This window comes from Mesoplodon mirus, assembly GCF_964341445.2.
Source record: "Mesoplodon mirus genome assembly, chromosome: 15".
Lineage (NCBI taxonomy): Eukaryota > Metazoa > Chordata > Mammalia > Artiodactyla > Ziphiidae > Mesoplodon > Mesoplodon mirus.
In genome coordinates this window covers 54947645-56093997 of record NC_138991.1, presented here as the reverse complement: position 1 = coordinate 56093997, position 1146353 = coordinate 54947645, and the positions used below count along the sequence as shown (strand labels likewise).

Sequence of the window (1146353 nt, the reverse complement as noted above, 5' to 3'; positions counted from 1 at the left end):
GGGCTCTAGGTGTGCGGGCTTCAGTACTTGTGGCACACGGGCTCAGTAGTTGTGGCTCGTGGGCTCTAGAGTGCAGACTCAGTAATTGTGGCACATGGGCTCAGTTGCTCCGCGGCATGAGGGATCTTCCCACACCAGGGCTCAAACCCGTGTCCCCTGCATTGGCAGGCGAATTCATAACCACTGCGCCACCAGGGAAGCCCTGCTTTGAGAATTAAATGAGGTCATTGATTGAAACTGCCGGGCCCATAGTGAGTACTCAAATTTTAGTGACTGTCATCTCCCAGTGTCCATTTCCTGCACCAGTGAAGTGCTGTGTGCCTGAGCACCATGTCCCTACATCACACCCCTGGGAGGAGGGTCTGTACAGCCTGTACTCACTTCACAGATGCGAAAACCGAGGTTTGGAAAAGCCACGTGACTGCAGCCACAAAGCTAGTAGGTGAGGAATTCAGGCTCAAAGGCAAGGTTAACAAGCCGCTCCAGCGACCCACTGTCGACTCTAAATCCTCTGAGACTCTAAATGTTAGGTCCTTTCTAAGTAAGTTTTTTTTTTTAATTAATTTATTTTTGGCCGCATTGAGTCTTTGTTGCTGCGCAGGCTTTTTCTAGTTCTGGCAAGTGGGGGCTACTCTTCGTTGTGGTGCGCGGGCTTCTCATTGCGGTGGCTTCTCTTGTTGCGGAGCATGGACTTTGGGCATGCGGCTTCAGTAGTTGTGGCACACGGGCTCAGTAGTTGTGGCGCACGGGCTTAGTTGCCCTGTGGCATGTGGGATCTTCCTGGATCAGGACTCGAACCCGTGTCCCCTGAAGTGGCAGGCAGAGTCTTAACCACTGCGCCACCAGGGAAGTCCCTCTAAATAAGTTTTTGTGATTAAAAACAAGTCGGAGAAGGATGAAATATGAGTTGAGAGTGACAGGAAGGGATTGTTTCCCTGGGACAAGTGTACCTGGAGCTAAGAGAATGTCCGTAATTACCAAATTGCTCGGGCCACAGATCTAGACTCGACTTCCGTTGTCAATAACTACAAACCAGGCAGATAAAACTCGGAGGGAACTAAGGCAGTATGATGCCACGCAAAAAAACAAAAAAAAAAAAAACAGGAGATGAAACCCTACCTGTGCCGCAAACCAGCCGCGTGACCCCAGTGCGGATTTTCCAGGGATGTAAAATGTGCTATGAATGGTCACCTTTGTAGGTGACCCAGAGCATTAAGTGTGTTAACCGCGGAGGCCCAACATGGTAGCTCATATTCACCTGCCATTTTGCTCTTTGGTTTCTACACCTCTTTGTTCTTTACTTCCTTCTTTTGTATTAAGTGGATCTTTTCTAAAACATTATTAATTCCTTTAATGATTTAAAACTTTTTTTTTAGTTACTTCAGATTTATACTAACTTAACTTCAGTAAGATAGGGAAACTGCTCCAATACAGCTGTTTCCTCCTCCCTTTTTTATGCTATTATTACTCTTTTTTTAATCTACTACAAACTGAATAATATAGTGTTACATTATTGTTTTATATAATCTTATTGGAAGAAGCTAGAAGAGAAAAAATGTATTTCTAGTTTTTAAAAAAATATTAACCTTATTTACCATTTCTAGTTCTCTTGATTTCTTTGTGTAGATAAGTTACATAGTATATTACTAACAAAAACAAATATGGTCCGAAGTCACCAGTACCCATTCACTGTAGGTTGCTAGAACAGAATCCACACTACTCTTCCGTAAGACACCTGTCGTTTGCACAGGGCTTTATAAGGTTCAAAGTACTTTTGCTGCCTGTGGGTTATCTCATGAGACCCACAATATCTTATGGCAATGCAGGGCGGAGTCTTACAGGCCAGGAAACCACCCTGGATCAATAAAAGGATGTTTCCTTTACTATTCTCTTTTTAGACATCTGGCTGCTGCTCTGGCCCTAGGTGTTCTCCTGAAACAAAGATAAATTCATTTCAGATTACACCAGGCCATCTGGGTCAGGCTGCACAGCTTTTCAAGGCTATGTCAGCCCTAACTAGTCCACATCAACCAATATCTGAGCTTTCATGGCCACTTTTTATGCCATGATCAAGGTGGTGGCATTTGAGTAGGGGGCAGGGGGAAGATTACATATATTTCTCCCAGGTATTAATCCTTTTCTTAGAATCGGAGAGAAATAATGCTTGTTAATTTTTTTTCTTAATCAGAGCTCTTTTGTTTTCCTTTCGTGTGCTAATAATCATTTTTCCCCTGCCCCAAATTTTGTAATTCTGTCTTTTTAACTGTCTCATTACTATTGTGTCTAAGCCAAATTTGGTTATTTTTTAAAAGTGAGTTACTATGGTAACTCAGTATCACTTGCTTCAAATATTTTATTCTACTTTGTCCTTTAAGCAGTTTCCTTTTTTTAGATATATAAATTTATTTATTTATTTTTTATTTTTGGCTGCGTTGCGTCTGTGTTGCCGCGTGTGGGCTTTCTCTAGTTGCGGCGAGCGGGGACTACCCTTCGTTGCGGTGTGCGGGTTTCTCACTGCGGTGGCTTCTCTTCTTGTGGAGCACGGGCTCTAGAGCGCAGGCTCAGTAGTTGTGGCACACGGGCTTAGTTGCTCCACGGCATGTGGGATATTCGCGGACCAGGGCTCGAACCCATGTCCTCTGCATTGGCAGGTGGATTCTTAACCACTGCGCCACCAGGGAAGTCACTCACCAGTTTCCTTAAATCTGAGTCTCTGGTTTGGTATTCTGTCAGTGTTTCTTACACAAGAAAACCCATATTTTACATTCTGTAGTTTCAACTAAATTTTTTAAAAGTTGAAGTACAGTTTACAGTATTGTGTTAGTTTCAGGTGTACAGCATAGTGGTTTTTCACAGATTTATGTTCCATTATAGGTTATTACAAGATATTGGGTAATTCCCTGTGCTATATACAAGGTATAGTAAATCCTTGTTGCTTATCTATTTTATGTATAGTAGTTTGTATCTGTTGATCCCATACTCCTAATTGTTCCTTCCCTCCCTCCCTCTCTCCTTTGGTAACCGTTAAGTTTGTTTTCTGTATCTGTCTGCTTCTGTTTTGTATATGGATTCATTTGTATTATTTTTTTAGGTTCCACATATAATGGATATTATATAGTATCTATCTTTCTCTTGGTTCTCTAAGCATGATATCCTGTGGCCCATCCATGTTGCTGCAAATGGCAATATTTCATTTTTTTATGGCTGAGTTGATATTCCATTGTATGTATATATACATATATATAGCATATATATGTATAAAACATCTAATGCTTGTTTTTTTATTTTTGGTTGCGTTGGGTCTTTGTTGCTGCGTGTGGGCTTTCTCTAGCGAGCGGGGGCTACTCTTCGTTGTGGTGCGCGGGCTTCTCATTGTGGTGGCTTCTCTTGTTGTGGAGCAGTGCTCTAGGCACACGGGCTTCAGTCGTTGTGGCATGTGGACTCATTAGTTGTGGCTCAATGCAGTTGAGCAGTTGCCTACAGCTTGAAAAGCAGGGGGAGTGAGTAGACTAGGGTGTGGGTTTGGTTTTGTTTTGTTTCAGGTAATGAAATACTCTAAAATTCATTGTGGTGATTGTAGCACATTTGGAATCTACTAAAACCATGGATTTGTACTTTAAAATGGTAAAACTTTTGTTATAAAAATTGTATGTCAATTTGTTAACTGTTGAAAAAAATCCACCCTGGAGGAGATATGGAGATAAACATGTCCAAGTAGACATGCCAGTTATTAGTTTCGTCTGCTGTTAATATTCGGGTTTTGCTCTTTCATACTTTTTTTTTCTTGCCCTTTCCCCCCCACCACACCTCCTTCTCCTCTTCACTTCTAGGGTGGAGGTGTGACTTCACCATGGAATAATTAGCATTGACTTCCTGATGCTGAGACCAAGACTGTGGCCAGGGGGGTTCTTAGCCGAAATGAGGCAAAAAACTGGATGATTTAGGCAGAAATGGAATTTACTGAAAGGATAGTTCAGAGCACAGAGAACTGCAAGAAAGCCCAGGCACAGAGAATTTGAGGTGGGGATGTGGGTGTGGAAAACAAACAATTCTTGTCTTGACCGGTCAAACTTCAAGTTTCTAGCCTAGATTCCAAAGGTTAAGACAACCAACTTGTTAAACTGCAAGCTAAAACAGAGCACCAGAGACAGCTTTTTAACATCTATTCTCCCTGGAAAAAAAGGATAAAAAGGAGTTTGGAAGGATGGAGAAGAAAAACATCATGAAGGCCATCAGACTAGGGAAACCTAGCAGAATGGTAACACTGCCAGTCTGCTCTACAGAAACAGATTACTTATTTGGCAAATCCGGTGCACTGCTACCGCACCTGCCAAATAAAACTGGTCCCAACTGCCTTCCATTCATGGAGGGAAACCAGTCTCCTGTGGTCCTCAAGGAGTCCCCCGGGCTTGCCTTTCACTCTGCAGCCTCTGGTTCTGCTGAAGGCACCGCTTCTCTCTCATCTCTCTACTTGCAGCCATGCTCCCCCCACCCAGGCTGGACTCGCACTGAACAAAGACCCTTTTCTGTTTTCCCCAAACCCCACTGAGTCAAGGTTGTCACGAAGAAGTGACTTTCGGGTCCATCAGCCATTCCTTCTGACTCCCACCCCCAACAGGGACTCTGCACTGGCAGTGTCCTCGTGAGGTGGCGGCCCCCTAACCCTGACAATGACTCTTCTCCCTAGCTCGCCAGGTCAGGAGCAGATCTGGGTCTCAGGACAGCTCAGCCCTTTCCTCGTCTCTGCCAGCCGGTCCTGACCACACCTTCAGTGGTCTTTCAACAACCAAAACGGCCCTATAGAAGGCACTGTGCTAGACAGTCGTGTCTGTGGAATCCCACAGCCCACGTCTTAGCTGACCATGTGTCCCCTTGCTGGGCATTCATCTGAATGAGACACAGAAGAGCCCCCAGAGGGGTTAGCAAGTCAGTCATTAAGAGAAGCCTCTTAGCAACCTGAGTCGGAGGAGAGCGGGACAGAGTGAAAGTTGCTGCCATGTCTCTCTAATTTGCCTTCTGCCATTAATTGCTTAAATGAGAGTGTTTTTAAAAAAAATCTAGGCAATTCCCTGGCAGTCCAGTGGGTAGGAGTCTACGCTTTCACTGCTGAGGGCCCAGGTTCGATCCCTGGTCGTCGGGGAACAGGGATTCCACAAGCCGAGCGGTGCGGCCAAAAAAAAAACAAAAACAAAAAACTAACCTTGTGATTTTAGTACCCAGTTTTGTTTTTTTTTGTGTGTGGTATGCGGGCCTCTCATTGTTGCGGCCTCTCCCGTTGCGGAGCACAGGCTCTGGAGGCGCAGGCTCAGCGGCCATGGCTCATGGGCTGAGCTGCTTCACGGCATGTGGGATCTTCCTGGACCAGGGCACGAACCCGTGTCCCCTGCGTCAGCAGGCGGACTCTCAACCACTGCGCCACCAGGCAAGCCCTAGTACCCAGTTTTAACAATTCTTTAAGGAATTGGCAAGGACCACACCAAAAAAATGAAAGACATCTATATATAAAATCTTTATTACGGGCAGTATTGGTCCATACACTACACAATACCAACAGTACAAGTTTAATCTTTCAAAATCATCATTTAAACAGCAAAAGACCAAGAAATAAAATTTGAGTCAACTGATTATTTTTCAAAATATTCTCAATGCACATTATCCTCAGTTCCCTTATTATAGTGAAACATACAAATACAGAAAAATACCCCATTTAACATTATAGTGTTAAATGGTTATTTGGCTTAAAATCTGAGTTAAGAAAATCCTTTTTAGCAACCTACATACAGATAAGTAGCAAACTTTATTATATTAGACAAATTCATTCCTCTTAAAACATGTGAAGAATTTCATCCATCATGTGTTCTGATCCTAGTACAGTGTTTCTCTCTCACCATCATGATTCTTATCTGAAGGACCAACTCAAGAAGTCATCCTCACATAACCTTATCCTCTTCCCCAACACAGTTCATCCAAAAGTCTGTTCAACAGATGGCAACCAGTAGCGGTCACTTTGCCATTTGATGCCGTGAGAGCCTGGCCAGACCTGTCAAACAGCCCGTTTTCCTACCTACTGTGGGTTGCTGCTCAGGAGGGACGAGAGACGCCAATACAAGCAGAAAATCTGCAGCTCCTCTGCTACGTGCCTTACAACACTTTCAATTTTTCTGGTCAATGCTCTGATTAGGTAACATACATAAAAGCCAGCATATTAGTTTAAATCTTTAAACAAAAAACTATATTTTCCAAAGTCATTATCATTGGGGGCAATTAAGTGATCTTTTCGTGCTTTGTTGAGCTTCATCTTTAGGGCATCTCTTCTCTCTTCCCATTCATGAAGTTCAGCATTGCCATGTGCAAATTTACAGCTGCTTCCTTCCGTGCAAGTACCATTCATATACCTGTTAGGACAAGTCAGCTTGGTAAGCATCCACCAGCTTGGTAAGCGTCCACCAGTTGTTTATAAAAATCTTTAAAATGTGTTCTTCACTACCTTTACGGTTTGCATTAAACTTTTAGCTCGAAATCTTAATCCTAGAAAAATGAATATTTTATTGCCTTGACATCTACAATAATTAGTACTTTAAACTATTTAAATGCACTATTTAATGAAAAATACAGATTGTTGGGGAAAAAAAGACTATGCTCCTTCTTGATGCAGTGGAAAGAAATCAGAAGGGGCAGGAAGTAAAAAATATCTTCAATAATTCTATGTATCACATGGATCTAAGTTTGGAAGTCAAATAGAAACAGCAACAACAAAGTGAGGAGCAATTCAAAATTATCTAGCTTTTCATTGAAAAATTTTCTAAGTAAACTTAAAATACTAATACTTTCCTTTGACCTGAGAAAGTTCCAGATTTATACTTGGAATATAATTCAAAGGCAGTTTCAAAACTGATGAACATCTACTACGAGAAGGATTATTGTGAAGGGTCAGAGAATCTCCACTGCCATCTCAGAGATCATTTGGGCAAGCCCGAATGAACTTATTTCCCTATTTGGTTATCTTTAAGACTTTCACGCCAGTACCGGCAGACTAGTGAATCTTTTCATGTAACGCAGAAGAGTGAAGAAATGTTCAAGGAGCAACTAAACTGTGAGCTCAAATCCAAGCATCCAGGATTAGAAGATTTTATCACCCAGATACTCTGTCTACTCACAAGGTCAGCAGTTTTCATGTGGGAAACTGAAGAGACCCACATACCTATCGCAAATACTAAAATATCCTGTTGGAAAGCGGTGCTGCCAGCAGTATTGGTCATCTTCAGTGTGGAAAACCTTCTCCTTGTGCTTCTCTGAGGAGATGTGGCCCTGCCACTGCTTCTCACTGTTACAGTTCTTCCCACACATCCAGCAGTGGAAGTCCACCTAGAGTGCACGGAAGACACACATCCCGTCAGTGGCTGCTATCTGTGTGGCCCCTGACGGGTCACATGTGTTCAGGCACCAGAACAACTAGAAACGACTCCACGTAAGACCCAGACTCTACTGTTGGGGAGCCCGTCCAGTGGGGGAAGCTGGGTGAGAACATAAAACTCAAAGTCAAGAGCAGGACCAAGGAGAGGGTGGCCAGCACACAGGAAGCAGAGAGCAGGGGCGATGGACTGGGCCAGGGGTCCAGGCAGTCTCTGGCAAGGAGCTAGGGTGCAAACAAGGGAGTCTGTCAGCAGGACAAGGGGCCAGGTTCAAACAAGGATTCCGGGGAGGATTAATACGACGAGGGAAAGCAGAGAGGATGTGAAAACCCGGGACTCGCCCACTGCAGAAGGATGAGCAACTCCAGCCTTGCACATGAACTGAACCCCTACTATGGGCCAGGACTTGTGCCAGGGGCCAGGGAAGTACACGTGCTGGGAAGACACCACCCTGGGGGCACAGACCCCACACATTAGGAACCCTGTGCTCCCACATATGCAAGCGTGCAGTGTTTGAGTAGTATTGACTATTTCCCAAATGCCCTGCAACACTGGGTAAGAACAGGTTCGCAAAGACAGGTCAACCTCATGACCCAGCAAGTTGGGGTGACCCTGGCTCTGGAAACCCTGGTAGTACTTAAGAAAAGGTGGTGAGGGGGTCAGTGCTGAGCCTTGGCAGAGAAAGCAGAGTTCACAGGGCGTATCATGCACAGAGACGTGTCCATGACCTGCATCTGAATGGCTCAATATGGAGAGGGGACAAAAAACAAAACAAGAAACAAGGAGCAGAGTAATGCGTACGCCTGTCAGTTTAAAAAAAACATGCCAGGCAGAGCAATAGGTTAGGGATAAACAGTCCAAGGTATGTAAACATGGCCTGAAAAAATATACACTGCATCTGGTCCCTCTGGGAAAGGGGGACAACTGGGGTTCCAACTTTATCTGTGACATTTTATTTACTTTACAGAAGCAAACACAACAAACTTACATGGGTTCACCTGGGATGGTGGGCTCAAGACAGTCATTATACTACCCCCTTCACTTTTTTGAAACATTTAAAAGACAGACAAAACAGTAAAAGACCACAGGTGACTTAATGTCTCTGTAGAACCCAGAGGCAGAGGCCAGACTGCAGGACGGTGATAAGAGAACAAGAGGACTTGGGGGAGGGGGGATCCCACATTTCCTGAGCACTTTCCGTGGCCCAGCACTGGGATAAACCCGCAGGCTCATCACACTTAGAGGCTCCATCACAAGCAACCCTCTCAGAGACGTTCAATAACCTGCCCAGTGTCACAGGCTAGTAAGGAGAGGGAAGCAGGACTCGGACTCACAATTTCCTGGCTCCAGAGTTGGAAAAAAGATCCAGGAAAGCCATTTTTAGGATGAAGAGACTTAAACTAACAGTGGAGAGCCAGCGTGGAGAGAAGATGAAGATAAGGGGGAGGGCAGACCGCGGGCGAGGGAGCCAGATTTTGGAGAAGGTGGGAAAGAAAAGAAAGGCCTGGAAGCAAAGGTGAGGGGAACCAACCTGGGGTACTTACAGTAACTTCCGCGTAATCTGTCGGCATGTGAATTTGTTTTCCATTTTCTTTGTTTGACTGACTGGCTACATCATCGCTTTTTTCATTTTTTTGGCTCTTTAGCCAGAGTTCATAAAACTGTTCCATATCTTGTACTAAAGAAAAATGAACTCCTTTCAGCAGCAAATATTTAAATACACCATTTAAATACACACAAGAACACGCACTCTTCTGGTATCAGTCAGTGCAATTTTCAAAAGAAACTTGAGAGGGCTGAATGGAAACTGATCGTATTTAGACACGGAGAGACAGTCGTCCATTTCCAGACCCTCAGGGGTAAGAACCAAATTCAGGACTGTAAGACCACAATAGTTAGTTTTCTTTTTTTTTTTTTTAATAGTTAGTTTTCAAGATTAACTCCTCCCTGCATTTGCAAGACACTATGGGGTGTTTAAAATTCAGAAACCATTTCAAGGGCATTGCTGAAAAGGAAAGCCTCGGCACGGCTTCACGATGCCCCACGTTGAACACTTGCTACCGCTGCTGTAACCACACAGGCTACTTACACAGCTCCTCACTGTCTACTGAGAAACCTACTATAAGGACCGAGATTCTGACCCTGATGGGAGCCTGTCAGTTGAGCCACAGTCCCAGAAGACCGACATGCTGGGGTGCAACTTACAACAACACAGCCATGACCAGGTGCTGGGCAGTGGCTGCAAGCTACTGGAACAAGTGTATCCGGCATTACTGTCAAGCGATAAAACCAAGGTTTCTCAACCTCAGCACTGCCAACGTTCTGAGCCAGAAAACTCTTCACTGTCGGTGGCAATCTTGTGTGTGTAGCATGTTTAACAACACCCCTAGCCTCTACCCACTAGCTGCCAGTAGCACAGCCCTACAAGTCATGACAATGTCCAGACGTTGCCAAGTGTCCCCAAGGGAAGAGAGGTGTGTGTGTGGCAAAATTCATCCCCAGTTGAGAGCCACTGAGTTTAAAAAAAATATCTGGTAATGAGGATCTGGTCAAAACTCGGCTTCACTGCCTGCCTAAGTGTTTCTAAGATTAGAGGTAAACTAAGAAATTCTTCTTCCTTCAGACCAGTGGTAGCAGGAATCACTGCAAGAGCCCTGATTTACAAGGACACCTTCAGTAAGGCCCAACTCTATGTCCCCACTCCAGCAAGAAGGAGTCCTGTCCACACAAGTCACTGAATTTTTACATGGTTGAAATACGATAGGTGACATGCTTAAATCAGATGGCTTCTTGTAATCCAGAGATCACAGATCTTAAGCAGTCGGTAAATTTCCATCAGTTTACTTAAGACTGAAGAACAATAATCCTGGTAGCAAAACCTTTTCTGGTTGGAATTGAAAGTTTGTCTGAGGCTCCTCTCAAAGGCTCTCACAATAAAAAAAAAAAAAAAAGGCTCTCACAATAAACCTAACGTTTGACCAAGACAAACATTCTCTCCTCGGGCCTTTGAATCTGGGCCTGTTCTACCAGTAAGGGCTCCTTGAAGAGACCTCCAATTATAACCTGATTAATTCAGGGGTGACTATTCACAAAAGGAGCTCACAGAAGGACTGAACTTCCCCAGACCATGAATCACGCCTATGACATCAGAGGATGCAGACCTATGTATTTGTATCTGAATCTGACCTAAGCAAACATGATCGGAGCTCAGACTCTGCTTCACTGATAAAATGGTATAATGGTTTAGAACGCAGACTGCTTTCTGTGTGCACAGTAAGTTGGCATATTTAGAGAGAGGAAAGAGACTTTCAGGCAAGCTAGATTTCACGGGTGTCAAGGCCACGGTTAATCATCAACTTACTCCCGTTCTCTTTCATGTAGGTCCACACTTCTCGTTCCTCAGGACTGTGAGCAAAGGAACAGTTTCCAACATACTGACATTTTTTCCCAGAAGCAATATGATTGCACAGCTGTATTGGAAAGATAGGAACATGCTTTAAGACAGAGTACACTTAGTAAAACTGCCTAATTTTTACATTTAAGCAAAATAAAAATTATTATCCATGCTAATGCCGAGAACATAATTTTAAAAGGAGATTAATTTGCTTCTATTCAAATTGACTATAAGCCCCAAATACATGAGATGATATTAAGCTTTCTGTCTCAAAACTTTTCAAAAGAAAATTTCCAAAAGAAAGTAAGTATGAAACTGGAATATGGAACATTTTCTTACAAGGAAATGTCAACAAACTCATTGATTCAGAGTATCTGCTTTTAACACAGCAGAACATTGTATCTCTGCAATCCAAGTCTCTGGCCCCCTCAGTCTGAAGGATCCTACTCTCCCCTACCTGACACCCAGGATGCCTCCCTGTCAGCACTTGGGAAGTGATAAAGAAACTGCAGACTCCTCCAAAGGTACTAAACAGTGTCAGAAAAAATCTCGGACATTTACTTATCACCAATACTGGCAGCTAATCTTGGTCATCATTCTCTAGCTATGCGTTGTTCAAAGACAATTATTCCACTAACCAGGCCATCTAGTTATACAGCGTTCAAATAATACCTCTTCTGGTTATTTGCATTTTTACTTTACAGAGTAAATACACTGATACTGGTAGGAAAATAAAGTGAGAGCAATCAGCAGAACACAGACTCCCCTAAGACCCATGACTATTAAGAACTAGGAAAACCGCCGTCACCAAGAGCTCATTCTTAGATATCATCAATGTACCTGTCTTTATAGAGCATAAATCCTAGTACAATTAATTGTTAGCTTATTTTAGTTTATCCGTGTTTCAGCAGGAGTTGGCCCTATATATTTAGTTTACATAATAGTAGATGCTTAGCATTGACTTTCACTAAAAATCAAGAAGCAGTCAACACTTAACACTGCTCCTTTCCTCCCTTGGACCAACATCAGGGACCCCCACCCCTGCAACCCTTACAATTTTCTGCATGAAGTCAATAGTCAACAAAACATTCTTGTGATAGACTGTATTATATTCTTTTCCCAGTCAATCCCCAATAAGTACTTAGGTATTACTAGGTAGACATTTACCACCGTCTTTCAAAACTCAACGATAAGGAGCAGGGAGAAGAGAAAATAAAGGAGAAGGCCGCTCTGTGCTGGGTTTTTACACAACACCAGCTCCTGTATCTTCCCTAGGATGCAATTATTCTCATTTACAGATGAGCAAACTGAGGCTGAGTAACTTGCCCTTCGGGCAGACTCTGAAGCACATGCTCTCTCCACCTCACCACACTGTCTACACACATACAAACACAGAGTACTATTTCTTCTTTTAGAAAAAGGATCCCTTAGCAATACCTAGTATGGTAGGAAAAAGAGGAAATACGCTCCTGTAAAATTGCAAGGTAGAACACCACGTCCAAGATGAGAGGATAATCAGTGGTCCTAGGCAGCTGCCTCATGAGCTAGAATTGTTCCCAGTCGTCTTAGTTTTAGCAAAGTTTTGAGGAATACGCCCATAATCTCCACTATCTTTTGAAGCACAAGATATCAATGGTTCCAATAAACTTTCCTCCCCTCCTACATAACCCACGGATTAAATCACCCAAATCTGAGGCTGAAACCACTGTGGATAAACACAAACACACCACCTCCTTCAAAGACTGTCATTATAACTTGTATAAGTTTTACAAAAAGCAAGGTACCCTGGGTGATGGGAAATTCACCCTCCTCTTCCTTAACTCTCTGGCAATTGGGAGAGGGAGCCTCGTTACATGGGGACTCTGCAATCCACCCGCACTGCTTCTCCGGGCAAAAGGCTCTCTCCATACTTCCTCCGCTGTGGCAGAAAATTTCCGCCCTGTCAGCTCCAAGTGTCCCTTGCACAGTGAAATCCCTCCAGACCCTCTCTCTTGTGAAGAGGCAAGTTGGGCCAGCTCCAGGGCTTTGCCCAGGCAATCGTCTTTAAGACCATGTAAAGCACCAGGGAGACCAAGTTGAAACGTGCTACCCAGTGAGTGAAATGCTACCCACACATTAAGTTGGTCTGGTGTTTTCATTCTAAGGGCTTTTGAGGAACATATTGCTCTAACATGGAGCGTTTTTCCTTTGGGTTACTTCAAGAAAATCCTATAATGTTGGGCATCCTTTAGCAAGCATCCATTGCTTCAGTGAAAGAAACAGGCGTGATAAAAACAACTCATCAACAGCATCCATGATAATACGGAAGGCCCTGGGTTTGACAGCAAAGCTGAGGAATCAAATTTAAATGAAATTCTCTCCCATTTGCTCCCAAAGTAATTCATCTGGAAAATAAGCTGAGCCATGACCATCACTCTTCTCTAGTTCATTGTCTACTTACTTTTCCTCAGTAACTCATACGATTCCAATCAATCTAAAGACTGTCCCAGAGCCACACATTCAAAAGGGAAAGGAAAACGAAAGGACCACTTCAATTTCATTAACATGATGAGCATTATTTAAAGGGTACCAGTTTCCATCTGAATTACTACTACTTTCTAACGATTTGAAATGCCTAATTAAAAAAAAAGTGGCTTAAAAATTACGTATGTACATCAAACTGTAAAGGCATTTGTTTCTTTGTGGGGAGAGGACGGATGTTCATCCACTTCTTACGTTCAATAGACATCACTCTCATCGCACGACGATCTTTGGTCCACCTAAGAAAAATGGAGTTCAGAAAAAACAAAAACACACTGGCAAAGGCATAATATAAAGGGGCAGGTACAAAGTTTGTACCTAAAGGACCAGAGATTTTTTTTCCTCAACCCTTCTAAAAGAAATGCCTTATGATTCTGTCATTTCATTTCCTGTCAATAATTATAAACAGACATTCCCTACGAATCCTAAACACGGAAATGATGAAATACAGGAAAAACACTTGAATTGTGCGCAGAATTCTTAGCTACTAAATTCTAAAAATCTCTTCCCTTTTGCTTTGCAATTATTCCTAAATTGTCTACTTTCCTTTGCTCTCTTCAAAGTCTTAATCTTTTTTTCTTATATGCATGATTTTACACCCATGAAACAGATCATTATGATCAGGCACTATTTCCACACACACACTACTTACGAATGCCTTGCTTTTGCACTACAATATTTTCTGTTTTTGTCTGGTTCAATAACTTGACCATTTCTCAGACACTGAGCACATACAAATTTTATCTTCATATTAAGAGATCCAGGCATTATTTGATTGCCAAGTACCTTAAATAATTAAAAGATTAGTTTTAATTTAACAGAAAACCAGTTTTCTGAGAACACAATCACCATGCATTTTTTTTCATAATAGCAATTTCCGTTTTTGTCTGGTTTGATGATTTGACCACTGTATATATATGATCTGATAACTAAAATCTCCAGTTCTCCACCCAAATGCAAGAGAATATGATAAAAGCAGATTACAGATGCCAAATCTCAATTTATGAAAGTCAGCTTTGGAGTTAATGACTAGGATTTTTGGCAGGGAGGGGAAGGAGGGTAGTTGGGTAAAGCAGTTTGGCTGGGCGGTAAGCAAAACTACAAACTCAATCCACCTCCCTTATTCCAAGGATCCCCACAGCGCGAGACCCCAACTGTTTTGCCAATTAAGCTGAATAAGAAAACTGTATCCTACAGTCTTTTTTGGCCATGCCGCTCGGCTTGCAGGATCTTACTTCCCCAACCAGGGATCGAAACCGTGCCCCCTGCAGTGGAAGCACGGAGTCCTAACCACTGCACCTCCAGGGAATTCCCTATCCTAAACATTCTTGGTGGGTATTATGGGATGCCTAACTTTTTTTCTTTTATATGATCAACTAAAATTCAGAATTTTTTTTTCACATTAAGAATTACTCAACTGGGGCTTCCCTGATGGCACAGTGGTTAAGAATCCGACTGCCAATGCAGGGGACACAGGTTCGAGCCCTGGTCCAGGAAGATCCCACGTGCCACAGAGCAACAAGCCCGTGCGCCACAACTACTGAGCCTGTGCTCTAGAGCCCGCGAGTCACAACTACTGAGCCCACATGCCACAACCACTGAGCCCGCGCGCCTACAGCCCGTGCTCTGCAACGAGAAGCCACCGCGATGAGAAACCCGTGTACCGCAACGAAGAGTAGCCCCCGCTCGCCGCAGCAACAAAGAAAGAGAAAGCCCGCGCGCAGCAACAAAGACCCAATGCAGCCAAAAATAAATTAATTAATTAATTAGTTAATTTAAAAAATTAATCAACTCAATAAACATTAAGAAAGTAACTGGACTGTATGTAAGTTTTAACTGCATCTGCCGACAACTAACATTAATTCGGGTGTTCCAGAAAGGATCCCAAATGCAGAAAGTACACAGGAAAGAATACCTGAGCTCCAGGTACGTTTGCTTCCAAATTTTGCCAATATCGTTTAGATTCCTGGGCAATAGCGTCATGTGAGATACCTGGGAAACGCAGAAGCCTTTTTTTAGGTCCTCTACACAATAACAGGCCACCAATCTAGGCACAGTCAGACTCAATTCTTTAATTAACCCCACTTGGCATAATCTGTTGCCAAGAATGAACATCACATTATTCTTTCAAAATGGAATATTTACAAATATAGCTCTTGGTGTCTTCCGAGGAATCTTTCTTCCTCACAAGTCCACACTTCATACATGAACTTGTATCAGCAATTACTTATACGAGACCACACTCAAAACAGGCCACTCTAAAGATGAAGTGACTACACGGTTTAAAGCTCAGGATAAAATCAACAGTGTTGCCACACCAAGTTGTTGGAGAAGGGTCTCCAATACCGCTTCATAAACCCTGACGCTCTTGAGGAGACATTTCTCAATCACACACAAACCTACCTGTTTCATTTTGCAATATCCAGACTTTCAATTCTACAAGACTATGTGCATAAAAGCACTCGTCTTCCCTTAAACAGCCATATCGCACCTCATGTCGGCATAAATCAAGCTGACACTGACCATGAAAAGAACGTATTTTGGAGTATTTTACTGTTGTCTCTCGCAAAATGTGGACAAGGCACCTAAGAGGAAGAGGGAGTGACATTTTACTATTGTTCTGCCATAGCTTTAAAAGAAATGTACATACACATATAAAATGTAAAATTCTAGAAGTTCTAGACTGAAAATACATTTTAAATCTTTATCAGAAAAAATAAATCACTGTATGCAACTGTTTTACTAGGGAGGGGAGGGGATAATTGTATGTTAAGCTATAAAATACCTAAGTCCATGTCATGAGAAGCTATAAATCAGTATTGCTTTTCTGTATTAAATTTCAATTAAATAATTCATTTTAAAATTCTCAGCAAAACCTATTAGCCATTTAAAAATAGTCACCATCTTTCAAAACAGCAACAAAAGGAGAGGGGGAATGCCTGAGCGGATACTACTCTGGTTTTATTTGGATCTAAAAAGAGACTCTGTGTTGTCACTATAAAAATTAGAAACTACCAACATACTTATTGTCTTCAAACTCATGCTTTGTAACCGGATGAGAACAAGAAGTAGAATTATCTTTGTTTCTTTTACTTATCATTCTAGGCTTATGATCAAAACATTTCTGAAACAGAGAAGAAGAATTATCATGAAAACATAATATGAGATAGAACTTCCGTGCCATGCTTATGATGTACATACCTATACATTACATGCTTACATCAAAGAACACTCAGTAAGTACGAAGTCTTAACAGTATTCTTTTGGATAATAGCAGTGACTACCATTGCTGAGCAGATGCTTTATCATATGGCAGGACCAGAGCTAAGTACTTGATACTTCTGGGCTTGCTGGTCGGAAGCTACCACCAATTTCACAGCAGAAAGTAAGGTTTGGAGAAAGTACCTCACAAAGGAATATAAATTCTCCAAGATGCTCTTGGAGAAGTTTGAACACAGTAAGGTTGATCTTTCCGTTGCCACCAAAGAAAGCCTCCCTGCTGAATGCTCCCTTTCGCTCTAGCGTCCAGACATCTATCTCTTCCTGGCAATAAGCGAACGTGCAGTGGCCCAAATATCTACATTCCTCCTCAGCAGCAACATCTAGAAAGACAGGGAATTAAAAGACATTTAAAACGCAGACCATTGTTTTTTCAAAGCCAATGAATATTAAACACGCTTAGGGAGACTTCCCTGGTGGCGCAGTGGTTAAGAATCTGCCTGCCAATGCAAGGGACACAGGTTCTATCCCTGGTCTGGGAAGATCCCACATGCCGCGGAGCAACTAAGCCCGTGTGCCACAACTACTGAGCCTGTGCTCTAGAGCTCACGAGCCACAACTACTGAAGCCCGCGCACCTAGAGCCCGTGTTCTGCAACAAGAGAAGCCATCGCAAGAAGCCCGCGCACCGCAACTAAGAGTAGCCCCCGCTCGCCGCAACTAGAGAAAGCCTGCACGCAGCAACGAAGACCCAACGCAGCCATAAATAAATAAATAAATAAATTTATAACAACAACAACAAAATATCAGAAAAGTATTTAAAAAAAAACACGCTTAGGGCATCACTTGAATTTTTATAACAATTCATGGATAGCTTCAAACCATGATACGCATATTACAATACAGGGATGGTATTAACTCTTAAAAAAGAAACCAAAAAACCAGCACCACAATTCTAAATTATTTTTATTTCAGACAGGGAAAAAAAGCCTTGATACCCGGATGTACTCCACCTAAGTTTAAAAAGTCGTTTAGGTACATTCAGAGCTCGTTCAGGTGAAGTGGTCTGACAAAAATGAAAATACTAAGTTCTCTCAAAAACAACTTAAAAGAGCGACATTTTCAAAGCCTTAGTTCAGTGTTCTGATTCTGTTTAGACCATGTCAGAGAACCCAAAGTTTGAGACAGTTTTCTGTTTAAAACCTGGGGAAATCCCCATTTCCATAAATAACTATAAAACACCCACAAGACAGGAAGTTAAAAACAAAGGTAAAAATAATATAAAAAATACTAATGTCTCAATCCAAGGAACTTTCTGTTAACTCTATCTAAACATTTTTAGTTACAGTAATACTGGAACCATTATAACAAATGTAGCAAATCATTTCTCGCTTAGGCGATGCACACCAATTAAGTAATTATAGCATATACCTTTACATATATAATAAGGTCCTTCATAATTTGTTTTTGTTGGTCTTGGACGTATTTTTTTCCATGATTTATCTTCAACATTCTTTATCCTACCAATTAAAATATCTTTCTTACATTTATGATCTATATTAGCATGGTAAGTGAAATCCATTAACTTAGGGCCTGAAAAAGATGTAAAAAGGATTGCTCATATGCACAAAAAGTATCATTTCATTTTACAGGCACATTTATAAGCAGATGTAAGCAGATGGATTATGATTATTAAAATATTAAATTCCCATTAAAAAAATCCCATCTTCATAACCCCCAAATGTAAACAAGCTATGGAAGTAACTTTTGCCTTTCGTGCTGTTTGTCAGACAAAACAAAGATCAGGACAAAACACCAGTCTTCCCAAAACATAACCCTTATTTAACTATTAGAATAGGAGTTTTGATGGCTTCTAAAGGTAAAGAACGCATTTAAATAAGCAACTAAGAAAGAAAATTAACTTCGGTCGAGTTTAGAATAAATTGCGTTCGTATCACTTGACTTAGGGGTAAAGATATGAAATAATCCAACAGAAAGTACTTTAATTTTCACAAATATTATGGTCAGGTAAATATTCTATTCCATATGATTCTATATATAAAATTTTATCAAAGGAGAGCAGCGGCCTACCCTATTAGACTCCAAAGGTCCCTAATCAATAACTGCTGCTTCTTTAGAAAGAACTCAAAGATTGAAGAATCACAATGGCTGGTGTTTCCACATGTATCTACAAATCCCTAAGAACTCTCAGGTTATTGACTGCTTTAATCCTGTCTGCTCCTTTGTTTGGTCCTGACCTGATTTTACGAAACAGATCTGGCAAGCTTGTCTCAGTTCATGGGTTCCTTCAAGGGGATGTCTTGGGGTCACTGAAGAAGGTGGTTTAGTTACTGCGCTTCCAAAAAAGTTTCCAAAGTCATTCCTAGGGTGACTTGACATTCCCAGGAAACTCTCAGAAGCAAACAAACTGCCTGGTCCATTCATCTGCAAGAAGAATTAAGAAAACAAAAAACAAAAAACAAAAAACAAAAAACAGCCAACAAATATTGCACTATCACTAAAGAAGGAAATAGATGCATCTGAAAAATAAGACATTCTGCACAGACTGAAGTTGGGACTATTCTGTCCTTACTGCGTTTCTATTTAAAAACCATTTCCTTCTACATTTTCCTCTCTTTTGGGTCTCTAGGTCCCTCCCCCACTTTTTTGGATGCTCCATGAGTTGTTATAAGTGACGGGTAATTGTTCTGCTTCATCAGCCAACACGTTTTTCACGCCCTGATCTTGTATTTCCTTGTCGTTCAAGCTGTGCTAAAGCCTCTTACACTGCCTGCGATTGTGATTAATTTGCTAGGACAGATCCAGCCTTAAACACAAAGCACTTATTACTGGATGTTCCAGAAGAGTCTTATTTTAGCACTCTTTCCCACAGCACACACAAAACTTCAGGGAGATGGTCACGTTCATTCAAATAACTCAGTTACTTAAGTAAAAGACCTATTTGCAATTTAAGCGACGTATTTACAAAAGAGGAAGTGGCACTTACAAGTAAAAGGGAAGAATTACTGTTGTTAAGCGGTGTTCCCTCTCTAGAAGTTGAGGTGGACAGATCTAAAATAATAAAAAAACTTCAACAGACCTTTTCATTCTAATCATGTAATAAGAACATCAGGGCTAGTAGCTAACTGTGGCTTCCCACGTTATTTTCTCATCCCAATTCCAAGAAGCTTTCTTGCTCGTGACTGACACTCAAAGAGGGCTATGGAGTCTTTCCTCTCCTCTAGAAACCAAGGGCATAAATAACCCTTAGACAAACAAATTTAGATAAAAAGTGATTTTCAGAGACATAAGCTAAGGCAGGGCCTACCAAGTGGGACTGTTAAAAAGACTAAGAAAATAATTCGTATTCAAAATGGGAAAGGCGTCTCTCCTTTTGAAAATATGAAGCAGGAACTCATCATAACATTAAGAAAATCAATAAAGTTCAATTACTTTCTTTTTCTTAGTCGACCACTCAGTTACCTTCTCTCTGCCCTTCTGTCTCCCACAAATTTTAGTTTCTTCAGTTGTCAATCTTTAAATCAATTATTTTGATTTTTATCCCTTTAACCATAACAAAGCCTCATAAAAATATGAAGATTTTTATTGTTATTGTTTAAAGTATATATTAAGCCTAGGATTACAGAAACAGGAGTCAGGCCAAAACCTCAGCAATCCCTTGCAAAACTAAGGCACCAGGCATACTTTGCTGAGCTCAATGGATGAAACCTAAAATAGATGGATCTATTATCATTTTTAACACTGATTTTAAATTAGTCTTAACTAAGTGTTTGCCTAGTTCAGAATTTAAAAGGATAACCTGTCTTTAAGACCCTTTAGATGGGGTATCCCTTTTTTAGAGAACACATTAGAAGTCATTTCACCCCCCAAAACAATAGACACCCAGCTTAACACACTATCCTATAAAAAAACCAGTGCCACATACATTCCTACTCTCGGGGCTTTGATTCTTGATCTCCACAATGGCACAGTTAAGTCCAGGTGAATTTAAAACAGGAGGGTTTTGATTTTAGAGCTACAATGTATTTTCAGCTACAATAAAAATAACTCAAGTACCAACTATCTGGAGTTAGTTAAACAACAGTCAAACCAAATTGTCTTTTTTAGAAAATGGACTGTAACTGTTTACATAAGTGGCTCGAGTCTTACCTCGTTTGGATTCGCTCACTGAAAATGAATTTAGAGAAGAACAGAAATCTTCTAAGGATGAAGTCAAAGGCGGATACAGCTCCGAGAAGGAGGGTGCAGGCGCGTACCTCGCACCGATGGGCAAGGCGCCCAAAAGAGACGCCGAGAAGGGGATGCTCGGAGCGACGCTGGCCGTTGGGAGGGGGCCTCTGACTAAGGCTGATGGCTGGAGAGGAAAGAAGACCGGATTAAAGTCCATGAAACGCAGTTCCAAGCGGGCCAAACTGCTTTTAATATCAGCATATAAAAACAAATTACTTCACTGGGTGATTTTGTTACATAACAAAGTTGAAATCAATATCAAGACTCAGTGGCAGAATCCAAGCTACAGAACAAGTGGAACACTACCTCACAAGAACAAATGGAACACTACCTTGCCCCTCCCCCACAGAGCGAGGATTTTTGGAGACCTTCCATGTGCCTTATACTATGATAAATCATATACCATCTATTTAACTCTCCTAACCCTCTGAGATGTATCCTACTAGGGCTGCCATGGTACAGATGAGAAAACCGAGGGACTGAAAGGTGAAATAACCTGCCCAAGATCAAAGTGGTAGGAACCAACCCCCCATCTGTCTGCCTTTCACATCTTCTGTCAGCTCCACGGGGACATCACTGGTTTCACCCACCCTGGAAACCAGCTCTGAGCTTCCCCCTCATCATCATCCTACTGCTGCCGCTATTTTAATATACTTCATGGCAGGAGTCAGTGACCTTTTCTATAAAGGGCTGGATATTAATATTGTAGGCTTTGTGGACTACACGGTCTCTGTTACAACCAGTCAACTCTGTTACTACAGTGTCATGAAATATTTTCATGTGTCTTAAAATATTATTATTATTTTTTTTTTCTTTCAACCATGTAAAAATCTACAAACCATTCTTAGTCCGTGGGCCATACAAAACAGGCAGCGGGCCAGATCAGGCCTGTGGACCAAAGTCTGCTGACACTTGCTTTATGATATATGGTTATAGGAGAATTATCCTTAAGGAATGAGAAGTTCTTAATCCATGAATTCATTTTGCCTTACATGTCAAATGCCTATTCTTTGTCAGAAAGTTAAATTTACCGTTTCCATAATATGTGATTCCTAGCACGTTTCCCTTTTTTATTTAAAGAAATGACCAAATTAGCCAGTTACCACTGGAAAACGACAAAAGTAATTTTCAAGAAACCCAAAGCTTACTCTATAGTCAATACTAAAAATATCTAGCAGGTTATACTACGATTAAAAAAAAAAAAAAAAAGCCTGCCTTCAGAAGAAAGGAGTCACACTAAATTTACCATAACAGTTTCATTAGTTTCAGGTGCAGAATCAAGGAGGTCATCTATTTCATCTCCAAGGACCATATCTCCATCATCTAAAAACGCTTCCGGCATACTGAAGGGGATCTTTCCTCCATTTGCCAACACTGTTGATGGCAGAGAACTCTCTTCCACTTGCAGTGGCAAAATAGAAGTTAAGGGCATAATGGGAACTGAGGCCAGCTCATTTCCAACTTGGTGAGAAAAACTGGATGCAGGTATAGAAACAACAGGAACAGCTTCTTGCCTCGGAGTTAATAAATCTGTAACATGGATGGACATGTACTCACTTATTTTCAGTGTATTTATGTAATACTAGTGTTAATAGCCAATAATAGAAAAAATGAAGAGCTAGGTGAAAATATGAAAGCAATTATAAAAATAAATAGATACAACAGTGAAAGCAATTCAAATAAAAGAGTACAAGTAATCCTAAAAATAATTTGTTTTGCACAGGAATAGATATATTGACTTGTGAAAACTTCTCCTTCTTTCTCAAAACTCCTAGGCCCCTTTTGGATGGAGCTACTAGAGGGTGGTGAAGCCGCAGTGGGTATCGACGATTGCTCACTGACATCCAGTACTGTCACTCACTCACTGGCACATCCAGAGGCACAGAGGTGGTTTTTGAAATTACTCTTGTTTTAATACTAATAACCACCCAGCAATCTTATTTGACAACACTATAATGTACATAACGTCTAAGGCTGGCACTTTTCAGATTAAGAGGATGTGAGTGAAAACGTACCTGGCTCAATATCTTCCACAGAACAGTTCAAAGCCTAGAAATAAAACCAAATAATAGATGATAGTATTTTCAGGACTCTAAATCATAAAGCAAGCTATAAAACTCATTCTAAGAGAGCAATGCAGGTTCTCACATTTGACCTCCTTCCAATTAAGACAGAAATAAACAAAACGTGTAAACCTTTGTAATACATGGCGTTAAACGGTGCTGGCCTACTGGCACTTGTTTCTTGTGGCCCAGTATTTCTCAAAGGATAGTCAGGAGCCTTCTAGTTCCAGAGGGACTAGTCTAGCCACCACTCTCTCCCCAACTCACAGTGGCATCCTCACAGCTCTAAGAAGACTTACCTTCAAAAAACAACTTGTTAATTATGTTTAACCTAATGACTCCTAAAATTAGTATGTGGCCCTGACCCACTTTTTCTAATAAAACCTAACATCTATTAAAATCCTGTAAAATGCTCCATTGGCCTTCAGGAAATGCTGATTGAGAGGAACAGATATTACTTGAGTTGTTTGTTTTCTTTTTCTAGGGCAGGAAGCTCTGGCCACTTTTGTGTTTGAGGAATAAAAAGGTCTCAAAATAGACACAAACCAAAAATATTAGAAACAAAACTACTAATGCTTCTATCTTTTCTTCTTTTTTTTTAATTACGATTCTGACAAGAGTAATAACCTTACCTTTGTAGTCCCATCCCCAGGAACTGTTTTTAGTGAGAGCTGAAAGAAAATTAAGAAGCTAATTTAAAACCAGAACTGACTCCAAGCTACAAAACAAAACAAAAAAAATACCTTATGGAGAGAACTCCACCTTACCTCAGTTCTAACATATGCTTTTCTTATTTTAAATCCCAATTTCTGAGCTAGTTCTTGAGTTAGTTTTATTACATGTTCATCCTGAAAAAAGTGAGAATATATGATTAGTGGAAGGCTATATTTACTAACTGTAAAGACGAAGAGGCAAAACAGTTCTAACTTATATACTCTTTCAAGACACTTTTAAGGGCAATTAGTCCCAACTGCAGCAGGTGGGTGGCTGGCTGGAAGATGTAACTTTTTAAGGCCATTTCTCTACACAGAATCAATAAAATGGTTATGATGTAAACGAATGAACTAAAACATAAATTCCATACCTGAGGCACTGCCAAGGAGCACTTTGCCACAGCGTCATAAGCCTCTTTGTACCTTCCTAAATCACTTAGAGCCTTAGATTTCCGATAGAGAGCTTTGCAGTTACTGGCATTTAAACTGAGGACTGTATCACAGTCTTCTAAAACTTTATCATGGAAACCCTGGTGAGGAAGACCAAATAAAGTTAGCAATCAAACAGTTCACGTCTTGTGATGATGTCTCCCTGCAAATGGAAACAAATTCAGACTTTTCCTTTAAATTGAAAGTTAGTGGTATTATTTGTCTTTTTAAAAATTATTTTTATTATGAAATTTCAAATACACAAAAGTAGAAAGAATATTGTGGCTACCCATGTACCCACCACCCAGACATCTGGCCGTAAAATACCCCAGATCTTCGAGAAATAAAACTTTCCAGGTATGGCTGAGGCCCCCACGTGTCACTTCGCCTGTCCTATTTTCCTCCCAGTTGTAGCTACCCCCTTTTTGGAGCTCATTAAAATGTTAAATGGAAATGTAACTCCCAAGCAGCTAGTTGAAGAGGAATATATTATAGAAAACAAATCATAAATGAATGCTCGTTAGCAAAGAACTAGGTGACAACATGGATACTTAAATTCATGGTTAAATTTTACTGAATGTCTATAGTGAAAATTATAAGCACATCAAAATATTGCTTTCTAAGTTCAGACATGTGAAGAGCTTGTGTTAATTCTTTTGAAGGCTAACTACTGTTTTGTGCTATAAAAAAAAAAGCTCCTAAGAGAATCTTGACTAAGAAGCAAACTGTCAGCAGAGATACCTGATGGGTACCCTGTACCCATCTGTGAACACCTGTATCTTCCTAGGCTGACTTTTTTATGAGCAGACACCCCCCCACCAAAAGCCATACTCAAAAGGGAATCTCCAAGGACCAGTATCTAAGAAACAAATTATTTTTAAATCCCTAAGCATTTGGCCAAAGCTGATTTTTCAAAGCTTGAGGCCACTCTAAAAGCAGTTAATACATCTTTCTTATAAACTGAAATTAGGAAACTGACTTTTGCTAGTATACTATGTTATTGAAAACCTTTTTTTCTCTCTAGAAACATTGCTTTAAAAATCACAACTCACCATATTAGAATAGCAAGCAATACGATTTATATATAGTTTTTCAATGATTTCTTTAGGGATTAAAATTTCTTCAGACTTTGCATAATCAGCTATACTCAAAGCTTCTGAATATTGGCTCATAGAGCTGTTCCAATCACATTCCCGATAAACATCATTTCCTTCGTTAAAAAGATTTCTCACAAGAGCACGTAAATATACCTAAAAAAAAGAAAGTTACCACTTGAAACCCTTAAAGGAACAAGTCAGAGTGTAAGCAAATTTTAATTTTTGTATCTAAAACTTCAGAGGAAATAATTTGACAGAGCAAGAAGCACTGTTGTAAGAAATTATCAAATCCAGGCCAAGTCACTGCTATTTCAGCTAGGGTTTCCTCTTGCTTGCTTTTCCCAGGAAAAAATTCAATGTGTCATTATTAAGAGATGTGCTGCAAAAGCACCTTGTCAATATTTGTTGACATTGCCAACTCTGTGCCTGGGATAAATTCCTACAAGTGGAACGAGGATTTTAAGGCTTCTGACTAGTATTTCTAAATTGTCTTCCAAAAAGGCAACAACAATGAATACTTATAGCGGCTTGCTTCAGAGCACCTCCACCAACACGTGTGGCGCACGTGCGTGAGCATGTACACATAAAATCTACACATTTCTAGGGGAAAAACGGTATCCTTTTTTATTTGCGTATCTGATTACCAGCGAGGTTGAACTTCTCCACATTTTTATGGACCATTTGTGTTTCTTCTTTTGTAAATGTTCAGGTCATTTATTGATTTATGGGGAGGGGATGGCAAACCTTTTTCTTACTGGGTAAGTATACACACTCTTCTGGTAGGGGCAAATGTTCTTAAGTCTCCTTCAGGATTTCTATCATTGCTTTAAGATTTTAAAAGTCCTTTCCTATCAAAGGATCAGATAAACATTCAGCTCTTCTTTGTCTCATTTTACGAATTCACGTCTAAGCTGATGAAAGTAATGAAGAAAACTGTCCAGATCAACCTTTAACAGCTGAGGTGACTTGAGAGACAGGCCGTTTCACCTCCCTGGACCCCAATTGCACGTTTGTAAAATGAAAGGATTGCTCCATGTGATTGCTAGTCCTCATACTTTACAGTTCTACGTCTGTTTGGAGAAAAGGAAGGAAGGAAGGGAGAGATTGAAATGAACGGAGAGGGAGGGAGGGAGGGAGGCAGAGAGAAAGGAGTGACATTCAGTAGCACCAAAACCCACAGAGATGCAAAGCCACAGGGGAACTAACGGTCTGCAGAACTGAGGGCCTTTAGCCCAAGACCCAGTCAGCTGGGCTTTCTCTCTAACTAACTAGATTCCTCTCTAGCTCTTTCCCCTAATTACCCAGTCACCTCTTTACTTCTGTTACAACTTCTCTTCTAAGGAAGAACAGAAGATACTCTGCACTCTCCCTCTCAGCATATTCTGTCCCCTCATTTTCGATGAAATGAAAGGCTAAAAGTAATTGTCAAGTGGCTCAAAAGAAATTAATTCAAAACTACACTAATAGAGGAAGGAAAAAATAGGACAACTGTCCAAGAACGCCAGAAAAAAACAACTTTGTCTTATATATACACGGGTCAGCAAACTTTTTCTGTAAATGCCCAGATAGTAGGGATTTGAGGCTTTGTGAGCCATAAGGTCTCTGTCTCAACCACCATGTCGTGAAAGCAGCCACAGATAACACATGGACAAATGGGCGTGGCTGTGTTCCAATAAAACTTTATTTATGAAACAGACGGGACCACATCTGGGTTTGCCAACCCAGGCTACATGTGGCAGTTCACAGGCTACTTGTGGAGTTCTCAAGCAGACCTTCCCAGAGTCCTTACCGCATACTGTTCCTGTGTTCCTGGATACGACAGCGGTGACCTAAGAAGAAGAAACAAATCAATTCTGATGAGCAGGTTCTTATCAGGATTTGTTCACCCAGGAGTCATCTTAAAACTGAGGTTCTCATGAGCTCACCACTGGTTCAAAGCACATTTTAAAGACCTACTTCTCCTTTACGACCATTATTCACATATAACTGTAGTCATGAAAAACAAATCTAAAACTATTCCTTTGTATTTTCTTAAGTATAACATTTTCCCTGCAAATCTACTCCTAATTAAAGACAGCCTAATTCTTCAAATGCCGAAAAAGTTTTCAAGTAGTATAGAACCACTAGTCCTATTTGATTCAATTTACTATAGAACAGAGGGGAAGAATGTCCCCTTCCCAGGAGGGACAAAGAGGCCTTTCTGCCTGGACATGGCCACCCGGGCTGTGGTCCTGTCACTGACGTGCTTCACGAAGGCCAGTTAGAGACCGAGCTTCTTAACAGAAAGAGTGTGATCACAAAAGCCCTGTGTGCTGACAGATGTTGATTTTCACTCATCAGAACTGTTCTTACAAGATTAGGTTCAAATTCCTCAGTCTAACATTTTAGAGGATACTTAAGGATTTCAGCCCTAAAAATCAGCGACAGCAAGATCCAGTTCAGAACACAAAGAAATCAATGTCCAAGAGCAGAAAACACTGCTGGAACAAAAAGATCTAATTTCTAACCCAAAAGAACAGGACTTCTGAAACATAACTAAAGGTTTCCTAATCCCTGCTACGTGCACAGCCACACCAAAAGGAGTTCCTCCATGACGAGAACACGAGGCAGGCGGTGAGCCCTTACTGTATAAACTGCAGTCCTTCCTTAATGTTCTGCTGCCTTTTTCTTCTCTCCTCGGACACACTGGACATGTTATCCCACACATCCACTTTCTAAAGGAGAAATCTGGAAAGAAACAGGCAAGAAATTACACAAGGCACGGGGCTCCTGGACCCCGGTTAAAACACCCATAATCTAGGTCTTGTCACATGATTAGCTGTGGACATGTCCATCTCCACCGCCTTGACTAGGGTCCTGGACGCCGAGGACACCACCTGAGTTGTGCCTGTGGTCCCCACCATCTCGTGCGCCACGAGCAGAGGGCTTCCACACTCTGCTCACTCCACTTAACAGCCGCGCAGACGCTGAAGGCCCCTCCTAAACAATCCCCACGCTAAAGTCATCTCTCTCTCCCCATTTCACCTTCCTTCCTTCGACGACAGGTTTTGTTCCCGGTCTGTCTCTACGCACACGGAAGCAGCCACGAGAACAGTCCTGGCCTTGTTTTGCTTCTGGAAGCTTTCCAGAAGCAAAATGGTTTCACGTCCGCTTGCCTCTGAGGGGTTTTGACTTCCTTGTGAGCAGAGTCTAAACCTTATCTGTGTTTTCTGAAACAATCCTTCTTCGTACAACTGATAGAATAAGGATCTAAGTGAAGTTACTTTAATTGGAATTTTCTGGAAGGTAAGGGTTTAACCTTCGATGTAACACTGGCAAAGGTCAACACCGTGAGTATTTAACCTGACTAGTTGACATTCATTAAGCAGTTCCCAGAAAGCAACGGGAGAACCACAGAGAAGAGATCTCGGATAAAAGATCGTCTCCCAATGTCCTAAACTAGGGTCTCTCAACCTCAGCCATTCAGGCCAGGTAGTTCTCTAGTACGGAGTGCTGTCCTGTGCACTGCAGGATGCTGGCAGAATCCTGGCCTCTACCCACTGGATGCCCGTAGAGGAGGTGGAGCACCTCCTCCCCTCAGTTGTGACAAACCAGTGTCTCCAGATATTGTTAAATGCCCCTTGGCGGAGGGTGGGGAGGGGCTGGGGGGTCCACACAGTCACCCCTGGATGAGGACTACTGAGAGCTAATGCTGAGAGGACATCGTGTCACATAAACCATGTATTTGGACCCACGTGACAGGGAAATGGCACCCACGTTTCAAGTACAGAGGTGAAATGTTTTCGTTTCATTATTGCTTACCATTTGTAAGCAAGTTTTATTTTTAAGTCTACCTTTTTTCCAAGTGTAGAGTGGGGAGGGAGGCTGGAATACCCTGGAGGCTCATAACTGGTGCTAATACTTTTTGTCTTTTATTTTTCCTCCTTCCAGTTTTATTGAGATTATCATTGAAATACGGCACTGTGTAGGCTTAAGGTGTAAAACATAATGATTTGACTTACATACATCATGAAATGATGACCATGATAGGTTTAGTGAACATCCATCATCTCATATAAATACAAAATTAAAGAAATAGAAAAAAAAATTTTTTTCCCTTGTGATGAGAACTCATCTACCCTCTCAACAACTTTCATACAGCAGTTAATTATATTTATCACATTGTACATTATATCCCTAGCACTTGTTTATCTGATAACTAGAAGTTTGTAGCTTTGCTTTTTGTCTTTTAAATATCTGTCAGTTCTAAATATTTTGATCTTGTATCTAAAAGTTGGTTACTTTGCTGAAGTATTGCTATTTACATGTGTACCTGGTATTTGCCTTAAAATAGTACGTTTGAAATTATCCAGAATTAAAAGTTTAAAAAGCCCGTTATACTGAAGTAAAACAGCATTGTTTCTGGAATTTGTTTTTAAGATAGTCTAGCTTAAAGGGGGGTAAATGGGTGAGCATGAAACAAGAGTAGCAAAAACATGGGACACTGCTCCAGCTGGATGAGAGGAGGGCATGTGGGGTTCATTCTTCTACTTGAACATGTCTGGCCACTTCCATAATAAAAAATTGTTTAATTCATATGTATGAATATTTACAAGGTTCTTTAAAGAGGCACTATTTCTAAGAGAAAAAAGATGGGAAATTAACTCAATGCATGTCAAAAAGGAAATGGTTGAATAAATTGTGCTGGAGGGAAAAAAAGGCAAAGTGCAAGTGTCCACAGTAAGACCCTGTTCTGTTATTTTAAAAGGGGGAAGGGGTATATGTTCATATTTGTTTGTGTATACACAAAATAGCTCCAGATGGGATCACAGAAAGCTACCGTAGTGAGAGAAACCCAGGGGTTCAGGGAAAGGGGTGGGACAGCGTCTTTTCACTGCAAACCTTTAAAACTTTTTTTTTTTAACCTTGTAAACAAATGATCTCTGGGAAAAGAAAGTATTAAAAGAAGTCTACGGGGCCTCCCTGGTGGTGCAGTGGTTGAGAATCTGCCTGCTAATGCAGGGGACATGGGTTCGGGCCCTGGTCTGGGAAGGTCCCACATGCCGCGGAGCAACTGGGCCCGTGAGCCATGGCCGCTGAGCCTGCGCGTCTGGAGCCTGTGCTCCGCAACAAGAGAGGCCGCGATAGTGAGAGGCCCGCGCACCGTGATGAAGAGTGGCCTCCGCTTGCCACTACTAGAGAAAGCCCTCGCACAGAAACGAAGACCCAACGCAACCAAAAATAAATAAATAAACAAATGTGGGGTTAAAAAAAAAAAAGAATATTAAAAAAGAAGAAGTCTATGTAGCTTCTGAGCCCTTCCTTAGAAAGATGACTTACCGGGTCACCCAGCCTTTTTCTTCTATTTTACTTAAAACAGAGTCAGAACCTTAGAGCTCAAAGGCACCCAGAGCTGCACTTGGGGGTCCAGGGTGGTCAGGCCAGAGGGACTGGGACAAAAGAAGTGAAGCCAAAGACAAGAAGCATCCCCTCTCCTTCTGTGAAGGACATATGTCTCCCAACCCCAGTCTGGTGGGGTGGGGAATTAGTTTGAGGTTCACTCAAAAAGTAAATCTGTTGGCTCAGAAGGAACTCCGGGGTAATGATAATCCGCCAAGTTAAGAGCCTTAGAGCTATTTCCCCAGAAAGTGCTTGAAAAACCTTGAACCTTGCCCTCTTAAGGACAAAGGGCAGGTGGAAGAGAGCTGACAACTCAAGCAAGTGATTAAGAGAAAATAAGACGCAGATTCTTAACAGCATGAAATACCATGCCTCCTTTAAATGTTTAAAGATTTGAAGACATAACATCAGGTGATGTTTAAATATAATATGGCAGGGCATTTCATGTTCTGTAGATTTTCCCCCTAAATTTTATTATGAAGAATTTTACACACACAGTAAATTTTTTTTACAATGAACAACATATACCTCTATACTACCTATATCCTACAATTAATATTTTGCTATATTTATTACATCTGCCCACACTTCCGTCCATCTACCAACCCAATTTTGGTAAACTGCAAACTGAGTGGCAGACATCAATTATAATTTACCATTAAACACTTCAGCATACATATCATTACCTGGGGTTCCACATTTGTTTACAGTTTTTTAAGGTAAAATGCACACAACTTAAGGCAACTTTTAACAAACGATACACTCATGTAACCCAGACCCCGGTGGTGAGACACACCATCACTGTCACTCCAGAAAGTTCCCTCAGGCCCCTTCTCTAGCCAATCCTTGCCCCACCCCCAGCCCAGGAATCACTGTTCTGATTTTTTTTCCACCATAGGTTAGTTTTACCTGTGAAATAAAGCCTCCCCACCCCCCATCTCATTTTAAAAGAAAACAATAAAGGCTTTATACACCATCTTATTTTCAGATCCAGTCAACAAAATCTGGCCTCAATTTTCAAGTGAGGAAGAATTTGATAAAGTTAATTCAACAATCACTTTCCTTCTTCAAACTCAGCAGCACATGACAGGTGTCCACTGTCTCCTCAAAACAGGGGCTTCATCTCCAGCTGACCTCTAAATGTGAGGGCCCTGGGGCGTCATCGGACCCCCTTTCCCCCAGGCACCCTCTCCCCTCAGGGACCTCCTGCTCTGCCCAGATGTTAAATACACTCATCTAGGGTCCGACAACTCCCACATCTGTCCCCTGGCAGAGCTTGCTAAATACCCTCTACCTGGTAGTTCTACTTGGGTGTCCAGACATCACACACTGTTCCGCAGAGCAGGAGTTTAAATATTAAGACAGCAAAAAGGAATGTCGCCTTCCCAACCCTGTCATTCAACCACCTATTTGCCCTGTGAAGGCAATCAATCAATACCATTGTTACCGATTTGTTATGTGTCCTGACAAAGACACTGTGTGAACCAAGCTGCATCTTGATTGTAATGGTAGTTACATGAATCTATACATGGGATAAAACTGCATAGATACACACACACACACACACACACACACACAGGCGTGTGCACATACACACACGAGTGAATGTAAAACTGAGTCAGGTCTGTAGTCTGGTTAACAGTATTATGTGAATGTCAGTTTCCTGACGTTGCTATTGCACTACAGTTAGGTAAGATGGCACCATCGGGGGAAGCAGATGAAGGGTTCATGGGATTCTATATACGAGTTTTGCAATTTCCTGTGAGTTTATAATTATTTCAAAATAAAAAGTTAAAAATATCCTGTGCGTACGTTATTTTTTTATACAAACTGGGGCTCCTAACGCGTTCTGCACCTTGCTTTTCTCGATTGGTACCTCATATCTTGAAGGTCAGTCCATATCAGCACGTATCAAGCTGCATTACCTTTAACAGCCGTGCAAGGTGCTCTATGGTATGGCTGCACCATAACGTCACCAGCCCCCTAGTCATGGACATTTTGGTTGTTTCCAGTCTTTAAAAGTTCACCAGGTTGGGCTTCCCTGGTGGCGCAGTGGTTGAGAATCTGCCTGCTAATGCAGGGGACACGGGTTCGAGCCCTGGTCTGGGAGGATCCCACATGCCGCGGAGCAACTGGGCCCGTGAGCCACAGCTACTGAGCCTGCGCGTCTGGAGCCTGTGCTCCGCAACAAGAGAGGCCGCGATAGTGAGAGGCCCGCGCACCGTGATGAAGAGTGGCCCCCGCTTGCCACAACTAGAGAAAGCCCTCGCACAGAAACGAAGACCCAACACAGCAAAAATAAATAAATAAATTAATTAATAAACTCCTACCCCCAACATCAAAAAAAAAAGTTCACCAGGTACACAGAACATTTCATATATGCATATCTTCAAAGAATTTCCGTAGGATGAAGGGTATGTACATTTCTTTATTTTGCCAGCTACTGCCAAGTTTTACCAAATGACCCTACCCACCACCAGTGCACAAGGGTTTCTATTTTACCCCTTCACCAAGAAATTATCAAATGTTTCCATCGCTGTCAGGGAGACGAGAAACAGTGTGACAACTGTGGTTGGGGTCCTGCTTGTTCTAGTCTATCATTAGTGAGGCCGAACACCTCTTCAGATTTAAGAGCTCTTTGCACTTCCTTTTCCATGAACTGTTTCATTTCCTTCACCCATTTTTCTTCCAGGCTGAGCTTTTCTGACTTATGGAAGTTCTTTATGTGTTGAGGAAAGCAGTCCTTTGTGATGTTATTATTATTTTCTCCAATGTGATGTCAATCTTTTGACATTGGTTATGGTTTTTGTTTTTTTTTTTTTTTTTTTGGCTGCATTGGGTCTTTGCTGCTGCGTGCAGCAAAGGCTTTTCTCTAGTTGCGGCGAGCAGGGGCTACTCTTCATTTTGGTGCGCGGGCTTCTCACTGCGGTGGCTTCTCTTGCTGCGGAGCACGGGCTCTAGGTGCACGGGCTTCAGTAGTTGTGGCACGTGGGCTCAGTAGTTGTGGCTCACAGGCTTAGCTGCTCCGCAGCATGTGGGATCTTCCCCGATCAGGGATGGAACCCGTATCCCCTGCATTGGCAGGAGGATTCTTAACCACTGCGCCACCAGGGAAGTCCCAGTTTTGGTACTTTTTGATACCAAAAGTTTTATTTTTAAGTAGCTGAGTTTATCAATACTTATTTTTATGGCTTCTGGATTTTGACATACTCAGAAATGCCTGCACCACTCTGAGATCATAAAATAATTCTCCACATTTTCTTCTACTACTATTCTCACTGTTCCATTAAAAAAATTTTTTTTCATAAACTGGATACGTGTGTGTGTGTGTGTGTGTGTGTGTGTGTGTGTGTGTGTTTCCCTCCCAGATAGCTACCAGTTGCCCAAACACCATTTATAAAAAGGCCTTCTATCCTACACTGATATACATAAGGCGCATACAAAATTCTGGGTCAGTTTGTGACCTTTACTCAGCATTTTTAACTAGAATGCCCCCTAATCCTACGCCCTCCTCCCAAGACTAACCTTTTGCCCAAACTTACCTTCTTAGTACTAAAACCACCTTCTGGCCAATTACTCAAACCGGAAACCATTCTCTCACCACATCCAGTCAATCCACCGACAAAGGCTCCATCAGTGATACCGTCAAAATACATGCGGGACACCCCAAATCTGTCAGTTCTCAAACCTCCTCTGCCACCTCCACCTGAGCCACAGGTGGATCGAAATATCCTCCTCTCCCACCTCTGCTCTCAGCTCCCTATCCTCTCCACTGTCCCCTCCCCCATGCAGTGCCCACACGAAACTGAAAGGAACGCTCTTTAAAAGCACAAATCGGTTATTGCAGCCCTGCTTTAAATCCTCTGCCGGCGTCCCCTGGGCACTCAGAATCAAATCTAGACTCCTGCCTGTGACGCCGCCTTCACCCAGCCCGTCGCACTGGCCTTCTTCCTGTGGGTTCCTGGGATGAATCAAGGGCTCTGTGTTTCTGGGACCTCGTGCCTGCTGTTCCCTCTGCCCCACGACACTCTCCCCAGATCTGCATGGGCCTTTCACCCCAGAGTCTTGGCTTCAGTGTCAGCTTTAAAGGCCGTCCCTCCCCCACAACTCTGTTCACACCCCACTCTCACCCCATCATTCCCTTCCAGGGGCCCCCTATTTTTCTTAGTCCTGATCACCTTACACTCTCTGGGTCCAAGTCAATGAAAACTTGAATGAAGAATGAATGAAGTGGCCAAGCATAAAGACAACGCTCCGTATAAAGTACCTGGTACAGCCGTTCACTCAAGGCAAGCGTGACAAACCAAAGGACGGGGCCAAGAGGATGTGTCCAGAGGGCAGCAGGTCCGGCTGAGGTGGACCCCACCTCCTTAGGGAGCAAAGCACGGAGAAATCAATAGGGTGAGAATCAACCAGAGACAGTGACAGAGAAAAACCTGAAACCGTAAGCAGCTCAAGGAGTGTGGCGAAGGGTTTCATTCATTGCCAAGAGGGGAAAAGCAAGTCAGCCACACCTTCTCCTTAAACAAAAAGGAAAAGAGATGGGGGTGGGGGCTTTGAACAGTAAAAATAAATAAATAAAATAGGCCAGAAACTCAATTAGATAGGAATTTCATTCAATTAACTAAACTCTTGCAAGCTGGAACATACATCACCTTTCTGGAATCAGCTGATTTTAAGTTCCTTACTCACTCTGAAGTTTTACAGGAGCAAAGGTCCCCTGGTTCTCCAGTATAATTCCTTACATATTTATTCCGTACTTGTTAGGTGGAACCCATTATAGTGAAGTCCAGTACAAAGCTATAACTAAACCATGAAATGCTAAACCATGAAATTTTGGCCTTACATGGTAACTTCATAAACTAGCTCCCCTTATCAGAAAACACCAAGGAAACGAAATGTGACTACAATATCCAGTAGAGATGGAAATAATAGTTAACACTGAAGCCTCTTAGTGGACGCCGGGTATTGTTCGAAGTTCTTTACACATATTAAATCATCTAATCCTCCTAAGAACCCTGCGAGGTAGGTACTTAAGAGGAAACGGAAGCACAGAGAAGTGGCGCAAACAGTCCAGGATCACACAGCCTGGAAGTGGCCGAGCCGGCCAGGCTGGCTCCGAGCCTGAATTCCTATCCACAGAGCAATTCCACACCGCGTGTGCCAGGAGGTCGAGCACGGCTACGCTGGCCCTGGGCTGGGCTCTGAAAAACACATGCAGCTGTGACAGACAGGTGGGCACTTCAAAGCCACTCGAGAGGAACAGGACAAACACACGTCTCTGCACACGCAGGCACACACGATGATGTGTGCAAGGGACGTGATTTAAAGCAACTCAGACAAGCAGAGGGTGTCCATGGTGTGGACACAGAGAGTTAGGATAGCACTCAGGGGCCAGAGCTTTGAATGGAAATACGCTCCGCCCACAACATCACGTGTTTAGATGCAAGGAATAAATATTAAACAGCCTTACTTCCGAGACACCTTCACACAGGACCAGAGAAGGTGACCCAGGGAATGCGGCACAGTGCCTGTATTTTTGCCTAAAAAGCTATTCCTAAGTTTCAAGTGAAAATTTATAATTTCCAGTCTGTATTCAATGCTACCCTCAGACTCAAGCCTGTCATGGTAACGGCATAAACAAACACGCACACAAAGTAGTTAAAGTTCCTGTCACCCCAGCTTGCAACAGTGATCGTTCACTCTGGTAACACTTATAAAAGCACATGGATATATTACATCCCTCAGTGACCACAAACCCAGGGAGGGAAACATTATTACAGATGTTCTATCACTTTCTTGGAACACTCAAACTCCTACTGGATACTTTATGAGACAGTTTTCCCCTTTTACTGAAAACGAAACCCCCATGATGAAGGCTGTGCTAAACAACATCAAGAAAGAAATTTCATATTTTTGCCACACTCCCACCCCTGCCCCCAAGCTATCCATTTTGAACTTGCTGTCAGATATAATAACACGTGCCAGGTGCCCCTTATAGGGCCCAGCCCTCCTAAGGCCCAGGGAACATCTCACCTCATACGGGAACCCTGTATGGGAGGAATGAACAAGAAAGATGTGAAATCTTCCAAACAGCTTGCCCAGGGGCGCCCAGACCCTGGGTCAGTGACATGTCCAGGACTGCAGAGGAGGTATTCTGAAGTGCCAGATTACTCTCCTGCTCCAGACTCAGGTATTCTAATAAAACACAAAGGTTCCACTTCCTTATTTGTGAAACAGAAAAATTTCTGCCTCTCTCTTACTGCATCCATTACCTGGTTCCCAAAGCTTTGAAAGATATGTGAAATTAATAGTAATCAATTAACTAAAAACACATCATTAAACTCATAATAAAATTAAAAAGCAAATTTCTTGTTGGGGCAAAACCTGGTAAGGACAAGTGGCCTTGTTTTTTTAATATCAAAGAAAATTTTCACCTCCACTTAATATGCTTCGTGTGTGTGTGAATTAAAACAAACGTATTGGGACTTCCCTGGCAGCACAGTGGTTAAGAATCCACCTGCCAGGACTTCCCTGTTGGCGCAGTGGTTAAGAATCCGCCTGCCAATGCAGAGGACATGGGTTCGAGCCCTGGTCCGGGAAGATCCCACATGCCGCGGAGCAACTAAGCCCGTGAGCCACAACCACTGAGCCTGCGTGCCACAACTACTGAAGCCCATGCACCTAGAGCCCGTGCTGCACAAGAGAAGCCACTGCAATGAGAAACCCACGCAACGCAACGAAGAGTAGTCCCCACTCGCCGCAACTAGAGAAAGCCCGCGCGCAGCAACGAAGACCCAATGCAGCCAAAAATAATAAATAAATAAGAAAAAAAAAAAATAATCCACCTGCCAATGCAGGGGACATGGGTTCAAGCCCTGGTCTGGGAAGATCCCACATGCCGCGGAGCAACTAAGCTCGTGCGCCACAACTACTGAGCCTGCGCTCCAGAGCCCGCATGCCTAGAGCATGCGTTGCTCCGCAACGAGAGAAGCCATCACAAGGAGAAGCCCGCACACCACAAGGAAGAGTAGCCTCCGCTCCATGCAACTAGAGGAAGCCCGCGCGCAGCAACGAAGACCCAATACAGCCAAAAATAAATAAATAAAATAGAATTTAAAATAATAATAAAAATAAAACAGATGTATTGTCACAAGCATAAACTTTTTTTTTTTTTTTGCGTTACGGGGGCCTCTCACTGTTGTGGCCTCTCCCGTTGCGGAGCACAGGCTCCGGACGTGCAGGCTCAGCGGCCATGGCTCACGGGCCCAGCCGCTCCGCGGCATGTGGGATCTTCCCGGACCGGGGCACGAACCCGCGTCCCCTAGCATCGGCAGGCGGACTCTCAACCACTGCGCCACCAGGAAAGCCCCACAAGAATAAACTTTTAAACTTCTGAATTAATGTTTTACTATTTCTTCCCCCTAAAAATACTATCTAAAGTTTTCCTCTTGATTTGTAAACACATCACACTTTGGAGAAAACAAATTTCACTTCCAACCCCAAGATTCTGGAGAAAAAGTACTTTCATTTAAAAACAAAAAACAAACCAAAAAAAACACCTCAAGATATTATCTGGAAGTCAAGTCTCCATACATCATACTTTCTCTCGAAAGCCCTTCTAGAGTAACCAAGGCAACAGAATACAGACATATTCTGTTTCTACCTTGTCCTTTATTGGAATGCTCACAACTTTCCAAAAGTCACTCTCACCATTCTTAAAGTTGAGGATCTATAGTAATTGATTCTCTCCCACTTAACATTGATTTAACCCTCCCAAACTGGCAAGTTTTACAGTTAATCAAAATTAAGAATTTGGGGACAATATGGTTGACAACCACCATTTTTATTGGCAAAAACTGACAGCATCTGAGGGCTGGGAAGGGAAAAGGGTGTAGGTCAGGGTAGGACGAGCGCCCAAGCACAAGCCACAGTAACTTGGAGGAAGGCATTTAGGTGGCAGAGGCCCTGAAAATTAACATGCTCTTTGTATCACACACACAAATATTGAAAATATTCAGCTCAGCTTTGATAGCTCATGATGTGATTCTGAGTCGAATCTTACACAACTATTTCCAGACTACAATACACAGCAGATACAGACATTTTTTTCAACAAAGAAAATTCTGTCCACTAATTTAAATTATTCCGCAAATTAGAACAAGATCTTCAATAAGCAATCAGCTCGACAGTTCAGTTGAGGGTGAGAAGGAAGAAGCAGGGGGTTTCTTGAGAGGCTAAGAGGAGAGGAGGCCACGTGCCATCAGAAAAGCAGTTAAAAATAAGCAGGTGCCATAGGCTCCCAGCTACCCCTGCCCCCATTCTGATGCTCTGGCTGAACTGTGTCCAATAGAAATATAATGCGAGTCATATATCTAATTTTAAATTTTCAAGTAGCTATGTTAAAAAAAAGAGTAAAATGAAACCAGTGACATTAATTTTAATAATATATTTGTATTAACCCAATATGTTCAAAACATTATCATATCAACCTGTACGATTCAAGTAGAAAAAAATTACGAATGAGGTATTTTACTTTTTTTTCCTTACTAAGTGTTTAAAATCAGGTGTGTCTTTTTCACTGGGAGCGCATCTCCATTGGGTCTAGCCACATTCCAAGCGCTCAAGAGTCCCTTGCGATCAGTGGCCACCTTCCTGGGCAGCTCACATCGCCTTTGGGCAGACCCTTGGTTCTTAAATACCTAACTACATATGGGGGGACGGGGAAAATACCCGACTCCAGAAAAATTCACCCAATCAGGGTGCAGGCGCAACCTCTCGGGACCAGCCGGAGCTTTCCAGCTGGACCACACCCCTGCAATGACCGTCCCCAACAGGAAATTCACGCTAATGGGAACTGACAGGTCTTCATTCTTTAAGGGTGGGGAAAAGAAACCTAAAGCTCAGCCGTCTCCGTATCCACAATATAAGACAGGAAACCATTCGCCGCGCGTCCTAGACGTGCGCCCCGCGCAAAAAAAAAAGGGTGGTGGTGGTGGTGGGGAGTAACCCGAAATAAACGAGCCAAGAGCCCCGCGAGGATCCTTCCCGCCCCCAAACCCAAGGTACTGAATTAGGGGTCCTAGATCACCGGATCAGATACAAATAATGGGAAAAAAAGAATCCTTTTTTTTTTTTTTTTTTTTTTTTAGTTAACCAGACAGGAGGTATTTTGCCAACGGAAACACATGCTGGGACGGAGGGAGCGGCAGCCCTCTGCGCCCCACTTGGCGGCGACGCGCCCCCAGGGTGAGCCCCGCACCGCCCCCAGGGAGGGAGGGAGGGAGGGAGGGGACCGGGACCCGCCCGCCCGCGTCGACTCGCCCGCGGGGCTCGGGCGGCGGCGCGCGCTCGGACCGCCCCTCCGCCGGGGCCGCGCGCCCTTTGTGGCCGAGCCCTCCGCCCCTAGGGCCGCCGCTTCGCCGCGGGGGGGGGCCAAGCGCGCCGCCCCTCCCCCGCCCGGCGTCCGTTACCGACCGCGCGCGAGCACGAGGCGGCGGCGGGCGCGCGCCGGGCGGGGGCGCCGGGCGGGGGGTCGAGGCGGCGCGCGGGCCAGGCGGGCGGCGGCGCCCGGTGGCACCTACCTACCTGGGGGGACGGCCGCGCCGGCGGGCAGGCAGCGGCGCGCGGTGAGCGGGCAACGGCGGCGGCGGCGGCCTGGGCGCTTGCTTGCAGCTTCCCTTTGCGACCGGTGGTGGCGGTGGCTCCGCTGCCCCCGCGCGGCGCCCTCTGGCGGCCGGAGGCCGCGCCCGCCGCTCGGGAGAGGCCGCCATTGGCTGCGCCCGCGAGCGTCGGCACCGGGGGCGGTGGCGGCGCCACGTCGGGCCGGGCGGCGGCGACCCTCGGCTCTGGGCTCCGGGGCCGCCCCTGAAGCGGGCGTGCGGTCCCCGCCGGGCTGGGGCCGCGGGGTGGAGCCAATAAAGGGCCAAGCGGTTCCGGGACGCACCCATCCTGAGAACTGATTGGGGCGGACATGCAATTCAAATTGATGGGCGCCTTGGGTGTTTTTTCTGGGCAGCGGCCCTGGGGCAGAAGAGCAGGGAGTTAGAATAGCGTCTAACATGGAACTGACCTAGTTTCGGGTGTCGGGAGGCCTCCCCTGAGATACTGTTTATTTAGCAAATCCTTATCCGGTACTTCCGACTTCCCCAGTTGTAACTCTTTGGAGCCTCCGGGCAACCATTGTTGTCCCCTTTCCCGCAGATGAGGAAGGGGAGCACGGAGCTCCGCGGCAGCTCTGCGATGGACCCTAGAGGGCCTGGCTCCCTGTCCTTCAGACCCGCCGCCCCCCAAATGCCACCTCATACACCTGTATTTTCAACAGCCAACTGTGCTCGGGGCTCAACAGCACAAGGCAGAGTCCCTGTCCCATAAGGGGATGGGGGTGGCGGTGGGGACCCACAAGGATGCAAAAAAAAAAAAACCGTTTCGGGCAGTGAAAACCAAGGAGACTAGATCAGGGTAATGAGACCATGATGGGAGGGCTCCACTTAAGGTGGGATGAGTGAGGGCGGGGTGGGGACCTGAGAAGGTGACAGCCGTGCAGAGACGGGGAATGTGCTCCAGGAAGAGGGAAGGTCAAGTGCAAAGACCCTGAGGCTGGAGCTTGGTGTCTGGGGAACAGGAGGGGCCTCTTTGGTGGGTGTTTTTGAGGGGAGAAAGGTCTGAGTGACAGAGGGGCCACAATTTGGAATTTGGAGTTTCTTCTGTGTGGTGCTAATGAATCTGAATTGGGAGTGACGCAATGTGATCTACATTTCAGGAAGTTCTCTGTGACTACTGTGCAGGGACTGGGCGGTAGGAGGGACAAGAGGAGAAGCCGAGGCCGGGAGACTATCTGGGTGGCTCTGACAGTCGTCTGGCTGACGTAGGTTTATAAACCAGATGTACTAGCTCAGGCCGCTATAACAAAATACCACAGACCTGGAGGCTTAAACAATAATTCACTTTCTCACGGTTCTGGAGGCTGGAAGTCCAAGATCAGGGTGTTGTGTTGGCAGGGTTGGTTTCTGATAAGAACTCTCTCCTTGGCCTGCAGGTGGCCACCTTCTCACTGTGTCCTCACATGGCCTTTCCTCTCTGCACAAGCATTTCTCTTCCTATGAGGACACCTGTCATTTTGGATTGGGGCTGCACTCTTATGACTCCATGTAACCTTAGTTACCTCCACAAAGGCCCCGTCTCCAGATACCGTCACTTTAGTGCTTCAGGTTTCAACATATGAATTTGGAGAGGACACAATTCAGTCCATAATCCCAGGTAAGCACCGTGACAGAAACATTCAAGGAGAGCTGATAGGAAGTGGCTTTAGGGGAGGCCCTCTGAGGAAGGAGTTCTGCTCATCACTCAGGTCTCAGCTCAGACCTCTTCTCTTGGAGAGGCCTTCCCTGACGGCCACCGAAAATTGCCCGTTAACTCAGCACCCTGTTTGGTCATCACTCTCTGGAACGACTTTGTTTAATCATTTGGGTACTTATTTGTGGTCTTCCTCCACCCCTCCTAGGACAGCAGAGACCCTTCCTGCTTTGTTCTCTATTCCCAGCCCCTAGAATAGTGCCTAGAACTCTATAAACATTTCTCAAATGGATGTCCCTGTGAAACTTGGAGCTAAGATCTGCAGGATGAACAAGAGGTAATGAGCTGCAGGGGTGCGTGGAGAGAGAGGAAACATTTTAAGTCAGAAGATGCTGAAAGGCCAGATTGGCTGGATCACAGAGAGCTGGGTGGGGTCCCAGGGAGGTGAGACAGGAGATGAGCAAGGGCCAGGCCCTGAAGGCTGTTGTAAAGCTACATGAAGCTGGACATCATTCTGCCAGTACAAGGAAAAACTCTATGGGACTGTATAAGTTTCCTATGGCTGCTGTAACAAATCACCACAAGCTTAGTGGCTTAAGACAACACATATTTATTATCTTACCTTTCTGGAGGTCTGACGTCTGAAATGGTTCTCACTGGGCTAAAGTCAAGGTATGGGCAGGGCTGGTTCCTTCTGGAAGCTCTAGGAAAGACTCTATTCTCTTGTCTTTCCCAGCTTCTAGGGGCTGCCTGCCTTCCTTGGCTCATGGTCCTTCCATCATCTTCAAAGCCAGAAATGATTGGTCAAGCCTTTCTCAGGCTGCATCTCTCCAGCTCAGCTTCTGATGTCACGTCTCCTCTGACACTCCCTCTTTCTTCTTTCCCTTATAAGTACCCTTGTGATTATACTGAGCCCATCCAAATAATCCAGGATGAGCTCCATATGTATATATGGAAGAGTTCTTAGGAACAGAACATATGTATTCTAAAGAAGAGAAGGCAAACAAGACCTGTTCTTTTTAGGTAGGTTTTGTTTTTGCTAAGGTACGTTGAATTAGTTTGTGATTCCATTCTTCCTACTCACCTTGGATTCTCCACCCCTCTGTATGTTGTTCTGTCAATTCTCAACTATTTCAGGAGTCAACATATAAGTCTATCTTTTGTTGCCTTGGTTCTTCTTTCAGCTGGGCACCAAATTAGGAATCTTAGTTTAAGAACCTCATCTCCTAGCACTCATCTGGGCATATGGGAGTGAGTCCTTGGGCCATGGACATATCTGGACAGCAGCTCTTGTTACTATGCAGGCAGTAACAGCAGTGGTAGTTCTGTGTCGTGTATAAAGTTCCCCAAGATTCTCAGCTGAAGCTGGCATGCACACTTGACAAAGTGGTTTTGGTTTTATACATTCACAACCTAAGTCCCCGCCAAAGGAAAAACAAAGTGTTTATATCATTATAAACACCATTCTCTCTCTCACCCAAGCTCCTCCAAATAAACATAAAGTGAATGTTCTAGAATGAATGTCTGTGTCCCCTCTCCCAAATCCATATATTAGAAATCCTAACCCCCAATGTGATGATACTAGGAGATGGGCCTTTGGGAGGTGATTAGGTCTTGAGGGCGGAGCCCTTATAAATGAGATTAGTGCCCTTATAAAAGAGGCACAAAGGAGATGATTTCTCTCTGCATCATGTGAGGACACAAGGAGAGGACAGCCTCCTGCAAGCCAGGAAGAGGGTCGCACCAGACATCAGATCAATTGGCACCTTGATCTTGGACTTCCCAGCTGTCATATCTGTGAGAAATAAATGTCTCTTGTTTAAGCCACCCAGTCTATGATATTTTGTGAGAGCAGCAGGTACGAACTAAGACAGTGAACATCTAAGGTACAAGCATCTGGTCAGTATGAGGTAGCACAATGGTGGAAGGAGAAGGACTTTGGAGTTTGGGAAACAAGGGCTAAATCCCAACTTGCTCCTTTCCCATCTGGACGGCCCTGGGCCAGTTTCTTACATCTGTCTTGAGCTCATCATCCTTTTTTCTTTTCTTTCTTTTTTTTTTTTTGGCTGTGTTAGGTCTTTGTTGCTGCGCGTGGGCTTTCTCTAGTTGCGGCGAGCGGGGGCTACTCTTCCTTGTGGTGCGAGGGCTTCTCATTGCCCTGGCTTCTCTCGTTGTGGAGCACGGGCTCTAGGGCACACGGGCTTCAGTAGTTGTGGCACGCAGGCTCAGTAGTTGTGGCGCACAGGCTTAGTGGCTCCGCAGCATGTGGGATCTTCCCAGACCAGGGATTGAGCCTGTGTCCCATCCCCTGCATTGACAGGCGTGTTCTTAACCACTGCTCCACCAGGGAAGTCCCCTCATCATCTGGGTGGGGTGCACTTGCACCCCACCCCACACCCAGACACGGTGAGGCATGCTCCCCAGTACCCCTCGGAGCTACTGCATTTGGAGAAAGTATTATTGAGGGGCGGATGGAAGGGTGAGAGATCTCTTAGGTATCCTGAGGTGGCAAAATGCTTGAGAGTCACTGGCTTAAAAATGGAACCTCAGAGATATACCCACAACTTGAGGTCACTATCACGGTATTATCTACGGAAATGGATTGACCACAGGACCAACCTCAAATAAGAATGAAAATAAAATCGATCCATTTTCAAATATTACACACCTGTACCAGAAAAGGAAAACCTTCAATTTTATAGCAACTCAGAACATGAAAGGCATGTGTTAAAATATTTGCCAAATGACCCCATGATACTGTGACAAGCCACATGTACTGAATTTTGTCAGCACTCATATGGAAATCTGTTCTGGAACCTACATGTGCAGCATAAAAAAAATTTATATTATTACATTCCTTCTTGAATAAGCAAGTAAATTGATTAATCACTGTGAATCACCTGGGCTATATTTCTTCCACATTCTGCTTTGATGAAATGCTGAAGTATAAGAAAGATACAAAAGATATTGACTGGATTCTTTTATTTGGCTTTTTAGGTGGTATATGGATTAGGCATTTGCTTCCTCTCCACTTTCTCTTCGTATTTACCTTGTGTTATTCAGCCTTGAAGATGGCTTGCTAAAACCTCTGCCCATGGGCTGGTTGCATGGACATCAACTTACATGTGTTTACATGTGTAACTAACTGCAAGCAGGCTCCTAAACATTGTGTAAGGCAGGAGAGCCCTAATTATCCAAGGAAAAAAAAAGGAGCATATACATAAATAATAGGGGGAATAATGAGATAGACTTTGTTTTAATTGTCAGCACTTTTTCCAGGAACTCTTTGGGGCTCCCCTCCCCCCCATACTAAGTTTAGTGCCACAATGTATAGCACAGTTGCTTGCTTTTATTTGAGGAGACACATTTGACATTCAGAAAAAGAGTTGATCCAACTCCTAGTAGCTTCTGGGGATAGAGGAGCATGAGAAATCAGGAGTGCCGCCTTCCCAGTAGGAATTCTTTCCAATTCTTTCCTCAACTTCTTTCTGCCCCAAGTTGGGAATACAGGAGTCCCCTTTCCATGCATTCTGTCTTCCACTCCATACCTGTTCCCAGCTGGCTTTTCCTCCCCCATCCTCTGATTAATCTTGCCCATAATTTCTACTGCCTCCAGCCTCTGGGACTCAAGCCACCTGGAACTGGTCCTTCTGGAATGGTGGATGGGATCCAGGGAGCTCCGTTCATCTGTTCAACAAATATAAGTGCCAGCTACATTCAGGGCAGTTTGCTGAATTCCAAAACCTACAAGTCACCGTTCCTACACTCAAGATACTTAAAATTAAACTTGCTGTTTGATCCCCCAAGAGGTGGGCTTGGGAAATAGAAAATTAGAACAGGAAAGCACAGGGACCCCTATGATGAACCAGAAACACAGGTTAAGGGAACCTGATCTGTAGGACGTAAGGTCCAAGATCTTTGTCTTTTAACATGAGATTCTCAGGACATGTGTAAATGAGGAGAATTAACAAGAAATCAAAACTTACCACCGACACTGCAGTTTAAAAGGTACTTTCTGCCTCAATTAAAGGAAACTGTTGTCAGGCTCCTTTAATCCAACTAATCTACAATAGAGTGTTTTTTTTTTTAAACATGTTGAAGGATCATAAATTTTACTCAGTCTTTTATAGTCTTTGGCAGGGTGCCAAGGCTTATTAGGAAATTGCAGAAACCATAAATATAAAAAATGTACAAGTACTCCCTTGAATAACCACACGAATGTTTCCAAAAACATGTCCAAAGCCATTTTTCCCTTCTGTGAAGTTGTTATAAAATGTACTTAGCACAGACCTACATCTGCTGCTCTAGACTGATTTATAACAAAAATTTAAATGAATGTATTTTAAAGACATTTGCAAAAAGGAATACATGTGAATAAATTCTAAATCCGAATCATGGTCATCTGGTTGTGCTGTAAATTTTAAATTTCAAAACAAAACAAAACAAAACAACCCTGAGCCAGCTCTTCTCCCTAACGTTCAGCATCCATCCTTCAGACATGATGTTTAAGGCATGTGTCTTCATTAGGAGAGATGTTTCTAGGAGCAACCAAAACAATTCATACAGGGACTTCCCTGGCAGTCCAGTGGCTAAGGTTCCACGCTCCCAATGCAGGGGGCACGAGTTTGATCCCTGGTCAGGAAACTAAGATCCCGCATGCTGCACCATGTGGCCAAATTAATTAATTAATTAATTATATTCCTATGGTAATACAAAGAAAATCTTTCATGTATTTCACACAAATTTATTTTAGTTCACACAAATTTATTATAGTATGGACTTAAATCTCTTGTTTCTTTTCTAGAATAAACATCTAACGAGGTTGGGTTTTTTTTTTTTTTTTTTTTTGCTGCATTGGGTCTTCGTTGCTGCACACAGGCTTCTTATTGTAGTGGCTTCTCTTGTTGTGGAGCATGGGCTCTAGGTGCACAGGCTTCAGTAGTTGTGGCACACAGGCTTAGCTGTTCCACGGCATGTGGGATCTTCCCGGACCAGGGCTTGAACCCGTGTTTCCTAAATTGGCAGGCGGATTCTTAACCACTGCCCCACCAGGGAAGTGCAACATATCTAACTAGGTTTTAAACATTCTTGGGTTCAACGTGACTTTGTAAGAGCTTTCTTTGATTCTCAATTCAAATGTTAATTTTCTTCACTTCATCTACAGTATGCGCAAAGTCTGTCTTGCTTTTCTTCAGCTTTGATCAGGGGAATTGGCTTCAAGTCTGCTGGTTTATCCCTAGTGAACATTACAGTAGTGTGGCACCTTTCTTTTTGGGAGGACATCAAATTCTAGCAAAGAAGTCCCTCTAATCAGGGGGACCCAAAATCTTAGTGATTCAGTTACCTTTTGGGGGGCGAGTTCCTTCTCCAGCACAATATTTTACCGGTATTTTCTTTCTTTCTTTTTTTCTGGCCGAGCCATGCGGCTTGCGGGATGTTAGTTCCCTGACCAGGGATTGAACCCGGGCCCCCGGCAGTGGAAGCTTGGAGTTCTAACCACTGGACCCCCGGGAAATTCCTTACTGGTGTTTTCTTTAAAGAAGTTCATGAATGGGTATGTCAAGAATTTTTTAGTAGCAATGATCTTTAACTAGTGAATCCTGCTTACCCTAGATTAAGGCAGAAAACAAATTTATAAGCACATGTAACTTAATCATCCAGGTAAAGCCAGCCTCGATGTCAAAAAAACCCAGTCTTTCTCCAACTGTCAACTCTGCTTTTCATTCTCAGGCAGGTCCTCCGCTTGTGGGGGCGTTCCAGGCTTATGGGGCATCTTCTCAGCAACCGCCACAAGTCCCGCAAATATCCAAGGCCTGACTCTCACTGGCCGGAACTGGGTCATATGACCATCTGGAATCAATCACTGAGACCAGGGGGATGTTATACAATTGTGTTGTTATACACTTACATTGTATACAATTGTGTTAGACAGTGATGACTTGGGCTTCAACTATATACTCACCCCTGGAACTGGGGATGGTATCAACCCCACCAAGAAACGGAGGAGGATAGTTCCTCCAGGGAAGAGTGCTGGTACCTAAAGAGGGTTATGAGTGGATAATACCTATGTCCAAAACAGGGACTCTGTTTCTAGTAAAATAATAAACTGATATAGATCTTCTTCTGTTCCAGTTCTCTACTCTCCTAGGCAATCTCATTCACAGCTCTGGCTTCCACTGTCATTTATGTGCTGATGGCTTTTCCATCTACATCTCTAGCCCAGATCAGTCCTCTGAACCTATACCCAAAATATAGTCCAACTGCCTACTTAGTATCTCTTCTTGGATATCTCAGAAGCATTTCCAACACAGCATCTTAGAAGCTGAACTCATGGCCTCCTCCTCCCCATGTGACACTTTCTCAGGGATACCTTCCCTAACTTTCCCAGATAGATCAAATCTGCCCAGCAGAGGCATTCAGCGTATCATGTACCTCCCTCCGCTTGTAACTGGATACAAGTGCAAGGTTACATTTGTTTGTATATTATTTGATTCATGTTTGTCTCCCTCACTAGACTGTAAGCCCCATAAGGGCAGGGACTGTATCTTTTTTCCTCAGCCTCATATCCCATAGAGACTGGAACACAGATATTCAATAAATATTTAATTGACCACATTAGTATTTATTGATGTATAGCTATTTACTGATAAACGTGTCCCACTGCTACATAAATACTCTCTAAAAAAGACAGTTTGCTAGTAAGAAATTAATCCAAAGTACAGCAGATCAGATGGGTGGTGGTAGATAGAAAGACATTGGTTATGAATACATGCTCCTTGACACCCACTGCTCTGAAACACAGAGATGCTAAGGGGAATCTAAAAGGCCACCTTGAGGGACTTTCCTGGTGGTCCGGTGGTTAAGACGCTGCAGTTCCACTGCAGGAGGTGCAGGTTCGGTCCCTGGTCGGGGAAATAAGATCCCTCATGCCACGCGGCCAAAAAAGAATAAAAATAAAAGTAAAAGGCCACCTTGAAAGATTTCCATGAGCATGAAGGCTCTTGGAAGACATGCAAGTCAACAAAGATGCGTGCAACATTTTATATATATATATATTTAAGTTGCATACATGTACACTTATATATTCTAATATTTTCTATTTCTATTCAATATTAAAGTATATCTATTTATTCAGTTCTACATTTGGGTTCCTTTAAAGTGTATATGGCATTAATATTTTTCTCTAAGGTTTTATATAGAGTTTTTGTTACAATTAAAAGGCTATAACTTTTCATTAAGTTTTCTAAGCTATTAAAAATGTTTTATTGAATGATTCTTTAAATTCTATAATGCTTTATAATTTTCAAGTTTCACACACATGATTCATATAATCCCATAATAACCCTTATCTCCCCACCCGTATATTGCCCCTCCCCACTTCCCCCTCCCCACTGATTTGTTCTCTGTTTCTGTGAGTCTGCTTCTTTTTTGTTTTATTCACTAGTTTGTTGTATTTTTTAGATTCCACATATAAGTGATATCATAAAGTATTTGTCTTTCTCTGTCTGACTTATTTTACTTAGCATAATGTCCTCCAAGTTCATCCATGTGGCTGCAAATGGCGAAATTACATTCTTTTGTACGGCTAAGTAGCATTCCATTGTATATGTATATACCACATCTTCTTTATCCATTCATCTGTTGATGGCCACTTATGTTGCTTCCATACCTTGGCAATTGTAAATAACGCTGCTATGAGTTAGGGTGCATGTATCTTTTTGAATTAGTATTTTGTAACATTTTATATTTAGTTATGAAAATCAAGCAATTATTAAATAACATTCTATCCATCGTGACTGAAATGTCCCTGTGATAGAAGTCATCCTCCCAGTAGGAAATAAAGCAGAGACTGATAAGCTCAGAGAAAAGGTCAGGCAACAAAATGCAAAGACAAGGAAGGAAAAGTCAACAATAAGAAGTGATCAGCCAGGGAGCAAACTGGGAGCAAACTGTCCTTCAAAGAAGCCAATTCTGTGACAAAGTTCAACATGTTTAATAAACAAAAGTAGCAGTTCTGGTGGAAATTTTTGTGTTATGTGCTTTTTACCAAAAAAAAATTTTTTTAAAGTAGAAGCTCTGGAAATTATTTACTTCATAAAAGCAATTAAGTAAATTCCTAAAAGGCTGTGAAGTAAAATAGCTTTTAAAAAGTGAGGAACTGTTAATTTTATAGATAAAAGCCATTCATATACTAAGAATCCATTTTGGAAGGCAAAAGACCCCAGAGGAATACTAGAATATAATAGGTCAAATGCAAAAGTTAAGAGAAAGGATATGGGAAAAGTGAACAGCATTCACGAACTGCAGGAAGAAAATAAGGTGGATCTAAACAACCACAATATCAAGAGATTAAAAAGTAAAAGTGCTAGGGAAAAAAAAGTAAAATGTTTCCCCATTAAACCCTGAAAGCTTTACTTCAGAATATTCTGAGAACATCCTGGAAACATTTGAAACTACCTGCTTTTAGGCATTTCAGCAACTCCAATCTAAAGAGAGAAAGTGACACCAGGTATCTTCTTGGAATTCAGTAATTATTAAATGATCATAGAGGGGACTTCCCTGGCAGTCCAGTGGTTAAGACTTCGCCTTCCAATGCAGGGGGTGTGGGTTTGATCCCTGGTTGGGGAACTAAGATCCCACATGCCTCACAGCCAAAAAGCCAAAACAGAACAGAAGCAATAGTGTAACAAATTCAATAAAGACTTTAAAAGTGGTCCACATCAAAAAAAATATCTTTAAATGATCATAGAATATATCATTTTATTTAAAAAATTAACAAGTTAGTGTAAACCATTATTGATGTTTCGGTCTAAGTTTCTAAAACGAGCTATTACTAAACTTTCTTTTGCAAGATCGGACCAAAGTTTGACGTATAATAAACATGGAATACAATTTACATATTTTATGTGTATACACATATATGTGCAAACATATTTTGTGGGTATAATTATGCATTTTGCATGAACCATCAACTTGTAATATTTAATCCAATCCAGGTTAAAATTATAATTCCGATTTAGTGAGCTCCAAATTAGGACTCTTTTTTTTTTTTGGCTGAGTTGGGTCTTCGTTGCTGCTCATGGGCTTTCTCTAGTTGCGGCGAGCAGGGCTACTCTTCGTTGTGGTGCACAGGCTTCTCATGGCGGTGGCTTCTCTTGTTGCAGAGCACGGGCTCTAGGCACACAGGCTTCAGTAGTTGTGGCCCACGGGCTCAGTAGTTGTGGCTCATGGACTCTAGGGCACAGGCTCAGTAGTTGTGGTGCACGGGCTTAGTTGCTCCGAGGCATGTGGAGTCTTCCTGGACCAGGGCTCAAACCTGTGTCCCCTGCATTGGCAGGCAGACTCTTAACCACTGCGCCACCAGGGAAGTCCCAGGACAGTTTTATTGTATTGGCAGCAGCTGGTATTTTCCAGGCCTCCATTTATTTTCTTTGGTCTCTTCTAGATTTTTACTACTCAAAGTGTAATTGGTGGACCAGCAACATTGACACTTTGAGCTTGTTAGGAATCTAATTCAGTACACCTGGGGTAGGGCCTGAGGTTTTTGGACACCTTACAAATTCTTAGGCCATGCCATCACTACTGGTCCATGGACCACACTTTTGAGAAGTGAAATTCCTCCAGAGACTGCCCCATTTGCTTTCTTTAAACTCTATTCCTTTTCTTAGGGGTTTCTGTGTTTTCACCTAAAAAAAGAGTGGGATATTGGGATTTCCCAGTGCTCCCAGTCAGAAAAAACTATGTTTGAATATGGCAGTTTTATATTCTTTATTCTTTAAGTGGCCAGTAGGTTGATGGTGGTCAAAAGGTACAAACGTCAAGTCATAGGATAATAAGTACCAGAGACTTAATGTACAACATGATAAATATAATTAACACTGCTGTATGTTATGTTGGAAAGAAAGTAAATCCTAAGATTTCTCACCACTGAGGAAAAATTTTTTTCTATGTCTTTAATTTTGTATGTATATGAGGTGATGGATGCTCACTAAACTTATTATGGTAACTGTTTAACGAGGTATGTAAGCCAAATCATTACACTGTACACATTAAACTTATACAGTACTGCATGCCAATTATATCTCAATAAAAGGAAAAACAAAAAACAAAAAAAGGGCTTCCCTGGTGGCGCAGTGGTTGAGAGTCCGCCTGCCGAGGCAGGGGACGCGGGTTCGTGCCCCGGTCCGGGAAGATCCCACATGCCGCGGAACGGCTGGGCCCGTGAGCCATGGCCGCTGAGCCTGCACGTCCGGAGCCTGTGCTCTGCAACGGGAGAGGCCACAGCAGTGAGAGGCCCGCATACCACCAAAAAAAAAAACCAAAACAAAAACAAAAAAAAGAAATTGTAAACTCCCCCCCCCCAAATAAAAGCAAGTCCTTTCTTCCTGAATAACGTCTTGTATACAGAGGGGGGGGGGAAATTTCAGAGGGCTATGACAGATCACTATTGCCACCCTGTGGCCAATTCTTATAATTACAGAAGCATTTCGGGAGTTTCCAATGTAAAATTAGACAACCTGACCTTGGGTTTTTAAATGTCAGTAGTCTGTGTTTTAATATTACTTAATTTTTAACTTATTACTTTGAAATAATTATAGATTCAAAGGAGGTTGCTAAGAAATGTATAGGGAAGTCCCGTGTGCTCTTCCCCAGCCTCTCCCAGGGTTAGTGTATTATACTATCAAAACCGAGACAGACATTGACCAGATTTTACCAGTTATACATGGACTCATTTGTGACAATGGCAATTGACATGTCCAGGAAACCACAACAGGCCTATAAGATTATTTTATTTTGGTGCTTAAATAATATTAAATGCAATGACCAACTGGAAATCCTACTTTAGCATTGTAACAATGTAAAAAGAATCTTGTATTCTAAAACTCACAATTTTATTGAGTCACCTATTGCAAAAAATGTGATATAGTGAAATAAGCACTGGACTGAGAACCAGAAAGCTCAGGTTTGACTTTTTGACTGAAGAGAGATGAAAAACCTTGGGCAGAGTGTGTAATCTCCCTGCATCTTCTATCTCAATAAAAAGCTTTTACTTTGTTGGTTTCAGGACTTGTTTCTGTGAGGTTTCTTGAGAAAGAGTACATGTCAAGGGCCTCCCTGGTGGCGCAGTGGTTGAGAGTCCGCCTGCCGATGCAGGGGATACGGGTTCGTGCCCCGGTCTGGGAGGATCCCATATGCCGCGGAGCGGCTGGGCCCGTGAGCCATGGCCGCTGGGCCTGCGCGTCCGGAGCCTGTGCTCCGCAACGGGAGAGGCCACAACAGTGAGAGGCCCGCATACCGCAAAAAGAAAAAAAAAAAAAAAAAAAAAAAAGAGTACATGTCAAGCCAGTGTTTCTGACCTTGCATGTCTGAAAACATCTCTCTTCTAACCTCACATGTGATTGATAATTTTGCTGGGTATAGCTTTTTTTAGGTAGGAATTTATTTTCCGTTGGAAATTGGAAGGCATCCTGCATTGTTTTTGTTCTTTCCTAGTTCCATTTTTTTCTTCTTGTTTGGCTGGCTCATTCATAGCAGGGCTTTCTTCAGATGTCTGTAATTCTTTGCTGCCTGTATTAAGAATAAAGCATCGAAAAGCCAATCAGGAGCTCTGCGAACAGCCTTGTCAACTGGTGAACTTTACAGAAGGATCATAAAGAGGCCAACCAACTTTTCACTGAGTGAGCCAAGGTCTCTTCTTTTTAAGGTGGTAAGTTTCCTGAGAAAGGAATCTCCCAATCTCCCATGAGAAGTTGGGGGCTGGTAAGAAGGATGGACAAGAAGTCTGATGCCCAGTTGACATGGGTGACCTTGATTTTAGATCAATATGAGTCAGTTAAAGCATAACGTTTAGCTGCCTCAGTACAGACAACTAAGAAATAAATTCTTATATTGACCAAGTTTCATATATTTTAGGAAGCAAGTGGAGGGGGAGAGATAAGGAGAGTTGGAGGGTATTTGAAAGGGAGCGATGATGGTGGGATATGGGGTCTCAGTCAGATGAGGGGGGAAATGAAGACACTAGAAGATTCACGGAAAGTGAGAAAATTGGGAGTTTTGGGGTTGGAGGTCTCATGAGAAAAGAATTTCAACAGTGGCAACAACAGTACAAAGAACCTAAGATATTGGAATGACTAAAAGTGAGAATTCAGGGCACTGTGTTATGGGTGATAAGGTCTGGACAAGCCAAAAGGTCATTGGATAGAGAGAGAGCCCAAAACCAAGCCATGGGACTTCCCTGGTGGCTCAGTGGTTAAGAATCCGCCTGCCAATGCAGGGGACACGGGTTTGAGCCCTGGTCCAGGAAGATCCCACATGCCGCGGAGCAGCTGAGCCCATGGACCACAACTACTGAAGCCTGTGCACCTAGAGCCCCAGCTTGGCAACAAGAGAAACCACCGCAGTGAGAAGCCCGCGCACCGTGAGGAAGAGTAGCCCCTGCTCACCGCAACTAGAGAAAGCCAGCGTGCAGCAATGAAGACCCAACACAGCCAATAAATAAATAAATAAATAAATAAATAATTTTAAAAAAAAATCAAAGAAAACAAAAGAAAAAGATATACATATTCTTTGGAGGTGCAGTTCTTAATAGTTTTCTCTGCATGTTTAATAACAAATATATGACATGTTTTTCTCAGTCCATTGGAGCTGCTATAACAAAATACCACAGAAATGGCTTATAAACAGCAGAAATGTAGGGATCACAGTCTAGGGGCTGCAACTCTGAGATCAGAGTGCTAACATACACCAGTGAGAACCTTCTCCTGAGTTGCAGATTTTTCCTTTTATCCCCACTTTGGGGAAGGGGTGAGGGAGGTCTGTGGGATTTTTTTTTAAATACATTTATTTGTTTGTTTGTTTGTTCGTGGCTGTGTTGGGTCTCTGTTGCTGTGCACGGGCTTTCTCTAGTTGCGGCGAGCGGGGGCTACTCTTCGTTGCGGTGCACAGGCTTCTCATTGCAGTGGCTCCTCTTGTTGCGGAGCACAGGCTCTAGGTGCGCGGGCTTCAGTAGTTGTGGCACGCAGCCTCAGTAGTTGTGACGCACGGGTTTAGTTGCTTTGCTGCATATGGGGTCTTCCCAGACCAGGGCTGGAACCCATGTCCCCTGCATTGGCAGGCAGATTCTTAACCACTGCAACACCAGGGAAGTCCCTGTGGGATCTTTTCTAAGAGCATTAATCCCACTCATTAGATCTCAGTCCTTATGACCTAATCACCTACCAAAGGCCCCACCTCCTAATACTATCACCTTGGGGGGCGGGTAGGATTTCAACATATGAATTTGAGGGAGACACATTCAGACCATAGCAATGTTGTTTTGATCACATGTATACTAATTGTAATTGTAAACTAGTTCAGAAAAAGTTTTACTGTTAGAACGTCATGGTCAGAAGAATTTGCCTTTAATCCAAGTTTATCTATACGGATATACCTTTGTTGTAGGGAACAATGATATGATATGGGTGATCAAAAAGGACTTGAAAGCATAACATTAAGATACATTTCAGGGGCTTCCCTGGTGGCGCAGTGGTTGAGAGTCTGCCTGCCGATGCAGGGGACACGGGTTCGTGCCCCGGTCCGGGAAGATCCCACATGCCGAGGAGCGGCTGGACCCCTGAGCCATGGCCGCTGAGCCTGCGCGTCCGGAGCCTGTGCTCCGCAACGGGAGAGGCCACAACAGTGAGAGGCCCACGTACCGCCAAAAAAAAAAAAAAAAAAAGATACATTTCAGGAGAGATTGAATGGAATGGAAGAACAGATTAAAGAAAAGGAAATGAAGAAAAACTTCAGACTGTTAAAGAAGAATTTGTTTATGTGTAGTATTTCAAATGCATGATGGTGGTGAAGATTCAAATTTATATATACATTTAAAAGTAGTATTAAGGGGACTTCTCTGGTGGTCCAGTGGTTAAGAACCTGCCTTCCACTGCAGGGGATGTGGGTTCGATCCCTGGTCGGGGAACTAAGATCCCACATGCTGCACCCACGCCACAACTAGAGAGCCCACGTGCTGCAACTACAGAGCCCATAGTTGCAGCTAGAGAGAAGCCCAAGCACCACAACGAAAGATCCCACATGCCGTGATGAAGATCCCACGTGCTGCAACTAAGACCTGATACAGCCAAATAAATAAATAAATATTTTTAAAAAGGTTAAAGTGGTAAATAAAATAAATAAAAATAGTATTGAAACGGAGCAGGACTCTGTGGTCCTTCCCTCCCATATCCTCAGCCTGCCTTTTGTCTGTGGAAAAACTTTAGACAAAGAATAAGTTTAATCAGAGAAGTGAGAAAATGCAGAAACAAAGGAAAATAGTCCAACAAGACTAAATAATAATAGTTTAGTCATTAAGCATAGCCAAGGACCTTTAGTTCCTCTTCGAGGGCTATAGATAATATTCTGAGCCTTATCCTGCGAGCTGTCTTATAGATACTGAAACCTCCACCGGGTGGAAGAAGTTAATTACATGATGACCAGACTGTAGCCATGACATAAGCTGCCACAGTTCCAAGAACTGGCCTCAAGAAATGGAAACAAACCGACCCTGGAACTGAAGATTAACTGTACTTAAAACAATCAAGATGACACTGGTCAGACCACCGATGACCAATTTCAAGATGACTGTCAGAACTGACTGTGCTCTTTCTGCAGGTAGCCCCCTCCATTCACCTATAAAAGCTCTTGCCCCATGACTGTTGGGGGGAGGGGGGAGCCGGCCTTTGGACAGGTTGCCGGCATCCAAAATAAAGCAAGCTTTCCTTTCCACCAACCTTGCCTCTTTATTGGCTTTTAAGCAGCGAGCAGCTGGACCCAACTTTCAGTTACACTATAAGAGTTATTTTGAAGGGTCAGCATTTACAAAATTCCAGAGAGTGCATTCTTTGTGACTATTTAACGTGATGGAAACCTTTAGAAGTGCAACTTAATGTACAAGTAACTATGGAGTTGTCTCCAAAAATATTATGATGCATGAGATCAAAGAAATTGAAGAGCTCAAACACGAGGAGAATATAATTGAAAACTGCCTCGCTTCGTAGATTACCTTTAGCGCCAATGCTTTGGTTATTTCACCATTTCTTACATTCTTTGCTGTTAGCAGATTCTCTTTTTTAGAATCAGCATCTCCATTCTTCTTTGAGAATTTGTCATAAAAAATCGCTAGGGAATTTTGTCAAATGCATTTTCAGCACTTGTTGGTAAATGTGACTTTCTGCTTTCCTTTATTAATATGATGAAGTTTATCAATTTTCCTCATTTAGACCTATCCTTGTGTTCTTGAAATAAATAATCATGGCCCTCTTTGTTAAATGGTACAAGTAATTTTATTAATCAAGGTGGTCTTCAGTTTTTGTAGGAGAATGCCCTTCTTCACAGGAGAGGCAGGTTCAAGCATTTAGGCGTGCAATTCGTAAAGTCTGCCACTGATTCTCAAGTGATTCGGCAAACCATAATAATAGCAATAATAATAATAATAGCAACAAATGATGTGAACATGTACCAAAGTTACAACAAAATGTTAATTTGTTGATATTAAGGAGGGTAGATGAGTGTTCATTGTGTTTTAACATTTTACACACTTGGAAATTACGATTAAATGTTTTTAAAAGGTAAGATTTTATTTGCTCACTATGTTAGGAACTTTACAATGTAGGTTTTTGAGTTCGACTGTGCCCCAGTTTCATCATGGAGATTTTTATGGGTGCTGAGGCTGAGGTAACATTACTTTTGGAAAAAGGTGCCTTTGGAAAGCTTCCAGAGCACAAAGCAATAGGCTGCTCGGGTTCTTTAGGTGGAGGTGTGAATACATTTCTCATATCTTCTAGAGTGATTTATATGTCTGCTGCAACTTTCCGTTGCTTCTTGAATCCATTTTAGTAACTTTTCAAAGAAACCATCCCTTTAACCTAAATTATCAGGTATTTTGATATGAAGTTGTACATTACCTTTTTTTATAATTCTTTCTACCTGACTATATTTCTTGTATTGTTCACCAAATACTCATTTTTTTTATTGTTTTGACAGAGTTAATCTATTTGTCACCATTTACAAGAGCAAGCTTTTAGTTTTACCCATCAGGCGTGGTATTGTACTTGATTTTGAATTTAATCTAGGCTTTTAAATTTCCTCCTTTATTTCCATTGATTTTATTTATTCTAGTTTCTTAGACTGAATGCATATTTTCAGTCTAGCTAAGTAAGGAAAGCACTTATGCTTTACTCAAAAAATGAAATAGAGATGCCTTAAAAGAAAAAAGAAAAATCTCTTGTTGGGCATGACATCACAAAGTTATGGTAAGTGACCAATTAAGAGAATATATTTTACACACATAGAAGATAGAGTTAGTATCCTTCATAAACAAAGAACATCAACAAATTAAGGAAAAAGAAAGAAAAACAGACAAAGGACATAACAAGGAACTCACATCTGAGGAACTGCAATGATCAATAAATCTAAAAACACATCCCTGACCTCATCTAGTAATGATAAAAAGAGCATCCATACAATGATTTCCAAGCACACCACACAGTTACACGCAAAAAACTGTAGGTTCCTTTACCTGGTATGAAACGCAGCTCTTGAACCACCAAAAAAGTCAAACTCCTTTCAAGATGAAACACCAAGCACAGCTCTTTGTGTTTCTTTTATAGGAGACAGGATCTTGATTGGATAATTGCAATAACATGGATTCTATGGAGAGAATCTATTCTTTTTTTTTTTAATTTATTTATTTTTGCTGTGTTGGGTCTTCATTTCTGTGCGAGGGCTTTCTCTAGTTATGGCAAGCGGGGGCCACTCTTCATCGCGATGTGCGGGCCTCTCACTATCGCGGCCTCTCTTGTTGTGGAGCACAGGCTCCAGATGCGCAGGCTCAGTAGCTGTGGCGCACGGGCCCAGCTGCTCCTAGGCATGTGGGATCTTCCCAGACCAGGACTCGAACCCATAGTCCCCTGCATTGGCAGGCAGATTCTCAACCACTGCGCCACCAGGGAAGCCCCGAGAGAATCTCTTCTTTTTCACCCATCGGCTTAGCTTTCTCCCAATTCATCCAATGATGTAAGATGCTGGGGGGGGCTGAGAACGTTCCTTAAAGGAGAGCCTGGTAACAAACCCTTGTTATATAATGGTTAAGGATCATGTACTTGTGTGAAACACTAGGAAATCATAGGTTTGTTTTTCCCTGTCTGTTGATGGTGGCAGTTTCATTCGGCTTCACCTGATAATGGTTTGGTCAAGATGAGAGAAATCTCCTTCTCTTCTACCACCCACTTTATACCAGGGTTTCCCAACTTCCCTGAGCTTGAGAATCCCCGAGGCTCTTATAGAAAGCACAATTCACCTGGTGCTCCATGGAGGGCTCAGCAGCAGAACCAGGTGTGTGGACTTTCCACGGCACCAGGGGCTTCTTAATATCAGCAAAGGTTGGGGAAACACTGCTTAAAATCATTCACTCTATGCTTTTTTATTCACAGCTTCATAAATGTACAAATGAGGTACAAAAAGCAGCACATATCTAAAGTGTACAATTCATTGAATTTTGGCATGTATGAACCCATGAGAGCATCAGCTTAATTAAGATAAAATAAACATACCCATCACCCCGAGTTGGCTTGTGCTACTTTGCAATTTGTACCTCCCTCCTTCCCACTCGCAGGCAACCACCAATCTGCTTTCTGTCATTAGAAATGATTTTTCATTTTATATAAATATAAAATATAAACATCATCCAGCATGTACTCTGGCTCTGTCTGGCTTATTTTGAGATTCATTCATGTTGTCTTGAGCATCAACAGATTGTTTTCATGTTGAGTAGTATTCCACTATATGGATAAATCATAGTTTGTTTATCCATTCCCTCTGTAGATGGATATTTAGGTTGTTCCACTTGAGACTATTACAAGTAATTTTTGATAATTAAAGAGGTACAACGAAGGAGAAATGACTTTTCCCTTTTCATTTGAAAAATTTTGCTTGGAAAAAGTTGAATATGACAGAAGGTAATAAAGAAGAGAAAAGAAACACCCTATGCACATGGAGAAAAAGACTGTCAGAAAATGCACCATTCTTATGTTTGGGAGGTGGGGACTTGAATATTATTTTCTCACAGATTTTCAATCTCAAAAGTGTAAGACACTTCAAAAACACCTAGGTGATGTATTGGTAGTTCAATGGTGAAAAATTCAAGGAAAAAATTTATAGCTGTTTAAAAAAAATGTAGCAAATATGAGAGACTGTCACAACAGCTGGCATCCACACAGCCGGCTCTCCCTCCTTGCTGCTGGACAGCACAGGAATTCTCCCTTTGGAAATGTACTTTCATGTCCTGTATCCTGTAACCAGGTCACCTGGATATTGATATATATAATAGAAATTTTATTTTTTAACATTTTTTTTGATTGCAGAGTCCTGGGAAAATAAAATATCCAAGTACAAAGAGGGTCATTAGTTATTCCATCTCCCAGAAACAATCACCATTAATGATGGTTTCCTTTTTTGTTTCTCTTTTTCACATCAGTTAGGGATGGTAAGATATTTCATTGTCTTGTTCTGTTGTATCAAGATTTTGAACAATTCTCCATTGTTGGACATTGTTTTCAGTTTTCCCCCGTTGTAAATGGTTCTCCTTGAATATATCTCTTTACATTTATCATACACAACTTTTTTAGATTTTTAAGTTCTGCTCTCATTTTTTAAAGATTTTTTTTTGATGTGGACCATTTTTAAAGTCTTTATTGAATTTATTACAATATCACTTCTTTTTTTTATGTTTTGGTTTTTTGGCCACGAGGCATGTGGGATCTTAGCTCCCTGACCAGGGATCAAACCCGCACCCCCTCCACTGGAAGGCGAAGTCTTAACCACTGGACTCCCAGGGAAGTCCCTGCTCTCATTTTTAATTCAAGAGCTCCTGCTTTTTTCTTACGGATCCTTTATAGCACCCCATTGTTTTTGCTATTATGCAGTATGTTCTAAACGTCTGAAAATGTCAATTACATAGTTGAAAGATATTTCTGTTTACGGCTCCCTGCACTCTCTGTGCCCTCTAAAGTCTTTTGAGTTTGGAAGTCATCGCAGAGGCATTCCCAAAGGGTCCTAGTTTCTGGGCTTTCCCTTCTCACTTCAGAGTGAGGACTTCAGGGCTGTTGAGTGGGGCTTGTTGAATGGAAGGATTTCCATGGTGAGTAGGTTGAGCCACTGTTTTCATTATGGGATCCCTACATGTTAGGGGAGAAGGAACAGTTTTTCTTTGGCCAGTTAACTTAGGAAAGATTCTTCCAATCTCCCGCCTGAACTGTAGGACTGGGGACACATAAGAAAAGCAGGACAGCAGTGGTGATTCCCCTTTGGTGAATGATCATGATTGAAAGGAAGCAGTCACCTTTACTGAGTGATTACCTCCTTGGATTCATGTACACAGGGAGATAGCTTGGTTCAATTAAGTTCACATGTCACCAGGCATGTATAGTTATAAGGGGAGGAAAAGGTAATTCCAAGAGGAAGCCCAACAGAAACAAGAAGTCGAGGCACTGTGGGAGAGTAAGGAGACCTCAGCATCAGAAGGGTGGATGACACCATCACGTTGGAGAATGGTCAGGTGAGGGATGCTAGGGAAATTGACCAAGGATGATAGGGGCTGTGTGGTGCAAGAAAGGGATGTCTGAAGGGATGTTTTGGGGACTCACAGGTAACAGTGATGAAAAGTTACAGGACAGGACCATGGACAAGATCGGGGCATTGCAAGTGAGGAGGGCCATGAGCTGGGCACCTGTGGTCTTGGGTGGGTCAACTGTGTGCACATGAAAATCTGCAGGAGTTTCGTGAAAAGCCAGAGCGAGAGGCAGCAGCTGGATCTTCAGTGATCGTTGGAAGCGAGCTGTGGAAACAGGGAAGAGAAAATTCGTTCATTTATCTGGTGCAAGCTTGAAAGAACAGGAGCTTCTGCAAGAAGATTTCAAAGAGGCAATAGGGAACAGAAACATTCCAAAATCAAATAAGCTTTTTAAAAGCCAGAGTTTATTTCTATTTAAATCTTTAAATTGTCCCAAGTCCCAAGGATTTCCAGGTTTAAGATAATATTACAATCAGGTGATAACTGTTGGTCCCTCCATTTCTAAAGCCTCACAAGGATCCCGAGCACTTCTACTCCTTGAAAATTTTTCTTGTATGAAGGCTGATATCTTGTTAGCTTCATGCAAGTACATCAGTCCAGTGAGGAAGAAAAACACAATGCCGGTAACAATCATTGTCTTTACAAGGGAGAAAGGGGTATGGCCAGAGAACAAAGTGATCAAAACACCGCCAAGTAACAATATTATTGTTGCAGCATAGAACAAATAGAAGCATATCCAGAATCTATGTGAAAACTCTTCTTGCGTTATTCTTTGAAACCAGGTCCACTGACGATTAGCTTGAAAAGATGGGATCATGATGAGTTTTAGCTGCAGGGATTAGAGGAAGAAAAAAGTTAAGTTCAGAAAAATCAAAAGGTTGACCGTGTGGCTTTGTTTTTTGATGAAGTTTCAAATTCCATTCATCCTAAGTTAAAGTGTCCTGGTGATATAATACAAAGGGCTAGTGATTAAGACAACCTGGGAGTTGGCTTCCAAGGAACGTTGCTAGAAAATCAGGGATGATTGGTATTTAATCCTTATTTATTTTAAAGATTTCTTTCAATATCTTCATGAAGCTATTTATCACAAAATTCTGGATCCTTTTCAGAGAGACCACTAGTGAATTGGGTCTATCATGTAGTCCTGAGGTTTGCTAGCAGGTATGTAAAGACTCAGAACACACATTGCATTTTATGGGAATATCGACATTACTTGGCGGTATACCTAAGATTGTTAATCAGATACAGATGAAATGGAGCACAAAGCAAGAGCCCCATTATTCAATTTAGACACAGATGGAATAGAACGGAATGGAATACGTGCTAAAAGCAACATGCACTCCAGACAAAACATAACAAGGGAACTTTGACCTGCAGCACAGGAACCTGTGTTTTCCTCTCCTCTGCCAGTAGGAGGACCTGAGTGCAATGTTCAACCCGCAAGACTGAAGGAAGCTGCCAGGTGTTTCCCACTGATGCTCTTGTCCTTGCCTGAGTGAACTGAAGAGGAGTCTTGAGTTCACCAGACTTCCAAAGGGCCACTTGGGAGGGGCAGAGTTAAGGCAAGAGTCAGTAGGTAACTCTTGTCTTGATTGGCATTTTAACAGACAGATGGGCCACTTGCTGTCTCTGGACCATGCAGGACCCACCTGATGATGGACATGATTTCTAACTAATGTGGTTAAGAGCCATGATCTCAACTGAATCAAGGGATTTACTTCTCCCCGTCATTATATTATTATTATTAATCATTTTTAAAAGCTTTTTGATGGCCATTTTTAAAGTCTTTAATGAACTTGTTACAATATTGCTTCTGTTTTACGTTTTGGTTTTTTGGCCACGAGGCATGTGGGATCTTAGCTCCCTGACCAGGGATCGAACCCCAACCCCCTGCACTGGAAGGCAAAGTCTTAACCACTGGACCACCTGGGAAGTCCCTTATTATTAATCTTTAGTTTCTGAGGTATATAGTCCATTTGATCAACAAATCCTGGTGCTGGCACATTTTGTTACATTTCAAGAAACACTTAAGAGGCATACCCCACCTCAAGATTATAAAGCGTTACATTTTAATAACTATGGTATTCATTTTAATCCATTGACAATTTTTGTACTTTTGCATGTAAAGGAACTCTATATTCCCCCCTAAACGAATAGCCAAGTAGTCCTCTACCATTTATGGAATATTTCATCCTTGCACATTATTTTGAAATCCTGCTACCCCTATCATATTAAATAACTCTATACTACAAGATATGTTTTGACACCCTATCTTCCTTTTACATCTTCTAGTCTTTTGCCAGTCCCAAACTGTACTGATTTAGATCCCATTTTGTGATCTCGTTGAAAGTATTCCTCAACAACCTGTCAGACTTCTCCTGGCACATGAAGAAAAGTCAGGGCTTAAACTGAAATTGTGACAGAAACAATTTCTTAGAAAGATATATTTTATAAGAAGTCTTCCTTTTCAGGAAGGGCTCACTACTGAGTTCATCTTTCTAGTCTTCGTTACTGTTTTATGCTCATTTCTTATTTAATATTTATGCTTCTGTATATAATACAACTACATAATTATATCAAATGACATGATTAACTTTATATAATGATTGAGAATTTATCGGTTCTATTTATAACTGGCAATTACTGCCATAAAAGAAAACTACTAAAGTTGTATACCATTGCTTATCACCAGCCATTTAAATTTGTTGCACTAATTCTAAAACTCTTCACTTGAATCCTGGATTCTCTAGGTATACAGTCATAGGAATAATTTTTCCAATCATTTTACTATTTTGTTTTCCTATTTTATTACATTGTCTAGAACAGTGGTCTTCAAATGAACCCACATGTACCCTCAAGGGACACAAAGACCATCCATTCTTGTTTGGAAAGCTCCATCAAGCTCCACAACCTCAGCCCCCTGTTCTTCCTACAGCTGCTCTGCCTGCAATCAGGGCATCCCTTTGGCAGGTGCCCTTCTCCCTCCTCAGAGGAAAATCATCCCTCTCATATTTATCTTGCTGTGGTGCATTGCATCAGGGTAGGTATTAAAAAAATATCCAGGGCACCAAATGTAGGCACAATTCAAAATGTGGATATCTATCTTAATAAATGACTAATAACTGGGCAACAAACAGTTTTACAAGCAGAAGTCACTTTTTTTTTGGCTGTTAAAAACTGGAGGAATCAATGACGTTTTCAGCTCAGGAAAAATAACTCGATAAAAGATCATTTTGTGATTTCTGCATGTAACCTTGAAGGAGTCCAAAATATCAAGTGACATCACTATACATTCCCATCTCTCTATATGTGTGAACAAGTTTCTTTCGTTTGTCTGTGAAAAATAAAAGCAAGAAGTGTAATGATGCTGAAATTGGTCTCATCCCAGCAGTGAGAATTCTCTATGTAAACGTGAATTTTAAAAAGGAAAAAGAAAAAAGAAAGAACATGTTAAAGAAAGAACATATTAGGGACTTCCCTGGTGGTCCAGTGGTTAAGAATCCGCCTTCCAATGCAGGGGACGCGAATTTGATCCCTGGCCAGGGAACTAAGATCCCACATGCCACGGGGCAACTAAGTCCACATGCCACATACTGAGCACACAGGCCACAACTAGAGAGAAGCCTGTGTGCTGCAACAGAGAATCCCGCATGCCGCAACGAAGATCTGACGCAGCCAAAATTAAAAATAAACAAATATTAAAAAAAAGAAAGAACATATTATCACATCATTGGAAATGAAGCCCTTACCAAGTGTCCTTTTCATATTAATAACACGATTTGTAGTACATTGTTTTTTTTTTTTTTTTTTTTTTTTTCTTTTTGCGGTATGCGGGCCTCTCACTGTTGTGGCCTCCCCCGTTGCGGAGCACAGGCTCCGGATGCGCAGGCCCAGCGGCCATGGCTCACGGGCCCAGCCGCTCCGCGGCATATGGGATCCTCCCAGACCGGGGCACGAACCCGTATCCCCTGCATCGGCAGGCGGACTCTCAACCACTGCGCCACCAGGGAGGCCCCTGTAGTACATTGTTTTGATCACATGTATACTAATTGTATTTGTAACTTAGGAGAAACTTAACACCTAGAGTCTTACAGTCAAAAAAATTTTTAATTTAGGCTTACATACACACTCTTACTGCAGAGAACTATGATATGTTGATCAAATAAGATTTAAGGCATAACGTATTACATTAGGACACAGCTCTATGTGGGAGTGCATGGAATAAAAAACAAGTTGAAGAAAAAGGAATGATGTGAAGCTTCAGATTGTTGATGAAGAGCTCAGTTCATGTATATTTCAAAGAGTTGATGGAGTTAAAGATTCAAATTCAATGCATTCATTTGAAAGTGGTGTAGCTGTTACTTTGAAACATCAACATTTATAATATGTCAAAGCATCCATTGTGAATAATTTAATTTATGATGAACTGCTTTAGAAGTCAACTTAATATATAATGAAAGACAGAATTGTCCTCCAAAAATTTTATGGTTCTTGGGATCAAAGAAATTGAAGATCTCAAACACAGTGGCGAATAAGAACACTGGAAACCATAGAACTGTGTATATTACATTTCTCAGAAACCCTCTGTTCATTTCTCATACTCTTTGACAAATGCTGATTCTCTTTCACACATTTAGAGAACATTTCTATTCTTCCTTGACAAACTGTGATGAAAATTTCTAGGGAATTTTTTCAAATACATTCTCAGCATTTGCTGATAAATGGGACTTTCCGCTTTTTTTTTATTAGTACAATGACACTTGATGACTTTCCCAATTTGGATTCACCTCTGTTCCTGAAATAAACCCTCACAGGCATCCTGATTATATTAAAACTATTCAATAATGGTCCTGCACATAAGTGAGTTATTGTAGGAGAATGCTCTTATATGTAGAAGATGTAAGTTCAAATGTTTAAGGGTGAAATGTTATGAAGTCTACAACTTTCAAATCAATCAAATAATAATAATGATAATTATATACACATGTACCACAGTTATGACCAAATAATTTGTTGCATCTAAATAAAGTGTGGGTAAGCAATCTTTTGATTATTTAAACTTTTGTGAATGAAAACTATTATGACTAAGTTTTTTTTAAAAAGGTAGGAATTTATTTGCTTGTGTTGTTAGGAATTTTTACATGTATGTTTTAAACTTAAACAAGGCCCCAGTTTTGTCATGGGGATTTTTTTTTTTTTTTTTTTTTTTTTTTTGCGGTACGCGGGCCTCTCACTGCTGTGGCCTCTCCCGTTGCGGAGCACAGGCTCCGGACGCGCAGGCTCAGCAGCCATGGCTCACGGGCCCAGCCGCTCTGCGGCACGTGGGACCTTCCCGGACCGGGGCACGAACCCGTGTCCCCTGCATCGGCAGGCGGACTCTCAACCACTGCGCCACCAGGGAAGCCCCTGTCATGGGGATTTTTATGGGTTCTGAGACTAGGGTAAATCTACCTTTGTAAAATAATTGAAAAGCTTTCCAGCACCTCAAAGGAATCAGCTCCTCAGGCCATCCCTAGGTGAATGTGTGACCAACTTTTAAACTTCTTTGAAGAAAATGGGCTGTTTGGAGTTTCTGTCCTTTCTAAATTTAATTTTGGTAACGTCTGTTTTCCAGAAAATTATTCATGTAACCTAACATGTCAAGTATATAGGTATGAAGTTGTTCATTATCTTTTTAATAATTTTTTGTACAATATTTCTTGTCTTATTTATAATAACTAAGTTTTTTATTGACTTGACAGTGTTCACCTATTTCCAAATAGAATAATTTCCTTTTCCAAAACCCAGCTTTTAGTTGTATCCATTAACCATAGTGTTTGCTTTCCAATTGGTTAATTTTAGATTTTTCCATATTAAATTCCTCCTCCATTTCCAATGTTTAAAAAACTTTTTTTCAATTCCTATGTTGAATGCATGTTCTGTGTAATTTCAATCTTGCTAAATAAAGAAAAAAGTTCAAGTTTTTACTGAAAAAAATTAGCACAGCTGCCATAAAGAAAAAAAAACAAAAAACACTAGAGATGAAGTTAAAGTGACAGGATGGGATGAATCTATTTTCATCATGGAGAAGACAAAGAGTTAAAATCCATTACATACAAAGAATACCACAAATTAAGAAAAAAATAGAAAAATTGAGAAAGGGCATGACAGAAAACCTACATCTGAGGAATTGCAATGCTCTGTGAATCTCAAAAGATGTCCCTGACCTTACCTAGTCATAAGAAAAAGAGCATTCTTAATGACTTCCAATCACATCACTACCTCTATATAAATATTAAAAAAATTGTAGCGTGCTTTACCTGGCATTAAATGCAGCTCTTTCACAACAGAAACCAGCAAACACCCTTCAAGGTGAAATGCTAAGCACAGCTCTTTGTGTTTCTTTTCTAGGAGACAGGATCTTGATTGGATAATTGCAATAACATGGATTCTATGGAGAGCCATTTTCACCTATTAGCTTAGCTTTCTCCCAATTCATCCAATGATAGAAGATGCTGGGGGACTGAGAAACTTCTTAAAGGAGAGACTGGTGACAAACACTTGTTATACGGTGGTTAAGGATAATGTGTCATGAATAAAGCCTAGGAAACGATCATTTGTTTTGCCCCCTGAGCTGTTAATGGTGGTGGTTTCATTTGGCTTCACCTGATGATAGTTTGGTCAAGATGAGGGAAGCCTTCTTCTCAGCTGCCACCCAATTTGTACCAGGGTTTCCCAGCTGCCCTGAGCCTGAGAATTCCCAGGACCCTTGTTGAAAGCACAATTCACCTGGTGCTTCATGGCGGTTCCAGCAGTGGGGACCAGGAGCATGGACTTTCCACAGCACCAGGGGCTTCTTCATATCAGCAAAGGTTGGGGAAACACAGCTTAAAATCATTTACTCTGGGCTTCCCTGGTGGCGCAGTGGTTGGGAGTCCGCCTGCCAATGCAGTGGACACGGGATCGTGCCCTGGTCCGGGAGGATCCCGCATGCCGCGGGGCGGCTGGGCCCGTAAGCCATGGCCGCTGAGCCTGCGTGTCCGGAGCCTGTGCTCCGCAGTGGAGGAGGCCACAGCTGTGAGAGGCCTGCGTACAGCAAAAAAAGAAAAAAAAAAATCATTTACTCTGTGCTTATTTATTCACAGCTTCATGGAAGTATAAATGAGGTATAAAAAACAGCACAAATTTAAAGTGTAAAGTTCAATAAGTTTTGACATATGTGTATATCCATGAAAGCATCAGCACAAGTAAGATAAACATATCCATTGCCCCCCAAAATTTCCTTATGTCCCCTTGTAATCCATGCCTCCCTCCCGCCTATATTCAAGCAACAGCTGGATCTGCTTTCTGTTTCTAAAGATCACTTTGCATTTTATGTAAACAGTATCAAGTATGTAATCTTTTCTGTTTTGTTTTTTTCACTTAGGATGATTATTTTGGGATTCATCCGTATTGTTTTGAGTATCTGTAGCTTGTTCCTTTTTGAGAAATATTGCAAGGTATGGATATATCACTGTTGGTTTTTCCATTTTCTTACTTATGAGTACAGGTTGTTTCCAGTTTGGGGCCATTACAAATCATTTAGGAAATTAAAGAGGATAAATCCCAGTTTACTATTTTTTACTGAAAAGGAAATTTTATTGACAAAAACTTGAATACACATAGACTGGAAATATAGATTAAAAATTTTAAATCCTATACATTTGGGAAAAAGATGATCAGAAAACCAATCGTCCTTATGTTTGGGAGTTGCTGGGATTTGAATATATTTTCTTACAGAACTTCCATTTCAGAAGTACAAGATATTTCAAAAATATCATGGGGATGTTTCCCCATTTCAGTGGTGGAAAAGTCAAGACAAAAAGTTTATGGTTGTGTTTAAAACAATACCAAGGAATGGTCTGTATGCGATGTCAGCAGAAAAGCTGGGTACCATCTTCTAGCTCCTTGCCACTTTTTGGGGGAGTATATTTTCATTTCCTGTAATGTTTCACTAAGCAGCTGAGATAGATCGATCGATCGATCTATATATGTATATGTATGTATGTATGTATATATATGTACATACATATATGCAATTTTATTTTTTAAACCATTTAGTTTTTTTTACTACCACATACTAAAAAAGCCTTAGTGAAACTTTGGGAAAATCCAAAAAAAATTCAACTAGAAACAAAGTTCATTACTTACCCCACCACTCAGAAACAATCACCTTAACGGCAATTTCCTATTATGTTTACTTCTTTTTGACATCAGTTCAGGGATGGTAAAATGTTTCTTTATCTTATTCTATTGCATCTTTAAAAAAATTATTGGACTTCTTTCCAGTATTTTTCATTGTAAATGATTCTTCTTCACTTTATCCCCTCACCCGTATGATACAAAAGTATTGGATTTTGAATTTTTGCCCTAATTTTTGATTTCCAAGAGCTCTTGCTGCTTGTTTGCTTTTTTTCGTGATGCTTTATAACACTCTATACTTACTCCATTTATACACTGTGGTTCCTACATGTCCAAAATGTTAAATGCAAGTTGAAAGATATTTTTCCTGTGCTGCTCTCTGCACTGTTTCTACATCCTCCAGAATCCTTCGAGTTTGCCAATCATGCCAGAAACATTCCTCAAAGGTCCTAGTTTCTGGGCTCTCCCTTCGTATTCCACAGTGAGGCACTCAGGGTTGTCGGGTAGGGCTGGTGCACTGGGAGGATTTATATGGTGATTAAGTGAGTAGGTGGCATAAGTCATCATTTCATTGTGGGAACCCCACACATCTGTTGAAGGAGAAAAAACTTCTCTTTGGTCAGTTATATTAACAAGATTTCACTCTCCATTAGGGCTGAAGGAGTGGGAGACACCTCAAAAAGGTGGAACAGAAGTGGGCAGTGCCCTCTGAGGCAGTGATCATGATTTTAAAAGAAGCCAGTCAACGTTTTGGCATGACTTGCTCTATTCTATAAAGTCATGTACACAGTGGATAGCTTAAGTGGAGTTCTGATGTCCCCAGGCCTGGAGGGTTAGAAGGGGCAAAAAATTAGGGGTATTCCTAATGACAAAGTGCCTCTCCTTGACCAAAGGCTCCTCTGAGTCCTCTTCCCAACCAGGACTCGAATTTTGCATTTCTGTGTTGGTCTTTGCATCACCCAATTTGAGTAGGAACCTTGCTAAGTCAGTTTAGTGAGAAATCGCTACCCTTGGCGGCTGATCAAATTCCTCATCTCCCTACCCCCCACCCCCAGGTGATGTCTGATCGCCTTGGCCTGCCTTCTGCAAGAATCCTGTTAGGTCAGTTTAGCCAGAATCACCCCCCACCCCAAACACACAAACACCTAATGTTTCCTCAGTAATTTTCTATCCAGTGACCACCCCCCTTCTCCTGGGCTATAAATCCCCACTTGACCCTGTCGTATTCAGAATTGAGCCCAGCTCTATGCTGAGGTCTCTTCTCTCTCCCCTGTTGCAATAGTTCCTGAGTAAACACTGATCTTACTGCTTAAACTAATTCCTGGCTCTGGTTTTCTTGGACATCAAGAAGCAGCCCAGGACTTCCCCTGACAGTCCAGTGGTTAAGACTCCGTGCTTCCACCACAGGGGGGACGGGTTCCATCCCTGGTCGGGGAAGATCCTGCATGCCGCACGGCACAGCCAAAAGGAAAAAAAAAAAAAGAAGCCCAAATGGGACAAGCAGAAGGTGAAGGCACTGTGAGAGAGTGAGGAGACCTAAGCAAAGGGTTGGAGAGCTCCATCCCAGTCAAGAACTGTCATGTGAGGGGAAGGAGAGAAAGTAATCAGGAATGATAGGTGAGGTATGTGTGGTGAGGAGGGATGTGTGGTGAGGGAATGAGGTGCCTGCAATGATGTTCTAGGGGTCTCACAGGTAGCACTTATGACAAGATACCCACCTCCATGGTCATGTTTTGTATCTGGTGGGGGAAGAACAGGACATGGCATGTGAGGAGGGCTGTGAGCTGGGCACCTGTGGTCTTGGAGGGGTCAACTCTGTACTTGTTAAAATCTGGAGTTGACAGTGAAGACCCAGATGAGAGGCAGCAGCTGGACCTTCAGTGATAGTAGAAAGGGAACCAGAAGATTGGGAGCTGCAGAAACAAGCAGGACAAAACTAGTTCCAACAAGAATTTGAGAGAGAAGACTTCTGCAGGAAGAAAGATTCCATACAGGCAAGAAAGAACAAGCACGTTCCAAACTCCGATAACAAAACTTTCTAGAAGCCAGAGTTTATTTCTGCTTTAACAATACTCAAGGAACTTTCAGAAGGTTAAAAGACCCAATGATATCTGGGTTTAATATAATATCATAGCCAGGTGCTGATTGTTGCTGCCTCTGTTTCAAAATCCTCAGGATGACCCTGGGCAGTTCGATGCCTCACTGATTCTTCTGGTCAAAGAGGGGCATATTCTGAGTTTTGGCATAATCCATACAAAACCATCCCTCCAGAAATGAGGATAAAAACAATGCTGGAAGCAATAATTGTCATTGAGAGGGAGAAAGGTAAATGATCAGCAAAAAAGGCCACCACAGCAATTTCAAGGAGCAAAATTATTAATCCAGTATAGAACAAACAGATGCGCTTGTGGAATTCTTGCATTATTCTCTGAAACCAAGTCCACTGACTACGAGCTTGAGTTGCTAGGATCATGATGAGTCTTATCTGCAGGGTGAGGGGTAGGAAAAAGTTAGGGTTAGATAAATCGAAAGGTTGACAGGAACCTGTCTCCCCATTTGGCATGACACTGCTTTCGGATCAAATTTTCAATTATATTCACTGAGTTGCCAAGTATCCTGTTGGTATAAAACAAAGGGCTACCTCCTGGACAACATGGGAATTGACTTCCACAGAAGACTGACAGAAAATCCAGGAGGATGAGTACATATTCTTAATTTCCTTTAACTATTTCTTTCAGTAACCTTCATGAAACCATCTATTACAAACTTCTAGATTATATCCAGAGAACACTATGGAATTGGGGCATGACCCATAGACCTGATGTTTGCTAGAAGACTCGGGTTGCATTTTATTGAACTATCAGCCTAAGCTGATAGTCATATTCTAGGATTATTATACAAATTAGATATAAATTAAATGGAACACAAAGTTTAGACACAGATGTAATGGAATACATGTTAAAAGCAACGTGCACTCCAGACAAAACAACATGGGAACTTTGACCTGCAGCACAGGGACCTGTTTTCCTCTCCTTTGCCAGTAGGAGGAGCCAGGTGCAACGTTTGACCTGCAAGAGAGCAGAAAATTTCCAGATGTTTCCCACTGATGCTCTTGTCCTTGCCTGAGTGAACTGAAGGGGAGTCTTGAGTTCTCCAGGCTTCCAAGGGCTGCTTGGGAGGGGCAGAGTCAAGGAAAGAGCCAGCACGTAACTCTTGTCTTGATTGGCATTTTAACAGACAGATGGGCTGCCTGCTGTCTCTGGACCATGCAGGACCCACCTGATGATGGACATGGTTTCTAACTAATGTGCTTAAGAACCATGATCTCAACTAAGTCAAGGGAGTTTCCTCTCCCTTTTATTTATTATTATTATTTATCTTGGTTTCTTAAGCATAATACCCTTTGACAATTGAATCCTGGTGCTGGGCATGTTTTGTTACATTTTAAGAAACATTTAACTATATTCAATATCTTATGATAACCTATAATGAAAAGAACAGGAAAAAAATATATATGTATAAGTGAATCACTTTGCTATATACCCGAAACATTGTAAATCAACTATCCTTCAATTAAAAAAAATTTAAGAGGTAATGCCTGACTTCAAGATTATGAAGTCTTATATATGTTCCGTATTCATTTTCATCCATTGGTATTTTTTGTACATTGCTTGAATGAGAATCTATATTTTCCCTCAAAGGAATAAAGTATATGTAAACCATTTGTGGGATATTTCATCCTCTCCTATTACTTAGAAATGCCACCTTAATCATATGGAATAACTATATATCCTTGGACATGGTTTGCCACATGCTGAGATTTTCTAGTCCTTTGCTACTTCCAAATTGTAGTGATTTAGATCCTGTTTTATGATCTGGTTGGAGTGTTTCCCCATCAAACAACAGATTGACTGGGGTTTTGATTATATTATAGCAAAATGATTTCTTAGGAAAAAGTTGCATTTCCATCGTCTTCCTCCTTAAAGGGCTCTACTGATTGAATTCATCCTTATAGCCTTCATTATGATGTTATGCTTATTTCCTGCTTAACATTTTATTTCTGCTCAACTCATTTCTGTATGTATGCATGTACGTGTATAAACACACATATTTTTTAAGTGGGATTTTTATCAATTCTCTAACTGCTAATTGTACCCATAAAGGAAAACTGTTGAATTTTTGTACCATTACTTTTAGCTAACCGTTTAAATTTGTGGCAAGAATTTTAAAACTCTTCATTTTAAACCTGGATGTGGGGACTTCCCTGGTGGTCCAGTCGTTAAGACTCCTCACTCCCAAGGCAGGGGGCCCAGGTTCGATGCCTGGTCAGGGAACTAGATCCTGCATGCCTCAGCCAAATAAATAAATAATAAAATATTATTAAAATAAATAAATAAACCTGGATGTGCTTGCTATATGGTCATCTCCATAAAGAATCATTTTCCCAGGACTTCTCTGGTGGCACAGTGAGCTAAGACTCCGAGCTCCCAATGCAGGGGGTCCAGATTCAATCCCTGGTCAGGGAACTAGATCCCACATGCATGCCACAACTAAGGAGCTGGCGAGCTGCAACTAAGGAGCCCATGAGCAGCAACCAAGACCCAGTGCAACCAAATAAATAAATAAAATAAATATTTTTAAAAAGAATTATTGGGCTTCCCTGGTGGCACAGTGGTTGAGAGTCCACCTGCCGATGCAGGGGACACGGGTTCGTGCCCCGGTCTTGGAAGATCCCACGTGCCGCGGAGCGACTGGGCCCGTGAGCCATGGCCGCTGAGCCTGCGCGTCCGGAGCCTGTGCTCCGCAACGGGAGAGACCACAACAGTGAGAGGCCCGCGTATGGCAAAAAAAAAAAAAAAGAATTATTTTCCTGACATATGCCATTTAATTTTCCTATTTTATTATGTTACCTAGAACACTGGTCTACAAAGTGATATAATACACATGTACCCTCAAGGGACACAAAGACCATCAACGTGGCTCATTGTCAGGGAGCTTCCTCAGACTCCACAACCTCAACTTCCTGTGATCCTTCCTACAACTGCCCTGCCTGCAGTCAGGGCATCCCTCTGGCAAGTGCCCTTCTCCCTCTTCACAGAAGCAAAGCACCTCATTCATATTTATCTTGCTACGGTGCAATGCACAGGGTATTAAAAATATCTGGGGCACCAAATATAGGCACAATTCAAAGTGTAGGTGTTTATGTTAAGAAAGTGAATGCCTAATGACTGGGTAACTAACACTTTTGCAAGTAGATGTCTCTTATTCTTACCTGTTACCAAAAAAATGGAAGAATTAATGAAGTTGCCAGCTCAATAAGAAAAGCTGGCTGGCTGATCATTATGTGATTTTTTTGCATGTAACCTTGACAAAATTCAAATAATTCAGTGACACAGCTTTAGTCAGACTCTTTCCATTCCTACCATTTTATGTATGTGAACAAGATTGCTTTTGCTTGTTTATGAAAAATAAAAATAACAAGAGAATGGATCCTGAACCTGGTCTCATTCTAGCAGTAAGTTCCATGCAAACAGGTACTAAAAATTGACAAGAGAGCAAAGAAAAGAAAAAGTGTATACATTGTATGACTAGAGTTGCAGCTCTTAAGCAAATTTCCCTTTTTACATTTAATACCATACTTTGTAATATGTTGTTTTGATCACATATACATTATTATAATTGGAACCCAGTTCAGCAGAAATTTTACATTAAGAACCTTATGGTCGGGCTTCCCTGGTGGCGCAGTGGTTGAGAGTCTGCCTGCCAATGCAGGGGACACGGGTTCAAGCCCTGGTCTGGGAATATCCCACATGCCGCGGAGCAACTAGGCCCGTGAGCCACAACTACTGAGCCTGCGCGTCTGGAGCCTGTGCTCCGCAACGAGAGGGAGCGATAGTGAGAGGCCCGCGCATCGTGATGAAGAGTGGCCCCCGCTCGCCGCAACTAGAGAAAGCCCTCGCACAGAAACAAAGACCGAACACAGCCAAAAATAAATAATAAATAAATAATTTAAAAAAAATAAAAAAGAACCTTATAGTCAGAAAAAAATTTTAATTAAATCTATATACATAATTTTGTCTCAGAGAACTAACTATATATTGTGATGTTTTTTAAAAGACTTTAAAGCATAACATTACATTAGGACACAATTCTGGAGGTGGTGAATGAAACGGAAAACAAGTTAAAGAAGGAAAAGAAAAGAAGCAAAGTTTCAGAGTGTTAATGAAGAGCTTGTGTATGTGTATTTCACATGGATGCTGATGGTGAAGGTTTAGATTCAATGCATACTTTTAAAAGTGGTGTAGTGATCAGAAGTATCAGCACTTTAAAAATGCCAGATATTGGGACTTCCCTGGTGGCACAGTGGATAAGACTCTGTGCTCCCATTGCAGGGGGCCCAGGTTCGATCCCTGGTCAGGGAACTAGATCCCATATGCATGCCGCAACTAAGAGTTCGCATGCCACAACTAAGGAGCCCGCCTGCTGCAACTAAGACCCAGTACAATCAAATAAATAAATAAATATATTTTTTTAAATGCCAGATATTACATCCATTGTGACTAATTTATGCTGAACACTGGAAGAAGTCAATATATGGGAAATAAGAGTTGTTTCCCCAAAATATTATGGTGCTTGGGATCAAAGAGGTTGAAGATCTCAAACACAGTGGAGAACACAGAAACCACGGAGTTTTGTACGTTGCCTTTAACGGAAACGTTTTAACTATTTCTTATGCTGCTTGTCATTTGCTGTTCTCTTTTGAATATTTTATTTCTATTCTTCATTAAGAAATTTTAATCAGGAATTGCTAGGGAATTTTTTCCAATACCTCTTCAGCAGTTGCTGATAAATAGGGCTTTCTGCTTTCTTTTTTTACTATGATCAAGTTCATTGATTTTCCTAATACAGAACCATTCTTGTGTTCCCGAAATAAACCATCATCAGCATTCTTTATTATAGTAAACCATACAGGTAATCTCCTTGTGCAAAGGTGGTATTGAGATTTGTAGGGGAATGTCCCTAGCTGTAGGAGATGCATGTTCAAGAATTCAGGAGTGGTATGTCATGGTGTCTGCAACTTATTCTCAGATGATTCAGCAAATAATAAATTATATACACCTGTACCAGTTACATCAAAATATTAACAATGTGTTGCACCTAAGTGGAGAGTAGGGAGTGTCCATTGTGCCTTTTTAAAACTTTTCTAGGGCTTCCCTGGTGGCGCAGTGGTTGAGAATCTGCCTGCTAATGCAGGGGACACGGGTTCGAGCCCTGGTCTGGGAGATTCCCACATGCCGCGGAGCAACTAGGCCCGTGAGCCACAACTACTGAGCCTGCGCGTCTGGAGCTTGTGCTCTGAAACAAGAGAGGCCGCGATAGTGAGAGGCCCGCGCACCGCAATGAAGAGTGACCCCCCCGCTTGCCACAACTAGAGAAAGCCCTCGCACAGAAACGAAGACCCACCACAGCAAAGATAAAGAAATTAATTAATAAAAAAAAAAACTCCTACCCCCAACATCTTAAAAAAAAAAAAAAAAAGCTACTAGGTTTGAAAGAATATTCGTGATGAATAATTAATTCATACTGAGAAATGTTTTAAAAAAAAAAACTTTTCTAAGTGTCTGAAAATTATCATGATTAAAGGTTTTAAAAAGACATAATTTGCTTGCGTTGCTAAGAATTTGTACATTATATTTTTAATTTTGTCGGGAGGATTTCTATGGGTGCTGAGGTTAGGGTAACACTGCTTTTGTAAGATGACTGGGAAGCTTTTAGAATTAAAAGCCCTTGTCCTTTCAGGCCAACTTAGGTGGATGTGTGACCACCTTTCTCATTTCTTTTAAAAAGGTTGGTTTGTTCTGATGTTTCCATCTCTCCTTGATTCAATGTTGGTAACTTTTGGTAACACGCTTTGGTAACTTATTTAAGAAAACCATACATTTTAGGGTATTATGCTAAGTGAAATAAGTCAGACAAAGACAAACACTGCATGATCTCACTTAAATGTGGAATCTAAAAAAATAAAACAAACAAAATGAAAACAGACTCATGGATACAGAGAACAAAGGGATCGTTGCCAGAAGGGAGGGAGGTGGGAAGTAGGTGGGTGAAACAGGTGAAGGGGATTAAAGGCACAAACCTCCAGTTATAAAATAAGCCACAGGGATGTAATATGCAGCATTAGAAATACGGTCAATAACATTCTAATAACTTTGTATTGGGACAGATGGTTCCTAGACTTATCGTGGTGTTCGTTTCATAATGTATGCAAATATCAACAGTACACCTGAAACTAACATAATAATATTGCATGTCAATTATATTTCAATTTTAAAAACTCTAAAATATGGCCAGACACAGATTTAATGTATTAGCATTTGTTTAAATAAAGGCTGAGAAAAAAAATAGAAAGAAAACCATACATTTTGCCTAAAATGCCAAGTATATTGGCGTGAAGTTTTACATGAGCTTTTTTATAATTCTTTTTATCTGACTATATTTCTTGCCTCATTCACAAAATGCTAAATTTTTTGGCTTGCCAGATTTAGCAACTTGTCACCTTCCTCAAGAACTAACTTTGAAACTAACACAACATTGTAAAGCAATTATACTCCAATAAAGATGTATAAAAAAACAAATCAAAACATTATGCTAAGTGAAAAAAATCCAGACACACACACACACAAAGAACTAATTTTGAGTTTTATCCATCAAGCATGGTTTCAGTTTTCCAATTTATTTTGTTTCCTTATTAAATCCCTCCTCCATTTCTATTCGTTTTATTACTTTTTCCCCCCAGAACCTTAGGTTGAAGACATGTTTTATTTTGTCTTGCTAAATAAATAAACTCTTTCAAGCTTTTCTTGGAAAAAGTGAAACAGATGCTTTAAAGGAAAAAAAATTCCTTGAATGGCAAGAGACATTACAGACAAGTTATGGTAAATGACCAACTGGAGGAATACATTTTACACACACAGAAAATAAAGAGTTAAGATCCTATATACAAAGAACATCAACAAATAAGGAAAAACAGACAAAAGGCAAAACAGGAAACACACCTGAGGAATTGCAATAGTCAGTGAACTTTTTTAAACATACCCGAGTTCACCGAGTAATAAGGAAAAAGAAATCTTTAGTGACTTTCAAACATTCCACAACATATATTTTTAAAAACGTAGTTTCCTTTACCTGATTAAATGAATCTCCTTAACAACAAAGAAGCAAACACCCTCCAAGACGAAACGTTGATCAGAGCTACCTCACTGCGTTTCTTTTATAGGAGACAAGATCTTGATTGGATAATTGCAATAACATGGATTCTATGGAGAGCATTTTCCACCCATCAGCTCTCATCCCAGTTAATCCAATGATAGAAGATGCTGAGGGGCTGAGAAACTTCTTACAGGGGAGATGGGTAGGACACGTATTATATGTGATTAAGGATCAGGCACTTATGTGAAACACTAGGAAATCATACGTTTGTTTCCCCTTGGCTGTTGATGGTGGTGGTTTCATTTGTCTTCACCTGATGATGGTTTGGTCAAAATGAGGGAAATCTCCTTCTCAGCTACAACCCAATTTGTACCAGGGTTTCCCAATTGCCCTGAGCTTGAGAATCCCAGGACCCTTGTTGAAAGCACAATTCATCTGGTGCTCCATGGAGGACTCAGCAGCAGAACCAGGTGTGTGGACTTTCCACGGCACCAGGAGATTCTTAATATCGGCAAAGGTTGTAGAAACACTGCTTAAAATTATTCACCCTCTGCTTCTTTATTCACAGCTTCATGGAGGTATAAATGAGGTATAAAAAACAGCACAAATTTAAAGTGTGCAATTCAATGAGTTTTGACATATGTTATATACAATGAAAGCATCAGCACAAATAAGATCATAAACACATCCATTGCCCCCCCAAAGTTTCTCTGTGCCCCTTCATAATTCACATCTCCTTCCTTCCCATCCCCAGGCAACCACTGATCTGCTTTTTGTTACTATAGATTACTTATCATTTTATATATATGACATCATTCAGTATGTATTCTGTCTTGTTTCTTTCACTTAGGATAATTATTTTGATATTCATCCTTTTGCTTTGTGTATCAATAGCTTCTCCCTTTTTATGTAGTATTCCACTATTGGGTATAGTATATCCCAATGAATTCATTCCACCACTAATGGATATTGAGGTTGTTTTCATTTTGGGACCATTACAAATAATTGTAGATAATGAAAGAAGTACAGTTAAGAAGAGATAACTTTCTTTTCATTAGAATAGAAATTTTATTAACAAAACTTGAAAAATATAAATGGTAAAAAAAAAGGAAATGAAAAACTCTATACATATGAAACAAAGACAGAAAATATACCATCATGCTTGGGAAGTGGGGCTTTGGATACTACTTTTCTTACAAATCTTCAGTCATTTCAAAAACATGTATTCCTATTTCAGGGATGGAGAGGCCAAAGCAAGGAGTTTATAGTTAATACTAAAATAATACCGAGGAATTGCCTGTATGACAGATGGGCAGAACTGCTGGGCACCCACATACCATCTCCTAGCTCCTTGTTGCTGGACGGCACAGAAACATCCTCTACTTTGGGGAATGTATTTTTATTTCCTATAACCTTTCCCAGGTCAGTGGGATACTGACATAGATAAAGGCAATTTCGTTTTGTAAAAGACAAAATTTTTTTTTTTTTTACAAATACTTATACATTGGGGAAATTTTGAAAAATATAAAATGATTCAAGTAGAAATAAAGATTATTACTTACCCCACTACCCAGAAATGACCACTGTTGATGATTTGCCGGTTGCGTTTCCTTTTTTAAATTTTATTTATTTATATACTTTTTGGGCTGCGTTGGGTCTTCGTTGCTGCCTGCGGGCTTTCTCTAGTTGAGGCGAGCAGGGGCTACTCTTCGTTGTGATGCGCAGGCTTCTCATTGCGGTGGCTTCTCTTGCTGTGGAGCACAGGCTCTAGGCACGTGGGCTTCAGCAGTTGTGGCGTATGGGCTCAGTTGCTCCGCGGCATGTGGGATCTTCCCAGACCAGGGCTCGAACCCATGTCCCCTGCATTGGTAGGTGGATGCTTAACCACTGTGCCACCAGGGAAGCCTGTGTTTACTTCTTTTTGACATCAGTTTTAGGGAGAGTAAGAGGTTTTGCCTTGTTCATGTATGCATGTATTTTAAATTATCTGTTGTTGGACATTGTTTTCAGTTTTTCCTTGTTATAAATGCTTCTTATTAATATATTACCTCATCATTATCATGCAAAAATTTTTGGAATTTTAATTTCTGCTCTCATATATAATTTCTAAGAGTTCTTGCTCTCCCTGACTGATCCCTTATTACAGCCTACACTTATTTGACTTACACAATTTCTCTGCATATTGAAAATATCAATTACAAGTTGAAAGGTTTTTTTTTTTTCTGTTTCCTGCTTTTTGTCTTCGGATTCTCTGAAATCCTTTGAGCTTGTCGATCATGACAGAGGCATTGCTAAAAGTTCCTAGTTTCTGGGCTCTCTCATATTTAAGAGTGAAGCACTCAGAGGCTGTGGGGTAGGGTGTATGGAATGGGGGGTTCTGTAGAGTGAGTAGGTGACATGGCAAATCACTTTCATTGTGGGGCCCACAAATGTCAGCTGAGGGAGAAGAAGGACTCTTCTTCTGCTAGGTTTCATGACAAGGAGTCTGGCAATCCCTAGCCTGAGCTGAAGGAGTTGGGGACACATCGGAAAAGTGGGACATTAAAAAAAAAAATGGTTCTGAAGAACCTAGGGGCAGGACAGGAATAAAGACACAGACGTAGAGAATGGACTTGAGGACACGGGGAGGGGGAAGGGTAAGCTGGGACGAAATAAGAGAGAGGCATGGACATATATACACTACCAAATGTAAAATAGACAGCTAGTGGGAAGCAGCCGCATAGCACAGGGAGATCAGCTCGGTGCTTTGTGACCACCTAGAGGGGTGGGATAGGGAGGGTGGGAGGGAGATGAAAGAGGGAAGAGATATGGGGATATATGTATATGTATAGCTGATTCACTTTGTTATAAAGCAGAAACTAACACACCATTGTAGAGCAATTATACTCCAATAAAGATGTTAAAAAAATTAACGTACAAGGAAAAAAGAAAGGTGGGACAGCAGCAGAGTGTGCTCTTGGAAGTTGGTGATCATGATTTTAAAGGAGGCCAACCTTTTTGAGTGAGGTGCTCCAAGATGTGTGCCTCTGTGGAAAGTTCAGTTACCCCAGGCTAGTGTGTTTACCAGGCATGTAGAGTCAGAAGGAAGCAGAAGTTGGGGGTGTTCCAGCTTTGTTCCAAAAGGGGCAAGAAGAAAGTCAAGGCACTCTGAGTAGTAAGGAGACTGTGGAACCAAAGAGTTGAAGAGGGCTTCCCTGGTGGCCTAGTGGTTGAGAATCTGCCTGCTAGTGCAGGGGACACGGGTTCGAGCCCTGGTCTGGGAGGATCCCACATGCCGCGGAGCAACTAGGCCCGTGAGCCACAACTACTGAGCCTGCGCGTCTGGAGCTTGTGCTCTGCAACAAGAGAGGCCGCGATAGTGAGAGGCCCGTGCACCACAATGAAGAGTGGCCCCCACTCGCCGCAACTATAGAAAGCCCTCGCACAGAAATGAAGACCCAATACAGCAAAAATAAATAAATTAATTAATTAATAAACTCTTACCCACAACATCTTCTTAAAAAAAAAAAAAAGAGTTGAAGAACGTCAACACATTGGAGAATTGTCAGGTGAGAAGTACAAGAGAAAGTTAATGAGGACAAGAGGGAATGTGTGATGGGAGAGTGGGTTCCCTGAAATGATGTTTGGGGTATCATAGTAGCAGTAATGACAAGGTACAGGAAAAACCATGAAAGTGGATAACTGATATCAGAGATAAGATGGGGAGACTGCAGACTGTGACCTGGGCACCTAGGGTCTTGGATGGGTCATTTCTGTGCACATTAAAATCTGCAGGAGCTGATGTGAAAAGCCAGAGGGAGAAGCTTCAGTGATGATGATGATGATGAAGAGGGAGATCTTCAGTGATGGTTGCAAGACAGCTAAAGGTTGGTAGGTGCAGCCAGCAGGAGTGAAGTGGTTGGCCAGATGACATGAACATGAAGACACAAGGACTTCTGCAGGGGTAATTCATCTATGCCATTGGGAACAAAAACATTGCAAAAAGCAGGAAATGATTTTAAGAAGCTAGGTTTTATCTGCATATAAAAATCAATGCTCAAGAGACTTAAAATCGAAGTTTCAATGGCCTGAAAATATCAGAGTTTAGGATACAGTTTATAGCCGCCAGGTGTGGCTATGGGTCTCTCAGTCACTAAAGGCTCTGCATGGCTTCAGGTCCTCCTGCTCCTCCTCCCTGCTTCCAGGGCTTCCCTGGTGGCGCAGTGGTTGAGAGTCTGCCTGCTAATTCAGGGTACACGGGTTCGTGCCCCGGTCCGGGAAGATCCCACATGCCGCGGAGCAGCTGGGCCCGTGAGCCATGGCCGCTGAGCCTGCGCGTCCGGAGCCTGTGCTCCGCAACGGGAGAGGCCACGACAGTGAGAGGCCCGCGTACGGCAAAAAAAACCAAAAAACAAATAAACAAAAAAAACGAGGAATGGGTGGGGGGGCGGGGCTTAAGCAAGCGCGAGGTTTGGGTGGTGGGCGGGGCCTATGCGCGGGACCCACAGGCCTGGAAAAGGCCCTGGGGGTGTGGGGGTGTGGGGGGTGGGGCTTAGGCTCCAGGAACAAAAGGGGCCCAGGTGAGCCCCCAACTCCTGGTCTCAGAGGGCGGGGGACCTCACCTGGGAGCCCAGCAGGCTTCCTGGGCTCGAGTGGGTGGGGCAAACACCCTCTGCTTCTCTCCCTTTGTTCCCGGAGGGCCCCTCCCGCCTGCCTCTCTTGATCTCCCTGGCCTCAGGGGTGCCGATCTTGTCTTGCCTCCACTTCTCCTCCCCCCCTCGGCCCCCCTACATCCTACCGGTTCACTCTGGGGTTCCTCCCGTCTCCTTGGGGGTCAAAGTCCCCCAGCAGCGGCTGGCAGGTGCCCTAGTTGTGGGGAGCTAACTCCGCATCTTCCCACACCGCCATCTTGATTCCTCCCCTCTACATGCCACTTTTATAACTCTAAATCTTTTGAGTACCCTCTACAGTAAGTACATTAATTCCCATTTTATAAATTAGAAATCTGAGGCTCAGACAGGTTAGGGTTGAGTGGTGGTACAGAAACAACAGAATTAGGATTGAAACTCAACTCCATCTGGCTCTAGAATTATTCCCTTTCTGCTAACCCAGTAGATACATAGTTTGCTCACGTTAGGGCATACTTGGAACATGTCAATATCTGTGTGGTACACAGAAACTGGAAGGGATTTAGAGGCATCTATATGATATTTGTGGGTAAATTGCAAAACATTCTTTACACTCTAGAATTATATTAAAACAAAATATACCCTATTAGGTGATATTAAATATTGAATAAAATTCCCAAATGTTTTCATATTCGTAAATGAGAAGTTTGAACTTGCTTCTGTGTACATAAATTTTTCTTATCAAAGCTGTATTGAGATATAATTCATGTAACATAAAATTTACCCTTTGCAAGTGTACAATTCAGAGGTTTTTAGTATTTTCACAGAACTCTACAACCATCACCTCTAATTCCAGGACATTTTCATCATCCCAGAGAGAAACCCTGTACCCATTAGTGGTCACTTACCATCTCCTCCCTGCCCCTGACCTTGGCAACCAATAATCTACTTTCTGTCTCTATGGCTTTGCCTATTCTGGACATTTTATATAAATGAAATCTTACAATATATGGTTTTTGTGTCTGGTTTCTTTTACTTACCATAGTGTTTTCAAGGTCCATCCATGTTGCAGCATGTATCAGTAAGTCATTCCTTTTTGTGACTGAATAATATTCCATTGAATGGATATGTTACATTTTCTTTATCCAGTCATCAGCTGGTGGACAATAGGTTGTTTTCACTTCCTGTCTATTAAGACTAGTGCAGCTATAAACATTCAGGTGCAAGTCTTTTTGTGGACCTATGTTCTTAATGCTCTTGCGTGTATACAAAGGAATGGATACGGTAACTCTATGTATTAAACCCTTTCAGGAAAAGACAGACTTTTCCAAAGCAGCCACACCATTTCATATTCCCACCTACAATGCAATAAGGGTTGCAATTTCTCCACATCTATCTTGTTATTGTCTTTTGGATTACAGCCATCCTAGTGGTGTGAAGTGGTACCTCATTGTGGTTTTGATTAGTATTTTCCTGATGACTAATGATGATCATCTTTTCACGTGCTTGTTGGCCATTTGTATACCTTCTTTGGGCAAATGTCCATTCTGATCCTTTCCTCATTTTAAAAATTGGATTGTCTTTTTATTATTGAATTATAAGTTTATATATTCTAAATACACATTCCTTCTCAAGTATGTATTTCCTTTCATTCTGTAGGTTGCCTTTTCACTTTAAAAAAATTTTTTTTATTTATTTTTGGCTGTGTTGGATCTGGTCTTCACCGCTGTGTGCGGGCGTTCTCTAGTTGTGGCAAGCAGGGACCACTCTTCGTTGTGGTGCGCAGGCCTCTCATTGCGGTGGCTTCCTATTGAGGAGCACGGGCTCTAGGCACGTGGGCTCAGTAGTTGTGGCTCACGGGCTCTAGAGCACAGGCTCAGCAGTTGTGGCACACGGGCCTAGCTGCTCTGTGGCATGTGGGATCCTCCTGGACCAGGGATCAAACCCGTGTCCCTGGCACTGGCAGGCGGATTCTCAACTACTGCACCACCAGGGAAGCTCCACCTTTTTACTTTTTTGATGGTGTTTTTTAAGGCACAGAAATTTTAAATTTGGATGAAGTCCAATTTTTCAATTTTTCTTTTAGCACTTGTGTCTTAGGTAGCATAGCAAGAAACTACTGCCTTACCTAAGGTCATGAGGATTTACTCCTGTGTTTTCTTTTAAGCGTTTACATTTAGGTGTAGGATCCCATTTTTATTTTCCATTAGTTGGAGACTGTCTTTTCCCACTGAATTGTCTTGGCACCCTTGTCAAAAATCAGCTGAGCATAAACCTAAGGGATTTCCGGATTCTCTATTCCATTCCATTGGTCTATATGTCTGGTTCTTTTTCTAGTCCCTTCCTACGATCTCCATTAGCACTTCCTTCTAAAAGCATATTCTACATTTAAAACACTTGACAGACATCAAGAGAAGTTCCCTAACTCCTGGGTCCGCCTCCTTGCAGCCAAACTGTGCCCCTGTATCAAAATTCTGAGGATGCCACTAACTAGACTAGGGCATCTCTTAAAGGGCAAAGCTGTGTTTTGTGTATTAGTTCTTCAAATCTAGTACCTTGGCAGTTTGAAGAAACTTAATGGTTAAAGGGTATGTGGGTAAGTGGCTGGCTGAGTGAATGAAATAAAAACTTGGTAGCTCAACAGCTGAGTTCAACAGTTTTTGAGACTGTAAGGTTGAGTACACGGGAGGAATAGATTTTGAGGGAAATCTGTAATGAAAAGTTGATTGTTTGATTCACACAAGCTAACATCTTTTAGATAGCTAAGAGCCATCTTTTTAGGTGAGTCAAAATCATACATATGCCCTATTTCCTGTAGCTTCAAGTATAGAAAATGCCCCGAGTTATACAAACAAGGATTAATCCTTTTAAGATACTGTTAACTAAGATGTAGAATCTGGGATTAAATATATCCACCTAAATAATTTGCTATTTTCTCTCTCCAGGACCATTATACAGAAATCACTATAACCAAAATTTTATTTGTGGTCTTTTATCACATGCATTCATTCCTTTAAGATCCAAGCAACGATGAGGGCTTCTCGCAGTTCGTAAAGTCCTAATTGGGAATCTTGGCACTGTGACTACTAACACACTAATTGCAGGCAAGGAAAACATAGCAAATTTAAGAGATAAAAATGCAGGTAGTGCAGAACCTTCAAATATTTAATTAAATGGCAAAAGACTTCTTTGCTAATTAAACCCTAAACACCCATGAACTGAAGTACATCAAGTGTTTTTGGTCTGGTGACAAGACAATATGACTTAGCAATTTCTTTGTACTTGCATTCAAATATTTCTCAAGACTGAAATAAAATGTAACCTTTATTAAACACTTGGACAGTCTTAAATACATTCAAGGCATTTAAAATATTAAATTTTCCATGCTTATTACAGTTCCTAAAAAACAAATTAACTAAGATTCAATATTTCTTCAGAACAAAAACGTGGCAAATTTCTCCCACCAGATCTGGTTTTGTCCATTAAATCTCTATGGCATGGAGGATGAATCCAGATAACCCAGTGTTGACTTCCACTGAAACATAAGCCAAATACTCAACCTCTTATTCCGCAAAACAACGTAATTTACTGCACAGATTTCCAGTACTCCTCTTGGCCCCTGGATAGGCCATTATTGGCTCCCAGCCCTCACAGCCATGAGGTAAGGTGCCCCCCAAACCTCTTAAGCCTTGGAAATCTAGCACCATGATTTGAACGTTTTCATTACAATTCAGAATTATCTCTAACTCAACTGTGGCCTTCAATTGTCAAAAAACTATCATCCTGCTCAAAAAACTTAAATAAATCTGCTCTTTTCAACATAGAGAACTATGAGAATTTCTACAGAGGGAAACTAGATGCACAGTGGAACAGGAAGGTAAACATCTGCATCGTATTCAACAGGGACTAAGCTACAGGCCAAAGAACGACTGGGTGTTGCAAAATCTTTAGCTGGCTAGAGGATGGCATTAAAACACCATACAGCTAACCCCAGAAAACTGTCATGGAGAGCACAGACTATATGATTAGGTAGGTAAGTTTGCCCTAAGCAAAGCAGTAGACTTAAATCTTCATCTTTGAATAAGTTACGTTTCTATGGTAAACAAATTAATTACACTAAACCCCTACATTAAATGTAGTATACTCACTTTTAGAAGCCTAAAAGGACAGTGGAATGAAAAACAAATTATTTTGTATTTCAGAGGCTTTCATGATTTAAAAAGCTGTCTCAACTCCTTGACTTGCTGGAGAACCACCTGAAGCTTTGATTCCTTTAGTCGTTATGTTCATGAACCGTAATTACCTTTGAAAGCATGACTCACTTTGGCCTTTCCTATACTACACTGACTGTGTCACTTACTATTAGAGATGTGTACCCCAATTCAAATGCAGCAAAAGGCCGAGTACCTGAAAAGTCACTTACTGCCTCAGGATATATTTGACAATGACCCAAAGTTTAAGAGTCTATTCTCCCAAGCTTCCTACCCTAGAGCTGTCAGGTAAAAAGTAAGTCTGTTTAGGGTGAGGAATCTGGAGGAAGATGGAAAGTCTTATGGAAGACAAATATTTTCTTGCCTCCAGCGTTCAGGATTCGATCCAGTGCCTCTGTGAATGACTCCATGTTAATTTCCCCCAACAAATGTACGCTCAGTGATCTGCAACCTTGGCTGATCACCATCTGGGTCCTGGAATCGATTATGTTAATTTTGATTCTAAGGTCTTTTCTAAGACCCATCTCAGCATGAGGGCCACGGCTGACTTGCATGCAGTGAGCCCATCAGTGGCCTGCAAACAAGCTTTGGATGTTTGCACAGATTACTGTGATGGAGCCGTCATGTGAACAAATGGCTTAAAGCAGATGAGGAAAAGGGTCACATCATAGGCATTCAAGTAAAACCAACAAGACACGGGATGCCAATTTTATACTGAGAAGCAAATGTTAACTTTAATAATAAAAAACACAACCACAGAGAAGCACTGTATTTTCCCTCTACTGCATTAGCAAATACACAGAAGAGCAATGAAATAAATGGATTTACTTCAAACTACTGGTTCTTACACCCATGAACATGTATCAGAATTATGTGTGGAGGTTTCAAAAACTATTTAAGTCTAGGCCTCACTCAGCGGTTGCAACAGGGGTCAGGACCTAGGTATTTTTTACAAGCTCTTTAGATAGCTCTGATGAGTTGCCTGCTGGTTGAGTCTCTGATTTTAGGTTGACTGGGGTACTCTGGGATTTTTGGGCCACTGTTTGGGGGTACGGGGAGCTTTTTTCGCAGATTTACTAGCAGTGGTGAAGAACTTGGCCTCTGGCTTTTTAGGAGTCTGTCTTGGGTCTTTTTTCCCCAGTGAAGAGGTTCTTTCTTTCTCCAACTCTTCTTTGATTCTTGCCTTCTTCCCTGGGCCTTTACCTGGAGTCTTGGGCTCCGTAGCTGTTGGGGTCTCCAAAGCTGGGGAGGCCTTTCTCTTCTTCCCATGAGGTGTGTTGGGACCAGGACTCTTCTTTGGAGACTTCTTTCCTGCAGCACCTTTTTGTGTCTAAGAAAAAGAAAAAAGTGGGTGTGGTGTGGGACAGACAACTGATGATGTGACTCTAAGAGTCACTGTTCTTAAAATTTAGGGAACCCCTAAGAGGGAAACTGCAGCACGATGAATGAGGAATGGCTTTTTCCTCCTGCCTCAAAATCATTTTGAAAGGCAGCTGTACTCCACTATTAATGACTGTAAAAAGGACCCTGGCACCTCCCTGGTCTAACCATCTTTCCTTATGGCTGGGGCTAAGGGCTCCTAGAAGCACTGGGAGCACAGTGGGAAGACCTGTGACCTAATCCTGACTCTTCTTCACCTCCAGTTGTGAATTCCTCACATGTGGGTTAGGGCAGGGGGTTCTGAAACAGTGTGTGTGAAAACCAACTGGGGTGCCTGTTAGCAAAAGGGGGGACCGTGTTCCAGACTGGAAATCCTGGATTTCTCAAGCACCCCAGATGATGTGGCTGATGATCCAAGGACAACAATCCAGCAATGGACTCTGTCCCACACAGAAAGAGGTTATATAGACAAAACGACCAACAAAACTTTGTTTTTGAGTTAACGTAAAACAGATGGAAATTTTGAAAAACACTGAAAATATAAAAAACAAACCTCTCTAATAACTCTACCACACAATATTAATGTTATTCACTACCTTTTCCCCATGAGTATGTATTTAAAAGCCGAGTATTATGCTCTTTCCCCAACTATCTCATTAGTAGTTCCTAAGCACTATAAACTCGTACTAAACATTATCTTGAATAACTTTATAAAAACTACTGTAAGGGTACATAGCATTTTCTCATTTTTGCTTCTACAGTGAACAATGCTGAAACTTTCATATCTTTCCCCTGATCAAATTTCCTAGATGGGTTCAAAGGGCATACACACTTCTACACTCTTTTTTAGGCCTTGCCTCATCGCTTGTGGGATCTTAGTTCCCTGACCAGGGATCAAACTGCGGGCCCTGGCAGTGAAAGCGCTGAGTCCTAACCACTGGACGGCCAGGGAACACCCAACACTTCTACACTCCTGATGCGTATCACCCACCCAGGAAGCTATGCTTTGCACTCTTTAATTTCCAACACATTACCTGCCAGTCCTATATAACAAATATAGCTTACTTTTTCTAGAAACAATTATACTGCCTACAGTTAATATAGTGATCAACATTAATTTCAAGTATATTAAAAAAAAAACCTCACTAGCAGTTTGGGGACACTGTAAAAGGAATATTTCACTAGCAGAGGAAAATTATAACTTCGTTGAAGATGTTAAGGATTACTGTGAGGAAAAAATCCATAATAGGTAAAGTGCAGTAACAGCCCTGGGTTGACCCTAATGGGCTGTGCCAAGGGGCCACGAGTCTCATGCACACATGGTGAGGGCAGCCCTCTACTCTTAGGGACCCATTTCTCCCCTTATTTTCAAGAGGTCTCCCCCCAATATTTGGATAGATACTATGAGTATGAGCAAAAACATTATCAAAATGGGAATTCCCTGGCGGTCCTGTGGTTAGGACTCGGCGCTTTCACTGCCATGGGTCTGCGGTCGACCCCTGGTTGGGGAAACTAAGATCCCGCAAGCCTCGTGGTGCGGCCAAACAAATCGAAAACAAAAAAAACCATTATAAAAGCACCCCAAAATTAAAAAACTCAGTTCCTTTAAATCACCTCCTCTGAAACCCATGAAGTCAGATTTCTGTAAGAACCATGCAGGGTGGGGTGTCTGAAAGGTTTCAGAGGCAGAATCTAGCACCCAAGTTTCCCTTGGTAAATTTTCTGTAACGAATTATGTGGTGACTGAGGACTCACCTTCAGAAACTGAACCTGCTTTTCAAAACCACTGGCAATGTTTTTTAGAATTATTATTATGGCCGAGTCTCCCTTGATCCCAAGGTACACAAAAGGCTGTGCTGACTACACATCGCTTCACTTTTTAAGAGGGGGATAGAGTCAGTCAGGGGTTCTTGGGATTTACCCTAGTATTTTTCATCCATGACTTCATAATCTCTGGTAGAACAGATTTCTATAAACGATGCCTCCCAGCTGCATAGCACTCCCCGTCCCTCACCAAGTGCCTGCCTGGCACACAGAGCCCCGGAATCCGTCCATGATGGATATTAAATATTAATGAAAATACCTCTACGCTTCTTGCAGCTGGAGTTTCCTTCACTGGTACCAGCAGTGGGATTTCATCTTCAGACTCGTCTTGAGCTTTACGGGGGGCGCTCACCCCACTGGTCTCCTTCTGGGGTCCAGGGTCCTGGGCTGGAGCACCACCAGTTTTGGGGGCCGGTGCATCTGTAGTCGGGGCTGGTGCAGCCTTTCCAGCCTGTTTCATAAGCTTGTTGTTTCCTTTCTTCTCCTGCTGTTTTTTAAGACGTTCTTTCTTCTTTTGGCTTTTCTTTGCTACCTACCCCCCCACCCCAAAAAAACAAGCATAATTTTAATGGAGGACTCTTTTGTTGGTAAATAAATGGCACAGACTTAGCATGTGCAGTCAGGTCATCCATAAGATCCCTGAAAGGGTCTTGACCTGTACAAGATCCAAGCACATGAGTCCCATTGCCAGCACTTGAACCCCAACTCTGCTTTGTCTCAGAGTCTCAGCCAAAGATGCATTTTATGTGGTAAATTATATTCAGAATCTGGGTATCTAAAGTGTGCAGTCACCAGCTGTGTGGAAGTCAACCTCATTTAAAGGCGAGTTACGAATAATCCAGAATTGTACAGTATGTGATGTGTTGAACTTCCATATATGCAGGTTCCACATCTGCAGATTCAACCAAATGTGAATCAAAAATATTCAAGGGGGCTTCCCTGGTGATGCAGTGGTTGAGAGTCTGCCTGTCGATACAAGGGACATGGGTTCGTGCCCCGGTCCGGGAGGATCCCACATGCCGCGGAGCGGCTGGGCCCGTGAGCCATGGCCGCTGAGCCTGCGCGTCCGGAGCCTGTGCTCCGCAACGGGAGAGGCCACAAAAGTGAGAGGTCCGCGTACCACAAAAAAAAAAAAAAAAAAATTCAAGGGGAAAAAAAAAATTCCAGAAAGTAAAACTTAAATTTGCTGCAGTCTGACAACTATTTACATAGCACTCACATTGTATTAGGCATAAGTAATCTAAAGATGATTTAAAGGGGGTCCAGTGGTTAAGACTCTGTGCTCCTGGGAGTGCTAGGGGCCCAGGTTCGATCCTTGGTTGGGGAACTAGATCCCGGATGCTGCAACTAAAGATCCCACACGAGGCAATGGAGATCCCGCGTGCCGCAATTAAGACCCAGAGCAGCTAGACAGCTAGCTGGCTAAATACATAGATAAATAAATAAATATTAAGGAAAAAAAAGATGATTTAAAGGATGCCAGAGCATGTGGTGCAGTTTATGTGCAAATACTATGCTGCCTTATATAAGGGACTTTAGCACCCACAAATTTTGGCATCCTTGGGGGGGATCCCGGAACTAATGCCCCCATGCATGAGATGGGTGACTGTACATTTCCATGAAGCTGCTACAAAAACGAAAAACCCTAATATTTTTTTTCTGCCTGAGTTTGTGGTTGTGAGTTAACACAGTAGCAAGTTTACATAGCTAGAGGTCCATTATCCTTACCACAGCGTACTGTTAGATAACATCTATAACTGTGACAAAATTCTATTTTTTTTTTTTTTTTTTTTTTTTTTTTTTTTTTTCTTTTTTTTGCGGTATGCGGGCCTCTCACTGTTGTGGCCTCTCCCGTCGCGGAGCACAGGCTCCGGACGCGCCGGCCCAGCGGCCGTGGCTCACGGGCCCAGCCGCTCCGCGGCATATGGGATCCTCCCAGACCGGGGCACGAACCCGTATCCCCTGCATCGGCAGGCGGACTCTCAACCACTGCGCCACCAGGGAGGCCCCAAAATTCTATTTTAACCAGCAATTCCAACATTGTCACAAAGCCCTCAACTGAATCTGACAAACAGCAAAAAATTCAGACTTCTTGTTTCCAGTAACAGCAGTTTATGTTATTTTGGATTATGAAAACAAGTAAAAAGTAGGGTAAACTATTAACAACTTTTTTCATATAAGCACTGATGAGCTGATTACACTGGAAGAAACGTTTGCCCCGAGAGTACTTGCTGAACCCTAACTGTTAACAGCCGTTACGACTGGGCACAGGAGGGCAGGGGTGTGAAGTGGAGAAAGCAAATCCTCATGTCCATACCAGGCAGGGACTCTAAGTAAAAACCTTGTTACAATAAGCTGGGACCCCAATGAGTCGGACCCTCAGGGTAGAGATGAACGGGGGGCAGGGCCATGAGGATTTGTCACCGTGGGTGGATTTGAATCATTCAGGGAACCTCAAGCCTTGAATGTGCTTTTAGGTGCTTCTGGGCTGAGAGTGCCCCAAGGTGCCTGGCTGCCATAAGTCTAAATCCTCTCGGGAAAAATCTTCATCCCACCCCTCAAGTTAGTTCTACAAATAATTTTCCAAATGGACTATCCACGATACAGTCCACAATAACTAAGTACATAGGAACCAGCAGGTAGAGACAACCCGCTGCATCACCAAGACGGCTAACAGTTTAAGTTATCAGACAATAAAGCAACTATGCTTAATGTGTTCTAAGAATTAAGACAAACTGGAAGACTATTTAGATAATAGGAAACCAAAAAAAGGTAACGATAATTTGAAAAAGAACAAAACACAGAACTTCTAGAAGACAAAAAATTAAAAGACTGAGTCTAAAAACTCATTGGACACATGGATGAACATGGCTGGAGAAAGACCAAATAAACTAGGAGATTGGTCCAGCCAACAGCAAAAAGTTCCATTTTCTCTCATGCGGCTTTCTGCAATATTACCAGCAGCACTGATAACCTACAAACCAAAACCAAGAGGTTATGTCAGCCTCATACGATCTTAAATTTCGCCCATAAATAACCATGTACGAATGCTGAATAGACTCGATTTCAGTTTTCCTCTTCCTCTCAGCTCCTCTTGCCACTGCACAGGCCCCTTCTGAGCCTTTGTTCTCTCTTCCTGGGCTGTAAGCCTTGATTAAGCCTGCCTGGGATGTGAACTTCTACTAACCTTTTTCTTCTGACTTTGTGCACGTAGTCTCCTGGCTTCACCACGACTGCTGACAAATGAAGAAAAGACAGGCAGGGAAACCGATCTCTCAGTCTTCACGTACAAGAGCTTCACGCTCTCCCACTTCTGAAACAGAGAGAAGAGCAACATCATCTGTAGGTGTTTTGTTCCTTTAAATGAACGGCCAACGGAAGCATCTGCGAGACCATACCTCCGGCAGTTTCTGTGAAAGCCCTTTTGTGACGGCAACAACGTTTTCGACGATGTGCTGAACTTGCATCCCAGTGTGACCGATGCGGATGGTACTGAAATTTAATAAAGCATTAGACACAGAGAGCTGAAAAAATAACTTGGTTTTCAAAATAAAGCATAAGCAGGTATGTGAGAAATACAAATACACAATCCTAAAAAAATTTTTTTTAATGTAAAATCATTGAAATCTTTAGGTTCTCAATTTATTTTAAAGGAAGATGATCATCCTTCATGTTCTAGAAATGCCCTCCTCCTAAAATATGCCCTACCATCAAGAGGTGATTGAGGAGCCGGCACCTAACCATGTGAGGCTGGGAGGGGCAGTGGGGAGGCCCAAAGGGAGTTCCACCTTCATTCTGGAAAACACAGGTCACTGAGTCAGCCCTCAAGCTTTCCTGAGGGCAATTACCCCCAGCAGCGGCTGTTCTGAAAAGGACTACCCCCAGGAGGACTGCTTGCTACCTTTATAGCTCCACTGCCCTGACACAGTGGCCACCTCTAAAATGAACAGTTGCTCATGTAATGGCGTCTTCTGGCCAAGAGCAAAACGATCCCCTCAGCTGAAGCAGAGGGCAGCCGCAAGCCAACGGGGAAGCCCAGAAGTGCCCACTGCTCAGCCACTGGGTCCGCTGGTCCTGGCAGCCCCCACTCTCCCTACCATGGGAGCTGAAAGGCAGGCTGGCTGTTTGCAGGATGAGTGCAGAATGAGGATGAGACGGGCTGATGCTCCCACCTCCCTCCAGCCAAAGACAGGGCTCTGCCCATTCTGTGTGCCCACTGTCACTGACCTGCAAGTACACCCTGAACCAGACTAATTCTCCTGTTTTCCTGAACATCTAAAGGTGCCCTGTACAGGGACTTCCCTGGTGGTCCAGTGGTTAGGACTCCATGCTCACAATGCAGGGGGTGCGGGTTCAATCCCTGGTTGGGGAACTAAGATCCCACATGCTGCGTGGCACATCCAAAAACTTAAAAAAAAAAAAGGGTGCGCATCCAGTACAGTAAAAATCAGCAGACGTGCCTTTTAAAATTTAAGTTAGTTAAAATCAGGTAAAGTTAGAGATTCAGATCCTCAGCTATCGAAGCCATGTTTCAAGTGCTCAGCAGCCATCTGTGGCTCATTCTTCTGCATGAGACTACACAGCTATAGACCATCTCCACCACTTTGGAAAGTTCTAGGAGGCAGCACTGTTCTAGAGAATTGAATACTTCTAAAGAATGAATTTTAGTTTTAACAGAAGAGTCTGGTTTCATTAATACTATCTTATTTACAAAAGTTTATAAAATCATTATTAAATATAAAATGAAACAGAGGCACACCTTAACGCCTTTTACCTACCTGCAAGAACCACTTTTAGAGATGTTTAAGACAGTTCCCCCTACACAGTCACTGATCTCTCTGGACAAATTCTTGGCCTGAAGGTTTACAGGTACTGGAACTCTAAAACAATACAAAGGCATTTACAGCAGCACATACACACCCATAAATTTCATGCTACTAAAGTCCGGTCATTGCTGAGAAACTTACTTCTTTCTGTTGTAGAAATGTCTCCCGAGGTGTGAGGGTAAGAGCCGCCTAATTCTGGCGTCCGTAATGAAGAAGTCGAAACTACCCAAGAGGCGGAGCTTAGCTTCATAGGCTTTATATTCCTTTTTTAAAGTTCGGAGTGGGATAATCTAGAAAATGTAAAAACATGAATCTATATACAAAACAGAAACAGACTCACAGACATAGAAAAGAAACTTATGGTTACCAAAGGGAGGGGAGGGACAAATTAGGAGTTTGGGATCAACGGATACAAACTACTATACATAAAATAGATAAGCAACATGGATTTACTGTATAGCACAGGAAACTATATCCAGTATCTTGTAATAACCTATAAGAGAATGTAATCTGCAAAATAAAGAAACAAAAAACCCTGAATCACTATGCTGTACACCTGAAACTAACAATATTGTAGACCAACTATCCTTTGATAAAAAAGAGAGAGAGAGGAAGAAAAAGGTATAAAAACAAAAAATTAAGAACCTGAACAAGAAGAAGAACACTGGAGCAATTTGTATTTGTATTTTAAAATGCCCTGGGGTCACAGTTTAGTGAACATGTGAGTATCTAAAACAGCACAGGCACAGGGGAAAATGAGTCGGGACCCTCAGCTAAAGAAACCGAACCAATGACTACAAAAAGGGGGAGGGGTGCCAAGTCAGAGGCAAACCCAGGATGCTCTGGAAGGAGAGAGAAGTGACACAACGGAGCAGCGTTCTGTAAAATCTTCAAGATATAATCATTACTGATGCATGTGTTGAGCTTTTAGGTCAACAAACCTCAACAGCCCATCCATCACAGGGAAGAGGGAATATGCCCTACTTAAAGCCAATGAGAATTAAATTAAAAAGAGAAAATTAAGTTAAAAATTAAATTCCTAGGAGAGAAACATGTACCAGGTAACATAGGAATGTATTACTTGCCACTTCAATTGAATCCAATCTTTTAGTTGTCTTGAAAATATTAATCTGCTCCCTACCTGAGAAACGTCTTTTCCCATAACAGATTTTATTGAACACAATAGATCTAAAATACCATATTTAACTGTAATTTATAGAAATTATTTTATATTCTTTTTCCATATTAAATCCTTAAGATCCAGTATTTGTGTTACATCTTAATTCTGACTAGCCACGTATCAAGTGCTTAATGCCATGTGTGGCTAGCTGCTACCATGATGGACAGCTTAGCATTGGTCAGTTACAGCTATTCATTACCTGAGAAATGGTTTTAACTCCATGCTTGTTCAAAAGCTTCTTATAAAAACGTTCTGTCTGTTCGGGAGTTAAATTACGTTCATCTTTGGTAAATAAACAGATATCTGCTAAATCTGATCGAATACTATGAGGCAAGGACCTGCAAAATACATGAGAAGGAACCAAGGAATAAAGCATTATAACTGATAACATGTATGTTTTTATCCCAGAGAATACACAATAAATTCACTGTCATTTCAATAAACTTCATTCACACTTTTTAAGCAAATAAACTACTGAGAACATTTAAAAATATATCTAGTTTTCAGTGGTACAGAGGAGAGATTTAACATCCAAATACTAAATCACCACAAATGATCTGCAGGCCGAAACATCAACTAATATTTGGGATACAATTAAGACTTAAAATATAATCAAAGATACTCAAAATAGTGCACATGTAATTATTATTATTTTACGTGTTGCTATATAGGCACACATACTACCACGTGGTAGAATAATCTAGCTCCATCAGGACAGTTCTGATTCAGAACTCTACCTTGCAGAAACCCCTGGGCTCCATAAACATAACTCTCAAGTCCAGACAGAAAATGGAGCAAACCTACAGGGACCAGCAAACATGAATTATGTTGAGTCTCAAAAAGGTTTAGTTCACTTCTTACGCCTACATGTTCTGAGGAAACATTTCCTCAGTTTAAGAAGAGAGCAATCCACAGTAGCAGGACCTGGCAAACGAGATGGCAAGTGGCAGAAATCACCAAGAGGTGAGCAGTTGGAAAAACACCGCGGAGAAAGTTAAGGGCTTTCCAGAAGCAAAAACCCGCCTGGGCAGAGGTATGGAATAAAGAACGCACCCAGATACATAAAGCAATAACTAAGGCAATCTGGCTGGGGCGGTTTGTGAGGATGAGTTAAGAGAGAGTCTGAGGGTCAAAAGGGTCTTTCCAATTTGTAGTCATTCTTAACCCCTATCGCCCACCTTTATGGGGAAAAGAAAAAGAAGCTATCCCACACACTGCTTTCTATAGCACAGCTGGCTTTTTAACACCCAGGAAATGAGAGACTCCACAGAGAGGCAGGGTTACCCAACAGAATATAGGACATCCAGTTAAATCTGAACCATTTTTTAAGTATAATTATGTCCCCAACATTACATGGGACCTACTTATCTAAAAAATTGCTTGTATTTTTATTTGCTAAATCTGGCAACTCTGCAGAGAGGGCATCTCTCACCTACGAGTCCTAGCAATAAGAATGTGCAATCACCATGGGATTTTTTTCTCTTAGGAAATCACTGCCAAATTTTTAATTGTCTCTGTATAAAGGAGTGAGTTCAGGACCTCAGGAATTTTAGCTTGCAACTAGCTTGACATGGAAAGATAACAGATTCTATGAAAATATGAAAGCTGTTTCATTTATTCTAACCTCTGTCTTCTCAAAAACCAGGTTTTCAGATTCAATAGAACACCTTAGGTCAAACTGTCCACCAAACATCCAGAAAACTGGTGACATTTCTAGAAAACTTAAGCACATCTGAAATCCTAGAAAACTTAAGAATGTCTGAAGACCTATGGTTTTGGGCGGGTACAATTATTTCAACTCAAGATATCCTGAGTTTGCAAAGTTTCCACCAGAAACTAAGCTGCCGATTGTTAAAGTTCCACGGAATGGCCAAGCAGATAAAAAGAGCAAAGGTAGAAAATCAGAACTTACAATCTGACCCTCAGTTCTTTACTTGGAATTTTCCATAATACCACCATTAAAAAGAAATTTTCATGCTCATTCAAAAGCAATCCATTTGCGTTTTTCCTGGATCTGGAATGTGCCAACAGAGCTTCTACTGCCTTTTTAATCTGCAAGGTGGAGATACACAAATAAATTACATCTCAATCGAATTTAAAACTTGCCCCTGCCCCAGAATTGGTCCCTGATGAATTTCTATTTTAGCAGGTAACCCCCACAACCGTATCCATTAGAATCTTGCAATTTGTAATCAGAGGAATGTAGCCACCTAAGTATTCGCTAATAGCATCGTCTACAGAGACGAGCCTCTTGTATATATAACATTGAGACAGAGGGAACGTGCTTCCCCTGCCCTGGATGATGAAGGCAGTAATACCAGTAAGAGCGCAATACACCTGCATCTAGTATTTCCTGAGCGCTTACTATGTGCCAGGCTCCCTGGCTACCGCGCTTTAGGTGCATCACCTCCTCTCAGAGCCCATTGTAAATACGAAGTTACTGAGGCTGGTAAAAATCAAGCGACTTGGCCAAAGTCAAAGGCAGGGAAGCACAGCCAGGTGGACCTCACCCCAGGACCCCAAGTTATACCTGCAATCCAACTCAAGATAAGGGACTTCCCTGGTGGTCCAGTGGTTAGGACTCCGCGCTTCCACCGCAGGGGGCACAGGTTCGATCCCTGGTCGGGGAACTAGAAACCCGCAGGCCGCGCGGAGCGGCCAAAACAAAAAAAAAATCCAACTCAAGAGAGCCAGGCCGCAGGGCTGGAGGAGGCGGGCGCCTACCCGCGAGTACAAAGCAGCGGGTGAGCCGAGGGCACCGCGAACGAGCGACCCTCCCAAAGCTCCGGAGGCGCCCACACCGGCGCGGAGCCCGCATTCCGCACCCGCGCCTCCCAAGGCCACGGCCATCCCGCTTCCGAACGCCCCTCCCCAGAGGCCACTCACCTGCTCTTCGTCCAGCTGCTCCAGGCCGGCCGGGGTCGCTGGAGTCGAAGCTGAAGTTCCGATTGAGGTTGACGGTGGGGTAGAGGCCGAGGCCTCCATTTCGCGTTCACCTCGTGGAGACGCGTATCCAGATCCCAGGAGCTGCTTCCGGAGGCGCACGCGCGAAACCAGGCCCGTAGCCGGAAGTCGGGGGCGGGGACTAGACCCTCGCGTCACTTCCGGGAGCGCGGGGTCGAGTTCCTGGGCGTTGCGGCGTCGGAGTTTGGCGGGCGCGAGCAAACTGAGGTAGGTATTCGCCTCGCCTGTGGTCTGTCACTTCCCAGAGGGATTGCCTCTCTTTCTCTTCTGCTCCCGGTGTCTGTGAGGCGCGGGGAGCAGCCTGGCGACATCTCGCTCTCACTCTTCCACGGAAGAAATCGAGCGCCCGGAGGCGGGAGATGAGGCCTGTCCGCCCACCCGGTGGGGCCACCTGCTGTCAGTGGACCCCCCCCCCCCGACTTTAGGCTGGCGGCGTGGGGCGTGAGGAGCGCGGGGAGTGCGGCCTCATCACCCACCTGCCGGGTGACCTTGGGCGAACCTAGCCACAGTCCCCGCCACGGCCAGGGTGGCGGGCCCCTCCCCGCTGGCTGGTGAAGATTCCGTGGCCTCGTGCGCGGGAAACACCAGGCGCGTCGTTAAGCGGTGTGGAGCCCGAGCGGTGAGCCGGAGCCAGTCTCCTGAGCTTCGGGGCTCACAGAGGCGGGAGGTAAGAGCATGTACACGTAAAGGTGCAGGCTGGAGAACGGGAGGAAGCCTCCCTTCCTCCCCATGGCCCCAGAGGTGACCACTGTTACCTGTTTCTCCTGGAATCTTCCAGGGATGTTCTAGGCATGTTTAGGAAATACTTACACTTTTTTCTCTTTAGCGATGGCTGCGTTTCAATTTTCTTTTCTTTTCTTTTTTAAACACAAGTAGTAGCCTGTACGCCCATTGTTCTGTACGTTGCCGTTTTCCTCTTAATATATCTTGGAGGTTGTCCAAGTCAGTACCTAAGGCTGTGCCTCCTTTTTAACAGCCGTATGGCCTTTCACCATGTAGATAAACAAGAGGTAATTTAGGAGCTTTTTGATGGATATTCAGGATGGTTCTTTTTGCAATTAGCTACAGAAGATTTTGAGAGATCAAAGAATGGGAGTAGGATGCTTTCCGTGTCATTTGCTTACAAAGAAATGCTCCTTCCATATTGCCAAAGCTGGAGGAAGGGATGTTTTGCTCCTGATCTCTAATACTGGCTTTGTCTTTTTTTTTTAATTGGGGTATAGCTGATTACCAGTGTTATGTCTGGCTTTGTCTTTTTATTTTAATTAATTAATTAATTAATTTTTGGCTGCGTTGTGTCTTCCTTGCAGTGCGCGGGCTTCTCATTGCGGTGGCTTCTCTTGTTGCAGAGCACAGGCTCTAGGCGCGCGGGCTCAGTAGCTGTGGCCCACGGGCTTAGTTGCTCTGCAGCATGTGGGGTCTTCCCGGACCAGGGCTCGAACCCATGTCCCCTGCATTGGCAGGCGGATTCTTAACCACTATGCCACCTGGGAAGTCCTGTCTGGCTTTGTCTTTAACCAGAAACTTGTAGAAGTGTTCTAAACCTTTGGCACCCACTCCCACTTGTCTGTTTTAGAATCTAGTGTAAGATGGAATTCGGTTTAGCATGATATTATGAATTGTCACGTTAGGCTTCATGTATATGTGTTTCCTAGTATTCTGAAGAGAGCATCGGGGCTGTCACTATTGTGTCACCTGAATTCAAGTTTGAGAACCAGACTTTCGGGCCAGGGGAACAGCATGGATTCAGGTGAAAGAGGATGGTGGTGTTTGGAAGTAGTAAGTGGCTGGAGTAGGGATGTGCAGAGGGGAGAAATGGGAGATGAGGCTAGAGTGGGGAGGTTAAGGAATTTATTATCAAGCTGAAGGTTTATATTTTGGAGAAATCATACAGATACAAGGTTTTTGAACTGGTATTCGGGAAGAAGAGGAGGTGATGAATTATGCTTTAGGAAAGCTAATATTGCTGTGGTATTGTAGTGGTTAAAAAAAAATGTCATATGCCCACAAATTCTTTGAAACTTAAGTGATGGCGTTTCGTTCCCCTCCCCTTGAGTATGGGCTGGACTTAGTAGACTTGCTTCTAGCATAGAGAATAGAGCAGAAGTGATGGGATGTCACTTTAGAGATTAGTTTATAAAAAGACTATAGTTTCGACCTTAAGTGTTCTTTTCCCCTCCATCTTTCCCCCCACCTCTCCCTCTGTCTTTCCTTTGTTCAAAATTACTTGCTCTGGGTGAAGCCAGCTACCAAGTCCTGAGACTACTCAGGCAACCTGCCAGCAAGTGAGCTTGGAAGTGGATCCTCCTCCAATCGATCCTGCAAAGTTTTGAGAGATCCTGAGCCAGAACCATCTAAGCTATGCTGCTTCCAGATTCCTGACCCACACACATAAACTATGAGATAATAAATGTTTGTTATTTTAAGCCACTAAATTTGGGCTTGGTAATTTGTTATCCAAAAATAGATAACTAGTGGAAATGTGTAGCCCTCCCATCTTCAGACCCATCAGCTGTGTTGATGTAAAAGTCCTGTTAGGACCTTATACCCAAAACAAGTTCCACCATGAATTCATTATTTTCCTCTCATACCTGCTCTTCATATGTTTTCTGTCTCAGTTCATGGCACCACAAACTCAATGCCTAGTTGCCCAAGCCAGAATATGGGAATCCTCCTTAATTCTTTTCTCCTCATCCTCCATTTATGGTCAATAACAAAGTCTTGTTGTTTATTTCTTCTAAATATTTCTTGCATTCACCCAATCCTTTTTATCCCTTCCAGCTTGTGATGCAAACTATCATTACTTTTTTTCCTAGACTACTGTACCAGCCTCCTAAGTTGTCCTCCTGCCTCCAGTTTTGCATATTACAGTCCATTCTTTGCCCTTCGGTGGGAGTGATCTTTGTAAAGGGCAGATGTGGTCCTATCAAACCTGATCATGCTTAACCAGCTTCCTTGCAATATCATTGTCATTAGGATGAAGTACAGATTCCTTAATTTGCCTTATACATATCCGAGTGTGCAGTTGTTTTCTGGTGTCCCATCTGGTTTAGAATTTGTCCTGGAAAAAAAGTGTCCCAGTTTGAAAAATAAATTATATGGTCATCCTCGACATATTAGGCACTCTTCACCTGCTGCCTCCCTTATTACCTCCCTGACTTCATACCCTGCCTCTCACCCGTTCAGTGTTTAGATCCTGGTTTCAACTCTGCAGTTCCCACTTGTCTTCATACCTTCTAACATGCTGTAACTTCTTCCTGGAGCACTACCACCTGCAAAGTCGTCCTACCATAATTGGCTGTCCCCTGCTTGAGGATAAGCTCTGAGAGGGCAGGGGAGAGCCAATTAATAGTAGGAAAACTATAAATGATATCTTCACCATTGTATCTTTAGCACCTAGCCCATATATGACAGTGAATATTCACTTGAAGAATGAGTAATGCATTGTAATGGCCTGAGACAGGGCTTAGGTTGACAAGAATAGGAAACTATTGTGGTTTTCTAGGTATTGAGGTCTAACAGCGTGATAGCAGTGAGGACAAAGTATAAGACTTGAACAAAAATTGGATAAACAAAAAGAGAAATTCAGATTATTCCCAAATTCTGAATAACTGGGCAAATCGGTGGTTTTGTTAATAGAGCTTGGGAAGGCAGGAGGAGCAGTAGATTTGGAAAGAAAAATATGATATTCTGTTTCAATATTGAGCTTGAAGTTCCAGGGGTACATCTATGTGGATCTGGAACATGGAGGAGAAGGTTCCTGAACTTAAATAGGAAATGTGAAAGTCATGGAAATGATGGTTAAAACTGTGGAGAGACTTCCCTGGCGGTCCAGTGGTTAAGACTCCACGCTTCCACTGCAGGGGGCACTGGTCCGATTTCTGGTCGGGGAACTAAGATCCCGCATGCCATGTGGTGCAGCAAAAAAAAAACAAAAAACCCTGTGGAAATAGATGAGATTGCAAAGAGAAGAAGCATAGTCAGAATAGGGCTATGGAGAAACCCTCAGTTAGGGAACAGGAGGAAAAAGAGCCTGTGAAAGAGAACTAGTTGATGTAAAAGAGGGTGCTTAGGAATGGAGAAGTGAGGATGCGTTAATACCGTCAAATACTGAAGAACTTCTAAAAGGCCAATTTGCTGGGCAGTTAGGTCATGGTGACCTTACAGAAAGCAATTTCAGTAAAGGATTATGAGGAATGTGAGTGAGAGAGGAAAAATGGAACATTGGTATATTTTAAACTTTTACCATTAAGGCAAATGAAGTAAGTGAAAATATTTTTGTGTCCCAGGGAATTCTTTATATTGACAATTCTCTTTACTATCAACGATAACGTATATAATAGCACTTGCCCATCTCTCAATATGGCATTTATTTTTATTTATTTATTTAAAAAATAAATGTATTTATTTATTTATGGCTGCGTTGGGTCTTCGTTGCTGCACGCGGGCTTTCTCTAGCTGCGGCGAGGGGGGGCTACTCTTCGTTGTGGTGCGTGGGCTTCTCATTGCGGTGGCTTCTCTGGTTGTGGGGCACGGGCTCTAGGCATGCGAGCTTCAGTAGTTGTGGCACGTGGGCTCAGTAGTTGTGGTTCACGGGCTCTAGAGCGCAGGCTCAGTAGTTGTGGCACACGAGCTTAGTTGCTCCGTGGCATGTGGGATCTTCCCAGACCAGGGCTCGAACCTGTGTCCCCTGCATTGGCAGGCGGATTCTTAACCACTGCACCACCAGGGAAGTCCCTATATGGCATTTATTGAGTTACTTGTTAGCATTTTTGATTTCTCCAAAGTTTGAACGTCTGTGGCCTTATCCTATTCACTTTCAATCCACAGGGCCCAACTCATGTGTAGGTGCTTACCACCAGTGAGCTTACAACTTAACAGGGCGAAATAAGGCATACGAGGCAGGAAGTGATCAATGCTGTAAATGGTATAAGATGCCACATTAACTCAGATTACTTAAAAACTGAAAGAATAGCAGTAGTAAGAAGAGTTCTTAAAATTAGTGTTTCGGGCTTCCCTGGTGATGCAGTGGTTGAGAGTCCGCCTGCCGATGCAGGGGACACGGGTTCGTGCCCGGTCCGGGAAGATCCCACATGCCGAGGAGCGGCTAGGCCCGTGAGCCATGGCCGCTGAGCCTGCGCGTCGGAGCCTGTGCTCCGCAACAGGAGAGGCCACAACAGTGAGAGGCCCGCGTACCGCAAAAAAAAAATAATAAAAAAAATTAGTGTTTCACCCTGCTTTGACAATAACTGTTGCTTAGTTTGTTTTCTCTATGTACTAGATTGAATCTTTGAGGACCAGAACTAGGGTTTAGTTATTTTGGTACACACAGGGTATGCCTGGCCTGAGGTGAGCAGACACTGAGTCTGTGAATCCCTTTCTGCTGCCTTAAGGCTTTACTCTTAATTTTCCTCTTCCTGTTCCGTTTTCTTCATTTTCCCCTTCTCCAGTAGCTGTCTTTGCTTCATGTGTGTTCTTAAGAGGTAGTGTCATGCTACTTCTCCTTTTTTCCCCCTACTTTTTTTTTTGTCCTTTTGTAGTCAGGTGCTTTCTCCTGACTCCTTGGTTTCAATCACACTATTCCTATTCCCTTTAAAGTCACCAGTGACCTTTTAAGTCAAATAATTTAAAAAAAATCCTTGTTCTTCTTGACCTGTTGTATTTGAAACCATTCTAATGTACACTGAAACTTCTCAAGGAATTCTATCCCTTCCTAAATATCCGTGCCTGCTATTTATTAAGACCTGAGTTAGCCATTAGTGAGCACTAGTTTTAAATCTGAAGTGTACTCCATTTTTTCTGTGTAAGTATAGTTGATGCAATATGTTATTTAACTTTGGGATTTATGCTGGAAAATATTTTACTCCACCAGTTTGTCTTTTATTTTTATTTATTTATTTTTGGCCACACCATGCGGCATGTGGGATCTTATTTCTCCAACCAGGGATTGAAACCTGTGCCCTCTGCAGTGGAAGCGTGGATTCTTAACCACTGGACCACCAGGGAAATCCCTCAAATGGTCCTTTAAAACAAGCTAATCTGAAAAACTAATCCATATTATTTTATTAAATTTCACTCAATAGCCTGAGGGTAAATATTTCATTAATAAATTAAATAACTTAAATTTTTCTTAAACTGCTGTCAGTTCTACCTTTTCTTTTTAAAGCTTTTCAAACTCAAGATACTGCTGAGCACACACAAGATTAATACTGTGTAAACTCTATCTATCCAGACTCCACATATTAAATTACATTATTTATGCCTATCTACCCTTTACCCACTAAAAATAATGAATTTTTAAAAGAATTAAATATGGTAATTGCCAGCCAAAATGAACATAGTATTGTACTTGTAAAGGAATACTATAGGTAGTCCTAATAGTGGAGATTGAGTTAAAGGAAAACTAAATGTAATAAGTATCCTGAACCATGTATGTGAATTATGTTTTAAAAATTAATACGTACATTAACATCTGGGAAGAAATGAAAGTAATTAGCATGTACATTTCTAATGGAACAATTACTAAGTTTTGTGGTATGATTTCTTTTTATAGTAAACATACGTTAAGGAAGAGACATTCAATATTTTGAGTACCCAGGTCTCACTGAATACTATTAAGTTGTTTCTCTGAAGGTACTGAAAGAGGTTTCTCTTTAAACTTCTTGAAATTTTTTTTTTAGTAGTTGCAAAATCTGCCTGCTTAACAAAGTGGCATTAACTATATGCAAAGTAGTATATAATCTTACAAAGGGTTTAATAAATCATAATGCAACTACCTGCAAAGAATGTATGATGTTGCTAGATGGTAAACAAAGTTTAAGAAACAGCAAACTTAATAATGGAGCTCAAGTTCCAGTTATTTGAAAATAAATATTTGCTAAAATCAACTAGTAAATCTAAACAACCCTGCAAAATTAGAATAATTACAAATGACAGAACAACAACAAACAAGCCATATAATTAATTATCCATGTCTGGGTTATCTAAAAGCAATTTAAAAAATCTTAGTGTCCTCAAGATACTCATCCTGGTATTGAAATCTGCTAGGAGATATTAACCTAGACATAGTAGAATCAAGAGGTGAAACAATATTGCTCAAATAAAGAATGTGACATTTTAAGGAAGGTAGGAAGAACATGGTCTTTTTGGTCAGAAAGATCTGAGTCTGAATCCCAACTCAGTGATATACTAGTTATTTAGCTTTGGACAAGTTAGCTAATCTCCCAAGCCTCAATTTCTTTATCTGTAAAATGAAGCTAGTTCTCCATAGGAATTGTTAAGAGATTAAATGAGATAACATATATATCTACATAGTACCTGGCACATACATAACAGCACAGGGCCCTTTGCTGAAAATAGTCATTAAATGGATTGGAAAGTGAAATGTGCATCTTAGTGCCTGAAAGAGGGGAGGCCTATACCTAAACTCAAGCAGGGAAGAAGAGGCTGGTAAGTGAAGAAATTTTTATTAGATTCTGATTAAAAAAAAAAAAAAATGGGGAGGGCCCTAGGGAAGGAGAAGCAAGAGAACAATGAGATCACCAGAAAGGAGAGAAGAAAATGAAAAGGTTTTCAGTAGAGAAACTTTATCAACCTGTTTGCTGTTCCTCTTGAGCTCTCTTCTTATACCTATATAGCTGTGTGGGTACCTCAAGCACCTCCTGTTGCTCAGTCTCATGATGTACACCAACCCTTCCTTGTACACCATTTAGGTAGACAACTTTTTAATCTAGTCAGTCTCAATTTAGAGGAATTATATTCCTTGAGAAATGTTATTAAGGCTATTTAAAAACAAAACAAAAACTTATTTATCTGGCTGTGCCGGGTCTTAGTTGTGAGATGCGAGATCTTTAGTTGTGGCATGTGGTGTCTAGTTCCCTGACCAGGTATTGACCCGGGCCCACTGCATTAGGAGCATGGAGTCTTAGCCACTGGACCACTGGGAAGTCCCATTAAGGCTATTTTAAAAAGTGACTTCTAGGCTTTAAAAAGAAAAAGGGTTTTCAGTACCACTGATGATCTTTTATCTTTGCAGATAAGCAGCTGACAACTTCTTGGAGGACTGTGTTCTTTTAACCATACCAGTATATAACTGGTGAATGTTACTGACAGTTCAAAGTGCATCTTTACTCAAATTAGGAAGGTTTTCAATAGCCACTAAAAGTATTATGCTAGGTCATCAATAAGGGATCAATAAAAGAACTTCTAAAAGTTATTCATACATGTAATTTAATAAAATAAATCTACCAAAAAAGAAAACAAGGACTTAGCCCTGAGATTTAAAAGAGTTAACAGTAGAGGTACAAGTCAGGTGAATTTGCCTCTAGCAACATGAAAGTGTAATAGGGACAATCCAGTTTTACAATTGACAGGGCACATCAAAGGGAACAGAGTGAAGCAAGCACTCAAGACTGATAGGGAGATCAGAAGGGAGCTCACATTTTTTCACCTTTGGGGAGGCTAAATAGTCTGTTTCTGTTTGGTAACAGCTTTACAAAAGCAGATAAAGGAAGAGGTAAAGCTTTTCTCTCTGGTTTATTTACTCATTTGCATTTCTAAGGATAAATTCAAACGAGGCTGTTTGTATTTGCAACCAACAGGAGAAAAAATCCTAATTGGAAAACAAAATTAAAATTTTCAAGGACGGACAAAAATTTATGGGATATTCATCAAATAAAATTATTACCCAGCAAATATAAAGAGAATAAACTACTGGTAAGACATGTGGGTTAATCTCTAAAACATGCTAAAAAAAAAAAAATTGGGTGCATAATATGATTCCATTTATGTGGAGTTCAAAAATGGGCAAAAGTGGGACTTCCCCAGTGGTCCAGTGGTTAAAACTCTGCTCTTCCACTGCAGGGGGTGCTGGTTCCATCCCTGGTCTGGGAACTAAGATCCCACATGCCACAAGGTGAGGTCCCCCCTCAAAAAAACCGGGCAAAACTAATCTCTGGCAGAACCGTGATTGCCTTGGCAGGAGGAAGGGATGGATTGGAAACAGGCAGAAAGAAACTTTCTGTAGTGATGAAAATGTTCTATATGTTGATGGGGGTGTTTACATAATTGTATACACTTAACAGACTCATTGTAAACTTGAGATCTGTGCATTTCACCATATGCAAGTCTTAATTAAAAAAATGCTCTGTGTACACCTTCTGTTTGCTGGACCTTCTTTACAAGTAGTAATTACTCCTATGAATCTAATCCTTTCAAAATTGCTTTCTTACCCTAAAACTTAGTGTATTTGCCAGGGAAATAGCAAAGATGGTGGAGATTGCTTTTGTTCGAAGTAACTTGTGTAGTTTGTAAGCAAACACAAAGTCCTTTAGGAGGATTGTACTGCTCAATTCAGAGGGGTGAAATCTCAACCTAAATACAGTCACAAATAAGGGTGCAAAGCAAGTTCAGTATATGTTTTCTTCCATTATGCCCTCTCTAGCTAATCTATTTTGCCAGTAGACATATTATCAGTAGCCTCACTCTTCTCTAAACTCAAAGAATAGAACTTATTTCATTGTAATTTGGCCATCATTTATTCTAGACTGGGAGATACAGTTCTTCACTACAAAGCTACAACATCCAAGGTACTGATGCTATTTTTCTGCTTTAAGATGCATTGATAGAGAGAACTTGTGTATCTGAAACTGGTTCCACAGGCCATGAAGTGTAAAATCTTGTACACATTGCAGTAGCGTGTCTATGTGTGGTCTGATGCCCAAACACGACATTGAGGACTGTAGAGAAAACAGGTTCACTCAGAGTATGATACAATACAGGTGATATAAACAGACAAATCCTTCAAAAGGGAAGATGACAATTTTTATTGTTATTACAAAAGCAAATTTTTTTAACTTCAGTCATTTGAATAATTGCAAGAGCAGACTAAGGGCTTAATCCTCACACAGGCACCAAGTCAGGCACAGTAGGTAGCTACAAATCATAAGAAAAAGGTTTCTTTACCTTGGATTCCCGTAATTCCTACCTAGAGCACTCTGCCATGCTTTGGAATTAGGTTAAAAACCCAGCAAACCTAATCAGTTCCCTTTAATTCTGCTTTTTAAAAAATGAGAGCTAGGTATTAACCTGCTGTCTAGTGAAAACTAGTCACTAAATCCTGGCCTGAGAGAGAGCCACATTTGTTTTAGAGCAGAGAGAAGAAACGAGTTAACTAAGAGGTGTGTCAATTTCTGAGAGCCCCATGTGAGTCCTTAAAATGTAGGCCGCCTGGGCTCAGACCTCAGTTTCACCTAATGCATGTGGATGGTCACCTGAGGAGTGCAGGAGCTCTAGCTCCAGCACACTCTTCCCGGGGAAGCAGGAAAGGAGGTAGCAGGGACTTGGGCTGACACCTGAAGCACTAAGGTAATGTGCCTGGCAGAGGGTAGCCTCAGGAAGCACAAAATGTAATTCTACCCTTGCTGTCCACAAACCTGAGGTTTAAAGGGCACAGTGGCATGTGTGGCAAGGCAGAAAAGACAATTACCATTCTGAGAATTGATGAAGAAATCCTGCCTAATTTTCTGCCTAATCAGACATGGTGCCTATCTGCTTCTCCCGTATTTTGGAGAACACTCCAACACTCCCACATCTCCAGGCCCTTAAAACATTTCTTAGTAAACAACTCAGCTAGCACATTACTGTTTCAAGGAAGCATAGGATTAGAGGTATGTGAAAAGTGTATTTACTGAAGGGAAGACTCAATATGTTCTAGCATATTGAAAATTAAGAATATCCTAGAGCCAAAACCATCACAAGTTGAACCAAGTTTACCCTACCTGAAATTTGGCAGTAAATTGGTTCAAATGGAATCCACTGAACTACAGGAAAATAACACTTCCTATTCCATTCACTATGAAATCTAATATAACCAACTGACTGCTAAAGTTAAACCTACTAAGTTTTTGAACTCAAAGTTGTGCATGTGTAATTACATTTATGACAAGTTGCTGCCATGTCAAGATTTCTAGAGAAAGAAACAAGATCATAAATGTATTAGATGGCATCTGCTATAATCACTGAAAAATTAGCTGGAGGAAATATAAGCCATATTATTTGGAGACAGAAAATCGTCCCCTAAATTCTGTTGATTGCTATCTACCTTATGTGTATATGTCTGTGAGAGGATTAATGGCACAGTTTATTCTGATAAGATAGGCCAACGCTGAAAATTTAGTCATCCTACAGTCAGAGCTATAGTGCTGTTACCAGAATTTTCAAAGGGTTTTTAAAAGCTGAAAGTTGCGTGATGTTAAGAGCTACAATAAAAACTGTCCCTCGACTACCTTAAATTCCTACCCAAAGCAGTGAAGCTGTCATCCACAAAGCAGCGGTCCACGAGGAAGTCCATGCCAATGAGGAAAGGTGCCAGAGTGCTGTCGTGTGGAACAGCCGTCAAAGACCACGGAGTAATTACAGTCACAACTAGTGTTTTCTGAAGAGTGCCAGGGAGTTTCGTTGATTTTTTTCAAAAATTGATCATGGAAGCAGTTTTTGACCATAAGTTCACCTTTTTCTTGGGTTGCAAAACTGCGGCTGGTTGAAAGTATGACCCAGAATATCTGCAGTACTTCAGCTGAGGATGCCAGTAACTGTTCAGTTGCATCACGTTCAAAGTCCATCCCGTATTGTAAAAGCAGTTCTTGTAGTTTATGTAACTAGCAGACAAGTATGAATTACCTCTTGTTACAGTGAACAACCTGTATTCTTCTATAAGTTACAAAGTTTTTACATTCAATTATCACATATTTCAAGACTTTCAATTCAAAACAAATATACATGGGCTTATTTACTCAAGAACACTTTACTATTTGTCACTTAGTTTCATGGCATTATATACTCAGTCCATCTCTTTTGGTTTGATTTTACATAATTTTCACTGGATAAGTTCTGTTTGCAAATTAAAAACAAGAAGCAAATGCTATATTTTCCCCTTCTCCCACAGTAAGAAATAGGATTTAAAATGGCCATTACTTAGATGTTTATTTCAGTATCTTTCTTAAATTCATTTCATTAATTTAAAAAACTATAATTAAATAATATATCATGAAAGCTGTATAAAGAACATCATTAATGCAAAGAAAATTGTGATTCTAACATATCTATGCTAAAGAGGAAAAAAATGTTTAGGTCTGTAATATCCTAAGTCTGCAGCCAATCACCCTATTTTTGCCTTGTCAACAATATAAACACGTTTGTACTTACAGAAGACAAAATGACAGCATAGGAATCTGTATTGCTTTTAAAGGTCCAACATCTCCACACACTGCCAGTTCACTTCAGACATTATATTTCCCCATCCAAGTAACCAGGCAGTGTAATGAGTTTAAAATGCATCAAGTTTAAGTGAGCATTCTTCCCAAAGAAAGAACTTAAAAGCCCACAAAAATGTATGGTGTTGGTTAAATTAACAATGAGGTTTCTTCTAAATAATCTTATTTGCATGAATGTACAAGAATCCATTGAAATTTTTATTTCATAATTATTCTTTTTTTTTTTTTTAGAGGTAGGCCCTTCACAGTTGATATCCATGTCATTTTACTTGAGTCTTGGCAACATGCACATAATATCCTAAAAGTGTAAATGTTTCAATAGCAAACATAACTGGTTTTTTTAAAATGTATCAATTTAAAAATGGAAATCTCTGGAATTAATTTCAATGACTCTTGAGCTTTTAAAGATTCATTAAAATCCAAGCAATTGCTAGTATTTTGTTCTTATTAACTTGGAAGTAGAAAAAGAGTTACTATGCACTGATTAAAGCTCCCACATATCCCAGAAAAATAAAAGCCCAGAGATTTGCAGACATAGTAAAATTTATTTAAATTTCATGCAATTTTAATAGCCATGAGTATAGTTATAGGAAGCTGCAGGACAGTAACTATGCTCTGTCCATAAGATGTGGCCTCATTTATGAAATGAATGGGAATTTTACAGTTAAGAAAACAGGGTTAGATTAATTTTTATGTTTTGTGACTGGAAATACAGTCTGACTAGGCTTTTCTTTTCTGAGGCAGAAGATTACACGTAAGGGACATGTCATTAAATACACAATTACAAAGTATTTTATTTAGAGATAAACCAATCTAAAAGAGGCCAAGTCTTGGATAAAGGGGGCATCCAATAAACCCAGAAAGTGTCCCCTCCATTTCCCATTTATTCTCATTAAAAAATTTCAAAGTTGTGACACAGTTATAACAGAAAGTCAGCCTTTGATCTAAAATCCACAACGCTGCATTGCGGTTCATCCAAACCATAATTTAGCAAATTTCAAGAAAACAGTCAATTTCGAAAAATTGAGAAAAACTTACACTGTGCTTGATTCTATTTATCACTGTTAACTTTAGTCTGTGCAGATATTGATGGTTCTAAAAATATGTTCATTTAGTTGCTGGATGAGATTTAGCAATCAGCAAGGATCATCCAGCCTTTAAAATTACTAATACAAACAATAAACTGAGTAATTTGTAGAACTGGCACTTGCAGTTGATATAATTTTCATATTAGATGCATGCAGCTCTTATAAATATTAAAGGAGGCATTTCTGCCAGGTCTCAACATGCTGTCTTTATTGTAAATTCCATTAATTTAACAAGTTAATGGAATTTTTTGTAGGGGTACAATTTTATTATGCTTTATACTTATAAAAACTACAGTATGCTGTTCTTGTATTTTAAAACCACTTACTGTGTTTAAGAAATCATGTTAAAATATAAATTGGCAGAAACTGGTAGACCTAATAAAGCAGTGTCACAGTTGCATAAAGATATTGTATGTATGCATTAACCATCCAAAGAATGGGGTCAAACTAATTCTTTCTTCTAATACAAACTTGAACATTGTTTGTAAATGCCTCATTTAAAGTAGTGGATAAGGAAAGTTTAGAAAAGTCCAAGTAATAAAATGTACTCAATTACTTGGTAAAGTTAAAAAGCTAATGCAACAATGTTACATCCAGATAAAAAACATTATTCAAAAGCAATTCAAATACCGAAAAGGGTTTCAAATTGAATATTTTATTAACATGGTAGTTGTCTTTGTGACATGTGCACACACACTCGCACACTCAGAATGATCTGCCTGGGGAAAAAGAGACTAAGTACGCCTAAGGGAAATGAAAAATAAAAAAATTCCTGGTAGGTTTTCTGTATTGTAGGCAATTATGTCCACATCACTTACAAAGCTATTGCCAAATCTGTCCAAGGAAGCAGAGTTTGAGAGGGGAAGAAAAAAATCTTGGGAAAAATTCAACAGTGGCATAGCAGAGCTCTCAATATGAGAAAGCTGACATAATGTGGACTTTTGCTGTGAATTTTTTGTCTTTGCAAAACATGGGGAGAGGTTTGTCAATGGGCAGAAAATAAGAGTAGGCGGTGTGAAGTAGGATTTTGCAGTCAGTTTTCCTCACAGTATTGTGCAGGGTCATCAAGAAAATGCTTAGTCTTTCTCTGGAACCAGTTTCAGAACTTTTCCAATTGCAATGGTCTTACCTAGAAATGAAATTTTTAAAAAACCTATTCAGTAGTTAACAGCAAGGCTATGTAAGATATTAAACATTATTTTAAATCATATTTTAAATCATTATTTTACAATGTAAATTACTAATTAACTGGCTTTACCATCAAAGACATGATTTCTGAATAATGGAGGGGAACTGAAGATACGATTTTCTTTCCAAAATCTATGCTTGGAGGGCTTCCCTGGTGGCGCTGTGGCTGAGAGTCCGCCTGCCGAGGCAGGGGACACGGGTTCGTGCCCTGGTCTGGGAAGATCCCACATGCCGCAGAGCGGCTGGGGCCGTGAGCCATGGCCGCGGAGCCTGCGCGTCCGGAGCCTGTGCTCCGCAACGGGAGAGGCCACAACAGTGAGAGGCCCGCGTACCGCAAAAAAAAAAAAAAAAAAAAAAATCAATGCTTGGAGAAGTAAAATGTGGATATCTGTACAACGGAATACTATTTGGCAATTAAAAGGAATGAATTACATACAGTACATGCCACAACATGACTGAACCTCAAAAACATGCCGAGTAAAATAAACTAGACACTAAAGGCCACAAACTATATGATTCCATTTATATGTCATGTCCAAAAAAAGGCAAACAGAGAGAAAAAGTAGATTTATGGCTGCCTAAAGCTAGGGGTGGGAATAGGTGGTGACTCTGTAAACAGGTTCCTTTTTAGATGTTCTAGATGTTATACAATTAGAATGTGGGGATGACTGTACAACTCTGTAAACATATAATTCACTGAATTATATACTTAAAACAGGTCAATTTCATGGTATGTAAATTATCTCATTAAAAGCTGTTAAACAGGGCTCTCAGTTCTATTATAAGAGATACAAAACCCATGTAGATCTTGTGAAAAACCTAAAAGCCAACTACTCTTTAGAAAGAAAAAAAATTCTGGGGTTAAAAATTCTTGCTACATTAATTTCTTCTGCCAGATTTTTATCAGGTAACTAAAATTCTCATTTTGTTATATTAATGGGACAAACCCAGTAACCAGTTTCACCAAGAAGAGTTTTAAGATAATGACTTCAAATGGATACCAACCTTTATACAGATTTCTCCAAAATAAGGCTCAGGGACCATATTCATCATATTCCCAGTGTTTGGCATGGCTCCTGCCATGCAGTAGATATACAGTAAAGTTTTTGCTGAATGAAACTGGAACTAATATGTGAACTGACTATTCTATATTTCAAGTGAACCATGAAGTTTTTTTGGTGGTACGCGGGCCTCTCACTGTTGTGGCCTCTCCCGTTGTGGAGCACAGGCTCCGGACACACAGGCTCAGCGGCCATGGCTCACGGGCCCAGCCGCTCTGCGGCATGCGGGATCCTCCCAGACCGGGGCACGAACCCGCGTCCCCTGCCTCGGCAGGCGGACTCTCAACCACTGCGCCACCAGGGAAGCCCCAAGATGAGTTTTAATCACACACATTACAGAGGATTTCATCACAGAAATGTCTTACTTAGTAATAAATAAAATGACTCTCAAAACCCACTGCTTGCAAAATATTAAAATTAAGATTATTCATCTAGAGCATCACTAAGATGTGTGGTCAAGTCTGCTGTTCAACTCATTCAACTCATAAAACATTTATTATATGAATATATTATAAAACAAGTATCCAAGTTTCCTATGAACTTGCAATGTGTGCTGCACTCAGATGAAGATTACCAAAGCTAAGCATCTTAGATAACACTTGACGTCAATTTAAAGGCTTACCCTCATCTCTTAAAGTAAAACGACCCATCTGAGGGAAGTCTTTAAAGGTCTCAAGGCAGATGGTTCCTGCTGTTCTCAAACGGGCAATGCATACTTGATCTTGTTTCACAAAACGGGGTCGAGTCTTACTTTTTTCTCCTGATTTTTTGTCTACCAAGCAGATTAAGGCCTATCCAAGAAAAAAGGATGAGATTGGAATAATGTCAAATAAAAGAATCTTTAATACTAGAAGTGCAAATAAGAATACATTACTATTGCTGATCAAAAATTATCAAGATGAAATGGTCTTAAAACAAAAACCTCAATTATCTTAAAACTCACTGTTATTTCGACTTCTTCAATACAGGTATGGATATGCAGCACCGCATTATAACCTGGGCAGATGATGGATTTGTGCTCTATAATCACTATCTGTCAAACAAAAAAATTCACATCTTTATCCCTAGGTAAAAAAGAATTAAATGTGTAACTCACAATCTCAATAGGGCACCAACTTATTTTTGTGTTAGAAGTGGTAGATCAGGTTGCCTTACCTCCAAGCATGAACTTTGATATCCTTACCTCACTGATCTTCTTGGCAAGCACACAGACTTTAAAGATACAGGCAGACTTTCTTCTCTGGGAAGGCTTTCCTCTATACTCCCCACCAAGGAATTAATCATTGCTGCTCACATGCTAGGTTTTTTCCTCCTAGATGTGAACTTATAGTTTTATCCATTTCCCAGTATCCAAGGTCCAAAGTTAACAACCTTGTATCTGACATCAAAATCTAACTTGATTAGTCATCGTATCTTAGAACTCAAAAATTCTGCGAGCTGTACCAATCACTTACTCTTTCATTCTCCTGGGGAGGTCAGGTTGCTAATAACATGGAGAAATTACGTGTGTTTTTCTGTCTGGAAAGTTATTTGCTCTGAATGAACAGACAAACCATGACTTCCAAGGCAACTATGCTCTATTTAAAGTGAAAAACACTTGAGCAAAATATAAGTATCAATATATATTATCAACAGGAAATAAAAAATAAAAGGGAACTTAGAAGAATACTACCTACCCAGTACTTGTACCATCTTAAAGACTTTATGTATATGATATACATCACAGTTGTGATCTCTATATATGGTTTATTCTATTTCATTTCCCCTTCTGCACACAATGGCATGTCACCAAAAATCAGGACAAAGGAGATTTAAATTCTAGTTTCATTTAGACAGTGAACATCATCATGATAATTACAATAACTGGTTTACCTGGGCATCAAATGTGCGACCAGAATGACAAAGATTATTAGGATCACAAAGTATGAACCCTGGAAGAATCTCCTCCTCTTCAATTCCTTTCAGTCTGATTTTGAGGTTTTCACCTGGGGCTACAGAATCAGTTTCTACATCATCAGAAAGGATTCCAAGAACTTCCACGTTGTGCTTAAAAAGAAACCAAGATTGGAGATTTTTTGACACATTCACTGCATTATAGAACGGAAAATTACCTGCTGAAGACTTGCAAGTCACATTTTTCTGTGGTTGTTGATTAGCCAAAATAATTCTTTGAGTGTGAAACTTTGTAACATTTGTATGACACGAACTTAATGAAAAAAATCATATCCTAGAAGTACAAACTGCCAATTAGAAGATTTATGTCACATCCTAATAATTTCCAAATAGAACAAGTATAAACTAACATTTGCCTTTTTTACTTTTTCAAAATTACAACATTAAATCTAAAATTTGGATTTTAATTTTATGGATGTAACTTTTATTATCATTATTGTTAAATTCCAGGAGTTAACAGACATAGCTTCCATTACCTCTCAATCCCCCAAACATCCAAAGAATGTACTTTTCTAAGGTTATTTGAACAGCTAAGCTTTAAAGCACATTGACTGTTTAATAGGTAGTTTCCTTTTGGGGTGATGAAAATGTTCTGGAACTAGACAGTGGTGATGGCTGCACAATACTGTGAATGTACCTAAATGTCACTAATGGTAAAACTTATCTGTCTTTTATCACAATAATTTTTTTTTTAAAGAGCATATAGATGGGGAAAAAAAATGTTAAAAGCAATACTCACTAGTATTCCCTCATTTTATTCCACTTCTGCCCTTGGAGGTAATTCATATTTTTAAAACACATGCCAGAAAACAAACAAAATAAAGCCTTCAAGACAAAAATGAACTTTCTCATGATGGTAGACATACAGTAGAGAATCCAGAATCATTATATTCCATACCAGAATTCTACAAACTGTCACTTGCTAAACTCTAGTAGTTTCCCCATACACACACATACACAAATAATGGCTTTCTTTCCCAAAAGGCAGCTTATACCTTACTGATACCTGTTTGTTGAAATTCATTCCAAGAACTGGTAATATAGCGCCATATTTGCTAGCAAATTCTTTACAGTAATGGGATAATGGGGTAGAAACTAGCAGTTCCACCATACACAATGAAACAAGTATTGTTCAATACTTTTTGCCCAAATAATCCAGCATAATTAATTCCTCTCCCCAAATAAGGACTTTTATAGCTAAACAAAATAGAGCAAGTCTAATCTCTAATCCATACTTATGAAAAATTAAGATTAAGACCAACAAATTCTTAGTTTATGAAAGGTATTAAGGATTTTACCTACTCTAAGTACTTCACGTAAGTGGAGTCATACATGATTTATCTTTTTGTGTCTGGCTTATTTCACTTAGTATAATGCCCTCCAGGTTCATCCATGTTGTAGCCTATGTTAGAATTTCCTTCCTTTTTAAACTGAGGTAATATTCTGTTGTACGTATACACATTTTGTTTGCTCATTCATCCATCAGTAGACACTACAGGTTGCTTCCACGTTTTGGCTATTATGAATAATGCTGCTATGAACATCAGTTCTTTTTTTTTCCTTTTTTTAAATTAATTATTTTTGGCTGCGTTGGATCTTTGTTGCTGTGCCTGGGCTTTCTCTAGTTGCAGAGACTGGGGGCTACCCTTCATTGCAGTGCGCGAGCTTCTTGTTGCGGTGGCTTCTCTTGTTGTGGAACACGGGCTCTAGGTGTGCAGGCTCTAGAGTGCAGGCTCAGTAGTTGTGGTGCACGGACTTAGTTGCTCCACAGCATGTGGGATTTTCCCGGACCAGGGCTCGAACCCGTGTCCCCTGCATTGGCAGGCGGATTATTAACCACTGCGCCACCAGGGAAGTCTCTGAACATCAGTTATTCAAGGTCTGCTTTCAGTTCTTTAGGGTATATACCCAGATGTGGAACTGCTGGATCCTGATTATTCTATTTTTAATTTTTTTGAAGAAATGCCATTATGTTTTCCACAGCAGCTGCACAATTTTATATTCTTGCCAACAGTGCGCAAAGGTTCCAATTTCTCCACAGCCTCACCGGCATTTGTTATTTTCTGGGGTTTTTGATAGTAGCCATCCAGATGGGTGTGAGGTGTTATCTCACTGTGACTTTGATTTGCATTTTCCTAATGATTAGTGACGTTGAGCATCTTTTCATGTGTTTTCTGGCCACTGTACATCTCTGTAGAAATGTCTATTTAAGTTCTTTGCTCATTTTTTAGTCAGCTTGTTTTCTTTTTGTTGTTGAGTTGTAGGAGTTCTTGATATATTATGGATAGTAACCCCTTATCAGATTTATGATATACAATATTTTACCCACATTCTGTAGGGTGCCTACCTATTAATTTTTTAATGTAAAATAGCCTGGCATCTACATCTTTTAAAACATTTCATTCTGTTCCACTGAGACTCAGGGGACTAGTGAACTCGGTGAACTGAGTTTTTAAGGCATGATTAACAACTGTAAGATACGCTACACTGACCTGCTTAGTCATTAGTATAAAGTGACAGCTTCTACAAGAACTAGTATATTAAGGCCCTTTACCTTTAGCTATAGCCCAGCTCTAGGTTCACTTGCCCATAGTAAGTACTTTTCTTTCTATTGTGATAAAATACTCATAAAATTTACCTTTTAAAGCCATTTTACATTGTACAATTCAGTGGCATCTACATTCACAATGGTGTACAACCATCACCAGTATCTGGCTCCAAAACACCTTCATCACCCCAAGAGAAAACTCTATACGCATTAAGCAATCACTCCCCATTCTTCTTCCCCAAGCCCCTTGCTTCCATCTCCACAAGCAAACTCAACTTCTGTGACTGCTGAACAGACAAAATAGAGCAAGGATTCAAACTGACCATTATTTCCATTCATTTATCATTGACCTTCAAGTTGCAGAGATAAATTACCTTAGAAAAAAGATACTATGATAGGATACTCTGATCTCCAAGGCATCAAGAAACCCCAAAGTAGGGCTTCCCTGGTGGTGCAGTGGTTGGGAGTCCGCCTGCCGATGCGGGGGACGCGGGTTCGTGCCCCGGTTCGGGAAGATCCCACATGCCACGGAGTGACTGGGTCCGTGAGCCATGGCCACTGAGCCTGCGCTCCGCAACGGGAGAGGCCACAGCAGTGAGAGGCCCGCGTACCGCAAAAAAAAAAGAAAAAAAAAAACCCCGAAGTATAATTTGTAAGGTTCCAATTATACCTAAACAGTACATTGACAATTACCTTTTGTAATTCACTGTGCCTGGAATAAGCATGGTAAAGAAATTCTCAGGGGACCTCCCTGGTGGCACAGTGGTTAAGAATCTGCCTGCCAATGCAGGGCACACAGGTTCAAGCCCTGGTCCAGGAAGATCCCACATGCCACAGAGCAGCTAAGCCCACGTGCCACAACTATTCAGCCTGCGCTCTAGAGCCCACAGGCCACAACTACTGAAGCCCACGTGCCTAGAGTCTGTGCTCCACAACAAAAGAAGCCACCATAATGAGAAGCCTGCACACCGCAGCGAAGAGTAGCCCCTGCTCGCCACAACTAGAGAAAGCCTGTGCGCAGCAGCGAAGACCCAACACAGCCAAAAAGAAATAAATTTAAAAAAAAAAAAGAAAAATTCTCAGTTAAATCTTAACAAAGTCTCTATTTGGAGGTTCTGATGACTCAGGCCTGTTTTCCTATATAACTAATACCTCTAGATTGTTAGAGAAGTCCTCTGGAAAACAGGTAACAGTTTCTTAGTAACATGTCATCTGCAATTATCAGCAACTGGGCAGTCAGAAATAACACAAAGGAATAGCTTGAGATTTTTGCATGTTACTTAATGAAACCCTCTCCAATAATGAAGAAATTACAATAAGGTAGAAAGAAAGAGTTAGGGAAAGACCCATTTATGATAAAGGCAAATCCTCTTCTCCCAAAATAAATTAGGAATATAGGTTAGACACATTATTTTATAGTACTTAACATAACTATGTACAAAAAATAAAAGGAAGCTAATTATATCATGATTAAAGCTGAGTTTTCATCCCTGGCTCACTTACTAATCCAGTGTGTTAACAGAAGCAAGTCACTTAACCACTTCAGATTTCTGTTTACTTCCTGTAAAATAATGGAGTTGGGCTTCCCTGGTGGCACAGTGGTTAAGAATCCGCCTGCCAATGCAGGGAACACGGGTTCAAGCCCTGGTCCAGGAAGATCCCACATGCCACAGAGCAACTAAGCCTGTGTGCCACAACTACTGAGCCTGTGCTCTAGAGCCTGCGAGCCACAACTACTGAGCCCGCGTGCTACAACTACTGAAGCCCGCGTGCCTAGAGCCCGTGCTCCACAACAAGAGAAGCCATTGCAATGAGAAGCCTGCTCACTGCAACGAAGAGTAGCCCTTGTGCACAGCAACGAAGACCCAATGCAGCCAAGAATAAATAAATTAAATAAACTAAAACCCCAAAAAAACCGGAGTTGCTTTCATGATGATGCACCTTTTAACTCTAACATGGAGCTAATACTGTCCCTTCTCCATTTGTCAATAAATAACATCACATATTCTTGATTAAATTTTGTACTTGACATTAATAAAACATAATCCTGGATTTAAAAAGTTGTTTCTTTTAATGAAATCCCTAAGATTGAAAAGTTCTGGCTCCTTGCTAATATTTTCAAGAGAAAATTTAAATGAGCAAGAGCATTACTAATTCTTACCTTGTTTGGCATCATAACAAGCTGCTGACCTTTACAAATAGATCCTGATTCTAGCTTTCCCAGGACCACAGTGCCCATATCCTGTTTAAATTTAAAATGAAAAACCAAATGTCAGACTTCTATTACTACTCTACAGCAGTTCAACAACCCAAAGTGAAACCTTGCAGGGCTTACTCATAAAAGAAAATCTTTAGCTCAAGTGGTAGAATGCTTAGAATTAATCTTAAACACAGGTAAATACTCTATATCTGTGTCATAAGCATATGTATAATTATAATACTAATAAATAAGTAGGCTTAGGGTTTAAAAGGAAAGCACACTGCAGGAGACAGGGCAGAATTTTATGTTTGAAGATCTGAATTATTTGTTGAAATTCAGGTCCTCTCAAAAATATCTGAGACTTTCTCTCTTTTATAAAATTGGAAAAATACCTGTTCAAGAAATTTAACATGAAGCTAATCAAAGAATGAAGTGTTTGAGAAGGGCAAAATATTACATATTGATAGTGCAATACTTAAAAACCTAGTTAAAAATAGTGAAGCTTATTTTTTTAAAGATTAACATCCAGTTGGTTGGTGAGGCTATGCAAAACTAGCACTCATATACTGCTTGCTGGTGGTCATGTAAGTTAGCACTGTATTCTGGAAGGCTGTTTGTCAGTATCCATCAGTTTTAATACACAAACCCTTCCAGCAGTTTTACTTACAGGAGTCTCTAAAACTGATCATTGGCTCACTGGAAAATAGCTGAAATAAACTAAGTTTGTTGATTAAATTATGGTCTGTCTATATCACTGAATTAATATATAACCATTAAAAAAGAGACATCTATGTTATATTGTTAATTATTAAAGTTATTTCATAATTTAAAACAAAACAATTTATCACCTCCCATAAAACCCAAGTTCTTGAACATTTTGGGTACCTTGTACTTATCCACAATTGGCAGCCTGATTGGTCCATCAACTGATCTATTGAAGTTTGGCAAATTATCCAGATATGGAATAAATGGTAATCCACTGAGAACATAACAATATCGATTAATGAGAGTCAACATAAATGTTAAAATTTTAAGAAATTACATGACTCTAACTTAATACAAAAAAAGTGGTTATAACAATATTTCCATTCTATCCATGTACTCTTCTCATTCAACCTTTTTATTATCCAGTTCATTTCACTTATTCCTCAGAAAAATAAAAAAAGAAAATAACAAAATAGCTCAATATAATGAAAAACCTTCTCCATAAACTTATTAAAATTGAGAAAAGTATTTTATGGCAAATAGCCCACATGTTGTAATAAAATGACTCCACTCTATTACTTAATTTTTATGGAGTTTTCCAGCTCTGAAATCAGGATTCTATAAAATATTTATAGTTTCCCCTTTAATTTCAAACTACAGTATATGGATTGGGAGGCTTAATATTGCCAAGATCGCAATGCTCCCCGCAAACCGATCTACAAATTCAGTGCAATCCTTAGTAAAGTCCCAGCTGCCTTTTTGCAGAAATTGATAAGCTGATCCTAATATTCATATGGAAATTCAAGGGACCCAGAACAGCCAAAATAATTTTGGGGAAAAAAATAACAAAATTCAAAGACTCACACTTCCCAATTTAAACACTCATAAAGCTAAAGTAATCAAGACTTTACCTTACAAAAAATTAATCCAAAATGAAACACTCCCCTAAGAGCTTCAATAGACTTAAATGAAAATAACAGGGCTAACTCTTTATGACTGGATTAGGCAACACTTCCCTAGGCATGACACCAAAAGCACAATTAAGAAAAAAAATAAACTAGACTTCATCAAAATTAAGACCTTTTGTGCTTCAAAGGACACCATCAAGAAAGTAAAAAGACAGCCCACAGAATGGGAGAAAATACTTGCAAATCACATATCTGATAAGGGACTTCTATCAGGTGAGTAAAGTACCCTTAACAACTCAATAACAAAAAGACAACCCAATTAAAAGACAAAGGTCATGGTATTTTTAACGCCAAGGTTACAGTCAATGTTTTCTTAAATTACTTATTAAGACACAAACTTTTAAAAAGGTTACTTACATGTACCAAGGACAGAAATCTGATTGCTCTTTAAGATTTGCTCCAGTCAGTCCTGAGCAGGGCATGAAGTGAATGTCCTTTTTGGGATTGAAGCCAACTTTTTTCAAAAATGGCACTAGTTTCTCTTTACATTCTTCGTATCTATTAATATTTATAAATAACTCAATTATAATGTAAAGCAACTGAACTCTAGTTTCAACACTACACAAATTAAGGTTGAGAAAAACCCCAGGGGAAAAAAAGCACAGTAACAAAACCATCCTTTATTCCACTAACATGTCTATAAAAAAAAAAACCAGTAAGACATCCAAACTTACCTCTCATTGCTCCAATTTACTGTTGGATCATCCATCTTATTAATAAGAACAATTAAGTGTTTTACACCTGCTGTCTTTGCCAACATTGCATGTTCTCTTGTCTGTCCTCCTTTTTCAAATCCAGTTTCAAACTCTCCTTTCCTGGCAGAGATTACCTATTCCAAGAAATCAAACAGTTTATTCTTACACATTCAGGTACACTCTTCTAGCAATAAAACATCTTTCCTTTCAGTTTTATCAGAAGCTTCTTCCAAGAAAATATAAGTAAATGAGTTATAACATACATACTTTTGAACATCACAATGTCTAAATGCTTTAAGATTTTGGTAAATGTTTCTTGATTTCTAATTCTCCAAAATCTAGTATGCCTTTATATCTTAAAATTCAAATATGTATGTGATTTAGTGCTAGTTCACTGACCACCCCCTGCCAAAAAAATTGCAAAATGACTGAAGACCTTAAAACGGATAATTTCTTATTCATTTTTGTACCCACAGTACATTTATTGAGTACAAAATGATTAGGCTTGGCAGTCAGTGGACACTAATTTCTGGCACAGTAAGAGGTAATAAAGGGCAGAGAAAAACTGAAACATTTTCATGAGTAAATCAAATTATGAAGATTTCTTGGGCAGATTAGAGAGACAAAAGTGAAAATTGTGACTATGTATATATTATAGTTCACTGTAACCTAAATTCTAGCTTTTAGAAGGTAAATTCAAATGTTTACATTTGGGACTTCCCTGGTGGCGCAGTGGTTAATCCGCCTGCCAATGCAGGGGACATGGGTTCAAGCCCTGGTCCGGGAAGATTCCCAAATGCCACGGAGCAACTAAGCCCATGCACCACAACTACTGAGCCCGTGTACCTAGAGCCCGTGCTCCTCAACAAGAGAAGCCACCGCAATGAGAAGCCCACGCACCGCAACTAGAGAAAGCCTGTGTGCAGCAATGAAGACCCCACGCAGCCAAAAAAAAGAAAAAGTTTACATTTTAAGTTGGGCTGTTAACAAATACACAGATGAATTGGAAATGTCTTTCCTTACCAGTACAGCCAAATCTGCTTGAGAAGCACCACCAATCATATTTGGGACAAAACTCTTGTGGCCAGGGGCATCTAGAATTGTAAAATGCTTCTTTTCTGTTTCAAAATAGGCACGACCCACTTCTACTGTTTTACCCTTGTCTCGTTCTTCCTGATTTGTGTCTAAGGCCCAAGATAAGTACCTGAAATAATTTTAAAGTAAGAATAATACTGGTAAGAACATGAAAGTTTAAAAAATATTCTTCTACCAACATTTAAATCATGAACAAGACTGGGTAGAAATAAAAATTAAATGACTAAAACTTGTATTCTTGTGATTCAAACACTCAGTGCTTTTATATATATCCAGTGTCAATTATATATTCTATAAGCAAACATTATGTATTAGAACAAGCTGACAACATACAAAGAAAGACTATTTAGTACCAATGCCAATATCACCATGAGTTAAGTAATAAGTTCCTTTATAGTTCATTTTAAAAATCATCTAGCACAAAGTATAATACAGATAAGGCTGTCTAAGGGTATCTTTCAAAAGTAAAGGCCACTAATCCACCATTTGGGAGCAATGGTTACTTGCTAAAAGTTATTTCGATATTTCTTCGCTATATAAGAGAATTACTTATATAAATTTAAACCATCTATAACAGTAGGTGTTAATTTAGATGACATCATCTGTATTTCATAGTAAGTAATCCATTTTTTAGTATTATACTGATTAGGATTTTTTCCCTTAACACAGAAATACAATTAAAAAAAAAAAAAAGACCATCAATGTCCTATTTAGATAAAGCTTGTTAACTTAAAAAAAATAAGGTTAGAAAGAAGCTCACCCTTTCTCTCACCATGCAAAGGCAACCACTGTCAATAATTCCATCTATTCTTTTTTCATTATCCACATAATGATCATACCCTAAGTACTATTATGTTACCTGCTTTCTCCCCAAATTCCACTGTAACATCAGTTCTATTCCTGGTTACTATAAATTCTATAAATGAAATTTTAGTGGCCAGGTAATGACTTAATTAAATAGATATTTTATAATTTATCCCACAAGTCTCCTATTATTATCCTGGATGTTTGGATATTTCCAAATTTTCTCTGTAAAGTTATGAAGTCATCAGGAACTGATCTACTAGGTAGTATGAGGGGAAGGGAAACTTTTCCTTTGTTATGACACCATTTTAGACCTCATGAACTTACATCTTAGTAGACTACAAAAGCATTAAGTAGGCAGAGTTTCCTTAAAAGTAATTTATAGTGTCATAAAAGTTTACCAAGTTTCTCTGTTTTTTTCTTTAGCTTCTCTTTCATATTTCTCAAGTGTCCTTTTGTCAACCATTCCAGTCAAATACCTGAAAATGTTGAAAGAAAAGAGAAACAACATTTAGTTACTCACAAATTATTCAGTTGTGAAGTTAGGAAACCTTTAAACCTCTTTTGAGGGGAATTTGAACTCCACAAGAAGCTACTTTAGGCTTCCCTGGTGGCGCAGTTGTTGAGAGTCCACCTGCCGATGCAGGGGACACGGGTTCGTGCCCCGGTCCGGGAAGATCCCACATGCCGCAGAGCGGCTGGGCCTGTGAGCCATGGCCGCTGAGCCTGTGCTCCGCAACGGGAGAGACCACAACAGTGAGAGGCCCCCGTACCGCAAAAAAAAAAAAAAAAAGAAGCTACTTTAAAGTACAAGTACCACTGGGGTAGATGCTGAATTAACATTTCAGTGGAGAAGATATTTACAGTCTCAAATTACTTCCCCCAAGATAATGGGGAAAAAAATAACTTTCCAGTGGAGAATTCTGGCAGACAACACCTTAACTAAGTAATTATGGCTATTATCACCAGTAATAAATAAAACATACTGAATATTGCTATTTTGTGCGCCCCGATAGGATGCTGTTAAGAGCACAACATACCTTCTGTGACATTCTTATCCAAAATGCATACCCTCAATCTAATTGTTAACATCAGTCAAACCCAAATTGAGGAACATCTCATAAAATAACCAAATAACACTCTTCAAATTATGAAGGTCATGAAAGACAAGACTGAGAAAATGTCACAAGTTGGAGGAGACTAAGGAGACGTAACAATTAAATGCAATGTGGAACTCCAGAACAGAAAAAAATGACACTGGTGGAAAAACTGGTAAAATTCAAGTAAGATCTGTAGTTTAGTAAACAGTATTGTGCCAGTGTTAACTCCCTAGTTGTGATGATTGTACTGTGGTTATTTAATATGGTAAAATTAGTTGTATAGCAACTCTGTACTGTTTTTGCAACCTTTCTGTTAAGTCTAATAAAATTATTTCAGAATAAAAGTTGAAAAAAGCAAATATAAATACTGTATAAAAGAAAATAATTCCAACTGTTGTCCAAGCAATTATGTCTTACTAATACATTTCAATATTTAATATTTTAAAAATATTAGTCAAAATGAGATTATAAATTTTTTTTTTTTTTTTTTTTTTGCGGTATGTGGGCCTCTCACTGCTGTGGCCTCTCCCATTGCAGAGCACAGGCTCCGGACACGCAGGCTCAACGGCCATGGCTCACGGGCCAAGCCGCTCCGCGGCATGTGGGATCCTCCCAGACCGGGGCACGAACCCATGTCCCCTGCATCGGCAGGCAGACTCTCAACCACTGCGCCACCAGGGAAGCCCGAGATTATAAATTTTTAAATAATTCTTTAGTAATACCTAACTGCTTCCCTTGACTCAATCCAAATCAAATCCTGTTCTTAGCTTTAGTCTCTATGTATTGTTCTCTGCAGAGTCATCTACAGTGCATACTTCTAACCATTTTGGTGTAGAATCTTGGTGAAATGCCAATGAAAATTCCAGCCCATAAGCAAAAAATATACACTCTCCTAAAACACAACATCAACTGGGCCTGTCACTTCCTTCCACAGAGCCTTAGGTAAGGATTCCTGTGTAATGGCCTGCTTTTTAGGGTCTGTTGTGGAAATTTTCAAAAGTAATTGGCAAGATTACTGATTAAGATTACTTAACAGGGCAAGACAATGAAGATATGCCCTCTGATCCTCTGATGACACAGCTTAAAGAAATGAGTCTAATTTAGGAGAGATTAAAAAGACATTTTAATTATTTTTCAATTCTAGAACACATCACTAAAAGTCAACCAAGGCATTTTCATACCTAGATACCTTCTATATGTGTGATAAAAAAACTATTCAGCATGTTAGCCAGACTGTCTTTGATTAAATTCACATATATTCAAGGAGTTGATGAATGAGGAAAAGCCAGTTCCCCAGATTCATTATTCCCAAGAAAATCGTATTTAGAGCAGACTAAGATTTCTTATAATTTAGGGTTCTATATTTTTATACACAAATCTAAAAGACAGCTATTAGAAATACATTTAATTAATGTTCCATGAGAGTCTTAAGATATTTAACAAAAAATATACTTACATTATTTGTCCTCCAATGGTTGACTTGCCAGCATCTAAAAAGTAACATCATCATCAACAATAGGCAAACCGCAGGTATAATAAAAACAAAACACCATCACTATATAGGAATACAACTAAAGGTCCATTTAACATCATAATTACAGCTTGCAAAAGCAACTGCAACGATAGGAATTTGGGTCATGAGCTCTGGTTAGTCACCTTCTCCCTTTGAAGCTAAGACCCCCTGCAGCTCTGCAATGACTTAGCGCTACTTTACTGATAAAGAAAGAAAGACTTTAAAAGATTGCTCCTTGACCTTCTGCAGCAGCAAAAGAATATGCATTACCCAAGAGGAGCCTCGAAGGAGAACAAAAGTAGCCAAAGACCCGTGAACTACATTTAGGTAGTCTGCTTTTTCACTTTTAGCCAGTATAGGTGTTCTTTACAAATTTCAAAGGAGTTCTTGCTACTAAAAAAAAAAGTAGAAAGGTGTATCATCAAATTCAGGGCAAGGCAGAGATAAGATAAAGGGAAGAAAAAGGGGCACATAACTCCTTTGTTTTCTTCTCACTTCTCTCTGACAAGTGAGATTGGCAGAGAATATCTGAATAAATGAAATAGGGTTTTGTGTGCTAAACCAGCAACCTGACAACATCCCGAAGTTACTCCAAATTATTCATTTTTTGCACACACAAAATTAAACTACCTAGTAAAGTTAATACCGCAAAATCAACTGAAGTTCACACAAAAAATATAGGTACATTTTCTATGATATTAATTAACAGATGTCATAATATGCTGAGCCATCATCAGTGGTCTATAGACCAGTTATGCATTACATACAAATATACTGAAGCTTATTTTCTTCCAGCTTCCATGCCATCACAACTTTCAAAAATAAAGCACTGGCAATGTCCTGCCAGCTAAAAAAAATCTATTGAGTCAAAAATCAAGACATTTTAGATTAATTTAGCTCAGTTTCACGAAACACTTCCAAGTAGCTAAATAAGATGTTCTATGTTTGATGTACCCAATAACTTTGGTCATTTCTTATCACTGCTGTGAGTACAACTTACCTACATGCCCAATGAATACTACATTTACGTGTTCTTTCTTAGGAGCACCTGGTGGTGCAACCACAGATTTAGGTTTTGGTATTTCCTCTTCCTCCTCCATCATTTCCTGGGCACTTTCCTCTGTGGGCCTTCCATCTCCCAAGGAACTACCCCCTGGCTCTGCTTCACTTATTTCTTCTTTGTGCTCCCATGATTCTTCTGGGGACATTTCTGTCTCCCCGTTTTCTACTGAAATAAGACATTTTAGCTTAGTATTCCGAAAAACGTTTATCATCTATACTTTAAAACACTGATGCTTTCAAATAACAAATAGAACTTAACATATTCAGTTCCATTTCCTAACCTCTAGTGACACACAAGCAAGAAAATCTCACAACAGAAACGGACAAGCTAGCCTCACTGCTGACATCAGAGCTCTGACTCAGAGACTAGAAGAGACTATTTTAACGTAGCTTCATCTTCATAAGGACAAAGAAAACATGAACAGCAGATCTAACATTCCTAACAGCCCAGTTATTCCATCGTCAAGATGTCCTGACAGAAGAAAGGGGAAGCTCCAAATCAGAATACAAAAAAGTGTGAAAAGATTTAGATTTTTTCTTTTTCCTCTGCAAGTACAGAACTTTGATATCGATGTTATTAATCACCTTGGGCATATGAAACCCAAGAACATTACAAAAAGGAAGAAAATTTTCACAAAGTAAATGGATCAAGTACAACTATTCAAACTGACTTTAGCATTTCCTCCATTCGATTCTTTTATATTTGCCATCAATAAATTTATCATGGCAGTGTTAATGCCCAATTAGTTCTGTTTCATAAATCCTAACAGCAAAGACTCAGTTTTAAATGTAGGCATTATAATAAGCATAACACTTACATTTGCACCTTAAATCTTGAGAGTGAAAGAGTTTCATATTACTGTATTAATATGGTCAGAAATTTTCTTACCAACAGGTTCTGAAAGTTCCATGCTAACAGCTGAATTTGAACCTAGACAAGAAATTGAGATATAATATATATTTACAAAATAGTATCTAGCTTTACACACCACAGACAACTTAATGTTTTCTGAATTAGATGTTCAAAGAGTCACATCATAGAAAATTACCTTCACACAACAATGACTGTTCCTCTTGAGAAGGTTCCACAGGTGCTGTTTAATAGAAACAACTTCTATTAAAAATTGAGATCTATACATCCATTTTACTTATCTTTTAAAATACAGGAAAAATAGAAGTTCAATAACAAAACAAAAACCTCAATAATTCAGAACAATGGCAACTAATTTAGGCTTTCAAATTAGAAAACTCTGTTTAACTTACTAAGAAATCTACCCATCACAGCCAATTTTAAAACATTTTCAGAAACTGAAATGTATTCACAAAACCATGTTTATTCTCTGAATTTGCTTCATAAACTTTTCCTTTACAGATATTATAAAAGTAATCTGCAGCCCAGCACAGATCAAATAAGTAAGATTCTGCTCAACAAATACACATTACTTCTCTAGATTCTCCCTTGGTAGCTCTAGCCCAAGAAGGCAATGATCAGTCCTTTTTAAGATTCTATAATCATATGTATTATCAAGATCCTTGAATAAATTCTATTCAATATCAATAAAATTAAAAGGACATTCATATAGTCTCTGAAATGCATATAGGCTCTTACATCATATCAGAAAAAGTGATTACAATGATGCCAGTTTTGTCATATATTAGAATTCTAAGGTCAAGCAACAATCCAGTTTCCACAAGTGTCATACTGCAAATCTTATGACATCACTGGAAGAGATGTATGTGAAATATACTCTAATACCCCAATACATAAGTTTATTTTTTATATCTGATAAACCTAAATGATGACTCCAATATCTAAGTACTCTTGCTTTAAAGAATACACAAGATGCACAAAGACATCAAAAAATTTGAAGTCACATGAATCCTGCACACCAATAAAGAATAACCTGCAAAACTCACATTTAAAATCATTGCTCAGAGGACACGGGGAGGGGGAAGAGTAAGCTGGGACGAAGTGAGAGAGTGGCATGGACATATATACACTACCAAATGTAAAACAGATAGCTAGTGGGAAGCAGCCGCATAGCACAGGGAGATCAGCTTGTTGCTTTGTGACCACCTAGAAGGGTGGGATAGGGAGGATGGGAGGGAGGGAGACGCAAGAGGGAGGGGATATGGGGATATATGTATACGTACAGCTGATTGACTTTGTTATAAAGCAGAAACAAAAAAATTTTTTAAATTTAAAAATAAAATCAACACTAATATTATTGTATTATGGAATAGAATCTGGAATTCTACAGCTGCAATTTTATTAGATCTAAAATAACTGAAATACATTGTTGATTTGTGTGAAAAAAATAAAAATAAATCATTGCCCAGAAAGTATTAACACCCATAAGTCAACAAAATTTTGGGCCCAATCTTCAATAATATGAAGTGCTGAAGAAAGTAATTCCTGGGAGTTCCCTGGTGGTCTAGTAGTTAGGATTCCAGGCTTTCACTGCCATGGCCCTGGGTTCAATCCCTGGTCAGGGAACTCGGATTGTGCAAGCCGGCACGGCGTGGCCAAAAAAGAAAAAAAAAAAACACGTTAATTCCTATCCCTGAAAGGTAAAGGGCAACCAATTTTTTGAGGAAAGAAGTGACATACCAGCCAAGTGTTACTTAGGAGGATCATTCTATGGTAGTGCATAGATGAACCAGAGAGATAAAGACTACAAGGCAGAAAGACCAAAAACACTACTTACAAAAAGTATGCCATCAGGACAAATAAGCAGTACAATTAGAGGAGGTGTTAAGTGCAAAGATAATGGGAGCAATATCTGACAGGAGTAGGAAGAAAGGAAGTATGAAAAGTCTAAGATGACCCCAACTTACGTGGTTAAGCAGGGTATTTTAACAGAAACTGGGGGGAGAAAAATCCTTTGAACTCAGTTTGGAAGGTACAGGAACTGTACTTCAGATGTAATATACTTATTTTGTTTTCCTATTTAAAAAGTTTACAGGTAAGATAAGGAAAAACTACTCAATTTTCAGAGAAAGCCAGGCAGTGCTATAAATGAGTCAAGTTCACATACCACCCTAGGGATGGAGGAGGTGGCACAGGGTAGTAGCAAGAGGGGAGAACTGAGCTGACTCTTGGCTTTAAATCCTGGCTTGTCATTTATAAATTATGAGATACAATTATTTCACTGGAATCATGGAAATGACATGCCATCTGCCAGACAAGATTAAATGAGAGAATACATTTGTATAGTATCAATTAAATAACTTGTGGCACCTAGTAGATATTCAACAAATATGAGTCTCCACCTCCAAACATGACTGAGTATCAATTCAATTCTATCAGCTAGCATGTACTGAGTGTCTATCATGGGCTGGACAAGGATAAGAAGCACTCACCAATCCATACAGTACTGGAGATAGGGGTGAAGCTGGTGGCAAATTACCCTAACTCCAATTAATTTTTATTGAGCCCTATGTGCTAACTGCTATCTCATTTAATTCCCCTGAAGACCCTATGAAATAGATAACTACTATCTAACATATCAGACTCAACTGGGCTTTTCCGAGTTATGTAAGTGCCATCTTGCTGTTCCTCAGACAGCCCCTGTTGAAAATCACTCAGAAAAAGTAAACCGAATAAGTGATGATGTACAAATATTTTAAGTCAGGAAAAGACTGAGATAACTGGTATGGTGGGCTCTCCTGTCACTTATTAAGATGACCCAAACTGCAAGTGAACAATGAAGTAGTACATACACCTGATCACCTAGTTCTAGAACCAACTCTTAAATTTACAAGTATACAATACATGCATTAGGCTGTAAGGCACTTCTCATGACAGTGACATCAGTCATGAGATCACCCCCATGGATGCGTAATGCAAAATCTGTTCATGGTTTTTCAAAATATCTTAACTTTTATAGTATGTTTGTTTTAAGTTTATAAAGCTTACAGAGTCAAGTACCAAAAGAAATTAAATGCTTAATATACACCTCACGATATTATTAAAGGGGCCCCAAATAAGAAGTTGACCATAGTTTTCCCATGGTGGAAAAAAAGCTTTCCATGCATTCAGACCACGGATAACATTATAAACTTAATGGCAGTGCTAGAGACATTTGCAAAGTGATGGATGTTTTTGGAATAATGAACCAGAAAAATCACAGATATAATAAGATGTTCCTTAAATTTAAGCTTCTCAGTATAGTTGTACCCAGTCTCCAAACACACACACATGCAACCCCTTCTTGTTCATTCTACTCTGGTCTTACTCATAGTGCATATCACATCCAGATTTACTGGCTACTATTCATCCTAGACTTAGAATTCTACTAGGCCCAAAGTCATTTGTTTATGGAGAATTCTACTAGGCCCAAAGTCATTTGTTTATGGTTAGCAAACAGGTGACTATTAGTGCTTGATTTCTCAAGTCCTGCATGGTTCATATCTGTTAGTGAAAGAGAAGTAAACCTCCCAAGGAATGAAATTATGGTTTCATATTTTCCAATGGTATCTCCATGTTCAGAAACATAACCTTATCAAGTGTTCAAAGGAATAATTCTAATTAAGTAGGAAAGTTATCAGAGTGTATGAGTGAATAAAACTGCCACACCCTAAGTTAAAAAGAGAAACAAATAACTGATGTAAAATTATTACCACAATTTTTAAAACAAGACAAGATTTTACCAAAGAACAGTCGGGCAACAGTACTGACTGTGTTTTAACACAGATGATAATCTGGGTCTTAAAATTGCTAGTTAAATTTGATCATGGTGAAATAAGCCAGTCACAAAAGGTCACATGTTATACCATTCCACTTACAAGAAATATTCAGAATAGGTAAATCCAGAGAGGCAGAAAGCAGATTGGTGGTTGCCAGAAACTGGAAGGAAAGGGGAATGGGAAGTAACTGCTTAATGGATACAGGTTTCCTTTTGGGGTGATGAAAATGTTTTTAAACTAGACAGAGGTGGGGATTTCCCTGGTGGCGCAGTGGTTAAGAATCTGCCTGCCAATGCAGGGGACACGGGTTTGAGCCCTGGTCCAGGAAGATCCCACATGCCGAGGAGCAACTAAGCCCGTAAGCCACAACTACTGAGCCCTCGTGCCACAACTACTGAAGCCCGCGGGCTTAGAGCCCGTGCTCTGCAACAAGAGAAGCCACCGCAATGAGAAGCCCACACACTGCGACGAAGAGTAGCCCCTGCTCGCTGCAACTAGAGAAAGCCCACGCGAAGCAACGAAGACCCAACGCAGCCAAAAATAAATAAATTTATATATATATATAAAAAAACTAGACAGAGGTGATGGTTTTTACAACACTGAATGTACTGAATGCCACTGAATTGTTCACTTTAAAATTATTAATTTTATGTTATGGGTTTCAGCTTGATTTTTTAAAAGAATATAAAAACGTTTTTAAAGATTTGATCATGGATCAAAGGACTTCAATGTGGAGACTCCTATTTTGCCAGTTCACAGTACAGCACAGGTTAGTCAAGAACATATATGTGTCAGGTAATGAAAGCCATGTTTTAATTCCGGCTACATGTTTTAAACACAAACGTATGGCCAATTCTTTTTTTTTTTTGCCGTACGCGGGCCTCTCACTGTTGTGGCCTCTCCCGTTGCGGAGCACAGGCTCCGGACGCGCAGGCTCAGCAGCCATGGCTCACGGGCCCAGCTGCTCCGTGGCATGTGGGATCTTTCTGGACCGGGGCACGAACCCGTGTCCCCTGCATCGGCAGGCGGACTCTCAACCACTGCGCCACCAGGGAAGCGCCAAACGCATGGCCAATTCTTGAAAAGTGCTTAATCCATATATTTCATAAATAAGCAATTTAAATCTGCACTGCTTTAGATATAAAACCAATCTCTAATCCTCTTTACACACTAAATACAGATATTTAAAATAGCCATCCTAACTAAAATATCTTACGCCTGTTAGCTAAATGGTGTGTTCATTAAAGAAAAAAAATAAAAACAACTTCAGTGCTGTCACAGAAGTCACAAGTGTCCTATACTGCATGGAAGTGAGAAACAGTGTGACAATTCTGTCCGAGTTTCTACAATGGTGGAAATGTGCTATATCTGTGCTGTGATGATAGTCACTAGCCACATGTGGCTATTAAAGCACTTGCAAGGTAGCTACTGTGACCAAGGAACTGAATTTTAGATTTTACTTAATTTTAAAATTAAATAGCCACATGTACACAGTTCTAGCTCCTCTGAAGGAGTAGTCTCCTCAATTGCGGTAGGAACTTGCCTTATCTGGTTTTCCACTTCTTTCCCATTACTGGTCCACCCCACCACCCTGAAGGGCTAATGAGCTCTCTTCTGAACTCCTCTAGGATATGACCCTTCTTTCAATTATAGATCCATCTACACACATAGCTTAGTTCTTTTTCCCTAGGAGATTATGGACTGCCAGAATGACTGGTTTTCTGAAATATGGAGGCTTTTTTTCCTCTACTCTTGTAATCTCCACAGGTTGGCACAGTGTACTGTATAGAATAAATATACAGTTAATTTTTACTGAATTAATTCAAGCAGTTTCCGTTAGGGTTCAGTAGAGTAAAAACAATTTTATATGTGCCAATTTTCTAAGAAAGGAGTTAGAGAAACAATATCCAAGCGATGTTAAAGTACAGCTTGAATAAAAAACTAAAATTCTCTAGCACACAGGTGACCATACAGTCTTACCAAACTGCACACTGAGGCATTTTTCTCCCACAGACAACACTGTTAAACAGTAAAGGCAGACATCAGAAAGAAAAGCCCACAGAACATATACAGTCCGCAGTTTTGCCTTAACTACCTAACACGCTAAAAATAAAAACACATGTTACAGACAGTGGTGAACAGAGCTGTTTAAAGTATTCTACATGATTTCCTAAAATGTATGAAAAAGTAATTTCAAAATATTACTTTAAATTAGAGCATTGCCTACTTATGACAATGTCACCCAGCTACTACTGAGAAAGAACATGGAGACGGTGCCATAGTGCACAAACTCATAGGCCCAGTTTCTGAAAAAGTGTCTCAGCCAAAAATATCTTTTAATATCCAATCACTAGGAAACTAGTCGAGTTACTATATTACTAGGAATAAGCTTTGAAATCAGACCTAGATTCTAATCCTAACTCCTCCATCTATTCATGGATGTCACCTCACCAGAAGTTTATTTAGCTTCTCTGAACCTTAATTTTCTTATCTGTAAAAATGGGTCAACAGTACCTATACCTCAAGAGGTTGTTGTGAAGATAAGGGCATATTAACCACGTGGTAACTGCTCAATAAATTTATTATTATGAGGGCTTCCCTGGTGGCGCAGTGGTTGAGAGTCTGCCTGCCGATGCAGGGGACACGGGTTCGTGCCCTGGTCCAGGAAGATCCCACATGCCGCGGAGCGGATGGGCCCGTGAGCCATGGCCGCTGAGCCTGCGCGTCCGGAGCCTGTGCTCCGCAACGGAAGAGGCCACAACAGTGAGAGGCCCGCGTACCGCAAAAAAATATATATATATATTATTACGAGCATTTCAAAGCCCCATAATAATTACAAAAACTTTTAAGAATGAAATAAAGAAAAGCAAATTCCAGGGCCACTCTCTTAGAAAATCCATGCTGGTTGTAGTAATTAGCTCTAGGCATGCCCTTTTTCCCCATTATTAAACAGCATGGTGTGCCAGAAAGAGCACTAAATTAGCGCTGGCAAATTTGGATTCTAGCCTCAACTGTGTCCTTAAATCTGTGAGTGACCTTAGGCATTCACTCAGCATCTGTAGGCTTCAGTTTCATCTGAAAATGAGACTGTATTACTGCCAGGTCATTTCTAGCCCTAACATTCTAAGAACCTATTTTCTAAGAACCTATTTACTCAGTCACTAAAGCAATGCCACATATCAACCTGATTAGGCTTTTCTGTAGGGTAACTAAAATCCCTCTCTTTTTCAAACAAACCTAAAAGATAGTCTTATTTATGATTTATATCCTATCTACTGCAAAAACAATGAGATATTTAATTTCAGATACCACAAAAAAGTACAAAGAAAACAGAAAAACACCCATGTGCAACCAAACTCTCAAAGAAGATGGACACAGACTACTTAGCACTACAGTAACCCACTGGAGTTCTATAGAACTAGTCAACCGGGAAATTTCCCCAGTGACATTCTAAGGTACGCACTTTTTTTTTAAAATTGAGGTAGAGTTGATACACAATATTACATAAGTTTCAGGTGTACAACACAGTGATTCACAATCTTTCAAGGTTATACTCCATTTATAGTTATAAAATACTGGCTATATTCCCTGTGCTGTACAATATATCCTTGTAGTTTATTTATTTTATACATAGTGGTTTGCTAAGGTATGCTTTTTTTGTTTCAAGTGAAGTGACATACAATTACTTTGTCAGAATGTGGTCTGGAATTTGGTGCGACCACTCTCAAGCTAGGCTAGTGAAAGATGCTCAAAAAATCCTTGCTAAGTGTTTCTCTCACCTAGGAAGTAGAGTATAATGGGCACTGGTTTAACTTGGAGTACTGTAACGACTAGGTTTCCTTAGAACAAAGTCATTTATGGAAAAAAACAACTACACATCTGTAGTCCAGCCACACTTTGTTAAAATCTACTGAAAACAAGGATACAACTTTTAAGAAGCTTTGGTATGAATCAGCAACTGACAGCTAAAAAAGCAGTCTGAGGACCTCAGAACAATCAAGGACCTTCAACTAGTAGCCAAATTCTTGCTTCCCCAACATTTCTAAGAACTGTGAATAGAATGATGAAATTCTAAATTAACATACCCAATAGACAGCCAGAATCACAGTAACTCACTGCTGTTTGATATGAAATAAACAAGCCTCTACTTACAAGTAGTGTAAAGATGACTGATGCTGTACTCTAGCAAATTTCTAACAAACTTAAAGGATGAATTTTATATGTTAATTATAGCTCAAAAAACCCACCCCCACTCTTATGGTATTCACAAAGAGCACTTAGTAGAAAACAGATCTTTGGTTTTAAGATTTCACAACTGACTTTATACAAGGGTACCTGTGAACAGTTCTTCTCAGCTTTGAAAGCCCTCTACCTGGCCCTCTTACCAAGAAGTGCCTTCCATTAGAGTAAACTGGGTACTTGATCCCTTTTTAGACTCCTTGAGAACCAGTTCTCCATCTTGGTGGTACCACTTCAAGTGCCTAGCACAGCATCCTGCCTTCTGTAGGCAGGCAAATGTCTGTTCACTAATTGCTATACGTATATCTGAGCAAAACCAGAGATTCACATCTCAAAAAATTTCATTCTAATACTGCTAACTCACCCCAAAAGTTTATCAAATCTTTTCTTCCTTCCTTTCTCTCCAATCAGGAAGACAACGCTATTTTAACACTTTAAGACATTTCCTCCCCAGCAAAAAAAAAACAAGGCTAAAATCTGTTCTCTACAATATTTCCCTAACTTGCTGTGATACGTTTTAATTGTTATCTTTTCATGCAGTACAATTCCAGAAAAGGTGAAAAATAAACAAAGGACACACACACACACAGAAGCAAAAAGCACTGAATAAAACCTGCTCTAAAGAAGGTTTATTCACATGGGAATTCCCTGGCAGTCCAGTGGTTATGACTCTGCTCTTCCACTGCAGGGGGCACGGGTTCCATCCCTGGTCAGGGAACTAAGATCCAACATGCAGTGACATGGCCAAAAAAATAAATAAATAAAAAATAAAGAAAGTTTATTCCCAATCAAAATTTCTAACAGTTTAAACAGCTGCTCAACATGGCACAGCACTAGTGGACGCCCTCACTTGTTCCCTGTATCCTCACACCTGAGCCGTTCCAACATGTAAAATCATGAAACAAGAGCCCAAACCGAATGATCTCTAATAATCAGTAAGTCAAGGTAGGAAAAGAAATAATACTCCAGGAACAATACTTTCTCTAATCTCCTCAGCCCACTTATCCCATTCACTGTCCCATCTGAAAAATCCTTTCTATTAGAATTGTTATTGCAGGCATTTCAGTCACATAGGAGAAGAAAAACAAGTGTCAAGTGGAGAACCATATCTATCATCTATGTAAACTTAACTATCAGTCAGCTGGTGTTCTTTAACATAAAGTGTAAGAGTCCTTCAGGACAAAACAACCATTACTTTGACTCTGGATCTTCTCTACTCTGGTGGCCCTGAGGAGGTCACCTTTGGGAAAATTCAGTGATTAACAAGGATCCACCAACTGGGGACGGTAGCACAACTTTGTGAATATACTAAAAAACCACTGAACTTTTAAAAGGTGAATTTTATGGTATGTGAATCATAACAATCATTAAAAAAAAAAGTCCCTCCTCCACAAGGCATTCAGCAAAAACCAAACACTACAAAACAGAACATTTCTCTTTAAAATTCAATATAATTCGTTATATTTGGGAGATAAGCCCCCTCTAAGGGCTCACCGGGGACTGCTACTTTTATTCTATACCCATTTTACAACCGCAGAGTTTTGAGAGGCATTGAGGGTGGGATGACAGAAAGAACTCTACGAACTCTACACCATTACTTTAGAAGCTCTGGCAGTGTCTAAAAGTCCAGATTCTATGGCCTGAATGTTTTGTGTTCCTCCCAAAATTCGTATGTTGAAATACTAATGCCCAAAGTGATGGTATTAGGTGGGGCCTTAGGGAGGCCTTAGATCATGAGGGCAGAGCCCTCATGAATGGGATTAGTGCCTTTCTAAAAGAGGCCCCAGAGAGCTCCTTTGCCTCTTCAGCCCTGTGAGGACACAGAAAGAAGTCAGTCAGCATTCTGTTATCCAGAAGAGGAAAGAGGGCCCTCACCCATCCAGGCTGGCACCCTGATCTCAGACTTTCAGGCTTCAGAACTGTGAGCAATAGATTTCTGTTGCTGACAAGCTACCAAGTCTACAGTATTTTGTTATAGCAGCCCAAACAGACCAAGACACCAAGTAACCCTGATTAACACTGCTGAACCTGTTTCTCATTTCACACTAAAAAAAGACAGAGCAAGACTGAACTTGGTGCAAATTGGAACTGAAAATAAGTACATTCGATCACAGAAAATGTTTGTTCTAGCACACACAGCCCTTGTCTACATTTTCATTCATTTCAGGGACTCTAAACGACCATCACTTAGCCATTTTACTTGCATCTGTAGAGAACTGCACTTAAGTGAATTATACTTAATTACACTTACATGAGTTCTACTTAATCATTTCTCTGGAAACCTATATTAAAAATTTTCAAAGAGATCCAAGGTCAACACTGCATCCCAAGCTCTGACTCGAGATAGCCGGATACAAGCAGTAACCAGCAGCCTGCCAGTGAAAGTGAACGACTCTGTGCCAAGGCATCTTCCTCTACCTGCTGCTCAAAGCACCACTGAAATTATTTCAAAAAAAAAAGAAAGAAAAGAGAAAGGAAGACAGAAAAAGAGAAAACTAGCCTTCTTTCCAGAGAATGACAGATATTCATCCTAGACACACACATTTTAAAAGTCGTTCATTCATTCTAGCGCTCTACCTCTAGACTCCTTCAAGAGCTCCCCGGTATCTCGTTTAAAAACACACCCACCACCAATTTCAGCTATGGGTTAACGACAGAAGAAAACATGCTAGCCCTACAGTCCATTTCCTCAGTATAAAAAACTTGCAAACTTTATGGTTTCCCCTTTGTAAATTTCAACCTAAGTGCTATTTCCAATTTTTTCCCTGCTTCTTCCAAGCATAGTCCTCTGCTCTGATGCTGGTAATTTATGGACCTGAATGAGCTGGAACATGTAATCCAACGGTGCCACATTAACTCTGGACCTCAATTTAGAAAATCCATTCTTTTCCAAACAGACATCCTACAGAGGTTGCTGTTGTTGTTTTAAGCAGCTGATAGAGTCAGTAACACCAAGATACGTTTCTGATTAAAAAAAGAAAAAACTGACCACAACGTAGGGACCATAAGGTAGGGACAACCACTTTCCTATACATTCTTACATCTCCAATTTCTAGCAGTGTCACAGAGCAAAGGATTAAAACTGCAAATTGGCAAATACCAGGAAGAGAAAAGACAGTCCTTCTACGTAAGAGGCAATGCCTACTCACTCAAGAATGACCAACATTCCAGACCACTGCTCTAAGGAAGATGTCCCTTGATGACTGGCAACTCCAGAGTTAGGAGGGAGGGCCAAAAAATAAAATGACTGGATAAAAGCAAACTTCATGACAAGGTTTGGGGAAAGAGGCACTTTTAGGAGTTAGTAAGCGAACTAGTTTACGTGGCCCAAAGGACTTGGTCTAAGCAAAGCTAAGCTTCCTTATTCAAAGGGCGAACTTCAACGGCTTCACACAAGTAAAAGAAATACCAATCAATAAAACAAGCAAATCCGAACTGTGTGCTCAGACACACTTCCCAAAAACATTTCCCCAAACTCGCTTTTTGCCTCTTGAGAGAAAACTGTAGCCAAAGTCTCTGAAGAAACTAAACTCCTAGAGCACTTTTTACAATGTCTGCTTATCCAAGAAATGCTAGAATATAGAACTTTAAAGAGAAATCAAGTTCACTCATTTGACATTCCTGCAAAATCAGTACCTGAAAGCATGCCATCACTTAAGCAGCCCCTAAATACACAGTGTTTTGAAGACTGAACTTAACTTGAAACCAGAGAAAGCCTGTCTACTCGCTATGGTCAAAACGGCACGTGACACCTAAGAAGTTATAACAAATGCTTAGGTGTCTGAACAGGCAAATTCCTGACACAGGAGCACAGAGAGTGAGTTACACCAAGTAACCTAAATAAGGCAAACGATTTTAACGCAATAAAAATTCTAAACGTGTCACTAACTAAGGAGAAGAGTCCAAATCCCACTTAAAAAAAGGGCACACAAATCAGCGTAGTCTCCTACACACTTTAATGTTAAGTGAGGAGCTCTAACTTTGGGACACTGTGAACTTCACAAGCTTACAAAATGCTAAGGGTGAAAAAGATCTATAGATAGCCAACAGTTTCTGCCCCATCGCAAGACTGCAATGCATCCTGGGATTCCTTCAGGACGGTTCAGTGCCGTAGATACGTTAAATGTAATTACAGTTTCAGTAATAGAAATTGCAGCGAGAGACGCTCTCTCGCCTAGGCCCAAGGTGAAGGGAAAACTCGACCAGCCGTCCTCCCCAACTCCTCATCTCTCTCAACGCCCATCCGGTCGCCTCCTCCTGGTTCCATCTGTCCTCGCTTCTAGGCCTCGTGGCACTGACCCGCGGCCGTCCCCCTCTCCGTCCCATACTGTTCCCACTTCCAGCGGGGAACTGCGGCCCCGGGGGGGGAGGGGCGGACACCAGGCCCCTCCGGTGTGCCCGGCACCCTGCTCCCGCCCCGCCCGGCCCTCCGCCGCGGTCAGCCCACTCAGTTCGCCTCCCCGGCCCGGGGCCGCCCCACCCAGGACAGCGGGCGCCGCTGTCAGCGCCCCACGTGCCGCCCGGCCCCACGGCCACGCGTCCCCGGCCCGGCGAGGCGCGCCCTCAACCCCATCCCGGGCCCCATCCCAGGTGAGCTCCGGCCCCCAGGCCGGCTGCTCCCGCCCTCGCAGCCCGGCTACCTCCCGCGTCCCGGGGCTGCCCCGCGTCCCGGCCCTTTACCCGAAGGGCCTCCCGCGCCGCTGCCGGCTCCGTGGTTGTTGGCGGCGGCGCCAGCTGGGGGTGCCGGCGACTGGGCCGGGCCCCGCAGGAAGGACGGCACGAACTCGGCGGCGTGGACGTTGGGCACGAAGGGCTTGGCGTTGACGTTGAGTTGCCGGCTGAAGGCCGCGCTGAGGTGCTCACGCTGGGCCTCGGCCGCCGCCGCCAAGGGACCGCCGGCGCCGCCGAACGGGCCCGGCCCGGGGGCTTCCATGTCTGCCTGGTCCCAGCAGTCCGGTGCTGAGTCGCTGCTGCTGCTGCTCCCGCCGCCGCCACCGCCACCACCGCCGCCACCACTGCCAGGATCCATGATCGGGGGGGCCGTGTGTGTGGTAAAGAGAGGGCGGGAAATGGAGGCGGGGGCTATGGGCCGGGGAGGAGCAGGCCGCGCTGACCCAGGGAAGCGGCGAGGCAGAAAGCCCGGGGGCTAGCGGCACAATCCCCGGCGTCGTCGCAGCAGCAGCTCCAGTCCCGACTCCGCACTCGCGACGACGACGGCAGCAGCGGCTCAGCCCTCCTCGTGTGTGCGAGCGGATCTCCTCCCACCCAGCCCCAACCACCTCCGACCGCCTCAGCGCCAACCCCACGCCCGGAGCAGGTTGATCCCTCGCCGCTACCCGTACCTTCGCCTCGGTAGTTCTCGGCCCCGGTCAACCCCGTTTCCGCCTATGAAGCGCGGTAGAAGGCGGAACTACGAGTTCCGGCAGCGCCCGCGCGACCCCGCTGCGGTTTTCCCGGGGGCCGACGGGAGTCGGAGTTCGGGGCCGGGAGCAACCGGAAGCGGCGCCGGCTCCCGGCATGCAGCGCGAGGAGGCGGAGGTCTGGTCGACGCTCGGCGGCCCCACCTGTCACCGGGTGGGGGCAGGGGTGGGAGCGATCCCTGGTGCGATTCGGCGCGGGGCGGCTGACCGTGAGTCTCTCAGCTCGCGGGGGTGGCCCGCTCCGTCCTGTTCTACACAGGACGCGGGAAAACGAACAGCAGTTCTAAGGTGGAGAAAAAAGCTTTCAACTCTTGAAAATTCCTTCTTTCTCTTTTCACCAGCCCTCTGCGTTCCCTGCCTTACAGTCTCCGTACAGTGTTCTCTTTCTTTCCACCTTCCTCCTCCCCGCCCCCAGCCAGAATTTGCCCTACATTTCAAAGGCAACGCAGGGCGTCCTTCATTTCTGTATTCATTTGGTGGAAGAGACAATAAAACCGTGACCCATTACCACTAAAACTGCAAAGTGGCTCATAAAGCGCTCCGGCCCAGGTTCTACCCCGGCAGAGGGGATTATTAACTGGAAACTTACAATGACTCACTGTCTGTATGACTAGTCATTTAAAGCCTTCACTCAAACTTTTCCGTCCCTTTCTCCTCCCGGGCAAGGGCTTTGCAAACTAAACAGAAGTTTGCCATATTCCATGATGTAGCCAGCTGGACCCAACTGACAGGGTTATTTTTGTGCGTCCAGCGTCGTTATACACCTTCAGGTGAAGTGGTTTTCTTTTGAATGGTCGGATTTGCTCAGGTTTTCCCGAAGTACTTGATTGACTGCATCTCACGCTGCCAGGTTGCGCTTCCGTAAACATGGGAAAAGAAAAAAAGCAAAAGATAAATACGTAGACCCAACTGCTCGAAGTAGGAAAGTGCCTGTTAAGTTTTCTTTTAATTCACCCTTGTGGAGCCCAAGTCAGAGAAAAACATATTGTTGATATTTTTCTGCAAGAAGAGTGCAACTAACCTGTTAGCTAGAAATAACAGAGTACAGGGGGGAACACAGAAGGAATGTTTCTTAACAACCTTATGTTAAGGTCCAAAATCTAGATCTAGATATTAATTTTAATTTTAAATATCTATTTTAAAGGTAAAAGAGGACTCAGCCTAATGAGACAAATCAAAAACAAAGCTGTCAGTTACCTTTGAAAACCAGGCCTAAGTGGTTTGAAATTGTGTTTAATATTAAATTAGCAAATTTGATGGATGCTTTGTTTCTTTAACACATAACACTTGGGAAATTGAGCCCTATAAATGTAAAGAAACCAGTGACCTCAGTTATCACAAGGCTGGCTTTAAGTTTCTCAACAGGCCTGTGGTTCATGCTCCCTGAAATCTTCTGGACATTGATATTTTTCTCCTCCCCACAACAGAGGATTTATTCCTCTGATTAATACAAAAATCTGCTTACAGCCTATTAATATAGTTCTCTGAAGACCCCACTGGATCTTTCTTATGTGACCTGCTTTAAAGTTGGTATTAAGTGATTGCCCTCAGGTTTACAGAGAATTTACCAATGATTGATATAAAAATCAGACCTTCTTTCATATATAGGAGACCCGCCTTGCTATTGACTCAGAGTCACAAGAAGAAGAAAACACAATGTGTCCGAAATAAAGTGCTTAAAGTGACTTCTGACTCAAGATTTGCTCTCCCCAACCTACTCCTAAGAAAGTGTCAACACAAGCAACTGACTCAGATGGTGAATCACACTGTCCTTCTTCAACCCTTGTCATCAGATACCATACTTCAAGAGGAATCACCCGGAGGGCACTGGGTGATCACTCTGATAGGTTAGTTCTTCACATCTAATTAAATTAGCAGAATTTCTTTTGGTGCTTTTTGTAGGGACAAAGAAACTGCTAAGACTGCAGCTTAGAAAAGTTGATGTCATTAACTGTCCCTGAATAGGATAATTATTCAGGAAAGAATCCACTCTGTTTGTTTTCAAAAGCCTTGACCTGCCAGAGGCACTGTTCCAAGCAGGAAAGGGAGAAGCTCTTTTTTTTTTTTCCCCACGTTTTTCTTTATTTTTTTTAAATTGAAGTATAGTTGATTTACAATGTCTTGATAATCACTGTTGTGTTAAGACTGAGCAACTTGAGGTCAGAATCTTTTATTCATCTTCTTTATATTTGTAATGCCCAGTATAATGCCTGGCCTAAAAAACATTCTTAATAAATGTTGAATGCAGGAATCAGTAGGGAGTCTGGGACGATACTGCCCCTTTACACTCATCTGGGGCTGTTGAGACACAGGATTGTCAACTTTAAGAGACAGTTTTCCAAGGACGTCCTGCTATTCCCTGTGATACACACACAAGGTTAGCTTGACAACAGCTTAACTTTGCAAAGCTATGCTTGTTCAAGTCTGAGCCATTTTACCACAGATATTCCCATCTTCCAATGCAAATCCCCCCTGCTGTCATTCCTAGTCTCTCTCTCCCTCTCCCTCTCCCTCTCCCCCCACCTCTCTCATTCTCTGTGGTCTTCCAAGCCCCCGCTTAGTTATTCTGCCTTTAAATCAGGGTCACAGCATTTGCACCTTTAATCAAATACACAGTAGTTTGTTTTGTTTTTTTAACCTAAGAGTTTATCTTTTATACTTCTGAACATGAGACTGATATGAAAAATCAAAGCTGTCCCGGGCTTTTAGTGGGTGAAAATGTGTGCACACAAATGGACACTGATGTAGCAGTCCCACTCCGACATGTTTTCTACAGAAATATGAACACAAGTGTGAAAAGCTGGTAATGGTTCCCATTCCCATGGGAACATGCTCCCCATCTCCTCTCCCCAATGCCCCTGAAAACCACCAATCTCCTTTCTATCTCTAGGATTTACCTAATCTGGTCATTTCATATAAGTGGAATCATACAATATATAACCTTTTGTATCTGGCTTTTTTCACTTAGCAAAGTGTTTTCAAAATGTTGTAGTATGTATCAGTACTTCACTCCTTTTTATGGTGGAGAAATACTCCCTTGTATGGATGTACCACTTCTTGTTTATCCACTAATTCGTTGATGAGTAAGTTGCTTTTATAACTTAAAGACATTAAAGGGAGTTCCCTGGTGGTCTAATGGTTAGGATTCAGTACTTTCAGCTTTTACTGCTGTGGCCCGGGTTCAACCCTGGTTGGGGAATTGAGATCCTGCAGGCTGTGCAGTGCAACCAAACAGGTGAAGTCCCAGTAAGGTGTAGAATCTACTTAATTGTATTGTGACAATGTCGATTTCCTTGTTTTGATAGTGTACTATAGTTATGTAAGATGTTACCATTGGGGAAAGCTGGGTAGTGGGGACATAGGACCTCTTGTAATATTTTTACAAATTCTTACGAGCCTCTAATTACCTCAGAATAAAAAGTTAAAAGGTTGAAAACTCTCATACTAACAAAAAGCCATGTTTTCTGAACTCTTCGAGCCCACTTGTAATTATACAGACGTTAGCCTCAGTTCCCAAGTCTTTACCAAAAGAATGGTTTTTTTTCTGCCTTTCTTAATTAAGTTTGTTTGGGCCAGGGGTAGCATTGGGGGAGGGGGATTTTTTTTCACCTTTGAGGATTTTATAAATATAGAATATACAAAGACCCACAAACACTCACATAGCTACATACAATCGCAGGATTGTCAATTTTTTTTAACTTTTTATTTTGTGTTGGAGTATAGTTGATTAACAATGTTGTGTTAGTTTCAGGTGTACAGCAGAATGATTCAGTTATACATACACATGTATCTATTCTTTTTCAAATTCTTTTCCCATTTAGGTTGTTACATAATACTGAGCAGAGTTCCTTCCCAGTGCTAAAAGTAGGTCGATGTTAGTTATCCATTTTAAATATAGCAGCGTGTGCATGTCAGGATTGTCAATTTTTTTTTAATCCTTCTTCCTTCCTTCCTTCCTTCCTCCCCCCCTCCCCCCCCCGTCCTCCCCCCCCCGTCCCTCCCTCCCTTCATCCCTCCCTCCCTCCCTTCATCCCTCCCTCCATCCCTCCCTCCCTCCATCCCTCCCTTCCTCCCTCCCTCCATCCCTCCCTTCCTCCCTCCCTCCATCCCTCCCTTCTTGCGTTGGGTCTTTGTTGCAGCGCACAGGCTTTTCTCTAATTGCGGTGAGCAGGGGCTACTCTTCATTGCAGTGTGCAGGCTTCTCATTGCCGTGGCTTCTCTTGTTGTGGAGCACGGGCTCAAGGCGTGCGGGCTTCAGTAGTTGTGGCATGCAGATTCCAGTAGTTGTGGCTCGCAGGCTCTAGAGTGCAGGTTCAATAGTTGTGGCACATGGGCTTTGTTGCTCCGCGGCATGTGGAATCTTCCTGGACCAGGGCTCGAACTCGTGTCCCCTGCACTGGCAGGTGGATTCTTAACCACTGCACCACCAGGGAAGTCCAGGATTGTCAGTTTTTAACATTATCTTGGTTCATGTTTTAAGATCAGAAATAGAACAATTCCAGTGCACAGGCCACCTCTTTACACCCAACCCTGTCCTATTCTACCCCCTCAAAAAAGGCAACCACTCTTATATATTTAATGTGATCCATCGAATCTATTTAAAGACATATTTATATACATATAACATACAAATCAATGAAAGATACACTATGTTGTTGTAAGATTTACATATGGTATACAAAATCTCTTCCATGTGTATATCTTTTAACTGCTATACAGTAACTCCATCTATTTCTACATCTTTCTTTTTTACCCATGTCCCTACTGATAGACTTTTAGGTTATTGCCAGTTCCTTGTTACACTGACAGTACTTGTACAAGTGTCAGGATCCTTGCAGAAGCAAGTTACAGAGATTCCAATTCAAACTAGCTTTAACCATGAGGAATGTATTATCTTACATAACTCTAAACCCTAAGGTAGGACTGACTTCTTAGTCCATTTGTTTGGGAGCTTAGTGACATCACCAGTGACCTACATCTTTCCATCTGTCTGCTCCTCTGGGTGTTGGCTTCATCCTCAGGCTGGTCCCAAGATGGCTGCAGGACTCCAGATGCCACGTCCAGAGAAGCAAGAGAGAGCATATCATCCTGCACCCCTCTTCTAGGAATGAGGAAACTTTTCCCAGAAGCCCTCTATGAGGTATCTCCTCTCATGTCATTGGCCAGAATTCGATCACCTTCCCATTCTTTTTTTTTTTAAATAAATTTATTTATTTATTTATTATTGGCTCCATTGGGTCTTCGTTGCTGCGGGTGGGCTTTCTCTAGTTGCGGCGAGCGGGGGCTACTCTTCGTTGCGGCGTGCAGGCTTCTCAATGCGGTGGCTTCTCTTGTTGCGGAGCACGGGCTCTAGGCACACGGGCTCAGTAGTTGTGGTGTGAGGGCTCAGGAGTTGTGGCGCATGGGCTTAGTTGCTCCGCGGCATGTGGGATCTTCCTGGACCAGGGCTCGAACCCGTGTCCCCTGCATTGGCAGGCAGATTCTTTACCACTGTGCCACCAGGGAAGTCCCCACTTTACCATTCTTGAAAAGAATATATATATATTCTTTTTCAGTTTCTTTTCCCTTATGGGTTATTATAAAATATTGTGTATAGTTCCCAGTGCTATAGAGTAGGTCCTTATTGGTTATCTATTTTACATATAGTAGTGTGTATATGTTAACCCTAAACTCCTAATTTATCCCTCCCTGCCCCGCCAGAGTTTTTGTTCTTGCTAAATATAGCCAACTCTGAATTATTCATAGAAATTTGGAACCAGAGGGGCATGCCAGCCCAGATAGCAATAATGAATAGAAAATACACTGCTTGCTGCTTGATTTCCTCACCCAGCAAACATTTTGTTGAAATTGGCAACAAATACTGTGGTAAATTGACTGGTTCTGCATTTTGGCTAGACTTTCTCATTTTGTGTGGTTTGTTTGTTTTTAACAGCTTATTGAGATTTAATTTGCATGCCATACAATTTGCCTATTTAAAGGGTACAAGTCAGGACTTCTCTGGTGGCACAGTGGTTAAGACTCCATGCTCCCAGTGTAGGGGGCCTGGGTTCGATCCCTGGTGAGGGAACGAGATCCCGCATGCATGCTGCAACTAAGAGTTTGCATGCCACAACTAAGGAGCCAGCAAGCTGCAACTAAGGAGCCCGCGAGCTGCAACTAAGATCCAGCGCAACCAGATAAATAAATAAAATAAATATTTAAAAAAAACAATAAAGGGTACAACTCAGTGGTTTTTAGTATATTCACAGGTGTGACACCATCACCAAACTTCGTGGTATTTGTTTGGTTTTTATTTATTTATTTTTAAATATTTATTTATTTATTTGGCTGCGTCGGGTCTTCATGTGGCGTGCAGGCTTCTTTCTAGTTGTGGCGTGTGGGTTTTCTCTCTCTAGTTGTGGCGTGGGCTGCAGAGCACGTAAGGTCTGTAGTTTGCGGCACATGGGCTCTCTAGTTGAGGTACCACACGAGCTCAATAGTTGTGGCGCACAGGCTTAGTTGCCACACGACATGTGGGATCCTAGTTCCCTGACCAGGGATCGAACCCACGTTGGCAGGCGGATTCTTTACCACTAGACCACCAGGAAAGTCCCTGTTTGTTTTTTAAGTCTAGATTAATGGAAATGCAGTTTGAAATGAAATGACCTAAGAGCTGACATCAAAAGGGGTCTCAATGAGTCACAAATACATAAACAGTTCTTCACAAAGAAGATTGCATTGTAAAAGATTTAAAAGGTAAGGGAAAAGGGCTTTCCTGGTGGCGCAGTGGTTAAGAATCTGCCTGCCAACAGAGGGGACACGGGTTTGAGCCCTGGTCCAGGAAGATCCCACATGCTGCGGAGCAACTAAGCCTGTGTGCTTAGTTCTTGTCCTGAAATTGGCTTCCTCACCGGCTTCTGTGTGTTAACCACCTTCCCAATGAACTGCTAGGAAAACTCGTTGTTCTGGTTTCCCCAGGAATCAGAGATGCTTCTGTGAGTAAATCTTTTACGTCACTTTGCCCATTCATCTGAAGGAAATGCTTGTATTCAGAGATCTTAGCCAACGTAATCCCAGTGCCCTCCGTGGCCAAAATCCAAGAAGTTTAATGATCGCTGACCCCCTGGGGTTCCCTGTAAATGGGTTTGTCCCCCTGAAGCAGAATGAAACTACCAGGACCACCCTAAGAGCTGCCTGTTTCCTCAGCCAGCATGGCCCAACTCTCTCCCTGGGTTAGCAGAGGTTGGGCATTAAAAGGTGTCTAGGGCTTCCCTGGTGGCGCAGTGGTTGAGAGCCCGCCTGCCGATGCAGGGGACGCGGGTTCGAGCCCCGGTCCAGGAAGATCCCACATGCCGCGGAGCGGCTGGGCCCGTGAGCCATGGCCGCTGAGCCTGCGCGTCCGGAACCTGTGCTCTGCAACGGGAGAGGCCACAACAGTGAGAGGCCCGTGTACCGCAAAAAATAAAATAAAATAAAATAAAAAGGTGTCTAAATAGCAGCAGTCCCCAGGTTCCACTGGCTTATTGATTTACATTTGAAATAGCTGTCTGAGGGCTAATGATCATCTCATTACATCCGCTTTGTGAATGTAAAAGACCCATAACAGAGAGCACAGAGAAAGTCTGATACTAATCAGCTGACTCAGATGAAAAGTTGATTCATTCCGCAGAAATCAGGGTTCATCATTGCTGAGGTATTACCACAGTGCTTGTGATGTTTTACACCTAAGAGCCTGCACCCTTCTTTCCAAGGTCCCCGCACGTTTCTACAGACCCCTTGCTGAGAAAGGTCTGGTACAGGTAAGATGAGGAAAGCTCCGACTAGGTTCAGCAGTTTTAAGCTGCACAGCTAGCCTACTAAATCATGTATATATTATACAAATATGTAATGATAGCAGTTTTAATTTATTAACAAAAATAGCTATCTTTATTATCTTTAATTTTTTATTTTTAAAGAATTGGGGTAAAATATACCTAACAAAAATTTACCATTTTAATCACTTTTAGTTCAGTGGCATTAAGTACATCCATACTGTTCTGCAACCCTCACCACCATCCATCTCCAGAACTTTTTCATCATCCCTAACAGAAACTTTGTAAGCCATAACTCCCTTCCCCCAGCCCCCGATAACCTCTGTTTTATTTTCTGTCTCTATTAATTTGCCTGTGCTAGGCACCTCATATGTAGAATCCTACAGTATTTGTCCCTTTGTGTCTGGCGAATTTCACTTAGCACGTTTTCAAGGTTCATCCATGTTGTATCAGAATCCGATTCCTTTGTGAGGCTGAATAATATTCCATTGTAGGTTTATACCACATTTTGTTTATCCATTTGTTGCAGGAAGGGGGACCCCTTCCAGGGCCCCAGAGTGGGCTCTTGTCTAACACTCGGAAATGAATTGTCCCAGGAGACACACGTGCTGATAAAGCAAGAGACTTTATTGGGAAGGGGCTCCTGGGAGGAGAGCAGCAGGTAAGGGAACCCAGGAGAACTGCTCTGCCAGGTGACTTGCAGTCTCGGGTTTTATGGTGATGGGGTTAGTTTCCAGGTTGTCTCTGGCCAATCATTCTGACTCAGGGTCCTTCCTGGTGGCGCATACATCACTCAGCCAAGACGGATTCCAGTGAGAAGGATTCTGGGAGGTTGGTAGGACATATGGACTAGAGTCTCTCCTTTTGACCTTTCCCGGATTCTTGGTGGTAGCTTGTTAGTTCCACGTTCCTTACCAGGACCTGCAGTTGTAAGATAACTCATGCAAGTGGCTACTATCTTGCCTGGCCAGGGTGGGCGGTTTCAGTTAGTGTTTCCCCTAACACATTCACCTGTTGATGGACACTTGGTGGTTTCCACGTTTTGGCTATTGTGAATAATGCTGCTGTGAACATTGGTATACAAGTATCTTTGAGTCCTGGCTCTCAGTTCTTTTGGGTATATACCCAGAAGTGGAATTGCTGGCTCTTACGGTTATTATCTTTACTGTAACTTCAAATTTTATTTATCTTTAGTGTCACAACAGCCCTGAAGGGCCATATCTCCATTGTCAAAGGGAGAAAATTCAACTTCAGAGAGATGGAATGACTTGAACCCGGATCTGTCAGACTGCAAAGCTGGGGCTCATCCTCCACATTTTCACACATAATCCTAACATCACTCGTGTGTCTTGCATAGGGACTCAATCAGAAACTGCACAAACTAGCTCCTGTAAACAATCTTTCAAAGCTTTGCTTTAACAAATAAGCTGTTTTCTGATCAGTTGGATTAAAAACAAATCTGTGGTTTAAAACCATCACTGATTCCAACAGGATGGCCGCACATTCTAAAAATGTCACTGATTCGAAACTCTGTCAATTTCCAAAGAAGATTGGAAGCATTTTACAATAAAACAGTGGGGACAATAATGCCAAAAAGTATGAAACAAGAGAAAAGTCAGAAATCAAGATATAAAAAGGGGAGAAGGGAGAAAGGATACCAAGATTTGTTGATTGAGGAAGGCTGCGTGGACTTATCACAATATTTAGGTCCAATTACTCAGCACAGGGAAATGATCCTCAATATAAACTCTGCATAATATGCATAAATCATAGAGACTTTGGGGAAGTGTATGGTCCAATAATTCTATAGCAGAATAAGTTTTATTTATTGAAAATGACCTGATTATTGAAGGGTAGCAGAATGTCCACCCAACGTGGACACAGCATGACAAACGCCAGGGCATGGCTACTGCCTGACAAATGCCACATCATTTGTCCCCTCAGCCAAACAAGCAGAATGTGATCCTTCCTGGTTTGTCATTCATTTAACAAATGTTATTTCACATCTACTATTTTCAGGGTTTAAATAATATTAATATGCCGTCGGTTATACACTGAACCCACTCTTGCTGATTACAAACTTTGCAAATAAGAATAAGCCGGGGGCTTCCCTGGTGGCGCAATGGTTGAGAGTCCGCCTGCCGATGCAGGGGATGCGGGTTCGAGCCCCGGTCCAGGAAGATCCCACATGCCGTGGAGCGGCTAGGCCCGTGAGCCATGGCTACTGAGCCTGCGCGTCCGGAGCCTGTGCTTCGCAACGGGAGAGGCCACAACAGTGAGAGGCCCGTGTACCGAAAAAAAAAAAAAAGAATAAGCCGTAGAGACTGACTCTATTTATTTATTTATATTGGAATATAGTTGATTTACAATGTTGTGTTAGTTTCAGGTATACAGCAAAGTGATTTAGTTATACATATATATATATTTTTTTACATTCTCTTATATTATAGGTTATTACAAGTTATTGAGTTTATTTCCCTGTGCTATACAGTAGGTCCTTGTTGGTTATCTATTTTGTATATAGTAGTGTGTATAGAGACTGACTCTTGATTCAGCCTGTACAGGTCAAGGTATGGGGAACAAGAAAAACCACCTAGTTGTTTATATATAGATAAATCAGGTTATTGTGACCATCCGTAAAGAGAAGTGTTGAGAGTCTGTACGTTTGAGAAGAGCCAGGGGAGGGAAGTAGAACATAATAGAAAGAGTTCAGCTTGGAGTTAGATAGAACTGGGTCTGAATCTTCCCACAGCATTTAGCTGTGTGACTTTTGACAAGTTACTTAACCTCTCTGAGCCTTTTCCCTTAAAGCTCTTAGCATATTGCTTGTGCTAAGAAAGTGGTAATTGTAGTATGTTAAGGAATTGTAATATATTAAGGATGGTGATGGTAACTCCCCTATATTGTTACTTAAGACAACAGAAAATGGATTTGAATTGTTGCAACACTGGTTTAGGTTATACGAAAGAAAGAACTTCCTACTTGTTAGCATGCCCAAGGTAGAGAGAGAGCAGGGTCTGGGCGCCAGGGGGAGCCAGCCAGGGCTACTTGGGAGGGTCCATCAGAGGTAGGAGCTGAGAGTAGGACCATGGGGGTGGCCAGAAAGGAGCCCCTTGTCTAGAGGAAGATCTGAGTTTTATATAGGTGATGGGCCAGGATCAATGTGGGCTTGAGGACCAACCCACCCCAACCTCACTTCTGCAACTTCATCTCCTGCCTCTCTCCCCATCACGGGCTACTCTCTACACTTCAGCTGCTCCTTTCTGATTCCCCGACTCGCCAAGCTTGTTTCTTTCTCCCGTCCTTGTACTCTTGCTGCTCCTTCTGCCTGGCACACTGTGTCCCCTGAACCTCACATGACTGGCTTCATCTCATCATTCAAGTTTCAGCTGAGATGTTACCTCTTCCTCAGAGAGATTCCCCATTGAAAATTGAAACCCCCTCCTCCTCACTCTCTATCACATCACACTAGTTTACAGTCAGTCCTCATTATTTGCAGATTCGATATTGCGAATCCGTCTGCTCACTAGAATTTATTTGTAACCCCCAAATCAATACTCGAAACACTTTCTTGGTCATTCTTAGACACGTGTAGAGTGACAAAAAATTTCTGTCATCTGACATGCACATTCCCCGCTGAGCTGGGGAAAATCTGTCTTCTGCCTTCTTGTTTCTGCTCTCACATTGTAAGCAAGTGTCCTTTTCAGGAGGAGATCAGGGCACAGACTATCTGAAAGTGTTCCATGTCTGTGTCTTCTTGTAGGTTACTGCTCATCTGCATGCATCCGCAGTGGAGGTGCTCTGAGAGCTGCGGCTCGGCTTCCACGGTCAGTGCTGTCTCCCCTGTGCCTGACAGGCACTTAATAAGTATGTGTCCCATTAATGAAGAAATGAATGAAAAGGTTGGGCTGTCCGCACTCAGGAGGGAAGGTCACGAGCTGGGAGAGTCCACTGATGGATGACCATGGAAGAGATGAAGGCAGAGAGCATCCAGGCATGCCAGTGTGGGACTCATCCAGAAACAGCCTTTTCTGTGTTGCTTATGTGGCCAGGGATGGACCCTTGTGGGGGCAGACTCCTCAGTCTGGAAAGCAAACACAGCTTGTGGTCCAGAGTTAGGCGGGGCAATAGTCATACCAAAGGTATCCGTTGAGTGGGCTGCTTTTATGAGTCAGATACCTTGCTCGGTGATGCACTTACATATTTAATCCATGCAACTCCATAGGGATGGATTATCACCTCAAACAAGTGGAATAACTGGCCCAGGATCCCAGAGCTACCAAGTGGCACAGCCAAAATTCAAATCTAGGCCATTCTTTTTTGTGTTTTTTTTTTTTTTTTTTTTTTTTTTTTTTGCGGTATGTGGGCCTCTCACTGTTGTGGCCTCTCCCATTGCGGAGCACAGGCTCCGGACGCGCAGGCTCAATGGCCATGGCTCACGGGCCCAGCCGCTCCGCGGCATGTGGGATCTTCCCAGACCGGGGCACGAACCCGTGTCCCCTGCATCGGCAGGCGGACTCTCAACCACTGCGCCACCAGGGAAGCCCTGGTTTTTTTTTTAACATCTTTATTGGAGTATAATTGCTTTACAACGGTGTGTTAGTTTCTGCTGTATAACAAAGTGAATCAGCTATACGTATGCATATATCCCCATATCTCCTCCCTCTTGCGTCTCCCTCCCACCCGCCCTATCCCACCCCTCTAGGGGGACACAAAGCACCGAGCTGATCTCCCTGTGCTATTGCGTCTGACCCCAAACCAGGACCCCAGCTTCAGTCTTCACATTTTTGCCATGTGTGCTTACCATCTGTACTATTATTTACTTAATGCTTTTTTCTTTAAATGGACACCCTTTCTTCACCAAGTTTATTTTAAAAGGAAACTTTATTTACTATAGTAAATAGAAAACAAGCCTCCCATACCATGAAAAAAATATAATTTAAAAACTACATACAAATGAAACAAAATATTATTACATTTTGGCCAGATACCGTTACCTGCTTGAGGTCCATTTTCTCTGTGTTCAAGGTGGAGGTTAGAAGGCCTGGAGATGCGTTAAAAACAGGGTAGAATTCACCAGGGACTGTCTTCTAGAACTAATCAAAGGGTAATTGAATGGAGAATAATTGTCGCACTGTGTGACTTAATGTTATTTGATAGCATGCCTCTTTATCATACACAGTCTTCTCATATTCCTCCTAAATCAATTCATGTACCATGCCAGGCTTCTGGAAATAGCAACTGACCTTTGTGGCCTGAGACCCTGATGAGCTTTCACTCCTGAACAGTGTGAGTAGGCAAAGTTTATGTTATGGAGAGTTGTAGAGGGAATTTAAGGAGGTAGAAATGCAACTCCTTGAGCTGACATCTGATTCAGCCCCAGAGAACAGTCCAAGGGATCAGTAGCCCCAGAGAATGAGTACTCTGCTTTGTTTGCTTTCTAGGGATGCATCCAAGTCATGATGTATGGCTTTGAGAATGTTGATAAGGGTCATCAGAGGACATCAAAATTCAAACTAAGGGCACAGCAGGGGACTGGTAATTGTGGAGTGGCACACAGTCAGTCTGTAATAGGTGGAGAGTCAGTTTAGAAGATCTACAAAATATCTGTTTCCCACTCTGAGTCTTCCTCTGCAGACCTGGAAAACAAGTCAGTTATTTGATGTGCAAAGAGGAAGTGAAGTCACACCCAAATGAACAAAAGCAGAGAGGAGGGGGCGTCATGTGAAGCTAGAAAGGCTACAGGATTCCTCGTGGAGTCTTTTTTTTTACATTTAAATTAATTAATTTATTTATTTTTGGCTGTGTTGGGTCTTTGTTGCTGTGCCTGGGCTTCCTCTAGTTGCGGCGAGCAGGGGCTATTCTTCGTTGAGGTGTGCGGTTTCTCATTGCGGTGGCTTCTCCTGTTGCGGAGCACGGGCTCTAGGCGCATGGGCTTCAGTAGTTGTGGCATGTGGGCTCAGTAGTTGTGGCTCGCGGGCTCTAGAGCACAGGCTCAGTAGTTGTGGCGCATGGACTTAGTTGCTCCGCGGCCTGTGGGATCTTCCTGGACCAGGAATCAAACCCGTGTCCCCTGCGTTGGCAGGTGGATTCTTAACCATTGTGCCACCAGGGAAGTCCCCCTCGTGGAGTCTTAAGTTACAGAGCCTGATGTGAGATGTGTCATTAGAGGATAAGATGCCTTTGTGGTAATTCATATGCGACAGCCTGGGGTTTAAGTCAGGGGTGATCTTGTGACATCTCAGTACTGGGAGATAGCTTGGGTGGTTGAGGGGAGAGGTTGCTGGAAAGGCTTTGCGGAGAGAAGGAGGGGTGTGTTTGTCTTCTACTCCTCTCTCGTACCCCTCACCCTTAGTCATTTTATAATGACCGCGCCATCAGTTACAATGTGAGATAAGGAGATCCGAGGCATCTCTATCTGTGTTCCATTATAATTTAATTATTCAGCACATAATATCATTCAGAGGTTATCAGACTCAAAGACTGACTCATAATTATGAAAATCTTAAGAACCTGATATAGAAAGAAAAATGTCAGTTCATTTCTGTACCTAGAAAAATGTCACTGCTGAGGCGATTGGAATCCTGTGCCGGTTTGATCAGCAGATCTCTGCTCTACAGAAAAGTGTACATGGGAGTCATAAAGTATTTACCTTTTTTGTGTTTGGCTTATTTCACTTAGCAGAATGTTCTCTAGGTTCATCCATGTTGTAGCAAATCCGTGCTTTCAATTCTTTTGCATATATACCCAGAAGTGGAAATGCTGAATCATATAGTACTTCTAAGTTAAAATTTTGGAGGAATCACCATACCGTTTTCCACAGTGGCTGCACCCTGTTATATTCCCACCAGTAGCGCATAAGTGTTCCGATTTCTCCACATCCTCATCAACGCTTGTTTTCTGTTTTGGTTTTTCTTTTTTTTTTTAATAGTAGCCATCCTAGTGGGTGTGAAATGGTGTCTCATTGCAGTTTTGATTTGCATTTCTGTAATGATTAGTGATGTTGAACATTTTTAAAGTGTTTGTTGTCATTTGCAGATCTTCTTTGAAAAAAAAAGCCTCTTCTTTATGCGTCAGGGTATCTAGTTCTGTAGCATCTTTTTTCACAGCTACATAGTACTCCATTGTATAGATGCTCTATACAGTTGATTAAACCAATTTCTCACAGTTTTAAACAACATGATGATGAACATTCTTGTAACCAAATCTTTGACGGCTTCCTTAATTCTATAAAATAAATTCCTGGATGTGAACTTCTGGGTCAAAGAATATATATATTTTCAGACCCATTCCCTAATGCCTCGTGGAGCAGTTGCGCTGCCTGCACTGCTGCCCACAGCGTAAATTATAATCACGTCCTGTTTCTTTGGGGTTTCAGTTGCCTTTGTCAGATTAGCCCAGCTGGTGGGTGCTAATCCTCGAGGCTCCTACTAAACACTATTAATGTCACCAAGCTAATAACAGCAGCAGCGACTTCCCTGGTGGCACAGTGGATAAGAATCCATCTGCCAATGCAGGGGACACGGGTTGAATTCCTGGTCCGGGAAGATCCCACATGCCGTGGAGCAACTAAGCCCGTGTGCCACAACTACTGAGCCTGTGTGCCACCACTACTGAAGCCTGTGCACCTAGAGCCCGTGCTCCGCAACAAGAGAAGCCACCGCAATGAGAAGCCCGCGCACTGCAACGAAGAGTGGCCCCCACTCGCCGCAACTAGAGAAAGCCCGCATGCAGCAGCAAAGACCCAACACAGCCAAAATAAGTAAATAAATACATAAAATTAAAAATCTTAAAAAAAAAAATGAATAACAGCAGCAGCATTCGACTCAGCAAGCTTGCATCTCACTTCCAGACAGGCGATTAGAGTCTGTTTATAATTGCTTGGTGGAAAGACTGGCTGATTTCCAGTTAGCAAACCAAACTGTTCATTTGAAAGGTTTGTTTGTGTATAATAAACCTAGTGTTTCCATAATTCAGTTTCTAATTAAACGTAAAATCAGAGAATGATAATTTGCCTGATATTTTCTGATACTTCCTGGATAAATATTTGCACCCTTGTTATTGAATATTTTTTTCTGAAGATGCATTTGGTTTTTGTCTCCACTTGCCCATAGTTTTTCAGCCTTGAAGTGTTAGATGTAGCAGGGATACAAAAGACTTGTGCAGATCTGGGCAGTGATATTCAAATGAAAATGGCTTTGTCTTTGTGACAGTGAACCAGCTTCCCACTTTTCTTGTATCTACCTGACATTTATTGTATTCTCTTGCATCAGCTGTCATGAATGGATGATCCAGTTCTAGGAAGATAGCATAAAAAATAGGGGTCTAGGGCTTCCCTGGTGGCGCGGTGGTTGAGAGTCCGCCTGCCAATGCAGGGGACACGGGTTCGTTCCCCGGTCTGGGAAGATCCCACATGCCACGGAGCAGCTGGGCCCGTGAGCCATGGCCGCTGAGCCTGCGCGTCTGGAGCCTGTGCTCCGCAACGGGAGAGGCCACAGCAGTGAGAGGCCCGCATACCGCAAAAAAAAAAAAAAAAAAAAATAGGGGTCTACAGTCAATTAAGATTCTGGTCGAATTCTGAGGTTGAACCCAAACTTCAGTGTGTGCCTAATATTTATTTGTTTATTTTGTAACATGTCCTATGGCACTAATATATACATTATAAAACATACACAAAAAATTTAAATTAGGGACTTCCCTGGCAATCCAGTGGTTAAGACTCCATGCTTCCAACTCAGGGGGCATGGGTTCAATCCCTGGTTGGGGAACTAAGATCCCGCACACCAGCGAGGCGTGGCCTAAATAAATAAATAAATAAATAAATAAATAAATAATAAAAGGATTTAAAAAGAAAAAAAAGCTCCAATCTGATCCTGTCACTCCCCTACTAAAAAAAAAATTTTTTTTAATTAAAGCATAAGATAGAGAAAAAAAATAATGGTCTAAAGCCCTAGACTCAGAGAGATTTTGTTCCACCATGTACCAGCCTGAATAAGTAATCAAATCTCTGTGTGCATCAGGTTCATCTATAAAGAGACACGATAATAATCATAATCATAATCATAGCCTCCCTTTAATGAGAAAATGAATGTAAAAATGCCTAGTAGGCATCAGGAATATAAGACTAATCCCTCTGTAAATATTAGCTATTATTATTGTTGCCATTATTATCATCATTGTTGTCAGTGCCTTTGGGATCTTCCTGCAGAAATTTGCAGTAGAACATTTGAGAAGGAAGTAGTATAACAAGAACTGTATTCATGGTGATAAAGTTTGCTTCAGGTCTGTTAATGCTTTTTTGGGTGCTAGCGTCCCTGGGCCAGAGACATTTGAACTTGTTTTGAACACAATCAAGGCTCTCAGTTCCTGTGAGGGATGTACCTTATCAACTCATAGTCTTTATGTGGGTTAAGTAGAATAGCTGAACCACTGGCACTGAGTTTAAACTCTGGTGCATTCACAGAGTAGGTGCTCGATAAAAACCTGTTGAATGTTGTCCAGGGATTTAGTCATTGACGCTTTGGGGCACACCATCATCATTATCTCTCTCTTCCTCCCTGTTTTGGATGACTTTCTTCTTCTTTTTTTTTTTTAAATTTTTTGACCGTGCCCCACGGCATGGCATGTGGGAACTATTCCCCGACCAGGGATCAAACCCAGGCCCCCTGCAGTGGAAGTGCAAAGTCTTAACCACTGGACCACCAGGGAAGTCCCGACTTCCTCCTTCTTTGGAAGTACCCGCAATATGCTTTCAAAAGGGGTGGCCCTAGATGGTTGTGTTTGTACTAGTTATTCCACCTACTTGCCATGCACGGATGGTTGGACTAAGGATGGTTGGACTTGGCTCAGAAGCTGCCATTCTTCTAAGGAAGAATCCTTCCTTGCCTCTGCTAGCTTCTGGGGATAGCTGGCAACTCTTGGCCTTCCTTGGCTTGTAGAAACATTACTCCAATCCCTGCCTCTGTTTCCACAGGGCCTGCTCTCTGTGTGACTGTGTCCAAATTTCCCTCTTCTTATAAGAACACCAGTATTGGATTAGGGGCCCCCTAATGACCTTATGTTAACCTGATTATATCAGCAAAGACCCCATTTCCAAATAAGGTCACATCACAGGTACTGGGAATTAGGGCTTCAATGTATCTTATTCTAGGGGGACACAATTCAACCCATAACTAGGGGGGTGCATGCTGCTCTTTTGGGTTGGGTGCTCTGTGGGGGGACAATTGACAGAGACCAGGGAAGGAGGGCTCCAAGAACAGACTGAGTATAGGACAGGGCCTCTGTCCTTTGTTGGAAAGGAGCGGGGTATGTCTGAGCAAAAGCCCAGAGGACAATGTGGCTGGAACAGAGTTCAAGAAGGAACTGAGTTCAAACAGGTTGAGGGGTGAGGGACCCAGAGGGTGGGGCTCAGGCCTCTGCTAATGGTGCAGACCCTTCCCCCTGCCATGGGGCAGTCCTGGCCCAGGACTACCAAAGTGCCCACATTTTTAAGAGAGGCTAGAAATCTAGATATTTAAAGTGTGCAACCTCTCAATTTTTAAGTGTTAATAACAAAATTCGTTTGAGGCTGTCAGTTTGCAAGATGGAATTGGAGGAGGGGAGGGAGTCAGGAAAGGCATCTCAGAGAAGGTTTGGGATGGTGACTAGGAATGAAAAATAAAGGACAAGTCAAAATATGGAATGGGGGGCTTCCTTGGTGGCGCACTGGTTGAGAGTCCGCCTGCTGATGCAGGGGATATAGGTTCGTGCCCCAGTCGGGGAAGATTCCACATGCCGCGGAGCATCTGGGCCCGCGAGCCATGGCCGCTGAGCCTGCGGGTCCGGAGCCTGTGCTCCGCAACGGGAGAGGCCACAACAGTGAGAGGCCTGCGTATCGCAAAAAAAAAAATATGGAATGGGTTCGCTCTCTCTTCCATCCCCTCCCCCACCAGTGGCCTTTTCCCTTTTCCTTTCTCCTTTGAAAGTCTGGCGTCATCTTTTCAAGTATCCCCACTTGCCAGCTCTGTGATCATGGTTAAGTCATCTAACCTTGCTGTACCTCAGTTTCCTCATCTGTGAAATGGGGCAAGTCCTTTAACTTCTTTGGGCTTCAGTTTCTGCTCCAAGAAATGAACTAGAGTGAGAGGAGGAGTGGAGGGCAGGGCAGCAGTTGTGAGGGTTTAGTGAGATTCGGGTGGTTAATAAAAGCCAGTTCTTACGGTCTTCCGCCCCTTCCTCTTTACACCACCCCTCACCGGCCCAACTGTGGAAGGTTCATCAGCCTCCCAGGCCCCTGAATGGAGGGCAGCTGTCTTCCAGCTCTGCCCTCCCCCAGAGGCATTTAGGTACAACCATGGAGACCTGGCAGAGGCTGGTGGAGAGATTTCTTGGCTGTTTCCAGCCGTTTGCCTTGTTTTCCTATAGAACTGGCAGTGGTCCCAGCATCTCTGCCTAGTGGGCAAACGAATAACCAACCAACCGTTCCTGGTTGGGGAGGAAGGTGGGATTGAAGATTGGATGCCCAGTTACTCCTATTGTTCTGCCTGGATGACTCCTGGGCTGTGATGACGGCTGTGTGTGCGTGCATGCGTGTGTGTGTGTGCATGTTCCGTCACTGAGTGGAGCTCTGAGGTTTGGGAGGAGGAACACGGAGGTCCAGCCACAAAGGTGAGAGGAAGCCAGGTGAAATGCTCTCCGGTCATCAGGTACTCTTGGCTCTAATGCTTTTGAAAGCTTTATCTCTGTGATGGTTAATTTTATGTATCAACTCAAGTGGGCACAGGGTGCCCAGATATTTGGTTCAAGCTTATTCTGAATGTGCCTGTGAGAGTATTTCTTTTTTTTTTCCTTTTTTAAATTTTATTTACTTATTTATTTATTTATTTTTGGCTGCGTTGGGTCTTCGTTGTTGTGCGCAGGCTTTCTCTAGTTGCCGCGAGCGGGGGCTACTCTTTGTTGCAGTGCGCAGGCTTCTCATTGTGGTGGCTTCTCTTGTTGCGGAGCATGGGCTCTAGGTGTGCGGGCTTCAGTAGTTGTGGCACACGGGCTCAGTAGTTGTGGCGCACAGGCTTAGTTGCTCCGTGGCATGTGGAATCTTCCCGGGCCAGGGCTTGAACCCGTGTCCCCTGCATTGGCAGGCGGATTCTTAACCGCTGTGCCACCAGGGAAGCCCTGTGAGAGTATTTCTGAATGAGATTCACATTTGAATCCATAGACTGAGTAAATTGGATTGCCCTCCCCAGTGTGAGGGGCCTCATCCAATTCTTTGGAGAACTACTCAGTTCTCCAAACTGAGAACTGGATAAGTAAGGGAGAATTCATGCTCTCTGCCTCGCTGTTTTCAAGCCAGGACATCTGTCTCTTTCTGCCTTGGGACTCAGGACTCACGCTGGAACTTAACAACCATCGGCTCTCCTGGGTTTCCAACTCGCCAGCTGTAGACATTGGGACTTCTCAACCTCCAAGATCATGTGAGCCAATTCCTTAAAATAAACCTTTGTGTGTGGGGGGGCATTTTTATTATTATTTCAGGCATATCTTGTTTTATTGCATTTCACAGATCCTGCATTTGGTGGGAGCGGGTTGTTTTTTGATGAGCCTTTTTTTTTTTTTTTTTTAATATATGTCTCCTATTGGTTCTCTTTTTCTGGAGAACCCTGACTAATGCAACCACTTTCACTTACTTCACAACCACTTACTTGAGGCTTTTTCCCTTTCTCCCTGTCATGATCCATAGAGAAATCTTCCAAATGAAATGAGTCTGTGGCTGGTTTGGTTGGGGACTGGAGCTCATTCTTTCATCCATGTATTTGACAGATCTGTAGTGATTGAGTGCCTACTGACAGAGTTCCCTATGTTGTGCACTTCTTGGGGGATGGGGTGCAATTCACAGAGGATACAAAGTACATGGTGCCCCTGGAGTTGTACAGCTTGGCAGCCTCATGCCGTGTGCTGGGTTCTGAGGACATAGCAGTGAGCAAAACCGCTTCCTGCCCTCCCAAGCTCACCTTGACCTGTGGAAAATTGCTGGAAACCAGACCAGTTCACTGGCCCCAGATGCTTCTGGCCTAAACATAAGGAAAATTACTAGTTTTGATCACAAGCAGAAGGCTTGCAATTTCAGGAGCCTGTAGGTAAACATTTTCTGACCCTCTTTATTCCCCCAGTCTGAGTTGGGTGCCCCCTCTCTTTGCTCCCATCTCAGTTTCTGCTTCCCTGATCACAGCACTTACCTTCCTGTTTGAATTTGCAGACAGAGAGACCAGTTACCAGAACCCAGAAAAAAGAGCTATAGATGTGCGACAGGGCTGCCTGGCAAGAGCTGTGGCTTTTGGTAGAGGAATGCAGCCAGCATGCTGTGTCTTGGCAGGGAAGGAGCTAAGGATATTAATACCCCAGTCTCTTTCCTCCTGTGGGCTAGTCTCCTGCCAATGTCTTCAACTGGCTGAACCCAACTCTGAGCAAGAGAGCAAGGATTAACACTGTTGATGTGGTCCACACTTCTCAGCATCCTGGGCCAGAAAGCAGGGTAAAGGAGGTAGAGGGTGGATCTGGATGGGCAAGTGGAAACCATTCAGCACAGGAAGCAACTCCAAATGTCCTCATCAACAAGGTAGAACTTTCCAGTGGTCCAAAAGATGGAACAGGCCACCTGATGGAAGAGAATGGTGTTATAGACAACCTAGTAGGATCAAACATTAGCTGGGAGATGGGGCTGCATGACAAAGTCCTTATCAAGGACTTTATGAGATTAAATGATTCTGTGAAAGCTATTGCCACCAGCTGCCCTCCCGCTTTATCCTTAGATGGGACAACAGTAATATACTAACAACAACACCAATAACTGCTAACGTGTAATTAACATGCAATGGATGCATAGTATGTGAGGCACTGTGCTAAGCCATTTGCATGCATCACCATATTTCTTCCTCATGACAACCCTATCAGGTACCTACTTGTACTGATTTCATGTTATGGATGAGTAAACTGAAGCTTAGAAAGAAGATCAGTAACTTGCTGGAGGTCACACAGCTAGTAACTGTCAGAGCTGGGATTTGAACCCAGGTTTCCACGATGGATAGGGATAGCCTGAAAGCCAGCAAACAGTAGTGGTCTTGCAGCGAGAGTGGGGAAGATGTATGGAGTTCCTCTGAATAGAATGAACCCCACAGGCATAGGCATCTCTAAGAGTGGCACCCAGACCCAGAGTTTGCTGTGGTCTCTCTCCAGCGTATGGATGCAGGGGCTTCACTGGCTTCATCTAGTCCAGATATGTGTGTGTAACTCAGACACCAGCTGGGGACCTTCCTGCCACAGTAGAGCTAGATGAAATATGAAATTGTCTTAGAAACACCTTCCATCCTACACCCCAGGGCATGTGGAAATCCAAAGTCCTCTTGATTTCTGCTTCTTCCCAGGAGGTTTACATTTTCATGGTGTCTGCTGCCTCTTGGGGTTCTGGTTTGTTTATGTGCATCTCTTTCCCACACCATGTCAAACCCAATGTGAATTCAACTTCTTCAGTTTCCACAACAGCCAATCAAGCAGAGATTCTAGGGGAAATTGTAGAGAGTGGCCCCATCATATAGTGCATAGCTTCCTACCATCTTACTGGCTTTGTATCTCCTCTCCTCTTCCTGTCTCTGCCCCCTATCCTCTCCCTCTAGGACTCCCCTGGGGAGCCCAGCTTCTTCTCTTTCTCTTTTTTTTGGGTAGTTTCCACTTCCTCTGAAGCCTTGGTACCTAAGGCCTGAGAAAAGAGAGGAGATTCACTTTCTAACCCAAGCACTTATCTAGTCATCTTTACCAACCAAGACAGTTCCCTCCCTAGAAGGGATTCTTTTTTTTTTTTTTTTTTTTTTTTGCGGAGCACAGGCTCCGGACGTGCAGGCTCAGCGGCCATGGCTCACGGGCCCGGCCACTCTGCGGCATGTGGGATCCTCCCAGACCGGGGCACGAACCCATGTCCCCTGCATTGGCAGGTGGACTCTCAACCACTGCGCCACCAGGGAAGCCCTAGAAGGGATTCTTAATTTGCTGTTAAAGTCATATAATTTTCTCCATCCTATTTTATCTGTGCAACTATTGGGTATTAATTATCCAACATCTAACCAATATTGGGGCTTTGGGGACTTTATTAAGATGAGAAAAGGATAAATAGAGAATGACTGAACCCATACTATGGGATGAAAACTGTATGACTTTAATAACTTAAATAGAAAGGCATGCAGTGGATTATGTGTTCTATACAATGGGATTCATTCTGATATTAATTTATTGTATTTTCTCACGAAGGACCTTTACACATTTCTTAGCTTGGGCTAAAATAATATTCTGGTTGTGGTTCAGGTTAGTGTTCTTTTCTTCAGCTTCCCACTTTTAGCTCATTCTCTTCTCTTACCTTCCTTTATTCTTATTCCTTGATCTCTTTGCTAGAGGCAGTTGCTTCCCTGTATCAAGGCCTTTGTGCTATTTGGACTGAGTCCTTTGTCCTCACCTCAGCACGCGTGCAAAGTTTACTCCAAATGCTTGGTCTTTGCTTCAGAATTGATAAGGAAATGTGCCTTTCTCTACTCTACTCAATAAAATGCAAGTTGAAGAAAATCCACCTCAAGCTGGCTTAAACATAACGAGGGATTTCTTGGCTCCTGTGACTGAAGGAGTCTGGAGGTTGGATGGACTTTGAGTACTGTTTCATCAGTGCTCTGAAACTGTTCCTCTGAGTCACTTCGTCCTAGAATAATGGGAAGGTCATGGACCTCACATCTGTTTAGAAGAAACAAGACTGCTCTTTCTTCATGCCTTGCTCTTAAGAGTGAGGATATGCTTTATGAAAAGATGCTAAACAACATTCAGCCTTACAGAAATGCAAATTAAAACCACGAGATACCACTGCATATCTACCAGGATGGCTGTAATCAAAAAGACAGAATTAACAGATGGTGAGGGTGTGGAGAAACAGGAACGCTCATACGTTTCTGGTAGGAAGGTAGAATGGTGCAGCCACTTTAGAACACAGTTTGGAAGTTTGTTAAAAACGTCAACATAAATGTACCATATGATCAATCAATTTCCTAGGTATTTATAATTGAGAGAAATAAAAACATATGTCCCCATAAAGACTTGTACAGAATGTTCACAGCAGCATTACTCATAATAGCCAGAAAATCAAAACAACCCACCAACTGATGAATGGATAAACAAAATGTGGTATGTCCTTATGATGAAATATTATTTGGTCATAAAAAGGAGTGAAGTACTGATACCTGTTACAATGTGGATAAACTTTAAAAATATGCTAAGTAAAAGAAGTCAGTCACAAAAGACCGTGCATTGTATGATTCTATTTGTATGAAATGTTCAGGAGAGGCAAATCCATAGAGACAGAACATAGATTAGTGGTTGCCTGGGGCTTGGAGTGGGACTAGGGTTGACTATAAATGAGCATGAGGGGTCTTACTGGGGTGATGAAAATGTTCTAAAACTGTATTGTGGTGATTGTTGCACAGCTAAGTAAATTTACTATATATCATTCAATTGTGTGCTTGAAATGGTTCATAGTATGTTAGGAAAAAAAAGAGAGAGAATGTTTTCCCAGTACCCCTAGCAAACCACTTCTTGGGATTCACTGGCCCAAGCTGTGGCTTGGGGAATGGCATGTACTTACTGGTCTGGGCCTTGGTTCTGGAAAGGGAAAGCCCATCCCTGGAGCTGGGGCTGTGGTCAGCTCTTCTGAAGCACTGGGGATGTGAGTAGAGATCACTACCTAGACAAAAATCTGGGTATCGCAAGGAAGGTAGAAATGAAAGCTGAGTGGGCAGCCACTAAAGTGTCAACCACACCCAAGACTGGCTGCTTAATACAGCGGCCCTACCCCTGCATTCTCTGATCTGTTACCCACATTTGATCTCTGAGTTCTCTGCCCAGTATGGCAAAGGGAAGGAGGGGTCATGGGAAGAATCACTTCTTGAGAACATGGAACCTCAGCTAGGGTGACCAACTGACCTGGTTTCCTTGGGATGGAGTGGTTTCCTGGGATGCAGGACTCAAGGTAATAACACTGGGAAAGTCCCAGGCAAACCAGGAGAAGCTGGTCACCCAATGACCTCACCAAATAGAAATATAGAAGCAGTCCTAATGAATTGGTGCGTCTTGGCATCAATGGCTTCTAACACCACAGAAAGACAGTCAGTCATTGTGTGCCTGTGATGAAAACACACTCAGCACCATTTCTGAAATAAGTTTTTGGCAAAAAACTTGAACCTAAATGTAAAGAAGGCTGTAGATCTAACTCTCAGTTAATAGGAAACACAGAGGACCATGGGGGATATGAAATGACTCCACGTAGGCACTCTATAGGACAAATGACAGATGACCTAATTCTTCAACAAGTAAATTGGAAGGGGCAAAAAAAAAGAGACGGAGGGAGGACCTGTAGATTAAAAGACACTTAAGAAGCATATCAACCAGTTGCAATGTGCGGATCTTATTTGGATCCTGATTTGAAGAGACTAAGAGAGAGAGAATGTGTGTGTCAAGAATGTCTAATAAGGGGCTTCCCTGGTGGCGCAGTGGTTGAGAATCTGCCTGCTAATGCAGGGGACACGGGTTCGAGCCCTGGTCTGGGAAGATCCCACATGCCGCAGAACAACTGGGCCCGTGAGCCACAGCTACTGAGCCTGCGCATCTGGAGCCTGTGCTCCAGCAACAAAAGAGGCCTCGATAGTGAGAGGCCCGCGCACCGCGATGAAGAGTGACCCCCCGCTTGCCACAACTAGAGAAAGCCCTCGCACAGAAGTGAAGAACCAACATAGCCAAAAATAAATAAATAAACAAATGTGGGTTTAAAAAAATAAAAACTGGAAATAATAACAGTCCTTTATAAAAAAAAAAAGAATGTCTAATAAGATATTTGATAATATTAAGAAGTTATTGGTATATATAAAATAGATAAACAACAAGGATTTACTGTATAGCATAGCGAACTATATTCAACATCTTGTAATAACCTATAATGGAAAGGAATTGTGAAAAAATTTATATGTATAACTGAATCACTTTGTACACCTGAAACTAAGACAATATTGTAACTCAAATATACTTCAATTTTAAAATTTATTGGTATAATACTATATTTTGGTTAGGTTTTCTCAAAAAGAGTCCTTACCTTTTAGACATACATTCTGAAATATTTACAGTTGAAATGATATGATATCTGGGCACTGCTTCAAAATAATCCAGGAGGAAGCAGGTGGGGGTAAAAATAAAGCCAGCTTGGCCCGTAGTTGATAATTTTTGAAGCCAGGTGATGGTCTATGAGGGTTTGTTACACTGTCCTCTACTTTTTGAAGGGTTGACGTGTTCCTTCATCAGGACAATTAAAGCAGCAGCGCGGTGCTCTTATCCTGCCTGTGTAACCCTCCCTGCTTGGGGGCTGCTCGTAGTCACAAGTAGGCCAGGTCTCACCAGAATTTAAAATTTCACAGATCCGTGAATTTTCCAAAAACTTGGGTAAAGGACAAAGTCAACTTTTCCTTTTGCCAAATTAAAACAAAAGAAAACCAAACAAAATTTTAAAACTCCCGTCTACTCCATCATCATTTCATAAAAGGAAGATCATATAAACATCAATAACATCTTTTCAGAAAAGTCCAGCCTTTCAGCTGGGCACAATTAGCTTTATGGACAAACTTGTTCCATGTCCCTCTTTTGTCAGTTCACCCTGAAACTGGCTACACAAACACCCTGGGGAGAGGAAGGAAGACTTGAGGGCTGGCTGCTCTCACTTCCCTTCCTGCTAATGAGGGAAGGACTTGTATGCTGCTGTCATTACAACGTGCAGGGCTCTCAAACCATCAGCCTCTCAAGGAGTTCAGGTGAAGGTCCCCCTAAACCAGGAACTCGTGGATGCACTTCCCTTTCATCTAATCCTAGTGATGTGTCCCCAGCGGGGGAAGGGAGTTGCAGACTCAGAGAGGGCTTTCCTGCTGGATGAAATGCTTTGTACTTGAATGGAAAATAACAGCTGGGCCCAAGGCAGCAAGGGCCCTCTGTCTGTGCTCAGCTGGTGGTGAGGGCCCCTTGGAGACCTCAGGAGAGCAGAGCCAGCCTTGCGGGTGGCATCAATTGGCTGCATGGCTGTGCTCCTGAGACTTAAGCTACCACCTGATACACTGTGACTTGTTCCTCTTTCCTTCGCTTCCTCCTCTCTCTTGCACCCCACCTACCAAGGGGTTTTGGTTTATTTCTTAAGGCAATAAATTTCAGGATCAGATATGAGCCTCCTTTTCCTTGAAACTCAGGCACATGGAAGACAGATTTTTGGGGGTGAAGAAATATTCTGGAGGTAGATAGTGGTGATAGGTGCACAATGTTATAAATGTACGAAATGCCACTAATGGTAAATTATATGTTATGTGTATTTTACTACAATTAAAAAAATAAAGAGACTGTCCCCCAGGTTCTCTTTGGGGCAGAGTCTTAAGGAAGGTCCAATATTAGAATATCAGAGATGGAAGAGATCTTAGAGGACATCTGGTCTACCCCATCATTTCCTAGATTAAGGGTCCTGAGGTCCATCATGGGGAAGTGATGTGCTCAAGACCACACAGCAATTTAGACAGAAGAAATTTGCCGTCTACCATCAGTTCTTGGTTCTGATGGGGGAGAGGCATTGGTCTTGTGTCTTTTCTTAGTAGTAGGCTCTTGGACCTGTCCATCCTCAGATTATATGCAACCACCAGACATGTTTTGTTTGGCTGCTTTGTGTTTAATATTCTAAAATTAATTGCCAGCATTTAAAATCAGGCAAATTCACATAAAAACCCAGATTTCCAGCATATTTTAACAGAAAGCTCTGACAGTGTTGGGTTCATATTCCCACATGGCAGTGATGGGAGCAGATAGGGACCGTGTTCTCTCCAGTTCTCCACAGTCCCCACCGCTCCCCACTGTCTCCCACTTATCCTCAGGCCTGTGTTGGTTTTCTAATGCTCAGTCTGCTTTTGTCATTTCTACTGCTTGCCTGCCCTGGGGAGACAGGAGGATTGGCAGCCCTGCTTTAGCCTGGGATGGAGGACTGTGGGTATTTGAACACTTTTCCTAGGTGTGTTTTGGCTGCTGGGTGGAGTACAGTTGGCCCTTTGTATACACAGTTTCCGAATCTGTGGATTCAACTAAACATGGATCAAAACTACTTGGGGAAAAAAAATCCAGATAATTCCAAAAAGCAAAACTTGAATTTGCCACGTGCTCTGGCAACCATTTACATAGCATTCACATTGTATTAGGTATTATAAGTAATCAAGAGATGATTTAAAGTGTATGGGAGGATGTGCGTAGGTTACATGCAAATACTACACCATTTTACATAAGGACTTGAGCATCCACGGATTTTGGTATCTGAGGGGATCCTGGAACCAATCCCCCATGGATACTGAGGGGTGACTGTACAGATGGTAGAGTACACACACCTGGAGTTCTGTGTATCTCATCCATTTCTGCTCCACCTACAGTGTGGCCCCAAGATATTGTGGACTAGCTTTGGCTGAAGAATTTGCTTCTCTGTGGTGCCTTGCCTTTAAGAAATGTTCCCAGTTTACAGATGGGGAAACTATAAGAGAAACAAACATAGGGATGTGTCCAAAGAAGAAACTCACTTGAAGGCCTAGCACTATATTTGAATGGATGCAGGCTTAGAGTGGCATCTCCATATGATGGAATATTATTCAGCCATAAAAGTGAATAAAGTTCTGATACATGCCACAACATGGATGCACCTTGAAAACACTATGCTAACAAAAGGACACATTCCGTATGACTTGACTTATATGAGGTACTTAGAAGAGGCAAATTCATAGAGGCAGAAAGAGTAGAGTTTACCAGGGGCTGGGGGAAGCGGGGGATGAGGAGGTATTTTTTAATGAGTGTAGAGTTTCTGTTGAAGGTGATGAAAAATTTTGGAAAGAGATAATGATGATGATGGTTGTACGACATGCTGAGTGTAATTAATGCCACTGCATGGTTCACTTTAAAATCGTTAAAATGGCATGTTTCATGTTACATATGTTTTATCACAATAACCACAATAAAGAAATAATAGAAGAAAATGTTATCATTAGCAGGAAGTTCCATGTGTTATTGCTGCATCTCTGTCTTCCAGCAGTGGTACTAAATATGGGGAAAGAGAACCAAAAATTTAAAAATGTTCTGTTATCATCTAGGACACCACTGAGGGGTAGGTGGCTGTTCCCTTCCAACTCTTAATACTTAGTAACTCCTACTCATTCCCCACACGTCAGCTCACCTGTTGCTCCCCTGTCCTTTGCACTCCTCGAATTTTGCATTCACAGCATTTAGTACAGTTGCAGTGTATCATCTTTCATTCAGGGTGATGATCTGATTAATGTGTTTTCTCACTTGGCTGTAAACATCACATCATCATGAGAGCAGGAATCCTGCCTGGTTTTTGGTTCAACATTATATCCCTGGTGCTTAGCCTAGGGCCTGGCACATAGTAAGAACTCAACAAATATTTAATGAATGAAAGGCAGGAAGTTCATAAAGAAGGTGTAGTGGAGGGCAAAGTGTCACCAGGGAAGACACATATTCAGCGGCTGCCATGTTGCCCGGATCGTACTTCCTCCATGGTTCATACTACTTGGGGTCATTCTCCCTTTCTGCTAGCCAGAGTCTCTTTCTGCTGTTTGCAACCAAAAAAACAAAAGCAAAAGCAAAAGCAAAACCTTCCATTATGTAATCTCCCTGAGGCTCAGTTTCTTCATCTGTAAAATAGGGGTAATAATAGTACCTTCCATTTATTCATTTTAACAAAGATTACATCAGTAAACTCAATCAGTGTTCACCAAGATTATGATGAACAAGAGGAGGAGGAAGATTGTACCATGTGTATTTCCTGTTGCTGCTGTAACAAATCACCATAAACTTAATGGCTTAAAACAACCAAATTTATTCTCTTATAGCTCTGGAGATCAGAAGTCCAAGTTGGGTCAGCAGGGCTGCCTTCCTTCTGGAAGCTCTAGAGGAGAATCCACTTCCTCGCCTTCTCTAGCTTCTAAAGGCTGCCCGCATTCCTTGTCTCGTAGTCTGTCACCTCTCCTTCTCTGACTCTAACCCTCATGGCTTTCTCTTATAAGGACCCTTGTGACTGCATTGAGCCCATCCGGATAGTCCATGATAACCTCCCTATCACAAGATCCGTAACTCAACCTGCAAACTCATTTGCCAAGTGCCTTTTGCCGTATAAGGTAACACTCACAGGTTCTGGGGTTAGGATGTGGATTTATTTGGGGGGCTGTTATTCAGCCTACCACTCCATGTGTCCAAAGTTTTGATTTATAACTATTTATGTGGTTATGTGGAAGATTCCAAGGAAAATAAGTTATCTTCCCTGCCTTCAATGCTTAGAATACTGTTGGGGAAACAAAATATTTACCAAGTCCTCAGAGCCCCAGGCGGTGTGGTCGATGCTACTTTGGGAGGTGAAGTGATGTTTTGAGGATATGAAGATGAGTGCAGGGATCCTTTGTTTCTGCTCTGAGGAGAGGTATCTCCTCTCTTTAGAGCTGTGTAGGCTGTGCCCACTCAAATCGGGGCACCACTTTTCCAGGAACAATTATCTGAATGTTGTCTCCTGGAGGTGTGTGACACAGCATTCCTGGCTTCTCCTCACAGGAAGTGGGAGCTTTGGGACAGGCAAGGTGGAATCTCTTCACTAGATCAGCAGACGTCTTTGCTTTCTACTTTTATAGATTCCTATGGTCTGAGTGTTTGTGTTTCTCCCAAATTCATATGTTGAAATCCTAACCCTAAATGTGATGGTATCAGGAGGTGGGGTGTTTGGGAGGTGCTTAAGTCATGAGGGCCAAGCCCTTGTGAATGGGATTAGTGCCCTTTTAAAAGAGGTGCCAGGGAGCTCCTTTGTCCCCTTCTGTCTTGTGGGGACACAGGGAGAACTCTGCACCACCTTACCTGATCCTGCTGGTCCCATGATCTCGGACTTCCAGCCTCCAGAACTGTGAGCAATACATTTCTGTTGTTTATAAAACAGCCAGTCTATGGTATTTTGTTATAGCAGCCCAAACAGACTAAGACACTGATGATTTGCTAAATTTCATTTGGACCCTAGGGAGGGTTAATTTTAATGTTAGCCTTAATTTTGGCTTAGGGTCTGACAGGTAAGTTGATGGTGAAAAGGAGTGAGGGGCAAGGGAGAAGGCATGTCCCCCTCCTCCAACTTCCCAGAGCCCTGGAGAAATTGTATCAGTTAGAAACAGGACGGGATGGTCCAAAGGATAAGAAATCAGCTGCTAGATCATCTGCTGTGGTACAGTTGCTAGAAAGCATGAACCATGCCCATCTTTCATCAAGAGAGTAAAACACCACTGAACAGCAATAAAGACAGTCTGTGAGCAATTTAATTGAGGTATCTAGAAGGGAGACATACCACTACGTGTCCAAATAGGCTTTGCCCAGCCCCCCAGCCCTCAGGTCACTGACTCTGGGTCTGGCATGTGACTAGAATGAGTTGGGTCATTCGCTGGTGAGTTCTTGGTTTTCCAACTGGTGTCTGTCCTGGGACCTGGCCCATGAACTCTGCTTTCCCAGAGTAAAAATTGTGACGTGTGTCTCAGTAAGGATTACTTGATGTGTGTGAGCTATGTGACAAATACAAAGGTCTTAAAATTTACTTACACATTGAAACATTTTTTAAAAAGAGATTTATTCACATACCATACAATTCACACATTTAAAGTGAACAATTCAATTTTTTTGTATATTCAGAGTTGGGCAACCATCACTACAACCAATTTTAGAACATTTTCTTCATCTTCTTAATAATTAGCAGTCACTCCCCATTTCCGCCCAACATCTAGTCCTCAGTCCCTGGCAACCGCTAATCTACTTTCTGTCTCTATGAGCTTGCCTGTTCTGGACATTTTGTATAAATGGAATCATAAAATGTGTGGTCCTTTGTGACTGACTTCTTTCACTGAACATAATGTTTTCATAGTCCATCCATGTTATAGTATGTATCAGTATTTCATTCCTTTTTATGGCTGAATAATATTCCATTGTGTTGAGATACATATATACTATATACATGTATACATATATACATATACTGTTTTGTTTATCCATTCATCAATGGATGGACATTTGGATTATTTCACTTTTTGGCTATGAACAGAGTAAGGGTAGTATATTCATGTACAAGTTTTTGTGTGGACATATGTTTTCAATTCTCTTGAGTAAACACCTGGTATACTGGGTCATATGTAACTCTATGTCAATTCTCTTGAGTATACACCTGGAAGCGCTGGGTCATAGAGTAACTCTATGTTTAACCTTTTGAGTAACTGCCAGCTTGTCTTCCAAGCTGGCTGTACCATTTGACATTCCCACCAGCAAGGTATGGGGGTTCATATTTCTCCAAATCCTCACCGACACTTGTTATTTTCCATGTTTGTTGTTGTCCGTGTTGTCTGTTTGTTTTTATGGTCATCTTAGTGGATCTGAAGTGGTATATCATTGTTTTGATTTGCAGTTCCCCGATGGCTAATGATGTTCGGCACATGGCCATCTTTTCATGTGCTTACTGACTATTTACTGGCTATTTTATCTTCCTTGGAGAAATGTCTATTCAGATCCTTTGCCTCTTTTTTTTGGCCTGCACAGCATGAGGGATCTTAGTTCCCGACCAGGGATGGAACCAGTGGAAGTGTGGAGTCTTAACCATTGGACCACCAGGGAAGTTCCTGGGTACATTTAATCTTGAATGGCTTCCTAAACAATTTCATACAGGAGCCACTATAGAATAGTGATTCACTATGGGAGCTCTCAGGTTGACAGCCTGGATTTGAATCCTAACTTGGCTGTGTGTTAGTACGACCTTGACCATTCCCTACAGACCTCAGTTTTCCCCAACTACACAATGAGGATAGAAATATTAGCGACTTCATAGGGTTGTTGTAAGGATTTTAAAAGGCTGCACATGTCAAAGGCTTAGTAAGACTTAGTAAAGACTTAGTAAATGTTACCCATTATAGTAACAACATCAACACTTACCAAGCCTTTTCTATTTTATGTGCACATAGGAATCTCATTTAATCTACACAGCAATCTTGCAAACTAGGTATCATCGTCTCCATTTTACAAGTGAGAAAACTGAAGCTCAGGGAGATGAAGGAAAGTGTCCCGGGCTACCCAGCTGGTAAGAGACAGAGTAGAGATTCCTACCTGCATCTGGATGACTGCAGGGCCCTCCGCAAATGTGTCTCAGGAGAGTTTTTAGGCTTCTGCTATTCAAATGCAACTGTAATTAAGCAAATGCTATAAGAAAGGAATCAGAGAAGAACCCAGTAATGAAATCGTCACCCGCTTATTCAGGCAGAGAGAAGCCATAGCACCCTCGCCCCCTCCACCAGGGATGGGTTCATTTCACTTTGGGTGGGTTTTTGAGTCGGAGGGTCTTTTCACACAGCCCTGGCAAGCTCTCCCTGTTTAGCACGGCCTCCCTGAGAACCTCATGGAGTTAACTGAAAAAATGAAGAAAGGCAAGCATCCAGTAAGTCTCCCTCTTCTGGAACCATCATTTAGGATTCCTTTGTAGTTCCCCATAGTGACATTGGGTGTCACCTTCGAGTTGACTGAAGCCAGTCTCCCAGAAATTGTCAAAATGTGTCGTTTTGTTCTAAGAGTTTCTGCCTCTCTAAGATCCAGTTTGGAGGCATTCGTTACCAGCCCTCCTGGCCCCAAGTCAGGCTGGATATTCTGGTTCTAATTTACAGAGCCAAGCGGTGTTCTTAAAGAGGAGGGCGCCCAGCAGCTGGATAAGCTTTGAGTTTGAAAATGGGCTCCATGGCCATGACTTTTGCAACTGACTTCTCTTCTGTTGAAAGGAAGGTGATGACACAAGGATGAGAGACAGTTTATGCAAAGATCCTACTAGCTCAGAGTCCTTTTCTCCCAGAGTTCTTTGCGCTGCCCTGTCGCATCTGCTCACGCCTGTATCTACACTAGGCTGTGAGCAACTGAGGGCAATGAGTGGGCTGGGACTCTCCCTCCCTCCCTCCCTCCCTCCCTCCCTTTCCTTCCTTCCTTCCTTCCTTCCTTCTTTCCTTCCTCCCTCCCTCCCTCCCTTCCTCCATTCCTTCCTTCCTTCCTTCCTTCCTCCCTCCCTCCCTCCCTCCCTCCCTTCCTTTCTTCCTTTCTTCCTTCCTTCCATTCCCTACGTATTAATTGAGTATATATTATGTGCCAGACACTGGAGCTAAAATAGAAACAAAACAGCAAATTCCTCTTCCTTCATGGAATTGACATTCTAATTCCTTATTTATCTGTATGTTCTCAGCACCTAGCACATAGTAGGCACTTAATAACTGCTTTAATGGATTGGTGTATACTCTTCTCTTCCAATTTTTTCCTATGCATATACTAACACAATACATGATATTTAAATTTTAGATAGAAATGAGAGCATGAATTAATACTATTCTGTAACCTTTCCCCCAACTTAATAGTGTCTCACGGCCATCTTTCCATGTTAGAACATAAAAGTCGACTTCAGGGTTTACATGTCCCCAAGTGCTATCTGGAATCACTATGCCCCTTGGAGTCTAGAAAAGACTGGCTTGACCCCAAATCCATTCCCTATGAATTCTCAGGGTCAGGTTAGGATTGTGAATGGGCCAGGGTGCTTATGTTCTCATGGTCACTTCTGGTCACTGTTCATGCTTCTGCTGAATTAATTTCATCCCAATTTATTTAACCAGTCTCCTATTGTTGGACATTTAGGTTGTTTCCAGTCTTCCTATCACAAACAGTGCTGTAGTGAAAAAGCTTGTTCATCCTTTGTTTTATGCAAATTGAATAAATTGCTAGAAGTGGTATTGCTGGGTAAATTTAGCAATAAGTATTGCTATAGACACAGATACTGCAATATCTGTGGATACTGCTAAATTTTCTCCACAGAGTTTGTACTAATTCTCATTCCCAATAAGATGTGTTACCAAATTGTGATCTTTGCTTATCTGTGCAAATACTCATAACACACACATTTCTTTTTCATAGTCTTTGCCTTTTTTTTTTTTGGTGAATTGTTGATCTGCAGGAGCTTTTTCCTATGTTAGGGAAATTATCCCTTTGTAACTTAAAATACAAATATGTTTTCTTAATTTTTATTTGTTTCTCATCATCTTTTTCTTTAAACAGCTGCCTAGTATTCCATAAGTATTCTTTAAACAGTTTCTTGTTGCTAGACATCTTGGTTGTTTTCAGTTTTTTGCTGTTATAAACTACACAGCTCTTTCCACTAATCTGCATTGCATCTCTTTATGCTAAATTCCTTAAAGTGGAATTTCTTGTTTAAAGGATATTGACTTTAAAAAGCCTTTTCATACATGTTGGGTATTGAATATTATATTTTAAAAACCTTTTTATTATTTAAAAACAAACATTTAGTAATTTAAAGAAATGCCCCCCACATCCCAATCGCCCATCCACTCAGACTGACTAGTCTAATCTATCCTTCCACCCCCTTCCACTTGCTCTGTATTACTTTGAAGCAAATAACCTCATCTATAAAGATTTAAGGATGTAGAGAGATGCTGTCTTTGGATGAGAGATTCACCATCTCTCCCCCTAGTTCTTCTAGGTAGTGGCAATGGAAAGTTACCCAACGATGCTCTTTAAAAGCCTTCCTCTTGGAGGCTGCTGGGGGGCAAAAGTTTAATCACATTCGTTTGCCCCTTCTCTGGAGCTCTGCTCTTGTTTTGCAGACAGGACAAAACGTTCACCCACATGGATGACTCAGCCAGCCCCAGGCCTCTTTGGTCCACTGCAGAATCTCCACAGACCCAAAAGCTTTGCTTCAACCATAAGTTTTCACTTATTTTCTATTCATCCCAAGAGGCAGGCAGGAAATTGCCCTTGGTCCATGAATCACACAGGAATCTTTCCTCTGCCCTTTCCCATTTGGATGTTGCTTCCTTGGACAATACCCAGGTGGATGGGCACTTTCTCCATGCAAACTTATCTTGATGTGCACTGACCTCTGGCTGGTGGGGGACTCTGTCTTTCACGCTGAGCCCCTGCGACTCGAGTGTTGGCCTACCCAGGACTCTCCCAGGACCCTCCAGGTTGTATTTTGAGAACTCCTCTTGCTCCTGACAGGCTCCCAGTTTCCATCCTTAGTTGGCTTCACTCTGGGGGTACCGGGCACTGAGGGGGTCAGGGTGGGCACTGCCAGCCAGGCCCTGCTTCCTCATTTATGCAGCACCAATTATTGCCAAAATGCCCTTGGGATTTGGGAAGCAGAGAACCCATAGGGGTGCAGCAATATCTAGAGTGACTGCTGGCAGCCTGGCTCTCTCCACACAAATGACTTGACCCTGTGCTGGCCTCCATGGTGCTGGGGCCTTACTCACCTAGCTCACTGAACCCTCCAGCGCCCTGCAGATGGGTATTTCATTATTCTTATTTTACCCAAGAGGAATAGGAGGCTCTCAGAGAGACTAAGGGACTCAATGAAAGATACATAACTTGAGCAAGTCCCAGTACTGAGATTTTGAATCCAGGTCCTTGAGCTGGAGTTTTGACCCTAAGGCCGTCGTTGTTACCTTTTATTATTATTATCTTATTTTTATTTTTTTTGTGGTACGTGGGCCTCTCACTGTTGTGGCCTCTCCCGTTGAGGAGCACAGGCTCCGGATGCGCAGGCTCAACGGCCATGGCTCACTGGCCCAGCCGCTCTGCGGCATGTGGGATCTTCCCAGACCGGGGCATGAACCCGTGTCCCCTGCATCGACAGGCGGACTCTCAACCACTGTACCACCAGGGAAGCCCCGTTCTTACCTTTTGATTCATTTTTAAGAACAAATATATCAGGTAGAGGTCATAGCAGAAAGGTTGCCCAATCAAATCCCCTTCTGAGACCCAACCTGGGAAATCCAAGGGAAGTAAGATCACATTGGTGTTGGCATGAATACTGGCTAATGACACTTTTCCAGGTATAAAGTAGATCCCAGGTGATGGAGGCTTCTACAGGGAAAGTCTGCTGTCAGTAACAGCTTCTGGCCTCTTTGGGCTGCTATCTATGTTACCGAGTCCAAGCTCGTACTGTTTTCCACACGACAGGCCAATAAAATAGAGAGATGAATTGTTGGGGCAAGGAATAGCAACTTTATTCAGAAAACCAGCAAACTGAGAAGATGGTGGACTAGTGTCCCAAAGAACCATCTTCCCTGAGTTAGAATTCAGGTTTCTTTTATACTAAAAGGGGAGAGGGTAAAGTCCTGGTTCCAGTCAGACTCCAGAGGGGGTGTTCTAATTTCTTTCCTGCAGCCATTCACAGGTGGGCCTGGTCAGGAGGTTTCCTATGAGCTACATAAAGGTACTTTAGCTTAACGCTCTTTATGTGGGAGGCAGGGTTCCCAGAGATGGGCCATTATGTATGATATAAGCTTATAGGCAACATCCCTTTCGAGATTAACTTGTAGCAAAAGCAATAGAATACAAAGGATAAAGTAAAAGAAATAGATCCAATATGGAGTCAGATTTGTTCTTCCCTATTGGATCTAGAAATGAGAAGGGGATTTCCTAGTTCAGTGATGGGCAGCACTGGTGGCTTTGGATTGTTCTCCCATCCCACTGAATGGACAGCCCTGTACATCCACGCAGAGTCGAGTACTTTGCCCAAGTGGGGGTGCTGGGGCTGTGGTCTTCTCTGCCACCAGGACTCTGTGCCACCAGGGGAACTATGGAATGTCAACGTGGTAGAAAGAAATTTGCCCTCCTGAGTGTTAAATGCTGAGTAATGACCAGAGACTGGATTTCATTGTTCCCGCTCAGACCCATTAAACAGAGGCACCTGATGGGCAGATTTCCAAATGGGAGCTTCCACGTGTGTCAGGGCTCAGTCATCATTCTGCACTGAAGCCCTCCTTCCCCAACCCCAGGCCCTTTGGTGAGTTTGATATCACCCTTCATCCGGGCTCTCAAATGACAAACTCACACCGCTAACCTTCACCACCTTCCCTGTAGCCAAGCACTCACCACTGACCTCTCCATTCTCTCTCTACATTGTTTCAAAACTTTCAGGAAATCCTATTGGTGTTTCCTCGAAAACACACCTCACATCTTTTGACTCTTCTGCATGTCTATCTTACACCACCCTGGGTCAGGGGCAGCAGTCCCCTCATAACTGTCTGCAGCTTCCCCCTTTTCCCCACTGCAGTCTGTTCTCACAACACAGGCAGAATGAGCTCTTGTCAGTCTTCTGCTTAAAATCCTTCAATGGCTGTCTTCCCATTGCTTGTAAGAAAAATCCAAACTCCTTCCCTTGGCCTCTAAGACCCTGCCTGGAACTGGTTCCTGCCTGCCCACCAGGACTTTGTTGCAGACATGCTGGCTTTCTTTTAATTCCCACCTGTTAGCACAGTTCATCCAACCCCAGGGCATTTGCACTTGCAGCTTCCTCTGCCTGGGCTGCTATGAGTCTGGCCCTTCCTATTTATTTATTTACTATTTAAAACTTTAATTGAAGTATAGCTGATTTATAATGTTACATTAGTTTCAGGTACACCATATAGTGATTCAATATTTTTATAGATTATACTCCATTTAAAGTTATTACAAAACAACAGCTATATTTCCCTGTGCTGTACAATATATCCTTGTTGTTTATCTATTTTATACATGCAGTTTGTACCTCTTAATCCCTTACCCCTAACCTGCCCCTCCCCACTTCCCTCTCCCCATTGGTAACCACTAGCTTGTTCTTTATACCTGTGTCTGTTTCTGTTTAGTTATATAAATTTGTTTTATTTTTTAGATTCTGCATATAAGTGATATGACAAGAGTACTTGTCTTTGACTCATTTCACTAAGCATAATACTCTCTAGGTCCACACATATTGCTGCAAATGGCAGAATTTTATTCTTTTTGCTGAGTAATATTCCATTATATATTATATACACCACATCTTCTTCATCCATTTATCTGGACACTTAAGTTGCTTCCATATCTTGGAAAATTTATATGGAACCTCAAAAGACCCTGAAATGCCAAAGCAATCTTGAGAAAAAAGAACAAAGCTGGAGGTATCACGCTCCTCGACTTCAGGCTATTCTACAAAGCTACAGTACAGTAAGTCCTCTACATATGAACCTTCAAGTTGCAAACTTACAAAGATGTGAACGTGTGTTCGCATGTCCAGTCACGTAAGTTAGTTCACGTGTCTGGTGTATGTTGTTACATGTGTGCTTTGTGCCACATGGTTGTGCTTTTGTGTACTTTACTGTACAGTACTGTATAGAGTACAGTAGTACAGTGTCTTTATAGATAGAATTGAATCCAGCAGGGAACCAGAACCTGTGCCATCAGCATCAGGCGTGAGTGAAATTGCAGCTTGCCCTCCATCTCCTATTGCTGATGATCCTTCAGCTCTACCATCTCCCACCTCCTCTCCCTCCTCCAGTCAGTAACTCTTCTTGCCTGTTCACTCGATGATGCCAGCCCCCGTATGCCAGCTGTACTACTGTACTTTTCAAGGTACTGTGCTGTAAGATTAAAAATGTTTTCTTCATTTTTTGTGTGTGTTTGTTTTTTATGTATTATTTATGTAAAAGTAGTATAAACCTATTACAGTACAGTACTATATAGCCGATTGTGTTAGTTGGGTACCTAGGCTAACTTTGTTGGACTGACGAACAAATTGGACTTACAAACGGGCTCTTGGAATGGAATTTGTTTGTAGTAGGGGACTTACTATAATCAAAACAGTATGGTACTGGCACAAAAACAGACACATAGATAAATGGAACAGAATAGAGAGCCCAGGGCTTCCCCGGTGGCTCAGTGGTTGAGAGTCCACCTGCCGATGCGGGGTACGCGGGTTCGTGCCCCGGTCCGGGAAGATCCCACATATACCGCGGAGCGGCTGGGCCCGTGAGCCATGGCCGCTGAGCCTGCGCATCCGGAGCCTGTGCTCCGCAACGGGAGAGGCCACAGCAGTGAGAGGCCCGCGTACCGCAAAAAAAAAAAAAAAAAAAAAGAATAGAGAGCCCAGAAATAAACCCACACACCTGTGGTCAATTAATCTCTGAGGGAGGAGGCAAGAATATATTGGGCTGGCCAAAAAGTTCGTTCGGGCTTTTCCGTAAGATGTTATGGAAAAATCTGCATGAACTTTTTAGCCAACCCAATACAATGGCAAAAAGACAGTCTCTTCAATAAGTAGCCCTTCTTATCTTTTGGTTCTGCTTAAGTGTTAGTCCCTCAGAGAAGCCTTCCCTGATTATCTAAGCAGGTCTCCCTCCTTTTAAAGTAATAGCATCCCTTTCATTTCCTCCCCATAATTTATCACTGGGTTAAATTATGTGCTCTAAAAAGATATGTCCAAGTCCTAACCCCCAGTACCTGTGAATATGGCCTTATTTGGATATAGGCTCTTTGCAGATGTAATCAAGTTAAGATGAGGTCATACTGGATCAGGGTGGGCACTAATCCAGTGACCAGGGGCCTTATAAGAAGAGGGAAATTTGCACATGGAAGAATACCTCTGAAAACAGAGGCAGAGATCGGACCCAAGGAATGCCAAGGGTTGCTGGCAGCCCCCAGAAGGTGGAAGGAGTGAGGAAGGATTCTCTCCAGAGTCTCCAGAAGAGCCAACCCTGCCAACACCCTGTTTTCAGACTTCTGGCTTCCAGAACTGTGAGAAAAGAAATTTCTGTTGATTAAGCCATCCAGCTGTGGAAGTTGTTACCTAGGAAACAAATACAGTTGGTTAATTACTTTGTTTGCTTATTTGTTTATGATTTTTCTTCCACTTGACAAGACTTTTCTTTATTCTCTCTTGTATCCCTAGTGCTCAGCTGTGGGTCTAACACAGAAAGAACTCACCAGGTATTTCTGGATGAATCAATTCCCCCACATAATCAGACATAACATCAATTGTAGCTTGTCTTGTGTTCATTGCTCTGTATCATGTCCATCGCTCCCACTTTTGGTCGTCATCTCCCTCTGAATTTTTGCAAGAGCCTTCCATCTGGTCTCCACGCTGCTTATCTTTTCCTCCCCTTTTTAACAGAAATCCGATCTTCTCACTTTTCCACTTTAAACCCTTTATTCTTTCCCCATTGTCCTCTACTAGCTGTTGGACCTTGGGCATTTGCCATAAACTCTCAGCCTCAGCCTCAGTCTCCTCATCTGTGGAGTGGGAGTAATAATTGCACCTACCTCACCAGGTTGATGTGAAGGTTAGCTGAGAATCAATGCAAAGCACAAAACACAATGCCCAGCGCATCACAGGAGCCCTGTGAATGCTGGCTTTCACTATTATGGTTAGCGTTTCTGTTGGATTGAGGCTAGAGACCCGAGGCTATATAAAATGAATCCTTTGTTAAGATGGAGAAAAGCATTTTTTCCATCTTGTTTAGTGATTGGATCCTTAAACTAGCAGCATGCATAACTTAGAATTTTTTCTAAGTTATCTAAAAATCACACATTCAAAGTTGGCTTGCCCAACAAAGTGATTAAAAAGCAGAGTTTACCTAGCCTTTTGGCCTGTTGAAGTTTGGAAAAGACATCTATTTTGAAAGCATGAGTTTGCATATCATTAAACACACAATGAAAATACACTAAGTGAAAAACTTAATGTAGGCTCAGGTTTATATTAAAATTATATCATTTGTACCATAGACATAATCTTAAATGTAGAAATAAAGGAATTCATTTTAATCATGGCTCAGAACTGATGACCTCCATTTCTGAAAACCTCTTAATCAGGAAATTTCCGAAAGAAAAAAATTGTTTAAAATACATGGTAACACATTTCAGAGCAATTCCAAAATTTAATGTGTGCAAATTATTCATATATTCATAATTTCATTATAACACATCAGATTTGGGGAATCAAGCACAGAGTGAAGGGAATATCCATTAACTGCTAAAAAAGGCCCATAAGTGAAATGAATTTAAGTATTACAACTACCTTCTTATCGACCCAGAGATCTCACTAAAGCACCAGCTATTTAATAAGATAGGAAGGTCTCGTTGATTTGAAAGGCTAAATTGGTGAGAACCTCTCTTTTTAAAAAAGCTTTCTTTCAAAAAGTCAGGCTTTCTGTAGAAATGAACAGTACTGTGATGTGGTCCGCTGCTCTTCTGAAGCTGCTTTTGTTTGATATTGCAAGTTTTAAAAATAGTGCCAGCAGGGAAGGTAGTAAATGATTGAAAATGGAAATATGAACATGGCTTGATAGTATTATTATTTACTATTTATTAAAATTAGAAATTCTCTTAAAAGTTAATAGGAGAGACAGAGAGGCTTTTGGCCAAAGGACAGCAGCCTGGGAGGGCACCCTCATGTGTGTGCGTGTGTGTGTGTGTGTGTGTAATGACCTTTCTGCCTTGTGATATATCTATCTCTGGACCCATCCCAGCAGTCATTGTGGGTCCTTGGGTTCCTAGAATCACTGAGAGGAGGTAGAGACTGTTTGACAGGAAGACTAGAGATTTTACTGACACTTGGGAACATACTAGGCCATGAGAATTGAACCATGACCTGGGCCATGCCCAGTAGGAAAGGAGAACTCTCCACTGTCTTACTTTATTAAAAAGTAAAATCTTCTAAAATGGTCTTTGGTTGCACAAATATACCTTCAGTTTGTATACGATGAAAATAATACGGATAAAATGAGTGTTCCTTGACCCTCTTACTCTCCCCTTGCCCTCTCGACTTGGGACCCTAGTTCCTCTCATTCCAAGTTCAACAGGCTTCAGTGTTACCACTTCCATGCATCTCCTCCCAGATATTTTCTATACATTTGTAAACATACATATGCATAGAGAAACAGACGGTTTGTGCACTATTTCTAATTTACATTAAAAAAAATTCTGTTATGCATGCTGCTAGTTTAAGGATCCAATCACTAAACAAGTTCTGCAGGAAGAACAGCAGGCCCCGCCCCATTCCTAGCTCCCTGTTCACGCTGCCCTAAGGTAAACACTTTCAACTTGTTCCTGAACCCTCTCTAATTCTCAATAACGTGCTTAGACTTCTACTTCAGATTTTTTCATCTTCAGGCATTGTCTTTTGACTTCCCAGGATGGAAGACCAGGCTTTAGACTTCAGTTTTATGCCACCACCAGCATCCCTCCTACTTTTGTCCTCCTGTCATCGTGGTACCAAAATCTTGGTTAGGTCAATATTTGCATTGTTATAAATATGGATGTGCCTTTCACAGCTGAGCCATGTTGAATACCATGGAGTTTGGGGGGCCCATTTTTTAATTTACTTTCTTGACATTAGTAATTGTTAAGTTTTCCCATGTGTGTCATGTTCTGTATTCTTACCACGAATTAAGCTGTAAGCTCTCTCTCCCAGCTCTCCCCCCCACCTCTCCCCACCGCCGTGTGCATTAGGTTTTCCATAGCCTCATCTTGGAGTGACTCTCCAGGGGCCTTTTGACCTGCTCCACTTGGGACTGTCTTCTCTCTAAGCCCAGTGCACAGACATCATCCTGGGAACTCTCTTCTCATCACCCCGAGATTCCTTCCTCTTTCTCTTGAGTTGGGTTTCCTGTTGCCTGGGTCCCATATCTTCCTCTTTTTTGGTTTGTTTATTTATTACCCCCTCCAGTAGATTTCTGAGGAAGGATACACGGGTAGGGTGTGTGCTTTTTCTGTAAGTGGGATCTTATTAGACAATTGTTCTGTATTCTTCCTTTTTTCCCTTAACCTCGTGTTTTGACAATCTTTCCCCATTGGTGTGAAAATTTTCCCTCTTATTTTAATGGTTGAGTAGATCATAGAAACCCTGTTAACTGAAACAATTGGCACTCTCCATTGAATACTTAATTGAAAATTAGGATCATAAGAAAGACACACTACGGCAAAGAGTAGCTCAAAGCTCACCAATTCCATCTCCTCACAAGAAGACTGTGGGTCCCAGGCTCCCTTGCAGTTAGGTTAGGGGCCAGGTACCAGGGAATGACCAAAGATATGTGAAATATGTAGATGTGTGTATTAGGGTTCTCCAGAGGAACAGAACCAATAGGATATATATAGAGAGATTTATTGTAAGGAATTGGTCATGTGATTATGGAGGCTGAGAAGTCCCAAGATCTGTTGTCAGCCAGCTGGACACCCAGGAAAGCCAATGGTTTAGTTCTAGTCCAGGTCTGAAGACTGATATCCCAGCTCCAAGACAGTCAGGCACAGGGCGGGTGGGATGAATTGGGAGATGGGGATTGACATATATACATTATTGATACTATGTATAAAATAGATAACTAATAAGAACCTACTGTATAGCACAAGGAACTCTACCCAGTGCTCTGTGGTGACCTAAATGGGAAGGAAATCCAAAAAGAGGGGATGTATGTATACGTATAGCTGATTCACTTTGCTCTACAGTAGAAATTAACACAACATGGTAAAGTAACTATACTCCAATAAAAATTTAAAAAATAAAAAATAAAAGGCACAGAGAGCAAATTCTCCCTTCCAGGTCTTCAGTGGATTGGATGAGGCCAACCCACATTGGGGAGGGCAATCTGCTTTACCCAGTCTACCAACTCAGATGCTCACCTCATTCAGAAACACCCTCACAGACACATTCAGAAAAATGTTTGGCCAATATCTGGGCACCCGCTGGCCCAGTCAAGCTGACACATAAAATTTATTATCACAATGTGACAGGTCACTTGCAGACCTAGCCCTAATGTCCCCTGTGTACTCTTCTGTGTAGTCTTTCTTTCCTCTCTGTGGTGCCTTTGGAGGCCGCATGTTAGAGGTGGTGGAGTCAGATGGAAGGTGCCTGGAGCCTTGGTTCACCATTTGTCCATAATGATATTAACAAATAAATGAATGAATAACTGGGTAAGCAGGGAAAGCTCTTCCTTACAGAACAATGCCAACTTATACATGTGCAAGGAACGATGGAATTAGAAAGTCACCATCTGGCAGCCAGCACACTGATGAGTGTTTCAGGCAAAAGTCTTCAGTGGGTGCTAAAATTAGTAGGTGAAAGATTGACGAGAAACTGGATATTTGCATAGTTTCAAAGTAAATCCGAGCAAGATATTTATAAATCGGGAAGGTGAAAAAGTAATAACTTTAGAGTGGAGAAACCTGGCTGAGACCATCTTAACCAATAATCCAAATTAACATCACCAGCAATGTGTCAAATATACATCCTGTGCCTTTGATGTAATGCACTGAGAAGGACCAATATCAGAAGTGTGGTATTCTGACCATACATGCTTAACCTGAATCTAATCAGGGAAAAAACATCGGACGAAATCCAAGCAAGGGACATTTTAAAAAATAATGGGCCTGTGCTCTTTGATTATTTATTTATTTATCTATTTATCTATTTGTTTGTTTGTTTGCCATGCAGCTTGTGGGATCTTAGTTCCCCATCAGGGATTGAACCCGGGCCCTCGGCAGCGAGAGCATGGAGTCCTAACCACTGGACCACCAGAGAATTCCCAGGAAGAAATTTTTTTTTTTTTTTTTTGCGGTACGCAGGCCTCTCCCGTTGCGGAGCACAGGCTCTGGACGTGCAGCCTCAGCGGCCATGGCTCCCGGGCCCAGCCGCTCTGTGGCATGTGGGATCTTCCCGGACCGGGGCACGAACCCGTGTCCACTGCATCGGCAGGCAGACTCTCAACCACTGCGCCACCAGGGAAGCCCGCAGGAAGAAATTTTATGTTATTTTTTTTAATAGATCTTTATTGGAGTATAATTTCTTCACAATACTGTGTTAATTTCTGTTGTACGCCAAAGTGAATCATCCATATGCATATACATGTCCCCATATGCCCTCCCTCTTGAGCCTCCCTCCTATCCTCCCTATCCCACCCCTCTAGGTGGTCACAAAGCACCGAGCTGGTCTCCCTGTACTATGCTGCTGCTTCCCACTGGGTAATTATTTTACATTAGGTAGTGTATATATGTCGATGTTACTCTCACTTCGCCCCAGCTTCCGCCTCCCACCCAGTGTCCTCAAGTCCATTCTCCATGTCTACATCTTTTTTTTTTTTTTTTTTTTTCTTTTTGCGGTACGCGGGCCTCTCACTGTTGTGGCCTCTCCCGTTGCGGAGCACAGGCTCCGGATGCGCAGGCCCAGCGGCCATGGCTCACGGGCCCAGCCGCTCCGCGGCATATGGGATCCTCCCAGACCGGGGCACGAACCCGTATCCCCTGCATCGGCAGGCGGACTCTCAACCACTGCGCCACCAGGGAGGCCCCATGTCTACATCTTTATTCCTACCCTGCAACTAGGTTCATCAGGTACCATTTTTGGGTTTTTTTTTTTTAGATTCCATATATATGTGTGAGAATACGGTACTTTTTTTTTTTCTTTCTGACTTCACTCTGTAGGACAGACTCTAGGTCCATCCACTTCACTGCATATAACTCAATTTCATTTCATTTTTTTTTTAACATCTTTCTTGGAGTATAATTGCTTTACATTGTTGTGTTAGTTTCTGCTGCATAACAAAGTGAATCAGCTATACGTATACATATATCCCTATATCCGCTCCCTTTTGCGTCTCCCTCCCACCCCACCTACCCACCCCTCTAGGCGGTTACAAAGCACCAAGCTGATCTCCCTGTGCTATGCAGCTGCTTCCCACGAGCTATTTTACATTTCATAGGGTATACATGTCAGTGCTACTCTCTCACTTCGTCCCAGCTTACCCTTCCCCCTCCCCGTGTCCTAAGTCCATTCTCTACGTCTGCATCTTCATTCCTGTCCAGCCCCTAGGTTCTTCAGAACGTTTTTTTTTTTTTTAGATTCCATATATATGTGTTAGCATACGATGTTTGTTTTTCTCTTTCTGACTGACTTCACTCTGTATGACAGACTCTAGGTCCATCCACCTCACTACAAATAACTCAATTTCATTTCTTTTTATGGCTGAGTAGTATTCCATTGTATATATGTGCCACGTATTCCTTATCCATTCATCTGTCGATGGACATTTAGGTGGGTTCCATGTCCTGGCTATTGTGAATAGAGCTGCAATGAACACTGTGGTACATGACTCTTTCTGAATTATGGTTTTCTCAGGGTATATGCCCAGGAGTGGGATTGCTGGGTCGTATGGTAGTTCTATGTTTAGTTTTTTTAAGGAACCTCCATACTGTTCTCCATAGTGGCTGTACCAATTTACCTTCCCACCAAGAGTGCAGGAGGGCTCCCTTTTCTCCACACCCTCTCCAGCATTTGTTGTTTCTGGATTGTTTTCATGATGGCCGTTCTGACCGGTGTGAGGTGATGCCTCAGCATAGTTTGTTGTTGTTGTTGTTGTTGTTGTTGTTTGGCGGTACGTGGACCTCTCACTGCTGTGGCCTCTCCCGTTGTGGAGCACAGGCTCCGGACGCGCAGGCTCAGCGGCCATGGCTCACGGGCCCAGCTGCTCTGCAGCATGTGGGATCTTCCTGGACCGGGGCACGAGCCCGCATCCCCTGCATCGGCAGGCGGACTCTCAACCACTGCGCCACCAGGGAAGCCCCTCATGATAGTTTTGATTTGCATTTCTCTAATGATTAGTGATGTTGAGCATCTTTTCATGTGCCTCTTGGCCATCTGTATGTCTTCCTTGGTAAAATGTCTATTTAGGTCCTCTGCCCATTTTTTAATTGGATTGTTTGTTTTTTTGATGTTGAGCTCCATGAGCTGTTTGTATATTTTGGAGATTAATCCCTTGTCTGTTGTTTCATTTGCAAATATTTTCTCCCATTCTGAGGGTTGCCTTTTTGTCTTGTTTATGGTTTCCTTTGCTGTGCAAAAGTTTTTGTTTAGGGCTTCCCTGGTGGCGCAGTGGTTGAGAGTCCACCTGCCGATGCAGGGGACATGGGTTCGTGCCCCGGTCCGGGAAGATCCCACACGCCGTGGAGCGGCTGGGCCCGTGAGCCATGGCCGCTGGGCCTGCGCGTCTGGAGCCTGTGCTCTGCAACGGGAGAGGCCACAACAGTGAGAGGCCCATGTACCACCAAAAAAAAAAAAAAGTTTTTGTTTAATTAAGTCCCATTTGTTTGTTTTTATTTTGCTAGGAGAAACCCTAGGAGGTGGGTCAAAAAAGGTCTTGCTGTGGTTTATGTCAAAGAGTGTTTTTCCTATGTTTTCCTCTAAGAGTTTTATAGTGTCTGATCTTACATTTAGGTGTTTAATCCATTTTGAGTTTATTTTTGTGTGTGGTGTTAGGTGGTGTTCTAATTTCATTCTTTTACATATAGCTGTCCAGTTTTCCCAGCGCCACTTATTAAAGAGGCTCTCCTTTCTCCATTGTATGTTCTTGCTTCCTTTGTCGTAAATTAGGTGACCATATGTGCGTGGGTTTATCTCTGGGCATTCTATCCTGTACCATTGATCTATATTTCTGTTTATGTGCCAGTACCATACTGTCTTGATTACTGTAGCTTTGTGGTATAATTTGACATCAGGAGCCTGATTCCTCCAACGCCGTTTTTCTTTCCCAAGACTGCTTTGGCTATTCGGGGTCTTTTATGTTTCCATATGGATTGTAAAATTTTTTGTTCTAATTCTGTGAAGAATGCCATTGGTAGTTTGATAGGGATTGCATTGAATCTGTAGATTGCTTTGGGTAATATAGTCACTTTCACAATATTGATTCTTCCAATCCAAGAACATGGCCTATTTCTCCATCTGTTTATGTGATCTTTGATTTCTTTCATCAGTGTTTTATAGTTTTCTGAGTCAAGTCTTTCACCTCCTTAGGCAGGTTTATTCCTAGGTATTTTATTCTTTTTGTTGTGATGGTAAACGGGATTGTTTCCTTAATTTCTCTTCCTGATTTTCCATTGTTGATGTATAGGAATGCCAGAGATTTCTGTGCATTAATTTTGTATCCTGCAACCTTACCAAATTCATTGATTAGTTCTAGTAGTTTTCTGGTGGCATATTTAGGATTTTCTATGTATAGTATCATGTCATCCACAAACAGTGACAGTTTTACTTCTTCTTTTCCAATTTGTATTTCTTTTATTTCTTTTTCTTCTCTGATTGTCATGGCTAGGACTTCCAAAACTGTGTTGAATAAGAGTGGTGAGAGTGGATATCCTTGTCTTGTTCCTGATCTTAGTGGAAATGCTTTCAGTTTTTCACCATTGAGTATGATGCTTGCTGTGGGTTTGTCATATATGGCCTTTATTATGTTGAGGTAGGTTCCCTCCATGCCCATTTTCTGGAGAGTTTTTTTTATCATAAATCGGTGTTGAATTTTGTCAAAAGCTTTCTCTGCATCTATTGAGATGATCATATGGTTTTTACTCCTTAATTTGTTAATTTGGTGTATCACATTGATTGATTTGCGTGTATTGAAGAACCGTTGCATACCTGGGATAAATTCCACTTGATCATGGTGTATGATCCTTTTAATGTGTTGTTGGATTCTGTTTGCTAGTATTTTGTTCAGGATTTTTGCATCTATGTTCATCAGTTATATTGGTCTATAATTTTCTTTTTTTGTGTGATATCTTTTTCTCGTTTTGGTATCAGTGTGATGGTGGCTTTGTAGAATGAATTTGGGAGTGTTTCTCCCTCTACAATTTTTTGGAAGAGTTTGAGAAGGACTGGTGTTAGCTCTTCTCTAAATGTTTGATAGAATTCACCTGTGAAGCCATCTGGTCCTGGACTTTTGTTTGTTGGAAGATTTTTAATTATGATTTCAATTTCATTAGTTGTGATAGGTCTGTTTATTTTTTCTAATTCTTCCTGGTTCAGTCTTGGAAAATTGTACCTTTCCAAGAATTTGTCCATTTCTTTGTGGTTGTCTATTTTATTGGCATATAGTTGTTCGTAGTAGTCTCTTATAATCCTTTGTATTTCTGCGGTGTCAGTTGTGATTTCTCTTTTTTCATTTCTAATTTTATTGATTTGCGTCCTCTCCCTTTTTTTCTTGATGAGTCTTGCTAAGGGTTTATCAATTTTCTTTATCTTCTCGAAGAACCAGCTTTTAGTTTTATTGATCTTTGCTTTTGTTTTCTTCATTTCTATTTCATTTATTTCTGCTCTGACTTTTATGATTTCTTTCCTTCTACTGACTTTGGGTTTTCTTTGTTCTTCTTTCTGTAGTTGTTTTAAGTGTAGAGTTAGGTTGTTTATTTGAGATTTTTCTTGTTTCTTGAGGTGAGATTGAATTGCTATAAACTTCCCTCTCAGAACTGCTTTTGCTGCATCCCATAGGTTTTTTTTTTTTTTTTTGCAGTACACGGGTCTCTCACTGTTGTGGCCTCTCTCGTTGCGGAGCACAGGCTCCGGACGCGCAGGCTCAGTGGCCATGGCTCACGGGCCTAGCTGCTCCGCAGCATGTGGGATCTTCCCGGACCGGGGCACGAACCCGTGTCCCCTGCATCAGCAGGCAGACTCTCAACCACTGCGCCACCAGGGAAGCCCATCCCATAGGTTTTGGGTCGTTGTGTATTCGTTGTCATTTGTTTCTATGTATTTTTAAATTTCTTCTTTGATTTGTTCAGTGATCTCTTGGTTATTTAGTAGTGCACTGTTTAGCCTCCATGTATTTGTGTTTTTTACAGTTTTTTTTTTCCTGTAATTGATTTCCAATCTCATAGTGTTGTGGTCAGAAAAAATGCTTGATACGATTTCAATTTTCTTAAATTTTCCAAGGCTTGATTTGTGACCCAAGATGTGATCTATCCTGGAGAATGTTGCATGTGCACATGGGAAGAAACTGTATTCTGCCACTTTTGGGTGGAATGTTCTATAAATATCAATTAAATCTATCTAGTCTATTGTGTCATTTAAAGCTTGTGTTTCCTTATTTATTTTCTGTTTGGATGATCTGTCCATTGGTGTAAGTGGCGTGTTAAAGTCCCTGACTAGGGCCTCCCTGGTGGCGCAGTGGTTGAGAGTCCGCCTGCCGATGCAGGGGATACGGGTTCGTGCCCCGGTCTGGGAGGATCCCATATGCCGCGGAGCGGCTGGGCCCGTGAGCCATGGCCGCTGAGCCTGCGCATCCTGAGCCTGTGCTCCGCAACGGGAGAGGCCACAGCAGTGAGAGGCCCGCGTACCGCAAAAAAAAAAAAAAAAAAAAAAAAAAGTCCCTGACTATTATTGTGTTACTGTCGATTTCTCCTTTCATGGTTGTTAGCATTCGTCTTATGTATTGAGGTGCTCCTATGCTGGGTGCATAAACGTTTATAATTGTTATATCTTCTTCTTGGATTAATCCTTTGATCATTATGTAGTGTCCTTCTTTGTCTCTTGTAATAGTCTTTATTTTAACGTCTATTTTATCAGATACGAGTATTGCTACTCCAGCTTTCTTTTGATTTCCATCTGCATGGAATATCTTTTTCCATCCCTTCACCTTCAGTCTGTGTGTGTCCCTAGGTCTGAAGTGGGTCTCTTGTAGACAGCATGTATATGGGTCTTCGTTTTGTAACCATTGAGCCAGTCTGTGTCTTTTGGTTGGGGCATTTAACCCATTTACATTCAAGGTTATTATTGATATGTATGTTCCTATTACCATTTTCTTAATTGTTTTGAGTTTGTTTTTGTGGGTCTTTTTCTTCTCTTGTGTTTCCTGCCTAGAGAAGTTTCTTTAGCATTTGTTGTAAAGCTGGTTTGGTGGTGCTGAATTCTCTTAGCTTTTGCTTGTCTGAAAAGCTTTTGATTTCTCCATCAAATCTGAATGAGATCCTTGCTGGGTAGAGTAATCTTGGTTGTAGGTTTTTCTCTTTCAACCCTTTAAGTATATCTTGCCACTCCCTTCTGGCCTGCAAAGTGTCCACTGAAAAATCAGCTGATAACCTTATGGGGATTCCTTTATATGTTATTTTTTGTTTTTCCCTTGCTGCTTTTAATATTTTTTCTTTGATTTTAATTTTTGTTAGTTTGATTAATATGTGTCTTGGTGTGTTTTTCCTAGGGTTTATCCTGTATGGGAGTCTCTTTGCTTCCTGGACTTGGGTGACTATTTCCTTTCCCATGTTAGGGAAGTTTTTTTTTGTTTTTTGTTTTTGATACGTGGGTCTCTCACTGTTGTGGCCTCTCCAGTTGTGGAGCACAGGCTCCGGACGCGCAGGCTCAGTGGCCATGGCTCACGGGCCTAGCCGCTCCGTGGCATGTGGGATCTTCCCAGGCCGGGGCACGAACCCGCGTCCCCTGCATCGGCAGGCAGACTCTCAACCACTGCGCCACCAGGGAAGCTCTGTTAGGGAAGTTTTTGAGTATAATCTCTTCAGATATTTTCTCAGACCCTTTCTTTTTCTCTTCTTCTGAGACCCCTATAATGTGAATGTTGGTGCATTTAATGTTGTCCCAGAGGTCTCTGAGATTGTCTTCAATTCTTTTCATTCTTTTTTCTTTATTCTGCTCCTTGGCAGTTATTTCCACCATTTTGTCTTCCAGCTCAGTTATTCATTCTTCTGCCTCAGTTATTCTGTTAATGATTTCTTATAGTGTATTTTTCATTTCAGTTATTGTGTTGTTCATCTCTGTTTGTTTGTTCTTTAGTTCTTCTAGATCTTTGTTAAACATTTCTTGTATTTTCTCAATCCGTGCCTCCATTCTATTTCCGAGATTCTGGATCATCTTTGCTATCATTACTCTGAATTCTTTTTTGGGTAAATTGCCTATTTCCTCTTCATTTATTTGGTCTTATATGTTTTTACCTTCCTCCTTCATCTGTGACATTTTTTTGCTGTCTCATTTTTTTTTTTTTTTTTTAATGAGTGGGTTTGTGTTCCTGTCTTACTTGTTTGGCTTGAGGCTTCCAACACTGGAGTTTGTAGGCTGTTGGGCAGAGATAGGTCTTGGTGCTGAGATGAGGACCTCTGTGATACTTCACTGCAGTGAATATTTCCTGGGGTCTGAGGCTCTCTGTTAGTTCAGTGGTTCTGACATGCAGCTCCCGCTGCAGGAGCTTCGGCCTGATCCCTGACTCCTGAACCAAGATCCCACAAGCCATGTGGGGTGGCAAAAAAAAAAAAAAAAGGACAATAACACAGTAAAAAATAAAATTAGACTAGGAAACTAATAGATATGTTAGAAAGAATATAAAAATAAAAATATAGATGAATCAACGACTGGAAGGTACAACAGTACCACAATAGTAAAAAAGAGGAGGAGGGAAAAGAGAAAACAAAACAAAAAAAAAAAACAGGGAAAAGGCCTTGGCTGTGGGGGGAGGGGCCTAAGCAAGGGTTAGGTTTGGGTGGTGGGCGGGGCCTATGCTCAGGATCCACAGGACGGGAAAAGGCCCTGGGGGTGTGGGGGGTGGGGCTTAGGCTCCAGGAACAGAAGGGGCCCAGGTGAGCCCCCCACCCCTGGTCTCAGAGGGCGGGGGACCTCACCTGGGAGCCCAACAGGCTTCCTGGGCTTGACTGGGTGGGGCAAACACCCTCCTCTCCTCTCTTCCTCCTCTAGTCTGGTCTGGGAGGGCCCCTCCTACCTGCCTCTCCTGTTCTCCCCTCTGCCTTCTTCTTATGCTCCCAGGACCAATGGGGCCAGGGGGAGTGCAGACCTTGGAGGGCAGGGAACCGGCCTGGGAGTTCAGCAGGCTCCCTGGGCCTCAGTGGGTGGAGCAATCACCCTCCGCTCCTCTCTTGCTCCTCCCAGAGGACCCCTCCCACCTGCCTCTCCATGATCTCCCTCCTATGCCCCCCAGGGACCTACAAGGCCTGGAGGGGGCTTGGAGGGCAGGGGACCCGCCTGAGAGCTCAGCAGGCTCCACGGCTCGAGTGAGCCAGGCGATCGCCCTCTGCTCCTCTCCCTCACCTCCTGGAGGGCCCTTCTGCCTGCCTCTCCTGATCTCTCCTCGGCTTCCTTCCTATGCCCCCAGGACAAATGTGGCTGGCGGAGGCGGGGGACTTTGGAGGGCAGGGGATTGGCCTGGGGGCTCAGCAGGCTCCCTGGGCCGAGTGCACTGAGTGGGCTGGTCGATCACCCTCCGCTCCTCTCCCCTCCTCCTGGAGGGCCCCTCCTGCCTACCTCTCCTGATCTCCCCAGTCTCAGGGGCACCGATCCTGTCTGGCCTCCACTTCTCCTTCCCCCTCTGTCCCCCCATGTCCTACCGGTTCACCTGGGGGTTCCTCCTTTCTCCTTGGGCATCAGGGTCCCCCACCAGCGGCTGGCCGGTGCCCTAGTTGTGGGGAGATGCTAACTTGGTGTCTTCCCACACTGCCATCTTGACTCCACCACTATGTTATTTAAAAAACATTTTTTTTTCCTGTTTTTTGGCCTCACAGCACGGCATACCGGATCTTAGCTCCCCAGCCAGGTATGGAACCCATGCCCCTGCAGTGGAAGTGCAGTGTCTTAAACACTGGACTGCCAGGGAAGTCCCAAGGGCCTGGGCTCTTTGAGAAATGCCCAGATTGTGAAAGACAAAGACAGAGGCAGAGTTCCAGATTCAAGGAGACCAGTTCCAGGATAGGATTCTGGACCAGGAAAATTTTTTTTTTCCTTTTGCTGTAGACATTAGTGGGAAATTGGTGAAATCTGAATAAGGTCTTAGATGATAGTATCAGTATTAATTATTATCAATATTAATTTCCTGATTTTGACAATCATACTGTACCTATGTGATAGAATGCCTTTGTTTGTAGGGAAGACACACTGAAGTATTTAAGGGTAAAGGAGTATCATGTCTGAAAGTTGCTTCCTAAATCGTTGATAAAAATGACAATAATTATACATATAAAGAGAGAGCATGCTCTAGCAAGAGGAAAATTACAGAGCAAGTGTAAAATGTTAACATTTCTATAAGTATGAAATTTTGTCAAAACATAAAGTTAAGGGAATGCCCTGGTGGTCCAGTAGTTAGGACTCAGCGCTTTCACTGCCAAGGGCCTGGGTTCAATCCCTGGTTGGGGAACTAAGATCCCACGAGCTGTGTGGCGCGGCCAAATCCTCCCCAAAAAACCAAAAACAAAAAACAAAACAAAAACAAAACAAGAAAAACGCCCATAAAGTTAAAAACAAAACAGCATAGATAGGGAAAATCTGCCATCATAAATTCAATGTTGATTTCACTACAGTGAGTTTTCTGAAAAGTAATTTTCAGGTAAGATGCACTTTTTATCACATAATGACAATTATCATTGTATTTTCTTTATTCTATGAAGGGATACATTAATTAAACATTTCTGCTAATGTTAACTGTGTCAAAGAAAATATATAGCAAGTTGCTTTTTTCAAATGCCTAATGCATTTAGGCATTTTTGTGCATATTTTGGATGGTATACTTGTTTCCACTCAGCCTGAGAGGTGTGGGTTTATGGGGCTTACAAAATATCCCACGATACTGATAGAAACAAAAAAATTTATGAAACTAGGAAAACTCAAGAATTGGTTTCTACCAAGAGAGAATATTTAACTAAATAAAAATTGATGTGCTTTTATCAAGTCTTTCCAAAGCAACCAACTTAGTTTTCATATACGCACTAACTCTTTTTATTTTTCACATTTTCACTGGTTTATGTGATATTTACACAAACAGTTATAAGAACAATTACAAATGTAAATAGGTTTGGAAACACAGACAGTTAACTTCTGGGATAAGCATACAGCTCAACTAATAGGAACAAACGTTCACCTACGTGTGATAGCTCAGTATCTCCTCCTATTCTTGCTGTGGGCATCACACTGACTGGTGAGAGCTGATTAATCCAGCTAGTCAGGTAATTGTAGATCACTAAAGAAAATTCATGTTTTATTAAATAGTATGCATTTACTGTACTTTGATTAATCATTCTCCTACTGATGGGCATTTCACCAATACATTCTAGGCCCTGATAACACAGTGTGTTGTAGTTATGACCCATCTCTACGGCAAAACAGCTAACAAGAGGGGAAAGGGAAGCGGTCCCTGATGCTATCTCATTCAGGGGTTTTCAATGTTCCAAGGTTGGCAACGCCACTCCTAAATTCATCATGATTATTTCAAGAGCCTGTTGGTAACATTTTCAGTTGATGGGATTGAGTGTCTATCAGAGAAAGCCAGAAATAGCTCAATTGTATTGGTAGGACTCTTTAAGATGCAAGAGACAGAAAAGAAACTCACATGTATTTAAAGGAAAAGGAATTTATTGGCATATATATCTGAAAAATCTGTGACTTTAGGCACTGCCACCTCCAGGAGTTCAAATTGGCAAACATTTCCATTAAATTTATCTCTTCCCCCCAAATACTGAGATTCATTAAAGGGAGTGAATCATTTACTGGCTGGAGAAATAACACTGATTAGTCACAAATGCCTGTACATTTTAGCCTATGGTGTGTACATCTCTAACAGCATTTCCCAAAATGGGTTCCTTAGGACATCAGTTCTGTTAATGGATGTTCTGTGAAAAGGAGTCCATGATCACATATGTTTGGGAACCACTGAGCTCCACATTATTCTCTATGCAGAATATTCACAGAATATTTAATATATTGTCAATGAAAAATTAATCAGCCAATATAAGAAAGAAATGGAAAATCTTTTTCGAGCCAAATTTGAGGATTATAACCCAGGAGAAGCATCTCAGAAAGCTCTGAGAACTGTTCCACCTGTTAGAAGTAAAAGCACAGTTATGTAAGTTTTTTGAGACAGGGGGCTGTACATCAAATCACATATTATTGACAGTTTACATAATCCAGATCTAAGCATCATTGTGGTGGGTCATGTGACCCCTCACAAGCTCAAGAAGGAATATCATCTTTTTTTTTTTTTTTTTCTGCGATACGCGGGCCTCTCACCGTTGTGGCCTCTCCCGTTGCGGAGCACAGGCTCCGGACGCGCAGGCTCAGCAGCCATGGCTCACGGGCCCAGCTGCTCCGCGGCATGTGGGATCTTCCCAGACCGGAGCACGAACCCGTGTCCCCTGCATCAGCAGGCGGACTCAACCACTGCGCCACCAGGGAAGCCCGGAATGTCATCTTTTAAGGAGTTGTCTTGGTGATGCTGGGAGCATGTTGCTCTTTATGGTTGAACAGGTATTGCTGCTGATGGGAAGGTTTGGTCAATGCATAATGCAGAGACACAGTGCACAGTAGAAGGGAGAGAGGTGGCCAAAGGGTAGAAAGAATTTTTTATGTTTAAATTTCTCTTGTCTTGGCATAAAATATGAATTTTATTTCACAATGTAAATTTGCATTATAAGTCAACAATATGTGGCATACGTCATTTTCTTACATTTTTTTGAATGTGAGATCTATTTCTCATGGAACATCTTTTGGGACTTAGTGTTCCTTAAAAGCCATTTTAGGAAACACTGGTCTCTGGCTATGGATAAGATACCCTTGGATGTGAGGTAGTTGTGGAAACAAGGAATTGTTGACTAAGATGAAAACCATGGTGAATAATTAAATAAAATGATGGCAGTTCAAAAAGTTAAGCATAGGGACTTCCCTGGCAGTCCAGTGGTTAAGACTCTGCACTTCCAATGCAAGGGGCGCGGGTTTGATCCCTGGTCGGAGAACTAAGATCCCACGTGCCAAAAAAAAAAAGTTGTACCTAGAGTTACCATTTGGCCCAGAATTCTACTCCTAGGTATACACCCATGAGAACTGAAACTATATGTCCACATAAAGACTTGCATATGAATGCTCATAAGCATTATTCATAATAGCTAAGAAGTGGAAACAACCCAAATGTCCATGAATTGATGAATGGAGAAAGAAAATTCGTCTTGGGTAGATCAACAGAACGTTATTCAGCCATCACGAGGAAAGACGTACTAACACCTGCTACAACACACATGAACCTTGAAAGCATTACGCTAAGTGGAAGTAGCCGGACACAAAAGGCCATACGGTGTATGATTCCATTTGTCTGAAATGTCCAGAACAAGCAAATCCATAGAGACAGAAAGCAAATTAGTGGTTGCCAGAGAATGGAGAGTGACTGCTCATGGGTAGGAGGTTTTTTAGAGGGCGATGCAAATGTTCTGGAATAAGATAATGGTGATTGACGTGTAACTCTGTGAATATACTAAAAACCACCAAAATGCACACTTTAAGAGAATGGACTTTATGGTATGTGAACTCTATCTCAATAGAACTGTTATTAAAATAAAATAAGGTGGGCTTCCCTGGTGGCGCAGTGGTTGAGAGTCCGCCTGCCGATGCAGGGGACATGGGTTCGTGCCCCGGTCCGGGAAGATCCCACATGCCGCAGAGCGGCTGGGCCCGTGAGCCATAGCCACTGAGCCTGGTGTCCAGAGCCTGTGCTCCGCAATGGGAGAGGCCACAACAGTGAGCAGGCCCGCGTACAGCAAAAAAAAAAAAAAATAAATAAAATAAAATAAAATAAAATAAGGTAAAACAATGACATGAACTAAAATTAAATTGAAAAATTTTTTCTTTTTTGGCCACGCCCCATGTCTTGAGGGATCTTAGTTCCGAGACCAGGGATTGAACCTGGGCCCCGGCAGTGAAAGTGCCAAGTCCTAACCACTGGACTGCCAGGGAATTCCCTAAATTGAGCTTCCAAATGACTGCCATCTATTGAGTCCATACTGAGTGCCAGGTACTGAGTTTCAGTGGTGTCCCAAGACAATTCTAAACAATATCAGTGATTGAATACTTTCCTTCTGGGTGGACCATTCCCACCTCACAGTCGCATCCCTGGTGTCCTAAGTAGTTTCTCATTTAATCTTCACAACAACTCATGTGTTAGGTGATTTCATTATTGTTTCTCTTTTACAGAATGTGAAATAAAATTCATATTTTATGGCAAGACAAGAAAAATTTAAACTTTTTTGGGGACCCATGTGGGCCTCCTCCCTCTCCTTTAGTGTATATTGTGCATCTGCATTAACCAGACCTCCTTAGGAGATAACCTTCCTTCTTAATCTTGTAAGGGGCCCTGATGACCCATGACCTGCCACTCAGTGCTCTATATGTGAGATCTGGATTGTGTAAACTGTCAATAAGACGTTATTTGATTCTAACCCTTTGTCTCAAAAACTTATATAATTGTGCTTTGACCTCTAACGGGCGGAAGAGTCCTCAGAGCTTTCTGAAAGACTGTCTCTCCGATTATAATTCTTAGGTTGGCTCAAATAAAATTTTCCATTTCTTTCTTAGTTGGGCTATTGATTAATTTTTTTCGTTGACACAGAGTAAGTAGCCAAATCTCCAAAGCTCCGACAAGTTAAAGAAATTTGACAAAGCCACGTGACTAGTAACAGGTGCTTTGCCAGGATCCTAAATCAGGATGTCTGACTCCATGATGTGGTGATTCTATGCAGGAACGTTCCCTGTGGTTTGAAGTCGCTCTTGCATCTAAACGAGAGCAAAGGTCAGGAAAAGAAAGTACTATGTATTAAAAAGGTGAATCAAAAGAAGATGCATGACAGGCAACTTTGCAGTCTGTGTCCTAGAGAGAGGGACAGTCACCTTGAGTCATGGTCATGGCAGGGATTCACTCTTCTCCCTCCCTCCCTCCCTCTATTTATACATACATTTTGCTGGCCAGGGATTGAACCCACGGCCCCTGCGGTGGAAGCGCGGAGTTTTAACCGCTGGACCGCCAGGGAAGTCCCCACTGTACATTTAATCAGAGGCATCTGTTCTGGGGCTTTCTACACCCCTGAGAGGAAACATTACGGAAGATGATTGTGATAAAATGGCAGTGCGTATGTATCACGGAACACAACCACTGCTTGGGGCTTAGGATTCCTTCTCAAAGTCAATTTCCTCAGTGCGGTTTTTTTAAAATTTTTATTTTTGGCTGTGTTGGGTCTTTGTTGCGGTGCGCGGACTTATCGTCGTGGCTTCTCTTGTTGCAGAGCATGGGCTCTAGGCGCCCAGGCTTCAGCAGTTGTGGCATGTGGGCTCAGCAATTGTGGCTCGAGGGCTCTAGAGCGCAGGCTCCGTAGTTGTGGCGCACAGGCTTAGTTGCTCCGCAGCATGTGGGATCTTCCCGGACCAGGGCTTGAACCCATGTCCCCTGCATCAGCAGGCAGATTCTTAACCACTGTGCCACCAGGGAAGCCCCCTCAGTGCGTTTTGTACCCAAATCTCCTTCATGAAGAAACCGAAGTGGAGCAGTTGTGAAACACACACTTTTGCTTTAGGTATTTGAATGACTTCACAACAGGAATGGAGGAAAGCCCAGTCTCACTCTGCTAATTAATTCATCGAATCACAAATGTGTAGGTTTTAAAATTATTTATAGCTTAAGAAAGAGTATTTTCCCAAAAGTACAGGAGAGAACGTAAAAGTTCTTGAACTTGACGGGAGAGAGAAACAACCATAAAATAATTATGCCATCTCTTTTTCTAAGCCATAGGATATTTATAAATAATTTTCTTGGCATGTTAACTGATACTCTTAATCTTTTTGAGGTACAGTATGTCTAGGTTATTAGACTCCACGTAATACCATTAAATATTTGTAGATGATCATTGATTGGTGACATGGTACAAATTGTATTAACAATGATCCTGATATGCACCCAGGTGATGTGGAAGTTGTAGATTATGGAACTACTCAAACTTCAAAAATATTTATCAAACAACATGTATGACAAGCCACTTAGAGATTACTTCTATGTTCTAGGCCGTGTAATAATTGTATTATATAGATTGCTTTGCAATAGTCTTACAACAGCCTTATGGGGCAGATGTTGGCCCCTTTGCAGAGGCGAAGAAATTTGCTCAGGTCAGACATCTAAAAGGTGACAACAGCTGGAATGTAACCAGGCCTGCCCGATTCTGAATACTATGATCTTCACTTATATACTACACTGACTTTATTCTATATGTCATTGGTTAAGATTTTAAATAAGGGACTTCCTTGGTGGCGCAGTGGATAAGACTCCGTACTCCCAATGCAGGGGGCTGGGGTTCAATCCTTGGTGAGGGAACTAGATCGCACATGCATGCCGCAACCAAGAATTTGCATGCCACAACTGGGGAGCCTGAGAGCCGCAACTAAGGAGCCTGCATGCTGCAACTAAGACCTGCTGCAACCAAATAAATAAATAAATATTTTAAAAAGATACTAAATAATTTTTATTTGAATTAACATGGTGTATAGATGGATTTTGTTGGATTTAAACCTAAGGTATCTCAAATTGTGTGCTACTCATAAATACTATTACTGTTCCAAGTACTTTACAGTTAAAAAAAATCCCTTGAAAATGCCTATTTAAAATTTTATAATTAAAATAACTTTTTTATTATTGTAAAAGTAATATATATTTATTAGGAAAAATTAATTAATACAGACAAAAATAAGAATCACCCATAAAAGGATACTCAGAGATATGCTTTCTTAATACCTTGGAATAAATTCTTTCATATACTTTTTTTTTTTTTAAATACATGGACTCCGGTTTTTTTTTTTTAATTTATTTTTATTTATTTATTTTTGTTTGTGTTGGGTCTTCATTTCTGTGCGAGGGCTTTCTCTAGTTGCGGCAAGCAGGGGCCACTCTTCAACGCGGCATATACTTTTTTTTTTTTGCGGTACGCGGGCCTCTCACTGTTGTGGCCTCTCCCGTTGCAGAGCACAGGCTCTGGACGCGCAGGCTAAGTGGCCATGGCTTACGGGCCCAGCCGCTCCGCGGCATGTGGGATCTTCCCAGACCGGGGCGTGAACCCGTGTCCCCTGAATTGGCAGGCGGACTCTCAACCACTGCACCACCAGGGACGCCCCGGCATATACTTTTAAACTAAAATTTTAAATTTCATAGTATAAAACTTTCATAACATATGCAAAATAGAAAAGATAGTATAATGAACCCTAGATACCCATTATCCAATTTAAAAAGCAGTTTCCCCTCATAAGAAAGGCCCTTGGAAATCATGCAGGGCTGCTCCCCAAACAATCCTGGAGACTGATGGCCGTGTCGGTGACCCCTGGGAGATACTGCAGGGAGCCCGCCTGCCTGACTATTCCAGCTGCTACTGCTCACTACTGCTTTCCCACTGAGACTTGGCTTCCCCGGGCTGCCCCCAGCCAGGCCCGAGCACGGCCAGGGGACTAGTGCATTGGGCCCATTCCCGTGAGACCCAGGACTGCTCCACGAGCAACTTTGGCTCAAGATCTGCCTCCCCCCCACACACACCATCAGCCTGACCTTGCCCTGCAGCCTGAGACACTTGCTACCCAAGTCCCTTCCTTGCCTTTCTCCTTCAGTGGTGTTAGACCTGCATTATGGTCTGAAGTTTCTTCCCCCTTCTCTGGCTCCCTCCCTGTGTTCTTCACAAGTGTTTTCCCCCCTCAAAACCTGTCGCAATCTAATTCCATCTTGGTGACTGCTTCTCAGAGGGCCCCCGACTAACAGAGGAGTTTCTTTCCCCTGTACCCTCCACCCTCACTCACCTCCTTTCAGGCTCTCTCAGCACCGTGCTTTTTCCTTAATAGCACTTTCACAATTGTAGGTACTTTATTTATTAGTTTCTTTCTTTTTTTTTTTTCTGTGTCCCCTGTCAGACTGTAAACCCCGTTAGGGCAGGAACCACATCTAAAATGAACTCACTGGTGTACCTCGGTGCCTGGCATAGTGCCTAGTACGTAGTGGGCACACAATCAATATTTATGGAATGGGAGGATTTGTTTCTGCTTCTCAAGTCGTTTAATGATGCAGGCACCACTGTCAGCAAGCTCTGTGTCCTGTGGTTTTTGGTATTTACAGTGGAGACAAAAAGTGTCACGAGGAGAAGTCAGTGGTTGAAAAACAAGAAATCAAACTTCCCTGATATGACGAGTCTTAGAATTGCAAACAGTCAGGACGCCCTGGAAATCAGAGTGAACCCACTTTGAAAAATTCTAAAGAGCTGACATTTCTGATAGGGCTGAGGGATGGCAGGAGTTCAGAGGAGCAGGTCTTCAAAGGGAATCTTCTTGGAAAACTAACAGACGGCCTTGAGACTTGGCCCCCTATCAAATTAGCCTTTTCATGTCCATGAGCAGACACACTTCTGAGGGATGTGCAGAGATCTGAGTATGAGGGAGAGATGGGAGGAAAAGGTCTTTGCATTGGAATCTACCATCGCAGGATTCACCCAGCAGGAATGCTGAGCCTCGTGCTTCATTAGAACCTGGCTCTGAGCTGTTTCATCTCCTCCACCTCCCCTTAGCACAAGCCCAGACTCCCCCAGGCTCTGTTTCAAGTTGAATAAGAAACCAAATCATTGGCAGTTTATGGGTACACCAGAGGGCCAATGTTTCTGCCTTAATGTTCGCTGTTCCTTTGTGTCCTTGTTAGTTTTGTGTTCTTTTGAGGTTTCTTTCATTTTGGACTGCAGTACACTAGCAGAAGTTTGTTTGGAAATATTTAGTGCTCACAAAGAAGTTTTCAGTGGAAGTGAAGAGGCAATGCTGCACAATGGTTAGTACCATGGCTCTGGACTCTGTATCAGTCAGGATAGACGAGGTTGTGTTGCAGTAACAAACATCACCCAGATCTCATTCATGCAACGTGTCTCAGGAGGCATGGGTTGCTATCACAAAATATCATAGGCTGGGTGGATTAAACAACAGAAATGTATTTCTCACCATTCTGGAGTCTGGGAAGTCCAAGATCAGGGTGTCAGCAGATTTGGTGTCTGATGAGAGCTCCCTTCCTGGGTTGCAGTAGGCTGCCTTCTCCCTGTGTCCACCTATGACACTCGAGTGCTCGAGAAAGTTCTCTGGTGTCTATAAGGCACTGATTTCATCATAAGGGCCTCGCCTCTCATGACCTCATCTAAACTTAATCACCTCCTAAAGGCCTCACCTCCAAATACCATCACTTTGGGAGTTAGGGCTTCACCAAATGAATTTGGGGGCACGTTCAGCCCATAACCTCCCACTGGGTCAGCTGGGGCTGTGCTTCGATCATCCTCCCATTGGAACCGAGGCCCACGGAGCTGTCACCAGCTGGGGCATTGCTATTCAACATGGCAGAGAGAAAGAGAATGTGGTTGAATTAAGCACTGGCCTCTGTCTTCAAGTGACACATGTCCCTTCTGCTCACATTCAAAAACAAGTTACTCATCTATGTGTAACTTCAAAGAGGGGCATGGAGAGTACAATCCTGCCTTGTGCCCAGAAGGAGGGAACTGTATTCTTGGGAACAGCTTCCGTGATCACCAGAGTTACACAGTCTAGATGTTGTTGTGAAGATATTTTCTAGACACGACTCACATTCAAACCAGTGGACTTTGAATAAAGCAGATTACCCTCCATAAAGTGAGTGGGCCTCATCCAATCAGTTGAAGGCCTTAAGAGCAAAGACTGAGGTTTACTCTCCCTCCAAAAAGTTTTGGCCTCAAGCCTGCAACATAGAAACCCTAGAATTTCCAGCCTGCCTTGCTTGCTGCCTGGATTTTGGACTCAATACTGTAACATCAACCCTTCCCTGTGTTTTTAGCCTTCTGGGCTCTGCCCTGTGATTTTTGGACTTGCCCCCTCCCACAACTGCATGAGCCAATTCCTTGAAATACCTCTCTCTCTCTCTCCCTCCCTCTCATCTCTTTATCTATCTTCCTTTCTGTCTCCTATGGGTTCTGCTTCTCTGGAAAACCTTGACTAATACATAGTTATACCCCAATTATAGAGTTAACCCCACAACCTGTCAACATCCAGTCCAGAGCTAAGCCTGTTTCGTTGCACTGGCTCCCAAATCACCTTATCCAAATCCAAATCCTGTAATAAGAACTGTCTAACCTTCTCTAATTAAAGAAAGCACTAAATAATGATTCACAAAATAATGTGTTATAATAAATACCGTGTACATCCACCAAAGTAAATGACATTAAAACATCTAGATGTTGATGCAGTATTGCAATGATATTTGAATTTCTGGAAGCTATTTTTCTACTTTGGGAAAAGGTAAGGGTTTTGGACTGAACTTGTAGATTTCCTATAGGCCACTGTGCCTGCTCTGTGCTACACATCAGACATCCTATAAAAAGAGAATGCTCACTCTTGCCTGCTACTCATTACCTTAGTACTAACCCCTTGCCTTAACCCATCTCTCAAACTTAAACACATTCTGCCTTCCACCCTTGCAGTGCCCCTTTGCTTCATCATCCCTTGAAATTCTAGCATTTTAATTAATTTATTTGAAATTCCAGCAATTAATGCATAATATTGGTTTCCTGACTTTGGTTTGGGGATGATCCCATTTATGTGGGGTCTCCCCCCAGTTATACTGCTCTAACCAAACTTGGGCAAACAACCTTCCCACAGGTTGAATGGCTCTGAGCTTCCTGTTAATGATAACAAAATCACTAAAGTTTTCTGAGTACTTCCTCTGGTCCAGGAACTGTGCTCATAAATTATTTGCACATAAATTTATTATTTTTTAAAATAAATTTATTTAGTTATTTATTTATTTTGGGCTGTGTTGGGTCTTTGCTGCTGCACGCGGGCTTTCTTTACTTGCAGCGAGTGGGGGCTACGCTTTGTTGCGGTGCGCGGGCTTCTCAGGGGGGTGGCTTCTCTTGTTGAGGAGTACAGGCTCTAGGTGCGTGGGGTTCAGTAGTTGTGGCACGTGGGCTCAGTAGTTGTGGCTCGCAGGCTCTAGAGCGCAGGCTCAGTCGTTGTGGTACATGGGCTTAGTTGCTCCGCAGCATGTGGGATCTTCCCGGACCGGGGCTTGAACCCATGTCCCCTGCATCAGCAGGCGGATTCTTAACCACTGTGCCACCAGGGAAGTCCTGCACATAAATTTATGAGTTCTAGACATTATCTTACTTAATCCTGGCAAAAATCCCAGGAAGTTGATGTATTATCAAGGACATTGTTACAGATAAGGAAACTGAGGCTCAGAGAGGTTAGACCACTTGCCCAAGGCCACACAGGATCCACTGTGGTGAAGCTGGGATTCAGATTTTTCTGGCTCCAAAACTTGTGTCTTAATCATAATGCTGTGCCACTCTGCGGGCAGGATCTGGACAGTTCTTAGTGAATCATTTCAACTGTAGGTTCAAAACAACAAGATTAAAGAGGTGTATCAGTCAAGGATGGTCAGGGGAGCTGAGCCACCATGAATGGTACAGCGTAAGGGACATATTGTAGGAATCAGACCTTCCACAATTGTGAGAGGAGCTGGGGAGGTGAGGACCAGAGGAATCACCGACCAGTTGATCTGAGAAGTCGGGAACATTCAGTTGCTAACAGAGGGCCGTGAGGGGGAGCTTGTACAGTTGTGTATGGCCCCTGCCTCTGTGAATCAGCAGGTAAGCTGATGGCAAGATGGTGGGGCTGGGGCTGCTGTTGGTCAGCAGGGTCAGCAGGTGGGAAGAAGAGCTGGACTTGGAGCAAAGGAGAATGAGGATGTACCTGAACCCATTAGGCATCTTTGTGACCATCCATCACTGCATGCGACTGTGATGTCCTCCGGAGAACAGTGGCTGCTGCTTCCCATCCGCTTTCCCAGTCTCATTCATGTTCCTCTGTTGGCCAGCTCTATTCTGGAACCGTGCAGGGATGGGGATTCTGGGAGACACAGCTCCCACAGTAACCAGGTAGCACAGCATAAAACAGAGATTATTCAAGGAGGTCAACAGAAGGCAAGGATTGGATGTGTAGTCAAGGGCCTTGTGATGGTTAATTTTATGTGTCAGTTTGATGGAGCCCAGATATTTGGGCAAAGATTATTCTGGGTGTGTCTGTGTGGGTGTTTTTGGATGTGATTAGCATTTGAATGAGTACACTGAGTAAAAGTAGACTGCCCTCATCCAGAGAGTTGAAGATCTGCCTGACTATTGAGCTGGGACACCAGTCTTTTCCTGTCTTCAGACATTGAAACATCAGCTCTTTTTGTGTCTCGAGCTTTCTGGCTCTTGGACTGGAACTCACACCATTGGCTCTTGAGCTGGAACTTCAGACTTGGACTGAAACTACACCATCGCTGTTGACTTTCCTGGGTCTCCAGCTTGCCAACTGCACATCTTAGGACTTCTCAGCCTCCATAATTGTGTGAACCAGTTTCTTAGAGTAAATCTCTTTCTCTATATATGTACATTTTGTTGGTTCTGTTTCTCTGGAGAACCTGGACTAATGCAGGTCTAGATTTCCCTCTCCAAGTGAAAAATCTACTAAAGTCCTGGGAAGAACTTGTGTACTGTTGGTTTGGAGTTAAGAGCTAAAAGGTCAAAGTGTTCTGGTGTGAAAGCTTGCTGGTAGTTTAGTAATTTGGATAAAGGATCTTTTAAATGGATGGAATTTTCCTTGCAGAACACGCTAATGGCTTTGGAAGTTTGAGGCAGCGTCTCTTTGCTTCTTTAGAGCGTTGAGTGACTGCTGAAGCTTGATGCTGACTTGGGGATTGGTTTTCCTCCCTGGGTCAGACCCAGCACTCTTTTGGTGATGTTATCATATCAACAAACTTTATCACGAAACTTAAAAAAAAATCCTTGCTTTAAAACCATACTACTTCTGTGTTACTATCACTCTGCTAAATCCCCAAATCACAGTCTTTGAGAACTGGAGGAAATTGTGGAGATAATCTGGCCTGATTTTTCCCAAATTATGTTCCATAAAACATATATTCCTAGATGTTCATAGGTGGTCCTTGAAAAAAGGAATTCAATGACCAAGTAGGTTTGAAAAGACTGCATACATTCTTTCCCTTTTGGAGAATCCAAATGCACTTTAATAAAGTTTGAGATGCCTCTTAGACTTGAAATGGATGTACCAAGTAGGCAGTTGGTAGATAGGTTTGGATTTCAGGGCCAAGGTTGGAGTTGGATATATAGATTTGGAAGGTAACACGTTTCAAACCATGGGAGCAGGGAATTCCCTGGTGGCCCAACTCTGTGCTTCCACTGCAGGGAGCATGAGTTTAATCCCTGGTTGGGGAACTAAGATCCTGCAAGCCACATGGCATGGCCAAAAAAACAAAAATGAAAACAAAACAAAAACCAAAAAACAAGCAAGCAAAAAAACATGGGAGCAGATGAGATGATGAGGGAGAGTTTAGAAGGAATTAGTGTGTGAGGGCTGCAAGTGCTGCAACTCTCTTGTGACCATGAGGAAAAGACCTGGGAATGGAGCCAAGACCCAGAAGATGGCATTGCTGAGGCAAGTGACAGAGAGAAACTTGGTCAAAAGTTGAACTACTAAAGCTGATTTTACCATTGGACTTTTCAGCAATAATACCAGTAAATTCTTTTTGAACTTCAGTGTTTATGTCATTTCTTATGGAAAGATTCCTGACTAGTATGACATCTCCCAAATCCTTTTGCACACTTATCTCTATCTGTCTGTGTTTCACTGCCTCCTTCCCTGTCATGGAGGAGAAGCAGCTGACCCTAAGATGCCAGAATTCACCAGTCACCCTTAACCTGAGGAGCAAAGGGGAAGGCCCTCAATCAGTGTCTATTGTCGACATTTTAGTCAAGAGTGGAGGAATTAGTTAAGAATGGGATAAAATGGTTAAGGATTTTATTTTGATTTTTGGATTGTTAGCAACCAACCCAAACTGACTCTGGCTAACTTAAGCCAAAATGGGATTTTATTGGAAGGATCACAGGTTTTCCTCACAGAATCTAAGAGAGAGCTGAACAAGCTGAACAGCAAACCTGGGGAAGGGGAGGGACCAGAGCTACCCTGGGGAACCTCAGCAGGATGGCATCACCATCCTCTCTGGGCCACCCATCCATTGATGTGGTACAGCTCCAAGGCCTGCGCTCTCTGGTTCAAGCTTGAAACAACTGGGGGAGAGAAGATGCTTGTGGGGAGAGAGCCTGAGGCAAGATGAAGCCTCCTGGCCTGGTCCCTGGAAGCCCACTCAGCACATCTGAGAGGCTTGGCAACATGCCAGGAGATGTCTACTGTGACCTCTCTGAGGATGGAACCATTCCTGGGCTTCTCCAAGATGCCCAAGGCCTACAAGGGATTAAGAGCAACCTCGGCAGGCCTTCACTGCTTGTACGGCTCAGTGAGGTTGCCGGAGAAGGGCTTCCTTGGTGCTTTGGCTTTCAGGCCTCACACTGTCTCAGACTCTGCCCATCACTGGTTTCTCTGACTTCTTTAATCTTTACTCTTCCCCCCTTAGCCTATGCTCTTCATCTTTGGGAAACTTTTCTTTCACTCTGCTCTTTTCCTTCCTCCAAGCTCCCCAGTTGCTGTAGACTGAATGTTTGTGCCCCCCCACCCCAAATTCTTACGTTGAAACCTAATCCCCAGTGTGATGGCATTTGGAGGTCTTTGGGAGATTATTAGGTCATGAGGGTGGAGCCCTCATGAATGGGATTAGTGTCCTTATAAAAGAGAATCCAGGGAGATCTCCTGCCCCCTCCACCATGAGAGTTTATAGTGAAAAGACAGCTAGCTCTCTGTGGGCTCTCACCAGACACCAAATCTGCTGACACCTTGATCTTGGATTTCCCAGCCTCCAGAACTGTGAGAAATATATTTTTGTTGTTTGTAAGCCACCCAGTCTATGGTATTTTGTATAGCAGCCTGAATGGACTAAGACAGCACCCTTTAAAAAAATGGTTCTTATTAAAAAAAAATAATCATTATTATTTAAAAAGTTATTCAAGCAGTACCAAAGATTTTTCAGTGAAAAGTAAGTTTTTAAAATTTTCTTCCACCCTTGACTTTATGTCTCTTGCCAGAGGCAGTGATTATTATCAGTCTCCTGAGTATCTTTCCAGATGTAGCGTATGTTTATATCTCTATATATAGACCCTACATATTTTATTTTGTAAACACAGGAGAGAAGATTATAAACACACTGCTCAGTACCTTGAATCTTCCACTTGGTGATGTACTGTTCATATCAGAGCACATTGGTCTCATTCTTTTTGATGGCTGTGTTGTATTCTACAGTGGATTCCCCACTGATGGACAGGCTCTTGTGAATACAAATGATGTTGCAGTGAATGTCCTTCTACATGGGACTTCAGGCACCTGTTTCTGACAGTACATCTGTCAGAAACAGTAGTGCTTTCTTTTCCAAGAGACATCGAGGCTCAGTTCTGGTTTCCACCAGACTTCCCAGGCGTGGCCCACCTTGGCCACCTCCTCTTCCTCTCCACTCCTTAAATACCTACAATATGCCCACTGACATACTCAAAGGCCACCAATGACCCCCTTCCTTAGTGCACCACCTCTGACTTTTCTGCAGAATTTGACCCCACTTCCTATCCTTTCCTGAAGCTCTCCTTGCTTGGCTGATAGGAGGGGTAATCTTTGTCCTTGCCTATCTCTCATCATGCTTTTCCTGTGTCCTTTCTTGTCTCCCAAAGGTCACCATTTGGGAGCGTGAGGGCGTGGGACCTGCTGGGCCAGCCCTTTCAGCTCCTAGTTGTCCCACCCAGGGTGTCACACCTGTTGACCTCACTGCCTGGATCCTAGAGGAATGTAAGATGTTGATTTATTTCTCAGTATCGTTAGAAACAAACGCATGTGATTCCATTTATGTAAAAAGGAAAATGCACCTCCCTATATATCTGTCTATTTATCTGTCTATCTATCCCTCCATCCACCTACAGAAATCCTCCCAGGAGTTGGCCAAATAGAACACATTGGCAATAGCACAGAGAACTCTACTCAATACTCTGTAATAACCTTTATGGGAAAAGAATCTGAAAAAGAATAGATACAAGTATATGTATAACTAAATCACTTTGCTGTACACCTGAAACCAACACAACATTGTAAATCAACTATATTGTAATATAAAAAAAAATAAAAACAAAAAAACACAGTGGCAGGCCTGTTTGCAAACTCTGTGTGATACACCAAAATACTAACAGTGATTATTTCTGGATGCTATGATTGTGGATAATTTTTCTACATGCTCAACTGTTTTTTTTTCCTAAAATTTCAACAATGGAACATAGATATTAATAATATATTAATATTCATATATTATTATTATGTCCCAAACCTATCTTCCCCCCAACCCTCTTGCCAATTTAACTTTTACCCTAGAAATCCCTATTTGTCGGAATTCTGGGATTCTTCCTAGGTTTAAAACCTGGTAGGCATGCTTCATATTCCTTCCCTCTCATATTCTATCTTCCTACTACACTTTGTGGTTATTTGAGTTAATTTCTATCTCCTCTGTTAGATTTTTAGTTCTTAAGGGACACAGACCTTGTCTTATCTCTCTCCCTGGGGCCCATCACACAGCACAGCTCACAAACAGATGCTCCAAAAATGGTTACTGAACCTTCTGCTTGATCCCTCAGGCTTGTCGACATCCTGCAACTGTCACCTGCCTGAGAAATTTCCTCTATAAATAAGCAGTTTCTGTTTCAGGTATAAACCATAGCCCTTGCTACATACGCCCCATCTCTTACCCCACCCAGGCCTCAAACTTAGAAACTGGAATTAGTGTTGGTATTCAAATCCTTAGCCATGGTACAAAGAGTCAGCCCCCATAAGAACCAAGTCATTGATGTGAAGTTCTTTTTTTCCCTCGACATTCTAGCAGCTGTCATTACATTTGCTGGGGAATTCTCAACGAGATTTTACTTGTCCTCCCATGCTGTTCTTTCTGTGGTTTCCTTGTTTCTTTTTGCGATCCGGTTCCAGATGGCTCAACAGTGCTTCCAAAATGAATATTTTGACAGATTGCTGAATGCTTGCAAACCGTGTCACCTTCGATGCCCTAATACCCCTCCTCTAATATGTCAGCGTTATTGTAATACAAGTAAGTAATACTGCTCGAACAATTCCTCATTGGTGTGAAGTCTTCTCTCTGTATTGACTTTATTCAAAGAAGAAATATTACGGGGAAGGTGGTGATATTTTCTGGATCAAAAAGGAAGAAAATTAGGCAATCATTTAAATGCCAACAGGAACGAACAATTATTCAGAACTGAACTCAATTTTATTCTGCAATCTTAACAACAGAGATTTTTTATCAGCTCTCCTAATTAAGTATTGTTTAGAATTTAAAAGTCAATGCTGAGGAATTAGGGGAATTGGATGGCAAATAATCTTTACTTGATGTGGATATGATGTTATCAGTTCATTATCTCTCTGACATTCTTTTAATTCAGTGAAAGGAACAAATGCAATTCTCTGGACCTGTTTGGGCCTCAGCTTGATAGTTTCTTTGACAGTTTTCCTGTTGATGTTCTTGCTCAGGAAGATGAGCTCCCAGCCATTAAAGGACGAATTTAAAAACACAGGTTGGTTTGATGGTTCATCTTTGAAATCTGTTTCCAAGAGGTGGCTATGGTGAATTTCAGTTCCTTTTCTTTTTTCATGTTGAGTATCTCATCCGGTAAGGGCCCTTCTGAGTGTATTAGATGACAGGTTAAATGAACTCTTGGAAGAAGCGAGCTTTCTTTTCGATTTTTACACCTTCTTCGCTGATGTCCTACAATGTCAGCCTTCCCCAACATTTTTTCTAATTACTCTTTCGAGGTACTGAGGCTTCCTTGGGAAACATCCATCTCTTTGACAAAGTTAGCACATTGATTAAACGTCATGCTATCAGAAACAGCTAGCCAGGTTTGGTACTATTGGGAAAAGTATATTTGGCAAGATCCGTGGCCATATTTTCATACAAATATAAATGTTGTTTGCTTGCGTGAACATTTTACTGCGAAAAATGCTAGAAATGAATACCAGTTGCTCCTGGATTATTTAATTAATCATCTCAAAGATTTTTATCTTTATTAAGCAGTAGAGAACCAGTCCCAGAGAAGTGGATGTTCTACTTAAAGGCTTTGTAAGATAAAAATATTTCAGCACCTTTGCCCATGATCTAATTCCCGAACACTTTGCAGCCATTGCCCTATTTCTTTATGCATGTATTTTCCATGCATAATCTGTAAAGCATCCACCTCATTTGCTTTCTAGTGCAGTAAAGGGAGGGAGATGGCTGTTCCATATGATTTACTCATTTCTCTTTTTTTGCCTGGGGTCTGAGAGACAGGTGGGGAGTGACTTGAGTGTGACGTTTTGGAAGATGGAGTTACGCTGCAGAAGGTCGAGGAAGTAGTAAACGTGCCTTCATAGACATGTATGGGGATGTAGTGGAGACTCCTTCCTTCTGTGATCATGACAGATTCATTAAAAAAAAAAAGTAATCTGCCACAAAATGCTCTGTAAGAGAAGCCTCTTTACCGTGAATTCTAAAGTGTCACCCAAGACTGATTTTGGTGTGCTGTAACATATGGTAATTTGTCATTTCACATGTGTAAAAAGGCTCAGTGCCTTAATGCATCCAAGGGCCAAGTGGGTGAGGAATGAATGTAGTGGGCTGCTTGAGGCTTCGGCGATAGGGGAGCCCATGCCCTGCTTGGAGGAGACAGGAGCTGTCGACTCCCAATTGTTTCCGTGTAGGAATGTAGGCTCCTGGTGGCCACATTTTGTTTTCTTAAAAAAAAAAAAAAGAGGCCAGTTGTCTAGATTTGTATGTAAAATCTCTTGCTTTTCAAATGTGGGCCAATGTAAAACAGACAAGCAAACACTTAAAAACACTGTACACCCTAAACCAAGCATGTCTTTGAACCCAATGTGGCCCATGGTCTGTCAGTTCATGACTTCTAGTGTAGGACCCACGTATTTGTTCTGTGGGAAGAGATGCATCTCACGTTGCTTTGATCCTGGATGTGTGCTGCTAAGTCTGGCACAACCACGCGCCCTGAAAAGTTTAGGTTAACTGTTCTGTTTCTGCATAATCAGGACCGGCTCTCCAGAAGGATGCGAATGCAGACCTGTATGAGAGCGACGATGGCGGGACTGGTGCGGAAACTCTTCTTTCGAGAGGCCTCGGGTACACAGTGGAAGAATGTACGTGTGAAGACTGTGTCAGGAGCAAACCAAAGGTCGATTCTGACCATTTCTTTCCACTCCCAGCCATGGAGGAAGGTGCAACCATTCTTGTCACCACGAAAACAAACGACTACTGCAGCAGCCTGCTAGCTGCCTCGAGTGTCACGGGGATGGAGAAATCAATTTTCCCAGCTAATTAACCATTCTGATGGTTTAGAGCTACTTGGAAAATCTTTTGTCAGAAGAAAAGGATGATGTATCAGATCTTTTTAGGATGATTGTACTTATCAGTGGATGATATGGCTTTTTGTTCTCTAATTCTGGAAAATCTTTGTTAGATATATTTTTCTACCTTACTGTTGGGAGCTTAGCTGTGGAAACTAGCTTGGTTTCATGATTAAATTGACTCACTGAAAAAAAAAAGCACTGCAATGTGTAGATTCCATAGTCACACATTTCTGTGGCTAGACACTTCTCTCCTATACATGCACACATACATTTCAGGACAGACTGGATTTCTTTTTATTGTTAAAGGAAAGCCAGGTTATCCTACGTACTTTCTATCTACAGGAGAAGCCTAGAGCCAGCCACACTAATTCAGTGTGCAGTGCATGGCCAGTTCCTGATCTTGTGAGCTTTCAGCTTCATGGAGGCATCAGGCATTATTACAATCACATAAATAAACGTGTAGTTGCAAACTGTGATAAATGGGTACTAGGTATCGTTTTTGCACCTATATGCAGGTAATAATAATGATAGCTAGCACTTATTTACCCTTACTAATGTGCTAGGGGTTGTTCCAAGTGCTTTACCTGTACTAACTCATTTAACATATACAACAAACCACAAGGTAGGTGGATCATTATTATCTGCATGTTACAGATGATGACAGAAACTGAATCAGAGCAAGATCACATAGCTGGTAAATGGCAGGGCCAGATTTAAACCCAGACATTCTGATCTATTCCCTTTTTTCTCTTCACATCAATTTAATTCCATTTCTGAGTTTCCTCATTTCTTTGGGCTACAATCTTAGTCATTATTGGGAGAGGGTTGCCTTCCTTGGGTTGTGCGAAGGTCCTGAGGTGCTATGGAAAGGGCTGTGCAATAGGCAGTGCCCTCTGGTAATCTGTTGACTTTGATCATTGTTAAGATGCCCACTGGCACCACAGCAGAAACCCTCAAGGTCTTGGGGCTTTGTGGCTTTTGTGTCAGGTTTGGGGTATGGAGAAACTTGGTGGGAACTTTTTACCCACTCAGGGTCCATTATGGCTCCATTCCAGGCCTTTTAGGGCCATAGGAGACAACGCAGTATAGTGGTGAAGGCACTGGCTCTTGGAGTTTGACTCCAGGCTCTGTTACTAGGAAGTTATAGACATTGGGTGACTATGAGAAAGTTACTTAACCACTCTATGCCTCAGTTTCCCCATCTGAAAAATGGGGATAATAATAGTATCCATTTATAACCTTGTTTTAAGGATTATATGAAAATATACACACACATACATTTATTATTTATTCCCATGAAAAGTTTCTGGTTCATGTTAAGTACTTTGTGTTAGTTACGTTGCCATCATGGTTTTTATTAGTGCTTTGAGGTCTAGTCTCTTTGAGGGCAGACACACACTCCTTTTCTGTTATGTGGCCTGGGAATATTCCTCCTAGTTTCTCACAAGCCTTCTTCCTTCTCCCCTCACCCCCCTCAATGAGTTTAGATTTTTTCAAAAGCCCAGAAGAGCTGCTGACCTTAGGCTTTTGATTCTTGGTCCTCCAGTACCAGGCTAAATCTTGGGAGGAAGGAATTACAATACTTAAAGGAGGGTGGCTGGTGGTGGAAAATGTAAAGCACCCTCTACGAGTTCAATAACCTATCCCATCTCAAGTGCCATGAAGAAAGGGTACAGGGCGCTAGGAGAAGGTATAACATGTATCCTCATGACAGTTCCACGAAGCAAGTATGTGATGTCTCACCAAAAGTTACAGAGGCAGACAGACCTAAACTAGGCGTTCTGCAGGGGACAGGAGGGATTCAGACACACTGACTCTTTAACTAGAATAACAAATTAGCAACAACTACAAAGTACAATTTTGAAAATGGGGAAAACAGCCCCACCAACCAAACATACAAGTATTTTCATTTTTACATTCTATCATAGTCCCTGCACATGGCTGTATTTTGACTTTGACACAATTGTAATCATGGTGTACAGACCATTTTGCATGGGGCTTTTTTTTTTTTTTTTTTGCCAAACCGTGTGGCATTTGGGATCTTACCAGTTCTCTGAACAGGGATCAAACCCATGCCCCCTGCAGTGGAAGCATGTAGGCTTAACCACTGGACCACAGGGGAGTTCCCTGCATGGGGCTTTTTTTAACTTGTTCTATTACCACTGGCCTTTCCTTGCATTTCCATAACCTTTATAATTAGCACTTTAAACGAGATTATTTGTGAGGTGGGCCACAATTTGCTTAGCTATTCTTCTGTAACCTGGCTTTGGTGCTTTTCACTTTTTCTCTATTATAAATAATGCTGCAGAGCATCCTTCTCCAAAGATCTCTCGATCTCTGCTGAATCCAAAAGGTAAATTTCCAGGGGCCAGAGAGTATGTGTTGAGAGGCAATGTAGTAGGAAGACTATGGGGATGTGGGTCACGCAGAACTCGGCTGGAATTCTGGCTCCATTTCCCCGTGGGGGCCTCAATTCAGTGTTTTGTGGATCAAGACTTAGGAGTGGATCAATCGTCTCAGTCAGCATTGAAAAAAATAAAAAGCGAAGAGAATACATTACCTACAGAATTGTTTTGTTAAACAGCTTCTTAAATGTATGTATTTGTGTACTGGGTTGTGGTGTAAAATGCATTTTCTTCTACTGTGGGTTGTGGGCAAAACAAGTTGGGAAAACACTCCTTTAACCTTTCTGAGTCCCCTTTCCCTTATCTGTAAAATGGGGCAGTAACCTGACCTTCTTTCAAACACGACCCATCTACATTCACACCACTGCCACCACCCTAGCCCCAGGCACTAGTATCTCTTGCCAGACAATTGCAGTGGCCCCCTAACCAGCTGACCCTTCTCCACCTTGCCCCACTACAATTCATTATCAACCCAGGAAGAGGAATCACCTTAAAATTCACATTGCGTCACTCCCCTGCTTAAATTCTTGTAATGATTTCGCATTCCCTTATCTCCTCAGAGTTAGGCAGGAAAGTCCAACCCATTCACCATGGCCTGCAGGGCCCTCCACCCACCTCTTCAATATCTTCTCTCACACCCTTTTCTCGCTCACCCTTTCACTCCAGTCAACCCCTCCTTCTGGAACACCCTTCCCGTAGATCTTCCCGGGCCGTCTCCCTCTTACCATCCAGGTCTCTAAAGTCGTCTCCAGACAGTGGCCCCCCCGGGACTGCCCACTTCCCCTGTCCCCACGCTTTGGCCCATTCCTCTTTTTAAATTTCCCCGTTCCGCTTCTAGCGCTCTCTGGAACCGCGTTGTCTCATTTCTCGTGGCCACCGTCCCGTCTGGCTCCCCGACAGAGGCGTGAGCCCAGGATGGCGGGGTGGCGTCCCGTCTGGCTCCCCGACAGAGGTGTGAGCCCAGGATGGCGGGGAGGCGTCCCGTCCGGTCCCCGCCTTGAGGATCGCGAGGCATCGCTGCGGGGGTCTCCGGTCTACCTCGGGCACCCAACAGCCTCGGCGCGGCTAGCATCTCCCCAACTCTGCCGCCCGGCACGGGTGTTTACGTTCCGGGGCGGGGGGGCGGGGCCGCGCCGGCGGGGCTGTACTTCCGGGGCGGGCCGGTAGGCGGGGCGGGGCGCGCCGTCTCCTGGCCTGTCTGGAGGGCGGCAGCGGCAGTGGCGGCAGTGGCGGCGGCACGGCAGGCACCGGCCCGGGAAGCGGCACCATGAGCGGTGAGTGGAGGCCTGGCCGCTGTCACCCGCCCCAGCCGCCCCGGCTCCCGTCACACCAGCTGCACACTCCGGCCCCCGAGTCCCCGCGTCCCGCTCGCTCGCGGACCCCGTCCCATCGCTCCCAGTTTCCTGACCCCCATGTACGCCCAGTTCCTGGCTTCTGGTCACCTGCACTTTTCTGGCGTCCCCGGTCCAGGCACTCCTAGTCCCTTGACTCCTGTCCATCACTTACAACCAGCTCCTGGACACCTGTCCCCCAGATCCCCCAGTCCCTCCCAGTCCTCCGACCCCCTAGTCCAGTTACCGACCCCCCAGTTCTCAGACCTCCTGTGTCTTAGTCCCTCCTAACTCCTAGACTCCCTGAGTCCCAGTTCCAGTTACTGGTCCCCCTGCTCCCCAGTCATTCCCACTACCCAGGCCCCTGGCCCCAGTCACTCCGATCGACACACAGGCAAAGAGTGTCTCATTCTTAGTTTGCTGCCCCCTGAGCCTTGTGTCCCCCGCTAGCTCTCGGTTTCAGAGGACGCTTGGTTCTCCTCATTTTCCCTCTCTGGTTCTGCTTCTTGTATTTTGGTTATTGTTTCATACTCCAGCTCCTTCCATTTCTTTTCCTAGCTCATCTGAGGTCTCCCTAGTCCTGCCCGGCAGCCCTAGCTAGCCCTCTTTGTCCAATGCTGAGCTCATTTGGGGACCTCTGCCCTTCCCAGTCCGACCCTGTCCCTCCCACTGGGGAGCGGGGTGGTTTTGGTGGGAGGCTTGAGTTATGTGTGGACAGCTTGCCTTCAGTGTTTCTGAAGTTTAGTCCCTAGACTTGTATGCGTGTTCTCAGCCCTTTCCACTCATGAGGTCCGTTGGTGTTTTGCTGCTAAGTCATTCCTGGGTGTAGTATGTAGAGATGGGAGTGACTCAGGGCAGCCTCGCAGCTGCCCTGACTGGGATCTGGATTTACTTAGGAAGACCCGCCTACCCTCCTTCTGTTTTCCCCTTACTGTGGAATAGCCTCTACAGAATCCTTGCAACCAGCCCAGCTGGCCCTCGCCTTGGACTCAGGCATTTCTGGAGGTCGAGGCGGGGCAAAGTGAAGGCCATGTGTCTCTCTTCATCTTTAACTTTTAAGTTAACTCTGTGGATCATTTTCCATAGCTTAGATGCCTTTTGTTTTGCTATTCATGAGCAAGATTTGTGAAATTGATGGTCCTAATGCGGGAGCTGGGGAGGGGGGTTTTCCTGGGAGATAGTCCAGCTTCTGTTGTCAGATGATTTTTGGCCTCACTAGAGTTTCTGGTCCTTGAACATTAGTGATACCACAACAAAGATGCAATGAACTGGTTTCCACCCAGGAGGTAATACAGCCTGGAATAAGTGCAGACCTTGGGGGCAGACAGGTTGGGTTCAAATACTTGCTCTTCCACATAAACCTGTGTGATTTAGAGCAAATTGCTCTGCCGTCCTGGAAGTCTCAGCAAAATGAGGATAAATAATAGCACCTGTATCCTAGGCTTGTTGCAAAGACTAACATTACTCACATAAAGTGATTGGTACTGTGCCCCTCACATGGTATGTAGTCGGGAACTTGAGAGCTGCTGTTGTTTCTGTAAGGACCTCTGTGGGGTTCAGGTGGGGTTGTTTTCTCGCCCAGCTCTGGGACGAGGGCTGGAGCTAAGAACGCTCTGAGAAACTCTTCTTTTTAATGTGACCATGGAGTCTCTGCCTTGAACTCACAGTTCTGGACCATTCTTTCTACTGTCTTCATTGGGAGCAAGTGAAATTGACAAGCCAAGGGGAACCGACCAATGTATACTTTAAGGAGCAACTTGATATCAAAACTAAGGAAGTTTTAAAATTCAGTTTAAAAACCCCATTAGGTCTAAGGTTAAACAAATTACAGAAGGAAACCAACACATGGCTTTTTTAGGAAAAACCATGAAGGATGAAAGACTTCTTTTGGAAAGATTGTAATTGAGAGAGAAAAAGTGGTTGCTGAGGATTGGAAGGGGAAGCCCAAGGTATTTTCCACCTATGGGATTAATAATTGGCACATAAAATAATGTGGCATGGAAATATTTACTCTCTTTTGCTTTTTTTTTTTTTTTTTTTTTTTTTTTTTTGCGGTACGCGGGCCTCTCACTGTTGTGGCCTCTCCCGCTGCGGAGCACAGGCTCCGGACGCGCAGGCCCAGCGGCCATGGCTCACGGGCCCAGCCGCTCCGCGGCATATGGGATCCTCCCAGACCGGGGCACGAACCCGTATCCCCTGCATCGGCAGGCGGACTCTCAACCACTGCGCCACCAGGGAGGCCCTCTTTTGCTTTTTTTAAAAGACAATTTCAAGCAAAAAAAAAGTGGAGAGAATAGTTTAATGAACAATTACGAACTTATGACACTTCACCCATATACCTGTCTACTTCCTACCTCTCTCCCCAGTTTATTTTGAAGCAAATCCTAGACACCCAGCAAATCCTATCATTTCTTCTTCTTTTTTTTTTTTGGCTGCGTTGGGTCTTCATTCCTGTGCGTGGGCTTTAGTTGCGGTGAGCGGGGGCTACTTTTCGTTGCGGTGCACGGGCTTCTCATTGCGGTGGCTTCTCTTGTGGAGCACGGGCTCTAGGCCTGCAGGCTTCAGTAGTTGCATCACATGGGCTCAGTAGTTGCAGCATGCGGACTTCAGTAGTTGTGGCACATGGGCTCAGTAGTTGTGCACGGGTTCTAGGGCACATGGGTTTCAGTAGTTGTGGTGCGCGGGCTCAGTAGTTGTGGCTTACGGGCCCTAGAGCTCAGGCTCAGTACTTGTGGTGCATGGGCTTAGTTGCTCTGCAGCATGTGGGATCTCCCCAGACCAGGGATTGAACCCATGTCCCTTGCGTTGGCAGGTGGATTCTTAACCACTGTGCCACCAGGGAAGTCCTATATCATTTCATCTGTAAATTTAAAAAAAAATATTTCTAAGATATAGGGACTCCTTTTTAAAAAAGCATAACTCAATTCCATTATCATACCTATAGGAAATAAGCAGTAATTCATTAATATCAGATATTCAATGTTGAATTTCCATGATTGCCTTATAATTTTATTTTATAGTGTATTTTTTTTTTTTGGCCACGCCGCGTGGCTTGCAGGATCTTAGTTCCCCGACCAGGGATTGGACCCAGGCCCCGGCAGTGAAAGCGCTGAGTCCTAACCACTGGACTGCCAGGGAATTCCCTATAGCGTATTTTTAAAAGTCAGGGTCTAAATATGGTTTAAACAATGCAAATTGGTTTGTCTTTTAATTTTTTTAGGTCTCTTTCTCTCTTTTTAAGTTTTTTTTAATGTTTAACATATTTACAGAATTGTACAAACATCACCATAATAAATTTTAGAACATTTTCACTACTCCAAAAAAAGTAACTTCATACCCATTAATAGCTGTTCTTCATTTTCTGTTCCTTCAGCCCCAGGCAACCACTAATCTACTTTCTCTTTCTGTGGATTTGCCTATTCTGGATATTTCGTATAAATCTAATCATACAATATGTGACCTTTTGTGTCTCTTTTCACTAAGTATCATGTTTTTAGGATTCATCATGTTGTAGCATATATCTCTACTTCATTCCTTTTTGTGACTGAATAATATTCTGTTGTATGGATATTCCACATTTTGTTTATCCATTCATCATTTGACAGACATTGACTTGTTTCCACGTTTTGGCTATTATGAATAATGCTGCTGTGAACATTCACGTACAAGTTTTTGTGTGGATAATATGTTTTCATTTCTCTTGGACAGATATCTAAGAGCAGAATTGCTGAGTGTGTTTGAAGAGCTGTCAGACTGTTTTCCAAAGCAGCTGCATCATTTACAGCCCTGTAAAAAGGTTCTGGTTTCTTCCCGTCCTCACCAATAGTCTTTTTGATAATAGCCATTCTAGTGAGTGTAAAGTGGTATCTCTTTGTGGCTTTGATTTGCATTTCCCTAATGAGTAATAATATTGAGCATTTTTTCACGTGCTTGTTGGCCATTTGTATATTTTCTCTGGAGAAATGTCTGTTCAGTTTCTTTGTCCATTTTTTGTTTTTTTTAATTGGGTTGTTTTTATTGTTGAGCTGTAAGAATGCTATATAATTTCTGGCTACAAGTCCCTTATCAGATATCTTTACAAAAAATTTTCTCCTGTTCTGTGGGTTGTTTTTCACTTTCTTGATGGTATCCTTTGAAGCACAAAGTCTTTTTTTAAACTATGGGTTCCCCTTTCATCTCCCTCGTTTTTTTTTTGCCCCCTTGCCATTTTTTTTTGAAGGAAACAGTTTATCCTGTTAGGTTTCTTTGTGGGATTTTGCTGATGGAATCCTTTTGGTGTAGTTTGACATGTTTCTCAGTTTCTCGTGTAGCCTATAAATTGGCAATTAGAGTCTGTTGTGTCTTGCAGCTGAAAATATTGGAGTGGAGGTGGAGGTCAGATGGGTACAAGGCCAAATACATTAAGTGCAAATAACCAGGAAGTGGAATGGTTAGGTAATGCATGCATAAGATAAATGGGCATCATGGGGCCAGGAACAACTAAGATGACTGTTAATAGGGGAGTGGACAAATATGTGGTATGGTCACATGATGGAAAACCTCAAAGATGTTAAAAGGAATAAATTAGGTTTATACACATCACTGTGGCTATATCGCAACATTAATGTTCTCTAAAAATAAGCAAGGTACAGAATTATATTTAAAATATATACCTTGATGCATATCAGAACATGCACATAAAACAATGTTTATGGATTCATGTATGTGTGTAGAAGTAAACAAATTGCTAGGAGGATGGATACCTGCTGGATGTGGGTGGTTGTTTCAGTGTGATAGTGTGATGATTTACTTGTTTCTCTTTAAAGAATCCAGTAGGTAGGAATACTTGATTATCAGCCTTACTAGCTAAGGAATTCTGATTTTCAGATAATGCTTTTGCTCTTACTGGGGAAAATAGGACTTGTAGGGTCAGAAAGTCATTATGATTCTCAGGCACTGTCTTTGGTAAGACTTTATAGTTGAAGCTACTTGATGCTCATTTCCATCAATAATTACTCTGTCACGAATCCTTCTTAAGTTAGAAAGACCCTGAAACCCCCACTTCAAGGCCTGGGGAAAGCCAGACCCAGAGAGGTCAAATAATGAGTGAAGCAGACAAGCTCTAAGGGCCTGAAACACCGGAGTTGGGGGCTTAGTGGGTAATTTACTGCTGTGTCTTATCTGATGTTTAGGTTCATTTTGGCAGCTTTTTTCTTATTTTTCTGGAATGTTGAAGGTCATGATTTTCTCTTTGGCATTGACTGCGTCATCTCCAGCAGTGGCTTGTATTTGGAATAAAGGATCAGCTGATGGTGGAGGGGGAGGTAAATTAGGAGTTTGGGAATAACATATACACTACTATATATAAAACAAGTAAACAACAAGGACCTACTGCATAGCACAGAGAAGTATATTCAATATCTTATAATAACCTATAATGGAAAAGAATCTGAAAAAGAATATATATATATAATATATATATGCCAAATCACTTTGCTGTACACCTGAAACAAACACCGTAAATTAACTATACTTCAATTTAGAAAATGGTTAAAAAAGAATCAGCTGAAATGAGTGAACGGAAAAAAGAATAGCTGTGGTCATTCAAAGCAGAAAAAGTGATGATATCACTGTTTTCTCCCCCAGTGAAGGCACTGGGCTGATCTGTTATGGCAGATTGTAAGAAGAAACTGTTCCACTGTCAGCAAACATTTGACTGCCTGCCTCTCCTGTGAGCAAGTGGCAATGGACTCTGTCCCACTGATCTCCACTCTCCCGCTTCCCGGTTGCATGGCTCTGCCTGGGTGACCAACAGGAAGTCAAATGCTCAGAGGTCTTACATTTTGGAACTAAATTCTCTAACTTCTGGCAATGTGAACATAATCCCAGATAAAACACCTCTCGTCCTGCTACCGTCTTGCCTGCACACAGGCCATGCATTCTCAACGGGGTGATATCACCCCTGTCGGGGAGAAACATCTATTCTTGTGTCTAAAGCACAGATATGCATGATGTACGATATATCTGTGGTATTAAAATTTCGTGGCGGGGGTGATTAAGGAGAAAATGTCTAAAAAGCATCCTGACAGAGAATGAGAAAAAGCTTGAGAAATGTTGACATAGGCTGAAGTAATTTTATCACTATCATATAAATTCACATTTTGCTTTTACCTTTAACATTTCTGGATAAAACTTTATTGTATTGCTACACGATCTTCATATTGATCACTTTTATGGACTTCATAATCCATCAGTAATCCATCATTACACATATGGCATAACTTTTAAATTACTGACTTTACTTGTGGAAACTTATCCCCCCCCCCTTTTTTTCCTTTTTGTTCCTATTATACATAATGATGCAGTGAACATTTTTGTTCAAGGTAGTTTTTCTTCCTTTTGATAATGTCTTTAGGATGATTTCCCTGAAGTAGTGTTAACATGAAAGTGTCGATGGTTCTTGATTGCTCTTTCCGTCAAAGCAATTGCACTTGTTTAAAACGCTACCAGTGAGGGGCTTCCCTGGTGGCGCAATGGTTAAGAATCCGCCCGCCAATATAGGGAACACGGGTTCGATCCCTGGTCCGGGAAAATCCCACATGCCACGGAGCAACTAAGCCCGTGCACCACAGCTACTGAGCCTGCATGCCACAGCTACTGAAGTCCCTGTGCCTAGAGCCCATGCTCCGCAACAAGAGAAGCCACTGCAGTGAGAAGCCTGTGCACTGCAATGAAGAGTAGCCCCTGCTCGCCGCAACTAGAGAAAAGCCCTCGCGCGTGAAGCAATGGAGACCCAACACAAAAAATGTTGCCAGTGGGAGTGAGGCAGTGGTAGCAGCAGAGCCTGGCCAGAAATTCAGGGTTCAACATTCTGCAGTCATTTGTTGGATGACAGTTTGGCGCATCTTCTTAGCAGAGGGCTGTACTATCGGTGTTTGTTGAAGGGAATTGAAAGAATGTACCCAAAATGTTAAGAGTAATGAGTACGTTAACCAGGACTCTTCCTCCCACACACCTGGCCGCGCCACGCAGCTTGTGGGACCTTAGTTTCCCGACCAGGGATCAAACCCGGGCCCCAGCAGTGAAAGCACCGAGTCCTAACCACTGGATCGCCAGGGAATTCCCCAGGACTCTTTTCAATTGCATGTGGCGGAAGCTGATTCCAGCACAATAGGAGTTTAAAGCATCTTGTGTTGGAAAGGTCTAGGGATAGCCTGGCTTCAGCCTCAGCTGGTGCTTAGAGAGTCATCAGGACCACCTTTCTGTCCGGCTCGCAACTCTCAATACTTTCCTCTCTGTTGGCTTCACCCTCAGGCAGCCTCCCCTCCATGGAGGCAAGACGGCCACTAGCAGCTCTTGGGTCACATCCTACAATGTAGCAACACCCAAGCAGGCAGGCCTTTTCCAGTTGCTCCGGCAGAAGTCCTGGGGCTGACTCATAGTGGTCTGGCTGGCCTCGCGGCCATCCTGGAACCAACCCATCACCGTGGCTCTGGCTGCCCATGCCTGGATCACATGCCCAGTCCAGACCCCAAGGGTGGCGTCTGCCTCACTTGTTGTCTGGATGGAGGATGAACTGAAGGGGGAGGGAAGGCTCTTGTCATTTGGTGGGGGGTGGTCAAGGAAGACCTCGCAGGGAAGGTGATGTCTCAGCAGAGACCCGAGGGAGGCGGGGGTGACTCCTGAGCAGCTGGACAGGTGAGGATGCCTTTTGCTGAGGTGGGAAAGGCTGTGGGAGGAGCAGCCTGAGGCCTCCAGGGCGAGTGAGGACCCTTTCCCAGCCCTGACTTCTGCTCAGCCATCCAGAAGCCCTCAGAGGCCTGTGGTCCCCGGCTTCCCACGAGGGGGGAAACTTGCCCACTGGCACCCCATTTCTCCTTGCCTGTGTCTGCATAGCTTGGAATCTGCTCTTTGCTCCTCCACCTTAAAAAAAAAAAAAAACAAAAAACGCCCAAATGACATTAAAGACTATTGTGAAAACAATATACCTATAAATATACCTCTCTAACATATTAAATATTTAGATTTTTAGGTATTCTACTTCTATGTTCAAAGCATATGCATTTTACCTAATTGCATTGAGTCTACATTTGAATTAGTGTTTTCACTTATTATAGCATTTACCCATGTTCCTTCTCTTCACAATTATTTAAAAATGCTGCGTAACATTCCACTAAATTGACATGCTGCAGTTATTTAACCTTTCTCCCATTGTAGGAAAAGAAAGTAAATTCTGTTTATGATGCTCTAGGATGGAGTTGGCAAATGTTTTCTGTAAAGGGCCAGATGGTAAATATTTTCTGCTTTGTGGTCCACGTAGTCTCCATCCCAATTACTCATCCCTGTCATATAAAAGCAGCAAGGGCAATACGCAAGTGAAAGCACGTGGCTGTGTTCCAATAAAACTTTATTTAGAAGACCTTCAGTTTGGGGGCTGTAGTTTGCTGACCCCTGTTCTAGAATGCTGTGGGAAAAATCTGCACCCCTGAAACCATGTTTAGGCAGGCATCATGTTGCAGTGGAAGAACACTTTGCCCTCAGGCAGTCCTGGATTTAACTCCCATTTGAAGGACCTGAGCAAGTTGTTGAACTTCTCCGACTCTTAATTCCCTTATCAGAAAATGGAAGTGAGAGTGAGTGATGAATGTACAATGCCTTACTCAGTACCTGGAAGACAGAGAGACTGGTAAAGAAGATACTTATTACTTTTCTCATAATCCCCACCCCCGCACCCCGGCCCATTCCTCCTTAGCTTAGTTTCCCAGGAGTCAGGAAGGTGCTTTGATGTTCTTGTAGTTTTTGGTATTCCCTGCTCATTGCTTTCCAGGACTCTGCACTGGTACTCATTACCAGTGGTGCATTCCTGTATCCCTGGAGCTTTACGAGCAATGGGGAATTTCATTTTTTTAAAAAATTGAAGTATAGTTGATTTACAATGTTGTGTTAGTTTCAGATGTACAGCAAAATTATTTTGTTATACATATATATGTATTCTTTTTAAGATTCTTTTTCATCATAGGTTATTATAAGATATCAAATATAGTTCCCTGTGCTATACAGTAGGTCCTTGTTATCTACTTTATATGTGGTAGTGTATATCTGTTAATTCCAAACTTCTAATTTATCCCTCCCCCTCTTTCCCCTTTGGTAACCATAAGTTTGTTTTCTATATCTGTGAGTCTGGTTCTGTTTTGTAAATAAGTTCATTTGTATCATTTTTTTTTAGATTCCACATATAAGTGATAACATATGATATTTGTCTTTCTCTGTCTGATTTATTTCACTTAGGATGATAATCTCTAAATTTATCCATGTTGCTGCAAATGCCAATATTTCATTCTTCTTTATGGCTGAGTTGTATTCCACTGTGTATATGTACCACATCTTCTTTATTCATTCATCTGTTGATGGACATTTAGGCTGCTTGCATGTCTTGGCTATTGTAAATAGTGCTTCTGTGAACATAGGGGTGCATGTATCTTTTCGAATTAGAGTTCTCTCCAAATATGTGCCTAGGAGTGGGCTTGCTGGATCATATGGCAACTCCATTTTTAGTTTTTAAGGGACCCTCCATACTGTTCTCCATAGTGGCTACATCAATTTACATTCCCACCAACAGTGTAGGAGAGTTCCCTTTTCTCCACACCCTCTCCAGCATTTGTTATTTGTAGACTTTTTGATGATGGCCATTCTGACCGTTGTGTTTCCCCGGAGCTTTGCCAGCAATGAGGAATTTCAGTTTAAATGTTTTTTGGTGAACTTAGTTATACAGTGGTAACATGTGGTGGATGATTTGGTAAGTTTATAATTTGCATTTTTCCAACCATGAGGGAAGATACACTTTCTCTTCAAAGTATTTGCACACTGCAGTTTTTCTTTTTATTTTCTGCAGCAAGGATTGGCAAACTGGGCTGGCCACCTGTTTTGTAAATAAAGCTTTATTGCAACCCAGCCACACCCATTCTTGCTATTGTCTCTGGCTGCTTTTGCACTCTGAGTAGCTGCGACAGGGACCATCTGGCTTGAAAAGCCAAAAATATTTACCATTTTGCTCTTTACAGAAAATATTTGCTGACCTCTGCTCTAGAGGGAATTCTTTGCCCATTTATGAGTCCACTGTTGACCCCGTCTTTGTTCTTGGGCATCCCAAGTCCACTTGGGTGGCCCGAGCCCATCTGCTTCCAAGCAGAGTCTGCCTCTTTCCATTGTGTGGTGAAGGAAAGTCTGTCCTTTTGTCCTCCTCCAGCTGTGCCACTTTACCCCACAGTACTGGGACCCAGTGCCCTGACTTTGGGGGTGAATGATTGTCCATTTTATCTGTTCATGTGCTAATGCAGACAAAACTAGTCCTTCACTCATGCAATGTGCATTGCATGCACGAGGGCATTCTGGTCCTCTCCATTTAAAGCAGCCGCTTGAGGGACTACAGAACCGAACCCCGGAGTCTTGATCCAACAGTTGTTGAGTTCCTTCTGTGAGGAGGGGAACCAGAAACACGAATCATCTGAGACAACGCTCCACATGCTTACAGGGCTCCATAAAAATGCCATGTTAATTGCAGTTTTGCAGGGTGCATTGAACAAATCATATAATATCATTGAATGTATCATGTGTTTGTTATATAATGTCAGTAAGTCATTTGTTGTGTTCCAGATGTTATGGCCCCTGTGTAGATAATTTGGTGCAGGAGGAGATGGGAACAAAAGGGCCTTTGGCCAGAGCTGGGAACAGCCGTTGTGGAAGGGGTGGCCCTCACAGAGGGCCTGGCTGCTCTCGTGAAGGAAGAGCTGTGCTGGACAGGGCAGCAGAGAAATGAGGTGGAGTCTGGAGTGGCACGTGGGAGCAAGGCATGGCTTTTATTAAACTGGGGGGAGGTATTATGACATCCCCGTATGCTGTAGGAATTGCATAGATGATAAGAAAGAATTGACCATGTGGGAAAAAGAGGGACTGTTGCTGGAGTATGTCCTTGAGCAGGTGAGAGGAGATGGGGTTCAGAGCACAAATAGAGGTTTAAGTTTTTTAACTTCTCGGAGCCTCAGTTTCATCATCTGTGAAATGGGACAATCAAACTTAAGTTAGGGCAGAATTTCCCAATTGTGGCACTGTTGACATTCGGGCTGGTTGATTGTTGTGTGGGGCTGTCCTGTACACTGTAGTAGATGCCAGGAGCAGCCCCCTAGTTGTGCCAAAAATGTCTCTAGACATTGCCAAATGCCCCGTTTTTTGGAGGGTGTGTGAAATCCTGGTTGAGAATCGCTTCTTGCCACCACTTCTCTGTAGGGCCCCTTATAAGTAAACCTCCTTGAAGTCTCCTTATTTGAGAGTGCCTGCTGTTTCCTGTTAGGAGCCTGACTGATGCAGAAGTTAAGGACTTACTAGCCTCAGACAGACACTCCCCTCAGTGTAATCAGAAACATGAGAGAGAAGTGAGCTTGGCTTTTCCTCCCTGTGTTTCAGTGGGGGTCTGGGCACTATCTGAAGTCTTGTCCCACCCCTGGGGGACTCCTGCTGTGGTGGCTTCTTTGGCTAAGACTGTGCTCTAATCTACCTGTTGCAGTCCTTTCCATAAAGTATTTTCTTATGGAGGTGAATTTCAGATAATGTGAAACCATGTATGCTTTTAATACAATTAGAACAATTAACAACTGTTAAGTTAGAAATTTAACAGTTATAAAAACAATTAACCATTTAAAAGTGAACAGTTCATTGGCAATTGAGTACGTTTGTAATGTGCAACCACCATGTCTGTCTAGTTACAAAGCACTCTCATCACCCCCAGAGGACACCCTGTACCTATTACACAGTAGCGTTCTATCTTTATGGGTTTACCTATTCTGTATTCTAGTTCTTCCTGTTTTTTTAAGCGCAGTTCAAGTTCCCGCTTTTTCAGTCAGGCTTCCCTGGCCCCCAGCAGGCCAGCAGTGTGCTGTGGAAGAGGTCAGGCAGATCAGGGTCTCAGCGCTGCTTTGCTGCCTGACCTCGGGCAGAATTCCTGGCCTGCAGTGGGCACCCAAAGAACCTTACCGTCTTTTTCTTTTCTCCATTATGCCCGCTGAGTGCATTGCAAGGATTGGCCTTCGAGCAGAGAAATGACTTTCCCTCTGCCACTGCGTAGAGAGGCAGGGGGATACCATTGTGTGTGTGTGTGTGCAGCCTTGCCCAAGTGACCTAACTCCTCTGTGGACGGGCACCATGATTACCTTGACCTCCTAGGTTGGGACAGGGATTGGAGAAAGGATATAGGTAGAGTGCCCTGGGGGCATCTTGCTGGTTTTCCCCTCCCCACTTGGCAGAGAAGGTTTTTCACCTTTATACTCCCCCAGGGCAGTGAACACAGAGGCCAGGATTGGATTGCTTTGCCTGTGCTCTGGAGAGAAGGAAGCCTGATGAAAGTACTTGTTAGAGCCAGAGGTATACGATTGCCCATAACAACAGCAATAATAGTTAATATGTATAAAGTGTTTGCTGTATACCAGGCACTGTTCTAGGTGCATGGTATCCATTCACTCATTAATAGCTGTAGGAGGGGACTTCCCTGGTGGTGCAGTGGTTAAGAATCCATCTGCCAATGCAGGGGACATGGGTTTGATCCCACATTCCGCAGAGCAACTAAGCCTGTGCGCCACAACCACTGAGCCTGCACTCTAGGGCCCGTGAGCCACAACTACTGAAGCCCATGTACCGAGAGCCCATGCTCCGCAACAAGAGGAGCCGCCGCAATGAGAAGCCTGCGCACCGCATCTAGAGAAAGACCACGCACAGCAACAAAGACCCAATGCAGCAAAAAAAAAAAAAAAAGCCGTAGGAGGTGCAGAGGGGTTAAGTAACTTGTCCTTGGTCACATAGCTGATGATGTAGGATTTAACCTGCCCTGTCCTACTCTGAATCCCTGCTCTCTCTCCCCAGGAGGTCACTGAAGGCTGGAGATTTGTGGGAAAAATTAGTGTAGGATCTTAAGGATTCTAAACGTGAAAGACAACAGCGAAGCACCTGAGCCAGGTGACTGATTTTCAAACGCAGGTGATTTCTAAGTTAGAGCCTCAGGAGATCACTGCATTTCTCTGACAGGTTTGTGGACCCTGGGTGTATTCCCTGGGGTGCCTTTCTGTTTTCTGTTTTCATTTTGATGGTGCTCTATTTTCATTTTGATGGAAGCCTGTTCTGTGAATCACTTTGCTGTATAACTGAAACTAACACAATATTGTAAATCAACTATACTCCAATTAAAAAAAAAAAAAGAAGCCTATTCTGGCTCATCTGGTTGATAGTGTTGACTCAGGCCTACCCTTACAGAAGGAAGGAAACAGAAAGGCTGGGGTTTCATAGAGAAATCATTCCTGAAGCGGCAGTGGGGCTGTCACTGCAGGATTGTTACAGGGGTTGAGGGTGAGCAAGATTTCACAGATGGCCGAGCCAGTGGACTCGAAATTGAATCCTTCCTTAAGCACTTCCATGGGTGAAGGTCTTTTCCTCTCAGCCCCAGTGCTCTGTTGAGTGGAGCCACCTTTCCTTCTTTGTCAAGGATTAGATGCCAGTCAGTTAATGGCTTAGCCCACAGTTGAGGCTCAGTAGTTGGGCACTGGCTCCCTGCTCCTCCTGGGTGGTTGCAGCTGTTGAGGCTGGAAGATTCTTCTTGCCCTGGGAGGGGTCCTGTATTCTCCTCTTGGTCCCTGGGAGAAGGTAGGAAAGAGCCCGGTAGCATCGATTGCTCTGCCTGCCTGTCTCCACAGACACCGCACACTCGCAGACTGCAGAGCTAGGAGGGTGTGATCTCATGCAGAAACCAGTACCCTGAGAAGGGAGGTGACGGTCCGTGTCACGTGGCCAGCAAGCAGCCCGGCCGGGATGAGGACTCCTGATGCCTTGTGACTTCCCACTAGCACGCCTTCCACTGTTCCTCATGGCCATGGGCCTCCTGGGCACCTCCTGCCATCGGTGAATGCTCCCAAGGCTGCCTGTGCTCCCTCTACCCTACGAGACCCCCTTCTCTTCATCCCCTTTCAGGCCTGGGATGGCCACAGGTGCCTTTTCAGGGGTCAGAACTGTCTTTTTCAAGTGCACTTCTTTTTTTTTTTTTTTAACAGTTTCCCCAAAGGAATGTGTCTTGCTTATTACTGACATTTCGTATGTTTCAGTCATTGGAATATTTCTTTTTAAAAAAATTTTATTTACTTTACTTATTTATCTTTGGCTGCGTTGGGTCTTCGTTGCTGCGTGCGGGCTTTCTCTAGTTGTGTCGATGGGCTTCTCATTGCGGTGGCTTCTCTTGTTGTGGAGCACGGGCTCTAGGCGTGCAGGCTTCAGTAGTTGTGGTGCATGGGCTCAGTAGCTGTGGCTTGCGGGCTCTATAGAGAGCAGGCTCAGTAGTTGTAGCGCCCGGGCCTAGCTGCTCTGCAGCATGTGGGATCTTCCCGGACCAGGGCTCGAACCCGTGCCCCCTGCATTGGCAGGCGGATTCTTAACTGCTGCGCCACCAGGGAAGCCCCAAGTGCACTTCTTGTCTGGGGAGAGATCGCGTCAACGAGGGTGGGTGTGTGGTGGGCTGAGACCTGCACAACCTCAGGCTGTTTCTCTCTAGAGAACAGGCTTTCTTCCCATGGTGGAGAGGCTTTGCAGGGTGAGGCAGAGGAGGCTGCTGACCTTTCTAGAAAAAGCAGTGGAACAAGTTCCATCGCAAAGATCTGGGATCATCATGCATATCATTAGGGGTAGGTGCTGTATCCTTGCTCTTCACGGTGGGTCAGGCACCAGCAGCATCATCATCATCTGGGACCTTGTGAGAGATAGAGAATCCCAGGCCCTACCCAGCCCTTCTGAATTAGAACCTGCTTGGAGATTCGTGTGCATGTGAAAGCTTGAGGATCGCTGCGCTAACAGTTATCAGTAGTGAGATGATGGAGATTTTAATTTTCTTTGTATATTTCCCCCTGATTTGTTATTATTGTATTTTTTCACATGAATTACTCTTTTTTTTTTAAATTGTGGTAAAATACACATAACATAAAGTTTGCCATCTTAACCATTTTTTTTTGCGGTACACGGGCCTCTCACTGTTGTGGCCTCTCCTGTTGCGGAGCACAGGCTCCAGACGCGCAGGCTCAGCGGCCATGGCTCACGGGCCCAGCTGCTCCGCGGCATGTGGGATCTTCCCGGACCGGGGCACGAACCCGTGTCCCCTGCATCGGCAGGCGGACTCTCAACCACTGCGCCACCAGGGAAGCCCCATCTTAACTATTTTTAAGTGTACAGTTTGGTGGTATTAAATACCTTCACATTGCTGTGCAGCATTCCCACCATCCATCCCCATGACTCTTTTCATCTTGTTAAACTGCAGATGTGTAGCTGTTAAACCCTAAACCCCATTCTCTCCCCTCCCCTCCCCTCCCCCGGCAGCCACCATTACACTTTCTTTCTCTATGATTCTGATTGCTCTTGGCACCTCATATAAGTGGAATCATGTGGTATTTATCTCTTGTGTCTGGTGTGTTTCACTTAGCATAAGGTCCTTAAGGCTCATCTGTGTTGTAGCATATTGTAGAGTTTCCTTCCTTTTTAAGGCTGAATAATATCTATTGTATGTATATGCATACATATTTTGCTTATCCATTCATCTGTCGGTGTACACTTGGGTTGCTTCCACGTTTTAGCTACTGAGAATAATGCTGCTGTGAACATAAGCATACAGATATCTCTTCAAGACCCTGTTTTCAATTCTTTTGTGTATATACCCAGAAATGCTGGGTTATATGATAGTTCTATCACGTGAATTACTTTTATGATCAGAAAGAATAGCAAAAGCACTTCAGGCGGGAAAACCTTGTCGAGTTTCCAGTTGGCGTTGCCCAAGGGCAAGTAGAGTTGTTGAGTGCAGTACTTGGAAAAAGGAAGAAAGCAAGCCTGACTTCCCAATTCTGGTGTTAGAGAAGCTGAAACTAGACCTTCTGCTAAACGAAGAGCAGGATGTTTTGATAGACACAGGTGTCAAGAGCAATGTTTGAGGGCCTAGGGTTGGTGGGGTCTCTAGCCATCCTGAATGAAGTTTCAAGATGGCCTCTGGTCTGGTGGGAAGGATGCGTGAGCTATCCTTTCTCAAGACCTCTTCCAGAAAAAATAACAGTGGCAGAGTTTGGGAAGTCAGCTGTATTACTGTGTGTCCATGGAGAGTCTACTGACTGGTTTGATCTCCGGGCCTGGGGTGAGGGAGGAGCCCGTGTGGTAGTCCTAACAACCCTTGAGGGGCACGATCTCCAGTCGGGGTCACCATTCCACCTATTTTTTTATGTGTTTTTTAAAAAAATTAATTAATTAATTAATTAATTTTTGGCTGCATTGGGTCTTCATTGCTGTGCACAGGTTTTCTCTAGTTGCGGTAAGCAGGGGCTACTCTTCGTTGCAGTGCGTGGGCTTCTTATTGCGGTGGCTTCTCTTGTTGCAGAACATGGGCTCTAGGCATGCAGGCTTCAGTAGTTGTGGCTCGCGGGCTCAGTAGTTGTGGCTTGCAGCTCTAGAGCGCAGGCTCAGTAGTTGTGGCACACGGGCTTAGTTGCTCCGCAGCATGTGGGATCTTCCCGGACCAGGGCTCGAACCCATGTCCCCTGCATGGGCAGGTGGATTCTTAACCACTGCACCATCAGGGATGTCCAACGGTTCCAACTATTAGTATTCAAATACAGAACAAAACCTAAACCCATTATAATGGTCCACAAGACCTTTGTTACTGGCCCCTGTCTTTGCTTCCCCTTTTCTGGTTTTTGCTCAAGTCATAAGAGGCTTCCTTTGGGTCCTGGAAGACCAGAAGCCAAGCTGTTCTTTCCTCTCTTCCCTGGCCGTTTGCTCTGCCTGGAATGCTGGTCTTCCATATCTTTCCATGGCTGCTCCTTCTTGTTATAAAGGGCTCAGCTCAGATACTACGTGTGCAGAGAGGCCTTTCCTGACTGTCCTGGCTGACGTGGCCCTCTTGCTTCCTCCCTGTCTCATCACCCCATTTAGTTTTTCTTTCTAGTATGACTCTCTAACATCATCTTTATTAGTTTACTTAGGAGCTATTTGTTTCTTCCTAAGAGAATTTTCGCTGCATGAGAAGATGGTTCTTTTATACCATTTAACTCCTGTGTCCCCAGCACTTAGAACATTGCCTGGCACACAGTAGAAGTTAAATAATTACCGAGTGGGTCAATGCATGTAATTGCTTGTCTTCTCTGAGCTTCAGTTTCCCCATCTGCGATTCAGGGATCCTAATACCTGGCTGGTAGGGTGGTTGTGAAAATTACAGGACACAGTGCGTTCAGAGGACTCAGTTTTTTTTTTTTTTTTCTGTAAGCGGGCCTCTCACTGCTGTGGCCTCTCCTGTTGTGGAGCACAGGCTCCGGACGCGCAGGCTCAGCGGCCATGGCTCATGGGCCCAGCCGCTCCGCAGCATGTGGGATCCTCCCGGACCGGGGCACAAACCCGCGTCCCCTGCATCGGCAGGCGGACTCTCAACCACTGCGCCACCAGGGAAGCCCAAGGACTTAGTTTTGTGCCTGGCGTGCAGGAAGTGCTCACCGCACGGTTACAGTTGTGAGCAACCGGGTGGCCCTGGCGTGACTTACATGAATCACTGACCATCTCTAAGGTGATGCCCTGCTGGTACTCCCTGGTGAAGCCCAGGCTGAGTTGCCCAAGAGAGAAGCAGCTCAGTGGCAATCCAAGGCCTGCCGTGTGGAGCATCTGCCCTTGTACAAACTCTAAATTTGGGTCTCCTTTGAAACAACTGTGTTCTGTGTCTGGTGCGTCATAATATGTAGCTGTGTCTCTGTTGATTGGAGTCACTGGGTCTCTTGTGGAGCATCACATGTGGCTCTGACAGTGGTCTGCCTGGGGCTTTGAAGTGTCCTTGCCCCACACCCTCTTAAATGGGAGTTTGGTGCATGCCATGTGTATCAGTTGAGAATGCTTTTGGCTGTAAGTAACAGCCCAATCAATGTACAATGCTTGAACAAATGGAACTGTTTGTTGTGTGAGAAGTATGAGATTTTTAGTATTGGTTCAACAGCAAAATGACATCGGGGCTGGCGTCTCTGTGATTCTCTTGGCCTTCGCTGCAGGCTTGTTGCCTCAAGGTAGCAAGATGCTGCTCTGGCTCCACCCGATGTGTTTATGATTAAGGCCTGAAGGATGGAAGAAGGAACAAAGCCGTTAACATCTGTTCTTTTAGAAGGATGGCGTAATTTCCCCAGATCGCTCCCAGTGCTCTCTGCTCACATGTCACTAGCTAGAACTTCTTACGGGCAGCCTTACAAGAGAGGCTGAGAACAGGAGTAATTAGGTTTTTTGTTTGTTTGTTTGTTTTTTGCGGTACGCGGGCCTCTCACTGCTGTGGCCTCTCCCGTTGCGGAGCACAGGCTCCGGACGCACAGGCTCAGCGGCCATGGCTCACGGGCCCAGCCGCTCCGCGGCATGCGGGATCCTCCCAGACCGGGGCACGAACCCGCGTCCCCTGCATCGGCAGGCGGACTCTCAACCACTGCGCCACCAGGGAAGCCCAAGTAATTAGGTTTTTCATGGAAAAATTATGTTGGAGATGATGGTGAGGTCAGCCAACAAGCAGTGCCTGCAGTACTGGGAAACTTACATTTTAAGTTAGGCTATTGGTTCTCAACTGGGGGCACTTGTGTTCCCCAGAGGACATTGGGCAGTATCTGGAGACATTTTTGTTGCCACAGCTGGGGTGTGTGTGTGTGTGTGTGTGTGTGTGTGTGTGTGTGTGTGCGTGCACGTGTGCGCATGCTAATGGTGTCTAGTGGGTAGAGGCCAGGGATGCTGACGGACATCTTAACAATTCACAGGGCAGCCACAGAGAATTATCTGGTCCAAATGTCAGTGACACCAAGGTCGAGAAACCCTGAGTTAGACCATTCCAGTAACATCATCCAAATTTGGGGAACACTAGTTTAGCTGCTTTCCTGGGTTGCAGTAACAGGAAAGTGGTCCAACTTCATTGTAGTGATGTAGATTATTGATACCTGGTCTTGTTATTGATTTTACTAAAGAGAAGGCTGATGCCAGTTGGGCACAGCCGTACACTACATGTCAGAGAGTCTGAATAGAAAGCGAATGTCAAACAAAACTAATTAAGCCTCATTGCATTTTAGGATCACAGAACAATGACACGAAAAGACAATTTCTGCTGGAGCGACTGCTGGATGCAGTGAAACAGGTAAGAAGAAAGCTCACGTTTGACTTTGTGGTCAGGTCATCGTGTCAGATGATTGATGACGAAGTCATTTCTGCCCTTCTGTCTACACAGACTTCCTCCTGCTTTGTATCTGGGCACGGTGAGGCTAATCGTTTTCCCCAGCAAATGATAGTGGTCAGTGGTAGGGACAGAGGAGCTCCGGTGTCCTGGCTCCCTGAGACCCCTGGAGGATCCAGCCCCGTCCTTCAAAGATGTCCCCTTGAGAAGGGCATTGAGTGGGTTTCAAAGCCTCATTTCCAAGCAGTTGTGTTTTAGGGCAACTCCTAAGGGTGCTGCGGTCGTGTTTGGAGTTAGGACCCTGTGAGCACAAGAACAGAAGTGAGGCCATGCTCAGGATCATGTGGATCCCGCGGGTGGGCTCTGCTTGGTTTGGCTGATGCTATTTCTGATGCCTGGCTTTTGGCTGGGTGTGGAAGCGAGCTTTGACATGAGGCTGGCATCAGTTTGCTTGCTTGCAGCTACCAGACAGGCATCATTTCTTGCACATTCATTGCGTGCCTGATTCTCTGCTGAGTGCTTTACATCTAATCCTTCCAACCACCCCGTGAGACAGTTCTTGCAAATATTGCCATTTTACAGAAGAAAAAACCAAAGAACTGAAGCTCAGGTCTGATAACTTGCTGCCGACGTTATAGTTAATAAGCAGCAGAGCTAGGATCCAGCCCTAGGAATTCACATTTTAGAAGGGGCGACTGGCAATTATCTGCGTGTAATCACGATGCAGGGAGATAAATATGTACTTTAATGGAGGTGTCTGTTAAGTGTCGACGTGAGTCCAGAGAATTTAGCATCTGCCCAAGCCTCGAGGCGTCCAGGTATGGTGGGAAGGACACAGATTCAGGTGTAGCTGAGGTTGAAGGCCAGCTTCATCTCTTCACAGCTGTGTGTGCTGGGGCAACTCATCCAGCCTCTCTGAGCGTCCTTCTTCTCTTTAATTGGGTTACCGATCTCTATAGGGCTGTTGATGGAATTGCATTTGTTAAAGTGGGTAAAGGGCCATGGCCAGCGCCTGTTCCACAATAAATGCACAACCCACATTATTAGTTTCTTCTTTCTTTGCACCAGAAATGGAAAGTAAAATAAGAAGATGAAGAGTTAAGCCACGTCAAATGTAGCAGTTAAACAGAAATAACTTGGATCTTCTGCCTAGAGCTGCTATTATTATTTTTGGGGGTGAAAGTGTTGTATATATGCCTTTTAGAAATCAACTTTATTGTGGTATAATTTGCATACAATAAAATATACCAATTTTAAGTGTGCAGTTCCATGAGTTTTGACAAAAGTATCATTTAAATGTCTATACACACACACATGATAATAAATTCAGGAATCTTGCAAACGTGCTACCCACAGTGGAGATTCTACACTTTTGAAAGAGTAGTGGAGAGAGGTGATGGTTGCACAATATTGTGAAGTGAATTGAATTGCATAGCTAAAAATGGTTAAAACGGTAAATTTTATGTTGTCTATATTTCACCACAGTTAAAAAAAAAAAAGAACAGTTTGCTTTTGTTTCCACCCTCCCTGGGTGAATTGTGGTTCAGCACAACCAGATGACTTGTTTGGAGTTTGATTTATGCTGTCATAACTTTACAGCCAGCCATAACAACTTTGGGCCCTGTCAGAAGGGACCCATCATCACATATTTGTGGAAGTTTTGATTACTGCCTATTAAGAGCTCTGTGTTATTGACAGTCAGCTGCTGACAGACAGAAGAAGCTTCCTAGATAATCTGCAGAAGGCCGTGTGCTTCTGTTTTCCTCTCAGCCTTGTCTTTGCACAAGGCTCACTTCTCTACAAGCTGGAGATAAGGGCTTCCTTCAAGTGGTGGCTGGAAGGCTGGGGTGCCCGCCGTCTTAGGTCTTGGGCTGATACCCTGGGCATGGGGACACCCTGACTTGGCACCCAGAGTTCCTGGCCTTGTGTCCCCCGTGACCCTGAAGGCCTGTGGGGGAGGTTTTGTATGTCCCATCCCAACAGCTGATCTCAGCAGCTTCTTTTTCTGTGCAGTGCCAGATCCGCTTTGGAGGGAGAAAGGAGATCGCCTCAGATTCCGACAGCAGGTAAATATGTATCTTCTGAAACCCTTTACCCTCAAAGACCAAAAAGGTGGCCAGAGATTGACCAGCTTCTATATTCTGCCGCTGCAGCCAGATGGGGCAGTGATTGCATTTGGGGGATCTGTAGATCATCTGGGCAGTGACTACTTGTCTAAAGTATTTCCAGCTTCCTGTCATCCTCCTTCTAGGAACCTACTCTGAGTGAATTCCTTGAAATGACTTTCCTCATGAAGTTATTTTCACGATAATTTAATAATGATGAAAACTCAGAAATCTGAATGCTCAACAATTGGGAAATGGTGAATAAACTACAATGCATCGGTAGAATGGCACGTTATATAGCCATTACATTGATGTCCATACAGAATTTGTTTTAAGCAGAAAAATGCAAATGTAGTGATTTAAAAATAATATATTTAGTAAAAATAAAAAGAGCAGGATACAGAGTTAACATGGATTCAGAGTGATCCTCGCAACGTTAAACAACAGCTCTGGCAAAAAACATACCAAAATGTGAATAGAGGTCATGTTGAGGTTAAGACTTGGGAATCTTTATACTTTCTGATATTTTTTTCATATTTTATACTGCGATCGTGTGTCCCTTCTATAATTAAAAAAAAAAGTCCTAAAAATGGCCATTGACCTTCATGACCCTTCATGACCTGACATGACTGCATAAGCTTATAACACTGCCCAGGAGGAGAAGCAAATGTTTTGGCAAAGGTAAACGACACAGGCATTTGCTGGAAATGCCCAGTGAAGTCGTTCAGGGCTAATTCATGCTCTGCAGCCTCGGACGGGCAGGAGAAACATTCCCGCAAAGGAAGGGGAGGGAAGGGAACTCACTTGCTCAGCAGTCACCTCATCCTGGAGACTGCAAGTGTGCCCCACCCTCTGACCCTGACCCGCCCAGCGCAGCCATTTCCCTTCTCGGTCCTTCCAGAACCTTCTTTACCAGCCGTGAGCAGTGCGTGTAGTGCTACCGTTTAATCAAGCTATTGGGACTATTTGAAACTGGTGCAGATTTACAGTTCCACTCGCCACCCTTACACTCTCTGCTTCTCTCTCAGGTTTTCTCCATAACAGCAACTAACAACTGTCCATTATGCATTTTTTTTTTTTTTTTTTTTTTTTGCGGTACGCGGGCCTCTCACTGTTGTGGCCTCTCCCGTTGCGGAGCACAGGCTCCGGACGCGCAGGCTCAGTGGCCATGGCTCACAGGCCCAGCCGCTCCGCGGCATGTGGGATCTTCCCGGACCGGGGCACGAACCCGTGTCCCCTGCATCGGCAGGCGGACTCTCAACCACTGCGCCACCAGGGAAGCCCTATTATGCTTTTTAATTTTGTTTCTTTCTGTCGCCCAGACCATAACAGCAGGCAGGGATGTTTGGCTGTCTTGTTCACAGGTGTATCCCCAGCGCCTAGAAGCATCTAGAAGGTGCTCAGGGAGATTCGTTGTCTGGTTGAGTGTGTGCGTGGCTTTGTACCGCACAGGGTCAAGTGTTTTTTAAAATATTTATTTATTTATTTATTTGGCTGCCTCGGGTCTTAGTTGCAGCACGTGGGATCTTCGTTGTGGCACGTGGGATCTTCGCTGCAGCACGTGTGCTCTTCATTGTGGTGCGCGGGTTCCAGGGTGCATGGGTTCAGTAGTTGTGACACACAGGCTACCTAGTTGTGGCGCATGGGCTCTAGGGCGCGCGGGCTCAGTAATTGCAGTACGTGGGCTTCGTTGCCCCGTGGCATGTGGGATCTTATTTACCCGACCAGGGATCGAACCCGAGTCCCCTGCATTGGAAGGCAGATTCTTAACGACTGCACCACCAGGGAAGTCCCTGGTCAAGTGTTTAAAGAGGTTGTGAGCTTGGAGGGCAGAGGGGCAGCTTCTCTATTTTTTTCTTTCTCAGTGTTTTGCACAGACATTCTGTGCCCATCACACATTAGGTTCTCTGTATGTTTGTGGCATTAGATCATTAAACTGAATTTTTGCTTCAGTTCTTCTTGAGGGCCTACTATGGGGCCTGGCCTCCGTCAGCACAAGGGTTCTCATTTTGGAACCCAAGGTCCACCTGCATGAGAACGAGAGGCTTCTTAATTAATAAAGCAATTCTGTACCCCATCCTAGATCTCCTGAACCAGGAGGTGTGTATGTGCGTGTGTGGGTGTATATAGGTCAGGAGTTCTGTATCACTTTTCTTCATAATTATTCTTTTCCTTTCCTGAGAGAGAGAACCCATTTCTGAATGTTAGGTTAACGTGTTGTTATATAATAGAGCTTACTATTACAACTTTTATTATGTAAACTGTTGTGTTGTATAGTAGAACTAACAAAGTTAATTCCTTCCATGGTAACTGGTTTCCGGCTAAAAGGAATATCCTACTTAATAAAGATAGTTACTGTCTCTTACTGTTCCAGCTGCCCTTTGTTCCTGTCCACTCTTAGCCTCAGTGCATGCAGCCTCAGGAGAAGCAGCGGTGTAATTCTTTACAGATAAGAAAACAGAGGCTCAGAGAGGGCAAGTCAGACAGCCTAGGTGAGTCATCTCGGGATGTTAGAGTTGGAGGTTGGACCCTAGTTTCTTGGGCTCCAAACTCTATTCTTTCTCTGTTATATCACCTTTAGCGATTATATCGGTTTTGAAGCTGGGTTTAAAAAATTTTTTTGTTTTCTCCCCCCTAGAGGGTTCCTTCTCAATATCAGAGTCTTGGTCTCATCTTGCAATGTGTTTGGCTAAAGGCGGCACCACCTTCACGTAGGAAAGGTCACATCGTTGTCCTTATTCTGTGAGAAACTTTAACCTCAAGAGGGAAAGTCAGTGAATATTTTAAAACAACTGTCGTGAAGTCTGAAAAGAAAGATAAGTCACCTTTCTCCTCACCCCTGACAAACGGCCTGGCACCGGAATGGATCTCAAATCCATTTGCTTCTCTCCAGTTGTCCGGCCGTTGCCCTGTCCCAGTCACCACGTGGCTCACAGGACAGTTGCCGTAGACCCACCACCGTCTTCCTTCTTGTCCTGCCTCCTGTGCATGGAGAGGGTTCTGCAGAATGCAGATTCCCACCTGTCACTCCCCCATGGAAAACCTTCCACTGGCTGCTCTTGGCTTTGGGAAAAAGGCCCACATCCTTAGCAGCCTGGAGGGCCCCATACCTCTCCCCTGGCTCTTTGCTCCTGCCACCCTGCCCTGGCCTTCCTGTTTTTTGTTTTTTGTTCTTAAAGCCTTTCAGTAATTTTTCAGGGAAACCCTCCAGACCCCTGATATGAATCCTCCACACTCCTCTCCAGCCCTGGCCATCTGGACCTGTTTTCCTTGCTCTGTACCATGGACTGGCAAACTCTTTCTGTTAAGGCCTGGATTTGGCCTCAGGCTGTATTTTGCTGACCCCTGCTCTGTACTGTTAGATTCTATAAACCTCTGTTTCTCATTACTACACGTCTGTGTGATGAATGGATTACATCTGTCTGCTCAACTGGATGACCAGCTGGAGAGAAGCCTGTTTTGCTCACACTACGTCCACAGCGCGTGACACATAGTAAGTGCTTAGTAAGTGCTTACTGCATTACTGATTTGTTTAACAGTTAGTTACTGAACGCCACTGGGGCTTTCCAAATATTTCAGACAGTTTTCTACCCCTCAGGTGGCTTCGTGTCCACCTGGGAAGATAGTCCAGTGAGGCAGTGATCACAACATGTGATGCCGAGGACCATGTCCAGGGGGCTGTCGGATGCCCTGGGCAGGCTGGTGCGAAGGTTCATGGGCTCTCAAGGCCTGAATCTGGCGCTTCCCTTTTCCAGCTGCATCACTAACTTTTCTAAGCCCAAGAATTAGGTCTACGGTGATACTGTGATTTATAATAAGAAATACACATGATTGTTCTTTGCCCCATTCCTGGTACTGAGCTCCTAAAACCTCTGGAATTTCCGAAGTGGTGATAGCCAGAAAGGTGTCTTTTGTTATGTTAATGTAGTGCAAGCACCAGAAGTTGGAGGCTGGTTGCCAGGAGAACCAACCACGTGATTAGAGGGTTGGAACTTTCAGTGCCATCTCACCACCACTAGGGAGGGGAGAGGGGCTGGAGATGGAGTTCAGTTGCTGATGGTCAATGATTTAATCAATCAAGCCTATATAATGAAGCCTCCATAAAAACCCAAGAGGACGGGGTTCAGAGAGCATCTGGGTCGGTGAATACTTGGAAGGGCGGGGAGAGTGGTGTGCTGGGAGAGGGCCTGGAAGCTCTGTGCTCTTTTCCCATACCTTTCTTCCATCTGGCTGTTCCTGAGTTATATCCTTTTTCTTTCTTTTTTTAACATCTTTATTGCAGTATAATTCCTTTACAATGGTGTGTTAGTTTCTGTTTTATAACAAAGTGAATCAGCTATGCATATACGTATATCCCCATATCTCCTCCCTCTTGCATCTCCCTCCCACCCTCCCTATCCCACTCCTCTAGGTGGTCACAGAGCACCGAGCTGATCTCCATGTGCTATGCGGCTGCTTCCCACTAGGTATCTGTTTTACATTTGGTAGTGTATATATGTCCATGCCACTCTCTCACTTCATCCCAGCTTACCCTTCCCCCTCCCCGTGTCCTCAAGTCCATTCTCTACGTCTGCGTCTTTATTCCTGTCCTGCCCCTAGGTTCTTCAGAACCTTTTTTTTTTAGATTCCATATATATGTGTTAGCATACGGTATTTGTTTTTCGCTTTCTGATTTACTTCACGCTGTATGACAGCCTCTAGGTCCGTCCAACTCACTACAAATAACTCAATTTCATTTCTTTTTATGGCTGAGTAATATTCCATTGTATATATGTGCCACATCTTCTTTATCCATTCATCTGTTGATGGACACTTAGGTTGCTTCCATGTCCTGGCTATTGTAAAGAGAGCTGCAATGAACATTGTGGTACATGACTCTTTTTGAATTATGGTTTTCTCAGGGTATATGCCCAGTAGTGGGATTGCTGGGTTGTATGGTAGTTCTATGTTTAATTTTTCAAGGAGCCTCCATACTGTTCTCCATAGTGGCTGTATCAATTTACATTCCCACCAACAGTGCGAGAGGGTTCCCTTTTCTCCACACCCTCTCCAGCATTTATTGTTTGTAGATTTTTTGATGATGGCCATTCTGACTGGTGTGAGGTGATACCTCATTGTAGTTTTTTATTTTTTTATTTTTTTTAATTTTCTTTTTTAAATTTTTTTAAATTTTTTTAATTTAAAAAATTTTTTTTATTAGTTTCTGCTTTATAACAAAGTGAATCAGTCATACATATACATCTGTTCCCACATCCCTTCCCTCATGCATCTCCCTCCCTCCCACCCTTCCCATCCCACCCCTCCAGGCGGTCACAAAGCACCGAGCTGATCTCCCTGTGCTCTGCGGCTGCTTCCCACTATCTATCTACCTTACGTTTGGTAGTGTATATATGTCCATGCCTCTCTTTCACTTTGTCACAGCTTACCATTCCCCCTCCCCATATCCTCAAGTCCATTCTCAAGTAGGTCTGTGTCTTTATTCCGGTTTTACCCCTAGGTTCTTCATGACATTTTTTTTTTTAAATTCCGTATATATGTGTTAGCATACGGTATTTGTCTTTCTCTTTCTGACTTACTTCACTCTGTATGACAGACTCTAGGTCTATCCACCTCATTACAAATAGCTCAGTTTCGTTTCTTTTTATGGCTGAGTAATATTCCATTGTATATATGTGCCACATCTTCTTTATCCATTCATCCGATGATGGACACTTAGGTTGTTTCCAGCTCCGGGCTACTGTGAATAGAGCTGCAATGAACATTTTGGTACATGTCTCTTTTTGAATTATGGTTTTCTCAGGGTATATGCCTAGTAGTGGGATTGCTGGGTCATATGGTAGTTCTATTTTTAGTTTTTTAAGGAACCTCCATACTGTTCTCCATAGTGGCTGTACCAATTCACATTCCCACCAGCAGTGCAAGAGTGTTCCCTTTTCTCCACACCCTCTCCAGCATTTATTGTTTCTAGATTTCTTGATGATGGCCATTCTGACTGGTGTGAGATGATATCTCATTGTAGTTTTGATTTGAATTTCTCTGATGATTAGTGATGTTGAGCATCCTTTCATGTGTTTGTTGGCAATCTGTATATCTTCTTTGGAGAAATGTCTATTTAGGTCTTCCGCCCATTTTTGGATTGGGTTGTTTGTTTTTTTGATATTGAGCTGCATGAGCTGCTTGTATATTTTGGAGATTAATCCTTTGTCAGTTGCTTCATTTGCAAATATTTTCTCCAATTCTGAGGGCTGTCTTTTTGTCTTGTTTATGGTTTCCTTTGCTGTGCAAAAGCTTTTAAGTTTCATTAGGTCTCATTTGTTTATTTTTGTTTTTATTTCCATTTCTCTAGGAGGTGGGTCAAAAAGGATCTTGCTGTGATTTCTGTCATAGAGTGTTCTGCCTATGTTTTCCTCTAAGAGTTTTATAGTGTCTGGCCTTACATTTAGGTCTTTAATCCATTTTGAGTTTATTTTTGTGTATGGTGTTAGGGAGTGTTCTAATTTCATTCTTTTACATGTAGCTGTCCAGTTTTCCCAGCACCACTTATTGAAGAGGTCTTTTCTCCATTGTATATTCTTGCCTCCTTTATCAAAGATAAGGTGACCGTATGTGCGTGGGTTTATCCCTGGGTTTTCTATCCTGTTCCGTTGATCTATATTTCTGTTTTTGTGCCCGTACCATACTGTCTTGGTTACTATAGCTTTGTAGTATAGTTTGAAGTCAGGGAGCCTGATTCCTCTAGCTCCATTTTTGTTTCTCAAGATTGCTTTGGCTATTCGGGGTCTTTTGTTTCCATACAAATTGTGAAATTTTTTGTTCTAGTTCTGTGAAAAAAGCCATTGGTAGTTTGATAGGGATTGCTTTGAATCTGTAGATTGCTTTGGCTAGTGTAGTCATTTTTACAATGTTCATTCTTCCAATACGAGAACGTGGTATATCTCTCCATCTGTTTGTATCACCTTTAATTTCTTTCATCAGTGTCTTATAGTTTTCTGCATACTGGCCTTTTGTCTGCTTAGGTAGGTTTATTTCTAGGTATTTTATTCTTTTTGTTGCAGTGGTAAGTGGGAGTGTTTCCTTAATTTCTCTTTCACGTTTTTCATCATTAGTGTATAGGAATGCCAGAGATTTCTGTGCATTAATTTTGTATCCTGCCACTTTACCAAATTCATTGATTAGCTCTAGTAGTTTTCTGGTAGCATCTTTAGAATTCTCTATGTATAGTATCATGTCATCTGCAAACAGTGACAGCTTTACTTCTTTTCCGATTTGGATACCTTTTATTTCTTTTTCTTCTCTGATTGCTGTGGCTAAAACTTCCAAAACTATGTTGAATAATAGTGGTGAGAGTGGACAACCTTGTCTTGTTCCTGATCTTAGAGGAAATGGTTTCAGTTTTTCACCATTGAGAACAATGTTGGCTGTGGGTTTGTCACATATGGTCTTTATTATGTTGAGGTAAGTTCCCTCTATGCCCACTTTCTATGCCTACCCATCATAAATGTGTGTTGAATTTTGTCGAAAGCTTTTTCTGCATCTATTGAGATGATCATATGGTTTTTCTCCTTCAGTTTGTTAATATGGTTTATCACATTGGTTGATTTGCATATGTTGAAGAATCCTTGCATTCCTGGGATAAACCCCACTTGATCATGGTGTATGATCCTTTTAATGTGCTGTTGGATTCTGTTTGCTAGTATTTTGTTGAAGATTTTTACAGCTAAGTTCATCAGTGATATTGGCCTGTAGTTTTCTTTCTTTGTGACATCCTTGTGTGGTTTTGGTATCAGGGTGATGGTGGCCTCATAGAATGAGTTTGGGAGTGTTCCTCTCTCTGCTGTATTTGAGAAGGATAGGTGTTAGCTCTTCTCTAAATGTTTGATAGAATTCACTGGTGAAGCCATCTGGTCCTGGGCTTTTGTTTGTTGGAAGATTTTTAATCACAGTCTCAATTTCAGTGCTTGTGATTTGTCTGTTTATATTTTCTGTTTCCTCCTGGTTTGGTCTCGGAAGGTTGTGCTTTTCTAAGAATTTGTCCATTTCTTCCAGGTTGTCCATTTTATTGGCATAGAGTGGCTTGTAGTAATTTCTCATGATCCTTTGTATTTCTGCAGTGTCAGTTGTTACTTCTCCTTTTTCATTTCTAATCTGGATGCCATTTAAAATTTACCATCTTAGGAAAAGTTCTAGGCAGGGCTGTGAGGGGTTGGCTTCTGGTTGCAGCTGGTGAGTCTAGCTGGTTGGATGAATATCAGTAGGAACCTTGGAAAGGATGGTACCCTGGTGTATGTGCCAGGGCTCTTTGGTAACAGGCAAGAGAAATTTACTCCAGTTGAGGATATTGTGAGCTCATGGAATTGATGGCAGGTCAGGTTTGGAAACAGGAAGGAGTCAAAGCAGCTTTGGAAGTCTCCTAACCTGGAAGCAGGGTCCACTAAATGGTCTCCTAGCAGGAATGGTCCAGTTAAGGCCCTGCTGCAGGAGTGGACACCAGCTGTTTTCTGACTTGCTCTCATTCTGCCCAGGGTTGGCATTCCAGGGAGGAGGCACCTGAGTGACCAGTCTCAGGTCATGTGGCTGCCTCCTGGCCACCAGCAGAAGGATTGGCTGGTGGAGCTTCCTGGAACCCTGTTGACTTACATAGTGCGAAGTTGTCTACTTGGGTTCATCATCATCCCCCAAAGACAGTATCCAGTAAGGAAGAAATAACCCTCCAAAATGAAATCTGGGTGCTGTTATGAAGGTAGAGTGAATATAGGGTGGCAAAATGCACAGCAGTTGTCCCTGTCACTGCCATATTATAATCTTTCCCATGACAGTTCTGTGTGGTTTGAAAATACCTTTAGGCAGTGGAATGGGGCTGGAGCACAGACTGCATATTTTCCCAGCTTGGTCCTCACTCTCTACCACATCCCTTCTTGTTTTCCTAGCACAGAGTTTCCCCAAATGAGAGATTTGTGTCATTGCAGGTACTTACCATTATTTTAAGTGTTAAATATCACAGCATTACATTCCTTTCAATTGCCCAGTGGCTCAGTTATTCTCCTTTCAGTTCCTTTTAAATTGCAGTGATATTGGGGGAAAGACTTGGTTTGGTATTAATATTAAGCTGAATTAAATGAAATTGCCAATATTTGATCATTTTTTGACATACCAGAATAGTAGTATCATACAGTTGAAAACAGTATCTCAAACACCCCCTGCCTCTCTGTAAACAGAGCTTACAGGTTTCAAGCACAGTCCTCCCCTGACAGCAGCAGAGATAGGACTTTATACTTTATTTGGATGGCATTTACTTTTAGGGCTACTCTGTTGAGGGCCCACAATGTTGGCTTTACATTTGCCATTGCGATAGAGTTTTTCCTTTTGAAACAGGTTTATACAAGTCGAAAAAGTGAGTCAGACTCAAGACTAGTAAATAATAGAAATATCCTCACGAGTGACAAAAGTGGCCGAGGTGTCTGTGGACAACAGAGGTTGAGGAAAGAAAAAGCGGGCTGGACTGCAGCTGTTGGGTATGGGGGCCTACATGATATACAGTATTATTCTGTGAAAATCCCAAGTGTGAGTATGCTTGTGTGTGAGTGTGCCTGCCCGAGTGTGTGAGTGCTTGCGTGCCTGAGAGATTTGTTTGGTCTTGCGAGATGACACGGCAAGATGCAGCAGTCCTCACATGAAGTATAAGACAACATTGACACGAAGGGAAATGACAGGCAGCACTTGTTTTTTCCCAGCAGATTTTGTCCTCGGAAACTGGCGTAGGTGGTGGCGGTCATAACGCACGGGCTCCTTGTCCCATTCTGTTGGCCTTGTTCTCCTGCTCTGTTTTCCCCTAAGGACGACCCGTTCTTGTGCTTCGTTAAAATTATTCCTCGTTCTGTCAGTCAGACTGGCCTGTGGGGAGGCTGTCTTGTATCTTTTGAATAGTTTGCCTTCTAGAAAGAATGGCCCAAGACCTCAGCAGGCACTGGAAGTTACCTCTAGATATGCTAGTGCTCCACAGATGCTGCTTCTTCCCATGTGGAATTACAGAACATGCTGAGTTTTCCCACTGAATTAGAAAGAGCAACCCAAACTGTGGGGCAGCAGAGTGAGCGTGGGATTTGGAGCTCAGAGTTCGAATCCTGGTGTTGCCAGTTCCCGGTCGTGTTGGACTGTGGGCAAGTTTCTGACTTGCTTGTGCCTCAGCGTCCTTGTATGTAAATGGGGAGAGTAGTGATAATATTCACTTCATAGAGTTGTGAGTTAGTTCATGTGCAGCCCTTAGAACAGTGCCTGGCAGCTAGTAAGTTTCTAGAAATTGTTAGCTGTTGTTACTGCCATTATAACTTTGTGTGAAGTGTCTTGACATTTGTGTTACTGCCATTATAATTTTGTGTGAAGTATCTTGACACTCTGCCGTTGTGGGTGGCAGTGAGTTGGCTTTGGGTATTTGCCTCATTTAGAAATTGTAAATTTTTGTTACTCCTTCAGGTGACTATGTCAGAAGAAATCAGAGAGGAGAATTTCTTCTTCCAAAACATGCCAGGGAAGAGAGCTTTGTTTTGGTGATTTTTCTTTACCTGTTAAGGAATTCAAAACAGTTTTGAACTTTTTAGGAAGCTAAACAACAAACAACTGCTCTTTGCTGTTCCCTAATGTTGTTTCTTAGCACAGTTGAAAACTGTCCTGTGTATTCCTCTGGACGCTTATGAAACTGAATGGCTTTTTCAGACATTCCTTTTACTCTTTTAAATGTCTCTGGATGTTCATCATGTGATTTTTTAATCTTCAGTTTGTCACAGGTTTCTCACCAGCCTCTTAGTGGTTTGAGGTGTTGACTGGATGTTCTAATTCTTCTCCTCCTGGCAAAAAACCCTGGGGTTCATTCATTGGATTTCTTATCTCCCCAGCCCTGTGCACTTGATTTCCACTTTGAGGCTCTGTGGTAGATAATTCCACATTGCATATTCTTTCATTTTACTTTATTGATCAAATGAATTGATTTCTTTTTGAAAAAGATAATTTTTAGCAAATGGGGAGCCCTAGGGCATTTAGCAAATCTGAGCACATTTCCATGTGAATTTTAATATTTATATTGTTTATATTGATAGTTGCTGAGAGCAGTGCTTGGCCCATAGGAAATCGTATGTAAGCACGGTCATCATCAACATCACCCCTGTCTTGGTGTGGAGAGAGGCCTTGAGCATGAAGTATGAGCTTTGGAGTCAGGCGTACTTATCTTCATGCCCACTCGGTCCACAAATCACCAGTTACCAGCTGTGTAATTTAGGACTTGCTCAGCTTCTCTAGGCCTCTCCTGCATGATCTGTAAAATTAGGTGATGATCATGGTACCCACTTCCTAGGGTTGAAGTGAGGATTAGATGTAATATTATTTGCTTGACACATCCAGTGAGAACTTAGTAAGCGCAATACATTTTCTTCCTATGACTAGACATACCAGTGTTTTGGCTAATTTGGAAACTAAAGGCTGGAATGATTGCTCATTAATTCCTTCATGTAGCAGATACTTGTTTATAGGTCGCTGGGCTGGCATTTGGGCTGCAGACTGGACGAGATGATTGCTGTTCTCCAGGAACTCAGAATTGAGCCTGGGCAATGGACATGTAAATTGCAGACAGTCATGGTGGCCTGTGGTAATAATTACATAGTATAGACGTGAGAGGCGAGTACAGGGTCTTTAGTGGTCAAATGGGCAGGATGGGACTTCCAGGCAGCAGGAGTAGCAAATGTGAAGATGCAAGGGTGTGTGAGAAAGTAGTGGAATCATGGATGATGTGTTGTATGTGTTGGGAGATGGGCTGGAAGGTCAGTAGATTCTTGGCTTGCTGTCATGGGGAAGTGTTTGAACTTTATCCACTAGGGTATTATTTCTTAAACTATGGCTATTTGTATACTCTTTTCACAATTTTTGCTATTTCCGTATACCATCTGAGCCAGAGATTGGCTTGAGGTGGAATTGCAAGGCCTTGTCTACTCTGGTCTTGTCTTAAGCCATCAGTGAAATCAAAGATTGATGGCTACTTCTATTTTTTTCTTGACATAGTAAAATGATTAACCTAAAAATGTTCATTTATGGTCCCCCTAAAATCATGTCATGTACCATATACCCCTAGCAAACTGTGGTAAGAAAGATAATGACGTTGTCAGATTTGCATTTCAGGAGGGTAGCTGCTGATCAGCATGGGGGACGGGCAGGTGAGATGGGACCTGGGGTTGCAGCCAGAGGCCGTGGCTCTGTGCAGTAGGCAAGGAAGCTGAGTGGAGGTGGTGGTATTGGGAGAAGGGACGGAAGGCTTAGGACTGAGGCTTGGTAAGACTGACTGACATGGGGGATGAGACATAAATGCTCTGGCTCTAAGAGATGACCAGAAATCAGAACAAATGTATATTGTTTTAAATTTTGTTTTTTTTAAATTTATTTTTATATTTTTGGCTCTAGTAACAGGCTGTAAATTTTATTATGAGTGGCCTTTGCTTTTTCAAAGGTACATCTGTACTTCAGAGTTGCCTGCATCTTATTTGTTTTTGTTTTTGTTTTTTTAATTGGAGTGTGGATGATTTACAATGTTGTGTTAGTTTCTGCTGTACAGCAAAGTGAATCAGTTACACATATAGATACATCCACTGTTTTTTAGATTCTTTTCCCATATACGTCATTACAGAGTATTGAATAGAGTTCCCTGTGCTCTACAGTAGGTCCTTATTAGTCATCTATTTTATATATGGTAGTGTGTATGTCAATCCCAATCTCCCAATTTATCCCTCTCCACCACCCGTAACCATAAGTTTGTTTTCTATGTCTGTGACTCTATTGTTTGTTTAAAGGAAGCTTTCGGTGTGGAGTTTTCTTTCTCCCAGGCTGTGGACTCTGACCAAATTTGAAGATCCCTTGGCCACTGACTTTGATTTTTTTTTTTTTTTTTTTTTTTGACCACACTGCGCAGCATGCGGGATCTTAGTTCCCCAACCAGGGATCGAACCTGTGCCCCTGCAGTGGAAGCTCGGAGTCTTAACCACTGGACCACCTTGGCCGCTGACTTGATACACATTAACCGTTTCCTCACCCCTTCTGCATTGAGGGGCTCTTACTTTTCTCCATCCTCTTTTTCCCTTTTGATTTACCAGCTTCTTCAGCTGATTCCTTCTCTGCTGCCATCTCCTGTTCCTGACTTTGAAGCTCCTCATCTGCCAAAAGAATCCCAAGCGGTGTTTGTGTCTAGACCAGAGCTGGAGGGTCTGTCCACCCCAGAGAAGACAGTTACTGTGTTTATATTAGTAACTTTAAAAAATGGTCGGAAATGATTTAACCCGTTTAAAAGTTGGTTATTTTTTCTAATTTCTGGTTCCTCTAGTAGAACATTCATTTGACTTCTTTTTACATGCCTGTCTGCCATCCTCAGGCCTTCACACGAACAGTATCTTTTTTTTAAATTAATTTTTATTGGAGTATAGTTGCTTTACACATACTGATAGTATCTTGAAAACTACTGCCTTTTGAGTTTTCACTGTTACCAAGCTTGCATTTTTTCTGTTTCTTTGTCAACTGTTTTTTTCCCCCTCTTTTTTCTCTACCATATCCTCTTCTCCCTCCCTCTGGGTAACTTATGTTAATGATCAAGAATCGTTTGTTCTGTGTGTTTCTCCACATTCATTTAATCTTTTACAATTAAAATACATGTGTATACACACACACGCACGCAGGTTTTATTGCCATTGTCTTACAAAAATTGAATTATATATAATGTTCTGCATCTGTATTTTCTCTCTTGGCACTACCCTGTCAAAACCTTTCAAAGCTAGAGTTCTAAAAATTCTTTTTAAAAGGCTGCATTATATTGCATGATGCAGATATACCAACAATTGCCTATGAAGTAATACTGACTTTGTTTCCAATTTTTACTACTATGGACAGTGAAACAACAGACATCCTTGAGCATGTTTTCTTATGTACTAAGGATTTTGTTTGGCAGACATTTCCAGGTTGGGTTGCTGGGCCGAAGAGAATGTGTTTATTTTTAACAGTTGTGGTCAGGTATCTTTCTAAAAATTTCTACTGGCAGTGCATGAAACTGCCCTTTGCTTCCTTCCTAATACTAGTTTTGAGTGTTGTTTTGAAGTTTTGTCAGTCTGATGGTTGAAAAGTGGTGGCTCACTGTCATTTTAATTTGCATGTTGATTGCTAGTGAATTTCAGTTGTTTTTTTTTTAATATTTGTGAGCTATTTGGCTTTGCTCTCTTGTGCAAAGCTGCTTCATATTGTTTGTCCAATTTCTTGGTGGATTATTTGTCCCCTTGTCAATTTGTGAGAGCTCTTTGTATATTATAGTAATTAATTAACCTTTCATCTGTTTTCTGCATTGCAAATATTTTTTTTCAAATCTGTCCATTATCTTTGTAGGCACAGGTAATAGTATCTATTACAATACTACATTTAACTTTTTTTACATGGTTAAATGTCTTTTTACTGATTCCATATACCAACCTACCAGTTTCTGTGTTTTCAGTGTTTTAAGATCTTCCTCAATGTTAGAGTATGCATGTGGTCTTTTACATTTACTTACAAGATTTTTAATGTGTACAGTTAAGCCTTTGATCCATCTGGAATTTATCTTTGTAGGGTTTCTGAGATAAAACTAAAACCAATTTTAGTTTCTTCTAGGTGGATGCCACCTTTCTCAGAGATCTTTCTGGCTCATTATCTCTGAGCTGCAATTTACTTTCGTTCCATTTACCTAGCACAGAGAGAGGGTGCTCTAGGCCAAAGTACAGAGGACTAATTGAGAGCCCTGTGCTGATTTGATTCACTGGTCCCAGCACCCCTGGAACAGCAAGGAGCGGGAGAGAGCCTTGTACGCTGGTGCCGTCACGCCGAGGAGGAGGAGCCCAGCCTTAACCCCAGCCCTCATTATCCTTGCTCTAGATGAGTTTGCCTGAATTTTCAAGGATGCTTAAGTCTACCCACCTGATGGTAGATGATGCAAATAATTGAGAGGACAGGCTTATGGAAGCCCAGTCCTCTTCCTCTTTCTCTCCCTCCTCCTTCAAATGGGAATCATACCATTTATATTACACTGTAACTTGCTTTTTTTTTTTTTTTATAACTTGGCCATGTATTATGGACATTGTTTCAGGTCACTAGGTAACATAATGGTGCAGCCTACCATCCATGGCTTCTTTATGTGTAATTAAGAAAGAAAAACTAGTGCCAGTTTTAATTGGATAATTTCATCAATTATGAGGCACACTTGGATTTCCAAGATCTTAAAATGTGGGGAAGAAAGGTGCTTCTAGGTTGTTTAGGTTTGACATCTCATTCTTTTAAAATTTCTACATAATATTTTGTAGTGTGGAGGTGCTGTAACTTATTTACTGTTTTACTGTTAATGGACGTTCAGGTTGTGTCTAGTTTTGTTTCTGCTTTTACTATTATAACGATGCCGCAATAAAAATATTTGTGTATATGTATGTCTTTGCCTACTAATGCTTTTATATTTAATTGTTTATTTCAACTTTAAAAAAATAAATTTATTTTATTTATTTTTGGCTGCGTTGGGTCTTTGTTGCAGTGCGTGGGCTTCTCATTGCGGTGGCTTCTCTTGCTGTGGAGCATGGGCTCTAGGCGCGCAGGCTTCAGTAGTTGTAACACGTGGGCTCAGTAGTTGTGGCTCGCAGGCTGTAGAGCGCAGGCTCAGTAGTTGTGGCGCACGGGCTTAGTTGCTCTGTGGCATGTGGGATCTTCCCGGCCCAGGGCTCGAACCCATGTCCCTTGCATTAGCAGGTGGATTCTTAACCACTGTGCCACCAGGGAAGCCCTATTTCAACTTTTAATTTTGAGATAATTATAGATTCACATGCAGTTGTAAGAAATAATGTAGAAAGATCCCATTTACCCTTTACCCAGTTTTCCCCAGTGGTCACATCTTGTAAAATTCTAGGCCGGCATTTCAAATTTCGCTAGTTTTACTTATACTTATTTGCGTGTGTGTGTGTGTTTAGTTCTGTGCAGTTTTATCACCCTGTAGGTTCATGTGTCCCCCACCACAGTCAAGATACAGAATGGTTTCATCACCACAGGGTTCCTCCTGTTGCTTTTTTATAACCAGGCCCACCTCCCTCCTGTCCCCTCCCTCCCCATCCCTAACTCCTGGCAACTACCAATCTGTTCTCCATTTCTATAATTTCATCATTCCAAGAATGTTATGTAAATGGAATCATACAGTGTGTAATTTTTGGGATTGGCTTTTTTTTTTTTTTCACTCACGGTAATTTCCTTGAGAGTCATCCAGGTTGTTGTATGTATCCATAGTGTGTTTCTTTTTATTGCTGAGTAGTATTCCGTGGTCTGGATGTACCACAATCTGTTTATTCATTGAAGGACATCTGTGTTGTTTTCAGTTTTTGGCTACTGGAAATAATGCTGCTATAAACATTTATGTACAGGTTGTTTGTGTGAATGTAAGTTTTCATTTCTCTGAGATAAGTACTCAAGAGTACAATCGCTGGGTTGTATGATATTTGCATATTTAGTTTTATAAGAAACTGCCAACTGTTTTCCAGACTGGCTGTACCATTTACATTCCCACCAGCAATGTGTGAGTGATTCAGTTTCTCTGCGTTCTTGTCAGCATTTAGTACTCTCATGATTTTCTATTTTGGCCATCCCTATAGGTGTGTAGACATATCTCACTGTAGTGTTAATGTGCATTTCCCCAATGGCTAATGATGTTGAATGTATTTTCCTGTTCTTATACATGTGTATCCTCTTTGGTGAAATATCTGTTCATGGTTTTTGCTCATTTTCTAATTATTAGTGCTTTTATTTTTATAGGATAAATTCCTAGAAGTAGGATTGCTGGGTCAAAGCATACAGGCATTTAAAAAAATTGTACTGCCTGGTCTCTTTGAAGAAGGATGTAGGAATTCACGTTTATATTCCAATCAGCAGTACCCATTTACATGCACTCTTGCTAGATCTGTGACTGGTTTGAAATTGATAGTCCTAAGTTGATATCTTAGTATTTGCGACACTTTCCTGGTCACTAGTGAGACTGAACATCTTTTCCTATGTTTATTGGCCAACTGGATTTCCTCCCTTCATGGTTTGTTGGTTCACCTTCTTTAATAATAGTCTTTTAATTTTTTGAGTTGCATGTCTTTTTTTGTCCATTTGTGGAAGCTCTTCGTGTACTATGGCCCTTAATTTTTTTTCAGTTGTGTGCTGTAAATATTTTCTCCAGCCTATCATTTATTGTTTTACCATATTTATATCTTTTGCCGTGTTGAAATTTAAACATTTTATGTGATTAATTCTATGAACCTTTAAAATTTTGCTTTGAGAGTATACTGTCCTGAGGTTCTTCTGTATTTTTCTCTATCATTTTTTCTCCACTTGTATATTTTTTTGATCTTAACCCATCTGGAATTTAGCTCTGTGATGGTTTGAGACAGAAGTTTATTTTTATTTTCTTTCAGCCCTATAACCACTTGGGTCAGTGCCACTGGTTAAATAGCCCATTCTTGCCCATCTGAGTTGAAGTGCTACCATTATTATATATAAAATATTTCCATATTCATTTGGACTTTTGGAGGGGGATTCTCTATACTGCTTCATCAATTTGTTTATCTCTGTACCCAAAACCACACTAGGCCAAGTCCTTCCTGTGATTAGTATTGGAATTGTATTAAATATATACATTAATTTGGGAAGAATTAACATTTTTATTTTAATTAATCTTCCCATTTAGGAAAACAATATTTCTATTTATTTTGAGCTTTACACCTTTTAAGAATATTATGTTTTTCTTCATATAGGACATGTGTCTTTCTTATTAAAAATATGATTTATTTTACTGTTGTTACTGTTGTGAATGTAGTTCGCCTCCACCATTTTGTTGACTTAAAAAAATCAACTTTTAATGTTACAGTTTCTTTTATTGCAATATTTTAAATTTGCAGGTTAGAAACTTTTTAATATCTTTTTGTAGATCTGCTTTTTTTTCACTTAACATTATAATCCGAGCTTTAAAAAAAATGCCATTTCAAGTTTCCAGTAAGCATTTTACTAGTTGCATGATTTTTTTCTCACCATAACTTTGATGCCATATTTTTTCATTCTTTTTAGCTCAAGGTAGCAATATTTCTGGTTCTTGAGACATGAATACTTTTTAAATGCTTGTTTTAGAAAAAAAGCTAAGTCAGAAAAGCATAGAGGCAAGAAAGACATCAACAGTAATTATTTTACCAAGTCACTCTTAATTTTTCACATAATCCCTTTCAGATTTTTTTGTGAGTGTTTTTTTAGCATAGTTGAAAACATACTTAATATACAGTTTTGTACCCTGCTTATTTTTCAGTTTTGTACCCTGTTGGCTTATCATTATAAGCTCTTGGTAAATAAGGGCTAAATGGCATTCGATTTTGTGTTGTATTATCATTTAACCAATTCCCCAAGTGTCAAATCTTTATGTGTTTTTAACTTTCCACAGTTGTAAATAATGTTTTGAATATTTTCATTCTTAAATCTTTATCTGACTTGTAGGTTACAACCGAGGATTGATTTCTGCCAGTAGAATTCAGCGGTTAAAGGATGTGAACCTTTCTGAAATTTATAACACATAAATGTAGGGCATGGCCCATTTCAAATGACTGTCACGTGATGGCCTTGCTGTAGTTGATGATTGTACTGTCTTAGTTGATGATTGTACTGTCTTAAATCTGAGGTATGGCTAATGCTGTTAATGGCCCGTTTTCATGGGTACAGTCGACTCCGTTCTAGGTGACATTGGAGCTTTCCACACGAGGATGATCCAATCCATTTTCATGATTGTACTTTTCACCAAAAGGTTCTAGTAAAGCTGTAATGTAGTGAAAGGATCAATTTGAAGTTATGCTGTCAGGAGGTTAATTTGATGCAGTTCTTAAAATGCAGCTTTCATTGCTGATCCTTTCTGTCTCACATTTGCCATAAATGTCTAACATTTGCCATAAAAAAGTACAGGATTCTTAGGATTCTTATTATAGATTAATGTGGCAGGTTAAGCAGTCTTGAAATTTAGGACACAGCTGAGGAAAACCAGTGCTTGCAGAATTTTAGCAGCAAACCAGTTAAGCTCATGCAATATCCAGCTGTGCTGGCGGGCGGTGAGAGACAGTTTTAAAGTCAGCAGGAGGAGGTTATTTTTTTCCACTCCTTCAGCAAGCTTTTACCAGGCACCTTGAGGGCAGGTTTTTTAAAAACAGCTTAACTGAAGTCTAATTTACTTACCATAAAAATCTACTCCTTGTACGTGTACAATGCAGTGATTTTTTTTTAAAGTAAATTTATAGAGTTATGTAACCATCACCACAAATCAGGTTCAGAACATTTTCATTGCCTCAAAGAGTTCCCTTGTGCCAGTTTACAGTTAATTCCTGATTTCAGCCTTAGGCGACACTAATCTACTTGTAGTTTCTATGTATTTACCTTTTCTCAACATTTCATGGAATCATAGAACGTATGGCTTTTGGGTGTGACGTCTTTCCCATAGCATGATATTTTCAAGGCTCATCCTTGTGTCAGTACTTTATTCCTTTTTTTTGCTGAATAGTAGTCCGTTGTATCGATATACTACATTCTATTTATCCATTCATCTGGTAAACAGCTATATGCATAAAAACTTGAAGTGATTTTCTTGGCTCGTGCTTTTAAAAAAAATTAAAACATTCACTGTTAAGTGCCCTGCTTAATTAAGAACATGGCCGGGGCTTCCCTGGTGTCACAGTGGTTGAGAATCTGCCTGCCAGTGCAGGGGACACGGGTTCGAGCCCTGGTCTGGGAGGATCCCACATGCCGCGGAGCAACTAGGCCCGTGAGCCACAACTACTGAGCCTGCGCGTCTGGAGCCTGTGCTCCGCAACGAGAGAGGCCGTGATAGTGAGAGGCCCGTGCACTGCAATGAAGAGTGGCCCCCGCTTGCCACAGCTAGAGAAAGCCCTCATGCAGAAACGAAGACCCAACACAGCAAAAATAAATTAATTAATTAATAAACTCCTACCCCCAACATCTGCTTTAAAAAAAAAAAATTAAGAACGTGGCCAATTCATTAACTGATAGTAGAAATTATATGTGAGAAAATGCCGTGGAGGCAGCCAATCCTCCCACCTCCTCCCCTCCCCTGCCGCGTGTCAGAGAGCACTCAGCAGAGAGCATTCTGGGAAACAGGAGAGACTGAGCTGAGCAAATAATGAGCTCCATGAAAGCAGGTGCCCCTTTCATTTTTGCAGAAGGTATCATATGCCTGAGTCAAGGTGAGAAGAAATGGAAAACCTTCAGGTGACATGATTATAAATCAGTGCCCAGAGAGTGCCCACCACAAGCTGAAGGACTTAGATTCATGTAGTTGGACCAGTGTGTTCTCCTTGGTTCCCTAGTCTTTTTTTTAAATTTTTATTTATTATTATTATTAATTAATTAATTAATTAATTAATTTTGGCAGCACCAGATCTTAGTTGCGGCATGCAGGATCTTTTAGTTGCGGCACGTGGACTTCTTAGTTGCAGCATGTGGACTCCTAGTTGTGGCATGCATGTGGGATCTAGTTGCCTGACCAGGGATTGAACCTGGGCCCCCTGCATTGGGAGCACAGAGTCCTACCCACTGGACCACCAGGGAAGTCCCTTGGTTCCCTAGTCTTAACTGACCTGGATTTGGATTCCAAATTATACAAGATCTCCTGAGATGCATCTCTCACCTAAGTATACATAAAGTCCATGTTCTGAGTTCTTCGAGGGGAGGGGCCATATTGGTCACATATACCACAGATGGCAGGCATTGTGCTAGGTGCTGTCGCCACTAAGATGAATGAGGCGTGATCCTTGCTCTCTGGAAACTCAAGTTAGCAAGAGGAGACAGCTGTGGAAAGCAGATTGTTAACAGAGGTTGACCAAGTGCTGCAGCAGAAGGAAGCTCAGCATGAGGAAGCACTCAGGAAGGCTTCCTGGAGGAGGGGACCCTTGAGCTAAGTCTTGAATGACCTGTAAGTATAAACTCAGGTCAAATGGGGAGGTGAAAAGGGGACATGGAGAGGGTGTTAAGTAGAATGGCCTTCAGCAAGGCAGGCGTCGTAATGAACTAATTATAGGACTAAGGCCCACCTGGGTTTTCTGCTGTGTTGGGTTGATTGTGACCTATGTGCATCTGGAAGGTAATGCTGCTGATGTAAGCAAACCTTGGGGACTGGGTTTGTGTTGTTCACCTGTGTTCCATTCCCCTTAGGGGCCAGATGTTATTATAGAGTTGGTGGGGCAGTTACTGACTTGTGCACTGGAGCCAAACAAACCGACGGGGATTGTTGGGGTAATCATTGTATTTGCAGATGATTCGTTTAAAGATGTGGTTTATTATGGAGAACTCTAAACACAGACCGAGGTTTTTGCCCTCCTCCCCACCCCACCCTGAAACAGGGCCCTGGTCAGGCTCCGTTTTGCTATGCCTTGCTTTTGGTTCCTGTGGGATTTAGATAGTTTTGGCAGGTGTCCCAGCTTTCAGGGAGCCCTCAGATGTGTGCCTGTGTGGATATGCAGAGAGACTAGCATATGCACATCTAATATTTAAGAGTGACATCTGCCACAGCAAAAAGGGTTGTTTCAATGTGGGGGAGTATTGTGGGACCCAGGGTTCAAGGTTAATCACCCTTTTACCTATCCACTGAAAAAGCATTTACAGAGCACACACTGTGTTCCAGGCACTGAGTGAGCTAGGTGCAGGGGAGCCAGGAGGACAAGGTAGGAGTTGAAAACCAAAGAGTGTAGTTGAGGACAAGTTCAGTTTGGGATGCCAGGTAGGGCTCCTTCCTGTGGAGGACTAACTTTTTTTTTAAAGTTTTTATTTTATATTGGGGTATAGCCGATTAACAATGTTGTGATAGTTTCAGGTGCACAGCAAAGTGACTCAGCCATACATATACATGTATCGATTCTCCCCCAAACTCCTAGAGGGCTAACTTTGATCATTGGCAGTAGTAGCCTAGAATTCTGGGATGGATTAGTGATGTCTGTCATGGGCACAGACTAGAGGATAAATATTCGTGTGCTGTGTATTTGCTGATGCTGGGTTAGCGTTTTCTGGTGTAGACAGAAGACTTGAGTAAAGGTGGCATATGGGAGGGAGTTGACTTTCGTCTTAGAACAATGCATGTTTGTCTTGGTGGCATGGGGTGTAGTGGAAACTACCTTGGATCAGCATGGGGGTGGGTAGGGCTGGAGTACCCATGTTGCTGCTAATTATGTACTTACTAGGTACTGTCTCTTTTTTTTTTTTTTTTTTTTTTTTTTTTTTTTTTTTTTGCGGTATGCGGGCCTCTCACTGCTGCGGCCTCCCCCGTTGCGGAGCACAGGCTCCGGACGCGCAGGCTCCGCGGCCATGGCTCACGGGCCCAGCCGCTCCGCGGCATATGGGATCCTCCCAGACCGGGGCACGAACCCGCATCCCCCGCATCGGCAGGCGGACTCTCAACCACTGCGCCACCAGGGAGGCCCTAGGTACTGTCTCTTAAATGTCTCTAAGCCTCAGTTTCTTGACGTGTAAAAGGGAGATAATAATACCTGCCTCAACCATATCATAACGTTGATGGGAGGAGCTAGTGAAATCATGGATGTGAAGATGTTTTACCACCCACAGAGTAATAGACACTGGCAGTATTATAACTACAGGTGTGGGGGTGGGAGGAGCAGGAAATGCCTGCCGTTACGCAAGGATGAGCTGGATGGTGGTGGCCGCAGGGTCTTTGCACTGGGTCTGTCCGCCCAGCCTGCTGCCTCTTGTCACATCCAGGTCGTAAGGCTGCCTCCATTCGGGCCACAGAATCTAAGCCTGCTCTTGCCCTGGCTCCACCTACCACCTCATCCTGTTTTATGTTCTTCAAGGTTCTCATCAACTGATATGGTCTGGTTAGCGTATTTGTTTGTGCATCTTCCCCTGCTAGAACCATGGAAATGTGGTGAGGCAGAGACCTCTTCTGTCTCACTCCCACCTGCATATCCTCAGAGCCTAGAACAGTGCCTGGCACGTAGGAGAAGTTCAGGATTTCTTAACATTTGTTGCATGAATGATTGGAAGGGTCTCTGAAGTCCACAGACCCAATTGGGCTGGGGGCCCAGGAGCCCTGTGAGGATTGTTAAGTATTGAGTGTAGTTGCTGTGACCTCATCTCTCTGTGAACATGTTCCTGAATCTCCCATTTCTTTGGTTACTGATAAATCAATTCAGTTAAATGCACAGTAATTGTAACTTAATTGACAATTCCATCAACTCCGGATCTGACTTCACAATGTAATCTCTTACAACAAAATAAAGGACAAGAATCAGAATTCATATTATTTTTTAGGGTATGTAACAGGCCATGAAATTACACAGTGTTTGCAATTTGGCAGGCTGGTGAATTCAGTCTCTTAAAAGATAATCTTGTTTCATAAAGGACATGATATGAATTAGAGTTGAAACTTGTGAATTGGATACAATTAACACCCAACCCCTCCCCACACAGAACTGATTTGTTTTTAAATTGGCTTTTTTTTTTCCTTCTCCCCTGCTGGCTGGCACCAGTTGCATTTCCCCTTGTTTCTTGTGAATTGTTACTGTGCTTTCACCAGTCTGACGAACTTGGCTAGACTGTGTGGGGCTTCCCTAAGTTATGTGAAATGAACATAAATGGAAATTGGTGTGGAGTCAGTTACATGTCAGTTACCTGTCTGTAAATCCAGGTGTCTAGTGTGTACCCTCACTAGCTCCCTGGAGATGCCAGGGCCGCCCTGGTTGTTTCTCTGCCTTCACAGGGTGGATTGATGAATCATTGGTTCTCTCGCAGGGTAACCTGTCTGTGTGCCCAGTTTGAGGCCGTCTTGCAGCATGGCTTGAAGAGGAGTCGAGGATTAGCACTGACAGCAGCCGCGCTCAAACAGGCAGCAGGCTTCTCCAGCAAAACCGAAACAGGTACTGCTCGACCTGATGCATCCCGGAGGATGTTCCTTTCTCTTGCTCTTTTAATTTTTGTTTATATATATATATATATATATATATATATATATATTTTTTTTTTTTTTTTTGGCGGTAGCGGGCCTCTCACTGTTGTGGCCTCTCCCGTTGCGGAGCACAGGCTCTGGACGCGCAGGCCCAGCGGCCATGGCTCACAGGCCTAGCCGCTCTGTGGCATGTGGGATCCCCCCAGACCGGGGCACAAACCTGTGTCCCCTGCATCGGCAGGCGGACTCTCAACCACTGCGCCACCAGGGAAGCCCTTGTTTATATTTTAATAGCGGGCAAGGCAGTCATCATGCGGGACTGGTGGGGGCCAGTGGCACGTGCTGGTGCAGAAATCTGTGACAAGGATGTCTTACTTGCAGTCAGTTAGGGTGTTGTCTGGTTTCTTAATTTAAATGAAGTCAGCCTTTGTGCAGAATTCTCAGATCCGTGTGTTGTGGTCTCCGAGGGGCTTGGGGGACCTGCAGCTAAGGTGCTTATTTCACCAACATGGTGTGGCAATTGCTGTGAAACTAATAATCTGTTCTAACCTTATGCACGAGGATAGCACGGCATTTCATAATTAAATCTGTCTTCAATAACAGCAGCAGAAACCAGGCAGGTCTCTGAGCTTATAGTTCTGCTGGCATCCATTTTAAAATTGTCACAGCATTTCCCTTGTCCTGTGCTCCTGTGTCTGAATGACAGGGATAATGCTAATAATAATAATTCAGCGCTCATGGGTACTTAGTGCAAGCCTGGCACTTTGTTAGTCTTTTATGTAAATTAACTCGCTCAGTTCACACAGTAGCCCTATGAGTGGTGGGGACCTTCATCTCTCTTCTCCACGGTACAGATGTGATTTGTTCGAAGCGGTTTGCTTTGGATCTGAACTTTGAAGTGTATCATGTCATGTAAACAACATCCTATGTTCCACCCCACTCGCGCATTTAAAAGAGCAGGTTCTTTCAGACCCTGCTTGTGGCTGCCACTCTGAATTCCCAGATCCTTCTTGTTACTGTGATGTCAGTGTCACTGCTGAGTAAAATGTGTCACCTCTTGCTAGTTCACCTCCTTTCACAGCAAAAAATCAGTGCTCACCGTGTTTGGTAGAGGTGTTTGTGGAAATTCTCTGCCCGCTGAAGCGAGCCCTTTGCCTTTCCCTCTCATGTTGGCGTGTCTCCTTTCCCTTTTCTCTCACCTCTTCAGCAGATCTTTAATCCCTGTTCATCTCACCGGTTGCTCATTTTCAGAAATGAATGTGGGTCCTGTTGGGGTCAGGGGATGGCTGCAAGAGGGATTCCTGTCATCGTTGATTTTTCTTCTGTGTTTCTGGGTTCCTTCCTTAAAAAGTCAGGGACATAAGGGGCCAGTTCAGAGAAGAGCTGGTGTCAAGGGCCTCAGTCCTCGTAGAAACCACAGCCAGCTGCCTTGGCCACCTCAGATGTCAGCCTCAGTCATCTCGGTGGCATTTTATTTACAGGATGCTTCCCTGAGCCTCTGTGTGGGGATGCCGTAGGGCTGGTTGATGGCTGTTTGAGGACATGGCTTTTCCGAGAGTCCTCCTTGCTTGCTGGGCCCTTGTGTTTCTTGTCATTTCTTTCTTACCTGTCTGTGGGGCAGCTACCTCAGAGGAGCTGGTGTGGAATAGACCACCAGGCTCTGGGCAGCTCCTGGGCATGGCAGAGGCAGCCCTGGCTTTGGAGTCAGACTCAGAGGGTAAGTCTGGCATGACCCTGGGAAAATGCCCCTCTGTGCCTTCATTGTTTGCACCTGTAAAGGCAGAGCATCTGGTCTCCCTGCGAGGTTGTCAGGAGGCTTCAGTGAGACTCTCATGTGAAGCACCTGCTTCAGTTCATAGACCTGCCCCCCCAATAAATGTTTAACCAGTTACTCTCTTCTCCCAAACACCCTGTAAACTTTTAATCTCTTTCCCACCTCACCCCCTCCTGAGGCTCTGACCTTTTAACCATGAAGAATGGCTCTGCCTATTCCCATCCAGACTAAAATTCTTATCTTTTTGTTACTTGGCCCTGATAATCACAGAAGCACCTACACGTTTGCAAGACACGGCCAGCCTTCACCTTCTTGCTGTTTCCTTGCATCTTAGCATGATTTCTACACTTGCATCCTGAAGAGACTGATGAGCAGTCTCTGGCTTCGTTTTTGTCGAGGAGGGTGTGCTGGGCAGCCTCCTGGCCAATTAGAAGCAAAGGAAAGACCAAACTAGCTTAGCTTTGGAGTAGTTGCCAAGGGCTTGTGTCATCATTGTTGTCAGCGTTAATTAACCGCTCACGGGTGTAGGATGGTCCTTGGCTGATTAAGACCTCTTTCCTGCCCTTGAATGTTTGATTAAAAACCTCACGAGAGAGGGGGCAGGTGCTTCTTCAGCTGCTCAGAGTTGGAAAAGATCAGATCAATGACTTCTTCCGGTTGTTCTTAAAGCCATTGGAATGACCTTGCCAGGCAGAATGAATAAAACGAAGTCTGAAGAGAAGGATCCGACGGGAATGAGCGCTGCCCTGCTCCCTTGTCTCTGCCGGCCGCTGGGCTGGGCCCTCTATGTAGCTTAGCAATCGGACGGCAGGGTTGAAATCCCCACTCAGCGACTTGTCACACATGAGCTCTCTGGGACACCTCCTCTCTGAGCTTCTATTTCCTCGTGTGTAAACTAAGGGTAATGACGGGACCCGCCTCGCAGGGTTGTGGTGGGGGCTTGAGGCCTTGGTACTGGGCTGCCCCAGCTGGTGCATGATGATAACATGCCAATAACATTCCAGCATAGGTGATGGTGTCTTTACTTTTCAGATGATGACACTGAGCCTCAAGTAAGTTAATACGTGGCCCAAGTTCCCATGGCTGGTAAATGGCAGAGCTGAGGATTCCAACCCAGGTCAGACTGATGTCAAGAAGTCCCTGGCCTTTCCCTGCTCCCCACCTCCTCTGGCCGCAGGCCTGATGCCCGTTATTGCTCCTCTGTAGACCACTCTAACTCAGTGAAGTGAATTGAACGTGACAGGAGAGAATGAATAACGGTGAATTAACCCACAAGGCTGTTGCATTAGCTCTGTTTCTAGATGAAGAGAGAAAAGCTGAACTTAAGAGTAATGACTGAATAAAATGACATTGTTGAAAATCACAATACAGTAGATAATACTGAGAGTCTGCCAGGGGCATGACTGCATTTGATTGTCTGCGGTTAGGGTGCCTGTAGGACTGAGTTTGGAAACTGGTGCCCTTGCACAGCGTATTAAAAAAACTTTTTTTTAAAGTTGCCAACATTTAAAAATTATGAGATTTTATGTGGAAATATAGATTTCTAGATTTTCTTAAACTTGAGGATCTGTGACTCTGGGCCTACATTTACTGTTGACTTTGTTTGGAGCCCAGCACCCCTGCCCATTGTAGATGGGGCAAAAGTACTCCAGGTCACCACAGTCTCCACCCCTCCCTTTCGCCCCTGACACTTGAGATAGAATGTCGGTTGCCATTTATTGTTGTACTGTTGTTATTGTTCCCACTGTTCTAATTGGAAATTCAGCAGTTTTCAAGGGTAAACACCTCTCAAGTTGTAAGCCTTTGAAGCCAGTTTCTAGAGTGCTAAAACCGTTGTTTTTGTCAATTTTGTTCAGTTTTATAGTTGCTTTTTGGGGAGAGGATTTGTTAACCTTCTCACTGGCCTGTAGCCAAAAGTCCCTTAGTTTTTGTTTTTGTCTTGATCTTGAATACAGCCTTGTCTTCACATGTATCTGGTATTTTTGACTGAATGCCAGATGTTGTGTATGAAGAATCGTAGAGATAATTTGAAGTTTGGAATGATTGTATCTTTTTTCAGAGAGGATTTACTGTTGCTTCTCAGACAGTTAGGGTAGAGGGAGATCAGTTTAATCCAGTCAAGGGATCAAGCCAGTTCACACCTGGCCTTTAGCATTTGTGATGCCTGATGTATTTCTAGAATGTAGTTCTTCGGGGTTTCCAGCTTATATCAGTTTCCTGGAGTTGCCATAGCAAATTTGCACACCCCGGGTGGCTTAAAACAACAGAGAGAAATTTACTTTTTCACAGTCTGGAGGCCAGGAGTCCAAAATCTAGGTGTCAGCAAGGTTGGTTCCTTCTGGAAGGCTCTGAGGGGAGGGTGTGTTCCTAGCTTCTGGTGCTTGTCAGCAGTCCCTGCCATTCCTTGGCTTGTAGCTTTATCACTCTAGTCTTGGCCCCTCTCTTCACATGGCCTTCTTTCCTCTGTGTCCATGTCTCTCTGTGTCCCCTCCTCTCCTTAGAAGGACACCAGTCATGTTAGATTAGGTCCAGTATGACCTCATCTCAATAAATTACACCTGCAAAGAGGCTTTCCCCAAATAAGGTCCCATTCTGGGGTTCCAGGTGGACACGAATTTTGGGGGCCACTATTCAGTTCAGTACACAGCTGAATCCCTGAGGTGTTTTCCAGTGCCCTTCCTCATCTGCAGGTCCCGAACTCTAACTTTTCTTTTAAAGACCCTGTGGGAATTCTGAAAGCTCCACTTAACTTCTCATCAGAGAAGCTCTGTAGTTGGGAAAAGCCTTAGGGCAAAATAAGGCTCTATAGACAGGAGTCATGTCTGTGGACTTCCCTTCTCTTTGGGATCTGAGTTCCTCCTGTCTTTCTTGCCTTTGCAGAGCTCCTAGTCCTTCAGTTTTGCTTTAATTAAAAAAAAAAAAGGCTGGCATTTTCAGTTGCTGTTTTTTTCGTGGGGGAGTTGGTCTGGTTCAAGCTAATCTTCCACAGCCGACAGTGGACCCTTGGAGTGATGCTTTCAGCTTGTGCCTTTTCCGGTGGCCAGATGTGCCCCCTCTGTGCGTGACCATCTTCTGTTACTTTTCTATAAATCAGATACCAGCTTTTCCTTCTGAGATCAACTGTAGCCTGGGAAAGGGAGTTTGCAGGTAGTTTTCCTTCAGTTTTGTGATGATTTTAATCAGTACCCACATATATCTCCCATTCCCTAGTTTGCTGTCTATTAGGTGGTTTTGTATTGTTTGTTTTTGATTTTAGCTTAGTATTCAGGTTTCTTTTTGTTTTTGACTTGGGAGGTTTTTACCCAAACATCCCTGACCTATGAAATGTTGGTAAAAGGTAAAACATCATTCTAAGCAGTTATGCTGCCAGCTCAGCAGTTATGCCGTCTTGGCGGGCATGGGAAACAGTGTCCATCCCAAACTGCACTCCCTTTGAATAGATCGTCCAGTTAGTTGAGTTACGCAGGACCCAGAGAAGTTTAGAATAAGGTCACCTGGTGTGTCTTCTTTAGAATTCAAACCCCAGAAGTGAGAGCCTACTGTGCCCGGTAGAGCCGTTTCCTCTGACTTTTGACAAGTGACTGGATTTATCTGCACAGACAGTTGATTTGCCGGTGGTGAGATGGGAGCCTGCATTTTCCGAGCCTGTCCTGCAGTTTGTTTAACCTTTCCATTCCAGTTATGCAAGGTAGCGTGAATCATTACAGCCAACACTGGTTATTCCCCACCCAGCAGTTCCGTCCCTTCTTTCTTGCTAATAGAACTCTGGTTTTGTTCTGATGTTGGGTGGCCACGAGCTTCAGGCCTGAGGCTAGCCACAGGAGGAGTAAATCTGGATCAGATCAGGCCAGCCATAATAATTTCCAGCCTGCCAGTAGTTGGTTTAGGAATAGACATGTGATGCAATTCTGACCAAAAGGAAAGGTCTGCTGAGGGGCTTCTGAGAAAGCTTCTTGCTGTTTAAACAGAGACACAAGAAGGCTTATTTTATGGCCTTGGGTTGTTTTGTGAGACTGTGATGTTTGGAGCTATGGCAGTGATGTTGTGACCATGAGGAGGGACCAAGTCTGAAGATGAAAGCCGGTACATTCAGGATGGCAGCTCAGAAAGATGGAAAGTACTTGGACCCTGATAATGTCACTGAGCTACTGAATTAACCAACTCTGGAACTGCCCTACCTCTGGACTTAATGTTATGTGAGATAATTAGTTCCCTAATGTTTTAAGGCATTTTGAGTTGGATTTCTTTTTACTTGCATCCAAAATCATCCTAACTTAAACAATAGAGAAAAGCAAGACAACTTAAAAACAAAAAGAGACCTATGCTCCAGAAATGGGAGGAACAATGTGATTAGCGCATTCATCTTGGAAATGACACTTGGGTGTTTTCTGCTCTTTTCAGTGAACCACAGGTTTGGCTTTCTTAGTGTTTGCTAGTGACTCATATTGAGCAGCTCTTGTGACCCAGGGGATTCGTTAGACCCTTCGCGCCCATTGTTCCACTTTACTGCTAAAATGATTATGCATAGTGAATAACAGTGTTCCCATTTTACAGGTGAAGAAAATGAGGCTCAAAGAAATTAAATAATTTCCTTAATGTTCCAGAGCCTAAAAAGTGGCAGAGCTGGGATTTCTACTCAGGCAGGCCTACATGATTGTGATTCTGAAGCTCCTACTTTTATTTATAATGGCATATTGTTTCCAGAAAGAGGGCTCTCTGAAAGATCACGACCCCCTTCCCCCATTTGAACTCGTGAGTAAATGAAGCAGCATTTTATTATTTATTTATTTTGGCTGTGCCGGGTCTTAGTTGCTTCATGTGGACTCTTAGTTGTGGCATGCAGACTTCTTAGTTGTGGCATGTGGGATCTTTAGTTGTGGCATGAAGACTCTTAGTTGCGACATGCATGCGGGATCTAGTTCCCCAACCAAGGATCGAACCCGGGCCCCCTGCATTGGGGGCATGGAGTCTTACCCACTGGACCACCAGGGAAGTCCAAGCCGCAAGTATTGAGTAAGTTAGGAGCACTCAGAGCAGAGCTCAGCAAACTATGTCCTACCACCTGTTTTGTAAATAAAGTTTTATTGGAACACAGCCACAAACATTCATCTACTTAGTGTCTAGGGCTGCTTTTAGGCAGAGTTGTGACTGAGACTGTCTGGCCTCCTGACTTTCTAGCTCCTAGCGTAGTGTCTAGAAGTATATGGGTTCTTCAGTAAAAATATGTTCAATAAATACCTTTTGGTTGGAAGGAAGGCCATCATTCAGTGTGCACAGTACTGTAGTTCATGATTCCCGAGGTATCTTAAACCAGGATCGCTCCAGAGTACTTCCTTGTCCTGGTTCATAGCCTGTGCCTTCTTGCTGTGTCTTCACATGGTGGAAGGAGCCTCTTTTATCAGGGCACTAATCCCATTCATGAGGGCTCCACCCTCATCACCTAAGGGTCCACCCAAAGGCCCCATCTACTAATACCGTCATCTTTGGGGGTTAGAATTTCAAGAGATGAATTTTGAGGGGACACATTCCGATTATAGAAGTGGCATTTCAAGGGCATAACCTTGGAGTTTGATGTTCTTCTTAATCACTAAAATATCATCATCAGGTTATGTGTCGGCAGTCTATTACAAGGTGATAGGCATGATTCGGAACATACCAGAGGCGCATTTATTATTGAGGTGCCTGTCTTGTAAAATTTAACTGTAGGGCTTCCCTGGTGGCGCAGTGGTTGGGAGTCCGCCTGCCGATGCAGGGGACACGGGTTCGTGCCCCGGTCCGGGAGGATCCCACGTGCCGCGGAGCGGCTGGGCCCGTGAGCCGTGGCCGCTGAGCCTGCGCGTCTGGAGCCTGTGCTCCGCGGCGGGAGAGGCCACAACAGTGAGAGGCCCGCATACCGCAAAAAAAAAAAAAAAAAAAAAAAAAATTTAACTGTAACTTTCCTTATCTGTTCAGCAGCCTTTTGGCACCTCTGACCTTGACACTTTGTCTCCCCCTCTCTTCTGTAATGCCACAACCTCTGGGCATACTTTCTACTTCTTTGCAGATCCTTCCTGGCATATCCCTTCTACATCCTCAAACATTAAATATTATTTATCCTCAGATTCTGTTGTTGACTCTTGTTTCTACACATACTGTCTGAATTCCTCGGTGAAAATTGCTATCTGTGTGTCGATTACTCTTAGTGACACCTCCCGCAGATCACTCCCGGTCTTTCTCTTGAGTGTCCCTATTTGGCTGTACCACGGGCTTGTCAAGGTCTGCATGACTAAACTCTCACCCCTATCCCACCCCCATGTTTGCTCCTGTGTTCCTTTCTTAGTGAATGGCTCGGCCCTTTACCCAGGTCCCCTGACCAGCCTCGGGCTTCCTCCCAGCCTCCTCCTCCTCCTTCCCCTACAACCACTCAAACTTCTATTTTTTTCTCCCTTTCTTTTAAAAATTGTCATAAAGTATACATAACATAAAAATGACCATTTTAACCATTTTTAAGTGTACAGTTCAAAGGCATAAAAGTACATTCACATTGTACAACCATCACACCATCCATCTCCAGAACCTTTTCATCTTCCCAAATAGAAACCCTGCCCCCATTAAATAATAACTCTCCATTCTCTCCTCCCACTAGCCCCTGGCAACCACCACTCTGCTTTATGTCTCTGTGAATTTGATTACTTTAGGTACTTCATATAAGTAGAATCATACAATATTTGTCCTTTTGTATTTGGCTTATTTCATTTAGCATAATGTCTTCAAGCTTCATGCATCCTTTTTAAGGTTGGATAATATTCCATTGTATGGATAGACCACCTTTGTTTATCCACTCATCTGTCGATGGACACCTGGGTTGCTTCCACTCACTGGCTATCGTGAAAAGTGCGGCTATGAACATGGGTGTACAAATAACTGTTCGAGTCCCTGCTTTCAGTTCTTTTGGTTACATACTCAGAAGTGGAATTGCTGGATCATACAGTAATTCTATGTTTAATTCTTTGAAGAGCCACCATACTGTTTTCTGTACTGGGTGCCCATTTTATTTTATTTTTTATTTTTAAAAAACTTATTTATTTTCTTTATTTATTTTCGGCTGTGTTGGGTCATTGTTGCTGTGCGTGGGCTTTCTCTAGTTGCGGTGAGCGAGGGCTACTCTTCGTTGCTGTGTTCAGGCTTCTCATTGCGGTGGCTTCTCTTGTTGCCGAGCATGGGCTCTAGGCACGCAGGGTTCAGTAGTTGTGGCTTGCAGGCTCTAGAGCACAGGCTCGGTAGTTGTGGCACCCGGGCTTAGTTGCTCTGCAGCATGTGGGATCTTCCTGGACCAGGGCTTGAACCCGTGTCCCCTGCATTGGCAGGCGGATTCTTAACCACTGCACCACCAGGGAAGCCCGGGGTGCTCCATTTTAAATTCCCACCAGCAATGCACAAGGGTTCCAATTTCTCCACATCCTCACCAGCACTTTTAATTTTTTGTGTTTTTGATAATAGCTACTCAAATGGGTGTGAAGTGCTGTCTCATCCTAGTTTCGATCTATTGTCTCTTGAAGTTTCAGATTTCTCTCTAAAGTCATTCATGAGCTCCTTACCAGTTCAGCTGGATGGTGCCCCTCGGATCGGTGACGACCCCCCCACACCCCGCAATGGTCCTGAGTCCTCTTCTCACCAGACCTCTGTGTGGCACCACCGTTTTCTTGTCTGCCTCTCTCGGTGGTCAGGGACTGGGTCCATCCTTGCTCACATTTGTAGCTCCAGTGTATTGCAAGGAGCCTGCAACTACATTCAGAATAATGACTGTAGGACCCAGATGTCAGGTCATGCTGCTCGTTCTCCTGGGATGCCAAACCCCGCCCTCTTCCATCTGTACATCCTCACAGTTGAAAGCAGGTGGTATTAGTATTAATATAGCCCCAACTGTAAAATTAGAGAAACCTACTTCCTTGATCCTCAGGGGGGATTTTTGAAAGTGGTTGATTGCATTTAACTCAAATTGGAATTTATATTTTGCTTCACCGGGGCACCTTGGGTAACAGTTTCATTTCTGTAGAAAATTGATTGCAGAGGAAGCTGCATGTGCCAGGAGAACCCCAGGCCCGTCCTTTTGATCATGAGGGGAAGTCCACTCCCTCACCCTGCCATCCCTATCATGTTTTCGGTTCCCCCTTTGTGTTTCTCTGTTGAATTCGCGAACTTGCAAATCAGCTAGTTCTGGTGAAAGAGAGTTGGGAGGATGTCTGCCAGAGGGGCAAAGAAGATGTCCAGGGTGGCAATAAAAATGTTCAGCAGCTGGTGGGGAAGTGCTGGTCTTAGGGAGGGAGCCAGGGCCAGAGCGCTGTCCCCCATGGGCGAGGTGTTAACCCCGTGAGTCACTGGATTTGGGCAATGTCCATAGGGTCCTGGGAGGGTTCTTGACTGCTGGAGTGGCTGAGGGCTTGGGCCAGTGGCCTTTTTTTAAGGGGGATGAAACTGTCCCAGCATATTAGGATTTGTTGTAGCCAGACTGATGCCTCTTGGCCGAAGGGGACCTCTGGCTGTTTCAGAGGTATTTAATCTTTTTTTTTTTTTTTTAATGAATGAATGAATTTATTTTTGGCTGCGTTGGGTTTTTTTGTTGTTGTTGCTGTGTGTGGGCTTTCTCTAGCTGCGGCGAGCGGGAGCTACTGTTTGTTCGGTGCAAGGGTTTCTCGTTGCGGTGCCTTGTCTTTGTTGCAGAGCAGAGGCTCTAGGTGCGCGGGCTTCAGTAGTAGTTGTGGCTCACAGGATCTAGAGCACAGGCTCAGTAGTTGTGGCGCCTGGGCTTAGTTGCTCCGCGGCATGTGGAATCTTCCCAGACCAGGGCTTGAACCCATGTCCCCTGCATTGGCAGGCGGATTCTTAACCACTGCGCCACCAGGGAAGTCCCAGGTATTTAATCTTGTGGCCTGTAAATGAAGACTCAGACCTGGCCTCGGAGTTGTCAGTTTTGAGTTATTATCCAGCCTGTTGGTTCCATGGGTACTTTGCTTCGCTTCTGTCAGCATGAAAATGGCTCTTGTGCAGAGGATGGAGTACACCCCTAGAAGGAAACAGGGCACAGGTTTTAGAAGTGCTGGAGAAAGTTCCCACTTGTTCATAAAGGAGGTACCATAGGCCCTTGTGTCACGTGGGTGAAGGCCAGGTGTGCTCTGTTGAGGTGTTAGAGCTGGGAACTCAGCCTTCAGATGATCACAGGGGCTGGACAGCTGACAGAGATGAGTGAATCGGGCTGGTGAAGGGTGCCAGGGAGTAGTGGCACCTGAGAGTCACCTGGCCCCTGCAGAGCAGGCTGGGATGTGTAGTCAGTCTGCGGATTCAGGTGGAAGAGAGGATGGATTTGGATGAGCAGCTAGCAGTCTGCCACAGTGGAGCTTTTCCTCTTCTCTGTAGAGTGGTCAGACACCTCTTCATGGGGACATTTGAATAGAGACCTAAGGAAGCGAAGGAATTAGCCATCCTGTTATTGGGGGAAGGAATCCCAGGCAGTTCAACAGGTTCAAAAGCATGTAGCAGTCAGTCTCTCGTTTGCTCTCAAGTTGACTCCCTGCCCTTGCCTTGCAAACTCTATTTCCCGGGTCCCCTTGCCCATCATTTCAGTGGGAGGTGGTGATACGGTCAGCAGGTGAGAGGAAGAAGGGAGCTGGAATATTTCTTCCTCTCAGCCCTGCTTCAGGGGGCATCTCTAGCCGTGGCTGTGCTTCCTTCATGGTCCTTGGAGGTCCCCCGTGGCTGCCGGTCAGGCCTTCCTCGTCCCCCCACTTTCCTCCTAGGTGCCTCTGCCACAGTCCAGCTGTTGCCCGCAACCCTGGTTACACCGCCTGGGAACACCTTTTGTTCCTCTGGCTTTAGGGATGGATTAGCTTTCTGACGTCCATTATCTCTGGGTGCCCTCGTTATCTCCTGTTTGGCTTTCTGCCTCTTCCAAGAGCTCCGTAACAGACGTCCTGTTTGAAATTCCTTCAGTGGCCTAGCTGGTGTGGCTTCTGCTCTCGCGGCTGGGTGGGCCCTGAGGCAGAGCAGGCTTGGCTGGTTGGAGGAGCGGCCAGGAGACCAGTGAGGCTGTTGCCGGGTGAGCGGCAGGGAGAGTGGGCCGAGGTGAAGTGGAGAGGTAGTGGGGAGCCCAGTCACGTCCGGGCAGTAATGTGTCCTCCTTTTCTTGCTTCATTTTTGTGATCTCCTTTCACCTCTACCAAGATAATTGGCACTTGTTCTGGTGAGTCAGTAGGGGTGTTTAAGTTTAAATCTACTGAAGTCTTCCAAAGCAATCCAGCATCTTAGATCATTGTGCATTTATTCATTCTTTTTAAAAAATTTTTTATTGGGGTATAGTTGATTTACAGTGTTGCTTTAGTTTCAGGTGTACAGCAAAAGGGATCTATATTCATTCTTTAAAAATGTATCACGTTCCGGGACTTCCCTGGTGGTCCAGTGGCTAAGACTCTGCGCTCCCAATGCAGGGGGCACAGGTTCAATCCCTAGTTGGGGAACTACATCCCACGTGCCACAACTAAAAGATCCTGCATGCTGCAACTAAACATCCTGCAAGCGGCAACGAAGATCCTGTGTGCCACAACTAAGACCCAGTGCAGCTAAATAAATAAATATTTTAAAAAATTTATCAAGTTCTGAACTGTACACTTTAAAATAGTGAATTTTACTACAATTAAAAAAAAAACTGGAAGTGGCTAAGTTACCTTTAACTGGCAAGTTTTAGTTTTTTTCTGAGTGAAGGGAGCTTAAAAACTAACTGAAAGGAAATTTAATAGCAGAGTTAATTTCAGTTGCAGCGAAATAAAGACAATTCCATCTTTACTAAAAAAAAGTATCAATGTAAAATGATACAGCTGCTGTGGAAAATAATTTGATGGTTTTTCAAAAAGTTAAACATAGAATTACCAAACGATCCAGCAATTCCACTCCTAGATGCATACCTAAAAAAATTGAAAGCAGAGACTCAGATACTTGCACACAAATATTCATAGCAGCATTATTCACAAGAGCCAGAAGGTAGAAACAACTCAAATGTCTATCAGCAGATGAATGGATAACAAAGTGTGGTATATACTATATATAATGGAATATTATTCAGCCATAGAGAGAAATGAAGTACTGCTACCTACTATAACATGGATGAACCTTAAAAACATGCTAAGTGAAATTAGCCAGTCACGAAAGTTCACGTGTTGTGTGATTCCACTTATATGTAGACTCTAGAATAGTCAAATTTGTAGAGACAGAAAGTACGTGGAACAGAGGTTACCAGGGGGTGTGGGAGGGGAGGATGGGGGGGATTCATGTTTAATGGGTATGAAGTTTCTGTTTGGGATGATGAAAAATTTCTGGAAATGGATAGTGGTGATAGTTGCACGACCTTGTGAATGTACTTCATGTCGCTGAATTATACACTGAAAAATGGTTAAAGTGGTAAATTTTATTATGTATGTTTTACTGCAATTGAAGAAAGCAAAAAAAAAAGGTCCCAATTTACATACTTCATACAAGTCTTAATTATGTGTTCTTCATGGTTAAAGCACAGCCCCTGTGTTCTAGTTCCAGGAGGCGTCTTGTAGCTGGTTGGGCGATGGCCACGTGACAGAGCCACAGCCCCTCATTGGAAACTCTGCTTTGCCACTGCATTTGTGTCTTGTAGTCGGGCTCATGCAGATTGGGGTGTGACTGGGATTTGGGGGCACCTCTGCTCACCCAGGTCTCAGGCTGGAATATGGAAGCACTTGGTTTTGCCTTTTGTTCCTGGAATGGTTGATACGATGTATGGCTGATTCTGTTAGCTTACTGCCTAGAATCCTTTCCCCTTTTCTTCTTTGGCTTAACAGAACCCTGATTTTGCTTGCAGCTGTGGGATGTCCTTCTCTAGGTCATGGCTCATGAGTGATTTAGCCAGTCTTGACATGTTCTCCACTCCCTTGTGCTTTTCTGGGGTGACTTATCCTTGCCTGAAAAAAGGGAGTGATAGAGCTGGCTTTATCTTTTTTTTTTTTTAAATTGTTTATTTATTTTTGACTGCACTGCGGCATGCGGGATCTTAGTTCCCCGACCAGGGATCGAACCCGTGCCCCCTGCAGTGGAAGCGCAGAGTCCTGACCGCTGGACAACCATGGAATTCCCAAGAACTGACTTGTATCTTAACCTCTTTCTTCTGCTCCAGTTGTGAATGTGAGGCCCAGAGTGTTGACAGTCCTCTGAGACAGCAAGGGTAGAGGGTAGAGATTCTGCCCGTGACAGAGCCTTTGAACCAGCTGTCTACCTCCAGACTAAGTAATTAAGAAAAATAAGCCCTTCTTTGTTTACAAGGAGCCTAGCTCCTTGTAGTTGGGTTTTCTGTTTATTGTTGAGCAGTGCTTTTGTATGTGTGTTTATTTATTTATTTTTTTTATTTTTATGGAGATTTTTTCTTTATTGAGAAACTTAAGACTTGGGTACATCAAATAAAACCAGCTTCTGGGGGGGGGAAATCAAAACTCACAATAGAAAAAAAAAAGTTAACACTGTTTGGGCCATATCAGAACCCAGAGAATATATTCTTTTAATTGATACAAAATGACCTATTAAATTTGCAATTTGTGGTTCTTGGTGTTGAGGTCCATAGGACAAGCTAGGACGTCTTCAAACCTTGAGCTGAATTCCATGAGGGTTTATTTGGCTTTTGAATCGGTTTGTCCTTGTCTAAGAGGTAGCAGCAGCAACAGCGCCCACCTTCTGGGCAGCTTCTTTCTTGGCATGATGAGCCTGCAGGACCGCCACAGCTTCATCCACCTTGGAGCGGAGAGACTCGGGGGACTCCAGCATGTGCAGCAGCGCCGAGTTGTCAATTTCCAGCAGTATCCCCGTAATCTTCCCAGCCAGGTTTGAGTGCATCGTCTGGATGAGCGGGAACAAACGTTCACCCAGCATCTGTTTCTGTTCCTGCGGGGGTGCTGTGGCCAGCATGGAGGCGGTCAGCAGCTCCTGCCCCTGCACGTGGACCGCAGGCTGGGGTGCCTGCAGGGGCTGGATGGCAGGGTGAGGGCTGCGGACACTGGAGGCGTACTTGTAAGATGCAACAGCCCGAGGAGCAGCGGCAGCAACAGCGGCACGAGGCGCTAGGCTCTGCACAGCTGTGGGAACACCTCCAGACTGGCAGCTGTCAGTCAGCCCTTGCTGGGCAGCACCAGCCCCACCAAAGTCCATAGCCAAGCGGTCCGGGCACTCAGACCCGACTCTCTGAGCGGTAGTAGGGAGGCCACGAGAGGCCGGAGCATTACCAGTTGGAGCCAGATGGCGAAGAGCTGGACGAGGCCCAGACTGGCGTATAGCACTTGGCATTCCTTGGAAGCCTTGAGGTCTCCCACCTTGCTGCCAGCGTGGATTAGGCCTCATCTGTGCTAACTGGTTAGGTGTGTAATATGGAGGTCTTCCCTGAGCCTGTGGAACTGCTGGCACAAAGTAGCCCCCAGCTGCAGGCTGGAACTGATTTAAGATGGCATTGGCGGGGAGCGCTCTCATCCCGGCCACCCGCTGCATATACTGGTTGGTCAGGTGAGCCTTTCTCTCTTCTTTTCTCTGGGCCAGGGCAACATACAGTGGCTTGGAGCCCACGATGCGTCTGTTCATCTCCGTGACTGCTTTGGTTGCTTCTTCAGGGCATGAGAAGCAGACAAAGCCAAACCCTTTGCTTCTCCCATCCTCCAGCATCACCTTAGCACTGGTGATTGATCCAAAAGGAGAAAACTCTTTCCTTAACTTCTCATCATCAATGGTGTCATCCAAGTTCTTAATGTAGAGGTTCACCCCCTGATACCGACTAATTCTCTCCTGTTTCAGCTGTTCAAATTTTCGCTTTAACTCGGCCTGCCGTTCCACTTTCTTCTGTGCACGGCCGACGAAAATGACTTTCCCACTGATTTCTTTTCCATTCATCTCTTCCACGGCCTTATTGGCATCCTTGTGTTTTTCGTAACTCACAAAGCCAAAGCCTTTGGACTTCCCACTGGGATCTCTCATCACCTTGACACTTAGAGTCTTACCAAACTGGCTGAATAGCTCTTTCAGACTCTCATCATCCACCTCTTCCCCGAAGTTTTTGATATAAACATTGGTAAATTCCTTAGCTTTGGCTCCAAGCTCAGCTTCCCGCTCTTTTCGAGACTTGAATCTGCCCACAAACACTTTGTGGTCATTGAGGAGCATGCCATTCATCTTCTCGATGGCCTTGTCGGCAGCCTCCTGGGTCTCGAAGTGGACAAAGGCATAACCCTTAGAGCCGTTCTCATCACACACCACCTTGCAGGACAGAATGTTTCCAAAAGCAGAAAAAGTATCATAAAGTGCCTTGCTATCTATAGATTTGTCCAGGTTCTTGATGAAGACATTTCCCACGCCAGATTTTCTCAAAGAGGGATCCCTCTGAGACCACATGATTCGGATTGGCTTTCCCTTAATCACATCAAAGTTCATGGTATCCAAGGCCCGCTCAGCGTCAGCCGGCTGCTGGAAGTTGACGTAGGCATAACCCAGGGAGCAGCGGGTGATTATGTCGCGGCAGACCCGGATGGACAGCACAGGCCCCACAGGACTGAACTTTTCGTATAGCATGGCCTCGGTGACGTCCGAGTGCAGGTCACCCACGTACAGGGAGGCCATGGGGTAGCTGCTGGCCGCAGCGTTCATCTCCCCAGCCCCCAGTACCCAGAGCCCCGCCAGGAGGACTTCTTAGGGGGGGGCCACACAGGACAAAAGGGGCTCCGCTCCGAGCCGCGGCCCACAGGTGGCAGTGAAGCTCAGAGAAGCTGGAGTCGGCTCCGAGGGCCGGAGAGGAGTGCGGAGACGGCTCGGACGAGACTGCCCAACCACAGACAAAAGGCTCTCAAAAACAGTATGGCCCTCCCTGGGAGTTTGTTAATTTTCAGCTGTCCTGGTCTGGAAGCTCCCAATTTCAAAAAATGAAAACAATGAAAACGGGGACTGTCCTCCAAATTACAAAAATTCTTCCCGAGGCAACCCAGTGGTGCCCACGGCGGCCTCCGGAACGTGCGTTTCTCTATAAATATAGGCCTCGGGCTCCCGGCGGTTTAAGATTACAGCAACCCGGGGAAGAGGGAAACCAAATATTTGTCGGTACCGACTCGGCAAGCCCCGCGCGGCCGGAGTGCGCAACCGCCTCCCACGCCGGGCCGGCGAAGGGCAGCGCGGACGCGGGGGGCGAGGGGGGCGAGGGCGGCGGGCGCGGGGCTGCCACGCGGCGCGGCCGAGCGGCGGGCTGAGGCGCGTGGACGCGGGCGCGCGAGCGGCTCACCACCGGACCGACGGACGGGGACCTACGAACGCCCAGGTGCGGCGGCGGCGGCGGCGGCGGCGGCGGCGTCGGGCAGGCCGGAAGCGTGCAAAAGTGACTTCCCCGCGGGTTCTCCGAGGAGGATTCGCTTTTTTTTTTTCTTTCTTTCTTTTTTAAAGATTTTAAAGCGTTTTCGGGTTTTTTTTTTTTTTAAATCTTTTTCTTTTTTTCCCTTCAGGCTGCTAGGCCCGAAAGCGGCGGAGGCTGCGGCGACCCGGGGCGGAGAGAGTGTGTTTATTTTTGAGGGATGCCATCACCCCTTGAATGTGTGCAGGCATTGCTCAGGGCCTGCCATGTTCTCGGTCCCCCAAATGATTGTCAGATGGTTGAAGAACCTGCCCTAACTCCCTGCATTAGGCTTCTTCTGGTTGCAGGTGACAGCCACAGGGCACTTACTGACTGAAGTAACCAAGAAAACTAGGGGTTGAGCTGGATCCAGTGGAGTAGCATCCCCTACATCTGTCCCTTGGTCTCTCCCAGCTCTGCTTCTCTGTGGGTTGGCTTCTTTCCCAGGTGGGCCACTCTACCTGATAGGGGAAATGGACCCAGGAAGCGCCAGATTTACACGACAGTTATAGCTCCTACTTCTAGAATGGCAGTTGGCAAACTTCCTTAAGGGATCAGATAGTAAGTATTTTAGGTTTTGTGGGCCATAAGTTTCTGTAGCAACGTCCCAGCTTTGCCTTTGTAGCAGGAAAGCAGCCACAGATGACTTGTAAACAAATGGACGTGACTGTGTTCCAGTAAAACTTTATTTACAGGGCTTCCCTGGTGGCACAGTGGTTAAGTATCTGCCTGACAATGCAGGGGACACGGGTCCTAGCCCTGGTCCGGGAAGATCCCACGTGCCGTGGAGCAACTAAGCCCGTGCGCCACAAAGACTGAGCCTGCGCTCTAGAGCCCGCGAGCCACAACTGCTGAGCCTGCGTGCCACACAGCTGGAGCCCGTGTGCCTAGAGCCCGTGCTCCACAATAAGAGAAGCCACTGCCATGAGAAGCCCCCGCTCGCCACAACTAGAGAAAGGCCATGCAGCAACGAAGACCCAACACAGCCAAAAATAAATTTAAAAAAACACAAAAACTTTATTTACAAAAAGAGGGGTGGGGTTGTTGAATTTGGCCCTTGGGCCTTTGTTTGCTGACTTCAGTTCTGGAGGGAGACAAGGCTTCTCTTCTAGCATTTCAGGCAGAAGTTGTGGGGAGGGCCCCGTGGTCCAGGGTGAGGCCAGTGAAGCACTCACTTCAGCCACAGAATTTAAGGGAACACCAAAAGCTCAGCGATCAAGATAAATAATATTTTCATGCAATATTTTTAAAAAATCAAAATTAATACAGAAAAAAATCCATCACGCAAAGGTCACGCAAAAGTTGCACAAAATATCAAACAGGACCAGGATGAGGGGGTGCTGAGTGAGGCAAGTTGAGGCGCCTGCCCTGCTGTGGCCAGGTGGTTGACCAGCTTGGGTTACCTGCCCACCCCTGTGGGAGGGAGAGTTTGGTAGTGCTAAAAGCAACTTCACAGGGAACCAAATGGAACACGGTTCCCCTAGGAAAGAGGGGTGCAGCTGCCAGAAGAAAGGGAAAGGGATGCCGTTTGCCTGCCTTGGTACTAAGCACTTCATATGCATGCTTTATTGTCTCATTTTTTTTTCCCTCTTAGCAAACCTCAAAGGCAGGTAGTTCTCCCCATTTTACAGATGAGGAAAATGAAGGACAAACTATGTTGCCGAAGGTCACACAATGCCTGAAGTAGAATTCGCGCCAGGGATTTTGCCCTCCAAAGTATGCGTTCTTGAATTCTTGGCATCGATTAAAGTTGAGGCCCGTTAGAAGCTTTGCCAAAGGCCGCGTGCTTTCATCATCCTCTGTCAGCAGGTGCCCCTAGGTAGCTCACCTCAGTGCCCCCTTCTTGGCTCTTGTTCTTGTCGGCGGATGGCTTTAAGGAGTTGGGGGAACCAGAAGCCCTCACCCACTTTTGGAATCAGCCTCTGGTTTAAAGCAACAAGAGATAAGTGTATATTCCCAAATTAAATTATGGACACTGCAAGTGTTAAGTGGCAGGTGAGCTGCGCTTTAAATGGACCACATTAATTCTGGCAGTGGAAGCGAAGCCCTGCTGGGATAATAATGATCATCAATAGCATCACTCAGGCAAGCTTTAGAAGGATTCTGTATCGGTTCAAAATCTGCGAAATTGAAAGGTGAAAACACACTTGGAGGCGTTTCATGTGTACTCAGGGTCAGAGGGAGGTGACTGTAGTTTTCAGGAAAGACAGTGCATGTGAGAGTCACTTGATTGGAATCGTGATGGATGTACTGATGGTTGTCTGGTGGGTTACAAAACAAGGTTTTGGCTGGTCAGTCGGCTGGCCCAGAGTGGTACTCTCACCAAATTCTGAGAGAGGCTTCCAGTAGAAAGAAGGCTTTTTGCACTTGTGCAGTTTGGGCTGATCTAATGGGTTTCAGGAGGGGATTAGTTTGGGTTTTAGGGATTGAGACAGAAGGTATTCTGAGTAAACTGCCCTGCTGGTGGTTTTACCAGTCTGTTCCTGAGATGTTTATTTTAAATGATCTCAGAGGTTGACTTGATACACAGATGCATACACACACTCGTAAGTACATACACATTTAGATGCTGTTAACAGAAAAAGGAAAAGAGGAAACAATATGAATGCTCTTGGATAAGAGGATAATTATTCAGCAAACAGTGGTTGGTCGTCATGCTCAGTGTTCTACCCCCGCTGTTCTCCAGTTACCCCAGTAACCCTAGGTGATTCTGCACTTTGGGGCTTACTTTAAGGGAGAGGAGTCTGAAGCTTAGCATGGTTGAGGGGACCTGCCCAGGGTCCTTCCGCTGAAGACCTCCTCACCTGTTGTCCTGCCTGCTAGACGGGAAGCTTGTTAGGAACGAGTTCTTCTTGTCTACCTGGGGGCCCATAGCCTCGCCCAGCTTGTGGCTACTGGGAAGAATGCAGCCTGTGCTACTTGAGCTGAACTGCAGTCTTAGAGTGAGCTTATTAACTTGCTCTCCAGTTTATGGAGATGTGTGTATTCACATCCTTCTGGAAGGAAGGTTCAGAGCTCTTGTCACCTTCTCAGAGGGGTCTGAGCCTGTTTAGCTACTGGATTAGAATCCCCGTCTGGCAGCAGAGACTCAGCAGTTTCCCCGTCGGGATATAGAGCAGGTGTGAACATGAGCGCCTCTCACTTTGCAAGGCAGTGTGATGAAGTGCTTTGCAGGGAGATAGCTCTGAGGTCCCTTTCTGCGGTACCACTTATAACCGTGTGTCACTGGGCCAGTTACTGCACTTGTCTGGGCCTCAGCCTTGTCTTTGACATGGAGATGGCGTTGGTGGTTGTGGGGACTGAGGTCGGATGGAAAGTGTTGGGTGCAATGGCTGGCACGTAGTTAATGCTCAATAAGTAGTAGTGGCTCTCGCTGTTGTTGCCGTTATTATTGGCAGCACTGAAAAGTGTTGATGAACTGTCCTTAAGTAAAGAAGGTTGATTACAAAATTAGGTACACACTAGAATGACACCTATGAAAAACATCTGTGTGCATGTGGACAAGAAAAGCAGGATGTGAGGCGACACGATGGCTATTTTATGGATAAAAACAAACTTCTTAGCTTTCCTTAAGGCCTTAAATCTGTTCAGACCTATGGAAATCTCCCATAAGGAACTAGAAACAAGGACAGTGAGTTATGTACAGGGATGTTCAAAGCATTATACAGGGAAAATTGGCATTATATTATGTTCCCAGCCGTCCTGAAATAAATTGTGTTTAACTGCGGAGCTATCAAAAATCATGTTCTCAGAGATCTTTACATGCTACAGGAAAATGTTCATGATCTAGACAAGAAAAGAAACAAGTCAGGATACAAAGCTACGTGTGTGTATTTATATATACACACATGCATCCATATACATATACAACACACAATGTGATGGTGTATTAATTTCTTATGGCTGCTCTAACAAATTACCACAAAGTTTGTGGCTTAAAACAGCACAAACTAATTTTCTTATAGTTATAGAGGGCAGAAGTCCAAAGTCAGTTTCACTGGGCTAAAGTCAAGGTGATGGCAGGGCTGGTTCCTTCTGGAGGCTCCAGGGCAGGATCTGTTCCTTGCCTCTTCCGGCTTCTGGTGGCTTCTGGCATTCCTTGGCTGTGGCCGCATCACTCCAGGCTATGCTTTCCTGGTCATGGCACTGCCTTCTCTTCTGCATCAGCTCTTCTTCCCCCTTACTCTTTTAAAGACACTTGTGATTATGTCAGGCCCCCAGAGACTACCCAGGATAATCTCCCCGTTTCAAGATCCTTACAGGGGTCATTCCGCTGTAATGACATGACCTGTCACACCTGCAAAGTCTCTTGCCGTAAAAGGTAACATGCACAGGTTCCATGGAGTAGGATATGGTTATCTTTGGGGGTCATAATTCAGCTATCACAGATGTCAATTTTGTATAAAAAAGCAAAGTGCAGGCAAAAAGACTGACTTGAAAATGTTAATGTTGATCATCTCTGGATGGTGGATGGGGGGTTCATTTTTATTTTCAATATACTCTCGGGTATCTTCCTTTTTGGTGCTAAGAAGTAACTCTTTTACAACCCTCAAAACTTCCCATGGACATATATACAATTCTTTTTTTTTTTTCTTAATATTCTTCTCCATTATGGTAAATCAACTATACTTCAATTAAAAAAAACAAAACCAAAAACTGCCCAAGGGTGTTCTTCTTCAAACGATGCACGTCCCACAGCGCGGTCCCACTGTCTCCGCAGAGCCCGTGTTCTGGTTCTATGTGAAGGAGGTCCTCAGCAAGCATGAGCTGCAGCGCTTCTACGCCTTGCGCCACATCGCCTCGGACGTGGGCCGCGGCCGCGCCTGGCTGCGCTGCGCCCTCAACGAACACTCCCTGGAGCGCTACCTGCACATGCTCCTGGCCGACCACAGCAGGCTCAGGTACCCCAGAGGGGCTCAGGGAGGGGGTGCGCCGAGGGGTTACCATCGTAGTATCTGCCTGCCTGCATCTGGGGCAGCTGGGTTCCCCTCTTCCAGCCTCAGCTTGTCCAGCTGTGCTGTGGGGACAGTCGACCAGAGACTAAATGAGGATGCCTGTAAAGGGCTCCCTCCACATGACAGCTGCATGCAGCAAGCTCTCAATAGATGCTTGTTATTATTAAGGCCTGGGGTGTGGAGAGAGCTGTTGTCTTAGGACACAGCCTGTGCCCCACTTGCTGGAATTTTAATCTGGGTTTCTTTCAGATTCAGAGTTTCTTTCTCTTTAGATGTTGGGTGTTCAGTGCCCAGTTTCATGTTGTGTCTCACCTTGCGTGCTGCGTACTGTACAGCTCCTTCTGGTTTTTTTGAGGTTAATCAACCCCAAACTGATGGAAAGAAATAGGGAAGTTTTAAGTTGGGGAGAGAAGTCATTTGTTATTATAAAACAACATCTCGTTTTATTTTGTTTTCTTTTTTTTCTTCACCATAAAGTTCACTCTGTCAGTTAGTATAGGCCAGGTTATGCTGCCATAACAAGCATCGTGTAAAACTCATTGGCTTGAGACAGCCAAGTTCATTTCTTCCCCCTGCTGCATGTCTGTCATGGGTGGGAGGTCTCATCTCAGGGACGCAGGCTGACAGAGGCTCCGTCTCTACATATGCTTTCCTGATTGCCAAGGCAGGACAAGGGGCTGTGGCTGAGCGAAGCTCTGGCTCTTAAAGCCTCTGCCCGCCGTGATGCTCACTCCCACTCATATTTCATTGGCCAGCAAGTTACACGGCCACAGGCAAGCTCAGCAGGGTGGGTGAGGTATGGTTATCCCACAGCCATGGGGAGACGGCACTGAATATGCATCAGCGATAGTACAGTCAGCCATCTTCCCTTCAGAAACATTTGATGATGCTGTAGAACCCTCTGGGACAAAACTTAAATCACTCATAAATTACACAGACATAACTCTGCTAACATGTTGGTATTTTTTCTGTCATTTTGCTTGTATGCTGGTGTTTGTGACCTCTTCTTCCTCTCCCTGTCTCTCTCTCTCTCTCTCTCTCTCTCTCTCTCTCTCTCTCTCACTGTTATTTTCCCTCTGAGAAGGGTGAGCTAGACATGTTGTTTTGTGTCACCTGATGATGCAAAGGGACAGTGATCAATTCTGCCCTGGTCCCTTGAATAACTTCCACATCAGCCCAGATCCTCAACATTGAAATGTCAGTTAATTCATTAAGCTGACATTTCCTTAGTGCTGTGATGCATTTCCGTGATTTCATATCTTGCTGTGCATTCCCTGGCTCAAGTCTCCTCTTCTGTTTCTTCTGTTGCTTGTGGTCACCTCTCTACCCGTAGTTTGTTAGGTGTTCTGGGATTGTTCACTAAGGCTGTTAAAGATACCCTTGAAGTTCTCCTATTGATGTTGCTTGTGGTACCTTGTCCAGTTGTGTGTTCAGACCCTGTGGATATGAAATGGTAGGGATGGGGGCCAGAACGACTGGCATCAGCTGTACCTGTGTGCTGCTTAGGGTCTGATTTGGGAGGCTGCGAATGTCTGTGTGTACATCTGAGCATTAACCAGCTTTCATTAAGGAGAACATACGCATGTTTCTTATAATAGTTTTTTTTTTTTTTTTTTTTGTGAAGCTCTTTCCAGCAGATCATTTACAAGTGCAGTCTGCCCTCTCTATCCCCAGGTTCTGCATCTGTGGTCTCAGCCAACTGTAGATTGAGTACCGTGTTTAAGATCTGTGGTTGGTGGAATCCATGGATGCAGAATCTGCAGATTTGGAGAGCCAGTTGTACTACACTGTTTTATAGAAGCATCTGCAGATTTTGGTATCCAGAGTGGGTCCTGGAACCAATCCCCCATGGATACCAAGGGACAGCTGTAGTTCAGAGTTGTGCTCTCATTGTCAAGGTTGAATGTAACAGTGAGCAGTTGAAATGAATCAGCTGTTAAGAATCCAAGTTGAACTTACCTGAATCACTAGCCACTCTAACTTGATGTGGGAAAACCAAATTCATTTACATGCATGAAAACTGGCTCCAATGTGTAAAGAATCACAAATTTGGGAATCAGAGGTCTAGTTGCAGTGCCAGCTTGAACATGTAGTCTGTGCTTCCACTGACATTTTTGCCAGGTTGAGTATGTTGAAAATGATGTGTTTCTTTTCTCTTTCTGTTAGTTGTATTCAGTCGCTTCAGCAGTTATATATCTGGTCTCTTGCTGAACTCCAGGTCACCCGTCACTGACTGTGCTTCAGTGAAATTGGGTTTTGACTCCATTAGTTTAGAGTTCTCTGACCTGGCGGGGAAGTCTGGGGGGTGAGGGTATTTGCTTGTTATTGCTTAACGGAGGGTCGGATAAAGACCTGGGGAATGAGGCTGGGAGACCTGCTTTGGAGCCCTGGCTGTACCATTTATTGCTGAATGACCTTGAACAATGGACTGACCTGTAGGCCTTTCTGTCCCCCTCCTCCCCCACTGCTGTTTAGATCTGTGGGCCTTTTTAGCTTCCCAGCCCTTTCCAGGGGTAACTTGGGCTTTTGGGCTGCAGCCCAAGCTGGTGTTATATACAAATGCCCTGGTTGATGGAGCCATGGAACTATAATTTCTTACTGAAATTGTCTCTTCTTGTATTAACCCAATCAGAGGGGCCCTGTGGGCCGGCTTGGATTTCCTGTCTGTCTCTTAGAGACATAGCTTGAGTGGAAGTCACCCCTCTGTTTGTCCCCTTCTCCTTTTCTGCTTCAGAAATACCACGTGTACATCTCATGCCTATCTCAGTACTTTCAAGCTCAGGGGACTCTAAAGATCTCAGGGGACCAGTGAGGAAGTTGTAGGATATATGCGCTCAATCCTTTGTTTATAACCAGAAGCCTCAGCCCAGCAGAGACCTCGTATATCCACTCTGGGATAACCAGGCATGGATTTTCCAGGGAGCCATATGTGGGAATTGTTTGGCTGACAGATGCTGGGAACCACTGTTCAGAGTTTGTCCCCTCTGTTTTCCAATTTGCAGCACTTTTTATGAAGACTGGGCTTTTGTGATGGATGAAGAAAGGTCTAGCATGCTTCCTACCATGGCAGCTGGTAAGCCTGGCCAGGACCAAGGGCAGGGGCTCCTGTGAAGCTTGGTGAGCAGAAGAGGCTGCCTGGGAGTGAATTTATAACTCCAGGGGAGGCTCTGGTTTTCCCTGTCCTCACCGAATTAATAATGAGTCACTTGCCGCTGTCCTTCCTTTAGTGGTGATAAGCAATTGAGTCAATTTATCCAGAATTTGATACCCTGGCTGGGAAAGCATGGGGTTGAGGGGTTTTGGCCATGGCTTTGCAAGTGTAATATAAAGACCCAGGGAACTGGGGGAGGAGACCTGCCTTTGAAGCCTGGCTCTGCCCCTGTCTGGCAGGTGGCCTGGGGCAGATCCTGTGAGCTTTTTTACCTTTACTTTTCTCTTCTGTGACGTGGGAATCCTGATAGCATGGCAGTCACCTGTATAGGGCTGTGAGGGAATGAAATGTGAGAAAGAGTCAAGTACATGATTGTTACCAGGAAAGCCCTGCTTTGATGCTAGTTGATGAATTGTTAAATTGTTTAACATCTGACTGTCACTCAAAGGGTAAAGTGGGTAACCTGCTTCTTTCTTCCACATCCTTTGTTGCCTCCTTTTTCTCTCTTCCCTCAAAGTTTACCCTGAGTCCCACCTACTGGGAGTTATGTTAGGCTTGTCCATGGATGAGGAAGAGTCAGGTGACTATGATGTCCTGTGTGGGCCATAGGAGACCAGGGCAGGTTTTTGCCTAAAGTGATAATGGTAATGATATTGGTACCCATTTTTTGATTGCTTACTGAGCTGTTTTCGATGGGTGATGGTCTTTAATACTCTGTAAGGGATGCCACTGTCCCCCTATTATAGATAAGGAAACTGAAGCTCAGAGGTCATGAATGGCTTGACCCAAGGTCTCAGAGCATGTAAGTGGCAGGGCTGGGATTCAACCCAGGCAGTCCAACCCCAGAACTTTCTCCTTAACCTCCCCACGGTTGACTTCTTATTTACATTTGTCTTCCTGATGGATAGGGAGAGAATTTGGAAAGACTCAACTCCCGTGATAGCGGGTATCTCCTGACCCCAGTTTTGTGGGTGGTTTTTATCACCATTTGAGACGAGTGTGTACCCTCTTGTGTACTCTAACGTCTGCAGCTTGTTGATTGGGTTGGAGTGTGACTGTTGAACAGCAGACACACCAGGCTTTTCCCTTTTGGGGGCAGGTCTGAACTCCATACTCTTCGCGATTAACATCGACAACAAGGATTTAAACGGGCAGAGTAAGTTTGCTCCCACCGTCTCAGACCTCTTGAAGGAATCCACGCAGAATGTGACCTCCTTGCTGAAGGAATCCACGCAAGGAGTGAGCAGCCTTTTCAGGGAGATCACGGCATCCTCGGCCGTCTCCATCCTCATCAGGCCTGAGCAGGAGACCGACCCCCTGCCCGTCGTGTCCAAGCACGTCAGTGCCGGTGAGCGAGAACGGGGGAGGACGGAGGTTCGGGTGAGGGTGACAGATTGTGTCACAGCTGAAAGCACCAAGGGGAGTGAAATCTGATGCACTCGTATTTTCAGTTCATGTTTGTGTTTATCTTATTTATTTATTTATTTATTTATGGCTACACTGTGTGGCATGCAGGGTCTTAGTTCCCTGACCAGGGATTGAACCTGTGCCCCCTGCAGTGAAAGCACGGAGTCCTAACCACTGGACCGCCAGGGAAGTCCCCATGTGTTTATCTTTCTTACCCTTATGCACTTGGAAAGGGATCTGAGAGCCTTCCTGAGATGTGAAGATGATAGGGTAACCAAGCCAACAGCTCAGTCAGAGCAAACTGAAAGGGAGGGTGTGATGGTCACATGAAGCCAGGGGAAGTTGATCTTCATTCCTTTATTCCTTCATCCATTCATTTCTTTAATTATCCTTCTGATAAGTGGGGTGAAAGCCCAGCTCAGGGTGCTATGGAGAATGTATACCGTTGGGGGGATGACATTTAAGTGGAGGCCGGGGGAAGGGAGGAGTTGGTTAGCTTTGACTCTAGGCTGTGAGGAGGCAAAGGAAAGTTGATTCAGTTCTGATCAAGTTTGTGAGAAGTTTACAATATCCCTTGAACTTCCTGGGACATCCAGAATGTTGCAACAGCAAAATTGGAGATTTTGGGTATAAGAGCTTAATCCTGGTATTCTCAAATCCCTTAAACAAAGCAGTAATCATGGTCATCCCTTTGGAATTATTAACGATGGTGAAGACTCAGAATTCCATGGAGTCTTTGGTACACACTGGCTTTATCTGTCTTGCCCTCTCTTTCTCGAGCAGAGACCCCACGCGAATGACATAGAAACAGGACTGTTGATAACTTTGTGTACCAGAGATGCTGGAATTTGCATACCCAAAGGAGTATCTTGGGACTTCCCTGGCAGTACAGTAGTTAAGACTCCGTGCTTCCACTGCAGGGGGTGCGGGTTTGATCCCTGGTCGGGGAACTAGGATCCAGCATGCCATGCAGCATGGCCAAAACAAACAAACAAAAACTGGCCAAAGGAGTATCTTTTCTATCCATTTTGGGAACCTGCTTTTGACACTGTCTCAGAGTTGGGACACACTGGTGAAGCATCACCACGTCACACCTTGGTTTAGATGGATTTGACTTTTTGGAATCGGCTCCAAAGTGCCTCACACCCAAGGTTGATGATTAAGATGGGTGAACAAACTGGCTCATCTAAGTGCTGGTCACCAAGGTCGTCTTGACTTCTGTTTCAGTTAGCCTTTGCTGTGTAACAAACAGCTCCAAAATGTAGTGGCTTAAAACAAACAACCACAATTTATTATTTTTTTTATGATTCTGTGGGTCGGCAGGATGGTTCTTCTGGTGGTTTCACCTGGGCTCCCTCATGGGGCTTCATTCAGCTGGTGACTGAGCTGGAAGGTTCAAGATGGCCCCACTCATGCACCTGGAGTTGGTGCTGACTCTTGGCTGGGGCATCTCAGTTTCCCCCCACACGGTCTCCCATCCTCCAGTAAGCTAGACAGGCTTCTTCCATGGTCATTTCAGGGCAGCATTCCATGAGGGTAATGCCTAGGCTCTAGAACTCACACACTGTTATTTCTGTCACATTCTGTTCTTACAAGCAGAGCACTAAGTCAGCCTAGATTCCAGAGGGTGGAGAAATAGATAGCACCCTTGATGGGGGACAGCAAAGCCCCACTGTAAAGGGGCATCGTGCTAGGCTGCGAGGAATTGTGGCTGTTAAACAGTCGACTACAATCCCCAAACTGATTTTCTTGGTCTCATCTCCCAGCCATTAGACTATCTTCCAAAGATACTTCCACTTGATATAATACAAATCATTTCAATAATGATTCACCCTTTTAATCAAAGTGCTTGGAAGGATTGCTTAGAAGGAATGATTGTAATATATGCTCTATGGCGTATATGTTCACATCAGAGGTAGAGGCTCACATCCATTTTGCTTGATCTCCCGTAGACAAATTTTTTTTCCAAGGGTTAAAAGAAATCTGAGTTTATCTCAGATTTATTTTTTAGTAGAATAGTAGAGATTTTCCACAGTCTAGAGGCAGGATGGCTCCATCATTTCTTTATCTTGCCTGCTTTTTCTTATCTCATATCTTTTGCCAGATGCCAAATGTAAAAGGGAGAGGAAGAAGAAAAAGAAGGTGACTAACATCATCTCATTTGATGACGAGGAAGACGAGCAGAGCTCCGGGGATGTTTTTAAGAAGATCCCTGGGGCGGGGGAAAGCTCGGAGGAGAACTCCGACCGCTCCTCGGTCAATATCATGATGGCCTTTGAAAGCCCTTTTGGGCCAAATTCCAACGGAAGTCAGAGCAGCAACTCATGGAAAATCGATTCTCTGTCTTTGAACGGGGAGTTTGGGTACCAGAAGCTTGATGTGAAAAGCATCGATGATGAAGATGTGGATGAGAATGAGGACGACGTGTACGGGAGCACACCTGGAAAGAAGTGCCCGGGCCACTCGGAGTCGCCAGAGAAGTAAGTTCTGCTTGAGCTTCTGAGGAAGGGTGGCTGGCTCTTTCTGTAGTATTGGGTGAAATTAGACTGCAAGTTTTCTGTTTGTTTGGGGCATCATTCATTTTTCAGATCTTGATTTCAGAAGAAGGAGCATGAGCTTGCTCCACTCCTGAGAACTAAGGGAAAGGGAGCATATATACTATTTGAAGGTACTTATTGCAAAGTTGGTGTCAAGATGTAGACCTTGAAATTCTTGCTTTATGTCTGTGTCTTTCATTTTTGTTGCTTGGATTTTGCTTACATCTCTTACTTGCCACTAGCCCAGGAAGCTCAGGAGAGAGGCAGGGTATTCTAGAGAATAGTCTCCAGCTGGTAATTTCTGTGTTTATTTGCAGGGGTGTGAACGGCAGTAACTAGCCTGCACTCGCCACCTTAACACTGGAGCTGCGGTGCATTTATACCTGCAGGAGGGGCTTGGTGCAAGTGAAGGCATAAAACAGAAAAGCATAGTTAGGAGCTTGGATCTTAGAATCAAGACAACCTGGGTTCTCATTTACTAGCTGCGTGGCTTAGGTTGGACTAGGTTGGACGAGTTTCTTCACCTCCCAGAGCTTCAGGCCTCACGTGAGACCTAGGAGAAAAACAGCATCTGCTTTGTAGAGTTGTCCAGTTAATGGGACCCTGTGTGTTGGGCCTTGGGCACGGGTGCTGGCACTTCAAGAAAGAATGCAGGCAGCTGTGGCCACTGTTATACTGTAACTCTTGTAATAATTCCTGTGCTTGGTCTTACTGTTAATACCGAATAAACTAGTGACCTCTTCACCTGAGTTCTGTAGTGTGCAGTGCAACCCTAGTCACGGCTGGCTTCAAAAACAGCCCATGAAAGTGTAAAATGAAGACCCCGAGACCCCCTGGTGCAGTGGAGGGGCACACTGTGCCTCTAGCCCGAAGCTTTGCATGTCCATGTGTTGAATGGGAGTTTTTTTTTCTTTCTCATGAGACTTTCCCTGTTTTTGTCTTTGATTTTTACTCTCATCCTCATTCACATGCATGCCCATGTTAGTAGCATTACCTTGTCGATTATCTGGGACAGGCCAGATAAGGCAAACTGCAGATTCTCTGTATCCTAATACTTAGAGCCGCCTTGGGGGTTTGTGGGTGTCAACCCCACCTGATGGATGAAAGACCAGTTTCTTTAGTTAAGATTTGTCAAACCAGTGGGAAGAACTGGAATTAAGGTTAGGTTGTGCTGTGTTCCAAAGCTTACATGTACTGTCAGATATTTTCCATGTTTCTACATAGCCATGAATCTCGATTGGTTGATATTCGGTCAGATCAATGTCATGATTTGCTAACAGTTCCCCTGTTGTTGAGTATTTAGGTTGTTGGCATTGTTTTTGTTTTTTGTTATCAGCCATTCTGAAATGAACATTTTCGTGCACAAGGCTTTTTTCTCCTACTAAAGTATGTTAGGATAGCTTCCCTCCAGCATTGTTCTTGCTTACTGTGTATGAATGATTTTGTACCTGCATCCAGTCTTGTGACCCGCGCTATATTAAGGTTCTCCAGAAAAACAGAACCAATAGTGTGTGTGTATGTGTGTGTTTCTCGTATGTATATATGTATGTATTTATCTAGAGAGATTTATCTTAAGGAATTGGCTCATGTGATTGTGGAACTTGACAAGTCCAAAATCTGCAAGGTAGGCTGGCAGGCTGGAGACCCAGGGAAGAATTGCAATTTGAGTCTGAAAATTCTGCCAGTGTGCTGGCAGAATTTCTTCTTCTTTGGGGGAAGCTCAGTCTTTTTCTGTTAAGGCCTTCAACTGATTGGATGAGGCCCACCCAAATTATGGAGGGTGATCTGCTTTATTCGAAGTCTCCTGTCTTAAATTTTAATCTCATCAAGACAAATACCTGCACAGAAACATCAAGAATAATGTTTGATCAAATATCTGGGTACCACGGCCTAGCCAAGTTGACACATAAAGTTAACCATCACACCTGCCTACAGTTCTTCCTCTGGGCCTTTTAGGAAATGCCATTTGCATTCTCTGTCTCTGTAGGTGAGTGCATCTCTGAGCTGATTCACTCCACGAATCAGTTTTTTGGCCTCAAACACAGTGATTTCTCTTCCTACTGGACTGGTGCCATTGAGGGGAGGCTGGAGCTGGGAGGCCAGCTTGCGAGTCAGGATAGCTGCCAGCATTGTGATGTGTGAAACACAAAACAGTGCAGGGTGACCTTTCCAGGGCCTGGGCCCTTTGAGGCCGTTGGGCCCCCGATGAATTATGGACAGCCACTCTCTGGCATAAAGAGGGATCTTGAGTGAACATTCTGCAGAGCCTCTTGGGGAAAGAGGGAGAAATGATGAGATGGCCTACTGAGCAATACTTTCATTTTGCTTCTAAGCTAATATTCACGTGAAAGGTCTAGGATCCTGGAGGGGCCAGAACTTTAAAAGTTTAATAGCACAGCCAGGTTTGTGGGAGGAAAGGGGCCAGGCTGGGAGAAGCACATGGTGGGTTGCAGTGGCCTTTGGCAAAGTCAAATGCTCTGATGGTCTTTTAGATGCTCTGTTGGCCAAAAATTGGGTTTACACCTCTACTTTTTGGCAGTTAAACCACTTCTTTGATGACTGAGGAAAAATGTCCGATGAGTGAGGAAAAATCTTGTCCCTCCTACCTCAGTATTTTATTTTATTTTTTTTAACATTGCTTTACAATGGTGTGTTAGTTTCTGCTTTATAACAAAGTGAATCAGCTATACATATACATATATCCCTATATCTCCTCCCTCTTGTGTCTCCCTCCCACCCTCCCTACCCACCCCTCTAGGTGGTCACAAAGCACCAAGTTGATCTCCCTGTGCTATGCGGCTGCTTCCCACTAGCTATCTATTTTACATTTGGTAGTGTATATATGTCCATGCCACTCTCTCACTTCGTCCCAGTTTACCCTTCCCCCTCCCCGTGTCCTCAAGTCCATTCTCTACGTCTGCGTCTTTATTCCTGTCCAGCCCCTAGGTTCTTCAGAACCATTTTTTTTTTTTTAGACTCCATATATATGTATCAGCATACGGTATTTGTTTTTCTCTTTCTGACTTACTTCACTCTGTATGACAGACTCTAGGTCTGTCCACCTCACTACAAATAACTCAATTTCGTTTCTTTTTATGGCTGAGTAATATTCCATTGTATATATGTGCCACATCTTCTTTATCCATTCATCTGTCGATGGACACTTAGGTTGCTTCCATGTCCTGCCTATTGTAAAGAGAGCTGCAATGAACATTTTGGTACATGACTCTTTTTGAATTATGGTTTTCTCAGGGTATATGCCCAGTAGTGGGATTGCTGGGTCGTATGGTAGTTTTGTTTTTAGTTTTTTAACTACCTCAGTATTTATAAGTGTTGGCCTTGCTTTTGTTTTTTTCTTAAAGTATTTATTTATTTATTTATTGGCCACACCAGGTGGCATGTGGGATCTTAGTTCCCCAACCAGGGATCGAACCCACGGCCCCTGCAGTGGAAGCACAGAGTCTTAACCACTGGACCGCCAGGGAAGTCCCTGTTTTTTCTTAAAAGAGGATATAATATCTTCATCATAGAAAGGGGTTTTCCTGTCATTTTATGTGTACTCCATGACACCAACAGGGAAGTGGGGTGAAAACATACTTCAAAAAGAATTACACGGCTTCCCTGGTGGCTCAGTGGTTGAGAGTCCGCCTGCCGATGCAGAGGACATGGGTTCGTGCCCCAGTCCGGGAAGATCCCACGTGCCGCAGAGCGGCTGGGCCCGTGAGCCATGGCCGCTGAGCCTGCGCGTCTGGAGCCTGTGCTCTGCAACGGGAGAGGCCACAACAGTGAGAGGCCCGCATACTGCAAAAAAAAAAAAAAAAAAGAATTACAAACATGAAAAAGGTTGCACTTCACCAGCAATTAAGCAAATGCAAAGTGAAACCAGACACTGTATTTTGCCCATCGTCTTTGTCAAGATTTAAAGAGAACTGGGTGAAAGGCGGCCTTGGGTTAGCGCCCTGCCTGGAAGGCTTGCTCTCAATGTGTCCTCAATGCTTAGAATCTTCCAGACACGTAGTAGACGTTAACTGTGGAATAATGATGAGGTATGGCTGGTGCTAGGGTCATCCTGATAGAGCGCTGGTCATGTCTGCAGCCCTTGGGGAAAACAGTTTGACACAATGTCAGGAGCCTTAAAAATGTTTATCCCCCTTGATTTAGTAATTCCACTGCTGGGAAGCTACCCTGAGGACCAGCCTCAGGAAAAAGGTTGCTGCATCTGGATACCAACATGCTAATTTAGAAAAGCTAAACAATGAACCTGACGAAAATGTGCAACCACAGAGGAACAGTTAACAGTGGAATATTTTGTAGTTAAAATCTTAAAATCTTAATGTTCCGGATCTTAAACATCTTAAATGACATCTAAGAGTATCTAAGTAGTATGAAGATGAAATTATGAATTAATTTTGAATGAAAAAGCAAAATATAAAAACCTACATCTAGCTTCATTACAACTTCATAAAGGAAAGCACGTGAGTAAAGAAAGAAAAAAAAGACACTGTGGAAATCATGTCTACCCCAGTTGTTTTGGGTAATGGGGCTTTGGGTGTATTTTTCCCCCTCCTCTTTATGGCATTTTGTAGGTTTTAAAATAAGTGTCTTACTTTTCTAATGAAAAGCAACACCGGTTCTGTTTCTAAGCCCAGCTCTGACCCCGTATTCTGAATTGGTCTCTGCTTTAGGAATCACTGCAGTGTAACTCCTTTTCGAGGTGGAGGCCTTTGGCCACTTTTACTTGGGTCCGAACCTTAGTTGGTGGGACCTGACTTCACTTTGTGCTCTGCATGTGTTGCTGGAAAGTGGCAAGATGTCCCCTTAGAAACGACAGAAAATCCCACCTGCCTGGAGCCAGTGCAGCGGCCGGGAAAGGACTGTGGTTTTGCTGCTGCGTCCCGAGGGGTGCCCCTGGCCACCTCTGGGTGTCTGGGAGTCCCCTTGGTTGCCAGGTGCAGGATCAGAGCCCCGGGTGGGAGGTTCTTTAGAGACTGTAGAGGCAGAGCCAAGTTTGCCCTGGAACCTGGCTCTGCAGCTGGGCACACAGGTGGGGGGCGCTTCCTCTTCGGTGCCTCGTCATGTGCGTTACCTGCAGGACTAAATGACACAGGTGGCAAAAGTCTGTTAGGGTTATTACCTGATGTGTGTCCTGCTCCGTGTCAAACATGTGACCAAAAGCTCGAGAGTGCTCAAAGGAGAATGTCTACAGAGAGGCCTTAAAAGAGGAGTTGACAGGCTAGCCTGCCGGCCAAATCTGCCCCCAGATGAGAATGGCTGTTACATTTTTTTTTTAAATTATTTATTTATTTATTTATTTATTTATTTATTTATTTATTTATTTATTTATGGCTGTGTTGGGTCTTCGTGTCTGTGCGAGGGCTTTCTCTAGTTGTGGCAAGTGGGGGCCACTCTTCATTGCAGTGCACGGGGCCTCTCACTATCACGGCCTCTCTTGTTGCAGAGCACAGGCTCCAGACACGCAGGCTCAGTAATTGTGGCTCACGGGCCTAGTTGCTCCGCGGCATGTGGGATCCTCCCAGGCCAGGGCTCGAACCCGCGTCCCCCGCATTGGCAGGCAGACTCTCAACCACTGCGCCACCAGGGAAGCCCGGCTGTTACATTTTTTAAAGCGTAAAAAGCAAAAACCAACCAAACAAAAAACCAACAAAGAAGTATACGTATGGCCACAAAGCCTAAAACACTGACTATCTGGTCCTTTCCAGAAAAATTTTGTTAATCCCTGCTCTAAACGAAAGAAGAATTAAATACACCATGTCAATGATGGGGCAGTGGCCTGGAGACCTCATTGTAATTGGATCTGGAAGACCTGGGCTGAAGCCTTGGTTCTGGCCAAGTGATGAACTTGGACAAGTCGCATGATCTCTCTGAGTTGTTTTCCTACCCCCTGTCTCCTCCCCTCCTTTCTCCCTCCCCTCCCTCCCCTTCTCCCTCTCCCTCTCCTCCTCCTCCTCTTCATCTTCCCTCCCTCCCTCCCTCCATTAAGTAGGTATGATTATGATTATGATCTGCTTTGGTCTTCTTTACAACTGATTTATGACGTGATTTTATAAACTTTCGAGTACTGCACAGATGCTTCCTGGTATTTGTCAGTGGTGCCTGATTGCCCAGAGGCAGATGCTGCAGTGGGCAAATACTTTCTCAAATTTAACTGAACCAGCCTGGCGTCACAAAGACGGCTCAGGTTAGTTTGGTACTTGGTGGATAAGGTGACAGTATAACCGATCATATGAGCCTGGTTAATATTTGAGCTGACCCCCTTTCTTGGAAGGGACCCAGACACGATCCGGTCTGGTTCTGTCCTTTTACTCGTGAGGGTTTGAGAACCAGCGAGGCGTAGGGACCCTAGCCCAAGGTCATTTCAGAGCCTGGAGCCCACGGGGCCTCTTCCTGCTTCAGCACCAGCACATGCTGCCCCCACCTCCCGCCCCCGTGACTCCGGTTCTTCCCTCCGTCCTCACCTCAAACCTCCCTTCTTCAAGGAAGCCTTCCACCACCTTCCCGACCAGCTTCACAGACCTGAGCTGCCATTTCACACCTTCTTGTGGGATTCCATGCCTCATGTCTGCTTCCCCCAGTAGACTGTAAGCTCCACGAGGGCAGTTTGGACACTGTTGGCTGGTTCTTTGCCAGCACAGAGTGTGTGCGCACTGCCGGGCAGGTAGGAGGTGCTCAGTAAACACGGGCACCGGAGGGCTGGCTCCCGACTCCCACCCGGGCCTGCTTCTGTTCTCATCCCCCTCATGGCTTGGTTGGTTCCCAAGAGGGGGCTTGTGGAGGCCCATCAGGTGCTGTACTAGTCGGGGCCCTTGGGGCTTTTGGCCCTGACGTGCAGCTGTGTTCTCCCCCTGCAGGCCGCTGGACGGGGCTGCCTGCCTCTCCCAGATGCACAGCTGGGCTCCACTGCACGTGCTGCACGGCGACGCCGATGTGCTCTTCCCGGTCAGTGGCGTGGGCTCCTACGGCCCTGCAGGTAGGTGTCTCCCGACTCCTCCTTGCCTCCTGTCGCAGCTCTGGCTCGAGAAGCAGCAGGAGTGGCTGGGTTATGTCTGCAGGTGGTGGGGTGGGAGGGTGAGCACGGAGGCCAGGGCTCAGGAGCGACGGAGGCTGCCCTCCTTGCTGAACCTGGGTATTTTGAGGTGCTCTCACCTGAGCGAGTGTTGACAAACCACCAGGGAGCCCCTGGGGCCTGTTTTTCTTCTTGGCAGTGATTTGTTGAACTTGGTCACATACAGGCTGATCACAAATGGTGACCATTATCTTTGCCTCTTAGGAGAAGGGAGAAGGTCACAGAACCCGTAGCTCTAAAGGTCCTTGTGCTCTTTGCAGCCAAGTGCTTGGGGGTCAGGGAGTAGCTTGCTTAAAAGTGGGTAAGCATTTCTGACCTGTTCCTTGTGGTCGAGCAGGCTTGCCTGTGGTTCGTGATTTTTTTCTTTAGTTAGAGCAGGTCATGGTGGGGAGTATTGGGGGGGTGGGCGGTGAGGGTGGGAGCATGGATGAGCCCGGCTCCCCTGGTGGGGTAGGTGTTTGCAGCGCCTGGTGCAGTGAAGTGCTTGGTCACCGTCACTGCCTCACAGCACCAGTGTGTCACAGAGGCCTCGGCCCCCTTGTGTAGGTGCCCTTCTCACCCTCCTAGGCCCAGGTTTAGGGAACCGTGGGCCGGGGCCCACCGACTGCCCAGGAAGCTGTTGACATTCTGAACCGGATGATAGACTGTTGTTGTGTCACTGTGTCAGGAACAGAGACCCACTCAAACCAGCTGGGGCATGAGGCAGGGCGGGCACGCTGACTGGCGCAGCCTTGTGGGGGGGGTGGTCAGTTCAGGCCCAGCCCTAGAAGTTGCTGAGGGGGGCACGTGACCACCCTGCAAGGCAGTGTTCCCGGTGTAAATTGAGGCTAATGAGAGTGAGGCTAAGTGACCTACGTCCGCCAGGCTCTTCTCTTCTGGAAAGTATGGATGGCGGTGATGACAGCCCTTGAAGTGAGTCCAGGACTGTAAGGTGACAGATCTGGGTTAGCTCATCCACTCTTGACCACAGCCCGCGAGGGAAGGGATGGTTATTGTTAAACCTCCTCCGTCTGAGACTTGTGGCAAAGGTTCCCTGAGTTAATCTGGGACAAGGTGCCGGACGCATGTGAAGTCCCCAGGCAGGCTTCCTGCAGGCATTGCGCTAGTGAGGTCATCTTGCGGGCGCCCGTGGGCTGGAAGCTGGGACTTTGGGATGGAGGGATCCCGGGCCCGGCGAGGTCCTGGTGTCATTCTCGTCCTGGGCCCCACGCTTCCTTGCGGGGACCTGCCCCCACCTCCTCTCCCTCCTGGTCTGTCCTTGCTCCCTCATCATTCTCCGCCCTCTTGTTTGGCTGAGGTGCCAACACTACTGCCTCGGCTGTGTGTCCTTCCGTACCAACTAGAGCTTCTGTCCAGGTGTTGATTGAAACCCCAGAGAGGGACGGTCTGGTGGGCCTAGCTGGTGCCTGCAGGCCAGGCCGGCTCCTGCAGCTCCTTCCGTTCGGGTGACCAGCCTTGGTCTGAGCCACTGCGGGTTGGAGGTCTGGTCACCTCGCTCTAGCCCATTCAGCAGCAGTGCAGACATGAGCAGAATGTCTGAGAAGGTGGGGGTGGGGGTGGGGGGTGGCTGGCAGAGAGTAGGTGGTCCTCATGTTTGTCTGTGGGACCGCTGGAGGATTTCCAGTGCTTGTTCAGGCATCTGAGTCGGGGTCCAGTTCCCCATTCCCCTTAACCTGCTCCCCACGGGCGGGCCTTTTGTTTGGGTCATGAACTGTCGCTGGGTTGCCGTGTCAGGCTGCTCCTGGGGCTTGGCTGTGTGCCATTCGCATCGGGGTTTAGTCACAGAACTCGGCATTCTGGCCGGCTTCCAGGAGCCTCGCCAGGGGTCACCCCTCCCCCCCGCAGATTTGCCACCATCCCTCCTCGGGCTGTCAGCCTTGCAGACCCAGAGGCTCCACCTCGTCACTGTTGATAGGACCCCAGCTCCAGCTGGTCTCGACTGTCCTCACCAGAGGTGCTGCACGTGAGCTGGTCTGCCAGCTTTTTAACTTACTGTTAACAAAGCTGCCAGGAGTCATGGAAGCTTGTGACCGCCTGAGGGGCAAACTCACCATGGTGAGAACACTTCATGGAAAGGCACGTTATTCTAGGGCTGCCCGAAGATACTAGAATCAGCTGGGGGAAGCCGTGTCCTGGCTGGAGTGCCAAAGTGCATCAAGTCCCTCCTGGCCTGATGCCCCATGTCCGTGGAGGTGTGCGGGCTGGTGGTGCTGAGGCTGGCCTGGCTGCCTGGGCGTGCACGGCCAGATTTCTCCCCAAGACTCCTTCTCTTTCACTCCATTTGACTAGTGTCCCTTCTGATTGACACTTGCCTACTTTAGTGACGTTCAGATCTCCTTTCTCTTTCTGGCCTGGGAGTCATTTCATGTCTTTAACTTGGGGGGTATTTAGAGAAAGAGGGAGGGGATAAAAAAAAGGGAGAGAGGCCTGTGGCGGGGAAGGATGGATGTTTTAGTAGCTAAGTCTGGGGAGGGAGAAGGCGGCAGAGAAGGGGACCCTGAACACAGGATTATTATCCTTCTGAACCTTGGAAGGGGCACCTCTGTGGTTTGGGGGCCACGCCTTGGGCTGCATTTTTGGGGTTAGGGACGGGCTCAGAGAAGGGAGACACCAGCCCAGGGTCACCCGAGACCCTGACAAGCAGATGGAGGATTAGATCCAATCATTCCTGCGGGCATGTCATTACCTAGAGCAGAGCAAAGCACATCTACCAACACCTGTTTGAAGCTGCCAGGGAGGAAAAGTCCCCAAAGTTTCCTTCAGCTGAGACTCCTAACCTGAGGGGGACAGGACACCCATCCCTGCTGACTGTGCACGTGGAGACGGTACTGCTGCTCGCTGAGGGGCTGTGGTTGGAGTTGGGTTTTGGCAAGTGCGGAGCTGATTCACTGGGCAGCTCGGGTCCTCGGCCCCTTCCTCTCCCCATCATGTCCAGTGTTCCCCGACTTCTCCCAGTCCTGCCATTGGGTCTGGGGTTGGGTCGCTGCCAGGCTCTGGGGGATCTAAAGGCGAGTCCCCTGGGAGTGCCGCAGGCAGAGAGGGGACAGCGACATCGTTTTAATCCTCCGACGTGGAGGAGGAGGAGGAATGAATGGTCGAAGTGTCCTCTGAATGCTTCCACCACCCTCTTCTGACTCATCCTTCTCTCGCTGGGCTCATGCAAAATAGCCTCTCAGCAGCTCTCTATCCCTGTCCGCCACCCATCCTTCTTTCAGCAGCCAGAGTGATTTTTTAGAATGTACATCAGATCGCCTCATTCTCCTGCTCCAAATCCGGAACCCTCACCGTGCCCACCTGGCCCCCACTCACCCCGCAGCCTCACCTCCTCCCGTTTCCCCTCTGCCTGCTGCCCTGGCCATACCAGCCAGCTTTCACTTCCTCCTCCCCTCGAGCTCCTCCTGCCTTTAGGCTGCAGCCCGAGGGCTGCTGCGTTAGAGAACACCCCGGCCCTGCCGCCCACCACGCCCACCACACTGCACACGGCCTGGGCCTTGGTTTCACTGTGTTGTAAACCTAGGTGTCTCCACTGCTCCGACCTCGGTGTACCACCTGAAATCGTGTATTTGTGTAATTACCTGATAACGCCTGTCCCCGAACCCCTACCCGCACTAGCCTTTGAGGTCCGTGAGGGCAGGACCATGTCTGTTTTGCTTCCAGTGTGACCCTGACCCTAGTCAGAGCCAGGCCCGCAGCTGGAGTTCAGGGGAGCACATCAGTGCCGGGGTGGGGTGTGGGCATGCTGAAGGGAGTGGATGTCTGGCAGTTGGAAAAATGACGTCTGGCTGGGGGCAAAGGAAGAGGGGCCTCGACAGTGTCTGCGATCGCTCTGTGGCCCCAGTGCATCAGGCCCGCTGCAGCTGGCCCGGGGTCAGGGTCGTGTATTATGACGGGAAATCCACTTGGGCCGGGTAGGTGTGGCGTCCGGAATCCTGGTGGGTGACGCTGGTCTTTACTCCACCCGTGGATTTGCGTTGTGTAGTTGGAGTCCTGTCTTTGCTTCAGGGAGTGGAATCTGACGGCTGTGTGTGAGTTCGACTGGAGGCTGAAGCAGAGCTGAGGGGACCTGCCGCAGAAGACCCCGGGGAGGGCCTGGAGCCCTCGAACTGGGGGGCGGGGGAAGTGGCTGGAGAGCACAGAGTGGGAGGTGACTGGGTGGGGCTGACTGGTCTTGGACACCAACCAGCTCTGGGATGGGAGGGAGGGTGGTGCCACCATCTTCTGAGGTTGGAGCGGTTTTGAAGGTCACGATCGGTTGGGAGGCCAGTACATATCCCAGTAGAGCTTTCTGGAGGGTGGTTATAAACGTGGGTTTAGGATTCAAGATTGAGGGCCTAGCCAGAGGTAAGGGCTTCAGAGCTGTCACCTTCACGGAGCCAAGAGCTGGAGCCAGGACCTTTGCTGGGTTTGCCAAGGGCGTCAGAGGCCACGGAGCCGTGATCCAGCGACACCTTCACGCAGAAATCAGAGAAAGCGACAGTGAGGGGAGGAGGACCAGTGTGTTCTGAAGGCTGAGAGCAGAGAGCTCCTAGGAGGGGGAGGGGAGGGGTCTCGGTTTCAGGGCGAGCTGATACCAGCCGCCGTTCACTGCACGCTCTCACTGAAATGTATGTGTAATAAAATGTGAAATTTAATTATGTGGCGGGCGTTCTTAAAATGTTGTATGAAAAGAGGGGATATATGTATGCGTCTAGCTGATTCACTTTGCTGTGCAGTATAAACTAACACAATATTGTAAAGCATCTATACTCCAATAAAAAAAATGTATGGTTGGCACTAGTGTCAGCCCATTTCAGAGAGGAGGCAGCCGAGTCACAAAGAGGCTGGGTAACTTGCTGGATTGAAGTTGGGGAGCAGGGACTTGAACCCAGGCCAGTGGGCGGAGCCTGCACCCTGACCTCACCACGATGTTGGGGAATGAGAAATGGGAGGCGGAGAGGTGGACACTTTCTCTTCCCGCTGTGAACTTCTTAAAAGAGGTAGCAGTGAGTGGAATAGTTTGGTGGGGACAGCAGGGTAGAAGGAAGGGTGAGAAAACCCCTGAAGGTTCCCTTAGGTCAACCTCTTAAGAGCTGGGGAATCTTGAGCAGGACCAGACCAGGTGTAAGCAGAGGAGGAGGTCACACGACAGACGACTTAGGGCAACGGGACGTGCGTCCTTCCGTCCCTGCACCCCCTGTCCCTGATCCAGGCCTGGTTGGGGGTGTTGACAAACCAGAAGTTAGTCCAACGTGCAGGTGTTCTGCTGGATGACATTGGCGTTAATGTCACTGTCCAGCCTCAGGGCCATGGATTTGTACTTTTTCCTGGGAAGAGACTTGAACAGCAGCTAATGCATCTATGAAAGTCTTTAGTGCCTCTTGCCTGTTGTTTCTAGAGATGACTTATGGCCTCACTTCTTCCAAATGCCTTTCCCACTTGATGCAGGGCAAGTGGCGCTGTAGAAAGCAGCAGTCACTGGGCTGTGCTGCCCTCGTGTGTCCATCTCCAGACACTGCAGGCGGGAGCCGATCTAACAGCTGATTTATTATTCCCTGGTTCTGAGGTTGGCTCTGGATATGGACTTCGTGCATAACTCCAGGTGGCTCCAGATCAAAGAGGTTAATAAATAAGTCATGGGACGTAACGTACAGCATAGGGAATATAGTCCATAATATTGTAATCACTTTGTCGGTGACAGATAATACTACATTTATCCTGGTGATTAATTTGTAGTGTATGTAAATGTCGAATCACTATGCTATACACCTGAAACTGATATTATTGTATGTCAGCTATACTCAATGGAGAAAAAAAGGTTAAGTGGGAGAATAGGGCCTCCAGTCAGTGACTGATACCAAGTCTGAGATTGCGGCCCAAAGAGATGAAACAGGGAGCAGATAAGAATCCAGTGTGCCAGACGGGTAAACATTTGTAAGTAAACTGATTTAGCAGGTGAGCCAGTGTCTGCACTGTGTCCTTGTCTCTTGGGGAAAATGAAACGAGAACAGAACCCTGACTTTCCCTCTGTGGTTGCTGTGTGCGCGCAGATACCCGCCTCGGGAGCCTGGAGAACGGGACGGGACCCGATGACCCCGTCCTTCCGGAGCCTGGACCTCGGTACAGGTGAGTATTCAGACCCCAAGCTGCCTCTGGGGTTGAACTGTCCTCTTTACAACTCTGCCTTTTATTCTTTTTTAAAGATGGGCGGGCGCCTGCTGGGACTGAAGGGCAAGGCCTCACTTCACGTTAATTTAGTTCAGGTTTGGTCTAACGTCCCAGAGTGCGAAGTGGCCAGGGGATCTCAGGCCCGAGACTTGGTACGTGTCACATTTCACTTGCATACCACCTTTACTTTTTCCACTTTGGGGACCATATCTGGGTACCTCCACCATCATAAGTTGCTTGATTTTAATATTTGATAATGATAACAATTGAACAATTTTAATATTACAATTTATAATTGTAATATTACATAATATTTAAACCACTTTGATATTATATATCTGTGAAGTGCTTAGTCTGGCATTCAGTAGCAAGCACCACATTGGTTTTCTTTTTTTTCAAATGAAAGTATCTCAAGGGAAAGCTGAGTTGTCCAGAGTCACTGGACATTTGGTGGACACTGAGATGGACACTGAGGACTCCCTGATGCCACCGTGATCCTTGTTGCTCTTACAGCTTTTTCTTTCTTCTCTCCATGGATTTAAATTGGTGTCCCCAGGGTGTAGCATCTGCATTTTCAACCTTGGCTCCAGAGTGGAGTCATTGTTTACCTCCACCCATGCTTAGTGTTACAGTCTTGCCCTGCTCTCTGAGAATGCCACTCCCTGTAGGAGGCTCGTACGGATTAGTACGACACCAGGAAGGGTTGGTGTCACCAGATGCATCCAGGACGCTGAGTCCTTTCTGCTGTTTATTTTTAATTTTTTTGTGGTACGCAGGCCTCTCACTGTTGTGGCCTCTCCCGTTGCAGAGCACAGGCTCTGGACGCGCAGGCTCAGCGGCCATGGCTCACGGGCCCAGCCGTTCCGCAGCATGTGGGATCTTCCCGGACCGGGGCACGAACCCGTGTCCCCTGCATCGGCAGGCGGACCCTCAACCACTGCGCCACCAGGGAAGCCCTCTGCTGTTTATTTTAGAAAATTTGGAAAATGCAGCAGTACATGAAACTACCTCACTCTTAACCCCAACTCCATTTCATCAATGATGTTTTTGGTCCTTTTCCTCCTGGTGTGTGGGTGGGGGTGTGGTAACCAGATTATGGTCTTGCCATTTTCATGAAAGATGTGAAGTGCTATTTTTCCACGCTGCAAATTCTTTGTAACTACATAGTCAACTCTTGTTATTTGTGGTGGTCGTGTTCTGTCAAGATGGAACCATTGCTCCTAAGTTCCTGGGAGTGTCTGGTCACAACATTTTTGTCAACAGATCAGTACATACCTATGTTTTATGCCAGTTCCTGTTTAAAGACACCTTATTTAACATATGTTGTTTCACTTACTGTGAACTCGAGGCCAACAGCCCTACCATCAGACCTGAACAAGGACCACCTCACACGTGTATTTTCTCCTTCAGGCACTTCACAGTCTTGCATTCAGGAACACCAGACAGCACTTCAGCACTAGCTTGGGTCCATTTTAGATGCAAAATCAGCAACAAAAAGCACAAGAATGTGAACAATGTGGTGCTAGATAGCTCGCCAGAAGGACAGAATGATAGTTGAAAGAAGGCAGAGCTTGCCTTGTTTGGCGTGAGCTGGAAGCATGCACGTCCGTGACTCAGCCTTTTGGCTGCTCTGTGCGTGTTCACAGGTGACCATGTTATACCCGAGAGCTGGGAGTTTTGGGGTTACAAGTAAACTGCAGGGAGTAGGCGAATTTGCAGCTCTGGAATCCACAAATGAGGACTGACTATAATTTCAAAGGGCATCCTTCCCTTCCTTCTAGTTCGTAAACCTGAATAAGCATAATGCCTGCTGGTTTTTGAATGGTGAGGAGGTGTGTTTTAAGTGGCCGACTGTAACTTCCCTCTGCCTGCCTTTACCAGTGTGGAAGCCAGCCCTCCAGGCCAAGGAAGTCCTCTGAGCAGCCTGTTACCTTCTGCCTCGGTGCCAGAGTCCATGACAATTAGTAAGTACTTTCTGAGCAGCTTCTGGCGATGCCAGGATGACTCTTGGGCCTGCACATCGAGGCAGTGCCTTTGTGCTTGCTCCTGTGTGACCGTGGACTTTACAGAGTGTGGGATGAAGTCAGATGTGTGTGTGCCTGGTCGTGGACTTGGAGTGTGGTGCGTGGTTGTAAGCTCCCTGAGCTGTAAAACTTGATACTTGGGTGTGTGAATGCTCTAAAGGACGTGCTTCAGAGGTGGAGCAGGATTGAGGCAGAGGGAAACTTCTGTCGTTCACGGTTTCCGGGTTTGTCTCCTGCAAGGCCGTCAGCTACAGAGGAACATTCTAGTTGGGTTTCCTTTGTAGCTCTGGAGGAATCACTTTTGTAGGTAAGGGAGAGAGTGTCTCTTGAAGATGAATGAAGGTTGCTAATGATCAGGTTCAAACTGTTTGCAAACTCACTACTCAGTAAAAGTATTAGCGATACAGCAATTACAGTTAGGTTTGAGTGGCTTTATGTAATAAAGAATAAACCAGCAAACTGTGGCTTAATATGATAGGAATTCATCTCTCTGTCCAGAGGTAGGCAGGCTGGGCCGGTATGTAGCTCCATGGTCATTGGAGACCAGGGCTCCTTCTATCTTGCCTCATAGTCCAAAATGGCTGTTTTAGCTCCAGCCATCCCATTCGCATCCCAGGTACCAGGAAGGAGGAGGGGGCAAGGGAGAGACTTCTTCCATTTCCACAGGTAGGATTCAGGGGTCTGAACTTGCACAGGGAAAGAAATTACAACTTTTTTCTCTAATCTCTGACTGAAATTTAGTATTTCCTTTATTTTTTATTGTTTTACTTGATTTTTCAATTGAAGTGTAGTTGTTTACAATATTATTAGTTTCAGGTGTACAACATAGTGATTCAAAATTTTCATAGATTATACTTCATATAAGTTATTGTAATACATTGGCTATAGTTTCTGTGCTGTACAATATGTCCTTGTAGTTCATTTTATCCATAGTAGTTTGTACCACTTACCCCTACCCCCATCTTGCCCCTCCCCCTTTCCTCTCCCCACTGGTAACCACTAGTTTGTTCTCTGTATCTATGTCTGTTTCTGTTTTGTTATATTCATTTGTTTGTTTTATTTTTAAGATTCCACATATAAGTGATATCATACAGTATTTGTCTTTTTCTGTCTGACTTATTTCACTAAGCATAGTACCCTCCAGGTCCATCTGTGTTGCTGCAAATGGCAACATTTCATTCTTTTTTATGGCTGAGTAATATTCCATTGTGTATATGTGTGTGTGTGTGTGTGTGTGTGTGTGTGTGTACCACATCTTTATCCACTTATCTGTCGATGGACAGTTAGGTTGCATTTTCTTTTATTATGAAAGTAGCAGCAAACCATAGGAACCTTAGTAGCCTTAGCAAAATGGGTGACTTGGTCACTGATAGAAGTCACAGGCACCTGTAACAACAGTGATATGGAAAAATCTCACAATGTCATTTCTGCTTGAAAATACAGTAGTTTTTTAATGTGATAAAAAATCCTGTATATTAGTGTGTTACTTTTCCTTTTTACATTTTAATAATACTATTTCAATTTAATCAGTTTCCTTTGTAATCTTGGGTGTTTTATTTTATGTATTTTAAAACATTTTTCTGAGAAGAGGCCCATGGGCTTCATCACCAGACTGCGGAATGGGTCTGTGGCACAAAAAAGGTAAACTTCTCCCCTCCCCCAAGCTATAAGGACCCTTCCTAGAAGGTGCACACAGGTTCCCACTTGTGTGGCCAACATCCATCCCGAGGCCTCCCCAGGCTGCTAAGGAGGCAGTGTGTCCTATCCGTCCACCCGCCCACCCCCCGCCCAAAAAAACCACCCATGGCTAAGGAAGGAAGAGGGGTTCGGGGGACAACCAGCATTCTGATTCAAGGATGAGGAAGGAAATGAGTAGGCGCTGTGAGGTTGGAGGGTGGGGATTGGGTTACCTCACTGCGCATAAGCAAGGCATGCGGTTTACGCTGGCACCTCTCAGCCTCGGGTTCAGCTGAGCAGATATTTCTGTATCTGCCAGTGTGGGGGACACACGGGCCAGAAGAGCACTAAGGTCACTGGTTTTCAAATTTCCGTTATTTACTTACCTCTGTACTATTACCTACCCTGCCATTTTTTAAGAATGGGTGCCCCTAAAAAACCTGAATGCCTTTATTTAAAAATGGAATTTTGTATGCTTACTGTAAATGGAGAGCCACTCTTAGTTGACTTAAATAGCAGGTAACTGTGACAGTAAAGGCAAAAAAAGGAAGCAGTGTTAGTAAGTCGGCCTGGATGTCGTTGCCTGTCTAAGCATGAGAAGATATATCTCAGTGCTAATCCACGCAGGTATTTTTCCTGACCTCCTTGGAAGGAGTGGAAAAGGGAAGAGGAGTTCTCTCCGTGGCTCACTGTTATTTGACGCCTTGTCTTTCTAAGCACCTGCAGTCCCGCCTCTTCACGTGGGTCACACCTTGACCTAGAGGGGTGAGACTTTACCCTGGCCCTGAAGTGCATCTACCTAAAGACCCCGAAATTGAGGATGTGGAGGCCAGGCTTCGTAGGCGCCTCATCCTAGGCACCATTTGTAGGGATACAGGCGTCTCCACACTGCCACTTCCCCCCACCCTGTGGTACCTAGCGCTGTGCTTCCGCGTAGGTCTCCTGCACCCTGGCATGAGGTCCCGCCATCTCAGACACAATTCTCTTTGTCAGCTGCTCTTGGGTTTGACAGAGATCGTGGTCTGTAGGTCTGCCTCAGCCATCTTCTGACCTTGAGGAGGGTGCTGGCCCTGCTTGTGTGTTTTCACTGAGGACATGCCTCTGAGCGCACTCGAGTGATGCTGATGGCAGGGATTTAGACTGTTTTTCTTGGTTTTAGTCGTACGCTTTTCTAAAAATGTAAATCTGGTGCTCTTATTTGGTATCTTTGGCAAATAGAGGCATACCCAGACTTTACAACCTGCATATCTAAAGAAAAATGTCACTGCATCCCCATTTTGACCCTCGACACCCTGTAGCGGTGTGGTCTGTGGGTGATAAGTGTGTATAGCGGGAGGGGGTTCTGTTTTCTACGGTGGCTGTAAATTTCAGGGAACCTTCAGGGGACAGCCCTGTTGTCTGTCCTCTGGGTGTTCCAGACGAGAGATCAGAATCCTGAGAAATTTTGAGCGGTGGGTGGTTTTGACCTGTACCCTCCCCATCCTGCCCCTGCCTGCTGTGTCATCGCAAAAAAATAAGAAGAGCGAGTCTGTCTGGGTATCCAGGGTGTGCTCCTTTGCTAGGGTTGTTGTAACAAAATACCACAGACTGGTGGCTTAGACAATAGGAATTTATTTCTCATAGTTCCAGAGGCTGGAAGTTCCCCAAGATCAAGGCACCGGCAGTCTTGGTTTCTGGCGAGGCCTCTCTCCCTGGCTTGATGACCTTCTCTCTGTGAGCACGCATCCCTGGTGTCTCTTCCTCTTATGAGGATGCTTTAATTACCTCTTTAAAGGTTCTACCTCCAAATACAGGCAAAACATATGAATTTGGGAGGGATGCAATTCAGTCCATAACAGCGGGTGTCCCAGGAGTGGGGTCCCAAGAGATCTCCAAGTTCAGGATGAGAATTGCATCCCAGCATGTGAAACATGTTAGGATTGCACTCCAGAGGAGATGCCTGACTCTCACAAAGCCCAGAAGAGCCTGGCAGAGGAACCCCAACTCTGTTCCCTGGAGCGGAGAGTGTTTCCCTCACGTCCCACCAAGTGGCTCCTGGCCTGCACTGAATAATCGGGCGAGGTGGCTGTCTCGGCCCTGTCATCGAGCTGGAGCTTGTGTACTTAACCCTTGGTGCTGCGGGTAATAGACAAGTCCTCTGCCAAGCAGCCTCCCCCCCTTGCATGTCTCTGAAATGGCAAAGGATTTGGTCCCAGGCTTTTGGGGCATATATTATTGTTCTTTAGTGCCCAAGAGCTTAAGATGTGTGATCACACCCCCATTACTGCTCTCTCTTCAGGCCCTTTGGTACTTAAGAAAACACAAAAGCCTGTTATGAAAAATTAATTATTGAGGGGAGTAGTAAAGACAGTTACGAGCAAACCCAGACACCCATAATTCTGCCTCAGAGATCCTTTCCATTCCTGCAGGTGAATTTGCGATCCTGGATTTGGGGGTGCAGAGTTGTAGCTGGTTGGAATTGCAGCGTGCCTGTTGCTTTAGGAGGGCGTGCTCTGAAACCAGGCTGCCCAGGTTCAAGTTCTTAAACCTCCCAGGCTCTTGTTTCCTTGTCTAAACATAAGGATTCGATGAATCCTTGTCTCGTATGGTCGTTGTGAAGATGAACCGTGATGTGCTTAGGGAAGTATTTAGGTCAGAGTTAAGAGTCATGAGTGTTAGCTATTGTCGATGTGCTTATTTTGTATTCAGCTCTTAACATAGATCACAGTTGCCCTTTTTTCCCTCATCTCCCCGTTGTCCTGTTGAATGTGTTGACTGAAGAAAAACGCACAACCTAAAAGTTGTGAGTTGTTTTATTCGGGTATCTTACTGAGGACTGTAGCCCTGGACACAACCTCTCAGGTCGCTCTGAGAAACTGCTCAGAACGGGTAAGGGAGGCGTTAGGATATATAGGAGTTTTTTGCTGGAAAAATAACATGTAGTTGAACATCAGGAGACTACTGCTAATCACAGAAACCAGACATCTCAAGTTAATGATTCTAGTGCTTTTCTATGCATGGGAAGATGCAAGCATCTGGGCTCCTTGAAATGATCCCTTAGATATGAATCTTATCTAGGGCCAGTATCCAAAGCACAGAATTCTTCCTGTTTTTCTCCGTCCTAGATTGTCCTCAGGGTAGCATTCCACTGCAGGGTTGGCTGCAGTTGCCAATGGCTTGATCCTTGTAGAACTAGCGTGGCGGGCAACATTCCCTGTTCACAGATGGCTGCATACTATTCCATCACTTGATTTATTACAATTTGCTAGGTTATTTTTTTCAGAGGATCACCAGCCAGGGTTTTTTTCTCCCCAGTGAGTTTCTTCATTCATTGTAAGGAAGAATGGAAGAGTGCTATTAGTAAGAACACTCTAAGAATATTGGCTGTTATTTTTTTCTGCTTAAGCATTCCTTTGTGGTAAATCTGTGGGATAGGAGGCCAAGGTTGGGCCATATTTACGGGCTAGTTCTCAGTAGCCGCTTGTGTTCTGAGTTAGTGTGTTGCCGGGAGCGTGACAGCTGCATTTCTTTACCCTCCGCCAACACTAGGTGCTAACGTGTTAATGCAGTTTTTCTACTTTCGGGCCTGGAAAGTTATCCTTTATGGTTGGGTGGCTTTGCATTCCCTCCAGGGCAGCCCCTCTTCTGCTTTTGTTTACCGTTTGTATCCCCCGTGTGAGTTGTTGGCTTGGGGCGTGGTCCCCCATTGGGGGTTCTGCCTGACTTGGGAGGGCAACGGAGAAGAGGGGGGTTGTGACTCCAGCCGTCGATCCTGGCTGCTCTTGGAGCTGGTGGCTCGGGGAGGAGGTCGAAGGAGGGGCCCACAGTCATATTGTGTAAGAATGTGACCCAGTTAATAATAACATGCTTTAGTAGATCTTACGGTGTGCCAAGCATTGTGCCTAAGCGTTTAAAATGCTCTTTTCTCATTTAATCCCCCAGCAGCCTCCTGCAGATAACATCACTCTTTTTGTTTAAGAAAACAGGCTGAGTGAGGTTAAATAACTTGGTGGGCATCCAGGTCTGAGAGCCTTAAATTATTTTCATCATTATTTTTTTAATAGAGCAAGGGATTCCTGGGTGAGGACACTAGGTTTTTAGGATGAGCATACCAAACTTGTTTATTTTCAGGGGCACTTTTTGCTCTGAGTACTAGAGTCTGAATGTGTCCCCTCCCCAGGTTTATATTTTGAAATCCTAATGTCCAATGTGATGATGTTAAGAGATGGGGGCCTTTGAGGTGTGATTAGGTCCCGAGGGCAGAACCCTCACAAAAGAGGTGCCAGAGAGCTCCCTTGTCCCCTTCTGCCGTGTGAGGACACAACCAGGAGTCTGCAGCCCTCACCTGACCACGCTGGTGCTCTGAGCTCGGTCTTCCGGCCTCCAGAACTGTGAGCAACACATTTCTGTTGTTTATAAGCCACCCGGTCTGCTGTGTTTTGTTACTGCAGCCCGAATGGACTGAGACACTGAGCGTTAGTGGGGCCATGACCCTGGGACTGCTGACCTCTCATCCATTACCAGCCACTCTTTGCAAGTTGCTGCTTCTCCGCCTTCCAGTTCACCCCTTTCCACTAACACCCCAGATGCCCTCGGTGACGACCAAGTTGTCCAGGTTATTGTGCCACCTAGTGGATGGTCCAGGAACTAGCCCTGTAGTTTCTCTTCCCCATTGCCACCTTTTCCTCCTCAGAACACATGACCTTTGCAACTCTTGGTGTGCTTTTCGTTGTAGATGGTTTAGGGAATTTCACCAGAGGTTATCATTTTCACATCTACCTGAAATAATAAATGGTGGTGATTGTTATTCAAATCCTTTTAACTCCCTTTCCCTTTCTTTTTTCTCCATCTTTATCTCAAAAATCTTTGTCTCTCTTTTATGGGATCAAAATATGACCTTATTTATTTATTTATTTTAAAGAAGGTGTTGGGGGTAGGAGTTTATTAATTAATTAATTAATTTTTAAAAATATAAATTATTTTTTATTTTTTTATTTTTGCTGTGTTGGGTCTTCATTTCTGTGCGAGGGCTTCCTCTAGTTGCGGCAAGCGGGTGCCACTCTTCATCGCGGTGCGCGGGCCCCTCACTATTGCGGCCTCTCTTGTTGCGGAGCACAGGCTCCAGACGCGCAGGCTCAGTAGCTGTGGCTCACGGGCCTAGTTGCTCCTTGGCATGTGGGATCCTCCCAGACCAGGGCTTGAACCCGTGTCCCCTGCATTAGCAGGCAGATTCTCAACTACTGTGCCACCAGGGAAGCCCAATATGACCTTATTTTTAATGGGTACATAGAAAAGCAGTTTGCCTAATATACTGAAATGGAAGCAAAAGAAAGTCGTGTATTTTTGAAGTGAAATTAGACACAAGAAATCCGTGTTGTCAACCTCTAATGCCTTTAAAAATACCCAGAAGGCCTTCTCATACCATCTTGGAATTGGCACAAAATAGCTTTCCACCTTGTCATCATTTGCTGTTTAAGATGACTTACTCCAGACACCAAATTTTATCATGAATAAAATTCCATATTCTATTTTGCAGTTCCATTTAACTTTTGGCATTCTTTTAAACTCAATTTGTGGCAACAATGTTTCAACAGAGTTTTGGATTAAATAGTCCTAGGGTCCTAATCTGGGGTCCAAGAGGGTGCAGATGGGGGTCGTGGGCAAGAGAGAAGCTATGTGAGCTGTCGTGATGGAGACTGACCCAGACCCAGAGCCGTGAGTCTTTTGGAATATCAGGTGTCTCTGCTTTTGGCTGGGAGTGCTTTAGTCTGTGTGATAACAAGCAGAATAGCTAATACTGAGGACTCATAGGCAAATGTGGTTCATGGGGATGGCATAGGAGGGGCTCTTGGTGGTCAGTAATAATTATGGTAATGATTAATACTCATTAAATGGTATCACCACAATCTATGCCATAAACATATCCATCACCTCCCAAAGTTTCCTCCCACTCTATTGATCAATTGATTGAATGATTAAGAACACTTAACACATGATCTGCCCTCTTAGCAAATTTTTGGGGAGTGCTTGTCCTGACGAAGAAAAAAGTGCACTTTCTTTCTTTTTATCCTTTTTTCCTCTTTCTTTCCCTTTCTTTCCTTCCTTCTCTCTCTTTCTTTCTTTCTCTGTTTGTTAGATTTTTTATCATCCATTCCAAAACTCTTTGTGCCCATGCTGACCAGATGACAGACACTGAGCTGCTCCTGGCCTGTCAACTGCTGAGCAAGAGGCCAGAGTCCTGCCCTGGGGACTCGCCACACCAGTGGGAGGACAGTCACATGTGGGGGGCTGTTTTAAGGTGGGTTACCAGGGAAGCTCTCTCTTGGGAGACAGTGGGACTGAGGCTGTGGGATGAGGGGACTGGGCTGGGTTTGGTGGCTTCTGGGCAGAGGTGAGGGGGAGAGCTGAGCAGGAGGACGTTGGATTTTATCCCAAGTCCAGCAGGCAGCCGGCAGAGGGCCTGAAGCAGGAGTGATGTGACTCTCCCCGCTTGGTCTTGCAAAGGGCAGGCTGTTCACTTGTGTGCCTTCCTTCCCCCTTTCTGATGGCCCTTCCTCGCCTGAGTGGTTGTTGCAGGGCCTCCCTTGTGCCTCACAGGGTGGGGACTCCTGGGTTGACTTGGGTGTCCTAACTCTCTCAAGCTGCTGACAGTCCCTAGTGGGTGCCCCAAGTATGGTGTGCTGACACCCATAATTCAGAGAGACGTGCTAAGGGCTGCAGGGGAACAGAGTTGGGGAGGTTTGGGGGGCGTGATCTGGAGCCACCATCCTGGGGTCAAGCCCCAGCTGCAGTACTTCCCAGCTAGGTTGCTCTTTCTTTATTCCCAGATTCTCTGGGCCCTGTTTCCTCATTTGTAAAATGAAAACACTTATCGCTGGCTTTTCAGGGCCGTTTGGAGGGTTAAATGCACTAATGCCGGAAGGCACAAAACCTGAGCCCCGAACCAGGTGTTGTACGGTTGGTCTCGTATTGAGAAGCTTCCACAGGTGGTGAGCATTGCCATTCTAGTTCTTCGGAGTCAGGTCATTGCCTGGGGAGGCCAGGGACCCAGGTCACTGAGAGAATTGGCGCCATGTCCAGCGTCATCTCACCGTGTGTGGGTGTCAGCCAGTGGCATCACTCCAGGGAGGCCAGCTCTTCCTGAAAGCTTTTTTGGAGACCCCCTTTGGAGATCAGTTCTGAATCTGTTCAGTAGCCCCAAGGGTCCACACTGTAAACCCTAGTCAGAGCCAAACCCCTAGGATTCTGGAGTCTCACGTTTCCATGCTGGTTCTTTCCAGATGACATCTGGCAGGCTTCAGAGATCAGATCCAGCTGCAAGTTCATACCTATTTCTGGGGCAATTCCAGATCTTCCTTCAAGGAGTGCCTGGAAAAGATTAATAACATGGATAGCTCCTCATTTATTTTCCTACTGTGAATTAGGCTATACCTCTACTATCACTCAGTTTTCACAGCATCCCTGCAAAGTGGGAGTGTTGGCTTCATTTTATAGTTGGAGAAGCAGAGGCCGAGAGAGGCTGCAGTGAAGGTCCCACTGTGAGCATGTAGGGGAGCTGGGGTTCACCCCCCAGCCCCCTGCTGTTCCTGGATACCCTCAGCTTCTGGAATTCTCTGCCCTCGGAGGGAAGCATTCAGGTCTGTTGAAATGACCCTGTTGGAGAGGCTTCCCTTCCCTGACTGCCCGTCTGCTTCCATCACCCACGCCTTATCACCCACTTTGTGTCTGAGGGCGCCAGGCTTCCGAAGCCCCTGTGGCCTGAGTGTACTGTTTCTTTTCCCACCCCTGGAAGGTGAGCTCCTCCAGGGCAGGCGCCTGGCCAGCTTGTTCACTGCGAGGCCCCGGTGCCTGAAACCCTGCCTGCCATGGACTTGCTGCTCAAGACACTTTAGTTGAAGGTGCGAGGAAGGAAGGAATGAATGTTTATTCTAGTTCTAACACACAGGAAAAATTTACAAAGGCTTCAGTAGGAATGAATTGAAAGTGAGTTCCCCGAGGGTGAGCCCACGTCTGTTTTCATCACCTTTGCATCTCTAGCTTGGTCCGCGGTAAAAACCTAGAGCTGTGAGCTGCCCGCGGAGTGAAGGAGTGAGTGAATGTTCCCCCTTTTCCCCTGTTGCGTCAGGGAGGGGGCAGCTGGGGTGGAAGGAGCACCAGCCTGGGTATCGGGAGCACTTGGCTCTGATTCCGGCCCTTATAGTAGTGGGTCCCTGCACCTCTCTGGGCCTCAGTTTCCCCAATTGTAAAGTGGAGGAGGCCGCCCTCCAGGATTCCTTGCGCTTCTAGCCGTCTGTTCTGAGAAAAGAGTCATGATACTCATATCCTCCTTCTGCAACCATTCCAGAACCAGGTTGTCGAAGTCTGGATATTTCTAGCATCATGCCTGGTCTTGTTGGCTGTCCCGATTGCAAGGCAGGCGTCTTCATTTTCCCCTTGCTGACTGTCTCCTTTGCAAATGTGTTGACGGTTGCCTTGACTTTGAGTGGCCTTCGGCAGGGGGAGCGGGTATCCATAAACATACTGGCTCTGACATTTGGCCTGTAACTTCTTCTCCTCTGGGCCAGGTGTTGTTCCATGTAGGAAGCATGACGGGTTGGAGAGACAGGATGGTATCTGTGTGAGGGTCCAGGCTCCTGGGGACTAATGAAACGACGTTGTCTTCCAGAACGTGTAAAGGAGAATAGTCTTCTTTGCGAAAGGCAAATGTCACCTTCAGGTTTCATTCTGCAAGGCCAGCAGCCCTTATATCGTCACTGCCAACTTTCTGTCACCAGTGCTGCTAGATCAGACGTGTAAATCCTCCCTGTCCTTTGCGCATCCTTCCTTTTTGTAGTGCCCTGGTGTGGGGTCGCGGATGAATTGAGTTGTGAAGGTAGCCTTTTGGGGAGGAAGGAACGCTGGCGTCAGGCAGAACATAGGGCTGCTGTTCAAGAGCTGTGTGACCTTGGGCAAAGGCCTTAACTCCTCTGAACTCAGTTTCCCAATCCATGAAATGGAGGTCATATTACCTGCTTGCAGGATTCTTCTGAAGTCTATGTTGTGTCTAGCACAGAGCCTAGAATGTATTGTCTGGGTGCTTCCCGGGAGGCCCATAGATAGTTTGGGAGACTCCAGAAGCCTCTTGCAGTTGTGTGCAAAATTATGTTTGTGTGTTTGTGCTCATATGTGGATTTTCCTGGGGAGAAGGTCCTTTGCTTTCATCACTCTCCTTCAAAGGATTGCAGACTTTAGAGCAAAAAAAAAAAAGAAACACTTTGTGATAATTGCACCTAGTGTCTGCCGCAGCCCTAATAATGGGCGATATCATTATTCTCGCTGTTGCCATTCTGCTTTCTGATGACCCTTCCAGCTAGACTGGCTGTGTTTTTAGCCACCTCCATCCACAGATTAGCAGTGGGAAGTTATTTAACCTGTCCATGCCTCAGTGTTCTCCTCTTTGTGAAATGAATCTGCTAATAGTACACATCTGACAGGGTCGTGAGGATTAAATGAATGAATACATGAAAAAAGCTCAAGATAGTTTATATAAATTATACCTCGACAGGAAAAATGGAAAAGAACATGAATATGAAGTGTGCCTGGCATAGTAAATGCTCACTGACTGGTGGGTGCTATTTTATTGTTAACGTCCTCAAGGGGTACATTGCTGGCTAGTCATCCCGAAAACAGTATCTGGGCCTTCTTGTTGAACTGCAGGCGGATAGATCCGATTTCCTGTTTTAGTGACACCATCCCTCCTGCAGAGGCCCCTCGGGGTGCCTTCCCGTGGCATCTCCTCCTTAACTTCCCTCTCCTCTAGAGGAGATGAAGCTGTACGCTCTTTCTGTGAGGCCAGTGGTCTCAAGAATGGAAGTGTGATCAGATAGGACAGTGATTCTCAGCCAGGGGCGATTTCAACCGCGGGGGCATTTGGCAGTGTCTCGGGACGTTTTTGGTTGTCACAACTGGGGTAGGGATGCTACGGCATCTAGTGGGTGGTCCAAGGGATGCTGCCATACATCCTACAGCACACAGGACAGGCCCCACACTGGAAAATTATCCAGCCCCAAATGTCGGTGCCAAGGATGAGAAACCCTGAATAAGCAGTGGGGCTATTTTCCAGGAATCATGGTTTATTTTATACATTTTTTTTAACCACTTGCCTCCTGCATGGTTCAGGGAATGAAACAGGAATAAAAATGAACCTGAATGAAATGACAGATCCCAGAAAGCGTTTGTTCTCTGTGTACTTGGGAGCTGTTTAGTTCCATCACCCCTGCACGGAAGGTGATTTAGGGGGGCTGAAGGGTGCATAAGGATAAACACCTGTAGAAGGTACCAGAATAAATGATCCCAGCCTAATAGCTGCAGTCACACTCAGCATGTGCAGCTCATTGGTGCTATTTTATTGGAACTTATTGAAAATTCCTTCAGTTGATATTTATTGGCATTCCTGTCAGCCTAACATTCCTTCACTTCCTCTTTAGAAAATGAGTTTCTACTCTCAAATTATTTATTTGAATATATCAATATGATGACCTGGGAGCTGGAAGCTGCAAGAAAGTGGCTCAGCGTGCGTCTCTGCCGGTTGCAGGAAGAGCAGCACTGGAGCCACCAGGGGGCGCCCTGACCCTTTCTCTGCCTCCCCCTCCCCGTTTTCCTTCTGGGGGTTGTTGCTGGCTCAATTTTTGATGTCCAGCGCTGCTGCCCTGTTTTAACGGTGAGGGGGTGGGGGGAACGATGGACTTTTCTAGATGAAAACATCACCCACACACAGACCATCCTACTCGCCATGAGCACAGCTATCGCCGTACATTGCCAGTGACTTTCTGAAGGGGAGGTTTAGGTGTCTGGTCCTGTTTTGAAATGGAATATACAGTTAATTGGAAGATAGTTCTCCTTTGTAATTGCTTTTCATGAGATATAATTGATTATCCAGGGATATTTATTCAGCACTTGAATCCTAATCATTGCCTTCTTTTTCCGTTTTGGGGGGTGTGCAGTGATAGGTAGTGGAGAGAGTTAAGCCCAGATAATCAGCCTGATTGTTCCCTTTTGTTTTTGTTTTTGGGTTTTTTTTGGTTTGTTTGTTTTTTATTTATTTTATTTTTGGCTGCATTGGGTCTTCGTTGCTGTGCGTGGGCTTTTCTCTAGTTGCGGTGAGTGGGGGCTACTCTTCGTTGCGGTACGTGGGCTTCTCTTGTTGCGGAGCACGGGCTCTAGGCGTGCGGGCTTCAGTAGTTGTGGCGCATGGGCTCAGTTGCTCTGCAGCACGTGGGATATTCCCGGAACAGGGGTTGAACCCGTGTCCCCTGCATTGGCAGGCAGATTCTTTTTTTTTTTGCGGTACGCGGGCCTCTCACTGTTGTGGCCTCTCCAGTTGCGGAGCACAGGCTCCGGACGCGCAGGCTCAGCAGCCATGGCTCCCAGACCCAGCCGCTCCGCGGCACGTGGGATCTTCCCGGAGCGGGGCACGAACCCGTGTCCCCTGCATCGGCAGGTGGACTCTCAACCACTGCGCCACCAGGGAAGCCCGTGATTGTTCCCTTTTGATTTCTCCCCACTTTTGATCTTGGGCCAGGGCAGAGGGGGCAAGAAAAACATCCTCAGTTGTCAGTAGGCCTTGTCCTTCTCCCGGCTGTTGTTGGAAGAGATTCTCAATACTAGTGAGGAGGTCCGGCTTGTCGCCTGGCAACACAGTTCTTCCAAACACTCGGCAGCTTGGAGAGCGCTGTAGTAAATGTTCCCAGGGAGATGGCGAGGTCCCCAGCTGCCGCCTGCCTGGCTGAGGGTTTCATGATGCAGGTCAGGAGGAGGTGGTGGGGCAGCAGCCGTCACATTGGTTGTGCTCGAGCCCTCTGGCCTGAACCACAAGGAGGGAAGCAAGTTGGTGCAACCAACCGAAAGCCTCGTGCTGGGCAAGTTTCTTGAAAGGGGAAACGTCCCACTGAATTTTACCTACTAGATCTTCAGCGGCTGACTTGGTAATTGGAACGTTCCAGCTGGAATTTAGACAAGTCTCAATTCTTTTTTTTTTTTTTTTTTTCTTTTTTTTTTTTTTTCTTTTTGCGGTACGCGGGCCTCTCACTGTTGTGGCCTCTCCCGTTGCGGAGCACAGGCTCCGGATGCGCAGGCCCAGCGGCCATGGCTCACGGGCCCAGCCGCTCCGCGGCATATGGGATCCTCCCAGACCGGGGCACGAACCCGTATCCCCTGCATCGGCAGGCGGACTCTCAACCACTGCGCCACCAGGGAGGCCCTCAATTCTTTATTGATCTATTATTCAGCCCACAAACATTTACTGAGCGACTGTCACATGCCACCCTGGGGAGTCAAGGTGAAGGTGATCCAGCTCTGCACTCAGAAGCTCTGTGCCTGAGTTTCACCATCATTCAGATGCAGATTGTAAGAGAGTCAGCAACAGAGTTCTGAGGACCAGATAAAGCACTTATGCCAGTGCGCTTGCTACCTAGTTGATAGGAGCTCTTACTGCGCAGACCCTGCCCACAAGGAGTTTAAAATCTAGGGGAAATAACAGTGGTCATAAAATACAGAAACCAAGAGCCATTGGATGGGTGAAAAGGAAGGCAGTTGGGGCCCTCGGGGGTGATGGATTCTTTGTTACCTGTGGGCACTGTGTGACCTCTCCGGTGACCTTCCCCCACCCTCACCCTGAATGAGTCCCCCAGAAGTGGGAAATCCTAATCTGAGTTTCAGATCAGTGGTATAGCTTCAGCCCCTTACCTGGAACCCCAGAGGCCTCGAACCTACTGCCGGGGCCGATTGTAAGCAACACAGGCTTTGTTTCCTCACTCCCCAAGAAGCAAGGGGGAAACCGGTGACAGTCAAGAGATGAGGGTACCAAGGATGGGGGCTGGCTGAGGAGAGGGTGATGGAGGAGGGAAGGGCTCGGGTGGCTGCTGGGCAGTGAAGGAAGCTTGACAAGGAGGGGAGGGTGCTCCCCAGGGAGGGGCAGCCTGTTCAGAGGCCCCACGACAGAGTAACTCTGCAGGACGCCCAGCCGGTCTGGAGGGGCTTTTCCCATCTCCAGAAGAGATGGGGATGCTGCTGCTTGGTCCCTTGCCATGTTCACTTGCCCTCCACAGTGATCCCAGGGGAGGGGCTGCTGGAACCCATGTTACAGAGGGGTGAAGGGGCTCGTCCGGGTAGGCCGTGTGCCTTGCCTGGAGCCCCTGCCCAGCCTGCTCCCTTGGGCGTTTCCATGAGCTTCTCTTGCAGGATGACTGCCTGCTTTAGGGGGTGTCACTGCCCTTGCGAAACTCTCCCCCGACTGCAGTTAAGCAGGGGGCGGCTGTGAGCTCCCCTGGTCTCAGCATCGTGTCTGTGCTCGTGGTTCGTTTTTGAGCCAAACATGATTTTTTATTTTTTCCTTTTGAATTTCATCCTTCCAGCCGGGGTCTCTTGCATTCCTGCCGACCCCCTTAGCAACTCAGACTCCTAATTTGTTTGCACACGTTGCAGTGAGGGTGCTCGTGACCCCTAAGCCAGGATGACTTTGGACTTGAGCCCTCCCATTCTCTGTCTCTCTCAGCTGGGCCTGGTAGCAGCTTATGTAACGGCTTGATGCAGTTCAGAGCGGATCCAAAACAGGCTTCTTGCTCAGCGGATGAGTTATCAGTCACACTTGTTTGAAGTGTCAGCTTTGTTTGAGACATGCCACCAGGGCAGCTCTCTTTGTAGAGTTGCAAGAGGCGGGCAGTTACGCGGCTTGACTTGGGGGTGGGAGTCTCCTGGCTGGGCATCGGTGGAACTGGTGACACCGGCCTGTGTTATGAAAGTGGGGGGCAGTGAGAACGCCCCAGCTCCCACAGCCCTGGCCCTGCTGTCTGCTGTGCTCCTTCCTTACCCTCCCTGGACCCCCTTTTCCTTATTTCTAAAAGGAGGTAGTAACACCCACCAGTGAAAAGCAGCAGCTCGGCTCAGGGGGCCTGATCTCAGCAAATGGAAGCGGGCGCTTGTGTGTCACTCCGGCCCAATTCTTCCCCCTCCCCCTCCTTCAGCCCCTCTTCCTCCACCTCCCCTCCTCCCCTGGATCTTAAATATTAACTTTAAAAATTACTGTTAACATTTTTGTATGGTATATTAATACATTTACGTGGGGAAAAAGCCTCAACAGGTACTGCTGGGCACAGTGAAGTTTCCCTTCCTGTCTCGTCTCAACCCCAGCTCCCCCTGCAGGGCTCTGACCTTTGCGGTTCAACATCTGAAGAGCACAGTTGCCAGACCGAATAGGCAGTCAGACGGACAGAGCTGGCACTTGCCTCTGACCATCCCCATGCCCTTGGCTGGGAAGCCCCGATGTCTCAGCAGGTCTAAGCTGCTCCGGGTCTCTGCAGCTATCAGATTCATGTGCCCAGACTGTCCGTGCTAGTCTGTATGCCCGGGGCGCGCTTCCCACTCTCCCTTTTGTGTAGTGCTTCTTCATCCTTTAAGACTCAGCTTAGATGTCGCCTCTTCTAGACAGACAGAAACATGCAGATCAAAATGGTAACTTTGGTATTAGTTAAGCAGACTGGGAAACAGAGCTTTAAGCCTGTGGGCAGGCAGGCATGCAAAAACGCCATCTCTGAGTTCAGTAGTCAGGTGGGAAGCCCCCAGAGGCAGCTCCTGAGCATACACCATGGTGGGTGGACAGCGGCTGGGCTCTGAGAGAGAGAGAACCCACAGGGGGCTGAGCTGAGCTCGCCCAGTTCCTCCTCCCAGGCTCCTGATCGGGACCAGTCACCCTCCCTCCCGGGAGCAGTGAGTGAGGGGCAGAGAGATGGGGTGGGGAAGGGGGGGGCACTTGTTCCATGTGGAAATGGCAAGTCAGGGACTTGGCGGTTCCCCTCCAAGCTCCTTGCTTGGGAAGAGACATTGAGATTTCAAGGCTGTTTTTCTTTTTTTTTTTTGCGGTACGTGGGCCTCTCACTGCTGTGGCCTCTCCCGTTGTGGAGCACAGGCTCTGGACGCACAGGCTCAGTGGCCATGGCTCATGGGCCCAGCCACTCCGCGGCACGTGGGATCTTCCCGGACCAGGGCACGAACCCGTGTCCCCTGCATTGGCAGGCAGACCCTCAACCACTGCGCCACCAGGGAAGTCCTCAAGGCTGTTTTTTAGGTAGGTGATCGAGGGTCAGTGACTTTCCTGAGGCTCTGTTTTCTCTTCTGCAAAATGGAATCGCTAACCCATCCCTCCCAGATTTGCTGGGAACGTTTGGTAAAATAAAGCACGTAAAGCAATGTGCCTGAATCTGCGAGGTGGGCGGCTGCGCGTTCAGTTCTTGTCGTCAAGAGCTCGGCTCCATGTTCTCATGCCACCCTTCTCCTTTTCTTGAAACCCAAGTCTCGTCCTCTCCCTGGAAGCGCAGCTGCTGCCTGGGGTGCGTATCTAGCAGGGAGCAGGGTTCAGTTGAGGACGGGTCAGCGAGCTGGTGCCGCGTGGCCGGGGCACTAGGTGGCAGCCTGTGGCTCAGCATGTGGTGGCCCTGACGTGGTCCTCCTGGGTGTGGGTGTTTGGGGCGGCCACGGCCGGGGCAGGTTTTGACCTCTTCCCTTCCCCACACGTCCACACTCCCCAGCTGAGTCTTCTTACCTTATTTAGCCAAGAATTCAGAACTTGGTGCGAATAAGGAGGCCGCAGAGAACAGGAACAGATGCAACCCGTCCGAGGGCAGCTTTCCCTGGCCCCGGGGTTCCCTCCACAGCGCTCTGCCGGCCTTGATTCCCAGTGTGGGGACATCCTGCCAGCTTGAGAAGGCAGCCGGTCCGGCTTGGGCCATGGCCCTCTTGTCCAGACTTTCATCAGATTTCGGGAGAAGCTGCACCAGCCTTCTGGGCACTTTTGATTCAGGGGAGGCTCCTCAGTGGGGCTTTCCTGGGGGAGAAAGCCGAGTGCCCAGGTGTGCCTGTGTCCCCAGGAAGCTGGCCTGCCTGCCCCCTGCCGGCCACCCCCTCTCTGTGATTTAGTACCCTGGCACCTGGCTGATTCAGATGCAGACTTTGATCTGAGGGCCCCCGACACACACCCATTCCTCCGGGCAGCATTACGAACAGTAAATGCCAGGTGTAAGGGACTCGTAATAAGTGATGGTAGGTACTTGATGTGCGCTGTGGGCCAGGCACCGTTCCGAGGCCGTTATGTTTATTCCCTCATCTAACCTCACACCAGCTCCATGAAGTGGCTCTGTTGTCATCCCCGTCTTATTGATGAGTAGAAGCCGAGGCTCGGTGATGAAGGGGCTTGCCCAGCATCACATGGGGAGTCCTTGACGGGAGCACATGGGACCTCATCGCCCAGGCTCCCAGACCTGGTGCCCTGCTGCTCTGGCTCATCAATGTTCACGCAGGCATCCGTGCAGCAAATAGTTACTGAGGACCTCCTGTGTGCCAGGCACCGAGTGGGTCTCTAGGGCAGGAATCTCAGCCTTGGCACTGTTGCCTTTGGGTTGGGTTATTCTCTGTCATGGGGCTGTTGTGCCCTGTAGGATGTTTACCAGCATCCCTGGTCTCTTCCCACTTGATGCCAGTACCCTCCTTCCCCCAAGCGGTGACACCTGAAACTGTCTCCAGCATTGCCAAATGTTCCTTGGGGGGCAAACCCCCACTCAGGTGAAAACCACCGTTCTAGCAGGTAACATGGAGCTTATGTTCCAGTGGGGGAGCATGGAGACCACAAACATGTATCAAGTGAGGGTCTGTCTGAAGCAAAATGAAGCCAAACAAGAGCATAGATGGAGAGTGGCCAGAGGGGCTGCTGGGTCCTGCTGTCTGTGAAGGCCCATCTGATAAGGTGACTTCCAAGTAGAGGCCCAGAGGAGTGAGGAAGGGTGTTCCCAGCAGAGGGGACAGCCAGTGCAAAGGCCCTGGGGTAGGAGGGTGCTGGGCGTGGCTTAAGCAGAATAAGCCTTAGACAGTAGGAGGTAAGGGTAGGGCAGGTGGGATGGCTTTAGGTTTTACTCTGAATGAGATGGGAACCTTTTGGGGACTTCAGAGCAGAGGAGGGACTCCATCTGACCTGTGTCCACTGAGTGGAGAGTTGACTGGGGGGAGTGGCTGGAGGGCCAGGGAGATGGCAGGGGGAGCAGCTGGTCCGGGCAGCAGATGCTGGCCACTTGGAGGCGGGTCTAGGACTCTCTGTGTAGGAGGATGACCTGTGGGGCTTTTTCCAAATTCAAATAATCAATGCAATACAAGACCATGGTTGAAGGACCTGGCCCACCTCTTCTCTATCCTAGCCCTGTTCCTCCCAGGATTAAGAGAACCTCTTCATCTTTTAGTTGTTACTTCTGCAGCTTAACACTCTTCTTGAACCACCATTTCTTGAGTGAGCACTTTTTAGCTTTATATCACTTAACGTCCCACTAGGATGGGGAGGGATCGTGCTTCCTGATTTGAGCCCTTTCTGGGCCGAAGGAGGCACCCTCTTTTGTTCTCCTTGCTCAAGGCTCTGCTATTTTTTTCTCATCTAAATTGAGACATCCTAAGGTAACTTTTTGCCCGATTTTGCCTTTCAGAACCTTTAGTGTCTCTCTCATTGTATTCCTCCCTCTAATGAACAGTTGACCCCTAATTAATTTTAATCATTTTATGTTGGCAACTTTAGTCACAGCTGTCCCTTGATGTCTTTTTTTTTTTTTTTTTCTTTTTTTTGTGGTACGCAGGCCTCTCACTGTTGTGGCCTCTCCCGTTGCGGAGCACAGGCTCCGGACGCGCAGGCTCAGCAGCCATGGCTCACGGGCCAAGGCGCTCCGCGGCATGTGGGATCTTCCCAGACTGGGGCACGAACCCGCGTCCCCTTCATTGGCAGGCGGACTCTCAATCACTGTGCCACCAGGGAAGCCCCCTTGATATCTTTTTGATGCATCCTTGTTTCCATGTATCATCTCTCCGTGATGTTCTTGTAATCATTAATTTATTTATTTTATTTTTAATTTTTTTGTCTGTCTCTTCTTTTTTTTGTCATCTTTTTAATTTTTTTTGCCTTATAACAAATTTAATCAGTTATACATATACATATGTTCCCATATCCCCTCCCTTTTGCGTCTCCCTCCTACTCATTAATTTATTCATTCATTCCTAGAGACCTAACTGTGTGATTATGGCCCTTCTAACATTTACTGGTAAAAAGATGAAATATACTTGAAAAAAATGACTTCTCCTCACTTCAGTTTCCTGGAATTGGAAACCCGTGCCTGGAGACTAAGGCTCTCACTCCAGAGGAGGCAACCCCAGATCAGAATTTGTTTCCTTGAAACTGTGGCTACTCCTTGATCCCAGACCATCTGATGGTCTGAAGCCTCGTTTGAAAATCAAGGTGTCCTTTGATGCTTGTGGGCACTTAGGTGCCAGGAGAATCTGCTCAACGGACACCGGACACAAACACCACCCTTGCCGGAGGTCTCTGAGGTCAGCGCTTTTGGAAGAGTTCTTGCCACCTGAGTTGCCTGGCTGCGTGGCTTCATCCAGGATTACTCCGGGGTTAGCTTTGGGTTTGGGCATCATTTTCATGCACTGTATTCGGGAACGTTCTTTGTAGCAGACGGAATAGGTGACATACTGATGACCATGAAAATCGGTTACCTTTTCTGTGAAAATCATTGATAAAAATAGTTGGTGACCCTTGGCTTTATTGCTGTATATCATAGAACCTTCTTTGCCTTGCAGAGATAGGTCCCAAAGACAGATTATGCCGAGGAGAAGGACCTGGAAAGGATGCCAAAGGCTTGCGCCACATCCAGTGTCTGCCAGGAACGTGGGGTTGGTCTGACTCCTGCAGGCGTGTCTGGTTGGCTCCAAACTTGGACCTGCTTGCATTTTATCAACGTTTCTTTTTTGCCTGTTCCTGGCCATTCAACCCAGGGAGAAGATGGAGGCTTACACTGAGTTTCTGGGAAGTCAGCCTCCATCCTCAGAACGTGAGAAACACAGCAAACAATTGTCTTCACAGTTAGAGCCACAGTTAACCCAAGTATGAAGCCAGGCTGTACTAAGAACCCAATTTTAAAGAGTATTTTGGAAAAAAATCCACCAACAAATTTTTGATGAAGTTTGACCCTTGAGTCTAAGTTAGATTTTTTTTTTCCTCTTCTGAGTAGCACTGATCACTTAACACAGCAGGTGTCTTTTTTCAGGTAATAAGTTAACAATAGAAAACTCAAAAAATGGCGACGAGTGCCGTCTGTGTTTCCAGGGATTCCTGTTCCCCTCCCTTCCCCCCCAGATTCATCACCTGGTCCTGTCACGTTCCTTGAAGTGGAATGATCAGTCTGCAGAGGCGAGTTGGCAGAGTTCTCTCTGTGTGGATATTTTGTTTTGTTTGTTTGTTTTGCGGTACGTGGGCCTCTCACTGTTGCGGCCTCTCCCGTTGCGGAGCACAGGCTCTGGACTTGCAGGCTCAGCGGCCATGGCTCACGGGCCCAGCCGCTCCGCGGCATGTGGGATCCTCCCGGACCGGGGCACGAACCCGTGTCCCCTGCATCGGCAGGCGGACTCTCAACCACTGCGCCACCAGGGAAGCCCTGTTTGTTTTTTTATAAATTTACTTACTTATTTATTCATTTTTTGGCTGAGTTGGGTCTTCGTTGCTGTGTGCGGGCTTTCTCTAGTTGCGGCGAGCGGGGGCTACTCTTTGTTGTGGTGCGCGGGCTTCTCATTGCGGTGGCTTCTCTGTTGCGGAGCATGGGCTCTAGGCACGTAGGCTGCAGTAGTTGTGGCTCGCAGGCTCTAGAGCGCAGGCTCAGTAGTTGTGGTGCACAGGCTTAGTTGCTCCGCAGCATGTGGGATCTTCCTGGACCAGGGCTCGAACCTGTGTCCCCTGCATCGGCAGGTGGATTCTTAACCACTGTGCCACCAGGGAAGTCCCCTCTTTGTGTGGATATTAAGTTGAGGCAACTGAGCTGAGAAGTTGGGACCGAGGGACCCCGACCGTACGTATTTAATGCTGTTTGGTCTGTGTGGGAGGAGATAGAGTGGCTGCTTTCCAGAGGGGAGCCTCCATCATCCACCTTCACTGAGACGGCCCCTGCACGGGGACAGAGCGCGCATCTCCATCTAAATCACACGGGGCAGGCGGCAGAGGCACTGAGGCGAGATCACAACTTAATACGAGATGCTTCCACCCGGGACCCGAGAGGCTTGGCCTCTGTAAATTTCCCCTGCTCTTCCTGGCTCATGTGGGCTGAGGGATGGGACTGGACAGTCACTCTGCTAACACATCGGTCACTTCGTCAGGAGATGCATATGTTAGCATATCGGGCAGGAGGTCGCTCTGTGACAAGGACCCGGTGTAACACTGGTTTAAACGGGACAGAATTTTATTTCTTCTCACATAGCCGCTTGGGACTCGGTGTCCTTTCCTGTGGTTGCTCCGTTGTTTATCTCATGTTGCCCTCGTCCTTGTTGACATTTCCGCCGGAGAGGAGGCCTGGCCCCTTCTCCTGAGGGCACAACACCAGGCCTCCAACATCGCTGACACCCACCTCACTTCACCTGGTGGTAGTTAGAGGGTCACATCCAGCTGCAAGAGAAGGTGGGAGATGTTTTTATTCCAAATGGTCGTGCGGCCACCTGTGCAAGAGAAGCATGGCCCCTGCTCCAGAGGGAGGACAACACGGTCAGTCTGACCAGCACGCTTTTTTGGGGTATATGTATATATGTATGTGTGTATACATACACGTAAATGTATGTACACATATATATATCCCCCAGATTGTGTGTATACATACACACACACACACATATATATATATAAAACTTTGTTTTGAAAGACTTTAAGCCTCACAAGAATTTGTAAATTGCAGTAGAGAATGTCCATGTGCCATTCCCCAAGCTTCCCCCGATAACGTCTTACAGAACCATAGCACATTGGTGAAATCAGGGTACTGACACTGCTACAGACCTTATCTGGATTCTGCCAGTTCTTATGTGAGCTGTTGCGCATGTGTGCACGCATGTGTAGCAGTGAGAGATGTTATCACTGATGTAGATCCACGTGGCCAGCACCATAGGTGGCACTTTTGAAAATCCCTTCAGAGGCAGCCCATCCTCGGGGATCGAGTCCAGGACCTTCTGTGAGCAGCCCCTGCCTCGTCTCCCACCATTCCGTGTTCTTGGCCCTCATGTAAACAGCTGACCGTTCTCCGGCGCTTACTGTGTGGTCCCCTCACTTTCCGCATTCCCTTATGCCCATAGGTGCCAAACTGGTGGTCTGCAGAGGGGTTTCATCCGGGCTGCGCAGTGTTGAAAATGTTTTTAGAAATTTAGTTGCCAACACTGAATCATTGGGAGATTTTCATGTGAAAAACAACATCAATAAACCAGTACATCTGACTTCAGTGGAAAAATCAGAACCTCTGTGGTCCCCGGGCATGTTAGCATAGCACCATCGCGGTTGCTGGAGAGTCGCTGCCCCCTGTAGCAGGCTGTTGCCGGTTCCTCGCAGCCCCACGTGCTGGCCCCAGGGAGTTGAGTGTGCACTTCCTGACAGAAGCAGTTTTCTCTGTTATGGGGGTCTTACCCAATTTGGGGGTAACTGCTGCTCACCCTCCAAGACTTTGTGCGGCATCTTTCCTCTGAGGAGGATTTCTTGGCCCTCCCCAGCGCACAGGCTTTTGGTGGCCTCTGCCGTCTTTGCTGGTCTCCATCACTCCACTCCACGCTTACTGTTTGCCTGGCAGCTGCCTCGGCAAGTCTGCAGGCTCTTTAAGGGTGGGGGGCGGGGCTCAGAGGTTGAGTCTCATCTCTCTTCTCTCATCCGCTGTGTGTGGGCAACGTCGTGCCTGGTGCCCCTCGCGAGTGATGCATCATTGTTGGTCTAGTGAACAGAACAGAATCAAGGTGATTAATAGGCAATCAGTAGGTGTCAGTGTGTTGACTGCCCACCTGTGGCCAGACTCTGCCTTCGCATCCTCACTCATCCTCCCCATGATCCTGTGGGAAGGTGTTCTTTTGTCCATCTTGTGTGTGAAAGAGTGCAGCCTGGAGAGATTACGGAGCTTGTTTTCAGTGATAGAATGAGGTACTGGTGAAGCTATGACATGACTTCGACCATGGGCTTTTCTTTTTTTTAAGGCCAAGGATTGACTGACAGCCCCGGAATGAAACATAGAAATAGAAATGTATTAGGGATTGCTAGAAAATCATTGGAAATAGGGAAAGGTCAGTGTTAAGCCACAGAGATTTCCTGTTGATGTATCAATTGCTGTTTGCAGTCCCAGAGAGGATAATGATGCCACTCCAGCTGAGATGGCAGACAGGCTTGGCATGGACGGTCAGGCTCTTCCTGGACAATCCTCAGGGCACGAGAAGCCCTCCTGGTGGCACAGGAAGTTGACTTTTCCTGACCTTCCCTGACACTCTTTGAGAAGTACTGATGGAAATGAGGAAGGGGCTGGGGTGAGGCTGGGGAGAACGCCACCTGGCTGTTAGGGCTAGTGTGCTGGTCCCGGTGCTTGTTTAGGGGAAGTGCCAGGCCAGGCCCTGGGAAGACTTGGTCAGTGACTTCTGTAAAGCAGGATGACCTGACCACGGAGACCACGGCAGCAGGTGCACTGGGAGCACCTGGATGCTGGTTCTGGCTCCGCCCCGTAACCCTTTGGGTCTTGGAGGTGTCGTGTTCTCTCATCTTTTAGGAGAGGGTTAGAGGTGTCCAGGCTTGTGGAGCACCTGCTGTGTCTGGGCAGAAGCTTTTGTAGCCTGGAACTTACTCAATCCCCTCGGCAACCCTGTGAGTTGGGTGATCGTATCCCTGTGCTCAGATGACACTGCTGGGGACCAGGGAGGTCGGTTCGCTACTCAGAGTTACACAGCTGGTACTTGCTGGAGCAAGGATTGAACCCAGGCTCAACCCTGAAGCCTCCGCTCCATTCACCACCTGCTGCATGGTCCTAACCGCGTACGCGGGGCCCTGTGCACACGCCGCGGAGCTGCACTGCCTGGAACACGGAGAGGACATGGAGGCAGGAAGCTGTCTGGCTGAGAAGCCCGGCCCCGGCTCCAAGAAGTTCTCATGAGAAAGACGTGCATCCTTACAGACCCCCGGGGTTAGCCTCTTTAGCTTCCAATTTCCTCACCTTTAAAATGGCGTGATCTCATCTGCCTGCTCTCCGCACAGGGCAGAGTGCGTGCGGGGTCTGCAGGTGTGCTGGAAACCTGGAAGGGGCTGTGGGCCGTGAGCTGGAGCTGGTGGGGACTTCTCAGCCGCGGCTTGTCGGTCTCAAGCTAAAGACGGTCTCAGGTGACTCTCTTCCCATGTCCCTGCTCGGGGACATGCCCCCCACACAAGGTTCCCAAGGCAGGAGAGAGGTGGAAATATTATTTGTTTACTTCTGCTCAGCCAGTCCTGGCCCTAATGGGGTCCGCCCTCCCCAGTTTAATATCTCTTGCCGTCCACCATGGTGCCTGTGTATTCGTCTGATTAAAGACTAATTTTCTAGCTTTCAAGGTGGAACTTGGCCCAGATTTTCTTCTCTCCAGATGAGTGGGTTTTACATAGATGCCTCAGACCATAGGCTGTGAGGAACCCAGAAGCAAACCTCCAGGGCCCCCTCCTGGCCCCCTGAGCCCCACCACGAGGACCTCGAGGACGGGAGGGCGTCTCCCTGAGGGGCGCAGGTGTGAGGGGTTGGCTGCTTAACCCCCTGGTCTCCAGAAGGCTTTTGAAGACACACAGTCCACCGTCACTTCCCAACAGGCCTGTGCCTAAAGCCAACTCTGGGGTCTGTAGGCCCCGGGCCCCTGAAAGAAGGGCTGGCGGCCTGGGGGAGCAAACCTGATTATTAACGGAAAAGGGTATTTTTCCCTTGGGTACCAGGGTTTTAATAAATGGAACGTGTACAAGGACACTTAGAAAGAGGTACTGAAGACTTGTCCACTGCACACTTGTCCTCGGCGGGAGGGCGGTTTACCAGGGCAGATGGGACGCGGGCACATGACCTCCCGCCACCCCCCCACCCCGCCCTTCCCTGCTCTGATCCCTGCAGTGGCCTTTTTCTGCACGTGGGGCAAAATCTGGATTCCTGCCACGGCCTTTAAAACCTGTCTGCCCTTTCTCATCCCCGTCCCCTGTGTTTGTCACTCACTGTCCTACCACACTGGCCTCTGGGCAGTTCTCAGACTCGCCAGGCCCTTCCCTCTGCTTGGACGCTCTCCTCCCCCCACCCCCTCTAACCACCTGAGGGCTCTTACTTCATCACCTCCAATTTTCACTTTCATTTTCCTCAGCCTGGCCCGGCCACGCCCCCTCACGTGGTTCACGCCCCTTCACGTGGTTCACGCCCCCTCACGTGGTTCTCGCTCTTTAGTCTTTCCCTTCCCGGTGTCAGTTTGTGAAGGTTTCTTTCTGGGTTTGTTTAAAGCCTGCTTGCCCTGCTGGTCTGAAGCTCGGAGAGGGGCTGGTTTCTGCTCCTGCCTCTCCTCTCCCCTCCCCTCCCGTGGTTTTAGGGGCAGCCTGGGCAGATGGACTGTGGCCGGAGTGAGGAGGGTGCCTGCTCTGGGCTCAGGCCTAGCGCACTTCTCTTTGTGGCCTTGGGGGACCCCTACCTCGAGGGGTGCCCGCCTCCTGCCTGCTGCTCCTTCCAGCGCCTGGTCCCTTCCTTGTGTGTTCTCATTGGGAGGCCTGCCAGCTGGCAGTCTGCGGCCTCCACCTTGCACCCTCCTCCCTCCTTCGGGTTTCATTGGGGGTTTGGAGTCTCACTGTGAGGAATCGATGCAGCCCAGGAGTGGTAACTCTCAACACCAAGAGCACCCAAAGAACACCGTCATTCCTCATGCCGCCTCCAGTCTGGCCTCCAGGTATGAGTCCTAGGCCTGGCTGCATCCTGAAAGCAGGATGGCCTGCCTCTGCGGCCTTTTAAGTCTTGGGGACAGGGATTCAGCATGAAAGAAGGGAGCTCACTCTCTTGGGCTGCTTTCTGTTAGGTGCAAATCCCCAGCTGAGTCGAGGGTGACCGTCTCCGCCAGGAGGAGGTTTTCAGCCTGTTCACCTGGGGCAATGCTTTTCCTTCCTGACCTCGTCCAATGTTGGGGAAAGGGAGCCGGAAGGAGTTTAGCTGCACAAACTTACTTGGCTGCTCTGAGGCGAGGATTTGCTGTTGTTACTAAACCAAACTTGGGTCTGCTTGCGCACATGCAGTAAAGCCAATCTACTGACACTGGGTTGTGCTGAAGGAAAGTGCAGGGTTTATTGTAGGCACCAAGCAAGGAGTCCAAGCAGCTAGTGCTGGAAAGGCCTGAACTCCCGGACGGCTTTCAGGGTGGGAGAGGGGGGTTGTGGAGTATGTGATCAGCTCCTGGTCACTCTTCTGACTGGTTGGTGGTGGGGTTCAATTGGGTTCAACATCATCAACTTCTGGTTGCAACCTGGCTGGAGTCTAGGAGCTGGTGGTTAGCATGCAGTTAACTTCTTCCACCTGGTGAGAGTTTCAGTCTCTGCAAAACAGCTCAAAGGATTTGGCTCAGAATATTATCTGTAGCCCTTGAGGAGGAACTAAAGATCCTTGACTTTGTTTAATGGCTAAACTATTATTATTTTGTCCTGCTTGGCTGTTTTCCATTTTTTCACTTCTCTGATTAAGTTTATTCTTTGGAACCTGGGGAAGGCCTAGGAGGCTAAAGTTTTTCTGCACGCAAGAGGCAGGCAGGGGACATGGTGGTGGTAGAGGTCTGTCTGGGAAGGCCCCACAGGGTCCTGCTTGGTTATACTGTGAGGTGATTCTGCCCTGGAGTGGGGGGCGTGAATAGGATGGAGGGAGGGGATGGGCCTTCCGGCTCCTACTGGAGCCTGATGCCTTCTACTTATTCTCCTCTAATTCTCACAGTAGCCGAAGGAGGTGAATTTGATCTCCCCATTTTACAGGTGAGGAAATGGCTTCAGAGAGGTTAATTCATCTGCCTGAGGTAAAACAGCAGGTACTGACAGAGCCAGGTGCTTCAAACCTAAGCCCATCTGACCACCAAGCTGGAGTGTGTTTTTTCTGTGCTGTCTCCCAGGGAAGTCAGGGAATATTGAGGCCCTGCTGTGTGCAGATTGTCACGTCCCATCAAGTATTTTATCTCATTTACTCGCCAGGGCCAATCCGTGGCATAGGGAGTGTGACCCCATTGTAACAGGGGACACTGAGGCTCAGGGAGGACAGGTAGCTCGGCTCCCAGTGGGGTCTGGGCTCCGTATGCGGCTGGTCCCAGAGAGGCCTTCAGAGGCAAAGAGGTAGACCCAAGAGGGGTGCTGTGTGGAGGCTGTTAAGTCAGTGAGGAATGCTTTCAGCTGCAAGTAGTTGAAAATCCACCAACAGTGGCTTAAGCAGGCACTTATGTTCCTCCCGGAACGGGAAGTGTGGGCGTCAAGAGGTTGCCGGCCTGGTTCAGCAGCTCAGTGCTACCAGGGATGCAGGTTCTTTCTGCCTGAGCCTCTTTGGTTGTTAGTTTTCATCCTAATGTTGGTCGCCTCATGTTTGCAAGATGGTTGCTGCTGTTCCGGCAACCATACCCATTTTTGGGCAGGAAGCAAGGGAGAAGGGGTAGCCCTGGCTATTTTCTTCCCTTTATCAGCAAAATAGAAGCCTTCCCACAAGCTCACTTGGCAGACTTCTCTTTACATCTCTGCAAGCAGAACCGAGCCACACGGCCCCTCCACTTTTTTTTTAAAGGATGGTTATAACACAAACTTAGTTTATTTTATTAATGCCAGTACACTCTGTTGTTTTATATGTCTCTATGTTTATTCCAAACTTCACTGGAAGTAAATATATTTTGCTTCCTTGAATATATGTTGTTTTTTTTGGGGGGGGGTCTTTTTTTTTCTACGTCTTTATTGGAGTATAATTGTTTCACAATGGTGTATTAGTTTCTGCTTTATAACAAAGTGAATCAGTTATACATATACATCTGTTCCCATATCCCTTCCCTGTCAGGCAAAGCAGCAGGCCGGGCGTGGAGGGAGCCAGAGGTGACAGGCTTACTCCTCCTCCCACAGAATTTGCCATGTAGCAGGGGAGGTGGTGAAAGGTCAAGCAGAGGCCCTCGGGCCACCCCAGCGGCTGAGTTGGGTTTTCAAGGTGCAATAGGAGTGAAATGTTACATCCGTGAATGTGAAAGGCCACTGCTGGGTCAGTTTCCAGTGATGCTCTTCCTCCAGCAGGGTGGCTCTGAACACCCTCCTGATCTGAGCTTGGGAGTCTCTGTTACCTGCACTGAGGGCAGCTTGACCTGTGACTCCTGTACCCTGCCCGGTGTTAGAGGTCGCCTCTGTTCCTGAGTCACTGGGACGCTCGGGGGAGTGTGCGTGGTGTTGGGCAGTGGTGAAGGAAAACAGGACGCCCAGGGACAGCGTGGTGGACTCGGCCTCGGGAGAGCCCAGCTGTTTGCATGGTTTCTCGGCCACTTGTGTCCTGGGTGTGTCTCGGGTGTCACTCCACCTTTCTGAGCCTCACTTGCCTCAACTGTAAGACGCGGGAGCATCGTTCTCCCTCGCTTCCCTGTGTTCACGGCTTGAGGGGTGACAGCTCGGCCAGACGTCAGCTCACCTTTGGCTGACTGAGCTCCGCGTGCTTCCTCTCCCTCTGGAACCTCGGAGGAGGATGAGGTGCCATCGTGCCCATTTCAGAGGAGGGGAAGCAGGTTCAGAGAAGGCAGGTGACACACCCATGGCTGCACAGGACGTAAGTGGCAGAGCTGAGCCTGGAACCCGGTCCATCTCGGCGACAGGGAGCTTGTGTTCTGTGTAGCAGACATCAAAGCGTCCAAGTGTGGAGCAGGACAGTGTAGCGTTGGTGTGACTCCGTCTGGCGTGAGGTCTGCCTGTACTCTCTCAGGAGCCATGTGCTTCTAATTAATTGCAGATTATGTGTGTGGGTCTGTTTGACAGTTGCCTACACATATGATACCACAGCCTGAGGGTGGACGGAAGCTGTGCAGCTGATGTCCTGATCATTTATGGGTATTTCACATGCAGTTAGTCTTCCTTGCCGTCAGTTGACCCCACCACCCTGCTGTGCGCGAGGCCAGTCTCAGCAGGTGCTGGTGTTGCTGCCCCCTGGGCACAGCCGGGGCTTTAGCCAGGTCAGGGTCACGTTTCTGCTGGTTGCACTTGACAGTCCAGCCACGTGCAGGCAGCCAGCGGGTAGAGCAGATGAGGGGGATGCCTGGTGCTTCCCGTTTGCTTACTGGAGCCAGAAGCTAGGGAGGCTCATCTGCTACCCATGATGATCACAGCCTCTCAGAGCCAGGAGGGTTCCGGAGGGTCAGCTTGTCTAACCTCATCTTATAGATTGAACATCTCAGACCCAAAGTGGGTGTGACATACTTAAAGCACGGCTGGACCAACTGTGAACCTGGCATGCTGTTTACCTGTCCTCGTTGTCACATTGCACATCTTTTCCTGTCCTCTGTGTCTCCCAGCTTGCTGGCCACACTGACTCCAGTGCCACCTCATGTAGGTTCCAAGGTGCAGCATGTGAGGGATGATTCGTTTGGTCACAGGTGCCAGAAACCAGCTTGAACCAGCTTAAATGAAGTAAGGGAATGTGATTGCCCTCAGACCTCCAGCATCCAGGGGGCCTCTTGCGTTTAGGCAGCACTGGATCCCCAGGCTCAGTTGGCCTCCAGGGCTCTTCCTGAGCGCTGTTAATGGAGTGATGAGGAGAAGCCGGGGTAAAGCATGTCCATGACCTCTGACCAAGCTGACTCTGCCCAGAATCTGCCGAGGCTTGGTTCTTCTCAAGATGAAAATCTTGAGAATGTTGATTTTGGGGGTAGAATACAGGGCTGGCATGGAGCCCTGGCCGCCTCTTTCTGAGATCCCCCGGTGGGGTTGGGGGGAGAGTATCACATGGTGGTTATGGTTGTGGGTCCCAGTGTCAAATGGCTTATGTTCTGATCTCTGTGTCTGTTTCCTTATTTATTTATTTTTATAAATTTATTTATTTATTTATTATTTGGTTTTGGCTGCGTTGGGTCTTCGTTGCTGCACGCGGGCTTTCTCTAGTTGCAGCGAGCAGCAGCTACTCTTCATTGCAGTGCGTGGGCTCCTTATTGTGATGGCTTTTCTTGTTGCGGAGCACGGGCTCTAGGTGTGCGGGCTTCAGTAGTTGTGGCACACGGGCTCAGTAGTTGTGGTGCACGGGCTTTGTTGCTCCGCGGCATGTGGGATCTTCTGGACCAGGGCTTGAACCCGTGTCCCCTGCATTGGCAGGCGGATTCTTAACCACTGTGCCACCAGGGAAGTCCCTTTTTCCTTATTTATAAAATGGATTTGATTTGAGCACCTACTTTGTGGGGCTGTTTGGAGGGTTTAATGAGACAGTTTACGCACAGAGTTTCACCCAGTGTCTGGCACGTGGCATGTGCCCTGCTAGCAGCTGTTATTAGGAAAGTCATTTTAATGTCTTGGTTTTTCCACCTGTAAAACGGGCTTGGACACCACCCGTTTCTATGAAATAAGGAACTTGGCTCTTTTAATACAGCCAAGCCTAGACCTATGCTTCAAGGTTGGTAGTGGATGAAAAATTGCCATGTGCAAAGGGGCAGCTAGACCCTGAGGCCCTGTCTCTCCTCTCCATGGACTTTCCCTTTTGGGTGCTCCTGTCACAGTGAAACCCCATGCCTTCTCTTGGGGGGCACTCTCCCCTTTAACACTCCCGCGGTGCCTTGGATGGAGGCCAGGCTGGAATAGTTAATAGGGCTTGTCTGAATGTTGGGGTATAGGTATCAGCCCCCTTTCTGCAAACACTTCCCCAGAGAAACCACTGTGATTGTTCAGGACCAAGGACAGAGGCCTCTGTAGCTGGCTCTGCAGCCTAGTGGTGAGGAACGGGCGCTAGGCCTAGCAGGTGCCCTAGCTTCCTAGCTGTGGGTCCCTGAGAAGATTGTTTGACCTCTCTGAACCTTGGTTTGCGCATCTGAAAAATAGGAACTGAGACAGCATGTGCTTGTTCGGAGTATTGATTGAAGTAATGTCTGTAAAGTTCTCTGGATGTCGCCTGGCCCACAGTAGGCGATTTTGAACGTTACCTGCTGCCATGCTGAGTCATCTTCAGCTTGGGGTCTCCTGCAGCCCTGCTTCCCAGCCGTGGCTGCGCACTGGAATCAGTGAGGAGCTTTGCACAAAAGCACTGCTGCCTGGGTCCCACCCCGGTTCTGGATTAGCTGGTCTGTGGTACAATCTGAGGTTTGGTTTTCGGTTGTTGTTGTTGCTTATTAGCTTCCTACGTGGTTCTAACATGCAGTCCAGTGTGGCTGGAGAACCATTCCACTAATGTCTGCCATCTGGTTCGTCCCCACATGGCCAAGGCCACCTTCCGGCCACCTTCCCCCCCCTCCCCGCCCCACGTGGGTGCTCCCTTACCCGCTCTAGGCTCTGCCAGGTCCAGACCCTGGAGAGAGAGATCTGGGGGAGAGAGAGGCTTTCCTTTTCCCAGAGTCTGAAGCCAGGGGTAGGGCTCCGGAATGGGGTGGGTTGCCATTTTGTCTTGTGATTAAGGTGGTCCATGGACGTCAGGGATGCTGACAGGATCTCGTCAGCCTCGAGAGACCATTCTCTGGGGAGGAACTACTTCTGATTGACGAATACATACCTGAAGTGGTGGGGCCAGAGGATTCTGGCGGTGGAGTCTTTGAACTAGTGGGGAAGGGCAGCGCTACCAGCGTTGTTTTCCTCTTGGTTGGGAATCCTGTCCTGTGGTAAGGATTGGAGTCTCCTCCACACCCCAAAGGAAGAAGGCGGCTCCCCAGTTTACCCAGGGGTTATAGATCTGCCTGGCTTCAGGAACCAGGCTGGTCAAACCTCCGGCATGGGTGGGACCCAGCTGGATAGGACGTGCTCTGTCCAAAGAGATTAGTTTTTGCTGGCCCCTACTGCACGGCACAGATTGTGTGCATGTGTGCGTGTGTGTGTGTGTGTTGGCGGGGGATGTTACTGAGTGGAATCATGCTGTTATAGCAGTAGGATGGCCTAAGTTATTCAGTAGTGCCCACGTGAACACCTTTGTAGAATGTACCATCCCTCTCTGGGTGCCTGCTGATTGAGCCCCTTTGCAATACAGAGCACGTAAGCCCTGCTTTTCATGGCTTCATATTTATCTAATACTATCTAGTTAACACTGGTATTCCACTTGTCACCTTAACCCAGACACTTCACTGGTTCTGCTACATGTTTCTCACTGGGTCTTTCTCATAAAACACTTTTGCACATAACTAGCATCTCCTTGCATTCTGGTGAACGAGAAGAGGATGACCTTGGCGTATGATGGCTGAGTGCACACCCTGCCGCCCTTGCAGTAGCACCCCACCTGGGTGAGCAGCTGGCTTCTACCCCTTTCCTCCCAACCCCCTCCATAATTTATTTTTCAACTATATCTGTAATGTCTTGTTAAAAAATATTTGAAGAGAATATGGCAAAATAATAAGAACTGGCCATGCTGGGTGGTGAGGACGAAGACGTTCACCATACAGATTTCTGAACTGTTCCATGAGACGTAGTGATTTTAAGCCACGATGCCTGCTCACTGTGGAAAAGTTTGGCAGTTCTTCAGAAAGTGAGATAGAATCACCACTTGTCCCCAGAAATTTCACTTGCAAGCAGAGACCCAAAAGAATTGAAAATGGGGACTCCAGTACATGTACACAGATGTTCACGGGAGCACTATTCGCAACAGCCCAAAGGTAGGAACAGCCCAGATGTTCATCAGTGGATGAGTGGATGGACGAAGTGTGGTCTGTCCATACGACGGAATATTATTCAGCCATTTAAAGGAATAAAGTGCTGACACCTGCTACGTGGATGAACCTTGAAATCATTATGCTCAGTGAAAGAAGCCAGATACAAAAGGTTACATGTTGTAGGATGCAGTTTATGTGAAATAGCTGGGATAGGAAATTCCACAGAGCCGGAAAGCAGATTAGTGGCTGTCCGGGTTTGGGGAGTGGGGGCACGTGTGGGAGAAGCTGCTTTGTGGGGGAGGGGTTTTACTTTGGGGTGCTGGAGGTGTGTCAGGACTAGACAGAAGTGGCGATTGCACAAAACTCTGAATGTACTAAAATGCCACCGAATTGTTCACTTTCAAATGGTTAATTTTATGTTATGTGATTTTTACCTCAGTACATTATTTTCAAGAATCGCAATTATCCCCCCATCTCCACCCCACCCGCTTCTTACTGCCCACAAAACTCACTCAGTTCCATTTCTTCTCCTTGAAGCAACTTCACCTTACAGTTGTTTCTGATTTTAGTTCTTCTGGTGGATACCTCTTTAAAGCTGAATGATGTACTGATGCCTTTTTTTTTTCTTTTTAATTTTTAGAGAATGAATGTAGGCTCTTGACTCCTTGATATGCGGAAAAGCATGAAATTAAGACTCCCCCCCCATTTACCCCTTCTAACCTTCTGACGATTTCATGTGTCCTCTGGTGCTCTCTTTTCTAGGCCTTTCTGAGTGGGGCAGGGCAGGGGTGCTCAGACCCTTTCTGGTCCCTGAGTTAATCGCTTTGGGGTTCTTGGGCGGCTGCCCTGGAGGGTCCAGCCCCTGCCCGTTCTCTCCGTCTCCTGGGGGTCTCTGCCTCCATTAGAGCCCCATTCAGGCCCCTTCCAGCTCTACACTTTTGACATTCTCTGACGTGGAACAGAAAGCTGATTTTTCAGAAATGGCTCTGCGTTGTTGTGTGCCACTTATCTTGACGTTTTCAAAATAATTGGCCGTCAGGAACTCAAACTTCAGGGCAGAGGGTCTCAGATGGGGGCCTGGAGCCGTGATGTGTTGGGTCAGCCTGTTAAAAACCTTTGTTAACAGCCTTTAAAATCAGATTTGTGTAGAAACGCGGGTGTTGGCTTCTCAGAGTGGGGACTGCGTCCCTGCGTGGGACAGTGGACTGGAGGCAGGAGAGCTGCCTTCGCCGGGCACATCCGCCCCTCTTCCCACTGTCCCCACGTCCCTTGGAGCACATTACTGCATTCACTAGCATTACTTTTTGGTCCTGTCTGTATTTGCTTTGGGGACACCTGCCTTAACATTTGTATTACAAGTCATTATAAACAAACACTATATGTGCGTGTGCGTGCACTTGTGTGTGAGAGAGTGCACACACACCAATGAGCAAGAAAACCCACAATTACACACATGGAAAAGTTCACAAAGATTTAGAACTTTATCAAGATATTGAAAGAGATGTTTCTTATCCCTTGTGATATTCTCGTTTCTCATTCTGTTTCCATGGGTTCCTCAAACCTTTCTCCTCCTTTCCAGATTATGTAGAAACAGTTGTTTTACAGTGGGGGTGGGGGTGGGTGTTGGAGGGCCAGAATTTAATCAGATTCCTGATTTTCCTGGAGGGCAGAGAAAAGTTGGGAAAGTTGTTGGAGGCCATGCACCAGGAGCTGGCTGAGTCTCTAGGGCGTGTGCTCCATTCCAGGGGACTGCTAGGCATGGTGCCACAGCTCGGGGACAGGCTTCCGAGGGAACCTGAGCAGGCTGGGTCCTTGTCCTGCCACCTCCTGGTTGTGTGGCACGGGGCAAGTCCCTTCCCTTCTCTGGGCCTCTGTTTCCTGATTCATATAATGGGTGTTGTAAACTTTGCTTCTGGGGGATGTTGTGAGAATCCAGTGAAATTGTGTATTTCAAGTGCTTTTCGCCTTGCTGGGCGTACAGAAAACAAGGCGTAGCAGCCACTGGCCATCTGAACACTGGGAATGTGTCCTGGGGTATTTTAGTTTCTTTCTTCATTATAACAAATTGCAAGACAGAAACTCTGGGTGGGCAGGGGAAAAGGGGAGGCAGGAAAGAGAAACAGGACAAAAAGCTAGACTGGGCCTGAGAGCGATTTAAAAAGTTATGTTTTGGGCTCAATATAGTTCATCCTTTCTTTTAGAGATAAAAGGAAAGGGAGTGGGTAGGCAGAAAACGATATAAAAAGCAGTATAAGTTTGGAAAACAGCGGTGTAGGTTAAGTATATATCCACAGAAGAACACTGTTTATTTCTGTGCATGTGCCCTCGTGAGCCCTCTCTTTAAATATAACTGAGTACGGGCCCCAGGGGAGTGTTTGTAAAGGCTCTCTGAGGTCTGCAAAAAGATACTATATAAAGCCAAAGAATTATTACACAGATCTCTGTATATGGGAGAGAACGTGTGCGTGTGCTTGCACATGCCCGCACATGCCCAGATGTCTAGTTACAGTCATCGAGTTTTCTCCCTTTAATCTTGAAAAGGGAGTTGAAGATCAATTGATCTCAAGATAATTTCCCTCCTGGAAGGCCTTTAATGGCTGGAAATGGGAAGGCTCTTACCTCCACCCTCCATGTCACTGTTTCAGTACTTTATGTAGCGACCTCTGACGCCCATTCTCATTGTGAGAATAGAGCATTCTCTGTGGTGTGTGTCTTTGTTTCTGTTTGGGTCCTTGGCCAGTGGAGGTTGGCAGCCGCTGCTCTGCTGATCTTGGGACTCGTGTGGTTGGATTCATGTGCCAAGGGGGAGGGAATGGTTTTGCAGGCTTGCCCCGTTTTAGGTCATGGTCGTGAAATATAAGAATTCGTCCCTTCCCTCCCATGTGTATCCATTCATGAGACACATATTGGAAAAAGCTCAATTTGAGCCTGAATCCCTGTCACTGGGGCAGGAACTAACAGCTGTGAACTGGTAGTTAGCTCCTCTGGTGAGGCCTTGAATTTATTATTAAACACACTAGACATTTCTGCCCGGCCCATCCCATGCTCAGTTCCTGGAGGTGAGGGGCAGATTTTAGCGGCAGGTGTCAGTCAGTCATTCACTTGTTTATTAATCCATTTATTCATCCGGCCCTTGACTAGTTCTGCTGGTCTTGTGGGTACTGTGCCCAGGGACTGTGCCGGTCCCTGGGGTCCCTGCTGTCAGGGGCTCACAGGCTTGGGGGTGGGGCTTTGGTAGCCACAACTGCCGAAGAACAAGTCCACCCCGAGGGACAGAGCTTCCACTGAGGTGGAAATAAAAGGGTGCGGCGGGGCTCAGGGAAGGAGGGGTCCTTTGAGCTCTCCTTGGCTTGATGGGCTGGAACTCGGAATCTTCTCAGGTCAGCACAGCAGGGTGGAGGATGTGAGGGCTCACAGGGGCCTGGGTTCTGGGCCCCGACGTGCCTGCCTCATTCCTAGGGCCGCTCGGCCTCTGCTCTCAGAGAGCTGTCTTGGTGATGCTAGTACACAGCAAGAGACCCAGCCGGCCAGTGGCGAGTTTACTGACTCGACAGGGATCCTTTTCAGAGTCTGGGATCCCCTGTGGCTTTGCCCCTTTATCAGGCCGAGGGCTCTGTGGCTCATGCCTGACATTTCAGATGCCAGCCACTTGGCTAAACGCAGCCTTCTCTCTGCGTGGAGTGGTCTTGTCCTCCCGGAGGGGCTTTATTGGCTTTTCTCTTGGGTGGGCTTCTTCCTGGTGCCCGCATCTCATGTTTCCCTGGCCAGGCCTCTGCACCTGACAACAAAAGGGGCCCAGCAAACCGTCCTTGGCTAAGCTCTCAGCAGGTGGATCTTGGTGGAGTGACTTGGAACTGTTTGCTCTTGGGCCAGACGCCTCTGCTCCCATCCTCCTTTGTCGGAGACTGTGGCCCACCCCAAACTTCTGGAAGTCTCTATCAGAGTCAGCCAGCCACCCTCGGTCTCACCACCACCTCACCCTTCGGACGCCTGAAGCTCCAGCCCCTGTGCAGTGCAGGCCCTCGGCTGGCTCGCCTCTGGGGAACCAGTGAGGGTAGAAGAAGATGATCTAGGGCAGGAGGCTGAGCAGGGACAGCTGGAGGGACAGAGGCAAAACTGAGGGGACCTTGGAAGAGGCAGGAGGGATCCACAGTGTCTGAGCAGCAGCTGCGCCAGGGCGGTGTCGCATTTATTAAAGCTGGGCCCGCAGCCCCTTCTTGGGTTCCAGCCATGGGGCCCCACCGTCGGCACCGGTGTCTGGCAGGCCGCACACCTTACCGCAGAGGGCCCGCAGTGGAGAAGGCTGGCACGGGGAGCGGGGGCAAGAGCTGCTGGATGTTCCCCTAACTTTTCCTTAAAGGGCCAGCTGGTAAATGTTTTAGGCCGTGCGGCCCCTCGGTCTCTGTCACAGTAGCTCAGATCTGCCTCAGTAGCATGATAGCAGCGTAGACAGTATGTAAACAGACAGTGGGGCTGTGTTCCAGTAAAACTGGCGCCGAGCCCTGCCCTGTCCGGGGAGGTCAGTGATATTAGCACCATTTTTCCAGCTGAGGGCACGAGAGGCGAGGAAGGACCCAGAGCTGAGACCTGTGGGATCTGGGATTTGATTAGAAGACCTGTGTTCTTTCTCTTCTGCCTGGTCGCTGTCCCGAAGAGCTTAGGAGCTTGGTTTCCACAGTGGACCAGTTTTTTGTTAGATTGGCCCTCAGTGTGCAAAAGTTTTAAAAAAAAAAAAAAAAGCAAAACTATGATTTCCTTAATGGACTTGTTCTTTGCTTGCATGTTAAGATGGGCTTGTGCTGCTACCTATGGCATAAATGTTTGTTCCCATATTTATATTGTTTTTATTGCTGCATTTCACATATTTAAATTATTCTGTCTGAACTTTATTTCCATATGTAGTAGCTGCAGAGATTTAAGTCTTGTTTCTTGCTCCCAAAATGGTACCCTGCCTTGGCAACATTTATGGACAAATCCATCCTTTCTGCAGTGATTCAAAATGCTCTGTATCCCAGACTGATTTCCTACGGTTAACATTCTCCTGTGTTCTTGACTGGATTTGCTGTTCAGTTCCCTGAAGCCAGGCAAGGAACTGATTTCGAGATGGATCATTCTTTGCCTTTCAGCCTTAGGAGAGGGAGACCCCGATTCAGCCGGGCTCTGTAGAGGCTGCTGTACAGAACGGCTGCCCTGTTGTCCCTCGAAATGTGTGCTGAGGCAGGTAATAAAGAGGAAAGGAATCACAATGACAGAGACCAACAAAGAATGGGAGGCGCGGTGCTGGGGAGAGGAGAGAAAATTACAAGTCAGGGAGCGCCTCTGCCAGTGTGTGTCACTGGAGCTTGGAGAAGTAGAATGTTTATGTGACGTATGGAAATCAATCCCAGCATTACCTATGCAAGGAAAGTCAGCAAAGCGAATGCATAGAAAGTTAAAGCCTGTCAAAAGGGTGATTTTTTTTTTTTTTTTTTATACGGGGGTGCGCGGATACCAGCTCTCAGGCCGTTGCCTTTTTCACCATTAACCATGAGTGTTCTGTGATGGTAACTTGGGGAAGGCAGAGAGGACAGTCTGACAGCGATGTTTTTTTTTTTAAAGATTTGAGGTATCAGAGTACTGCTTTACCTGTATTTGTGTCCTCAGTCATTCTGATGTTGATGCAGATACAGGGCATGGTCCAAGAGGCTGGAGATGCACAGTGTGTGGGACGGGGGAAGGAAGGGTTATGACAGGATGATGGTGTGGATCAGTCAGCGATGGCCATCCGCCTGCTTCTGTGGCTTCTGTGCGGTGTGACTGTGGCCCCTTCGAGGTGAACTTGTGGCCAAGACATCTCATTGCAGCTACTCGTAGCTGTTCTTTGCCAAAAGAGCATTCATACCTTTTCTGGGTCCTCCTGGGAAACACTTCCTCCTCCAAGTTTCCTTTCCCCCATGGACTGTACGCTTTTCAGCTGCAAAAGCCTGGGTGGTGCTGTTTGGGATCCCCGCGTGCTGTGCCTAAAAGTCCAGAAGCTGACCTGACACTTTTGCAGTCTCCCCCAGTTGGCACCTCACTCTTTGGGTCTGATTTCCCACATTGCCCATGCTGAGCTGGTTTGATGGTTCATAAAATTCTATTGTCTAGTCGTCTGCTCTAGGGCATAGCCCACTTGAAAAAATTCCTTTTTATTTCCCAAGGTTGAGGTGCACAGGAGCTCACTAAATCCTGTAACTCCTGAAAATGTGACCAGTGGAACCCACTTGTGCTTGCATGGTCACTGCTGCCTTGGGCCCCACCCTCCCCTGCCGTTGAAGGGAAAGGCACTAATTACGGTGATCAGTAACATTTGTTGAATGCTTTCTATGTGCTGGGCAGTGCTTCTGTGAGATAGAGACTGTCAAGATCCCATTTATAGATAAGGGGGTCAGGTGCTCAGAGAGGGTGGGTAACTTGCCCAAGGTTACCCAGCTGCAGAGGCCAGATTCAAACCCGGGTCCTGACTCTAGAGATCATGCTCTGAAATACACAACCCTGAAACCTGCATTCGCTGCAGTGTGAACACCACCGGGAACTTCAGTCTCTTTCAGCATCCCACAGGAAATGTGGCTTTATCCCCGTTTGTATTTTGCTGAAGTGGAAACCTGTGCGAGGTTACCAGGCAGTAAGTGGCTAAGCTGGGGCTTGAACACAGATCTCCTCAGCCCTGGGACCTATTGGTAGCAGCCTTCCATGGGTCCTGCTCCTGTCATTGCAATGGAAGCTACTGGAACCCACACCTGACCTCTTCTTGCCCCTGGCAGGTCCCCGCTGAAGCACTTTATTTTTCTCCAGCTCTTGGACCTACTCAGGGCAATTTCCACAATTTTTGGCCTTAGAGAGGGTTTTGGAAGGCGACTTGGGGCCCCGTGGGCAGCTTGGCTTGTCCCAGTGTGGGTTTCTGCTCTTTTTTCTTTTGAGTGTCCTCATTTTTTGAGTGTCCTCATTGGGTGGTCCTGAGAATTGAAACGAGGCTTTGGTGCTGACGTGTTACTAGACACAGAAGTACCCACCACGTGACAGCTGGTACCTTTGCCCTCCATTTTAGTTGTGTTGTACTCAGATAGGAATCGTCTCTCTGCATCACTTATTTTCCATAAACCTTGACCAGGCTCCTGGCATGTGGGAGCTCTGGGGACCCCAGATGCACGGCATGCTGTGCGCCTTTAAGGAGTTGTGAGGTGATTGCAGGAGACAGAGGCAGTTAGCTACTGCACACTCTGCAGCTTGCTGAGGGGTAGGAGAATCACGGAGGGCTTCCTAGAAGAGGTGCCTTTTCATCCGGGCCTGAGTAGATGGGTTTTATCATATTGGGATGGAGGGGGTTGGTGAACACAAGGAAATCCATGAAACAACAGTGTGTTGGAATATCATTCAGCCTTAAAAAGGAAGGAATTCCTGCCATGGGTGACAACATGGATGAACCCAGAGGACATTATGTTAAGTAAAATAAGCTAGACCCAGAAGGACAAACCCCGCCTAATTCCACTTATATGAGGAATCTAAACTAGTCGAACTCTGAGTTACAGAGAGTGGAAGGGGGGTTGCCAGGGGCTGGGGCAGGAGGGAATGGGAGATGCCGTTCACCAGGTGTAAAGCTTCCGGCAAGCAAGACGGGTCAGCTCTAGAGACCTGCTGTATAGCATTGGGCCCGGGCATAGCCATTAACATCTATGAAGAGGAGAGAGCTCGTGTGAAATGTTTGCACCATAATGAAAAACTGTTGGGTTTATTCAGGGAGAGGCGCTCATGTTTGTGGGGAGGGACGAAATAGTACGGTCACATCCCTCGGGGGAAGTCCCTTGAGAAGGCTGTGTCACAGGCTCCTGGCCCAGGTGGATTGCTGTCTGCAGTAGAGGCCAGGTAAAGGGGTTGGTGACGCCTGGTGACGCCAGGAGAGGGCATGACACCAACATCTCAGCATAAGGATCGTGTTCGTGGGCAGTCAGCTGCCCCCTCCAGGACAGGCTCGGCACAGCCACAGGACTGAGGGCCCTGGAGCACGACCCTCCTGTCTTGTTGGGTCCAGGGCACCCGGTGCCAAGCGCCGTGGTGGTGGGTGTGCGTGTGTTGGGCACGTGTGCTCTGCCGAGCTCTCATCCCACTTACATCCAGTGCACGTGGCTCATTAGTGTAAATCAGGCACACGTGTGCCATGCGCTGCAGAACAGAAGGCTGGCATGATTCCTTTGATTAAGAGGAGATTTCACCAGGGGTTAGTGGCGAGGGAGGATGAGCAGGCAGAGCACAGAGGATTTTTAGGGCAGTGAAACTATTCTGTATGGTACTGTCATGGGGGGGACATGTTGTCACATAGTTTTCCAAACTCATGGAATATGCAACACCAAGAGCGAAGCCTGATGTAACTGTGGGTGATTATGATGGGTCAGCACGGGTTCATCAGTTGCAGCAAATGTCCCACTCTGGTAGGCGTTGTTGATAATGAGGGAGGCTGTGCGTGCGTAGGCGCTGCTGGTGGACGAAAAAACCTCTGTACCTTCCTCCCGATTTTGCCGGGAACCTAAAACCGCTTTACAAAATAGTCTATGTTAAAAAAAAAAAAAAATCACTTCTTCTAGCCTCGTGTTGCAATGATGACTATCCAGTCCTTTGCTCCCATAAGAAGTTTCGGCCAGTTGAGAACTCCAGAAGAAGTCCTCGTTAGAAGATTCAGATTTCTAACAGGGCTTGAAGTAAAGGAGCAGTTTCCCGAGGCTGCATCTCCAGTACCTGGCTGCAGCCTTGCCACCTGCTCTGGGTTTCTTGAAGATAAGAACCAAAGAGACACTACCTGGCCTGTCTTCAGTGATATATTAAGTCTTGAGTTTTTGTTTTTTCCCCCCACGGCTGTGGTGTCATGGGATTAAATTATTGGCTGGTTTTTGTTTTTACAGATTTATCAGTGTTTTTAGTTAGAAATGTGAAATCTAGCATTACGTCGAGTTCTTCTAGATTATTAGTGCTCCCCACTGCCGTCCACGACAGGCAGCGCCTTGACTTAGTTAGTACTGTCCTGTCTGGTCTCTCTGAACCTTACAGCATCCCAGGGAGGTGGGAAGGTGGGTGCCGTTCACCCCTTGTGCCTGACAGGAAGGCTCAGAGAGGCCGAGAGCCAGGGCCCTCATTACCTGGTCATGTTCAGAATGCAAAGTCAAACAGACTGTCTCCTCGTAGGCACATGTGAATGTGTGTGGTCGTCCTCCATTAAGAAATCCTCGGTTAAGGACTCCTTCCTTAGGTAAGTCGGGAGCCTGGCTCTCCCCTTGGGAAGGTGCCTTGTAGCCAGTAGTTAGGTGCTCAGTAGATGTTTACTAATGAATGAATGTGTGAGCTGGGAGGGCTGTTGTAACCCCAGGCAGCCCGTGGCCGGGCAGGCAGCACATGGTGGCTTTATCTGTGTCGCTATCAGCTCCCTTCCCCCCGGGACTGAAGGGCAACGGCTCAGCCTCTTTCCTATCTCTTTAGGCTGATTAACTCTGCTGAGGATAAAACAGATAACTAGTAAGGGCCTACTGTAGAGAACAGGGAACTCTTCTCAGTACTCTGTAATGACCTATATGGGAAAAGAGCCTAAAAAAGAGTGGATATACGTGTATGTATAACTGATTCACTTTGCTCTACATCTGAAACTAACACAGCATTGTAAATCAACTATACTCCAATAAAAATTAAAAAACAAAACAGAACAAAAATCTCTGCCAGGGCCTAACCCTCCTTCCCTCTGTTCTTCCCAGCTTGCCCTCTCTCTGCTCGTTCTAACCTTTAGTAGTATCTTGTCTGGAAATGCTTTTTCTGCCCATTGTTTCCCTTTTGCAAATTTTCAGACCTTGCGAAAAGTGCAGAGGATCCTGTGTGGCTCTGGTCCTACAACCTGTGCCAGAAACTGAGCCCCCAGGGGTCCTGGTTGCAGCCTTGTTACCTGGACCCGTGCCACTCAGCAGCCTCGGTTCTGGACACAGCACACACGTCCCACGGGCCAGGGTCTTCTCCCCAGCCAGTTGGAGGCCTCGGTTTCCCTCCTAGCTCTGACACGTAAAGGTGTGTGGTTGTGCAGCTTATTTAATTACCTCTCAGGTTCGTTCTTTTGGCTTAATGTCACTGTGCGCTGTCGATGAAATAGTAGCTCTTACATCCCTGCATGTGAGTGGTGGTAATTATTGCTGTTTCCTGGGGTCGAGTGCAGAGGTTGGAATTGGACAGATTTGGACTCAGATTCTAGTTGTGTCTTTACACTTCCTCTCCCTGAGCCTGTTAGCAGGCCTGTAAAAGGGACTCAGAGATAGCTTCCATAGAGTTGCCCTGCGGCACCAAGGAGACAGTGTACCCGGAGCGCTTAGCTGGTGGGCGTTAGAATTATCATGAGTCCTCGAGCTTCCAAGCTCCCTGAGGGCAGGGCCACGTGGGCCTCCCGCCTTCCTCGGGTCACCCTGCCATCCTCATGTGACCAAGCTCACGCCTGTCCCTGCACCTTTGCACGTGCCTTGTGGAGTGTTTCCCTCCACAGAGCAGCCCGCGGGCTCCCTCCCTTCCTCGGGCCTCTGCTGTCATGTTGTCCCCCAGAGAGGCCTTCCCGGAGCACCCCAGGAAGTGGCACCCTCCCACCACCCGTCTGTGTACCGCACCGGGCTTTCCTCCTTGCATGTCTTGTCGCCACGACTGCTCCGTGCTGCTTTGTTTGTCCCCCTTCTGGGGAGGAGGCCTGCCTGCTGCAGGTAGAGACTTTGGTCTCCTCTGTTCACCCTCTGCCCACAGTGCCGAGAGCAGGGCTTGGACTTTGTAGGTGCTCAGTAAGTTCGCATCAACCCAGTGAATTTTGAATCTTCCTTGGGGACACCTCAGACTCACCTCCTCATCAGCACCTTAGGAGGCCCAGTTTCTCACTGTGTGACCCGCAGGTTTCATGCTGTCACAGGTGCGATGGGGAAGCCAGGGCCTGGACCTCCTAGTCGTGTCCTTGTGATGCCCACGTGGCTGCTCTGGGTCAGAAAAGACAGGGAGGGTCTATTTTTTGTCCCATCTCTTCTGAACAGAGTGGCTTCTGGTGTCTGACCCAGAAGCTGAGGAGGAGCCCCCATGATTCCCCTCCTTCTCTTTCTTCCCCTGGGACCTGGGCTGTGGGCTTTTATCTCCTCTGTAGCAGCCTGAGGGCAGCATGGGTCCTGGGACCTATTTCTTGCCTCAGGGTCTTTGGTGGGCCTCTTTGTGCCCGGGCATCCTGAGTATAAGGGGACCAAGGGACCTGCCTATTTATCTGTGTCCTCTTCCTCCCCCATTTCCCCCTTCTTCCCAATGTATTTGTATCCCAACAGTGTGGGGTAGTGTTTCTTAGGTGTGTGTAAAGGACTAAACAAGATAGCGCCAGCATGGGCTTTGAACAGAGCTCGGCAAGTAGAAGCATTCAAATTTTAGCTAAAAAAAAAAAAGAAACCAAAAACCATACTTCTTCCCAAAAGAGGACTTGAAGCAGCATATTAAAACAGATTGAAAAAAATAGAGATGGGTTATATGTAAATTGGCACCAGGTGGAAATACAGGTTGGCGATCAGAGGGAGGGTTGAGACACGTCGTGGTGGCCACAGGGCCACGTGCACTCACTGGACTTGTAACTTTGGCTGTGAGCTTCCTCACAGCCAGTCCCAAGAGGGACATAAAGTGCACAGGGTTCCTTAGGGAAAAAAATAAAACAAAACTGGCTCTCCAGGAGAAATTCACAAGTTCCTGGTCTTGATATCTGAGTGTTATGGTAAACAGTCCACCGTGGGTGGACAGTGACAAATTTTTGATGTAGATGGGAAACTTGGGCGCTTACTGATTTTAAAGGGGGGATTTTCTATCAGTGAATGCTTTCCAACGTTGACGATGTCAGGAGAATCACTCCTATAGGTAGTTATGGACTGTGCATTGGAGAGGCCCCACCCCGCTTCAGAGTCTATGGGAGTCAGTGCAGGAAAACCAAATCTGTTAGTGAACTTGAGTATTTCTGTGTTGGTATGGAGTCAGTTGTCATGTGATCTGCTGTCTGATCTGCGGTTGATAAACGGCTGTAACTGGGAACATACTCTTGTTCAAAACAGTTGCTGTCCGGTAGTAGAGACTTGGAAAAGTGCTTAGAAATTACCAGCCTGTTTCTTCTGTAGCGGCTGATTATATTCACTAAGGAAACGCCTCCACAGTTATTCTCATCCTGCTCTGCCTTTGGGTTTTGTGTGGCTAATGAGAGTGATTGACTGAGCCCACTGGATCTCTTAGACTGTATAGGAATTATTTTTGAAAGGGAAAAGGGAACTTGTCTAGACAAGTGGCCCTAAATAGCACATAATCCAGACCGATGTGGTGTAGCAGGCAGGATCTGCCGGTTAACTTGGACTTGGCTTTCTTCCTTAGGTGAACTGCGACAGGCCATCGTGGCCATGATGACCAGGAAGGATGAGCTGGAAGAAGAGAACAGGTATCGAGAGCTCCGTGCTTGAGGGGCAGTCTACCATGGACATTCTACATCTGGGGCAGAGAGAATATCACCGTGAAGGAAGTTTTGTTTTATTGGCAGAGTTGTGACCAGTGATTTCTCATTTTTTTGGTCTGGGATGTACCACTTTAGCATATATATCGTGACTTGAGTGTTAGCAAGAAATGAAAAGCGTATGATCCTTGCACTATCTTAGCACAAACTGAGAATTTGTAAAGCCATCTTTTTTATTTTTTAATTCTTTTTTATTTATTTATTTTTTTTGCGGTATGCGGGCCTCTCACTGTTGTGGCCTCTCCTGTTGCGGAGCACAGGCTCCGGATGCGCAGGCTCAGCGGCCATGGCTCACGGGCCCAGCCACTCCGCGGCATATGGGATCCTCCCGGACCGGGGCACGAACCCGTATCCCCTGCATCGGCAGGCGGACTCTCAACCACTGCGCCACCAGGGAGGCCCTTTTAATTCTTTTTTAAAAAAACAGCCTTTGAGATAGAATTCACATATCATTCACTTATTTAAAGTACTCAATTCAATGGGTTTTAGTATATTCACAGATATGTGCGACCATCACCAGAATTTTAGAACATGTTCACTACCTCAAAAAGAAGCTCCATCCCCATAGCTATCACCGTGCGACCCTGCTAAGTAGTGGGTAACCTTTAATTCAGGGTCTACCCGTCATGTTCCCAGCACTAGAATACTTAAAATTTTCTCAGGTCAGGGACACATAGGGTAAGATGGCATTTGGAGTCTTTTGACTCCCCCCAAAGCCTAGTTGCAGGCACCGAGAGGCCAAAGGGTCTTATTAATTTTGATTCCCTGTTGAAACCAGGGCTAGATGCCAGCCACGTATTAGCCATGCTGCTACTGCTTGGCTGCCCAGACGTGAGCTCCTCCACTGCCAGAACCTTGTCTTGGCTACAGGGTGCTCAGTAGAGGGGTTTGCCTGCAGTTATCTGCCGAGGCTCTGCGAGTACAACAGGCTGCCTCCCTGGGGTCCGGGGGACTGGGGTGTGTGTGTGTGTGTGTGTGTGTGTGTGTGTGTGTGTGTGTGTGTGTGTGTGTGTGTGTGTGTGTGTGTGTGTGTGTGTGTGTGTGTGTGTGTGTGTGTGTGTGTGTGTGTGTGTGTGTGTGTGTGTGTGTGTGTGTGTGTGTGTGTGTGTGTGTGTGCGCGCGCGCGCTCATGTCATGCTCTTATTCTTGTACTCAGAGCAGGAAGTGTGTCCCTAGTGACAGGCAGTCGTGATTCTCCTTTTTAAGCCTCGATTTGGGCCCTGCTTGACAAGCTTCTTCCTCATCCTTTATGGAAGCATATAAAAACAAATAAGCGTGATTTGGAAAACTAAAGAGTTTTTTAAGAAAGGAATCTTCAGACAGTGCTATTTTCCAACGACAATAAATTCCAGTGACAGGCTGTAGACATTGTAGGATGCTTTTTCCTTGATCCAGCTGGGGCCATTATCTTGGAAAAAGCCATAGGTTTTGTCTTACCTTGTAACGAACAGTCATCACTGTCTGGTAATTTCTTCTTCCCAGAGAGAGAAAAAAATGACACTGTGTTTGTGTTGGGAGATTTCCAGGCCCCAAGAGGGGAATTTTCCCAAAACTTTCCAGGAACACACGTCTTGGGGTGGGGTGGGGGTTCAGTGAGCAGCAGGTGGGCTGGTTCAGACACTTTTGCTTATGTTCTGATGTCACGTGGCAAGTGTCCTCTAGATTTAGGATGTAGCTGCACCAAAGTTAGTAAATGTTCTATAGAAATAGCCATTGGAGGTCCAGTGACGTAGATGGTCCGAAGAACCCTGCTTGACTCATTTCCAGGTGGTAACTTGTGATTATTTCTGGAAGAGCTTCTGTCTTCTCTGCTGTTTAAGACCAAGGATGACAGATACGCAAGTGAATGTGTTTTGGAGGTTAACACACTCCACATATAATATAAAACACGTTCTATGCAATGTCAAACTGTATAGCTCCATGAGATACTCTATATGCTTGTTTAACCCGGAGGTGGCGATGGAGCCAGGGGTAAGGTGTGCTTTGTGGCAGAAGGAGAAATGAGACTCCCGTTGTCTGTCAGATAACCGGAGCCTGTCTTCTGCTGTTGTGGTTTAGGTTGTTCTTTTGGCCTGTCCTGGCATCCTTTCCTTTGTTGAATCTCCTACGCAACGTGGCTGTGACAGAACGTCTCGGTTGAATGTGCTGCATCTCTGCGTGGGATGTCTTGAAGGGGGCTTGCCTGGGATTGGCTCAGCTCATTGTTTTCCCTTGATTTAAGCTGCCCACAGGCTCTCAGGGCCACAGAGCCAGGCCACAGATGGTTCCCCGGGGACTCATCCTAATTATGCTTCAGAGGCTCTTGAGCAGAGTTTGGTGTCTCCTCAGATCAGTTTATATGAGATGGACTTGAACTGCAGTTTATGCAGAGCCTTGTGGAAGATGAATGAACTAAGATTTGACTCCACGGACTCCGGGTTGACAGCAGGTGGGCCTCCTCTTCCCAGGTCACTGCGGAACCTGCTTGACGGTGAGATGGAGCACTCGGCCGTGCTCCGCCAAGAGGTCGACACCTTGAAACGGAAGGTGGCCGAGCAGGAGGAACGGCATGTCACAAAGATCCAGGCGTTGGCAAGGTAGGGGAGGGCAGAGGGACTGGGGGGGAGGCTTTGTTCAAACCCCAAGCACACCTTTCATCAATACTTTTTAACTAAAAAAAAAAAGTGACCAATGGAAATAAAATCTATGCATCTGAAATTTTAACTTACTACATTAAATACTGAATAGTATGTATGCACATGGTTCAATATCCAAAAGGTACAAATGGTTAAACTCCGCCACCCCCAGCCACCTGGTTCGCCCCTGGAGGTGGGCAGTGTTGCCGTCCCGGAGATGCTCTGTGCGTTCCGTGAGCAGATGTGTACATTCGGAGGCACGAACTTTTTCTTCTTTTCCCTTCCCTTCCCTCCTTCCTTTCTGCCTTGATACAAATGGTCACGTATCCTACACCCCACTCCCTCCACAGCTTAGAGATTGTTCTGCGTTGGGTACACAGAGCTGCCATCTTTCTAACAGCTCCCGATACCTCATTGCCCGCCTGCACCAGGATTCATTTGGCTGGCACGCCAACAGCCAGGCATCCCAGTTGCTTCTAGCCGTTTGCCTCTTCTAATAATAATAACCTTCACATTTGTTATTTTATCCCAATATGACTCTGTTTGCCAGAGAAATTCCTGGAAGTAGAATTGCTGGGTCAAAGCACAGTGCCTTTCTGAGTTGGATAGAGGTCATCAAGCTGCTCTCCAGGGAGGCTGGCCCTCACCCATCACAGCCCTGCCCCCTGGGACGGATCCGACTTTGGGGTCTTTGATTAAATCACAGGGGAAAGCAGCACTGGCAGAATATTTTTCACTTGCATTCCCCTAATTCAGAGTACGGTTGAACCTCTTTTTATTTGAGCCATCTTATTATATTTCCTTTTCTGTGACTTTGTTTATATCTTATTAATAATGAGAACTGTAAAGCAGCAGCCCCCCGCCAAGCTCCCAGCTCCCATAATAACATGCGTTTTTACTGAATTTGTTCACATGCAAACGTATTTTTATGTACTGTACTTAAAATCTCCAGCCTGTCACTTCTTAGGCCACCTCCCTCCACCACTGAAGCTTCATGGTTACCATTTTCTATATGCCTGGATGTGGCATTTCATTGAGTTAATGCACCATATTAAAATCATCATTTCTGATTGCTGGACACTTGAGTTCCAGTTTTTTTCCCCATTTTAGGTAAAATAAGCAGTTTATCAGGTCATTCTTTAAAACTACTTTAAAATTAGACCAGGAGATAAACCTGACTTGTGGATGTGCAGGGGAGCCCAGGGTTAAGTAAACCGACAGAAGCAGCGTTTACCATCCTCGTGCTGTCAGCGGGTGCGAGTGGCGCTAATGTAATTGCTGTATACATGAAACTGAAAGTTGGCGCCGTGATCCCATGTTTAATTTTAATTTGAACTTCTCTCCTTTGTTCACATTTGAAAATGACATCTCAAGAGCATCACAGACCATTAAATGACTATGATAAATATGGTCCCAGGTGCCTAACTTGGCATTTTCTCAACCGGACCTGCATCTTACCTGGCCATGCTAGGGTTCTGTGGTGTAATTGTGTTTTATGTTGTCATAAAGACTGAAGTCTGTGGAGACTTGGGTTCTGAATCATCAAAGAAAGACAGACTTCTGTCGCCTGTCATTTTTATTGTGTTAGGAGCCAGCTCAGCCTTGAGTCCCTGCTCCACTGCTTGCAAATTGTGCGTTTTGGGTGAACTGCTTCACTGCCACAAGCATGCATTTCCTCGTTTATGAAATGGAGAGGATGATCTTATCCCCCTGCGCGGGCCCAATGAGGAGGAGTGTGTGTGTGAAAGTCCATAAGGCGCTGAGCAGCGATGTGCTATTGGAGTGTGTTTTACAGTAAATGTATTTTGACTATATGATAATTTTGGGGTAAATTTTATTTAGCCCATAAATGGAATAGAAAAAAAATAACTCCTTAACTGAGCAAGTTTGTAATCTGAAGCCTCCCCATTTAAGCAGTGGGTAGCTGAGCTTTTAAGGTGCCTGAAAGTTTGCAGTTTGCAGGTAGAAGGAACATGTATAAAGCAGGCAAACACTTCAGAAGGAGAAAACAGGATGAAAGCAAACAGAGCAGTGGGATGTGTAAGTTTTGAAAAACTCAACTGCTGACGTGTTGCAGACAGACTTGACCTCTGCCAACTGTCAGAACTTTCTCCGGGCTTCTGGCTGCAGGAGGAGCAGCTGTCAGTGTTGTCCGGTGATGGACCCTCTTGGTCAGTTGTGGCTTGGGGGCTGGGGGGTACTGTCACCGAAGGGACACAGGCAGGATATGCAGGGTCACAGGCTGGAGGCGAGGCCCGCATGAGTGCACCAGGGCTGCTCCGTTCTAGGTCCCCACGTGGCCAAGTGGCAGGTTTCATAATGCGGGTGGTTTAGCCTAGTGGTTGGTGGCACGGATTCTGGCGTTGGATCCTGCGGGTCCAATCATGGCTCTGCTGCTTAGTAGCTGTGGGACCTCAAGCAGCTTACTTAACTTCTCTGTCTCTTTTTCCTTGGCTATGAAATGAGGATAAGAGAAGTCTCCACCTCATAGAGTGGTTACATGATAAAATGACAGACCATATGTTGGCTCCATGAATGTGCTTCATAAATGCACAAAAATGTTAACTATCATTATCATTTTTCTCTAGTATAATAATTATATTACTAAGAAACCTTGCCTAATCAATAGTTGTATTTTAACGGCAGTGGTGCAGAAAGAATTAAGAATTAGGTTATTTCCAACTCAAGAAAGTGAAATTATTTCTGCCGTGAGTATGCTAATGCTAAGAAGCGTGTTTGGGTGTATGTGGGGCTTACTGGCTCTGAGTGTAGAATTGTAAAAATGGGAACATCCCTGAGCAAACCTAGCGTTTTAGTACACATTCATTTTGCTCAAAATTAATGGCTTTCCTTTCGTGCTGTCATGGCTCAACAAAGAGCAAGGTCATATAGCCAGCCCAGTGCCTTTGTGGCACCAAGCAGCTGCTCCTTGCTGGGCAGAGGCATTGTAATCAGTTGCTGTTCAGGGTCGGTATGTCTCATTCCCTGAATAATTGATTGCCTTATTTCCTGCGGAATTAAGAATACTCAAGCTAAACAACAGGGTCCTATGGTATAAGCACAGGGAACTATATTCAATATCCTGTGATAAACAGGCTATGAAATGGAAAAGAATATGAAAAAGAATATATATATGTGTATAACTGAATCACTTTGCTGTTTAGCAGAAACTAACACAACATTGTAAATCAACTATATATACTTCAATTAAAAAAAAAAAGAAAGCTCAAGCTATGAGACAGATGTTAGCAGAAAGAAAACACACATTTACCTGAGCAGAAGTACCTTTGAGGGAAGCAAGTGGACAGGGTTGTGGGCTTATTGCAGGGACATTTTCTGCTTCTGCTCTTCGTATTATTTACCCCTGGCTGTGTAACAAATTATCTCCAAACTTGACAGCTTAAAACAGTGAACGTTGAGGATCCTCTACAGTTTCTGTGAGTGAAGAATGTGTGAATGGTGCAGAGTTTCTCATAAGGTTGCGGTCAAGCTGTTGGCCAGAGCTGAGGTCATCTGAAGGCTTGACTGGGGCTGGAGGGACCACTTTCCAGCTCCCTCCCATGGCTGTTGGCAGGAGGCCTCAGGTCCCTGCCATGTGGGCCGCTCTACAGGGCTGCTCACAGCCTAGCGGCTGGCTTTCTGGACTGAGTAACCCAAGAGCAAGGGAACACACCCAACATGGAAGCCACCACAGTGGCTTTTGTATCCAGTCTCAGAAATGACAAATGATCACGTCTGCTATATTCTGTTGTCACACAGCTCAACCCTGGTTCAACGTGGGAGGGGTCTACACATGGATGGAATACCAATAAGCAGGGGTCATTGGGGGCCACCTTGGAGGCTGCCTATCACACCCACCCTGGGACAAACGCTACCCCAGTCTTCCTTGGCCGGCTTATCCTTCTCCCCATTCTGTCCCTGTGGTTTGGCAGGAATGACCCCACCACTGCCCCACCTGAGCTCCAGAGCAGGGCGGATGATGCCGGCCTGGTCAGTCAGCTTGTTCCATCCCTTGGCCACCATGGTTGGGTCACAGGATGGCGCGTGGCCAAGCTGATCTGGTAAGAGCCAATTCTAGCAAGAAGGGAGGATATGATGGAAGCCAGGGGCTGCTGGCAGCTGTCCTTCCTGCTGTGCGGGAAGATCCTGACCCCACATGGTGACAACACAGTGGCGGAGGGAGGGAGGGAGGAACCAACAGGCCTAATGATACTGTTAGAGCTCCTGGATCCCGTCCTCCCTGAAGCTGCTTTTCCTCTGGACTTGTCAGTTATGTGAGCCAATGAATTCCTTTTGTTACTTGAGCCAGGTTGTGACTGGTCTTCTCTCTGTTGCAGTCCTGAGTCCCGACTAACCAGGCTGCCTTTTGTGGTTATTAGGGGGTCAGAGCGAGTTGTTCTCTCTGTGTATGAGTAAAATCACTCCCTCAGTTACCAACTTGCCGGGGCCGTGACGCGACCTCCTTGTGATGACCGAGGGGGTGAGGAAGGTGTCTTGAGAACCCGCTGGATCATCCCACAGAGCACTGCTCAGGGCCTCTCCTGCCTGTGTCTCATGTTGGAACCAGCCTTCCGAGCGCCCTTTTGTCACGGCTTTTCTCCTCCTGAGGCGTTCTACTAGATGTGTGACTGGGGTCATTCCCTCCCCCTTCTGAGACTCTGGTTCTTCCTCTTTAAAAGTTTGAAGGGGGTAGTGGGTGTGGGGCCCTGTCCACACCTCGTGTACAGAGATGTTAAGCAGGATGCTGTGCATGTGTCTTGGTCACTGCTGGTGTGGAAGGGCCGTGTCTCATTCTCAGCAGGGGGAGCAGCACAGACTCCTGGCTCTGCCACTCAGTAGTTTCTCAAATCTCCGGTTACAACTGGGGCATAATAATCTTAATTATTGGGCTTCCCTGGTGGCACAGTGGTTGAGAGTCTGCCTGCCGATGCAGGGGACACGGGTTCGTGCCTCAGTCCGGGAAGATCCCACATGCCGCGGAGCGGCTGGGCCCATCAGCCATGGCCGCTGAGCCTGCGCGTCTGGAACCTGTGCTCTGCAACGGGAGAGGCCACAACAGTGAGAGGCCCGCATACCAAAAAAAAAAAAAAAAAAAAAATCTTAATTATTATTCATGCTTTTGGCGGCAGAAACCCAAACTAAATTAGCTTGGGTCCGCAGGGGAATGTTGTGTTGCTGGAACTGGTCCCTGGACCTGGGTGCTCCCGTGAGGTCAGTGAGGTCAGTGTTCTTCACCCCCTGCTCTTGGCTCTGTGTTAATGTCAGTCTCAGTGCCTCTGCACTCAGCAGCAAAGATGACCTGTGTGACCCCAAGCCCCCTGCAGGATCCAGAGAGAAGAGACTCTTTCTCCAATGTCCATATGTAACATTTCAGGAAGTCTCTTCCTTGGGCGTGTCATGGCCAGGAGTGAGCAGAGGCCGTGACTGACAGCCTTGCCAGGTCCCCGGGGCAGGCGGGGGCAGATGAATCCTGTCTGTTACGCTTCCTCGTAGGATCGTGGGGGAGATTACACGAGCTCGTGCTCCTACAGCACTCAGCGTAGCTCGAAAATTATCCTAAGTGCTCAGTGGGCGTTTCCTGATTGCTTCTTCCTAGCTGCTGCCTTGGCCAGGCCTGGCGAGGGGTGCTGAGGCTTGGTCAGAATCTCGTGGGTCCTTCACTTGACCCATTTGCCCGTGCAACGAGCATCTTGGAGCCTGTAAATCCCCTTTGCTAGTTAAGCCATTTTGATTCGGGTTTTCTGTTTCTTGCTTCATCAGGAACACTCACTGACACGGAAGGCTTTGCCCACCATCTCCTGCCCCACCACTGGCTAGGTCACATCCCTCTGTGGCTGTCCTTCCATGAGAACCAGTGTCCCGCTGTAGTTGTGTCATTGTCAGTTGTGTGTCTGTGTTGTGTTTGCTTTTAGGCTGTAAGCTCCACGAGGTCAAGGACCGCAGCCTCCGTGCTTTACCTTGTTTGTCTTCTGTGTCCCTGGCCTCACACCTGGCACACAGTAGCTGCTCTGTAATAGTGGTTAAATGAGGGAGTGCAGGGACCATGGGGCCAGTGACGGTGCACTTGGTCCGAGTCTCACTGAGGAAAGTCAGCTCTTTGGTCACCTGACAGCTCTCCTCCTGTTAGTGCTGTCCCTCAGCACAGAACCGTCACACCGAACTTAGCTTCAGATCTGTCGCTGGTTGTCATTTGCCCCACGGTGATGTTCTGGTCAAGCTTGGTGACTTGTGGCTTTCTGGAAACCCCTCAGCCATCTACTTAAATCTTATCGATTAAGATAGGTAGGTAGTGTGAGATCTCTCAGTATGAAGTGATGGAAACCTGCTGAAAACTGGTGCTGTTGATTGGCTTGTATAACTGAAAGTTTCGGAGAAGAGCTAGCTCTCTGCCCAGCTGGACCCAGGGGCTTGGGGTGGGGGGGTGCCTACAGGACCTGCTTCCTTCTGTGTCTCCCCTTTCTTTCCTTCGCTCACAGCTTCATTCTCAGGCCTGCTATTCTCTTGTGGTGACAAGAGGGCCCCCTGGCAGCACTAGGCATTAATCCCGTTGGCTTGGCACCCAGTGGAAGGAGAGCACATCTTCCCGAAAGCTGGGGAGAAAGTCCCGGGCTTCACTCTCCGTTCCCCAGCGGGATGTGTTACTTTTGCTGCCGGGCCTGGGTCACGTGCCCACTGCAGCCAGGAGGCGGCTCGCTTTTCCTCACCTAGCCTCGCGGAGCAAGAACAAGCGACAGCGACGTTTCCTCTACAGGACAGTCGGGGAGCATGTCCCATCAGGTGGGGGTGAGTGGCGGGGAGGCAGAGCGTGGGCGACCCCTGCGGTGGGCTCAGCTCCTCGTCACATGTGGAGACGGTAGGCTTCCTGAAGTAGAGGTATTGTCGTTCTGGAGCCAGCCCTCCTGTGAGTGACGGTGAAATCTGGGCTTCAGGTCATCCCAGTGTCTCTGCGTGTCTTTCCTGGGTGGGATGTTTACGTCTGATATAATTTGGCCTCGTTAGCAAGTGCCTAGTCCAACCACTTTGGCATCGTTAGACATATAGTTCTCAATTTTAGCCCAGTATCCCTTAAAAAAACCCCAACCCCTTTAACTATCCTGAAATGAAATTCATAGCTAACATACCCTACCTGCACAAATAATTTTAAAAGTCAGTATAACACCCTAACTCTAATATGAAGGAGAAATAATAGGAAAGTAATTTATAATATTAATACAAAGTAGATTACAATATATATTGGCTGGGCATGAGCTTTGCTAGAAAATCATGATGCAGTTAAGTGCTCATACCTACTTAAAACGCATAAGTTTGGATTTAAAGGCGGTAAGGTCAGAAGTCACTCTTTAGAAGAAGTACAGAAAGTGAACGAGCAGAGCATGGGTGGACCCCAGGGTAAAACTGGTTTATTCAGTGTGTAGTTAATGAATTCAAGGACAGGCTCAGATGACAGACAAGCTTTTCACCCACGTCATGGGCCGTCAGGACCATTGAAAGCATGGCAGGATGCAGTTTGCTCTGGGTTGTGTGCAACTGTCTTGTCTTTCAGGACAGTTCGTAGCCTTAGTTCTCCCAGTGCCGGTAGCACATTATCATTGTGGTGACTGAAAACATCTCGACACTTTGGCCTTGCTTAGGCTTCGCTATGTCTTACGGTCACCCGGGGAGCTTTACAACCGTGTCCACTCCCAGTCAGAATCACCGCTTTAGCCCTTTCTGCAGTGTTCTCATCTTCAAGTTTGTAAACGTACCTTCAGAATTTTGTGTTCAAGAGCCTTGTGGTCCATGTTCACGTGGCCCCTCTTTTAGAATCCTTGTCCAGGGACCAAACCCCGACCACACGGAATTATCCGTTGAGCTCCTGGTGTCCCGGCCCACCCCACCCCTCCCGTCCCTCACTCTTCCTTGGGTCCGAAGCGGCCTTCCCCAGGGTTGCTGGCGCTCTCGCTCGGCGGAGTCTCACTAGCTGAGGGAGTTGTGCTCTTCGTCTTTCTCCCGTACGTCCTCGTCAGCAGCTGACAGGTCCTTGGTGACTCACACCAGAGCAGCCAAGGAGAGCGGAGTGCGTGGGGTGGGACTGGCGTGTGGGGACAGGGGTGAGGACACGAAGCGCCTGTCAGGGCAGGAGACAACATGGCACGGGGGGAGGAGCTGGTTTCCCAAAGTTTAGTGCTGCCGGGATCCGGGGAAAGGTGGTTGGTTAGTTAATACTCATTTGTTCATGGGTTGATTCACTCATCAAACACCTGTTCTGTGTGAAGCTGGATCCGTCAGAGAAACCAGAGACAGCTGTCTACCTCTAGGTGCTGCAAATTAGGGGAGGACTATATAAACACAGACTTCAACCTTTTGGCCAGTAGTTCCCTGTGCTCCAGTTGAGGTGGCCATTCTTGGAAGGAAGTCCGGGGCAAGCCTGGACTGGAGTCCAGCTTCTGAAGGCCAGGACTAGAGTAAGGTGGGTGAGGCCTGTGGAGTGCAGAAAAAGGGAGGCGCTCGCTCTGAGGGCCCTGCGAGGGCTCCTTCCACTTCCAGATGTGTGATCTCAGCTGGTCATTTCACCCCTGACGCTTCTCATCTAGAAAACTGCGACATAGTAGTCTCTCCCTTCTAGATACTATCAATACGCAAAAGATAATGCACGAGAAGAGCTACGCACAGCGAGCACCCTGCATAAGTACTTAGTAAAAGCCAGCTGTGACTGTTACTACCGGTTTTGCGCAAGTAAATTATTCCTCCATTCAAGGCTGCAAAGAGCCGCTTTTGGGAGTTAATCTAGCCCGCTGTTGCTCGGATTAACTAACTATCTAATAAAGGATTCTCTGGGCTGAGGAGCTAAATGCCTTATTTAGACTTGGCTGTAGATACATTGCAGTCACCAGGGGAGCTTTTAAAAAAATTTTTTTTTTCTTATTTATTTTTGGCCGCGTTTGGGTCTTCGTTGCTGCGCACGGGCTTTCTCTAGTTGTGGTGAGTGGGGGCTACTCTTTGTTGCGGTACGCGGGCTTCTCATTGCGGTGGCTACTCTTGTTGCAGAGCACGGGCTCTAGGCACGTGGGATTCAGTAGTTGTGGCACGTGGGCTCAGTAGTTGTGGCTTGTGGGCTCTAGAGTGCAGGCTCAGTAGTTGTGGTGCATGGGCTTAGTTGCTCCACAGCATGTGGGATCCTCCCAGACCAGGGCTCGAACCCGTGTCTCCTGCATTGGCGGGCAGATTCTTAATCACTGAGCCACCAGGGAAGTCCCAGGGGGGCTTTTTTTTTTTTTTTTTTTTTGCGGTACGCGGGCCTCTCACTGTCGTGGCCTCTCCTGTTACGGAGCACAGGCTCCGGACGCGCAGGCTCAGCAGCCATGGCTCACGGGCTCAGCCGCTTCACGGCATATGGGATCCTCCCAGACCGGGGCACGAACCCGTATCCCCTGCATCGGCAGGCGGACTCTCAACCACTGCGCCACCAGGGAAGCCCCCAGGGGAGCTTTTAAAACTGCTACGACCAGGCCGCTGTCCAGGCCGATTACATCAGAATCTCTGGAGGCAAGACCCAGACTGCTCAGGTGCAGCCGAAGTTGACAGCCCGTGGCTCAGAGCAGCGCGTCTCAAACCGTAACGTGTCCACCAGGCACCTGTGGGTCATGGTGGACCTCGGACTCCGATTCCGCAGGCCTGGGCAGGGCCTGAGAGCAAGTATTTGTAACAAGCTCCCGGGTGGTGCTGATGCTGCCCGAGGCCACACGCCGCTATGAGTGTCCAGGGCTCACACAGATGCTGGTGATGATCTGAAAGGGGAATTTCAGTGGTTCAAAACCCCTGGGCTCTTAGAACGATGTGAAGGCACTTGCGATTTTTTTAAAATCTCAGAACCAAGTTTGGAGTTAGTTTTTGTTTGTTGGCTTGTTTGAAGAAGGCAAAGCATGCTATGGTCCACTATAAGAATTAGCACTATTAACATTTGTCATTTTTGCTTTTGATTTTATTTTTAACTGAACTATAAACAACATGCAGGCTTGCTTTTTGTGGGTTTTGGAGGATCTGCATGTGGGCTTTTAACACGAACCCATCATTCTGCAGCTTGCCTTGCTTGCCCACCGTCAGGTTGAATGCTTTTTGGTAAGATGCCCACAAGGTGGATTCTGGAATGGAATTCAGTCATGACTGGCCAGTGTGAGATTTCTTGAGAAAGCTCTTGTTTTTGTGCTTAGAAAAATTACTTTTGGGACTTCCCTGGTGGTGCAGTGGTTAAGAATCCGCCTGCCAATGCAGGGGACATGGGTTTGTTCCCTGGTCCAGGAAGATCCCACCTGCTGCGGAGCAACTAAGCCCGTGCGCCACAACTACTGAGCCTGCGCTCTAGAGCCCGAGAGCCACAGCTACTGAAGCCCGCGTGCCTAGAGCCCGTGGTCGGAAACAAGAGAAGCCATGGCAATAAGAAGCCTGCACACGGCAACAGAGACCCAACGCAGCCAAAAATAAATACATTAATTATTTTTAAAATGTTGGAAAAGATAACTTTAAAAAATTACTTTTAAGTTGTAAAAGTAACATAACAACTTGAAATGGAAAAGAGAGTCCCAAATCTCACGACCCTAGCATGACAGTTATTTCTTAGTTCATTTAAGTACAATTTTTACATAGTTATACCACCATTAGTGTGTCCATGCAATTTTTTTTTATTGAAGCAGAGTTGATTTACAGTGTTGTGTTAGTTTCTGGTGTACAGCAAAGTGATAAATTTTATGTATATATATATATATATATATATATATATATATATACACACACACACACACGCATATATATATTCTTTTTCAGATTCTTTTCCATTATACCTTATAACAAGATATTGAATATAGTAGGACCTTGTTATTTATCTATTTTATATGTAGTGGTGTGTATCTGTTAATCCCAAGCTCCTAATTTATCCCCCCCCACTTTCCCCTTTAGTAACCGTAAGTTTGTTTTCTTTTTCTATGTCTGTGAGTCTGTTTCTGTTTCATAAATAAGTTCATTCATGCCTTATTTAATTTAATTAATTTATTTATTTTGGGGCACATCATGCAGCATGCGGGATCTTAGTTCTCTGACCAGGGATTGAACCTGTGCCCCCCTGCAGTGGAAGCGTGGAGTCTTAACCACTGGACTGCCAGGGAAGTCCCTCTGTCATATTTCAGATTCCACATAAAAGTGATATCATATGATATTTGTCTTTCTCTGTCTGACTCACTTCACTTAGTATGATAATCTCTAGGTCTATCCACTGTTGCTGCAAATGGCATTATTTCATTCTTTTCTTATGACTAAGTAATATTCTATTGTGTATATATACCACATTATCCATTCATCTGTCAGTGGACACTTAGGTTGCTTCCATGTCTTGGCTATTGTAAATAGTGCTGCAGTGAACATTAGGGTGCATGTATCTTTTTAAATTAGAGTTTTCTTCAGATATATGCCCAGGAGTGGGATTACTGGATCATATGGTATCTCTATTTTTAGTTTTTTAAGGAACCTCCATACTGTTTTCCATAGTGGCTACACCAGTTTACATCCCCACCAACAGTGTAGGAGGGTTTATACAGGCAATTTTTATTTTGTTTATAATATTTTCTTGTGTTTCCCTATAGACTTCAAACTATGTTTAAGTAGAGATTTTTACCCTTAGAATATAAAAGAAATGCACAAATTACAATCCTTAAGTCTGGGAAGAACAGAAAAGTTTAAAGAAGAAAAAATCACTTGGACACAATTACTGTTAATGTGTTTTATTCCAGTTTATTTTATGTGTACATTCATTTTACATAATTCAGATCATTCTGAATCCATAAGTTGATGGTCTGCTTTGAAAACCAGTAGAATATAAGTAAATATAAGTAAAATATCCTCATGCTATTCGCTTATGTGGATATTACTTTTGATGGCCATGTAGAATTACATGTTGGGTTATGTCCTTGTTTCTCACACCATTTCCTTTTCTAACCATTTCCCCCCTTCCCCTCTTTTTAGAATTAGTATTTCCATGAGCATATTTTTTTGTCCACTCCTTCTTTTATTTAAAAAAAAAATCTTGAGCTGGGTTTCTAGAAGTGGAATTCTCATTTTAGAAAGTATGAGTATCTGCAAAGACTTTTTTTTTAATAGTAATCTTTATTTATTTATTTATTTTTATATTTTTATTTTTGGCTGTGTTGGGTCTTCGTTTCTGTGCAAGGGCTTTCTCTAGTTGCTGCAAGCGGGGCCACTCTTCATCGTGGTGCACGGGCCTCTTCACTATCGCGGCCTCTCTTGTTGCGGAGCACAGGCTCCAGATGCGCAGGCTCAGCAGCTGTGGCTCACGGGCCCAGTTCCTCCACGGCACGTGGGATCTTCCCAGACCAGGGCTCGAAACCGTGTCCCCTGCATTAGCAGGCAGATTCTCAACCACTGCGCCACCAGGGAAGCCCTGGAAAGACTCTTGATTCATATTGCCAAAATCCTTTCCAAGAAGAGGTGACTTGATCCCCCCACTCCCCCATCAGTCTATGGAGGGCCTGCTTCCTTGGCATTTTTAATGGCTGTGTAGCGCACCACAGTTTACTTCGCAGTTTTCATGTGGGTCAGTGTTTAGGCTGCTTCTAGTTTTCTGAGATTGTAGATAAAGGCTCAGATGATATCCCCGTGTCTGTAGCTCATTCTGCCTCTGTCAGTTTCTTTCCTCAGCCTGTATTCCAGGACTGAGGTCATGGGGCAAAGGATACGAAGGCTTTAATGCACAAGTTATGTGGTTCTGGCTCCAGGGTGAGGCAGGAGGACCCACCCACTAGAGCTTTAGCTGGTTCCATCATCATTCATCACCACTTGGCTTCTGCTTTTGTGGCTGTGGAAGATGCAGGTATCCTTGGCATGAGTGATTTCCCAGCTGATTTTTCTTTTGGGAGCAGAGATGCGGGAATCCCTCACAGGCCAGAGAATGGAAATGCCAAATGCATTCATGTCTGAACTTAGAACCATGAACGCTGGAGAGCCATATACATTCCTTCATGACCCTTTCAGAAGTTTGTGACCTGTGTCAGTTTCCTAGATACTTTTTCCAGATGAAAATGATGTGCAGGAACAGACAGAGGAACAGGAGCACTGCACCATCTCTTAAAGCAATCACGCACAAGGGAGAAAGCCACGTGCTTGTTTATTTTCTCTAATGCTTCTCGAATCCAATCAAAGACTCAGGTTTTGTTGACGAACTAAAATTTTTAGGGAGTAAGCAGCAAGGTATCTTTGCATGCACATCTGCATTTTGAAGCACATGCCACCGTGGAATGGTTCAGCGGCAGAGCCGTTAGTAGTCGGCGCCAGATGTTCCCCACAAAATGTGCACCAGACACGGAATTGGGTGGTTCATCAAGATGCGAAAAACAGGCAGCTGTTAGGGGAAAAGGGAGATGGTTGTGTCTGAAATGTTTCTTTAGCCCATCACTTTTCCCCATCAAAACACAGAAGCAGGAGGAGATAAAAAATTACCCAAACCAATCAGTGTGATAGAACTCTCATTAAAAGGTTATGATAATTGTCTGCTGGGGAGGGAAACGTGTTTACCATTCATCAACGCTCCATTCGCTGTCTTTTCTAACAAGAGGTAGGTAGAAAAGTCTAGAGGAGTAAACACAAATAACAGAATGGCTTTGAGGGATAACAGAAGAGCCCAGGAAAGGAGACCGATGGGGGGAGAGATGATGCTACCGAGCAAACGTCGGTGTTCGTGTTACTTGAGAGAAATGGTTGAAGTTAAACAGCTGGACCTCCCTGATCCCGGGGGCTGGGGCCCTTTGCTCAGTTTAACGCCCTGGCTTCTTCCCCTTTGCCTTGGAAGAGGCAGAGTTGGTAAGCTGGTTCTCCGTAGAAAATAATTTTTCAAACCTTGCCTTTCCGGTACGATTCACAAGGTGGCAATTTCCATGTCACTGAACATGAAGTCTGGGTCTTAAATATAGCCAGCATGTGAATGCCCTGCAGGCGGTGACAGTGGCAATGACATCACTGCTAAGCAACTTCTTGTTATTTTGGAGCCGGGGAGGGGAGCAGCAGGAAGCTTAGCGGAGGGGAGATATTCTTGGCAGCAGCAGTAATGCACTTTAAAGAGAGACAACTGTCAAGTCTAGTGGCTCTGGAAGTTTGCAAAGTTTATTTGTTCCGCGAGCAAACAAAAGTTCACCGAGTTCGTCCCGGGTGCCAAACGCAGACAAGGCACAGACCCAGACACGTGAGATGCTCACCTACCATCACGCGGCTCGCGCCAAACAGCCATCACAGGATGTTTTATTTTAAGCAGAACTGTTTCTTCAAATGCAGTCTTTCTTGGGAGATCCAAATGTAACCTTGCTGAGAGCTGAGCTGCACGGTTGGAGCGGAGGGCGGGGGTCCTGGAACACCACCTGCTGAACTACTAAACCCCCACGTGAGCCGCACCGAAAAGGCAATTTAGAAACGATCAGCTAGTGTGGAACAGGTTTTCCTTTGAGTTCGTTTCTCTCGTTTCTGGTAACGTGCAATAAGGAGTTGTTAGGGCTGAACTAAACCCGCAGATGGTCCCTGCAGCTCTTCTCCATCTTGTGAGGCTGTTTCGTTTCCCAAGGTGCTTTCGCTAGGAGTGGAGTTAACTGTGTCTTATGAAATATGCTTGTTTTCCTCCTCATTCAGTCATTGGTCTGTCAAATCTCACAGTGCAGTCTCTCCCCTTCCCCCATTCTTTTTTCTTCTTTTTTTTTTTTTTTTGTAGGATTTATCATCTTCTGATACGTTACTTATTACAGTCAGGTGTTACTGCATTTTTCTCTTACGCTGTAGGCCTTGTGGGGGCAGGGAGCTTTGTCCCATCTGTTCACAGATGGATCTCTCTTGGGGGCCTGTGCAATGCCTGGCACATAATAGAGCTCAGAAATTTGTCAGATGAACAAATGAGTATTTGTCAATTACTTCTCTGCTGTTGCTCTGCTGTGTTTCTGGGTTAAGTTTCTAAGGTCCTTTATGGTCTAATATGGCTTCTAGAGCACTAGCCATTACATCTACATTCTCAGCAGCAGGAAGGGTGAAGCAGGGGAAGGGTAAAAAGAGTGTGTGCCAACTGCTTTTAAGGAGGTTACCTGCAAGTCACTCAAAATAGTTTCTCCTACATTTCAGTGGCCTGTACTTATTCTGTTAGGGATGCTGAGAAATGTGTTTTTGTTTTTTAATAGGATACATTGTCACCCTAAATAAAACAGAAGAAGGGAAGAACAGGTATTTTGGAAGGTAAATAGCGGTCTGTGTTCAGTGCCTTGCACACTATAAGCTCTTACAGAACTAAACATAGAAAACCCCACTTCTTTTGTTACATGGAGTGACGAGGTAGCTTAAGTTCTGTTCTGTGGTCATCAGTATATCAGATTGACCCCGTGGTGATTAACAAAACAGCTTTTGAGTCAGAAGGACCTTGGCTCAAATCCCTATATGAGCCGTGTGACCTTTGGCAAGTTACTTTAGCTCTCTGAGCCTCAATTAAAAAAAAAATCTATAAGATGGGGATAATATAGAACCTCCTCAAGGGTGATAGAGAGGATTAAGTGGTATAATGCAGGTAAAGAAACGTGGCCTGGTGTCTGAAGCCTGGAAAGTTAATAAATGGAGGTTGTTATATGTCATCCCAATTCTTTTATCACTGTCCTCAGTCAAGTATGTTTTCTAGATGTCATCCACAGATGACAAAGACATGATCTCTGTGTTCCAGAAGCTCACAGAAGGGCATTCCAGGAAGAGAGAGCAGTTTGTGCTAAGGGAGAGAGGCAGGAAGCAGGAGGACATGCTGAGAAGGCTTCAGGTAGCTGCAGTGCAGCGTCCTGGAGTCCGGGGTACATGTGGGGACTGACTAAGGAAGGGTCTTGAAAGGCAGCCTGGGGACAGAGTCCAAAGGTCCCAGTGAAGCGTTTGGTCAGTGGGGAACTAAGGAAGGCCTTTAAGGAGGAGGGTAATGCATCAGATCTGTTCTGTGGACAGTTCCCCCTCCTGGGCTCCCCAGAGAAGTGGATGGAAGAAGGCCAGCCTTGGAGGGGAGAGTCTGGGCTCCAGGTGCTTTGAGCCATTCAAGCAAGAGACGATGCTGGTCACGTCTAAGCAGGGCCAGCCATTCCAGAGAGAAGATGTGGCGGGTGAGACAGAGGGTGGAATTAGCACTGGCTAGTGTGATGCTAGTTGCCCCTTTGTTGGGTTAGAGTCTGTTTTTCCCGTCGACTTTGCTACATGGGGGTGAAGGGAGGATAAACAGGATGTAAGTGAAGTACTTCACACGCCCAGCGTAGCTTCTCGAGGTAGAAGACTAGATCCAACCCAGGGCCTTGCTGGCAGCAGTGTTTTTACTGCAGACATTCACTTCATTCCTGAACCTGTGCATCTTTGTTAACCTAGAGCCATTAAGTGGCAGGTCTTCTGAAGAGTGAGTCAGCACTGCCACTTTAAAAACCTGCACCCGGTGCCCAGGAACGACAGCTAATGAGCTACTTATTGCCCATCAATCACGTCTTGAGATCGTGTGTGCAAACCTGCATCCCTTTGTGATTACCACGGTCACAGGGTCAGCTGGCCCCAAGCTTTTGAGAAGGAGGTTGTCCCTGGGTCACCAGTGGGGGTCAGACTGTGATTTTGGTTCATTTGTGCAGACTGGGGCTAATTTGTTTTGGCTGTTTTATCTGAAATAGAAATTGCTCAGCAAAGACAAGAGATGTGGTCATTTAACAAACAGATGTGCTGGGATGGGGAGCATGAGGCGGGATGTGACCTGGGTTTTCCTCCAGGTTCATTGCTAAGGGGTACATGACCTTGACTTTGAGAGGACCTTAACCAGGCCAAGATGCCTTTTCCCCCTCTGCCACATGGCCGTAGAGTGAAACTTTTAATAACGGATTGCTTATGTTGTTTATTTAACATTTTTTAAGGCATCTTTCAAATACATACTAAAGTGGACGGAAGAGTATAACAAACCCCCATGCACCCATCACCCAGCCTTTGCACTTATCCACATTTTATCACTTTTGTTTCCACCCCATCCCACTGTCTGCTTTGTTTTTTGCTAGAGTACTTCAAAGCAAATCCTAGATATTATGTCACCAGTATATGATTCATTACATAGGAGTCGCTAACAGATATGGATTTTAAAGAGAAACATAACCACATAGAACGCTATTATCACACTTACTAAAATGAGCACCAATCCCTTGGTATCATCTAGTTTGTAAGTTCAGAGGTCCTTGGGTTGTCTCCCTCAGGTTGTCTCAGAGTTTTACAGCAGCTTCGTCTGAATTAATTCTGAATTCACTTTCTAAAGTGTAAATCAGCTCCTGTCATTCCCATGCTTAAGACCCTCTGTCGCACACAGAAGAAAAAATCCACACTCCTTCCCGGGGCTGAAGCCCCGCGCCGTCTGACCTGCACCTCCCGCTTCCTGCCGAGGAGCTCCGCTGTTCCTCCTGGAGCATCATCCCCCCAGGTCTTTGTGTGGCTGTTCCTGCCCCTCATCTCTGAAGAGAGGGCCTCCCCCTTCCTCCCCCGGGCATCTTCTCTTACCCTATTCCTCACACTAACTGTTGTCGTCCGTTTCTCTGTGTTTTTGTTGGGTACAGACCTTCCGCTCATGGGTGCCGGTTCCCCGAGGGCCGGGGCCAGCCCTGCTTGGCCACTGCTGTTCCCCCAGTGCCTGGCACCCAGGAGCTGCCCAGCCAGAGTTTGTGAAGTGAGTGGACGCTGTACAGCACAGCCCCCTCTGCAGTGTGTGACCTGGAAGCCTGCAGCCCTCACCTCTTGGGGAAAAGTATTAAAAAGGGAGTCTCTCCTCCTTTCCTGTTCCTCTTCTTTTCTTCCTGTTTTGTAATGGCAGTGTTGGCAAGGGAGGTTCAGGCTCTCGGAAGCTGTGCCCATGGCGGTGGTGGTGGTTCACATGAATAAGACGCTCTAGACACGGCATCACAGAATCCTTGGTTTCAAGAACTCTTTCCTTTTAAGTGGAGGTCCCGAACCCGCCTTTGAATCATCACTTCCCGCATCCTGGACGGCAAACTTCTTTGCAGATTGGGAAGCCAGCGTGCCTCCAGGTGGTTATTTCAAGGTTCTGCCTCAGGTGGCATCTGGAGAGAGGTCACTTGCCTTCCCTGGACCTCCCGTTGCTCGTGCACAACGGGGCGAGCCATCACCCCCAGACCAGCAGGCGGCCAGGCCTTCCTCGGGCTCCTTCCGTGCATCCTGCACAGAGAGACCAATTTGTTTTAATTGGTGACTGTGTCAGGCCAAGACATGAAAGCAGCACATGCCCCACAGGTCCCTGGGACAGATGCTACCATTAATTATGGGCAAAATGTATTTAAAATTAAAAAAAATTTATACAGTTTTTTTTTTTAAAGGGAACCATGCTATTTATTTATTTATTTATTTATTTATGGCTGTGTTGGGTCTTCGGTTTCTGTGCGAGGGCTTTCTCTAGTTGTGGCAAGTGGGGGCCACTCCTCATCGCGATGCGCGGGCCTCTCACTGTCGCGGCCTCTCTTGTTGCAGAGCGCAGGCTCCAGACGCGCAGGCTCAGTAATTGTGGCTCACGGGGCCAGCTGCTCCCTGGCATGTGGGATCTTCCCAGACCAGGGCTCGAACCCGTGTGTCCTGCATTGGCAGGCGGATTCTCAACCACTGTGCCACCAGGGAAGCCCCTATACAGTTTTTTAAAGGTAATTTTCCATTTACAGTTGTTATGAAATATTGGCTCTATTCCCCATGTTGTACAATATGTCCTTGAGCCTGTCTTACACCCAAGACTTTGTACCTCCCACTCCCCCACCCCTATACTGCCCCTCCCAACCATCCCCGCTGGTAACCACTAGTTCTCTATATCCATGCGTCTGCTGCTTTTATGGCAAAACATATTGTGATAGCTAGCTTTTCAGTGTTTTCTGTGCATCAGGGATTGTTCTGTCTCATATACATCTGCTCAGTTAATCCACACAGCAGTCAAAGCTGAGTACTGGGGTTTTCTCATGACTGATGAAGCAGCTTGCCTGAGGTCACACGCACAGTGGCAGGGCTGGGGCTTGAACCTCTGTCTGCCTCCAGACCCTGTTGTCAGGCCCCCTTGACATCCACTCTTCCTGGTCATCAGATGGTTTTTGTCCTGTGACAAGTGTCTCTTGTCTTGTCTCTTACTGTAGGGTTTCTTGGTCCCAGTCCTGGCTGTTTTTAGTCAATGAGAATGATAGTTTAAAAGGGGCCGCATCCTTCATTTTCAGCTGCAAGGGAGGGACATTTCATCTCCCAAAACTGTCTGATTCTGAACCTTCTGTCTTGTTCCCCTTTCTAAACTTCTCGGCCAGGCTCATGCCAGGTTACAACATGGGCCAAAAACTTGCCCACATTTTGCCTTTCCTTGAATCTTTATGGCGAATGCATGTTCTTCAGAAAGTTTTATGTAGCAAGACATTGTGATAGGAAGACCAGTTGTTGAGCTTTAAATCGAAGAAAAACAGAAGGCAATTTGTCTGATGTGTTCCAGTTCTGTTCTTCTGCCTTCTTCGAGTTTGAATCATGATGATTTCCTTCCACTTTGAAGGTTAAGCTGCTGGGAGGTGGTTTCTCGGGGAATGTGCTATTAAAGCATTAAGAACAATTACATGTAAAGTCCTTTTTTTATTTCTACGCATTTTGACATGTAAATAATTGGAAGTGTGGTTCTCTTTTGCTCTTCCTTAAAAGACTTCTAAAAGCACTGGAATGAAATGTGTTTTAGGGGGCACTGGGTGCAGGCTTACCGTAGTTGCCCAGAGAGAGAAAAAACATACTTATTTTTGGAGGTTGATGCTGATGGCCTAGGCCTGAGTGGTCTTGATATAGGGCAGGCCGTCCCCTCCCCTCAGAGGCCCCTGAGTCGGAGCAGGCTGTTCTCCTCCTCCTCGCCTCACTCTGGTTTATGATTGCGTATTTGTGTGCATCTGTGATTAGAGTGTGTCTCCTCTACAAGACTTGGAGTCCCGTGAGGGAGGGGGTCCGGGCTCTTCCCCTCATCTCTGGCTCTTCATCCTCAGGCCTGAACCTAACATGCAGCGGCTGACTGGCATCTTTGGAATTTGGAGGATGATCGATGTAGCTTAAACAAGGCTTTCCCTCTTACTCCCCACCCCCTTGCCCTTCCACCAACGATTCTTTCTGCTGGATGCCCTCGTTCTGGATTTTCACCTGTCCACTTCCTGTTGGTGCTGGCTGGCTCCCCCTTCCCTACCCCGGGCCGCTCTGGTGCTTGCTGCCATTGTGCTGATCAGAAGAGGAAACTCCATCCCAGAGGATACGGATTTGGTTGGGAGGTTTGCGACAGTGTAATTATGTAGCTGTGTGTGCTTGGAAATATTCTGTGTGTGATGTTTGTAGAAGAACATTGTATTAAGTCAGGGAATTCAGAACATGTACAATTTATCAAGCCTTTGGGAGGAACAGCTGACATTAAGAGTTTATCTTCTTGAAAGCCCAAGGGTGGGGCGAGCCAAGGATACAGTCACTAACAAGTGGAGGAAAGGGTCTGGCTCGGGTGGAAGGACCCCAGACCCATCAATGGCCTGGTGCAGGCCCACTTCTCCAGCGAAAGGTGGCCTCGCTTGGGTTTGAGTAGAGGTTGGTGCTGCGCTTAGATGGAAGATAAAAGGGTGGACTGAGCTGGGTGGCTTGCAGCACCTTGGGCTCGGAACTTTCTCTGGTTTATCCTGCTTGAGTGGCCACACCAGCCACCAGGCACGATGCGATATGTGCTTGACAGTCAGGCTGACCTGGGTGGAGTCCTGACCCCTCACTTCCAGCTGTGTGACCCGGGGCACCTTTGAGCCTGGTCCTTCGTGTGTAAAATGGGGGTGTGAGGATGAAACGAAATGGAGCCCATAGCCCTGTGCTCAGACCTGGTTATTGGCCCTGAAATGTAGACCCTGCCCCACTTTCCCCGGTTCGTGCTCAGTGAATTGTTAACTTCATCCCAGCTCAAAGCGAAATCTTCTTGTTCTGTGGGGTTAAGTTGTTTCCCTCATCATGGTGGGTGGATTCAGAATAGGATGTGTTCGGTCCTCCTGTCAGGAAAACTCTGGAATTTATATGGCGTGGGTGGAGAGCACATCTTGTTCATTATCTTAGCAATTAGCCCAAACGGAGCTTCCAGGTGACCCCTGACGAGGACACCAGTCCAGCAAAGGGCTTCTTTGGTTCCAGCAATGGCTGGCTCCTCTACAAGGGCGTGATGATTCCCTGCCAAGTTAATCCGCAGCTCTGCCTAACCCCCAGTTGCAGGCAGAGCCTGCAGAGTGTTGCTGGGAGTTGGCTGCGTTCCCCACCCCTCCGTTCTCTCAGAGCCGGTGGCTCAGAGCACTGTGTGTTTGGCTGCTTCTCTGAACAGAGGCAAGGCCTGAGCCCTAGTAATCAGAGAGCCCAGCACTGAGCAGATGCAGGAGCATCTGGAGAATTCTCACCATTTCACTTGCTAGGCTTTGGCTTCAGATGCCTTGGACCAAACTTTTCCCTCCGAAGATGGAGAAATTTCACCAAATGTGTTGATGAACACATCATCACATTTGTGATGTAGGCCCCCGGATCACATCTCCTTGGAGACAGGGTGGTGTATTAATTAGAGGAGTTTATCTCACCAGTAGGAGAATAGAAATCTCCACTGACTGGGAGAACTCACGCCGTGTGGGTATGGGACTCATTGCCCCTGGTGAACACCTGAAGGAGGGATGGAAATACAAGGTCATTTGCTGCTACTCTTGCATCCCATGCCCATGACAGACACTGTTAATCAATCTCTGCTCTCTGCCATAGCCCCAGAATCCAGTATCCCTGGTATCTAGTACCCCCAGAATCTAGTATCCCTAGCATCTAAGTGCTCCAGTGTCTAGGTAGTCACTTCTGATCAGAGTTGGTTCTTCAGTGAAAATCTATTCTTTGTCTTTCCTATCTCTGTGAACCCTTAGAAGGGCCCTCTCTGGAAAGGGCAGAATAGACAAACATCTCAAACAAACGGTTCTAAGACCGTGCGGGGATGACAAGGTCCACCACAGCTAGGGGCGCCAAGATCGTGAGGACGGGCAGGTGTGGTCATGATGCCAGTGAGACTGCGTGTCCCCAACTGGTTCTATTCCCAGTTCTGTGCACCCCCAAGAACTGCCTCCATGCCACTTCCTCTCCGTATTTGCACTGCAGGTGGCCATCACAGGAATAAGTGTCAAGTTTACAGTGAAGAATCTCTTGTCCGGGTGGAGAATGCTGGGCCTCCATTTGGTTTGGGTCCATCCTCTCAGTCCTCTAAGCCGGCCTCCTGGGTTACATAGTGTATGTGCTCTGCTGACCAGCCCACCAGCTTTGAAAGGTCACAGCCAGAAAGATGGTTGGAACGAAGCAGTTAAGAATCACGTGATGGCCAGAATAGGCGGATTTACTGGGACGGAAGGATGACTGGTTGTCAGGCGCTGGGAGTGGGGTGGGGCAGCTGGGAATGACTGCTGATAGATAGGAGTTTCTTCAGGGGTGATGAAAATGCTCTGGAATTAGCGGTGATGGTTGTAGAACATTGGGAATATACTAAAGATGACTGAATTGTGCTTTTTAAAAGAGTGAATTGTGATATATATATATCTCCATAAAAGTAGAAAAAAGTCCATGGGGATTTTAAGCTAAACAAAATCAAATGTTCATAACAGCTACCATTAGTCAAACACTTAAAAAATAACTTTGCACAAGGGTTAGTGCCATTCCCTGTTTCTTGATGACCTTAGAACACCAACATGGGCATGGCGGCTTTCTCTTTTGGGTCTGAAGCAGTAGAGACTTGATTGCTTTCATCTCTGGCCCTGTGCTGGGAACAGTTAATGCGTGTGTGATTTTAAGATATGCAGTCATCCTTTTCTTGCTTTCCTAATTCCACTCAGGAATGCTGACGTGTTATAACTGATCAAAGCACATGCCAATTATATTTTTGACAGAGATGCAGTAATAACAATTTCATCTTTCATTTACTTAATACTTTTCCTCTGAAGAGTGTATCTGTCTGGTACATCACAACAATCTTGGGGTTGATATGATTAACCCCGCTGACAGCCCTTGAAGTGACGCCGACCTTTTTTCTGACCCTCTGATGTACAAAGGGTGCCATATAGACTGTGTTTTCCCCTCCCAATTTACTGTCCACCCTTCTCTACCTTGTTCTGAGCCCCAGGAAGTGCACCTTGATGGGCTGGGTCCCTGGACTCCCTTGCCCCCAGCTTCCGGTGGCGCTTGGGTGCTTTCGGTCCAGTGGGAGGTGCTGGCAGGAGGAAGGCAAGGTTGGGGCATTTGTTCCTCCAGCTCCCTGCCTGCCAGACCGTGGGTTGTGTTCTTGTCCTGGGGGCCGCAGCTCCTCACGTGTCTGCCCGTGTGCCGCTGGGGTCTGGGAACCGCTTCCTCCTGCCCCTTCAGGCCTGGCAGAGTATGGGGGAGGGGTTTCCACCATCGCCGGCCCCTGAGTCCCTCCCCATCCCTTGCTGGTTTCCCTTCACCTTGCCGCTTGGTAAAGAGTCTCTTCATTAAGTCCCATGACCTCCCCCTTTGTGCCGTCTGTTTTCTGCTGGGCTGTGACTGAAACGCCAGGCCTGGTCTAATAACTTCATGACTTTGCACTTGGTTGTTCCCCTCCAGGAACACTCTTTTCCCAGATCTTGGCATGGTCGGGTCCTTCTCAGGGTACCCAGGCTCAGTGCAGCTGTCACCGCCTCAGAGGGGCCTCGTCTGTCTGCCCTCCCAGTCCCTCTGCCTGTCCTAGTCCCAAGACTTACTTTTCTTTACAGTACTTTGACCTTGAAATCATCTTTGACTTGTTTGGCTGGCTGGCCTCATCCAGGGCGTCCTCCTAAGTTGACCAGGGGTCAGCAGACGTTTTCTGTAAAAGGCCAGAGAATAAATATTTTCAGCTTTGCAGGAACACTGTCTCTGTTGCAGCCACTGAAGTCTGCCTTAATAGTAAGAAAGTGGCCACAGACAAGATATGAGCGAATGGGTGTATCTGTGTTCCAGTAAAACTATATTTACAAAAACAGGTAGAGCAGAAATTTGTGGTAGGTAAATTTCATCTCAATAAAGCTATTAAAGAACAGCAACAAAATCAGCAGTGCAGTGCATCTGGCCTGTGGGTCATAGTTTGAGAAGCCTGAACTAGACCGAGAACTCTGTGAGCATTGAGACCTTATTGTTTTACTCACTTTGGGCCCTGGACTATGAATGGGGCCTGTCCCATGGCAGGTGTGTAATAAATGGTCCCTGAATGCACACACTTACGGAATGCCTCTGTATAGGTCATTGTGCCGGGCTGTGGTAACAATGGAAAAATCAGATGAAACCCCTTGACTTTGCAGCCCTGGAAGACACCCAAGTGTGTGTTTATTGCACAGCACAGCTGCTGGTTCTGATGACAGAAGTGCCGTGTGGGAGCTCACAGCTGCATTGACTCATCTGCTGGGAAAATCAGGGACTGGTCTTCAGAGGGAGGATCCTTGAGCTGCATCTTGAAGGATGATCAGGGGTTTTGCAGGTGGACGGCGGGGGAGGGCAGGGAGGAAGGCTTTTCGAGAAGGGTGGGAGGGTGTGGTATGTTCAAGGAGCTGGACTCTGCAACCCAGCGTGACAGAGTGACCAAGAGGGACATACTGGACAGAGGCCAGGTTGTGAAGAGTCCTGTGTACTGTGCTTTGGCGTTTGGTGGTCATTGTCCTGTAGGCAGTGGAGGGCACTGAAGGAGGCTGGGCTGAAATACCACGATTAGCTAAGCATTGTCATCAGGGGTAGTATGGACGGAGGCCTGGGAGGGGTGGTAGCAGTGGGAGACAGACTGTCTGGAAGCTTCTTGCCCAGGAGTGGGGTCTTGGTCTGGGTTGGGGTCTTGGGACGATGTATAGTTCTTAAAGCTGAACTTTATGTTCAGCCGGGACCAGGGACTGTTCCCTGCCTTGAACTTAGTGTGGGAGAGAATGGACCGGAGGCTGATGCAGATTCCATTTCTGCCTTGATGGATGGCAGTACTCTTGGTGCAGAAGGGTGAGCAGGTGTGGGTGAGGAGTGTTCAGATCTGGACTTTCTAGTGGGGTGGGGAGGGGAGGAGAGACAGTAACAAGTACTGTTGACACTTGAATGATGCGTGTTTGAACCGCATGGGTCCACTTACACACAGATAGTTTTCAGTAGTAAATACTACAGTACTACACGGTCCACGGTTGGTTGACTCCACAGATGCAGAGGGACCGTGGATACAGAGGACCGACTATAAATTATATGCGGATTAACCCCTGCGTCGGTCAAGGGTCAGCTGTACCTGAAAAATTGCAGAGTGCAATTGTGAGTACTGAGAAGACAGTAAGAGATGGTTGATGGGAAACTGATGGGGTCATATGGGAACAGCTGCTTTCTAGTTAGGGAAAGGCTTTTTGCGGGGGTGGGGTTCAGGCACAGGGGAGCTGGGACTGGGAAGGTGAGAAGGAGACAGCTCTCCCAAGATTGGGGGCAGACTGGTCCAGGTAGAGGGAATGGCACACGCAAAGGACCTCAGGTAAGAGTGAGCGTGAGGTGTGTAAGGAATGTAAAGAAGGCCAGTGTGACCAGAGCAGAACCCTTGAAGGCGAGTAAGGTACAGAATTAGGCTGGTGACGCTCCAGGAACCCCATCCTGGAGGCTGCCATAAGAAGTCTGGGAGACAGAATTTCCAGTTAATTGCGATTTCTAGTGAATAGGATGCTAGTTATGCCAGTTTAAGAAAACTGGTACAATAGTGAATTGTTACATAATGGGGATTTATAAGATGTACTTGGGAATCCTTGATTGTGTAGGTTCGAGGCGTTCAGAAGTTGAGCCGCGGGACTTCCCTGGTGGCGCAGTGGTTACGAATCTGCCTACCAATGCAGGGGTTACAGGTTCGAGCCCTGGTCTGGGAAGATCCCACATGCTGCGGAGCAAATAAGCCTGTGCACTGCAACTACTGAGCCTGTGCTCTAGAGCCCACAAGTACTGAAGCCCACGCGCCTGGAGCCTGTGCTCTGCAAGAGGAGAAACCACTGCTATAAGCCTGAGCACCACATTGAAGAGTAGCCCCCGCTCGCCACAACTAGAGAAAGCCCATGAGCAGCAACGAAGACCCAATGCAGCCAAAAATAAATGAAGGAAGGAAGAAAGAAAAGAAAGGAAGGGAAGGGAAGGGAGGAAAGGAAGGAAGGAAAGGAAGGAAAGAAAGAAGAAGTTGAGCTACTGCGTTTTTCCTTCTGGCCTAGCGTTACAACTTTGAGAAGATTTAGTACTGTTTACAAGTGTGTTCCTTTTTGGTTGTTAATATTTTTTTAAACTTCTCACTTTGAAATGGGCTGGCAATCGAAAGCTCTGTGAGCAGTCTGAGCATTTGGCTTGTTTTTAATCCTGGAATTTTCTTATTTTGGGCAGTGAAATTCACATGGAGTGTGTTTATTCATGCTTTCTTGACTCACTTCTCCCACGGCTGTTCTTGAATTTGCATTGCCACCATATGAATGAATCAAGAATCCATCAGGTTCAGTCTTTTGAGGATCAGATAAGGAGCATTTATCAGAACTTTTGGAGAGGCATTGACTTATTAAGTGGAAAATACACGGTTTCACACGGGAGTGAGTGTAAATAGAGTAGGCCTGTGTTTCTGCTTTGGAGGCATCATCACTCAAACTGCCTTGCAAAACATGCTTTCTCTGGGTAATTGTCCTAAAGCATAGAGTAGCTTGAGTGACACCCCATCTGCAAACACCTTTTTCCTATCGCACTGTACTTTCTAGTTATGAGGTGGCACATATATGGCTTGTCAAGCCGTTCAGCCTTTTAATGGAATGAAAAGGTAACTTGCTGTCATTTTTTGTCTCAGGTCAACTCACTTATGCCTAAGGAAAGGGGAAGAATGATCTATGAGTCAAAATTGTCCTTTAGTTCCTGAATGCTTATTCAGCTAAACATTTTTTGGAGGCCTATTTTTATCATTCAAATATTAAAAGTAAACGTTGATTCCCTGAGCACTTCTGGAGGGCCTGTGCGTCATTTAGGGCTCATGACGGTGTCGAAAAATCCAATGCAAACTGACAGAAGCAGAAAGGGGATTCATGGGCTCCCATGACCCAGTTAGATTTTGGCTTCAGGCACAGATGGATCCAGGATCCACCTCTGTTCTCTGTCTGGGCCTCGTTTCTAGAGAGTTTCCACTCTCCATGTCTTCCAGGCATGAGATGGCCGCAGGAGCTCCAGACCTCCCTTTTTCTCAGTGTTATGTCCAATGGGCAAGACAGAGCTTCTGGGCTCACTCTGAGCAGTCATCAAGTCTCAGGCTTGACTCTCATTGGCTCATATTAGGGCCAAATGTAGGCCCATCCCTGAGTTGGTCCCTATTGCTGGGGAGAGTGGAGGCCTGATTAGCCAGCTCTGAATTCTACACCCACCCCTGGAGGTAAGGCGGGTGGGGGGGGGTCAGCTCCCAGGTGAGCATCCTGGGGGAAAACCGGGCATAGAGGTAATGTTCTTGATGAGAGCAGAACAGGAGCTGCCCCCTAAGGTGTATCCTGTTCACGTGTGTATCCCTCCTTGCGCCCCACAAGTGCCCAGTGCAGTGCCCCACCTGTACTGGTTAGATTCAGTAAATGTCCTCAGAATCTGATTACACGCCCCACGAGAACCTGCAAGTGAGGCTGCTCTGGCCAGAGGGGGCGCTGCTTTGCTGGGCTGTGTTCCTGAGTTTGCAAACTAGGATGGGTTTCTCTTGCTATACGGATGAATATTTAAGTTTTAGAAAATAGAATATAATCCGTCAAATCTGTGACTTTTCAGATTCCATTGCTTAGGGCAAGGTGATGTAAAAAAGTGGGTCAATTAGAAAAATATTAAGGAAACATTAGTGTGGTTTCCATAGGATATGGTAAAAAGCTTGAGAGTGACTGGTGTGTATGCAGGCCGGGCTTACTGGTGGGTAAGGGGTGGGTCTTGAGCCAGACTGCCCAGAGTCCCCCAGCTCTGCGCACACGGGCTGTGTGACCTTGGACTCCTTGCCTCACCTCCCTGGGCCGTTCCCCCTGTGAAGTGGGGCTTCTGTGGAGGGTGGAGAATTGTATGACGTGCTTACGATAGTTCTGATCACGTGGTGCATGTTTAGTTAGTATCGGGTATCAGTAATAGCGGTAGTACTAGGAGGAGTAGTACAGATGTGGCTCAAGGTTAAAAATGCAGTTCGGAGGGCCAGTGAAGTACATACGTTAGTTCATTAATGAAACAAGTGTTCATCAAGCCTCTGCTATGTGCCAGGCACTGAGCAGGGCACTGGGGATGCGGAGGTGAGCGGGCAGGGCTCCTGTTCCTGGAGGGCAGCCGTCCAGTGGGAGAGACAATGCGGAGGCCACGATAGGAGTGCAGGGCGGCGCGTCTTGGAGGGTGTTGAGAGGAGGGAGCTGTGGGAGCAAGAGGAAGAAGCCTCCCGGGCTGAGCCTCGACGCCGGAGGAGCCAGCGGGTGCAAAGGCACGGGGCACCCACCGCTAAGGCTCCTGGGTGCGGGCGGGATTCAAGCGCCTGGAGCCGAGGAGCGGGGCACTCATTTTGGTTGGAGATGATTATGTCATTTGGGTCATTTCATCGTCACATCCTTTCCCCACCTACTTCCCAGGTGACTGCTCTGCACTGTCAGGGAGCAAGGATGGGGGGCGAATTGCAAATCCACAACTCATGGAAAGTGTGAAAACCCTGGGTGTCTTTCCTCCCTCTGAGGCTCTCTTTTTGTTTGAGAACTGCCACCAATAGCTTCAAACGTCAGAGAGAGAGTGTGTGTGTGTGTGTGTGTGTGTGTGTGTGTGTGTGTGTGTGTTTAAAATCAGGAGGACATGATATACTTTTATTAAATGATTCTAGAGACTCTCTGGTCTGACTTAATGCTGTGAATTTCGTTAACTGTAACTCATTATTGGTCTGTTTGGACCTTTTCTTTATGTTTATTTTTTATTATTATTATTTTTTAAAGGGCTATAAATGCTTGGCTTATTTCTTTATTTCTTTATTTATTTATTTATGTCTGTGTTGGGTCTTAATTTCTGTGTGAGGGCTTTCTCTAGTTGTGGCAAGCGGGGGCCACTCTTCATCGCGGTGCGCAGGCCTCTCACTATCGCGGCCTCTCTTGTTGCGGAGCACAGGCTCCAGGCGCGCAGGCTCAGTAGTTGTGGCTCACGGGCCTAGTTGCCCTGCAGCATGTGGGATCTTCCCAGACCAGGGCTCGAACCCGTGTCCCCTGCATCGGCAGGCAGACTCTCAACCACTGCGCCACCAGGGAAGCCCTCTTTATGTTTATTTTGAAAAACAAAATTAACTTTGGACTGCTGCATGGACCTCCCCTTTGGAGGGGCCTGCCAGTGGTCAGTGATGGTGGTCAACCGGGGACATTCTGTTACGACTCCCCACGTGGTTCATTAGCTTGATGCCTGTCTCTTTTGCATCCAAAGGAATGTTTGACTTTACGGGGAACCCTGTAATGACGTCTTAGCTTTGCTGGCTGAACCAGGAAGATTGACTTCCTGGCCAGCTCTCAGCAGGTGAGGCCCTTGTCCTCATTTGGAAATTGAAGTGCCAAGTCATTTTTTTCTGGTCTCCCTGCCTCTGAGAAATCTGATTTCAGTGACCTATGACTGTACTAGCTGGTTGGGTAGCCCCGAGCTGGAGTCACCCAATGGTCCTTGTCTGAGCTCTGCCAGGGAAGCAGGTGGGTCAGCTGAGAGAGGTGACTGGAGGGCCACCTGTCTGGCCATGTATCAGATGTCATAGAGCCTCTGTGCGCCCCAGCAGAGTTCTTGAAACCTCTCATTCCTCCCCTGGGCTCACCTGGTTGCCTCTCTCTTTGTCAGGGTTGGCTTCATCCTCCTCCGCCTCATCAGTGTGGTCACCGTTACGGCAGCCACCACTTACTAAGTGCCTGGGGTTGGGAGGTCCAGTCATTGATTCTCTTACCCCATCATCATTAATTAAGACTTTGATGATTATGGCAGCTCACATTTATTGAGTGCTTGCTGTGTTCCAGCCATTGTTTAATCCTCCCAAAGCCCAGTCTGATTTGACACATGAGACAGGCACAAAGACCTTAAGCCACTTGCCCAAGGTATTGATACCATTGCTGGGGTGCAGCTTAGCCAGGATTCGAACTCACACATCGTGATTCTAGAGCAGAAGGCGTCACGCTGTGGCCTGTGGGGCCACCATCTGTTTTTGTAAATAAAGTGTTACTGTAACTCAGCCATGCCCACCTGTTTACGAATTGTCTCTGGTGACTTGCTTTACAGCAGCAGAATTGAGTGGTTATAAGAGAGACCTCTGGCTCTTTTCTGAAAATGTTTGCCAACCCCTGCTCGGAGCCCAGGCTCTCGGCCACCATGCTATGCTGACTCTCAATGAAAAATAAAAGCACAGAGTTCCTACAGTGTGCCCAGCACTGTGCCAGGCCCTGGGAGCCAGTGATGAACCGGTGAACACGTGTCACATTCTGGTGGGGGGCAGATGGTAGTCAGGTACTCACCCTAGTAAATATGTGTTTATAAACAGAAGTGCTCTGAAGGGAGAGTGTAGGCTGTATGAAAGCAGAAAAGAGACTCTTAATGCTGGAACATACATGGTGGAGGGCGGGAGTCAAGGAAGGTTCTCTTGTGGAAGTGATATTTGAGCAGATAAAGTTTGAGGGCGGAACGCTCAGGGAGAAGCAACAGGATGTGCAAAGGCCTGGGGGTGAGCCACAGGGAATAGGAGAGGACAGCTCTCCTTGCAGATGAGGAAAGTGAGGCTCAGAAGCTGAAGGAACCCTTGTCCCAGGTCACATGGCAAGGTCATGCAGAGAACTGAGCCCAGGTTTGATTCTCAACCCCATATCGCTCCTCCTGTTCTGTTCCTCCACTCACAGTGTCCACCTCCTTACATGCAGTGTCCCAGCTGGAACCATCTTCTCATAATGGGCAGGCCCGTGGGCTCCCCGTGTCCTTGGGACACAGCCTGGACCCTGGGTGGGCAGTAGCACAGGTGACCCAGGGCCTTCAGAGCCAGGTGTGCCTTTTGGAACCTGACCCACTTTGCGTTCCTTGTTTCTTCCTTGAGAGCGACTTCTTTTCATCCCTCATCACAAGGAGGCAGTTCGAACTCAGGAACTCATTCCTGAGTTCACCTTGGCTGCTAGAATGATAACATCTCGAGTTATTATTAGATGGTTACATAAATTCCTGTTCGTGCACTTTGGTAGCTTGCCCTCTGAAGTGATCCCTTAGAGGGTAAAAGGAATTCATGGGAGAATGATGTGAGAGAGTTAAAGTTGCTTGTGTGTTCGTTTCCTCTTGCGCGGAAGCATCTCGAGAAAGGGCTGAGCGGTTGGCACCCGGGGGTCGGGTGGGGAGGGATCTGCCCCACTTCTGAACAGTACCCACTGGGGAGAACAGTCACAAGAAAGGGTTTCCCCTCCTGAAGACCATGGCTGTAACTGAGGGATGACTTTGGAGGTGACCTCAAAACTTCAGCTCACTGCTAAGGGCTACGGGTTTTAGAGGGATGAAATGTTCTAAAATGGATCGTGGTGCTGTTTGCATTAGGATTGACATAAATACACTACCATGTGTAAAATAGGTAGCTAGTGGGAACCTGCTGTATAGCACAGGGAGCTCAGCTCGGTGCTCTGTGACGACCTAGATGGGGGGGAGGGAGGTCCAAGAGGGAGGGGATATAGATATACATATAGCTGATTCACTTCATTGTACAACGGAAACTGACACACATTATAAAGCAATTATACTCCAAGAAAAAAAATCATTAAATTATACACTTGAAATGGGTGCACTGCATGGTATGTGAATTGTATCTTCATAAAACTGTTATTTAAAAAAGAGACTAGAGGGGAGGGAAAACCACTTCAGCTCCTTCAGGCTTGATAAACTAGAGGGTGTGTGAGGGGCAGGCTGGGGATTTGTTAGTTTAACAGCTTTCCAGGTTGCTAGTTGTGTAGGTAGTGGGAATCAGGCCCTGGTTTTAGAGAGGGCACCTCTGATGCTCTCTGGAAGCAGGGAAGCACCCCGTAGGCTCAAAGCACAAGCAAGGCTAGCTGCGCACGGGCCCCCAGAGCCACGCTCTGACATCGAATAAGCCAGAATGCGCCTGTGGTGTGTGGAGCTGTCACGGGATTTCTTCCCAGAAACAATCCCATGAGGCTCTTCTCTGTAGGGCTTGTCGATGGGGCAGGCTGGGGGGAGTCTGGGCCTGGCTGGGGTCTGCCTCTGCGGCCTCCCACCTGAGGGACCTTGGTGAAGTGGCTTCACCTTTGGGTGGGACACATGTGGACGTGCTTTGTGAAGGGGAGAGCTTGGTGGGCATTTAGAGGAATTTGTTCATTTAAAAAATATGCGAGCGCCCACTGCACACGGGCACTGGAAGAAACGGGAGAGGAGATAAATGGGATCTCTCCCCCGGGGCTTACGGTCTAGAGCAGGGTTTCCCAGCCACAGTCCTCCTGACTTCTGGGGTTGTGATTCTGTGTCATAGACTGTCCTGTGCACTGTAGGAGTCGGGCAGCATCTCTGGCCTCCACCCGCTGGATGCCAGTAGCACCCCCCAACACCATTCATGACAGTCAAATGTCTTCAGACATGGCCCAGCGTCCTCTGGGCTTGAAATTGTCCCCGATTGAGCCACAGTGCTCTCAATGGCAGAGCAGCCACATCACGTGGCGGAGGAGCCCTGGTGAGCACGTGGGTGTGAGAGGGGCGGTGAGGGTGATGGCAGGTGGGCGCAGGGGACCCGGGCAGGTGTGTGGCAGTGGAGAGCTGCAGCGTGAAGTCACGGGCAGAGCCTGGTCCGCTTGTCCTCGTGACCCTGGGTGGGGGTCACTTCCCTCTGTGGAACCCCTCACGAGAATGTGGGCTTAGAAAGTGCCACCGAGCTCTGTGGGGTGAGAGGCCAGGTACCGAGGGTGACACTTGGTGGCCTCTGCCCCGCACCTAGCACTTCCGCCACGTCCACGCCGAGACTGCTGCATGGGGTGTGGGGCAGCACGTACTGTGCCCAGGGCTTGGAGAGGTCTCAGGAGGATGTGACGTCTGATTGGTTGGAGCGCCAGGGCGTGACGGGAGTCATGGGGAGAAGGTGGCTGGTGGGAGGGCATGGTGGGCACTTGTGTGCCCGTGGGTGGGCCTGTGCCCCTGGGCCTTGGGTACTAGTGTGTGGGTATGTACTCGTGTGTGAGTGTGCCCTTGCATGCAGGTGTGTGCGTGTACACACGCCTGCTCGGTAGCAGCGAGGGACGTCTTCTCAGGCACCCCGGTTGTATGAGGAGTGCCTGGAGACCAGAGAGCTGGTGGCACCTTTCGGCAGCTGCTTACGGTTCAGTCCAGCATGTACGAGGCGGGCCTTTGTCCGTGGGGAGGATGGCACTGCTGTGTGGGAGAATGGCCGCGGTGGCCCCGGGGTGGGGCGGGGAGGCCAGTGAGGAGAGGTGGCCGTGATCCAGGAGGTCAGGTGGGCTGTCCCTGAGGGGCGCTGGGGTGTGGAGAAGGGCACCCAGAGGGGAGCTTGAGAGGCGGGCTCCCTGATGCGGATTGGTTACGCAGAGGGAGCTGTGGAGGGTGACGGCTGGGCTTCTCTGGAAGGTGAATATGCACACGGGGTTGTGTGTGCATGTGTGTTTTGATGGTGACACCAGCTGAGGACTCGACTGTTTGTGGTGCCCCTGAGACGTCCAGGAGCATTGATGTCCAGGTAGACAGTAGTAGGATTTATTTATGGCTCTGGAGCCCAGGAGAAAAATCATGGCTGGTGCTGTTCGGGTCTTGGGGAAGTGATGTGATTTTATATCTTAGGTTACTCTGGCAGCTTGGAGGAGAGCTGGGGAGACCTTTCGTGAGGGCCGCGGGTGCCTGCTGGTGGCCTGAAGTTCCTTCTCCAGCCCCTGATGGACCCCAGAGGAGGGCTCCGACCCTCCTCCCGGTTGGCAGAGGCTCTTGGACGAGCTGAGGGGGTTCTTGCAGAATTACATCACTCCTGCGGTTAATGGGGGGTTTCACACAGCTGCCCGCATCATCTGCACGTGGTAACTGAGGGCACCAAATTGAACCCGGTTCTGGGATCTGCTGTTGCATAAGCCTTTCCAAAAGGCTGAAGTTGATAAAAAGGCGGGGGGGCAGTCACTCCCAGTCATTTCCGTCTTGTGATGAGCCCGAGTCAGGTAGCAGTAACCGTCTGGTCTAGGTGTGTCTTCCTCAGAGCGTGGGTTTGATAGGTGGTATTGGTGGCCTCTCTCATCTTGAGTCTGTGCCGTTGCAGAGAGACTGCGAGGGAGGGTGGGAGCCCCCGGCTCTGGCTGTAGCATGTTCCAGAGTCCATGTGGTGGTGGTTCTTTGCTGAGGAGGGTGTAGTTCAGGGCTGTAGCCCTCCTCTGTTGTCTGTGGGTGTTCTCTCAAGGAACGGTGACTGTAGGGGAAACAATGCGTGTGAGGATTCCGGGTTGCAAATCAAATTAGTTTATATAAAACACACAAAACCAAAAACCAAGGAACGTACCAGGTTAATATAACTGGGAACATCCAAAGGGATGGTGTGGGCTTCCCAGAGATCTGAATCCAGAGCAGTGCTGACGTCACCGGCCTCTGAGTCTTTCCCCTCTGCTTTTTTTCTGGGTTGCTGTCATGCTCAGGTGGGCTTTCTCCCGAGGTGGCAAATGTAGCCTTTGGCAGAGCCAGGCTTCCATTCTTCTTGTTAGGTCAGGGTCTCAGCGAGGCGAGCACATGTGTCCCTCCCCAGAAGGACCCCGGCTACTTCTGTGTGGGTCATAGAGCCTCCCCAGCTTGGCTCAGTCTTCAATTCCAGAGGGGTGGGCCAGCCAGGGTCAGATGCCCACCCCTGGTAGGGAAGGTGGGGCTGTGTGATTGACAGGCCCACTAGAGTCTCATGAGGGGCAGTTTCCAGAAGGAAGAGAAATGGGATGACCCCAAAGTAGAAGAGTGCCCTCCACCTTGGCAAGTGCCAGCAGCCACAGGATCCCAGATCGCAGGTTTATGAAGCAAAGAATAGAGGAATTTCGTCTGGCTAAAATGGTAGGGAGCCTTGTTTTTAGGCATCATGCAGCGTTTGGATCAAATTCATATTTCTCCAATGGTTGTTATAAGTACACTTTCGAGGTGTCTCCTGTGTTCACAACTCAGGGCATGGTGGGTGGCCCAGCTGTTAAATTTGGTTGAGGAGTTAATTTAATTTAATTTAATTTTAATTAATTAATTAATTTTTGGCTGTGTTGGGCCTTCATTGCTGCGCACGGGCTTTCTCTAGCTGGGGCAAACGGGGGCTACTCTTTGTTGTGGCGCGTGGGCTTCTCGTTGCGGTGGCTTCTCTTGTTGCAGAGGACGGGCTCTAGGTGCGCGGGCTTTAGTAGTTGTGGCTTCCGGGCTCTAGAGCGCAGGTTCAGTAGTTGTGGTGCACGGGCTTAGTTGCTTCGTGGCATCTGGGATCTTCCTGGGCCAGGGCTTGAACCTGTGTCCCCTGCATTGACAAGAGGATTCTTAACTGCTGAGCCACCAGGGAAGCCCCCGAGGACTTAATTTTAATCCTCAGCTCTGCTCCTTTCTGGCTGTGTGCCTTCAGGCAAGTCTCTTGACCTCTCTGGGCCTTGTTTCCAATGAACACCAAGCCTGCCAACCTCTCACAGTGCTTTTGTGAGGATCGCATGAGAATCCTGACTTTGTAAACTGCAGTTCGTAGCAGACATCCCTGCTGCTACTTACTGGTGTCATCATTCTGGGACACGTGTGCTTTTTTTTTTTTTTTTCTTGAAATTGCATCAAAAACTTTGAATCTTTATTCCGGAAGTGTTCCTCGCTCTGATTTTAAAATGTTTTGTTTTTTGTTTTTTTACCTACTTCACAGTGTGAAGTGTTGCATACGAATGAAATGCAGATCGGCACCTGAGGCTTTGCTCACCAGCTGAGGACACAAGATGGCAAACTCTTCTAGGCAATTTAAATGGGGAGGGAGTAGAAGGAAGGAGAGGGACAGGGTTGGAGGGAAAGCGTGGAGACAGGCCAGGGGGTGCCACGTGGGGCTCAGATCTGTCACTTCAGTGCTCTGGCGGTCAACAGCTCCAGCTCCCAAGTCCCCAGGACCTGAAAGAGCAGAGGGTGGTGGATTGGTTAGGAGCTGGGATTGAACCCCAGCTCCACTGTTGACTAGAGGTGTCACCTCTGTGTCCTCATCTATAAAATGGATTCATAATATTACCTTCCTCATAGTGTTGTAAGGATTAAATAAAATATTCAGGCAAAGTGCTCAGGATCTTGTCTGGCAGATATCATGGTTTCAAAGACTTGTCATCGTCATTAGTATGATGTTTTAATGAATGAATTTGCTTTTTATAACCCTTTGAGATACACAGGATGGATGGTTATGCACTTCTTATTTTAAGGATAATGGACACAGATTCAAAGATATAAAATAACTTATGTGAGGTGTCACGTGGCACATGGGTCCACAGACTTTGTCTGTAAAGGGCCAGATAGTAAATATTTTCAGGTTTGTGGGCCATCTGGTCTCTGTTGCAGTGACTCAACTCTGCCGTTGTAGCAGCAGCCACAGATGACATATCAACTAATGGCCGTGACTCTGTACCCATAAAACTTTATTTACAAGAACAGGTGGTGGCTGGATTTGGTCTGTGGGCCGCAGTTTGCTGACCCCTGATGGAGCTGGTAAGTGGACAGGTGCTGAGTTAGGTCTCGAGTCTGGGTTTTCTGTCTTGGAATTCTAGCCTTGTCCCCTGTGATGCACGGCTTCCTCCACATGTGAGTCCGGAGAGGTTTGTCCGCCAACCAGGAGCCAAACACCTGCTTCTGGAGCCAATTAGATAGAGCCTTTGGGAGAAGGGAAGGCTTCATCTCCCAGCCTGTGAGATGCCTGCAGAGACATTTCCTATCTCAGGACTTAGTGTGCTGTGAGTTCCTCGATGCTCGGGTCGGTGTTGCTGCCCCTCCGCTGCTTGTTGACAGTTCAGCAAAAGTGAACCCTAGGAGCTCGAAGTCTTAACCTGGGCCAGCAGGCCCATCTCAGACTGCAGGGCAGGTCAGCGGCCTCCCTGCCCACTGCTACTGTGCAGCCACCAGTGATGGCATCTCCTGGGAGGCAGCTGGGCGCCTCTGTGCTCCTGAGCTGCTGGGATAACTGCATGGGAGGGATGGTGGAGTGAAACCCATCAAGAGAGCAAGCGGCCCGCAGTTATCCTGTGGCCATTCTGACTGATGAAAGTAAGGGCAAGGAGAAGTCCCATTTTGGCAAGAGGAGTCATTGGAGACTTTCAGCCTTGACCTCTGCTCAAAGGAAGGGGCGGACCCACTCGGTTGCTGCCACTGTCAGCTCCGGGCGGATAGGAGGCAGAGAGATTTGTCGTTGGATTTTAGCCAACCCTGCAGCAGCCTTAGCGCTGGTTGACCTCGGCTGGGCTGGGAGAGGACTTAACGGTGACAGACCAGCTTGCGTGGCAGTCACCAACTTTCAAGGCGGCATTTGAACCAGCACAAAAGAATTCTCAAAGCTCATTTAAAAACCGGAGGAATAGGTTTATTTTCCACACGACAACTCTGTTGGTGCTTTATACATAACAATAAAAAGATTAGGAGGCTGTAGAATAATATGAAAATGGGATCTGTGCTGGGTGGCTTGTTTGAAAGTTGCTGTGTTCTCCCTCCCCTTAGTAATAAACAGTACGTTTAAGGAGATTTTGTGTTTGGTGGTTTTGCTGTTTGGATTTTGTGGGGGAGGAAAATGGTTCTGTAAATTGAAAGTATTGCTAATATTTCAAAAATCTCAATCCTTTTGTCCCTGAGGTGGGAGGGTTAATACATGGCTTAGTGTCCTCTCTTGAGAAGCCTAATAAAAAACGTTAATTATATTTCATTTACCACTTAGGTAGTTTCTAAAGGGAGATTGGCTTGGGAATAATTATTTGGGGATGATTCTATTTTTAGGGTTGTTGTGGAAGGGTTACCTAAATTGTTCCTAATCTATTTCTAGACTGCGTTTTACTCACTGCCTCAGTTATACATTTGCAGCAGGCTTTAGCCCCCTATCGGAAGTGGGTCACTATTTGCTATGGACTGCATTATATCCTCCCAGAATTCATATGGTGAACCTCTAACCCCCAACGTGACTGTATTTGGAGATAGGGTCTTTAAGGAGGTGATTAAAGTTAAATGAGGTCATGAGGGTGGGACCCTACTCCAACATGACGGGTGTTTTTATTAGAGGAAGAGCTGCCAGGAGTGTGCACACACAGGAACGACCGCCTGAGGACACTGAGAGGAGGCGGCCGTCTGCAAGCCTGGGAGAGAGACCTCAGGAGAATCCAAACCTCCCATACTGTGGTCTTGGGCTTCGGGTGTGCAGACCTGTGAGAAATAAATATCTATGGTTGAGCCACTCAGTCTGTGACGTTTCGTTATGGCAACCCTAGGAGATGAACACACTCTTTGTTTAAAAAATAAGTTTATTTATTTATTTTGGGCTGTGTTGGGTCTTCGCTGCTGCACGCGGGCTTTCTCTAGTTGTGGTGAATGGGGGCTTGCTACTGCACGCGGGCTTTCTCTAGTTGCGGTGAACGGGGGCTACTCTTTGTGGTGTGCGGGCTTCTCATTGTGGTGGCTTCTCTTGTTGTGGAGCACGGGCTCTAGGTGCGCAGGCTTCAGTAGTTGTGGTGCAGGGGCTTAGTTGCTCTGCGGCATTCCTGGACCAGGGATCAAACCCGTGCCCCCTGCACTGGCAGGCGGATTCTTAACCACTGCACCACCAGGGAAGCCCCATGAACACACTCTTAACTGCTGTGTCTTCCCCCAGTTTTTGACAGGTACAGGTTCAGCCTGGGCCCGGTGCTTACCAGCTGTGAGTACGTGGGGCAAGCTGATTAATCTTTCTGAGCTTCACTTTTCCTTTCTGTAAAATAGGGACTGTGTCCCAGAAATTAGGTGTTATGTGTATATGTGTTGTTTTAGAATTGCAGAAGGGGTTGACTCCAGCTGAGCCTTGCTGTGTCAGGGTAATCCACATTCTGAGGTCCAGTGTCCCTGTGAGATCCTTATATGTTTCCAGTGACTCACATTTGTCCCTGCTGGAGGCACGCACCTCACTAGGATAGATGACCAAGGCGGTGTGGTATGGGGGGAAGTGTGCTGGTTCTGGGGTCCGGCTGCTCGGATGTTCATCTCAGTTCTGCTTCTCTGTTGGCTGTGGCCATTGGCTAGCTGTGGTCCTACTCACAGCCTCAGTGTACTCAGCTGAAAGATGGAGGTGGGCCTGGAGTTGGGCTGGGTCACTAGCATTCTTTTTTTTTTTTTTTTTTTTTTTTTTGCGGTAGGCGGGCCTCTCACTGCTGTGGCCTCTCCCGTTGTGGAGCACAGGCTCCGGACGCGCAGGCTCAGCGGCCATGGCTCACGGGCCCAGCCGCTCCGCGGCATGTGGGATCTTTCCAGACCGGGGCACGAACCCGTGTCCCCTGCATTGGCAGGCGGACTCTCAACCACTGTGCCACCAGGGAAGCCCACTAGCATTCTTGTATATGATACAAGCTCTGATTTTATGACTCCATTTTAATAACCCAGACATGACTAGGTCCCTCATAACTGTCCTTGTGGTTTCTCTTCCCTCGTGTAGGTATTAGTCTGTATAGGGTCTTAAGTGAAAGCCATATCGATCTTCTCAAGAGGCAGACCTTGTTGGTTATATTCTCTCACATCCCTGTGCTTGTCTCAGTGTCTGGTATATAGCAGATGCTCAATTACATTTTTGTTTTTAAACAGCTTTATTGAGATACAGTTTGTACATTATACAATTTATCCACCTAAATGCAATTCAGTGATTTTTTTTAGTATACATACAGAGCTCAATTATTTTCTTTTCTCAGTTGTTTTTTAAAATGAATGAATGCTTTATCTGTTGCTTCATATGTAGTATTCATTCATTCATTCATTCAGTGTTTGCTGGGTGCCTGCTGAATGTAAGGTAAGGTGCTAGTAGCAACACTGGGGGCTGAAATTCCTTGCCTTCATGGGGCTCACATTCTTGTCAGGAGGACACTGTGAGACAAGAATTGGTAGCATTGACTTTCCTTCTCTCACTAGAGTAGCTTCTCTCTATAGCTATTGAGCAGACCTACCTAGCAATAACCCACAGTCTCTACACTGTCTTAGACTTCCTTGTCCCTGCCATTCCCCAGCTTGCCAGTATAGGCTCTATGTCATTATATTAATAGTTTTCATCTGATCAGTATTCACTGGAGATGGGGAGGGGCCCAAGGGCAGGAATATGAGGCTGGAGGTTACATGATTCTGTGAGCTCCAGAGGGTGAGACGTGCCGGGACATCTCAGGAGGAGCATCTTTTGGTGATAGGGCGTGGCTGCGCTGGGGGTGTCAACTCCTCTAGTCTTTTCTGAACCTGTTCCCTTCCCTTTGCCGTGATCTGTGGATGGTTCTTGTGCTGGAAGGGGGCTGGTGTAAGCTGTTACTACTGTGGGCAGAGGTGGGAGGTCGAGTCGTGCTCATTAGAGACAGGCGTTGCTTTGGTCCCATGGAGCACAGCCCTCAATCTGGACATCAGCCAGATCTCAAGGTTCCACAAACCAGCCTGGCTTTCATCCTCTTTTAAGTCAACCTGGGATCACAAAGGGCCAGACCTCCTTCAGAAAAAGGCCTTGTGGTCCTGGAAACAATATGGAACCTGGAATAATCAGGAAGCTCGTTTAATAGGCCTTTTTGTCTTTATTTTGGAGAGGAGAATGGTAGGTGATTGGGTTCACCAAAAATGAATCAAAACATAATTTTCCAGTGTATACCATGGGGTCCTCTCCTTTTTACCTTCTCCTTTGCTTTGCAACAGTGACCATCTGTCTTTGTGGACCCTGAGATAATGTCCAAGTCAGCAGCATTTGTACAGTTCAGACTAACCTGGATGGTGTTTTGTTTTCTTTGTACAATTGTATAATTGCATAGACATGTGTAACTTGGATGTAGCGTATTTGGCTAAATGGACACATAGACTTCTTGAGTCTCTACGCTGGTAGTATTGTTATTCTGAGACTGTTGTGTATCTATAGTGGTATAAAGCATACAAGTTATGATGGTATATCCTAATTCTATTATCCTGTGCATCCTTGGTGTACATACTTTGTATGAAGAGAAAAAGATATACAATTGTAATATAAAAGAGGTTAAGTAAAAAACTCATCAAATTAGAATTGGAAATAGTATGAATAATGAGGTATTTTATCTTAAAATAAATAGGTTTGTGTATCTATGTATATATTCCTATGTATAGCTCATCTGTGAAGTCTCAGAATATAACACAATATAATTGCTGAGAACAGATAAAAAAATTTGCATATGCTTTCTCCATTCTTAAAAAATATTCATTCTGTATCTACATTATCTGGGTGCACAGCCAACACGTACTTTACTCTTTCCCTTTCATCCTTGTTTAGTCTTAGTTCTGTAAGTTTTCCCACCAGTTCTGTTGCTCCCCTGCTAATGGTTTTGTCTATCTTAAGCTTATCCTCTGATAGATTCTGCGGGGAGGGCTTACCGGACCAGTATTCCCAGAGTTCTTACATGTTGTTACTTGTTTGCACTTGAAAATCAATTTGGTGGCTCTAAAATCCTCAGGGTGCATCTTCTTGAGACTCTTATAAATATGTTACTACATTTGGGGAAGCATTGTTGTCGAAGTTGGATGATAATCTGATTTTTCTTTCCCTTAGAAGTCAATTGCCCAAAGGAGTTCTTCCCTTTGTTTAAAGTTCAGTAATTTTACTAGGATGCCTCTTTGTATTAGTCACTCAGAGTTAGCACTCTCAGGTACCTGGTGGGCTCTTCCCATATATGATTTCAAATCTCTTTATTTCAACAAAGTTGGTTTGAATCATAGTTTACTCTCTGTTCCTTCCCTTTGCTTTTCCTCCCGTTTGGTTTTCTGTATGTTGGATCCTGTCTTTAATGTTTGTCACTTTCTCTCCAATCTTTATTCTTTTCTTCACTTTTATTTTTTTCCTTTCACCTTCTAGGTGTTCCTTCTAGGTTGGTCTTCATTTCTGAAAATTTTCCTTTAACTTCCTGAGTTTTGTCACCTCATGATTGAGTTTTTCTAATTCTGGTTCTCGTGTTCTTTCATGTCTCTTACCGTTTCCGCATTGTCTTTTAGCTTGGATTGAAATAGAAGGCTGCAGTTACATGGATATTTCTGGCATGCCTTCATTATCTGTAGAATTGTTCTACTTCTTCCTCTCTTTTTTCTTACAGCTTCTGTATGGGATTTTCTCTGGCCACTTCTTTGTTGCTCTTCTTTTTTTGTAGTCGTACCTTCTCTTGTGTTCATGGAGGGGCCAGGTGTGTCACAGCTCTGAGACCTCCTGGTTCTGTTCTCCTCCCTGACTTTTATCTAAGTCTTGTCTTCCCTTTGCCTCCAGCATCTCTGTATTGCTCAATTATGATTCCACTCGAGTAGTTTTTCTTTTTTCCCCCCTCATTGTGCGGCCCTGTCCTGGAACAGAATCCAAGGGGGCCAGTTTGGAGAATGAGTGGAGGCCTGCCTGAGGTATCCCCTTGGACTTCACCTTACGTCCCTTGCACTCACCTGCTATTGGGAGAAGGAAAATCACTTCCAGTTTTATTGTAGTTCTCAACTTGATCCAGCATGCTTTCCTTTCCAGAAATACTAGTTGGTAACTTTGGGGCTCTTTTCTCAGGGTGTCTCATCAGATGCCCTGTTGCTGCTTCCCTCTGCATCCTCCTACACAGATGCTGATGCCCTGCAGGCTTTGTGGCTATGGGTTTGTCCTTACCTGCTTATATTTTGGGGTTTCAGGGCTTCCTTGTCACCTAGCTTTTTTTGTATTACCCGTAGGCTTTTGATTTTGCTGTATATATTTAGAGATATTAAAAATTAGGCTGCCATCACGCCTGTCTTCCCAGAAACCCCTTCTAAATAGACATTTAAAATAATACAAATAAACGCCCCCTTGATATTGAGCCCACCAGACAGAGCATGAAAAAAGGAAGCTGCCTGTGAGGGTGAAATTGAAGGTGAACAGTCAGCTGGTAATAGGCTGATTGATTACAGGGTATCAGAACTGATTTTGCTTCACAAAAGTGGTTACCCTTCTGGCTCCTAACAACCTTGGTTCTTTCAGAGCAGAGCTTCCCAGCCAGGGTGCTGCAGAGGCTCATGGGGCTGAGGTAACGATGCCTTTGGCCCCCAGTGCTGTCAGAGGGACCCAGGCGGCAGGGCCCCTGCCAGTTCCTCCAGCCTGAGTGGCTTCATCTGTTCATCCTCAGTGGGATACAGAAATGTCATTCTGAGCCTTGCTTATGGATATATTTATTCATCAAATATTTCTTATTTTAAAAAAATTCCCTTAACGTTTAATTTTGAAAAATTTCAAACCGACAGAAAAGGTGCAAGACTGGCTCAGTGAACTTGGGTACAGACACCCTTTACCTAGATTCACCAGTTGTTTATATTTTGCACATTCATCTTTATTTTCACTTTTTCTTAAAAAACAAATGAATAAACGTATGTATACCTATATATTTATATATATGTATTTTTTTCTGTACTGTTAAAAATAAAAGTTGTTTCAGACATTGTGATTCTTTACTCCTAAATCCTTCTACATTTCTCTCCCAAGGACAAGGATAGTCCACTATATTATCATAATATCATTATCCTACCCAAGAAAATGGACAATAACTCCATAATATCTCATATGCTGTCCATATTCACAATTCCCTAATTGTTCCTAAAGTGTATTTTTTAGCTGTGTCCCCCTTAGATTCAGGATCCAAAAAGGTTTATGTATCACCTTTGGTTGTCGTGTCATCAGACCGCAGCCCGAATCCTGTGCCATGTTCTGTGCTGTATGTTGGGGATACAGGGGTTAGGTAGACCCCAGTGCCTGCTTTTAAGGAGCTCGTGGTCTGGAAGCAGCCAGGTTAAAGTAAGAGCAGGACAGATTTGGACTTCCTAGGATCTTCATGCTGGTAGCTATATTCCTAAAAGTTTCAATTCACCTTTGTCACCAATGGCATCTGGTTCCCACCTGGTCTTCAAGCCCGCTGTGCCTGGTCAGCTTCCTGGAATCCATGGGAATGCATTCATGTTTGATACTGACATGTATAAAGCCATCTTAAGAGCCTTCCGGGCACATTGTCTTGCCCCTGTTGAATATTCTGCCGGGAGCCTGGAGGCCAGAGGACAGACCCTCCTTACTTACATTTAGTAGTGTCTTCTATAGCTTTTCAGTAATTTATCACCAAGGTGTGCAGTGGGATTGAACACATTGAAATGTTTTAATCAAGTGAAGGCAAGCAGCAGTGACAGGTTGAAGGAGCCTCGTTTTCTTTTTTGCTTTGTCAACTTGCAGTCACTAGCTGTTGACAGGGCAGTGATTGTGTTTTCTCAGAAATGCGTTTTAGTTGGCTAGATCTTTTGGGACTCGTTTTGCATCAAGGCAGAAGTGCCTGTTTGAGCAGGCCAAAGGTAGTTTTGCTGTAGTCGCCGAACCATAAGCTACCACACCGGGAGGGCTATTTGTGTGAACCTGGACTTAGAACACGGTGGTGGCCTAACTTCTCTATCATGTTCATGCTTTGACCCTGCAATCCCTGTCCCACAGCTGCCTCTGGAATTTGTCGAGGTGCAGTGTTCATGTGCACTGCGGGGCGGTGGCGGGGGCGTGTCTCAAACAGGAATTCCTACAAAGGGACAGGTGGGTAATGGCAGTGGATAGGAATGGAAGCAGGCCACACGTGAGAGGATGGGGCCCTGGAAAGCACTTGTCCTGTCTGAAGAAGCAGCAGTGCCAGCCACAAGTGGCCTCAAGGGCATGTGGGTTTATGTGGTTGGACACTTGGATTTTTCAAGATAAGTTGGAAACATAGACCTTTAAGGGAAATATCTTGATTTTTAATTATTTACACCTAATTAAAAAACCACATCAGATGCACACACACACACACACACACACACACTTGCATATGCTCTGAGGGGCAACAGAGCATGTCTACAAGCCAGATGGTCCTTGCGGCTGGGATGAGCAGTAATATCCACCCTCCTTATGTAACCTTTGTCTTTCTCTCTTTCTCTGCTGCTCGGCCTCCATTGCTGTATTTTGTTGTTACCTTTTTATTTTTGCTTCATTCACAGTCCCTGTTTGCTGCCTGTGGTCTTGAGAGGCTGGGATTTGATGAGACTGTTGTGACTTGTTCAAGAGCCAAGTTGAGTTTTCCACTTGGTAGTCAGATGCTGGACGTCTGTCTCTCCAAGCACTGTGTCAGTAACAACAGCTCCTCTGTGGCTGATCAGAATCTCCAGACACCATGCTGCCTCGTGGAAAGGAAGAGGCCCGTTCTTGACCTTTACCCCCCTTTCCTGATATGCGGGTTGTGAGATGATAATAGTGATTGAACACCCCTGTTCCCGAACGCGGCACAAAGTGTCTTCTAGGTTCTAAGTGGTCCTGCCAGCATTGCCACAAAGGAGGTGGGTGGACTTCGTGAGCTGCACCCTTCTGAGCCACAATATTTATCAAAGTAATAATAGTGGCTGGGCCTTGTTATTCCCAGATGCTCTTTAATATTTAATATGCTGTATTTATATTTACCAAGCAAATTTTCTTGGCTTTTCAGTGCCAGTTATGAGCTATTCACTTAACCCTTGCAACCCTACTGCGTGGGCTGTTATGATAAGCCCACGTTTTGTTGGTTGGGAGCCTTTCTTTTTCAAGAGTTTCTTTTTAAAAAACTTATTATTTTCAAATAATTTTAAATTTGCTGAAGAATTGCAAGAATTGTAGAAGAATTCCCATGTATCCTTTACCTAAATTAACTAGTTAATATGTTACCATATCTGAGATAGATTTATCTATCACCTGTATCTGCATTTACCCCTGTAAGCTTTTTTCCTGACCCATTTAAGAGTTAGTTGTGAACATGATGACCTTTTACCTTTAAGTACTTGTATTTCCTAAGAACAAGGGCACTTTCTTACATCACTACAGTGTGATGATAAAAATTCAGGAAATTTAACATTGATGCAATGTTATTATGTAAAGTACAGGCCATATTTGGTTTTCTCCAGTTGGGCCAATTAAGCCTTTTATGGCCATTTTCTTTGCCTGATCCAGGCACTGGTCCAGAACCAGCCATTGAATTGTCCCTTCTCTTTAATCTCCTTTAATCTGGAACACTTCCACAGCTTCTTCGTTTTTCATGGCCTTGACATTTTTTCATTCCTCTTCTGGCCAGTTGCTTTGTAGGACATCCCTCAATTTGGGTTTGTCAGCTGTTTCCTCATGATTAGATTTGGGTTATGCATTTTTGATAGGATCTCAAGAGTTTTAAATCCATTTCCTCTTGGCCTAAGAAAGGGACACAAGCTAGGAGTAGACTTCTGGTCTTATAGTTGGCAAAGCTTGATACCAAGAGGTGAAAGTCAAGAGGAGAGGTAGCACTTGGTTGCCCCAGGTGGAATTTAGCTCACAGATGTGCTTTCTTTGGCATATGAGATTTTTAAAAAAATGTGAATTAGTGTTTTAAGACTTCTAAACTTCACAGAGAAATCCAGATTTCCAGCTATTCTTGAAGAGTTTGACGATCTGGCCACATTGGGGCCACCCTCCCATGTGCCTGGTGTTGAGCTGTGGATGTGTCCTTCATAAAGGCATGTGCTCTTTACTGTGACCTTCACCCCTTACAGGATGCCTGCCATGCATTGCTCTCAGCCTGATTCGCTCCTTTATGTTACTTGCCTGCCTCCTGTAGGTCCATAACCCGGAAACCTTTGAGATAGTTGTGTGCTCTCTGTATTCTGCTCTTATACGCCATATACATTCTTCTTGGGGCCCATTAGCCAAACAACTTGCCGTTTCATATCTACTCCTCTTACCTATTCTTCCCTCTTTTGGGGAGGTTGGTTTATTTGAATATCCATTCTTATGCAGTGACACTGTTTGCATTCACTCTTCCCCAAGGTAGATTGTCACATGGAAGACCTTCGGGTACTCCAAACTGGCTCCCATAGAAGCCCAATGCAGTGAGAGGCTCCTTTAGCTCCCAGTTAATGTGGGAAATGTCACATCCCTAGAGGGACCTACACCAGTCTGGGAAGTCAGACAAGTATTTTTGAGGAAGTGAGGTTGAATTGGTAATGCATTGAGTCAGCCGGGCGACAGGCTGGGGGAAGAGGACTCAGTATTGATGCCTGACCTGGAAATCCTTCCAGGGACAACTTGAACATGACTCTAGGTCTTCCCTAGCCCTTAGCTTCCATGGGGAAAACAGACCTCTTTGGGTTAGAATATAGTGATAGTGGAGCACTAGTTTACAATTTATGACTAATGATAATAATAACAGTATAATAAAAATAACAGCTAACATTTATTTAGTACTTATTATGTGCCAGATACTTCTGTCAACTTTAATAAAGCCAGTTATTTTACCATCAAAAGGAAGTTTATTTGGGAGTAGCCAGAGGAATTGGAATTTGGGATATGTAAACTATGGTGGACCATAGGCAGATCTGAAGAACTTGCTTTTATGGGGAAACGGGGGGGGGGTTGGGAGGCCCTCTAATAAAGAGTCCATTGAAGGAATTTAGGAGTCCAAAGTATGGAGGCTTCTCATTGGTTGGGCTACTGCAGTCTCTGATTGGCTGGGCTGTAATTAGGTGGAGAGAGCTTTTCTTCTTCCTGCTGGATAGTAAAATAGGCAACACCTTTCTGTTTGGAGTAATTGATGATGCATGGTGGATGTGAGAGCTTCCCCTACAGGCCTGTCCTGACTCTAATTTTAGCTGAGGTTTCTTTAATTAATTCCACATTTCCCCATTTTGATCAAGAACTTTTTCCAAAAACATTGCTGATGAAGAGTCAGGATCTCCACATGTAGTGGTTTGTCCCTCGGTGCCAGGAGGGGCCTTCTCTGGTTGTCATGTCCCACATTGGAGGGAAAGTACACAAACCAGAACCCTCGTGAGGCCACATTTGAGTAACAAGGAAAGGTAGTAGGGAGAACTTCCAAATTTGGAGTCTGCTTTATCAGTGTTGTAAACACTAGAAGTTATCTTGAAATGCTGAGCTAGCATCGCCTTATTAGGTGTCTCATTTTTACAAAAGTTCAACAAACAATATGTGCAGAACTTAACAATAAGTATACATAGCAAAATTAAAAACAACGTTCCAGGGACTTCCCTGGTGCCGCAGTGGTTAAGAATCCGCCTGCCAATGCAGGGGGCACAGATTTGGGCCCTGGTCCAGGAAGATCCCACATGCTGCGGAGCACCTAAGCCTGTGGCCACAACTACTGAGCCTGTGCTCCAGGGCCTGCGAGCCACAACTACTGAGCCCACGTGCCACAGCTACTGAAGCCTGCATGCCTAGAGCCCTGCTCCACAACAAGAGAAGCCACTGCAATGAGAAGCCTGTGCACCATAATGAAGAGTAGCCCCTGCTCGCCACAATTAGAGAAAGCCCACGCACAGCAATGAAGACCCAACACAGCCAAAAATAAATAAATAAATTTATTTTAAAAATCAAACAAAAAAACCCATTCCAAACCTAGTTAGCAAGATGGTTCCAAACCAGGAGCCCACATCTTAAGGAAGCCAGCTGAATAAATCAAAAGACAGTGGATTGTCAGGTGAAATTTGCTGTAACCAATGTGCTTATTCTTTAATTTTATGTAACTGCGTCTCTACTTGCCAAAAGGCATTTTCCTACATCCAAGAGGTGTTTGCTATTACACAGACACTTCCTTGCTCAGCAAGTAGATAATCAAGGGGTCTGCCATTATCCAATGAGTTGAGTGGCCATTGCTGAGCTGAAACTGTGTTGGCTATGGAGTCAGCTAACTCTCCTAATGTCAGAGAGAGATTTCTGCTTATTTGTTGGTGCTCACTTCTATTTGTGGGAAGAAAGCTCTCCCTGCAGAGGCAAAGCCAGTATCACATATGCTTCCTGAAAGCTCTCACTTAAGGTAGTTATAGAGGTTTAATGGGATGAACCCATCTGAGGCTTCTGTTTGGTTATGTAGGGAGAACAAGACAGTGAATACAGCAAGGGCACACTGTCCTTGTATTCTCCAGCTGTCAAGGCAATGAGTGACTTAAGCATAAAGGCCATTCCCCAAACTTCTACACATGAAGTTGTGACCAGGGGGTGCACATAAAGCCCTTGCATAAAGTGGTAGTATCTGATGGACTCATTCATTGGCATAGAGGCATTAGCATTATTTAACCAAGCCTCAGACGTTATGTTGTTATACCCTGAGCAGTTATCTAGATATGTAGATATGTCAGCCAGTTTACAAATGACCTCACTTGCATTGCCAACTCCACAGAACCTTTCATACCAATATTCACCCAGGGCTGGGTAAAACTGAAGCAAAGAATAATTTCAGGTAGGCTCAGCACCCTGACACTATAAAATGGGCCTGTGGAACAATTTGGAGAGAAAAGAATACCTTGAACCTCAGTGAAATTCCCTATAGGATGAACCAAAGGGTCACTGCTGTCTTGCACAGACTGAGGTTTCTGATGGCAAATCCAGTGATCAGAGAGATTTCCCCCTTTTGTAAGGGATTGGGAAGTATGGATGAGGGCATTTCTCATGGAAAAGTGGGAGAAAGCAAGGTAAGAGACACTATTGCAAGAAAGGTATACAGGCCTGGCCCGGACATCTTGGGAAAGCTGTCAGCTTAAGGTTACTGGGTGGTGTGCAGATCCAGTAGGGTTCGGTGCTTTCTTTAGGTGTGACATATGGATCTAGGAGTCTACTCCTGGAGTTTGGCAGCACAAGGGTTAGTCAACAGGACCTGCTAGGGGCCCTTCTAGTAAGGCTGGAGAGAGAGTCCTTTTGGAGGTGCTTTTTCAGTATACAAAATCTCTAGGTCGTAGGGTGTGACATCTGGGATCTTTGTCTCCCAGGAGCACGCTGCAAAAAGAGTGCTGTACCAGAGCATGGTTATGTTTAACAGAAGCAATTAGGCCTTTACAATGTGGAATCCATGCTTTCCTTTGTTAGTTGTGGATCAAAAGAAGCAGGAGCTAAATGCATTGGGCATCCTGTGATTATTTCAAAGGGTGAGAGTTTATGATTCGTGAAGGGGGCTAGGCCTGAGAGGCAGAGGGCTAGTGGCAGTGCTTTTGGCCAGGGTATCTGGAGAGTCTCTACAGACTTCACCAGTTTATTCTTTTTTTTTTTTAAAATATTTTATTTATTTATTTTTGGCCGTGTTGGGTCTTTGTTGCTGCACACAGGCTTCAGTAGTTGTGGCACACAGCTCCGTAGTTGTGGCTCGCGGGCTCTAGAGCGCAGGCTCAGTAGTTGTGGCGCATGGGCTTAGTTGCTCCACGGCATGTGGTATCTTCCCGGACCAGGGCTCGAACCCATGTCCCCTGCATTGGCAGGCAGATTCTTAACCACTGCACCACCAGGGAAGTCCCTTCACCAGTTTATTCTTTTTTTTTTTTTTTTTTTTTTTTTTGCGGTACACGGGCCTCTCACTGTTGTGGCCTCTCCCGTTGCGGAGCACTGGCTCTGGACGCGCAGGCTCAGTGGCCATGGCTCATGGGCCCAGCCGCTGTGCGGCATGTGGGATCCTCCCGGACCGGGGCACGAACCCGTGTCCCCTGCATCGGCAGGCAGACTCTCAACCGCTGCGCCACCAGGGAAGCCCCAGTTTATTCTTAATGATGCCATTAGTATGTGTGACTAGCCCAGAGGATTGAGGATGATAAGCACAGTGAAAGTGGTGCAGAACTGGCCAAACAACACAGACCTGCTCTAGTATTTGGCCGGTGTACTGAGTTCCCTGATTACTGAGGTTCAGACGGGGTTCCCCAGGGGAGAATGAGCTTTTCCAGCAGGACTTTAGCCACAGCAAAGACAGTAGCTTGTCTACAAGGGAAGGCTTCAGTCCAGTGAGTAAACATACAAACCATGGCCAGAACATATTTATATCCATAGGATGGGGGAAGCTGGATAAAAGCCAGTTGCCAAAACTTGAATGGTCCATTGGGTAATTTAAAATGTTCAGGAACAGGAATGACAGGCTTCCCCGAATTGTGTATTGGACAGGTAGGGCAAGCAAAATAAATGCTTTCTACAGCTTTATTGATATTTCCCCACCATCACTGATGCATAAAAGTTAGCCTTTATTGGTGGACCAGTGATTTCAGGGCATGTACAGTAGGCAGAAATGGGAACTTGAAAGTCTCTGGTAGGACCGAGTGGTTATTTGGTTTGAACCAGAGCTACTTTTTTTTGTCAAACCGGCAGTTTTTGAATTTTTGATCTTGTTTTTCTTTTTCTGAAGCAAATTGTTGTGTTTACATAGTCAGTTTTTCTAAGCTTTCATTCAGAAAAACTTCCCTTTGGACCATGACAGAGGTTTGGCTGCAGTTGGCTCCTTTTTTGCTGAACTGTGGTGGTTTCCCTTAGTCTCCAGAGAGTCAAGTTTAGAATGTCCTGGGATCTGAATAATAGCCAAAGTAGCAGGTAAGATTATGACATCCGGTAGTTCCTGAACGTAAGGACTGTTCTTAACTTTATCTCCACTGGAAGTGAGGAAACCACTTTGCTTCCATAGCATCCCAGAGTCACGGGCTTCTCTGAAAGCATACCTGCTATTGATATAAATGTTGGCAGCTTTGCCCCCTAGCTAGTGTACAGGCTTGAGTAAGTGCATATAATTGGCCTCTTGGGCCCAAGTAGCCAAGGGCAAGGGTGTCACTTCAATTATATCAAAAAGTGTTACTGCATATCCAGCACAATATTTGCCATTGTCACATTTTAAATAAGAACCAACAGAACACCATGAGATGCCAGCATTACTCAGAGGAGTTTCTTGTAGGTCATGGTAGCGGATGGTGGTGGTGTTCAGAATTCAGAAGGTGATTCATCCAGGTTAAGCAGTTGTGAGCGATTTCGTTGGTAGTGGGAGAAGAGTAGCAGGGTTAAGGTTATTACAGTGGGAGTTATATGAGGGGTGGTTAATAAGAGAATCTCATAAGAGGTGAGATGGCTAGCAGAAAGATGCTGTGTGTGGTGAGAATTTAGAAGGGTTTCTACTACATGCGGTACGAAAATGGTCAAAGGAGATCCTACAACTATTTCTTCAGTGGCCTTAACCAGAAGGGCCATGGGGGGATGGCTCTAAGGCAGGGAGGGTATCCTTGTGCTACAGGGTATAGTTGTTGGCTGTAGTACCTTCTGGGCCAATGGTGATCTCTGTGCTTTTGAGTGAGTATCCCAAGAGCATTCCCTTCTTTCTCACACGTGAAAAGGAAAGGTGGAAGCTGATATCTGGGATGCCCAAACATCAGGAATGTTCATTAAACTCTCTTTTAAGGCTATAAAGGCTGTGTCATCCTGTTCTCCCCATAGAATCGAGTTGGGATGGTCATTTTTTTAGTAAAACGTACAGGGATTTTGCTGTAAGAGAAAAATTTGGAATCCAATTCAGACAACAGCCAGCCAGCCCGAGAAAACCTCTTAACGGGCATTTAGTTTTGGGTTTTGAGAAGCTCAGGACGCTATGAACCCGGTCTGGATCTAGGTGTAGCCTTTGTTCTGGTATCAGGTGACCCAAGTACCAAACCTGGGTTTGGACAAACTGCAATTTCTTTTGGTGACCTTTTGTCCTTTTAGGGCTAAAAGTCTTGGTAAATGGATGCTGCTGTCTTCCTGTGAGGGGGCCTGGGAGGGAGAACAAAGAAGTAAGTTGTCTAAATATTGCGACAAAGTAGAGCCTCTAGGAAACCTTACATCATCCAGGTCAACCTTCAGGACTTGTGAAACTTAAGAAGGACTTTCAGTAAAGCCCTGAGGCATTGCTGTCCAGGTAAATTGTTTTCCCTCCCAAGTGAAAGCCAAAAGGTGCTGGAAGCCTTCATCAACCAGAATACAAAAGAAGGCACTGCATAAATGAACTATGGTGAAGAATTTGCTTCCAGCTGGATGGATCCCAGTAATGTACAAGGGTTAGGAACAACTAGGCTGGCCATGTTATTTATCACTTGGAGGTCCTGGACGAATCTCCATCTTCGGCCATTGGATTTCTTTACAGGTAAAATAGGGATGTTGTAGGGACTAGTGCAGGGTACGGTAAGGCCTTGGGCCTCCAGTTCTCCACGGTCAGCTTAATGCTCTAGAGGGCCTCTTTATTTATAGGGTACTGGTTAATTTCGGGGAGAGGCTTTCTGGGATCTCTTTGCATTTTGGTAGGAGGTGCACTGTGGAGTCTGCCAGTATCTGTTGCAGACTTTGCCTACGAGGAGGGTGGCAAGTGATCCAACAGGGATGAATGACTAGTGTTCGAGTTACTTTTGCTAACAGAACAGATAAAAGATGTTTTAGGATCATTTAATTTACCCAAGTGACTATTTTGGTTGTTGCTGTCACTGCTGTTATCAGACTCTGCGATTATTTCCCCCTTTTGGGAGAAAGAAGTACCAGCGTGGTATTTTTCTAGGAAATCTCAGCCCAGCAAATGAACAGGAGCAGAGGGACTAAGAAGAAAAGGGTGGGTATCTCTCAAAGGTCCCAAACAAAAAGGAATGGGTGTAGAAACAAGGATTGTTGAGGTTTGTTTGAGACTCACCTGTCTGAACTGTTTAGTGCTCCAAGGCAGGGCTGTTGAGTGGCAGTGGGGTTGAGCACCGGTACCTCCATGGACAGGTAAAAAGGTTCAAAGATTCATTCTCAGTCTGGAGAGGGGTTTCCCTGAGCTGATTAAGGGGAAGGATGGGGACAAGCTTTGGTTCCTGGGAGCCTCGTCATTGGGAGTTAGGTTGGTTAGAGGGCTGAAGGCATAGTCCTTAAGCTTGTAACAGTGCTTTTTTCCAGTGTGCTGGCGTCTTGTAATAATGGCAGAGACCAGGAAGGTTTTGTTTTTGTTTAGGGGTCTCCATTTGGTGTAGTCGAAAATTTGTGTATATTGCCATTTGCATATGCACTTATTTTCATTCTTTCTAGTTTCTTTTTTAATTAGTTTTTATCAGAGTACAGTTAATTTACAATGTTGTGTTAGTTTCTGCTGTACAGCAAAGTGAATCAGTTATACATACACATATATCCACTCTTTGTTAGATTCTTTTCCCATATAGTTCATTACAGAGTATTGAGTGGAGTTCCCTGTGCTATACAGTAGGTTCTTATTAGTTATGTTTTATATACAGTAGTGTGTATATGTCAATCCCGTTTCCCAATTTATCCCTCCCCCTTGGTAACCATGTTTGTTTTCTACCCCTGTGACTCTCTTTCTGTTTTGTAAATAAGTTGATTTGTACCATTTTCTTAGATTCCACATCTAAGCAATATCATACGGTATTTGTCTTTCTGTGTCTGACTTACTTCATTCAGTATGATAATCTCTAGGTCCATCCATGTCGCTGCAAATGGCATTATTTCATTCTTTTTTATGGGCTAATTTCTGAAGTAGGTACTCTCTGATCCCCCCATTTTGTAGTTGCTAAAACCAGGATGAGAGAGGTCAGATGACTTACCAAGGTCACCCAGAGGCAGAGCCAGCATTCACATTTAGGCCTGTCTGACCTCAAAGCAAACACCTTTAATGGCACAGAGGACTGAAGGGAGCATTGAGCTGCCTGCTTGATATATAAATGCACCAAGAAGTAACTTTGGAAACAGTTTTGAGGGAGTGAAATGACAGTCAAGTATGATTCCGGCTGTTAAGTTTGGAACCCTGTGATTTTCCCGTTGTACTCAGGATATTTTGGGTGTGTGTCATCTGCAATTAATTACCTTCATGAGTTGCTGGAGTTGTTTGGGCTCTTTCCCTGGCTCTGGATATGAAATGTGGGGGCCAGTGTGCCATTCTGAGGGGAATTTACCAGGTGGCTAATGAGATGGGGCTTATCAAAGAAATAGTGAAATGATGGGAACAGGGGAGCAAGCACTAAAAACCAAACAAGCTTTTTACGGCTCCTCAACTCTCTCCAGCTGGCAGATGAGATGCTGCACAGCCCAAGTGAGAGAACAGTCAAGGAGAAATGCAGACTTCCTGGAATTCGAGTTCCCTGGCAGCCCTGGCCCTGTCCTTTTACTGAATACAGTTGCAAAGAAAGGAGAAGTAGTCAGATATCTTGTGAGTGAGAGGAGACCACTGTTTCCTGAAGACTGTTAGAGGCAGGATCCTTGTCCTTGTCTGGGTTCTCATTCTGATCAGGATACGGCAGGAGAGCACAGGGCAGCATGTGGTTCTTGGGCTCAGGCGTGGCCCAGAAGTGTCCTGGAGGCTGGTTAAAATGCAGATTCCAGGCCTACCCCAGAGCATGTGACTGCTGACAGCAGGGCCTGGAAGTCTGCTTTCTACTTTTCACTTTTTTTTAAACCACAGAATATTAGGGTGTGTTTCCTACAAACAAAATGTTCTCCTTCATAACTGCACACACCAGTCAAAACCAGGAAATCCACAGCGATATGTTTTTACCATTGATTCCTCCCCTCCCATTCAGCTCTCACCAGTTGTCCCAGTAACGCCTGTTCTGGCAAAATGATTGAGTCCAGACTGACTTTGTGGCCTGTAATTGTCAGGTTTCTTCTGTCTGGAACAGTTTCCCTCCTTCCCTGCCTTTCATGACCTTGACATCTTTGACAATTACAGGCCAGTTTATTTTGCAGACCGTTCCTCAGTTTGCTTTGTTTGTTGTTTCCTCAGGATGAGATCCAGTTTCTGCATCTGTGGTATGAATATCCCAGAGGTGATGCGTGTTCTTCATAGAGCATCCTGGCGGGTGGTGCATGGCTTCAGTTTGTTCCTACGATTGTGCTAACTTTGATCCCCTGATTAAGGTCATGTCTGCCCCCTTTCTCCACTGTGAAGTTACTCTTTTCCCCTTTGCAATATTATTATCTTGTGGGGCGGTAGTTGGAGCCTGTGTAAACATCTCATTATATGTTAAATGCTCCATTTATTCATTTTTTGGATTCCTGGGTTCCTGTTTCATTCAGTAGGTCATAACCTATTACCATCACTGTTTGGCTGTTCAAATTGCCCCAGATTTGTCCGGTGGGAACACTTCTGAACTGGCTTTCAGGTGCTTCTGAAATGATCCCGTGAGTTTACACCAACACCTTGAATTCCAATCCAGCACCACGGTGTTGACTTCTGGTTTTCTCCCTGTACATGTTTGTTACTCCCTCCTCTGACAGCATTGTCTGCAGTGTATTGAGGTATTTGCCCACTCTTCTCATATCTCCAGCAGCCTTCACTGAACAGTTCAGGAAGGGACCAGCAGGCCTTGCAGAGACTTGCTTTCTGAATAAGCTTCTCCAGCTGATTCCACTGTAGGAGAACCTCCTTCCTCTGACCCCACTGCAAGAACCCTGGCTTAGTGCCTGAGGGTGTGGACTTTGAAGTTGCCCAGAGGCCAGTTCCAACTCCTCTCTTGAGTGACCTTAGCCTGTCACCAACCCCCCTGAGCCTCTGTTTCCTGTTTGGTCAAGTGTGGACAATGGTGATACCTACTCCATGGTTTCAGAGGCTAAAACGAGTAGATAAGGTCCAGCTTCTCTCCTCCAGCTCTCACAGCCTAGCTGGGGGAGATGAGCACAGGCCAGGGCTGTTAAAGTCTTAGACTTGAGCGCAGAGCTTGTCTGGGGTGAGGTGGGGGCAGAAGAGGGAGTGGTCGCAACCCTGGATGATGGACCTAGAGTTAGCCAGAAGGGCTTCTGAGAGAAGACGGCCTCCGAAGAGACTCTTGCAAAAGTCGTAGGTGTTCACCAGGGAGCTGGGGCAGATAGGAGAGTTGGGTCAGCCTTGGCGAGAGCCCGGCTGGTGTGGGCGCCAGTGAGGAGCTGATGGCCACGTCCCAGGGTCAGGGTAGCTTCTGTGTTAGCCCACCACCTGAGCTGCCGAGCTACTTCCGGAGGCCTGGGAGCTGCGAGAGGAGGGGTCCAGCCGGAAGAGCACTGTGTGTTGGGGTGGGGAGCAGTAGCCTGTGGGAAAGCCTGGGCCAGGCTCCCCACTGTGGCCTGGGCATGGCGCTCTGAAGGGCATCCTGTGCTTCCTACCCTGACCCTCACTGCCTGGATGCTGGCTGGCGGCCTGGGTTTTATTGCTCCAAACCTCTTGTGATGGTTTCCTGTTTCACAAAGGCAGCAGAGAGGAGTGGTCAGGTTCTGACTCCGGAGCCACACTGCCTGGCTTAGAATCCTGGCTCCGCCTCTTGCCTGCTTGTCACTGCCCAGAGAATTGCCGAGCCTCCCTGGAGGTGACTGTGTCTGTAGGTGGCTGAGAGCCTGCCTGACCCGCTTCCGCCTCTCCTCCGCTGTCAGTGCTGGGCGAGTGTTAGCTTCCAGTCAGTGTCGTGGGGAAGACAGGGTGTGAACGCAGTGTCCTGTGAAAGACGATGCAGAAATACATGTGCTCATTTTAGCAACAGGCGTGAGAGGTTATATGCTCCCCAAAAGGAGGTGGGGCTGGAGTTGGGGGTCTGAAGACACTAATGGGAACGCACACAGTTTTGGGAAAATGGCTTTTCCACTTTGTGTTGTTTTGCAGTGAGCTCGGTGGTGACTGTAAACACCTCAGAGCTGGGGGATTTGTGCCTCCCTTTCTGTCTTTTGTTGGTGGCAGCTTGGGACAATCATGTTTTGGATCACTTGGTCACCTAGCCATATTCTTCTAGTAATCAGGTGTGGTTATGGTTAGTGCCTACTTCGTACCCACCAGACCGTTGATTTGAGTGAGGTACCCTCGTGCCAGTGTCTGGCGGGGGAAGGCAGAATACCTGTAGGTGTGTTTCACTGCAATGTTTTGATGCCTGCAAATTACCACATGCACTTCACAGGTTCCTCGGTTTTGTTTTGAGTAATTATCCTTTGAGCAGTGCTGTCTGGGGTTGCCGGCTGTTTGTTCTGACGGTGGGGCAGGCATAATTGCTTTGACTTACAAACATTAATTATTGCAGTCACTGGAAGCCGTTGGACAGGTACTTGCCACCTCCCGATGATTTGCTTCCTTTCCTGATGCTTTTAAAGAAAACTGCAGGGTGGCCAACAGGCGTATTTGAGGCTGGGGGTGGGAGCTGGCAAGGCTTTCTGGAATCCTAGAGTTGAGATCTGAATAGTCTCTCTGTCTCCACTGCCACGACCCCAGTCCTCCTGGTCCTGGCCGTCATCATTTCTTGCCTGGGTGGATGGTCCCAGTAGCTGCCTTCTGGTCTGACACTTGTCCTGTTTCCAGCCCACTCTTTGTTTTCCCACACAGCCTGCCATTCCCCTGCTTAACACCTTTTATTGGCTACCCTTTAAGCTTAGACTAAAGTTCACACTTTGGGGTCCCGCATGATTCCTCCCTGCTCCTGCCTCCTTGGCCTCCCTGAGTTCCAGGAACAGGCCCAAGACCCTCCCTGAGTTCCAGGAACAGGCCCGGCACTGGCCTTGGGGCTTTTCCCTGACTTGTTCCTTGTGGTCCAAGGTTCGGTGATATTGGCATCCCCAGAGGGCCTGGTAGAAATGCAGTCTCAGGCTCCACCCAGACAAGCTGAGTCAGAATCCGCATTTTTGCAAGGTCTCCGGTTGCCCCCTTCCCCGCTGTCACACGGTCCACTTCCTTTAAGTCTTGCCTGTTTGTCACCTTTCAGAAAGGCCTTCTCAGATGACCCTACCTAAAATACTCTTTACTCTACATCTTTTTCTCTTGCTTCATTTATTTATTTATTTTTAAAATAAATTAATTAATTTATTTTTGGCTGCGTTGGGTCTTCACTGCTGAGCGCGGGCTTTTCTCTACTTGTGGTGAGTGGGGGCTACTCTTTGTTGCAGAGCACAGGCTCTAGGCGTGCGGGCTTCAGTCGTTGTGGCACACGGGCTTCAGTAGTTGTGGTTCGCAGGCTCTAGAGCACAGGCTCAGTAGTTGTGGCACACGGGCTTAGTTGCTCCGCGGCATGTGGGATCTTCCCGGACCAGGGCTCAAACCCATATCCCCTGCATTGGCAGGCGGATTCTTAACCACTGCGCCACCAGGGAAGTCCCCATTTATTTATTTTGAAATTAATAGACTTTTGGGGGAGCAGCTTTAAACGTGAACAGAAAGTCCAGAGTTGCCATGTACTTCACTGCCGTCCTCCCCAGTTTCCCCTGTATTAACATCTTAGGTTGGCGTGCTACATTTGCTTCAATTGATGAACAACATGGATCCATTATTATTAACCAAAGTCCATGTTTACATTAGGGTTCACTCTTGGTGGTGGACATTCTGTGGGTTTGGACAGATGGGGACATGTGTCTACCATTACAGTATCATACAGACGAATTTCCTTGCCCTAAAAGTCCTCTGTGCTGCACCTATTCATCCCTCTCTCCTAACCCCTGGCAACCCCTGATCTTTTTACCGTCTCCATAGTTTTGCCTTTCCCAGAATGTCATATAGTTGGAATCATAAAGTTAGTAACCTTTCAGATGGGCTTCTTTCACTTAGTATGCATTTCCTCCATGTCTTTTCATAACTTGGTAGCTCATTTCTTTTTATCGCTGAATAGTATTCCATTGTCTGGATGTACCACAGTTTGTTTATCCATTCACCTATCAGAGGACATCTTGATTGCCTCCAAGTTTTGGCAATTAGAATAAAACTGCTAAATATTGTGTGCAGGGTTTTGTGGGGTTATGTGTTCTCAGCTCCTATGGGTAAACACCGTATGAATGATAAGGGTATTTTAGTTTCGTAAGAAGCTGCCAGACTGTCTTCCAAAGTGGCAGTACCATTTTGCATTCCCACCAGCACTGAATGAGAGTTCCTGTTGCTCCACATCCTCGCCAGCATTTGGAGTTCAGTGGTCTGGGATTTAGCTGTTCTTACAGGTGTGGCTTTGGCTTTTATCGTCCTCACTGTTATCTGAAGCCTGTTCCTTGACTGGTTTGATCACCTCCCCTTTGTGAGTGTCACTTCGTGAGTGTAGAGACTTAGTCTTTCTTGTTCCCCCCTCATTTCTGTGTTCTAAACAATACCTGGTACATAGAGGGTTTAGGAAGGCCTTTGTTGAATAACTTACATACTTTCTGCAACAATCCTGTGAGACCTCAGTGTTCTTCCATTGTTTGGGGAGTAGCCGGAGCTGCAGAGAAGGACATCCACCTTGCGCACGGTTGACTAGATGTGAAATCACTCAGACTGCAGGACTTGGACAGATGAGGGAGTCGAGGGTCAGGAATGAGTGGCCTTCGGCAGGTTATTTGTCTTCTTTGTCATTCTTACCTCTCTGTTCCTTGGCCCAAAATTGAGGATCAAAGTACCTCACAGAATAGTTGTAAGGATTAAATGAATTAAGGTATGTAGAGCTATATTAGTTATCAACTGTGTAACAAATTACCCCCAAATTCAGCAGATTAAAAGAACATATTTATTATCTCAGAGTTTCTGTGTGTGAAGAATCTGGACATGGCTTAGCTGGTGCCTCTGGCTCAGGGTCTCTCATGAGGTTGTAGTCAGGACACTGGGTGGAGCTGCGGTCATTTCAGGGCTCTGCTGGGCTTGGAAAATTTGCTTCTAAGTTCACTCAAGTGGCTGCTGGCCGACCTCATCCCTCACTGTGTGGGCCTCTTTCAGCCTGCCCAGGTGTCCTCAAGACAGGGCAGCTGGTGACCAGAGAAAGGAGGGAGAGGGACGAGCCTGAGAGCATCCCAAGTAGATGTCATAGTCTTTTTATAACTGATCTCAGAAGTGACAGCTCATCCCTGCTGTTAGAAACAAATAGTAAGACCAATCCGAACTCAAGTCAAGGGGCGGGCATTTGAGTTGTTTCCAGTTCTTGGTGATTATGAATAATACTGCTGTAAACATTCATGTAGAGATTTTTGTGTGGAAAAATAGAAGTGAGTTTCTGGGACATATGACAGGTGTCTGTTTAACTTTATAAAAAGCTGCTCTGCTGTTTTCCAGGGTCACCAAAGTGTTGTGCGTTCCTGCCAGCAATGTTAACAGGGTTTCAGTTGCTCCAGATTCCCCCGGCACTTGATATTGTCATTAAAAGTTTTTAAAGCTATTTTACTAGGTTTGTAGTGCTGTTTCACCGATTTTGATTTGTATTTACCTAATGACTAATGATGATTAGCATCTTTTCATGTGCTTATTTACTGTCTATCTTCTTTGGTGAATTGTCTGTTCAAATCTTTTGCCCTTCCCCCCCTTTTATTGGGTAGTTATGTTTTGTTTGTTTGCTTTGAGAGTTCTTTATTTCAGATACAAGTCCTTGATTGTTTATCCGATTTGTTAGTATTTCCTCCCCATCTGTAGCTTGTCTTCTGCTCTTAACAATGTCTTTCACAGAGCAAATCCAGTTTAACTTTTTTTTTTTCTATTCTGGCTCATGCTTTTGGTGTTAAATCTAAGAACACTTTGCCTAACCCCAGGTTAGGCATGAAGACTTCCTCAGTTTTTATAGTTTTATATGTCTTCCAGTTTGAGTTAGTATTTGTATAAGATGTGAAGTATTAGTTGAAGTTTACTTTTTGGTGTATGCATGTCCAGCTGTTCCCAAACTGTCTGTTGAAAAGACCATCCTTTTTCCTGAATTGCCTTTGTACCTTGGTTAAAAATTATTTGGCCCTGTTTGTATGAGTTTATTTCTGGACTCTTCTTTCTATTGGTTCTAAATCTGTCATTTGCCTGTACTACATTCCTTGATTGCTGTAGCTTTATAGAAAGTCTTAAAATTGGGTAGTGTGCATCCTTCAAATTTTGCTTCTATTTCACGATGATTTTGGCTACTATACTTTTTTTTTGGCCTTTCTATATGAATTTTAGAATCAGCTAGTGGATATGTATAAAATATCCTGCTGGGATTTTTATTGGACTTGCATTCAATCTATAGATCAGTGTGTTGACATTTTAACTATTTTGAGTCTTACAGTCTGTGAACCTGGTATTTACATTGACGTAGCTCTGTTTTGATTTCTTGCATCAGTGTTTTACAGTTTTCAGCATACAGATCCTGCGCATGTTTTGTTGGATTTACACCTGTGTATTTCATCTTTTGGAACTATGATGAATGATTCTTTTTATAATATTGCTTTCTAATTGTTCATTGTTAATATGTAGAAATACAATTAATTTCCATATTTGACCTGGAAAAAGTCACTTATTTGTTCTGGGATTTTTTTTGTAGATTCTTGGAATTTTCTCTGAAGAAATCAGGTCATCTGCCAGTGGGGACAGTTTTAGTTTTCCCTTCATTCTGCACGCCCTTTAAAAAGAAACCTCGTTTCACTGGTTAGAACCTCCAATACTGTGCTGAATAGGAGAGAGGGGCAAGAGAGACTTCCTAGCTTTGCTCTCGGTCCCATGGGGAAACCATTCGGTCTTTCACCACTCAGTATACGTTAACCTGTAGGGTTGCTTTTGTTTTCTGCAGGTCTGACCTTAGTCTTCATACCTTGTTTTTTCTAGTGTGCTAGTAAAGTGTGTTGACGGCATTTTAAATTTTTTTCTCCTAATTTCATCGTTCAGAAATAAGCCCTGTTAACATTGTGGTATATATATATTTCTAACGCAAACATATACCAATAAATATACGTGAGGGATTACAGTAAATATACTTTCTTTGTACTCTGCCACATTCATGTAATGGTGTATTGTAAATGTTCATCTATGTTAATTAACATGCATCTTCATCACAACTTCAGCAGCTTCATAGTGTCCTATTACTGGTGGATACACCATAATTTATCTCTTTACTCCCCCAGTGTCAGACATTTAATTTGTAACCAGTTTCTTTCTGATAACATTCACAACATCCTCATGTGTATGTTTTTTTGTTTGTTTGTTTTTGGGTTTTTTTTTGCGGTACGCGGGCCTCTCACTGTTGTGGCCTCTCCCGTTGCGGAGCACAGGCTCCGGACATGCAGGCTCAGCAGCCATGGCTCACGGGCCCAGCCGCTCCACGGCATGTGGGATCTTCCCAGACCGGGGTACGAACCCGTGTCCCCTGCATCGGCAGGCAGACTCTCAACCACTGCGCCACCAGGGAAGCCCTCATGTGTATGTTTTGAGCCTTTTGCTCCTTCTTATTTCCTGGGTATAGTTTCCTCGAAGTGGAGTTGTTGGGTCAAAAGGTATACAGTTCTTGAGGCTGTTGATTCATATTTGGAAAAAGCTCACCTCGGACCAACTGCTTACATTTGTGAGATGTCTGCTGATGGGCAGCAGAAGCTGTGTAACCCTACAACAGTTCCTTAACCTCTGAACAAAGCTTGCTGATCAGGAGAATCCCGTTCACATTTGCACAGCTGTCTGACCAGCCGAGAGATTCTGCAGACCCGTGCTTATCCGCCCTCATTTCCCAATGGACTCTTTCAAGGCTTTAAGTTTTCAACTTTATTCAGTTCATTTAATTCCCTAAATTTATATGAACCCACAAGAGACTTTGGATTTATGGGACATGGGTTGGAATCCCAGGTGTGTGTGTATGTTGTTTCACTCTGTGGGCCTCAGCTTTCCTATCTGCAAAATGAGCCCAGTTAAAACCAACCTTGTGAGGCGCTGTTGATCCACTGAGACCAAGTATGTGGCAGGGAGGAGGAAGGATGGCACGGACTTGGAGATGCTTAAGTGCAAATTGTGGCCGTGCCTTGTGTAGCTGCATGAACTTTTTGATTGACTGCTGAGCCTCTCTGAGCATCAGTTCCTTCATCTGTATAATGAGAGTAATAACTCTTGCAGAGTTGCCATGCAGGTTGAACGAGAGCACGTTGTGTCTGCAACACCTTGAACGTTCAGAGCCCCACTTGGAGGCAGATATTCTCGTGTTGTGGGTAGAAAAGCGTATTTCATGTAGGGAGGTTTTGAATGAGGCCCCAGTTTTACCCGTAGGAGGTCTTGGCACTGAACTGCTTCTCACTTCTTAACTCACACAGAGGGATTTCAAGGAGGTATAAACATCTCAAATGCCCACCTCTGCCACAGTCCACATGGGCAGTGTTTTTCTAACATAGACGTGGTTCTTTTCCACTGAGATTTCTCTCCCGTTCATAGAGGGTTGTGCCCAAGGTGAAAATGCAGCATTTCACAAACTGTGAAGTTTGAGGAGTTAGTAGGTGGTCAGTGTACATAAATATATTAAAGGCTTGAGGAGCCCTGGGGAGGAGGGGGAGGGAGAGGGAACTTTCCTAATGTTGATTAGCGCCATCGTTTCCTAAACGTATTTAACTCTACTGTCCTGTCCCTGTCTGAGAGCCCTTTGTCATCCCCGGGAACACAGTGTGGGAAGTACACTGTAAGAAAATATCTTCTCCTTATACCCTTATTTTATCTAAAGCAAAGATTCTCTTTCTCAGATCTGTCGCTGTGCAGTGCCTTCATGTGTACCGCCCGTGTTACTCATTCCTTAATATTTGTCTTTCAGTCCAGTCCACTCACTTTTGAAAGCCTTCACATTTCTTTCCAAAGGATTCTTTATATCGCCGCCATTAATGGAAAATCGGTTTTTAAAAAACATACCGGAAGAAATGCTTAAGTGTTAAAATAGAAAAAGTTTTGTGAACCCCTTAAATGATCTCGGGCATGTACCATGTTTGGGAGATTCTGTTTTAGTTCATTCTCTTGGCGTTTTTTTCTCCTTTCATTGAACTGCGAGGAAGTTGGATCCCACTGCCCTTCAGGGTGGAAAGAACTGGATGGTTACTAAAGAGACGGCGGGGAGGGGCGTTTCTGCAGGTTTACCTTCCCTAGTGGGGTTGGATTCCCACGTAGTTGCCTGGGCCACGAAATAAAGACTGGAACCCATCCCCATCCCCATCCCCCCTCGCCCCATGGCTTTCTCATCTTCAGCCTTGTAAAGCAGTCGCTGAGGGCATCCCCCGTCCACATCCTCCTTTGAGGCAGATGTGGAAATTGCAGCTGAAAGGTTAAATCCTTGGGGAGAGCCCAGCCATTCTGAGCACTGACAGTTCCTTTTCAACAAAGCACCCCTTCCCGCAGCTTTTCTAGATGGTTTTCCAGATGGAGTGTTAGGATTTGATTAAAAGACTCCGTTGGTTGCAGAAAGAGCCAGGTGTCATGGGTGATCACTTGGCCTGTGTACACCCGAGAGCCGGGGAGGGGGACACCGCGTGACATGGAGAAGAGAGTTGCCCTAAGATGTGGCTCACGGGACTGCAGCCATCTGTGCTGCCTCCTGCAGAGGTCTCATCCTCCCAGGCTCGTGGAGGTGGGCGGTGCCTCCCCCAGAGGGGAGCAGGCGGAGGGGGGGCCCTGCCCCACAGCAGCCTCATCGTCCCTCTTAGCATTTTCTTTAAGTGTACAATTTCAAGAGACCAGGCAATGAAAGTTTTGTTTTCACACATTATTTTGTTATGGACAATTAGAGAACATAGCTGAACAACAGCAACCAAAAAAGTTAAAAGTCAGAGCCCTGTGACTTCACTCAGAGATGAGTCTGGTCAATCCCACCTGTGTGTGTAGCCTCCCGGGCTCTGTGACTCTCACTTTACCACACATGTGTGTGCTCACATGTACACACACACACACATGCGCGCGCGCACGCGCGCGCTCTGAAGCTGGACTGCCTGGGCCTGTGGTGGGTGCTGATGCCTCGGGGCCCTGGGCAGGGTTTGGTCCGCTCTGCTCACCTTGCCTCTCGCCTGTTCAGACCGATGGGCACCCGTGATGTGACTTGTGCTGGGTTGAAGACCCCTGTTGGGATGAGCCTCAGCCACAATCCCGATCTCATTCACACACTTGGGGGGTTTCTGAGGCCTTTCACAGTCAGGATGCTCTGAAGTATTGACCCATCCTGTTGTATCATGAGGTGGCAAATAAAATGGCATCTTATTTGATCATCAGGAATGGTACATTCTATATGGTTCCTCTGTCTACAAATTAAAGTCCTGTTGCTGGTTGCAAATTAGTCATTCAGAGCCTGGGAATTATTTTCTTGGGCCATTAACATGTTACGTTTTTAAAAAATACCTTTTGGTGGGACCACAACTCTCTGGTTGGCCACAGCTCCCACCCCTCAGACCCTCTTGTCTTATGCCTGGTTTGTGTTACTCAGGGTCCTCATCAGTCTGCCTGCTCTGGTCATCTGAGTCTGTATCCCTTTGCAGATTGTCATGACCATCAGTTAAAATACCAGGCTGGAGAGAACTACACACACGATGTGACCGTGTCGGAGTCCTGGATTTGCCATCGGACTGTAGTTACGGAAGATGTAACCATTGGGGGAGGCTGGGCCGAGGGTATGCAGGATCTCTCAGTAATATCTTTCCAACTTTCTGAACCTATAATTACTTCAAAATAAAAGTGAAAACATAAAAGGCCTCATCTTGCCTGGGGTCAGGAGCTAGTTGCCTCTTTGGGGCGGTCAGTGTACCCTCCAGGTGTTTGCGGTTGAGTCAGGAGCAGTTCTGACCTGAAAGTTCATTTCCCATAAAAGGCAAACAAGTTCATTGGCACAAAGTTGGCTGGGATGAATTTATGGTTCCTAAAGATGTCCGTCCATGGTATATTCTCCACGACATCTCATCATTTTGTTGGAAGTTGGATTTGTATTAAAGTTTTTGGTCTTTGTCTGTTAGGTCTGATATTTAGATAGTCGTAAGATGCTATTAAAAGATGGCTCCAAACCAGAAGAAAAGCAGCCACTTGAATATCTTAGTGCCGGCTACAGAGTTGAAGATGAACTAGGCAGCTGAGGGTGGGCCTGGATGGTGTGAGCAAGCGAGCTGAGACCTGGCAGCCAGACACGGACCTGACCCACTTGTCAGTCTGCCTGAATGAACCTGCCTCTTCTGCCTCTTGGACAACATTCTGCATGAACCGTTGTTAAATTAGGCCGTACAGAAATGCACATCAGTTGCTTTCTCTCCCTTGTTTTAAGGTAATATGTGCCTGGAATTCACATGTGGGGATTAGGAGTAGGTTGGGATGAGTGACAAGATCCGGCTTAGGGGATCCAAGAAAACCAGCTGTACCAGCATGTCCGTCAGGAAGTGTGTTCCCTCCCACAAACCTTCTCAAGACTTGTTAGTTGTTTAGCTTCGGACGTTCACTCTTCGTATCACAGAGAAAGTGCGGATAGAAACATCTGTGACAGGCTATCTAGGAGGAGGGCGATAATTAAGGGACTCCATGTTTTACTTTCTCTCAAGCTTCTGAGATGAATGCACAGACCTCAGGCGACACCTAAGTATATGGTAGTGTCTGCAGTTGGTACTTATGTTCTTTCTGACAAATACAGGGCAGAAAAGCAAAATACAAACAAAGTGCTCTCTCTGTGGGCTGAGGTATAGTCAGATGCATCGAAGACAGAGAGAACCTGTGATGGGCAGTCTGCAGTTTTTCCACTGAGCAAATGTGTGGCATATTCGTACCAAGGAATGGCATCTCCATCCATAAATAGATGGAGTCAGAAGCTTACCGTGGTGAATTGTTAAATGAGACAAGCCAGTAGCAGAAAAATTTATAATAGGGTCTGGTTTCATAAAGTAAACTCTGTTTAAGTGTGTCAGGTTTGTAGTGACTATGTGAGCATGGAGGAGGCGTGAAATGTGTGTACCAGGTATTTAACGTTGGTTACCATGGGGAAGGATGAGTGTGACAGTAAACAAAGGAAAACAGACTTCAAACAAAAAAATTCAGAAGAGCGTGAAAGGTGTTTCATCTGTGAATAATTATATACAGTGTGTGTGTGTATGTGTGTGCATGCCTAGAGAGAGAGCTGATAGGACAGATAGAAAAATGATAGTGGGGTTTATTTCAAGGTGTTGAATTTTTAGTGGATTTTTTACATTTCTTCTTAAATGTGTTCTGATGGCTTGAGTATTTTGCAATGAGCGTTTTACTTTTTATAATCATAAAAGACACCCAATCTTAAAGCTCTTTTCTTTGTGAGGAAATATTCCAGCATGTGTAAGAGCACACAGGCTCAAGACCTTGTTGGGGGAGGAGCAGGAACAGAAGATGTGGAAGAGGCACCTGTCTCTGGGGTAGCCAGTGAGAAACCAGTTCTGAATCCCAAAAGAGACAGAGAAGAGCTCTTCTGGGCCTCGGAGGCAGAAAGACCTGGGCTTGTGCCTGGGCCGTGTGCCTTACGTATGACCTTGGCATTGGCCATGTGACCTTTACCATGCCCCAGTTCCTCTCCTGCAAAATGAGGAGAATTCTACAGGGTCGTTGTGCCTGACATATCGTTAGGTACTTAACATTATTCAGTGTTACCATCGAATGAAGAATGGGTGAATGAATACACGTGTGCTTGATTCAGTGAGGTCACATATGTAAAGTCTGAGCTATGTGGGTAAATACTCAACAAATGGTAGTTTCCTCTCTGACCCTCATGTCCTGTTCCGCAGCTGGGGTACCTGGGGAGTGAATTTAGTAGAGTGGGGTCTTGTCATCGCCTGAGGTCCATGTTTCATTCTGCAGTCTTACATGGGGTGCCGCTGGAGTTGGTCAGCCGCTTCTCATTATACCTCACTTTCCTCATCTGTAAAGTGGGTGTTGTGATAATATATATCTTGGAAGGATTAAATGAGATACATAAAGACTTCACGTGATGCCTGGCAAATAGGAAGTTTTCAATACATGTAGTAGTTAATAAAAATACTGAGTGTTCCCCAAGTAAACAGTACCTATTATGTGCTTCTGTAAATGGAGAGGATACTACAGAGTGCCTGGCACAGAATAGGCATCTAATAGATTGATTCAAATAGCCTGAGGGCAACACATGTCAGCATCCTGAATCTGTGGGCACTGCAACCAATTAATGCTTATTTCCATCACGAATGAACAGTTCTCAAAGGCATTCTGCAAACGTGCCTTTGCTAACATAGTCTTTTCCAGCAATGATCTCTAAAACAGAGAATATATTAATATTTATAAGATGCACATTGTGTATTTTTCTTTACACAGATTCTCCTCCTTCCTTGGGTCTAAGTTGCCAATTTTTAAATATATTTTTCTAACATTCTTGTACCTGCAGAGAAAACGAAGTGCTCAAAGTCCAACTGAAGAAATACGTGGGAGCTGTCCAGATGCTGAAACGAGAAGGTCAAACAGCTGAAGGTGAGGGCAGACAGAGCCTGGGTGGGGAGGGGGCTACACCTTTTCATCTTCATCACCCCCTGTGCCTGGCATAGCAGACACTCAGCATGGGATGAGTGCACATGCAGATGAATTAGAAGAACGGGGCTGGCTAGGGTTCCAGAAAATCAATTAAATGGAAAACCCTGCTCTGTATTCTTGGTAAATGCATAATATTATAAGACTTACTTGCCAGATTATTATCAATACTTGTATCAATTTGTGCACTTAGGGAGTTTTATGTCTAGAGTCTTGAAACATTTGCAAGGTAGTGAACCTTCAGCATGATTAAGTCACATCAGGCCAGGGGTGAAAGCAACAGAAGGCCAGAGTGGCAGAGAATCAGAGCTATGGAGTTAGGCTGATCAGGCGCCAACCCCAGCTCTGGTTAAATTTCTTAATCTCTGTGTACCTCAGTTTTCTCATCTGTAGAATAGGGTTAGTTGACAGTGCCTACCTCATGAGGCGGTCCATGTAGACATCTTAGCATAATGCCTACATAGAGTGAGTACTGAGTAGATTTTAGCTATTATTATTAATACTCTTAATCAGAAATACAGGTAGATAGAAAAATGATCGTTTGAACAAGATCTCACTAAATAAAGTAGTGCTATATGCTTCCTCCCTGTGCAGTTTGCCTGCACTTTAACTGTCATGACTCTACTAAAATGTTTCTCAGGTCAGCCTGAAGAAGGGATAGTTAATTAACTTTGGCTCAAGGGTCTTGCAAACTTCAACCAACTGACCATTACAAGATTTTCTTAAAAATGAGCTCTCAGAGTGTGGACATTTTAACAGAGAGGTGGATGCTCCACACTCACAGGTCTTGGGAGTCAACCAGACCTGGATTTGACTTCAGGTGCACCCTCCATGACTTGACCTCTTAGAGTTACTTTGCCATCTGGAAGAGGAAACGCCACACCAGTGTAAGAGGAAATCACACCAATGTCATGAGGGCTGTTGTGGAGATTTTCCGAAACAATGACTGCAAAGCTTCTACTATGGCACCCGGTGTATAGTTGGTGCTCAGTCAATGGTAGTGATTTTTCTGTGTCAGAGAGAGAGATAAGATTGGAGTCCGGATTTGGCTTGCATAGCAATATCATAAAGACTTGAATTTTCTTTGGAGCTTTTGTACTTGATCAGGTTCAACATGTTGATTTTTTTTTTTTTTTTTTTTTGGATAACATACCTCGCCTCATTCCTGCTAGGTCTGTAATAGTTACCAGTCTGGGGGTTACCTTTGCAGAGTGAATCGTGTCTTGCTGTGAGGGCTCATCACCCTTTTCATACAGATACTGCTCGTGTGTCCCGGAGCCCATCTCATTACGTGGAGTTATGTCTGCCCTGGCCTTCTGCCTTTTCACTTCTCATCTTTGTTCCCCCAGCACCTGGCCTTTACAGTCGTTCATTCCATTCACTGTATGTTTTGAATGAATAGTATATGTTTAGCCCTTTACCCTTTCCAAGCAAGTTCAAGTATATTCACATTTGATTCAGTAACGCTGTGATGAGTAGGTATTTTCCCTCTATTTAAAAAAATTCATTATTGACGGTTCAGGAGAGCTTAAGGGGGCTTGTCCATGGATCTGGGGTGGAAATGAACTTGGGTTATTTTCTTCCAAATCCCTCTTCTTTGCCATATGAAGTTCTTAAACTAGTGTGCAGAGGCCTTTCCTGGGGCGCCTATTAAATATGCTTCTTCTCAGGAGATCTGGGTTGAGGCTCTAGATTCACACGTCTAGAAACGTGACTCTCCTGCAGCTGATCCGTGGACCACGCCATCACCTTCTGAGAAATCTACACTCTACCCACACAGAGCTTTGATTTGATGCAGTAAGAAAATTAAACCAGGGGGTGTGGGGGAGCACCACTGGGCTTGCATTTGGTTTAAAAACCACAGTACTATAAAGTACATTTCTGAGTAGGAGCATTTTTGGAGTGAGTCCCCCCAGAATGGGTACACAGAACCTACAGCGTACAGAATGGCTTCTCACGGCAGCCAGAGTCCCTTTTCCTAAGACCCAACCTGAATGCTCTGAGCCAAAGCTAGGTATGAGATAGCCCTTAAGTGGAACAGAGCGGAGATAATGAAGCACATTTTGCTCTTTCTTTGCTGTCCCTTACCCCTCCGTTTCTTACTGGGTCGCTTAAGATCATTTACCTTATCTGTGTCATCCTTAGTGGGAGGTCTTTATGAAAGCCCTCAGATGCAGGCACATACTGACCGATGCCCTGCGTTTGCTTGTTTAAGTCCTGCAGTTTATTCCTTCTTCCACTTAAATACTATTCGTGAGCACCAGCTGTATGCCAGACACTAGGAAGCAGCCGCATTTAAAGGCATGCTTTCAAAAATTGCACTCTGGCCTTTCCAGAGCTTTTGCCTAATTTTTAAGTGTGTCATCTACTACTCAAAGGAATTGAGACCCATTCCTCAACCCCAGCCAGATGCTGACTCAGTTTGTTGAAAACTACTGAGTATGTGCCCTGGCCAGGTTGGGGTGCCCTTGTCAGGCTTTGGTAGCTTGGGGTGTCCTGGCCAGGCTAGGGGGGGCTTGGGGTTTCTGGGGAGTTGGAGGAGCAGGGGCAGGGAGAGGTTGGAGAGGGAGAGTCCGTTCTTTCTGATCCATGATTTCCTTGGCTCCCGATGCTAGGTGGACACAGAGATGTGTACTAGCTTCCCAAATTCTAGGTGGGAATTCAGAATGCATTTTCCACAAGAGAAACCTTTTAGTTTGAGGATATAAAGATTTTTCTGTCTTTTGGATGACAGATGGTTTATGAAACTGAGCTCATCAGTAGGGAAAAGAGTGAAAAGTCATTTAAGCCCCAAATGCCTTCAGGGTTGAATAGATGGCTAAGGGCTATATTGGGATCGTAATATTCATAGTTGTTGTGGGAAGTACCTTCAGGGTTAAGGAAAAAAAATCAATTTAAAATGGACCTTTAGAATAGATTGTTGACAAACTTTAAGAGCTTAGTAGGTAGCTTTGTTTCAGTTCTGAGGTTATAATTAATCATGGCTATTCTTTCCCCCAAATTCTCTATGAAACACCGATGTAGGAATCAGACAAAAAGTGATCAAAATAACATTTTTTTAAATTTATTTATTTATTTATTTATTTTTGGCTGTGTTGGGTCTTCATTTCTGTGCGTGGGCTTTCTCTAGTTGCAGCGAGCAGGGGCCACTCTTCATCGCGGTGCGCGGGCCTCTCACTGTCGCGGCCTCTCTTGTTGCGGAGCACAAGCTCCAGACGCGCAGGCTCAGTAGTTGTGGCTCACAGGCCTAGTTGCTCCGCGGCATGTGGGATCTTCCCGGACCAGGGCTCGAACCCATGTCCGCTGCATTAGCAGGCAGATTCTCAACCACTGCGCCACCAGGAAAGCCCCCAAAATGACATTTTTATTACTGTCAGTTGATTGGAAACTCCAGCTTGACCTGAAGCCAGAATCACACTCCCCAATACATTGCTTCCCAGGTGTAGACCCAGGGACCCCCCCTGTGAGGCATTGTTGGATCTGCAGAATTACACTCACCCAGCGGGGACCAAGAGGGAAGACAGTCCATGGAGGTGTTTCCCTTTTTAATACATCATCTCCATTTGACTGAGGATCTCACCAGTCAGGTAGGAGGTGGGGAGTGAGGCCCAGAGCATATTATGTTGGATGTCTCCCCATGGAAACATGGCCCAAGGTGGGGGCCCTTCGCTAAGAGCTGTGATGACCGCAGCTGCTGGTGCCTCCTGAGGGAGAGGCCAGGGCAGTGGGGCTGGGGCAGGAGTATGGGTCAGTGAGTGGACACCTGTCCATCTGGAGAAAGGCTGTGTCAGTGGAAGGAAGGCTTATTTCACCTGTAGCTGCGACCGTTCTCCAAGGGGGTCACTTCATCCTAGTCCCTGTACATGTCCCCATGAAAAAGGTAGTCACGGCCAAAACGTTTGGGAAACACTGTGCATTCTACATTCTTCTTGCACGTCATGATGGATGTTAGTGAATGAATGACCTCTGTGCCAGAGACACTGAGCACTGCCCGGGGCTACTGACTTAGAGGCCATGTAACTTTCTGTGCCTCAGTTTCTTTCTCTGTAAAAGGGGAATTGTAATAGTACCTTCCTCATAGGGTTCTGGGGGAAGATGAGATAGATTAGTACACGGAAAGCATTTAGAATAATGCCTGATATGTAGTAGCCACTCAATAAATGTTATAATTATTATTATTACTATTTTTACTATCTCACTTTACCTCTCCTGGCCCCTTTGAACAATTGTAAAATTAGGATTTATTAAAATAGTATATACTTTATAGGTTGTTGTTGTGGGGATTAGCTGTTAAGAGGTATAATTCAGATAACATGCTGGGATCTAGAAAATGCTGTGGTGGACAGAATGTTGGTCCTCCAAAGATGTCCATGTCCTGATCCCCAGAATCTGTGAATATACCCCTTACATGGCAAAAGGGACTTTTCAGATGTGATTAATTTAAGGATCTTGACATGGAGAGATTATCCTGGTTTATCCACATGACCCCAGTGTAATCACAAGGGCCCTTATAAGAGAAAGGCAGGAGGGTTGGAGAGGGAGAAGGAGTGACAACAGGAGCAGAGGTAGGAGTGATGCACTTTGAAGATAAAGGAGGGGCCACAAGCCAGGGAATGCGGGCATCCTCCAGGAACTGGAAGAGACAAGGAAACAGGTTCTCCCCTAGAGCCTCTAGAAGGAATGCAGTCCTGCCGACACCTTGAGTCTAGCTTATAGGACCCATTTGAGCCTTCTGACCCCCTGAACTTCAAGATAGTAAATTTGTGTTATTTTAAGCCACTAAGTTTATGGTAACTTGTTACAGCAGCCATAGGGAGCTCATATAAATATTCAGTTAAGTTGAGGTATTGCCTTAATCATTGATGGACATGGGGATCATCTAATCATCTTATGGAGCTTGTGGTGGGAGGTTGATGTCTTAAAGGTTGGTTTTCTTGGTCAAAGGTCACCTGGTGGACAAACTTGGGACCTCAAGGGAGAGCTGTGGTCTTTGATTTGCAGCCACATCTGGGACAGGAAGGCCCACCACCCCTCTGCCACACCCCTTTGTGCAAGGTGTGTTTGGCCAAGACAGGGAAGTCCTTGTCCCAGGTCATGCTCACCCCACCCGGGGGTCACTCATGTCAGCCCTGGTGGATGACTCCTGTCACCAGCCAGCTCTGGACATTGGAGACAGAGCCTCCAGAGCTGTATGGTTGTGGCCTTACTGTCCAGTAGACCCTTGGTGTTACTCTTTGGGTGTGGTCATTGTTGCGTGTGCAGCTGGGGAGTCTGGGTTCTCTGAGTGTCCCGCGGTGGGGGTGGGGCTATTCTCATGAATGCTTTGCTGCATGTTGGGCTTCTCCCAAGGAGCATTTGCCTGTGAGTTGGAGCTTGCTCTCTGTATTAAGGAAAAGGTTCTCCTACCAGGGGCAGCCGAACGTGGGATTCCGGAAGTGCATGAGCCTGCCCTTGTCACACGGCTCCGGTTGCCTCTCCTGTCTGCCTGTGAATGGTGGACATCTGTGGCCTCGTGGTGTCAGGTCCCACGTGCTCCAGTTTTCATCAGACCAGCGTCCTTGCTCAGGGTCAGCCCAGTAAGGTAGGTGAGACTCCACCCTCCGTTCTGCACTTGACCTCAGCTGACTGGCTCCAGCTGGGTCTCAGGACTCTACTAGGCTGTCAAGGGTTCTTTCTTTCCTGTTGGGCCTGGAAGGCTGGGGCCACTGTGGTTACCTTGTCTCCAGGTGGAGCCTGGGTGTGAGGCCGTTACATGGAGAGAGAAGCTGGGCCGAGAGGCAGAGAGGAATCAGGGGCTGATCGTGTCCTTCGAGCCCCTGAATCCAGCAGTGCCTGACGTGACTGTTCAGCCCTGAACGTACTATTAACAAGAGCAGTAATTCACCAACCTCCCCTGCCCCTGTTTTTGAGCTTGAGTTGGGTTTCCATAGCTCTTATGCTCCATGGCAAAAAATTAGTTCTTTACTGGGTGCAGAGTCCCTTCTGTCTTCATGAAGCACTGTTATTTCTCTGGAGTCTTTCCCAATCCACAGTGTCTGTCTCTGTGGTGTGAGGCCCTTCCTCCCGGCCGCCCTCCGTCTCATTAGGTCCTCTCCACTGGCATCACCTGTCCTGGCCACCGCAGTCCTGCTCCATGGTGATGGATTTTAACGCTGCAAGTGCTTGTCGGCATCGTCCTTTAATTCATCTGCCGTAGGCTCAGGGGCAGAGGGAGAAGAAATGGCCTGTTGCTGGTGGCAGTCAGAGTAATCGGCAGTGAGGGTAGGAGATCCAGTGGGAGGAACTTGACAGATGAGGGAGGCTTGGGAACAATTTTAAAAATTTACTCTGAGGAAAAAAAAGAAACAAAAAAAGGAAGTCATCAACCTGTCTCACGTGTCATGTCTCTGCCTGCGTGTGGCATGCCCACTGCTGCCCACTCCACTGCTGCATGTGCTTCATGCCCTCCCCGGGGTCTCAGTTTCCCTGGGCTCCCAAAAGTGGGGAGGGACAGTTGAGAAGCCTAATTCTGTGAAGATGGACGGTCATGGGCAAGAGGATTCCTGGATCTGGCACGTTTCAAGGGTGCGTGCGGTGCTGTGTACCCTTTAATCCTTCAGTCTCAGTCACCGCAGGTGTTGGCGCCTCCCCTCGGGTGGCCGCATGTTCTTGCCCACTGTGTGCACAGAGGTGGAGATGTCTTTGCTTGAGGCAGGCTGCTTTGGTTGCAAGGAAAGCAAGGTCATGAGTCTTGTGTGTATGTGTCTGTGTCTGGTTCTAGTGGGATAAGCATGGGACCTCGTGGAAACACTGATAAGATCTCATCACTCTGCTGTTTAAAGCTCAGTCCACACTTTCTGACCATGGCTTGCGGTACTTGGTGTGATCTAGCTCTTGCCTGTTTTCCAGCCCCACCTGCCCTCACCCTCTTGTTCCCTCTCTCGGCCCCGGCCACACTGGGCTTGACTAAGTAATCCATCAGGGCCTTTGCACTTGCTGTTCTTCTGCTGGAAAGCGTCTCCCTCAATCTCTGAATGGCTGATGCTGCCTTGTCGGGCAGTTTCTGTTCAGCTGTCACCTCCTCTGACCTCCCTGCCTCTCCTTCCTTCTTTGTCCCATTACTTCCTTTATCTTCATCACAGCACCTTTATCAGTACCTCACAGTATCTGGTTGTTTATTCCCTTCCTTGTTCACTGTTTGTGTTCCACCCTGCAGTGTACAGTCCACAGGAGCAGGGACCTTGCCTGTTGTTCTTCCCGGCTGTGTTCACAGTGCCTCGCACAGTGCTTGACCCAAGGGATGTGCTCCATAAAAATTTATAACACGAATGAACAGAAATCCAAGAGGAGCTATTGTAGGACCTGGCCTCCTGGCATTTGGGTGATTGAAAACCCACGGCAGCCAGGGAGAGCTCAGCAGTGGGCGAGGTCACGGGTCTTCGTTCTAGGGCTACAGATAACGTGCTGTACCCTGTGTAACCGCTTCCTTCAGTTGTGCCTCCAACCAGATTCTTCTGATCACATATAGTTATGGCTCCTTGTGACTGCAGTTAGCACATGACTTTGACTCTTCCAGGGTTTCATCATTCAGAGCTCTTTGGATGACAAGAGTCATGAAGTCCAATTCAGTCTGTTTTAAATGAAAACAATGGAAGTCCAGGAGTGCCTGTCTTCAGGAATGGCTTGATCCAGGGGCTCAAACAATATCATTAGGAGGTTTTTTTGTTTTTGATTTTTTTCATTTTCCCTCACCCCCAAATATTGGCAGTGTGCTGCTGGTGAATGTTTAACAGCTAGCTCTCTAAGGGAAGAAGGCTCTGATTTAAAGTGCTTGCTGATGTCCATGGTGGTGGTGCTCCATTGTGGCTGATTTCAAGCTGTCAACACGATGTCACTGAAGGCAGAATTGGGAAGAGGTACATGCACTGGGCTCCTGTGAGCTGGTGTGCCCCAGCTTTACACCCGCCCCCCCTCATGTGTTGGCTCCATTTTCAGGCAGGTGTTCTTATGCTCACGGAAAGCTGCCAGCAGCTCTTGGGTTAATCTTCCCAGAAACCCAACTGAAGAGAGAGCTCTTCCTCACTAGTTTCCTTATAAACCACTCTCCCATCTTCCCCCACGAGGAGCAGCACTTCTCGATCTTGGCTCCATGTTCAGTCACCTGGGGAGTTTTAAAAAATCCCAGTGCTTGGCCACTTGGAACCACTGCCTTCAAATTGATGAAGTGATGTGTGCTAATGTGCTTGAAATGTGTCAGTACTCCTTGATTCTTAGCCTGTGGTAGATATCTTGAATCTCATTGACACAAGAAATTAATCGTTAGTCATCCACCTCTAAAGTGGCTGAGCCAAAATTCCTACCCAGATGTAAGCCAAGTCCATGCTTCCCCCAGCGCCCTAAGTTGATTCTCCCGGAAATGTTCTAGGTGATAAGATACGCTGCATCACTCTGGACCTCAGAGGTGGTGTATGACAGGTGACCAAGAGGTGCTTGTCTGCAGGGGCAGCCTCTGCCTAGGGTGCCTGGCTTGATTGGTTAGACTCTACCCCTTAACTTTATCCTGAGAAAAACCCACTCTGCCCCTGTCTTTGGTGGGTGACCGAAACCCAGTCATGGACCGCATGTGGAGCCAGGTCAGAGCATGAGGTGCTTGGAACTGGACATCAGCTGGGGACAAACAGAAGCGCTGGCTCACCGCTTCTCAGTAGCAGTGGTGTGTGTGGACCAGGCGTGCTGTAGATATTTTCTTCTTCCTCAATGAAGGCTCCTCCTTCCACGATAAAGAGAAGCCTTTGCCTTGAGAAAGAGCACGGAGAAGGCGATAGCAGGGCTTGGAGGCAAAAGGCAGGCACACATTTTCCAGTTGGGGGGAATCCGGGTTGAACCTCAGCCCTATCATCTATCAGCTCCGAAGTCTTGGAATGAGTTTTAATCTCAGAGCTTCAGTGTTTTTATTTGAACAGAGAGATAATCATGTTGACTTCCTAGCATTATTTGAAGTATAAGATGACATATGTGAAGGACCAGGCAATTGTTGACATTATTTTGGATTGGAGATGAAGTTTGAAGGGCTTCCAGGCTGTGGAAGGTCAGGGACCATTAGCAGAACACCTGTACATTAATTTCTGAAAGTGGGTGAATAATTATGGTGATAATTGTAGAGTAAACCGCTTTGAAAGCTTTGTAGTCCATTATGCTGGTAGAACAATATTTGTGTGATTAGCCAGTTTCCTGACCTTTAAATAAAAATCCGAACAGGTAGCCCCAGTACCTGGCCCTTGCTAAGCACTCGGTACTGCCAGCACCAGGAAGATGCTCCAGGGACAGTGGCCAAAGCTTTGATATTTCAAAATCAGGACTTGCTGGAGAAGTCCAGGAAGTAATGTACCCATCACCCAATGTACTCACCACCCAGGTATAACAGATAAATTTCCATATTGATTGAAGATTAATGAAAAGACTTAAAAGTTGCAAGTGCAGTTGAGGGTGTCCTTACTGACTGCATGCACAGATGTGTCCAGATTAATTCTGATGGCCCAGCTTGGGTGGCAGGCCTCACTTAAACGAATTCTGGGGACTTGGGTGGCATGGTCGGGGGGGAGTTAGAACTCTGATAGGCCTAGCCATGGTCACATGCCCTTTCCTGGAAGGGAGGATGTAAGGTGGGAGCAGCCCCATCCAAACATTCTGAATTGAGAATGCAGAGGGGCAGGCCCCCAGAAGTAAGAGATGAATTCTGACAAGAGAGGATTTGGGGAGCAAAAACAGATGATCTTGCATCTGGAGTGATGTGGGAAATGGGGGTAACGCCAAAATTTTTATGTAGGAGAGGTTTGGTGGTTTTGTTGGAAAGGGGGTTTGGAGGCATTGTTTTGCTCTGTTTTCATTGAATTTGTAGGTTTCCTTGGGATAGTGTATCAGGTAGAACTAGATTTGGCTGCATAAAGAAAAGAAACCTAGACAACACTGACTTCCATAAAGTTTTTCTCTTATCCCACACAAGTCTAGAAGTAAGTAGTCTAGTCCAAGGCTAGTGTGATGATTCCATAGCAGTTGGGAACTCAGGCTGCTGTTTTCTTTTTGCTCTACCATCCTCAGTACATGGCTTTTTATCTTCATGATTGCCTCATGGTATCTGTCAATGTATTGCGGCTAATGCTCCAGCCATCACATCTGTATTTCAGGCAGATAGATGCAGAAGTGGGAAGGGAAGAGAGTGCATTTCACAGCTGAATTCTGTAAGGATTTAAAACTTTAAGGATCATAAGCTTTCTTTAAGCAGCTTTTGCCCCAAATGACTTCTGCTTAATGCTGTTGGGCCTCCCCTAATTGTGGGGAAAGCTGGGAAACATGGTTGCTTAACTGGCACATAGGGAAGGAGGGACAGTGGATATCAGGTAGGCAGCCCGCAGTCCTTGCCCCAGGTGGCTTTGAGGAAGGTGAGGCTGATGACAGTTTTGCCGGGGTGGGTGGAGGAGGATGTTTCTAAAGTCCCCCCAAGCCACCCCTTAGTGCCATCACTACTGGGAAAAGCTTCATCAACGATACAGGGTCATAGCTGCAAGAGGATCCATTCCCTGGTTCTAGAAGTGGCCCATGTCTCTCTGGAGACCTCCATACGAGATAATGTTTTATTTTCTCCACCTGATTTTATCCCCCACAGGATGCTTTCCTCTCATAAATCATTGCAAAGACAATTGCCTGAAAACACCAAATATTGATTCATGATTTTTGTTCATTTCCTTTTTATTGTTCGGTAGGAAACAAAGGCCCAGAAACAGAACAGGAGTACTTGGAGTGCCTCAGCTGCCTCCTTAGAGGACTAGGCCAGACATAACACTTACCGTTGTCATTGTGACTTTTTAGGGCTGTCTCGGCGTTGTGATTCTCGTCCTGCAGTTTTTCAATCAGTGTCTCCTTTGGTGTTCAGCTCCTCCCCTTCCTGGAAGCTGACAGGTGGCTTGTTTTGTTAAATGCCACTTTGGTTCTGAAAACTGCTCTGTTTTAAGTTTCTAATTACAGTTTTCATCAGGCAACTGGTCATTTTGCTTTGCTTGAGTGGGTAATGATGCTTCTACCTCGGCGGAGAGTGACTTGTCTAAATGTTTTCTTTTTTCTTGGACTGAATAGAAAAATAGACGTCCTAGAAAGAGATAAAGCCCACCTCTTGGTCTGGGGTTATTTCGCTGGTTTATGGCCTCAATTTCATTCTTTGCATTTCAGGAGAAATGCACTCCTTCCTCACCCCTCTCTGCGGAATGCCTTCTCATCCTTGTACCTTCTGTTCATTCAGTGTAGAATCTTGCTTCTGCCCAGTATACCTCCTAGTCACAGTCAGATATCATTGCTCCAGGAAGCCTAAATGATGTCCCCACCATCATTTCCCCTAGTTGGTCACTCCCAGATCTATAGTATTGCTGCCGAATTTGTGCTTTAAAATTTTAATTTCTTCCTTCCTTTAGTGACATATTCCATAAACATTTACCAGGACATAAGCTCTGTGACAGTGGGGACTGACTTGGTTTTGATACTATTGTGCACTCAGCTTCTGAAACAGATTCCGTACACCTGGTAAGTGATCAGTAGATGTTTGATGAGTGGTGGAGTGACTGACTTACTGAGTTTAAATACTAATAATAACTAATGTGGGTTAAGCAGCATGTGCCAGGTCCTGTGCTAACTGCTTAAGAGGCCACCTTCCTGTGAGGTGGGTACTCTTTATCATCCTCACTTTACAGGTAGGGAAACTGAGGTCAAGAAAGTTCAGAGAGAGAGTATAGGGGAGTCAGACTGTCTACATTAAAGTCCTTTCCATGTACTGTGTTAGGTTGTCGTTATTACCACCGTCATGGTCCAGTGCCCAGCCCAAGGCACACAGCTGGTGGGTGGGGGGCCGGATCATTGAGGCCCCGAAACAGAAGTGAATGACACACAGTGTCTGCCCCTCTGGAGGTCACAGGTGGGGGTGAGTGGGTGGGTCCAGTAACCTGGGCTCCAGGAGAGGGGGGTGCCTGGTCTTTCCAGTCCCAGTTTTCTCCCAGGCAGCCAGGGCGGTGGGCAGAGCAGGCGAGGATGTGGATGCTGAGCCATGTGATGTGCTGCTTGGATGCCCTTGACCCGAGTTCCTGGGAGGCATTCTGGGTCCGTGCTGTGCTCCCCATTACCTTTCCATTTCTGACTTAGAGTCTGTTTCTGAGGCCCAGTCCCTCCAAAACAAAACAAACAAAAAACCCCTCCTCTACCAGGTGGAGCCAATTAGGCCAAGCTCGGCTCTACCTTTAATTACTTTGCCCTCATTTGCATCTGGTTTGTCTCATTATAATGCCATTAGCAGGGTGGTGACCAGGAATGGTGCGCACACAGTTTTGAGGCCTTGCTTCTGTGGTCTTGGCTTCCTTCTGAGTAAAATGAAGGATTTGGAATAGACACAAGCACACATATACCCCTGGGCCAGAAGCAGCCTGCTGAGCTCACCTGGCTTGCCTGAAAATTGTCTTTAGCAACTTGATTGTGGAATAACAATTTGTGTTTTCTCTCCTTGTTAAAAAATGAAGCCATATTCATTATAGAGAATTTAAAAAGAGAGACAAGCAAAAAAGGAGAAAATAAAAATCACAAACCCTTAAGCGTTGTTAATATTTTGGAGTATATCCTTCCCGATGGGTATAGCACTATGCGCTGTGAACACTCTTGGGATAAACACATCTTGCCTGAAAAGTTTGGGCATCCCTCACCCCCCTAACTGACACATGGACTTCATGGGCTAAGAAGAAAACTGATGGCATTAAAAATAAACACGAATAACAAATAATTGGTAGGGATTTTAACAGTAAAATCAGGCAGTGATATAAAATGACTGTAAATTATGCCAAGGTCCTGTCAGTAACCAGTCACATGTGTGCCAAGATGACAGGAAGTGGGGTTTGATGGGCATGCACGCTGGTTACTGCTGTCTTGCCTCCTTCCTTACCCCTTTTCCAGAGGAAAGCAGGACAGCATTCATGAAGGCTGCCCATCCTGTGTTAGAGCATGAAGGTGTAGTCCATGGGTTTGGCCTGGAAGGTTCTAGCTCTGCCCCTTGCCAGCGGTGTTACCTTGGGCAGATAACCTGGCCTTTTTTGTGTGTTTTATCTTTTTCCTTTCTGCATGTTTATTTTTTGGATAGTTTCTGTTGCTAAGCCTTGAAGTATACTAATCTTTCTTCTGCATTTAGCTCATGACACTTTATGGTGGCCGTACCTGGCTGCAAGGGATGCTGGGAAACATAGTCTCTTAGTTTTGTGCCCAGATGTCCAAGTGCCCAGCAAAAATTGGTGTTTTTCTTACTACATAAGAAACACTGGCTATTAGGGGATACTTGCCATTTTTGCCACACATGTGAATTAATTGCTACTCTGCTTTTGATGAGCAAGTGGGCGCAAAGTGCTAACTTTCTGGGCAATGGCAGTAATGGGGTCAGTTTCAGTGGAGAAATGGGGAGAGGTAAAATGTGAAAGATGGTCTCCGCTCAGCACTTGGAAACTCTCCCCCTGTTTGGGTGAAACAGGAGTCATCCTCCTCTTCATGTTTAAGAAGTAAGGTAGCCAGTTGCTTTGTGTCCCATGCCTATTTCCCCTGTGAATCTCGGGTGCCCTCGTGGCATGAAGGATTAGATTTACCATGATCCTACTGATCAGTTGGGTCAGTGCCAAGAGAATTTGATTAAACTAGAATTGAGACCCAGGTCCAAATCTTGGCTTAATGCTCTTAATGCTCATGTTATTTTCAGAGGGCATAAACTCACTTGCGCCATCTGTAAGGCATGGGTAGTAACTACCTGGCTCAGTTAACAGTGGATCCCAGGTTTACGAGATCCAGTTTTAAACTGCTCTTTCTATATCGTTTAGTCTCCCATAGGGAGAGGAAAATAAACTTTACAGTATTTTCTTGGTTTCCCATGACTTGTTATCGTACTTTCTACCTTCCTTGGGTAATTTCTGTCTGGAGGGTACGACAGTTGGCATTCAATTAAATATGAATTACAGAAGGTCTCTTCTGTTATTTGCAGTGATAAAAAATATTGGTTTAATGTATTAGAATTGCTGTCAGTGAAAGCAATCACTTCATAGCTTGTTTTCATACATTGTTTTTTATAACTGAGTATTTTATTGGAATTTAAAAAATGAGTTATATGTATTTTTTTATAACCATCCCAATAATACAGAGACCTATAAAGGAGTTAATCTCCCTTAATGCTCCCCACGTTAGAAAACCAGGGTAAATTGATGTACGTGAACTTAGGCAAATCTATACTCTGCAAACGTAAGTATACATGTTCTACCTATTCCATTTTTTTCCTCTCAAAGATGGGATTACAGTCTCTATCAGGGGTTGGCAAACTATGGCCCATGGGCATGCCATCTGTTTTTGTAAATAAAGTTTTATTGGAACACAGCCACATCCATTTGTTATGTATTATCTGTGTGCTTTATCTATACAATGGAGGAGTTGAGTGGTTCCAACAGAGACACATGGCCTGAAAAACTGAAAACCACCTAGCCCTTTACAGAAAGTTTGCTGACCCCCAATCTGACCTACTTTGGCTTTCTCAGGTAACAGCATATCACTGAACAGTCATGAATCTTCCTCCAGATCAATAGATACAGATCTAAGTCATTCTTTTTAATATCTGCATATCAGAGTTGATCATGTGACTGTCCTGTGATTGTTAAAATCATTCCCCCATAGATGGTATTTAGTTTGATTCCAGGTTTTCGCCATCACAGTGTTTCATAAACCCCTATATGCATGTATTTTTTTAAAAAATTTATTTATTTAGTCATTTATTTTTGGCTGTGTTGGGTCTTCATTTCAGTGCGAGGGTTTTCTCTAGTTGCGGCGAGCGGGGGCCACTCTTCATCGCGGTGCGCGGGCCTCTCACCATCGCAGCCTCTCTTGTTGTGGAGCACAAGCTCCAGACGCGCAGGCTCAGTAGTTGTGGCTCACGGGCCTAGTTGCTCCGTGGCATGTGGGATCCTCCCAGACCAGGGCTTGAACCCGTGTCCCCTGCATTGGCAGGCAGATTCTCAACCATTGTGCCACCAGGGAAGCCCTACATGTATTCTTATATCCTGGGCTGCTTCATTTACATGGGAAAGATTTACAGAAGTACTGTCGCTGAGGGAAAGCATGGGTTCTGTGCCCATCAGTTGCCTTTTGGTTTGAAACCAACATGTCATGTCATCAAGTGTTCTCCCTGATCTGACACCATTTTTTTTGGATCTGACATCTTGTTTTTGGATCTGACATTTTTTTAAAAAGTGATTTTCAATCCCTTTTGACTCTGGCTCACAGTAAGAAATAGGCTTTTGAAGCACACACTTTCAAGTATGTATGTAATTGAGACACAACCTTCCTGGAATAATACTTAACCTTTACTACGGGCAAAACATTCTCATCTTTTGTATCCTGTTCTATTCCATGTTAACAAACATCAATTGTGACTCACTGAATTATTTTCACCACCCTATGAAAGGGACACAGCCTGTGGTTTGAGAAACAACATTTTCTAGAAAGGGGTAATATTCTGGAATCTTGTAATCTAGTTAAGTTTGATATTTTATCTGTTGGTCAAGGCCATTCCTCCTCCTTCCCTTCCTTATCTAAGGTAAAAACATTATTCTTCTTAATGAAAATTCATGTATATTTTAATGCATAATGTCTTTATAGTGCAAGGTGGGATACAGACCACTTTCCTTTGGAAATGGGAGTTGTGCTTTGGTTTTCGTGTGTTTCCCCAGAGAGACTGAATACCGGGGCTTTGCCACCATGCAGTGTGGACATACCTGTTAGCCAAGCCACCTCACAGGTAATTTGTCCCCTTTCGGGTCTAGCCCAGTTGCTCATACGTTGATCCTGACCACCCCCCCCCGACCCCAGTGTTCACACACGTCACCATCCCCCACTCAGCCTCACCTCCCACTCTGTCCTCTGCTGAGTACTCTGCAGACTTTGGCCTTCTGCTATCCCCTCTGGGTCTGTTGAGGCCTGCAGCCTTATTTTAGTAATAGAAATTTCCCCCCTTTGGCAAACAATGAAGCCAACTGAAGCCAACAAGAAAGGGTATTATCTCACAGAACTTCTTCGGGTGCAGGTCTGGCTGGATCCAGGTGCACAGGCAGTTTACCAGGAAGATTTATCTCTCTTCCCCTTTGTCCTGCTTCAGGTTCTGGTAGGTTTGTTTCATTTTCAGACAGCTTATCTTTCCTGGAGAGAGGAAGAGGTAAGATAGAAGCTGGAGAGACAGGGAAGGGTCAGAGCAAGGATCACTCCATGTGACCTGCAGAGAGGCTTGGGTTTTATCCGCAGGCTGGGGAAGCTGGTGAAAAATTTAAAGTGGGAAGTGACATGAGTCAATTTGCATGTTTCCTCCCCTCACATGAAGATCTGCCCCATGTGTTGTATTGTTCTGTGTACGTCAGAAGCTGGATTCTGCCTTTAGAGGGATGGTTACTTTCAGACGCCTAAAATATTTTTTTTCCTTTTTTTTTGAAATTTCTGACATTGTTTGAATTTAATGATTCATATTACGAATTATTCATGAAAATGATCTTTTAAGCTTCTTATAATAGCTGAAATTATCCTTCATTAGATACTGACAGTTCCTGTGATGGGTGTAATTATAAAAAAAAATATTCTTAGGCTAGTTATATTCTGCAGTGTTAAAATTACGCAAATGAGCAAGGGATAAGAATAGAAGCTGAGTAGGATGGTCAGATTTTATGGGAGGGGGGGTGGCAGCATTGCAGATTTTCTCAAAATGAATAAATATGTGCTGTACACATTAAATACGTTTTTATTACAGCCTGCCTTGATGTTCACCCTTTCCTCATTGGCAGGGGAGCGCATTAATTTTAGCGCCCTGAATTGTTTGTAGCTCTTGCCCATGTACGAATCGCATAAAGGAGAAATTTTCTTTTTTTTCCTTTCCTCCTTCTTTCCACTCAGCATTTTCTGCAAGGCAGGCTGTAGTAATCTCTGATAGCTCTGCAGAATGTCAGGCTTGTTGCTAATACAGAGAAAGCTGAGCCAGGGAGTGGGGAGGCTCGAGGGTGGGGGGCAGTGAGCCGGGTCCAGTGAGCCGGGGTGGGTCTCTGGGTAATTAGCCTGAGAAATCAGGACCGCATCTTGTTCATGTCCCAAGGATGGCCAAGTGGGGTGTTCATGGCTAATAGGGGCCAACCTGCTTCTTGGGATTAACCTTGGCAACTTTGTGGGGAAGCACTGGGACGAGAAGAATTGAGGAGCCTTTCAAACCACAGTGGCCAGGGCCCCACGTGACCTGCCCCTGCCTGCCTCTACAGGGTCTGTTAATAATGCCCCTTTCTGCCTCTTCCTCACGTGGTCCCATCCCTTGGGGGCTCTAAGAACCCCCAAGAGAGCAGTTGGTGAATAGAGCACCATCCCTGGCTCTACAATCTAAGATCAACTCACAAGGAAAGCAGATGGAGTGAATTCTCCCATCTCCCTGTCTTTGAACTGGAACAGTTAGCGAAATGTAAGGTAGAGGGTGATTTAAAAAAGGAAGAAAAAGGCTAACATTTAAGTAGTGTTTTGCATTTGAAGAACTGTCCGTGTACTCATTTAATCCTCTCATCAATCCGATACGCTAGATGCTTTATGATCTTCAGTCTGCAAGTGAGAAAGCATAAACAGAGAGCTTAAGCCACTCGCTCAAGATCACACAGCAAATTAGGAAGGTGAAACAATGTTGGTAAATTTGCAGTGATTGGTGACAGCAAGGGGTGGGGGCCTGGTCTGCCCACCCAAGAGGTTTTCAAACAAGCTTGGGTTTATTCAAGCAGACGTGCCTTCCAGAACTCTCATTTCACTTTTACCTCTTGGGACCTCTACCCATTTCCCGTCAGGTTCTGGGCGCCCACCGTGCTGCCTGCTTCTGTGCCCAATTTGGCACGTCCTGCCACCCCTCGTGTAGTATTATATGTCACTGCACGGTGGGGATGGTTCAGTGTCTTCCTCGCTTGCATCTGGGCAGCCCTCTGCCTTGGTGTTTGGTTTTCTTCCAAAATGTGCACAGACCTCATTATGCCTTCAGAGGACCAGAAGTAGATACTTACTTTCCATTATATCTTAGAGACCAGAGGTTGGCAAATATTAATTTTTTTGTAAAGGCCCAGAAGTAAGTATTTTAGGCATTGTAGTTGGTCTCTCTCCTCGTCCTCTTCTTCTCCTCCTCTTCCTCTCCTTTTTTTATCCCCCCTCCCCCTCTCCCCTCTCCTAAAATGTACAGTTTTTACAGTAAAATAGACCACAGGCTGGATTTCACCCAGGGGGTATAGTTTGCCAACCCCTCTTGCAGTCATTTGTTGGTATTAAACTGCCTCTCTTAAAAAATTGAACTGTCCTTGTTCTTGTGGGTCTGATTTTTGGCTCAGGTGGTTCTTCTTGCACTTGTTATGTCTGCTTGTTTCTGAAGTGCCCTGCACCCACTTGTGTACTTTCTTCCATTCCCTGTTAATCTCTTGCCACTCTTGCCTGTTCTGGTTTTGCTCCAGCCACCCTGGTGCCCTGGAAGTTTCTCAGAGATGCAGAGCTAGTGGAGGTGAGGGTGATGGTTATTTGCTTCTTCAGACTTTTCTTTCCACAGTTTCCACGGGAAAACGCTCACTTGATAAAAGGTAACCACCAGCCTGTGTGTTTGCACCTGAGTGTTCCTTTGGAGCGGCTTCTCCCTGAGCGTCTGATGTTGCAGGAGGGGGCATGGGGAGGCAGCTTTGTGGTTTGCAGACGCCGTCCTCTTAGCCATCCTTTGCCAGCCTTCTGAGGTCACTAGCGTAGATCCTTCTTCTCACTTTTTAAGTGAGAAAACTGAGGCTCAGTGTGGGGTTCTGCACGCAGCATGTGGCAGAACTGGAGAGTCAGTTTAGGTGTAAATTCCAAATTTGGGACTCTGGCTGGTACCTCCTTTGGACATGAGTAATTCTGGAATGCTTCTCCTCCGTGTGCTCGTGGTTCAGAGCAGGGTTTCTGGAGCCAGACCATGTGGGGGTGAGCCCAGTTCTACCCTTCAGCAGCTGTGTGACCTTGGGCAAGTTACCTACCCTCTCTGGACCCCAGCTTTCTTATGTGTAAAACTGAGATAGGGGTATTGCCCTCATGGGTTGTAATGACTATAAAATGAAACCAATGACATGATGCTCGGGAAACATTAACTATCATTGCTTTTTCTTTTTTAATCAACTTTATTTTTAATCGTAGTAAAATACACATAGCAAAATTTACCGCCTTAACCGCTTGTAAGTGTGCACTTCGATACTGTGAAGTACATTCACATGGTTATGCAGCTGATCCCTGGAACTCTTGTCGTCTGGAGATATAAAGCCCTGTCCCCAGCTCCTTGCTTTGCTTTTTAAACAATGAGGCGAGAGCAGCAGGCACTTGACTGAATTGAAAACAGCACCTGCAGTCTGCAGACAGCTGTTGTGCTTTGCCCTGTGGGTGGCCCGGCTCCTGGGCCGCTGTGAGGCGTTTAGACTTGGGGTCTGTTTCCCTCCCCAGCCATGATACCTACCGTTTATTGCCTGCTTTCTCCTCATGGGCTCTTGGCTGAGCACTTCACGGTCAGCATCTCTCGGAATGCGTGCCACAGTACTTTCCGGCATGTTCTCGTGGTTCCCCTATTTTACGTAAGAAGAAGCTGAGTCTCAGAGAGGCTCAGCAGCTTATGTCCACCCACGTGGTTCAGAGAGGGCAGAGCCAGGCTCTTACCCTCATCCAGGGGCTGGCTCTGGACCTGCTAGCCTTGCCTCCCTACCCAGCTTCTTGCTATTGGACGGCTGTGGTGAGATTTTTCTTCTCATTGTTTTCCTCAGCATGTGAAATACTAATCCTTTTGAGTAGTAGGTTATCTGAGCACCTGCTTCTGACTTCAAGAATGGAATAGATGTGGCAAATTATACATCTCCCCTACTGCCCCTTTCTCCTTTCTTTTCCTTTCCTTCCCTCCCTCCCTCCCTTCCTTCCTTCCATCATTCCTCCCTCCCTCCCTTCCTTCCTTCCATCATTCCTTCCTTCCTCCCTCCCTCCATCTCCTGGCTTCACTGCTTTCTCTGACACATCTTTATAGAGGGCCTGCCATGGACCAGGCTCAGTACCCGATGCCTGGAATGCAGACACGAGACAAAGTCACTGCCCTCAGAGCTCGTGGACGAGAAGGACAGACAGATGAGTAGGAAGAAGTTACAAGTCAGCGTGATAGGCTCCCTAACATGTCACTGAGGGGAGTCTGGGTGTGACAGGAGTATGGCGGAGAGCCTGGCCCACTCTGGGTCTGGGGAGAGCATCAGGTTCTTAGAGAAAGTGCCATCTGATTTGAGGGTTGAAAGTTGAGTTGGAATTCTCCGGGTCAAAAAAGGGAGGATGAAATGGTCAAAGCTTTCTGAAGAATTCTAAAGAAACCATCTGTGCAAAAGCAGGGTGGGTCATTGAATTTGATCTTTCTCTAGTCAAAAAAAATTGTTTTAATAGCAAGCAAGCACAAAACCAGGTAACCCACTGAGACAAGCTTGCTGGAGTCCCAGCTCTGTGTCCTTTTGGATGCTTCCATAGTACCTCATGGAAGAGCCCAAGGCAGATGTGACAGTATCCCAGGGCAGGATTGGTTGAGGTGAACTGGGTTTCCGATTGGTGGCTGCACGCAAGACCAGGCTAGAATCCAGCCTGGGCACCTCCCAAACGGGGAAGGCTGTTGGGCTTCCTGGATGTTATACTGTATCCAAGCAAGGACAGAGCTTGGATAGACATTTCTAGGTAACCTGTAAATCTCGACCTCCCTTTACTTCACTGAAAAACCATTTCTAACACCCATTATTCTACTGAACAAAGCCTTTGGTGGTGATCAGAGACAAAAATGGCTGAAGTCTTAATATAACCTATTATATCTTTAAAAGGCATCTTACATACTTGGGCCTGGGTATGTTGTAAAGTTTGCAGTAGGCATCTGGGTCAGCCGAGGTTCAGGGTGCAGGGTTAGAAGCAGCACGGAAAGTTTAAGATGCTTTCCTGAATTGTTTGAAGAGTCGAGGAGCCGAGGTAGGGGTCTGACCAGATCTCAGCAAAGCCTAAACAGCCATAGTTGTGAACTCAGCAAGCCCTCCTCTCTTTGTTAAAAAATGCATTGACTTTCCAGCCTGCAGCCCCATGTTTACTTTGCCATCCTCATTGTAGTTAACTCTACAGTAATACACTGGAGTTAATGAAGAGGCCTGCATGCCTTTACACTAACCCCAGTTAGACAGATGAAGCAATTGAACTCTGTGTTTTACCAGGCAGCGTTCAGCCCTTATCCGCTAGCATTCCAGCAAGAGGCGAATTCATCCGAGGTATGAAATCCCTCACGTACAAAATGACTTCTCGGCTTCCTTCCTCACAATTAATCCTGGTGATGATTAATCTTTTTGCTCTTACTTTATCTAAAGAACAGTCTTGTTCAACATTCTGGAGACCTGAAAAGCGCTGTGTGTGTTTAATATTAATATGCAACCACTCAGAAAGGTGCAGAATAAATTGAATTAATATAGTCTGGGAGTTTGGGACGCTGTAACCAGCAGAGGCCTGAAATTGAGGTGTATGCTAGTAGAAAGCATGAATCGAGAGAGGGGGAAGATGGCAGAAGAGTAAGACGCAGGAGATAACCTTCCTCCCCACAGATACATCAGAAATATATCTAACACGTGGAACAACTCCTACAGAACACCTACTGAACGCTGGCAGAAGACCTCAGACTTCCCAAAAGGCAAGAAACTCCCCACATACCTGGGTAGGGCAAAAGAAAAAAGAGAGACAAAAGAATAGGGACGGGACCTGCACCACTGAGAGGGAGCCGTGAAGGAGGAAACGTTTCCACACACTAGGAAGCCCCTTCGCGGGCGGAGACTGCGGGTAGCGGAGGGGGGAAGCTTCAGAGCCGCCGAGGAGAGCGCAGCAACGGTGCGGAGGGCAAAGCGGAGAGGTTCCCGCACAGAGCATCGGAGCACTCCCCGGCCCGAGAGGCTTGTCTGCTCACCCGCCGGGGTGGGCAGGGCTGGGAGCTGGGGCTCGGGCTTCGGTCGGAGTGCAGGGAGAGGACTGGGGTTGGCGGCGTGAACACAGCCTGAAGGGGCTAGTGCACCACGGCTAGCCAGGATGGAGTCCAGGAAAAAGTCTGGAGCTGCCGAAGAGGCAAGAGACTTTCTCTTCCCTCTTTGTTTCCTGGTGCACGAGGAGAGGGGATTAAGAGCGCCGCTTAAAGGAGCTCCAGAGACGGGCGCGAGCCGCGGCTAACAGCGTGGACCCCAGAGACGGGCATGAGATGCTAAGGCTGCTGCTGCCGCCACCAAGAAGCCTGTGTACAAGCACAGGTCACTATCCACACCTCCCCTCCCGGGAGCCTGTGCAGCCCACCACGGCCAGGGTCCCGGGATCCAGGGACAACTTCCACGGGAGAATGCACAGCGTGCCTCAGGCTGGTGCAACTTCACGCAGGCCTCTGCCGCCACAGGCTTGCCCCGCACTCCGTGCCCCTCCCTCCTCCCCGGCCTGAGTGAGCCACAGCCCCTGAAGCAGCGGCTCCTTTAACCCCGTCCTGTCTGAGCGAGGAACAGATGCCCTCCAGCAACCTGCACGCAGAGGCGAGGCCAAATCCAAAGCTGAGCCCCAGAGCTGTGAGAACAAAGAAGAGAAAGGGAAATCTCTCCCAGCAGCCTCAGGAGCAGCGGATTAAAGCTCCACAATCAACTGGATGTACCCTGCATCTGTGGAATACATGAATAGACAACGAATCATCCCAAATTGAGGAGGTGGACTTTGAGAACAAGATTTATTATTTTTTTCCCCTTTTCCTCTTTTTGTGAGTGTGTATGTGTATGCTTCTGTGTGAGATTTTTTCTGTATAGCTTTGCTTTCATCATTTGTCCTAGGGTTCTATCTGTCCTTTTTTCTTTTTTTTACTTAAAAATTTTTTTTTCTTAATAATTTTTTTATTTTAATAACTATTTTATTTTACCTTACTGTATTTTATTTTCTTTTATCCTCTTTCTCTCTTTCTACTTTTTCTCCCTTTTATTCTGAGCTGTGTGGATGAAAGGCTCTTGGTGCTGCAGCCAGGAATCATTGCTGTGCCTCTGAGGTGGGAGAGCCAACTTCAGGACACTGGTCCACTGGAGACCTCCCAGCTCCACGTAATATCAAACGGCGAAAATCTCCCAGAGATCTCCATCTCAACACCAACACCCAGCTTCACTCAACGACCAGCAAGCTACAGTGCTGGACACCCTATGCCAAACAACTAGCAAGACAGGAACAGAACCCCACCCATTAGCAGAGAGGCTGCCTAAAATCATAATAAGTCCACAGACACCCCAAAACACACCACCAGACGTGGACCTGCCCACCAGAAAGACAAGATCCAGCCTCATCCACCAGAACACAGGCACTAGTCCCCTCCACCAGGAAGCCTACACAACCCACTGAACCAACCTTAGCCACTGGGGACACACACCAAAAACAATGGGAACTACGAACCTGCAGCCTCCAAAAAGGAGACCCCAAACACAGTAAGATAAGCAAAATGAGAAGACAGAAAAACACACAGCAGATGAAGGAGCAAGATAAAAACCCACCAGACCTAATAAATGAAGAGGAAATAGGCAGTCTACCTGAAAAAGAATTCAGAATAATGATAGTAAAGATGATCCAAAATCTTGGAAGTAAAATAGAGAAAATGCAAGAAACATTTAACAAGGACCTAGAAGATCTAAAGATGAAACAAGCAACGATGAACAACACAATAAATGAAATTAAAAATACTCTAGAAGGGATCAATAGCATAATAACAGAGGCAGAGGAACGGATAAGTGACCTGGAAGATAAAAGAGTGGAAATAACTACTGAAGAGCAGAATACAGAAAAAAGAATGAAAAGAACTGAGGACAGTCTCACAGACCTCTGGGACAACATTAAATGTACCAACATTTGAATTATAGGGGTTCCAGAAGAAGAAGAGAAAAAGGGACTGAGAAAATATTTGAAGAGATTATAGTTGAAAACTTCCCTGATATGGGAAAGGAAATAGTTAATCAAGTCCAGGAAGCACAGAGAGTCCCATAAGGGATAAATCCAAGGAGAAACATGCCAAGACACATATTAATCAAACTGTCAAAAATTAAACACAAAACATATTAAAAGCAGCAAGGGAAAAACAACAAATAACACACAAGGGAATCCCCATAAGGTTAACAGCTGATCTTTCAGCAGAAACTCTGCAAGCCAGAAGGGACTGGCAGGACATATTTAAAGTGATGAAGGAGAAAAACCTACAACCAAGATTACTCTACCCAGCAAGGATCTCATTCAGATTTGATGGAGAAATTAAAACCTTTACAGACAAGCAGAAGCTGAGAGAGTTCAGCACCACCAAACCAGCTTTACAACACATGCTAAAGGATCTTCTCTAGGCAAGAAACACAAGAGAAGGAAAAGACCTATAATAACTAACCCAAAACAATTAAGAAAATGGGAATAGGAACATACATATCGATAATTACCTTAAATGTGAATGGAATAAATGCTCCCACCAAAAGACACAGACTGGCTGAATGGATACAAAAACAAGACCCATATATATGCTGTCTATAAGAGACCCATTTCAGACCTAGAGACACATACGGACTGAAAGTGAGGGGATGGAAAAAGATATTCCATGCAAATGGAAACCAAAAGAAAGCTGGAGTAGCAATTCTCATATCAGACAAAGTAGACTTTAAAATAAAGACTATTAGAAGAGACAAAGAAGGACACTACATAATGCTCAAGGGATCAATCCAAGAAGAAGATATAACAATTGTAAATATTTATACACCTAACATAGGAGCACCTCAATACTTAAGGCAAATACTAACAGCCATAAATGGAGAAATTGATAGTAACACATTCATAGTAGGGGACTTTAACACCCCACTTTCACCAATGGACAGATCATTCAAAATGAAAATAAATAAGGAAACACAAGCTTTAAGTGATACATTAAACAAGATGGATTTAATTGATATTTATAGGACATTCTATCCAGAAACAACAGAATACATATTTTTCTCAAGTGCTCATGGAACATTCTCCAGGATCATATCTTGGGTCACAAATCAAGCCTTGGTAAATTTAAGAAAATTGAAATTATATCAAGTATCTTTTCCGACCACAATGCTATGAGACTAGATATCAGTTACAGGAAAAGATCCGTAAAAAATACAAACACATGGAGGCTAAACAATACACTACTTAATAACGAAGTGATCACTGAAGAAATCAAAGAGGAAATAAAAAAAGTACCTAGAAACAAATGACCATGGAGACACGACAACCCAAAACGTATGGGATGCAGCAAAAGCAGTTCTAATAGGGAAGTTTATAGCAATACAATCCTACCTTTAAGAAACAGGAAACATCCGAGTAAACAACCTAACCTTGCACCTAAAGCAATTAGAGAAAGAAGAACAAAAAAACCCCAAAGTTAGCAGAAGGAAAGAAATCATAAAAATCAGATCAGAAATAAATGAAAAAGAAATGAAGGAAACGATAGCAAAGATCAATAAAACTAAAAGCTGGTTCTTTGAGAAGATAAACAAAATTGATAAACCATTAGCCAGACTCATCAAGAAAAAAAGGGAGAAGACTCAAATCAATAGAATTAGAAATGAAAAAAGAGAAGTAACAACTGACACTGCAGAAATACAAAAGATCATGAGAGATTACTACAAGCAACTCTACGCCAATAAAATGGACAATGTGGAAGAAATTGACAAATTCTTAGAAATGCACAACATGCCAAGACTGAGTCAGGAAGAAATAGAAAATATGAACAGACCACTCACAAGCACTGAAATTGAAACTATGATTAAAAATCTTCCAACAAACAAAAGCCCAGGACCAGATGGCTTCACAGGGGAATTCTATCAAACATTTAGAGAAGAGCTAACACCTATCCTTCTCAAACTCTTCCAAACTATAGCAGAGGGAGGAACACTCCCAAACTCATTCTATGAGGCCACCATCACGTTGATACCAAAACCAGACAAGGATGTCACAAAGAAAGAAAACTACAGGCCAGTATCACTGATGAATATAGATGCAAAAATCCTCAACAAAATACTAGCAAACAGAATCCAACAGCACATTAAAAGGATCATACACCATGATCAAGTGGGGTTTATCCCAGGATTGCGAGGATTCTTCAATATATGCAAATCAATCAATGTGATACACCATATTAACAAATTGAAGGAGAAAAACCATATGGTTATCTCAATAGATGCAGAGAAAGCTTTCAACAAAATTCAACACCCATTTATGATAAAAACCCTGCAGAAAGTAGGCATAGAGGGAACTTACCTCAACATAATAAAGGCCATATATGACAAACCCACAGCCAACAGCATCCTTAATGGTGAAAAACTGAAAGCATTTCCACTAAGATCAGGAACAAGACAAGGTTGCCCACTCTCACCACTCTTATTCAATATAGTTTTGGAAGTTTTAGCCATAGCAGTCAGAGAAGAAAAAGAAATAAAAGGAATCCAAATTGGAAAAGAAGAAGTAAAGCTGTCACTGTTTGCAGATGACATGATACTATACATAGAGAATCCTAAAGATGCTACCAGAAAACTACTAGAGCTAATCAATGAATTTGGTAAAGTAGCAGGATACAAAATTAATGCACAGAAATCTCTGGCATTCCTGTACACTAATGATGAAAAATCTGAAAGTGAAATCAAGAAAACACTCCCATTTACCATTGCAACAAAAAGAATAAAATATCTAGGAATAAACCTACCTAAGGAGACAAAAGACCTGTATGCAGAAACTTATGACACTGATGAAAGAAATTAAGGATGATACAGATAGATGGAGAGATATACCATGTTCTTGTATTGGAAGAATGAACATTGTGAAAATGACTATACTACCCAAAGCAATCTACAGATTCAATGCAAACCCTATCAAACTTCCACTGGCATTTTTCACAGACCTAGAACAAAAAATTTCACAATTTGTATGTAAACACAAAAGACCCCAAATAGCCAAAGCAATCTTGAGAACGAAAAATGGAGCTGGAGGAATCAGGCTCCCTGACTTCAGACTATACTACAAAGCTACAGTAATCAAGACAGTATAGTACTGGCACAAAAACAGAAATATAGATCAATGGAACAGGATAGAAAGCCCAGAGATAAACGCACGCACATATGGTCACCTTATCTTTGATAAAGGAGGCAGGAATGTACAGTGGAGAAAGGACAGCCTCTTCAATAAGTGGTGCTGGGAAAACTGGACAGGGACATGTAAAAGTATGAGATTAGATCACTCCCTAACACCGTACAGAAAAATAAGCTCAAAATGGATTAAAGACCTAAATGTAAGGCCAGAAACTTATCAAACTCTTAGAGGAAAACATAGGCAGAACACTCTATGACATAAATCACAGCAAGATCCTTTGTGACCCACCTACTAGAGAAATGGAAATAAAAACAAAAATAAACAAATGGGACCTAATGAAACTTCAAAGCTTTTGCACAGCAAAGGAAACCATAAACAAGATGAAAAGCCAGCCCTCAGAATGGGAGAAAATATTTGCAAATGAAGCAACTGACAAAGGATTAATCTCCACAATTTACAAGCAGCTCATGCAGCTCAATAACAAAAAAACAACCCAATCCAAAAATGGGCAGAAAACCTAAATAGACATTTCTCCAAAGAAGATATACAGACTGCCAGCAAACACATGAAAGAATGGTCAACATCATTAATCATTAGAGAAATGCAAATCAAAACTACAGTGAGATATCATCTCACACCAGTCAGAATGGCCATCATCAAAAAATCTACAAACAATAAATGCTGGAGAGGTTGTGGAGAAAACGGTACACTCTTCCAGTGCTGGTGGGAATGTGAATTGGTACAGCCACTATGGAGAACAGTATGGAGGTTCCTTAAAAAACTACAAATAGAACTACCATATGACCCAGCAATCCCACTACTGGGCATATACCCTGAGAAAGCCATAATTCAAAAAGAGTCATGTACCAAAATGTTCACTGCAGCTCTATTTACAATAGCCAGGAGATGGAAACAACCTAAGTGTCCATCATCGTATGAATGGATAAAGAAGATGTGTCCCATATATACAATGGAATATTACTGAGCCATAAAAAGAAACGAAATTGAGCTATTTGTAATGAGGTGGATGGACCTAGAGTCTGTCATACAGAGTGAAGTAAGTCAGAAAGAGAAAGACAAATACTGTATACTAACACATATATATGGAATTTAAGAAGAAAAAAAATGTCATGAAGAACCTAGGGGTAAGACAGGAATAAAGACACAGACCTACTAGAGAATGGACTTGAGGACATGGGGAGGGGGAAGGGTAAGCTGTGACAAAGCCAGAGAGTGGCATGGACATATATACAGTACCAAACGTAAGGTAGATAGCTAGTGGGAAGCAGCTGCATAGCACAGGGAGATCAACTCGGTGCTTTGTGACCACCTAGAAGGGTGGGATAGGGAGGGTGGGAGGGAGGGAGACGCAAGAGGGAAGAGATATGGGAACATATGTATATGTATGACTGATTCACTTTGTTGTAAAGCAGAAACTAACACACCATTGTAAAGCAATTATACTCCAATAAAGATGTAAAAGAAAGAAAAAAAAAAGGAAAGCATGAATCATCTCCCTGCAACAGGAGAATGTTCTCATGATTTTTTAATGGCCCCCTGAAAATGAATGTGCACTATTAAGGTAAGCTGTTTAAAAATTAAGGCTTTTGTAATTCTGTGAGTTTAAAAGAGAGAGAGAGAGACAAGAATCTGTAGACCGTGTAATTCAGAGGAGGCAGCTCCTGGGACTGACTGGGCTGCATGGAGCTGTAGGGCCTCTGTTCATTATAAAAACGCGACTTTGGTTTCCAGGGCAGCTGAATGCCTTGAACTGAGCCTTCAGGTTTGGGGAACATTTATTTAATACCCAGTCCACTGGCCAGCTGATCCCATCTGCAGACAGCAGGGTCTGGCTATAATCCTTGATTTAGAGCTGATTTGGATCTGACTTTGGGAGGGAAATTTGGACTCGGCCAGTTCTCATATTATCAATAGTTGTAGTTGGGATTGTGGACCAGGAGTGTGGTGGAGTCCAGACACAGGATGCAAACTCCCTTTTGGGGCTTTTTGTTAAGAGCCAGCCTTGCTGTCATCATGCAGCGCAGCTGGGGGTCCAGCAGGGGGCGCAGTGCTGCTCTTCTGGGGACCCAGCTGCAGCTCTTTCTTTCCTTACCGTATTTCCCAGTCATTCTACAGAGCTTAGAGTTCAAATAATGACGCCGTGGTTAGAATCAGCCCTGTTAAGCAGATTTCTAGCTTTTGCATTTTCATCTCTTCTTACCCTTACCCTCACCCAAATGATCGTCAACTCAGTAAGGATGAGGTGCAGGTCCACAGACAATGTGTAATACGTATGCGTGATGTTATTGGTGATATTCTAGGGTGATGCTTTTTATGGCTAGCTACCTGGAATTTTTCAGTTCTTTTTATTTCAGTTGAGGGCTGAAAGTCACACACATGCAAAACAAAACAATACAAAACCCCCCAAACCAAACCAAAACAAACCAAAACAAAAAGACCCCCAACTTGGCCCAGTCAGCATTTGTTGAGAGTCCTTTTGTGACGAGCCCTGGGAGCTGCTGTTCATCCTGTGCAAATCTGGGTGGGGAAGAAAAGAGTACAAGCTCCAGACCTGTGCTGTTCAAAGTGACCTCTCTGGTCCAGCAGTATTGGCATCATCACCCTGAAAGATGATTTAGATGCAGAATCTCAGGCCCCACCCTAGCCCCACTGTTTCAGAATCTGTAGTTTAAAGATCTGCAAGTGAGTTGTCATACATTATAGTGTGAGTAGCACTGATTGAAGTTTCTGTAGACGGAGGACATATATTGACATCTGTTGCTGTTATTCCCTCTCCTGCGCCTGTGACAGGAATCACTAACCAGATACTTTTTTCCCACTGAACCCTGTCTAAGCTTCATAATCCTTCTCAATGCAGTGGTCCAGGCAGCCACTTTCAGTTCAGAGCAGGTGCTCAAGATCAAGTTCAGTCGCTGTACCCCACCTCCGTCGAGTCCATGATTATCTCTTACCTGGAAAACAGTGACATTCTGCCGCACCTTCCTTTCTTACCCCACTCTTTTCCTGTTCTCTATAACACAGTCATCTTTTAAAAGTGAAAAACTTCCCTGCTTCAAACCCTTCAGTGACTTTCCATCGCAATTTAAATAAATCCGAATTCCTTACCATGACTTGCGAGTCCCTGCCTGACTGGGCCCTGCTCAACCTCCCGCCCTGTCATGTGTCTCCCTCCCCCTTTACCTGCTGTTCTTTGCTCCTCTGGCCTTGTACCAGGTCCTGGAGCATGCCATGCCCTTCCCGCTTCAGGACTGGGACACACCTAAGTCACCATCTCCCAGTTGTCCCTGTGCAGAAGTGGAGGAGCACGGAGGTTTGGTCTGTCTGAAGCCTTATGAACAGTCCGAACTGGAGCAAGTTCATTTCAGAGCCCGAGATGCTGGTATAGCTTCCACCCCTTCCCCCCGCTAGTGCTCTGTCTCTGGAGAGGACAGTAACCTCCATGGTGACCGGATTCCTTTCTGCGTCACTGGCCCCACACCCAAAGCACCAACAGCGTGCCTGGCACATAGAAATAGGTGTTCAGTAAATACAGTCTGAACATATGCACGAACGAGTGATGAAAGTGCAGGACAGTCCTCAAATTTTCGGCCGGATTTGGACCCAAGAGCACATCTAACCAGCCTGTACTTTGTACATAGGGTGACACAGAGAAACAGAGAGATTTGACCTGCCCGAGGCCAAGCAGCCAATCAGATCCATAGGGATTTTGTTTAACTGCATGGATGCTTTTTAAAGTTATTGCATCAGATAGTCCCAAATATTCTTCATACCATTTTTATATTTTCTTATTCCCTTTGAAGAATGGTGTTTTTTAAGACTATCAAGTGACCTTTTCCTCAGTCAAGTAAGATCCTTTCTGCGTTCTGCAGAGATCTTCCGTCAGCAGGATTTACCTAGAATTTGAATTGGGGAGTTGCTTTTCTTGGGTGGATAGTCTCCACGGGATAGTGTCCGTGAGCTGAGTCAGAAGGGATGAACTGTGCTGGCTTGGAGCTCCATCTGTGGTCCTATGTCTTGTGCCAAGATCTCTACAGGTAGCTCAGTTCCCGCCGTCTCATGCTTGTCTGGTTGGACCCATGAGGTGACTTGAATTGCCTTCATTTTTTCTAGGACAGAGGTCAGCAAACTTTTTCTCTAAAGGGCCAGATAGTAAATATTTCTGGCTTTGTTGGCCAGAGGAGTCTTTGTCCCAGCTACTCAACTCTGCTGTTGTAGTACAGAAGCAGCCCTAGACATTATGTAAATGCATAGGCACTGTTGAGTACCAATAAAACTTTATTTACAAAAACTGATGTTAGGGCTTCCCTGGTGGCGCAGTGGTTGAGAGTCCGCCTCCCGATGCAGGGGACACGGGTTCGTGCCCCGGTCCAGGAAGATCCCACATGCTGCGGAGCGGCTGGGCCCGTGAGCCATGGCCGCTGAGCCTGCGCGTCCGGAGCCCGTGCTCTGCAAGGGGAGAGGCCACAACAGTGAGAGGCCCGGGTATCGCAAAAAAAAAAAAGACAAAAAAACTGATGTTAGCCCAGATTTGGCCTGAAGGCCATAGCTTGAGGCCCTTGTTCTAAGATGTCCAAATTAAAAACCAAAACCAAAACACTTTAAATGTTAGATAGCTTTCAGTTCTTGTCAAATTTGTTTGCAAAGTGCCTTGGAAGACAGATTTGAAGCTGTTCTTTGGACTCAGGAACTGGTTCTTAAACTTGAGAAACATCATTGTTTTTGGCTTCCCGTTTGGGCAAAGAGTCAAGCAGTGATTTCTCAGTTGCAAAAAATACTTTTCACTTTTCAAATAAACAATCATATTCTCTTCATTAGTCACCCATCTGCTGGGCCCTCTGCGGTACTGAGGAAAGATTCCTTCGTAAACAGCAGGATCGCATTGTCCAAAGTAACCCTGTTTCTTTAGTGATAGCTCTTTTGTGGAAACTGGGCTCTTCTGCACGTGGGTGCATCATCCTTGCCCAGATACTGGGAGGGCCCATTTAGCATTAGTGGAAATGCCAGTATACTTCCAGATCGATCAAACAAAACTGCACGTGGACAAGTTTCAGCATTTGTTTTTTGACCAACCAACAGTTGATAGGCCTTGAATGTCCCAAACGTTTATCTTTGATTTAGGTTGGAAAAAAATGCAAAACCAAATCCAAAGTGAGAATTAATGCTACTCTACCACCAAGAAATGATTTGGGCTGCAAGTAACAGTTGTGGCTTTCAAGAATAAGAGTTTGTTTCCTTTGTAACGAGTCACTTAAAGGTTAAATTGGCTAATGAAGAAACTGAGTCTCTGGTTGGTTAAGTAGGGTGCACAGTTCACTCTCCTGGGCTCTGAAGCTTGGTCTTTTTCCACCACACTGAGCCCCTTCACTAGAGAAAATTAGGAAAACAGGACTTCCTTCAAAAGATTTTTCTTCTCTTCAGACACCTTTGAAAAATATTACTGAACTCACGCCGTACATCAAATTTTGTATCTTGCTTCTTCCCATGAATTGTCTGTCTCAAGGGTTTATCTATCATTATATAGAATGCATAACTCCAGTCTGTAACAACTGTTTAATGGTCCATTTAGAGGATGGCCAGAGTTTATTTAGTCCATTTCCTATACTTGGGCTTTTTTTTTTTTTTTTAACTGTTATTTTACTGAACATTGCTGCAGGGAATGTCTTTTGTATCCAAAAATTTCCCACATTTCCAGTTAATTTGGGGGATGTGGTACCATAAACCAAATGGATGGGTGAAATGCTGTGTTTTTTTCTGACTTTTGTTATGTATTTCCGTGTTGCTCCCCAGAAGGACTGTGTCCATTTGAATGTGTCACCTGACCACAGGGCCTTGTGGCCGCTCTCTCCAGCATTAATGGATGGTTACCATTTGAATTCTAGTAGGCAAAAACATAGCTGGTTGTATTTGTACTTCCTGAGTTGCTATGGAGATGGAATACTTTTTTTTCTGTATTTATAAATTGAATTTCCTTTTGGTGAATTATCAGCTCATTTCTTTGGTGTTTATGTCTTAAGGATTTTTTTCTGTGGGTTATATGAGGGCTTGGCCTCCATAAAGATGCTGGCTCTTTGCTCTAATGGGTTCACAGTTCTAAGGTCTAGAAATAGTCAGAAATCGTCCTCTCCTTTTAGTGTCCCCCAGTTTAGGTTTTCAGCAGATGGCTTGGTTAAGGCACTTCGACAGGCCGTATTTCGAGAATGAAACCTTCAAGCCTTTGTTTGAAGGTATTTATAGGGGCTTATGGTCATTAAGGGGGAGAAAGCATCAGGCAGCCGCATTGAAATCCCCCGCCATCTTTCCCATGGTGTAATTACTTCGGTAGTGGATGTGTCTAAAAGCTTGAATCCCGGGCTTACTTTTCCTTTGGGAAACAAAAGAACAGCTCTGGTTTATAATCTCCCTCGGAGCCTCACGGTGGGGTAGCTGAAACTTGAGGAAATCTGGCTACTCACAAGAGTGTAATTTTCCCCAAAGCTACAAGTTCTTAGATACCGAGTACTGCGTGCAGCCCGTTGCTGTCAGAACCAGGCAGGGCTTTGGAGACAGCTGGTGTAGAAGGAGCGCTGATGGCTGGTCGTGTCTGAGCCCTTGCTGTGTGCTGAGCCCTGGAGGCGTGGCAGAGAGAGGCTGGCTGCAGGGTGGGTCCTGGCCAGACCCTTTTCTGAGCTGCATGCCTTGACAAGCTGCTTCTCTGAGCTTTATATTCCTTATCTGCAAAATGGATGTGGTAACAGTTTCCTGGCTACTGTCCTGAGATGGAGCCAGTCCAAGCCCGGTCCAAACCTCCGGTGAAGGAAGGACTCTGATGAACAGTTTTCTTCCATCTCACATTGGTGTGCCTAGAGTTAATAAAGTGCTTTCATATCTGTTTCCTCTATTTTTATCTTGAAAATAACTTCGTGGGTTCTGGTGTTTCAAACGTGCAAATTGAATTAGACCATCGTGCCACTGCTAAAGAGCCTTCCTTGGTCCCTCGTTGCTCTTGGAGGTCGGCTCTCATCAGCATTTCCTGGCCTGAGGTCTCCCCACCTCATCCCCTCGTCCCCAGCGCCCCCCCTCCCCGCATGTACCCCTTCCCCCTTAGCTCTCTGTGCTAGCGACACAGGTCTCTATCTTCCTCTAGTTTCCAGGAGATGTGTTCTTTTTCCTCTTACGAACTTTGCACTGACCATTTTCTTCTTTGCTTGAACCCCCTCCAGGAAAAAAAAAAAATAGCCACTCCTTCCCCTTTCTGACAGGCCAACGCCTGCATCCTTCAGGCCTCGGCCAAAGGTATGAGGCCTACGGAGTTCAGGGGCTGGGCAGTCAGGAGGTGCGGGCCGGGCGGCTCCAGCACTGGAGTTGCCTGCTGGTCCCCCTCAGTCCAGCGGCACTTATGTCATCATCTGTGTACTTCCGCGCTCCAGTTCTGGCTGCCCCACTGGAAGCAGCCGCTCCCAACCCTCCTCCCTCCAGCCCCCGGCAACCACTCGTCTACTCTCTGTCTCTAGAGATTTTCCTATTCCGGACATTTTAGATAGACAGAATGATGTAATATGTGACCTTGTGTGTCTAGCTTCTTTCATGCAGCCCAGTGTTTTCAAGATTCGTCGACATGGTAGCAAGTATCAGTACTTCATGCCTTTTTGTGACTGAATTATGTTCCATTATAAACTCCACATCTTAGCTTATCCATTCATCAGTTCATGGACATTTGGGCTCTTTCCACTTTTTGGCTCTTGTGAATAATGTTGCTATGAACGTTCATGTACAGGCTGTTGTAGGGACGTGTTCTTTCAATTTTCTTGGGTACGTACTTAGGAGTGGCCTTGCTGGTCAAATGGTGACTGTGTTTAACTTTTGGAGGAACTGCCACACTGTTTTCCAAAGTGACTGTACCTCTCACCAGCAGTGAATGAGGGCTCCAGTGATTCCACATCCTTGCCAACATTGGTTACCATCTGTCTTTTTATTACTGGCATCCTAGTAGGTGTGAAGTGGTATCTCATTGTGGTTTTGATTTGCATTTCCCTGATGGCAAGTGATGCTGATCATCTTTTCCTGTGCTTACTGGCCATCTGCGTATCTTCTTTAAGGAGAGGTCTCTTCAGATCATTTGCCCATTGTTTGATTGAGCTGTCTTTTTTACTGTTGACTTGTGAAAGTTATTTGTATATTCTGGACACAAGACCCTTATCAGATATATGATGTGCACATGTTTTCTCCCATTTTGTGGGTTGTCTTTTCATTTTCTTGATGGTGTCCTTGAAGCATACATGTTTTTAATTTTGATGAAGTTCATCTGTTTTTTTCTTGTTATTTGTATTTTGGGTGTCATACCAAATTTAGTTTGTTTTTAAATCATTGTTTCTGTCAATTAATTTTAGGTCTCAAGATGATTTGATATTTAGAGAGTAAGTACCCTTTGGCTCTGGCCCAGTGGTTTTGGGGTATCTTACATGGAGAGTTGTCCGTTCCCTCTTTGGACTCACCATCATGCTGCATTTACACACCTCTGTTACCGTCACCAAGCACCGAGGACTGGAGTTATTGAGAGTATAGCTGTTTCCCTGCTGAGCATCATAGTAGGTGCTCAGAAAATATCTGCTGAGTGGATGGTGGAACAGCGGACTTCCCATTCGGGCAGATATCGCCCATGCTTTCTTTGTTTCTCTGATGCTGTTTTTCTTCTCCATTGTCTCTCTGTGTCTCTGAGTGTGTGTGTGTGTGTATGTGTGTGTGTGTCCCTCTCTGTCAGCACTCCCTGCCCTCCTCCACCCACCCCCTCCTTTTGGTTCTCTCTCTTCTCTTTCTCTTAGTCTTTCTGTCTCTCGCTCTCTCCGTCTCTCTTTAGGTCCCTCTGGCTTGGTCTTTGTTTCCTCAGAATCTCTCTGTCTCCTGCTCTCTGTCTTTTTTCATTCTTCTTTCACGTTTTCTTCTAAGTAGTTTACCCTGTCAAATGATCTTTGCAAGTGATTGGAAGCAGACCTGCTCTTCCTCCCCCCATTTCCTTCCTTTCCTGTCTCTTTGATTATCTTTGGTGTTTAATGAGTTCAGAGATGTTATACACAAACTGTTGATCCGTCTTCGCTCATCAACCCAGGTTGGCAGAAGTCGCTTGGGAACCAACGGTCCCTGGGCTGCAGCGCTCAGGTTTCCAGCTTGCTGTCTGCGAGTCTGTCCCCGCCGGGCCTGCAGTACTTAATTTGAAATTTGGTTTGAAAGCCGCAATGATACATTTTCACATTCTGAGGCACATTTTTGGTCTGTCGGAGGGGAGCAGTGCAGGCATATTTTTCCCTGTGTGCTAACTGCTGGCGTTTGTCAGGAGCTCTATTATGGAAATCAACGTTTCTGCCTTTCCATTTTCCCAGGTTACTCTCCTATATTGATATATCTTCACCTGTGCAATGTTGGGCTGTTCTTCAGGGTTCTTGCTTTCTGATTCAGTGGCGAGACTCAAAATAACACAGAGGAAAGAAATGGAAAAACCTTTGGGTAAAAAAGATTTGCACTTCATACTTCTTTTATTAAAAGGAAAATTAATCAGTGTTTTGAACAGAAAACATAAATGCAATGAAAGGTGGATGAAAACATAGGTTGTAAATTTGATCTGTGTGTCCGTGTATGTTTGGAGCACAGATTCTGATTTATAATCACAGTTCTTTTTGGCAGTATACAGAAACCTGAGGGAACTGAATAGTAACAGGTAAGGATTCAGGAATAAATAACAATTTAGGGGTTATTGGGAAAGTATAATATTCTGTTCGTGTAGGACTTGTTTCTGCCTGGGGGTGGGGGGTGGAATATGTGTGACTTAAAATTTGATCTCTCATTTTAATATATGCTGCCTCTGCTTGCACAGATAACCCAGAACTGATTTACATATTTATTTCCCAATACTATAGGTTTGGATTTTGTATCTCTGGTTTCTTCATATCAATCTGACACAAATCTCATTAAATAAGTGTTCATCAGCTCTGTGGCAACAGTTAATACATCGTGTTGGTTGACCCAAAAGACGGGATTGGAGAAAGGAAGGCGGTCACTTTCAGGTTTTGAGTATTTGTTTTTAAAAGTCTTCATTTGAACGCATGTCTGCGGGTGAAAGCAGAAGACAAAAAGGGCTCACGACTGTCGTCTGTCCATCGGTGAAGGAGCTTTCTTGGGAGTCCTATCTGACAACTTCCGTTTCTGTCTTACTGGCCAGACCTGGTGGCACCACCTGGCTATAAGGGAGGTGTGAAGTGTGGTCTCTCGGCTTAGTGCATGGCCTTCTTGAATGACACTGGGCTTCTGCCAGGAAGGAAGAAGTGGGGGAGGGATGCCAGGCAGGCTACCCTGCCCTGCTTGTAGAGGTGGTGCCGTCAGCAGCCAATGTTCATTGAGCGCTTACTGTGTGCCGAGAAGTACACTAAGCACGGTACATGTGTTAGAGATGGCGTGAGGGTAGCCAGATGGTGCCTACACCTGCTCTAGCATCTAGCGTTTGGTTGTCCAGGAGATTTTTAAATTGTCAACGCCATTTCCTCAGTTGTATCTAGCTCACTGGACTGCAGACCCCTTGAGAACAGGGAGTACTTGCTTTTGTCCCTCAAAGTACCTAGCTCAGTGCTGTGTACCTAGGAAATGTCCACCACATCTTGACTTACTAAACCAAGGCTATTTCTACTGAAGTGTGTGTATACTTGTGTGTTTTCTGATTACAAAGAGCTGTACATCTATTAGAGAAAAATTTTAAAACAGCGACGAGGACAAAGAAAGGAAAAAGGAATCATTTTTAATCCCATCGCCCAGAAGTAGCCATGGTTAAGATCTTTCAAGTACCTATTTTTGATCTTTTTTCTTTGTTTTTACATGTGTCTGTGTAACACAAATTTGGATCATTCTACATATATCATTTTGTGTCCTCACATTTCACTTGGGATTATATCATGAGCATTTTTACAGGAGATTAAATTGTTTTTTTAACAGTCTTAATGGTCGCATAGTGTCTCATACTCCCTTTGGCTGGGTATTGTTTTTATTGTTCTCACTGCTGTTGTGACTATTTTTAAGCACACATTTTAGTTTATGGTTCCTCTACGGTCAGCTCCTATGAAGAGAATCACTAGGTCATTTAAGGCTCTTGACAAAGACTGCCAACATGCTTTCCAGAAAGAGGATTTGATGCCAGCCGTGTGTGTGTGTGTGTGTGTGCGCGCGCGCGCACGCGCCTGGTTGCTTCTCACTGGTATTCTTAGTATTTTAACTCTTTGCTAATTTGATGGTGAATTTTGTTTTATCTTATATTTCTACAGTGGTTGGGTTTTTCCAAGTGTGTTGACCATTAGTTGTTTGTTTTTTTGCTATGAAGAGTCAATTTACCATCAATCTTTCTTTTTTCCCCATCTGATTTTTAGGTTCTCTGTTTTTGATTTGGGCGTCCTTCTTGTTTATATGAATAAACATTGGCCTTTTGTGGCAAATGCTTGTTTTCTGTTCATTTTTCTGTGTAATGTTTTTTGACATATAACGGTTTTTAATATTTACCAAATCAAATCTGTTGACTTTTCTTTGTGATTTCTTTAATTGATTTAGAAACTTCTTACAGGTACTAAGAACTAGTGTTTTCCTTATTTGACTTACTTAAAACTTTTAAATCTCTTTACTACATATGGAATTTATTTTAGTGAAAGGTGTAGGGAGGGGGTCTGACTTGTTCCTGCCCTCACCCCCTAATTAAACAATTATTTTGCTCTGCATCATTTAGTAATGATTCTTCTCCTTCAGTAATTTGTGATACTGCCTTTCAGCCTTTGTTATAACACTAAAAAAAAAAAAAGAGAGAACATTCTAGGGCCTGTGTCTGTTTATCTTTTCTGTTGCAGTGACTCTATTGGTGGATACCTGTACTTATTATGTTAATTATTATAACTTTGTAGGATGTGTAAGTATTGGGCAAATCTCAATTTACTGTTCTGGAAAAAGTAACTGTTTATTTGATTATTTTCTAGATGAGCTTTAAAATTTAGTAGATTAAAAAATAATTAATTAGGATTCCAATATTAATCTCATAAAAATGCCTAGGTGGCTTTTAAGAGTATTAATGATTATTGGGTAAAACTCTTCTTGTCTAGCTTGGCCTGGTGGTCCCTTAGAAGTCACTGTTGTAAACACAGGAAGATAGTTGACTTAGTATTGAGGCAAGGAAACCCTGAAAATACTAATCCTGTTTTATATTAAAAGGGAGTTTATTGATTTACCTAACAAAAGTTTTCTGGCTTCAGGCAATGCTTGATCGAGGACTTGGTGTTACCAGGACCTAGTCTGTCTCTAGGTCTGTCTGTCTCTGCTTGTGTTCATTTGTCTGTTACTATCTCTCTTTGTCTCTATTTCTTTCCTTGTCTGTCTTTCTCTTGCTCTCTCTCTCTCTTTCAGTTTTGCTCTAGCCCAGGTTGCCTCCGTCATCAGACAGGTCAGTCTCCCCACACGACTGTAAGGTGATTAAAGCAGCTCCAGGACTTGGATCCTTAGGTCGATAATAATTTCTTGTGAGTGGCAGATTATTCACAAGAAATGCACGTTGGGAGAGCGAGGGGCAGGAAGGGGACTGTTGGAGGAAGCTGCCCAGTGCCCTGACTTTTTCAGGAGGGGGAGTTACATTCAGTCCTGATCTCGAATCCTGCGAGTGTTGATGTTTCTAGCCCTCTTCCCTTTTGTCTTTTCTTTTTTAAAATTTTTGAACAAATTTATTTATCGATTGATTTTTGGCTGTGTTGGGTCTTCGTTGCTGTGCACGGACTTTCTCTAGTTGCGGCGAGCAGGGGCTACTCTTCGTTGCAGTGCGCAGGCTTCTCATTACGGTGGCTTCTCTTGTTGCGGAGCACGGGTTCTAGGCGTACAGGCTTCAGTAGTTGCAGCACGCAGGCTCAGTAGTTGTGGCTCGCGGGCTCTTGAGCACAGGCTCAGTAGTTGTGGCACACAGGCTTAGTTGCTCCGCGGCATGTGGGATCTTCCCAGACCAGGGATTGAACCCATGTCCCCTGCATTGGCAGGCAGATTCTTAACCACTGCGCCACCAAGGAGGTTCCTTCTTTTTTATCTTTAAAGCAGCCAACTTTCAAGGAGTGCTAGGCTACTAAATTTCAGGGGGAAGGGCGCCAATCCCAGGAGTTCAGTTATGTCTGCTGTGGCTGGCTTTCATTATTACCAGAGAATCTAAATCATACGACATCCACCAGAAAATGCAGACACTCTTTTTAGTGTTTTACCTCTTACAGCTGACTTCTTGTAGGATGAAGCAGAGCAGACAGTACTGGTGTGAACGTTGCTGCGAAGCAAGTTGGTGGTAGTGGTCCACCAGGAAGTCACGCTGGGGCTCTGTGGGTTAGGGATGGATGCAAGGGGAGGAAGATGGGTGCTTTGAAGAAGGCAGTACGTACCGGTTAAAGCAACAGGTTTAAGGAAAGTATGTTCCACTATCAAAAAGCACGGTTAATCTCCACGTTTTTTCTCGTCATTTGTGTTTCTCCAACACATTGTTCTGTGGCCTTGGGTGGCATTTTGGTGTTCCTGTGAGAGGTGTGCCAAGCTTCAAAGTAAGTGGCCTTTTTTTTTTTTTTTTTTGGCGGTATGCGGGCCTCTTGCTGTTGTGCCCTCTCCTGTTGCGGAGCACAGGCTCCGGACGCGCAGGCTCAGCAGCCATGGCTCACGGGCCCAGCCGCTCCGCGGCCTGTGGGATCTTCCCAGACCGGGGCACAAACCCGCGTCCCCTGCATCGGCAGGCGGACTCTCAACCACTGCGCCACCAGGGAAGCCTGTAAGTGGCCTTTTGATTGAGTCATTAGTGGCCTCCAGAGACGCCTCTAGTCTATCCAGGAAGGCTGATAGCTTATTTAGGCCTTCATCCTGGCCCAGAAACTTGTGGGGCATTTAATTGGGTTGAACAGTTGTTTGGCTGGGTTTCAGATCCATTCACTTAGAAGACTCCGAAGGCTTCGACTGCAGGCCTGGTTCTGACCTCATGGGATCTTGGTGACTGTCAGCATCCCTGAGTACCACGTTATCCCTCTGCTCAAACAGAAGGGCTGCTGGTCGCACCTACATTAGTAGGTCATGTGGATTAAGGAGGATACTACCTACGAAGACTTTGCGTCATTATGAATGTCCATTCAGCACGCCGATGTCCATTGTCTAACGTCACAGAGTCCTTTGTGGCTCTTCTAGAGGTTTGCTTCTCACCAGCATGGATGGTGACAGTCACCAGTAATTAGAATTACTCTGGAAAATCCTTTAGGAAGGTACCATTTTGGAGATGCTCCTTCTTCCAGCAATGGAACAGATTGTTGTTTCTGAAGTCAAACACCAGATGAAGTGGATGGTGGGTATTTAAGGGCATTTAAGAAGTAGGTTATTTTATAAACACACACACACACTCACACTTTGTTAAACCCTACAACCTCTCACTTCAGCAGGAGCCTCGTACTGGGAGAAGCACGTGGCTGCTGACTCCTGGGGAGTGGCCATTCCCACACCTGCCCTGAGGGTGTCCTGACACACAGGCTGGAGGAGCGGAACTGTCGGGCAGCATTGACTTTATTTCTCTGCTTTTCCTCTCTTTATGTATATTTCAGTGCAGGTCCGGCATCTCTCATGTACACACAGATCCGTGAACATAGTTGATCACGAATAAACTAAATGTGCATTTGATGTCACTCTAGGGCATGTGCTGGACACAGCCAGGCGTCATGCATTGCGTGTGACCAAGCCCTGGTCCCTAGTCTGGGCTGTCCCACGGCTTGTTGCGTGAATACTGGGGCAGGTTTCCCAGCGGCCCTCGCTGACCTCTGAGCTTCTCTCTTTCTGCCACCCGGCTGTTTGTCTCAGACTCCTGGCGTCTCCTTTCACAGTTGGTAATACCATCTGATGTCTTGTAATGAGTTTACTGATGGTTAAATAAGAACACTTTGGGCCGAGGCTGTTATGGGATGTGAGGTTGTTGGGTAACTTTAACTGGATCCTGGTTAGCATTCTTGCCCCCTCAGGGTGATAAAGTGGGGTCTAGAATTCTGAGAATGGAAGATACGATTCTGTTTTTTTCATTCATATAATCCAGTAAGTGACATGTGTTCAATGGAGGGTTTTTTGGGCTTCCTAGAAGCAAAGACATGTTCTCAATACTGATTTGGGCCCAGTATGATCTAAATAAACGGAAGGTGGTTTCCATTTTTGAGGAACTGTTGCACGTCTCTGAGAAGCCGGGGCTGGAGGGATGGTGCAGATGGGTTAACAGGAGGCTCACTGGTTAATGTTCAAATGCAGGTGTGCATCGCCCCTGGAGTCACGTTTCTCACCATTTGTTACTGTTACTTAATTTGAAATGACAGTTTTGTGTTCTCAAAAGAACAGTCACGTTTCTCCTCCCAGATTTGTTGTGGCAACTTATTAGTGGATCTAATTATAATGTTTGTTCCATGAGGCCTCAGGTAGGACCCATCTAAGTGGTTATAGCACTGCTTTAAAAACAAGTCTGAAAAGGCATGTTTTCCTTATAATGATAGAGAACACTGATTTTTTTTTCCCCCTACAAAAATTACTAAGTGGTAAACTTAAATTGAGAAATGATGTCTCCCTTTTTTGTTGGATTCTTTATGTGGTGGTTGAGAGCTTGGGCTCTGGAATTGGTCAGCCTCCTGGCAGAATCCTGGCATGGCTCCTTATTAGCTGCATGACTATGGCCGAGTTGTGTGATGGGGCCCAGCCTCAGTTTCACCTTTGACAGATGGTGTCATGAGAGTGTGCCGTCATGAGGTTGATGGGATACATACATGTCTATGATGTGCTGTAACAGTGCGTGTCAAGCACTTAGTGGGATGACTCCCTCTCTAGAAACAGCCCAATACACGTGACTGCTGTTATGATTACTTTTAATTCTTATCATCTGCTTGAGTTTTGATTTATAGTGACAACTAATTAAGTTTCCTCTGGCATGAGAGATGCTGACTTTTCCTATTTATGTTTGAGGGGAAAGTTCTCTTAAACATGTTTAAAAGTATAGTGCTTAAAGACATTTAATTTTGTTCTTTTTCTCCCCTTTGTGACTAGACTGAAACCCTTTGGTTGCCATTTATTATATCACTGCCCACCCCCGACCCCCAACTTATGGCAGTACTCACAGGCCTCGGTCAATGAATTCTGAAACAGAAGTTGTTTGCTGCTGAAACATCATCTTTTTCTTTGGCTGGAAACACACTTGGGTTGGCTGCTCTGGGGTTAGGCTGGTTTTGTGGTTGATGGTGTGTTGCGGAGAGGTGAGTTGGGGGGGCGGGGATGCAGAGTTTCTGTTACAGGAACTGGCCGTCTTGAAGGGTCAGGTCTTGAAGTGGAAGGGTTACATGTTTGGACTTAGCAGCCCTTTGACCTTGGATTAATACAGTAGGTCCCCTATATACGAAACTTCCGGTTGCGAACTTTCAAAGATGAGAACGAGTGTTCGCATGTCCAGTCACGTAAGTTAGTTCACGTGTCTGGCGTACATTGTCACGTGCGTGCATCCTCTACAAGTGTACTGTACTGTACAGAGGACAGTAGTACAGTGTCTCTATGTGAAGCCCAGGATGTCCGGAAGCAAGCGTAAAAGCAGCGGTGGGGTAGCTGGTACTACTGTACTTTTCAAGGTACTGGACTGTAAGATTAAAAATGTTTTCTTTGTTTTTTTGTGTTTGCTTTTTATGTATTATTTGTGTGAAAAGTATTATAAACCTATTACAGTGCAGTACCATATAGCTGATTGTGTTAGTTGGGTACCTAGGCGAACTTTGTTGGACTTACGAACAAACTGTACTTAATGAATGTGCTCTCGAAATGGAAGTCGTTCATATGTAGGGGACTTACTGTAATTTCCTTAAGCCTTATTTTTCTCATCTGTGGAATAGGGGTATTAACAATGGTTACTTTGTAGAGTTTTTGTATAGATTAAAAGAGTCCACGAAAGGTAACTAACACAGTGCCTGGCATGTAGTAAGCACGCCATAAATGTTAGCTGTTGGGTTTTTATTCTATTATTACTTTCCTTGTAAAGCACTAATGATGACCCAGAGGGTGTCTACATACGTGGACCCTCTCCTTGGAGTCTGTAATTTGGACTGATATATATTAATACTGAAATAAGTTCAGTTATTGGTGAGATAAGGTGACACCCTTATTTCAGAGATGGGCATATCTCTTGATGGCTCTAAGAACATGTAGCTTGCAGAAGTTTTGACATAGAACTTTGGATGGTCTGAGGAAGGGGGAGGATGCTGGGGCGAGGCAGAAGTAATAGTAATTAGTTACAGCTACTAATCCCTCCTCCTTTTTGGGTGGGTCACAGCTGGGGTAAGTCTTTGGATCAAAAGCAGCACTAAGCTTGATCATTAATAATTGTGTCCTAGAGTCAAAGAGTAGCCTTTATGTATGACCAGCACAGAAGGGGCAGTTTGTGGTGTGCTGAGAACAGTGACCCCAGGCCCAGCAGTCACTGTCCAAAGCAGCAGCTTCAGGGGATCTGCTCAGGTCTGGGGGTTGGGGGTTTGTATGGGTCAGAGACAGCTTCTTGGAGGAAGAGATGGGAGAGCTCAGATCTGAAAGGAGGAGGGTGTTCGCCTCTCCTCACCAGGTTTAAGGCCTGAAGAAGGAGGGGAGCGAGGTGTCAGAGGAGCTGAGGAGAGGCTGGTATGTTGGAGCTCGGAGCTCAAGGGGAATGGCGTGGGGCCCAGAGCACCACACACCCCATAGGTCCCAGGAAAGGGTTTGCTGTTTATTCTAAGAAAAATGAAAAGTCTTTGAAGAGTCATGAATAGAAGACTGACAGGGTCAGCTCTGCATGTTAAATTTATCACATTCCCCACACTGTGGAGAGAGGATTGAAGAAGCGGAGGCCAGTGGGTGGGGTGACCAGTGGGCCGCTCAGCCGTCATCCAGCCAGGTGTCGTGGTAGACACTTAGGGTGGAGATGATGGGAATTAAAAGAAGATCAAAGGACCCAGGAGAGATGTGGGAAATAAAATGTATAGGACCAGGAATCCGTGTCTTGCGTTTTTTGATAGAATTCTTTCTTGTCAGACTATATTCTTTCGATAGTCTTTCTTCCTGTACTTAATTTTCCCATGGCCTGCACAGTCTGTTTCCTTTTGCTTTTCCCTGAAAATGATTCTATGGGTAAAAATAAATATCTTCCAACTTAGAGCAGCTCCTCTTCCACATGAAGCAAATAAATGAGTGCCTGAAATGAACAGTGATTTGTAATGAGAAAGGAGCCAGCGGTCTGTGATTGACACACGTGCAGTGTGTCCTCCCAGAGGGCCGCTGGGTCCACGTTCCATTTACAAAACGCACAGCAGGGCCTGCATTGGGTAGTGGTGTTATCCAGCAGGGCATTATAATGTTGTGTAGTTTATTTTCAGCCTCAATTAAGGTTGAAAAGTCCCATTTCCAAGCAGTCTTCAGACTAGGGTTGCTTTTTCTTTCGATTGAGTTCCTTACATGGCGTGCTCAGGGGGTGCTATTGGAGTGAGTCTTAAAAAAAGAAAACCAGCTGTGTGGCGGCCACATGTGTTTCCTGTTCCAACCCTGAAGTTGTACAAGAATGGCAATCAACCGCGTTTTTATCCCAGAGAAAGGCAGGTCAGCCCCTGGGTGTTGTTGACCAGCGTGGGTTACCATGGGAACAAGGATAAGGGGAGCATCTCTCAGCCCTCCCACCTCTTCGCCCAAGTCATCATCATATGCCTCCTTGCTGGTCTCTCTGCTTCCTCTGCGGCCAGGCCTGCCCCTTCTCTGCTGCCAGGGTGATGATTTGAGACGAGACATCAAGTCTGTCACTCCCTAGCCTCTGTCTCTCAGGCTTCCCTTCCTCCTGAGGACACAGTCAGGCCCTGAGCACGGCCCTCCGAGCCCCACGCAGTCTGGCCCTGCCCTCCTTTTCCTCTTTGCCTCCTACCACCATCCTGCCCTAGACACCTCCCCCTCCTTCCTCTCTGGCGTGGCTCAGTCTCAGGGCCCTTGCTCTTGCTGTCCCTGTGGCCTGGAATGTTTTCCTGCCAGATCTTTGTATGACTTCCCCTCTTCCTTCAGGTCTCCGCTTAAATATCACATGATCAAGAGGCCGTCCTATCTAGAATAGCACCCCTGACATGGCTCTGTTTTTCTCTGGAGCTCTTGGCACTGCTTGGCATAAAAATGAATTTATCTGTGGGCTTGTCTGACTCCCTACGAGAATGGAGGCTCTTCGAGGGCAGGGGCTTTGTCTCTTCCATTCTCTGCCGAATCCTGGGCCCAGGCGGTGACGAGTGCACAGTGCGCTCTGTGAATGTTTGTTGAATGAACAAGTATGTGCTTGAGAAGCTCCCCACTGGGTCGGCCTGATTCTGCCTGTGAAAGTTATCACAGAAAGCACTGCTTTCTGTTATCTATTTTTGCTTCACAAATCAGCTCAAAACTCAGTTACTTAAAACCACGACTGTAGCATTTGCTCACTTTTCTGTGAGGCAGGAGCCCATCCAGTGCGTAGCTGGATGGCTCAGTGCTGCTGCATGTTGTCTGAGGCCTCAGCTCACTGGCTCGAAGGACTGCAAGCTGCCCCCCGGCTCAGCTAAGGCCCCTGTGTTAGGGCCTCTGTTCTGGCTGTTGGCGGAGGCTGCCCAGTTCTCCTTCCCCTGTTCTCCACGAACCTGGTCCACACCCCAGTGATCTCAGAGTTCTGGGGGCGTGTTTCCAAAGGACAGGGCCACGTGCAAGGCGTGTCAAGCCTCTACTTGTCCCACACTTGGTAACGTCCCATTGGCTGGAGCACGTTTCCAGGCCACATCAGGGCCTGTGTGGGAAATGACTGCACAGAGGCGGGGATACCAGGAGGGGTGGTTCATTTGGGGCCACTGGTATAACTGGCTGTCATTGGCAGGATAATATGTAGTTGAAGGGATGGATTTTAGAACTAGCCTGCTGGATTTGAGTCTTTACTCAACCACCCTCCGGTGGTATGACTTTAGGTGAGTTTTCTGATTTTCCTATGCCTCTGTTTTTTCTCATCTGAAGAACGGGGCAGAGGATACATCATAGGGTTCTTACTGAGTTTGGTGAGAAATATATGTAAAAGTTCTTAGACTGCTTGCTGGTGCATAGCGAACACTGTATAAACTATTGGGTGACCATTAACTATCTGTGTACTGGGCTGTCCTGTCACCCATTTCCCCATTCACTTCTTTGCTCACTGTTCATTCATTTCATTTCTCAAATATTTATTTATTTGTTTCTTATAAATTTATTTATTTTTGTCTGCGTTGGGTCTTCGTTGCTGCACACGGGCTTTCTCTAGTTGCGGCAAGCGGGGGCTACTCTTCCTTGCGGTGCACGGGCTTCTCATTGTGGTGGCTTCTCTTGCTGCGGAGCGTGGGCTCTGGGCACGCGGGCTTCAGTAGTTGTGGCTCGCGGGCTCTAGAGCTCAGGCTCAGTAGTTGTGGTGCACGGGCTTAGTTGCTCCGCAGCATGTGGGATCTTCCTGGACCAGGGCTCAAACCCGTGTCCCCTGCATTGGCAGGTGGATTCTTAACTGCTGAGCCACCAGGGAAGTCTCTCAAATACTTATTAACCACCTGCTGGGCACGTGCCCTGTGCTGGGCTCTGGGATACAGGAGGGTCCCCCCATGGAGCTGGCGGGGGTTGGGGAAGGCAGACCAAGCAGTCAGGATGCAGTCTCAGTGGAGTGTGAGGTGAACGGGCTTGGGGAGCCCCAGTGGGGGTCCTCTCTTGGGGCTGTGGCAGGAGTGGGCCGGAAAGGCTTCCTGCAGGGAAAAACAGCCCTGGAAGGACACGATGGACTCAAGGGGGCAGAAGGTTCCCGGTAAGTGGAAGAGCGTGTGCAAAGGCCCAGAAATGAGAGAAAGCCTGGTTGATGGAGGACCCGAAGGGGGACGGTCCATGCCCTGCTCCCCCGGAGAGACGTCCTAGTGGTTTGCTTACTTCTCAGTCTGGGGAGGCGACATGCCTGAGGAAGAGCCCCAGGACGGAGGGCCACAGGTGGGAGCTGGGCAGGTGGCCAGTTGGTCGTCAAGCTGGAAGAGCCTGGCAGAGAGAAGAGGGTTCCCAGAAGGAATGAAAGTAGATGTCAGTGGGCCAAGAGCCGGCCTGAAGTGCACATGGGTTGGATTGGGTTGGATTGGGTCGGTGGGGCGCCTGTCCTGCAGGCTAGGTCCCCTGGGAGTGCTGTGTATGCACTCTCTGCTCACCTGCTTCCCTGGGTGCAGGCTCTTGAAGGAACAACGCAGGGCCTGACACACGTCCTTGGGTAGTGTTTTGGGAAGATTATTATTTCTGTCCATTCTTTATGCACTCACTTTTGTGCCGGAGATGGAAAGCAGACGGCTCTGTGCACAGATGGGTGAAGCACTGGGAGGTAATTGACCCAGCTGCAGCACGTGTGAGATGGGGAGGGCATACAGAGCTGGGCTGTAAGGGTGGCCCAGGGAAGGCTTTCTGGAGGAGGTGACATCTGAGCTCAGTGCAGAAAGACAAACAGGGATTTTCTGAAAGAGCCATGTGGGCATCCAGGGATACTGCCAGTGGTTTGGTTCTCTTCCAAGAGGAGTCAGGGTCACTCACAGCCAGCGTGGGGCTGGGGTGCAGACCACTGACCCAGGAGACTGCCGTTACGGAGACTGTGGGGTGCTGGGACAATGGCACAACGAAGGGCTGCCCGCTGCTCCTTCTCAGAGCTCCCTGACAGTCCCTTTCTGGCCTCCAGGGCCCTGCCCTTTGGGCCACAGGCTATCGTTATGGTTGTGCGTGGCCAGGAGCACAGTCAGAAGTCAGACTGGCTGGGGTGGAGTCTTGGCTTTGCCACTACTAGCTTCCTGACCTCCAGTAAACTGCCTTTGCCTCAGTTTGCCCATCTGTGAAGTGGGAGCGATATTAGTTCCTGTTTCATAGAGCTTTTCTCAGGTTTAAATGAGATGATGTGTCCTCAACATCACTAATTAATAGAGAAATGCAAATCAAAACTACAGTGAGGTACTACCTCACACCAGTCAGAATGGCCATCATCAAAGAGTCTACAAATAATAAATGCTGGAGAGGGCGTGGTGAAAGGGAACCCTTCAACATTGTTGGTGAGAATGTAAATTGGTGCAGCCACTCTGTAGAACAGTATGGAGGCTCCTTAAAAAACTAAAAATAGAACTACCATATGACCCAGCAATCCCACTCCTGGGCATATATCCAGAAAAGATGAAAACTGTAATTTGAAAAGATACATGAACCCCAGTGTTCATAGCAGCGCTGTTTACAATAGCCAAGACATGGAAGCAACCTAAGTGTCTATCACAGGTGAATGGATAAAGATGTAGTACGTATATACAATGGAATATTACTCAGCCATAAAAAAGAAAAATAATGCCATTTACAGCAACATGGATGGACCTAGAGATTATCATACTAAGTGAAGTAAGTCAGACAGAGAAAGACAAATATCATATGATATCACTTATATGTGGAATCTAAAAAAAAATACTAACAAACTTATTTACATAACAGAAACAGACTCACAGACATAGAAAACAAATTTCTGGTAACCAAAGGGGAAAGGGGGGAGCGAAAAATTGGGAATTTGGGATTAACAGATAGACACTACTGTATACAAAATAGATAAACAACAAGGTTCTCCTTTATAGCACAGGGAACTATATTTAATGTCTTGTAATAACCTATAATGGAAAAGAATCTGAAAAAGAATATATATATACATCATATATTTGTATGTATGTATATATAACTGAATCAGTTTGCTGTAACCCAAGACACTGTAAATCAACTGTACTTCAGTAAAAAAAATAAATAAGTGAGATAATGTGTGGCAGAGACTTAGAACTGAGGTAAGAACTCAATAAATATAGTTATTTTGGCTCTTACTGTTATTGATCCTTAATGGATGCTATTTAGAGTTTTTAATGATCTAAGCTTTATGATGCAGAAGCCATTAATCTGAAAGAAAATTGCAGCCCAGGCCCTACTCATTGTGACAAATAATCTCGTCTCCTGCCCTTACCAGGTTTCCCCCAGTCCATACAGATTTTGGGAAGCAAAGTAAATGACAAGACTGTTCACAAAGCCACATCTTCAAACCTCAAAGTGACAGATGTAAAGGAAACCTTACCCCTCTCCCCGGTACAAAAGCACGTGAACTCCCTCCCCAGCTTATAGCTGGAAAACCTGAAGCTGCCAGGCTCCCCACTGGCGACTCCCCCGTCCATAGCCCCTCTCTACCAACTGGCTTCTTGACCTTGTGGGAATTCAGTTCAGTTCTAGCTCCAAAATGGGGGAATACATGTGCTTCATAGCATTGATGAGAGAATTCAGTGAGGTTGTGCGCAGGGCTCAGATCATAGTACGTGCTCAGTCCGTGCTGGCTGAAACAACAGTAATCTGACCATCAGCCTGTTGTTTCTGATCATTAACTCTGTGGACAGGTGCTCATTTCCTGGTCCCATGGGTGCCTTTGTGTCTCACTCTTTCCGTGAAGGGTGCCCTCCCCACACCTGCCTCCTGCTGTTGTTGGCAGCTTGCCTCAGCCCCGAGGCATCACAGGGAAGCTCTCCTCCTCGGGTCCTACCCCTAAGAGGCGGCAGCCCCTCGAGGGGCTCTGGGCGCCCAGCCACGCGGAGCCTCGGTGGGCCGCCAGCTGCCTCTCCAAGTGGCGCGGCGCCCACAGTGAGGGCGCAGCTGTCTCTTCCAGCTGTCTAATTGCTCAGCAGATCCACTTGAGCACCAGTTTAACAAATCTTACTCCTCATCCCAAGCCATCTTTTCCGTGATCTGCCTGCTGGCTCAGGATCGGAGTCGGGGAGGAGTGTTCCATTTGGGTGGGAGGAGTGTTCAGGCCCAGATGGAGAAGCTGGTGGTGTTTGGGTCTCTGGGTCATCTCTGGGGGCCCAGCGATCCCAAAGGACTGGTTATTTTTGCTCACTCAGTAGAAGTCCTCTAACCCCCTACCATGTGCCAGGCAGATCTCGAGATGAGAGGGAAAAAGATGGAGAGACACAGTCATCTGGGCCATAACCCCCGGGTAACTGGGCACTCGCCTGCATGTAGTCATTCATTCATTGTCCATTCATTCATTCGTTATTTTAATAAATGTTCATTAAGTGCCTGTCGTGGGCTGGACACCCTTCTGGGCATCTGGGCGAACAGAGCAGATAAAGATTCCTGCCCTTGTGGAGTTATGTTCCAGCTAGGGGGAGGTGGATGACAGTCACCAAGTGTGATATGTAATGTGTGGCCGGTTGGAAGGTGATGGTAGCTGTGGAAGAAGGGTAAGAACAGAGCAGGCTGAGGGGCTCAGGAGCGTGGGAGGTGATGGCTTCCCACGCATGAGGGTGGGCTTCACTGAGAAGGTGATGTGTGAGCACAGACTTGAAGGAGGGGAGGAGTGACCATCAGGCAGGAGAATGTTCCAGGCGGAGGGGATGGCCCCGTGACAGCCTGGGGAGGGAGTGTGCCTGGCGTGTCTCAGGACCATCAAGCAGGTGGTGAGGGGGAGAGTAGGAGCAGGTGAAGTCACAGAAGCTTCCAGCAGGTCAGATCCTGCAGGGCCCTGTGAACTGCTGTGAGGAGGTTATGTTTTTTCTGTGTGAAATGAGAAGCCCCTGCAGGATTTTGAGAGAGACTGACTTAACGTTTTCAAGCACTGCTTTGGCTGCTGTCTGGAAACTAGAGTGTAGGGGGCAGGGGTGGAAGCTGTGGGCTAGGTTGAGTTTGGCTTTGGGCAGAGCAGGCTTTGTCGGGGCAGGGGTGGGGAGGCGGCGATCAGGATTTCCGGTGTGGATGCGCTGAGTCTGAAATATGTGGACATCTGGAGGGAGACAGGCAGAGTTTAGAGGAGATGCCGGGGCTACTACAGACTTGGAAGGTGTGGACATATCAAGGTATTTAAAGCCCCAAGACGGGAAGAGCTCCCTGAGAGGGCACATGTAGATGGACCAGGACTGAGCCCCAGGACCTCGCACAGGAAGAGGATGCAGGAGAGGAGGAGGCACCAGCAAAGGAGATGGAGAAGGAGTGCCTGGGGAGGAAGCGGGGAAGCCAAGGGAGTGTGGGGGCCGGGAAGGCAAACGGAGAGCCTGCTTGAAGGAGAGGTGAGCAGCTGTGCCAGGTGCTGCTGGTGGCCAAACAACACGGGGGCAGGTGACCTTTGGGACCATCTAGTGGTGAGCATTTAGGGTGACATTTACAAGAGCAGGTTGGTAGACTGGTGGGGTGATTGGAGAGCGCTGAAGACAGAATAGAAGAGGAGTTGGGAACAGCAGGTGTAGACAGCTCTTTCCAGGAGGCTGGCTGCAAATGAGAGCGAGGCAACGTGGCAGTGAATGGCAGGGATGTACAGTGAGACTCTTTTTTAAAGAGAGGACCATCAACATTCATTCAACAGTTGTTTATGAAGCACCTGCTGTGTGCCAGGTACTGTGCTCCTGTCTGACTTACGTAGTTCCTGAGTACGTGGGACTGAAAGTCTGCCAGGGATCATGGTGGGAGAGGCAGGTGTGATCATTGACCTCCCCACTTAGCTCCAGATGTGCATCTTTTTGGTGACAGGCTCCCATCCAGGAGCCCTCCCCACAAGCATCACCTCCTTAGAACAAAAGACACAGCTCTCACCTGGGAAATTCCAAGGGATTTAGGAGCTTTGTGTCAGGAACCAGGGTCAAAGACCAAATATTATAATAAAAGATGTTCCTAGCGCCTTATCACTCAGGAGTTTACAAGGGTTTTAGGAGCCTGGTGTCAGGAACCAGGTCAGAGACCTATATGTATTTCTTATTATTTTACAATTTCTGTCTCTCCACCTTATTAGCTGAGAAGAAGAAATACTTTCCATCTGCCCATATCTCACGGGACTTGTAAAGGTGTGGGAGTTGGTTCCCGAATTTGATGTCTCCTCAGTCAGAGGTGCCAAGTGTGGAAAGAGTGGTTATATTTTATCTAATATACAATCAGACACCCTCAAGGACTTCCAACCTCCCTTGGGAAATTTCCTTGAATCTCAGTAGGAGGAGGATCTCTGTCTTGTGTCATTAGCTGACTGTATAGTCAAGTGCAAAGAGACTACCTTCAGCAGACAAGAGACATTCCATCAGTGCAGACACAGAGAGGTGGATTCAGCCCTCTGGCTTGGAATGTTCCAGTTCCTTCCCCAGATTCCTCCTCCCCTCTCTCTTCTGTCCACCGCTTCCTCCAGACTCTTTCTTGCTTTGGGTTCTTGGACATAATTAAGGTTTTCTGGGAAGTTGTCAGAGCTGCAGAACATCTCTGTGAGCTTTTCGAAATGGCCTCTGGTTTGTTGTTTATTATCATGTTGTTCCAAATACGTCACGGTCTCTTTCTCACGCGGGAAGGAAACACACTCTGCTTCCGGGTGTCAGAACGCAGAGCGCTCGGTGGACCAGGCCGCTGTGTCCTACAGCCCCATCTTTGGCAGGAGGCAGCGTGGTCTCGCTGGCTGGTGGGGGACCCTCCCTCTTTCTGCCCACTCCTGCAGCTCTGTCGAGCCCTGATTATGCTGGGTGTGGGGAGTGCTGAGGCTGTGTCTGCCTTCCCTCCCGCCGCAGGGGAGCATTGAGGAGTGGGATCGGGGCCAGCCCCGGAAGAGAAACCTTGGATGTGATTGTTCTCCCATCTCCTAGTCTCTGTCTGTAAGACGTTTTCTCATTGCCTTAATGCTCTGGTTCTCACACTTAGTGTGTGCATTGAAATCACCCTGGAATTTATTAAAAATGCAGATTCCTGGCCCTTCCCTCAGACCCATTGAATTAATTTCTGGGAGTGGGGGTCCAGGAACCTGCCTTTGAACAACTTCCTACTCGCATCCCATCCCTCTCCAAGCGATTCTGATGAGGGTGGTCTACAGTTCACCCTGAGAGCCACGCCAACCTAGTGGACCCCTCTGCCGGTGTCCTCAGCACGCCCGCGAACTCCCTGCCCTGAGTTCCCACGTCAGCAGCCTCCCCTGGCCCCGCGCAGGAGGCCCTCCGACCTTTGCTCCTCTCCACGAGTCTCCGCTTCTCGTCGTCTTCTCTTCTGTCCCCTTAGGAGGCAGCTGCCATGTCGGGACTTCTCCTGTGCTTCTTCTCTATGACCCCTTTTTCCTTTGCATTGTGACCTGAATTCATGAGGTGTGAGCTTTCAGCATGATTTCTTTCTAAACCAATCATTTTTCGGCCCTGGAAACATTAGACTTCCCCATGACCTTGAGTGTCAGGGATGATGATTTTTCTTTTCCTGCCTGTGTTCTGGGCGTCCCTTGACACTGTTCTCTTGCGGGTCCCTGGAGCAGGAACAGTTTTCGAATTTTCAGCATTAATTGTGTGAGTTTTTTTTTTTTCTTAACCCCTCTTCCTTTTGAAATCCTCTTCCTTGCCTTCTGCGGTGAGGCTTTCCTTGACTGGCTTTGTCAGTCGGGCTTCCGATGGGTGAGCGTCCTCAGGGTACTTGCTGGTGTTCCCTGTGGGCAGAGTAAACCGCCCCACGGAGCCCAGGCCCGTGGCCCTCACGGTGCAGGCTGTCCATGCCCTGCAGCCTGCCAGGCCCCGGCAGACCGGAGATCTTACCCCAGTGCCTTTCAGCCTCATGCTGTCTGTCTGCACACTTTCTCCAGCCCCACGTGACTTTGTCATGCTGCCCCTGGATCTTAGGGTTTAAACAATGAATATTCGAACCAAAATTGACCAGAAAGTCTTCTGCTTGATTCCGTCAGTGAGGGTGTTGAGGCCCATGGAAGTGAGGTCATTGTGCAGGGTCACAGGACACTCTGTGGGAATCTGGGGGTTGGGGAGAATTCGTCAGCTCTCAAAATTTAAACTGCACACCCCTCGACCCAGCAGCTCCATCTTGAGGAATTCATTGCAAAGAAAGCTTTACACGCGTGAGCAAGAAGATGGGTATGAGACTGCGGATGTGGCATTATTTGAATCGGGATCAATAAAAGATGGGTGAAATAGATCATGGTTCCTTCCAGACATGCAGTGGCGGTAAAGAATGAGGCTGGTCTGTGTGTGCCATGGGGTGCAGTTGTCAGCGCTGGTTGTGGAGGGAAAGGTAGCTATGCCACGTGTGCCACTTATGGTTTATGAAGATCAAAACCTGTACGAGTACACCAGTACGTGTATCTGTATATGTAAATACACAGGAAACTATACAGCCTGGAAGAATAATCCTTTGACCATAGTGGGAGCAGTGGGATTTTGGGGGAAGGAGGGTGAGCCTTGGTAAAGTTTGCCCTGGACTTTCTATGCTCTGTACTTAGATATTTCAATTTTTTGTTGAGATATTATTTGTATATCATACGATTCGCCTGTTTTAAGTGCACAGTTCAGTGTTTTTTAAAGTGTATTCACCAAGTTGTGCAGCCATCACTGCTTTATCGCTCCGATGAAAAGAAACCCTGTACCTGTTAGCAGTCAGTCCCCAGCCCCTTTTCCCCAGCCTACGGCAACTAAGAAATTACTTTCTGTTTCTATTGATCTCCCTCTTCTGGCATTTCATATAAATGGAATAATACTATACGTGACCTTTTGCATCTGGGTTCTTTTACTTAGTATATAACGTTTTCAAGATTCATCCGCGTGTGGCATCTATCAGCACTTCGTTCTTTAAAAAAGATTAAAACATTTTTTTTAACTGTGGTAAAATACGTATAACATATAATTGACCATCTGTTTTGAAATGTACGGTTTGGTGGTATTACGCACGTTCATATGCTGTGTAACCATCACCACCATCCATCTCCAGAGCTCTTTCCATCTTACAAAACTGAAACTCTTCCCTTAAACAGTAACTCCCCATTCCTCCCTCCCCTCAGCCCCTGGCAACCACCATTCTCCTTTCTGTCTCTATGAATTTGACTAATCTAGGTTCTTCATATAAGTGGATTCATACGGTGTTTGCCCTTTTGTGACGGGCTTACTCTACATAGCATAATGTCCTCAAGGTTCCTCCATGTTGTAGCACGGGTCAGAATTTCCTGCCCTTTGAAGGCCAAATGACTATTCACTGTATGTACAGACCACATTGTGTTTATTCGTTCATTCAGCCCTGGACACTAAGGCTGCTTCCTTCCACCTTTTGAACATTTGGAGACAAGTTTTTTTGTATATTTTCAGTTCTCTTGGGTTGAATTTTTTTAAACTACAAACTTGTGCTCATGTATTGCTTTTGAATTTATAATGAAATGGATAAGAGAAAATAAGTAGTCACATCCACGATATCAAGGTTTCCTACGTTTTTGTTTTTTTTTTTTTTTTCCTGGGACGTGGCACCACATGGGGGAAAAAACCCCAACACCCTGGAGAAGAAAAAACCCAAGTTGTCTGAGATTGGCTCAGGCTCTGCCTCTGGAATCCTGGCTCCTGTGTGTCTGTGCCAGGCCAGAGCTCCCACGCTGGAGCTCCTGGGCAAAGGTTGTAGCATCGTGGTTCAGATAGCAGCCTCAGAATGCGAAGGCGGGTGCTACATGCCAGTGCACGTGAGGCGCTTACTGTAGTGCCAGTGCTTGGGAAGCATCCAGTAAGTATTAACTGTCGTTATTATTGTCTTCTCCTCTTGGCCAGTCGCCCAATTCCTGAAGAGTTATACAGGCCAAGTGAGAGAGTGAGTGGGTACACACCTTGGCGAGAGTGCAAACTGTCTAGAAATGTAATGGATTATCTATGACTTGTCGGCTGGGTTGGATTTATACCCTGTTAATGTCCCAGTGGTATGGTGTATGTACAACAGGGGCATGAAAATATTAAAATGGATTATTTTTCCTGCAGTGAACATGTGTTACTTTTATAATTTGAGAAAATAAACTTGTGAAAGGAACAAAGAAAACATAACCACAAGTTCCGAGAACCACGCTAAACGTGCCTCGTCAGCTGGACGGCATCTCCAGTAAGAGTGGCAGATCTCTGCTGACTGATTTTCTTGGTATGTTGATACATTCAGACTCAAAGAGGTGTCTGTCCGCCCGGAATTATCGAGAATCTGATTTATGCCTCATTGGATTCTGGATGTTTAGTGGGTTCAGAGAAACAGGATGGAGCCTTTGCCTTTTAGGAGCTTCTAGTCTGGGTAGACGGTCAAGGTCACCATCTCATGTTCTGTTAATTACCTGACAGCTCCCACCACCATCGCCATGTATGCAGCATGTTTTCTGCACCAGGCCTCTGCTAGCCGCTTCATCTCTTTTCTCTGGGAATCCTCCATTGTTGCCCTGCAGGATGGGTGTGATTATCCCCTCTTTACCAAGCAGGAGACTGGGCTCAGGGCAGCTGAGGACCTTGCAGAAAGGGACCCAGCTGGCATTTGAACCCAGGTCAAGCTCTGTGCCTTTTGCACTGTTGTGTCCTTCCCATTCTGTTGACACATTTCCTTTTTTATAAACTGCACCACATTTGCCTGTGGGATGGTGCAGAGTCCTAGGGACCGAGGCAGTTCAGAGAAATCTTCCACGTGGGCTTTTGAAATTCCAAGAGCCTCTTCTTAAGGGCAGGTTGTACAGTGATTTCCTAAGGAAGGTTTGATGCCGGTAAACCCAGGACGTACAGATGAACAATTCCTGCCTCTGATAAATGTGACATTGCTGCTCTAAGAATGAATTGCAGAAGCCACACGTGCTTGTTGTTCCAAATAAAATGATTCAGAGGTTTAGAATGAAAACACTGATTGTTATCTACTGCTCTCCAAACCCAGGTGACAGGGTTAATAGTTCGGGTTGGCCCTGTGTCCTTGCTCAGATGACCAGGTAGATGTCCAGCTCGTGCCTTTCCTCCTACCTCCCTCCCCTCTCCCTCCCGCCCAGATGGAACCACATTACACACATTTCTGCTACTCGTGGAATTCTTGAACCTAGATATATCTGTCTTGGAATGAACAGTTTTGTAAACAACATTTGAAGCCGTCCGTGTCATCTTGTCCCATTGCTGACAAGCTGACCCTCGTGGGTCTGTAGAGTGTGATCAGGTCCAGAGTTCTGTTCAGCAAACACTTTTGCACCACTTAGATCACGGCAAGAAATCGCTCCGTCTGGCATGCCCAGCTGCTTGTTTTATTCCAGCAACAGAGTGGTTTTCATTCTCAAACTGCTTTTCACTTAGGGGGAGAAAGACATCTCTCAAGTTTCCATCAGAGCCTCTGCTAGGCTGCATCACATGAGCAGGTGAAAATGTGGTTGGCGAAGGGTGTGATGACAGTTCTGGTTTTATGCACCAGCCATTCCCAGCTGTCCCTGTGCATGTGTTATATATTTAGATGATCCCTTGGAAGAGAGATGTGGCATCTACACAGGCGAGCAGATTTCTCTGGAAAGGCCTAGAGGAGATGGAAACTTCTAACGAAAAGACTTTCTGGTTTGAAAAAGAAGGCAGGCTCTCAGTTTATATTTGCCTTTAAAAAATTGTCATATCTTTAGTGCTTGGAACGAGAATATAAAGTAGCTTGTATTTTTTTGTTTAATCCCCACAAGAGGTATTATTATCCCCTTTTACAGATGAGGAAACTGAGGCTCAGAGACTTGAAGTCATGTGCCTACGATCTCACTCTGCTTAGTGACAGAGCTAAGGTTTGAATCCAGGGATGCACTTGTGTCTCTGTCCACACTTCTGTACTTCTGATCATGTATATAATTTTGTCTGTTAGAAAAACAGTATCCCTCTCGATCCCATGGTTCCTGGTCCTGTTCTTGAGGGATACAGACGAGCATGCACCCCTCGGATAGATGTTGTTGGTGTGGATGTCATGTGCTAAGACATTGTTGGGTAACATTTTCTTAGCTTGGCTATCACGTGTCCCCTGATTTTAACCAGAGAATCATCTATCTGTGAGGTGACTGGGTGTATATCAAGTTATTGGAGAATCAGGTTTCAGCTTTCTGGAGAGTTTGAAATTTATAGTTACCTGTGAGCAGGCAACCAAAAATGTGAGCATGTGTATGTTTGTGTGTGTGTGTGTGTGTGTGTGTGTGTGTGTTTGATGCATGTAGGGAAGTAGATTTCCTCTGAGGTTTCAGCATGTGGCCTGGGAAGTCTGTCACAGGTCGAAATTGGTGACACAGTGGCCAGTAGTCTCAAGAGGTAGGGAGGCAGTGTGGTGAGTTGGGGAGAGCATGGGGCTTTGAATCAGGCAGACTGGGGTTTGTAGTACAGCGTTGTAAAAGAACCCACACCTCCGTTTCCTCATCGTTGCAGTGGAGATACCACACAGTGGTATTTCGAGGCGGATATGAAATGATATAAATCATCGGCTCATCGGGCTCCGTAAACAGTAGCTTTTCCCCTTTATTGCTGCCTGTATATGTTCTGTCTGTGCTGCAGCCTGAGACCATGGCAGGGAGGTGGAAACTTTTCCACCTCCAGTTGGGAGCGGCCATTCCTTTTCTGTGCCACGATCTCTTGTCTGTTTCACCACCTTCTTTCCCAAGTACTATGGCATGGCTTCTCATGGGAAACTCTAGGTTGAATCAAGATTTCTCAGTTTTGGGGGACTCCCTTCCCCAAGGTCGAAATTAGCTGACTAGCAGCCAGAGTTCATTGGTTGCCCCATCCCTAAAAAGCTTGAACCTGTTCAGCGATAACTCAGAAAGCCCTGCCAGAAGCTCTTCTGAGAGATGCCAGAAACTTGCTGCCCTGGTGACACCTGGTTCCGTGACGCTAGAGCCGTGCGGGGGCTGGTGGCAGTGTCGGGTTCCCTCTGTCTGCGTTGTAACCTTGGGGCGGGGAGAGAAACCCCTCAACCTCTCCTTAACTTTTGGGCCTCATGAATGCCTGCTGGACGAAGGTCTGAACCAGGGAGTGAACGAGTCTCCCTTAGTTACTCAGCTGCTGACGGGGCTGGGGCGGGAGCGTGCTGTGGGGGAAGGAACACGGGCTTGGGTTTCATCCTGAACGTCCCCTTTGGTACCTGTCTGACCTTGGGCTAGCCCCTTAACGCCTTGGAAACTCATCTTCCTGGGTTAATAATATCTATGGTGCACGTTTATTGTGAGAACAATACATAATATAATTAGGTGCTCAGCAGTGTGCCTGGTAGAAGGATGACCCCAGCGGTAACAACATCTGTACTCCTGGCTGCACACGGCGCTCAGTGCTTTGCCTGCATTGTGGTGTTTCATCCTGTGGTTCTTTGGGGTTGGGGCTGTTACTGTGACTATTTTACAACAGGAGGAAACTCAGCTTTCAAAGGTAGGGTGATCTCACCTAATTCTATGGTTCTTATCCTGATGCTCTTGTCTCCTAATTTTGTGTCTCCAACCCTGACCTCTCCCCTAAACTCTAGACTCACGGGTTACTGCATTTTTGATATTGCCTCTTAGACATGGTTGTATCAAACCTAGCTTGTCTGAAAACCAAACTCCTGGTGGTCACTCGCCCTGCTCTTTCCCCAGTCTCCCCGGCTCAGTCAGATGATGGTTCCATTCTGCAGGTTCCTGAGGCCAAAAATCTTGGTGTTACATTGACTCCTGTCGTCACCCAACCCCACATCAAATATGACTTTTCTTTCTCGACCTCTTCTACTCCTTGTCACACCCGTTGCTGTCACCATGGTCCAGGCCAGCATCATCGCCCCCTGCCTGGACCACTGCCATAGCGCCCTAACCAGCTCTGTGCCCTGGATTCTCTCAGAAGAAGATGCTGCTACAAATTTAGGAGCACAGGAGGTGCCCTGGGGGATAATGCCTATGACATATAAAGGGGACAGGCAGCATCGGGCAGGGAGAGCCTCAGATTTGGATGCAGATTTAACAAAGTTTTGCCCACCCACCTTGTTGGGGAGCTCTGTACAAAGATTGCTCATTAGAGGGGTCCCACATTGCCCCGAGGTACCTCTCTGTGCTCGGCCACTGGCTAGGGCTGCCCTGAACGAGTAGCGCATCTGGAAGGGGCTGCAGCTGGCGGTTGTCAGCTAACTGCACTCCTTGCTACTGGTAGAGCAGTGAGCTCTCCCTTGAAGGGAGACCTGAGCTGGGTACGTCCCCAGCCACTACACCTCCCCTCCCAGCTTCCACAGTTGCCCCTTCATAGGGCCAGTAGAATGATCTTTAAAAAAAAAAAATAAGTCTGGGCTTCCCTGGTGGCGCAGTGGTTGCGCGTCCGCCTGCCAATGCAGGGGACGCGGGTTCGTGCCCCGGTCCGGGAGGATCCCACGTGCCGCGGAGCGGCTGGGCCCGTGAGCCATGGCTGCTGGGCCTGCGCGTCCGGAGCCTGTGTTCCGCAATGGGAGAGGCCACGGCGGCGAGAGGTCCGCGTACCGCAAAAAAAAAAAAAAAAAAAAAAAGTCTGATCATACCACCTTTTGTTCAGTCTTCCAGGGGCTTCCTGTTTTGCTCAGAATAAAATACCATGGCCTGCAAACCCCTGCCATCTCCTCTGTGGTCTCATTTCCTGTCGATCGCTTCCTCATGCATTATCCTTAAGCCACACTGGCCTTCCTACTGTTCCTGGAACACATTAGGCCTGTGCCTACCTCAGGGCCTTTGCACTTGCCATGCCCAGGAATGCTCTCCCCCCGAGGGCTTTGCATGGCTCACTCCCCCACTTTATTCTGGTCTATGCTCAGATGGTACCTCCATGGTGAGGCCTTTCCTTATACTTTATCTAATTAGTATTTCTCCACCACCATGCTTTAACCCTCCCAAAGCACGTCTTACAGCCTGACATATTAAAGAGTTATTTTCTGACTCCTCCCACTAGAGTGTAAGCTTCATACTGGCATTCCCCACCGCCCCCCTCCCTGCCCCCATACGTCCCTGTATTAAGTATCTAGTGTCTAGTGCCTGGCATGTAATGAATCTTAAGTAGCCGGTTGTTGAGTGAAAGGATGAAACACTTGCCCAAGGTCACTCACTGGTGAGCGGTGGGGCCAGACTTTGCACCTGGTATCTGTCTGATTGCAGAGCTCACGCTGTCTCATTCGCTGTGCTCTCCCCCTGCCTCAGCGAGTGCTTGGAGGACGGTAGATGCTGTTTTTATGAAGACTGTTTCCTTTGCTGGAACAAGTGTGGGTACCTGCTGTTTTGTAAGGGTCACTGTCACCTTACCCAGGAGGAACTGTTCTCCTTTGGAACTTGCACGTGTCCCAGATTCCCATCACACCAAACCCAGCCCCCTGTTATAGGACCCGGCACACCTCCTTTTGTGCATTAGAATGTTCAAGGGAACCATCTCTGAATTTTAAATTGTTCTTTATCCTCTTTCACCACCAGCATCGCATACTGTTTGCATCCGGGTCAGGCTAAGCTTGTTCAAATTGAAAGCACAACGGTAACCTTATCATACTGTTTGCCATGCTGCTCTCCATGGTATCTGAAGTTTTGCTTAAAATAATTTAGGCAAAACCCCCCATGTGTTCTCTGATGCTTTGACTGCCAGTGAGACCAGCATAGTGTCTGCTTATTTCAGGTGACTTATCACAGACACCTCGGCAGGCAGCAAGGAGGTGAAAAACTGTGTCATGTTCCCTAAGATTAAATGACCTGCTGGGGGTGCTAACAAACCCACAGCTTTTCTGGAACATGAAAAATAGTTCTGATTTAAAGTCAGTGTCTTTGTGCTTCTACCAAACACAGTTTCAGTGTCTATTTGGATTTAAAGAGAGAAGGCTTATTATTTTTGCCAAACTTTTTCCATTTGGAGTCTAACTTCGATAATTATGCCATCAAGGAAATACCAGAGAAAACTGCTGACTACTCAGAGTATGTGCAAGTGAATAAAGTGTAGATGTTCCTGTGAATAATGTGGATATTCACTAGGTTGCTTGGGTTATGGGGCATTCTGTGCTAGACAGATAATGTAGATAGCTTCACCTTTGGCACAAACCTCAGCTGGCCAGACTGAGTTCTATATGGAGGCTCCAAAGTGCTGTGTAAGATGAAGCAATATCATTGTTTTATTTATATGAGAACCCATTGTGTATGGATGTAGCTTTTAAATTTTGTTTAGCAAATTAAATACAGCCCTTACCCTGTTTTGCTTTTGGACCTGTTTTTATGTTTTGGTCTTTTCAACACAGTCCCGTCCCCGCCCATCCTCCCGGGATACATTCCAAGAGCCCAGGGGATGCCTGAAACTGCCCATAGTACCACATCCCATATATGCTGTTTTTTTCCTGTACTAATGGGCAGGTCGTATATACAGCATTGGATACTCTGCCCAAAGAGGTGAGTCACGTCCTGGGCAGGACAGAGCAGGGTAGTGCAAGGTTTCACCATGCTACTCAGAATGGTGCATGATTTAAAACTTACAAATTATTTATTTCTGGAATTTTCCATTTAATATTTTTGGACCACGGTTGACCACAGATAACTGAAACCGTGGGAAGTAAAATTGTAGATAAGGTGGGGGGTGGCTACTATACAGCTTAAGTTTCTTATCCACGGTTGAAATATCTAACCATGTGGGTGAAAGTTTCTTTCTGTCCTGTTGGGGACCAGCCACTGCCCTCTTCGTGCAGTGCTTGAGCAGGGCAGAAGGTCAAGTTCTGAACGCTGTCAAAGTAACTCAAAATATGGACCGAGATTGTTAATGAAAAAATTTTAGGTTTAAGATGGCATAGTCTTGTACTCTGGAATTCAGAGTGAGCTATTTTGGACACGAATAGAGTTTCCTCCTAGGCTGTTAAATTGTCTGTCTTTCTGTTCCAAGACTAATAGATCACTCTCAAGAAATAGGTGTCTTAAAAGAACAACAACAGACTTGAAGTGTGATCAGTCACAAATGTTTGTATTGGTTGTTCAGATTTGACTTGCAGAATTCAATCACAGTTGATCGTCTCCAAGTTGATTGGTTTACTGGAGGATGTGCAGAGTGTGTGAAATGGTGCTGTAAGCTGCCATTTTTGGCTCTCAAATGACTTGGCGTTACTCACACTTTTATTATGCTGTCTTCCTTGAACGCCTGAATGTTCTCTTGCTCCCGAGGCAGATGAAATCCTCTTGACTTGAAAATACACAGATCAGATGGTGGTGCTTGTACAAACTTCAGCTAAAGGGACAACTGACTTCTGGTGCCTCGCTACAGCTCACCTTGCCAGTAGAGAGGCGGGGAGTGCCTAACGGATGAGATGGCTGCCCTCACTTTCCTAATATTAAGCTCTTTCCTAATATTAAGCTCCTAATATAAGCTATAGAGATACATCCTTATCCATTCATCTGTTGATGGACGCTTAGGTTGCTTCCATATCTTGGCAATTGTAAATAATGCTCCTATGAACACTGGGGTATTTGTATCTTTTCAAATTAGTGTTTTCATTTTCTTCAGATATGTATCCAGGATTGGAATTGCTGGATCATATGGTAGTTCTATTTTTCATTTTTTGAGGAACCTCCATACTGTTTTTCACAGAGGTTGCAGCAATATATATTCTTGCCAGCATTTGTTATTTGTGGTCTCTTGATGATAGCCATTTTGATAGGTGTGAGGTGATGCTGCATTGTGGTTTTGATTTGCATTTCAGTGATGATTAGGAACGTTGAACATCTTTTCGTGTGCCTGTTTCCCATCTGTATATCTCTTTTTGAAAAATGTCTATTCAGGTCTTCTGACCATTTTAAAGTTGGGTTGTTGTTGTTGTTTGGTATTGAGTTGTATGAGCTGTTTATATATTTTGGATATTAGCCCCCTGTTGGTTATATTATTTGCACATATTTTCTTCTATTCAGTAGGTTGTCTTTTTTGCTGTTGTTTATGGTTTCCTTTGCTGTGCAAAAGCTTTTAAGTTTAATTAGGTCCCATTTGCTTATTTTTGTTTTTGTTTCCTTTGCCTTAGGAGACGGATCCAAAAAAAAATACCACTATAATTTATTCAAACAGTGTTCTGCCCATGTTTTCTTTTAGGAGTTTTATAGTTTCTGGTCTTACATTTAGTTCTTTAACTCATTTTGAATTTATTTTTGTATATGGTGTGAGAAATGTTCTGATTTCATTCTTTTACATGTATCTGTCCAGTTTTCCCAGTACCAGTAATTGAAAAGACTGTCTTTTCCCCATTATATATTCTTGCCTCCTTTGTTGTAGATTAATTGACCAAAAGTGCGTGGGTTTATTTCTGGACTCTCTCTTCTCTTCCATCGATCTATATGCCTGTTTTTATGCCAGTACTATACTGTTTTGATTGCTGTAACTTTGTAGTCTTGTCTGAAATCAAGAAGTGTGATACCTCCAGCTCTGTTCTTTCTCCAGATTGTTTTGGTTAAATGGGTCTTTTGTATTTCCATACAAATTTTAGAAGTATTCGAGTTCTGTGAAAAATGCCATTGGTATTTTGATAGGGATTGCATTGAATCTGTAGATTGCCTTGGGTATTATGGTCATTTTAACAATACTAATCTTTTCAATCCATGAACACAGTGTATCTTTCTGTCTGTTTGTGTTGTCTTCAGTTTCTTTCATCAGTGTCTTATAGTTTTCTGAGTACAGGTCTTTTACCTCCTTGGTTAGATTTATTCCTAGGCATTTTATTCTTTTTGATGTGATGGTAAATGGGATTGTTTTTTAAATTTGTCTTTCTTTATAGTTCATTATTAATGTAGAGAAATGCAACAGATTTCTGAATATTATTTTTATATCCTGTAACTTTACTGAGTTCATTAATGTGCTCTAGTCGTTTTTTTGGTGGTATCTTCAAGGATTTTCTATGTATAGTATCATGTCATCAGCAAACAGTGCCGGTTTTACTTCTTCCTTTCCAATTTAGACTCCTTTTATTTCTTTTTCTTGTCTGATTGCTATGGCTAGGACTTCCAACACTGTGCTGAATAAAAGTGGCAAGAGCGGGCATCTTTATCTTATTCCTGATCTTAGAGGAAATGCTTTCAGCCTTTCAGCTTTTTATTTAAAAATTTTAAAAAATTTTTATTTCACCAAATAAAATTGAGTTTAGTTTTTTAAAAAATTGAGCTTTTGTACATAGCCTTGTGGTAAAAGACCTGATACTTCTAGCCACCATCTTTCCCCATTTCCCACTCCTCACAAGCAACTGCTTCAGACTTTTTTAACATTGTTTTAGTAGTTACCTTCGTATCTCTGAATAATGTGTCTATTGCCATTTGTTGATTTTTTAGTTGTAGGTGTTGTTTATTGATTTCTCATTGTGGAAGATGAAGGGAAGCATTCTCTGATCCTCCACACCCTTGAACTGTGTACACACACAGACAGACATATACACACACACACCCTCCAGCTGTCATATAATCTAGCACAGTCATGTACTCATTTTGGTTAGATCCATGATCCACGATTACATTATTATGACTCTGAAAATGCTCTCCACAGTTGAGCCATGAGATACATGATTAGTATTTTTGGACAACTTGTAAATTTCTTTGAAGTTAATACTTATCTGTTTTTGTTTTTTAAATTTTGTTGGTATTCTGCATACTTATCACTAATTCAACTTCAAATTTTCCCTCAGTTATATAAATCTCAATGTTTCCAAACACTTGAGTCATCAGTGTCATCCTGAGGCAGTCTCTCCTGAGGTCCTCTGACCTGTAGCTAGAAGAAGCCTGACTACTGTGTGGGCCTGTACTCTCCAATTCACTCCTTTATTGAGATATAATTCGTATACTATACAGTTCACCCCTTTAAAGTGCACAGTTCAGTGGTTTTGGTATATTCACAAGGTTGTGCAACCATCATTTTCTATTTCCAGAACATTTTTTATCACCCCAGAAAGAAACCTGATACTCATTAGCAGTCACTCCCCATCACTCCTTCCTCCCAGCCCTTGGAAATCAATGCCGCTCTGGACATTTCATGGAATCGTGCAGTATGAGGCCTTTCACTTAACATCATGTGTGGCTTTTTTCACTTAACATCATGTTTTCAAGGTTCATCCATGTTGTGGCATGTGTCAGTACTTCATTCCTTTTTAAAGCTGAATACTAACCCATTGTATGGGCATACCACACTTTGTTTACCCATTTATCCATGATGGCCTGCAGGTTCTTCCCACTTTGGTTATCATTAAGAATTTTCTCAAACTCACTTTTGTGTTGGATCTCCTATATCTTGGCATCTCTGTCTTCCTCTTCCTAGATTTCTTCTCTTCTTTGGGTGGGAGGTAAAATTTTTGAGAGGTTGCATGTCTGTAAATGCCTTTACCCACTTTCTCACATGGTTTGGCTTTGTAGATCATTCCAGGTTGGAAATAATTCCACTCAGGACATTGAAGATTCATTGTTTCCTAGCTTACAGTGATGCTGTTCATAAATCCTATGCCATTTCTGATTTTTTTTATCCTTTGTAAAAATTCTGCTTCCACTCCAGGAGTTTGTACCCTCTCCTCTTTGTCTCCCGTGTTGTGGAATTTCACCGTGAGAGTGTGAGCATTGCTTATCATCAAGCTTATCCTCAGTAGAGCTCTTCAGCTTCAACACTCATGTCTGATGGTTCTGGGACATTTCTTGAATTATATCTTTGACTTCCTCCTCTCTGTGTTATTTTTTCTTTCTTGAGCTCTTCTCATTTGGTAATTCTTGATTTCCTTTTTTGTTCTCCATTTTGTCATCCTCTGGCTCTTTTCTCTAGAAATTTCTTTACCGTCTATCCCTTATATGTGGTATTCCATTTTTGCTCTCATAGTTTTGCTTTCCAAAGGGCTTTTATACATTCTGTGTGTTCTTTTCAAGTGTCTCCCTCTTCCGTTTCTCAACTGCACCTTCTCCTCTCCTCTGGGAGTATTACTGGTAGTTTGCCTTTGAAATGTTGTTCTCACTTAATAATTTTTCCTTCCTACATGTTGATTTCTCTGTTTGTTTGTTCTGGTCCCTGTCTTTCATCTTAGGTGCTTGCCTCAAATGTAAGGTGATTTCTGGCTGTCTTCTCAGATGTAGGAGTGGGGTACTAAAACACTGGTTAAAAACTATCTAAGATCATTTCTTGGTGGGGTGAGGGGCTGTGCCATTTTCGTGGAAAACCTCCCACATTGAGCCCTTTCCTCTTTGGCTGGTAGATTCCTAGGAAATTACTTTCTGTTCCCTTGCTTAGAGGTATATGCCTGCTGCCTGCTGCTCTGGGAGTGGGGAGGGAAGAAGAACGGGAAAACTTCAAAAGTTCAGTGTGTATTATTTTTACCTCTCTTTTTAGTAAGATACCCCTACCTTCAACTCAGGCGCAGCTGCTGTTTTTTTGGTATTTTTTTTTTTAACCTTTTCTGGAGAATAAACCCCTAGTCTTCTGCTAGTTGCTTCTTAAGGCAGACTTTTATCCCTTCTTTGGACTTTTAGCTGGTGTTCAGTCCCGCTTCTAGAAGTGTCTCGTGTTAGCAGTTTATGCAAGTTGTTCGTTTTAATCAGATTGTGTTTTGCAGTTGCCCACTTGTAGCTGAGAATGAAATTTTCTCAGGTCTGTCAGGTTCCTCACCAGTTACCTACCTTCTTCTCAGCTTCTAAAATTTTGTTGTGTTGTTTTCTCTCTCATTCTCTTTTTCTTTAAGGGTGGTGCCTTTAGAAGGAATTATTTTTAATTGGTATTTTAATGAGATTTTGAGAGGTTGTGAATGTAAATTAACATGTTCAATCTGTCAACTTTAACAGGTTGTTACTGGGTCACTGCTTGCAGTAGTGGATGGAGCTATAGTTACTGCTGGGATGGAAACCACTTAGGGTTTTATTCCAGTATGTTCTGTGTCATCACTCAGGGGCCTTGCTACCTCCGGGGCCCTGACCAGCTGTGGCCTGATGGAGGCTCCGTGAAGGGCTGAAGGTGGAGCCACTGGTCAGTTCAGGCCCAGCAACGAGTCCCATTTTTGCTTAGCTTTTCCCCGTGTTGACTTCTCCCTCAGTGCCTGACCAGAGCCTGTGTCCCTCGAATCCCAGTCGCTGGGGGGCTAACCTTAGCTTCCTGTTCTGCCTCATTGCCGTCTCATCACACTTGATGGGGCATCCAGGAATCTCATCTCAGGACACACAGGCATCTGCATCTGCATCCCTGATGCTTGTTTTCAGACATGGGGTGAATCCATAGTCACACTACTGGGTCTTCTTAACTGCTCGTGCAGGAGTTCTCCACTGCTCTCCTTCTCCTACTTATCTTGGAATTATCTGGCTCTTTCCCAGTTTTTATCTTTTTACTCTTCTCTACAAAGTGAGCATATGTGGGTATATACCTGATAGTAGAAACAATGCCCATGGGCATCTACTGTGCTAATTTCTTTTTTTTTTTAATTGAAGTATCGTTGATTTACAATGTTATGTTAGCTTCAAGTGTACAGCAAAGTGATTCAGTTATACATATATATATATATTTTTTCAGATTCTTTTCCATTATAGGTTATTACAGTTCCTTGTGCTTTACAGTAGGTCCTTGTTGTTTACCTATTTTATATGGAGTAGTGTGTATCTGTTAATCCCAAATTCCCAGTTTATCCCTCCCCTCCTTTCCCCTTTGGTAACCATAAATTGGTTTTCTTTGTCTGTGAGTCTATTTCTGTTTTGTAAATAAGTTCATTTGTATCACTTTTTAAGATTCCATACGTAAGTGATATCATATGGTATTTGTCTTTCTCTGTCTGATTTAGTTTACTTAGTATGCTAATGTCTAGGTCCATCCATATTGCTGCAAATGGCATTATTTCATTCTTTTTTATGGCTGAGTACTATTCCATTATGTATATGTACCACATCTTCTTTACCCATTCATCTGTCAATGGACACTTAGGTTGCTTCCATGTTTTGGCTATTGTAAATCATGCTGCTATGAACATGGGGGTGCATGTATCTTTTCAAATTAAAGTTTTCTCCGGATATATGTAACTCTTGTTTTTAGCTCATACAGCTTAATATAAAAAAAAAAAAAAACCCAATCAAAAAATGGGCAGAAGACCTAAATAGACATTTCTCTGAAAAAGACATATAGATGGTCAACAGGCATGTGAAAAGATGCTCAATATCACTAATTATTAGAGAAATGCAAATCAAAACTACAATGAGGTATCACCTCACACCAGTCAAAATGGCCATCATTAAAAAGTCTACAAACAATAAATGCTGGAGAGGGTGTGGAGAAAAGGGAACCCTCCTCCACTGTTGGTGGGAATGTAAAGTGGTGCAGCCACTATGGAAAAGGGTATGGAGGTTCCTTAAAATACTGTGCTAATTCTTGTGCTGACCTGAGAGTCAGTATCTCATGAAGATGTCTTTGCATTGTCATTGTGCCTTGGTTTTAGAGTTTTTCCGGAAGACTCCTTGGTTCTAAATATAATCTGAGCCCCGTTACCATTTCACTTCAGGCTCTAGGCAGGCGCTATCTCCTGGAAAACTTTTTTGTTGGAGAAAAAGAAATTTGACCAGTATAAAAGATGTAAGTGTAGGCTCTTATATTTGCCAAAACATTGTCCGTTTTCCCCTGAAATGGAAAGTAGCTACAGGATCGTACCCCAGACTCCTGTGCATCTGTCTCTAGGACAGTAATTGCTGTTCTTAAATACAGCTTATCATTTGATTTATTGTACTTCTGTGAAAATGATGCAATGCTGAAGTAATTATGATTTTTTTTTCTCCTTTAACAAGAGCTTTCTCTCTGGAGAAGCCATATGGAAAAAAGAATTTTTTTTTTCAACTGGGAGAATTATTTTTGATTACTGTTAAAATACTTATGGAATGTCTTTCTTTTTCTAAAGTTGTACCAAATCTTTGGAATGTTGATGGAGAAGTTACAGTTACTGACCAGAAGCCGGGAGAAGTTGCCGAGGAACTAGCAAGCTCCTATGAAAGAAAGCTCATTGAGGTAAGGGTGGCAGAGTCTGCGTTTATTCCCAACGTTGGCTGCTTTGGAGATTTTTCAGACATAGGCCCAGCCTGTTAAACAGCTGTTAGCAAAACAAGCAGTCACATACTCCGCCTCCCACAAACAAAACACAAAATGATAAAAACCACTGTAATTGATAGAGAAAAGTAAGAAAGACGTGGTTCTTTGAAAAATATCGTTTAATTAGAAACCTGTGGCAAGGAGATAAGAGAGAAAACGTGAAAAATAAGAAAACAATTGTACCCTTGGATTTGGAGAATATTCAAAACAGAAGAGAATATCACATACAACTTTGTGCTGAGAAATGGGGAAATAGGGATGAGATGGACTGTTTTGTAGGATCGCATTCAGTATCAAAATTCATTGAAGATGAGGCAGGCTACCTGAAGGGACCAAAAAAATCTGTGGAAGAAAGTTATAAAAGGTAAGAAAGAACTGTATCCCAAGAAGGTAGCAAGCCTGGATGGTTTTATGGTGATTTTCAGGACACCCTTCAAGGTGTATACAAAAAGCCCTTCTCAATTTATATTTTCTTAGAGCATTTTTTATCTATATCTGTACCTTGGTTCAAGTGTGTATCACTCCAGTATAAAAAATCTGACAAAGATAGCAGAAACAAGAAAAGTATAGACTGGTAGCATTTGTGCATGGATACATAACAATTCAAGAAAGGTATCGCTCTGTCAAATTCAGTCATATATTAAAGGAACAACATATATAAAAAGTTAAAATGTATTTAGGATTTCTAGGATGGTTTAACATTAGGAAATTCATCCACTAAGTCCACCCATTAATAAATCAAAGGCGAAAAACTGGATATTTATCTTGCTAGGTACTAAAATGTCCATTTGGTAACACTCATCATCGATATCTGATAAAATATTCTTGGTAAATGAAGAATAAAGGTCCTTTTTTGGTATGATCAGATGTTTTTGTCAGAAACCATTAATTATCACCATACTCAGTGGTAAAGCTGGGAGAGTAACTAATATATATACAGGTGTGTGTATGTGTTGTGGTGATCCAGTGGTGGTAGTATTTATTACAAGTCATGTATGTTTGTGTACATACACACATAAAAGTATACACCTATACTTAGTACTTTCTAAATCTTCTACAGGTGAGTAAGTTTTATTTTTGGAATCAGAAAAACACCCACAGTTGCTGTGGAGACGTGCCTGACCTGGGGTGGGCTTCAGGGGTAGGGCCTTTGAGGAGCAGCCCCTGAGCTCATTCTGGTTCAGGCTGCCATCCTTGTAGTCTGTTTCCTCTGTCTCTAAATGACCTCGAAAGAAGGGAGCTGACTTTAGAAGCAACTGGAGTACTAACTCAGATGAGCTCAAGGGAAGGCAAGCCAAGGTCTTAGCCAAACAGGCAACTGGGTGAAGAATTAAAAACCGGAATGGGAGAGCCTGGGCATGGGGGAGGTGGCCCCTGCAGCGTCTCTGTCCACCACTATGCCCGACCGTGGACCTTCATTCAGAGGACTCATGAGACCAGAGTTGGCTGTGGCAGAAAGCCTGGGTGGAGAGGGGAGCAGGCCCCTTACCCTCAGAACTGTGACAACCCTAGTGGACTCCGGGTCTCTGGATGGCAGAGACTCTTTCACCTCTGTATTCTCAGTGACTGTTTGTTGACAGGCAGTGAATTTAGCTAAATAGCCCTTGAGTGAAAGTATTTGAAATTCTCCTGGGACAGGGATGGCTCTGGTTTGCTGAATGAAGGAAGGGCTGCTGAGCTAGGAAGGGTGAAGGGTTCTTACCAGAGTCAAAGGGGGTTGGGAGCTTCTGTCCTTTCAGGGGAACCAGGGCAAGGTGTCCACTTGTAATGATGTGGTCAGACCTGCACAGCTTAGAGACCGGTGCTCGTGTCCCTGGATTCCTTTGGGTGCCGGGCCTGGGGCAGCGATCTGGGGGATTGACATGCTCATCAGAAACTCGGAGGGGCTTGGGAGGAAGTGACTGGCTGCTCGACCCACTGAGGAAACGCTGTAGTTCATTCTTGGGCCGGCTGCTTGGTTGGTTGGTTGGTTCATTCAGTGTTGGTTGGGTGCCCTGTCACCACCCATTGTGACCATGAGAAAGCCTCACCACCTTACTGCGCTCCAGCTGCGATGTGCGGGGAAGATCCAGGTGTGATGTGAAGTTACTGTCGGATCCCCTTGCATCGTTGCTCTAGTTGCCTGCGAGAGAGGTAGGTGTTGAACTCCCACATCAGGGTAAAAGACCTCTCTTGCCAGCCTTAATTTAAGCCTTCTTTCACGTCCTTCTGTGATCCTGTTACCCTGGGAGCCGTGGAGTCGATGGCTGTAGTCAGCAAGCTGGGAGAGAGGTGAGGTTGAAGCAGAGATGGTCCTCCAGTGGCATTTACTACGCTGCACTGATTTTTCATTCTGTTTTTGTTTGCAAAGTGAGATCCTGTCAGTGATCTCTCATCTCTGAATAGTGTTTCATTTCACCACGACTTTTGCCGAACCCTCTTTGTTGGCATTAATCAAACCCATTCTTCATGATGCTCGGCTGTCATTTTATTAATGAGTTGGTTTTTACCAAGAAAGAGTTGTAAACGTGTGTTGGAGTGGAGTAATCAAAGGATGAGGGGGAAGGGTTGAGGCATTGCTCTTCCCATTCCGAAAGGGCAAAGGAAGAAAAAACATATCATTTTAAATAATATGACTATTTAAAATACCCCAACAATTGAATGACTCTTCTGTGATTCATCCCAGTGAAAAGGGAGTTCCTGAACCTTCTTTCTCTAGGTGTCTTTCAAAGCATTAAAACCATTCCACCTACCTGCACACATACACAGCACGCTGCATGGACAGCTCAGAACCCAAAGCAACACCATATGTAGTAGCTGGTGAGAATCAGGGGCCCAGGACAGGAAAGATCGTGCAAAGATTGTTCCTGACACCCTGTGGTGGTCAACTTTTGAAAACAAGAGGGATAAGAGAATTCTGGCAGGTGTAGGTTAATCTGGCAGGGAAAGAACACTGCTATCAAAACACTCATTATAGGGCTTCCCTGGTGGCACAGTGGTTGAGAGTCCGCCTGCCGATGCAGGGGACATGGGTTTGTGCCCCGGTCTGGGAGGATCCCGCATGCTGCGGAGCGGCTGGGCCCGTGAGCCATGGCTGCTGAGCCTGCGCGTCCGGAGCCTGTGCTCCGCAACGGGAGAGGCCACAACAGTGAGAGGCCCACGTACCACACACACACACACACAAACACTCATTGTGTAGGAGCCACTGTAATACTAGCAGCTAGCCGTCAGCGCATACTTTCAATTCCGGTTACTGTGCTAAGTCTTTACGTCGATGACCTCTTGCAATCCTCAGCAGGGTTCCTTGAGGGAAGGTACTGTTCACAGATGGGGTTTTGAGAAGTGAAGTAGCTTGTCTAAGATTTCTCAGCTAGTAAGAAGCAGAGCTGGGTCCGAATCCCTCAGGCCATCTAGCACCAGAGCCCAAACCCTTCGTCCTGCTGTGTTCTGGAAGGCCAGGCTCAGTGAGAAAAAGAGACACCTAAGAGAAGGGCCAGTCACTCGTCCCATTTGAGAGAATGTGTGGAGGGAGGTGAGGGTTGCCAGCCGTAGCTGACAGAAACATGGCACATCGGCCTTTTGGCATGGTGCAGGCGGGGCCTCATCCCACACCCTCAGTTCCTGCAGGAGGAGGGAACGCCTCCCATCCGTGCTCGGACCTACTCGATTCTGAAGCCACTTGCAGTAGAATGCCAGGCTGGGATGTTATCTTTCTTTACTGTATGTTCATTGCCTCATTCGGCTCCAGCATGTAGTAGGAGCTCTGTAAGTATCGAATGGGATGACAGCCTGTCAAGTGGATTCGGCTGTTTGGGGTCATGTTTAAAGAGTGATGGATGGACTTCTCTCCGCTCTCAGGTCAAGAGTGGGTTGTACAAGGCACCCCTGTAGCTCAGAGCATCCTGGCAGAAAGGATTCCATATCTAATAAGAGGAAGCATGGCTCTTTGGAGGAGGCACACGTTTTCCTGGCAGTCAGTTTTAGGGGGGCATTTGAGCTTGGAGAGTCTGGAGGGGATCTTGAGAGAAAGATGACCGCTACCAGCTCATGTAGCACATATTTACTGACTACTTCCTAAGGGTCCAGCCTTCAACTTCCTTTCTCTACCCTCAGTGGCCTCCCCTACCCTGGGAGCCATAGAGTTGATGATTCTAGGAGATGAGCCACGAGAGATGTGAGTCTGAAGCTGAAACGTTCCTCAAGTGGCGTTTTCTTCCCTAGACTGAGTTTTTCTTCTTTTTTTGATTGCAAAGTTATTGATGCTTCGTCCGTGGGTAGCATTTGTGTAACCAAGGCTTGTCATAGGTTACAAAGATGAACAAGACACATTACCTGCCTCTGGGGAAGCTCCTGGCCTGGGGGGTGAGGCAGACATGTCCGTTATGATCATTAGGAAACAGGGTTGACATGCCAGAAGTGCAGACATAGAGTGACGCCTGCCTCATGGGCTCCTAGAGCTATGTCTTTAACAGCAGTCTTGCAGAGCTTGGGCACCTAACTGGAGCTTCTAGAACGTTCCTCCCCTTTGGGGTTGTTAGTGATGACACTCGGAAATTTCTTTTGTCCACTTCCCATCCCTCCTGAAGAGCCACACATCAGAGGAAATGGATTTGTTCTCACCAAGGTTTTTGAGGATAAAAGATACTGGACACGTCCAAGATAGATCTGCTCTAAGATTCTTCTTTACCTCCTGCAAGTGCAATCCTTTTGGTTTGGATTCGTCTCCAGAGATTTTTCCATTCCTTTCTAGCAGTTGCCATCAAGAAAAATGTAGAATTGTTGGTGGCATTTGGACTTTGGTCCTGCGTCATCTCCTGCAGCCTGGTGGCTTGGAGAGCACAGGTGTCCCATGTCAGACTCAGTTCAGATTGGTCCCTCACCGCCATGCATTCGTTCCTGGGCAGGCCACCTGACCTCTCTAAGCCTCAGTTTCTCTGTCAGTAAAGTTGAGCTGGTAATACCTACTGGTAGGGTTGCTTTGAGGATTAAATATAAAGAATCAGGTTCAGTACCCATAGTGGACAGGAGTGCTTTCTTTTCTTCCTTCTGTCCTGATTTCCTTTGGAGGAATGATGGCCCCACCATGTCTTGCCGTCTTGGTAGGAGAGTAGATCTTGTCCTACTTTGGCCCCAGGGCAGGCATGTGACCTGAGCCAGGGCAGTTGGGGCTTTAACTCCTAAATTAAACAAGAATGGCGAGGATGCTTGAGAGGCCACTTATTCAATAACTGGGTCCTGATGACTCTCCATTTGTTCCTGTGTGAACTGGCCAGAGCTGTTCTGGTTTCAGGTCCTTCTCTGGGCCAGGTTCTCCTAATTTCCTGGCTGTTTACAGTAATTTCTTTGTAGCTCAGGTTAGAATCTGTCTCTGTTACTTACCTCCAAAATACCTTCGTTCATATGAAGTTTTGTAAATGTCTACAGTCCATAGATGCTGTTTCCTCTTCCTCTCCTTTGGGGCTCCTTTGTTCTGCCTTTTTCATACGGACCTAAGTCTTGATCACAGCCCTGCTTCCCCATTGTTTGCTCGCCCCTGTGCTGTGTACAATACTGCCCGTCCATCCTCAGCACACGGATCTTTACTTCCTCCTGTGTGGAGGGACTCAGCTAGCTGTTGATTGATTTTTCAAATTATAGGATACTTATCATTTACCGTGTGAATGTAGTTAGCCCCTGAATTTTTGCTCATGAGTGATGAAATAAATGTGTGTTAGCGGCATTTGTTCTCATTATAATGGCAGAGTTACTATTAATGGAAAAGTAAGCTTAAGCATCAAGCTGGTAAAAAGTACATTCATAATCACACGCTGTGGATAACTCTGAATGTGATCATCATTTTAATAAAATGGAAAAGTTCCTGAAGCAGCCAGGACCTTGGGGGCAGTTATACCACCAGCACTGGCTTCATAAATTGGCACCAATGGGTTCCAACACTCTTGATATATCTGGGAGTCATTTTTATGCAAAAGAAAACAGGCTTTTAAATAAAAGACTGGATTCCATGTAAGGACTCAGGATACAGAACTCTGAGCTGACATCTCCATTAAACTTTTGCTCAAAATGAAGAGTTTGATGTAAATTTGTTTTTGTTTTTTAATATCTCATGATACTGAGCAGATTGAGACCGGGCTCTCACCTCGTCAGGGGAAAAATGTTTGCTCACCATGCAAAACTGGGTGTTGAAGCAAAATTGTTATGTATGAATGAAAATTGGTAAGGAGTTCTCCCTTCTGGAGGGATAGGGGTAATTCCCACTAAAGTGTGAATGACTAACAAGGCCAGATCTCCAAGGAATTCTTAAAATCTTTTTATTATGAAAAAGATACAAAATTGCGGGCCTCCCTGGTGGCGCAGTGGTTGAGAGTCCGCCTGCCGATGCAGGGGATACGGGTTCGTGCCCCGGTCTGGGAGGATCCCATATGCCGCGGAGCGGCTGGGCCCGTGAGCCATGGCCGCTGGGCCTGCGCATCCGGAGCCTGTGCTCCGCAACGGGGGAGGCCACAACAGTGAGAGGCCCGCATACCGCAAAAAAAAAAAAAAAAAAAAAAAAAAAAAAAAAAAAAAAAAAGATACAAAATTGGAAAATTTAGAGGTTTAATCAGCCTCTAAATACCCATCATCTGGCTTCAACCATTAATAACTCCAGGTCAATTTTGCATCATCTCTGTCCCATCCTACTCCCAGTCTCTTGTGGTATTTTGAAGCAAACCTGAGTTTTCATATCATTCCACTCCTATTTCAGGCTATATCTGTAAAATATAAGAGCTCTTAACAAAACAAAACAAAAGTACAATACCATTAAAAAATCTTCTAAAGGAGGCCCATGTTCAACTGAATTCTGACACTATCTACCCAGAGATAGCATCAGATTGTACAGGTAAGAGGCCAGTCCCACAAGATCACCCTCCACTTCAGACACCAGTTGTGAGCCCAGATTGTTACCTGTGCTTCTGACCGACTGGCTATAAATCAGAGGTTCCCAAGATGATGAATTTGCTAGAGCGTCTCACAGAGCTCAAAATTTTACTCACTAGATTACTGGTATATTGTAGAAGGATATAAGTCAGGAACAGCAAGATGGAAGAGATACATAGGAAAAGGTATGGGGAAAGGGCACCGGCCGTCCATGCCCTCTCTAGCCACGCCACTCTCCCCAGATCCCCATGTGTTCACCACCTTGGAAGCTTTTGGAACCCTGTCCTATCCATAAAACTAGAAGCTTCATTACAGAGGCAGGAATGATGAAATCATTGACCATTGGTGATTTTTTTTTTAAACATCTTTATTGGAGTATAATTGCTTTACAAAGGTGTGTTAGTTTCTGCTTTATAGCAAACTGAATCAGCTATACATATACATATATCCCCATATCCCCTCCCTCTTGCGTCTCCCTCCCACCCTCCCTATCCCACCCCTCTAGGTGGTCACAAAGCACCGAGCTGATCTCCCTGTGCTGTGCGGCTGCTTCCCACTAGCTATCTATCTTACATTTGGTAGTGTATATATATCCATGCCACTCTCTCACTTCGTCCCAGCTTACCCTTCCCCCTCCCAGTGTCCTCAAGTCCATTCTCTACGTCTGCATCTTTGTTCCTGTCCTGCCCCTAGGTTCTTCAGAACCATTTTTTCTTTAGGTTCCATATATATGTGTTAGCATACGGTATTTGTTTTTCTCTTTCTGACTTAGTTCACTCTGTATGACAGTCTCTAGGTCCATCCACCTCACTACAAATAACTCAATTTCGTTTCTTTTTATGGCTGAGTAATATTCCATTGTATATATGTGCCACATCTTCTTTATCCATTCATCTGTCGATGGACACTTAGGTTGCTTCCATGTCCTGGCTATTGTAAATAGAGCTGCAATGAACATAGTGGTACATGACTCTTTTTGAATTATGGCTTTCTCAGGGTATATGCCCAGTAGTGGGATTGCTGGGTCATAGACCATTGGTGATTGACTCAATCTCCAGTGCCTCTCCCCTCCCTGGAGGCCAGGGGGTAGGACCAAAAGTTCTAAACTTCTAATCACAGGATTGGGTCTCCTGGCACCCAGCCCCCATCCTTAGGTGCTTCTAAAAGCCATCTTATTAACATAACAAAAGACACCTTTATCATTCTCAATACTTAGGAAATTCCAAGGGTTTTGGGATCTGTGAGCTGAGAACTGTGCCCCACAGTAAATCACAGTATTGCAGGACCCCTTGCTTCCTGTTCCTCCCCCTCAGTTTGCTGAGGAAGGAATCTTAGCACCTAATTCATGTGAGATGGCCAAGCCGAGGTCTTCCTCCCCTTTGCTTGGCTTTCTATGTTAATTCCGGTTAATATCAGCTACAGCCCTTGTCACCAGCACAGCTGCACTGACTCTTGGAAATGGAACAGGTTGGAGACAAGGAGGTGTTGATTTCGGATGCAGGCAGCAGTAAGCGGCAGCGAGCAGTAGCTGGAAGCAAGATCTTAGTGTCCGGACTGGGAGTCTTAACCACTAGACCACAGGGGCCAGCAGCTGGGGCCTGGATCCCTAGTTCTTGCCTGTCTTGTCAAGAATGAATTCAGGTAAGGAGGCAGAAGGTAAAGAAAAGTAAAAAGTTTATTGGAAAGACAAAGTACAAGCAGAAAGATGCAGGGGTGAACTCAGAGAGAGAGTTGCGCCTCTGGGAAGTTTAAACACTTTATAAGGGCACAGTTTTCCAGGTCTTTGTCTTACTTCCGGCCAATCATCTTGTTTTGTGCCCCCTGGCTAATTTGTCTCAGGACCCTCCCCTTAGGGGTGCAGGCACCTCTCAGCCAAGATGGGTCCCAACGTGAAGGCATCTGGGAGAAGCAAGAGTCACCATGGCTTGGAGTTGTCCCCTTGCTTTTGACCCCCAAGGAGCCTTTCTGCGCATGTGTGGTGTCTCTCTTGCCCCAAGGAGGGGGGAAGCGGAGATCCCTTGATCCTTTACTCAGACAAGGTTTTGCCCCTGTTCCTGCCATGACTGTTATCTTAACACATCCACAAGAGACAAATCTTGGCTATTTACTGTGTCTCTGTCATTGCTTCTATTTTGGAGAACAAACAGGAGGCTGATTTTAAACGTCTAACCTCAAGCCCACCTATCTCCTGTCTCAGGAAATGCAAACAGGAGGCTAGTTGTAAGTGTCCAGCCTGAGACCCACTTTTTCCCCGCCCTATGAAGTGTAAACAAGAAGCTAGTTGTAAATGTCTAACTTGGGGCCCATCTACCTCCTGCCTCAGTGTCACCACGGCTTGCAGGTTTCCCAGTGCTTGGGTTCCGAATGCTTGGGCACACAGGCCTCTGCTGTGCCCTTGTGCGTGAATGAACTAGTTCCCTAATGAAGATCACAGGCAGTCCAGTACTTTATTCAAAATATTTTTTGTGTGTTTTCTCTTCTTATTTTTAATATTCTATTTTTAAAATTTGAAGTATAGTTGATTTACAATATTGTGTTAGTTTCAGGTGTACAACATAGCGATTCAGTTATACATATATGTGTGTATGTGTATATGCGTATGTATATATATACATATATGTTCTTCACATTCTCTTCCCTTATTCAAAATATATTTTTATTATGGAAAGTTTGAATGTAAGAATAGCCCGAAGAATATAATGAGCTTTCACGTACCCATCACCCAACTGCAATGGTGGCCAAGTCATGGCCAATCTCGCTTTGTACATACATCTTCCTACCTCCCCAGCTTCTCATAGATACGCTGAAGCAAGTTCAAAGCTCAGCGTTGTTTCCTCCTAAAGTATTTTGAAATATATCTCTAATACAACATGAGGGTCCTCCTATTTTTTAAAAGAAAAAAATCCTGTAATATCACACTTAAATAAAAATTAGCAATAATTTCTTAACATCATCAAATATCTGGTGAGTGTTCAAATTTTCATTTCAAACAAATGTTTGAATAAGTTTCCAAATGGGGTCCATCCACACATTGTAATCGGTTAATAGACCTCTTAAATCTCTCTGAATCTGCAGGTTTCCCATCTGTATCTTCCCTTCTCTCCCTTTCTTCTTTACTTGAAGTTTATTAGTTAAAGAAATTAGATTGTTGATCCTAGAGAATGTCTCCCACCAGTGTTTTTTGAGAGTCTGTCATGTGCTTGGTACTCTGTGCTCTCTTAGGCTTTTGGTGACATTTACTTGGAGAAAAGCAACCCCCAAACATCGATGACAACGATGGTAGTAGCAGTTAGCATAAGTTGAGGGCTTTATTCTACTTTTAGTCCCTGTGCTAATAGCGTCGCATTGGATTGTCTAATCTACTGTTTGCTGCATCCTTACAGATGAGGAATCGAAGGCTTGGAGATGACAAGTCACCGGCCCAAGGTCACAGGGCTTCCCGTGCAGACCTAGGGTGTCACCCTGGCTGTCTGACTCCAGAGTTAATGCTCTTCCCCTCACGCTTAGCTAGAAACAGGAACTGTTGCCAAATCTTCGCTCCCCGTGCACCCAGGCCGAATAAAAATACGGAGACAGAGATTTGGAAGATAAGAAATAGAGAGGCTTTTTATTTTCTTTGCCAGGCAAGGGGAAGACACAGTAGGCCAGCGCCTCAAGAACTGTGCGCCCACTCTGCTGAATTACAGGGATTCTTACAGGGGAGTTCACAGTCCAAAGTGAGTGATAAAGTTTAAAACAGTGAATGTCTTGCATTCTTCTTCTTCTTGCATTATTTCAAAATAGTCACTGCTGGCAGTCAGGAAACCCAGTAATGGGGTCCATTAGTCTCTGGGTTGTCAGTGTGCAGAGCTCCCTTCTGGAAAGCAAACAGCTACAAGGGGTGATTTGCTACAAGAGATCACAGGGGGAGCAAATACCAGGTGCAGAATGTAAATTACACAGCATTAGGGGTGACAGGTTAGCTTTGTGAAGGACAGACCTAACAACAGACACTGTTGCTTAGTAACAGTTAAAATAAAACTAGGATTGGATTATTAACTCTTTCAGGCCAGGTTATGTTTCTTCTCTAGCCTGGCACCATTCCCTTTATTTTCCTTGTTCTCAGGAGAGGGAAAACTTCATTTCTATTTCTGCTGCAACAGAACCAGGCCTTGCTGGCTGGCTGGCTCTAACTTTTAACTCTAAGGGGAGCCACGGTGATGAAAGCAGTGACGAGCGTGCTAGCTCTGAGCTTGTCACACCCAAGGGAATTATTGAAGGATGAGGAGGGATGATGGGAAGAAATTCTGGCTGACAGACACAATCCCTGCTGTAAGCTGTATTGACACACACAAGCCCAAGCACTTGCTCAGATGGCAGGGCTCTTCTGATGCCTCTTTTTTTTAAATTAATTTTTATTGGAGTCTAGTTGATTTACAGTGTTGTGTTAGTTTCTGCTGCCCATGCCTCTTGCGCTCATCACGTGTCCCCAGCCTGTTCCTGTGTGCTCAGGTGACCTGCCCAGTGCAGCAAAGGGAAAGGTTCCACTTTGGGCAGTGTGCCCTTCTCGCGGGACGGGCACAGGCCTTCTTTCCTTCCCGCACGTCCCCAGGCCTTTCATCACGCTTTGCACTTGGCAGGGTGTGTGGAGTGGCAGGTGACAGCCCGGCTCCTGTGCAGACACGCCCACACTCCAGACTCATTAGTGCTCGCTCGTCCCTGCCCGTCTCCTGGTTTCTCTCGTAGATCTTTGGGCGTCTCTTCTCCCATCTCATGGTGGGGTCACCACCCTCCATCGATGATGATACCACGGGCCCTGCCGTTTGCTCGGTGTCTCCACCCTGGGTGTTCTGTTCGGCTGCCGTTCCTGTTACAGCCTCATTTCTGTTTGCGTTTTTGGAGTCTGGAGCACGTGAGATTGAACAGATGAACTTCCTGAGAGAGACACTTGGAAAATGATCTGCTACTCCTTTTTGGGTGATGGATAAAAATACTTGTAATTGTGGTGGCTGGTTTTCAGCTTTTCAGACCCACACTATTTTGGGCCTGTTTTATATTTGCTTTCCTTCTTGAGGCGGGAAGTGGCTCCTTGAAGCTGCTTCCTGGGCTCCCAGAGGAGTTGTGTGGTCTCAGTCGGGGAGGGGGGTGGATAGGTGGCACTGTCCTATTGAGGTCAGTGTTGAGGATGCACCAGATGAAGGGACATGGCTGTCACGTGTGGTGAGCCCAGCCCACTGGGAGCATCTAGGGATTGTCCCCAGCAATGTGGAACCATAGCAGTTGGAGGTGTGGGGGGCAGATGCAGAGACAGGGAGGAAGGAGGTGGTGAGTTTAATGCACGTGGACGGAATAATGAAAAACTACCCCAGGCCCAGTTGGCTTGGGCCGTTTTCCTGCTTAAGACTCCAGTGGCTCCTCTTTGCCCGTGGAGTCATTAAAACGTAACCCCTTTTTTACGTGTTACCGTCAGACCCTTCGTGCCGTGGCTCTCATCTGCCCCTGCAGCCATGTTTCTCACCTCACCGTGAGCTTGTGTCACCTTTCTACCCACTGGTTTCTTACCTGGAACCCTGTTCCTTCTCTGTGTCCCCTTCCCTCCCCATTTTCCTGGGCTGACTTCTGAGCTTTCAGATCTTGCCCTAGAGCCCTTCCCCTACCAGCCCTCTGCGCTCCTGAAAGCTAAGTTCTGTTACCCCAGGTGTCTGGTTGCTACCCGCCTCTCCCGCGTCCCCACTCCTCGTCCTGACGGTACCATATGTGTGTTTGCCTGTCTTGTGGGTTCTTGTTTCCCTCATTCTTTGCCCCACCTCTCACTGTGCTGTGGGTTCCATGATGACAGTTCTCACGTCCTGTTCCCTGTTGTGGTCCCAGCATATATCATCTTGGAGTCTTTTGGTTGCAGGTGATAGAAAGTGTGGCTGGTTCTGTTGCGGCAGAGCCTGTGCTGTGTGTTCATCAGGCCTGTCTCACTTGTCTCTCCCTGACAAGCCTGACTGGTGCATTTCCCAGTCTCCCTTAGGCTAGACTGGGACCAGGTGACTCATTCGGGCCAGTGGGCTATAAGTAGAAGTGATGAGCATCCTCCAAGGCTGAAGCATGGAAGAGCTGGTGTGAATTTGCTTTGATCTCGTTGTGCTTGCCGTTATGACCCTGACAGCCATGTGTTCCATGTGGCATAGCTACAGGGTGATGCTAGCCTGGATCCCTGAGTCACCGCCTGGAAGGGATTGGCCCTGTTGCGCTGCTGGGCCCACTGCAGACTTTGTGAGAGCAGGAATAGACCATATCTGTTCAGCCACTGAGATATCAGGGTTTGCTTGCTATTACAGCCAGAGCATAGCTTACCCTGATTATGCCTAGAAAGAGAATTTATTGATTGAAGGGAGAATTTGGCTTTAGGTGTGGCTGAATCTTGGGATGTGAGCTCTGTTACCAGGCTCCTGTCTCTCTCTGTCTCTGGCCCTTACCTCTACCATGTCTGGGTTGACATCATTTTGGTGGGTTTATCCCTCCTGATCACAGCTGGCTGTGATAACCCCTGGGCAGATAGTTTTTCTTCCAGGTTCACATTCAGGGGAAGAAGCAAGAGTCTCTTTCTTGATTCCTGGGAAGAGCCTTGAGTTCCCTCTGATAGAGCCAGCTTAGGTCCCTTCTTCTTCTTCACCCAATCGCAGGATCCCTCTCATGTGCCGAGGCCGAGGGAAGAACCCCATTCAAACGTGGAGAATGAGGGCTGGGGAGAGGGGTGGATCCCCCAATGAACACGGAGACTGTTGCTGGACAGGAAACGGGTGCCATAGGGACAGGTGCTCAGTGAATGTTTGAGTGCATGTATGCATGAATGGATGAATGAACGGATGAATGAATGAGTGCCAGATTAGTGGATACATTGATGAATCAACCTCTCTCTTGCCCCAGGGGGCTCGCAGCCTGGTAGGGGTGCTAGCGTCATAAAGCAGTAGCCAGTAGCAGCAAGTGATCAGTAAACCAAAAGAAGTAACCCAGGGAAGAGGGGAATTGGCCAGATCTGGTAGTGGAGGTGCATGGCTTGGGGTGTCTCAGAGAAGATATTGCAGACTGTTCATTTCTAAGTTGGGTTTTGAGGGTAGAATAGGAATTTGCCAGAGAGACAGGGAAGGGCAGGGTAATCCAGGTTGCAGGATCAGCATGAGCAAAGGCTCGACCAGGTTCCCAGGAGGCGACTGACTGATACATAATAGGGTGAGACGGAGGCAGACGCCTTCAGATTTTCTTTTTATTAGCACTATCCGTTTATCACTCTATTTGAGTTTTCTGTTTCAGGTCCTACAGTTAATGGTTATTTTTTGGCACACGGTACAATTGGAAAGCTTTCTCTTTCCTTTGCCTTTTCCCGTCTGTCTGATTCACCCTGACACAGGCACACGCGAACTGCCACACCTGCCACCCACTCTCCGCTCTCGGCCTTTGGAAAGAAATACCCTTCTAAAGCCCAGGCAGCCACTTCTGACCTTTTCAGGAAGGTGTAGTTTTGTGGGTCAAGCCGGTGGTACTGAGAGACTTCTGTTTCTTAAAAGGCTCTGCAGTTTGGTCCTCAGGGAGGGAACCTGAAGGCTTCCAGCTTGAAGATTTGTAGCAGTTTTGCTTGGGTATGGTTGGGGCACATCTTGTGAAAAGTGTTGCCTGAGGGTGCCTGTCACTTTAGAAGTGGCCCTTCATTAGGCTTGGGACTTTGCCTTCAATAGCTTGATGCTCTTGTTTGTTTTATTTAAAGGATCTAAAACTTTCGTCACCTGCCTGTTCTCTTGCACCAAGAGGCTGACACACAGCACGGTGGCTCTGGTAATAGGTTTGCAGAAGCCAAGGTTCCACTAACTCTGTCCAAGCTCGTATGTAAACATTGCTGCTACCATCTATTATGTGGAATAAATCGAAATTTTCCGCAAAGTGAGTCACTCACCTGGGAATGAATGAATAATTGTTAAGTACAAATTAATACAATTGATACCATTTAATAAGTGCCTACTGTGTGTCAAAAACTAAATGGGGGCATCACCTGCATCCTCTCATTTAATTCTTACACCAAGAGGTCAGGAAACAGGTTCAGAAAGGGTGAGTATAATATCCTGAGTCACACAGCAAAGAAGTGGTAGAACCGTGGGGGTTTTTTTGTTTTGTTTTTTTATATTGAAGTATAGTTAATTTACTGTGTTGTGTTAATTTCTGGTGTACAGCAAAGTGATTCAGTTTTTTACATATGTATTAAAAAAAAGTGCTGTACACTTTGTTGTTATTGACCTATTTTTATATATTGTATATATATATATATATTGTGTGTATATATTGACCCCAAGCTCCTAGTTTATCTCTCCCTGCCACCCCCTGCAGAACAGATTTTTTTTTTTTGAGCCAGTTCTGGTGGCTGCAGGGGCTGAGATCCTGCCACCTTGCTGTTCAGACTGTGCCTTTGTTTACAGAGGTGTCACTGTGAGGTGTGACAGCCCTCCTTGGAGGTTAAGCGCACCATTTCTATTTCCTGACACATTTTATGACTGTCTTCTAGCGGAATACTCTTCCAAATCTCGAAATGGACTCAAAGTTGGACTTGCAGTGATTTGGGGGTTTTGCCGCCTCTACTGGCTCATTGCGTGGAGATTAATCAAATGAATTACGTAGCTCAGGTAATAACTTGCCTGGATGCAGTAGCTCTGTAGAAAAGAATGAGTTGAACGTTTTTATTTAATCCACTTTGGGGGCATGTTTGAGTTGATTTAAAAAAATAAAAAGCACAGGGCTTCCCTGGTGGCGCAGTGGTTGAGAGTCCGCCTGCCAGTGCAGGGGACATGGGTTCGTGCCCCGGTCCGGGAAGATCCCACATGCCGCAGAACGGCTGGGCCCGTGAGCCATGGCCACTGAACCTGCGCATCCGGAGCCTGTGCTCCGCAACGGGAGAGGCCGCAACAGTGATAGGCCCGCGTACCGCAAAAAAAAAAAAATAAAAAAAATAAAAAAAATAAAAATAAAAATAAAATAAAAAGCACAAAGAATCCTTTTTACCAATTAATTGTGAGCCATTCTGTTCTTTTGGGGGCAGGTGTTGTTCTCAGTAATGGTTCAGATCCTTGTCAGGCTGCCTGGCTTACATCTGTTCGTGCTTATAGCGTGCCAGGCATTTTTCTGAGCACTTTATCTCACTTTTATCCTTAGAATCACTCGATGTGATGAGGCGTGGTGAGATGACTGATGTTTCAGGTCACACAGATGGCAGAGCTGGGAGTGATATTCCAGGCCCGAAGCTCATAACTACTCCCTGTTGAAAAGAACCTTAAATCTGAACTACAGGAGCTTGTAGAGGTGGTTTGTCCCCATGTTGGCCAGAGTGTGAGAGTCCCAGTGATGGCCTTGGGTGTGTTCCCTGGCCCTGTTACCCAGCCTCTGTGAGCCTCAGTTTTCCTCATCTGTAGCCTGGAAGTATTGATTTCTGATGTGCACTGCTGACAGATCAGTCAGGGAATCGCCCGCATTGCTTCCTGGCACCCCTCTTCTCCTTGGGTGGCTTTTGTGCTGTGGGGAAGGACTCTCTTGTCTTATTTACCTGCTGCGGGACAGACAGTGACACTCCTGGGTTGAATGACCCCTGAGCTCCACCAGTCACAGAGCAGCCCCACCTCTCGTCGTAGCTTGGGCCTCCCTCCCCTGGTGGGCCGAGAATGGCCTGGCGAGGGCACTCAGGGGGATGCCTCCTCAGGGGGAGTGACTCAGTCCCAGTTTCCGAGGACACGCCCCTCCGACCCAAGGTCAGGGAAGTCCACGGTCATCACCCTGCTGCCGTCTGCGCAGGAACTTGGGCAGCTTCGGGCTGCTGCTGCCACTGCTGCAGCAGAAGGCACCGTCTGTGCTGCGTGATAGTTGGTTAGTCCTGATAGATATCTATCCTGAGAGAGAGTTGGGCCTGTCTGCCTGCATGACCCTCTTCTTAGCCGTGAGCACACGCCTCCTCTCTGGGGTAAGTTCAGGCCCTTCCGCAGCCTGGCTCCCCAGGCTGGCTCCCCACCTCTCCCTGGCTTGCTGTCACATGGCTGAGGATGGCTTGTTTCACCACTGGAGCTGCTCTGGACCACTATGGGGCTGAACCACTCTGGGTCTGGACTACTGCTCCCAGTGTAGTTGGAGCCCCAGGGAGAGGATGTCTCTCTATCCCCCGTCCTTGGTTCTCCACTCTGCCTGTCCGGGGATTGACTTGACCAGGATGAGGAACAGTGGCTTCCATCGGTTCTCTTTAGGGAACCGCACACCCCACTCCAGGGCAGTGAGGCCTGCCTCCCGCCTTCCTCGGAGTCCACTGTTCCACTTTCTGAGTGTCATCACCAGTCTTGTTCGGAAAGGCTGCTGGGATCCCTGGCCCTTCCTCCCGCTGCCCCCAGCCTCAGAGCTTCCACTTGCCAAGCTGCCCACAGCTCTCTTAGTTTTGTTTTTCAGAAAACAACTCTGTCTCACAACATCCTTCGTGGCTGATTTTTCCCCATCAGCATCCTGCTTTTTCCGCCGCTTCTGTTAACACCGGTGAATTTTACCTCTGTACCTGGTGAAGCACAGACCTGAATACACTGTTTCCTCAGGCCTCCTCGATGTGACTCACAGGCTCCATTTCAGTACCGAAAACTCAGCTTCGCCAGGGCAAACTGTCAGCCTCTTTTATACCGTGACAAGTACTTCTTAAAAATTTCTTTCCCCTTCACAGAACCTTTAAAATGCCCCAGTTCATTTACTTCTCTGGGTCATGCAGGCAACTCTGTGGCCTGCTTTGGGCAAAGAATGATACTTCTTTTTTAGCAAAGGAGATTGAAATTGGGTTCTCTTGATTTTTTTTTTCTTCCACGCCCTCCAGGTGGTTTTAAAAAAAGATCCATTTTTAACAGTGTAGAGATAGAGAAGGGAGACCAGTCTCACAAAAACTTGGAAATTTTTCTCCTACAAAGACCAGCTTCTGTGCCCCAGCTCTTTCATTTCCAGGTACCTGAGATTAATGCTCCTGAAAATGAGTCTTTTAAATTCTGTTCCTCTCCTCTAAATGAAATGTGTTCTGGGGTAAATGACCCAATTCCTACTACGCAGAAATTATTTTCCTTTTGTGAAGAAAACTGGATTTAAATGCAAAAATATTGCCTTTTGGTCTTCCTGAAAAATCTTTTCTGCTTTGTAGTTAAAAGCTTTTAAAATTAATGGAAAAATTCCTCCATCCCTTCGCTGTAGCTCAGGAGGAGAGCAAGATGGTCGGTTTCTCTGTAAATAACATAACAACTGCCTTCCTGATGTTTGAGGTTTGAGCTGCTTGATGGCATATATTTTAAAGCAAAGTCGTGGTCAATTTGGATGTCAAGTGATAAAATTGACTGGATTAAATTGGCCGTCAGCAGTTAAAATACCATTTTGCATCCAAAACTTTGTGCCAACAGCTTTTATGTATGTGGGAAAAGAAAAGTAAGTTTCCTACAGTTCTTTTTTGACACATCAAAATTATAACTTTCTTTTGGTATAGCACTTTGCGGTTTTTAGATCATGCGTCAGCAAACTTTTTTTCTATCAAGTGGTAAGTATTTTAGGCATTGCAGGCCACCTAGTATCTGTTGCAGCTACTCACCCCTGCCATTGTAGCGCGAAAGCAGCCTCAGATGATGTGTAAACAAATGGACGTGGTTGTGTTCCAATAAAACTTTACTTATCAAATCAGGCAGTGGGCGGGATTTGGCCAGCAGGTGGTAGTGTGCCAGCTCCTGATCTAGATGATTCTCCTAACTGATGATGATGCTGGTGGTAGTGATGGGAGATCATCACGCTCTCAGAGTCAGTGCCTGTCGCGGGCCAGGCAGAGTACATATTTAGTGCTCATAACACTTGAGTGAAGGGTAAGTTTGATTATTGCCACTTCACAGAGGAATTGAGGCTCAGTTGTGTGCTCCTAAAACTTTACTTATGAAAACTTAATTTCCAAAAACTAAAAGCGACTTACACAGTTAAAAGGAGACCTACTTCTCTCTCTCTCTCTCTCTCTCTATATATATATATATATATATTTTTTGCACTGATACTGTAATTTTCTGTTTATCGTTGTTGATTGTATTATCTGCTCTTCTGTCATTTTGGAAGCTTTCTGCTAAGTAGTACCTTTTACAAAGCACAGTGGACTATCTTGGGGCCACATTTTAGGGTGAATACCTTTTGAAAGAAACCTCACTATTTTCTCAAAGCTTTTCTGATTCATGAGGGTCCATTCTGGGCTCGTTAGGAGCGCAGCCATTGCAAATCAAGGTTATTTGATTAGTCACATTCTCCTGTCACTAGGAATAAAGGTAACATAGGATCATTGAAAAATTACAGATAGGGCCTCCCTGGTGGCGCAGTGGTTGAGAGTCCGCCTGCCGATGCAGGGGACACGGGTTCGTGCCCCGGTCTGGGAGGATCCCACATGCCGCGGAGTGGCTGGGCCCGTGAGCCATGGCCGCTGAGCCTGCGCATCTGGAGCCTGTGCTCCGCAGCGGGAGAGGCCACAACAGTGAGAGGCCCGCGTACGGAAAAAAAAAAAAAAAAAATTACAGATAAGTAAAACTTTAAAAAAAATTCACTTGCAGGTCATCTCAGAGATGATCACTCTCGACACTTTGGGGTCTGTTATGACATTTTTTCCCCATAATTACTATATAAATATAGGTGTTATCTGTCACATACTGTATACTTATTTTTTATTTTTTTTGCGGTACGCGGGCCTCTCACTGTTGTGGCCTCTCCCGTTGTGGAGCACAGGCTCCGGACGCGCAGGCTCAGCGGCCATGGCTCACGGGCCCAGCCACTCCGCGGCATGCGGGATCCTCCCGGACCGGGGCACGAACCCGTGTCCCCTGAATCGGCAGGCAGACTCTCAACCACTGCGCCACCAGGGAAGCCCTGTATACTTATTTTTGACTGGAATGTATTGAGTTTTTCAAACTTGGCATCATACTGTCTGCAGAGTTTTGTAACTTTTATCACTGAAGTCAAATCCCACTCGACGCATTGTCAGTGGTGGGTGGTTTAGTAGTGCCATTTCTAGCGCACAGTGTGACCTACTAACAGGTGGTCAGATTTCCAACCCAACAGCCCTGGAAAGGGTAGGGATCGGCCCTTGGTCAGTAGCATGTATGTCTTCCCTCTGGGTTTGTATGAGTGAGTATAAGGTCACACTTTGTTCCTTCCAAAAGCCTCCAAAAGCTTATTTTTAAGAAATGATATTCACACACACTTGCCTGAAGGTCAGATGGTCTGTCCATGTAAGGCCCTTCTGACCTTGAATGAAGCTAGTTAGGGGCAGGAGCGCATGTAGCATGAGTCCTCTTCCTGCTTAGAGAATTATTCTTTTGCAATTTACCATGAAGCTGTCAGCCTGTGTTAAAGGCTGCAGACCAGCAGCCGATAGACAGCATCTAGCCCATGGGTGCGTTTTCCTTGCACGTGTACAGTTGATCCAAATGTTCTTTTTAGTTGAAGTTAACTTGGCCAATATTAAAGTCTAGATTTGAGCCCCACCCTAGAGAAATACTTGCCCACAGGCACCAGGAGAGACACAGACAGCCATGTCCATAGCGTTGCTCATAATGACAGAACATTCAGTGCAACTCTAACATCCATCAACGAGAGAGGAGATTTTAAGAAATAGTGGCGTGGCATAGTGATCAGTATAGCAGTGACACTGGACAGACCTCAGCTGTGCACATCTACGTGGGTGGGTCTCAGGAATATTATGTGGCAAATTACAGAACACATTTACATAAAGGTGAGAAAAATGTAGAATGGAACTGGAGGTAGGTTAGGAAGTCACCCATGTGGTAAACCATCCAGAAAACCAAAGGGATTACAAATATAAAAATCAGGGTAGTGCTAACAGGGGAGAGGTTCTCAAAAGTTCTGGAAGGTTCTGTATCATAAGTGATACAGGCAGTGAGTGGGTACACAGCTATTTATTACTGTTATTTATTTCTGCCGTGTATGTATGATATTTCTTCTTTCGTATGGTTGAAATATTTCACAGTTTACAAAATTGGATTGTCTGGAAGCATTGGGCCCATATTCCTGCACAGCAGCAGTTGGGTGGGGCTGAGTTCCAGCGGCCTCCTTCAGATGCTTTGCAAACTTTCCAGCTTATTACAGTCCTTAACTACCTATTGTTCCCTAGTGTTCCCCCAGCCCAGCCTATCTTGCGTGTTTTCAGTGGCATTTGAGTTTTTGTCCTCCATCCTTGGGGTGTTCGGAGATACAGCCTGCAGAAAATCATTGTTGTATTTTCTGCAAGCATGTAGGTAAGGATGTTGGCGATTACTCACGTTGTATGTAACGTGAGTAATTTCTATGTTAGAGAAATTTCTCATAGTTATAAGTGTCAGGAATGATTCTCTTGAGTAAGTAGTCAAGTCTTTTGGATGCTGTGAATGTTGTCACTGATCGTGTTTTCTTCTTCGCCTTGCCTGCTCAGAATCTCAGAGGCAAGTGTGGGCTCGTCATTAGCTAAAGTGGAGATGTTGTAACCTGTGTGTTCTGTTCTAACCTTGCTGTTGGCTTCATCTGTTCTCCTGCCTCTCCTCCCTCCTTTATTTCCTCATTTAATTTTAAAATACTATTCCATGATACGCCTGTTTATAAGTGGCCATATTATATTTGGAAAAAGAGGATGTAAATTATCAATTCTCATTTACCTAGAATGATGGCAGAATACGGGTTTGTGAGAACATTCTGGAAATCTGAGCTTTATCCAGAATGTTTTATTCACAAAGCTGCCTTGGTCATGTATTTCAGCCATGTGGGTTACTAATTTCCCAAGAATGAGAATATAATTAAAATACACTTAACGCTAAAATGCAACTGAACATAATTTGATCTTTGATAATTTAGAAGGCAGTTAAGGAGCTTGCCTTTCCTCAAGGCCATAATTACGAACATCAGTTATCATAGTGTGATACTATAAAAAAATCTGGTTATTTCAGCTTTCTGATTATTTGAAATCTATAGGAACTAGAATTTAGAGTCAATGCGTGCAGTGTATATAATGGTCTTTCAACCCACCCCCCTCCCCATACGAATAGTTCATACATGATTTCATAGCTGATGAGTGTCAGAAAAGGACAGGCCTGTAGTAGGAAGAGTTCAGTTCTCCAAACGTTTGCCAGATAGTTCCTGCCATGTGCTGAGTGCTGGAAAAGTCTTTGCTTTTTGGTTCGATGCAAAATTCAGGAATGTAAGTAGATATATATATTTTTTTTTGTTTGTTTGTTTGGTTTTTTTTTGCGGTACGCGGGCCTCTCACTGTTGTGGTCTCTCCCGCTGCGGAGCACAGGCTCCAGACGCGCAGGCTCAGCGGCCATGGCTCACGGGCCCAGCCGCTCCGCGGCATGTGGGATCCTCCCGGACCGGGGCACGAACCCGCGTCCCCTGCATCGGCAGGCGGACTCCCAACCACCGCGCCACCAGGGAAGCCCTATATATATTTTTTTTAAGTGTTGAATGCCGTGGCAACACAGATTGGTCTCTTACCTGGACATGAAGTGGGTAGTGAAGGAGTCACTGTTCCAGGAAGTAGCACATCCATTGGGAAGCAGAGTGTAAGTGGATTGGGGCATGGAAAGATCCAAGCAGGCCCAGAACAGCCTGGTTTGTTTAAGGGGCTTATCTCTTTTTTCATCCTTACCCTCATGGTGATAGGGGAGGTGATGGAGAAGGTGGTATTATTGTTGGAGGACGAGGTAGTGGTGGTGGAGGAGAAGGAGAAGGTGTTATTGATAGAGGTGGTGTTGGTGGAGAAGGTGGTGTCATTGATGGAGGATGTGATGGTGGCGGGGGTGTTATCGGTGGAGGTAGAGGTGGTGGTGATGGACACATTATTGATGGAGGAGGAGGTGGTGATGGAGGTGTTACTGATGGAGGAGGTGGTGGAAAGGGTGATGTTATTGATGGAAGATGGTGGTGGTGGAGGCATTATTGACGGAGGAGGTGGTGGTGGTGGAGGCGTTACTGACGGAGGAGGTGGTGGAAAAGGTGATGTTACTGATGGAAGGTGTTGATGGTGATGGAGGTAGAGGTGGTGGTGGAGGCATTATTGATGGAGGAGGTGGTGGTGGAGGCGTTACTGACGGAGGAGGTGGTGGTGATGGAGGCGTTATTGATGGAGGAGGAGGTGGTGATGGAGGCGTTATTGATGGAGGAGGAGGTGGTGATGGAGGCGTTATTGATGGAGGTAGAGAGGTGGTGAATGTGATGGTGTCGGAGATGGGGATGCTGGTTTCAGCACTTACTGAGCATTTCCATGCCAGGCACTATGCTATACACCCTTTACACACACTATTTCATTCATCCTCATAGCAACCCTCTGAGGGTAGGTATTTTTTGTATTTTCCATTTTCTGGATGAGGAAGCTGAGGCACGAGGAAGTTAAGTACACTCCTCAAGAGATGGGAGTGAGAAGGGTGCTGCAGGCCTGGACATGGGCTCACCGCCTCACCTCCATCAGGTCTTTACTCAGATACCTACTTCTTAGAGGCCCCTCCCTGACCACCCTGTTTTCCCCCAGCTTAACTGAGAGATAACTGACACAAAATCTGTGTAGGTTTAAGAGACGTACAATGCGGTGATTCAATACACATATATATTGTGAAACGATTAACACAATAAGTTTAGTTAACATCTCCATCCCCTCACAAAGTTTCCTTGTTTGTGTGTGTGTGGTTCAGAACATCTGGGATCTACTCACTTAACAGCTTTCAAGCATATAATACAGTGTTGTTGTTGTTTTTAAGATTTATTATTTATTTAATTTATTTTTGGCTGTGTTGGGTCTTAGTTGTGGCACGCGAGATCTTTGTGGCGGCCTGTGGCCTTCTCTCTAGTTGTGGCGTGCGGGTTTTTCTCTTCTCTAGTTGTGGCGCGCAGGCCTCAGGGCGCATGGGCTCTGTAGTTTGCGCCACGCAGTCCCTGTAGTTGAGGCGCGCGAGCTCAGTAGTTGTGGTGCGCGGGCTTAGTTGCCCCGCGGCATGTGGGATCTTAGTTCCCTGACTAGGGATCAAACCCGCGTTCCCTGCATTGGAAGGTGGATTCTTTACCACTAGACCACCAGGGAAGTCCCCAATACAGTGTTATTAACTGCAGTCACCATGCAGTACATTAGACCCTCAGAACTTACTCCTCTCGTAACTGCAAGGTTGTGACCTTTGAACAGCATCTTCCCATTTCCCGCAGCCCTCAGCATCCATCGCTCTACTTTCTGCTCTGATGAGTTCAGCTCTTTTCGATTCCATGTATAAGCAAGACCACGTGGTATTTGTTTTTCTCTGACTCCTTTCACTTAGCACAATGCCCCCCGAGGTCCATCCATGTTGTCACAAATGGCAGATTTCCTTCTTTTTCTGACCACCCTGTTTAAAACTGCTCCCCTCTCCCCTACAGATAACTATTGGGATCTCCTCTACCAGCTTTTGCTTTTTTTTCATCTTACTTATCTTTTGAATTACTTTATTTCACCTATTCTGTCCATCATGTGTCCCATTGGAATGTAATCTCCACGAGAGCAGGTATTTTGGTCACTTTTGTCCACTGCTGTGTCCCCAGTACCTTGAACATCACCCAGCACATGGTGGGGCTGGTGCTGGCCGGAGAGCTTGTGCTTTCTCCACCCCCTCATGGGAAAGTGGGCCCAGTATTGCCAAAACATTTCTTTGTTAAGAGAAGTCACACATCTCCTTTTTTTCTAAAATCTTAATTTCAAAATGCTCGCAACTGATTTTAACCATAAACACCCGGGGAGTCCAGTGATATACATTGCACGCTGAATTCAACTTGCTGGTTGCCGCCAGCCTCCCCTCTCTGGATGTGGGAGGAGCACTTGACCACAACCAGAGAGCTGTGCCCGCTCAGGTTAGATGGACACTTGGTGAAGATCACCTGGCAGCAGTGACATCCAGACTGGAGTGGGAGGCGGGGAGGACGGTGCAGTGACCCCACCCAAGGTGGCAGGGATCCCGAGAGCACAGAGCAGAGGGGGGCCTCGAGACCTGGACGTTTTAGTTCCCAGTGACATTGTGACAATGGCAAGTCATTTTGCTTTTGTGGGCATGTTTTATCACCTTCAGAAAGAGCAGCAGTGCGGAGCCCAGTCATATCACAGCCTGAGGCTAAAGGAGGAATCAGTACTACTCATCCCGTCTTTATGGGAAATTTTGCTGTTTTGTTCATTATAGGTTTTTTACATTATTTTGATTTTTCAAAATATTGCACAAAAACGTGATGCCTGATTTTTTTGGCACCCTCTTAAATTTTGCACATGGCCCCTAGTCACCCCAGTCCCACCCTGAAAAGCAGATTGCTGTTGACATTGGGGCCCATCCGGGCTCTGAAAACCTCACACTGCAATTACAGTTTCCTAATTATGCTTCTCTGGGCTTTGAATAGGAAAAGACAGTGTTCCCATTTAGAATTTGGTCAAATTATTTGCCTGTTTTACATGGCAAGGTAGAGTACCAACAAGCTATAACCTGTCCAGATTTACAACAGGCCTTTAAATACATCTTGCGATTTCTTGAAATAACAGAATCTTTGGCTGGAGAATTCATATATTACAGAGGTTTTGAAGTCTTCCTCCTGTTCTGGCCAAGGCTAGCTTGTAAATGTCTTTGAATGCATGTTTCGCCCTCTTTACAACCACACTCCCCGTAGTCGAAATTGAAGGGAACTTGTGTTTAGTGGTGACGGCTCGAATGAGGACACTGCTGACGGCAGAGCTGCCGCTGCAGTGGCCTGACCTTCGGGGATAATGGCAAGATGTTTGATCCCGCTTCTCCAGCACTTTGGAATAACTCTTGAAGAGTTATTAGGGATCCGACAGCAAAGGACAGACTTGTCAGCTGAGCTGTCCCGTTGAGCTCACTGGGAGCACCCGCGTCCAGAGGAGGCAGCGTGTTGGTCTTGGTGGGGGTGGGGAGAACTGCTGCTCTTCAAAGCTTTGTCTTAAGACGCAGAGCATTGGGGTCGTGGGAGCGTGGCCCCCCGAGTGCCTGCACCCCCCTGCACCTCAGTTTCCTTGTCTTTAAATAGTCGATGAAGTGTGGATATCAGAAGAGAGCTCCAGAAACTGTGATGGCTTTGATAACAGAAAGATACAGGTTCAAATTCGGGGTACTCAGAGCTGTCGCAAGTCTAAATTTTCTCCTCTGTCAAATGGGGTCATGATGCCAACTGCATGTTGTCGTGAGGATGAATGATTATACGTGTCAGGTGCATGGCAGACCGAGGGTGTGGGATTAGTGGGGTGCAGTGGCAGTAAGGGGACGGAGAGAACTGTCGGCTCTCGCTGCAGTGAGAATGCTGTGATGTCATGAACGCGAGGAGCGGTGTCACTGCACGTGGAAGTGTCACCACACACGTGCCTCATGAACAGGGGAGCAGATGCATGAGGTCCCTGCCTCATGAGGGCTGGTTGGGGTCCCTTTTCCTCACCATTTTATCCCATGTATCTGGCACAGCATCGGGCAGCCTAGCATCTGTAGGCCTTTGCTGGTTGCACGTCTAGGCCAGGAAGAGACAGGAAGCCATCAACGTAGCATCTGTGGGGGCCACTCAGGCTCCTGAGCGGTCTGGCATGTGTCACAGCCCAAGTGGCTGTGGGAATGTGGGAGGCCTGTCCGCACAGAGGGCAGTGCCTGGCTGCCTTCTGTCAGGGCTTGGATTTAGCACCGAGGCGGCCGGGCTGGTCATTAAAATGGTCACATACGCCCCCACCTCTCGCCAAAGTGCTGCCACCGACTCCCCGTGTCGTCCTTCACCTCCCCAGTGACCCTGACCCTCCAGACTCTCAGACCACCAGCCACCACTGCTCTGAGTATGTTTTACAACCAGCAGCAGAGGTGATACCTCGCTGGACCCTGGCAGGCAAATACCTGCGGTTCGTTTTCCCCCACCAGCTGGCACTCCACCTGGTCCCCTCTCCTGGTGGCTTCTGGGACCCGCAGCCTCTGCTCTGTCTGTACTGACTGTTCGGTATTGTGACCACTTACCCGCAGGGCCTGGGGTGGTCCTGGACTTGATTTGGGCCTCAGGTTCACTCGGTGATGGCTGGGCCACGGCACCACATGGGCCCGGACAGGTACTGTCCTCGAGCCTCAGCACGCCTGCTCGGCGGTACTGTCATCACCTCTCCCTTATGTGTGTTGACTTATTCTCCAGATATGTACTGAGTACCTACTACGTGCCAGTCACTGTTCTGGGTGCCAGGGGTAAACAGTGAGCAAAACAGAAAAAGATCCTTGACGTCGTAGGTACAGAGCCGATGGCTGCAATGCATGTGTGATATTCACTGTTGCTGTTTACACATAAATGATGTTCCTAGACGGGTACAAATTAAAGGCAGTTCATCAGTTAGTTTCTCAGCTGGAGAGTCTTGACAACACGTTAGGATTTATCTAGCGAGCCAAAGCACAAGGTACGGTGATTGTAAGTGTGATTATGTAAGCTGTCAGTTATGTCCACACCCATTAGAAGACCATTAACCTGCTGTGTGTAGAAAAGAGAAGAGTGAGTTAGGGAAATGCAGGTCACGGCTGGCTGGGGATAAGGGGGCAAACACGAGTGGTTACGGCAGAGACCGTGTGAAAGGCAGCCCCGCTAGGATGGAAAGGTTGTCTCTCTTTGGGGCATTAGTGTCAACAGAAACTGCTCCAAGGTAAGATTTCCTACCAGGTGTGCTTGGGAATGATTTTGGTTTTCAAGGCCCCGCTCTGATTCCTGTGTACCCCGAGAAAGGGGAGGGAAGTGGTGGGTTCCCCTGAGAGTTCTGGGTCCGCTGGACTTGTGCTCAGCTCTTAAGACCTTTGGTATAGACAGAGGTTGTTAGCCACTGAGCAGAGATCCTCGTCCTGTCCCCAAGGTGGTCGAGTGGAGAGATGTACAGGTACACCTCCAACTAGCCGTCCCCACACGCCTGCCTGTGCCGGTAGCTGATAATATAACAATAGCCGACAGCCTGCTAGCGGTCACTGCCCTGAAGGTTACGTGGTCTCTGCTCAGAGATCTGCCCCTCAGGAAGTCCTTCCGGCCTGATTCTCGGCTCCAAAGTACCCTGCCTCCTCCCACGGTGCTCTATGCCGCCCCTCCTCTCCCGCCGCTTTATTTTCTTCCCAGCACCTGCACATAGGCTGATGTCTGTCCCATCTGACTTGGTAAGCTTGCTCGTCCGCTCCACGAGAGCAGAGACTGCTTTGTGCACTGTAGTATCTCAGAGCCTCCATGGCTCCTGGCATGTAGCAGGTCCTTTGTAGGACGTGCGTTGAAGTCCACTCACGAGGACTCGGGAGGAGGGCACCATCGTCCTCACTCTGCAGCTCCCGCCCCGGGAACGATGATGAGGCCGGGCACACTCACAGCTTTAAATCACCCGTGTCAGTGACTCCCAGGCTGGAGGTGTGGTGTGGTGTGGTTTGGAGAAACTGGAAGCGTTTCCTTTAGAAAAGGCAGTGGAGTTGAAGGCTCCAACGTGGATGTCACTTGCCTTTGATCATCCCCCACCCTTGGCCTGAAATCCATGTGCGTCCCTTTCAACTGCACAGCTTACGTCCCAGCTCAATGCTGGGTCATATTTTGTCTTTATATCCCTAAAGTCAAATATGCAGCAGTTAGAGTTCCGTAAAGGAAGCAGAACTACCAAAAGATCTGTACACACATGTGTTAAAGAATTTGGTCCGGGAACTTGGCCTTACACAAGTGCAGGAGCAGGTTGAGCCTCTGTAGGGCTGTTGTTTTCACGTCTGATGCTGGAGCTTGAAGTCCTCAGGGCGGCCACCAGGAAGGGGGGGACAGATGTGACGAGCAGGCTGGCCCCATGCTCAAGCCAGAGCCACGTGCGTTCTTGCTCCTTCACTGAGGTGCTGTGGGTGCCCCGAAGCAGCTGGGCCCTTCATCACGGAGGTAAGCCCACAGCCCCGCTCAGGAGAGGGTGACGCTGAGGAGGACCAGGGAGGATGGAGGAGTTTCAGGCCCAGCTGTTGCTTCACCAGAGATGTGAGTCAGCGGGTGAGCAGGAAGGTGCGTGAGCTACAAAAGGGCTGCTTGCTTCACTTCTACCCCCCCAAATCTCTCACGGGAATCTCTTCATGGACCACCCTAACTGGAAACTTGCAGGAAAGGGAATTCTGGAAAATGTAGTTCGGGCTAGCCAAGTCGACAGGTGACAAAGCACCACAAAATGCCTGCTGTTAAAATACATTTAAGCACTTTGAGGCAGGTTAGCATACTGGTTAAGAACGTGGACTCAGGAGCCACACTGCCTGGGTTAGGATCCCGCCTCCACGTGGACCTGCTGGGTTGGTCCCCCGGCGCAGGTTACCTCTGCAGCCTCGCCCTTGGTTGTCTTGTCTGCAAAGTGGTGATGAAAATAATCCTCGCTTCATAAGGCTTTGGGAGGATTCATTTAGCTACTGACTGGAAAGTGTTTATCACAGCCTGAGATGTATAGTAAGTGCTCAACATGTTAATAGTAATAATACAATAACAATGTTTACCTCGGCACCACTTCTAGTTCTCTCATATCAGAGATCATCCATGCATTTGGAGAGACTCAGCTCAACACTGATCCCAATATTTGAACCTGAAGAGAGAGAAACACCAAACGGAGAATACTCCACCTTCAGAGGCAAGGTTGTCATTCCACTCCTAGGTTTTTAGCAGGAGAAGGAGACGCCTGTCCACACAGAGATCTCTGCGTGAAAGTTCGGAGCAGCTTTATTTGTAATAGCCCTAAACTGGAAAAACCCAAGTGGCTACTAACAGTGAAGAGATATACAAATTGTAGAATGTCCATCTCTTAAACAGGAATGAATCACTGGTACATGCAACAGCACGGATGAATCTCACAGTGATTATGCTGAATCAATAAAGTCAGACCAAAAATGAATATTATACCATATAATTCCATTTAAAGAAACTTGTAGAAAATACAAACTCACCTACAGAGACAGAAAGCAGATCAGTGGTCTCTTGGGGATGGGGGCTGGGGAGGACAAGAAGGAGGGGAAGTACCAGAGGGCCTGAGGAGACTTTGGAGGTGATGGAAATGTTCAGTGTTGATTGTGGTGATGGTTTCACACATGTAAACGTACATCAGAACTTACCAAATTACATACCTGAAGTATGTGCAGTTTATTGTATGTCAATTAAACCTCAATAAAGTTGCTTTAAAAAAAAAAAAAAAAGAGCATGACCAGAACTGCCTAGGACAGCTGGCGCGCTCAGGAGCAGCGCCCCACCACAGGAGAGACTCACTCAAAATCCACCAGTTCGGAGGAGGATAATTGTGAGCAAGCAGTGCATCCCCCAGAGGGGAAGTTTGTTGTTTCTTCAGTAATCGCCATGGAAGGAGGGAAGGAGGCATATAATGAGACGAGGCTTCCCTGAGAGGACCAACACCTAGTTATAAATTGTGGTGAAAATAAAGTAAATAAGGCTTCCTTTAAGAGGAAAGTTTTAAGTTAGGGCTGATCACCTATATATCAGCTCCACAGAGCAAGGGTGCATCACTAAAAAATCAAGCTCTTCGTTTGAAACTCTGCCAGGGGCTCAGAGGAGTCGCTTTCTGGTTTTCTGAGATCCCCCTGAGCTAGGAACTTCTCTCTCCAACCCTTCAGTGCTTCCCCTTCCAGAGGTTGCTGGACATGTGTCCAGGGGTCTTCCAGCAGGTTCTCTCACAAGGGGGCAGATGGGAACTGAAGGCTCGAGGGGCAGCCTCCTGAGCTCCTTCTGTTGTACAGTTCCCTCTGATGGAAGCACACCCTCCCTACGTGGATATCATTTGAGATCCTGCCCAGGTCATGTTTCCTCCAGGCAGAGCTCCTGGACTTCTCTCGCTGGGTTAGGTGCCTTCCTCCGTCATCATTTCTGGTTTCATTCTCCTCTCAGGATCCGCACTGGACAGCCCCGCACTGGCCTCCTTTCACGTCTCCCCAAAGCCTGCGGGCTGCTGTACTTGCAGTTCCTTCTGCCTGGAATATTCTCCCCAAGGCCAGTGGCTCTTCAGCATTCAGGTCTGAGCTCTCACTTCCTAGAGAGGGTGTTTCTGAACGCGCACGCTCGTATAGATTAATCTCAAACCCTTCATCTTCCATCCTTCGGAGCAACACAGTCTGAATTGTTTCTTGTCTGCCTGCAGTTAGGATGTGAGCCCTGTGGAGCAGAGATTTTGGCTGTCACTGCTGTGTCTCTGGCACCTAGAACAGGTGGGCAGCATAGGTGGGGCTTGTTATAATGAGCTTAACACAGATTATCATTGCATTAAATAAAACGAAGAATTCTCTCTTACATGAAAGTCTGAGCTGGTAAGTGGTCGTGCAGGTAGGCAGCTCTTCTCCAGGAGATGATTTAGGGATGCAGGACCTAGGCTCCTTCTATCTCATTGCTTTCCTGGCCCTCGGGAAGGGGAACAGGGAAGGGAGAGCCAGCACCTTGGCTGTGGGACCCAGAAGTTGCCCACATCACTTCTTCACATTCCACTGGGCAGAACTTAGTCCCATGGCCACGCTGAGCTGCAAGGGATGCCGGGAAATGTAGTCTTTCTCTGGCAGCCATGTGTCCAGCACAATTTCCTGGCTTTTATTACCATAAAGCAAAAAGGATATTGAGGGATAGTTAGCAGTCTCTCTTACAGTGCTTGATCAGTTTGTTGAATGAATGAATGGATGAATGAATGAATGAGTGAATGCTCCCCCCATCCCAGCCCCTTGAGCTTCCTTCTAACCCAGCACTTAGCGCACTGTAATTTATTTATTTATTTATTTATTTATTTATTTATTTATCCATCTCAGTTCCCAGAGTTTGGTCAGGGTCTGGTGCAGAATGGATGCCTAGCACAAGTTGAATGGAAAGCCAGCACCTGGGGTTTAAAGGTTTTTCCTTAGCTCTGCGCCGTTTGGTGGGAGTTAGGGTCTGTGTATGAGAAAGCTCTGTCTGTGAGCCCGAAGAGCTTTTCTTGTAAATGCAGCTGAAAATGAAGTGTCCCACTGAGGCAGGTTTTGCCAGAAAACAAGCCCCAGGAGCCAGAGGCAGGGGTGAGGTGTGCAGGGCAGGGGAGCCCAGGACCTGGTGCCTCATCTGCTCCGCCTCCTCAGGAACCCCCTTTGCTGCTTGGCTTGAGCACCGCGGGGTGGGGGATGCTTTCATATGGTTCTATTGTTTAAAAAATTTATAGACCAAATAACTTCCATGTTAAGGGTGAAAACGTTTTTCTAGATGTCATCCACTCTTAGAAGATGGAGACAGAAGAGCTTTTATAGTTTCCTCTGAGACATTTTATGGGTATCCAAAGAAAAAGAAAACCAGTTATGCTTGATATGCGTATTGGCTTTGAAAGCCTTTCACAGACAGAAGGATATATTGCCCATCAGGGACAGGATGGCCTTCGAAATCAGGAAGATCTGGCTTTTGGGATCCCGGCATTGTAATGTAGGAGCTTTGGGACCCTGAGTCTTAATCTTTCAGAAGCTCGGTTGATGCCTCTGTGAAATAAGGATAATTACACCTCCCTCGTGGTCTCTGCCAGGGTAAATGGTGGTGCCAACCACAGGCTGAGCTCAGGACCTTTGCACATGCCCTTCTCTCTTCTGGGAAAGCCCCTGCCACCATGACCTGGTAAATTCCCACCAGATGAGAAGGGCCTTTCCATGACCCACCAGAATAAACTAGGACAGTTCCCATCATACTTCTTGTGGTATCCTGTTTTCTTCCCTTGCCGCATTATCTCTGGTCTTAATCTGTGGTTATTTGTGTGAGCATTTGTTTTATGTCTGTTTCACCACTTGACTGCAAGTCCCTTGAAGGCAGGGTGGTGTTAGTTTTGATCACCATTGTATCCCTTGCAACTCACCCAGTGCTGAGTATGGACTAACTGCCTCATTGATACTGGTTCAGAGAATGATTCAATAAGTAATAGATTCTCAGTAAATTGAATCCTGCAACAATGGTTTCCTATAATGTAGAGAGTGTCTATGATCTTAGCTCTTTGGTATCTAAGCTAATCATTCGTTCTTTCAGACTTCACTGCTATATATATTCCTAGAACTATATGGAATATTATAGCATTTGTGGATGACTGGACCACAAACGTGACCTATCCACATTGCTCACACCTGAAAGGGAAGAAATACAGTGATGGTTGGGGGTAGACTCTGGAGCGGGACCGCATGGGTTGCAGTTTTGGCCCTGTGACTTCATAGCTATGTGACCTTGGTTGAGCTGCTTAGCTTTTCTGAGTCTCTTTTTCCTCATCTGTACAAAGAGGATCATAATATTCCCCCAACACACACCCCATCAGTTTTTCATAAGGACTAAATGAGTTAAATGAGATGAAAAAGAGCAGTGTCTGGAACATGGGAAGCACTAGTTAAGATTTGTTTTAAAAAAACTAAAATTGGGTCCTCAGCATCTTCTTCCCTGTGAGCTTTTGAAACTGAGGTTCTTTGACTGTAATTGAAATTGTGGTTGAACAGAAAGAAAAAAAACCCAGGAGGAACAGAAGAAGCCAGGCATGTCTGGGGCCCTTGATAGCTCTTGGTGGATAAAAAGTGACACCTCTGGCATCACTCCATCTCATCGCAGAAGGCCTGAACACCAAATTCCTCTGTCCTCTGAACAGTCTTTGAGTGGTTTCTGAATTACGATGGAGGTGCTGTTAGCAAACTGTGTATCCTACCAGATGGCTGTGGGGCTGGCATTTGACAGGTAATTCTCTTCCCTCATTTCCTGGATGTATCTTAATTATGGCTTTTGGGCTTGGGCTTTTAATCTCTGGTTTCATACTCTGCAGTCATGGGTGCCTCAGGAGCTGACCCAGGGGAGTGACAAAACTGCTGGTAATTGTGAAGCAAAAGAAAATGTCCTGGTGCTTTGCGCTGGGCTTCTCTGGGGTCTTCTAATGGTAAATGCAGCGGGAGCCTTGCTCTAGACCAGGAGTCAGCAAACTTCTGTAAAGGGCTAGATAGGATATGCTTCCTGCTGTGCAGAGCTGCTGGTCTCGGTCACAACTACTCAACTCTGCCGCTGGAGCATGGAAGCAGCCAGAGGCCACATGTCAACCATGGGTGTGTCTGTGTTCTTTTATGTACTGAATTGTGTCCCCGTGCCCGCCCCAAATTCCTGTGTTTAAGCCCTAACCCCCCGGTGTGACTGTAGTGGACGTGGGGCCTGTAAGGACGTAATTAAGGTTAAATGAGGTCATAAGAGTTGGGCCCCAAGCTGCCAATAGGACTGATGTCCTCATAAGAAGAGGAAATTTGGACACACAAAGAGACGCCAGGGCTGTGCACTCACAGAGGAAAGGCCATATGAGGTCACAGCAAGAAGGTGCCCATCTGCAGGCCAACGAGAGAGGCCTCAGACGAAACAAACCCGCTGACACCTTGATCTTGGACTTCCAGCCTCCAGAGCTGTGAGCAGTAAATTTCTGTTCCTTAAGCCACCCAGTCTGTAGTATGCTGTTTTGGCAGCCCTACGAGATGGATACAGCGCCAATAAAACTTCATTGACAAAAGCAGACAGTGAAGGGCCATCCATGCTAAAGAAATCAGTAGAACTTTTTGATCACGTACTCTGGATCAGGCGCCGGGGATCTAAGGGGCACACGAGGCACACGTTCTCTGCTGGAATGGAGGTGACATTCTTGTGGGGGAGACAGTCAACAAAGGCACGAATACAGAGCCACGCCGATTTCAGGTAGAGCCACCTATCCCGCGGAGAATGGGGTGATACGATTGGGGGACTGCTGGGTGGGGGCTGGGGAGAATGGTCGGGGGGTCCTCTGAGGACGTGATGCTTGAGGTACAAGGTGTAGGAGTGCAGTGTCCCGGGCAGACAGGCAGCCAGAGTCAAAGGCCAGAGGCAGGAGAAAGCTTGGGAGGTTGGAGGGCCTGGCGGTAGCCTCAGGGGTGGAAAAATTGGGGGCACATGCCCCAGGGACGCGGCTGACTTGTATCTCGACCAGTGTCACCTGCGAACGTCCCCTTGAGTGGAATCAGGGTCTTATTCTCTGTTGCCTCAGGGACCAGTGCTGAGGTACTCCCTCCGCTCCCACTGCCGTCCCCACCTCACCCCCACGGGCTCAGAGCGGGCGCGCCCCCTCTCTGACTTCCGCTCCTTCCTCCTCCCGGTTTCTCGGCGTCTCCTTCTTGGCATTGCCTGCAGCCTCCGTGTGGATAGAATGATGAGGCCGGGGCCGCTGCCTGGTGAGCTCGGAAGATGGCGGGAAGTGAGAGCTTCCAGGGCCACTTGGAAAGTCATTGGAGGGTTCTGAGCAGAAGCAGGGTTTAAAAGGCTCCTTCTGGCTGTTGGGTTGAAAATAGACCATGGGGTGGTGGCTAGGGCAGAAGCCCCCTGTCCCCAGGGGTTAGACACATCCCACTTTATTGTTTTATTAAATGAAATTTGACTTGTACTCTTCTTGCCCAGCTTGCTTCCTTCCTGCTCTGCTTGGAGGAAATCTAATCACAGCCGTATTTTGTTTTTCTGTTTCCCCAGTAGTTTCTCTTTCCACCTTGATGTTCTGTAGGAACCCAGGGGCACTCTTCTGGTCCGCAGGGCACAGAGACGGCTGCTCCCAGGGCTCCACTCACAGGCCACAGGCCCGGATACGTGATGCTCCCCGCTTCCTCATCTCGGGTCCTGCCCCCTGAGCGGGTGGTTCCCTTTCTCCATCACCTCCTCATCCCTTCCCCTGCTTTCTGTCGTGGCTGTTTCCCGCAGGTCCTCACAAACAACCCGTCCTTTCTTTTCCTGTCCCTTTCTTTTATGATGGGGCTTAGTGACTCATCTAGAGGTGCTGGGGAGTTTGGGCAGCTGGGGCCCAGACCGTTGAACCCCTCGAGAACCTGCTGGCCTCTCCTAGGTTCTGTCTGGAGACCCACAGTAACAGCCACCCTTCCATCCCCCAGAGACGGGAGGCACTGCTTGTAAAGCCACAGAGAACAGCTCACATGGTTTACATTTCCATGTCCTGCTCTTTGACAGTCTCACCTCCTTTCTTTGTGAGCAATTCAGTGTACATTTGTTTAATATATGACACCGTCTGTGAAGGCAGGGACTAAGTGTGTATTATGCACCATTGTATACATGGTGGCTTGCATACAGTGGACACTTAATAAATGAGGAATGACTGTGAAATGAATCAAACAAGCATTATTATGGATGACCCTGGACGTGTTTCTTAAACTCTCTAAGCCTCAGCTGCTTCATCTGCAAAATGGTGATGATTATACATCGCTCTATGTGCTGGGAAGTCGAAATAAGCTAACACATGTGAAGCGCGTGGCTTCATTCAGGACCTGCCAGCATTTATCATTTCCTAGTATTTACAGCTGCTTGGGGATGGGGGGCAGGGACCTGGCTTGGGTCAGGTGATAGCAGTGGCCGGGTCAGCAGTGGAAATCACAGTGCCATCATCCTGTGTATGGAGGAGTTCCGACCTGCACTGGGCTCTGTGCTGGCTGTTTGCACTCCTGGCTTGCAGTGATTCTGTGATTGGGGCATTGCTGGCCCATTTTACAGATGAGTCCGTGGGGCTTGGAGAAGGCGTGCACTCTGAGTGTGGCTGGAAGCCAGTCCCATGTGGCAGAGCTGGGATTGAAATTCACGTGTCTCTCAGAGCACGCACATACTTGGGAACCTTCGTGTTCTGTCCAGAATCAGCAGTCAGGAGGTGCTTATTGGACCATGAGCAGCAGCCTTGGACCCGGCTGGGTTTTCTGCCCCGAGGTTCCTTGGATGTTGTTACCCTTGGTTTTCTCTGGGTGACAGGAGGCCCCATGAGCACCGTATTTTGCGTCATCTGCTCAGGGTGGATGGGAACAGCAGGTAGAGAGTGAGGCTTTCTGCCTCAGGTGGGAGATGCACGTGTGTCTTGGATATAGACTCTGCCTGGAGCAGGGAGAGGTGCAGAGAGAGGATTGAGTTGGGAGGGCGGAACCATGCAGCTTTGTTCATGTTATTTCTTAGGGAGAGAAAAGTGTGGGACGCAGCAGTTAGAACCTCATTTCTAAGGATGTGTAGTCTCTCCTAGGGAAGCAGTCATGGAAGTTTAAAAATTTCAAGCTCCCATCCCACCACTTCAGAGGGATCCTCATAAAAGTCAAGACAACATTTCCAGCTGCCATTTGATGAGGGCTGTTGTCTTGAGAGCATGAGCGACAGATTATCTGTGATGCTGCGTTCACTCATCCCAGGAACTGAGCAAGGTAGTGATCATTAGTACCCATTTTACAGATGAGAAGACTGATACCCCAGGAGGAGAGGAAATAGTATTGGCAGCAACCACAGGAAGTATCTGCTCTGCGCTCGACATGTGTTGGCTCACCTTAACCGCCCTGGGAGGGAGGGTTCCTGCTTGCTTTGTGACTGTGGAGGCATTTAATCAGGAAGAAGGAAAGAACAAACATTCTTTCTCTTAGAAATTTCCTGGACGGCAAGGACTGCTTGGGCTCAGCCATAATGAGTTTGTTGGTGGCAGGTTTCTTTAACCTCCCACCAGGAGGAAATCAGGGTATAGTGTTGAAATGCCCCTCCCGCCAGCTCCAGGCTTCCCTCTTCACCAGCTTTTCCTGCTCTCCAGGAGAGGCTGCCTTTCCGTAGCTGAGCCCAAGGCACTAGACATGGCCGCGTCCAACAGTTAGGAAAACCGGTGGCTCCAGGCTGACCTATTGGTGGTAAAACCATTCTTTTATTCAGTGAAATATTGAGAGATTGATTAGATAATAAGCAGATGGGGCAGACACAGAGGACAAGTGTTTGTCCCAGCGTTCCCAGCAGAGGACCTGAGGAGGAGCCCGTAGGCCCTGACTATGCTGGTGGTGGTAGTGGGGAGGGTTCCCCGACTGGCTAACATCATCATATGTTCCACCCTGGAGCCAGGAGAGGAGCCTCTTGTCCAGAATTACGTGGGGTCCCCAGTGGAAATCAGAGGCCAGCACAGGAAGGGCAGGGAATGGATGCTGGGGGCGGGGTGTGCGCCTAGTGATCACTGCGGCTCTTGTGGGATTCTGCCCTGTGGGAAAGTGCAAGGAGTCTAGTCCTGGGTAGACAAGCTTCTTTGATCGAATATCCCAGTCGATAAAAAGAATCTGCAGTATACATCTTTGTTTGCAATATACGTAGTTAGATTATTTGTAACATACAAAGCAAAAACCTGAGACCTTTAAAGATGACAGGTAAAAATGGATCTAAATTGGAGCAGTTCTTTTGGTGTCCCAGTGGACGGTCTCGAGCGCCCTGCTCTGACAGCCCCGGTTGTGATGCAGTTACCTGAGGCTGAGTCATCCCCGTCGCCTTGTCCTAATGCCATTACCTTGAGTTGAGTCCTTCCTATTCTACTGTCATGATTTTTGCCATATCTGCCCACCAGTACTGATTTAACATTTTCTCTAAATTGGCTCTCATTTTTTGCCTAAAGTAAATTTATTTATAAAGAAAACCAGGATCCTTTGCCATCAGGAGAAAATAACTGCAGAAGTACCATGATGAATACAAAACAACTGTTCGTTTCTGGCCAGAAACCGTGGCCTGCCCAGAGGTAAAAAGGGAGATGAGCACCACACTGAATCTTCAGACAGACGGAGAATGTACTAAGGGAAGAACTTTGTCTTTGGGGCGTCAGCGTTGCTCTCTCTGGTGTCCAGGCACTGCAGAAAACGATCCTGGGTTCCGAGTTCCCTGCCTGGGGAAACACCAGTGGGGTGGTTAAGAGTTTGGCCTCTCACGAGGGATGGACGTGAGTTTGAGCACTGACTTTATCTCTTCACTCCTGTGCCTCAGTTTCTCCATCTGTAATATGAGCGTACCTCACAGGGTTTCTGGGATTAGATGGAATCATATTTTCAAGTCTCTTCACATAACATGCAGTTGTAGATGCAAGCTTTTATTATTAGTGGTTGGTTATTTGAGCTGTCCCATGTTTTTTCATGACTCAGTCCCCTTTCTCAGCATTCCCTGGGCTCTTAGGGGACCCTTTAGTTTTGAGGATCATATCCTTGGAGCCTCAGAAATCAGAGCAGCTCATCACCAACTGGTTCCTGGATGCTGTGAAGGCAGGCCTCACCAGCACAGACGCCAGCGAGGTCCAGGCTGGGGGCATTGGTGAGGGATGGAGGCCACGGGAGGACTGTGAAGAAGACAGGAGCATCCAAAGAGGATAGCCCTCGGTCAGTGCCAGCTGATTCTTGCCCCAGGGGAATGCTTTTGGCATTGAAATGTCGGCACCTGGCTAACGTTTTCCTTCTGTAGGTTATACAGGGTGAGCAAAACCTATTTGTAATCCCTGGCCCGAGTGCATCTGTTTAACTAATTCCAGCCACTGCTTTTGCCCCCACATAGTTGACCCTGAAGTTTAATAAGTCTAGGTTCTTTGGTCATCTCATAGCCCCTTTGATGGTAACCAGTGCTGTGAACACAACTCAGAGCTGACAAATGGTCCTCCTGACCCAGCAATCCATATCTCTGGGAAATTCCTGAAACCTCCCAAGCTACCTAGACATCCTTTTTGTTTTGTTTTGTTTTTTAACATCTTTATTGGAGTATAACTGCTTTACAGTGGTGTGTTAGTTTCTGCTTACACATCCGTTTTTAAAGCCCCGATAACTTCATCAGGTAATGAAAGATATCGAGGGAAATTAGAGCAGCAGAGAAAATAACAACAAACTTTCACCCAGGACACAAGCTCTGAGGGACTTCACCCAGAAGGCTGTTCCTCTCCCTCTGGCCCTTTACGTAATCCTCTGTAATGGTAGGTATGTTACAGCAGTACTGCAAAGCGACTGCCTCGTGAAAGGCACAGAAACCACGTGGTGATGCCCAACTTTTAACTGATTTTCCTTTGCAAAATTTTGCCCTCGCCAGCACTTTATCCTGTTTCTGCAGTTCTGAGGCCCCTTCCAAATGGGAAAAGCGAATCAGAATCTAAAAATGCCTACATTTTGACTGTTGCCCTTCCAGTCAGCCCCTATAAAAGGCATTTGTAAGAACGGCAGCATTGTTAGAGTGTCACAGGCATTTATTTGCATGGTATCAGAGCAGATTTTAATTTGCCAAGGAGGAATCTGCCGAAAGAGGAAGGAATGGAAAGCCAGCACGAAGTGACTTGGAAAAGGTTTGCTTTGTAAAAATTAGTTAAATGTATCCTGGCAGCTCTTCTTTTAAGGTTAATTGTGATACTGACTGTTAGGAAAAACCTAATTAATAATAACAGGAAAAAAAGCTACATTTAAGTAATATTAAGGTTGTGACAAGAACTTTAAAAAACCAAGAATTCAGCATTAAGGTTTAGACTTTATCTTCCAACCTGTGGCCCATTGTTCCTAGGTGGCGAAGCAGATAAAATGCATTAATTAAATATTGGGAAGCACTTTGCTGGTTCTTCTTATTTATTATCTTGTGTGAGGCTGACAGCTTGGCAATTTCTGAGAACAAAAGAATCTGCAGAGAATTTGGTTTGCTCTTTATCTTATCAGGAGGATTATATTTAAATACAATTTTTTTCTCTTTTTTTCTTTTTCTTCTGTCAGGGTATGAGGGGCAGTCAGAGTCTGGGAGAATCCTCGAAGGGTCGAATGGGGTGGACGTGGTGTGAGGTCAAGAGTCTTCAGCAAGGTTGGCAAACCTTCCGTAAAGGACCAGATAATAAGTTCAGCTTTATGGCCATGTGGTCACTGTTGCATCTACTCCACCGTGTGGACAACACAGAAAGGAATGGGCAGGGCTGTGTTCCAATAAGACTTGATGTACAGCAGGGCTGGACTTGGCCCACAGGCCGTAGTTTGCCAACTCCAGCTGGAGTCTGGCGTCAGAGGGCCTGGGTTTGAATCTAGGTCACTCCCAAGTCTGCAACCCTGGACACATGCATTAGGTTTCTTGGAGTAAAATGCAGGTAATAATAGTACCCAGTCTCAGAGGTGACGGTGAAGGGGGCGCAGGGGCCGGAAGCAGTGTGTGTCGGGGGGGTGCAGTGATTGTGCCTGGTGGCCGGGGTCACTGGAGGTGGCCCCATTTGGCTGGAGCAGGTGCCGTTTATTACTGTGGGCCATTGTCAGAGACATTTGGGAAACAATGAACTGGGGGTGGAGGCAGCTGCTAAGAAGGGAGAGAAATACTTGAGGCTTCCTGTTAGGCAGACGGAGTTCTGGGCTGTTGTGTTAGACACCTGGAGGGGTGATCCTGTAGGCTCAGGATTTCATGTCTTCTGTGTGGGTCACGTGGGTGGTCAGCGTTGGTGCTGTAACAACCCCTGGACAGCTTCATTTGTAGATGACTGGGGTCTTACTAAGCTTCTGAGCCTTCAGCCTTTGCAGCAGGTGGGGAACTCCTCTAATTTGAGGATATTGGATGGAATATCAGTTGGCTCAGGCCACCATGACAAAGTACCACAGACTGGGTGGCTTAAATGATAGGTGTTTATTTTCCACCAATCCTGGAGGCTGGGAAGGCTGAGAGCAGGGCCTCAGCAGAGTCGGTTTCCTCTGAGGCCTCCCTCCTTGGCTTGCAGATGGCCGCCTTCCCCACATGGGCTTCCCTCTGTGCACGCCTGTGTCCTGATCACCTCTTCTAAGAACATCAGTCGTACTGGCCTAGGGCCCATCCTAGTGACCTCATTTTACCTTAATTACCCCTTTCAAGACCCTGTCTCCAAATACAGTCACATTCTGATATCCTGGGGGTTAGGATTTCGGTATGAGAATTTGGTGGGAACACAGTTCAGCCCCTAATGAACGGAGTCTCTAGGCACATAAAAATGGAGTGTGTAAGTGAGAGAAGGTGTGCAGAAATGAGAGAATGTGGGGCACTGGTGTGTGCAGGGAGGAAGTGGATGTGGGCGCTAAATTGGGCCACGTGCTGGGCTTGCTCCAGTGAGGTGGCCGTTCTGGAGGAGGTCCCAGCACCATGTTACGGAGTGCCAGGCGGGCAGGGCCCTATGTGCCACCGGCCTGGGTCATGATCCTCTCGATTTCCGCAGGACCTTCCCTTGGAGCTCAACCCCACTCAGGGGCCGTACTCAGACAGTGTCACAGTGGCAAGGGCAGACCGGCCTGGCTTTCCAAAGTCGTCTCGGCTGCTGTGTGCCCCTGGGCAGATCCCTGCTTTCCTGAGCCTCAGTCTGCTCACCTGGAAACAGATACACATACCTATCTTAGAGTATTGGGAAGATACTGTGAGAACCTGCATGTCAGGTGTTTAGCTCAAGCCTTCCATACAATATACGTCTGTGAACTCTAGCTGTCCTTTTATTACAGTCACAGTCATACCTGGCTTTACCGCGCTTCGCCGATACTGTTTTTACAAACTGAGTGTTGGTGGCAACCCTGCGTGGAACAACTCTGCAAACAACTCTTGGCGCCATCTTCCAACAGCGTCTGCTCACTTCCCATCTCTGGGTCACATTTTGGTAATTCTCACAATACTTCAAACTCGCAATAAATTATATTGTTACGGTGATCCGTGATCAGTTATCTTTGATGTTACTATTGCAGAAAGCACTGTGACTCCCTTACGGCTCAGATGATGGTTAGCAATTTTAGCAGTCACGTACTTTTAAATGAAGATATGCACGTTGTCTTTTTTTGTTTTAGACACAATGCTATGGCGTTCTTGACAGATTACAGTACGGTGTGAGCGTACCTTTTATAGGCACGGGAAACCGGAAGCCTTTGGTGCCTCGCTTTATTGTACTGCCCGCCTCACCGTGGCGCTGTGGGGCCAGCCCTGCAGTACGCGAGGCCCTGCCTGTATTGCGTTTGCTGTGTTCCTGCTACAGTTGTTAGTACCCTCAGCCAAAGATGTTTCAAGCTTGTTGGTATCCCGTGGTCTTTGGATAAAGATTGTGTCTTCAGGCAGCTAATTCTCAAGCAGACTCAGTGGTGGTTTCAAGAATCTTAGAGCTAAATGTAAAGAAAATTCTTCCACAAGCTCAATAGCAAGGCCTGGGCTGCCTCACACCCCCCCAGTGATGGTATTTTTCGTGCTGGCAACCACTCTTAGGAAACAGGAGAACAGGCTGTGGCCCTGGCCTCGAAGCAGCGACTCTTGGCCGGGGTGAGGCTGCAGATGGCAAGGCTTCCTGGAGCATGCCCGATTCCTGGGTGCCCGGGATCTGTGGGTCTCTGTCCCCAGAGGACCCACCTCTCTGACTGATCAGTCACCTTCTTTTATCTCACCACGGTCAAGCCTTTTCTTGAAGAGGAGTCATCCATCCCTTCCCCCAGGCATCCTGTAATCGGAGTACATTTCTATCACAGCTCTGCCGACTGGTCTGGTGTCTTATCCTTTACGTGTGTGTCTCACTTGTTAAGCTTCCTTTCGTTATGATTGCCAGAAACCCATCTTAAAATGATTCAGGCATCGTTAAGCAGAGTTTACTGGCTCGTGTAACAGACTGTTCTAAGAGCGGTGGTGGCTTCAGGTCTGGCTGGGTTGGGGTGCTGACGTGGTGCCGTCAGGCCGAGCTCTCCCTGCTCTCAGCTGCCTTTCCTCGCTTGGCTGCATCCTCAGGGCGCGCGTCACACGTAGGGGCAGCATAAGCACCGCAGCTCCAGGCTTCCATCCTAGCAGCCCAGCAACCCCAGCTGAAGACCTGGGATGGAGTCTCAGTGGTCACTTGGAGGGGGACTCAGTAGACTGGCCAGACCCGGACACTTGCGCCAACCCCTGGTGCCATGCGCCCTGGAGATGGGCAAGTCAGGGTTTCCCAAAACAAAATGTGGTGCTGTCAGCAGCAGACGGGAGGAGATGCCGGACTGCCACAAACAGCAGACGTCCCCTTAAGCCCCTTAGGGCAGGGAACTCTGGCTTCCTGGGGTTTGTTGTCTCAGGCCCCTGCAGAATGCGTGGCGAATAAATTCCAGGCACTGAACCAAGTTGTCCCATGAAGATAATTTGGATCCTCCCTTGGACTCTCCTATTGGCTTTGACGATTGTGTCTTTCAATGGCGTAAATGATCTGAGAGTGACTGGTACCCTGCACAGCCCTGTTCGGTAAACAGGAGACAGGCCCCACGGCAACGCATTATCTGGCCCCAAATGTCAACAGTGCCGAGGCTGGGGACCCTGGGCTAGTCTTATCCCTGTGGCATATGCGAAGAAGCTGAGTGCAGAACGGTCACTAGGTCTCCGCAGGTCACACAGTGAGGGTGGCAGAACCCCGACTGGAACCAAGGCTGGCCTGGTGGCCGAGTGTCTGCTCTTCCTCACTGTGCTGTCCTGTGTGTAATGGTAATGATGATGAAAACAGCCACCACCTATGGAGCCTTGCCTTCCAACCGTTATTCTAAGCCAGAGGTTGACAAACTTTCTCTATAATGAGCCAGAGAGTAAGTATTTTAGGCTTTGTGGGCTTACAGTCTGTCATCGTACTGTGAAAGCAGCCACAAACAGTGTGTAAACACAGGGTCATGGCTGTGTTCCAGTAAAACTTTGTTTAGAAAACAGGCCATGGGCTGGCTTTGGTCTGCAGGCTGTGGTTTGCCAACCCTGGTTCTGTGTGGTTTACATGGCGTTTCTCATTTTGGGGTTGTTCTGTGATAGAGTCAAAAGAATGGAGGTTCTGTTTGTTCGAAGATCCAGATGTGAATTTTGTTCTGTCACTGACTGTCTTGTGACTGTGCCACGAAACCTCTCAGGCCCTGGTCTGCGTCTGTAAAAGGGGCGCTGACCTCACGGTGCTGGTGGGAGGCTTGGGAAGCGTGTGGCACAGAGATGTTGCTCAGGGAACAGTGGCCCCCTCGTGGCATGGAGCAAGTGATGTAACCTCTCTGTGCCTCAGCTGCCTCACCTCTGAGATGGGCTTGATGCGTATATAATAGCTAACACCGTGTGGTCCACCTTTGAGCCAGGCTTTCTGAGGAGGCGAGCCATTCCGTCCTTCCAGTAGCTCTACGAGGGAAGCAGGCACTGCCGTCACTGTTTCACAGAATGTGGAAACTGAGTTCCGGAGAGTTTAAATAGTAGCCCGAGGTGACATCCTGGCAGGTGGTTGAGTGGGCAGCCGAGTCCCAGAGGCTGGTTCTTACCCAGTGCAGGACCTGGGCCTCAGTGCCTGCAAGTTCCAGAGCTGATATTGACATCCTGGCTCAGGAAGTCACAGCAGATATTTTTAGCCGTGGATTTTAATTTCTCCCTCAGCCCATTGTGATCCACTGCCGATTGAGCTTGGAGCAGTTTCATGTTTTGTGTCTTCCCTGCATCTGCTTCCTGAGCTCCCGGGGCAGAGCCCTGGATACAGGACACGTTGTCCACTCCATTCCTGCTTCCTTTCCTCACTTACATGTGACTAGAGGATTCCTCAACCCCCCTCCACATACTGGGAACAGTTCAGTTTCTCATCTTCGTTTCCTCCTTGCTCCACAGCCTGTACCTGTGTCTGGCAGGCGGCTGTGGCTTCACCCCACAGGCTCCCACTCTGGATCCTGGGCTAGTGTGAGTTGGGCAGGGGCCAGGCCCAGATGCCCAGGCCTGCCTTGTCTTTCTCCAGAAAGAGCATCTTGGCCTTGGCTGCTCTGGCCCAACTTCCAGGCTGCCGGACTTGGCCACACTTCATTCCCAGAACCTCCTGCCTGGAGATTCTGAGATTACAGGACAGAGGAAAGACTAACAACTTTTCTGTGTGCTCCAGGTGGGTCCCCTTAGCTCAAACTTCTGGGGTCTAGCTGTACCAAAAAACGGTTGCAGACGCTGCCTCAAACTTGATTTTTTAAATTTATTTGTACCCTGTCTTGTTCCAAAAAGCAGTTGAAACAGCATATCTTCCATATAGGTGCTGGGACCATGGTCTGTGGCATCAGATACACTGTATGATCATGGATGTGTTCCTTAATCTCGCTGAGCCTCAGTTTTCCCCATCTGTGAAATGGGGACAACAGAAGACCTATTGCGCTGTGTTGTTTGGAGAATTAAATAATTTACAGCATAAGCATTAGTTACTTTTGTTGTTGTTAACTGCTGCTGTTACTATTATACTCACCTTAGAAAGGAATTGGGGATCAGGGGAGATGGGCTTTTAGTCCGGCTCAGAACCAAGGGTGTTTGTGCGCTTGTGTGTAATGTGTGGCCTGACCTCATTGCCAAAGGATTGTATCTGGTTTTCCCCTGCATGCAATGCCATCGTTTTCCATGGATTCTGAGCAAATTAACATTTGCTTCTCGCCGAGATGGCTCATTAGTGTCATGCCTGTTAGGAATGTCTTGTTAAAGCAGTTTTATTGGTGATATTTAAAAAATGGGTTACTCTCTGTGTGTCCGTTTTGCCTGTTGGATGATGCCTTCCAATCCTCCCCCATCCTGATCTTATTTAAGGCCATGATCAAAAAGCTTGAGAAGGACCTGGTGCTCGGTGGGGTGGCCGTGGGCTCCCCTGGGGTCCTTTGGCAGATGCTTCTGGCTCGTGAGAACTCCATCTTTAGGCCCAGCTGCCGGGTTTGCCTGCACCTCCAGCTCCTGGATGGACACCTGTCTCTTCATTTTCCTCCCAGCCTGACCTGTGTCGCTTCCCTGCTCCAGCCGTTGATTCTGTAGACTCTGCTCTCCCCCTCTGTCCTCACAGCCCTGTCTGCTTTTCTGCTCTTTCCTCTTGGCTTCGTCTGCCCTCCTTCCTCCTCATGACATCTGCCCCATCCTTCAAGCCTCAGCTCCAAGCCAGCTCCTCCCCTGGACCAACTTCCAGGCTCCCGTGTTGGCCCTGCTCATGTTGTTGGCATGTGCTCATACGAGTCAGGAGGACATGGACAGAGGAAGGGAGGGTGGAGAGTGAATATTAACACCTGTGCTGTGCGCCATGTTTTATGGTCACTGGACAGTGATGATGGTTTTCCTGTTTGAGAGATAAGAAACCTGAAGGTCAGAGACATTCAATAATTTGATCAATGACTTGTGATGATGAAGTGTTGAATTCAGACTTCGTTGATTTATTCATTCATTCAGCAGCTTTTCTTCAAGCACCTGTGATGAACCCGGCGCCTTTGCAGATGCTGGGCTGGTAGCCGTGAACAAGAGGTTCTCACCTTTTGGGGTTCACAGTCCAGGCTCAAATCCACTTCTGTCTGACTCCAGGGTCTCTGTTCTTTTTATGGCACCACATCATCCGTAGCAGTTTCTTCCCAAGCAGGTGATCAGGTCCTCCTTGGACCACCATCTCCATCCCCCACAGAGCCTGCATTTGGGGGCCTGGGTGGGAAGGGAGAGCTCCCATAGTGTTGAATGACTCATTTAGAAAAGAGTGCGTTTGGCCAAGTCCAGTCTGCTGTCCTCAGAGGCCCGATCAAGAGTGGCAGGGGCGGGCTTCCCTGGTGGCGCAGTGGTTGAGAGTCCGCCTGCCAATGCAGGGGACACGGGTTCGTGCCCCGGTCCGGGAAGATCCCACGTGCCGCGGAGCGGCTGGACCCGTGAGCCATGGCCACTGAGCCTGCGCGTCTGGAGCCTGTGCTCCACAACGGGAGAGGCCACAACAGTGAGAGGCCCGCGTACCAAAAAAAAAAAAAAAAAAAAAGAGTGGCAGGGGCAGCTGCCGACCCCAGTGCACGCAGCCTTTCTGCGTCCCGTGTTTACCCCTGTCACTGCACTACACTGGGTGCAACCTCACGGAATGCTTCCCGTTGCCTTCTGAAGCTGATGGGTCTCTTGGTTAAATATCTGGGTTGTTTAATTTTGGGATAGCCTTTTAGGGGAAAAAAATGCTGGATCATCCCTTTCAGCTAAAAGGAAACAAGCAGGAAATCACACTTCAAAGACAGGGTCCCTTCTGAAGCGTCCCCTCCAGATTTTCAAGTTTTGACTGAGGACAAGTGCAGTGAAATGATGAATGTTGATTCAAACCCGTAGGCAGTCTGGAGAGCCTTTTGATGGGATGTTTTAAAAGGAAGCACAAGGGCTTCCCTGGTGGCGCAGTGGTTGAGAGTCCGCCTGCCGATGCAGGGGACACGGGTTTGCGCCCCGGTCCGGGAGGTTCCCATATGCTGCGGAGCGGCTGGGCCCATGAGCCATGGCCGCTGAGCCTGCGCGTCCGGAGCCTGTGCTCCGCAACAAGAGAGGCTACAGCAGCTTCCACCACAACTGCTTTTTGATGGGCCTTTTGATGGAGAAACTCTAGAGACAGAGGTCTGGGGCTTGGCTTTTGTGAGGCTCCCCCTTCCCCTGTAGGTGGTCCCGCTTTAGGGAAAAATAATACTGAGCCGCATTTGAATGTTACCATGTGCAAGGCACTGCGTAAAGCACTTGACGTGATTATCTCATTTAACCTTGATGTGTAAAGCAGATGGCTGAAGTGGACGTGGATCTGATGACAAAGGATTCTTCCCCTCAAAGGTGAACTCATTTGCGGGACTCCTTTAAACCAGAGATCCTTCAATCCACATCAGGCCCAAAGATCTGTTTCATTTGGCTAATGCCATTTAAAAAATTGAACTTATTGACAATGTTGAACAACCCATTGTTGAATTTCCCATAAACTCTTCGATTTCCAGTTTCTCTTGAACATATGCAGCGATCCAACAGCGGTGGGTCTGTGCTCGCTCAGGGCCCAGCAGGTGCTGCCCTGTACCCAAGAGGCAGTCCTGGCTACATCCCTAGCCCACCCAGCCTGATTTTGCCGCCTGGTCCCTCGAGGCATTTGCATTGGCCCTCTCTGCTTTACATTATCAGCCTTCCTAGTCTTTTTTTAAAGCTTTAAAGCAATAGTTTCTCCAATTTGATTTCATATACAAACTTTCAGACGTGTCATTCATTCAGCATATCTGTGCCAGAAGATGAAATCTGCCAAGAGGCCTAAGAGGTTGGTTGACTATCGCTTCTCGACTTTCTCTGTGGGAAGTGACTTCAATTGCAACAGGGGAGAGGCAGCTGGGTCTGTCAGCAGCACTTGCCACAGGGGTGCCCGTGAAGGCCTGGCTTCTTTGGAGATCCGCGTGGTCAGCCATGTCTTAGATGGCCAGGTTATAGATACGCGAGGACTTGGGAATCCAGGTGTGTGTGTGTGGCAGGGGCGGGGGTGTTCTTCCCAACGTGGAAAACAGTCTTTAATTGTACCTGAAACTGTGGCTGCGGCGTGGAGTATAAGAATTCAGTTCATCCGTCAGAAAAGGCTCCAAGCCGTGCTGTTCAATAGTAATCATAATAGCAGCTAATGCTGTTTGCGTTCTCATCCTGTGCGAGACGGTGTGCTGGGCGCCTCACCCACATTATTTCAGTTATTTCTTACAGCAGCCCCATAAGATGGGCACCACGATCATGCCTGGTTTACTGATGAAGAAGTTAAGGCCCAGCAAGGGTTAGTTCGAGCTCATACAGCTCTCAGCTGGCAGGATCAGGATTGAACCCAGGCAGTCGAACCCACCACCTCCACCCTCTCCGGCCTCCTGTAGGTTGAGACACAGCCCCGAAGACAGTCTGTCTGGATCTGAGTGTGTAACAGTGGCCAGGGCACTTTCTGTCTTTATTAGGCCGTCAGCATATTTGAAGAAGAAACGGGTTGGCCTCGAGGGAGGTAGAAAAACGTGATATTTACAGTTTAAATCAAATTAAATTAGACCATCGCCAGAGACCCGGGGGCACTGACTGTTCCCAGGGTAGCTAACGGAAGGTTGAAACGACTTAATAGTATGGCCTTGCAGCTTTTAGGGAGAAAGTTTTGGTTTGGAGCTCCGCGCAGCACAGGTAGAGCCAGGGTGTTCAAAGCAGAGTCTCTGCCTAGCACCTCAGGACGGCATGGGAGCCATGAATAAATTTGCCGGCAGAGAAGTGCTCGGCAGGAATTAAAAGGAATCTTTAAGCAGGTGGCACTGTGACATGACATGAAGAAACCCTGTTTGCACTGCCCTGTGTGTGTCACGACGCTGCTCGGCTTGGCCCAGGCATGCCGGCACTTTTCACCGACTGCTCTTCGTGTTGTGGTGACTCTAATACCTTAAAGTCTGTCCTCTTAGAGAAAAGATATTGGGAGACTGTGTTTTTCTTTATCCAGGGTTTGCATTTTAATGGGTGACATTTGTCCTGCTTTGTGTATTCCAAAGGGACACATCACTTGTTGCCCTATTTCCGACGTGGACCCTCAAGGTACGGGGAAGCCGAGTCTTCCTGCAGCCATCCCCTGAGGCTGGTACTGGAGGAGGCCACAGAAGGCAAAGGGGCTGGGTATTCATTTAGTACCAGCCTTGACCAGGCCCTGGAGAATCTTTTTTTCGATTTTATCTTCTTAACCAGCCTAGGCAGCAGATAGCAGTAGACCCTTTTACAGACAAAGACACGGAGTACAGCACACTGAGCTTAAGATATGTCACCTGTTCAAGGCCACCCAGCTAGTGGGTAATGGAGCTGGGATACAAATCTTTTTTTTTTTTTAATTTTTTTAAGCTACTTTGTTTTTTTTTTTTAGTTTTTTATATTGGAGTACAGTCAATTAACAATGCTGTGTTAGTTTCAGATGTACAGCAAAGTGATTCAGTTATACATATACAAGTATCTATCTTTTTTCAAATTCTTTCCCATTTAGGTTGTTACAGAGTACTGAGCAGAGTTCCCTGTGCTCTACAGTAGGTAGGTCGTTATTGGTTATCTGTTTTAAATATAGCAGTGTGTACATGTCAATCTCAAACTCCCAGTCTATGGGATGCAAATCTAGATTTGTCTTCTCTCCCGTTCACGTCACAGTGCCACATCGCTCCCAAAGCTGTGAGATGTGGATCTTTTAAAGCACCCGCTGAGGCTTCACTTTCCTCAGGGCCCCAGTTTGACTATTGACCTTGATCCCTGAGCTGCCTCTCCAAAATGTCCTGAAGAAGGCAGCAGCAGGTGAGGCATGGTCCAGCAAGATGGAAGCAGTCACGAAGGACTAAAGTCCTCCCCCTGCCCCCACCCCTGCTTCCGAGGCGTGCACCTCTGTCTCCACACGCACCTCCTGACTGGCTCCAGAGCCCTCAGCCCCTGGTCACAGCACCCAGAGGAGGCAGCCAACTTCTCTTTCCAGAAGCTTCCACAAACGTCTCCCTTCTCCTAGACTCCTGATGATGCCATCCCTGAGCCAGTCCCTCGGGGTGGGGGTGAGATCGATCCTCCTGAAAGCCTGTGGTGGAGAAAGAGTGGGGGCCCTCCCACTCGGTCATTTGTGAGAGCTCTTTGTCATCCGTATTCTAGAAATATTTTCCTTAGATCTGTCATTTGTCTAGTGCAGGGCTGGCTGCATAATTAGCAGGGCCCAGTGCAAAATGAAAATACCGGTCTTTGTTCAAAAATTAGGATAAAAACGTCTTCCTTCCTTCTGTAGTCTCTCTCTTGACCTGTCGGGGTGTTTTTAAAAATTTTTATTTGCTATTTAATGTCACCCTTCCTTGGACGTGGGGATACTTGCAGGGCAAGTGCAGACCCTCCCAGGCACCTGGGGCCCTGCCTGGGACCTGACACATGGGGGCACGTGTCCACAGCAGGCCCGTGTTAGGGTGGGGATGGAGCGTGGCAGCGCTTGCTCTGTGAGGGTGGGGAAGCAGACTGCCAAGAACCCGTGTCCTCTGCTCATACACACGCTCCATGGTCCCATCAGACTTCACGTACAAATCGGCAATACAGACATCAAATGACTAAGAATTTCAAGATGGTGAACACAGAGCATTAAGCCCCAAGTGCAGGCTCCTCCCCCTCTTTGAAGCTCAGACCCCATGTGAGTGCGCTGGCCACAGGCCCAGGAGGCTGGTCCTAGCCTAGGGCCTTTATGCCATACCAAAGTGTTAATTTTTCACCTAGTTAAACATCTCTCTCTGTGTTGTTTTAGCTCAGGTTTTGCAAAGGCAAGTCCAGGTTCTATTGCAAGAAAGCGGAGTAAGAGCTGGGCAGTAAACAGCAGATACCCATTGCAAGGAGCTGCTGATGGAAGGCTGGGGGTGGGGTGGGGTGGGGTGTGTGTGTGTGTGTGTGTGTGTGTGTGTGTGTGTGTGTGTGTGTTTTGGATGTTGTCAAGGACTGGGTGAGACATAGGGATATGGGGGTGACCTTCAAGTTATTTTTCGATGTAGTAAACCTGTTGCCACTATACGAGCTCAGACGTGCCTGTCAGTTGAACAGCATCCCCTCGAGGGCTCTGTCCTTGGTACAGGCAGGGTTTTCTTTGACTACAGGCGGCTCCTTCCAGCCGCCATCCTGTCCATTGGGAGCTGCTCATACCTTCCTTGGCAACTGAGGAAATGGACGCTAGCGTGGCTCCACACATTCCCTGACGAGCAAAACACCTTCCCTGCAGGGAGGGGCCGTGTTGGAAAGTGGAGAACAGCGTTCCATCCCCCCCCTCACCCACCCAGCCCGTGCAGCCCCCAGAGTGTGGGGCGGAGGTGGGAGCCTCTGCAGTGATATCCACCCACCCCCTGCCCCACCCCTCCCAGGTCTCTTCTTTGGATGAAGCCTTTTTTCAAAACAGCAAGTTGTTTTTGAAAGGTCTGTTCATTTCTGGCTAAATTTACAAAGCAACTTGTGTCGATATTACTCTGTCAGTACCAAAATCCCATGTCAGTTCCTTCCCCGGAGTAAACTGCTCACAGAGGGGGCGTCTGCAGAGTCGCTGCGACTCTCCCAAACTCCTTTTGCCGGTGCAGTGATTTGAGGTTTGGTGTTGTGAAGTGAGTAGCTCCCCACTTTGGGAATCAGACAGACCAGGCTTTGAACCTGACTAGCAGGGTGGCTTGGGCCAGTTCCTTCGGCTCTGCGGGTCTCATTTTCCTCATCTTAAAGAGGGAGGTTGATGTGAAAGGATGAGGTGAGGCAGCTCATGTAAAGGGCTTGGCACATGTGGGCAGATGGCAGCTGTCCCCCCTTGCCCATCATTTCTGAGTGTCCTCTCCCATGTGTGCAGCCCCATGGAAGAGCTTCCCAGGATGCTCTCCCAGGAAGGCATTTCCAAGTCTGGCTGAGGTCATGGAATCCTAATACCAAAGACCTTCTGACCTCACCTGCTGACTCCCATGGAAATTGTGTCGATGCCACTTTTGCATGTCACAAATATTTATCGAGAGCCTTCGTCAAGCACTGGGGTGTCTGTCTGTGTGTGTGTGTGTGTGTGTGTGTGTCATCAACAAGTAAGTTAATCTATTTCTATGTAACATTTACTCTCAAACTTAGTAGTTTAAAAGAACTTGTTACTTATTGTTCACTTGTGGCTAAATTTGCTATCCAGCACATGTATGTACCAGTCCGTCAGTACCAGATCACGTGTCCCTTCCCTTTTGGGCCTCAGGGCCTGATGCTCAGGACAGCTGACGTAGCTGAGCATCCCATCGTAGGGAGCGGGAACGAGCAGCTGTGAGGGTGACGGCAGGAGGGAAGCCAGCCTTTGTAACCTCGTCTTAGCAGTAGCATCTCGATGCCGTTCTGTCTTCTGTGCTTTGAGAAGCAAGTCACTGGGTCCAGCCACCCTCACCGGAAGGGGATTCCGTGCAGGCGTGAGGTGAACAGAACCCATGCTGAGAAGAGCCACTGCACACAGCATGGCCTGTCTGCAGAGGCGACGTTTGAACTGAGTCCCGAGTGATGAGAAAGAGACAAAGGAAGAGTAGAAAGCAGAAGAAACAGCAGATGGAGGCTCTGGAATGGGGAAGGGCTCCTTGGTGAGCTGTGAGACCACTGTGTTGGGCCATAGCGAGTTAACAAAAAAAAAAAGTGTGGAATTGTGCTGGGAAGGTTGGCAGGGACCAGCCTTTGCTCAGGATCCCGTGGTGGCAGGGAGCTCACCTCCTGTCCCGCTGAGGGTTAACAGTCATTGTTGGGGATTTTCTGTCGAGCTGGAACGGTCCTCTCGCACTGGCTGCAGGGCCCCCGGGCCTGGTTTTCTGCACTTGGAGTCGTGAAACTTACCAAACACAGGGGCCTCCAGTGTGCCTTGTGCTGGGCTGAGCATCACAGGGTTTGTGCTCTGGGGACCCAGCGGCATTCCTGACCTCAGGGAGCTCACAGGGCTGAAGAGAAGGGCACAGCACAGAGTGGAGGGTCCGTGACACACAGCAGACTGATGACATCCAGCTGGGCGAGGTACGTGGACGTTTCTGGAGGAGAGAACGTGGAAGGATCTGGCACACGGGGCTGCCTGGTGAGAGGAACAGAATGTGTGACCTCAGAGGAGCCGGGCACTGGCCGCTGTGCAGAGGGCGATGGAGGTGGTCCAGGTGGGGGTCCTGGGATGTCGGTCGGGGGGAGATTTCTCAGCGGTGGGGAGTGGCTCAGAGATGATGTCATAAGTGGAAATTCACTGTTGCTTCTGTTGCAAAGGCCCCAGGACAATTCTCTAACTTCAGAACTAGCCTTCTTCCCTGCAGTGGACGTTCCAGAGGCCTGGAGCGGGGGTGTCCAGGGCTGTGTGTCCTCTGTGTGTTTTCTTCCCCTCTCTTCCTCACTCCCCTCCATTGCACACTTGCTGTATTCTTGGCACTGTCCCTGGAGCTTTATGTACACGGTGTATCGGATTGATTCTTTGCACCCACTCCCCCAATGAGGTGGGCACCGTCACCCTGTTTTAGTGTGGGAGCTGAGGCCTCCCTCTCATGGGGGGATGATGGAGGCTGTCCTCCCTGAGGCCCCCTTGCCTCCGAAGCCGGTCCCCATCCAGCGCCCACACGCCTTCTTGTCTCTTTCATTTCAGACCTCTTGGGTCAGAACATCATTGGTGTTTGCTTAAAAATCCCTCAAAGAAGTTTCCAGAAACCCCTAGGGCAGGAGTTGAGAGGGGTCTTGTATTTATGTGGAAGAACATCCTTCAAGCAGATTGGAGTTGGGGTAGGCGTTGCCGTCCCTTCTTCTCGGTGTCAGAGCCCCTGGGCTGCCTGCAGGGACCGACAGGCCATTCATCGGTGGGCTTTGAGGACAGATCGCTGTGTTTTGACCCAGAGACAGAACAGTGAGCCCAAGCGCAGCCCTTGCCCGGACGGCAACACCTCCAGTCCGGGGGCAGGAGATGCCGATGTGCAAAAAGCAAGTTAAAGTCGTTTGTTTGCTAAGTACTGTGCTCGGAAAGGGTGAGGCGGCCACCTTCTGCTTTCCTGCTGGTGATTCGATGACCTGAGCTGGGCTGACAAGGTTGTGCAAGCAGGACCTGGGAGTCCCAGCACATGGGCTGGGCCTGTGGCAGCCTCGTCAACAAGACAGGCCCTGCTCACCTGAGGGAAGCACCACCAGGCCTTGACCCTGGCCTGAGGCTTGTGGTCCCCACCTTGCCGGATCCTCCCCTATCACCTTTCTCTTCTTTCCTCAGGCAGAGGAGAGCCCCTGAGTGAGGCGTCTTAGTCTGTTCAGGGTGCAGTAACAAAATGCCACAGACCGGGTGCCTTACAAACAACAGGCATTTATTTCTCACAGTTTGGGGGCTGGAAGTCCGAGATCAGGGCACCAGCAGGTCCAGTTCTTGGGAAAGGGTCAGCTTCCTGGTTTGCAGATGAGCATCTTCTTGTGTCCTCACGTGGTGGAGATCAAGCTTTCTTGTCTCTTCTTAAAGGGCACTGCTGTGGTGTGAATGTTCGTGGTCCCCCTGCCCCAATCCATACGATGAAAACCTAACGCCCAAGGCAATGGTACTAGGAGGTGGGGCTCATGGGAGGAGCTGAGGTCCTGAGGACAGAGCCCTCAGGAGTGAGCTTATAGAAGAGCTTGGAGAGAGCCGCCTTGCTCCTTGTACCACATGAGGACACGGTGAGGAGTTGGCCGTCCGCACCCTAGAAGAGGGCCTTCACCCCACAAAGCTGGCCCCCCAATCTTGGACTTCAGCCTCCAGAACTATAAGAAATAAATGTCTGTTGTTCGTCTTCTGCCCAGTCTGTGGCATTTTGTTACAGCAGCCCGAATGGACTGCGACGGGCACTAACCCCATTCATGAGGGCTCCACCCTCGTGACCTACTCACCTCCCAGAGGTCTCGTCTCCTCACACCGTCACATTGGGGGTTAGACTCTGACACATGAATTGTGGTCGGGGGACACAAATGTTCATTCTATAGCGCTAACTTCATCGCAGGCAGAGGTCACTCACTGTGGATATAAGCCCTGGAGTTCTAACGTGGTTGAATGTTTTTTAACATTTAGAAACACTCATGGGTAATTTCTGTTCCTCTCTGCCCATATGCTACACACACTATTGCACGCTTACTGTGTGTCACGTACTGTTCCAGGCCCTGGGGGACAGCAGTACACACATGCCCAGAGATCGCTGCCCTCCTTTGCTTCTCCCTTGTGAGGATCAAGTGAGTTTGAAGAAACAGTAGTCAGATGGGAGTGAGGGCTGCATAAAAATCAGAACAAGCGCAGGGAGTGATGGGGCTGGGAGGACTAGTTTATATGGGGGGGACTTGGAATGCCATGCTGGCCAGGTAGTCTTGGAGTAAAGGCCCAAAGGTGGAGGAGGGAATGTGCCTGGTGGTTAGTTACCTGGGAGAGGGAAGTCTTCTGCAAAGGCAACAGCAGGTGCAAAGGCCCTGGTGTTTCAGAAAGACATGAGGCTGGTGAAGAAGGGAGGGGCCATAGGAGCTGAGGTCAGAGATGTACGGGCTGGATGGACTGGGCCTCCCAGGCTGTTGTATGGACTTGGCTTTGACCTGAGTGACATGGGGAGCCACTGGTGAGTTTCTTTTTTTTTTTTGGCTGTGTTGGGTCTTCGTTGTGGCATGCGGGATCCTCGTTGAGGCATTCAGGATCTTTCATTTTAGCGTGACAGCTTCTCTCTAGTTGTGGCATGAGGGTTTTTTCCCTCTCTAGTTGTGGCATGCAGGCTCTGTAGTTGTGGCACGTGGGCTCTGTAGTTTGCGGCACAAAGGCTCTCTAGTTGAGGCGCGCAAGCTCAGTAGTTGTGACACGTGGGCTTAGTTGTCCCGCAGCACGTGGGATCTTAGTTCCCAGACCAGGGATCGAACCCACATCCCCTGCATGGGAAGGCAGATTCTTTACTACTGGACCACCAGGGAAGTCCCCACTGGTGAGTTTTTGAGCAGAGCGACAGTGGCCAGTCTGTTGAAAGCAGGTGGATGGTAGCCAGGGGGCTCTTGCCAGGGTCCAGGTGAGACGGCCTGGTGGCTGGGCCCGGTGTGCTGACAGATGAAGTAGTGAGAGGTGGCTGGATTCTAGATCTGCTTTGAAAGGAAAGCCATCAGAACTTGCTGTGGACTGCATGTGGGCTATGAGAGAAAGAAGAGTCTGGGGTGGCTCCAAAGTTTCTGACCTGAGCAGACGGAAGGAAGCTGGGAATTGTCAAGTGGGAGGAGGCTTGAGGGGGGAAAATCAAGAGTTGGCTTTTCAGGCCATTTCCTTTGAAGTATGAGATGCCGATTACATATGCAAGTGAAGGGAATTCCCTGTCGGTCCAGTGGTTAGGACTCTGCGCTTCAACTGTAGGGGGCACAGGTTTGATCCCTGGTCGAGGAACTAAGATTCTGCAAGCTGCACGGCCAAAAAAATAAAAGATAAAATGGTTAAAATGGTAAATTAAACAAATATTCCAAGTGGGGCTGCTGAATGAGCAGTTGAATGTATGAGTCTGGGGGTCCCAGTGGGAGATGTGTATTTAGAGGTCATCAGGCTGCAGGTGCTATCTAAAACCGTGGGACTGGCTGAGGTCATCTAGGGAGGTTTTTAAAAATCTCACTTTGAAGAAGAAAGCTTGTGACCATCTCCCAACCCATTCATCCAGATGCTTAGTGGAGATGAGAGGGATTGTCCTACTGTGCAGTGAGGGTGGTCTGCCCCCGCAGTGCAAGGGCGACAGCCTCCTGGAAGAACCTGTGAACTGGCAGTCCTGACCCAGCAGCTGCCACTCATCCCAGGTCTGGGACAATCCAGCTCAGGTTCTAGGAATACAAGCACCAAGGAAGCAGACAGATCTTGCCACGAAACTGGTGCAAAGTGAAAGTTTCCGGGGCTGAGTCACCGTGGCGTGACACCTCCAGGGCCCTTCCTCAGCTGCTTCAACCTGATGTGCTGCATCCTTGAGCCAAACTCGTGTCCTCTCTGCAGCAGCTTCCAGAGGAGCCTCTGCAGGTGGAGAGTATTCAGTGTGTGGTGCAGTTGGGTGTATGATGCATTTTCTTTCTTGGCATAAGTAGATTTCTACCTGAATGTCTCATCGGTGTTTTGGGGGCTGAGTCATTATGAAAGTGGGAGGGCAATCAATTTTTTAGGCCAGGCATCGCCTGTTTAGCTTGCTGAAGGCAAGACCTTTGTTTCTTTGGCAAGGAAAGTGTTGGAGAGCAGTCCACGTCCTTCACCTTATGGAAGTGCTCCAAGTTCATCCTCCAGCACCCGCCCACACTGCACACTTGTACTTGAGCAGCACTATCCTTCTGTCCAGCTATCTGTGTCCACAGTTCACTGCTCAGCATGACTGTGTCCACCCTGGAGAAGCAAGGTGGTCGTCACCTGAAGGGGGCTCCTCTCAGCTTTAAGCCAGTGCTGTTTGGTATGAGAAAGAGACCATCCAGGGAGAGAAACATTTGTCGATGCTCATAAAATTTAATGTTTTTCATTTGCTGTCTTTCTTTCGAAACGTGGGCAAAATTTATCGAGCCGTGTTTAAAATATTCAGGAGGGCTCTATGTATTCCTTCCGAAGGAATATGATTAAAAATGCACCGGCCTCCCCTGATTCCTGGAAGACATTAGAATGTGACAAAGAGCCACATAATTTCAGGATTTACATCTTTATATGAAATCCTGTGCTTTCCAGCACCCTGCACAATAAACTTAAAAACAGCACTTCAGGGTGATATATTTTCTGGAGAAACCTCTGAACTAGGGAGCGAGTGGTAGATCTGTGATATTATGTAACTTCCTAGGTGTGGCATCCAGTTCTCAAGAATGAGAAGAAGCTATCCCAGGGTGAGCCCCTCCTGTGTGCCAGCCTGGGGCTCTGAGGTCAGCTCTTGTCCCATCTGGGTCTCCCATCAGCCCTGCCCGCTCAGCACGATGGGTCCCCACTTTATAGCACAGGAGCCTGGGGGGCACAGGAGTGCTGCGGCTTGGACGCGGCTGGGCCTGGGTGTGACCTGGTTCTCCTGCCTCCTGCTGGCTAACCTCCTCCCGCCCCGCAAGCCTCCCCTTGTGTACAGTCTTCTGGACCCCTCCCCTGGCCCCTGGGACCCCACTATGTTCTGGCTGGGACACTGGCTGTGCTGTATGGGGACTGTCAGTGTCCAAATCCCTCGGGGGCCAGGGAGCTCCCCGAGGTCACCACTGATGCCCAGAACCTGGAGAGAAGGTGGCATATCCACCGGCTCCACTATTGGTGAGGGTGAGCTCCCAGTGAGAGCCCAGGACAGCACCTGGCACACCAGCGAATGACTGCATAGGCGAACGAAGTCATTCCAGAAGTGGCTGCAGACAGGAGGAACTTTATAAATGAACCACCCCAGGGCCAAGAGATGGTCCCTCGTGGTGGTGGTGAGCGTGCGCTCCAAGTTCGGAGCCCAAGGCCTCAGCTCGTTAGTCCTGACGAGGACTGAACCTCCGTGCACCTCTGTCTCCTCGTCGGGGTAAGGCAGTGTCGCTACTAGAGTGGAGAAACCACCAAGGCAGGGCTTTTCCTCTCTCATTTGCTACTACGTCTGTAGTACTTGATAGATGTACAGGGCTTGGTAGATGCAAATAGAAATTTGTTGAATGAGTGAGTCTCTGCGAATTTTTGGATACTGAAGATGAATTTCTAAAGAAGAGACAGTGCTGTGGCTGGGCCTCAAAAGGTTGTCTGTGGATGAGCTCACAGAGGGACAATGCTGGGAGCTGAGGCCGGCCCAGGGTGTGCGCTCAGCAGATGTTTGCTCTTGAGGTGATGGCCTCTCCCCTTCCTCCTTCCACCTCCACACCCTGCCACCAGCAGGCTGGAGAAAGCTTTCTGTGCTGGGGAGACAGACGAGGCCAGCACCGAGCTGCCTTCCCAGTCCAGGATCCCTGGGCATCGATAGCTGTCCTCTGTGAGCAAGCCTGTAACAGCAGTGCTTTTGAAAGGAGGGGGCAGCAAAGCCTTTTTTTAAGACTTAAAAAAAAATTGATTGATTGACTGATTGATTGATGGCTGCGTTGGGTCTTCGTTGCTGCACGCGGGCTTTCTCTAGTTGCGGCGAGCCAGGGCTACTCTTCGTTGCAGTGCGTGGGCTTCTCATTGTGGTGGCTTCTCTTGTTGCGGAGCACGGGCTTTAGGCGTGCGGGCTTCAGTAGTTGTGGCACGTGGGCTCAGTAGTTGTGGCTTGCAGGCTCTAGAGCGCAGGCTCAGTAGTTTTGCTCCGCGGCATGTGGGATCTTCTTGGACCAGGGCTTAAACCCACGTTCCCTGCATTGGCAGGCAGATTCTTAACCACCGTGCCACCAGGGACACCTAGCAAAGCCTTTTAAAGTAATTCTTGACCCATTTTCACAAGCCCGGCCGAGCACGGTGTTTTGTACTTGTAATGGGTTATAATTACAACCATTGTTTGATGGCAGGTAAATGACATTATCTGCTGTGTTAACAGAAAGGAGCCTTCACCGTCTTCTCCTCTGTTGCCCCCCACCCTTCACTGATCCAGCAGAAATAAGCTCTGGAAGTGTCTGGTGTTGTCAGTGGCTTTGGCTGCCATCCCTAGGAAGACATGTGGAGTCGAGTGAGGTCTTGCGTTCCATGACAGGCCTGGGAGGCGGCGCTGTATGCTGGGGTGCGTGGAGGCTGGCCACGCAGGGCCACACCTCCTCCTGTGGGTGCCTTGTGTAAGAAAAGGAGCGTGGGTCTGGCGTCACCTAGTGCCCTCATCTCTGTGTGACCACGGGCGAATGTTCTAGCCGCTTTGGGCCTCAGTTTCCTCCCCTGTAAGATGGGAGAAGCAGGGCACCTAGCGAAGTGTCTAAGGCCTCTGTGTGTCGTTGTGCAGGTTGTACACTGAGCGAGGGCATGTGGCTCTCAGGACCAGTGTGAGCTGTGTCCACCCCGTGCGCCACTCACTGAGCCCCTGCGGGGCTGTGGCCGCTCAGAGACACACCTTTCCTTACAAAAGAGCCTTTTTGTGTGGCCCTGAAAGTGCTTGACATGTAGTGAGTGCTCAGAAAACAGTAACTGCTTTTACACTCTTGAGGAATCATTTATGGAGAACATGGATAAACGTGTCAAAGGATCTGGGGAGTAAGGTAAACTGAGATATGAATTCATCTTTGAAGGGTGGATAGCATTCTAGGAGACGTGCACAGAGGGAAGTGTAGGGGCAGGATGAAATTTCATATGATCAGTGTCGGGTTTTCCCGACATTTCTTTCTCTCCCCTTTCCACCTCTTCCCTCCCTTCTCCACCTTGCCCCTCCTCCCATCGCTTGTACACCATGCCAGGGAAATTCGTGGAAAGCCACTGAAAGATATTTTTAAACTTTGGATTATGGAGAAATTTAATGTAGACAGAATAGTGTAACGAGTGTTACACTATAACGTACCCCCTGTACCCATCACACAGCCTCATCCAGCTCCAGCTGCCAAGGCCAGTCCTACTCCATGCCTAACCCTCCATTGCCTTCACCTCCATATTCTTTTGAAGCAGATAGCAGACCTCTTGTCATTTCTTCGTCAACATCAGTGAAATGTTTTAAGCAGAGAAGGGATGTGATCGGGTTTGGGTCACAGGGAGGCCATTTGAGCGCCACCTTGGGGGTGGGGCGGAGGACAAGAGGGCAGCGGGGTGGCAGCTGGAGACTGTTGTGTTTGTCCAGGTGGGAGATGGGGGGCTTCTCAACCAAGGCTTGGGTGACAGAGATGGAAGAGTGGGGACAGATCTGAAGGTGGTTAAGGCTGTAGGTTCTGTGGGACCAGTGACACCGGATGTTTTTCTTGGTGCCGGTTTAATGGCATAATAATGGCCACCAGTTACGGAGCGCTCGGTGCCTGTGGGCTCCCAGCTGAGCGCCTCTTGTGTATATATCACCTTGCTCAGATCTCACAAAAACCCTGTGAAATCTACACTGTTAACCTCACTTTATAAATGAGAAACTGAGACCCAGGTTGGTGAAAGCTTCTTCCCGGAAGTCACAGCTAGAAGCGGGGGGAATCCCAGGTCGCTGGGCTCTGGAGTTTGTGCCTTAAATACCAGGCTGTGAGACCCCTCTGGTAATGCCACCAGGATGGGTGACAGGGGGTTTTTTTTGGCCGTGCTGCGTGGCATGCAGGATCTTAGTTCCCTGACCAGGGATCAAACCCGCAGTGGAAGCACAGAGTCTTAACCACTGGACCTCCAGGGAAGTCCCAGGATGGGTGACAGTTGATGGAACCTGTTTAAAAACTTCCACAGATGCTTGAGGCCTCTTGTGTTATTCTTCTGATAGGAACGTGTCTTTCAGCAGAGGGCTGGGACTCAGGGTTTTGTTTTTGCTTTTTTTCCCCTGTCCTTGCTCATTTATCTCAAACGACCACCAGGAAGGTGTTGGCTGCTCTTTTATTATTGCCGTTTCTGTATATTCTGCCTTTGCTCTTTAAGGGCCGTTAGTGGAAAGCAGGAAAGAAAAGGTGTTATCTGGGTGGGTAGCAGCTGCTGCCTTGTGTGACCTTTCTCAGCAGCTCTCTCGGTGTATTCTCTGAATGGTCGGGTGTCGGGAGAAATGAGGGCAAACGTCGGGGACAGGGACCCAGCAGCTCTGTGGCTGGGCTTTAACAGTTACCTAACATCTGTTTCTCAGAGGCATCCCGTAATTAATTAGTTCTGGGTGTTTCCTCCTCCCCCATTAAACCATAATACCAGCCAAATGTTTTTAAGCATCCCTTCTCTCAAGCCCGCCGTTCCAAGCACAGAACGGCTCGTTACAGAGGAGATGGAGGAAGCCTCTCTTGCACAGGAACTTATCCCTTGGCCTCCTTGCAGGCTTCTGCTTATCTCAGTGGCGCTGCAGTTGGAGCCCCCGTGGGGCTGTCTCGGTGGACTTGAGGATGGGGCTGCTCCCCGGGCTCCCGGTGAGCCTGTCGCTTGGCAGCTTGACTGTGATCCAGGAGGATCAGTCCCGAGATCCCAGAGCTCTACCTCGTCAGGGCGAGCCTGCACTCCTTCCCGGGGTCAGCCCCACACAGCACAGTCAGAGCGCAAGGTGGGCTGGAAGGCACAAGGAAACAGGAGACTAGGGAGATGCGGGACCCCGAGCCCCGCAGTCACACCGGCCCCCGCTCTTGCAGACTGGTTTTGGGCAATCGCTTTACCTTGCTGAGGCTTGCTTTCCTCATCTGTAAAATGGGCATAAAGCTCAACCTCCCAGGCCGTGGTGCCTGCTCCTGTAAAGCACCTGGAACACCGCCGGACCCGAGAAGGCGCTCCGTTACGACAAATTAAGGATCACTCACTGTGGCAGGCACTGGGCGCTCCCCAAACTCTGTCATCGCTTTGTTCCTCATGACAAATCTGGACAATAGGGAACAATACCCCCATTTTAAAAGAAGGTACCAAGAGTCAGAGGTGTGAAGTAATTTACGCCAGGTCACACGGCAGTGAATAGACAGGACCTGGGTTTGACCTTCACGCCCCTCGTTTCTCCACACCTGGTTCCAGGCCCTGCTTAGAGGGCTCGTTGATGCCAAACATCTCCAGGTATTCCTGACAGCCCCCTGGAATGTCTTCATGTTGGAATTTTCATTTACACACTGGTTTGCACAGTGCCTTCATATGAAGCAATGACCACTTTGAAGAAGGCCCACCTTGGCTGCCGGCCAAGTTTCTGGGTTTCTCCTTGGACCCTGAGTTTCACAGTAGCTCCTGCCTTTGCTAAGGTTCTTGTTAACTCTGGGCGCTCCTTCCCTTACTGCCAGGGTCCCCCCGAGGGGCCTGGTTGCAGACCGGTCTGTGATAAGCCAGACTGGGCCTCGGGAGCAGCCAGAGACGGTGCCTTTTCCCGGAGTGTGCGCGTGATGGTGCCCCTTACCTGGGTAATGCTCTCTGTACTTGATCCCAGGTTTATCACCTCCTCCAGGTCCTCTGGTATCTTGAGATGCCAGCTCAGCATCCTGGTCATGGTATATGCAGAGAAGCAGAGTGGAAAGTCCAAAACATGGACTCAGAAATTTGAACACCAGTTCTGCTGCTTGCTTCCTGTGCGGCCTTGGGCAAGGTGTTTACCTTCTTTGTGCCTCTGTTTTGGTTTGCTGCTCGGTTCCTGAGCCTCTCCTTCCTCCTCTGGGAGATGGGCATGATCAGGCAGCTGCGGGCAAGGCCCACCATCAGTCTCAAAGAGGACGATGGCAGCTGTGATGTTTTTTTGAAGACGTCTGTGACCTCGGCTAGGTCTGGACATGTGTTGTTTCAGTTAACGTTCCTGATTTTCTTAGTCTTCAAGCCTAAATTGACTCTGTACAAGGAAACAGGGTATATACATCTAAAAGACCAACAGATGTTGATAACATTGGTTCTTATTTTTCTTTTCAATTCTCTTCACAAATTTTATCCAAAAATGGTTGTATTTTGGCTTTCTTCATCGTTATTATTAGTCATTGTTTCTAATAATTATTAATGCAAAACGTTGTTTCAAGTATAGCATCTGTGTTGTTGATAGGTGCTTCTCAAACTTTCTGTGCTGAAGAGCCAGTTTTTGGGGGGTTTTTTGGGTTTTGGTTTTGTTTGTTTTTAAGTATTTCCAATTCATTGCAAACTGGTACTTTTGTAAAATTAAAAAAAAAAAAAACCAACAAAACCAACTAGAAAAATTCCGGAATTCCTGGATTTCATACCAATATGAAATTGCTTCAGATGTTTCGAAATGCTTATTGTGAATTTCTGTGCTTGCCTCAGGTGGATAGCAGACAGCTCACATCCCTGCCCCAGTTCACGGCCCCCTGGGTTGCAGACTTAACTTTGCCATTGCAGGAGTAACAGCGCTGCGCGTGGTGGTTGCTGCCATCTGGTGTTGGCCAGCAGGCTTGATGTGGTTTTTATCTGGCTGTGCCTTTGTTCACCTCCTTGAGAATCTGGAAGTTGAGAGCTGACAAGTGGAGGAGCTTCCGTGACATCCTGATTTTACAAATGATGAACTGAAAAACCTAGGTTTCTAGAACTAGGGAGTGGCCCCACTGTAATTCACACCTGAGTGTGTGAAATCCTTCCCCTTTGTCTTTGACAGTGGTTCGTGAGCCTGATTGATCATCACAGTCACTGGGGTCTTTAAAAAGTATTGCTCTGGGGGCTTCCCTGGTGGCGCAGTGGTTGAGAGTCTGCCTGCCAATGCAGGGGACATGGGTTCGAGCCCTGGTCTGGGAGGATCCCACATGCCGCGGAGCAACTGGCCCCGTGAGCCACAATTACTGAGCCTGCGCGTCTGGAGCCTGTGCTCCGCAACAAGAGGGGCCAAAATAGTGAGAGGCCCGCGCACCGCGATGAAGAGTGGCCCCTGCTTGCCACAACTAGAGAAAGCCCTCGCACAGAAACAAAGACCCAACACAGCCATAAATAAATTAATTAAATAAATTAAAAAAAAAAAAAGTATTGCTCTGGACTCCCCCACATTGAATCAGCATTTCTGGGAGTGAAGCCCAGAAATCTGCATTTCTCAGAAGCCCTCCGAGCAACTAATGATCAGCTTGCTTTGGGAGGCACTGGTCCACACTGTGCTGCTTCCCTCTGCTCTGCGGGACTGACTCATCTCCTTAACCCCTGAAGGGCTCCTGTGCCCCAGGGTGGAGGGCAGGGAACACAGTCAGTGGCTCTGACTCTGATGCCTTCGGCTCACAGCCTGACCTCTCTGAGCCTCGAGGCCCCATCCACAGGAGGCCCTGCCCACCTTACAGGAGGGTGGCGAGGGTCACATGAGCTGATGGATATAATAGTTGGTGTTCAAAAGTATGTTAAGGCAAGTGGGCACTGGCTAGGGCTTTGTCTTTACCTAGGCGGGCGCAGTGTCTTCACCGCAGAGGGAGGTTCTAGATCCCTCCCCACAGCCAGTGTCACTGGGACCCACAAACAGTTTGTGTGTTTTATAAAACTGAGGTAGATTCTGAGGCATCAAGTGAACATTCTCAGAGAGTTTGAGTATGTGACCAAAAGAGTCTCAGTTGCTGTTAAAATTTGGGGCTGTCTTGGGCTAATAAATCAGGAAGTGTCTAATTCGGTACGGTAGCCAAATGAGGAGTGAAGCAAGATTTACTTGAATGTGATTAGATAGAACATTCTGATATAAAAAGAAGAGCCAGAGGCTTTTTTTTTAAATTTATAATCTTTTCATGATTTGGCAGGTAATTATGATAATTCCTGGGATTTTCACAGACTTAAAAGCTTCTTCACAGACACATTATTTTTGGAGATCATCTTCCCTGATGCCTCAGCTGGAAGGGATTGCTCAGTCTCCTGAAGCTCCAAAGGCATCATCTTACAATCCCCAACTCAAATGTCACCTTGATGACGCCTTTCCCCGTCAATGATGACCCTTTATGCCAGGGATACTAAATAGGTGTCATCGCCTAGGCCAACACACTGATCAGTTGGTTAGGGCTGACTGGGTATCTTCTTGAGGAAGGTAGTGGTGATTGACTAGTGATGTCTGCCAAGTGGCAGGCAGTGGGAGAGAGCAATGGAACCTGATAGATTTCACCAGTTCCCTGTGGTTGGGCATTTAGGTGGGTTCCAGCCATTTGGAGCTAAACTTCTGCTTGAGCACGTGTGCAAGTAGAGGCACAGGCTACTCCACAGCAGGGGTTTGCTAAGCCACAGGTCAGTGATTTCAAAAGTTTGACAGATGTTGCCAAACAGCCTAGTGACTTAAACTTCTTAAATCTTTCTACCGTCTTCTCTCCAGCCTAAACGACAAAACCCAAATGTTGACTGATAAGCATTCACACCTTATTAGCTCATGAGCTGTGCACCTGCCAGACATAACTTGGGAACCGTACCTGCCGCCATCCACGTGTTCCCTTGGGTCTTTCAGAGAATCGGGGCTCAGTTCCCAGTGCTTTGGCCCATGTTGGGCTCTGTTGGAAGCTGCATCAGCTGTGGTCAGTGTATCTCCACCTGGCATTTGCCTCTGACTTTGTCACCGTCATAAGTGTTGTCAAATGGCACCTCCTCCTTAGCCGCCTTCAGATTAGTTTTCGAGGAAATACAACTGCTGAGAGTAGTAAGAAACATGACAGACTTCTACAGTGGCCCTGAGTGTTGATGGTGCCAGAACACAGTGAGTGCCCGGCTGTGATTTAGGGCATGGATCGGCCACAGGAGGCTGCCTGGCACGTGTCAAGGCCGATTTGAGAAGTGACTCCTGAGTCTTGTCTCTGGGCAAGATACCCCATCCCAATACCCCATCTTCCAAGTCCTCTCTCTCTGAGCTCTAGTCCGGTTTGTCTGACCTCTAGGATGTGAACCCCATGACTTTCCTGCACCCCAGCACTGAGAACAGTGCCTGGCGGACAGTTAGCAATTCTCTTGGTGACATTCCTGCTTTGGAGACGGTGAGGCTGTCTCCGCAGCCGTCTGAGCCACTTGTTAAGGAACATGTGGCCCTTGTCCATGTGGCTTCCAGAGACCTGCCTCTCCTCCTCCTCCTCTTTCGTGTCCCTTTCACGTGGTCACCCACCATGTAGAATGAGCTTTCATTCACTGAGCATTTGCCACGTGCAGACATGGTGCCAAGCCTGCTAAGGGCGGCAGCTCATTTCATCCACACAGCGGCCCCGTGAAGTGAGCATTTTTTGTTTGTTTGTTTTTTGTTTTGTTTTGTTTTTAACATCTTTACTGGACTATAATTGTTTACAATATGTTAGTTTCTGATGTATAGCAAAGTGAATCAGCTATACGTATACATATATCCCCATATCCCCTCCTTCTTGTGTCTCCCTCCCACCCTCCCTATCTCACCCCTCTAGGTGGTCACAAAGCACTGAGCTGATCTCCCTGTGCTATGTAGCTGCTTCCCACCAGCTACCTGTTTTACATTTGGTAGTGTATATATGTCGATGCTAGTCTCACTTCATCCCAGCTTCCCCCTCCCACCCCATGTTCTCAAGTCCATTCTCTATGTCTGTGTCTTTATTCCTGTCCTGCCCCTAGGTTCATCAGAACCATTTTTTTTTTAGATTCCATATATATGTGTTAGCATTTGGTATTTGTTTTTCTCTTTCTGACTTACTTCACTCTGTACGACAGACTCTAGGTCCGTCTACCTCACTGCAAATAACTCAATTTTGTTCCTTTTTATGGCTGAGTAATATTCCATTGTGTATACGTGCCACATCTACTTTATCCATTCATCTGTCGATGGACACTTAGGTTGCTGCCATGTCCTGGTGAGCGTGGTTTTTAATCCCCATTTTGTAGGTGACAGGCCTCAGGCTCACAGAGGTTAAGTGACTCGTACAGGAGCACACTGTTAAGTGATCCAGCCAAGACCAGTCTTGCACCAGAGTCTGAGCCCTTAACTGCCTCTCTCAGCTACCTCCCTGCCAACCTCTGGGCCTTTGCACCTGCTGTTTTCTCTGTGGTTGTGTCTTTCTCCTCTTTGTCCACAGGATGACCTCCTAGAGCTCAGCATGTTTATGGAACGTAGAAGACCCGTGGTGCTGAGTGACCTTAGGGAGAGTTGTTGGGAGGAGAGGGGCAGGAGATGGTGTTAGGGGGAGAGACCAGTGCCGGACCCGGAAGGAGGGTGGATTTTTATCCTTAGGGCAGTTAGAAGCATTGAAGGTTTTAAACAGCAGGTGACAACATCAGCTGTTGCTTTGGGAAGATCACTCTTGGGGCTTGGTGGAGAAAGGATTGGAGGGCCCCTGTCTCTCTCTATCCTATTACCTGCAGCTATTGAGAATAACAAAGGAAGGTCAGGTGAAACCTGTAAATGCCCTCAGAGCCTCAGAAATCCTGGTAGGCAGTGGTTGTGCCTTTTATTTTGATGATAATGGAAACTATTTGTGATCTCACATTTCTCTTCTGAGGCTCTCTCTGAGTCTTGAATTCATTTCTAGTTATACTAGAGTTTGGAAAGAGTTGTTTGAGGAATAGTAAGCTCAGTGTGGTTTATGTAAGATGAAAGCCGTTTATATCAATAAGTGTTTGTAGGGATATGTAATGGAGAAATTCAGGGTTTCAGAGCTTTGCCTAGTAGCAATGAGCATTGCCATTTTAATGACTGCAGGAAATCATTTCATCAAATTTTGTCTCCTCAGTTCCATAGGATTTTCCCCCGCATTCCCTGGTGAAATGAAAGCTTTGTCTGATGTGGTCAAGTTACTCTCTGGCTGCAAAAGAGAACCAGCGTTTTGACAGCTCATGATAAACACCCCTTGAAGCTGGGATGTTTCAGTGTTTTATGCACTTATGGAAAATTGTTTTAACACTCTAGTTTCCACTGCCAAACAAAATAAAACAAAACAAAAACAAAGCAAAACCCTGCTTTGCTTTAGAAATGACAGTGGCACTTATTTAAAGCTTGCATTTTGTGGGGGCATATTAGCAGGTATTTAGCAGTGATATTGGCAGTTGTGTATGTTTCCTGCTTGCTGTGTGGTAAATGGATTCTCAGCCCTGAGGAAGCTCATGGAGGGTTTATGTGATTTCTGTGTGGAGGAGTTGAACAGGCATTATTAGTGATGTTGTATTTGTGAAGGGCCAAAAGATCATCTTAAGCTTTTTTTATACAAAAGGAATAAGGCAACCGGGGAATATTAAAAAAACGTTGTTAAAAGACTCAGTGACTTATTCTCCATTTGTTAATTGCGTGGCTATTGCGGTGTCTTTTATGCCATTTTCACTTTGCACTTCACACTGGTTTGAAAAAGGTGAGCATCTGAGGGACAGAGAGGGGATGACATTTGAGTGGAGATTCACAGAGCAAATTAATGGGTGCATCAGAATTATGGTTGGGAACCTGATAAATTTCATGTTGATTACACCTGGCTCCCCTTACTTTCAGGTGAAAATTTTTAATTCTTTTAAAGAGGCTAAGTGGTTGTTCTCTCTGATAAATTATTAGGAAACTAAAAAGTAAAGAAAAGTAGAAAGAATGGAAAGAAAAATACCCCTTGACTAATGTTAATATCTTTGTTTATTTCCTCCTATGCCTTTTAACCTTTATATAACATATCAAAAAAATAAAAATAAAAAGGAGGGCTTCCCTTTATTCCTCCTGAAGCATCAAGATTCAGGTTACTCTTTTTTTCCCCACAAAGCTGCTCCTTACATCCTTTCTTTATTCTGACAGTATGTTTTATATTTCACATAGAATACTTATTATAAATGTTCTGATATTATTTATGTGTTATATAGAATGTAGTAAGTACCTGGCTGAAGTCTGGGGTATAGGAGGGATGATCTTTTGAGAAGGGCAGAGGGACAGGGGCTAGGTGGGGTCTGCTTGACCTCTGCATTCTGGGGGGCTTCTCTGTAAGATGCTTGCCAGATTCTTCCTTCAGGGTTCCTGATGAGCATGGCAAGATTACATCCTCACATTTCTCTAAAACATTTAAATAAATTACAGTTGAATTTGATTTTAAGCCCCAATAAGATCACTCTTGTAATCAGAGAAATTACTGTATGTTTTGACCATATGGGATATCTTTGTTCTGTTTGTAAGTTACAGCTTGAAAGATCTGTTACTGATTCTGTACGTCAGTCATGGGCCATCTTATCGCAACCTCCATTTTTATTTATTTGGGATCAGCCAAGAGTATTGAAACATGGATAAATTCGCAGGCTCTTGGCAGGCCTGAATGGGCTAAACAGTGGAGTGGCAGGATTGTGGAGTGTGGCCCAGTGGTCAAGAGCCAGGGCTGCGGAGCCAGCCCTTTATTAGCTATGTGACTGTGGCCCAACACCTCTGACATTGTTCCTCTTTCTGTGAGGTAGGGGCAATCATATCTTCCTCGAGTATTTTCCTGGCATAGAATGAGCGGTGACCATAGGGCAGCTGTGCTGCTGCAGGTGTGTCTGTCACCCTCACTGTCACCATCCTCAACAAGGCTCCGGTTCTGTTTTCTTGGTTTTCAGAACCAAGGCCCTGATGAACAGAAATGGTCGGTCAGTCTACTTGTACCATTAGCAGGGAAATCCTTGACAGGCACAACTCGGATGAGAAAGAAAGCCTTTGCCAGAAAATTATTCATTTATTAAGAACAAAAGCCTAAGGTCCAAAAATGACCTGATACAGTCATATTGTTACCATAAACTGGGGACCATTGAGTCCATAATGTTAAAATCAACCAAGTCAGAAACGTATTCAACTTCTGAGTGGATCGCGTAGCTAATCCGTAAGTATAAGCAGTGTTACTGTGTCCAGCCCGACCACCTCCTGATGCCTTGCTGACAAGTGATGGTCTCGGAGAGGGCGGGGCGAATCGTGGGGAGGGTCCGCCCTCCGAGCCTCACTGCGTGGTGCTTGTGTGTTGCAGGTGGCAGAGATGCACGGGGAGCTGATCGAGTTCAATGAGCGCCTGCACCGGGCCCTGGTGGCCAAGGAAGCCCTCGTGTCCCAGATGAGGCAGGAGCTCATCGACCTTCGGGGGCCGGTGAGTGCTCCCACCCGGCAAGGCCCTGGCCTTGCCATCCTGCCCACACCGTCTGTCGGTCCACCCAGCCTCTGCTGCTCACAACCGTGCTGTTACGTGTGTTCAATGTCAAGGGTATGGAAAAATACAGAGGCTAAAAGAGGGAGCATCCGGGTACCCACCATCGAGATTTTACGTGCATTAGCCTTTACCACATTTGCTTTCCTTTGGGTGGGAGGGGGTAAAGTAAATAAAATGCTACAAAATCTGTCAAAGTCCCCTTGGCACCATTTCATGCCCTGTACCCATAATCGATATTCTGAAATTGGCATATAGCCTTCTCTTCCCTGTTTTTATAATTACTACATGGATAAATTTCCATAGAAATAAATAGTTTAGGTTTTGTGTAACTTCTACCTACATGGTATACTTGTACATATCTGTTTGCCCCGTGTGTATGTGTGTTTATGTTTATTTAGTATTATGGTTTGAGGACCATCCCACATAGATCTAATAGAGGGCTTTAAACTGCAGCACTCTTGATACTTTGAGCCATTTAATTCTTTGTGGGGTGGCTGTCCTGCGCATTGTAGGATGTTTAACAGCATCCCTGATTCCTACTCACTCGAGGCCAGTAGCACCCACCCAGTCATGGCAACCAAAGATGTCTCCAGACATTGTCAGATATCTCCTGGGGGACAGAATCACCCCGGTTGAGAGCTCCTGACCTAGTTTGTTCACTTTCTTGATTCTTTAATTCTCTGTTGAATGAAATGCTACACTATTTTAAATCTGGTTGTGTTCATAAACATGTAGGTTGTTTCCAGTATTTTGCTACTGCAAATCATGTTGCTGAGAGCATCTTGTCCTTTTGTGCACATTTGTAATAGCTTCTTCTTTGCTTTAAAACTTTCTTATGATGTCAAATGTTAAACACCCGAAGGTCGGCGGCTGTGTGATGCACTCACACGTAACCATTGTCCAAATGAGCTATTGTCAGTCATGGTCAGCCTTATGTCAAGTTACCAGTACCTGCTTTTCCCCTCCATATTGGTTTGAATCAAATACCAGGCAGTTTCCTCTGTAGACATTTCAGTGTGTAGCTGTAAAAATGAAGAAAACAAATAGAGTATCATGGTCAGGCCTCCATTATCAGTAATTTGTCTATACCGATGAATATCGGTGTTCAAATTTCTTCTTGTCTCATAATCTTTTAATAGTTTTTTTGAGTCATGGTGAGGAGTGACAGATCTAGATCTGTCTGCTGTGAAAGACTGGACTTTTTTTTTAAACGATTGAAAATTGTCAAACTTTGGACTCTTAACAAACCTTGTTACACCCATCCATACTAAACAGCCAAGAAGTATAAAAGGGTATGTTCAGTGAAAAATAAATCTCCTTCCTATCCCGGGCCCTTTATTGTCCTGCCCAGAGGCAATGACAATGATCCGTCCTGGGTTTCTCTTTACAGAGATGAGCAATGCTTGAGTAAGCCGCGCGCACACACCTACACGTTTAACAACCAGTAGCGGCTCTATCCCCTGTTCTGTATATTACTTTCCTCTCACCTATCTATGTACTTTGGACATCATTTTATTGTACTTCGCATGTAGACCTGCATCCTTCTTTTAAAGAGCTGCATTGTATTCCTTTGAACTGATAATACCAAGGTTTATCTAACCAGGCCCCCATTGATGGATATTGAGTTGTTTCCCATTTTTATTTTTACACCAGAGCTGTCAATAACATCCTTGTGAAATCCACATTTAGAATAGAAGGTTGTCTGGCAGCTCATGGGGCTACACTTGCTGGGTGTAGACCCAGAGATCTCGTCTTGCAAGCTTTCGGGGCACTGGGAGGACTAGCCTCTTCTTCCATCCTCCTCCATCTGTTGCGGGAAAACCCTTCCTGAGCGCCAGCATCTGTCAGGAACTCCCCGGTTGTCAGAGTTCCGACGGTGTGTCAGGCACACATGGGTCTTCACCTTCATTCTCTCATTTGATTTTGATGACAAGCCTGTGAGTCGAGTGGAATTGGCATCCTCTTTAATAAACATGGCAGTTGAGATGCAGAAGGGTTCAGGCCCCGCTGGATTTCTCATTATATTCCACCACGGTGCTGGGCCCCCAGCCCATCGGCTTTCTTCTTCTCCGGGTCCCTTGCTTCCTCCCTCTGTGGGGCCTTGGCTCCTGCTGTCCCCTCTGCCTGGAATAAGGCTCTGGGGCCCAGGTAACTCACCCCTCAGTATCTACTCATTGCCTCCTCAGGAAACCTGACCAGGTCAGATTTTCCATGTTGAATGTGATGTTTATATGTGTCTCTCCCTTCTTCTCTTGCTGTGATTTTACATTTATCTCTCACTAATCAGTATCTCCATGAGGTGCCCCTCCTTGAGGGCAAGTTCCATGTCTCTTTCTGCTCCCTTTGAATCCCATTGATTCACATAGTAGGTGCTCAATAAATATAAGTTGACTGAGTGAGTGAATGAGGGAATGTCACAGGTAATAAGTGGTGAAGTCCATTTTCCCTGGGCCCCTCTGACATGAAAGCCCATCTTCTCTCCTCCTGCCAGGCTCCCTCTTGCTTCCAGTTTGATTGCCCTTCAAGGCAGTGACATCCCTTTACCCAGAGGCAGCTCGAACCGTCATCAGATCCTTTCCTGCGGGCAGGTTGTGATGGCCAGAAGTGAGGAGGGAGTAAAGCGGTCCTGAAGGCTGTTGGGAAGAGCTGGCCATTTGGACATTGACCCTGAGGGGACATCTTGACCTTGTTGTTACTGCCTCGGGCCCGCTCCAGTCATCTGCCCAGAGCCAGACAGACGGGGCAGAGGAGGGAGGCAGCCGCAAACTCAGCTTCAGCTCTGGAGCCCCTGAGAGGCCTCTCCTGTGGGAGGTGCCCTACCCCGTCGTTTCCACTCTCTGCTGACCCCGGACTAGACTTCCTCCCAGACCGCCAGAGTATTTGAGGGCCTCACGGTCAGGACCGGGTCTGCCTTATTCGGAAACCCCGGTTTCCTCTTCCATCAAGTGGAGAGTAACGTGGCACTAGCCGCTTGGGCTTCTCCACGAGATGCTACCGGTAAAGGTGCTTGGTGGCGGGCACATGGTAGGGGCCCCGTTTTCACCTCTGAGTCCCCAGTGCCCAGCACCCTGCCTGCCACATCCTCAGTGCTCCATAAATGTTTGCCAAGTGAGAACTTCATTTTCATAGAGCAGAGGATGACTCCATGCACCAAATAATAAATTTTTTAAAAGATAGGTGCAGGGACACAGTTTCTTCTCAGTGATATCTTTTCATGATATTATAGACTTTTAAGAAGTCACTTATTTTAAGGAGAAGGGTTAAATCCTTATTTTAAGGATTAAGGGTTGAATCTTTTCCTTTTCTTTTTTTGAATGTAAGTATTTTTAGGACTCTCTCCTCATTATACCCCCCCCCCCCGCCCCCAGTATAAGATGTGAATGAATGCTGTAGTTTTTTTTTTTTTTCTTTTCGTTTTTACCTTTTAGCAGGATTTGATTACAGCCCTGAAAGTTCTCTGGGAGAACAGCTCCTATTTTGAATAATAAATGGAGACAGAGAAATAGAACCTTGTAAGATGACAGGATGTAGAGGTCAATTACAGTCACAGCACAGGGAAAGCTGAAGGCAAAACAGCTCATTAAGTGCAAGTTTGTTCCCACAGGGGAAGCAAACTTGGTCTCACTTTATGTAATTGAAGTTGGATTCCTCTCTTTCCTCCCCCTTCTGTGGGTCTCTATTTCTTTGTCCTAAGTACCGTTTAAGTGGGTCACTTCCACTTAAGCAGAAAAGACGCCCTGCCTGGTGTGGCTTGAGGTCTGTAGAATCGCTTCCCTGATTCAAAGCACCAGCCCTGTTGATTTGTCCTCCTGTCACCAGTCTCTCACCTGTCCCCTCCCTTGTCTGTGTGGTGAGGGCCACGTACTATGTGCTTGGTGTTGGCGTGCGTTTTTATCCTTTCCCCTCAGAACAATCCTGTATAGTATATAATGGACCTAATAAGGTCCATTTTTCAGCTTAGCAAACCGAGGCACAGAGAGGTCTCAGGACTCACCAGACTCACGTGAGGCACACGGCTCCGCAGTTGCACCAGATTGCAGATCCAGGACCATCTCATTCTTCAACATCATGCTGCTTACTCTCCTGTTTTCTTTCCTTTTTCATTTCAAGCAAAACTTAGTGTCTGTTGTGCTCCAAGCACAACCCCCCTGGGGATTTTAAAGATTCACATCCCTCTTTGGTGAAGCTCTCGCACACTCCACTCCCTGACCGCATCTCCCCCTTCCTTGTCTCCCCCTCTCGCTTCGTACATCAAAGTTGGTTGGGTTTTCTTTTTTTTCTTACTGATCACTTAATCTTGATATCAGACAGGCTCTTTGGAAATTTGGAATCGGGAGAAGGCAGAGTTTCGTAAGAGTGAAATAATAATTCAAAGGGTGCAGGCAGGTGGTGCATATAAAAAAGGAGGGAGTGCTGTGATAAATCATCTGGCTGCTGGATGCCAGGCTTCTTTGCTGTAGCACTTTCTGCCAGGTTGCCTCATGGCGGTCCATGAAGGGGCGCTCCGGCGTGCTTTGTAGGCATTATTTCCCCAGGGACCATCTTGTCTAAGATTTTTTTCAAGGGATGCATTGAGGAAAGTTAGGGCCGAGTTATGTATCATGTTCGTTACCCCACACGCCAGCTGCAGGGAGATCCTGGCAGCGTGGGTTGTCCCATGAACCTGCCCTGGCCTGGGCTTCACAGGGCCCAGAGGGGAGGAGGTGGCATTGCCTGGCCGTGGGGCGCACTGGGCCTGCCCCCGCTCTACCAGGGGTGAGTGGCCAGCCAGGCGTTCAGTCTTGGGTCCCACTGGCCTTCCACTGACTCCCCAGCTGGCCGGGGTCTCAGTCATCTGAACCCCAGGCACTTTGGGCCTTCTCCACACTGGCTCCCAGACAGCGGACTGCGCGGTTCTCTTGGATTCTCTGTGCTCTCTTTTGCTGTCTCTGTTTTTTAATCTCTTTGTTTCTTCTGTCTCTTTGTGTCTCTCTCTCCCTGCTCCTCTTTGTTTCTCACTCTCTGCTCCTTTCTTTCTTGGTCTGCCTCTGCCTGTCTTTCCCTGTCTCTCTCTTTCACCTCCTGTGTGCGTGTTGGTTTCTCTGCCTCTGTCTGTCTGTCTCTCCCCGGTCCTGAGTCTCTCTCTGCCACTGTCTCAAGCTTTGTCTCTCCCCTCCCCCTTCCCTTCCCATTGTCTCTAGTTTCATAGACATTTACATTGCTCTGTGGCATGATGACGATGCTATTCATTGCAGTTGCCTTGAAAAACTGCAAATCCTTTCCGTTTCGGGTTCCCTGAAGTAGCTTACAGTAGAATCAGCTTCCACGAAAGTCTTTGCAGACTCTCCCTTCTTGCTTGCATCCCTCCTGAGCTCCTGCCTGGCCCTTAATCTGTTTCAGTGACACTTTGTGCCCCAGCATCTGTCACTCTGTATTACCACTTTGTGTTGAATTTTCTTTTTTTTATCTGTGGATAGATAGCCGCCCTGTGACAGGGGCTGTGTTCATTTTCCTCTTCTCGGAGGCTGGCACACAGTCACTCAGGGAGCAGATGCTGTCTGAGTCGGGCCACGCACCTGCAGTATCTATGGAAACACTGTTAACCACAGTATCTGATCATCCAGAAAGGTGCTGTCCTGGAGGCTGCTGGATGCCAGAGACTTCCTGTTAATCCTCGCTGCAAGCTGCATGGTGTTTCCATGGGCCACCTTCCCTCCGTTATTGAAATGACTGAGCTGGTGGGAGAGAAAGACCAGGAATTTAAAACTCAGGGGTGAGACAGATGGACAAAGCTCACCTCAAGTTTTGTAATAAGGTCTACTTTGAAATAAAATGCTTCCTGGGACTTTCTTCGTATCTTTAAAACCTTCCGAGGGAGGGATCTCATTTGAGGGCTGATGCTATTTAAGTCCAGAGCTTAAAAGAAATATATTTTTCAGCTGGGTGGCACTTGCTGAATGTCTAATGATCAAGCACCAAATTGTCTGCCGTCCCACAGCAGCTCTAAACAGCGCATTCCAAATTATAAGAGGCTTTTTAATTCGGCACTTGGACATCCGTGTTCTAATCGTCTACCGTCTTGAAGGAGATTATTTTTAAAAGTGCCATTTAAGAGAGGCTGCTAAAAATATGTCTCACATAGAGGCTTAAGTCAGAAATATTAGTTTTTGTCACAAAATCATCCGGAAGGATGCTTGCAGAACCCACTTTAAACAGCTCAGTGCCAGAGAATAAAAGCCCCTCTTTGATCCCGGTTACCTTTTTCTGTCAATGGGCAAATTGCCTGCCTGATCACACGCCCCTTGGCATTAATGCTGGACTCACAGGTCTGTCTGCCCCCATGTGCCCAGGTCTTGCCCCTGGTTTATGCCTGGTTCACTCATGGCTGTGGGTAGTTGGGTTCCTTTGGGGAGCCCTGAGGGGCTACAGTTTAGCATTTGGGTAGACAGAGCCTGGCTACCCAAGGCTTACGGGTGTGGAACTTTGAAATTACATTTCCAGTAAGATCAGAGTTTTGTGTCAATTGACAAATGCAGCGCGTGCAAGCTTTGCCACAAGGCTGATCCCTTACTGATGCAAGTAGGAAGCACTGGCAAGGTACAGAGTCATCAAGACATGTTCACATCGGGCTCCCTGATGACTTCAGCTGTGGATTCAGGGAGGCATTTGCTGCCTGTCCGTCACTCGTGTTTTGTGAGGCTGTTTTTACACAGCGTGTGGGGCATGCTGCAGGGTTGTGGAGGACATGGGCTCCGCCCCTGAGAAGGTAAAGAGCAGAATATGTTTTGCCTGACTTGCGTCTCTCTGGTTTGACTGCATTGTGACTTGGTGTGGAGACAGGTCACTCAGAGACCTTTCCTGCCACTGACGCTGAAGAGATAGAAGCCAGGTTTACAAAGCAACGCTTGCCCCCGATTTTGCCTGCTTGCTCACGTGGCCATGTGATCACTTGGCTTAAGTTCGCTGCTCACAGCCCCACCAGCAGGAAAAAAGACAGGCAGAGACAGTCAAGGAGCTCTTGGGGCTCCCAGGCCCTGTGCCCCCCGTCTTTAACCACCGCGTCCTTCCTGACAGCAGCTCGCTCTTTCTTCTTTTGTTTTCATCTGACCCAGGAACTCGGAGTCCAATGAATTGAAATCCTGAGCTCATGACCCACACCCACCTATTAGAGGTGCAAACAAGACCTACTCTTCTTTATTTAATATGGTAGCCCTGATCTCACTCTTTGCCTTCTATGGAAGCTGCTCCCAGACTCTACCCTCAATGCTCCTGTGGGTTCAACCTCAAGACTTTGGGTTGCTTGGCTCCTAACCTCTGTGTATTTTATTGGCATGTAGGTGTCTCAATCTTATGTTGTTAGCCTGGAAAAGCTGTTCTTGAGGGTCAAGCAGCCATGTGGCCTGGGCTTGGACCTCTGTCCCATACTGTCAGACTGTGGTGCTGTCCTTGACTCATGTCATTTTTGTCATCCGCAAAATGTAGACTCTCCAGCCTCTTCCATCCTGTCTCCACTGTGCCTTGTCAATCCTACTGACTAAAACATGTCCATCTAAATCCTAATTTAATTGATTCTGTTTCTGCTAAATTAACACACACTGTATTTCCAAGGATACGTAATAGCCACGTGATTATACTTGTATAAACCCTCTAAATATATATGCTTATTTCTTAATAAATATCTTTCTCCACAATAACAGAGTTCCCATCTGATGAGTCCTCCTCCCCCACCAATTGCATGTGACTCACATTTTTTTTTTTAAAGATTTCTTCCTATTTTTTATAAATTAAAAAAAAAAAAGGCCCATCTCTTCTTTTTTCTCTCCTGGTCCATCATTAACTTGGGGCTGCCAAGGTGGAGAGTGGCATCTGGGTATCAGAGCGATCTTACAGTTTGTTCTGGAAGCGTTCCCAATCTCCTCGAAGTGGATTTATGTAACCTTCCAGTGGGAATAAATGCTGTTTTTTACTGTATGTGTCATGGAGGTTGATTCCCTGGTCAGCTGCTTTGTGGGATCCAGAGCCGATTGTGCCTAGATCTGCTGTTGTCTTCTTTTCTGGGAAACCAAGCCAAACCATTGGCTGCCTGTTCTTTTGAAAATGACCTCTTCCTGAGGGACGGCTACCATCTTGGAATTGCCTGTGGGGTCTGCAGAGCTGCTGCTCTTGTTTCTGAGGAAAAGGATTTTGCTGACCAGGGTTCAAGCTGTGTTCTCCCAGATGCACAAAGCCTCTGGGCCTTATCCACACCGAAGTGGGTGGCCGTGTTTTGAGATGTGATGGATGTTGCCAGCCAGGCGTTTGAGATCTGACTTTGACAAGGCTTTTGATAAAGTCAGAAAAACCTTGTGTCCGCTCAGTTTTTTGTTTTTTTTTTCCTGTCCCAGGGTGTCATGGCCTTTGCCAGCATGAGAGCATGTGCCTCCGATGAGAATCCCCTCCTTCCCCTGTTACAGTGAGACTCACAGCCAGCTGTGGCTCCCAGTGCCTCCGGACATGCAGATCTTTTTTTGGCCTTTTTTTTTTTCCTATTGAAGTAGAGTTGATTTACAGTGTTGTGTTAGTTTCAGGTGTACAGCAATGTGATTCAGTTGTGTATATTCTTTTTCAGATTCTTTTCCATTGTAGGTTATTACAAGGTATTGAATATAGTTCCCTGTGCTATGTAGTAGGTCCTTGTTGTTTATCTATTTTATATATAGTATTAGCCTTGTTTTAGAAAGAATCTGGCAGATGCTGCAGCAGGACCTGACTCTGGCCTTGTCCTCGCCTCTCGCTCTTGGGCCACGGAGTCCTGCCCCTCATCTTTGCTCGTGCCCTTCTACTTGCATTATCTTGCTTCTCTGCCTTTTGTCTTTCAGAAGACATGCTTTAAATTTTTTTTTATTAAAAGATACAAATAATATAAGAATATATTTTTGAAAGATATTAAGTACTATACAACTGAAGAGAGTATAAAATACAAGTGTCCCTCTCCCAGAGAGCCTTACTCTAAGAGTTTGGGTATGTGTTGCCTTCTCCTTTCTTCCCACCTTTACAGATCTTCCCCACCCTTCAAAATCCAGCTCATTCTAAAGCCCTCAGTGGCCTGGTCAGTACTGAGTTGCTTCTGTTTTTAACTTCTTCTGAATTCCTGTAATCCTTTTCCCCCTCTGAACCACCCATTTTGTCTACTTTTCTTATGTTGTCCTTTGTTTACTTATTAATGAATTTGTTCTGTTGACTTAGACCCAGTTGATTTTTTTCTGCCACTGGACAAAAGTTTGTTGTCCAGTGGAGGACACACAGAGACGTGTTACCACGTAACTGCAGTGGAGTACGAGGAGGGTCTGGCAGAGGGTAGGCTCTTGATACGTATTTGTTGAATGACTGAAGTAACAAACAAATAAGAGAATTATGTAGAATCAGGTGTAATGGTGGCACAATGTTGGGTTAATTAACTGCTGGGATTGTCCTGGAAGGCTTCAGAGAGGAAAGGCTTGACTTGGGTTTTCAAGGATGGGTAGAACTTGGTCGGGAAGATGGGCCTATCAGGCGGGGGGACTGGCGGTGTAAATCAATATGGTGCGTTCATGGATATTATCATCCACTAGTTTCATGGGTGTATCCTTAATGAAGTCCTTAAAAGTGGGAGTGACATTTACACTCCTACCTTCAACGGGTAACATTTATTGAGCACTTTTTTTTTTTTTTTTTTTGCGGTATGCGGGCCTCTCACTGTTGTGGCCTCTCCCGTTGCGGAGCACAGGCTCCGGATGCGCAGGCCCAGCGGCCATGGCTCACGGGCCCAGCCGCTCCGCGGTATATGGGATCCTCCCAGACCGGGGCACGAACCCGTATCCCCTGCATCGGCAGGCGGACTCTCAACCACTGCGCCACCAGGGAGGCCCTATTGAGCACTTTTTATACACCAAATCTTTCCCCAAGTGTTTTACATGTAGTAGCAAGCCCATGAGGTAGATATTACTGATTCCATTTTAGAGATAAGGAAACTAAGGCCCAAGTAAGATAGATAATGTCCCCAAGTCCTGAGGACTAGTAAGCGTGGAGCTGGTAGGTCTTACTTTTTGAGTCTTCATGTCCCCATCCCTAAATGGGGTGATGCCCACAAGAGAGAGTTGTATGAGGTTTGAATTAAATGAGATAATACCTCTAAATCACCCAAAGGAGGGGCCAAATATCAGCTTATCATAACCTTGAATAAAATAGCACCTCCGCCCCCTGCTTTATTTTTCTTCATGGCATTTATCACTGCTTGGCGTAGAGCTGTTGATTTTCTGTCTCCCTTTGTCTGTTGTATACTTGACTGTGTCCCCAGTACCTGGTAAAGAGTATTAAATATTTGTGGCATGAAGGAATGAATATTAGTTCTCACTTCCCACCATAGCATCCTGACTATGGATGGGGCTTCCCTGGTGGCGCAGTGGTTAAGAATCTGCCTGCTAGTGCAGGGGACACGGGTTCGAGGCCTGGTCTGGGAAGGTCCCACATGCCACGGAGCAACTAAGCCCGTGTGCCACAACTACTGAGCCTGCGTGCCAAAGCTACTGAAGCCCACACGTCTAGAGCCTGTGCTCCACAACAAGAGAAGCCACCACAATGAGATGCCCGCACACCGCAACAAAGAGTAGCCCCCGCTTGCCGCGACTAGAGAAAGCCTGTGTGCAGCAATGAAGACCCAACACAGCCAAAAATAAATAAATAAAATAAATAAATTTATTATTAAAAAAAAAGAAAAATACTTGATGAATTTGACTGAAGCGAAACATTCTATGCCAGTTCCCTACACCGACAAGGGACCATGGATTTATATGTCACGAGATGATCAACATTGCTGTTTTCATTTTTTATTTGCTGTCATGTTCAAGGAACTATCATATGTCTCCCACCCCGATTTTCGTGATGTCTCAGTTTAAGCGTTTCCAATTTGAGTATGAAATTATCCATCAGTCGCAGAGAGAATTTGTGTTGTCCTAACTGGGGAAACTGTTGATGGAAGAGCGAGGGCCGGCTGGAGGGGGCTTGCCCCCTCTGCCCCGGGCCCCCATCTGGAATATCACTTCTACCCCTGGACAGTGGTCTGATCTTGCCCATCCCCAGGATCCAGGATGATACCTTGTTTATTTATTCACTGCCTACACAGTAGCATTCTCCATGTGTTGGGGGCTGACCTGGGCACCAGTAATGCAGAGAATGGACTGTTCCCTGGGCCCTCCTAGTCAGCAGTGTGGTGGAGGAGACACTCACGTGAGCTGAGCTGAGATGATGGCATCCAGGCCCTCGCCAGAGCCCATAAGCTACAAGTATCTATTCTTGGGTATCTAGACCCCACCTCAGCAGAAGGAGAATCTCTGCAGTGGGGTCGGCGCACACCCCTCATTGCCTTGGGTGATTCTAACACAGATGGTGTTGAGAACCACTGACACCTAGAATTTAATAGAGTTTTTTGGTTTCATTGGATTCCGTTTGCCTTCTCTATATAGCAAGTGTAGTTGGTTTTCTATTTGCTAGAGTGATTTCCTTTTGAGTAAATTTTATAACTAAAAAAGGTGAGTTGATTTAAAAAATAACATAAACAATAGTGCAGGTAGTACGCAAATGTGGCAAACATCACAACGGTGCCTTGTGACCGGCTGATGTGTGGGAAGTACTTCTCTTTGTTTTATCACAGGATCAAAGTTTTAGGTCCCCTTATTTTGGTTCCCGTTAGCATCACTGGGTTGGATTGGGCAGTATGCCAACGATTCATGAAGGGGTAACACAGAAACAGTGAACAAAACTCATCATTATACTTGTTTAGGGACTGTGCTAGTTGTCTGTTTCTGCATAACAAATTGTCCCAAAACGTAGAGGCAGAAACAACATTTTGAAACAGCAACATTTACGATCTTACGGTTTCAGGAATCCATGTGGTTTATTTAGTTGGTTCTTTCTCTGGGTCCGGGCCACGGACATCTCAGGCCTGATGGGGGAAGGGTCTGTTTCCATACTCACCCGTGTGCTTGTTGGCAGGACTCAGTTTCTCAGGGGCTCTTAGACTGAGGGCCTTAGTTCCTCCGGGGCTGTTGGCTGGAGACCGTTTCTCACCACCCTGGTTCATCATAGCCACTTGCTTCATGGAAGTGAGCGAGCCAGGAAAGCATGAGAGAGACCAGCAAGATGGAAGTCGCGGTCTTTTATAACCTAACCTCGGAACTGGTTTCCCATCCCTTCTGCCTTCATCTGTTGCTTAGAAGTGAGTCAGTAGGGCCCACCCACTCTCAGGGAAAGGGATGACACAGGGCACGAATGCCAGGACGGGGGCCACTGGCCCGTATGTTAGGAGGCTGCCTAGCTTGGGACTGCGCTGAAGACACCCACTAATTCACATCCCTGTCACCTTGAGGGGCACCCATGGGAGAGCGTTCTCGCAGGTCCTAACGCCAGGAGAAGCTGTGCTTCCTCTCAGCATTCACTGTTTGTTTTTTATTTTGTTTGTTTTGTGGACACAGTGAATCTTGTAACTAGTTTTGTTTCACTCTTTGGTCAAGAGGCATTTGAGTCAAAATTACTGCTGCTTTTTTTTTTTTTTTTGCGGTACGTGGGCCCCCCCACCGCCGCGGCCCCTCCCATCGCAGAGCACAGGCTCCGGACGCGCAGGCCCAGCGGCCATGGCTCACAGGCCCAGCCGCTCCGCGGCACACGGGATCCCCCCAGACCGGGGCACGAACCCGCATCCCCCGCGTCGGCAGGCGGACCCCCAACCACTGCGCCACCAGGGAAGCCCACTGCTGCTTTTTGATTATAGAGAAATGATTGTATAGAAATTTATGATCTGGAAATTCTATGGCAGGACTTTCTGCATACTGACGTTCTCTGGTCTGGTCTTCCATAGTAGTTCTATTTTATTTCTTTCATCGCTCTCGTCCATTCTTTTTGTATTATTATACTGAATTGTATATATTCTTACATGTCTCTACCTTCACATGTCTTGGGGTTTGGGGAACTTGGTATTTGTCAGTTTTGCTGTTTCAGGGTGGACTCTTGGTTTCTGAGGGATCAACACCTCTGTTTTCTTAGTGCCCGGCGTTTCCAACCAAGAGTGTGTGGGCAGGGCTGGCAGTAAAACCCCTAAGTCACCTGGTTGCGAGGTGGGGGTGGATCACAACTCCTCAGAACTTGAGCAACAATGGCCAAGTCTGTGTTCTCCAGGCCTACACGTGCCTCTCTGCTTCAGTAACAGCATGGTTTGGCACAAGGCCCTTCACCTCTTTGAGCCTCAGTTTTCCCGTCTGTAAAATGGGGTGTGGTATATTAGGGTGGGCTGGGTTATGCTGCAGTAACAAAGAACTCCAAAATGCCATTATAGAAAACAATGGTTTCTGTCTCATCCATGTTGCGTGTCCTTCACCGGCTTGCTGGCCCTCTGCTGCATCTTGTCATCATTCTCACACCCAGACCCAGGCTGTGGGAGGGGGACAAAGCAGCCTGGCCGAGCACACACTCTATCTTCCACCTGGATATGAGACACATCACTTTTCTCTTATTTCATTGGCAAAGCAAGTCCCCTGGACACAGGTCACTGCAGGTAAGTGAGGACGCGCAGTCCTACCGGGCACCTAGAAGGAGCAGAGTTATTTGTGGCTGGCCCTGGTGACTTCCAGAGGTGGCAGCTTACTTGCCTCCTAGGGTGGTGATGGGACCTCAGTCAGATAATCTCTGCAGAGCTTTTGGTGCCTGGCACCTGGGGTAGCACTCACTGAACCGTGATACTGGTGGTAGTTATGGTGGCTCTGGTGGCGATGCTCATTAGAGAAGTAAAGCTTATCTAGGGGCCCACAGTTTGCAGACCTCTGTCTGATGGATGTATCCATTCAGTCCGTGTGTGTTGAGTTTCTCAGTTTCCCAAGTTCCACGTACTATGCTTTGAACTGGAGATCAAAGACAAGATCGACATGGTCTGTGTCCTGAAGTAGCTCCAGTCTCTCCTTGGCAGCAGGGATTGAAGGCTTTCCTTTGGGTTTTTCTTTTGAGGGCTTGACCTTCCTAGGAAAACATATGGAATAAAATAAAATAAATGCCAGACCTGGAAGGGATCATCGTTTCTGTATCAGTTAGGATGCTTTCAGTGGCAGAAACAGAGGACCCAAGCCAAAGTGGCATCAGCAGAGCAAGGAACTTGTTACATTAGGCAACTGAAAAGTTCAGAGCTGGATGAGCCGTGGTCCCATCTTCTCAGTAATCATCAAGAGAAAGAACGAGACTGTCCACCGTAGCCAGCAAAATCCCCAGGCTTCACTCTGATTGAACCAGCTTGAACCAGTCACTATGGCCACAAGGACAGGATATGCTGACTGATCTGTGTTATTTGGTGCTCACCCTTGCATCAGGCTGGGTAGGGTTTGTTCCACACAAATCTCATGGTGCGGTGATTTCCCAGGAGGGGAGTGGATGCCGGGCAGCAAAGAGCCACACCCCTTTATCCTGCCTTTTCCTTTCCTGGGGAGGAAATGGAAGCTCAGAGCCGGGAAATGTCTTGCCTGCTGCCACTCCGCATGTTAGAAACAGAGCAGGGACCAGGCTGTGGGTCTAGGACTGTATTCTTGCTGCTTTGACTCGGTTCCAAAAACGTCTTCTTGGGAAGTCATCAATTTCAAAGGGGATTGGGGACGCATCGCACTTCGGGAGATGTAATTATAAAACAGATGTTAAATTGCACTGTCTCTGGCATCTTTGATGAGCAGAACTTCATTATTTATTGCTTGTTGATAAAAGGCAGATCGAAAATTAGACAGATTTCTCCCTGGCAGGACTGCTTGTCGTGTCTGATCTCTGCGGGGAGAGGTCTGGGGCTCTAACTGAGGGTGTTGGTGACCCGCTTCCTAAGTCAGCAGTGGCAGCAAGTGGCGGCCGCCCAGCCCTGATGAGGCCATTGTTTAGCTGGTTTGGGGAGGCGCTGGTGTGTGTGTGCGGCAGGGCCGTCAACTTTGACGTGTGAGTACTTGTGGAAGGTGCTGTTTTGGGGTCACTGCTGGTGTCCATCGCTGAACATCACACAGCAGCTTGTCTGGGCGCTGGTGCAGGAACGGGCCTTTGTAGTGTTCGAGGACAGGAGCTCAGCTTTAAGAATTCTTTCTCCCTTTCTGCCATCGACGCCATCACCTTTTACTCTCGCACAGTGGAACCCCTAAGGCTGACCAACTTCCCGAGCTGTTCTGTGGAATCGACGGACTCATCCATCCTCCCACCCATCTGGTGTTTCCGAGAGCCGATAGCGTAGTGGATTGGGTTGGGTGAGTGAATGTAGGAAATAGTTTGCACCTGTCTTCCAGCCGTTTCCTACCCCTGGCCTCTGACATGACCGTCCCTGCCTGTGAGCAGCACCCTGACCCGACCTTATTCATGACTTCAGGAGATGCTTGCTGAGTGCCTTCTCTGTACCCGGCCCTGGGATACAGTACACCAGACTCTATTTGCATTATTTCACTTAATCCATAATAAGCCTAGCAGGGAAGTATTATTTGCCTGCTTTATACCTGAGGAGAGTGAGGCTTGGAGAGGTCGGGGGCCTTGGCTGGGATGGCACAGTAAGCGTGCAAGCCTAGACCTGTCAAACCCCAAAGCCGTGTTCTTTCGCTACGTGCTACAGCCCAGAGTGGACTCTCGACGCCACACCTGAGTCCACTCCTGGCTCTGGCACTTACAGCCCTGTGCCCTTGAGCAGGTTAAGTCAACTCTCTGAGTGTCTGTTTCCTCATCTATAAAATGAGGATGATAATAGTATCAACCCCTCAGGGTAATGACACATTTAAAATGTAGAACCCAGGGCCTGGCACCGAGCACGAGATCAATAAATGTAACAAGTCACCACAGCTTGGTGGCTTAAAACAACACACATTTATTCTCTCACGGTTGTGGAGGCCAGAAGTCTGAAATCAAAGTGTGAACACCGGCAGGGCCAGGTATTATCTGGAGATTCCAGGGGAAGAGTCTTCCTGCCTCTTCTAGCTTCTGGCGGGCCTGAGCATTCCTTGGCTTGTGGCCACATCATTCCAATCTCTGCCTCTGTCTTCACATGGCCGGCCTTCTGCTGCGTCTCTCTGTGTGTCTTTTCTAAGGACACTCGTCACTGGGTTTTAGGGCCCACCCAGATAATCCAGGATGATCTCATCGCGAGATCTTTAACCTAGTTACATCTGCAAAATTGTTTTTCCAAATAAAGTCACATTTACCGGTTCTGGGCCATAAGATGTGGACATACCACTTGGGAGGGCCACCATTCAAGTCATTACAGCTGCTATTATTATTATTTTTTATTTTTATTTTTTTGCCGTACGCGGGCCTCTCACTGTTGCGGCCTTTCCTGTTGTGGAGCACAGGCTCTGGATGCACAGGCTCAGTGGCCATGGCTCACGGGCCCAGCTGCTCCCTGGCATGTGGGATCTTCCCAGATCGGGGCACGAACCCGTGTCCCTTGCATCGGCAGGCAGACTCTCAACCACTGCGCCACCAGGGAAGCCCCTACAGCTGCTATTATTTTTAAAAAAATGTTTTGGGAGGCACATGTATTACATGAATACATTCTGAATGTAAATATTCAGACATCATGTTAAAATCTCTTTGTCAGTCACCCTCAGTTCCATTCCCCTCCCCAGAGACCACCATCCTGATGAGTTTGGTCCTTATCCTTCCAGACCTTTCTGTTAGGATAGAAAGATAGATGTTATCACGGATTATTACCCTGTTGCCAGGCCCCACGATAGGTCCTGGGTGTCTGAGGTGGGTGAAAGCACAGCCTGGTGCCCGGTCAGCTTGCAGGTGTCTAGGGAAGTAGGGAGTAAACTAGTGATCTCCATGCACGTGGGAGGGGCCGTAACAGCCACACATACAAAGTACCGTGGGGACACCACGGGGCAGCCTTCAGCTGTCTTTGTAAAAGAGGAACGTCAGGTTCTAAAGGCTTTGCTGAGTGGAGGCACCTCAGCCTTGTAGGGTTTGAAAGATGCCAACCTTGAAAGGCATAAGTCCAGGGAATTGGGTGAGGAAGGAACCTGGAGTGGACATGGCCGGTGGCAGGAGTGAATCCAGAGCTCCTGGCGGTTGTGCCTGGGGATTGTCCTCCTCAGGAAACTGGAGGTTTTCTCCAGGGTGGTGGGTTTCAAGCTGTGTCCCATGGGGCTCCAGGCCTCTGAAAAGAGAACACAGGGGCTGGGGTGGGTGAGAGGAGGGCAGAGCCCTGGGCTCTCACCCAGCTTGGCCCCAGCGGCCCCTCTCCCTGCTGAGTGACATGCATGGGAGCTGTGCCCAGTGGCCTGTGGTCCCCTCCCAGCATGGTCTCCAGCTGCCCCAAACCTCAGGGGCTAACATGCAAACGAAGGAAAAGCCATGTGCTTTGGCTGACTGCCTGTTGACAAATGGTGATAATAGGTCTAGATGGACAAAGAAGACAAGATGAGATGCCTCTGGGTGACTTTTCAAAGTCACCTTTCTGGGTTTTCTCATGTAGAGGACACAGATGGTATTCACTGTGCTGGGAAGTGAGGCAGCCAGATGGACCGTGTTCTCCAGAACTGACGGGAGACCCAGCAGCCCAGACCCAAGCCTCGCCAGCCCCTGAGCCGCCGTGGGTGTGCTGAGTGAGAGGCGCTCAGACCTTCTAGAAGCGCAAGATCCGCCTCCACGCCCAGCCCAGTGTACTTGGCCTTGCGAGGACTCCCCCTGGGCCTTCGTGTGCTGGGCTGCTCTGGGTGATGCAGCCATGGCTGCACTTGGAGCCCCGGCTCCCGGGCACTCTTGCCTGCACTTGACATCAACTGTCTCACTTCTTTGTCAAGACAACCCTACGAGGGAGGTGGAATTGCTGTATTTATTCTACAGAGAAGGAAACAGAGGCAGAGAGAGGTCGAGCCACTTGCTAGGCTCACAGCACTGGAAAGAGGGCCCCCAGGCGCTGGGCTCTGGCGTCTGTGCCCTGCGCTCTCACTGATCTGCTCTCCACTGCGTCCCCCAACCCGCAGCCTCCAGGGTGATGCCCTGCAGAGCAGCCAGGGCGCTGCCGCTAACGCTGGGCCTCTTGGCAAAACGTCAATCAAAAAAAGTGGTTTGCTTACCAAAAAAATCGAAATCTTGAAAGTACAGGAAAGGGAAAACCCACAGGTGCGTTTTCAGCCTGGGCCATATTCACAGACATGTGGAAATACAAGCTCAGTCTTAATAAGAGGGGAGTTGAAGGGTAAGAAATAAAACAGGAAGCTTCCTGTTCCAGCAGAGCGGACAGATCCAATCAAAGAGAGTAACATCTAGGTTTCTGTTGCTGACGTGTAGAAACCAAGTTGGCCGTTCAGTTTTCGGTGCCTTAGCACCGACTGGGAGGGACACTGGACTACATCAGTTCTCTTTGCTCCTTGTGGCACAGCTGGATGGGGCTAGAAATGCTGGGCTGAGGAGAACGTGGACAGCCTGCTCGAGTGCCCGTTCTTGCTGGTGGGGCCGGTGCTGCTCTGCTCGGAGCAGCTGGTGGGAGGCCCTGTGCTGCCCCGGAGACAGATCAGGAGACATGGTGAATTCTCAGTAGTGGGAAATGGGTTCTGATTTAAAAAAAAAAAAAACACCCGAGCTGAAGGCAAGATTGCTAAAGTGTGGAGCTGGCCCGAGTTCCCCGTCTTGTTTTGTCCTCTTCCCGCAGGGAGGTGACAGGGAAGGTAAGAAATGGCGGCTGAGGACGATGTACTGTAACCGCACAGGCAGCATGCTGGGCAGCTTCTAAACGGACGCTGCAGAGGTTGGGGTTGGGTGAGTGCTGGCCCCGCTTTACAGAAGAGGAAACTGGGGCATAGGTTTCACGGTTAGTAACTGGCAAAGCCCAGGTCTCCCTGGCCTTTAGACACCAGACCCTCGCTGCATGTTTCCCGAGGACCTGGGCAGCCAAAGGGATTCACTAAAGAATTTCCTGAGAAACTCACCCCTCCAACCCACCTCACGCACCTGAAGCAGCCTCTAGGGTGTGGCTCTCTTATTTGGAAGGGGTAGAAATTAAATCCCCAGAAAGAACCCTGGGAGGAAACATTCCAGAGTCATTATGCTTTTATCTGCAAGTCAGCAGTGCCTGCTCATCTGCTTATGTAATCATCACACTTGTAATGGCAGAAATACAGTCCAGACGTTTCAGTAGCCGCAGGGAGCCCAGGTGTATACATGCTCTGACTGCCCGAGTGTCTTCATTTCCCATTACAAGGAACAGATTCCTTCCTTCAGGGATTAGCCTGGATTCTCGTTTTGCACCCTTGTTGCTTTGCGGGGAGGCGGCAGGTGCAGTAAAAAGAGCACAGCTCTGATTTCAGCCAGACTTGGGTTTGAATTCTTGCTGTGTGCACGGGCACATCGCAGAGCCTCTCTGAGCCTCTTGTAGAACATGGGACACGAAATCCTCATGTTAAAAGGTTGCTGTGAGAATGATGTAAATGAATGTAAATAAGGGCCTGGATCCATAAATGTCATTTCTTATCCCTCCCCCTCCATCCAGATCTGGGGGCTCTCTTTACTCTCAAGTACTGAAAGTCGTTTCACAAAGCTGTGGAGCTCAAACATTTGTTCCTCCCCACAGAGAAGAAGGAAGTGTTTCCTTGAAATTACTGATGATTTTTCTACATCTGTTCAGCCATCAACGACAGCAGAAGTTGGCCAGCTTTTTCCGTAAATGCCCAGAGAGTAAATATTTTAGGTGCTGTGGGTCGTACTGTCTCCGTCACACGGACTGAACTTTGGGGTTAGAGTGGACAGCAGCCATAGGTGATAACACACATGTCATACCAGTGTCACTGTGTTCCAATGAAAATTTATTTACAAACGCAGGCTGGATTTGGCCTGTGGGCCATAGTTTGCCAACTGTTGATTTTGATTCTGGGGAGGTACTGGGTTTGGGGACCAGGAATGTAAAAATGAACAAGCCCCCCCTCTGCCCTGGAGGGTTTCCCCCAGCAGCACACGTGTCTGTGCGAGCTCATGAGGGCTGTTCTGTTTGCAGGAAGACAGTATTTGGGGTAACGGGCCTGGAGGGGTCCTTCTGTTGTCCTTCCAGCCTAGTGTCTCCAGCGCATCACCAGATAGACTCAGATCCGCTCCTGTCTGCAGTAATGAGCTCCGCAGACCTGCCGCTTAAACCTCCTTGATACATCTTAATGCTGTTAAATGCTGCTTGGTGGTCCCTGGCTAATTTCTAAGTGACAGTTTCAGTTGTGTTTGCTGTGTATTTAAGGAAATCCTACATTCACTCTCCACTTACACTGCAGTCCTGGTGAGAGCAGTTTTGGATTCTAGAGTTTGCACAACTCTGCTTCTCCTTGGCATCTTCTGGTTGCTCTGTACCTCCATTTCTTTGGCTGTTCAATGGGAGTTAAAGGTGAAATGAGGCAGCTTGTTGAGTGTTTTCTAATCTTCTTTCTTCTTAAGTAAATCATGCTTGTGTACCCTTTTCTTTAAAAGGAGCTCTGCCTTGGAAACTCGATATGGGAAATGGGTCAAAGTATGATAGAAGCTGCTCTTTTTCTTTTTGGCTGCATGGCATGCAGGATCTTAGTTCCCCAACCAGGGATCGAACCTGCGCCCCCAGCAGTGGAAGTGCAGACTCTTAACCACTGGGCAGCCCGGGAAGTCCCTAGAAGCTGCTCTTGCTGAAGAAGGGCATTGGGGGAGGGGAGGCTCTGGCCACTAAGCCCTTGCAGCACCTGCTAGAAACTTTGGAGATCTGTCAGGAGCAGGCATGACCCCTGCTGTGGTGTGGGGCCATAGAAACCTGCAGGGGGGGGACCCAGCCACTCCTCAGCCCTGGGTGTCCTCATGTGTAGCAGGAGAGGGTTTAGATGAGTCGAATGCTCTCAGCTCCTTCTTAGGAAGCCTAAGTCTTTCGCTAGAGATTGGCTGAGAATTCATAACTGAAGAATAGCTTTCTATTAGTAATTAAGCCTAGAGAAACTGGAGACACTTGTGGATTTGTACTTTCTTTACAGGTGAGGCTTTAAAATATCTGTTGCTGAAAAGGCAATGGGCAGACGTTGGCAAATTATCTGGTGTGCCAAGTTGAGATGGCATCTGCATGTGTGTGTGTGTGCATGGGTTTGTGTATGGGTGTGTGTGTGCATATGGTGTGTGTGCATATGGGGGTATGTGTGCATGTGTGTGTGTGCATATGAGTGTGTGTATGGGGTGTGTGTGCATATTGGTGTGTGTGGGTGTGTGTGTGTGTGCATATGGGTGTGTGCACATGGGTGTATGCGTATGGATGGGTGTGTGTATGGGGGTGTGTGTGTGCGTATGGGTGTGTGTGCATACGGGTGTGTACGTATGGGTATGCGTATGGGAGTGTGCACATATGGGTGTGTGTATGTGTATGGGTGTGTGTGTATGGGTGTGTGTGCATATTGGTGTGTGTGTGCATGTGGATGTGTGTTTGTGCGTATGAGTGCGTGTATGGGTGTATGTGTATGGAGGTGTGTGTGTATGGGTGTATGCGTATAAGTATGTGTGTTTATGGGTGTGTGTGCCTATGGTGGTGTGTGTGTATGTGTGAGTGTATGTGTGTATGGGGGTGTGTGTGCGTATGGGTGTGTGTTTGTGCATATGGTTGTGTGTGCACGTGCATGTGGATGTGTGTGTGTGTGTGTATGGAGGTGTGTGTGTATGGTGGTGTGTGTGTATGGGTGTATGCGTATAAGTATGTGTGTTTATGGGTGTGTGTGTGTATGGTGGTGTATGTGTATGAGTGTGTGTGTGTATGGGTGTGTGTGTGCATATGGGTTTGTGCATATGGGTGTGTGTGCGCGTGTGCATTTGTGCATATGTGTGTGTGTGTGTGTGTATGGGTGTGCACGTGTGCTCAGCAGCCTCCTGGCTGTTCCCTCTTGCCTGCTGCCCAGAGTGACTTTTCAAATGGGGACTTGCCCAGTCTCTCCCTTGCTTAAATCCTTTTGGAGGCTTCCCTCTACCTGAGCAAAGACCAGAGCCCCGCCGTCCTCCCTCAGGCCTCAGCTCCAGCGCCGGTCCCTCCAAACCTCTTTCCCGAATTGCCTTCCCAGACACCTTAGTTATCTTGATTCTTCTCCATGGACTTTTCACACTGTAATTGTGCTCTCAGTTATTTCTAGACTGTCTCCCTGGATGGATTGTGTGCTCCATGGGCCCCAGGCCTTCATCTCCCCTGCTCCCTGCTGCCTGTCTGGTACCCAGAGTGTCTGGCCCATAAGAGGAACCTAGTACGGATTTGCAGACTTAAGGTCTGAGTAACGGTGTGTGCATCTGTGGTGGAGCAGCTGGCCCCTCACTCTTGCATGGGGACTGCTAGGCTCCAGACACCTGCCTATTCTGTCCAGCATCCTTGAACTCTGCCCCTGAACAATGAGAGTAACTGCCACTTAACAAGCCCTTTGTATGTACGTATGTTGTCCATGCATCTTAATTGCTTGGAAAGAAACTAGATGTCCATTCTTAGTAAATTAGATAATTTTCTCACGCCCCCTCCCTTCTCATCCCTGCCCTCCTCCAACCATCCCGTCCCCCATCTGTCTATTTGTTCATCTATCCATCCATTGGGAACATGCTCTGAGCAATCAGTATGTGCCTGATACCATCTGGGGTTCTGAGAATATTGTTCCTGAGACCCTCAGAGTCTTTTTGGGAAAAACAGACACATCAAAAACTAATTCACAGAAGTGTGCTAGCCTGCCTTTATGCAAGCTTCCAGGGCTACTCAGAATTGAATTGAAGACTCTTTAAAGCTCTTATTTGCCCATTCTTTACTCCCAGTAGAGAGTCTCGGGCCTCAGCTGATGCCTCTAATTGTATATTTGTAAAACAGAGAACAAATTAACAGATAAACACACAACCCTGAAAGTGGTCCAGACCTGGCAGCAGCCTCCCTGAGGGGAGGAAAGCCCAGGCCTGCTTTGTGTTCAAAGCAGCAGCCCTGAGCCTGTTTGTCCTCTGGCCCAGCGACCAAGCTGGAGACAGAGCCGTGCATTTCACATGTTGTTTCTTCTTAAAAAGTGAGAAGAGAAAGCAAGGTGTCGGTGGGATGGGAAATAGTTGTCGTTTCTGGCAGTGCAAAGTGAGAGCTAATTGCTGAAGGGAAGGCTATGTGAAAAGAGGGATGTGTGAGAAAGTGACTGGAAAACATAAATTATGGGTGTCTTTTCACGATTGGGACAAAGATTTGCTGTCCTGTATTGTCTGCCTTTTTGCCTTGTCTTTTGAGCAGTGAATCCAAGAGCCCTATAATTAGAAGACAAGGAACATGGTTCTCTTCCTTTGGTTCCTCTTGTCTCCAAACTAACTCATCCTTCTCATGCATGATGATTTCGAATTTGCTCCAGAACAGTTTAAAACTTGATTGACACTTCCGTGGAAATGGAGCTTCCCTCATCATTCACTTGTTTCCTTCAGTCACAAGTGCTCAGTCAGTGCCCACAACATGCCAGGGCCTGTGTGAATGACCTTTCGTGGAAGCTGCTGTCCCCAGGCTCGCAGGGAGGGACCAATACAGAGTGTGGAATAATTGCAGCCTGAGCACCGGGAATGGTAGAGGGTGGCAGTGTGGAATCTGCTTATTTCTGGTGATCAGGGAAGGTATCTCATAGGAGGTCATCTTTTAGCGGAATCTGAAAAGATGTGAAAAGAGCCAGCCATACAAAGAGGCTGGGGGAAGAAAGGAGGGAAGCATGACTTGAGATATTACGTCCTTCACAGTATTTATTTGAGGATTAATAATGTGCCAATACATTGGCGCATAGTAGACGTTCAATGCGCATTGGCCCCCTCTGCCCTCCGTCTTTGTTGCTTTCTAGCAGGACCTTCAGAGAGCCATGTGACGACTTTCATGATCAGTGGAGGCTGACTTGTATACCCAGAGATGGAAAAGGATTCTGATTGTGGGTCTCGCCTGTCCCTCCACATCCTTGTGTATGCAGCGCCTGGGGTGTTTGCTACAGAAAGACCCAGAAATCCTGGCTGCTCTGTTTCTCCAGCCATGGGCTCTTCCTTTCTCTGCACTCACATACTGACCGCCGAACCCCCAGACCGCAGGCCAGATGGTGAGCCGCCTTCTCTGCAGGGCCAGGGAGAAGCAAATGAGGACAACCACACTTACTTGTGCTCCACGTTGGAGGGAATCAAAAAGAAGGCTCCATTGCAGAGATGTGTCCTCCAAGACTCCCCAGGGCTTCAGGAAGGCACGAGGGATGTTTGTGGCCAGTATCAATAGAAAGTTGATTTTTCTTCCAAAATCTCTACCCCACAAGTCTTTCACTGCCAGAATATGAAGTCAAATCAGCTTTCTGGATGCTTACTGTAAACCCCAGATGCTATCTAGCTCCAATCTGGGTAGACAGAATGAAAAGAGAACATGTTAAGATGTTTAATAAGTTTGGCCATTAATTAACATACTGCAGTTGCTGTAGAGCCTGGCCTGATTTTTAAGATCTATTCCACCGAGGTCAGAAAGTTCATGGACTCTTTTTCCAGCCAGCCTCCCTGAACTCAGGCAGACACATAAATGTCTCCTGGCTTGCTGATGCCAATAACGCCAGTAATCAGAAGAAAAACTCCTGGGGGCTTCCCTGGTGGCACAGTGGTTAAGAATCTGCCTACCAGTGCAAGGGAAATGGGTTTGAGCCCTCGTCCAGAAAGATACCACATGCTGCGGAGCAGTTAAGCCCGTGAGCCACAACTACTGAGCCTGCGCTGTAGAGCCTGTGAGCCACAACTACTGAGCCCGTGTGCCTAGAGCCCATGCTCTGCAACAAGAGAAGCCACCGCAATGAGAAGCCTGCGCACCACAACGAAGAGTAGCCCCTGCTCGCTGCAACTAGAGAAAAGCCCACACACAGCACCAAAGACCCAATGCAGCCAAAAATAAAATTAAATAAATAAAAATAAAATTTTTAAAAGAAAAAAAATTGTTTAAGAAGGAAAATTTTTTTTAAAAAAGAAGAAAAACTCCTGAGTTGGGAGGATTTAACAACTCCCAGATACTTAACATCCATTGTCCAAGAGGGTCCCCCTACAAATAAGCATCCCTGCAGGGAAATTTATCTGTCAGGAAGATACTTTCTTTTAAAAATTGATTGTTTTCAGAAGCTCTTTGTTCGGAGTGACATCTGTCCTTAAAAACCTCACCTTATCTTTTGCTTCTGGTCACCGTTCCCCTCAGCCTGGTGGGGCAGACAGTCAGAACCTTGCTTCTTATGAATGAGGTTCCCCGGGTCCAAGCTCTGTTCACGTCCCGTTTGAGAAGAGCCTGCATTTAAAGGCAGTGTAATGATGCCACTGGTGCCTTCACAGTCTGTGGGTCCTTCCTCCGATCTGCTTACCTGATCCTCACATTGTACCGAAGAACCTTCCCCAGGCTCAGATGCTGAGGGAAAGCTCAGAGAAGAGAGGTGGAGAGACACCGTGCAGCCCCACCAGAGAAGGCACTGGGTTCCATGGGGAAGAGCTGAGGGGAGACTCGTGTCTGGAAGGGGGCGCTTCAGAGCCAGCCTTAGCCCTCGTTTGTCCCCCATGAATAGAAGACCTGAGGGCACAGCCTCTCCCATCCTGTGGGGGAGGATTGGAAAGACTGTCTTATTCACTTTATGCAGTAATGCGATACACACTTAATGTATTATGTATATAATTAATGTAGGCATATATTATGTATGTGTATATGTACAATATAGTAGGTATCTGTTAGTATTTACACAATTAATGCATCTTCATTGTAGAAAGTACAGGAAAGTTCAGATCCATGCTACAAATCCACCTGGCTGCCCTCTCTGATACCCCACTGTCTTTCGGATCTCTTTCATCCTAATACTGATCCACAGTCATTATGAGCTATATTCAAGACTCGCACTAGGCATTTGCAGTCCGTAGCAGCTTTTTTATTTTTCTTTTTAAATTTTTTTTTGGTCGTGCCCTGTGGCTTGCAGGATCCTAGTTTCCCAACCAGGGATTGAACCCAGGCCCTTGGCAGTGAAAGCGCCAAGCCCTAACCACTGGACCATCGAGGAATTCCCCATAGCGGCTTTTTATTAAACAGAGACCAGGAGCTTTTTTTTTCTATGCCATTAGAAATTTATCAAAAGCACTCTTTTGGTGGGATAATGCATTCTAATTTACATTTTTAATTGTTAGTATTAGATTATTTTGAAACTCGAATGATACAAAAGAGTGTTGACTAAATAGCCTCGCTCCCACCCCACTGCCTGGGCCCCACCCCCGCCCCAGCACCCACAGGCTGATGCCCCTTTGATTGGTGCCTTGAACTTCACTTCTTTACCTTCTTGATGCAAAAACAAATACAATTTGATATTCTTCATTCTCTGTTTTCTCACCCAAGTTGGTGTATTAGACACACCGTCTGTACCCTACTTTTGCTTTCATGTGATGGTCCATCTTGGAGGTGTTTTCATAACTGCACGTGGAATGCTATCTCATTCTTCAAAAGCACATTTAAATTCTTTTAAAGCAATTCACTCAAAAGATAAATTTTTTTAATCTTCCAGAAAGATAGCAAATGAAAAATAAGCATCATTTCTCTCCCCAATCCCACTCCTAATCTGTTATCAATAATAGCCACTGTTATTTTCTTAGATCCTTTTCCGGAATTATTTTTGTGCTCGTACCTTCATGAGTGTGTGTGTGTGTGTGTGTGTGTGTGTGTAACTCGTTTCTTTTTAAACCAGGCATCTCATACGGACATGTCATAATTTCTTGAATCATTCCTCTCTAGTTGGACCTTTAGATCCTTTTGGTTGGCGTCTTTGTCTCCTCTGGATAGCAGAGGACTGTGATTTCTGGGTCAAAGGATGTAGGTGTCTTTAGATATCTCAGTACACACAGCCTCGTGGCTTCCCCTGATAGATTGTACCAGCTCTCACCACAGCTGCCCAGAAGAAAATAACAGTCCCTCTAACAGCAGGGCCACCCCGACCCACAGCCCAGGGAGTTCCTGATCTTTTGAAACTGATGTTCTCTCAAGCGGTTAGGCGGGTTTCTCCTTGTTGGGCTTGAAAGAATCTCTTAACAGCAGCTGCTTAACAAAGCCTGCAGCCCGGAGCCCAATTGAATTGCTTAGTTCCAGGGACCTGGAAAGGGCTCAGCTTGGGCCATTCTCCCTCAGGGCTGCCATGTATGAGGTGAGACACCTCCAGGTTGTGGGCAGATTCATGTGTGGTGTCAAGGGTAACAGACAACTTCTCAAGAGTTGTCATATTATTATAGCGCACAGGTCAGTCAAGGAGACCCTTCTACCTGCCTGGCACTGTTCCACATGCTCTACACATATCAACTCCTCTTGTTCTCAGAACAACCTTGTGCGTATTAGTATTATACATACCCATTTTACAGACAAGGACAGTGTGATGCAGAGAAGTCAAGTGACTTGCTTGTGGCCACACAGGAGCTCGGGATGGATCCTGAGCCGTGTGGTCCCAGAGCCCAGGCTGCATAACCACTGCGTCCTCCTGCCTCCAGAAGGAGCCTGCTGTTTCTCTAAGGACTACCTTCTAGTGTCTTCTTATCCTCTGTACAGGCAAGACTTTGCCAAGTCTCACCTTCTCCTATCACCTTTGAGCTGGCTTTTCCTCTGTTTGCTAAGCGTTTGTAGCAGAAAAGCCTGGACAGACCTGGATTCGTATCCCTTTCCTACATGTGTGGCCTTGGACAAGTTCAGCCTCTGTGATCCTCAGTTCCCTCATCTGGGGGGCAGGGAGCATTACCCACCCCCGGATCCTTATCACGATTGATGAAGATTGAGGATAAGGAGAATGCCCCGACAGGTGCACAGTGTGAAACTTTCCCTCGTCACCCCACACCCTTCTCTACCCTCTTGGTTCTTCTTAGTTTTGATCCACAGTCTTAAGTTCTCTCCAGTTCAAATTCGATCCTATCACAAAAGGAAGCTCATTCCCAGGGTACGATAACATCACGATTTATTGAGCATCTACAAGTGCTGGCCATTCGCTGTCTGCTCTGGATGAGAATTGCCATCCCACCAGGCGTTTTAGTTTCTTGCACCCAATCCTGTTCTCATGGGGCCCTTCTGAGTCACAAGAGAAAGTCATGTTCGGCTGCCTTAAATTGCTCACACGTGTGAGGGGAAAGGATAGAGCCATTTGGGGGACAGACATTCCCCTTTGTGTTTACACACCACGTGTGTCTGTGCGTGATGGTTATCACGGTGATGATGCATATTTTTGCCTTTGCACATTTGATACCTTGCCTCTCAGCTCCTAATTAAGCCTCTATAGCTCCAAAATTACATGCTTTTACACACGCATGATGATCTCAGTAGGATTAACAGTCCTTTTTTTCTGTGAAGGTAATTGAGGTCTTTCATGGTGGCATATTTTTATTACTGTAACTCCGTCTTTAACCATCCTTCCATAAAATCTCTTATTGTTTTCCAGTAACTGCTTCTTCACCTCATTCTGAACAGGAAATGCTCAGGGGTCATTGAGAAGCAGAATTTCCTGTGATTATGCAAACCATGGTAACCATGATGCATTTTCTCTCTCCCCTTCCCCCTCTCCCTACGGCAGGTGCCTGGAGATTTGAGTCAAACATCTGAAGACCAGAGTTTGTCGGATTTTGAAACGTAAGTCCACAGCATCTGCTCATGAGGGGCCCTTTAGAAACAAGACTCTGTTACTTGGCTTGCGTCCCAGGACCATAGAGGGAACCAGCAACCGCTGTTGAAATCTGCATGGCTGATTTGGTTATTGTAGAGGTGGGGAGTTGTTTGCCTGCAGCCTGAGTCTGGCCTTCAGATGTGTTTTTATCTCCCTCTTTGGGTATTGAAAAACAATTTCTTTTTGGCTGACATTTAAGAGTCGGAAGGTATCACATGAAAATTTAAATATCTCCATTTTCTTTAAAAGAAGGAATCCCAGCAAGGCCACCATCAGCTAGAGCTGAGCAGCAGCTGCTTCTTCCATCCAGGGTGCATGCTTGTCAGCTTGCTGCAGTCCCCACTTCTCCCTTTTGTCTGACTGTGACCCACTCCACTCGTTCCATTGTCTGGGTGTCTCCCGTTCAAATTTTGAGTTTGCAACTCCTGGGCTATTGGAAACGACAGTAGTTCAGTACATTGGTCTGATTTTTGATTGGATTTAATTCTGTCTGGCGCCTCTGCTGATAACCCCTAAGGAATTTAGTTGGTCTTCAGACTGACTCTTTCTGATCAAGTTGCCTCGGTTTGGGGACCAGTAATCCCCTGGGGCTGGTGAAGAGAGGAGTGAGTCCTGAGTTAAGGGCAAGCAGAACCTCCCTCCTCTCTCATTTAGTTGTGCTGAGTAGAGGAAGGTTCAGCTTCCCCAGGAGAGAGGGCGGGGCATCGGAAGAGCATTTTGTTAGAGCCAGGCTGAGCCAAGTTGAAATCTTAACTGCAGGACTCATGCTGGTGTGACCTTGGGCGAGCCGCTTAACCTCTCTCAGCCTGAGTTTCCTCATTCACAAGGCGCAGATCACAAGAGTGGGGTTATGAAAAGCTCGGAGGGGATCAAGAGGCAGCTGTGGTAGAGGTGGAGGTGCCTGTTAGATTGGTGAGGGGGGTCGTGGAGGTTAAGAGGTGAAGGATGAAAATCAAAGACAAGTTTGCTTCGCATGGGCCTTTGGGGGGCAGTGTGGAGGGGAGTACATAGTGAAAAGGATCATGGGATGGTGGCCTGGTGGAGGGAAAGGGGGGACCAGCTGGGGAGAGAGGTGAAAGCCGCAGAGGGGATCCCGGAGATGAGCCACTCGTGAGGCGCAAGGGACTCATTCATAAAGCAAGAATTTATCACGTGCCTGCTGCGGGGAGGGGTCGTGCCAGGTCGTGGGTGGAGGGGATGAATCAGCCATGGTCCCTGCTCTCAGGCAACCTCTGCCGGGTCCAGCCACCTCATCTCTCCTCCTCCTCCCCCTCAGGTTGATCATCTCCACTAAAGCCAGAGGGAAGCGCCATTTCCCTCTCCCTCTTCTCTTGCAGAGAGGGCCCTGGCTGACCTCAGCTCCATCCCCAGCCTCCCCTGGCCCTCCCTGCATACCAAGTGCCCTGGTAGATTTGACTCCTCCAACTTATTTGGTCCTCCATACTTGGGATCATTATTTTATTCCCTTAACTCACACTTCTAAGTCTAAGAGAGAGAGGACAGTCAATTCTAGTACAGTGAGCTATGTGCTCTGAAAGGGAGAACACGTACGGGGGGACCTGAGGGACCTCCTGGAGCCCTGGGAGGTGGTCCAGCCCTCACCAATCCTGGGAGGTTAATGGAAACCAGAGTGTCAGTTACACTTCTACACCCCCCCCCTCCCGACAGAAATGAAAGGGGAACACTCTAGTCACTAGCACAGTTTTGGGGACCTTTCCAGGACGGGTGTCACAAACTGATATCCAAATCAGTTTGGTGCCTCAGAATGGCAGTTTGTACTTGGAGCCCTGGGGAGGTGATCAATAGGGTGTATTTTGCCCCATGAAGGCGGTCAGCACCTGGGCTCAGAGCTTAGAAGAAATGCTGCTTCAGGAGAGAAGCATTTCTTTGTGAAAATGAAATGCTCTTTACCGTGGAGGTTGTGAGGCTGTTGAGTCATGGACTCTTCCATCATTAGTGTCTCAAACTGTGTTCTAAGCACCAGAGGCTGGCGAATTTTTAAGAGCTGCTGTTTAGAGATAAGGAGAACTCCAGGAAAAGCGTTTAGCCCTGGAGAAACTCCTAGCAGAAACAAGGGCTAGGACCTCCCAGCCCTTCCAGAATTGCACAGCACTGTTGTGAGAGCTGTTAATGATTGATCTGGAAGTTTCCGTGACAGTTAACTTATCAGCTTCACATGATGTAGATCCAGCTGGTGGAAGAGTGGTGGTGGTGGGCGTGTGCGCCCAGTGACTCAGAGTTAGGTTCAAGTCATCACGTAAGGCGGAACTGTCACATAACCGAAAGAACCCTTGAAGTTCTCTCAAATAGCCGGCGAGGATCAACCGAGATAATCTAGGTGACAGCATGGAGCCCTGCAGTGTATGTGCTCCGTAAATGATTTTGCTCTATTCGAGCCACACACAGTGTTTTTGGAAAAGTTGCAAGAGCGGTTATCGGTGCCTGGCTTCCTGGAACCCCCTCTCCCCACCCCAAAGAGCTATCTCTTGCATAGCCTGAGCGTTGGTCTCCTGAGCTCTTTCGTGGAGCCTGACCTTAAAGTGGGGGTCAGGGTCTAAAGTGGGCACAGTGAGGGGGCAGCATGACTCCTCCAAACGCTCCGGAAGCCCTGTGGGCGTGAGTGCTCCTGACCCTCCCCCGCCTCGTGGGGGCTTCCGGTGATCGTCCCCCTCTTCAGATGAGCAAACTGAGGTTCAGATAAATTATGGGCCACGGTCACTCAGTTAGTAGGGACTGAAGGGCAGCTCTTTCTCATTCCAGAATACAAACTGCATATATACATCTAAAATATATATATATATATAGTTTAAACTAAGTCCCTTAAAAATAATCTTGGGGGACCAAGTAATGAGATGGAAACTGATGCCTTAGCTTACAATTAAGTGTAATAGGTGTTGCCATACATCGTCTGCCTCTTAGAGGAGAAGATAGCTTCCTCCCTTTTTTTGGTAAATTGAAATGACCACTTTGCATCTTTCTTTTGTTCAGATCAAACCGAGCGCTGATCAACGTCTGGATCCCGTCAGTGTTTCTCCGGGGCAAAGCCACCAATGCATTCCACGTGTATCAGGTAATTACCTGGTTTTCAGTTAGATGTCACCGCTGGGGTGGGGACCACACTTGTTTGTTACTCTTTGGTGCTTTTGCCTCTGGGCGATGGAGTGCCATACGTAGAAGCCACAGCCTCCAAATGCCAGCATCCACCTGCCCAACCTCCTCGAGGAAGTGATCCTTCTGTCAGACAGAAGGAGGCAGGGTGGAGCTTTCTCGTGCTGTCGGGCCTCCTAGTGTGGCCATGACCGCTCAGCTCGGACTGCTTGAGCAGAAATGGGATTTGTTGGCTCGTGTTGCAACTGAAACGTCCAGGGGTGGGTCTGGCCTCAGACCTGCCTGGACCTGTGGTCAGACATCTGCTCCCATTTCCCCTGGTTTCCTCTGCTTGGGCGTCCTTTTCAGGCTGGCGCCCTCTGTGGGTGGACCAGGCAGCTCCCAGCAGCACCAGACTCAGCCTGTCCCGGCATCTCTCAGGGGTCTGTCTTGGATCCCAAGCCCATCCCTAAACCCCAGGGTCGGGAGATGGACTCCTGTGATGGGCCAGCTTCGAATCATGTGACCCCCACTGGCACTGGGGTTGGAGTTGCCCTCATCTGACCATGTGACTGAGAGAGGGGTGAGGGGGCTCCCCAGATAAAAACCAGGCCATTCTTTGCTGACGAAGGGGCAACAGCCACTTGGCAAGTGGACACTGCAGCTGTGCCCTCTGCTTCCTTGAGGTAGAGCTGATCACCCCCTCCCCGGTAGAGGATTGAGTGTCTGAAACCAGGGGGCCTTTGTTTTGGAGGTGATTTTGCCCCAACAGTTGGGACCCCAGTTGTCCATCTTTTCTCGGATTTTCTGATGCCTCTTCCAGCCCTGCCTACCTACCCTCTTCTTGGCTTTCTTGTTTCTCTTTCTTTTTCTTACCTGATCTGCAGCTGTTGGCGTTCACTTGTCCTGGGACTGTCCTGTTTTCAACTTTGACTCTTAGCCACTTCTGCTTCTGCTCTTGAATGATACCACAACAACTTTCATTACGTTTTGTTCTTATTCCCCACGAGCTCCGTGAAGAGCCTTGAGTGTTGTTGCCATTTTTCTTAATGGGGAATTGACCATTGAAGAAGTCTTCTCAGCTATTAGGATAGTTTCCCCAGAGACTGGGGTGGTGCAAAAAAGGACACTGAACTTGAGAATAGAAGCCCTGGTTTCAGTTTTGTGGCCTTAGGTAAATCTCAGTTTCCTTATCTGTAAAACAGAAATAATAATAATGCTTACTTTGCAAAGCTGTTGTTATTGGGATTAGAAATACACGGTGTCCAGTAGGCACTTGGTATTCGTTTCTCATCTTCCAAAATGATCGCCGTGTTTAGTCTTTGATGGCAGGACTGGCAGTGGGCGTGGGTTATATAGGAATGGGCTTAAGCATGATACACGCCTCTTACCTGAAATCTCATGGACATAGGAGCTAGAGTTTGGCAAGGAACTTTGCACTGGACAGTTATTCTAGTTTACTTGTTCAGCTGGACGACAGTAGCACTTTAACAAGTGTTAGAGAATCTGAGTGTTCCTGATGCTCTCAGCTCCGGGTTGAAAAGAGAATTAGATACGACAGATTTCCGAATATCCTCTTCTCCTTTTATCCCAAACCAACCCCCCCGCCCCAACAAAAGTCTCTTATTTGAGCGTCCTTCATGTTCTGCTTTGCGGTCATCAGAAAGCTGGGAGGTGTTGCCTGGAGAATGAAAAAAGTGAAGCAGACAGCTTTATTTTAGAGCAAAATTAAAATGCGAGATCGCTTGAGAGGTTTCCTTGACCTTTCATTTTTCACTCCTCCCCCTCACCTCACCCCAGGAAGCAAGGGCCGTTTTTAGCTCCTGAAAGCCAGTTAAGGAATGAGATGGACACAGCAAATATGCCGTTGCCTGGGAGATTGTTTCCACAGTGGCCACCGTGGGATTCGAGCCACACTCTCCCCATCCTTGACCATTTCCAGAGCTTTCCTGGGTGTGGTCCAGCCAGTGCGTGGAGGATAAGGCCTGGATTTCATGGAGCCAAGAGGCTGACAGCTCCCACATCACGTAGAGCAGCTGTGTCCCACACCGTGGGCTGTCTGAAATCTCTCCTGATCTTGGAGTGTGTTGAATGCAACTGTTTTTCTCCTTTTAGCTAACAACGCTTCTGGTTGGTACCTAAGAGCAAACTCTGAGCATGTGTTTGGAAGCATTTTAGAAAGTCTTCATTACAGTGTGATTTTTTTTTGGTTTTTGTTGTTTTTTAAATGATAAATGATATTGGAGAGAGAGTGACTCCTGTAAAATACTGGTACTGTTGGACATTATTTTTATTAGTTAAAAAAATGCATTTTATATAATTCCACAAAAGATTTGAGATAATTTCTAGAGAAACTCAGAAAAGAGTGATAAAATAGAAGTAAGAAATAAAATATCAGAGTCAGAGAAGATGTAAACTAAGAGTGTTTCCATTAAGGGAACAGTGGAAATCATATATATACATACATACATATATATGAGATCCTATGTGGTTGCTCTCATTGGTTTGTAAGTTTCCTTTGAGCTTCCTGGCAACCAGTGTGAAAATGGAAATGTGGCTATTTTGGATAATTCCATTGCTAATGAGAAGAAAATATGTCAGTTCCTCAAAGAGAGTTCTAAAAGAAATGTCCTCACAGAGCTTTAGATGAAGCAATGATAAAGAATGTGGTAGATGATGCCCTGTTACATCCCTAGGACAAATCACTGTCAGGTTTCCTTAAGATCTCCCTCCAAGGAAGCCAAGGGCATAACCTCAAAATGAACCATAGTTCATTTGAAGGGCCCAGACAAAAGGATCAGCACATGTAGCTTTCTCAGTAGATCTGCACCATCCAGTCCGACAGCCACTAGCCACGTGTGGTCATTTAAATTTTTTTTTTTTTTTTGGCTGTGTTGGGTCTTCACTGCTGCACGTGGGCTTTCTCTAGTTGCTGCAAGCAGGAGATACTCTTTGTTGCGGAACATGGGCTCTAGGTGCACGGGCTTCAGTAGTTGTGGCGCATGGGCTTAGTTGCTCCGCGGCATGTGGGATCTTCCTGGACCAGGGCTCAAACCTGTGTCCCCTGTGTTGGCAGGAGGATGCTTAACCACCGTGCCACGATTGGTGGCATCATTTAAATTTGACTTAATCAAACTGGGAAGAAATTAAACTCTAGTTCCTCAGGCACACCAGCCACATTTCAAGTGCTTCTTAGCCACATGTGGCTGGTGTCTACCGTATTGGACAACGCGGATACAGCACATTCCCGTCATCTCAGGAAGCTCTGTTGGATGGTGATGATGGATGGTGGTCTCTCCCAGAGTGGCGGAAAGCAAGATGATCTTCTGTGTGATCTTCTATGTGCTTAGTGAGGTTTTAGGGAGACAGAGACAGGACATCCAATAAATAGTTCTGCAGGGAGAAGGCCACTCGCCTTTCAGCTCTTCCATCACTGGCAATGACCTGAAAGAGAAAGTCTCCACGTGGCCATTAGGCCTTTAACGCCCTCTAATCGTGCATCTTAGCAAAGACAGAGGAAGGCCCAGGATCAAGGCCTTTGGCAGGCAACAGACTCCAGCTCAATTAACTACATTGTTTTCTTTCATTGTATTTGTTTTTACATCTGCCTTCTACTATTTTTCCATTTACCACGGTGATGTACAGTTGCCTTTTAAAATAAATTTAAGCAGAAAGAAAGTGAGTCAGCTTAAAGAAAAATACTAAATGTATGATAGTGAAAACAGCAAGAAGTTTAGGACAGTGGTTATGGGAATGAATAATATTTGGGAAATGCCACCTCTCAGTGGTCTGTGTATGTTACATAAAATAGCTCATTCAGTCCTCACAACAACCCAGTGAGGTAACAAATGCTTATTATCCCCATTTTATAGATGAGAAAACAAAGACACAGAGAAGCAGCTCATTCAGTAACATGACTCTCAGCCCCCAAAGCATTTTCTGGCAAGGTGCCGGTTTGCACAGATTCTGTGACTGTGAGCAGAGTCCAGATTTAAAAATCCGAGAAGCAGACGGGGCAGTTGCCTTGGAAGGGCCCAGCCTGACCAAGAACTTGCCTGTGTGGATGGCCCCCTGCATCACTGAGGCCATGGGCCAAGGGCCCCCCTGTCGCCAAGCCAGGGTTTTTCTGTCCATCTGTTCCAGGCCCCCTGCAGTACACACATCAGAGCCCTGCAAAACCCAGAGCCAAGCTGTGGGCAAGTTTGCTTTGGAAAATTGTTAAAGCAGGGCCTGTTGGCCATGACTGCTCTGGCCACAGAAGAGTTTCAGGGATGCTTCCTCAGAACCTCTTGTTTGAGCAGTGGCAGGGTCCCCAGAGCCTGCCCTGGGACGCTTGGGAACTGTGGCACTTCTGACTGCAGAGGAACTCAGCTAGGTCACCTGCTTCCCGGTGTTACTGGGCTCTCACCATTTGTCTTGTGGGAGAGGTCTGGGTGTATATTTTGCACAAAGGATTCTGGCCAGAAGTGCTGTCCCTTGACTGGATTGAATGCAAGTTATTAAAAAAAGTTTGTATCTCCAAGCACCATGGTTTCCACACTCTACTCCCAGGTCCCAAGGTGGGTGCTGAGGTGTGTTCTGGAATAAAAGTAAGAAAAGGCAGCCTTTGACCAATTTTCAGAGCAAAAGTAAAACTGATGTCCAGAACTTTCCCAATTAAAATTTTTCTTCCACAAATGTTTCTTACTTCTGGCCCCTGCTAACTAATACTTGGCTGCCAGCAGACACTAGCCAGAGACAAAATGATTAAATAGCAACAAACAGAATGGAAAAAAAACAAAAAACCCTATTTACTAACTGGTCTTGCCCAGTTTCTCTCTCTCTCTCTCTCTCTGTGTTAATACACAGTTGTCATGGTGGGTCTGACTTTCTGTCCCTTCCACATGACATAGTGATACTTGTTGTTAATCAATTAGTTCCTAGTTTATACCTTTGCAAATGTTTTCTCTTATTTGCCAAATACCCCGACCTCCAAACCAGTTTGACGCCCACTATCTTAATATCCTACTGTAGTGTTCATAAAGGCATGTTAGACCTCAAAACAATCTTTTTCCCTTATGCACATATTACAGCCGCTAGGCCGGCAGGAAATAATGCATCGATACACGTCCTCTCTGAACCCTTAGGCCCCTCTGAAAAGCGTTGTTAGTGTCAGCACAGCCGGAAGCAGTCCCCTGCGTGGGGCTTTATTTCAGCCTTTGAGTTTTGCCACCAGAAAGACTGGCTGCAGTGCAATATTCCATTTGCTCAGCACAACTAATTAAGTCTCCTTTGTAAAAGTTGCTTTGGTTCAGCAAAGCTTTTTCCTTCCAGAATAAGTCCCCTTTCCTTGGGGCCACAGGAGGCTGTCTTGACTTAGAGAAAAGGCGGTACCCCAGGAAGACTCCTTCAGTGTTGGAGGTTCCCCCATCCCCAAAAGGTTATTGTGTAGCCTGGGCAGATGTTTTCAAGGTTAATTCTAGGGGAGCATATTTATATATGCAGTGCAGGGAAAGCCCATGATTCTTCATATTAATAATAGATCACAGGGTCTGGCAGGCTGCATGGGCCGCAGGTGGTTTGGAGGATGGTCATGTTTTTGCACCTCAGGCTTCGGGTGCTTCAGCCCTTTTCATCTCTGTCCTAAGATGGTTTACTCTTCAGGCCCTCAAGTTTGCTATTACCTACGGTTCCATCTTTATGCTTGCTTAGTGTATAGCTATGTGAGAGGGAGGGATTCATTAAGTAGAGACGGATGAGATGTTTGAGCCACGCACAGAAATGGGAATGGCAGCTGCAGTAACATGGGCTGATCAGAAGCCTCTGCCCCAGCAGTTACCATTCCAAGTGTGGGGACAGGGACACAGGGACCAGTTCTGAGGCCGAAGGGATTCTCTCTCATTCACGTCAGGTCCTTCCCACCACACCTGCTGTGAACCAGGCAGGCGGGGAAGACAGCTGTGGATCGTTTGATTTCTGAGTTTCATTCCAGCCAGGTTGGCTTCTGTGCTGCATGATAAGCGAAACTGTGGGGGGCTTTGCCTTTGTTCTCGCTCTCTCCTTCCTTGAGGACTTTCCATCCCACAAAGTCAGGCACCTCCGCACCTCTGAGGATTACAGCACATTAACCTCCAGCTGTTCTTGGGATGCTCAAGGCTTCTGGGAAAGCCTGATACAGGTGAAAACAAAAAGCCAAACGGAAAAAGCCTGTTTGCCTCCCCTTGGACATACGTGTCACTATTATTCTGTTACTGCCTTTATCTTCTCAAACAGGAGGAACTTCTTTTTCCCCTTTCATAGTATAATTCCTTTATTTATCCGAAAGCTGTGGATTGAGGGCCGACTAGATGACAGACATGTGCTAAACGCTGCAGAGCCTGGGGTGAGCAAGACTCGACATTGCACTTACCCTCCAACCTCACAGTCTAGAGGGGGACAGTTGCTCTGAGTAAACAGAACAGTCTCGTGAGATAAGGGCTGCAGAGAGAGGTATGGGTGGGAGGGACGGAACACCACTCACCTTGCAAAGTGACAACAGACAGTGATGGAAAACGTGTTTGGCACAGCGCCTGGCAAACAGCTGCCGTGCAGACACTACCCTTAGTGACCTAAGAACCACTTGACTTGTGATAAGCAATTAGACCTGAAAGTGAACATAAAAGAATTACCCCCTGTTGAACTGAATGTCTCTGGGAACGTTTGTGTGTTCAAAAAAGCCTTTAGCATCTACTTGATCAAGGGTTCCACACCAGCCTCCTTAGGGGCGGCAAGGAGCAAGATACCTTTGTCCTCAAGGTGTCTGGGTCTGGTGAGGGGACGGAGCCCCATCAAGCAGCTGAAATGCAAGGGTCGTGTCGAGCGGCTCCGGGGAGGCTTAGCAGAGGGGTGAGCTCTGCTGGAGGGAGAGACCTGGGCTCAGAGGTGAAACCTAGGATCATAGTTCACTTTCCCAATGGGACTCCCTGGAAGCCTGAAAGCATTAATGCCCAAGCCCCAGTACATTATAGTTTCACCAGCCCAGAGCTGCCCAGTTGGTGCTAGGTTTAGTCTTGTTTTGAATTCAAGTACAGTCTTCACTTATTGAGTACTGGGTTGCACCAGTGACATTATTCACCAGCGTCTCCAAGGTGCCTGTACATGATCCCACAGCATCATCACCCTCTTGGCCTCCTCCAAGGAGGTTTCCCAAGATGTTACCCCAGTTTAATGCTGCCTCTTTGTGTGGAGCCATAGGCACAGCTGGCATGTAAATCTGGATGAGCTAAACACATATATGTTCTCGGTTTCTGTTGCTGGAATACAATTGGGGTGGCCTCAAGGAGGTACCACCCCCAGTTCTGATGTACTACTGGCCGTCGTCTTCACAGGGCACTGCAGCTGGCATTTGGTTATTGTTGATCATTGTCAGGGACGTCTTCTCCTTTGAGATCTGCTTTGTAAAATCTCTTATCTTTGCTAATTGAGGCAATCTGAATTGGCCATAATTCTTATATTGGCCTTTCAGGACATCTCCATTTCTGATTTGGTGTAGAAATAGACTCTAGTAAAATTATTGAGTATTAAACATTATATTAGGAATGCTTTTTGCTGCAAGTAACATATTATCTCACTCAAAGTGACTTAACCAATAGGAGTTAATATACGTAACAAACAGTTGGGGACTCAGGCATTCAATAGCTTAATCACATCAGTGGCTTCCAGAGCTGTTAGCACTTCCTCTTTACAAGACAGTGTCCAAGTGGGAAGAAGAGAGGTTTTTACTCACACATTATTTTTTTAATCAAAAAGAAAAATCTTTGCCTAAAGCCCTCCTGTGGACTTCCCTTAGATCCCACTGACCCAAGATGAGGTCACATAGCCATGGTTTCGCTGAAAGCAAAGCTGGGAAAATGAGCATCTCCCTGTCTCAGTCCCTGAGCAGGTAGAGAGCTCTCCTAGTAGGTGAGACAGGCAGGGAGCTGGCCATTGGGTAGGCAGCCGGGCTTCTGCCACAGGCACTGTAATGTACATTGTGTTGACAGAAATTAATCAGTCGAGGGACTTCCCTGGTGGCTCAGTGGTTAAGAATCTGCCTGCCAATGCAGGGGAACACAGGTTCGAGCCCTGGTCTGGGAAGATACCACATGCCCTGGAGCAACTAAGCCCATGCACCACAGCTGCTGAGCCTGCGCTCTAGAGCCCATGAGCCACATCTATTGAGCCTGCGTGCCACAACTACTGAGCCCTGTGCTGCAACTACTGAGGCCCATGTGCCTAGAGCCCATGCTCCGCAACAAGAGAAGCCACTGCAATGCGAAGCCCATGCACTGCGACAAAGAGTAGCCCCCACTCGCCGCAACTAGAGAAAGCCCGCTCGCAGTAGCGAAGACCCAATGCAGCCAAAAATAATTAATTAATTAATTAATTAAAAAGAAATCAGTCGATCTAAGAAAGAAATGGAAACTTTTATTCAAGTCAAATTGAGGATTATAACCCGGGAACAGCATCTCAGAAAGCTCTGAGAACCATTCCACCCATTAGAAGTCAAAGCACAGTTATATAAGTTTTTGTGAGACAGAGGGCTGGACCTGAAATGATGCATTATTGACAGTTGACACAATCCAGATATGCAAGTACAAAGTGGTGGGTCATCATGACCCCTTAAGAGATCAAGAAGGGGAGAAGAGCTTCAACATGGCGGAAGAGTAAGACATGGAGATCACCTTCCTCCCCACAAATACATCAGAAATACATCTACATGTGGAACAACTCCTACAGAACACCTACTGAATGCTGGCAGAAGACCTCAGACCTCCCAAAAGGCAAGAAACACCCCATGTACCTGGGTAGGGCAAAAGAGAAAAGAAAAAACAGAGACAAAAGAATAGGGACGGACCTGCACCAGTGGGAGGGAGCTGTGAAGGAGGAAAGGTTTCCACACACTAGGAAGCCCCTTCTCGGGAGGAGACTGCAGGTGGTGGAGGGGGGAAGCTTCGGAGCCACAGAGGAGAGCGCAGCAACGGTGCGGAGGGCAAAGTGGAGAGGTTCCCACACAGAGGATCGGTGCCAACCAGCACTCACCAGCCCAAGAGGTTTGTCTGCTCACCCACTGGGGCGGGCGGGGGCCGGGAGCTGAGGCTCGGGCTTCGGTCGGATCGCAGGGAAAGGACTGGGGTTGGCGGCGTGAACACAGCCTGAAGGGGGCTAGTGCGCCACAGCTAGCCGGGAGGGAGTCCGGGAAAAGGTCTAGAGCTGCAGAAGAGGCAAGAGACCTTTTCTTGCCTCTTTGTTTCCTGGTGCGTGAGTAGAGGGGATTAAGAGCGCCACATAAAGGAGCTCCAGAGACGGGCGTGAGCCGTGGCTATCAGAGTGGACCCCAGAGATGGGCATGGGATGCTAAGGCTGCTGCTGCCGCCACCAAGAAGCCTGTGTGCAAGCACAGGTCACTCTCCACACCGCCCCTCCTGGGAGCCTGTGCAGCCCGCCACTGCCAGGGTCCTGTGATCCAGGGACAACTTCCCCAGGAGAACACACGGCGCACCTCAGGCTGTGCAATGTCACGCTGGCCTCTGCCACCGCAGGCTCGCCCCGCATCTGTACCCCTCCCTCCCCCCAGCCTGAGTGAGCCAGAGCCCCTGAATCAGCTGCTCCTTTAACCCCGTCCTGTTGGGGCAGGGAAAAGATGCCTTCGGGAAACCTACATGCAGAGGCGGGGCCAAATCCAAAGCTGAACCCCAGGAGCTATGTGAACGAAGAAGAGAAAGGGAACTCTCTCCCAGCAGCCTCAGGAGCAGTGGATTAAATCTCCACAGTCAACTTGATATACCCTGCATCTGTGGAATACCTGAATAGACAATGAATCATCCCAAATTGAGGAGGTGGACTTTGGGAGCAATGATACATATATATATTTCCCCCTTTTCTCTTTTTGTGAGTGTGTTATGTGTATGCTTCTGTGTGTGATTTTGTCTGTATAGCTTTGCTTTTACCATTTGTCCTAGGGTTCTGTCTGTCCGTTTTTTTTTTCTTTTCTTTTTTTTTTAGTATAGTTTTTAGCGCTTCTTATCATTGGTGGATTTGTTTTTTGTTTTGGTTGCTCTTTTTCTTTCTTTTTATTGAAAAAATTTCTTTTAATAATTATTTTTTATTTTAATAACTTTTTATTTTATTTTATCTTCTTCTTTCTTTCTTTCATTCTTTTCTCCCTTTTATTCTGAGCCATGTGGATAACAGGCTCTTGGTGCTCCAGCCAGGCGTCAGGGCTGTGCCTCTGAAGTGGGTGAGCCAAGTTCAGGACATTGGTCCACAAGAGACCTCCCAGCTCCATGTAATATCAAACAGCAAAAATCTCCTAGAGATCTCCATCTCAATGCCAAGACCCAGCTCCACTCAACAACCAGCAAACTGCAGTGCTGGACACCCTATGCCAAACAACTAGCAAGACAGGAACACAACCCCACCCATTAGCAGAGAGGCTGCCTAAAAACATAATAAGGCCACAGACACCTCAAAACACACCACCAGACTCTGGTGGACCTGCCCTCCAGAAAGACAAGATCCAGCCTCATCCACCAGAACACTGGCACTAGTCCCCTCCACCGGGAAGCCTATACAACCCACTGAACCAGCCTTAGCCACTGGGGGCAGACACCAAAAACAAAGGGAACTACGAACTTGCAGCCTGCGAAAAGGAGACCCCAAACATAGTAAGTTAAGCAAAATGAGAAGACAGAGAAACACACAGCAGATGAAGGAGCAAGGTAAAAACCCATCAGACCTAACAAATGAAGAGGAAATAGGCAGTCTACCTAAAAAAGAATTCAGAATAATGATAGTAAAGATGATCCAAAATATTGAAAATATAATGGAGAAAATACAAGAAACGTTTAACAAGGACCTGGAAGAACTAAAGAGCAAACAAACAGTGATGAACAACACAATAAGTGAAATTAAAAATTCTCTAGAAGGGATCAATAGAATAACTGAGGCAGAAGAACGGATAAGTGACCTGGAAGATAAAATAGTGGAAATAACTACTGCAGACCAGAATAAAGAAAAAAGAATGAAAAGAACTGAGGACAATCTCAGAGACCTTTGGGACAACATTAAATGCACCAACATTCGAATTATACGGGGTCCCAGAAGAAGAAGAGAAAAAGAAAGAGACTGAGAAAATATTTGAAGAGATTAGAGTTGAAAACTTCCCTGATATGGGAAAGGAAATAGTTAATCAAGTCCAGGAAGCACAGAGAGTCCCATACAGGATAAATCCAAGGAGAAACACACCAAGACTTATATTAATCAAACTGTCAAAAATTAAATACAAAGAAAAAATATTAAAAGCAGCAAGGGAAAAACAACAAATAACACACAAGGGAATCCCCATAAGGTTAACAGCTGATCTTTCAGCAGAAGCTCTGCAAGCCAGAAGGGAGTGGCAGGACATGTTTAAAGTAATGAAAGGGAAAAACCTACAACCAAGATTACTCTACCCAGCAAGGATCTCGTTCAGATTTGACAGAGAAATTAAAACCTTTACAGACAAGCAAAAACGAAGAGAATTCAGCACCACCAAACCAGCTTTACAACAAATGCTAAAGGAACTTCTCTAGGCAGGAAACACAAAAGAAGGAAAAGACCTACAATAACAAACCCAAAGCAATTAAAAAAATGGTAATAGGAACGTACATATCGATAATCACCTTAAATGTGAATGGATTAAATGCTCCAGCCAAAAGACATAGACTGGCTGTATGGATACAAAAACAAGACACATATATATGCTGTCTACAAGAGACCCACTTTAGACCTAGGGACACATTACAGACTGAAAGTGAGGGGATGGAAAAAGATATTCCACACAAATGGAAATCAAAAGAAAGCTGGAGTAGCAATTCTCATATCAGACAAAATAGACTTTAAAGACGATTACAAGAGACAAAGAAGGACACTACATAATGATCAAGGGATCAATCCAAGAAGAAGATATAACAATTGTAAATATTTATGCACCCAACATAGGAGCACCTCAATACATAAGGCAAATACTAACAGCCATAAAAGGGGAAATCAACAGTAACACAATCATAGTAGGGGACTTTAACATCCCACTTTCACCAATGGGCAGATCATCCAAAATGAAAAGAAATAAGGAAACACAAGCTTTAAATGATACATTAAGCAAGATGGACTTAATTGATATTTATAGGACATTCCATCCAAAAACAACAGAATACACTTTCTTCTCAAGTGCTCATGGAACATTCTCCAGGATAGATCACATCTTGGGTCACAAATAATGCCTTGGTAAATTTAAGAAAATTGAAATCATATCAAGTATCTTTTCTGACCATAATGCTATGAGAGTAGATGTCAATTACAGGAAAAAATCTGTAAAAAAATACAAACACATGGAGGCTAAACAATACACTACTTAATAACCAAGAGATCACTGAAAAAATCAAAGAGGAAATCAAAAAATACCTAGAAACAAACGACAATGAAAACACAATGACCCAAAATGTATGGGATGCAGCAAAAGCAGTTCTAAGAGGGAAGTTTGTAGCAATACAGTCCTACCTCAAGAAACAAGAAACATCTCAAATAAATAACCTAACCTTACACCTAAAGCAATTAGAGAAAGAAGAAGAAGAAACCCCCAAATTTAGCAGAAGGAAAGAAATCATAAAGATCAGATCACAAATAAATGAAAAAGAAATGAAGGAAACAATAGGAAAGATTAATAAAACTAAAAGCTGGTTCTTTGAGAAGATAAACAAAATTGATAAACCATTAGCCAGACTCATCAAGAAAAAAAGGGAGAGACTCAAATCAATAGAATTAGAAATGAAAAAGGAGAGGTAACAACTGATGCTGCAGAAATACAAAGGATCATGAGAGATTACTACAAGCAACTCTATGCCGATAAAAGAGACAATCTGGAAGAAATGGACAAATTCTTAGAAATGCACAACCTTCTGAGACTGAACCAGGAAGAAATAGAAAATATAAACAGATCAGTCACAAGCACTGAAATTGAGACTGTGATGAAAACTTTTCCAACAAACAAAAGCCCAGGACCAGATGGCTTCACAGACGAATTCTATCAAACATTTAGAGAAGAGCTAACACCTATCCTTCTCAAACTCTTCCAAAATATAGCAGAGGGAGGAACACTCCCAAACTCATTCTACGAGGCCACCATCACCCTGATACCAAAACCAGACAAAGATGTCACAAAGAAAGAAAACTACAGGCCAATATCACTGATGAACATAGATGCAAAAATCCTCAACAAAATACTAGCAAACAGAATCCAACAGCACATTAAAAGGATCATACACCACGATCAAGTAGGGTTTATCCCAGGAATGCAAGGATTCTTCAGTATATGCAAATCAATCAACGTGATACACCATATTAACAAAGTGAAGGAGAAAAACCATGTGATCATCTCAGTAGATGCAGAGAAATCTTCTGACAAAATTCAACACCCATTTATGATTAAAACCCTCCAGAAAGTAGGCATAGAGGGAACTTACCTCAACATAATAGAGGCCATATATGACAAACCCACAGCCAACATTGTCCTCAATGGTGAAAAACTGAAATCATTTCCACTAAGATTAGGAACAAGACAAGGTTGCCCACTCTCACCACTGTTATTCAACATAGTTTTGGAAGTTTTAGCCACAGCAATCAGAGAAGAAAAAGAAATAAAAGGAATCCAAATCGGAAAAGAAGAAGTAAAGCTGTCACTCTTTGCAGATGACATGATACTATACATAGAGAATCCTAAAGATGCTACCAGAAAACTACTAGAGCTACTCAATGAATTTGGTAAAGTAGCAGGATACAAAATGAAGAACCTAGGGGCAAGACGGGAAAAAAGACACAGACCTACTAGAGAATGGACTTGAGGATACGGGGAGGGGGAAGGGTAAGCTGGGACAAAGTGAGAGAGCGGCATGGACGTATATACACTGCCAAATGTAAAGTAGGTAGCTAGTGGGAAGCAGCCTCATAGCACAGGGAGATCAGCTCGGTGCTTTGTGAACACTTATAGAGGTGGGATAGGGAGGGTGGGAGGGAGGGAGATGCAAGAGGGAAGAGATATGGGGATATATGTTTATGTATAGCTGATTCACTTTGTTATAAAGCAGAAACTAACACACCATTGTAAAGTAATTATACTCCAATAAAGATGTTAAAAAAAAAGAGAAGAGATCAAGAAGGAAGGTTATCTTGTAAGGAGTTGTCTTGTTGATGCTGGGAGAAGGTCACTCTTTATGGTTGAGCAGGCATTTCTGCTGATGGGGGCAGTTTGGTCGATGCCTAATGCAGATACACAACGCATAGTAGAGGGAAGAGAGGAGGCCAAAGGGCAGAGAAATTTTTTTATGTTTAAATTTTTCTCGTCTTGCTGTAGAACATGAATTTTATTTTACAATTGTCCTTTAATCCTTTTGGCCACCTTCTGTGATAGGCAGTAGTATCATCTCCCCTGTTTCTGTAGATGAGGAAGCTGTGACTCCATGGGTTAAATACCTTCCTCTGGGTCACACACAAGATCCTGCCTTTTCCTCTTGTTATCCCCCCCACGTGGCCCACTGTCTACCCCATAGGTATGTGCCCTAAGTGTATGTTTCAGTGAAACGAACCCATTTCCAACACCCGTTTCCTCCACGGACTTCTCCCCCCAGTGTCATTGACCCATCACTCATGGTCATAACTGCCACAGGCAGCTGATATTGGTGACAAGGTAATATCCTCACAGGGTGGGGAGAACGGGGAAGACCAGTGTGTGGAGTTTATGGGTCCTTCGGAATTTGAGAAATTCATTAAGGCGGAGATTTTCAGCCTAAATGTATAAAGTCATAGAATATTAGGGTTTGAATAAAATGGAGAGCTCACCTCTGTGTGTGCATGTGTGTGTGTACATGCATTTTGAAATATGTATTCGGTACTATAACTTAATATTTGAAAAGCTGGGGGTCAAAAAGACAGACATGGGCTTTATGAATCAGGTGAGGTGGATATACCATCTTGGCATGTGGGATGTCCGGTTTTGACCCGCCTCCTTTTATATTTCTTTCTTTTTTTTTTTTTTTTTTTTTTTTGCGGTACGCGGGCCTCTCATTGTTGTGCCCTCTCCCGTTGCGGAGCACAGGCTCCGGACGCGCAGGCTCAGCGGCCATGGCTCACGGACCCAGCCACTCCGCGGCATGTGGAATCTTCCCGGACCGGGGCATGAACCCGTGTCCCCTGCATCGGCAGGCGGACTCCCAACCACTGCACCACAAGGGAAGCCCTATATTTCTTTCTTATATGAGGAAACCAAAAGCAGTGACTTGTATAAGAACATGCTGCCAGCAGCACAGAGAAGAGCACAGATGTGTTGCCTGGAGCCCTTTGTCTTCCTGTTGTATCTCAAGACCCCTTCCTAGCTACTGTGCCCCAAAACAGCCCCAGTTTTATCTAGAGCTGCTCGCGACATTTATCAGGTGGTGACTTGGAAGGTTAGTCGTGGGGCTGATAACTTTGCTCATCATGGAGATCTGCAGCTTTTGTTTCTTCTCTGTTCTGTGGTCACTGTCAGTCACCTACTGAATACAGGTCTCCCCCTCTATCAGAAAGCAGAGCGTTCCTGTGAGATCTTTTGTAAGTTGAGATGGCGTCAAGTGAAGAAGCAGTTACCTTTTTTTGTAAAAGCGAGAATCCTTTTTGGATTTCTTTCAGTTATCGAAAACACGTGCTAATGTAGGTCTTTTGTGAAAGCGAACTGTCATAAAGCGAACTTTCAAAAAGCAAGGGATGCTGGTGTCTGGTTTTAGTTGGGAAGGGAGGGTGAGCTGGGCGACGTACACTTGTGATTGAAACAGCCAAGTTCTAATGGGGAACGTGGATGTTAATCATTATAAACGTGGAGAGTGTTTCAGACGGGGAGGTACAAAAGCAAAGGATGTGGCCACACCACTCTTGCTGACGTGGTGATGGTGCCTCCTAAGGGCAGGCAGACGACCCAAGTGATAATAACTATCATCCCTGGACACGAAGGGGTGGGGGCGGGGCAGGGGTTGTGTCCAGGGAGGGCACTGGGAGTGGAGAGCAGAGAGCCTGACAGTCTTGGCGACCAGAGCTCAGCGATCTCTGCAGGGACACCTGAGGCTGGGGAGGCGGCAAGAAGAGCATCTCAGGAGAGTCCAGTGGAATGCAAGGAGCCGGCGGAGAGGCCCTGTGGAAGAGAGAAGGGAGGGAGGAGTGAAGGAGAACCCAGCCGAGGCCTGGCAGCAGGGCCAGGGGTTCACGTGTCCCCTGAACGTTTAGCCTCCTGATCTCAGGAAGGCGCACTGCGTAGCGAATCTGGAGCCCTGGCTTCCAGGCCTGCCCCGCCGCTGTGTTTCTTGGCCAGCCCCATCCCCCGTCCCCCCACTGGCCTCCTCCAGTCTGAGGAGATGGCCTCTGAGGCCCCTGAGCTCAAAGCCGTGGATCCCTTGCCCCAGCTGGAGCCGAGACTCCCCAGGCCCCCAGGAAGCCCGCCTGGCCTCCCCGTCCAGGCCGCTCCCCCAGTCTTCTAGCTCCTCCTTCAGTGAAGAACCGGGGGAGGAAGGGACCGTGGCACCTCTGAGGCAGAGAAGGATGTTCAGTTTTGCTCCTTAAGGCAGCAGAAACCGCCTCGTGCCTCCTAATTGAGGACCCCCGGCCCTCGCTTCCTGCATCGGCCCGGGGCCCTCAGAGCTGCCTGGCCCAGAGTCACCTCCTTCACGTACTGTTTTTAGAGAGTGGTGTCACCTTTTCTAAGCCCACCTTAAAGCTTTTTTGCAAATGAGGCAGGATGTAAGTAATTACATAAAAAAGGAAGAGAGGTGTTCGGAAGTCCTTCCCTTTTCCTGTAGTCCATTGGCACAGCTGAATGGACCTGTGTCCGCTTGCTCCCTGTATCCCACCTTCACCCCCAGCACTGGAGAAACAAAACCTAAGAAAAAATAACTTGGCTAAGATGTGAATCTGTTTCCCTCCAGTAATTCCCTTTTCCAGGTTCCTCAGTCACACCCAGCTGGTCCTTTCCAGCTCCCTTGTCTGAAGGGAGATTTCTGGTGAAAATCGAAAGTCCCAGCAAAGCTGCTTTCCTTCCTGGCTGTTGTTTTCAAAAGCCTGAAGTTTGTTTCTCTTTACAGAGAGACTCCTTTGCATTTTTGTTGGCCTCCTGATGAGGCAGGTGAGGGTTCATGGGGAATGCGGTGAAGCTCCCAGTAGCCGGGCCCCCGGCCAGGCGAGACCTCCGAGAGAGGGTGGGGTCCCAGCGTGGACAAAAACCCTCCCCTGCCTTCAGTGGTGCGGGAGCAGAAACCAGGACCCCGCAGACTGGCAGCAAGCATGCCAGTCCCTGCAGGTCCCCTCTACGTGGTCTGGGTACCACACAAGTGCCCACGGTGTCTGGTAGGTGGGGGATGGGGGCAGGACCCCCGGAATGGCCGAGATGGCCTTCCCTGCCGACTCAGCAGGACTGTCTCAGAGTCTTGATTGAAGTGCAATCAACAGTTACTTCTGGAAACCTTGATTTTTCATACCCACTCCAAGCACCATGAAGTCTTGTAATTACACAGGAAGAACAGGTTGTTTCTTCTCCCTACCCTCCCTTGCCTGAACAAAAACTAAAAATATAAAAATTCCACCAGGAGTTATTTCAGCCGCATAGGTCTCCTTGCAGGAGAGTTGATACTTGTGTCCCAGGATGCTGTGCAGTCCAGGGCCCGGAGTCGGCATCCATCAGACTTTCCAGCCACCTGACACAGGGCTGGTGGGTCATCGTGTACAGCAGGGGGAATGAGGTGCCCCACCTCCCAGGACGTGATCTCGCTCAGTCAGGGCATGAAGTAAGGCCGGCAGAGTGACCTGGTCCAGGGTGATAGGTAGACAGATCCTTCTCCTCACCCAGGCCACGTGCCACGTGCTCCCTAACCCGGGCCAGGAACGCCTACTCTTCCATTTAATACACCTGGAAGGTTTTGGTTTTTTTTTTTTTTTAAATGAGGTGGTGAAAAGCGATGGCCATTAAATTCACATCTCCCCTGCAGAGGAACTCTTGGGCTAGAGGACGAGAGAGAAAACCATCCCAGTAAAGCTTCTCTGCGAGCCTGGGTGGTGGGGCGAGCAGCATCTTCCCAGACTGTGGCCAGAGCCCACCCCCCTCTCTCTCCTGTCCCCTGTCTTGGCAGGTGGGCTCAGGGGACACGGAGAGATGTGGCTTCGTCCTCAGCTCTGTGAGACTCAAGCAGCCCCTTCACGTTAGCCTGGGGGAGATGAGAAATCCAGAAGTGGCCGTGCTCTGCTCAGCTTCTGAACCAGTAAGGCCACTGATGGTCCCCCGTCTCCTTCAGCTCTTCTTAAACTTTCCCCTCCAGTCCACTCAGCGCAGAGGCAGGGAAAGCCCAGGAGTTTAGGGTCACAGCGCAGTATGTATTCATTCAATGAACATTCGCTGAGCCCCTCCTGGGGTGGCAGGAGGGACAGAACAGCCTTCCCTCCCAGCCCCCACCCAGCGGGGACCGCAGTCTCCCGGGCCACGTGAGGCAGTCGTGGGCACTGCTCGTGCCACGCCACATCCATCCGGGTTTTGTCATTTAGGCAGTTTTGTGTTTCCCACAGTTCATCCACAGTGGAAATGCTCCAGGTTTCGTGTGTTTAACCCAGACTTCATGGCCCCCGTGGCATACCCCTTATACTCAGCGTCTAGAGGGCCCTGGTTCCAGAAGGAGCTTCCATGGGAGCCACCTCTTGCCAAGTGTACTCGCTGCTTTGGGGCTGTCTGGCTCTCCTGTCTCCAGGCATGTGTCATGAGGGCCGGGCAATGGTGACCTCCCTGCGGGACGTGGAACAGAGAAAATGGCGAATGTGTCAGCGTGGCGGTCTTCGAGCTTCTGTCCTTTCTCTCCACTCAGCCCCATGATTTCTCTCCCTTTCTCCCCCTCCTCCCCATCTTGTCCCTCCTTTTCTACTCTCCTCTCTCTTTCTTATTCTGCTTCCCTCTTCTCCCCCTCCATCTCCCTCCTTCCTCCTCCTCCTCTCCTCTCTCCCTCTCTCTTTGGGGCTCCTCTCTCTCTCTCTCTCTCTCTCTCTCTCTCTTCCCCCCACTACTTGGCTTCCCAGCCTTCTCTCTTCTTGCCCGTTCTTAGTCCTTGACCCAGAGAGCAAATTCCTAACTCCCTGTATCCACCCATCTTTCTTCTGCCCTGGGAAGAAAAGTTCTGCAAACCACGGATCGGTGAGTGTTTTCTACCTTCAGTCTTTGGATGGCTTCTTGTTGTGCACCCCATTCTCTCCATTTGGCTACAGCCTTTCTACTCTAAGCTTTTGGGAAGCAGGAAGGGAAGGAATCAGGATAAAGTGCAGGGGGCACTTTTTCTCCTGGAAGCCCGAATCGCATGCAGATGTGACAGCCCCAAGCTGCCTGCCCGTGGCAGTTGTTGGAAATCGGCGGATCCCCGCCTGCTGGGAAAATGTTGTTTTCTGGCACGATTACCTCGTCACTCCTAATAATATCCACCTGCAGCTTTTTAATGACCAGTGATTGTTCTATTACAGGGTTAAAATGGTACAGAGTTAATTGGTTGGTGATATGTTTATTCTTAAAAACTTTACTGCTTTTCATCAATATCTGTAAAACCATATGCCGGTGCCCCCTAAATGAACCCAATCAGGAAAGAAAACATCCCCGTTCACCATACAAATCACATATAGAGTGTTCGTGTTGACAGTGAGGATTTTTTTTTTTGCCAGAAAGTTGTTTTCCAAGTGGAGTGAGTGAGACAGGGAAAGGGCACCTGTTCTGTCTGGTTGTGGTCTCGGATTTCCGGACATGGTTTGGTCCTCTGCGCCAGTTTCTGTCCTGCTGTGTTTCTGGGGTTTTTTCCACATGCCACACGCCTGATAACAACTCTGGTCCCAAGACCTGGGGACTGTCCTACTCAGAATCAGCTCAGATGTCTCTTCTTTCTTCCCGTCCCCAGGAGCACTCGTCTTCTGTTTCTCTTGCTAGACCACGTGGGGGCGGGGGTGTTCGGGATGCTGCTCAGCCTCCTACACCACAGCCCATTGTCGTGGCGGGGACAGCCTCCATGACAGTGATCTGACCCCGAGTATCAACAGTGTCACAGCTGGAAACCCCTGGTCTCTGTAGTTCTGGTGCTTCCGTTTGCTGGCCCCTGTGCTTGGTTCCTTGTGGGCAGGTTTCCGTGGGGAGTCATGTCTTGGTACAAGGGCTGGAGGTAGAGGGTGAGTCTGAGTAGTCCCTGATAACCTGGATGACAGGGCATCTGATGCAGCCACCTCCTCGGCAGGACCCAGCCTGATCCTGCAGTGTGATCCCCCTTCACATCCAGGCCAGGGATCCTCCAGTTGGGACCGTGTGGACTACTAGCTGATCAGCTGATTCTTCTGCTCAGGGCACTAATTTCCTATCTATACCTGCACTGTCTTCCTTGTAGGAGAAGGAAACCCAGCTCAATCCAGTGTAAGAAATGGAGGACATTCATTGACTGCCTAATGGAAAAGACCAAGGGCATGTGTAGCTTGAATTTCAGGAGCTCAAGGTTACGAGGACTCCATCTCCAGTCTTTGGAGAGGGTTGTTTTGCTCTCTGGGCTGGCTCCGTTCATGGCCAGGCTGTGGTAGCAGGATGTCTGTGGGCACCTCCAGGCTTGTATCCCCTCAGCTCAGCTGCCCCCACTGGAAAAGCCTCTGTTTCTCCCAGTGCTGACAAGGGCCCTGGATCTGAGCCTTGTTTCCTCTTGGTGGTGGGGGCCATGCCCCTTGTCTACTAATCTCTGTGTTCACCAGCGTGCTGTACTTGCATACCTCCTCCTAAAGCTACAGACCAGTGGAAGCAGGGTGCTTCCCCAGAGGAAAATGAGGATGCTCTTACCAGCAGAAGGGGGAGGGGGGTCAGACTGACCAAAAGAGCGTATGGCCCCCAAAGCCTGCAGGCTGCTTGTAGCCTGGGGTTGTCTCGGGAGCCAGTTTGGTGACATTTAAGTATCTCTACACCAGGGTTTCTCAACTAGCACAGTTGACATTTGGGGCCAGATAATTCTTTGTTATGGGGCCTCACCTGTGCATTGTAGGATGTTGAGCAGCATCCCTGGCCTTTACCTGGTCCCACCTCTCCCTTCTCCCCAGTTGTGATGACACGAGATGTCTCCAGACATTGCCAGTGTCCCCTGGGATATGGAACTTGTGCTCTGCATGGAGCCGTTGAATGCTGTTGTGGTTTTATCACACATTTATTGGCCTTCCTCTTCTTGGACATAAATGGGATATGATACATGCCCTCCTCCTCATTAAATAGACCTCTCTTCTCCTTACTCTTTTTAAGCTTCTGCATAGTATTTTCTGATATGAAGGACTTCCCCCTAACCCACGGTGACCCAGAGCAAGGAGTGTGCCCCAGCCTCTTGTTCCATGTCATGGTGGTTCAGCAAAAGCCACTTAGGTTGATGCCATGGTTCTCATGTAGTCAGCATGGCCATGGCTACCACATTTATACCTTTAGCCTGGGCCTGGCTCCTGAGGTCTAGACCCAGGCCCATGGTGTGCCACCATATATAGGCTGTGACCTGCTGCTCACCCAGTAGGTCAGGTCCACAGAGGCACAGCTGAGTATCAGTTCTGTTCACTGCAGTATCCTCAGTCTCTAGAACAGGGGAGGCAAGCTCACTCTATATTAGACAAATGGATGGATGGATGGATGGGTGGATGGATGGATGGATAGATGGATGGGATGGATGGATGAACAAACCAATACATGAATCTACAAATGAACTTTTCTAGTGGGAGGGCTGTGGTCTGCCATCTTGACTTTAAACTCTTGACTCCAGTTCTCCAACTGCAGTGTATCCTGATAGGCCCCTCTCATCAGAGTTCTCATTTTGCATTTCTTATCAAACTGTTCCCTAAATGACCAGTTCCTCCTGGATCACTCCCCTTGTCATTCAAGTTCAGCCTGCCTCAATTTTCTCACTGATTCAAACAGTTTTCCTCATTGCTTATAACTGGCTCAGCCTTGGTTCAGAAAGTTTTACCTGCCCAGGTATTATGCTGTCTTGGGTTTAGTAGTAGTTTAGTTTCTCTAGAGTTCAATGGTCAAGGGTAGCCCATGCCTTCATCTGTAATCCCCAAACTTTCCCATGATCACCTTTACACACTCAACGACCAGTCCCAGCACCTGCCCCAACACCTTAGGTACTGGGACTAAGAGTTCAGGAGGGGCTTTATGAAGGTCAGACAGTGAGGATTCATTGAGCCACTCATGTGAGTCAGGCGCTGTGCTGGGTCCTGAGGATACATCAGTTAGTGTTGCAGACATGATCCCCCTGCCCCAATGGAGCTTGCAGTCTTATCAGAGAAGAGACTTTAAACATATTAATGTGAAAATTATATATGAAGGGATAAATAATTACAAACTGTACGTGCTGTGAAGGAATCATACACAGGGTTCTAGAGATTACAGAAAGGGGCCCACGTAACTGGGGGCAAGGAAGCAATCCTCAGAGGACATCTGCTCATTCCTGAAAGGTGATTTAGAGTTAACTAAGTAACCAGAAGAGGAATATTCCAGGCAGAAGGAACAATACATACATAGCCCTTGAGATAGGAAGGGGCTTGGTTCACGAGAGGAACTGGAAGGCTGGTATGGCTGGGGCAGAGGGAAGTGAGGCTCAGGGCACTGCAGCCAGCTGGGTCTGTCTGTCCATCTGGCCGCCCACCCACACAGAGCGGCCATGGAGAGGAGAGCAGGTGATGTGCCAGAGGTACACATCCATCAGGATTCCTGGGCAGCTGAGATGGTGGTCCAGATGTGGACTCTGCAGTCAGCCCAGGTGTGAACCCAGATCTGCCACTTTGTTCATAGTTGGGTGACCTTTTGGAACAGAATCTCTATTATCCTGTCCAAGTCACAAATTTCTCACCTTTAAAAATAGGTCTGCTGCTTCCTTCATGGGGCTGTCGTGGGTTGGAAGATGTGTGTGGCGTGGGTCTTGACACCCACACATTTGCACTTGTAGGCACACGATGGCCCCCAATCCTAGAAATAGCTTCCTCTCTAGCAGGGAGTCCAGAACCCAGGTTATGCCATCCTTCATCCCAGTTGATGGAGTATTTGGGCACAAGTGTCTGCCTGTCCCTCCTGGGCTTTAAGGTTTAGTTGTGGCCAGAAGACCCAGACCATGGTCTGGAGGCTCTGAACTGCATGATGCTGAGCTGCAGTTTCCTCATCTGAAGATCCCGCTCTGGCCCGATGCTCACTCGAGGTGAAGGGAGACAGATGTAGAAACAGTTTGTCAGCCATTAGGCAGCTGTTCAAATGTCAGCTGTCATGATTTATTTTTATGTGATGGATGTTTTCCCAAGGCCTGTGGCACAGGAATAATAATTATTTCATTCCTGTGTTTAAAAAAACAACCCTGTGCACTGGTGAGTAGATGCCTCTCCTAGCTTGGTTGAGTCCACTTATGATCTTTAGAACTTGAGCTGTACTGGCATTAGGAGGGTTTTTGCATCACCCTGGGAAGCGTTCATCTGAACCGATGAACTTCAGCCATGAAGGATGTTGTGTTTTTGTTTTGTTTTTGTTTTCCCCTTCCTGATCTGGGCTTGGAGAAGCCTCCGTCTTCTAAGGAAGTCAGTTGCGGGGAGAAGGGGGGCTGTTGCTTTGTTTGGGATCTTTTTTTCTACTCCTTCCAGATACAGAAAAGCATTTTGAGTCCAACCTTTAAAGGTTATCTCCTTGTGCTGCCGGCAAACTCATCCTGAGAGACTGTGAATTCCAGCGCCGTGCCAGACTTCCCCACCGAGTGACGTTCTGCCAGACTGCTCCGGCTGCCTAGAGCTGGAGGAGGCAGCTCAAGGTGGCGGCCACGTGGGGGCCGCTTTTTTCTGGGGCCAGTGGAGAGCAGAATGTGAGAAAGGTGCTGGGTGCTTGACTGGGGGCCTCGGGAGGTCCCGAAGGACAGTGTGATGGCCGTCACACAGGGTGGTGCATGTGGGGAAGAGGAATCTCACCTCTGTGGTTGTGATGCTGCTAGCCTGCTATGGCCCGGACAACAGGAGACAGCCTGAAGCCAGGGAAGACTGAGAGGGAAATGAGCTTTGAACACTTCAATTATTAGAAGATGCAGAAAGGAAGACAAAGTGCATTTTGCAGCACATGATTTAAAGGAAGCTTCAAGCTGGACTGTGGAAGTAAATAACTGAGTCATGTTACCAAGTCTGCCCTGACCCTGCCCATTTTTATGTGAAAAAGGGACGTGGGAAAGAGAGGCATGGGCCACTGTTAATTGTAAGCACTTACACTTATTGAGCCTTTGATTCCATAATTCTGATTCCCTGACACCACCCCGTGAGGGGAAGTATTTTCCTCTCTGTTTACAGGTGGATAAACGGAGGTCAGAGAAGTATAGTAACCTGCCCAAGGTAACACAGCTGGTGAGTAGCAGGGATGACCTGCAAACCTAGGTCTAAATGACCTTCCAGCTCTATGTTCTTTAAGAGAAAAATGCTGCCTCTTTTTTTTTTTTTTTTTCTTTTCTTTTTGCGGTATGCGGGCCTCTCACTGTTGTGGCCTCTCCCGTTGCGGAGTACAGGCTCCGGATGCGCAGGCCCAGCGGCCATGGCTCACGGGCCCAGCCGCTCCGCAGCATATGGGATCCTCCCAGACCGGGGCACGAACCCGTATCCCCTGCATCGGCAGGCGGACTCTCAACCACTGCGCCACCAGGGAGGCCCGCTGCCTCTTTTTTAACTGAGTTTCCCTAAGAAAGGAAGGAGAGAGATGTGGAATACAGATCAGGAGGGGTAGGATGATAGATGAGGAGGAGGAGGAGGATAGTTGATGGTGATGATTGATGAGGATGTAGATGATGGTGGTGGTGGTGGTAGTGGGGGGGGATGAGGATGGTTGATGAGGATTGAAGAGCATGTAGATGATGGTGGTGGTGGTAGTGGGGGGGATGAGGATAGTTGATGATTGATGGGGATGTAGATGATGGTGGTGGTGGTCGTGGTAGTGGGGGGGATGAGGATGGTTGATGGTGATTGATGAGGATGTAGATGATGGTGGTGGTGGTGGTAGTGGGGGGGGATGAGGATGGTTGATGAGGAGGAGGAGGATGAAGGTGAGGATGGTGGTGATGGTTGATGACGATGACTGAGGATGGTGATGGTTGCTGATGGGAGCACCTGTGTTTCCTGAGCACTTCTCGTGTACCAGACATTGTGCCAAGTTCTCACCATGTTTAATCTCCTTAAACTCACACAGCAGTCCAATGGGAAAGTTCTAATTACAGCTGCAGGAATAAGAAGAGGCCCATGTTCCCTTTGAATACCCCATCATATCAAGAAAGATTTGGGAATCTTTTCACTGTTAAGAGAAGGTTTTCTGCACGTTACAGCTGGTTTTCAGGCATTCATAGTTAAGGACCCAGCAAGAGCCTGGGGAACGGAAAGCCCTATTTAGTCCTCATACCTCCCTTGGGACCCTAGCGAGTACTCTCTACCTGACTAGATCTTTGCCTAGACTTGCTAAAAGGACAAACTAGCTGCTTTTCATTTCCACCACCCCGGCCCTGGCTTTTAGGAATGGTGCCCATCACTTTGTACCTCTAGCTCTTTTCATGAAAAATAAAGAAGTTTTGGCCAGCTTGGCTTCTGCTAGTTGGGTTTTTTTTTTCTTTTAACACCTTGGGCTTGGGATCAGGAAGCAAAGCCAACCTCTGTTTTTTACCAGCTGTGTGTATTTACCAGATGTGTCCCTCATCTGTAAAATGTAGCTACCAACCACCTCACATATAGGATTGATGCAAGAATTAAGTGAGATATATAAGAAAAGTGCCAAGCATGGTGCCTGGCACATAATAGACACTTGTTAGACCCATATCTCCTCCGTGCGCCCATCTTGCTGTGACACCGCAGCACCTCTCTTTCATTTCTTTCTGTGCTTGCTTGTTTGTTGTCTGTCTCTCACACTTTCTCCACGAGTGCTGTCTTGTTTTTCTGCTGTATCCTGCTGCCTAACCCAATGCCTGTCGATAGATATTTATTAAACGAATTCTTAACAAGAATTTGCATGAAGAGTCAAGGCCTGTGGGCTAAAAGATGAAGCTAGTGAGGTGGGCAAGGGCCTTGTGTCCAGGCTATTCAAAATTTTCACCACAGAGCATGAGCTCCATGGAGTGAAGTTATAAGTTCGTCTTCTGAACTGGTTGGTCAGAGGGGATCAGGACCACAGGTGACCTCACCTGTGCCTGTGTCTGAGTTAGAGCCTCACAGGTAGGATTGAAAAGACTCAGTTTTAAAAGGATGATGTGTACTATACAAATCCCAGAAGCCAATTTCTGCTCCCATGTGACATTCTGTGACTTCCTCTTGTCAACCTCCATTGCAGGTAAAAGGAAGAGCCCGTCCAGAGTGGAGGTGGGGTCCCTTTAGGGTGTGGCTGCTGACCGAGACATGAGCCCTGCCTAGGAGGCCCCCTTATCACTTTCTGTTCTCCACCTTGTGCAGGACTTTTGTGTTTTGTGTTTGTTGTTTGCTTTTTTTTTTTCTACCAGTGCATATTTTACAAAGATAATTGAATTGTGAGTGGTTTTCTCACTTGAATGTGCTGACAACATGAAGATGATAATATTCTGTCTTAGGGCCCCTCCCCAGGCAACTGGAATCTTGGTAAGGAGCTTTTTTGGGAGCCAGAGACTTCTGGTAGCTACAAATGTTTACTAATAACACTGAAATATCTTTATTGGCAGTAAGAGTCAGGAATCCCATAAGAGCCTAGGGGCTTAATTTAATATGAAATATGCAAGGAGGGAAGGAGCTTACAGCAAGCAGGAATTAGGAAATTGTTTAACTGGATTGTTGAAACAGACCTTGTATTAGGGGGTGAGGTCCTGTCTTTGGACATACTGGTGACATGTGTTCCCTTACTGTCTACTTGCCTCCTTCCCCCTCTCCCTCGTTTCCTGCCTTCCCTCCTGTTATGGATCAGGTGCTGTATATAGGATTGGATTACAGTAATGAGAAAGTATAAAGTAGGTTCTTATCATCATGGAGTTACAGTCTAGCGAGGGGAAAACAAATATTAATCAACCACATAAATAAAAGCAAAATAACAACTGTGACATGCCCAGCCACAGAAAATGGATAAATAATCTGTGGCATATTCACACATTAGAGCACCAGACAGCAAGGAGAATGAAGATCTATGACGGCATCCAGCAATATGAATGAATCTTACAAACAATGTTGAATGGAAAGGTAGAAAAATACACACCAGGTGATTGCATCTCTCTAAATACAAAAGCAGGCAAGACTAATCCACGTTGTTCGAGGTGCCCATTGTGGTTAACAGGAGAAACAAGTTCCCTCTGACCGCCCAGTCAGCCGTGAAGAAAGTGGAAGATACCAGCACACTTGTGTTCACTATGGAGGTCAAGGCCAACAAGCACCAGGTCAGACAGGCTGTGAAGAAGCTCCATGACATTGACATGGCCATGGTCAATGTCCTGATCAGGCCTGATCAGGCCTGATGGAGACAAGAAGCATATGTTCAACTGGTTTCTGTCTGTGGTGCTTTGGATGTTGCCAACAAATTTGGGATCATCTAAACTTGAGTCCCAGCCAGCTTATTCTAAATATACATTTTTTCACCATAAAAAAATTCCCCCCCCCAGACCAAGCCCTCTGGGAGCCTGGGGATGAGGTGTGGTTGATGTGGGTTGCTTAGGCTAGCGGGGCTTAGGATGACAGTGGAGGGGCCGGAAGAGAGGAGAAAACTAGGTCACCAAGCACATGTTGAGAAACTAGGATCAAAACCCAGGCATGGCTGATCTCAGTTCTTTTTTTTTTTTTTTTTTTTTTTTGCGATACGCAGGCTTCTCACTTTTGTGGCCTCTCCCGTTGCGGAGCCCAGGCTCCGGACGCGCAGGCTCAGCGGCCACGGCTTACGGGCCCAGCCGCTCCGCGGCACGTGGGATCTTCCCGGACTGGGGCACGAACCCGTGTCCCCTGCATCGGCAGGCGGACCCCCAACCACTGCGCCACCAGGGAAGCCCTGATCTCAGTTCTTCCTCAAAGAGCATGTGTCCTGGCGTGTACGTGAACCACATGGGGGTCGGGGCTCTGCTCCTGCCTTGCTCACTCTGCATTTCTAAGTTCCTTTCGTATTGTGAGCATCTTGCTGCTTAAAGCTGCCTGGTTTTTGTACTGCTTTCTTCTACTTTTGGATGCCACTGACACAAATAACCACCTCTGTCTCAGCCATGAAAGTTGGTGTGTTTCAATATGGACCCTCCTGTCCAGGATCCAGCAGGTGCATGGAGCCAGTGTCCCCAGCCACATCCTGCCAAGACCTTCATGGCCAGGCTTGGGCACTGGCCAGAGACCTTTTAAGATGGTTTTATTCAGTTTTTTTTGTTTTGTTTTGTTTTTTTTTTTTTTTATAACAAATTTAATCAGTTATACATATACATACGTTTCCATAACCCCTCCCTTTTGCGTCTCCCTCCCACCCTCCCTATCCCACCCCTCCAGGCGGTCACAAAGTACCGAGCTGACCTCCCTGTGCTATGCGGCTGCTTCCCACTAGCTATCTACCTCACGTTTGGTAGTGTATATATGTCCATGCCGCTCTTTCACTTTGTCACAGCTTACCCTTCCCCCTCCCCATATCCTCAAGTCCATTCTCTAGTAGGTCTGTGTCTTTATTCCTGTCTTACCCCTATGTTCTTCATGACATTTTTTTTTCTTAAATTCCATATATATGTGTTAGCATACAGTATTTGTCTTTCTCTTTCTGACTTACTTCACTCTGTATGACAGACTCTAGGTCTATCCACCTCATTACAAATAGCTCAATTTCATTTCTTTTTATGGCTGAGTAATATTCCATTGTATATATGTGCCACATCTTCTTTATCCATTCATCCGATGATGGACACTTAGGTTGTTTCCATCTCCGGGCTATTGTAAATAGGGCTGCTATGAACATTTTGGTACATGTCTCTTTTTTTTTTTTCTTTTTTTTTTTTTTTTTTAATTTAATTTAATTTTATTTTTTTGCTTTATAACAAATTTAATCAGTTATACATATACATATGTTTCCATATCCCCTCCCTTTTGCGTCTCCCTCCCACCCTCCCTATCCCACCCCTCCAGGCAGTCACAAAGTATCGAGCTGATCTCCCTGTGCTATGCGGCTGCTTCCCACTAGCTATCTACCTCACGTTTGGTAGTGTATATATGTCCATGCCGCTCTTTCACTTTGTCACAGCTTACCCTTCCCCCTCCCCATATCCTCAAGTCCATTCTCTAGTAGGTCTGTGTCTTTATTCCTGTCTTACCCCTATGTTCTTCATGACATTTTTTTTTCTTAAATTCCATATATATGTGTTAGCATACAGTATTTGTCTTTCTCTTTCTGACTTACTTCACTCTGTATGACAGACTCTAGGTCTATCCACCTCATTACAAATAGCTCAATTTCATTTCTTTTTATGGCTGAGTAATATTCCATTGTATATATGTGCCACATCTTCTTTATCCATTCATCCGATGATGGACACTTAGGTTGTTTCCATCTCCGGGCTATTGTAAATAGGGCTGCTATGAACATTTTGGTACATGTCTCTTTTTTTTTTTTTTTTTTTTTTTTTTTTTTTTCTTTTTGCGGTATGCGGGCCTCTCACTGTTGTGGCCTCTCCCGTTGCGGAGCACAGGCTCCGGATGCGCAGGCCCAGCGGCCATGGCTCACGGGCCCAGCCGCTCCGCGGCATATGGGATCCTCCCAGACCGGGGCACGAACCCGTATCCCCTGCATCGGCAGGCGGACTCTCAACCACTGCGCCACCAGGGAGGCCCCGATGTCTCTTTTTGAATTATGGTTTCCTCAGGGTATATGCCCAGTAGTGGGATTGCTGGGTCATATGGTAGTTCTATTTGTAGTTTTTTAAGGAACCTCCATACCGTTCTCCATAGCGGCTGTACCAATTCACATTCCCACCAGCAGTGCAAGAGTGTTCCCTTTTTTCCACACCCTCTCCAGCATTTATTGTTTCTAGATTTTTTGATGATGGCCATTCTGACTGGTGTGAGATGATATCTCATGGTAGTTTTGATTTGCATTTCTCTAATGAGTAAAGATGTTGAGCATCCTTTCATGTGTTTGTTGGCAGTCTGTATATCTTCTGTGGAGAAATGTCTATTTAGGTCTTCTGCCCATTTTTGGATTGGGTTGTTTGTTTTTTTGTTATTGAGCTGCATGAGCTGCTTATAAATTTTGGAGATTAATCCTTTGTCAGTTGCTTCATTTGCAAATATTTTCTCCCATTCTGAGGGTTGTCTTTTGGTCTTGTTTATGGTTTCCTTTGCTGTGCAAAAGCTTTGAAGTTTCATTAGGTCCCATGTGTTTATTTTTGTCTTTATTTCCATTTCTCTAGGAGGTGGGTCAAAAAGGATCTTGCTGTGATTTATGTCATAGAGTGTTCTGCCTATGTTTTCCTCTAAGAGTTTGATAGTGTCTGGCCTTACATTTAGGTCTTTAATCCATTTTGAGCTTATTTTTGTGTATGGTGTTAGGGAGTGATCTAATCTCATACTTTTACATGTCCCTATCCAGTTTTCCCAGCACCACTTATTGAAGAGACTGTCCTTTCTCCACTGTACATTCCTGCCTCCTTTATCAAAGATAAGGTGACCATATGTCCGTGGGTTTAACTCTGGGCTTTCTATCCTGTTCCATTGATCTATCTTTCTGTTTTTGTGCCAGTACCATACTGTCTTGATTACTGTAGCTTTGTAGTATAGTCTGAAGTCAGGGAGCCTGATTCCTCCAGCTCCATTTTTCGTTCTCAAGATTGCTTTGGCTATTCGGGGTCTTTTGTGTTTCCATACAAATTGTGAAATTTTTTGTTCTAGTTCTGTGAAAAATGCCAGTGGTAGTTTGATAGGGATTGCATTGAACCTGTAGATTGCTTTGGGTAGTAGAGTCATTTTCACAATGTTGATTCTTCCAATCCAAGAACATGGTACATCTCTCCATCTATTTGTATCATCTTTAATTTCTTTCATCAGTGTCTTATAATTTTCTGCATACAGGTCTTTTGTCTCCTTAGGTAGGTTTATTCCTAGATATTTTATTCTTTTTGTTGCAATGGTAAATGGGAGTGTTTCCTTGATTTCACTTTCAGATTTTTCATCATCAGTATATAGGAATGCCAGAGATTTCTGTGCATTAATTTTGTATCCTGCAACTTTACCAAATTCATTGATTAACTCTAGTAGTTTTCTGGTAGCATCTTTAGGATTCTCTATGTATAGTATCATGTCATCTGCAAACAGTGACAGCTTTACTTCTTCTTTTCCGATTTGGATTCCTTTTATTTCCTTTTCTTCTCTGATTGCTGTGGCTAAAACTTCCAAAACTAGGTTGAATAAGAGTGGTGAGAGTGGGCAACCTTGTCTTGTTCCTGATCTTAGTGGAAATGGTTTCAGTTTTTCACCATTGAGGACGATGCTGGCTGTGGGTTTGTCATATATGGCCTTTATTATGTTGAGGAAAGTTCCCTCTATGCCTACTTTCTGCAAGGTTTTTATCATAAATGGGTGTTGAATTTTGTCGAAAGCTTTCTCTGCATCTATTGAGATGATCATATGGTTTTTCTCCTTCAATTTGTTAATATGGTGTATCACGTTGATTGATTTGCGTATATTGAAGAATCCTTGCATTCCTGGAATAAACCCCACTTGATCATGGTGTATGATCCTTTTAATGTGCTGTTGGATTCTGTTTGCTAGTATTTTGTTGAGGATTTTTGCATCTATGTTCATCAGTGATATTGGCCTGTAGTTTTCTTTCTTTGTGACATCCTTGTCTGGTTTTGGTATCAAGGTGATGGTGGCCTCGTAGAATGAATTTGGGAGTGTTCCTCCCTCTGCTATATTTTGGAAGAGTTTCAGAAGGATGGGTGTTAGCTCTTCTCTAAATGCTTGATAGAATTCGCCTGTGAAGCCATCTGGTCCTGGGCTTTTGTTTGTTGGAAGATTTTTTATCACAGTTTCAATTTCAGTGCTTGTGATTGGTCTGTTCATATTTTCTATTTCTTCCTGATTCAGTCTTGGCAGGTTGTGCATTTCTAAGAATTTGTCCATTTCTTCCAGGTTGTCCATTTTATTGGCATAGAGTTGCTTATAGTAATCTCTTATGATCTTTTGTATTTCTGCAGTGTCAGTTGTTACTTCTCCTTTTTCATTTCTAATTCTATTGATTTGAGTCTTCTCCCTTTTTTTCTTGATGAGTCTGGCTAATGGTTTATCAATTTTGTTTATCTTCTCAAAGAACCAGCTTTTAGTTTTATTGATCTTTGCTATCGTTTCCTTCATTTCTTTTTCATTTATTTCTGATCTGATTTTTATGATTTCTTTCCTTCTGCTAACTTTGGGATGTTTTTGTTCTTCTTTCTCTAATTGCTTTAGGTGGAAGGTTAGGTTGTTTATTCGAGATGTTTCCTGTTTCTTAAGGTGGGATTGTATTGCTATAAACTTCCCTCTTAGAACTGCTTTTGCTGCATCCCATAGGTTTTGGGTCGTCGTGTCTCCATTGTCATTTGTTTCTAGGTATTTTTTAATTTCCTCTTTGATTTCTTCAGTGATCACTTCGTTATTAAGTAGTGTATTGTTTAGCCTCCATGTGTTTGTAATTTTTACAGCTCTTTTCCTGTAACTGATATCTAGTCTCATAGCATTGTGGTCGGAAAAGATACTTGATACAATTTCAATTTTCTTAAATTTACCAAGGCTTGATTTGTGACCCAAGATATGATCTATCCTGGAGAATGTTCCATGAGCACTTGAGAAAAATGTGTATTCTGTTGTTTTTGGATGGAATGTCCTATAAATATCAATTAAGTCCATCTTGTTTAATGTATCATTTAAAGCTTGTGTTTCCTTATTTATTTTCATTTTGGATGATCTGTCCATTGGTGAAAGTGGGGTGTTAAAGTCCCCTACTATGAGTGTGTTACTGTCGATTTCTCCTTTTATGGCTGTTAGTATTTTCCTTATGTATTGAGGTGCTCCTATGTTGGGTGCATAAATATTTACAATTGTTATATCTTCTTCTTGGATTGATCCCTTGATCATTATGTAGTGTCCTTCTTTGTCTCTTCTAGTAGTCTTTATTTTAAAGTCTATTTTGTCTGATATGAGAATTGCTACTCCAGCTTTCTTTTGGTTTCCATTTGCATGGAATATCTTTTTCCATCCCCTTACTTTCAGTCTGTATGTGTCTCTAGGTCTGAAGTGGGTCTCTTGTAGACAGCATATATCTGGGTCTTGTTTTTGTATCCATTCAGCCAATCTGTGTCTTTTGGTGGGAGCATTTAGTCCATTTACATTTAAGGTAATTATCGATATGTATGTTCCTATTCCCATTTTCTTAATTGTTTTGGGTTCGTTATTGTAGGTCTTTTCCTTATGTTGTGTTTCTTGCCTAGAGAAGTTCCTTTAGCATTTGTTGTAAAGCTGGTTTGGTGGTGCTGAACTCTCTCAGCTTTTGCTTGTCTGTAAACGTTTTAATTTCTCCATCAAATCTGAATGAGATCCTTGCTGGGTAGAGTAATCTTGGTTGCAGGTTTTTCTCCTTCATCACTTTAAGTATGTCCTGCCACTCCCTTCTGGCTTGTAGAGTTTCTGCTGAGAGATCAGCTGTTATCCTGATGGGGATTCCCTTGTGTGTTATTTGTTGTTTTTGCCTTGCTGCTTTTAATATGATTTCTTTGTGTTTAATTTTTGACAGTTTGATTAATATGTGTCTTGGCGTATTTCTCCTTGGATTTATTCTGTATGGGACTCTCTGTGCCTCCTGGACTTGATTAACTATTTCCTTTCCCATATTAGGGAAGTTTTCAACTATAATCTCTTCAAATATTTTCTCAGTCCCTTTCTTTTTCTCTTCTTCTTCTGGAACCCCTATAATTCGAATGTTGGTGCGTTTAATGTTGTCCCAGAGGTCTCTGAGACTGTCCTCTGTTCTTTTCATTCTTTTTTCTTTATTTTGCTCTGCAGCAGTTATTTCCACTATTTTATCTTCCACCTCACTTATCCGTTCTTCTGCCTCAGTTATTCTGCTATTGATCCCGTCTAGAGTATTTTTTATTTCATGTATTGTGTTTTTAATTGATGCTTGATTCATCTTTAGTTCTTCTAGGTCCTTGTTAACTGTTTCTTGCATTTTGTCTATTCTATTTCCAAGATTTTGGATCTGGGAAATAGAATCTTGGATCATCTTTACCATCATTATTCTGAATTCTTTTTCAGGTAGAGTGCCTATTACCTCTTCATTTGTTAGGTCTGGTGGGTTTTTATCTTGCTCCTTCTCCTGCTGTGTGTTTTTCTGTCTTCTCATTTTGCTTATGTTACTGTGTTTGGGGTCTCCTTTTTGCAGGCTGCAGGTTCGTAGTTCCTGTTGTTTTTGGTGTCTGTCCCCAGTGGCTAAGGTTGGTTTAGTGGGATGTGTAGGCTTCCTGGTAGAGGGGACTAGTGCCTGTGTTCTGGTGGATGAGGCTGGATCTTGTCTTTCTGGTGGGCAGGTCCACGTCTGGTGGTGTGTTTTGGGGTGTCTGTGGACTTTTTATGATTTTAGGCCACCTCTCTGCTAATGGGTGGCGTTGTGTTCCTGTCTTGCTAGTTGTTTGGCTTTGGGTGTCCAGCACTGTAGCTTGCTGGTCGTTGAGTGAAGCTGGGTGCTGGTGTTGAGATGGAGATCTCTGGAAGATTTTCGCCGTTTGATATTATGTGGAGCTGGGAGGTCTCTTGTGGACCAGTGTCCTGAAGTTGGCTCTCCCACCTCAGAGGCACAGCACTGACTCCGGGCTCCTCAATTTGGGATGATGTGTTGTCTATTCATGTATTCCACAGATGCAGGGTACATCAAGTTGATTGTGGAGCTTTAATCCGCTGCTTCTGAGGCTGCTGGGAGAGGTTTCCCTTTCTCTTCTTTGTTCTCACAGCTCCTGGGTCTCAGCTTTGGATTTGGCCCCGCCTCTGCGTGTAGGTCGCCGGAGGGCGTCTGTTCTTCGCTCAGACAGGACAGGGTTAAAGGAGCAGCCTCTTCGGGGACTCTGGCTCACTCAGGCCGGGAGGGAGGGAGGGGCACGGAGTGCGGGGCGGGCCTGCAGCGGCAGAGGTCGGCGTGACGTTGCACCAGCCCGAGGCGCGCCGTGCGTTCTCCCAGGGAAGCCGCCCCTGGATCCCGGGACCCCGGCAGTGGCGGGCTGCACAGGCTCCCGGAAGGGCGGCGTGGGCAGTGACCTGCGCTCGCACACAGGCTTCTTGGCGGCGGCAGCAGCAGCCCCAGCGTCCCACGCCTGTCACTGGGCTCCGCGCTTTCAGTCGCGACTCGCGCCCATCTGTGGAGCCCCTTTAAGCAGCGCTCTTAATCCCCTCTCCTCGCGCACCAGGAAACCAAGAGGGAAGAAAAAGTCTCTTGCCTCTTCGGCAGCTCCAGAGTTTTCCCGGACTCCCTCCCGGCTAGCTGTGGCACATTAGCCCCCTTCAGGCTGAGTTCTCGCCGCCTGCCCCAGTCCTCTCCCTGCGCTCCGACTGAAGCCCGAGCCTCAGCTCCCAGTGCCGACTGCCCCGGCGGGCGAGCAGACAAGCCTCTCGGGCCGGTGAGTGCCGCTCGGCACCGATCCTCTGTGTAGGGATCTCTCCGCTTTGCCCTACCCAGGTATGTGGGGAGTTTCTTGCCTTTTGGGAGGTCTGGGGTCTTCTGCCAGCGTTCAGTAGGTGTTCTGTAGGAGTTGTTCCACGTGTAGCTGTATTTCTGGTGTATCCGTGGGGAGGAAGGTGATCTCCGCGTCTTACTCTTCCGCCATCTTGAAGTGCTCAGCCCATGTCTCTTTTTGAATTATGGTTTCCTCAGGGTATATGCCCAGTAGTGGGATTGCTGGGTCATATGGTAGTTCTATTTGTAGTTTTTTAAGGAACCTCCATACCGTTCTCCATAGCGGCTGTACCAATTCACATTCCCACCAGCAGTGCAAGAGTGTTCCCTTTTCTCCACACCCTCTCCAGCATTTATTGTTTCTAGATTTTTTGATGATGGCCATTCTGACTGGTGTGAGGTGATATCTCATTGTAGTTTTGATTTGCATTTCTCTAATGAGTAAAGATGTTGAGCATCCTTTCATGTGTTTGTTGGCAGTCTGTATATCTTCTGTGGAGAAATGTCTATTTAGGTCTTCTGCCCATTTTTGGATTGGGTTGTTTGTTTTTTTGTTATTGAGCTGCATGAGCTGCTTATAAATTTTGGAGATTAATCCTTTGTCAGTTGCTTCATTTGCAAATATTTTCTCCCATTCTGAGGGTTGTCTTTTGGTCTTGTTTATGGTTTCCTTTGCTGTGCAAAAGCTTTTAAGTTTCATTAGGTCCCATGTGTTTATTTTTGTCTTTATTTCCATTTCTCTAGGAGGTGGGTCTAAAAGGATCTTGCTGTGATTTATGTCATAGAGTGTTCTGCCTATGTGTTCCTCTAAGAGTTTGATAGTGTCTGGCCTTACATTTAGGTCTTTAATCCATTTTGAGCTTATTTTTGTGTATGGTGTTAGGGAGTGATCTAATCTCATACTTTTACATGTCCCTATCCAGTTTTCCCAGCACCACTTATTGAAGAGACTGTCCTTACTCCACTGTACATTCCTGCCTCCTTTATCAAAGATAAGGTGACCATATGTCCGTGGGTTTAACTCTGGGCTTTCTATCCTGTTCCATTGATCTATCTTTCTGTTTTTGTGCCAGTACCATACTGTCTTGATTACTGTAGCTTTGTAGTATAGTCTGAAGTCAGGGAGCCTGATTCCTCCAGCTCCATTTTTCGTTCTCAAGATTGCTTTGGCTATTCGGGGTCTTTTGTGTTTCCATACAAATTGTGAAATTTTTTGTTCTAGTTCTGTGAAAAATGCCAGTGGTAGTTTGATAGGGATTGCATTGAACCTGTAGATTGCTTTGGGTAGTAGAGTCATTTTCACAATGTTGATTCTTCCAATCCAAGAACATGGTACATCTCTCCATCTATTTGTATCATCTTTAATTTCTTTCATCAGTGTCTTATAATTTTCTGCATACAGGTCTTTTGTGTCCTTAGGTAGGTTTATTCCTAGATATTTTATTCTTTTTGTTGCAATGGTAAATGGGAGTGTTTCCTTGATTTCACTTTCAGATTTTTCATCATCAGTATATAGGAATGCCAGAGATTTCTGTGCATTAATTTTGTATCCTGCAACTTTACCAAATTCATTGATTAACTCTAGTAGTTTTCTGGTAGCATCTTTAGGATTCTCTATGTATAGTATCATGTCATCTGCAAACAGTGACAGCTTTACTTCTTCTTTTCCGATTTGGATTCCTTTTATTTCCTTTTCTTCTCTGATTGCTGTGGCTAAAACTTCCAAAACTAGGTTGAATAAGAGTGGTGAAAGTGGGCAACCTTGTCTAGTTCCTGATCTTAGTGGAAATGGTTTCAGTTTTTCACCATTGAGGACGATGCTGGCTGTGGGTTTGTCATATATGGCCTTTATTATGTTGAGGAAAGTTCCCTCTATGCCTACTTTCTGCAGGGTTTTTATCATAAATGGGTGTTGAATTTTGTCGAAAGCTTTCTCTGCATCTATTGAGATGATCATATGGTTTTTCTCCTTCAATTTGTTAATATGGTGTATCACGTTGATTGATTTGCGTATATTGAAGAATCCTTGCATTCCTGGAATAAACCCCACTTGATCATGGTGTATCATCCTTTTAATGTGCTGTTGGATTCTGTTTGCTAGTATTTTGTTGAGGATTTTTGCATCTATGTTCATCAGTGATATTGGCCTGTAGTTTTCTTTCTTTGTGACATCCTTGCCTGGTTTTGGTATCAAGGTGATGGTGGCCTCGTAGAATGAGTTTGGGAGTGTTCCTCCCTCTGCTATATTTTGGAAGAGTTTGAGAAGGATAGGTGTTAGCTCTTCTCTAAATGCTTGATAGAATTCGCCTGTGAAGCCATCTGGTCCTGGGCTTTTGTTTGTTGGAAGATTTTTTATCACAGTTTCAATTTCAGTGCTTGTGATTGGTCTGTTCATATTTTCTATTTCTTCCTGATTCAGTCTTGGCAGGTTGTGCATTTCTAAGAATTTGTCCATTTCTTCCAGGTTGTCCATTTTATTGGCATAGAGTTGCTTATAGTAATCTCTCATGATCTTTTGTATTTCTGTAGTGTCAGTTGTTACTTCTCCTTTTTCATTTCTAATTCTATTGATTTGAGTCTTCTCCCTTTTTTTCTTGATGAGTCTGGCTAATGGTTTATCAATTTTGTTTATCTTCTCAAAGAACCAGCTTTTACTTTTATTGATCTTTGCTATCGTTTCCTTCATTTCTTTTTCATTTATTTCTGATCTGATTTTTATGATTTCTTTCCTTCTGCTAACTTTGGGATGTTTTTGTTCTTCTTTCTCTAATTGCTTTAGGTGCAAGGTTAGGTTGTTTATTCGAGATGTTTCCTGTTTCTTAAGGTGGGATTGTATTGCTATAAACTTCCCTCTTAGAACTGCTTTTGCTGCATCCCATAGGTTTTGGGTCGTCGTGTCTCCATTGTCATTTGTTTCTAGGTATTTTTTAATTTCCTCTTTGATTTCTTCAGTGATCACTTCGTTATTAAGTAGTGTATTGTTTAGCCTCCATGTGTTTGTATTTTTTACAGCTCTTTTCCTGTAATTGATATCTAGTCTCATAGCATTGTGGTCGGAAAAGATACTTGATACAATTTCAATTTTCTTAAATTTACCAAGGCTTGATTTGTGACCCAAGATATGATCTATCCTGGAGAATGTTCCATGAGCACTTGAGAAAAATGTGTATTCTGTTGTTTTTGGATGGAATGTCCTATAAATATCAATTAAGTCCATCTTGTTTAATGTATCATTTAAAGCTTGTGTTTCCTTATTTATTTTCATTTTGGATGATCTGTCCATTGGTGAAAGTGGGGTGTTAAAGTCTCCTACTATGATTGTGTTACTGTCGATTTCTCCTTTTATGGCTGTTAGTATTTGCCTTATGTATTGAGGTGCTCCTATGTTTGGTGCATAAATATTTACAATTGTTATATCTTCTTCTTGGATCGATCCCTTGATCATTATGTAGTGTCCTTCTTTGTCTCTTCTAGTAGTCCTTATTTTAAAGTCTATTTTGTCTGATATGAGAATTGCTACTCCAGCTTTCTTTTGGTTTCCATTTGCATGGAATATCTTTTTCCATCCCCTTACTTTCAGTCTGTATGTGTCTCTAGGTCTGAAGTGGGTCTCTTGTAGACAGCATATAGATGGGTCTTGTTTTTGTATCCATTCAGCCACTCTGTGTCTTTTGGTGGGAGCATTTAGTCCATTTACATTTAAGGTAATTATCGATATGTATGTTCCTATTCCCATTTTCTTAATTGTTTTGGGTTCATTATTGTAGGTATATTCCTTCTGTTGTGTTTCTTGCCTAGAGAAGTTCCTTTAGCATTTGTTGTAAAGCTGGTTTGGTGGTGCTGAACTCTCTCAGCTTTTGCTTGTCTGTAAACGTTTTAATTTCTCCATCAAATCTGAATGAGATCCTTGCTGGGTAGAGTAATCTTGGTTGCAGGTTTTTCTCCTTCATCACTTTAAGTATGTCCTGCCACTCCCTTCTGGCTTGTAGAGTTTCTGCTGAGAGATCAGCTGTTATCCTGATGGGGATTCCCTTGTGTGTTATTTGTTGTTTTTGCCTTGCTGCTTTTAATATGATTTCTTTGTGTTTAATTTTTGACAGTTTGATTAATATGTGTCTTGGCGTATTTCTCCTTGGATTTATTCTGTATGGGACTCTCTGTGCCTCCTGGACTTGATTAACTATTTCCTTTCCCATATTAGGGAAGTTTTCAACTATAATCTCTTCAAATATTTTCTCAGTCCCTTTCTTTTTCTCTTCTTCTTCTGGAACCCCTATAATTCGAATGTTGGTGCGTTTAATGTTGTCCCAGAGGTCTCTGAGACTGTCCTCTGTTCTTTTCATTCTTTTTTCTTTATTTTGCTCTGCAGCAGTTATTTCCACTATTTTATCTTCCACCTCACTTATCCGTTCCTCTGCCTCAGTTATTCTGCTATTGATCCCATCTAGAGTATTTTTTATTTCATTTATTGTGTTTTTAATCGATGCTTGATTCATCTTTAGTTCTTCTAGGTCCTTGTTAACTGTTTCTTGCATTTTGTCTATTCTATTTCCAAGATTTTGGATCTGGGAAATAGAATCTTGGATCATCTTTACCATCATTATTCTGAATTCTTTTTCAGGTAGAGTGCCTATTACCTCTTCATTTGTTAGGTCTGGTGGGTTTTTATCTTGCTCCTTCTCCTGCTGTGTGTTTTTCTGTCTTCTCATTTTGCTTATGTTACTGTGTTTGGGGTCTCCTTTTTGCAGGCTGCAGGTTCGTAGTTCCTGTTGTTTTTGGTGTCTGTCCCCAGTGGCTAAGGTTGGTTTAGTGGGTTGTGTAGGCTTCCTGGTGGAGGGGACTAGTGCCTGTGTTCTGGTGGATGAGGCTGGATCTTGTCTTTCTGGTGGGCAGGTCCACGTCTGGTGGTGTGTTTTGGGGTGTCTGTGGACTTTTTATGATTTTAGGCCACCTCTCTGCTAATGGGTGGCGTTGTGTTCCTGTCTTGCTAGTTGTTTGGCTCAGGGTGTCCAGCACTGTAGCCTGCTGGTCGTTGAGTGAAGCTGGGTGCTGGTGTTGAGATGGAGATCTCTGGAAGATTTTTGCCGTTTGATATTATGTGGAGCTGGGAGGTCTCTTGTGGACCAGTGTCCTGAAGTTGGCTCTCCCACCTCAGAGGCACAGCACTGACTCCGGGCTCCTCAATTTGGGATGATGTGTTGTCTATTCATGTATTCCACAGATGCAGGATACATCAAGTTGATTGTGGAGCTTTAATCCGCTGCTTCTGAGGCTGCTGGGAGAGGTTTCCCTTTCTCTTCTTTGTTCTCACAGCTCCTGGGTCTCAGCTTTGGATTTGGCCCTGCCTCTGCGTGTAGGTAGCCGGAGGGCGTCTGCTCTTCGCTCAGATAGGACAGGGTTAAAGGAGCAGCCTCTTCGGGGACTCTGGCTCACTCAGGCCGGGAGGGAGGGAGGGGCACGGAGTGCGGGGCGAGCCTGCAGCGGCAGAGGTCGGCGTGACGTTGCACCAGCCCGAGGCGCGCCGTGCGTTCTCCCAGGGAAGCCGCCCCTGGATCCCGGGACCCCGGCAGTGGCGGGCTGCACAGGCTCCCGGAAGGGCGGTGTGGGCAGTGACCTGCGCTCGCACACAGGCTTCTTGGCGGCGGCAGCAGCAGCCCCAGCGTCCCACGCCCGTCACTGGGCTCCGCGCTTTCAGTCGCGACTCGCGCCCGTCTATGGAGCCCCTTTAAGCAGCGCTCTTAATCCCCTCTCCTCGCGCACCAGGAAACCAAGAGGGAAGAAAAAGTCTCTTGCCTCTTCGGCAGCTCCAGAGTTTTCACGGACACCCTCCCGGCTAGCTGTGGCACATTAGCCCCCTTCAGGCTGAGTTCTCGCCGCCAGCCCCAGTCCTCTCCCTGCGCTCTGACCGAAGCCCGAGCCTCAGCTTCCAGCGTTGCGCGCCCCGGCGGGCGAGCAGACAAGCCTCTCGGGCTGGTGAGTGCCGCTCGGCACCGATCCTCTGTGTGCGGATCTCTCCGCTTTGCCCTACCCAGGTATGTGGGGAGTTTCTTGCCTTTTGGGAGGTCTGGAGTCTTCTGCCAGCGTTCAGTAGGTGTTCTGTAGGAGTTGTTCCACGTGTAGCTGTATTTCTGGTGTATCCGTGGGGAGGAAGGTGATCTCCGCGTCTTACTCTTCCGCCATCTTACCCGGAAGTCGAGAGCCTTCTTTATTCAGTTTTTTAGTTATTTTATTTCTAAAAAGTTTTAATGCTTTAGTATATTGATCAGCTGAAGCTAAATTACGCTGTTGTAACAAACACTCCCCAAATCTTGGCAGTGGGCAACGTTAAGTTTATTATGTGTCTGTTTCCAACTCGTGCTACACGTCCATCCCGGGTCAGCTGTGTTTATGCGCCATGTCGTCTGCATGCCAGGATCTAAAGCAAAGAAGCAGCCCTAAGCCAGGGCATCCTGCTCTCATGGCAGAAGAGAAGATGGCAGATCATGCTTGCTTCTGAAAGCTTGTGCTCAGAAGTAACACGTATCACTTCCACAAGATACACGGTCAAGCCTGATGGTAAAGGACCAGGAAGAATAATCCTCTTACAGGGAGGATTGCGAGAGGGGGCCCTGCAGAGAGGGGAACTGGACTATCTGGTGGAGTAATAATATGATATACCTCAAAAAGTAATGCTTATTCTTGGAAAAATCAGCCAAGATAGGTAAGTATTCTATAGCCATTAAACATGAAGATGTAGCTCTTATATCAGCTTGTTGCCGGGAGGGGGACCCCTTCCAGGGCCCGAGAGCGGGCTCGTGTCTAACACTTGGAAATGAAGTGTCCAAGGAGACACACCTACTGACAAAGTATATAAAAGACTTTGTTGAAAAGGGCACTCGAGCGGAGAGCCGTAGGGTAAGAGAGCAGGATAACTCTGCCTCGTGGCTCGCAGTCTCACGGTTTATGGAGGTGGGGTCAGTTTCCAGGTGGTCTCTGGCCAGTCATCTTGCTTGACCCATATGTGGCCCGACTCAGGGCCCTTCCTGGTGGCATGCACCTCTCTCAGTCAAGATGGATTTCAGCACAAGGGTTTCTGGCAGGTTGGCAGGACATATTATGAGCTGGCGTCTCCTCCCTCTTTTTGGCCCTTCCCGAATTCGTCTGGTTGGTTTTGGTGGCAGCTTGTCAGTTCTATGTTCCTTGTTGGGACCTCCTGTTTTGAGACAACTTATACAAGTGCCCAAGGTGAGCAGTTTTGGTCCACAGTTCCCTAACAAGCTTGGAAGGTTATTTCTTTCTTTTTTTTTAAAAAAATTAATTTATTTGTTTTATTTTTGGCTGCGTTGAGTCTTTGTTGCTGCACGCGGGCTTCCTCTACTTGTGGCGAGCGGGAATACTCTTTGTTGTGGTGCGCGGGCTTCTCATCGCGGTGGCTTCTCATGTTGCGGAGCACGGGCTCTAGGCACGCAGGCTTCAGTCGTTGTGGCTCGCGGGCTCTAGAGCACAGGCTCAGTAGTTGTGGCGCACGGGCTTAGTTGCTCCGCGGCATGTGGGATCTTCCCGGACCAGGGCTCGAACCCATGCCCCCTGCATTGGCAGGTGGATTCTTAACCACTGCGCCACCAGGGAAGCCCTGGAGGGTTATTTCTTATATATGACAAAACAGAGGAAAATAGGTAACCTAAATAGAATATATCATTTAATCCCATTTAAAAAAATAACCTAAACATTTTTAAATGTGTACATTAGCATAAGGAAAATGAAATGGAAAGTTTTAGACCAGCTGTGGTAAACCTCGATGTCCACAGAGCCCAGGCAAGAAATGACTCAGGTCAGCTACTTCTCAATGCCAGCCGATTGTCACCATGCAGGAATTTGGGCTCTGTGTCCTCTGATCTTTCAGGCCTTTTATTTTAAATGGAAATCTGGATTTAAACACTAAAATCTCTTATTTTTAACTGTTGGCAAGTAATTAAAAGTTTTAACCTGCACGGGCTGCCAGGTTTGCAGTCTTTGATATGAACCAAAGATGATTTTCTCTGGGCAGTGAGATTTTGTATGTTTTCTTCCTTTTTCCTTATCTTTTTTCTAACTTTATCTCAAAAATGGCCATTTCTTTGTGACAAATAATGGGGAAAGCAAACAAGAATATCACTCAAAAAAGGAAAAATGTGTTTTAGCTGCAGGGATCGCTCTTGACTTTGTAACTTCTATTCAGTTGACAGTTGGTGGTTAATCAAAAACCTAGCGACCTAAAGAATGAGCCATATTTGGAGCTGCTTGATGTTAATAAAACTGCTGAACACCCAGGTCTGTGATCAGGAAAGGCCAGACCCCTGGCGGAGATTGCAGGGAAGAGAGCCCAGGGGTCCTTTTCAGTGTCTTGGTGGCTTCAAGCAGCAGGATTCTCTTGTGCTGAAAATGATGCTGAGACAAGAAGAAGCCAGCTGTCTTAGGCAGGAGAAAGGGGAACCATTCTGAGGGCAAGCTCCCAGGGCAGTAAAGAAAATCAGATGAAACACATGGACCCCAGCTGCATTTACCAAATGCACCTTTCGCTTTTGAGGACGTGGGAGATTGTGTGGAGGGGAAAGAAACTGTGTTGGGTTTGAATGTGGATGCAGGAGTAGGCTTTACATTAAGGACATGCTGTTGAATATTCAGGGTTTCTTTTTCCATTTCTTTTTATCCCCAACTGTAATTCCCTGCCTCATCACCCATCATGCAAATGTGATTCTTACACATTTTCTGATGTTACTCTTTCCCTAAACAAGTAATCAAAACAAGGTTTTGAGCTGTATTTGAGCTGCAAATAAGTTTAGTATAAAGTGCAATTATTCGCCTCCCAAAATCAACAGAGGCAATTTGGACATTTCAAAGGCTTGAATTACCCTTAATCAGAACTCAGAATGGCGTCCATTCCAAGGATTAAAATAAGCTAGGACTCAGCCCTAGTACATAATAGCCAGTTGCTTTAAAAAAACAAAAAACAAAAAACACTTTAAAAAATGCTAAAAGTAGCATATGCTCATTATAGAAAATTTGGAAAATAAAAAAAAGTTAGAACAAAGGAAAACAAATGACTCAGTCCCACTACACAGGTACAATTATAATTAATATCTCCTTCCAGCCTTTTCTCTATGTGTTTTTTCTCTAGATGGAATCATCCCGTGGATGAACTTTTGTGTCCTCCTTTTAATTTCACATAATTTTTGCCGTGTCACTCTGCACTTTATGTCAGAATCATCTTTCACAGCTGTATAATGTTCTAACATAGCAATTTAATTTCTTTGGTCATTCTAATCAAAAATAAACTGACTCATGTTAAATTTTTCAAGAGTTTATTTGAACAAACATTGATTCCAATCAAGCAGCACCAAACCGGAAGTGGTTCTCAGCATTCCACCAACAGGAGCTGGGCAAGGTTTTCATAGAGAGGATGTGGCAGTGAAGCAAGGAAATTATTTGATTGCCTATAGCTTGAGTGGTTGCATTATTTGGGACAGCCTTGCTGGCTATTTGTGATGGGTTGTTCTCAGCCTTGAGGCCATTACAGGGACTGACGGTGGCTTAGGTGTCGCTTTGCTTACGTAGACTGCCAAAGCACTAAAGCCACCACAGTCTCTGGTTTCCCTGTTTGATTAATTTAACAATTCCTATTGTTCAACATTTAGGTTTTTTCCAGTTTCTCACTGTCCTGAATAATTACAGAGAACCACAATATCCTTCAGGCCTATGCTGTATTTTAGATTCTTTTTCTAAATACGTCTGTGGCTGGAGAAGGGGGCGGCAGTGTGATATAGTAGGAAAGGCCTGGATTTCTGGAGTAGATGAATGCAAGTTCAAGTCTGACCCTCCTGTTTTCTTGCTCTGTGACCAGAGGCACCTTATTAAATTGCCCGTGCCTTGCTTTCTTCATCTACACTTTGGGGGCAGAATCACCCAACTTTCAGGTGGTGGTGAAGTTTAGAATAATGACTGTGAAGTCCCCAGCCTCCAGGGGACACATAGATAACTTGGCATGCTGTTGGCTGCAGGGAACAGAGGACCAGATCAGCAGTGACCTTGACATCAGACACACCACTTTGGAATCAGGTCATTCCTGGGTTGACATCACACCCTCTGCCCTGAGAGAGCTGTAACCTTGGGCGAGTTTTATAACACCCGCAAGGCTCAGTTCATTCATTTATAACATGGGAATGGTGGTACAAAGCTCACAAAGGGGTTCTGAGGATTAAATGAAATTAATGAAATGAGATTACATGTACAGCACTTCGTATAGTGCCTGGGCTACGTATAGTTCATATTTGGTACATGATGGCCGTTACTGTATTACTCCTATCCTCCTCATTAGTGTCAGTGCCGTAAGTGGGCTCTGCAGAAGCTGCTGTGGGAGAATAAGGAGAGACCCTCACTCTCTTTGCCAGTGGTGGTGAGAGGTCATGGAAGCGTCCAGGAGGCAGTGGCGCCTGAACCAGCCTTTAATGCTGAGCCGGGATGAGCCAGGCAAGAGAGGCAGCGGGTCCTGTGGGCTCCCAAGCCCCCAGAGTTGAGAGCAAACTGAGGGAGGAATGGCCACACCCCCCCTGCAGGTGTCACATGGGTGCAGACCCGGATGGTGTCACCCCGTTGACTGAGCCATGGGGGTTTGGGAGGAGGAGAGTATGAAGTCCTCCTGGCTGCCTCATTCTCAGGGGCTGGCGCCTTCCTTTTGTTCTTACACTGCTGTGCGAGAGTGATGCTCTCTGGCTCTGCGCTGGAATGAAAAACCCAACTCTGACAGAACACATCAGACAGTGAAACATTCATTCCTCCTTAAAAAAAAAAAAAATCTGACCTTTTGCAGAGTTTCAGAAAATGAGTCTTTCTGTGTTATGTAAAATGCTCTTTCATTTTCTCCCTGAGTCAAACAAAGTCAAGAAATAACGAAGTAGACGTTTTCTGCTTCAGAGTGTTAAGAATTCAGTGATGCTGCTCTTGTGGCCAGTGTCTTCTGAGCTGTTACCCATGCCCTTAGCTGGCACTGTTCGGTCAGGTAACACTCACAGTGCAGGGATGGGTGGCGCACAAGCTTCTTTCTGGTAGTTTATTTTTTCATTCGTTCACTCATTCATTCTTTGAAGCAACCAAACAAGGACCCCACCAACAAATGTTTATCGAGTACCTTCTGTGCCAGACTTTCTTCGGTGCCCTGGGGATGTACTCATGAGCACAAATGGATACAATCCCTCTTCCCAGGGAGCATACATTCTAGTGCAGAGGCTCCATAAACACATAAACAAGCACTGTGGTTTTATTCAAGTTAGTGCTGGGAAGCAAATAAAGTGAGTGATGTAGTGGAGGGGACTGGGGTGTGTTCATGTAGAGCTGCTTCCAACGGGGTCATCGGGGAAGACCTTTCTTCACTGGTCAGCCTGGGAGTAAGTCCTGGGGCTTATTGGCAACCCGGACTGGGTGAATCGTGTTCTCCATTCACACGTTCAACAGGCTGGTGTTGTTACTTAACAGCTCTTTGTACTTCTTTGTATTCTAAGACTTGACCCTTGTCCTCAGGGAACCTTATGGTCTGGTGGAGGTAACGGATGCTTTTGGGGGATAAATGCTGTCATTGTAATACCCCGTGGTCAGTGTAGAAGGACAGGGTTTGGGCACTTAGCTCAGGCCCGGGTAGGGGGCTGTTCAGTCAAGACTCCTTCTGGAGAAGAGATGCTTGGGCTGATGGAAGGGTGATCAGGCAAAGCTCACCGTGATCTTTGGGCAGGGCATCCCCGAGTGGAGGGAAGGCCCCAAATAGGAGCCCCGAAACAACACACGAGGCACGAAACAACATCACCGTGCTCGCAGCTGCAGCTCACACGATGTAGGCCCAGAGTCAGGCCCTCTATTTAACCCATAAAGTCCAAGTACAGGGCAATCTTAGTCTGGATCGTTCGCATATCAATGACAAGAGCTTAGTTAGCTTAAACGTTTAAAAAAGAAAAGGTAGGTTAGAGGGCTATCACTTTACACAGAAGAATACCATGGAAACTCACAGAACACAGAGAGGCAGCAGGCGTCTGATCCCTGAGGCCAGGAAGCTGGACTCATCACCTCCATCTCCACGTGTCACTGTGAGCCTCCCCGTGCTTCTTGCGTGATCGCGTTCTTCCAGGGGAGCAAGGCCGGTGGGTGGAAAACTCTCTCCAGTGTTGTGACCGTGTGTTACTTTTAGGAAAGAGCTTTGCCGGGGCTCCCCTGGGGTGGACTTCGGCTGCCGTGGGCACGCGGCGTGGGGTGCTGGCGTCGGCCAGGCGTCATGGGGGCGGGTTCCGGGGCCGCCAGTCTGGAACGGGGCTGGTTGGCTCCCAGAGGAGGGTGCACTGCGCAGCCGCACCGGCCACACTCTTCTGAAAAGCGTGCTCCGCCCGCTGCCTTAGGGCCCTTGCAGGGGACTGCTCCCCCCCCAGCCCCCGCGCTGGGTAATTACCGCTGTCACGGCAGCTTTTGTCAGTTTAAAAAAAAAAAAAAAAAGGTGTGGGAGAGGGGAATGTCTTGAGGGAAAATAAAAGTCAACATAATGAGCTTCCTTCCTCTGCTCTAATGTCCACTAATTGGATACTCTCTTTAGCAAGTCTCCTAACAGGAAAATAATGAGAACTGTAGGATCAAAGGCGCCTGTTCAGCTTTCGGGTGTTTGCATGAAAACGCTTCCAGATCCCAGACAGAAGCCGGAAATCAGCGACTCTGCCCACCGCCCTCTCTCATTCCAGCCCAGCTGCCTTCGTGTCTGAAGTTCAGCCCCTCTGCTTGCCTCGCCTGCCAGGGGGTGTGTCCTCTGCCCCCAGTGCTGAGGCCCTCAAGCGGGGCGTCCCTTTTAATTCCTCCCAGACTCCTTCCCTAGATCAAGGGGGATAGGGGATAGGTGAGTTTACCAGACGCCGTTGATTTCCGGGCCTTTGAGGCGCTGGGGCAGCAGGAGTGTGGGCTCGAGTCAAGCCCCGTCCCGCTGACTCCTGTGCGGCCTGTACACTGGGGCTGATAACAGGAACAGCTTGGAAGGTGATGTAAAGGGTTGAGCAGAGTGTCTGCAATGTAGGAAGCGCTCAGCGACTGCTCTTGTTTCTCTGTTTGCCCCGAATAGGGAGTGGCTGGTCAGTGAGCCCCAAGAATGCAGACCTGGGCCCCGGGGACAGCCCTGCACCCCGAGAATGGCAGGGCAGCGTGTCTGGTGGCGAGAGGGGAGGGGTGCTGTCCTTCGTTCATCCTTCCCTCTGTGCCCCATCTCAGAGCTACAGCTGGGTGCCCAGAAGTGCCCCCCGGCCCCCAAGGCCTTGTGATGACCCCACAAAGCCAGCCCCCTTGAGTGCTGGGGCCGGGCTGGTCTCCGGGCTTCAGGTCGGCCTCGCTTGTGGGGCCGCTGCTAGGATCGGGCAAGAGAGGGGCCCATGGCTCGGTCAGGGCCACGCTCAACCCCAGAGCTTTGTATTGAGACGCAGCATCTGTCAAGGTTGATTTCCTGGAGGGTAAAGCCATTTTCTGGGGATGCCCTACAGCCCTGAGTGGTCCCCCCGCAGGCGGGCCTGCCTGGGCCGGGCATCAGGCAGGCGACAGAAGGCAGTGAGTTCAGGAGCTCACAGACAGCCGTTTCTATTTGGAGAGAAGGGAAGGAATGAAGGCAGGAACATGGCACCGTTTTTAGCACGAGGAGACGCAACAGCTTGGCGTTAGCACGAGGCGTGACACCTCCGTGTGTAAGGTGTGTGCTGCCTCGTGGAGTGGGGAGCCGGCACCTGACTGCTTGCCTCCTGCCAGATGCCTTTCCAGGAAGACGCCTGCATTGCTCAGACAGGCATTCGCGGCCCCGACTGCTCAGGCGCCAGCCGTGCTCAGGATGTGGGGCGGCTGAACAGACTTTCTGAGCCCCAGTTGTGCCTGGAAGGGCAATGCTGGGTCCCTGGCCCACAGCCGGGGGTGACATGGCCATCCCTCCAGGGCACTGTCTGCCTGAGTGGTGGGTGACCTTGGTTGTGCCCTTTCACTTCTGGGAGCCGTGCTTCCCTTGTCTGTGAACTTGAGAGTTAGGGTTAGAGCAGGCTGACATCTCCTCGTGTATGAAAGGAGGGTATCAGACCTGAGATTCTGGAAGACCTTTTGTGTTCCATCTGAGAGTGAGACACAGGCAGACAGCATGGCCGCAAAGACCTGCTAATTTTGGTAAAATGTTACTGAACTCCTATATTGTTTCACCATAACCAAGATGAATCTGATGTATTTCTTTCTCCCTCCTCCTCTTCCTATTCTTTCTTTCTCTTTTTCTCTGCTTCCTTTCCTCCTTTCTCTCCATTTATTCACTCACTCATTCATTCATTGTCTTTAACCTCCACGTACTGGCGGGACCGATACCATGCACGGTGCTAGGGATGGAACGGAGAGGACCAAGGCCCTGCTGCAATATATTCCTGGTCTCATTGGGGAAAGAACCACGTGTTTCAGGCCACCATGATGCCAGAGATCAGGTGTGGAGAGAGAAGGGTTTCTGGGGTGGTGGATGTGCGGAGGGAGGCCTTCTTGGAGGTCAGGTGTCACTTGAGCCGAGTCTTGGGTCACATGTCTGAAAGAGCTCGACACAGAAAATGAGGGGAAGGGTGGGGCTAGCAGTTAGGACACCACCTCTTCCCACACTTAACCCTTGGAAACCAGTCATCAGCTTTCTTTCTCTGTGGGTTTCTGTATAGCTTGCCTTTTTGTGACATTTCATATAAATGAAATCATACAGATCTTACAGTATGTGGCTTCTTGTGTCTGACTTCTTTCACTTAGCATAGTGCTTTCAAGGTTCACCTATCTTGTAGCAGGTGTCAAAGCTTCGTTCCTTTTTATGGCTGAATAATATTCCACTGTACAGATGGATCACATTTTGTGTCCCCCTTCAACCAATGGTGGACATTTGGGTTGTTTCTACTTTTTGCCTGTTATGACTAATGCTGCTGTGAGTATCATGTACCAGTTTTGTGTGGGCCTTTGCTTTCAGTTCCCTTTGCTATACACCTAAGAGTGGAACTGCTGGGTCCTACATCAGTTTTATTGATTTATAGCCATCCTGTTGGTATGAAGTAGTATCTCATTGTGGTTTTAATTTTCATTTCCCTAATGGCTGATGATGTTGAGCATCCTCTCATGTGCTCATTAGCTTTTTGTATATCTTCTTTGAGGAATGTCTGTTCAAATCCTTTGCCCATTTGTAAATTGGGTTATTATTTTATTTTATTTTTGAGTTCTAAGAGTTGTATATTCTGGACACAAGTCCCTTATCAGATTTGCAAGTATTTTCTCCCGTCCTGTGGTTTTCTTTTCATTTTGTTATGGTGTCCTTTGATGCATGAAAGTTTTTAATTTTTTGTTTTTTGGGTTTTTTTTGCTGTACGCGGGCCTGTCACTGTTGTGGCCTCTCCCGTTGTGGAGCGCAGGCTCCGGACGCGCAGGCTCAGCGGCCACGGCTCACGGGCCCAGCCACTCCGCGGCATGTGGGATCCTCCCGGACCGGGGCACGAACCCGTGTCCCCTGCATCAGCAGGCAGACTCTCAACCACTGCGCCACCAGGGAAGCCCCAAAAGTTTTTAGTTTTGATGACTTCCAATGTATCTGTTTCTTTTGTTCCTCATGCTTTTGGAATGATATCTGAGAATCCTTTACCTAACCCAAGGGCATGAAAATTTAGTCTTGTTTTCCTTCTAGGAGTTTTATAGTTTTAGCTCTTACATTTAGGTCTTGATCCATTTTGACTTAATTTTTGTACATGGTGTAAAGAAGGGATCTGACTTCATTCTTTTGCCGGTGGATCCACGTGTCCTGACACCGTTTGTTGAAAAGACTATTCTTTCTCCATTGAAAGGTCTTGGCACTCCTGTCAAAAACCAGTGTAACATAGATGAATAGGTTTATTTTCAGACTCTCAGTTCTGTTCCGTAGATCTATATGCCTGTGCTTAGGACAGCATCACCCTGTCTTGATGCCTGTGGCTTTTCATAAGTTTTGAAACCAGGAAGTATGCCCCATCCCTCCCATTTCTTGTCCTTGTCTCTGTTCTTCCTTCCTCTCCTTTATGTTTTTGTGTATTCTTTAGAGCAAGCGCTCACAAATGTTTTCAGTAAAAGGCCAGACAGTAAATATTTCAAGCTTTGCAGGCAACGTGGTCTCTGTCTCAAGGACTCAACTCTGTTCGTGTCATCAAGGACTCAAAGCACTCATAGTCTGTATATATAATGAATGGGCGTGGCTGTGTTCTAATAAAAGTTTATGTTTTGTTTTTGCTGAAATTTGAATTGCACATACTTTTTACATGACAAGGAATATCATTCTTCTTTTGATTTTTTTTCCCCAGCCATTTAAAAATTCAAAAACCATTTTTAGTTTGTGGGTCACACAAAAACAAGCAGCAGGCCAGACTGAGCCTGCAGCCCAGGGTTGCCAATCCCCATTTGAGAAGAATGAACCTGGAGGGAGGTTTCAGAGGAAGGTTGAGTATTCCCCTTGATCCTGTGTGGCCCCAGGCCAGGCTGGGTTTTCTCTGCTAGCCCTCCTCCTCTTTCTTGTGGAAGAGCTCAGGGGATCTTGTGGGGACATGGCAATACAGATCTTCCTCAGCTTATGATGGGGACGCATCCCAGTAAACCCCTTGTAAGTTGAAAATAATGTAAGTCAAAAGTGCTTTCAATACACCTAACCTGCTGACCATCATAGCTGAGCCTAGCCTACCTGGAACACGTACATTAGTCTACAGTTGGGCAAAAACATCTCACACAACGCCTATTCTGTTATAAAGTGTTGACTATCTCACATAATTTTTTTAAAGACTGTGCTGAAAGTGACAAACAGGATGGTTGTCTGGGTCCAGAGTGGTTGGAAGTGTACTGGTTGTCTCCCCTCGTGATGGCGGGGCTGACCGGGAGCTGCGGTTGCTGCTACTACCCAGCATCACAAGAGAGGATCGCACTGCATATCGCTAGCCTGGGGAATGATCAAAGTTCAAAATTTGAAATACGGTGTCTGCTAAACCTGTATCCCTTTCATGCCATCATAATGTCAGAGTCCTAAGTTAACCATCGTAAGTCAGGGAACGTCTGTGCTGCCCTGAGATGTCAGAGCACTGTGTTCTGTGCAGCCAGGGGGAGCTGCACTGCTGGATGGCTCTGTGAGGAAGGAAAAGAACTTTCCTCTGCCCTTCCAGGTTCTTCTGGCCGGTCTAAGAATTAAATTGACATGAGACAAGGGTTAGCAGGAGAAAAACAGAAGTTTAATGACATGTATACATGGGAGAGACCCAGGAAAAGTGAGTAACCCACCAAAATGGCCTAAGCCCTCACCGTAAATACCACCTTCAGCTAAAGACAAAAGAGGATGTGGGGGGGCGGGGGGGTTGGGACTTCAGAAGGGAGGAAGGCAATTCACATGGAGATGGAAAACTAAATGTTTGGTAAACAAATGTTTGCTGAGCCGGGCAGAGACAGTGGGACACAGAGTGGACTCTGATCTCTAGGCCCTGCCGTGTTCCCTCCACTCACCTTGCCCGTATTCTTTGCAGACATCTCTAGTGATAGTTCTCATCCTGGACCAGGCTCTTTATCCAAATTCCTTTAGGCTGCTAAGGAAGAGGTAGAAAGAAAGACTTCCTGAGTCTTCTGCTTCTTAAAAATAATCAGCCTAAAATAATCCTCATGCCTAAGAGACACGTTTGGGGCTGGCAAATTTTGCTTTCCTACAGTCTCACGTCTGAAATGTCTCCAAAGAGGTTTCACAGTCCAGAAATTGAGTTTGTAGGTTGTTCCATCTCTCTGAACCAGTCTCTTAGTCCTGACAGTAGGTCAGTCCAGTTAAACTCATTTCAGGAGGCGGTGATGCAGGTAGGCTCCCTAAGTTATGCCTTTGGTGCAAGCAACCAGGTTGTCTAATAAGAGGCACTTCTATGGAAGCAAAAGAAAAACAGTGGCTAATGATGGGAGCAAACCATAATCCCAGTTTCTCAGTTTTGAAGGCAGTCAGTCGGGAAGATTTTTAGCTGTCCTCCTGGAAGCATCTTCAGATGGAGTGAGGGCAGCTAGTGACAGACCGACAGATCTTCCTAGTTTGCTGTACAGATGTCTCTGGTGATCTTTCCTGAGCGGCCCAGTACAGCAACAGGCCAAAGGTTGTCTGTATATGAGCTGTTGTGGTGATTTCTCTGAAGTTTATTTCAAGTTGTCTAGCTTCAGTTTATAGGGCTTCAGGAAACAGGGCAGTTTTAGCTCTTAATGATTCCAAGTCAAAAGGATGGGAGAAGTTAGAGATGTTAGTTTGGAGAGTTGTAGCCAGATATAAAGAAACTACAAGGATTCAGGATCTAGTCCAGTTTATAGGTAGATAACAAACCTCAAAGACAAAGGATAGTATTAGGATCTAATAACCACAAAGGTATATTACTGAAACAATTTTTCTCTCTAAAATTACCCTCATTTCTACCAAAGTAGCTCCTGAAGATTAATTTGTTTGCAAAATAAGTTTAGTTTCATTAAACTTGGTCCAGTTATTGATGTTTACATAAGTACAGCAAGAATAGTGATTGATCATATAGGCTCTTTTAAATATGCTTTGCTAGAACTTTTCATAAGGAGTCTCCAGACTGAACTTTTAAATGTTTCTTAAGGCCTGAAATCCAAGCCAAAGACTTGCTATTAGACTGACCTGTAATACCTATAGATTTGGGTGAATTCTTCTCTTCTCGAGGTCCCCAAAATACCCTGAGGTTCCTGCACCTGCCAGGAAGTGACCTTCCTCACTTACCTGATGAAGCTGCTGGGAACCCTGTAAGCAAAGTACCAGGCTTTTTTATTCCCCCAAAGGACTTTATTGGCTCCATAAAGTCAACCTTAGTTCTTTAAAGCTGTCTGGTCATATCTGAATCTATGCATGTCTCTCTCAAATATGGCATTCCAGTCAAAGCCTTGGTAATATGTCCAGTTTCCAAATTGTGTCCTGGTATGATGAGAACAGATTCTTATTGAACTTATATAAATATAACTATATTGCCATGAGAAAAAGGGTATTTACTAGGAGTTTCCAAATTCTGGAGGGATCATGTAGAGAGAAAAAGGTAAGTGTTTCAATTCTGCTTACAAAGGTATAATTTACCAAATTGCTTTAGTCATAGTTAGCGTAAGAGGAAAGATTTCCTTATATCTGGAAAACAAAGATTAAAAAAGCCAGTAATATTTCAGACAAAAAGTCATAAAATTATAATTATATTCCTCAGTTTATTCAGTCCTGTGTAACTAATTCTTGTTGATCTTGATCTTTTGTTAGTGGTTTTATGAAGTCATCCATTTTTCCACCAGAGTTCTGTAATTTCTTACCCAGTTCAGTGGTATGATTTGAAAGTTATCAGAAACTTGTTTAGAAAGCAGAAACTAGCACACCGTTGTAAAGCAATTATACTCCAATAAATATGTTAAAAATAAACAAAAACTTGTATTTTAGAGCACTTGTTAGATTCCTTTCCATGAATTTTTCTGAAGATAAAATACATTTGCAGGAAGCTTTTGTAAAAGCATCTGAGTAGAACAATTAACTGTCTGTAAATGAGAAAAAAAAAACTTAAAAAATGGCCATTCCATTGTTGGAGTTCATTTGATAAGGAAGTGTAGTTATTTTTGTGATGTACAATGTTTTAAGAAAACAGTTGAAATTATGATGACAACATTATATCGGGGTATATCAGATTTTTAGGGGCTTCATAAGATTTCTGGAACACTTATAATATATACCTATACAGAGACAGCATAAAGAAAGCATAGTATTACTTCTTATTTAACATTGCTTCCCATGTAATTTAACATGTCAAATAAGCCTAATTAGTTTAATGTCTCCCTTTTATAAGGAGAGAGAACAAATCCTTTGAAATGGTCCAGGGGCCCTCTGAAAACCTCAAAATTGGTTTCAGGTTGGAAAAAAAAAAAGATTTCATGTAGGATTTGATTTGGAGGTAGTTTGTCAAAAATATCAAAAGACATTAAACACTTGATTAAATAGGATCATAGGTCATTGTGAAACAATATTTAGTTGCTCATTTAACCATGGTGACAGACTTTGCAGGCAAATATAGAAACTTAAATAGTTGTAAAAAGCCTTAGCTCTTTTAATATTGAAAAGACAGTTTTTTTCTTCTAAGTAATTAGAGACCTGATAACGACAAAACATAGAATCTTTGTTTTTTCTAGACAGATTACATTAAAGGTAAAGAAGAACCTTTGTTTACAGTTTCTCATTAAGAACAGACCAATAATGTAATAAAACTTTGTCTTTCTAACGGAGAAAAAACAGATTCTAATTTTGCATCAGTGTACCTTTGATAATGAAATTCATTCACTTGATTAAATTTATTCCTATCTTAGCCAGTGTGATCACATGTAAAATTCATTTTCCAAGATTACTTTTTCCCAAACCTTCTATAACCTTCTGTGTCCATTTTTTTTGTCCCTTGTTCTCTTTCCCATTTAGAAATAATCAGCTGTAGGGCAAAAATCACTTTCATTCCCTCAATAAAAATGCATCTCCATATCTCATACCTTTTCTTAGCCCAAAACACCTTTTACTTTCCTTGCATACAGAATTGTTCTCCTTATTATTTCTAGTAACATTAATCACATATATTAACTAGAAACCTTAATTTCTTGTGAAAATAAAGAAGCAAGTAATTGTGAACTATTATTAGCATTTTTTGGCTTGGCATATTTATAAATACCTTTTATAATTTCTATAAACATGTACCCATTTAAATAGTGTAATCTTTCAATGTGGCACGAGACATGGTTAACTAACAGACCGTAACTTTTCTTTAGTTTCTCTATAATAGGAAGCCAGAAGTAGATAGACTTATGTTCAGTAACTAATGTTTTATTTTTTGTCTTCTTTGGAAATGATCTAGATATTCAGTGAATTTAACTTAACTCATCATTTAACTCAGCTTAGCAAAACTTTGAGGATTCTAGTAATCAAAAAGATTTTGAGGGCTTCCCTGGTGGTGCAGTGCTTGAGGGTCCGCCTGCCGATGCAGGGGACACGGGTTTGTGCCCCAGTCTGGGAGGATCCCACATGCCGTGGAGCGGCTGGGCCCGTGAGCCATGGCCGCTGAGCCTGTGCATCTGGAGCCTGTGCTCCGCAATGGGAGAGGCCACAACAGTGACAGGCCCGCGTACCGCAAAAGAAAAAAAAAAAAAAAAAAGATTTTGAAAGCTGTTTTTAAGTATACATATACCATAACACATAATTATTGTTAAAAGGTTCACCTAAAAACTTTTTATCCTGCTTACATCTATTTAATTTTACTTGTTACTAACAAATATGTTCAGATTACCTGCGAAAACTTTCATGAGATATTAGACAAAGTCAGTTATCATCTCAAGCTATATATTTTTTTTCTGAAAAATTTTAGAACAGAGATAACATGAACTTATTTGATTGATAACCCAGGTAGAATAAAAGCTGCATGTCTGTATTATAGCCAGTGCTGATAACTCTGAAGACATGCTTGTTTTAATTAAGCCACAAACTTAAATAAGCTTTCGTTTACCAAAGATTCTTTTATATCATGTTAACTTGAAAAAAATTTTTGGGTTAGTTTCTATTATATTTTTGAGAATTTTTATGTAAGTACTTGCTTGTTTAAGCTATTTAAATGGACCTCTTTTACAAATTAATTTTGGCAGTACCATCAGGGGGAGGGGGAATGACACATCTACACACATATAGACACACACGTGAGCATGCAGACAGATCTTAAAGCTTTCATTAAAAAATTTTTTTAATCATGAGACGGGTACAATAGTACAAAACTTACTAGTTTGTAAAAGAATAGTTGGATCCACATTTTGTTCTGGCAGCTTGAAAAAGTTAATCTGTTCAGATGGCTAAAGCCTTTTTACTATTTGTGGAGAGAACTTTTAAGACTTGTATTTGACCGGTAATCTCAAGGAGGCTGTGGTCTAGAGTTTGGGCAGAAGAGCTTTTCTTGTAGGTTGTATTTTTAAAAAAGGATTCTTTCTGTCTTTATCCCTCCCCTGCTTTGGTTTCATGTTCTACTGTTTGAATTAACCCAGCTCAGTCTCAGGAAATTGTGGGTTATGTAGAGATTTGCAAGAGAAAGACAGTTGTTTCTGTTAGCCCTTGGACATTGGCTTCCTGCTTATACCTCACCCTGTGTGGGTTCAGGCAACCCTACAGGCTCCCTTTAGCACTTTTGTTTAAAGTTGCCCCAAGGGTGGATTTATATGCCCTGTTTTACAATACCAGGCAGGGGAGACGTTCCCCAGTGAGACACAGTGCCCATCCCCACTCTACAATCAGGCAAAAGAGACACAACCCTTCTACATAAAGCCCACCAGTGTGCCTACAAACTTTCACCTCAGTTCTGTTAACTCTTTTTTTTTAAATTAAACTATAATTGATTTACAATGTTGTGTTAGTTTCTGCTGTATAGCAAGGTAATTCTTTGATGAATGGATAAGAAGTGGTATATACACTCTAGAAGTGGGTCAAAAAAGACCATGCTGTGATTTATGTCATAGAGAATTCTTCCTATGTTTTCCTCTAAGAGTTTTATAGTGTCCAGTCTTACATTTAGGTCTTTAATCCATTTTGAGTTTATTTTTGTGTATGGTGTTAGGGAGTGTTCTAATTTCATTCTTTTACATGTAGCTGTCCAGTTTTCCCAGCACCATTGATTGAAGAGACTGTCTTTTCTCTATTGTATATCCTTAGGTGCGTAGGTTTATCTCTGGGCTTTCTATCCTGTTCCATTGATCTATATTTCTGTTTTTGTGCCAGTACCATATTTTCTTGATTACTGTATCTTTGTAGTATAGTCTGAAGTCAGGGAGTCTGATTCCTCCAGCTCCGTTTTTTTCCCTCAAGATTGCTTTGGCTATTCGGGGTCTTTTGTGTCTTCACACAAACTTTTAAGATTTTTTGTTCTAGTCTTGTAAAAAATGTCATTGGTAATTTGATATGGATTGCAATGAATCTGTAGATTGCTTTGGGTAGTATAGTCATTTTCACAATGTTGATTCTTCCAATCCAAGGACATGGTATATCTCTCCATCTGTTTGTGTCATCTTTGATTTCTTTCACCAGTGTCATAGTTTTCTGAGTACATGTCTTTTAACTCCTTAGGTAGGTTTATTCCTAGGTATTTTTTTCTTTTTGTTGTAATGGTAAATAGGATTGTTTCCTTAATTTCTCTTTCTGATCTTTCATTGTTAGTGTATAGGAATGCAAGAGATTTCTGTGCATTAATTTTGTATCCTGCAACTTTACCAAATTCATCAATCAGCTCTAGTAGTTTTCTGTAGGCATCTTTAGAATTCTCTATGTATAGTATCATGTCATCTGCAAACAGTGACACTCTTACTTCTTTTCCAAGTTGGATTCCTTTTATTTCTTTTTCTTCTCTGATTGCCGTGGCTAAAACTTCCAAAACTATGTTGAATAATAGTGGTGAGAGCGGGCAGCCTTGTCTTGTTCCTGATCTTAGTGGAAATGGTTTTAGTTTTTCACCATTGAGAATGATATTTGCTGTGGGTTTGTCGTATATGGCCTATATTATGTCCCTTAGGGACTGGGACCCCTGATGACGAATTCCCCTGAGAGCTGGCTCCGCTGGACAAAGAGGTGTTACCAGTGCTTCTGACCAACTGGCTATAGCTGCTGAGAATCCCAGTCTATTTGACTGACTGCCAGATGCACACCAGTACATGCACCTTCCAGGTGGTGGAGACCAGAGAGAATATTCTCACTGGTCATAAAACTAAGCTCTCAGGACATAGAACAAGACCAAAGGAAAAACCTCATCTGGTTTTTCTTATGTGCACACTAACAGCTAAGCCTTGCATCTCTTGGAACCAAACTGATACCTTGGAGGGATGTGCCGTGGGATTGAGGATTGTATGTTGCTTTACAGTGTACCGCGACGCATGGAGATTTTCTTGAGGTTGACAGGTGACCTAGCGTCTATCTAACCCATTCCGTGACCAGCCTGTCCTATCACGGGTGCCTCCCTGAGGTGGTGAGCGCCCTGATGGCGCATTATGAGCGCATTATGCTCAGCTTATGCCCACCAAGTTTTGCAGCTTTGACTTCTGAGATTTCCCTTAGCAGTAGCTTTTACCTCATGTATGTGTTAACCTACAGCAAAATTTGTCAAAACAGACACCATTCTGGCGAAACCTGCAAACTCACCAGCCTGTCGGGCTGGTCTGGGCAGCAGGCTTATAGGGCCTAAGCTTGTATCCTATACTATGGAATTTCCTTCTTATGACAACACATTAGACAAGTCAAAGAAAAACAGTGAAATAAAGGAAGGAGGAGATAAAGCCTAGAATACTCTAAAAAGTTTATCAGAATCGCTAAGCCCACAGAACTTGTTCCACAAATATTTTCTCCTACTAATCTGAATTTAGAAAAGAGAAAAAGGGCTCTCTCGCTTCCAGTAGACCTTGTAGGCAGAGGTCTGGGAGACTGGCATGGTAAGAATTCTTTATTATTTATTTATTTATTTATTTAATTTTTTTGGACTGTGTTGGGTCTTTGTTGCTGCATGTGGGCTTTCTCTAGTTGTGGCTAGCAGGGGCTACTCTTCATTTTGGTGCACAGGCTTCTCATTGTGGTGGCTTCTCTTGTTGCAGAGCACGGGCTCTAGGGTGCGCGGGCTTCAGTAGCTGTGGCGTGCGGGCTCTAGGGTGCACGGGTTTCAGTAGTTGTGGCATGTGGGCTTCAGTAGTTGTGGCTCGCGGGATCTAGAGTGCAGGCTCAGTAGTTGTGGCTCGCGGGATCTAGAGTGCAGGCTCAGTAGTTGTGGCTCACAGGCTTAGTTGCTGCACGTCATGTGGGATCTTCCCAGACCAGGGCTCGAACCCATGTCCCCTGTATCAGCAGGTGGGTTCTTAACCACTACGCCATCAGGGAAGTCCCATGGTAAGAATTCTTTCCTTCTGCCAATGCTTGTCAGATGTCCTGGGATCTCTCAGCTTTAGCAGCCTCAGAGGGAGCAGGGTCCAGCCAGGGACATTTAACCTGTCAAGTATGCCAACTGTGGGGAAAGAGAAAAGAACTTTCCTCTGCCCTTCCAGGTTCTTCTGGCTGGTCTAAGAATTAAATTGACATGAGACAGGTTAACAGGAGAAAAACAAACAAAAGTTTAATAACATGTATACCTTGGAGGGACCCAGGAAAACTGAGTTACTTGGCCAAAACCCTCATCTTAAATACCATCTTCAGCTAAAGATGAAAGAGGACATTGGGGTAGGGGTTTGGGACTTTAAACAAGAGGAAGGCTATTCACATGGAGATGGAAAAGCAAATGTTTGGTAAACAAATGTTTGCTGGGCCAGGCAGAGGCAGTGGGATGCAGGTGGACTCTGATCTCCAGGCCCTACTGAGTACCCCCTCACCTAGCCCATATCTTTGCAGGCATCTCTACTGACAGTTCTCTTCCCGAACCAGACCCTTTATCCAAATTCTTTAGGCAGCCAAGGAAGAGGTGAAAAGAAAGACTTCCTGAGTCTTCTGTTTCTTAAAAATGATCAGCCTGAAATAATCCTCATGCCAGAAAGACACGTTTGGGGCTGGCACACTTGCTTCCTGCAGCTTCCTTCCTCCCTGACTACTTCATGAAGCCCTGACCCAGGGAACAGAGAACCTCACTGCAGAGACTTGGACAAACCAAGCAGGAATGAATACGGGAACAGCTTGTCCCTTTTCATCTGGAAAAACCCTACTGCCCATTGCATCTCCATTGATGAGCTCTACATCTTGCTCAGGAGGGCATGAATTTTCGAGCCAGTCCAGACCCGGCTGGATGCCATCCTGTGTGACTTTGGTTGGGGTGGTGAGCCTGCAGGAGCCCCAGTTTCCTCACTTGTATAAAGGGGGTGATGATAGTACCCTCCTCACTGGGTAGTTGTGAGCTTTCAGTTTTTAACACAGCGCCTAGTACACAACAGGCACTTAATAAAGCTAGTTGCCCCTTTGCTGCTGTTTGTTACCACTGCATCCCCCGTTGTGACGGGTGGCAAAGGGGGTAAAGGTGGCTGAGTCCAGCACGTGGCAGATCCCTGAGCCCGTTTCCTCATCTGTGACATGTGAGTAGACCCAGATAGCAAGCACTAGCCATGGATCCTGGGATGGAGCAGGTGTTGGCTTCTCCTCTTTGGTCTGAGCTGGATCAGGTGGTCTGGGGGAGTCCTCATCCACACCTGAGTTACTCTTCAAGGCCCGCCCTGGCACAGGTATTGGAACAGTTCTCCTGGACCTGTTGAGTGAGAGGGAACATTTTTCTCTCCTGCCTCCAAACCTGACTCCCCAGGTCACAGGCCTTCTCTTGTCTCTTTGTCTCTTCCCCGCAGCCCTGGCCCCACGCTGCAGGTCTTGTGCATCATATCTAGGTTACTCTAGATCAAGGGTCGGCAGACTATGGCCTGTGACTACATTGGCCTCATGACAGTTTTTGCAAATAAAGCTTTATTGGAACACGGTCATACCCATTCACTTACGTATCATCTATGGCTACTTTTATGCTACAGTGGCTGAGTTGAGTCTTTGCAACAGAGCCCATATATTCCACAAAGCCTAAAATGTTTGCTGGCTGGCCCTTTACAGAAAGTCTCTGCCAGCCCTGCTCTCGATGTCCCCCTTCAGGGCCCTCACCCATGGGGGCGTCCCCCGGTTCGCACCATTTGTGCAGTGCAGTGATGGGCTGCTCCTGCCGCCGTCTCTCCATCAGATGGGAGCTCCTGGAGGGCAGTGGCTCTTTATCCTGGACACTCGTCCCTCTCACAGCACAGACACATAGTAGGTGCTTAGTACCTATGAGATGGGTAGACAACTGATTGGCTGGCTGGCTGAATGAATGAAACAAGCATACTAAATAGTCGGCTAAGATAGAGTCCTTCCTGCGTGAACCTAAGCTAAGCTTCTTCACCTGCAGACATGTGGCCTCAGTGTCAAGTTGGTCCAGAAATTCTGTCTGCAGTCCCTCAGGTCCCTCCCCAGTCCTCACAGTGGGGGGGGGGCACTGTGAATGTGGCTGATATTCAACATGGCACCTGCCGTGTGCCAGCCTCTTGCACTAAGTACTTGAGGGATATTAGCCAATTCCAGCCTCAGGACGACCCTAGGAGGGAGGTACTGTTACTACTTCCATTCTCCAGAGGAGAAAATCGAATATTGGCGGCGCTCAGTGGCTTTCCTGGGTCACCCAGCTGGTAAGCGTGCATGTGTATGGACGGTGGGGTGGGGCTGCGTTCACACCTGTGCAGCTGAGCTCCAGAGTAATGCCCCTCCCAGGGCACACCCTGCTTTGCCGCAGCTCCGGTCGTTCGGTGCAATTACAGCAGCAGCTTCCTGTCCCATTTGCTTTAAGACAAGGAAACTCCTTTTAGCTTCTCTGCTTCAAATCCTAAAAGCACAGCACAGTCAGTAATTGTGCTTTATCATCTGGTGGCATATTTAATGCATTAACCTCCTTTAACTGAATGGGTAATTTAGGATTGATCTTGCGCTCCAAGGGGCACCCATTGTGTACTCGATGAGCAGAGAAGAGAGTCGAAAGAGCTTGTCAAGAACGTCTCAGAATAGAAGCCAGCAGTAAGTGTTTGCGTTCGGAAGAGCTGGCCCTGTGGAGGGGTTGCCTCACAAGGAATCATGGCCGTGGAGCTCTTGATGACTTCTCACGGAGCTCTGGTTTCTCCTGCTGGAGGTGGAGCAGGTTGGCTGAACGCAGGACCCTTAGGGGAGAATCAGGACGCTGGGACCATAGAACAGGGTGTGGACATACTGGGAAGAAAAAGAGAAATACCAAAGCAAACAAGAAAAATGGCTCTTGCTGTTACTGGCACAGGTACAATTAGATTATGGTGTTTAAAGAGGGTAATGAGATTTGTTTCTGGCACTTTCACTGGGCAGTGGCAGAAAAGTCCACCCAAACCAGCCTAAATAGAACGGGGATTTGTTATTCCTTATAACTGACTAGTCCTGGGGGTAGCGCTGGCTTCAGGCACAGGTTGATCAGGGGCTCACACGAGGTCCACCTGCTCTCAACATCTCCATCCTCTGTTCTCTGTGGACACGTTCTCAGACAGGCTTTCTTATGGGTCAAGTCAACTGTGGCAGCTCTGAATATGATCAACTGTAAGTCAGTGGGAAAAGAGTAAGAATCGCTTTCCCAGTAATCCCAGCAAAAGCCTCATAGGAGGTCATGTGCCTATTCTTGAACCATTGTCTGTGGCCAAGGGAGTGAGGGAATGAGCTGATTGGCTTAGGCCTGGGTCACAGATGGCCTCCAGAGCAGCCACAGGAAACAGAGGGCATCATTTTACCAGGTGGCCCAAAGTAGCCCACGTTCAGTACAGACTGGTGAAGCGGACTTTGCTGTGCCGGGAGCTTGGGCGTTGCCCGGAATGTGAGGGGTGATCTGGGCCAGTCACTGTGGTAGTGAGGAAGGTGAGGTTGGTTGGGTGGCCCTTGGGGGTCCTGGCAAGAGCTGATGAAGGGCTGAGCTCGGGAGTGAAGAAGAGGGAACAAACCCAGGACACACGAGGAGGCAGATTCGGCCAGACTTGATGGTTCCTTTGCCCGGTGAGGGATGTGACTTGCACTGTGCAGAGCGGTCAAGTCGGGGACCTAGTCCTGGGGAGTAACGGGGCTTTTACCCATGATTTTAAACTGAATGCTTACCTTCCACAAGCAAGGGAGAAAGTCTATTTATTACCAAAACAGTAGCCACTTTTACCCTTGAATAGGGCTCCAGGAGTACTTACTGCTATTTTTATTTATTCAACAACCCACGCACTACCCAGTGGCCCCCCAGACTCTTGAGAGGTATGTCCTCATTCCTCCTCACCACATTCCCCTAAGTACACATTAGCTACATAAATACAGTTTCAGGGCTGTGAGGAACTGGAGATGCGCCGTAATAGGAAATGAGCTTCCCTGCCAGCCGCACCGGGTTCAGGTTTCCTTTCCTTTGACGGAGGTATTCTTGGTGTGGGGGGAGAGGAGCCCTCGGGTTGGGAGTCCTAGTGACTAGCTGCCGAGTGGTAGCTGCCTCCTGTCACCTGTCATGTAACCATCTAGTGGTGGCCTAGTGTGTAGGATGACCTGTGACCCCCTCTGTTTTCTTTACCAACAAAACATACCCCATGTAGCAGCCTTTGGGCACTAAAATAAATATGAAAGGCCACCACGCTGTGATTGCATTGCTTCAAGAAACAGATGCTTTAAAACCAACTGGCCTTGCTGGGCACCTCCCACTCTTCCTGTCCTAGAATAAGCGGGGGACCATACACCAGCAGCTTTAGCCATATGGGCCTTCTGGATTCAGTCCTAGGAAAGGGCAGTTCCCAGCTGTTTGACTTTCGGAAAGTTATTGAGTGTCTCTGAACCTCTGTTTTGTTATCTGTAGGATAGGGGTAGCTGTACCCACTCCATTGGACTACAGTGGGGCTGAGATGAGATATGAGAACAGCTGGAAGGTGCTTAATTAGCACAGGAACTAGCTGTGTGGCCCTGGGCAAGCTGCTGGGCTTCTCTGAGATGTTGTCCTTCAGCGGTTCTCGACCAGGAGTGATTTTGCCCCTAAAAGGGGACCTTTCACAATGCCTGGGGGCATTTTTGGTTGTCACAACTGGGGGGTGGGGGCTGCTGCTGGCATCTAGTAAGTAGAGGCCGTGGTTGCTGCTCAGCATCCTACAGTGCACAGGGCAGCCCCACAGCAGAGAGTTATCTGGCCCAGAATGTCAGTGGGGCTGAGGTTGAGAAGCTCTGCTGTACAGAAAATACATAGTACAATGCGTGGCTCTGAGTGTGCTCTCGTAGAGGGTAGCCATCAATGGTAGGTGCCGTGTGCCAGGGACTGTGCTCAGTTTAGAGCCAGAGATCAAGACAGATGTGCACGGGGTGCTGGTGGTAAAAGTACTGGAGCTCAGAGGAAAGTCACCTAACCAAGACTGGGAGGTAGGACGGGTCCCTTCTTGGAGGACGGGGCTCCTGAGCTGAGCTTGGCTGGGTTGATGTGAGAGGAGGGGCACCAGCCCTGGGGACTGGGGTGTGGAGAAAGGGGGCCTGCCCGTGTGACTCCTGAACCCCTCTGAGTGTCGGTCTCATGGGCCTGTGGGAGGGAGAGGAGGGGCCAGGCGGCCAGGGTGTTGGCAGGGACAGTGCTTCAGGACAGGACCTGTCACCTCCGCTCCAGTCCGAGTTTGTGGCTCTGTCCTTTTAAAGTTGGGTTTTAAAATAAAATTGCACCTTGTTCTGACTGTAGCTGTCACTTCTTTTGTTACTTTTGAGGCCGTTTGTTAGTAAAAGGAATAATTTGAGGCTTAGAGGTGGCCTTCATCTTAGAAAGTTGCTAAGCTCCCACTTTGTGAATGCATGGGAGCCAGAAAGGGTTCTTAGCAGCACACCTGGGGCTGTCTCACCTAATGGCAGCGTGTGCCTCCCCTCCCACCCTCTGTGCAGGCGTAGACATCAGAGTGCAAATGCAGCATTTCCATAGACAAAATGACCACCGGCAGTCTTGAATGCAGGACTATGAAATACATGGCACTCGTGCCACAGCTCCCCATTACCATGTCCCTGGCAGACATAGCGAATCAGTCACCACCTTTCTCAGTGACCTCAGACCCATTCTCAGAATCCTCCTCCACACAGCCACCACCTTCCCTAGGCAGCCACCGCTAATGGACTAGAGCAGGCAGGCAACTCTAGCCTTGGCAGATCTGCCATCCTTGTTCTAAATCCTCACTGGCTATGTGGCCCTGGGCACATCAAACATAACCCTTCCCAGTTTCTTTCTTCTGCAAGACTGGGATAATAACACCTCCTTTGAATGGTTGTTATGAACACTAAGAGGTAAAAACGCAGTATACTGTAAGTGCTCAATAGTTAATTGCCTTCTTATTTGCATAGAACTTACCCTGCCAAGGGTGCACCCTGCACCATGACCTGTGGTCCATTTTATTCCTGCCTGATATTGTCATTTATCTCTTCAGTTGCATTTGTCTTAGTCTTCAGTCAGATTGTGGGCACTTAGAGAACAGGGATGGTGTCTTTGGATTCTTTCTGTCCGCTGGCCTTCCATCAAGATGTAGTTCTTGGGTATATAGGAATGTGGCAGAATCTGCTAGTTGCTTGCCCAAAATATCTATTTTTCACTTATCTTTTAGTGACAGAGCAATGTGCCCAAGGGAAAAACACTAAATTTCTCAGCTTCCCTTGTACCTACCTATGGCTGTGTGACTAAAATCTGGCCAATGAGATATAGGTGGACATGTGGGCTTGGCCTCCCAGGGGGGCTGCTAAAGGGGGATACTTCATCTGGGTGGTATATGCTTTGCCCTTCTCGTTTTTCTCCTTCCTGTTGTCTAGAATTTAGACGTGATAGCTGGAGCTCCAGCAGCTGTCTTGGCCCTTGAGGATGGCAGCCAAAGACTAAGGATGACAGAGCAGAAAGATGGACAGTTCTTGGTCCCTGATGATTTCGTGGAGTAGCTGTACTAATCCTGGATTGCCTCCTTCCAGAGTGCTAATACAGGAGAAAAGAAACCCCAGATGATTAGGTCCCTGCTGTTTTGGAGCCAAATGCAGTTCTTAACTGCTACAATACAACAAGTTCTTTGAAAAAGAGTTAAGAGAATTGCTTTCCCAGAACCCTAGAGGTGATACAGCACATAGCATTTAAGGATCTTGGAGTTCAGTTCATTTTTTCTCCAGCTATTTATGAGTTCCCACACAGGTCAGGTGCTGCTAGGCAGTACAGCTCATTGCTGGGTTCTTAAATAGCCCAGAGCAAATAGCCAGACAAGAATCTGAGGAGAGAGATGGGCAAGGGAAGATCCTGCTGTGCCCTTTAAGCCATGTCCAGATTAAGATTAGACTTGAGCTCCATGGAGCGCCATTAAAGGGCTTTGATTCGTGCTTTGGAACCGTCGCTCTGTCTGTAGCATGCAGAAGGGGTGGGAAGGGAGAGAGCTGCCTTCATCTATCCTGCCCAGGGTTCTTCTTCCTCCTACAATATCTGAGCCTGTCAGCCAGCTCTGAGACTGCCTCTTCCACAGTAGAGCCCCAAGTCTAACTTGGGCGGCCAGTCAGACCTTGGTATATGGCGTTTTCTAAAGCACCCACAGATCTTGACATTCTGGGCTGGGCCTTCTAGACCCTTGGTCTGCTCCTATCAAAAGCCGTTTAATTGAGAACTTATATTCCTGGTCAGCCACATGCCAAGCAAACAATGGAAGAGTTTGGCCAACATCCGCTGTGTCTGTAACTGACCTCTAGGTGGCGGTGGCTGCCCACGGCCGCTCTGGCTTTTGGCGCTGTGGCAATTGGAAGTCTTTCCTCCACGGGAGCCGGTGTTCCTTGTCTCTTTCCTCCCTGCAGTTTGGACCCAGGTACCCACCTCTTTCTCTCTCTTTTATGCCACCCCTCTGACTTCCAAGTTTTCACTGCTGTGGATATCATGGGTCATCTTTACAAAATCTTTATTTGCACAGAAGGCTAGACGGGGTATCATGCATAGAAGTCTACATGTGTACACCTTGGTCATACATGACATACACACACTGTCAAAGACATCAGTCCATTGCTCACTGTTAGGTAGTCACCAACGAGTCACTTTTTACCTGGAGGTAGAATTGCAGAGGGGTAACAGGCATTGAATGAGTTGAGTCTTGGGAAATGTGTGGGTTTCTGCTTGGCAGACTGAAGGTAGAAAGGCCTTGCAGGCAGAGGGCCTGGTGTGAACAAAGGCCACATGGGCCGGAGCATCTGCATGGAGGAGGGAAGATTCGGGGGTCTCTGGACAGCTCAGCATGTGTGTGGTCCAGGCCACCAGATGGAATGAGAGGGGGTGGGGCTGCCAAGGCAGGCAGGGAGGAGATTGGGAGGGGCCTCAAGTGCTTTATCAAGGAGTGTGGACTTGATCTTCCAATCTGGGGTCTTCCAGACTTGGGATTGTGATGACCTAACACTCCACTGAGGTGCCTCAGATCCACCCCAGGTAGCAAGGGACAGGTGGGACCCTAACCTCCTCCTTGCTTTTACCAGAGCTGCTCTAGGTCTAACACCTAGGATTTGGTTTGAAAAAAGGGTTTGGCTGCTAAAAGGGATGCTTGAAAACTAAGAGTGAGAATAGGGAGAGATTTTTTGTTGAGCATAATTATTAGCCCGGTGGGCTTTTGTTGTCAGATCTGGCTCTTGGAGGCTCAGTTTATTCATCTGTAAGGTAGGGATAAACAATAGCACGTGCCTCTTGGGGTTTTATGAGGATTAAACATGGTATAGAGTAAGATGCTTAGCACCAGTGCTCGTTACACAGTTGGTGCTTAGTAAATGGTGGTGGTGGTTATAATTAGTATTAGTTCTCATGTCTTTTGTTTTTCCTACTTCTTCTCCATTGCTTAGCATAGCTCTGGATACACGGTCAGCACTCACAAAATTAATATTAGTTGTCATTTCTTCTCCTTCCAGCCCAGATCCCATGGCAGTAGAGCTCGTCCCCTGGTTCCTCTTTCACAACCAACAAAATGGAAGCTGGAGGAAAGACAGTGTAACACAGTAGCTAAAAAGCTCAGGCTCTGAAGGGTCAGACAGGCCGAGGTAGAATCTTTGCTCTGCAACTTTCTACTGTGTGAGTTTGAGCAAGTCATGTAACTCTTCTGAGCCTTAGTTTCCCAATCTGTAAAATGCTTAGGATAATTAAATAAGATGTGTAGAAAGCAGTTAGGACAGTGGAAAGCAGTGACCACATCGTAAGTGCTCAGCGGAGTAGCTTCATATGCATTCATCTTATCCTGTTTCACCTATTCCGACCAAGTGTATCAGACAGCTACTGCCACAGTAATATTGTGTAACAAACAGCCCCCAAACTCAGTGGCTTAAAATAATTCTTGCTCGCATGTCTGTGGATTATTTGGGGGTTGGCTAATCTAGGCTGGGCTTGGCTCCAAGCTGCAGTTGGTCCACTCTCCTCATGTCTCTCATTGTTCTCAAACTGGCAGACTGACTAGGGTGTACCCTCCTGGTGGAGGCAGAGGTGCAAAAACCAGCCAAACCATGCATGTGCAGAAGCCTCTGCCTGAGTTACATGTTCTGATTTTCTGCTGGCCAAAGCAAGTAACACAGCCAAGCCCAAAGTCAGAGGAAGTACAACCTGCCTCTAGTAGAACGACCTGCAAAGTCACATGCAGATGACTTGGAATATGTGTGTGGGGCGGGGAGGGGATGAAGAACTTGGCCAGTAATTCAGTGGCCCCACAGTAGGCAAAAAAAAAAGGGAGAAAAAATTTCAATCATGTAACCAGTCTACTTTTCTCTCATTAAGTATCCTCAAAGAAGCATAATAGAGGAGACAATCTGCTGGCCCTTTTCTTGGTCTTCAATGTAAAGTTGCTCCCAGAGTGTAGTGTTTAAAGAGCTGCCTCTTTTATATAATCAAAAATCTTATAAAATTACATTTTGCGCATAGCCTTTACTTAGTATATAATACTCTATGCAACTATATGGTTATATAGCCAAATTACCGCTCAGGGTTGTACACCAAACCGAGTTCACTGTACTTTATGGGCAATTTAAGACATCTCCAGGTGGTAATTTTAAACAAGCTCACTTTTTACCTCGGGGCTGACTTTAAAACATAAAGTTCAACTTCATTTAAATGGACTCTTCCATTAAAGGTCCATAACCCGTTATTCAAAACTCTTTTGAGATCAACACAATTCAAGATACAGGTTTTCATTTTTCTTTTCTTTTTGAATTTTAGAAAGGAATAAGGAGGGCACAATAAGCGGGTCTGGGGCAGCACCTGTAATAAGACATTTCAGTGTTTCTACAGTGAAACAGTTGCATTCATACTAAGTGGGATGGGTCGAGTTTATAAACACCCTCATTTCAGTTCAGTCAAGTTTCACTGCCAAATGAGTTTGCACTAAACTTAGTAAGAGCCTTGTGGTTTTCAGAGCTTTTTGGCTTTGGGAGTTGAGGATGGGGGTTGTGGCTGAGGGGTTGGGCCCCTGTTAACGTTGCTGTTGTTGACATGCCCCCCAGTGACACACAGGCCAGTGGGTCCTGGGCTCTAGGAACAGCCCACCGCTCCAGGGCCACTTGAGGGCACGTTTTTGCCCAAGTCCATTGACTTGGGTCAGCAGGTACCAGATGTGTGGTTTTCACAGTTCCTTTCTGTAGAGAAAGCTGAGCTGCCAGCTGCTGTGGGCTCAGACACATCTCAGGAGGACCCGGAGAAGAAGTCTTCGGTGCTCAGCCACTAGATCGCACCAGGCTGTCAGGCCATCCTCTGGGGTTAGGACACAGGCCTTCCCTCCCCGCTCCCCCTCCGTGCATAGAGGGAGGGCTTGGGTGAGCAGCTAGGACCTGGAGTGTGAGGATTTCCTAGAAGCAGGGCTGTAGGTGTCCTCGGGCAGCTGTAGGGCCTTATTTGGACCCTTTTGGAGCCAGAAGTACCCACTCATCTCTCGGAGGTTGTGTGTCCCCCTTTCTAAAGCAGAGATGTGCCATGGCCTGCAGGGTTGCTTCAAGGAGTAAATGAGTGAATGTGTGAATGCCCCTGAGCTGGCCCACAGGAGCAGGGTGGGGAATACTCAGGAGTTCTAGTTCTTAGATCTGACTGGCGGTGACTTCCTCACTGTGGTGTCTGGATGGGCCCCAACTTTGTTGAATGGTCTGAGATGATTTGTAAAAGTGTATGTACCTGATAGGGCTGTGTGTGTGTATGTATGTATGTACCTGGTAGGGCTGTCTGTGTGCTTGTGTGTGTGTGTGTGTGCACGTGTGCACCTAGTGGAATGTGTGTATAATTGTCTTTTTTCAGGAAAGAATCCCCAGGCTTTATGAGTTATTTCAGGGAGTATATGATCCAGGAAAGGGGGAAGGAGTCCGAATCCTAGCTGCAGGGAGACGTGGCTGAGTAGATAAGTACTGCTCGAGACTTCCCTGCATATAAACTCCTAGAAGGCAGGGGACCTTCATCGTCTTTCCACCAAAGACCTCTAGAGAAAATGCTTTGTGCATCTTGGTGCCAAAGGGATGTTTGAATCAAATTGCCAGAGTTGATTGTGACAACTCCTTTGCTATCGTGCCACCCTCTTTAGTGGGCAGTAAGCTGAGCTGTCAGGCAAGGCCTTTTCCCTCTTTTCTTTCCCTTACCAAGTAGCAGCACATCCTGGTATTCCCAGATGTTGATCCCAGCCCCATCTTGAACATCAGAAACTTTTTAAAAAATGCTATCTTGTTGGCATCATTATGAGAAAGAAATGAGTACATGGACCAAATTAACTGTATTGCCATATTTGTGGCCTGCAAGCAGGCAAAATCTGCTTGTGTAGGGAGATAACAGAGGGTTCTCCCTAATGACTAATAGGCCTTTTTAAGCGAACATTAGAGAGAGGTGCACAGAGTTCTCATCTGAAATGTTCTATTGTTCTGTTTGTTTTTTCATTACTCTGAAATGATTAGTGCAAAAATTCTTAAATTGGATGCTTTTCAAAGAGGAAGATTAAAGACAGTAAGCACAGGCTCACAGCTGTGTAAAAAAGAACACGCATCTGGGTTGCTCTGGGGAGAGCTTCCGCGGCTTCACCTTGGGCTCTGGGTAGCATGTGAAGGAACTTTCAGGCCTGTCGGGGGTGCATCTGCCACGGTCCCTCCGTGAGTCTGTGTGGAGCTGAGTTGGCAGCTGGTAGCGTTTCTACCCGAGCTCAGCACCATCTTTTTCACGTTATTTAACTGAAGCCTCCTAAATGCATTTCAGTGAGGGATCGGTTTCCATAACACCAAGACAAGGATGCTGAGACATTCTGAAGAAACCCAGACAGAGACCTTGAATGAATGCACAGGAGGAAGAGAAATCTGGTCTTGACATGCTCACCAAAATACTTTGCAGTGACTGCCTGGGGATTCGTAGCTATGTGATTAAGGATCATTTCTAATTGGAGAGTCCTATATTTATTATCCACATTTTTTTTTGTTAGGCAGTCACCGCTTTCCTGTTTCTAGACTGAGGGGGTAAGTATTTGTACTCTTGGCTTGGCTCCAAGGTTATCCCAGCCAATACTTGCCTGAGTCACTGCAAAGGGCACCAGAAGAAGCTTCGTGTTGTGTGAATAAACTAAAGGCCCCCAAGGAGGAGGGATCCTTGGCGGTGCTTTCCCAATCTTCTTCTACTTCTCTGGGAATTGCCCCCCTCCTCCCACATACACACTGCACAGATACACAGAGGCAGGCACTTGCCAAGGCTACTTGGCCCAGAGTGGACACCCACCCAGGGGAAAACTATACAGATACTGGTAATCATATTCTTTTTTGGTTTGAGTTCTTTTGATTGCAAATAGCAAAAAATGTTGTCTTAAAACAGAATTTATTGGCTTAAGTGACTAATGAGTTCAGGTGTGGTTTGATCCAGGGGCTCAGTCACTCTCCCTCCCTTTCCTTTTCTCCATCCTCCTTCTCCTTACCCTCCCTCCCTCCCTTTCTCTTATGGCTTTATTTTCTAGTAGATTCCCTTTCTTGTGGCATCTCCAGCAGCTCTGAGCTTACATCCTCAGGCCAAATATAACTAAAACACCCCTCACCTCTTTCCCAGTCATGCAAGCTCCCAATTGGCTTGGCTTAGGTGACATGCCCTTCCTGTGGTGCCCCCAGGGCTCTGATTGGCCACACCTTGATCTCATACCTGCCTCTAGGGTCAGAGCCAGAGTGGGGTCCACAGGAAGCCCAGGGACTGAGGTTGGGTAGAGAATGGGTCCCTAGAGGAGAATTGAGGTGCTGCTGCCAGAAGGAGGGGACATGGGTGCTCAGCAGAGAGAAACACCCAGTGTTCTCTGGCGGAACTGTGGAGGCTCTCTCCTGGAACATTTGGGATTGGGCAAGCCATGAATGGGTCAGTCTGAACGTATATGGGCCTGGGTTTGAGGGGTGTCGTGTTGGGGCCATGCGCTCAAAAAGTAGAGAAAGCAAGCATGCAGAGAGAATGAGCAGAGTGTGGGATGCACAGCCCCCTGCCCTGGTTCTGGACGGCTTTCTGGCTCCTGGTCCAGCTCCTCGGAGGGCCCAGCAACACATCTAGCTCTTGGTTGTCTGAGATACCCTTATATCTTTCCAGTAAGTCTCCATTTCCCTGAAGCCGTTGTGCATTGGCTTTTTCTTTCTGGCAGTCAAAGGGTCCGTGACTGGGAAGAGAAAAATCAGGGACAGCGCTAGACTAGCTCACAGGGTTTCCCTCCAGGAGAGAAGCGCCCATCTCATCTCCTGTGGGGGATTGATGTGCCCGGAGCCGCGCCTGGTGTGGATGGAATTGTGCACATGGAGAGCAGATTCCAGTCCCTTAAAGGACAATTAGCAGGAGGAGGAGGAGGATCATTTAATCACATTAGAAAGTGACACTCATGGCTGCCCTTGCCGATATTGCCTCCCTAGCCCATTTGTTTACATGAGAACGGCTTGCTTGAAAAATGCCTGATCACACAGCCCAAGTCTTTGGAGGCCAGATGTGGCTGAATAGTCCTGATGTGTCTGAAACTCTTCATTCAGAAGGGGAAACCCTAAAACCATCTTTTGGGGGTAGCCATTTCTTTGGTATCTTCAGAGTTGAGTGTAGTGCTTGTTCAGATACCAAATTCTTTTATAATGATTTCATTTTCACTATTTCTCTATTCTCAAGAACATTTGATTTGGAAAGGTCTCCATGTAATCAAGCAAAGTAGAAAACTCTGGCAGCTTTGACCTGGATTGTCCTCTTCCCTCCTTCCCCTCACCCTTCAAGGCTTTGCTTAGACATCACCTCCTCCAGGAAGCTTTCCTTGATGGACTCCACACTGCGTTCCATGCTGCTTCTCCTTGTCTCCTGGCCTTCTGTGCTTCCCTCTGTTGTAGCACTGATTCCACCACACTATAGTTTTTGTCTGTTTATTTGTCTGTCGGCCTCACTAAGGTGTGACCTTTAGAGCAGGCCAGAGCTTTGGGGAGTAAGAGCCAACCTTTATTAAATACTTACATGCCAAGCGAAGTAGTCGATCTTAAACACAATCCTAGAAGGTGGGTGCTAAAATTGCCCTCATTTTTACATTAAGAAATTAAGGCTCGTGGAGAGGTTTAGCAAATTACTAAAGTTCACAGCTAATAAAGATGGTGAAATCAAGATTGGAACCCAGGCAGCACTAGTTCCAAACTGTTGGTCCACCTCTGTCTCCTGGCAGCCGGCACAGGTCCCGGCACTTAGTAGGTGCTCAGTATACATTGGGTGAGCTGAAGTAGACTGAATACTTGAGTATGTGCAGCTCAGCTTAGAAGGACATTGTCAGGTGGTTTTGCTTCTTTTATCACTGAGACGAGAGTTAAAAGCAGGATTGGTTTCCTACTGAAGCAGAGTTTTGCAGCCGGAGAGCAAGTTCTCACCAGGACCCTTCTCTCTGAGGCAGAGGGACTTACTCTATTTTTAAAACCTATTTCCCTCACCAGCAGCCTTCTCCAAGGCTTTAGCTCTGGGAATACAGAGTGACAAATAACTTCCCATCTGTCACAGCAATATCACAGCTGTTTGGGGCTGGGAAGCAATTGGGAACATCAGATCTTCCAAGAGCGTTTTCCTTTCAATTTCGTTATATTGACAGAATGCAGGAGTATATGGAGATCAGTATCACAGATATCCTGGGCCCCGGTTCTTCCTTCACACCCATGCCCAGCTTGGTCTCTTGCCATGGGCAGGGCTGCCTGATCCTCGGGCCCCAGCGACCTCTCACACCCTGGCCCTGGAGTCCAGGCCTGGACCCTGCTTCCCCACCCCGTTCACTCATGCAGGTTTCCTCCTACATGACAGAGATGATTGTTTTGTTTTTGCATCTGTGGCCATGCGTTTCAAAACAACTAACATTTATCCAGTTGCATTTGGAGAGAAGAGGGAGGGTGAGCTCTTCATTGTCTTCTCAGAGCCCACCAGAAGTCCCACTTACTTGAAATATATCATTTAATTTTTCTATCATCAAAGTCAGTATTCAATAGAAGCAAGAAATTTGAGAAACTGGGGAAACCATAATGATAATAAAAATTTACCAATGTTCCAAAATAACCACTGTTAATGTTTTGATTCGAATCCTTCTGGTCATTTTCAGTGATATAATTGCACACATACACACATGTGATTGGAATCATACTTGTCATATCGCAAGTGGTCTCTAAATGAAATTATTTCAGAGTAAACAGATGTCCAGCTTCTGCTTCCCCCTTTCCCCTACACCCCAGAAGACTTGGCTCTATTTTTATCCGTGAAGAGAGAAGCAGAGACTTCACTGCTTTTTCAGTGAGTCTAAAACACCGTTTGTAATTTCAGTGCTACAGAGTAGCCAGCTTTTAGAAATAAATGTCTGTTGCCATGCACATGGCCCAGGGGGTATGAGGTATATGACTCATATCCAGACCGCGGTGTGTGACTGCAGGATGAAGTCATATTTCCTTTTAAAATTTCCGAAACGTGATCATTGGAGCCCCCGACAGCTTGATTGCTGAAAATGAGCTCCCATCACAATGGCTCCAGCTATTTCTGAGTTTCCTGGGAACTGTCTCACGTGCACGTGGGGAACTGTCCCTTGTGGTTTTCTCTGTGGCCCCCGGTGTTGCTGCCCGTGCTGAAGATGACCCTCATAGATGGCTGGGCTCCTGGGCACCTGGCCCACCTGTGGTCACCTTTGCTCTAGCTTGGGGTGCGGGAGGGTGGTACTGTGCTTTCTCTAACTTTGCTATTGAAACCCCAAAAGACAGCTGGCCCTGCTCCCTGTGTCCCCTCTGCACAACTGAGACCAGGCTAGAACTTTTAATAAAATTGGGCCAACAGTGTAGGGACCACAGCAGAGAAATATAGCACAGGGGAGAACTCACAGTTGCGGCTGTTGGATGCAGCTGCCCTCAAGTCCAGGGGTCTCGGAAGGGTGACTCTGCCTTCCTTCTGCTCTCCAACTCCCTTGAAAGGGCAGGTGACGGCCCCAGGCGGGGAGGGTTCTGCCCCAGCATGGGGTCAGAGCCATGAAGCCCAGAGCACAGGCAGTTTCACGCTTGTCTCCTCCTCTGGCCGAGGCTGGTGTTAGCAGTGATTGGGGCCGAGGGGGACGCGGTGGGCGTCCGGCGGAGCAGAGGGTCCTCGGTGGGCCTCGGTGGGCCCTAGGCAGTTGGAAGGTCCATTAACGTAGCAGGCGTGACATAAGTGGAGACTGTCCTCATGGGTCCTCTGTGAGAATCTGTCTGTATCTGACCTTTACTGGAAGTGGTCCTGCCCATGACTTACCTAGTCAGACTTTATTTTAGAGGCAGAGGGTAGGCTCCAGGGTCAGGAACTCAGCGAGTCAAAGGGACCAGAGTCCCCACTTTTGTCACCAGCTTAGTGGGTGGGAACGGGAAGACACAGGCCCCGGAGTCAGGCGGACCTGGGTGCCGGTGTTTACTCCCCTTCTGACTAGCTCGTGTTGGGCCAGTGGCTCAGCCTCCCTAAGATAAGATGGCAAATGAAAGTCCAGTTGAACGGGCCAGCCGTGGTTCATGGGCTGTAGTGTTTAAAAAAAAAATGTCCTCTCCTCTTAGAGACTTACGTCTGTGTTCTCCCTCCAATAATCTAAAAGTAGTGGAAGAGCCTCACTTTTATGTAAATTGCCCTTGTTCACTACAGTGGAGATCTGTGCTCTCATTATCCCCCCTCCAGATCTGTTAGATCAAGATGACAGTCCTGTGCTCTGAGCAGCCCCTGCTTCGTGTACTGGACGCAGAGCCATCAAGGACACACACGGACACGGGAGGTGACAGACATCCTGCTTTTGTGGGCCTGAGCTTGGCAGTGCTCTCACCTGCGTCCAGTCGGACCTGTCCTGCCATCCATCCACCCATTCCATTCTTTTTAAAAATTTATTTCTGTCAGTGGATGTATACTGAGGGCCTCCTTGTCCTGGGGCGGTGGGTAGAACAGTGGATAAAATCAACCAGGTCCCTGCCCTCATGGAGTGTCCCCTCTGGCTTAGAGAGCCAAACGACAAACAGATGAAGAGGTGGATGCCTAGTGTGCCGGTGCTGGTTGGTGCTGGGGAGCAGCAGGGACAGCTGATGCAGAAACCTCCGGGAGTGAGGGAGCAGCAAAAGCAAAGGCCCTGAGGCTCCAGCCACTTTGCTAATCCATAACATCTGAAACCCAGCTCTACCCACCTCCAGCATCTTTTTTTGTGTGTGGTACGCGGGCCTCTCACCGCTGTGGCCTCTCCCGTTGCGGAGCACAGGCTCCGGACGCGCAGGCTCAGCGGCCATGGCTCACGGGCCCAGCTGCTCCGCGGCATGTGGGATCCTCCCGGACCGGGGCACGAACCCGTGTCCCCTGCATCGGCAGGTGGACTCTCAACCACTGCGCCACCAGGGAAGCCCAGCCAGCATCTTTTCACATCCATCTTGTTCTCCTGCCCGGCTGCCTTGGCCTCCTTTCCCTTCTCCTTCTGCCAGATGTTGGCATCTGAACGTGCCCCGCCCTTTGCCCCAGAGCTGTTTCCCTTCCATGACTGGTCCATTCTGACTCATTGCTTTTTGTCCCAGGTCAAAATCTCCCTACTTGGCTAACCTAACCCCATTCCCAGGCCTAGCATAGCTGCAAGAACCATGTCCCTTTCTTTACAGCTCTTTGTCCGTGTGAAATATGTTCATATGTATGATTATTTGCATAAGGGCAGCTGTCTTCCCTGCCAACTGGAGGCTCCAGGAGGGCAGGATTATGCCTGGTTTTATTCTCCGTGATATCCCTGGAGCCCAGCCCTGAGCTTGGTTCGTAAGAGGCACCAGTGGTTACTCTGAGGAGGGAATGCCCAGTTCTGATTAGGGGCCAGAGGGGGTGGGGGAAGAAGACAACCGCCCTGAGCAGGGTCTGGAAGAAAAAGTCCATGCCCTGATCCCAGTGTCTAGCTCTCATCACTTCCAAAACCGAGTCAGGTGCCATCTGCTGCAAAGGGTGGTCTTTGGGTCCTCCTGGCCATGCGTGAGATTGGGGACATGGCCAGAGACAGTAGAGCTCGGGCTGGAACATGGCGTGTACACCGCGATGCAGTCCCTGAAACGAAGCGTCTGCCCCTCAGCCAGCGTCAGTCATCACTGTAGTGTCGCCGTTCCAGGTGGAGTAGAGACTGGGCGGGGTCTATTCCACTTCTGAGCTGCTCATTCTCTAGCCTTCTTTAAGAGGAATGTGGGGTGATGTTGGCGATTCTTAGTAAATAATGCATTTTCGCCTTTACAAGTCTGCCTCATCTCCATAACCCAGTGAACCAAAAAGTCGTTTTTTTCTGGCTAAGTTATTCATCTTATTCTCGGCATTTGGCTGCAATAATATCACTCCGTCAGCGTGGTCAAACGGTAATTCAGGCATTTTGTTCTAGCAACAAGGACACTTATAGTTAATAACACATGAAGCCATTTCACTAAGAGGAAAGTTTTGTTCAGATCCATTAACGCAGGCCACCAACCAAAACACAATTCATTTCCTTCCTTGGATATTAAGGAAGCAAAATGAATCAGGAACCTAAAGCCATTTTTAAAAGAGTCTTTCTTATCCTCATGTCGCCTGACTCTTGGCATTTAACAATCTTCATAAAGGGCGTCTGAGTTTAGAGTTTATAGTGCTTGCTTTTCTCTGGGGCGGAGACCATGCGACATAGGCTTGGGTGTAGCGGCAATGTAAGGCCCAGTTCTGGTTCTTCTCCTCACTTCCTGGCTCGTTTTGGGCACGTTGCTTAGTTACTCCAAGACCCCATTTTTTAGGCATATAACATTTCAGGACTTTGGTGAAAATTGTAAGTAAAATGTCTGGCACATGGTTGGCACCTACTAAATGGTACATCATCTTCTGTAAGTCTGAGGACGCTCACGTAATTTAGCTTTCACTCTTGAATATCACAATACACATAAAAAAGGCATTTGGTTCTAAGGTGGAGGAGTGTGGATAACAAGAAGTCACCTGAAGCTGGAAACGGAGAGGCAGGCATTTGATCTATGACGAAAGAAGTTTCCAAACAAGCAGTGTGTAAATGAACATTTATTTCAGGATTCTTGCTGCGTTCACATCAGCAGGTTTCTCTGCAGAGGTTAGTAGCATCCATCAAGTATCTCCTATGAGGTCCCTGTCCTAAAATAGCATCTTGTCTGGGAACCTTGGTGCTTGTGTACACGACAGGGGCTGTATAAATGCCTGTGCACCGAGCTTGTCTTGAGTCAGAAGCCCCAGCAGCGCTTTCTGGGTTTTGTTTGCATACTTGAAAACCCGCCCGAGAAAGTCATTTACTGAACTCCACTGTTTCTGTTGACAGTTTTTTGGAAGCAGAGGGGATGCTTAACTGCCCAGCCCATAGACCCTGCGTTATGTTTGTTTCCTCGCCTGCCTAGCATTTGACAGTTAATTAGGCATGGTAATTACCTGCTTTAATTTCATGATTGCACATCCTATAATTACCCCTAATTCTGTCATAGGGAAGTTCATGTACACAAAGGCAGACTTGAAGGAGATGGGGTTACCATACTAAGCCAGGCACAGCATCTCACAACTCCCGACATGATTGGTCTTGGCCCCATTTTACAGATTGAGAAGCTGAGGCTTGAGGTGGAATATTTGAATCCAGGCCTCCCTCCTTGTATAGCCCACGCCCTTTCTCTGTGCTCTTCTGCCTTGCAGGACAGGCCTCATACGTGCATAACATCCAGTGTGCCTCTGGCTAAAGAGGCTGTGCTTGGCAGACCCTTGAAGCAGATCTGGGACTTCAGCCCACTGAGAACAAGCTCTTAAATCTTCATTCTTCCTCTCCCCTTCTTCCTTCTCTGCCTGCTCCCTCCCTTCTTCATATATATATATATATATATATATACAGAGAGAGAGAGAGAGAGAGAGAGAATCGAGGCTTGAAGAGGTGAATTAACTTACCCGGGATGGCTTGGCCAACAAGAGGTGGAGCTGGGATTCGGACTCAGGTCTCCCTGAGGCCAGAGTCCCATCCCTGGACCCCCCTCAGCACTGACATCTGACTGTATGTCAGGTCTACATGGATGCTCACAGTCTAGCTTAGACGTCCTACCATCATAAATTAGGGCAAAGCTCACTCTCCTGAGGATAGTGTAGGCATGGCTTTTTTTGACTTTCGCTTTTACATCCAGGTTTAATATAAATATCTTCAGATGCATAAATTTTTTTTATCGAAGTCTAGTTGATTTACAATGTTGTGCCCATCCATCTCTGCTGTACAGCAAAGTGACCCAGTTATACACATAGAGACATTCTTTTTTTATATTCTTTTCCATTGTGGTTTATCACAGGGTATTGAATATAGTTCCCTGTGCTGTACATTAGGACCTTGTTGTTTATCCATAGATGCATAAAGCTTAAATTTATAGTTCAATTAACTTTTACTTCTGTGTATATCCATGTAACCACTGCCCAGAGATATAGGACATTTCCAGCACCCAGAGTTGTGCCCTTCTGAGCTGTGAGCAGGAATCCTTACCCGTCCCCAAGGTCATGAAGATATCCTTCCAGGTTGTTATCCTGGTAGCTTTCTGATTTTACCTTTCACATTTCGATCTATGATCCCAAAAGAAATGAGTGCAAAAGCCAAGTGCATCAATGCCCAGAGCTGCCTTACCCATAACAGCCCCAAATGGAAACACCCCAAATGCCCATCCCAGCACAGCGGGTGTATAAGCTGTGGGGTATCCATACCGTAGACAGGCGGTGAGCAAGAACACGTGAGTGCTGTCCACACCACATAAAAACATCCCATAAACACAGTATGGAGTGAAAGGAGCCAGCCACCAAGGAGCACACCCTGTGGGAGTCCATTTAGACGAAGTTCAAAAGCAGGTGAAAGAAGCTGGGGAGAGCGTGCCGCAGAGCGGGTGGGTGGTGCTGACGGGTGAGGGGCACAGGGGGCTGATGGGAATGCCCCACCCTGGCAGACGGTCTTCATCTTGTCAGTGAGAGTGTTTCCCTAAGGGACTGTACACAAGAGTTTGTTCTGGATTCAGCTCATCCAGGCTGAGATTTTTGCCTCCTCCCCCACTTAACCTCTCCTTCCCCCCAGGATTATTACAGGCGTCCTTGGGGTCATTCTTCCCAATGGAAAAGAAACCTCAAGATTCGAAGTTCCTCTTTAAATAGAGAAAAGAGAATTTGCCCCGATTCCTGATTACGGATATTACCCTCCTATTTTATTTTTCTTTTGCTGAGTCGGGGAGATTGGACTTGAAGTGTCTTTTTATTGCTTATTTTAAAAGGGAACTTGGGTTTGCTAGAAGAGGTCAACTCTTTTTATTCCTCCAAGGATTTAGTGTCCTGACGGCTCAAGCAGCAGGAATTGGGGCTTATCAAACTTAATTTAGAGGGGGTGAGCACTTTAAAAAAACAAAACAAAGCAAGAACAAAAACCTGATAATTTTGGACATAAGCCCTGTGAATTCTTCAGTGAAATAAGTGCACAGTTTGGTTAAGTATAATTCAAGGACAACTTAACTTTCAGAGAAAGTTTCCCGATTTCAGATGCTTAAAAGCACGGCTGTTGAGGGTGGATCATTCAGGTAATTCTGGGCGATTTTAATGGCATTAGATTCCTGGAGGGAGAGGTATGAATGAGAAAGCACAATTGAAGCATCTGGTACCGAGGAGACTCTTGTGAGGACGCACGATCTGCCCAGGCGAGGGGCATTTGGGCCTCAGACCTGTTGAGCAGGGACCTTCCTTGCCAGTTGCCAGCGTTGATGGCTTGGGGTCCCTGGGGTCCTTAGGAGCCTGGGTTCTGCAGCAATGTGCTGTAATAGAAAGGGCCAGGCCTTAGACATCGGGCAGACCTGGGTTCAGTCCTCCATTTCCCCACTTCCCCTGCACAAGTGATACACCCCCTCTGAGCCCACATCTTCATCTGGAGAAGGGGCAAATTCACACCATACCTTGCAGACTCATATGAGGATAAGAGGTGAGGCATGCGGAGTGCCCAGCACACAGTAGGTGCTTCATAAATGGCAAGTGTTAGCGTTGAAGGTATTTATCTTATTGGAATTCTGAAAAACACTGTTTTATTCTCTTGGGTCTGTCAGTGTACTTGACTCTTGCTGGGTTTCTTATTGAGCTTCATAACTTTGCTAACCGGAGAGATCAGGATTTGATTGACATCCAGACAACAGCAGAAACTGAGAACAGTGGGTGCTTGACTGGAAGTGTGTTGCTGATCTCCACGGGCTCCCTGACTAGCTCCCCTCCCCTCGCTATCAAATGGCCTCCAGCTGGAACAGAAGCAGGTGCCAGAAATGCCCACTGGCCACTTTTCACCTCTGAGAGGGACTCAGTCTAATGATGCTAGCAGAGGCAGGACAGTCTAAACTTGATGGAAGCACCTGGAACCCTCTCTGCCCCTGGTTCCCCCTTGGGCATCAGTTCTCCCCACCCAGTGTTCCCAGAAGGCTGCTCTTCTGCTTGGCAGGGAGACCCAGACAGCTGAGCTTTCAAGAAAGAGGCTCCGGGGATGGTACTGCTGTTGCCTTTCCCGTTGAGTATGAATTCTCCTAAATCAAGCCTGAGGTCAGACCTCCTGCCTGATACCATGGACACCTTGGTCTCCGCAATGAAATGGGAGTGGAATGTGGGTGGAAGAGGCCCAGTGAAGTCCGTGGGGTTTATGAATCACCTGAGGACTCAGAGGACCAGAACTGGGGGCATGTGAAGGGACCTAAAGCCATCTAGTTCAACCCCTGCATTTTATGCAGGAGAAAGCGAGGCCCGGGAGAAGCAGGTGTCCTCCTAGGAGCACACACGGTGGCTAGAGGGGCCATGCCATCCAGTCTCAGGGCCAGAGCTGCTTTCATGTACTCCTGAGAAATGTGTTTGGGGATTTATGTTTGTGGAGCTTTTTAGGGACGGGGCATGATAATTTGTATTTTTATTTAAAGTTTTTAATGACCCACAGCATAATTTGTTCTAAGCTCTTGGTCTAAGACTCAGCAGTAATCTGCATACTTGTCCTTTATTAAGCAGAGCTCCTATGGTGGAGATCATAAAGCTTAGACAGGTGTGACTTCAGTGGCAGTGCTTCCTCCACTTTGCAGAATTTCATGCTTTTGATGATGGTGGTGGCAACAATAACAGTAATAATAATAGTAGCAACAGCAGTTAACCCTTATGGCATTTTTATGAATGCTTTCAGGCATGGTTTTTTTTTGGATTATATCCATTTCTCAGATGAGTAAACTGAGACTCAGAAAGAAGCAGTTTGCCTAACATCACATAACTGGTAGGTGGTGGAGATGGTGAGTTTCTGGGATCCCCCTACAGTTCGTGAGCCAGCCAAGACCATCTCGATATCCCAGTAGAGCCCAGTTCCCATCAGTCAAACCACTGGAGGGGATGAATGTTAGAGCTGATCACCAAGATCAGAGACTTACAAAATCCAAATCTTTACCAATTCCCAGTGTCAACCTAACCAATAGGTTACATTTTAAGTTATTTATCAAACACTTACATGGCATCTTCTATGGACCAGGCCCTGTTCTAAGCCCATTATGTGTGTGAATTCATTTAATCCTCCCAAGGCCCAGCGAGGGAGGTAATATCCTCATTTCTCAGAGGAGGAAGTGGAGGCACAGAGAAGGGAAGTGCCTCCCTCAGGGCACACAGTCAGTGCACCAGCAGAGCCAGGGTGTGAATTCGGGAGTCTGGCTGCAGCGTCTGCGCTCTTAGCCACCTCCATGCATCGTGTCTCCTTGCTGATCACACTCTCATGACGTCAGATCCCCTCCTGTCCACCCCCAGGATCTTGCTCCCCTCCCTGCCCTGGTCATCATGCCTGTGACCTTCCCTCTCTCCGTAGTGTTTATTCAAATCCTCAGTCCAGGTGGCTTTCCCCAAGCCATTGGCCCTCTGGAGCCAGACATCAAGGAGGATATGGGATGAGGAGAGAGTATTTGTCACAGCAGTCCTATGACTTGTGAAGGGAAGGGTTGAACTGATGGTTTCTGAGGTCCTTTCTAATCCTGGCATTCCGAAATTCTGAGTTCTTGAATGCCTGCTGTCCCCCAGAGCAGGGGGTACAATTCGGAGAGAGTTGGAAGGCAAGGGATGATGCTATTTCTAGGACAGGATATTTGCTCTGATCTGAACATTTTAAAGCATGTTTTAAAGAATGCAAGCAAATTGGCACCATCCTGGTTGTAAAGAAATTTTTAAGGATTTAAGAAATTAAAGGATTTTTTTTAATTTTAAGAATTAAAGAATTTTAAGAAAATGCAGGCAAGTTGGCATGATCCTGGTTTGCCAGAGCGAAGGGTGGGGCCTGAAGTAAGATGATCGTAGTGACGCAAGAGCCTTCCAAGCCCACTGTACCTACCCCCGAACCCAGTCTCTGGCACGAGCGTTCTTCACGGACAGTCATTGAAGGAGTTTGAACAGGGAGGTGAAAATTAATTGAATGGGAAAACAAGGGAGGCCAGAAGAGCAACTGGAAGCCTGCTGTAGTGGTCCAGGCAGGGGCGGGGCTAACTCTGGCAGGCCCTGCTGTTCAGTACTTGGCCGTGGAGGTGAAGAGCAGCGCTGGTCAATGCTGATGCCCAGATTTCTGAGTCAGGCAACTCGGTGGTCCATTCGCTGGGAGAGCAAGGTGCAGGTCCTGAGTGCAGATGTAGACACGAAGAGCTTTATCAAGTCTGAGTCTGGAGTTTACATCAGAGGTCCAGACTAGAGATAAAAATGTGAGAGTCATTGACCTAAGAGTGAAATGTACAGACGTGGAAGTGGACTACTTGTGTAGGGGAGAGGAGGGCCTTGGGAAAATCTCCACCTTTAAGACATGGGCAGAAGAGGTGCCCACATGGAAAGCCAGGAACGGGCCGTCAGAGAGGCAGGAAGGACTCGACGTTTTCACAGAGTGAAGCATTTGGCTCTTGAATGTGTTCTAAAAAATGTAGAATCATAATTTATAACCCACGTTAGAGTTGCCAATTTTTATCGTTATGTGAGAGGTTTTGAAGATGTGTATCGACATTCACTGATGGCAGATTATAAGAGCTGTGTATCACTGTTTTACTCTCTGGGCTGTTCTTAACTCATGTAATTTTTTAAATGCATTGATCTCTCTCCCACTGTCTTCCCTTGCGATGTAGTTGCTGGGTGTCCCTAGAAGGTGCGAGGGCCTGGAAAAAGCTGATGAAACAGCCCTCATATGTTGTACCCCCAGAGTGTTCTCTTGATTAAAGTAAAGACATTTTATGGCCCAGTTATGCTTATCCCATCTGGATGTGACTTTCCATCCAGTTGGGCTGATCTCAACTCTGGCCTCTCTCTCTTTCCCCAAATCAATTTGCTGGTCTTTGTGATGCCTTGCATAGCTGTATGTCCTATACACCTGAAGATTCTCCATACTGCCTTGCAAGCAGGCACTGTTAATCAGCTCCATTTTATAGACAGGGAAACACATAGAGAGGAGGAGTCATCTGTGCTTTACCTCAGGGGTTCCCCAAATTGCCCATTGTCTAGTCCACTTGGGCTGCTGTAACAACTATAGACCACAGTTCTGGAGGCTGGGAAGTCCAAGATCAAGGCACCAGCAGATGTAGTGTCTGGTGAAAACCTGCTTCCTAGTTCATAGACAGCTGTCTTCTCACTGTCCTCACATGGCAGAAGAGGCAAGGGATCGCTCTGGGGCCTATTTTTTAAGGGCACTAATCCTGTTCATGAGGACCCCATGCTCATGACCTAATCACCTCCCGATGCCCCACCACACTGGGGGTTAGGATTTCAACATGTACAGGTGGGGCACGAACATTCAGACTGTAACACCCACACATCAGAATCACTGGGAAAGCTTTGGAACACTATTCTTGGTTCCCAGATGGTTAATGGGGCCTACCCAAGGGCTGGTACTATTTGGAAAGCACTGTCCCTCTCCATGCTAGATTTGGATATGTTGGTAGAAAAATAACAATAATGAGGACTTTCTGAGTATCTAAATCAAGGATCAGAAAAGTTACTCTGTAAAGGGCCAGAAAGTAAATATTTTCAGCTTTGCAGGCCATATGGTCTTGTTGCAGCTGCTCAACTCTGCCATTGTATTGCAAAAGCAGCTGTAAACAATAGCTAAGGCTGGATTTGAACCACGGGCCATAGTTTACCTCCTCTGATCTAGATAATTAGTTTTGTGCATGATGATCAGATAAGCAATTGAATTTGCCACTCTCCAGGGCATATTTGAACTTGTGTAAGAATATACTACAGTCAGATACAGTCCATTCAAGATGTATCAGAGCAGAATTGTATCCAGCCACTCGTACAAAGACCTCTAAGACATTAGCTTGAACAAATCAGAGGTGAATATTTCTCTTTTGTTTAAAAAAAAAAAGTTTTGAATCAATAGTCTAGTATTTGGTGTGGTGACTCCATAATGTCATCAGAGACCCATGGTCCTTCTAGTGTTCTACTTCCATTCTCAGGATCACCTCATGATCAAAAAATGACTGCTGGAGCTCCTGTCTTCACATCTGTGTTTGAGAAAGAAAGAAAAAGACAGAGAGAAGAGTAAAAAGACCCTTGTCAGCTGAGTCAGCTGTCTCCTAAGAGCTTTCTTACATCTCATTAGCCACTCTTTTTATTTTATTTTTATTTATTTATTTATTTATTTATTTATTGCGGTATGTGGGCCTCTCACTATGGTGGCCTCTCCCGTTGCGGGGCACAGGCTCCGGACGCGCAGGCTCAGCAGCCATGGCTCACGGGCCCAGCCGCTCCGCGGCATGTGGGATCTTCCCGGACCGGGGCATGAACCCGTATCCCCTGTATCAGCAGGCGGACTCTCAACCACTGTGCCACCAGGGAAGCCCTCATTAGCCACTCGTATCTGCAAGGGACACAGGAAAATGCAGTTAAAAATTTTTTTGCTTTCTGAACACATTGCTACCCCCAGAAATATTGGGGGGAAATGGATACTGAGTGGGCAACTAGCACTTGCTGTGACGTTGGAGGACCCAAAGAATGCCCCAAATGAGCTGCATTAAAGTCCTGTGAGTTCTGCTGTGTTTATTTGCTAACTGATCCATCATGTCTCAGCCTCTGGAGATTGAATGCCTGAACTTCCACAACTAGCCAGGCCTTTCCAGATGCTTCTGGGGTCTAATGTATCCTTCACTGTTATAAAGCAAATCCTTGCATAATTGTGTTAGCAGTCCTATTCGTCATCATACTACTGCTTGAACACCTAGTGCCAAGAAACCTTTTGAGACATACCTTTTCCTCTCTGGGCAGCTTTGGCTGCTATAAAGTTCTTTCCTAGTGAAATCTGCCTTTCTCTAGTTTCTATCTGCTGGAGGTTTGTCTCCTGGAATCATCCAGGACACATCATCTTGGTCTTTCCTCTTCCTCATTATAGCCTTCCCAGGAATTCAGAGATCTCTACTTTCTCCATCTTGACACTCAGGGTATCATTCTCCAATGTCTTCCATCTTCCTTCTGATAATTTGTTTGCAAATCAGCTCCTAGGACCTGTGCTTCTAAACTTTAAAGTGTGCATGAACCACTGGGGGTTCTGCTTAAAATGCAGATTCTGAATCAGTGAACCTGGGGTGGAGCATGAGATGTTGCATTTCTACCATCTTACCACGTGATGCTGATGCTTCTGGTCCATGGACCACACTTTGAGTAGCAAGTGATCTGGGCCTTTCTGAACCTATTTCAGTTCATCTTTTAACAGGTGGCAACCAAAACCTAACTAAGTTGGTGTGGTTGATTTAGAATAGAGCAAGACTTGTCAACCTCTTTATTCTAGAAGTTAAACTGTACCTTTTAATGAGGTCTAAATAGTACATAGGCTTTTTTGGTGGCCCTTTCACATTATTCACTTAGCTTGAATTTACTAAAATCCATAAGTCTTTGTCCCACAGGCCATCGCTGTGCCGTATCTCCCCCACCTTATATTTACAGTGTTGGCTTTTTGGATTATATTGTAAAATCTGACACTGACCTTTTAAAATTTCATCATGTTGCATTAAACTCCTTCCTTAGGCCAGTTGAGATCACTTGATGTCTGTCATTCAGTGTATTTACTGTCTCTTTGTTAGAAGCTTGGGGGCTTCTAACAAGCTTGATAGGCCTCTGTTTCTCCATCTAATTCCACTGGAAACTTCCATCCATTGATTGGAATTCTTTGGTTTAAATTATCCTTCCTTCATCGTGTTCACAATAATATTGTGAGAGACGTTGATGGTTGCCTTACCAAAGCTCAAATACATGATGTCTGCATTTGGGGATACAGGGTGTTTTTTATGTAGAGGCAGAATTTATCATTCATATTAGAGATGCCTACTTTTATGGATAAGAGATTTTAAGATGTATATTGACATTCGCTGATTGCAGACTACAGTAGCTATTTATCATCAGAGACTTCACTCTCTGGGTTATTCTTAACTCACATAAATTTTTTTTAAATGCATTGATCTCTCTCTCAGTTCTCTGTTTTGCCTTGAGACATAGCTGCTGTGTGTCCCTGGAAGGTGTGAGGGCCTGTAAAAAAAAAAAGCAGGTGAAATAGCCCTTGCATTTTATACCCCTAGAATGTTCTCTTGAGAGTCACATCTTGATTATAATAAAGAAGTTTCACGCCCCAAGTGTGTTCATCCATCTTGATGTGACCTTCCATCCAGTTGGGCTGATCTCAATTCTGGCCCCCTCCCTCCCTCCCCCTCTTCGCCCTCCCCCTCCCTTCCTCCTTCCCTCCTCCCTCCCTCCCTCCCTCCCTCCTCCCTCCCTCCTTCCCTCCCTCCCTCCTCCCTCCCTCCCTCCTTCCCTCCTCCCTCCCTCCCTCCTTCCCTCCTCCCTCCTCCCTCCCTCCCTCCCTCCTTCCCTCCTCCCTCCTCCCTCCCTCCCTCCTTCCCTCCTCCCTCCCTCCCTCCCTTCCTCCTTCCCTCCTTCCTTCCCTCCCTCCCTCCTTCCCTCCTCCCTCCCTTCCTCCCTCCTCCTTCCCTCCCTCCTTCCCTCCCTCCCTCCCTCCCTCCTTCCCTCCTCCCTCCTTCCCTCCTCCCTCCCTCCCTCCCTCCCTCCTTCCCTCCTCCCTCCCTCCCTCCTTCCCTCCTCCCTCCCTCCATCCCTTCCTCCCTCCCTCCCTCCCTCCTTCCCTCCCTCCTCCCTCCATCCCTTCCTCCCTCCCTCCTCCCTCCATCCCTTCCTCCCTCCCTCCTCCCTCCATCCCTTCCTCCCTCCCTCCCTCCCTCCCTCCCTCCCTCCTCCCTCCATCCCTTCCTCCCTCCCTCCCTCCTTCCTTCCCTCTCGAGATTGATCCCACCCCCTCCACGTGCTGGTCTGTGTGGTCCCAGGCACAGCTGCGTGGCTTCTCTGTCTGGCTGTTCTCTGCACCATCTTGGGAGGAGGTGCTGTTAGCTCCGTTTTACAGAAGAGGAAACACATGGCCAGTGAGGATGAATGGCCTCTCCCCCACAATCTGTCGCCATTACAATATGCATGTGACAAAAGTATGCAAAATGTGTCTCTGAGATTCATTGGGCTGCGGACTTCTGCTGATACTGGGAAACTGATGTTCATGAATATGCGGCCTGCCTGATGGAGTCATTCTCTCGTGTACCCATTGGTACACTCAGTACACTGAGTCCCTCCTCCGTGCCGGCGCTGGGCCTCCAGTGACACGGGAGGTGGGATGTGGCCCTGCTCTTGCAGAGCTGGTTTTCCTGGGGGGAGTGTTGCCAGGATCCCGCCCCTTTGTAATGAGAGCTTTAAGAGACATTTACATTTTCTTGCTCTTTCCTTTTCTCGAAAGGTCTACATCCGGATAAAAGACAATGAGTGGAACGTCTATCGGCGGTACACGGAGTTCAGGAGTTTGCACCACAAGTTACAGAACAAATACCCCCAAGTGAGGGCCTACAACTTCCCACCCAAAAAGGCCATTGGAAACAAGGTAGGTACCGTCACTGCCCGGGGCCAGGCAACTCTCCAGCTGGTGCCTCTGTCTTCTCCTTCCGTTGGTGATTTAAACATATGTGCTCCTTTATTTAACTCAAAACGTTGGCTAATATGAGAAAAAATAGGAATGAAGAAAGCAGTCACCCATCATTCCACCCGCCTAAAGACAAATCGCATTATGTTTCGTCTGTGTCCGTCCTCTCATCTCTCTAAGGCAGGGGCTGACAGACCTGTTCTGTTCAAAGGCCAGAGAGTAAATATTTTGGCTTTGCGCACCGTACCATTTCAGCCAAAAATACCCAGCTCTGCCATCATGGCAGCAGCTTCAGACAGTATGGATGCACGTGGGTACGTCTGTGTGCCAATAAAACTTTACTTTTAAGAAGAGGTGGCAGCTGGATCTGGCCTGTGGGGCATAGTTTGCCAGCTCCTATTCTGGACCCAAAAAAAAAAAATGTTTTCTAGTTTTTATCCATGGTTGTCATGATATTTATTTGGACTTAAGAATATGGAGTTATTTCCCAGGCAGGGCTTTCTCAGAGGAGCTCCTTATATTATTACTGCCTCATGAAGTTTAGTCATTGATAATGACCTAATTTGTTTCTGTGTATTCTCCAAGTACCCTGGAGAAAGGAGGCGCTTGGCCCGCGCATGCTTGCTGGTCGATTAGCGTTCATTCATTCATCCAGCCGGCATTTATTGAGCACCAGTTAAGTGTCTCAGTGCAAGGGGCACCGAAGATGACAGCGAGCCAGGCGTCGGGCCCCACTGTGTTCTCTGCCTCAGCCGGTCAGCATCGTTCTGTCCTCCATCACGTTTGCAGCCGTTCTCCATCATGGCTGTGCTTTGGATCACTTGGGAAGCTTTAAAAACTCTGAGACCTGCCCACCCCCCAGCGCCATCCTGAGTTCCTTGGTCTGGAGTGAGGCCTGGGCACTGAGGGATTTAAAAGCTCTCCAGGTGGCTCCTGGCTACAGCCAAGCCCGAGACCCCCTGGCTTCCTGTCAAGTAGGAGACAGAGACATTTCATCAATTGCAGCGTATTGGCTAGCTTGGCAGGGGCAGTCAAATCAGATGAGGTAGCGTGGACCCTTCTCGGGGCCTGGGAGGAAACGGGCCTTGGATAGGAGGCATTCCTCTCCTCCTGTGGTTCTCAGAGTGTGGCTCCTGGTCAGCAGCGTGGGCCTCACCTGGAGCTTGTTAGCAATACAGATTCTCAGGCTCCATCCTGCACCTGCTGGAATACAGGCTCTGGGGCTGGGGCCCAGCAGGTGGGTTAACAAGCTCTCTGGGTGGTGCTGAAGCACAGGAAGTGTGGGGACCAAGCGCCATCACATAGACAAAGCTTGTGCAGATTCCATTAGCCATGAATTTCCTAGTTTGTCTCTGGAGGAGGCGCCTTGCCTAGGATTTCCTACAGTCTTTATCATAGAAAACCCAGAGCAAGAGTTTCCATAACCCACTCCCCACACTTGGGAATTCCAGAGAGAAAACTGTTATTGACCGTTAACGTTTACATCTTCAGAGATTTCTGTGTTTAAACCAGATTAGAAACCTGATCACATCAGGGTGTGCTGGAGCATAATTTAAACAGTTATAAAGCAGGTTTATCTCAGGCCCAGAATAAACCTGTTGTTCTTTTTTTTATCTGTTGAAAAAAAGTGGAGTTGAGTCCATAAAAACAGAAGACTTAGAAATTCTATACTTGTTCATAGCAAGGAGTACAATAATTCTTAATGAAAAGAGGTGGGGGGGACTATATACTGATTTAATCTAATGACTTGCAGGCTCATACAAATCTTGGGACCCATCCAGAATGTCCTAAAATGTCACAGAACAAAATTCTACATAACCAGCATATTATCCCTGTAAGATGGTCTCATTTGCAGAGCATTACACGGAAGCAGCCCTTCCATGATACCTGCAGGGAATGCGGCCCGTCTGCGTCTCACTGAGGGAATTATACAAGGCTGAACTGGGGACATGTCTGTCTTTCACTGTGTTTTCACTTCCTATGACTGCTGTAACAAATTCCCACACATTTAGTGGTCTAAAACAGTTCAGGTTTATTATCTAAAACTAGTCTCTCTGGGATCCGATTAAGGCGTGGGCAGGGCTGTGCTCCTTCTGGAGACTCCTGAGGAGCCTTGCCTTTTGCAGCTTCTAGAGGCCCTTGGCTTGTGGCCCCCTTTGTCTTCAAAGCCGCAATCACATCACTCTGGTCTCTGCCTCTGTCTAGATAGTAGTCACATCTCCTTCTCTGACTCCTCTTCCTCTAACAAGGACCTTTGTGACCACAGCGCCCTCCCAGGCCCCCCCCCCCCGCTCCCAATAATCTATGATCATCTCCTCCCTCAAGTTCTGCAAAGTCCCTTTTGCCATGTAAGGTAAGATGCTCTCAGGCTCTGGGATTAGGATGTGGACACCTTTGGGACCCACACTTGCTGAATGATTTCTCTGCAGCCCAAAGGGACGCCCTCCCCACTCCATCTCTCCTCAAGCCTTATAGTTAGGCAACACTTACTAAGACAAGACAAAGTTGCCAAGAACAGCACCAGTCCTAAGTATGTTGGTGTTCGAGGCTCAGGTTTAGTGAGATGAATCGTAGGCCTGAGGGGTAGGAAGAGCTTTCTGGAGTTCCGTGACTTAGAAAGACTGTGAAGCAGTCCTGTCTCTGCTGTGCCAGGAGCAGGGACCGCGAGGGAGTTTCCCCTCTGAGGTGGGTCACCTGCAGCCCTGCCCCCCGTCCTCCCATCCCTGTCAATCCAGGACTGACCTACAGCAGCAGTGGCCTTTTCGCCTGTGAAATCTGTACCAATAGGGCACCCAGGACAACCCTATTTGCAAATAAATGAGCTTGGCATTAAGGTACCATCTTGGTGGGGTCTGGCCCAGTGATGACCGGCTCGTACACATGCACTGGCTGGTTCTTAACTAGATCTTTGGTCCTGCCCCGCATGGTCAAGGGTGGATCTGACCATTTCCTCTCTTACTCAGGAATCTGACAGCTCAGAGCTGTCCTGGGGTCTCAGCCTCTTTTCTCGTCTGTGCAGCCCTTTAGCTTTTAATTGGATGGTCAGGGTCCGACTGTAGTTTGATTCCCTCAACCCCCCTACACCCCGTCCCCCACCAGAGTACACGTTGGCTGATGCCCAGGACAGATCTCAGGATCCGTCTGATTTTCAAGGGCAGAATGAGTCAGGATTCAGGACTTCAGTGCCCGACAGAGGCCAACGATGAGCTCTTCTTTAGAGACCAAGCTTGCGCTGGCCACAACTGGTCTGATTGCTCAGGGTACCTGCTTTGATACCCTGAGGGCAAATTTTCTAGAGAGCTTTGATTCTAAATTGACCCAGAAAAATGTACTACATCAAAATCTTTTCTTTGATTGGATCACTTCACCAGTGAAACGCTTGCCCACTTGGACCATTAAGGCACGTTGACACAACATCCTTGGGTGGACTGAGTTACATGCACCTTGTTGCTCTAAGCCTTGGACCCGTTAAATGATTGACTCCAGAATCCACAGTCCTGGACAGTATTCAAGGACATATTAAACATAGTGTAGCCTTTTAAAATTCATCAGATGAGTATCCTTCTAGCCTGAATTTCTAGATATTTCCCCAGCTTTAGAAGTAAAATGTGATCTTAACCCCAGTTTGAACTTTTAAAAAATTGATTAAATTTACACATTTTATAGTTTCTGGATGCAAAATTTGTCTTCGCCAAATCATTTCTTTTACCTCCATATGCCACGTATGTGTTTAGTTATAAATGGGCAGGGTGCCCAGAGCACTTGCTAAAGATATTTCCATTCTTGCCCTGCCTACAGTCCCTTTCCCTCACTGTAGCCAGAGTGAGGTTTGTATAACATCAGTCAGATTGTATCACTGTTGATTAAAACCCACCAGCGGCACCAGTTAAATTCAGGACTCTTTGCTGTGGCCTGTGAGGTGTCCCCCGATAGGTCCCCCACTTCCTCCCCTACCTTATCTCGGGCCCCCCTCCTCTCCCTCTACAGACCCAGCCACTCTGACCTCCAAAGACTTCCATGGTATTCTCTGGCCTTTGCACCTGCTGTTCCCTCTGCCTGGAACAGCTTTTCCCCATCTCTGCATGGACAGCTCCTCCAACTCGTGAGGTCTCAGCTCAATTCCACTCCTCGGAGAGAAGCCTTTCCCAGCACCTTTGTCAATGCCACTCTCTAGCCCGTTACTCTGTTTCCATTTTCTCCCAGCCTCTCCTGGCACATACCATGGTTGGAAATGATTTCTTTGTGTACTTGAGTAGCATCCATCTCTCTGCCCTGGAATGGAAGCTCAGGAAACAGGACCTGGGTCTGTTTCTGTTCACTGCTGTCTCCAGCTCCTAGTATAGAATGGACACACCAGAGACACCATGGCCTGAATGAATGAATAAATGAACAGAAATTAAATGGAAGTTTCCCTTTTATTTTCTTCTTTACTTCACTGGGTCTTGGCACAAATTCAAAAAACTCTGAATTCCAAAAGTGAGTAGAATAACTCTCAGGGTATCTTTGGAGGTTGTTCCCACTCCACTTTTGGCTGAATATTTCTTGCAGAATGGGCAAGAGCCTGGTAAGCCTTTGCAGACAGGAAAGCGGGCTGCCTAGCAACCTGAGGGTGTGGACTGGAGCTCGCTGTCCAAAAGGATTTCGCTGGCATGAGGGCTTAGGTGGAGGATGTGTTTTTGATGTTGCTACTAAAAGTCTACATTATTGCTCAGTGAGCAAATGAGAATTGAGGGACTATGGTTCCTTCTTAGGATAATGGAGTCGGTCTCTGAAAGTTCATTTTGCACTAAGGCAAGGCAAATCGCTTTCCCCCGGGCTGCAGATAATTCAACTTGTTGGAGAAATTATGCATTAAAATTCTCATTAAAAACACATACACCAATGTGCGGTGAAGGGACCGAGGGGCACTCGCTGAGCCGTGGAATGTGCCTTTGCAGCTCCTGAGAGGCATAGATTGCAACACAGCCCCAGGGGTGATGGCAGGACCCCAGCCAGCAGTGGGAATGAGCAGGCATCTGGAGGAACGCGGAGGCTGATGAATTCTTCCACTTGGCAAACATGTTACAAGTGCAGGGGTGTTCTGCTAGGTGTGGGGAGTTGAAGATGATTTAAAGTATGGTCTCTGCCTTCTCAAACTTCAGGTTCTTGTAGGGAGAAAAACTAGTGAATCCTGTGGGCTGGCGGAGGGTTCCAGTGCCCTTGGAGAAGAGCAAGGAGGGGGAAGCAGAGCTGCTTGCTGCAGGAGGGAAAGTGCTCGAAGGGCCGGCAGGAGTCCCGGGGCTGAATCTCACATGAGGGAGCAGGTGGGGTCGCAGGCAGTTCAGGGGACATCCTTGCCGTCCTTGTGCCCATCTCCTCAGTGCATCTGCATTAGGCTCCTACAGCTGCCTTAACAAATACCACAGACCTGGTGGCTTAGAGCAACACACATGTATTGTCTTGTAGTTCAGGAGGTCAGAAGTCTGACACAGGTCTCACTGGGCTAAAGTCAAGGTGTTGGCCAGGTCGGTTCCTTCTGGGGGCTCCAAGGAAGAATCTGTTTCCTGGCCTTTTTGCAGCTTCTAGAGGCTTCCTGCATGCCTCGGCTTGTGGCCCCTTCTGCCGTCTTCTACGCTGCATCTCTCTGACCATTCTTCCGTCGTCACATCTTCCACTGACCACAGCAGGGAAAGGTTCTCCACTTTTGAGATTAGATGTAGTCCAGCCAGAGAACCCAGGGTCATCTCCCCATCTCAAGATCCCTAATCACACCTTGCAAAGCCCCTTTTGCCATGTAAGATAATGTAGTCACAGGTCCTGGAGATGAGGGTGAGAACACCTCTGGGGGAGGCATTATTTTGCCCACCTCGTGCCTCTTTCCTTGCCTGGAGTAAAAGAACATTACTCGTACCTCACTTTACAACTGGGGAAATGGAGACACAGAGCGGTAAAGTGACTTGTCCAAGGTCATCTCGCTCAGCAGTGTCAAGGCTGATGTGTGTGCCCAGGCAGACAGTCTGCAGAGCCCTAAGCCTTCACCCTCTCACCACAGATCTGCTGCAGAGGACCCTGGAGGGTGGGTGAGTAGATTATTTAGCCATTGCCCAGTTGGTAGATGTTTACATTGATTCCATAATTCAGTTTCTTCACCTCGTTGGTGTAGAAATCAGGGAGCAGGTGACACCAGGGCCCCCGGTTGCCTCTCCCTTCATACCGCCTACCCTCACTTAGGGACCATTTTTAGAGCCAGGAGCTGCTGCCTTCGTAGTTGACCCGAAGGCTTATAAACTTTCCTGATAAACCTAAGTGTATGGAGAGTCAGTCATTCATTCGTTTGTGTATGTATTCATTCTGCAGGACTTTGCCAACCCTGAGAGTTTAAAAAAAAAAAAAAAAAGTTCTTGCTGGTTCACTAGCTGTGTGGCCTTGGGCAAGTTATCTGACCTCTCTGTGCCACACTTTCCCTTCTGTGTAGCAGGGATGGTCGTAGCACTTCCCTCCTAGTGATGTTATGAGGATTTAAGGTGGTAACGTTTCTAAAGTGCTCACAACTGTGCTTGCGTGTGATAAGTACTACGTATGGGTTTGTTAAAGGGGCATATGGTCTGGTTGTGAGTTGGAGCAAGCAGACACATAAGCGCATCTGTACTGTAGAGGATGCTGGGCCTCTGAGCCTGAGCAGTGGACGAGCCTGACATAGGTGGTCCGTCCAGAACCTCCACACCCTGTGTTTCTGTGTACAGTAATGCCAGCCATCCTGTGCCTGGCTTGTCATATATACCGGAGGCTCTGTATTCATTTTCTCATCATGCAGTTGTTGCCAAGGCCTGTAGAAAAATGTCTTCTAGGTGAGGAAACCAAGCTCGGATGCTGTAAACACACCGCCCAAGGTCCTGTGGCTCCTATTAGGGATTGAGTCAGATTCATTCTAATGGCACTGTGCCTCCTGGTCCAGAAGCCTCTAAACCCACCCCCAGATCCAGGAGCTGGTACTGCAGGAAGTCACTGTTACCAGAGGTTTCTCTGTGGAGATAACAACATCTCACGGGATTCTGCCAGAAACACCCTCATGTGGAAGAAGATCCAGAAGGCAGTGCAGATACCGGCACCCAACTGGAACGGAGACACAAGGAGCTCAGACACCATCCCCTGAAGCTGAAGTTTTTCCGAGAGAAATTTAGGAGAGAAAAGAAGCTGCAGCCGAAGGAAGCCATAAACGCAAGGTTGTTTCTTACTTGACGCTCTGCCAACCACTGTGTACATAGTCCCAGTACTTAATGTATTAAACAAGAAGAAAAAAGAAATTGGGCTCATTACACATCACACATTTGTGTTTTTCTTTAATACAGTAAAGGCCTCTTAAGATATTTTCCAGGAGAGCAGTTGCCGAAGTCATCTTGCCAGAAACATTGTCTCAGGAGAGAGACAGGGCTGAGCCCTAGACCTGGACTATGTATAAGTGTACATATGCAGATATGGATATATATTTAATGAGTGGGGAGTTCTTGGGAGGACTTTCCTATAACATCAAATTAAAATCCAATTTTAAAAATCAAGGTCAGGGCTTCGCTAGCGGCGCAGTGGTTAAGAATCCGCTTCCCAATGCAGGGGACACGGGTTCGAGCCCTGGTCCGGGAAGATCCCACATGCCGCGGAGCAACTGAGCCCATGTGCCACAACTACTGAGCCTACGCTCTAGAGCCCGCGAGCCACAACTACTGAGCCCGCATGACACAACTACTGAAGCCCACGCGCCTAGAGCCCCGTGCTCTGCAACAAAGAAAAGACACCTCAATGAGACGCCCGCACAACTGCAACAAAGAGTAGCCCCAGCTCGCCACAACTAGAGAAAGCCCGCACGCAGCAACAAAGATCCAATGCAGCCAAAAATAAATAAAATAAATAAATTTATTTTAAACAAAATCAAGGTCATTTTATAAACGGATAATCCCGAGCCAGAAGCTAGAGGTGGGGTATTTGCTGCTCTGGTCCCATCCCCCGTGTTTTCTGCATGTAGCATATGGAGAGTTTGATTCCAAGAGAATCATCTTGGTGGTCTCAGGTCACAGACCTTGCCGGTCCCACCTCCTCCAGGAAGCCTTACCTGAACTCAAGAGTGTTAGCCGTCCTTCCTCTGGATTCCTTTCCCATGCTGCCTCTGGGCTGCCTGATGCACAGCCCTCTCCCCCACCCCCACCCCCATTAGCCATGGAATTAGAGGGCAGAACCAGGCCTGATGAGTCTTTGTCTTCTCAACATCTCACCCAGTGCCTGGCACATAGTAGCTGCTGAGTTAAACACGTTTGATGAACAAATGAACTCAAGCTACATAGAAATCGGTGTGTGACGTCAGCATTGTACGACTTCCAATTCCCTTTCTCTTCAGTTCCCTTCATCACTTAACACTTACAGCTCTTCGATAATTGCTCCTAGAAATATTCTCAGGCCCTGCCTGCCAGCTGGATGTAGACCCAACACAGAATATTTGCAGGAGGGTCTACAGTGACGTTGCATTAGCTGTGCCGCATGACACACCTGGGCTCTGGCCTCCCCCTGCCCCCAGTTCACCAGCCAGAATGGGTCAGCTCCCCATTACTCATTTACTCATCTCTGGTGAGGCCTCTGATGCAGCAGTGTGGGACCCATTGGTTTGGAAATTGACATGAATTATAACACACTTGACTCACTCCCGGGCATTAAGTGTTGCCTCAAATATTTCTGGGGCTGTTAAACAACTTGTACCTCATTTAACCTCCTTCTAGCTCTGAAGGCCTTCTGAATATACTTAACCCATGTTATATCTGCTTTTTCTCCCCTCACATTTTTGGACAACTGCTTAAAAATTACAACCCGAAAGAGTACTTCTCAGCTTTTACTCACGTCTCCAATAAGTGAGAATAATCGCTACCTTCCCCTTCAGTACTCCCATTAACATCTGAGAACTGTGTCTTGTGATCTTGGTTCATCTTTAGCAAGCTGGGGAAAAAACAGCTTTAATTTCTCAAGTTGTTGCCATTTTAGTTTTGTCCCCATTACCAGGTCTCTGGGGTCAGAATCCTTCAGGTACGGAGGAAGCCATCCATTTCCTCTTGACTTTCTCTGCAGCTCCACGGGCCTTGGGCATTTTTAGAACCCATGCAATTTAGCTTCTAAATTGCCAGAGGCTAAGGGGTTAAGCGTGTGGTCTGTGACGTCTCACTGGCCGCACTTCAGACCCCGTCTCTGGCACACACTGGCTGCGTGACCTCGGGCAAGCCTGTGACTCAGTTGTCTCAGCTGCCACATGGGGCGAGGGCTCTTACAGCACAGGCTCCCGTGATGATCCAATGAGAAGCTGCCAGTTAGCTGTTAGCACAGCACCTCAAATGCTAGCTTGAAATAATAGGTCTACAGGGAAGCCTCTCTAATTTGGTTGCCATTCTTTTGTAACCTGTGATGACTCAGACATATGCATGCTGGGTTCTTCTTTCTTCCCTTCTCTCTCCTTCCTCTCCCTCTTCATTTCTCTTATTGTTGTGGTGGGGGGGGGTTTGTTGTTGTTGTTATGTTTTAAATTGAGGTACAACATACCTCCAGTCTTAAGTGTATAGCTTGATGGATTTTCACAAAATGAACACACCTATGCTAACAACACGGAGACCAAGAAATAGACTGTTAGCTCAACTCCAAGCCTCCTCGTCACTCTCCCCACAGGGGTGGCCACTCTCCCGATTCCTAGTACCATAGATTCATCCTGCCTGGTTTAGGACTTGACATCAGTGGGATCATAGACTTTGTCCTCCTTTGTGTCTGGCTTCTTTCTGTCAGCATCACATCTATAAGGCTCATCTGTGCTCTTGCAAGGAGCAGTCATTGTTTTTTGATTGCTGTGTAGTATTCCATTGTACGAATAAGTCACATTGTATAAATTCCATTGAGAATATTCCATTGTATGAATATATCACAACGTTTTTTAATCTTTGACTGTTGGTAGATGTTTGTGTGGCTTCCAGTCTGGCTCAGTTACACATAGTGCGGTAATTAACATTCTTATATGTAGATGTCTTCTGGTGGAGATCAGCCCTGATTTCTGTGGGTCTATACTTAGGAATGGAATTGCTGGGTCAGAGGATGGGCATATGTTCCACTTTAGTAGAGACTGCCAGAGAGTTTCCCAGAGTGGTGATATTTAGTTTGTTTATGATTTTCCTTATTCAAACAGTGTTGCAGTGAGCATCCTTCCATATCTCCTGGCACACATGTTTTAGACTGATAGGTGATGTACCTGTGAGTGAGGTTGCCAGCTCATAGGGCATGCTTGTCTTCAACCTCCCTAGCTGTTGCCAAATTGCACTCCCAGGTGGTGGTACCAAGTGTGCCCTCCCAACCGGGTGGATGAGAATTCCCATTGTTTTCAACACTTGGCATCGGTACACTTGTAATTTATGTTTTGTCAACACAATGGGAACAAGATGGTACCTCGTCATGGTTTTCACATATTTGCCTGATTACTGATAAGGTTGATGATCTGTTCATGATTTTTGGCCCTTCATATCTCCTCTTCCCTTTCTTGCCTGTTTATATCCTTTGGTCATTTTTCCACTGGAATTCTTGTATCTTCTTTATTGGTTTCTATGATCTTTTTATGTTTTCTGGATGCCACCCTTTGTGCATTCTTTTATTTTTTTTTCTTTTGACTGTGCTGGGTCTTTGTTGCTGCATGTGGGCTTTCTCTAGTTGCGGCGAGTGGGGGCTACTCTTCGTTGTGGTACATGGGCTTCTCATTGTGGTCGTTTCTCTTGTTGCGGAGCATGGGCTGTAGGCACACGGGCTTCAGTAGTTGCGACACATGGGCCCCAGAGCATGCGGGCTTCAGTCGTTATGGCACACAGGCTCTAGAGCGCAGGCTCAGTAGTTGTGGTGCGTGGGCTCAATAGCTGCGGCTCGCTGGCTCTAGAGCGCCGGCTCAGTAGTTGTGGCGCATGGGTTTAGTTGCCCTGCAGCATGTGGGATCTTCCCAGACCAGGGATCGAACCCATGTCCCCTGCATTGGCAGGTGTATTCTTTTTTTTTTTTTCCTTGTGGTATGTGGGCCTCTCACTGTTGTGGCCTCTCCCGTTGCGGAGCACAGGCTCCGGACGCGCAGGCTCAGCGGTCATGGCGCACGGGCCCAGCCGCTCCGCGGCATGTGGGATCTTCCCAGACCGGGGCACGAACCTGCGTCCCCTGCATCAGCAGGCGGACTCTCAACCACTGCGCCACCAGGGAAGCCCTGGCAGGTGTATTCTTAACAACTGGACCACCAGGGAAGTCCCTTTGTGCATTATTTTAAAAAGATATAACTCTTGTCTTCATCTCCAAGAAGCCACTCTTGCTCCCCTCACAGTAGAGCCCACCACCTGTTCTTCCTCCCTGTGCTTCCCGCGTGCTTGGCACCCGTTGCCTTCACAGCCCCCATAATGCTTTAGTGCGTACATATGTTTACACGTGTGCTTCCTCACTGGTCCAATTTCCCAGAGGAGCAGCGACTTCTCATCAGACTCTACACAGCACACCAAGACACTAGCATGAAGTCCGCTATCAGTAGGGGCTGGATCAGGTGTATGTGTATGTGTGGAGGGGTGTGTCTTGTGTGTGTCTGTGTGTGGTTATTTGCACGAAGGAACATGAGGCCCCAGGTTATGTTCTTTAATATGCACCCAGAGTCAACCCCTCCACAGCTCCTCTCCCTGAGATGGGGTCCAGAAAGCCTTGCGTGTCTGAGAAGTGTTGGACACAACTTCCTTTGTGTCTCTGGGGAGCTGGTCTTCTCTACCTCTACGCTAAGGTTAACCACCTCCTTGGAACTTTCTCGTCATTACTTTCTCAGCTCTTCTGCCTTCCGTGGGAAAGCAAAATTCTTTTTGTATTGAGCTTAGAAGCTTTCATAAGCCCATGAAAAGGGAACCGTTTTGTATCATACAGGCTTTGATGCTGACTTTTAGCTCTCCCTTGTGACCTGGGCAGCCTTATTCCTAGCAGCAGGAGATAAACAAGGCCTCCTTCACATCAGCACCCATCTTACTAAGCATACCAGCTATTCACTGAGCACTAACTCCATCCAGGCCTGGTGCCGAGGACTTGGCCTGCACGCTTTCATCTAATCCTCTCAGTGTCCTGGTGGCCGAGGAACTGTTATCCCTGCCCCACCTCATGCCACTGTGCATGTCTCCCTCTTAGATCCTGAACCCTCAAGCTCTTCCATGCCTCAGGGCCTTTGCACATACAGTTCCTCTAGAATACTCCATCCCCCACCCTTCCTATGACTGGTCTTTTGCATCTGTCAGCCCTCAGCTTAAATTCTACCTTCTCAGGGAACCCTTTCCCAGCTACCCAGAATAAATGCTCTCCCTCCATGAGGGAGGGGCTTTTTCAGCCCAATGTTTTGGGGTTTTTTTTTCCCTTTGTAGCATCTGTACATTTTATAACTATAGTGATTTGTTTAAACATGGTGTATGTGTGGAGAGGTGTGTGTGTGTGTGTGTATGTGTGTGTGTGTGTGTGTGTTGGGGAGAAAGCCATTTAGGAATTTTAAGCAGAGGAATTACACGATCTCATTTTTATTGTGGAGACATTGCTGCCACGTGGAGGATGGCTCGACGGGGTGAGCAGGGAGACACATGCTGGAGCGTGGACACAACGTCTGCTCCTGGTGCCAGTGAGGTTTGGGTTAGTACAGAGCCACTGAGGACTGAGGGAGTCATCAGCAGACCTGGAGATGTGGCGTCCGACCTGCAGAGACGGGACCTTGGAGGAAAGACAGACACACTTAGGTGACTGTACTCTGTGGTGTTGTAGTCCTATTTCGTGCCCTGGACAGAGTCCCAGCCCAGAAGTTGTCAGCTGGTGGCACACAGGGTACATTCTGCCTGAGACATAGTTTGTATTTAATGATGATGATGGTGATGAGGGTCACAGTGACAACGGTAATAATAAACCTATGTCTTCAGTTCAGAGCACACGGGCTGCCCAGCAAGGGGAGACTGGTTGTTATCTTGGATTTTCTTGTGGCAGCGGTTGGCAGGAGCTGAATGGAGGCTGGTCCTAAGATGGGGCGTGTGCTCCCTGGGTCACCAGCCTGACTCTCTTCTCTTGCTTCTGGTCTCTGAAGGCTTTTGAACTTGTCATCCCTGGAAGTTCAGGGCAGACTCCTTGAAGCAGACAGTTTATCATGTAAGCTCTGAAGAATTAAGTAGAGAGGAAAGGGAAGGGCACTCAGTCAGGGGAAAGCATCAGCGACGGTACAGAGGCATGAAAAATTAACGGGTTCAAGCATGTGTTGGATCCTCCATGTCCTGGTGCCCCAGCCCCGCACCTGGACAGTGTAGGACCCAGTGATGGCTTCAGCCTTGGATGAAGTCCAGGGGAGCAAGAAGCACAGGAATATTAGGGCCCTGGGCCGTGTGCTTTCTCAGCACCTTGGGTCTGCCCCGTCCTGTCATCTCTGGAACCTCTGACTTCGGAGAACTGAAAAACAGCCACTCAGGGGAGTAAAGCAGACTGGAAGTAGCCAAGACCCTGAGGAGTCTAAGGGTTCTTGTCGGAAAGGCCCTTAAAGTAAAACAAATAAATGGAAAGCTTCGCTAATTTCCAGATGAACATTCTTTCACTCTTTCATTTCACAGACCTTTATTGCGTAGCTATGGTACACCAAGTCTTATGGCTACTGAGGTGAATGAGATGTGTTTCTTGCCCTCAGGGAGCTCACAGTTTCGTAGGGCAATTGGTAGAACACCCCGTCCCCAGTAAGTGCTATGGGGAAGGTTAAATCCAGGGTTTTGTGGGTGCAAAGGGGAGAGTATATCATCTAGGATGCTTTTCCCTGCAAGTGATAAAAACCAAAATCAAACTATTTTTACTTTAAAAAGAGGTCTCATTGGCTTCTGTAACTGAGAAGTTGAGGTCTGACTTCAGGAATGGCTGGATTCGGGAGCTCAGTGACATCATCAGAGGTCAGTATTTTGGCCAGTCATTTTCTCTTTTGCTGTCTTGCTTCTTATCTGTCTGCCTATCTGTTTCTCTCTCCATCTGCTTTTTTTCTGAGTTGGCTGCATTTTCAGGCAGGTTCCCCTCTCATGGCAAAGATAGTCACACACCTCTAGGCTTCCTCTGTATCACCTTAACAGCTCAGACAGAGTAAATCTCTTTTCAGTGTTCTGGTCTCAGCACTGACGCTCATTGGCCCAGTGAGTGCCACTGGGGACTCACTGAGTCCTGTGCCTATTCCAGGGTCAATAATAACGACTGTGATTGGCCAGGTCATGTGCTCAGCCTTGAGTCAAGGGGTGGAATCAATCCCATCCCAACCCCATGATCTGAGAGTGGGAAAAGGTTGATTTCCCAGGGGAAGATTATAGCACTGTCACCAGGAGAAAAGGGCATGGGTAGTGTGTGTAGGCAAAACAGCAAGGGGGGACCAGCCTGGGGGAGAAGGGAAAGAGGGAGGTCAGAGAAGTTTCAGAACAGAGCCTTGAAGGATGAGCCTTGAAGGATGAGCAGGATCCAGCTGTTGAGTGAGATGGGGAATTCCAGGCAAAGGAAACAGCACTTTGGAAGGCAGAGTTCGTGGAGCAGCTGGACTTCTCAGGCTTCTTGGGAAGCAGTGTGGAGGATGAATAGCAGGAGACACTGGCCCAGAGAACTGCACAGAGGTCTACAGAGTTATTGAGAGGAGCATCATGGATTCACTCATTCATTCAACAGCTCTTTCTTGAGCACCTACTATGTGCCAGCCACTGAGGCTAAACAGTTAAGAGCCCTGCTTGCATAGGGCTTAACAATTCGGGGGGTGGGGAGAAGGGGATGAAGGGGGAAGACAGATGGCGTACACTTAAACAAACATACAGATAAATTCTGATGATCTCTGAATAACATACTCAGTAGAAGAGATGTAACACTAGAACTGTCCTGGAAAGGTTACCCAGGTCATAGGAGATATTAAGTTTTGAACTGAACAGTATGGAATTTCTTTGGCCTGCAACTAAAAAAACAAAGAAGAAATAAATAAAATTTTTTGCCCACTGTTGCCAACCATAGTAAAATTACTCAGCTCCCTTTAAAAGACAAGGGTAAAAATAGAGAGGTAGGGGCTTCCCTGGTGGCGCAGTGGTTGAGAGTCCGCCTGCTGATGCAGGGGACACGGGTTCGTGCCCAGGTCCGGGAAGATCCCACATGCCGCGGAGTGGCTGGGCCCGTGAGCCGTGGCCGCTGAGCCTGCGCGTCCGGAGCCTGTGCTCTGCAACGGGAGAGGCCACAACAGTGAGAGGCCTGCGTACTGCAAAAAAAAAAAAAAAAAAATAGAGAGGTAGTAGGTTTTCAGCTAGCAATGGACTATCATTTGGGCTTGACCTTCTGCTGCTTGATGTTCAAAGCAGCTCAGTGCACTGGGTAATGGATCCATAGTTCGTTTTAGACAGGTGCATAAATCTTTGGGGGAAGCTAGAAAAATGAGCCACAGCCAGGCAGCCCTGGCGTTCTCCTTAACCCTCATTTCCGCCTTTTATCCTCTCCCCTCGTCCTCTGTTCATTCCGCCCTCTTACAGTGGGGAATCCCCACGGAAAGTGCAGACTGGAGTTTCACACAGGCATTCTTCAAACTAGAGCATCAAATAAGGAATGGTTTTGCTGTCTGGGGCCTTTCCCTCAGTAATACCATTAGTGTTCAGGCAGGTCTGGAGAGCTGTACATCATGTCTTTCACCATTGCTTCGGGGACTGTTGCTGATGCCTCAAGTGCATTGATTTTGGAAGTAATTGGGCATAACTGTTTTCCCTTTTCCCTTAGATTAGGCATCACTGCTATGCACCAGATGACCGATGGTGTGCCAATAAAGCCGGTAACCAAGCAGGGCAAAAGATGCCTGCAGCTTTTCAGATTCTCAAACAGAGTGGGAAATGATTGCTTCCCAGCCATCCCCTAAGTCTGTGTTTAGTCCACTTTGCCTGGCACTGGTCAGCACCATGGAGAGTTCCACCGTGGTTGTCATTTGTCTGATGGTTTCCCACTCTGGATGTGTATGTGTGAATCATTGGGTTTAAACAGATTCAGGTGCTCAGACCACACTTCAGACCTACTGAATTAGAATCTCTAAGGGTGAAGCCCTAGAATCTGTATTTTTGAAACATCCTTGGAAAGTGCTGACACAGCTGGTCTGCAGATCAGTGATGGGGGTGCCACTGGCCAGAGGGCCAGGAAGAGGAAATAAGTTGCTCGAGGTAACATGATGAGAGAGCCAGGACTGGAACTTCTGATGAGTCCATTTCCCCTCTGTGGCTGCAGCAGGCTCACTTATTCTCAACCTTGTGTTTCTGTGCCAGGGTTTCCAGCCAATATCTGGCTTGAGATTAACGGTATCAAATAGGACCTCAAAGGATGGTTTCAAATTCTGTCTCATATCTATTTTTTCTAAAGATCTTGCCACTTAAAGTGTGTTTTTTGCACCATCGACATCACCTCACCTAGGAGCCTGTTAAAAATGTGGAAACCCAGCCCCCCCTCCCAGGCCCAGTTGACTCAGAATCTGCATGTTTAACAGGCTTGCCAGGTGAGCTGATACACACCAAAGTTCGAGAAGCAATGTTCCAGGGTTTTTGCTGTTCACTGTCTGACCTGGATGCTTCCAGCAGGGTTCTTCACCACTCCTTCCTTTTCCCCTCCAGGGGGAAGATCTCTGCTCAAGCTGTCAGGTGGGCAGGCTCTGAGCCACACCTATCAGTGGGCAGAGTCACCGTGTGTTAAGCTGGTGCATCAGGTTGTACCTGTGTCCAGCCCCAACCTCCCAGGTTGAAACAGGAAGCTCCCTAGAAGCAGGCTGGCTCAGTCCCTTGCTGCTTTTCCTTCTTCTTATGTGATATTCATTCGTATTCATTAAGTAATTGTGTTTAAGTCAGTAGGGAAAGACATGGTCCCTGCCCTTGTGGAACTTTTAGTTTAGCAGAGGCAGACATTAACAAACAAACCTATAAAGAAAGATACTTTCGGGCTTCCCTGGTGGTGCAGTGGTTGAGAGTCTGCCTGCCGATGCAGGGGACACGGGTTCGTGCCCCGGTCCAGGAAGATGCCACATGCCGCAGAGCAGCTGGGCCCATGAGCCATGGCCACTGAGCCTGCGTGTCCGGAGCCTGTGCTCCGCAACGGGAGAGGCCACAGCAGTGAGAGGCCCACGTACCGCAAAAAAAAAAAAAAAAAAAAAAAAAAGAAAGAAAGAAAGATACTTTCAAGTGCTTTTAATGAGCTTTTATGTACGAACAGTGCAGAGAGCTCTAACAGAGAAGATCTGATTCAGTCAAGAGGTCCGGGTAGGAACATTTAAAGTGAAATAAAGGGGGCTGTGTAGCAGTTAGCTAGGAAACAACCCAGAAAGCCCACTCCAGGCAGAGGCAGCGGCAAACGCAGGCCTGCAGGCAGCTCTATCCCGGGGACTGGGTCAGAGTCTCTTCTCTTCTAAGCTCATTTGGCTTTTCCTCTCTTTGGGCTGGACAGATTCTAGTTCTTGGTGAAAACTTAGGGTCTCTGTTGTCTCCGGCCTCAGGACTGCCTGACCCGGGCTGAAAATGTGTTCCATATAGACATGGAAGATTTGCAACCAAGGCCTCAAGCTCAAAATCAAGTCCGACTCAGCCTTTGGGCCTTTATCTCCCTTGGGTCTCTGGGGTGGTGGGAGTGAGAGGCACTTGGGTCTCTGGGGTGGTGGAGGAGAGCATGGGTCTGGGCTCCCCTGAGTTTGGACTTGAGTCTGAACCCTGATACACTGGTGTAAACCAGCACGTCACCTCGCTGTGCCTTGGTGTCCTCAAGTACTGGCATCTCCCTCCTGAGGTTGCTGCCAGGGTTAAGGGAGGTACCAGGACAGGCTTAGAACACGCCGGGCCCACAGTGAGCTCAGAAACTGCTGGTGGCGGTTGGTACTAGGCCGTCTCCTGGGTCCCCTGGCCACACTGCCCTCTTAATGCCATTCCCCTATATCCCCCCACAGTGGGCCGGTCCCCATCCCCAGCCCCATTTTACAGAGGGGAAACCGGCTCAGAGTGGCCTGCTTGAGGGCTCAGCCTGATTTAGCCCAGGAGTTCTTATCCTAGTGTCTGAGGATAAAATCCAGGTGATCAGTGAACAAGGATCACACTCTATTGTCACTACTATCTCACTGACATGTGAACTTAGGCCACAAGCTGTAACAGTGGTTGTGGTATCTGTGACTTTGTCCCCAGTAGAAATCAGTCATGTGTATTTCCCTATCACGTGATAGTTGCTGCAGATGGCTCACCACCCTAAAGCTCATCATCACTTTGAAGGCAGTGATTAGACCTGCCATTAGATCTTGTTATTAATGCCCCAGCAAAGAAACACTTGCACTGGTTCATCACAATCGTGATAGCTGTGCTTAAAATATAAAGGCTGAGCTTTTCTGTCTAATCCTATGTATCTTGTTTCGGGAATTTAAAAACACATTTCTGACAAAGGGATGGTGGGCTTCACCAAGGCCATACAGAGAGCCCTGTCCCTCCCTCGCGTCCCCAGGGTCTCTCTCCACCACACCCCGTTGCTCCCGGCCCTGCGGAGGGCGACCACCCACCTCTGCTGCTTCCAGCTGCCTTGCTCTTTCCAGGCTCTTCTCCCTATGCCTTCCCCACCAAGTTCCTTTTTTGTACAAGCAGGTGCTGGATAAATAATTAATAGGGTGGGAAAACTTGTTGGAAATAGTACAGCTCATGTTTATTTTTAAGCAGCTGAGTTATAGAGCTCTGGTCTAGGTGCAGTCTAGGTGGGGAGAACGCCTTTGGCTAAAAAGAGGGCTGCTGTGAGCAGGAGGCAGAGGAGTTTTGGATAAGCCTGGGCACTGGGAGGGTTGAGGGGTCACGTGGGAAGCCCAGGGAAGGAGAGTTCTGTGACCTGAACAGTGAGTGGAGGATGTCAAGGGAGAGCCACAGTTTCAACGAGGACCTGAGCAAAAACCGTCCCAGATTCGCAAAAGCGTGAGAGGAATTTGATTTATGTGATTGCAAAGAGCAGGACTGGATTGCAGCTTCAGACATAGCTGGTCCAGGGCTCATAGGATCCCATCAGAACCTTGTCTCTCCCTCCCCCTTTCCCTCCTTCCCTCTCTCCTTTGCTTTCTCTGTGCTGGCTTTGTTCTCAGACAAGCTTTCTCCAAGATGGACTCTCTCTGGCAGTTCTAGGCTTATATCATCCCAACAGCAACCCCAGAAGAAAGAGTTTCTTTTCCGGTGGTTCCAGCAAAAATTCTGGATTTAGACTTCATTTATCTGCCTGGATGTTGTGCTCATTTTTTTTTTAACAGCTTTAATCTACTTTTTAATCTACAGATTTGCCTCTTCTGGAAATGTTATATAAATGGAGTCATATACTATGTAGTCTTTTGTGACTTCACAGAAGCATGTTTTCAGGGTTCATCTGTGTTGTAATATTATCAGCACTTCATTCCTTTTACTGCCAAGTACTGTTCCATTGTATGGATACAGCACATTGTGTTTATCCATGCATCAGTTGATAGGCATTTGGGTTTCCACTTTTTGGCTATGATGAATAATTCTGCTATGGACCTTTGCATCTAAGTGTTTGTGTGGGCATATGTTTTCCTTTCTCTTTCGTTTCATTCTTTTGTGTCATTTCATTCCACCTAGGAGTGGAATTGCTGGGTCATATGATGAGTCTGTTACACATTTTAAAGAACTGTCTGTTTTCCAGAATGGCTGCATCATTTTATGTTCCCATCAGCAACGTATGAGGGTTCTAATTTCTCCACATTCTTACCAGCACTTATTATTATCTGCTTTTTTTTTTTTCAGCGCCACCCTAGTGGGTGTGAAGTAGTATCACCTTGTGGTTCAATTTGTGTTTCCCTAATGACTAATGATATTGATCATCTTTTCATGTCCTTATATATATCTTTGTATATGTTCTTTGGAGAAATATCTATTCACATCCTTTGCATTTTAAAATTGGGTTACTTGTCTTTTTATTGTTGAGTTGCAGTAGTTCTTTATGTGTTTTAGATACAAGTCCCTTATCAGATAGATGATGTACAAATATTTTCTTTCATTCTGAGTTGTCTTTTCACTTTCTTGATGATATCCTTTGCAACACAGAAGCTCTTAATATTGATGAAATCCAATGTACTTATTCTTTCTTTTGTTCCTTATGCTTTTTGTTGTCATATATAAGAAGGCTTTGCCTAACCCCACAAAAATATATTCCTGATTTCTTCTAACAGTTTTACAGTTTTAGTGCTTTCATTTAGTTTTGTGATTTGTTTGGAGGTAATTCCTGTGTATGGTGTAAAAGAAGAGGTCTAACTTCTTTCTTTTGCATGTGGATATCCAGTTGTCCCAGCACCATTTGTTGAAAAGCTAGTTCTTTCCCCCATTAAGTTGTCTTGTCATCCTTGTGGAAAATCAACTGACTCTAAATGTGAGAGCTTATTTCTGGACTTCCAGTTCTTTTCCATTGATCTAAATATCGGTCCTCATGGGAGTACCATACTGTCTTGATTACTGAAGCTTTTGTAGTAAGTTTTGGAATTGGGAAATGAGTCCTCCAGCTTTGTTCTTTTTTTCAAGACAGTTTGACTCTTCTGGGTCCCTTAAATTTCCATATGAATTTTAGGATAAGCTTGTCAATTCTGTAAAAAAGGCACTTGGGATTTTGATAAGGGATTATGTTGAATCTGTAGATCAATGTGAGGACTATTGTCATCTTTATAATATTAAGTCTTCCTTTTTAGGAACATAAGATGTTTTTCATTTATTTAGGTCTTTTTTGATTTCATTCAACAATGTTTTGTAGTTGTTGGAATACAAGTTTTGTACTTCTTTCGTTTCTGTGCTCATCCTTGAGCCAGTCTCTGTGGCCAGAGGGAATATTGCAGTAGCTGGACCTGTCTCATGTGCCTGCTTCTGCAGCTGGAGTGGGGAGGGCAGCCCTTCCCCAACTACGTGAACTGAAAATGAGGAACAGGAGATCTTTGAAAGGATTATTATAGTCCTCTAAACAGAGGCGTGGAGGGGATGATTGCTGGTCAGGCAAACGTAAGAAAGAAGAAAAATTGGCTGTTATAAATTCTTACAATCACAGCCTCAGTGAAGGCATCTAAAGGGATACAGAGGCAATGGAGCCAGGATTTCAAAGGCCATTGTCCACTTGATTACCCCAGAAAAGAAAAGATGAAAAGAAATCACTGACATCTCCAGCATCTTAAGGTACAGAAGGGATTGTTTTTGGAATCTTACGTTCAGCAAAGACCTAAGACATCAAGGCTTCATCAAGGGCTTAAGACAAGGCCAGTTTAAGAGAATAGTAACAAAGAGTTAGCTGGAGAGGTGGGATCTCCTGCCTGGAAAACTTATACTAACCACACCTCCCTCCCAACCAACCCACCAAATCTAGTTGAAACCTGCTCATTCTTTGATCCCTTTCCTGGGGCTTGTCAACACAAAACACTGTCTTCCTTCTAATTATCACTGAATTTTGCAGTCATTTCTCTGACTAGAGCATGAAGACCACGTCTTTGGTGCTTAGCAGCCACTGGGGATAATTATCATACTGAACCCACAGGTTACTGTGAAAATTAAATGGTCCAACAAAGAAGATAATAACGATGGTAACAGGTAGCCCAGACTGAGTGCTCGCTTTGTGCCAGGCACTGCCACTACTACTATTATCCCTCTTTCTCTTTCAGAGATTATAAAACGGAAGTAACTTTTCCAAGGCCACAGATCTAGGGAGCAGTAGAGCTGGGCTTCAAACCCAGGTGGTCAGACCCCCCATCTCAGGTGCTTCACCACCAATTCGAAGCACTAACACAGGGCCTGGCACAGAGCTAGCCCTCAATACAGGTTGGCTGCTGTGTGTAGTCAGAGAAGGAGAATCTTTACCACTGTGCAGAGCTGCTGATATTTGCGCACTGGCCCCATTGTCCCAGGGCTGGACCCTCAGTGGCCAGGGTAGCAAGGAGCCCTCTACCTCATCGCTTTCTCCACACGTGTTAGTTGGGGCCGAGCCAGCTGCTGTGGCAAATTTAAACCCCAAACTCTCAGTTTGTTCCTTGTTGACGTTATTGCCCCACGTTTGTGGTCAGAAGTGGCTTGTGCCTGGGCCCAAGGTCTTTCCATCCTGAGCCTTCATTATGCCCTGGGGCAGGGATCAGCAAACTTCTTCTGTAAGAGCTTTGACAGTAAATATTTTTGCTTTTGTAGACCCAATGGTCTGAGCAGCAGCTACTCAGTCCTGTTGTTGTAGCATGAAACCAGCTACAGACAGTGCAGGAACAAACCGGTGGACTGTGTTCCAATAAACTTCATCCACAGAAACAGGCAGTGGGCCGGATTTGGCCCATGAGCTCTACTTTGCCAACCCTTAGGGCCTTGGAACACTTCACCAGGGGTAGAGAAGGGAGGAGAGAGTGTGAAAAAGACACATCCACTTGTGCCTCGGCCCAAGAGTGGAGCATTGCTTCTCCTTACATTTGATTGGCAGGAGCTAGTCCCTCGGCCTCATGTAGATGCAAAAGGGTCTGGGGAGTGGAGCCTCTGTCTGGGTCACTGCTTTCCAGAAACAAGTCTCCCTCTTGGAGGAGGAGCATGCATTTGGGGGTCAGCCAGCTGGAGTCTCTACCCCATACCCCTGAGGCACCTCCCTATGCTGCAGTGAGTAAACTGGGAATGTCATGGGCCCCCAGTTTGAGATACATTTGCCTATTTATTAAGTAGACAGGCCGGGGTTGGACTTCTGGTTCCCATTGTTCAATGGATATTTGACCTTGGACTAGTTCTTCACCTCAGTGCCTCAATTTCCCCATCTGTCAAATGGGTCTAGTAATAGTGCCCACCACGCAGGATGTGAGGATTAAACAAGGTAGTATATGAAAACTGTTTACCCTTGAGCCTGGCACAGAGCTGTCAGTCCATGGCAGCTGTTGTTGTCACCGCCATCACCATCTGCAATTCTCTAAACAGACACCAGGGGAGCTGCCACCCAAGACACTTCCAGGAACCCTTCAGGGACTCCGTGAGATCAGAAGGCCCTTTGATTCTCAGGGACTCTGGGGCTAGGAGTCTGGGTTAAATCTTGGCTGCCAGGCAGGTCTGTGCTTCAGTGGCCCCATCTGTGCAGTGGGGTTGGCAACAGCTCTTCTGCCCTCAGCACGTCAGCTGAGGCTGGAGGGGAGGAGGGCGGAGCACATTTTGAAGGCGCGTTGAAGAGAAAGAGGAGGAGGGCAAAGTAATGGCCCCCAGGTCACTGCAGCACCCCCTGCAGAGAGAGGTGGGAGAGACACCAGCCCTGAGCCGCCCCCTCCCAGTACTGGTAGGGACCACTTCTGTTCACCGCCCGTTGGCCAGAACTGGTCCTGGGACCCCGCCTCACTGCAGAGGTTACTGAGAAATGGAACAGCATATAGATTTTTTGTGAGCACCAACTTCCTATGCTGTAGTCTTAGTCACCACTGGACCTCAGCTCCTGGCACAGTGCCTGGCACGTCGTGTTGGTTGAATAAATGCATGATGACAGAACCCACTCTTATTTTACAGATAAAGATGCTAAGACCTCGAGTTGGGACATGTCATGACATGTGGTTCCTTATTTGACTCTGACTTTATTTTTACTTTGCTTCGGAGAGGAAAACTCCAGAGACCTTGTCCAGGGTAAATCAAGTTCCCAAGTAAAACTTTAAAATAATTCCTTTATACTCTCAACTTCATCTTATCCGTTTGGTTTTATGATATTGTGATATAATAAGAAACACACACTTGCTCTTTGTCCCTGGTTCCTGGCAGAGAGCTCATAAAACCCTTACAATCTCCTGAGTGATAGGGGTGAAAGGAGCATCTTTTGGTACAATATTTGGTCTGACACAAGAGCTTCTAAGACCCTTAGAAATCCTGCAGTGATAAGAGTGGGTTTTTTGTATGCTAATGAAATGACTAGTGGCTGGAGCCCCAGATAGCTTCAGGATGGGGTCTGGTCCCCTGAAGGACGAAGGCATGATTAGAAGGTTGGAACCTTTAGCCTCTGGGGAGGGAGAAGAGCTGGAGATTGAGTTACCACCAGTGGCCAATCATTTAATCAGTCACTGCTGTGTAATGGAATCTCCATAAAAATCCTAAACTCTGACGTTTGGAGAGCTTCTGAGTTGGTGAACACATGGAGGTGCTGGGTGGGAGGTACACCCAGAGAGGGCATGGAAGCCCCATTCCCCCCACCCCCCGCCCAATACCTTGCCCTATGCATCTGTTCCATTTGGCTGTTCTTGAGTTGTATCCTTCATAATAAACCAGTAATAGTATGTAAGCTGTTTTCCTGAGTTCTCTGATCCATTCTAGCAAATTATCGAACCTGACAAGGGGGTCATGGGAACCACTGATTTATAACCAGTTGGTTAGATGTCCCAGTGGCTCAGGCTTGTACTTGGCCTCCGAAGCGAGGGCAGTCTCATGGGGCTGAGCCCTTAGCTCGTGAGATCTGATGCTAATTTCAGGTAGTTAGTGTCAGAATTAAGTCGAATCGTTGGATATCCAGTTGGTGTCCAGAAAGTTTGAGAATTGGTTGTTGGTGTGAAAAAAACCTCCACACATCTGGTGTCAGAAGCACTGTGGATAAAACAGTTGAGGTTTGTGTTCACCTCAGATGGCCTGAGCGGTAGGGCCCCGCCCTCTAACTCCTCATCCCTCCAGCGTCCACTGTGGTACCAGGCACACGGTAGAGGCTCAGTGAAAGTTTTTGAAATGGATGGATTTTTTTTTTTTTAGATTTTTTTTGACGTGGACCATTTTTAAAGTCTTTATTGAATTTGTGACAATACTGCTTCGGTTTTATGTTTTGGTTGTTTTGGCCGTGAGGCATGTAGGATCTTAGCTCCCCGACCAGGGATCGAACCCGCACCCCCTGCATTGGAAGGTGAAGTCTCAACCACTGCACCGCCAGGGAAGTCCCTGGATGGATTTTTTGTAAACTTCCCCCGTGTAAACAAAGGAACAGTGTGGAACAGCAGAGTTGCTGGGCCTGGAAGTTGTCTGGACCTGGGTTAAAATTCTAGCTCTGACCATTCTAGCGTGACCATGGACAAGTTAACTCATCTCTGTGAGTCTCAGTGCCCTTACCTGTAAAATGGAGAGGCCACCACCTCCCTGAGAAATGTGTTTGGAGAGTTAAGAAAGATTCTGTATTGTGAATGTCTAGCCCCGGGTGGGTGTGCTGGGTGTTCAGTCTCTAGGAGTACAAGCAAGGATAGGAGTGCTGAGGAGCGGGCCATCGTGTATAGTCCCAGCCCTGCTCTGGAGCGTGCGCTGGGCCTCACCCCTTCCCAGGTGTCTGGGTTGTTTCTGTAGAAAGATGCTGGGCCCTTGGAAGCATGGAACCATCCCCACCCCGCCTCAGTAGCACAGCTTGGGGGGACTGATTTTGCAGAGATCTGTTTTTGAAGACCTAATGATTTTATTCTCTTGCTTCTGATGGCCTGTGGACGTATGTTATTTCATCTGCACCATCATACTCAAGCATGTGAATTAGCTGCCAACTGATTTGAGAATCGAGAGATTTCACCTAACCGTCCAGATTTGCAGCTTCCCTTAAAAAGCGGGGCGTGGCTCTACAGGCCCCCCCCCCCCACCATCGCAGTGGCCTGCGGGAGCCTCCTGCTTCGCCAGCATTGCTGTCGCTCTCGTGTCTCACGCATCAGGCCCTGGCCCTGGCCCTGCTTGTGCCCCTGGCCGCTGAAGTGTGGGTGTGGCTGGCGGGGGTTGGCCTCTGTCCGCTTGCTCTCGGGAGGGATGCAGCTGCCTCCCCGCCTTCTCTTCCTTGGCTTTGAAGCCTGCTTGTCCCTCCCAGCCGTGTCCCACCTGAAGGGCCTCCCCGGAGGGCGTGATGGCTGAGCAGAGCTGAGGAAGATGGGCTCTCGAGTCAGTTCCTGTCCTGGCACTGCTGCTCCTCAGCTGTGTGGTCCTGGCCACAGTACTTAACTTCGCTGAGCCTCATCTATGAAACGCAGTTGGAGCCAGCAATGATATTCATAAGCGTCTCCACTCAAGTCCTGGCATTCGACACGCACCAGCTGGTATTAACGTTTTGGCTCCATTTATGCCTCTCTTTGCCCAAACAGCCATATCAGCCTGTGGCATCAGCAGTTAAGGATTTATACTGATCGTAGAGGCTACACTTCAGACAGAGATGGCCCCACGTCATGCCACTGCTGCTGCTGCCGCTAAAACCTTCTCTAAACCAGACCCTGTATGACCATCACACTTTCAACAGGCTGTGAAAGGGTCCCGGGCATCGTGGGGGGACTCTCTTGTCGATAACGAGGAAATGGCTACGTGGGTGCTATCTGTCTGCCCAGCGATCCCTGTGTGGTCGGGAGCCAGCACAGGCAAAACACTTGCATGGAGGAGAGAGAGGGGCCCCATGGAGCCCTCAGGAAAGACTGGACATAAAATATATGTGAGTGCTCTGAATTTCTGGTTGGGCTTACAGCTCAGTCTCAGCCTCTGGAATTGTTGGACTTGGAGATTTTCAGAGCAGGGCACATCTGAACCCAGGATCCCGCTGGGGTCTTTGGGTCCCATGGAGGGAGGTCCTGGCAGTAAACAGGTGCAGACAGGAAAATCCCACATCTCTCCTTTTTGATTTTCCTCTTTGGGCCTCACGTACAAAACAGCAAGTTCATGCTATCGCCCAGCTCCTGATACGTGGATCTCACTGCTCAGTCTGAAACCTTAAGCCTCAAGTTCATCAACTCTTGTCCCTTCAGCCTCCTGCTCTTCTCGCTGCCACAAGTAGCTGCTCCAGTGTGTTTGGCTCAAGCTATACATTTGTGTGTTTCCTTCTAGAATATGTTGCATTATTCATGTTCTTAATTGACTTACATGGCATTGTGCTAGAGTCTTCATTCTTTCACTGTTTTCACCCAGCATCCTGTTTACGCTCTACTTGTGTGGCTGTGTACGCCTGTGCTTTGCTTCCGTAACTGATCAGTATGTTTTGGGGAGTGTATCCACCACAGTCCGCTTGTCCTTTACTCCAGAGATGCCGCCAAGTGGCTCCTGATTCCTCCCCACTCAGACACAGCGCGGCAGCCAGGCAGTCTCCTTGTATGTGACCCTTATGGTCCATGTGAGAATTTCTCTGGGATAGATACTCAGGCTGGAATTGCTGGGCCGCGTATTGTACCATTTTTTTTTTAATTTTATTGAAGTATCGTTGATTTACAGTGGGTCATGTAGTGTACTATATTTAGTTTGACCAAATACTGCCAGACTAAAGAATATGGTAGTTTTAAAGGCAGAGGAACCTGAATTGTGCCTGCTTCTAAAAAGGAAATCACGTGTGTTGAGTGTCTGCTGTGTCCTGGGAACACATTATCTCATTTGATCACACAGTAATCCTCTGGGACAGGCACTCTTAACATGTGTGTTGCACAGGTGGAGAAATTGAGGTCCAGAGAGGTGGAGTAACTTGCTCGGGGTCACCCAGCTAGACAGTCGCTGGGGCTGAGCCTGGCTCTGAGTGATTCTTCTGGACATGGTATATGCTGCTTTCCTAAAGAATCCCAGGTCCTAGGCCTGGCTTCCATAAATTTGTAGAAAGCGTTCTAAGTTAAGGAGCATCTAATTAGATCAGACCTCTGAAATTGGTGGCTTTGTGTGGCCTGCACTCTTGTTTTGTTTGATCCGCCTGGTCTTTAAACCTTTTATAATTTTCAGTATTTAAAAATCTGGGATTTCACTTAAAAATCGAGGCGAGGGCTTCCCTGGTGGCGCAGTGGTTGAGAGTCCGCCTGCCGATGCAGGGGACACGGGTTCGTGCCCCAGTCTGGGAAGATCCCACATGCCGAGGAGCGGCTGGGCCCGTGAGCCATGGCCGCTGAGCCTGCGCGTCCGGAGCCTGTGCTCCGCAACGGGAGAGGCCACAACAGTGAGAGGCCCGCGTACCGAAAAAAAAAAAAAAGAAAAAAAAATCGAGGCGACCCGGCAGCAGTGGGCCCGCTTTCCCATGAGGCAGCAGTTGCTGGGATTAAAGCCGTGGCTGCATCCTTCCAGCTGACCCTGTCCCCACCGGCCCCTCCTGGCCCTGGAGCTCGCAGCTCTGGGAAGAGAGATTTTTGCACGAGGGCAAGGACTTTTTTTTCCGCTCCTGAGTTCTTCCCAGTAAATGCATGAAACAGCCTTTCGCCCGTCCCCGACTCAGCTGTCCAGCCTGCAGTTTCCCTTGGCTGCAAAGTCAATAACAGAGAAAAGTAGGCTTTAGCTGTGACAGAGCCTGCTGCTCTCCTGCCAGGAGATCATTTGTTGTGTCCTATCTGGGACCCAGCCTGTGCCAGGCACCACGGAGGGTAGAAGAGACATTGCAGATGGGCTCCCACCTGTAGGGGACAGGCCACCGTATCCAGCCCATCTTGAGCAACAGAGGCTGCTATGAAGCTTCTCTCCGTAATTCCCCCTCCCACAGAAGGTAGGGTTCTGATGATAGAAAGATGGGACTTCATCCAGACACAAGTACATAGCTCTGTGCTAAGAGGAGAGTTTTTAGAGCTATGTTATTTGGTTCACCCCATGTGAACTGAAGGACTACTTTGTTTTTTTAATTCCTGTTTTTAACAAAGCTGTAGGGCTCCTGCTACTGTGAACACATTGACCCTAAGAGCCAGGACAGCATCCTGGTTATGAGCTGAACTCAAGACAGACATGGCTCTAAATCCCAGCTCTATTCCTCCCTAGCTGAGTCACCTTATTTCTTGGAGCCTCAGTTTCTTCATCTGCAAAGTGGGAATATTAGTATCTACTACACAGAGCTGTAACAGGGGTACATTGAAATAATTCAGGTAAACACTCCACATAGTGCTCAGCACATAGTAAACTTGCAATAAAGGGTATTACTGTTATTATTATTATTATTATTATTATCGTCACTTTGAGAAGCACATGGGAGGAGAATGTCACTGTACCTTGAGCCCTGGAGGTGGGGATGGGGGCGTGGGGGCGTGTTCCTTTTCTGAAATAGAGACTTGCTTTCTTTCCTGTGTTTGCAGTCAAGGTGTGGAATGGGCACGCCTTCATTGCAGGTGGGGGTCAGGATCTATCTTCTGTTCTGACATTTAGCGTAATTCACTGACATCACGCAGTGCTGTTTTACAGTCTCGAAGCTCTGTCACACATTGTATTCCCTCCTTGAGCTGCCCAGCCCTGAGGGTCTGATCTGTTTCCCCCATTTTAGAGTACGGTATCGTGAGCAATGGGGCTTGTCCGTAGCCTCACTCAGGGCTTTTTGAGCAAGAGGAGGAGGGTCTCTTGGGTCATCGGGAAGCACAAGCTTGGATTTGGTGTGGCACTTAAGCCCCTGGCCTTTTTCGTGAAGCAGGTGTGGAGAGGACTTTGGGGTCCGTGGTGTCCCCTTGAGTCTGCCCTTTCTCTTCCTGTCACAGGCAGCGTCTCACCCAGAGGCCATCAGAGCCTTGGACCTGCGGACAGGGTCGTACAGCTTCCTGTGTGTCGTGTGGGGAGTCCTGTTTCAGCTATGATGGGGGAGGTAGAGGCAGTTAGGTCTTCAGTAGCCCCTTGCCCTTCCCATGGGAGCATTAGCATATGCTATTGATGGAGCCAGAGGACCTGGCTCCACATCCTGGCTCCCTAATTTTCCAGATCCATGGGCTTGGGCAAGGCTCTTCCTTTCTCTGCACCTCTGATTCCTCATCTATGACATGGGGGTGATAGTAGAACCTACCCTGGAAAGTCGTTTTGTGGATGAAACCAGATGGATGGGTGTCAAGGACTCAAGAGTCAGCCGCCGCTGCTGCTGCTGTTATTATTGTGCTTGCTGTCGTTCTTCATGCATCTGTTGTGAGGATGTTTTTAGCTTCTTGGGAGTTTCTGTTACCCGTTAGAAAGCGGGGGGCGGTTCATGGTTTGCTTTGCCTTCCCCACACACAATGTTCTACACAAAATAGGTGGTAGCGATTTAACAATTTAGTGCAAAAACAGGAGTAGGATTTGGATCAGAAAGTCCACAGTTTGAATTCTGGCCCTTCCCCTTTTTGTATGGCCTTGCAGAGGGTGAGTAGCCTCTTCGACTGTCTGTCACCGCCTCCCTCCCCCACCCCGTCCCTGTGCAGCAGGGATGAGCCTGCCTGGGGTGCTCAGTGGTTTAAGGGGTTATACGCACTCCCAGCTGTAAATGTGCCTCCTGACTGTAAAAAGGTCACTGCCTCTAAAAAATGTTGATCTTCTTCCCTTTTAAGTAAATATTATTGAAAATGTTACCAGGTGAATAGGAGCAAGGGCTCTGATGTTGAACCACCTCAGCTCAAATCCCAGCCCCATCACGTTCTCCTTGTTGGCTTTGGGCTTTGATGGCATGTAATATCTCTGAGCCTCAGTTTTCCCAGCTGCGAAATGGGGGTAATAATTCCAGCCTCACTGGAGGGCACAGGAGTAAATAGCTAAACTCGTGTAAAGCACATAGAGGGATCCATGTTACATGGCAGGCATCAAATCATCAACTCCTTTCTATTCCTCCCCCGAGTCTTCATCTCCGGGCCTCCTGAACCCCCAGCGTGTGCACCTGGTCTCTCTCCCAGACCCTCTGCACTGACTTCATGACTTACCATCAGCCTCTTTCCAAAGCCTGGCTGCTTCAGTCCGTATACTGCCCCCCACCCACTGAGAGGATTTCACCCCACACCCTGAGCCCGGGCTCCCCTCACGCCCCTCAGCCACTTGGTCTGGATGCCTTTCCTCCCATCACCGTCTGCTGAAATCCCACCCACCCCTCCAAACCCAGGCCGGAAGTGCCTGCTGATTCCCAGCAGCCCAGCTCAGAGGGAGCACCCCACCCCCGGCCCCAGGAGCTCTCCTCCTGTTCTGCCACAGTTTTCTCACTGGCCTCCCGGCCTGTTGTCCACCACTGGCCCATGAGCTGACACCAGGACTTGTCATCTCATCTTGGGGCCCCCAGCACAGGGCCTGGCCTGTCACTGTTGGAAGAAGGAAGGGGTTCTCGATTGCGACCTCCGTGAGGGCATCTGTCCTGCTCACCTCCTCTCGCACCTGCTCATCACAGGCCCTGGCGTGAGGTGGGCGCCCGGGGCAGGCGTGGATGGGCAAGTGGAACCTCCTCTACTCTGGCGTCTGGTAGATGCTGGAACATATGAATGAGTGAGATGCTATTCATGCCTTTAGGGCAAGAACTGGGTGTTTTTTCATCCCAGCTAACTGGGCCTGGCAGGAGAGGTGTCAAATAAATGTTTGCTTGGATGGATAACTGTGTAATATCTCCGGGACTCAGTAAATGTTCCAAGCGGGAAGACACTGAGCTCCCCAGGGCTAGGCCTGTTTCCTGTCTTTCTCTGTCCATCCCAGCCCATTACCAAGCTACTTGCTTGGTAAATGGTGGCCCAGCTGAGTGGCCGGGGTAAAGTAATTCAATTAACAGGACTTTGCTTCCCTGTCCCTGCAGGAGGGGCCGTGACTCTGGCCTCTAAATTAGTGGGTATCTGTTGAGGTTTAGGGCCTGACTTTCTCACCAAGGGTGCCTTAGAGACACATGGGCCTTCCTTTCCCCTCCCCTGCCATCCCCTCCCCGAAACCGCTCCAAAGAAAGCCCTCCTCCTTCCCCTCTCATTCACACCTGGTGCCATCCAGCTGATGATTACTTGGAAAAAGCTTGTTAAACAAAACTTGTTTAAAGCAGCCAGGCTGCTCCCCATCTGTTTGACCCAGGCGAGAACATCAGGACCTCCATCCTGACCCCTTGGAGCCCACTCTCAGTGTAAAGATTAGGAGGAGAGTTCCCTTTTTTAAGTTCACGATTTTATTATTTCTGAGTTAAGCAAGTGAAGATATTTGGTGTAGTTGTGCTAAAATCACCCAATCAGACGCTTATCAGAGGGGCTCAGTGATGTCTGGGAAGCTGCCTCGAGGGTCCTTCATGTCCGACCATTCATTGCTCTCGGAGGGCTCCGTCCAGAGTGTTTAGAGTGGCAACAGCAGTCATTGTCTCTTTTCAGGTTCCCAGTAACAAGTGCATGACGGTCACCCTAGAAACAACCCTCAGGTGTCAGCATTGGGAACCCAGGCATCACCCTTATAACAAAGCCGAGTTCATGGGTTGCAGCATTTGCCCCAGGATGACAGGATTGGGCCTGCGGTTCAGATGAGCTGCATCCACACCTCACAGCCGACCCACACTTGAAAGAGGGAGGGCAGATTTCAGCATTCCAGGGACAGAATAGAGTGACCGGGACAAAAGAGGGCTTTTTAAAACTGAAGCATCTTCTTTGCATTCTCATGGAAGGAAGAGCTGATTGTCACTCTCTTGCTTAAAATACCTGTGGCCCTGAGGGTAGAGTCCAGATTCTCTAAAGTGACTTCCCAGGTCCGCCCCTGCCCTCCCGCAGCCCCCCCCCCTCGGTGCCCCCTCTGATCCTCAGTCCCATGGTTCCTTCTGGCTGTGGTCTTTGGACTCTCCGGGCGGTTCTCTCCCTCTGTCTTAGAGCAGAGCACAGGCTTCCTGGGGCCGAGTCCTGTCTGCACCCCTCAGTCGTTGGTGTCTGGGCACTGGCCCTTACCCGCTCTGAGTCTCATCTTCTCTCTCTGACATGGGAATACTAAAAAGTACCTATCTCAGTGGGCCTCTGAGGATTCCATAAAATAACATATAAGTGTGATCAGCCCAGTGCCCGGCAGAGAAAATGTTTGGTAAAAGATAATAGTAACACTTTCTCCCCCTGCTGCTACTGCTGCTGCTCTTATGATAACTATCACATCACACGATCCCTGGGGAGGGCCCACGTGCCCGTGTGCTCCCCACACACCCCCGCGGCAGACCTTATGCGCACCTTTATCCTGTGTTCCTGGCTTTATCGCGCTGTTTTGTAATGATCTGTCTGTCTTTTCCATCGACTGTAAGCTCTGTGAAGGCAGGATCCGAGTTGCATTTATTCCTTCACTCACAGCACCTGGCTCACAGGGGGCCCCCGAGGAGTATCTGTCGCATGAATGAGTGCATTGAATGAACGAATGCAGGATTCCAACCCATCAGCACGTCCCACCTGGGTCGTTGACTCTAAACTAGAACTCAAAGTCATTTGCTAATGCTGGGCTCCTTGGGAAGCTAGTCATTGTTCTGGAATTCTCTAGCCATTGAGGTGCCCTTAGATCAGCTGATTCTGCAGCAGCCTTTCTTGACAGGGCCCTGAGCTGCCTGCTGCTGCTGATGGACAGGACCTTCCATTTATTTTATAAAACACCATGATATCCTTAGATGAAAATAAAAAGGAACTCTGGAAGTGCAGAATCGTGGGGAAGGTCCCCTTCAAGAGTCGGAATGTGGTCTAGAAAGCACTGTTGTCAGGAACGGTCCAGGAAAGAAAATGTCACAAAGCACAGGGGGCAGGGGGTCTGAGCATTGGTTCCAGGAACTGTAGCTCATCATCTTGTTCACAACATTCCATCATTTTAAAAATAGCTCTTGTTCATTTGATGGCGTCTTTATCTTCTTGAAGCTCAAAATAAAACTAACCTTTTCTGGAGGGGAAAAAAAAACACTCCCATGAAAATAGTCCTGAATGTTCTTTTTTATTTTATTTTATTTTATTTTTGCGGTACACGGGCCTCTCACTGTTGTGGCCTCTCCCATTGCGGAGCACAGGCTCCGGACGCGCAGGCTCAGCGGCCATGACTCACGGGCCCAGCCGCTCCGCGGCATGTGGGATCTTCCCAGACCGGGGCACGAACCCATGTCCCCTGCATCGGCAGGCGGACTCTCGACCACTGCACCACCAGGGAAGCCCCTGAATGTTCTTTTTTAAAGCGAGGACAGACTCCCAGTTCTATTATTAGTCCCCAAGCATAATTGACAATAGTATTATGATAGGAGTGCTGCACAAGACGACAGCAGGGCCACAGGCAGCGAGGGCCCATTAAGCGGCCACCAGAGGCGTCTGGCAGATTCCACGAGCTGGGCTTCGGTCCAGCCCATCGCTTCTAATGCTGCGTTTTGGCTGCCGCCAAGGAGCGCAACCAAAAAACTCAAACGTTCCTTGGCCCTTTAAGTGCTGGCCCCTACCCAGCAGGGCAGGCCCTATGTGGATGCTCGTGTCCTCCCAGGGGTCCTGGGTGACAGACGGGGTCCCTGCAGGACCAGCTCCCTGTCTTTGCTCACTCGTTACCCGTTGTCTGCCCTCTACTCCCTGCCCACGGGGAGTTGGGAGCCAGGGAGTGCGCTTGCAGCTGCTTCTGTCCATCCTCCTCCCCGGTCAGGGGGCTTTGTCGTCTCTGTTCTGGCCTTGCTCTCCCCAGCGGCCTGCCTTGCTGCTCCTCAGTCCACCTCCCACATTTCTAAGCTCCTGCAACAAATGCTGATGGGGCTGCTGTGATCTCCAGGACGTGGGGCGTGTTGCTGGTGGGGGGGCCGTGAAGGGAAGTGGTTGGCAGGGCAGGCTGGGGCCACGTGGAGAAGGTTCCTGTGAGCCACGCTAAGGGTTTAGATGTGCGTGTTGGGGCGGGGCAGAGTTCATGGGACGCCACTGAGGAATTCCAAACGGGAGTGGCGTGAAAGATCTCTCTGCCTCAGGCTGCTATGGCTCATTCCCCACCAACAGTCTTTCTAAATGCACCTCTTGGGTCCCACCCCCATCAGCTTCTTCCTTGGTCCACGAGGCTGTGCGTGATCCTGCTGCTGCTACAGCTTCAGCTCTGGGGAAGCACTAAGCCTGGCCATGCAGGCCTGCCTTCTGCGGCTCCCATAAGCTACACTCCTCCTGCCTTCGGCCTTTGCATTTGCTGTTCCCTCCGCCTGGCATGCCCTTCCCCCACTGAAGGCACCCACCTGGACCCCTGACAGGTGTCCGTCCTCCAAGAGTTGCTGGAGCAGCACCTTCAGGAGGCCTCCCCTGAGAGAAACGCTCTCTCCGTTCCTCGTGCAAACCTCCGGCGCGCTTCCCTGATCACACGTGGATGGCGACATCCAGCACTTGCCCCTGCCTGGCTACCCACTGTCTGTCTGCCTGCCTGTCTCCACCCCATCGTACACATAGAAACTCTCTGAGGAAAGCTTCCTGGCTGAACGTCCAGAATCATCAGCTTCTGTCGCAGAGCCTGGCAGGCGATGTTGGCTACCGGGCGCTTAGCCTCGGTTGCCATGAATGACGTAGGCACCATCCTTATCCCCATTTTACAGGTGAGGAACCCCAGCCCTGCGTGGTTTAGCTGCCAGACAGTAGAACTGGCCAATGGCAGTGCTGGCTGTTCTTCTGCCTGAGGGAACGTCACCTGGAACGTGGTCACCTGGAATGTGATCGTCTCACAGGGTGGCTCTTGGATGGCTCTGTAGGGCCTCACGCAATCCAAGTGGTACAAATTCGGGGTCCCACGGAGGCCAGGCCGGGGACGGGACTGAGGAGAGGAGGCTGGGTGGGATGGTAGCCCTGTGCTTCCAGTAATGAGGGCCATTTCTCAAGGGAGGCCAGAAACCTGGATCTGAGGCAGATACACCCTGGTTTTAATGTTTTTAGGCCATTCAAGCTGTTAGCAGCTTGTGGTGAAAAAGACACCACCATCTTCACCTTTTGGTCAGAACCCAACTGATCCCTGAGGGGGAATCTGATTTGAACGAGACTGCATTCAACCTGCTGGAGAATTGCCAGCTTCATTCTGGGATGGAGTCCGCCCCTTTTTAAAAAAATCCCAGAAGCAGTAGGCACATTTGAAAATTCAAATGTTCAAATGCCGACTAGGTATGAGGTAATACCAACAAATTATCGTTCATTTTGTTAGAGGTGATCATGGTATTGTGGTTCAATTGGAAAATGTTCTTAGTATTTTAGAAATACACCTTCAAGTGTTGAGGGGTAAAATGTCATGACGACTATAATTTACTTTAAAACACCTTCGCAAAAAGGTAAAAATGATGTAATGTGGAAAATGGTTAAAACTTTATTAGATAAAGGGTCATGGGGGTTCATTATACCATTCGCTCTGCTTTTTGCCCTCATTTGAAATTTTCATAGTAAAAAATGAAATGACAGTAATGGGAAAGAATATAGGCTTCCTTGAGTTGTTCTGAGATCTTCCCGGCCCCACTACGTCCTGCCAAGTTGTGCGCGGCCACTCGAGGTGTCCATACCTCCAGGATCAGATTGGGCCCCAAAGGCAGGACATCTAGGCAGAGGCTGGCGGTCAGCACCCCCATCCCTGCAGTGACTCGCTTCCTTCTGCTACAGCTGACAGGCAGGTGCAAGTTCTGTGAACTGCATCTTGGCTGGGAGACACCTGCAGTTTAGAGGACCTGTAGATTTTTCTTATGTAAATTAGAGAGTGTCTTCTGGATTGAGGGCAGCTCTCACTGCTCACCCATTGATGACCTGGGACCCCGCTCAGCCGCCTGCAGGTCTTGAGCCCTGGGGCAAGTTTCTTACCCTCCCTGAGCCTCTGCTGCGGTGCTAGGAAAGTGCCGAGAGCAAAACGTGAATGAAGACTCCACAAATACCATCGCTTGTTCTGAACAGCTCAGGTAGAAATTGCTCGGCTGTCAAACTCAGATTACTGCCATGTTGGGTTTTCTCAGGTGCTGGCTGGGGTTTCCAGGGACTGCCTAGCTTGAGGAATCAGTAGGATTTGTGATTCCTCCAGGGTGATAACCTTTCTGCCAAGTCCCTGTTGGCCCTGGTACCTGGGCGAGAAGAGGCCCAAGTGAAAATGGACAGATTAAACTCCTGGGTAGGATCCTGTGACCTTCACTTTGGGGGATCCTCACCTTCCTAGGACCCCATATCCCAGCCCAGCCCCACAGGCAGCACAGGGAGCCATCCCCAACCTTCCCTTGGTGCTTAGAGTGCTTTGAGCATCCTCTCTCCGAAAAAGGAGAAATCTCCACGAGTTCTTCCAGGGATGATTAGCCCCTTTCTTGCCTTCCTGCAGCAAAGCCTCTCAAGCCATCCTTGAGGGTATCTTGTGCAGATTGAAAACCAGGCCTGATTAGCTCCTTTGGGCACTAACCTGGCATATTGACCACCTTCCCAAGGAGGAGTGTCTAATTGCTTAACGATGGGTTGAAACTTGGAGACCATGGAGCGGACTCTGGTATCAGATGGGTGAGCGGAGCCGGAGTGGCTGAGCTCCAGCTGAAGACCCACGGCTCTCCTAGCCTGGTGCCCTCACTCCCCGCACTCAGCACCCCTCCAGCCAAGCTGCAGGAGATTTCAGCCCCAGACTGGGACTGTGCTGGCGGTCAAGTTGGAGTGGCCAGCAGCAGTGTTTGAATGCTGTCCCCTTCTGGAGAAACGTCTGGCTGAGGCGGTGCATCAGGGGGTGGTTTCGGGTGAGAGGACCTTGATGTGACCTTGAAGTGGCCCCCGGGGATCAGCAGCTGCTCTGTGTTCCTTCCTCCCCCCAGTACTCGGAGGAGGATTCCCAGATGAAAGCCAGGATGAATAATGTCTTAGTATAAGTGTATCCCAAATATTACATGGAAAGGTTTTATTGCATAGGCCATCCTTGAACCCTGAAAAATTATTGAGTCATGAATTATTGAATATGGAGCCATGAAGAGTGAAAAATTCATTATTTATCTGAAATTCAGATTTCACGGGGCATCCTGGCTTTTTATTTGCTAAATCTGACCACACTTAAGAGGGAATCTCTGGCCCTGTGCTGTGCTCCGGCCCTTAGCAGGGCCTTGTGGGGACGGGCATGTCCTCGGATGTCTCTGAGCACATGGGCTTATTCTGCACACTGTTCCCGAGCCCCAGGCTGGCGGGAGGTGAGAGGAGGGATGATTGTACTGCTCCGTCTCTGGGGCCTCGTGGGCAAGCGGCCCGGCCCCGCTCTGGGCCACAGTTTCCTCATTTGTCATGTGAGACTTCTCGTGACCCTGTGAGGCTGAGTGACCCTGTTCCTTCTGCCGCCCTCGCCCTGCTCTCCCCTATTCACCCCGCTCAGCCTTCAGTCTGGAAGGAGCATCACTTCCTCAGAGAAAGCCTTTCCTGCCCCACACCGGCCCTGGTTTCCTGGTTCTAAGCCAGGCTCCCAGTGCAGCTGCACATGAGCAGGACGGGCTCCAGGCTCTGTGGGTCCCAGAGCCGCAGGCAGATGTCAGGTCCCTCGTGCCAGAATTATTGAGTTTCAACATGAGGACTGCAGGTCACCACACAGGTCGAGTTCTGACCCTGACGGACTGCCCAGAGCACACGCCTAGGAGCTGGCCCTGCCTACGAGGGTCAGGCAGACACAGGGGTGGGTGGCGGTGTGAGCCAGGAGGGTCCTGAGCGTGGATCTGGGGCCCTGTGCCTGCCTCGGGGCGCACCGAGCCGCCCCGGCCCGGAGTAGCCCTGGGGGTGGGACTGCGCTGCTACCTCTCCTAGTTTTTCAGAGAAAATGGAATTTGTTTATTAATGAAATCTTTCTTAAATAGCGGCAACTGATTCAGATTTCAGAAAATTCCCATGAAGGCAAAATTAAGCATCCTCTCTGGAGGGTGGCATTGAGTGTGATGAATAGTTATACGCTGACCTGTGTGGTCACTGGATTTATTGGTGTCTCCCGCACTGGCCCCGTGACCTCCACCAGGGCCACAGCAGCGACCCTGTGTGTTTGTGGTCTGTCTCGGGTCCCAGCACCATACTCGGCACGGTGCAGGTGCTGAGATTTCATTCATTCCTGGGAACACACTGTAGGAAGTTGCGTGGACCTGCCTTCCCCACTTCACAATAATACTACCACGAGCATCTCCCATTATTAAATGTGATCACACGTGTAAAGCCTGAGGCACCACTTGCACTCACCTTGGGAGGTGATGATTGATGGTTACGTGTTCTCCGGGTCGTCCGTCTCCGGGCGGGTGAGGAAAGCATAGCTGAGCACACCTGTCTGTCCGTCTTCCCAGGACGCCAAGTTTGTGGAGGAACGCAGGAAGCAGCTCCAGAACTACCTGCGCAGCGTCATGAACAAAGTCATCCAGGTGGTCCCTGAGTTTGCCGCCAGCCCCCAGAAAGAGACCCTGGTCCAGCTGATGCCCTTCTTTATGTGAGTACCAACCACGTTCACGTGCTCCGCCCCACACCTCCTCCCTTCTCTCTCCTGCGGTTGCATGTGTCTGCGTCCTGGACACCCCAGGACCCAGCTGTGCCCCAGAGCCTGCGAGGTGCTGATGGGGAGACTTGGGTCAAGGCGTCTGGGAGTTTAAAGGGCTCACGAGAGAATGAGCCCACAAGTGAGCATTGTTGATTTGAGGCTCGCGAAAAACGCAGGGCTCTGTGGTTTTATACTTTGGTACATTTTGATCAAAGGAAAGCTTGCAGCTCACGGGTGTTCCAGAGCTAAAGTGGTCTCTGTCAGGCTTTCTTCAGCATGTGGGCAGTGAACCCAAGGAAACTTCTCGCAGACTTCCACTGCTGCAGACTTGGATTACTTTCATATTAATATGACCTAAGTATGAACCAACTTAAAACTAGGTATAAATTCCTTGTTCTTATATGTCTTATAGAAGTAAAAAAAAAGAAAATTAAAGAAGTTTACATGTTAAGCACTTACAAAATCATTGCAATTCAGAATCAGCAGTTAACAGAGCAAATGCTACTTTTTCTGAAACCAAATCTTTGCTCACGACGGTGCGCAGCAGCTTATCCTGAGCTCGCCGCGTGCCGTGTACCGCGCCGGTGGTCTGCATGCTGACCACACCTCCCCCGCCATGACTCTCCTTGGGTCACGTCGCTGGGAAACATGTGTTTGGGCCTCACCTTGGGGGCAGGTGGGCCTCACTGGTGTCACTGCTTTATCACTGATCAGTCCCCTCTGTTCTCATAAGTCTCTCATCACACCGCGCCATTTACACCCTTGGATTCAGGGAACCCAAGTGATGAAGCATCCTTAGTTTTTATAAAGTCTTCAGATGCCAGAGGATATAATTACACTCGACCCTTGAACAATACAGGGGTTAGAGGTGCCAACCCCCCATGTAGTCGAAAATCTGTGTGTAACTTTTTTTTTTTTTTTTTTTTTTTTTTTGCGGTATGCGGGCCTCTCACTGTTGTGGCCTCCCCCGCCGCGGAGCACAGGCTCCGGACGCGCAGGCCCAGCGGCCATGGCTCACGGGCCCAGCCGCTCCGCGGCACATGGGATCCTCCCAGACCGGGGCACGAACCCGTATCCCCTGCATCGGCAGGCGGACTCTCAACCACTGCGCCACCAGGGAGGCCCCTGTGTGTAACTTTTGACTCCCTCAAAACTTTAATACTTACAGCCTACTGCTGACCTTACCAATGACATAAGCAGTCACTTAACGTATATTTTGCATGTTATTTGTATCTCTACATTGTATTTTATGCATTCGTGACATACCTAGCTTTTGCTTATTTTTTTCAATATTTCTAGGCTATGCAGTTTATCTGCGAGTTTTTTTCAAATTGTTGCAAATCTCCAAAAATTTTTCCAATATATTTATTGAAAACTATCTGCGTGTAAGTGGACCTGTGTAACTCATACCCATGTTGTCCAGGGGTCAACTGTATATTATTTCTAAAACGGTATCATCATAGTGGAAATGATAGATATAAGAATCCATATAGCTAACCTGTGGGCCTCTGAAAGTGGGTTGGGACTTGTCACTTGAAAAACACTGATTTGCTGGGATGAAGCAAGAGTTTCCTTTCCCCAGAGCGCTTTAAAGTGGTGTGCTGAGGGTTTGAGGATCTGCTTTGTCCTAACGGTGATGCTATGACTCAAGCCGGGGCTTATTTCTGCGTCTGTCTGTGGGGGGAAGGGTGTGCCTTTGGCATCACACTTTCCAGAATTTCCAAGTTGAACGTCCAACCAGACAGACATCGGCAGGGCTGCCCTCTTACCTGCTTAGGGCTTTGAAATTGCAGCCAAGCCACTTGCTTATGTCTTTCTCATTGTTTCAGGACCTTTATGAGAAGATATAATTGTATTGTGCTATCTGCGATAAAAAGATGCCTTTTCCAGATGCCTTTTTCCCCCCCAGACAGAATACACCATATGGAAAACTGAATTTTTCTTTTACTCAGTTATTTGTGATGCTAGGACCTTGATCTTGCTGTTTTGAAAATGCCACTATAGTTCATGAGAGGAGGTCCCCTTTTCATCTTTTAAAGGCAGCCCCCTGGCCTGTGATGAGTGTTGGAAATCAACCTCTCACCGAGCCAGGTGGGTTTGGGCCAAATTTCCTGATGAAAATTGAATCCGAGAGGTAGTCCTGAGACCCCAGTGCTAAGAAAGGTTGCCCACCTCACGTGTGAGAAGAAGAGGCTGCCTCGTACGGGAGAGCTGGTGCCCCTAGTGCCAGGGCAGGTGGCCCGGGCAGCTCTGGTGGAGAGTGCACAAACATCAGCCTGCCGAATTGTGACAGCCGCACCTTAACTCACGTGTCCCGGCGTGTTGTGCAGTCCCAGCCACTCTGGTTGCCACTGATGAGAGCTGAGAGAGAAAGCTTCGTGCCTAATTAGCAGAGAGAATGTGAGGTTCAATTCCATGGGCTTTAAAAAGCACAAAGCATTTTGGTAGGAGGTTGTGGCAAGGGACACAATATTGACACAAGACTCCGGACCCAACATTGGTCTCGACCCCAGTTGAAATTAAACAGCTTGCCCTTCGGCTTTCCTTGCAGTTCCACAGTTAGCTGCCCTCTCCTCCTTTGTCTTTTTTGAGTGACATGGGATTACAGGTTGGAGCTTGCAGATTGTTTCATTTGGGGGTGATGGAAGGTGAGCTGCAGCCCAGTTTGTCCATGCTGGTGAGCCTCCACGTGATAACTTCCTGTCTGTGCAGCCCCAGAAAACAGCAGTTCTGGTGTCTCAGCTCAGAATCTCACCCTGAGAGATTCCTACTTAAAAAAACATCTCTCTCGGGCTTCCCTGGTGGCGCAGTGGTTGAGAGTCGCCTGCCGATGCAGGGGACATGGGTTCGTGCCCCGGTCCGGGAGGATCCCACATGCCGCGGAGCGGCTGGGCCCGTGAGCCATGGCCGCTGAGCCTGCGCGTCCAGAGCCTGTGCTCCACAACAGGAGAGGCCACAACAGTGAGAGGCCCGCGTACCGCAAAAAACAAAACAAAACAAAACAAAAAAACCATCTCTCTCAACTAAGGAAATAAACTCCCCAAAGTGTGATTATTATAATCTTGACAGATTTCCTCAGGTCTTTCAAATGCTGATTCAGGGCCCTGAGGATCCCTTTCAGCTACTGAACATGAGTGGACTTGTTGACTAAGGATGGCCTTGCCCTGCTTCCTCCCCTCACTTATTGAGCATTTACTATAAGCTCTGGCTGTAGGTTTCACCTCATCCAGTCTTCCTGAGAGCCTGTTAATTAGGTGGACACCATATCTTCATTTTATTACATGGAGCCTTACAGAGTTGCCAATGAAAGGGCAATTTCATAAAGTTCCACCTAACACTGACAAGGAAAATGAGGCCAGAGAGGTTACCTTGTGACCCCATGGTTACCTACCAGCACATGGGGGGCCCGGGCTGTTTGGTGCCAGAGCCCATGGCTTGAGGACATGGGTGACAAACCCACAGCCTGTGGATGGAGCCTGACCCTCCAACCTCTTTTATTTGACTATTCCGGTGGGGTTTTGTTATTTGTTGTTGTTTTTTTCCTTTTTTTAATATCTATTTTATATATAGTAGTGTGTATCTGTTAATCATGGACTCCTAACTTATCCCCCACTTCACCTTTCCCCTTTGGTAACCATAAGTTTGTTTTCTGTGTCTGTGAGTCTGTTTCTGTTTTGTAAATAAGTTCATTTGTATCATTTTTTTAGATTCTGCATGCAAGTGATATCATATGATATTTGTCTTTCGCTGTCTGACTTACTTCACTTTGTGGGGTAATCTCTAGGTCCATGTTATTACTTTTTCTTAATTAAGTGTTGCCAATGTCAAAAAATTAGAAGGTATCATATTTTTAAAAAAATCATATATCAGGCTTCTCTGGAAAACTCAGAATTGGTCACACCCTATTATGGACTGAATGTGCCCCCCAAATTCATATGTTGAAGTCCTAATCCCCAGTGTGGTGGCATTTGGAGATGGGCCTTTGGGAGGTGATTGGGGTTAGATGAGGTTATAAGGGTGGGGCCCCGTGATGGGATTAGTGCCCTTAGAAGAAGAGGAAGAGACACCAGAGTTCTCTCCTCTGCCACATGAGGTCACAGTGAAAAAGCAGCCATCTGCAAGCCAAGAGGAGAGCCTTCACCCAGAACTGAATCTGCTGGCACCTGGATCACGGACTTCCAAGCCTCCAGAAGTGTGAGAAATAACTGTCTGCTGCTGAAGCCACCCGGTCCGTGGTATTTTGTTACGGCAGCCAGAGCAGACACATACCCACCTGCATTCCCATTGGACCACACTTGGCTACAGTCAGACAGTGCCGCCCTCTCCCCACTGAGCCCGCCACTCTGCTGCCTCCTGGACACTGAGCCGAGCCTTCCCTGCCATTTGCCATTAGTGTTTGGCTGTTTTTCTCCCATAGTCACTCGTATTACCAGCCTGGCCCCAGGAGACACTTGAGTTTGTGGTGCTGGCTCTTACCTGCTGCTCAGCAATATAGGCTTTGACTGTGAGGCACCCATGATGCGTTGCTCACACTCTGTGCTCCAAAGTGTGTTCAACAAGCTCATCCACTGCTGAGCGTCAATCAAGGTGGTGCCTTTCCCATATGGGGCGGGAGATGGAAGGTGTACAGGGGATTAAACCTAGTGGGTAGAATTTGCTCATTTTTCTTCACCAAAACCCTTAAAACCTTCAGGCTCATGCAGCCTGGAGTCCAGTATTCCATGGCACCTGCTTTTACACACACTTTTCCATTTCCTCTTTCCTTTTTAGTGTGTCAGTATTTCACTGTGTTCTGCAAGGGGCAGCATGACTTCCAAGGATTCTGCCATCTGCACAAATCTGAGAGTTGAAGAATCAGCAGGTTCAATTTTTTTCCCCAGATCTCTCTGCCACCCATTGCCTTCCTTGCTCATGCCAGCAGCAGTCTGAATTAGAAAGTAGGACAGTAGGAAGTGGGCCATTTCTTTTCCATTTTGAACCCTGTGTATGTCTGGCCCACGTGGGGACCAGAACCTGCCCCCAAACTAGTGAGCAGACAACACCCCCTAACGCCCTCTTCCTTTGAGGGCCCCGTGTTGTTTGCATCCTCCTGGCATGTTGGAGGGAAAGGCGAACCCCAAGATGTGACACATGGCAGATGTAAGCAGTTACTTAGGGAAATGTCAGGTGCTCCTTTGAAGGTGCATTATCGAAGGGAGACCAGGATTCCAAGAATTCATTCTGCGGAACTGGACTGCAGATCGGTGAAGACTTAAGTGATTTGTGGTGCTGCCATTTAGCACGTTATTAAAACGTTGTTCTGCAGAGTCATTCATCCTTGGAAATGCATCGTGTTCTGCCATTCTGTGAGGGGAGAGGAAAAGTTCCGGGGGTGGAAGCCAGAGTAATGTAGGTCACAGCACAAATTCTCCACCGGATTCTCAGCAGAAAACACAGTCGATGTTTTCCCCACTCCCCACCCCCATCTGCTGCCATATTTACTCTCAAAGCTGTTAAATATATTTTTGCTGAAATAGGAGCTGCCATGTTCTCCCAGCGAGTGGGGCTTTGGCGTGGGGTTGAGACGCTTCAGCCTGGGTAGCACCAGGATCACGTGGACCCCAGCGGGCACTCTGCTTTGCCAGGGACGCTCACAGGAGTCACATGGTTCCTTCCTAGCACCCTAGACTCACGTTGCTTTTGTGGCTGATCCACACCTTCAGGTTCCAAAATGGTCTGCCGTGTCCAGCGGCCAGAAAGGGGTGCAGATCCTGTTCAAAAAAATCTCAGTTGTGTGGCCAGACTGGCAGACTGGTTAGGTGTGGGCTGTGTTTTAAAATAAAACACCAATGTGAGTGACTGTTGATGGGAGGAGTGTGCCCCAGCTGGCGCCTCACCCGCCGCTCCCTCTCATGTTGCCCCTGGACCTGCTTCGCTGACGTACCTCAGCTTCCTGGCCCTCGAAGGCAAATGAGTCTGAGACCCCTGGTGTCCAAATGGAACACGTGGGGGTTTGGGAGTCAGTGCTGTTGCACACTACCTCTGCCACGAAGGAGGAGGGTGATCTCGGGCAAGGATCCAGCCTTTCTGAGTCTTAGTTTCCTTATGTGTAAAATGGGAAGATAAGTATTTGACATCACTGTTCTGCTGGGATGTTAGGTGAGGATTCTGTGTGACAGCGGGACACAGCAGCTTCTCCGTGTCAATGGCCGTTGATAACGAGACTCGTGAGAAAGACCAGGAGAGAAGCCCCACAAAAACCCTACAGACATTTCTCCATCTATCTCTTCATCCATCCATCCATCCATCCATCCGTGTCTACAGGTGAAAAACTGGCGTGCCAGGAAATTTAAGTGGGTTGCCTAAGGTCCTTGTGAGAGTAAGTGGCAGGCCAGGGCAAGAGTCCACTGTGCTTCCCTGAGATACAGGGCACATAGTAGGTGCTCATGAAATGCTGACTTATAACATGAATTATTCTGCAAGTCAGTCTTTCCCTTCCTCCTTCCCCTGTGGGGATCTCTCATCTAGATGGAGTGACTCAGGGCCTGCCCCAGGGAAACTGGGTGCGACAGCTAGGCTCTGGCTTTTCTGGGAGCCCAAGAGCTCAGCCGGGCCTAGATGGCAGCGCTCCCCTCTAGGGGCCAGGCCTCCCCTGCAGGAGGATGCCCACTCCTCAGAAGCTCGTTACCGGGAGGCCCCTCCCCAGGGAGACCTGCCACCTTGTCGCCTGGAGAAATGATATGTAAAATGGCACTTAATCACCTCCGTCTGCTGGCCTGGCTATTTCAGGGGCCGTGTTAAGGGATGCAGAGAAAGTGCGGTCCCCAGGGTACTGGTCCTCCACGTCCTCAGGGCTCCCACCCACAGAGATCAGAATGAATCACTCTTTCTGAAAATGACCAGGGCGACAGCTACTCTTCTCTGATACGGAGATGGCCTCCCTACCCCCTATGCATCCCACCGGTCACAGTAATTATGTTCTACTCCTGCCATTTCTTTTCTGTTTGGTGGTGAAATGGGGAGAGATCAGCTCTACAAGGAAGAGGGAGAGGAGGACGATCGTGCAGCTTTTACAAGTCTCAGAAAAAGTGGGGGAGCCTGGAACATCTCCAGGGCAGAAACGCTGCTGAGTGGATACACGGAAAACCTCTGTCAAAGGGGCTTGTGTTCAGCAAACACCTCTTTCATCCAGTCAGTGTTTATTGAGCACCTGCTAAGGACTCAACAAGCACTGGGGATGTAACAGAGAACAAAACAGAAAAAAGAGGATAAACCACCTTTATGGAGTCGGGGAAATGGAAAATAAACATATAATACACAGCTAAACAAGAAGGTCTTTGCAGAAAAGTAATGCATAGTTAGAGGCTAGAGAGTCACAGTCGCATGGGCAGTGTTTCCACCAAATGGTTGGGAAAGACGTCTCTGAGGGAAGACCTTGTGAATTTCTGGGGGAAGGGTGTTCAGAGAGAGGGAACAGTAAGTGCAAAGGCCCTGAAGCAGGAGCAAGCTTGGTGTGTCAGATAAGGCCAGTTTGGCCATAACAGAGAGAACAGGGGAATGAGGCTGGAAACGTCACCAGGGCCGTATCACATAGGGCCTTGGAGGCTGTAACAGTGACTTTGGGATTTACTCCAAACTGAAGGGTTTGGAGCAGAAATGTGGCATAACCTGGTTTATGTTTTTAAAACCTCACTCTGGATGTGGGGTAGAGAATGGAATCAGGGGGCACCGCGTGGGGAGGCTTTTGTAGGGCCCAGCAGGAGGAGGGTGGTGGCTTGGCCAGGGTGATTGGACCCTGGACATATTTGAGGACTGGCTGTCGGGAGTGAGAGAAAATAATTATGACACACCCGGGGTCCTGACAGACCAGGCAGATATAGAGATGCACCAAGTTATTCCATACAGACAGCCCTGTATTCAAGTCAACAAATGTCTCCTGAGCACCTACTCCATGTAGGCCCCTGGGGTAGTGGGGAGGTTGGTGGGGGTATTATTACACATATGACTAAGGTCTGTACATACGACTAAGACAGCGCCCCAGCCCTCAGGGTCAGCAGGTGTGTGGGTCGTGTTATTATTCCATGGCAGTATTTCTTTCCCTCATTCCTGTTTTCATTCACTAGGAATTTGCAGAGTGCCTAGACAGGTGTCATACTGCCCTGTTTGTAGCCCAGCTCTGCTATGGACTAGCTGTGTGGCCTCAAGCAACTATCTTAAGCCCTCCCATGCCTCAGAGTCTTCCTCTGTACAGTGGAGATGTTGCCAGCATCCCTCCCTGGGGCTGCCGAGAGGGTTCCACGAGCGCATGCATGTCAAGCTCGTAGAACAGCGCCTCGCATATAGTAAGCTCTGTATGTGTGTAACTATTTTCTACCAGCAGAAAGGGAGCACGGGAAAAGGAGAGTCTGGGAAGCAGACGTTTTGGAGGAAGTGATAAAATCATGGTATTAAAAAAAAAAAAACCTGAAACGCAACAGAAAGATATAAGAAGGAGAAGTAAACATCACACCCCACTCTGCTGTGCATCGTGCCCCCCACCCCTGTGATCGCTGTCAAGTTTCTTATGTAACTTTGCAGAAATCGTCAATACTTATGTAAGCCAAAGCCAGGCTCTACCCAGCCCTCTGTAGTTTGCCTTTTTAATTTAATAAAGCTGGCTCATTCCCTTCGAAAGCTACAGAGTACTCACTGCAGTGGCTGTTTCATAATTTATTTCACCATCTCTCCATCTGAACACTTAGGAGGTTTCCAGATTTTTCTCCCTCAAACAGTATTGCCAGGGATGTTTCAAATAGATGCACTAGATGTACAGTTTGGCAGGTAGGTCTGTAGAGTTTATTTTTAGAAGCGGTTCTGGCTCGGGGCAGGTGCATGTTTAAATTTTGACAGATATCACTAACCCCTACCCTCTCGTACCAGTTTGATACTCATCACCATTTTGTTAGGCGTGCAGGGGGAGATGTTCTGTCCAGATATGCAGAGCAGCTGCAAAGCTCGGGGGGCCTCTGTCCTCCACTGGCGGAGAGCAAGCGCTGCCCTTGTGGCCAGGACGCCCTGGAAGGCAGGGCTGGGAGCTGGGGGTGGAAGGTCTCGGAAACCAATACCATCTTGGTCTCCGGGAAGGGAGCCCTCGCAGGTCTCTGAGCTCAGGTCCATGCTTTAGGAGGATCCCACTGGCAGCTGGGAGCGGGGGACTGAGAGTGGTGGGGAGATGGGGCAGGGTGCTTTCATAAGAGTCGAGAGAAAGGGTGGGAGGGCCTGAACCAGACGATGCCAAGATTTTGAGGCTAAATATCTGGGCAAAGGGGACAGAGGGGAAACTGGTTTGGGAGCAGGCGAGGTGAGCATGAGGCGTTGGACTTAGAAACCACTCTCTGGGGGGTCCTGAAGGCAGGAGAGAGAGGTGAGCGTCTCCTAGGATTGCAGCCTGTGGCTTGGCATCAGGAGTGAATCCTGACTGCGTTTCTCAGGAAACATAAGTTTTTCCAGGTCTCAAGAAAAATCAGTCAGGAAATCAGGAAAAAGTATTGTCATTCTCCTGTGAAAATTAAAGTGTAACAATCCCTGGTTTGAAGGAATCCACGCTGATGAGGTAAAAGCAAGAGCAGGAAGTGCCACACATGGAGTTGAAGGCAAAGGTCGATGGTTCCAGGAACCAGGACAGGAGCTCGTAGGAGAGGAACGGTCATGATCTGCTTACTTAGCCTTTCCTTTAGCTGATGCCATGTCATACGTAGTGTGTTCATGGCTCTGTCTGCTGCAAACAATGAATCATTCTTGCAAATAAAATAAAGACTAATAAGTTTATGTACATAGTATACTGCTGTGAGTGGCATTCCAAGAAATACGTTTTGGAAGCACAAAAAGTCCTTAAATTGGCAATTTCGACGCAGGAGATTCGCACGTTGCATTATTATCCGAACATGACCCAATAGTGTTCGCTAGCATTTCCCAGCATTTGAATATTTGCTCTAGGCTACGATTCTTTGTGAAATACCACTGAACTTAATATTTCTTATTTATTAAGCAGATCATGTTAGAGTTCCACAATAATGAATAAATAGTATGAAGAATGTTGGGACTATTTTAAGAATAACTTATGATCTGGGGAATTTCCGAGAAAACACCCAGGAATCCTGACTTCTGCTCTCCAATCCCAAAGAGTCACGGCCTTCAGGATTTTGGAAACACTCCTTGGGAGACAATTTCCTAATATGACCTGGGGAATGGGTGTCACAGGTGGGGAAGGGCGCTCGGAGAAACAGGAGGAGGTGACAGGGTGGAAGCTGGGACAGAGTAGGCCAGGAGCCAGCACAGCAGAGGGGAGGGGAGGCGGAAACTTGGAGACAGCTGGGTCAGGGTGGCGAGGGGAGAGAGCGTTTCCCAAAGAAGGCTTCCTCTGCGTGAAAGAGCTGCCGAATTAACACCTAGTCCCAGAGCAGTAAGAATAGCAAGCTGTCCTCCTTCCCCGCTGCCAAGTTGGCTGAGGAGCATGGAGCAGGTGGCGCAGCACAACTGTGGTGGCATCCCTGCCACCGAGAACAAGTCACCGAGGGCGGCAGGGGGAAGCGCCTGCTCGAGCCCCAGCTGCCTGTCGGGCCTCCTGGTGGGGGGCGGGTCAGCTCCACAGCCCTGCTTAGAAATGTGTGCCTTCCACAGGCAGGCCTCGCCCTGCAGGGGCCCATTCGGGACCTGGCAGCTGTCCGAGGTCCTGAAGGACCGTTGGCCTTGTCTCGCAGGATGGGGCAGTTTACTCTGATGTGGAGCACTTTGCACAGGTCAAAGCTTCCACCTGGGGAGTCAGCTCTGGTGACTTCAGGGCTGGTACCTGGCCCCCCTTTCAGGAACCATGACACTTTAGGGGTCCTGGAATAACTCACATCAGATAGAGGTCAGCTGGGATTACAGATTCTCTGACTCCTTTTCTGATGTGTTGGTGCTTTGTTTGCGTTCTGTGGGGGCAAAGCACTGATGTCTCACCCCCAGCTCAGAGGGGGACCATGAACAGACTTGGATAAACTGTACAAGTCTTTTTTTCCATCTCAGCCTTTGTCATTGTCTCTTAGCTTCCACCTCTTACCTGCATTATTAATCAGGTGATTATTGGGGAAGGAGGCACCTCACCACCAGGAGTGGCACCCTAAATGGGACAGATAGGCCCCGGTGGGAGGCTGCCTTCTGACTTATTTCTCTGATCTTTCAGCATCTTGCTTATCTGGGTTTGGCACCTTCCCAGCATCCAGGGTCAACAGAGCAGACAAGTACCCCACATGTATCCCTCTTGACTGGAGGACCATGGCAAACTCAGATGGCTATAGGGTCCAGGCAGGTCATGTAAGTGAATAAAGCCAGTGAGCTGTGGCAATAGGGAGGGGTGTGGAGTGGAGCTCAGAGACCCCGTCTAAGAGTTGACCACTACTCAGCCTAGTTGATTATCATCACGTGAGACTGAAGGTTGCCAATCTGTGAATTTTCCAAGAGATGGCAGAAACCCATCTCTTGATATAAAATCTGACTTTTAAATTAGTTGGCAACTAGTTTGTCTGTGGGCCAAACACAACAGCTGTGGGCTGCATGTGGCCCACTAGATATCACATGCCTTCTAGACCCCAAAGGGCCTGCATTAGATGAATCTGTTTAACACCTGAAGAAATGCAGGGCAGAAGCAGGCAGTAATCCACTCAGTTCCAGAGGACAATGCTGACAACATATCTGCCAGGGTAGCTCTGACCCCAGGCGCTCAGGACTGAGGTTCTGACCGAGGCCTGTGAGTGATGGCTCCACCAGAACGGGCCTTGGGCAGGAGACGCCAGCTCAGCATCCAAGTGCATGCAGCCCATCAGTCCTGCCCTCTCCCTCTGTATGGAAGGTACCGTGTTCCCAGAGAGAGGCCCTTGACCAGCCAGATGTTCAGCTCCTCCAGGCAAAGTGCCCGCCTGAGTCTCCCACGTCTTCTCTAGGGTGGTTCTTTTGTTTCTTGTCATCTTTGTGTAACCACAGGCTGTGCTTATTTACCTGTAAAAAGAACGCAGCCAGTAATTATGTGGTTTTCGTCTTAGTAAGAGGAACGTGGGTCCTTGGAGGACAGTTGTGTCTGTTCCAGGGAATTGGTCACAGGTTGTTAGGGTCGAAAAGGAAGTCTGGTAATCTCACCTGTTAAGTTCAAGGAACAAATTCTGTTCTTGAGGACAATTTACCTGCAGGGGTTTTGTGCAGAGCAGCTGTTGGAGGACATTTTATTATGAGTTTGTTTGTGTTGCTCATTTTTCTCACTCACTGCTCCTGCCCCTCTAACCCCTGTTGGGTCTCCCCTTGTGCCTCTGACCTCATGGTTCTCAACTAGGGGCATGATTACCTTCTCCCCCAGCCCCAGGGACAGTTGGCCATGAATGCAGACATTTTTGGTTATCACAACTGTGGGTGGCGGTGCGACTAGAATCTAGTGGGTGGAGGCCAGGGATGCCACTCAACATCCTACAGTGCGCAGGACAGCCCCCCACCACCGAAAGCCACCTGGCCCAAAGGTCAGTCGTGCCAAGGTTGAGAAACCCTGATCCAACCCAAGAAGCTGGTATATCACTGGATCTTGTAGAACCAGCTGCAAACCCTTGTGGTTCCATTGCCAAGAAAGAGATAAGAAGGATACACCAGGAAATGGGCAAGGAGCTGTTCTTTCATTAAGTCCCCACATCTACCCTCTGAGGTTGGTGTTATCGTTCCCTTTTATTCAGAGGAGGAAACTTGAGCCTCTGACAGTGACGTGACCTGCCACAGTCTCACAGCTGGAGGCGGTGGATTGGGGAGTGTAAGCTGCGTTTGTCTGGTTTGGCAGCCTCCACTCTGTGTCACCATTACGTCAAAATTAAGCACATGATACAGCATTCCTAAGTATCTTCTGATGGGCTGTTTCCAAGTTCAGGATTCTAATTGTGGGTCCTCCACGCCCCTAGGAAAGGAAGCCTGGCTTTGTCACACTTGTCTTTGGCCACCTGCCTCTCCTCTGGAGGCTCTCTGGCATGGGCTACGGCCACTGGTTTAAACCTATCCCCACCGTGGCCTCTTACTGTGCACAGCTGTTGTAGGGCCGCTGCTTGGTGTGTCTAAGCTCCTACCCTTCTCCGCCTCTTTGGGATTAACTCCCAAAGTAAATGTTGCAGAAAGGAAGGGAAATGGGGCTGAGGCAGGTTCAGGAACTCATGAGGGCTTTGACCCCATTGAGAAAAGCCGCCTTAGATACCTGTTCCTCGTACACTTTCCACCCGCCTCCCCATTCTGAACCGGTTTGCTCACGAGCCTCGGTCCCTTCTTGTTCTTCATGAATCTAATACTGGATGTTTTTACTGGACCAGAAAGGAGAACCGAAGTCCTGCTTGGGCCCTGGGAACACTCTCCTTTGCACACACCATCCGCTGGCTTAGCGAGCATCACTCAGAAGATAAAACAGGTCACGGGCTGAGTAAGAACAGGATCCCGTGTTTTTATTTTTATTTTTCACACTTGAGAACTTGCTGTGACAGAGTTGTGGATGTTTTTCTCACTAGCTTGTTCTGGGAAGGCAGGTTGAGAAATTACTAATGTGACAGGAAGCAAGCCATTCTGTCAGGGTTTGGGATGCGGCGTGTTTTATGACTTCCACATTAAAGGTACAAGCTAACGGCATCATCGTTAAGAGAAAGAGATGCAGTCATGCAGGCCTGGGTTCCACTCGAGGCCATGCTATTTACTAGCTCGGTAATCTCGGATCAGACCCTTTAAGGGCTGTGTGCCTTGACTTCCCCATCTGTAAAATGGGACTGAGAATAGGCCCTCCCTCAGAAGGCTGATTCAGAGCTTTGACAAGACAGTGCTGAAGCACTTATACCAGGCACGTAGTAAGCACTTAATGGGTTAGCTGTGGCTGCAGGAGTAAAATGATTGCTTTTCTTGTTAGCAGGAGGATACACAGCTCATTTCTGGCTCCTTAGAATCAGGGCAGACCTTGGAGCTATGGCATTTTCATGGCATGATGGCCAGAGGAACACACAGCAAGCACACTCGTTGAGGATGTGTGGGAGACAGTATAGATTTCTCTGTGACTCTCCCAGCCATGGTCCCTTTCTCCCCAAATATCAGTCAAGTTGATCTAGGAGGCTGAGGCTCTGTGACCATGTTAGTGTAAAGATGGCAGCCCCATGGCCAAGCCCTAAATTGCCGAGCCCAGTGATCAGGCAGCAAAGTGCCAAGTTCCTCTAAAGTAGCAGACCTTCTGTTCACCCCAGTAACTGTGCAGTATGATGGATAGATAGCATGATAACAGATAAGCCAGAGCTCTGTTATTAATTTCTTACAGAATTTAAGCAGCAGCTTGGTATCTAGCTGAAAGAGCAAGATATTTTAAAATTGAAGTATAGTTGATTTACAATGTGTGTCAATTTCTGCTGTACAGCAAAGTGATTCAGTTATACACAGATATACGTTTTTTATATTTAAAAAGAGCAAGACTTGGAGTCAGATCTGGGTTCAGTGTCAACTGTACTACCTAGTGGCCTGTGCCCTTGGCCTCTCTGTGCCTCAGTGTCCCCATCTGTAAAACAGGGCCAGTAGCACAGAACTTGCTGCCTTGCTAAGAGGATTACATGAAATATCACCTACTAGGAGCTTCTCCAAGGGGAGCTGTTTTAGCTGCAGTCACATTTCACTTACTTCTTTGTTCAGGCTCTCACTTCAGTCTCAAAATGTAGTTGGCAGCTTCGAGATTATTACAATTGCTTGCCCTACTTCATGTCTTTTATTCTTAGACATTGGAACATCTGAAAATTCAGTTTGGAGCAAGGGAAGCCGATTAAGTTGTTTTTGGCACAATAACCTCCATCCAGTTTGGTGTTAGTAAAAACTAATAATAATAGTAATAAAAGTTTTCTAACATCAGGGGGTGAGACCACAACACACGAGAAGTTGACTGCTCTTTGTAGACAGAATTACATTATAATCAACCTCGGTGACAGCTTTCTTCTCAGTGGGTCGAACAATTTCACAGCTTTCTGCATTTCCCCTTGCACTTTTCAAATGGTATCTCTCAGTGGTAACTGAGAATGGTTACTTCATTGGGTGATGTATCAGTTACCTACTGCCACGTTAATACTGTGTAATAAACAACCTTGACACCTTGGTGGCGTACCATAATAATAACGTATTGCTCACATATTAGGTGATGGGCTAGGAGGCTCAGCTGATCTTGGCTGCATTTGCTTCCATGTCTGGGGGGATCAGCTGGCTGTCAGCTGGTCCAGGATGGCCTTGACTGGGAATAATGGGGCAGCTGGGACCGGCGGCCCAGCCTGAGAATGTATGGCAGACAGTGAGAACAGGGAAAACCCAAACACTGCAGCATCTTCCAAGCTCTGACTGTGTCACGTTTGCTAACATCCCATGTCGGGCAAGGCACATCCACAGCAGAGACCAGAGTCAGAGCAGGAGAGCTCTGCAGAGTCATGGGCAAAGGAAAAGACACAGAGAGGGTAAATAATGGGGGCCATTTGTTCACCTACCACAGATGAATAACTTGTTCTAGGTAGAAAGTGAAAGGGTGTGGGGGAAACACAGCTGTAAAGTTCTACGACAAATAATATTTCAACTAGTAAGAAGATGGAAGGGAGACCAGTGATTAGAGCCCCAAGAGCCCATAAATCAACAATGGGGCTCAGAGTGGGGTCATTCCACTGCATTCTGAGCAAGGGCCAAGTTAGTATCTTTCATATATTGACCAGAGTCCTGCTTGCCTTGACTTTTTTAAAAAACTTCTTTTTAAAATCAGCATACAGGGAATTCCCTGGTGGTCCAGTGGTTAGGACTTGGCGCTTTCACTGCCGGGACCCGGGTTCAGTCCCTGGTAAGGGAACTAAAATTCTGCAAGCTGCATGGCACAGCCAAAAATAAAAAAATCAGCATATAGTAAAATTGACTCTTTTTTTGTATCCAGTTCTATGAATTTTAACACATGTATAGATTTGAGTAGCCACCATCACAATCAGGATAAAGAACAGTTCCATCACCCCCCAAAAGCTGTCTTCTGCTGTCCCTTTATGGTCACACAGTCCCCCATCCCTAAGCCCTGGCCACCGCTGCTCTGTTCTTATCACTAGTTTTGTTTTTCCGAGAATGTCATCTAAATGGAATCATATAGTATCTAAGCTCTTGAGACTGGATTCTCTCACTTGGCACAGCTCCTTTGAGATTCACCCAGGTTGGCCGGTATATCAGTTGTCTGATCCTTTTTATTGCTGAGTAGTGTTCCATCATATGGATATTCCATAGTTTGTTTATCTGTTCACAGAAGACACTTGTGTTGTTTCCAGTTGTCAACAACTTTGAATGGAGCAAATATAAACATTCGTGTGTAGCTTTTTATGTGAACTTAAGTTTTCATTTCTCTGGGGTAATACCTAAGAGTGGGGTGCCTGTGTTACATGGTAAATGTAAAAACTGCCCAACTGTGTCTCCGAGTAGCTGTGCCATTGTGCATTCCCACAGTCAGTGTGTGAGAGTGTCAGACGCTCTGCACCCTCGTCAGTGTTTGGTGTTGTCACAGCTTTGATTTTAGCCATTTGAAAGGATCCATCGTGGTATCTTGTCATGGTCTTCTTTGGCATTTCCCTAGTGACTAATGATATGGAGTATCTCTTCATGTGCGTATGTTTCTTTGCTGTGTCCTCTTTGGGGACGTATCTATTCAAGTCTTGCGCCCATTTTTAAAAATTGGGTTGTTTGTTGTATTACTGTTGAGTTTTTTTTAAGTATATGTGATTTATATAATTTACATGCTGTAATGTTTTATTAGTTTCAGGCATACAACATAGTGATTTGCTATTTTTATAGATTATGCTCCAGTTAAAGTTGTTATAAAATATTGGTTATATTCCCTGCACTGTACATTGCATCCTTATATCTTATTTATTTTATATTTATTTATTTATTTGGTTGCACCAGGTCTTAGTTGCGGCAGGTGGTCTCCTTAGTTGCGGCATGTGGGCTCCTTAATTGTGGCATGCATGTGGGATCTAGTTCCCTGACCAGGGATCGAACCTGGGCCCCCTGCATTGGGAGCACAGAGTCTTAACCAATGCACCACCAGGGAAATCCCTATCTTATTTATTTTAGACCTAGTCGTTTGTATCTCTCAATCCCCTTCCTTTATCTGGCCCCTCTCCCCACTGGTAACCACAAGTTCTCTGCATCTGTGAATCGGTTTCTGTTTTGTTATGTTCATTTGTTTGCTTTATTTTTTACATTCCACATGTAAGTGAAAACGTATAGTATTTGTCTTTGTCTGACTTATTTCACTTAGCATAATATCCTCCAGGTTCATACATGTTGTTACAAATGGCAAAATTTCATTCTTTTTTATGGCTGAGTAGTATTCCATTGTATGTATATACCACAACTTCCTTATCCATTCATCTGTTGATGGACACTTAGTTTGCTTCCATATCTTGGCTATTGTAAATAATGCTGCAGTGAACACTGAGGTGCATATATCTTTTCGAATTAGTGTCTTTGTCATCTTGATATACACTGAGAAGTAGAATTGCTGGATCATATGGTAGTTCTATTTTTAATTTTTTGAGGAACCTCCATACTGTTTTCCACAGTGGCTGTACTGATTTACATTCCCACCAACAGTGAATGAGGGTTCCCTTTTTTCCACATCCTCACCAACATTTGTTATTTGTGGGGTTTTTTGACAATAGCCATTCTGACAGTTGTGAGGTGATGTCTCATTGTGGCTCTGATTTGCATTTCCCTAATGAGTAGTGATGTTGAGCATCTTTCCATGTGCCTCTTGGCCATCTGTATGTCTTCCTTGGAAAAATGTCTATTCAGGTCTTCTGCCCATTTTTTAATCAGGTTTTTTTTTTGATATTGAGTTGTATGAGTTCTTTATATATTTTGGATATGTTGAGTTGTGATGGTTCTTTATATATTCTGTATACAAGTTCTTTGTCAGATAGGTAATTTGCAAACATTTTCTCCCTGTCTGTAGCTTGTCTTCTCATTTTCAAAAGTGTTTTTTGCTTTACAAAGCTTCTAAATTTTGCTGAAATTCCGTTTCTTAATTTTTTCTATTGCAAGTTATGCTTTTGGTGTCACGTCTAAGAACTCTTTGCCTAAACCAAGGTCACAAAGGTTTTCTCCTAGGCTTTCTGCTAAAAGTTTTATAATTTTATATTTAGATCTGCGATTCATTTCGAGTTAACTTTTGGATGAGGTGTGAGGATTGGGTAAAGGTTCACATACCTCCCATGACTGTATTCGTGTCCAGGGCCAAGTGCAGGGGGACAGAGAGAGAAAAAGCACTGAGGGTTTGTCCTGCCCTTGTGGGACCACAGCTCTTTCATTTGAAGAATATTTCCCCCATATTAGTCTCCTATGTCCACTGTAACAAACCTTCCGCAAACTTAGTGACTTAAGACAGCTCGAGTGTATTGCCTTCGAGTTCTAGAGGTCACACAGGACTGAAGTCAAGACATTAGCAGGGCTGGTTTCTTCTGGAGGTTCTAGGGCAGAATCTGTTTGCTTGCATTTTCCAGCTTCTAGAAGCTGCCCATGCTGTGGCACCGTCCTTGCATCACTCAGCTGCTACTGCCATCAGCTGCTCTGTGACTCTGACCTCCAGTCTCCTTATGAGAACCTCGTGATCACACTGGGCCCACCCAGATAATCCAGGATCATCTCCTCATCTCAAAGCCTTAAACTGCAAAGACCCTTTCGTCATATAAAGTAACAGGGATTAATACAGGACATCTTTAGGGAACTGTTATTCATCTTACCTCACCCTCCCTCAGAATTCTAGGTGCTTCAGGCCCAGACTGAGGCATGAGAGCATAGAGGAAGGAGAGAAAAGAAACACGGGGGACTTCCCTGGTGGCACAGTGGTTAAGAATCCGCCTCCCAGTGCAGGGGACACGGGTTTGATCCGTGGTCCGGGAAGATCCCACATGCTGTAGAGCAACTAAGCCTGTGCGCCACAACTATTGAGCCTGCGCTCTAGAGCCCGCAAGCCACAACTACTGAGCTCGAGCGCCGCAACTACTGAAGCCTGCACGCCTAGAGCCCGTGCTCCGCAACAAGAGAAGCCACCGCAATGAGAAGCCCGCACACCGCAACGAAGAGTAGCCCCCGCTCACCGCAACTAGAGAAAGCCCGTGTGCAGCAACCAAGACCCAACACGGCCAAAAATAAAAATAAAAAAATAAGAAAAGAAACACGGGTGTCCCCTACCCTTTCTGACCATTAGGAACCCCCTTTCCTGCCTCTTGAGTAGAACCAGAGGGCTTGCCCAGAGCGCTCTCTGTCCACACCCTCCCCACTCTCAGGTGTCCGGCTCCCTTGAGTCCAGGCTGAAGGATTCCAGAGGTTAACAATGGTGAACTCACTTGAGGTTTAATGGTTCATCAAATTCTGGTCACCTTCCCCCATCCACCTGCTACTATGACTTTTCAGGCTCCTTGAATAGCTGCCTCGTGCATTCTCTCCAGGCTTTATAGCCACATTTGGTGGGAGGCCCAGGGTGGGGTGAGATTAATCTATCTTCCCCAGATCTGGACACCTTCTTTTGCATTTTCTGCACCAAAGTATCGTGGAATAGTTGTGCATGCAAAGAAGAATATGCTATGTGAACATGTATTATGTCAGGGAGTGAATGCTCAGCGCCGGGGAATGTTACTAGGAATTAGGATAGTCAGCATTTATCGAGCACTTTCTGTCTGCCAGAATTCTCTCTGTCTGCTTGAATTATCTTGCTTAATTTTTGTAATACTCCCTCTGAGGGCAGTTTCCATATTTAGGCCCATTTTACAGATGAATAAACTGAGGCTCAGAGAGGCTAATAAACTTGCCAAAGGATCCGTCCATAGTGAGTAATGGGGACAGCATCTCGGACTCAGATGTGTGTGACTCCAGGGTCCCAGGTCGTAACCACTCTGTCATGCGGTTTTTAACCACCCTGCCCTACCAGGGACTGCCAAACCTCTCTCCACGGTCCGGTCTCTCTCCCGAGTTCATACCTTGGCCACGTCTCCATCTGGCCCTGTCAAGTCTCCCTTTAGCTGTCCTGATACCTGTTGCCACCACCATCAGGCAGGGGTGGAGAGGCCCTCTCTTGATTTCCGTCACCTTGTGTGCTTCCCTCCATCGAGGCCACTAGTGCCTCGTGCTGACCTGCCATGTGGACATGTGTCTCTCACCCGCCCCAGTGTAACCATCCAGAGGGCAGGAACCCCCCTCGCCTTTTATCTCTGCTGTGGAGCACAGGGCTGGGCAATGGCCAATGCTCAGTGAATGTTTATTGTAATGAACCAAAAGCTACTTTCCATTGATTCCCCACAGTGGGGACCTCCCCAGACAAGAGGTCCATTTAAGGAGACTTATCTGATAAATCCAGAAGGGTTCCTGTTTGGGACACGGCTTCTCTCTGTTTTCTTTTTCTTTCTTTTTTTTTTCAAATTAGTATAGTAGAGATAGACCTAACCACCAGTTAGCTCAAATTCTGCAATATTGTCTCTTCCCAGGCCGATTGATCCCTGAAAGGAGCCACCATTTCAGATTCAGCCACGTCACCCGGTGCTCCTTCCGTGTGTCAGGCCTTGTATTACGCATTTTACAGGCAGGACCTCATTTCATCTGCAATTCTAAGAGAGGTGGGACCCGTCCTCATTCCCAGTTTGTAGATGAGGAAGTTGAGGCCTAGTGTGATTGAAGGACTTGCCCAAGATCACACAGCTGGCAGGTTTCAGAGCTGGCATTGAACTTGGGTCTAACTCCTCAGCTTGTGCTGTTCGAAGGCAAAGTATTAGGAGCATGGACTTTGGTCCGAGGCAGGTTTTGATCCCTGGCCTCTGACTCGAAGGTCATTGATGCATGGAAACACTGTATTCTCACTGCTTTTTACAAAAATAAATTATTAGCTAAGTGGAAAAATGAGGTAAAGGCATCTCGTAAGGTATCTGGACCCATGATAGGCATTCAGAATGCTAAATATCTGAGTTTCTAAAGGCCCCAGAATCATGATATATGTCATGAGGGACTCTGGTTTGTAAAATTTAAGAAACCTACTTTGAATTGTCCTCAGCTGAAAAGAAGTACTTTTTAGTTCATGTAACTATAAAGCCCAGGGATAGTGGTGGCTTCAAAGGCTGGATCCAAAGTTTCATATAATGTCAACAGGACGCTGTGTTGGCTTCATTTTCAAGCAGGTTTTCTCTATCAGATGGAAGATGGCCTCTGGCAGCTACAGGCTCTTATGGACCCTACAGATGCAGGTCCTGAAGAATAAGTATCCTATTCACTGGCTTCTGCTGAAGTCCCAGGGAAGATTCTGATTGGCCGAGCTTTGGGTCGCTGGCTCGTCTCCAAGCCAGTCACTGTGGCCCAGGGAATGGAGTGCCTTGATTAGCTGAATCTGGGCCAAAGGGGAGGGGCATTCAGCCACCTTGACTCATGGACTGAGCATGATGGTTATAGAAGGAGGGAGGGTGGTTTTCTGAAGGAAGAGAAACATGTGGACAAACATGTTCATTCGGTAGGTCTGTTGTGAAGCCACAGCCAACTACTGTGGTAAATTTTTGTGTAAGAAGCTTGTGACACCTCTGGGCCAGCCTTCCACGCCCACTGAGCCATGAGATCAGACTTCTGTGCAGGAATCTTCTGCACGGCCCCAGCTTATCACTCCTCGTGGAGTGGGAAGTGTGCCTTACCGCTACCAGCAGGCGGCGTCTATCCTTAGACACGCTTCCAGCTGTGTTGGTAGGGCATTCTGAGTGTAACATGTTCACCAGGATGGATTAGTGGATTTGGGGGTTGCATGGGTTTGATTGGGATTGTAGAGTAGATTTCCCAGGTCGTTTCCTCCCAGCCCCTGGGAGGTGTGAGGGACTCTCTCTGTATTTGGAGGAGGGCAGTCTAGGCTGAAAGGTCTCTTACCACGCTACAGGAGCCCTCGTGTCCCTTTGCCCCGGGTCAGAAAGGTAGGATCCAGTGCCCTATTGTTGCAGATGAGGAACAGAGATGGTGAGAGAGGTGGGGGACAGGAGGGAAGGGGTCAGCCGAGGTCACACCACAGCTCAACTGCAGAGGCCCTGGACTCCAGACCTCCAGCTCTGACTTGTCACATCCTGAAGCCACAGGAATTCCTGTTGCTCACGTCAGCAGGGGCAAAGGTCTTTCAGCAGGTTCGGGTGCTGAAGGCTGTTGTGAAAAATAAGTCCACAGTCCTAGATTTTAAAATAAGGTTTCGTCGTTTAGAACACACGGCAGGAGGGAGGGGGAGGTGTGTGCATCAACCGGGAACTAGACACCTGGTTCCTTAACCCCCAGGGCACAGCTCAGGGTGTTAAGACTGTCCCTGCGAACTGCCTCGGGGCTCCCAGGGACAGGTGTCCCCTGACACTCGGGCAAGGTCGGGAAGGCAGACCCTGTAGTCTCGGGGCAGGAAAGGTCAAGAGTGCTGGAAAGGGGAGCTGATGTTGGAAGGGGCCCTGGGGCTTGTCTGCTGAAACTCAAAGTCTCTGTCATCTGTGGAGACTCTAAACTTCCTTTCTAGCCTTTGTCTTCTGAAGAGGCAGGTCCCTTATTGGGGCCTGGATGGAATGTTGATGTGCAGACTGCGTGGACCAGGGACGTTCTCCCAGGATACTCCATTAAGTGGCTCATTTGTCCTGCAGGTGTTTACTAATCAGTGCCATTCCTTATTCTCTGTCAGACCCTGGGATTGGTGGGTTCGTGGGAGATCCCATTTATTTCTCCCTGCAGCCCTTGAGAGAGCTACTACTCGAATTATCTTCACTTGCCATCCTTTCCATAGGAGCAGGAAAATTAAGCCCAGAGATGTGGTCACTTGCTGTGGGTCAAACAGCTGGTGAACAGCAGAGCTGAGATTCCGAAGCTCAAGCTCTTAACCCTTCCAGGGCCTCGTGCCAGGGAATTCAGCAAGACGTCTTCGGTGGGATGCCCAGAGCTTCCGAGGGAAGGGTGATAACTAGCTCATTTATATTCAAGTTGAAGAATTCTGGAGCTGCACGAATCCCAAAGGGTAGGTGTAGCAAGGGCTGTAGATCAGGCTCAGAAATCCAGGAAGTGGGGAAGGTCACTAACAGCTAGTTCCCCAGAGAAGAACCCTGACGCATCAAGGCAATAACACACCACCTGTGTGTGGACTGCCCCTTGCCCTTGGTGGGTGGACCAATAATCAGCAGCTGTTAGATATTATCATCACCATTCTCTGTGCACATTATTTCCAGGTGAGGAAACTGAGGCTCACAGAAGTTAAGCAACTTGCCCAGGCTCACACAGCCAGGAAGCGGCAGAACTGGCTTTCATAGCCATTCTGTGAGGCTCCACAGCCCAGGCATGCTCTTCCCACTCTAGTAGCACAGTTACCAAGTGCACACACTCTGCTAGCCCCCAGAGAAATAGGAATGATTAGGAAAAAGCGGGGGCGGGGGCAAGGAGAAAGCCCCTGGTCCCAAAGAGCTCCACAGAGTTTTGATGAGTAGCTGGCTTGCCATGTGGACCTGTTTAAACATGGAGGCCCTGTAGCCCCAAGGAGGGGGCGACACTGCCTTCCAGGGCACACAGATGGCGGCACCTCGCTGCCACATGCCAGATGCACAGTCACCTCCCCAGCCCGCCCCCGCCTGGCTCCACCCCCTGGGACTCTTTCTGTCTGGCTCATGGGCTGATATAATACCACTTCGCCGGCTCTAGAGCCTGCAGCCTGGAGCAGGACTTTGCCCTCCCGTAGACGGTGTGTCCTGAGAGGGCAGCGTTCGCCTCCCAGTCGGAGCTAGTGATGAGGGCCTCTGCCGGCAGGGGCTTCTTGGAAAGAGCTACTTGGAAACAAACCGAGGAGCCTGTTTCCTCCAGAATCTGTACATACAGAAAACAGAGGTCTGGCTGTTTTCTTCTGTTCTCTGAGCCCAGACTGTGGCCCTTCTCTGGCCTGTGGCCTCCAAATAAAGGAGAGGGGATGGTTCAAAATTGGCCCCATTATTGCTTAAACTAGGGGTCCACAGACAAAACCCCAGGGTCAGATCCACCTTGCTGCTTGTTTTCATAGGTAAAGTTTTATTGGAACACAGCCACGCCCATCTGTTATGTACAGCCTGTGGCTACTTTCACACTGCAATGGCAGAGGTGAGTGATTCAGAGACTGTGTGACTCTTAGAGCCTAAAATATTTACTATCTGGCCCTTCACAAAAGCTTGAGACCTCTGTACTACACGGTTCCCAGCAGTGATCTCGGGTGTGGTTAATCCTGGGAAGGATGACCTTATAATTCAGAGTGCAAGTTAAAGAGGGAGGTTGGTTCCCACCTCAGGAACCCACTGTATAGGACGGTGACCAAGAGCGTGGGCCTGGGAGCCAGGTCTGGGTTCCAGCCTGGACCCTGCCCCCAACTAGCCATCAGACCTGGATCAAGTTACTTCACCTCTCCGGGTCTCAGATTCCTTGTCTGTGAAATGGGGTTAACAGTAGCACCCGGCTCACCGGCCTGTAGTGAGGATCGCACCTAGCACAGGGCCTGGCCCATGGTAAACGCGATGTATGCTTTTGCCATCTCCACTGCTGCTGCTGCGATGGTTATTATCAGGAGCACGGACATGATGTCAAAGCATGGACCAAGTCTTCTGTTGTTTAATAGCTGTGTGAATCTGGTGAGTCACTTAACCTCACTGGGCCTCAGTTATCTCTTTTATAGAATGGGCACAGTTGTAGTTCCTCCCTCTTGGGGTTGCTAAGAGGACTGAGTGAGACTAATGCATTTAAAGTCCTTGCTGCACAGTCAGGCACAGGGTTGTGCTCCAGAAGTCAAGGGTGCAAGGGTGCTTTTATTGTGAAAGAGTGTCGAATTTTGTCCAAGACTTTTTCTGCATCAACTGAGATGATCTTTTTTTCTCCTTCATTCTGTTAGTGTGGTGTATTACATTGATCAATTTTTGTATGTTGAGCTATCCTTGCGTTCCAAGAATAAATCTTACTTGATCATGGTATGTAATCCTTTTTACTATGCTGCTGAATTTGGTTTGCTAGTGTTTTGTTGAAGGTTTTTGCATCAATATTCTTCAGGGATTTGAGTCTGTAGTGTCTTTGTCTGCCTTTGTGCCAGGGTAATGCTGGCCTCATAGATGACTTAGGAAGTGTTCCCTCCTCTTCCATTTTTTGGAAAAGTTTGAAAAGTGTTGGCATTAGTTCTTTAAATGTTTGGCAGAATTCACCAGTGAGGCTATCAGGTCCAGGCCTTTTCTTTGTCAGGAAATGTTTAACTACTGATTTATTCTTGTTACTAGTCATACATCTATTTGGATTTCCTATTTCTTTCATACGTTCAGTCTTGGTAGGTTTTTTGTTTCTAAGAATTTGTCCTAGGTTGTCCTAAGAATTTCACCTAGGTTATCCAATTTGTTGGCATACAGTATGTCATAGCACTCTTATAATCCTTTTTATTTCTGTAGAATCAGTAATAATGTCCATATTTTCATCTCTGATTTTAGTAATTTGAGTCTTTTATCTTTTTTTTCTTAGTCCATCTAGCTAAAGGTTTGTCAATTTTGTTGATCTTTACAAAGAACCAACTTTTGGTTTCATTAATTTTCTCTACTGCTTTTCTATTCTCTATTTTGTTTTTCTCTGCTCTCATCCTTATTTTCTTCCTCCTGCTAACTTTGAGTTTAGTTTGCTGTTTCCAGTTCCTGAAGTCATAAAATTAGAGTTCTAATTTTACATCTTTTTTTTTTTTTTTTTTTTTTTTTTGCGGTACACAGGCCTCTCACTGTTGTGGCCTCTCCCGTTGCAGAGCACAGGCTCCGGACGCACAGGCTCAGTGGCCATGGCTCACGGGCCCAGCCATTCCGTGGCATGTGGGATCTTCCCGGACCAGGGCACGAACCCGTGTCCCCTGCATCGGCAGGTGGACTCTCAACCACTGCGCCACCAGGGAAGCCCTACATCTTTTTAATATAAGCATTTATAGCTATAAATTTCCCCCTTAGCACTGCTTTCACTGCATCCCATAGGTTTTGGTATATTGGGATTTTGTTTCACTCCTCTTGAAGTATTTTCTAATTTCCCTTGTGATTTCTTCTTTGATCCAGTTGTTTAAGAGTGTGTTTAATTTCCACAACAATTTGTGAATTTTCCAGTTTTCCTTCTGTTATTGATTTCTAACTTCATCCTCTTGTGGTCGAAGAAGATACTTTGTATGAAATCCATCTTTTAAAAATCTGTTGAGACTTGGTTTGTGGCTTAACATATGGTTTATCCTGGATAATGTCCCTTGTGGCCTTGAGAAGCATTTGTGTGTGGTGGATGGGTGAGTGTTCTGTGTGTGTCTGTTATCTCCAGTTGGCTTATCATATTATGTCTTCTGTTTCCTTACTTATCTTCCTTCTGGTGGTTCTTGTCCACTATTGGGAGGTGGGGTATTGAAGTCTCCACCTGTAACTGTAGAACTATTTCTCCCTTTGGTCCTGTCCATTTTTGCTTCATATATATATATATATTATATATATATATATATTTTTTTTTCTTTTTGCGGTATGCGGGCCTCTCACTGTTGTGGCCTCTCCCGTTGCGGAGCACAGGCTCCGGACGCGCAGGCCCAGCGGCCATGGCTCACGGGCCCAGCCGCTCCGCGGCATATGGGATCCTCCCAGACCGGGGCACGAACCCGTATCCCCTGCATCGGCAGGCGGACTCTCAACCACTGCGCCACCAGGGAGGCCCTGCTTCATATATTTTGATGGTCAGTTATTAGGGGAGAAAATGTTTATAATTTGTTTTTTTAAATAATTATTTCTTCTTGCTGTATTGAGCCTTTTGTTAATCTATAATGTCCTTCTCTTTGTAACCTTTGATTTAAAGTCTATTTTGTCAGATATCAGTGTAGTCATATCAAGGGTGCAGGGGTGAAAAGGAGACTTGCAGTCCCCCCGCTTTGAGATTAATTCCTTTATTTAAAGCTACATGTTGAGCCCCCTCTGCCCCTCCCAGGCCCCAGGTACCATGCTGGGCTTAGGGAAGACACAACCAACAGTCTGTCGTCAGGGAGCTTTGGGTCAGCCTGGAGGCTCAGCTGGGGTCCAGGAGGCAGTCAGTGGAGGGGTCTGTCTGACTTGTGCTTTACACCACTGGGAATGGGGGTTATGAGGGTGGCCCCTTGGCACTGGCGCCCTTAGAGCAAGCCATGACCCCCTTACTCAGGCAAGGGTTAAAGGGGTCAGTTACACCTGTAGGTGCTGCACAGGACCCACATGCGGTGCCCTAAGACATGACATGGGAGCCTCGGCTGGTCTGGGGTCAGGGAGGCGTTTGCTGAATGAGGAGAATGACGGGAGTCAGGCAGCCAAAGAGGGCGGAGGGAGGGAGGAGTGCGGAGTGAGGCTGGAGGCTGAGGGCCGTGAGCCAGGGCTGGCAGGTGGAGGAGATGAGGCCAGGGCTTCAGGGGTCACGGTGCGGCCTTTCGATTCCAGCCTGAGACCCAGGGGCAGCCTTTGAAAACCAGCTCTCTCTCCTTCGCTGGGCACGTGGGCGCTCTGGGTGGCTTCCTCATCAGGCCCTGAGCGCCTGCTCTACAGGCTGCGGGGGGCGGGGAGGGACCATCCTCGGCCGAGCCGGTGAGGTGTTGCAGGCACCAGGCTTGGGCTCCTCCCGCTGTGGCCGGCTGCCTCCGCCAGTTTTCCAGATCTGTACTTCACAGCCTTCCGGCCTCAGCGGGACACAGGGCACCATCAGCGTGCTGCTGAGCGAGGCCGGCCCCCCTCATCACAGGAGCCCTGTCCGGGGTCCCCTGAGCAAGTGAGGAGCAGAGGCTGGTCTTGAACATGCAGTCTGGCCCTGTGGTCTGGCTCTCCAGACGTCCCCACGCCTCCCCCGCAGGGCTCCCTGGGGGCGGAGGGAGGGGGCGTGACACCTTTAGGCGTGGGAAACCCTTCTGAGAAGAAATTCGGGCACACCTCATTATTATTGAGCTTCACAAGTATTGCATTTATTTTTTTTAACCAACTGAAGGTTTGTGGCAACCCTACATCAAACAAGTCTGTTGGCCCCATTTTCCAACAGCATTTGCTCACTTCATGTCTCTGTCACATTTTGGTAGTTCTCACAATATTTCAAACTTGTTCATGACTATAACTGTTATGGTGATCTGTGATCTTTCATGTTCCTGTTGCAAAAAGATTACAACTCACTGAAGGCTCAGATGATGGTTGGCATTTTTTAGCAATAAAGTATTTTTTAATTAAGGTATGTACAGTTTTTAAAGACAGAATGCTACTGCACACTTTATAGACTACAGTATAGTGTAAACCTAACTTTTATATGCACTGGGAAACCAAACAATTTGTGTGATGTGCTTTACTGCGATATTCACTTTATTGCGGTGGTCTGGACCACTGCACCCACGATATCTCCAAGGCGTGCCTCCATCAGGAAGGGATGAATCTCGGAGGGGAGCCTGAGCAGCCCAGATATCTGGGGATATTTATTTATTTATTCTTTACTTCGGTGGGGACTGTAGTTTGAATATCAGTAAAATACAACTGGAAAGAGTGGGGCAGTGCTGGGTTCAGGTCCCCAGCCTGTCACTTAGTTACGTGACCTTAGGCAATTTATTCTCTTCTATGCATCTCATATTTCTTCATCCATAAAATGGAGCCAATAACTCAGACCTCACAGCATGGCAGTGGGTACCGATGCAGTGAATATGAAGCATCCAGGCATGTAGCAGGTGCTGTCTGCCATAAAGTATCGATAAACCGTAATTTCCCTTCTCCATCCTTTGTTCAACCCAAGAAGGATGATACGAGTTGAGTATAAATACTAACTTGATCGATCGATAATTAAATGATATAGAACAAAGGGGGAAAAACTTTATTTCTTAATACATATAGAACCACTGTGATTAAAGATATTGTTTTCACTGGAAAACTAAAAAAACATGCGAAAATGACAGAGACATTTGAGCAGCTACCTTCTACGCAGGTACATTTATTATAGGAGATTTTAAATATAAACGATTAGGACTGCTTTCAAAATACTTAAAAATAAAGAGATTAAAATTAGTCTAAACACTAAAAGGTATGCTCAGGCTAGCTTGGTTCTCCCCAGGATCTGTCAGAGTTCCAGGGAGGAAGAATCACAGCTGCTTCAGCCTCGGCTGGGACAGGAGGGGGACTGAAGTCATGGTGGGATTGGAGCAGGGATGATGGGGAGGGAAATCCCTCAGTCTGTCCATCTGTCCATCTATCCCACCCAGCAAATATTTATTGTGCACCTACTACGTGCACCATTTCAGATACTGATAGTTCAGCAGTGACTAAAACAAAGTCACTGCCCTCATGGACCTTAAATGAACATGTAAACATATGTATGTCAGATGGTAATTATTAACGGAAAAAAATAAAACAGAAAGGGCACCCTAGGGGGTGTGTAAGGGAAGAGGCCTGCTGGGGGTGTGTCACGTATGGTTGGAGGAAGGCCACAAGGATAGATTGACAACATGGAGACCTGAGGGACTGATTCAGGTGGCAGAAACAGCGAGTGCAAAGGCCCTGAGGCAGAGACTGTTCAGCCTGCTTGAAAAACAGCGGGGAAGCCAGTATAGCAGGAGCAGAATGAATGAGGGGGAGAGCGTCAGAGGCGAGGTCTGGGAGGTGATGAGGACAGTCGAGGCTGCCATTTGGGGTGAAATGGGAGCCATCAGAGGGGAACAGAAGAGAGGCAGGCAGGCTAAGCAGGGACGATGTGGTCACCAAGGCGAGAGGAGATGGTGGCTGGGTCCAGCCGGGAGGGGCCGTGGTGCGAGCAGCAGTTAGATTCTGGATGTGTCCTGAAAGTAGAGCAGACAGGATTTGCCTGTGGGTCAACGTGGGCTTCAGGGAAAGAGAGGAGGCAGGCTGGCCCCAAGGTTGTTGGTGTGAGGAACTGGAAGAAAAGAGTTGCCATTACAAAGTGGAGATGGCCAAGGGTATCAGGGGATCAAGAGGTGGCCTTGGACTTGTTCGGTTTGCCATACTTGTCAGACATCTGGGTGGCAACTGAGTCTGAGAGCCTGGAGTTCAGGGTGAAGGGCTGGACTGGGGATGGAATCTTAGGAGTCACCTCACACAGGTGGCACCTAAGGCCACCAGCCTGGGGGAGGTTGCCTAGGGAGGGAGGATGGAGCCCTGCCGGCCCCTCCCTGTAGAGGTTGGTACCTGAGAGGGACCAGCCGAGAAGATGGGGAAGCCTGGGAGTTCTGAGCAGGATCCAGCTGGAGACCAAGGGAGAATGAGCACAGGCAGGAGGGCAGACACAACGAGGGCCGGGCTCTTTCCACCGGGAACATCCTCTGACCTTTGTCCAGGAGGCTGCGATGTAGTAGGAAGAGCCGCCTTTGGGAGTCAGGCAGCCCTGAGCCTGAGATGCAGCCGCACACTCGCCAGCCACGTGGGTGCTGTGGCAGCGACCCTCTCGGAAGCCTCGTCCATTTCTATATTAGTTTCTTGACCCTCTTGGTCCACACTCCAGAGCTGCTGTTCCCCGTTACACTGTTCAGGTGACCAGTCTTTGACCCTCGAGAGTAACCAGCAGCCTCCAGACGCTGCTCGGAGCATTTGGAGAGAAGCGTGATGGGATGGACGAGGCTGGCGAAGCCCTCGGCCAAGCTGGGCAGGGCTCTTCCCACAAAGCTGCAAGCATCTTCTCTCTGTCACCTATGTAAGGAGCTTTCTCTGCTTCAGCCTGGGGTCTGCCCCCATCATCTTTTTTTTTATTATTGAGGTGTAGTTGGTTTACAATGTTGTGTTAATTACTGCTGTCCAGCAAAGTGATTCAGTTGTACATATATATACATTCTTTTTTTAATATTCTTTTCTATTATGGTTTATCATAGGATACTGCATATAGTTCTCTGTGCTATACAGTAGGACCTTGTGGTCTCTCCATCCTTTATATAAAAGCACCTGCTAACCCCAACCTCCCACTCCATCCCTCTCCCACCCCACCCCCACCCTTGGCAACCCTCAATCTGTTCTCTATGTCTGTGATTCTGTTTCTGTTTCATAGATAGGTTCATTTGTGTCATATTTTAGATTCCACATATAAGTGATATATGGTATTTGTCTTTCTCTTTCTGACTTACTTCACTCTGTATGATTCTCTAGGTCCATCCACCTCACTACAAATAACTCAATTTCGTTCCTTTTTATGGCTGAGTAATATTCCATTGTATATATGTACACATCGTCTTTATCCATTCATCTGTCGATGGACATTTAGGTTGTTTCCACGTGTTGGCTATTGTGAATAGTGCTGCTATGAACATAGGGGTGCAGGTACCTTTTTGAATTAGAGTTTTGTCTAGATACGTGCCCTGCTCCATCATCGTCATTGTCTTCCAAACAGCACCCTTGACTTGTGAAAGAAGCAGTGACATCAACAAGAGTATGCTCTCCTGGGGCCACGTTCTACCTCTTCAGCTTCCAAACTAGTAAAGATCCCTTCTTAATCCAGGAAATGGCCAGGGGCATCTGATGTCAGGCAAGGAGCCCAGGCAGGGGCAAGAAGAAGGTCCACTGGGCAAAGGAGGTGCTGGACGTGTCCTTAAATAGCTGGAGGGAACCCTTTGAGGCCTCACGTCCCTCCCCTCTCTGAGCCTCAGCTCTTGGCCTCTAAAATGGGTATATTGCACTAAGGACCTCTAAGACCCTCCCTCTCCCATGCCCTACCTTGAGCAGGTTTTGCAGAGGATGAGAATTAGCAGGGTCTTCCTTGAGTCAGAGGAAACACAGCCACGTACAGGCTGATTTATCAGAGCCCAGCAGGCTCCTTGGAGGACGTGGCTTCAATCCCAAAGTGGCTTTACCTCGGCCGTGTTGAGTTGGCACCCAGAATGCTCATCCATTTGGGTCCAACTGTGGACCACTGTCCCAAGCACGCTGGTGTGTGCCATCCCAGGCTGACACCGCTGGTGACTCACAGCCTCTCTCTGGCTGAGCCCAGAGGTGGCATCAGCATGCTTGTCAAGACCATACTCAGGGCAGCCGGTACTAGTGGAACAGGGCTGGGTCCAGAGATGAAACTGATTAGTGGCTTTTATAAAACAATAGCAGTAGTAATAATAGTAATGGTAGCCGTCATTCATGGAGAGCCCTTGTCTCTGAGACTGTGAGGGACACTTGATAGGCCTTTTCTATCCTCATCCTCAACCCTGCAACGTAGCTACCATCGTTGCCATTTTACAGGTGAGCAAGCTGAGGCTTCACAGATTAAGTGACTTGCCTGAGATTGCAAAGCAGACCCTGCTGACTCCAGAGTCCAGGCCTTCCCATTCCCTGCCACAGCCCCTCTTCAGAGGGTCACCCCCAAAAGTACACGAGGGCTGTCGTGTTGCATCGCAGCTAAAAGTAGCATTGGGGCTGCAGCCTGTTATGCCTGCTGTATATCTAGGAAGAGGGTGGCAGAGAAATCCTAACAGAGAGAAGTCGCTCCTTTCATGCCTGACCTAGAAAGTTCACTGCTATTAGGGCTCCAGTGCAGACAGCGTGGGAGCTGCACCTTGGTTTGCCTTTTCCCAGGTGAGAGCGGCCGTCAGCTGCTACTGTGCCCTTACTGTGGGCTGGTTGTGGGCCAGCTGCTCTACTTACTTTGTCTCAGTTCTGCTTTACGAGACACTCGCTACTTCTCACCGTGGGTCTTCTCTGACGCTCAGTGTTCTCATCTATAAGATGGGCTTCTTATTACCCTCCCTCAAAGGGAAGCAGCGGTGGTAACAACTCATTTGAACTTCCCTGCCCCAGAGCCTGTGCTGAGCACCTTACGTGTACTCACTCGTTTGACCCTCTCGACTTCAGGGCCATCGTGGTACCAGCCTCACCTCACAGAGGACAGCACAACAGCGAGGTGAGGAACCCACCCCAGGCCCTCAGCCTCTCTGTGAGAGCAGGGATATGAACCCAGGCCATTTGCTTTAGATCCTTTCACTCAGTTAAACATGATGCTCTAAGAGCCTGGCATGTTACTAGGCAAACAGTAGGTGCTCAATGTACATTAGTTTTCTTCTCTTTAGTGAGCGCTCTAAAGAAGTTCCTAAAGGCTACCACGGGAGGGCTGGGCAGCCTGTCCGCTGCCCAGGTTGATCTTGAGGCACTTCTGTGCCCCTGGCACTTCTGTCCCCCTGAGTCTGTCCAGAGCTTCTCCACGGCCTTGGGCCGGACCAGCTGGGTTGAAAGCTGCTTGAGTGGCACAGTGAGTGGGGGCCAGGCCGCGGGCAGCCACCCAGCTAACACATCAGGCCTGCATTCTCTGCAGAGCCTTCTTTTCCTGGCTTCCTCTCCACACCCACGGCCTCAGCCCAGCATCCCACACCCCGTGGGGCTCAGCAGGCAGCCTCCCCGGGCCAAGCAGGTCAGAGCACTGACGGGCTCCCCACAGGCAGGACCTGCAGCCATGAGGTATGGGGTCTCTCCTGCAGCTCCCATCTTCTGGTTGAGGGGACTGACATGCCGCCCCGTTGGCGGAGGCCCCCCTTACACCATGCTGGGCTCACACCCGCAGGTGTCTGAGAAGTGGGTACATTGGTTTCCCAGAAGGCTGAGCTCTTATTCCCTGCAGAGGAGCCAGACCGAGTTGGGCTGGATTCCAGGCGGGATGTCATCAGCCTGAAGCAAGTCCCTGAGCTGGATGCTCTCAGCCGCTGCTCACTGAGGCCCCTTCTCCCTCAGAGGGGAAGGTTCTCACTTTTGTTTTTCCTACTCCTAGCACCTCTGGGAGGCTGGGCTCCCCCTGAAGAAGGAGAGAGGGTGGGGAAGGGTTGTGCAGAGTGCCCCCATTTGACACAGGCTGGGTTCGGGGAAACATGAAATCAAGGACCCACCTGGGAACTGGGGCAACTGGGTCCTAACCTTGACTCTGCACGCTTCACTCTCCTCGTGTACAAGGCCAAAGGCTGGACTTAGAGCCGGGCTGTCCTGACAGGGAGCCTCCTCGTGCAGCGGCCAGTGAGCCCCTTCCTTGTGCTAGAGACGGAGCAATAATCCAGGCACCCTTGGTCCCCGCTCTCCCAGAACTCATGATAAGTGCAGTGAAAGGGTGGGGTTTCCGGGGTCCAGAGACCACCCCCAGGTCCAGTGATTCACTAGGAGAACTCAAAGGCCCAGCATAGACTTGCACTCATGGCTCTGATTTATTCTGCTGAACAGAAGATGAGCAAACAGGAAAGGCGCAGGGGCTGGAGTCCAAGGAGGACCAGGTGCAAGCTTGCAAGGTCCTCACCCAGGGGGCTCACACTGGATGCACCTAATTCCCCCAGCATCAGATTGTGACAACACATGTGAACTCTAGCCAACCGGGAAAGCTCTTCAGAGACTCTGCAGCCAGGACGTTTACTGGGGGCTGGTCATTCACATGCTGGGCATCCCCAGAGGTGGCTTAGGCCAGAGGTGGAGGGTGCAGAGTCAGTGGTCAAAGTGCCTTTAGTCCACTGACAGCATCACCGGCTACTAACTCTGGGACCAGAACAAGGTCCCCCCCAAGCCTTCACTGACTCATCTATAAAATGGAGATAATGTTATCAGCCTCATGGGACTGTTGTGGGGGTTAAATATGGGACTGTGGATAAAGTGTCGAGCACATAGTAGGTGGTGAATGAATGGTGGTTGCTGTTAAACTGAGTTACCCACCTGTGGTGAGTGGAAGAGCATCCCTCTACAGATGTCCCTGTCTTAATCCCCAGAACCTGTGAATATGTTATGTGGTAAAGGAGAATCAAGGTTGCTAGTCAGCTGACCTTAACATGAAGAGATGATCCTGAGGTTCCTGGGTGGGCCCGGCGTAATCACAAAGGTCCTGGGCAGTGGAAGAGAGAGGCAGAAGCGCAGCCAGTGTCAGAGTGATGCGACGTGGCAGGGACCTGTCCTGCCCTTTCTGGCTTTGGAGATGGAAGAGGCCACGAGCCAAGGAATAGCAAGCGGCCCCTAGAAGCTGCAAAAGGCAAGATAACAGATTCTCCCCCAGAAGTTCCAGAAGGAACACAGCCCTGCCAACACTGTTACAGAACCTGGGGTCCACACACCTGCATGCAATAAAGCCAGTCTACTGGCTTTATGGATTGTGGTGAAGGAGAAGGTGATGTGGTGAGGGAAAGTACAGCGTTTATTGCAGGGCACCAAGCAAGGAGAATGGGCAGCTCATGCTCAAAAGACCCGAACTCCCCAATGGCTTTCCAGGAAGGGGTTTTAACAGCAGTGTGAGGGAGGGAGCTGCAGTTGCATAATCAGCTCGTGCACAACTCTCTGACTGGTTGGCATCAAGGTGAAGTTTCGAGCATCATCAGTCTTCTGGCTTCAACCGGCCTGGGATCTACCTGCTTGCAGTCAGCAGTTTCCATCTGGTGAGGGTCTGCTTCTTGGAAAAACAGCTTAGGACTGTGTGTCAGGCCTTTATATCCTTCAGGGAACTGGGACTTCAGTGACTCTATACAGATAGTTTACAGTCCACATTGCTACCAGTTTCCTGGCCCTACAGCTGTTCTTTGTTTCTACAGCTTCACATCCCCTAATCATTACCTCTTGAGCCAGCAGCCCTTTGAGACGCAGGGGAGGCCCAGGAGACTAAAGCAAAGCCTTTTACTTCAAAGGACGGGGACACTGGGGTTTATATATGGTTTTAATCCCCCCTTTTCTTTGATACTCCTCAACCTTCACAGGAATAGGTTTGGGCCAAGAAAGGGAATGAAATTTTGGATAGAGAAGTTAATCATAAACTCAGCAGAGGAGCTCAGTATCACCACCTGGGTTTTAGCCCAGTGAGACACCCCTCTGGAGCTTTGGATCCCCAGAATTCTAAGAGGATAAATACGTCTGTGTTGTGGAGGGAGTACCTGTCAGGGCCGTACGGCTGCTGTCACGAGCCACCTGATGCACCGCTGCTTCCCCTCCGTCCTGGATCCTGCCGTCTCCCCTGCCTTCCGAGGCCCAGTTCAGATGTCACCTTCTGTGTGACCGGCCCCACCTGCCCTTCCTGCTGAATTTCTGTGGCAGGTGAGGCACTTTTCTCCGACAGCACTGTCATCATCTGGCTCATACCGGAATGTAGGGACAGTTGGTGACAGTTTGTGTCTCCTCTGACCCGTGTGCCCTGAGGGTGAGGCCCTCTGGGAATTACCTCTGTCTGGTGCCTTCTGTCGGCTCTCGATAAAGTTGGCCTGAATCAGTCTCTTCCCCTTAAGCCCCATGAACTCGCCAGGCCAGCGTGCTCTGCCCAGGTCCCCGTCTGGTCCCGGCACAGCAGGGTGTCGGTGTGAGTCCTGCTCTCCGGCTAGCCCTTCGGGACCTCGGAGTCAGAGGATGGCCCTGACCAGCTCTCTCTCAGTTCCTTGAGTCTCCTGGGTGTGTGTCCTGCAGATGCCCGCATTCATTCAAGCAGCTGATGTTTTCCAGGGACCTGCAATGGGCCAGGTGACCGGGGAAACCACAGAAAATACGATAGCTAAGTGCCTGCTCTCCTTGTGTTTTGGGTCTGCTGAGGGCATCAAAAAAAAATTGAACAGGTGATTTTAACTACAGGCCAAGGGGTCAGAGCAGACATGTCCAAAGAAGGGACAGCTGGTCACATCAGGACATCGGGGCAGGCATTCCAACATGAAGCAAAGAGCGCGGGCACAAGGGAACAGGTCCTGGAACGTCCTGAAACTTAACGGCCACACTCGGAGCTGGTTGTTCATTGTAGCATCTGGGTTTGTGTTAAATGATGTCGTTTCTTGGGGAAATGGTAGATGGAAAATCCTGGGGTCGAATTTCGACCTTTTATTCAACAAGTTTCTTTCTCATCCTCATATTGCTGTCTATTGAGCATCTACAGGCCAGGGCCTCTCAAGTTGCTTTGCGTTTGTCTCATTTTTGATTCTCCCACATGGCTGGGAAGGGTTGGAATGGGGCTCAGACCTTGCCCCAGGACCCAGTCCTAAAGCCCAGGCCTCCCCTACCCCAGACCTTCCGCAGTCTCAGTGCTTTCGACCTCTGCACGCTTCTCTGAAAAGAAAACAGAGCTGCTTAAACCAACTCGAGACAGTCCCTGTGCCTGGCATTTTGGCGTCCTGGATGCTGTTCAGGCGGCCAGCGGAGTCGCCAAGCAAAATCTTTTCCACATTTAGCTTGAAACGTGTTGGGTGATAAACAGATGGCCGATTTCTGTTTGCAGTCAAGTGCTCATAGAACAGAGAAAGGCCCATTCCTGGTTCCGCCCCCTCGGTGCTATGCAGCCATTGATGGATGGATCCAGCTGTGATCAGACAGCCACAGAGAGTTTAGAACAGGGGTCAGTAAACTGTGGCCCATGAGCCAACTCCCACCCACTGCCTGTTTTTGCAAATAAAGATTTGCTGGAACACATTCCCTCCCATTTATTCACAGGCTGTCTGTGGTGCTTTTGTGCTACGAGGGCAGAGCTGGGTAGGTGCAACAGAGACCAAAGGGCCCGTGAAGCCTGAGATGTTTACTATCAGACCCTTTAGAGAAGAAGTTGGCCCACCCCTGAACTAGAACGTTGGGGCTAATGTATATGCAGTGATATGGAAAATCTCCGGGATACATCTTTAAGAGGAAAAAGCAAGATGGAGCACAGTGCATGCATTTCCATTTTTAGAAATAGCAAACAAGAAATGTATGTATACGTAGTGTGTGTGTGTATGTATATACACATACACACCTGTGTACATGCTCTGCATGTGATGGGTAGCTCTAGAAAGATGCATTGAAAAGTCACCATGGTTGCCTGAAGAACGGGGGTGGGGAGAGTCAGTTTTTATACATTTCCTCTGCATGCTTTTTCATTTTACACCACTTTATATGTTCCTTATTCCAAAAAAATGAAATAATTTTGTTTCAAAGTACGTTGAGGCCAAAGAGTTGAGATAAGGAAGGTGCAGGAAGGAATATCTTTTGCCTTATTTTCTTTAACTTTTTTTGGAAGATGTAGTACTACAGGTTTTTTTGGTTTTTTTAACGGGACTTTTTTTTATTTGAATGGTATTTTCATAACAGACTCTTTCTGGGAAGAAGCCGGCAAGAGAAACTCAGAATTGTCAGTTATATTGAAATAGAAATAAATCTCCAGTTGACCCATAGAAGTAGAAAGCGTTTTTCCATCTCAGGCGAACTGATCTCTGCTCCTAAGCGGGTGCATCCTGGTACAAGGGGCAGAGCATCCTCATCTTCTAGTGACGAGGCCTGAACTGGTGTGGAGTGAGGAACCAGGGCCCACAGCCGCTGGGAAAATACTGGAAAGCCCTCAGTACTGTCCACGAGCCGCTCCCACCCGCAAAGTTCTATGCACCGTGCTCAGACCTGCCCTCTTCCAAGGATGGTTCAAATTGTTCCTCCAGAGAGTTCTGACGCTATCAAACGTTCCACCAGTTTTCCAACCCACCAGAAACCCACCTCTGACTTCAGAAATAAAGGGGATCATTCTCTTTTTAGTTGGTCTTTACATTTGCGGCTCTCAGCCCTGGCCTGCACAGCGGATGGCCTGGCACACTTCCGGATAATACAAAGGCCCTGTCCAGTGCTGTGCAGCCCTGGTGGGGGGAGTGTGGCCTTGGCAGCAGGCTGTAAGGAGCATGGGGTTTATTCAGAGCGCAGCAGGCAGCCTCTGAAGGGCTATCATCAGGGGAGTGTGCTATGATCAGCCTTCTGTCTTAGCAAGTTATCTAAGGGACTTCCCTGGTGGCGCAGTGGTTAAGAATCTGCCTGCCAACGCAGGGGACACGGGTTCAAGCCCTGGTCCGGGAAGATCCTGCATGCCGAGGGGCAACTAAGCCCATACGCCTAGAGCCCGTGCTCCACAGCAAGAGAAGCCATTGCAGTGAGAAGCCCGCGCACCACAATGAAGAGTAGCCCCCGCTCACCGCAGCTAGAGAAAAGCCCGTGCGCAGTAACGAAGACCCAGCGCAGCCAAGAAAAAAAGCCTAGTTAGAGGTGATCATTCTGATGCCATTAGCCAACTCTCATCAGAACTGCCCCATTGTGTGGGCTGTGCCTTGGGGTGCAAGCTGGGACGGTCACAGACATCTGGCTCTAGGGTTCTTTGAATCCTTAGTCAGTGCCCAGCTGCACTTCTTTCTAGGGGCAATGCTAGAGGATGGGGACTCGGGAAAATGGAGGGAGACTCTTTGAGATCACCGTTGCCTGGAGGTACCCAGGCTGTGCAGAAAGGCAAAATCGAGAGAGTGGGGCAAACGTGGATGGAAACACAGAATGGCTGGAAACTCAGCAACAAGGGAAGCAGAGAAGACACAGTCTTCCCAGAGCTTGCTGGGGACGGTGGTGTATTGAACTGGTTACATGCAGATCTGATCACTGAAGAACAGCTCAGACACAGAGACACTCCTGCTGGTTGAGGCCACCCCAGGCCCACTCAGGCTCTGGATGGCTTCAGCCTGGCGCAGCTGCCTGTGCTCGCCATCCCCGTACAGAAAAATGGAACCCAGTGAAGCTGGGGATCTTCAGGCAGCAGCTCAGGGGCTCTTCCATGCAATGTTTTGGTTTTTATTGTGTTATTTATTTACTAACTTACTGTTTTGTTTTGTCTTTTCTTAAAATTTTATTTATTTATTTTTGGCTGGGTTGGGTCTTTGTTTTTTTTTTTAACATCTTTATTGGAGTATAATTGCTTTACAATGGTGTGTTAGTTTCTGCTTTATAACAAAGTGAATCAGTTATACATATACATACGTTCATTTGGCCGCGTTGGGTCTTCATTGCTGCGTGCAGGCTTTCTCTAGCTGCAGCGAGTGGGGGCTACTCTTCGTTGTGGCGTGCAGGCTTCAGTAGTTGTGGCGTGTGAGCTCAGTAGTTGTGGCTCGCGGGCTCCAGAGCGCAGGCTCAGCAGCCACGGCACACAGGCTTAGGTGCTTCGTGGCATGTGGGATCTTCCCAGATCAGGGTTTGAACCCGTGCCCCCTCATTGGCAGGTGGATTCTTAACCACTGCACCACCAGGGAAGTCCCCTATTGTGTTTTTATTAAATGAGTAATGTATTCTAGTTGAAAAAGTTTAAACAAAGTGAATATACAGGAAAAACACAAGTATGGCCTTTCACCCCCGTCCTTCTGGTCTCTGCATTTAGACGCATGTTTATGTGCACATGCATTTTGAGGTTTTTTAAAGTAAAAATAGGATCCTATCCTACACTGTCTTGTTCTGAAACCTGTTTTCATGTAGTTGTACCTTGAAGATGTTTTCTTGTCCGTGCACGTTGGTGTGTTGCGTCGTCTGTGATGGCAGCGTTGCTGGTTACCCATGTGCCGTCGTGTATTTACTGCGTCTCCTGCCTCCAGGCAGGCAGGTTATTTCCACGCTTCCTCGTTAGAAACCACGCTGTCTTGAACACCCTTGCACACGCAAGTGTCTCCGTAGGAGAGACGCCTAGAAGTAGTGTTCCTTAGAGGGTTTGCACATGTATATTTGGGTGTGTAAACACGCACACGCATGCACACACAGCTCCCTCATCTTTCCTAAAAGCTTTCACCGGTTTGTACGTTTGCAACTGCATGACCACCCACTTCTCAGCATCCCCAGCAAAGCTTGGTAACGGCTCTCTGCCCTTTGGCCGGTTTGCATTCTCCTGATGACTGATGAGGGGGACTCTCTCTGGGTGTGTTGGGTCCTTCTCTAGGACTCATTCATTCCACAAATCGTCCTTGAGCACCACTGTGTCATTGTCTCTACATGCTGGGTTACAGCCATGAACCAGACCCACATCAACATAACACGCCAAATGACAGTGCAGAGTAGCGGCGGGGAGGTGGGAGGTGGGCGGTGGCAAGGAAGGCAGCACTGAGCTCGTCCCAGAAGAGGAAAGACCTGGAGGCGGAGGGTGAGAACCCAGCAGGAAATCCCTGCTGGCTTTAGGGTGAAGAGACGGTAACTGCAAAGGCCCCGGGACAGGCGTTCGCCCAGCCCCCGCTGCGGAGTCCAAGGCAGGGAGTGGAGTGAGGAAGGGGACCGCCCAGTCGGGGATGGCCTGGGAGAGCACTGTAAGCATTTTACTCGGCGGTAGGTGAAAGAATGGAGATTTTGGAGCAAAAGAGTGCCACAATCGGGCTCGTTTTGTTAGCTGGATTGCTCAGCGCTGGAGGAGAGTAGAAGCAGGCTGGACACGGGTGGGCAGGTAGGGGGATTCAGGCGAGAGAAGACGGTGCCTGGGGTCACGAGGCCACCTCCCCAAGAGCAGGGGCTCTGTCTGCTACGTGGCACGTAGTATGGCTTGAACAAATAGCAGAATTACTGAAAAACCTAAAACCTTTTTATTTTTCTTCTGTCACGTGCTCACTGTATCCCTTCCCTGGGTGCTGTTGGTCTGTAGCCTCTTTCTCGTGCGTTTGTAGGAGCCCTGCACACACGCTGGACATTTCATTCCCCGCCCCTCCCAGTCTGTCTGTCATGTAAGGGAGTCACATTTCGCCGTCTTTTCCTTTATGTATTTCTGCAGATGGCATTAGGTCTGTTCCCTCCACGCCGAATTTTATGCCACTTTAGTGTTCTCTTCGCACCCCTACTGTTGTAACCACTGTAGCTTTTGCCTGATGGGACAAGCCTGGGTGATGCTTTGGAAGCAGTTATTTTTCTTATTACCAATGTCATAAAAGTAATATTACCTTCACTTTCTATGAGAGAAGTGAATATGGATTATTACTCTTGTTTTTTCAAATTGAATCACAGAGGCATTAAATGGCTTTCTCACAGTCACATGCTGGTACTTTGTAGAGTCAGATATCAACCTGGGGCTTTCTGATTCTGAGGCCGCCTCCTCTGAGTTGGGTGAGGACAAGGCACTGTCCAACCAGGAGGACAAGGTCTGGTGGGGATGAGCTTGGCGTTTGCAGGCCCCTTTGACCTCACCCAAAAGGTTAAGTGGACCAGGCACAATTCTAGGCACTGGGGTTCGGTTGGTAAAGATGACACTTCAGAGAGTGACAGGTACTGTAAAGAAACTAAAACAGTGATGCAGTGGCACACGACTGGCGGTGACTTGAGTGAGACTTGAAGGAGGACTTCCGAGCAATCCAGGCGGTCTCAGTACAGCTGGAGGAGGTGAGGGTCAGGTGTAGCCCTGGTAAGGATTTGACTGAATGCAGAGGGAAGCCATGGAGATGGGGAAATAACGGGATAACTTTGACGAGTTGCAGAGGAATCAAGTGGAAGCAGGGAGAACACATGGGAATATGTTGTGAGAGTCCAGGCAAGAGGTGATGGCGGCCAGACCTAGGATGGTCACAGCAGAGTGGAGAGAAGTGGAGTATCGAGCATGTGTCTACAGGTAGAACCCAAAGGGTACATGGATGGATTAGGTGTGGAATGTAAGGGAAAGGGAGAAGCCAGGGTGATGTGTTCGGTCCTGGTTTGAGCAGTGGGGTAGGGAATTGCACCATTTACGAAAGTGAAGACCAGAGAAGGAACAGAGAAGTTGGATGGGGAAATCAGAATTCCCATTTTGGCCACATTCAAGGTAGGGATGCCTGTCAAACATCCAAGTGGAAATGCCAAAATGTCCACGGGGTCCATTGACTCTGGAGCTTGAGGGCAGTCAGGGCTGAAGCGTAAATATGGGAATCCTTGGCATTTAGACATATGTGATGCTGTGGGCCTGGACGAGATCCCACGTAGGCGCTGTAGACAGAGATGAGGAGAGAACCGAGGCCTTGGCACCCTCCACAGTTTAGTGGCCAAGCAGCAGAGTCGGGAGGAGCATCAGAAGAGGATGGAGCTGCTGCTGGGGGTTCAGGGTGGCCGCCGGCTTTGACGACGTGGAGGTAGCCAGAGGGGTTCGAGGCCAAGGAGGGCTTTAAGCTGAGAGATACCAGGACATGGTGACATTTGAAGGGACGGTGCAGGAGCGGGCAGGACAGGGCAGGGCCAAGTCCTTGAGAAAGTCCTGAGGGAACTGCCCCTGGGCCCCATGGAGGGGTTGGCCTCAAGTAGGAGCAGGGATAGGTGATCCTGTGTCACGGGGAGGAGAGGAGAGGAGCCCCCCAGCTGCTTTCTGGGTGACCTGCCAGGCAGAGCGTCCAGGATGGAGATGGTCTGAGAAGAGGGAAGGACTAAACTAGTCACTTCAGCGAGAGAGGGAGGGGCCAGGTGGGGAAGTGGGGCAGGATCGCTGGGGCCTGTAGGGTTAGCCGTGAACCGAAAACGCATCCAGCCAGCCCGCCCCGTCTTGGGCTTTTTCCGCCCTGGTCTGCTGCTCGGCTTAACCAGGGTCGGGTTTGGCCAGGCTTTATGATCGGGGAGAGCACCACGGGGTGGGGCAGTGGTTACCATGGAGATGTGATGAGGGCTGACCTGTGTGAAGGGGACTGAGAAGGGGTCAGTGGCAGGATTCAGAGAGGGGGTGTTGATGGGGGTCTGGCAGAGGAGGTACCAGGGGGAGCGAGCAGGGGAGTGATCCAGCCCCTTTCAGAAGAGCCTTTCAGGTACTGGTCCCCAACCTAGGACATAACGTACAGACCTCCTGAAATGTCAGCCTAGTCAGATCAGGAGCCCTGGAAGCCCCACTCCGGGTAACAAGGAGCTGTAACTGAAGAGCCTCCCAGCCAGGCACCCGGTGCAGCCCCGTTAGCATCACGGCCATTTGTAATGATCAGAATCTCATCTATCATGGTTTGTAGCCACGAAGTAATGAAAGTGGATGTGTCTGGGCGCACAGGTAGGCAGTGCAGAGTTTGTATGGACTTGGGCTATCTTCCTGGCAAAAAGGTAAAACGTATCTTTACGTTTTTTAATAGCATAATTTATCCCAGAGATACACAGGCCCCCACCCACCTGTCACTTTCTGTACCTTCCCCACCGAAGCTCAGCCACTCCCTGTAATCCAGTTTCCAAGTACAAATGAAACCCGTTCTCACTTCCCCCATCTGATCGGTCCTGGAGCCCTAGGGACGCTCTCTCTTCAACACCTTTGGATCGTCATCCCCACCCCTGCTGCACTGCCCCTGCCCCGACTCAGGTCTGTCCTCAGGATCTTTCTCCCAGGGGGGCTACACGAGCCCCACAACAAGGCTCCCTGTCTCTGGGGCTCATCTCTGTCCTATGGCTCCCGGCCCCGTCGCGAGATCTTTAGAAGCTGTACCTTCAAATGCAGCCCCTCCTGCCACGATCCTGTGTCCACGATTCAGCCCCTGGCAGCTCCTCCAGCCAGTAGAGCCCTCGTTGACAAGAGAGCACCCGCCATGTTGTCTTATTTAATCCTATAGCCCCATTTGTCAGATGGCAATCATAGATTAAGAGACTTTGCCTAGAACAAGGCTAAGAAATTTCTTACACAGATGACGATAGAGGAGATGCAGTGATACTGGGAGGAGGAGTATGAAAAGCCTCACTCAGGGTGAGTCCATTCGCAAATCGCAGCCTCTTCCCAGAACCCTGTAGGCCTTCTTTTTCTCCTGCCAATACTGCCCTGTCATCTGCCACTCAGCCCAGAGGCTGAGAAGATGGGCCTGGGTGTGTGTCCTGCTGTATCACGTGCGACATCGCACAAGTCCCTGCAGCTCAGGAAGCCACGCTAGACAGTAGTTTCTTGAGTTTTCACGTGTAAAACAGAGTCCCGACCTCCCAGGGTTGGTGGGAGAGAGAACTGCATAAAGTAATGGTGGTGAGCCCTTCACCTGCTGCACGGCAAGCCCGCAGCGAACGGACCTGTTACAATTACACATCGTCACTGTCACCACTGTTTTTTAATAACTTTTTTAAAACTAAGTGTACTTTAATTTATTTATTTTTGGCTGTGTTGGGTCTTCGTTTCTGTGTGAGGGCTTTCTCTAGTTGTGGCAAGCGGGGGCCACTCTTCATCGCGGTGCGCGGGCCTCTCACTATCGCAGCCTCTCTTGTTGCGGAGCACAGGCTCCAGACGCGCAGGCTCAGTAGTTGTGGCTCACGGGCCTAGTTGCTCCGCGGCATGTGGGATCCTCCCAGACCAGGGCTCGAACCCGTGTCCCCTGCATTAGCAGGCAGATTCTCAACCACCGCGCCACCAGGGAAGCCCTGTCACCACTGTTTTCCAGGCCACATCACCAACATCTGTGGCATTCCATGAACAGAACGCCTTGATTTAAAAGAACATCAGATTTCAAAGCAGGTTTATTTAGGAAGTAACCATTTTCATATTGAAAGATCCACCGTAAGAAATGCACATAGAAAATGACCTGAAAAATCTACACTCCTGTACTAACAGTGGTCGTCCACGGAGGGCAGGATTACAGGCTACTTCTGTTCCCTTCTTCACACCTGCATGTATTGGTTCCATTTCCTCCCCTACAATGAGCCTGTGTCACTACTCTTTAACGTTTGTTAATGATGAGAGGGAGGGTTCTCTACATCCTCTGCTTCCCTTTTTACCATCATTTAACTTGTGCGTATTCAACTACCAGGCCAGAGCTTGGAGTAGAAAAATTTAAAGCTAACATATTAAAAATCTGTCAGCAGCGATCAGCAGTTACATCAGAGCACTATTGAAAGCACGTGCGAAGGATCTTGAGAATATAATACGGGATTTACTGAAATGGGGTTTGTGGTCACCTGGATGCGCCCTCCATAGTTCCAATTGTTTCCAAAGGTCAGACAGTCTGTGCTGAAGGCACAGCCTCTCAGGCCCCAGCCTGATTACGTGGTCTCCTGTGTCACCTAGTTGTGGGCTCTGGGGCCAGACTGCATGTTCAAGACCAGCCTCTGCTCCTCACTTGCTCAGGGGACCCAGACAAGTGGCTTCTGTGCTTTGATGTCCCCAGCTGTGAAACACTCCTCCTTCACAAGGCTGGCATGCAGATTACATGAGAATTGGTGTAATTTTTAGCCCAGGACCTGACAAGCAGTGGTCCTCTTTAATCTATCCAAAAGGATTAAATTACCAAGTGCTTTTTGGGGTCAGGAACTGTGAGGACCCAAAGAAGAACCAGACCAAGTCCTGCCTTCAGGGAACCCTTGGTACTGCCAGGGCCATTTCTGGGTCACATCTAGATGGTGACACTCTTTAGACCCAGGTCAAACCGAGGGACAGGAAACAGAGAGGAAATGCCACGGAGGCCTCCTTCCTCAAATCCACAGGGTACAGCTCACAGAGAGAAATCTTCATGGACGTTAGCGGAGTGACAGAGTGCGTGGGTAGAGGTGGGTCCCCATCGTGTGGTCCTGAGCCTGAAGACGTGCCTACAAGCCAAGTCAAAGGCTGACTAGCCTGGCGCACCTTGACTGATGCGGGGGAAGGGCAAGGCCTCCCCTCCCATCCCACAGACCGGAGGGCACGAGATGCAGGGTGTGCGCATCCCGGAGGCAGTTCTCCCAACTCCTGCAAACACAGGCTTTGTCAGGGAGCCTGGTACAGGAGGACAGCAGCCACACCTGCTACAGAAGGCCGCTCAGTCCCAGCTGTGTTCCAGGGTCCAGCCCAGCAGCAGGCGTGGCCCCTGCAAAGCCACCCTCCCAGCTGCAGAAGGCAGCAAATGGAATATTGACCGGCCCTTGAAAGCCATTTTATAAGTGAAATGAACAGCAGATCTCTCCTCATGGTCATTTTCACTGAGGAGTGGTTGAGACCGGCAGATCAATTTCACCGGTGTGCTGGGGACGGAGACGCCATGGCAGTGTGCCCCAGAGGCTTATTAAAAGGAACTGTCCCCCCTGGGGCTCCTGGCAGGGGCCACCTCCACAGACACGGACTCCCTTGGCACCTTGATGGTGGCCAGCAGTGGGGAGAGAGTGTTGCTGAATGTGTCTGAGGAACGGAAGACCCGACAGGAGGAGGGGGCTCCAAGCATCCCTGCCAAATACCCATCTCTCTTCTATCTCTATAGATTTTTAGGGCACCTGTTCCAGAAAGCCGAGTATGGTCTCTTCAGAGAAGGTTCCTTCCTCTGCCTTCTAGCCTCCTGCCCCCAGGTCAGACAGATGGAAGACTTGAGTTGTGCTGGGGAAAGGAACGGGAGGTTTTGAGGTATATTTCTGTAGTTTTTAAAATCTCTGTAAAAGCCTCTATCCTCTTCCCTTGATATATTGATGCCTCAGCATCAATATATCAAGTTCTTAAGATTTTGGTGGCCAGACTTTGCCTGTGCCTCTTTTATTTCAGTGATCTAGGGGCTTTGAAAGAGCCAACTGTATTTCTATTTGTAACAGACTCAATAAATATGTGTTGAATGATACATGAGCAGTAGAAAGGACCAATATTATGCCCATTTCACAGATCAGAAAACTGAGTCTTGGGGAGGTTATAGATCTTCCTCAAAGGTCCGAAGGTGTCTAACTGAAGGCACACAGGTTTTCTGACTTTGAATATGGAGCTTCTATTACTCCACACGGCCTTTGGAAGTCTATTTTTATAGTGGAAGTGGGGCCTTTCTTGCTCTCCACACTTCCCTTTTCTTGTCTGCAAAACTGGGGTAGACATACCTCCCGCATCCCACCTGATCGCGTGGATCAGGAACGTAATTTTACCTTGCTCAGTGGTTCTGCTCCTGCCCAGATCCAGAGCCACCAGCCTGCTTTAATTATAAAAACACAGGCCGGAGGAAAGAAGAGCTTCTCCGTGGCCTGATTCCTATCAATGGGGCTGGGTAAGAAACGGCACTATTCTCCTTTTTTTTTTTTTTTTTTTTTTTGAGGTACGCGGGCCTCTCACTGTTGTGGCCTCTCCCGTTGTGGAGCACAGGCTCCGGACGCGCAGGCTCAGCGGCCATGGCTCACGGGCCCAGCCGCTCCGCGGCATGCGGGATCCTCCCGGACCGGGGCACGAACCCGTATCCCCTGCATCAGCAGGCGGACTCTCAACCACTGCGCCACCAGGGAGGCCCCTCCTTTAAATCTCACTAGTGCACAAGGCCAACAAAGGCTGTGTGCAATGAGAATTTCAGCCTGAGGACACAGAAATGTGATGGCATGCAAGGTGGCGGCTTTAGTGAGCTTTGGTGTAAAAAAAATCAATGGTCCTTATTTAAGGCTGTCCTTGCAACCGTGAGACCTTCCTGCTTCCCTGGAGCTGCATGTGCACAGTCCTGGGCTCTGCTGATGGACCTCAGTCCTGGGGTGCATGTGGCCTTGGCCCTGGCTCTCTCCTAGAGGGAAGGGACCTGGGGAGAATCCCAGGTCTCTCCCATTCAGAGCAGGCCCCACCCTTTTCTCCATCCACCCCGGACCCCTGTCACCTCCCAGTTTATACTTACCAACAATCCCATGCCTTCAGATACTACTGTTAAACCATGTGAAATTGCCAGTACCAGACTTATTTTTTGTTGTTGTTTTTGTGGCAAGAGCATTTAACCTGAGACTTTACACCTTCACAAATTTTAAGTGTACAATACAGGACTGTTGACTGTAGGTACAGTGTTGTACAGCAGGTCTCTAGAGCTTATTCCTCTTTTTTAAATTTAAATTTTATATTGGAGTATAGTTGATTTACAATGTTGTATTAGTTTCAGGTGTACAGCAAAGTGATTCAGTTATACATATAGCCATTCTTTTTCAGATTCTTTTCCCTTGTTACAAAATATTGAGGATAGTTCCCTGTGCTATACAGTAGGTCCTTGTTGATTATTTTATATATATTGGGTTGGCCAAAAAGTACCTTGGGTTTTTTAGTAAAAATAAGACATTTTTCATTTTCACCAAGAACTTTATTGAGCAACGTATTCACCCTTTTGTTCTACTACTATCTGCCATTTTTCAGGCAACTTCATAATTCCATCTTCCCAAAACTTTTTATCTTTTTGAGCAAAGAACTGTGCCAGGTGCCTTTTACACTCTTCCAGGAAATTGAATTTTTTTTCCATTAAGAGAATTTTGTAAAGATGGAAATAAATGGAAATTCCATGGTGCAATGTCTGGTGAATACGGTGGATGAATCAGAACTTCCCAGCCAAGCTGTAACAGTTTTTTGCCTGGTCATCAAAGAAACATGCGGTCTTGCATTATCCTGATGGAAGATTATGCGTTTTCTGTTGATTGATTCTGGATGCTTTCCGTGGAGTGCTGCTTTCAGTTGGTCTAATTGGGAGCAGTACTTGTTGGAATTAATCGTTTGGTTTTCTGGAAGGAGCTCACAATAGAGGGCTCCCTTCCAACCCTACCATATATATAGCATCATCTTCTTTGGATGAAGGCCGGCCTTTGGTGTGGTTGGTGGTGGTTCATTTCACTTGCCCCATGATCTCTTCCATTCCACATTATTGTACAGTATCCACTTTTCATTGCCTGTCACAATTTGTTTTAAAAATGGAACATCTTCTTTACGTTTCAGTAGAGAATTGCTTGTGGAAATACGGTCAAGAAGGTTTTTTTTCACTGAACTTACGGGGAACCCAAACATCAAAGCGATTAACATAACCAAGCTGATGCAAATGATTTTCAACGCTTGATTTGGGTATTTTGAGTAGGTTGGCTATCTCCTGTGTGGTATAACGTTGATTGTTCTCAATTAATGTCTTGATTTGATCGCTATCAACTTCAACTGGTCTACCCAACTGTGGAGCATCATCCAGTGAGAAATCTCCAGCACAAAGCTTCGCAACCCACTTTTGACATGTTTGATCAGTCACAGCACCTTCTCCATACACTGCACAAATCTTTTTTTGCATTACAGTTGCGTTTTAACATTTCTTGAGATAATAAAGCATAATATGCTGAAAATGTTTTCTTCCACCTTCAATATTAAAATGGCTACACAAAAATTCACCAATTTTGATAAGTCTTAATTTTTAAGTGCACGCTGATATGACAGCTGTCACATACAATCTAACAAAATTGTTTTGAATGAAGTTAAAGACAACTAAGTGCTACTAGAGCCATCTTACGGAAAAAACCGAAGGCACCTTTTGGCCAACCCAATAGTAGTGTGTATCTGCTAATCCCAACCTCCTAATTTATCCCTCCCCCCAACATTTCCCCTTTGGTAAAACCAAAGTTTGTTTTCCAAGTCTGTGAGTCTGCTTCTGTTGTAAATAAGTTCATTTGTATCATTTTTTTTAGATTCCACATATAAGTGATATCATATGATATTTGTCTTTCTCTTACTTCACTTAGCATGATAATCTCTAGGTCCATCCATGTTGCTGCAAATGGCATTATTTCGTTCTTTTTTATGGCTAATATTCCACTGTGTATATATACCACATCTTCTTTAAACATTCCTCTGTCGATGGACACTTAGGTTGCTTCCATGTCTTGGCTATTGTAAATAGTGCTGCAGTGAACATTGGAGTGCATGTGTCTTTTTGAATAATGGTTTTCTCAGGATATATGCCCAGGAGTGGGATTGCTAGATCATATGGTAGTTCTATTTTTAGTTTTTTAAGGAACATCCATACTGTCCTCCGTTGTGGTTGTACCAGTTTACATTCCCACCAACAGTGTAGGAGGGTCTCCAGCACTTATTGTTTGTAGGCTTTTTGGTGATGGCCATTCTGACCAGTGTGACGTGATACCTCATTGTAGTTTTGAATTGCATTTCTCTAATAATTAGCGTTGTTGAGCCTCTTTTCATATGCCTTTTGGCCATCTGTATATCTTCTTTGGAGAAATGTCTGTTTAGGTCTTCTGCCCATTTTTTGATTGGGTTTTTGTTTTTTGACAGAGCTGCATGAGCTAGCTGTTTGTAAGTTTTCAGATTAATCCTTTGTTGGTTGCTTCATTTGTAGATATTTTCTCCCATTCTGTGGGTTGTCTTTTCATTTTGTTTATGGTTTCCTTTGCTGTGCAAAAGCTTTTAAGTTTAATTAGGTCCCAGTTGTTTGTTTTTATTTTGATTATTCTAGGAGGTGGATCCCAAAAGATATTGCTGCGATTTATGTCAAAGACTGTTCTGCCTATGTTTTCCTCTAGGAGTTTTATAGTATCCAGTCTTACATTTAGGTCCTTAATCCATTTTGAGTTTAAAACTTATTCATCTTATTCAGCTGCAACATTATGCCTGTCAGTCAGTTAGTAACTCCCTACTTGCCCCTCTCCCTGCCTCTACTAACCACCATTCCAGGCTTTGGTTCTCCGAGTTTGACTATTTCAGATGCCTCATATAAGTGGAATCATACAGTACCTGTCCTTGTGACTGGCTTATTTCACCTAGCATAGTGTCCTCAGCATTCATCCATGTTTTCACATATGTCAGAATTTCCTCTGTTTTTTAAAGGCTTGAATATTCCATTGTATGGATGGACCACATTTTTTATCCATTCACGGACATGAGGTTATTTACACATCTTCCCTGTTGTGAATAGTGCTGCGGTGAACATGGGGGTGCAGAGAGATTTCTTCCAGATCCTGATTTCTATTCTTTTGGATAAATACTTATTCTACCCTAGAAGCCTTGGCTCAAAGCCAGCAAGACACTTGCCTAAGGAAACGCAGCTTGTTAGTGGCTCCACATGGGGTGAACTCTCCTGCCGTTGCCACAGTGCTGTGAGGGCCGAGCGATCGTCATCCCCGTGTGGCAGGCAGCCCAGGGCACCAGGCTCAAGGGCAGCGAGCAGAGCCCGTTGACGGGGGACCCGAGGGTGTCCTGGCTCAGAGGCCTCGCCCTCACCCGCTGCGCTTCTACCCACACAGGTGCCTTTGGTGAAACGACATAAAATGCCAGAGTCCTGGCCCCGCTGTCTCGTAACTGTCCCCTTGCGCCAGCCGGCCCCCGGCCTCTCCTGGGCCCTCCCAGGAGCCAGCTCCAGGGACCATGGGCTCTGGTCACTGTGGGCAGAGGTCCTCCTGGCCTCACACATCATGCCCAGTGATGACAGCCTCCACGGGCACAGGGGCAACTGGCTGGACCCCTGACCCCAGACAGTGTGAGGGGAGGCCAGTGGTTTACAATGACCTTTACTTACACCTGAGCCCACCTGCACACTTGTAATCAACAGCCCCTCACAGGAGGGGCAAAGATTCCTTCCAGCATCGTCTGCCCATCCTCTAAGCGGCGTTCAGGGGTAAAGAGGCTTTGGGTAATGTGAGTGTTTGGGAAGAAGACAGGGCCGTGGCGGCTTTGGGCCCGTGGCCAGTGCCATTCTGAAGGACGTACCCAGAGGATTTGGAGCAGCTCCAGCTTTGTTCAAGGTCAGATGCTTCTCTTCCCTCCATGCACAGAAGATAAGCACACCCTGGCTCCCATGGGAGAAGGTGGTAATTAGAAGGATTTTTCATTTTATTATCTTCCTGAGATGTCGTCCCAAATGGGAAATGAGGGACATCTCACTGAGCACAGTGTCTGGGTCCCTGAAAAGGCGTGAAAATCAGCTCGTGTAAACCGAACCACTCCTGAGATGCAGGAAGCAAGTCGCCATTTCAGGGACCCCTGCGGGGACCATTCCTCCTTGGATATGATCCACTCCTTTGCTTATCCGAACTGGGCCTGGAGACATGGTGGTGGTCCTGGATCTGCCACTTACCAGCTGGTGGCTGTGTCCTCCCTGTGCCTTGGGGCTCAGCTCTAGCTGGGCTCTGTCTTCCCTTGCAGAGTCCTCTAGGACTTGCATCCGGAAAGCCCTTGGCACGGAGCCTGACGCCACAGAGACAGCCGGATGTGCGAACAACCTTTAATCTTTGTTTTTTAAAAGCATTTTGTATCAGTGAGATATGTATTATCAACGTTTTCTCTTATTTCTCTTTATTTTCTGTCAGCTGTGATCTCACCACTTAGAGGCAGTTATTATTCCATTACCAAGTCGTGTTGATTCTACTTTCTATTCAAATTTCAGTCTGTGGTAGACAGAATGACACCCCCCACACACAAATTCTGCACCCTAACCCTGGTACCTATAAATGTGTCCCTTTACATGGCAAAGGGGACTCAGTAGATTTAAGGATTGGGGCAGAGGGGGAGATATCCAGGTGGGTCCAATGTGATCACAAAGGTCTTTATAAGAAGGAGGTAGGAGGGTCAGAGGGAAAGAGAGTTGAAGATGCTGCAGTGTTGGCTTTGAAGATGGAGGCAGGGGCCATGAGCCGAGGCAAGCAGGCGGCCTGCAGGGGCTGGGAAGGGCCAGGAAGGATTCTTCCTTAGAGCTTCCGAGAGGTACACCTTGAGTGTAGCCTCATAAGACCCATTTGGGACTTCTGGCCTCCAGAACTGTAAGACAGCACAGCATGTTGTTTTAAGCCACCAAGTGTGTGGTAATGTGTTACAGCAGCCGTGGGAAATAAGACAGAGTCTACCACCTCTGCATTCCCAGCCCAGGCTTCTGCGCGTGCCTGGAGCAGCGGCCTTGGCATCGGGCACTTCCCAGTGCAACCAGATCATGGAGTCCCCGCCGCCGAGAGCCCTCCAGCAGATGCCTTTCACCCTCCAGCTGCTCCCTCCCTGCCTCCCCCCGTGCTCTGGTGCCCAGAGCCTCCTGGCCCCAAGCTTCACCCAGGCTGGCCCCATACGCCCGCTCTCAGGCACTTCCTGCCATGCCCCAGGCTCCCTGCTCAGGGAGGCTCTGGTGGCATTTGTAACCTAAGTCTTTGAACGTGTGATGTTTTTAACCCTCCTTCAGACTATGAGCTCCACGGGTCCTGGGAGAATCCGTTTTGTTCACCATTTATCCCCAGTACCTTGCACAGTGCTTGGCCCACGTGGGTGCGCCAAGATTCACAGAGTAAACAAATGTATCCTTCAGGTGTTTTCTGTGCACGGCGGGGTTACAGCCTCTCTACTGTGCTTTAACCTGTGTTGGAATCATACGCCCTTACGGGCTCATAAACGCACTCCCGTGCCCCTGTGCGCGCCGGCTGCTGCTGTCCCGTGGTTACAGGTGTTTTTTCACCAGTATACCCAGTATCCGTGATCCTTGCGTTGGACGCATAAGTTGTTCCGTATTTTTGGCTCTTGTACGTACTGCTGTTGTAAACGCCCTTACAACTGGACATTGGCAGACATAATTCCCTCTCCTGTGTTTGTGCATCTTTTATGGCTTTAAATGCAGTGTTCTCCCAGCATTTTCTCTCTTGGACTTTGAAATGTGCCTTTGCTGGAAGATCAATGAAGACGGTGAGAAGACAGCCGGGGCCAGAACCGTCTTTCGTTGACTTAAAAACGGGTCCAGAGCTGCAGCCCCAGAGCTGTGCTGGGCGCTGTTGACGGACAGGAAGTTCACACGACAACGTGGACGCCCCTCCCCATTTCTCCACGCTGTTCCTGCCACCCAGCCAGGCAGCAGCCATGCCCCGGAGGCCACTCCCGCCGTCCACCCCACCCCCAGCCCCTGCTGCCCTGCCTGTAGCTATTTGCACTTGGAACCCTGACTTAACCCGATTCTCCCCGCTCTGTCTGTCCTACAGTGACGTCACCCCTCCTGGAGAACCGCTGACCAAGAACAGCCGGCCCAAAGTGGCTTCCCGCTTCCCCAAGCTGTCCCGAGGTCACCCCAGGGAGACGCGCAACTTGGAGCCCCAGAGCGGCGACCTCTGACCTCCATGGCCACCCAGACTCGGGCCCTACGTGCTGCGCCAGCTGCCTCCACCCCGGCCACGGCAGCTGGCCCCTTCCACCTCGGAGGGACAACCCTGTCCCCCCGGTGAACCCCAGAGAGCACACCTTCCCCGCCGGTCCCGTGACACCCTGATTAAACTGGGCCGTGTGAGAGCAGGGCAGCTCCTCGCTGGACAGATGCAGACATGTGGGCCCTGCTCTCCCCAGGCCCTGCCCTGGGCCATGAGGGCCAGCCGTTACCCTCCCTCCAGCCCAGGGGCCAGTAGGAGGGTGGGCGCTGGGTCGGGCTCGGAGCCCCCTGGTTGAGATGCACAAGTCTGATGTCTCAGTTGGTCAGAAGGTTCATTGAGAAACCCCCTCTTAACTCTTGCCCACGTGGGAATTCGAATGACTGGTTTGGGCTTTTTTCCCGTTTAATGCAATTGCCGGCTACAACCTCTGGACGTGAAGGGTGTGGGTGGAGGCTAGTTCTTTCCGTGCACGCCCACCAGCGGTCAGTAGACACCCTAGTTCTTGCCACCGTGCTCCAGGGAGACAGGCCCGTGGCCTTCATGTGAAGGAGCCATTAGAGGGATGCGGAACTGTGGTTCTCGGAGAACTTCCCTACCTCCTTATGGTTGGTTCTGGAAGGACCAGCCCCGTTAGGAAAGCTGAGGTCCCCTAGGCCCACGTGCACCTGGTCAGGCCAGCCATCAGCAGCAACCCAGTGACCTGTATTGGAGAGCCCTGGGCTATCCAGGAGTCGGTGGCCTTGGCCTCGAAAGCCTAGAGGAGAGCCCTCAGGCTGTTCGAGACTCAGCTCCGGGAAGCATTCCAGAAGGTTCTGTGGGCCTCGGGCTTTCAGACCTGGCCCCGGGGCTCTGACGCGCTCAGCGTGGCTCTCTGTGAACTTGGACACAAGTGTCCACTCTGCACAGATCATGATCATCCCCTAAAGACGAGGGTGTGCGACACAGCCTCTGTCAGCCAGCGTGTTCTCAGCAGAAGCAGGGCCCTGTGTGCCCCTGAGACCAATCCCTCTGCCCCTCCCATTCAGAGAGGGGGCCCCCCTGGCAGCTCGCCCCATGGGACCAGAGCCATTTGGCCAGCTTTCACATCCAGAATCATGGAACTCTCTCCCACCCTGGGCAAGAGCCATCCTCAGCTGCTGATACAAAGAGAGGCATTTTCTGGGGACAACAGCCGATGTAAATGTGTGTGAAAGATGGTCGGTAGAAGGCTAACCACTCATCAGCTTACAACTGGGTGAGCGGCGTAGGTAATCATTGAGCATTTCCTAGATAGTGGGAAACTCGGGAAGGAATGGCCTGGAAGGTTTGTGCTGCGTGTTCCTCCCTTCAGCCAAAAGGAAACTTATCGGAGCAGTTAAGCAGAGCTGAGATCATCTACACATAGCCCTCCAGAGACTCGGAGGAGGCCCGAGTGACTTCTGAGGGAATATTCTGCCAGGTGAGCGAAACAAGCCAGCTGTTCTCCGCAGATGGAGTGGGGAGTGTCTGGGCGCCCTGCTGTCAGCTCGTGGGGGTCAGAGGACCCAAGGGACGCTGTGTCCTAGAAAGGCAACGTGGTTTCTCTCTTCCGCGAGTTAGCCGAGGGAGCCACTGCACATGCACTTTGTTGGAATCCCGAGTCCCACAGCGCTGCCTTGAACACAGAGCCCTCCTCGACCAGATCCTCCGGGACTGTCTGGAAGCTCCAGCTGCCCCAGATCCCAGCCCCCCGCATTCGGGTCCCTCCACAGCAGTCAGTTTGACGCCAGCTGACAGGCTGCACAGCCGGATCTGTTCCCAAGGTGTCTCCTCTCTGGTTGTACTAGACCCAGAATGGAACCACTGCCCCGACATCCCCCAGGGCCAAGGGTTCCGATCAGCCAGACTTTTCTGGCGCCTGACCCGAAACACATCTGAGTGCGAGTCTGGTCTCGCCTTCTCCAGCCACCCCACCAGGAGCCAGCTTTGACATTCTGTGCACAGAGTTAAAAAAAAGAGCCAAAAAAAAAAAAAAAAAGGCACCCATAGCTACGGCGGACAGATGCTGAGCTGGGAGATACAAACGCACTCGCAGCCGGTATTTAAAAAGGAGAAACTCTGCCTCCCCATTTTTTAAAGCTTAATTATTCACGGAAAACTTGCCCTGCTCTCCCAAAACGTGGATTGTAAAAAGCATGTTCCTGGGGGCCCCACGGGGACCCTCCAGGCTGCTTGCTATCTGTACCTCCGTTTTTGTGATCCTGCAGAAACCCTGAACTTCAATTGCTTTGATTTCAGCTCAGACACGCATGTGACATGCACATTACAGCACCTCCTCAAAGCCTTAACTTTGGAATCACATGGAATGTTCTGCAGAGATTAGTCCATCCAGCTGCTCAAAATACTCCTGCCCTGCTCTCCCGGGTGGCGGGACGGACTGACTTAGAAGGAGCTGACTCCCCAGCTCCTAGAGAAAGAATGAAACACCGAGGTGAGGTCCAGGCCGAGATCCGGGACGCAAAATGCCAGCCACTGAGGATATGTCATCATCTGCCCACCAACCCAACTCCAATTCAGAGGGCGGGAAATCCCCTGGGACCCATGGGGTGGGGGAGCCAGCCCTTCAGAAGGGAGCAGTTGACATTGCTTCTCTCTCCTTGATCAAATTAGAAGATTGTTTGGAGCCTCCAAAGTTGGCGTCTGAGAGAGGAAGCCACCCCCCATTCTGAAAGGAACTGAAGGGCCCGTCTCTCTAGACAGCCTTGACCCTCTGGTACCCCACCTGTACGGGGAGGGAGAGGCCCCTCCAGGTCCCCTCTGCAAAGCCAGGCTGTCTGCTCAGGGGCGGCTTCAGCCAGAATGGGCCGCAGCATCAGCCGGGTCCATCTCTCCCATCATCTTGTTTGCTCCCTCTTTTTCCCCCAGATAAAGGAGACCCAGGAAAAGCAGGGCTGGGCAGAGACATCTCTCCTTAAAAGAGAAAACCAAAGCTCCCAGAAGAGCGGTCCGAGGCTGGTATAAACCTCGCCCAGAAGCGAGCTTTCCCGGCTCCTACTGCAGCTGGTCTGGAATCCTGGCTTGAAACAACCCAGCCTCTCTCCACAGTCAGGCCCTGGGGGAGGCGGCGGCTTTCCTGGAAAAGGCTGTTAAACCCCACGGTGGTCGCCTTTAACACCGTCACCAGGCCCATCCAAGGGCTTCCTGGCTACAAAGGGCATCACCTGATTGAGCTGTAGAGACAGTACCATCTTGTGAGACCTGGCAAGAGGCGTGAAGGGTGAGGCGGAGGGAGTGGACCCGTGTTTGTGGACAAGGTCTGGTCACACAGCATGGGGCCTATTGAGATGTGTTCTTTGATAACTGCTGGATTTTACAGGCTGTGCTGTGCCTTTAAAACAACAGAGGCAATCAAAGCTGTTTACGGACAGACGGGATTGATAACACATCTGCAGCTAATGCCCAGAGGCAGCAGGCACTGGAGGCCCAAGAATTAATCCCCAGGTTTTGGGCTCAGAATCAGGAAACAGGAATGAAGACCCACCCGCCAGCCCAGTTGATCCGAAGCACTCCTAACACCCTGAACTAGGGCTCTGCAAGCTGGTGGCCTTCCCTCCTCTTTTTCTCCTATTTCCTCAGGACACAGTTTGCCCACTGGAGGACCAGGTCACAGGGTTTCAGGCCTTGGTCCCCCACACCACCTGCTCACCCTCACAGGGGGTGCCGCCAGCTGGCCCCCTCACCTGGAGGCCAGGCCCTGACCTCGGGACCCGGCAGACCTCTCCTAACCAGTCACGTCTGGCATCCTTCCTTCATCCCTCAGCCTGGCAACTTGGTACCAGCGCCCATTCATGGGAGGTGCTCTCCCCCAAAGGGGGCACCTCGCCTGGGCGTGTCACTGACAGTAAAGAACAGGCTGGATTCTCAGCCTCAAGCTGCGTGGGCATCCCCCAGGACCTGCAGAGAAGGACCCTGCCTGGGAGCATCAGATGGGCTAAGAGGTATCCTAGAAGGAGCACGCCCTGCTCAAGCTTCAACCCCAAAGGCAAGAACTGTCTTGACCCTGTCTCGGTGTTTCCCTCGGGACACTGCCACCCACACTGGGCCTTCCCCCAGGCTGGGTGCTTCTGACACGCAGGCATCTGCTCACGAGCAAGGCCTTTTGCAACGATCATTTTTCACAATATTGTGTATTGTTTCATTAAAGCTAACATTAAATGTTTGCTGTTCAGATTGGCTTCTCTGCTAATTTTGCACAATTGTAGCACTGTATATTTTATCTAACATTCCCATGCCAAAAAATTCATTTTTCATGTTTCCCTAACACGTGGTCTTGATTACGTTGCCAAAATAAAACTTCGGCTACTGGATCGATAGAAGTGAGGGTGGAGCCTTGCCGATCTCCGTGCTCTGAGCAGAACAGCTGTCTGCTCATCCCACAGTGACTGAAACGCCCCTGCCCAGTTCATGGCGGGATTTCTGACCTTCCCTTCCGCCATGCCCGTTGCCGAGGATGGGCCTGATTTGGGTAGTTCTCAAGTCCGTCAAGGAGCCCTTACTTTCATCTCTGAATCCTAACAACCGCATTAAATTGGTTTCCTTATCTACCCAATCAGTTTAGGAAGAGAAGTGGAAAAAGAAATCTGGTTTCTCTAAAAGATGGTTGAGGCTATAGCAAGGATGAGCAAGCCCACTCTAAGGACAGGCTGGATCCATGAGTGTTCCGAGGTCCAGGGATTCAGTTCTCACTGGCACATAAATGTTTTGCCATCATCACCGAAAACCACTAGCTGACCCGCCCAGGCTCCCCGCCTGCCCTCGAATCCCATCATCAGCCTCCTGCCTTCATGAACTGCAAGGGGAGAAGCCATGCACCTCCGACGATTCTTTCCGCCATCACCTGAGACCATACAAGGGGACGCCCTTGCAAAAACTGGGACTGGGGACATGGAAGGTTCCAAAATGGGGGATCACACGTTTGCACCCAGAGTTGCTAGCCCCTCCAGAGATGAGCTGGAGAACAGGCATAGCCAGGAGTGAGGGAGTGGTGGATTTTTTATTATCTAGGATCCATCCTAGAAAGAATGTCTTTGCCTCTGCAGCCTTAGTGGCACCATCCCTGGCATCGCCATTTGGTAGAAAACTTTGCTTAACTCATCAGATGCTGACTTCTTGAAGGAGGGAGTCTTTTGACTACAGGCACCATGGTGACCCAACCGGAGTCACCCACGATCAGGTCCCAGTGAGCCATCTGTTGCAGGGAACAAGGCGACAAATCTAGAGTCTAGTGTCTGGATGTGAGGCCTAGAAGCCCACGATTCGCTCTGAAACATGTAGTATTATCTTAACTACCCTGTTCTGTTAAGGTTTACACAATAGAATTTTTAAACAAATGTGTTTAATTTTCTAAAATCTCTTGTATTAAAATTTTCTTTTGGAATAAGCTGTGGTAATTTTGTTACAATCTGGTTAAGACACACCTCTTTACAACTGACAACATTAAAACAGTGACATTTTCTAAATTAGATACTCAGTTTATGGTCTCTCTGATTCTTTGTGTCCATTCTTTTTTCAGCAGTTGGGGGTTAGGTGAACTTTCAATATACGTGTTTATAAAAACTTCCAGAAAGGTCCTTCACCATTGCACATGTTATCCTGAACAACAGGATTTGATTGGACAAACATCACTTGTATTTGAAGTGGAGCAAAATCCTATTTTGAGTTATTAGGCAAGTCTGTATTAATTGGAGATGTAGAATCAAAATTCTATACAGAAGAAAAGAAGCCCCTCCTATTCATTCACTCAGAAACATAGTTATTGGGCACCTACTATATACCATCATGCGAGGCACTGGGCATGCCGCAGTGACCAAGACAGAAAACACCCCTGCCATTTTGGACTAACATTCCAAATAAGGCAGATGGACAATTATATGTATATTTCTTCCTATCTATCTCTCCATCCGTCTGTCTGTACACACAGACACTTCTTAAAGTCAGCCATCCAGATAATTACAGACCACAGTAAGCACCATGAAGGATTAAGCAGGGCTTGGAGAAAGGATCTCCTGTAAATAGTCCAGGCCAGGCTTTCTCACCCTCAGTGCTGCTGACATTTGGGGCTGGAAAATTCTGTGTCAAGGGAACTGTCCTGTCACTGTAAGACGGTCAGCAGCCCTGGCCTCTATCCACTAAATGCCCCTAGAACCCTTTCCGTACTGACAACCAGAAATGTCTCCAGATTTGACCACACGTCCCCAGAGTGAGGAATGGTCCCCCCTTGAGAACCATGAGGCTAGACCAAGGGGTTCTCTTGGCAGATGTGACATTTAAACTGTGACCTGAAGGATGAGAAAGAAATACTACACTGTCCCCTGCTCCCCACCCCAAATTTACATTGGCTTAAAAATGCATACCCTATAGCAAGGTACTTAACCTTTTGAACCAGGATGATAAGAGCCTAGGCATAAGGTCAGTATATAAAAGTCATACCCGCAAATCCTGGGAGACTCTGCTCAGGGCCCCACGAAGGGTGCACTGCAGACTGCTGAGCCCAGTGCTGTGGAAAGGGCACTCCCAGGCTGATAAAACAGGAGAAGGGGTGGGACCAACGCTGGATCTTGAGGGCACGTTCATGGATCGCACTGCGTCCTGTGCTCTACAGCCTCCAGGTTACTTAACCCTATGCCAACCCAGTGTATCCTGTATTTGAACAGATGAGAAAACTATGCACAGGCTGAGTGCTGGCCCGAGGTCCCCCAGCCTCAAGGTAGAAAAGAAACAGGACTGTTTCCACGGTGCCCACAGCCTGCACTGTCTTGGCCACACTCTAATCTGTCCTGGTCGCCCCTCCCTCGCTTCCAGTATGGAACAAACTCCCCGATAATCCTCAACCTCTCCTCCCAGCTTCCCAGCCATCTCCAAGCATGGCTATCTCCCAAGGGTCCTGTTCACTCGAGCTCCCCCAAGGAAAGGCTGTCTTTTTTATTCTCCCTCAATCCATATTCCCGATTCTTGATTTCCCTGCTTCAAACCACTTTGCCTCCTTATCAATTCCTTTGACGCTCATGCCATGCACCTGTAACACTCTCTGTGCCTACGCTTGGACTTGCATATTGACCTCCGAGCTGCTTCTCACTCACTGATGATTAACGCCTCACTCCGGGGCCCCTCCATCCCCTCCAGCCACACCCCGCATCTCGCTTCTCTGAGCTTCTTCCTCTCCAGCGGCTATTCCTCTATGCCACTTGCAGCTCTTCTAGACCAACGCGGCGGCCGCCACTGCACCACCTCTGTAATCTTGACGTCAGATTCTCTGCTCTGATCCACTCTGTCCCCCCAGCACTTTGCTCTAGTGCCCTCACAGCAACAACTGTTCAAAAGTTTCAGGCCTGCAATCTGTCATTTTTTAAAACCTGTCCTCCTCACATACTCTCGCCAAGCACCCCCGTCCCAGTGCTGGTTCTGTGGGCCATGACGATCATCGCTCCCTTCGGGGACATCCGTGAGTCCCCTGCCCCTCTCTTACACTTACTTGGCAAAAACCCAGCCCTAGTCAAGTCCAACTGACAAGCTAGTCTAAAAGCCAGTATTACTTGTAACTTTGGTTTGTAACTCCACATTTTGTTTTCTTCATAATTTAAGAGACTAATGCATTTTAAAAAATTATTAGTTTATGTTTGGGAGCACACAATGTACAAAGATGTATAAAGGGGTGGGGATGGAGCTGTAAAGGAGCAGGGTTTTCTTGTTACTAAAGTTAAGCTGATGTAAATTCAAATCATTATTCAAAGTAACTTTAGTTTGTTAAATGTAATCACAAAGGAAACAGCTATAGAATATACACAAAAGGAGATGGGAAAGGAATAGTTCATGATGAAAAACTAAACACCAAAGACAGCAATGCATGGAATAAGGGACAAAAAAAGCTAGAAAGCATATAGAAAATGAATAGCAATGACAGAATAAGTCCCTCCTTATCAGTAATTAAATTTAAATGGATTAAACTTTCCAACCAAGACAAAGATTGGCAGAATGAATAAAAATACATGATCCAACTATATTTTGTCTACAAGAGATTCACTTTAGATCTAAAACCACAAATAGATTTAAAGTGAAAGTATGGAAAAAGATATTCCATGCAAGTAGTAACCAAAAAGGAGTGGCTATACAATATCAGACAAAATAGATTTTAATGAAAGTTTCAATACAGGAAGAAGATATAACAATTTAAACATTTATGCACCTAATAATAATAATTATCAAAAAATAGAAAGCTTACAGAAAAAACTTACAGAATTGAACAGAGAAACAGACAGTTCTACAATTACAGCTGGTGGCCTCAATAACCCACTCTCAATAATGGACAGAACGACCAGACAGAAGATAAGTAAGGAAATAGAGGATTTAACACGATAAACCAACTAAATCTAACAGACATACACAGAGCACTCTACCCAACAGTAGCAGCATATACACGCTTCTGAAGTGCACAGGGGACATTTTCCAGGACAGACCATATGTTAGGCCACAAGTCTCAACAGATTCTAAAAGATAGATTTCATACAAAGTGTCCTCTCCAACCTGATGGGATAAAGTTAGAAATCAATAACAGAAGGAAAATGGAAAAAATCACAGATTTGTGAAAAACAATACAAACAACCAGTGGATCAAAGAAATCACAAGGGAAATTAGAAAATACTTCAAGACAAATGAAAATGAAAACACGACATACCAAAACCTATGGGATGCAGCAAAAGCAATGCCAAGGGAGAAATTTATAGCTATAAATGCCTATATTAGAAAACTGGAAAGACCTAAATCAGCACTCTAATCTTACAACTTCAGGAACTAGAAAAAGAACAAACTAAACTCAAAGTTAGCGGAAGGAAGGAAATAATAAAAATTAGAGCACAAATAAAATAGAGAGTGGAAAAGCAACAGAGAAAATTAATGAAAGTTGTTGAAATGTATCAACAAAATTGACAAGTCTTTAGCTAGATGGACCAACGAAAAAAGAAGTTTCGATTTACTAAAATCAGAAATGAAAATGGGGACATTACTACTGATTCTACAGAAATAAAAGGATTATGAGTACCATGAACAATTTTATGCCAACAAGTTGGATAACCTAGATGAAATGGACAAATTTCTAGAAACACAAAACCTACCAAGACTGGATCAAAGAAATAGAAAATCTGAATAAACTTATATATAACTAGTAAGAAGATTGAATTAGTAATCAATCTCCACAGAAAGGAAAGTTCTGGACCTGATGACTTCACTGGTGAATTCTGCCAAACATTTAAAGAACTAATGCCAATCCTCACTTTTCCAAAAAATTGAAGAAGAGGGACTTCTCACTCATTCTATGAGGGCAGTATTACCCTGATACAAAGGCAGACAAAACAACTACAAACAATATCCCTGGTGAACACTGATGCAAAAATCCTCAACAAAACACTAACAAAGAATTCAGCAGCATATTAAAAATATTATACACCATGACCAAATGGGATTTATTCCTGGAATGCAAAGATGGTTCAGCATGTGAAAATTGATTAATATGCCACATGAACAGAATGAAAGGGGAAAAAACCCACTTGATCATTTCAATAGATGCAGAAAAGGCATTTGACAAAATTCAACACCCTTACATAATAAAAACACTCAACAAACTAGGAATAGAAGGAACATACTTCAACATAATAAAAACCATATATTAAAAAAACACACAGCAAACACCACATATATTCAGTAGTGAAAGACTGAAAACATTTCCTCTAAGAACAGGAACAAGATGAGGGTGTCCACTTTTGCCACTTCTATTCAAACATAGTACTGGAAGTTCTAACCAGAGCAATTAGGCAAGAAAAAGAAATAAAAAGCATGCAAATTGAAAAGGAAGAAGTAAACTCCTCTCTATTCATAGATGATAGGATCTTATATATAGAAAACCTTAAAGATTCTGTAAAACCAACCAAACAAAAAACCCCACAACTGTTAGAGATAATAAACAATTTCAGCAAAGTAGCAGGGTACAAAGTCAGCACACAAAAATCAGTTGCATTTCTGTACATTAACAATGAATAATCTGAAATGAAAATTATGAAAATAGTTCAACTCACAATAGCATCAAAAAGAATACTTAGGTATTAACCAAAGAGGTAAAAGACTTGTAAACTATAAAACATTGCTGAAAGAAATTAGTAAGAAATAAATAAATGGAAACACATACCATGTGTAATCTTCATGGTTTAGAAGATTTAATATTGTTAAGATGTCACTACCCAAAGTGACTGACTGATTGAATGCAATCCCTATCAAAATCCCAATCATCTTTTTTTTTTTTTTGTAGAAATAGAAAAAATCCATTTTAAAATTCATATGGAAGCTCAGGGGACCCAAAATAGCTAAAACAATCTTGAAAAGGAAGAACAAGTCTGGAAGACTCACATTTCTTGATTTCAAAACTTTTAACAAAGCTACGGTCATCAAAACAGTGTGGCAGTGGGACTTTCCTGGTGATCCAGTGGTTAAGACTTTGCCTTCCAACGTGGTGGGGGCAGGTTCAACCCTTGGTTGGGGAGCTAGGATCCCACATGTTCACAGCCAAAGGGCCAAAACATAAAACAGAAGCAGTACTGTAACAAATTCAAGACTTTAAAAATGGTCCACATCAAAAAAAAGTCTTAAAAAAAACCAAAACAACAGTGTGGTTGTGGCATGAAGAAAGACATACAAACAGAATAGAATAGAGAACCCAGAAATAAACCCTTGCATATATGGCCAAATGATTCATTGACAAGGATATCAAGACCATTTGATGGGGAAAGAACAGTCTTTTAACAAATAGGAAAACTGGTTGTCCATGTGGAAAAAGAAGTTGGGGCCTTACATAACACCGTATACTAAAATTATCTCAAAAGGGATCAAAGACCTAAATAAATGTATAAAACTCTTAGAAGAAAACACAGGGGGAAGGCTTCACAACACTGGATTTGACAGTGATTTCTTAAAAATGACACCAAAGGCACAAGCAACAAAAGAAAAAATAGATTCAACTTATCAAAAATTTTTAAATTTTGGACATCATAAGACAATATCAACAGAGTAAAAAAGCAACCCAGAGGATGGAAGAAAATACTGGCAAATCAAATTTGTGATAAGGGATTAATACCCAGAATATGTAGAGAACTCAAAACTCAACATCAACAACAAAAAAACCCAATTCGAAAATGGTCAAAGGACTTGAATAGACAGTTCTCCTAAGATATACAAAGAGCATGTGACCAAAAGGACATGAAAAGATGCTCAACACCGGTAATCATTACAGAAATGCAAATCAAAACTGTAATGAGATAACACCTCATACGCATTTGGATGGCTACCATTTTATTTTTTTAATTTTTTTTTAATTTTTAAATTTTATTTATTTTTGGTTGCATTGGGTCTTCATTGCTGCATGCAGGCTTTCTCTAGTTGCAGCGAGCAGGGGCTACTCTTCATTGTGGTGCACGGGCTTCTCATTGCAGTGGCTTCTCTTGTTGCGGAGCACAGGCTCTAGGCACATGGGCTTCAGTAGTTGTAGCATGCGGGCTCAGTAGTTGTGGCTGGCAGGCTCTAGAGCACAGGCTCAGTAGTTGTGGCGCATGGGTTTAGTTGCTCCACGGCATGTGGGATCTTCCTGGACCAGGACTCAAACCTGTGTCCCCTGCACTGGCAGGCAGATTCTTTATTTATTTATTTTATTTATTTATTTTTGGCTGTGTTGGGTCTTTGTTGCTGCATGCAGGCTTTCTCTAGTTGCAGCAAGCGCGGGCTACTCTTTGTTGAGGTGCACAGGCTTCTCAATGCGGTGGCTTCTCTTGTTGCAGAGCACGGGCTCTATGTGTGTGAGCTTCAGTAGTTGTAGCACATGGGTTCAGTCGTTGTGGTTCACGGGCTATAGAGCACAGGCTCAGTAGTTGTGGCGCACGGGCTTAGTTGCTCCGCGGCTTGTGGGATCTTCCTGGACCAGGGCTCGAACCCGTGCCTCCTGCATTGGCAGGCGGATTCTTAACTAGCGCACCACCAAGGAAGCCCCTGGATGGCTACCATTTTTTAAAAAGTGAACAGAAAATAACAAGTGTTAGTGAGGATGTAGAGAAACTGGAAACTGTGCGCATTGTTGGTGGGAATGTAAAATGGTAGAGCTGCTATAAAAACAGTGTGGTGGTTCCTCAAAAAATTAAACATAGAATTACCATATGATTCAACAATTCCACTTCTGGATATATATCCAAAAGAATTAAAAGAAGGGTCTTGAAGAGATATTTGTATACCCATGTACACAGCAGCATTACTCAGAGTAGCTGAAACGCAGGAGCAACCCAAGCGTCCATTGACAGAATGGTTAAGCAAAATGTAGTATATACATACAATGGATAGTACTCAGCCTTAAAAAGGAAGGAAATTCTGACAACCTACAACATGGATGAACCATGAAGACATTATGCTAAGTGAAATAAGCCAGACACAAGAGGACAAATACTGTCTAATTCCACTTACACGTGGTACTTAGTATAGTGAAACTCACAGGGACAGAATACAATGGTGATTGCCAGGGGATGGGAAGAGGGGTTGAGGACTGTTGTTTAATGGGTACAGAGTTTTAGTTTTGCAGAATGGAGAAGTTCTGGAGACAGATGGGGTGATGGTTGTACAACCATATGAATGTACTTAATGCCACCAAAGTGTATACTTAAAAATGGTTAAGACAGGTGAGAGGTAGACAAGCAAACTGGCCGGAGCACCATAAGACAGAAGGAGAAAGGAAAACCAGAGTGGAGTGACTCCATGATTCTTTTCCAAGGTATTTCTAAATGGGCTTAGGAGATTAGCATGCTTCATTTCCAGAATGTTTCTGCCGTGATTCAGGCAGCTGTTCCAGACAGTAGTGATGCTCTGATACGATTAGGCAGCAAGAGGAGCCCCTTGTGGACCTCACACAACCAGAGAAGTAGGCAGAGTGCTTCCCTGACCATCCTCTTCATTCCCCAGAGGAGCAATACACACCTCTCCCGCTGTGGGCTGGAGATAAAGTGCCTGGGTTACAGATAGATACATGGCTGGCTGAAGAGTACTGAGTGATTTGGTATTTATGCCTTGTGTCTTTTTCGTACCTTAATTCACTGGCAAGCATCCCCTGTATCAAGCTGAGCTGTGTGGATGAAAGGCTCTTGGTGCTGCAGCCAGGAGTCAGTGCTGTGCCTCTGAGGTGGGAGAGCCAACTTCAGGACACTGGTCCACAAGAGACCTCCCAGCTCCACATGATATCAAACGGCGAAAATCTCCCAGAGATCTCCATCTCAACACCAGCACCCAGCTTCACTCAACGACCAGCAAGCTACAGTGCTGGACACCCTATGCCAAACAACTAGCAAGACAGGAACAGAACCCCACCCATTAGCAGAGAGGCTGCCTAAAATCATAATAAGGCCACAGACACCCCAAAACACACCACCAGACGTGGACCTGTCCACCAGAAAGACAAGATCAAGCTTCATCCACCAGAACACAGGCACCAGTCCCCTCCACCAGGAAGCCTACACAACCCACTAAACCAACCTTAGCCACTGGGGACAGACACCAAAAACAACGGGAACTACGAACCTGCAGCCTGCAAAAAGGAGACCCCAAACACAGTAACATAAGCAAAATGAGAAGACAGAAAAACACACAACAGGTGAAGGAGCAAGATAAAAACCCACCAGACCTAACAAATGAAGAGGAAATAGGCAGTCTACCTGAAAAAGAATTCAGAATAATGATAGTAAAGATGATCCAAAATCTTGGAAATAGAATAGACAAAATGCAAGAAACACTTAACAAGGACCTAGAAGAACTAAAGATGAATCAAGCAACAATGAGCAACACAATAAATGAAATTAAAAATACTCTAGATGGGATCAATAGGAGAATAACTGAGGCAGAAGAACAGATAAGTGACCTGGAAGATAAAATAGTGGAAATAACTGCTGCAGAGCAGAATAAAGAAAAAAGAATGAAAAGAACTGAGGGCAGTCTCAGAGACCTCTGGGACAAATTTAAATGCACCAACATTCGAATTATAGGGGTTCCAGAAGAAGAAGACAAAAAGAAAGGGACTGAGAAAATATTTGAAGAGATTATAGTTGAAAACTTCCCTAATATGGGAAAGGAAATAGTTAATCAAGTCCAGGAGGCACAGAGAGTCCCATACAGAATAAATCCAAGGAGAAATACGCCAAGACACATACTAATCAAACTGTCAAAAATTAAACACAAAACATATTAAAAGCAGCAAGGGAAAAACAACAAATAACACACAAGGGAATCCCCATCAGGTTAACAGCTGATCTTTCAGCAGAAACTCTACAAGCCAGAAGGGAGTGGCAGGACATATTTAAAGTGATGAAGGAGAAAAACCTGCAACCAAGATTACTCTACCCACCAAGGATCTCATTCACATTTCATGGAGAAATTAAAATCTTTACAGACAAGCAAAAGCTGAGAGAGTTCAGCACCACCAAACCAGCTTTAAAACAAATGCTAAAGGATCTTCTCTAGGCAAGAAACACAACACAAGGAAAATACCTACAAAAACAAACCCAAAACAATTAAGAAAATGGGAATAGGAACATACATATCAATAAATACCTTAAATGTAAATGGACTAAATGCTCCCACCAAAAGACACAGATTGGCAGAATGGATACAAAAACAAGACCCATATACATGCTGTCTACAAGAGACCCACTTCAGACCTAGAGACACATACAGACTGAAAGTAAGGGGATGGAAAAAGATATTCCATGCAAATGGAAATCAAAAGAAAGCTGGAGTAGCAATTCTCATATCAGACAAAATAGACTTTAAAATAAAGACTACTAGAAGAGACAAAGAAGGACACTACATAATGATCAAGGGATCGATCCAAGAAGAAGATATAACAGTTGTAAATATTCATGCACCCAACATAGGAGCACCTCAATACATAAGGCAAATACTAACAGCCATAAAAGGTGAAATCGACAGTAACACACTCATAGTAGGGGACTTCAACACCCACTTTCACCAATGGACAGATCATCCAAAATGAAAATAAATAAGGAAACACAAGCTTTAAATGATACATTAAACAACATGGACTTAGTTGATATTTATAGGACATTCCATTCAAAAACAACAGAATACACATTTTTCTCAAGTGCTCATGGAACATTCTCCAGGATAGACCATATCTTGAGTCACAAGTCAAGCCTTGGTAAATTTAAGAAAACTGAAATTGTATCAAGTATCTTTTCTGACCACAATGCTATGAGACTAGATATCAATTACAGGAAAAATCTGTAAAAAATACCAACACATGGAGGCTAAACAATACACTACTTAATAATGAAGTGATCACTGAAGAAATCAAAGAGGAAATAAAAAAATACCTAGAAACAATTGACAATGGAGACACGATGACCCAAAACCTTTGGGATGCAGCAAAAGCAGTTCTAAGAAGGAAGTTTATAGCAATACAATCCCACCTTAAGAAACAGGAAACATCTCGAGTAAACAACCTGACCTTGCACCTAAAGCAATTAGAGAAAGAAGAACAAAAACCCCCCAAAGTTAGCAGAAGGAAAGAAATCATAAAAATCAGATCAGAAATAAATGAAAAAGAAATGAAGGAAACTATAGCAAAGATCAATAAAACTAAAAGCTGGTTCTTTGAGAAGATAAACAAAATTGATAAACCATTAGCCAGACTCATCAAGAAAAAAAGGGAGAAGACTCAAATCAATAGAATTAGAAATGAAAAAGGAGAAGTAACAACTGACACTACAGAAATACAAAAGATCATGAGAGATTACTACAGGCAACTCTATGCCAATAAAATGGACAACCTGGAAGAAATTGACAAATTCTTAGAAATGCACAACCTGCCAACTGACTCAGGAAGAAATAGAAAATATGAACAGACCAATCACAAGCACTGAAATTGAAACTGTGATTAAAAATCTTCCAACACACAAAAGCCCAGGACCAGATGGCTTCACAGGGGAATTCTATCAAACATTTAGAGAAGAGCTAACACCTATCCTTCTCAAACTCTTCCAAAATATAGCAGAGGGAGGAACACTCCCAAACTCATTCTACGAGGCCACCATCACCTTGATACCAAAACCAGACAAGGATGTCATAAAGAAAGAAAACTACAGGCCAATATCACTGATGAACATAGATGCAAAAATCCTCAACAAAATACTAGCAAACAGAATCCAACAGCACATTAAAAGGATGATACACCATGATCAAGTGGGGTTTATTCCAGGAATGCAAGGATTCTTCAATATACACCAATCAATCAACGTGATACACCATATTAACAAATTGAAGGAGAAAAAACATATGATCATCTCAATAGATGCAGAGAAAGCTTTCGACAAAATTCAACACCCATTTATGATAAAAAACCATGCAGAAAGTAGGCATAGAGGGAAGTTTCCTCAACATAATAAAGGCCATATATGACAAACCCACAGCCAACATCATCCTCAATGGTGAAAAACTGAAAGCATTTCCACTAAGATCAGGAACAAGACAAGGCTGCCCACTCTCACCACTCTTATTCAACATAGTTTTGGAAGTTTTAGCCACAGCAATCAGAGAAGGAAAGGAAATAAAAGGAATCCAAATCAGAAAAGAAGTAAAGCTGTCACTGTTTGCAGATGACATGATACTATACATAGAGAATCCTAAAGATGCTACCAGAAAACTACTGGAGCTAATCAATGAATTTGGTAAAGTAGCAGGATACAAAATTAATGCACAGAAATCTCTGGCATTCCTGTACACTAATGATGAAAAATCTGAAAGTGAAATCAAGAAAACACTCCCATTTACCATTGCAACAAAAAGAATAAAACATCTAGGAATAAACCTACCTAAGGAGACAAAAGACCTGTATGCAGAAAATTATAAGACACTGATGAAAGAAATTAAAGATGATACAAATAGATGGAGAGATATACCATGTTCTTGGATTGGAAGAAGGAACATGGTGAAAATGACTCTACTACCCAAAGCAATCTACAGATTCAAAGCAATCCCTATCAAACTACCACTGGCATTTTCCACAGAACTAGAACAAAAAATTTCACAACTTGTATGGAAACACAAAAGACCCCGAGTAGCCAAAGCAATCTTGAGAACAAAAAACGGAGCTGGAGGAATCAGGCTCTCTGACTTCAGACTATACTACAAAGCTACAGCAATCAAGACAGTATGGTACTGGCACAAAAACAGAAAGACAGATCAATGGAACAGGATAGAAAGCCCAGAGATAAACCCACGCACATATGGTCACCTTATCTTTGATAAAGGAGGCAGGAATGTACAGTGGAGAAAGGACAGCGTCTTCAATAAGTGGTGCTGGGAAAACTGGATAGGGACATGTAAAATTATGAGATTAGATCACTCCCTAACACCATACACAAAAATAAGCTCAAAATGGATTAAAGACCTAAATGTAAGGCCAGAAACTATCAAACTCTTAGAGGAAAACATAGGCAGAACACTCTATGACATAAATCACAGCAAGATCCTTTTTGACCCACCTCCTAGAGAAATGGAAATAAAAACAAAAATAAGCAAATGGGACCTAATGAAACTTCAAGGCTGTTGCACAGCAAAGGAAACCATAAACAAGACCAAAAGACAACCCTCAGAATGAGAGAAAATATTTGCAAATGAAGCAACTGACAAAGGGTTAATCTCCAAAATTTATAAGCAGCTCATGCAGCTCAACAGCAAAAAAACAAACAACCCAATCCAAAAATGGGCAGAAGACTTAAATAGGCATTTCTCCAAAGAAGATATACAGACTGCCAACAAACACATGAAAGAATGCTCAACATCATTAATCATTAGAGAAATGCAAATCAAAACTACAATGAGATATCATCTCACACCAGTCAGAATGGCCATCATCAAAAAATCTAGAAACAATAAATGCTGGAGAGAGTGTGGAGAAAAGGGAACACTCTTGCACTGCTGGTGGGAATGTGAATTGGTACAGCCACTATGGAGAACAGTATGGAGGTTCCTTAAAAAACTACAAATAGAACTACCATATGACCCAGCAATCCCACTACTGGGCATATACTGTGAAAAAACCATAATTCAAAAAGAGGCATGTACCAAAATGTTCATTGCAGCTCTATTTACAATAGCCCAGAGATGGAAACAACCTAAGTGTCCATCGACAGATGAATGGATAAAGAAGATGTGGCACATATATACAATGGAATATTACTCAGCCATAAAAAGAAATGAAATTGAGCTATTTGTAATGAGGTGGATAGACCTAGAGTCTGTCATACAGAGTGAAGTCAGAAAGAGAAAGACAAATACCGTATGCTAACACATATATACGGAATTTAAGAAAAAAATGTCATTAAGAATCTAGGGGTAAAACAGGAATAAAGACACAGACCTACTTGAGAATGGACTTGAGGATATGGGGAGGGGGAAGGGTAAGCTGTGACAAAGCGAGAGAGAGGCATGGACATATACACACTACCAAACGTAAGGTAGATAGCTAGTGGGAAGCAGCCACATAGCACAGGGAGATCAGCTCGGTGCTTTGTGACCACCCGAAGGGGTGGGATAGGGAGGGAGGAAGGGAGACGCAAGAGGGAAGGGATATGGTAACAGATGTATATGTATAACTGATTCACTTTGTTATAAAGCAGGAACTAATACACCATTTTGAAACAATTACACTCCAATAAAGTTGTAAAACAAAAAACAAGACAAAAAAACTAATTGAGACTTCAATTGCTGTGAAAATATGAAGATATTTTTATGTTGTTTGAACTATATATTTTTAATGATGATTAATTTCATATTCTTATGTGCATGATTTTCCTTCAGTCAATTATTATCTGTGATACTAGTCTGAAAAAACAGGTCAATGTGAAAGAGAAATACTTTGCATCATAATGAAATAATGAAGGTAGTATCTGTTACATTAATGTTGAACTCTGAGTTAAATATATTCATTTACATGAGGAAGCATTTATCATAGTGTGCTCAATACCTGAAAACAGAGATGGTCTGTGTTTCTCCTTTTAATCATCTACACCTTTATTCTACACTACAATCCTTCAGAACATAAAACTAAGATTAGTGTATTATTTTAGTTATTTGTTTCTAAAATGAACTTCCTAAAGGGAGGAGAAAGACATAAAAATGATAAAATAATAAATATTTTTGGAAAACATTCATTTTTAGCTCTGAGTCATAGTTGCACACTTGTAGGTATAAACATGACACCTATTAATCTTCCTTTGCAATAATATAGGAATGAAGAATAAATACTAATGTTATTGGACATTGGTTAGCGAACAGATATGGTTAGATGATTAGCTGCTAAATAAGAACTTATTTGTTTTATTGTATTCCTTACAATAAACACAAATTAACAAGTAAAAAAATGGTTAAGACAGTAAATGTTATGTTATGTGTACTTTTTCACAATTAAAATAAATAATTATCCTGATTTCATAGAAGAGATTATTAAAGCCCAGAGGAGTGATTAGCTCGCCCAAGTGTATACGGCTGGGGATTCAAACCCAAGGCTGTCCACACCCAAGCGTTAGCTCTTTTCACTAAAGGGCATTAAAAGAATAACAAAAGAAAACTTGAATGAAAGTTCACTAATGTGTGGTGTTTTCTATCCTATGCTACCGTAGGTCTCTCTGTCACTAATTTGGACTTCGAAGTTTGAAGACTTTAAGTCAATATAATGGAAAAAATTATAACAGAAACATTAATCATGGGCTGTATAAAGACTCCTTGAAGGAGGTAAACTTTGTGATCAAATAGAAGTGAGTGGATCACTCACGCTCAAGCGGCTGCTAGAGAATTACTACTCAAGCTGGGGGTTGCAACAGATGACTTCTAAATTCCAGGCATACTTTGTTTTAGTGCACCTCACAGATATTACTTTTTTTTTTTAAAACAAATTGAACGTTTGTGATATCCCTGCATTGTCAGATGACAGCATTTTTTAGCAATAAAGTATTTTTTAATTAAGGCATGTACATTGTTTTTTAGACATAATGGTACCGCACACAATAAACTACAGTATAGTGTACACAGAACTTTTCTAGGCACTGGGAAACCAAAAAATACGTGAGACTTGTGTTATCGCTACGTTGGCTTGATTGCAGTGGCTGCCTCTATCCTAACAGTCCACAGGGAAGGGAGACGGGCACGAACCAGGGCCGAAAGCAATGAGCAAAGGAGAGAGAGGCAGGGCCGGCTCCTCTGAGAAGCCCGCCTGCCATAAAGGGCCCTGGGATTTCCCTCTTTGATGACACGGCCAGTATTTACTGGTTCCTCAAGCTTACTCACATAAACATGATGCTCAGACCCAGAAACGCTAGGTGAGTGAAGAAAGCCCTTGAGCACCTCTGATGAAAAAGCATCGACCCCTGCAAGGCAGTGACCTGCATGCCAGCTCTGCCACCTCCTGTGTGACCATGGGCGCCTCCCTTGCCCTCTCTGGGCCTCAGTGTCCCCATCTGTGAAATGGGGATAACAGCACACCTTCCTTATGGGTCATTGTGTTAAGTGTGCAAAACACACAAAGCCCTTAGAGCACCAGCCCCACTCAGACATCCCCAGCATCCGCCATCACAGATGCTGTTCAGCATCTCACATTCATTTATCATTACCTGTTGATCGTTTATCTTCCCCCAGGCTGCACATGCTGGGTGTACACTTTTTTTTTTTTTCTTTTGGCTGCGTTGGGTCTTCATTGCCGTGTGCGGGCTTCTCATTGCGATGGCTTCTCTTGTTGCGGAGCACGGGCTCTAGGCACGTGGGCTTCAGTAGTTGTGGCACATGGGTTCAGTAGTTGTGGGTCATAGGCTCTAGAGCGCAGGCTCAGTAGTTGTGGTGCACGGGTTAGTTGCTCCGCAGCATGTGGGATATTCCTGGACCAGGGCTCGAACCCGTGTCCCCTGCACTGGCAGGCGGGTTCTTAACCGCTGCGTCACCAGGGAAGTCCTGCCGGGTGTATACTTGTTCTTCACTTTCTCTACTCTGACCCCACTGCTCTGCCAAGATGCTCCTGGCACGTTTCAGGAGCAAGAACGTTTTGTAAAGCACATCTCCACGTCCGCCACCTTAACTTATTTAAAATCCTCACAATCCCACGAGGTGGAGATAACAGATCATCCCCATTATACCCCGTGGGGAAGGGAAGCGCCTTGCAAACCCAAACACTCTGAAGAAGCTCAACAAAGATCCTGGAAGGACAGGGATTGAGACTCAGGCAGATGCTCACCCCTCTGTAGCCTCAGTCTACCTGTCAGGTGGGAACAATGTTGTTCACCTCACAGGGTGGACGGGAGAACTCAGAGAGAGGACAGTTACAGAGCATGAGCGTACAGCAGGTGCTCAATAAATGGTCCTTCCCCCCCCTTGCTGTGGAGACTGGGCAGCCCCGTTACAGCGTCCCATGGAGGAAACAGGCCCAGAGAGGTATGGCAACGTGCCCAAGGCTGCACAGCACTGAAGGCCAACTTAAACAGAAGCACAACATGCTTGTGGGGGAGGGGCTTCTGTGTCCAAGCCTCACCTTTGCCTGGACTCCCTTCCCGAGGATTGTGGGCGTGTGGAAATGAGCAGATCAACCTCGATGTGTCTTTTCCAGAAAAAATAATTATAATAATAATTTCCTCTCATTTCACACTGCTATTCTGTGACCGTTCTGGCTTCTGCATCATCTGTCCCCCTGCTGTGTCCCCTGCTCTGTTTCCTTTCTCCTGCTGTTTCCTAGGCACAGTATTTATCATGTCGTGTTCTTTGTCTTTATGTAATCAGAGATTTCTGGGAAACAGCTAAGTGATGAATCCAGTAGATGTCCTGTGTGCGCAGGTTTTTTAATTTGCACACCCCCTGAGGTGGCCTGACAAGCTGTCACCTGGGACAGTGGCTGGGGCTGAGGCTCAGAGAGGCCACCTTCCGCCTCAGGGACATCCATATCGTCCCCATCATTTTGGGGGACGGGGCACCTTTCGTGATGAGAACAGGACCACCCGAGGCCGACAGCCCCGGGGGGCCAGATCCTGGCCCCTCCAGTCCCTGACTGGCTTCTTTCACTAAGCATGATGCTTTCAAGGTTCATGTCTATTGTGGCACGTGTCAGGACTTCATTCCCTTTTATGTCTGAATAGTATTTCACTGTATGGATAAACCACAGTTTATTTACCTCTCTTACTTTTTCTGGCTTTGTGGGGTCTTCAGTGCTGCCAGCGTCTGGCCCTCAGCTCCTGGTTCCCTGTGAGGGATGCTCAAACACCCCCTGCCCTCAGTATCCTAGTGGGTCTCACATTTGACGGTAAATTGCCATCACACAGAGGGCCTGTTAAAACCCAGTCGCTGGGCCCACCCCCAGAACTTCTGCTGCTGGATGGCTGGCGGAGGCTTGAGAACGTGCATTTCTAACCAGCTCCCAGGCAACGCCCCTTCCCCCAGTCTGGGGACCACCCTGGAGAACCTGGGCAGCAGAGGTCGCAGCAGAGGTCACAGCAGAGGTGACAGGAAAAGAAGTATTAGGGAGCTCAGGGAAGATGGCAGAAGAGTAAGACGCGGAGATCACCTTCCTCCCCACAGATACACCAGAAATTCATCTACACGTAGAACAACTCCTACAGAACACCTACTGAACGCTGGCAGAAGACCTCAGACCCCCCAAAAGGCAAGAAACTCCCCACGTACCTGGGTAGGGCAAAAGAAAAAAGAATAAACAGAGACAAAAGGATAGGGACGGGACCTGCACCAGTGGGAGGGAGCCGTGAAGGAGGAAAGGTTTCCACACATTAGGAAGCCCCTTCGCGGGCAGAGACTGTGGGTGGCGGAAGGGGGAAGCTTCGGAGCCACGGAGGAGAGTGCAGCAACAGGGGTGCGGAGGGCAAAGCGGAGAGGTTCCCACACAGAGGATCAGTGCCGACCGGCACTCACCAGCCTGAGAGGCTTGTCTGCTCCCCGGCCGGGGCGGGCGGGGCTGGGAGCTGAGGCTCGGGCTTCGGTCGGAGCGCAGGGAGAAGACTGGGGTTGGTGGCGTGAACACAGCCTGAAGGGGCTAGTGCACCACGGCTAGCCAGGAGGGAGTCCGGGAAAAAGTCTGGACCTGCTGAAGAGGCAAAAGACTTTTTCTTCCCTCTTTGTTTCCTAGTGCGCGAGGAGAAGGGATTAAGAGCGCCGCTTAAAGGAGCTCCAGAGACGGGCGCGAGCCGCGGCTAAAAGCGCGGACCCCAGAGACGGGGATGGGATGCTGGGGCTACTGCTGCTGCCGCCGCCAAGAGGCTTGTGTGCGAGCGCAGGTCACTGTCCACGCCCCGCTTCTGGGGAGCCTGTGCAGCCCGTCACTGCCGGGGTCCTGGGATCCAGGGACGGCTTCCACGGGAGAACGCAAGGCGCGCCTTGGGCTGGTGCAACGTCACGCTGGCCTCTGCCGCCGCAGGCTCGCCCCGCACTCCGTACCCCTCCCTCCCCGCGGCCTGAGTGAGCCAGAGTCCCCGAAGCGGCTGCTCCTTTAACCCCACCCTGTCTGAGCGAAGAACAGACGCCCTCTGCAGACCTACATGCAGAGGCGGGGCCAAATCCAAAGCTGAGACCCGGGAGCTGTGAGAATAAAGAAGAGACAGGGAAATCTCTCCCAGCAGCCTCAGAAGCAGTGGATTAAAGCTCCACAATCAACTTGATGTACCCTGCATCTGTGGAATACATGAATAGACAACGAATCATCCCAAATTGAGGAGGTGGACTTTGAGAACAAGATTTATGTTTTTTTTCCCCTTTTCCTCTTTTTGTGAATGTGTATGTGTATGCTTCTGTGTGAGATTTTGTCTGTAGAGCTTTGCTTCCACCATTTGTTCCAGGGTTCTATCCGTCCATTTTCTTTTTTCTTTTTAAAAATAATTATTTATTTTAATAACTTTATATTTTATCATACTATATTCTATTTTACTTTATCTTCTTTCTTTTTTTCCTACCTTCCCGCCTTCCTCCCTCCCTCCTTTCTTTCTTTCCTTCTTTCTTTCTCTCTTTCTACTTCTACTAATTCTTTCTTTCTGCTTTTTCTCCCTTTTATTCTGAGCCATGTGGATGAAAGGCTCTTGGTGCTGCAGCCAGGACTCAGTGCTGTGCCTCTGAGGTGGGAGAGCCAACTTCAGGACACTGGTCCACAAGCTCCACATAATATCAAACGGCGAAAATCTCCCAGAGATCTCCATCTCAACACCAACACCCAGCTTCACTCAACGACCAGCAAGCTACAGTGCTGGACCCTATGCCAAACAACTAGCAAGACAGGAACACAACCCCACCCACTAGCAGAGGGGCTGCCTAAAATCATAATAAGGCCACAGACACCCCAAAACACACCACCAGATGTGGACCTGTCCACCAGAAAGACAAGATCCAGCCTCATCCACCAGAACACAGGCACTAGTCCCCTCCACCAGGAAGCCTACACAACCCACTGAACCAACTTTAGCCACTGGGGACAGACACCAAAAACAACGGGAACTAGGAACCTGCAGCCTGCAAAAAGGAGACCCCAAACACAGTAAGATAAGCAAAATGAGAAGACAGAAAAACACACAGCAGGTGAAGGAGCAAGATAAAAACCCACCAGACCTAACAAATGAAGAGGAAATAGGCAGTCTACCTGAAAAAGAATTCAGAATAATGATAGTAAAGATGATCCAAAATCTTGGAGATAGAATAGACAAAATGCAAGTAACACTTAACAAGGACCTAGAAGAACTAAAGATGAATCAGGCAACGATGAGCAACACAATAAATGAAATTAAAAATACTCTAGATGGGATCAATAGGAGAATAACTGAGGCAGAAGAACGGATAGGTGACGTTGAAGATAAAATAGTAGAAATAACTGCTGCAGAGTAGAATAAAGAAAAAAGAATGAAAAAAACTGAGGAAAAGGAAATAGTTAAGTCCAGGAGGCACAGAGAGTCCCATACAGAATAAATCCAAGGAGAAATACGCCAAGACACATATTAATCAAACTGTCAAAAATTAAACACAAAGAAAACATATTAAAAGCAGCAAGGGAAAAACAACAAATAACACACAAGGGAATCCCCATAAGGTTAACAGCTGATCTTTCAGCAGAAACTCTACAAACTAGAAGGGACTGGCAGGACATAGTTAAAGTGATGAAGGAGAAAAACCTGCAACCAAGATTACTCTACCCACCAAGGATCTCATTCACATTTCATGGAGAAACTAAAACCTTTACAGACAAGCAAAAGCTGAGAGAGTTCAGCACCACCAAACCAGCTTTACAACAAATGCTAAAGGAACTTCTCTAGGCAAGAAACACAACAGAAGGAAAAGACCTACAATAACAAACCCAAAACAATTAAGGAAATGGGAATAGGAACATACATATCAATAAATACCTTAAATGTAAATGGACTAAATGCTCCCACCAAAAGACACAGATTGGCAGAATGGATACAAAAACAAGACCCATATACATGCTGTCTACAAGAGACCCACTTCAGACCTAGAGACACATACAGACTGAAAGTAAGGGGATGGAAAAAGATATTCCATGCAAATGGAAATCAAAAGAAAGCTGGAGTAGCAATTCTCATATCAGACAAAATAGACTTTAAAATAAAGACTAGGGCCTCCCTGGTGGCGCAGTGGTTGAGAGTCCGCCTGCCGATGCAGGGGATACGGGTTCGTGCCCCGGTCTGGGAGGATCCCATGTGCCGCGGAGCGGCTGGGCCCGTGAGCCATGGCCGCTGGGCCTGCGCGTCCGGAGCCTGTGCTCCGCAACGGGAGAGGCCACAACAGTGAGAGGCCCGCATACCGCAAAAAGAAAAAAAAATAATAAATAAATAAAGACTATTAGAAGAGACAAAGAAGGACACTATATAATGATCAAGGGATCAATCCAAGAAGAAGATATAACAATTGTAAATATTTATGCATCCAACATAGGAGCACCTCAATACATAAGGCGAATACTAACAGCCATAAAAGGGGAAATCGACAGTAACACATTCATATTAGGGGACTTCAACACCCCACTTTCACCAATGGACAGATCATCCAAAATGAAAATAAATAAGGAAACACAAGCTTTAAATGATACATTAAACAAGATGGACTCAATTGATATTTATAGGACATTCAATCCAAAAACAACAGAATACACATTTTTCTCAGTGCTCATGGAACATTCTCAGGATAGATCATATCTTGGGTCACAAATCAAGCCTTGGTAAATTTAAGAAAATTGAAATTGTATCAAGTAACTTTTCCAACCATAACGCTATGAGACTAGATATCAATTACAGGAAAAGATCTGTAAAAAATACAAACACATGGAGGCTAAACAATACACTACTTAATAACGAAGTGATCACTGAAGAAATCAAAGGGGAAATAAAAAAATACCTAGAAACAAATGACAATGGAGACACGACGACCCAAAACCTATGGGATGCAGCAAAAGCAGTTCTAAGAGGGAAGTTTACAGCAATACAATCCCACCTTAAGAAACAGGAAACATCTCGAGTAAACAACCTGACCTTGCACCTAAAGCAATTAGAGAAAAAAGAACAAAAAACCCCCAAAGTTAGCAGAAGGAAAGAAATCATAAAAATCAGATCAGAAATAAATGAAAAAGAAATGAAGGAAACAATAGCAAAGATCAATAAAACTAAAAGCTGGTTCTTTGAGAAGATAAACAAAATTGATAAACCATTAGCCAGACTCATCAAGAAAAAAAGGGAGAAGACTCAAATCAATAGAATTAGAAATGAAAAAGAAGTAACAACTGACACTACAGAAATACAAAAGATCATGAGAGATTACTACAGGCAACTCTATGCCAATAAAATGGACAACCTGGAAGAAATGGACAAATTCTTAGAAATGCACAACCTGCCAAGACTGAGTCAGGAAGAAATAGAAAATATGAACAGACCAATCACAAACACTGAAATTGAAACTGTGATAAAAAATCTTCCAACAAACAAAAGCCCAGGACCAGATGGCTTCACAGGGGAATTCTATCAAACATTTAGAGAAGAGCTAACACCTATCCTTCTCAAACTCTTCCAAAATATAGCAGAGGGAGGAACACTCCCAAACTCATTCTACGAGGCCACCATCACCTTGATACCAAAACCAGACAAGGATGTCACAAAGAAAGAAAACTACAGGCCAATATCACTGATGAACATAGATGCAAAAATCCTCAACAAAATACTAGCAAACAGAATCCAACAGCACATTAAAAGGATGATACACCATGATCAAGTGGGGTTTATTCCAGGAATGCAAGGATTCTTCAAAATACACAAATCAATCAACGTGATACACCATATTAACAAATTGAAGGAGAAAAACCATATGATCATCTCAATAGATGCAGAGAAAGCTTTCGACAAAACTCAACACCCATTTATGATAAAAACCATGCAGAAAGTAGGCATAGAGGGAAGTTTCCTCAACATAATAAAGGCCATATATGACAAACCCACAGCCAACATCGTCCTCAATGGTGAAAAACTGAAACCATTTCCACTAAGATCAGGAACAAGACAAGGCTGCCCACTCTCACCACTCTTATTCAACTTAGTTTTGGAAGTTTTAGCCACAGCAATCAGAGAAGGAAAGGAAATAAAAGGAATCCAAATCGGAAAAGAAGTAAAGCTGTCACTGTTTGCAGATGACATGATACTATACATAGAGAATCCTAAAGATGCTACCAGAAAACTACTGGAGCTAATCAATGAATTTGGTAAAGTAGCAGGATACAAAATTAATGCACAGAAATCTCTGGCATTCCTATATACTAATGATGAAAAATCTGAAAGTGAAATCAAGAAAACACTCCCATTTACCATTGCAACAAAAAGAATAAAACATCTAGGAATAAACCTACCTAAGGAGACAAAAGACCTGTATGCAGAAAATTCTAAGACACTGATGAAAGAAATTAAAGATGATACAAATAGATGGAGAGATATACCATGTTCTTGGATTGGAAGAAGGAACATGGTGAAAATGACTCTACTACCCAAAGCAATCTACAGATTCAATGCAATCCCTATCAAACTACCACTGGCATTTTCCACAGAACTAGAACAAAAAATTTCACAACTTGTATGGAAACACAAAAGACCCCGAGTAGCCAAAGCAATCTTGAGAACAAAAAACGGAGCTGGAGGAATCAGGCTCCCTGGCTTCAGACTATACTACAAAGCTACAGTAATCAAGACAGTATAGTACTGGCACAAAAACAGAAAGACAGATCAATGGAACAGGATAGAAAGCCCAGAGATAAACGCACGCACATATGGTCACCTTATCTTTGATAAAGGAGGCAGGAATGGACAGTGGAGAAAGGACAGCCTCTTCAATAAGTGGTGCTGGGAAAACTGGACAGGGACATGTAAAAGTATGAGATTAGATCACTCCCTAACACCATACACAAAAATAAGCTCAAAATGGATTAAAGACCTAAATGTAAGGCCAGAAACTATCAAACTCTTAGAGGAAAACATAGGCAGAACACTCTATGACATAAATCACAGCAAGATCCTTTTGGACCCACCTCCTAGAGAAATGGAAATAAAGACAAAAATAAACACATGGGACCTAATGAAACTTCAAAGCTTTTGCACAGCAAAGGAAACCATAAACAAGACCAAGAGACAACCCTCAGAATGAGAGAAAATATTTGCAATTGAAGCAACTGACAAAGGATTAATCTCCAAAATTTATAAGCAGCTCATGCAGCTCAATACCAAAAAACAAACAACCCAATCCAAAAATGGGCAGAAGACCTAAATAGACATTTCTCCACAGAAGATATACAGACTGCCAACAAACACATCAAAGAATGCTCAACATCTTTAATCAGAGAAATGCAAATCAAAACTACAATGAGGGGCTTCCCTGGTGGCGCAGTGGTTGAGAGTCCGCCTGCCGATGCAGCGGACACAGATTCGTGCCCTGGTCCGGGAAGATCCCACATGCCGTGGAGCGGCTGGGCCCGTGAGCCATGGCCGCTGAGCATGCACGTCTGGAGCCTGTGCTCCGCAACGGGAGAGGCCACAACAGTGAGAGGCCCGCGAACCGCAAAAAAAAAAAAAAAACTACAATGAGATATCATCTCACACCAGTCAGAATGGCCATCATCAAAAAATCTAGAAACAATAAATGCTGGAGAGGGTGTGGAGAAAAGGGAACACTCTTGCACTGCTGGTGGGAATGTGAATTGGTACAGCCACTATGGAGAACAGTATGGAGGTTCCTTAAAAAACTACAAATAGAACTACCATATGACCCAGCAATCCCACTACTGGGCATATACTGTGAGAAAACCATAATTCAAAAAGAGGCATGTACCAAAATGTTCATTGCAGCTCTATTTACAATAGCCCAGAGATGGAAACAACCTAAGTGTCCATCGACAGATGAATGGATAAAGAAGATGTGGCACATATATACAATGGAATATTACTCAGCCATAAAAAGAAATGAAATTGAGCTATTTGTAATGAGGTGGATAGACCTAGAGTCTGTCATACAGAGTGAAGTAAGTCAGAAAGAGAAAGACAAATACCGTATGCTAACACATATATATGGAATTTAAGGGGAAAAAAAGTCATGAAGAACCTAGGGGTAAAACAGGAATAAAGACACAGACCTACTTGAGAACGGACTTGAGGATATGGGGAGGGGGAACGGTAAGCTGTGACAAAGCGAAAGAGAGGCATGGACATATATACACTACCAAACGTAAGGTAGATAGCTAGTGGGAAGCAGCCGCATAGCACAGGGAGATCAGATCGGTGCTTTGTGACCGCCTGGAGGGGTGGGATAGGGAGGGTGGGAGGGAGGGAGACGCAAGAGGGAAGGGGTATGGGAACAGATTTATATGTATAACTGATTCACTTTGTTATAAAGCAGAAACTAAAAAAAAAAAAGAAGTATTTGGCACAAACAGCTACTGAATGACTGTGAGATTCTGGGCCCTGAATGGAGTCCTCCACATAAATATCTCATCACTCCTCACCCCAACCTTATAAGGCAGGCATTGTTACTACCCCCATCTCACAGATGAGCAAACCGAGGCCCAGGGAGATTAAATGGCCTTGCTGCCGAGTCTAGGAATATCTGTACTGGGGACTTCACAGCCTTCCCAAACCAGTGGGGAGGCATCTGGGTAGAAGGGCACTCATGGCTCCTCCCACAGGGCAAATGTTCTAAGACAATGGTCCGCAGGTCACCCCACTGGTGCGAGCCGAGGGCAGGACTGAAACTCAGGCCTGGAGTCTCCGAAGGTTGTGTTTGCATCTGGAGACGTAAGGATAGTCCCACGAAGCCTCTCTGTGCCTGTCTCCCCACCTCCCCTCACCCCTTCTACTCCTCTCCACCCACCTTCTTGATTGTCCCATGGCTCAAGCGTGCTAAGCCCTTACCTACCCCGTCCCTTTGCACATGCTGGTCCCCCCCGCCTGGATTGCTCTTCCTGCCTTTTCTGCCTGGCTCACTCATTCTTTGGGTCCAACTTGAACATCACTTCCCCAGAGAAGCCTTTCCTGACCTCTTGGTCTACCATTATTTCCAGTCTCTCATAAACTGTGTAGTATATATCAATACTTAAACATTTATTTGTAAGTGTGCTTACTTATGATGGCAGCTGCCCCTGCTCTAGAGGGAATGGACCATGTTGGTTTTATGCACCATTGCACCCCCATTGCTGGAACATAGTAGACACTCAGTAGATACTTGTTCAGTGAATGAATAGTGAAGTGAATGATCACTCACTTTTAGGACTCTTCTCCATAACTCCTGGTTAAAAGGAACAATTATCTACCTTCATCTCTGAGACTTCTCTGAAAAGCTGGCCAAGATGCTGATTGGACCTTGGCCCTAACTGTAATAGCCCAGAGAGAAAAGGCTCGGACTTAAGCCTTATTGATCACCGCATCCCAGCTCATGCCTGGCCCCCAAGCAGATGCTCTGTGAATGGGGGTGATGTGTTGGTCTTCTCAGGTTCACCCATCTTTAAACGCCCCACCCAGGTGGCTATGAACCCTGAACTAGGAACGGGGTGCATGTGGGCCCCAAACACATCACTGGGACCATGAGACATCAGTTTACCCTCATCCCCGAGGGGCACTCCATAGACTTTCTCCAAGGATGGGGCTCCCTGTATTCTGTGCTGGGGGATTCTGTGTCTGCCAGAGAGCAGGTATCTTGAAAATTTCTTTTTGTGGTTCCCTAACCCTGACTAGGAAGAGGAATGCAAAACCTGGATCACCCAGAGGCCGACGATTTTCTGATGCTGAATATTGTAAGAGCCTTTTCATTCTTTACAAAACAGAAGTGTTTCCCTGTCCCACTTGAAATGAATAAGGTGAATTTGAGTGGGTTGTTTTGTCAAGTTACATGAACATGTGGATAATAATTCTGACTTATCTCTGCAGTACAACTACAATGTCTTAAAGTCCACCTTTTTATTGTTATTACAGTAACTTGCATTTCTGTGTCTGTGTGTTTGAAGATTCACAGATGCTGCTGGGACTTCCGTCTCTACATTTTGAAACCTCTCAGCATTAAGATTCAAGAATGGGAACTGGCTTCTTCTTTTCTGAGGATCTTACCCGTTGCTTACTGTCTATACACTCACGATACCCCAGTTTACATTCAGGTCCCACGGGAACGTCTAAGGGGCATCTCCAACTAAATATGCCCCAAATGGAACTCCTGAGGCCTCCCCCAAACTTGCCCCTCCTCCTTTCCCCTGTGTAGGTGAAGGGCGCCTCTCCCCGGGCTGTTCAACTTGAATCACACGACTCCTCTTCCGTCACCCTCTTCCCACTACATTCAATCCATCAGCAAGTCCTTTCTACTCTGCCTTCAAATTCTATTCATACTGGTTGTTTCATGTCCGCCCCAAATTCATGTCTACCTGAATCTCAGAATGTGGCCTTATTTGGAAATGGGCTCTTTACAGATGTAATTAGTTATTAAGATGAGGTTGCTGAAGTCGGGTATCCTAACTCCAATGACTAGTGTCCTTATAAAAAGAAGAGAAGACACACAGAGCCAAAGCCTGTGTGAAGATGGATGAAGAGATTGGAGTGATGCAGCTACAGGTCAGGGAACACCAAGGATGGATGGCCACCACCAGAAGCTGGAAGATGCAGGAAAGGACCCTTCCCTAGAGCCTTCAGCTGGAGCATGGCCCTGCCAGAACCTTGATTTGGGACTTGTAGCCTCTAGGATTATTGGAGAATAAGTTTCTGTTATTTTAAGCCATGACGTTTGTAGTGATTTGTTACAGCTGTCACAGGAAGTAACACACTATCCAAATCTATCTGCTTCTGCCACTACTCCCTCCAGGTTACCATCACCCTCACCTGGAGACCCAGCAGCCTGCCAGCTGGTCTCTGTTCTATTCCCATGTGCATATGTACATATGTATACACACACACATATACACATACATATATACACACACAATACATACAAATTATAGATAAGTAGGTATGTATGTGCCATGTGTGTAATATACACTAGTGTATCACATGTATAATACACCTAATAAGATAGAGTGTTTCCTTCTTCCCAGAAAGTTCTCTCTTATGGATGCAACTAGAGATTATCATACTAAGTGAAATAAGTCAGAAAGAGAAAGACAAATACCATAAGATATCACTTACATGTGGAATCTAAAACATGGCACAAATGAACCTATCTAGGAAACGGAAACAGACTCACTGACAGAGAACAGACTTGTGGTTGTCAAGGGGGAGGGGGGAGGGGAAGGGATGGACTGGGAGTTTGGGGTTAGTAGCTGCAAACTATTACATGTAGAATGGATAAACAACAAGGTCCTACTGTACAGCACAAAGAACTATATCCAATCTCCTGGGATAAACCATAATGGAAAAGAATATAAAAAAGAATGTACATATGTGTATAACTGAGTCACTTGGCTGTACAGCAGAAATGAACACAACACTGTAAATCAACTATACTTCAATTTTTTTTTTAAAGCCTTAAAAAAAAAAAGAAAGGAAGTTCTCTCCTGCCCCTTTCCAGTTAATTCCCGCCCTACCCTGCCAAGCACCCACTTTCTGATTTCTATCACCATAGATTAGTTTGCCTGTTACTTGGCATCATATAAATCAAATCGTATAGTATATACTTATTGTATCCAGCTTCCTTTACTTGGCATAATCTTTGGGAGACTCGTCCATGGTTTTGTGGATATCAATAATTTAGTCTCTTATTGCTGAGTTATTCCACTGGATCAAATAATGTTTTAAAAATACAATCAGATCATGTCATCCCTGTGTTTAAAACTCACTCACAATCAGCTATGCATGTGCATGTGTCCCCGTGTCTCCTCCCTCTTGCGTCTCCCTCCCGCCCTCCCTGTCCCACCCCTCTAGGTGGTCATGGAGTGCCCAGCTGATCTCCCTGTGGGTAGCATGATTTTTGAATATGGAGATGGGTTCTTTTTCATTGGGAAAGCCTCTTTATATTCCAAGCTTAGCATATATTTTTGTGAGAAAAAAAGAAGACAGACCGATAATTAAAACTATTTTTGGTGTTGAACCCTATTCTTGACCCCAGCATAATCCAAACTGATCCCTAAAGAACATTCATTCCCTAACATGTTGCTCTTCCTTCCAGGAAGCCCCAACTGGCTGTACCCTGAGAGCCATGGGGGCTGAGGAATAGACTTGGCACCATGCTCAAGGTCACAACTGCCTGCAGTCCCAGTGGCATCTGTGGGGCACTCATCTCCTTGCCTTCTTCAGCTTTAGTCTCTTAGGCACCCATGCTCAGGCCGCTCAGTGTCTTGCCATGGGGTCTTTGAGCAAGGGCCGTCATATCTGATTCCTCACCTAACGGTCAGAGCTCTACTTTCCCTTCTTCAGTTCAAAATAAACAAACAGCCAAGATGATAATATGTCATAAATTACCTTTAGTGTCTCTGCTGCTCTTAAGTAAGTATAGGCATTGAAATAGAACATACCAACCAACAAAGCATTGGGTAAAAACAGTTATTCTCAAAGAAAATTTTTGATCATCAAGGACTCTTTTCTGTTTGTTAATGGATACTACAGTTTTGAAAGATTTCATCTGTAAAGAAAACTGCATACTACCTTAATTAAGTTTGACATCCTCCTTAGGTTTCTCTTCATATCACATAAATATATCCCCTTTTACTATAGTAAAAAAAAAACAACAAAAAAAACCCAACTCACTCACAGCTCTCCGTGGGCTTAGGTTGAAATGCAATCCCTGACTGTGGCCCTGAGTCCTGCTGACCACGCTAATCCTATGACTTTGCATGACCTGCCCTGTGGCCTCCTTCCTCTACCTCAGATATGCCCACCTCACCCTGGACTCTTAGTCTGATACTCACATCTCTGAATCTTTCTCATCCTCTGTTCTCAAGTCATGTGTCTTCTTCTCAGAGCAGCCGTCCCTGGCCATCCTGTTGTAAAACAGCATCACACATACCCCCCACCATGTTCTATTTTATTCTGAATTATCTTACCATTTGCTTGTACGTGACTGGTCCACCCCTACTCCAAAAGCTCAGCCTTGCTCACCATTACAATCTCAGCCCCTAGAGTAATTCCCCAGCATAGTGGGATATTATTCAATATTTGTTGAATAAATGAAGTGATTTGCAAGAAAGTTCACATACAGGTTATGTTTTCTGTGTTATTCATTAGAGCTATTCATTGATATCCCTGGTTCCCTCCTTCTGGACACTCTTTGATGTTAGGCATAGCCATGTGACTTGCTTTGGCCTGTGAAATTTGAAAGGAAGTGATACATGTCTATGCCAGGTAGAAGCTTGCATGGTTGGTGCATGATTCCCCTCCCTTCCCTCTGTGGTGGTGCAAATTTGTGTTGAGAGAGACCCTCTACTGGCCTGTGCAACAGGGTAGCTCCAATGACCAGCACCCTCTTGCTGACCTCTACTGAACACATATTATGAACAAGAAATAAACTTGTATGAAGACAATGACATTGGGGGATGTTTGTTACTGCAGCATAACCTAACCTGTCGTATCCTGACTTGCTCTCTTCTCCAATGCGTTCTCCACATTCCTCACCTCCCACTCACTCTTTTTTTTTTTTTTTTAGAAACAGGTTTTGTTTTTTTTAAAACAAGTTATTTATTTATTTATTTTCAGCTGCACTGGGTCTTCGTTGCTGTGCGCAGGCTTTCTCTAGTTGCAGCAAGCAGGGGCTACTCTTTGTTGTGGTACACGGGCGTCTCGTTGCGGAGCACGGGCTCTAGGCATGTGGGCTTCAGTAGCTGTGGCACGTGGGCTCAGCAGTTGTGGCTCACGGGCTCTAGAGCACAGGCTCAGTAGTTGTGGCGCACGGGCTTAGTTGCTCTGCGCCATGTGGGATCTTCCCGGACCAGGGATTGAACCCATGTCCCCTGCATTGGCAGGCAGACTCTTAACCACTGCGCTGCCAGGGAAGCCCCCCACTCACTCTTGAGCCCCTCTGATCTAGCATTTCTCGGCCTCTGACCTCAAACGACTCTGTTAAGATTACCAATGACCTCCCCATGGTGAAACTCGATGGTCAAATCTTGGTTCTCATGTGACCTGACCATTACAGCATCTGATGAAGCTGCTCACTCTCTCCTTGTAACCTTTTCTTCACTTGGGAGGCAGGATGCCACACCTTCCTGGCTTCCATCCTACTTCTCTGGATACTCTCATCCGTTCTCTCTTGCTGGTTCCTCCTCATCCCCCCCACCACCTCTTCCTACAGAACACCCCAGGGCTTGGTCCCAGACCTCAGCCCCCCCACTTATGAGTGAGTGCATCAGTCTCCTGGCTGCCCCATGCTGACGACCCCCAGATGTGTATATCTGTCATCCATGCTGCCCCGATTCCCAGCCTGTATTTTCACCTGCTCACTTGACAGCTCCATGTGGCATCTCATCAACATCTCAAACTTAACACATCCAAACAGAGCTCCTGATCATCCCCACGAGCCTGCTGAACCCCTAATTGTTCCTTCCTCAGGGTCCCTGAGTAACTACAATGAGCAGGCCAGAAACTCTGGACTAATCTTTCAGTCCCTTTCCCCCCAGCCACACCTCACACATCCTGTTTATTAGCAATTCCTGTCAAAATATATCCAGGGTCCTACCTCTTCCCACCACCTCCTTGGCTACCACCTTGCTTCAAGCCACCTGCCCCTCTCACCTGGATTATTGCGTTAGCCTCATAACTGCCCCGGCTCTCACTCTTGCCCCCATACTGATGATTCTCAACCCAACAGCCTAAAAAATCCATCAGAAAATGTCAGTTTTTCTTAAATCCCTCCAGTTTCTCCCCATTTCTCTCACAATAAAACCTACCCTGTTCTAAGGATAGAAAGCCCAGAGATAAACCCACGCACATATGGTCACCTTATCTTTGATAAAGGAGGCAGGAATGGACAGTGGAGAAAGGACAGCCTCTTCAATAAGTGGTGCTGGGAAAACTGGACAGGGACATGTAGAAGTATGAGATTAGATCACTCCCTAACACCATACACAAAAATAAGCTCAAAATGGATTAAAGACCTAAATGTAAGGCCAGAAACTATCAAACTCTTAGAGGAAAACATAGGCAGAACACTCTATGACATAAATCACAGCAAGATCCTTTTGGACCCACCTCCTAGAGAAATGGAAATAAAAACAAAAATAAACAAATGGGGCCTAATGAAACTTCAAAGCTTTTGCACAGCAAAGGAAACCATAAACAAGACCAAAAGACAACCTCAGAATGGGAGAAAATATTTGCAAATGAAGCAACTGACAAACGATTAATCTCCAAAATTTATAGGCAGCTCAATAGCAAAAAAACAAACAAACCAATTCAAAAATGGGCAGAAGACCTAAATAGACATTTCTCCAAAGAAGATATACAGACTGCCAACAAACACATAAAAGAATGCTCAACATCATTAATCATTAGAGAAATGCAAATCAAAACTACAATGAGATATTATCTCACACCAGTCAGAATGGCCATCATCAAAAAATCTAGAAACAATAAATGCTGGAGAGGGTGTGGAGAAAAGGGAACCCTCTTGCACTGCTGGTGGGAATGTGAATTGGTACAGCCACTATGGAGAACAGGATGGAGGTTCCTTAAAAAACTACAAATAGAACTACCATATGACCCAGCAATCCCACTACTGGGCATATACCCTGAGAAAACCATAATTCAAAAAGAGTCATGTACCAAAATGTTCATTGCAGCTCTATTTACAATAGCCCAGAGATGGAAACAACCTAAGTGTCCATCGACAGATGAATGGATAAAGAAGATGTGGCACATATATACAATGGAATATTACTCAGCCATAAAAAGAAACGAAATTGAGCTATTTGTAATGAGGTGGATAGATCTAGAGTCTGTCATACAGAGTGAAGTAAGTCAGAAAGAGAAAGACAAATACCGTATGCTAACACATATATATGGAATTTAAGAAAAAAAATGTCATGAAGAACCTAGGGGTAAAACAGGAATAAAGACACAGACCTACTTGAGAATGGACTTGAGGAAGGGGGAAGGGTAAGCTGTGACAAAGCGAGAGAGAGGCATGGACACATGTACACTACCAAACGTAAAATAGATAGCTAGTGGGAAGCAGCCGCATAGCACAGGAAGATCAGATCGGTGCTTTGTGACCACCTGGAGGGGTGGGATAGGGAGAGTGGGAGGGAGGGAGATGCAAGAGGGAAGGGATATGGGAACAGATGTATATATGTAACTGATTCACTTTGTTATAAAGCAGAAACTAACACACCATTGTGAAGCAATTATACTCCAATAAAGTTGTAAAAAAAAAAAAAAAGCAAAAAAACTACCAAACCAATAAAATTCAAATTAACAACATTAAAAAAAAAAACCTACCCTGTTCTAGAATCACAGATGTAGAAAACAAACCTATGGTTACCAGGGAGAAAGGGGGAGTAGAGGGATAAATTGGGAGCTTGGGATGGACATATGAACACTACTATATCTAAAATAGATAACTAATAAGGACCTACTGTATAGCACAGGGAACTCTACTCAATACTCTGTATGACCTATATGGGAAAAGAATCTAAAAAAAGAGTGGATATATGTATACATATAAATGATTCACTGATTCACACCTGAAACTAATACAACATTGTAAATCAACTATACTCCAATAAAAATTAATTTTAAAGAAACCCTACCATGTTTAACAATGGTAAAACAGGAATAAAGACACAGACCTACTTGAGAATGGACATGTTGTCCAACGTGTCAGGACACGTTGTCCCTAGATCTTTGCTCAAATGTCACCTTCTCAGTAAGGCCCTCTCTGATCAGTCTATTTAAATACTTGGTGGGTATGATTCTAAGTCCCCAGTGACCATCTAGAGGGGCTGAAACCTATGAAATGATGGGATGTCAGTACAGTGATTACATTATCTACACAGGGACAAAAGCTCTTTTGAAGATATAATTAAGGTTACTAATCAGTTGACTTTGAGTTAATTGAAAGGGAGAGTATCTTGTGGGCCTGACCTAATCACAGGGCCCATTTTTCTTCTTTCCTTCTTTTTCTTTCTTTCTTTCTTTTTTTTTTTTTTTTTTTTGCGGTACGTGGGCCTCTCACTGTTGTGGCCTCTCCCGTTGCGGAGCACAGGCTCCGGACGCGCAGGCTCAGAGGCCATGGCTCACGGGCCCAGCCGCTCCGCAGCATGTGGGATCTTCCCGGACCAGGGCACGAACCCATGTCCCCTGCATTAGCAGGCGGACTCTCAACCACTGCGCCACCAGGGAAGCCCCACAAGGGCCCTTTAAATCTGGCTCTAGAGATGAGAGAGAGAGGAGGTCAGAAGTCCAAAGCATGAGAAAAATCTGGCACCTGTTGCTGCCTTTGCAGATGGAGAGGACCACATGGGAGCAGCTCCCAGCTGACAGCCAGCAAGGAAATGGGGACCTCAGTCCTATAGACAGAAGGAACTGAATTTGCCAATAACAAGGATGAGCTTGGAAGTGGATTTTCCCCATATCTTCTAGATGAAAACTCAACCCTGCTGATACCCTGATTTAGCTTGTGATGCCCTGAGCAGAAATCCTAGCCAAACTCTGTTAGATTTCCAATCTACGGATGTGTGCTGTGTATCAGCAGCTATGTTTGAGGTAATTTTCTATGCAGCAATAGAAAACTAAAACAAATAACAACCTTCAAACCCCTAGAGTGGGAGAACATATTTGCAATCAACATAACCCACAAACAGCTCAGATCCAGAAGATAAAGAACTCCTACCAAACAATAAGAAAACAATAAGAAACAATAAGAAAAAGACAGGCAACCCAATAGAAAAATGAGCAAAACACCTGCTCAGATGCTTCATGAAAGAGGGTACTCAAGTGGCTGATAAAACATATGAAAAAGTATTAAATGTCATCAGTCATCAAGGAAACATAAATTAAAACTGCATATGTCTGGAGAAAACCATGCTTCAAATAGATACATGCACCCCAGTGTTCATAGGAGCACTATTTACAATAGCCAAGACATGGAAGCAACCTAAATATCCATTGACAGGTGAATGGATAAAGAAGATGTGGTACATATATACAATGGAATATTACTCAGCCATAAAAAAGAATGAAATAATGCCATTTGCAGCAACATGGATGGATCTAGAAATGATCATACTAAGTGAAGTAAGTCAAAGACAAATATCATATGATATCACTTATATGTAGAATCTAAAAAAATGATACAGATGAACTTATTTACAAAACAGACTCACAGACATAGAAAACAAACTTATAGTTACCAAAGGGAAAAGGTTCAAGGGAGGGATAAATTAGGAGTTTTGGGATTAACACATACACACTACTATATATAAAATAGATAAACAAGAAGGACCTACTGTATAGCACAGGGAACTATACTCAATACTCTAATAACTTATATGGGAAAAGAATCTGAAAAAGGATATACAAATATGTATAAGTGAATCATTTTGCTGTACACCTGAAACACATTGTAAATCAACTATACTCCAATACAAAATAATAAATTAAAAAAAAACTGAAATGAGACAGTACTCCACAACGACCAAAATCCTAAAATGGAAAAAGACAGGAAATACCAAGAGTTGGCCAGGATGCGGTACAGAATTTTCATCCTGCTGGTGGGAGGACGAATCACTAGAAACACTTTGGAAGACGGACATATCTACTGAGGTTGAACATATGCGTCCCCAAGACCCAGTAATTCTGCTCCTGGGTATATACCCAACAGAAATTAGTACACATGTCCAATACAAGTCAGGCATAAGAATATTCATACATGCATTATTCATAGTGACTTACAATGGCCAGGCTCTCCAAGGCCTCTCTGGCCTCACCTCCCTCTATTCTCCCCCTTGCTCACTCCGCTCCATCTTCGTTGGCTTCCTCGCTATTTCTAGAACACAGCAGGAACTCTCCTCCCTGAGCCCTTTGCACTTGCTGTTCTGTCTGCATGGGAATCTCTTGCCTTGGAGCAGTAGTCTGCGATTGGGGTGTGATTTGGCCCCCCAGGGGACATTTGGGATGTCTGGAGATGGCTTTGATGAGCACACCTGGGGGGTTGCTACTGGTATCTGGTGGGTAGAGGCTAGGGATGCTGCTAAACATCCTACAGTGCACAGGACGGCCTCTACAACAGAGAATTCCCCAGTTTAGAATGCCCAAGGTGCTGAGGTTGAGAAAGTCCCCAACTTCCTTCAAGTCTTTGCTGGAATGAATGTCACTCCCCCAGTGAGGCCTTCCCGCACCGCCCTGCTGAAAATTGTAAATGACCCTTGAACAGGACACTCCTTCCACACAGCCCTGTCTTTGCTTCTCCATAATAGTCATCACACCGTATATTTTACCTATGAATTTATTAGTGTCTCTCTCCACTCATGGAAGGTATGCTTTTACAAGGCAGTGATTCTGGTTTGCTCTCTGCATTCCTAGCCCCTAGAAGAGGTGCTCCATAAACATTTGTTGGATGGATACATGGATGGATACCACACTAAACGAGAGGAGAAATAACCAAACTTTACTACTGTGCCCAGCAATTTTATTTACTCTCCTACACTGACAGCAAAGTTTGCATTGGAACGTAGGAGACTATGGTTGAGAAAGCACCAGTAAGCAATGATCGAAAAGGAAGGCTTCTCATCTGCCTGTGTTTTACTCGTTACAGTGTGCTTTCAAGGCCTAGTGTTTTGCTATTGAAATTGGACTTTGTTCAAGGAAGCTGGCCATCACTGTCCATAAAACAAACTCGGGGGGAAAAGGGAAAAGCAGAGGCAAGGATCACTCATGTTCAGAGATCAGATCATGACACTATCTGGATATAAAACCTCTGATGGCCAGAGGATACTTTGTGCTGGATGGTGTGATTCCACTAGACAAATGCTTTCCTTTCTAACGCCATTCATCTCACTCCCTGAGCAGAAGGAGTTGAATTAGCACCATTTTAACTTTACTGTGGAAGATAAACCCCGCCACCCATGGTTCTGATGAGAGAGTTTTGGGTAAAGGGACTCAGAACCTGGGCTGGTTCTGACGGACAGGAGGAGAAGGAGGGGTCTGTGAGGGGCCCTACAATGACATCCGCTTCTCTTTGGTGTGTGCTTCCAAAACCCTTGATCATGTGACCTTGTCTGCAAATTTCTGAGCATGAACTCACAACAGTTCTTTTAATTTGGAAATTATGAAATGTGTTCAAATATGCTGTTTATAATACATACAACCTCCAAAGAAAAGTTGTCAAAGAATGAGATTTTCAAAAGTGAAACTTTTAGGTTTCTACTACTCCCCAGTGAACTGTCTTAACTGCCCTCTGGGGCATGTGTACTCCGTCTTGTCCTCTGGGGCATGTGTACTCCGTCTTGTCCTCTGGGGCATGTGTACTCCGTCTTGGCAACAACTATGTTAAGTGCAGTTTCTAAGATTCTTCTCAACTGGCTCCATTACAGCAATCACAGCAAGTGAATTGGAGGCCCAGCAGCAGAAAGTTTTGTCCCAAGAGGGCCATTAACCTCACAGCTGTCACCAGCCACATTCATCATGATAAGAGGCTTTGGAACTAAGAACAGGAGAACAGGGCTAAAGACATCTGAGACCATGTCCAGCCTGTCTTTTCTTCTATACATCCTTCACCTTTTCTTCCACCCCCTTCTAGAGCTTCCTATGTAACACTACTGAATTTGGCTGGGCCAAATTCAAATTCATCCAAATTGGACAGGCTGAGGAAACCTGATGGGCCACCTGCACATAGAGGTCAAGGACCCCTCCCCCCGATGGCCAGCCAGTGTGTTTCTGGAGGCTACTGTGGTAGAGACGTGAAATGCCTCAATATCCATTCTTACCTCCTTCTATAATGACAGAACACACAATTTTTCTGGGACACCTGCCTACCCAGGATATAAACCGTATTTCTCAGATTCTTTGAAGTTAAGTGGGGCCATGTGGCCAAGTTCTGGCCAAGAGGATGTAAGCAGAAGTGAAATGTGCAATTTCCTTAAAAAGAAAGATGCTTGTCCTCCCTCTCTTCCTCCCTGCTGGCTAAAGTGTGGCCATGAAGGAGGGCCATCATCTTGGGCCATGTGGACAAGGGCAACGTCTTAGGGGTGGCAGAGCAACAAGATGGAAGGAGCCTGGGCCCTCGACAACTTTGCAGAGCAGAACCGTCTCTGTCTTGTTCAGGCTGCAGGTATTCTGAGTCTCTTGTTTGCAGCTGAGACCATGTAACACAGATAATGACAAACTAGATAAAATCCAGGAAAAGTTCACCATATAATGAGGGGTCTGGGTCTTATGTCTTAAAAATCAGCGTTTGACTACAAATAGAACTACCGTACAACCCAGCAATCCCACTACTGGGTATATACCCTGAGAAAACCATAATTCAAAAAGAGTCATGTACCAAAATGTTCATTGCAGCTCTATTTACAATAGCCAGGAGATGGAAACAACCTAAGTGTCCATCATCCGATGAATGGATAAAGAAGATGTGGCACATATGTACAATGGAATATTACTCAGCCATAAAAAGAAAGGAAATTGAGTTATTTGTAGTGAGGTGGATGGACCTAGAGTCTGTCATACAGAGTGAAGTAAGAAAGAGAAAGACAAATACCGTATGCTAACACATATATATGGAATATAAGAAAAAAATGTCATGAAGAACATAGGGGTAAGACAGGAATAAAGACACAGACCTACTAGAGAATGGACTTGAGGATATGGGAAGGGGGAAGGGTAAGCTGTGACAAAGCGAGAGAGTGGCATGGACATATATACACTACCAAATGTAAAATAGCTAGCGGGAAGCAGCCGCATAGCACAGGGAGATCAGCTCAGTGCTTTGTGACCGCCTGGAGGGGTGGGATAGGGAGGGTGGGAGGGAGGGAGACGCAAGAGGGAAGAGATATGGGGATATATGTATATGTATAGCTGATTCACTTTGTTATAAAGCAGAAACTAACACACCATTGTAAAGCAATTATACTCCAATAAAGATGTAAAAAAAAAAAAAAAAATCAACGTTTGAAGGCCTAAAAGCTGTTTTAGCCCAGAAAGAGAAGGTTGAATTGAAACATGGCAACTGTCCTCAAACTCCTGAAAGGCTGTCCCCGGCAACAGAAAAGGGTGGCCTCCTCTGTGCAATTTCAAAATATTTGTTGAATTGGTTAATGAATGATTGAGATTTGATGTGTGGCTGTTTCAGTGGGGCATATGTTGGTTCCAAAAGAAAAATCCCTTTTAAACAATTGTGATTAATAGAGAAGAAAGGGAAGAAAAGTCATGTTTGAGGACCTGCTGTATTCCAGGCAAGGTGTTACGTGCTCAGCATCCTTCGTACAATGTCACTGCATTCTGACCTGCCCTCCAGTGTGAATTTCTAAAGCACAAATTCATTTATGGTGTACACTTTAACCCAAAGTCCTTCTCAATTTCTCCAAAGTTGACCAATGGCCAATAAGCACATGAAAAATACTCAACATCATTAATCTCTAGGGAAATGCAAACTGAAACCACAATGAGATACCACTCTACACTTACTAGGATGGTCATAATTTAAAAGACAGACAATAACAAGTGCTGGCAAGGATTTGGGGAGGTAGGAATGCTCAAGCATTGCTGGTGGGAATGTTAAAGGTGCAGCTGCCTGAAAAACAGCCTGGCAGTTCCTCAAAAGCTTAAACATGGTTACTATACAACCCAGTACTTGTTCTCCTAGGTATATATCCAAGAGAACTGAAACATGTGTTCACACAAAAATCTGTACACAAACATAGCAGCATAATCATAACAGCCAAAATGTTAGAAACAATTAACATTAAGCAAAAGTTAGAAAGTTAGAAACAATCTAACTGTCCATCAGCTGATGAATGTATAAAAGAATGTGGTCTATACATACAATGGAATAACAGTTGGCTATAATAGGGAATAAAGTATCAATATCCATTACAACATGGATATGCCTTGAAAACATGTGAAAAAAACCAGACAGGGCCTCCCTGGTGGCGCAGTGGTTGAGAGTCCGCCTGCCGATGCAGGGGATACGGGTTCGTGCCCCGGTCTGGGAGGATCCCATATGCCGCGGAGCGGCTGGGCCCGTGAGCCATGGCCGCTGGGCCTGCGCATCCGGAGCCTGTGCTCCGCAACGGGGGAGGCCACAACAGTGAGAGGCCCGCATACCGCAAAAAAAAAAAAAAAAAAAAAAACCAGACACAACAGGACAAATATTGTCTGAGTCCATTGATATGAAATGTCCATAATAGGCAAATTCAGAGAGACAGAAAACAGACTGGTGGTTGCCAGGGGTTGGGGGGACGAAGGGAATGGGGAGTGATGATCAATGGGTGTATCAGCTTTCTTTCAGGGGTGATGAAAATATTGTAAAATGAAATAGTGATGACGGTTGCAGCATCCCTGTGAATATACTATACACCTGCTTTAAAGGTGTAAACTGTGTGTTATGTGAGCTCTCTCTCAGTACTGCTGTTTCTAAAAACTCCTTTGTCAGCTCTCTGTTGCCTTATGCTATATTCACATGCACCATTATTTACTTCATATTTTCCTTTAAAGCCACTCATTTTTTTACTGAATATTTCTTTTAAAAAGAAAAGTGTTTATTACTCTCTTAAATGAAAGGCTAATATCACTTGAGAGAAATAAGGGAACTATTGACAAGCTCAATCTGTTCTGACTGGTCAGCGTCCATGCCACCCTTGTTACTAAATATTTTGAATTTAAGTAAATAAAACCCACGACTAACTTCTAAGGTGCTTTGTCTGAAGCCTGCTCTCAATTTGTTAAAGAAAAGAAAAAGGTGGTTGGGGAGGGGAATTAGTATTAGGTGTTGAAGACAAATTAGCACCTACATGAGAGTTTCTCCTTGGTGTGATCAGGCTAGAAAGGGACAGGAAAAAGGAATAACTTCCCCTTTATGTGATTTGATAATTTAATGTAGCTGCCGTGATGTCTACCTGAAGGATATACCAACCCTTTTGGAGACATTGACCTTGATGAGAAAGGCTAGCGTCCAGCCCTAAATACATTTAAACTCCCTGGGTGTTGTGACAGTGTCTCATTCATCCCTGGATCCCCCCTGTGCCTGGAATCCTTTAGGGGACACACTTAGCACTAAACATACTCTAGGTGTTGCTGCAGTCCTCCCAGGGGTCTCCTATGGGTTTGTGTTACTCTAAACGCTGTGGTTTCAAATTTATGGTTACCAAACTCTACTCAATATCTCGTAACAACATATAGTGGAAATGAATCTGAAAAAGAATATATGTGTATGTGTGTGTGTGTGTGTGTGTATAACTGAGTTACTTTGCTGTACACTTGAAACTAACACAACACTGTAAATTAACTATGCTTCAATTTAAAAACAGGTCTTCAAGAAAGATAAAGGCTGTGGTTTCTCTCAATCAGGGTTGAGTTTTCCATCAAGAAACTCTTTTCATGTAGAGGTGAGACATCATCTGTCAGAAATATGCAATGGACTCCTGGTACAGGAGCACCTGTTATCTTGGACAAGCCCAAAGACTCTTCCAAGACTAAGAAGAATGAATATACATGAAACCACCCATGTCTGCTTTCTGCGAGGAAAGAGCAGAAAGCAGCAGGAAGAGCACAGCCTCTGCAGGCAGGGAGCTGTGCTGAGTGCTGTTAGCTTAGCTATCTCCCCCAAACTCAGTTGTTCCATCTGTGAAATGGGGACACCATGCCTAGCTTTCAGGGCCATTTTAAGGATTAGCTATATAACTGAAAGGTGGAGAATTCAGGGGGAAAAAGGACAATAGGAAGGCTCTGAATTGTGGCCAAACCAGTTTTCAAGCATCGCCCTGGTCCTGAGGACAAGAAGGGAAGAACAGAAAAAGCAGACCCAGGAGCCTAGTGTCCTCACTGTGTTTCTTCGAGGTAGAGGTGAGCTAAGGTTTTGGCTCCATCTTCACTTCTCTTATCAACAGGTACTTCACCTCATCAGGCTGTCCAGAAGTGGAAATACTGCCCTCTCTTCCACCTCCAGCCATGATGGGATAACTGGGACCCAAATAACCCTCCTCCGTAAACAATTATAATACTGGCAAAATATATGAAATAACTGTGCCCAGACTTCATGCAGCTGACTGTGCTGGACTGTGATCCCTGAGACACAGGGAACAAGGGAGTGCCCGGCTTTCCGCCTGAGATCCCTTCTGTTCACAGCAAAGGAAGGCAGAGTCCAAACAGAGCAAGGAGAGAGACTGGAGGTTGGAGGAGCTGAACTGGCTGGAATCTGTGGGGAAGGGTCCTGGAGAGAAGGGGCTACAGAGATCAGCATCGGGTCCCTTGAGGATTTGGCTGAGCAAGAGGCTGTGAATGCAAAAGCCAGTCCTCCATGACGATGGCAGTGAGCACCTGCTGGGGAAAGAACTACCCAGGAAATAAATATACTAGGGAGCTGTGAGCTGAACAAATAGCAGAGCTCAGAGGTCTGGGAAGCATTCGCGTTCCAGCCATCCAGAGTGAAGAGGCCCCACTGAAGACATGGAGCTTTCAGGAGAGACCCCATGGAGGCTGCACTTAGGAGTAGGGCTAATCTAGGCTTAGAGCAAAGGCTAGTCGAGATGCACACTAACAAATTTCTAAAGGATCAAGCTCATTTGCGAGTAAGTAACTGCCTGCTGAAGCAACACTCTATTGAGACCAAAGAATCCAGACACTCAGCAACATAGAATCCATCATGTCCAACATACAATGAAACATGCACTACATACGAAAAAGCAGGAAAAGGTAACCATAACCCAGAGGATCATCAGTCAATAGAAACACATCCAGAAATAAGATGGGATGGAATTAGCAGACGAGGACTTTAAAACACCTGTGATCAATATATTCCAGGATTTAAAGGAAAATAAGAGCATGATGAGGGAACAAATAGGGAATCTCGATACGGAAATGAAAATATTACAAATAATAAATGCTGGAGAGGGTGTGGAGAAAAAGGAACCCACTTACACTGTTGGTGGGAATGAAAATTGATACAGCCACTGTGGAGAACAGTATGGAGGTTCCTTAACAAACTAAAAATAGTGTTGCCATATGATCCTGCAATCCCATTCCTGGGCATATATCAGGAGAAAACTCTAATTCAAAAGGATACGTGCACCCCAGTGTTCACAGCAGCACTATTCACAATAGCCAAGACATGGAAACAACCTAAGTGTCCATCGACAGATGAATGGATAAAGAAGATGTGGTAATATATATACAATGGAATATTACTCAGCCATAAAAAAGAACGAAATAAAGCCATCTGCAGCCACATGGATGGACCCAGAGATTATCATACTAAGTGAAATAAGTCAGACAGAGAAAGACAAATACCATATCACTTATACATGTAATCTAAACAAATGATATGAGTGAACTTATTTACAAAACAGAAATAGACTCACAGACATAGAAAACAAACTTATGGTTACCAGAGGAGATAGTGGGGGGGAGGGAGGGAGATAACTTAGGAGTTTGGGATTAACATATACACAAATATACATATACATATATATGTATATCTGAATCACTTTGCTGTACACCTGAAGCTAAAACAACATTGTAAATTAACTATATTTCAATTTAAAAAATGGTTAGAAAAAAGAAATGAAAAAAAAATTTGTAATTAGAAATTTTAGAAATGAAAACTACGATATCTAAAGTGGAGATTTTTCCCGAGATAGAATTAAAAGAAGATCAGGGGCTTCCCTGGTGGCGCAGTGGTTGAGAGTCCACCTGCCAATGCAGGGGACACGGGTTCGTGCCCCGGTCCAGGAAGATCCCACATGCCACGGAGCAGCTGGGCCCGTGAGCCATGGCCGCTGGGCCTGCGCATCCGGAGCCTGTGCTCCGCAACGGGAGAGGCCACAACAGTGAGAGGCCCACATACCGCAAAAAAAAAAAAAAAAAAAAAAAGATCAGAGATTGCATAGAAAGAAAGATTAATGAACTTGAAAATAGAGCAATAGAAATGATCCAAACTGAAGCAGAGAAGGGAATAAAAGAAACCAGAGCCTTGGGGACCTGTAGGAGAAAAATCAAGGAGTCTAACTTGTGTCGGAGTGTCGGAGGAGAAGAAAGATCGGGGCAAGGTTTGATTGTTACAGCAGCGCTTAGATGGAATGTATAGCTCTAAAAGGAGAAGTCTGTGAAATCAGCGATTCAGGTCTCTATCTTAAGACGTTAGAAAAAGAAGCATAAATTAAACCCGGAGCTAGCAGAAGGAAGGGAGCAATAGCGAATGAGAATCAATGAAAGAGAAAACATAAAATAGAAACTTCAATTAAAAAAAAGAGACATGGGGAGGGGGAAGGGTAATCTGGGACAAAGTGAGAGAGTGGCATGGGCATACATACACTACCAAATGTAAGACAGATAGCTAGTGGGAAGCAACCGCATAGCACAGGGAGATCAGCTCGGTGCTTTGTGACCACCTAGAGGGGTGGGATAGGGAGGGTGGGAGGGAGATACAAGAGGGAGGCGATATGGGGATATATGTATATGTATAGCTGATTCACTTTGTTATAAAGCAGAAACTAACACACCATTGTAAAACAATTATACTCCAATAAAGATGTTAAAAAAATAAATAAAAGAGTTGAGGTATCTGATTGCGGTTTTGATTTACATTTCCCTGATGATCAGTGACGCTGAGTATCTTTTTATAAGTTACAAGGAAGTGAGGTACAGTAGAGGGAATAGAGTCAACCTTTTATAACTTTGGATGGAGTATAATCTGTAAAAATATTGAATTACTATTTGAACCCCTGAAACTAATATTGTAGGTCAACTATACTTTTTTTTTTAAAAAGCTGGAAAAAAAAGTTGATTCTTGGAAAACAATGATAAAGCTGATATGCCACTAGGCTAGACTGATTAAGATATAAAGAGAATAAAATTAATTAATCAACATTAGGAAAAAAAGAAGGACATTGCTACAATCTTAGAGATGTTAAAAGGATAGCAAGATAATTTTATGAACAATTATTTCAATAAATTTGACAAATTAAAAAAAAAGCAATCAATTCCCTAAATGAAACAAATTACCGGAACTGACCAGGAACAGAAAATCTAAATAGCTCTATTAAACTATTCAAATTTGTAATTAAAATGCATCCCACAAAGAAAACTTCAGGCCCAGAGGGCTTCAGTGGTGAATGTTATCAAACATTTAAGGAATTTTGTCAAACCATATGAATGCTACAGAGACCTCTATTTCTCTAGACGCGCAGGCTTCAATAGTTGTGGCACGTGGGCTCAGTAGTTGTGGCTCACAGGCTTAGTTGCTTGGCAGCATGTGGGATCTTCCCGGACCAGGGCTCGAACCCGTGTCCCCTGCATTGGCAGGTGGATTCTTAACCACTGTGCCACCAGGGAAGCCCGGAAATGCAATTTTAAATCAATGAGATACCACTACACACCCATCAGAATGGCTAAAATTGAAGATCATCAACCTCATGTTGGCAAGAATGTAGAGCCACTCAACTCCCACACACAGTGGAGCTGTGTAAAATGGTACAGCCAGAATGACCGTTTCTCATAACATCAAACATAAACCTTCTCCATGATCCAGAAATTTCACTCATAAAATAAATGAAAATACAAATCCAAAAAAAGCCTTGTACAAGAATGGTCACCGCAACTTTATTCATTGTAGCCAAAACCCAAGAATTACCCAAATGCTCCACAACAGGTGAATAGATAAATGATGCCACATTCATACAGTAGAACACTGTTTAGCAAGAAAAGAATGGACTGCTGATAAAACTCACCCCATGGAAGGACTCGAAAACAGGCTGCATGAAAAAGGCTGGACTCAAAAACAGGACACACTGTATGATTCTGTTACATGAAGTCCTAGAAGAGGCAAAACTAGTCCACAGCAAAAGAAATTGGAACAATGGTAGCCACTCAGCTGGGAGTGGGAGTTGATTGGGAAAGGACATGAACCATCTTCTCGGGGATGAAAACATTCTATATCTTGGTAAGTGTGTGGGTTACACAGATGTGTGAATCTGTCACTGAACTGTACGCTTAAGATCTGTGCATTTTCCTGTATCTCAATTTTAAAAAGTTTTAAAAATTAAAAACAAAAACAAAAGACACTTCTGCCAGCCCCGAAGTTTCTAGTTCCCTTGAGCCAAAGTTCCAGTGCAGAGAAAGCCATACTGTAGATTTCTCTTTTCCATCACCATCATAGCAGCTCCCGTTTATTGAGTACTTACTATGTACCGGGCACTCTTCTAAGTGCGTTATGCAGATTAACTTCCCAATATTCACAAACGGTCTTCGTGATATTTATCATTTTCAGTTTACAGATGGGAAAGAAGACCTACACATTCCCACTGGCAGCCTCACCTGGGCGACCTTTACAGATTGCAGTTAATGATGGTGGCGGCACCACATCCTGGGGTGACCTGGCTTTGCCTCTGGCAAGGTGACGTCACACTCTGTGTTTAATTAAATCAAGTTCATGGGTGAAGGTTGTAGACCTAAGAAACAAAGCTAATCAAGACAAGACTGAAATACAGGTTTTCTGGAGCACGTGATGCACTGGTCCCCTGAGGAAAAGGACTATTTGGGATGCTGAGGCTGGTGAGGAAGGGTGCTTACTGCCTGGGGGCCCTGGGGGCCACGTACGGGTCATGCTAGGTCCTCCCATGCAATCTTCCCATCTTTTACATCCTACATGCAACCCCACCCAGACCAGGAGGGACAAACCCAACAGGGCAGGCTGTCATGGAGGGACTTCAGGAGAACCCCAAAGTCCCATGACGTCAATTTGTAAATTTACCATTTACCTTGGGAAACAGCTGAGTTATAAATGGAGTCCTTTATTTTTAAGCACACCAATAACTGTGTGTCCATTGCTACATGTGGCCAAAAAGTAAGAAAAGTGCTTTAGGGTCCCTGCTTGCTTTCCAGGTATCTGTTGGACATTTGGGGAAAACTTGCCCCTCACTACCCCAAATACATTAAGAGAGCTCTGGTTGCCTGTAACATGCACTTGTGCAAATGAAAAAGACGTGTGTCTCCCCCTGGGCAGATGTAGCCCCACGCTCTAATGCACACACTTGGCAAGTGGGTAATGGGTTGGGTTTCACCTCCCATTTGCCCCACGGGACATCCTGGGGTTATGTATGACCTGCCCAGTTACACCCAGCAGCCCTTAACGGAGGTCTTGGATATTTCCATCCAAGGGTAGGTAGAAAAAGGGATCAGAGCCCCAAACGGTTGCTCTTACCCACACAGCTTACCTACGGTAAGTGAACCTCTTTGTAACCACACCTCAAACAAGAACCCTGCTTAGACAGTGAAGAATCCACCTTTGGCTGATGGCAAAGGGCTGGCTGCTGTGTGGATAATTATGAGTGTTACTGGTCAGTCTCCTGATACCACAAAACTTTATCCCTTCACAATGAGAAGAATCAAGGCAAAGCCAAGCCTACAGAGACAGGCTGGCTGGTGTTTTTTTTTTTTTTTTTTTGCGGTACGCGGGCCTCTCACTTCTGTGGCCTCTCCCGTTGCGGAGCACAGGCTCCGCACGCGCAGGCTCAGCGGCCATGGCTCACGGGCCCAGCCGCTCCGTGGCATGTGGGATCTTCCTGGACCGGGGCACGAACCCGTGTCCCCTGCATCAGCAGGCGGACTCTCAACCACTGTGCCACCAGGGAAGCCCTGGCTGGTGTTTTATTGGGTTCCCAGATCCTGGATTCCTTTGCTCAGGGAACCTCTGTCTTCTTCTGCTCTCATTCTCACCCAACAGATCCCAACTTGATTCTGTTCATCTTCCCTGGTTTAAGTAAAAGTCATTGGTTTGTTTTTTAATGAATTTAAAAACCACTCTGTAAGATGAGAAATGAGACCCAGAGAGTAAAGGTGTCTCCACAATCACACAGCTGATAGAGTCACAGCCAAGTTTAGGCTCAGGGTTAAACTCCAAATTCAGTGGTCTTCCCATGTGTCCATCTCACTTGGGGTCCAGACCAGGAAGGCACCCCTAAATATCAATTTTAATGACACTTAAGAAAACGGTGTTGATGCCTCTAAGCCCAAAATATGCATCAAGTGAATCCAAATTAAAACCATAATGATCCATCATTTTACACATGCCAGGCTGGCAAAAATTAAAGTCTAATAAGTTGTGGCAGGCAGAAAAATGGCCCCAGAGATGTCCATGTCCCAATCCCTGGAACATATGAGCATGTTCTGTTATGTGGCAAGGGCGAGTTAAAGGTGCAGATGGAAAGAAGGATGCTGGTCAGTTGATCTGAGAGGGGAGATTATCCGGGTGGGCCCAGCATCATCACGGGGTCCTTCAGAATGGGAGAGAGAGACAGAAAAGGGCAGAGAGATGTGGTGTGAGGAGGATTCTACCTGCTGTCACTGGCAATGAAGGAGGCGGGAGGGACCACAAGCCAAGGAGTGCAGGTGGCCTCTAGAAGCAGGAAAGGGCAAGGAAACGCATTCTCCCAGAGAGCCAGAAGGAATGTGGCCTTGCTGACACCTTGATTTTTAGCCCAGTAAGACCCATTTCAGACTCCTGAACTACAGAACTGTAAGATGATAACTTTGTGTTGTTAAGCCACTAACTTAGTAATAATTTGTTACAGCAGCAATGGGACGCCAAACACCCAGCATCTTTCCCGGCACATAGTAGGTGCTGGGTGCTATGGGAACATAAGATCACCAAACCCAGTCTTGGGGGAGAAGAAAGGGGTAGAATCAAGGGGAGTTTCTAGAGGAGGCAATGTCTGAGCTAAAGCTTGAGGTTCAAGCCACAGAAGGAAGGGGCTGTGGTTTTCACAGAGATCTCTGTGGAAAGGCGAGCTAGGAGGAGGTGCCCGGGGAATTACAAGCTGTTGGTTCTCTGCACGGGAGGATGGAGCGGACACTGAACGTGGATGTGGATGGTGGCCACATTCAGGGTCATGGACTTTATTCCCAATTCAGTGGGGAGCCTGCAGGGGATTTTAGTTGGGTTGTGCTTGGCCTCATCAAATTTGCCTTTTACACAGCCCACCCTGGCTGTGTACAGTAGATGGGAAAGTGGGACTGGAGGCAGGCCGACCACACGAAAGGCCACTACAGCATCCAAGCAGATGGCGACGAAGGCCCGGACCAGGTGCTGGTCCAGATTCATGTGTTCATGGTGGCGGCTCGCCTGGACCTGGGGAGGGGTGGAGGAGCTATGTGGATGTCTTATTTGAGGTTCTTGGAACGCCCCTTCCACATTCTTTCCACCACATCCTACCCTGAGTCTCCAAAAGCTGCCCTGTGCTCCTTGAAGCCACCGCAAGCTCCTTCCCTGTCCCCAGAGAAACGTTTGACGCGGAACATTTACCATCTGCTGAGAGAGGCCCCAGCGGAGGACAAGGCATGTTAATTAGAAGGGGGGCAGAGGAGAGTGAAAGAAAATGACCGCCATCTGCTCTGGTGCTTTGGGGGAAGGGGTGGGACTAGGATGGGGAGACGGAATTGGTGACCCCAATTTAGTTAAAAGTACAGCGGTCTCGAGGTCTGAGCTAGAGGGACCCAGATGTCCTTGGCAGTGCCCTTAGCAGACAGACAGAGTTTCCCACCTAGAAAGTGGCTCTGGGTCTTCTCAAACAGAGCAGGGTAACGGGGTAGGGTCTGTCCACATGGTGAGGCGGGGGGGGGCAGGGGGGTGGTCCATGGAAGGGCACCTGGGCAGGAACCACAACCAGGTAAATGTAGGGTGGTGGGATGATGAGTCTGTTGGCGACAGAAGATGCTATGTACAGGGAAGAGGAGGAAGGAAAGGTGGGAAGCTGGCTCCAGGACAAACAGATTCAGGGTCATTCTAAGAAGGATGGACACCATTTTCCAGACAAAGTTGGGAAAAGGGTAAGAGATTATTTTATCCTAAATACAGTGTGAGTTAAGAGTTTTTAAAAAAATAACTCATTTAGTCTTTACAACAATCATACAGAGGGAAGGGGTGAGTTCTATTATTATGACCATTTGATAGATGGGCAAACTGAGGCCCAGACAGATTAAAATGTCAAAGCTAGTCAGTGCACAAGACTGAAGTTCTGGTCTGCGGCTCGCACGTACTTTATCTACAAAGTGGACCGTAAGCTTCCTGAGAGCAGGGCCAGGTGTGTTGATCCTGTGACCCCCCTCTCCAAACACTGGGCCCATAGCAGTTATCCTTACTGGCTGACTTGGCCCATCGAATGAACCTTTGCTAGCTCTGATTACACAAGCTGATAACAGTGTAAATCCCAGCTCAGGAAGAAGTTGTTGCTCTAAGCCAGGGGTTGGCAAACATTTTCCTTAAAGGGCGAGTTAGTATTTTAGGCATTGCAGGATGTTAAACCTTCATTTCAACTACTCAACTTGGATGCCTGGGCATGGCCATGTTTAAATAAAAGTCTATAAAATGGGAGGACTGGCTGGATTTGGCCCACAACTATAAGCAATTTACTAAAAAGCCAGCTGTGGGGATGGGGGCAGATATTAGATCTCAGATAATGAGGCTCGTGTTCTTTCTTCCTCCCTTCTGTAAGAAAATGAGCAAAATCTGCACTGAAGACAGGAGAATAATGACATTTACCCATAATTTTGTGTCTACTGCCTGTCTGGTGCCTTATAGGCATTTGTTGTAATCCTCAAAATCATTCTGAGGAAGAAGGGTTTAGCTCCATTTTCCAGATAAATGAAGATGCTCGGAAAAGTTAAGGAAGTTGCCAAAGATCATGCAGCCAGCAAGGGGTAGAGTCAGGATTCCAACACAAAAGCCTCCTCTCTTCCCACTATACCCTGCTGGCTCTCATCCGGTCCTGGCCTCAGTCCCCCTACATGTGGAGTGGCTTCATGATAGCCACTGATGGCCCTGAAAGGTCACTGCTGGGTGTTCAGGGCACAGCAGACGCAAAAGCTACATGAGCCAAAAAAATAAGAACCACAGTGCTTTTGTGTCTGCTGTGCCTTGAACACCCAGCAGGCTGTGTGCCGAGCACTTCAACCCAGATAAGAACTTGATGGAAGCATAAAATCAGAGAAGAGTTCGTAATGAGGTCATAAGAAACCTCTAGAGATTTGGGGAAATTTCGGAGGGTACTTTTTTTTTTTTTTTTAGTATTTATTTATGTATTTGGCTGTGCCAGGTCTTTAGTTGCGGCGCATAGGCGCTTTAGTTGCAGTGTGCAGGATCTAGTTCCCTGACCAGGGCTTGAACCCAGGTCCCGTGCATTGGGAGTGCAGTCTTAACTGCTGGACCACCAGGGAAGTCCCTTGGAGGGTACTTTGAATTTCCCCAAATCCACGGAATAGGGGTTTAAATCAGTCTTACCTAGATCTTAAGGGGCTGGGAGACTCCCCAGCTGACTTTGGGGCTTCATACCAAAATATGTATAAAATTAATAAAGGGGGCCGTTCTGGTTGAAATAGAAGGTGACAGACTCAGGAAGCTGTTTGCTGCATTTTCCCCTTCTCCACTGCACAGACCAGGAGATGATCATCATTTGTTAGCCAGAAAACACTTGGGTTTTTCTGCCGTTGAACTCAAGGACTGTGAGATGGATTCTTGCTCATTTCCTTTCCACACCCTGCACCACCCCACTGGTTCACAAGCAACCTTCCAACGGCCACAGGGTCTGGGGTAAGCTATCCAAGAAGAGACTTAAAAAATAGTGCCTTCATGAAAAGATGCTCATCATCACTAATTATTAGAGAAATGCAAATCAAAACCACAATGAGGTACCACTTCACATCAGTCAGAATGGCCATCATCAAAAAGTCTACAAATAAGAAATGCTGGAGAGGGTGTGGAGAAAAGGGAACCCTCTCACACTGTTGGTGGGAATGTAAATTGGTGCAACCACTATGGAGAACAGTATGGAGGTTCCTCAAGAAACTAAAAATAGTTGCCGTATGATCCAGCAATCCCACTCCTGGGCATATACCCAGACAAATCTATAACTCAAAAAGATAAATGCACCCCTATGTTCACAGCAGCACTATTCACAATAGCTAAGACATGGAAACAACTTAAATGTCCATCAACAGGTGAATGGATAAGGAAGAGATGGTGTGTATGCACATACACATACACACACACACACACACACACACACACACAGGAATATTACTCAGCCATTAAAAATAATGAAATAATGCCATTTACAGCAACATGGATGGACCCAGAGATTGTCATACTGAGTAAAGTAAGTCAGAAAGACAAATACCATATGATATCACTTATATGTGGATTCTAAAATACGACATTGGGAATTCCCTGGCAGTCCAACGGTTAGGACTTAGTGCTTTCACTGTCGGGGCCTGGGCTCAAACCTAAGGTCCCACAAACCACAAGGCATGGCCCCCAAAAAAATGACATAAATGAACATATCTACGAAACAGAAACAGACTCACAGACATAGAAAACAGATCTGTGGTTGCCAAGAGGGAGGGGTGTAGGGGAAGGAAGGATTGGGAATTTGGGATTAGCAGATGCAGACTATTATATATAGGAAGGATAAACAACAAGGTCCTACTGTTTAGCACAGGGAACTATATTCAGTATCCTATCATAAACCATAATGGAAAAGAATATATCTATATCTATCTATCTATATCTATCTATCTATCTATATATATATATATCTGAGTCACTTTGCTGTACAACAGAAGTTAACACAGTATTATAAATCAACTATACTTCAACAAAATTTTTTTAAAAAATGGTGCCTCAGGATGAAAGCCACAGTCATGCATACTTGCTTTTCTTTTTGGGCTCACGTGCTAGTTTTTTTTTGTTTTTTTTTTATACAAACAGCCTTTTTTCTTTTATTAACGTCTTTACTGGAGTATAATTGCTTTACAATGGTGTGTTAGTTTCTGCTGTATAACAAGGTGAATCAGTCATACATATACATATGTCCCCATATCTCTTCCCTCTTGTGTCTCCCTCCCACCATCCCTAACCCACCCCACTAGGTGGTCACAAAGCACCGAGCTGATCTCCCTGTGCTATGCAGCTGCTTCCCACTAGCTATCTATTTTACATTTGGTAGTATATGTAACTCCATGCCTCTCTCTCACTTAGTCCTAGCTTACACTTCCCCCACCCCATGTCCTCAAGTCCATTCTCTACATGAGAGTCTTTATTCCTGTCCTGTCCCTAGGTTCGTCAGAACTTTTTCTTTTTTTTAGATTCCATATACATGATAAATTCTTTGTGTGATCATCTCTGGGTCTACCTTTCTTGTGGGAACCTTTAAACTGAATATAATCAATGAAAATAGCTGACATTTTTGGTACAATGAATGCAATTACAATCCAATTGCACACAATCATGGGAGCCTCCGCATTCAGAAGCCTATGGCTTTAGTTGTTTGATCAAAACATGAGTCAGCCTGTGGCAGGTGGTTACTATGTGGCTGCTGAAAATGCAGGGGCAAATCTTTCTTTAAAAAATTCCTTAAATGGCAGTAGTCAATGAAAGAAATAGGTTCTGAAAAAATAGTGGCTTCAGTGATGCTCACCAAGAAGCAATATTTCAGTTTCTTCAGGATTATCCCAGATTTCAGTGGGCAGATTTCACCTCATCTCAGTAATACCGTATTCTGTAACCACTGAGCTTATTGTTACACAGGGTCATTACAAAGAATCCTCTCTCACAATATGCTTTCCATCTAGTGCCTGACAAGGGTTTTACGTAGTTTATTGTTAAGAATTCTTTTTAACTACATGTTTTTTTTGTTTTGTTTTATTTTATTTTATTTTATTAGTTTCTGCTTTATAACAAAGTGAATCAGTCATACATATACATCTGTTCCCACGTCCCTTCCCTCATGCATCTCCCTCCCTCCCACCCTCCCCATCCCACCCCTCCAGGCGGTCACAAAGCACCGAGCTGATCTCCCTGTGCTATGCGGCTGCTTCCCACTAGCTATCTACCTTACGTTTGGTAGTGTATATATGTCCATGCCTCTCTTTCGCTTTGTCACAGCCTACCCTTCCCCCTCCCCATATCCTCAAGTCCATTCTCAAGTAGGTCTGTGTCTTTATTCCCATTTTACCCCTAGGTTCTTCATGACCCTTTTTTTTTTTTTAATTCCGTATATATGTGTTAGCATACGGTATTTGTCTTTCTCTTTTTGACTTACTTCACTCTGTATGACAGACTCTAGGTCTATCCACCTCATTACAAATAGCTCAATTTCATTTCTTTTTATGGCTGAGTAATATTCCATTGTATATATGTGCCACATCTTCTTTATCCATTCATCCGATGATGGACACTTAGGTTGCTTCCATCTCCGGGCTATTGTGAATAGAGCTGCAATGAACATTTTGGTACATGACTCTTTTTGAATTATGGTTTTCTCAGGGTATATGCCTAGTAGTGGGATTGCTGGGTCATATGGTAGTTCTATTTTTAGTTTTTTAAGGAACCTCCATACTGTTCTCCATAGTGGCTGTACCAATTCACATTCCCACCAGCAGTGCAAGAGGGTTCCCTTTTCTCCACACCCTCTCCAGCATTTATTGTTTCTAGATTTCTTGATCATGGTCATTCTGACTGGTGTGAGATGATATCTCATTGTAGTTTTGATTTGCATTTCTCTAATGATTAATGATGTTGAGCATTCTTTCATGTGTTTGTTGGCAGTCTGTATATCTTCTTTGGAGAAATGTCTATTTAGGTCTTCTGCCCATTTTTGGATTGGGTTGTTTGTTTTTTTGCTATTGAGCTGCATGAGCTGTTTATAAATTTTGGAGATTAATCCTTTGTCAGTTGCTTCATTTGCAAATATTTTCTCCCATTCTGAGGGTTGTCTTTTGGTCTTGTTTATGGTTTCCTTTGCTGTGCAAAAGCTTTGAAGTTTCATTAGGTCCCATTTGTTTATCTTTGTTTTTATTTCCATTTCTCTAGGAGGTGGGTCCAAAAGGATCTTGCTGTGATTTAAGTCATAGAGTGTTCTACCTATGTTTTCCTCTAAGAGTTTGATAGTTTCTGGCCTTACATTTAAGTCTTTAATCCATTTTGAGCTTATTTTTGTGTATGGTGTTAGGGAATGATCTAATCTCAAACTTTTACATGTCCCTGTCCAGTTTTCCCAGCACCATATTGAAGAGGCTGTCCTTTCTCCACTGTACATTCCTGCCTCCTTTATCAAAGATAAGTTGGCCATATGTGCGTGGGTTTATCTCTGGGCTTTCTATCCTGATCCACTGATCTATCTTTCTGTTTTTATGCCAGTACCACACTGTCTTAATTACTGTAGCTTTGTAGTATAGTCTGAAGTCAGGGAGCCTGATTCCTCCAGCTCCGTTTTTTGTTCTCAAGATTGCTTTGGCTATTCGGGGCCTTTTGTTTTTCCAAACAAATTTTGAAATTTTTTGTTCTAGTTCTGTGAAAAAAGCCAGTGGTAGTTTGATAGGGATTGCATTGAATCTGTAGATTGCTTTGGGCAGTACAGTCATTTTCACAATATTGATTCTTCCAATCCAGGAGCATGGTATATCTCTCCATCTATTTGTATCATCTTTAATTTCTTTCATCAGTGTCTTAGAATTTTCTGCATACAGGTCTTTTGTCTCCTTAGGTAGGTTTATTCCTAGATATTTTATTCTTTTTGTTGCGATGGTAAATGGGAGTGTTTTCTTGATTTCATTTTCAGATTTTTCATCATTAGTGTACAGGAATGCCAGAGATTTCTGTACGTTAATTTTGTATCCTGCTACTTTACCAAATTCATTGATTAGCTCTAGTAGTTTTTCGGTAGCATCTTTAGGATTCTCTATGTATAGTATCATGTCATCTGCAAACAGTGACAGCTTTACTTCTTCTTTTCCAATTTGGATTCCTTTTATTTCCTTTTCTTCTCTGATTGCTGTGGCTAAAACTTCCAAAACTATGTTGAATAAGAGTGGTGAGAGTGGGCAGCCTTGTCTTGTTCCTGATCTTAGTGGAAATGGTTTCAGTTTTTCACCATTGAGGACAATGTTGGCTGTGGGTTTGTCATATATGGCCTTTATTATGTTGAGGAAAGATCCCTCTATGCCTACTTTCTGCAGGGTTTTTATCATAAATGGGTGTTGAATTTTGTCGAAAGCTTTCTCTGCATCTATTAAGATGATCATATGGTTTTTCTCCTTCAACTTGTTAATATGGTGTATCACATTGATTGATTTGCGTATATTGAAGAATCCTTGCATTCCTGGAATAAATCCCACTTGATCATGGTGTATGATCCTTTTAATGTGCTGTTGGATTCTGTTTGCTTTAGGTTGTGGCAGTATTTTGAGGGATCATACTTTATGATTTTACGTTTATGTTGATTCTTTAGGTGAAGGACAGGTAAGACTCTTCCAAATTTACTCACAACCCAATTTTTGTGCCCTGGTACTTCTGTCCCTGGCACAGCTTTCACATGGAAATCCACCACTCCCATCTTTTCTAACAAGTTGGTGTTGCTTGTTGTTGATTTTCCTTTCTCTGCTTTTGCTTCTTTTCTCTCCTGGGCCAATCTGTGTAAAAAACTTTCCTTTGCTAGCTGAATTTGTAGAGTTCCACCTTTCCATTTTGTTTTATTTAAAACAGACATACATTTTTTCAGGTCTGCTTCTGCTACTCTGATGTTGACATATGCAAAGACTTTCTGTGGGTTTCCTTGGTCATCTTTCCGAGTGATGATTTCCACATCAGAAACTTCTCCAAATCTGCTGAACTGATTTTGTAGGTCTGCCTCAGAAATATTCTGGCCAAGGCCACCCACAAAAAGGCGCTTCGTTTCTCTGTTGGCTTTCATCAAGGCTGGGCATACACTCAAGTATTTCACTTCGTTTTTTACATCCCGCGCAGTTTAGGGCCATAACTTCTACGTGCTAGTTTTTGAAAATGTTGTGCAACATCAGCCTGTCACCTGAAATCAGCAAGAACCCCGATTCTGAAATGTAATGAGTGCTTAACTGCATGTACTAATAATCTCTTGATATGTGAGCCCCAGATTTCTCATGGACACAGTTCATATTTCACGGCCAGCCAACTTTGTTACCTCAGGGCAAAAAACTATAGATGACCATGGTGCTAGTTTAGCAATGTCTATGTTATCTAAGAAAACAAGAGTAACTTTACACATCTATGTGGATATGACTCAAGAGGAAATACTCAATGAAGAGGAAGGAAAGAGCTGGCAAAAGAGGTAAAGGGTCTAATGGAAGCAACCTAAGTGTCCATCGACAGATGAATGGATAAAGAAGATGTGGCACATATATACAATGGAATATTACTCAGCCATAAAAAGAAATGAAATTGAGTTATTTGTAGTGAAGTGGATGGACCTAGAGTCTGTCATACAGAGTGAAGTAAGTCAGAAAGAGAAAAACAAATACCATATGTTAACACATATATATGGAATCTAAAAAAAAAAGTTCTGAAGAACCTAGGGACAGGACAGAAATAAAGACACAGACATAGAGAATGGACTTGAGAACATGGGGAGGAGGAAGGGTAAGATGGGACAAAGTGAGAGAGTGGCATGGACATATATACACTACCAAATGTAAAATAGATAGCTAGTGGGAAGCAGCCACATAGCACAGGTAGATCAGCTCGGTGGTTTGTGACCACCTAGAGGGGTGGGATAGGGAGGATGGAAGGGAGATGCAAGAGGGAGGGGATATGGGGATATATGTATATGTATAGCTGATTCACTTTGTTATAAAGCAGAAACTAACACACCATTGTAAAACAATTATACTCCAATAAAGATGTTAAAAAAAAAAAAGAGGTAAAGGGTCTAAATGTGATTTGTCTATTTCCATCCTAAGAGATTATGGAACAATAATGATGATAGCTATGATAATAATACCAACTAGAAAAAGCCAAAATGTATTGAGTGCTTTCAGTGTGCTAGGGATTGTGATTTATGAGGTGTCGGCTGGGGTCACCATAACAAAGTACCTCAGGCAGGGTGGCTGAAACAACAGAAATTTGTTCTCTCACAGTTCTGGAGGCTGGAAGTCCAAGGTCAAGGTGTCTGCGGGGTTGGTTTCTTCTGAGGCCTCTCTTCTTGCCTTGTAGACAGCCTCCTTCTCCCCATGTCCTCGTGTGGCCCTTCCTTTGTATGCACACAGTTTTGGTGTCTCTTCTTCTTCTATTGGATGAGAGCTCCACCCTTATGACCTCATTTAACCTTAATTGCCTCCTTAAATGTCCCATCTCCATACATTCTTCTTTTTCTTTTTTTTTTTTTTTGGCCATGCCATGCAGCCTGTGGGATCTTAGTTGCCTGACCAGGGATGGAACCCGGGCCCCCTGCAGTGGAAGCACAGAGTCCTAACCACTGGACCACCAGGGAAGTCTCTCCAAATACAGTCACATTGGCAGTTAGGGCCTCCATATATGAATGGGGGGTGGAGGTGGGGAGAGACACAACTCAACCCATAACACATGGATTATCTTAATGCTCACCACTATCCCACAGCTAGGTACTATGACTATCCATTTGACATTTCACAGCTATAGTAACCGAGGATTTATGTACACAGTGGGCAATCTGAGATTTAAACTATACACTCTGAGTCTAGAGCCTATACTCTTGACCACTGGGCGGTCCTGCCTTTCACAGGCTCTAGCGTGCACTTCCTATAAGCAGCCTGTCAAGAATACTTTTAGAAAAGTACCTGGGCAATTCAATGATCAGCTAATTTGAGGGCCAGGAGTTAAGAAACGCAGGTTCTGCCTTCACCAAGGGGTTGTGACGTGAGTAGCTACAGAACAGCCTTCGGTCACGTCATCGGCACATGTGGGGCACTGATCCCTCCAATGCATGACTGTGGCAATCAAATCAGATGACGTGTATCAGAGCATTCAATCAGAAGAGATATGCAAAAGATTCCATTGTTATTCTCAGTCTTAGTGTAAGAGTTCTTAGTGATGAAAAAGACCTTAAGAAATCATTTGTGTCTAAACAGAGCCATGCCCAAAGAGTCCCTTTTTATAGAAGAGGTGAAGTTGAACCAATGACTCAACAGCATTGGAGGTAACGAGCAGAACTGACCCATCAGACAACTCATTTGCCCCACAAAGCAGAAGAAAGGCCAGAAAGCAAAGGAGAAGATAATGATTAGGGAGGAGAAAAAAAGAAGAGTGACCTTTAAAACTGTTGGTTTTCCCAAGAAATTAAAACAGAAAGAATAAACAAAGACATAGTTGAGGAAATTACTTGGCCCTGAAGAACATTCTTAAGGTTTTTATTATGAGGAAATAAATTCTGAAAAGATCCAGGAAGATAAAATAAAGGTTAACCCACAATAGGCCAGAAATTTTTCTGAAAAAATAAAATCAGAATACAATAGAAAGAAATCTAAAGGATTTTGAGAGGAAAAGCCATGATATGATGCAGCAATTTAATGTCCAACCAAGCTGTTGTTGGTTCTTAAAGCTGAGAAAAAGACATCAGCAGAAGAATAAAAAGGCAACATTAAAGAAAAAATGAATAATAACTGGTGGTGATTAAGCCATCCATATATTAAAACAATATAAAGCTGCAATAAATAGAGCAGTGTCATACTAGTTTAAGAATTAATCCTCCCATCTTAATCTCCAAAATTTATAAGCAGCTCATGCAGCTCAATAACAAAAAAACAAACAGCCCAATCCAAAAATGGGCAGAAGATCTAAATAGACATTTCTCCAAAGAAGATATACAGACTGCCAACAAACACATGAAAGAATGCTCAACATCAGTAATCATTAGAGAAATGCAAATCAAAACTACAATGAGATATCATCTCACACCAGTCAGAATGGCCATCATCAAAAAATCTAGAAACAATAAATGCTGGAGAGGGTGTGGAGAAAAGGGAACCCTCTTGCACTGCTGGTGGGAATGTGAATTGGTACAGCCACTATGGAGAACAGTATGGAGGTTCCTTAGAAAACTACAAATAGAACTACCATACAACCCAGCAATCCCACTACTGGGCATATACCCTGAGAAAACCATAATTCAAAAAGAGTCATGTACCAAAATGTTCATTGCAGCTCTATTTACAATAGCCCAGAGATGGAAACAACCTAAGTGCCCATCATCAGATGAATGGATAAAGAAGATGTGGCACATATATACAATGGAATATTACTCAGCCATAAAAAGAAACGAAATTGAGCTATTTGTAATGAGGTGGATAGACCTAGAGTCTGTCACACAGAATGAAGTAAGTCAGAAAGAGAAAGACAAATACTGTATGCTATCACACATATATGGAATTTAAGAAAAAAAAAAGAACCTAGAGGTAAGACAGGAATAAAGACACAGATCTACTTGAGAATGGACTTGAGGATATGGGGAGGGGGAGGGGTAAGCTGTGACAAAGCGGGGGAGAGGCATGGACATATATATACTACCCAGCGTGAAGTGGATAGCTAGTGGGAAGCAGCCGCATAGCACAGGGAGATCAGTTCGGTGCTTTGTGACCATCTGAAGGGGTGGGATAGGGAGGGTGGGAGGGAGGGAGATGCAAGAGGGAGGAGATGTGGGAACATATGTATATGTATAGCTGATTCACTTTGTTATAGAGCAAAAACTAACACACCATTGTAAAGTAATTATACTCCAATAAAGATGTAAAAAAAAAAAAAAAGAATTAATCCTCCCATCAATGGAACTGAATCAATAACCTTAAAATGGATCCCAGTATAATTTTGTAAAAATTAGAGACAATGCAAATATTCCTGCTATCTTTCTGCTACTTTTCAAAATTGTACTGGAAGTTGTAGTCTATATAAGAGGAATAAGAACTTTTAACATAGAAAGGGAGATACAAAGCTAATTATTTACAAAAGATATAATAGAAAATATTCCCTAGAAAATTCTAAGGGAACAAATTGACAAACCCTTTATAAGTAAGAGAGCAAACTGGTCAGATATTAGACAAACATAAAAACAAATAGAAGATTAAAAAAATGGAAAGCTAAAATCTAAAAAACAAAAAACAAAGTAGAAGATGCAATAGGAAATTTTTAAAAAATTGAATAATAACAAAACTTTAAACTTTAAGAAATAAGATCTTTATCAAGACAATGCTACATCTATACTGAAAAATAGAATTCTAAGTGGGGTGATATACCATGTTCATGAATAAGAAGACACATAAAAATGTTAGTCAATTCTTCCCAAATTATTTTACAATTTTAATGCAGTCCCAAAGTCCCAGTAAGACTTTTCATAGAATTTGACAAGCTTATTCTGAAATTCAAAAGAACAGCCAAGAGAATTTGGGGGAGAAAAGACCAAAGAGAACCTTCTCCTACCAGGTATCAAAAATATACGTATTATAAAGCTATGTGATACAAGCTATTGTGATACACAAACCAATGAAGAGAATACAAACACAAGTAGAAATGAAGGTTTAATATGTTAAAAGGAGGTATTTCGCATGAGCAGAGAAAGACAGACGCTTCAATAACCTGTGCTGAGACAACTGGCTGGGCATTTAGAAAAAATATAAGCTGGATCCCTATCTCATACAACACATGAATATAAATTTTAGTAAAAACCAAAGCTATTAAAATATTACAGTAAAATATGAGCAAATATTTGACTTTGGGGTTTTAAAGGCCTGTAGAGATAAGATGTTTTAAAAGCCATAAAAAACCGATAAATTTGACCATACTAAAATGTTAAGGTTATGTGTAACAAAATATAAACAAAGTGAAAAGGCAAGCAACATTGAAGATATCTGTAGCATCTGTAACAATAATTATTACCTAGAGAATATACATATATATATAAAATTTGGAGGGGAGAAAGCCCTTTTACACTGGTTCAAATAAATCAAAAGGAAAAATTTGAGTAGTGGTTATGAATGACCAATTTGCAGAAGATGATCGTATGAAATGATTATATGAAAAGGCATCCAACCTCATTAGCAATCAGAGAAATAAAAATTTAAACAATGAAATAACCTATTAAATTGCCCAAAACTTAACTATGATAATTACTTCCATACATTGCTGGTGGTAAATCGCTATAACCCTTTGAGAATATTTTGGCAGTAAAATAAGTGCATATCCTAGGTAGGTTTAACTACCGCCCCCTGGAAAAGCATTTGCCCATGTTAACAAGAAAGCCTGAACAAGTGTGTCCATCACATCGTGTGTAATAGCAAAATCAGAAGACCATCCAAATGCCCAGCACTGGGTGAATGACTAGACAGACTCTGATGTATCTGTACCATAATACACTGTACAGCAGTTAGAAAGAAGTCTAAGTATATTGATATCATTCTGAGATATAAATGGTGAACAAAGCAAGTTGAAGAAAAATACATACATCATATATGCATACTGTTGACACCAAACAAGAATAGATCCTAAGGATATGGATATTAACACGTAGGAAAAGGTCTGGAAAGGCACACTCTAAACCAATGACAGATCACACCAGAGGGAAAGGAGGGGAGACCCTGGATCCTGGCTAGTGGTCCAAGATGACTTTAGTCTTTTAAGCCACCCTTTAAAACATCCAGGTTGTGATGAATGTAATTCTCTGAAAGGACTGAGAATACCTCACAAGTGGTCAATATGTTTAAAGTCTTGAAAAGGATCTTGAGAAATAGCTGCTTGAATCCTAAGAAAATACGCAATGGATGTGAGTGGGGGACCAGGCTCAGGTGTGTGAGGGTGGGTCTACTTAACTCGAGGAAACAAATTTCAGGAGTAAGATGTTCTGCTTAAGTTCCTGGAGAATCAACCCAATGACCTAAGAAAGTAGTATTTCTTCTGGTCCCCAGTGACTCAGCACAAATCCAGTTACAAAAATCAGAATTCCTGTATTCAAGTGCCAACTCCATCACTTCTAAACTGGCAATCTTTGGGCAAGTCTATGACTTCTATACACATAGAATGGGATAATGCGGCATGCCCCATCTACCTTCCTGGGTTATTTTGAATCTTACATGAGATAATACAAGCAAAAGTGTTATGAAAGGTGATAAAACTATAAAGACGTAAAACATGACACCCCCCCCAAAAAACCCCAAATACAACAAGATAAAGTATGCACATACTGAGTAATTAAAAATATTTTAAAATAGCTGTTTTTCCTTCAGAATTTCTCATCAGTTCAATATCTCACACCATATTCTTTTAAAAAGGCCCAGATGAAATAATCAAATAGTAAAAATGAAACCATTAAAAAACCCCAACAATATGGTTTTTGAACACACAGGAAGTATTTGACCACGTAAAAACTTTAAACTCCTTTACATCGAATTATATAAGCAAAAAATAAACGGCAGACAACAAACTTCGAAAGCAATAGATACCACATTTACAATCGCCCACGATCCAATGAAAAACACAAATTCTCTAATAGCAAAATGGACATAAACAATTTCCAGAATTATAAGCTTATAAACCCAAGAGAACATCTCACCTCAGGAAAGAAAAACTGAAAACAAATGAGATACTATTTTTTGGCTATGAAATTGTTCAAAATTTAAAATACCATTAATAATTAATGTTGCCAAAAATAAAGTGGGATGGACCTTCTATAGAAGTGCTGTCCAAGGAAATATATGCAAACCATATACATAATTTAATACTTTCCAGGATCCAGGTTAAAAATAAAAATAGGTGACATTAATTTTAATAATATATTTATTTAACCTGATATATTGAAAATGTTATCATTTTAACTTGCTATAATATTAATGAGATATTTACATTCTTTTTTGGAGGGGTACTAATTCTTTGATAGTATGAATTTTATACTTTCAGCATCTTAATCCAGATGCTAAATTTTTATTGGAAATATATTTTAAATTTTGTAACATTTTCGGTTGAAAAAGGAGATTCACGTACCCAAGTTGCTCCAAACATACTTAAAATTTTTTTGCAGTAACTGAATGGAGTATCAGGTTTTAAAATTTATTCTAAATTAAAATTAAACCTCAGTTTCTCAGTCCCACTAGCCTGAAAGCCACATGTGCTGCTTTCTGACCAATATTCATGAATATTTCGAGACCTACCCTCCTCCTCGATGGATGGGTCCATCCAGACATCCTCCTCCATTCCTGCTGTGACTCTTCCCATGAGGCCCACAGCCCAGGCCATCACTGGCACACCTTGAGTTCTCAGGTTCTAAATGGTAAAGAACAATGCGAATAAGAATAATAATAAAGCACAATGGGTTCTACCTGTCGAGCAGACCATGGTGTCAAATGTTTTCCATTCTTTATCAATAGCCCCTACCCCTCCCGTTTACAGACAGGAAATTGAGGCTTAGAAAAGGAACATGTTAGGGTCAGGCTATCAGTAAGCGGCAGAGCCACTCACTGCTGGAACCAGAGCTGACTGTCTCTAGCCCCTGCCCTTCCCTTCCCCGCGCTCTTCTGTTCTGTTTGTGTGTTAAGGCTCCCTCCCCCACCCCCATGAAGTCACCCACAGGGGCCCCCAACCCTCCTTGGGGGATCCGGGGCATTGGGATCCCATCCACAGCATTGCTTCTTCTCAGAGTGTCATTAGGCCAAGTTGAAGGAGCCACCATGTGAGATCCTTACTGGGTGGCAGGCCCTTTGCAACAGGAACCATCACTTCTCCCACTTTATAGAGAACAACTGACTTGCCTAAGAGCAAACAGCTAGGAAGTGGGGTGGGGGTGGGCTGAGATTTCATTGTCGAATCTGTGTTCCATGTGACTGGTGATGCAGGGTGTTTCCCCCCTGCCTCAGTCTCCACCTCTGAGTTTATATAACCCCCTCTCGGGATCTGAGGTCATAACTGAGTATTATAACCCATAACGTGTCAGGCAAAGGTATTCTTAATTATTGCTGTGTGTCTACATACGAGGAACCATTTCAAAGGTGTGTCAGTGGTGGATCACTGAGCACCTACCGTGTCCTTGCCCTGCACTAAGCATGCACATGCACCTTCACGCCTAAGTCTCGTTAACAGCCCTGTAGGCTGGGTGCCATCCACTGCATTTCACAGATTAGAAAACTAAGGCTACAAACACTGGGGTGCATCTAAGATCACAAAGCAAGTATGCAAATGACAGAGTCAGGGTACAAAGCCCCATCCTGAAGCATGAGTTCACCTTTAAGGCTCATTCCTTCAGGCAAACATCACTTTTTGGCACCTACTATGGGTCTGGCTCTGACTAGGCAGGCAGGATACAGGAATAGGACAGACATGATCCCCAGTCGCAGGAGCTCAGTCCCTAGCAGGTGGCTGTGCTGACAACATGTACCGACACCAGGTCTCCATGTGCTGCCTCCCTCACCTGCCAGGCCCTGGCCCCACTGCAGCTGGGTGGGTGGGACCCTGTGATTGGGTCCAGCCTACAAGCTCTAAGTGGCAGTGAGGTGAGGCTGTCAGCTCCAGGCTGACCCACTTAGTAGTTGAGGCAGGACCCTCAGCTCTCCTCACAGGCCGAGTACTGAGCAGGTGGAGCCAGCCTGGAGCCTGAGCCACCACGTGGAGCACAGCTGAGTGTCTTCACATGAGAGCGAGGCCTCAGTGTGTGAAGCCAATAAGATGAAGGGCTTGCTTGTTTACAGCAGCAGAGCTTAACACATCTGGATAAGCACAGTGAAACAGACATTCAAATAGTTCACAAATAATTATAACTTACATAAGAAGGGCACAAGGAGAGATGTTTAACAAGGAGACTGATTTGGTCTTGCAGGGAAGACAAGGGTTGGGAATGGGAGGATGGAGCTGAGACTTGCAGGTAATAATGATGGCAGGTGACAGTCACTAAACATATGTGCCAGGCACTGTGCTGAGTCCTTCACAAACATCCAAGCAAAGGCCATTCCCGGGAAGAGTCTAAAGCCTGGGGGACTTGCAAGTCAGCCCTCTGAGTGTGGTTTCTCTCCCCTTTATCTGTCAGGCACTGAGCACCTATTATGTGCCAGGCAAAGCAAAGCCTCTGCTTTCACATCTCTCACACCCTGGAAGGTGTGAAGGGGGAAAACAAGGACGACATGTCAGGAGGTACTAAGTGCTACGAGGGAAGAGAACAAGGTAGGGGGCCCATAGTGACCCAGGCTAGTTGAGATGGAACATACAGGAAAGCCTCTCTGCAGAGGTGACCATGGAGCTGAGGGTTGGAGGGGAACCATGAGCCCTGGGCACGGGCATCTGGAGAAGGACATTCTCAAGGGAACTGTAGGTGCAAACGGGGTGCCTGGTGGGTTTGAGAACCAGCAAGGGGGCGATGGTGGCTGGAAGAGTGAAGCAGGGGAAGATGACATCAGACGCAGGGCTCTGGATGCTACTGCCAGTGATACAGAAAGCTCTGGAGGGTTCTGAGCAGACGAGGAACATTCTGTACTTCATGCTTCAGGAGGATCTCTCCAGGCGCAGTGGTTCTCAACCAGGGGACATTTGGCCATTTCTGGAGACTTGTCACAAACAAGGGATTGCTACCAGACTCTAGTGGGTCAAGGCAGGGATGCCAAATGTCCCCAGTTCACAGGACACCCCGCCCCCCGCCAGCAAAGGATGATCCAGCCTCACATGTCAATAGAGTCAAGGTTGAGAAATCCTACTGTCAGGGCTTGATAGCAAAGAGACCATAGTGGGGGAAGTGGATGCCAGGAACCCATTTAGGCTACTGAATAGTCCAGACAAGAAGCAGTGGTGATGGATGGACCTAGAGATTATCATACTAAATGAAGTCAGACAGAGAAAGACATATACCATATGATATCATTTATATGTGGAATCTAAAAAAAACGATAAAAGTAAACTTATTTATGGAACAGAAATAGACTCACAGACATAGAAAACAAACTTATGGTTACTAAAGGGTATAGTGGAGTGGGGTGTGGGGGAGGGAGATTAGATTGGGATTAACACATACACACTACTGTATGTAAAACAGGTAACCAACAAGGACCTGCTGTAGAGCACAGGGAACTCTACTCAGTATCTCGTAATAACCTATAACGGAAAAGAATCTGAAAAATATACATGACTTAGTCACTTTCTGTACACTTGAAACTAACACAACATTGTAAATTAACTATACCTCAATAATGATAATAAAAAAAGAAACAGTGGTGGTTTGGACCAGGGTGGCCGGAAGTTATCAGACTGGGAATGCACTTTGAAGGAACAGCTCTGGAGGTTACTCATAGTTTACTGAAGCCATGGCACTAAAATATGAGAGAAAGGGGGGATGTCCAGGGCAATGTCAATGTTTATAATCAGGTCAAGGAGAGAAAAGAGGCATTTACATGCCAACAGTGTAGTTGAGGACCTCCTAGGAACCAGACACTGTTAGGTGCCAAGGACACAGGAAGAAGAAAACAAAATCACTGCCCTCCTTGGCACTTAGACTTGAAGGGCGAAGGAAACTGACAGATAAGCCAACAAACTAATAAGTCATTTCGGATCACAAGAAGCCCTCTGAAGAAAATTTAAAAGGGTGATTCGATAGAGAGGGGGTTACTTGGTGCAGGGTAGTCGGGAGTTTCTCTGAAAAGCTGACATCTGAACGACTAAACATCTGGGGTGAAGGCACACCAGGCAGAGGGCACTGGAGGTGCAGAGGCCCGGAGGCGGAATGTGCATGGCGTGTTTGTGCACGGCACGTTTGTGCACGGCACGTTTGTGCACGGCACGTTTGCAGAACTGCAGGCAGACCAGTGCGGCTGGAGCGACAGGGCGCTGGACAGGCAGGTTGGGGTGCAAACTCGGAAGGTCCTCTGGCCACACAAGAGTTCAGATTTCATGTCCAGGGCAGTTGGCTGCCATTCGTGGTTTTAGGCAAAGAACAGCATCAGCTGATCCTTGGACAACTTCCAAGATGTCTCTTGGCTGCCACGGGGGAAGGGACCGTGGGGTCATCAGGGAAAGTGGGGAGACCCCCCAGGGAGGCTGTGCAGGTATCAGGAGAGGGGATTCCCTCTCAGGACCTGGGAGTCAGATGGGCTTGCATGATATAAAGAAGAAACTGCCGCCAGCCGGGCTGGGGCCTCCTCCGCACCCTTGCTGGGGTCACGTGGGTGTGTTCAGGCAGTGACCAGGCCCCGCTACAAGGTGTCTCGCTCCAGGTGGGCTCACTGGGAGCAGTGGCTCAGAAGCCCATGGCCTGGGGGTTGGCCCTGCCCTGCCCACCAGACCTTGGTCAGTCCTGTGAGTTGCAACAGCCATGGCGCGGTGGGGGGGTATCCCCAGAGCTGTGATCAGGCAGACTCAGATTAGGGTCCTGGTCCCGCCAGCCACACGCTCCAGCTCCCTCCCCTGTAATAATGGAAATAGGACCTGCCTCAGGGAGCCGAGCGTCTGCAAAGTACTCAGCCCAGAGCAAGTACCCAGGAAATTACAGCGATGATCATCTGTGTGGGTGCTGAGATTCGGCCTTATGATTTATGTGTGCTGCCCACCCTCTTTCAGTTAAGAAACATGAGGCCAGCAGAAGAAGGGGACAGACGGGAAGGATAGACGATGGGCCTGTGTCCCTAGAGCCAGGATGCTTGGGTTGGGACCTGACTGAGGGCTCTTACGCAGCTCATTTGAAGTGGATGAACCTCAGTTTTCTCATCTGCAAAGTGGGAATAACACGGCAACTACAGTCATACCTCATCTTACTGCACTTCATAGATATTATGTCTGTTTGCTGAGACAAATTGAAGATTAGTGGCAGCCCTGCATCTAGCAAGTCTGTCGGTGCCATTTTTAGCAACAGCATTTGATCACTTCATGTCTGTGTCACATTTTGGTAATTCTCACAATATTTCAAACTTTCATTGTTATTGTCATTGTTATTTCATTATTATTCCTTGCCATGGTGACACATGGTCAGTGATCTTTGATGTTACTATTGCAAAAAGATTACAGCTTACTGAAGGCTCGGGTGATGGTCAGCATTCTTTAACAAATAAAGTCCTTTTAAATTAAGGTATGCACACTGTCTTTTCGGACACACTGCTGCACACTTACTAGACTACAGTATAGTGTAAACATAACTTTTTTTTTTTTTTTTTTTTTTTTGCGGTACGCGGGCCTCCCGCTGTTGTGGCCTCTCCCGTTGCGGAGCACAGGCTCCGGACGCGCAGGCTCAGCGGCCATGGCTCACAGGCCTAGCCGCTCCGTGGCATGTGGGATCTTCCCGGACCGGGGCACGAACCCGTGTCCCCTGCATCGGCAGGCGGACTCTCAACCACTGCACCACCAGGGAAGCCCCCAAACATAACTTTTATATGTGCTGGGAAACCACAAAATTCGTGTGACTTGCTTTATTGTGACATTTGCTTTATTGCAGCGGTCTGGAACCAAACCCACAATATCTGAGGTCTGCCTGTACTTCCCGGGTTGATGAGAGCCCTTCATGAGGGGATGCACAAAAGATGCTTAGCACCTCACCTGGCCATTAATTAAAAACTTATGAGGATGAAAGGCAATGATACTCTGTAGAGTCCTAATCCACACATTGGAATATACTGGAATATGCTATTTCCATTTCCAGAAATACTGTTATTTTTCTTATTCTGGACACTGAGACAGTAGTTCTCAGGGCAAGCCCCACACTGACAGCATCAGCATCACCTGGGAGGCAGGGCCAGCTTCACAGACGTGCAGCTCCTGCCGTCACCCAGGCCCTGCGCTCCGAAGGGCCCCCTGCTTGGCGTCATGTCCTGCTATCTCCATCTTGAGACTCTTAATTTAAACAAGGCGCCCTGTAAACCATGTAGCTGGGCCTGCCTGGAAGCTAGAGAGGCAAATTCTCGGTTCCCACTCCAGACCTACGGAATCAAACCCCGGGCAGGGGCCCAGCCAGCTGTGTTTAATAAGCATGATGTGCCTCACCATGTGGTAAGCAAGCAACAAGGCATCTTCCTGACCGTCTACGTAAGCCACGCACAATTTCTCCACTGGGGCAAAACCACGGGCCAACCGGTGGGTTAAAGGGTCCTGTGCTTCCTGCTTCCAGCATCTGCCTTCCCTCTGCCGACATTGAGAACTGTCCATCCAGAGGCAAACTTAACACGAAGCTAATGATGTTTCAGCTTCCCTCACTGGCAAGGGCCCCTTCCGAAACCCAGTAACTGATTTTACATCGATGATTCTGCAATCTTTTCTTAAAGAGGCCCACCCAATCATACAAGCTTCAGGCCCTGGAGTACCCAGACCTGCTGTGGTCTAGACGGGCAGGTGGGATTATCTGAGCTGTGACGTTTCAGTTGCTAAATAACTAGGTGACACTGCTTCTCAGACATCCTGTGCATCAGCATCACCTGGAGGGTTTGTTAAAATCCAGATGGCTGGGCCCCACCTTCAGTTTGTCAGGAGGCCTGGGTGGGGCCTGAGAATATGCATTTCTAACAATCTCCGGGGCGATGCTGCAACTGCTGATCCGGGGACCACACTTTGAGAATCAGCGTCTTTGAGGATTCTTCCCACCTCCACCTTGATTTCTGCCTCCGAGGGGCCAACCCCTGCTTGTCTACCCCCCTGCAGGAAACCCTTCCTGACCTCCCAGGCTGGGCTTGGGGCGCCTTCTTTGGGCAGCTCTAGACCTTTTCTCTCAAGCTACCTTGTGATGGTCAGTTGCCACCACCAGACCATGAAAATCTGTCCTTTATCTGGATTCTCTGTGCCCACCTCCACGCCTGCAGATGAACAGGAAGGCCACTCTTGGACTTATGATACCCACTTCCTGCCCAGGGCCCTGCTCCGGCCCCAGCTAGGCTGCCCCATGAAGCCTCAGGCTCCTCCTGGGAGGACCTCCCAGTCAAGGAGAGAGAGGGGAGCCAGGTGGAGACAGGTGCTGCAGGAGCTAGGGACGTAGAAATCTGTGTCCCCCGGGCTGAGTTATTACCTGGGAGGTGGCAGTTGCTCCCAGCACAGCAATCTCAGCTGCTTCCTAATTAGGTCGCAGCCAGTGGAGGGGACAAAGGGACAGGGCTGCTGCTCTCTTTTCCACGCACCCCTCCTCTCTCTCCAACAACAGGGCCCAGAGTGCAGAGCTTACGGTTTAAAAATCCTTCATATCCAGCATGGGGCCTCCGGTCCCTCCTCCCTCTCCCAGCAATTCTGTCCCTGCCTGTCCCTGCAGTGTCACAGGTGCCAGGGGTTCTCCTCTGCTTGGCCGTCACCAGCACAGGCTAGCCTTTGTCCCCTCCGCCATCCCACCACACCCGCCTTCCCCTCTCCTCCTTACCCTCCAGCAGTGAGTTGCGTCCGGAAGTTGAGTGAAAGCTCAGAGGCCTGGCCCAAGGCCGGGTCCCCGGGGTCACAGACACACGTCTGAGGTCCACGGAGCTGCCCCAGCCCCACCCGTGTCCCCCTGTGGATGGAGGGGGGAGCTACTCACCTCTCTGGCTTCCAGGGATATCCTCCAGGGCCTGCGGGAGATCCGGAAGGCCCAGCCACAACGGGCTGGGGTCACGTGGGCTTTAAACCAAGCCGGGTAATATGGACCACACCTGGCGGAGCCCCGGGCCGACCCTCGGGCCAACTCGCGGCTGGCCTCTCAAGCCCCAGGGCCTGATCTCCATCACCTGGGTCAGATTCACCCGAGGTGCTGGGCGAACGATTCCTGGCCAGGCCCCCGCCCCCACCCCCACCCCCACCCCAGACCCACCGAGTCACGGCCGCTGCTGGTGGGGACTGGGGGCCCACATTGTCACAAGCAACCCGACACACTCAGGGAACTCAGGACCACTGCTCTGAGACCTCCAGCATTAGGTGCATGTTTTCAGGCTCTTTACTACCATGCCATCTGAGGGGCCTCGGCTGTGAGGGGTGGGGGTGGGGGTTTCTTCTTTCTTCAGGTTTTATTTATTTGCATTGTCTTAATGAGCAAAGGTGGGGAATGGCATCAGCTCTTACTAGGAGCCAGAGGCTTCACAGACAAAAAAGCAAAGCTTTATTATTACAAACCACCCCTTTTAAAAATAGTGGTTCCCTCTGTTTATTCAAGTCTTGCACGTCTTGCAAATTACATCAAATTATAAAAATAAAATGATAGTCACCTATAATCCCACTAGCTACAGATACCAACATCATTTTGATATATTTCCATCCAGTATTTTTCCTAATGCCTGTATTTTAACATAATGGAGAGTTTACAAAAAACTGTTTTTCTTAAAAAAAAAGCTCGATCAAGGTATAATTAACATATAACAAACTACACATATTTAATGTGTATAATTTAAAATGTTTTCACAAGTGTATACACTCATGGAACCACCACCACAAAGAAGATAATGAACAGATCCATCACTCCCAATTTTTTAAATGAAGTTTTCATTTTGGAATTTTTTTAGATTTACAGAAAAGTTGCTAAGATAGTATAGAGAGTTCCGGTATAGCCCAGACCCAGTTCCCCTAATATTAATATCCTACATACCTTGATACATTTATTAAAACCAAGAATTTAATATTGGTACATTGTTATTAACTCAACTACAGACTTTATCTGAATTTCACCAGCTTTTCCACTGACATCCTTTTTCTGTTCTAGGATCCAAGTTAGGATACCAAATTGCATTTAGCCAAACATAGTTTGATACCTTAGCTTTCATTACTTAGCGTTCAGTGGTGAAAATCTCTTCAAAAACTTGCTTTAAATGAATGCCTCATATTTCTTTCTTTTTTTTTTTTTTTTTTTGCGGTACGCGGTCCTCTCACTGTTGTAGACTCTCCCGTTGTGGAGCACAGGCTCCGGACGCGCAGGCTCAGCGGCCATGGCTCACGGGCCCAGCCGCTCTGTGGCATGTGGGATCTTCCTGGACCGGGGCACGAACCCATGTCCCCTGCATCGGCAGGTGGACTCTCAACCACTGCGCCACCAGGGAAGCCCTGATTATTCATATTTTATGGATGAGGAAATGAAGGTTCAGAGAGGACTCGAGCAGTGGGCTGGGATGAAGAGGAGGCTTCTGGGAAAAGCACCGCTGCGTTTCTCCCCTGCTCCCTCACTGCTACCACATTTTGCTTCTAACACCAGATGTGTGGGTTTTTCACATATCAGGCAATTCTCTGCAACACCAGCTAGGTATGCTACAATCCACTTCTGACACTACTCAGAGTTAGTGCAGACCCTACAGGTTAAAGGATCCATCCCACACAACTGTCCCCAACAACTTCAGACAACGATCAAAAGTAATATGTCCCCAGGTTACCCACAAAGTCTGTCCCACTTGGCTGCAAATAGGAGGTTCCCATGACCCCTTCCTTGGGTTCCATCATTTGCTAGACTAGTTCACAAAACTTAAACAACAGGTCACAGGTGGCATCACAGGAACACAGCTCGTTTGCAGGCTCATCACAGGAACACAGCTCGTTTGCAGGCTAAGAGATGCTGCAGTGTGTAGGGGCCAGGTTCACATGACCCTATGATCTCGCAAAGCTTCCTCTCTGCCTGGACCAAGTTCTGAGTCATGGGCTTTTCTGAGTGGGAGGGCTGCTGAGGGCATTGGCTTGGTAGTCAGGCACCCAGCTGTTTGTTTCCCCTTGGCCAATCCTCCAATTCTCTTCTGAAAAAACGATGCAATACTTTTGGGCTGCAAGTAACAGAATGCCTGGCTAAAAGTGGCCCAAACAACAAAGACATTTATTCTGTCCTTGAATGAGCAGCCTGGGGGTAGGTGGTTCCAAAGTGCTTCATTCAGCCCTTTGACGATATCCACATGGACTCTGGGGTAGTTTCCCTGCAATTTTTGTTTTGTTTTGTTTTAACTCCCTCCGAGGATTGCACAAACTCCACAACCTCATGATGCCCAAAAGTGGGCAGGGAGGGAGGGGTTCCCTTGGAACACATCCTTCCTTTTAACCAAGGAGGAAACTCTTTCCCCAGAGCCCCTGCAGAATTCCCCTTACATATCGTTGGCCAGAACTGGGTCACATGCCCCAGGCCTCAAAATTTCCCCCTAAGCTTCTTTGCCGTACACATCTTTGCCTCAACCATTTTTGCGCAAACATTTCGCCACATAACTAAATGGCCATCAGGCAATTTTGCCACCAAAGATAAAATAACTAGTTGACAGTGTGTTTTGACAGTTTGGTTTTCAACTGGTTGGAATGTTTTAGCACTTCCTCCATCAGTGACGTTATTGATGGCGTTATTGAGCTGACTGATGATGAGGATTTGCCCCAGAGTTGGTTTCTTACTTTGAAATACACTACATCAAAGGAGAAAGAGGCTGAGGGCCTTTGAAGGACCAGAGTTGAACCCGCATGTCCCACAGAACTATGGAATGTCTGTCAATGAATATATGACCGTACGCCAAGAACACAAACAGTGTAGAAGGTTTTTGTGTTGCATTACAAATATGCATCCTAGTATTGGGAAACTGATACTTCTCAATGAAGGAAGAAATTTTAGCAAAAATACATGATGCTGCATAAGAAAACAAATCAACAAGCAAAAAAAAAAAGCATAATATTATGAACAAAAGACTTGGAAGACAGCTGCTTTGGTACAACCCACAAAATAAAATCAGTTTTTTGGCACGCTACTGCCATGAATCCACGCACATTTTAAATGTATTCAAATATTTTGTAGTTCATGATAAAGTCTTTTTAATTTTGTTAATCATTTCTCATATTTCATCATGTCCTCTTTAGTGTCCTTCTTTTATTTTTCATTATTTTATCTTTTACAGCAAAATTGCCTTACGGCCAATTGGTTACTCAGCAAAAATGTTTATGGAAAAATTGCTGCAGCAAAGGTGTCTATGGCAAAGTTGCTTATGGCCAAAGTACCTAGAACCCACATGCCCGTGCCTGGATCAATCACTGGGTGCTGCCCACCTCATCAAATGCCACTATCCCCATGGTGTTCCTTGCATGACATGGTTCCCTCCTGCTATAGGACCTCCACATGTAACAGTCCCTGTGTTTGGAGTGGTCTCCCCTGTTAATACAAATGCACCCTTCATGTCACAATTAAGTTTTTCAAGGAATTTACTGAACCTCTCTATGCCTCACTTTCCTCCTCAGTAAAATGCATTCCCATTATTTGCTTATCTGTGGGAGGCTGTGCTCAGCTGGGTGCTTCTTCAGCTGCTCTCACGCAGTAGCAGTGCAATGGCGGCTACGGTGGTTCTGACAAGATGACCTCACTCGTGTGTGTGGTGCCTTGGAGGGGACAGCTGGAGGGCTGGCACTTTTCTCTCTCTCACTCATGTGGTCCTTTTCATATGACTTGGGCTTCTTTACATGTTGGCTGGATCCCCCCCCACACAAAAGTGCCAGGTTTTCTGGAAGCTTGGATCCAGAACTGGCATGCTGTTACTTCTGCCATATTTCACGTGGTTATAAAATGAGTCACCAGACCACCCCTGGTAGGAGTAAATGTCTGGCACGGGTGTGAGAGGGGACATGATGGAAAGAGTGCCTCTTACTGGCCATTGCTAGACTAGATTATCTTACAGGGTCTTCCTCGCTCTAACATTCCAGAATTATACATTCTTTCCTGAACCTTCAGTAGAACTTAGTGCCCACTTAATGATCTAACTCACGACGTAATGGAAATATTTGTCTCTGGTCTCTGTGTTCCTTTTAAAACCTTGTACCGTCTACTTCTTTCCTAATAAATGTAGAGACTATCGACTAGAGGGATTAACTTTAAAGCATTTACCCACAACTACATGCATTTGCCCAGAAACTAATGATTTCAGGCTTGTGAGATGTGAGTCACCTTCTCTTCTTCTCCGGAAAGACACTGAAAAGCCACCTCTTGAGAGGCAGGGGGTCATTACCAACGGGAAAGGGAAGGACCCCTTCTGTTTAATGTGTGGATAAAAGTGGGATGCTGGAAATAACCTTTTAATATGTGACTGCAGAGGTGGGACAGGCTGTCACAGGCTTCAGCTGTCTTGGAGAGGAAGCCAAACGTTCCACTGTGGGGAAGGGAAGCAGGGTGTGGAGTAGCATCCGCCCCAGAGCACCAGGAAGGCTGACAGCTCTCCCCCAGTGTCCCTGCCGGGAATGGAGGGATGGGTCATGGGGCTGACCCTGGCTGCCATTTCTGACAGCTTTATAATTACACCATCTGTTCGTTAAATTACTGGTAACCTTTTGATCCTCTCACTGGGGAGCCTGTGTGTTTTTGATGTGTCTTTTATCTTAGTCTGATAGTCTAATCATCGTTTTCTTTTTTTCTCTCTCTTATCTTCTTTATCATGTGGACCACAACCCTGGATTCTCAGGGCCCACTTGGCTTCTCTTTCCTTCTGCTCTTTCCTATTGTTGAATTACCTTGAATAAGCCTCATCACCTCTCTGAAGTCAGTTTCCCATTAATGAAATAAAATATTTTGATTGGATCATAAGAATTGGTGACATAGAACATCTGACTCGGCCTGCCATGTCTCTGTCCAAGTCCTCATCCTCTGTCATAGGTGGGACCATTGTCCGAACATCCCCAGATGGCATCCCCACGGGCATTTGAGCTCCGCCCCCCCCCCACCGTGAATCCAGTCTCCACCTGAGCCAGAGTGATCTTTTCAAACTGCAAATTAGATCATTTCATTCTCCCACACCATCCTTACTTTCCAAGACCAACCTCCCTAACGTGTTCTCCGAGGCCCCACGTGGTCCAGCATCTGCCCACCTCTCCTACCTATTCCATGTCACTTCCTCTCTGTCCTCCAGCCATCCCAGCCTTTCAGGTCCCCTATCCTCGAACAGCGGTTCTCAAATGTGGCTGCACATTACAATCAATATGGAAAGTAAAAAAAAAAAAAAAAAAAAAAAAATCCAGATGCCCAGGCTTCACTTCCAAAGAGCTTTTAGAGTCTTTGGAGGTACATTCTTGGCATCAGTATTTTTAACATTTCCTCAGATGACTCCACTGAGCAGCCAAGATGGAGAATGAATGGTCTGGGGCACCTTGTTTCCTTTCTCCATTTCTCTTACTAATCATCTCCTGTCATCCCAGAGGCTATTGTCAAAGTGCCATCCCTGACCCCCACCTATGTCTGAGTTAGACCTCATGTTATTCCTTTCACAAAACCAGGGTCTGTACTTTCAGAGCACACACCTCAGTTTTCAATTGTATATTCATTAGTGTGATATTTGATTACTGTCACCATGACTGTGGTGGCCAGCCTCCAAGACGGCCCCCAATACTCTCAACTTCCTGGTATTCACACCTTGTGGGGTCTATTCCCACAGGGTACCAGGATTGGATTCTGTGACCAATAGCATATGGCAGAAGTGAGGGTAGGCCACCTTCAAGATTAGGTTTTAAAAGACTAAGGCTTCCCTCTTGGGGATTCTCTTTCTCTTGGGTCACTTACTTTGGGGGGTGCCAGCCACCCTGTCAAAAGGACCCTCCAGACAGCCTATGGAGAGACCCATGTATTGAGGACTAGGGCCTCTGACCAACAACCAGCAAAAAGTTGAGGCCTGGTGCTTCCTTGGTGGTGCAGTGGTTAAGAATCCGCCTGCCAATGCAGGGGACATAGGTTTGAGCCCTCGTCCGGGAAGATCCCACATGCTACGGAGTAGCTAAGCCCATGCACCACAGCTACTGAGCCTGCGCTCTAGAGCCCGCAAGCCACAGCTACTGAAGCCCGCGTGCCACAGCTACTGAAGCCTACATGCCTAGAGCCGGGGCTCTGCAACAAGAGAAGCCACTGCAATGAGAAGCCCACGCACCACAACCAAGAGTAGCCCCCACTCACCGCAACTAGAGAAAGCCAATGCATAGCAACGAAGATCCAGCGCAGATAAAAATTTAAAAATAAATAAATAAATTTGTAAAAAAAAGTTGAGGCCTGCCAAGAGCCACATGAGTGAGCTGCAGATTCTGCAGCTTTCAGATAATTGCTGTCCCAGACAACAGCTTGACAACAACCTCATGACAGACTGAGCCAGAACCACTCAGCAGGGGACTTCCCTGGTGGTCCAGTGGTTAAGAATCCACCTTCCAATGAAGGGGACGAGGGTTCAATCCCTGGACGGGGAACTAAGATCCCACATGCCACGGGTCAACTAAGCCCACACGCCACAACTACTGAGCCCACACGCTCCAGAGCTTGCGCGCCACAATTGGAGAGAAGCCCGCGTGCCACAAGTAGAGAGAAGCCTGCACACTGCAACAAAGAGCCCATGTGCAGCAACAAAAAGATCCCACGTGCCGCAACTAAGACCTGATGCAGCCAAAAATAAAATAAATAAATATTAAAAGAAGAAAAAGAACCACTCAGCAGAGCTGCTCTTATATCCCCAACCTTCAGAAAATGTGAGATAATAAATGTTTATTGCTTTGAACTGGTAAGTTTTGGGGTGATTTGCTACACAGCAGTAAATTACTAACACATTCTGATAGTTCTGTGAGCATGGAGACCATGGCTGTGACTACTCATCACTCTATCTCACCACTCTATCTCCAGAGTCTGTAGGAAGGCTCAACAAATATTTTTTGGAATTTTTCAATCAACAAATGCTTCTTGAGCACCTACTCTGGGCAGGTGCTGGTCTAGGCAAAGGAGATACAGTGGAGAAGGAGACAGTGTCCTGTCCTCAGGGAATTTACATTCCAGGGGGATTTGATGAATAGGAAGGGGAAACAGTTGGAGCAAGGGTGGGGAAGTTTGGAACACAGAGATGTGTGGTGGGGTAGAGGGAATTCAGTCATGAGCAAAGGGGTTTGGGGCTTCTCAGGCCCATGGATGGGCCTCAGGGAGGCCATGAACCCATTAGTCTTGCGTGTAAAATGCTGTGCAGATGTGCCTTGGAAGATGGAGGGATTCTACATGGCATCAAATTCTTGAAAGGAAGGCTAATAACAACTGGCCTAGATGAATGTTACAGATGAGTGCTGTGGACTGAATGTTTGTGTCTCCCCCACCCTCCCAAATCCCTATGTTGAAGTCCTAACCCCCAAGGTGATGGTATTTGATGATGGGGCCATTGGGAGGTGATTAGATCACTAGGGTGGAGCCCTCATGATTGGGATTAGTGCCCTTATAAAGAGATAGGAGAGAGCCTGCTTCCTCTCTCTGCTCTCTGCCATGTGAGGACACAATGAAAAGGTAGCCATCCACAAACTAGCAAGCAGTCCCTCATCAGACACCAGATCTGCCAGCACCTTGATCTTAGACTTTCCAGCCTCCAGAACTATGAGAACTAAACGTCTGTTGTTTAAGCCACCCAGTCAGTGGTAATTGGTTACAGCAGCCAAAACTAAGACAGTGAGGCAGGTGGTGACCTTCCAGTGCAGCCAGTTCCTATTCTTTTTTTTTGCGGTACGGGCCTCTCACTGCTGTGGCCTCTCCCGCTGCAGAGCACAGGCTCCGGACACGCAGGCTCAGTGGCCATGGCTCACGGGCCCAGACACTCCGCACATGTGGGATCCTCCCAGACGGGGGCACAGCAGGCAGACTCTCAACCACTGCGCCACCAGGGAAGCCCCCAGTTCCTATTCTTGTTGTGGGCAGAAGAACAGAATGGGGAGAAAACTGGACTTTAAATATTTGCTCTGACATTCACCATCTGTAGACTCTGGACAAGTTATCATTTAAAGCCTCGGTTTCTGCACCTGTAAGCTAAGTATGAGAGCAATGGCTTCATAGGGTTCTTATGAAAATGAAATAGGATGTGTATGTAAAGTCAGAGCCCAGAGCCTGCTGTCCAGCAAATGCTTTCTGACAGCTGTTAAGTTCCTTAATGGGGTGAAAGAGATTTGGGTTCTGATACCTTTTTTCTCAATATTTTTAAATGAAAAATTTTCAAATATATCTTCTTTATCCATTCATCTGTCGATGGACATTTAGGTTGTTTCCATGTCCTGGCTATTGTAAATAGTGCTGCAATGAATATTAATCAGCCATAAAAAGAAATGAAATTGGGTCATTTGTAGAGACGTGGATGGACTTAGAGTCTGTCATACAGGGTGAAGTAAGTCAGAAAGAGAAAAACAAATACCGTATATTAATGCATATATGTGGAATTCTAGAAAAATGGTACAGATGAACCTATCTGCATGGCAGGAATACAAAGGCAGACATAGAGAATGGACATGTGGACCCGAGGGGTAGAGGAGGGTGGGATGAACTGGGAAATTAGGATTGACATAAATACACTACCATGTGTAAAATAGATAGCTAGTGGGAACCTGCTGTATAGCACAGGGAACTCAGCTCAGTGCTCTGTGATGACCTAGATGGGGGGGATGGGGGGTGAGGTCCAAGAGGGAGGGCGTGTGGGTATGTGTATGGCTGATTCACTTCGCTGTGTGGCAGAAACTAACACAATATTGTAAAGCAATTATACTCCAATAAAAAAAAATTCAAATATAATGAAATGTTGTAAAGGCTTTGCAGTGAACATGAATATACCCACCACCTAGGTTCTACCATTAAAGTTTTGCTATATTTGCTTTATCACATATCTATCCCCCGCTGTCTAGCAGACAGTGTTGTTGCCAGACTGATGTTCTCAGACTGTAAGTTAACTTTGTTAAAAATCCTTACTCCTTAAAACTCAATGGAACCCTGCCACTGGAGAATTCAAATGAGTCCCCTGCTCTTTTTCCTTTTCAAAGAAAAGCACATTGTGAAATTTATCAGTATCAATTACTATTTGTATATGCTCTAATCATTTAGGTATTGAACGGGTTTCCTTTCTGCTGGGTTCAATTTCATGACAATAAATGGTACCCAGGGCCATGATGATTGCACTGGTGGTTTGATCCGAATTTCTGATGCTTGGCAAAATTCACCCCAAAGCAGACAATTGGTGTTAGAGCCCTTGAAGGACCCAACCTGAGCCAGGATCGGTGAGGTGTCCAGGACAGAGAAGCAGAGATGAGCTCCTAATTTCTAGTTCTCAAGGATCTGGTGTTATCACCTTCAGAAAAACACATCATGCACTGAAAGGGTGTTACAATTACCAGCCCTGCTGGGGAGATGATGCTGAACTGTCTATACAACATCAAAAAGCTTGTTTTCTTCAATGATAATTAGAGCATCTCCGTAGGAGAGCTAGTTCATAAAGACGCTCCCTATGACATTGCTCCCTGCACACAAACAAGCCAGATGGGAAACTGCGACCAGGAGGGCAGAGGCCGCCACTAATTAGTCGTGACATCAGCATTTAGACTTTGCTGGCCAGTTACGTCGGGAGAAGTGAATAAAGCTAATGAAACGTTCTTTTCATCTGCGCCAGGAGCTGCAGTGTCTCCATAGGTGAGTGGGCTTGGCCCAGAAACCCCCTCTGCTGGAGATCTTTGGGGGAATGTGTGACCTTATTGCTAGAATTTGTTGGACAGAGAAAAAAAGTACCTAACTAAATCAAACAGTTAAATGGATAAACTTGGTTCCATGTGTCAGAGGAGACATAATTTTAGCATGGAAAGAATTTGCTTCCCAGGCTGACTCCAAGATGAGCAGAAGGACTTCCACATCCGAGGACAGGCTGGGGTCCTGTTTGGTAACACGGTCCTCCTTCCACTGCAGGGGGCTGGAGGCTTGCCCCCCTGCCAGCCCCCAGAGGACCACTTTGAGACCTGGGACAGTGTAGGGGTCATGGGTTCCGGAAACACATGGCTGGGTTTTGGTTCCCAGCTCTGCCACTTATGAGCTGTGTGATCTTGGGCAAGTTCCTTAATGTTTCTGTGCTTTCATTTCCTTTTCTGTAAAATTGGGATAATAAATAAAAGTACTTACTTTAGTAGGGTTGTTTCCAGCATTCAGTGAGCTCAGGCACATGAAGCGGTTAGAAGAGTGACGGGCCATTTAGCTGACGTCCCCCTGCCTTGGCTCCCCGCTCCCCTACTGACCAGAGGGCACGTTCTTTTTTCCTTTCGAGGCTGAGTTGCAAAACCACCGACTGATGCTCTGCTAGTCGTTGCACTTGTCTTCCCTCTGCCCTTCCCCAACGCCGTGCCCATCCTCACTGCCCGCTGTAACGATCACCAACGACGTTATCCTGGGGATTCAGGCATATAAATCTATTTTAATTTTATTTATTATTATTTTTAAAGTTTATTTATTTTATTGGTTTATTTTTGGCTGCATTGGGTCTTTGTTGCTGAGCACGGGCCGTCTCTAGTTGCAGTGAGAGGGGGCTACTCTTCGTTGCTGTGTGCGGGCTTCTCATTGCGGTGGCTTCTCTCGTTGCAGAGCATGGGCTCTAGGCACGTGGGCTTCAGTAGTTGTGGCTCAAGGGCTCTAGAGCACAGGCTCAGTAGTTGGGGCGCGCGGGCTTAGTTGCTCCACGGCATGTGGGATCTTCCCTGACCAGGGATTGGACCCGTGTCCCCTGCATTGGCAGGCGGATTCTTAACCACTGCGCCACCAGGGAAGCCCCTATAAATCTATTTTTAAGCAGCCAATCTAGGAGGCTCAGCACAGGAGGGGTTGGGGTGGTGTGAGCCCTTCGTGATGCACTACTGGGCTCTATGCTGGGGTCGGGGTGGGGAGTCAAACTGTGAACTTTGACGATGATTAGCATCGTTACTCTCTACAGGCGCACATTCTGCATCTAATAGGCTAACACATTAAAGAATAAGCTCATTTCATCTTTATGGGGAAGGTACTATATTGTACCCATTTTAAAGATAAAGAAACTGAGTCCCCCAAAACAGGACCTTACCTGTCCAAGGCCACAGAGAGTGAGTGGAAGAGCCAGGACTCAAGCCCAGATGCACTGACTCTGTCCCATTAACACGTTTTCCTCCTTGGCCTGGAAAGACATACTGGAGGCAGGGAGATGGGCTGGGAGGCTGCGGCAATGGTTCAGTGACCTGGTTGGAAGCCGTGGCTATGGGGATGCCATTCACTGAATGCCCACTGTGTGCCTGCCACGAGCTTGACATGCATTGTTTCACTTAATCCTCACCCACATACCATTATTATCCTACAGATAAGGATGTGAAGGTTTGCAAGGGCTTAAAACACCCAAAGTTGGGCAACCACTAGTGGCCCAGATGGGATTTGGGTCCAGAGTCTGCCTTTGGGGCTGTCAACCACTGCGCTGAGGATCTGGGTGGGGGGGCACTGGGGTGTTGGAAGTCGTGAGAGATTGGACACAGGGCAGATGGAGAGGGAGAAGCTGGGTTCCTGATTCACGGCAGAGGGTTTGCGGGGCAGGGGGGTGTTGGCGCTTGTCAAGACAGGGAACAACAGAAGAGAAAGTGGTTTCAGAAAGGAGATGGATTCAGTTCTGGAGATGGCGTGCCTGAGCCCTCTCTGGGTCTCTGTTATGCTGTCCGGTTGGCATTTGGAGGATGTGACTCATGGGCTTAGAAGTCATCTCATCTTAGAAATGGCTTATGTGGGAATTGTCATCACAAAGGTGGCAACTGATTCTATTGGTGCTTATGCTTCCCAAGGACAGAAGGGAGCAGAGAGGGCTTCCCGGGATGCAGGAAACATCCGTATTTAAATTGTCTCACTGCTCTCCATTCAGCGGCCAACAAGAGGCCGTCCTGCCCCCAGGGGCTCATGATCTTTTCTGACAAACAAGGGAGACCAGCAAGGTGCAGGTCTACATGGTAGGTACCGTACAATGTCATTTACATGGCTTTTCAGGTAATCGGTGACAGAGAAAGTAGGTGGTTGAGGGCTACAATGTTCCAGTTTGGTAGTTTCCACAAAAAGCAAATCCAGTCTTTCGAAGACATTCTATAAGAGATGAAATGGGGCTTCCCTGGTGGCGCAGTGGTTGAGAGTCCGCCTGCCGATGCAGGGGACATGGGTTCGTGCCCCGGTCCGGGAAGATCCCACATGCCATGGAGCATCTGGGCCCGTGGGCCATGGCCACTGAGACTGTGCATCTGGAGCCTGTGCTCCACAACGGGAGAGGCCACAACAGTGAGAGGCCCGCGTACCGCAAAAAAAAAAAAAAAAAAAAGAGATGAAATGGATTAATTTCTCCATGAAATCTTGAAAGAACATCTTCAGAGCCCAAGGGGAGACTTTGATAGGCCCGGGAGTAAGCCACACCCTGAATGTGCTCTCCTTCAATGTCTAAAATACATCTCATAGGATCTACCCAGGGCAGAGTTTCTGTGAAAGCCAGATGGTCACCAGTCTATACAGACAGTGGTCTTTGCCTGACAAGACAGAGAGGTGAACTGAGCATAAATCCAGAAAGTCTCACCTCTTCACAATGAAGCACAAGCACAGAGCACCTCTGAGAAACGCATTCTCGGGACACAGAATATGCCTGTCAATCAACCAACCAACCAACCAACCAACCCACCCCAAGGCTCCTCCACTCTTAGGGTCACCACCCTCTCCATCCTCCTCTCTCCTGTCTTATGGCCAAGGCTGTGCTCCTCTTCCAATGAATATCCCTGTTCCATCAGTAATTTCCTTTCCCATGTCCGTTTTTACCCTCCTTCTCTTGATTGCTGCTTCCTCTGTTAACATGCTCAACTCACACTTTCTCCACTTTTCTCTCAGTCTACTCCCCTCCCGAGGTCCCTGGAAAAACTGGTCTTTGTGGATTCCCTTTTCTTTCTCACTGTTCATTTCTTCAGCAACTTCTGGTGTGGCATCCATGTACTCAGTGAGGCGAGCGTTCATAGTCACCAACAGTCCTTATCCTCCCTGTATTTTTTGTGATCAGCGACGGCTGTTGGGTTGTATTGTTGGCATTTCTGGTTCAGGCCAAGGGGACCTATGGAGAATCTGTTGAGGGTCTCCAGGAGATACTTTCCTCTCAAGATAGAAAAAAGCAACTCTATAGGTAAAGACCCACCCCACCAGCCCCGTCTTCCTGTCTTTGAACACAGTTCTATAAGGATGTGATGCTTGGAGCTGGGCAGCCACCTTGTCAATAGGAGTCACGATGGCGTCCTTGACATACAGACCTGACATGTTGAGCTGGTGGAACATCTCAAAACCACCGACTTCAGTTCCCTTTTAATGCTGAATAGTATCCCATCATAGGAATGTACCACATTTTACTCATTCATTCAGTTATTGATGGACATTTGGGTTGTTTCTAGTTTGGGGTTATTATTACAAATAAGCTGCTATGGACAAATTTTTGGTGGAAATAGCCTACATTTTGCCTGGGTCAATACCTAGGAGTGGAACTGCTGGGTCATATGGTGGACTTTCACTTTTAAGAAACTGTCAAACTCTTTTCTAACATGGTTGTACCATTTAATATTCTTGCCAAGAATGTATATGAGTTAATGGACAGGAAAAAGGCTGGTTTTTCTTTACTCACCATTCACAGAATACTTCACTTCTGGTATTTAGGCTCACCATACATGTGGGTTTCTTTTCCCCACACCAAGCAATTCTGCAACACGGGCTGGGTGTACTACAATGTACCTCAACTCTGAGATTATCTACCTAGAGATCACATCAGATCCCAAAGGTTAAGGGTTCAGTCCCACAAGACTGCCCCATGCCCCACTTTAGATGCAAGTCCAGGTTGTCAGGTGTGCTTCTGACTCCTCAGGTCTAAAGTGGAGGTTCCCACAATGCCCTTGTAGGGTTAAATGAATTTGCTAGAGAGCTCACAGAACTCAGGGAAACATTTTACTTACTAGATCATCGTTTTATTACAAAAGGATGTAACTCAGGAACAGCCAGATGAAGAGATGCATAGAGCAATCTACAGCTATACTACCCTGAACCCGCCTAATCTCATCTGATCTCGGAATTTACAAAAGGTCAGGCTGGTTAGTACTTGGATGAGAGATGCACAGAGCATGGTGTGTGGGCAGGGGCAGAGCGTCCATGCTCTCTCCAGATGTGCCACTTGCAGCACCATCACCCTGGAAGCTCCAAGAATCCCATCCTTTGGGTTTTTATGGAAACTTTGTTACCTGGCACGATTGCTTAAATCATCATTTGCTGGTGAATAATTCAATCTCCAGCCTCTTGGCCTTCCCCTGAGGATGGGCAATGGGCCTGAAAGTTCCTATCCTCTAATCTGGTTCCATTAACATAAATTCAGGTGTGGTAGAAAGGGGTTTCTTAGGAATAACAAAAGGCATCCTCGTGTCTCTTAGCATTTAGGAAATTCTAAGGGTTTTAAGAAATCTGCCAGGGACAGGGATGAGACCAAATACATATTTCTTATTATGAATCGCAATATCACAGAGTTGTACAAAATTCTCACTAACATTTGGTATTAATCTTTTCCTTTTTAGCCATTTTGGTGAGTCACAGATGGCATCTCATTGTAGTTTTAATTTGCACTTGCATGTTGGCTGTGATGATGAGCATTTTTCATGTGTTTGTTGGCCATTCATATATTTTCTTTTGTTAAGTGTCTGTTCAAATATTTTCCCCATCTTTTTTATTAGCCTTTAAAAAATTGAGTTGTAAGAGTTCTTTACATACTCTGGATACAAGCCTTTTATGTGATAAATGTGTTGTTGTAAATATATCCTTCCCGTCCGTGGCTTGCCTACCATTTTCTTAGCAATGTCTTTTGAAGAGCAGAATCTTTTATAAATAAAGTCCAATTTGGCAATATTTTGTTTTATGGCTCATGTTTTCTGTATTTGCTGAGCAGCTGGAATTTGTAAACTTTTGTCTTTTACCAAGTATGGGAAGTTGTTGGCTTTAGTTTCTCCACATAATTTTCTGCTCCATGATTCCTTTCTTTTGGGGGACTCATACTAGCTGTATATTAGACATTTTGACATTGTCCCACAGGCTCCTGAGGCTTAATTTTTTTCTAACCCTTTTTCTCTTTCTCTTTAAACTGGATGGTGTCTATTCATCTATCTTCATGTTCACCCATCCCCACTGTGATATTAAGCCCATCAAGGGAATTTTTCAATTTCAGATATTGTATTTTTTCAGTTCTGAAATTTCCATTTGATTGTTATTATTATTATTATTATTATTATTTTTTGTGGTACGCAGGCCTCTCACTGTTGTGGTCTCTCCCGTTGCAGAGCACAGGCTCCGGATGCACAGGCTCAGTGGCCATGGCTCACGGGCCCAGCCGCTCTGCAGCATGTGGGATCTTCCCGGACCGGGGCACGAACCCGTGTCCCCTGCATCGGCAGGCGGACTCTCAACCACTGCGCCACCAGGGAAGCCCATCCATTTGATTATTTTTATACATTCTATTTCTCATGTGAGATATCCTTTATATCAATTCATTTAAAGCATTTTTTAAACTTTATTTCATTGAGCATTGTTATCATAGCTGCTTTACTACCCTAGTGTGATAATTCCAACATCTGGGGTATCTTGAGGTTGATTGTCTTTTCCTTTGTGAGTGAATCAAATTTTCTTGTTTTTGCTTTTTTGTACGTCAAGTGATTTGGATTGTATCCTGGGAATCGTGCATGTCATATTGTGGAGAATTGGAATTCTGTTATATTCCCCCGAATGTTGAGGTTTTTGCTTTAGCAGGAAGTTACCTTGATTACTTAAGTTGTAAGTTCCCTGTTGCTTGCCTTAAGCAGTAGTTCAAATCTCAGTTCAATTCTTTAAGCTCTTGCTGCTCTATCCTGCTCATGTATACTTAGAGGTAAGCCAGAGATTTGTGTGAAGTTCACATAGAAAATCAGGGGATTTCCATTCCCACCTCTCTGGGATTCCTCACTCTCCAGTGACCTGGGCTTCTTCCTTGGCTTCTCTGGGCAAAGAGATGGTGGGTTTTGGGGAGACACTTTATCCATCCCAGTTGTGTTGCTCTACAACTGTGGTTTGCTCTCAGGACAAAGTGGAACAGGGAGAGGGGAAGTTTTGAGCTCCTGGTTTTTGTTCACTCTCCAAATCACCAAGTAGGTTTTTTGAGTCTATAGTTATCTGCAGCAGTGCTGGTCTGCAGGGGAAAAGCACTCAGCTCCGAGTGGAGCCCATTCCTTTTTCTGTTTATTCAGTGTGCACCAGGCTGAACTTTTCAGAAAGATTCCCCTTCACTCCTTCCGTGGCTTCCATCTTTCTCTTCTCGTGCTGAAATGACGATGTTCCCTAAAGGTCTATTTTAAGGTTCTGTCCTTAGGTCTCTTCCAGTGCTGCTAAATTTTCTCAGGAATCTCATTCATTCACATAGTCTCTCTGGGTATCACTTCCAAGGTGTATTTTTCACTTCTGAGTCCCACACTTGTATTTCCAGCCATCTCCTTTATATATTCCCATATAACCTTTAGTCTGAAATCAGTCCCTTCTCTGGGCTCACCTGCTTTGGTTACTGGCACAGCATTCATTCAGTGAGCAGGGCTTAGAATTACTAAGAGTCAAGAACACTTCTCTCTTTATCCCCCATTTCTTCACTGTGAGTGGAGAACCAAAGATAATACTGATGCTGTTATTTACTGACCTGTTGACAATACCTAACTTTGAGGACGATTCCCAAAGAACTACCACAAGGCTGAGGAATGTCGTCTCTTTCCCTTCCCTGTATTGTGTTAATGTTGATAATTCGTATTGCTATCTGTCTTTATTTATTCCACGTTCATGGAATAAGTATTCATTGAGCAGCTCCTCTGTCCCAGGCAGGGTTCTAGGCATTGGGAAGAATGGCTGATGAGACAGACAAGGTCCCTGCTGTTCCGAAGCTTGCATTCAGGGGTGGGTGTGTGGGGGGATATAAAGATCATGAAAAACAAGCAAATTTCTTAGTGATGTGCTATGAAGAAAGTAAACAAGGGAGTGGGGAGGTGATGCCTGGGGCTGAGGAACATAACCACAGACAGGTGGGGAAGGAAGGATACTCTGAGGACTTCTGAGCTGAGGTCAAAATGATAGGAAGCCAATTCCCATCAGAGGAAACAGCAAGTGCACAGGGCAGTGGGACGGTCAGCAAGGGCAGGGTGGCAGAGCCGACGCTGAGAGGTAGGGGAGGGGCCGGGGCAGAGTGGGAGGGGCCTGGGAGGTCGTAGGCAGGAGTCTGGACTTTGTTCTAAGTGAGATGCAAAGCCCCTTTAATGAAGAAAATTACTTTTTAAAGACAAATATCAGAACAGAGTAATAAAAGGTAACTTGTGAATATTCACACTCAATGCAATTTATTTACATAGGTTTTTTACTTACATTGTTGTTTTAGGTGTGATCTAAAGAAGAAAACCAATCTGTATATATTTGTGTGTGTATGTGTATAGTCACTAACGTTAAAATAAAAAAAAGGAAATAAAATCCATTGAAGGAAAAAGATAATTTAGTCAGTAAAATGTTTTCTAGAAAGATGCTAGAAATCATTTATTATTCCAAGAAAAAATCCTCCATTGTGCCTATATGTAAATATACCTAAGAGCTCTCCAATGGTTGTAAGACAGTATTTTATGAAGTTATTAAAAAAAATATTACCTGTCAAGTACTATCTCTTGCGTGTGCAACCAAAACTGCTAAGGTTATCTGAACAAGAAATCCCTGGTGTCTATTACAGAGAGCTTTTAATAGAACCTGCCTTGACAATTTATTCCTAAATCTTTTTTCCCTTTAGCTCAATACTATATTGCTACTTAATTTCATGACTGCACAAAACTGTTTTAGACACTATTTGGGGAATAAGTATTGAGTTCAAGTAAATGCAAATGATGTTTTTGCTACCTTTTCTCAAAAGATTTCACCTTAGAAGACAGACTATAATATTAAACTGTATTATGTGTATATAGATTCTACAGTTATATGTAACTCAGTATCTTTTGCAGGTACATAAGGTAAATGGTTCTAGTGTTTTTTTGTTTATTTTTTATAGTGCTGCTATGAACATAGGGGTGCATGTACCTTTTTTGTTTTTCATAGATCTTTACTGGAGTATAATTGTTTCACTATACTGTGTTAGTTTCTGTTGCACAAGGCTAATCAGCCATATGCACACACATATTCCCATACCCCCTCCCTTTTGAGCCTCCCTCCCATCCTCCCTATCCCACCCCTCTAGGTCATCGCAAAGCACCGAGCTGATCTCCCTGTGCTATGCTGCTGTTTCCCTCCAGCCAACTATTTTACATTGGGTAGTGCATATATGTCAATGCTATTCTCACTTCACCCCAGCTTCGCCCTCCCACCCCACGTCCTCAAGTCCATTTTCTATGTCTACCTCCTTATTCCTTCCCTGCAACTACGTTCATTAGTAACTTTTTTTCTTTTTTTAGATTCCATATATATATATGCTTTTAATAGAACTGTTAGCATACGGTATTTGTTTTTCTCTTTCTGACTTACTTCACTCGGTATGACACACTCTAGGTCCATCCACCTCACTACAAGTAACTCAGTTTCGTTTCTTTTTATGGCTGAGTAATATTCCATTGTATATACGTGCCACATCTTCTTTATCCATTCATCTGTTGATGGACACTTAGGTTGTTTCCATGTCCTGGCTATTGTAAATAGAGCTGCAATGAACATTGTGGTACATGTCTCTTTTTGAACTATGGTTTTCTCAGGGTATATGCCCAGTAGTGGGATTGGTGGGTCATATGGTAGTTCTATTTTTAGTTTTTTAAGGAACCTCCATACTGTAATTTTTATTGGAGTATAGTTGATTTACAATGTTGTGTTAGTTTCTGTACAGCAAAGTGAATCAGTTATATGTATACATATATCCACTCTTTTTTAGACTCTTTTCCCAGTCCTAGTATCATTAGTCAGGCTTAAAACTAGTGTTTGCCTCATAACCCTCTATTAGGGACTGACTAACTAGCAATGCTGAAAAATCAAGATATTATGAAATGTTCTGTTTGTTAGTGCCATGAAGTTTACTACATTTTTCCCCCCTGTTCTCCAACTTGAGGGGAAACATGACTGAAGACTTGAGATAAACTTATTTATTGTAAAAACCAAATGCAGTTAGATGATCATCTCCCCACCTGCTATCCACAAACCCACCCTTGAGTCCTGACAGTCCAGTTCTAGATCACTTTAAATAAGCTTCCTCCATTAGCAGCCCCTTATTTTTTTCCCAATTAAAATGATTAATTTGGGGCTTCCCTGGTGGCACAGTGGTTGAGAGCCCGCCTGCCGATGCAGGGGACACGGGTTCGTGCCCCGGTCCGGGAAGATCCCACATGCCGTGGAGCGGCTGGGCCCGTGAGCCATGGCCACTGAGCCTGCGCGTCCGGAGCCTGTGCTCCGCAATGGGAGAGGCCACAGCAGTGAGAGGCCCGTGTACGGCAAAAAAAAAAAAGATTAATTGGAGGCGGGGGAGCATTAGGTGGCCCTCTCTGCCCTGAGAGGGATGCTGGCTTCCTATCCGCTGGGGTGAAAACTATAAACAAGGAAGGAAGCTTCATCTGATGAAGTGTTTACTGTTGTGGCCAGAGCTGTGTCCTGTGGCCCATTACGGTTCAGTTCAGCTTTTCAATCTCCTCCAGTGAAAATTCTCTGCCTGGAACGACCCGCTCCTTGGACAGGCTTTTGCCACCCTGAACCTGCTGTCAGAGAAGGGGCTTCTGGGCCTTGCCTAGGCTTTACAAACGCTGGGATGAAGTCCCAGGGCCTCCAGCTAACTGGGTGCCATGTTGCCAAGAGTGGGTACAAACCTGTCACCTGTGAAAAACGTTTTCCGGGAAAGAGGCTAATGTCAGGGAGCGTGGGCTCAACAGCTGGACCGCTCGCATCTCAACCCTTCACTCCCCCCCTGATGAGATGAGTGACCTTGGGGAAGCGGCCCCACCTCTCTGAGACAAAGGACTTAAAACAGTACTTAGCACCTAATAAACATTTGAAACCATAGCACTTATGATCATGGTGTGTTTTATTGTTTATCCCAGTATAAGGCACTTTTTAAAAAAGTCTTTTTTTTTTTTTTTAAAGAAAAAGGAGTCGTAAGTGAACGCATTGGTAATTATTATCAGAATGATACACTATCATTTCCTAACTGCTTTCTGAACCTATCACCATTGGGGAATACTGCTGTTTGGTTACTTTAAAAATGGTGAGAATTTCATAGGATTCCCTGTTCGTAGCATATTCTTGCTGTGTTTTGAATCAATTATCTTCCTTATTAGGTTTTTGGAGAAGGAGATTTAGAAGTTTCATTTCGATTACTTTTAATTATTTCCATATCCTTCCCCAAACCCAAGTGCCACAGTCTAGAGCATTTTGCACAGGTGACATGACAAAGAGAGCTCCAGTCCGTGGTGATTAAACTCTCCCCGTTTCCCCCAGGAGACCCACATCCATACTGATGATCCTGGTTCACGTTCCTCATGTCCGATTCTGAAGTTACCACATCCCAGGCCTCAAACGCATGGCTTATTCGTTACGCCTCTGACTGAATTCCCCTTCTTGATCTCTTCTATCCCCATCTGTTGTAAAGAAAGACGAATGCGAAGCAAGAATGCAGCAGAACTCTAAAACAGGAGCATTCTAATTTTGAAATTTTTAAATTTCTTGCCACATAACGAGCTATGGTGTGTCACCGATCTGTAGTAAAATTAACTTGTCTTTTGTTCCTTATGAATTTATATATCCAGTTATCTATTTAATTTCACATGGTTTTGTTACATTGACTAAAACTTTTTAACATGAAAGTCTTTTAATTTAATGGACTTTGCAGTTCATTTGCAACCAGTTTTTTGTTTTTTTGTTTTGTTTTGTTAGGATGACTGAATGCTGCTGCATAACGCTGTGAAGTTTTCCTGGCAGGATGGCGAGTACCCAGGCTCCCTGTCCACCAGGATGATTGCCGGAAAAGGCGACATGGATAAAATTACACAGTGGTCAGGAGCCACAGAGAAGCAGCAGCAAGGTAGATTAAAGAAAGGCAATGCTGATTTTAACCCATCCACGCTCCTTGGTCAAGGGATCCTGCACCAGCGCATTTAATCAAAATTGGTGCCAATTTAGATAACATGGCTGAAAGCACTGTTTTTGCCCCACAGGAATTTCTGCTTGGTTTCTGAAGAACTCTGCATCAATTCCCATGTTTTCTGTCAAAGTGGACAGAGCTAAGAGTCTCATAAACGGAGGATGAGTCCGATCACACGAAAACATCCACCTGCGGAGGGAGTTACTGCAGCAGCGAATGCGAACATGAGTGAATCAGACGTGCTGCCCATGACTGCAGAGGCGGCCTTTTAGGTTCTAGTCTCCAGGATGAGGTTTTTGAATATGGACAATTTATGTGCAAAGGTGACTTTTCTAGCCGCCATGAAGGTAAACTCGAGCTTTGACTTGTATCCGCTTCCTCACTGGCCATAAGAGATGTCCCAGACTTTAATAGTAAATGTTGGCTACTCCGCTCCTCAGCCAGATGAGTCTCTGGCTCTGGTAACGGGACACAATTACTTGTTTTGTTAGGAAGGGAAGGAGATGATCTTTGTTTTGCCTAGCATTTTGGGAGTTGTGACCACGGTTTACTATAATCAGATGAATTTTGTTCAAAGAATCATCAGAGATGACACTTGGATATCAGGGTGTGACTGAGATTGATAGGTTGACATTTACCATATGATGCCAGAAAACCATCTAATTCAGAGCAGAGTTGAGAAACACATCATTAGGAGAACTTATTCAATCACCCATGCAGAGAGATTCTAATAATATCATTTATTCTTTCATTCCCAGGCTCCTCTCCTCTGTTTTGCATAGGGAGGACAGTTCTATTTTAAATATCATTTACGATAGGACCTAGCTCTCTGATTTAAGCAAAAGGACATAAATTCACAAATCTTCCTGGTATATTTTTTATTTCAATAAGGGGTGGTGTGCAGCTGCTGTTTCTTCCAAAATGAAAAAATAGTAGAAGTGAAAAGTGAATAAATCATAATCGGCAATCATTTTTTCTTCAACAAATCCATCAGATCGTCTTCTATTCCCTTCTCACTCAGCTCATCTAAACTGTAGTATCGATGGACGATTTTCTCAGCGGTGACCACCACGACTCGGAGCCCATGGGTGTCTTTGCCCAGCTGGCATCCGATGGCAGATGATACCACCATGTCGAGGTCCTGGTAGGTGCCCCCGGCATTTCTGTGGTAGTGGCCTGAGAACACAGCTTTGATACCTGCAGGGAAGGGAAAAAACATTAGGGGGCCAAGGATTTCCATTTAGATAACTTGGGGGCTCCAGTGGTTTCTTCTGTGAACAACACATATTATTATAGTAAATGCATAATATTATTCAGCATATGATAAATAAGAAGGCAGCATATGTCACATCCAGAATCTTTTCAAGGATAACTCATATATATATAATACATTATTAACCTGTTTCTTGTAACTCATACAGGAAAGTACTAGGGGACAAGGAGAGAAGGGAGAAAAGGTGAATGACTTTGGGAGAGATGAAGGAAATATTTTGAGGCCTATAAAAACAGCCATAGAGTAGAAGGTACATGTCTATGAAAAATAATGTTTATCAGAAATATAGATCAATGGATCAGGATAGAAAGCCCAGAGATAAACCCACACACATATGGTCACCTTATCTTTGATAAAGGAGGCAAGAATATACAATGGAGAAAAGACAGCCTCTTCAATAAGTGGTGCTGGGAAAACTGGACAGCTACATGTAAAAGAATGAAATTAGAACACTCCCTAACACCATACACAAAAATAAACTCAAAATGGATTAAAGACCTAAATGTAAGGCCAGACACTATCAAACTCTTAGAGGAAAACATAGGCAGAACACTCTATGACATAAATCACACCAAGATCCTTTTGGACTCACCTCCTAGAGGAATGGAAATTAAAACAAAAATAAACAAATGGGACTTAATGAAACGTAAAAGCTTTTTGCACAGCAAAGGAAACCATAAACAAGACCAAAAGACAACCCTCAGAATGGGAGAAAATATTTGCAAATGAAGCAACTGACAAAGGATTAATCTCCAAAATATACAAGCAGCTCAATATCAAAACAACAAATAACCCAATCCAAAAATGGGCAGAAGACCTAAATAGACATTTCTCCAAAGAAGATATACAGACTGACAACAAACACATGAAAGGATGCTCAACATCACTAATCATTAGAGAAATGAAAATCAAAACTACAATGAGGTATCACCTCACACCAGTCAGAATGGCCATCATCAAAAAATCTACAAATAATAAATGCTGGAGAGGGTGTGGAGAAAAGGGAACTCGCTTGCACTGTTGGTGGGAATGTAAACTTATACAGCCACTATGGAGAACAGTATGGAGGTTCCTTAAAAAACTAAAAATAGAACTACCATATGACCCAGCAATCCCACTGCTGGGCATATACCTGGAGAAAACCATAATTCAAAGAGTCATGTACCATAATGTTCATTGCAGCTCTATTTACAATAGTCAGGGCATGGAAGCAAACTATGTGTCCATCGACAGATGAATGGATAAAAGAAGATGTGGCACATATATACAATGGAATATTACTCAGCCATAAAAAGAAATGAAATTGAGTTATTTGTAGTGAGGCGGATGGACCTAGAGTCTGTCATACAGAGGGAAGTAAGTCAGAAAGAGAAAAACAAATACCGCATGCTAACACATATATATGGAATCTAAAAAAGAAAAAAAAAAGGTTCTGAAGAACCTAGGGGCAGGACAGGAATAAAGACGCAGACATAGAGAATGGACTTGAGGACACGGGGAGGGGGAAGGGTAAGCTGGGACAAAGTGAGAGAGTGGCATGGACATATATACACTACCAAATGTAAAACTGATAGCTAGTGGGAAGCAGCCGTATAGCACAGGGAGATCAGCTCGCTGCTTTGTGACCACCTAGAGGGGTGGGTTAGGGAGGGTGGGAGGGAGACGCAAGAGGAAGGGGATATGGGGATACATGTATACGTATAGCTGATTTACTCTGTGATACAGCAGAAACTAACACACCATTGTGAAGCAATTATACTCCAATAAAGATGTTAAAAAAATAAATAAAATAAAGGAATAGCTGGATGGAAGGAGAAAAAGGTTTGAAATAGGAGAAGGGATAAGGAGGTGGACTTGTCCCTCTCTTTTAAACAGATACTTTTTACTCATTAATTCCTTCATATTTCTCAGGAATCTCTAAGTCCAGGAGCCAAAGATAGGGCCAGTGAAATAACAAAACGTGAAGACATGTATGCAGCAAGGAGAAGATACACGTTCCACAGCACGAGAGAACAAGCTATTTACAAGCACTCCTTCAAATCTCTATAATTGACACCCAATTCAAATTCCCACTGTTATTCATTGTTCATAGGGTACAGCTTTATTTTGGAAGGTGCAGTGTTCTCATTGTGAAAATGGAGATGGGATTTAATAGGTAACATCTTCTCTGTTTTAAATGTCCTTCTGGTATTCTGTATGTGTAAAGCTGTTCTTACCCCCAGCTAGGAGTCCTGACTCTAGGAAAAGCTGTTTTAACTTATCATTGGTTGCTTAGTGTGGCAGAGATCAGCCACCCAGGACTGGACTTGCTGGTTAGCCAACAGGCATCTAAAGGACTTTTGGTGTATCTTATTCATCTTAGGATGTGAAAAGTACACCTCAAAGAATTTTTAAAAGCGTAAATCATATACTATGGTATATGTAATCATTTGTTGTCTAGCATCAAGATTACTGACAGCTATATTAAAATCTTTTTGAAAAAAAAAATAATGTTTATGGAGTTCTAATCAAGATAGCACAGCATGGTCAACATTTAATGTACCTCCTCCTCTCCAAACTTAGATCTATGATGGATAAAATATTAAAAAAAAACCCCAAAGGACAGAGATAGCTTCAATACCAAAATAAATAGCTCTATGGACCAGAAAAAAAAGCAGGAAGGCAGAGTAATGAGTGGGAGTTGAGCTCTTACAAGATAATCAAGATTGAAAGCACTTTCTCTGAGATGAGGCAATAAAGGCTGGCTCCCGGCTGGAAACAGGGGTGGTGTTAATACCTCCGTTTAAGGAAGGAGACTGAAGGAAACCACCACTTCCCTGTTACAGGGTGGTGGTGGGCTGGCACACCCTGGTACAAGCACTCCAGAAAAAAAAAAAAAGGACCTGATTTGTAATGTTTACTCATTTCCATGGAGTTAACATTCTCATGATGGCCGATTTCAAATGACCAACGTGATGTCACTGAACCAGAGTGGTCAAGAGATGCCCAGGGGCTTCCCTGGTGGCGCAGTGGTTGAGAGTCCACCTGCCGATGCAGGGGACACGGGTTCGTGCCCTGGTCCGGGAAGATCCCACATGAACGGCTGGGCCCGTGAGCCATGGCCACTGAGCCTGCGCGTCTGGAGTCTGTGCTCCGCAACGAGAGAGGCCACGCCAGTGAGAGGCCCGCATACCGCAAAAAAAAAAAAAAAGAGATGCCCAGGAGCACACCCACCACCACGGAGTGTTCCCAACACACATTCGAGAGCTGTACGCAGCCAAAGAGCAGGGGTGAGAATAATACGGAGCAAGATAATTAGAAAATGGTTAAGTGTCGAGTATGAGTATTTATTACCTTTGCTTCTTAATATAATTTACTTAATGATGAGTTTGTATAATTAAATTCTAACAGTGGCTGTTTAACAACCAACTCACACAATTCTCTAACATTTAATAATTGGTTTTCATGTGTTGGTAGGAGCTGTCTCCAGCACAGCACTGGGTGAAGGCTTATAGCAACCCACGGGTCTAGGGAGGAAGGACAGACACAGGTTCAAGTCAAGGAAGCGAAACATGGTTTCGCAGGATGACTGGGGGGCCAGGACTCTTAAGCACTATCGTAAGGCCTGGTCCCCGATAGGGGCCGAAACCCCTGCACAGGGAGAAGTTGGTCAAGAGGAAAAGTGAGGGAAAAATCACCGCCTCCCTCGCTGCAAATACCTCTTACCCAAACTGAACCTGAAATTAAAAATTCCACCATCCGTGAAAATTTCACGCTAAGTAAGACAGTCTTCAAACTCTTCAATCGGGAATATGAATTCACTTCAGGGGAAATCAATGATATAAACTGTCTGAGAAATACTTAAAATAAATGTTTAGGATATCAAACGTACTCAGTAAAGGCCAAATATCCATTAAAAAGAACAAGATGTTGTGAAACGAAACGGGCATGAATTGAATGAGAACGGTTGGTAATGGAAATTTAGAAATGGTGGACATAAAAGATATGAATTAAAATTTTAAAACAAAACCCTCAATAAATGGGATAAATTCTAGACTAGACACGAATCAGACAGGGAATTAGTGAATGAAAAGGTAGAAATGTGGAGCTGAATCAGAAAACAACACAGACACCCAGACATAAGCAATAAGAATGAGAAGTTCAAAGAAACCAAAGGATGGGTTATTTGGAATTTTCCATAAAGGAGGAACATATGGGTCTTCAAATGAAAAGTACTAAGTAGGATAAATAAACATCAATTCATACTGACATATGCCATGGTAAAATTATGGAGCATCAGAAAGAAAAGCCTTAAAAAGATACCATGGTGGGACTTCCCTGGTGGTGCAGTGGTTAAGAATCCGCCTGCCAATGCAGGGGACACGGGTTCGAGCCCTGGTCCGGGAGGATCCCACATGCCACGGAGCAGCTGGGCCCGTGAGCCACAACTGCTGAGCCTGCGCTCCAGAGCCCGCGAGCCACGGCTACTGAGCATGTGTGCCACGGGGGCTGAGCACATGTGCCACAACTGCTGAGGCCCGTGCGCCTAGAGCCCGTGCTCCACAGCAGGAGAAGCCACGGCAATGAGAAGCACGCGCACTGCAACGAAGACCCAACACAGCCAAAAAAAAAAAAAAAAGATATCATGGCAAAAATACTATAAAGGAATGACAATTAGACAGGTAGCAGGCATCTCAGCCATAAAAGAATCAGGGAGTAATACCTTCAAAATGCTGAAGGCAAGTACTTATGAACCTCAAATTTTGTACCTAGCTAAACCATTATTCAAGTTTAAGGGCAGAACAGATACATGTTTGGACATATAAAGACTAAGAGTTTACCACTTCTCAAAACATTATGCCGAGTTAAAGAAGTCAGATGCAGAAGGCCACATATTGTATGACTCCATTTATAAGAAATGTCCCGAATGGGCAAATCCATAGCGAAAGAAAGTATATTAGTGGTTGCTGGGTGAAGAGGGGAAAGAGGGAGTGGGAATGACTGCTCATGAGCACAGGGTTTCTTTGCAGAATGGTAAAAATGGTCTGGAATTAGACAGTGGCCATGGTTGCACAGTCTTGTGAATATACTAAAGCCACTGAATTTTGGAGTAAATTGTACGGTATGTGAATTATACAGCTCAATAAAAAAATGTTTTTTTTTTAAAACCCGTATGGGAAGGGGAGGAGGCTAGAATGATCCATGTGGTAATGGATTAGAGTTGGAGACATCAGTATGAACTTGTGTTTACCTTAACATGGAAACCCTGCTGACATCTGGAAATATATATAGATGTGTATGTACACAGGTTAGTAGAGAGACACACATTTCTTGCTCTGTCAGGTGCAAGTGCCTAGGAGCAAGGACACATACTACCAGGGAGCACACCTAGCAGCCACATCTTGGTTTCTACTTCTATTCTCCAACAAAAGGAACTATGGATCCTTGGAGAAATGGGTGACTGTAAGACTGGGGCAGGAAATGTATTTAAAAAGCCACAAGTCTATACTAATACAATAACTGATTGAATAAATGTGGGTAAAAGAGACTAACATCCCATACAGAAGACTAACAGATAATTTATGTGGAAATTCCTCCTTTAAGGAGGTGGAGTATAACTCCCTAAGCCTTAGGTATGGGCTGTGCACAGCGACTTCCTTCAAAGAGTAAAGTATAAAGAGAGGTTTAAAAAAAAAAAGTAACTTTACAGTGGAGAAACTGACGAACATCAACAGTGATGATACGTCAGGTTGATGGTATGTACCTTGATATGACCGAGATTAAAACAGTAATTGACCTGTGTGGTCTTCCTTCCTTAAACCCATAATTCTGGCATGAAAAAGACATCAGACAGATCCCAATAGACATTCTATAAAATACCTGACCAGTACTTCTCAAAACTGTAAAGGTCATCAAAAATAAGCAAAGTCTAAGAAATGGTCACAGTCAAGAGGCACCCACACCAATGGAATACTACTCAGCAATAAAAAGGAATCAACTATTGACACATGCCATGTCTTGAGTGGGTATCAAGGAGATTAAGCGGATTTTAAAAAGCCAACTCAAAAGGTTCCATACAGTATGATTCCACTTACATAACATTCTTTTTTTTTTTTTTTTTTTGCGGTACGTGGGCCTCTCGCTGCTGTGGCCTCTCCCGTTGCTGAGCACAGGCTCCAGACGCGCAGGCTCAAGCGGCCATGGCTCACAGGCCCAGCCGCTCCGCGGCATGTGGGATCCTCCCGGACAGGGGCACGAACCCATGTCCCCTGCATCGGCAGGCAGACTCTCAACCACTGCACCACCAGGGAAGCCCCATAACATTCTTAAAGTGACAAAAATTATATAGTTGCTAGGAGTTAGGGACAGGGATGAAGGGGGCTGGGAGTGGGTGTGGCTACAGGAGGGACCCTCGTGGTGAGAGAACTGTTCTGCATTTGACAATGATTCAAAAAATGTATGAAGGAAATACGATCAAATTGTTTAACGCTTCTTGTTAGTAGGGTTCTGAGAGACTTTGAACAGAGCTCTGGAGACTATAGCCGCTCTCCAGCAGCGGGAACTGAGACCCACCTGCGGGCAGGTGTGGGCCTGCCAGCCCTGGACCACGGCTAGGGATGGAAAGGAAGGTGACCCAGGTTTCCCTGCTTAAAACAACCAAGGGTGGAGAGAAACAGCTATTTCCATTGACTGTTATTAGGATGCAAACAGATACAACTCATTTCAGAGGGTAATTAGGTGCTATTAGGGTCTCACATTTTGCTGTGCATTCCTTGACCCAACATCACCATTTTCATATAAATTTATCCTTCAGAGATACCCAGAGAAGAGCCCACAGATGTAGGCGTGTTGTGTCTGTGGGGACAAATATACAGTGCTCACAGAGGCACTGTTTGTAATATTCGTTTACGGGAGACTGGATAAATTATAGTATGTGTATTTAAAAAAAAAAAGAGAGGTTGATTTACATGTACCGGCACTGAAAGGCACCAAATATATTATTAAGTATGAACAGCAAGATGTAAAAAGAAGTGTTGTGTGATCCTGTTTTTGTAAAATAAAGATAATGCCCATGTACGAGGGTGTGTGCTTGTGTTTGTACCCCCAGCTGAATGGGGGAGAAACAGACACTAAATTCACACAGGTGATTTCACCACCAGGGTGGTGGGGTGGGATCAGCAAGGGCGGGCATCACTTTCTATGGTTTTGTTACTATAATGTTTGCAGTGATCATGCATTGATTTGGTGATCACAAACAAACATCAAGGTGACGTGGGCCGGGAAGGAATGACAGGAGGGACGGAGGTGCTACCACACCAGGGCCGGAGCTGTGTGGCTCAAAGCTGCGGCTGGAACCGCTGGGTTGGGTGTATCGCCATAAGTGGGGGAAGTGAACAGCTCCTGATCACTCAGGCTGGAGGGCCGTGGAAATGACTGCTTCCTCCACTGCCTTCCTGGGGTTTCCGAGCCTTACGGCCTGTGCCGTCAGACACCCAAATGGGAGAGTGTACGATTAGACCCACCCCGGGGAGCTGCTAACGGCCAGTCGGAACGCACTTAGTATTATTATTATTTTGCTAAATTAGGTTTATGAAATTTGGCTCTTTAGGCCTAATTCATAGTTGCAAAATGTACTATTCTGGAAGGAATGTTTGGCAATTTTGAAAGTTGCTCGCATTAGCCGTAATTAGCTGTAAAAACTCATTTATGTTTAGATTTCATGCCATTATTTGTTGGCATTCGCAGAGACAGGAGTGTTAATGGGGACTATGCAAGTGACCGGCAGACCTTTCAGAAGGGGTCTCGGTGGACGGTGGAGAGCTGGGCTTCTCTGCCATCAGCGTGTCCCATTCATTTCCTGACCCAGGTCCCCGGGGGCTCATCATTTACTATTAATGTCCCAAGTCACAGAAATGTGACCAAATGAGGATTTTTAGATGAGCAAAGAAGCCTAAAGAGGACTAGAAATAAAGATGAAAGAGCTGTCAGCAAGCAGAGCTGTTGTGTTCAGAATCTTCTTGCTTCTGGTAAAAGAGATCCCCCCCCCGCCCGCCCAGTACAACGAGGAACTTGACATTTTGGAGTCCTGAACAGGAAATCAGGCAACGACCATGTGATAAATTTACAAAGGGATGGTCAGGCAGGAGGCTAAAGTCTGTCTCAAAGTAGGGACATATGAATGACTCTCCACTCTCCTGGGTTCTTGTGCAGAGTTCAAGGCTCTGAGATATTCCCAGTTGGCCCAGGGAAAAGCAAAACACAGGGATGAGACTCAGGTGGAAAGTGAGGGAGCCTCTTCTTGGGTTGGAACCGGAACCAGGAGCCTGGTATTTGGTAGGGGGAGTTTCTACTTCCCACCTCCTGGGAAGTCCAGGAGTTCTGAACCCCAGTCATGTCTCCTGATTCTGTCCCAAAGAAGGGCAAACACTGAGGCAGAGTGGGTCGAGGGTAGCAGCAGCAGGACCCTAAGGACTTTTTTTTTTTTTTGCAATACGCGGGCCTCTCACTGCTGTGGACCCTCCCGTTGCGGAGCACAGGCTCCGGACGCGCAGGCTCAGCGGCCATGGCTCACGGGCCCAGCCACTCCGCGGCATGTGGGATCCTCCTGGACTGGGGCACGAACCCGTGTCCCCTGCATCGGCAGGCGGACTCTCAACCACTGCGCCACTAGGGAAGCCCCCTAAGGACTTTTTATCCACCATCTCCTGAATCCTCCCAATGGACCTTTGTCCTAGGGACACAGGAGTCATCTCCATTTTACAGATGAGAAGACTAGGCATGGAGAAGTTAAGGAACCAAGTCAAAGTTACTCAGAAAACGGCAGCCAGGATCAGACCCATGGTACTCGGATGTAAGAGCTCAGGTTCTTGCAGACTCAGGTTCTGTCCTTTGGGACCTTGGGCAGGTTACAGACCTTTGTGAACCTCGACTCCCTCATTTGTAAGACAATAATACCTGTCTCATGGGTGGCAGAGAGGTTTGGATGACAGCTCGGATGCTGGCAACGTGTGCCCAGTAAACAGCAGGTGCTCATCATACCCCGAAGCTCCCCTGCTGGAGTGGGACGCAGACATGACCAGCTGGCCTTGCAACATTCAGGCCCTTGTCCGAGTTACAATCCTGCCACCAGGACTTGCAAGAAGTTTTATTTATGTTGGTTTTCTACTAGCTTTTTTAAAAATAATTAATTTTTCGCTGTGTTGGGTCTGCATTGCTGCACGCGGGTTTTATCTAGTTGCGGCCAGCGGGGGCTACTTACTTCGTTGCTTACTTCGTGTGGGCTTCTCATTGCGGTGGCTTCTCTTGTGGAGCACGGGCTCTAGGCACACGGGCTTCAGTAGTTGTGACATGTGGACTCAGTAGTTGTGGCTTGCGGACTCAGTAGTTGTGGCTTGCAGGCTCTAGAATGCAGGCTCAGTAGTTGTGGCACACAGGCTTAGTTGCTCCGCGGCATGTGGGATCTTCCCGGACCAGGGCTCGAACCCGTGTCCCCTGTATTGGCAGGCGGATTCTTAACCACTGCGCCACAAGGGAAGTCCTCTACTAGCTTTTGATGGCGATGCATTGAATCACAACTCGATGGAGGTAAAGAATATATTAATAAATCATGGTTTCCCTGACGGGCGATTGATTTTAGTGGTGTTTTTAAGAGTTGTGCAGAATTTCCATTCGGACTGTTCATCAGTCATCTGTGGCCGACATGCCTCTATGGTGCCTTAATTGAGTTATCACGTATAGATTGTTTTTGAATTATGAACTGCTGTAAGGAGGTGACAAGCATCTCAAATTACCACCAAGAAAATCCGCAGCTGAGGTAGCCCCTGCATCAAGAGGACGCCGTCCGCGGCATTAGCTTCATATTTATTTCTCCATGGTATCAAGTCATAAAGATGCTATAAAAGCAATTTTTAAGCTGTCCTGATTCAAATTCATTTCAAATCAATCAGAGGATTGGGATACAATCTCCATATAATTTAATATTCTAATATCAGAAATGTGCCTCAAATCAACCAGGAAATCGGGATGCACCCGGTACAATTTTGGGATTAAAAACTGATGTCCTTAATGTCTTTAGTGTTACTTAGGCTTGGAAAGTGTGAACAGATCCTAATTGGGCAGTTTTTACTTTTATCCTGCCTGAGTATACACTTATGAAAATGCTTGGCATCTTTATATTGCCAGCTGTAACAGTGAAACTTGTGTCACAAATCATTAGTCACACTCAATTTATTCTGTCTCAGTGGTAAGGAAAAAAATGGGACTCATAAAAGAAACAAAGAAAAGGAAAATTTAAAAAAGGAAAAGGTTGGTGTGAACACACAGAAAGCAGGCATAAATAATCCCTCCTGCAGGTAAGGAATTTCCTCAGCAGGCAGCTAAGAGGCAGGCCTGGAGACGGTGATGATCCCTGCCGGCGGCCAGTGGCCTGGGATGGCTGTGAGGCAAAGGGGGAGAAGCAGATGTTTCTTAGGCAGGGCTGGAACATCAGCTGCTGATCCAATATCGGGGTTAAGGCCCACCTGACTCATTCAGTATGACATTCTTCATATTAAATTACGGTTTTGAGTTGCCAATTTGGGAGTTCTAGATTCTAGTATAATCACGCTCAGAATTTTACTGGCAGGTATCCTTCCAGATGCCTAAGTGTCCATGGCCCATGGCTGCCAGGGACTGTGGAGAAAGGCAACAGCCTGCTCCCCGTTCTTCGGCTGAGGCAGGATGCTGTTTCTTCAGCCAATTTGAGGCAATAAACATTTGCAGAGCTCCCTCTCGGTGCCAGGTGTTGGTGGAGCCTGGCGGGTCACCCAGATCAACCATTCCTAGCAATCAAGAGCTTAAAGTCTGCAGCTGGGTAGTACTGTAAAGTACTTTCATAATAAAATGCAGAAAGTGAAAATAACACGGTTTAGCAGTGTTTTATTTACAGAATATCTGCTCTGAGCTGAGCACTTTGCATGTGCATCATCTCAGGCAAGCCTCCTAAGGACCCCCACGAGGAAGATACTGTCCTCTTTTACAGATGATGGGATCAGGCACAGAGAGGTTAAGTAACTTGTCCAGGGCCACACAGCTAGGATTTGTTGCCTAGATCAGACTGACTCAGAAGTAGATGCTCTGTCTACCACCCTGGAGGTCCAAAGTGCCACGGATCACAGATGGTGCTGGGGGCCAGTAAGAAGGCTTCCCGGAGAGGGTGGCTTTGACCTAAACACACCCTCAGCTTCTTCCAGTTCTTTGTTTGTGCCTCACCTGGGACTTGAAGGAGGGTCATGATTAGGGTAGTACTAACAATAACAAGCAGCAGCAGCAGCATTACTTATGGAGTGCGCACTATCTGTCAGACATTGTCCTGAGCTACTTTACAGGGTTTTAACTCACTGAATCCTCACGGTTTGCCTAAGAAGAAAGCACAGTTATTATCCCAGTTTTGCAGATGGGAAAACTGAGACGTAGAGACGTTCAGTAGTTTGCCTAACTCAGCCTGTACCCAGGAATCTGGCCCCAGTCGACGCTCCTCACCAGAACACCTGGGTAGTGGAGGTAAAAGAAAGGCCCGTCAGGGAAGGCGCAACCATGAGCCCAGGACAGGAGCCAGGTGAGTGCAGGAAGCAGCAGCAGCTAAACAACAACAGCAACAGCTCCTGCTGACTGGCCACCTGCAGGCATTTCCTCTACAGCCTTTGGGCTCCTCCCCAGACACGGCAGAACTTATCCGTGCTTCCCAGGGCAGCGGGTGGCAGCACCAGGGTTCCAAGTCAGATTCTGGCCCAGCTGGAGGGCCCGGGAGGCGTGGCCAGAGGCTAGACTCCATCTGGCTGAAGTGGAAATGGACTTGAGACAAGTGCCAGCTGGGGTCGTGTCTTCCTCTTGTGGTGAGCAAAGCACTCCATCATGTTCAGTTCCAGCCTTTCGCTGATTCAAACCCTCCCATCCTCAAATTCCCATTAACTTGAGTGGGATCCTCAAGGCATTTTCATGGACCTCCTTTTGAGGATCACCTGTAACTTAATTGACCCGGGGTCTGCCAACCTTTTCCGTAAAGGGCCAGGTAGTAAATATTTTAGGCTATTCAGTCTCTGTCGCAACTACTCAACTCTGCCTTCCTCTGTGACATGGAAGCAGCCGCAGAAAGTGTGTGAACACGTGTGTGATCCAATAAAACCTTATTTACAAAACTAGGAGGAGGGCCACCCCCAGTAATGGGGGAAAAGCATACCGTCTTCAAAAATAAATTTGGGTGATCAAAGGTCAGTCACGATCTCTTGATTCTTCAAAAATTGGAAGCTGCTGTGCTTCTCCCAGATAAAGTAAACAACAAAGGACAAAGTAATTTGTAGTTTAGTTTATGAAACTATGGATGCCATTCCAACCAGAAGAGGCAAGCATCTTTGCCCAAAAGAGAACACTGCTTTAAAGAACACAAAACTGGTCAATTATTCTATAAACAGGAGCACCTGTCCTGATGGTCAGAGACTTCCGTATCTACCTTAAACTAAGAGTGTTCACATCCTTCCATCTAAAAAAGTAATCGAGACCTGAAATATGGAAAAAATTGTTTGCTGATAATTTTTGCTTGAAATTAAGTAGCTAATGGACTTACAGAGTAAACAAATGTACCAATAAGGGAAACTATAAAATTTAACCAGCATACATTTTACACTCAATAAATATAAATATACGCTGTTGAATTAACCTCCTAGTTGTCTCTCACATATACAATATGATGTGGAAAGAGCTCTGAGGTGGCACTGGTCAAAAAGAAATGTAATGTGAGCCTCACGTGTAATTTTTGAATTTTCTAGCAGCTCCATTAAAAAAAGTAAAAAATAACAGGTGAAATTAATTTTAGTTATGTATTTTATTTAACCCAATGTATCTAAGATATTATCATTTCAGCATCTATTCAGTATATAAAATATTACTAATTTTACATCCTTACTTCCACACTAAGTTCTTGAAAATTCAGTGTGTATTTTACACTTAGAGCCCACCTCAAGTTCTTGAAAATTCACTGTGCATTTTACACTTAGAGCCTATATTGAACAGTGTGGGGCAGATGTGGAAGTCCAATTCCAGCATTGGTACTTTTTAACTGAATGGCCTTAGTTTCATCATCTATAAAATGGGGATAATAACAGCTACTCTGCAAAGCTGCTATTGTGAGAAACAGCTCTGTTGTGCCTGGCACATAGTAGGCACCAAATGAATGAAAGCCATTATTATATTAATTAATTAAAGCACTGAATATTTCTTTAATAGAAGTTCTTAATTATGAATATCATACAACAAGGCACAAATACAAGGCACTTTTGCAGAGCAAAAATGATAACTACACCACATATACAAGTAGACAAAAAAGGCTGGCTCCAGGGTCATTAGTTTCCGAAGTTTACAAGGAGGCTGAACTGCTGGGTCAAAACACACCTGCCCCCTTTTGGGTACAGCTTAAGGTATAACTGAAGAACCATAAACTGCATATTTGATCAGTTTTAACATATGTACACTCCTGGAAACCATCACCAAGATCAAGGTCATGAACGCATCCATCACTGCCAGTTTCCTGGTGCTCTTCTGGAGTCACTCCCTCCCTCCATCCCTGTCCCAGGCAACCACCAACTTGCTTTTTGTTCCTATAGATTAATTTGGATTTTATATAAATGTAATCACATAGTATGCACCTTTTGGGGGGGTGGTTCTGGCGTCTTTCATCCAGCATACTTCTTAAAGATTGCATGAAAGAATCATGGAAGCATTAATTTTGAAAGATTCATCCATGTATCAATAGTTCATTTTTTCATTGCTGAGAACTATTCCATTGTACAGATATCCCATAATTTGTTTACCCATTCAACTGTTGATGGACACTGGAAGTTGTTTCCAGAACTGCCTCAGCACTTTTGATGAAAATCGATTAACCATATAAATTTGGGTCTATTTCTGAACTCTCTTTTCTGTTCCACTGATCCATTTATCTTTTAATACCAAATGCCTAACAGTCTTGATCACTGTAGGTTCATAGTTAATCTTGAAATCAGATAGGATAGGTCTTTCAACTTTTTTCTTCTTTTTCAAAACTGTTCTGCTATTATAGGTACTTAACATTTCCATAGAAATTTTAGAATCAGCTTGTGGATTTCTACCCAAAATAAAACTGCAGGAATTTTGATTGTTATTATGTTGACTCTATAGATCAATTTGGGGAAAATGCCATATTAACAAGTCTTCTGATCCATGAACGTGGTCTATCTTTTCATTTACTTAGGTCTTTAATTACTCTCTGTAATGTTTTATAATTTAGGGTAGAGAACTTAAGATATCTTTTGTTATTCCTAGGCATTTTATAGTTTTTGGTGCCATTGTAAATTGAATTATTTTTACAATTTCACTTGACAATTGTTTGCTGCTAGTATATATTGTACATAATTGTATTAAGAATACAACTGATTTTTGTCTATTAAGTTTATGTCTGGGGACCTTGTTAAATTCATTTTTTAGTTCTAGTGATTGTTTTGTAGATTCCTATGATTTTCTAAGTAAACAATCATATCATCTGCAAACAGGGACAGCTTTACTTCTTCTTTTGAACCTTATGCTTTTTCTTGCTTTTTGTAATGGCTGGAACCTCCAATAAGATGTAAAACAGGAGTCCTGATCTTAGGGGAATCATTTAGTCTTTCATATTCCCATAGTTTAGGCTTTTGAAATAACTGTCAAATGATCCTTCAGAAAATGAACCAATTAAAATTCCCATCAAGGATGTGAGAGTTTGGTCACTGAGATTCCACTCCCTGCTTGATCTTTCACGGAAGAGCCTTGAAGAGGTTAAAAAGGGACCCTGCCCAGGACAACATACAGTACCTTTCTGTTTATCCAGAACTTCTGAGTAACTGCTGCTGTTAGTTTATTATGCTGGATAATCCCTTTCATTTCACTCTTAACGAAGCCCATTCACACGATTTACTCTGGGGGACTCTAATGGTGTCCCCACTAGGCTCCTTCACAGGCTGGTGTGTCCGTCCGCCAGCTGCTGGGCAGGTTGGCTGCTAATGGCTCACAGCTGCCCTTCTCTGGAGACCTGAACGACTGAACCAAAGCCACCGCACGCAAGTGGTGACCTCCCCTTGAGGGCTGGGGGTGGGGGAGGGGCACAGCCCATGACCAAACAACAGGAGCGTGCAAAAGGCCAGCCCCCAAACCATACATCGTATGACTCCGTTTACACGACATGTCCAGAACAGGCACATCTACAGAGGCAGAAAGTAGATTTCTAGGGCAGGGAGTGAGGAAAGGGTTGGGGAGGAAATGAGGCAGTGACAGCTAATGGGATAGGATTTCTTTATAGGGTCATGAAAATGTTTTAAGATTGACTCTGGTGATGGATGCACAACTCTGTGAATATACTAAAAACCACTGAACTGGACATCTTAAATAAGTGAAATTGTATGTTAATGGTATGGTATGTCAATAAAGCTGTCATGAAAAAAATAAAAGGAAAAAAGGGAATAATGACTATAATAGAAATAGCTATCATTTGCTGAAGATCTACTACAGGCCAAGCACCAGGAACAAGACCCATTATATGTATTAATTTGAACTCTTCGACATTCTCAAAGTACATTACTGTATATGGGGGATGGGGGAGTCCCCCCCCCACCACTCAAGGTGGGACCACCTCTGGTGAGATCCCTGCTCTGGTGCTCCCGCTGGATCAGGCTGAAGTCTGACTCCAGCTGAGCACATATCCTTCTTAGCTCTGTCGCCTGCCCTGTCCCGTTGTTACTTCCCTGTTCCCTCACATGTCCTCCAATCCCAGTCTCAGGCTCTGCCTCCAGAGACCCTGACCTAAGAGAGTTACTTCATGTGGACCCCTTGCCATCATTATTGCTCTATTTGTGAGGCTCAAGGGCTCACCAGCCACCTGGCTTCTCCCATGGTCCCACCCACTTTAAAAACAACAGACTTTCTATTAGAGCCTCAGCTTGCTCTCTTCAGTGGTTTTAAATTTTCCATTTCACTATTTATCTTTGCTTTTCTGCTTTCAAAAGTAATGCATGCCTGGGCTTCCCTGGTGGCGCAGTGGTTGAGAATCTGCCTGCTAATGCAGGGGACACGGGTTCGAGCCCTGGTCTGGGAGGATCCCACATGCTGAGGAGCAACTAGGCCCGTGAGCCACAACTGCTGAGCCTGCGCGTCTGGAGCCTGTGCTCCGCAACAAGAGAGGCCGCGATAGTGAGAGGCCCGTGCACCGTGATGAAGAGTGGTCCCCGCTTGCAACAACTAGAGAAAGCCCTCGCACAGAAATGAAGACCCAACACAGCAAAAATAAATTAATTAATTAAAAGTAATGCATGCCTTAGGAGAGCAGTTGAATAAACTGTGGTACACTCACAGTTGTAAACAAACAAACAAACAAACCGAGGAAGATCTCCATAAACTGATACTGAATGATTGCAAAGAAAAATGTGAATAATGTGCAGGAAAGCATATATAGGAGCCTACCTTTTGTGTAAGGAAGGGAAAATAAAACACATATTGATGCATGCAACGTACCCTCAAATAGATCAGAAAAATATACTTGCAGTATCTATTGCAAATAATAAAAAAATTAAGCAATTGGCGTAAAATGCCAGATAAATCCGGGTAAAGGGTATATAGGTGTTCTTTTTACTTGCAACTTTTCTGTAAGTTTGAAAATATTTCCAGACAAAAAGGTTTTTCTCAAAAAGCAATGCATGCTTGCTAAAAATAAAATCAAATATTATAAAAATACAAGGCACTTTAAAAAAGGAGGAGGAGGGAAATCTCTTGAAACCTCTCTTTCCATTTTAGGAGTTCCGCGTGTCTTGTCCAGATAATTTGAATGTCTGTACTAATAAAAAACAGATGTAAGACATAGGTCTATAGAAATACACACATACACAAATACATATAATTTCACAAAAATGGGATATGCTATCTGTGAATTTGATCCTTGCTTTTATTCACTCAACAATCTTTTAATTGTTCCCCTCAGGACATATGGCTCTATCTCAGAGCTGCCCTATAAAACCCTGAAAACTGTATCTGCAGTATGTACAATCTAGGCTGTCAGATGATCATTCTATACTTTAAATTGGGAGGTCGGGACATTCAGAGCCTTCCGGACCTCCAGGGACTGTTCAGGTACTTGGGGACACTCAGTGCAGCTTCTCAGAGAGCCTCGGGGGCCCTGGGGCAGTGACCCTGCAGGGAGGAAGGTGTCCATTTGCCCAGCCCCAATGTCCAGCTCTCCAGGGAGGGGCCCATCAATTCCTGTTTGCTGCAGGATCAACAGCGCAAGAAAAGACTCTCTCAGGTTAAAAAGCACCCAAGCCAGGCAGCCCTGCCTCTGTACCACTCGACCTGGTTAGGGTTTGGGGGGTTAGCTGCTACGGGAGTTGAACCCCAATCTTCTGAAGGGCATGAGCAGCCACAGAAGGCTGGAGATGACTTCACTGCCAGGGGATCAGGTGCTCCCGCGCTGGGCCTCTGCTGGAAACCGGGGTGGGGTTCATGCCACCCTTTCTTTTGTGGATGCTATGCAACACACAAACATCTGGCCACCTCAGGCATTTGCTCAGATGTCTGGTCCACATGCTGCGTGAAGCATCTGGTTTGTCTTGAGGATTCATAGCCTCCTCTTGGGATTTCTCCTCTCTCTCTCTTTTTGTTTTGCTTGGGTTGAAAGTAATGGCCCAGCTATTGAAATGACCCTTTACCGGAGGCCAAGAGATTTCTTTTCTCTATAGAGTAGGAGCTGGTGTTAGGTGAAGAGATTTCTTTTGTTTTAAATTTTCTCCCCAGTTTCCTCTCCTAAAAAAATAGCCATGTAAATTCCACTTTTACCTCCCCTAGATAATCATCAACAAAATGATACTCTTCCCTTCCCAAGGCTCCTACAAGAAGGTGGGAGGGTGGGGGGATGAAACCACAATTCTCGGTGGCAGAGAAGTGGCTCAGAGAACACCAAGGGGCTGTGCATTTCCAGCTCAGTCAGGAAGGGAGTGGTTTTGCTGAAAAAGTTCCCAAGAAGAGCGGGTGGAGAGAGATCCACTGATCCGTCATCATGCCCACACGGGCGGCGGTGGGGAGGGCCAGGCTCCGGTTTGTTGCACGCATCTCCACCTTCACCACCACACCCCCCCATGACTGTCAAGGCCTGCACTCCCGCCTTGGGAGAACGTGAGTTCCCAGTCCCAGGCACAAAGCGGTGTTGCTGGGACATAATTCCGCTCAGGGGCTGGAGATGCCTGGCTGCCCTCATGCGTGCAAAGCCTCCAGAGTCTTCAGTGAAGCATATCACTTCTCCACCTGGAGTTGAGGATTAATTATGCTCCTACCACCTTCAGACTCACTCCCCTTTATTCTTCTTCTACATGGGAGGTATGAACAACTTTTTAATTTTCCCCTTTCCTGATGACCTGGAAATTCAAAACCTGTGTGTAGTATGCAAGAGGAGAGGTGTATTTTCTTAATATTAATATTTGGTTGCTAGAAAAGCAGTGGCAGCTTGGGGCAGGGGCTTAGGAGACGAAGGCTTGAACCCCAGCCTGCCACTGCCAAGCTGTGAGCGTGGCATGTGTGTCCACCTCTCTGAGCCTCAGTTTCCCCCACTTGGAAGGTAGGACTAATGTCAACCACCCCCAGGTTCAGAGCCGTGCCCAAGGTCACACAGCAGGAAGCTGCATGTGACATACTCAGGCGACGCTCAATAATTATACCTTCCTCTCATCCTTCTCTAAGATTCTGATCAGAAGATCTTTTTTTTCATTTGCACAAATTACAAATTACATCTTTTTCGCTATTCACAATTTCCTCTTTATTTTTAAAAGAAGATGGCAGGCTTGTGTGTGAGCTGGAGCGTGGGGCACACAGTAAGGTTTCAATCCAGAATGGACAATTTTCTAGATTTCCATTACCCAGTTTCCATGCCCTATCTTAAACACAGCTGTCAGGACAAGAGGCTCATTAAAAAAAGATTGTTTTGACTGACGGCATGCTCATGTATCAAATTGGAAATCCGTCCAAAAACACTGGAGGGAGGTAGACAGAGGTGGCAGCAAGCCACGGAAGGGAGATGTTGAGTAGCGTGTTGAAGATGAAATTTACTGGGGAAAAGGGGCTCTACCTCGGACCAGGCAGGTCCACGAGGGGAGCCCTGCGCCATCGAAATATCAGGACCTTGGGAGAGTCAGCTTCTGTTTTAATAACCGGGGAAAGAAAGCTTCCAATCAGGCAGAGATGCCTTACAGAACACAGCGTTTGCCTAATTAGCGTGCTTTTCCATGAGCCCTTTAGAGAGCAGCCTGCCCTGGGCTCTGCCCATGCCCTTCTCTGCTCGCTGGATGACCACAGCCTGTCGTCACCTCAGTCACCCCACCTGCTGACGACCCCCAATCACTTCCCGGCCCAGACTTAGTTCTCCCACTGCTCGGAGGACATCTCTTCCTGATGTCCCTGCAAGAGCTGCAAACTCACTCTTTCCGCCCCATGCCTGCTCCTCCTCGTGGGCTTCCCTGGGCCAGCACACAGCCACCTGCTCCAGGGATGTGGGCTGTGCATCCCATTGGTTTTTCTGCCTGAACATGCTCACAGCCCTTTCTGTTCTCCATCCTCAGGGTGGTCTTTGTGGCCACCTGCTCTTCCCTCCTTTCTGCCCCCAGGTGTGTCAGGATCACATTCAGCTGTCAGTGGCTTAAACAAGCCAAGCAAAGGGTGTGCTTGTATTTACCTCTGATCTGTCCATCAGACAGGAGGTGGGCAGTTGGGGGGGGGTGCAGCTGCTCAACAATTTCACTAAGAATCCAGGCTCCTTCTGTCCTGCTCTGCCATCCCCAGCTTGTGGCTTTGTCCTCAAGACTGCAAGATGGCTGCAGGGCTTCCAGGCATTATGTCCAAGTTCCAAGCAGGAAGAAGAGGGAAGGGCCAATGAACGCTTTCCAGGAAGCCCCACTTGCTAAATTCCAGGACTGGGACATGTGGCCACACTAGGTGTAAGGGGGGCTGTAGGTGTGTCCAGCCTGTCATACGGTGCCCTGAACAAAACCAGGGAAAGAAGGAAGAAAAATGCATCCTGGACAGACTGGGCAAGGTTGTCTTTCTCAAATGCAAAACCCGATTGTGCCACTTCTCCACGTAAAACCTTTCCATGCTTCTCCATCACCTTGGGGCCAGATCCGGCTCCTGTTCCGTGTCATCCAACACCTGAGCCACACTCTGGTCACCAAGCAGCTCCAGTGCCAGGCCCAGTACATGCCCGGCTGTTCTGTGGCTCCGGCCTCAGCCCACGCTCTGCCCTGTGTCTTGAGTGCCCACTTCCTGCCCACATCTGCCTGCTGAACTCTCACTCGTCCTTTACGACCCTGCCTGCTCCTCTCCGCAGGGAAAACATCCCTGGCCAAGCTGGACTGGGCTGATTTTCCTTCCTCCCGTGTTTTGCACATTCCTCTACTTTTGTCCTGAGGTTTCTTGCTCCCATCCTGGTGTCCCCTGCTGGCCTGTGAGGACAGAGACCAAGGCTATCTAACTAAATATCCATCCCTAGAATGAAGATAACAGGGCTGCTGCTCTATAAATGACTGTTGAAGGATGGATGCATGGATAGAAAACAAATATATCAAATTTGTGGCAACTCATAAGCTGCATTTTAGTAGGTGTCCTGGAGGAGAAACTCAAATCTCCCCTCTGCCAATATTATCTAAGGAAAAGCAGAGTACCAGTATTTACTGATATTAAAAAAGAATTGCCATGTTCCTTATAAACGTCCGCTTCCCCAATTTTAAAAAGGGGGTGTTAACAGATCCCTCACGGAGTTGCTGTGAGTTTCAGAGATGATGTGTTTGAGCCCCAGCACAGGCTCACTAACGCGCCCTGCGGACACACTTTTTGGTCCTGTTTCTGAAATAAAGTGTAAATGTGGGTCCTTCCTTCCTTGCTGTGGGAAGCAGTGCTGGTTGCCTCCTGATATCCATGCCCTTCCTTTTCTTCTTTGCTAAGAGGATCCTGATTTTGCTCTGGCAGGTCATGGGCTGCATCCACAGAACCAGGATGGAGGCAGTTCTCTTCCTATGACCACCCATGGGGCTAGGAAAGGGTCTGTGGCCAGGTCTCGGTATGGCGCTGTGGGAGGATACCTGCTGAGGGTCCATCCTGGGAAAGGTGTTGCTTCTTTTTTTTTTAAAGTCCCCTTTTCTGCCTCTTGGGGGTTGTCAAGTCTGAATGTTATGCCCAGAACTACAGCAGCCATCTGAGGAGGCCCAAACTAAAGAAAGGGCCACACTGGGTGTGTGTGTGCAAGGGGGGCGGTGGCGGGGACAGGACAGCAGAATCACAGTAAGATCCTGGTCCCTAAGTTAGACTTGTCTGAGAGCCTGAACCACATGAGATAATAAACTTCCTTATTCTCTGAGCTGGGCAGGCTGGAGTTTCCGATTACGTACAGCCAAAAGGAGCAAACACTATCCTATCCTTTTTAGAGCAGTAACTCGTCTTTTGGGGTGCCCAGTAATCTGCTTTTAGACACAATGTAAGTTGGCCGTTGGAAGCTCTTACAAGATAATATAAAACGTCCCAGGATGTTTCTTTCATAGGGTGGGGTTCAACAGGACTCCAGCAGAGTGTTGTTTTGTCAGGGATCTTCTTTTTTTTTTTTTTTTAAATAAATTTATTTATTTATTTATTTATTTTTGGCTGCATTGGGTCTTCGTTGCTACTTGCGGGCTTTCTCTGGTTGCGGTGAGCGGTGGCTACTCTTCCTTGCGGCGCACAGGCTTCTCATTGTGGTGGCTTCTCTTGTTGCAGAGCACGGGCTCTAGGCACGCGGGCTTTGGTAGTTGTGGCACGTAGGCTGAGAAGTTGTGGCTCGCGGGCTCTAGAGCACAGGCTCAGTAGTTGTGGAACATGGGCTTAGTTGCTCCACGGCACGTGGGATCTTCCCGGACCAGGGCTTGAACACTTGTCCCCTGCATTAGCAGGCGGATTCTTAACCACTGCGCCACCAGGGAAGTCCCTGTCAGGGATCTGCTTGACATGCTTTCTAAGGCTTGAGAAATTGCTTTCTCAAGCATCAAGCATTCAACAGGACCCAAGGCACAGACCCAAGGCAGTGCCTGACACAGAGGAGGGGGCAGGGCACTGGGTAACCTTAGGACATGTCTATATGACAACTTGGAGACAATTTGGAAGTGAGAAACAGACAACACACCACAGAGGCAGAGTGCGCTATTATTAAAAGACCCAAAACATAGTCAGCTAGAAAGAAAATCTCCTCCTCCCTTAGATTTTAGTCTTTTACTTGTGGGTAGAAGATATGAAGTGTGGAAAATGCTAAGTGGCATAATCTTTTGAAAATAATTGATGGCTCTGTAACTATTATCCTTAAATACAAGTGTCAGTGGAGATAGATCTTAAGTTTCCAGACCAGGCACTGGGAAACCACAGCTCACTGTCTATTAGCTTTTAAGGGGTGCGAACTAAGAACGCTTCCTATATTTTTAAATGGCTACATTTAGGTTTATATAAGCCCCTCTGTATTCTCTTCAGTTTTGCCTCTTGGCCCACAAGGCCTAAGATATTTACTATCTGGCCCTTTACAGAAACAGTCTGCCAACCCCTGACCCTGACTTCATTACAGGGATTCTTTTATTATTCTTTTTTCATTTTTTGAGAAACTTAGAAGATTCAGATGAGGAAAAAAAATAATATAACATTTACATTCTCACCACCCACAAACAATAAATATTAACATCTTGTAAGATCTCCTTTTACAGTTTTTAGGAAAAAAAATTATAATTATATAACTTGTATAAAATTATAACCCATGTCCCCTTTGACCAACACCTGCTGTCCCAGAGGCACCTGGCTTCAACTCTAAGGAATGGGCACCTTTGGCCAGAGGGTCAGTAGCTTCAACAAGGTTGAGAACAGCTGTCCTATAACCTTGATCAGAAGATAGGAAACAGGGACACTAATCACAATGCTTCTGGGCGTTGATGTATCGATCACACAGAAAGGTTTCTTTTCCTTGAAAGCACTCTTTGCCATGATACGTGGGCTCAGCACAGAGTAGGCAAACTCCAATCTACTGAATTAACTGAATGAGTGCCCCCAAAGCAAACATTTCATGGAGCAATTTCATGAAGACACAGCCATGAAGTAAAGGTTGTTATGAATTAAAGTAAAGGAAGGAAGCGGGGGGTGGGGGGAGGCAATGAAGGAAGAAGGAAAAAGGAAATGCAATGCAATTCACACAATCTTAAGGGAAACCACGCCCCTATCAAATAGGTAGCAAGCAAAGTACATACATATCTTTACGTGGGACTTATGGAGAGAGGAATTTAAATATTAAAAACAAATCTCTAATGTGTCAGGAAGTACCCACTCTAAGGCTTCCACACTGGTTGTAATTCTCTGGTTCCCTCCCGACTTTGCCCCTAGGATTGAGCTGAAACTTAAGCTAGGATTGATCTTCTTGAGGGTAAGACAAAGCTTACTCATCTTTGTTCCTCTAGTTTCCAAATGCAGAGAACACGTGCAATGTGTTCAAAATGCAAAGATGAATGTGACCATAAGCAGTACCCGACGCCAGTGTCAAGAGCCCCATAACTCTTCCAGTCAGAGTGTCGAACCTCTTCAGCAAACATGACTCCAGGTCACGCCTGGCTTTACCATGACCAATTTCAGGCATTCATTTCATAAATAAAAAACATGTAAGTGTACTTATTTTAAGATTTGGGCCCGTTTGTGCACAAAGAACTTCATAACAGTAGTATTTATCACAGAGAAAAATCAAACACAATTTAAGTGTCCAATAGTGGCAAAAGGGTTCAATGAACATGGTATGAACATGGTATAAAACATCTGTGGTCTGGAGAATATTTTTAATGACATGAGATAATGCTCTGTATGACATAATCTTATGCTTCTAAAATGCTATGATCTTAGCTGTATGAAAAGAGAACTTCTTAGTAACAAGAAAACATTAATGAATGGATTACTTATAAACCAAGCCCCTACTAAACCCCACCCCCCAACCTGTACAACCAGGCTGAGGAAGTTTTCTGTTAAACCACAAAGACACAGGATTTTATATAAAGCCAATGAAAAGTGACACGAGGGAACTGCCTGAATCACAGGGGAAGTCATTAACAAACAAGGCTCTGGCAGAATACATACACACACACTCATGCGCAAACACATTCCAGAGAAGGGCAATAATTGGACTATTGATAGGTTCAGAAAAAGACCCTTGAGAAAACTGATGAAACCTGAAAATATTTTTTCTCTTATAAAAATGACCCTCAATTAAGCTGTTGCCAATGTCAAATGCAGGATGCTGTCAAACAATTATTTCAGACAATTTAGGCCAAGGAAACCAAATTGCCACTTGATTCATTCTTTGTTCATCCTAAGAGTTGGTGCATATTTGCAATAACAACCAACATTTTATCAAATACAAGTTGAAATAAACTGATTGCCATAATTTGTCTCTTTTCTCAAGATAGTATCTCAAACCAACCTTTATTTTTATTTTATCACTATTTTCTATGAGCTACAGCTGCCATTTTTAAAATAAGCTTTTTCCGGTGCCCATAATCCTCTGATAGGAGCCCACTTGCACTTGTATCCCAGGGGAGCCAGTCAGAGTCTGCGAGGGGTGGGAGTGGGGGTAGGGCGGGGTGTACAGATCCCTTCCTGTTTCAAGCAGCATCTTTGTCTGCAGAAGGCACAGTCCACCCACTCTAGATGAGAGGATGAGGTTAGGGGCTTACTCTGAAAAAAGACTGCTGCTCTGAGGCCAGAGAGGAACTCCACACCCTGAGTGGACTCCCTGGACCCTCACCCAGCAGGACCCCTTCAGATGTGGTGATTCTAAGCCTCCATGGCTGGCTGGACCAGCTCCTTCCCCGGGGCAGCCCATGAAGGAGTGCAGGTAGAGAGAGGAAGTGGTTTGCAAGCAGGTGGGAATCGTCCCAACACAAGCTGGCCTGGCTCTTCTCACCTTGCCCAAAGTGCATTCTACTCATTACCCCGAAAGCATGATTAACAGGCCAGGCAGGGGTCAGAGCCAGAGCCCTGGGACTGGAGCCGAGCTGTGTGAAGCTGGGTAAGCTGAGGTGTCGCTCTGTGCCTCAGTTTCCTTCTCTATAAAATCAGAGCAATAGTACCTGTAGCATAGTATTTAATAAGTGGGAAATATTATTAGTATGTGAATGTAATGTTAATTGTGTTTTAAATGGCTTATAAAGTAAAACTGATAGTCAAGGAAGTTGGTTACCCTGGGGTCTTTAGCACCCACAGGTGGCACATGGTGGGGCTGACTCAGGGACGTGGGACGCTGGTGTGGTGGGCAGAGGAGTAGAAGGAACACAGTCAGAAAGACTTGGGTTCCAACTTTGGCAACACTCTAGCCACCAGCAGTGCGTGAGAGGTGTGAACTTGTGCAAGGGAGAAAATAGGTTCCTTACACATCAATCTCTCTGATGTTAAGTCACCTAAAATATTTTTATGATAATAATGAAAATGATGATAGTAAGATGGATAATACTAAGAGCACCATCATCACTGAACACTTAACAGGAACCAGATACTGTGTCAAGGTACTGGATTATCTTATCTGATGCGCATAAAAACCGGAGATATTCTATCCCTGCTTCCTAGCTTTGTGACCTGAAGAAGTGATTCAGCCTCCAGGACTTTGCTTCTCAGTAACATGGCAAGAACGCCCACACCTTGAGGGGCGCTGTGTAGGCTGCGGTGACAATGTGAGCAGCCGCTGACAATAACGTGAGGAATAAAAAAACTGAATATTAGCCACGACGCTCAATAAGCTTGTTCATCTTCTGCCTTTTTCAGGAGAACAAAAACTGCTCCATGAGGTTCCTTCAGTGGCATCCCGGAGGACGTGAGGTTAGGAAATGAGGTTACAGTCCCCTAAGGGGGAGGGACCACAATGCCCCACCCAGCAGGGGGCCCAGCAGGAGGCTGGTGGCTGAGGCAGCATCACACCTGCCCGGGTTCGGCCCCTCCCCCAGGCGGCAGTGCTGCAGGGACGCCTCACCTGCACTTCCACCCGCGCGCAGAGGAGGGCCTTCCGCAAAGGACACATATGAGAGAAGTTCTCTTCCTTCCTCGCGTGCGTCCGTAATTTAAATCTGAAACGGGCTCGCGCTTCTCACTGCTGTGTGCTCAGGTTCCTCACCTGGACTGCAGACACCTGTACGCACAGGACCCTGCGTTGTGATGACAGGGCACATAGGAGGCTTTACCCAAATGGGTGCTGACCTTTTACTTCCAAATGAGTCATCCATATGCAAACATTTCTGTTAAGTAAAATTGTAAAACAAAACTAAAGCAACTTCCAGCTTATTTTACGTAGCAATATTCTAAATTTTCATGTACAGTGTTAACCATAGTCGGGGCAAGTGCCTTTTAAGTGGCAGCAAGTCCAGTAAATAAAAAAAATACTTGAACTAGTATAGGAAGTAAGAGTGTTTAGCACCAGAGGGCAGACAACAGAAGAAAGAAGAACTACAATCCTGCAGCCTGTGGAACAAAAACCACATTCACAGAAAGATAGACAAGATGAAAACGCAGAGGGCTATACACCAGATGAAGGAACAAGATAAAATCCCAGAAAAACAACTAAATGAAGTGGAGACAGGTGACTTTCCAGAAAAAGAATTCAGAATAATGATAGTGAAGATGATCCAGGACCTCGGAAAAAGAATGGAGGCAAAGGTCGAGAAGATGCAAGAAATGTTTAACAATGACCTAGAAGAATTAAAGAACAAACAAACAGAGATGAACAATACAATAACTGAAATGAAAACTACACTAGAAGGAATCAATAGCAGAATAACGGAGGCAGAAGAACGGATAAGTGACCTGGAAGACAGAATGGTGGAATTCACTGCTGTGGAACAGAATAAAGAAAAAAGAATGAAAAGAAATGAAGACAGCCAAAGAGACTTCTGGGACAACATTAAATGCAACAACATTCACATTATAGGGGTCCCAGAAGGAGAAGAGAGAGAGAAAGGACCCGAGAAAATATTTGAAGAGATTATAGTCAAAAACTTCCCTAACATGGGAAAGGAAATAGCCACCCAAGTCCAGGAAGTGCAGCGAGTCCGATACAGGATAAACCCAAGTAGAAACATGCCAAGACACACAGTAATCAAACTGGCAAAAATTAAAGACAAAGGAAAATTATTGAAAGCAGCAAGTGAAAAACGACAAATAACATACAAGGGAACTCCCATAAGGTTAACAGCTGATTTCTCAGCAGAAACTCTACAAGCCAGAAGGGAGTAGAATGATATACTTAAAGTGATGAAAGGGAAGAACCTACAACCAACATTACTCTACCCAGCAAAGATCTCATTCAGATTCAAAGGAGAAATCAAAAGCTTTACAGACAAGCAAAAGCTAAGAGAATTCAGCACCACCAAACCAGCTCTACAACAAATGCTAAAGGAACTTCTCTAAGTGGGAAACACAAGTGAAGTAAAGGACCTACAAAAACAAACCCCAAACAATTAAGAAAATGGTCATAGGAACATACATATCGATAATTACCTTAAACATAAATGGATTAAATGCTCCAACCAAAAGACACAGGCTTGCTGAATGGATACAAAAACAAGACCCATCTATATGCTGTCTACAAGAGACCCACTTCAGACCTAGGGACACATACAGACTGAAAGTGAGGGGATGGAAAAAGACATTGCATGCAAATGAAAATCAAAAGAAAGCTGGAGGGGGCTTCGCTGGTGGTGCAATGGTTGAGAGTCCGCCTGTCGATGCAGGGGACACGGGTTCGTGCCCCGGTCCGGGAAGATCCCACATGCTGCAGAGTGGCTGGGCCCGTGAGCCATGGCTGCTGAGCCTGCGTGTCCGGAGCCTGTGCTCCACAATGGGAGAGGCCACAACAGTGAGAGGCCCGTGTACTGAAAAAAAAAAAAAAAAAAAAGAAAAAAAAAAAAGAAAGCTGGAGTAGCTATACTCATATCAGATAAAGTAGACTTTAAAATAAAGAATGTTACAAGAGACAAGGAAGGACACTACATAATGATCAAGGGATCAATCCAAGAAGAAGATATAACAATTATAAATACATGTTCACCCAACACAGGAGCACCTCAATACATAAGGCAACTGCTAACGGCTATAAAAGAGGAAATCGACAGTAACACAATAATAGTGGGGGAAATTAACAAATCATTTACACCAATGGACAGATCATCCAAAATGAAAATAAAGAAACAGAAGCTTTAAATGACACAGTAGACCAGATAGATTTAATTGATATTTACAGGACATTCCATCCAAAAACAGCAGATTACACTTCCTTCTCAAGTGCGCACGGAACATCCTCCAGGGTAGATCACATCTTGGGTCAGAAATCAAGCCTCAGTAAATTTAAGAAAATTGAAATCATGTCAAGCTTCTGATCACAATGCTATGAGATTAGAAATGAATTACAGGGAAAAAAATGTAAAAAACACAAACACATGGAGGCTAAACAATATGTTACTAAATAACCAAGAGATCACTGAAGAAATCAAAGAGGAAATCAAAAAATACCTAGAGACAAATGACAATGAAAACACGACGATCCAAAACCTATGGGATGCAGAAAAAGCAGTTCTAAGAGGGAAGTTTATAGCTATACAAGCCTACCTCAAGAAACAAAAAAAATCTCAAGTAAACAATCTAACCTTACACCTAAAGGAACTAGAGAAAGAAGAACAAACAAAACCCAAAGTTAGTAGAAGGAAAGAAATCATAAAGATCAGAGCAGAAATAAATGAAATAGAAACAAAGAACACAATAGCAAAGATCAATAAAACTAAAAGCTGGTTCTTTGTGAGAAGATAAACAAAATTGATACACCATTAGCCAGACTCATCAAGAAAAAGAGGGGGAGAACTCAAATCAATAAAATTAGAAATTAGAAATTAGAATTAGAAAAAGAAGTTACAACAGACACCGCAGAAATACAACGCATCCTAAGAGACTACTACAAGCAACTCTATGCCAATAAAATAGACAACCTGGAAGAAATGGACAAATTCTTAGAAAGGTATAACCTTCCAAGGCTGAACCAGGAAGAAACAGAATATATGAACAGACCAATCAAAAGTAATGAAATTGAAACTGTGGTTAAAAATCTTCCAACAGGGCTTCCCTGGTGGCGCAGTGGTTGAGAGTCCGCCTGCCAATGCAGGGGACACAGGTTCGTGCCCCAGTCCGGGAAGATCCCACATGCTGCGGAGCAGCTGGGCCCGTGAGCCATGGCCATTAAGCCTGCGCATCCGGAGCCTGTGTTCCGCAATGGGAGAGGCCACAACAGTGAGAGGCCCACATACCGCAAAAAAAAAAAAATCTTCCAACAAACAAAAATCCAGGACCAGATGGCTTCACAGGTGAATTCTATCAAACATTCAGAGAAGAGCTAACACCCATCCTTCTCAAAGTCTTCCAAAAAATTGCAGAGGAAGGAACACTCCCAAACTCATTCTACGAAGCCACCATCACCCTGATACCAAAACCAGACAAAGATACTACAAAAAAAGAAAATTACAGACCAATATCACTGATGAAAATAGATGCAATAATCCTCAACAAAATACTAGCAAACAGAATCCAACAGCACATTAAAAGGATCCTACACCATGATCAAGTGGGATTTATCCCAGGGATGCAAGGATTCTTCAATATATGCATATCAATCAATGTGATACACCATATTAACAAATTGAAGGGTAAAAACGATATGATCATCTCAATAGATGCAGAAAAAGCTTCTGACAAAATTCAACACCCATTCATGATAAAAACTCTCCAGAAAGTGGGCATAGAGGGAACCTACCTCAACATAATAAAGGCCATATACGACAAACCCACAGCAAACATCATTCTCAATGGTGAAAAACTGAAAGCATTTCCTCTAAGATTAGGAACGAGACAAGGATGTCCACTCTCACCACTATTATTCAACATAGTTTTTGAAGTTTTAGCCACAGCAATCAGAGAAGAAAATGAAATAAAAGGAATACAAGTTGGAAAAGAAGAAGTAAAACTGTCACTGTTTGCAGATGACATGATACTCTACATACAGCATCCTAAAAATGCCACCAGAAAACTCCTAGAGCTAATCAATGAATTTGGTAAAGTAGCAGGATACAAAATTAATGCATGGAAATCTCTTGCATTCCTATACACTAATGATGAAAAATCTGAAAGAGAAATTATGGAAACGCTCCCATTTACCATTGCAACAAAAAGAATAAAATACCTAGGAATAAACCTACCTAGGGAAAGAAAAGACCTGTATGCAGAAAACTATAAGCCACTGATGAAAGAAATTAAAGATGATATCAACAGCTGGAGAGATATACCATGTTCTTGGATTGTAAGAATCAATATTGTGAAAATGACTATACTACCCAAAGCAATCTACAGATTCAATGTAATCCCTATCAAATTACCAATGGCATTTTTTACGGTACTAGAACAAATCATCTTAAAATTTGTATGGAGACACAAAAGACCCAGAATAGCCAAAGCAATCTTGAGGGAAAAAAACGGAGCTGTAGGAATCAGACTCCCTGACCTCAGACTATACTACAAAGCTACAATAATCAAGACAATATGGTACTGGCACAAAAACAGAAACGTAGATCAATGGAACAAGATAGAAAGCCCAGAGATAAACCCACGCACCTATGGTCAATTAATCTACAACAAAGGAGGAAAAGATATAAAATGGAGAAAAGACAGTCTCTTTGATAAGTGGTGCTGGGAAAACTGGACAGCTACATGTAAAAGAATGAAATTAGAACACTCCCTAACACCATACACAAAAGTAAACTCAAAATGGATTCGAGACCTAAATGTAAGACCAGACACTATAAAATTCTTAGAGGAAAACATAGGAAGAACACTCTTTGACATAAATCATAGCAAGATCCTTTATGACCCATCTCCTAGAGAAATGGAAATAAAAACAAAAATAAATAAATGGGACCTAATGAAACTTCAAAGCTTTTGCACAGCAAAGGAAACCATAAACAAGACCAAAAGACAACCCTCAGAATGGGAGAAAATACTTGCAAATGAATCAACGGACAAAGGATTAATCTCCAATATATATAAACAGCTCATTCAGCTCAATATTAAAGAAACAAACAACCCAATCCAAAAATGAGCAGAAGACTTAAATAGACATTTCTCCAAAGAAGACATACAGATGGCCAGGAAGCACATGAAAAGCTGCTCAACATCACTAATCATTAGAGAAATGCAAATCAAAACTACAGTGAGGTTATCACCTCACACCAGTTAGAATGGGCATCATCAGAAAATCTACAAACAACAAATGCTGGAGAGTGTGTGGAGAAAAGGGATCCCTCTTGCACTGTTAGTGGGAATGTAAATTGATACAGCCACTATGGAGAACAGTATGGAGGTTCCTTACAAAACTAAAAATAGAATTACCATATGATCCAGCAATCCCACTACTGGGCATATACCCAGAGAAAACCATAATTCAAAAAGACACATGCACCTCAATGTTCATTGCAGCACTATTTACAATAGGCAGGTCATGGAAGCAACCTAAATGTCCATCGACAGATGAATGGATAAAGAAGATGTGGTACATATATACAATGGAATATTACTCAGCCATAAAAAGGAACGAAATTGAGTCACTTGTTGAGACGTGGATGGATCTAGAGACTGTCATACAGAGTGAAGTAAGTCAGAAAGAGAAAAACAAATATCGTATATTAATGCATGTATGTGGAACCTAGAAAAATGGTACAGATGAACCGGTTTGCAGGGCAGAAGTTGAGACACAGATGTAGAGAACAAATGTATGGACACCAAGGGGGGAAAACTGCGGTGGGGTGGGGATGGTGGTGTGATGAATTGGGCGATTGTGATTGACATGTATACACTGATGTGTATAAAACTGATGACTAATAAGAACCTGCAGTATTAAAAAAACAAAAAAAAAGAAGAAAAAACAAACACACACAAAAAAAGAGTGTTTAGCTAAGCGAGGGATATTTCAATTTTACAAAGGAATCCCACCGCTCATTTGAAAATGACATTAATTGCTATTTTTAAAACGTGACCTAGAAAGAAAAGATATAATATTTTGACTTCATATGCTTAAACAGACATTGCTGTTTCCCATGTCCTTGTGGCTCCTTTTTGAAATGCTGCAATGGGATTTTTCAACAAGATTTTGAGTTTTTAGTTTGAGGGTGACCTACAATACTCTGTTTTGTGCACTGCTGCCCTGGGTGCCCAGCACAGGGCCCAGGCTATTTGTTGAATGAATAAATGCTGATTTAACTTTGGGAACAGACAGCACACACATACACATGCCAGACTCTCAATTTATAAATAGTTACTATCAGAACTTGATTTTAACTTTAATTAGCCCAACTGTTAAGGATACCTCCAAAGTGAGAAATGTAATCCATCACTTCGCACCAAATGTAGCTTCCATAGTTGGTCTTTTATCTTGGTTTACAGTGAATGAAATACAGACATAAAATGACTAAAGCATGATGTTTTATGGTGAACTGATTGAAACATACAGCAGACCAAACCTAGAAGATGAATTCAAGACCAAATGTAAATTAAAGAGGGTAAAATTCCTCAAGCTGACATGCACCCAGAAACTCTGAATTCTACAGATGCTCAAAAAAAGGACTGTTTGTTGAGTTCTCACTTGAAAGTCAGTTAAAAAAAGAACCAATGAGATAGATATTTTAGTGCATTTTAAACAGAGGGCATTGGGACTTCCCTGGCGGTCCCTATGCGCTTCCACTGCAGGGGGCGCGGGTTCCATCCCTGGTCAGGGAACTAAGATTCCCACATTGCCGTGTGGCCAAAAACAAACAAACAAAGGGTGTTGTCTGATGACAGCCACTGCCATATGGACCCACTTGCTGGATTCAGAAAAATCTGGCTATGAGATTACGCATTCCAAAGTGTGTTTATTAGCACATTAATTGGTGAGGTGTGTGCTTTAAAAAAATAAATGCAGAGTCAAATCTTCTCACTAAGTTCCATAGGAATTTTCCATGTAGTTCAATGTTTCCCAACCTTTTAAACTAATACCCCTTTCGACAAAACTGAAAATAGTGTACGTTCCTCATTCACCCCGAAAAACCTCAGACTCTTTGAGACACAGTCTATCTTCCTGCATAGCCCAGAAGCCAAGAGGTTTCTTGTCTAGCTTCACTTCCTTAGTTTGTATTCTAAAAAGAATTGCTAATTCCTCTCCCTTTTTCAATATATAAAGTTATGTTAGCAAACTGCAGGCACGTCCCCAGACTCGACGTGCCTCTCCGTGCTTTGTGCCCCCTCACGTACACCCTCCCAAGAAGACGCTGCCTGCTCCGGGCAGCACCAGGAGTGAGAAGCGCTGCTCTCATGAAAGGAGGAAGCCAGACCCCAGGTAAAGCTAACTTGCCAGCTGTGGGCTTACACCACGGTCCAGGGCCAGATGACGACAAACCACCCTTCATCAAGCACATGCCACGTCCCAGGCATGAGGCTAAGTGCTCTTATACACGCCTCCCTTTACTTGATTCTCACACCAACACTATGAGGTTGGGACGAGTACCGTCCTTTAACAAGTGAGTAAACGAAGGCAGAAAGATGTTCAGCAGATTACAGGAAGCTGCTTCACTGGGGAGTAGCACCAAAGGATTTGAATCCAGGTCTGTCTGAAGCCAAGCCCGCCCACTGACCTGTGACCTTAAACGGTCCTGTAGCCCACGCTCATGAGCATGCCACCCCTTGTACTGCCATCACAAGTTCGGCCTTACCCGCACACTATCCGTGCTACCTGTCATTTATCATTTTTCTTTCACTTGATGAGCTAGTTATAGTTTTTTTCTAACACATTAAACACCCAAGTGTTTGATTTTCAGTGCCCCAGGAGCCCTTCCACCTTCACCACATCATGGGCCTCCAGCGGGATGAGCTGCACCCAGGCATGCTCTCCACTGAGGAACCCGGGGCCCCTTCTGGGCAGACCTCCAGTGAGTCGGCAGTTGTGACAGGGTGGGTCATCAGAAGCAGCCTGGAATTAGACGTGTGCATGTTGTGGACAAGGTCTCAGGGGAGAGAAAGAGCCTCCCGCTGTATCAGGAACGTCTCTCTAAGCCAAGGATGGGAAAACTATGGCCTGCAGGCCCACCACCTGTTAGTGTAAAGTTTTACCAGAACCCAGTCACACCCACTTGCTTATGTACCGTTTGTAGCTATTTTCATGCTACAGAGGCCAAGTTGAGCAGTCGCTACAGAGACCACAGCCCAAAACGTTCACTGTCTGACCCTTTACAGGGAAAGTTTGCTGACCCCTGCTCTAGGTGATGCATTTGCCATCCAAAAGTCAGCTGGTAAATACCAATCCAGAGGTAACATGGACATTACCTGTGATTCTGCTGATTAGTAGATATGAATCAAGTTTAACTCAATTCTATATTTATTTATTGAGAGGCTACTATGTGATAGTCTAGGCTAAGGGCTGGGATTATAGAGGTGAACAAAGCTGGGACTCCATTTCCTGGAGGAATCAGGATGGAAACAAATAATTTCAATACAACTCAATATTAGATGTCAGAGTAGGATTTGATGTTTCATTCTTCCTGTTAAGTAGACCCTGGAAACCTGACCTTTTTGTTCTTTAAAACTTTGAAATTCTAAAATCATAACAGTACATGGGCTAAGATCTCTTTCTAGGTTTTTTTTTAAAAGCATAAATAGAGGTGAAACTATAATTCTGTGAAATTACTCATTAGCTTTTACAGGAAAGATCAACTTATTGGAATTTTTCATAATTGCCAAATTCGCTCTGGGCTTTCTACTACACAGTTCTAATCTCTATGTTGAGAATGGAAAAAAGAAAAGGTATCGAGACATCAAGGGAAACAGGGTCAGTTAAAGAGCTAGACTTTTGTTTTTTAAGATTGAGTTTTTAAATTGAAATCCGTATTAACTGGGTCACATATTAACCTTCTGCTGAAAAAGGCATGAGGGATACAGACAATGGCCAGGAGGTTCGACCGAGATTTCATTATCTACTATCTTTGCAACTCCAACTAGGTATCAGGTGAATTAAGGGGAAAACCGATTTCTACATCCTGTGGATGTGATGAAATTGATTATCCTCAGGCAGAACAAAGAAGATGGAAAACAACTGTGCTGCTTCACATCTGTGCATCTGTCCTGCCCCGATAACTGTTTATTTGTACTGGCTATTGACAACATTTTTGCATCATACAGAGGTTTTTTTTATTGAGCTTCAAAAGGAGAAACAGAATGCATCTGTTTCTAGGGAAACCTGAGCTCGGAGGCTGGAGGCTTTGATTCAAAGAACGCATCCCTACACACATGGTGGCCCATTGTATAGTAACAGCCCTCCTCCTCATTTACCTTATCCCGTTTAGAAAATTAATGCCACGATGTGAGATGATTGTTGATGCTCATTATTAAATCATTTATTCATCCCACACAATGATTCAGAATTATTCATTAAGCTTGATGGAAGGAAGCTGGGTGTTACCTCCATGGTGGTTTGAGGAGGGATGTGCTCTTTAAAAGGATATTTTATAACAACACAATTATCATAATTAAAAGCTACCCTGATATTCTGATAAGCTTTTGACATATTTTTGAGTACTGGCATTTTAGCACAAGGAGATAAATGAGGCTGAAATAGTATTAGGGAATAATATTGCTGTGGGGAAAAAAAGCTGGAGGCAGTATTAAACACCATCTGCCATCATCACCCCCAATTTGATCATGGTCTTTAAGTTACGAATTTCACAAAATGTCACCTGAACTTCTGGCTTTCCAAAATGAGTTCAAGAATTACATGGCTGTGACCTAAGCAATCTCCAGCATTACTGAGTCGTGGGGGCCTGCATTCCCCATGAGAGCCCATCTACCTGTGCTCCCAAACCAAGCTGGCCCCTCAGGCTGCCACGGAGCTGTGACTGCATCTGATCCCAATATCTTCCCAACGCTGCCGATGCTTTGTTCTGAGTTTGAAAGGCCATTAAGCAAAGGGCCTGGTTTGGGAAGCCACTCAAACTGACAGGTGACTGCAGGAAGGGCACCCTTCTCTCTGCTTTTGCCTGGTCAAGCAGGTCTAAGGGAAGATCCTAAGGCCAGTGACCAAGAAGAGCACGCCTGCCCGTAAGTGAAGGTGGTACCTGATGGCAACAGCAGGGGGCCACTTGGGAAGAGAGCAACTGACTGCTGGATGAGCCTGGAAAGTCAGCATGTGGGTCAGAGCAGAGTCACACACATGGCCTGACCCAAGACCGAAGGACCAGGAGGCTGCATGATGTGTGCCCGACACTGGGAACACACCACGCAGAGGCTGCGCCCGGGAGTTCCACCGAGTGGGACCTGATGTGCTCTGTGCCAGGTGCACAGAGGGTGCTAAACAGAGAAATGAGCTGGACTGGTTGGCCACTGAGGGAAGGAGCCTGCATCAGAGGTTCATCTTTCACTCATTCCACAAACACTGATGAAGCATTTATTATAGGCTAAGACCTGAGCCAGGCCTCCCCTGCGCTCAAGGAGTTGAGAGTCTAGGGGGGCTTCAGACAGGTTGACACTTACAAATGCACTGGGAGCAAGGGAAGCTGAGGAAGAACCTGGCAGAGCAGGGCTGGGGCACCTCATACAGAAAGTCGAGGCAGCGTTGGCCAGATGAAATGGAAGAGGCAGAGACAGTGACAAAGGGTGAGGACAGCCTTATCCTATGTATGAAGGGGCCTCAGAAGGGTAGATGCTGTTGGGCTACATACTCCTCTGGATGTAGTGGAGAATGGACCAGAATGGGGCAAGAGTGGGGCAGGGGGACCAAGTCAAAGCTGTTGCTACCACCCAGCTGAGAGGCAATGGTGGCCTAAAGGAGTGGACAGGCTGGAGAGCTATTAAAGAGGTAGAATTAAAGGCACATGAAGTATCTATCTTCCTGGGCAAGGAGGCCCTACTGGAGAAGAATCCATCAGAGTTCCAGAACCAGAGGCCATTAAGAGCTAGTAAGATTATTTACAGTAGCCAAGACATGGAAGCTACTCAAGTGCCCATCAACAGACAACTGGATTAAGAAGATGTGATACACACACACACACAGACACACAGGAATATTAGCCATAAAAAAGAAGGAATACTGCCATCTGCAGCAACATGGATGGACCTAAAGACTATTATGCCCAGTGACATAAGTCAGACAGAGAAAGACAAATACTATATGGTATCACTTATATGTGGAATCTAAAAAATAATACCAGTGAATGTATATGCAAAACAGAAACAGACTTACAGACATAGAAAACAAACTTGTGGTTATCAAAGGGGAGAGGGAAGGGAGAAGGGACAAATTAGGGGTATGGAATTAACAGATACCAACCACTATATATAAAATAGATAAGTAACAAGGATATACTGTGCAACACAGGGAATTATACCCAATATCTTGTCATAATTTATAATGGAGTATAATCTGCAAAAATACAGAATCACTATGTTGTATACTTGAAACTAACACAATATTGTAAATCAATTAAATGAAAAATAAAGAGCAGATAAGAAAACTAGTCCCTCTGATCTGTCTCATGCTCAGCAAGCAACCTCCTGATTATAACTCGGCCTCCCATGCTGTTTTGCCTATGGGAAGAGACTGCACTGTTAGGGTTAAGGGGAGGATTTCAGCCTTGCTCTAAATTAATAAAATGTAAAATAGATAGCTAATGGGAAGCAGCCGCATAGCAGAGGGAGATCAGCCTGGTGCTTGGTGACCACCTAGAGGGGTGGGATAGGGTGGGTGGGAGGGAGATGCGAGAGGGAGGAGATATGGGGATACACGTATATGCATAGCTGATTCACTTTGTTATACAGCAGAAACTAACACACCAATGTAAAGCAATTATACTCCAATAAAGATGTTTAAAAACATTTTTTTATAGGGAGGGTGGGAGGGAGGGAGACGCAAGAGGGAAGGGATGTGGGAACAGATGTATATGTATGACTGATTCACTTTGTTATAAAGCAGAAACTAATAAAAAAAATTAAAAAAAAATTTTTTTTAAATTAATAAAATGCCATTCTGGTGGTAGATATCAGTCTCTGTGAGCTGCAGCAATTGGAGCCCACCTCCGAGACACAGACCAGCTCTGGGGGTGCCGACAAATCCTCCCTGAGCTTACAGGGCTGCAGGCCTGATGGGGGAGGTGGCTGGTGCAACCCAGATGCGATGTCACCCTCTGGGGTTCCTGGGGGTGGGCAGCAGGATTCCCCCGAGGATGCCCTGTTAGAGCTGGGGTCGCCCTCTTTATAAACGCCTCCAGGTCTCAATATCTGGGGCTGCTCCTGGGCTGCATGTGCTCCGTCCTACAGTGGGAAACCCAGAACCCCATGCCACTCAAGGATGTGGCTGACAACAAAGAGCAGCCAGGGGATGGCATTCGCATCATTTAATATTTGATATAAAAGGAATCATTTCGGTGGCACTAAGTGTTCTCTCTGGCATTATTCTCTGTTACAAAATAGTCTCCGCGGTGGTGCTGATGCCATCTTGACACTTCATTTCCTTGTCAACAAAAACAAAAAAAGTTGGTTTTCTGCACCAACTGAAGCATGGCATAAAATTTCAAAGGCTTTGATAAAAGTTTTCCAACTTCATCTCCATGGAACAGTTGGAAAACGTCTCCAATTATGCAGGCTTTTTGTAAAATGTCTTGAAAATACAGAAGGGCCTATTGTACTTTTCACAAGTAAATGTGAACACATTTAATGCTCAAAGGTGAAAAGAGTGCCAGGATTTTTTTTTTAATGAATGCTTGCTACTTATTGGGTCAGGCCCCCTCCCTCCCCCTCCCCCCTAACAAATAAAGGAATGTATTTATATTTTAGAGGCGTTTGATGAAGTACACTCTGGAAAGATCTGAAAGGAGGCATTAGGACCAAAACAAGAGACACAACAGCCGTCAAAATTGGAATCCTGCCAAGGCAGTGGTAATGCAGGGAAGCGGCTGAGAACGCGCCATTTCTCATGAGAGGAAAGCTGCAGGTGCTCCCAGGAGGAGAAATGAGGTGTGTGGGCTGGCGGTGCACACAGCACCACCGGAACTGAGATCTCTAGAAATGGAATGTCCTCATTGTGTGTGTGTGTGCTCACGTAAGTGTCATATGTATGATTAGCTTAAAATTCACAGCAGGGTAAGATCTGACTAAACAGATTTCTCCTCTTACTTCTGGAGGAGAACTCAGTCCACCTCACTAAAGGGACACTGATGAGGCTCCAGGACCTGCCCTATAGCCACGTTCCAGGATTTCCCGGGTTACACCGAATACTGGTAGGGGTTGGCTCTTAAATATCATCTGCCCTTGGGCAAGTTCCTGCTTCCCAGAGAAATGAGAAAAGATACTCCTGGCGTCTTCCTTTGCCTGGGGCACATACAGCCACACTCAGACCAGACCCGCCTGGTCCCCCCGCCCCCCAATAACCCCCAACCTGCAGGGTCCCCATGCTCAGCTGTGAGCAGCTATGACTTCAGTACTCAGCTTGGGGCTGTTCTAATCCTGTCCAGGCCCCTTCTTACTGAATCCTCACAGCCACCCCATGAGAGAGCTACTTCTGCTACTCCTACTTTACAGACGAGGAAGCTGAGGCTCGGAGGGCAAGGCAGCTCATCTAAGGCCACACAGCCGTGAGTGCCAGAGCTGGGATTAGAATCCAGTCCTGCCCAAAGCCCCATCCTCTCTCCCCTCTGCCAGGCCGCAGAGGGGCATGAGAAGGATCTGGACACCTCCTCTCCAGATCACCCTTCCACCCAGACAGCTGGGGCCCCAGGCCTACCTGCTTGGGAGAACTTGTCTGCCATCTCCTTCCGCACCAACTTGGTGAGGTTGAAGTAGTCGTCATCCTCGTCGATGCTCTGCAGGAACAGCGGGATGTGCTGGAAGACGATGGCGTGCTGGCACTTCTGCTGCCCTGCGATGCTCAGCTGCTGGTCTAGCCACTGGTCCTGGGCCTGCTTCAAGGTAGGGCACATGGAGGCATCGTATAAGAACTGGGAGTTGAGGATGAGGAACAGGACGCCCCCAACCCAGAAGCTGAAATAGTCATCTCCCCAAGTCCGCTGGAACTCCGCGATGGTCTCGGGGGTGGGGACATTGCCCACGTCATGGTTGCCGCTGACAAGGACCAGTGGGATCTCGCTGTCCACGGTCCTGAGCACCCGCTGCAGGTCCTCCGTCTGCTCCTTCCGCCAGGGCGTCCCTGGAAGAGTGAGGGTCATGTCCTGAAACGGCTGAGGCTGTTTGTGCCTTTATAATATCAAATTAGAGAATAATCTAGAAATCCACTCAGCTGGACACATGGAAACTGCAAAAAGCAGTCATATGTTAAAAACAAATCAACAAATGAGGTGGGAACTTCTGTCCTCCTTCCCCTGGAAATTCAGTGTCTAACTGGCCATCGGACCCCAAATTGCTGATTGAGTGATGGTGTAGAGTCATTCTAATTGTAAATATTAGTGAAGCTGAATTTCTATCTTTTATTTAGAAAATAAATATAAATAGTTGTGACTTTTCTGCCCTGTTTCAAGGGGTCATCAAATGCACCCCTGAGGTGTATGGACCCAGCTCCGAACGCTAACCTCAAACGACAGCTATTTAAGTTTTTCTTACCATACACACGACCGTGCAGACTGTGTGACCACCTTTATGGGAAAAATTCTTAGAATCCAAATGGCTACATCAACTGGCATGTGTATCTTGCCAAACCTTCCCCATACAGGGGAAGAGGCATTTTATATTCTACTAGCAGTGTGTTAGAGGGCAGGGGCTCAATGCCTTAATATGAAGCACATTTCCCCTGGCACTCAGGAGTCAGTATGGAGATGATTATTTGCACAAAGAGTGGGTTCCCTCCGCCCTCAGATTCCCGGCTTCCACGCTTCCTGTAATAATGTATTAAAACCTTAATAAATGGGCTTTGAGATGACCAATTTAGTTCCAGATCTGTTTTTTTTTTTTGGTGCTAATTTATTCAACAAATATTTATCGAGTATTGACTATGTATAAGGTACTGATTTAGCTACCAGGGTGAGCTGTGAGTCAAGGAGACACAAACCCTTCCTTTCAAACTAGTGAGTCAGACAACCTGTCAAGTAAATTACAGAAGCACACCCATCTGTATCAGATGTTATTAAGCATGATTGAGAAAAGCAAAGCGGGGAAAGGACATGATTCCTGAGAGTCCTGAGGAATAAGCTCAGCATCCTGCAAAGACAGCATATGAAAAATGATGAAAGAGAGAAGCCCACCTTCACGAGGGATGATAAAAATTCACCTAAAAAATGCTGCCATGAGCAGATGAAAATTATACCCCACATTTCATTTCCATCATGAATGAAAAAGAAAGCAGCAAAGTCTTTACAAAGCAATTACAGCTAAGAAAGAAGAACATAAAGCAGAAATAAAGGAATTCAGTTTAGATGGTCAGAAAACAGGCAGATGTGAAATAGGAACTGGTAGAACTAACTCAGGAAAGAAAGAGAGGGAAATGACAAAGCCACTTCAGAAATTACAACCACAAGATTAGCAGTGAGGTCTCCTCTCCAGCAAGTATATGCCCGCTTTTCTAAATACCCCATGAGAGTGTGTACAGAATGTGCGCACTCTAACTGCTGAATACAGAGTCCCTCATATTTCCACTCCATCAAACTTGTTAATGGGGTGATTCAAACCTCCTATGTCATTATTCTTTGCTTGTGGCCTATTGATCTGTATCAGTTTCTGAAAGGCCTGGTTAGGTCGTCACTCTAATTATGGATCGATCGATTTCTCTTGGTAATTCTGCCAAGTCTGGTGTTCATTTACTTTTAGCTATGTTATTAGACACTTAAGAGTTCAGAACACCCATATCTCACTGAAATATTTTTATATTTAATCCTAATAAAATAAATAAATGAAGAGAAAATAAAGAGGTAGATCTGTATGGATGTTCTGGAAAGATCTGTAATATATATTAAATTAAAAAGGTAAGACATGGAGTAGAAAAAAATCACACATAAATTTTAAAAAGGCTTGCACATATTCATATATTATGGATAGAACTTCTCCAAAGATGCAAAGGAAACTATCAACTCTGGTTAAATCTGGGAAACAGAAGTGGGGAGTGAAGGAGACTTTCACATTTGGTTTAAAACCTTTTATACTACATTTTTAGTTCCTTCCTTTCTTCCTCACTTTTTCCAAGCTTATCTATCAGTTTCATTTTAAAAAAGAATTAAATTTTAAAAAGCTTATGTATTATTTTCATTTTTAAAAAAAGAATTAAAAAAAAATCCTTAGCCTCAGGATCCTAAGGGTTAAAGAAAATTTAGGGGAGGCCAGTCAGGCGGCTACATCACCAGTAGACCCCAATCTCGGGGGTGAGTGGAATTTACTGGGGAAAGGCTGGCTGATCCCCACAGAAAGAGCTCAGGCGAGGGGAGAAGCAGGTCCTGCTTAGCACTGGGGACCAGGAAGCCTATCCCTCGGTGGTGCTGGGGATTTGCCTACAGACAGCATCTGCTTCCTCACTGGTCTGGGCTGGCCCTAGGGCTCCTGGTTTGAAGAGGCCACTGACTGATGTTGCTTCCTTAGCTGAACTTGGACTGTGGGTATCTGTGTTGACTCTAAACCCCTCTAAGACCCCACTGGTCTGTTCTTTTCCCATGTGAACAGACTGCTAGTTAGAGAGGATGAATCCTTTATGGCCTTGAACATGATAAACCATCTCAAAGGGACTCCATGAACCAACAGTAATTTATCACTACTTTTTGCAACCAGTTTTCTAAAAGACCCCAAAACTACCACAATTGTCTCCTTCTTTCCACTGACTTAGGGATTTTCTGACACTCAATACTAGCCAATATTTACCGAGCACTTACTCCAGGACAGGCACTGTTCTAAGAACTGTACGTGTATTAACTCAGTTGACAACCAGTGGAGAACTTGAACTTGGTGCTCCGGCTCAGAGTGCTGCCTCTCGTTACAGTGCCCTGGTCACAGTGTATTATGAAGTCCTGATCCACAGGACAAGGACTTTATAATACACTGGGGTGCAGAGTGTCTCTCATTCTTGATTTTCAAAAGACATTTCATCACAATGCTTCATACACTGACTGAGGCAGACACAAAGAATGTTCAAGTAGCTAATGACCATACACAGAAAAGTTAAAAATGAGCACTTCAGAAGACAGACTTAGGGGCTTCCCTGGTGGCGCAGTGGTTGAGAGTCTGCCTGCGGATTCAGGGGACGCGGGTTCGTGCCCCGGTCCGGGAAGATCCCACATGCCACAGAGCGGCTGGGCCCGTGAGCCATGGCCGCTGAGCCTGCGCGTCTGGAGCCTGTGCTCCGCAACGGGAGAGGCCACAACAGTGAGAGGCCCACATACCGCAAAAAAATTTAAAAAAAATAAAAAATAAAACACATATAACTAACTGCATGTATGTTAATTACACATACATCACACTGCATGTACGCACACACACACATTTATGTTTCTAATCAGAAAGTCATTAGAACTGAACAAAACTGGATGACTTTACATAGATGCTGGACAAGCCCAGACGTCTTTGCAAGGCTCATCATCTTCAGGGCATGTGCAGTAGGTGTGGTGAGTACCTGGCAACATTTTTCTCCCCAAGGGATGGCACCCCAGAGAAACTGATCAGAGCAGTGTGGGACCAGGCTTTTCTCATCCGTGGCTTTTTCCACTGTGGAGAAGGAAGCCTTTGCCCTTAAAAAACAAATATTGGATTCTCTTCCGTATTCTTCTTAACTGTCCCTGATATCAGACACCTATGTGTGGCTTGGCTTCAGTTGCTAGCAAGCCTTTCTCAAAGAGGTGTTCAGGGTCTGTGTTCTCAGCGTTCTCTCCCAGGGATTTGTGTTGCAGCTAAAGAACCTTCTTCTCGGAACTTCTGACATTAACTTGGGTTTTTGATTTTATACAGGTCTATCAAAGCTTAGTTTACAGCTCAAGATGATTAAACAAAATTATATGTTATTACTAGGATAAAACTCCCATGCCCGGTTCATTTATTCCACAATTAAACTCTTGTGGGCATGGCACATTAAAAGTAAACATCAGAATGTACCTGGGATGGCTATTCATGGAATATTGCCATAATATTTCAGAAGCAATGGTAAAACCCTTGGAAGGATGAGATGAACTCTTGGCCATGTAGCTTTTCTTAGGATTGTAACGCACTGCAATTTATTGTTTATTGAGAACCCAAGTGGTTACTTCATTTCCAAGAACAGAGGTGTCCATGTTATTGCCATTTTCCACCCCCAGACTAGGGCTCCAACTCCTGAAGGGAAAATAACCACCATGCGTCACTTAAAGTATATCTTAACCAGAAGTGCAGGCAGCTACTGCAGAAATTTTTATGCGTACCTGCCAAGCACAAAACACCATGATAATACACATTTGTTTCCCCCTTTGGGGGTAAAGGAAAACAGAAGCTGCTGCAAAGCACTGGAGAATATAGCCTGGTTACAGAAAAGATAGAACAAGAAACAAGCATTGAACTCACGTGCTTCCATTTCCCTTGAACCACCCACCCCAGCCAGCAACACGTAGTGATGCAAAATCCCACCAGCAGATTACTTATAAGAACCATCCACCTCTGAGACCTTCACAGCATTTTCTCTCCTCTATGGAGGTCGTCTAAAGAAGAGATACTGTGAAATGATTTCAACAGGGTTATGAATCTGTTCACTGTTTTAGTAAGAAGTTTTTCTTCCTTTTTAATTTTATTTTATTGTATTTTATTTATTTATTTATTTATTTATTTTTGCGGTACGTGGGCCTCTCACTGTTGTGGCCTCTCCCATTGCTGAGCACAGGCTCCGGATGCGCAGCCTCAGCAGCCATGGCTCACGGGCCCAGCCACTCCGCAGCATGTGTGATCCTCCCGGACCGGGGCACGAAGACATGTCCCCTGCATCGGCAGGCGGACTCTCAACCACTGCGCCACCAGGGAAGCCCTCTTCCTTTTTAAAATACAAACAAGGAAACCAACGTTCTCTGCAGCAAAGCGACAGGAAAGGATGTTGCTTAGTTAATGAAAATAAGACCTCTATATTCCCCAGTCCCTGAAGGCACAATAACTCAAACGAGAACTGATGATAATACACTCAACCACTGGCAGGAAAAGTTAAATGAAATAGTGGAAGAGTAGAGAAACAGTCAGGTGAGGTAATGGGCCACTCATCCAGGGGGATCTAGGGTGGACTTCCCAGTTCAATACCAGCAGCAGCGAAAAGAACAACAAAATCAATGCGGCCCTCGAGGAAGCCCATGCTGAGCACTTACTTGCAAACCAAACGACTTCTCCAGCTGAGGCCGGCGCAGGGGAGGCAGGTGACTCACCCTGTGATGGGGAAGGATTTCCTGGCAGAGAGACCGCTGCTGCTGCACTTTGTCCAATCCTTTCACACCCACAGAGCCTCCTGCCTGCCCCAGCTCCTAGGTGTACCCTCCCACCTGGGATCTCGCACAGACCCTGGCTTCCCCACGGCACCCCCAGGCTGGGCTGTTAAGTGATGGGTGGTCTCCAGCAGCATTTTCTTGGCACAGTGAAGATGCCTGGTAGATATGTGTATGGATTTGGTCTAATTTGACTGAGTACAGAAATTAATAGGAGGGGCTTCCCTAGAGGTCCGGTGGTTAAGACGTAGCCTTCCAGGGGCTTCCCTGGTGGTGCAGTGGTTGAGAGTCTGCCTCCCGATGCAGGGGACACGGGTTCGTGCCCCGGTCCGGGAGGATCCCACATGCCACGGAGCGGCTGGGCCCGTGAGCCATGGCCGCTGAGCCTGTGCGTCCGGGGCCTGTGCTCCGCAACGGGAGAGGCCACAACGGTGAGAGGCCCGCGTACCGCAGAAAACAACAACGACAACAACAAAGACGTAGCCTTCCAACGCAGGGGGTGCGGCTTCGATCCCTAGTGGGGGAGCTAAGATCCCACATGCCTCAGGGCCAAAGAATCAAAACAAAACAGAAGGAATATTGTAACAAATTCAGTAAAGACTTAAAAAAGAAACGGTGTACATCAAAAAATCTTAAAAAAAAAAAAGAAATTAATAGGAAGATACTGGGATATGCATGGAACACCCATTTCTCGTCCCTCCTCTTCCTAATTTCAGCAGCAGGTTATCGGCGGGGCAGCCTTAGAACCCTTGCTCCTCAATCCAGGCCTTGTGACAAGAACAGAAGTCCAGCAGCTTCTCCACCCAGTTCCAAACCAACTTCTACACACACACACTGTTCCTCTGGTCTTCTAAAGTCTCTTTTCCTAACAGAGTTGTGGGCAATTTTTATGCGATTGAAGGCATGACGTATGGCTTCTTGCAATCTGTGAAGCTGTAAACAGGTAGCAGCATCTGCCTCTTATGGACTGAATTGCTCCCACACCCCCAAAATTCATACACTGAAATCCTAACCCCTGTCCAGGAAAGCTAACCCTTTCTCCTCTACTTAAATTCCTCTCTACCCATCCTTCCCGCATCCTAGAACCGGCAAGACCATGCATGTTTCCTCTCCCCTAGTTATAGCTCACTGCCCAGAGGACCGCAATACCCTCCTGACCGGCCCATCTGCCACGAGCACCCCTGGACAAGCTGTTCTCACACAGCCATCGGCATGAGTTATTTTTCAGCCAGGCCACCAGCGTGTTGAATCATTCACCTCTCCCGATCACAAACTATTCAAAGTTTCATAAATTTAATCTCATCTTCTTATACTTTATCCCATCTGATCCTCACATTGTCCCTTTGGTGGCCCAATGGATGGCCTTGTGGCACCTTACGCAAGAGACATCTTCTGAAAACCCTGCCCAATTCACAACGTGCATATTTCCAGATGATGCGTGAAACAGAATGGTACTTCTTATCAGCTGGAGTGTCCCTGCCACTTTGCAAAAGCAACCAAGAGTTTTGCATTTACAGTAAGTCCCCTACATAGGAACCTTCAAGTTGTGAACTTTCAAACATGCTAACGTGTTCGCATGTCCAATCACATAAGTTAGCTCACGTGTCTGGCGCACACTGTCACGAGCGTGCATCCTCTACAAGTGGTTGTGCTTTTGTGTACTTTACTGTATAGCAGTGTATAGAGTACAGTAGTACAGTATCTTTATTTCAAGCCCAAGATGTCCAGAAGCAAGCATGAAAGCAGTGGTGATGTAGCTGGTACTGCTAAGAAGTGCCAAGCAATAATGATGGAAACAAAAGTGAAAATAATTGAGGGAGTGGAGTGACAGGAGGACAAAGAAGTAACTGAAGCCCTGAAGAGATTCACGATGCAGGAAATGCAAGGGGACTTTATTTGAGGAGGCACTGTTAGTTTTTGAGGCACAGGCCCCGAACACAGAACGGTACACGAAGGGGCAGCAGCCGTTCAGAATGCAATCCAGTGCTACCGTGTCATCTGTGACAAGAAAAAAAGAGCTACGACCCAGACATCCCTGGATCGTTTCTTCAAGAGAGTAGATAGAACTGAATCCAGCAGGGAACCAGACCCGTGCCATCAGCATCAGGCGTGGGTGACATTGCAGCTCTCCCTCCGTCTCCTGTTGCTGACGATCCTTCAGCTCTACCATCTCCCGCCTCCTCTCCCTCCTCCAGTCAGTAACTCTTCTTGCCTGTTCACTCGATGCCAGCCCCTGGGTGCCAGCTGTACTACTGTACTTTTTAAGGTGCTATACTATAAAATTAAAAATGTCTTTATTTTTTGTTTGATTTTCATGTATTATTTGTGTGAAAAGTATTATAAACTTATTACAGTACAGCACTGTATAGCCAATTGTGTTAGGCTAACTTTGTTGGGCTCGCGAACAAACTGGACTTAACAGACATGCCTTTGGAATGGAACTCGTTCGTATGCAGGGGACTTACTGTACTCATCAATGGCTTCACCAGCTCTAAAAGGGCACGGTTCTTGACAAAGGTTTGATTTGAAGGGATTTGTATTACTTCAAAGCTAAAGCATAAAGAGAGGCTTTTTTTTTTTTTTTGGTATCACACTATTTGGGGTTCACATAGCATCCATTCCATTGTTCTGTTACCACTGTTTACAGGCAAGCAAACCAAAGCTTACTGCAGTCACAGGGGGAGGGGATGGGGCATGAGGACTCAGAGCTGAGCTACATGGAGCCCAGGGCTCAGCCATGGAGGACTGGCCTGGGAATGGGACCATCAGTGGGGCTCACTGCTGGGGACTCCGGGAGTGGGGAGACTCGGTGCTCTCAATCTCACTCTGTGACCAACTGGCTGTGCTCTTTTGGCAACAATCAATCATAAACATGGCCCTTGCTATCATCAGTGAGGGTTTCTATCTGCCAGGGCACCAAGGAAAGCACTTCACACATAATATTTCATCGTGACAACAGGCCTGTCACCATGACACCACTTCTTACTTAACTGTGTGCTGCCCTCATTTCTCCAAGTATAAAGTAGCAATAGGAAACTTGCTGTATCTACTTTCAATGAATGGAAAAAAACAAAAAACAATGACATGGGACTTCCCTGGCAATCCAGTGGTATCACTTCCACTGCAAGGGGCACGGGTGCGCTCCCTGGTCGGGGAACAAGATCCTGTATGACGAGCAGTGTGGCCAAAAACCGCACACAAAAAAACCAATGACATAACATGTACACAGCTAGGTGGCCTGGATAGTGTGAGGAATGAGGTGGACACAGTCCCTTTCCTCATGAAACTCAGTGTGTGTACACAAGGCTATGCTGGAGCCATCAGGAGGAGGACACTTCTTCCACTTGGTGCTGAGGCCCATGCTCGTAGCACCGATCAAGGAACCATCGATTCAGTAACAATAAAGAACAAATAGCCCTCAGGCTTTCGACCATAAACAACTTGACCCCTGGGTTTATGAGGTACGGTTAGTACATCCAAAGGTGTGCCAAATATAGGGGGATTCTAGACATTCTTGAAATATATCCATTTAGTCCATTTAATCATTCAGACACGCACTGCAGGTCGTGGTAATAGGGAATATAGAGCAGCAAATCCTTTGACCAAAGCATCAAATCTGCCAAAGGGAGGTCGCTGGAATTGTAGGGGAGATTCTGGGTATCAAAGCCAATTTTTTTAAGCACTCCATTCTGATGGAGTAATGTCATTTCTCCAAATAAAGATGAGGCTCTACAGTTTCTGAATTCATCATAATTCTTCACTTATGAACATTATAGTATGGATTTACTAACTTGCAAAGTTTATAAATTATCCCCTTTGTAGCATCCAACAGTATTAAAAGAAAAGGGGAAGACACTAGAATTATAAAACTTTTTTTAACCTCTTAGAGTGGTCCTCATTTTAAAAATGTACTGTGGGGGGGACTTCCCTGGTGGCACAGTTGTTAAGACTCTGCACTCCCAATGCAGGGGGCCCAGGTTTGTTCCCCAGTCAGGGAACTACATCCTACATGCACGCCGCAACTAAGAGTTTGCATGCCACAACTAAAGAGCCCACATGCCGCAACTAAGGAGCCTGCCTGCCACAACTAAGACCCAGCACAACCAAAGAAATTAAATAAATAAATAAATAAATATATATTTTTAAAATGTACTTTGGGGACTTCCCTGGTGGCGCAGTGGTTAAGACTCCGCAGTCCCAATGCAGGGGCCCGGGTTCAATCCCTGGTCTGGGAACTAGATCCCACAGGCATGCCACAACTAAGGAGCCCGCCAGCCACAACTAAGACTGGGAGCAACCAAATAAATAAATTAAATAAACAAAATAAATATTAAAGAAAAATGTATTGTGTGCAGAAGTTCGTTCATAAACTGGCTGTCTGGAATGTAACTAGGGTTTGTCACAGAAATAACACTGTAATTGGTGATTAGATCTCAGGCCAAATCACAAAAACCCAGTTTTTTTTTTTTTTTTTCATGTTGCAAGAGACAATTTAATACTCAGTATAATCATGTATCATACCAATTTTATGTGAACTTAGATTTTTTTTAATTTAATTTTATTTTTTTTTGCTTTATAACAAATTTAATCAGTTATACATATACATATGTTCCCATATCCCCTCCCTTTTGCGTCTCCTTCCCACCCTCCCTATCCCACCCCTCCAGGCGGTCACAAAGCACCGAGCTGATCTCCCTGTGCTATGCGGCTGCTTCCCACTAGCTATCTACCTTACGTTTGGTAGTGTATATATGTCCATGTCGCTCTTTCACTTTGTCACAGCTTACCCTTCCCCCTCCCCATATCCTCAAGTCCATTCTCTAGTAGGTCTGTGTCTTTATTCCTGACTTACCCCTATGTTCTTCATAACATTTTTCTTTCTTAAATTCCATATATATGTGTCAGCATACAGTATTTGTCTTTCTCTTTCTGACTTACTTCACTCTGTATGACAGACTCTAGGTCCATCCACCTCATTACAAATAGCTCAATTTCATTTCTTTTTATGGCTGAGTAATATTCCATTGTATATATGTGCCACATCTTCTTTACCCATTCATCCGATGATGGACACTTAGGTTGTTTCCATCTCCGGGCTATTGTAAATAGGGCTGCTATGAACATTCTGGTACATGTCTCTTTTTGAATTATGGTTTTCTCAGGGTATATGCCCAGTAATGGGATTGCTGGGTCATATGGTAGTTCTATTTGTAGTTTTTTAAGGAACCTCCATACCGTTCTCCATAGTGGCTGTACCAATTCACATTCCCACCAGCAGTGCAAGAGTGTTCCCTTTTTTCCACACCCTCTCCAGCATTTATTGTTTCTAGATTTTTTGATGATGGCCATTCTGACTGGTGTGAGATGATATCTCATTGTAGTTTTGATTTGCATTTCTCTAATGAGTAAAGATGTTGAGCATCCTTTCATGTGTTTGTTGGCAGTCTGTATATCTTCTGTGGAGAAATGTCTATTTAGGTCTTCTGCCCATTTTTGGATTGGGTTGTTTGTTTTTTTGTTATTGAGCTGCATGAGCTGCTTATAAATTTTGGAGATTAATCCTTTGTCAGTTGCTTCATTTGCAAATATTTTCTCCCATTCTGAGGGTTGTCTTTTGGTCTTGCTTATGGTTTCCTTTGCTGTGCAAAAGCTTTTAAGTTTCATTAGTTTTTTTTATCACAACACAGATGAATGTACTAATTCAACTACATAAGAGTTATGATCAAGCTTTTCTCCCTAGCCACTCTGTTTACTTTCTAGTAAAACATTTGAGATGTCTGTTTTTGTTGCCAGATTCTGTGTCTTTTCTTCCCTTCATAATTCTCTTACCAGCTAGCATAGGAAACTAACCACTATTTATACCCATAGGTAACAACGACCATAAGGGAATTTAATATACTAGAGGAGAGAAATGTATTATGTTTTTGTTTTTGGTTTTGGTTTTTTTTGCGGTACGCGGGCCTCTCCCGTTGCAGAGCACAGGCTCCAGACACGCAGGCTCAGCAGCCATGGCTCACGGGCCAAGCCGCTCCGCGGCATGTGGGATCTTCCCAGACCGGGGCACGAACCCGTGTCCCCTGCATCGGCAGGCGGACTCTCAACCACTGCGCCACCAGGGAAGACCGAGAAATGTATTATGTAAAGTAGTAAGTATATTAAATGCATCTGATTAGAGGGTCGATAAAGGTATAATCGTGGTTATTTATACTTCGAAATATTATTTGTTACATTAGTAGAAGTAAGCTGTATGAAATTAGTGGTTTTGGGATAACATATCTCTGATATATGATGAAGCAGGGAAGATAAAGATAAAGGGTCTGCAGGCTGATTATATTCTTGAGACTCCAAAGAAAGAGTCAGGTAAGCCAAGGTCACTATTTGAGTTTGACCAAGTGAAGCATATAACTCTCCTGGTTACTCAAAAGCTCACTCTATAAAAAGAAATAACAAACATAATATCAGCTCTCATTCATGGAATTCTTACCACGCACTAATTAGCACCTGCATGACTGCACCCTGACAAGCCTGTTACTTTACTACAACACGCGACACATCTGGTTGACCAGCGGACTGGGGCCCCTCCTCATGCTAATACTATTCTAATGAGTAAAACCATATCAGATGAAGTGAACTGTAACCAGGGGATAAGAAACATAGTTGTGCCAGTTCTGTGATGCAGGAGGGATGGATAAAGAGGAATTTAAGCACAGGACAAAGGGTTAGCTCTCCTGAGGAAGAGCCTGAGTGGTAAATGGACAGGGACATCCAGAGTCTGGGAGCTTGGGAGCATCTCAGGCACTGAGGGTGCCTGTCACCTTGTCTGTCTCATGGTCACCACCACTGTCAGCAAAGATGTCTGGGACTCCTTGCTGCCATACTGCCCTGCCAGTTGCCATCTCTGCATAGGAAGGAGGTCCCACAGGGGGCCCAGAGGGTCAGTGGGGGTCAACATACACCACTGGTTCTTTGGGGAAACATGATCTGACTCCCAATTCACAGCTCTAGGAGTTCCACTGTGCCTCCTGGCCCTGGTGTACAAACCAAAATGGTGAAGAAGTTTCAAGGGCAATGGGAACACCTGGGACACACGCTTGGGATATTACAAGGTTAAATGTTGCGATGCTGCAAGGTTAAATGCTGGGATACTACAAGGTTAATGTTTGGATACCACAAAGTTAAATGTTGAGATATTACAAGGTTAAATGTTGGGATGCTGCAAGGTTAAATGTTAGGATGCTACAAGGTTAAATTCTGGGATGCTACAAGGTTAAATGTTGGGATATTATGAGATTAAATATTGGGGTATTACAAGGTTGAATGTTATAGTATTTGGATTTACCTAGACTTGGACATTATTTGATCAGCTTAAAAATCCTAAATACAATAGTATACTCAGAGTTTTACAACCTGAAGAAAAAAATTTAAGGGAAAGAATCCTAACAGACTATACCTTCAGTTTGTGTTCGTTATTAATCACTATATATGATAAAGACATGGAATCATAATGATCTTATTATTGTGTTCACAATGCAGACAGCAGAAAACAATGTCTACAGTAGCTGTGAAAGGCTGAGAGTCACAAAACCACGTTTTTATAAAACCATTAAGCAGAAATGACTTAGAAGAAACACAGGGATAATTATGTTTGGTGAGACTGAGAGAGCTAAAAGCCATCTTAAAATCATAACAGAGGGGCTTCCCTCGTGGCACAGTGATTAAGAATCTGCCTGCCAATGAAGGGCACACGGGTTCGATCCCTGGTCCGGGAAGATCCCACACACTGAGGAGCAGATAAGTCCGTGCACCATAACTACTGTGCCTGAGCTCTACCGAGGAGCAGATAAGTCCGTGCACCACAACTACTGAGCCTGAGCTCTAGAGCCCGCGAGCCACAACTACTGAAGCCCGCACGCCTAGAGCCCGTGCTCCGCAACAAGAGAAGCCACCGCAATGAGAAGCCCGCACACCGCAAGGAAGAGTAACCCCTGCTCGCTGCAACTAGACAAAGCCTGCACGCAGTAACGAAGACCCAATGCAGCCAAAAATAAATTAAATAAATAAATTTTTAAAAAAATCACAACAGAGGCTTCCAGTTAAAGATGGTGGATTGAAAACATACACTTAGCTCTGTTCCTTCCACAAACCCTACTGCAAAGACAGTAAAGTTCCCAGGAAAGAGATAACAGGGGAAGAGAAAACAGCCACAGATATTTGGAAACCAGAAAGCAGATGGACAAGTGGTAATGGGCTAAGCCTATTTATAAAGTTAAATATTCATCTGGCAGTGGGAAAAGTCAAGAAGCAAATGGCTTGGTACAACCACTTTGGAAAACTCTTTGGTGGCATTTACCAAAGCCAAACCTACATCTTCCTGATGGCCCAGCAATTCCACTCCCAGGAATACACTCAAAGAAAATGAGTGCACAGGTCTATTAAAAGACATGAACAAGAATGTTTATGGCAGCTTTATTCATAGGAGTCCCAAAAGAGAAATGACCCAGATAACCATCAACAGTGGAATGAGTAAATAAGCTATGATATAATAACTAGATGAATACTATATAGCAATAACAAAGAACTAATTGCTGCTACATGCAATAACATGGATGAATCTTCAACATTATGTATAGTAGAAGCCAGAGGAGTACCTACTGTATGGTTCTGTTTTTATTAAGTTCAAGAACAGGCAAAACCAACTGATAGTGACAGAAAGGTTACTGATAGAGAAGAGACACGAGGGAGGATTCTGGCGTGTGGCAAACGTTCTCCATCTCTGAGTGGCGGCTAAGGGTGGACTCACATTTTCAAGCTCTTCACTTCGCATTAATTGCATTTCACTTTATTTATACTAAATCTCAGTTTTTTTAAAAAAGTAAAGAAAATGAATGAAAAGAAAAAAATTTGCTTTGGGCTGTCCCTGGTGGAGCAGTGGTTAAGAATCCACCTGCCAATGCAGGGGACACGGGTTCGAACCCTGGTCCGGGAAGATCCCACATGCCGCCGAGCAACTAAGCCCGTGCGCCACAACTACTGAGCCTGAGTTCTAGAGCCTGCAAGCCACAACTACTGAAGCCCGTGCGCCCTAGAGCCCGCACGCCTCAACTACTGAGCCTACACACCACAACTACTGAAGCCCACACGCTTTAGGGCCTGCGAGCCACAACTACTGAGCCTGCGTGCTGCAAGTACTGAAGCCCACATGGCTAGAGCCCATGCTCCAGAACAAGAGAAGCCACTGCAATGAGAAGCCCGCGCACCGCAACGAAGAGTAGCCCCAGACTTGCTGCAACCTGAAAAAGCCTGCATGCAGCAATGAAGACCCAATGCAGCCAAAAACATAATAAATTAAAAGAAAAAAGGCAATAAAGTTAATCAGCCCCTAATACCTTGGTGCACTGATGAGGACACAAGGTAATTATAAAAATAAAACAAAGAAAAACAAACAAAAGAACTCTGCTTTACATTACAGAAACCTCACAGGCCCAGGAATTTGTGGTGACAGGTATCCTTGGAAATGGGAGTAAAAGAGCCAAAAAAGAAAGACCTACAGACACTAATACTGGGGACAGGGGGAGCCTTCACTATGGTGAAGGTCATGGAATACAAGCCCTCCTACGAAAAGGGTCCAATCAGCTTTCTAGTGCTGCACTGGTTTTCTGTGTGTGCTACACCCTTAAACTAGCAGGCAGCCAGGTCAACAAGACACCTAAGGAAAGTGTACAAGAAACAACCAAAATGGGAGGAAACAGACTATTTGGAGAAAAAATAAAACTATCATTAATATTCTCAGAGAGGGAAAAGAAGATATTGCCTCCACTAAACAATGGTAGGATGCTATTTTTAAAAGGCATTTAATGACCAAAAAAGCTCTTGGAAATAAAAACTATGGTAGCAGAAATGAAAATCTCAGCAGAAAGCTTAAAAGATAAAGTTGAGGAAATATCTCAGAAAGTACAATAAGCAAGGAAATGGAAAAACAGGAAATAATATTTGAGGACAAGTATAGGAAGTGCAGCATCCGAAGAATTCAAGTACCAGAGACTATAGAAAAAAATCACAGAGGGAAAATCATCAATGAAATAATTCAAAAAGATTTCAGAACCAAAGGCATGATTTTAAACAGATTAAGCAGATTCACACAATTCTGAGAGAACAATGACTCCTTACCTAACATTCTATACCCAGCCTAACTACCAAACTACCAATTTAACGTGAGGGTAGATTGAAGATATTTTCAGATATAATTTCTTCTCCAGAAGCTGCAAGAGGATATAATCCATCTACAAAGGAAAGAAAAGAGGATCCAACATGAGAGAGAGGTAGTCAGTCCCTTGAACAGGAATGGAAATCCTAAGATGACAGCTGTTAGAGAATAACCGGTCAGGAAACAGAGGGCTTTAGGAGAAATTTCTTCAAGAAGCTGAAACTGATAGAATGCCTAATATTTTTTTAATGTATTGACATATCTTCCAAAGGTATGTGCACTTAAACCTTTTGAAGGAGAGATTGAGGTTGATCCAGTACATTTAAAAAACTAAGAAATTTTATTTTTAAAATGCAAATAATATTTGCAGGAGAAATAATCATGGCTTATTAAATGGCTCAGCTGTGAGTAGTGTTTAAAATACTGTATATATAGATGAACTATTAGAAACACTAAATACCAATATAACCAAAATTAGGATTTAGTGAAGATGCAAATTCAATAAACAATAAGCAGATCCAGAAACAGCAGCATAAACATGTTACTTAGAATTATGTATGTGATTGTAAACAAAATTAGCTAAAATCATTGATAGTGATGGCCTCTGGGAAGTGACCAATGGGCAGGTGAGAAGTCATAAGCTATGCTTCTCACAACATCCTGTGTATGATTTGACTCATTAATCTGTGTGCATATATAACACTGACAAAGATGAAAAACTAAATCAATGAAAGCAAAACTTTCTATTATAACTCTATTTTTTTTTTTTTTTTTGGTGTACGCGGGCCTCTCACTGCTGTGGCCTCTCCCATTGCGGAGCACAGGCTCCAGAAGCGCAGGCTCAGTGGCCAAGGCTCATGGGCCCAGCACTTCGGCAGCATGTGGGATCTTCCCGGACCGGGGTACGAACCCGTGTCCCCTGCATCGGCAGGCGGACTTTCAACGACTGCACCACAAGGAAAGCCCCTATAACTTTATTTTTGTTTTCTATAAAATAGCAAGTCTATAACCTATATAAACCACTACACAATAATTTTTATAATTAAAAAAAATCACTTTCCTGTCCCTGAAGGCATTTAAATGTCTGGCTCCAGAAGGTAGTTCAACTCCCCGAAGTGTCTGTAGGGTCCCCATGACCCCTCATCAGAGCAGATGAGGAAAGTGGTGGAAGCTGAACACAGAGGGTCACAAATCACAGTGGGCACCCCATGAAGACCACAAAGTAAGTGAGCCTCTGGGCAAACAGATCAGCCAGGGCCTGAGATGAAAGGGCTCCTCTGTCTTACCTGTGCTCAACCATTCTCCCACACCCAGCACCAGACTTCAGAGACCAGTCAAGGCAGAGAAATGCAGGAAATGGGGTGAGCCCTGCCAACAGGCAGAGACAAAGTGGGGTCTTCTGACTGTCTGAAGGGTCAGCTGGGAAGCCTAGAGTCACTGCCATCACAAGTATACAGATGTCCGAGAGACCCTGGGTGCAACTCCTTTTCATGGGCCTGAAAATCTGCCTCTCTGACGCACTCCATGGAACGATGATTATTTTTCCCTTTTCATCTCTTGGGAAAAGAGAGGGGGTGAGCAGCCTATGACCATAAAGCAATTTGCACCGAGATCCAGACACCCCTTCCCCAAAGATAAATTACACGCAGTGTAGCAGTGTGTCTAATTATACTGCCTGCTTTATAGGATTGTTATGAAGACGAAGGGAGTTCATCCTTGCAAAGCACTTAGAACAATGCCTGGCACCTAGCAAGCTGTATAAATGTTAGTTATATAAATAAAATAAAATGAGGGAAGAGAATATGGCGTGTTTGCAAAGGTGTTATGAGAAGTCTCCATCCCCAGGCTGATGAAGTGTTTCTATAAGAGATTAAACAGGGCCTGGCCCCTCAGGGTCCCAGTGAGGAGAGAAAGTTATATTTGGATTAAACCAAATGGTGGAAGAGAGGTAGGCCTGGATAACATTATGGGCCATCGTTTCAGCCCCAGGGGGAGGTATAAGTACAGCAGACCACCTCCCAGCTTCGAAACAAGAGCCCCTGGGCCCTTGGAGCCTGACTGAGCTTGCTGCCCAGACTTCTGTGTTCTGACTTTGTTGCACTGAGGTAGGCATGGGAGAGTGGGGGGCGGGAGCGGGCCCCTACGTCCAGGGTGGCTTTGACCTTCAGAGAACCATCTTCCCAATCAGTGGGCTACATATCCCAGTATTGTTTAGCACTGTCCACAGATGAGGGGAAGCCTTAAATACCTTTGGATTCTGGCTCTTGTGGTCTAGAAACTTCCAGTGTTTAAAAGAATCAAAGTAAATACCCAGAGAGAAGACTACATACAAAGAAAATGGAGGAGTGACTTAGATTTAATACTCCCCCTATCAGCCTAAGAAAAATTTACTAAACAACTACTCTGGACCCAGCACTATTCTAGGCCCAAAAACAGAGATGAAAACAGAACAAAGAAAAATTCTTGCCCTCTTGGAATTTACACAATAGTGGAGAGAGAGAGACTATCAGTACAGTGAATAGGGACGTCCCTGGTGGCACAGTGGTTAAGGATCCGCCTGCCAATGCAGGGGTCCGGGAAGGTCCCACATGCTGTGGAGCAACTAAGCCCGTGCGCCTGCACTCTAGAGCCCGCGTGCCACAACTACTGAAGCCCGTGCTTCGCAACAAGAGAAGCCACTGCAATGAGAAGCCCGCGCACCGCAACGAAGAGTAGCCCCCGGCCCCACTCGCTGCAACCAGAAAGCCCACGTGCAGCAATAAAGACCCAATGCAGCCAAAAAAAAAAAATTAATTAATTAATCTTTAAAAAAGTATGCTTAATAAGTTAAAAAAATGTAGGATGTTACATGGTACTAACTGTTATGGAAAAAAATCAGGCAGGGTAGGCGTTAAGGAGAGCCGGTGGGGATGGGAAGAATTATAATTTTAAAATCAGAGACAATCTCAATGAAGAGGTGACATGAGAATAAAGACTTGAGGGTAAGACAACAAATAAGCGGAGGATCAGCAGGAGTTCAGGTACCGGAAGAAGGGAAAGGAGGAAGATGGAACAGTTTTCAGGAAGAAGGAACAGTATGTGTGAGAACAGAATGTCAAAGGAACGCGGCCCAGTGAGGAAGCGAAAAGCAGTTGGTATGGCTGGAGGCCAGAGTGCTCAGGGGAGAGGGACAGGAGATGCAGCAGGCAGGGCCAGATCAGGCAGAGCCTTGTGGCCCACCTTAGGGACCTGGCTGGATTCCAAGAGCAATGGGCAGCCCCTGAAGGGTTTTAAGCAGGGATAGGCATGTTCAGGACTGAGGTTTCAAATAAAAAAGAACTAAATATTGCCATCTGTAGCAACAGGGATGGACCTAGACATTATCATACTAAGTGAAGTAAGTCAGACAGAGAAAGACAAATACGTGGTATCATGCATATGTGGAATCTAATTTTAAAAATGATACAAATGAACTTATTTACAAAACAGACTCACAGATTTTTTTTTTTTTTTTTTTTTTTGCGGTACGCAGGCCTCTCACTGCTGTGGGCTCTCCCGTTGAGGAGCACAGGCTCCGGATGCGCAGGCTCAGCGGCCATGGCTCACGGGCCCAGCCGCTCCGCGGAATGTGGGATCTTCCCGGACCGGGGCACGAACCCGTGTCCCCTGCAACGGCAGGCGGACTCTCAACCACTGCACCACCAGGGAAGCCCCAGACTCACAGATTTTGAAAACAAACTTATGGTTACCAAAGGAGAAAGGGTAGGGGAGGGATAAATTAGGAGCTTGGGATTAACATACACACCCACTACATATAAAATAGATAATCAACAAGGACCTACTGTAGACACAGGGAACTCTACTCAATATTCCGTAATAACCTATATGGGTAAAAATCTGAAAAAGAATGAATATATGTATATGTGTAACTGAACCACTTTGCTGTACACCTGAAACGAACACAACGTTGTTACTCAACTCTACTCCAATAAAATTAAAAACAAACAAAACTCTCTGGCTGCAATGCTCTTACTGCCCACAACTTTTCTGAAGAATGAAACGTTAACAGAGGGTCTAAGTTTACCCTTGCCTTACCAAAGGATTCTATTAACCATGTGAGGCTGTAGGGACCAGAGGGGCCGGCTGAGCCACAAGAAGAAAAGGGACACTGGAGATGGGTGGCAATGGAGCTCGAAGCCAACCGACGGAGACCAGATAGGAAACAGCGGAAGGGAACAGCTGGAGGAAACATGTGAGGAATTTTCTGACTTCTTGGTATTCATCCTCTCGGTGTCAGGGGACACCTGCCTGCAAGACTGAAGGATCTGGCTGGTTTTTTTAATATAAAAATTACCAAGGAAAAGTCATCATGACAATAAGAATCACTGATGCTCATCTGTGATAAATTGTTAACATGGTATTTGATGCAGTAGAGGACCTGTTAGCAGATGTGTCAGGATGTGGGTTATTCTTCCTTTGGAAAACGTTAGCAATTCAAGGCTCACATCACAACATCCATGAGATAATCCAAACATGTATCAATAAAGGAGGGTATGTCTGGGGAGTGGAGGGTGAAGAGGGGTTCCTTAAGCTATGGATATGGAATGGCACCCTTCCATTATAAATAATTTTCTATAAAGAGCCAGATGCGGTGCCAAAGGCAGGAATAAAGGAATGCACAACTCAAAGGCTGTGCTCACTTTCGGTAAAGACAGCCTCAGACCACTCTATGTTCACCATCAAGCCACCCTCTGTAGCACCCGAGCCTGCAAATCTACAACCTCATCCCCACGATGAGAGAGGAAAGCATGGATGGTTTGTAGTCACACTATTCTCTAAGGGACCAGCCGCCTGGAAAAGCCCAGGCATGCCCACAGGACAGAGCAAAACAGGGAAGGATCCTGAAGTTCTTGTCAATGCTTGGTTAGTAACAGGCCCGGGAACTGGACTCCCATGTACAAAGCTGCTGGAAGACTGGCAGGCTTTCTGTTAATGAACATGTGAGTTATCTGCAGAGAAATCATCAGACTCATGTCTCTATAAGGCAGCAATTATTTCTGTGCTGGAAACAACCACTTGCAAACTCCAGAAGCACTTTAGGCTATTTGATAATAGTGATGCAGTCATATGAAGGTTCATATAGGCAGAGAGAAAGAAAATGAAAGGTCACAGGCAAGAGCTCGGAACTGGAAGAAAAACACAAGGTACCAGTTCTTAATTCTTCTTCATAACACAGGGCTGGGATACACCCTGCAGATCTGTTGCTAAAAAAATCACTCCTCAAATTACACATTCCTTGTAGGAGGAAATGATGTCTTTTGAAGGAAACAGATGACATTTTTTTCTAAAAATTAAAAAAATCTCTCATCTGATGGGTTCTCATAGTTGTAGCACCCATCATATCACAGAGTAGAATAAATTATTTGCCAGGCCTTGAACTGCAAAACCAAAACAAACATAACCAAAAATATTTTTTCCATACTAACTTCACCATCAGCCCTGGCCGCGGAAATTACAGTATCCCTCCCCAAACATGCGCTGCACTTACTCAGAATTCTAGTAGCTGTCAGTTTGGTACTCTGCAGCTCTGAGGGCCCTGGTCCAGGTGTTTGTGAGTCACTCTATTTGGAGGTAATTGGAACAGAAATGTTGGGAAGAGGAAAGGAGAAATGAGGATGGCCAAGCAGCGGGCGCATATTCCCACTGCTGTCTTGGTAAATTTGGACTTGAGGTCAGCACCCTAGTGCCTGCTGGGCAGGAGGAAATCAAGACATATAAAACGGGCCAGGAAGATAGGAAGCAATCACAGTGAACCATAAAATGAAGAAGACACCGAACATTCAGAAAGAGAACAAACAGTGCTGGAGTAAAGGGGACACTGGCAAAGAGAGGACGATACCTACCTTAGTATGAACCACCACAGAACACATTTTTACCAAACCTTCTTAAAATGAAAAGGCAGATCCTGAAGCATATCTATCAAGAAAATGTTTCTATCTTGAAGTATAAAACATAATATTGAAAATATTTTTACTTAAGGGGATCTACCATTGTTAGTGAGCATTTAAATAAAAATTATGAAGGATGGTGTGTTCTTAATGAAGAAACATTATGCAGCCATTCACAATGATGCTTATAATAACACGGAGGTTTGTTCATGTTCCATGAAAAATCGCAGCACGTAAAACTGCAAATAATGTATGAACTCAGCTGTGCCAAAAAAATTTAAGAAAATATTAGGAAGGGCGTATGCCAAAAATGTTAATAGTTACTGTCTCTGGGTAGTATAGAATTATGAGTGATTTTTCTCATTATTCTTCTTCCCAAATTTCTTTCAACTGAGCATCTATTACTTTTATAATCACAAAACCCACACACATTAAAAAACATGTTGCAGGGATGAAATGTCTCTACATATTTTAGTTCACAAATGCATAACTGTAAGCTGTGAACATGAATATAGATGATCCTTGTTTCATTTATCCTGAAATAAGAATGCTGGGGTTTTCCAGAATAATAAAGGGCAGAAGCTCCTGGCAAAGTGCCTTACCTACTTAACAGGAAAAGATTATGCAAATTATTTAGTCTTAAAAGAGTATGGACTAACCATGGGGTAAGTGCTTAATAACTAACCTACCATACAAGGCCCTGTACTAAAAATTATAACCCTGCTCATAGAATGAATGTCACCTCATTAGACCTCAAATATAAAATCACCCAAATTACAGCTGCAATATTATTAGTGACCTGTTTTTGCCAAAACATGTTTAATGTAGAAGCTAAACTCTGTCAGGCTAACAATCATTGCGCCCTGGTAGAAAAAAAATCAAATGCAGGAGTCTTCATGGGATCAGCTGTAATCATCCCAGAGGCAGTGTAGCATCGTGGAAGGTGAGACCCGGAGGGATGGATGGATGGATGGAGGGAGGGAGGGAGGGAGGGAGGTTCGGGTTTGAGCCTTGGTTCTGCCACTTACAGAGCTTCATAACCTTAGGCCAGTCATTTATTCTTCCTGAGATTCCATTTCTAACTGCAAAATAAGTATAATAATGTCTACCTTGCCAGAACTGCCATGAGAATAAGAAAAATGTATCTGAGAGTGGCTAACAGCTGGCTCACACTCAACAGTGGATGAGTGAACAAAAGAACAAATAACCAAAGCAGGTGGGTTTTTCCTACTCATCCACTAACACCAAAGTACTTGTTCTGGTAAATACTGGGGCAATCAGGGTAGGGCAGACCACTCCTTGTGGGCTAGCCTAACTCCCATTTCTTCCCTTTTTCTCCCTGTTCACTTCCAGTAGAGAGGCTGGAAAAGCTACACACATGGTTTCCAGACTCCTTTCTAGCTAGAAGTGGCCAAGTAACAAAGTGACATAAACAGAGAGTAGCTGTCTCCCTACCTTCTTTCTTCTCTTAAACATGGAGGAGATGGCTGGGCTACAGCAGCCATCTTGCAACCATGAAGAAAGTAACAAGAACATGGCAGAGACCCCATCATGACAGTGCTAAGCAACTTAATGAATGCCAGGAGCTGCCGACCTTCAGGCTTGTTGTTATGTAAGAAAAATAAGCCCTACCTTATTTAAGCTACTTAAAAAAAGAAAGTAAAAAAACCAACCCTGCAACCAAAGCATTCTTAAATATAGAAATCATGAGTATAATGGTGCTTGCTCTCATGGAGCTTATTGTCTACTGAGGATAAGGACAATAAAAAGGGCTCACAAATAAATATAAAATTAGAATGTACAGTCAGCCCTCCAAATCCACAGGTTCTAAATGTATGGATTCAATCAACTGCAGATGGAAAATATTTGGGAAAAAAATTCTAGAATGTTCCAAAAAGAAAAACTTGAATTTGCTGTGTTGGCAACTATTTACATAGCATTTACATTGTATTTACAACTATTTTGAGAGCATTTACATCATATTAGGTATTATAAGTAATCTAGAGATGACTGAAAGTATACTGGAGGACGTTTGCAGGTTATATGCAAATACTACATCATTTTACATAAGGAAATTGAGAATCCACAGATTTGAGCATCTGAAGTGGGGAGGGGTCCTGGACCAAATCCCCCGTGGATAACGAGGGATGACTATATTATTAGTGTTTGAAGAAGGGGGTGCTTGAAACTCTCTCCTTCATATATGAGGGCATTTGAACCCATTGAGGTGGTCAGGGGCAACTTCCTTGACTGGGTCAAGATGATGTTGAGGAAGGAGGGGGTGAAGGACAGGATTCTCAGCAGAGTGAAGAGCAGGTGCAAGGCCCTGTGGCAGGAAGGAGAGTACAAAGTATGAGGATCTTACAAAAGGACTGTGGGCTGGTGCACAGAGAGCATGGAGAAGTACAGTACAAGATCAGACCATGGAGGTGGGCAGGCTCAGACCTCTTTGGACCTTGTATTTAAGTATTTAGTGTTTGGGGGTTTTTCTTCTGTATTTTGCTATTCCCTAAAAGCAAGGGAAGCTATGTGAGTCTCGCAGAGGGGTGACGTGTTCAGATTTGATTCTAGTGGTTGTATGATATCTATCTGCGGGTGTGGTGTGGTGTATGAGAGAAAGAGAGAGGTTGAGAATACACATCTGTGGCCAACACTAACACCTGTGTACCCAGTAGCCATCCTCCGCCCTCCCTTGCCAACAGAAACCCAGTTTTGTTGAGGGCAACCATGTGCTGGGCCCAGCTAAAGAGCAATGATGGGTCCACACCAATAGGCACATTCCTCTTTCCAGCTTTCCAAGACTCCCTGGGGTCCATGAATGGCCACGTGACCCAGATCTGCCTGGTGGGACCTCAGCAGAAGTCTGCCAAGCACTGGGAGTGGGGTGAGGGTAGAGGTGCATGCAAAGGGCATAGTTCTAGGGAAGCTATAAAAGGGGATCCATATGTGGCCAATACAGCCAACTTGAGACAGGGTAAGAAGCAGGAATTTGAAAGCCAGCATGCTAAGGAGGATGGCGCTTAAAGTTAAAAATACTCTGGGTCCCTGAGGGCACTGCTTGGGCTGCTGAACTGCAGACCCCTATTTATTTAGGCTGCCAATACTTGGGTGGTCTATTAATTGTAGCCAAACACTTTCCTAAGTGATATACCAGCTTTCCTCACCTAATTGAAGGAGAAAAGGCTAAGTGTCCACACTTATTCAACATGCTTGAAAGTAATTTGCTTAATAGCTCTAAGGAGCCAGCACTGCACTAGGTAACATTCCCATTTTTAAACCAGGAAAACTGCCTGACACAGCAATATAACAAGACCCAATTGCGACAAAATACAATAACTTCAGGTCAACTAGCTGGATGATAATTATAATATAGTGGGCAGAACAGAAGAGTAAGTCATCAGAAAGAACTATCCTGCCTCATAAATGGCACCAGAGATGCTCAGAATGGTTTTATATCAGACTTTTCAAAAATGGGCAGAAAAAATAAATCCTCCTTTGGATGTTTTTCTGTAGGATAAGTGAATTGAGACAGACCTGTTTCTAGAAAGCTGCAGAGAATCACATGTGATCAGAGAGACATGGCAGTCGTTCAGAGTGATAAAGAGACTCCGTTCGCTGTTGGTGTGATTTAAGGCATTAAGCTCAATTCAGAGCAGTTTCTGAAATGGGCATGATTATTTGCTTCCCCTCATTAGGGGAAGAAATCAGTTGGGCACTAGTGATCTCTTCATACAAGCCACCAGGGAGAATCACTATCAAAAAGCAGGTTGGGCGTGTGAATTCCTATGAGACAAAATACACTGAATGGACAAATAAGACATCTCTTGGAATTTTATAAGAGGGTTCACAGTTAACCATGCTGCAACTTACAATTTCTAGTATATAATGCCAATCACTGTACATGTGTTTACCTCACATCTATGGTCAAACAAAATCAACAGTATTTAAAACATGACAGAATAGAGATGTTCTTATAAACACACAAAGAGAAACATGTAGAGATGACCATAATACTTGTAGAAAACATACTTTAAATAACTGTAGACATGTCTCTCAAAACATGTTAATGAAATCGCTTAACTAATAATGAACTACTACCTACAGAAACATTACATGAATAAAAGCAGCTGGTTGGATGAACAGCTGGCTTGCTATGTTAGAAATATAGAGACAAGTCTTAGCTCAGCTGCTATAACAAAGTGCCACAGACTGGGTGGCTCATAAACAACAGAAGTTTATTTCTCACAGTTCTGGAAGCTGGAAGTCTAAGATCAGGATGCCAGCCTGGCCGAGTTCTGGTGAGAAACCTCTTGCAGGTTGCTAGCTTCTGGCAATGTCCTCACATGGCGGAAAGAGGAGTAAGAGAGCTCTCTGGGGTCTCTTTTCTAAGAACGCTGAGCCCAATTATGAGGGCTCCACGCTCATGACCCACCTCCTAATATTATCACATTGGGGGTTAGGAATTCAACCTGTGAATTTGGGGGACACACATGCATTCAGTCCATAGCAGTACACAAAGGCAGCAATGTGAAGCATGTTGAATAATAGGATTTTAAATTCTCAGACAAGGTTAAGAAGATAGAAAATTCCTAACTTGGGATATTACAGGAACTATAAATGTTCCAAGATGATAAAAAAAAAACTATGATTGCTAACCTTAAATAGATATGGGAAAATTTATTTCACTAATTGCAAAAACATAAAACATGCCCATCTGAAAGATTTACAGCTGAATATTTAATCTTTCTCAAACTACCACAGCACTTTACCTATTCCTTTCTTACGGTTATTAATGATCATTTATTGAGTGATATAGAGTATGTGCCAGGCATCAGCTAAAACACCTGAAAGCGAAGGGGGGCTTAGATGTTTAGATAAAGAAACGAATGTTTAACAGTAGTTAAGAACACTGCCCAATATCTGCTTCTCAGGATTATTTTAACATCAGCAGAGAAAGGACAGTGTGTTGGGGGTCCTCAGGACCACCCCCAGGTTTGATGACTCGGGAGGAGGACTTATAGGGCTCAGCACCTATCACACCTGGCTGTGATTCATCCCAGCAAAAGCATACAGAGCAAGATCAGCAAAGGGATCAGGTGCGTGGGGTGAAGTGTGCAGGAAATCAGGTGCCAGCTCCCGAGACTCCTCTCCCAATGGACTCACAGAGGATGTGCTCACCTCCTCCAGCAATGAGCTGTGACAGCACATGTGACATGTTTGTATCAAGGAAGCTCATTAGAGACCCTGCGCCCAGGCTTCTCACTGGGGGCTGGTCACGTAGGAGCCTCTGCCTGGCACAGACCAACATTCCAGACTCGCAGAAGGAAAGGGGGTGTTCAGCATAAACCACATTGTTCGTGCAATCCAGGCACAGTGAGGCCCTCTTATCAGGTCTTGGAATGGTGGGAACCCCCCAGAATCCAGGTTCCCAGATGCCAGACAAGGGCCTAACTTGTAAACAGGCCTTTCATATGGGAAGTCTCAGGCCTGCCGGGCTAAGTCTTTTCTGCACAGATAGAGTATTCATTAAACACTGATGGAGCAACTGGTAATCCCAACTGGAAAAAAATAGAATAAATTGGGTCTCTATCCCTATCACACACAAAAATCAGTTCCAAATGAATTAAAGACGTAAATACACAAAAACTTTCAAGCTTCTAGAAGAAGATATTAGTAGAATATCTGAATAACTTCAGGGTTAAGCATTTCTTAACTAAAATAAAACAAAATGCATTGACCTTATTAAAGGAAACTGACAAACTGGACTATATTAAAACTTTAAACTTCTGTTCATCAAAAAACAATATAATTTTAAAAATGAAAAGATAATTAAATCTAAGAAAAGTTAGCAACAACCAATTTAAGCTGACAAAAGATTAATCTGTAAAATATATAAAGAACTATTCCAAGTTACTAGAAAAAGACATATATATCTCAATGGAATAAAACAGGCTGAGATGAACATGTGGTCGGAAAACATGTGAAAAGATGCTTAATCTCTCCAGTAATTACAAAAAGAAAATAAAACCACAATGAGGACTCACTCTGCTTCCAGCCAAGGAGGAGGAACAGACACTAGGTTTACCTTTCTGCCTGGAACAATTAAAACACTGGACAAACTATACGACATGATGGCACTCAAGACAGTGAACTGGGCCATGGCCCTCAGGGACCATAAGAGACAGGAAGCAAGTGAGGTGAGCCCTACAACTGCCCAGATACTGCATGGACAGTTTCCAAGCCATGCTGCAGGGAAGGGAGACCCAAGTAGACCCAGTCTCCCTGAGTTAAGAAAACGGAGCTGGGAGTCCAGGCGTCAAGAGTTTCAGGGCAGAGAACAAGCAAGGAGAGTCTCATTGACAAAGAACCCCAGATATCTGCTGAGTGTCCCCCCTTGAGCCTTCGGTGGGAACTGATCAAGGCAGGTGAGTAAACTATCCCAGGCCAAGGAAAGAAACACTTGAAAGGACTAGTGGGAACAATCCCCAGTGCTCACACAGGGCCAGAAACAATTCCCATTCCCACCCGTCAGAGGGGAAAACCTCATAATTCATGGGCAATCGGGTAGAAGACCTGAAGAGGTTTGCTTTAGTAGTGGGGGCAAAATTAGTCCCAAACCAAACTCTGCACTGGTCCTGCATAACAAACTTAAAAGCAAGACTGAAAGGATTAGCTGTTTCCAAATAACTTAACTGTGTCCTAGAACTCCTCAAAAATATTTATAGGGCCTTCCCTGGTGGTGCAGTGGTTAAGAATCTGCCTGCCAATGCAGGGGACACAGGTTCGAGCCCTGGTCCGGAAAGATCCCACATGCCACAGAGCAACTAAGCCTGTGCACCACACCTACTGAGCCTGCACTCTAGAGCCCTCAAGCCACAACTACTGAGCCCATGTGCCACAACTACTGAAGCCTGTGTGCCTAAGAGCCCGTGCTCTGCAACAAGAGAAGCCACCGCAATTAGAAGCCTGCACACCTTAACGAAGAGTAGTCCCCGCTCACTGCAACTAGAGAAAGCCTGCGCGCAGCAACGGAGACCCAACAGAGCCAAAATAAATAAATAAATAAATAAATAAATAAATAAATAAATAAATAAATAAATAAATGTATTTATTTATTTATTTATTTATTTTTTTTTTTTTGCGGTATGCGGGCCTCTCACTGCTGTGGCCTCCCCCGTTGCGGAGCACAGGCTCCGGACGCGCAGGCCCAGCGGCCACGGCTCACGGGCCCAGCCACTCCGCGGCATATGGGATCCTCCCAGACCGGGGCACGAACCCGTATCCCCTGCATCGGCAGGCGGACTCTCAACCACTGCGCCACCAGGGAGGCCCTATTTATTTATTTTTAAAAATTTATAGGAAGATAAAAATATCTAGCATCCAACCAGGTAAAATTCATTATGTCTGGAATCCAGCTAAAAATTACCAGAATTGCAAAGAAGTATGAAAACAACACCCATAACAAGGAGACAAATCAATCAACTAATTGATTAATAGAATAGAAGAAAATAAATATAGTAGCAAAAAGCTGAAAACATCTTACATGTCCAACAACAACATAACAGATAATGGTAAATTATGGTACAGTCATATACTGGAATACTCCACAGCAGTAAAAAAATAAATGAACCAGAATGATCAGGTGAATGTGGATGACTTTAACATACAGCTGAATGAGGGAAAAAAGCAAGTTGTGGAAGAACATATACAGGATGCAATACCGTTTACATGAAGTTTAAAAACATGTAAAATAAGCCTATATATTTCTGAGGGATACATACACATACAGCAAAAATATAAAGAGACAATTTTTTAGAAACCTCTTAATTTAGTATAGTGTTTACCTCTCAGGGAGAAGCTGCCAGCTGCCTACCTAATAACCCTCCTTTTCTTACCAGCAGAACCTACATTTTGATGGCAGTTAAAATGATCTCTGCTGATAACTACTATGTCCAGTACAATTCTGGGCTCTGGGATGAAAGTCATTGCATGGGCCTTCCTGAAAAGCCCTTTTGCCATCAGTGTTTCCTCCTTCATGGAACTTGAATGTGATGGCTGCAGCTCCAGCAGCCCTTCTATAAAGCATGGAAACAAGGGCCACAGCCTAAAGATGAAGGAGCACAGAGCTAGAACAGCCTGCGTCCCAGGAATGCCTGCCCCCAAACTTCTTATTACCCGAGAGGAAAATATATATTTGCCACTTTTATTTGGATTTTCTGTCACATGCCCTTTATCTCTAACTGAAACTGGCACACAGGGGGCTTCAACAGTGTTGTTAATGTTTTATTTTGTAAGCTGGCTGGTAGATACATGCGTATGCATTATATTAATCTCTAGGCTATTTTTGGTGTTCTTTATGCTTCTTAGCTTTTCAGTCTTTCTAAAATGCTCAAATTTTTTAATGTTCATTTAAAACTCTTAGCCCAATACTTAATCCTCAGTAAGATTTTGAAGACTCGATGATAAAATATATGAGAAATGCCTACAGTAGGAAACTCAATGAATAAACTGAATCGGAAATAAAAAGAAAGCTTCCTAGAGTCACCAAGCTAGTAGACAGTGGTGCCAGAATTCAAACCCAGTTTTATCTGACCTCCAGTTCCAAGCAATTCTCAATACACCCTAAATTAATGAGTAGATAAACACAACTTTGCCTTGAAGATATAAGTGTCTCATAATAAACTAGTCCTGGTTTATAAAAATCAACAGGAATAGAGCAGAGGTTAAAGTGCTATTTTAAAATGAAAAGGCTCATTCTTCCTTTAAAAAAATCTATTCAAAGAACATCACAGGTTGTAACTGGATTTTGGCAAAAAACACTCTTTGGATCTTAAAAAGCCTACTTGATGTTAGTTTTTAACATAAACATGGCACCTGAATTGCTGTTCGGATTTTAATGAGCTGGCATACAGGATAAGAAACTCTCATGTTGTGTATTACTCGACCACACAAATAGGGAAGCTTTGTTTTGTTTTGTTTTTGCGGTATGTGGGCCTCTCACTGTTGTGGCCTCTCCCGTTGCGGAGCACAGGCTCCGGACGCACAGGCTCAGCGGCCATGGCTCACGGGCCCAGCCGCTCCGTGGCATGTGGGATCTTCCCGGACCGGGGCACGAACCCGTGTCCCCTGCATCAGCAGGTGGACTCTCAACCACTGCACCACCAGAGAAGCCCGGGAAGCTTTGTTTAATCTTGACAGCTCCCACTTAATTCTCCCTAACTGCCTTCTGTTCAACCACCGTTGTCTTCTGATTGGTGGGAATAAATCAATTTGCGTCAGCTTGAGTAGATCAAATTTATTAAACTCTGAAAACCTATTACTTGAGAGCTACCCTGGCAGGTAAACAAATGAATAAACAGAGAGAGAATGCTTGGAATGGTATGAAAAATTATCTATATATTTTATTCTGCCTGGGTGGCAATACCAACTTCAAACTCTCTTGCCTTTCAGATTTACAAGCTGTAGACAGCAAAATGAAGCTTTCCAAGCAAATCTGACCTGTCTGAACTATCATAAATTCAGTACAGTGTGAGTTTATCTTTAATCTTTTTTTCTTGTTTTCCTATCACTTTATCAAACACCAAAAATATTTCTCTGAAATATTACTGGATTTCTTAGCATGTTGTTATGGACTGAATGTTTATGTCCCCCGCCAAATTCCTATGTTGAAATTCTAACCCCCAATGCGATGGAATTAGGAGACTGGGGGTGGGGGGGCTTTGGGAGATAATTAGATCATAAGGGTAGAGGTCTCATGAATGGGATTAGTGCCCTGATAAGAACTGACCCAAGAGAGAGTGTGCTTCCTCTCTGCTCTCCACATGTGGGGATTTAACGAGAAGGCTCTGTGCTCTCCACATGTGGGGATTTAATGAGAAGGCGGCTGTCTGCAAACCAGGAGAAGGGCCCTCACCAGACCCCAGATCAGAACAATGCATAAGCAGAGGCACCTGGACAGCAGTGCTGTGGAGAGAGCTTCCATTAAGCTCTGCTTCCCAGCTCCCCAGAGCTGGTCAGTTCCTTCTGCTTTCCAGATGCCTATTTTTCAGCTTTTCCTTCAATCTTGTGAACCACCTCTTATTCTTTCCATTTATTGCTTTTATTTTTTTCTTCTTAAATTGGCCACTGGGTTTCTGGTGCTTTGCAGCCAAAGAACCATGAGCAACAAACTGAAATGCCCTCCCCTCCCTCCTCTAGGCAGATTCCTGGGATACCTTCTGGTAGATGACACCAGCCCATTCCCGCCTTCCTGCCTCCACCTGCACACATTTATGGGGACAAGTGCCTGTCGCCCATGTCTATACAGCATGAACTTAGCACCTGGCAGTGGCTGGGTGGTGTCAGGAGACATCTGACCCCAGCTGAGCCAATCACAGGTTCTCTTCTGGGAGTCTGAAATTGGACCTTTTGATATCGATGCATCTCAATGAAGAGGTGAGATGTGAAATAACGTGAAGGCAGACAGGGGATCATCCTGTACGTGCACCCAAGCCGAGAAAGCTGTCTTCCACAAAGCAGAGGCCAGGTAGACCCAGGGAGGGCACAAGTCACTGACGGATGCCCTTCCTGTCTCTGTCCCCACACTTCCTCGCCTTCCAGGGTCTCAATGCACTCCTGCCCTTGGATTCCATGAAATCCTCCTGAGACCCAACCCCCTGCCACCCCTACCCTCAGTGCTTATTTTTTTCTCAAGCTAGTCTGAGTGGGCTTCTCTTTCTTATAATAGAATCACCTTTCTTCCACATCCTCATAAAGCCCCTCTTTCTCCAAAATCCCCCACGCCCACCCCACCATCCTGTCCCCACTACATAGGCTGATTTGAACATAGGCCCTATTTTCTACATGGAGCCTGTGCTTGCTTTGCCTGGATCACACGTCCTGTGGGAGCCCCTCACCCCCATATGGTTAGAGTCTAGCCTTTGGGAAATCAAATCCTATTTAGTGACTGATCCAGGAAAAGAGGAAATGCGGCTGTTCCTCCAAGTGTGGATCATGGAGAACCTGGAAAAGAATGAACCAAAACAGCCAAGAACGAGGCTCTGCGTCACTGGAAAGTTAATTGTGGTCATTTCTTTTATAATGCATACAACCTCCCTGGGGTTCTTGACCCCTTTCCTCTCTGGCTGTAGGTTCTTTAAGGCTCTGATTCTTTCTTTCTTTGTGTGGCACGCTTTGTCAGATAGAAGAAAACAGAGAGATATTTGGTCCTCAAATTGCATCTCAATAACGGACAGCCGCTCCCAGGTACACTGTGCCCTTTGAATTCACTCATTCGAGGTTTCATAGTCTCAGTGTGACGACAAATGAAATAGTAAATATAGGTCTGAAAACCTGCTCTGTCTCTAGATCATTTTGACAGGATGCTTTCAAGCCAAACCAAAACCAGATGAAGCCCTCTTAGTTCAAGGCAGCTTTCACGAGCAACTGCTTGCTGGTTTCGGGGGGAGGGGGATGGGTTCCTCCTCCTATGAGAAGCCTCCCCCCACACCGACTAACAGCAGTCATATTCAATACAGTGTTGGGGGGAGCACAACTTCTGAATCTGATTAAACAAACTGAGGGGATGGGTGCACAGGACAAGTGCATTCTTGGCCTTACAAAAGGATGAAGTGCAGAGACCCTCTGAGATCCTCTGTTGCATTCTATTTATATTATAAATAGAATTTTCACAGGCACTTCTCTACTGCCTGTGAGAAAGAGGCCAAGAGGGAGAATACCAGCTTTTCTTTGACCTTACAGTAGATCAAATTAAAGAAAGTATTAAAGTACAGCAGGAAAAGGTGGGGTCAGACTCGCTGTAAAACTTCTGCACGCTGGAAGTGGTGGGGCAGGAGCCATACTCCAGACTAAGATGAATAGTTTTCTCTCTCTTTCTTTCTCTCTCTCTCTCTCTCTCAGGCATGAGGCAGCAAAAACGGGGTCAAACGGTCTCCAGTGGGTGTCTTTTAGCATTGAAGTTGCATCATTTTTATGACCACTATCACAGTGACCCTCATGGATTAATTAACCTCTGAAATTCTCTCAGGGTGACCCTCTTACGAGTACTTCAATACACATCTTTATATATCTACCAGCTATGCAGTTAGATCACTTTGGCAATGGGTATAAATACTTTTGAGAAGGTTCATATCCATACAGTAAAATTAATTCCCTCTCTGTTGCTTTATCATATGAAAATGGCTAGACATATTCAGCAAATTTGGAAGATATGTTTCAGACAGTATGACATAATACCCAGGTTAAGTGGCATATTTGAAATTTGCACTAGGGGCTCTGCCAGGTACCTCGAAGAAGCAGAAGTGGGTTCAGATGCAGACCCTCTGAAGTAGGTACAATGATACGTCTGTAGGACAGGAGATTGGGAAGGCATGCTGTCCATACTGAGTAGCTGTGGACACAGGCAGCTGTGGTTTTAATAAATAAGAGCCCCAAACGGAAAGTCACAAGGGCAAAGGCGGCAAATGAGAGGATTGATTTGCAACAGAGCTGCGTCTGTGCAAACTGCTCCGGGTGAAGCAGCAGCAGAGACGTATTTATTTAACAACAGCTAGTGATCCTCCCGAGAAATGCCAGGAAAGCCAGCCATCGACAAAATAGATCAGACAAAAGTAAGCAATTAAAGGGTATTATGGGAAGCTTAGGGTACAACTTTAACCCTTGAGATGGAAGTTATAGACCTCAACTACGCTGCTCTCCCAAAATAATCCTTGATTGGTTCTTTTCCCTATAGAGTGGTGAACATTTATATTAAATGCATGGATCAACCATTTTCCAGGTCTCACTTCTGAAGTTTTTAGTTACAATGCCCTGAAAAATGTTTTTCTTCACAAACTTCCATCTAGGTCTGGGAAAACCCTACTGTAACACATCGAGGATGACCACCCATCTCAGTTTGTCCAGAGCTGAGGGGTTTCTCAGGATGGGAGACTTTTCGGTACTATTACTGGGATAGTCCCCATCAAACCAGGCTGGCTGGCTGGCTGCCCTAAATGGGAGCAATACAGAACTCTAAAGTACAACTACAAACATCACCACGGATGCTAGAAGAGCATCATATTTTGCAGTCTGTCTAGAGTTTGCCTACCTGAATGGTACAGAAGGACCTTAACACGCTTGAAAATAAAAACTCGTAAATAAGTCTCGGGAATGTAATGTACAGCATGGTGATTATAGTTAATAATGCTGTATCGCGTATTTGAAAGTTGTTAAAAGAGTAGATCTTAAAAAGGGAAAAAAGAAAAAAAGAAAGTTCTCACCACAAGAAAAAAAATGGTGTGACTATGTGTGGGGACAGATGTTAGCTAGACTTACTGTGGGGATCACTTCACAATACACACAAATATCAACTCATTACGTTGTACGCCTAAAACGAATATAGCATTACATGCAAGTATGCCTCAATTTTAAAAAAATATTCAAGTTCAAAAATGAAAACAAAAAAGAAAATAAAGGCCCACATGACTTAATGCCTTGGGTTATCTTTTTTTTTTTTTTTTTTTTTTTTTGTGGTACACGGGCCTCTCACTGTTGTAGCCTCTCCCGTTGCGGAGCACAGGCTCTGGACCCACAGGCCCAGCGGCCATGGCTCACGGGCCCAGCCACTCCGCGGCACGCGGGATCCTCCCGGACCGGGGCACGAACCCTCATCCCCTGCATTGGCAGGGGGACTCTCAACCACTGCACCACCAGGGAAGCCCCTTGGGTTATCTTATAGATAGAGCCTCAGACCCCAGGCACTGATATTCCACATGGGGGTCTTAGCAGCAGAGATGTCGTGAAGGAATAACAGTTTACGCTGGTGATGAGCTTCATTCCATCCAGATCAAACCAGTCCTAATGATCAACCAAACCAGTCCTAATGATCAAGCAAACCAGTCCTCATGATCAACCAAACCAGTCCTAATGATCAACCAAACCAGTCCTAATGGCAACCTTTTAAAAAGTCCTCCTAGCATGCTGTCAGATGATGCCAGATGAAAACACTGTGTCATCATTTACAGGAGATGGTGGTGTGGCAGAGCATTTGGCTGAAAAGACCATGTTTCCAAATAAATTTGGTAGCTTGCTAGGGCTGCTTCAAAGCACAGCAAAATATATGGCAAGGAAAGGCAGAAGAGGAACTAGTCATTTGGGCGAATCATGTAATCAAATACCCAGTTTTCGTCACAGGGCTCTCTTGGCTGTTGTTTTTCCATGTGAGCTTTCAGAATATTCTGAATAAGAGCTGGAAGGTCAGAGAAAGAAAAAACAAAGGCCCTTTCTATTTCTCACATTTCCACTTCCTGCAGGAAAAAGGACGGGGTACTACTGCAGGGCCCAGCATGGCATCAGGTGAGGATAAAGGAAGACAAGCGCGGACATCACTCTCTTACTGCTGCTACCAAGGTCTGTCACAGACCCTGTAATTAACCATCTTGTTTGATCCTCCAAACAACCCAGAAACATAGATACCATCTCCTCTGGCTTCCAGATAAGGAAGCTGCAGCTCAGTGAAGTCTACGACCTTGCCCACAGCCAAATAGCTCTTAAAGGACACTTAGTCTTTTTTTTTTTAATTGGAGTATAATTGCTTTACAATGTTGTGTTAGTTTCTGCTGTACAATGAAGTGAATCAGCTATATGTATACCTATATCCCCTCCCTCTTGGACCTCCCTCCCAACCCCCCCATCCCATCCATCTAGGTCGTCACAAAGCACCAAGCTGAGGTTCCTGTGCTTTACAGCAGGTTTCCACTAGCTATCTATTTTATGCATGGTAGTGTACATATGTCAATCCTAATCTCCCAGTTCATCCCAGCCTCCCCTTCCCCCGCCCCCCATCATGTCCACATGTCCGTTCTCTACATAAATGACACTTAGTTTTAAAACCAGGTCTCCCTCCCTCCAAAAAGCTTATATGCTTTGAGCACCTGCCATGTATCAGATACTGTGGTAGGTTCTGGGATACAAATGGATAAATGGCAGAGAACCTGTCTTCAAGAGGTTCACAAGCTGGGAGAAAATACAAGAAGAAGCACCATAACCGTTATTACAATGATGGAGTGCTTATAAGGTGCCAGGTACTGAGCGAAATGTTTCCCAGTCAGTATTTCAGTTAATCCTCCCGCCTGTTGTGGATACAGCTATCACTTTTCATGTTTTACAGAGTCTGAGGCTTAGACAGTTGAGTAACTAACCCAAAGTCACAGGGTGAATTAGTCACATCTTCTGACTCCAAAACCCAGACTCTTCACGGGACAGCACATCAGACAAATGCAGAGGATGGTCTGAGCTTAAAACCACATCAGTGAAGCAGACCACCGAGTTTAAGGCAGAAAGAATCACTAAAAAACTGGTACTTCTGAAGAAGTTTTCAAGAAGAAGACAGGAAGTGGAGCTGAATCTCAAAAGAAGGTATGATGATGAGGACAGCAATGACGGCAGCATAATGAAGACTGAGGGTGATGGTGGGGGGGGTTCAGCCACTGTTTATTCAATGCCTGTGTTGTGCCAGCCCTTGTATCAATACGTCCATCATCTCGCCTCATCTCCACAACTAGCCTCTAAAGTGGGTACCACTGTCAGCCTCATTTAACAGAGGAGGAGGCCCAAGGTCACATGGCCTGTGCTCTTGACCAGCACCTCTGCAGACACAAGGCGAAAGGAACAAGGGAAACACACTCCACCTCCGGACGGGAGAGCTGCGAAGGCATGCTGCAGGGTGGGGTGCAGGACTGAGGCCATTTTGTGATAACAACACTACAAGGGTGATGAGGCTGAGTATGTGATACAGAGGAGGTGGAACAGGTGGGCAATGAATGGTACCGTTTGATGAGGGGCCACACTGTAGAGAGCGCACAAGCAGGCAGCTGCACGAGTCCTGGCGTGAGTGTCTGGGGCTGACAGGACAGAGGGGGAGCAGGGTTATCGGGGGACTGGGCAGGACTGGGCAGGAGTTGGGTGCGGAGGGAAAGATGGCTCAGGATGGCTCAAAGGACTTCCCTGGTGGTCCAGTGGTTAAGACTCCGCACTCCTAATGCAGGGGGCCCAGGTTCGATCCCTGGTCAGAGAACTAGATCCCACACGCCATAACTAAAAGAGCCCATATGCCACAACTAAAGATCCCACATGCCGCAACGAAGACCAGGAACAGCCAAGTAAGTAAGTAAATAAATAAATATTCTTTTTAAAAAAAGAATGAATTCAAAAAGGTCACATCCTTATGACTGAGGGAACAATGAGAAGGAAGCTCTAAGAAGAGAGTAGGTTCAGCTTTCACATGATGAAACTGAGGTGGAGTGGAACACCTGGGGAGAAGCACAGAGCAGAATCTGCCCCAGGGTGGTAACTGGGCAGCACTAGAAGGCGGCGGCGTGGAAGCTTCCATCAGTCAGGTTCTTTGTTGCACACAACTGACCCTGGCTAGTCTGAATAGAGAAGCAATCTATAAAGGCTATCAGGTAGCTGGGAGTCTTACAGAGAGCTGGAAAGCCAGGTCTCGAGGCTAAGAAGGCAGCACCTCCAATCACATTCAAAAATGCTTCCAGGGAGAAGCGCTGGCCTGGGTACAGACGCTCCCAGGCTGCCCGCTGACACAGCTGATGGTGATGCTGGATGCGAATAATGCTGGGACCCCGCCCACTGCTGCTCCCAAAGGTAGACGCAGCTGCCAACCCCTTCACCGCGACAGATCCTGCCCCCTCTGTGTCAACAGCTGAAGATTTAAAATCTGCTTCAGGGGGGTCTGGGTGGTTGGGACGGGGTCACAAGCCTGAGTCCTAGCTGCACGGGAGGCTGGAAAGAGCATCAGGGCACCTGACTTCAGTCACAGCAGGTGGCTTCCGCCTCCCTCCAAGACACACACCGGAGGGAAAGTGCAGTTCAAAGTAGTGGAAGGTCAAGACGAAGGACAAATGTCCCTTGCAAGCGCCTTGTTCTGTCTTTTCTAAATAATTGATGGTTAAATTTGCCTTTCACAGGTAGAAACATTTTCTATGTTTCGGAATGAACAAAGAGTTTAAGATGGCAATGCTAAGATTTTGGACCTGATGGCAACGTTCATCTTCAGAGGAGTCTGGGGGCTGCTGTAATGATATGGTCTGCTTTGCTGCTTTCGGGGGCTCAGTGGCCCCAGGGCAGCAGGCCTGGTCACTGAGAATAACAAAACTGTCTTCTGCTCAGAAGTGTTGCGAAGCTCCCACAGCATGTGCCAGTGTTTGGAGATCCCTGGATTAGGGACTCTGGGGACTACTTTTAATTTACCGACAAGTAGAATTTTAAAATGTGACATCTTTGAGTACCGCTGCCCTGGTCTATTAAACAAAGAGGAGCAATTCTCATGCCAGTATCATCCTATTAACCTAAAGCTCATAATGCTGAGGTGGCCCAGGGCTGGCAGGATGGCCTCGACTGTGACTAAACAGCACTTGTTTCCACTCTCAGAAACATGGCTTCACCCTTACTATAGAGCTGCATCTGGAATATGGAGACAGACCATCTTAGATTTTGTAGTTTTAGCTCCAAAAGCACAGCTGGGGCTGTCATCAGATTCCCCCAAGGAGGGAACACTTGTCCTCCCCCTCCAGCACCTCTCTCCCTAGTTTCATGCAGCCTTGGCCTATTGGTGGGCAGCAGATAAAGAATTCACCCTAGGATGGCTCTAACTCCTTGAGGGTCCAGTAAAGGGAGTCTAGGCTCTGAGTTACTGAATGGACCTCAGCGCCAGCATCACCTCCCCAGCAGGTGGAGCTGGGCAAGCTGTCCGACCTGACAGTTTGCTCATCTGGAAAAAGGGATAAAAGCACTATTCTTTCATCATAATACAGCTACCTTAGTGGCTCTGCACTACCACGAGCCCTACTCTTTAGAGTAACAAGCTCTTCCCAATTTCTGGTGGCCACTTAGTTGACCTAATGATAAGGAAGGAATCAAGGAAGACTGTTTTTTGAAGTGATTACATAAGAAATAATAGGCGGCTACAGATGCTCAACTAAACTTAGTAAACTTGCTCTTTATTTCCCAAACGTTTGGGTTTTATTTTTGGACAAAAATATTCTTAATAAAAACTGTGAAAAAATGAAGAGTTAAGAATCTTATTAAAAAAACGGGCTCTCAGCTATTTGAGATGGCAAACTGGGGTTTGCCTGAAGGTAGGGGGATGGCCCATTCCCCATCCTCTCCCTTTTACCTAGTGACCAGGGACTTTAACTCCCACATTAAAAACACCCTCTCGTTTATTTATACTTTTTTTTGGGGGGGGGGAGTAATACAAAGAATATAGTAAATTTGATCTCTTGGGCCACTAGGGATATTATTTAGTAACGGAATAAAAATATTAAAATATAGGGACTTCCCTGGTGGTCCAGTAACATCCCACAAGCTGCGGGGCACAGCCAAAAAATAAATATTAAAAATTAAAATATATTAGTTGAGGACTTCCCTGGAGGTGCAGCAGTTAAGAATTGCCTGCCAATGCAGGGGACACAGGTTCAAGCCCTGGTCCGGGAAGATCCCACATGCTGCGGAGCAACTAAGCCCGTGTGCCGCAACTACTGAGCCCACGTGCCACAACTACTAAAGCCCGCACACCTAGAGCCCGTGCTCCGCAACAAGAGAAGCTGCCGCAATGAGAAGCCCACGCACCAAAACGAAGAGTAGCCCCCGCTCACCGCAGCTAGAGAAAGCTCACGCGCAGCAATGAAGACCCAATGCAGCCAAAAATAAATAAATAAATAAAATATATTAGTTGACCATATGTTAGGACAAAGGCTTAATTTCCACTTTCCTTAATATTAACATTTGGTTCAACAGTCTAGTTCTAAGAATTCATCTCACAGAATAACAACAAAAAGTAAAAGTAGGTAAATGAAATGCAGTCTCTCCCTACAATTATTCAGACATAAGAGGAATGAAGTAGTGACACCTGCTACAATACAGATGAACCCTGACAACATCATGCTCAATGAAAGACGCCAGTCACAAAGGATCACATATTATATGATCCCACTTACACAAAATGTCTAGAACAGGCAAATCCATAAACACACAACGTAGATTAGTGGTTGCCTAGGGCTGCAGATGAGGGTGGGGTGGAGGGATATGGAGAGGAGTGGTTAATAGTATGAAACAAGGCTTCTTTTTGGGTTGATGAAAATGTTCTAAAATTGATGGTGGTCTTGTCTGCACAATGCTGTGAATAAACAAAAAGCCACTGAATTACACACCTTAAATGGGTGAATTACATGATATGGGAATTAGATCTCAATAAAGCTTTTATTAAAAACAAAAACAAAAACAAAACCTAACTAGTGGAAGTAACTGTAGTTACTGGATGGTATTAAACGCCAGTGTTCTGAGCACTTTAAGTTCTATGAGAAGCCTACCAAGTAGTATCATCAGTATCTGCATTTTACAGATAAGGAAACTCAGCTACTGAGAGATAAGGTAAATTGCCCAAGGTTACCCAGTTAGTAAACAAGGGGCCCAGGATGTGAATCTAAGCAAGCTGACTTCAGAGCCACATCCTTAACAGCTGCTTGTGCAGACAGAGGTGCACTGGTCACCGCAGAACACAGGGCACAACATAAATGCCCCCCAAGTCGGGGGCAGTTCAAACACATGCTGGTATCTTGTCCACTGAAAAGAGTGACACATGTCTATACCTCCTGCTACAGAAAGACAACAGAAATGACATAAACAGATGCTGTGTCTTTTTTTCTTCCATTTGTACTTTTTACAAAACACTCTACATGAAAGTGTACATAAGCTTGATAATTTTCTGCCATTTTTCATGAAAAATTAATAACCACGGGTTTCCTCTAAGAAGTAGGTCAGTGGTAGCTGGAACGCTGACTTTTTTTTTTTTTTTTTTTTGCAGTACGCGGGCCTCTCACTGCTGTGGCCTCTCCCATTGAGGAGCACAGGCTCCGGACGCACAGGCTCAGCGGCCATGGCTCACGGGCCCAGCAGCTCCGCGGCATGTGGGATCTTCCCGGACCGGGGCACGAACCCGTGTCCCCTGCATCGGCAGGCGGACTCTCAACCACTGCGCCACCAGGGAAGCCCGGAACGCTGACTTTTATCTTCCTGAATACCTTTTAGTACTGTTTGATTGGATTTGATTTTTTGAACGATGAGCAGGGCAGAGGCTACCTAATATTACTCCGGTTTCAAGGCAGCCTTCGCTAACCCACCAATCAGGGCTGCATCCTGCATCTGCTTACAGCACCACGCACCACGCCTGGAATCACTCACTAAGGCTACTGTTTTATTTCAGTTATAGAGCTTTTTGCTTCCCTCCTCTCTCCCTAACTGGAAGCTTCCTGAGGACAGGCACTGGGCTTGTTTCTTGCTAAGCAGTGTCAGGCACATAAGCAGACCCTCCACATTTATTTGCTATTATTGATCAGACAAACAAATGAGTAAGTGAATTAGGGTCGAATTACCTAACTCTAACTGCCAATAGTCAAGGGCACAAGCAGTGATGATGGAACAGGTGGACATCTGGCTGGAAAACACTAGGGCTAGGGACACAGTGGCACAAGCAGCCTTGAGTGGAACTTAAGAAAATGATTTACTCCTTCAATTAAAAACATTCACTTTCATCTAGTCCCAGAGAATTTATGGAGCCATAATCCTTTCCATCTCAAATCCTTTCCATTATCTTTTCCTAATTAATTGAGGTATGTAAATTCATTTGATCTAAATCTTTGCAAGCATAAATGTTACTCACGTGGTGATTCGGCAGCACCTAGCTAGCAGATCAAGTTTAATCTGGTTCTACTGGTTTTTAAATTATACGTGATATTAAACAAGATTCATTTAACTTTGCATCTAACAACTACAACTTATTACACTGGCCGCTCCCAGACATTTATAGCAAATCACTGTTGAATCTGTACTGTGAACCAACTTAGGATACAATTAATAAAATAAACTGTTTGACATTATAGGAGCTTTTGGTATGATATAAAATTTACTTTAATATTTTTGGGAAAAAAAAAGATTAAGGAAAGTATATTATCCAAGTGAAATTTCTAAAGCTGCCACCTTACAGATCAATACAAAATCTCTTCACAAGAATATTTATGGATTATGACAGCATTTCACCCAAATAATACATAAAGAAAGGAATAGTACATTTTTTATACAACCCAAATAACATATATTGAAAAGAATCTACCATGGTTTTCCAATAAACTATTTAGGAACTGTCAGTACATTTAAAACTATTAGGCGTTCTATCAGTTTCAGCGTCTTGAAGAAATTTCTTCTAGAGCCCTCTGTTTCCTGGCTCATTATTCTCTAAGCCTAACAGCTGTCATATTGGCATTTCCATCCCTGTCTAGGGACTGACTACCTCTCTCAGGTTGGAGTGATACAGAATTCCAAACATGCAGGTGAGTGTCTAAATTATGGAAGTTACAAAATAGGCATCCTCAGCAGTTTTGGCCTGAAATGTGCTCCCTTTTCTAACCTCTCATTATTTTTTTCATTTCACATTCTGATCACTTGACCAATTAACTGGTAATTGAACTCCTTTGGGATAGTGCTTCTTTTTACTATTTCATTTAGTTGCAGATAATAGGCCCATTAAGGAAGTGAAATGTCCCAATTCCAGAAAATTAGTATTTAGAGCAAAAACAGCGAAAGGAAAGATGTAACTATTCCAATCAGCTAAGCACGAGCTAGAAAGACGTTGGTTTTGTCTACACTGTATTGGTTTGCCAGGGACTCTGCAAGCTTCTGTAGCATCCCTCTGCCGCCTCCAGGAAACCCCCCAGGATGTGGGGGAGGGTGGAAGTGAGCTCCCTAGCTGTTCTGCTCAGTGGCCTGCGCCACTCAGAGGGCTGGCCGGGGTCGCGGAGCAGACTGCCACAGGTTCTTTGCCTAATGGCCTCTACAATCATGGTCTGCTACAAAGCGAAGAAACGGGGATCCAACCTGAGAGAGGTAGTCAGTCCCTAGAACAGGGATGGAAATGCCAATATGACAGCTGTTAGGCTTAGAGAATAATGAGCCAGGAAACAGAGGGCTCTAGAAGAAATTTCTTCAAGATGCTGAAACTGATAGAATGCCTAATAGTTTTAAATGTACTGACAGGAGGGACTTCCCTGGTGGCGCAGTGGTTAACAATCCGCCTACCAATGCAGGGGACAGGTGTTCGAGCCCTGGTCCGGGAAGATCCCACATGCTGCGGAGCAACTAAGCCCGTGGGCCACAACTACTGAGCCTACACTCTAGAGCCCACGAGCCACAACTACTGAGCCCATGTGCCACAACTACTGAAGCCCATGCACCTAGAGCCTGTGCTCCCCAACAACAGAAGCCACCACAATGAGAAGCCCGCGCACCACAACGAAGAGTAGCCCCCGCTCGCCACTAGAGAAAGCCTGCGCACAGCAACGAAGACCCAACACAGCCAAAAATAAATAAATAAAGTAAATAAATCTACAAAAGACAATTGTTAACTAGCTCCTGTTACTCAGCTCATTTCTTTTCAGGGAATAATCAGAGGTCACATTTTCCTAGCTACAATTAAGAAGCGTTTTAGCCTTTAATTCAAGGTAGAGTTTCTGCCATTGAGTTTATACTGTGGGCAATTATAATATCCACACATTGACTATGAAGAGAAAGCTCTGACTAGTCAAACAAGAGTATATCCACATGTGCACATGGATAAGGGCTCTTAACCTGGAGTCCACGGGGATCTGTGAACCTAGATGGGGAAAAAGCCTACATTTTCAATGACCTCTAACTGACATCTAGCATTTCCTTCTACTATGAAGTTAGGCAGAAAGCCACAGAGGTATTCACGCTCCTGTGATCCTGTCCACCAACAGAAATCACGAGGATTTTTCATATTCCATTACAGTTGTTGCAATACCTCACAACGTTGCTTAAGCTCAAGCACCACTTTGAAAATACAGTAGTTATTAGCCTTGCTGTTAGACTGTATTATATAACAATAGATCAACAAACAGGCATGCATTTTACTCTATCAAATAAATTTTAAAATATTTTGATAACTGTATTTCAATATAATTGGTTTCTGAGAAACCTCATGCATTATATTTTATGCATTTAGAAACATTATTATGAGAGGTGGTCCAGAGGTTTCAGCAAGCTGCCAAAGGGGTCTGGGCACAGAACAAGCTGAGATGCCCAGCAGCGGGCACAGGGCCTCTGCCATAAGGCCACGTGGCAGATGCTGGCGGGGGCGTGAGGGCGATCACCGCTCCCAGCAGTGCTGCTTCAGACCACACACATCATCAGAAACAGTGCCATGGACATCTATACACTACCAAATGTAAGACAGATAGCTAGTGGGAAGCAGCCGCATAGCACAGGGAGATCAGCTCAGTGCTTTGTGACCACCTAGAGGGGTGGGATAGGGAGGGTGGGAGGGAGGGAGATGCAAGAGGGAAGAGATATGGTGATATATGTATATGTATAACTGATTCACTTTGTTATAAAGCAGAAACTAACACACCATTGTAAAGCAATTATACTCCAATAAAGATGTTAAAGAAAAAAGTCACAAGAAAAATTTGTAACTATGTATTGTGACAGATGGTAACTAGACTTACTGTGATCCTTTCACAGTATATACAAATATTGAATCACTGTTATACACCTGAAACTAATATAATGTTGTATGTCAACTGTATCTCAATAAAAAATCCTCTCTCCATGAACAACAGCAACAAAAAAGAAACAACTCTGCAAGTAATGCTCAGAGTTCCCTAATTAGTAATATCAAGTAAATTAGTTCAATCAGCCCCAGCAGAAGGGAGGCATTGTTCCTGATCGCCTGGATGCTTCAACAGCGCTTATAATGGATGTGAAGGAGCCCGGGAGCCCGGGCCTGGCTGATTGCTCTGGGTCACCACGGCTCAACATTTGGCCTGCACACAACCTGCTGGAAGAGCTGAAGACAGCAGCCCGGCCCAGTCCAGGGCCTGGTGATATTTCAACCAAGGCGGGTCACCTTCTTGCACCCACAGAACCCCCCTTTAATGTTTCTGTATGTTAAGCTGTGTGGTAAATTGTCTTTAAATCGTGGCATTTCTTGGAGCCTGGAATATGCACTTAAAAATAACAATGCAAGGCTAATTATACAGCCAAGGAATTGAACATGAGTTAACTGAGCTTCTTTTAAAAACAACAACAACAACAGGAACAAATCCTGTTAATAGGGACAAAAGGGTTTCCATTCAGTGGAAACTTTCTGAGTACCTGGGGTGTGGTGGGCAGTGCAGGCAGAGATGCTGCTGCACAGAAGAGACGGTACAGAAGGAAAGTGCGGCCAGTCCCTGAGAGGCGTCCTCCTGGGAACTGCAAAGCGAACTGCCTGGTGTTCACTCCCTCCAAGTGCTAGAGCACGTCCCGAACCAGCCAACCCATTTTGACTTCAAGCCTAAAGAAAAGCTGACCTGAGTACACAAGAAGAACCTCTGCTAGCGGCACTGTTTAGATGATCACTCCTAGTGATGGTGAGGAGAGAGAACTAATCAGTCAGGAGATTCCAACCCACGGAACTCACCACAGTTATTAAAAGCCTGACATAAACCTCTGTGTATCAGCGTAAAAGGGTTTTCCAGATGGATGCAAGGGGAAAAAGCGAGGCACAGAGCAGTGTGCACAGAATGATGACATTTATGGAAGACCAGGGTGCTCACCACACACATACTTTTAACTATGGTGACCCCAAGGGATGGACCTGGTTGGGGGTTACAGTTTATTCTAGATACAGATTTTAAATCTTTACAAAGAGAATGTATTCACATATTACTCGTATAATTTAAAAATCTAATAAAATAACAAAACAGATCCATAGGTACATGAGTTTGAATCCTACAAAAGATAAGAATGACAAAAAATAATACTTTCATGTTTCCATGCGTCCCTATTCCTTATTTCTAGGTCAAGCACAGGTTTTGATCTGTTTTATTCACTTACGTAGCACAGGCATCTGGAACAGTGCCTGGCTCAGAGTAAGCACTCAACAGAGATTTGTTAAATAAATGAATTGATTACTCATCTAATCCAGAAGTTTGTACTGGGGGCCTACCATGTGCCAGCTACTTGCTAAGGACCCCGGGAAACATACAGTGATTCACTTGGCCTGCATTCATTCACACCGTTCACATGCCCACAGTGTTGGGCGCTTGATGTAAATACACACCAACACAGATACACACACTCGCTGCCCTTTAGGAACTTAGAACTCAGCTTGGGGGAAGGTGAATCCTAGAGGCTGGAGGGCGGACATAAGGCCTTTTCCTGGCCACAGCCTTAATCCTGGCTTTGGTTTTCAAAAGTGTGCCTCTGAGGCTTTGCTTATCATAGTCTGTCTTGTACCAGAATTACATTCACATGTTTGTGCCTGCCCAGCTGGGGAAAAATAAACACCAACCTTCCTGGATTGTGTGAACACAGAAGGACAAATGGCTTATTTTCTGCCTGAAGCCCAGCGTACCAAAGCATTCCATCTTGCTTTATTTCCCAATTCTACCCATTCATCATAGAATTAGAAATCTAAGTGGGGAAGGAGTCTTGATGGCCATTTAGCCAGAGCTACTCTTATCTGGACCTTGGCCTAGCCCTTCACATCTAATTTAAGGTGAGGGGCTACCAAACTAGATGAAATAGAACCTTTTAAGTCTCACTTGGATCTTGCAGGAAAACCACAATTCAGCAGTTCTGCTTTACATTCCCAGAGTGTCTCCCATCCTAAACACCATGCCACTAATCCCCTTAATCTCCAGCCTTTTGCAGTCATATCTGCAGAAGCTCAGTCCTTCTCTACCCTGAAGTGAAGAGTTTTCCACCTAAGTGGATTAGTCTGCACTTATCTGTAGCAAACATCACCTTTGTGTACGTACCCCCTCTTTCAATTTGTCAGAATGATTTCTGAACGCAACTCCATTTTCATATTCAGTCACTTTGGTCCCAACAGGAATGGTCCCCAAAATTCAAATATAAGATGCCTGGGAACATTTTTAACTTTGAAACTAAAATGTGGCCACTGTGCAATGGGTGTGCACAAGTGAACTTGGGGGTGTGACATTAAATGGGAAGGAAGGAAGAGCCTTCTGCTTCTAGTGATGAAAGGTTTCTTCATCTATAAATTCCAAATGATCAACACTGCAGATTCATGTGTTCTTATCCAAAATGCTTTGGGCCAGATCTGGTTTGAAATCTGGAGGTTTTCAAACTTAAAAATAGCAATACCAGGCAGAGGGCACATATTAAATAATGCCTCCAGCTGGGTCTCAGGCACCACCCCGTCATGGAACACGGTAATATTTCACTAGCAAAATACATGAATGTTTTAAGTAGGATAAATAGAGACTATATATAAATAGCTTCACGTTGTTCAGGTCAGTTTTGCTGCCAACTGAGTTAGTTCAAACTAAAGCAAAAAACGCTTAGTGTTCAGAGCTTTGTGAACTTTGGAATGGCAGATAAGGGATCATGCACACAGACAGGACCCGAAGAACCAGTGCTAGCCCTCCTGACCTTTCTGCATAAAGATACTTTTAAAGCATATAGGTGTGGCTGCTTTCCTGAAAATTTCTGTCAGGTTCTGTTTGGGAAGCCCTGCAGAGCAGAGGTCATTCGGCTTTAGTTATTCAAACTGTTGTTTAAAAAGCAAAATAAAAAGCTACAAACTTAAAGCATTTCCCTTTGAAGCTGAGCACGGTAAGTCTAAAGCAAAGGTAGCTCTCTTGCTAAACACCATTATCTTTAAGAGCTAAAGTGCATTTTCACAAACCACTTGCATACACACAAAATGGTACATAATACACAGAGAAGCCAAACACCCAGTGCACTGTGCATATCAGTCTATTAAGTGCTTCTCAGACTTAATTGTCCATAAGATTCACCTGTGGATCTTGTTGAGCTGCTGATTATGTCTCGTTAGGTCTGGGTGGGACAGAAATCCTACATTTCAAACAAGCTCCTGGTTACAGCTCTGAGGACCAGCCTTTGAGTAGCAAGGCTGCAGCAGAAGTGCATTAAATTTGGAAACAGACGGACCTGAGTAAGATCCTGGCTCCACCACTTACAAGCTAAGTGACCCTGGGACAATGGACATAACAATGACACTTTTCCAAGCCCATAGAGGGTGCGCTAGCAGCACAGTTCCTGGCACAGAACAGACCCTGAAGTCATCCTTTGCCAGTCTGTGGTTGGCTGAATAGTGGTCCCCCAAAGATGTCCACAGCCCAGTCCCCCAAATCTATGAATACGTTACCTTACAAGGCAAAAGGGAATTTGCAGATGCGATAAAGTTAAGGATTTTGAGATGAAGAGATTATCCTGGGCTATCTGAACAGGCCAACAGGATCACAAGGGTGTTGATAAGAGGGAAGCAGGAGGATAGGAGTAAGAGAATATGAGAGGGTGAATCAAAGGTCAGTGAGGAGAGAAGATGCTACCTTGCTGGCTTTGAAGACAGAGGAAGGGGCCTTGACCCAGGACATGTGCGCAGCCTCTAGAGGCTGGAACCTCCCAGAAAGGATGTGGCCCTTCACACCCATTTTATACTCTGTCCTCCAGAACTATAAGAGAATAAATGTGTTGTTTTAGACCACTAAGTCTATAGTAATTGTTTACAGCAGCCATAGGAAACTAATACACCACCTACTGAAATAATGCTAACGCAGGCTTGCCTCAGTTTACGAAACAGAGGACTTCCTGGGGCTGAATCAACTGAAACATCATGTAACAGCTGCCCCAGTGGAGGTCAGTAAACAAAGAACTCTTCAAGGAGACTTTGTATCAAGGGAAGAATCCCTCCCGCTTTATCTGTTTTGTTTGGTTATAGCCCTTGCTACCAAACAGGGACAGACACACCAACCCGTTCCAAAGGCTAAAGGGACTCTCCTGCACCCTAATTGTATCATCACATTCCAGCTTCTCATGTAACTGTCGAAACCTAATAAGGCTCCTGGGGACAGCATCAGTGGGTTGATGCCTCAACATCAGAAGGACTGAAGAAAGTCATCCTGGGCTCAACAGTGAAGGATTGAAAATCAATGGTCTCAATATTTGTACAAGTCTTCATTTGCTACTTATAATGTGGTTTATCCCATAGAGAAGCTTTATAAAATAAGAAAATACCAAGATAACCCAAAAGACGCCTGCAGGATGAAAACTGCATATGTTTCAAAACAAAATGGGCTTTGTCCTGCATTTCTTAGGCTTTTTCCTGCAGGCCTTGGCACCAATGGCACCCCTTAACCATCCTGGGTTTTACACTTCCCTTACCAGACTCTAAGCTCCGTGGAAGGGCTGGTCTCTCATTTCTAACTATCATATCCACAGCATCTGTAACTGACACTTAGTTTGCACACAATAAATGTTTGTAGATGAACGAATATTATGATGGATATTTATAATAGAAAAGCATATTCGGACTTTCATTAGCAAAAGTATTACTTGTAAAGTTCTTTTTCCCCAATTTGAACTTAAAACTACTTGGCCCAAGATATTATTTATGGCGGAATTAAAAGTATGCTCTCTGATTTTATCTGCCTATTAATATATGCATTTGATAATTAACAATGTGTTAAGCAGTCAAAGCAAATAATTACTTTTCTAAAGTCTGCCCCTGAATATGAGCTAAATGAGGGGGAAGCCACTAATTGCATATTAAAAAATGCAATTAAATGCAAAAAAAAATGGTAACTAGATTCAAAACGTTCTGTTTAAACCTCAGACCACAATATTCAAAACAGTTACAATCCTTTCACTGGGTCAGTTACAATCCCACAAAACAATCCAAATCTTCAGAATTCTGTTCGGGTCACAATGAATATAAAACAATTTCTCAAAAGTTGGCTAGTTCACATTTTTGAGGTCTTCTGACCAACTGGTAGGGTTGATCATAAAAACTCTATCTTTTAATTTACTTATGTTCAGTACACTTTATTTAAGAAGCAGTGTAATCACACGGAATGCTTTTATTTTAAACCTTATTTTGAAATATGACTGAATACATTAACATAATTCAGAACAAGTCAGTAAACATCTACAAGAACATGTTATATAATTCTAGTGAGTCTCATAATATTCTATTTTCAAAGGAAAAAAAAAAACACTGGACAGAAAAGCAGTAAATTTGGAATCTGTTTCAACTGTCCAGTGGAAGTCTGTTCACTGTGTCGTCCAGAGGGAGAGCTCTAGCCGATGCTACAGTGAATATCGGGCCAAATGATTCCAAAGAAACCAGCTACCTGCAAATCAAACCATTTGGAAGTAACATAAATCTGTTAGATCAACTCACACACTACCTTGGTTTACCTTGTAAACCAAGACTCCAAGTCCTGCTACAATTTCTAACTCCTTTAGAAACTGGGGTACTCTGTGGTCACTTTAGCACTGTATAATCTCAGCACTGGAGAACCCTCAGCCAAGAGTCACCAAGGGTGGCCAAGTTCATAGGCAGCTAGGATTTTACCTCTCTAAAAAAAGAAACTCAGCAACTTCCTGAGAATACATTTCTGTACCAAGCTGCTGAGATATTCACCACCTGCATGGAGGTATAGAGTCGTCTGCCCTGCGCTGTGTAGCCCCAGACTATTGAGGCTACACATGCATCAATGGGCTCTTGGTTCAGAAACTGAGGCTCTAAGAAGGTAAGGGTTCTGGCCAAGTGTACGCAGTGCATCAGTGGTAGATGTGGCAGATGTGGAGCTGGCATCCCCGCCACGTGAGACCTAGTTCAGGTCTTTGTCCACTGCCTTGTTTTCCCTCTTGCCCATCCTGCCGCCTCTGTATAGGCCCAATAGCAGGACAGGCTGCTTCTCCAGGGATGGCATCACTGGGCTCCTCCAGGGGGATGGGGAGTTAATGACGTGGACTGTGGGCATGTTCACAATCTTGACTTTGTGTAAAATGTGAGTAAACAGAGAATGAGGGAAGGTCTGAGGGTTCTCCCTGCTGGCCCTACTCCCTAGACTTCAAGGAGAGCCATTCTGGGCAGACCCTTCTCCATCCTCACACGTTCACACTGGGGTTGTTCTAGATAGGTAGGTTACCAGACAAGTGAGTCCTGGAGGGGAGGAATTAGTGTACCCAGGCTTCCTGCAGAGTGCCTTGGCTTCTAAAGACATTAGAAATCATAGCAGGACTCAAGAGTCTTGGTTTACAAGGTAACGTTAGCCAAAAACAAACACCCACAGCAACTACAGTGTTTTCTGCAGTGGTCTTTGGGTCATCTCTGTCCACTAAGCAGAGACCAGGACACAGACAAGAGTGGGCTTGGGTGCCTGCTCTGCCTCGCAGATGGGCAGGGGCGGTTTCCACTTTCTTATACTTGCTCACTGGGCTTTATCTTTGCCTGGGAGAGAAGGATATCAAAGGAAAGGGGAATAAATAAAGGAAGCGAGTTCTAAAAAGGACCTGTTATGTTCACATTCCTACTATCTCACTTTTCTTCAGGGGAACCATCCTGTTCTTCTGACCACTTGGCTGCAGGGGAGCTGACCCCACACCCCGGCTTCATGGGGCTATGTGAGCTGGATGGGTGTTGGTCTGTAACTCTGATTGGACCACTAAGAATAAGGCACTTTCAGGGGCTTCCCTGGTGGCGCAGTGGTTAAGAATCCGCCTGGCAATGCAGGAGACACGGGTTCGAGCCCTGGTCCGGGAAGATCCCACATGCCATGGAGCAACTAAGCCCGTGGGCCACAGCTATTGAGCCTGCACTCTAGAGCCCGCGAGCCACCACTACTGAGCCCGTGTGCCACAACTACTGAAGCCCGCGCGCCTAGAGCCCATGTTCCGCAACAAGAGAAGCCACCACAATGAGAAGCCTGCACACCGCAATGAAGAGTAGCCCCCACTCGCCACAACTAGAGGAAGCCTGTGCACAGCAACAAAGACCCAATACAGCCAAAAATTAATTAATTATTTATTTTTTAAAAAAGAATAAGGCACTTTCTGTTGTGGTTTCAGTAAGGAGGACATAAACCTAAAGCTCCCAGGAGCCACTACCTGGAAAGAGCCTGCATGAGAATAAATTCAACCCAGAGGAAAGCAAGGCTGAGCAAGGAAGAGACCAAGCCCTGATAGCAACCTCTGAGCCCCTGGATCCAGCCATACTTGAAGCCTAAATCTGCCCTTGGACTTTACAGTCCCATAGGGTAACACAAACTTAAAAAAAAAAAATTAATCTAGTTCAAGTTAGATTGTCATTTGAAACTGAAAAAGCACTAACAAATACAGGAGAAATAAAAGCACAAGGAAAAGGGAAATGAAAGGAGAAGACTACGTTTATGGATATGGGATCTGAAGGCAGTTCAAGTTTGTCCCCTGGAAATGAAGAAAGGTGACACGTAGGAAACTGTTCCATTTTTCATAGTAAGCTCAGACCATAAGAACTGTAGCTCTGCCTAATTACTGTGATTAATCTTGCCAAATTCTTAAAACAAAATGAGCGTGTATTTTCTGATGTTTGACGATACTGCAACCGTCGTGAAGAGAAAGAATGAGCCGTTACTGAATAGAGTCGTCTTTTAAGACAAATCATTTTTTTCTGGATGGGAGAAGAAGACAAGGTCACAACGGTGACCCCAGTCTTACCGGGCATGGCATGGACGAGGTCCCCGCACAGAACAAAGAACTTGGGCTTGGGGCTCAGCTTGTTGATAGCCTGGACGGCTTGCTCCGTCAGACGGATCTCCTGCTTCCACTCGTCGCCACCGCTGTCACAGTCCCCAGTGGACCAGGCCTTCATCAGTCCGAACTGTGGGTCTGCACCTTGGATGAAGTAGAACGGGCCTTTCCATTCCCTTTCCTTTTCTTTAATTAAAAAAAAAAAGAAAAAAAAAAAGAAAGAATGAAAGGAAGGAAGGGAGGGAGGAAGGAAGAAAAGAGAGGGAAGAAATATTATAAAATCTGTCAGGGAAAGCACCCAGGTTACCCTGCGAGTGGATACAATATTTTTCTTAAATTAAGTAGGTCATTTTAATAAGCTGCTGTTCAAACACACCATTTTCCTGTCATCAGCTAGAGGATTTTGATTTATACTAATTATGCCTGGAGCTGGTGATTCCCAAAGGCCAGGGAAAAACCACATGGGCCATTAACAGCTATGCAACCAAGCTGTCTGTTTAAAAGCCAGACGGCCAAAATGGAGCACAGAGGCACCACGGCACGCTATATAGAGGATCTTAATGTTCAATAGTTTTTTAATTAGAATTAAAAATACCCCAAATTGAAAGCTGCCAGAAGTATTATGTTTAAACGACGAGGTGAAGTGCTTTCAAATCTTTTACGCCAGGCTTAATGGCACAATTTGCACTGTTTCAGGGGATGTGACAAAAACTTGGAGCTCAGAAGCTCCGGCTATCTGGTGGGGAAGGCAGGGCCAGAAACAAAATCTTAGTTAATGTGGAAAACAAACAATGATGCTAACATTTCCAAGGCAGCATGATGTGGGCAGAGGTGAGGTGTGAGGCTGCAGGGCAGGGCTGGGGGACGAGACTCTTTAATTCTTTATGTCCTTGGAGAGCACTTAGGTCACCGGAAGGTAAACCATCGGGCTGCTCTTCCTATTGGTTCTGCCAAAGCTTCAAGGGCCACGGGTCTCCACCCTGATCTGCCCAAAACACTGCCAGCAGTGTCTGCATTTACAGAGCTGGAACGCCCATCAGTGGGTGCGTGGGTTTCACACTTTTCTTTGGCCACAGAATCCTTTCTTCAAACAAAACCACAGGTGGCTGACCAGTGTTGAAAACACGTAGCCTCCTCTGCCTGAGCGGGTTCTGGGGACAGAGCAGTCTGAACACACCCACTCATCAGCCCAGATTTTATCCTCAGCCCAGAGAGGTGACATGACTTGCCTCATGGACACCAGCCATCAGCTGCAGGGACAAAACTACCCCACAACCTTGAGACTGTTTTCTTCTTTTTAACAAATGAACATATTTTGCAGGTCAGCTGAATAAATGGCATTTCCTTTGGAAGTCATGAAGATACTAGAATTTCCCAAAAGCTCCTTGAAGTCATTTTACATCTTTGTGTTCATTTCACTCATTTATTCAGTATTTACCGAGAGCCTACTGTTTGCCGGGCCCCGTGCGAGGTGTTGATGACACACAAGTGGACCAAGACAGGTAAGGTCTCGGCTCTCGTGGGCTTAGTTCTCACGGGGGGAGGGGGGGTTGCGGGGAGAGACAGCAAACAAGGAAATTCGCAGAGAATAGAGCCGGAGGGTGCTAAGGGCTCTGCGAGGATTACGGTGAAAGCAATGGTTAATTTAAATTGGGTGCACAGGGAAGGCCTCTCTGAGGTGGGGTCATTTAAGCTGAGATCTAGATGTAGCACATAAGCTTTTTTTTTTTTGCGTTACGCGGGCCTCTCACTGTTGTGGCCTCTCCCGTTGCGGAGCACAGACTCTGGACGCACAGGCTCAGCGGCCATGGCTCACGGGCCCAGCTACTCCGTGGCATGTGGGATCCTCCCGGAGCGGGGCACAAACCCGTGTCCCCTGCATCGGCAGGCGGACTCTCAACCACTGCGCCACCAGGGAAGCCCAGCACATAAGCTTTTAAAATTCCATGCCCACCCTCCCACCGACCACCCTCCCACCCACCGTGCCTAGCTTACTATCATCTTAGAATGGATCTCAGGCTTTAGGCCTCCTTTCCTTAATTCCTCTTCCAGAACTTAAGACAAGCAGGTAAACAAACAAAATTACCTATCCATACTTTCCAGAACAAATTATGTATGTGTGTTAACCTGCCAGTTCTTGAACTACAGCTTAAAATGCTAGCTGTTCAGTCAAATCACAACCTACCTAAACTCACCCTGAACAAGGACTGCAATGAAACCCTGTTGTGTGCATCTCACTGCCAAGGACAGCGATCCAGCACTACAACGGATCTGACTCATACTCATTGAGCCCTTACGACATGTGGCAGAGAGACTCCAAAATGCCCCCGGAAGACCCCTGAGTCCTGATACTCACATCCTGTGTGATCCCCTCCCCTTGAGTGTGGGCTGGACTGCTTCTAATAAGCAGAATACAGTTATAGGATGTGCCTTCAGAGACTGGCTAGACCAAGATATGGAAACAACCTAAATGTTCCTCAGTGGATGAATGGATAAAGAAAAAGTGGTATACACATACAACAGAATATCATTCAGTCTTAAAAAAAGGAAATCCTGCCATTTGGGACAAAATGGATGAACCTGGAGACATTAAGCTACCTGCAATAAGCCAGTCGCAGAAAGACAAATACTGCATGATCCTCAACTTGTATGTAGAATCCAAAATAGTCAAACTCATAGAAGCAGAGAGCAGAACGATGTTTTCCAGGGGCTGTGGGGTAGGGAGGGGAAATGGGGAGGGGAGGATCAAAGGGCACAAAGTTTCAATTATGCAAGATAAATAAGTTCTGGAGATCTACTATATAGGACGGTGCCTATAGCTAACAATACTGTATTGGACACTTAAAATTTGCTAAGAAGGTAGATCTTAAGTGTTCCTATCACACACACAAACAACAACAGCAATAAAGGGGGTGGGAAGAAACTTTAGGAGGAGATGGATGTTTATGATAGATGTTGATGGTAGTGATGGTTTCACAGGTCTATACTTATCCCCAAACTCACTGAGTTGTACCCATTATATACGTACATCATTTCATGTCATCGTATCTCAATACAGTGGTTTTGAAAAAGAGAGAGATAAGGCTAAAGAAAAGACCCTGACTTTCATCTTGCTCACTCTCCCTCGGAGCCCTTCTCCTGGAGGGAACAGGCTGTCATGATGAGTAGCCCCCTGGAAAGGCCAACACGCCAAGGAACTGAGGGAGGGCTCTGACCAACAGCCTGTGAAGAACAGAGTCCCCCCACCCATGCAACAACCTGTAAGAAACCAAATCCTGCCAACAAGCATGTGAGTAAACCTGGAAGAGGATTCGCCCTAGGTGAGCTTCTGGATGAGACCACACCACAGGTGACACCTTGACGGAACCCTCATGAGACCCTGCAGCAGAAGGACCCAGCTAGGTTGCACCCAGATTCCTGATGGTAACTGTGAGATAGATAATGCACATTAGTTTTCGCAAGCTGCCAAGTTTCTGGGTAATTTGTTACACAGATCAGACTTAAAGATAAAGGGCCAGGAAGGAGTCAGCAAAACTTCTTCAAGAGCTCAAGGTTGGTGTCATGAAAAAAACTGAGATTCTGATTTGAGTTTTAAAGTTAATTGTTGGCACTGTTCATTTATTTTACTTTAATAATAACCATTTTGCACTGATGAATGCTTTTAGCTATGTTCCTGTTTCTGAGGTAGTTTGCAAAGCTGATTAAACTGGATAAATTAATCAGGGAGATGACTGACACCCCAAAGCTGGGGCATAAATCAATCTGCTACAACAAACAGAATTTATAAAGTTTTCTACAGTGAACATTTTAACAATTATAGTTGCCTATCACAAATAGTCATAGTCTCGAAAAGTCATCTTTGGAGGTATTAAATCTTTCATTACTACTGGTTTACTAAGTAAAATCTTAGAAAGAATCTCAATTTTATGATGACAAGGCACAAAATAAACAGATTTGACCTAAAATAAATGACAGCTCCATGTCACTGTTCCATCTACCTTACCTATCTAATAAAGGCAATGGGCTGACTCAGGGTTCTGCGTTCTCAAAAGCACCTGGAGCCTCTTAAAGTTCCTGCTACAGAAGTTTGTGGTGTTTGGCCTCATCTTAATTTTAATCAAGGCTGAATTTAAGATATTTGAGGCTTGTAAGACTTAGTACTGGATGGAGGGATCTTTTGTAAACTTACACCTCCCCCACCCCTCAGAAGGGCAGACTTTTATATTAGGAAAGCCAATTCTTAAAAACATTTGCATTAAATTATTTCACCAAAGTCCAGAATTACCCCAAGGACAGAGCATAGGTATTAGCTGACTGACACCTACAAGGGCCTGGGAATGCTTACGATGATGCCTCCCTTCCAGGGCAGAGCAAGTGTCTGGCCCCAGCTTCTCTCTTTAGACTCCGGAAAGCACTGTTCTAGCAGCTCTAACTGTGGAAGTCTGGATATGGTAAGGACCATCCCTAAAGCAACCTGATACACAATCAGGGCATTTAAAAACCACTTAAGGGTCCAGTGGTTTATTGCTTGTTGTTCTGTTTTGTTTTTAATTTTCCTAGTCAAAGAGCCTGGTAAATGACTGACACCCCAAATTAAGGAGCAGAAGTACCTGGAAATGGAGGCTGAGGGAGAAGGTGAGGATGACAAGAGAGCAACTATGCAGGCTGTACCTGGGCACGGGGGGGCTGGGCTGGGCCTCCACCTCAGTCCTCAAGGTGTGGCAACGGACCAGCAACATCACCATCACCTGCGAGCTTAGGAAGCCCACCCCAGACCTACTGAGTCAGAATCTGCACTTTAACAAATTCCCAAATGATTTTATGCAAATCCAAGTGTGAGAAGCACTGTCATGCAACTAATCAAGGGCCTGTTTAAATGTGTTTTATATCAAACAGATGTAAAGTGATTGTTTCCCTAAATTGAAACAATGTCCGGGAGGGGTTTTGCTGTTGTTAGTGGCTGTGTTTTTTGTTTCATTTTGTTTTTGTTTTGCATATTTTCCTATTCATTCTGACATCCTGCCTATGTCCAGCTCAGGTATTTGTTCCTAAACATTTCTTGGTCTTATCCATTACTGTCTAATCAACTCCCTTTAAATCACCTTTCAAAATCAATTCAATTTTCTTGGTAAGAATTCCAAGATTCCAGGTAAGAACTTAATCAGGGAATTCATTACTAATTAGTGAGTTCTAACGCTTTAGATTTTCACATGACATCATGACATACAGTGAAAGCACCTGCTAGCAACTGTGTGTGTGCAGCATACACAAATGTGTGTTTTCAAAAGCACAATAGAGAGGTAATTTTTTTTTGTCCAAATTTGATACAAGAATGCAGTCAGGGACTCTAATTGACAACTATGATAAGACCAAGGTCAAATTTTTGAGATAAACTAAGTACTTTAGAATGAATGGATTAAAGAATAAAGTGAGTTGATTAAATTAAGATCTCATTTCTGACCCTGATGGTGCTAAAACAAGATTGTAATCTTTTGAAACATTTGACACAAACCTCTGGATAATGCCTATATGGTTCTTAGTGTTAAGACACAATAATGCATACATTCATTTAACTAAAACACTTAAATCTGCTATGAATAAGAATGTCTACAGTGAATGTAATTTTTTCAATGTTATTTTTTTAAACAAATTCAAAGAGGTGGTGTATTAGCCATCTACTGCTATGTAACAAATCACCACAAATGCAGCACCTTGAAACAAGACACATTATCTATCTCACAGTTTCTGTTGGTCAGGAATCTGGGCACAGCTTAGCTGGATCTTCTGCTCAACATCTCTCACAAGCTGCAATCAAAGTGTTGGATGAGGCTGGAGTCTCAACTGAAGACTCAGGTCAGTCAGGATGTGCTTCCAGCTCACTTAGGTGGTTGTGGACTGGGGGACTGAGGGCACCTGTTCCTTCCTGGCTGTCAACCAGAGGCCACCTGTTCCTTGACACGTGGGCCTCTCCAACATGGCAGTTCATAAGGTGGAAACTTGTTCATCAGAGGCGGCAAGAAAGAGGGTTTGCTAGTAAACGGAAGTTACGATCTTATGTAACATGATAATAGAAGTGACTGCCCATCACTTTTACCAGGTTCAATTCATTACAACCAAGTCGCTAGGCCAGCCCACGCTCAAAAGCAGGGGCTCATGCAGGGAGGCAGGTCCTGTCTGCCACAGATGATAACATTAACTAACGTAATTAACTAATCTCAGGTAACCACAAGTTTAATGTGACCCTCCTGTACTGAGCTGAGTGAGCTCATTTGTTGCAGCCCATCCTATGAAGGCTGAAGGCTCACCTTCTACAAGCCCACCTTTTCCCCCTAAAGAACTGGAAATTGTGCCGGAGGGATTCTCAGAGTTCCTTTAACCAACACTCTCATTTAACCAAGGAGGGAATTCTGAGACCTGGCTAGGGATCTTAGTCATGGCTCAAGTTCAAGGTTACACAGTTTATGAGCAGCAGCCTCCATTGTTCAGCATCTCAGTGCTGCCAGGCTGACCTGGAGGAGAGAGAACCATGAAGAAGATGGAATGTTCCCTAGGCTGCCTGCAAGTTGCCCACCTCCATAAAGACATTTTTTGTCTCCAAAAAGTTTCCTTTAAATGGTACATCTTGGTGAGTACGAAGACAGTACACAAAGATAATGCTGACAAGGCTCAGAGCCTTTCCCCAGGAAGTTGTGACGCTCACAGACCCTGCCAACAGCAAAGGGCCCAGGACATCTATTTTCTGTGGGATGCTGACTGGTGATCTCCTCAAGACATTACAAACTTTAGGTCTCTCGATGCGATCTGATTAGCAGGTGTATTCTGTTTGGCACACGCAGTGTTTGGCTTTCTGGATTCTCATGGAAAATGTGGCCACACCAGGCCCAAATGGAGTGTGCCAACGATTGGCTGGGACTGAGCAGTAACTGCCCCTTTACTGGCATGAATGCTCTGGAATTCACTGTGGTCCACACCTGGTCCCATTCACCACCTGGCCCCTGAAGACATCTGGGATGAGAAGCCCTTATCCATGGTAACCCTTCCATTTTGCTTAGAGGTACAGAAGAGGAGACTCACAAGGTCAAGGGTAAATAACTTGATCAAGACTAACAAGGCGTGAGGGGCAGAACCAGGCCAGTTACACCACAGAGCCCTGACTTCAGGGCAGGTGATCACACAAGTGAGATTAAAGAGAAGACTCATCCGGCTAGGAGTGCCAAGGTCTGCTCAGATGACAAGCTGGAAGAAAACAAGCTCCAAGCTACCAAAATAAATTGCCATAATTTAGTATGTTACCATAGCCTAAATCAAATTTTAAGATTAATTGAAAAATACTTTTTAAAGAAAAAATGGGCCTTAGAAAGAAATCTGACTCATCCGTCGTAGAGTAACAAGATTTGGCCACTTCCAATTTTCAGCTAATGGATAGAGACTGTCATAGAAACAATCTTTCAAAATCGAGGGATAAAAAGGACATTGGATTTTGGGTGGTATTAAATCATGGTCAGGAAAGGCCTGTGAGTCTCCATTAAGCATTACTGAGTACAAAGCAACTGTATACAGAACAGAATCTTAAAAACCTTTTAAAATTCACATGATCCTTTACCATTAAGCCTTCCTATGAGATTCTGTTTATGTGCCAATATCTTGCCTGAAAAACAGACATTCAAATTGCAATTGCTCTTTACAGTTTGCACCTTTAATATCACGAACTAAATGTTTTCTTGAATTTGTCTCTGCCAATATATTTCCTCTCACTCATTTTTATTATACCTTTTGGGCACATCTCTCAATTGTTAATGAAAGTTGACTTTTTAATATACACCAAGAATTAGAAATCGCATTGATCCTTTCATTCTTACCAGTTAATCAATGACTAACTATAATGAATGCACCCCCCCAAAAGCAAATGAATCACTACTTCCATTACCCAACTAGGAAAAGGCCTACGGGAGTCAGCCATGTCGCTAATTAATACCTAATACTCTAATAATTTATATTTTCATGATGTGCTAAACCTGCCACTTTATAGGCAACCCCAAATAATTCAAGGTGGAATACAATGACAAACAGCTTTCTTAATTTACTTTTTATAAATAAGAGTCCCATTTTCTAAATCTAGTTTGACTTCTGGAAGACAGAATTAAAATCACAAGATAGTGGTTAAGAAGTGTGAGAGCTACAACACATCACTACATTGTAAGAATATTTAAGAATTCAATGTTTTGACCCCTGTTAACTAATCTGACTCAAAATAATACATAAATTGGGACTACAGAGGCCACATTTCTCCACTGGACTATAAAGTTAGAGAATTAACTCAGCATTAACTGACAGCGTCACTGTCTTGGGTCAGGCGTCCACCATGCCCACCTGGAGCTACCAAGACAGCTCCATGCAGGACTCCCTGCTCTGATCCATCTCAGTCAATCACTGCATCGTGACTCTTTATAAAATGCTTACCCTGATCATCAAACTCCCTCGCTGAAGGGCCACTACCTTCTAATCTCCATAAGGAAAGGCCCACATTTGCTTTCCCTTTCCAGCATTCTGTCAGCATGTTATCATTTGGTCCCTGACAGGTGGGAGGCATTCAGTAAACATTTGGTGAAAGGATAAATGAAGATGTCAGTGGATCCTCGCTCATTCTGGCACCTGGTGCTAAAACATAGCCTGAAAATTTTCCAACTGTACCGATTACTATTCCCACTAGACCAGTGGCTCTAAACCGGGGATGATTTTTTTTGGTTTGTTTTTGGTTTGGGTTTTGGGACTTTTTGCGGTACGCCGGCCTCTCACCGTTGTAGCCTCTCCCGCTGCGGAGCACAGGCTCCGGACGCGCAGGCTCAGAGGCCATGGCTCACGGGCCCAGCCGCTCCGCGGCATGTGGGGTCTTCCCGGACCGGGGCATGAACCTGTGTCCCCTGCATCGGCAGGCGGACTCTCAACCACTGCGCCACCAGGGAAGCCCAACCGGGGATGATTTTGATCCCCAGGGCACATCTGATGTCTGGAGACATTTCTGGATATCACACTGGGAGGGGGATGGTGCTTCTGGCATCCAGTGGACAAAAGCCGGGATGGTGCTAAACATCCCACATTACACAGGGCAGCCCCACAAAAGAATCCAGCCCGTGTCAACGGCGAGACTGAAGAACCCTGCACAAGACATACCACAGGGTCCCTCCACGTGGACCCTTCTCTGCTCTTCAAACACGCCCCATGCTTTCCCGCCCCTTTCTCCAGGGGGTGCTCTCCATTGTACCAGCTCCTCCTGCTGAGGTGCTGTCTGTCCACCCGGGCCCAGCTCACACGCCACCTCCCCCTCCCCGGCAAGCGGATGCGGCTCTGCCTCTTCCCCTCATTCAGAAAGTTTGTTCTGAGGACGGGTGTCATGTGAGTCACCAGACATTCAACTAGTGGGCAAGGCCACAGGTCCCTTTCCTTAAGACCTTACAGGGACTTCCCTGGTGGTGCAGTGGTTAAGAATCCGCCTGCCAGTGCAGCTGACAAGGGTTCCATCCCTGGTGCTGCGGAGTAACTAAGCCCGTGCACCACAACTACTGAGCCTGCGCTCTAGAGCCCGCGAGCCACAACTACTGAGCCCACGCACCACAGCTACTGAAGCCCGCGCATCTAGAGCCCGTGCTCCACAACAAGAGAAGCCACTGCAATGAGAAGCCCACACACTGCAACAAAGAGCAGCCCCCACTCGCCACAACTAGAGAAAGCCTGCGCGCAGCAACGAAGACCCAATGCAGCCAACTAATAAATAAAAATAAATTAGTTAATTAAAAAAAAGAGACCTTCAGAATGGTGGTGAGACAGACAACGAACAGGTCAACAACTAAGCTCATTACACACTGTGCTCCTGGGTACTGCAGAAGTAATCAGGGTGATCATGGACGGAGCAACTGGTGGGCGGGAGAGCTCTGCAGTAGATGGAGGAGTGAGGCAACATAGGAGATGAGATCTGAGGACGAGACAGAGCCAGGCGGGGGGCTGGGGAGATGCGCCCCAGACAGAGGGCACAGCAAGGACCAGGCCCTGAGACCAGGGGCAAATATGAACATTGGGGATAAAACAGATCATACCTGGACATGTGGGCTTGGGGAAGGGCTTCAAGCCCCTGTACCACTTTGGGCTTCCATCTCCCAAAGCCCTAACCTTGTCCCAGGACAGCCCAGACCCTGAGGCTTGAGTGCCAGGATCAAATCCCATTTCCACCCTTTACCAACTCTGTGACATGATGCAAGTTCCTTAACCTCTCAGGGCCTCAGTTTCCTTATCCGTAAAGTAAGAATAACTCATCTACCTCAAAAGGGTTGTTGTGAAGAATTAACTGAGTTAATACATGTGAAGCATTTGGACTTGGCACATAGTAAGCAGTCAAGTGTGCGCTTCTATTACCATGAGTGTTATCCATGGTAACTCCTACCCCTGTCTTAGCAGACAGCATTCTCAAAATCTTACCCATTTCTTTGTTTCCCATAGCATATAGTGGGGCTCAGAAAATATCTGATGGTATATATGTGTATATGTATGTATGTATGTATGTGTGTGTGTGTGTGTGTGTATGCTTTGGTCTTAACATCTTTTCCTTTATATACTGTGGATATTGCTTTGGTTATAAAATGGCAAAGATGGGCTGCTTTACAGCTGCCCAGAAGCTTTCTAGCTAAAGAGCAAATGCCAACGAAATGCAATTTTTGCAGTTTCTCACAGCAGCGATCTGCACAGTGAATCACAATCTAAATGTCTTCAGCAATGCCCCTCATCTTCTCTGGCGACTAATCTTATTTCAGTGGTTAAAAAACAAAAAAAACACAACAGTAGCAAAACAATCTTCACCACTTTGGGACTCTTTCTGGTTTAACAATCCAAATGTCCCAAAGGTAAGACTGCAAGAACTCAATGCAACAGTTAACAGTGTCTTTCACTAGTGGTTGCCTCGGGCTGGGGGGGTGGGGGTGGGTCGGGGGTGACAACTGAGGGGTGTGGGGTTTCTTTTTGGGGTGGCGAAGATGTTCCAAAATTTGTGGCAATGGTGGTACATCTCTGTGAATAGACTAAAAGCCACCGAATCGTTCACTTTGAAAGGGTGAATTGCGCGGTATGTGAAGCTGTTTAAAAAAGTAGTGTCCTTCAGGGCCCCTCTGCCCCCAAAATAATTCAGTGCGACAGCAAAATACTCAGAGTCTCCAAATTACGTTTCCTAAGTACCAAAGTGAATTTACCCAACCTCTTTTCTTGGCCTACACACATCCAAAAGGTAGCTTTTTGAGATACGCAAAAGCTTCTGAGTCATAGCTTGGCTGCCACACTTGCTGTTTGGGGATGAGGGGCCTGCCAGCATCTTTATCTGCAACCCTTCAGAGAAGTAAGAAGGCAGATGCACCAGGACTACTTGCCCAGGCGGCTTTCAGCATCCCTGGCTTTGGCCAACGCTGTTCTGGACAATGTCTAAGCGGGGAAAAAGACATTTTCCATATCTCTCTCACTTTTCAAAAGCAGAACTCTATTGAGGGTCTGCATGTTTTGGGTGGAGGTTTGCTATGACTTTTGCGCCATTCCCCGTGTTTCACTGCCAAGAGAGCCTGCGGCTGCTGGCCCAGGGGGTGGTGCTTCGGGGAGAACTGGAAGAAGGTGCTCGCTCTGGACAGAGGCAGCCCTGCAGGCACAGGCTGAGCAAACGGAGGCCCTGGATGGGAGGAGAAGGCCACCCTTACTTGGGGCAGATGCAGCTCCAAGAGGGGGCAGGGAGAGGAGGGACCCGCCTGGGAACAAGCACCGGCCCCAGCGGGTGCCTCTGAGTAAGGCACCAACTGCCCAGTGGTACGTGGTTTGCAAGGGTCCTGTTGATTGGCTCAATACCTTGGTTTCTGTTGGTTTTGTCCAGAGGAAACATGATGTGTGTAAACTGTGGGTTAGATGGATGCACACACGTGATCCCGTGGGCATTGCACTCATTTTCATTCATTTATTCACATAATGAAAGGCCACTGAAGGTCCACTACTGCCAGACACCCTCCTAGGCCTGGGCTTCCTGCTCCACCCCCAAGGAATTTATCACCTACAGGCAGGAAAGGACATCAAAGTCAGAGGAGTAAAGACACAACTCAAAGTTGTAACAAATATCCTAAAAGAAAAGAATGGGTGAAGGTGAATGGCAGTGGACCTAACTTAGAATAAGAGAAGCAGCACAGGCCTGAAGAATGAGGAAGAGAGGGAAGAGGAGGGGGACAGAGAAAAGCCACAGCAAGGGCTGACAGACCCAGTTTTTGTTTCAAAGACATGACTCTGGGTGCTGTTCAGGGAATAGACTGGAGAGACAAGAGGGACTCAGAGGCTGCTGGGACTGTCCGGGTGAGAGGCAGGGTAGGTGGGGTGGCCAGGCTCACGGTGGTGGGAGCCGGGAAGCAGAGAAGTAGATGAAGCCCAGCTGTGCCCTGGGGGTGCGTGGATGGGACTGTGGGCGGCCGGGACACGGAGAGGAGGGTGAAGCAGAGGTCAGGAGCGACTCCCAGGCTGCTGGTCGGACAGAGCTAGGGGAGACTGGGAAGGGGCAGACTGGGGGGAAGATGAGGTGTTCCGTCCTGCTCCAGTGTATTCTGGGGGCGGGGCCAGAGGGCAGGAAGCCTGAAGAGCTGCGTTCTCCTCTGGATCCTCCCCCGGATCCTCCCCCTTACTAGTTTGGGGCCTGAAATCACCAAAGTGCCCCCACACAGATGAAATCAATGCACTTGTCACCCTGGCTGCTCCTTAAGACAGATCTGGCCAACACTCGGCCTCCTTCTTACAAATGAGGACCTGAGCCATTAGCTTGACAAAGATGTTTCTTCTTTTCCTCTAAACAAGGATACTACGTGGGGGAGTCTGAACGTTCTTTCGCTCAACAAATATTTCCTGGGTGTGTGACTCCACATTCTCTTGGTCCTGAGAGTGGCTGGCAGCAGTTCTGGGGCTTCTGGAGTCTCCAGTTGCCCTGGCCCCATGTTACTGCCCCTGACTCGTTGGAGGGTTTGACAAAGTTAAAAATCACACACTGCACAAATATAAAAAGTTGTCAGTTAGTCCTCTCTGTGAAGAAGATACTCTCTTAACAGACGTCCACTAGACCAATGTGAAGGGTCATCAACACTCTCCATGCCTCCACGAAGGCGCGGACCATGGCCCAGGGCAAGCTGATGGCCTTCCCATGCTCTACGCACCTCTGCCCCGCCCCTCATGGAGTGTCTGTCAGGAGGTGCCCCCAAATCTGTTCATGCTAGCACTTATTTTTAAATCATCTAATTTAATAAAACATGTAAGCCAGAGAAATACAAATGTAAAAAGGGTTGTTTCTAATAAAGCAAAGATGGATGCTTTGGGAAGACTCAATAAAGCAAGCTGGTAAAAATAAAATACTACTGAATCAGGTGTTGGGGAGGCAAGTGTGTAAGATCTGATGAAAAAGTATAAAGCTAGAAGAATCCTTTGCTCAGAGTGCTCTCTAGGTGATTTTTAACTGACTACTCCACTGGAAAAAAACCCAAACTGGAAAAGATTCGTTATGGGTGTTGTTTATGGGCCCTGGCAGGCCCACCTGTAAACCCATACTCCAAGACATGACCTTGGCCTGACCTCAAAAGATCATTAACTGAATTTACATTTATAGTTTACATTAAAATGAAATGTCAAAAATGTGTAATATTTTAATGATTCCCCTCTTTAGCTAATTTTTTCTATTCATTGACAAACTACCAGGCTTCTACTGTAGTTAAAAAAAAAAAAAAAAGGAAAACTTCTAAGACAACCCTTACTCCACATCATACGTAAAAATTTATTCAATATGGACCCAGACCTAAATGTAACAGCTCCAACTATAATACTCTTAAAAGAAAACACAGGAGTAAATATTCACAATTTGGGTTTAGGTAAAGATTTCTTAGATATGGCATCGAAAGTACAAGTAATAAAAGAAAAAGTTGATAACTGGGACTTCATCAGAATTAAAAATGTGGGTCTTGCAAATGATATCATCAAGAAAGTGAAAAGACAAGCCACAGGATGGGAGAAAATATTTTCAAATCATATATTTGACAAGGGACTTGTATCCAGAACATATAAAGAACTCTTACAATTCAATAATAAAAACAGAAATAACCCAGGCAAAGGATCTGAACAGACATTTCTTCAAAGATTACAAATAGCCAATAAGCACATGAAAAGGTGTTCAACATCATTAGGCATTAGGAAAATGCAAATCAAAACCACAATGAGGGCTTCCCTGGTGGCGCAGTGGTTAAGAATCTGCCTGCCAATGCAGGGGACAGGGGTTTGATCCCTTGGTCTGGGAAGACCCCACATGCCGCGGAGCAGCTAAGCCCGTGCACCACAACTACGGAGACTGCACTCTAGAGCCCGCGAGCCACAACTACTGAGCCCGTGAGCCACAACTGCTGAGCCCATGCGCCTAGAGTCCATGCTCTGCAACAAGAGAAGCCACTGCAGTGAGAAGCCCACGCACCACAACGAAGAGTAGCCCCCGCTCGCCCCAACTAGAGAAAGCCTGCGCGCAGCAATGAAGACCCAACGCAGCCAAAAATAAAATAAATTAAATAAATAAATTTATTTTAAAAAAAACACACAGTGAGATTCCACTTCACACGCATTTGCTTGGTTATAATCAAAAAGACAGACAATATCAAGTGTGAATGAGCATATGGAGAAATTTGAACCTGTATGCACTGCTGCTGGGAATGTAAATGGTGCAGCTGCTTTGGAAAACAGTTTGGTGGTTCCTTAAAATGTTAAAGACAGTTACTTATACGACCCAGCAATTCCAATCCTAGGTATCTACCCAAGAGAAATGAAACATATGTCCATACAAAAAGACCTCTAGGGCTTCCCTGGTGGCGCAGTGGTTGAGAGTCCGCCTGCTGATGCAGGGGACACGGGTTCATGCCCCAGTCCGGGAAGACCCCACATGCCGTGGAGCGGCTGGGCCCGTGAGCCATGGCTGCTGAGCCTGCACGTCCGGAGCCTGTGCTCCGCAACGGGAGAGGCCACAACAGTGAGAGGCCTGCGTACCGCAAAAAAAAAAAAAAAAAAAAAAAAAAAAAAAAGACCTCTAATGTGGATGTTCATAACAGCTTTATTCATGATAGCCAGTGTCCAAATGGGGGAATGTCCGTCAATGTCCAAAAAATATCGAAATGTTCACCGACGGGTAAACGGATAACAAAATGTGGTAATCCATACTCTGGAATACTGTTCAGTAAAAAGGAACAAAGTGCTGATACACACTGCAACATGGGTGAATCGTAAAAAGATTATATTAAGGGAAAGAAGCCAGTCACAAAAAACCACAGATTATATGATTCCATTTATATGAAATGTCCAGAAAAGGCAAAGCTAGGGAGGTAAATTAGTAGTTGACTGTGCTGGGATTGGAAACATAAAGAGACTGAAAATGGACACAAGGTATCCTTTTTTGGGGAGAATGAGAGGTTCTAAAATTCTGATGTTGTACCACTGTAAATTTATTAAAAACCAGTGAAACTTGAAATGAGTGAATCCACATGCCGCGGAGCAACTAAGCCTGTGCGCCACAACTACTGAGCCTGCGCTCTAGAGCCCGCAAGCCACAACTACTGAAGCCCATGCGCCTAGGGCCCATGCTCCGCAACAAGAGAAGCCACCACAATGAGAAGCCCGCGCACCGCAACGAAGAGTAGCCCCCACTCGCCACAACTAGAGAAAGCCAGTGCACAGCAACGAAGACCCAACGCAGCCAAAAATAAATAAATTAATTAATTTTAAAAAATTAATTAAAAGCATTCATTTCATTTCCTTCATTGATAAGTTTGAATTTTTTACGCCACAATATTTTCAACCCTCTTCAGACTTGAACAAACATTTCCAGGCCTACTGTTTCTAGAGAGGTTCTTAGGTGAGACCTGGAAGGGATGAAGTACATTATTCTTTAGAGATTTCACTTATTCTCTGTGAGAGGGTTTCTAGAAGAGACCAAGAAACATTCAGAATCAGTGAATAGAGTTGGCTCCTCTGAAACAGCTGTGGAGGTTTAAAATGTCCAAGGAAATCATCATTTTAGGTAAAGCACTGAAGATCCCTGTTCTCTATCTAAGGGGGAAAATATTCCAGTGGTAAAATGAACTGGAAAAACTGATTAGGACCTGAAAACAATTAAAGATATGTAATTTTGAAAACGTATTTTATTTTGATATTTCTCCCTTTGAGAATTTCTTCAAAACAGATGTTGTAAACTTTTCAGAAAGCCAATTATTTGTTAGGAGAAAGTAGTCTTAATTAGGATACATGTCAAGGAAATATAATTATTAATTTGCCTAATTAAAATGAATATTTGAACATGCCTGAGGACTGTGAGACTTCTCAGGTGAGACACGTACAACTTACTTTCTATAAACATCTGTTGACAGAGCCTAGCAGGTTGTGTTAACAGGAAATGGATGACTGAAGCCAGGCTTCACATACAACACTCCTGGAAGAAGTGCATGGGAATACTGTTGCTCAAAAACTATCAGGGGGAAATAGTCTTAAAGTGCTTGCCATGGACTGTTTGTGTCCCCTCAAAATTCTTACATTGAAATCTAACCCCAAATGTGATGATATTTGCAGATGGGGACTTTGGAGGTGATTAAATCCTGAGGGCTTAGTAGTGGGATTATTGCCCTTATGAAAGAGACCCTAGAGCGCTCACTCCCGCTTTCCTCCACGGGAGGACACAGCAAGAAGACAGCCATCTACTATAATGATGGTTATGTGTTATTACACAGTACATGTACATTGTACATAAAATGTACAACTCTAAGAGTGAACTGTAAGGTAAACTGTGGACTTTGGGTGATAATGTTGTGTCACTGTATGTTCAGTTGTAACAAACATACCACTCTGGCGGGGAATGCTGATGATGGGCAGGCTGTGCATGTGTGTGAACAGGGGATGTATGAGAACTCTCTGTACCTTCCACTCAATTTTGCTATGAACCTAAAACTGCTCTAAAAAATAAAGTCTTAAAAAGAAAGAAAGAAAAAAAAAAAGACAGCCATCTATGAACCAGGAAGAAGGTTCGCACCAGACACTGAATCTGCAGGTTCCTTGACCTTGGACTTCCAGCCTCCAGAATGTGAGCAATATATTTCTGTTGTTTTTAAGCCACCCAGCCTATGGTGTTCTGTTACAGCAGCCCGAGCTGGGTAAGACAGCACTCTTTCATTTACTTGACAAGCTTCACTTGAGAAACAAACTGTTTAATTCTGGAGGGGGCTTCCAGGAGGGAGTGTGAGGGTTATCAGGGTTGTGATTTGAGGTCCAGTTGCTTGAGTTCACCAAAACCTCTCTGAGAGGCAATGTGTATTTTGGCAAGAGACAGAAAAAGCCAGTTCCTTTCCTTTCTCTTCCAAACCTGCCCTTGGGGCACCTCTACCAGCTTACCACCTGCCCACAGAGCCTGAACTGGCAATGGACCCTCCGAGAGGATCACTCAAAGTCACCAGCAGCACTAACAGGGAACTAGGGCCCAGGTAAGTCAGGGACAGCAGTAGAGGCAGCTCAGGGGTAGACTAGGTGCTCAACTTCTAGTGAAGGGTTCTGAGCCTGACCCTCCAAGGCCGGGCCTCTAGAAGCCCTGAGCTGTATGACGCATACTGGGCATGCCCACTGGGGCTGCTCAACCCACAGAGGAGACCAAGTGCAGGCCCCACTTCTAGAAGTCCAGGGTCATTTTCCCTCCTCCTATCTCAATTTATCTTCTCAGTCTCTCCCCACCCCCTCCGCACCCCACTCTTTTCCAGGTGAGCACCTCTCTTGCTCTCTGGTCCCACGGCAGCCCTGGGGCAGCTCCAGGGGGCTAGGAAGCTTCACACCTCAGCGCCCCCATCACCTCCACCAGAAGCCCCCCACCACCACCACACGCCCCTCCAGCTGCTGGAAGTCAACAAATTCAAAGTGAACAATGTGTGCCTTGGAAATGCTGCTTCAAGACGAGTCGCTGAGCTCCAGCTTCCAATCAGATTGCACCCCAAGTTCCTCTCAAGCAGAGACTCTTCTGTTGTTACTGCTGCAGCCAGACCATTCTTTCCAAAATGGAAATCAGATCATGTGTCCTTGTGTCCTCACACATGCAGCTTAAAGACAAAACCTCCCCAATGACCCCCTTCCCCATGCTCCAGTCTCATCCTGTACCACCCAGCTCCAGAGTCAGGGGCTTCTTTCTCCCCTCACCCTTCCCTTTCCTGTCCCACCATGTCAGACTTTCACACTTGCTCCACCTGTGGTCTACAATGGTCCTCCCCCTCCCTTCAGAGCCCAGGTACCTCCTACTCATCCTTCAGCAATCAGATGACACACCCCTTCCCCAGGGGAGCCCTCCCTACAGGGCCTTATTAAGATGCCCCTCACTTCCTGACAAGCGACATTCCTCACTTCCCTGACACTTGCCACAGCTGGGATTTATGATGGTTTGTGTGACTGGCAGTTTAATGTTAGGCTCTCCAAGTAGCTACATGCCAGAGGTGAGGAATCACATCTGGTTTTCACTCATCACTGCACTCTGGGATCTAGCACAATGCCTGGGACAAGGGAGGTGCTTAGTACATTTGATGAGTGGGCAAATGGATGAACCAATAGACAAAGGGATGGACAGACAGATGAAAGGATGGACATATGATGGACAGACTGGTGGATGGACGGTCTGGTAGATAGATGGACAGACAGAAAAACAGTTAGATAGAAGGAGGGAGAGATGGTCGAAGAAGAAATTTGTTCCCAGAGCCAACCCCTCTTCTGAGCCCTCAATGCCACATCTTTTCCCATCTCCTCAGATACTGCTCTCCAACAATTATCCTGCCTTTTGCATTTTTCAACCCCAGATCCATGTCACACCAATCATGTGACCTTGGGCAAGTTGCCTAGCCTTCCTGAGATTGATTTTCTCCCACTGTAAAAAGAGGATAACCCTAATAGCTAGCTCAACAGGACTACCTTGAAGACTACATGAGATAATCCACATACAGCACAGAGTATAGCGCCTGGCCCGCCGTAAACACCTGATCAACGTTAGATGCTCTGGTTGTTCTTATCACCATTAGTACTATTGCAAACCCTTCAGCCCTCCCTCAGCATTGCTCCTCCTTCAAACTGCTACTACCCTATGTCTACCCTGGATCACCAAACGGCTCCAAACAGAATCCTGCCTTTGCTGACTGCGCATCCTCAATCTCCACCATTCCTCAAAAGCCATGCACCAGGCTTCCTCCTACAACTGCACTGAAACTGTCCTGAAGGTGACATAACAATCAAACCTGCCATCCTCTGCTCAGCTAACACTCACCTAGATGTCTGCAGCATCTGAGCCTGTGGACCACGCTGCCTTAAGCCCTCCTCCCCAACTTTGGTACCAAAGCTGGCTCCTGGATTTATCTTCCTAAATTTCTGGTTGTTTCCTGCCCTGAGACCTTCAGTGTGTCTTTTCCTTCTTCTGACCCCCTAAACGATGGCACATCCTAAGGTTACACACACACACCCCGTCCACTACTCCACACCTTGCCCCTCAGGAATGCCACTGACTCCTACAGCGATATCATCTACTTGCCTCTCTGTGGATGGCACCCACACCTCCATCCCCAGCTGTGCACCACACCCTGCAAGTTGCCTCAGATTTCCTGACCGCACCTCAAAGCCACCACTTCCCAAATTAATCCCATCAAACCTGGCCCTACTCCTTACTCCCTGATTTCAATTAACAGTCTCACCATCACCCAGGACGAATGCTTAAAATCCCGATTCCCAGGCTTCCCTGGTGGTGCAGTGGTTAAGAATCCCAGGTTCAAGCCCTGGTCCAGGAAGATCCCACATGCCACGGAGCAACTAAGCCCGTGCGCCACATACTGAGCCTGCACTCTAGAGCCCGCGAGCCACAACTACTGAAGCCCGTGTGCCTAGAGCCCGTGCTCCGCAACAAGAGAAGCCACCGCAATGAGAAGCCCGCGCACTGCAACAAAGACTAGCCCCTGCTCGCCACAACTAGAGAAAGCCCACGCACAGCAACGAAGACCCAACACAGCCAAAAATAAATAAAATAAAATTAATTAATTAAGAAAAAAAAAGCTTTAAAAAAATCCCAATTCCCACTACAGTGGCCTACAAAGCCCACCAGTTGCCAAGAATTATTTTTTGTGCCACAGCTCTGTGCTTAGATTATGAGCCCTTGCCTTCCCCTTGACTTTTTTTCACTCATCACAAGATACTAGAGAATGCAATAGGAACACAGTAAATACTTCCTGAACTGAAAAGAGATAGTGCAGAGTCACAAGGAACTCTCATACCCTGCTAGTGGGAGAATAAGTTGGTGTAAACATTCTGGAAGGCGATTTGACAAGATCTAGGAAAGCTGGAAAAGATCATACCCTACAACTCAGAATTTCGCTCCTCTGGGTATATGCCCTGGAGAAATTTTTCCCTGTATCCACAAGAAGGCTTGTACCAGAATGTTCATAACAGCACGGTTACCAGGAGTGAAAAACAGAAATAACTGAATGTCCATCATATCAGGATCCTAGCAGGAAATAGCTGGCATACTCAAATCAGGATAATTAAAGGAGCGTTTAATTACTTGGGATGAGTTGAGTATCAAAAAACATCAAAGGACAGTTTAGTAGTCCAACACAGAAAAGCAGAACTACATCTGACAGGAGGGAGAAAGTGGTTACCCAAATCTGAAAAGAGAGTTCCAGCAGAAAGCCTACCTTCAAAGAAGCAGTTAATTTCAGGTAAGGAATACAGTCAGGTTGAGGCAACCCCACAGGGACTAAACCAGGGGAATAAACACCCTGACAATTGTTTTCCCCACCCTCTAATCTCCAGTCAGGACTCCCCACTGGCTAAACCCAACAGCAGGCCAGAGGGCAAGGAGCCCCCGGATGAAGCCCAAAGATGTCAACCTCCTGGGGCATGGCGGAGCAGGGAGAGAGTGTATATGGAGAGGCAAGAAGATTCTCAGCATATCCAGCAACAGAATGTATCAATACATGCTGATACAATGGCTACTGCCCAGCAGGAAAATGAGCAGACTAGAGCTGCTTAGACCAATATGGATAAATCCCCAAAGCCTCACACTGGTTTGAAACTGAGTGGGACCCTGTGGGGCCCGCCAGGGCACAAAAGCCCTTCCACGTCTCCCATTCCTTGTTTGCAGAAAAAGGCTTTAGTATCCTAGACCTTCCCTGAGTTCCAAAGGGCAGATTCAAGGAGTTACTAATTAGGGAAGTGAGGAAATGCAGAAAGAAAGGAAAAGCAGTCAAGAAACAATAGTTCAGCGATAAAAGTCTTAGTTCCTAACTGGACAGCTACATGTAAAAGAATGAAATTAGAACGCTCCCTAACACCACACAAAAATAAACTCAAAATGGATTAAAGACCTAAACGTAAGGCCAGACACTATAAAACTCTTAGAGGAAAACATAGGCAGAACACTCTTATGACATAAATCACAGCAAGATCCTTTTGGACCCACCTCCTAGAGAAATGGAAATAAAAACAAAAATAAACAAATGGGACCTAATGAAACTTAAAAGCTTTGCACAGCAAAGGAAACCATAAACAAGATGAAAAGACAACCCTCAGAATGGGAGAAAATATTTGCAAATGAAGCAACTGACAAAGGATTAATCTCCAAAATTTACAAGCAGCTCATGCAGCTCAATATCAAAAAAAAAAAAACAAACAACCCAATCCAAAAATGGGCAGAAGACCTAAATAGACATTTCTCCAAAGAAGATATACAGATTGCCAACAAACACATGAAAGGATGCTTAACAGCACTAATCACTAGAAAAATGCAAATCAAAACTACAATGAGGTATCACCTCACACCAGTCAGAATGGCCATCATCAAAAAATCTACAAACAGTAAATGCTGGAGAGGGTGTGGAGAAAAGGGAACCCTCATGCACTGTTGGTGGGAATGTAGATTGATACAGCCACTATGGAGAACGGTATGGAGGTTCCTTAAAAAACTACAAATAGAACTACCATATGACCCAGCAATCCCACTCCTGGGCATATACCCTGAGAAAACCATAATTCAAAAGAGTCATGTACCACAATGTTCATTGCAGCACTATTTACAATAGCCAGGACATGGGAACAACCTAAGTGTCCATCGACAGATGAATGGATAAAGAAGATGTGGCACATATATACAATGGAATATTACTCAGCCATAAAAAGAAATGAAATTGAGTTATTTGTAGTGAGGTGGATGGACCGAGAGATTGTCATACAGAGTGAAGTAAGTCAGAAAGAGAAAAACAAATGCCCTATGCTAACACATATATATATGGAATCTTAAAAAAAAAATTGGTTCTGAAGAACCTAGGGGCAGGACAGGAATAAAGACGCAGACGTAGAGAATGGACTTGAGGACGCGGGGAGGGGGAAGGGTAAGCTGGGAAGAAGTGAAAGAGTGGCATGGACATATATACACTACCAAATGTAAAATAGATAGCTAGTGGGAAGCAGCCGCATAGCACAGGGAGATCAGCTCAGTGCTTTGTGACCACCTAGAGGGGTGGGATAGGGAGGGTGGGAGGGAGGGAGAAGCAAGAAGGAGAAGATATGGGGATATATGTATATGTATAGCTGACTCACTTTGTTATAAAGCAGAAACTAACACACCACTGTAAAGCAATTATATTCCAATAAAGATGTTTTAAAAAAAAAAGTCTTAGTTCCTTAGTCTTATAGTTCCCTCAAGAGATGTGCCTAACAATCTGATACAGTCTTCAAGTTCTGCAGGCCCCCACCCAGGTGAAGGATGGTAAGTACCTGCTGAGACCCCAGACTGGTCAGAACCAGAAGGCTGATGCTTGAGATTCCTGGACCACCATCCTGTTACCTCACCATCAACCAATCAGAAGAAAGTCATTCACCCTGCAGCTGTCACCCCGAATGCTGCCTTTAAAAACTCTTCCCTGCTTCTCCATTGGGGATTTCCCTGGCGGTCCAGTGGTTAGGACCCTGTGCTTTCACTGTCAGGGCCCGGGTTCAATCCCTGGTTGGGGAACTAAGATCCCACAAGCCACGTAGCGTGGCAAAAACAAAAACAAAAACCTCTTCCCTGAAAACTACAGGGAGAGCTCGGGTCTTCTGAGTACGAGTTACCTGTTCTCCTAGCTTGGCCCTGCAATAAACCTTTCTCTGCTCCAAACTCTGATATTTTGTTTGTTTGGCCTCACTGTGCATGGGGCGCACAAGCTTGGGTTTGAAAACAGGTTGAAAACGGCATATTAAAATATTTAGAGAATGGTCACCACAACAGACTGTATTTTCTAAAATCACCTCAGCTAGATTTCTGGCCTTACATGCTCTTCCAGAACCTTGCCACCCCCCACCAACAGCTGCAAAGAAAGAAAAGAATAAGGCTTTAGGACAGAGTTACAGGAGAAACCCACTTTTTTTTTTTTTTTTTCTGTGGTACGCGGGCCTCTCACTGTTGTGGCCTCTCCCTTTGCGGAGCACAGGCTCCGGACGCGCAGGCTCAGTGGCCATGGCTCACGGGCCCAGCCGCTCTGCGGCATGTGGGATCTTCCTGGACCGGGGCACAAACCCGCGTCCCCTGCATCGGCAGGCGGACTCTCAACCGCTGCGCCACCAGGGAAGCCCAGAAACCCACTTTAGTAAGGGTAGCCAGGGAAAATCTGTCTGAGAAAGTGACTGAACTTTAAATAAAGTGTGAAGGTTGAGAAAGTGCTATTAGCTAGGCGAGCAAAGAGCAAGCACAAAAGCCCTACGGAAATAAAGGACTTGGACCTTTAAAATTGGAGTTAAGAAAAACAGTGAAGCAGGAGAACTGGGCAAGGGAAGAATGGCGAGCATGAAGCAAGAAAGGTGAGTACAAGCCAGATCACGCAGCGTGTCTGGGGTGACTGCCCCAGGGTGACAAAAGCTGGAATTTGACCATGCAGCAAAAGACGCAGGGAGGACCAATAAAACGGGCAGCAATGGTCCCTTTTATAGCTCTAGGGCTAACATTCACTTAGCACCTAGCCTGTCAGGCACTTGGTTACAGAAATCTTTTTAATCTGCTAACTCTCCCCTATGCGGTAAGTATTAACAAACCCATTTTCACAGCGAGGCAGATTATCTAAATCCAAAATCCAAGCACTTAACCCCACACGGCTCTTCTGCCTCCCCTCTCCAGTTCTGATGGGCACTGCCAACATTTTGGTGGATGACTCATATTATAGAAGGTAACCATGATTATGGAGTATAAACTACATCGTGGTGAATGACCATAATAAGAATAACCGCATCTCACGTGCACCCAGCGCTTATCCTGTGCCACACACAACTTCGCTGCGATTATTCCCCTTTTACAGATGAGGAAACTGAGACCAATACTCGCTGAGCAACGTGTCCAAGGCAGGGCTTGGAAATCAAGTCTAACTGCAGAGCCCACGCTATTAACTATGCTTTGCTGCCTCACTCTATCTTCTCTCAGGGAACCTTGGTCAAGGCCAGCGAGGCTCCACGACCGTACCCCTTGCCCAGACACTCTTCTTTCAAAAGCGCCCCTGGAAGCCCCAAGGGCGGGCGGTGCGGCCTCTTTTGCGGTCCCCAGCCCCCGGGTGCAGCCCCCGGGTGCAGCCCCCGCTGGGGTCCGGCTGGAGGTGCACATCCCGACCGAACGTTCTCCCCGCCGAAGGTTCCGCAGCCCTGAAACCATCCCCTTCCCAGGCGAAGGGCAGGCAGTACCTGAGGAAAACGCGTCCAAAGTCCTGCCCCGAGCTCTGTGGAAAACACCTCCCGCCTCCGCAGCCGACATGGCAAGCAAGTTTTCCGCCTCGAAGGAGTTCACTGTGTAGGAGGGAGCGGCCCGACTCCTTACGGCCCAACTGCCGCTTGGGACCTGCCCGGCTGGGGGCTGCGCCCTCTGCTCGGGGCGGGGCGGGGCCGGCGGGCGCGCGGGGCTCGGTCGCTCGGGGAGCCACTAGTGCTGCCTGAACGGGGCGGAAGCGTGAGGGGCCCCTCTGGGATCGACTGGGGCTCCTGGCGAGGGAGCCAACTTGCCTGGCGCCTGCGTGAGCAGAGTGGGTGCCTTTGGGCTCAAGGTTTGGGGCGTGCAGCCATTCCCTAAAAGTGGGGTCTGCAGGTTTAACAAATAAGAATACAGGACGTCTAGTTAAATTGGAATTTCAGATAAGCAATAAATGATAAGTATGTGCTATGCAATTTGGGAGATGCTTGTGCTAAATTTTTTGTTGTTTATCTGAAATAATTTAAGTGGGGACCTGTATTTTATCTGGGAATCGTACCTTACGGTCCAAAGGACCCGGCCGTGTCCTTGGAGGACTCGACAGGACAGTCCTCCGAGCCACGAGGTGTAATCTCTGTCACAGTTCTGAGGCATCTTCAGTTTCCTAGTCATCATCACCATCATTCCATTTCAAACCAAGTCCCCCTAAAACTGAGTTCCCTTACTGAATTATGATTAATCTCACTATGCCAAATTTTATTCTCTTTCTTGTCTGGCCCCTGTTCCCCTCAGGATTGAGGACTATCAAAGAAAAGGGGAGATTGAAACCAAGCAAGACACTGTAGGGCCTTCCCGGGTACAAAATCCCCAGTGTCCCCTGTTGCTTTTTTTTTTTTTTTAACATTTAAAAATTTTTTATTATTTCTTTATTTATTTGGCTGCGTTGGGCTTCTCATTGCAGTGGCTTCTCTTGTTGCGGAGCACGGGCTCTAGGCGTGCGGGCTTCAGTAGTTGCGGTGCGCAGGCTTCAGTAGTTGTGGCTCGCGAGCTCTAGAGTGCAGGCTTACTCAGTAATTGTGGCGCTTGAGCTTAGTTGCTCCGTGGCATGTGGGATCTTCCTCGACCAGGCTTTGAACCCGTGTCTCCTACATTGGCAGGTGGATTCTTAACCACTGTGCCACCAGGGAAACCCTCCCCTGTTTCTTGTTTGTAGAAAAAAAGGCTTTAGACTCCTATGCCTTTCCTGAGTTCCAAAGAGCAGGCTCAAGCAGTTGATGATTAAGACAACAGAGTCACAGAACTCCTAGTTCCTTCTGAAAGGATGTAGATAACAATCTGATGGATATCAAGACCCCCCACCCAGGTGGAGGGTGGTAACTACAAGCTGACCACAAGCCTCAACTCCAAACTGGTTGGAACCAGAAGGTTGAAATTCCAGAAACATCACCCCGTTAACTCCCCACCAACCGATCAGAAGAAAGTCCACGAGCTGATCACACATCCTATGACCCTCTCCCCTAATACTGTCTTTAAAATCCCTTGACTGAAAACCATTGGCTAGTTCGGGTCTTCTGGGTATGAGTTCCTTGGTTGGCGCCCTGCAAATAAACCCTGACTTTGCTGCAAACACCTGATGTCAGAGTTTGGCTTTCTGCACCACGGGCACAGGAGCCCTTGCTTGGTGCCACGTTATTGTCATCATTGCTCCCTAAGCATCAGGCATGGCTCTGAGCACTTTGCACCAGCTCACTTAATCCACTTAACAGCCTTAGAAGATGGTATATCATTAGCTTCATTTATCAGAAGGGGAAACTGATGCCCAGAGAGGTGAAATTGTGTGCACAAGGTGACACACATCCGGGAAAGTAGTGAAGCAGCCACCCACCCAAACTGGAATCTGTCCAGCAAAAAGCCATTGAACTGAACTACTAAGCCAGTGTTTGTCAAACTTGCTAAAAATACAAAATCCAGGGTGGACCTACTGAGTCTAAATCTCCAGAAGCTTCTAACTCCTCCGGGAGTTCTTATGACATGCCAAGTTTGGGAAATTCTCTTAACTAGCTGCCTACATCTGAAGCATTGTTTGGGTGGCTAAAATGACCAGGAGAACTGTCCTCTAATCTTAGATAAGAGGCAGTAAATCATAGCGGTTAAGAATATAAGTGCCTAGGAGTTCTGGAGTCAGACTGCTACCACCTGCTTGTTGTGTGATCTTGAAAATTACTTAGTTTCTCCATGCCTCAATTTCCCTACCTGTCAAACAAAAACAATAGTAGTATCTTGGTCATAGAGTTGCTGGGAGGCTTAAATGAGTTGGTGCATCAAAGTGCTTAAAACAAAAATGGTACAGATGAACTTATTTGCATAGCAGAAATAGAGTCACAGATGTAGAACACCAAGTTATGTTTTCCCCCCAAGGTGGGGGCGGGTGAGATGAATTGGGAGATTGGGATTGACACATACACACTACTATATATAAAATAGACAACTAATGAGAGCCTACTGTATAGAACAGGGAACTCTATTCAATGCTCTGTGGTGACCTCAATGGGAAGGAAATCTAAAAAAGAGGGGATATATGTCTATGTATAACTGATTCACTTTGCTGTACAGCAGAAACTAACACAACATTGTAAGGCAACTCCACTCCAATAAATTAAAAAAAAATAATAAAGTGTACTGGAATGAAAAAGTGCTTAAAACTATAGTTCTCTAGCAAATGGTAAGGACTCAGTGAACACTGGCCATTATTATTAGCATCATTATTAATCACTATATCCCTATTCACTGCCCATGGCCTGGTCCAGCAGAAAATTCTCAGGAAATGTTCAAGGAAGGAATGAGTAAATGAGGATCAAAAGTCCCAATGGTGGCCTCTAGGCCCTGCGAGGTCCAGCCTGCTTCGCACCCACTAACTCTGCAGTCACTGTCTTCCTTAAACATGAAAATCCATTTCCCTCTTTGCATTTTTGGTTCCTTCTATTTACAGTGTATCTGCTCATTTGAACATCAAGGCCTCTGCTTAAATCATACGTCCACGGAGAGACCTTACCCTACACACTTGCACACATGCTTCAGAGCTAAACTAGGTCTTCCTCATTCTTTTTATAGCACTCTGCTCATGATCATCATAGCCCTTTGCACAGTTGGTTATCATATGTTTACACATGTAACTATTGGTTTCATGTTGTCTTTCCCAGTTCAGATGTAAGGTTTGTGAGGGCAGTTACTTTGACTGTCTTGCCCATCAAGCAGGGGGCTTAACGCATAGACACAAATGGCTGTTGCATGAGAAATAAATGGATGATGACTATCTTGGCAAGATAACCCTGTTTTTTTGGGGGGGTTTTTTGGGGTTTTTTTTTTGTGGTACGCGGGCCTCTCACGGCTGTGGCCTCTCCCTCCGCGGAGCACAGGCTCTGGACGCGCAGGCCCAGCGGCCATGGCTCATGGGCCCAGCTGCTCCGTGGCACGTGGGATCTTCCTGGACCGGGGCACGAACCCATGTCCCCTGCATCGGCAGGCAGACTCTCAACCACTGCGCCACCAGGGAAGCCCCGATAACCCTGTTTTGAACCTGGGCGGTGATGGTGAGTAACGTCAGAGCTGCATGGGTGCCACTTCCTGATAGTTACGGCTGCAAGTACACCTTGTCCACCACTGGGACCAGCAAACTCTGAGCCTCATTGCCTGCCACATCCTCCCCTGATCACCGTGCAGCTCAGTGTTTCCACTCTCCCCCACTGTGCTCTTTCAGCCCATACACTCTTATTTTCAGTGTCTGCCTGGAAGGTAAGAGGGGGCAGACAAGCACCATAAGAAGAGCATATTCCTGAGCAGCAGGCTGACCTGTTCAGTCCACTTCTCAGCTGTGTGACCTTCAGCATGTGACCTTAATCTTTCTGAGCTTCTGATTCTTCATCTAAAAGGAGTTTCCTGGTGGTCCAGTGGTTAGGACTAGGCAATTTCACTATGGATGTGGCCCGGGTTCAATCCCTGGTTGTGGAACTAAGATCCTGCAAGCCATTGCTGTGGCCAAATAAAATAAAATAAAATAAAATAAATAAATAAATAAATAGAGATAATCACAGCACCAACCTCAAATGGTTTTTTGGGGGGTTTTTAAACATCTTTATTGGACTATAATTGCTTTACAGTGGTGTGTTAGTTTCTGCTTTATAACAAAGTGAATCAGCTATACATATACATATATCCCCATATCTCATCCCTCTTGCATCTCCCTCCCACCATCCCTATCCCACCCCTCTAGGTGGTCACAAAACACCGAGCTTATCTCCCGGTGCTATGCGGCTGCTTCCCACTAGCTATCTATTTTACATTTGGTAGTATATATGTCTATGCCACTCTCTCACTTCGTCCCAGCTTACCTCATATGGGTTTTGTGAGGAGTAAATGATCCTCTAGGCAGAGTTTCTGGAGCATACTAAGTGCTTGATACATTTTTGCTGTCATTGATATTGTTAATATCATTGTTGGAATACACTTCAACTCATTTTTTTCTAGTCAAAATTCTACTCTTTCAAGATTCTTTTAGGGAATTCCCTGGTGGCCCAGTGGTTAGGGCTCAGCACTCTCACTGCCAGGGCCCCGGGTTCGGTCCCTGGTCGGGGAACTAAGATCCTGCAAGCCGCATAGCACAGCCAAAAAAAAAAAAAAAAAAATCTTTTAATCAACTATATTTCAATAAAAAATTTAGGGACTTCCGTTGTGGTGCAGTGGTTAATAATCCGCCCGGCAATGCAGGGGACACGGGTTTGAGCCCTGGTCCGGGAATATCCCACATGCCGCGGAGCAACCAAGCCCGTGCGCCACAACTACTAAAGCCCACGTGCCTAGAGCCCGTGCTGCACAACAAGAGAAGCCACCGCAGTGAGAAGCCTGCACACCGCAATGAAGAGTAGCCCCCGCTCGCCGCAAATAGAGAAAGCCCACGCGCAGCAACGAAGACCCAACGCAGCCAAAGATAAATAAATAAAATAAATAAATTTATTTTAAAAAAAAGATTCTCTTCAGGTGTCACCTCTTACATCAGCCAGGTATCATTTCATTGCAAATAACAAAATCAGTTCAAATTGGTTTGATCAGAAAAAGGAATTCATTGGCATACATAAATTAAAACTCTTGGTCTTTCCTGGTGGCGCAGTGGTTGAGAGTCTGCCTGCCGATGCAGGGGACACGGGTTCGTGCCCCGGTCCGGGAAGATCCCACATGCCACGGAGCGGCTGGGCCCGTGAGCCATGGCCGCTGAGCCTGCGCGTCCGGAGCCTGTGCTCCGCAGCGGGAGAGGCCACAACGGTGAGAGGCCCGCGTACTGCAAAAACGAAAACAAAACAAAACAAAAATACTCTGCTATGTGTGGCCAACACGGTGGAGTAGGAAGACCGAGCTCACCTCCTCCCACAGGTTCACCGAAATTACAACTATTTAAACAGCAACTACTGATGAGAATGACGGGAAGACTCAAAGAAAAAGATCCTCTACGAATAAAGATATAAAGATGGAACCACAACGAGATGGGTAGGAGGGGTGGAGATGTGGTATAGTCCAGACCTTCCACCCTCGAGTAGGCAACCCACAAGCGGGAGGATAATCACAACTGCAGAGATTCTCCCCAGGGAGCGAGGAGTCTTAGCTCCACATCAGGTTCCTCAGCCTGGGGGTCTTACACCGGGAAAATCAGCCCCCAGGATGGCTGGCTTTAAAGGCCAGTGGGGCTTGCATACAGGAGAGCTAAAAGGTTGTAGGAAACAGGAACTCCACTCTTAAAAGAGTGCACACAAAATCTCCTGTGCTTTGAGTCCCAACCCAGACTAATATGAAAGGAGTCAGACCTACTTGCTGATCTTGGAGAGCCTCCCAGCGAGGCAGGAGGCAAATGGGACTCCCCCTGGGGACATAGACACGGTGGCAGCCGCTGGGGGGAGCTCGTTCTACCATAAGGACACTGGTGCTGGCTAGAGCCATTTTGGAATCCTCCCTCTATAGCCTATTAGCGACAGGGGGGTGCTTACCCACCCATCAGTGTGCCAGCATTAGTCCAAGGACACCGTGGACCCCACAGCCAGCCAACCCAGAACCCAGCCACTTCCACCAGCAGGCTGGCTCCAGGCCCAGGACTCCCTGGGCTCTGCAGCTAGTCATGCCAGGGCTCAGCCCTGCCCTCTAGCAGACTGGCAGCTTCCACACAAGGCATGGCCTGGCAGACACCTGGGCCAAGGGCCAGCCTTGCCTACCAGCATGCCCATAGTAACTGGCTCTGCCACAACAGAAGGGCCCGTGCAACCCACATAGGGGGTACCCCTAGAGCATAACGCTCTGGTGGCCAGAGGGGAGTGTGCTGCTGGGCAGCATCTCAGCTGGTGACTATTTTGCCCCCTTCCCCACCCTTTAAAAACTGCCCCTTTTCTTCCATCCTACCCCTTGTAACAGCTAATCCAAATGTGTTGTAATTTAGAGACTTAGGTATATTACTAAGAACATCAGTTGCTGTACTGGCCTGTATTATAGCCTCACACCAGGAAGCAAGCAGAACAGTTTGTGCTAACACTCAGAGGCCCTAGGCAGATGAGCTTTTTTTTTTTTTTAACATCTTTATTGGAGTATAATTGCTTTACAATGGTGTGTTAGTTTCTGCTTTATAACAAAGTGAATCAGTTATACATATACATATGTTCCCATATCCCTTCCCTCTTGCGTCTCCCTCCCTCCCTCCCTCCCTATCCCACAGCCAGGACATGGAAGCAACCTAAGTGTCCATCAACAGATGAATGGATAAAGAAGATGTGGCACTTACATACAATGGAATATGACTCAGCCGTAAAAAGAAACGAAATTGAGTTATTTGTAGTGACCTAGAGTCTGTCATACAGAGTGAAGTAAGTCAGAAAGAGAAAAACAAATACCATATGCTAACACAGATATATATGGAATCTAAAAAAAAAAAGGTTCTGAAGAACCTAGGGACAGGAATTCAGACAATACATATAATAGATGGATGATATAGTGTGATTGAAGATGATATTGATGCTATGGAAAATGACAAAGTAGAACAGGGCAAGGGGGACTGAGCACACTACAGCTGAGGAGAGGGAGGGTTGCATTATTAAATAGGGCGGTCAGGGTGGCCCTCATTGAGAAGGTAAAATTTCAGCAAAGATCTGGAGGAGGTGAGAGAATTAGCCAAGTAGATATCTGTGGGGGAAGAGTGTCCCAGTAGAGAGAAAAGCTAGAGCAAAGGCTCCAAGGTGGTGGAAAGGAATGCTTGGAACATGCAAGAGTAGCAAGGAGACCCACGTTCCAGGAGCAGATGAACAAGTGGAGAGTAGTAAGAGAAGCAGTCATAGAGGTGATAGGAGTGCGTCCCATGAAGTCCTTTTATGCCATCATAAGACCTTTGGTTTTACTTTGAGTGAAACAGGGTGCCACTGCAAAATTTGGAGCAGAGGCATGACATGATACGACTTATATTTTTAAAGGCTCACTCTGTCTGCTGTGTTGAGAATTGATTAGAGAAAAGGAAAGAAGCTGGGAAGCCTGTTAAGAGGCTATTGCTGGGATCCAGGCAAGAGTTAATGATGTCTCAGAACAGGATGCTAAAGGTGGAGGCAGAGTCAAGTGGTTGGGTCCTGAATGTATTCTGAGAACAAAGTCAACACGATTTTATGAGAGCTTGGATGCCAAGAGAAGACAAGGATGCTTCTGAGATTTTGTCCTGAGCCACTGGAAGGATGGAGTTGTCAGGACATGAGATGGAAACAATGGTGCAGTTTTTTGGGGGGAAGATCAGCAGTTCAATCTGGGGCATGTTGAGTTTGAGATGCCTGCTAGATACCCAAGTAGAGATGCTCATAGACAGTTGGATAAATGCATCTGGGATACAGGGGAAAGGTCTGGGTTGAAGTCTACAAAACGCACAATTTTTTTTTCTATTTCTATGAGTCAAAGTTTCTGTTATTCAAAAGCATATTAACCACCTTTTTTGGTTTGTTTGTCTTCCAAGTGTCTCTCATCAGTAATAATTAATGTTCAGAACACTGAACACAAGACCTATAAAACCGTCAAATACCTTCTGATTCATTGGTGAAATAAAATCAAGTTACGGGGCTTCCCTAGTGGCGCAGTGGTTGAGAGTCCACCTGCCGATGCAGGGGACACGGGTTCGTGCCCCGGTCCGGGAAGATCGCACATGCCGTGGAGCGGCTGGGCCTGTGAGCCATGGTCGCTGAGCCTGCGCGCCCGGAGCCTGTGCTCCGCAACGAGAGAGGCCACAACAGTGAGAGGCCCGTGTAACGCAAAAAAAAAAAAAAAAAAAAATTTCGGAATCCCCAAATCTTTACTGTAAAAGGGGAATAACACCCATCTTGGAGGGATATCAAGGAAAATGTCACACTTGATACTTTATAATCATTGTTTTGTGATTTACACCTTGCCCATAAGGTGGATGTCCAATAAACCATCTTATTCCAGCTCCTCCTCTTCCCAGCACCCACAGAATGCCTAGCATATAGTAAGTGTTCAATAAATGCTTATGATTCATGACTCAGATGACCCCCACCCCCTCAGAGGAATCCTCATTTCTCTCTCCATTCTTCTGCTATATATGTGTTTATTTCCCTGCCACTGTGTGGCCTGACATGACACATTTACCTGTTTACTCTCTGTGTCACCCATGACATGTAAGCTCCAAGAGGGTAAGAAATTGCATTTATTCAATCCCTATATCTCTAGTGCCTAGGACTGTGTCTAGTACATTGTTGCGGTTCAACAAAAGTTTATGGAATAAATTAGGAGATGAATGAATGATTTCAGCCAACAAACCAACTCTACCATTTCCTAGACAAAGTGAAACTTCAAGGACCATCAGCCAAACCACCTTGAAAAATCCTCTGCCCAGAAAAGGACAGACTGGACATTGTTTCCAGCCGTAAGGGTTTACAAAGTAATTGATTTTTCTGACTCACTGTGGGTTTCAACCATTTATCTGAAAGTGCCGTAATATATTCCTTAAATTACTCTAACAATAAGAGACACGAAAGCTGAAATAATGAGTTAAACACTTAGCTGAGCCATCTCTATTAGCCCCTCATGTTTATTGCCTGTCAGCATCACCTCTGCAGTGCCAGCTTCAATGCACATTTGGTTCTTCTGGGGACAGATGCGATGAGTTTTCTCCCCATTTCCCTCCCAGCTCATTTGGGAAAACTGCAGACCTGCCCTTTGGCGACATCACCTGCTCTCAGATCAAGAGCCTTTGGTGGAGGCCTGCCAGACCTTCTGAAGACGGCTGCTGCCTTGTCCTAGCCCTGGTGTGCCACCACCACCACCACCCGTCCCCGCAGCAGCAATATTTAATAACACGAAGAGTACCAAGGCCAGCTGGTGAGTCACTGTTGTGAGTGACCTGCCAAATTGAAATCTCCTTTAACAAAACGGCCTTGAAAGGCAGGAAGAAAAAAAAAACCACTCCTTTAAGTTCCACTTTTAATGGGGATGCTATGCATTTCCAGGGACAATGCCTGCACTTTCTTCTTCCTGGTTGATGTCATAAAATGCCTCCGAATCCGCGTTAGGTTCAGAGTTCTTTCTTAACCCAGTGTTCCGCAAATTTCAGGCATGTGCAAACTGTCTTCTGTCACTTTCTTTGCCCTGTCTGCATACCACCTGCATGATTACTTACTTCCTAGTTTTCTTTACTATAACTCACTTTGGTTACTTAAACATCTTCGTTCAAAAGACAAAAATTTCATCTCACTCCTCCTGATTCTGGTAAACCAGTATTTCCTACCAGAAATAGACAGTAAAATTAGAGGGGAAACCAAAATACTATCAATTCTTGTTAAACAGTTTCTGTGGTCTGCTGGGGATGCTGAGGCTGGGATTTGGGGTGTCTCTGATAAAGAGGGAGGGTGGAAAGCATTAGGTGTTAAAGATACGGTGACTGCAGATGCAGATGGTCTCATGAAGTGAACTGAGGAGGCAATACAGACGAGGGGCGCCTTTGTGGTAATCCGTTCTGAATCAAGATTGTGGTGGTGGTTACACAAAGCTATGCATGGGATAAAATTTCACAGAGCTGTGCACGGACACATATATACACGTGTCAAAAAACTGGTGAAATCTGAATAGGGTCTGTAGTCTGGTTAACAATATTGTACCAATGTCAATTTCCTGGCTTTGATATAGCACTTAAGATGTCACCATTTGAGGGCTTCCCTGGTGGCACAGTGGTTAAGAATCCACCTGCCAATGCAGGGGACACGGGTTCGAGCCCTGGTCCGGGAAGATACCACATGCCACGCAGCAACTAAGCCCGTGTGCCACAACTACTGAGCCTGAGCTCTAGAGCCTGCAAGCCACAACTACTGAGCCCGTGTGCCACAAGTACTGAAGCCCATGCGCCTAGAGCCTGTGCTCCACAACAAAAGAAGCCACCGCAATGAGAAGCCCGCACACTGCAATGAAGAGCAGCCCCTGCTCGCCGCAACTAGAGAAAGCCCGCGTGCAACAACGAAGACACAACACACCCATAAATAAATAAATAAATAAATAAATAAATAATTTTAAAAAAAAGATGCCACCATTTGAGGCAGCCAGGTGAAGAGTTTGTGGGATCCCATGTATGGCTTTTGCAGCAACTTCCTGTGACCCCACAATTTTTTTTAAGTTGCATATTTTAAAAAAGAGTACTGTCCCCCCATGTGGCTTGATTCTGTGTATCACCTAAAATCCACAAGCGTACTACCAGTGGTATATGTCCCCCTTTGGGCAAAAATTGCTTTATTATTCTTTGGAGGTAAAAATCTAAGAAGAAGATACATTTATCAGACTTTGGAACCCTCAAGTGTAGGAGGCGGTACTATAAGAAGCAAGACAATATTGTGGTTTAGAAGCTTGGACTGGGGGGGTCCCATCAGAACTAGGGTGAATTGCAGATTCACTCTACCAGTCACACTCTTAGCCTCTCAGAGCCTATGTTTCTTTGGCTGAAAATGAGAATAAGAACGTGGTACCTTTATCATACGTTTTCTAAGGGGACTGTATGAAATCATTCAGATAAAGCACTTAGGATACTGCATGGCACTTAATAAGGCTCAATAATTATTTGTCTTGTCCTAACTTCTTTATCATCTTCTTTCTCTAATTCTCCTCCTTCTCATCACCACCACCACCACCATCATCTTCACCACAACCATAATCATCACCATCATCATCCTCATCATGTACCAGGAGGAACTGGCATTTGGGAAATACTAACTTCATCTCATTTCACAATTAAGAAGGCTAAGAACCAGTGAGAGTAGTTGACTTGTTCTAAGTTATAGCGTGAAACCAATGTCATACCTGGAATTAGAACTCAGTTCTCTCTGATATTCTGTCTTAACAGCAACAAAATAATAATCGTTGAGCCATGGAATTTTAACTGTCAGGGCCTCAGAGCTCATCTAGTCCAAATTCTTCCTGAGGAAACTGAGGCCCAAAGAGAAGTGATTTCCCAAAGTCACAAAGTTAGCTACTGTGGTTTTCTCACATCCACAAAATATACATCCAAATTACCCAGCAATCAAAGAAAAATCATAGCTGATGCTGCCCCTAGTGGCCGAGCTCTGCAATACAAACCATCACAGCACAGATATTTTTAAAGGTAGATTTCTTAACAAAAATAATAAACCACAGACCACACAGCACATCAGGGGAAAGTAAGGTTAATTCCTTAATATATTAGATTTAAATTTTATGATTACTCTGCCTTTGCTATGGAACTTTAATCACTGATGCCAAAATATTTCTTTTAGCTGATTTTATATCTTTTTTCTAGGTTAGTACAATATTATTGCACATCCAGAGCTAATAATTTTCTATTACATTTCAACACACAGTAAAATGTACTTAAATCAACCAAAAACTAGTGTGTTACTCCCAACAAAACTACTTTAAAATCACTTTCAACACATGTTATGCATGTAATGCAGAATTGGGATGTAGTTTATATACCTGCATGGCTTATGTGCCAACAAAAATGGTAGTAACACAGAACAACTGTTTTTTTTAAAAATATATATCTCAATGGGGAATCTTTTGTTTTTTTCTTTAAAATCATCCTGCCTTTAGATTCCTAGTCAATACTTATATGAATTTCAGCAAAAAAGTAATTGGCAAACAGGGTACTTAACGCACTCCCCCTCCCCAACTCCAACGAGCAATTAATCCAGACATACAGATATGTGATCTACTTTTTGAGGACCACAGGAATAGAATGGGTCTGAGGAGTTGCTTTTCTGGAAAAAATCAGAAAGTCCTCATTAGCTCTGGTTCAATGCACTTGGCAAATAGCTTTAGAAATTAGCAAGCCCTGGGGACTTCCCTGGCGGTCCAGTGGTTAAGACTCCCTTCTCCCACTGCAGGGGGTGCGGTTCCACCCCTGGTCTGAGAACTAAGATCCCCCGTGCTGGGGGTGGTGGGGAAAGGAAATGAGCACAACCCTAACTCTGGTTCTGTCCTCTCAAAAATAGAGTTATGATGCTACTAGGTTAAAGGGGAGAAGAGAAGAGTTGATACTGATGCTGCCTTGAATATATTTCACTAAGAATAGGAAGGCTAAGGGAAACCAATCGCTGTGCTGCACAAGCACTGTGAGTACTTTATCTTTTAAAATTCTAAGAGTATATGCGTGAAAGATGCCAATCTCACTTTAATTATTTATTTATTTATTTATATATCTTTATTGGAGTATAATTGCTTTACAATGTTGTGTTGCTTTCTGCTGTACAACAAAGTGAATCAGCTATATGTATGCATATATCCCCATATCTCCTCTCTCCTGAGCCTCCCTCCCACCCTCCCTATCCCACCCCTCTAGGCGGTCACAAAGCCCTGAGCTGATCTCCCTGTGCTATGCAGCAGCTTCCCACTAGCCATCCATTTTAAATTTGCTGGTGTATATATATCAATGCTATTTTCTCACTTCATCCCAGCTTCCCCTTCCCTCACCCCCCACCCGAGTCCTCAAGTCTGTTCTATATCTGCATCTTTATTCCTGCCCTACCACTAGGTTCATCAGTACCATTTTTGTTTAGATTCCATATATGTGCATTAGCACATGGTATTTGTTTTTCTCTTTCTGACTTACTTCACTCTGTATGACAGACTCTAGGTCCATCCACCTTATAACAAATAACTTACTTTCATTCCTTTTTACGGCTGAGTAATATTCCATTGTATATATGTGCCACATCTTCTTTATCCATTTATCTGTTGATGGACATTTAGGTTGCTTCCATGTCCTGGCTATTATAAATAGTGTTGCAATGAACATTGTGGTATGTGCATTTTTAAAAATTAATTCATTTATTTTTGGCTGCGTTTGGTCTTTGTTGCTGCACGCGGGCTTTCGCTAGTTGCGGTGAGCAGGGGCTACGTTTTGTTGCGGTGTGCAGACTTCTCATCGTGGTGGCTTTTCTTGTTGCAGAGCACGAGCTCTACACGTGCAGGCTTCAGTAGTTGTGACTCGTGGGCTTCAATAGTTGTCACTTGTGCACTCTAGAGTGCAGGCTCAGTAGTTGTGGCGCATGGGTTTAGTTGCTCCACAGCATGTGGGATCTTCCCAGACCAGGGATTGAACCCTCATCCCTTGCATGGGCAGGTGGATTCTCAACCACGGCACCACCACGGAAGCCCGGTACATGTATCTTTTTGAATTATGGTTTTCTCAGGATATATGCCAGTAGTGGGATTGCTGGGTCATACAGTAGTTCTATTTTTAGTTTTTTAAGGAACCTCCATACTGTTCTCCATAGTGGCTGTATCAATTTACATTCCCACCAACAGGACAGAATGGTTCCCTTTTCTCCACACCATCTCCAGCATTTACTGTTTGTAGATTCATTGATGATGACCATTCTGACCAGTGTGAGGTAATACCTCATTGTGGTTTTGATTTGCATTTCTCTAATGATTAGTGATGTTGAGCATCTTTTCATGTGTTTGTTGGCAATCTGTATGTCTTCTTTGGAGAAATGTCTATTTAGGTCTTCCACCCATTTTTGGATTGGGTTTCTTGAGGTAGGATTATATTGTTATATACTTCCCTCTTAGAACTGCTTTTGCTGCATCTCATAGGTTTTGGATCGTCGTGTTTTCGTTGTCCTTTGTCTCTAGGTATTTTCTGATTTCCTCTTTGATTTCTTCAGTGATCTCTTGGTTATTTAGTAACGTATTCTTTAGCCTCCATATGTTTGTGTTTTTTACGTTTTTTCCCCTTAATTTGTTTCTAATCTCATAGCGTGTGATCAGAAGCTTGACATGATTTCAATTTTCTTAAATTTACTGAGGCTTGATTTCTGACCCAAGATGTGATCTACCCTGGAGGATGTTCCGTGCGCACTTGAGAAGGAAGTGTAACCTGCTGTTTTTGGATGGAATGTCCTGTAAATATCAATTAAATCTATCTGGTCTACTGTGTCATTTAAAGCTTCTGTTTCTTTATTTTCATTTTGGATGATCTGTCCATTGGTGTAAATGATTTGTTAATTTCCCCCACTATTATTGTGTTACTGTCGATTTCCTCTTTTATAGCCGTTAGCAGTTGCCTTATGTATTGAGGTGCTTCTGTGTTGGGTGAACATGTATTTATAATTGTTATATCTTCTTCTTGGATTGATCCCTTGATCATTATGTAGTGTCCTTCCTTGTCTCTTGTAACATTCTTTATTTTAAAGTCTATTTTATCTGGTATGAGTATAGCTACTCCAGCTTTCTTTTTTTTTTTTTTTTTTTTTTTCAGTACGCGGGCCTCTCACTGTTGTGGCCTCTCCCATTGTGGAGCACAGGCTCTGGACACGCAGGCTCAGCGGCCATGGCTCACGGGCCCAGCCGCTCCGCAGCATGTGGGATCTTCCCGGACCGGGGCACGAACCCGTGTCCCCTGCATCGACAGGCGGACTCTCAACCATTGCACCACCAGCAAAGCCCCCTCCAGCTTTCTTTTGATTTTCATTTGCATGCAATGTCTTTTTCCAACCCCTCACTTTCAGTCTGTATGTGTCCCTAGGTCTGAAGTGGGTGTCTTGTAGACAGCATGTAGATGGGTCTTGTTTTTGTATCCATTCAGCAAGCCTGTGTCTTTTGTTTGGAGCATGTAATCCATTCATGTTTAAGGTAATTATCTATATGTATGTTCCTATTACCAATTGTTATGGGTTTGTTTCTGAAGGTCTTTTCCTTCTCTGGTGTTTCCTGCCTAGAGAAGTTCCTTTAGCATTTGTTGTAGAGCTGGTTTGGTGGTGCTGAATTCTCTTAACTTTAGTTTGTCTGTAAAGCTTTTGATCTCTCCGTCAAATCTGAATGAGATCCTTGCTGGGTAGAGTAATCTTGCTTGTAGGTTTTCCCTTTTCATCACTTTAAATATATCTTGCCCCTCCCATTCTGGTCTGTAGAGTTTCTGCCAAAAGATCAGCTGTTAACCTTATGCAGATTCCCTTGTATGTTATTTGTTGCTTTTCCCTTGCTGCTTTTAATACTTTTTCTTTGTGTTTAATTTTTGTTAGTTTGATTAATATGTGTTTTGGCATGTTTCTCCTTGGGTTTATCCTGTATGGAACTCTCTGCACTTCCTGGACTTGATTGACTATTTCCTTTCGCATGTTGGGGAAGTTTTCGACTATAATCTCCTCAAATATTTTCTCAGACCCTTTCTTTCTTTCCTCTTCTTTTGGGATGCATATAATTAAAATGCTGGTGCACTAAATGTTGTCCCAGACGTCTCTGGGTCTGTCCGCCTTTCTCTTCATTCTTTTTTCTGCTCTGCAGCAATTATTTCCATCATTCTATCTTCCAGCTCACTTATCCATTCTTCTGCCTCAGTTATTCTGCTATTGATTCCTTCTAGAGTATTTTCAGTTTCAGTTATTGTGTTGTTCATTACTGTTTGTTTGCTCTTTAGTTCTCCTAGTTCCTTGTGAAATGTTTCTTGTATTTTCTGTATTCTATTTCTGAGATACCGGATCATCTTTACTATCATTACTCTGAATTCTTTTTCAGGTGGTTTGCCTATTTCCTCTTCATTTATTTGGTCTTGTGGGTTTTTATCTTGCTCCTTCACCTGCAAGATATTTCTCTGTCTTCTCATTTTGTCTAATTTACAGTATTTGAGGTCTCCTTTCCCCAGGCTGCTGAGTCATAGTTCCTCTTGTTTCTGTTCTCTGCCCCTTGTGGTGAGGTTGGTCCAGTGGCTTGCATAGGCTTCCTGATGGGAGGGATTGTGCCTGCGTTCTGGTGGGTGGAGCTGAGTCTTTTCCCTCTGATGAGCAGGGCCACGTCAGGTGGTGTGTTTTGGGGTGTCTGTGAGCTTCGTATCTTTAGGTAGTCTGTGTGCTGATGGGTGGATTTGTGTTCCTGTCTTGTCTGTTGGTTGGTGTGAGGTGTCCAGTGCTGGGAGCTGCTGGTAGTTGGGTGGAGCTGGGTCTTGGATTCAGATAGAGGCCTCTGTGAGAGCTCTCAGCAATTAATCTTCCTTGGGGCCAGGAATTCTCTAATGGTCCAGCATCCTGGACTTGGTTCTCCCACTCTGGAGCCTCAGGCCTGACTCCTGGTCGAGGAACCAAGACCCTGCAAGTGGCTTGTCCTGGCAATAAAGGGGATTAAAAAAAAAAAAAGACTAACAAAACCCCAGACAAATGGTAAAAAGTAAAATCAAACAAACAAAAAGAGAAACAAGGAAACACACACACATATAAAAGAAACAAAAATAGAACCAAATAAATGAAAAAGCAAGAGAACAACCAGACAAATAGAAGAACTCAAAAACAAAATCAACCAATTAGGATTAAAACTAACAAAAACACATAACCCATAAACAAAACCAAAGCAGTGTGCCAACCGAAGAATAAAGCAAGGAAACAGAATTAACTGATAAAAATGATTAAAAACATAATAATAAAATAAAATAAAATTGGAAAAAACACAGGACAACAGAAAAGCAAAGTAGAAACGGAAATATTAAAAAAAATATGTTAAAGAAAAAGAAGAAGAAAAAAGGGAAAAGAACACAGAATAACAGAAAAACAAAGTAAAAATAGAAATAAAATTTTAAAATAAAAATTAAAAATATGCTATAAAAGATGGAGATCCCAAAAGACTAAATAAAAAAAAAAAACTAAAACAACAACAAACAAACCAAAAAAAAAAAAGAAAACCCCTCCTAAAAAAGCCAGAACCAACAACAGAATGAATCAAAACATAATAGAATTAGTAATAATAATTATGTTTCCCTGGGGTCTCCACTGTAAGTGTCCTTGCACATGCTGTGGGCCTCAGCCCACCTCTGCCTCCCCACGAGGCTGTCCTGACTCTGGGCTGCTCTCTGGACCTGCTGTGAGCCCTGTGGGGACCTCTCAGACTCTGATGTGGCCCAGTTCCTGCATGTGCTGCCCCCAAAGTCCACAGCTGCCAGAGTTAGACCATTTTAATTTGTGGGAACACTCATTGTCTACTCAGATATTCCATAGATGCGGTCTACCTAGATGATTGTGGGGATTTAATCTGCAGTTTGTACAGCTGTTGGAAAGATTTTCAATCTTCTTCCTTAGTCACCCCATCCCTGGGGTTCAGCTTTGGTTTTTTTGTTTTTGTTTTTGTTTTTTTGAATTTTATTTAATTTATTTTTTTATACAGCAGGTTCTTATTATTTATCCATTTTATACATATTAGTGTATATATGTCAATCCCAATCTCCCAATTCATCACACCACCACCATCAGCTTTGGTTTTATCCCCACCTCTGTGTGTGGTCCACCCACAGGAGTCTGGTCCTGAGGCCACCTTGGAGCTCTTGGGTCTGCCCCAGTGAGGACAGGGCACAGAGTTGGTATGACTGCTTGGATCATGGGAGCCCCGGTGGCCCAAATGTGCAGGGAAACCTGTGGCCATGGGTGCAGGAGATATGGCCCTAGTGAGGGCCTTTTCTGGTGCCCAGCGTAAGGCGTGTGAGGGCCAGCCCTGAGGGGGCTTCTCTTATTATCATCAGCAAGCACGGGCGTGTGCAGAGAGAGAGGTTACAGTGGTGGCTCCTCCCCCTGCATGTGACTCAGCAGTAGCGCCTGCTTCCATGGCAGTCTGGCCTTCCTCTGCAGGCATTCCCTGCTGTGGATTTCCTCCCTCCTATCCCCTCAGTCTGTCTCCCCACAGCCAACGGCAGTTCTTGCTCCAAGCCTGTTCTCCAGTCCCCATGCTCCAGCGCCTAGTCCCCTTGCACACCTGTGAGCATACGTCCCAGTCCGGGGCACATAGGGCTGTGGTACGGACCACCTGTGTATTTCTCACTCTGTACCATCTGCCACAGATTGGCCGCTTCACCCTCTTGCGACAGCCTCAAATGTTTCCCTCCTGTCCCACTCGATTTCCCCGTTGGAGAGGGGGTTTCCCCAAATTCGAGAATCTCTCCTCTGCTTCAGCTCCCCCACCCTGGGGTGTAGGTCCCATCCTGCTTTTGCTCCTCCTCCTTCTCCCTTCTTTTTCCATCCTACCCAGTTATGCAGGGATCTTGTTGTTTTTTTTGTTTTTGTTTTTGTTTTTTGCGTTACACGGGCTTCTCACTGTTGTGGCCTCTCCCGTTGTGGAGCACAGGCTCCGGACGTGCAGGCTCAGTGGCCATGGCTCACGGACCTAGCTGCTCCACGGCATGTGGGATCTTCCCGGACCAGGGCACGAACCCGTGATCCCTGCATTGGCAGGCAGACTCTCAACCACTGTGCCACCAGGGAAGCCCTTATGCAGGGATCTTTATAGTCCTTTCCAGTGTCCACGGTCTTCTGCTAGTGTTCAGCCGGTGTTCTGTGAGAATTATTGCATCTATAGATGTATTCCTGATGCATCCGTGGAGAGAGATGAACTCCACGTCCTCCTACTCCTCTGCCATCTTGAATCCCCACCCACCCCCAATCTCATTTTTAAAATGAGGAAACTGAAGCTGAAAGAGGCTCATCTGTCCTTGGTGTAATGTTGCCAACCAGCATTTACTGAGTCCTCGCTATGTGCCAGGATCAGTACAATTCTTTTACGTGTATTATTCCCTTTCATCTTCAAAATCTGTGTGGCATCATCCATATTTCTCAGAGGAGGAAATTGAGACTAGAAAATATTCAAACTTTTACAGTCTTAAGGGAGAAACAGATAAGCTTCCCTGGGACAAATTGCAATTCGGGAGACAGGGGTCAGAAACATGGAGGTCAAAACACCAAGTGAAAAACCAGAGGCTGAGTGGATGGAGGTCCCCTCCCAACACATCACATGGCCAAGGTTACACAGTGTGTAAGCAGAGAAGGTAGAATTTGAACTCTGATCTGCATGCCTCAAAGTCCAGACTCTTATCTACCACTCTGTCCTGTCCTTATTCTTTTTCTTTTTCAGAGAAATATGGGATAAGAGAGACATCCTACAAAGACCAGTTTCACCCATGCAAACCTTGGCTACCTACAGGGGATTCTAACTACTGTCATTAACTGGTTAACTAAGGGTTAACGAATACTTTATTTTTTAAAATAATCCTTGGAAAAGAAAAATCTACTGAAAAATGGTCCTCTACCCAAATTAGCAAATATAATCAGGACACTTAACTGCCAGTAATAGGAGCACAACTTCAACAAACATAAACTAAAGGGTATGTTTATTAAAAAGACACTTGAGAGTCAGACAAAGAAAGAAAATGTTCTCAAACTGGGAGAAAGCAGAGATGCTTCTGAGGTTCCATTTGACAGTGACAAGAAGAAGGATCTTCTAGAAAGATTGGCTTCTCCAGCAGCAAGGCATGTATTAATCTAATATCTTATAGTTCTGGAGATCAGAAGTCTGACATAGGTCTCATAAAGCTGAAATAAAGATGTGAATAGGGCTGTGTTCCTTTCTGGAAGCTCTGGGGGAGGGTGTATTTTCTCACCTTTCTTAGTTTCTAGACACCACCTGCTTTCCTTGGCTCATGGCCCCCTCCCTCCATCTTCAAAGCCAAGCAAAGCTGCATCTCTCCCTGAATGTTTTTCTGTTTCTCCCATCTCCCCGACTCTCCTCTTCTGCCTTGCTCTTCCATTCTTAAGCACCCTTATGATTACATCGACCCCCACCTGTATTATCCAGGATAATCTCCCTATTTTAAGGTTGGCTGATTAGCAACCTTAATTCCACCTGAAACTTTAAATCCCCTTTGCCATATACTGTAATATACTCATGGATTGGGAGGATTAGGGTATGGATACTTTTGAGGGCCACCATTATTCTGCCTACTATAAGAGGTGTTGGGCTGCTCCCCGCAGATCTACAAGGCCTGCACTTGCCCAGCTTTAAGACTGAAGAAAGAGACCAGAGTCAGTAACAGAGACATCAAAGGTTTAACGGATAGGAGAGCTTACACATCTGAAGCAAGGTCCTGGTGCAACACCCCACCATGTGCAGCAGACAGCAGGCAGGACATGGTGGCAGTCTTTGCTTGGGGTGTGTGTGGGGGATGGGATAGGGAGATTACCAGCTATAGGGGAATTGATGTCAGGTGGGCTCATTAGTTACCAGGGAAACCAGTAGAGGAGCAGGCCTCTCCCATCCCCCCCCTTTTTTAAACATCTTTATTGGAGTATAATTGCTTTACAATGGTGTGTTATTTTCTGCTGTATAACAAAGTGAATCAGCTATATGTACACATATATCCCCATATCCCCTCCCTCTTGTGTCTCCCTCCCACCCTCCCTATCCTACCCCTCTAGGTGGTCACAAAGCACTGAGCTCATCTCCCCTTGAGATGCAGCTGCTTTGATAAGAACCATCACTAGCTGGGGCCTGGGGCAAGTACATAGGAAAGTCAGTCACCTGTGTAGGGTGTAGGTGAAGCAGGCCCTGGCTGGGCAGGGAATGTACGGAGAGCAAGAGAACAGCTATCTTGGGACTTCTGTGGCGGTCCAGTGGTTAGGACTCTGTTCTTCCACTGCAAGGGGGCGTGGGTTCAATTCCTGGTTTGGGAACTAAGATCCTGCATGCCATGAGGCACGGTAAAAAAAAAAAGAACAGCCATCTTGAGTGGCCTGACCATACAAGAGGGTAGACACCTGGATTTACCAATCAGGGATTCTGAATACAAAGGGTGAGGGGTAAACTTCCAGAAGGAAGTTGGAGTGTTGGAGGAGGGTGAATAATTTATAAGTGGTCAAAAGTGATAAAGTCCTCGATGAATGGGGAGTCATTTCAGAAGATGGAAGGGCTGCTGAGTGAACATAACCGTAGCTATCTACTATGGAGCAACATCACCATACTACAGAATGAAATCTCTCTTTGATAATTTGTGCTCTCTCAGTGTCCCAAGACCAGGCTTATGACTACCACCAACTGTATGTAGGGCTCAACAGGAAATACCAGGGAAGGTGTTTTGTATTGGCTTGTAAAATACCCTGACTTAAAAAAAAATTCCAGCCTAAGTTGTTTTCTTGTTGTTTGTCCTTGTCTTAGAAAAGTGAACTGTAGAATTCATAAAAATGATTGTGTGAGGGCACCAGTGCATTGAAATTTTTTTCTGCTGTGTTTAAGACAATACAACTTCTTTAAAATAAATGGTAGTAAGACCTTTCTCTCAATTTAAGGCATAAACATTCTTATCTTTATTCACTCAAACTTGGTGAATTTTCTTGGCCAGATAAAACAATTTGTTTACATTCTGGGCTGCTGGAATCCCCTTATCTCACTCTATTGCCAATAGATAACTAGATGATATATAGTTTGGTGTGTGTATTCTTCTAGATCTTTTTCTATTGGATTTGTATGTAGAAACATGCAATAAAAAAGTTTGACAAGAATTTTTCTCATGTAACAATGCTCTTTAGAGAACATTGTAGGTCACACCAGATAGCTCTACCTTGTTTTTTGAAATAGATCACTGCAAGATCTTCTGAATGTCTTGAGAGGAGCCCTAGATTCAGATATTTATGAGAAAAGTTCTGATTTTTTAAATGTTGGCAACTAATTTAAAAATGTATAGAAGAGTGTGAAAGCATAACAGAATACGCCTGTGGCATTGATTCATCCCATCAATGGCCAGTCTGAGACCTCGGAATGGATATGCTCTTCAACGTAGCCCCACATGCATGGTGTTGGTAGAATCTGCTGAGGTCTGGACATAAGAGGATGAAGGAGGACAGTACTCTGATGGTTGTAGTTGAGATGATGATCATTCACCAGTGAAGGGGGATTGAACTTCTCAGCCTCCTTGACCTTGGTCAAAGCCATATGACTAGTTCTGGTGAATAGGTTGTGGGCAGAAGGGACATGTGTGATTGCCAGGCTGTGGTGAAAACCCTTTGCCTGCTCTTCTCCCAACAATTATAGAAGCACATCCTAAAAAGGAGCCTCCAACATACTGGATCCCTGAGTGAATATTCTGAGAGAAGCCCTTCTAATAAAACACATTAGACATTTGTGTGAGTGAGAGGTAAACCTTGGTTGTTTTATGATTCTGAAATTCTGTGTTTTTTAAGAATAATTTAAAAATTGTAATATTACTCAGTTTATCCTGACTAATTTGGGGTATATTCATTTTCTATTGTTGTTTGACAAATTACCATAAACTTAGCAGCTTGAAATAACATGCTTTTATTTGCTCAGAGTTCTGTAGGTCAGGAGCTGCATTCTAATCTGATGGTTTGACCAGGTAAAGTTTCCCTTCCAAGCTCCCTTGGGTCACTGGCAGAATTCATGTCCTTGTGGTTGTAGTACTGAGGTTCCCACTGTCTTTCTAGTTGTTGATCTGGGACCATTCTCAGCTTCTAGAGGCTCATCTCAGGTTCTTGCTATGTAGCCCCCTCCTTTGACAACCAAGAATCTTCCTGAAATTTAATCCTTTTCATTCTTTTCATTCTGACTTCCCTTTCTATGACCAGCCAGAGGAAACTCTCTGCTTTTTAAAGCTTCATGTGATTAGATTAGTGTGATTGGGATTATGTCTTTAATTAAGGTCAAATGTACCAAGTAATATAACCTAATCATGGGAATAAAATCCATCATGTTTATAGTCCTGGGAATTATGCAGGGCAATTTACACCAAAGGGGCAGAAAAGCTTGGGATCCATATTAAGAGTTTGTCTTACACATGGGGAGAAAGTAAGAATGAGAGCAAGTGAGTGAGAAAGAGTATTTGCTGGTCTATTTCTGCCTGGGGAAGAATCTATACACTTATCTCTTTTTTAATGACTCTAATTTAATGACTCAATCTAAAATACCCTCATGATTTTCAAAGATAGAAAATATATCAATTGAACAATGGAAACAAGTTTACATAAGTAATTTTTAAATGGAGAGTAAATATAGTTGTACACAAGATATAATGCAAAGAAGCTTCATTGTACTTGCCAAAAGAGGAAGGTAAAACTTAACTGAAAAATGGGCAGAAGACCTAAATAGACATTTCTCCAAAGAAGACATACAGATTGCCAACAAACACATGAAAGGATGCTCAACATCACTAATCATTAGAGAAATGCAAATCAAAATTACAATGAGGTATCACCTCACACCAGTTAGAATGGGCATCATCAGAAAATCTACAAACAACAAATGCTGGAGAGGGTGTGGGGAAAAGGGAACCCTCTTGCACTGTCGGTGGGCATGTAAATTGATACAGACACTATGGAGAACAGTATGGAGGTTCCTTAAAAAATTACAAATAGAACTACCATATGACCCAGCAATCTCACTCCTGGGCATGTACCCTGAGAAAACCATAATTCAAAAAGAGTCATGTACCACAATGTTCATTGCAGCTCTATTTACAATAGCCAGGACATGGAACCAACCTAAGTGTCTATTAAGAGATGAATAGATAAAGAAGATGTGGCACATATATACAATGGACTATTACTCAGCCATAAAAAGAAACGAAATTGAGTTATTTGTAGTGAGGCAGATGGACCTAGAGTCTGTCATACAGAGTGAAGTAAGTCAGAAAGAGAAAGACAAATACCGTATGCTAACACATATATATGGAATCTAAAAAAAAAAAAAAGGTTCTGAAGAACATAGGGGCAGGACAGGAATAAAGATGCAGATGTAGAGAATAGACTTGAGGACATGGGGAGGGAGAAGGGTAAGACGGGGCGAAGTGAGAGAGTGGCATGGACATGTATACACTACCAAATGTAAAATAGCTAGTGAGAAGCAGCCGCATAGCACAGGGAGATCAGCTCGGTGCTTTGTGTCCACCTAGAGGGGTGGGATAGGGAGGGTGGGAGGGAGATGCAAGAGGGAGGAGATATGGGGGTATATGTATATGTATAGCTGATTCACTTTGTTATAAAGCAGAAACTAACACACCATTGTAAAGCAATTATACTCCAATTAAGATGTTAAAAGAAAAAACTTAATTGAGAAGGAAATACACAAGGGAATGGTGGATTTTTCTTTCTGCACCATATTCTTCAGTAATTTCTGAACAATCTGGGAGCTGATGGGTTGGTTATCTTGTATTCAGATTGTACCAAAAATTTACAGTAGAGCTCAGATAAACACCTTTAGGACAAAACAACACTGAACATGAGAGTGATCATGGAAATAGTACATGTGCAAAGTACACTGGAGAGCTATAGAAGATGCCGCCTTTTTATCCCTTACTCTTGGTGTATATATGCAGGGAAAATCTTCAGAGTTCGTTCCAAACATGGCTTGCAATTCAAATTTATTCCACTTAGTATTTTCTGACTTGAAACTATTGTGTTGGGTAAATTGGAAAGTGTGTCTTGCCAGAAACCGTAGTGTCAAACTATCACTTCTTATAGTATATTTATTTAATGTGTTTTGGGGCAAAAGCATTGGTATTAAAAAATAAATAAAAAGAGTGGTTGTCCAAAAAGTAGCATAAATTTTCAAGAGCAATTATGACAAAAATTGATTGAACAGCTATAATGTGACCTAGTAATTAGATCTAGTCTTAGGGTACATAGTTTAGGGACCTTCTGAAATACATAGGCCCATAGTTGGTTTTTATTTGTTAGCTGTCATTGAAAAAAATCCCTCTTCTTTTTCATAGTTACATTGAAAATTAACAACTATCATAAAGAAAAAAATTAGATTAAATCAAGTCAAAATGACCCATTTGGGGGTTCTCACTAATTAGAAATTGCTGGAAGAACCATGCTTCAGAAATAAATGTAGAGCTTAAAGTAGATAGTTATTGGCTTTTTATAAATCTTTTAATTTAATATTTTAAAAAGGAAATTTCAAAGTTAAATTTCATATTTCAGGGTGCTATTTCCTGTAGCACAAAAACATGATAATGAAAATACAGTTTTAAAAAGTCAGCACAAAAGCAATAATAATGAAATTCTGTATCTTCCTTTAAAATATTTTAGTGGGAACTGTCCATTTATGTTATAGTATTATATCTCTGTTTTCTAAATGCTATGTAGGGTACTTTTTTAGGATTTTGAATGAGGTAGAAAAAGGCTGTAAACCTCAGCATTTCTCTTGCTGTTTTTCCAGGTTAGCCTTACTTTAAAAATTCTCAGATATAAGTTTATGTTTACCTAAAATGGACAAAAGAGTATTTTTATTAAAGTCCCTTGACTTTCTCAAGAGAGAAGCTACAGGTTTTTGTTTTTATAAATTTATTTATTTATTTTTGGCTGCGTTGGGTCTTCGTTGCTACATGAGGGCTTTCTCTAGTTGCAGTGATTGGGAGCTACTCTTCGTTGCGGTGCGCGGGCTTCACGTTGCAGTGGCTCCTTGTTGCAGAGCACGGGCTCTAGGCGCGACGGCTTCAGTAGTTGTGGCACGCGGGCTCTAGAGCACAGGCTCAGTAGTTGTGGTGCACCGGCTTAGCTGCTCCGCAGCATGTGGGATCCTCCCAGACCAGGGCTCGAACCTGTGTCCCCTGCATTGGCAGGCAGATTCTTAACCACTGAGCCACCAGGGAAGCTCAGAAAATACAGTTTTAAGTAAATACTACAGAAATGTAGTACATTTAAAATAATGTTTATAAAAGACGTTTTGTGCATGCCCTCAATACATTTATAATCCCAAACTATTTACTTTGCTTCAATTCTGATCTGTTTTAATAGCCTTATTGAGAACTAGCCCAAGCACTGTACTTATGGAGAAGCAGGTAAAGCACTTTCTCTTGACCTCTCTTCCCCACATTCCATCTTAGTTTATTGCTTTGAGGATGAATGCTGCACAAAGCGAGGGGGAAGTCAATATTTGATTTTGCTGAGCACTGAATCTCAGTGTTTACTGAAACCAGAGATCAACACCAATTGTTTCAGGAAGAATTCCATTATGCATTCCCTTTGAATGAGCTATGTATTTATGTGTATTGCCTTATGCAATCTGATTCCTCCAAGATTTTCTGAGGTAGTTTTAGGACTTCTTCCTCAAGTGATGACAGATTTGAAGGCATTTTGTTATAGTAATATAATAGGATTAAATTCAGCTGCAAAAAAACCCTAATGATGGTGACTTGAACAATAGAAATGTATTTCTTTTTCCTATAAATGAAGCCTAGAGGCAGGTAGCCTGATGCTGGGGTATGGCAGCTCCATAGTTCTCAGGGACTCATGCTCATTCTGTACAGAACACATGACTTTTACCTCATTGCCCAAGATGGTTGCTGGTGCTCCAGCCACCAGGAAGAAGAAAGGGAGGAAGAAGAGGCACAATATACATGGTAGCTATCTTTTAGGAAGCTTTCGTAGAAGCCACTATAGATTACTATATATTACTATAGATTACTTCCTCTCACACCTAGGATTTAGTTTCATGGCCATACCTAATTACAGGGGAGGTTGGGATGGGTAATCTTTGTTCTTGGTGACTATATATTAATAAAATGTGCCTAAGTAAAAATCTTGGATTTTATTCCCACAAGAAAAGGGGAGAAGGCATCTTGGTCTCTGCCATTAGCAGAAAGAACATGGTCTTTGAAGTCAGACACATCTAGATTCAAATCTAGCACTGATTAATTCTGTGACCTTGTGAAAGTGACACAATTAAGCCTCCATTTTAATACAAGGATGATACCATCTAGCTCTTATGGTTATTATGGTCTTTCTTCCTAACTTCCATGAAGTATTTCTGTAAAATAATAAAACTCTGGATCCTGATATGTGCACCTTACATCATAAGTTCTAAAACATTCAAACATCTTTGGAAACAACTCTTTAGGGAATTCCCTGGCAATCCAGTGGTTAGGACTCAGCACTTTCACTTCTGTGGCCCGGGTTCATTCCCTGGTCCGGGAACTAAGATCCTTCATGCTGCAGGGCATGGCCAAGAAAAAAAATTTTAATAAATAAATAAATAACTTCAAAGTCACATGAATCTCATTAAATTAGAATCCAATGCTTAACACAGAGTGTTTTTATAGTAAATGTGGACTGAAAGAATAGATATATTTGAAGAATTCTCCCATGAACCCTGTTATACAAACTGTATGATAGATATTGACTGGATGAAAATTAAAGAAAAAATAACTACTCAGATTCTTTATTCAGTCAATAATTTTGAGCAAAATTATGTGGGCTCTGGGTCAGCCCTTCCTTGATTCCATCCTTATTGTGAAGAGAGGGATTTTTTTTAAATTAATTTTTGATTACAAAAGTCAGGGTTCAGAAACAGAACCAATAAGATCTATATATATATATAGATATAGACCTCTCTCTCTCTATATATATAAATCTGTATCTATATCATCTATATCTATTTCTATATCTGTGTCTGTCTCTGTGTCTATATCTATATCTGTGTCTATATGTATATGTATGTCTATATCTAGAACAAGATTTAGGATAAGGAATTAGCTCATGCAATTATAGAGGCTGAGAATTCTCATGATCTGTCGCCTGCAAGCTGGAGACCCAGGAAAGCCAGTGGTTTCATTCAGAGGCCTGAGAGCTGGAAAGTCGGTGGTGTAGAATCCATACCAAGTCTGAAGGCCTGAGAATCAGGAATCCCGAGAGCAGGAGTAGATGGATGTCCCATCTCAGACAGAGAGTGAATCCCCCCTTCCCCTGCCATTTTGCTCTATGGGACCTTCAACAGATTGGGTGATGCTCACCCACATCCACTTCACTCAGTCCCCCAAGTTAAATGTTAACCTCCGCACAGACACACCTGGAAATATCTCACAGACACACCTGGAAATGATGTTTAAGCATATATCTGGATACCCCATGTCCCAGTCAAACTGACACATAAAATTAACCATCTCATAAAGTAACAAAAAAAATTGGTTGCAAAAAATTTGGAGTACAGAAATGTTTAAAATAAACTATTGACGCTCATCACTGTCTTCATCCTTTAGCTTCATTCTCCAAAGATAACTGCTGTTTGTAGTGTGGGCTTTTTCCTTTCTGACATTTTTTACTATACATATTCAAAAATAAAAATATAGTGATAATACCAAACACTATTCTGCAACACACTTTTTTTTCCTTACAATACATCTTGGACCACTGAGCAACATCTGTGTATAAAAGCTGCCCTCATTGTTTTTTACTGCTGCATACTACTCCACTGTGTGGATTTTTCCATAAATTTCTTAAGTAGTGCCTGAATGTGGGTGTTTAGGCTCTGTCCAGTTTTTCTCTAGGACAAACAATGTTGCCAGGAATATCTTGTACAAATATTTTTGCTTGCATCTATGGCTAAAATTCCTAGAAACTGAGATCACTTGCCTAAGGATGTGTTCATTTGGCACTGAAACATAGAATGACAAAATGCCAGAAGACATTGAGACATATTGTTTGCCATTATCTGAGTGGTATCTGGGCTGATAAGAAATTTCCCACTGGACAGAGATATATAGAGTCTTTCGTATTTCTAATGCTCACTTCTCCTTGCCACCTCTTTGCCCCAGCAGCCCAGTGGGTTAACCACTTCTTAACCACTATCATGTTGGCAAGAGAAAAACAAGCCTGTTCACTGTGTCCCTAAAGTACTGATAGCATTTTTTAAAAATATATAATTCAAAAAGATACATGCATACCAGTGTTTATTGCAGCACTATTTACAATAGCCAAGACATGGAAGCAACCTAAGTGTCCAGCGACAGATGAATGGATAAAAATGTGGTATATATTATATACGGTGGAATATTTCTCAGCCATAAAAAAGAATGAAATAATGCCATTTGCAGCAACATGGATGGACCTAGAGATTATCATACTAAGTGAAGTAGGTCAGACAGAGAAAGATAAATATCATATGATATCACTTATATGTGGAATCTAAAATATGACACAAACAAACCTATCTACAAAACAGAAACAGACCCACAGACTTTGAAAACAAACTTTTGGTTACCAAAGGGGAAAGGTTGGGGGAGGGATAAATTAAGAGTTTGTGATTTACACATACATACCACTATATATAAAATAGGTAAACAACAAGGACCTACTGTATAGCACAGGGAACTATATTCAGTATCTTGTAATGATCTATAAGGGAAAAGAATCTGAAAAAGAATAGACCTATATATGTATAACTGAATCACTTTGCTGTACCCCTGAAACTAACACAATATTTTAAACCAATTATACTTCAATTAAAAAATAACTCATAGCATTTTTTAAAATTTTATTTATGTGTTTGGCTGAGTTGGGTCTTCATTGCTGTTGCGGGCTTTCTCTAGTTGTGGAGAGTGGGGACTACTCTTCGTTGCAGTGCACGGGCTTCTCATTGTGGTGGCTTCTCTTGTTGTGGAGCACGGGCTCTAGGCACGCAGGCTTCAGTAGTTGTGGCACACGGGCTCAGTAGTTGTGGCTCGCGGGCTCTAGAGTGCAGGCTCAGTAGTTGTGGCATATGGGCTTAGTTGCTCTGCAGCATGTGGGATCTTCCCAGACCAGGGCTTGAACCCGTGTCCCCTGTATTGGCAGGTGGATTCTTAACCACTATGCCACCAGGGAAGTCCCTGATAACATTTTTGAAAGCAGAGATGATGCTTCAATTAAACTGTTTTCTTTAGGCCAGGGGTGAGCAAACTAAAACCTGTGGGCCAAATCCAGCTACCATTTCTTTTTATACAGTCCATGAGTTAAAAATGATTTTTACATTTGTAAGTAGTTGGGAAAAAAATTAAAAGATAAATAATATTGGTGATGGGTAAAAATTACATGAAATTCAAATTTCACATCCATATGTGAAGTTTTGTTGGAGCACAGTCATACACACTCATTCACATATTGTCTGTGGCTGCTTTCACAGAACAAGGATGGAGTCCAGTGGTTGCAACAGAAACTCTATGGCCCACAAAGCTGAAAATATTTACTATCTGGCCTTTAACAGAAAATATTTTCCAACTGTTCCTTTAGGTCTGCAGTGTTATTTTTTCTTGTGTATCTGTCTCATTTTTTTCCTCTAAATTTTTCTCTATAATCTGTTACTTCTTTTTTTCTTCAACTCTTCTCCAAAGATTATACTGCAGGTTAGCAAAGCCCATTTTAATAGTGAATTGTACTTTCCTACTTGCCAGGTTTCTGAAGGTAAAATATATTTTAGGGAAAATAAAGAGTAATGGCTTTGACTTTGGTCTAAAATTAATTTTGGTCACAATATTAACACAAAGCTAATGAATTTCAGAAGGAAGGGTTTTTTTGGTTTTGGTTTGTTTTTAGTGAATGAAACAATGTAGCTCTGAATCCTTCTAGTTTTATGTTTCTCTAGAGAGAAAGATTTAATTTGAGGGTAGGAGCCAGAGGAACCCCTTTACATTTGGGGTCCACTGAAACAAACAAAAAAATAATTAACTCTTTCTGAACCAGAGCTGGTCAGAGGCAGAACAGCTGCTAAAGTATCTCTGAAAAATTCTACCTCTCCACTCAGGGATGCAGAGAAGGGCTTGGTCTTTTTAGATTAATTCCTTGGCTATCTGGTGATTGTAAGGTGACAGGGTCCCCTTTAGCATCAAAGGAGAGGATGTGAGAAGGCATTCTGGTGCCCTCTTTCCAGGGGGGCTCCCACATTGAGAGGGCTGTATGGGGCAGTGAGACAGGACCATGGTTGATGGCTGGCTAATGGGGCCAGAGCTTGGAAATGAGATGGATCTCTGAGAATTAGACTATTAAATAGATGGTTCAAAGTGTGTTCCCAGGGACTTCCCCGGCGGTCCAGTGGTTAGGACTCCGCACTTCCACTGCAGGGGGGTCAGGTTGGATCCCTGGTCAGAGAACTAGGATCCCGTGTGCCAGCAGCATGGCCAAAAAAAGAAAAAAACAACAGTGTGTTCCCAGACCCACAGCACGAGCTTCTCCTGGGACTCATTACAAATGCAAGTCATCAGGCCTATACCCTAGACCAACTGACTCAGAAACCATGAGGGCGAGGACCACCTCTCTGTTTTAACAAGCCTCCAGGTGATGGTGATGCGTGCTTCAACTTAAGAACAGCTGTATCCAATCCATGCCTAATGGTTCAGAGTGGAGGCGGCTCTCAAGGGACCGCAGCTCCTACACTGTTGGTGGGAATGTAAATTGGTGCAGTCGCTGTGGAAGATGGTACAGAGGTTCCTTAGAAAACTAAAAGTAGAATTACCATATGATCCTGAAATCCCACTCTTGGGCATATATCTGGAGAAAATGTTATTTTGAAAAGAAACGTGTACCCCAGTGTTCATTGAAGCACTATTTACAATAGTCAGGGCATGGAAGCAAACTAAATTTTCATTGACAGATGAATGGATAGAGAAGATATGATATATATCTTATATATATCATTCTATATGATATATATCTTATATATATCATATAGAATGATATATATATAATGGAATATTACTCAGCCATAAAGAAGAATGAAATAATGCCATTTGCAGCAAGATGGATAGAGCTAGAGATTATCATGCTAAGTGAGGTAAGCCAGAAAATGACAAATATCATATGATATCACTTACATGTGGAGTCCTAAAAAAAAAAAGATACAAATAAACTTATTTACAAAACAGAAATAAACCTACAGACATAGAAAACAAACTTATGGCTATCAAAGAGGAAGGGGGGGCTTCCCTGGTGGCGCAGTGGTTGAGAGTCCGCCTGCCGATGCAGGGGACACGGGTTCGTGCTCCCGTCCGGGAAGATCCCACATGCCATGGAGTGGCAGGGCCCGTGAGCCACGGCTGCTGAGCTTGAGCGTCCGGAGCCTGTGCTCCACAACGGGAGAGGCCATGACAGTGAGAGGCCCGCGTACCGCAAAAAAAAAAAAAACAAAAACAGAGGAAGTGGGGGAGGGATAAATTAGGAGTCTGGGATTAACACATACATATAAGAGAAACAACAAGGACCTATTGTATGGCACAGGGAACTATGCTCAATATTTTGTAATAACCTATAAGGGAAAAGAGTCTGAAGAAGAATATATATATATATATATATATATATATATATATATATATATATATATGTATAACTGAATCACTTTGCTGTGCACCTGAAACAAACAAAATTGTAAATCAACTATACTTCAATTAAAAGAGAAAAAAGAAGAGAGAGAGAGACTGTGTCTCCTAGGGCTGTTAAGTGTGAAGTTTTCTGTTTGTTGGTTGGTTGTTTCTACTAATGACAATGGCAACAATCTAGCTAGAGCTTAGTAAGTCTCAGGTGCTCTGGTACTTTAAAATAATAATAGCTACCACTTACTGAGTGCTTAATGTGTTCCGAAGTGCTTTATTCTACCATCTCACTTGATCTCGAGAATAATTTCGTGAGGTAGGTGTTGTCATTACCTCCATAATACAAATGAGAAAACTGGGGTACAGAGAAGCTATGCCCTTTGGTGAAAGGTAATAAAGGATGTGACCCAGGATGTGAGCCAGGTGGTCAGGCTCCAGAGCCCTCACCTGTGACCACTATGTATCGTCAATGGTGTTCTGAGATGCATTAATGAATTCATTTTATCCTCTCCATATTACTTGGAATGTGAAATTCATTAATCAAATTTTATTTTATTTTACTTTAATTGAAGTATAGTTGATTTACAATGTTTCAGGTGTACAGCAAAGCGATTCAGTTAAACACAACTGTTTGTGTGCATATATATATATATTCTTTTTCAGATTCTCTTCCATTATAGGTTATTACAAGATATTGAATATAGTTCCCTGTGTTACACAGTAGGTCTTCGTTGTCATTAAACAAATTTTATAGTGGAAGAGTCAGAGGTGGTTTAGGAGGAGCTACCTTTCCTTATTAAAGGCTCAGCCGGATGGAGAAGCTGTCCTGCCTCCTGTGCTTGGTTGTCTGGGCTACCACACATGCTTTCTCCTCATGCTTCCCATTGTGTTGGCACACAGCAGGTCATCATCGCTGAGTGCCGCCAGCTGTTGATTCAGAGACCGTGTCCCTACCCTGTTTGTGGGCAGCCTGACCTGTTCCTTAGGTCATATAAAGAACAGGTCCTACAATTACCCCCAAACTGAGTACTACCAGAAAGAAGATTCCCCAGGAGCCTCCTTGAAGCTTGCTGTAAACAAGCAAAGGCAAGTCCTGATTCAAGCATGATTCATCTGTACGGTTTTCATTAGTAAATAAATTGGGTGGGGGGAAAGACATCAATTAGAATATGTGGTTAAATAATCAGAAAGATGCAGAAAGTCCTTGTGCCTGGAGGAAATCGGTGTGTTCCATTAACACTAATTAAGAAACACAGAATATCCTTCCAGGCTACATGAGGCTCAGGATTCAGGAACACTGCGGTGGTACAGAAAGTCTGGCTGCTTTCAAGTTTGAGAAATCTGGTCATTTTGGGGTATCAGGCTCAGATCCTGACCACCCATGTGAGCTGGGGGGTGCGGGGTGGGTGGGGAGTGGGGCATGAATCACTTTTCAGAGTTCACTGGGGGCTATCTTGGAGGCTGGCTATTGAAACCGAGCAGGATCCGGTGGGGCTCCTGGGCACAAATCCTTTCTTCGTCCCCCTTTCTAGTTTATAGGAAATGGGCTTCATTCAGCCTCCTAGACCTTCTCTGAGTTCCAAAGGGCAGATTCAAACAGTTGTTAATCAGGGAAGGGATGCAGAAATAAGGGAGGAGCAGTCAAGAAATAGTAGTGCAGGGCTTCCCTGGTGGCGCAATGGTTGAGAGTCCTCCTGCCGATGAAAGGGAGACGGGTTCATGCTCCGGTCCGGGAGGATCCCACGTGCCGCGGAGCGGCTGGGCCCGTGAGCCTACATGTCCGGAGCCTGCACGTCCAGAGCCTGCACGTCTGGAGCCTGTGCTCCGCAATGGGAGAGGCCACAACGGTGCGAGGCCCGAGTACCGCCAAAAAAACCCAAAGAAACAATAGTGCAGCCTTGGGGCAAGGTCCTGTTTCCTCGTCAAGGAACATACAGGGACTTCCCTGGTGGTCCAGTGGTTAGGACTCTGCCCTCTCACTGCCGAGGGCCTGGGTTCAATCCCTGGTCGGGGGAACTAAGATCCCACAAGCCGTGTGCGGCACAGCCAAAAACAACAACAACAACAAAAAAGGAATATGCAGAACAATATCTTTGAGTTCTTCTGCAGAAATAAGGCCTCCACCCATGTGGAAGAGGGCAGGCTGAGTACAAGATCCTGGAGCACCGCCATTTACCTCCCCACCAACCAATCAGAAGAAAGCCACACACTCTGTAGTCCTCATGCCAGTTGTTGCCTATAAAAACTTCTCTCCCACCAAGCCAACAGAGTTCAGGGTTGTTTTTTTTCTTTTTTGCGGTACGTGGGCCTCTCACTGTTGTGGCTTCTCCCGTTGCGGAGCACAGGCTCCGGACGTGCAGGCTCAGCAGCCATGGCTCACGGGTCCAGCTCCGCGGCATGTGGGACCTTCCCGGATCGGGGCACGAACCCGTGTCCCCTGCATCGATAGGCGGACTCTCAACCACTGCGCCACCAGGGAAGCTCAAGAGAGTTCAGGGTTTTTGAGCATGAGCTGCCTGTTCTCCTAGCTGGGCTCTGCATTAAACCTTTCTCTGCTCCAAACTCCCGACATTTTGGTTTATTTGGCCTCACTGTGCGTCAGACACATACTTGAGTTCAGTAACATTACCACAATGAGCAACTTCTCTGATTCTGACTCCCGGGAACTCACTCTACTCTCATTACACTGACTGTCCTTCTGTTTTTTTTTTGTTTTTTTTTTTTTTTTGCGGTACGCGGGCCTCTCACGGTTGTGGCCTCTCCCGTTGCGGAGCACAGGCTCCGGACGCACAGGCTCAGCGGCCATGGCTCACGGGCCCAGCCGCTCTGCGGCATGTGGGATCTTCCCGGACCGGGGCACGAACCCGTGTCCCCTGCATCGGCAGGCGGACTCTCAACCACTGCACCACCAGGGAAGCCCCGTCCTTCTGTTTTTCTAACATGCTACACTGGTTCCAAACCCGGGCCCTTTGCTAGCTCTTCCTTCCACTTGGATACCCTTTCCTCTGATCTTTGCTTCCTCCTTAACATTCAGGTTTGGGCTCAAGACTTACCCTTAGAGAAGTGTTTCCTAATCATTCTAATACTGCTCTTCCTCATGGCCTCCACTCCAGGGCACACTCACCACAGCATCCTCAGCACCTGCAAAGCGCCTGGTACGTAGTAACTGAACCACTTGTATTAGCCTGGAGCCTCCCTGGGGGAAAAATTCCAGATTCCTCACATTTCCTCACTCCCTGCTGCTATCATGGACCTGATCTGAAATCTGATCCTGTGTTGGTACTAAGCATTATCCGCTGTGCCGACCCACAAGTCTGCATAGCCCTGCTGTCCCCCTGGGGAGGGGAGGGTAAGAAGAGCCTGGGTTACTGGCTGAGGAGCTGCCTTGCTCCAGGCTTGTCTGAAACTGGCAGCCTGAGCTCACCTTCCAGCCCAGAAGGCTTTTTTTTTTTTTTTTCTGATGGTGATTATTTGAATGAGGCACTTTTAACTGCACATCCCCAACAAGGGCTTATCGGCAGGGGACCCATTAACACTGGCCTAAATGGGAGTCACCTGGTGGGAGTGAAGCCCCAGGGACCACTCAGAAAGCTTTAGTGAGCTGCGGCCTCCTCCTTCACTGTGGTTTCCCCAGGCAATTAAATGGGCAGCGATGAGATTGCTCCCTTAGCATCTCCAGCCTCTGGGGCTCAGAGGCTGCTGGAGGTGGTTGGTCCCTGCTGCCTCCAAATCAACCATCTGCCGATCAGACTCCCTTCCACCCTCTCTCCATCCTTCCCAATCCCCTTCCTCCCTCCCTCCCTCCCTCTCTTCCCTCTTTCCTTTCCTCCCTTCCCAGTCTAAGAAAGTTACAAACGGTCTGTGAATTCTCCAGCTCTCCACCTCTTAGCCCTAGCTGTTGGCCCTACCCACTCCATCCTTTCCCCCTGTATCTCACCTGCCTCTAAAATCTTGTATCTCACCTGCCTCTAAAATCTGAAATATCGAGGTGACCTACTTTCGCTTTATAAGTGGAGGCCGTGGAGCTGTGGGCCAGGTGAATAGAAGTGGGCAGAGGCGCACAGAGGCATCCAGCTGGCAAGAAAGTGGGGCCCCAAGGGTTATCCAGCCAGGCTGCTGGTGGCTGCTGGCGGGTGTAGATTTTCAAAGCTTGGCATCTTGGGCAGCATTCATGCACCTGGAGTTCTTGACCTGGAGCATTTTAGGGGCAGCTCTTTTGGTAGCAAATTGAACAGAAGCTGGGATTTCTATAGCCAGAGTGCTATGTTGGGCCTGGCATTTACTGAGTGTTGCCACGACAGTGCTAAGCAAGGTGATCCGATTAAGAATACTTGTGAGCACTTTATAAGGCAAGAACTACACACACCATTTGGTTTGAATTCTCCCCAAAGCTCCGTGAGATGGGGATGATTTGTGCCCATCTTTCAAATGAGGAACCTGAGGTGCCAAGAGGTTAATTTGTACTGTTTCTCAAGTTACCAGAACTCTGGGAGATGAGAATCATAATCTCCATTTTATGCATGAAAATCCTGAGTCTTGAGGGTAAAGGTCACAGGCAGGGCCAGTAAGTGGAAAATCTAGCACTCGTCAGCAGTCTCCTAGGCATGTTATCCTGAACTGCAGTGCTCAGATAAATTGCTACCATTTGCAAAATTTTATTTTATTTTTTATTGATTTTTTAATTGGCGTATAACTGCATTACAATGTTGTGTTAGTCTCTGCTGTACAATGAAGTGAATCAGCTATATGTATACCTATATCCCCTCCCTCTTGGACCTCCCTCCCACACCCACCCCCCCAATAGCACCCATCTAGGTCATCACAGAGCACTGAGCTGAGCTCCCTGTGCTATACTGCATGTTCTTACTAGCTATCTATTTTACACATGGTAGTGTATTTATGTCAAACCTAATCTCCCAGTTCATCCCACCCTCCCCTTCCCCTGCTGTGTTCACACATCCATTCTCTACATCTGTGTCTCTACTCCTGCCATGCAAATAGGTTCTTCTGTACAATTTTTGTAGATTCCACATGTATGTGTTAATATACGATATTTGTTTTTCTCTTTCTGACTTACTTCACCCTGTATGACAGACTCTAGGTCCATCCACGTCTCTACAAATGAACCAATTTCTTTCCTTTTTATGGCTGAGTAATATTCCATTGTATATATGTATCACATCTTCTTTATGCATTCATGTAAAATTTTAAAGCTCAGCTGCTAGGAGAATTATTTACTCATTCAATGAGAATTTTCTGCACACCAATTAGATGTTAAGACCCAGTGGTGGTGAGTTAGATTGCAAACCTGGCTTCTCATGCATCCTTCCTCTTTAGCCACACCCCTTTGCAACATGACAGAGTGCCAGTCTAGACCTCAGGAGGCCTTGCAGCTCTGCTCTCTCTTGGAACACTATGAGCTCCATGGGAACAGTCCTGGGCTCAGCAGCCAAGGCATGAGAGACAAATGGGCCAGTCACCATGTCACCTTAGCTGGCAGCCAGCAAACCACCCCCGAGAAACAGAGCTGCATGGCTAACCAGCAGCTGATCATAGATGCATAAGTGAGCACAGCCCAGACCAGAAGAACTGCCCTGCTGAGTCCAGCCCGAAGTGCCAACCCACACAATCATGAACTCAGCAATTCTCAAAGTGTATCCTCCAGCCCAGCAGCATCAGCATCACCTGGGAGCCTGTTAGAAATGCAAATTTTCAGACTCATCTAAAACTACTGAATCATAAACTCTAGGAGTGGGCCCAAGTGACCTTTTTAAACAAGCTGTCTGGGTGATTGTGATGCATGCTAAAGTTTAAGAACCACTAAATACGTGGTGTTATTTTTATTTTTATTTTTTTTCGGTACGTGGGCCTCTCACTGCTGTGGCCTCTGCTGTTGCGGAGCGCAGGCTCAGCGGCCATGGCTCAAGGGCCCAGCCGCTCCGCGGCATGTGGGATCCTCCCGGACCGGGGCACAAACCCATGTCCCCTGCATCGGCAGGCGGACTCTCAACCACTGCGCCACCAGGAGAGCCCGACAACATATTCTTAAACATAAAAATTCTGTAATGTATAAGGCCAGATATTAAAATTATAAACCGGGCCTCCCTGGTGGCGCAGTGGTTGAGAGTCCGCCTGCCGATGCAGGGGATACGGGTTCGTGCCCCGGTCTGGGAGGATCCCATATGCCGCGGAGCGGCTGGGCCCGTGAGCCACGGCCGCTGGGCCTGCGCGTCCGGAGCCTGTGCTCCGCAACGGGAGAGGCCACAACAGTGAGAGGCCCGCATACCGCAAAAAGGAAAAAAAAAAAAAATTATAAACCACTCTTACATTGCATAATAATAATAATTAATATTTAAATAAGCCCTTACTATGTGCCTGGCTGTGAAGTACTTTGCATTCATTATTTCATTTAGTCCTCATAGGAACTTTTTGAGGTCAGTGCTCCTTTTTTTTTTTAATTTTTAAATTTTATTTATTTTTGGCTACATTGGATCTTCATTGATGCACACAGGTTTTCTCTAGCTGTGGTGAGCGGGGGCTACTCTTTGTTGCGGTGCGCGGGCTTCTCATTGTGGTGGCTTCTCTTGTTGTGGAGCATGGGCTCTAGGCGTGCAGGCTTCAGTAGTTGCAGCACGTGGGCTCAGTAGTCGTGGCTCCTGGGCTCTAGAGTGTAGGCTCAGTGGCTGTGGCTCACGGGCTTAGTTGCTCTGTGGCATGTGGGATCTTCCTGGACCAGGGATCAAACCCATGTCCCCTGCATTGGCAGGTGGATTCCTAACCACTGTGCTACCAGGGAAGTCCCAGTGCTCTTTTTAATGCCCATTTTATAGATGAAGAAATTGAGGCCTAAAGGAGATAAGAGCTTTGCCGGAGGTCACTTAACCAGCCAGTGGCAGAGCCAGGATTCTGCCCCAGGTGTCTGCCCGACCCTGAAGCCCACACTCTTGTGTGTTGCGGGATCTGCACCCTAAATGTGGTGCAGAAAGTGTGGCCATACAGAGGGAAAACCTCACCATTCCACAGGCGAGTCAGGAGAGTTTTTATGGAAGAGGAAGTCCCTGGGTTGACCTCAAAGGCCAGGCAGTATCGGGACATGTGGCAGCAGAAGAGAAAAAGAATTTCAGGTGGAGGAAACAACTTCAGCAAAGGTGAGGGAGCAAGCAAACCTCAGGAAGAGCAAGTAGCTTCACTGACAGAAGAGAGTTTTCCAAGGAAGGACTGGAGTGGAATTTTAAATTCAGAGCATTACAAAGATCCAGCATTAATCATGTTGTTGGACACGAGGTGTGGAAAGGTTATTTGAAATATTAAATTATTCAACCCAGCATTAACAGAATGTCTCCTGAATTTTGGGTAATGTGGTCGCTGAATTGATTTCCCTCCACCATTTGACTAGAAATAGTTTGAAGATGTTCGACTTGAAAGGGTAGCGGAAATATTTTGTTGTTGTTTTAGTTTAATCTCTCACCTGAATTTTTTATTTAGATATTTTTTTCTTGAACCGTATGGAGCAGGTAAGACCTTCTTCCTTCTGCTTTCGTCTCTTTATACATTAACAATCAAAAGAGGGGCTACTTTGGGACGTCCCTGGTGATCCAGTGGGTAAGACTCCATGCTCCCAATGCAGGGGGCCCGGATTCAATCCCTGGTTGGGGAACTAGACCCCGCATGCATGCCGCAACTAAAGAGTTTGCATGCAGCAACTAAGAAGACTGCATGCCACAACTAAAGATCCCGCGTGCCGCAACGAAGATCCCGCATACCACAACTAAGACCTGGAGCAGCCAAAATAAATAAATACATAAATTAATTAATTAATTTTAAAAAGAGGGACTAATTCAGTGAGGCTTGAAGAATGGTGAACGTGTGCAGGATTCTGCCATGTTTACCATAAGTTAAGATGCTGCTCCTGCTCCCAAGGAACTTAGAAATTTAACTGGACCCTAAACTGTCTGGCACAAATTCTAAAGACCATTCACAGTGAGAGAAGAGAAAAACCAGCATAGATTGGAGAAACCAGGAAGACCTTCAGGGAGAAGTTAGTACCAGTGCAGGAGAAAAACATTCAGCTTCACACTGACATTCAGTACGTTAGTGCCATCCTTAGAATCAAGTAGAATATACCCTTATCTAATTTAGAAAAACAAAGAGATGACCCTTTGCCTAAACATTTCTTGGAATCTTTTCAATCTGAAATAGTAAATGTGTTTTACCTGTTGGGTAAATTCTGCTTGGAGTGCTATCTTGAAAAGGATTTTGAGTTTCTGACACTCTCAGGGGAAATGAGTGCTGGAATCAATTAGTGATGTCTACCACAAGTATGGGAGGAGCAAGGAAGACTATCCTACACGTATGACTTCTCTCTTCCATACTTTTTTCGGCAAATTATAATAACATTTTTGTTTTCATATACCCAACTAGCTGAAATCTTTAACTGGATTTCACATCTTGCTTTTGACTTTTAGGACAGAGACACGTAAGAAAAATTAAACAATTATTCAAAAGGAGAATCTTCTAGTACATTTCTGTTCAGCTAGTTAAATTTTTAACTGATATCCTGCACTTTATTTAGAGGATTGTAAGTTGATTCCTTTATATTCTGAAAGATGACTCGAGGTACAAAAAGTCCTGGATAATGTAAGGATAAACTATATATCTCTATAAATACCAAGTTGTGTTCTGTTGAAAATATATGTTCTTGGCTGAGAATTTACTTGTATTAAGAAGGGAACACTCATTTAAGGATATAGTTACTTGCCAGAGTGGTATTAGGTGATTCTAAAGTGTTTGATTCTAATTAACTTAAGATAGCAACTCTATGTGCTGGAGGGTAGAAATCAGGAAGAGAAGTGGGTCACACGGAGGAAATTTTTTCTTGATTAGATAACAACAATAGCAAGAGGAATGGGGGGAGGTTAGCAGGGTCGCACACTGCACAACTCTAGGACAGGTTATCTGTAACACAGTCATTTGAGACATACTGAATGGGACTCCCTAGCATTGCACTGTCCAGGGAATTCCCTGGCAGTCCAGAGATTAGAACTCAGTGCTTTCACTGCGGTGGGCCTGGGTTCAATCCCTGGTCAGGGAACTAAGATCCCACAAGCCTCACAGTGAGGCCAAAAAACAAAACAAAACAAATCAAAGCAAACCCCCCAAAACAAACAAACAAAAAACAAACCAAAAAACCCCTCTCCCCCCAAAAACCACAACTAAAACCAAACCAAACAAGCAAACAAAAGAACATATTCCGTAATAAAAAAGGTAGAGAAAGTAGGAAAAGAAATTTTGGATAACCAACAAGGACCTAGCACAGAGAACTATACTCAATATTCTGTAATAACCAATAAGGGAAAAGAATGTGAACAAAAATAGATATATATGTGTATACAACTGAATCACTTTGCTGTACACTTGAAACTAATACAACATTATAAATCAATGATACTTCTATTAAAGAAAAAAAGAAATTTTGATCACATTAGATAAAATAAAGTAGTAATAGGGGAAAAGGTTAGGGGAGGGAAATTTGGCAATATGCCAGGGCATTTTCCCCCCAGTTTCATTGAGAGAAAATAGACATACATCACTGTATAAGTTTAGGGTATACAGCATGATGGTATGATTTACATGCCAAAGCATTGCTCAAAAATTTGTATCACATTTGTTTATAATGTATCACAGTGATTTATTTTGCTGTCACACTTTCTTCCTCAAAATTTGTTTCACACACACACACACATAGAACTGTGGTCTCCATAATGTGACTTAAGTCTAGGTGTGTAGCAATCTCAGCTCTTTAAACTATGCAGAGAAATCTAGACACTACCTGGGGATCGGGGGCAGGCAGCTCCATGAATTCCAAGGCATGGTGCCTAAAACATTCTCAAAGATTGGTCCTGCAAATTCAAACTTCCAAAGTGATGATAGATTCAGTGCTATAAAAGGAAGACACGTTTATGTTTGCTTAATGTCCCTTGGAAGAGAGGGCAAAATCATCCCCACTTGGGAACCACTGCTCTAGAATAGCTCTGTTCAACAGAAATATAATGGGAGCCACATATGTAATTTTAAGCTTTCTAGTAGCTACACTAAAAAAGTAAAAAGCGGGTGAGATTACTTTTAATAACATATTTTACTTGACCCAATAGCATCTAAAATATCATCATTCTGATATGTAATCAATAGGAAAAACTGACATAACTTATACTCTCTTGTTTCTTTAATACTAAGTCTTAGAAATCCTGCATTCTACATACACAGCACATCTCAGTTGGGACTAACTCCTTTTCAAGTTCTCAACAGCCCATGTGGCTTGTGGCTGCCATACTTGACAGTGTAGTTCTAGAACATAAGATCCATGAGGGTCTGTTTTGTTACATGGCTGTATCTTTAGTGCCTAATACCATGTATGCATAAACCATAGTAGACCCTTAATAGATACTTTAAAGTAAATGATGAAGTGCATATCCAATTCTATTTGTAAGGGAGAGGAAGGGCCCTCTTGTCTAAAGTAGGGCACTTTATTTATTTTATTTTATCTTATTTTTTGGCCGTGCAGCGCTGCATGCTGGATCTTAGTATCCCTACCAGAGATTGAACCCACGCCCCCAGCAGTGGAAGTGTGGAGTCTTAACCACTGGACTACCAGGGAAGTCCCTAAAGTAGGGCACTTTAAAAGCAGCAGTGAGGGCAAACCAAAGCAAGTCAGAGTAATAATCCCATCTGGTGAGGGTTTCAATCTTGCACAAGATGAAATTCATAAAACGACCACTAAGGAGGCCAGTTGGCTGTTAGGTGGATGAAGTGTGAGGGTGGAGTGCGTACAAACACACACAGGCACACACAACCTGATTTCCTGCTATCTCCCACACTTCCCAGTAAGATGCTGAGTCGTTCTCTTCTAAGCATCCTCCTGTCACAGCCCTCCCCGAAATGTGGTTTTGATACCCAAATCATTGTCTCTTTGCCTCAGATACTGTGTTAAGAACTACAGCTTTCTTCTAGCTGTCTGGTCTAAAAAATATTGGCTTGCTGTACCTGCCTTTGAGATTAAATTTTTTTAAATTGGCTAACACCACGGTCTCCTGTGTATGTGTAGGCAGTTAAGTGTGTTATTAAAATGAGATGGTGTTTTGCTCTTTACATATGACATGCTGATGCAAGCAAACTGACCACAAGAAGATACAACCAGGACCTTCTCTCAGCAACATTTCCACATCTTCTCCCAACGTCTTGATGTACTTTCAAATTAGACTCCCAAGTCCTTTTGGGTCTTGCCTCAATTTTTTTTTCTTCAGGAATAGGAGCACCACGATTCTGGGCAAGCCAGTTGCAGAAGATGACACTGGATTTACTTCATGGACTTTTCTTTTTCTGCCCTCCCTGGCATTGATAAACAAGCATATACAAATGGACTAGATTTTTTTTTTTCAGTCCAAGACAAAGATTCTCCTCTGTTGACAAATAGCAAGGGAGAAATCTAATTGCACTAACTGAGGTACTACACTTTTTTTTTTTTTTTTTTTTTTTGCGGTACGCGGGCCTCTCACCGTTGTGGCCTCTCCCGCTGCGGAGCACAGGCTCCGGATGCGCAGGCTCAGAGGCCATGGCTCACGGGCCCAGCCGCTCCGCGGAATGTGGGATCTTCCTGGACCAGGGTACAAACCCACGTCCCCTGCATCGGCAGGCGGACTCTCAACCACTGTGCCACCAGGGAAGCCCGGTACTACACTTTTGCATCAAGAAATCATCTATATTATATTGGATTTTCCCTTTTCAACAATCTGTCATTTGGCCCTTATTCCTGTCAGCACATCTGCCTGGTAGATGTTACACTAAGCTGTTGTCTCCCTGGAGGATGAGGAGACACATTTCTCTAAAGCTGCTTCTAATGCCAACCTTTTTGCTCTCTGTTAAATGGTGACAGTCCAGGCTTGCATTCTGCAGCTAACATGGTTTACAGAAAATTAACCCACAGCTGAACCGGAAAACTCTCCAGTGAGGACAGATCAATGGTTTTGAGATTTTCTGAGTCAATTTAAGGTAAATGCATCCCTGAGGTTTACCACAACTACCCTTGTTCATTCAAGGGGGGAAGAAAAGGCTATACCTTAAAATCAGATACTCACACAGACACATATACACAAGTTTAGCTATATTAGCACTGAAAAACAAAAACAGACATACGTGACATTCCCTCACTATTGGTAAGAGGCACTTTCCTGTTGACTCATGAGAGCAGCCAGACTCTGGTCTCCAAATGTGGGTGATCAGTAGAATCATTTGGAGGGCTTTTGATGAAGATAGATTCTACTGCTAGTGAACATGAGATCTATTTGTGCAAACAGTCCTCCCCCCTTCTTCTGGCAACAGGACACTTATTTCTTGGGGGAAACCCAGTTACGTGACTTAGGTGGACTCAACACTGACATCTCTGCCACAGGAATGGACACATGACTCAAGCTTCACCTATCAGAGCACTATATCCTTCTGGCTGCTGATTGGTTAAAAGATGGGCATGTGACCCAAGCTAGACCAATCAGATAGTTCCCAGAGACTTTTGCTGAAACCACCAGAAAAGATATACACTCCTATCTTTATGGATCACTAGCATAAAGACAAGGTGAGACAGAGCTGCTGGTGGCTATCATTTCATCATACGGGGAGCCCATGAATGAAGCCAAATGATAAGATAAAGAGCCAGGAGATAGAGCAGGGGTCCCCAACACCCAGTCTGCAGACCAATGCTGGTCCACGGCCTATTAGGAACCAGGCCGCACAGCTGGAGGCGAGTGGCAGGCAAACAAGCGAAGCTTCTTCTGCTGCTCCCCATCGCTCCCCATCGCTCGTATTACCACCTGAACTGTCACCCCCGCCGCCCCCCTCAGTCAGTGGAAAAATTGTCTTCCACGAAACCGGTCCCTGGTGCCAGAAAGGTTGGGGACCGCTGAGATAGAGGAAAGAGAGAATCCTGAAGGCAGCATTTGAGTCCTTGGCTCTAGCCAGGCCTAAACCTAACCTTAGACTTTTTAATTTTGTGAATAAATCTTCCCAATTCTTTTTTTCCTTTAGCTTAAGTTAGTTTTACTTGAGTTTCTGTCATTTTCAAAGTCATTCTGATTAACACACTGTGTTCTCATGATCACTCTATTGGGAGCCACTGAATGAGAGATAGCAATTTCTAAACTTTAGAATGCATGCAATTGAGACAGAGGGCTTTACAAAATGCTATTTCTGGGTCTTTCCCAGAGATTCTGATTCAGAAGGATGAAGCCCAGAAATCTGCATTGGCTAAGCACTCCAGGTGATTCTCACATGGGACCGCACTTTGGGAATCACAGAACTAGAATAACCTCATAGGCTATAACTTCAGAATGTAGGAAGGTGACTAACTAATTGGGTGCTTACCATGAGCCATAACTCTGGACCAGGTTCTGTACTTAACCTCATTTAATCCCTAGAACAACCTAGTGAGGTCCCCACAAAGAGAAATAAGATCTCTCCCCTTAGACATGCAAAATGATTTTGGACTGAAGTAGAACAGCAATTCTACTCTTTAAACAAGGGCAGATAGATGCAAGAAGTAAACGAACCCACTAAATTTTCATTGACTTTCCAGGTGGTGATAATCTCAAGGATACATGTCATTAGGAGAACTTAATTGATTTCTTCAATGGAACCTACTGGTCTTATGCACATCGGCAAGAGAAGATAATGCATCTTTCAAAAGACAGAATCATTAGCAGGTTAGAGTCTAAGTAGTAGATACAAGAGTTGAAGCTGTGAGAAACTGTCCTTATATCAGCCATGATTTGAATCATCCCGTTTTGTGAAAACTTAGAACTGGGTCTTTCTTTCTTTTTTTTTTTTTTCCTGTACAATGGTGTGTTAGTTTCTGCTTTATAACAAAGTGAATCAGCTATACATATACATATATCCCCAATATCTCCTCCCTTGTGCGTCTCCCTCCCACCCTCCTTATCCCACCCCTCTAGGTGGTCACAAAGCACGGAGCTTATCTCCCTGTGCTATGCGGCTGCTTCCCACTAGCTATCTATTTTACATTTGGTAGTGTATATACGTCCATGCCACTCTCTCACCTCGTCCCATCTTACCCATCCCCCTCCTCGTGTCCTTAAGTCCATTCTCTACGTCTGCGTCTTTATTCCTATCCTGCCCCTAGGTTCTTCAGAACCAACTTTTTTTTAAAGATTCCACATATATATGTGTTAGCATACGGTATTTGTTTTTCTCTTTCTGACTTACTTCACTCTGTATGACAATCTCTTGGTCCATCCACCTCACTACAAATAACTCAATTTCGTTTCTTTTTATGGCTGAGTAATAGTCCATTGTATATATGTGCCACATCTTCTTTATCCATTCATCTGTCGATGGACACTTAGGTTGCTTCCATGTCCTGGCTATTGTAAATAGAGCTGCAATGAACATTGTGGTACATGACTCTTTTTGAATGATGGTTTTCTCAGGGTATATGCCCAGTAGTGGGATTGCTGGGTCGTATGGTAGTGGAACTGGGTCTTTCTGAAGCTGGTCTTGGATCAATGGTTTTTGTGCTTTTGGTTTCTGATTTTGAGTTTAAAATTATATGAATGATCACCTGAGGCTGAATTCTACAGAAGAAGACCCTGAGGTGAGAATTCATATGTAGTTGTTTTATTAAGGAAGCACTTCCCATAAAGGAAGGACAAGAAGCCAAGCAAAAGTGTGATTGTGGGCAATGTTCCACAGAGGGTAACTCCAGCCTGATTCTGCAGGGGACTCTGGAGTGTAAGGTATACCTCAGAGTTTGTTCTGACCCAAGGCAAGAGAGCTGGCATTTCATACTCCTGCACTCATAAGTCCTTGACCAAAGGGAGGTAACCTGTGAGTACTTCTGGTTTGGAACATCCAAGAAAATCCGCTCCAGTAGCCTGAGATAGTTTTCCTCCTCTAAAGACTTCCTTGTACATGGCACCAGAAGCAAAAGCACATCAATGCAGGCAAGGATCACAAGACGTGGTCAAAGGGATCCAAGGGGATTTGGGTGGAGCACCAACAGTGCCTGGTCCAATAACACTGATTCTGTTGCTGACTTGACAAATCTAGTAATTTTTATGCATTTTATGAATTCACCAAGGGACAACTAGTAGATGACAGACACTGGGTTTTTTTTTTTTAACATGGCCCTGATCTAATTTAAGAATGCAAGATTAGAAAGTATCCTTCAGGTGGCTATCTCTAAAACATGCCCAGCTTTTAATATTTTTGTGCCCCAATTGTGCAAAAGATAAGCATAGACTTTGCTTTTCTTCCATTAACGTTGTTCCATTCAATAAAGTGAGTAATCTAAGTTGAAGAATACACATATTTTCCATGGGACTCAATAAAGCCATGTTTGATTAAAGAAAACTTGTGGATTTATTAAAGTTACAAAAGTAAGGCATGCCACAAGAAATCAAGTAAGAAATGAAAATATTAAATGGAAAAATCTCCCTCTTAAGTAGCACTGCCTAGAGGTAATGAAATTCTAGTAGTCTATCCTATTTATTCTTCTATTTATTTAGCCAGTTTCCTATTTATGGACATTTAGGTGGTTTCCAATTTTTCACTAATACAGTGTTACAATAAACTTTTTTGTCTATAGTCTTGTATACAAGGATAGAAGTATATTTTGTGCAAAGATAGATTCTTAAAGGAGAATTGTTGATCAAAAAGATACATGTACCCCAATGTTCATAGCTGCACTATTTACAATAGCCAAGATATGGAAGCAACCTAAATAAATGTCCATCCACAGATGAATGGATAAAGAAGATGAATGGAATATTACCATAAAAAGGAATGAAATAATGCCCTTTGCAGCAACATGGATGGACCTAGAGATTATCATATTAAGTGAAGGAAGTCAGACAAAGACAAATATCATATGATATCACTTATACGTGGAATTTAAAAAATGATACAAATGAACTTATTTACAAAACAGAAATAGACTCACAGTCATAGAAAACAAATTTATGGTTACCAAAGGGGAAGGGGGGGAGGGATAAATTAGGAGTTTGTGATTAACAGATACACCCTACTATATATAAAATAGATAAACAACAAGGACCTGCTGTATAGCACAGGGAACTATTCAGTATATTGTAATAACCTATAATGGAAAAGAATCTGAAAAAGTGTATTCATATCTGTATCTCATTTTGCTGTATACCTGAAACACTGTAAACCAACTATACTTCAATTAAAAAACTTTATTATTTTTATTTTTTTATTTTTGGCTGCACCATGTGGCTTGTGGGGTCTTAGTTCCCTGACCAGGGATCGAACCTGGGCCCTTGGCAGTGAAAGCATGGAGTCCTAACCACTGGACCGCCAGAGAGTACCCCCCACTTGCCCGCAAAAAAAAAAAAAACACAAAAAAGTTTTTGTTTTTTGTTTTTTTTAGAAGGAGAATCCTTGATACCAAAATTCATGCAGTAAATATTTTGGAAGATGGAGTCAAATGTTCAGCACTGCCACCACCCCCAGCACACACCCTGCAAATGACGGTGCTCTCATATACTTTCACCAATAGGGACTGAATACCCATTTCCTCAGTTATTTTACTCTTAAATGAAGAAAAATTTAAAAAGGTTGTCCATATATATCATTGTATTTATTGAATTGGCCCCGTGTATAAACCAGCTGTCGGGCATCAAGCCTCAGCCCTGTCAGTATCATCTGTCTTAGAATTCCCCCTTGTTTAAGCTCAGGCTTGAGTCCTTTCTTCCCCAGCTATTTTAAAATGCATATTTCATTGGCTTTTCGTACCTTCACAGTGTTGTACAACAATCACAGCTCTCTAGTTCCAGAACATTTTCATCACTCCAAAGAGAATCATTGTTAACCAATTTTATGTGGTACTGAGTGAGCATCTCCTGCTTATTGGATGTTTTGGGGAAGGAACAATGCACATTTTGAGTAGAAAAAGTGACCATTATTGAGATTAGAGTTCTGATGATCTTTCTCCTTCTGTGTTATGGAGTTTCTAAGATTGCATGTGCTCCTTTCAGCACTTGGAGACTTGCCAAATGTGCTACTGTTTTGTTTTTTTTTTTAAAGAAGATGTCGGGGTAGGAGTTTAGTAATTTATTTATTTATTTTTGCTGTGTTGGGTCTTCGTTTCTGTGCGAGGGCTTTCTCTTGTTGTGGCAAGCGGGGGCCACTCTCCATCGCGGTGCGCGGGCCTTTCACTATCGTGGCCTCTCTTGTTGCGGAGCACAGGCTCCAGACGCGCAGGCTCAGTAGCTGTGGCTCACGGACCTAGTTGCTCGGTGGCATGTGGGATCCTCCCAGACCAGGGCTCGAACCCGTGTCCCCTGCATTAGCAGGCAGATTCTCAACCACTGCGCCACCAGGGAAGCCCCTGTGCTACTCTTCTTAAAGAATCCCTATTGGCCTGAATAATTTAAAACCCTGGGCTGGGATCTTTGTGAAAAAACGTGGTTCACTCTCATAGTTTCCTCTTACCCTTCTAGCCTAGTCTTCCACTTCATTCTACCATGTAGCCCCACTAAGCACCAGTGTTCCTTGGCTCCATGTCTTTATTTGAAGTGTTCTCTCTGCCCAGAATACACTTTCCCTGGGACATTCTACTCATTCTTCAAAGCCTATCATCAGGGTCACCTCCTCTGTGAAGTCTTCCTTGATATTGATTCCTTTCTCCCATTTATACCCATAGGGCATTGTTTAAACCTCCTCTTTCAGATGATCTGCTATTGGAATGACTTAACTGTGTGTCTGTCTTTCTCCATCTCAATGTGAGCTTCCTGATGGTAGGGACATTACCCTACTCATCTTTCAGTTGTCCTGTACTTCCTAGTTTAATATGTGTTTTCTGAACTGAATTTGAACCGTGAACATGCAATGAATTTTTTTTTCTTTTTAAGATTAATTAATTTATTTTTGGCTCCATTGGGTCTTCATTGCTGCAGGTGGGCTTTTCCCTAGTTGCAGTGAGCGGGCTTCTCATTGCAGTGGCTTCTCTTGTTGTGGAGCATGGGCTCTAGGCGTGCGAGCTTCAGAAGTTGTGCCACACAGGCTCAGTAGTTGTGGCCTGTGGGCTCTAGAGCGTGGGCTCAGTAGTTGGGGCTCACGGGATTAGTTGCTCCATGGCATGTGGAATCTTCCCAGACCAGGGCTCAAACCCGTGTCCCCTGCATTGGCAGGTGGATTCTTAACCACTGCGCTACCAGGGAAGTCCTACTATGAATTTTGGTAACATTTAATTTTAAAAAGTTATCTCAGGAAAAAAAAATTGATTCATATTACTGGGGGAAAAAATACTTGCCTTAGGGTTCTTCTGGGTGAAAGAAACCAAAATCTGTTTAGATTAGCTTAGGGGTAAGTGGGTTTTTAAAGAAAGATAAAAATCCCATAAAATTCCAAGAAAAGCTGGAAATCTAGTTCTCAAAAGGAAATGAGCTAGGGTGGTACCAGGGATCTGGAGCAATAAGAATTTATGGACCTTTTGGCTAGTGATTATTTTTTTCTTTTGACTAATATTTACTGAGCACCTACTGTATGCCAGAATGGTGGCAGACCCCAGGCATGTAGCAGTGAATGAGACTGTCACGATCTCTGCCCTCATGCTACTTTCAATCTGGTTGCTAAGCATTCACGCAATGGGCCTCTTCACCTGCATCCTCCTCCAGTCTATGTTTCTTAGTTCAAGTTCTTGAGGGGGAATCTAATTGGCTTTGGGCAGCATTATAACTGACTGGATCCTTCTGGGTCGGGCATCTGGGGCCATCTCTGACCAGGTTACAGAGGGTGGGAAAGCAGAGACTTCTCTGAAGAGGGTCAAGGGCTGGTCAGGCACTCAAAGTTGCCTTTTGTAAAAAAAAAATATCATCCTTATTCTACAGGATCTGCAAATATATTATTTATGATTCATTTTCTACCCTTGAAGGCTCCAGATTCCAAAGATGACTCTAATAAAGAAAAGGCCATTTCATATTATGATGGTTCCATAATAGGTGGCTGTGGGAAGCCAGCACAATTACTGCTTTAATTTGAAAGTTCTGCCAGAGCAATTAGCTCTGCTGGTGAAGTTTTGGAGTTGGGACCTTGGAGAGCATCAAATTCTGCTGACCTATTTTCCAGAGGAAAAAACCGAGGCCCAAGGAAGGGAAATGATTTGGTCAAGGTCAGGGATCTGTGGTCAGAGAGGCATTAGGAACGGAACTCAGGTGGTTGCTGCTGTTGAGATGTTTGATGCTCTTTCTTTTCTTTTCATCTCTCCTCATCCATTCCTCCTCTTTCTTTCCTTTTAAACACACTTTGGTTACTTTTCTTGAATAGGTAAAGCATACAGATGGTTTAAAACACAGTACACAAAAGTATAAGGAGGAAAGTATAATAATTGTTCCTCCCTTCCAGTTCCTGTCCCTAGAGGCCATCACTGTGTCTAGTATATCTTTCCAGAAATGGTCCATATATTCTAACAGTAAGTATGCTTTTATTTTTGCCTTTTTTTTTTTTTTTACTATACCTTGAAAAGTGTGTGTGTGTGTGTGTGTGTGTGTGTAAATATATATATTTAACATCCTGGGGATCAGTAAGGCAAAACTGTACAAGCAGAAGCAGGAAATCAGAGTCAGAAGAGATTAGGAGAAATATCAATCCCTATTGATCATGGGACGGGGTGGAGGTGGGGATTAATGCTGGATTTCCCATTGTATGGAGATGGTATTTGAACTATTTTACTCAAATTACAAAGGGCACGGTGGCCCTGGTAAGCAATAGGATTTGGGGGAGGAGATCCAAGGGGTAGTACCTGGGTTTCCTAGGCACTTTCCCTGTTCCTTCAGTCCTCCCTGTTTCATCTCTGTCCTGAATAGGTGGCTAAGCTGGTTAGGGCCTCTGAAGATAATATTGGTCATCAGAGTTGGTACAACTGATACTGATGGAGGAGATGTCCCTTTTGCCCTTGGTCAACAGTTGGAGCCCAGGAAGTCCATCACCAACTCCTACTGAGTCCACCTACATATTCAGTTAGTCCTCTGCCATGACCCTGGATTACTGCCTTTCTACTTTTCTTCTGGAATAAAGCAAATGACTGACTTCCATCTCCAGCATTGATTCCCCTGGATTCCCCTGGTCTGTTCTCCAAGGAGCAGGCAGAGTCATCCTTCAAAAATGTAAATCTTGGTCAGGTCACACCTGCTTCTAGGCCACTCCAGTGCCCTTAAAATTCAACCCTCCTACCAAATCCTATTAGATCTGGACCTTGGCTACCTCTCGACCTTAACCTCCCCCCGTCCCTGCCTTCCTGTCTTTTTGCCTAACTCATTAATGAGTGATACCTATCTGGAACTCAGTGTTGGCATGACTGCCTATATTAGTTTCCTCTTACTGTTGTAGCAAATTACCAAAAACTTAATGTTTTAAAACAGGAAAAATGTATTCTCTTACTTTTCTGAAGGCCAGAAGTCCAAACTGAGTCTGAATGAGCTAGAATAAAGGTATCAGCCAGACTGATTTGTTCTGGAGGCTCCAGGGGAGAATCTATTCCGTGCCTTTTCAGCTTCAAGGGTCCTTTCTCAGCTTCCCGGGCTTGTGGACCCTTCTTCATCTTCAAAGAGCATCACCCCAATCTCTGTATCAGTCATCACATTTCCTTTTCCTCTTCTGTAGTCAAATCTTCCTCTGTCTCCCTTTTATAAGAACACTGGTGATTACATTTAGGGCCCACTTGGATAATCCAGGGTAATTTCTCCAACTCAAGATCCTTAACTTAATCACATCAACAAAGTCCCTTTTGCTAAGTACTGGGTTTCATGTTCCAGGGATTAGGACTTGGATATCTTTGGGGGCCATTATTCAGTCCACCACCATACCTTCTTGAATCCCAGGATATATTAAATGTATTAAACCTTCCCCTGGCTCCCACAGGATGCTATACTTTTCCAACCACATAGCATCTATTACACGTATTACAATGATCTGTTGAGGCAAGGACTGGTTATATACTGACCAATTCTCTTTCTTTCTCTGAGCGCATAGGAAGACTACATTTCCCAGCTTCCTTTGTGCTTAAGTTGGGACCATGTGATCAAGATATGGTGATGATGAGATATGGTGAGAATGATGTATGCCCCATTCAGGCATGGCCATAAATTGCCTCACTCAATCCTTCTGCTCTTTCATCCACATACATGGCTCCACATGGTATCCACATGGCTAACAGTAAATGATTTCAGAATGGCGGAGCTACATGATGGGAGGGACTTGGATTCCTAAGTCATCACTTACTACGTTAAGCCCCTGAGATATTGGGTTTGTGTATTACAGCAGATGACCTAACCTGACTAATAAATTTGTTTTCTTGCTTCTTTTCTTTACCAAACTATAGGCTCTCTCTTATTTCTTCTTGTACCCGCTTGTCCCTAGCACAGTGCTTGGCACAAAGTGATCATTCAATAAAGGGTTGTTAAGTGAATGAAAGGCATTTGGATTCAGGACGAGGACATAGGGGGTTAGGTGAAACTAGGGGAAAGTGTAATTGTCACTGTGAGAAATGATGAGGGCTGAACTGAAGCCATAACAATGGGGATGAAAGGAGAGGAAGGATCTGATATTTATTTAGGAGGGAGAATTGACAGAACTTGGTGATTAATAGGACATGGAAGTTGAAATAAAAGATGGTATTAAAGACCTTCCAGTTTACTGGTTTGGACACATGGCTGGACATTGATGCACTGAACTTTCAAATGTCCAAGGGAACATGTAGGTGAAAACACAGCTCTGTGTGACTGTTGCTTCTTTGGTTGCAGCACAATTCATGTATGTAAGTTTCTCCTTGAATATTGTTGGCTGGGCAATCTTGGTGATATGGAGATTTTTTAGTCTACTGTGGTTGGTAGTAATGGGATTTGAGCTATGTGGTAGGTTGATGCTGTGGTCTGAACGTTTGTGTCCCTAACACATTCATATGTTGAGATCCAGCTGCCCAATGTGATGTATTAGAAAGTGGGGCCTGTGAGAGGTGCTTAGGTCATGAGCATGAAGCCCTCATAATGGGATTGTTTTTCATACAAATGAGATCCCCCCACCCCTTCCACCATGTGAGAATACGATGAGAAGGCACTGGCTATGAACCAGGAAGAGGGCTCTCACCAGAATGTGACCATGCTCCTGCCTTAATCTTAGAGTCTCCAGCCTCCAGACTGTGAGAAATAACTTTCTGTTGTCTAGAAACCATCTAGTCTAAGGTATTTTGTTATAGCAGCCCAAACAGACTGAGACAGTTGATATAAAAAATAGCTGCTGTCATTCACACATCCTTGTATGCAGGCCCCTTTTCAATGTGACTTTTTGCAGCTTTTCCCATCAAGAGAAGAAGTCTATTTCTCTACACCTTGAATAGGGACTGTTTTTTTTTTTTGCGGTACTTGGGCCTCTCACTGTTGTGGCCTCTCCCGTTGCAGAGCACAGGCTCCGGACGCGCACGGGCCCAGCCGCTCCATGGCATGTGGGATCTTCCCAGACCGGGGCACGAGCCCGTGTCCCCTGCATCGGCAGGCGGACTCTCAACCACTGTGCCACCAGGGAAGCCCAGAAAGAAAATTTTAATACAAATAGAATATATAACAATTAAAAGAAGTGTTTTTTGAACACATTTCATCAGCCTTACTTTTTCTCAATTTTCTATGGCTTAGTGAAAACCTTGACACATATTGGTATTGTTCCATGGACTAGCTTTTGAGAACTACTTTTTTTTTTTTTTTTTTTGTGGTACGCGGGCCTCTCACTGTTGTGGTCTCTCCCGTTGCGGAGCACAGGCTCCGGATGCGCAGGCTCAGCGGCCATGGCTCACGGGCCCAGACGCTCCACGGCATGTGGGATCTTCCCAGACCGGGGCATGAACCCGTGTCCCCTGCATCGGCAGGCGGACTCTCAACCACTGCGCCACCAGGGAAGCCCGAGAACTACTTTTAAAGAGGGTCTACCGAAATTCTGCCTGCTATGTTTCTGAGAATGCTTACACACATTTAACTTAAATTAACTTAATGTTAACTCAAATGTCACCACCTCTGGGAAGTCCTCCTTTCCTGGGTTGGTGGAGCTAAACATCCTCCTCTAAGTTTCCGTAAGCTTGACCTCTGCTGGAGTTGCATTATATATACAGGACCGGTTACATAATAGGTGGGACCACGTGTTCAAAAATCATTTGGAATTTCAAGAAGGCAACTGTAGAGCATTAAACCAAGCATGGAGCCTTCCAGAGCATGGGTCTCTGTAAGGCTGCACAGATTGCACGTCCAGGAAAATTCTGCCCTGCCTCTATATTCTATCTCAACCTGGAGATGATCCTGGAAAGCAAGAATCTTGTCTCAGTCATCTGTCTCCTCAGTGTCCAGTGCAGTGCCTGACACATTGTAGACTCTTCAGGTTTACTGTAGTAAGGGTGAGTGTTTCACTGCTAAGTGTGAAACTGAATAAAGGAAACCTCATTTAAAATGGAGTCTGGGGCTTCCCTGGTGGCGCAGTGGTTGAGAGTCCGCCTGCCGATGCAGGGGACACTGGTTCGTGCCCCGGTCCGGGAATATCCCACATGCCTGGAGCAGCTGGGCCCGTGAGCCATGGCCGCTGAGCCTGCGCATCCGGAGCCTGTGCTCCGCAACGGGAGAGGCCACAACAGTGAGAGACCCGCGTACCGCAAAAAACAAAAACAAAAAAAACAATAATAAAAATAAAAATGGAGTCTGGAGGCCAGAAGGGGGAACTCTCAGGCACTACCACTCCATTCAGTTACAGACCCCAACAGAAAGAAACATACCTTGCATTCCCAGCCTGAAGGTGTCACTTCTTTTCTACCCCAGCAGGAGGAAGGAAGATTTCTTCCCCCCACCCCAGCAACAAGCCCAGCCAATGGGAACTGTCCAAACTCAGCCAATGGGAAGCCATCACCACCCTGAAATCTCGCAATCCTCCGAGGGGACCTTTGTTCAAAGCACCGACTCCTAACTCCCTCCTTTTCGCTATAAAATAACACGCCTCTCCTTTGTTTGCTGGACTTGCGTAGAGCTTTCGCTTGTATCAAATTGCAATTCTCTGATATTCCCAACTTAACCCATTTTGCTGGTAAAATAACTGGCTGCTTTACTTTTAAGGTCAACATAAGGTTTCTTTCACTGTGCTGATCTCTCCACACAAGGTATGGAATGTCTGTAATATGCCTGGGGAGAGGCACCATTCTTATCCCCATCTTACAGATAAAGAAACTGAGGCTTAGAGAGCTTAAGTGACTTATTCGAGGTCATAAACCTCATTTGAGAAACAGCCGGGATTTAAACATAGGCAAGACTCAGTGGTTCTTGATCAGTTTTGCCCCCTGGAGATGTTTTGTCAACAGTTTTTCATTGTCAAAACTAGGAGGTGCTGCTGGCACCCAGTGGGTAGAGTCCAGGGATGCTGCTAAACATCCTACAGTGCACAGGACAGCCCCCCAATGGAGGATTAATTAACTGCTCCAAAATATCAGCAGTGCTGAAGTTGAGAAACCTCGTCCTGTTACTAAAGCCGAAGCTTCCTAAACTTTGGTTTTCAGTACCAGCCACTTTATATTCTTTATTCGTATTTCACTTCATTAATAAATACTATAATATATTTATTATTTTTAAAAAATTGACTTTAAATTGTTGTACTTGAAAGAATTAACTATACCTTAAACATTTAAGCCATGTGTTTGATGGGTCAATTTTTTCTGATACACATTGAAATAAATATGTCAGTGAAAAAATGTTGCCTGCCGTGTCAGTAAACAAAGGACGTTGCAGCCATCAAGCCACTACAGACTTCCTGGACAATGAGCCCTGAAGGAACTCAGGATGGAGTCAAATGGGCTGCCCACCGCCAAGCCCTTAGCCATTGCAGTCAACTCAAAAGGTGCACCCTGAGGGGATTCAGAATGGAGAAAAGCAGGATTCCGGCCCCAGATAGCTGAGGAGCATATCAAAAGAATGATTTCAGTGAGCCCAGACTCTTCCATCTTCCCAGACATAGAAAAGTGCTAAATTCATTAACTTGAGATATCTGGTTTTCTTTAATTAACAGTAATTTTAAAAAATTAATTAATTTTTTGGCTGCGTTGGGTTTTCGTTGCTGCATGCAGGCTTTTTCTAGTTGCGGTGAGCTGGGGCTACTCCTCGTTGCGGTGCAGGGGCTTCTCACTGCGGTGGCTTCTCTTGTTTGCTGAGCATGGGCTCTAGGCACGTGGGCTTCAGTAGTTGTGGCGCTCCGGCTCTAGAACGCAGGCTCAGTAGTTGTGGTGCACGGGCTTAATTGCTCTGCGGCATGTGGGATCTTCCCAGACCAGGGCTCGAACCTGTGTCCCCTGCATTGGCAGGTGGATTCTTAACCACTGCGCCACAAGGGAAGTCCCCAATGAACAGTAATCTTTTGATGTTCTGACTGCCTGGTCTTTGTTGCAAAAACTCCTGTATATCCTGGCTCCTCCCTTACCTCTTTGGAGCAGTCCCTCAGAGCGGTCTGAGAGTCCTGTCTCCCTGGCTTGAAGTCCTCAGATTGTCCAACCAAATAAAACATAATTCTCAGCTTTTAGGTTGTACATTTTTTTCCTCAACAAATATAAAACTATTTAAAAAATCTTTGTTGGGGTGCCACCAAAAATCATCTCACACACCACCTCTAGCCTGAGAGAACCTTACTGCAGGCCCACTTAACTTCTTTTACAAGGCTTCTCTTATCTTTTCAGAACAAGAGACTAAAATACATCAAATCAGTGTGCTGCTTGAAGCTGGCAAGGTACTAGCTACATTTTGGCTTCTGTTGGGGAAAGTCTTCGAGAGGATGTGACCACCCATTGACCAGAGAGCAGGACCTGGGCAATCTGAGGCTCCTCTCTCCCTCCTCTGTCCTTGAAATGTACATTCCACCCACTGTTCCCTCACTAGAAGCTGTTCCAAGGAGGCAAAAGCCTAAATAAACTGTTAAGATCCTGGCAGATGGGTGCAGAGATCTACTCCTCTTGCAGCCGCCCAAGACAAACTCTACTATAAGTTCCCTTGTTTATTAATTCTGCCAATCTGGAGTGGCTGCTTCTTTCTTCCCTCTCTCTCCTGAGATGGGCCAGTTTCGAATTTCACCTGGGAAGTTCCCTGAGGTTATAAACTAAAGCTTCTGTTTCAACTCTTTTATTTTTTTCTCAAGGCTAACAGTTGCTTAGAAACTGCTTTGAAACCCTAAGGACCACCTGATGGGCCAATTAACAAACAGCTCCTTGGAGTGAGGACCACAGCGCAAATAATCTAATTTGTTGAGCTGCTTCTGGACATTGATTGCAAGTTCTGGTAAGCGAACATTCTTCGTTGCATTGCTGTCTCCCCTAATTGTTGGGGAGTACAATTGAATTCTCGTTGTTACGTGCACTGCAGTCTGACATAATTAAGGCTAGAGCAAATGAGATTCTCCTTTAGATATTAAAAGCCCCTGTGTTGTAAATAATAATGTTATCATCTCTTTCATAGAAAGCACTTTCATTAAGAGCTACATTTTAATTTCAACACGTGTGCACGAATTCATTTGGGTAGTGGTAGGGGGTGACATTTACTAATGATTTTTCATCTTCCATTAACTTGCCAGGTGTTTCAATGCCCCCCACCCCCCAGCCTCCAAAGCCCTGAAAGAAATATATTCTCAATCACATGTTCCAAATGGGGGCATGTTCCCAATAATCACACATCTAGTACGAAGTAATGAATCTATTTACTGACTTGACATACCCAGAGGAAATCAACTTTTTTCCTTTGAGGATTAAAAGGAACCAAGATGATTCCTCTCTCTTCTAAATATTTTTCAAATTCTTGGGAAATAGGCTCGGGCAGTATTCCAGGGGGCAGTGACAACCACGGCTGGCGGGAGCAGGAAGGGAATTTGGTTTGGGCAAAGCTCACGGGGCTTCAGGTATGGAATGTGGTAAATAAGCCACGCAGAGTGGATTAGGTCCGCTTCTTTCCAAAGCAAGATCCCTGCACTCTCCCTGTGACAAACAGGGGGCAGTCTCTGTTAATTAAAGCTGGGAGCAGCAGCCAGAGCCAGTCTCCTCTGAGGATCAGACTCAAATGTCCTGGTGACAGGCAATATTTTACAGAGATTGGAGGCAGATTCTGAAATGGACTTTTCTGTCTAGATTTTGTCTCTTTTCGCTAAGATTGTTCTTTAAAAAAAAATCAAATTTAGAAGGGCCTTCAAACCCCCAGCTCTTGCGGGAAGGTGGCTGTGACCTAGCCCTCAGTGGGTCGTTGCCCTCAGCTCTCAGCCCTGATGCTTGCTGGGAAGAGTCACGTGGGGTGCAGTGGGGTAGGATGGCAGGAGACCTGGTATTAGGAGCCCGGCACTCTGCATCCAGCTGTGCATTTCCCATTTGCTGGCCATATGACCTTGGACAAAGCCCTTATTTGAGCCTCAGCTTCCTGGACTGTAGCAAACATGCTGGAGCAGAACTTCCTAATTCTGAATTAGTATGTGGAAATATCCCAACCCCTCTGCATATCTGTCTCAGCCCTAGGTGTTCCTTTCCTCTCTCAGTTTAAGACAGGGTCTTGCATAAAAGGTCTCAGTTCATTAAAACAACCTGTACATATTTTTCAAGTGTTTCCCATATCCACATTGTTCTAGATGCTGGGGGACCCTGTGAGAGTCAAGGCCCTTTCTGCCATGGACTTTACCTTTCAATGTGGGAAGACAGAAAAAAAAAACCCATAATGTCAGGTGGATGGAGAGTCTGGAGGCCTATTTTAGGAAGGCGCTACCTGCAGTGGTTAGAACATAGGCTCCTGAGTCAAATTTCTTGGGTCAAATGCCAACGCAGCACTTCCTTGCTGTGCTTCCTTGGGCACCTGGTTTAATTGCTTTGGGCCTCAGTCTCTCCCTCTGTTGTGTGAGCTTGGTAAGATTACCTAACAGGTAGAGTTAAATGAAGTCAGTCATTCAATGGTTCAGCAAATATTCCCAGATTGTCTGCTAGATGCTAGTCACCGCTCTAAGCATCCTCGAGGAGGTGATTTTAGAACAATCAAGCTTAGTGGGTATGTTACAAGCATTGAATAAACGTCAGCTGTGGTCAGCTCTCCCACACCAATGCCTGTGTTTGTAGAGACTTACACAGTGCTTACACAGTGCTGGTGTGTGTGGGTGGACAGACAGTCCACACTGTCCTGTTTTGGGGATCCCATTATGATGAATCCGATGAGTTCAGACTACACAATCTCACGCCTCGTCCTGATGGGTTTAGTACATAATACAGCCCAGAATTCAGTGAGTCTTCCAGGGCTGGTACACCCCTGGATACATTCTATCAGTATTGCCCTGGTGTGTTTTTGTTGGAATAGGGTCATTTCTGCAAGTCTTTGGGGGAGACAGTAGGTGACCGTTTCTTCAAAGAGAAGGCACAATTAGCCGAACTGCGTCTCATTCTGAGAAAACTTGCAACGGAGTCCCAATAAAACCCCATGCTTTTTCAATTAAGGGGACACCCCCGCCCCTGCCGTATGTCATTTTATATGTGGCCCAAGCTCTTGGTTCTTTGAAAATGCCCTGAGAAGCCCTTGACTGCAGCCAAATGGTGAGAAGGGTGGTGGAAACATTTCTCTGCAAATCGCCTAGCCTACTGCTAAGTGTATACTTAGTTAATGCAATTAAAAAACAAAACGCAGGGGCGTGTGGGGATCTAAATTTGGTGTAGCAGCTTTGGTACAAATCCTGTTTTAGGGGCTACTGGAGTCAAATTCAAGCCGAGGAGAGGAAGAAGTGGGAGAAATGGGAGAGGGCCGACGGATGGCTGGAATCGGCTGATTTGAGAGAGGGCAGGTTTGGAAACACCGACTGGCGACGGGAGACTGAAAGCCGAGGAAGCAAGGCCCGGCTCGGCAGCTCCCGGTGAGGATATCCAGGGAGGTGGAGGGTCGGTGGGGACAGGGACCAGCCGGCTCCGGGAGACCGGTGCGCGCGGGCTCCAGGTACCGGAGGGCAGCTGAGGCCGGGCGCCAGGCCTTGCGCTGCACCAGATCTGGGCGCGCAGAGGCGGCGCCGCGGTGTGCCCTCCTGTGGAGCGCAGGGAAGGCGGCGACGGCGAAGAGGGACAGAGTGGCAGGTCTAGGGGCCTGGGAGAGTCCCAAGGAAAGACGTTCTGGGACAGGCCATTGCCTCGGCCTTGGCCGCTTCCTCACCTTACCCCTGCGTTTCTTTGACTTTAGTTCGTCCCGAGCCCCTCTCCCGGGAGTGCTTACCCCGGGCCCAGGCGCTTGCCACCAGCCTTCCCAGCTCAACCTTGGTCCTCGCCTGGGCCCCGGGAGTTGAGCCAAAAGGGTGGCGCCTCTGGCTGGAGGGCACAGTCGGGGAAAGGGCAGGGCGGCCCCGCGCACCTGGGAGGGGTGATCCTGATCAGACTGCGCCCCAGTCTGTTTTGGAGTGGAAGCCACCTGGTCTGTCCCTCAACCCTTCGAGTCACCCTTTCCCTGGTGGGCCGACTCCAGCCGCAGCTGCTGCGCACGCTCCCGGGAAAAAGCCCCGGGCGGAGCCGCCTCTGCGCCCGGAACAGGTCTGAGCCGCGGCTCCCCTCCAGAGAGGGCGCGGGAGGTCCCGCGACCGTTTCCACCTGCCGGGAAATCCGAGCTGTGTGCTTCAGCCTCTGCGGCTGCAGGAGCTCGCTCCTCTCCGCCCGCCAGCCAGGCTCAGCTCTGCACGCCCCCCAATTGGCGCCCGCCAGCCCGAGTCACCTCTCCCGCGCCCCCGCCCCTCTCCAGCTCGCTCCCGCCCCCTCGCCCCCCCCGCGCCTCCTCTGCCCGCCCTCCTCCCCCTCCCCCTTCCCTCCTGCCCTCCCTTCATTCCACAAGTGTTGCTTCGCTCTCTCCGGCGCACTTGGCCAGCTGGAGAGGTGAGAGGGATTCTGCGAGCGGGCGCGGGGCGGCGAGTCCAGAGCCGCCGGCCGAGGGGAGGCGCGGACAGACCGACTCGCCCTTGCTCTCCGGCCCCCGCCTCCCCCTGTGGCCAGCCGGACCTGCACCCCGCGCTTGCCCCCGCTCCTCCTCCCCCCGCCCGGCCGGCGCGCTCCTCCCCGGCCGGCCCCTCGGCGCGCTGCGCGCTGGAGGCGAACGCGGGCTGAGCCGAGCGCAGTGGCCGCCGACCACCGAGCGCCCCGCGCCGCTCCCTGCATGTGCGGCCCGCGGCGGCTCGCAGCCCCCGGCAGCAGCCTCGGCAGCTTCGGCCGCGCCTCGAGAGGCGGCTGCAGCGGCTCCAGCGGCGGCCGAGCGGCCGAGCCCGGGCTGGGAAACACGATGCGCCGCGTCCTCCGGCTGCTCCTCGGCTGCTTCCTCACCGAGCTGTGCGCCCGCGTGTGCCGGGCGCAGGAGCGAGCGGGGCACGGGCAGCTGGCGCAGCTGGGCGGCGTGGTGGTGCTGGCGGGGGCCAACCGCTCGGGGGCCGCCTCCGGAGAGGTCGGTGAGGGCGTGGGGGTCTCGGACGCACCCCCGACTCGGGCGCCCACGCCGGACTTCTGCCGGGGCTACTTCGATGTCATGGGCCAGTGGGACCCGCCGTTCAACTGCAGCTCGGGCGACTTCATCTTCTGCTGCGGGACTTGTGGCTTCCGGTTCTGCTGCACGTTTAAGAAGCGGCGACTGAACCAGAGCACCTGCACCAACTACGACACTCCACTCTGGCTCAACACCGGCAAGCCCCCAGCGCGCAAGGACGACCCCCTGCACGACCCCACCAAGGACAAGACCAACCTGATCGTTTACATCATCTGCGGGGTGGTGGCCGTCATGGTGCTCGTGGGCATCTTCACCAAGCTGGGGCTGGAGAAAGCGCACCGGCCCCAAAGGGAGCACATGTCCAGGTGGGCTGCCTTACCCCCCCCCCCTCCGGGCGCCGCTCTCCCTACTCTCCCCTCTCCACCTTCCTGGAGGCAATGGCGCTCCCCCCGACCCTCGCTTCTCCGCGGGGGTATGTCACCCGGGCAGCCAACTTGGGCTGGGAGCGCAGAGAGGGGACGCTGCGCTCAGCACAGGTGCGGACACGAGCGTGTGTGGGGGTTAGGGGTGTCTTCCCCCCCCCGCCCTCTTGCCGCCCCCTCCCGCCGACGCTTGCAGCGGACTTGAGACACACAGCCTGGGAACCCGTGGCTCCGAAGTCTTGGGTTTTGGGGAGGGGTCCAGCCTTCGGATTCCAGATACTAGCCTCTAGGTAAACAGGGGCCGGCGAGCCCTAAAGGGAAGGGGGGCGTGTGTGAGCTCGCGCGCGCGCGTGTGTGCGGGAGGGAGGGAGGGAGGCAAGGAGTGTGTGCCGCCTGCAACTCGTACGACTCGCGAAAATGTGGCGAGGGAGGTGGAGAGTGCGGGGAGGGCGAGAACAAAAGCTGTGCTTGGAGCGGCCGCCTCGCTTTCTCCGAGCTGCCAGGTCCCTGGAATTGGGACCTCGCCACCCCTCCCCTTAACCCCCTCGTCCCCCTCTCCAGTCGCCACCTCTCCCTGCCTGGGGCAGCGACCTCAGCTGCGCGCTAACCCCCCACCCCGTTGCTCAGGCTGGCGTGGCCTCCAAGGACCGGAGCCCCTTCCCCGCGCGCCTTCACCCCCCAGACACCCTGATTCGTCAACTTCCCCTTTTGCCTTGTTCATTATGCAAGTCCCAGCACGAGCAAGTCTCAGCAGATGGGAGAAGGCATTTGGGATTAATGGAGCTATTTGCCTTTTGCTTTTTTTTTTTTTTTTAAGTATCTAAATCGATTCGCACAACCCAGTAACTTTGAGGCGGAGCACGCAGACGCGAGGACGCAGCCCCCGGCCGGGGAGAGGCCTGGGGTTGGTGTGAGATCCGGGCGGGCGGGGTTGAAGAGCGCCGGGTGGCCTGCGAACAGCTGGATGACTGGGGCGCCAGGTTTATTCTTTTTCCGAATATGGGCAACAGAGTCGCCATGTGTTCCCCCCACTCCCCACCCAACACACACATACACACCCCGCACCGCCGGGTGCCTGTGTGCCCGCCTAAAAAATCTCAACAAAGAGACCCACCAAAAATAGGCGAAGGAACATCACCACCTCACTAGTAATTATTTTCTACTTATACTCAGATTATCCAATGATTTTTTTTTCCAGACGGGAAGAATTTGGGGGAAGAGATGAGGAAGTTCCTCTCGGTTTGGGTCAGCAGGGAGGTGTGGATGGATGTTGAGGTCTGGAGGCACAGAAGTAAGCTCCTAGAGCATTCAAGAAAGCCTGACCTACTAAAAAGAGTCAAGAGCAGGCCCCGCCCACCTCCCCGTAACCCCAAGGTGCCCGATCGCCAACCGCGTGGGCCGGGTGGTTTCATTTCCCCCACTGTCCTCGCCAAGGGTCTGTATTAAGGTGAGAGTGAGACATGGAAGCAGGGCTGCGGCAGCGACTGTTGCCTTGGTAGGGAGATTCACCCAGGGATAGGTAGGCTGCCTTGCAGATTTCGGCTTAATTCCTCTGCTGAAATCTCCTTGGAGCCTTTGCCTTGCAAACCAGCACTTACAGGAGCCCTCCTCCTTGTTTGATTGGGATGGGGGTGGAGAGGCATGAAGAGGGAGGTGAGAAGGTGGAGAGCGGAGCTAACCTTTGGGCATCTGTGGGAGAAAGATGCTAGCTTCAGGCCAGCAGGGACTCAACTTCCTGGTCCTGCCCCCTTGCATCTCTGTTTACTTCAGCCCAGCAGGCCGCAGCCACATTCCTCTGCAGGTATCGGAAAAGGTCTGCTTGGAGGTGAAATCTAGGTGTACCCGGTCCTGGGGTAACAGAGCCTCAACACAGGCTCTCCTTGCATACATTTTGGGAATTCCAGAATGGAGTGAAAGTATGTACTCCTGAAGAGAAAGGATGGTTGATTTTTACTTGCAACTCCTAAAGTACGGTTTTCAACCTCAGCTGATGTTTAGGGTCACCTGGAATGCTTTTAAAAAAGTCCTCTTGCTGGGAGCCCCACCCTAGGTGGTTCAAATCAGAACCTCTAGGATGGGGCCTGAGCATCCATACTTATGTATATCTCTCCAGGCTTTACAGTGTTCAGCCAATCACTGTCCAGGAAAAGGAAGTAACATTTGCTGAGCACAGTTCTGGGTGCCAGGCACTATACTAGGTGTGTGTGTGTAAACATTCTCTCGTTTAGTTTGCACAGCGATGAGACAGGTGCTAATTTAATTCCCACTTACATAGGAGCAAATCATAGCTGAGGTTGTTGGCTTGCTCAAGGTCACACAGAAAGTTGTGCAATCCCTAGTCCCCTGGTTTCAACTGTGTCTGGGGCAGATGTTTTCAGTTTGAGTGAGCGTCAGAATTTGGGGAGCTTCCTAAAATGCACAGTCTTGAGTTCGATCCAGAGAGATACTAAATCCATCCGTCTGGGCCTCGGAAATCTGCATTTCACCACCTCCCTGAATGTTTCACGTAAAGTGGTCCACACTTGGAGAAACACTGGTCTTGATTTGGGAATATTTTACAGGATTGAGGATGGATGAATTCATCCAGTGTGACTCTTACTTATTTACATTCTATTGCTGGTTTTCCCCGTGTGTGTAGCCTTTATGTGTATTTCTGTCGTGCTGGGGGCCGCCCCAAGTTCTCACCAAACGCATCCTGCTCTGCTGATGCAGTTAATCACTTCAAGTCCCAGCCATGGCAGTGGCCTCATCCACTTTTGCCTGCACGGGCCATGGGATGCTTGGGTGGGGCCAGCACACCAAGCTCAGCATCACAGAGACTATACGGTGGCTTCCAGGTGAAATTAATCTGCTCACTGCAACCTCTTCATTTAATTTGTCTGCAGCTGCTAGGGTCACTGGGATGGGGAGTTTGTTCTTACCTCATCCGAAAGTATCTTCTCCTCAAAGACTTAACGCAAATGCTGCTCCCACGTCACACCCTGACTGGTCCTGATGACCAGTGTGCTTGTGTTTGAGGATGTCATTTTCCAGGCTCAGAGTCCTGGGCACATCGCCTGCTTCCCTTTGGGCTGATTAGGACTGAAAAAGGGGAAAGACAGCAGCTTCAGGAGCGTGCATGGACCTTGCCTGTGATGTTGGGAGAACTGTACAGATGCTCATTCAGCAGCTGTAACAGCTGCCACATTCAAGCACCATTTGTTGGAAGAAGTGACTGCAAATGGTGGCCAACTATGGGTACCACACCATGCAGACATGTTTTGTTTGGTCTGCAAGGTATTTCTATTTATGTATTCTTATTTTTAAGTTTTCCTCAATTTGTTATTGTGAAACATTTTAAACATACAAAACACTTGAAAGAAGAATAAACACGAAGCCCAGTATATCTTTCATCTAGAGCAGGGTTTCTTCCCCTTGACACTGTTGACATTCGGAGCTGGATAATTCTTTGCTGTGGGCGCTGTCCTGAGCACTGCAGCAGCCCTGGCCTCTACCCACTAGGTGCAGGTATCACCCACCCCCACGCTTCATTCAGGACAATTAAAAACGTCCTCAGGTGTTGCCAAAAGTCATCCAGGGGCAAAATCACTCCCAGTCAACAACTACCAATTTAGGTTGAACAATTATGAGTATTTTGTCCTGTTTGCTGTCTCTCTCTCTCTCTTCCTTCTTTCCTCCCTCCCTTTTTCCCTTCTTTTCTCCTTCCCTCCCTTCCTCTCTTTTTTTCCTTTGTTTTTTGGTTGAAGCAGTTGAAAATAAGTTGCAGACATGGCGCTTCATTCTTGAATACTTCAGTGTAGATCTCCTAAAAACAAGGACATTCTCCCACATAACACAGTTCCAGTATCACACCCAAGAAAAAGAACAAAAATTCTGTAACATCATCAAATAGCCAACTGTATTACTGTTTTCCCAGTCATGTACCAGAACTGTCTTTTAGAGCTTGGTTTCTCCAACCAGGATCCAGTCAAAGCTCACTGCCTTTGGCTGTGAAATCTCTTTAGTCGCTATAAAGTATGGTGTTTTAAAACCAACTTAGAACCAATTGCCAACATTTAAAAACTGAGAGATTTCACACAGAAATCCAGATTTCTGATTTCTCTTGAGAAATCGATAGGTCTGGTAATACTGGACCTGCATATTCAAACAACAACTGTTCCCTTTAGGACCCTCTCAGGTTTAATCTCCAGCCACCCGCCCCCACCCCCAGTCCCATTCACTCAGTTATGTTACCTGCAGTCCCCAGAGAGGTCATCAGGCTGATCTTAACAGAAGTGGGCTCAAGTCAGATGGCTCCAGCTTCAATCCCAGCTCAGCCACTTAATAGCTGTGTGATTCTGGGAAATTTACATCACTTCTCTGATTCTCAGGTTCTTGCCTACAAAATGGGATGATGAGGGTCCCTATATCATAGGCTTGTGTGAGGATTCACTGAGACTGAGCTTAGAAAGCTCTTAGTGCAGGGCCTGCCATATGGTCACTGCTCAGTGACTATTACCCTTTATCATCATCCTTATTACTGGAATTTTCTAACCCTTATCTACCGAAGTGGGTGAAGTTGTAGTCTGGAACTCTGTGTCTAGCCCTTGCTCTGCTATGACTGTTTAGCTGTGTGACATTGGCCACGTCTCATAACCTCTCTGGGCTTGCATTTAATTTTAGCAGAAGGAGTGGCAGGTTCACAATAGGAGAGACGATCCATGTATGACAGCATTAGATGCCTTGCAAAGAGTTGGCCTGGGTGATATTGAAGAACACTTGCTGGTTTTACTATGTTGCCATGAGCTTGTGTGTAAATTCTCATTTAATTTCATGTCCCACCCCAAGGAGGTCGGCCTTATGACAGCCTGCCTTTCACAGAGGCACAGATTGCTTTCCAAGGGGATGCACAAGCCCCTCGTGAGTGGAGGAGTTGGGCTTCAGGTCCAGACAGTCTGAGGCTGTAGCACGGATCCTCGACTACTAGGCTGCACTGCCTTGGATCACGGAGATGCAGGACTTCAGTCTTTGCAGATCACAGAGAAGTGCTCGATGCCCTGCAAATAACAGTGCACACATCAGGGCCAGTTCACGGAGCCACTGTCAGATCAAGACTAGGCATGTTTTCTGTATCTGCCCCTGGCAGGGCCAGCCCCTTGGCAAAGGCATTGGTAAGAAATGACCTTGGGGGCAGGAAGCTTTCTACACTCGAAGCCAGTAGGGAACACACGTCATTATTTTGCCCACCTTCAAACAGAATCCGAAATCCAAGGGGCAAATTATGTAGCACAATGTCCTGTGTGTTTTTCAAACATGCTTCACAAGTGCTGGAGTCTCTTGCAAAGAAATGGCATCAAGTGATATATGTCCCGTCTTCCCTTGCCTTTTCTCTCTTATTCCAGCTTCCCTTCCACCTCCCCTTTTTCTTACACATTTATGGTTATCTTGTGGCTTCCGCCAGCTCCCCAGGCTGGAGAAACCCATGAATGCATATACTGTTGGCCATGGAAAAGTCTAAATTATTTTTCTTTGCAGAATATGTTTGCTTCTCTTTGGGCACTGAGTCCTTACATTGGAAAAATCAACTTTAACAACATTGCAAAGCAGTTATACTCCAATAAAGATGTTAAAAAAATCCACTTTATTGGGGTCTAATTTACACAATAAAATGCACTCACATTATCTGTACAGTTTGATGAGCTTGGACAAATGTCTACACCTGTATAAACCACTACTCCAGAAAGGTACCTGGTGCCCATTGCCCTTAGATCCTTGAAAAATAAATGATGCTTCTGGTAAAAGAGGAAATTCTCAGGAATCCCATTCAAGTGTTTAAAAGTCAGGACATAGTTTAGACCTTGGAACCCCTGGAGGCTATGAAGTAAGATGCTGGAACTCTGAGCTCTGTTCGGTAATGCTAGGGTCTTTTATTTTCTCTCAGGGATGCAGCCTTTTCTTTTTGTTCCTCAGATATGCCATGCTCATTGCTGCTTTGGAGTTGTTGTGTTGGTTTGCCTCAAATTCTCTGGCTGGCCCCTCCTCTGCATTCAAAGTCTCAGCTCAATGTCACCTTGTCTGAGACGCTGTCCCTGACCCCACAGGCTTACTTACTAACGCCCCCCTCCTAGCCCCCTCCAGCCCATCACTCAATGTTATTTGCTTCATTTCACATTACAGTCTAAAATGAACTTAATAATGTACTGGCTTACTAGTTTATTATCTGTCTCCTTCCATTATCTTTCACAGTAAGGAGTGCAGGGATGCTAACAGTCTCTTCCCCATCTGTCACCTGAGTCCTAGTACGGTACCTGGCACATAGGAGTTCTGATTCCTGACATCCTGGTTTATATGACATAAGGTATCTCTTCATTCAGTCATTCATTTGCTCATTGATATGTTCATTCAATAGGTTTTTTTTGGTTTTCATTCAATAGGTTTTTATTGAGTACCTATGGTATACCCAGCCCTGTGCAGAGAGCTCTGAGAATGCAGCGAATAGTTCAGGCACAGAGCTCATGGTCAAATGGCAGGAGACAGGTAATGTACAAGTAGATATACAAGTGAAGTGATACTAAGTTGAACCTTATGAAATTGCCAATATTCCATCATCTTCAACCCAAAAATGGCAATGTTTTAACATAACAATTTGGAACTGGGTTAAGGGATATCAAGGAAAAGTGTAGTTTCTTCAATAAGGTGCCTGTGTTAGTTAGGGTACTCCAGAGAAACAGAATCTCTAGGAGATCTATCTATCTATTTTTCTATCTATCTATCTATCTATGAAGAGATTTATGCAGGATTGTCACACATGATAATTGAAGCTGGGAGGTCCAAAATCTGCAGAGTCAAGGTCCCAGTTTGAGTCTGAAAGCCTGTAGGTCACTGTAGAAACATGAAGAGCTGACGTCCCAGTTTGAAGACCATCAGGCAGGGAAATTCTCTCTTACTTGGTGGAAGGTCAGGCTTTTGTTCTATTCCATCCTTCAACTGATCAGATGAGGCCCACCCCATGGAGGGAAATCTGCTTTCCTCAGTCTATCAATCTAAATGTTAATCTCATCCAAAAACACCCTCTCAGACGCATCCAGAATAATGTTTGACCAAATCTTTGTTCTCTTCAGTCAAGTTGACACATAAAATTTACCATGACATTACCTTTAGGATCTTGCTATTCAGATTGTGCCCTGTGGACCAGCAGCATCTCCATCACCTGGGAGCTTGAGCAGAATCTCAGGCCCTGCCTCAGACATCTTGAATCAGAATCTGCATCTTAACAAGACCCCGAAGGTAATCTGAATGCACATTCGAGTTTGAGAAGCACCTGAAGTATGTGCCACACATAAATACCAATTCCTTGGGCATTTGTTTGGCTTGTAGTACATAGTTGGTTCTTTCCACTAATTCACTAATTTTTAAAAACACATCCCTAATTGTAACATTTTTTTAGCATACACCCCAATATATGCACATACCAACAAAAATTATTATGTACACTATAGCATTCATTATTTTTTAAAATTTTATTGAAGGATAGTTGATTTACAATGTGTTAATTTCTACTGTACAGCAAAGTGATTCAGTTTTTTATATATATATATTCTTTTTCATATTCTTTTCCATTATGGCTTATCACAGGATATTGAATATAGTTCCCTGTGCTATACGTAGGACCTTGTTGTTTAGATACACTATAAAGCATACATAAGAACAGAAATATTAAAGCGAGCTGAAGGTGAAATAAATATTTACAATTTGTTGCCAATGGTGCTGACTTCGTGCAATCATTAGCTCATCTCTCAAAGCCTAATGTGTGTTGAGGATGAAGCTCATCATTCATAAATAAATCCATAGTTTGAATAGTTTTCATGAGAGCTTTGATTATTTTTGGCTGACTTCATTTTGATCTGAATAGGCCATCATTGTTTTAACCTTGTGAGAAGCTGTTGAAGAGGAGGGGAGAATCCAATCTGTCATTTTCCTGTGCTTGTGTCATCAGTATTATCTCCAAGCTGTGGTTTTGTTATGGGGGACATTTTTAAGCCCCATGTCCATGTAGTGATGGTTAGCCTAGTAAAACTAGATACTTTGCCTGCACATCCCCTTTAGTGGTGCACATAACTGCAATACAGGTGATGCACCCTAATGATGGTGCCACTGCTAGCCACCCTCCTTGGTCCAAGACTCCAGGTTCTCATCATCTGACGTGGGTATATTCCAAATGAGGGCTCCGGCATCAATTCACATATTAAATTTATTTCTTATTTTTAATGACTAAAGACCATACACAGAAGTTCTCATGTTTCCTTCCCCTATGCCAAATTATTTTAGGCAGTCCCTGAGTGAGTGGACCACATCTTGAAGACGCCTTGTCCAGGATGTGGGGGCTCTAAGAATCCCTGTCTTCACTGCGTGCTCTGGGAAGGGCTGCCTTGGAAAAAGTATGGCTTGGCTTTTAGGTGAATTTCATGAATTTTGGCACTCAGAAGAAGCCCAGGGAATCTGCCGATGGCAGTGCTGACCGAGTTCATGGATAGACATCCTGAATATTTACTTTGCTGTCCTCTTGAAAGTCCGAATATTCTGAAATTTTGGAGAGACTCCTTAGAGAATCTGTTGAGATCTATGGCTTCTTCTTCCAGAAAAAGGCACAAATAAAATTTCCATTCAATTCCAGAGGAGTTCAGAGATCCCCTGAAGTTCATATAAAGAGCCTGTTTAAAAGTGAAAAAAGGCAAATTAGGTTTGGGAGGCATCTATTCTATGTTTCAAACATTCCTTCCCTGCAGCCCCTTTGAGTTTCAGGCCTTGCTTACTGCACAGAGTAAGAAGGAGCCTGGACTCTGATTTCAAAGACACTCAGATTTGTATCTTAGTCCCTCCACTGGTAAGCTGAGTTAACTTGGGCATTTTTTTGTTTTGGAGAATGGATAATCCACACCTTGTAACATTATCCCCCGTTTGCCATAATCCAGCTTTATTGGCCTTCTTGCTTGTCCCTCAGATACCTGAACTCTTTCCTGCCTCAGGACCTTTGCACTTGCTGCCCCCTCTGCCCAGAATGTTCTTTCATTGTCTTTATGTGACCAACTCCTTCTACTGCTCAGGGCTCTAGTCAGATATCACCTCCTCAGAAAGGCTTTTCCAGACCACTCCATCTCAGTATATTTAGGATTTAAAAAAAAGTGTACAGGGACTTCCCTGGTTGTCCAGTGGTTAAGACTCCGCCCTCCCAATGCAGAGGGCCTGGGTTTGATACCTAGTCGGGGAACTAGATCCCGCATGCCACAACGAAGATCCCACGTGCCGCAACTAAAACCTGGTGCAGCCAAATAAATAAATATTAAAAAATATTAAAAAGTGTACAATTCAGTGGTTTTTAGTATATTCAGAAAGTTGAGCACCCATCACCACTGTCTAATTCTAGAACATTTTCATCATCCTAAAAAGAAACCCTTCACTCATTAGCAGTCACTTCCTATTTCCCCTCCCACGCCCCCAGCCCCTGGCAACCACTAATCTACTTTGTCTCTGTGGATTTGCCTATTCTGAACATTTCATGTAAATGGAATCAGTTCACCTCTCTGATTCTTTGTTTACTCATCTGCAAACAAAGAGTAATAATCCTCATAAGATATTTATATGCTGCTTAGTTGAATTAAAGTATGTAACGTGACTAGTATAGTGCCTGGCTTATGAACAGTACTCAGTAAATGTTACTTATTGTTAGGAATAGTGGGCCATTGCTGTACGTGAAGTGTTGGTATCTAGGGTTAGTCATAAAGGGGAACTAAACTTGCGGGGTGCAGACATATTACATATATTCATCATTTAATCCTCTCAACAACTCTATAAAGTAGGTAACATATTACATCACTATTGTGAGAGGCGTGTGAACTGTTCTGCGCGAGGTCCTTATGTAATCTCTAATTGCAGTGATCTTACTTACTAATGTCTTTTTTTCCCCCTCTGCCCCTAAGTAGAATGGCAGCTCCATGGAGGAAGGGGTCTTGTCTTTTGTTCAGAGGCCCACGTATGTGCCAGTCATTGTTTTGAATGAACAGATTTAAATTTTCTCTTCTTTCAGGGCCCTTGCAGATGTCATGAGGCCACAGGGCCACTGCAACACTGACCACATGGAGAGAGATCTCAACATCGTGGTCCATGTCCAGCATTATGAGAACATGGACACCAGAACCCCCATAAATAATCTTCGTAAGTACAGCTGTGCGATCCATTCCAGTCCTGTGTGGTGACCCAAGTGGTGGTCACACCACTCCAGGTTTCATGGTGTATTTGGGTCCATGAAGAGCTTCTATTTGTTGAATAAGAAGTTTTATTTGCTCTCTTCTGGATCAGACTGTGTGTGGCATCCTCAGATTTCACTTGGTTTGTTTCTCTGTTAAAGAGTGACCCACTTGGTGGATTTCTCATGTTTGGTTCTTCTATTAGCAGAACCACTTGGGTGGTTCATCTTGGTTGATCTGTTAACTAATGGCCCTCTTGGTTGGTTCATCATGGTTGGGTACTTAGTTAACCAATGGATTTCTTGGTTGGTTTATCTTAGATAGTAAATCTGTTAGCCGATAACCCACTTTGTTGGTTCATCTTGATTGGGTAATCTGTTAACCAATGGTTCATTTGCTTATCTGTCTCCCTCCTGAGGTAGACCAGTTGTGTCTTTTAGGTTTCATGCTGCTTTCAGTTAACAGGTACTGGTTCAGAAGAACTAGATTTATTTTTCATAAAACTAGAGTTTCGTAAATATAATCCACAAACTCTTTGTGTGTGTATGTGTGTGCGTGTGTGCATGTGTATGGAGTTTTGAGCTGTGGTTATGTTGGTTTGGGGTGTGTGTGTATGTGTGATTCAACAGTAGCAAATTGTTCCATTGTTCTTCCAGGAAAAAAAAAGCTGCGTTTGCTATTGTGTTTCAGTAGGTATTCTTTAGCTGATGGATCATAGTTGGGGATCTTAGTATGGTCCCAAAGATTTTCTTTCCTTTCAAAGATCTGTATATACCACATACATTATGGAGCTGGTGCACTGAGTACAGGGAGTGGGGAAAACAAGATGGTTTTGTTTTTGACGGTAGTGTACTACCGTGGTTACTCCTAGCAATTATGTTTTCAAGTAACCGCCACATTAAAGGAATGTGGAGGGCTTGGTTTACAATAACAAAAGCCAGACAATTTAAAGGATGCATTCAGTTGTGGCTGGAGGTTCTTAAAAACAGAAACATTTCTGGCAGTGCACATTTTTCTAGTCTGGGTCGCCTTTGCTAAAGCTGCACCAGGAGCGGCATTGGTGTTTTATTTGCTGAATCATACTTTTGGACTGGTTGCAAATTTTCATGCTCAGCGGGTAGAGGAATAAGCCTGTGGAATTTGACATAGGTGATGAAAATTCTCTGATTCTGCATGGTGACAGTTGTTCATGGCCTTGGAAATGTCTCTGTATGTTGACAAAGTCAATGTGTACATGGTTTGAACATGGGTTACTAAGTAGAAGGTCTTAGGTTTCATTATATTAAATAATCTGACATTATTTATTTGTGAACTGGACCATAAAATGATATGAGAAATAGCCACATTTTAGAGCAAAATACACCAGCCATTGGAAGTTTTATGACCAAATCTCACAGCCCTGAAAGATATGGTAAATTGCGCCAACTCTGATATGGCAATCATATTCAATTCTGGTTTGGATGGAAATGAGCACATTCTCCTTCAGAATGCACTGGGAAATAAGTGAAACCTATAGGTGTATGTGGGTCCCGAACATCATAAATGAGTGACTGTGACCATGAAGTAGAGAAAGCTGAAATGGTATTGAGTCCCTGGCTATAAAAGGCAGCCGTTGAAAGTTTTTCATTTGAAGTTTCAATTTTTAGGATGATTTTGAATCAGCACTTGAGTGGAATAACAAAATCATTGAAGGCACTCAAATTTCACCATTCCATCAGGCAAAAAGTGCAGGCGACATTAATGAATCTTGCTTTAGTAACGAATTAAAAAAAAATTTATCTTTTTGGTTGTGTTGGGTCTTAGTTGCAGCAGGTGGGCTCCTTAATTGTGGCATACGAACTCTTAGTTGGGGCATGCATGTGGGATCTAGTTCCCCAACCAGGGATCAAACCCAGGCCACCTGCATTGGGAGCGTGTAGTCTTAACCACTGTGCCACCAGGGAAGTCCCTTTAGTAAGGGATTTTTGTTTAAAGTTGTACTGAGAATAAATTACTGTTCAGAGATGGGTGTCTAGGTACTGAGCAATTCAAAAGTCTCCTGTGACAGGCTAACTTGGTTTATTTATGATTCTTGCTTTTAGTCTATATTTGTGTTTCAGTAATCAATTGTCTTTTTATACCAAGAAAAAAAATGTGTCTTGTAATATTTTACTGGGTAGAATTACACCAGAGCATTCCTGGCAAACTACAGGGGAGAATTCCAGGTGTTATGTCACAAACACTGCATTCTCATAAGAATTACCACAGATATTAATTTCATATAATTCTGCTAGGTTGGTTCAATCCTTATTTCCAGGTGTTTTTGGGACTATCTGAAAATAAGAGGCTTCCCTGGTGGTGCAGTGGTTGAGAGTCCGCCTGCCGATGCAGGGGACACGGGTTCGTGCCCCGGTCCAGGAAGATCCCACATGCCGTGGAGCGGCTAGGCCCGTGAGTCATGGCCGCTGAGCCTGCGCGTCGGGAGCCTGTGCTCCACAACGGGAGAGGCCACAGCGGTGAGAGGCCCGCGTACCACAAAAAAAAAAAAAAAAAAAAGAAGCATATAGCCTTTCCACAGATTTACATTAATAAGTTTAACTGATATAACAAGTTAATTCAGTAGTTGGTAGTGATTGTGTTTCCTTGTAATTACATGTTTGTCTTTTGTTGACTTACAGGAGCTCTTTATATATTGTAGACATGTGGGAAAATTTTGCATGTTCAGAACAAAGAATGATTTGGGAAGTTCATTGAGAAGATAGGACTAGATAACTGATATTTATCAGTTATTAAATGTTCAAGAAGCCAAACCCTCACCAGAGCCCACTCTGACCAGTAGAGAACTAGGAGAGAAGGAATTCTGTCTAATAACCAGAAAGTAGGACCAGATCTTGGTACCAGAATTAGCATGCACCTATTGAATATAAAACCCTTTTCTGGACATTATGCGAGCTACAAAGATTTACCATTACAAAAAATGGAATGAAAGATGCATCTATTTGTGATACAACAAGAAGAGACACACCGTGCCATTTTTAGGGTGTTCTTCACTAAACATTCAAGGTGCCAGATTTGACTGGAAATTCGATAGGCCCAACTTAAATGTTATTTTCATCTCTGTTCAATTACCCACTTGACATTGCTTTAAGAGAATAATCATCTCCATGTATTTATCTCTCCTCCTCTTGATACTAACACTAGATCACTTTATGATCTTTCCCTTATGCTTTGTTCAAGTGCTAAGAGAATCAACAGTCAGTCTGGAAATCTGGATATTTGGAAGGAGGGGAGTGGAGAAGGACTAGGGTGAAGGCAGATAGGGGGCGGAGGGCTTCAACATGGGGACATTTTTGCCAACCTTTATCAGTTTTGGGGCTTCCCTGGTGGCGCAGTGGTTGAGAGTCCGCCTGCTGATGCAGGGGACACGGGTTCGTGCCCCGGTCCGGGAAGATCCCACATGCCGCAGAGCGGCTGGGCCCGTGAGCCATGGCCGCTGACCCTGCGTGTCCGGAGCCTGTGCTCTGCAATGGGAGAGGCCACAGCAGTGAGAGGCCCGTGTACCGCAAAAAAAAAAAAAAAAAAAAAAAAAAATTCCTTTATCAGTTTTGTGAAGCTGATTATTCCTGTGACATGCAGGACTTGCCTTTTTTATCTGAAGATGGATTTTTCTTCAGCAGATGCTGCTCAGGGTCTTTCCAGGCATTCAGTGATACTGCCTAAAAATATTTAGTCTGATAATCAAAAGGTCTTGGACCTCTTTGATTAACAGGATGTAGATTCAGATGAGATAGTGATTTTCTGCAAAGGCTCCTAGGCTTCTGTGTAACTACAGTTTGCTTTTGAAGGCACATTGTGTCCTCAAGTGCTGTGGACGTGCTCTGTCTCCCCGACCCCAGCCTCTCTGCCTGCCAGTGACACCTCCCACCCCTTTTGAGAGTCCAGGGTAAATGTAGACTCCCTTTGGTGTTAAGAACGGGATGAACCTTTTTTTTTTTTTCTTTTCTTTTATGGCTGCGCCGGCGGCTTGTAGCATCTTAGTTCCCCGACCAGGGATCGAACCTACGCCCCCCGCAGTGGAAGTGCGGAGTCCTAACCGCTGGACCGCCAGAGAAGTCCCTAGTGTTAAGAATGGGAGATGTGAGTGAGGGGCTGTGGGGACACCATATCACCTGGATCACCGTTTCTCAACTTGTTTGTGTTAAAAGCACACTTTTTTTTTTTGAAATAAAATTTAAGTTTGGGAATAATTGTATATTTATAGAAAAGTGGCAAAGATAGTACACAGAGTTCTGTATATTCCTCAGCCACTTTGATTTTAACATCTTACATGACTATAGTATGGTCAAAACTAAGAAATCAACATCAGTATGTTATTTTTAGCTAAACGGTAGATATTGTTTGAATTTCACTAGTTTCTTCCCTAATGTCCCTTTTCTGTTCCAGGATCCAATCCAGGACAATACATTATAGTAGTACAGCCAACTTGATAGTAGATTTTTGGTTGTGCAATATTGTTTAATGATGTGGTGAAGGCTGGAATCAACACTGAATAAGTCAGCGGCAATTACAAAACCTTTATTGCCACCATATAAAAAGTGTCTCCCAGTGTCTATGAAAACATCCATGTTAAATTATTCACCTGCTGACTTTAATTGAACCAGTTGCTGTCCTGACTGTGCTCTCACATATACTCACGGGACAAAGGACCCTCACATTCCATACAAACATGCAACCCCACTTTGGAATGGGGTTAATGTTACAGTATTTATTTCACGGCATAATCTGAGCAAGTGAGATCTCACCCCAAACTCCGGAGAAATGCTGACTTGATATTTCAGGACACAGAGTCCATCAGAAAGACCAGGTTCTTATTCCAGCTTCTACTCACACCCTCTCCTCCCTCAGGACCATTCCCAAGTGGCTTTACAAGGAATCAGATGAAAAGCAAACCCATGATTTAGTTTCTGAAGAGGTTGTACAGCTCATACCTAGGGCCAAATGGATTTCCATTCATTTGTCCATATTTACCAAGGCACCCAGGATGTCCCATACTCGACTTTTGGAGATACTGGAAGGAATATTCCCAAATACTTTTTAAAAATTGGAGGAATTACCCGCAAGGACCTACTGTATAGCACAGGGAAGCTTCCTCAATATTTTGTGGTAACGTATAAGGGAAAAGATCTGAATTACTGTGCTGTACACCTGAAACTAACAATGATATTGTAAATCAACTATAGTTCAATAAAAAATAAGTAAAATTAAAAATTAAAAATAAATAAATAAACAAATAAGTAAAAAATAAATTTGGGGGTAATTTCCTAAGCAGAGCAGGCAAAAAGATAAATGTAGATACAAAAGAAATATGTGAGATAGTGTAATAGTAACAGTAAACTGAGCAGACAGCATTCTAAACCCCTACCACATGGAATCCTACAGAACTTATTGGGTTGGTACTATTATTTTCACCATGATAAGGACGGATAAACTGAAGTCAGAGAGGTTAAGTGGCTTGTCCAAAGTTCATACAGTTACTAAGTAGTAGAGCTGGGATTTAAATGAGGCCAGTCACATCCCAAGGTCTGTGTTTTTAACCACCACACTACATTACCTCTCCTTGTGGTACAGATGTTTGCTGAAGGGGGAAGAAAGAATATGTTAAGTGAACCTAAAGAGCAGTTGGCATTCCAGGAAAGAGCTGTTTCCAAAATACTCTCCAATGTACTGTCTTGTGATGAGTCCTCCCTTAGGGATAATAACTAATATTTATTGAGCCCTTCCTAACTGGAGGCATTGTGCTAAATGCTTTGAATATATTAGCTCCTTTCATATGCAAAGCAACCCTCAAACTGCCTAGGCTCATTCTTGCCTCAGGGCCTTTGCACGTGCTGTGCTTCCTGCCTACAGCACAGGCTCCCAGGCCTTTTCCATCTTATCTCTTACCCCTAGTGCCACTTCATTAGAGAGGACTTCCTTGTCTACCTTTTTGGCCCCCAAATCACCCACTGTTCCCCATTTTCCCATTATTCTCTTCATAAGTTTTGTATTCTCCGAAGTTGTCTTACTCATTATTTTACTTATGCTTCTTTCACTACAATGTAAACTCCACGAGAGCAAATGCTTTGTATCATCACTGCTGTACTCTCCACAGCAGGAACTCGGCTGGCTCATGGCAGCAGCTCCGTAAATTTTTGTCTAATAAATGAAAAAGCCTATGGAAGAGGTTTCATTTTGTGAAACCTCTTGATAGATGAAACAAAATGGGAAAAGTATTGTTATTGTAGCTGGGTGACCAAATACATGGGGATTCACTATTCTCTCTATCTTTGTGTATATTTGAAAATATCCATAATAAAATTAAAAATTAAAGAGCTTGTCCATTATATCATAGTTAATATACAGAGGAGCCAGGATTCAAGCCCAGGTCTGTCTGATTCCATAGCCTGAACCTTAATGGATGCACTTGGGTTATCTTCTGGTGAATAACCAGGCTCAGGAAGGGTAGGAATCAAGACACCTCAGGGACTTCAGGAGGTGGAGTGGGTAAAACATCACTACCGTTTCTGTCCTTAATGTGCTCAATCACTGTGTCTTTTAGTTCACTTTATCCAGAGAGAGAAAATGTGATTGGTTTCTGACCAACCAATGGCCTGGCTTCCCTGGATCAGCTCTCTGACCCCAGATTAATCAGTTGGGTGGGATGGAGAGTGTCTTGGTCTCCGTCTCAGGACTGTAGTGGGACTAGGTCTCCAAGAAGGCTGTGTTTGAGTAGCAGGGTGGAGATTGCTGTTTTAGGCTTCCTTGGGGCAGGGGCAGGGTTTACATTTGTCTTACTCTCCCCTGTACCTCCAGTGCCTAGTAATTACACAGTGTTCAACGGATATTTGTTAAATGAAGGGATACATGCATGTGTGAATGAATGCCTAGCACAAGCTCCATAAGAGATCCAGGGGAACCCATTATCAGGACCCTTGGGATTTTGAGTTTTGAGGGAACTTGGCGATTCCAACTCATATGAGGCTTTAACTCTCTTCTAAGAAGCGACAGCTACAAACACTGTTGTTCCTGAAATCACTGGACAGGATGGTCTTTCCATCTGAAGATCTAAGACTGTAATGGTTTTGGCACACAGGTCAGCAAATCTTAGAGTTGATAAGAGTTAGGGGGTGGATCTACACTGGATCCACTAAAAACATTTTTAGGTTCAGTGCCATAGCTCGAGTTGACTTTGTGTGGTTTTGGATCAAGAGCTCTCGTTTTCTCTTGAAGTATTCAGTGTTATAGATGAGATCCTGACGTGATGATGCTCATCAGATATTAGACAATGTATCTTTGAGCTGGTTCAGTGAGGGCGTGGGGGATATGGGCTTGGGAGGTGGACGTGGTTGGCTTGGGTGTCTGCTCTGTCACCTGTTAGCTGCGCAGTCTTGGAAAAATATATTGAATTCTGTAAACTTCAGTTTTCCATTCTATGAAAAGAATAAAATAACATCTCCCTTACGAGATTGTTGTGGAGGTTACATGAATTAACACATTTAAAGGACTTAGCTTAATGCCTGGTAACATACACATTGGTTGTTACTATTATTTTTTGTGGAATGAGCGAGCATTAATGTGAAGGCGGTCCGTTCACTAGGGGCCAGTGATGCACGTTGGTATGAATTTGTTGTGCAGTTGTCTTCACGGTGAAAATATTTTCACTCTGTGTGCCTGTTGATAACCCCATTTGTGTGCATGTGTGCGTGTGTGTGTGTTTTTTTACTACTAATGTTTTTGATGCAAATGAGAACTAAAGAAACTGTCAATTCCTTCCCAAGGAAAGAGTTGGGATGGAGCAGCTGTCCCATTCTTAGCCATTTGTTCCTGTCTTATGTTCTTCTTCTATTCTCATTAAAACACATGAGCTTTCATTCTGGTAGGAGTGTTGATTTTAATATTTCTTTACACTGGCAGACCAGACCTGTAGGAATCTGTCTGGCCCCCAACATGTCTTATAGATAGTTCCACCTAGAAAATGAGATTTGTATGTGTGTGTGTGTGTGTGTGTGTGTGTTTGTCTATGTGTGTGCATGCACGGGCAACAGAAACAGAGCCTTTAAAGGAAAAAAAAAATCACCACTTTCTGTAAGTCAACTCCTGGGCTCTTTTCAAAAATTGCTACTAATGCTGGCCACATGGCATTGCCTAATTAGATCTACATTGCCTTTCCAAACTGCTTCCAACCAGCTGTAGGACTATTTGTAAAGAAAGCCTAAGTGCTTATCACAGTGTCTGGTTTAGTTTAAAAGATGCCAAGTTCTGCTCCTTCCATTCTAGGGAAAGCCTATCCAGTTCCTTTGGGAGAGCATTTCTGTTTAGATATCGGGATTCAAAGATGCAACGTGCCTACTATGTGATTGACAGTGCGGATTAAAAAAGAGGAATAAATGAAACAGAATAATGCTTGTTCTGCTCCTACCACATACATGCATTTTTCTTCTCACAACAATCCATGAAATAATTGAAATACAGCATCTACATATTATAGATGAGGAAACTATGGCATAGAGGGTTTAAGTAACGTGCCCAAGGCCATAGAGATTTTTAGTAAGGAATTCAGACCAGAGACATGGGTTCAGGCATGAACTCCATTCATGACTTTTCTCATGTCTTTCCCAAGGACTTGCACCGGGTGATGTAACAGATTATCTCTCTTTTTCTCCTTCTCCCCCTTATTTATTGATCCTCACTAAGAATCACTATATTAAATGACACTCATCTTTTTTTTTTTTTTTGCGGTACGCGGGCCTCTCACGGTTGTGGCCTCTCCCGTTGAGGAGCACAGGTTCCGGACACGCAGGCTCAGCGGCCATGGCTCACGGGCTCAGCCGCTCCACAGCATGTGGGATCTTCCCGGACCGGGGCACGAACCCGTGTCCCCTGCATCAGCAGGCGGACTCTCAACCACTGCGCCACCAGGGAAGCCCGACACTTATCTTTGAAAATGGACCAACTGGATAAAGCCGTCATTTCTGTCCTAGAGGACTCAGATATTAGCCAATAGTTTACTTTCTTGTCATTAACATTTCCACATCCTCAATCAACATTGAATTGATATTTATTAAAATTCTGCTATGTGTCAGGCAACGTACTAGGAAAACCGGAGGTATGAGGATGAATGAGTCAAAAATAAGAAATATCCTCTTGGATCTTATGATACAATTGGGGAGATGGAAGAGAAAACAGGTAATTGCAAAGCAGCATGATAGGGATAATAAGTACAGGATGCTATGGGAGCATAATGGGGGCCTCCTCAAAACACTTGGGGCTGAGGAGGAGGGAAGGGAGATTGGGACAAATTTTCCTGAGAAATAGGTATTTTGCTCTTAGAGAGAAATATTTCCCAACAACTTTCCAGGAATCAGAGTGAAAGAGGGACTTCCCTGGTGGTGCAGTGGTTAAGAATCCGCCTGCCAATGCAGGGGACACGGGTTCAAGCCCTCATCCGGGAAGATCCCACATGCTGCAGAGCAACTAAGCCCGTGCGCCACAACTACTGAGCCTGCGCTCTAGAGCCCGCGAGCCACAGCTATGAGCCCATGTGCCACAACTACTGAAGCCCGCGCACCTAGAGCCTGTGCTTCACAACAAGAGAAGCCACCGCAGTGAGAAGCCCATGCACTGCCACGAAGAGTAGCCCCTGCTCACCACAACTAGAGAAAGCCCGCACCCAGCAACGAAAACCCCACGCAGCCAAAAAATAAACAAAGAAATTTATTTAAAAAAAAAAGAGTGAAAGAAAGCAGAACATTTTTATGTAGCAGAACATTTTTATGTACTGACTTTGCTTGCTTTTGATTGAGGGGAGAACTATCAGTCCTAGAGTACAGCTCTCTGTTGCAGGTCTGATTACTTTTATACAAATTATAGAAAGGGGGAAGAGGATTTTGTTCGGTTAGGGTCATACCGCTTTTGGTAGGAAAATTAAAACTCCATGTCTGACGCAGGAAGAACAAAACTTCAGGGTGAGCTTTCAAGAGTTGGATACAGATTTTTTTCAGAACAGTCTTTGAGTTCAAGTCAGCTGGCTGTTCTTGGAGATTAATATTTAATATTGTCTTCTTTTAAAAATAACGGCCAATATAAAACTAAGCAACATAATTTAATACCATAATACATATATTAAAATAATTTATAATAAGGTTTTAGGAAACTGCCTGAAAAAAATCCCAGTAAGGGTTCTCAGTAAAGTTAATTATAAGTTGAAAAGGAAATCCGATCACATTAGTCTGAGAATGCAGTTAATGAAACTAAGTGTAATCATAATCTGAATATTTCATTAAATAGAGACTTAAACTCATTAATTTAGGTATTAGGCTTGGAGTTGTGTGCTCGCATGAAGACTGCCACACTCTAAGCAGAGCCTGGATTTCACACATTGAAATCCAATCCTTCGTCCAGGGAGACGGGCTTCTTCTCTGAGATCTGTCCACGGTGCTGAATCATACCCTGGATGTATAATATTATAGTTATTCAAACCACACAGCAAGAAAAGTCTGTCTCAAAGAGTTTTGGAGCTGGAGGGAACTTTGGGAATCATTTTGCCTTTGGTTTACCACATTTTTGGTTTCAAAGGTAACTAAAAATTAAAAAAAAAAATAGAAGAACTGGGGAACCAACATACCGTGCTAACTTTCAATTTTGCAAGAAAGGAAATTATGTAAAAAGTAACTATGAGATAACACCAAACGTTTAGGTAAGAAATAGATCTCAAAATAAAATACAATTCCTAAATCGAATGAAATTAACTCACAAAAAACTCATTCCACTATCCTTATATTTTCTCATTATTTTCAGCCTCCAGTCATTTGAAAATGAGAACATGGATTTACATTTTGGGGAATTACTGATCATTTCTTAAATGGTTTGCTCATTGGATGAATATTTATTGAGCACTGTACCTACTATGTGCTAGGCACTGGGGCTTGGTGCTAGGGACACAGAGCAGCACCAAGTCATATATGCATATACATATATGTATATATGACTTCATGGTGTTTATAGTCAGCCCATTCTCTGCATTTTACAAATAATGAAACTGAGGTCCAGGGAAATTTTTTTTTTTTTTAAAGTGACACAACCATGATACTTGTCAGGTTAATACTGTTTAAAAAACATCATTGAATATTTAGGACACAATTATTGATCACAAATACATGTATACTTGGCAGCTCTTGGAAACGGACTTAAGGATGTAAAATGAAGGGATAGACTTTAGTCTATCTAAGACTTTAGCCTCTTTAGTTAGATGCCTTACCTGTTATCCAAAGGAAGCTCTTTGAAATATTCAGGTACTCTTGACATTTTAACAAAATATTGAATTGCCTAAAGCCCATGAATTGGAAGTTGTGCAAGGGCAGCATGTGATTTTTGATTTCCTTTATTGAGTAATAACAAGGAATGGAGAAAGCACCTCATTCTTCAGAGGCATTGTTTAAAAATATTTACTACATATATTCAAAGTCAAGGAAGGTCATCAATCAAACAATTCTTTGGTAATAGCTGACAAGGACGTTGTATAAGCATTTTTTTTTTAAAGAGAGAACATGCATGTTTAATATGTTAAAAATTGTATTAGTGAAGACAAGAATATACACTTAAAATTTTTTTTATTTTATTAAAGTTAGTTGATTTACAATGTGTTAATTTCTACTGTACAGCAAAGTGATTCAGTTATACATATATATATATATACAAAGAATGTACAGTTAAAGACATGAGAGAATGTTGTCTGTGTCAAAAGAAAATACAAATGAGGTAGTTTCGCTAAATCAAAAGACTAGAGGGGCTTCCCTGGTGGCACAGTGGTTGAGAGTCTACCTGCCGATGCAGGGGACGTTGGTTCGTGCCCTGGTCTGGGAGGATCCCACATGCCGCGGAGCGGCTGGGCCCGTGAGCCATGGCCACTGAGCCTGTGCGTCCGGAGCCTGTGCTCCGCAATGGGAAAGGCCACAACAGAGAGAGGCCCGCATACCGCAAAAAACAAACAAACAAAAAGACTAGAAATATGATTCAATCCCTAATCCTGCTTCTTCTTTTTTTCATTGAAGTATAATTGATCCACAACACCATGTTAGTTCCAGATACACAACATAGTGACTTGACACTTCTGTACATTACAAAATGATCACCACTGTATAAGCATATTTTAAAAAAATTGACCTTATGAACATTTTTGTTCTGCTAATCAGCTTAGAGGTGGCTTGTTTCAGATCCTGCTATTGTTCTTTAAAATATGTATTCATTATTATTTTATTTACATGAGTATTATATATACATAATTGTGAAAATATTCACATAATATGGTACTGAAATCTTGCTTCTGTCATTAATCATGGCCTCTTTATATATACAAAATAATCTCCAGTCATATAATTATTAATTCTATGTAAACTAGAACATTTCATTTTATTTCAACATGACTAGGTACATCATTTTGCTGTTGAACTGTTGGAGAGAAAAATCACTTACTTCTAGGGTTGCTAGGAGGATAGGATGCATACCTGGAGCTACTTGAAGCTACCTTGCCATCACAAGGGGGTGATCCTGCCCTGGAATAAAGCCATTGAGAAGAAAGGCAGAATGGAGAGGGGGAGAGAGTGAGTTTATTTCTGATACTGTTTGAGTTCCTGGATCCAGCCATACCTGAAGCCATAGGCTTTTCAGTAACAGAATGAATTTCTTTCAAATTTAATCATCTTGAGTTGGGTTTCTGTCATTTGCAATGGAAAGGATGCTGATTTGTATAAGCAAAAGCGACCATTTATAAATTACCCACAGTTTCCAATACTTAGGTTATCTCATCTAGTTCTTAGAACAGTCACCTGGGACTATAGCCTCTTAGCCAGAAATACTCAGATTTATCCAGGAATGTACTAACTCTGTTGTGACTTTTATCCTACCAGACTGTGAGCTCTTCGAGTTCTGAGATTGTGTTCTTTTCTGTGTATCTCTGTTTTCAGCATTTAGACTTGAACACACAGTAGGCAGTTAGTAAATGCATGGTGAATAAACTAATGAAGCCCAGCCACTTTAACTAGTTGTGACCGGTCTAAGCTAACAACGCTAGTTAAGTGGCAGAACAAGGACTAGAACCCCAGTCTCCAAACTCCAGGTCTAGTGCTCTTGTGTTTGGTCATTGGGCAATTTGGGCCATAGTGACATGTGGGTTTTCACCTGAACTTCATTACATCACTTCCTGCTTAAAACTCTGCAATTGAGCTTGCTATAGCCCATTTTTATTGCAATAATAATAACAATTAAACTCCTCACTTGCCTACTTGGTCTCACGTAACCTGGCCCAAGTGCTATATCATTCACTTGACCACAGTGAGCTCTCTTTTTTCTTATTTAAATGAGCCAGGATTGCTTTCACCTTAGGTAGGGGATTTCCTTTTGCTTTTCCCTCTGCCTTCCCCCATTCTTTGCCTCATTTATGTTTTGGCTAAACTGTTATCCCTTTAGGGAAGCCTCCCTATATAGAAAGTAGCCCACCCTACGTACAGAATCCCACCACCATCCTTTCTATTAGGTCACTATTTTCTTTCCATCATAGCTCATATCACTACTTAAATATCATCTTGTATACTTGTTTCTTTTGTATCTTCCCCACTCAAAGATCAGCTCCACAAGACAGGGGACCTTTTCTGTCTTGTTTCCTACTGTATTCCCAGTGCCTAGCACAGTTCCTGGAGCTCTCTCCCTATATAGTAGGTGCTCAATAAAAAGTTATTGAATGAATGCTGTCGAAATACAACACTGAGCACATTTTCTCAAGTAATTGCTATTCTTACTTTTTCTTGTCGATTCACCAGGGTTTTATTCTTATGGACTAAACCTTCAGTGTGGTTATCAAAGTTTAGCAAATGCCAAATTACATGCCAAGAGAAATTACATACATTAAAAAAAATCATGAATAGGTATGGCAGCATTACCTGGAAATTTTGAAATGTCACACAAATTCCAGTCCACCGATTTGAGCACAATTGATTTTTTTCAATAGCATTTCCTCCCATTTCATTCCTTTGGGCTTCTCTGTGTCTTAGGTCCCCTCAGGATGTCCCTCTCCATCTTGGCTCTCAATTTCATTAGCATGAAAGCAAACTAAGAAGGGAATTGGGCGTGTATAATATTTATGAAATGACTATGTTGTGTTGATGTGCACAATTAAAAAACTTAACTCTGGTGATGCCAAGTAACCTTAATAATTACCTGCTTAGGATTATAATATTGATTTTCAAGTATTGCCAAGCAAACTATTAAATCCCCAACAGCTACATTCCACATTTATTATTATATTTAAAAGGAAGCCTTGGGACTTCCTTTGTGGCGCAGTGGTTAAAAATCCGCCTGCCAAGGCAGGGGACATGGGTTCGAGCCCTGGTCCAGGAAGATCCCACATGCTGTGGAGCAACTACCCCGTGTGCCATGACTACTGAGCCTGCGAGCCACAACTACTGAACCCACTTGCCACAACTACTGAAGCCTGCATGCCTAGAGCCTGTGCTGTGCAACAAGAGAAGTCACTGCCATGAGAAGCCTGCACACCACAACAAAGAGTAGCCCCTGCTCGCTGCAACTAGAGAGAGCCCGCATGCAGCAATGAAGACCCAACGCAGCCAAAAAAAAAAAAAAAAAAAAAGGAGTCTTAAAATCCAGAGGGAGGAGATGGTGGATACAAAGAAAAAAAAAAAACCACAGCAGATCCATGGATTCATTTCATATCCTATAACTGGGCAGTTCTCCAGTGGCAAGCCGTAAGCCCTGGCCTATGTATGGTTAAGATCAATTACTTACCTACCCTTTGAATTTGAATTCCAAAATGCCCCCAGTGTGCCACTGGATCTTATAATCCTCACTCCCAGAGCAAAATCAGGTCAAGCTAAGAAAAGCACCCAAGAACAAAAGATGCAGCCTCTGAATTTTCCATCAGGAATATTCTGAGCATCCCCTGCATCCCAGGATACTTTTTAGTAAAAGTATGGGAAAGAAATGGGATATATCATGGTGGGTAGAGGGCATGGAGGGAGGACATCGTTCTTGGTTCCCTTTGCCTGGTTTTCCATCTTTGTATCCCATTGTGGTTGCTTCAGCAGGTTATTGTTCATGCCAGCCTACTTTATTATGTATCACTGTATGTGAAACACTCTAGGAGGCTTATTTGGGGTAAAAGTAATAACATCAATAGTTAGCATTTATTGGATACCTGCTGTGTGTCAGGTGTTTCAAATATATTATCTCATTTAATTCTCTTAATGAACCTGCATGTTGGGTGGGATTATCTGTATCTGACCGAGTAAGTAGGCACAGTATCTATGTGATACATAGATTCAAATATTGTACAACGTAGTCTGACTCCAAAGCCTGAGCTCTTTCTTCCACCCGGAGTAGGCACAGAGGTTTCCTTTTGGGTGCTGTCACTGATGACTGGAGGTAGAGTGTTGAAAGGGATTTTGAGGCTAGATTCAAGCTCAGTGAGCATGAGTGCTGTGATTGATTAGCCATGTCTGCTCTGAGAGCCGGCTAGGAGTGTAGTGCTTGTTTGCTATGTATTTACACTTCTATTTCTGCTACACGTTTGATACAGCCCCTTAAGTCAAAGACTTAATGATTTTTTATTTTATTTTTATTTATTTATTTATTTATTTATTTATTTATTTATTTATTTATTTATTTGCGGTACGGGGGCCTCTCACTGTTGTGGCCTCTCCCATTGTGGAGCACAGGCTCCGGACGTGCAGGCTCAGCGGCCATGGCTCACGGGCCTGGCCGCTCCACGGCATGTGGGATCTTCCCGGACCGGGGCATGAACCCGTGTCCCCTGCATCGGCAGGCGGACTCTCAACCACTGCGCCACCAGGGAAGCCCCAACTTAATGAGTTTTTAAATGAGGGAGGATAAATGTAATATAAAATGAGGGAGTGTAAACCCACCTGATGGATTGGGAAGGCCTCAAGTGCGTAGTGCTTAACATATGGTGTTTGGATGTATAGTAGGTGATTAGCATATCTTTGTTTAATGAATGAATGAATACATGAGTGGATAGTTGGAGGCATATTACAACCCTTTATTCTCCTAGGTTCTCTAAGCTATTTACATGTATCAAGTCGTACCACCGTAAAAGTACATAATAGAACTGCATTCCTTTATTTGCTATAGGAATGTCAACCCAGGACTGAATTTTAATAGTAATATCTTTGATCTTTTTAAAAAAATCATAGTTGATATAACAAAGGGCAACATGAAGAATGCATTTGCATTCTTATAAATCTGCTGTTGAAAATGGGACATATTACATTGTTCAATATCCTTTATATAGGGAATGACTTCTGTATTACACATTGATTCAACAAATCTTTTTCTTGCATTATCTAGTTAGATACTGTGCTAATGGAGCAAAAACCAGCTAGGTCTCTGACCTCTAGAGTCTATATTTGAGTGGGGTAAGACTGTTCTCAGATCTAATAGATTAAAAAAAGTGTAAGAGTTACTACTTGTGAAAGTATGGGAGGAGACAAGGAAGGTGATGGGATAAAGGATAACAAGGCTAACATCACTGAGAAAGTAACAATTCATGAGAAACCCAAGAATGAATGAGAAGGAACTATCCAAGTGAAGTGTGGGGCAAGTGAAGGCAGGCAGAAAAAACAGAATGTGCAAAGGTCCTGAGTCAGGAAGGTTCATCTGTGGAACTAAAGGAAGACCAGTGGGGCTAGAGTCTGGTGAGGGAGGGTTATAGGTTATATATGTAAATGTGGAGAAATGCTATTCAGAAATGAGAACAAAGTGAGACACTAATTACAGGCATACCTTATTTTATTGTTTTGCTTTATTGTGCTTCACAGATACTGCATTTTTACACACTGAACATTTGTGGCAACGCTGTGTTGAGCAAGTCTATCAGCGCCATTTTTCCAACGGTATTTGCTCACTCTGTGTCTCTGTGTCACATTTTGGTAATTCTTGTACTATTTCAAATTCTTCACCAGCAAAAAGATCACGATTCGCTGAAGGCTTAGATGATGGTTAGCATTTTTTAGCAATAAAGTATTTTTAAATTAAGGTATGTACATTTTTTCAGACATCATGCTATTGTGCACTTAATATACTACAGGCTAGTGTAAACATAACTTTTACATGCACTGGAAAACCAAAAAACTTGTGCGACTTATTTATTGCAATGGTCTGGAACTGAGCCTGCAGTATCTCTGAGGTGTGTCTGTATAGATTATAGCTACAGTTTTTGAGCACCTACTAGGCACTGTGTTAGGTGCTTTACATCTGTTATATTATGTCCCAGTGATTGATCTGTCCCTCTAATTGGGCTTTCCAATGGGTGTTCCACTGAACACTAGTCCTTTGAGATGTTCTGCAAAATTAGAATTTCTTGAACAAATAAATTTGGGCATAGCTACATGCTCTCTCAACCTCTTGAAGATTTTCAATGCATATTATTAGCACCCTGAAGACTGAGAATAAAATGTAAAAATATAAAAAGCCATTTATAATTGCATTCATTTCAATGTTTTTCAAACTGATAGATCTATTAAACATCTTTTTGTGTAGCAATTATTGATATATAGAGGAAACGATATTCTGGAGAGAGAATTTTGAAGAATGTTGTGGGATTAATGTTTACTTGGCCCTACTTCATTACCTTCCATGGTGGTAGACTCATTATGTCCCAAGGCGATCCTTTCCACTTTCAGGCAGACCTCACTGATAGGGAGTGTGTCCATTCCAAAGTTATCAGCCAAGCCCCTTAGAATGGCCTAACAGAGGAAGTGGAGGCCAAAGCTATTAATAATTCTCTTTCCTCCCCTGTGTGCACACTAGTCTCTGTCATGTTTCAAGGCTCAAGGTAAATAGTCCGTATCAGAGTGTTTTGGTTACAAGTAACAGAAATCAGTGCTGTGTGACTTAAGCCTTAAAAAGGGTGCCCTTTTGAAGAATATGGGGGTGGTTCATAGAACTGAAGGAACATTTCAATAACAAAGATTGACATAGTCACAACCAGGGCAGCTCTAACCAGGGCTGGTGGCTTGAGCTAATCTACGGTCTTATCAAAGCTCCCCTGCAGATATCAATCATTATAACCATTTTTCTTTCTTTGTGCCCACTCTACTTAAATATAAGGTCCTGGGGAGAGTCTGGCTGGCTCTCATTGAGAGCCACGTTGAGTCACATGCTCGGCCTTGGCTAGGAGGGTGGGTACCTTGATTGACAGTCTCACCAAGATTGCACATAGTGAGGAAGACGAAAGTCTCCAAAATGAAATTGAGATTCTGGGCAGAAGATGGAGGGAATGGAGACTGAGTATTCAAACAGAGAAACCAAGGTTCAAACAAATCCCATCTTCTGGCTGATCTCTCTTCTGGATTTACATATGCCCTGATGTCTGTCCTAGTCCCTTCCATACCACTCTGTTCTATCAACATCCAGATGCTGCCTGGCCATCTTTCCCGCATTGTTTTCCTTCCCTGTGGCTGAGCTCTTATGGGATGTGTTGGCCCTGTGTCTCTAATTAGGCATAATAATGCAACCTATATAATGTCTCCAGCAAAAGTTGACGTAAGTGATCACGGGGAGATCATTCACGGGGGAGGGAAATCAGGCCCTCAGAAGGGCAGTGTGAGATGTGGGATGGGGAGAGGGGATGTGGTTGGTAAGGAGGGAGATGTGGGCAGAAACATGAGCGTATGGAGGAGCACGCTCACAGAAGGCTGCTGAGGCAGGTGGAGAGGAAGTAGCCTTTGCTGGGGCAGAGGGGCTGCCACTGGAGGTGAAGAGTGATGAAACTGATGAACAGAAGGCCTCCAAGTCCAGGTTAAGGAATTCAGACCCGAGCCTCTGGGAGTTTTGAGCAGATGTGCTGCCTTACATCCCTTCTCTAACAGGTGTCTTGTTGGGATGATGGGCGAGAAAGGCCGTTTAAGACAATTTGGGGAAACTCCCTCGCCATCTCAGACGCAGCTGCCACTACCTTACCCGTGAAGTCCTTGTTCTAACCATTCACCAAAGTGTTTTGAGGGTTGCTAGGAAACTGGGGATACTTGAACAGTTGGGATCTGATGATAATAATTCTCTAAGTTTCCATGGTGGGAGGAAGAGCCAGGTCAGTCCAATGCCGTATTTTCTTACCTTACAATGGAGTAGAGTGAGGCAGAAGTGCCTTTAAGATATGTGAATTCTATTCTGTGATCTCGGGGTCAGGGATGGGAAGAAGCAAATGGGAGAGGGGGTGTGAGAGGGAGAGAGCAACATAAATAACGTGAGTATTTCTGCTCACCCTTCCACGCAACGAGCATATGCTCGGAGTGAGACGGGAGACATGAGTCTGCTTTTGCTGCAGACAGACTCACTTCCCACGAGCTTCTCCTGAGTGTGATTCTAGCATTTAAAGATATGCATTTTTCATATAACTTGGCCCCTAAACACAAGCCAGTTACTTCATCTGGTGCTCAACCAGAGAAACAGCCATTGTGGGTAATTTTGGCTGAACATGATTTTAGCTGCTCCCTCTGGCCTTAGATTCCTGCACAAGACGGGACTCCAATGAACAGTTCGTGAAATCCCTACTTGGTGGCCATGGATAATCCCATATAACTGGGCTCACCTACTCACCCACCCCTTGGTATAGTGTGGACTGGCTGGAGGGTAGTGGGGCTTATTTATTTGTTCCTTACCCCAGTGATGTCTCTGCTGAGGTAGCGTTATAACCTGGAGCAGAAAATACCACCAGGTACCCTCATACAATTAGCTGGTCCTCCCAAGAACCACTGCCCTGCCCCCTGGGTTATGCAAGCCCATCCTGGCCCTAGCATTGCGTATTTGTTGGAGTTTTTTTTTTTTTAATTTATTAATTTATTAATTTAATGTATTTATTTTTGGCTGCGTTGGGTCTTCATTGCTGCACGTGGGCTTTCTCTAGTTGCGGCGAGCGGGGGCTACTCTTCCTTGCGGTGCGCGGGCTTCTCATTGTGGTGGCTTCTCTTGTTGCGGAGCATGGGCTCTAGGTGCGCAGGCTTCGGTAGTTGTGGCGCGTGGGCTTAGCTGTTCCGCGGCATGTGGGATCTTCCTGGACCAGGGATTGAACCCGTGTCCCTTGCATTGGCAGGTGGATTCTTAACCACTGCACCACCAGGGAAGTCCCTTGTTGGAGTTTTAAGGATTGACTTTTAGGTAGTGGAGCTGGGCATTTCCCAGAAAGACGGCTTACCCAGGCCTCTGGGCAGTGTCTCTTGCCATTTATTTGTCGTACTTTTTTTTTCTTCCAGTTTTACTGAGATATAATTGACATATAGTACTGTATAAGTTTGTGTACAGCATAATGATTTGACTTACATGCATCATGAAATGATTATCACAATAAGTGTAGTGAACATCCATCATGTCATATAGATACAAAATTAAAGAAATAGAGAAGTTTTCCTTTGATGAGAACTCTTGGGTTTACTCTCTTAACAAAGTTCATAAATAACATACAGTAGTGTTAATTAGATTTATTATGTGTACATTACATCCCTAGTACTTATTTATCTTATAACTGGAAGTTTGTACCTTTTGACTGCCTTCATCTAATTCTCCTCCACCCCTACCTCTGGTAACCACAAACCTGTCTTTTTCTATGAGTTTGTTTGTTTGTTCTTCAAGTGTAATTGACCTACAACACTGTGTTAGTTCCTGTTACACAGCATAGTGATACGATATTTCTACACATTTCAAGATGATCACTGTGATAAGTCTAGTTATGATCTGTCACCATACAAAAATAATACATAGTTATGGAGTATATTCCCTACACTGTACATTTCATTACCGTGACTCTTTTATTCTGCAACTGGAATTTTGTGCCTCTTAATCTCCCTCACTTATATCTTTCCCCTCGGCCCCCACTTCCCCTTTGGCAACCACCTGTTTGTTTTCTGTATCTATAAGTCTAGCGTTGCATATTTGCTGGACTTTTAGGGGTTGATTTTTAGGTGGTTGGTGGAGCTAGGGATTTCCTCAGAAGGACAGCTTACCCAGCCTCTGGGCAGTGTCTCTTGCCATTTACGTAGAGTATTTTAAAAAAATATTAATGTATTCATCTACCTGAATAGGTCAACATGTACATGGAGAAAAATAACTAAGTGGTACAAAAGGGTATAAACACTAGGTGTCTCCTATCCTCAAGGCCCCAGTTCTCCTCCTTAGAAGTAACCACTGTGATAAACTTATTGTCTGTTCTACCAAAGATATTTATTAACATTTATAAATACTTTTGCACCTTGTTTTTTTCACTTACCAGTAGATGTTTTTGTCTGCTCAGGCTACCATAATAAAATACCATAGACTATGTTGCTTAAACAAGAGAAACTTATTTTCTCGCTGTTCTGGAGGCTGGGAAGTCCAAGATCAAGGTGCTGGTCAGTTCGGTTCCTAGTGAGAACTCTCACCCTGGCTTGCAGAAGGCTGCCTTCTCCCTGCATCCTCACCTCGTGGAGAGAGAGAGAGAGAGAGAGATATCTCTGGTGTCTCTAACTCTTTGTAAAAGGGCACCATCCCTATTGGATTAGGGCCCCACCCTCTCGTTTAACCTTTATCATCTCCAAATACAGTCACCTTGGGGGTTGGAGCTTTAACATATGCATTTGCAAGGGACATGAACATTCAGTCCATGACAGTGGATATATGCCTATTTAACAGCCTTACCCTCCTCCCAGGTGATTCTGATGTAGATGGTCCTGGGTCATATTTTGAGAAATACTGCCTAAGAGTCCTAATTATCCAGTCAACTAATTTGTACTCTGGTGTAGGTGGCAGACACTGAAAGGTTGACTCCTCCCAGATATCATATTTTAACGGTGTAATTCATATTTAACAGCCCTGATGGGAAGGAAGGCATTTTTGGTTGGATGAACCTCAGGAGCAAGGGATTTTCCTGCCCATTTGTGGTTCCATGGTGCCCACCTTCCTGGGTCTGAGGCAGAGTCTAGAGCATGGGCTCAGGGGTCCTTCAAATTCATGGGTTCTGTCTCTTCCTAACAGTGTGAGCTTGGGCAAAGCACATAACCTCTTCCTCCTCTCCTGGGAAATGGTGTTACTATCTCGTTCCTTGGATCACTGTGAAGATGAAATTAAATAATGCACATAAAACCCTTGGCACAGTTTCTAGGTTACTGAAAACAAACAAACAAACAGGCAAACAAGACAACCAAATCTTGTTGTCTTTATTGTTACAGTTATAACATTGTACTTTGCTACAAACCTGCATTTATTTATGCTCCTTGAGTGAGGCACATCGTTAGAATATGCCTCACCAAAGCATTACCTCTCCAAGACAAGTTTGGGGGCACAGTGGCTTTTTTTTTTTTTTTTCTGCTTGTAAGGTCAGAGAGCCTGGGACAATCTGTTACTTGGGCTGGAGCCATTTGAAATCCTCAGTGGAGTGACAGCCTGATGGTAACATGAGATCCCAAAGGCCTAAATTAAAGGAGGTGAAGAAGAGGGAAGCTCTCGGGGACAGCCCCTGACCTCTGCAGCTACCTTGGTGCAATCTTCCTTAGGGCTGGAGGGCAGGAGGCTCTAATTCTTTTGAACTTCCCTCTTTGGTAGGAGAGAGTGGAACCTTCAGAAGTTGGCATAAATGAGCTTATTTCTGAGAAGGAAAGGGCAGAAACGGGCTGAGAATTAGTAGCGGCTAAAACGTCCTGGAACCAGTTCTAGGCAGGTTCACACGTGGAGAGAACCTACAGCAACGTGCATCCTCGGAGCACACTGCCTCCCTCCCAATCCCACAATCCCACAGAATCAAGTCGACCAACCATGTTAAGGGTGAGTTCCCTCAGCATCCGTAATAGAATGTGTAAAAAGCAGTTTACCAGTCCCATTACTGCACTGGCAGAGAGTGTCAATCAAAAGAGGACACCATCCTCCATATCTCAGTATTTCCTTTCCCATGATGCTTTGAGAAGCCAGTGCTAGGAAAAAGCGACGCTTCTCCTAAGGAGCTTGAATGTTCTCATTGCATTCATAAGAACGATGTAACTGACCAGCTTTCCCTTTTCATCTCATCTACTCAGAAGTACACAGCCAAATTCGAACCGGTGTCACCCTCATTTCCTGCTCCCTGGTTTCCATTTCACTCTCTTCTTGGCATATCCCTGTAATGTGTCACGACCTTTTAGATTCAAGTGACAGAAACCTAATGCAAATAGAAAGAGGAATTTAGTGGTCCATGACCTTCGGGCATAGCTAGGACTCAACAAATGTTCTCAGGGCTCTATCTCTCCATCTCTAGATTTTGTGTGTCTCCTTCCTCTTAATTTTCAGACAGGCTTTTTCCCTGGGGTGGCAAGATGGCTTCCAGCAGCCCTAATCTGATGTTGTCCTTAACCTCCAGACCCTCAGAGAAGGAGAGAGCGTATTTCTGTACAACTTAGGAAAAAAACTTGGCGCATCTGTGATTGGTCTCTGGTAGGTCACATGACCATCTCTCGACCAGTCATGTTGAACAAGGGTAGTGGTGCTCTGATTGGTTAGTCTGGGATCATGTGTTCACTGTTGGGCATGGGTGGAGTCAATTCCATCCAAAACTCACAGACTGTGCACGATCGTTATGGAGTAGTGAGTGTGAGTGTACACGTGGCATATTTCAGGGAGAGTTCTTCAGACAAGAGATTCCAAACAGACAACAACCGTAACAAAAAACTCCGCACACCCCTTACTCTAATTTATATTGTCCCTGGTTTTGAAGTATGATTGTTTATATTTTGCTTCGCTGCCTGAAACCCCTTGTGAAATGAGGCAGAATAAACAACTAAGATGTGTAAACTAATTGAATAGACACATCTATGCATCTCTCTTTACAAAAGGAGGGAGGGGTTGATGAGAGATAACAGTCAGCAAACTCAGCCCCACATTGAGCTCTGGAACGTGATGGAGGTGGAACACTTGTTTCTGATTGCCCACCTGTGTATGGCCAAGACTTCCATGCTGTTATGCCTGTTACAAACGACCCTGCGTCCGTTTGTAGATACTGATGAGGCGCCCATATAATGTAAATAGCATTTCACAAGTTCCTAACCCTAGCTTAGGGCTCAAATTTGAAATTCCTTTTTTGTTTGTTTGTTTGTTTGTTATTCTGTCTTCTTCCTTTACTACAGGGTTTCTCAGCCTTGACACTTTAGACGTCTTGGGCCAGGTAATTCTCTGTTGCGAGGGCTGTCCTATACATTGTAAGGTGTTCTGTAGCATCCTTGGCCTCTACTCACTAGATGCCAGTGCCCTCCAGTTGTGACAACCAAAAATGTCTCCAGATGTTGCCAAATGACTCCTGGGGGGAAATTGTCCTGGTTGAAAAATCACTGCTCTATTCGAATGTGGCTTCTGAGAGACGAGGGACCTTGTATGACTCGGTCCCTGTTTAATTCCTCTGCCTAGCACGTTGTCTGGAACTCAGTAGATGCTCAAGAAATCTTGTTTTCCCAATAACTCGTTGTTGACTAAATGAACTTGGCCCACTTTGAACTTACTTCTAGGTACTCTTGGCCTCCAAGTAGCCACATTTCTTCTTGTTAGGAGAACTAAAATAACTAATTTGTGTAAAGTTTCACCTTTCAGGTACATGACAAACATTCAAGAAATGTTTGCTCCTGGCGTTTCTATTATTATGATTATTTCCTTCCTGGAATAGTGCTAAGCCCAAAGCCATGTGCTTATTTTGTCCTAAAAATCATTGCTGTTTCTTGAACCGCAGGGAGGAACTGGATGGAAATAACTGGAGAGGGAGAGAGCAGAACAGGCACAGAGGGTGCAATCGAAGGACTTTTAGGGGTAGTTCTCTGTGAGATGACCTTGCCATGCGCTACTCTTATAGCCAGAGCTCTAGCTAGAAAGCTGCTGTGGAACTTAAACATTTTCTTATGCAGGAATAGGAAGTCCTCACCCTCCACACTTCAGTATGGGTGTTTGGAAAGGTGTAGGAACATTTTCAGTGTCAGGGTGCCTGGGGAGCTGTCTTGGCTTGATTTCCCCCAGAAACCGACCTTGAGACAAGATTTGAGGGCAAGTTATGTTTTGGGAGGTAAAACCCAGAAAACGCTGTTAGGTGAGTGTAAGCAATAAAAGGTATATTTTCCGCCCAGTTATCACCTGGGCAACTGGGAAACCATGTGTGTTTTCCAGCCAGAGCAAAAGTTATCAGAGAGAGAGTCAGAGGTGTTTGCACCTGGCAGCGCTGGGTGGAGAGGTGCATGCCGAATGGATATTGGCAGGGCCCTGCCATGGGAGGCACGTTTGGTAGACAGGGGCAGTGGTACTTAACATCCTACAGCACACAAGGCACACACTCACCAGGAAGAATTATCCTACCCTGAGTGTCAATAGACACCCCGTTGAGAAACATGAAACACAAGAATGGATATTTCCTTTCTCCTTTGGATTCCTAGAAGAGAGAACACTTTCTGTTTTATTTTTATTTGTAAAAACAATAACTTATTTTCCTAGTTATAAATGGAACAGGTGCTCTTTGTAGCAAATGCGAAAAGTGCAAGAAAAATATCCCTGAAAAACATGCAATTTGGTGCATTTTTTATTCTGTCTATAGGCAGTGTAAGTAGTGGTTAGAAAAATTGAGTTGAAAGTTGGATAGTCCTGGCATCATATCAAGCTCCACCACTTACTAGCTAGGTGGCCATGAAAAATTTAGTTAACCTTTCTGAGCCTTAGTTTCCCCAGCTGAAAAGTGGGAATAATAATATCTTATTGGTTGTTTTGAGAATTAAATGAGATCATGTATGTTGAGTACTTTGCTTGTAGTAAGCACTCATTAGATGTGGTGTATGCAAGTATCTTCTTTTAAAAATGAGAATAATATTATTAGTGTGTCTGTGTGAATTACAATTCTTTATACAATCTTTTCATGTGTCCTGTTCTGTTTTTTTGGTGTGTTTTATTTAGAAATACACTCAGCCCTCCGAAGCCATGGGATTTGCATCCTCAGATTCAACCAACCTAAGAATACAGTATTTTTTATCTTGTTGGTTGATGTGAAACCGGCAGATATGGATGACTGACTGTAAGGGACCTGAGCATCCTTGGATCTTGGTATCTTCAGGGGTTCCTGGAACGAATACTAAGGGATGTCTGTATTTCAATGGCCTGTTCTTATGGACCTAAACCTTTTCATAAGCATTCTGTTGTTTTTTTTTATTTTGGCTGCACCATATGGCATGCGGGATCTTAGTTCCCCAATCAGGGATCGAACCTGTGCCCTGTGCAGTGGAAGCACAGAGTCCTAACCACTGGACTGTCAGTGAATTCCTTCATAAACATTCTTTTAAACCATTGTGTAATATTCCATTGAGTGCTATATTAGTAATTTAAAGCTGCATAACAAATTACCCCACTTAGTGGCTTGAAAGAACAATAAACTTTATTATCTCACACAGTTTCTTTGGATCAGGAATTTGGGAGCGGCTTAGTCTGGTGTTTCTGGCTTAGGTCTGTCGTGAGGTTGCGGTCAAGATGTTGGCTGGGACTGCCATCATCTGAAGGTTTGATTGGGTCGGGAGGATCCACTTTCTAGATGGCACAGTCTTGGGGATAGTGTGAATTTCAGGGCATGAGAATCACTGGAGGCCGTCTTGGAGGCTGGCTGCTACACTTGCCTGGCAAGTTTTTGGGTACTCACTAAATATCTGTTGAATAAATAAATGAGTAGATATCATGCAGTGCTCCTCCTGTTGCAGGATATTCAGATTGTTTCTGGGGGCAAGAATCTTTGGTCCGTAGGAAGGGGTCTGAGTCAGGGGCTAGAACTGCGTTGAACCTCATGACAAAACTTGATTTTCTTATCTTAAAGTTTTTTGTCCCATTAAAAGCGAAAATCTGAGAGGGGGCTTGAGGCACAAATGTACATAGCAAGGTGCTGGAAAAAGGATCAAATCAAGTAAAAGGAATGCCTTCTGTGTGGATACCAGTCTACTAATAATAGGACCCGATAATAAAATGAAATATTTTGGGAGCATCTGCTGGTTGCTGGGCACTTAGACCTTTGTGTTAGTAACCATAGCAACTCTTCAAGGTAGACATACTTGCTCTCTTCTGTAAATGAGTGACCTGGGCAGTCCCTGAGCCTAGGAGTCCTTTTACTGGTGCTGTGAGGATGCTGACACAACTAGCAAGAAGGGTTTAGCATAGTGCCTGCCACACAATGTACTGCCCAAGATGTGGTACCTGCTGTCACCACTATTACCGCTATTTTTTTTTTTTTGGCTGCATTGGGTCTTCGTTGCTGTGTGCTGGCTTTCTCTAGTTGTGGCGAGTGGGGGCTACTCTTCGTTGTGTTGCACGGGGTTCTTATTGCGGTGGCTTCTTGTTGCGGAGCACGGGCTCTAGGTGCGTGGGCTTCAAATAGTTGTGGCACGTGGGCTCAGTAGTTGTGGCGCACGGGCTTAGTTGCTCTGCGGCATGTGGGATGCTCCCAGACCAGGGCTCGAACCCGTGTCCCCTGCATTGGCAGGCGAATTCTTAACCACTGCGCCACCAGGGAAGTCCCTATTACTGCTATTGTTACTGTTATTCTTATTTTCATTAAGTCACAAACCGAGTCAGTGACAGAACCAGAATTTTAACCCAGGCCTGTTAAAATAAAAAGCCTGTGTTCTTTGTCCTATACCACTGCGCTGAAGACACATCCTCTATTTCACTCCCCATCCTCCAAGAATTTCATAGTCGTATTGGGAAAGGTACAACTGGGAAGCATAATACAGCCAAGAGAAAAAGACGATACCGGTAGGGACCTAGGATGGGTTTTAATGTCTCATCTCAGGCTGGGTTTCCTAGAAGCAAAGCCTGAGACAGGGATTTGGGAACATTTAATTTACTGAGGGAGGATCTTAGGGGCAGGAGGGTTAGGAAGCAGGATGGAACAGAGGAACAAAGCTAAGCCAGCGTTGGTCTTAATTGGAGACTGACTTCAGCCTGATCCCAGAGGGAACTCTGGAGCCTGAATTGCACCACAGAGTTGGTCCTGCCTTAAGGTAGGACCTTTTGTACTTCCCCATCAGTCACCCATTCACTAGCTCTGGCTGCCCCCTGGATGGATGTAGGTGCAAAGTAACTTTCTAGGAGAGAAAGCTCTGCTGGCTGAGGTGGAGAGGGGGTCAGCTATGAACCATCAGCAGCTGGTAAAGGGGATCTGAGCAGGACACTGAGAATGGCCACTACAGGTCTCTGGGGCAGGAGTCAGCAAACTACAGCCCACGGGCCAAATCCTGCTTGCTGCTGACTTTGCAAATAAAGTTTTATTAGGACGCAGCTACGCTCATTTGTTCATGTATTGTCTATAGGTGTTTGTGCTATAAGGGCAGAGTTGAGTAGTTGTGATGGAGACCATATGACTTTCAAAGCTAAAATATTTACGATTCCCAGCAACCAGTCCAGGGGTTCAGAGAAGAGAGAGGACTTCACAGTAATCCAGAGTGGCCCCATGGTGGAGGTCCCTTTTCTCTGGACTTGGGTTAGTGGCGAGGAAACCAGAAGAAGTTCAAGGATAAGCAGGTTAATGTGGGCACAGGGAAAGCAAATACACCCAGAAAAAGATGGAAGGCTGTGACAAGGGAGCGTGACATGGTAAAGAAACTTCTCTCCAAAGACCACGTGGATATCTGGGACAGTGGTTTGTTTAAGGAAGAAATCCACTTAAGCCTCATTTCCAGGGAAGAATTCCATTTAGAAACCTTTAATCAGAGGAGTGCGTGGTCTGGGGTGTGCTATACCCAGTGCATTCCGATGTAATTATTTGGAGCAGCTATAAATAAGTCTGGTCACTTAAGATAAAGATGTAAAGCACACACTTTGCCTTCACAGGAACAGCAAAAGGAGAAAAGGGTATCTCTGTCCTTGATATTGGTGAATGCTTAGCAGGAATTCATTCAGCCCTGGCAGACATCATGTGCTCGCTAACAGGGACATCGGGACAGCAGCTCTTGAAACTCATGAACTATTTTTGTCAAAGGAGAATTCAGTTTTAAATATTCGATGCCTTTAGGATAACTCATCTATCACTGGGCCAATTAAAGTCTCATTAATCACATACAGGAGAAAGGGAAAGAGCTCCCTGCCCCTTGAAGCTATTAGTGTATAGCTGTGAAATGGAGGCTGGGAAATGGAACTCAAGTGGCATAGTTATGTAGAGACGGGAGCCAGAGTGATCCCCCTGCATAGGGACTGTCCCTTGACTCAAAAATTGCCAGTCATGGGTTCTGCTGCAGAGCCTGGGGCAGCCTGGAGTGAGAGGATTTGGAAGATCATGATGGGGATCTGGGGATTACATTTAGGAAGCATGAAGTAGGGTAAAGACCATGACTCTTGGGGCCAGACAACCTCCATTTATGGATCTACCATATACTGAGAGCCTACTATGTGCCAGGCAACGTACTGAGCACTTTAAATGCAAACACTCATTTAACCCTCACAATGACCCCATGAGATATGTCATTATCCTCCTTTTACAGACGTGAAAATTGAGGTTTAGAGATGTTAACTGTTTTGTCCGAGGTCATAGAACTTCAGAGTGGTGGAGCTGGGATTTGAACCCTATTTCCAAACCAAACCAAGCTCTTTAAGTATTGTGCTACACTATACTCAAGGCAAACTAAACCTCATCAAAAATGGAGACTTTTCTCACCTTGGAAAAACTGGGAAACACAGAATGGTAGGAAGTGTTACCGAACCAAACTTGGGTCTGTTCGCCCAACGTGGAGCAAAGCTGATCTACTGACACCAGGTTGTGGTGAAGGAAAGTGAAGCATTTATTGAAGGGTGTCAAGCAAAGAGCACCAGAGGTTAGTGCTCTGAAGACCCAAACTCCTCGATAGCTTTTAGGGAAGTGTTTTTAAAGGCAACATTAGGGACGAAGGTCATAGGGTACATGATCAGCTCATGGACTTTTTTCTGATTGTTTGGTGCCGAGGTAACAGGGTGATATTTTGGGGGAATCTCAATCATCAACCCTCTAGTTTCATCTATGTGTTCTGTCTGGTGGGGTCCTGGTTTTTGAAAAAGAGCTCAAGGACATGAGTCAGCCTGTTATCTACGTCCTTTGAGGAGGAACTTGGGGTCCTGTGACTCTTTTTTTTTTTTGCGGTATGCGGGCCTCTCACTGTTGTGGCCTCTCCCGTTGCGGAGCACAGGCTCCGGACGCACAGGCTCAGCGGCCATGGCTCACGGGCCCAGCCGCTCCGCGGCATGTGGGATCTTCCCGGACCGGGGCATGAACCCGTGTCCCCTGCATCGGCAGGCGGACTCTCAACCACTGTGCCACAAGGGAAGCCCCCCTGTGACTCTTTTTAATGGCTGACTTACTAAGTTATTATTACATTTCTTTGCTTGCCTATTTTCTTTTTGTTTCTGTTTTTGTACTTCTCTAATTATTAACTGCTTGAGTCAGCTCCTTGGAACTGGGGAAAGGCCTAGGAGCCTGAGGCTTTTTTTTACAGACAAGAAGTGGAAGACTCGGGAGGTCTGATACTGGTGAGTTCCTGCAGGGTCCTGTTTGGTTTTAGAATAAACAGCCATTAATAAAAGTAAACAGCCATTCATTCTGACTGCGCAAAGTAAGTTATTGACCACATTGTGGTGGATATCCTTTCAGGCTTTTAAAAAATGTTCATATTTTAAAAACACATGTATACACATAGTACATTTTGGTTTTGTTTTTCCAAATCAACATTATACCATAAGTGTTTAAATGTTATCACATACCTCCACAAGTATAATTTAAAATAACTCCATAATATGTTATTGTGTGGCTGAATATACCTGTCTTTGTAAGTTTCCTTATCTTTGAAGTGTGGCTAGTATTTCCTACCTCATAGCTTTGTGGTGAGATGAGATAACAGTTATTAAGTGTCTGACACATGAGAGGTACTCAGTAAATATTTGCATTCTTTTCTCCCACGTTTGGACAGGTTTCCTAGAATCAGAGCCCGAGATGGGGATTCTTGCACAGGTCACATTTTTTGAGGGGGTGCTCTCAAGAAAGATCTGGAAGGGAGTGACGGTGGCAGGAGGGGGCAGGAGAGCAAGGAAAGAGCACATCTCCTTCGGAGCCCGGCTACACCCTGATCCACGGGGAGCTCTGCAGCATGACTAGCACCACAGGTCGGTCCCACCTTGAGGCTGTGGGGTCGACCGTTTACGTCTCCATGTTAGTGGTCATTGGCTGGGGTGTTGTGTAGAAAAACCTACTCTTCCTCCTGTGTGGGTCTCCTTTACAACCACACTCACACCACTTCTCACGTGAGATGTGTGGGGTTATTTTTCCCACACCAAACGATTCTCTGTGACACCAGATGGTCGTCCTACAGTTCAATTCAATTCTGACACTAACGGGAGGAAGTGCAGATCACACCCATTTCTGATGCCAATCTCACGTCCCAGGGTTTCACCTGTACTTCTGACTGACCGGTTATAAATCAGGCTTCCCATGACCCGCTGCTTGTGTTCAACAATTTGCTGGAGTGACGTAAAGGACTCAGGGAAACACTTCCTTACATTTACCAGTTTACTATAACAGGATATGATGAGATACAGATGAACATCTAGATGGACAAGATACATGGGGCAAAGTACAGGGGGAGGGGTACGGAGCTTCCAGCTCCTCCGTGTGTTCAGCAACCTGGAAGCTCTCTGAACCCCATACCATTGGGAGTTTTATGGAGGCTTCGTCACATAAGCATGGTGGATCCTTAAGTCAGTTTTCAGCCCTTTTCCCTTCCTGGAGGATAGGGAATGGGGCTGAAACTTCCAAGCTTCTAATCATGGTTTGGTCTTTCTGGTGACCAGCCCCCATCCTGGAGCCCATCAAGCATTGCCTCATTGGAACAAAAGACTTTCCTCTCACCAGGGAAGTTCCAAAGGATTTAGGAACTCTGTGTCAGGACCTGGGGTCACAGACCAAATATTAGAACAGAAGATGCTCCTGCACTCCTATGTTCACAGCAGCACTAGTTACAGTGGCCAAGACCTAGAAGCAACCGAAATGTCCATTGACAGATAAGTGGATAAAGAAGATGTGGTACATATGTACAATGAAGTACTACTCAGCCACATAAAAAAGAATGAAATAATGCCATTTGCAGCAACATGGATGGACCTAGAGATGTCATACTGAGTGAAGTCAGACAGAGAAAGACAAATACATATGATATCATTTATATGTGGAATCTAAAATGTGACACAAATGAACCTATCTACAAAACAGGAACAGACTTGTGGTTGTCAAGGGCCAGGGGGTGGGGAGGGATGGATTAGGAGTTTCGGATTAGCAGATGCAGACTATTATATATAGAATGGATCAACGACAAGGTCCTACTGTATAGCACAGGAAACTGTATTCAATATCCTGTAACAAACCATAATGGAAAAGAATATGAAAAAGAAAAAAACCCCAGATGCTCCTGGTGCTCTTATTGCTTAGGAAATTACAAGGGTTTCAGGAGTTCTGTGCCAGGAACCAGGGACAGAGACCAATATATGTATTTTCTGTTATTTCACAGGTGTAAAACTTCAGAGTAAAACCTCTCCTAGTCAACCAAAGGAGACTTTCTTGAGTAGTCCTTTCCAATATGGTAGCCCCAAGCCATATGTGGCTATTAAGCACTTCAAATGTGGCTAGTCTTAACTGTGATGTGTTGTAAGTATGAAATACACATCAGATTTTGAAGACTTAGTATGCAGAAACAGATGTCTACATTATTAATAATTGTAAAATGGATGATATGTTGAAATGATAACATTTTTAATATACCGGGTTAAATAAAAATATATTATTAAAATTAATTTCATTTATTTTTTTAAATTTATTTTTTAATGTGATCTTTAGAAAATTTGAAATTACATATGTGGCTCACATTATTTCTTTAAAAAAATTTTTTATTGCATTTGGATTATATTTATTTTATTGAAGTATAGTTGATTTACAATGTTGTGCTAATTAATTATTTTATTAAAGGTATTTATTTATTTATTTTTATTTTATCTTAGCTGCACTGGATCTTCGTTGCGTTGCGTGGGCTCTTTGTTGCGGTGCGTGGGCTTCTCTAGTTGTGGCGCGTGGGCTCCAGAGTGTGTGGGCTCAGTAGTTGCTGTGAGCAGGTTCTCTGATTGTGGCGCGCGGGCTCCAGAGCACGCAGGCTCAGTAGTTGCAGCGTGTGGGCTTCTCTCTAGTTGCAGCATGTGGGCTCTTCATTGTGGCGCACGGACTTCTTTGCCCCACGGCATGTGGGATCTTAGTTCCCGACTGGGGATCGAACCTGCATTGCCTGCATTGGAAGGCGGATTCTTAACCACTGCGCCAGCAGGGAAGTCCCATAATGTTGTGTTCATTTGTGCTGTACAGCAAAGTGATTCAGTTATACATATATATACATTCTTTTTCATATTCTTTTCCGTCATGGTTTATCACAGGATATTGAATATAGTTCCCTGTGCTATACAGTAGGACCTTGTTTATTGATTCTATGTATAATAGTTTGCAACTGCTTCATATTATATTTCTATTGGACAATGTTGCTGTGGAGTAGGGGTTGGCAGACTTTTTCTGTAAAAGACCAGAGAATAAATATTTTAGGCTTTGTGGGCCACACAATCTCCATTGCAACTACTCAGTTCTGCACTTGTAGGGGAGGCAACCGTAGACAAAACAGAAATGATGAATGGGCATGGCTCTGTCCCAATAAAAAGTTATTGATAAAAACAAGTGGTGAGCTGGCCCATGGGCTATAGTTTTCTGATCCCTGCTCTAGAGAAAAAAAATCAGCTGTGAACTGTTAGCAGTCAGTGCTCATACCAGCTTGGGATGGTGGTGGTGGAAGGGTGTATCAGTCTATACGCCTATTTTTCTCCTGGTTAGGAAATAATTCTTTTTCCAAATGATTTCCCCCAGGCTTTACTACTGACCTCTAGATACTTCGTCTCTAAAGGAGGAAGCTTTGGGGGGAAACTTTATTTCAGGGAGCTTGGACTGTGAGGCTAAAGATGGAGAAATATGCAGAAGGAAGGAAAACAAGACCAAACATTTATTTCCTACTCGGAATAGGAGGAGAGGAACATATGCATGTCAATATGGCATTTGAAGATGCTACTTGGTATTCTGAAGGTCTGTACAACTGGTCTACCCTGGAAGGTGGGGGCAGTGTCATCTTGAGGATTTAAGTAATTTTTTAAAATGACACATCTCTCTGCCCCCCAGCTTTTGCCAACACAGACATAAACATGAAATTTTCCGATTGAGACCAATTAACATAGAATGCCTTAGGCCAGGAAATAATCAATACAGAATTCTGGGGAAATGACAGCTCTGCAACTCATGCTTTCCCAAGGTAGAATTGCTCAATTAAAATGATTCTTTGGCCTCCAGAGAACTTCCTGTGACCTGTTTAGGCTGGACTCAAATGTCTCCACAGGTTCTATGCATTTCCTCTGGCAGCCCCATGGCCCTGCCCCTCCTTGTAAATGCTGAGAATCTTCTAAAGCCCCGTTCAGCTGGTTTGCAGTTGATTCTTCCCAATTGTCTTTACCCATTGACGTATTGGGGTGGTCTCCCCAGTCTTCAGTCTCCTCTAGTCAGAATCCTATTCCTTCAAGGCAGGATTGAAATCTTCCTCCTTTCTGTCCTCTTTTCCTTTGGCAAATGTTTACTGAACATCTATTGTTTGCCAAGCCTGTTTTAGGCACCGTGTATTGTCAGGCTTAGTATCCTAGTGGGGAAGGCTAATAATCAATTTATTTATTTATTTATTTTGTTGTTGTTGTTGTTTTCATGGAAAGGCATTTTTTCTTAACTATAGCAGTGTGTACATGTCAATCCCAAACTCGCTTCTCCCTTGGGAACCATAAATTCTTTCTCTAAGTCTGTGAGTCTGTTTCTGTTTTGTAAATAAGTTCATTTGTATCATTTTTTTTTATTTTTTTTTTATTTTTATTTTTCGCTGTACGCGGGCCTCTCACTGCTGCGGCCTCTCCCGTTGCGGAGCACAGGCTCCGGACACACAGGCTCCGCGGCCATGGCTCGCGGGCCCAGCCGCTCCGCGGCACGCGGGATCCTCCGGGATCGGGGCACGAACCCGCGTCCCCTGCATCGGCAGGCGGACTCCCAACCACTGCGCCACCAGGGAAGCCCATGTATCATTTTTTTTTAGACTCCGCATATAAGCGATATCATGTGATATTTGTCTTTCTCTGTCTGACTTACTTCACTTAGTATGATAATCTCCAGGTCCATACATGTTGCTGTAAATGGCATGATTTCATTCTTGTTTTTATGGCTGAGTAGTATTCCACTGTATATATGTACCACATCTTCTTTACCCATTCATCTGCTGATGGACATTTAGGTTACTTCCATGCCTTGGCTATTGTAAACAGTGCTGCAATGAACAGAGTGGTGCATGTATCCTTTCGAACCATGTTTTTCTCCAGATATATGCCCAGGAGTGGGATTGCTGGATCATATGGTAGCTCTATTTTTAGTGTTTTAAAAAAATTTTTTTTTTGCGGTACGTGGGCCTCTCACTGCTGTGGCCTCTCCCGTTGCGGAGCACAGGCTCCGGACGTGCAGGCCCAGCGGCCGTGGCCCATGGGCCCAGCCGCCCCGCGGCATGTGGAATCTTCCCGGACCGGGGCACGAACCCCTGTCCCCTGCATCGGCAGGCGGACTCTCAACCACTGCGCCACCAGGGAAGCCCTATTTTTAGTTTTTTTTTAAACAAACCTCCATACTGTTCTCCATAGTGGCTGCACCAGTTTACATTCCCACCAGCAGTGTAGGAGGATTATCAATTTTTAAATAACAAAGTAAATAATACAACTTTGCCAAGTGATAAGGTTTGTGAAAAAAGTTAAAAAGGGTGAAAGAATGGAGAGTGATGGTGTGCGTGGGGTATGTCAGATAGGGTGGGCAGGAGAGGTATTTTTGAAAAGGTGGCATTTGAAAGAAGGCCAACAAATTAGAGTTAAAACAGCCAGTGCTTATATGGTGCCTACTCTGTGCTAGGCACAGTTTGGAGTGCTTCTCAAACATTGACTGATTAATCTTCATGACAGCGCAATGAGGTAGAACTACAATGAGACCCACTTGATAGATGAGAACCTGACGTATAGAAGGATGACGTCATTGGCCCAAGGATGCCAAGTTCATCAGTGCTTAGATGGGGTTTGAACCCAGGCCCCTGGCTCCAAGTGCTCTTAGCCATCAGGAGGCATTAGGACATTGATTTATTGAATATTTGATTCACTGATCTATTCTCACCTCTCACTCATAGAGGACTAATCTGCGCCAAGTAGACATAAGTAAGACCTATTCCTCTCTTATTGTCTCACGGTAGAGACAGCTTCGGGGCTTAGGCTTGCTGAGAACTGTTATTGCAGTGATAAGCACGTGATCTGGTCTCAGCCTGGGGTAGTGGAGGGATGAGCATGGAAGACCATTCAGAAGAAGTGACAAGATGAATTGAGACTTGAAGGATGAGTTTTTAGGAAGGCATCGTTGGACTGGAAATGTAGAGAGTGGGAAAGCAGGGGTCGGGAAGGGCATGGCAGGCAGACGGACCAGACTGTGCAGAGGCGCAGAGTCAGGGCATGCTTAGGGAGGTAAAAGTCCTTAAAGACAGCATAGCGTCCACCTGGGGAAATAACAGCTCATGAGACAGGAAATGTGGGCAGAATTCGGATTGCTTAAGGAACCTGGGTTTTATCCTGAGGGCAATGGGGAGCCATTGCATGATTCTAAGTAAGGGGCGAGGTGGATGGATCTGTGTTGTTAGAACTGGTAGCACGGGTAGCAGTGTGTGTGTGCAGCGGTGGTTTGATGGGGGACGTGTTACCCACTTGGTTCTTCTTGACACCTTCCCATCAGCCCAGAGGAAATAGAATTTTCTCCTTAATTATTATTTTTGTTAATGAATAGTAATAGTAGCTAATTCTTATTGGGCACATACTAGGGGCTGAGTAGATTCTATGCTGAGTACTTCACATTTTTTTTTTACCTTATATAATTCTTAAAAAACATTTTATGTAATAGATATCACTGAGTCCATTTTACAGATGAAGAAACCAAGGGTCATAGAGGTTAAATGGCGGATCTCAAATGACACAACCATTCACTGGGGAAGCAGGAATGACAGCCCAGAGATTATAATTCCAGAGGCCACAGTATAAAGCACAATGCTTTCATCAACTCATTTTGTCAACTGCACTTGCCTTATTTTCATACCCAGAGGGCAGGGAATGAATGAAGACACGTATTGAGTGCCTACTATGCACTAGATGAAGGTGGACAGCTCTGCGCATATTATTTTTATTTATTTATGGCTGCGTTGGGTCTTTGTTGCTACACGCTGGCTTTCTCTTGTTGCGGCGAGTGGGGGCTACTGGTTGTTGTGGTGTGTGGGCTTCTCATTGCAGTGGCTTCTCCTGTTGCAGAGCACAGGCTCTAGGCGCACTGGCTTTAGTAGTTGCAGCATGTGGGCCCTAGAGCCTGCGGGCTTCAGTAGTGCAGCTCATGGGCTCAGTAGTTGTGGTGCACGGGCTTAGTTGCTCTGCGGCATGTGGGATCTTCCCAGACCAGGGATCAAACCCATGTCCCCTGCATTGGCAGGCGGATTCTTAACCACTGCACCACCGGGGAAGTCCTGCGCATATTACTGATGCTATTTCTTTACAATAGCCTGATGCAGTGTAACCCCTTTTAACAGATGAGAAAACTGAATCCAGGAGGTGTGGGTTGCTGGCTTTTTTCCCTGCCTGGTGTTTCCACTGGTTTCTCCCTGAGGGCTTCGTAAGCTGCCTCCTCAGTCTCCTGCATCTTTAACTACGTCTCCTTCCTGTGGGATTGCCCACACTCTCCCCAGCAAGCACTAGCCAATGGCCACATTAGAAGTGGTTCACTTAGTGGTCATTGCTTCCTGGTTTCCTTGCCAGGTGACCCCTTCCATCAGCAGCCTTCTCTCCAGTGCTCATCACACCTATGAGAATAACCAGCCCCTCCAGGCTCTGGGCTGATGTGTATCTCTGAGTGTCTGTTCCCACTGGGGTGCTGGGGAGGGGAGCAGGGATTGCATTCGCAGAGACTAATTCCTGGATCCCAAAGACCCTGAGTTCACTTTTCCTCGTGATGGCATGACTGATTTATGATAGACACACAAAAAATGTATATTTCTGTATTGCTTCTTCTCCCTAAAGTTACATTCATCACCAAACATTTAGAATGTTTCAATAAGCAAAAAGGAGGAATCAAAAGAAACCTTTAATCTTACCTCCGAGTGATAAACACTGCTAATATATTGGAGAGTATCTGGTTTGTGTGTTTCTCTCTCTCTCTCTCTCTCTCTCTCCCCCTCCCTCTCTCCCTCTCTCCCTCTCTCCCTCCGTCCCTCCCTCTCCCTCCCTCTCCCTCTCTCTCTCTCTCTCTCCTTCTTATTACAAAGTAAAATCATACTATACATGCTGTTTCGAATTGGTCATTTCCCTTTCACAAGTCAGCAGAGGCACCTTGATGTTCTTCTCTAATGATGGTTTTCAAATTTGTTTTAGCAGCTTCTGAACCCTTTCTGCAAGGACCATCACTGGAAATGAAATTTATTAGACAGATTGCCTTAATCAGCTTGGGCTGCTATAGTGAAAACCATAGACTGGGTGGATTAAACAACAGATATTTATTTCTCACAGTTCTGGAGCCTGAAAAGTCCAAAATCAAGGTGCCCACCTGTTTGGTTCCTGAGACAGCTGCTTCCTGATTTGCAGATGGCCACCTTCTTTCTGTGTCCTCACATGGCAGGGACAGAGAGAACCCTGGTGTCTCTCCTCTTCATATAGGGGCATGAACCCACCATGGGGTCTCCACTCTTCATAACTTCATCTAAACCTAATCACCTCCCAAAGCCCCGCCTCCTAATATTATCACATTGGGGGTTAGGGCTTCAATAAATAAAGTTAGGGGGGACACGAACATCCAGTCCATAACAAATGAAAGCAGAGCTTCTTTGATTGAAGCATAAGTACAGGAATGGAAATTCTGCCTAGTTGCTTTGGTTTTTTGCTCAGATTGACTCCTGAATCAAATCTGTGGATCTAGTTTTTCAAGGAGCAGTGTTTGCAAAAAAATTTCTTCATCTGGCATTATTTTAAATGGTTGTATTGTATTTCATCATATGGATGTATCTGGCTCCCTGTTGTTGGACATCTAGCTTGCTTTCCGCTTTGCATTATGAACAAAATTATGATGGGCATCTTTGTATTTCCAATCTTGTGTGTACCCATGATCGTTTCCCTCAGATTGTCTTAGAAGTAAAAATGTCTTTTGATTGCTGGCTTGTGGAAATTTCCCTCTGAAGCCCTAATCTTTGTTTGGCAGGCCAGGGGTGTGGGCCTTTGTTCAGAGTGTGTATGTGCTAGACGTAATATGTCTTCATAACAGACGGTTGGTGTTGGCCTGGTGAGTCATGTTCTGTTGTCAGGACAGCGACAGACTTTCCCCTGAGTCTGGGCAGGCAAGACTGCTGCTGAGGATGCTATCTTATATTTGCAACAGCCTTTTACAGTTTTCAAAGCCCTTTTCATCTGTTGTGCCACAGTCACTCCAGGAAGTAAATGGAGAAGAGACAAATACATCTTTAAAAAATTTAAAACATACTGAGGTTCCAAGAGGTTAAGTGACTTTCCTAAGATTACACATCTAGTAAGTGGTGGCACTCTGTATTAGTCAGCTATTACTGCAATAATGCTGCGTAACAAATAACTCTCTCCCCTCCAAAAAAAATCTCAGGACCTTACACGAACAGTTATTTTTTCATCCTCCCATGACAGTTGGGTCTGAGGGTTGGCTGTGGTTTGGCTGATCTCAGCTGAGCCGTTGTAGCTGGGCACAGGAGACAAAGGGAATAGTGACAACAGATAATGTTATAGAGGAAGACTTGACCATGACCTTAAAGGCCAGGGTGGGGGGTGTGAATCTTATATTTACTGCAACGGGAAGCTATTGAAGGATTTTATGTAGGAGAGTGATGTGATCCGATTTATGTTTTGAAAGATTAATTTGGACTTGTTTGTTCAATGTTAGATTTTTTTTTTTTTTTTTTTTGCGGTACACCGGCCTCTCACTGTTGTGGCCTCCCCTGTTGTGGAGCACAGGCTCCGGACGCGCAGGCTCAACGGCCATGGCTCACGGGCCCAGCCGCTCCGCGGCATGTGGGATTTTCCCGGACCGGGGCACGAACCCGTGTCCCCTGCATCGCAGGCGGACTCTCAACCACTGCACCACCAGGGAAGCCCTCAATGTTAGATTTTCAGTGCTGTGTTCATAACAGATGCTCCATAAATATTTTATTGGATTAATAATGAATCTGGTTCCCAGGGAAAGCAACGCAGTGCAAGACCTGAGGAACTGGGTACAGTCCCACTCTGTGCAGGGAGTTGGTAAGCTGGTTGGCTTCTCTGGGGAAGATCCATTCATTAGTCAGTTTGTTCATTTATTCATTCATTTCACTAATTTGGAGAACATTTGCAGGGTGCGTCCTTTGGGGTGTCTACACCAGCAGAGGGAAGACTGTGAATTTGCAAATGCTCTAGAGATCTCAGATGAAATGATGGCCCCATCCTTCTTTTCTTCTGAGGAGGGGAATCTCAGGGCAGCTGGTGAATAAAAGGGGCTCACACTTTTGAGAGACAAGGTCCTCTCTTTTGGGGTCGAATAACCAGGGCAGAGGGAGACAGTCATTTTTAGGGCTGGAGCATCCTTTATTCATCACTTCATTCAGCTTCTTGTGTGAAAGAGGAAACTGAGGCCCTTGGAGAAGGGGAGAGGGACTGATTGCTCAGGATGACCTAGCAAGTTAGCTCACAGCCCCGGAGACCCTAAACCCCTAGCTACTGCTCCTGGGGCTCTTTGCTTCATGCTGCCCTGAACACTCACTTTTAAACGAACAGTTTAGACACTGTATATACGAGTTCGGGGGAAGAAAATAATGGTGGTTATTTTGAATTAAGATGCTTTTTTGATTAAAAGCCAACTCCAGAAAGATAGCTTACATTTAAAGTGAAATGGTAAAGTGCAAAGGTTTAGGATAGGAATTAGGATTTCTAATTATACAGTACTTGGGCTACATGTTTATGGAATCTTTGAAGAAATGCTTTATAAATAGGTCAAAACAGGCCACACAGTCCTCATGTGTTTATTTGCTGGGTGTGCTCATTTGGCACTGGGCCCCGATCTTATGTAGCCTTGAACTCTAGTTGCATTTTCTTGTGTAAATGAATCATCTCCAGCTAGACTGCAAACAGGCTGTTTTTTGTTTTTTGTTTTTCTATTTATCTGTTAGCGTAGTGCCAGGTACAGGGAGTTAGCTTAATAAATCCATTTCATCTCCCACCCCCTCCATCCCCTCCTTCCCTCCCCTCCTCCCAACCTCCTTCCTCCATCTCTCCGTCCCTCCCCCTCTCTGTTTCTTCTCCCTCTTCCCTCCCAAGCCCTCCTGACTCCGGCTTCCTCCCTTCCCCCTCCCTCCTTCCCTCTCTTTCTCACCACTTTCCTCCTTTCCTTCCACAAACATTTCTACTGTAAATCAGTGCCAAGCCCTTTACAGGCATTGGGGATTCAGTGATGAGTAAGGTGAACAGGTTTCTTCTCTCACGGAGTCTACCTGGGGAGACCTGACATTACACAGCTAGAAGTGGGATCACGTATAAAATTCCCTTTGGACCACATGGAGTGAAGAATGGCAATGTGGAAGGGTTGGGGGGCATTTGGTCAGGGGTCAGGGAACACTTTCCTGAGGAATGCTTGCTCGAGTGGAGGATGAGTAGGAGAGCGCAGCCAAAGGAAGGGAGAGGGTGGGACTGCGATCAGGCCGAGGGAACTGCATGGTTCGGGGAAAGCCTTGAGGTGGGGAGCGGCCTGGGTCTTTGGAGGAATGGACAGGAGACCTGTGTGGCCAGAGCAGAGAAAGTGGAGGGGGACGTGGAGAGGTCAGCACATAGGTCAGGCAAGGTCTCAGGGGCCACGCGGGAGGTGTTGACGTTTTTCTTGAGAGCAATGGAAATCCGTGGAAGGGGTTTTTAAGCAGAAGAAAAACACAGTTGGAATTCATTTCTGGAAGGTCACTTTAGGCCAGAGGGGTAGGCAGCTCCACCGATGGGGGTGAGGGAATCCCCCCAATGGCACACTCTGTATCCTGATAGAGAAGGTCCCCAGAATGATATGTTAAATGACAAAGAACAAGGTGCAGAACAGTGTCAGAAAGAGAGGAGGATTGCACTATGTATTTGGATTTATGTGTATTTGATTAAGGAAACACTGGAAGGATGAAGAAAGAAGCACCCCAAGTGGCTGTACATTTATTGTGTGTGTGGGCAAGATGGATGGGGACAGGTGTGTGGGCAAGATGGATGGGGACAGGTGTGGGGGGCAAAGATGGATGGGGACAGGTGTGGGAGCCACAGACTTCCCCACGTGTGCCTTTAAAAAAAATTTTTTTTTAATTTATGTATAGTTGATTTACAATGTCGTGTTAGTTTCTGGTGTACAGTGAAGTGATTGTTATACATAAATTGTTTTTGTATTCTTTTCCATTATAATTTATTCTAGATATCGAATATACTTCCCTGTACCATACAGTAGGTCCTTGTTGTTTTTCTCTTTTATATATAGTAGTGTGTACCTGCTAATCCCAGACTACTAATTTATCCCTCCCCCCACTTCCCCTTTGGTAACCATAAGTTTGTTTTCTACTTCTGTGAGTCTGTTTCTGTCTTGTAAATAAGTTCGTTTGTATCATATTTTAGATTCCACATATAAGTGATATCATATGGTATTTGTCTTTCTCTGTCTGATTTACTTCACTTAGCATGATAATCTCTAGGTCCATCCATGTTGCTGCAAATGACATATTTAATTATTTTTTGTGGCTGAGTAGTATTCCATTGTGTATATGTACCACATCTTCTTTATCCATTCAACTGTAGACGGACACTTAGGTTGCTTCCATGTCTTGGCTGTTGTGAATAGGGCTGCAATGAACATTGGGGTGCATGTAGCTTTTTGAATTAGAGTTTTCTCTGGATAAATGCCCAGGAGTGTGATTGCAGGAGTAGAGTTGCATATGGCAACTCTATTTTTAGTTTTTTAAGGAACCTCCACAGTGTTTTCCATAGTGGCTGTACCAGTTTACATTCCCACCAACAGGGTAGGAGGGTTCCCCTCTCTCCACACCCTCTCCAGCATTTGTAGCATGTGTGCCTTTTTATACTGCTTTGACTTTTGAGCCATATTATTAAATGATTATTAAAAAACTGAATAAAAATGAGCTGAGCTGGGCTCTAACAGCAGTGGTTGTGCCTTTGGAGGTGGGGTGAGGGGAATGGGATGTGAGCTATTGATCCGTGATGGGAAATTCTCAATCAGTGTCACTCTCCTTTCAGGAGATTTTCTTTTCTGTATCTGATATTGATGCTTTAATCATTTATTGAATAAACAACCCCTTGATCTCATACTTGCTCCTCTAACCAGACTCTTTTAATAACAAGATTTCATCAACATCTTACCTTTAACAATTGTTACAGAGTTGCCCCAGCTGGAGGGTAATCGTATCTAAGTTGTACTGAGCATGTACATCATGCCAGATGCAAAGTACTCTACCTGGATTGTCGCATTTCATTTTCACAACCTCTCACCACGTTTTTTTGCACATGCAAACTGAGACATGGAAACGTGAGGTGATTTGTTCAGGGCCACCCTTGGAGGTCAGCCTGTGGAGGGTAAGTGGAGCATTGATTAATTTAATGACTGTTTGCTGGGTGCCAGCTATGTGCTGGGCACTGGAGTAGGTGCTAGAAATATCCTGATGAATAAGAGGCAGGGTTTGCTCTCACAGATCACACTATCCAAAGGGCCTGACAGAACTTCCACGTGTAACTGTTATATAGTGTGACAGAGGCTTTCAGCTGGGTATGTGCAAGGCCCAAAGAAACGGGAGAAGGGAATCAGGGAAGGCTTCCTGGAAGAAGAGAAAATGCTTTAGTTATAAGTAACTCCTGTGTTATGTATAGGAGTTTGACAAGCATGTGGAGCCTGCAGGGCATTTTGAGGGGAGGGCATTCCAGGGAGAGGAAACAGCAAGCATGTGCAGAGGCCTGGAGGCGGAAAGTGGTGGATCATGAGGGTAGAAATATGAGTACTCTGGAATCTCCATGGGAGAGGAGCTGGGTGGGGGCCTTGATACTGTGGGTGGGGTTCATGCCATTTTCCTCCAGCCAACTCACTTCTTTTTTTCTTTTGCGGTACGCGGGCCTCTCACTGTTGTGACCTCTCCCGTTGCGGAGTACAGGCTCCAGACGCACGGGCTCAGCGGCCATGGCTCAGGGGCCCAGCCGCTCCGCGGCATGTGGGATCTTCCCGGACCAGGGCACGAACCCCTGTCCCCTGCATCGGCAGGCGGGCTCTCAACCACTGCACCACCAGGGAAGCCCGCAGCCAACCCACTTCTGAGTTTATTTATTTATTTATCTATCTATCTATCTATCTATCTGTCTATCTATCTATCTAGGGCTGCGTTGGGTCTTCGTTGCTGCACGCGGGCTTTCTCTAATTGCAGCGAGCAGGGGCTACTCTTTGTTGTGGTGCACAGGCTTCTCATGGCAGTGGCTCCTCTTGTTGCAGAGCACGGGCTCTAGGCGCGGGCTCAGTAGTTGTGGCCCGTGGGCTCCAGAGCTCAGGCTCAGTAGTTGTGGCACACGGGCTTAGTTGCTCATCAGCATGTGGGATCTTCCTGGACCAGGGATCGAATCCGAGTCCCCTGCATTGGCAGGTGGATTCTTAACCACTGCGCCGCTAGGGAAGTCCCACCAACCCACTTCTGATATGTGCCTTTCCCTGCTAGCAGTATGTCCCTTTGCCTTTATGATATGTCTGTAATTAACTCCCAAGATTCATTCCTAGCTTAGCTAAGCAGTTGCTATGTGTCAGTCTCCCAGCTGGGAGTTCAATGGCAAAAACGATGTGGTGGTGTCATGGATGAATCAGGCATGGAAATGGACAAATTGATTCAAAACGACATTTGATAAGTGGCATTATATTGTACAAGGCAGCCCAGAGAGGGGACGTGTAATTGGAGACAAGAGGTGGTCAGAGAGGGCTTCTTGGAGGAGGTGATCCTTGAGGTAAGTTTTAGTGGATGAGGAGGAGTCGTTGTGGGGGTGAGGATGAGCTGGTGTGGCCTCAGAGTAGAGGGGACGGCAGGGACAAAGGCCCAGAGGTATGATGCAATCAAGTGTATATGTGGGGACAGTGAAGAGGCCAGAAATAAAACTGAAGAGATAATAGAGGCCCTGGGAACCAAGCTCAAAAGGCCTAATAGGGTGTTTTCACGAGGGAGGAAGAAGGAGAAAGAAGGGGAAGAACGGTAACATCCTCATGTTCTAAAAAGCTCATAAAACCAGAGCAACCTGTAAAGCAGTCTGGGGCACATTGCACTAGAACTCTCCTCCGGGGAGCAGCAAGCGAACTCAACAAGTCAGGTTTCGGCTGAGCCCTGCACGTGGAGTGGCTGTCAGGTGTGATCACACGTACCTGCCAGAGCTGGCATTTCTCTGCTGGGGAGTTACAGCTTCCAACTTGACTGAGACTGAGAACCCAGGGACCAGCACTTCAGGCCTGGTCAGAGTAATTAAAATGGGATCAGTGGTTCCCATGGCAATATTGACATCAGTGCTCCCAGCGTGGAGGCCTCTGGCCATGGCGGACTTGCTTCCTGCGGACTGGTGCCTGGCCCGCCTTGCCCGCCCTGGCCAGGCTCACGCCCACCGGACAGGAAGGAAACACCCTCTGTTTCCCAGCCATCATGTGCCAGAGCTATGCCGTTGGCACTTCATGCACATGACCTTGGATTCTCAAGACGATAGCCCTAGGAGGCAGGAAGTGGAATCTGAAGCCCAGAGAGGCTCAAGGACCTGCGCGCGGACAGTGGGAGCCAAGGTCAGGAAGCAACCGCAGATCCTGGGGCCACTAGATTCAGGGTTTTCTGACCTCCCTCACCATTACTTTTCAGTCCCCCGGTTGTGAGAATGACACTTGCCATGTTCACTTCTGTTATGGACTAAATGTTTCCATCCTCCCAAAATTCCTATGTTGAAGCCCTAACCCCAATGTGATGGTATTAGGAAGTGGGGCTTTTGGGAGGTGATTAGGTTTAGATGAAGTCATGAGGGTGGATCCCCCATGATGGGATTAGTGTCCTTCGAAGGAGAAGAAGAGACACCAGAGCTCTCCCTGCCATGTGAGGACACAGTGAGAAGGTGGCCATCTGCAAGCCAGGAAGCCCTCAGGGTGAACTGAATCACCCAGCACCTTAACCTTGGACTTCTCAGCCTCCAGAACTGTGAGAAGTAGATGTCTCTTATTTAAGCCACTCAGTCTGCGGTTTTGTTATGGCAGCCTGAGCTAAGACAACCTTCCTCAACCACCCTTCCTTAAAGCACCCCAATTTCCCTTTGGAGAATTATGTTCCCCTCACTAGCTGCATCTTGTTGCGACTGAACCATGGTGGTCATGTGACCACACCAGGCCAATCAGAATTATTTTCTCCAGGCCTGGCCTCTGCACAGAGTCTCACAGTTCCAGCATATTCCGCCCACGGGGTCCTCGGGGAGACAGGGAGGGTCCGTGGCTCCTGTCGCCTGATCCCAACCCTACTTCCGGTCCTCAGCCTTCCCATCCACTGCACAAGCTGCTATTCAGGTCCATCCAATCACGTCCCTTTCTGCTTGAGTTCCCCACCATCATTTCTGTTGCTTGTAGTCAGAGGTTCCCGAAGACAGGCGTAGCCTGGTTCTCGGTACTCTCAGTGCCATTTCCCTTTGTTTTTTGTTTTAAAACAGCTTTTTTATTGATGCATAATTTACATACCAATAAAATTACCCTTTTTTTTTTTTTTTCGGTACGCGGGCCTCTCACTGTTGTGGCCTCTCCCGTTGCGGAGCGCAGGCTCAGCGGCCATGGCTCACGGGCCCAGCTGCTCCGCGGCATGTGGGATCTTCCCGGACCGGGGCACGAACCCATGTCCCCTGCATCGGCAGGTGGACTCTCAACCACTGCGCCACCAGGGAAGTCCATAATTACCCTTTTAAAGTGTGCAGTTCATTGCCTTTGGAGTGTTCACGGAGCTGTGTATCCATTACCACTGTCACATATTAGGATATTTTCGCCACCCCAAAAAGAAACCCATACTCATGAGCACTTATCCCCTCAGCCCTGGAAATTACTAATTTACTTTCTACCCCATGGATTTGCCTATTATGGACATTTCATATAAAGAAAACCACACACACACAATATGTGGCCTTTTTGTTCTGGCTTTTTTTTTTTGGCCGTGCTGCAAGGCTTGCCAGGTCTTAGTTCCTTCCCTGACCAGAGATTGAACCCGTGCCCTCAGCAGTGAAAGCGTGGAGTCCTAACCACTGGACCGCCAGGGAATTCCCATGTTCTGGCTTCTTAAACTTACAGCGTTTTTCAAGGCTTATCCACGTTGTAGCAAGTATCAGTACTTCATTGCTTTTTAAAAAATTGTGGTTAAAACAAAACACAGAACGTGAGCTCTACCCTCTTAACACATTTCTAAGCGCACAAAACGTTATTGTGAACTAAGGTGCAATGTTGTACAGCAGATCACTAGGACGTTTTCTCCTTCCATAACTGAAACTTCGTGTGCACCAAATACTATTTGTTTTTAATTGTCAGCTGAAAGTGTGTCATGAGAAAATGTGTGCGTGTGATGAGCAAGTTGAGTGGGAAAGGTGAGAGACGTGGAGGACGTCTCTGCAGGATGTAGGATGGGGGGCAGCAGGCAGACAGTCTGGACCCACTCCTTCAGCATGACCGGCAAGGGGGGTTGGTGTCATAGGTGCATGCATCATGGCCTTGGCCTTCAGAGACTCAGTGTAGCAGGAGAGATATTGACAGGGGCATAAATAACCATATCAGGGTGCAGGGGATAAGGGCATGAAGTCTGGATGGGTGGTGGGGATTCAGAGGAGAAAAAGATTATTCTTTGTGCGGGATAATTGATAATAATAACAGTAACAATGATAATAGGTAGCATTTATTGAACCTTTATTATGTGCCAGATGCCTTACTTAATGTTTTATATGTTTATGTCATTTAATCTTTATAATAACCCTAGGAGGTAGCTACTATAATTTCTCCCACTTTCCAGATGGGGAGACTGAGGCACATAGAAGTTATATAAGTGGCCCAGAATTAAGGACTGGGAAATTGTTGGGTGGCACTTAAATCCTCCCCTTGTGGTTCCCCAGCCCATGGTCTCCCAAGGTATCACGGGGTAGAGACTTTGGAGTCGCCTTGTGAAAGGCAGGCTGAGAAAATTTATACCAGTCCGATAATACTCACCTCAGGCAGAAGGCATTAAAACAAGCTTTTTAACGTGTTCTGGATGTTGTAGCTGAGAGAAAATCATTCATGTAATCCTTTCCCTCCAGTCCTCACTGAGGGGGCTTCTGGAGCCCTTCAAGTCACAGCCTCATAATTAACTAAATGAAAAGCTCCCTGCAAACAAGGAATCTTCAAAGGGCTGCTGCTTGCAGACTAATAACACTGACAAATCATAGTTTTCATTAGAACAAATTCCTGCTGAAGTTGGGCCAGGTCCCAGGTCTGCCCTGGATGTGTTAAGAATCAGTCCATTTCCAGATCTGGCCTGAGGTGCTGTGTTTGAAAAGACTTTTGAGCCAAGATACAGTCAGAGCTGATCTCGAAGGAAGAAAGAGTGTGTTTCTTGACCTCAAGCCCAGGCCCCAGGCCCCTGGCAGGTACTTAACAAATCAAATATCTGTTGCCTGAACAAATACAAATGATTGAAAGGTAATTAATTCTATGGTGCATCATAGGTATAACATGAACCAAAGGGGCGATGGTGTATCAGTCAAGACCTTGGGGTTTTCTGCTTTTTTATGCAACAGAAATTCAAACTGACTTAAGTAATAGAATTAGTTGGCTACGTAACTAAAATGTCCCAAGGTATACTGGCCTTCAGGAAAGGTTCGCTCCAGCAATGCCAGTGTCACAAAATTATTTTTTTTTGTTGTGAAAGCTCAGCCTCTGGGAAATTCAAGACAGGATGTGTTTATACTACACCTCTGTTTGAAGTATGGTATTGTGGTTTGGTCAAGGGTAATATTTTATAGACATACAATCTGGCTTGAGATGGAAAGAATTCACCAGATTGCCAAGCTTTTGTGAAGTATAGAGTAGCAGATCAACTGAATTCAAGAACATGACAGAGAATGGAGGGAGTTCCTAGCTGTGTTAACCTCAGAAAAGTTGCTTAAATCTCTCTGAGCCTTTTTCCCTGGAATAAACCTGAGTAGTCATTTCTGCTCTGTTTTAGTGCTTGGGGTTGTCAAAAAGCTCAATTAAGAAAATATATCCATTAGAATTCTACACAAATGAGCAACTGTAATTAGTGATCATGGGGAATAATGGGTTATTGATCATGGCAATTTCTTCTAGTAGGTGCTTAGGCTGATTCAGTCATTTATACATTCATTTGTATATATATATATATATATATATATATATATATATATATATATATATATCTCCTTCAGGAAAAGTTTGATCCAGCAATGCCAACAAATTATTGTCTTTGTCTTGAAAGCTAAGCCCCTAGGACATTTATGTGTATATATATATATATATATATATATTTGAGAGATAATTTACATACCATAAAATTTCAAGTTTTTCAGGTGTATAATTCAGTGGTTGTTGGTACATTGAATAAACTGTGAAAATTCACAGAACGTTTTCATCACCTCAAAAAGAAACCCCATACTCATTAGCAGTCATTGCCATTTCCCCTCACCCCAGCCCCTGGCAGACATTAATCTCCTTTCTCTCTCTCTTTTCTTGAGCACCTACTGTGTGCAAGGCACTCTACCAGGTGCTGGAACTATGATAATAAGAAAATTCTCCCAACTGATTTGGAATCAGGTGAACAAACTGTAAATTACTCCAGCAAAAAATGAATGGAACTGTCTCACCGTCATTGTCACCTATGGGGGGACTGCTTTTGCAGGGAGGGGCAGTGTAGGGTGCAGCGGAATTTACTCTCTCTGCCACAACTTGGCAGTCATGGGGCCTTGGTCTCCTTGAGCCTCTGTTTTCTTGTCTCTAAAATGCCACCCACCTCTGAGGGTTGTTCAGAGGGTAAAATGAGATGAGGCGTGTAAAGGGCTTAGCACGGCATCTAGCACATATAAGTGGTCAATAAAAGGTAACAGTATTATGCTTGAAATGAATGATGAGAAAGAAATGGTGTTTATTGAAAAAAATTGTAGTAAAGCGTGGTTCTTATCTCAGGAATTGAAGGATGGGGAAAATTTTCTTACCAACCACTCCACTGAAACTGGGGTCTGACTTTGGCACTGTTACCATCTTGGGCTGAATAATCCTCCCTTATGGAGGCTTCCTGTCTATTTTAGGATGTTTAGCAGCATCCCTGACTCTATCTGCTGGATGCCATCAGCATTTTCCAAATTGTTCCAAGACAGTTTTCCAAAATTGTCTCTGGACATTGCTAAATGTCCCCTGGGAGGGCAAAATAGCCCCTACTTGGGCACCACTGATCAAAACTGAATACTCAAGTGTCCTTTGAAGAATGCTTTGCTTTCCTGCATCTACAGCTCTGCTCACCTCAGGGACTTCCACTTCCCCAGCTTCATGTCCAAATTCCACGGCTGGCCTTCAAGGCCAAGCTCCAATGCCACCTCCTTCCTGTGTCTTCCCTGTTGAAAGAGCTTCCTCATCTCAAATCTCTAAAGCGCTTTATCTCTGTGTCTTGTATGATAGCGAGTGCCAACTATCCACCAGGTCTGTGCTTTACAATCCTCATAATAATTCCATGGGGAAGGCATCGTTACTCTCATTTACAGGTTAGGAAGCCAAGGCTAGGAAAAGCTGTGTAACGTGTTCAAGGTGACGTAGCTGGAAAGTGGCAGAGCCAGGACCTCTGTGCGCCTTAGAGTTTCTGCTGCTTCTCCCACCCCCCCACCAGTCTTTGGGACAACCCCTTTCTCCTCTGCAGTGGAGTGATCTGTATACATCACTTAGTTCCTTTGAACACTGAGAATCCACAATCTCCTTCATTTCCAGCACAGTGCCTGGCACATAGTAAGTGCTAAGAAATATTTGTTGAATAAATAAATGAAAAGAAGAAGTCTTAGAGGAGGCTGCCAGGTGTGGTTACCAAGTCTTTGAACTTGGGAAAGACTCAGATCTATCCAGGATGGTTAAATATTCACCTTCCAGAAGGAAGGCTGTGGTCCACATTACCTCCTGAATTTTTGCCTGATTCTAGTCATTCAGCAGAAATTTCCCGAGTGCCTCCTGTGTGCTAGGATTTGTGATAATCTCTAGGGGTCTAGAAGTGAAAAAGACATGGTCTTGTTGGTAGAAATATTTTGGAGACCAGTTTGGAAACTTCTGGGAAAGTGAAAGATGTTCATACCCTCTGAACTAGCAATTTGTCTCCCAGGTGGAGATTCTAAAGGAACTGTTGGTCATGGGCACAGCAGAACCTGCAAAGAATAGTTATTGCAGTGTTGTTGGTAATAGTGAAAAAATTGGAAACAGCCTGATTCAGTGGTTCCCAAACATGTCTGCATGTCAGAATCAACCAGAGATCATTTAAAAATTCAGTCTACATCCCATATCAAGTAAATCACAATCTCTAGGGGTGGGACACAGCTGTCACTATGTTTGGAGGCTCTTAGGTAATCCCAGTGTGTACACTCCTTTGGGAACCACTGATCTAAATGACCATTATCAGCTGAACGCATAAATGATTATATAATGGATTACCTTGCTGTAATTATAACAAATGAACTACCCCAAAAGACATATACAAGGATGTTTATAGCAGCAGCACTGTTTACAGTAGCCAAGATGTGGAAGCAACCTAAGTGTCCATCCACAGATGAATGGATAAAGAAGATGTGGTGTATATATACACAATGCAATACTACTCAGCCATAAAAAAGAATGAAATACTGCCATTTGCAGCAACATGGATGGATCTAGAGATTATCATAATAAGTGAAATAAGTCAGAGAAAGACAAATATCAAATGATATCACTTATATGTGGAATCTAAAAAAAATGATACAAATGAACTTATTTACAAAATAATAGCAGACTCACAAACATGGAAAACACACTTATGGTTGCCAAAGGGGAAAGGGGCTAGGGGAGGGATAAATTAAGAGATTGGGATTAACAAGCTACTATATCTAAAATAGACAAACAACAACAAGGTCCTACTGTATGGCACAGGGAACTATATTCAATATCTTGTAATAAATTATAATGGAAAAGAATATGAAACAGAATATATATATATATATGTAAAACTGAATCACTTTGCTGTACACCAGAAACTAATATAACATTGTAAATCAACTGTACTTCAGTAAAAAAATTAAAAAATAATGTTTATAGCAGCACTATTCATAATAGCCCCCAAATGGAAACAACCCAAACATCCATCCACAGTAGAATGGATAAATAAATCGTGGTGTGATTATAGAAGGGAATATTACACATCAGTGAGAATGAAGAAACTATAGTTACATGTGTGAGTCTCACAGACTGTTGGGTAAAAGAAGCCAGGCCCAGAGGTGTACAGACTGTATGATTCCAAGTATGTGATGTTCTATAACAGGGGGAGTCAGCAAACCTTTCTGCAAAGGGACAGACAGTAAATTCTTTAGGCTTGTGTTCGATACTGTCTCTGTTGCTAAGCAGCTCCGCCATTGTTGTACAAAAGCAGCCATGCGTGATGTGGAAACGAGTGTGTTCCTATAAAACTTTATTTATAAAACCAGGTGGCGAATGTAAAATAGTTGGCTAGTGGGAAGCAGCAGCATAGCACAGGGGGGTCGGCTCGGTGCTTTGCGATGACCTAGAGGGGTGGGATAGGGAGGGTGGGAAGGAGGCTCAAGAGGGAGGGATATGGGGACATGTGTATGCATATGGCTGATTCGCTTTGTTGTGCAACAGAAAGTAACATGGTATTGTGAAGCAATTATACTCCAATAAAGATATATTAAAAAAAAAAGCAGGTGGCGGGCTGGCTTTGGCTCACCATTTGTAGTTTGCCACAGTTTGCCTATCCCTATTCTAGATCGAGCAACATATATCTATGGTGAAACTACCACGAGACTTGTTCACCCCACGTGGAGGGTAGGGATGAGAAAGGCAGCTTCTGGGGCTCAAGAAATGATCTTTTCTCTTTCATTTGGCTGCTGATTATGCTGCTGTGTTTATTTTGTGGCAATTCATTATTCTGTACACTTACGATGTGTACACTTTTCTATGTGATGTTATTCTTCAATGTTAAGTTTGCATTAGAAGCCGCAAATAAACAAATGAACTGAAATGATATGCACTAAATCATAATGTGCAAAAAAGGTGAGTTTTGGAAGATACATACAGAATGTAAAATAGACAAAACGATGTAATAAACTGTTTAGGGACCATGCACTAGATTAAGATTGAGAAGACATTCAGGGGAACAGTAACCACCAAATTCAGGGTGGTGGATACCTCGGTGTGGGAGGGGGGAGGAAAATGGGATGGGGAGGGGTCCACCAGGGGCTTTTTGTATAGTTGTAACTTTTAATTTCTTGAGCTGAGTGATGAATAAGTGGGCTTTATCATGTTATCCTTTCTTTTTATGTGTTCAAATATTCAATACTAAGAGCAAGAAGAGCAGCAGATAATATCCTTCCTTTTCAGCGGCATATGTTTTAAAATTCAGAAGCATGTGAGCCCAGGAGGACAGTGGTTTATTATCTATTTCATTCTTTTATTTCTCTCCATTGCCTAGAATAGGGCCTGATACATAGTAGACACTCCCCAAATATTTGTTGAATAAATGAATGAATGAATGAAATGCTCATCACATGAGACAGTTACAGACTGACTGAAGAATACATTTTGGAGGTGTCATGGGAATTTGGCGAGAAGGCGAACCAGGGACTCTGTAAAGACAACTAAGACCTGGGCAGTAAGATGGGCTTGGCCAGGGCTCCCCTTTTGCCCAGTCTTCAAAGCTACTAACGTTCCAGCCTAAATGGCAAGAGCAGAACCTTGGAGCAAACATTTAAAAGATGACTGCTCCTGACCTTGCCCCCCACTCCACATCCTGAGTTTGTGCAGGAAAGGCTGTGGGGACCCCTCAGCTTGGCTGCTTTTCGAGGCTGTCTAGTGAATCCTGAAGCCTTTGTCAGGAGCCAGGGAGCTCAGATCACCGATGGGGAAAGTGGTGATGGGGGAGACGGAGGCTGTGCCCGGCCATGTTGGAGAGGCAGGCAGAAAACCACTTGTCTCTTGGCTGGCTGCCTGGTCTTGAATGGGAAAAAGGTCTTCCCATGAAGCATGAGTCAGCCTCTGAAGGTTGGGGAGGAGGTGGGGGAAACTGTGGCCTAATTTGGTACATGACTGGGGAGGCGAGCATCCTCCCTGTGCTCTGGGGATGCTGTCCTTTAAAAAATTCATGAATCTCCTTACTCACCCTGTGCTGTTGTGGGGTCATCTCTGTTTAGGAGGATGAGCCCTGAGAGCCAGGCACTGAACCTGATTATTTTTATGATCGCCATTATTATTAATGCCATCCTCGTTGGTCTTGGGGTGGATCTGTGAGGCAATTAATCAAAGCAGCCAAAGTAAAGAAAATCCTGTAAAAATGGAGAAAGCCGGTATTTGGCAGACTTTCCTAGCTCCTTTTTAGCCCAGTGTTCAGCTCAAGTTTAGAGGTACCCATGGAGTTATTCATATTACCTTTCTCTTTACAGGATTGCCCCTTGGATCCTGGCCTGTCTTTGCATTATATTTAGCCTATGTATTCCACAAAATTTTCTCTTGAACCCTTACTCTATGCTAGGCACCTTCTAGACACCAAGCATGTGGCTGTACATAAATTAGGCAAAATCGCTGCTGTGTTGGAGTTCACATGCTAGCACATGTGTGTGGATATGAGTGGGGATGTGGGGGAGAAACAATTAAAATTAAACAATTTTAACAATTAAAATTAAAATAAATATGAACATTGCCAGTAGTTGTGAGCACTAGTATTAAAATTGTAGGGGCACACATTAGCTAGGGTGGTCAGGGAGGGCTCTCTGGAAAGCAAATATTTGATTTAGGACCTGAAAGATAAGAAGAAAAGTAGGGCAAAGAGGAAGCGTGTTCCAGCCAAAGAGAACCACAGGTGCAAAGGTCCTCGGGCAGGACAAAGTTTGGTGAGGTTTAAAACCAAACAACTTCCGAGACTGAACCAGGAAGAAATAGAAAATATAAACAGACCAATCACAAGCACTGAAATTGAAACTGTGATTAAAAATCTTCCAACAAACAAAAGCCCAGGACCAGATGGCTTCACAGGTGAATTCTATCAAACATTTAGAGAAGAGCCAACACCTATCCTTCTCAAACTCTTCCAAAACACAGCAGAGGGAGGAACACTCCTGAACTCATTCTACGAGGCCACCATCACCCTGATACCAAAACCATATAAAGATATCACAAAAAAAGAAAACTACAGGCCAATATCACTGATGAACATAGATGCAAAAATCCTCAACAAAATACTAGCAAACAGAATCCAACAGCACATTAAAAGGATCATACACCATGATCAAGTGGGATTTATCCCAGGAATGCAACGATTCTTCAATATATGCAAATCAATCAATGTGATACACTGTATTAACAAACTGAAGGATAAAAACCATATAATCGGGCTTCCCTGGTGGCACAGTGGTTGAGAGTCTGCCTGCCATTGCAGGGGACACGGGTTCGTGCCCCGGTTTGGGAAGACCCCACATGCCACGGAGTGGCTGGGCCCATGAGCCATGGCCGCTGAGCCTGCGTGTCTGGAGCCTGTGCTCCGCAATGGGAGAGGCCACAACAGTGAGAGGCCTGCGTACCGCAAAACAAACAAACAAACAAAAAAACCCACACAAACCATATGATCATCTCAATAGATGCAGAAAAAACTTTTGACCTAATTCAACACCCATTTATGATAAAAACTCACCAGAAAGTAGGCATAGAGCGAACATACCTCAACATAATAAAGGCCATATATGACAAACCCACAGCCAACATCATTCTCAATGGTGAAAAACTGAAACCATTTCCACTAAGATGAGGAACAAGACAAGGCTGCCCACTCTCACCACTATTATTCAACATAGTTTTGGAAGTTTTAGCCACAGCAATCAGAGACGAAAAAGAAATAAAAGGAATCCAAATCGGAAAAGAAGAAGTAAATCAGTCACTGTTTGCAGATGACATGACACTACACATAGAGAATCCTAAAGATGCTACCAGAAAACTCCTAGAGCTATCAGTGAATTTGGTAAAGTAGCAGGATACAAAATTAATGCACAGAAATCTCTGGCATTCCTATACACTAATGATGAAAAATCTGAAAGAGAAATTAAGGAAACACTCCCATTTACCATTGCAACAAAAAGAATAAAATACCTAGGAATAAACCTACCTAAGGAGACAAAAGACCTGTATGCAGAAAACTATAAGACACTGATGAATGAAATTAAAGATGATACAAACAGATGGAGAGATATACCATGTTCTTGGACTGGAACAATCAACATTGTGAAAATGACTCTACCACCCAAAGCAATCTACAGATTCAGTGCAATCTCTATCAAGCTACCAATGGCATTTTTCACAGACCTAGAACAAAAAATTTCACAATTTGTATGGAAACACAAAAGACCCCGACTAGCCAAAGCAATCTTGAGAAAGAAAAATGGAGCTGGAGGAATCAGGCTTCCAGACTTCAGACTATACTACAAAGCTACAGTAATCAAGACAGTATGGTACTGGCACAAAAACAGAAATACAGATCATTGGAACAGTATAGAAAGCCCAGAGATAAACCCACGCACATATGGTCACCTTATCTTTGATAAAGGAGGCAAGAATATACAATGGAGAAAAGACAGCCTCTTCAATAAGTGGTGCTGGGAAAACTGGACAGCTACATGTAAAAGAATGAAATTAGAACACTCCCTAACACCATACACAAAAATAAACTCAAAATGGATTAAAGACCTAAATGTAAGGCCAGACACTATCAAACTCTTAGAGGAAAACATAGGCAGAACACTCTATGACATAAATCACAGCAAGATCCTTCTTGACCCACCTCCTAGAGATATGGAAATTAAAACAAAAATAAACAAATGGGACCTAATGAAACTTAAAAGTTTTTGCACAGCAAAGGAAACCATAAACAAGATGAAAAGACAACCCTCAGAATGGGAGACAATATTTGCAAATGAAGCAACTGACAAAGGATTAATCTCCAAAATATACAAGCAGCTCATGCAGCTCAATATCAAAACAACAAACAACCCAATCCAAAAATGGGCAAAAGACCTAAATAGACATTTCTCCAGAGCATATATACAGATTGCCAACAAACACATGAAAGGATGCTCAACATCACTAATCATTAGAGAAATGAAAATCAAAACTACAATGAGGTATCACCTCACACCAGTCAGAATGGCCATCATCAAAATATCTACAAACAATAAATGCTGGAGAGGGTGTGGAGAAAAGGGAACACTCTTGCACTGTTTGTGTGAATGTAAATTGATACAGCCACTATGGAGAACAGTATGGATGTTCCTTAAAAAACTACAAATAGAACTACCATACGACCCAGCAATCCCACTACTGGGCATATACCCTGAGAAAACCATCATTCAAAAAGAGTCATGTACCACAGTGTTCATTGCAGCACTGTTTACAATAGCCAGGATGTGGAAGCAACCTAAGTGTCCATCGACAGATGAATGGATAAAGAAGATGTGGCACATATATACAATGGAATATTACTCAGCCATAAAAAGAAATGAAATTGAGTTTTTTTGTAGTGAAGTGGATGGACCTAGAGTCTGTCATATAGAGTGAAGTAAGTCAGAAAGAGAAAAACAAGTATCATATGCTAACACATATAAATGGAATCTAAAAAAAAAAAAAGGTTCTGAAGAACCTAGCGGCAGGACAAGAATAAAGACACAGACGTAGAGAATGGACTTGAGGACACGAGGAGGGAGAAGGGTAAGATGGGACAAAGTGAGAGAGTGGCATGGACATATATACACTACCAAATGTAAAATAGATAGCTAGTGGGATGCAGCCACATAGCACAGGGAGATCACCTTGGTGCTTTGTGACCACCCAGAGGAGTGGGATAGGGAGGGTGGGAGGAAGACACAAGAGGGAGGGGATATGGGGATATATGTATAAGTATAGGTGATTCATTTTGTGAAACAGCAGAAACTAACACACCATTGTAAAGCAATTACACACCAGTAAAGGTGTTAAAAAAAAAAAAACAGAGTCCAGTGTAATTGGAAGTGAGCAAGAAGAAAGGTGACGCATAATGGGGTTAGAAATATTGGAAGTTGTGAAGTTATATAGAATCTTTTAGAGCCCAGTAAGTCTTTCTTCTCAGTCAGCACTGTCCAGTAGAACTTTCTGTGATGACAGGTGCGTCCTATATCCGCTCTGTTCAATATGGTAGCCACTAAGCATTTGTGACTGTCGGGCAGTTGACATGTGGCTAGTGCTACTGAGTTACTGAATTATTAATTTTTGCTAATTTTAATTAATTCCAAATTCAATTGGAATAGCTGTGGGTAGCTATTGGCTACCATGCTGGAGGGCAGTTACAAGTGATCTAGGAACCAGTGAGTGGTTTTGGTCCCTGGAATGGTATGATTAGGTAATATTTTTCTAGAGAATGGATTTTTAGGGCAAGAGGAGAAGCAGGGGCCCATTTCGGAGGCTGTTGTATTCCATTCACTTTCTATGAGGAGCCTGGCAGCTGAGTCCAACATTCAAAGAAAGGTTTCCACTTGTCCTTCTTTTCCTTTTCAAACGCTGTCAGCTTTTCTGGAATAGTATGGGCTCAGGACTGAGCTGATTCTTTTGGAAAATAGAAAGTCACAGGGAGTGTGTGTTGTGTTTGGAGGGACAGCTTGATTCTAGTGGAAGAGATTCCTGACTCCCATAAAGATATGGGCTACAGACTAAGCTTGTTAACCACTGGGCACTCATTGGGCAAGTGAAACCATCTTTTTTTATTTTATTTTTTTCAATTGGTGTATAGTTGTTTTACAATATTGTGTTAGTTTCTACTGTACAGCAAAGTGGAGTTCCCTGTGCTATACAGCAGGTTCTTATTAGTTATCTGTGTTATACATATTAGTGTATATATGTCAATCCCAATCTCCCAGTTCATCCCTCGCCCCTGCTTTCCCCCCTTGGTGTCAATACGTTTGTTCCTACATCTGTGTCTCTGTTTCTGCCTTGCAAACCGGTTCATCTGTACCATTTTTCTAGATACCACATATATGTGTTAATATATGATATTTTGTTTTCTCTTTCTGACTTACTACTTACTTACTCTGAAACCATCTTGATTTCAGAGCAGAGAGTTGTCAGGCCACTGAGCAAGATAAGACTAATTCACCCTATCACTTTTCTTTCCTGCTGTAGACAAAATGCACTTAAAATCTGCAGATGTTAATGATAGTTGCTCCCTTTTTTTTTTTTAGTACATATGAGAAATACAACTTATGTATAAGTAACACTGAATTTTCATAACCACTCTACCTGTTAATGATAGGTCCCTAAGAAGTATTTCAAAAATTTTATATTAAGACTCATAGAGGTAAGGATGGCATTCTTACCTCCAGTCATGGGTTGCCTTCAAATCATGAGTTGCCTTCCCCACTGATTGCTCTAGGAAAGGAAACACGTTAATTTTTGAAGAGTGTGGTCCTTTGGATTTTCCTCTGTCCCTTTGTGGTCCTGGCCATGTGTGCATCATCTCTTGGCTTGAAAGCTTTGAGATTCAGCATCCCCTGCTGAATTATTCTTATTCTGCTACCATCTCAACTGAATCACAGAGATTTGAAAGGATGCTTACTTCCTTCAAAATTCAGTTTTCCTGTATGCTTGAACCAAAGATATTTTCCTTATTCTCAGAATCTCTCTGAGTCATTCCAGGTGTGCTAAGGTGTGGCTAAGGCTTTCTACTGCAAAGTGCCTTTTTGGGGTTTAAATAATAAGTGGTTTTTAGGCAAGTGCATTTTACAGAGGGAAGCAGTAAGTTCTTGTGGCTGAGAGTCAGACTACCTTGATTCCAGCCTTGGCTTTACCTAGAATATCACTCCAGGCAGAGAAAATGAAATTGGATGGTAGAAATGGCAGATGTAACAGGGATCTCAGAGGAGAACGGCTGAAGGTAAGCCAGTGAAGGCTTTTAGAAAGAGTTGGCACTTAAGATGAATCAAAGAACCATCTAGGATTGTGGGTTATCTGGAGGAGGAGAACATTGTGAGCTTGAGTGATATGGGAAAGAGGGAGTAGTGTGAGCAGAGGGCAAATTGAACATATTTCTGGGGATTGGGGCTTGGTAGAATTGTTGTGTATTAGTCACAGTAGTCTGGGCAGTAACAAATAACCCTTGAACCTCAGTGGTTTAAAACAAAAAGGTTTATATTACTCATACTACAAGTTATTGCGGGTCGTCTCTGCTCCAAGGTCTACCTACTCAGGAACCCAGCTTATCAGGGCCTCCACTGTCTGGAACGTTGCCAGTATCCAAGACAGGGCGAAGAGAGTGCGGCAAGTCATGCAGTGGCTCTTGAAGGTTTCCACTCACATGTCACTGACAAAAGCAAGTGACGTGGCTAGTCCTAAAACTCCAGGGTGGGTTGTAAAGTCCAATCCTACCTGGAAGGAGAAGAATGGGGAATATCAGTGGACAGAAGAAATGACTACAAAGAGTGCTGTAACATTGGTTTGGAATCATTTGGATTTGTATCCTTACATGATCCTTTTATGCTGGGGTGACATGATTATTATAATTATAGCTACAAATCATGCTGCACATACTACATTCTAGGCACTGGCTAATGATTTACATGCATTAGAAACTGAGTCTTCACAACCTACCATGTATGGTAGATTTTTGTCCTGCTCATTTAATGTTTGAAGAAACCAAGGTCCCAAAAGGCTAACCTAAATTTGTCTGAGGCTGCATGTTGAGTAAGTTTTAGATTCATGACATGAACCCAGGTTCCTCTTGCATCAAATCTCAGGCTCTATCTTTCCAGGTGAAAGGGAGATGGGGCCCTTATAGGAACAGCTCCTGTCGTGTGTGTGTGTGTGTGTGTGTGTGTGTGTGAGAGAGAGAGAGAGAGAGAGAGAGAGAGAGAGAGAGAGAGAGAGAGAGAGAAAGAGAGAGAGAGATGTTCCCACTAGACTGTAAGCTTCTTGAGGGCAGGGCATTTCCTGTCTTGTTTACCATTGTGTCCCATGTGCTTAGAAGAGTTCTTGGTAGATCCTCAACAAATATCTGGTGAATGAATGAGGAAGGAAAGATACCATGTTGGATAATCCTACAGCAGGCGCTGGACACATAAATGAAGGAAGTGGCCCACGCCCTCAGGGAACCCTTGATGAAGAGAAGCATATGGTGCTGTGGAGAACACAGTCCTACTTGAGGGAATCAGGTAAGGCTTCTTGGAAACTGGGACCAGAGCAAAGTTGTGACACCTGAGAGGGAGATATTCACCTTTCATGAATAAGAGTGGGGAGTAGAGAGGAGCCTTGTACAGGGTGTAGGTGGTGCAGAGACAGAGAAGAGAGAGAAAGAGTGCTTGGAAATGGGCAGATGACACAGCGAGAGGATGTTGTTCTCCAGAAAATAAAATGGAAGCCTGAATTTGGTCCACATCTAGGTCCTACTTTCATGAACTAAAACAGCAACACCTACTTGGTATAGGAGAATCAGACTGCTCACTGTTTATTGTGGAAGAAACAAGCATGACTTCAATCCCCCCTGGGGAAGCATTTTCATAAGTGCAGCCCTATTTCATCCAATTACGATTGCCGATTTTTATAGAGAAGGAAGAGCCATTGTGTAACCCAAGGAGTGGCTTTCGATTATAACTGACGTCTGAGTATTATTTGAAGTGCTCAGAATTTAATTATGCTCCATGTAGATGGCAAATAATTTGAAATGGTAGGCAATGAGTGTGTTTCCAAACCCCAGACCAAATGCCAATGATGCAAATTGCCACCTCCATAAAACTCCCATAAAGAACAATTAAGGAAAACAGTATTTGTTTTCAGAGTAATCTATTTAATATCTAATTCAAATTATGTTATAAACAGCCCCAAAGGAGTGCAGCTACCTTGGGCGGGAGGAGGTTGGCGATGTTTGAGATCATCGCAGAACATTTGGTTTCTATGTTTAAGGCGTTGAAACATTTTCTTTTAAATTTGTTTTCTTTCCACTGCGACATGACAGAACCTGTACTAGAACCTTCTCCTTAAAAAAAAAAAAAAAAAAAAAAAGACAGGTTGATAGGTGACTGGAGAAATAGATAAAAGGATAAATGTATGTGAAAGAAACTATTCCCAAGTATTAATTGTAGAATCTTAAGTGTGAGTGAGTAGAGTATGTAGGTGTATGTATTCACCATACAGTTCTCTCAAATTTTCTGTAGTTTGGAAAGTTTCTGTAATAAAAGGTTGAGGGAATGAAACAGTGAGACACAGTGACTTTGAATTATGGGATGGTTTGTGATCTCTTTTGGGATCCCAGAACTTGGTTACTGACCTTGATTCCTCTCCCCTCTCAATCTCCTTATCTAATCGGTCACCAAGTCCTGTGGATTCTACATTGCCTTCAATCTGCAGATACCATCCTTTCCTTACCTGTTCCCATGACTCCTGCCTGCATCAGATCTTGCCTGGGTTATACAGCCATCCCTTCTCTGCTGGTCTTTATCTGCTCCCTTTCTGATTGATGCTTCACTCTGTTGTCAAAGTGCTCTATTTATTCATTAAGCACCTTTTGAGTATCTGCCATCTGCAAGACACTGTGCCAAGTGATTGGACCTTAGGTACACAGAACTGGTTGGAGGATAATCCTGTTTATAACACACTCCCATCATTTCACACAGGACTTGCTTTTGTTTAGTTAATTATGTTTAATAGTTAGAGTTCATTATTTTTAATGATGGAATAGGCACCTCTGAACTCATGCCCCAAACAAAATCTGGAATATTGACAATAATGTGCATCTAACCTTATGGTTCCCTATCAGCCCCTGCCTCCACCCTTCTCCCTGCCTTCCTCCATCCAAGTCAACTACCATTCTCAGTCCTGATGCATCATTTGCTTGCTTTCCTTTTGATATATTTATTGCTTCTGTTTATATTCCTAAATGTTTATATTCTTATTTTGATTGCTTTTAATTTTGTAAAACGTGTAGCACACTCTATATAATTTTTTGGAACTTCCATTTTTTTCCTCCACTTACTAAGATTCATCCATAATGTTGTGTGTTGCTGTCGTTCATTTGTTCTGACTGCAGTTTATCCATTTTAATTTATTTCAGTCTGTGCCACTCTTTTATGTTTAATCCTTGCTTTCTTTTCAAAAATGGATATATCTGTGTCTCCCCTTTAATAAGAGAGGAACTTAACATACTTCCCCATCCCTTGGTTTCTTTCCTCCCCACCACTACATCTACTACTTTGACGTTATCTGGACTAAAGCTTCTCAATTTTAAAGTGCATTCAGATCGCTTGGGGATCTTATTAAAATGCAGAGTCTGTCTTAGTAAGTTGTGAGTGGGATGTCAGTTCCTGCATTTTTAACAAGCCCAGGTGATGCTCTTGCTACTGGTCCAGGGACCACAATTTGAGTAGGATCTGGAGACTTGTAATTCTCTACTTTCTGGATATAATTTCTCTTTTTATTTGGTCTTAGCTATTTTTTAAAGACAGCATCAAGGCATTTGATCACCTGTATCTATCTACCTGGTACCAACTCCGGGATATGTCTTTCCTCTTATTTAGGTAGTTCATCCAAAATTGTGTTCAATGTGGGGCTTTGTGGGGCTAATCTTTGAGGTCTTCTATGCCTGAAATATTTTTATTGTACCTTCATATTTGAATGACTTCTTAATTGGATATAATATTTTGAGTTCTATTTTTTTCATTTAATTCATTGAAAATATTACTTCATGTATTCTTGCATTCGGTATTGCTGATGAGAAAAATTCTGATGTCAATTTGATTCTTTTTAAAAAAGTGATCTCTTTCTCCTTGGAAGCTTTTTAGAATTTCCTCTTTGCTTTTGATACCTTCTTAACTTTAACTATAATGTGTCTAGGTGTGGTTTTTTCCTCATTTTTCTTCTTTGGGATGTTACAAAACTTAAAAAAAAATTCTGAGAAATTCGTATCTAACATTTTTTCAAATGTTTACTCCTTTCCACTTTTATTTCTCTCTTTTTCTGGGAGTCTTCCTTTTTTTTTTTTTTTTTTTTTTTGCAGTACACGTGCGTCTCACTCTTGTGGCCTCTCCCATTGCAGAGCGCAGGCTCAGCGGCCGTGGCTCACGGGCCCAGCTGCTCCGCCGCATGTGGGATCTTCCCGGACCGGGGCACAAACCCGTGTCCCCTGCATCGGCAGGCAGACTCTCAAGCACTGCGCCACCAGGAAAGCCCCTAGTCTTCCTATTTTTAAAAACTTTTTTATTGTAATACAGTTGCTTTACAATGTTGTGTTAGTTTCTGCTGTACAACAAAGTGAATCAGCTATATGTATGCATATATCCCCCCCACCCCGTCCCAGCGTGAGCCTCCCTCCCACACCCCCATCCCACCCCTCTAGGCCATCACAGAGCACTGAGCTGAGATCCCTGTGCTATGCAGCAGCTTCCCACTAGCTATCTATTTTACACATGGTTCCACTCTTTTTTAGATTCTTTTCCCATATAGGCCATTACAGAGTATTGAGTAGAGTTCCCTGTGCTATACAGTAGGTCCTTATTAGTAATCTATTTTATATATAATAGTGTGTATATGTCACTCCCTATCTCCCAATTTGTCCCTCCCCCTGGAATCTTCTTATTTTGATGTTAGTGATTCTCTTCTATCCTCCATATCACTTAGCTTAAAAAATTTTTTTGTCTCCTTAAAAAACTAAAAATAGAGTTAGCATATGATCTAGCAATCCTACTCCTGGGTGTATATCCAGAAAAGACAAAAACTCTAATTCGAAAAGATACATGCACCCCAATATTCATAGCAACACTGTTTACACTAGACAAGACATAGAAGCAACCCAAATGTCCATCGATAGATGAATGGATAAAGAAGATGTGGTACATATATATACAATGGAATACTACTCAGCCATAAAAAGAATGAAATAATGCCATTTGCAGCAACATGGATGGACCTAGAGATTATCATATTAGTGAAGTAAGTCAGAAAGAGAAAGACAAGTATCATATGGTATCACTTATACGTGGAATCTTAAAAAAGGATACAGATGAACTTATTTACAAAACAGAAATAGACTCACAGACATAGAAAACAAACTTAGGGTTACCAAAGGGGAAAGGGTGGGGAGGGATAAATTAGGAGCTCGGGATTAACATATACACACTACTATATCTAAAATAAATAAACAACAAGGTCCTACTGTATAGCACAGGGAACTATATTCACTATCTTGTAATAACCTATAATGGAATAGAATCTGAAAAAAGGATATACACACACACACACACACACACACACACACATATACATAACTGACTCACTTTGCTGTACACCTGAAACTAACACAACATTGTAAATCAACTGTACTTCAATAAAAACATTTTTTGTCTCTTCCTCTTCCTTCTAGAAGATTTCCTCAATCTTGTCTTCCAGTTGATTAATTCATTCTTCAACTGTATTTATTCTGCCATCCATTGTGTTATTTCAACCATTACATTTTTTATGTCTGATATTTCAGCTTGGCTTTTTTTTTTTTTTTTTTCTGAAATCTCGTATTTTTTGCCTAAGGGAAAATTGCACTTTTTTTTAATTATTATTATTTTTTTATTTTTTATTTTTTGCTTTATAACAAATTTAATTAGTTATACATATACATATGTTCCCATATCTCCTCCCTTTTGCGTCTCCCTCCCACCCTCCCTATGCCACCCCTCCAGGCGGTCACAAAGCACCGAGCTGATCTCCCTGTGCTATGCGGCTGCTTCCCACTAGCTATCTACCTTACGTTTGGTAGTGTACATATGTCCATGCCGCTCTTTCACTTTGTCACAGCTTACCCTTCCCCCTCCCCATATCCTCAAGTCCATTCTCTAGTAGGTCTGTGTCTTTATTCCTGTCTTGGTTATTTCAACCATTACATTTTTTATGTCTGATATTTCAGCTTGGCTTTTTAAAAAATATTCTTTTGTTCTTGTTTTGGTTTATATTGTTACTCTTTTCTTTTTTTCTCTTTAATATGCTTAATAAAAGGCTAATTTGATATTCAAAGTCCAACTGTTCTAATATTCTTACTTCTGTTGGAATCTGAAGCCCAGTGGGTTGTTTTCCTTTTGAAATGGTTCTAATCCTCAAATCTTGTTATTTTGGATTGTGAGCTCATTTTACCCTGGAGGTATTGGGCAATTACTCTGATGGGCAATGTGGATGGCTGGAGGCCAGACCCCCATGTCACCTCTGATGAGCTCAGGGGGTAGGGAGGGGATGAGCCCTAGAATGGTGAGCTCCAGACAGAAGAAACCCACAATGATGCTCACCATTCAAACAGCTTTTCAGACATCATTTTTGCCCTGAAGGGAGGCTCCTCCTAATGTAGCTTTTCCATTTTCCCTACTCACACATACCACTTTGGAGGTATGAAGGGGTTAAGTCCTCACCTCCTTGAGGAAGCAACTCCCTTGAGGTTATTTAGTCCCCTTTTTCTCAGCACCTCACAAGCACAGAGCTTTTACCCTGCCCTGATTTTATTTTTGATGGCATCTGGACGAGAGGTCTGAGTTGGCCTGTGGGGGCAGGTGCTGTGTGCACCTGGGAAATGATAGGGGAGCCCTGAGGGCCAAACATTGCAGATTTAGAACATTTCCATCATTGCGAAAAGTTCTCTTGGACAGCACTGCATTAGACTATATTGCCTCTTGAGAAAATGATTACATTTCTTTTCTTAGTACAGAAAGTGACTCATGGACTGGCCCTGGTCTACCCTTTTAACCTCATTTGCTGGTACTCCTTCACTCTCTCTACCTTTTCGTTGTACCCAATTCCCCAGAGTTCCCCAGCAAGGCATGCCTTTCAGGCACACACTATACTTTTGTCACACCTACTTATCCATTCAGACTGGGTTCATGCGCTACCATCTTCAGGACCTTTTCCCTGATTTGATGGGCCAGACCAGGTGTACCTTGTCTGCAAGATGGCAGTACTCCTTGTCTCTCCCAACCACAACATTTATCCCACTGGATGGCAATGGTTTAGTTATGTCTCTATTCTAGACATTGTTAGCCTCCTAAGGGCAGGTATGATAACTTCTTAATCTCGGAAACTGTGGTACCTAGTAGTAACTGGGGAGAGTGAGATGCTTACTCAAGAAGTGTTGCATACGAAATGAGGGCATTATATGTATCTTCTATTTTCCCTACTCACACACCACTTCATAGAGAAATTGCCACCTCACCACTAGCTGCCCTGGTTTTATAGGGTGATATCTTGCCCATCCCATCAACATAGCTGAAGGGATGAGAAGCCAATCAGACTCTTCACTTTGAGAATTTGAGCCAAAAACACAGACACTCTCATCAGGTGGTTTTGGGTACCACGGCATGTAACTGTTGATATGGGTGGGCTCAAGTCTCCCATCCTGGTACTTTCCCCTGGGTGTCAGAACCAGATTTGGGCTGGCCATTTTGCCATTTCACAAGCTTGTTGAGACAGGAAGAGCCAGCCCGCAGAGAGGAGCATTCCAAATATAGTACACCTAGAGAGAAGAAGCTGAGGTGCTCATGTGGCCGGTGGTAGAGGGCAGTCATTTTGAGGACAGGGTGTGAATTCTAATTCTGCTGCTTTCCAGCTGTGCAACCTTGGGAACTTTCTTTAACCTCTCGGAGGCTCAGTTTTCCCATCTGAAAAATGGGAATGTTTGTATCTCAGAGAGTTTCCTGTGTAGGTAAACTGTGAGATAAGGCAGGTAAAACATTGAGAGCAGTGCCTGACACATAGCAGGACCTCAGTCAACATTATGTTTTTTTGTGGTGTCAGAGAGGAGAAAGTGGTTTTGGTTTTTAATTCTCTTGTTTATTCACCCTTTTGAGATATGTACTCTACCCCTGATTCTTCCAATTAAAGTCTCCTTCATCTCAAGCTGGTTTGAGTGGGTTTCTGTTTCTTACAACCAAATGGTACATGATTAGGATAATGATTGCCTGTTGGCTTTTGGCATTAGCTCCTGTTCACTACTCCTGTA

At 45.3% G+C, this 1146353-nt stretch overlaps 8 protein-coding genes across 14 annotated transcripts in view; 3 read left to right on the top strand and 5 right to left on the bottom strand.

Moving 5' to 3' along the window:
* Positions 1-5490: 5490 nt before the first annotated feature.
* On the bottom strand, positions 5491-40190 carry ZC3H7A (zinc finger CCCH-type containing 7A). Its single transcript, XM_082600681.1, has 23 exons — positions 40065-40190; positions 27723-27824; positions 26887-26926; positions 25053-25250; positions 23943-24101; positions 23626-23706; positions 23491-23529; positions 22811-22844; positions 22042-22325; positions 20715-20919; positions 19552-19616; positions 18803-18989; positions 17976-18137; positions 16732-16928; positions 16350-16450; positions 15730-15911; positions 15242-15318; positions 13979-14112; positions 13460-13565; positions 10774-10882; positions 8957-9090; positions 7202-7365; positions 5491-6395 (listed from the first exon to the last, which is right to left on the bottom strand). Exons 2-23 carry the CDS (start codon positions 27788-27790, stop codon positions 6206-6208), a joined length of 2916 nt encoding a protein of 971 aa, XP_082456807.1. The 5' UTR covers positions 27791-27824; positions 40065-40190; the 3' UTR covers positions 5491-6205.
* A 46473-nt stretch (positions 40191-86663) lies between these two features.
* Positions 86664-99825, bottom strand: RSL1D1 (ribosomal L1 domain containing 1). The gene is made up of 9 exons (XM_082645484.1): positions 99665-99825; positions 98691-98830; positions 96978-97116; positions 95740-95888; positions 95551-95652; positions 94171-94264; positions 93960-94085; positions 91032-91304; positions 86664-88898 (listed from the first exon to the last, which is right to left on the bottom strand). Exons 1-9 carry the CDS (start codon positions 99761-99763, stop codon positions 88572-88574), a joined length of 1449 nt encoding a protein of 482 aa, XP_082501610.1. The 5' UTR covers positions 99764-99825; the 3' UTR covers positions 86664-88571.
* A 13911-nt stretch (positions 99826-113736) lies between these two features.
* GSPT1 (G1 to S phase transition 1) lies at positions 113737-144216 on the bottom strand. The gene is made up of 15 exons (XM_082600680.1): positions 143603-144216; positions 131044-131088; positions 130884-130925; positions 129933-130160; positions 128876-128909; positions 126721-126798; positions 125444-125624; positions 124400-124554; positions 124083-124223; positions 122938-123031; positions 122014-122094; positions 117224-117397; positions 116295-116384; positions 115974-116142; positions 113737-114231 (listed from the first exon to the last, which is right to left on the bottom strand). Exons 1-15 carry the CDS (start codon positions 143949-143951, stop codon positions 114179-114181), a joined length of 1914 nt encoding a protein of 637 aa, XP_082456806.1. The 5' UTR covers positions 143952-144216; the 3' UTR covers positions 113737-114178.
* A 71373-nt stretch (positions 144217-215589) lies between these two features.
* On the top strand, positions 215590-218195 carry TNFRSF17 (TNF receptor superfamily member 17). The gene is made up of 3 exons (XM_082644763.1): positions 215590-215722; positions 216060-216206; positions 217711-218195. The coding sequence occupies exons 1-3, from the start codon at positions 215605-215607 to the stop codon at positions 217998-218000; spliced, it is 555 nt and encodes a 184-aa protein (XP_082500889.1). The 5' UTR covers positions 215590-215604; the 3' UTR covers positions 218001-218195.
* Positions 218196-221628: 3433 nt separating this feature from the next.
* On the top strand, positions 221629-793087 carry SNX29 (sorting nexin 29). 2 transcript variants are annotated; one of them, XR_014291539.1, is made up of 22 exons: positions 221629-221707; positions 240880-240944; positions 242994-243046; positions 266930-267054; positions 288978-289158; positions 292215-292285; positions 293463-293711; positions 295875-296250; positions 303177-303295; positions 309418-309493; positions 311417-311499; positions 357250-357313; positions 359833-359961; positions 429040-429122; positions 500061-500167; positions 571457-571573; positions 600160-600215; positions 603238-603319; positions 693911-694051; positions 732971-733110; positions 787431-789030; positions 789849-793087. XR_014291539.1 is itself a non-coding variant. In XM_082600682.1 (21 exons), the coding sequence occupies exons 1-21, from the start codon at positions 221701-221703 to the stop codon at positions 787558-787560; spliced, it is 2454 nt and encodes an 817-aa protein (XP_082456808.1). In that variant the 5' UTR covers positions 221629-221700; the 3' UTR covers positions 787561-793087. The 2 variants fall into 2 exon arrangements, 1 of the variants encoding a protein (XP_082456808.1); XM_082600682.1 differs by having other exon boundaries at positions 787431-793087.
* Positions 281103-283703, bottom strand: LOC309816571 (polyadenylate-binding protein 4-like). Its single transcript, XM_082644226.1, has one exon. It carries the CDS (start codon positions 283525-283527, stop codon positions 281545-281547), a length of 1983 nt encoding a protein of 660 aa, XP_082500352.1. The 5' UTR covers positions 283528-283703; the 3' UTR covers positions 281103-281544.
* Positions 793088-883860: 90773 nt separating the features above from the next.
* CPPED1 (calcineurin like phosphoesterase domain containing 1) lies at positions 883861-1004431 on the bottom strand. Of its 5 annotated transcripts, none has more exons than XM_082645217.1 (4): positions 1004246-1004431; positions 979436-979654; positions 926098-926520; positions 883861-886111 (listed from the first exon to the last, which is right to left on the bottom strand). In XM_082645217.1, the coding sequence occupies exons 1-4, from the start codon at positions 1004313-1004315 to the stop codon at positions 885882-885884; spliced, it is 942 nt and encodes a 313-aa protein (XP_082501343.1). In that variant the 5' UTR covers positions 1004316-1004431; the 3' UTR covers positions 883861-885881. The 5 variants fall into 5 exon arrangements, with proteins under 5 accessions (XP_082501343.1, XP_082501347.1, XP_082501346.1 ...); XM_082645219.1 differs by lacking the exon at positions 883861-886111 and adding an exon at positions 924478-924629; XM_082645218.1 differs by lacking the exon at positions 883861-886111 and adding an exon at positions 924734-924828.
* Positions 1004432-1066991: 62560 nt separating this feature from the next.
* SHISA9 (shisa family member 9) overlaps positions 1066992-1146353 on the top strand; it is a gene marked incomplete at its 3' end in the record, with an annotated part of 295168 nt that continues 215806 nt past the window's right edge. For both annotated transcript variants that reach the window (XM_082644977.1, XM_082644976.1), the window contains exons 1-2: positions 1066992-1067569; positions 1077690-1077817. In XM_082644977.1, coding sequence (XP_082501103.1) covers positions 1067007-1067569; positions 1077690-1077817 — 691 coding nt within the window. In that variant the 5' untranslated portion in view covers positions 1066992-1067006. The remainder of the gene's footprint in view (positions 1067570-1077689; positions 1077818-1146353) is intronic.

Excerpts from the sequence above, each read along its gene's own strand:
- LOC309816571 (XM_082644226.1), bottom strand. The coding sequence starts at position 283,527 with ATGAACGCTGCGGCCAGCAGCTACCCCATGGCCTCCCTGTACGTGGGT.
- CPPED1 (XM_082645217.1), bottom strand. The coding sequence starts at position 1,004,315 with ATGTCGGCTGCGGAGGCGGGAGGTGTTTTCCACAGAGCTCGGGGCAGG. Across the intron at positions 926,521-979,435 it reads CCTCGTCCATGCCATGCCCG|GGACGCCCTGGCGGAAGGAG; the intron begins GTAAGACTGGGG and ends TCACTCTTCCAG. Across the intron at positions 886,112-926,097 it reads AGACAAGTTCTCCCAAGCAG|GTATCAAAGCTGTGTTCTCA; the intron begins GTAGGCCTGGGG and ends CCTTCCCTGCAG.
- ZC3H7A (XM_082600681.1), bottom strand. The coding sequence starts at position 27,790 with ATGTCCAGTGTGTCCGAGGAGAGAAGAAAAAGGCAGCAGAACATTAAG. Across the intron at positions 20,920-22,041 it reads AAACTAATGAAACTGTTATG|CCATCAGCCTTAGTCAGAGG; the intron begins GTAAATTTAGTG and ends TTTCCTCTCCAG. Across the intron at positions 13,566-13,978 it reads AGTGCAAAAGCAAGGCATTC|GTGGACCAAAGATCGTCGTG; the intron begins GTAAGTAGTGTG and ends CATTTTTCTTAG.
- TNFRSF17 (XM_082644763.1), top strand. The coding sequence starts at position 215,605 with ATGGCTCAACAGTGCTTCCAAAATGAATATTTTGACAGATTGCTGAAT. Across the intron at positions 215,723-216,059 it reads TCAGCGTTATTGTAATACAA|ATTCTTTTAATTCAGTGAAA; the intron begins GTAAGTAATACT and ends TATCTCTCTGAC. Across the intron at positions 216,207-217,710 it reads GGACGAATTTAAAAACACAG|GACCGGCTCTCCAGAAGGAT; the intron begins GTTGGTTTGATG and ends CTGCATAATCAG.
- RSL1D1 (XM_082645484.1), bottom strand. The coding sequence starts at position 99,763 with ATGGAGGCCTCGGCCTCTACCCCACCGTCAACCTCAATCGGAACTTCA. Across the intron at positions 91,305-93,959 it reads CACAAAGTCAGAAGAAAAAG|GTAGCAAAGAAAAGCCAAAA; the intron begins GTTAGTAGAAGT and ends GTGGGGGGGTAG. Across the intron at positions 88,899-91,031 it reads CAGCTGCAAGAAGCGTAGAG|ACACAAAAAGGTGCTGCAGG; the intron begins GTATTTTCATTA and ends TCTTTTTCTTAG.
- SNX29 (XM_082600682.1), top strand. Across the intron at positions 429,123-500,060 it reads AGAAGGTCAAACAGCTGAAG|TTGTACCAAATCTTTGGAAT; the intron begins GTGAGGGCAGAC and ends CTTTTTCTAAAG. Across the intron at positions 733,111-787,430 it reads CAGCTGATGCCCTTCTTTAT|TGACGTCACCCCTCCTGGAG; the intron begins GTGAGTACCAAC and ends TCTGTCCTACAG.
- GSPT1 (XM_082600680.1), bottom strand. The coding sequence starts at position 143,951 with ATGGATCCTGGCAGTGGTGGCGGCGGTGGTGGCGGTGGCGGCGGCGGG. Across the intron at positions 126,799-128,875 it reads ACCATTGGAGGACAAATAAT|GTATTTGACTGGAATGGTTG; the intron begins GTAAGTATATTT and ends CAACATTTTCAG. Across the intron at positions 125,625-126,720 it reads GAAAAAAACAGAGAAACTTG|GTACTTATCTTGGGCCTTAG; the intron begins GTAAACTTTTAT and ends AAATTATTTCAG.